The sequence below is a fragment of the Chiloscyllium punctatum genome, chromosome 32 (genome assembly GCF_047496795.1).
Source record: "Chiloscyllium punctatum isolate Juve2018m chromosome 32, sChiPun1.3, whole genome shotgun sequence".
Lineage (NCBI taxonomy): Eukaryota > Metazoa > Chordata > Chondrichthyes > Orectolobiformes > Hemiscylliidae > Chiloscyllium > Chiloscyllium punctatum.
Genome location: NC_092770.1, coordinates 52,179,172 through 53,330,229, shown reverse-complemented (window position 1 = coordinate 53,330,229; position 1,151,058 = coordinate 52,179,172). Strand labels below are relative to the sequence as shown.

Below are 1,151,058 nucleotides of genomic sequence, written 5' to 3'. Positions count from 1 at the left end.
TTTGTGATTGTTCAACCAAAATCCAAAAAGATTCTTTAGTAGATTCAACATTATGGACAAGATTTCCGTGCTTTTCCATTTATATTACACAAACCTTTCCAATTGATTGAAATATCTGGGGATATTTCTAACATGATCTCATCTCCTCACCTCTGTCAATTTATGAAAGACCATTCATTTGATTACTGTGGTTTACTGGCATGGGAAGTCTAGCCTCAAAACCAATTAGTCTGCGTATTTATTAATTATTTGCTGAATTGGATTTTGTGAACCTGAAGATTTCACTAAGTTTATTCTGAGTGATTTTTTCCCTAAATGATGAAGCCTATATTACAGCGCCAAGACTCTTCAGCAACGATCACTTCTAAATATGTTCAAATTGATAAAGATGTGGCTTTAAATTTTGCATGTGGTTCTGGGGTTGCATGGCATGAAGCTAAACTTTAAGTATTTATGGCATGGGGAATGCAAGATTGTCCATTTAAGTTGACTTCTGAGACTTGAAACTTCAGCACAGATGCACAATCTTCTTAAGATTGATACTTATCCAGAACCAATACATACACTTTGCTCTGTTAAACTGCAGTTATACAATGCTATTGATTCTGGTGGGTAGAGGATCAATATTTACTGCATGTCTAGAATAGCACTCTCACAGCCAGGTCAAGGAATACACGTTTACCTGCATGAGCTTGAGCAAAACTCTATATTCAACTTGCTGAGCATGAATCCAAGGCTGAAGTCTTGTAGAGATGCATAAAACTAGATGGGGGTTATTGCCACCTGCTGGCATTTGTAATTTAAAGTTGAAGTTCTTCAGTTTCCAGGAAGCAGCAGGATATCGTACAGCTAGAAAGGGTGGAACAACAATAAGGACTAGTCCAGAGCAACTAATGTTTGTTGTTGATTTGAAGAAGCCTATGACATCATCACTGATGTGTTCTAAGTGGAAATGTCCACTTGTCTCAACATGACATAGAAACATAGAAGATAACAGCACAAGGAGGCCATATGGCCCTTCAAGCCTGCTCCAATCATGGCTGGTCATCCAACTCAATTACCTAATCCTGCTTTTTCCCCACAACCTTTGGTCCCATTTGCCCAAGTGCTATATCTAGCTGCTCCTTGAATACATTTAATGCTTTGTCGTCAAACAGTTCCTGTGGTAATGAATTCAACAGGCCCACTGCTCTTTGGGTGAAGAAATATCTCCTCATCTCCGTACTAAATGATCCACTCCGAATCCTCCATCTGTGACCCCTGGTTCTGGATGCACTATTGGGAACATCCTCCCTGAATCTACCCTGTCTAGACCTGTTAGAATTTCATAAGTGTCTATTAAAACCCACCCTCACTCATCTGAACTCCAGTGAAAACAATCCTAACTGAGTCAATCTCTCCTCATACGTCAGTCCCGCCATCCCCGGAATCAGCTTGGTAAACCTTCGCTGCATTCCCTTTGGAGCAAGTGCATCTTTCCTCAGAAAAGGAGACCAAAACTGCACACAATATTCTAGATGTGGCCTTACCATGTATAACTGCAACAACACATCCCAGCTCATGTACCTAAAACCTCTCGCAATGAGGGCCAACATACCATTTGCTTTCTTTACCAGCTGCAGCACCTGCATATCTACCTTCAGTGACTAGTGCACAAGGACACACAGGTCCCGCTGCACATTTCCCTCTTCCAATTTACAGCTATTCAAGTAGTAATCTGACTTCTTGTTTTTGCTTCCAAAGTGAATAACCTCTCATTTATCCAAATTATACTGCATGTGCCATTAATTTGCCCACTCAACCAACCCATGCTGAAGGATCTCTGCATTCTCATCACAGTTCACCCTCCAACCCAACTTGGTATCATCTACATTCTTTGAGATGTTACATTTTGTTCCCTCAGCCAAATCATTAATATATATTATGAATAGCTGGGGTCCAAGTGCCAATCCTTGTGGCACCCCACTAGTTACTGCCTGCCAATGTGAAAATGACTCATTAATTCCTACATTTTGTTTCCTCTCTGCCAATCAGTTTTCTATCCATCTCAATATACTTTCCCCAATCCTGTGCACTTCAATCTTGCACAGTAATCTCTTATGCGAGACTTTGTCAAATGCTTTCTGAAAGCCCAAATATAGCGCAGTGACTGGCTCCCCTTTGTCAAGTCTACTAGTTACATCTTCATAGAATTCCAACAGATTTGTCAAGCATGATTCCCCCTTCATAAATCAGACTCTGTCTGATCCTGTCACTGCTTTCTAAATGCTCCACTATAAAGTCCCTTGACAATGGATTCAAAAACTTTCCCCACTACCGATGTTAGACTTACTGGTCAATAATTCCCTGGTTTCTCCCTACCTCCCTTTTTGAATATTGGAGTAACATGACAATGCTCCTAAAGATATATATTGACTATAAAGCACTTTGGGGCATCATGAGGATGTGAAAATTGCGACACAGATCCATTCTCCATGCAGTGTCAAGCAGAAGTTTTTAACAGGAAAATAAAGGTAAAAACAGTTTGAAATTGATCAACTCTACTGGACAAGTCAATGGACAAGATCTTCCAGTCTCTGGATAGTTGAAAACCAAATGTATGACCAAGATATATTTTGGTATTCATCTATACTCTTGATGCACTTATTCCATGGGAATTACTCAGGGAGCTTGAACTTCCAGTGTGTAAATCCTCTGCATCCTGGATCCTTCAAATGTGTTGTTGCTTCTAAGTTAATGTTGGAGAGGAGACTTTGGATATTTCTGACTTGCTTATTCAATTTCAGTTAGTCATAGAGTCATAGAGATGTGCAGCATGGAAACAGACACTTTGGTCTAACTCGTCCATGCCTATGAGATATCCCGACCCATTCTAGTTCCACCTGCCAGCACCCGACCCATATCCCTCTAAACCATTCCTATTTATATACCCATCCAAATGTCTTTTAAATGTTGTGATCATACCAGCCTCCACCACTTTCTCTGGCAGCTCATTCCACACACACATCACCTTCTGCGTGAAAAAGTTGCACCTTAAGTCTCTTTTATATCTTTTCCCTCTCACTCTAAACCTATGCCCTATAGTTCTGGACTCCCCCCACCCCAGGGAAAAGAATTTGTCTATTTATCCTATCCATGCCCCTCATGATTTTATAGGTCTCTATAAGGTCACCCCTCAGCCTCTGACACTCCAGGGAAAACAGTGCGAACCTATTCAACCTCTCCCTATAGCTCAAATCCTCCAACCGTGGCAACATCTTTGTAAATCTTTTCTGAACCCAGTCAGTGATCAGGGACAACAGGGTGTGATTGCAAATGAGACAGATAGGAGGATCCTGTGTTCAGGAGTTGAGGAGCCTCAGCTTTTGACCTTATCCAACAGGTATGAGATGCTTGCTCCCTGCGTGGAAGAGGAAAAGGACTGTGGACAGGATGAGCCAGCTGACCATGACACCATGGTGTAGAAGGCCATTCAAGAAGAGGGAGAAAAAAGACAAGTGGTTGTTATAGGGGATTCTATAATTAGGGAGACAGATAGTATCCTATGCAAGCCGGATTGGGAGTCCCGTATGGTGTGTCGCCTGTCATCTCTGACCAGCCTGAAGGAATAGTGGAGCGGCGGGGAGGGGGGGGTGGAATCCAGTTGTTGTAGTCCACACTGGAACTAACAACATAGGCAAGGGTGGGATGGAGAATCTGTTTGGGGACTATCGAACACGAGGAACGAAATTAAGGAACAGGTCCTCAAGGGTCATAATCTCTGGAATACTGCCCGAGCCCCATGCAAATTGTCTTCAGGATAAAAAAAATTAGGGCAGTAACCACATGGCTAAGGGAATGGTGTGGAAAAGAGGAGTTCCATTTCATGGGGTATTGGCATCAGTTTTGGAAACGGGGGGATCTGTACCGATGGGATGGTCTCCACCTGAACCGATCTGGAACCTGTTTTCTAACAAAAAGGATAAATAAGGTGCTCATTAGGACTTTAAACTTGTGAGTCGGGGGGAAGAAAAAGGGAAGTCAACAGGAAACATGATGATAAATGAAAAGGTAAGCGCATGTTAGCATGTGTGCAGGAGGGTTTAAGTTCAAGGCAGACTATGAGAGAAGCAAAAATGAAAGATAACTCACGAGATATTAGAGATGTTGTGAATCATGGGGGTACGAAAGCTAGCATAAAGGCACTTTACCTGAATACTCGTAGCATTTGTAACAAGGTTGATGAGTTAACAGTACAAATCATCCTGAATAAGTATGATTTGATAGCCATCATGAGACATGGTTGCAGAATGGTCATGACTGGGAATTAAGTATCCAGAGGCACCAGACTATTCAGAAGGACAGCCAGGAATGCAATGGAAATGGTATAGCTCTGATATTCAGGGACGACATTGGGGCAGTGCTGAGAGATGATATACATTCTGTAGAGCATGAGGTTGAATCCATTTGGGTGAAAATTAGAGATTCCAAAAAGAAAACATCACTGATAGGCATAGTCTATAGGCCACCAAATAATAACATCACACTGGGGCAGACACTAACAAGGAAATAATTAATGCATGCAAAAATTGTACAGCTATTATCATGTTTTTTTTTAATCTGCATGTAGATTTGAACTAGCTCAGTCAGGGTAGCCTTGAGGAGGTATTTGTTGAGTGTATCCATAATAGTTTTCTTGAACACTATGTAAAGGAACCGACAGGAATAATTAATGACCTCATAGTCAGGGATCCTCTTGGAAGGAGTGATCACAGTATGGTTGAATTTAGATTACAGATGGAGAGTGTGAAGATAAAATCCAATAGCAGGGTCCTGTGCTTGAATAAGGGGGACTATGATAGAATGAGGGAGGACCTGGCTAAAATAGACTGGAAACAGAGACTTTATGGTGGGATAGTTGACGAGCAATGGAGGACCCTCAAAGAAATGTTTCAAAGTGCTCAGCAAAAGTATATTCCGGTGAGAAGGAAGGACTATAAGAGGAGGGGTAATCTGCACTGGGCGTCTAAGGAAATGAGGCAAGCTATCAAAATGAAAAAGAAGCCAAACAAAGTGGCCAAAAACAGCAGGAATCTAGAAGATTGGGAAAACTTTAAAGGTCAACAGAAAGCCACAAAAAGAGCTATAAAGAAAAGTAAGATCGACTGTAAAAAAAAAACTAGCACCAAACACAAAGACAGATAGCAAAAGTTTCTATAAATATATAAAACGAAGAAGAGTGGCTAAAGTAAATGTTGGTCCCTTCGAGGATGAGAAGGGACAGTTAGTTATGGGAAATGATGAAATGGCTGAGGCATTGAACAGTACTTTGCATCGGTCTTCACAGTGGAGGACACTAATAACATGCCAGTAAGTGACAAAGAGACAAAGATAGGTGAGGACCTGGAAACAATCATTGTTATGGAAGAGTTAGTGTTGGGTAAGCCAATGGAGCTAAGGATAGATAAGTCTCCTGGCCCTGATGGAATGCGTACCAGGATACTAAAAGAGATAGCAGGAGAATTAGCAGGTGGACTGGCGGTAATGTTACAAAATTTGCTGGACTCCGGGGCAGTCCCAGCAGATTGGAAAATTATAAATGTGATGCCACAGAAATTTGAGGGTGCATACATGAGGATCAGTGGTCGGCACAACATCGTGGGCTGAAGGGCCTGTTCTGTGCTGTACTGTTCTATGTTCTATGTTCTATGTTCTAAAGGGAAGTAATTAGGTAGGCAAATGGATTTTTTTCCCTTTATTGCTTAAGGGGTTGAGTTTAAAAACAGAGGTTATGTTAGAGCTGTGCAAAGTGCTGGTGAGGCCACACCTGGAATACTACATGCAGATTTGATCTGCTTACTTAAGAAAGGATGTACTGGCACTGGAAGGGATGCAGAGGAGATTCACAAGGTTGACTCAGGAATTGAGGGGGCTGGTTTATGAGGAGAGGCTGAGTAGATTGGGATTATATTCATTGGAATTCAGAAGAATGAGGGGGGATCTTATAGAAACATATAAAATTATGAAGGGAATTGATAAAATAGAAATAGATAGGATGTTTCCACTGGTAGGTGAGACTAGGTCAAGAGGGCATGGCCTCAAGATTAGAGGAAGCAGGTTTAGAACTGAACTGAGAAGGAACTTCTTCACTCAGAGGGTTGTTAATCTGTGGAATTCCTTGCCCAGGGAAAGCAGTTGTCACTACTTCAGTAACTGCTTTTAAAGCTAAGGTAGATTCTTTTTTGAAAAATAAAGGAATTAAGGGATATGGTGAAAATGCAGGCAAGTGGAGCTGAGTCCACAAATAGATTAACCATGATCTTATTGAGGCTCGAAGGGCCACACGGCCTACTCCTGCTCCTAGTTCTTATGTTTTTTCCCAAGAAATGTTAGAAGAAAGATTTCTAGCCTACTTCCTCAATAATTATGCAACTAAACCTCACAATTACCCACACAACCCCTCAAACAAACATCTTGATCCCAGTACTGCCTTGAATTATTTTATTTCAGTGAGGTCTGTGTGGAGCAGCGACATCCAAAACATGAAGTCAATGAATTGTCGCACTGTGCCAAGTGACATGCATGAAATCGCAGAGGAAGCATTTGTACAGATTAGAGGGAGAACTGCCTGAACACCCCAATCCCCATCCTGATCCTCACCCATCCATCCTACCTGACATGACTAGCTCGCACCACCTCACCCCCCAACTTTCAAGCTCCTCTTACACCTTCTCTCTCCACACTGACCAATGTAACTCCTCATGACCTAACATTCAACAACCCACTGCATGCACCCACCCAACTGTACCCTGCCCATCCCCACCTTACCAACCTTTCACCCTGCCCATCCCCACCTTACCAACCTTTCACCCAACCCACCAGCCACCTTACTCACTTACTCATTGACTTCACTTCTATTTCACATTTACTTCACACCCCACTAACTTACAATCTTTCACAATCACCCATTTGCTCAGATAATCATTCACAAGTGCACTGGAATTTTGCTGAAATGTCTTGAAGTTTTTCAGTCCGTTGGTGAATTTGGCAGTTAATACCATAAAATGGAAGGGTGGCTTGTCTTTTCCGCTATGATCTAGTATTATGAGGAAGTATTTTTATTTACAATGCAACAACATTTCTGAAAAGCTCGGGATCAGAAGACGTGACAAGAAACGATAAGTTCACTTGCAGTGGAGAAAATAGGAGCGGAGCCCATCTATCTGAAGATGCTTGTTGCTCCTTGGACAATTTAGACCTGTCTTGCCCAAATTAGCTTTATACTCAGTTGCAGCTCTAACTTTCACATTGCAATTTTTAAAAGAAATAGTTTTTACTTCCATGCAGAGGAGTTTGAGACCACAACAGAGGTTCGACTACAAAGATTGATCTACTGAATAGGTAACTGTAAGTGCCAAGGGCTAAAGAGATATCCAATTTTTTCACATCAGATGGGTTGCACCAATGTTAAGTGATGCCATTAGAGTTGAAATAAAGCTTATGGATTAAGTTGTAGCTAAGATTCATAACTGTGGAATTTATTTAATTGATATTGAAATAAATAGTAACTCGTGGAAATGAGTGTGTGAGACAAGTAGAAGACCTGCTGAGAATTTCATTTGTTACACTTTTCTGTGTTAATGTAAAAATGCTTATGATAAAACCACACGTGTTCATCTCTCACAAATTATGGCATCTGAAGCATATGTCAATTCCTGAATATCTGACAGTTTTACTGAGAATTTATAGCAGTTACATTTCCAGTACTAATCTTACAATTAAACTGTTGTTATGTGTACCAGGTTCTGCTGATGGACAACTGAGCTACGTGCCTGGAAGTTGAATACATTTTAAGTGAGAGAGAGTTATCAGGAAAGATAGCTTATTGCCAACAATAAGAAGATTAAAAATTCAGTAATAAAAAGTCCATGGAATGTCTTGCAAGAGCTATTCGAATGACCCAATTATATGCGTTCACAATTTCAGCAGGGATATCCCCTGCCAGGATTGCTAAGGGAGTAAATGACATATTACCACCTTACAATGACATAGTCCATCTAGGAGCTTCCAGTGCATCATTTGACTGGTGATATCTCCCTGCCATGGAATCATAGAATCATGCAGGAGGTCATTCGGTCCATCTTGACTGTGCCAACTCTTTGAAATAGTTATCTAATTAGTCCCCATCCCTTGTAAGCATTTCTTTATCAAACGTATGTCCAATTGACTTCTGAATATTAGCATTGAATGTCTTTCCACCACTCCTGTCAGAAAGTGCATTCCAGACCACACAAGGTGATATACTGACTGGGGGTGCACTATATACCTTATATCAGACTGTGTGCTGTCAATGTCAAGACAAAGACAGCTACTGGCTGTCTGTGTATGTGTAGTTAGCAGCAATGACATTACAGCACTGCAACAGAGCCTTCTGTTTGGCTTTCCAGCTATTGTGCAGTATCCTTGCCTCGCTGTTGTGGTAGCCAAAATCTGCCCACTCCGTCTCTTGCCCGCTGTGGGTGTACCAGTCCCTCCCCTGGCAATGCAGGCAGCATCCCTCAGAGTCAACTCATATTACCACCATCCACCACCACGGAAAGGAACTGCAGTCCCTTTTCCAACTACTAAATTAAACTTCACAGTTAAAACACACAACACGATGAAAGGATGAAAAGTTACATTCCTACTAAACAAAGACAAAGTAAATCAGATATAATTCGGTAGACTATGCTCCAGTTCTTCAGCTACGCACAAGTAGAGAAAGTTGAGGTAGTAATGATGTACTGAAATATTCGGTAATTATGCTTTGTAAAAGTAATTGGCATGAGCAGTGAAACAGAATTCCACTCAGAATTGATTTTTATTGCCTACTCCAAACACTAATATGCTGGGTGTGATAACATGATTGAGCATGTTGCTACACAGGTTAGTTACTTGCTATGTAATCCCATTAAATCTCTTTGAGGTCAAATGAATTCAATAACAGCATTTCAGAAGTAATCATTTATCTCTTCTAAATATGATTTTAATCATAGACAATTTGAAGCCTTGCTAGCCATCAATCCTTAATCTTTGCAAGTGCTGTAAAGGTTTGGAAAAACATTTGAGATATACAATGCAAAGATTATAATCACGGAATAAATAAAGGGTAATTGATAATGTGCGAAGTGTGCCATGTGTAAACTGTCAATCTGTTTTATGTCAATGTGGTTTGAGAATAAAATATTCAGAGAAGAGCAACAAGATGAATTTTCATGTAAGGAAGAATGAAAGCAAAATTCTGTAAATTCTGGAAATCTGAATCAAACACAAAAAATGCTGGAAAACAACTTAATAGGTCTGGCAGCCATGGACAGAGAAGAGTCATACTTGACTTGGAATGTTAACTCTGAAACTCTCCACAGATACTCCCAGATGCTTATAAGAATGACTAAAAAAAATTTAATATGGACAGTAAGTAGACAAATGAGTTAAGGGGAATATTTACTCAGAAATAAATGCAAACAAATAAATGTCTTCAAAAAGGTAATTTCTGAATATATTTGTTTAAAGTTAAGGCAGAATCATAAGACTAAAGATTATTAGCATTGAATAGTGAACAATAAATATTTATCAGATACAGTAAGAGTTGCTTCATAATGATACATGCCTGAATACTTCAGGAAGGCACTCAACATGTAAGACAGGAATTCCAGCTTCCACTGACTAAGGATGATTAGAGTTGGAAAATTACTCAGGAATGTGCAGTGTTGCATTTACAGGTATTTGTCATTTCTTATTTCCTCTTTCCCAATTGAACATAAAATTGACCATTGTATTGAAATGTAATACAAATTGCAGAAATGTGTTGTCTGCATTTTATGACTCTGATCTTAAATCTTTTGTATGGTTGCTAATTCATTAGCTTGAAATCTGATAGTAGACATACAGATATATGACACAAAGCACTGTGTATTAATGTGCTGTCATGATAGTGATAAAAATTCCATCATCTGATTTTAATACCTGAGACTTTTATGAACTGAAATGGTTTTAACAAGGAGAAAAAAACATAGAATTGAAATAGCCAGATTAATCGACTGTCCATGAAGTTAGCCTAGCTTCATGAAATCAATGTGAAATAATAAAAATAAATCTGAACTGAAATTAGCATTTTATCAAAGTTAATCCATTCAGTCATGTATGAAGAAACCTTCATGTTCTAATTTGATTCACACCTGTATGATAAGTTTCATACATTGGAGATGAAAAATATCACCTGCAATTATCAAGATTGGAAAGTATTAACTCAGACATTGAAATAAAGAGCACAGCTTGTGTTTGGGAAGCTACTTTGGGTGAAGCCAGAGGGGATGGATTTGCAACTCAACATTTGAAGAAGGAAAAGTACCCAGTGACAAAATTGATTAAAGAGACACACAAGGACATTGAGAACTCCTAGGTCAACTGAAATATTCACTACTGCTAAATATACAAGACTTCAATTGAACAACCATGGTCTTAGGTCAAAACATTTATGACTTAACATTCTAAAGGCTGAATTTTCCCAAAATTGTCTGGGTATTAATTTTGTAAGAACTTCATGGAGGGTTTCTCTATGTAAGCTTGAGCAAGTTTTATTATGACAAGCTTCCCAAACTCACCTCATTACAATGCACAACACTTCCACAGTTGCCCATTTGTCATATTTTCCCACCCACCATAAGTGGAAGCATCGGCCACAGATGGGACTTCCCTCGAGTCCTAGCACCAAAGCCATCTTTAAAACCCAGTGTTGCACTTGATTAAATACGGTCTATCCTGAATGGCTTGTTTTATTTGTCCTGGGCTTAGTGAACAGTGAGTAATTAATACCCACTTTCTAGAAGGTCCTGATGTGGTCACTGCCCATGGAACCTGACCTAACATGTTGGTAACTGATGGAGGTCTGAAGGAGTGTGGGGCAAGTCCTTGCCAATAGCCCTCTGTGGTCAAGAATTCCATAGATACACAACCCTCTGGGGGAAGAAATTCCTCCTCTTCTCTGTCTTAATTATGTGACCTCTTATTCTGAGATTATGCCCTCTGCTCCAAGACACAACCAAGGGGAACCACCCTTTCCGCATTTAGCCTGTCAAGTCCCCAGAGAATCTTATATATGTCAATAACTTCTTCTGTCATTCTTCTATGTTCTGATGAATACAGACCCAATATATTCAATCTCTTCTCACAAGACGCTCCCTCATTCCTGCTATCAATGTAGAAAACCTTCTCTGCACTGCATCCAATGCAAATGTATTTTTCCTTAGATAAACAGACCAAAACTGTTCACAGTCTTGATTAGTGCCTTGTGTAATTTTAACAACACCTCCTTACTTTTGTACTCCATTCGCTTTAAACAAAAAAAACGTTTTATTGCTTCCCCTATTATTCATTGAACTTGGATACTAGCTTTTATGAATCATGGTTGAGGACTACCAAATTCCTCTGTTCTTTAGAGTTCTGCAGTCTTTCTCCATTTAAGTAATATGCAGCACCTCTATTATTCATGACATAATACATAATCTCACATTTTCCCACATTATATTCTATCTGCCAATTTTTTTACCCTCTCATTTATCTTATCTATATCCGCCTCCAGACTCTTCATGTCATCCTTACCACTTGCCTTTTTCATTTATTTTTGCTTGGTTATAATATATTCACTTGCCTCATCTAAGTCATTCATATATATTGATGGTAACTGTGGCCCCAGCACTGATTCCTGTGGCACTCTATTAGTTACAAGTGTCATGATGCTGCTCCATTAACAAGATTAGGTTCTCCTTGTTTTTTTTTCCAGGAGGTTCTAAAGTCACAGGCTCCGAAATATCCGTAGTCAATCTACTTGAGGAAGCTTTTGTGTTTTAACAACAAACATTTGTACAATGAAAGGGGAGTGGCCAATCCTCCCAGTTTAGATTTTGTCTGGTTTGGTTTTAGCAGTCAGGCTGTTCAGGTTAAGCTCATCAAAGGGACAGTTACATGGAAGAAGATGTTCCATACTGAATCCCTTTGCCATCTGTCTCTCCCTCAAGACCCTGTGTTTAATTTCACATTTTTTGTCAAGCTGTGTTTATGGGGATTGTTGCAGGAATTTGGAACAGCATCAGCAAGTTGGAATAATCTGTCAGGTTTTCGGATAGGCTAAGTTATTCTTTATTCTGTTCTCTTTTCTTTGTGCCTCATTCTGTAATCTTGCAAATAAATTCTGTTTTTTTTTAAACTATGTAGTTAGACCAGCCGCATCACTGCTGAAATGTCCACTTTACACCTGTTTAAAACAACCAGCAAAGTTAGGGTTTGGGCTACTTTCTTGAAATGTTATGAGTGGAGACCTGGCCTGTTCCATAACACAGGTTGCTACCCTGAAAATGTCTGCCAACCCATATCGCAACTTCTGTCTTCTAAATTTTAGCCAATCCTACTATCCATGCTTTCTCCAACATTGTGAGGTCCAACGTATTAAGTAACCTATTATATGGCACCTTATCAACTATCTTTTGAAAATTCAGACATATTCCATCTACTGCATGTCATTTATCTATCTTGTTAGCTCATACACTGTGCTATTTTCCCAAACATCCAATCTCAGGTGTGAAAATGGGTCATCTCGTGAATCAAGATTGAGGGACTCTAGGAAAGGAAATGATTTCCGTCCACATTGTATTATTTCTCTGCCATAGTCACTGCACTGAAAATAGCATACAGACCACAGATAAATTAACTGTACAGCATCATCTATTTCTGTGTCAGTGTCTAGGAGGCAGTATATTTCCAATTAGAAGATTGTAGTTACAAGTCAACTTGAATAGGGTTGAACATTCATTTTGTGTTTGGATTACTGCTGTATTTTTGAAAGAAGATATTAAACCAAGGGCCTGACTACCCAGTCTGCTGAATGTAAAATATTCTGTGATCTTGAACAAATACCAGCGCTTCTTACAAGACAATTGCCCATTAGGGAAGCCATTCAGTCCAGCTTAGTTTGTTCATCCAATAAGACCTTGAAATGCCCTCATTTCAACATGTGATTGTTTCTTAAATGGGTTGTGGTTTCTTGCACTGTACCCCAGATATCAATTACTTCCTTTATATAAAAAAAATTCTGAATATCATTACTAAACATGGTGTTTACGAATTCCACAAGTGTCCTCATACGCATTAATTTAATGTATTGTTCCAGATTTATGTTTTCGTATCATTATCTCAGTAAGCTGTTTCCTTTCCAGGAAAAAAAGCCCATTTTTAGTCAGCATTTCCTACATCACAGGCCTTTGGGCTTTAGGGATCAGTTTCGTGATTCAGTTCTGCATCAGGCTTCGGCACTTTGTTGCTGCATCCATTACACTAGAATGATCAGAATGGAGCACTGTCGTCAAAATCTAGATTAACCAGCCTAGAATATAGTTCAGTTAGCACATCTGATTGTATTCCACTATCTTGGCTAATTGTTCAACATTTTATTACCTTTGTTGAATGCCACCATGCTTCAATGGGACATATTGAGCTTTGGGTTTAAGACCTTGACATCTCCTCCAACTCCTCTTTTCAGTCACATTCATCAATACATCCATCATTCATTTTACTTTCCTTTGTATACATTTGTCAATATTAAATTTCATCAGCGTTGTGGTCTGCTCACTTTTATACTCATCCAACAACTGCATATACATTACTTTATGAGCTGCGGTCTTCAATTTTGCTGTCCTTTCTGGCTCAGTGCCATTCGAACAAACATTTTCAAAAATATTTCAGCATTTAAGTTAATTTATGTTCACTTGAAATAGTCAAAACACCAAGCTGTTTTTAATCTAACAGTACTCAAAGGAACAGAGCATTTGGGAACAGGTTTATGCCATTTGTCTCTGTTCCACCATTCATGATTTAGCTGGTTATGCTGTCAATTCCAATTTCCCGTCTGCCTACCTCCAAAGCCATTAAATTCCTTTAAAATGTTGCTCTCTATAGGGAATTCCTGATCCATGCTGAGGATTGACCTAAATCCCTTTGTCTTCCTAATATTTCCATTCATTCATGGGATGTGGTCTTCACTGGCTGGGCCAACACTTATTGTCCTTCCCTAGTTGTCCTTGTGAAGGTGCTGATGAACTGTGTTCCTGAACCCTGTCATCCATGTGCTGTAGGTAGGACCCCAATGCTAGTGAGGAAGTTCCAGGATCTTGACTCAGTGACAATGAAGGAATGGTGATATCTTTATAAGTCATGATTGTGAGTGACTTGAGGGGAAGCTCAAAAGTAGTGCAGTTCCTATGTAACTACTGCCCTTGTCCTTCCAGATGGTAAAAATCAGGTGCTGATTGATGTGCCGAGGTGAGTTTCTGGAATTTATCCTGTAGATGGTATTCAATGATACTGTGTGTGAGTTGCAGGCAGTGAGTGTTTGAAGATGTGATGCCTATCAATGGAGCTACTTTGTCCTGGATGGCATCAAATTTCTTGTGTGTTATTGGAGTTGTACTCACTCAGGCAAGTAGAGAGTATTCCATCACACTCCTGACTTGTGTCTTGTAGATTGTTGACAGGCTTTGAGGAGTCAGGAGATAAGTTATGCACTGCAGGATTCCTAGCCTCTGACCGCTGCATGTAGCCACAATATTTATATGGCTAGTCCAGTTCTGTTTCTGGACAATGGCAATTCTAGTCAAGTTGTTAATAGTGCCAGATTCAGCAATGGCAATGCTATTGGATATCAAGAGGCAATGGTCAGAATCTCTTGTTTAATTTGGTCAATGCCTGGGACTTGTGTAATGTGAATTAAATTTCCCACTTGTCAGCTCAAACCTGAATATTGTCCAGATCTTGTTGCACTTGAGCATGTACTGCTTCAGTATCTGCGGAGTTATGAATGGTGCTGAACATTGTGCAATTGTCAGTGAACATCCCCCACTTCTGACTTTATCATGGAGAGAAGGTCATTGATGAAGAAATTGAGAATGGTTGAGCCTGGGACACTACCCTGAGGAGCTCCGACAGAAGTTCTCGAGCTGAGATGACTTACCTCCACAAAGCACATTCATCCTCCTTCATACTCAATAAATGACCAACCAGTGCAGAGTTTTCAGAATATTGAACCAGAAGTAAGCTATTCAGCCCTCATCGAGCCTGCGCTCCTATTCAATATAATCATGGCTGACCAAACACTTCCGTTCCTCTTACCCACACTCTCCCCACAACACGTTATGCCATTGATAATTTAAAACTTAGCAATTACCATTTTAAATAGACTCAAAGACTGAGCTTCTGCAGCTCTATGCATTAGAGTATTCAAAAGATTCACTATTTTCTGAGTATAATCACCTCTCCTCAGCTCAGTCCTAAATGGCATCTTCTTATACCCCTGACACTAGACTTCCCAGCCAAGGTAGACAGCTTATCAACATCGACCCGTCCAACTCTTAAAGTATTCTGTAATTTTATGAGATCAACTCTCATTCTTCAATACTCCATGGAATACTGCCCCGGTTGTTCAATCTCTCTTCATTGGATGGTCCCAGGAACAAGTTTGAACCTCTGTTGCACTTCCTCAATGGTAATGATATCTTTCCTCAGATAAAGAGATAGTACATCAAACTTGTACTACCCATCATACTCTGGATGCAGTCTAATCAAACTCTTATACAATTGAAGTGACTCTTCACCATTCTTACATGTAAATCCTCTTGCAATAAAGGCCACATTGATTAGGCTCACTGATAGTTGGTACAACTGTATGTAAACCTTCAGTCACTTATTGACAAGGACACTAGGTTCCTTTGTTTAGGTTGTTGCCAATTGGTCTATCGTGTTTCATTTCTTTTGTGGAAACATTTTAGTAGTTAGATAGAGCTGAGCTATTACCGCTTGGCTACTTCAGAGGGCAGTTCCATGTCAGCCACATTGCTATGGGACTGGAGTCACGTGTAGACCAGACCAGATAAGGATGGCAGTTTATCTTCCTAAAGGTCATGAGTAAATCACACGTGTTTTAATGGCAATGTTTTCATGATCATCATTAAACATTTGGTTCTGGGTTTTTCTCAATTCTAATTTCAACACCTCGTGGATTCAATTCAGGATCCCCAAACATTACCTGGGTTTCTAGGTTACCATTCCAGCAACAATGCCACCATATCCTCTCTCCAACAATGCCATTGATCTCTCTCTCTCACTCTCACTCTCTCTGCACCTCCGTGAGTCTGTAACACTATATTCTGCATTCTACCCTGCTACCCTGATGCACTTTGTGCCATATGACCTGCATGTATAACACAAAAACCACACTTTTCACTTTATTTCAGTACATGTGGCAACACTAAATCAATTAATTAATAGCAAGGCCTTGAGAGACAGCGGATTAGTGAGAGCAGCCGGGTCAGTTATGGCTAGGACTCCAGTGGAACTGCTACATTCCTCTTCCAATAATGTCATGGTTCTTTTATGCCTTATGAATATTTTATCACAGAAAAACACAATATTCTCACTTGTGTTAACCTAGATTAGATGCCTGGTTCAGCTTGACCCCATGAAATGTAGATGCAGAAGTCAGAATGATGGTGGTGTAGACGCTTCAGCATCCCCAGATATACAACAAACCAAACATAATAATTACTGAAAGCTGACAATATGAACTTAGCCAACCAAAATAAATTCTGTACCATTAACTTCTGATAAAAAAGAACTTATTGAAGGTTTTATTTGTACATGCAGTATTCATATTTTATGCAAAGATCATGGGATCGAATCAATCCTGTCCCACATCATCAATCTAAAATGGGAACAATATGTAGTACAGACATTTTCCAGGCTTATTGCTTAGTTCACAGCTATAAATCACAGGCTCAAGGTGCATGAAATATTTAATGGAATTTTTCTTGTGTTTGGAAATAATTGACAGAGCTGAGAATTTGAAGAGGGAAGTGAGGGGAGATAAGGGAATGGGGTAGGTACCTGAAGGATGAAGTGCTTTTGCCCGAAACGTCGATTTCGCTGCTCCTTGGATGCTGCCTGAACTGCTGTGCTCTTCCAGCACCACTAATCCAGAATCTAGGTACCAGAAAGGATGCTGCCTGCCTTTTTTATATTCTTCAAAAGGAAGGAAGAGTTAGAGACCTACCTTAAAACTAGTCAACAGTAAGACATTGCCACATTTTATTAGAAATTTAAAAGACAGCTTTTACGAACAGTCCAATGTCAAACTCGTATCAAAATTTCTCTGGTATAGTGTACTTTGCTGGGACTACGTGAATTCTGGAAGCATTGAAGTCTCATGAACCTGGCACACAATTTAATATTTGTCTAAAATTTGCTAGTTCCTAATGAATTTTATTCTCTTTTTTTTATTCTCAAAACATTCATCTTTTAAATCCTTCACTTTTCAATAGCATTAATGAGATTTCACTGGATCTTTACTCAGAATCTCAAAATGAGATGTGCACTGGTAAGAAACTTGGGAAAATAAGGTGAGATCAGCACTAATGAAATTCTAACTGCCGAGAATGAAACATTCCATTCTCTAACCAAGTATTGAATGGTGGGATGAGAATCTCCTGTAGTGAGTAGCAAGAGATCGACTTGGATCTATTAGCATGCATCAGCATTTCATTATTCCTAATCTCACCTCATTTATTTACAGTTTTGCAATCTTCCACAATTCAATCATAACAATTCCTGATGTGAAAACTCAGAGCAGTTACCTGCTGACTGCAGCTCAACACTTGCTCATCCAGCCCTCTGCTTTTGACAGCAACCAGTAAAATTTCAGGGCACGCTCCGTGGGCAGCAACTACCCACACACCCCTGTCCATGGATGCGAGCCTCATGGCATATCACTGATCCACATATATAGTTTGGCATTTCAATGTGGCACTTTGGAGCACAGCAGCATTTTTCATTGGAATGTTGGTGGCAGTACACTTTGCACACAGTGACAGGCACTGGTTCATGGGTTGGACCAGGGTCTATCTCAGAATATAGCATTGATGCCTAGCTTCCTGCGAGGTCCCAGCATTGACTTCCACCTGAGGCAAGAGGGAAGGTATGACAAGCAGAGTGAAGGCTGCCCAACAGCTGACATGCATTAACAAAGAGGTGATTTTCAAAGAATTGTGAGAGAAATCCTGCTGGATCTCATGGAGATAACCTTCTATAAAACTCATCAAAATTGACACTTAGCAGTTTCTGGTGCATTTAGCAATTTAATTTTTTCATCTAAATTCACTTGTTGAATCAATACCATTGATTATTATTCAAGCTTAGTTGAAGGACGGTAATTACAACTTGAATGAGCTAAATCTCAGCTTTCTTTGATATAAAGTATTTCATATTAGAGTTAGTCTTCAACGTAATTTGTCTGGCATGAACTCAAAGAGCAAGGATTCTTAACTCCTTTATAAATGCAGACAATGGTTTATGAGTATCTTTTCTCCACAATGAAAAGGCTTTCCCTCCAGTCATCCTACCAAATGAACAAGGGATGGAAGTTGCCAGTTAGAAGTCTTAATGGAATAACAATTTTAAAGACTTCATGTGGTGAAAAAAAATAAATAATTTTTTTATATTTGTAAAAATTATGTTGCATTAATGTGAAAAGTCTACTTTTCAGTGTGAATCCAAAATCCAGATTAAAATTCTCCCAACCAAAATGCTGTTCACTCGCAGTCCTTGGCATTATTTTCTGAGTTTATTCTTAATCCACTTCTTGAGATTCAAGATTGTGAGTCAACTTCAAGCACATATTGTGGATCACAGAATTCCCATTATGGCAGGGAATGTAGTGGTATCTTGACCTTTCCCCTTTTGCCTTTGATTAAGCATTGCATGGGCAAGTCGACATTGGGAGATTTAATTTTCATTTATCGCCTGATGTCAAATGCTTGGAAAGCCACACCCAGGGAAGATTGTTTTATGCATGCAGATGACTATAATGAGAGAATTCAATGTATTCATTCTGGAAGGAAGATTAAAGTATAAGTAGAACTTTTGAAAGAGAAGCCTTTTAACTCTGACACTTAACTTTATGGCTCTCAGAATTAAAAATAGATGAAGCAACAAATGATGCACCCCTGCAGAAAAAAAATCAATAGATTGCTTCATTAGCAATCTGAAATAGTTGCATAAATCTTGTTACAAACACCAAACATCCCAAAAGAACTTATAGTGTCAATTATTAACTTATTAGAAAATGCTTGCCTCTTTGAAAAGCTCGCCTGCAGTAAACACAAGAGTCCAGATAAAATCCACAGAGAATGCTTACACCTTGTTAAATTGCACTTGGGGTCACTATTCTTTTGATTCATTCATTTATGTTGGATCAATTATTAGCTGATCTTTGTGAAATGATATTGTGTCAAAGATTTCCATGAAAACCAAGCATCCTCAAAGCCATAAAATAATGTAACATCGTGTTGCTTAGTAACTGCCAGCTGACTTAAACATCAAAGACATAAATTTGTCAGAATTATTAAGCTGTGCCTTTTCAGATTAAAGTAATTTTGCTGTTCCTTTTACGAAACCATCAGTTGTCCACAGACTTAAAAACAAATCTATTCTGAATCTCAAAGAATTCAGATCACTTTCCTTATTCAGTACTATTCCTATGGAAAAATTACAGCTCAAGTGTCTGGGTCTTGCAAATACTTTCTTATCAGAAACATGATACTTGTTTTTCTTAATAAACCATTGTCTGTAAAACAGCATTGGGATGGTGACATGACCCTGAACAAATCTGAAGTCTGGCTGATTGTATTGCCCTGGGACAAAGTGTAGTTCTGGAACAGAAATCTCAATTACTTTGAGTAGAGGCAGACAATGTCCTTGACAGTCAGCTTTATAGAGTGACTGTGAGGGTTCATCTGCAGGTTGGGTGTCCGCAATTCAAAGTGATAGAAATCATTTTGATGTGAAATCGGCTGCTGTTACAAAATATATTGCATTTTTTTAAAAAACAGTCGCAATACAGTCACTTATTGTCTTGAAATTGGTCCCACTTTTAATTCCATGATAGTTGGGAGTGGGGGAAGGAAACCCAGAAGCAAGTTAACTTGTCACTTAAGGCACCTTTTAATTCAACCACTCACTATTACTTTTACTTCAAAGAATCCCATCAAATCCAAGGTGCAAAGGACATACCACAATCTCAATGGCAGGATTTAAAGGAAAACATAAGCATACAATTTAAGGGAATTTGGAGTTGGGAACCAAAAAAGGGGAGTACCAGAAATAGATCAAACAAATAAAGGCTGTTCCTTTTCTCAGTGACACTTTCTACATATATTTCTCAGGATTATGAGTAATAGGACTGCAATTTCCTTCTCAGCAATGGGAAAAAAACATTTGCAGCGTAATGAAAGAAGACATGGTTAGAGGAAGCAAAGGAGGACAGTGGCAGGAGTGTGGTGCCAACCTCCTGGATTCAGTTCAGAAATTGCTTTTATTTCTTCAACAGGGCAGGAAAATCGAGTATTGTGTCATTCATTGATGTTCTCCTGCATATTCAATTCCCCCCCCCATCACAGTGCCTTCTCAAACTTGTATGATCACAAGGCTCCTCATATCCCTTTACCTTGCAGCTTCCCCCATCCCACCTTTCTCTTAGTATGAACTTCCTCACGTCCCCTTATTTCCTGCCATCACTCCATCCACCCTTATCCTTAAGGAAGATTTTCGCTTTTCCCTTAGAGTTACCATCACCAAATGTGCTCCACCGTCATAGGAGCACATATCTGTACACTTACTCTTTTATCTATTCTTACCCTTGCCATAGAAGAAGGGAGCATAGATCATCAGGAAAGATATAGAATTGGAAACGGCAAACACACAGGAGAAGGTTCAGGAGACCAGTGGAGTTGTTGTGAAACTTGGCCTTTGCAAATTGGATAATGAAAAGCTGTATGCAACATGGAATCATAATTAAATAAAAGTTATTCGCATGTCATTTGACTTGATATCAACAGTGAGAGAAATTTACTTTGAATTTCATTGCACAGTGGCTCAGTGGTCAGCACTGCTGCCTCACAGTGCCAGGGGCCTGGGTTTGAGACCCACCTCAGGGATTGTCTGTGTGGAGTTTGCACATTCTCCCTGTGTCTGCGTCGGTTTCCTCCGGGTGCTCTGGTTTCCTGCTACAATCCGAAGATGTGCAGTTTAGATGAATTGGCCACACTAAATTGTCCATAGTGTTAAGTATGTTAATCCGAGGTAAATATGGGGGTTGGGTTACTCTTCGGAGGGTCAGTGTGGACTTGTTGAGCTGAAGGGTCTGCTTCCATACTGTAGGGAACTTAATCATAACTTGCATCATATCTTTTACTTGTTAGGACCGATTGAGATATAAAATTCATTAAAGGTTCTGTGTGCAGTCAGCAAAGGTTACTAATGCAGATTCCTCAGAGGAACTGAGACATTCTGAGAATGTACAGTCATAGGACTCATGCACCAGCTCAGATACTTACACTCAGTATCAGACCAGGAAGGCAATTTTACACCAGCTACCTTTCACTTTGCCAGTGACTGAGGGCAGATGGTGGAGACAGTGTCTACAGTCAGATGGTCTGTTCAAGCACAAAGTCATCTTCAAAGTCTGCTCAGCTGGATATAGATATTATATCTCAGGGCTCTCAATAATAACGTGAGGGGTTCACATGAGTTGGACAAGAAGAGGGATTGAGTAATGAGGCCTATGCAATCTCAGCTACCCACACTATTGCCCAGGATGCTCATCTGCCTTTATTAATGCACACTTTACTTAATTCACAGCAATGGATCCATGTCACTAGAAAGTGCATTGGCCACTCTTTCCTAGACTCTTGTTCCTTCTAATCCAATGGACACAAATGAATCCTGAAAGCAACCATGAATTTGTGTCTTCAATTTCACTCCCTAGCAAGTTAGAAAGCTGGTTACTATCTAAGAATGGGCAAGAAGAAAAAGTTGTTAAAATAAAACCCAAAGATTTATGAGATCTGGATAAATAGAAAGAGTCTATTGACACCACAGTTTATCAGGTGCCCACACCCTTGCACAACCACAGAAGTGAATTTTTCCTTTTCCTACAACTTCAATGTTAAAGAACAAAGAAAATTTACAGGCCAGGAACAGGCCTTTCAGCCCTCCAAGCCTGAGCTGATCTAAATGTACTGTCTCAACCTGTCGGTCAATTCCTAAACATTTGTATCCTTCTGCTCCTCACCTACTCATGCATCTGTCCAGATGCATCTTAAATGAATCTACCGTGCCTGCCTCTACCACCTCTGCTGGCAACGTGATCCAAATGCCCACCACACTCTATGTGAAGTACTTGCCACATGTATCCCCCTTAAACTTTTCACCTCTCACCTTGAAAGCATGACCTCTCATTATTGAATCCTTCACCCTGGGAAAAAGCTTGTCTCTATCCACCCTGTCTATACTCTTCATGATTTTGTAAACCTCAATCAGGTCCCCCCTCAATCTCCTTTATCGTAGTGAAAATAAACCTAACCTACTCAATCTGTCTTCATAGCTAGCACCTTCCATACCAGGCAACATCCTCGTAAACCTTCTCTGCACCTTTTCAAAGCATCCACATCCTTTTGGTAATGTGGCAACCAGAACTGTACACAGTATTCTAAATGCGGCCGAACTAATATCTTGTACAATTTTAACATGACTTGGCAGTTCTTATACTCAATATCCCATCCAATGAAGGCAAGCATACTATATGCCTTCTTGATCACTCTATCGACCTATGCAGCAACCTTCAGGGTACAATGGACCTGCACTCCCAGATCTCTCTGCCCATCAACTTTTCCCAAGGCTTTTCCATTCATTGTATAATTCGCTCTAGAATTAGACTTACCTAAATGCATAACCTCACATTTGTCTGAATTGAAAGCCATCTGCTACTTTTACGTCCAACTCTCCGGTCTATGTATATCCTCCTGTATTCTCTGACAGTCCCTTATGCTTTCTGCCACTCACCAATCTTCGGGTCATCTGCAAACTTGCTGATCATAACAATAGTGGCCCCAATACTGACCCCTGTAGAACACCACTGGTCACCTTTCTCCATTTCGAGAAACTCCCTTCAACTACTACTCTCTGTCTCCTGTTGCTCAACCAATTCTTTATCCACCGAGCTAGAACACCCGGCACACCATGTGACTTCATTTTCTCCATTAGTCTACAATGGGGAACCCATGTATATGACATCAACAGCCTTTCCTTCATCTAATAACTTGGTCACTTCCTCGAAGAACTCTATTAAGTTGGTAAGGCATGATCTCCCCTGCACAAAACCATGTTGCCTATCACTGATAAGCTCATTTCTTTCTAAATATAAATAGATCCTATCCCTCAGTACCTTCTCCAGCAACTTCCCCACCACCGATGTCAGGCTCACTGGTCTGAAGTTACCCGGAATATCCCTACTACCCTTCTCGTACAGGGGGACAACATGAGCAACCTTCCAGTCGTCGGGCACCTCACCTGTATTTAAGGATGCCACAAAGATATCTGTCAGGGCCCCAGCTATTTCCTCTCTCACCTCCCTCAGCAACCTGGGATAGATCCCATCCAGTCCTGGGGATTTGTCCACCTTAATAGCCTCTAGCATACCCAACACATCTTCCCTACTTATGCCAATGTGATCCAACTAATCAAACTTCTATCTCTAATCTCAAGATTCATCATGTTCCTCTCCTCAGTGAACACTAATGCAAAGTAATCATTCAGAATCTCACCCATTCTCTCAGATTCGGCACACAGCCTTCCTTCATTATCTTTTAGTGGACCAATCCTTTCTCTAGTTACCCGCTTGTTTCTTACATAAGAATAAAATGCTTTGGGATTTTCCTTAATTCTGCTTGCTAAAGCTATTTCATGACCCCTTTTAGCCCGCTTGATTCCTTGTTTAAGACTTGACCTACTCTTCCGATATTCCTGCAGGGCCCGTTTTGTTCTCAGCTGCCTAGACCTTATGTTCACTTCCCTTTTCCTCTTGACTAGTCGTGCAATTTCTCCTGTCATCAAGAATCTTGCCCTTCCTATCTTTTGCCTTCAACAGGACATGCCTATCCTGCACTACCGTTAACCTATCTTTGAAAGCCTCCCACATCTCAAATGTGGACTTCCCCTTAAATAGCTGTGTCCAATCCACATTTCCCAGCTCCTGCCTAATTTTGATATAATTGGCCTTGGCCCAGTTTAGTACTCTTCCCTTAGGACCAGTCTCTTCTTTATCTATGAGTATTCTAAAACTTACAGAATTGTGGTCACTGTTCCCAAAGAAATCCCCCACCGCAACTTCTACCACCTGTCCTGGCTCATTCCCCAGTACCAGGTCCAGTATGGCCCCTTCCCTTGTCGGACTATTGACATACTGCTCCAGCCTGGATGCTTTCAGAAGATGTGGAGGCCATCTCTGACTACAGAGATACACTTTAAGCATTGCCCTTATATACTAGATCCTACTGGCACCCTCCCATTGACTGCTCCACCTGCATCTGTCCAGGGTTAGACTTGACCATTAAACACCAGGCAGCATATGGAACATTATTTGAAAGATTGGCTGTCAATGAGAACAGGAAGCATTCTGATTGGAGACCCATATCTCTGTCCCCTCTTTTCTTTGTTGTTGCCACACCCCAGCTGTATATCACTGCTACAAATGGTCTATGGGATACTTGAACAGAATATGATTGCTCCTGAGACTGGCCACTCAAAAATGTGAGAAGTAAGTCTCTCCACAATTGTGATGAGAGTACATTAAATGCCTGTCCATGAATTCTGCTCATTACTGGAGTCAAATGAAGTTTGGTGCTAGTTTCCTGACATAGTGTCAAATTGCTGCTTTGAATTACAGCAGTGCCTTCCACCACACTCCATACATGGAGCAACAAAACCTTTGTGTTCGAAGATCCAAAGGAAATAGCAAGCTGCAAGCTTGATTATTCATTTAACTATACAATTGTTTTTGTACAACATGCGGGAAGTTGCAATGTGTCAAGTCTTTGGGCTTGCGTTTGGGCCAGATAAGCAAAGGGTTAAGTGATATGTGAAGCAACTGTTTGAAACATCATATAAAAATCTAAGTTGCAGGGAATGAAAAATAGCCAATAAGCCTGTTTCCTCCATTGTTGAGCCTGTTCTATCTAGTCCTCGTGGAGGATCATTGTAACTCTGCACAATAGTGTGAAGAAGAAAAATAAGATTACATGGACACTGTTACACTTTCCTGATTCTCTGGATTCCTAAGCATATCCTTGTCTAACAAAGATAAATCAAGTGAAGTCTCTAAATGTCATTCTCCATATACCACCCATAACATCAGGTTTCTATCTTATTCCGAGCACAATTTGAATATTCACCATTCTGTGCTAATGTACATAAACCTCTTCTTAATCCGATTTTCAATGTATTTCTAAAGTGTCGCTAATTGCCACAGTGTTAACTTGTCTGTTTGTCGATGTGCTTTACACATCCACCACTCTGTGGATGAAACAGGGAGGCTGGGCAGCTGCTTTATGAATGCTACTTTAAACCAAGTTTGTATTTTATCTGTATTGTGTTGGATTATATTTCATTGATTTTGCCATCAGTTCAATTTCAGCATTAACAAAAGTTCTAAACCTTACCCTGTTAACCAACACTTGCTATTATCTGCCAAGTCATGTAAAATAGAACTTCTTTCAAAGGGTCAACAATGTGGTTTAAAGTGAACAGCTGTGAAGCACGTCAAATATCTAATTTCCCCCCAAAAATTACTATATTTAAATGTGCAGAAGATTGCAGATTCCCCCAGTGTTTGAATTGAATGAGAAGCAGCATTGCACAACAACCGTTGAATACTAAAAGCCAGGAAATCAGAGGCTTTGTGAAGTATTAGCTTCCTTCTCACATATTCTGTCTGGCCGGGTGAGAGCAATCCTTTGTATCCTTACACAACAGTTCCTTTCGTAATGAAATATTTCAAAACTAAAGGCAGCCTAATTTCAATAGAGGTTACTAAGGATGGAGATGGAGGGGGGTGTAATGGGGTGGGGGGAGTTGGGAAAGGGGCAGTTTTAGCGAACCTTGGCAGGGACAATCTAATCCTCTTTGCTGGTGCATCTGCTTTGGCAGTTTTGCTCCACAAATCAGAAGGCAGCTCATTAATTAAAGCCCTTTTCTTCCATTTTGATTTAATCTGTGAAATGTGACCAGAGTTTACAAAAACGCTTCAGCTAGCTCCAGACGCAGCTATCAGCCAGCTGTCTCAGTACTTTTATTTGTAGCTGGATTTCCGCTTACTATTCTTTTCTCTTGGGGAGGCTTTTGTCACTGGCAAAGCTACAATACATGTGTGAAGTCTAAGGAAACAAAGTGCCCACTGCTTGATCAGGAGAGAAGTAACAAACTCATCTTTGTTCATATATTCCTATTCAGAAAAGTAGGCCAATTTCTTTGTAGGTATGTGCTGTAATCAACACACAAAAAAAACGTCTATCTTCCAGTAACCTGCTCAGAATAATTTACACGAGGAATGCACATTAGGCTATGTTAATAAAGACACAAGTGTAAAAATGTAAGACAATTATTTTCAACACAAATTCTTTAGCAGTTGTTCAAACTCAAGCATGGTTCAAATGATATTGTTTGTAATATCAAAAATAAGGACTACCAGGATTTTTAATTCAGATTTATGTCTATATCTTCTCCCATAGTCAATTCCCAATTGCAATTAATCAGTGGGCCTGTTCATGAGGTTAAGAACAATTGATTAAATATCCACATTAATAAAAGAAATAGCAATGAATATACTTTCATGTGTGATAACGACGATGGAGTGTTAGGGTATGGCCTTACTGGCAGGATTTGTTGTCCGTCTATAAATACTCTTGAGTAGGTGGTGGTGAGCTGCCTTCTTCAAGTGCTGCCATCATATCCTGTAAGTAAGAATGTTGTTATGTAGGGAGTCCCAGGATTTTGACACAGTGACAATGAAGAAATGTCACACATTTACAAGTCAGAATTATGTTTGACTGAGGAGAACTTGTACCTGATAGTGTTTCCATGACTACTGCTTTTGCCCTTATAGGTGGTATAATTTGCAGGCTTGGAAAGTGTTGTCAAAAGAAGGCATGGTAAATTGTTGCAGTGGATCTTGTAGATAATGTACTCTGCAGCCACTATGCAGGGCATCAAGGAAGTGAATGATTAAGGTGTGGACAGGGTGCTTTGTTTTAGTTGATTTCAAGCTCCTTGAGTGTTTTGGAGTTCCAAACATCCAGACATGTAGAGAATATTCCATTGCACTCCTGATTTGTACCTTGCAGGTTGTAGAAAGGCTTTAGAGGGAGGTGAACTCCTTACCAAAGTATTCCAAGACATTGACTGACTGACTTTTGTAGCATTGTATTTTGTGGCTGATCCAGTTAAGTTGCTAGTCAATGGTGACTGTCAGTGTTGTATATCATCTTTGGAGAGATGTTCCTTTATGAAGGTCAACATGCAAATGACTGATAGACCAAGATATTGTCACAAACTCTGCATTGCAGCACTCAAAGCATAGGAAATTAATTTGAACTGGGTAGATTAATTAAGCTGTGAACTCGTCCACTAGAGACCTTCAAGTAACAAGAATTCTTGTGCCTCCATTATGCTACATTTCAGATAGTACAAAAATAATATTTAATGATGCATGGTTGGATTATTTCTTCTTTAAGTAGTGGAACAAAGAAGAAACTAGCTTTTAATGTAGCAGCAAACAAAATAAATATTACAATCCAGGAGATCCCACAGAAGATAAAACAGTAGAATATTAGATCTATTTGCAACTCTGAGTTGGCCAAGTTTGTGCAAGCAGTCAGTTGAATCAAACATGGGCTATTGAAAGGCTATTTCTATTGAATGACTTTCGGGAGTCAGCATGAGGTGAACGAAGAGAAAATGTGGGCTTAAATTCAAATAATGAGAAGGAACAATGGGTTGTAATCAGGAACAGTATCAAGCTAACAAAGCAAGTCTAGGTTTCAAGCCCAAAATAAAAAAGGAAACTTTGCTACAAAGCTGAAAGCACACAATGGTGGGTACCAAGTACTGCAGCTTGAACTGGAAAGCTATTTATCTACTATCTGAGTTCAAACTTTTTAATCAAAAAGATACAGCTATCCTTCATAGACCAAGAATTTGCAGATTAAGCAAGCTGTGAAAATGCTCATAGCAGTTGCTAACAAGGGTTTATATAGAGTCAAGACCTGAGTCTACCTGAAAGATCCAGAAAAATCCCAGAAATACATATAAAATGCTCATTATCTGCAACTTTAGAACTTAACCTTAAAGTCAACTTTAGAATGACTATTATTAAATTTGATGCTCTACATGCATAAGCATCAGGAATCAATAGATGGATTTGTCAGTAGATGCCATAACAAGGACAGCAGATATGATTTTTTTCAGAGGCTGAACTGCGGATAATAGATTGGAGATTGCCTTAGTACCTAAGAAAGCATTGCAAAAAGATGGCTTAGGGAAAAAAAAATTGGCAGGTTGATTCACCACCAGAAGATGACACAATATTATTCTAGCCAGACAATGATGTCCGCAAGCATTAGGTCAGCTAACAATATTAACATTGTAGTTAGTTTACAAAAAGGAACCAAGTTATGTATCAAAAGTGGTCCATTGCACCCACCGTGAAGTTATTCTGCATTCCAAGCTCCGTGTAAGGCATGCAGTACAAAAGGATACTTAATGGGCTCAATTATGCAAAACATTTGATCCCGAGGTGCAGCCAGACACCATAATAGGCATAACCATTCAGAAGACAGGCATAGCAGTGAAGAAACATCAGCAATAAATATTCCAGAGTCTTCACTATATGCGAGCTGATATACAAATTCCAGCATGACAGACCCGAATCAAATTTCAGAGTGATCACCTTCCAATCACAAGATGTACAGCTTCCCAAATTGTAAATGTAACACAATTGTAAATGTAACACATGGATGAAGTCAATCTATTCAAAGCATTTGCCAAAATCAACATCATTTGCCTGAAGAATACAAGCCAATTGCTGTGGATGTTCGAGATCAGAAATAAAAACTGGAAGTGACGTTGAGATGTAATAGGTTTGGTAACATCAGTAAGAAAAGAAACAGAGTCAATGCTTCAAGTCCAATTAGACTCTTCTTCATAACTGACTGTATTCTGAAATCAAATTCATTATTTTCATTCCAATTTCCAATATCTCTCACCTTCACCTGGTCCATTGCTTCTCACATGCTTCTTCCTGCAAGGACTCCATTCCACTCCTCCAGTCTCAGTCATATCTCTTATGATGATGCTACCTTCCACATGGCTGCTTCCAGCATTTCTTCTTTATTCCTCACCTGAGGAATCTCTCTCACTGTGATTGGTAGGGCCTTCAAATGTGTCTGACCCATTTGCTGCACTTCTGCCCTCAGCCCTTCCCCTTACTCCCAGAAAAACAATTGGATTCCCCTTTGGCCTTACTATCCAGCCATCGGGACTCCACATTCATAGAACATAGAACATAGAAAAGTACATCATAGAACAGGCCCTTCGGCCCACAATGCTGTGCCGAAGAGTATTCCTAATCTAAAACAAAATAATCTAACTTACACACCCCTCAATTCACTGGTGTCCGTGTGCATGTCCAGCAGTCGCTTAAATGTCCCTAATGGCTCTGCTTCCATCACCACCACTGGCAATGCATTCCATTCATTCACAACTCTCTGCATAAAGAACATTCCTCTGAGCTCTCCTCTATATCTTCCTCCCAATATCTCAAACCAATGACCCCTCGTGCCTGTCAATCCTGCCCTAGGGAAACGTCTCTGGCTATTGACTCTACCTAAGCCTCTCATTACCTTGTACACCTCAATCAGGTCACCTCTGTTCCTCCTTCTCTCCAGAGAGGAAAGTCCAAGCTTAGTCAACCTTTCTTCATAAGACAAGGTCTCCAGTCCAGGCAGCATCCTGGTAAACCTTCTTTGCACCCTCTCCAAAGCTACCGTATCTTTCCTATAATAGGGCGACCAGAACTGGACACAATATTCCAAGTGTGGTCTCACCAGAGTCCTGGAGAGCTGCAGCAAAACCTCACAGCTCTTAAACTCGATCCTCCTGGTAATGAAAGCCAAAACACCATATGCTTTCTTAACAACAATATCCCCTTGGATAGCAACTTTGAGGGATCTATGCACTTGAACACCAAGATCCCTTTGTTTCTCCACATCGCCAAGACTCCTGTCTTTAATCTTATATTCAGCATTCTAGTTCGTACTTCCAAAATGCATCACTTTGCATTTATCCAGGTTGAACTCCATTTGCCATTTCTCAGCCCAGCTCTGTATCCTGTCTATGTTGTGCTGCAGCCTGCAATAGCCCTCAATACTATCAACAGCACCTCCAACCCTTGTGTGATTGGCACATTTATTAACCCACCCATCAACCTCCTTATCCAAGTCATTTATAAAAACTACAAAGAGCATAGGCCCAAGAACAGAGCCCTGTGGGACACCACTCACCACTAACCTCCAGGCAGAATACTTTTCATCTACAACCACTCTCTGCCTTCTGTCAGCCAACCAATTCTGAATCCAGATAGCCACATCTCCCTGTATCCCATACTTCCTGACTTTATGAATGAGCCTACCATGGGGAACCTTATCATATATTTTGCTGAAGTCCATATACTCCACACCCACTGCTCGACCTTCATCGACCTGTCTCGTCACCTCCTCAAAGAACTCAATAAGATTTGTGCGGCACGACCTGCCCCTCACAAAGTCAGGCTGACTGCCTTTAATCACCCTATGCTTTTCCAAATAGTCATAAATCCTATCCCTCAGAATTCTTTCCATAACCTTGCTGACCACAGACGTAAGATTGACTGATCTATAATTGCCAAGGATTTCCCTATTCCCCTTCTTGAAAAGAGGAACAACATTTGCCTCCCTCCAATCGACTCCTGTGGAGAGTGAGGAAGTAAAGATCTTCGCCAGTGGCTTAGCATCCTCCTTTCTCGCTTCCCAAAGAAACCTAGGATAAAGTTAGTCTGGCCCCGGGGACTTATCAATCTTAATGTTTGCCAAAATTTCCAGCACATCAACTTCATCAATCTTGATCTGTTCAAGCCTGTTTCCCAGCTCCTCGAAGTTCTCATTCACAACAAGGTCCCTTTCCTTAGTGAAAACTGAAGTAAAAAACACATTTAGGGCTTCCCCTATCTGCTCAGACTCCATGCACAAGTTCCCTACACTATCCCTGACCAGCCCTATCATCTCCCTGATCATTGTCTTATTCCTCACATATGAGTAAAATGCCTTTGGGTTCTCCCTAATCCTTCCTGCCAAGCCTTTTTCATGCCTCCTCCTGGCTGTACTCAGTCCATTTCTGAGGTCCTTTCTAGTAAGCCTGTACTGTCTAGTAAGCCTGTCTAAAGCTGTACTAGATCCTTCCTTTCTCCACCTTATGTAAGCTGCCTTCTTCCTTTTGATGAGAAGCTCCTCTGTTCTTGTCTTCCAAGGCTCCTTAATCTTACCGCTTTTTGCCTGTCTCAGTGGAACGAATTTATGCAATACTTCCAACAATTGTTCCTTAAACAGTCTCCACATGTCTGGTGTGCCATTTCTGTGGTATAATTGCTCCCAATCTGTACTTCCCAACTCCTGCCTGATAGTGTCATAATTTCCTTTTCCCCAACTAAATATCTTCCCTTGGTAACTGCTCCTCTCCCTTTCCATGGCTATGGTAAATGTGAGGCAGTTGTGGCTACTGTCACCAAAGTGTTCTCCCACCGTGAGATCTGACACCTGTCCAGGCTCATTGCCGAGCACCAAATCCAAAATGGCCTCTCCCCTTGTTGGCCTGTCCACATACTGAATAAGGAAACTCTCCTGAACACACCTGACAAAACTGCCTTCATCTAAACCATCTGCATTAAGAAGGTTCCAGTCAATATTGGGGAAGTTAAAGTCGCCCATAACAACAACCTTGCTGCATCTGCATTTTTCCAAACTCTGCCAGCCTATGAGTTCTTCAATCTCCCTACTGCTATTAGGGAGTCTTTAGAAAACCCTCAATGAGGTGGCTGCTCCTTTGCTGTTCCTAACTTCCACCCATACTGACTCAGTAGACAAACCTTCCCCAACAACCTTTGTTTCTGTAGCTGTGATGCACTCTCTGATTAGCAATGCTACACTCCCTTCTCTTTTTCCACCCTCCTTATTCTAAACCCGGAACATCTAGTAACCATTCCTGCTCCTGTGAAACCCACATCTCCATTATGGTAACAACATCATAGCCCCAAGTACTGATCCATGCTCTAAGTTCATCACTCCTATTTCTGACACTCCTTGTGTTAAAGCAGACACATTTTAACCAATCCTTTTGTTTCACCACGTGAAAAACCTTCCCAATATATTCACTACATCCTGTCAGTGCCCCCCTCTCAGACATGTAGCTTTGGTTCTCACTACACCCCCCCCCCACACCCCCCCCCCGCCCCCTGCCAAACTAATTTAAACCCTCCCAAACCACACAAACAAATCTCCAACCCAGGACATTTGTGCTCCTCCAGTTCAGGTCCCACCTTCCCCAGAAGGTATCCCAATGGTCTAAGCATCTGAAGCCCTCCCTCCCGCACCAACCACGCAGCCACGTGTTAAGCTGCACTCGCTGACTGTTCCTCACCTCACTGTCTCGTGGCACTGCTAGCAAACCCGAGATCACTATTCTACTCGTCCTGCTCTTCAGCTTCCAACCTAACTCTCTGTAGTCACTTTTCAGATCCTCAATCCCGTTCCTGGCTATATCATTGGTGCCAATATGTACCATGATTTCTGGCTGCTCACCCTCCCCCTTCAGAATCCTGTAAACCTCATCTGCGACATCCCAGACCCTGGCACCGGGGAGGCAACATACATAGAACATTACAGCGCAGTACAGGCCCTTCGGCCCTCGATGTTGCGCCGCCCTGACATACTAATCTGAAGCCCATCCCACCTACACTATTCCATGTACGTCCATATGCTTGTCCAATGACGATTTAAATGCACTTAAAGTTGGCGAATCTACTACCGTTGCAGGCAAAGCATTCCATACCGTTACTACTCTCTGAGTAAAGAAACTACCTCTGACATCTGTCTTATACCTATGTCCCCTCACTTTAAAGTTGTGTCCCCTCGTGTTTACCATCCCAATACTTGGAAAAAAGCTCTCCCTGTCCACCCTATCTAACCCTCTGATTATCTTATATGTCTCCATTAAGTCACCTCTCAACCTTCTTCTCTCTAACGAGAACAGCCTCAAGGCCCTCAGCCTTTCCTCATAAGACATTCCCTCCATACCAGGCAACATCCTAGTAATCTCCTCTGCATCCTTTCCAAAGCTTCCACATCCTTCTTATAATGCGGTGACCAGAACTGTACACAATACTCCAAGTGTGGCCATACCAGAACTTTGTACAGCTGCAGCATAACTTCCTGGTTCCAGAACTCAATCCCTCTAATAATAAAGGCCAAAACACTGTATGCCTACTTAACAATCCTGTCAATCTGGGTGGCAACTTTCAGGGATCTGTGTACATGGACACCGAGATTTCTCTGCTCATCTGCACTCCCAAGAATCTTACCATAGCCCAGTATTTTGCATTCAGATTACTCCGTCCAAAGTGTATCACCTCACACTTGTCCATATTAAACTCCATTTGCCACCTCTCATCCCAGCTCTGCATCCTATCTATGTCTGTCTGCAACCTACTACATCCTTCGTCACTATCCACAACTCCACCGACTTTAGTGTTTACTAACCCACCCTTCTAAGCCCTCATCCAGGTCATTTATAAAAATGACGAACAGCAGTGGACACAACACCGATTCTTGCGGTACACCGCTAGTAATTGGACACCAACTACAACCCTCTGTTTTCTTTCAGCAAACCAATTACTGATCCAAACTGCTATGTCTCCCATAATCCCATTCCTCCGCATTTTGTATAATAGCCTACTGTGGGGAATCTTATCGAATGCCTTGCTGAAATCCATATACACAGGAAGTCATTACCTTCAGAACATCATTTGATGTCATTCAATCCCTACAGTGTGAAAACAGACCATTCAGCACAGTTGAGAAAAAAGCATTCTACCCTCCCTAACCTATCCCCATAACCCTGTATTCACCATGGCTAATCCACCAAATCTGCACACCCCTGGACACTGTGGGCAATTTAGCATGGCCAATCCACCTAACCTGCTCATCTTTTGACTGCGGAAGGAAACCAGAGGAAACCACATGGATACAATGTGCAAACTCCACACAGTCAGGCAAGCGTGGAATTGAAGCTGGGTTCCTGGCACTGAGGCAGCAGTGCTAACCACTTATCCACCATGTCGTCCCAATGATTACCTTTTGGCTTATTGGTCATGGGGATCTATTGTGGCAACATAGAGTCATAGAATCATAGAGATGTACGGCACAGAAACAGACCCTTCGGTCCAACTTGTCCATGCCAACCACATGTCCTAAATTAATCTAGTCCCATTTGCCACCATTTGGCCCATGTACCCTCCAGATGCCTTTTAAATGTTGTAACTGTCCCAGCCTCCACCACTTCCTCTAGCAACTCATTCCATACACACACTACCCTCTGTGAAAAAGTTACTGCTTAGATTCCTTTTAAATCTTTCTCCTCACACATATGGTCTGAATTACAGAAAGTGTGGCTAGATATATGTGCATTCCCAATAGCATTACAGTAATGGACAAATCCAAAGTAGAGCATGATTAGAATCTTCACTCACTGATGGCAATTGTTCACTACGAAGGGTTGATTTTCACCAGCAATAAATGTCTGCTGAATGTAAACCAAATCAATTATTTTGGCTCTGCATTTTTAGATTGTGAAATCCATCCTATACCAGGTAGAATTGAAGATGAAAAACAAATACCTACCCCACAAAACACAGAATATCTGCAGATATGTCTTGGGATCTTCAACAGCTTGGCACAAACCTTTCCAACAACGCACATCATTGAGACAGTTCCTAATGAGAGACATAAAATAAGTATGTCAGGAGGACAACTGATATACATTGGAATCTCTTAAACAAGTGTGTTCAGCAGAACATTGTGCCTCATAATATCGCGATCCAAAGAAGAAGACAATCCTAAATGTTTATGTTTTACAGAAAGGGCAAGAGAGTTTGTATGATGCAAGATGGCAAACAGAAATCTTTCATAAGTGCATTCCAATTATTCCAACCAAGAAGGTGAACCACTTTTCAGATAGATATATTGGGGGAACCTATCATTGTAATGCTACTGAATATCAAGGGAAGATGGTTGAATTCTCTCTCAATGGAAATTGATATTGTCTGACACTCCTATGATGCAAATTCTACTTCCCATTTTTCAATTCAAACCAAATCTTAACCAAATTTTGCTGCGTCTGAAGATTAAGGAATAGAAACTTCACCAATAGTCAATGAATGCCTCTATTTTTAACCTGATGATGGAGGAAAGGTTATTAATGAAGCAACAGAAGGTGGTTGCACCTGGCATACTACCTTGTGGACTCTTACAATAATGTCCTGATGGGTCGGGTACATTTGGCGCCGCTCTTTTGGCGTCAATCATTTGGCCCCGCCGTTTTGTCTCTAAACTGTTTTGGCACTCATTACTTTGGCGCTGAGCTGTTTTGGCGCCAATTCAGCATTTAAAGAAGAGAGGATGACTGATGACCCAATGTAATTTTCTCAACTAGCAAGAGTCGATAGTCAATGCTGTAATGACCCGCTGTAGATTCAAATCTCGTTTTGTAATCATTTTCTCATTTAACAATTGTTAACAGTCATCTACTGCCTTGACGATACTTAAGCCGTTCTGTCTTCACATTGGAAAGCTGTAATACAATTTTCTTTCTATTTTCTTGTACAGCCCATACCAGAAATGGCTGAAAACATTCTAAGCAAGAGAGACAAACCAATATTTTCACACGATGGTTATCTATATGTGTTTGATAAATGTAGCAAAATGTAGCCAAAACAGCTCAGCGCCAAAGTAATGAGCGCCAAAACAGTTTAGAGCCAAAACGGCAGGGCCAAATGATCGGCGCCAAAAGGGCGGTGCCAAATAGCCCCATTCCGGCGCCGATCATTTGGCCCTGCCATTTTGGCTCTAAACTGTTTTGGCGCTCATTACTTTGCTGTTCTTCTTATGTTAAACTGGGGACTGTTTTCAAAAGTGTTTTATTAGTTATAACATGTTCTGAGACTTTCATGTATGCACTTTGTAAATGCACTTTGTAAATGCAAGTATTCTGGTCTATCTTTTATTAAATACTTATAAATTGAAAATAATTCCTATGATTCATTAATGTGGTGTTGTATGATATGTGGTGCTGTGATAGCTTTGTTAGATATGAGGTGCATAATACTAAGAATGCAATTAAGATAAATGCAAGGTCCTGAATTTTGGGAAAGCAAATCTTAGCAGAACTTTTACACTTAATGGTAAGGTCCTAGGGGGTGTTGCTGAACAAAGAGCCCTTAGAGTGCAGATTCATAGCTCCTTGAAAGTAGAGTCACAGGTAGATAGGATAGTGAAGAAGGCGTTTGGTATGCTTTCCTTTATTGGTCAGAGTATTGAGTACAGGAGTTGGGAGGTCATGTTGTGGCTGTACAGGACATTGGTTAGGCCACTGTTGGAATATTGCATGCAAGTCTGGTCTCCTTCCTATCTGAAAGATGTGGTGAAACTTGAAAGGGTTCAGAAAAGATTTACAAGAATGTTGCCAGGGTCGGAGTATCTGAGCTATAGGGAGAGGCTGAACAGGCTAGGGCTGTTTTCCCTGGAGCGTCAGAGGCTGAGGGGTGACCTTATAGAGGCTTACAAAATCATGAGGGGCATAGATAAGGTAAATAGACAAAGTCTTTTCCCTTGTGTGAGGGAGTCCAGAACTAGAGGGCATAGGTTTAGGGTGAGAGGGGAAAGATATAAAAGAGACCTAAGGGGCAACTTTTTCACGCAGAGGGTGGTGCATGTATGGAATGACCTGCCAGAGGAAGTGGTGAAGGCTGATAGAATTACAATATTTAAAAAATATTTTAATATGTATATGAATAGGAAGGGTTTGGAGGGATATGGCCGGGTGCTGGCAGGTAGGACTAGATTGGGTTGGATTATCTGGTCAGCATGGACGGGTTGGACCGAAGAGTCTGTTTTCATGCTGTACATCTCTGTGACTCTATGACTGTAATGAATCTTTATTACAGCATTATCTACACATGTACACTACAATAAGGGGCACATGTGCTCAATGTAAGCAACTGGGATGTACTCACATGTATCCTACTGCATTATATGCTGCAAGACATTCAGAGATTCATTAAGATGGATACTGAGAATTTTACAGATATTTTCTTATCAACCCATTCAGAGATGTTAATTCACATGTCTGGAGCACATGGGTCATGAGGATCACTTGAAAACATAATAAGTATGCCCCTTAAAAATATATTGCACTGCTGCCTCACAGCGCCAGAGACTCGGGTTCAATTCCCGCCTCAGGCGACTGACTGTGTGGAGTTTGCACGTTCTCCCCGTGTCTGTGTGGGTTTCCTCCAGGTGCTCCGGTTTCCTCCCACAATCCAAAGATGTGCAGGTCAGGTGAATTGGCCATGCTAAATTGCCCGTAGTGTTAGGTAAGGGGTGGATGTAGGGGTATGGGTGGGTTGCACTTCGGCGGGGCGGTGTGGACTTGTTGGGCCGAAGGGCCTGTTTCCACACTGTAAGTAATCTAATCTAATCTAATCTAATCTAATCTTCTGTGAGACGTACACAATTTATTTTCCAACAAAATCTACAGAATGCTTCCTTTTCCAGGCAATCAACTGGAGCACTCTCCAAAATCATATTTCAAAACCACAGGTATCTGTGACAGGGCTAACAGCTTGTTAACTTGGAAGAAAGAACAGATTCCATTACATTTTTTTAATTAAGATGGATTTCAAACCCCACTGTCCCCTTTAATCTCTTCACATTTAATCTCTTCAATTAGTTGAAATTGCAAGGCTACCTCTGATGCACTAGCAGAGTTCCAAATTGAAAGTTCTGTGAGATAAGATCTCATTCCGTAGTGACATTATAACTGCATCCAATCTGATGCATAAGGAAGTGAAACAACCTGTTGGAAGTGCTCTCACCTACCCATTATTGGTCGATGGGCTCAATTTGTTTTGACCTTACAGAATTGATGGAAGATCTCAACCATTTTTGGGAAATTTGTATTGTCTTTTTTAACAATTAAAGTTTGTTGTTGTCATCACAGCTTCAGAAGACAACACAACATCAACATCACAGGCAACATGGATGGATACGTCAATTGGGATTATTTTCGGATATGTGTTGTGTTGCTAATTCCATGGTTTTCTTTTTTACAGGATATCACCAGCATCAATGTCAGGAATAGTCTCAGCAGACCCTGACAATCCATTCTCCCATAAATCTTGCTTGAATTCTCTGAAGGACATGACTGGCAATGTTTGGTATTACATCACTGGGGATCTATCACAGAACAATGGGAGATTTTATATTATTTTAAAACATTCAAGTAGATCCAGCAAAAATTGTCTCAAAATACTGAGGATAAATGAAATGGAAAGAAGTATGTGAGAGAAATCCTGTCTAAAGTATTATTCCTTTCCTTCATCATGCTGTCAGAAATTGAGATGTTGATTGATAATTTCACAGAGTTCAACATCACTCATGGCCAGGAGAAAGTGAGGACTGCAGATGCTGGAGATCAGAGCTGAAAATGTGTTGCTGGAAAAGCGCAGCAGGTCAGGCAGCATCCAAGGAATAGGAGAATCGACGTTTCGGGCATAAGCCCTGAGGAAGGGCTTATGCCTGAAACGTCGATCACTCATGGCCAGTCTGATACTGAAGCATATGTAGTAAAACCTGTACAACATCCAGGCTTGAGTTGAAAAATGACAAATAGCATTTGTACCACAAAAGTGCCAAGCAATGACTATCTCCAAAAAAAGAGAATATAACCATCATCGCTTGACATTCAATGCAGTTACTATCCTTCAATATCAACATCCTGGGAGTTATCATATACTAGAAATTGAACTGCAAGTGCCATAATATGGCAAGTAATCCGCTCATAGCTTCCCCACTACCTGTCCACTATCTACAAGATACACAACAGGAGTGTGAAGGAATACTGCCCATTTGCAGGGATAGATGAAGCCCCAATAACACTGAAGAAATACAAGAACACAAGGGGGCATAGCTTTAAATTAAGGGGGGGTAGATATAGGACTGATGTTAGGGGTAGGTTCTTCACTCAGCGAGTCGTAAGTTCATGGAATGCCCTGCCAGTAGCAGTGGTGGACTCTCCCTCTTTATGGGTATTTAAGCAGGCATTGGATAGGTATATGGAGGATAGTGGGTTAGTGTAGGTTAGGTGGGCTTTGATCGGTGCAACATCGAGGGCCGAAGGGCCTGTACTGCACTGTATTCTTCTATGTTCTATGTTCTATGTTCTAAATTTGGCACCATAAAGGGCAAAGCAGTCCACCGTATTCACTGCCTTCAACATACACTTCCTTCACAAACTAGCACCTGATGAAAGCTAATCTTTTCAAATAAACCCATTGGACTATGACCTGGTGTCCTGTGATTTTTGACCTTGTCCAACCCAGTCCAACACCAGCACATCACATACAATAGCAGCAGTGCGGACCATCTACAAGATGCACTAGAGCAACTCAGCAAGGCTTCTTCACCTTCTAAACCCATAACATCTACCACCTAGAAGGACAAGAGCAGTAGATACATGGGAACACAACCACTTATCAGTTCCCCTCCAAGCCACTCACCATCCTGACTTGGAAATATTCCTTCAGTGTTGCTGGGTTAAAATCCTGGAACTCCCTTCCAAATAGCACAGAGGGTGTTCCCACACATCAAGGTCTGCAATGGTTCAAGAAGCCAGCTCGCGATCACATTCTCCAGGGCAATTAGGGACGGGCAATAAATTCTTATCCAGCCATTATTGCCAAAATCACCTAAATGAGTAAAAATATATTCTATGGTGCTTTTAGAGCAGAGCAGGATAGCAACAACTTGCCCTTACATTAGTATTTAAAGTTATAAAGCATCAAAAGCACTTGACAAGAGTGTAAGCAGGCAAGGATTTGGACCATGGCGTCATAGAGTCATACAACACAAAAACAGACCCTTCAGCTCAACTCATCCATGCTAGGTTTCCCAAACTGAACTAGTTCCATTTGCCTGAATTTGACCCATATCCCACTCAACCCTTCCTATCCATGCACTTGTCCAAGTGTCTTTTAAATGTTGTAATTGTACTCGCCTCATCACTTCCTCTGGCAGTTCATTCCATACATGCATCACCCTCTGTGTGAAAAAGTTGCCCCTCGGGTCCCTTTGAAATCATTCCCCTCTCACATTAAACCTATGCCCTCTAACTTTGGAGTCCCTTTCTTGTGGAAAAGACCTTGGCTATTCATCTTATCCATGCCCTTCATGATTTTAGAAACATCTGTAACGTCACACTGCTGCCTCCTAAGCTTCAGGGAAAAAAAATCCCAGCCTATTCAGCCTCTCCTTGTAAGTCAAACTCTCCAGTCTTAGTAGCATTCTTGTAAATCACGTTTGCACCCTTTCCAATATAATAACATCCTTTCTACAGCAAGGTGACCAGTATTGTACGCAGTACTCCAAATGTGGCCTTGCTAATGCCTTAGAGTGAAATCTGGTCAAGACTTGATCAAGCTTTTGCCCGAAACATCGATTTTACTGCTCCTCAGATGCTGCCTGAACTGCTGTGCTTTTCCAGCACCACTAATCAACAAGCAGAAATGGCTTCCACCAGAGCCTTAAAGTGGAGAAAGTAATAGAAAGGGAAAGAAGTTTGATGACGTAAATCCAGAGCTAGGCCCTAGAAAGTTGAAGACACGATCATATTTGGGGCTGAGGAAACTGGAGATTTAGAAGAGGCCAGAGATGTTGGAATGAAAAATTCTTGGAGGTTTGTAGGGCTGGAGGAGGTTGCAGAGATAAAAATGTGCGATATTGTGGAGGGACATAAGGCTGAGAAATTTAACATCAAAGCATTGTGAACCAAGAAGCAGTAACGGTCAGCAAGTACAGGGTGAAATCATTCCCTTGATGAAAATGTGATATTGCCAAATAATATGCAGTCAGACACATATTGCTGATAGTAGCAACATGCTGACAAACATATGGCCTATCATGAATCTGTTAATATTTTCTGCACTCTGATATACATTAAAAAGATGAGTGTGGTTGCAAACTGTAACCATGAAATGTGTGCCTGCTTGTTTTCCTGAGATCATGAACTTCAGAATAGCAGACTTGCATAATGAGTCCTCTTTTGATCCTTGACCTTAGCCTGACTATACAGGAAAATCTCAATGGGTGGCCATTTCTTTGAAAATAAAGCTAAAATGTCATGTCTTTGAAAGGCTGTAAAATGTCAAATTAGTCAATGTTGCCCTCAGTTAAACAGGAAGCTAGGATTCTTTTCATTTTCATAAAAGACAAGACAGAGAGATCAGTAGATTGCTGATGTTTACATTTAACATTCTGCAGGGCTGTGCGCGTAAAACAGTTGCCTATTTTTGTCCAGATTATTTTTTTTCAACTTTTCCATTAATCATGACTATTTGTCAAAAATCACACTAGATGAAGAAATTGCCATCAATCATGAAACAGTATCATTTGTAACATAATGATCATTTTAAAGGGGGGTATCGAAATTGGGATCTTTGACATTAGTAATGATTGCAATAATGTGTTAGATTGAAATGATTTATTCCACTCCTTTAACAAAAGCAGCAATTTTTAAATTAATTGCATGCTTTCTTTAAATAGCAGGCAGAAGAAATCAATGGACTGCACTTCAATATTTGTTGTAGCACCACATGATCGTATTTGGGGCTAAGGAAATTGGAGTTTTAGAAGAGGCCAGAGATGTTGAAATGAAAAATTCTTGGAGGTTTGTAGGGCTGGAGGACTTTGCAGAGATACAAATGTGTGATATTGTGGAGGGATATAAGGTTGTGAAATTTAGCTAAAATGTCATGTTTGAGAGATGATTGAGATCGGGGGCCGATTGTCAAAAGGCAGTGGGGAAGGGCTCAGGAGAGGGATGGATGGATGAATGCAGTCTGCACTGGAAGGGTCACACCACACAATTGTTCAAGGCAGAGAGGGAGAAAACTGTCTGAGACTGTGATATTCACTTTCAAGTATCTAGGCCTATGTATAGGCTCACAAGGCTAGATGTTACTTGCCCTCTTAGGGTCTTCAAAGCTGAGAAGCTCATACAATACAGTGTGTGGCCTTCCATCCTACCCCAACGTGTCTCCCATTTTTTTAAAAGGACTTGGAGATGTTGAGCAGTCTGTTGACTCTATTGGGACATTAAATAGCCTGTATAAAATTATCATTCTTTGTTCCTGGGATGTGTGTGTCATAGGCTTTACTGCCTATGACACACACACAAGATCATTGCTTTTGGGAAGGTGGTTATGGGCTGCTTTCTTGAACTGCCATGATGTGAAGGAGCCAGTGTTGGACTGGGGTGGACAAATGTAAAAATTACACAACACCAGGTTATAGTCCAACAGGTTTATTTAGAAGCACTAGGTAACTGACAAAGGAGCAGTGCTCCAAAAGCTGGTACTTCCAATTAAACCTGTTGGACTATAACCTGGTGATGTGTGATTTTTAACTTTCTTGAACTGCTGCAGTCCTTGGTGTGTAGAAACGCCTACAGAGCTGTTAGGAAGGGAATTTCAGGATTTTGACCCAGTGACGGTGAAGGAATAGCAATGTAGTTCCAATTCACAATGATGTGTGGGTGAGAGGGAATACGTAGATACTACAGTTTCCATGGTTCTGATGCGCTTTTAGGTGATAGAGGTCAAGTGCTTGGGAGATGCAGCCAAAGCAACCTTGGCTGCAGTACATGTAGCATTCTTTTCCTCTTTAGGATCTGTGTACAGGACATGATTGAGATTGGGGACCAATTGCCAAAAGGCAGTGGGGAAGGGCTCAGGAGAGGGATGGATGAATGCTGTCTGTACTGGATGGGTCACACCACACAATTGTTCAAGGCAGAGAGGGAGGAAACTGTCTGAGGCAGTGAGGAACAGAGGGAGACTGATTGCTGGCAAATTGTTGGATGTGGCTCCCATTGATGGATTTAGCAGAACAGGTCCTGGGAATCATTGAAGAGTCCTATGTTTCACTTTCCCAGTTGATAAAATATGGAGATGGAAAGGCACAGCAGGTCAGACAATCTCGGAGGAGCAGTGAAGTTGACATTTCAAGTCGGACCCTTCATCAGGACTGGGGGAGGGGAACGGGAGCTCAGAAATAAATAGGGGTGAGTGGGGCTGAGGGAAAGGTAGGTGGAATGTTGATAGGTGGATACAGGTGGGGGGTCATTATGATTGGTCAGAAAGATGGGTGAAGCGGATAGGTGAGAAGGAAGATGAACAGGTTAGGCCAAAGAGGCGGGGAGGAGACGGAAGGGTGGACATGGGATGAGGCTGGGGGATGGGGAGATTTTGAAGTGAGTGAACTCTGTGTTGAGGCCATTGTGCTGTAAGCTCGCGATGCAGAATATAAAGTGTTGTTCCTCTAGGTTGCGTGTGGCCTCATTTTGACAGTGGAGGAGACCCAGGATAGACATATCGCCAGGGGAGTGGGGGTTGAAATGGCTGGCATGGTGGTGTGGATTGGAGGGCACAGAGCACAAATGCAGTACTCCAGGTTTAGTTTATTGGTATTCTGATTCTGTTTTATCCTGGGCAGCTCCCTCTCTCTCCCTTTTGAGAAGCGGTTGTTTTTATTCATGATGTTTCTATCATGGTGCTCAGATGGTTCTTTCTAAATGGTTGTTTTCAGCCAACTGTTATCACAATAAACTGGCTCCTGTTATTAAGTTTGGTAAATCATTGTTCCTAAAAGCAAAATTGATTATTCTGGAATTCCTCGTGGTGTCTTTCTTTCTAGATCTTGTTCAACAATACACAAACTTTGAGTTTTTACACCTCCAGGAGAGTCCTGAAATCCTTGAATCATTTAATGACCCTTCAATATTGACTCTCAAGGTAGGACAGTTGGATCATCTGCAGATAAATTCACAACAGACATCTTGTGATTTCCAGGATCCAGCTTGTAAGTTGCTAACAGATTTGCTTTTTTCACGAAATCTATCATATTAAAACTATATATTCACGGCATAACTTTGAATTAAAGGAAAGAATATAAAACATTTCTGATTTCATAGAACCTGTTTTAAAGTTGTGTCACTTTTTTGAGCTTCCTCATGAGAGGGAATTGTTTATGTCTATTTAACCTATTAAATCCTTTAATTATCATAACACTGACATGAGGAGCAAATATTTTACACTGAGGATGTGGAATGAACTTTCTGAGGAAGTGCTGGGTGCAGGCACAGTTACAAGACACTTAGATAAGTTCATGAAAGGAAAGACTTGGAGGGATATGAGCCAGGAGCAGACAGGTGGGACTAGTTTAGTTTAGGATTGTGTTCGGCATAGACTGGTTGGACCAAAGAGTCTGTTTTGTGACTCTACAAGCTCAATTCAATTATACATTAATGTTCTAGACTCAATGGAAAACAACAAAATCAATATAGCCAGTTCACATAATCCTTTGCCAGTTCTACAGCTAAAGGGAGATCCAACTTACATTATCTGATCTCCACCACAGATAGGGCAAAGAGGCAGGCCCTGTGTCCACCCCAAAAAGCTAGATCAGCATTGAACCCCGTGCTGTTGGCATCAAATTATTCCATATCAATCATCCAGCCAAATGAATCAGCCATAGACAAACAGGAGGCTGGAAGAACACAGCAAGCCAGGCAGCATCAGGAGGTGGAGAAGACGACGTTTCGGGTATAACTCTTCCTCAGGTGGATCTAGTCCTGAAGAAGGGTTAAACCTGGAATGTTGACTTCTCCACCTCCTGTTGTTGCCTGGCTTGTTGTGTTCTTCCAGCCTCCTGTTTGTCTACTTTGGATTCCAGCATCTACAATTTTCTTTTCTCTACTTGAATTAGCCAGCTCACCTAAAAGGATGCGTTACTGTGGCAACATGCACTTTTAAGTGCCTCTTCTAGTCTGCACCTACGAAAAGTGATGGCAGGGTCTTCAATTTCACATGATTGAGTAAAACTGACTCATACTCTTAATGCCTGCGATCAGAGTTACAGATTGATACTAAGCTGTTTGCTTGCATTATTAACACAATTTCCTTGTGAGGGTTTCATTATTTCTCAAATGAAGTTGCCCCTTTTACATAACAATTGGTTATCAATGTGATTTATTTCTAAGGCTATTTAACATTTGTTCCTTATCTTATAGGCTTATATATTTATAAAACCTTTAATTCTATTAATAGAGGACATTTACCATCATGTGTGTCTGGTTTGGTTCATATTGAATGTTTTATTTTCTGGGTGGGGCACACTTCTCTATCCTTTATTGCCAACTTGTTAATCATCATTTCTGTTGAACAGGCCTGTTCTCATTTCTTCCTCTTAGACAGTGACATTTAATCTCCTTTGTGCCAGCTGCTAATTGACCAAAATTGATTTGAAATGCTGTTTACATTTAACGTATATTTATGAACTTTTAAAAGTAGGGATTATTCTTGGTTGTTGAAATTGTTGTTGAAAGAACCTATGGGTTCTTGAAATTGTTATTCCATTAATTGTCACAGTGGTGCTGTGCCTTGGTGATCGAACAGGTCAGATTTAAACTCCAAGGCTTGAATGATAGCTTCCCATATGGTAGGTTGCTAATCATGGATGTTCTATCATGGAGCGATGGTGGCAACATTAAAGTGGTAGTCTTTTTGCAGCCTTGTAGTTACGGTGGAGATTAAAAAAACAACTTGCATTTACTAGAGCACCTTAACGAAGCAAAATATCCCATTGGAACATAACCACACTAGCCAAAGAAAGAACTAGTATGTGTGATGAAAAGTTTGGTCAAAGAGGTAAGCAAAGTCAATAAGGAGAAAACAGTGGAGAGGCAGAGTGGTTTAGAAAGGAAATGTCAGAGCTTTAGGTCCAGACTATTAATGTCAGAGTTGGAGGAATTAAAGATCCTTGGGTTTGTAGAACTGGAGAAGATTTGTGACTGGGAGAAATGATGCAATGGAAAGACTTGATCATATAGATAAGAACTAGTAAATGGCTGAGGATTAATTTTCATGTACTTACACATAAATCCAGATTTAACGAAGACATGTGAATCTGTGTTTTAATTAAACATGTGATTGTGGGCATCACTGGCTGGGCCAGTATTTATTTCCCATCCCTGATTGCCCAGAGGACAGTTAAGCATCAACCATTTGTCTGTGGTTCTGGAGTCACATGTAGGCTAGATAAGGTAAAGTTGGCAGTTTCTTTCCTAAAGGACATTAGTAAACCAGATAGGATTTTCCCCCTGATAATCAGCAATGGTTTCATGGTCATCATTAGACTCTTATTTCCAAATTATTATTGAATTCAAATTCCATCATCTGCCATGGTGGGATTTGAACCCAGGTCCTCAGAAGAATACCTGGGCCACTGAATTAATAGTCTGACAACAATACTACTAGGCCATCACCTCCCCTTTTAAGCAGTTGAGATAGCTAACTGCTATCTCAACAGTTAGCAAATAGTGTTTGCTAACTGTTGAGATGCTTTGGGAGAACATAATTCTAGTGCTGATATTCACCTTTGGATACTTGCATTATTGTGTCATCTACCGTCAGGGATTGTGAGCAAGGTGGATAAAGTTGTGTTCTGTAACCATGACAAGCTGAGCCCAGGGTGACATCAGGATCACAGAGGCTGGGCATTCACATTTCCTTTCTGATTTCTGCAACTCAAGGTCAGTGTAAGCGTGACAATGATTGAGTCACATTGCAAATGCACTCCCTTGCTGTTAGTGATCTGCATGTATATGACCACATTGAGTATATAGAAATCAAATAACTTGTTGCCACTGGATATCCTGGCAGCGAAAGTATAAATAAAAATCAGGCTCTATAAATTACACTTGGCATAATTTTATTATCATAAAATTAAATTACAAATAAATCTGAAAAACAAGTTAACAGTGAAGAAACTGAGTACTGCACAATGATTTAACAAGGCACTATATTTCAAATGAATTATTCATTTGGTGTTAGCACTATGTTTATATGAAATATAATGGGAATGATTCAATATGTCTTAAATCAGGGCATTGCAGAATTGACAATTTTAAGGTTTACTCACAGAGCTCTTTAGCCTCAGCAGGAACATAAAAACCAGCATAAGGGATGACCATGAGAACAAAAAACAAGAATGAAGAACAATACATTACAGGAACAGGCCCTTCGGCCATTCAAGCCTGGTCGACAGATTTTGCCCTTCCATACTAAAACTGTCTTCACTTACAGGATCCATATCCCTCTACTCCCTATTCATGTATTTGTCTAGGTGCTTCTTGAATGCTGCTATTGTGTCTGCTTCCACCACATCCTCTGCAAGTGTGTTCCAAGAACTCATCAAAACTTGCCCCGCACATCTCTTTTGAACTCCCCCCTCCGCCTGCGCATCTTGAACCTGTGTCCCTGAGTAATTGACTCCTCGACCCTGGGAAAAAGCCTCATGTTTTCCACTATATCCATGCCATTCGCAATCTTCTATCAGGTAACCCCACAACCTCCTGCATTCCAGTGAAAACACACCCAGTCTATCCAACCTTTCTTCATAGCTAAAATCCCCCATACCAGACAACAACCCCGTAAACCTTTTCTGTATCATCTCCAAAGTATCTACCTTCTTCTGGTAGTGTGGTGACCAGACTGTATGCACTGACCTAACTAAAGTTCTGTAGATCTGCAGCACAACTTGTCTTTCCTTGTACTCATTGCCCCTTCCAATGAAGGCAAGCATGCCATAGGCCTTTTTTTGTACCTTATCTATCTGCACTGGAACCTTCAGTGACATGCACAACCAGATCAGTGGCATGTTGGCACAGTGGTTAGCACTGCTGCCTCACAGCGCCAGAGACCCGGGTGCAATTCCCACCTCAGGCAACTGTGTGGAGTTTGCACATTCTCCCCGTGTCTGCGTGGGTTTGCACTGGTTTCCTCCTGCAGTCCAAAAAACAAATGTGCAGGTCAGGTGAATTGGCCATGCTAAATTACCCGTAGTGTTAGATGAAGGGGTAAATGTAGAGGAATGGGTCTGGGTGGGTTGCTCTTCGGAGGGTCGGTGTGGACTTGTTGAGCTGAAGGGCCTGTTTCCACTCTGTAAGTAATCTTTACTAATTAATACTCCTAAGGGTTCTGCCATTCACTATATAATTTCCAACTGTACTTGACCTTCCAAAATGCATCACCTCACATTTGTCCAGATTAAATTCCATCAGCCATTTTTCAGCCCATGCCTCCAACTGATCTGTATCCTTGAACAATCCTCCTCACTACTCACAACTCCACCAATCCTTGTATCATCTGCAAACTTACTAATTAGACATTTTCCTCCAAATCGTTTATGTAGACCACAAAGAGTAGAGGTCCCAACACAAATCACTCTGGAACACCACTAGTCACAATCCTCCATTCCAAAAAGCACCCTTCCACTGCTACCCTCTATCTCCTATGACTAAGCCAGTTCTGCATCCATCTTGCCAGCTCATCCCAGATAGAATCTGACTTCACCTTTTGTCCCAGTCTGCCATGTGGGACCCAGTCAAAGGCTTTATAAAGACAACATCGACTGCTTTTCCCTCATCATCTTCATCACCTCCTCAAAAAACTTGATTTTTGTAGGGAGATCTCAGTTATCTGTAAGCATAATAGGGTGGTTATGATAGGGGATTTTAACTTTCCAAACATAAATTGAGTCTGCCATAGTGTTAAGGGTTTAGATGTAGAGGAATTTGTTAAGTGTTAAGAAACTTTTCTGATTCGGTATGTGGATGTACCTATTAAAGAAGGTGCAAAACCCGACCTACTCTTGGGAAATAATGCAGGTCAGGTGAGTGAACTGTCAGTGGGGGAGCACTTTGGGCCAGCGACCATAATTCTACTAGTTTTAAAATAGTGATAAAAAAAAGATGGACCGGTTCTAAAAGTTGAAGTTCCAAATTGGAGGAAGGCCAATTTTGACGATATTAGACAAAAACTTTCAAAAGTTGATTGGGGGTGAATGTCTGCAGGTAAAGGGATGGCTGGAAAATGAGAAGCCTTCAAAAATGAGGTAATGTGAGTCCAGAACCAGAATGTTCCTGTTAGGGTGAAAGCAAAGGCTGGTAGGTGTAGGGAAAGTTGGAAGAGTAGAGAAACTGAGGTTTCGGTCAAGAAAAAGAAGGAAACATACATCAGGTACAGACAGGATAGATCGAGTGAATCCTTAGAGGAGTATAAAGGCAGTAGGAGTATACTTAACAGGGAAATCAGGAGGGCAAAAAGGGGACATAAGATAGCTTTGGCAAATAGGGTGAAGGAGAATCCAAAGGGATTTTAAAAATACATTAAGGACAAAATGGTAACTAGGGAGAGAATAGGGAATCTTAAAGATCAGCAAGGCAGCCTATGTGTGGAACCCCAGGAGATTGGGGAAATACTAAACGAGCATTTTGTATCAGTGTTTACTATGGAGAAGGATATGGAAGACAGAGAATGCGGGGAAATAAATAACGACATCTTGAAAAAAGTCTAAATTACAGAGGAGGATAAAACGCGTAAAAGTGGATATATCCCTGCAAACCGATCAGATGTAACCTAAAACTCTGTGGCAAGCTAGGGAAATGATTGCTGGGCTCTTTGTTGAGTTATTTGTATCATCAATAGTCACAGGTGAGGTACCGGAATACTGGAGTTTGGTTAACATGGTGCCACTATTTAAGAATGGTGGTAAGGACAAGCCAGGGTACTATAAACCGGTGACCCTGTAGTGGGCAAGTTGTTGGAGGGAATCCTGAAGGAGATAATTCACAAGCATTTGGAAAGACAAGGACTGATTTGGGATAGTCAAAATGGCATTGTCTGTGGGAAATCGTGTCTCATGAACTTGATTGAGCTTTTTGAAGAAGTGACAAAAAGGATCAATGAGGGCTGAGAGGTGGATATGATCTATAAGGACTTCAGTAAGGTGTTCAACAAGGTTCCTCATGGGAGACTGGTTAGCAAGATTAGATCACATGGAATACCGGGAGAACTAGCCATTTGGATACAGAACTGGCTCAGAGCTGGCTCATTGGTTAGCACTGCTGCCTCACAGCACCAGAGTCCCTGGTTCGACTCCAGCCTCTGGTGAGTGTCTGTATGGAGTTTGCATATTCTCCCAGTGTCCGCGTGGGTTTCCTATGGGTGCTCCGGTTTCCTCCCACAGTCCAAAGATGTGTAGGTCAGATGAATTGGTCATGCAAAATTGCCCATAGTGTTAGGTGCATTAGTCAGAGGGAAATGGGTCTGGGTGGGTTACTCTTCGGAGGGTCAGTATGCACTTGTTGTGCCTAAGGGCCTGTTTCCACACTGTAGGGCATCTAATCTAATCAAAGGTAGAGATCAGAGGGTGGTGGTGGAGGGTTGTTTTTCAGACTGGAGACATGTGAAGTGTCTCACAGATCGGTGTTGGGTCCACCACTTTTCATCATTTATATAAATGATTTGGATGTGAGCATAAGAGGTATAGTTAGTAAGTTTGCAGATGACACCAAAATCAGAGGTGTAGTGGACTGTGGAGAAGGTTACCTCAGAGTACAATGGGATCTTGATCAGATGGACCAATGAACTGAGGATTGGCAGATTCAGGTTAATATGAGGTGCTGCGTTTTGGAAAGGCAAATCAGGACAGGACTTATACACTTAATAAGAGACCTTGGAATGCAGGTTCATAGTTCCTTGAAATTGGCATCGCAGATAGATAGGACAATGAAAAAGGCATTTAGTATGCTTTCCTTTATTGGTCAGAGCATTGAATATAGGAGTTGGGAGGTCATGTTGTGGCTGTGCAGGACATTGGTTAGGCCACCTTTGGAATACTGTGCACAATTCTGGTCTCCCTGCTGTAGGAAGGATGTTGTGAAACATGAAAGAGTTCAGAAAAGGATGTTGCCAGGGTTGGAGGGTTTGAGCTATAGGGAGAGGTTGAACAGGCTGGGACTGTTTTCCCTGGAGAGTCGAGGCTGAGGGGTGGCCTTATAGAGATTTATAAAATCATGAGGAGCATGGATAGGGAATTGAGACAAGGTCTTTTCCCTGGGGTGGGGATGTCCAGAACAAGACAGCATAGGTTTAAGGTGAGAGGGGAAAGATTTAAAAGGGACCCAAGGGGCAACTTTTTCATGCAGAAGGTGGTGCTTGTATGGAATGAGCTGCCAGAGGAAGTGGTGGAGGTTGGTACAATTGCAACATTTAAAAGGCATCTGGATGGGTATATGAATAGGAAGGGTTTAGAGCGATATGGGCAAAATGCTGGCTAATGGGACTAGATTAATTTAGGATATCTGGTTGGCATGGACAGGTTGAACCAAAGGATTTGTTTCCAATAGGGCTGTACATCTCTATGACTCTAAGATAGTGAGGCTCAACCTCCCCTTCACAAAGTCATGCTGTCTATCACTAATATGTCTACTTGCTTCCAAATGCATATAGATCTTATCCCTGAGAACCTTTCCCAAACATTTTCCTACCACTAACATGAGGGTGACAGGCCTATAATTTCCAGGATTATCCCTGCTCCCTTTTTAAACACTGGGACAACATTGGCTATTCTCCAATCCTCTGGGACCTCACCTATGGCCAAAGAGAATACAAAGGTGTCTGTCAATGCTCCAGCAACTTCTTCCCTTGCCTCCAACAATATTCTGAGATAGATCTGATGAGGACCCAAGGATTTAACCTACCTTCATACTTTTTAAGATACACAACACAACTTCCTTTTTCATACCAGTGTGGCTTAGAAATTCAACATTCCCATTCGTGAGATCGTCCTCCATAAATTCCTTCTCTTTAGTGAATATTGATGCAAACTATTTGTTTCAGACCTCACCTACCACCTCTGGCTCCACATGTAGATTTGCTCTGTTGTACTTGAATGGGCCAATCCTTTCCCTGGCTACCCTCTTGTTTTTTATATATGTATAAAAAGCCTTTGGATTCTCCTTAATCCTGTTTGCTAATATCTTTTCATGTCTCCTTTCAGCCTTTTGAATTTCCAGTTTAAGTTCTTTTCTACTTACCTTATACACTTCAAGGGCTACATCAGTTCCCACGCTCCCAGACCTTACGTATGCATCCTTTTTCTTTTTGACCAAGGTCATAACATCCCTGGTTATCCAAAGTTGTGGTAACTTGCCACAACTATCCTTCATTCTTGCAGGAACGTGTCGCTCCTGAACTCTAATCAACTGCCATTTGAACTACTCCCATATGATTAGATTAGATTACTTACAGTGTGGAAACAGGCCCTTCAGCCCAACAAGTTCACACCGACCCACCGCAGTGCAACCCACCCCAACATTTACCCCTTCACTTAACACTGCGGGCAATTTAGCATGGCCAATTCGCCTAACCTGCACATTTTTGGACTGTGGGAGGAAACCAGAGCACCCGGAGGAAACCCACACAGACACGGGGAGAATGTGCAAACTCCACACAGTCAGTCGACTGAGGTGGGAATCGAACCTGGGTCTGTGGCGCTGTGAGGCAGCAGTGCTAATCTCTGTGCCACCGTGCTGCCCTAATATGTTCGATATGGATTTGCCCTCAAGCTGACTACTGTTTTCTGCAACGTTGCCCTTACTGCATCTCTTCCATTAAAATGTGGAAGAGGGATTTGTCCATTGAGATGCCTTTATTAGCTGTACAGTCCTTTTTAGTGCATGAAATGGATTGTGGCCAATGCTGGTACTGCTCTCATGGATTGCTAAGGAATGCAGACCATAAGTGAATGACGGATGGGGGAGTGAGTGGTGAGGGAGTGAGTAATGAGGGAATCACAGATGTTGTGAGGAGACAAACGGTCACAGGAAAGGGGGAAGGTGGAACAACAGCAAAGTCAATGTACTGGCTCTCAGTAGGCCCCAACACCTTCCCAGTGTTAGGTTCTACTATAAGGCATGAGCAAGGAACACCACCTGGAAAGTTTTCAATGGACATTTATGTCAATCCATATTAATTCAGGCAATTAGTTTGAGTTTGCCTCCAAAAAGAGAGTTGGATAATGGAAATGAATAGGACATTGAGCAATTCTATCTCAGAACAGGCAACAATGATGTAAACTTGCACATTATTTCAGCATCAACCCTCTGCTGATCAATTAAATGCTGAGTTGCTTAGGAGAAAATGTTACGATGCTACTTCACCACAGACCCACTGAACATTTTGCAGAAGATTCCAAGCAGATTGCAACATATTCAAACAAAAAAAACACAAGATTTTCACTTATACATGCATAACTGAAAAGATCTTCGGGAAGCAGTTCAGGTGGATAGTTTCAAACAAATAGTCAAAGTTCAGACTGGAAAATCCTGTTTCTGATCTTACCTGCTTGCAGAAGTAATACCATAGTTTGTCAAATTTGTTTCTTTTAAACTTTTTTCCTACTGTTATGACTCACCAGGGTAATGCACTGTAAATCAAATCCTGCTTTTCCCAAAGTTGTACCAAATGGTCAATCTTTTTTTTAAAGTACACACTGTATCCCTATTTACCTGACATTTAGACCAAGGGTCAAAGGCAGCACATATTATTGCTTGTTTTCTTTACTAAGCAAGAATGATTATTTATCATAAATAATTAGACCACAGCTACAAGTAAACAGATACAAAGCATTGCATTCAATTACTGACTAAAACCTTAATCCCCTTATGAACGCCCCCTTTTTCACTCACTTTCTATCACACACACACACAATTACTGACACAGATAGAAAGTTACTTCAAGGGTCTTTTCTTGCAAACCAGGCCTTTGGTGTTTAGTTTGTTTCTCTGGAAGCTTCCACTGGTTTGAACAAAGTATAGAGTGACAAATTCACTTGGAAAATGCCTCCAATTCAAAGGTCACAGCTCACAGTAACTGCTACTGGAAAGGTAACTGGTTTTCATATTTTTATTCACTCATGGGATGTGGGCATCACTGGCTGGCCAGCATTTATTGCCCATCTCTAGTTGCCTTTGGGAGGTGGTGGTGAGCTGCCTTGTTAACTGTGGAAGTCCAACTGCTGTGGGTTGACCCACAATGCCACCAGGGAGGCAATTCCAGGATTTTGGCCTGAAGGCAGTGAAGGAACAGCAACATAATTTCCAAGTCAGGGTGGTGAGTGGCTTGGAAGGGAGCTTGAAGGTGGTGGTGTTCCCATGTATCTGCTGCCCTTGTCCTCCTAGGTGGAAGTGGTCAAGAATTTGGAAGGCGCTGTCTAAGGATCTTTGGTAAATGTCTGCAGTGCATCTTGGACATAGTAAACACTGCTGCTACTGAGTGTCGGTGATGGAGAGAGTGGATGTTTGTGGGTGTGGTGCCAATCAAACTGATTATTTCATCCTGGATGGTGTCAAGCTTCTTGAGTGTTGTAGCTGCAGCTATCCAAGCAAGTGAGAAGTATTCCGTCACACTCCTGACTAGTGCCTTGGAGATGGTGGTCAGGCTTTAGGGAGTCAGAAGGTGAGTTACTCACTGCAGTATTCCTAACCATTGACCTGCTCTTGTAGCCATCTTGTAGTCATCAGGAAATACTAAAGCAAAGGTAAAATTGCATGTATATTTCATGAGAGCAGAGTGCTGATGAGTTGACAGCTTGATTTTGATTGGTAGAAGCATTGCCATAGAGAATCCATTTCACTACCAACAAGAGGTCCTGCTTATTATACAAATACAGTATATGAATTTCAGTGCCTGTGTGATGTAAGTTACACAGGTAATGCATCCCAGTGACAGGTGGATCATATCAAATATGCATATCATTTCAGTTTTTCTTTTGATATTCATTCACAGCATGTGGGTGACAATGGCTAGGCCAGTATTCATTGTGATGCTGAATTGCCCAGAGAGCAGCTAAAAGTCACCGACAATGCTATGGGTCTGGAATTACATGTAGGCCAAACCAGGTAAGGACAGCAGATTTCCTTCCCTAAAAGCCATCAATGATCCAGATGTTTTTTTTTTCAACAAGTGACAGTGGTTTCATGATCATCATTAGTATATTAATTCCAGATTTGTAATTGCATCCAAATTCCACTGTCTGCCACAGTGGAATTTGAACTCAAATTGATCACATTGATAGCTGTGTCTAATCTAACAATCTAGAGATAATATCACTAGGCCATTGCCTCCTCTTCACAACAAGCACAGTACTGACCATACCAGCTACCCATGCTTTTAATACCCACAACCCAGAGACCCTATTGATTGCAATTGGACAGCATTGACAAAATAATCTTGAGCCTATGAAGAATTATGCTAATGACCAATCTAGGATTGTCAATCAGGCTTGCAGTGTAGCCTACTGTGTACATTGGATGGCATATAGGCAAACAGATAAGACCCTTGATAGACAGAAAGAACACATGCACAGTTTATGCTTCTTCCCTGATGAACCTATCCCACCAGCCATTGCATCAGAGGTCAGATCAGTTTTCCTTCGTGTGAATCCAAGGAAAGCGATGGGACCAGACAGAGTACCCGGCTGTGCACTCAGAGCATGCACAGATCAACTGGCAGAGGTCTTCTCAGACACATTCAACCTTTCCCTGCAGCAGGCCACTGTCCCTGCCTGTTTCAAGAGGGCCAACATCATTCCTGTGCCTAAGAAGGCTCATGCAGTCTCAATGACTACCGCCCAGTGGCCCTAACTTCAGTGATCATGAAGTGCTTTGAAAGGCTGGTCATGGCATTAATCAACTGCAGCCTCCCATTACTCTTGACCCTCTCCAATTTGCCTATGAGACCAACAGATCCATGACAGATGCCATATCACTTGCTCGTCACTCCTCCCAAGAACATCTTGACACCAAGAACAGCTACGTAAGAATCCTACTCATTGACTACAGTTCAGCCTTCAACACTAGTAATCCCTCGAGACTGATTACTAAACTTACTGATCTTGGACTAAGCTCCATTCTCTGCAACTTGATCCTCAGTTTCCTGACCCACAGGCCACAATCAGTGAAGATTTGGGACAATATTTCATCCTCACTAACACTCAACACTGGAGCCCCCCTCCAGAGGTGCGTACTTAGTCCCTACTGTACTCACTGTATACCCATGACTGTGTCGCCAAACACCAGACTAATGCCATTTACAAGTTTACTGAGGACACCACCATAGTCTGTCGAATCTCAGATGGCAACGAAACAGACTACAGATGGGAGGTGGAAGACCTGGAAAAATAGTGTACTGAGAACAACCTAGCTCTCAATGCCAGCAAAACCATATAACTCATTATTGACTTTCGGCGGGATGTTACTCATGCCCCCCTACACATTAACAGCATGGAGGTGGAGCAAGTGGAGAGTGTCAAACTCCTGGGAGTGGTCATTCCCAACAAGCTTTCTTGGACTCTTCATCTGGATGCACTGGTTACAAAGGCCCAACAACGTCTCTTCTTCCTCAGGCAGCTGACAAAATTTGGCATGACAGTGAATACCCTTGCCAACTTTTATAGGTGCATCATCAAGAGCATTCTGTCTGGATGTATCACAGTATGGCAACTATACCATTCAAGATCGGAGACAGTTACAGAGTGTGGTGAACTCAACCCGGATAATCACAAAGGCCAACCTCCCATCTATAGAATCCATCTACCAGGCCCACTGTCAAGGAAAGGCCGCCAGCATTCTCAAAGATCCATCCCACCCTGGCAATGTTTTTCTACAACCTCTACCATCAGGGATAAAGGTACAGAAGCTTGATCATACACACCAGCTGGTTTCAAAACAGTTTCTACGCTACTGTTAGAACATAGAACATAGAAAAATACAGCGCAGTACAGGCCCTTCAGCCATCGATGTTGCGCCGACCGAAGCCTACCTAACCTACACTAGCCCAATAACCTCCATATGCTTGTCCAATGCCCGCTTAAATGACCCTAAAGAGGGAGAGTCCACCACTGCTACTGGCAGGGCATTCCATGAACTCACAACCCGCTGAGTAAAAAATCTACCCCTAACATCTGTCCTATACCTACCACCCCTTAATTTAAAGCTGTGTCCCCTAGTAACAGCTGACTCCATACGCGGAAAAAGGTTCTCACTGTCAACCCTATCTAAACCCCTAATCATCTTGTACACCTCTATCAAATCTCCCCAAAACCTTCTTTTCTCCAATGAGAAAAGTCCCAAGTGCCTCAGCCTTTCCTCATACGATCTTCCTACCATACCAGGCAACATCCTGGTAAACCTCTTCTGCACCCATTCCAATGCCTCCACATCCTTCCTGTAGTATGGCGACCAAAACTGCACACAAAACTCCAGATGAAGCCGCACCAGAGTCTTACACAACTGCAACATAACCTCAGGACTCCGGAACTCAATTCCTCGACTAATAAAGCCCAGTACACCATATGCCTTCTTCACAGCACTATTTACCTGGGTGGCAACTTTCAAAGATCTGTGTACATGGACACCAAGATCCCTCTGCTCATCCACACTACCAAGTCGTCTACCATTAGCCCAGTAATCCATCTTCTTGTTACTCCTACCAAAGCGAATGACTTCACACTTAGCTACATTGAACTCCATTTGCCACCTTACTGCCCAGCTCTGCAGCTTCTCTATATCCCGCTGTAACCTGCCACATCCTTCTTCGCTGTCCACAACTCCACCGACTTTCGTGTCAACCGCAAACTTGCTCACCCAGCCTTCAAGCCCCTCCTCCAGGTCATTTATAAAAATGACAAACAGCAATGGTCCCAAAACAGATCCTTGTGGAACACCGCTAGTAACTGCGCTCCAAGATGAACCTATACCATCAACTACTACCCTCTGTCTCCTTCCAGCCAGCCAATTCCTAATCCAAACCTCTAATGCACCCTCAATGCCATACCTCGGTAGTTTTTGCATTAGCTTGCCATGGGGTACGTTATCGAATGCCTTGCTAAAATCCATATACACCACATCTACTGCTTTACCCTCATCCACTTCCTTGGTCACCTTCTCAAAGAACTCAATAAGGTTTGTGAGGCACGACCTGCCCTTCACAAAACCATGCTGACTATCCTTGATCACATTATTCCTATCCAGATGTTCATAAATCCTATCCCTTACAATTCTCTCTAAGACTTTGCCCACAACAGAAGTGAGACTCACTGGCCTATAGCTCCCCTTCTTGAACAAGGGGACCACATTCGCTATCCTCCAGTCTTCTGGCACTGTCCCCGAAGACAACGACGACCTAAAAATCAAGGCCAATGGCTCCGCTATCTCCTCCCTAGCTTCCCAGAGGATCCTAGGATAAATGCCATCAGGCCCAGGGGACTTATCTATTTTCATCCTTTCCAGTATTCCCCAGACCTCTTCCCTACGTACCTTAAGGCCATCCATTCTCATCACTTGCGACTCAATATTCACATCAGCAACAGTGTCCTGTCTCTGAGTGAATACTGACGAAAAGTATTGATTTAGTGTCTCACCAATCTCCTCCGCCTCCACACACAACTTCCCACTACTATCCTTGACTGGACCGATACCTACCCTTGTCATCCTTTTATTCCTGACATACCTATAGAAGGCCTTAGGGTTTTCCCTAATCCTACCAACTAAGGACTTTTCATGTCCCCTTCTCGCTGCTCTTAGCTCTCTCTTTAGATCCTTCCTGGCTACCTTATAACTCTCAATCGCCCCAACTGAACCTTCACGCCTCATCTTTACATAGGCCGCCCTCTTCCCTTTCACAAGGGATTCCAATTCCTTATTAAACCACGGCTCCCTCACGGCACGGTGGCAGTGGTTAGCACTGCTGCCTCACAGCGCCAGAGACCTGGGTTCAATTCCCGCCTCAGGCGACTGACTGTGTGGAGTTTGCACGTTCTCCCCGTGTCTGCGTGGGTTTCCTCCGGGTGCTCCGGTTTCCTCCCACAGTCCAAAGATGTGCAGGTCAGGTGAATTGGCCATGCTAAATTGCCCGTAGTGTTAGGTAAGGGGTAGATGTAGGGGTATGCGTGGGTTGCGCTTTGGCGGGGCGGTGTGGACTTGTTGGGCCGAAGGGCCTGTTTCCACACTGTAAGTAATCTAATCTAAGACCCTTTACTCCCTGCCTGACTGGTACATACTTATCAAGGACACCCATTAGCTGTTCCTTGAACAATCTCCACATATCATTTGTGTTCTTCCCTTGAAGCCTATTTTTCCAATCCACGCATCCTAAGTCATGCCTCACCGCATCATAATTTCCCTGCCCCCAGCTATAACTGTTGCCCTGCAGTGCACACTTATCCCTCTCCATCACTAGAATAAAAGTCACCGAGTTGTGGTCACTGCCCCCGAAGTGCTCACCTACCTCCAAGTCTAACACCTGGCCTGGTTCATTACCTAGAACCAAATCCAGTATAGCCTCACCTCTTGTTGGCCTGTCTACATATTGTGTCAGGAAACCCTCCTGCACACATTGGACAAACACCGACCCATCTAACGAACTCGAGCTATAGCTTTCCCAGTCAATATCTGGGAAGTTAAAGTCCCCCATAACAACCACCCTGCTACTTTCACTCTTCTCCTGAATCATCCTCGCAATACTTTCCTCTACTTCTCTCGGACTATTAGGAGGCCTGTAGAAAACTCCTAACAGGGTAACCTCATCTTTCCTATTTCTAACCTCTGCCCATACTACCTCAGATGGCAAGTCTTCCTCCATCACCCTTTCTACTGCTGTAATACTATCCTTGACAAGCAATGCCACACCTCCCCCTCTTTTATCCCCATCTCTGACCCTACTAAAACATTTAAACCCTGGAACCTGCAACAGCCATTCCTGTCCCTGTTCTACCCACGTCTCTGTAATGGCCACAACATCGAAGTCCCAGGTACCAACCCATGCTGCAAGCTCACCTACCTTATTTCTTATACTTCTGGCATTGAAGTATACACACTTCAAGCCACCTTCCTGTTTACAGGCACCCTCCTTCGATATCGATGCCATATTCCTAACCTCCCTACACTCAAGGTCCTGTACCCTAAAGCTACAGTCCAGGTTCCCATGCCCCTGCAGAGTTAGAATACTGAATGGACTCACAAGCTCTTAACATTTGCCTGTACCTGTGTTTTTGTTTTTGCCATTGTTTACCTATTATTTACTTAACTATGCTACTTAACTCTGTGATCTGCCTGTATTGCTCTCAAGACAAAGCTTTTCATTGTGCCTCAGTACGCGTGAGAATAAATTCAATTCAATTCAAGTCAATACAATAGGTGACAGCTTTTTATCTGGTTTATTTCTCAGAACAATGCCTAGGCAAATTAAAGTCAACCTGTCTGGTTTAAAATTTAAACAGTCATTATTTACTCACAGATTCTACATGGTAATGTTTCTCCCAATCAAAGTCAACCTGCCAACTCATCAGCACGCTGCTCTCATAAAATAAAAGCATGGTTTCTCCTTTGCTTTTGTATTTCTTGCAAATTGTCCTGATGAGTGCAAGATGAAAAACTTCGGCAAATTGTGTTTGTTTTTTCAGCAACACTCAAGTTCTGGATGATCAAGCATAGAAAATGTCACTATTAGCTGGTATATTGGAATAATCTACAGTGTGACATGTTAACTAATTTGCATATTTGCTTGCTTTTCTCATTTCTCAGTAAATTATTTTTGCTTTCTTAAATATCTAATGCTTTGTTTGAACTTGTTAACACAAAAGTCATAGCCTCTCCTACCTCATGGACTTGTATTACACAATGTTGCATTATTGGTAACTGAATCTGAGTGATAGCTGAGCAAACTCATATTTCCAATGATTCATAAACAATTCAGGTCCTTTATGATGAGGTGTGATTAAGTTACTGGACTAGTATTACTGAGACCAGGACTAATAATCCAGAGAGTGTGTGCTCAAAGTTCATTGTGGCAGTTTGAGAAACTGATTTCAGTTTTTAACAATCTTGCAAATTATATATTGGTTTCAGTAGAGTGAGTATGAAGCTGTTGGCTTCTTTGGGAGCAAGTTTGGCTTCTGGTATACAGTTTACCAGATTGAACGAAGCTCTAGTGCAGGAAATAAAAAGATATATTGAGCAGAACCTGGCTCTGGCGAGATGCATGGTAGAATTGGGTTGCATGTGTAATATTCACTCCATCTTTTATGCTTTTCACAAACAGTGTGGTGAGATTCTTGCTGGGCAGCAGTGAGTTGGCAAGTGATAGCCATCATTACTTGTTAAATGCCTGTGTAACACTCCAAGTCGCTTTTTTAATATTCAGCTTCCTATTTTACTAAGCTTACTACCTAACTTCAATGCCTGGAAATCCCGGCAAGGGGGCCAGTGTGAGCACCTGGTGGGTTCAGCTCGCCACTTCCTCTGAATGACCCCCATGTTGGACACTACCATCACCATCTCAGGATATGTTCCATGGGCACTATCAACAGACATCCCATGTCTACAGTAATTGGCATGTAACATGTACCAGCTTCAATGAACCTACGTGGCAACTCTCCAATCCAATTACAGGAGACTTCTGCATTTTGACGCTGCACCCTGGGCTGCACTGACAACCATCATTACAATGCTGCAGCAAGGAGAATGTGCACTCAGTGACATGCAGCCAGTTCATGGTCTGGACCAGGGTAGCTTTCTGCGCTCTTTGCTTGCTCTCTTAGCACTCACTCTGAATCCTACCTGGATTCTCACAGCACCCTTGCCTAGCCTTACTTTTTTGTGCTTTGCCCTCTCAGCCAGAGCTACCAACCTTCCAATTCTACTTCCTTACCTTGATGCTTAGTTCAGGCAGAAGGACAGGATGTTTGCTGTGGTTGACCCCCAGTCCTCACTTAAGCCAAGGGAGATAGATATCACTCAGGGAGGTCCGATACAGTAAGTCACGGGCAGGTGATATCAGCCTGCTCGGGGTGCTCAGAGTCAAGATCCACTCCCCTTTAGGAATGATAAGCCAAATGTCAGGCAGTTTGATACATAGAAAGCTTTATGAACATTCTTTGGTACATGGAGATGTACAGACATGCCTGATTGAATAATGGGTTCCTACTGATGTTGGCTGGTATGTTGACCACAATGAAATGAAACAGCTGTTATCAAATGTCATAACATCAACAGAAATATGCCAATATCTTCTAAGATTAGTAGATTCAGACCTGACTGACTTTCATTTGAGATATTAAACCAAAGTTCCATTTGTCTTTTTCAATACTTCATGTAGATCATGCTACCCAGGCAAACATTTGTCCCTGAACCAACATTGCCAATAAAACAGAACAACTGAGTACTGACTGTATTTACTCTTTGTGGGCTTGTTATACCAACTGACTGCGAAATATGCCTTTTTAAGAACAATAATTATCATTTAAAATATAAGTTATTGCATATGAAGTACTTTGGCTCATTTTAAGAACTTGGTAAGACACAGAATAAAGGCAAGCTGTCTCTTTACGAGGAAAAAATGAATGCGGAGATGGATATAATTCAAGGATCAGAAAAGTAGCTGGAGAATTTCATTTGAATCAGAGAGGGGCATAGAGAGGAAATAATCAAGTAAAAGGTAGGCAACAATCAAAATACTAAAAATTGCATCAGGAAAATGATATTTCAACCACAGACTTTTAATCATCTGTTCATTGTTTTAAGGTCTTGCAGTATTATGTAAATTAATTGCATGTAATCTAATGGGAGAAGGAGGAGGTAATTTCAGCCTGAAACATTATTTATGATGCTGCATAGTATGCAATTTGAAAGGAATGGAACGAGGAACAAATTACCAGGTACCTGTATGTATTCATTCATTGAATTGAAGATGAAGCAATCATTCAGCATCACCTCAACACCCTTTCAGAATATATTAGAGGTAAAGTGCACAATCCACAATGGCCCTTTCGTATTTGTGCCAGTCAAAATTTGTGCCTGTCAACACAAAGAAAAAGAATTGCATTTGTTGTGATACAATAAACCAAGTCGGGAGCAAGTTTATTTTTGTAACTCTTCAATAAATAATATTACTTTACTATATAATTGGTTCCATCTCAATTCCAGATAAAAGGGCTTCTGGAATCCAAACTGGTAGTATAAAGCTTAAAGCATATTTCAAACTGCAAAATGCTAGATTATGGCAAAATCAGTCAGGCACAAGAAGCTGCCTAGCAGACGCGCTTAACGAGAGATTGAGTTGTTGGATGGCTGAAGTCTGTGACAATTCACTCTTTGTGTGGATATATGGATACACATTAAGGGAGAATGACTTAAATTAAGCCATCAAGTGGCAACTCTTAAAAAGCCCATGTGCTTTACGTTAACAGCAACAGGAATGGTCCATTTTCTATAAACTGCTGCTTCTCAGTATTTCATTCATTTAAATATTAGGTAGACAATGAGTACTTTATAATAAGTTCTTTTTCATGTAAGCTTTTAGATTAATTCTGTCCGTGGATCATCTTCTATGACACTTAATCTGTGCAGATTAATTTGCTGAGGTTAATAAATACAGTACTGTCTGCTTTTCAGTGTCCACTTGAGGGTAGAGATTGAAGGGTGAAGAACAAATAGAGAACAGAGAAAGTTGTGATGAAGATATATTTCAGTGACATCTTTCAGATTTTCAATTGGATACCATTATACAAAACCAACAATGATCCTTTGGCCATTCTTTTCGTACTGATGAAATGTTCACTATACACTCCTGTACAACTTCAAAAATATAGTAAATACCATAACTAATACCAATTACCAGACTGAGACAATTTGTTCATTGAATTGATTTATAGATTAGTTATACAGAAGTAAATTCATAAAGAAGATAACTAGCATTAAAAACATCATGCCAGTAGCAGTAGTGGACTCTCCCTCTTTATGGGTATTTAAGCGGGCATTGGATAGGTATATGGAGGATAGTGGGTTAGTGTAGGTTAGGTGGGCTTTGATCGGCACAACATCGAGGGCTGAAGGGCCTGTACTGCGCTGTATTCTTCTATGTTCTATATCAACTGTCCAACTATGATATTGGATGTTTTTTTTACGGGTTTGTTCCAGTTGACTCAGGTAAGTTTTCAATTAAACCTGTGTGTACAGTTTTGGGTTCTGGGTCTGGGATCAAATCAGGGTCAGAATCCTGATGAAGGGCTCTTGCCAAAACGTCAATTCTCCTGCTCTTCAGATGCTGCCTGACCTGCTGTGCTTTTCCAGCATCACACTCTCAACTCAGAACCCTGCACCCTTATGATGAAGTCACCTGGCAATATTTCTTTTCGATTGGTCAGCTAGTGATCAGAGGGCAAACTGGCTGTCCAATCACGGAGATCAGTCAGGGTTTTGAAGTTGGAAGGTGGCAAGTGGTAGAAACTGCAGCCTTTTTCAGGTCTGACAGAATAAGAGGGAGCCACTATTTTGAACCTTTTAAACAGTTTAATTAACAAATGCCTTTAACAGTCTATCAGCCATTATGAATCCTTGACAGGGTGGCCTCTGGTAGCAGCTATACCCATGCAAGCAAGGAAAGGCTTGAGTTAGCACTAACCCAGAGACCACCTCCAGGCAACTGGTCTCTTCTCTGATGCCTAAACAAGCACAGGAAGCTGACTGGAAAGCTCCAGTTGGACTCTGACAATAGGCTTTTATAGACGTAGAAGTACACTTAATTGACACTGGCTGATTGCAGACAGATAACCCTATTAACCCCCCTCCTGCTTCTGAGAAAAATGGCCCATGATGCCAGCAAACCAATATGATAGCTGTTAACACAATCTGCTATCCTCTATGTCCCTGCCAGCAGGCTGACCTCTGTCTGACGTCAACAATTCCTTTCCTAGGCTGCCCTGTTGTCACTTCAATGTGGAAAAACAGGGAAAGCAAAGCATCAGGAATAACCTCTCCCATAAAGTTTCTTAAGATTATAGCCCTGCGTTACTTCTAAAGATCAATCTGATGTTAAACACAATAAAAAAAACTTATCACAGATTTATTTTTCTTTCAAATTGTGATTGACTCCTTAGGTAGCAGAGTGGTTAGCACCATTAGGATAGGGAACTGGATCTGGTTGGGATGCTCTTTGGAGGATTGCTGTAAACTCTTTAGAATGAATGGCTTCTTTCCGCACTGTAGGGATCCTTATTGCTACAGTAAAAGCTAATTAATTATATCTTTATTGGAGAGAATTATAGCTGCACACTGAAAAGAATTTGCAACCATTGCCACTGTCCTTTGGCAAGGTTGAAAAGAGAAGAGCTGATTCATCTCATGACCTGGTCATAACACAAAACGATGAGGAGAGATTATATGAATTAAGTGTGCAATCCTTGGAGCATTGACAGCTATGGGGTGATTTGATTCAGGTCTTCATGCTTTTGAAGGAAGTGATGGGGAAGATAGAGATAAATATTTTCTGTCGGTAGGGGACTCTATGACAAGAGGACATAACCTTAAAAATCAAAGCCAAGCCATTCAAGAGAGAAATTAATAAATATTTCCTCAGGCAATGGGTAGTAAACATCTAGAATTCACGTCGACACAAAACAGTTAAGAGTTATTAGTCATAGTCTTACCAGACCATATGGCTCTCTCCAGTGGGAGAGAGAGAGACAACTGTTGGTGGCTTAATCTGAGAGTCACGGAAAACTTGAGAGTGTGTTCCATTGTAACTGGATGACTAGAGAAATTGAGGTTTTGGTTAAGAATAAAGAAGGAAGCATACGTCAGGTATAGACGGCAGGGATTCAGTGAATCTCTAGAAGAGTATGAAGACATTAGGAGTATACTTAAGAGGGAAATTAAGAGGGCAAAAAGAGGACATGAGGCTGAGGAGTGACCTTATTGAGGTTTATAAACTCATGAGGGGCATGGATATGGTGAACAGTCAAGGACCTTTTCTCAGGGTAGGGGAGTCCTAAACTATAGGGTATAGGTTTAAGGTGAGAGGAGAAAAATCTAAAGGGAACCTATGGGGCAACTTCTTCATGCAGAGGGTGGTGCGTGTATGGAATGAGCTGCCAGAGGAAGTGGTGGCTGGTACAACTACAACATTTAAAAGGCATCTGGATAGATATATGAATAGGAAGGGTTTGGAGGGATGGGCCAAATGCTGGCAAATGGGACTAGATTAAGTTAGGATATCTGGTTGGCATGGACAAGTTGGACTGAAGGGTCTGATTCCATGCTGGACAAGTCTATGGCTAACCTCAGCCAATGCAGGAATTGATCCCATACAGTTGGTGTCACTCTGCATTGCAAACCAGCAGTCCAGCCAACTGAGCTAACCAACCCTCAGAAAGCAGTGGATGCTAACTTCATTAAAAATTTCAACATGTGATGGATAGATTTTTGCTAGCAAAGAATATGAAAAAATATGTAGCCAAAGAAGGTAGATTGAATTAAGGTGGAAATCTTGCTTTTTGAAGCCTCGGGAGTCATAAGGGCCTGTTCTAATGTTCCTTTGTTACAAAGTTTCTTTGTGCTTCCTCCCTCGTAGAAAGGTAAAAATCAAGGGCATGTCAACTCGGCCAACACTGTGCATCTCCGTGACACTGGTTACAGTCCAGCATTGATAGCAGCCTGCTAGCTGCTCATCTAACTGCCCAAGTATAATCACCAGAAAGTTGATGTATTGGGAAGAAAGTGACTTTATGGTGCCAAAAATATTTCTTCCTTTGTTGCTCAATAACAAGAACAAACTTTGTAATAGGGACAGAAGAAAGTAATCATATTTTAATGCATAATTATAAGATAGGCCTGGTAGTTTTAATGAAAATGCACAAAGTGAGCATTAGATTTCAAACTTGAGACCTGTTTTTGATGTTTGAGTGAAACTGATAGTGTTACATATGAATTATTCTCCGACAATTAAGTGGCTTTATACTGTTCAAACTGCTTTACTTTGCTTCATTCACCTGAAGACCAGCTATTGTGGAACTAGACATTAGATACCCGAGAGATATGGTTACAGGGAATGCTAATCCATAAAGAATTGAATGCAACCAAACATGACACTAAAGAACAAAACCAAACAATGAAGATAATGGAATCAATGTTGAGCTAGATTGTATTGTAGTCTGTTGCAAATGGACTTGTTGCCAGCTCACAAAATCAACTGGAATTCAAAGACTTACCAAACATGGTCAGATGTTCATTTAGAGTGTTGATATTCTGTGATCGTTCATGGTACAGTATAAATAAATCCATATAATACTAATAAAAAGTTACAGCACATGAAATGTGAGACCTGGAAAGTATCAGAATAGTTGCATCTGTGTATGACTGAAACACTGATAGATGTTTCAGCAATAATTGGGCTATAGCAGAAGTGGTATTATCCACAAAGAACAGTGTTAGTGTTGGAAAGAATAAGAACTTAGAAGATCAGCTTAGGGTCATACAGGAAGATGAGGTTGTGCTTAGCTTTTACAACCAGAAGCAGAGGCTGAGAAAGAGGGTGGAATTTGTGGGAAGTGTAAGATTTTCACAGGAAGAGCCAAAACAACAGCTTAAGTTTCATCTGAATTTAACTGAGGAAACTATGCATCACCAAAGATTGGATTTCAGATAAGCAATCTGACAGCACAGAGGCAATGGAGGGGTTGAGAAATATCATAGGGCTGGAGAGCTAAGAGTTATTACACATGTGAACACTAGCACAAGTATATAGTTATGGTGTTATTAAGGAGGTGGCATGTAAATAAAGAGGGACCAAGAAATGGATACTTGGGAGACTCCAGAGGTAATGAAAAGTAATATTTCTTTATGAGTAAGAGTGGAACAAGCGCCATTAGTCCCAGCAAAGTTATTGAAGAAGGTTAGTGCAATCAATCATGTTAAAGGCGACAGGAACATCAAGGAATCCAAGGACGAACAGCATATTATGGTCATGGATGAAGAGGATGTCATTTGTAATGTCGATTCAAGATGTTTCAGTGCTGGGCAGAGCATAAATCCTATTTTGAGAGATACAAACATGGAGTTCTGGGAAATAACGATATAGGAAATAATAATTGGAACTTTGTATTTCCAAAGTGTATATTATTAGCCCTGTTTTAAATGAATTGATAATTTTATGGGCTGATAGTAGATAATTTGATTATGAAAACGTCGAGATTGCAGAGACACCCAATAATGATATTCAGGGAGTGGAACCGACTACCTACTTGATCTGGCCAACATTATGCGGCTAACTTCAAATGTTTTTGAGACAGTTATGTGTGGATAATCAATGCTGGTTTTCCAGTTTTGTTAAAAATTGTTGAATAAGTAAAAAGATAGCAGATGAATATGAATGTTAAAGTGTTTGCCAGCTAACACCTATAACAGTGTTAGTTACAAACTGAGATATTAAACTATTCAATACAGTCTTGTACGTTCAAGTATTAATGGATTTGTACATTTCCAGCAACTTCTTTTCTCCGGTTTTATCATTGACAGAAAATCCCAAAGTAACAATGCCACAACGTACAAAATAATTTGGGGAAAATAAATATCTGAGAAATCACGACAGTGAGGTTTAGCAGTTCATGAACCAATATTTGAGTCTGGAGATTGAATTCTCTGCTATGGAATTTAATCAAAGTTGCAATCATCAGAACAGTGCATTATCCAGTTGAAACTCGTCTTCTTTTAGGTACAATCTGTTCTCTGATGTCACATATAATTCAAAGAGTATGGTTGAATTTACAGCAGAATCACAAACAATATAAAGGATCAAAATACATTTTACTGTAGGTTGAATGGAATTGTGCATGTGCATATTGACTCACTTTACTTGTTTGGGTTTGCCGTGACTAAAGAGTTGAGGGGAGCTCTCACAGACTAAAAAAGGCAGTCCCACAGCCACTTAATTGGATTCTTAAGGGCAAGAGGAGCTGTTGGCTAATCAGAAGCTAACAACTCTCTAGTACCAGAAACGCCATTAGGGCAGTGCCCACTTCTGGTACCATATTCGGGCACTGAGGAGTGTGCCATGGTGAAAGATGTCACAAGGTTTGGGTGTTTTCTCCAGCGTGGTGGTAACATGTAGCCATAAGGTTGACATTACATCCACTTAAGGGCTTCAGTTGGCCCATTGATGATCAGTCCACTCGATGTCACACTCACCGCTGCCAAAAGTATGGTGGCTGCAAGTGCAGATTTTACCAGTAGTGGAGTTTAAAATCCAACCATTATATTAAAACTGAGAGAGCGCTGCACTGTCAGAGATGACATTTTTAGGTTTCAAACAAATGAACATGTATGAAAAATATCATATGTCACTATTTGAAAGAGCAGGAAGTTATCCCCAATATCTCAATCAACATCACAAAAAGAATGATTATCTGGACAATCACAGATCTTTACGGGAGTTTACCAAACACTGTGTTTCCTTCATTATGACAATGACTACACTTCAAACATAGTTCAATTGGGTATAAATTGTTTTGAGAAGTTTAGTGGTTGTGAGAAGTGTTATATAAATGCAGGACTTTCTTTGCTAAGAATATCAAATTACTGAGTGATTTGAACAAAGTGACATCAAAACAATAAGAGCAGATGATATCATTGTGCTGTGGGCTCATTTAGAAGTGTGTTACTTAGCATCATCTAAGAGTAGAATCTTTACCAAATCATTAATTAGTAGAAACTATAACTTATGACATTACTGCCCACGCAGCCACTTCATATAGAAAGTAAACTTTCTTACAAAAATAATAAAAAGGAACACATTCAATTGATATCTAGAAAATTTCCCCAAATGTTAATTTGTCCACAGTGATCAGCCCTGTAGCAAGTCTTGTTTTTAACCATTTCAAATATGTATTAATGGAAATAAGGTTTCTTACATCAGTTATGTTTGCTCAGCAATATACAATTAAGAAACATATGATCATAATCTTAATCAACAGACAGATCAATTATTTATGATATACAGACTAGAATTTTGATCTCTTTTTGCTGAGAATATCAGTGCCAAACTTTTAAGTGGGGATGGAAGGTAAATTTTAGTTTATACTCTTTTGATGATTTGAAACGTGTCATTTGTATTGCTTTTTCAATTTCGAGAAGTTTCTCCCATCAAAAATTAGAAAATGTCATCTTGGAACAGTGCTCATTTACCAAGGTATTTTTTTCTTTCCCTAATGAGTGCTTGCAACAAAGGAGTTTTTCTCCCTCCTTTATTTAATCTCAGTCAAGCTATCAGAGAAGCAATGGTGTAATGGTTGTCATGGTTACAACTCTGCCAGGTTCTTTATCCAGGCAATTTCTGGACTGCCAAGCTGTATCATTACTTTGTGCATATCAATTGGGGAACCTCTATCATTCAATGAACATTTTCTTATGACAAATTGAGCAGTGCTGTATTAAAAAGAGTACAATAAGTAATCACTGAACAATGTTAGAAGAAACTGAATTATTTTGAAAATGCAGTCGTAATTATCAGTCTTCAGCTGCTAAATGTGCATCAGAATCTTTTGTATGGTATGCTATGATTCAAAGTATGAATCTTGGATATTCTGAAGGCTTATCAAAAATGGTCAATTTGTAGAATATACCGAGGGGTTTGCAGAGAATAATGAGATCACTGGTAGGCAGATTGAAGTAATGCACTGAGGCATCAAAGGAAGGAAAGGGTTTTTCCTTGTTAAAAGTCCATTGGTTCATTCTGGAAATGTTTCAATGTGAACTTGATTGAAATGTTGTCACATCTATTATTTTGAGGCAACAAAGCTTTGCAGTTTATTGCTCTCATTTGAGCACCATAGTAACCAGAACATCCTGTGGATCCCTCAGGTATTGTTGGAAGGCAGGATGATGTTGCAGACAAATGAAACACAGAATGATCCTGAACCTATTGAACTATTTGTCCAAGGAAGAAAAGTTTGATCAAAAAATAAGAAGCAAAGGCAGAGGCCATTCAGTTCACTGTTCCTATGACAGCTCTTTGACAGAACTGTTCGATTTTTTCCACTCATTTGCTGTTTTCCCACAGCCCTGAACATTTCTATTTCCAAGTATTTATCTAATTCTTTTTTTTTAAAGTTACTACTGAATCTGCAATCAGCAACCTTTCAGGCAGTGCATTCCAGGTCATCACAAATTAGCTTGTAAGCAAAATTCTCCTCATGTCCCAAATTGTCAAATTAGTGTCTCTGGTTACTTATGATCTCCACCGAGGCCAAAATCTTTTAAAATGAAATTTGATTTCTCGATAACCGTCTCTACACTGCACAAGATTTCAAGTTTCAGTACTTTTACTGTAACAAACAAATCAACATTGACAAAGCATTATTTATCAAACAGTTGATACAAGAACTACAGAAAAGATATCCCTTCTTGACTTTTAACACACATGAAATCCTTCCACTGCACTTAAGCATTAAAACACACTCTCTGCAAAATTGTGTAGTCTTTACAGGAACCAGTCCAAAGTTATTCACAACTTACAATGAGCTCACGTCTTCTTGTTTTGTTGGATTGTAATGTCCAGGTGACCAGTGAAGGTCTTTTCCCTCAGTCTTTTGAGAAATGTTGACAGACCTCCAGTAGAGCAGTTCTCCTCTGATTTACTCTCCTAGCCATTCAGTATATATAAATTTCCACAGGTTCCATTGTTTTGATCAGTCAATATCTTTCATTCTATCTGCTATTTAATAGGAAAATACACAGTTGTTGCCAACCACAACAACTGTTATTCCTACTTCTCTCTCTTTCTTCTGGATTTTTGAAATTAAAGTTTTCTGAGAGCCTATAAGTCTATCAAAGACAAAGCTCTGTCCTTTGTTTTGAGGTACGTAGATTTCAATAGCATATGATCTAGGTCTGTATGTACATGGTAACCAGTTACTTAGGGCTGTCATAGGACAGAACTAGAAGAAGATCTGTGAGGTCTCCTTCTCACATTGTTGAAGGCTTTTGTTTCCAGTATATGATTGTTTTCTGCTATAGGAGTCATTTCCACACCCACTAAGAACTTGCTCTGCACTTTCCTACTCCCTAATTGGGAGGCATGGTGACACAATGGTTAGCACTGCTGCCTCACAGCACCAGAGACCTGGGTTCAATTCCCGACTCAGGCGACTGACTGTGTGGAGTTTGCACATTCTCCCCGTGTCTGCGTGGGTTTTCTCCGGTTTCCTCCCACAGTCCAAAGATGTGTAGGTTAGGTGAATTGGTCATGCTAAATTGCCCATAGTGTTAGGCAAAGGGATAAATGTTGGGGAATGGGTGGGTTGCGCTTCGGCGGGTCGGTGTGGACTTGTTGGGCCGAAGGGCCTGTTTCCACACTGTAAGTAATCTAATCTAATTGTTCATCCCATTTATAGACCTCTTCACTATTATGCTGAGCATTGAACTGATATTTAAACTTTCCTGCGCACTCCATAAAAGTCCTATCCCTCCATTCATGAGCACCTCTGGAATATGAACCTAACTACCTGTTCTAAGCAATTGACCTCAGTCCTGTGCTTTACAGTCACTCACAAAGCCACATCTGCCACATTCTGTTCCTTAAAATGTAGGAGCAGAAGGAGCTATTCAGTCTATTAAGCCCGCTTCACTACTCATTGAAATTAAGGCTGATGTAATAATCCCCAACTCCACTTGCCTGTTTTTTTCCCTATAACCTTTTCCCGATAACCCTTGATTCCCTTCATAATTAAAAATCTGTCTATCTTAATCTTGAACATGTCCATTGACCCAGTCTCTGTAGCCCTATGCTATTAAGAATTCCACAGATTTGCTACCCTCTCAGCAAAGAACTTTTTCCTCATCGCTGTCTTAAATATATACCACCTTATTTTGAGACTATGCCTCCTCAGCCTAGGTTCCCCCACAAGGCGAATCGACCTTTCCGTATTTTCCCAGTCAACACCCCAAAGAATCTTTTATGTTTTGATTAGGCCGCTTCTCATTCTTCTATATTCTGAGTGGAGGCCTAATCTACTTAATGTACCCTCATAAGGCAGTCCCTCCAGTCCTTGTATCAACCAAGTGAACTTTTTCTGGAGTGCCTCCAATGCTAATATATCTTTCCGTAGATAATGGTGCCAAGACTGTTTGCAGTAATCAAGCTGAGGTCTGATTAATTTCCGATATAGTTTTCACAAAATCTCACTAGTTTTAAGCTCCATTCCCTTTGAAATAAAGGCCTACATTCTCTTTGCCTCCCCTATTACACACTGAACCTTGATGCAGAAATCTGGTCCGCACTATGGAGCTACAACTCAACCTCCATTGGTTTTGTTTGTGTTCACTTTGGATGATGGTAAATAAATTCTCCTGATTGCATTTGTCCAGGCACTTGCCTGTAGGCGATGTACCCCTGCTGGGTAATGACAAGTTTTAGGTCTACACAGGCAGAGTACAGTTGATGTCGCAGGTGTTCAGACATGACGTAGCAATGGATAGGTAAAGAGTGTGGCATGGTGGTTAAACTGTGACTGGAGTTGTATATATGACAGTGTGCATTATAGACAGTGTGACGGCAGTGTCATGACATTGCTGGCGAGGAACAATGCTGGATTGTCAACACGTGTCCTGATGAGTAGTGGCTTTACAAAGATGGCATAGACACAAGGGATGCTGGTACATTGGAAGATGTCCACTCAATGGCAAGTTACTCTGGGAATGACATGTAATGCAATGTGGACATAATCAGACATGAATGACACTATGGTGGTTAGTTAATGCAGTGAGTTTGTAGCATACGATAAGACAACTCTCTGGGTATCAGGGTGGAATTCCCTCCAAACAATGTGATGCAACTCAGACTTAACAAAAAAAAAGTAAGCTCATTAGAACTAACTGTTTACTTTTAGAGCAGGAGAACTATTGCGAAATACAGGAAGAAATCTGAGCCAACAAAAACAGAAGTTGCTGGAAAAGCTCAGCAGGTCTGGCAGCACCTGTGGAAAGAAATTAAAATATGTCGGGTCTGGCAACTCTTCCTCAGAACAGAGAATTCTGGGTTTTACCCTCAGGCCAGTTATGCCCGTCACAACCATCTGAAGTGAATTGGTGACGTGAACCATCCTTATTAGGGCAAATGTCAACTTACTGTTTGATGCATCAACCAATGTTTTATGCAGGGTTTCATCAATCTGCACTTCGACTTGATTAGGGATGGTTTGATTGAAGTTTATAAAACTCAGAATGGCCTTGACAAGGTGGACATGGAAAGAATGTTTCCTTTTGTGGGTGAGTCCAGGACGAGCCGACACTGTTTTAAAACTGTGTTGCCCTTTGGGACAGAGGTAAGAGGAAACTTTTCTATCTCTCAGAGAGTTGAATGTCTTTTGAACACTCTGCATCAGAAGGTGGTGGAGTCTGGTCACTTAATATTTTTAAGGTGAGGGTGGGCGGATTGTTCTTTGACAGGGAATCAAAGGTTGTCAAGAAGAGATGGGACTAGGGGATATGGAACACAAACATATCAGGTATGATCCTATTCAATGACAGATCAGGCCAAGGAGCCAAACAGCCTACTTCCACTCCCAACTTATTTAATTAGCACAGTTAATAAACAATTAACACAAAGGTAGCTCCTGTTATTTGCCATCAGGTAATGGCCAGTGAGCAAAGCTGACAGCTACTTTAAATTGCCATTGTTAAAAAATGTCAGGAAATAAGTGACTTGATTAAAACCTTGATTTACAGTTCTCTGGAAATGCATACACAAAAAAGGCAGTTAACATTGGATTCAGAGTTGACAACTGACTCTTTGGAAATGTGTGTTAAACAGTGATCCATGTACTAGATAACATGCTGTGAAGAGAGAATTATCTTCACAAATGCCAATGAAATTATTTTCTATTATTTGCAGCCCAGTTGAAGCTAAGTGATCTGCCAGGATTTCCTCATATCATTATTTATTTTTGCAATGTGATACAACTTAGTGCTTTGCTTGGCCATTTCTAAGGACAGTTAAGAGTAAACCACGTTGTTATGGATTTGGAATCACACAGATGTTAGACTGAGTCATAGAGTCATGCAGCACTGAAATAGACTCTTCAGTCCAACGAGTCAATGCTGATCATATTCCCAAATTAAAATAGTCCCACCTGCCTGCATTTGGCTCATATCCTTCCAAACATTTCTTATTCATGTACTTATCTATTTGTCTTTTCAACGTTGTAACTTTTCCCATATCTACCACTTCTTCTGAAAGTTCATTCCACACGTGAACCAGCCAATGTGTTAAAAAAAATTGTCCCTCATGTCATTTTAAAATCTTTCTCCACTAACCTTAAAAATATGCCACTTAGTCATAGAGTCATAGAGATGTACAGCATGGTCCAACCTGTCCATGCCGACCAGATATCCCAACCCAATCTTGTCCCACCTACCAGCACCCGGCCCATATCCCTTCATACCCTTCCTGTTCATATACCCATCTAAAATGTTGCAATTGTACCAGCCTCTTAAATGTTGCAATTGTACCAGCCTCCACCACATCCTCTGGCAGCTCATTCCATACACGTACCACCCTCTCCATGAAAACGTTGCCACTTAGGTCTCTTTTATATCTTTCCCCTCTCACCCTAAACCTATGCCCTCTAGTTCTGGACTCCCCAACTCCAGGGAAAAGACTTTGTCTATTTATCCTATCCATGCCCCTCATAATTTTCTAAACCTCTATAAGGTCACCCCTCAGCCTCCGAGGCTCCAGGGAAAACAGTCCCAGCCTGTTCAGCCTCTCCCTGTAGCTCAGGTCCTCCAACCCTGGCAACATCCTTGTAAAGCTTTTCTGAACCCTTTCAAGTTTCACAACATCTTTCCGATAGGAAGGAGACCAAAATTGCAATAGCCCAACAGTGGCCTAACCAATGTCCTGTACAGCCGCAACATGACCTCCCAACTCCTGTACTCAATACTCTTACCAATAAAGGAAACCATGTCAAACGCCTTCTTCACTATCCTATCTACCAGCGACTCCACTTTCAAGGAGCTAGGAACCTGCACTCCAAGGGCACTTTGTTCAGCAACACTCCCTAGGACCTTACCATTAAGTGTATAAGTCCTGCTAAGATTTGCTTTCCCAAAATGCAACACCTCGCATTTATCTGAATTAAACTCCATCTGCCACTTCTCAGCCCATTGGCCCATCTGGTCCAGATCCTGTTGTAATCTGAGGTAACCCTCTTCGCTGTACACGACACCTCCAATTTTGGTGTCATCTGCAAACTTACTTAACTGTACCTCTTATGCTCGCATCCAAATCATTTATAAATGACAAAAAATAGAGGACACAGCACCGATCCTTGTGGCACCCCACTGGTCACAGGCCTCCAGTCTGAAAAACAACCCTCCACCACCACCCTCTGTCTTCTACCTTTGAGCCAGTTCTGTATCCAAATGGCTAGTTCTCCCTGTATTCCATGAGATCTAACCTTGCTAATCAGTCTCCCATTGGGAACCTTGTCGAACGCCTTAGTGAAGTCCATTAAGATCACATTTACTGCTCTGCCCTCATCAATCTTCTTTGTTACTTCTTCAAAAACTCAATCAAGTTTGTGAGACATTCTTTTCCCATGCACAAAGCAATGTTGACTATTCTGAATCAGTCCTTGCCTTTCCAAATACATGTACATCCTGTCCCTCAGGATTCCCTCCAACAACTTGCCCACCACCGAGGTCAGGCTCACCGTTCTATAGTTCACTGGCTTGTCTTTACCGCCTTTCTTAAACAGTGGCACCACTTTTGCCAATCTCCAGTCTTCCGGCACCTCACCAGTGACTATCGATGATACAAATATCTCAGCAAGAGGCCCAGCAATCACTTCTCTAGCTTCCCACAGAGTTCTTGGGCACACCTGATCAGGTTCTGGGGATTTATCCACTTTTAACCATTTCAAGACATCCAGCACTTCCTCCTCTCTAATCTGGACATTTTGCAAGATGTCACCATTTATTTCCCTACAGTCTATATCTTCCATATCCTTTTCCACAGTAAATACTGATGCAAAATATTCATTTAGTATCTCTCCCATTTTCTGTGGCTCCACACAAAGGCCGCCTTGCTGATCTTTGAGGGGCCTTATTCTCTCCCTAGTTACCCTTTTGTCCTTAATATATTTGTAAAAACCCTTTGGATTCTCCTTAATTCTATTTGCCAAAGTTATCTCATGTCCCTTTTTGCCCTCCTGATTTCCCTCTTAAGTATACTCCTACTTTCTTTGTACTCTTCGAAGGATTCACTCGATCTATCCTGTCTATACCTGAACCAAACCCTCAATTTCTTTAGTCATCCAGCATTCCCTATACCTACCAGCCTTCCCTTTCACCCTGACAGGAATATACTTTCTCTGGATTCTTGTTATCTCATTTCTGAAGGCTTCCCATTTTCTAGACGTCCCTTTATCTGCGAACATCTGCCTCCAATCAGCTTTCAAAAGTTCTTGCCTAATACTGTCAAAATTGGCCTTTCTCCAATTTAGAACTTCAACTTTTAGATCTGGTCTATCCTTTTCCATCACTATTTTAAAATGAATAGAATTATGGTCGCTGGCCCCAAAGTGCTCCCCCAGTGACACCTCAGTCACCTGCCCTGCATTATTTCCCAAGAGTAGGTCAAGTTTTGCACCTTCTCTAGTAGATATTCTGAATCAGAAAATTGTCTTGTACACACTTAAGAAATTCCTCTCCATCTAAACCTTTAACACTATGGTAGTCCCAGTCGATATTTGGAAAGTTAAAAACCCTGCCATAACTACCCTATTATTCTTACAGATAGCTGAGATCTCCTTACAAGTTTGTTTCTCAATTTCCCTCTGACTATTGGGGGGGGTCTATAATACAATCCCAATAATGTGATCATCCCTTTTTTGTTTCTCAGTTCCACCCAAATAACTTCCCTGGATGTACTTCCAGGAATATCCTGCCTCAGCACATCTGAAATGCTATCCCTTATCAAAAATGCCACTCCCTCTCCTCTCTTGCCTCCCTTTCTATCCTTCCTGTAGCATTTGTATCCTGGAACATTAAGCTGCCAGTCCTGCCCATCCCTGAGCCATGTTTCTGTAATTGCTATGATATCCCCAATCCCATGTTCCTAACCATGCCCTGAGTTCATCTACCTTCCCTGTTAGGCCCCTTGCATTGAAATAAATGCAGTTTAATTCATTAGTCCTACCTTGTCCCTGCCTGCCCTGACTGTTTGACTCACTTCTGTTCTCAGCTGTACCCGTCTCAGATCGATCTTTTTCCCCACTATCTCCCTGGGTTTCACCCCCCCCCCCCCCCCCCCCCCCGCCCCCCACCTTACTAGTTTAAATCCTCCCAAGCAGTTCTAGAAAATTTCCCTGTCTGTATATTAGTCCCTTTCCAATTTAGGTGCAATCCATCCTTCTTGTACAGGTCACTTCTACCCCAAAAGGGATTCCAATGATTCAAAAATGTGAATCCTTCTCCCATACACCTGCTCCTCAGCCATGCATTCATCTGCTCTATCCTCCTATTCCTGCCCTCACTAGCTCGTATCATTGAGAGTAATTCAGATATTACTTCCCATGAGGACCTCCTTTTTAGTCTTGAAATCCATCACCCTAGGGAAAAGACACCTTCCGTCACCTTATCTCCACCCCTCATGATTTTATAAAACTCTATAAGGTCACCACTCAACCTTCTACGGTCCAGTGAAAAGTTTCCCAGCCTATCCAGCCTCTCTTTGTGACTCAAACCCTCCATTCCCAGCAGCATCGGGGTAAATCTCTTCTGAACTCTCTCTGGCTTAATAATATCCTTCTTATAACAGGGTAACTAGAACTGGATACAGTATTCAGAGTACACACAATAGTAAGTGAGGGGGATAGAGGTTCATTTCCGAAAGGATACTAGTGAATCAGATGGAATTTTCCAGCAATTCAATTGTTTCACAGTTATCATTATTGTCATTAGCTTTTTATACCAGATGTCATTTCATTTGTCTGCAGGAATAGTGCCAGAAAACTGGAAGACAGCAAATGTTGTGCCCTTGTTCAAGAATGGGAATAGAGACAACCCTGGTAATTAGAGTCCAGTGAGCCTTACTTCAGTTGTGGGTAAAGTGTTGGAAAAGTTTGTAAGAGATAGGATTTATAATCATCTAGAAAGAAATAAGTTGTTTAGGGATAGTCAACACAGTTTTGTGAAGGGTAGGTCATGACTCACAACCTTATTGAGTTCTTTGAGAAGGTGACAAAACAGATGGATGAGGATAAAGCAGTTGATGTGGTGTATATGGATTTCAGTAAAGCATTTGATAAAGTTCCCCAGGGTAGGCTATTGCACAAAATATGGAGGTATGGGATTGAGGGTGATTTAATGGTTTTGATCAAAAATTAGCTATCTGTAAGAAGACAGAGGGTGGTGGTTAGTGAAAAATGTTCATCCTGGAGTTCAGTTACTAATGGTATACTGCAAGGAACTGTTTTGGGGCCACTGCTGTTTATAAATGACCTGAATGAGGGCATAGAAGGATGGGTTAGTAAATTTGCAGATGACACTAAGGTCAGTAGAGTTGTGGATCAAGCAGAAGGATATTGCTGGTTATAGAGGGACATAGATAAGCTGCAGAGCTGGGCTGAAAGCTGGCAAATGAATTTAATGTGGAAAAGTGTGAGGTGATTCATGTTAGAAGGAGCAACAGGAATACAGAGTACTGGACTAATGGTAAGATTCTTGGTAGTGTAGATGAGTAGAGAGATCTCAGCATCCATGTACATAGATCCCTGAAAGTTGCCATCTAGCTTGATCGGGTTGTTCAGAAATCATGCAATGTGTTAGCTTTTATTGGTAGAGGGATTGAGTTTCGAAGCCATGAAGTCATGTTGCAGCTGTACAAAACTCTGGCGTGGCCACACATGGAGTATTGCGTGCAGTTCTGGTCACCACATTATAGGAAGGATGTGGAAGCTTTGAAAGGAGTTCAGAGGAGATTTACTAGGATGTTGCCTGATAAGGAGGCAAGGTCTTATGAGGAAAGGCTGAGGGACTTGAGGTTGTTTTCGTTATAGAGGAGAAGGTCGAGAGGTGACTTAATTGAGACATATCAGATAATCAGGGAGTTAGCTAGGGTGGACAGTGAGAGCCTTTTTCCTCAGATAGTGATGGCTAGCACGAGGTGCCATAGCTTTAAATTGAGGGGTATTAGACATAGGACAGATGTTAGAGGTAATTTCTTTACTCAGAGAATAGTAGGGGCGTTGAATGCCCTGCCTGCAACAGTAGTAGACTCACCAATTCTAAGAGCATTTAAATGATCATTGGATAAGCATATGGATGAAAATGGAATAGTGTAGGTTACATGGGCTTCAGATTGGTTTCACAGGTCAGCGCAACATTGAGGGCCGAAGAGTCTGTACTGCACTGTAATGTTTTATATTCTATGTTCTATTTCCTTAATTAACAGAAGTTAACTATCCCAGCTGTAATGGTCACATTTCAAGATTGTAAACCCAGACCTCTGGTTTACTTATCCAGAAACAAAACCATTCTGTTCCTATTCCTAGCAGCAACTTAAAAGAGTAAAGAGAAAATAGTAATACACTTACAAAGTTAAATAGTTTACATTTTATAAAGTGAATGATATTTTCAAACAAACAGGCTATATTGAACTACAAATTAATAAAACTGAACAAATTTAAGGTACTCATTAGTAACTGGAAATTATCAAGTTCATGGTATTTTTAATAAAATGGAGCTGCAGTCTCTTGCAGGGACTAAAATCTCCAGATTGAAGCATGTTGAGTTTTGGAAAGATTTGAATCAGAGAACTGCAGAAATAGTGACTCAATGTTTGAGAGCCAATTTTCAAAGCATTCCTCATCAATGGTATACAATCAGACAGTGGTTCTGACCTTAAGTATTCTGCAATGATTGATGAATGTGTTCAATTAGAGAAGACTAACATCATACTTGCCCAGGGTGTTCCTTTTTCTTAGAAAGCTTCCACTGCACTATAACATTGTGATACTCTGCAGCAACAGTGAACTCAATGCAGATAATATGCGTGACTTTGACTTAATCCTAGCTAATCTGCTCGAGTAAAGGAAAGTTTTTTTTGACTCATATCAACTTCTTTTGAAACCAAAACTAATAAAGCATGGAGCTGAAAAACAAGCTTCAACAGGTCTTTGCAGTGACATCTGGTTCATTTCAGAGTGTATCAGAAGAGAAAGGTGCCTGATGATTCAGCCACAAGTTATACACTTATCTGCCATTTAATGCCATTGTCTGTGTGATGTCATTTGACCTGAAAGCAATGATAGTATGGCTATTTATAATTACTTCAAAATGTTTAATAAATCCATATTTATTTTTTAAAATGTGTGTAAAGGAATTGCATATGATTATAATAGATCAATTGCAATCTTGTCACATCTGTATAATTCATGTGCCCTAGTGACTCTTGACCTAGAAGCAGTACCAGCAAGATATGGAAGGCATGTGAACTGACACAGATTTGATTTGTAAGACAGGAGAGTTGGAGGAAGAACGCAGTCATCCCAAAGATGCTGAATAAAAGAGAAGCAGAAGTTGAAATCTGCCAAAGAGTTGAGAAGGAACTGCACTATGCAAGGAAGATCATGCTGGTAGACCCCTATTTAAGCAGAGGCAGGTGTTGTAGACTGTGGAGAATAAGCTAAGCCCTGTAAGGAAAGGGCTTGGAAGATCTGTGTATCTAAAATGAAGACCTATAGGCAGCATGGACTGCCTACAAATGAATAAACAATTCATAGTTGTGACTATTATTCCATTTTCAATTTGTAGTTTGTACTGAGCCAGATTCATCTGTTAACTTGTGTTTAACTTATATTGATTCTGATCTATGTCAAAGTAAAAGTTTCAAAACATGAAATCTTACTGCTAATTACTTAATTTTGAAGATTGTTGGGTCAATTAATTCAATTTTTTTATGGATCCCTACAAGGATTGGATTAAATGAAATAAAAACTTCTATAGACCCATTCTGTATTACAATCCAAGATGAATTTCTACACAAAGATATTCTGAAGTGAGGCAATCCTGATTGCGTTTGACAAGAGGAAACTATTTTGCAATAGTATTATTGAAACCAAGCCACGTCAAACTGTATTATAACAGTGATGCAGAAGTTTATAGAAGTAAACACTCAGCAGTCCATTTTCTTCATAATAATGATGCTTGAGAAGTTTTGAGAAAGTTGTGTCTAATAAAACCAAACTTTCGTAAAGTATAGTTCTGCCCGACACATCAACTCTCTTGCTCCTCGGATGCTTCCTGACTTGCTGGGCTTTTTCCAGCTTTATCAATGCTGACTCTCCAGCATCTGCAGTCCACACATTCCCCTGGGTCAAATCCCTTCCCAAGCACCGGAGCAAAAAATTCAGATCTATGTTTTTCAGAGGAAGGTGCTATCAATCAGATGACAACAAGAGCTTCTTTGAAGGTATACAAAGGAAGAGAGAGGTCAAAGTGAGCATAGGAACCTTAGAAAATGAATCTGGGGAGAAATGGCAGAGAAGTTAAACAGATATTTTGCATCAGTCTTTACAGTCAAAGGTACTTCAAATATCTCATTAATATTAAAGAATACAGGGAAGGAATTAAGTACTGTCACCATCACGAGAGAAATAGTATTTGACAAGCTAATGGGACTAAAGGCAGATAAATCCCCGAGCCCTGAAGACTTGTTTCCTATGATCCTAAAAGTGATAGCTACAGAAATAACAGAAACATTGGTTGTGATTTTCCAAAAATCCTTAAATTCTGAGGAAGTACCACAGGATTAGAAAATTTGACACACCTACTCAACATGGGAGGGAGGCTCTAAGTGGGTAACTATGGGCCAATTAGCCTTACATCTACATTGGTAAAGCATTGGAATGAACTATTCAGGAAGTAATAGTAGAATGTTTGGAAAATCATAACCTCATCAAGCAGAGTCAGTGTGTTTTCATGAAAAGGCAATTGTGTCTGATTAATCTATTAGACATTATGTGGAGGAGCCATTGTTGGACTGGGATGGACAAAATTAAAAATCACACAACACCAGATTATGGTACAACAGGTTTACAGAACAACCTCTATCATTTGAACGAGACAGGCGGGGAGTATTTTGTTTGGAGAACTGATTGTTCGGATAACGGATAACATTTTAACGGGACCTTGAGATCCTGTTCGGGTAATCCAAAATTTTGATGTTCAGACAACCAAGCTTGTTCTGTATTAGGAAGTACTAGCTTTCAGAGTGTTGCTCCTTCATCAGCTTCCTGATTAAGGAGCAGCACTACGAAAGCTAGTACATCCAAATAAACCTGTTGGACTATAACCTGGTGTTGTGTGATTTTTAACTTAATAGATTTTTGAGGAAGTCTCAACCAGAGTGGATGGGGGGAACCAATAGATGTTTTGCATTTGGCCCTCCAAAGGCCAAAATAAGAGGTGACCTCATTGAAACGCACAGGATTTTTAAGGAGCTTGATGGGGTAACTGCTGAGAGGATGGTTCCCATCTTGGGCGAATATAAGACAAGAATAGTCTCAGAATAAAGGCACGCTAATTTAAGGATAAATTGAGATGAAATTGCTTGTCTCAGAGTATTGTGAGTCTTTTGAGCTCTGTGCCACAGACAGCTATGGAGGCAGAGTCCCTGTGTATATTTAAGGCTGAGATATATTCTTGATCTGTCGAGGAATCAGGGGTTATAGGGAAAATGTAGCAAAGTGGACTTGAGGAATGTTGGGTTAGCTAGTTGAATGGTGGAACTGATTCAAAGGGCAGAATGGCCTGTTTGAATTTCTTATGTCTTTTGGTCTTATGAGATGTTCAACCTCTCAGCTGGATATGAAAGAATCACACCACTTTTTACAAAGGAGAGGTGTGCAGTTTTCCCTGTCCCTGCTCACACTTATCCCTCAAGTAACACAAAATGCAGAGTTATTTCATTTCTGCTTCTGCAGTTGTCTTCCAGTTTCTTACATTAGAGTGGGATCAATCATTCAACAGGTTCTCACTAGACACAAGTGCATTGGGACATTTTGAGGTTGTGAAATACAAATGCAAGCTCTTAGTTTTACATTTTTAATTTATTGTAGAAGTTCTAACTAGCTTCAAAAACTGTTATGCCATTGTACTGTGATTGTGAAGATTTCAAGGCAGATGTTACTCAATCACAGCAATTAGATAAAATGCTGTTCTCATTATAACAGAGAATGCTGGAGAAACTCATCAGGTCTGGCAGCATCTGTGGAGAGAGAAACATAATATGACTCTTCAGAACTGAATGAAGCAGGAAAATGGTAAGTTTTTATGGTGTTGACAGAGGGGGAGAAGGAGCAGGCAGAATAAATTGTTGGATAGCATTTTCAATTTTAAATTCAGATTTCAAGCAAGCATCATATTTTGCTTTTATGTGCTTTTCTCATCAGATTTTTCGATTTGCGAATGCTGACTTCAAATTGAATTTGTAACTATGCTAGTTATTGACTTTCCTACAATTCTCAACTCTCCATATAGTGACATTTATCATGTTTCATGATTATTGTCTAGAACTTGAGCTGGGGGTGAGCAATGCAGCTTGTGGAGAGGCCAGGAAATCCAGAAAGGCAGGATTCCTGAATATCTGTTTGAATTTACCTGCAGGACTTGCTTTTAGTTATTTCTGGGAGTTTCTGAGCAAAGGTAACCTGACTAACGATTCAGATGTCTCTCTAGTGGGAAGCCAGCTTCACAAGATAGTAAAACCACAATGAGAAGGTAGACCTACTGGAAGACAGCGAGATCATGGAGGTGAACCCAGAGCATGGAGAGAGGGTAACTCATGCAGGGTCTGATTGCAAAGGCTCTGAATCATGGGGCTTCTGAATTATCACGGATTTAGGATGGCAGGGGGAGAAATTCTTTAGATTCTTTAGTATTTCTGTGGAAAGGGGTTTGGAGTGGGGGGTGGAGCACCCAATCATTGAAAGTCAGATGGATTTCCTGTGGTGTGGCTGGATCTCAGGGATGGGGAGGTCCATCAGATTGCAAGAAGAGAGTCAGGTGAGATTTATGTTGTGACTGTTGGGGAGATAAGATCATGGGCAGAGGGGCATGTGATTTTGGACAAAATTTGAGATGGTGACTAAGAGATTCAGATGGAGTTCAGTGAAGGAGCAGACAGATCACAGCAGACAGTTTGCATGTGGGGGAGGTGGTGCAGTGGATAGAAGGATCACAGATGTATTAAACTAAAACTAAAACTTCATTAAATCAATGAAATTTTCAACAAATGGAAATTAATTTGAAAGTTTTAGCCTACAAGCAGTGCTAAAAGGACTCATTGGACTTTATGGACTCTATCCCTTTATCTCTTTTAAATCATGAAATTCCACAAAATTTGACAACCTCATACTTCTGTGATTAAAAATGAAACAACGTTCAACCAAAGCCCACAAACTCATTACAATGAGGGAATGGATTGGTCCCCTGTCCTTCATCCTGACTCTGTTCAAATCAGAAGTGAGCAGGTTCCTGTTGCATTTTCACCTCTGGTGTGACCATCTAACTCTGGGAGTTAAGCTTCAGTTGTATAATCCAGGGACTATGTAACTAAGCTAAACATATACCTATTAGAGCACATTTTACTTCAGCTTGGCATGGACTACATCCAAGTTGGAAAGCCCCAAATGTGTAAGATGAAATTGTGTTCATTTCCAATCAAGTGCCAATTGGACTGGATGTTTGATAATCCCCAGAAACGTTGAACAAATTCAAGATACATTACTTCAAGAATGATTCATGTGGTACAGGTATGTATAAATTAGTCCATCTTTTTAAATTTAGAGCATTTATACATAACACATTGGTAGGTTAAAATCAACTCTCCTTTTCTCAATATCATCAAATTTACATGCATGGGGCCAGTAATATGATCTCACAGCATCCATTCAGCCAGGGTAGAAGATGGAAGTATAAAGAACATTTTTTAACAATGTTCAGATAATGATTTTTATAGAATCCTATTTTCAAATTAGAATACGACTGCACCTGATATACTAGATTATGCACAGCACTCCAAGTGAACAATCCCTCCCCGCTCCAATGAGCCCTCAGTCTGGTAGTTATTACAAACGTCCTTAATGCCATTATCTCAATGGCTGTTCCTTTCCCCCTTAATGTGCATTAAATTATTTCACTTCTAATATGGCTTTAAACCAAAGTCATGAGGATGCTCCATTCTCCCTGTGACCATAAGAGCAGGTGTGTGTAGAGCACCCTACCTTCAGAACATGCATTTTTAATCCTCCAGTCCTACAACTCCCAAGATTGAGTTTCAAGACCTTAATGTATTTGGACAAAAATATATCATGATATGGCCTACTGCCAAAGGCATTAAAATGTAACTATAATCAGCCTCCTGTGTCACCAGGAAGAGATTCTGATCTCTCAGGCATTCCCACAGAGAAATTTGCATAGCAAATGTTACTGGCATCTGCTTTCTGAAGTTGTATACTATTAAATAATGCTAATTTACAAACTGAAAATATTCTGACAGCCTGCCTGACCTTTACCTGTTAACAGTTCACCAGAAAATAAGCTAGATGTCTCAGGCTTCAATCTTTTGAAGAAATACCTGTTTCATAATCTTTTCCATCAATTTCAGGCAAAGATTATTCATCCAGACAAATTCGAACATAGAATGATACTGCACAGGAAAGCAACTGACCCATTCTGCTTAGGAAGGTGCTTCACTAAAACTGGCATATTTATTCCACTCCCAGGCTCTTCGCTGATACTCCATTAAACCACTCTGTTTTAATTATTCATCCAATTCTCTTTGATAATTGAATCTGCTTCCATTAGCCTTTCAGTCAGCACATTTCAAATCCAGCCTTAATGTTGAAATTAAATGTTTCCTCACCTCACTTCTGGTTCATTTACCAGTCAACTTTGATCTGAGACCTCTGTTTGCTAATCCTTCTGCCACTGGAAACAGTTTTCTCTTTCGTTAATCTGTCAACATTTTAATGTTTTTGAACACCTTCAACAAATTATCTCTTACTTTTCTTCCACCTTCCCCGATACTCCACAACATCTGATGCCAAACATCTTTACGTTTTCTAAAAGTCCTTGCACATAGTCTCAACATACTACCCTCATTAACCTCCTTATTACTTCACCAACAAAAATTGCTCTGAATTGTCTTAAATTAACTGAATGGATTGTTAATTAGAAGTAATTGATTGCCATTTTTAAATTGCTCAGAATTAATTTTGGCAAATAAAAGAATCTGCCTTAGCACCAGGTATTTGCTTGTATTGTATGAACAGGGACTAGATTAATCCATGTTCTCTTTATATATGAAGAAGAGAGGGAGAGAATGGATGAGACCCATTTAGAGTCCAACATAATAATGGCTTCTAGAATCAAATGGCCTTTCAGATAAAGCTCGCCAGTGTGTTCCATGTTAAATGGATCAATGGTGCCTCAGATTCTGGTAGAGTAGGGGATAGACGGGGCATAGGTCCATGGGGCTAGTGACTTGTAATGTTGCTGTGAAGCACGCCTGCTTTTCCTGGATCCGCATTAAAGGCCAGTTAAAGGCTAAAAACCTGCCAGTTAGTTGGCAACCTCCAAGAAAGAATTTTAAAAAAACATGAGAGGCAAATGTTTTATATCAAAGGTGTTATGCGTGTGCAATGAACCTCCTGAGGTGGATGCAGGCACAGTCACAATGTTTAAAAGACACTTAGATAAACATATGGATAGGAACGGTTTGGAGGGATATGGATCAGGAGCAGGCAGGTGGGCGTAGTTTAGTTTGGGATGATGTTCGGCTTGGACTGGCTGGACCGAAGGGTCTGTTTCCATGCTGCATGATTCAATGACTGTAGGTTGTTAGGCTGCAGAAGCATTCAAAAAACAGAGAGAAGCATTCTTGCCTCAGGCTCTGCACAGTGCTGCCATATTTTACAGCCATGTCACAAGACAGCATTAGGCCATTTGCTAGCAGAGACAAGAGAGCTCCCCTGTTTGAGACTGTCACCATGGACCAGACATAGGTAGGTTGACATTTCCCCCTCCATAGCTCTTTAAGTTTTGGGGAATGGGTGAGGGTCAGGGGTGGTGGGGAGGAGGAGAGGGGGTGGTGTGTGAGGTTGGTGGGGGGGCGGTGTGGATGAGCTGGTAGAAAATATGGCCAGTGCCTCCCTACCGAGCTGATAAAATGGGATGGCAACATGGGGGGTTCCGCTTGATTTTCCAGTCACTGATCAGCGATCTTCCCAGGCTGGAATTCCAGCCCTAAAGATTGTGAAGAATGTGTGAAAGTTGTGAACCCACGGGCTATGCCCTCATGAACAGTGATGTTGCTATTTAGCTCTAAGCTGTTCCCAGGATCATTCATTTCCTGAACAGAATAACAGGAGCCAAAGTTGCATCACAAGATTTATGTGACTGTGTAGCATACAGGATAAATGTCACTGATTCTATGGAAGTAGGAAGACTGCAGTGAACATTTATCGACACTTGTTATGAAAACACTAATCAGCTCATTCCAAACTTACTGGCTGCTTTCTACTGATGATATTAAATGACTTAAGTTAAATGTTTCAAAATAAATAGCAAGAGAAATTTCAGCCTTGCATTAAATACAATAATTTAAATGCTGTCTAACACAATCCCATCCAAAAATTTCTAACATATTGAATATTTCAGCAAATACTCTAAATACAAACTGAAGTAGTTAGGCAGTGGCTGTACATTTTCCTATTTGTCAATTTTTGTTGAGCAGGGTGGTTTTAAATTTCTCCAAGGGCTTTCGAATTGCTCATGAGAGCATCAGCCAGAGAATTCTATCTGTTAATGGAAGAGGTGGAGGCCGATACAATTACTGCATTTAAAAGGCCTCTGGATGGGTATATGAATAGGAAGGGTGTAGAGGTAGATGAGCCAATTGCTGGCAAATAGGACTAGATTGGGTTGGGATATCTGGTCGGCACAGACGAGTTGAACCAAAGTGTCTGTTTCTGTGCTGTAAAGCTCTGTGATTCTATAACTGCAAAGAATCTGCTCTGCTATCTCTTTGCCAATTTTCTGACCATTTCTGCAGGTTTCCCATCAAAATCATGACTGATTGGTCAGGTTTATCATCCTGGATATACTTTCATTCCTTTTTGCTGCCTTTCCACTTTGCCTCTGTCCAGAAGTGCCAGTCTGTTTTTTTTTATTCATTCAATCATTTATCCATTCACTTTGGACTAATCAACATTTCTTTCTTTCTGGTGTAAATTATGCAATTACAGGCCAGGTGGTGTTTTAGGTCTCACAATTAGTCTGTCAGTCTGTCTTTCAGATGTGTGCTCATGTCTTCATCACTGTATCATAGCACTTGACCTGATGATCTAAACGTCTCATACTCCAACTTGCCCTGGGATCACTTGAAGCATGGCACTCTTACTGTAAGCATGCTGCTCTGTATAACTTAATAACTTAATGTTGACTCAGACTCTAACTTGCTTCTAGAATGTTAGGTTTAAACGAAATAGTTATTTGTAATAAAGTTCTGTTGGATTCTTCAACCCCATGTCATCCAGGTCAAGTTTCTTACGTTATACAAGCATTGTTGCATCAGGTAAAACACCCTGCTAGGGGCAAAAACACAGCACTGAGGTCTGCAACCAGAGCCAAATGCAGCGATCTCCTTAAGTTCTCATTTGCAGGTCCCAAACTTAATCAATCAGAACTAGTTTGGTGGTAATTAAATGGCTTGTTTCATTTTATTAATGTTGCACTCACGGGAAAATATGTTAATTAATACCTTTTTGGTAAAAACATCTTAAAGTATTGTTGAACTATGTCTCAGCTTTATTTCTCATTATTTGTTGGCATCTGAGTAACAGTATTCCATATTTTAGGATGTGGCGTTTTCAACTGAACATAGACTGCTGCCAGTTCCTATCATAGCGGCTTTGCTTTCTCAAATTGCAGCATTCCCTCCTGTTCCCACTCCACTGAAGTTTACAAACTTAAGGAGAAAAATCTGTCACCGACAGCATTCGGAATGTGTAATACGCTTGGTAAGTTAATGAGTTTCATTTCATTTCGATCGGGTTATAGCTCCAGTCGGCTGTGCAAATCGAGACAGATTGACATTAGCAGAACAGCGCTGAGGCTTTTTTCTCAGTCTTGTTAAAAACAATTCAGCACTTTGATCACATGACTTTATTTTGAGTTTGTTGTCTTAAATTAAATGTAGTTTCTTTTTAAGTGAGACGTTTGACATTCTTCACACTGAACAGGTTCTTTCCATGTGGTGGCAAAGTGAACTGGAATAAGTGCAGAGGGCAACAGAACCTGAAAGCTCCTGGCTGAAACTGATTGTACCCATCAATGATTGGGCCGTTGATTAATCGAACGTGGCTAAGTCACACTGACAGGCTGATTAAAAAAAGTGGGACTGGGGTCAAAGTCTTCTATTGATGTATCTGAATGTGGAAAAATGGTCCTCCTCTTCTCACAAGCTGCTGCTCATTATCTTGACAGCAAGTCTTCCCTGGCCCCTTTGCAAATTCAATTATCTATTGTTCAGCCTATATTTTTTCCACTGATGTATACATCCCTGAATACCATGGGGCCTTTTTAATTATTGTTCAACATTTTAATTCTAAGGATTTCCTTTCTTTAGACACTGAATCCCTAGAATACCACTAGAGCAATATTGAATTGGAAGTTGGTGGTAATTTAAAAGCGGTTATAGTAATTATTTCACCAGTAATTTCTGGACTGGGTTTCTGCAATCTTCTATTTTAGCTCCAAAAAAATGGAGGGTCAATATAAATGATGTGTTGAGCTTTGTGTTTTATTCTCAGACTTTTCTGTTGTGCCCCTTTCGTTTTCCTGGTGAAGTTTTCAGTTTCCAATTAAGATAGTTTCAGGCAGCTTCATTCATTTCACAGAGGTGGTAACAAAATGAAAAGCATTAAACCTGGCATCAATTGTGACTGGAGCATGACACATTGATACAGTACAGGGCAAATTGTCAAAATAATGTCAGAAAGTCTTCTATTGTAATAGACACATTCTATCTCAGACCGTTGTTGGTTCTGTTCCTGGGAAATAACATAATAAAAATTTATCTTCCTAATCTTAATGTCTCTAAACACTGACATAAACTGCTTCCTGCAGTGCAAGGCTTTGATCTCTTTTCACCCTGTGAATTATTGGGGACTTTCTTTGAGCGTAACGTCTTTTGCTGTCAGCTTTTTCCCTTTCATTCTCCTCTCCTGAAGGCATTGACTTCTGTATGTAGTAACTTCTGAACCATGTCAGAATAGCTATTCTTCATCTGTATCATTCTTAGGGTATGTAGTGCCAGCAGACCCCCTCAAACATCAATTCATCGTTACCCTCTGAAATGGCATTGGGCCTTCATCTACACAGACCATTGTAGTAGTGGTGCAGTCATGGTTCAGTTCCAAGATTTTGAGCCAGTGACTGTGAAAAAGGATAGAAAGTGACTGAGAGTCACAGTCATAGTCTTCAAGTCATACAGCACGGAAACAGACCCTTCAGTCCAGCAGTCCATTTTGACCATAACCCCAGCTAAACCAGTCCCACCAGCCTGCTCCTGGTCCATGTCCCTCCAAACCTTCCCTATTTGTATACTTATCCAGTAACCTTGCCCATGTTCACTACTTCCTCTGTGTAAAAAACTTGCCCCTCGTGTCTTTTTTAAATCCCACCCCTCTCACCTTAAAATTATGCCCCCTATTCTTGAAATCTCCAATTCTAGGGAAAAGTCACCTACCATTAACCCTCTCTATACTTATCATGATTTTATAAACCTCTATATAGTCATCTGTCAACCTCTTACACTCCAGTGAAAAAAGTCTCAGCCTACCCAGCCTTTCTTTTTAACTCAAATCTTCTATACCCAGCAACATCCTGGTAAGTGTCTTCTGAGCCCTCTCTAGCTTAATAATAAAGATGATGGTGTTCCTATAGTCATTCAGCTTGAAAGGAGCAGGAGTGTATCATTCAGTCCATCAAGCCTGCTCTGGCATTCAAAGCAATCATGGCTGATCTGATTGTAGCCTTCCCCACAATACACAAACCCCAACTCCATAACCCTTCACTCCTTTGTTTATTAAATATCTGTCCACCTCAATCTTGGGTATATTCAATCTTCATTCTTCTCTAGAGAATGAAGAGAATATCAAAGATTAATGACCCAGAGAGAATAAATAAACTCTTCACCATGGTGGAGTGAAATGTATAAATGAGGATGATGTAACCAATGGCATTACTCTGACATCGGCCAGGAAGAGCAGCAGAGAATAGAGTAGAAGATGAGATCAGAGAGGAGCAAGCAAGGAGTAGATTTAGATGCTACACTAGAAAGTTATATTCAGTTGGCTATAAATACTGTGCATAGAGACTGTTACAATACTGAAGAGTGAGAGAGCCTTACTTTGGATAAGGACAAACTAGGGATGCTGGTATGCAACAGTGGTAACCTAGTTAAAGGGAAGGATAACATAGTTAAAAGGAAGCAACCTCTAGGAATATATATGTAGACATCCAAGGTCCAGAGATACATAGAAATAGTATCAGTCTGTAGCAGCAACCATGATGATAAAGTATTGATGCAAATCGGCAGCAAGGAAGATTTCAAAATTATCAAATTGAAATTAGATCAGAGTCCACAAGGTGCAGGGAAAAGAAGAGGAAAGGCTCTGAAGTGCAGAACAGATCCTTAGAAGCTTTCAAAGACAAATCATCAGAGCAGGAAGACTCCAAAGGACAAGTAGAGTTATTTGGAAGACATTGAGTCATGTAGCACAGAAACAGACCCTTCATTCCAGCCAGTCCATGCCAGCATAATCCCAAACAAAACTAGTCCCACCTGCCTGCTCCTGGCCCATAACCCTCCAAAACTTTCCTATTTATGAACTTATCCAGATATATTTTAAACATTATAACTGTACCTGCATCCACCACTTCCTATGAAAATTCATTCCACACATGAAACACTCTCGATGTAAAATAGTTGCCCCGCATGTTCTTTTTAAATCTTTCTCCTCTCACCTTAACAATATGCCCCCTAGTCTTGAACCCCCTACCCTAGGGAAAAAGGAGCTTGCCATTCACCTTATCAATACCTCTCATGAGTTAAAAAACTTCTATAAAGTCGCCCCTCAACCTTCTATGCTCCAGTGAAGAAAGTCCTGGCGTATCCAGCTTCTTCTTATAACTCAAACTCTCCATTCCTGGTAGCATCCTGGTAAATCACTTCTGAACCCTCTCCAGCTTCTTAATATCCTTCCTATAACAAGGTGACCAGAACTGGATACAGTGTATTCCAGAAGAGGCCTCACCATCGTCCTGCACAGCCTCAACATGACATCCCAACTCCTATACTCAAAGGTCTGAGCAATGAAGACAAGTGTGCTAAATGTCTTCTTAACCACCCTGTCCGACATGCAGTGTAAACTTCAAAGAATTATGTACCTGAACCCCTAGGTCTCTCTGTTCTATAATACTAACCAAGGTCCTGCATTTAATTGTATAAGTCCAGCCCTTGTTTGTTTTACCAAAAGACAAAGGATGGAAAAACGTTCAAGTACTTGCCAATGTCATGCCATGCAGTAATCATTCAGGATGGAAGCTCGAGTAGAGATATTTCCATTGTCAGTGCAACTTGACCTACATGAAGTACTGGGTGGGAGCACTGGAAAGGGCACATCCAGAGCTACAAGAAGTATTAAAGTGGAATGTAGAGGCATCAGGTCTGTAATATTTCTGTAATGAATTGGGCCCAGTGCCTAAACGTCCCAATGAGGCAGGGTACAGGAGAACGTACTACCAACTTTAAACCATTAATCAAGGCTCTTGACACATATGTTATAGAGTCATAGATTCATACAACACTGAAAAACACCCTTTGGCTATCCAAAACAGAATCTGGCCACAGAAAACGTAAGGGTTAATCAATATTCCAACGACAAGGACCATCAATTTAAAGAAATTGAAAACCTTTGCACTTGGTTTTTATACAGGTTAGCAGCAAATTATGAATGTGGATTTTTAAAGACCAAGCCATTAAAAAGTCACTGTCATCGGTGTGAGAAATGGTCCAGTTTTTAATTTACTTAGAAAAGGAGTTCATGCTGTAGCACTTGATTCAATTTGCTACTCATGCAGGAATCAGGCCTCAAAATTGTCCTATTCCTCATGGAAATCCCAGAAGCTCTTCTGATATTGTTGTTGATGTAAGCGTAAGGTGGCATTGCCACCTTCCCAAAATCAAACCAAAATGCCAAAAGAGTTGGAAACAATGTCATCGGTAATACTAGGAAGTCCAAGGTGTGGTTCAAGGCAATACCACGAATGCAGGAAGTAGCCAGCATAGCAAGATGGAAGTTAGCAATGTGGATGAGTAGGTCACTTCAAGAGACACTGCAGAGCAACAGCAGAGGTGCCAAGGTACTGGTAAAAGGCACCAAAAGCAGTGATGGCCATCCTGCATCACCACAGAAACCAAGAAAAAGCCTCACCTGATAACGAGAATTTTTTGGGAAAGGAAAACACCCAACAAATTAAGGATGAAAATTAAGAAGTAAGCCAATGTTTTTCAGTGAAGACAAAGAGGTTTAGCAGGGGTTCTGGACTCGCAATGTATGAACTAAAGGGTTGAATACAAAGTTTAAAATTGATGCAGGGTTGGCTGTTTCACCACTGGCTAACAATGGATGATCAACCTGTAAGCACCAAACTGCAAAGTCCAGGGGTCACAGATCCTGATGTAGATGGTTAACTTACCACAAAATAGAGAAGCAGAGGTCTGTGAGTCCCCCTACATATTGAAGAACCAAAACATATTACTACTAAATAAAAATACATGTATTCAGCTCAGTCTCTTAGAGAGAGAGTGCCAGAGGAGGAGAATTAAAAGGAATTGTGCCAAGAGTTTTGAAGGACATTCGGAAACTGGAACAAATTAAAACAGGAGTTTTATGTTGCTCTTCAAAAAGATGCTAAGCTCATCTGCCTGCATACGCTGAGAAAAGTAACTCACCCACTGATAGGACAATGAAGACTCTTAAACATTACTTTAAAAAGCAGGGCCTTGTCATCAGTTCCATAAACAATGGTGCTCAGGATTGGTAACAGTTCCCAAACCTTATGGAGAATGTAGTTTATCCAAGGATCATATTCAACTAAACTAAAGGGTTTTTGTCCAACTTTGTCAATTGGCCAAATTAACCAGAAGTAAATTCTTTACCAAACCGGATGCAATTAGCAGATCTTAGCAGATAACCATAAACTGCAAGTCATGGGAAATAGGAGCAGGAGTGGACCATTTGGCCCATCCAGCCTGAAAGTCATGATTACTTTACATTCATCTTACTATTTGGATGATTCTGTTTTAATCATTTACCTTTCAGAATTTTGTCTGCACTGAGAACCTTCCCGAGGCTGATGTCAAGGATTCTTGATAGTACTTTTTGTCATATCAATGGTTTCTTAGCAAGGAGTATGACCATATAGTTTTAAGAACATTGAAAGAGCAGGCCTTACATTCAATGAGAAGTATCAATTCTCAGACACAAAAATCACCTTGTTTGGGACCTGTAATGTAGAAACAAGATATTGCATTGGATCCTGGAAAATTGAGGGCTGTAATCAAATTTCTGCAATCAAATGTGTAAATGACATACAGCATTTCTGAGGGTTCATAAATCATGTGGGAAAGTTAATCCCTAAGACTTACTGAACCCATAAAAGGAGTTTTTAAAGAATGATCATTAATGTTACTGGAGTTTGGAAAAGACTGCAGTCTTTCAGAAGATTAAGGATAAGCTGCTGTCCTCAGACTGTTTCACTCACTATAACACAGGCTTAATGCATCTGAGGATGCATTACCCATGAGATTAGTTGCAGTTCTCGTTCAGGTTCAGAATGATGGAACTGGGAAGACTGTATACTTCATCTCAAGAGCATTGACAGAAACTGAACAGAGATATCTGTAATTGAAAAGGTATTACATGGGAGTGCAAAAGATTTGTAGGTTATCTCATGAGATTGAGATTTCAGGATGAAATAGACTATAAGCCACTAGTCACATTAATTAAAGGAAGTCATGAGAATGTCATTGTGAATTCAAAAGTTCAGGCTCAGATTAATGAGATACAACTACGTATTAGCCTAGGGTTACAGGAAATGTACAGATTACTGCTGATGCACAATCGGGGGAAGTAGTGGATCAGGTTGACAAGGAAGACAGAATCCTCACCATCAAAGAGGAAAGAACTTTTCTAACGCAGCTACCAATACGCTGTCAGCAACTAATGGGAAACTCAGCAAAATTCAGCAATAATGTAGGTCAGACATATCTGTGCAGAAGAGTGGTCCTGATGCTGTTCAGCAGATCAAATTCAGAAGGGGTGTCATGAACTGAAACAACAGTTAACAATTGTCAAAGATCTAGTGGTGAATTATCTCAGATTATTTATGTCAGAGTGTCTATGAGGCAAAACATCCTAAAATGATTTCATAACAGGCATATGGGAATTGAAAAAGGCAGAGCTCAAAATTAGCAGTTTGGATAGTGGCCAAGCATTTCAAAGCAACTAGAAAATTTTATCTTGCCCTGTCACCGTGTACTATCAACAGTAAGGTGCTAACAGAGATACTAACATCTTCAATTTTCCAGAAGGGCATTGGCATAGGCTAGCAATACATTTTGGTTTCAAAAAGAAGACATACCTTGTCCTGATAGAATATATCCAAGATCAAGCAAGATTATTACAACAATGTATTATGAACATTTTAAACTTAGGTGATACAGTCAAGATTGGCTGCAGATATAATTTAAATGGTTGGCTAGAGAGACAGAGAGTGAGACAAATTGAATTTAATACCTAATGTGCGAAGAAAAACTTCAAACAGACTGGACTGAGATCTCTTGTAACTATAAAGATACTGACGGGCTAATAATCCCAGCTGAACAAGCTATCTTCTATTCATTGTGTCACAAAATGCAGGCATATCTTCTACTCTTTGTCTCTGTAAAGAATACACAAAGGTTAATTTCAACTCTGCTGAAGGATGCTAGTGGGACTGAACGCTATCACGTGTACTCACCTGGATTCGAATGTGAGTGCACTGTGATGGTTCACAGTTGAAGAACTATCCTCAGTAACACCTGTGTTGCATGCTAGAACAAAGTTAACTAGTAGGAGAAAGTGAGGACTGCAAATGCTAGAGATTAGCGTCGAAAGTGTGGTGTTGGAAAGGCATAGCAGGTCCGGCAGCATCCGAGGAGCAGAAAAATTGACATTTCAGACAAAACCCAGGAATCCTGATGTTAAGTTAACTAGTAGCCAAGTGAAAAAGAAAACCCCCTTTCACTTTGAGTGCCACAGACCAGTTAAAAAAAGGAATCTGGACAAAGAAACCTTGATCAGCCAATGAAACCAAGAATCTCAAATCTGTTCAATTGCAATTACAATACTATCCAATACCAGCTGTAATGTTGTTTTATCTGCTTTTTTAATCTGTGTGTACATATGGCAATTTTATTTCTTCTCACATGCAATAATGAGTGAAGTTACTGTTTTTGTTCATTCAAGAAAACCTGGTTAAACTGGCCGCTTTAAGTTAAACAGCTTGGGGTAATCTATCTAGAACATAATGAGTTGAGGCCTTGTCTGTGTTCAGTTTTTAACAATTGACGGGCTTTTGCTGCAATTTGAACCTATGCACAAAACTAAAGAATTGGAATCGGTAAGTTGTCACTCTGAAATGAATTTGAAAGACATTCTTGAGGCTACATTTCTCTATTGTATAGATGGCTGTATTTGATGCCATCACATTCCCAGCAGAATTTGCAGTAGATATTTCTGAGGATTTAAAAGTTCTGCCCCTCAAACATTGCTATAATGTCATGGCGCCATACATCACTGAGTATAAATACCAAAGAACGGGTGGAGTTGACAAACATTAGCAGGAACACTATGGAACTACACCAGACCAGACTACAACACAGGCATGGACACTTGAGAAGATAAATTCATTCTTTCTTAATGTAAAAGCTTACTATTTCTATGATTACCATGTAGCAGTAGTTAGTACCAAAGCGTAATAAATAGTGTTACTTTGAAGTCTAAGCTTGAGACATTTCTTGAATTTGCCATCTCCTTGACTGACTGTAAAGAATCCAAACCCATGAAGAGCTATCCAACCATCCACACATAATCATTGGATACCATCTGGTTATGGCACCATTGCTATGCGTGAGCTCCATTTGCTGCAACTCATCCTGTTTATATTATCTTTGAGCATGCGTTTAATCTCTTTTTGAACCTGTGCCAACTTTAAAGAGTTAAATCTGGAAGGATATTGCTTAATTAGAACAACATTTCCTATATCTACAGCATGCATAGCTAGATTAGTATTTCCCACATATCTCCCCATGTGATTGTAATAATCTTTCAGGTTATTTTGATTTACCTCTTGAAGGTAACTCAACAATTTATCCCAATTTTTGAGAACTTCCTCATTGTGCAATTTAATTTGCAGAATGTCCAATTCAGAATCATCTGAGCTTGGTTCTTCCCTCTGTGTTGTAACCAGTATCACGTTTCTTTTGTTTCCTTCCCTGTCAAAATACCGTTTGAGCATATTCACATGACACAATCTGTGACATTTTTTCTATCTAGTGTTCTTATCAAATAATTCACCTCACTCAATTTCATTTCAGTTTGAAAAAGCCCACTAAACCTTGTTTTTAAAGGTTCGCCTGACACTGGTAGTCATACTAATACTTGGACATCACCAGGAAAATTACATAGTTTTGATGTCTGCCTCCTGTTTCACCACATGTGCTACTTTCAAATGCTGTCTAGCCAACTCACCTGTTCTATTTAATCTTTGCCTAAAATTTCCAAATATCTGATCTCTGAACTCTGACACACTAGTTTTTCCCTAAATAATTTCAGTGGTCTTCTCACCTCATCTCCAGCATCTGCAGTCCTCACTTTCTCCTAGTTGATTCTCACCTCATGCCCAAAATCTAATTCAAATGGACTGAATTTAGTTGATTTATTAAGTATATCCCTAATGCAAAAAGTACAAATGGAATTCCTTTATTCCAATCTCCTGGATAGTCTTGGATATAAGCCCTGAACTTGGTTTTTAAAGGTTGATGATACCATTGTAATGCTGCCTGTGATTCTGGGTGGTCCGCAGTGAATTTGTATTGTTTTACTCCTAAGCTATCCATAATTTTGATGTAAAATTTGATGCTTGATCCGACTGTATTTCTATGGGGAATCCATATCTAGTTAAAAATAAATTGAGTAAGCCTTCTACAATTCTTTTACCCACAACAGTGCGTAATGGAATGTCCTCTGGAAATCTAGTGGACACATCCATTATGATCAACAAATACTGATCCCCACTGTTTGTTTTAAGCAATTAATTAAGAATCGTGTAAAGGCTTCCTCAAATGCATGAATGGGTCTTAAGGATGATTGCTTTATCACTGTTTGAGGATTTCCAATTAACTGACACATATGATATGGCCAGCAAATGTCAACCACATCCTTATGCAGTCCAGGCTGATAAAACTCTTTTTTGCATTTTGGTTTGAGTTTTCCTTACTCCCTTAATGGGTGGCACGGTGGCACAGTTGTTAGCCCTGCGGCCTCCCAGTGCCAGAGACCCGGGTTCAATTCCCGCCTCAGGCAACTGTCTGTGTGGAGTCTGCGTGGGTTTCCTCCAGGTGCTCTGGTTTCCTCCCACAGTCCAAAAAATGTGCAGATTAGGTGAATTGGCCATACTAAGTTGCCCGTAGTGTTAGGTGAAGGGGTAAATGTAGGGGAATAGGTCTGGGTGTGTTGCTCTTTGGAGGGTCGGCGTGGACTTGTTGGGCTGAAGGGCCTGTTTCTACACTGTAAGTAATCTAATCTAATCCTATTAGTAATTCATGTGCTACCCCCAACACCTGCTTTCTATAACCCACCGGTAATGCAATTTGATGAACCTCTGCCCAATTCTCATCCACCGATATATGTGACGGTCTCCATTTCCTCATCAAGACTTTTTTTTTAAGATAGTAACATTCTGGGAAACACTCAGATTCTTCTTCTATGTATGCTTTTAGATTAAACTGTTTTTTTTATCTTTCTATTGTAATTAAGCTAACTTCTCTGAACTAAAAGTATCCACTTTGCTTTTCACTTGTTCTTGTTATTTTTCTCAACCATTTGATCAAGCATAGTTTCTGATAATTGAACTTCAACTTCCACATCTTTATTCTTTGATTTCTCCTCTATTTTCAACATGTGGCTTTGTGACCTTGTTACTACAAAATCTCAGGATATACTTCCTGTAACACCTCAGTTGTTTGATTTTCCACTGGCTTTTCGACCGTAGTAAGCATCATTCCCACCTGTGATCCAGTTATATCACTACTGAGGATAAACTCTATTTCCGAAACCAGGAATTTCTCTATTATTACTACCAACGCTTCAACACTTTTCACTGGAATCTCCAACTCACTTTATACACATTATACCTCACTTTATATAATCGAACACTGTTCTTTTTACCATGAATGCCACATATTACCACTTTTTCTATCAATGCTCCTTCTGAATTGCATTCGTCCTCTTCAGTCTCCATCACAGATTGACTTGCTTTCAGGTCTTTAAAATCTTAATTTCTTTACCTACTCCCTGCAGCACACAAGAGTAAACCCTGCCAACAAAAATAAATTCTTTATAGAGATCTGGCACTTTCTTCTCAACTAACTCCTGACCAGGTTGTACATTCTTTTGCACTTTTTAGCTTCCATTGAGATTTCTTTTACCACTTCAACAAAACACATCTGCCTTCCCAGTGTTTTTCCTAAACCACCAACGCTGTGACTTTAGGTGGCCTACTTTATTACAATGGAAACACCTGAGCTGTTTTACTTCTCTTTCCTCCACATGGGCTTCCTTTTTACCATGTGGTAAACCATCATTACCATCTTCAATAGGATCTCATTTTCCGTTCCCACCTGTGGATTTCTCTTTTCCACAATTTCTATCCCTCACAGATTGAAATTGATGTTGGAAGCCAAAATTTGACTTAAGAACCAACTCATAATCATCTGCCATTATAATTGCTAATCTTGTTATTTTAACTCTCTACTCTTCCAGATGAGTTCTCGTGAGTTCAGGAAGTGAATTTTTGAACTCCTCCAAATTAGTTGTCTCTCGAAGAGCATTGTATGTTTGATCCATTTTCAATGCCCTTATCCACCTATCAAAATTATTTTGTTTGGTCCTTTCAAACTCTATGCATATTTGACCAATTTCCCTCCTTAGATTCTTAAAACATTGTCTGTAGGCTGCTGGTATGAGATTAGATTAGATTAGATTCCTTACAGTAGGGAAACGGGCCCTTTGGCCCAACAAGCCCACACCAACCCTCTGAAGAGTAACCCACCCAGACCCATTCCCCTACCCTATATTTACCCCTGACTAATGCACCTAACACTATGGGTAATTTAGCATGGCCAGTTCACTTAACCTGCACATCTTTGGATTGTGGGAGGAAACTGGAGTACCCGGAGGAAACCCACATAGACACAGGGAGAATGTGCAAACTCCACACAGACAGTCACCCGAGGTGAGACTCAAACCCATGTCCCTGCCACTGTGAGACAGCAGTGCTAACCACTGAGCCACCATGCCGCATCCACTGTGAGCTCATATGCACTTAAGATGTCGTTTTTCACCTCATACTCCCCAGATACCTCCCCTGATAGTGAGGCAAATACCTCGCCTATTCTTCCTGCCAACTTTGTTTGAATCAACAATACCCACATTGCCATTTCATTTGTTTAGTTACTTCAACATCCTTCTTGTTGAACTTAGGCAATGCTTGGGCATATCCCAGGCAATGATGGGATTTGTCTCCATCACTACCCTTATCCCTACTCCGACCTTTCACCTCTACTGTACCCATTTTAAGTTGAGTTTGAATTTTCAGTTCCAGTCTCTGAAGCTCAAAAACTCTCTTTTTCTCCCTTTCTTCTGCTAGAACCTTCCTTTCCTTTTCCTTTTCCTCTGCTTTCAATCATAATTCAGGCAGTTTAATTTCCTTTTCAGGTTCAAGCTACTTCATTTGTAATTGAATTTTAGCCATTTCCAATGATTCTAATAGTATTTCTGGCTATCATTTTTGCTGGGCTATTGCTGCAATTACCTCACCTTTTCGCACGGACAAAGGCAACCCGTACTCCAGCTTGTCTACCAACTCCAAACTTCCTTTCTCACTTTCAGTTAAAACTCCTGAAATGACTTCTTCTAACCCCAGGAAAGTCTTGGTGACCGACAAAGCCATTATTGCATAAGGCACATCTATTTAAATCCGCCAAAAACAAAACCCAAAATAAAAAGCACCAACACTCACCACTCACTGCCTTTGTGTCCAATAATCCTAAACCCAACCAGGAATTAGAGGTTCTGGTTCTGACAAGAATCCCCAATTTGTTATGAACCAGACCATACCTCCTGAATGTTTAGTAAGAAGGTAGCCTCGACCCTAACTTTTTCTTATGTTAAAGGTGTGAAGTGTTGTGGTTCCAGATGCAGTTCAATTGGTCAAACTATTTGACTTTAAACAAAACGCATTTTACTTTTACACCACATGCGTGCTTGTCTGTGCACGTGGGTGTGTGCGCGGGTGTGCACGTGTGCACGTGTGTGCGTTTGTGTGCAAACAAACCCCAGACAGGGACACAAAGATAGTTAGGCAAATGAAGGGCTTGGTCATGGTAAGCCAGGGAAGGAGAAAAGCTAATAATGGTGCTATGGACTTGGCCAGACCACTCAAAACATTCTTAAACAGTCAGCCCCAGACCATAACTTTGCAATTTGTTTCAGTAAGTGTAGAGTGATAATTACCCCGAGTAAGATAGTTAAGTTGACTACTAGATTTTAAAACAGACAAAACTTTATTCACAAAATTACACAATGAAACAGAAAGAACAGAATAAGGAACCCCTACAGAACTCAGTCTATCCAAACTAGACTTAATTTTGCTGTTCCGAATATACACAATGGTCCCAATAAGCAAACTTTCTTTGAAAACCAGTATAAGTGGAACACATGCTTACAGGTTGAAGTTAAAGGGCAGAAAGAGAGAGAGAGAGAGAGAGTTTCCACACAGCTCCCTGTTGAACTTTTCACCAGGTCAGACTGAACTAAACTGGTCAGTTCAGCTAGAGAGTTGACCACTCCCCTTTCATTGTACAGGTCACTTCTAAAACATGACCACCATGGCCTGAAAACTCATCTGTTTACAAATAAACAAAAGGCCTCTCAAAATCCTTTTCATCTCTGTACCAAACCAGACTGATTGGAGCCCAGCCTGGTTTATTACCCCTCTGAAAAAAATCATTGACAGAGTCTCCTTGAGCCAAGGAACAGCTTTTAGGAAAAAAAGGGATTAGCTTTATGGCAATGTGGACAATCAGTAAGTGAAAATGACTTGGCTGTGCTGAAAGAGTCCATGTGTTGACATACCTGGAGTATAAGAGTGGGCAAATGATGTGGAAGAAGGTGGTCAGGCCCTGAAAGTATTGAAATTGATATTGACTCCTGAAGGCTGCAGGGTCCCCAAGTGGAAAATTAGGTGCTGTTTATCCAGCTTGTACTGAGCTTCACTGGAGCACTGCAGCAAGCCTGAGACAGAGATGTTGGCCAAGGGATAGGGTGGTGTGTTGAAGTGATAGGCAACTAGAAGCTCAGGATCACTTTTGCAATAGAACATAGGTTGCCCAGTCTGCATTTCATCCCTCCGACGTAGAGGATACCACATTGTGAGCAACGTATACAATAGGCTAGATTGAGTGAAGGGCAGATAGATTGTTGCTTCACCTGGAATGTGTGTCTGGTGGACTTGGATAGGGAGAAGGGAGGAAGTAAATGGGCAGCTATTACACCTTTGGCAATTGCAGGAGAAAGTCCTATGAGTTAGTGGGGGATGTTGGGAGTGGAGAAGGAGTGGACCAGGGTGTCCCAGAGGGAACAGTCCCTGCATAAGTCTGACAGGAGAGTGGAGGCAAATACAGGTCCAGTGATAGCATCCTGCTGGAGGTTGCGGAAATGATGGCTATGATCCTTTGGTTGTGGCTGCTGGTGGGATGGAAATTGAATGCCGGGGTCTCAGTCAATATTGTTGGGGGGAAACGAGGACTGAGGGCTGAAGTGTGGGAGATTGCTTGGACATGGCTGTGGGCCCTGTAGGGTGGTGGAGGGGGCTTCCATCGTTGAGGAGAAAGGAGGACATTTCTGAGGCTGCCCCTGCAGATAAACTATCATCAAAACTGATGCAACAGAGACAGAGGAACTGGGAGAATGGAATGGACCCTTGACAGGAAGCAGAGCGTGAGAACTTATGGTTGATGTAACTGTAGGAATCAGTGGTTTGCAATGAATATCAGTGGCCAGACTGTCCTCAGAAATGGAAACAGAGATGACGAGGAAGGGAAGGAAGGAGTCAGAGATGGTTCAGGTGAAGGTGAGAGTGGGGTGGAAATTTGAAGTGAAATTCATAAAATTTTCCAATTCCAGGCGAGAGAGGGAAGCAACCCCAGTGATGTCATTGATGTACTGGTGAAAGAGTTGTGGGTGGGGCCAGGATAGGACTGAAACAAGGAATGTACCACATTCCTCACAAAGCAACAGGCATAACTGGGCACCATTCAGGGATCCACAGCCACCCCTTTGATCTGACAAAAGTGAGAGCAGTTAAAAGAGATGTTGTTCAAAGTGAGGGCAAGCTTGCCCAGACGGAGATGGGTGGTGATAGATGGGGACAGTTCAGGCCTTTTTCTAGGAAAAAGTGGAGAGCACTGAGACCACCCTGATGGGGGCTGGACATATCAAGGGATTGCATGTCCATAGTGAAGAGAAGGCAACTGCTGGCAGCAAATTGGAAATTCTGAACCTGATGTAAAGGCGTCGGGAGAATCGTGGATGTAATAGGAAGAGACAGGATAAGGGGAGAAAACACTGAGTGAAGGTAGGAACAGATAAGTTTCATGGAGCAGGAACAGGCAGAAACAATGGGTCTACCCATGCAGTCTATCCCGTTTGTGAATTTTGGGAAGAAGGTAGAAGCGGCTATAAGAACTATAATTTTGGAGGCCGACAGAGGCAAGATCATTAGTTACAATGAGATTAGTGACCGTTGTAGACACAATGGGTCTACTGTTCAATGGTGAGGTCATGGTCCAAGGAGAGATAGGAGGAGGTGTCCAAACATGCAGTCTGCCTCCACGATGTAGAGATCACAACAATATGCTAATGACCAGATAAGCTGTAGTTGTGATATTGATTGAGGGATAAATATCGAGCAGGGCACCTGAGATAATTCTCCACTTATCTTCAAAATAGAACCACTTCAACCTGAACAGATAGATGGGATTTTGGTTTAAGGTCTGATCCAAAAGACAGCACCTCCAAAACTGGGCTACCCCCTTCAGTACTGCACTGGGTGGCAGGCTTCATTTTTGTCCTCAAGCTCTGGCCTGGGGCTGGAACACGGGGCTTTAAAAGCATAATTGAGCCACAACTAGTGTTGCTTTTCTTAATCTAGAACACTGAGCTTGGTCAGTGGTCTCTCAAATCTGCCAGTATTCAGACCATTGTTGATATGCGTGACACAAGGATCAAATCTGGACCTTTCTGATCTGTGGAACTTGATTACTCACTAGCCTCACTCATTGAGTCATTGGGGGAGAGGGAGATTAAAATGGATTGATTAATTGACTACGTTAACGCAATTCCCTGCCTCTATGAATCTGGAATTAAGAGTCTAATGATGACCTTGAATCCATTGTTGGAAAATCCCATCTGGTTCACTCATGTCCTTTAGGAAGGAAACTGCCATCTTTACCTATTCTGGCTTATATGTGACTCCAGACCCACAGTAATGTAGTTGGCTCTTAACTTCCCTCTGGGCAATTAGACATGGGTAATAAATGCTGGCCTAGCAGTGATGCCCACAGCCTGTGAATGAATTAAAAAAGTGATTTTTCCATGAAACAAATCATCAATTACAATGAAAACAGCTATATAACTACTTCAAGCATTCTTCCATTCTGCTTCTCAGCTGGCCGCTTAGATTTTCTTAAGAAGGTTCTTCTTTATATCTCCCGGTCTTCCTCCTCCTGCCCAACACGCCAACCTGTGGGGCTGGTGATTCACATTAAAACAGGGAAAGTGTCTGGAGCTTTAGCTGAGTTCACACTGGACATGTCTGCTGAGACTTTATGAGTGTGAGACTTTCTCTGCCCATCTGGAAAGATGCATCAAGGTTCAGTGTTTCTCTATAATTTTCATCCCCTGGCTTTTTTGAGACACATACACTTCACAACCAGCAGATGTGCCCGCATGTATTGCAACAGTTAACAGATTATGTTTTCTGCAATGTTGAGTGATACATGAAAATTGTACTTCTATCCAAATGCATTATTCGTTTCTTTATTGATGTGTCAAGTAGACACTATACATACACACAAAAACCTGAAGCAACGATATGACCAGTTCATTGGTCTCATGCATTTTATCATTTGCAGAAAACAGAGGAGACTATTAGTGAAGTAAGGGTCCTTTTTGTATGTGACTATTACAGCACACAAATATAAATGCCCTTTTTCCCCACAGCATGGTGTCCACATTTGAATAAGCCTATTTGAGGAGCCATCTGTTGCAGTCCCAGAGCTTTTATGTTGTGGAGATTGGCATTCTATATTTTCCTCAGTGTGAGGAACAGCTCTAGTACCGGCTCTAGGCTTCCTTTTTAGTTTGCTCACCTGCTGGGCAAGCCCTGGCTCCAAAACCAGTCACTGGTTGAAATTGAAAGTAAATTAATTGGGCTTCTTTGCTTCAGCTATCTTTTGTAAACGCCTTAACTAAATCACTCTGTTGGCATTGGTACAAAGTTGACGTGAACTAGTATTTCATTGAAATGCTGTCAAGGCATATGGGCGAATTGCTAGCTGTGAACTTTAACTGCTGCAGAGAATTAATGACATCTGCTTGCTCTGTGGCTCTAGAGGGATTGGCGTGCTCGTTATTTCTTGCTAACAGTAACTGCTCAAAGCACAACCGATGCAATTTGAACCAAACCTGCCTCACTGCAATTTGCAGTTTGCAGAATTTGCTAATTAGACTTGTGCCCAAAGCGAAAATAGGATTCAAATGAGGTTTAATGGAAGTCACCGTCCTTCTTCAATGTGAGCCATATTGTGTTTGTACTTTATAGGCAATTATTGATGTCAATGCAAATGGCAATGGGAGGTGATGACTAACAGGTAGGAGGAAACACTTGTTGCTGTAGGGAACACAAAAAGCACAATCAGCATTGTCAGCCCCTACCCATCTCATAGAGTCATTTAAGATCATGGAAAAAGTTATTTCCCATGCTATACAGTCTAGTATATACGTGCAAGTTTGTTTCATCCAATGCACTTTCCTTTCCAAATCGTTGGTCAATTTTCTTTTTGCTTCCATCACCCTGTGAGTAGTGAGCTTCTGCTAAATAGTAAAAACTTCCTCACATCTCCCCCAACCAACATCTCATGTTCTAAATCTTAAATGTGTCCCAAGTCCTTGTATCATCATTAATGAGGTGGTTTTTTTGTTCAAATAATCTGAGCCTGTCATTTTCTAATATCAAATCTCCACCTTTGCTCCAAAAAGAATAACTCCAAGCTGTATAACTTAACCTTGTATCTAAGCCTCCTCACCTGTAGAACCATCTGGGCAGCATGGTGGCTCAGTGGTTGGCACTGCTGCCTCATAGCATCAGGGATCCGTGTTCGATTCCACACTGGGTCTGTGTAGAGTTTGCACATTTTCCCTGTGTCTGCATGGGTTTTCGTTGGGTGCTCCAGTTTCCATACAGCAGTCCACAGATGTGTATGTTAGGTGGATTGACCATACTAAATTGTCCAGGGGTGTGTGGAATAGGTATAGTAGCCATGGGAAATGCAGGAGGGTGGGTCTGGGTGGGATACACTTTGGAGGGTCAGTGTAGACTCAGTGGACCAAATGGCCTGCTTCCACAATATAGGGATTCTATGATGTGGTAAATCTCACCTTCATTCTCTCAAGGACCTTTGCATCCTTCCTCCGATGAGGTGACCAGAACTGGATGCGATACTCTCATTGGCGTCAAACAAGAGCTTTATATAGTTTCAGCAAGCCTTCTTGGTTTTGTACTGAAAATGTGTTGCTGGAAAAGTGCAGCAGGTCAGGCAGCATCCAAGGAACAGGAGAGTCGGCGTTTTGGGCATCAGCCCTTCTTCAGGAATGAGGAAAGTGTGTCCAGCAGGCTAAGATAAAAGGTAGGGAGGAGGGACTTGGGGGAGGGGCGTTAGCAATGCGATAGGTGGAAGGAGGTCAAGGTGAGGGTGATAGGCCAGAGTGGGGTGGGGGGGCGGAGAGGTCAGGAAGAAAATTGCAGGTTAGGAAGGCGGTGCTGAGTTCGAGGGATTTGACTGAGACAAGGTGGGGGGAGGGGAAATGAGGAAACTGGAGAAATCTGAGTTCATCCCTTGTGGTTGGAGGGTTCCCAGGCGGAAGATGAGGCGCTCTTCCTCCAACCGTCGTGTTACCATGGTCTGGCGATGGAGGAGTCCAAGGACCTGCATGTCCTTGGTGGAGTGGGAGGGGGAGTTAAAGTGTTGGGCTACGGGGTGGTTGGGTTGGTTGGTCCGGAGGTCCCAGAGGTGTTCTCTGAAACGTTCCGCAAGTAGGCGGCCTGTCTCCCCAATATAGAGGAGGCCACATCGGGTGCAGCGGATGCAATAAATGATGTGTGTGGAGGTGCAGGTGAATTTGTGGTGGATATGGAAGGATCCCTTGGGGCCTTGGAGGGAGGAAAGGGGGGAGGTGTGGGTGCAAGTTTTGCATTTCTTGCAGTTGCAGGGGAAGGTGCCGGGAGTGGAGGTTGGGTTGGTGGGGGGTGTGGACCTGACGAGGGAGTCACGGAGGGAGTGGTCTTTTCGGAACGCTGATAGGGGAGGGGAGGGAAATATGTCCCTGGTGGTGGGGTCCGTTTGGAGATGGCGGAAATGACGGCGGATGATATGCTGGACATGGAGGTTGGTGGGGTGGTAGGTGAGGACCAGTGGGGTTCTGTCCTGGTGGCGGTTGGAGGGGCGGGGCTCAAGGGCGGAGGGGCGGGAAGTGGAAGAGATGTGGTGGAGGGCATCATCGACTACGTCTGGGGGGAAATTGCGGTCCTTGAAGAAGGAGGCCATCTGGGTGGTACGGTTTTGGAACTGGTCCTCCTCGGAGACGAAGGAATTGGGAATATGGGATGGCATTTTTACAGGGAGCAGGGTGGGAGGAGGCGTAGTCTAGGTAGCTGTGGGAGTCAGTCGGTTTATAGTAAATGTCCGTGTCGATTCGGTCACCCGAGATGGAAATGGAAAGGTCTAGGAAGGGGAGGGAGGAGTCTGAGACGGTCCAGGTGAAGTTGAGGTCGGGGTGGAAAGTGTTGGTAAAGTGGATGAACTGTTCAACCTCCTCGTGGGAGCACAAAGCAGCGCCGATACAGTCACCGATGTAACGGAGGAAAAGGTGGGGGGTGGGGCCAGTGTAGCTGCGGAAGATGGACTGTTCCACATATCCTACGAAGAGGCAGGCATAGCTGGGGCCCATGCGGGTGCCCATGGCTACTCCTTTGGTTTGGAGGAAGTGGGAGAATTGGAAAGAGAAGTTGTTCAGGGTGAGGACCAGTTCAGTCAGTCGAAGGAGGGTGTCGGTGGAAGGGTACTGGTTGGTACGGCGGGAAAGGAAGAAGCAGAGGGCTTTAAGTCCTTCGTGATGGGGGATGGAGGTGTACAGGGACTGGATGTCCATGGTGAAGATAAGGCGTTGGGGACCGGGGAAGCGAAAATCATTGAGGAGGTGGAGGGCGTGGTGCCACTCCACCAAGGACATGCAGGTCCTTGGACTCCTCCATCACCAGACCATGGCAACATGACGGTTGGAGGAAGAGCGCCTCATCTTCCACCTGGAAACCCTCCAACCACAAGGGATGAACTCAGATTTCTCCAGTTTCTTCATTTCCCCTCCCCTCGCCTCGTCTCAGTCAAATCCCTCAAACTCAGCACCGCCTTCCTAACCTGCAATCTTCTTCCTGACCTCTCCGCTCCCCCCACCCCACTCCGGCCTATCACCCTCACCTTGACCTCCCTCCACCTATCGCATTCCCAATGCCCCTCCCCCAAGTCCCTCCTCCCTACCTTTTATCTTAGCCTGCTGGACACACTTTCCTCATTCCTGAAGAAGGGCTGATGCCCGAAACGTCGATTCTCCTGTTCCTTGGATGCTGCCTGACCTGCTGCGCTTTTCCAGCAACACATTTTCAGCTCTGATCTCCAGCATCTGCAGTCCTCACTTTCTCCTTCTTGGTTTTGTACTCAATATTGCTCCTGATGAAGCCCAAGACTCCATAGTCTTTTCTGAATACACTCTCATTATGTTCTGTCACCTTAACCGATTGATACACTTGCACCCTAAGGCCTTCTTTTCCTTTCACAAGCTTTACAACTGTGCTATAGAGTGTACATTGCCTCTCCCTTACCCTCTCACCAAAATGCATCACCTTGTACTTATATTAAATTCCATCTCCCACTTGTTTGTCTATTCCACTCGCCCAGCTATGTCCCTTTGTAATTGAATCATGGGAAACAAAGAAATGGCGAAGGAACTCAACAGGCACTTAGCATCAGTTTTCACAGTGGAAGATACCAGCAGAATACCAGAACTTCAGAAGAGTCAGGGGGCAGAGGCTATCACTGAGGTGAAGGTACTGGGGAAGCTCAAAGGTCTGAAGGTAAATAAATCATCCAGACCTGATGGGCTACATGCAAGAGTTCTGAAGGAGACAGCTAGGGATATTATAGAGTCATTGGTGCTGATCGTTCAGGAATCACTGGAGTCAGAGGGGATCCCAGAGGACTGGAAAATGGTTAATGTAATATTTCTGTTTAAGAAGGGAGGGAGGCAGAAGACAGGAAACTATAGGCTGGTTAGCCTGACCCTGTCGTTTGTAGGATTTTAGACTTTGTTATTAAGGATGAGATTGCTTAGTACTTGGAAGTGTATGGTACAACAGAACTGAGCCAGCACAGCTTCATCATATCTGAGAAATCTTTTGGAATTTTTTGAGGAGGTAACAAGCAAATGAGATAAAGCAGAGCCAGTGAATGTGATGTATTTGGATTTCCAAAGGCCTTTAACAAGGGGTCACACAGGAAGCTGGTAATTAAGATAAGAGCCCATGGGATCAGGGGCAAGGTATAGCCATGGATACAGGATTGGCTGATTGGCAGAAGGCAGAGATTGGAGATAATGTGGTCTTCTTCAGGATGGCAACTGGTGACTAGTGGAGTTCTCCAGGAGTCTGTGTTGGGACCACAACTATTCATGTTGTACATTAGCAATCTGGATGAAAGGAACTGAAGGCATTGTTGTTAAGTTCGCAGGTGACACAAAGATGGGCAGAGTGGCATGCAGTGTTGAGGAAGGGGGGAGTCTGCAAAAGTACTTGGACAGATTAGGAGAGTTGGCAAAGAAATTGCAGATGGAACACATTGTGGGAAAGTGCGAAGTTATGCCCTTTTGGTGGCACGGTAGCTCAGTGGTTCGATTCCAGCCTTAGGTGACTGTTTGTGTAGAGTTTGCACATTCTCCCCATGTCTGTGTGGGTTTCCTTCAGGTGCTCTGGTTTCATCTCACAGTCCAAAAATGTGCAGGTTAGGTGAATTGGCCACGCTAAATTGTCCTGTAGTATTCAGGGATGTGCAAATTAGGTAGTAATAGGGTAGGGGAATGGGTTTAGGTTGGATACTCTGGAGGGGCGGTGTGGACTTGTTGGGCTGAAGGGCCTGTTTCCACACTGTAGGGATTGTATTCTATTTGGTAGAAAGAATAGAGGTGTAGTTTATTTTCTGAATGGGGAAATGATTCAGAAATCTGAAGCACAAAGGGATATTAGAGTCCAAGTTCAGGACTTTCTTAAGTTTTAGTATGTAAGTTCAGTTGGCAGTTTGGAAGGCAAATGCATTGTTAGGAAGAGGACTAGAATACAAGAGTAGAGGTGTGCTGCTGAGGTTGTATAAAGCTCTGGTCATGCTGCATTTGGAACATTCAGAGCAATTTAGGGTCCTATATCTAAGGAAGGATGTGCTGGAATTGGAAGAGATCCAGAGGAGGTTTATAGGAATGACCCTGGAGATGAAGGGCATGTCATACAAGGAGCAGTTGAAGACTCTGAGTCTGTATTGGCTGGAGTTGAGAAGAATAAGGGGGAAACTGATAAAATCTTATAGAATTCTGAAAGGCTAGATAAAATAGACATGGAGAAGATGTTTCCACAAGTAGGAGAACTAGAACCTGAGTGTACAAGCCCAGAATGAAGAGACAACCCTTTAGAATGGTATTATGGGTGAATTCAGCCAGAGGATGGTTAATCTGTGGAAGTCATTGGCACAGAGGGCTATAGAAGCCAAATTATTAAGTGTATTTAAGACAAAAGTGGACAGGTTCTCAATTAGTAAGAGGGTTAATGGTTACAGGGATAAGGCGAGAGAATGGGGTTGACAAACATATCAGCCACAATCGACTGATGGAGCAAATGCAATGAGCCAAATGGCCTAATTTGCTCTTATACCTAATGGTCATTTAAATATTGTGAAAAACAGCAGTGGTCCTAACATAGACCCTCGTGAAAGAACGCTTTCTACTACCCTCCATTCAGAAAAAAAGACAGCTACCTAAAACAATCTTCTGTTTTCAGTCCTTTAGCTTTTTTTAAAATGTTATTGTATCCAGCTAAACCTTTCCTATTCATGTTCCTATCCAAATGTCTTTTAAATGTTCTAAGTGTACTTGTATTTACCACTTTGTCTGGCAGTTCATCCCATGTGCTACTACCCTCGGTGTGAAAAAGTTGCCCGTCAAGTCCCTTTTAATCCTTTCTCCTCTCACCTTAAAAATACGCCTCCTAGTTTTGAACTCATCAACCCTAGGGAAAAGACCTTTGCCATTCAAATTATCTATGCCCCTCATGATTTTATAAACCTTGACAAGATCATACTCAACTTCTTACATTTCAGTGAAAACATCCCAGTCTATTTAGCCTCTGCTTATAACTCAACCTATACCACCACTTTTGTCTTGAATAAGACTTACTATTTAAGTATAGTAGAAAACTTTTAGGTTCCTTATGTTGACTGCCAAACTACTGTCACATACTCTTTTTGCCAGTCTCAATTTCATCTTCACCTCCCCTCTTAATTTGTGGCATTTGATCCAATTTTCACTTGAGGAATTTACCTGGCATGCATAAAAACAGAAAATAGGAGCAGGAATAGGCCATTTGGCCCTTCAAGTCTGTTCTGACATTCAAAATGATTTTGGCTGATCATCCAATTCATTTCCCACCCTTCCGTCAATCAGGTGATACCCTTTATCCATCAAACTTCATCTTGACTCCATAGCAGAGCTGACCACCCATGTGCATTCTCTTGGCTAGTAATACAAGAGTCAGTGAATACAATAAGAATTGACTCTATCAAGTAATCAAAAACAATGTTAATATCAACAAACCTAGCAAGAAAAGAAAAATAGTAGTTTAGACAAAGAAACAACAGTTTTGATTTGCTTTGACCAGAGAACATTAGGTACAGAAAATCCCCTCACCCTCGACAATGGAATCTCTCACAACAACTGTATCTTGATGTTTTAGTGTTCCCTCCTGGACAGTCCTTTGTTCATTGGTGCTATGTTTGTGGATGCATACCTTCAGGACATCATCGCTTCCAGCAATCAATAATACTGTCCATGTTAGAATGACACACAGCCCTAAGACTCCTAAACCAATCTGCCTCTTTCCACTTTTCCAAAGAGTCACTCATCTACCTCATAGACACGTCTCTGCCTACGCAGTAGTCACTTCCTCAAATAATGCTAATTTTGCGACCTTTGATCTCACCCAGTGCATGTCCTGTGCAACGTAACCTGTCTGCTTCTGTCTAAGTCTTTTTGATCTGTAATAGCCTATGATCTAAATGCGAGGTGATGCATTTTGGAAGGTTGAACTTGAAAGTTGAGTACAGGATTAAAGACCGGATTCTTGGCAGTGTGGAGGAACAGCGGGATCTTGGTGTGCAGGTACATAGATCCCTTAAAATTGCCACCCAGATGGACAGGGTTGTTAAGAAAGCATATGGTGTTTTGGCTTTCATTAACAGGGAGATTGAGTTCAAGAGTCGTGAGATCTTGTTGCAGCTCTATAAAACTTTGGTTAGACCGCACTTGGAATACTGCGTCCAGTTCTGGTCGCCCTATTAAAGGAAAGATGCTTTGGAGACGGTTCAGAGGAGGTTTACCAGGATGCTGCCTGGAATGGAGGGCTTATCTTACGAAGAGAGGTTGACTGAGCTCGGACTTTTATCATTGGAGAAAAGGAGGAGGAGAGGGGATCTAATTGAGGTGTACAAGATAATGAGAGGCATAGTTAGAGTTGATAGCCAGACACTATTTCCCAGGGCAGAAATTGTTAACATGAGGGGTCATAGTTTTAAGCTGTTTGGCGGAAAGTATAGAGGGGATGTCAGAGGCGGGTTCTTTACGCAGAGAGTTGTGAGAGCATGGAATGCGTTGCCAGCAGCAGTTGTGGAAGCGAGGTCATTGGGGATATTTAAGAGACTGCTGGACATGCATATGGTCGCAGAAATTTGAGGGTTCATACATTAGGTTTACCTCACATGAGGATCAATGGTCAGCACAACATCGTGGGCTGAAGGGCCTGTTCTGTGCTGTACTGTTCTATGTTCTATGTTCTATCTGCTTGTACTGCTCGTAAACAAAGCTTTTCACTGTATCTTGGTGCATGTCACAATAAATCAATGAATGAATGAATCAATCAATCCTGGAAGGTATTCGGGAAACCCTAATGCTCCCTGATGCTTTGCAATGACACCAGACACCCTGTAAGTTTAGACATCCTGAGCTTCAGCTAGAGTGGCGGGCACTGAAGGTGAAATTGTGGCAGTAATCCAGGCCCAGACTAATATGATTGCGGCACGGGTTCCAGTCTCACTCAGCAGTAGTGCTGTTTTAATTCATTTCATAAATCTCGGGCATAAAGTTAGTCTCAGTATCACAGTGAAACTTTGGCAGTCAAAAGAATAACGCAAATGCAAGAACAATGAAACTGAGATCAGACAAGACCCTTGAGGTGTATAAAGGAAGCAGGAAAGAACATAGACAAGGAATTAGCAGCACTAAAATGTGCTACAAAATGTCCTTGGCAAGTACGATTGAGCAGAATCCCCAAGGCATTTTGTACAGATATTAGGACCAAGAGGGCAACTAGGGAATGGATAAGTCAACTCAAGGACAAAGGAGGGAAATTATGTATGGAGCAGGAAGAAGTGGGTGAGGTCCTTAAGGAATGTTTTGCATCAGCATTCACTAAGGAGAAGGGCATGGATGAGGGTAACGCTAGAGAGGAAATGTGATATTTTAGGGCATGTTGATATTAAGAATGAGGAGGTGTTGCGTGTCTTGAAAAAGATTAAGGTGCTAAAGTCCCTGGGGCCTGGAGGGATTTATTCCAGGATATTGAAGAAAGCAAGTGAGGAGATTACTGGGACCTTATCAGAAATCTTTATATCCTCTTTAGCATCAGGTGAGGCTGCAGAAGAGTGGAGAAGAGGTAATGTTGTTCTTTTGTTTAAGAAAGGCAATAAAAATAATTATAGGCCAGTGAGCCTTGTATTAGCAGTAGGGAAATAATTAGTGAAGATTCTTAGGGATCGGATTTACTTTAATTTGGAAAGGAATGGACTAGTTAGGAATAGTCAGCATGTTTTTGGGGGACATCTTGTCTCACAAATTAGACTGTGTTTTGAGGAGGTAACAGAGATGATTGATAACGGTAGGTCTGTGGATTTTGGCTACATGGACTTTACTAAAGCATTTGACAAAGTCCCTCATGGAAGGCTGGTACTGAACATTAAGTCATATGGGATCTGTGGTGAGTTGATTAGTTGAGTACAAAGTTGGCTTTGTCATAGAAGACAGAGAGTAGTTGATGAAGAATGTTTTTTTCTGACTGGAGGTCCATGACCAGTTATGTTCTGCAAGGATCAGTGTTGGGATCTCCGTTATTTGTAATATTTATATAAATGATTTGAGTGAACATGTAGGTGGTTTGATTGGTAGGTTTGCAGACGACACAAAATTGATGGAGTTGTGGATAGTGTTGAAGGTTATCAAAAGATACAGCAGGATATAGATTGTTTGGAAATTTGGGCAGAGGAATAGCAGATCGAGTTTAATCTGGACAAGCATGAGATGATGAATTTGGGACGTCAAATGAAAGAGGAAAATATATAGTAAATGGCAGCTGTATAAGATTTTAGTTAGGTCACATTTGGAGTATGGTGTGCTGTTCTGGTTGTCACACTACTTGAAGGATGGGGAGGCTTTAGAAAAGGTATAAAAGAGGTATACTGCAGTGTTGACTGGATTGGAATTTATTAGCTACAAGGAGAGGTTGACCAAACTTCAACTGTTTTCGTTAGAACATTATGAAATTATGACAGACATGGATAGGGTTCATTGAGTCATAGAGATAGACAACACGGAAATGGACTCTTTGGTCCAACTTGTCCATGCTGACCAGATGTTTTAAATAAATCTAGTCCCATTTGCCAGCATTTGGCCCATGTCCCTCTAAACCTTTACTATTTATATACCCATCCAGATGCCTTTTAAATGTTGTAATTGTACCAGCCCCCAGCACTTCCTCTGGCAGCTGATTCCATACACGCACCACACTCTGCATGAAAAAGTTGTCCCTTGGGTCCTTTTTAAATCTTTCCCCTCTCACCTTAAACCTATGCCCTCTGGTTTTGGACTCTCCCACCCCAGGGAAAAGACCTTGCCTATTTATCCTATCGATGCCCCTCATGATTTTATAAGGTCACCCCTCAGCCTCTGACGCTCCAGGGAAAACAGCCCCAGTCTATTCAGCTTCTCCCTATAGTTGGAGTCCTTTTCCTGAGGTGGAAATGTTAAATACTGGGGAGCATATGTTAAGGTGAGAGGGAGAAACTTTAAAGGAGATGTGTGAGACAAGGTTTTTTAATGCAGAGAGTGGTAGGTTCCTGAAACATACCGCCAGGGGAAGTGGTAGAAGCACATATGATAGCAAAGTCTAAGAGACATTCCTGATGAAGGGCTATGTCCAAAACCTCGACTCTCCTGCTCCTCGGTTGCTGCCTGACCTGCTGTGCTTTTCCAGCACCCCACTTTTCGACTCTGACCTCCAGCATTTACAATCATCACTTTCTCCTAAGCATTCAAACAGATACGTGAACAGGCAGGGAATAACGCAATATGGACCATGTGTAGGCAGATGGAATCAGTTTAGAATGGCATCATGGTGGGTATAGACATGCCACACCAAATGGGGCGGCCCTATGTCTCAGTGATTACCAGGAACCCGGGTTTAATTTGACACTCAAGCAACACAGACACTCCAGTCTGTGTGAAGTTTGCACTTTCTCCCCATGTCTGCATGGGTTTCTTCCCGAAGTCTAAAGATGTGCAGTTTAAGTGGATTAGCCATGGTAAGTACAGAATTGCAGGGATGGGTGGATCTGGATGGACTGCTCTTTGGAGGGTTGATATGGACTCAATGGTCTGAATGGCCTGCTTCCACACTCTCGGGACTGTATGAAAGGCCTGTTCCTGTGCTGTACTGTTCTATGTTCCAGTGGAGCTTCAACCCACACAATGCTGATGGAGGCAAGAATACAGGTCGTTCTGGTATAATGCACATTTCATTAACACAAATCAGCTATAACACAATTGACAAATTATGGATGGTGTTTGGATAACGCGAACTTTCTACTGAACGGGCATAACGATCTTCTACAGCATGATTTTCTATAGCTGTTTTCCATAGCACGATATTCTGTGGCATGAGGTTGCTGAGGGACACAGCTGTCGCATTATCACAGAATGACCTGTACTATCAATTGACACAAGCTGACATGTTGGAGTTGATCTAAACCCAAAGCCAGTCTCTCGCACCTCTGAATTGGCAAGGTGTAGGTTTAAACCCCACTGGAACTGCCAGATGTTTCAGTGCGGCAAAGAGCAACTAGATCACTGTTGGAGAAGCTGTTTTTGGATGAATCATAAAGCTGAGGCCATACCTGTTTATTTAGATAGACACAAAAGAATCAATTGAACTATTAAATGGAAAGACAACTCTGCTGGTGTCCTAATCAGTATTCATTGCTCAACTCACACCATTTAAACAGATGATCTTGTTTATTACTTGGGGGAGTTTGCTGTGTGCCAATTGACGACCACATTTGCGGAGCTAACAGCTAATAATTTGCTTAGGGAAAGCCTGAAGATATAAAACACTCATCTGAGTGCAAATTTTTTGTTGCCTAATTGTGTACAGCTGTAATTTGGGATACAAACAATGTTGCTGTCTTTTACAGCACATGAATAAACTGCATGTTATATCCAGCAAGATCCTCCTAAGAATCAATGTCATAGTGGGCAAGAATCCAAAAATGATACATTGTAACTTTTGATGGATTCTGTAATGGGAAAATTTTATAGGCTCAATAAGTGACTCCAAAAGCTATAATATAACAGAAGAAATTCCTTATCATCTCTGTCTTAAATGGGTGACGCCTTAGTTTGAGGTTATGCACAGGAAATTCTAGGACCAAAAGGCATAATCTCAGAGTAAGGGGTCACCCATTCAAGACAGAGCTAAGGAGGACAGATGCTAGGAAATTGTTTCCGTTAGGTGAGGAGACTAGGCCCCGTGGACACAGCCTTAGAATTAGAGGGGGTAAATTCAGAACAGAAATGCGGAGACATTTCTTCAGCCAGAGAGTGGTGGGCCTGTGGAATTCATTGCCACAGAGTGCAGTGGAGGCCGGGACGCTAAATGTCTTCAAGGCAGAGATTGATAGATTCTTGTTGTCTCGGGCAATTAAGGGCTACGGGGAGAATGCGGGTAAGTGGAGTTGAAGTGCCCATCAGCCATGATTGATTGGCGGAGTGGACTCGATGGGCCAAATGGCCTTACTTCCACTCCTATGTCTTATGGTCTTATGGTCTTATGGACCTTCTCTCCAAGGTTCTTATCAGAAGAGGTTGAGTAGATTGGGCCTGTGTTGGTTGGAATAGAGACAAGATAGCTATGTTTATATATATAAAATTACCAGGAGAATTAACAGGGTAGATGTAGACATGTTGTTTTACCTTCTAGTACAGGAGTGCAATCACAGTTAAGGAATCAAACATTTAAGACGGAAATGAGGAGGAGTTTCTGCTCTCAAAGAATCGTGAATCTGCAAATATCTATAGTCGAGAGCTGCAGGTGTTGGGTCATTAAGCATACTTTTAAAACAACAGAAGAACTACAGATGCTGTGAAATCAGAAACCAAAACAGAAATTGCTGGAAGGGCTCAGTAGGTCTAGCAGAATCTGCGGAGAGAAACTCAGAATGACCATTTGGGTTTCATTTCTGAGAAAGGGTCACTGAATCTGCAATGTTAACTCTGACTTCTCTGTACAGATGCTGCCAAACTTGCTGAGCATTTCCAGCAACTTCTGTTGTTGTGTCATTAAGTATGTTCATTGCTGAGATAGACATAAGTTTAGTTAGTAAGGGAACCAAAGGCTGTAGGGGAAAGACAGGATTATCACATCCGCCATAATTTTATTAAATGACAGATCAGACTCAATGGGCTGAATGGCTTACTTCTGCTCCTATATCTGTGGTCTCAAGTTTAAAAGGACCTTTTTCCATAAGTTATTGGGTTAGTTGTCAAACTACCATTTACACTGGATTCTGATCTATGTTGTTACTTTGCCTAATGACTGTAATTGACTGCACAATTTAAAGCCCTGACATTGGGATCAAACAGGATCCCAAGCCAATCTCCTAACTGTAGTGATACCAATGGCAAAATCTTTTTGAAGACGGCCTCCTAAGTAGCCACGCCTATGCTTGCCATCCTGTCAAAGACAGTATATGGGCTCCTATGGTTGCAGTCCCAATCACAGTGAAGCCGCTCTTGAACCTTGACATACCCCCTGGGAAAAGTGCATTCTGCTGAGGCAGGTCAGTGCCTCACCATGAAGATGTCTTTAAAGGTACAGTTCTAAAATAATATTGTATCCCAATAGTGGGGGGATATCCCATCTGGGTGAACTGTATTAGCTGTGGCCTTTCCTGTGTATGGTTTCCTCATGACCCTCTGGCTCCTATGACCCTCTGACTTGCTACAAGGAAGCTGCCTCCAAGAGTTGGAGACATCAGCACACAGTACAGGACTGCTCTGCCAGAGGCAACATTCCACAAACTTGCAAAATTAACCCAATCAGGCTGTTAGACGTCTTAATTAGCTGCCCACTTCAGCGGAGATACTATTTCCAAACTGCCTTAAACAGGCTGTCCAGCATCGAGAAGCCATGCTTAGGTCATTCCCTCTATTTAGTGGATGCAACACCTTACCTCACATCTGCCTCCAAAGCCAGCACTATTGGGCCAGTAAAATCTAGCCCCAAGGTTTAGGCAACAACAACAATTTGATGTAACTGCTCCAATAGAACTTTCAGGAGCTGGTGTTGTTTTGTTTCTGTGAAAGACTCGGAGAAGTGCGTCCTGCCATTGTGAATATTGGAGCACATTCTGCTCTGCTGATAAATCTGTGTTGTAGGAACATTTGGTTTTCCTATCCAACAAATTGGAACATCTCTAAAGGTGGCTCAACTCATTGTCTTTAAACAAACATGCTCCTGTTGGACTCAGATTGCTGACTGACATTTGCTGATGAAGTTTTTGTTTGTTGAGGCCTTGAAGTTGCATTATTTTGGGTGGAAGTGAAGATCAGATCAGCAATTGCAAGACATGTACAATTCATCCCATACATAGATTGCCCTGAAGGCCTGAGATATTGAAGTTTGAACCCATTCCAAAGTTGTGCCACCTCCTCCAGCTCCCCAAACCTCCTCACCTCATAATTTTAGAAAAATCTGGCAAAGTTTGCAATAACCATATAATACGATGCAAGATGGATGCAAGATGGCTTTGGATATGGTTGACTCCTTGCCAGCTCCTGCATGCAGATCTACGTTTCCTATTTCTTACAATCATTCTACACTCTTTAAATTTAATAGCAAACCTATTATTTACTTATCTATGCTACTTAACCCTGTGATCTGTCAGCATTGCTCACAAGACAAAGCTTTTCACTATGCCTCGGTGATAGCAACTCTGCCTCTTCCTGCAAGACTAAGTTCTAAACTTCCCTACCTCTGGACCACACTCTACTCTTTAAGCTTCTTAAACCATTTGTGCCAATAACTCTGCCTTTTTTACCTGCATTTTTTATTCTGACTTCCTGCTAATTGGCAACTGTCTTATGGTTTATATTGATAGTGCAGAGTTATTGTGTAGAGTGTATAGTGTATAGTAATTGTGTAGAGTTATAGTGTAGAGTATATAGTTTATAGTGATAGCATAGAGTTATAGTGCAGAGTTTGTAGTTTATAGTTATGGTGTAAAGTGCATCATGTATAGTGATTATGTAGAGTTTTAATGTAGAGTGTATAGTTTATAGTTATAGTGTAGAGTGTGCAGTGTATAGTGATTGCGTATAGTGTAGAGTGTATAATTTATAGTTAAAAATCACACAACACCAGGTTATAGTCCAACAGGTTTAATTGGAAGCACACTAGCTTTCGGAGCGACACTCCTTCATCAGGTGATAGTAGAGGGCTCGATCGTAACACAGAATTTATAGCAAAAATTTGTAATGTGATGTAACTGAAATTATACATTGAAAAATTGATTGTCTGTTAAGCCTTTCATCTGTTAGAATACATTGATAGTTTCACTTCTTTCATGTGTAAATCACAAAACCTTTTTTTTAAAAGTTGCATTCTCGGGTTAGCTGTTAACAATGGTGATAGCTAGACAATATGTTGAAGGTGTTAGCCCCCTGTGTTCTCTGTCTATGACCTGATGTTTAGATTGATTCTAATCTAAAAAGTGAGATAACAGAGTTTTACATAAATTCATGCAATTTTTGAGCTCAGAGTTCTACATGAATGTATGCAGTTTTTGAGCAAAGTGCAATGTAACCCTGCAAGTACAAATTCACCCCACAAAATATATGTGTGCATGTGGGTCTTTGTCTGTCTGTGTGTGTGTGTCTGTCTGTCTGGGATGGGGTTGTGAGTGTGAGAAAGTGTGTGTGTGTGTGTGTGTGTGTGTGTAGTGAGTGCAGAGTGTCTTAAGTCTATGACGGGGTGCATGTGTGAGTGTGGGAGTGTGTGTGTCTATAAGGGTGTGTGTGGGTGTCTGTGTGCGCATCTGTGTGTCCTGTGTCCTTGTGTATGTGAGAGTGTGTGTGTGTAGGAGTATCTGTGTGTGTGTGTGGGTAGTGCAATGGTGATCACCTGTTATAGTGTACAGTGTACAGTGTATAGTGATTGTGTAGTTATAGTGTAGAGTGTATAGGTTATAGTGATAGTGTAGAATGTATAGTGTATAATAATTGTGTAGTTATAGTGTAGAATATATAGTTCATAGCGATAGTGTAGAGTTATAGCATAATGTGTATAGTTTATAGTTATAGTGTATAGTGATTGTGTAGATTTATAGTGTAGAGTGTATAGTGTATAGTGATAGTGTAGACTTATAGTGTAATGTGTTACATTTACACTCATAATGCAGAGTGTATAGTGCGTAGTCATAGTATAAACTGTATAGTCTACTGTGTAATTTATAGCTATAGTGTAGAGTTTATAGTTTATAGTGATAATGTAAAGTTATAGTGTTATGTGGAGAGTTTATAGTTATAGAGTAGACTGTTTTATTTACAATGATAGTGTAGAGTTACAGTGAGTTTATATTTTATAAAGGTAGAGTAGAGTTATAGTGTAATGTGTATAGTTTATAGCCACAGTGTAAAGCAGACAGTTTATAGTGATTGTGTAGAGTTATAGTGTAGAATGTATAGCTTATATTGATACTGTAGAATCATATTGTAATGTGTGTAGTTTATGATAGTGTAGAGTGTATAATTTATTGTGATAGTATAAGTTATATTGTCAAGTACATAGTTCACAGGTATAGTGTAGAATGTATAATGTATAGTGATTGTGTAGAGTTATAGTGTAGAGTGTATAGTTTATAGTGATAGTGTATAGTTATAATGTAAAGTTTATAGTTTATAGTGATAGTGTGGAGTTTTGGTTCTCGTTTATAGCTTATAGTTATTGTGTGGAGTGTATAGTGTGTAGTAGTTGTGTAGAGTTATAGTGTAGAGTGTATAGTTTATAGTTACAGTGTAGAGTTATAGTGCAGGGTGTATAGTGTATAATTTATAGTGATAGTATAGAGTGTATAGTATATAGTGATTGTATAGGGTTATAGTGTATAGTGCATAGTTCATAGTGGTAGTGTGGAGTTATGGTGTAGAGTGTAGAGTTTATTGTTATAATGTAGAGCTTATAGTAATAGTGTATAGTTCATAGTGATAGTGTAGAGTGTGTAGAGTTATCATGTAGAGTATATAGTTTATAGTTATAGCATACAGTGCATAGTTCATAGAGTCATAGAGATGTACAGCATGGAAACAGACCCTTCGGTCCAACCCGTCCATGCCCACCAGATATCCCAACCCAATTTAGTCCCACCTGCCAGCACCCGGCCCATATCCTTCCAAACCCTTCCTATTCATATACCCATCCAAATGCCTCTTAAATGTTGCAATCCACCACATCCCTGGCAGCTCATTCCATACGTGTACCACCCTCTCTGTGAAAACGTTGCCCCTTAGGTCTCTTTTATATCTTTCCCCTCTCACCCTAAACCTATGCCCTCTAGTTCTGGAATCCTCGTTCCCAGGGAAAAGACTTTGCCTATTTATCTTATCCATGCCCCTCATGATTTTGTAAACCTCTATAAGGTCACCTCTCAACCTCTGATGCTCCAGGGAAAAACAGTCCCAGCCTGTTCAGCCTCTCCCTGTAGCTCAGATCCTCCAACCATGGCAATATCCTTGTAAATCTTTTCTGAACCCTTTCAAGTTTCACAACATCTTTCCGATAGGAAGGAGACCAGAGTTGCACACAATATTCCAACAGTGGCCTAACCAATGTCCTGTACAGCCGCAACATGACCTCCCAACTCCTGTACTCAATACTCTGACCAATAAAGGAAAGCATACCAAACGCCTTTTTCACTATCCTATCTACCTGCGACTCCACTTTCAAGGAGCTATGAACCTACAATCCAAGGGCACTTTGTTCAGCAACACTCCCTAGGACCTTACCATTAAGTGTATAAGTCCTGCTAAGATTTGCTTTCCCAAAATGCAACACCTCGCATTTATCTGAATTAAACTCCATCTGCCACTTCTCAGCCCATTGGCCCATCTGGTCCAGATCCTGTTGTAATCTGAGGTAACCCTCTTCGCTGTCCACGACACCTCCAATTTTGGTGTCATCTGCAAACTTACTAACTGTACCCCTTATGCTCATATCCAAATCATTTATGTAAATGACAAAAAGTAGAGGGCCCAGCATCGATCCTTGTGGCACTCCACTGGTCACAAGCCTCCAGTCTGAAAAACAACCCTCCACCACCACCCTCTGTCTTCTACCTTTGAGCCAGTCCTGTACCCAAATGGCTAGTTCTCCCTGTATTCCATGAGACCTAATCTTGCTTATCAGTCTCCCATGGGGAACCTTGTTGAACACCTTACTGAAGTCCATATAGATCACATCTACTGCTCTGCCCTCATCAATCTTCTTTGTTACTTCTTCAAAAAACTCAATCAAGTTTGTGAGACATTCTTTCCCACGCACAAAACCATGTTGACTATCCCGAATCAGTCCTTGCCTTTCCAAATACATGTACATTCTGTCCCTCAGGATTCCCTCCAACAACTTGCTCACCACCGAGGTCAGGCTCACCGGTCTATAGTTCCCTGGCTTGTCTTTACCGCCCTTCTTAAACAGTGGCACCACTTTTGCCAACCTCCAGTCTTCCGGCACCTCACCTGTGATTATCGATGATACAAATATCTCAGCAAGAGGCCCAGCAATCACTTCTCTAGCTTCCCACAGAGTTCTCGGGTACACCTGATCAGGTCCTGTGAATTAATCCACCTTTAACCATTTCAAGACATTCAGCACTTCCTCCTCTCTAATCTGGACATTTTGCAAGATGTCACCATCTATTTTCCTGCAGTCTATATCTTTCACATCCTTTTCCACAGTAAATACTGATGCAAAATATTCATTTAGTATCTCTCTCATTTTCTGTGGCTCCACACAAAGGCCGCCTTGCTGATCTTTGAGAGGCCCTATTCTCTCCCTAGTTACCCTTTTGTCCTTAATATATTTGTAAAAACCCTTTGGATTCTCCTTAATTCTATTTGCCAAAGCTATCTCATGTCCCCGTTTTGCCCTCCTGATTTCCCTCTTAAGTATACTCCTACTTTCTTTATACTCTTCTAAGGATTCAGGTGTAGAGTTATTATGTAATGTGTATGCTGCATAGTGATAGTGTAGGGTGTATAGTTTATATTTATAGTGTCGAATGTATAGTGTATAGTGATTGTGTAGAGGTATAGTGTAGTGTGTATTGTTTATAGTGATAGTATAAAGTGTATAGTGATCGTGTAGAGTGTATAGTTTATAGTGATAATATAGAGTGTGTACAGTTTATAGCTATGGTGTAGAGTGCAGAGTTACCAGCTTTCAGGGCCAGCAAGACTAGATTATGGAAACAGTATGGAAACAGGCCCTTTGGCCCAACAAGTCCACACCAACCCTCTGAAGAGCAACCAACCCAGACCCATTCACCTACTATGGGCAATTTATCATGGCCAATTCACCTGACCTATACATCTTTGGATTGCGGGAGGAAACCGGAGCACCGTGGGAGGAAACCCACGCAGACACAGGGAGAATGTGCAAACTCCACATAGACAGTCGCCCAAGGCAGGAATCGATCCGGGGTCCCTGGCTTTGTGAGGCAGCAGTGCTGACCACTGAGCCACCATACCACCCTCTAACAAGTGTGGGATCATAGGCAGGAAAAAGATAGTTTACGTGAGACCAAAACTAAACAGTTCAGGTTAAATCATTAAATTTTAAGTGTATTGTTTAATATAGAATGTCTGGAAAAAATCAATACTGGTAGTGGAATTATTCATCCTAATTAGTACAAGAGAGACAATGTTAAGTTCAGCATTTGAATGAATAAATTCAACTGTCTACATTATTGAGTTTAAATAGAAATTTGAAAGTGCAGAAAAATGCAATTTTTATTGCTGCTCAGTTAGTATGGATTTCCATGTAAGATCTAACTGGAAGCAAATGGAAGGGTGGCACAGAGCCTCAGTGGCTAGCATTGCTGCAGGAACTTGGGCTCGCTTCCACTTTTGGGCGACTGTGTGTGTAAAGTTTGCACATTCTCCCTGTGTCTGTGTGAGGTTTCCTCCAGGTGCTCGGTTTCCTCTTACAAGGATGGTCCAATTGCCCATAGTGTCCCGGGATGTGCAGAATGGGTGGATTAGCCATGGGAAAGGCAGTGTTACAGAGAATAGGGTGAGTCTCTGGAGAGGCAGAGAAATCCGGTCTTCAGGAGGCTGCAGTCCATCTGGTGCAGGGACCACCCACAATGCTGTTAAGAAGAGAGTTAATCCACATTTGTAGAAATTTGAGTGGTGCAAGTCATAACAAAGAGTTCAATGATAGATGAAGTTCTGGGGTTTGTTTCCCCTTATGGGAGAGTCTCGGACCAGAGTGTGTGATCTCAGAGTCAGGGTCGCACATTTAAGGCAATGGTGAGAAGGCTGTTTTGTTTCTCTCTCGGTTGGGAGTGAATCTGTGGAACTCTTTACCACAGAAGGCTGTCAATGTTGGGTCAGTAAGTAATTCAAGACTGAGACAGACTGATTTCCCATATGAAGGAAATCAAATGTGACCTGGAATAACCTGGAAAGTGAAGCCTGGTCAGATCAGCCAAGATTTCATTCAGTGGCAGAACAGACTCAATGGCTGAATGTCCTCCTTCTGCTCCTAAAATTGGATGGTTTTATGTTTCTGAGAGATGAGGTTATGTGAAACATAAATAATTGGGGCAATTATTTATTCCTATCTGGTGCAAGAGTGCAAAGAGAACAGTGGCCAAACCATGACTTATAAGGGAAGTTAGAGATAGCATTGGATGCGAAAGAGGCATACAAATTGGCGAGAACAAACAGTTGAGTTGAGGATTGGGAACTGTTTAAAAGTCAGCAAAGAAGAACCATGGGATCGATTAAGACTGAGAATTATGACAGATGACCTGCAGAGAGCAATAAGAACTAACTGGAAAAGTTTCTATAGGCATGTAAAGAGAAAAATACAGATGAAAACTATCATAGGTCCCTGACAGAATTTATCAAGGGAAACAAAGAAATGGCTGACAAACCAAATTCGTACTACACCACTCTTAGCACTGATTTAACCCAAAATGGTACAACTGGAATGGGATGTGAGAGCATTTAAAATGGTAAGAGTGAACTTACTGGCCCACTCTTCCCAGAAGTTCACCGACTACTATTTCTACCTTGGAAGGAAGTGAGAACTGCTGACGTTGGAGATCAGAGCCAAAGAGTGCAATGCCGGAAAAGCACAGCTGGTCAGGCAGCATCTGAGGAGCAGGAGAGGCGACGTTTCAGGCATAAGCTCTTCATTATTCCTGATTGCTACATTGGAGCTGAGTCAGGTTGCCTTACAGAAAGAAGCCAGTGCCTCATTAATAAATTTAAATAGTGCTCCAATTATATAATTTGGGCCCCCATATGACCTCACAGTGTGCCGTCTCCTTTGAGCAGACCCTTCACTGAACAAGTACAACAATGCATGATACTGCGGGACACTGAGGCTAGTGCTACTCGTCTTTTGCCTCCATATAAATAAAACCAGCAGTGCTAACATCCATTATAATCAATTACGCTTATTGGGATTGAAACAGGAGCAATCTGAGAGCTGAAAATTCACTCAAATCCACAAGACACAAAGATCGAGTGACTCACTTACCTGCAGTTGAGTGTGCTTTTCAACATCACATTAATATCTCTGAGACAGCAATCCTGTCAGCTTTTACTGAGAGATGTCTTGACTTTACATGACAATGCTGTGGTCCCAATTCCACCACAGAGACAAGAATTTCAATATGGTCAAGAGGTTCCTGTATGCTTACTGTGGGCTGCTGGGCCACCTCTGAAAGTTGTACTGTGTGTTGGACAGGGTTGTGTGAAAAACGCATTTTTTGCTTTAAATAACACCCGTGCACCACCACCAAATCACCTGGTTAACAAATTAAAACAAAGAACAATTTTGAAGAAATAAGACAAAAAACGGTGGATACTGGTGATCTGAAACAAGCAAAACCAGAAATCACTGGAGAAACTCAGCAGGTCCAGCAGCATCTATGGACAGAAATCAGAGTTAAGAGTCCAGTGACCCTTCTTCAGAACAATTTAGGAGCAATATCTACCAGGGCAGTGCAACTATAACACAAGTGAAGGAAAGGTAGGAAGAGAGGAAAAGGAACTAAATTAAATTGAATAAAAACCGAAAGAACTACGGATGCTGTAAATCAGATACAAAAACAGAAGTTGCCGGAAAAGCTCAGCAGGTCTGTGAAGAGAAATCAGAGGTGAACTTTCGGGTCATTATCTGCTCATTTTCTGCTCGGGGACCCTGCAGCCCTCTGGACTCAATATTGAATTCAATAATTTTAGGGCCTAAACTCTCCCATACACTAACCCCCCTCCCCAGTCCAATCCCATACACCAGGCCTTGTTATCACATAGTCTGCCATTACACGCTACCTATTGTTCGCCCTAACAGTCTCTATTAACAGCTATCCTGCATGCTCCCTCTCCAAGGACATCTGACGATGAATGTTGAGAACGTGATGTTAAGTACACTTTTGTAACCACCTAGCCATTCCTTTCCCAATGAATAGACAGTGTTATAACCAGATAGGAAGGCAGGAGGCTGGAAGAACACAGCAAGCTAGGCTGCATCTGGAGGTGGAGAAGTCGATGTTTCAGTTGTAAGCACCTCAAAAAGAGTTACACCTGAAAAGTCGACTTCTCCACCTCCTGATGCTGCCTGGCTTGCTGTGTTCTTCCTGCCTCCTGCTTGTCTATAACCCCTGATTATAACCAAGTCTTATAATCAGGGTTTGTAGCTTGGTGCACCGTAAATGAATGCAAATATTTAAATTGATGCATACCTTAACTAAACAGAATATAATATTGTGGCAAAAGAAATACCAGTTCTGATGTATTGTTGATTGCAAGTATCATTAGCGTTAAGCAAATTCCCATGGATGATCCAACGTGAGTTATTAATTATCAGGCCATTCACCATACCATCAAGGTTATTTCTCGCATCTTCTCCCTCACCCAACCATAAATCTAACACAGGAATTAATGCATTTAATGGTGCACTGTATTTTTTAACTGTTTTCATGTCGTGCTAATTGAGCTGCTATGTACAGTTGAAATGGGAATTTATCTTGAAGAGTGCTCAAGCTAAGGGAACAGTTCACAGACACTTATAACATCACCACACGCAGGACCCAGGTGGAATTCTTAGTTCATTATTTTATGCCATCATATTAAGCTTCTCAATAATGCAGAGTTAAGCTAGCAAGCAAAGCATTGAATTATTGCTTCGGAAAAAAATAATCTGAAATGTATTCATTCCAGGAGTCTTCTGCAAAGGATTCTACAGCAGCCGGTGGTTATGGTGAGGAGGGCAGTTGAAATATTTGAACGTACTCTCCCCAGGCCAAAGAGTGACGTTAGAGGAAAAAGGCTTAATGGGGAGCAGGATCAGGCAGACAGACAGAGGATTTCCTCAACCAGATATAAACCGCAAAAAGTTGCTTCCATGTAAATAGTGTGGCAGAATCTTATAACTTGATCAACATGGACTTTGGGAGATTTGTAGCAGAATCAGGTGAGAGTTCAGGTGAGCTCATTCTCAACATCAAGAGAATCTCATCCCATCTTTTGATGACCTAAGTGGTAACTTTCCCACGAGGCAATGCTGAGTTGTTAATTGAGGGGATTATTGTTTATTAACAGTCCAACACTACCATTCAGTTTTCTTGCTAAATGCACTGTGAATATGCTAGATGTTGAGAAAGCCCAACATAGAAAACAGAGCAGGTATCGGGCAATTCCAAATCACCACTTACTCTGAAATACCTCCTTTTGTGTACAACCACACTGCACCTCACAGCACAAACCACAGGCATCAACCCCACGCATTCAGCATCCATTAATATTGGCATCCAGTATTTGCCAAGCCCTTTTGACCATCGTAGGACATCTCCCCTACACTGGCAGGACATGTAGAAAGCACAGATTTGTGAAGCAGGGGGCACTGGCAACCAGCATTGAAAGGCTAAAGCAGGGTCCACTTTCAATGCTTGGACTGATACCCAGCTCAAGGATTGGACCAGTCTGCATCTCAGGGTTGTTCATTTGCTTTCATTGTGTTCACTTGGCATCTACCTGCAGGCTTTACAAACCATGCCTTGCCTTGCCATACCTCTTAGTGCATTGGTACTACAACCAGTGCAACACCTTTACATTAAGGTGATACACAGACAGGCTGCTGGTCAGAAGGGATCTGACTGGAGGTGTTTGTGGGTGTGGGGTTGTCCCACTTTGATGTACGGCACATCGGAACATCAATCCAACAGCTGCAAGATATGCAGGTTCCCGTGTGGCAAACACACTGCACATTTATTCAACCCAATGTCAGAAAGTGGGTGGGGACCATTCCTTAGAGCTGTCAAGAAGTAGCACTGTTGTCAGGGGATCTCAGTACAGTCAGTCATGGGTATTGTCCACTGAAAGCACAGTCAGGAGATCTGTCCATGTACAGTCTAGAGAGTGGACGATGGTCAGTCCTGCAGGAGCAGTGTGAGCAAACAGGGAGCTGTAAAGACAGCAGTCAAGCGTCTGGCCAGTCATGTTTAGGAGAAGGTCAATCAGAGCTCTGGGATGAATAATGTCCTGGCCATTCATCTGCTGCTTGTTCAGGAAGGTTTACCAGAGCCCTGTAATGGCAACAAGTGAATTACTGCCATAGGGCTGGGAGAAACAAAGGCATTTGCAGAGGTGGGGGCAAGAATGGTGATGTGGAGAAACTCAAGTTGGCTGTGGGATAGCATTAGAGGGCACAGTAGGCCACAGGAGGGGAATAGTGGTATGACCATATCCATAGCTTGGATGGAGGCACATTGAGGAGCAGAATGGACATCATTATGATGGAATGTTGGGATTCAAGGGGCAGGGAAGGTGGTCGAACAAAGTTCAAAGTGAGGATCCTCGCATGGGAGGGTGGGGAATGAGTGGAAATGGGTTGTCGGGGCAGTGCAAGTCAAAAGGGAACATGGAGACTTTTCGGAAAGTAGATGGTGACTAGGTAGAACCCAGTGTTGAGCTGTATTACTTGTCATCACTTCCCATTCTCTAGATGTTACAAGAAACTGGTTGGGACAAAGCCCAAGTGGGCAATGATATGGGGTCCAAACTAGCTAGATGCTAGGACTTTAATGGAAAACATAGAAAGTAGGTGTAAGAGTAGGTCATTTAGTCATTTAAGCGTGATCTGTCATTCAATATGATCATCCAACTCAGAACTCTGTTCCCACTTTCTCCCCATAACCTTTGATCTCTTTGGTCCTAGGAATTATATCTAACTCATTTAAATCATTCAATGTTTTGATCTCAAATGCTTGCTGAGGCAGGAAATTTTACAGACTCACCACTCTCTGGGTGAAGAATTCCACCTTATCTCAGTCTTCAATAGCCTAACCCATATCCTTAGACTGCAACCCTGGTTCTAGACTCTTCAGTCATTGGGAATTTCCTTCTTGCATTTACCCTATCTAGCCCTGCCAATGTTTGATAAGCTTCAATGAGATCACCCCTTCATTCTTCCAACTCCAGTGAGTATAGTCCTAACCTTCTCATGTGTCAGTCCTGCCATTCCAGGAATCAGCTTGGTAAATCTTTGTTGCACCCCCTCCATAGCCAGAACATCCTTCCTCAGATAATGAGACCCAAACTGCACTTGATACTCCAGGTCTGGTCTCACAATTGCAGCATGACATCCCTTTGTTCAATCCCTCTATTGTTTCCCGAGTGCTCTTTTATAAAATCTTTTATAATGGATTCTAGCATTTTCTCTACTACCAAAGTCAGGCTAACAGATCTATAGCTTCCTGTTTTTGCTCTACCTCATTTTTAAATAGTGAGGTTACACCAGCTACCCTCCAATCTGTAGGATCTTTTCCAGAGTGTGTAAAATTTTGAAATTTTGCTTCTTTCTAGAGTCACTTTCCTTAAGTACTCTGGAATGTAAATTATCAGGCTTGGTGGATTTATCAGACTTCAAACCCATCAACTTCCGTGATACCATTTCCCTACTGTGATGTATGCCATTGGAACGGAGTAACTGGTTAATGAGGTGAGTTTGGTAAGATACGGCCAGAAAAGTCATCAGGTCTCGCAATGGAAATCTCTCCAAAGAATTCGTCACAATCTGTACTTACCCAAAAACCTGTAAGATTCAGCCCAGTATTTTCCATGTTGAACCTTAATTTCCCTTCAAGTTGGCAATGACTGTATGACAGTGAAACAGAGAATCCTTACTTTAGCAGTCGAACGATTATGATGTGTTCAAATTCCAGTTAGACTTCCAACCAAGTCTAAACTTCAAGTAGTAGTTTCTCCAAGACTAAATGCTCCATGTCTCAAACTGATCTGCATATAACCTAAATATCCAGTATCATATTAGAGTTGTTTCATTTGACTTTTGACAGGCATATTCTGTCTTTCAGTAACAGCCTTGACTCGGGGTAGCGTGTTTGTATTGGACCAAAGGGTTCAAGCCCCTCTCCAGAGTTCGAACATATGTTCTTAAACAGCATTATCCAGTAGAATTCAGCATCTAGTCACAAGTATGGCTGTAGTGACACTGACTTAGCTACCCTAGAAGGAGTAAAACTGGCAAAGAAAACACAATCAACTCATCTTGTATGCTTCTGTTTGGAGGACTAGTGTGTTCACTTCCAATTATTATTGGTTTTCCACTTGGACCATGCCTTGATTTTAGTAAAAAGGGCTTAGCTACATGCATAATATGGAAAATGGACTTTATGTGCATGTATTTATTTGCATGTATGACCATCTACACCAAAATCTTGCAGTCTTTATTTTTCATCATAATTTAGGACTCTGGCGTGTATTTCTCAGTCACGGCACATCCTGGAGCAGCTTCCAGGGCTGGGAGTGGGTAGGCACAGAAATTCATGCCAATTTGCCAGCATGATCCCATCCAAAGGGATATTCCCAAAGAATGGGTGAGAGAGGTGGAATAGCAATGTACACAAAAGCAACGGGTGAACCATTGTAATCAATGAAAGCCAGTTATCAGAGGCTGCCTGAAAATTTCCAGACAGCTTACATTTGTCCTAAAGTATTGGGCACTTGGCCAGCAACCTCCAGATGACATCCCATTGACAGACTCGGTTCTCGTCAGGAGTATGGGCACTGCCTGTGCTCCAGACAGGCACTGAGGCCGTCCTTGCTTACCTAGCCACAGGCCCCCCTCAGATGGGTTTCCTTTCCACAATGTTTGGCCAAATGTTGAGATCAATTTTTAATTTAACATTTTTACAATGTACACATACAGTGCCTCAAAACAGAGACACCCTCTCCATCTCAGCTGATCTACAAACTTTGGCTCCTTCTAAGCTGGAGGGGTCCCTGTTGATTTTTGAAAAGGGTGGGCAAAGCCTGCAATGTCAGAGCACATGCTCCTTTCTGAAGACTTAAGCTCACCCTCTAACACGCTCATTGGTAAAATCCTCAGATTGCCCAATGACTCTTTCCTAAATAGTGCAGGGTCATGACCCCATTTGACCTTCAAGGATAAAAATCTGTATGAGTTTTTTGTATGAAAATGAGCGAGTAATGTGCGTTCTAAATATTTTTAACATCTACAGATTGACTGTTGTGAATGTGGATTCATACAACCGAGGTGATCTCAACATGAATTCACCTGAGTAGTGGCATTCTTTAAACAGGATATCTACTCTCAGGGAGGGAGCTGTGATGCACTTTGAACTAAACTTGCTTCCAGTCATTTTAGAGATCTATTCCCTGTAGATCAATTGTTCAGAGAGCTTTCTACAAGTTTCTGAGGTCAGTACAGAATGGAAGGACAGACCGATACACCAAAATCAGCAATTCTTTTCTTGTATTTCTCGATGTGACCAGTGACTAATGGGCAGTACTGATTTGGACTGATCGTCTCTGCAGAATCAATGGAATGCCAGATTGTTGAACGCACCATCCATTGGACAAAACATTCTATCAAAGTGGCACCTGCTAGTTGAGATGATTATTAAAGGTTGCTTTGTATAATTCACAAGCCAGCATTATCAACTTAGACTTAATACAAATAACAACTTTGTCGTTTGTAAAATGACTCCAATATTTACTTCACCACAACAATAACTGCCTCTTTAAAAAATGACTTTTTCAAACAATGCTCTGAAAATATTTTTTTTTCTTTCCTGATAAAAGACTTGAGTTTATCTGGTCTCTATACAGTTCTATTTTGATCTAATTATTTTCTCAATTATTTGATTTGCTAATGTTTATTTTAATGTTGGACCACATTGTGGCTATCGAAATAAAATGTTTCAATATGTTCTGGGTGCTTTGGATGGATGAGTTCTGTAAACTAAACTAATGCAAACTGATCATTTCTGAAATATTTACACTTGGTACAGAGGTCTGGTTCAGCAGAATTTTACCTGAAACTTCTTCACTCCACGTCGTGGCTCCACATCATTTGTCATCAATGGTGAAGCAGTCTAACTATTACCATTTGTTCCGGTATATACTACAGACAGCTCCGGAGGTCATTGAGAGAAAAGGTGACTTGACAGACCAACATGATGTCTTTTTCTTGACATTGAAGCATCCTGCTCAGTTGAAGCCATTTGGACAATTATGTCTATGGTGACTCTGTGAACGGACTATTCGGCAGTTCCATGACCCTCAGCTTTCCTCATTGTCCAGTTGATGTAAGATAACAGATTGTATTTATTACCACTTTAATTTACTCATTCCAGAATCAGAGGTAAATTTGAATTGGCTTTGAATCCAAATGAAGTACTTGAATAAGCTGAGATCATCAATATGTGGTTACGAGCAGGGTGGTCATGCACACAGGTCACCTGCTGAAAATAAAATGTGAACAGAACACACAGATGGTTGATAACTGTAGTGCTGAACATATGGCAGCATTGTTTAATGATCATTAAGATATGTGATGGGAGTCTTCATGCTCCAAGGAACCACATAAGCTTGTTCCTGCGCAATGCTCTTATACACTTCCACCATCAATCTGTCATTGTTGGCTTCTGACTGGGTTGATATAATACTCTTGTTAATGTCATTTCACTATTTCCTGCAGACTGCCTGAGGCCAATACTATTTTGTGAGATCTGCCCTAATGCTAAACCTCCTGGGGCAGGTCTTTGCCCTGACTAGCCTGGGCACTGATATGGCAAAGCGAGACACCAATTTGTCATGGGCGATTTCCCAGAATTGAAGTGGATTTTTCTGAAGGGTTACTGATCCACTGTGTGCGTCTGTCCCCACCCCCATCTCAACAGCGAAAGTAAAAATACACCTCCTCATTTCCAAAATAAATGACACTCCCCCATTCATTTTGCTTTCTGCTGTGAACCTCCACTGAATCTAATTGTCATTGATTGGGAAATTTAAAAATAGCAGGCATCAGTGGGACAGGAAACAAAGCTGCTGAATTTTGGGAATTGTGGCTCTGAGACTGTAGTTATCCACTGAGTAATGCTCCAAACTAAAGCCTCAAGCATCATTCAGAATTAGCAAGGATAAAAACGTAATTAACTTGTGTCAAGGTTACTGGTCTGGAAACTATTCTTCACAGGACAGGTACATGATCAGTATAAATGTTTTCAGCAGAAAAATGGAAAATAAACATTACAGGTTATTATGAATATAAGTTGTTCTCTCAGACGGCAGGAGAAGTTTTATGACCAAAGATTTCCTAAACTTTCTAACGTTTGAGATCAGCTCTATTGTATATTAGAAACAAAAACAGAAACTGCTGGAAAAGCTCAGCAGGTCTGGCAGCATCTGTGGAGAGAAATCGGAGATAACGTTTCGGGCCCGATGACCCTTCCTCAGAACTGCTGAGCTTTTCCAGCAGTTTCTGTTTTTGTTTCTGATTTGCAGCAACCACTGTTCTCCAGGTTTCTATTTGTATGCTCTCCACTTGTATTCACCACCCTTCCAGTACCATCCATTTCCTCCCTATCTATTCAGTTGAGCTTCCATCAGTATCCAGTGCTGCTTGATCAAAATGGTTCTGTCTCTCTTTTTTCTCCACACTGTTAATAACATCATATATTTAGCGTTTTCAAAGCAACAAAATTGATTTGTCGAAGCTTTATGAAGTATGACACTGAACCACATTGATATTCAGTCAGATAACCAAAACTTAGTCACAGAGGTAGGTTTTAAACAGCGAGGAAAACGAAGCAGAGAGGTGTAGGGAGCACTTCAACCTAAACAACTGATTGTCCAACAAAGCAATTAAAATTAGGGATACTCAAGAGGACTGAATTAGAGAAGCATTGATATCTCGGGACAGCACGGTGGCTCAATGGTTAGCACTGCTGCCTCACAGCGTTGGAGACCTGGGTTTGATTCCTCAGGTATGTGGAGTTTGCACATGGTCCCGGTGGTCTGTGTGGGTTTCCTCTGGTTTCCACCCACAGTCCAAATTGTGCAGGTCAGATGGATTGGCCTTGCTAGATTGTCCATAGCAACCAGGTATGTACAGGTTAGGTGGATTAGCCATGGCGAATGCAGAGTTGTAGGGTAGATCCACTTTGGAGGGTTGATGTAGAATTGATGGGCTGAATGGCTTGCATCTACACTGTAGTGAATCTGTGACCTCTGCAGGTTGTGGAACCAGAGGAGATTACAGAGATGAGGGAGGGGTGACCATTGAAGGGATTTGTAAACAAAGATGAGAATTTTGATATCAGGATGCTATTTGACCAGAAGCCAAAGTAAGTCAGTGAGAGGAGACAAGACTTACTCCTCCTGGTGTTAATGGCTAGGATTATGGCCCCTATCTATAATGTTGCATTGGAACTACAACCATTGCCACCGGGGCTGGAGTGACATTGAGAGGCATGAGTAGCCTGATCAAGTGGAAAAGGCACTGGGCTGGGCTAGGAATGGGATTAGAGACAATAGACAATAGACAATAGACAATAGACAATAGACGCAGGAGTAGGCCATTCTGCCCTTCGAGCCTGCACCGCCATTCAATATGATCATGGCTGATCATTCCTAATTAGTATCCTGTTCCAGCCTTATCTCCATACCCCTTGACTCCACTATCTTTAAGAGCTCTATCCAATTCTTTCTTAAAAGAATCCAGAGACTGGGCCTCCACTGCCCTCTGGGGCAGAGCATTCCACACAGCCACCACTCTCTGTGTGAAGTAGTTTCTCCTCATCTCTGTCCTAAATGGTCTACCCCGTATTTTTAAGTTGTGTCCTCTGGTTCGGCACTCCCCCATCAACGGAAATATGTTCCCTCCTGCCAGAGTGTCCAATCCTTTCATAAGCCTATACGTTTCAATCAGATCCCCTCTCAGTCTTCTAAACTCAAGGGTATACAAGCCCAGTCGCTTCAGTCTTTCCGTGTAAGGCAATCCTGCCATTCCAGGAATTGACCTCGTGAACCTACGCTGCACTCCCTCAATAGCCAGAATGTCTTTCCTCAAATTTGGAGACCAGAACTGTACACAGTACTCCAGGTGTGGTCTCACCAGGGCCCTGTACAGCTGCAGAAGCACCTCTTTGCTTCTATACTCAATCCCTCTTGTTACGAAGGCCAGCATGCTATTAGCCTTCTTCACGACCTGCTGTACCTGCATGCTTGCCTTCATTGACTGGTGTACAAGAACACCCAGATCTCTCTGAACAGCCCCTTTACCTAATTTGATACGGACCCAATCCTGTGGAAACAGGCCATTTGGCCCAAAAAGTCCACACCGATCTTCCGAAGAGTATCCCACCCAGACCCATTCCCCTACCCTATTACTCGACATTTCCCCTGACTATCTGCACATCCCTGAACACTATGGGCAATTTAGCATGGCCAATTCACCTAATCTGCACATCTGTGGACTGTAGGAGAAAACAAGAGCATCCCTAGGAAACCCAAGCAGACACGGGGAGCATATGCAAACTCCACACATGCAGTCACCCAAGCCTGGGATTGAACCACTGAGCCACCATGCCCATCTCATCTGATAGTGAGCAGCTGGACCATGCATACCTCAAGACAATTAATTCCAGGGTAGACCCAGGTCTATGCTGAGCTACCTGACCTTCAGCTAATGGGTTAGTTGTGAACAAAAAGCATTATTCTGACTTTGGTTTGGGGAAAGGAACATCAACCAGGTTTTCTGCTATTGACTACTTTTTAAAAAGTAACTTACAAATCACATCCACTACATATAGCTATTAAAACTGTGTTCAAGAGTGAGAAGGAATTAATTGAGGATTGTAGAGACAAGTCAAACAAATGCAGTTATAGAGCCATAGAGTTGTACAGCACAGAAACAGACCCTTCGGTCCAACTCATCCATGTTGCTCAGATATCCTAAATTAATCTAGTCCCATTTGCCAGCATTTGACCCATATCCTTCTAAACCTTTCCTATTCGTTTACATATCCAGATGCCGTTTAAATGCTGCAACTGTATCAGCCGCCACCACTTCCTCTGGCAACTCATTCCATTCACACACCACCTTCTGCATGAAAGACTTGCCCCTTAGGTCCCTTTCACCTTAAACCTATGCCCTTTAGTTCTGGGCCTCCCTACCCTGGGAAAAAGACCATGGCTATTGTCACATGCACTCAAATGAGTGCAGTGAAAAGTTGGTATTGTCGCCATCTTAGGTACAGGGTACCTAGGTACTGATACTTTAAGTGTTGTCATAGAATTGAAAAAGTAAAATTTAGTCTAGCATAGGAATACAAAGTTTTAAAAATTACTTGAATTACTCCAAGTCCAGAATAAGAATAAAAAGTATTATTAAAAAGCACTCATATTATGGTCCTTTTCACTGTGTCCATGCCCAGCGGGCTTCACAACATGAGGGCTCACTGTCTCCATGCTCCAAGCTCCAGCCTGGGACCCGCCTCCGGGACTCGCTTCCCACACTGGCATGGTCTCCAATGCACCTCCCACTCCAGGCTGGACTCAGAATCGTCTCTGTTCTCCTCCCCCCCCAAAGGTAAAGTTAAGAAATGAAAAGTTGGGGGGTCGAGGTAGGGGGTGAAGAAAAACTGCAGAAAGGAGACCCACAGAAAGGAAAAGGAAGAGAAGCTGGTGAAGCAGAGGAGCGCAGGCTGGAGCATCCTACTCTGCCGCCATCTTGGACCAGGTGATTTTATAAACCTCTGTAAAATCACCCCTCAGCCTCCGATGCTCCAGAGAAAGCAGCCCCAGCCCTTCCAGCCTCTCTCTATAGCTCAAACTCTACAACCCTGACAACATCCTTGTAAGTCTGTTTTGCACCTTTTCAAGTTTAACAACATCTTTCCAAGAGACTTCACTGACAAATGGGACAATTCTTTTTCTCATCCCTAACTTTTCTTAAATTATTACATGAATTTCCTGACACTCTGAAGTGAGTGTGTGGCTGAGATGAGGGTGAGGGTGGATTAGGCTTGACTAGCATATCCTGCGATCATAAACACTGCCATCACACACTGTTCTGTTTTATATGTGTTGGATGACCTCTTATGGATTAAAGGAGTGGAATCAGACACCAGTGCAGAATCAATAGCCTTGACAGTGAAAGAGGAGAGGAGGGGAGGGAAATGTGCATGAATAAAAAATAAGAATTTTTCGAGTGATTACAGGATCCATAACACTTTGCAACATTGAGACTCTGTTTGGTGTAGAGCCCCCCAGTGACAGGTTTATGATAATTATCAAACGAGAGCCAACTGCACAATTCTATACATTATTGCTAAACTAAGTCCTCCTTTAAGACTCCTCCACTTTGAGTTAAGTGTAGCAAAGGTTCCAGTAATAAGTACCTTAATCCCCTCAAAGGGTTTCAGTTTGTGATGTATTTGGTTTGATGCAGAATCTGCTCATATTTAGGATTAACAGTAGATTAGATTAGATTAGATTACTTACAGTGTGGAAACAGGCCCTTCGGCCCAACAAGTCCACACCGCCCCGCCGAAGCGTAACCCACCCATACCCCTACATCTACATCTACCCCTTACCTAACACTATGGGCAATTTAGCATGGCCAATTCACCTGGCCTGCACATCTTTGGACTGTGGGAGGAAACCGGAGCACCCGGAGGAAACCCACGCAGACACGGGGAGAACGTGCAAACTCCACACAGTCAGTCGCCTGAGGCGGGAATTGAACCCAGGTCTCAGGCGCTGTGAGGCAGCAGTGCTAACCACTGTGCCACCGTGCCGCCCACAAATGTGCATGAATAAAAAATAAGAATTTTTCGAGTGATTACAGGATCCATAACACTTTGCAACATTGAGACTCTGTTTGGTGTAGAGCCCCCCAGTGACAGGTTTATGATAATTATCAAACGAGAGCCAACTGCACAATTCTGTGGTTAGCACTGCTGCCTCACAGCGCCTGAGACCTGGGTTCAATTCCCGCCTCAGGCGACTGACTGTGTGGAGTTTGCACGTTCTCCCCGTGTCTGCGTGGGTTTCCTCCGGGTGCTCCGGTTTCCTCCCACAGTCTGCACAGTACTGCCAGCTTTTTTTTTAACTTTTTTTTATTCTTTGCAACTGTAATTTCATGTCAATAGAGTAAGAGTTTCAAGTATGAAAAATACATCTGAAATTTCCTTGTAAGGTTGCCAACTATCTTCCTGCTGTTTCGATCTTCCAGCATTCTCTAAATTTTGGAATGGTTCATATAAAGATATTGAAGATAAGCACTTTGTAAAAAAGGAGTGAGACAGCAAACAATGAACTATAGCCACTAAGTCTAACATCAATTACAGGGAAATGCTATTATTATAGATGTTGTATTAGGAGAATCAAAAATCCCGTTGTGATTAGACAGAGGGCAGAATTTAGTTGTGATGATGGGGCAGCTGCCCACTGGTTGGAGGAATCTCGTATCACATTTTGGTTCAATTATTCAGTGAGCAGACACTTCCCTGAAAAAAATAAGAAAACTCATTCCTCCATTTGGACGTACGCAAGTTGGACCAGTAATTCTCATTGGCCAGTTTTACAGGGTTTACCTTCTGGATTATCCAGCCAGTGCCAAGTCTCCCACTCAGTCAAGACCCAGCAGATTAGTAATACCACCCCCCAAGCACTGTCAACCTATAGGAGGTTGGCACCACTCCACTACTGGAGCCATCACCTGAAACTTTGGCCTCTGCCAATAACGCACTGGGGCCTTCACTGGTGGGTGGGATGGGGAGGGCAGTATGAGGTCAGGATGGTTTCCATCAGTGGGAACTCCCCCATTTTCTTCCAAATGTCAGCTCTCTCGTTCACACACTGCATTGTTGTGAATGGCAGACTGCTGACAAGACCAACAGCTATTGCTGGAAGACTAAATGAAAACCAAAAGAACAACAGATGCTGTAAATCAGAACCTAAAACGGAAATTTCTGGAAAAGGTCTGGCAGCACCTGTGGGGAGAAGAATCAGTTAACATTTCGGTTTGAGTGACATTCTTCAGGACTGGCACAGTCCTCCCCGACCTCAGGGTTGCTGAGAGAGAGAGATGACTGGTTGATGGTTTAACCTAAAGGTCACTACGTCTCAAGTGAGGGGAAAGATTGAGAAGGCAAGTCCCTCATGGTAACTTCAGCTGGATGGGGTAATTGAACTCACACTTTTGGCATTTCTCTGCACACAAATCAGCTAACTGAGCCAACTGACTCGTTACACAGATGCTGCCAGACCTGCTGAGCTTTTTCAGAAATTTCTGATTTTGTTTGCTGGAAGACCTTCTGGAGGCACAGCAGACCAATACAAATCTTGTTTGATCCCTGAACCACTGTCTAATCCTGGTAGGCCCAGTGGTAATTAGTTTGAAGTAACTCATTATTGAGCCTAATTGTTAATGGACAGGTTTCCTGTGTCAGCCCCTTCACATCATCCTCTAAACACAGCACAAATTTCCTGGCACTAGGAGTCAGGCTTGTTACATGGCTGTGTGATTCTTTGGGCCCATCCACCATCTTGGCTCCACTAAATTCCACCCAGAGTTGCCAAGTTAGAATGAAAGGAATGTTATGTTTGATGAATCTGCTAGAATTTCTGCAGAGTGAATAGAGTAGGATAGCAGTTTATTGTCTCTTGTGTTTATGAAAATGTGGTGAGATGTGTAGAAGTCGCCGCAACTTGTACACATTTTATTTGCAGAAATTATAAAAAGAAATCATTGCATCAAAGTTAGGACATTTTGTTCCCTCCATAGCTCCTGGGTTTCTGGTGTAATTTAGGGATACCATCGCCCAACCCTGCCAAAGCAAGCGTTTCTGACCCAAACCCACCATGCTGTCACCGCCAAAGCTGACACCAAAGCAAGGAGGGACAGACCCACCAAGTCTCCGATGCTGGGGCCATCACCCAAGCCATTGCCACTTCAGGCAGCAGCCATGATCCAATGCAGAAACCGTATGGCATTAGCAGCAGCCAGAGAGAGACTGTCAACCTCAGTTGGTGAACCATAGCCCGGGGAGCAAGGGCACCCATGATGCCAACCAAGGGCATTAGTTCCCCTGACTTCACTCTCGAGGGTCAAGGGCATAACACATTCGGAAAGCAGAATGTGTCATTTTTCTTTTATATTTTATAATATATATATTTTACTTTAACAGTTGCATTTTTTTTTATTTCAAAAATATACTTTATTCATAAAATGATTTTATGGTCTGTACATTTGATCATGCCATACATATGTCCATATTTACAAACACAGATTAGACTTTATCCTTGTCATTTACAATCCTGTGCATTTTTCAATCTTGTACATATACATATATTTGGCTGAGGCATCAGCAGAGCCCAAAAAAACGTCCGCATGGGCCCCCTGTTCTTCTTTAGGCAGGCCGATCTTACACGGTGGTCTTTCCCCACCGCGCCTTGGTGGCAGCTGCCCCAAGCTTCAGCGCGTCCCTCAACACGTAGTCTTGGACCTTGGAATGTGCCAGTCTGCAACACTCGGTCGGGGTCAACTCCTTCAGCTGGAAGATCAACAGGTTTCGGACCGCCCAGAGAGCGTCCTTCACCGAGTTGATGATTCTCCAGGCACAGTTAATGTTCGTCTCGGTGTGAGTCCCGGGGAACAGGCCGTAGAGCACGGAGTCCCGCGTCACGGCGCTGCTCGGGACGAACCTCGACAAGCACCACTGCATTCCTCTCCAGACTTCCTCTGCATAGGCACATTCCAGAAGGAGGTGTGTGACAGTCTCGTCCCCCCCGCAGCCACTTCGAGGACAGCGTGCGGTGCGGCAGAGAGTCCGGGCGTGCATAAAGGATCTCACAGGCAGAGCCCTTCTCACCACCAGCCAAGCCACGTCTTGGTGCTTGTTGGAAAGTTCTGGCGATGAGGCATTCTGCCAAATGGCTTTGACAGTCTGCTCAGGGAACCGCTCGACAGGATCCGCCCTCTCCTTTTCCCGAAGGGTCTCAAAGACACTACGTGCTGACCACTTCCTGATGGACTTGTGGTCAAAGGTGTTTTTCCTCATAAATTTCTCCACGAAGGACAGGTGATACGGAACGGTCCAACTGCTCGGAGCGTTCCGCGGCAGCGAGGCCAGGCCCATCCTTCGCAACACCGGGGACAGGTAGAACCTCAGTACGTAGTGACACTTGGTGTTTGCGTACCGGGGATCCACGCACAGCTTGATGCAGCCACACACAAAGGTGGCCATCAGGGTGAGGGTGGCATTGGGCGTGTTTTTGCCCCCATTGCACCGGTCTTTGTACATTGAGTCTCTTCGGACCCGGTCCATCTTTGATCTCCAAATGAATTGGAAGATGGCCCGGGTGACTGCGGCGGCACAGATCCTGGGGATAGGCCAGACCTGTGCCACATATAGCAATACTGAGAGTACCTCACACCTGATGACCAGGTTTTTTCCCGCGATGGAGAGCGACCGTTGACCCCATCTGCCTAGTTTCTGTCTCATCTTCCTGATCCGCTCCTCCCAGGTCTTGGCGCACGCCCCAGCCCCCCCGAACCAAATACCCAGCACCTTCAGGTGGTCAGTCCTGACGGTGAAGGGGATAGAGGATTGGTCGGCCCAGTTCCCGAAGAGCATGGCCTCGCTCTTGCCTCGGTTTACCTTGGCCCCCGAGGCCCGTTCGAACTGGTCGCAGATGCACACGAGTCTGTGCACGGACAGCGGATCCGAGCAGAAAACAGCGACGTCATCCATGTACAGGGAGGCCTTAACCTGCAGGCCCCCGCTGCCAGGAATAGTCACCCCTCTCAGGCTCGCATCCTTCCTGATGGATTCGGCAAATGGCTCTATGCAACACACAAACAAGGCGGGTGAGAGGGGGCATCCCTGCCTGACTCCAGATCTTACAGGGAAGCTATCTGATTCCCACCCATTGATTGAGACTGCACTGACAATGTTGGTGTAGAGCAGTCTGATCCAATTTCCGATTCCCTCCCCAAAGCCCATTTTGGAGAGGACATCCCTCATATATGTATGCGATATCCTGTCAAAGGCTTCCTCCTGGTCCAGGCTGATGAGGCAAGTGTCCACCCCCCTGTCCTGCACGTAGGCGATCGTATCCCTGAGGAGTGCGAGACTCTCAGAGATCTTCCTGCCCGGTACAGCACAGGTTTGGTCCGGGTGGATCACCGATCCCAGAGCAGACCTGACCCGGTTGGCGATGACCTTTGACAAGATTTTGTAGTCTGCATTTAACAGTGAGATCGGTCTCCAATTTCTAATTTCCTCCCTCTCCCCCTTCCGCTTGTAGACGAGGGTGATGATGCCTTTCCTCATGGATTCACTCATGGTACCTGCCCGAAGCATACTGACATACACCTCCAGCAGATCCTGGCCGATCAAGTCCCAAAGAGCGGAATAAACCTCGACCGGTAAGCCGTCGCTTCCGGGAGTTTTATTCTTTTCGAAGGACTCGAGGGCCTTGGTCAGTTCATCCAGAGATAGCGGCTGGTCCAGCCTCTCTCGTGTTCCGTCATCTAGGACCTCCGTGATAGAGGACAGGAACGACTGGGAGGCCGCGCTGTCGGTTGGCTTCGAGTCATACAGGCTGGCGTAGAAGGATTTGCTGATCCTCATGACGTCAGCCTGAGATGACGTTACCGAGCCATCTTCTTTCTTCAGGCTGCTGAGCACGGAGCTCTCTTTGTGCACCTTCTGGAAGAAGAAACGTGAGCACGTCTCGTCCTGCTCCACCGAGCGGACCCTGGACCGGAAGATTATCTTGGAGGCCTCCGAGGCAAAGAGCGAGGCTTGCTGGCCCTTCACCTCCTGGAGGTCCTCCGTGACATCGACCCCCATCGTCTGCAGCAGGAGCAGGTTCTGCATACTTTCCTGGAGCTGGGACAGTTTTCCCCGCCTCTCTCTCGCCTCCTGGACACCTTTGAGGATAAAGAACCTCTTGATGTTCCCTTTTACCGTTTCCCACCAGTCCGCTGGAGACTCAAAGAGGGGCTTCACGGTTCTCCAACCTGCGTAATCCCTCTTGAGCTCTTCGATGTTTCCCGGGGTCAACAGCTTAGTGTTCAGTTTCCACGTTCCCTTGCCCGCCCGCTGTTCGTCCTGTAGGTGACAGTCGGCCAGCAGGAGGCAGTGGTCAGAGAAGAACACCGGCTTGACGTCGGTGGATCTGACCGAGAGCGTTCGGGACACAAACAGGTAATCTATCCTTGAGCGGATAGACCCGTCTGCCCGTGACCAGGTGTATCTACGCTGCGCTCCATCTGCAGGGGCGCTGAAGACGTCGTGCAGCTTGGCGTCTTTGACCGTTTCCATCAGGGCCCTGGACGTAGCGTCCGGTTTACTGTCCCCCCCGCCGGATCGTCCATCTGCATCAATGATGCAGTTGAAGTCTCCGGCCAGAATGACCAGCCTGGACGTAGCCAGCAGCAGTGGAAGCTGTTGCAGGACGGCCAACCGTTCACTCTTACCCACTGGGGCGTACACGTTGATTAGTCTCACGGGAGCGTTTCTGTATTTAACGTCCGCAACGAGGAGGCGCCCGCCCACCACCTCCTTAACCTCGGAGATGGTGAAGTTGCCTCCCCGCAACAGGATACCCAGGCCGGAGGCGCGGCTATCGTTGCCCCCCGACCACACTGACGGCCCGTGGGCCCACAAGCTCGACCATCTCCTGTAACTGCTGAGGTGCGGTATCCCACACTCCTGCAGAAACAGGATATCGGCTTTGACGTTGGCCAGGAAGGCCAGCGTTGAAACACATCGCGTAGCCGCTTTAATGCTACGCACATTTATGCTGGCAATTTTAAACCCCATTTTACCAGTTTACGGGGTTACCAGTGTCCATTTTCTTCTGGTCTTGCCCCTCTGGGGTAGCTGCGTGCATCCCCGTGGTGACAGCAAACTGCTGGACCTTCCCGGGGCTGAGGAAGTTGTCCGGCTCCACGCTGGAATCATTTCCCCGCTCTGGTGTCATCGTGTCAGACCCAGGGTCCGTATCGCCCCGTTCTCCATCTGACAGCAGGGCTGTCACTGGGACGCTGCTCCCAGTTCCCTGGAGCTGTGGGCCGGTGGGTACCCCTTGGTTCTCACCGGGTAGGGGGAGGCCTTCACCCATCCCCTCAGAGGGATTGTCTTTTCCTTCTTGGGCGGTGCTGCCCTCCTTTCTCCCCACGGCGCTCTGCCTCTTCCTCCGGAGGCGACCCTTCTTGTGCCCGTCCTCACCCTCGGAGGAGCTGCCTGTATCCTCCTCTTGGAGGTATCTCTTCCCCCTTCGCTTGGTGGCTTTGGGGCCCTCGAGAGGTTTCCTCTTCCTGTTTTTGATGATGATCCACTGCTCTGCCTCCTTTGATCCCTCCTCTTCCATTTCCTCCGTCTGTCTTGCAGAAGCTTGGGTCGGCTGCTGCATCTCCCCGCTGTCTGCCGCCTGCTCCTCTACAACCTTCCCTTCCTTCTGGGTGCCTCCAGGCACCGTTCCTTTGCTGATTCGCGGTACCTCGTTGGACTTTGTCGGTCCGCGGCTCGTGTTGCCACCTCCGGCCATCTGTGCGTAGGTGGCGGCTCCTCGTGTTGGGCAGGCCTTGTACATGTGGCCCGCCTCCCCGCACAGGTTGCAGCTCTTTTCCTCCCGACAGTCCTTAGTCAAGTGACCCTCCTGTTTGCAGTTCCTGCAGATGGTCACTTTGCAATCCACCGCCACGTGTCCCGACTTCCCGCAGGTTCGGCACACTTTCGGCTGCCCGGCATATGTCAGGTAGCCTCTGCTCCCTCCGATTGCAAAGCTCGAGGGTGGGTGGAGGATGTTCCCACTGTCATCGGCCCTCAGAGTTACCTTGACCTGCCTCTTACTGGTCCAGATCCCAAACGGGTCGATCACATCAGTGGCTTCTCCCTCTACTTGGACGTACCTTCCCAAGAAGGTCAGGTCATCAGCCGCTAGAACATATGGATTGTAACAACCCGATTCCTCTGTGCAGGAAGCACACACAATGGAGTCGCCGACAAGATGGAAAACAGCGGCTCCCCTTCCTTTTCCTTGAAGACCTTCAGGAGCTGTTCGCACTGCTTCACGCTTCTGAAGGTCACATCGAAGTAGCCTGCCCCAGGGAAATCCTGCAGGCAGTACACGCCCACAGCTGCAAGGCCACAACACTCCAGCAGAACTTTCTTCACAAACACCATCCGATCCACCGGTGTGTGCTCCTCCACCTTCTTCACAGTCAACCTGACTGTGTTCCGAATGCCCTGGCCCGGGCGGCGAGTGGCTGCTGAGGCCATAGCTCAGAGGTTGGCTGGTCCCTGAATTGGCGTTAGGCCGAAGCCAGCATGAAGATCCACCAAGAGCAGGTCAGCACAACCAAACGATCCTCCAACGTCCAATCACGATCCAGCGATGGTCTCCAGCAGCTCCAACGACTCGCAACACGATCCCAGTGGTCCTTCCCCCGCCAGCACGCTTCTGCTGCGTCGAACCTCCAACACTCGAGCAGAATCTCTTCCTCTGGTCCTCAGGAATGACACATATTCCGAGCCAAAAGGCCGAGAAGCGTTGCATTGATGGTTATATTTTAAGTCTTTTTTTTCAGATTTGTTGAATTCAGTTTCAGACCTTCCCACCTCTGCATTTCAATTCCACTAATGAATCCACTTGATTCAGGTCATCACAACACACTTCACAGATAGCATGTTGTTTTTTTGAGTTTCAATCACATATTTTATATAGGCAAATGATGTGGGCAGCTTCACACAGCAAGATTCCACAAACAGCAAAGGATGGAAACAGTCAGTTAAATTGCTTCTTTTTGATAGGGTTAGATGAGGCAATAAGCATGGACAGGATATTGGGAGAAATTCACGCTTCACTTGGAATGGTCTTTGGGATGTAAGAAACAATAAAGAGTCAAGCTTCAATATTTTCAAATTATCCTGTGTGTTTGAGCTTTGCTATGGAGTCAATTTTCATTATATGTTATTGTGAAATTGGTCCATAGCGAATTTGATGCAAACACCTTCTCTTGACATTGTGAATTATAATGGTCCTTGTATATCTCAAGAGGCAGGATTAGTGGTGCTGGAAGAGCACAGCAGTTCAGGCAGCAAAGAGGCAGTTGACCATTGAATGTCAGGATGATATCCCTAACTGTACACATATGGGATAATATGACTTTAATCTTCACACTGCACTAAACTAATCAGGAGACACCTTGGTTTCTAAATCCTTAGATGTTTTCCAATTAAGATCACAGCAACCTACTGAGAAGGCCTTTACTAGAATGCATTTTATCAATCCACCTCATTTTTAATACTAAATCTTGCCGCACCCAATTATTTTATCCTAAAGAGGGTAAAGAACGTATCTCATGTAGTTGCCATTACAAAATTCAATTTTGGAATCTTTGATGGGGCACATTTTTAACACCTTAGCCTTTTCTAATAATGAGAAAAAGTCTTGCATTTCTGCAGCACCATTCACAACCACAAGACATCCAAAACAGCTTTACAATCCATAATATGCTTTCAGCATGATAACTCTAGGTTGGGATATCTGGTCGGCATGGACGAGTTGGACCGAAGGGTCTGTTTCCATGCTGTACATCTCTATGACTCTATAAGGGCACCAGAAATCAAGATTGGGTCAAAAGGTTGTTTGAGCTGCTCTGGTCTTTGATAACATCATAGCTGCTATTCCATCTTAAACACTATATTCCCAACCAATCCATTCATTCCCTTAATGTTCAAAACTCAGTGTCTTAGTGTTAATATAGGGGCTTTAGAAAAAATGGAGAACCACAATATGTGTCCCTGTTAGCTTTTCTACATCTATTCCTGGACATTTCATCACATGACTTGTTCCTCCCGCTCAGACTCTAGTCATTAGCTGGCCAACTCATTTATCCCTGTGACGGACAACCTTTCTGTACTGATTGGAAAGCAAACAAATTCATTTCTCAACTATATCATGCTTAACTGTTAGCCAAATAGCCTTTTATTTCATTGTTTAATAACTTTTGCATTTGGTATTGAGAAATGTTCAAAGAAAGTGACAAATAAAATATGACTTCTCTCCAGGTTCACACCAAGAGCGCCCTGGAGATCAACTTTCAATTCCCGGAGCCTAACTAGCAACCCTAAAGCTAGACAGGTTAGAACTTTCCACCCATTTTGTTTCTTTATAACAATTGTATTAAGAAGTAGAGAGCAGAGTTAGTGCTTCAAGTCCAGTGATGCTTATCGTATGTAAGTCTATTACATGAGACAACGCATCAGGATACACCAGATGCATTTGGAGTCATTTGAATGAAGCCTCTAAAGGTGAAAGGTTCTTAGTTCATTCTGGTAATTTTCACATAGGCCAAGAACAGCTCGATTTCGGGGTTAAACACGAAATTACTACAACTAATATTGTACTTTCTCACAGTTCATGCACAAACAGAAACTGATCTATCTGCATTCTAACCATAATGGAATGCACTTTATATTTTGTTGAATTTAAACACCAGCAGCTTCTACCAGGCCCTGGAACAGTTTGATAAAAGTCATGGAATGTATATGGAGTAAAATAGTTAGAAAGATATATAAAACAAAGTTTATAATGTAACATTAGAAGATGAGACAACAGGAAAAGACTTAGATAATTAAATTCAATGATTACATGTGTTGTTTATGATTTTGCTCATGTAATAAACTGAAAACAAGAAGCATCACTGGACTCGAATTATTAACTCTGTTTTCTTGTCACAGATGCTGCCATACCTGCTGAGTTTCTTCAGCAATTTCTGTTTTTGTGTGTTTCAGATCTCCAGCATCCACAGTGTTTTGTTCTAGTTCAGACTTGTGTAAGTATTTGACTGTTGTAGCTAAACTCTTACTGCTGTTACATGATCATAATCTCAGTTTATTCCCAAATCACCAAACGTTACTTTTGTAGGCAATTTTGTTGTCTCTATCTTCCCTTCTGAAATGCTCCTGTTCATTGTTCCATAGCACTTTGCGATCTAACTTTGAGCCCATGTTGTCCAATTTATTGAACATTTAGAACTTCTGTAAGAACCAGCATTAAGTTAAGGCAAAGTTGCCATAGTCTTACCAAACTGTAGGGCTGCTGTCTCATAAGAGGGGGATGGCTAGTGGATGTCCCTCTAGGCAAGACATCACAACCTCACAGCATATGCACAAACATTTCCATTCATAGACCAACATCTGTCAAAGCCATGTATCCCACCACTTTCTCCAACTGAGCAGGTGCTCATTCCACTGGGAGGAGTTAGTATTTAAGACCAAGTGAAGTTAACCGCTTACATAGGAACTTTCGTTATCTCTGAAAGATTATCGCATTTACCCAGTGCTGTTCTGCTCATTGCAGATAACAGGCAACTATCTAGACAATTGTGACCTTCATTTGCAAGTATTAAAGCATTGTTTAATGTACCTATAAATATGATAACATACACCTTCTCCAAGATCTGAGTCAAATCTTCAGAAGCCCCATAATCTATTATTTTGATGTATAATTTATCTTTTTTTTAACAGTTTGTGACCTCTGCTACTTATACAGAGAACAAAAAGTAAATTTTGTGTTGTTAATATGTGATTATTATTGAACGGCACTAATATTCATTATTTTACAAGTGTCTACATTACAGAATTTACATTTACCATCTTAAATTTTAAATCCTTTGGGGCTGAATATATTTTAATCCCTCAGCTCTCAGAATTGTCAAATATTTAAATCTGGTTTATAATCATTAGATTCACCAGCATTTCCAGGTTTACTGGAAAACAAAACCTTCTATACATTTCAAGAGATGGCATGGTGGCTCAGTGGTTCAGTGGCATCAGGTACCCGGGTTCGATTCCCCCCTCGGGTGACTGTCTGTGTGGAGTTTGCACGTTCTCCCTGTGTCTGCGTGGGTTTCCTCCAGATGTTCCGGCTTCCTCCCACAGTCCGACGATGTGCATGTCAGGTGGAATGACAATGTTAAATGGCCCACCATGTCCAGGGATGCCTAGGCTAGGTGGATTAGCCATGGGAAATGCAGGGTTACAGGGATACAGTAAAGAGGTGGGTCTGGGTGGGATGCTCTTCGGACGGCTGGTCTAGGCTAGTTGAGCCAAAGGGCTTGTTTCCACACTGCAGGGATTCTGTGATTTTAATGACTGATGGAACACTCAAGTCCACAATAATGTGATGGGACATTTTCCTCTTCACACAGTCTGAAATGAAAACTTCAGCGAAAGTGGCCTTGTTGCGATTGCATAGAGATTTGACAAAACCACACCTCGAGTACTGCGTTTAAGGAAATGTGAACGTGTATGGGAGACGGTGCAGTGAACGTTGACCAAACTAGTTCCTGAGATGAGAGGGCTGCACTTTGATGAAGTAAATTGGACCGGTATGCTTTGGTATTTTGAGGCGAACGAAACATGTAAGATCGTGAACAGGGTAGGTTAGATAGACGCTGAGAGATCGTGAACAGGGTAGGTTAGATAGACGCTGAGAGATCGTGAACAGGGTAGGTGAGGTAGATGCTGAGAGATCGTGAACAGGGTAGGTTAGATAGACGCTGAGAGATCGTGAACAGGGTAGGTTAGGTAGATGCTGAGAGATCGTGAACAGGGTAGGTTAGATAGACGCTGAGAGATCGTGAACAGGGTAGGTGAGGTAGATGCTGAGAGATTCTCCATGCAGGACAGGGAGGTGTGCAATCACTACCTGTTGTGCAGACTGTCAAGGTCCATACGTGACAGTGAATGTGATTACAAATTAGTCAGTGTGTGAGAGCATCCCGGCTCCATAGCCATGCTGCTTTGAGGGAACATTACCCACACTTCCATCACCTGAAACATCAAGCTATCTATCCGTTCCTTTCCATGTCCCACACCATCCTGAACAATATCTCCGTTCCTTCACTGAGGGCTGGGTAAAGATCCTGGAACTCCCTTCCTAACAGTACAGTGGATATACCCTACACCTAATGGATTGGCAGTGGTTCAAGAAAGCATTCCACCACCTTAGGGTCATAGAGATGTACAGCATGGAAACAGACTCTCTGGTCCAACTCGTCCATGTCGACCAGACATCCCAACCCAATCTAGTCCAACCTGCCAGCACCCGGCCCATATCCCTACAAACCCTTTCCATTCATATACCCATCCAAATGCCTCTTAAATGTTGCAATTGTACCAGCCTCCACCACTTCCTCTGGCAGCTCATTCCATACACGTACCACCCTCTGTGTGAAAAAGTTGCCCCTTAGGTCTCTTTTATATCTTTCCCCTCTCACCCTAAACCTATGCCCTCTAGTTCTGGACGCCCCCACTCCAGGGAAAAGAACATGTCTATTTATCCTATCCATGCCCCTCATGATTTTATAAACCTCTATAAGGTCACCTCTCAGCTTCCGATGCTCTAGGGAAAACAGCCCTAGCCTGTTCAGCCTCTCCCCATAGTTCAAATCCTCCAACCCTGGCAACATCCTTGTAAATCTTTTCTGAACCCTTTCAAGTTTCACAACATCTTTCCGATAGGAGGAAGACCAGAATTGCATGCAATATTCCAACAGTGGCCTAACCAATGATCTGTACAGCCGTAACATTACCTCCCACCTCCTGTACTTAATACTCTAACCAATAAAGGAAAGCTTACCAAACACCTTCTTCACTATCCTATCTATCTGCGACTCCACTTTCATGGAGCTATGAACCTGTACTCCAAGGTCTCTTTGTTCAGCAACACTCCCTAGGACCTTACCATTATGCGTTTCAAGACTTTCAGCACTTCCTCCTCTGTAATTTGGACATTTTTCAAGATTTCACCATCTATTTCCCTACATTCTATATCTTCCATATCCTTTTCCACAGTAAATACTGATGCAAAATACTTGTTTAGTAACTCCCCCATTTTCTGCAGCTCCACACAAAGGCCACCTTGCTGATGTTTGAGGGCCCAATTCTCTCCTTAATGTATGGTAAAAAAACCCTTTGGATTCTCCTTAATTCTATTTGCCAAAGCTATCTCATGTCCCCTTTTTGACCTCCCACATTCTCAAGGGCAATTAAGGATGGACAAGAAATGCTGGCCCAGCGTGAAAGAGTAAATTATGGAGAAGAATGCCCAACACCCTGAGGGGAAGGTTACCATGAGGAAGCTAATATTAAAAGCTGCCTCAACCTTTCTCACAGTGTACCTTAATCCTGACTTCAGATTAATAGGGTCAGATTGCAATAACATTTCTTAACCATGAACATAGAACATAGAACAATACAGCACAGAACAGGCCCTTCGGCCCTCAATGCCGCACCGACCTGTGAACTATTCTCAGCTCGTCCCCCTACACTATCCCATCATCAGCCATATGCTTATCCAAGGATTGTTTAAATCTCCCTAATGTTTCTGAGTTAACTACATTGACAGGCAGGGCATTCCACACCCATACCACTCTCTGAGTAAAGAACCTGCCTCTGACATCTGTCTTAAATGTATCACCCCTCAATTTGTAGTTATGCCCCCTCGTATAAGCTGACATCATCATCCTAGGAAAAGGACTTTCACTGTCTACCTTATCTAATCCTCTTGTGTGTCTTTATCAAATCCCCTCTTAGCCTTCTTCTTTCTAATGAGAACAGGCCCAAGTCTCTCAGCCTTTCCTCATAAGACCTTCCCTCCAGACCAGGCAACATTCTGGTAAATTTCTTCTGCGCCTTTTCCAATGTTTCCACATCCTTCGTGTGATGGGCAACCAGAACTGTACACAATATTCCAAGTGCGGCCGCACTAGCGTTTGTACAGTTGTACCATGACATCACAGCTCCTGAACTCAATCCCTCTACCAATAAAACCTAACACACCATATGCCTTCTTAACAGCACTATCCACTTGGTTGGCAACTTTCAGGGATTTATGTACATGGACTCCAAGATCCCTCTGCACATTCACACTACCAAGAATATTTCCATTGACCCAGTACTCTGCCTTCCTGTTATTCTTCCCAAAGTGAATCACCTCACATTAACTGCATTGAACTTCCTTTGCCACCTCTCAGCCCAATTCCGCAGCTTATCCCAGTCCCCCTGAAACCTGCAACATTCTTCCACACTGTTCACCACTCCACCGGTTTTAGTGTCATCTGCAAACTTATTAACCCATCCACCTACGCTTACATCTAAGTCATTTATAAAAATGACAAACAGCAGTGGTCCCAAAACAGATCCTTGTGGCACACCACTCATAACCGGACTCCAGGCTGAATATTTTCCATCAACCACCATTCGCTGCCTTCTTTCAGAAAGCCAGTTTCTAATCCAAACTGCTAAATCACCCTCAATCCCATGCCTCTGCATTTTCTCCAACAGCCTACCATGTAGAACCTTATCAAAGGCTTTACTGAAGTCCATGTACATCACGTCAACTGCCCTACCCTCATCTATATGCTTGGTCACCTTCTCAAAAAACTCAATGAGGTTTGTGAGACATGACCCGCCCTTGACGAAACCATGTTGACTATCTCCAATCAAATTGTTGCTTGCTAGATGACTATAAATCCAATCTCTTATAATCCTTTCCAAAACTTTTCCTCCAACAGATGTAAGGCTCACTGGTCTATAATTACCTGGTCATCTCTACTGCCCTTCTTGAACAACGGCACAACATTTGCAAACCTCCAGTTCTCTGGTACTAAACCTGTAGACAATGACAACTCAAATATCAAAGCCAAAGACTCCGCCTTCTCCTCCCTAGCTTCCCAGAGAATCCTCTGATAAATCCCATCCAGTCCAGAGGACTTACCTACTTTCACTCCTTTTAGAATTGATAACAACTCTTCCTTACTTACCTTGATCCTTTCTCGTCTAATATCTCGTACCTCATTCTTCTCCTCTACAATATTCTCCTTTTCCTGGCTGAAAACTATGGAGTCCCCAGTGACTAACACTCTCCTCCTTTCCCTCCTTCCCTTCTGTGCAACAGGGACAGACTCTGTGCCGGAGACCTGGGCCCCACTGCATACCCCTGGTAAGTTGCCCCCCCAACAGTATCCAAAACGGTATACTTGTTTTTCAGGAGAACGACCACAGTTACCCAGCTTTCTTCGTGCCTAGGAGTAACTGCTTCCCTGCAACTGTTATCTATCACAGCCTCTGCCTCCCGAATGATCCGAAGTTCATCCAGCTCCCGCTCCAGTTCCTGAACACAGTCTTGGAGGAGCGAGAGTTGGTTGCACTTCATGCAAATGTATTTGGATGGGACACTATCAGTGTGGAATCTTCCCTGAAATAAAAGAGCCTATCTAGTCAGATTGTTCATGAGATTTCTGATGCACCTGGGATTTGACAAATGCTAATTTATTTGGAAAATTAATTTCCCTACATCCCTTCAGCATTGGCAGAATTAAACAGATTGAACTGCTGTAGCATCATTAACCACTTGAGGGCAGCTGTGAGCACAACAGTAGCTCACACAAGGTGCCAGATGAACTGAGTCATTTACTTAAAAAGACAAACTGAGGGAAAGCTGAAAACTTAATTACAAAAAAATTTAACGGCACATAAACTCAGTGTATACCTGACGCATTGTGCGGCACGGTGGCACAGTGGTTAGCACTGCTGCCTCACAGCGCCAGAGACCCGGGTTCAATTCCTGCCTCAGGCGACTGTGTGGAGTTTGCACATTCTCCCCGTGTCTGCGTGGGTTTCCTCCGGGTGCTCCGGTTTCCTCCCACAGTCCAAAGATGTGCAGGTCAGGTGAATTGGCCGTGTTAAATTGCCCATAGTGTTAGGTAAAGGTGTAAATGTGGGGATATGGGTGGGTTGTGCTTCGGTGGGGCGGTGTGGACTTGTTGGGCCGAAGGGCCTGTTTCCACACTGTAAGTAATCTAATCTACACTCTAATACAGCTGACATAGATACAGTTGAGGAAATTAGTTTGATACATCTAGTTTATACATTGCTCGAGATACCTAAACTTAGTTTCACTGGATGATACTCCAGCAATAGGATTCCCAGGTAGGTGTTCTGAGGATTTCCATGCGCCACACATTAACTGATGCAGGAAAGGACATCTGCAGGATCAAACCATGGTCAACTTGACCAAGGGCGAGAGTTACACGGTTCCTCACATCTTTCTGCCATCACCTCAAGCTCAAGGCCCACATTCCATCCTTGTACCGGCCCACTGACGTTTACTGATTTCTGTTGGGAGCCAGTTAGCTTAGTTGGCTGGATGGCTGGTTTGCAATACAAAGAGACACTGACAGAGACTGACTGAGGTCACCATGAAGATCCTGCTTTCTCAACCTCGCCCTTCACCTGATGCATGGCAACCCTCAGGTTAAACTCACTAACAGGCATCCCTCTCTCGAAAATGAGAGAGGTGGGGCTATGGCAACTTTAACCTTTTACTGATTGCTACACCTGGATCAATCGTTGAATTATATGCTGTTCTGTCAGAGGTCGAGTTGCAGCAGACCATTCTGATAAGACTGTGGTTGCTGAAGTCAGTATTGACAGCAATTATAGGGTCTCTCAAACAGGTTGTACAACTTGTTTCATGGAAGCAAAAGGAACAAAGTAAATGTTTATACAGCCTCAGAATGTCACAAACTATGTAACAGCCAAATAAACACTGTTAAAGTGTACATTGTGGTAATGTAGCACAGAGATTTACAGGCACAATACTGCCCAGCATGCCAGTCTCTTGGAGAAAGTGATAATTGAAGATGTAAGAGTGTAAGAGTAATAAAAAGATGGATTACTGGGCTAATGGTAGACTACTTGGTAGTGTGGAAGAGCAGAGGGATCTTGGTGTCCATGTACACAGATCTCTGAAAGTTGCCACCCAGGTAAATAGTGCAGTGAAGAAGGCATATGGCGTACTGGCTTTTATTGGTAGAGGAATTGAGTTCCGGAGTCCTGAGGTCATGCTGCAGTTGTATAAGACTCTGGTGCGGCCGCATCTGGAATATTGTGTGCAGTTTTGGTCGCCATACTATAGGAAGGATGTGGAGGCACTGGAACGGGTGCAGAGGAAGTTTACCAGGATGTTGCCTGGTATGGTAGGAAAATCCTATGAGGAAAGGCTGAGGCACTTGGGGTTGTTTTCATTGGAGAAAAGAAGGTTTAGGGGTGATTTGATAGAGGTGTACAAGATGATTAGGGGGTTAGATCGGGTTGACAGTGAGAACCTTTTTCCACGTATGGAGTCAGCTATTACAAGGGGGCATAGCTTTAAATTAAGGGGGGGTAGATATAGGACTGATGTTAGGGGTAGGTTCTTCACTCAGCGAGTTGTAAGTTCATGGAATGCCCTGCCAGTAGCAGTAGTGGACTCTCCCTCTTTATGGGTATTTAAGCGGGCATTGGATAGGTATATGCAGGATAGTGGCTTAGTGTAGGTTAGGGGTGCTTTGATCGGCGCAACATCGAGGGCCGAAGGGCCTGTACTGCGCTGTAATGTTCTATGTTCTATGTTCTATGTTCTATGTTCTATGCTGGAGATCAGAGTTGAGAGTGTGGCACTGGAAAAGCACAGCAGGTCAAGCAGCATCCAAGGGGCAGGTGAATCGATGCTTTGAGCATAAGCTCTTCATCTTGATGAAGGGCTAATGCCTGAAACATTGATCCTCCTACTCCTTGGATGCTGCCATGGCAGTCTCTTGACCTGGCTCGACCTCAGTGAACCTGAGGTGATTCCAGAGCGATCTCCCAGCCTCAAAAGTGAAGCCCGACTAGAGTCAAGGCCCAGTGTGGACTGAATCAGAAGGACTGCTGTTCTGAACTTTGCATTTCTCTATTTTCTAATTTATTCCTTCAATCTATAATGCTGGGCTTTTATTTCTTTACTTTTTTCATTTTGTCTTTGCTAAAGAATCGCTACATACCTTGTACCTGAATAGTAAGGTACATTTGTAAAATTTTCACTGTACTCATTTGAGTATATGTGATAATAAAGCTGATTCTACTCTAGAAATATAGATAACTCAGGAAAGGATTGACCAACAGGAGCCAGGAGTTTGACAGGTTAAAGGGGATCTCATTCACCCGTCTGAGAGCACAATCCCATCAGCTCCAAGGAGGCGGTCTGCTGTAATCAAGTGTATTTCAGGAATAGAATTGGCCAGTTTCCCAGACAGGGTGGTACCGGGCGCCAAGTGACCCACCCGCAGTAGCTCCTTATTAGTGCCAATGCTAGCAGGAGCAATAACCCTTGGCAACACTACACTGCGCCAAAACCAGGTATTAGAGAGAGCCCAAGCACTGGCGAGTCAGTGAGAGTCACTGAGATTGGACCAAGGAGGGTTGCTTTCAGCCACCATCTCACTCCCTGAGGCGGGCTCCCTCAGTCACGGATGGAGTATTTGATAACGAGAGACACCCCAACCACAATTCTGCTCCTTGCGAAGTGAGTTGTTGATCCCACATTTACATCCGGCTGTCGTGAACAGCAATCCTGCCACACTCTAACTTCATCAGAGGAGGTTTTCCTGTTGCCGGGGTAAATGAGCCAAACTGCAGTGGGTCCCATCATGACAGGCAGCAAAAAGTCCAGCACTGGATTGCTTTTCTCTCGGAGAAAGGAAAGTGTACAATAATTGGATAGACATGTTTAAAACAATGGTAGACACAGTTTTGCCAGGGCTCCTTGATCCCACACGTGGTCGAATGCAGCCTTAATGTCAACGGCTGTCACGCTCACACCACCTCTGGAATCCAACGGTTTTGTCAATGTTTAAACCAAGGCTGAAATGAGGTCAATTGCTGACTGGCCCTGATGGAGCCCAAACTGGGGCGTCACTGAGCAGTTTATTGCTGAGCAGGTTCTACTTAGACTCATAGTCATAAAGATGTACAGCACAGAAACTTCCCTTCGGTCCAACTCGTCCATGCCAACCAGATATCCTCAACTAATCTAGTCCCATTTGCCAACACTTGGCCCATATCCTCCAGACCCTTCCTATTCATTTACACAGCTGAAAATGTGTTGCTGGAAAAGCGCAGCAGGTCAGGCAGCATCCAAGGAGCAGGAGAATTGACATTTCGGGCATAAGCCTTTCTTCCTGAACTCGAGGGCATAGTCGATTCTCCTGTTTCTTGGATGCTGCCTGACCTGCTGCGCTTTTCCAGCAACACATTTTCAGCTCTGATCTCCAGCATCTGCAGTCCTCACTTTCTCCTATTCATATACATCCAGCTGCCTTTTAAATATTGTAATTGTACCAGCCTCCACCATTTCCTCTGGCAGCTCATTCCATACACACACCACTCTCTGCATATAAAAGTTGCCCCTTAGGTCCCTTTAACATTTTTCCTCTATCACCCTAAACCTATGCCCTCGAGTTCTGGACTCCCTCACCCCAGGGAAAAGACCTTGTCTATTTACCCTATCCATGCCCCTCATGATTTTATAGAGCTCAAGGCAGGATTTTAGCTCAATATGGACTGTGCAGTGGAGACTTTTATAGATACTGTCATGGAGCATTGATGTTTGATCAATTGTGTGGTGTACTCAAAAATCGCCTAGGAATTAGGCTAGTTAGGTTATTTGTTCTTATAACTGTTCCACACAGTGTTATTCCATCAGCATTGATGAAGGCGATCCAAGTGCTATATAAGGGTTTACCACTTGAGGGCAGCTGGGAGCAGCTGAATTGATGAAAGATCATAGACCTGAAGCTCTTGGACAGGATTTCCTGCAGATGTGGGACCAGATAGAGCCATACCAGAAACGTATGGGAATTCTAAACCTGCAATTGCTGTGAGCAAAAACTATTTTGCTAACTTTGCTCATTCTGTCCAAAAGGACACACAGGTAGATCTCCTGATATTGTTATACTGGATTAGTAGTGCTGGAAGAGCACAGCAGTTCAGGCAGCATCTAACGAGCAGCAAAATCGACGTTTCGGGCAAAAGCCTTTCATCAGGAATAAAGGCAGTGACCCTGAAGCGTGGAGAGATAAGCTAGAGGAGGGTGGGGGTGGGGAGAGAGTAGCATAGAGTACAATGGGTGAGTGGGGGAGGAGATGAAGGTGATAGATCAAGGAGGAGAGGGTGGAGTGGATAGGTGGAAAAGGAGATAGGCAGGTTGGACAAGTCCGGACCAGTCCAGGAGACAGTTACTGAGCTGGAAGTTTGAAGCTAGGATGAGGTGGGGTAAGGAGAAATGAGGAAGCTGTTGAAGTCCACATTGATGCCCTGGGGTTGAAGTGTTCCGAGGCGGAAGATGAGGCGTTCTTCCTCCAAGCGTCTGGTGGTGAGGGAGCGGCGGTCCAGGACCTCCATGTCCTCAGCAGAGTGGGAGGGGGAGTTGAAATGTTGGGCCACGGGGCGGTTTGGTTGATTGGTGCGGGTGTCTCGGAGATGTTCCCTAAAGCGCTCTGCTAGGAGGCGCCCAGTCTCCCCAATGTAGAGGAGACCACATCGGGAGCAACGGATACAATAAATGATATTGGTGGATGTGCAGGTGAAACTTTGATGGATGTGGAAGGCTCCTTTAGGGCCTTGGATAGAGGTGAGGGAGGAGGTGTGGGCACAGGTTTTACAGTTCCTGTGGTGGCAGGGGAAAGTGCCAGAATGGGAGGGTGGGTCGTAGGGGGGTGTGGACCTGACCAGGTAGTCACGGAGGGAACGGTCTTTGCGGAAGGCAGAAAGGGGTGGGGAGGGAAATATATCCCTGGTGGTGGGGTCTTTTTGGAGGTGGTGGAAATATCGGCGGATGATTTGGTTGATGCGAAGGTTTGTAGGGTGGAAGGTGAGCACTAGGGGCGTTCTGTCCTTGTTACGGTTGGAGGGGTGGGGTCTGAGGGCGGAGGTGCGGGATGTGGACGAGATGCGTTGGAGGGCATCTTTAACCACGTGGGAAGGGAAATTGCGGTCTCTAAAGAAGGAGGCCATCTGGTATTTTCTGTGATGGAACTGGTCCTCCTGGGAGCAGATATGGCGGAGGCGGAGAAATTGGGAATACGGGATGGCATTTTTGCAAGAGATAGGATGGGAAGAGGTATAATCCAGGTAGCTATGGGAGTCGGTGGGTTTGTAAAAAATGTCAGTGTCAAGTTGGTCGTCACTAATGGAGATGGAGAGGTCCAGGAAGGGGAGGGAGGTGTCAGAGATAGTCCAGGTAAATTTAAGGTCAGGGTGGAATGTGTTGGTGAAGTTGATGAATTGCTCAACCTCCTCACGGGAGCACGAGGTGGCGCCAATGCAGTCATCAATGTAGCGGAGGAAGAGGTGGGGAGTGGTGCCGGTGTAATTACGGAAGATCAACTGTTCTACGTAGCCAACAAAGAGACAGGCATAGCTGGGGCCCATACGTGTGCCCATGGCTACGCCTTTGGTCTGGAGGAAGTGGGAGGATTCAAAGGAGAAATTGTTAAGGGTGAGGACCAGTTCGGCCAAACGAATGAGAGTGTCAGTGGAACGGTACTGTTCGGGACGTCTGGAGAGGAAGAAACGGAGGGCTTGGAGGCCCTGGTCATGGCGGATGGAGGTGTAGAGGGATTGGATATCCATGGTGAAGATAAGGCGTTGGGGGCCGGGGAAACGGAAGTCTTGGAGGAGGTGGAGGGCGTGGGTGGTGTCTCGAACGTATGTGGGGAGTTCCTGGACTAGGGGGGATAGGACAGTGTCAAGGTAGGTAGAGATGAGTTCAGTGGGGCAGGAGCATGCTGAGACAATGGGTCGGGCAGGGTGGCCTCCGCCGTATCTGTTCCCAGGAGGACCAGTTCCACCATAGGACACACCAGATGGCCTCCTTCTTTAGAGACCGCAATTTCCCTTCCCACGTGGTTAAAGATGCCCTCCAACGCATCTCGTCCACATCCCGCACCTCCGCCCTTAGACCCCACCCCTCCAACCGTAACAAGGACGGAACGCCCCTGGTGCTCACCTTCCACCCTACAAACCTTCGCATCAACCAAATCATCCGCCGACATTTCCGCCACCTCCAAAAAGACCCCACCACCAGGGGTATATTTCCCTCCCCACCCCTTTCCGCCTTCCTCAAAGACCGTTACCTCCGTGACTACCTGGTCAGGTCCACACCCCCCTACGACCCACCCTCCCATTCTGGCACTTTCCCCTGCCACCGCAGGAACTGTAAAACCTGTGCCCACACCTCCTCCCTCACCTCTATCCAAGGCCCTAAAGGAGCCTTCCACATCATCAAAGTTTCACCTGCACATCCACCAATATCATTTATTAATACGTTGCTCTCGATGTGGTCTCCTCTACATTGGGGAGACTGGGCGCCTCCTAGCAGAGCGCTTAGGGAACATCTCCGAGACACCCGCACCAATCAACCAAACCGCCCCGTGGCCCAACATTTCAACTCCCCCTCCCACTCTGCCGAGGACATGGAGGTCCTGGGCCTCCTTCACCGCCGCTCCCTCACCACCAGACGCCTGGAGGAAGAACGCCTCATCTTCCGCCTCGGAACACTTCAACCCCAGGGCATCAATGTGGACTTCAACAGCTTCCTCATTTCCCCTTCCCCCACCTCACCCTAGTTTCAAACTTCCAGCTCAGCACACTCTCCTTGACTGGTCCGGACTTGTCGAACCTGCCTATCTTCTTTTCCACCTATCCACTCCACCCTCTCCTCCTTGACCTATCACCTTCATCCCCTCCCCCACTCACCCATTGTACTCTGTGCTACTCTCTCCCCACCCCCACCCTCCTCTAGCTTATCTCTCCACGCTTCAGGCTCACTGCCTTTATTCCTGATGAAGGGCTTTTGCCCGAAACGTCGATTTCGCTGCTCGTTGGATGCTGCCTGAACTGCTGTGCTCTTCCAGCACCACTAATCCAGTATTTGGTTTTCAGCATCTGCAGTCATTGTTTTTACCCTCCTGATATTGTTAGTCAAGTCAACTCAAAATCGCCTAGGAATTAGGCTATCACCAAGAGAACCTGGGTACACCTGAAGCAGGTAGGTGAGCAGGAGGGGATACCTCAACATGGATGGCCTCTCAGAGGGGAATGACTAATGAAATAATTCCAACGGGAAGGGCAGCAGTTGCCTTGGATGGAGGGAAAAGCTCCTGCAGTTGTGTCACCAGGCCTTTGAAGAAGCCTTTCTTGTCCTGTTTCGGGGGTGGAATCTTCAGAATAGATGAAGTGCCCCCCAGTGGAACCTTTTCCATGGAGATGGTGTAGGGGTCTGCATATGATGGGGTGAGGGAGCTTTCCCAACAAGAAAATGCAAGAAAAGCTCTGCAAACTTTCCCCGAGTTAGGGCCTTAACCATTTAAAATGCCTAACCAACCGTCATGGAGTGGTATATAATCCACCCCCGGAGTTTTCCCAGGAGACCTCCATAATGGCAGGAATATGTCAGGGATGCCATCCCAGCAGAAATACACTACCCCCTCTCCATTCTCCACGATCTCCCACCATAACCACTTCCTCCACTAGTGGGCCAGGAAAATTCAACAATTCTGTATGTCTCTCTCTCTCTACAGATGTGGCCAGACCTGGATGAGCATTTCCAGCATTTTCTTTTTGTTTTTACTTCAGGAGCTATGCATTCTTTTTCAGGACAAATTATTCTCCAGAAAACAAAGCTGTAATGTCAATTGTCATAAACACAATGAAAGGCTGATGTAGGAGGCTTGTCCTGCTGTACTTAAATCTACATATTACTTTGGAGCAACCAATTCATTCTTTGACAAAAAGCTACAGAAAGAAGAATGTTTTATTGTATTCTGAGAAAATTATTGCAGGATTGTTGTTTCCACTGTTATGTTCCCAACTGATGCCAGTACTAGACAAATCAGATGCCAGCTTGAAATCTGTTTGACAGAATATACTTTTATTTTTTATTTTAATGAGGTGTTGTCCCATTGAAAGATAAGCACAATATGAGATTTGAGCTTTAACGATAAAATGTTAAGTTCATTACACAAAAGAAGTCATGATGAAATAGAATAAACCAAACTATTTAAATTTAATCCAGAACACTCCTTTACAGATCGCAAAAACATCCCTTTCCAGTACTCACACCAGAGAGAATCTCCTTTCATAATCATCTCTATTGGCTTAATTTAGCTGAGACTTCAAGCCTTAATCTGGAGAATCTGATGGCCCTTTCCTGGAATCTTCATACATCTGAATCTAAATTTTCTCAGCTTCAAATAACCTGTTCAGAGTTTTATCCAGACATTTCCAGTCTGGAACTATTACTGAACTCCTTAATCTGAAGTAACCTATTTTTAACAATATAATCTGTCTTCATGCTTTCTTAGGAGCAACTTTACACCTCAATCTTCAACTAAGAAACCTGCAGAACTGGCCCAAGTGTATTTAATCTAAAACCGAAAAGTTTGTCTCCAAGCTATGAGTGTTTACTCCCAGTTACAAAAACACAAATCCAGAATCTTCCATCAAATCCTGTACTACACTTTGTACTTTGTTCATTCATAAACAAAAATGCCTTAGTTCTTAGAGACTATTACTGTTTTAAAAGACATTACCAGCACCACAGAAATACTTATAAGTTAATCATTAAACCTCCTCAGAGATACAGAAAGCCCCATCTGCCACAAGTTCCAAATTTAAAAATCCAAACATAAAAATAAATGATATTAAGATATATATTAATCACACACCACAAGCCAGCCCAGCAGGAAAACCAAGACACAGATCATTCCTTTTAGGAAATACTTCTTGAGAACAATTTTGACTCACTTATTTCAGCCTCTGTCTGTGCTTCCATTATCTTGCAATGTACAGCAACTTGAAACTTAAACCCTGGCCCATTTTAAAATTCATGTTTCATTGGGACTGCAATTGTCGTATAATTATGAATTAGTTTGACTTCACTCTAGAGGTTTACAAAATTATGAGGGGTATGGATAGGATAAATAGACAAAGTCTTTTCCCTGGGGTCGGGGAGTCCAGAACTAGAGGGCATAGGTTTAGGGTGAAAGGGGAAAGATATGAAAGAGACTTAAAGGGCAACTTTTTCAAATCGAGCGTGACACATATATGGAAAGAGCTGCCAGAGGATAGAGGCTAGTACAATTGCAACATTTAAGAGGCATTTGGATGGGTATATGAATAGGAAGGGTTTGGAGGGATATGGGCCGGGTGCTGGCAGGTAGGTCTATATTGGGTTGGGATATCTGGTCGGCATGGACAGGTTGGACCAAAGGCTTTGTTTCCGTGCTGTACATCTCTATGACTCTATGACTCTAAGTGTGGCGCTGGAAAAGCCAGTCAGGCAGCATCCAAGGAGCGGGAGAGTCAATGTTGAGCATAAGCTCTTCATCAGGATTGAGATGCTTGATGCTGCCTGATCTGCTGTGTTTTGTAAGTGCCACACTTTTTGACTCAGATCTGCAGCATCTGCAGTCCTCACTTTCTCCTCTGAAAGGCACATGCCTATCATATCATAGTATTCAATAGAATAATCACAGTTCTCAAACACAATCAATCCATGAACATTGCAGCAAATGATAACTGAAATGATCTTTACTTCTAATACACAGTCAAAGACAGGGGATTGTGACTTATAGTTGAATGTATCAAATGTCTTACCCACATAGTAAAGCACGACTTTGATCCACTTCCTTTCTGCAAGCTTTACTACCTAAGAACCGCCACTAACATTTAACAGCAACATATTGGTATTGTTTAAGTAAGATCATGTTTTGCTATTTAACCTTAACGCTACTGACAGAGTATTAGAAATGCAAGTTAGTCATAAGAACAAGTAATGAAAATCCACGAGGCCCTGCAGTGATTGGTTTATGCTCATTATTGCTCAAGTTTTTAGAAGTTGGACGGTTAGCCCTATCATTAAATGTATTGTCAAGTTTGTCATTGCCTTGCCCTGTGAATGTAAGATGTGACCACATGGGTGACAGCAGGATCAAGCATGGGAACAAACTCATCACATGAGCAGAATCTTTCCATTCTACAGCAAAGATTAGCAGCAAAATAAAAACCAAAAGAACTGCAGGTACTGGAAATCAGTCACGAACAATGAAATTGCTGGAAAAGTTCAGTGGGTCTGGCAACATCTGTGGAGAGAAATCAGAGTGAACGTTTCAGGTCAAGTGACCCTTCCTCAGAACAGTAACATGTTGGATAGGAAAATATCTACCAAGGTGCAGGTGAATTATCTTAGTTGATCACTCACTTCTGTAGGTAGTAGACTGTCCCTTGGTGCCTTGGTGTCTCAGTAGTTAGCACTGCTGCCTCACAGTGCTAGGAACCTGGGGTTGATCCCAGCCTTGGGCAACTGTCAGTGTGAAATTTTCACATTCTCCCCGTGTCTGTGTGGGTTTCCTCTGGGTGCTCCGGTTTCCTCCCGTGGTCCAAAGATGCGCAATTTGGGTGAATTGGCCATGCTAAATTGCCCAGAGTGTTCAGGGAAGTGCAGGTTAGATGCATTAGTCAGGAGTAATAGAATAGGGGAATGGGTCGGGGTGGGATACTCTTCAGAGGGTTGGTGTGGACTTGTTGGGCCAAGTGGCCTGTTTTTACACTGTCATCATGATTTGGAGATGCCGGTGTTGGACTGGGGTGTACAAAGTTAAAAATCACACAACACCAGGTTATAGTCCAACAGGTTTAATTGGAAGCACACTAGCTTTCAGAGCATTGCTCCTTCATCAGGTGGTAGTGGAGAGCTCAATCCTAACACACAGAATTTATAGCAAAAATTTACAGTGTGATGTAACTGAAATTATACATTGAAAATTGATTGTCTGTTAAGCCCTTCATCTGTTAGAATACTGTGATAGTTTCACTTCTTTCATGTGTAAATCATAAAACCTTTTTTTTTAATTTGCATTCTCGGGTACCCTTCGTTGTTCAGTATTTCCCAGGAGCTGAAAACTGACGCCATGTTCTTCGTGACCTGCAACACATTATCAATGAGGATGAGCACCTCACCAAGACCTTCCCCACACCTCCACTACATGCCTTTAAACAACCGCCAAGCCTCAAACAGATCATTATTCGTAGAAAGTTGCCCGGCTTTCAGGACAACTCCATACAACCCTGTCATGGTAGGCGCTGCAAGACGTGTCAGATTGTGGACATAGATACCACTATTACGCGTGGGAATACCTCCCACCTTGTACATGGCAGGTACTCATGTGACTCAGCCAACGTTGTCTATCTTATACATTGCAGGCAAGGATGTCTGGGGGCATGGTACATTGGGGAAACCGAGCAAAGGCTACGACAACGGATGAATGGGCACCGCACAACAATCAACAGACAGGGGTGTTCCTTCCCAGTTGGGGAACACTTCAGTGGTCCAGGACATTCGACCTCGGACCTTCGGGTAACCATCCTCCAAGGCGGACTTCGGGACAGGCAGCAGCGAAAAGTGGCCGAGCAGAGGCTGATGGCTAAGTTCGGTACCCATAGGGAGGGCCTCAATCGGGACCTTGGGTTCATGTCACATTACAGGTGACCACCATTGCACTATACACATACACAGATACTCCTACACACACACTCTCACACACACACAGGCACTCCCATACACACATACACACGGACACACATATACACAGATGCGCACACAGACACCCACACACACCCTTACAGACGCACACACTCCCAACTCACCCCTCACAGACTTAAGACACACTGCACTCACTACACACACACATACACTTTCTCACACTCACAACCCCCATCCCAGACAGACACACACACACACACACACACAGACAAAGATCCACATGCACAAATGTATTTTGTGGGGTGAATTTGTACTTGCAGGATTACATCGTACTTTGCTCAAAAACTGCATGAAGTCATGTAAAACTCTGTTATCTCATTTTTTAGATTAGAATCAATCTAAACATCATGGCAAAGACAGAGGACACAGGGGGCCAACACCTTCAACGTATCGTCTAGCTAACACCCATTGTTAACAGCTAACCTGAGAATGCAACTTTTTTTAAAAAAGGGTTTCGTGATTTACACAAGAAAGAAGTGAAACTATCACTGTGTTCTAACAGATGAAAGGCTGATCAGACAATCAATTTTTCAATGTATAATTTCAGTTACATCACACTGTAAATTTTTGCTATAAATTCTTTGTGTTAGGATTGAGCCCTCCGTTACCACCTGATGAAGGAGTGACGCTCCAAAAGCTAGTGTGCTTCCAATTAAACCTGTCGGACTAAAACCTAGTGTTGTGTGATTTTTAATTTTTCACACTGTAGGAACTCTATGAAATAAAATAACAACTCTTCTGGGACACTGAACTCAACATTGGCCAACTGAATAGCATGATAATGTGTTGCTGGAAAAGTGCAGCAGGTCAGGCAGCATCAAAGGAGCAGGAGAATCGACGTTTCGGGCATGAGCCCTTCTTCAGGAATGAGAAGGGTGTGTCCAGCAGGCTAAGATAAAAGGTAGGGAGGAGGGACTTGGGAGAAGGGCGTTGGGAATGCAATAGGTGGAAGGAGGTCAAGGTGAGGGTGATAGGCCGGAGTGGGGGGGGGGGGGGGGGGGGGGTGGCGGAGAGGTCAGGAAGAAGATTGCAGGTTAGGAAGGCGGTGCTGAGTTCAAGGGATTTGACTGAGACAAGGTGGGGGGAGGGGAAATGAGGAAACTGGAGAAATCTGAGTTCATCCCTTGTGGTTGGAGGGTTCCTAGGCGGAAGATGAAGCGCTCTTCCTCCAGCCGTCGTGTTGCTATGGTCTGGCGATGGAAGAGTCCAAGGTCCTGCATGTCCTTGGTGGAGTGGGAGGGGGAGTTGAAGTGTTGAGCCACGGGGTGGTTGGGTTGGTTGGTCCGGGTGTCCCAGAGGTGTTCTCTGAAATGTTCCGCAAGTAGACGGCTTGTCTCCCCAATATAGAGGAGGCCACATCGGGTGCAGCGGATGCAGTAAATGATGTGTGTGGAGGTGCAGGTGAATCTGTGGTGGATATGGAAGGATCCCTTGGGGCCTTGGAGGGAAGTAAGGGGGGCGTGTGGGCGCAAGTTTTGCATTTCTTGCGGTTGCAGGGGAAGGTGCCGGGAGTGGAGGTTGGGTTAGTGGTGGGTGTGGACTTGACGAGGGAGTCACGGAGAGAGTGGTCTTTTCGGAATGCTGATAGGGGAGGGGAGGGAAATATATCGCTGATAGGGGAGGGGAGGTTCCAAAAAGACCACTCCCTCTGTGACTCCCTCGTCAGGTCCACACCCCCCACCAACCCAATCTCCACTTCCGGCACCTTCCCCTGCAACCGCAAGAAATGCAAAACTTGCGCCCACACGCCCCCCTTAATTCCCTCCAAGGCCCCAAGGGATCCTTCCATATCCGCCACAAATTCACCTGCACCTCCACACACATCATTTACTGCATCCGCTGCACCCGATGTGGCCTCCTCTATATTGGGGAGACAGGCCGCCTACTTGCGGAACGTTTCAGAGAACACCTCTGGGACACCCGGACCAACCAACCCAACCACCCCGTGGCTCAACTCCCCCTCCCACTCCACCAAGGACATGCAGGTCCTTGGACTCCTTCATTGCCAGACCATAGCAACACGATGGTTGGAGGAAGAGCGCCTCATCTTCTGCCTAGGAACCCTCCAACTACAAGGGATGAACTCAGATTTCTCCAGTTTCCTCATTTCCCCTCCCTCCACCTTGTCTCAGATAAATCCCTCGAACTCAGCACCGCCTTCCTAACCTGCAATCTTCTTCCTGACCTCTCCGCCCCCCACCCCCACCCCCCACTCCCACTCTGGCCTAACACCCTCACCTTGACCTCCTTCCACCTATCGCACTCCCAACGCCCATCCCACAAGTCCCTCCTCCCTACCTTTTATCTTAGCCTGCTGGACAAACTTTCCTCATTCCTGAAGAAGGGCTCATGTCCGAAAAGTCGATTCTCCTGCTCCTTTGATGCTGCCTGACCTGCTGCGCTTTTCCAGCAACACATTATCAGCTCTGATCTCCAGCATCTGCAGTCCTCACTTTCTCAACTGAATAGCATGCTGGGAAAACTGGCCACTAAACAATGTGCTGGGAATTGGATCAGGGCAAACAGACAGGTATGCAAACCAGTTACCTTGATTGATTTAATTCAATAGGTGTTAATGAGGCAATGGCACTGAGATATTAAGGCAGGAAGCTTGCAGTATTCACTGTCAAATTGGATCAATTCAGGTAGAAATGCAAGCCATTCACCTTGATTTGACAATTGAATGTGTTGTTGACGAGGTAATGCTTCAATGTTTTGGGTGAAACAATGGTTCTGAGTTTCGGTCGAACTGTTTTTGAGACAGCTCGGCTCCTTGGATCAGCTCAATCCATAGAGGAAAATACAAAGTCCAACATTGTCGTTTGTAACACCCTCCCTGGGACGGAAACTCAATTTCAATAATGCTAATTACATTGTTACATCAAACTCCTGCCAAGCCACTGTACTCAGAAAAGACCAGGATAACTTGTTAAACACCAAGAAGCAGGAAATTTGGGAACAGGAAGAACAACCTTAACTCCAGTTTGACCAGCTGTAATCTGAGCAGTTTAAGGTTTTTAATATCCTAAAGCAGATTTTAAACTTGTGTGTGGGTGTAGACATTTAAGAACTGCAACGTCATTCGCGATGTTAGAGGGAAAGACTGGGTTTTGTAAAATTGCATATGTGCCTATCTTGTGTTTCAACAATAATAAACCATAACTCATGGTAAACCATGTCTCATTATTCGTGTAAAATGAGTTCCACTAAGTAAACCAGTGAGTCAGATCATGTGAAAAGGAGGGTTATTCTTCTCATCCTATTCTATATGCAAGTCAGATGTGACACAAGTCACTCGGCAAATCACACGGCGAACTCTTGTGTCCAAAGGCTCTGCTGATGTATTCTCAGTTGCAAGCCGGTAACTTCCCCTCAGCCTCTGGTGGTTGCCATAAGAATTGTGCTGTTGGGTGGGTGTCACTGGGAGAGTGTCGGTCCTCTTCGTGGCTGACTGAATCAGGAGGCTAGCTCACCAGACCTGACATCACAGCTCTGTGGCCACAATGAAAAGATAATAGACAATAGACAATAGGTGCAGGAGTAGGCTATTCTGCCCTTCGAGCCTGCATCACCATTCAATATGATCATGGCCGATCATCCTCAATCAGTATCCTGTTCCTGCCTTATCTCCATAACCCTTGGTTCCACTATCCTGAAGAGCTCTATCCAACTCTTTCTTAAATGAATCCAGAGACTGGGCCTCCACTGCCCTCTGGGGCAGAGCATTCCACACAGCCACCACTCTCTGGGTGAAGAGGTTTCACCTCATCTCGGTCCTAAATGGTCTACCCCATATTTTTAAGCTGTGTCCTCTGGTTCGGCACTCACCCATCAGCGGAAACATGTTTCCTGCCTCCAGAGTGTCCAATCCTTTAATAATCTTATATGTCTGAATCAGATCCCCTCTCAGTCTTCTAAACTCAAGGGTATACAAGCCCAGTCGCTCCAGTCTTTCAGCGTAAGGTAGTCCCGCCATTCCAGGAATTGACCTTGTGAACCAACGCTGCACTCCCTCAATAGCCAGAAAGTCTTTCCTCAAATTTGGAGACCAGAACTGCACACAGTACTCTAGGTATGGTCTCACCAGGGCCCTGTACAGCTGCAGAAGAACCTCTTTGCTTCTATACTCAATCCCTCTTGTTATGAAGGCCAGCATGCTATTAGCCTTCTTCACTACCTGCTGTACCTGCATACTTACCTTCATTGACTGGAGTAAAAGAACACCCAGCTCTCTTTATACTGCCCCTTTACCTAAATTGATTCCATTTAGATAGTAATCTGCCTTCCTGTTCTTGCCACCAAAGTGGATAACCATACATTTATCCACATTAAACTGCATCTGCCATCCATCTGACCACTCACCTAACCTGTCCAGGTCACCCTGTAATCTCCTAACATCCTCCTCACATTTCACCCTGCCACCCAGCTTAGTATCATCAGCAAATCTGCTAATGTTATTACTAATACCATCTTCAATATCATGAATATATATTGTAAAAAGCTGCGGTCCCAGCACTGATCCCTGCGGTACCCCACTGCTCACTGCCTGCCATTCCGAAATGGAGCCGTTTATCACTACTCTTTATTTCCTGTCAGCCAACCAATTTTCAATCCAAGTCAGTACTTTGCCCCCAATACCATGCGCCCTAATTTTACTCACTAACCTCCTGTGTGGGACTTTATCAAAAGCTTTCTGAAAGTCCAGGTACACTACATCTACTGGATCTCCCTTGTCCATCTTCAGAGTTACATCCTCAAAAAATTCCAGAAGATTAGTCAAGCATGATTTCCCCTTTATAAATCCATGCTGACTCTGACCTATCCTGTTACTACTATCCAGATGTGTTGTAACTTCATCCTTTATAATAGACTCCAGCATCTTTCCCACCACTGAGGTCAGACTAACTGGTCTATAATTCCCTGCTTTCTCTCTCCCACCTTTCTTAAAAAGTGGTACAACATTAGCCACCCTCCAATCCGCAGGCACTGATCCCGAATCTATCGAACTCTGGAAAAAAATCACCAACGCATCCACTATTTTTCAAGCCACTTCCTTCAGTACCCTGGGATGTAAACCATCAGACCCTGGGGACCTATCAACCTTCAGACCTAACAGTCTCTCCAACACCAATTCCTGGCAAATATAAATTCCCTTCAATTCAGGTCCTTCAGCTACTGTTACCTCTGGGAGATTGCTTGTGTCTTCCCCAGTGAACACAGATCTGAAGTACCAATTCAATTCTTCTGCCATTCTTTGTTACCCATAAATATATTCCCCTGTTTCTGTCTTCAAGGGCCCAATTTTAATCTTAACCATTTATTTGCCTTTCACATACCTAAAAAGTTTTTACTATCCTCCTTTATATTTTTGGCCAGTTTACCTTCATACCTCATTTTTTCTCTGTGTATTTCCTTCTTAGTAATCCTCTGTTGTTCTTTAAAAGCTTCCCAGTCCTCTGTTGTCCCACTTATCTTTGCTATGTTATACTTTTTCTCTTTTAACTTTATATGTTTCTTAACTTCCCTTGTCAGCCACGGCCACCCCTGCCTCCTCCTAGGATCTTTCTTCCTTTTTAGAATGAACTGATCCTGCATCTTCTGCATTATACTCAGAAATATCTGCCATTGTTCCTCCACTGTCATCCCTGCTAAGGTATTGCACCATTGAACTTTGGCCAGCTCCTCCCTCATAGCTCCATAGTTCCCTTTATTCAACAGAAATATTTGAGAGGGAGAAAGTACAATCAGAAGTTATTCCCAGGGATCCAAGATGGCGGCCTGGAGGAGCAAGCAGCAAGCTGGAGTTGTCAAGTAACTTGCTCTGACTTTCATCTCGAGGTAGGTCATAGGTTAGAAAGCTGAATATCAATGAGGTGAGATGTATAGTTAGTGAAGCTGATAACAAGCAATAATCCCCTTTAATAGGCCTCTCACTGCTGCCTGGTTAGAGTTTCATCTTGCTTCCGGAACATAGTTGGGTATTATAGCTTGTCGCTCCTGACATTGAGAAAGGCCTCACCAGGTCTCTGACCCAGGTCTCCCAGTTGAAACACATAGACCCTATTGTTCAGGAGAGAATAATAACAGGATTAATGTGAAGTAGAATGGAACTGGATGATTGTCATTATGAATGCAATCCCATACAGGGGCATAATTTTAAAGATCTGACATACCTACTTTTTTTATCTTTAGTTTGTGTCAAAAAGCCATACCTGTATTCTTAATGGTATGTAATACCTCAATTTCATATTACTTTGAGTCAAATGATATATGTGAACACACAGAATTAAAAGAGGTCACAATGTATATGTTTACAATAGAAAACAATTTTGTCCTTCCTGCACAGTGGCCTCAGATTCCACCCAATGTCATGTGGATCTTTCATCAGATCGGTGAAATGTTAATGCTGATTCTGTCCACAGATGCTTGCTGATATGTTGAGTTTAGCAACAATTTTCTTTTCCCAGAACCTAGTTGGCCTCTTTTCCTTCATTAGATTGAGTATAGGGGAGCTCAGTAGTCACACAATTCAGTTCAGCACAACTGCACTTAGGAATGTACTCTCTTTTTTAACAGTGTGAATTACAGTATCCGAGTTCCAATGGAAAAATAATAGCACAATTTTAAAACTGAAATTTGAACTGTATTGACACAACAGAAACAAGAGTGTTGAAAAATTCACACAAACATTTTCACCTTTCAAACCAAACCAGTTCATCTGTCGTGTAATTTCTGTACTTTTCCCTCGACATTTGCAACGATAGTAATGTATACACAAGCCTGAGGTGAGACAATTCTGTTTTTGAAACTTTAATCCAAATAAATGTTGGGTATCATAGCACCTCAGCCTGCTGCAACAACTGAAGAAAAATATATTTATTTTATTTATCAGAATAAATGGAGGGATCAAACCTGGAAAAGTGAATAAGAAAATTCAGATTGTGCGAGTGTTTTGGGCTTGGCATGCATCCATTTCTAAGGTGACTCTGCGGGGCAGACAAAATCTTTTTCCACTGTCATCCTGTACATTGTGACCTCTTTTAATTCTGTGCATTCACATCTATAATTGAACTCAAAGTATTATGAAATTAAAGTATTACATACCATTAAGAAAACAAATGTGGCTTTTTGACAGGGATAAATTAAATTTGCATGCCTTTGTCCAGTTCCATTCTACTTCACATTAATCCTGTTACTGTTCTCTCCTAGCTTTTAAACACAGCCCAGTCCATCATGAAAACCAGCCTTCCTTCCACTGTTTTTATCTCTAATTCCCACTACCTCAGGAAAGCAGCCAACATAATCAAAGATTCCTCCCAACCCAGTTATACTCTCTTCCCCCTCTTCCATTGGGCAGAAGACACAAAAATTTGAAAACGCATACCAACAGAGTTAAGAACAGTATCTTCCCTGCTGTTGTCAGACTTTTGAACAGACCTCTCATATTTTAGATGTCTCAGCTCTGACCTTCTCTGTAGCTGTAGTACTATATTCTGCATTCTGTTCTATTATCTTGATGTACTTATATGAGGTACGATTTGGCTGGTTAGCGTGCAATACAATACTTTTCACTCTATGTGACAATAATAAATCAAACCAAAACATAGCCTCATCTATCTGTGTGTAAGTGCCTTTGATCTCTTTGATGCCTTTGATGGGTCTGATAAGGTTCACACACTTCCCAAAGGCTTTCTCTCTCAAGCAGGATGTTAGCCAGAGTTGTTATCTTGAGATTCCAGACCTCTTTCACTGTATCTCGGTACATGTGGCAATAATAAATCAAACCTTTGCAGTGCTAATGCATGTTGAGTTAAATGTCCTGTAATTGATAGCAATATTCTTCTATCTCTGAGAAATATTACACTCAGTCATTCACCTGTGAATGTAAGAGAAGGATCAACATTCATAGAATCCCTACAGTGTAGAAGAAGGCCATTCAACCCACTAAGTCCACTCTGACCCTCCAAAGAACACCTCATCCAGACCCAAACCCCTACCTGATCCCTGCAACCCTGCATAATCCACCCAGTCTGCATGTCCCTGGACACAATGGACAATTTAACATGGACAATCCATCTAATCTGCATATCTTTGGACTGTGGGAGGAAACTGGAGCACCCAAAGGAAACCCACACAGACATGGGGAGATGTGCAAACTCCATATTCAAGGCTGGAATCAAACTCAGTTTCCTAGTGCTGTGAGGCAGCAGTGCTAACCACTGAGACACTGTGCCACCCCAAAACATTTCATTTTTTCAAAGGAATTGTAAATGATTTACCTTGACAGAACGGACTCCAAGAGTCAAGAGACCTGCTTGTGGTTCTTTACAAACAGGGACTATCACATGCCTCTGGGATGTCATTAAAATAAAAACAATCTTTCAGGAGACCTCATCGAGTCATAGAGTCATAGAGATGAACAGCACGCATACAGACCCTTCAGTCCAAATCGTCTGTGCTGACTCTGTCTTCCACCTTTGCGCCAGTTCTGTAGCCAAATGGCTAGTTCTCCCTTTCTTCAATGAGATCTAACCTTTCTAACCAGTCTCCCATGAGGAACCCTGTCAAACACCTTAATGAAGTCCATATAGATCACGTCTACTGCTCTGCCCTCATCACTCCTCTTTGTTACCACATTAAGATAACATTAGAACACAACAGATCATGACTGAAACTGACAGTTACTAGTTTGCTGAAGCTACAATACAACAGTGGCACAAGATTTGCTGCCTGCAAACTTAAAATCTCACAAAGAAGAGTATGGTGAAAACTACTTTATCATAGTTAAAAATCACACAAGACTAGGTTATAGTCCAACAGGTTTAATTGGAAGCACTAGTTTTCGGAGCGCTGCTCCTTCATCAAGGTCTTTTTTCAATATGTAATTTCAGTTACATCACACTGTAAACCTTTGCTATAAATTCTGTCTTACAATCTTGTACTCCAACAGCGCTCCAAAACCTAGTGCTTCCAATTAAACCTGTTGGACTATAACCTAGTCTTGTGTGATTTTTAAATTTGCCAACTCCAGTCCAACACTGGCATCTCCAAATCATGACGACTTTATCATAAGAAGATATAAATGCCCTTCATTCACATTCCATTGGGTACCAATGTCTTCTGTCTTCAAGTTAATTGTGCAGATAATGGGAGTAGTGACTCTGTGGTCACATGACAAAATCTATTTTACAGTTTAAAAAATTATTTCACTCATGGCACATGGCAGGTCGCTGGCTAGGCCAGCATTTATTGCAGATTTCTTGTTACCCTTGAGAAGGTGGTGGTGAGCTGCATTCTTGAACCACGACTCTCCACGTGCTGTAGGTTGATCCTATTGTGCTATTAGGGAGGAGTTCCAGGATTTTGAACCAGCAACACACGCCGATACATTTCCAAGTACAGGTGGTGGGTAAGGATGGTTAGTCTACAAGAGCAGCCAAGTAAAATTAGTCCGGGAAATGAAGATCAGAGAAAAGCATCTTGTCCTGCGCAAAAGAAAAGAATACATCCAAAAAAAGCCATCATGTGAAGTGCATGCTGCACCTTTTGGAATCATTTATTCTTGTGTGGGTGTGAATGAGGAATTAGTATTTATTGTCATTATATTTTGGATGTCATTAAAATAAACTTTTAACACTTTCTTTTGATTTATGCTTATAAGGAAGTTCATTTTGTGTCTATTTTTAAAATCATAGTACGAATGGAGCTTTATTCAAAATACACCTTATTGTGGTCAACCAACTGAGAAGGAAAGGGGGAAATGAACCAACATCCCTCTCCTATCCATAGCGGGTATCGAAAAGGACACTGCCTTCACTATCAGCTTCAAAAACACCTTTGCAATTTCGGATTGTATGATAGTGTGCAGCAGGAAGCAGGGACAGAAGTATGCCAGGCAAAGACTGATTAAAGGAGGGTAAGAGAGTGAAACAGGCAAAGTGAAAATTGTGAATCAGTGGTTGTCTCTCTCTGCTCCTGTATGAATCAATGGCCAATATTAACAGAAGCACATACACATGAGCAGACCTAAGGAGTTTTGGCACCAGTATTCCTGCTAAAAAGTGGTATTAAGAACTATCTTAGGTTTGAAGTTAAAAATCACACAACACCAGGTTATAGTCCAACAGGTTTAATTGGAAGCACACTAGCTTTCAGAGTAACGCTCCTTCGTCAGGTTAGGTTTGAGTTGAGTCTATGGACATGTATTTGAATTCTTTCTGGATTTTGTAGATCTGGCTTTCTGGGCTAGTTTTGAAGTTGATTACTTGGGACCTGCAGTTATATATGTTCATCGTCTCTGTTTGGTTCTAAATCTAAACAGTTTATGGACAGAACTAAAAACATCAGCCAGGTTATCCAGGTCTGAATGTATTTGGTCATGGACTCTGTGTAAAGACTCGTGAATTATCCTGAGCAGTCTTCAGCGAACGTCCCCATTTTTGATAGTGATCCTTATGAAAGAAGGAGGACTGATGAAGGAGATTTAGATGGCTGTGTGAAGGAAGTACATGAATATATCCAATTAAATCGAATTCAGTGATATTTAAAACATTACTCTTTGGAATAAAGAGAGGGCTCGGAAGAAAAGGATATCATATTTGCTATTAATAATGGTGTGGACCTGCTGGTGTTGGACTGGGGTGGACAAAGATAAAAATCACACAACACCAGGTTATAGTCCAATAGGTTTATTTAGAAGTACAAGCTTTCAGCGTGCTGCTACCTGATGAAGGACTATAACCTGGTGTGTGATTAATAACTATGCTATTAATAAAGCTAATAAACTGTACAAGCAACAGGCTAGCACTGTTAATCCTGTAAGGTAGGATTTTTCAATTAAACAAAAATACATTAAGGACATTTTCAGATATAAAACATGACAAACCCAGCTTAAGGGGATGGCACAAAGTAACATCACTTAAGGTTGTAAGTCATTTTCAATTCAACTAAGTATGATTTAGTTGAATCAAGAATGGCATAAGCAAGAATGGAACATCACCTATATAAAAAGAAACATGCTATATAACCTTGAGTTAACCTTTAAAAAAATGTTAATAAATAATGTTGTTGTATACATTGTCATTTCAAACATATTCCATATTAATTTCTTTTAATGACTTTGTAAAATCATCTCTAATGGTCTGTATACAACAGCATGAGTCTCCTCTCTCAATGTTCCTTAAATGGGGAAGTATATTTTTAAAAGAGTGTGTCTCAGATGTTTATAGTATCTGGGATATTAATAGCCTACCAAACATTTATTTTAAAAAGCAAACTATCTACAAGAAGGGAATATCCTGTGTTGATTTATTTCCTTGTGGAATTGTTATTTCAGCTCTTCTGACACAGAAATATGTATTTGAGATGAGGATAGCTAGAACTTTAATGAGAGAGATTATCAGAATTCTCCCTATCTAGTTTAAATCAATTAAGGGATTAATAACAATAAATCATTTCTGTGCAGCCAAGGACATTACCCTAAGGAACTGCTGCAGTGATGTTCTGGGACTGAGATAATTGACTGTCAAAAACCACCAACGCTTTCCTGTGTGCTATTTACAATTCTAACTTGTGGTAAGGGTTGCCTGATTACAGACAGTAGTTAAATACAATTCTGCTGTAACTGATAACCCATAGTACCTCATGACTTACCAGTTTTGAGCCGCCAGACCTGTTCAAAATCTATTCCCGTCAGTACAGCGATAGTGCCATAAAACAGGGTGAAGAGTACCCAAGGACTGTGCAGTGGACATTCCTTCTGTTACTGTCACTGATGGACATGACTTTGTCAGACAGATTAGTGAAGATGACATCAAGTAATCTTTTTCCCTCTCATTACCTGCTACAGACCCTGACTAGCAACTATGTCCTTTAGGACCCAACCAATCAGTCACTGGTGAGCCACTCAGTGATAGACATCAAAGCCCACACCCAGACTACATTGTGGCTATGGACAGAGTGCTAGAAAGTACATATAGTGTAGATAGATTAATGGTGATTTGTTGGGCTGAAAGGCATATCTGTGCTGTAGGACTCGATGAGAGACAACTCCCCTGCCATTGTCTCACTGACCTGAATAAATATTTTTTGTGGTTAATTCCATGCCTTCACCATCTGCACAGCATCACCTTTTTTGGGGGGAGAATTTACCAACATTCCTAGTTATCCTTTGTTTCTGCACAATCCATGCATTGCCTAGATTGGCATCTTTGTGATCAAGTCATCAAATGTCACTCTGTGTACAGCATCAAGGAGATAATTGGCATGAAGAACCAAAGACAGTTAACTGAATCCACCACATCTTACTTCTAACGTTTCGAGGCTAGATGACTCTTCATCAGAGCTGACATGAGGTGTGGAGGGAGCAGCATTTATGTAATGGTGGGGGCTTTGGGGTGGAGGTAGTGTTGGGGGTGAAAGCGCGTTCATTGTGCAGATTAAGTGATCAGAATGTGAGAATGACAAAACAATGGTGTGTCTAACTGCCAGACTGGAAAGAATAGACAATCCGACTGGGGTGGGAGAAGAGGAGAGAGAATACGATGGCAGAGAACGTAAAAAAGTAAAGCTAAAAGAAAGGAAGGAATGAGAGTGGCTTCACAATCTGAAGATGTTGAACTCAATATTTAAGTCCAGAAGGCTTTAAAGTGCCTGGTGTGAAGATGAGGTGTTGTTCCTTTAGTTAGCACTGTGATTCAATGGAGCATTGCAGCAGGCCATGGACAGACAAGTGAGCATGCGAGCAGTGCGCTGTGTTAAAGTGACTGGCTGCAGGAAGGTCAGGGTCATGTTTGCACGCAGACTGGAGGTGTTTCGCAGAGCGGTCACCCAGTCTGCTTTTGGAGGAGGTACAGGTGAAATGCTGCTTCACCTGGAAAGACTATTTAGGCCCTTGGATGAGGAGCAGGGAGGAGGGGAAAGGGTAGTTACTTGGGAAGGTGCTGTGAAGGGTGGGGTGTGGTGTTGGTGGTTGTGGAATGGACTAGCGTGTCCCTTACGGAACGATCCCTGTGAACAAGGAGCAAGGGGAAGATGTGTTTGGTGATGGCGTTCTACTGTAGTGGTCCAAAATGGCAGAAAATGATCCTTTGAATGTGGAGGCTGGTGGGATGACAAGGGGGACCCAATCACGCTGTTGCGAGTGACGGAAGGGCCAGAAGCACAGGGTTGATAGGTCAGATGTGGTTCAGGGCCCTGTCAACTACAGTGGGTGGGAAGCCACAGTTATGGAAGAAGGAAGCCATGTCAGCAGTACAGTTTTGGAAGATGGCATCATCTGAACAGGAAAAGGAACTGGGAGAATGGGATGGAGTGCTTGCAGGATGTGGGGTGTGTAAGGGTATAATGAAGGTAGCTATGGGAATCCGTGACTTTGTCGTGAACGGCAGCGGACAGTTTATTCCCTGAAATGGAGATGGAGAGGTCAAAGAAAGGAAGGGAAGTGTCAGAGATGGACCAGCTAAAAGTTATAGAGGGGTGGATATTGGAGGCAAAATGCACAAATGTTCAAAGTCCAGATGGGAGCATGACTAAAACAGTCATTGACTTGTGGGAGGGGACAAATGTCGGCCGGGAATGAGGGATGTGCTGTCTACCTGCCAGATTATTCTGCCAAATTGCAAAATTTATCGATGCCAGAGGTAGGTAGCATTCTCAACATTGGACCTGAAAGCATACATTTACAAAAAAAAGGTTACAGCCTGATTAAATGAATCAGCAGAATTGTCAAATGAATTTCAATGTGGGCAAGCATGAGGCCATAACTGTGGCCTTATCAAGGAAAGAACCAGGCACATTTTGGTGAAAAACTGCAAACACAGAATGAAAACTGGTCCCATGAGACCGTTGAGGGGCTAGGGGAAGGGTGTTCCAGGCCCATAGATGAAGAAAATAATCAAAAAGGTGAGTGGAAAGTTAGCCTTTAGAGTTAGAAGACAACAGTATAAAGTGGTTTGAATTCATGCTTCAGTTAGACTATACCAGGAGAATTGCATTTTCAGGCACCACATCCTTGGCTACATATCCCTGGAATTTGAATGTTTAAGGGGTGATTGAATTAGGTTTTCAAGATATTAAAGGGGACAGATGGAGAAGCTAAAGAAACCAGTTTTGATGGTTGGGGAAATCTGGAGCTCAGAAAAGTAGTCTAAATATTTGAGTCAGCCTTTTTAAATGTGAAATTGCTTCTACAAGCAAAGATGATAAAAGTTGGGAAACCTTGAAAAGCAGCTGAGGCTCAGTCAATTGGTAATCTTAAATTTGAGAAAAATATTTTGTAATCCAGGTTTTTAAGGGATATGGGCCAAAGATAGATATATGGAGTTAGATCAAAAATCAACTGTATTCTCATTTAGTGACAAGACAGATCAAGGAAGTAAATTCCTGTTTTTAAAGGTCCTTTAATGAAATGTTCCACCATTTGAAGCCTTTTTTAAAATAGCAATGCCTAAGATTTGTAATGAACAAATATCTGTCTGTGGAAGTACTGCATGTTTGTTGGTAGGTTTTTATTTCTTGGCCTTAAGTAACAGAAAACCAGGGATTATTAGATAAAATGTACACTATTTTGTGTTCTTCTCAGTCTCACATATATTAAACATATTCTTCAGTTCTGTCCTTGACAAATGAGATCTCCTTGCTCTTGGCATCAACAAAAACTAGCAGCTGTTTCAATTAGTTCTTTATTTTAAGAGTGTTCTGCATTCCCAAAATGCAACAGAATGTTTCAACAATTTTTAGAATGATTTTTCGTAAAGTTTTCTTTTTGAATTTCTTCAGCACATTTTCTACCTTAAACAAAACCTGTCAAAATCACCGATAGCATTGTGTGTGGATGTTCCCACTGGTTGTTATTGCTCCCGTTACCTTTAACATTCTTGCAGCATTTTATCTAGTTGACCCTTCAACCCATGTGCAATGTTTATCGTCTGCATTCTTTCTGGGGAACACTGTGCAGTCAGCTTCATTATAAATTCTTCAAGAAAGAGCTGTCTGAGATACAATGGCATCCTTGAGAGCTACACTTCTGTGAAGTCATGGAGCTTGCTGGTTAGCAGGCTGGAAAGTGCAAGCTACTGCAATATGGTTTAATGGGCTTTACATAGCAAAAATATGTATGGTTGAGACCATGGGGCAGAGGCCCCAAAACTAAGCAAGCAGCAACCCTGAATGATTAAACTGCTGGGTTCCAATGCCTTTACTTGCACAGATCTTAGCAATTCAATCTCACAATGGTGCAATAGTTAACACTATGGTCTCTCAGCACCAAGGACTTGGGTTCAATTCCAGCCTCAGGTGACTGTCTGTATAGAATGTGCACATTCTCCCTTTGTAGGTTTTCTCAGAAACCTGATGAAGGGCTTCTGCCCGAAACGTTGATTCTCCTGCTCCTCGGATGCTGCCTGACCTGCTGCGGTTTTCTAGCACCACAGTCTCGACTGATTTCCTCCCACAATCCAAAGATATGCAGGTTAGGTGAATTTAGGGTGGCACGGTGGCACAGTGGTTAGCACTGCTGCCTCACAGCGCCAGAGACCCGGGTTCAATTCCCACCTCAGGCGACTGTCTGTGTGGAGTTTGCACATTCTCCCCGTGTCTGCGTGGGTTTCCTCCGGGTGCTCCGGTTTCCTCCGACACTCCAAAGATGTGCAGGTTAGGTGAATTGGCTATGCTAAATTGCCCGTAGTGTTAGGTAAGGGGTAAATGTAGGGGTATGGGTGGGTTGCGCTTCGGCGGGGCGGTGTGGACTTGTTGGGCCGAAGGGCCTGTTTCCACACTGTAAGTAATCTAATCTAATCTAATCTAATCTAATCTAAATTTCCCATACAGTACAGAGATATGTAGGTTAGGTGCATTTGTCAGGGGAAATGTAGAGTAATAGGGGAGGGGAATGGGTCTGGGTAGATTACTCTTCAGAGGATTGGTGTAGACTTGTTGGGCCGAAGGGCCTGTTTCCACACTGTATGGATTCTCTGATTCTATAGCACTGCTGCTACTGTTATCTGTTGCTGCTTAGATCAGCGAGCTTGGTGAAATGATGCCCAATTTGAGAGTTGGTTTATCAGCAGGAAGCAGAAGGTGATGGTTGAAGGGGTTTTTTCTGACTTCAAGTTTGCGTCCTGTGGCAGTCCAGAGGGTTCGGTGCTGGGCCCCTGGATCTTTGGTGTATAAATTGATGATTTCAGCATAAATGTGGGAGGAATGATCGGTAAGTTTGCAAGTGGCATGGAAATTGGTGACACTGTAGATAGCAAGAAGGAAAGCCTTAAGAGAATAGGATGATATGGAGGGTCTGATCACACTGGCTCAACAGTGGCAAATTCATAGAATCCCTACAGTGTGGACGCAGGCCATTCAGTCCAACCAACCCACACCAGCACTCCTAAGAGCATCCTTTCCAGACCCATCCCCTTACCCTATCCTTGTAACCTTTTATTTCCCATGGATAATCCACATAACCTACACATCCTAGGACACTAGGGGCAATTTAACATGGGAGTCGAGACTGTGGTGCTGGAAAAGCACAGTAGGTCAGGCAGCATCCGAGGAGCTGGAAAATCAATGTTTCAGGCAAAAGCCCTTCATCAGGGATGAGGCTGAGTCTCAAGAGTGGAGAAATAAATGGGAGGGGGGGTGTGGGGCTGGGGTAAGGTGACTGAAAGTACAATAGGTGATGGAGTTGGGAGTAAAGGTGATAGGTCAGAGGGGAGAGTGGAGCGGATGCGTGAGAAGGAAGATGGACAGGTGGGACAGGTGATGAGGGCGGTGCTGAGCTGGAAGGTTGGAACTGGGATAAGGTGGGGGAGGGGAAATGAGAAAACTGGTGAAATCCACATTGATGCCATGGTGAGGTATTCTTCCTCCAGGCATCGGGTAGTGTGGGACTGGTGATGGAGGAGGCCCAGGACCTGCATGTCCTTGGCGGAGTGGGAGGGAGAGTTGAAGTGTTCAGCCACAGGGTGGTAGGGTTGATTGGTGCGGGTATCCTAGAGATGTTCTCTGAAGCGCTCTTCAAGTAGGCTTCCTGTCTCCCCAATGTAGAGGAGACCGCAACAGATACAGTAAATGACGTGTGGATGTGCAGGTAAAACTTTGATGGATGTGGAAGGCTCCTTTGGGGCCTTGGATGAAGGCGAGGGGGAAGAAGTGGGCTCTGGTTTTGTAATTCCTGCAGTGACAGGGTTAGGTGCCTACCCCTGGGTGGGTTGTTGGGGGTGTGGACCTGACCAGGTAGTCGCAGAGGGAATGGGAAGGGAAGGGAAATATATCTCTGGTGGTGGGATCCGTTTGCAGGTGGTGGAAACGACAGAGGATGTATATGATGTATACGGAGGTGGTGGGATGGAAGGTGAGGACCAGGGGGTTCTGTCCTTGTTACAGTTAGTGGGGAGGTGTGAAATGGCAGAGGTGTGGGACGTGGAGGAGATGTGCTGGAGCGCATCATCAACCACGTGGGAGGGGAAATTGCAGTATTTAAAGAATGAGGCCATCTTTTGTGTTCTGTAGTGGAACTGCGAGCACATGTGGAGGAATTGGGAATATGGGTTAGTATTTTTACAGAAGGTAGGGTGGGAGAAGGTATAATTCAGGTAGCTGTGGGAGTCGGTCGGTTTGTAGAAAACGTCAGTGTTGAGTTGGTCACTGTTGATGGAGGTGTCAGAGATAATCGAGGTGAATTTAAGATCGGGGTGGAATGTGTTGGTGAAATTGATGAACTGTTCAACTCCTCATGGGAGCACAAGTTGGCACCGATGCAGTCATCAGAGGAAAAGGTCTGCAACTGCGGAAGATAAATTGTTCCACGTGGCAATTTAGCATGGCCAGTCCACCTAACCTGCACACCTTTGGACTGTGGGAGGAAATCGGAGAACCTGGAGGAAACCCATGCAGACACAGGAGAACATGCAAAGTCCACACAGACAGTCGCCCGAGGCCGAAACCGAACCCGGGTCCCTGGAGCTGTGAGGCAGCCATGCGAAGCAGAGGAGGGACAATCTCTTCCTCTCAGGGCCAACAGAGGATGGCCAAGCCAACACAACTGCCAGTGATAACTATTGACCCACTAGGATGTCGCCTGGTTGGAGTGATTCAGTTGTGAAGAGACTCTAGGTGGGTTGAGGTTGTTACCCTTAAAGCAGAGAAGGCTGAGCGTAAATTGTCTGTTAAATATCTTTCTTAAGTGTACGTTTTGGCTCCTAGGCTTTCTGTTGTTTTGTTAAGTATGAATTCCCCCTTTTGATGTTTTATTTAGGTTATAGCTTCCGGATTACAACTGTGTTTGCACTTAGGTTAGAGACTTACTGCAAAATGACATACATGCCAAACAAAGGCCAGGCAACGATTATCTCCAATATGAGGCAATCTAACCATTGCCCCCTTAATTAGAGATGGGCAATAAACACTGGCCAAACAGGAGACACCTATGTCCCATGAGTAAATAACAATAGTTGTACATTGGTTGCATAACTCCAAAACTGAAACTCTCAGATTCAGTTGCACTATATCCTGACCTTTTTGATTAGCAGGTTCTTTGATCCATTGGTTCAATTGCTTTACTTCTTGATCTTTCTAGTTACTAATCTCATTTTTCTGAATGCTAAAGTGAACACTGTGAGCATGAAGGTCTCACATCCTGTCATATTTAAACTTTTCCTCTTATTGTATTTTGGAAAGACTTCATAAATTTCTTAATATAGTTTTTGATCACTTGCAGTCAAACACTCAGCCCTTAGATGTCCTAACAATAAAACAAAATACTTATGAAATAAGTCTTTATGCAAAAATTAGATATCATTGGACAACATTCTGAGGAGTAAATCTCACAACAATCTACCAAGGTCTATCCTCATCTACGTTACAGACAAGAAAGCACACCAATGCCTATACATCCTCAGCAGGCTAAAGAAATTGGACATGTCCACAATGACTCTCGACAATGTTTACAGATGCACCATCGAAAGCTTCCTATCCAGATGCATCACAGCTTGATATGACAACTGGTCTGTTCAAGACAACGGGAAACTACAGAGTTGTGAATGCAGCCCAGTCCATCATGAAAACCAGTTTTCCACCCTTTGACTCTGTCTACACTTCCACCTGCCTTGGGAAGGCAACCAACATAATCAAAGAACCCTCCCATCCCAGTTATACTCTTTTCCATCAAGTAGAAGATGCAAAACGTAACCAACAGACTTATGAACCATGACGCCACTTCCGCCCCTCACAATTCCTCATGCACCACATGTGACATCACTTCCACCCCTCACATCATTGCTGATGTCACACACTCAGTGGCATCCTCCTCCCCCACTGCCGTGTTCGCCACCACTTCCGCCTCCACCAATGCCACTCACCTGCATTCTGCTGACCACCCCCCCCACAGATCCCGCTGTCGCGATTTCCGACCCCCAGAACCCTGAGGGGAACACCACCCTGCTCATGACTCCAACCCCATTCCCCCTAACACCACACTCACTCCAGTTACAGGCTGCGCCCCCACTCCCAGCTCCACACCCACACCGGGTCCTAGCTCCCAGCCCTGCCGAGTTTTCACCATTCTCCCTGACTTCCCAGAGGATGAACGATCAGTCCTCAGCAAAGGCCTCACCTTTATCCCCCTCTGTCCACACATCAATGAATTGAATACATGCCGTGACGGCAAATACTTCTTCCGCTGCCTCCGCCTCAGAGCTTACTTTTACAATCAGGACTCTCGCCCACCTTCCGAGGACCCCTTCGCCCAGCTCCAACACGCTCCATCCACCTGGACACCCTGTGCTGGCCTATTACCTGCCCTCGATCTCTTCATTTTGAATTGCTGCCGAGACATTAACCGCCTCAACCTGTCTACCCTCCTCCTCCACTCCGTCCTCTCACCCTCACAATGCGCAGCCCTCCAATCCCTCTGCTCCAATCTCAACCTCACCATCAAACCAGCAGATAAAGGGGGTGCACAGGTAGTTTGGCACACTGACCTCTACACTGCTGAAGCCAGGCGTCAACTCAAAGACACCTCCTCCTACCTCCCCCCTCAACCATGACCACACCCCCCATCACCAAACCGTCATCTCCCAGACCATACAGAACCTCATCACCTCAGAAGATCTACCACCCAAAGCTTCCAACCTCCGGGAACCCTGCACCACTCGATTCTACCTCCTTCCCAAGATCCACAAGCCTGACCACCCTGGCTGACCCATTGTCTCAGCATACTCCTGCCCCACCGGACCCATCTCCACCTACCTTGACACTGTCCTATCCCCCCCAGTCCAGAAACTGTCCACATACATTCGAGACACCACCTACGACCCTCCACCTCCTCCAATACTTCCGTTTCCCTGGCCCCCAACACCTCATCTTCACCATCGATATCCAATCCCTCTACACTTCCCTCTGCCATGACCAGGGCCTCCAAGCCCTCCATTTCTTCCTCTTCTGACGTCCACAACAGTACCCTTCCACCAACACACTCATTCATTGGCTGAACAGGTCCTCACACTTAACAATTTCTCCTTCGAATCCTCCCACTTCCTCGGGACAAAGGGGTAGCCATGGGCACCCGTATGGGCCCCAGCTATGCCTGTCTCTTTGTTGGCTACATAGAACAGTCCATCTTTCATAGCTACACTGGCACCACTCCCCACTGCTTCTTCCGCTACATTGATGATTGCATTGGCGCCACCTCGTGCTCCCATGAGGAGGTTAAGCAATTCATCAACTTCACCAACACATTCCACCCGACCTTAAATTCACCTGGACCATCTCTGACACCTCCCTCCCCTTCCTGGACCTCTCCATCTCCATTAATGACGACCGACTTGACACCGACACTTTTTTACAAACCCGACTCCCACAGCTACCTGGATTACACCTCTTCCCACCCTACCTCCTGCAAAAATGCCATCCCATATTCCCAATTCCTCCGCCTCCGCTGTATCTGCTCCCAGGAGGACCAGTTCCACCACAGAACACATCCCGCCCCTCCACCCTCAAACCCCACCCCTCCAGCCATAACAAGGCCAGAACCCTCCTGGTGCTCACCTTCCACCCTACCAACCTTCGCATAAGCCACATCATCCAACGACATTTCTGCCACCTCCAAACAGACCCCACCACCAAGGATATATTTCCCTCCCCACTCCTTTCCGCCTTCTGCAAAGATCTCCATCACTACCTGGTCAGGTCCACGCCCCCCTACAACCCACCCTCCTGTCCTAGCACCTTCCCCTGCCACTGCAGCAATTGCAAAACCTGCACCCACACCTCCATCCAAGGCCCCAAAGGAGCCTTCCGCATCCATCAAAGTTTTATCTGCACATCCACCAATATAAGTTATTGTATCTGTTGCTCCCAATGCGGTCTCCTCTACATTGGGGAGACTGAATGCCTCCGAGCAGAGCGCTTTAGGGAACATCTCCGGGACACCTACACCAATCAACCCCACTGCCCTGTGGCCCAACATTTCAACTCCCCCTCCAACTTTGCCGAGAACATGCTGGTCCTGGGCCTCCTCCACCACCGCTCCCTCACCACCCGACATCTGGAGGAAGAATGCCTTATCTTCTGCCTCGGAACACTTCAACTCCAGGGCATCAATGTGGATTTCACCAGTTTCCTCATTTCCCCTTCCCCCACCTCACCCTAGCTCCAACCATCCAGCTCAACACCGCCCTCATTACCTGTCCTACATGTCTATCTTCCTTTTCACCTATCCACTCCACCCTCCTCTCTGACCTATCACCTCCATCCCCACCCCCATTCACAAATTGTACTCTATGCTACTTTCTCCCCACCTCCCTCTCATTTATCTCTCTACTCTGCAGACACCCTGCCTCTATTCCTGATGAAGGGCTTTTGCCTGAAACGTCGATTTTCCTGTTCCTCGGATGCTGCCTGACCTGCTGTGCTTTTCCAGCACCACTCTACTCTAGACTCTGGTTTCCAGCATGTGCAGTCCTTGTATTTACCCAGACTTATGAACCAACCTGTCCTATATTAGAGTTGATCTTTCACAGCACACTCTGTAGCTGGGACACTATATTCTGCATTCTGTTCTATTGCCCTGATATATCAAAATGATCAGCCTGACAACAGTACACTTCACACAGCTTCCTTTATGACTTGCATGCAAGGAGAGTCAACCAGCAGGGTCACAGAACCCTAGCCTGGTTACTCTGCCTTTTGGTGGTTACAATCGCACTTTTATACACTAATCCATATCCCTCTTACAGACCAATCACATATCAATTTCAAGCCTTAACAATATATCAGACCAATCTTATCTTGATTTCAAATCTTAGCAACATAGCAGTTCATCTACCTTAAGCTCTTGCAACATCAGTCAAGTGTGGTTTTAGAACTTCCTGTTTTCTCGCTTAACTGGAACCACTTGCGGTTAGTGTTAGTTTGTATAGGTGTTTAGTTGCAGACTTTCTGTCCATGCTCCCAGTGTGCTCAACTGACTTACTTTTTTGTTCCTGCCACATTTTGAATCCTTCCACAGATGTAGTCATGTGAGGTATGATTTGTCTGGTTAACATACAATGCGAACTCTTCACTATAAGACATTAATAAATCAAATGAAATCAAATCAAACATAGTTTCATCTACTCTTGTTCAGTGCCAATGATCACTTTGATGGGTTCGAAAAGGTCCTTACACACCCCAAAAGTTTTTTCTTCCAAGTAATATGTTGGTTAGACTTGTTATCGCAAGACTCCAAACAACATTTACAATTTCGGCAATCCCAACCGGGGTGCCACTGCTGGTTTGGTGAGCTTCAGGCTCCTAATTTTTATGGACATAGACAGACAAAATATTCAATCATGAGACTACTTAATAAACTTGTTTGAAGTTATCCCATTAAGTTTGCAGGCAATCTCTAGCAATAAATTTACATAGTGATTGACATTCTAACGTGAGCCATACCCTTCTCATATCATGATCAGGTAGTGAATGCACAATAACTTCTTGCAGCTTTTGTCTTTGGGTTTTTCCTTGCGTTTTCAGCTCTTTTTTTCTCGTCTTGCAAATTCTTGTTTTTTCCACTGCGCTGTCCAGGCTCTTATCTGTTTACATCGTTCCTTGTGCTCAGTCATAGTTCATGTGAGAAATGCCAGCCAAGTAGCAAGTCAGGCTTAATGTTTGCATAATTAACACACACATAGACTCACAGAGTCATAGAGGTGTACAGCACGGAAACAGATCCTTCAGTCCAACTAGTCCAAACTGACCAGATATCCCAATCCAATCTAGTCCCACCTGCCAGCACCTGGCCTATATCCCTCTAAACCCTTCCTATTCATATACCCATCCAGATGCCTTTTAAATGTTGCAGTTGTACCAGCCTCCACCACTTTCTCTGGCAGCCCATTCCACACACGCACCCTCTGCGTGAAAAAGTTACCCCTTAGGTCTTTTTTATATCTTTCCCCCTCATTCTAAACCTATTCCCTCTAGTTCTAGACTCCCCGACAATGACTATTTATTGTATCCATACCAGTCATGATTTTATAAAACTCTATAAGGTCACCCCTCAACCTCCAACGCTCCGGTAAGACAGCCCTGGCCTATTTAACCTCTTTCTGGATTAGTGGTGCTGGAAGAGCTCAGGCAGCATCCAAGGAGCAGCAAAATCGACATTTCGGGCAAAAGCCCTTCATCAGGAATAAAGGCAGTGAGCCTGAAGGGTGAAGAGATAAGCTAGAGGAGGGTGGGGGTGGGGAGAAAGTACAATGGGTGAGTGGGGGAGGGAATGAAGGTGTTAGGTCAGGGAGGAGAGGGTGGAGTGGATAGGTGGGAAAGGAGATAGGCAGGTAGGACAAGTCCGGACAAGTCCTAGGGACAGTGCTGAGCTGGAAGTTTGGAACTGGGGTGAGGTGGGGGAAGGGGAAATGAGGAAAATGTTGAAGTCCACATTGATGCCCTGGGGTTGAAGTGTTCCGAGGCAGAAGATGAGTTTTTACCTATTTAACGTCTACCTATAGCTCAAATCCTCCAATCCTGACAACATCCTTGTAAATCTTTTCTGAACACTTTCAAGTTTTACAACATCCTGCCGATAGGAAGGAAACAGGAATGGCACGCCATTTTCCAAAAGTGGCCTAACCAATGTCCAACTCCTGTACTCAATACTCTGACCAATAAAGGAAAGCATACCAAACATCATCTTCACTACCCATGGGCGGCACGGTGGCACAATGGTTAGCACTGCTGCCTTACAGCGCCAGAGATCCGGGTTCAATTCCTGCCTCAGGTGACTGATGGCGTGGAGTTTGCACATTCTCCCTGTGCCTGCGTGGGTTTAGATTAGATTAGATTACTTACATTGTGGAAACAGGCCCTTCGGCCCAACAAGTCCACATCGCCCCGCCGAAGCGCAACCCACCCATGCCCCTACATCTACCCCTTACCTAACACTACGGGAAATTTAACATGGCCAATTCACCTGACCTGCACATCTTTGGACTGTGGGAGGAAACCGGAGCACCCGGAGGAAACCCACGCAGACACGGGGAGAATGTGCAAACTCCACACAGTCAGTCGCCTGAGGCAGGAATTGAACCCAGGTCTCTGGTGCTGAGAGGCAGCAGTGCTAACCACTGTGCCACCGTGCCGCCCGGTTTCCTCCTGGGTGCTCCCGTTTCTTCCCACAGTCCAAAAATGTGCAGGTTAGGTGAATTGGCCATGAAGGGGTAAATGTAGGGGAATGGGTGGGTTGCGCTTCAGTGGGTCGGTGTGGACTTCTTGGGCCAAAGGGCCTGTTTCCTCACTGTAAGTAATCTAATCTACCCTATCTAACTGCAACTCTACTTTCAAGGAGTTATGAACTTGCACTCCAAGATCCCTTTGTTCAGCAACACTCTCGAGGACCTTACCATTAAGTTTATAAGTCCTGCTAATTTTTGCTTTCCCAAAATGCAGCGCCTTGCATTTATCTAAATTCTCATCTGCCACTTCTCAGCCATTGGCTCATCTGATAAGATCCTGCTGTAATCTGAGATAGGAGAAAGTGAGGACTGCAGATGCTGAAGATCAGAGCTGAAAATGTGTTGCTGGAAAAGCGCAGCAGGTCAGGCAGCATCCAAGGTGCAGGAGAATCAATGTTTCAGGTATGAGCAACCTTCCTCACTGTCCACTACACCTCCAATTTTGGTGTCATCTGCAAACTTGCTAACCATTCCTTCTATGTTCACATCCAAATCATTTATATAAATGATGAAAAATATCTCAGCAAGGGGCCCAGCAATCACTTCCCTAGCTTCCCACAGTGTTCTAGGGTACACCTGATCAGGTCCTGGGAACTTATCCATTTTCATATGTTTCAAGACATCCAGCACTTCTTCCTCTGTAATATGGCCATTTTTCAAGATGTCACAATTTATTTCCCTGCATTCTATATCGTCCATTTCCTCTTTCCACAGTAAAAACTGATTTAAAATACTTGTTTAGTATCTCCCCATCTCCTGTGACTCCACACAAAGGCCACCTTGCTGATCTTTGAAAGGCCCTATTATCTCCCTAATTATTCTTTTGTCCTTAATATATTTATAAAAACACGTTGGATTCTCCTTAATTCCATTTGCCAAAGCTATCTCATGTCCCCTTTTTGCCCTCCTGATTTCCCTCTTCAATGTACACCTACTGCCTTTGTACTCTGAGGATTCACTCGATCTATCCTGTGTACATATGCTAATGAGAGCAATCTAACTTTCTTTTGACTCTTATCTCTCAGCTGCTGTTGGTTCTTATTGCAAAACAAGCTCCCCTGTATGATATATAAAGAAGATATAAATTACAAACTTTGTTAATTATTAGACAATGAAATTCCCATATGAGACTGTCAACTGGAGCGTTAACTGTCCTTCGGAAAAGATTTTTAAAATCTTGTTTCTAATTGGGAATCCTACTTCTAAAGTGTTGTTACAGTAAAATGTTTAATATCCAACTAATAAAACAAGATTTATCTTAACTCACCAGGTTATGTGAAAAGCATTGGTAGTGAAACAGAATGAGTTAAGAGGAGGATCATTATGATTCTACTCTCATAGCTATATCTTCACTGAATCTGAAGGCACAATATGACCATCTACTACATATGCTGTTCCCTCAATTTCTTTCCAAAGATGACTGTTGTACCCCAATTCAAAGCAAGTTTGGTGCGCAATTAATGTTCATTTTACTCTAACTTCTGGGTTTCTTTGAAATTTGCACTCATTTTGATAATTTTTTTATCAAAAGTCTGATTGTGATTTTGAGACAAGTTAGTTGTGATTATAGACAATAGGTGCAGGAGTCGGCCATTCTGCCCTTTGAGCCAGCACCACCATTCATTATGTTCATGGCTGATCATCCTCAATCAGTATCCTGTCCCTGCCTTAGCCCCATAACCCTTGATATCCTGAAGAGCTCTATCCAACTCTCTCTTGAAAGTATCCAAAGACTTGGCCTCCACAGCCTTCTGGGGCAGAGCATTCCACATACCTACCACTCCCTGTGTGAAGAAATTTCTCCTCATCTCTGTTCTAAATGGCCTACCCATTATTTTTAAACTGTGTCCTCTGGTTCGGGACTCACCCATCAGCGGAAACATGCTGCCTGCCTCCAGAGTGTCCAATCCTTTAATAATCTTGCACGTCTCAATCAGATCCCCTCTCAGTCTTCTAAACTCAAGCGCATACAAGCCCAGTCTCTCCAATCTTTCAGCGTAAGATAGTCACGCCATTCTAGGAATTGACCTTGTGAACCTACGCTGCACTCCCTCAATAGCCAGCATGTCATTCCTCAAATTTGGAGACCAAAACTGCACACAATATTCCAGGTGCGGTCTCACCAGGGCCCTGTACAGCTGCAGAAGAACCTCTTTGCTTCTGTACTCAATTCCTCTTGTTATGCAGGCCAGCATGCTATTAGCTTTCTTCACTGCCTGCTGTACCTGCATGCTTGCCTTCATTGACTGATGTATAAGAACACCTACATCTTGTTGTACTGCCCCTTCACCTAACTTGACTCCATTTAGGTAGTAATCTGCCTTCCTGTTCTTGCCAAAGTGGATAACCACACATTTATCCACATTAAACTGCATCTGCCATGCATCTGTCCACTCACCTAGCCTGAACAGGTCACCCTGTAATCTTCTAACATCCTCATCACATTTCACCCTGCCACCCAGCTTTGTATCATCAGCAAATTTGCTAATATTGCTTTTAATACTATCTACAATATTAATGTATATTGTAAAAAGCTGCGGTTCCAGCACAGATCCCTGCAGTACCCCACTGGTCACCGCCTGCCATTCCGAAAGGGAGCCATTTATCACCACTCTTTGTTTCCTGTCAGCCAACCAATTTTCAATCCAAGTCAGTATTTTGCCCTCAATACCATGTGCCCTAATTTTTCTCACTAACCTCGTATGAGGGACTTTATCAAAAGCTTTCTGAAAGTCCAGGTATACTACATCCACTGGATCTCCCTTGTCCATCTTCAGAGTTACATCCTCAAAAAATTCCAGATTAGTCAAGCATGATTTCCCCTTTATAAATCCATGCTGACTTTGACCTATCCTGTTGCATCTATCCAGATGTGTTGTAACTTCATCCTTTGTAATTAACTCCAGTATCTTTCCCACCACTGAGGTCAGACCAACTGGTCTATAATTCCCTGCTTTCTCTCTGCCTCCTTTCTTAAAAAGTGGGACATTAGCCACCCTCCAATCCGCAGGCACTGATCCTGAATCTATAGAACATTGGCAAATGATCACCAACGCATCCACGATTTCTAGAGCCACCTCCTTCAGTACCCTGGGATGTAGACCATCAGGTCGCGGGGACTTATCAGCCTTCAGGCCTAATAGCTTCTCCAACACCATTTCTTGGCGAATATAAATTCACTTCAGTTCAGGTCCTTCAGCCACTATTAACTCTGGGAGATTGCTTGTGTCTCCCCAGTGAAGACAGATCTGAAGTACCAATTCAACTCTTCCGCCATTTCTTTGTTCCCCATAATATATTCACCTGTTTCTGTCTTCAAGGGCCCAAATTTAGTCTTAGCCCTTTTTTCCTTTCACATATCTAAAAAAAGCTTTTATTATCCTCCTTTATATTTTTGGCCAGTTTACCTTCGTACCCCATTTTTTCTCTTTTTAGTAATCCTCTGTTGTTCTTTAAAAGCTTCCCAGTCCTCCATTTTCCCACTCATCTTTGCTATGTTATACTTTTTCTCTTTTCACTTTATATGTTTCTTGACTTTCCTCGTCAGCCACGGCCACCCCTGCCTCCTCTTAGGATCTTTCTCCCTTTTTAGAATGAACTGATCCTGCATCTTCTGCATTATACCCAGAAATACCTGCCTTTGTTGCTCCACTGCCATCCCTGATAGGGTATTGCACCATTGACCTTTTGCCAGCTCCTCCCTCATAGCTCCATAGTTCCCTTTGTTCAACTGAGAAATTGTCACTTCCGATTGTACCCTCTCCCTTCCAAATTGCAGACTAAAGCTTATTGTATTATGGTCACTACCTCCTAATGGCTCCTTCACTTTGAGGTCCCTGATCAAATCCGGTTCGTTGCACAACAGATCCAGAATTCCCTTCTCCCTGGTAGGCTCCAGCACCAGCTGTTCTAAGAATCCATAAGACCATAAGACATAGGAGTGGAAGTAAGGCCATTCGGCCCATCGAGTCCACTCCGCCATTCAATCATGGCTGATGATCTCGGAGGCACTCCACAAACTCCCTTGCTTGGGCTCCTGTACTATCCTGATTCTCCCAGTCTATCTACATGCTGAAGTCCCCCATAACAACTGTAATAATATCTTTTCTGCTGGCTACAGTTCCCAGCTTATTCAGACTATCATAATTCATTTGACTGCGGTCTTGAGCCATCTGTCGAAAACCATTTTATCAAGGATTACCATTCATTAAGTACCCATGATTTTAAATTTATGATTTACACACTGTATGCTTGGAAAGCGGAGATAAGCATTTATTTAAGGGCCACAGTATTAGAAAAATGAAATCTTTTAACCCTTTAAGCCCTCCTAGGTCTTTTAACCTCTTATGCCCAGATTCCTTCATAAGGTAACCTGCAGTTATAAGTATGTTTGATGTCGCAACATATTTCAAGGATCTTCCCATGAAGACTATCAGCTCATTTTTGACTATTGTGGAAGGGAATAAGTCGACAAATTACCAGAACATAGGCAGAGGTAGGTTTTGAGGAGCATAGAGGTGGAGCGACAGGAAAAAGTGGAAAGATTTAGGAGAATTTCTGAATGTGTGGCTTTGTCAACAACAGCTAGCACACCATGTACATCTCTTCCCAAAATTCATATAGTTACTGACAATGGTGAATTGCCTCAGATATCCAATGCTGGTAAGGGACTGTGGACTCACACAGCACCTAAGATTGTGGAGATGCAACATGCACCAACCTATAGGGCAACCAAATTCAAATTGTCTGGGGGCAGCGTGTCAACTCTTCCCATTGCCCAGAGAATTGCAAAATCATTGCTGAAGGCGGTGGGGGGGGGGTTCTTGCTGAGAGAAACTGCAGATGCAGCCGGGCTAGAAGCTTTAGCAGAGTCAAAAAGTGTGGTTTTGGAAAAACAGGAGAGTCGAGCATAAGTTCTTCATCAGGCATGATGAAACATTCTCCTGCTCCTCGGATGTTGCCTGACTGGCTGTGCTTTTCCAGCACCATACTTTTTGACTCTGATTTCCAGCATCTGCCGTCCTCACTTTCTCCTCAAAACTTTAGCAGTTAAAGTAGACTCGGAAATTATAGTTGAAATCCTGAAGATGTTGAGGAGTTTATATATTTATATTAAAGTTATGTTTGTTAGATTAGGATACTAAAGGACCAATCCTGAGGAACCAAGAAAGGAAGACTTAAAGTCTGAGACCCAGTGGGCAGACAATCACGTTGAACCTTTATATCAGAACAAACCTCAGCTGTTAGTTTGTAAAGTATTACTTTTAGTGAGTTTTGAGAAGATTTGTAGCTCAGGTTGAGGTTTTGGATACAGGTTTGCTCGCTGAGCTGAAAAGGTTCATTTCCAGACATTTCATTACCTTACTAGGTAACATCTTCAGTGGACTTTATGCAAAGCAATGCTGAAACTTCCTGCTTTCTATCTATATGTTTGGGTTTCTTTGGGTTGGTCAAGTCATTTCCTTTGGTGATATTATTTCCTGTGGTGAAGTCACTTACATCCATCCTAGGACAAGCCAAACAAAGACATGCATGAGAATTCCTAGAAGCATGGCATTCTAACCAGAACTATCAACAAATACATCGAGTTAGACCCCATCTACCACCCCCTGAGAAAAGGAACACAGTCATTCTCCAGCATAAATTTTCAGAATTCTAGGTTTTATGTGAAGTTCAAAAGTAATAAATTCCAACACTCCTCTCCCTCCCGTTAAATTCAACTTGCTTCTCCCTCTCCAAACTAGTTGCAGCTGGTATTTCCATGATTCTATCCTGTACCAAACTAGTACTTTTCCCCTTCCTAGATCTACTAGCACTTGTCCCATTCAATTATTACTAGCTTTCAGGATTCTTCTTTGAGCTGTATCTAAAATAATACTAGAAATCTCCATCCACACCAATCCCAAATTGCTGCTTCTAGTTTACTACTTCTACACTCAAAGCAGCACTTCCAGCCTCCCTTCTCTTTTCTCCCAGCTACTTCTTGCAATCTATCAGAAATGTAAATTACTGCTTCTGCCAAATACTTCCTTTGTTTTTGTCACGTGGCATCTTCCTTCTGAATGATTAGTTGTAAGAATACAATGACACAATTTAAAAATATACTCTGTCGACACTTAGCTCGTAATAAAACTGAACCAAAAATGTAGAACTAAACATGAGAAAAAGCATGTTTCTACCGCAGTATAATCATGTTAACACACATCAGCTAGTCCTTTGTGATTTTGTTTATAAGTATAATTTAGAATGTGCTGAATATCCACTCTTTATCTGTTAGTTTTATAATATTCACTACATAAATCAGGACATATTGGTCTTCTGTCTCATTCTAAGGGTACTTGTACATCACTTTCTCAAAAGATCAGTCCAAAAGGGAAGCACAGAGGTAACTTCTCAGTGCAGCGGCTAATTCCACTGGACTTCACAACTTGCCAGGTTGTAGTTGTGAAGCAAAATTCAATATATTTTGAAATATGTGAACTGGCAATGTGGAAAAGCAAAATAAAAGCTATGGCAATTCTTGATTTGTTGTATAAATAAATGTCAAGAAAGGAAATTTGTGATGTCTACCTGGTCATGTTCAGTCCCATATTCAAGCCATGGAGCTTTTACTTGCCTTTAAAGCTGAAAGAAAATCACCATGATGATGGCACAACACATTGTCAATGTCAGTGATGTCCCAAGATTAAGCAAAAACTCTAAATTCTCAGGAAACAATCTTGGCTTAAGATGATATTACAATTAAGTGATCCAACAAATGAACTCTCTTCACAGAAACTGTTATAGCCCATACTCAGACCAAAGTATGTTGTATTTCAACTTGCATGGTATTTGTTGAATTTTTGATGTCTTCATTTAAGTAAATTTCTCTAAGTGTGAAAAACACTCAGTTTAATTGATGGACATTCTTCAGGCAACATCCCAATAAACCTGAGGTAATATGAAGACATCTATTCTGGGTTTTTAACAGCCCAGTGAAAATAAAAATACCAGAGGAAATAAATACCACTTGGCCATTTATTACCAGCACAAAGGACTGAATTGCAGTGCCAAACACTAATTATCATTCGTTAGGAATCATTCTCCAGCATCTTTCTTTTACAATCAAGCTACATGATATAAAACAATTGATTTCAAAGATATTAGTTAGGATAAAAATCAATTAATGTACTTTGGTCATTGAATAATTTATGGTACTGAAAATAAGATGCCATATCTAAACTAAAATAGATCTGCTGATGATAGTCAGTTTTCTATGTACTTAGAGATTGGACTTTTTTTTAAAAAGTTGCATATATTGAGCTTGCCTTGAGGAGGATTGCGTTAAATTGAATCTATGTAGCAGATAGTGTCAAGAACCAAGTTGAAATTGTTTTACAGCATTCCAACTATGTTTTTTATTTAAGTAACTTGCTTTGTTTTGATTTTAATTTCCTCTTATGTAATAGACTTCCGTTCTGTTGTTAAAGAAAGTCTACAGGGTTGCGTGAATATATCTCAGTGATTCAGTGCCATGTATTAACTAAAGAAAAACAAAATGATCTATCCAAGCTAAGTTTCATCCTAGGATCTGACTTGTCCAGATACACCATCAACAGAGATCAAATAAAGTGGAAGTTCTTGACCAGGATTTCATTGAATTTAAGAGAGCTGCATCTCTTTCAGAAGAAACTGTTACATGAAAGTTTTAAGCATAGTACAAGGGTATTGTAGTGAAGTTTATTGCATTGATTGAATTTTCAAAATGGCTTAGAATGCTGTGACCTTTTTGGTAGTGGGAGGAGGGTCAGCAGATAAATTTAAGATGGAAATAAAAGAGCAAAAAGGCACAGTATTGTAGGGATGCTGTGCGTATCCAGGTAAGCTCGAAGTGAGTGAATGCTAAGAGATCAAAAAAGCAGCCCTGTGATACAACTTGGTCCAATCCGTAAGCCTGACAACGGTCCCTACCTGTAAAGTGGCCTTGCTGCAGCAGCAGAATGCTAGTTGTTAGTTCACCCAGGGTGCAGCTTCATCATACAGAGGTGAACTGGAAGTATGGCAGTGTGGTATGATGATGTTGAGAGTCTAACAAGTGTCTGATGCCAAGATCGGTGGATGTAGGGTGTGTGCTGTCACTGCCCATGGAGTGTGCCCTGAGATGTTGGTATCAGGTATCCAAGATGGAATTACTTAGGAGCATGCACAGACATCCATATAGAGTCTTTCCAGTATTTAGTTTATTCATGTTTGGTGGTATGATAGGTGGATGCATATTAATGAGGAAGCTGTTGAAGTCCACATTGATGCCCTGGGGTTCCTCATTTCCCCTTCCCCCACCTCATCCTAGTTTCAAACGTCCAGCTCAGCACTATCTCCTTGACTTGTCCGACCTGCCTATCTCCTTTTCCACCTATCCACTCCACCCTCTCCTCCTTGACCTATCATCTTCATCCCCTCCCCCACTCACCTATTGCACTCCATGCTTTCTCCCCACCCCCACCCTCCTCTAGCTTATCTCTCTATGCTTCAGGCTCACTGCCTTTATTCCTGATGAAGGGCTTTTGCCCGAAACGTCGATTTCGCTGCGCGTTGGATGCTACCTGAACTGCTGTGCTCTGCCAGCACCACTAATCCAGTATTTGCTTTCCAGCATCTGCAGTCATTGTTTTTACCACCTTTATATAGAATGATAGTCATTACGACACATTTATCTTTAATAATATTTACATTAAATGTACAGTGTTATAAAGACAGTATGCATTGAGGGTGAAATGTGAAAAGGCCTGTTTTAAAACCAAGGATTGTGGAAGGGATTGCTGCACTTCTGAAAGCAAGTTACCAAAACCCATTACAAGTGGGTTTTTTTTTTCCCCATTGCTGCTTTGTTCAGTGAAGAAGTTAGTTTCAAACAGACTGCCAACAGCAGGATATGTACAAAGTGAAATTCAGCCATCAGCAAGTAGCTGATTAGGTCACCACTCCAGAACCATTGTAAATGACAAAGGTCATTAGCCTGTCAACAAATGTGATTGTTCACACTTTCAGCTACCCAGGAGCCAATGTGTTTTTTGGACATCTGGAAAAGGAGATGCATCTCTCTCTGCAGTAGAAAATACTGGAACTGAAAGAAAGTCAATTTGTGTTTCCTCACCAGCTGTTGTAAGCTTTTTTTAAAAAAAAGCTAATAAGGCAGCGATTCTATAATTGCAAATCCATTGTTCTCATACAAGTGAGAAGTACATGGAGAATAGAACTTAAAGAATAACAATTCCTAAAATGCAAAAAGGATCATTGCAGTGGACTCTCTGGCTAGGGGCCATTGAATTACATTTCCAGTTCTGCCCTCCATCCAAAACACCAACGATTGTTGTCTGTTTCAGGGGGTTAGAGTACTAACTCGTGGAGTTGATGTTAACAGCTCACAGCTAGAGTCTGCTAATTTGTAGTAGTAATTCTTGTTCAAAAACAGAACCCAGATATTGGCATACAAAAGACAGAAACTGGGAACTTTGAATATTTTGATAAAAACCTTTAGCTTCCTGATTTCCAGCATACTCCTCCAGTGAGACCTGGGAGTACGTAAAGATTAGATTACATTACAGTGTGTAAACAGGCCCTTCGGCCCAACAAGGCCACACCGACCAGCCGAAGCGCAACCCACCCAGACCCATTCCCCTACATTTACCCCTTCACCAAACACTACGGGTAATTTAGCATGGCCAATTCACCTAACCTGCACATTTTTGGACTGTGGGAGGAAACTGGAGCACCCAGAGGAAACCCATGCAGAAACTGGGAGAATGTACAAACTCCACAGTCAGTCGCCTGAGATTATTCCCCTCTCAAATCAATCTCTAGCTTTCCAGGAACTCCATTTGAAATTTGTCACGGATGTTTATCTTTGCCACAATAAAAGGCCTTCCGCCAGTAAGACAAGGGGGGGAAGAAAATAAAAGGATGTGTTAGAGCTGCAAAGATTAACCACTTAAACATTAAGAAATAACTGGGATGAGTTCTCAGTGGAGAGCTCATCTACTTTTTGATGAATAAATACATCTTTCTAATTCACTCTGGTAGAATAACCACATACAATTGCTGGGATCCTAACTACTCTTAGAAGACAGATGTAATTAACCGAGTGAAGATAGGAGACTAACCCTAATGTGGCAGTTCAGCTGGTTTAGAGGTCATCCTCCATGGCATCTTCCACAATCTCCAAATGCCATTAAGTCACACAGCACCTCCATATCATGGCCAATCTCCAAATGCTTAAGTTTTCAAGGGTTCCAATTGCAGGTCAATGTAATGCAGCAACAGAATCTCTCATTTTTCTTAGTTTCTATATTTTATTTGCAAGAGTCCAGTGATCAAGAGGAACTGAGCAAAGACAAGTTTAATAGAAATCTAATCCTGTATGTTTCCGGCTAACTATTTCCTGCCAAAGTATGCTTTTACAAATGTACCTAGGCTGTAGTATTTGACTTTCCACTTGAAAAGTCTTTTGATCGATTTACAGCAGCCATACTTGCAATGTATTTACATGATTTAACAGAATAAAGCACCGATACAACATGAGCTAGTTTTTATGGGCCCTGATCTGGAAACCAAGCAAACTGCTGGTTTAAAAGGTAGTAATAGAAAATTGCACACATTATTCTGAGAATGAAGGTACAGATACCTACCATTAATACTCAAAGAAAATGCTGTACAGTCAAGCAGTGGTAGTGTAGTGGCACTGTCACTGAGTTAATCTAGGGACACTGGTTAATGCTCCAGGGACATGGGTGCAAATCCCACTGTGGTACGTGGCATGGTTTAACTTCAATTAATTTGGTAATTAATAATGACTCCAAAATAAAGCCCCTAATTAGCTGTAACTTAGGATGAAGAAAGTGCAAATAGCCAATTCCTATTTAATGCAGAAATTAGGCAATGTGCAACAAAGCCATAGTAATGCTAATGGGGAATTTTAATTTTAAAATAGGTTGGAGAGACAGACAAGCACCTGTTAACAAGGTAGAGAATTTCTGGAGTGTAATTGTAAACCAGAAACAAACAAATTGCTGGAAAAGCTCAGCAGGTCTGGCAGCAGCTGTGAAGAGAAACCAGAGTTAACACTTCAGGTTCAGCTCGGAGGAAGGGTCACTCAACCTGAACCATTAACTCTGATTTCTCTCCACAGATACTACCAGATCTGCTGAGCTTTTCCAGCAATTTCTGTTTTTGTTTCTAGAGTGTGCTCAGCATAGTTTCTGGACCTTAAATCAGAGGAATGACTACTGATGTCTACGGAACTGAAGGCAAATTACGGACATGGCTGGGAAATTGGCTGAGTGGCAGGTGACAAAGTAGGGATAATGTGTATCAGTGGTGTCACACAATAATGTGTGTTCGGGCCTCAATTATTCACATCATTTATTAAACTTAGATCATCGCGAAGTTATGCAGCATTATACATATGGTAGCACAAAAATTACAAAGATAGACTGCTTGAATAGGCAAAACTGTGGCAGATGGATTTTAATGTAAGCAAGTGTGAAGTTATTAATTTTGGATTAAAACAAAAGATAGATCAGTGTACTTTCTCAATGGCATGAAGTTAAACATAGTGAATATTAAAGAGTCTCAGGAGGTCGGTGCATAGATTTTTAAAATATCACAAAACACATACAGAAAATAGTCAAGAAAGCTAATGGAATGCTGACCTTCAAATCTCGAGGATTGGAGTACAAGGATGCAGAAGCTATGCTGCAGTTACACAAAACCTTAGTTAGAACCTATTTGAAATATTCTCAGCAGAAATGGGCACCACACTTTAGGAAGTAGACATCAGCTGACTGTTAGAAGCACTGCTATAGAAAATTCACCAGTTAGGTGATGATTGACAGTTATATGCCAAGCAGATCAACTGATTTCTAAAAGCAATGCTTTGATCAATGAACTAGAGATGCGATGCCAATTTTGTGGAGTGTGAACAGGTGCTGTTTATATACCTTTTCTTTTTATTGGAAAGGAACAGGATCCTGTGTTTTAATGTAACTTTCAACTCCATTCTGTGCACCCAACTGACTCTATTGTCAGTACAATTCTTTGCACACTTTGTGATACGATTATTTAGCAAATGCTGACCAAAGTAAAATCTAACATAGGACAGTTTTGCAACTTGCTGCTTGATACTGGGCCCAGTAAAGTTATTAAACTGTTTAAAATTCTGATCAGCAGCTTACCTTGGAATTAGTCAGTGCAATGGCAGAATACGAAGGCAGTTTCATTTGTAGCTCAAATACCAATGGCCGATTTATGGCTCACTATTACTAATAGTTAAACTCTGATCCAGATATTGTGTTGCAACTATAACCTGTCCTGCCAAAAGTTAGGCAACAGAATGTTGTCTCTGTGTTCATCAAGTGCAAGAGAATACTCCCAGCTCCCAACACATGAAATAGCTCTCTTGTAATCAGCTCTCTGTTGCAGTTTGAACACCAGGCTGACAAATTAAACTCAGTCAAGGATAAAGTGCGATTTTGAATCACATTCAGGTGGTCAGGATTCTTTAATGCAATTTGATAATTGCTTCCAGCCTTAAGTATCTCGAGCAAGCCGGACAGAAGAAAAATGACTAGCAAATAAGAGTACAGCGGATAAAGGGTTGGTGTTTATGTTTATGGTGACGACACACACTGTAGGAATTGAAGCCATGTTATTAGCATTACTTTGTATTGAAAGCCAAGTGTCCAGCCAACTGAGATAACTGAAGTGTCAGAGAAAAAGCAGGTTGCTATCTATTGTATTCATTGGGAGAATTTAGACTAATTTGAATTAGAGAGGAGCAACTCAAACTGAAGATTTAGCATAAATGAGTTAACAGTTAATGTGCAAAAATTAACCATCTGTCTCCAATATTCTATTATTAAAGGAGATCTTTTAACAAAGGTTGTTTGCAAGGCTGACAGATGGATGGAACAATACTGCAGAGCACTTAACATAGGATTAAATTTATACAGAATTGTGGCTTATTCAAAGAACTATCTTGACATCAAACCTCATTCTTACTGCCATTATATTAAAACAGTCAACCTTAAGAAAATAACCTTCAAGACATTAACACAAAGTTGATTTGAAAGCTTAGTGTTAGACTTATAATAGTTACAATGCTTTCAGAAATGTTGGTTGTATAAAAAAAGAGCACTTCAAAATCAAATTGAAAATTCCTCCAAATCTCCAGCATACTGCAACCATTTCACAGTAAAGTTAGAAATTGATTTGAACTTTGTCAATACTTTTTAATAATGTACAATTTTAACAATCTAAATAAAAGGAACTAACCACAAACTAAACAATAGTTAATTTCTATCACTGTCAAACATCATTCAAAACGTAACTTGCACAGTAGAAAACGGAGGTAAAAGTTATACAGTTAAATATGAAAAATGCCTTTGTAAACAGTAAAGCAAATTTACCAGTGTATAAAATCATAATACATTCTGGACTTATCACAAGAAACTTTTACCCAGTAACTTATTTCTTTGTTCACAGTGGCACTTTGTTCAATACTTAGTATCTGAAAATTGGTGAGACGTATATAGTGAAATTGAGCACCATGCACAATTCAACTGAGGTACTCAAGTCAGTCAATATCACAGCTTCTGACCAAATCTAATATCAAACTAATCGTTCCAAAGGGAACCGCATACAACAACTTAAATCCAACAGAACCTTTCAATGAAGCATCCGATCATATTAAACTTGGAATCAAAACAAATTAACAATCAAACCTTGTGCACAAATCCTTTCAATTTCCGTGCCATTAGTAAGATTGGAGGGAATTGTTACAAAAGACCAAAAAAAAAGCACCAGTGTAATTCATACAAATAAATGGTACATATTGCTTTTTAAAAAAGGGTCAATATTAAAAAGGTTGCCAGTAAAAGGACAAAATCTTCATTACGCAATTATTGAGATTTGGATCTTCTTTTCGCCTTAGTTTTGCAGAACTTTCCAGAAACAGGTACTAGATTAACAAGTACAGCACATTCTCCCGATGAAGAGTAGGTTTTATCCCTGACCATAACATGACAATTGTAGTTGGATAGAAGTTTGGCATCTGTCAAAAAAATACAAATTGTTAGCACCCAAAGGAAGTAAAATACATCAAGCTCATCCAAAAAGTTATTTTTCTTAATCTGTTCTTTCCTTAAATGACAATTCAAGTGGTTGTACAGATGTTAACTTCATCTGAGGAAGGGTCACTCAGAAAATCTGATTTCTCTCCACAGATGCTGCCAGACCTAAGATTTTCCAGCAATTCCTGATTTTGTTGCTCATATAAACATTTACACATGAAAATAACTTGCTTTTACATAGGTCCTTCCACATCCTCAGGATTGACAAAAATACTTCACAGCAAAATACTCCACAAAACAACTGCTGATGGTTCAAAACAGATCAGGACAGTTACAGCTATTGCTAATCCTGCATGTGACCAGTGTGCACAAATGGGTTTTCAGATCAGGAAGGAAGAGTTTCAGTGCATTTCCCCTCAGTATCATGGGGAAAAAGGAGCACAGTTTGATTTGAAATCAGTGGTATCCAGGCCTGAAGTCAGAAGACCAGAGGAATGAAAAGTCTTGATCGGAGTGAATAAGGAACATGAATTCTATTTGTTGATAGGTGAAAGAATTGTAGATACATCTTTGCAATGTTTAATCACTAGGTACTAAGAAATAGTTTCCAGCATTCCTGCCTTTAATTCCTATTCCACCATCTTCAACAACAAAAAAAGACGACCAAGGAGGAAATTTCATTGGGGCATAACCCGATCAGCTGTTTCTGTTGCTTTCCTTCCTTATCCTAGTTCACCAGGGCATATACTCAATTTCTCCCCTCTGTCCAAACTGTAGGTTTTCTCTAACACCATCCCCATGCCCTTTCTCCTTCACCCTGACAAAGATTCACTTCCTGCTCCTTCAATTCTCACGGTGGCAGGTTATCCAGTGACCTCTTTCACAGGTCCTCGTCTTTGCACTTCAAACTATGCCACCATCATAATATTCTTCACAAAGAAAATCAATTCTCAATCCCACCAACCCTGTAAACTATAATCCCATTTGCAGTCTCTCTTTCCTCTTAAATCTGAGTGCATAGCACCTCCCAATGAATACCCTCCAGTGTTCACCATTGCAAATATACCAAAAATGTTCAAAAATCACAAATTAAAATCTTATTTGATTGCGTCAAAGGTAAACTTTGTCTCTGCATCCTACTTGATCTTCCACAACTGATACTCCCCTCACACCCTCCAGTCCTGCAGGCAGTATGAGGACATACAGCCTCTTGATGGCATCAATCAACAGCATACAATCATGTGTCACATGTACAGGAATGATACCCTGCTCCACCTTAACTAACCAAAGGCAGGAACAAAAGACTGTTCAATCCCTTGAGCCCACTCCATTATACTTTAAGGATGGTTGACCTGACATTCCTCACATTCCCTTTCCGGCATGTCCCTTGTAAACCTTGATGCCCTGATTCATCAAGAATCTCTCAGGCTCAAACACAGCCAAGGCCTCTGCCCCACAACTCTCTGTAACAAGGAGGTCCAAATACTCTTTGACCCACACAGAGAAGAAATTCCTCATTATTATCTCAGACTTAAATTGGTACCCTTTTATTCAGAGACTATGTCGCCTGTTCCTAGACTCTCCCACGAGGGGTAACAGCCTCTTAATATTTACTGTCAAGTCCCTTAAAATTCCTATATGTTTCAATAGGATCACTACACACTGAAGTTCAGAAGAATGAGAATGAGTCGCAATTAGTTTAACTTTTGCGCATAAGACCTCTACAGAGATCATCTTCGTGATCCTTCTCTTAACTGCCTCCAATGAAATGTCTTTTCTTAAATAAGGGGACCTAAACTGCTAAGTACTCCAGATGTAGTCTCACCAGCACTTTATGCAATTGCAGTAAGACCTCCCTACCCTTATACCTCAACATACCATTTGCCTTCCTGATTATCTGCTGCATCTGTGCACTAGTTTACTGCATTTCATGCACAAAGCCCCAAGTCCCTTTGTGTTGGTAGTTTTCTGCAGATTTTCTCCATTTTATACTCTCCCCTCTCTTGTTCTCTCTTTCAAAATGAACTTCACGTTTTCCCACTATTTCAAAAATTCTCAGACTGTTTCTGACAGCCTGTCTGGGAAGGCCAGAAATGTCATCTAATTAAACATTGTAGCTGTCACCTTCGGTGTCTGCTCCACACACCATTTCTTGGTCATTGACTTTATCCCTCTCCCTGACCACTGCCTGTGGTTAAAATCACACAGTAAATGCACACTGTCAGATTTGGCCCCAAGCTGAGTTTCCAATCAAAACTCCAAACCATCACCAAACCAACAGTTTCTATCTCCATAACTAGTCTAGGTCAACTGATGCTGAAACCCTCATTCATGCCTTGATTACTTCAAGACCACTATTTGAATGCACTCAGGCTCCTATACTAGCATTATTCATAAACTGGAGACCATCCACAGTCCTGCTCCCCTTTTCCTTTTCATATTAGTTTCACTCAACTATCACACTTTTGTCCGGTCACTCATGTTGGTTCCCAATTAAGCAGTGAAGGGCTGATGCCTGAAACGTCGATTCTCCTGTTCCTTGGATGCTGCCTGACCTGCTGCGCTTTTCCAGCAACACATTTTCAGCTCCCAATTAAGCAGTGCCTCAAATTTTAAATTTCTCAAATGATTATCCAATTATTCTCAATCGCTTTAGTGGTCACACCTACCTCCATTTCCAAATCAACTGTAGCTGTACAAGCCTCATCTCATTCTGGTCAGAGATTTTAGATGCTCTCTTATCAGTGGTCATGCCCTCAGTTGTCCAGGCTTTAATTCCATCCCCCAAAAACCCTGACTCAATCCCATTTCCTTTCAAGATCCTCCTTAAAACCCAATTTTCTAAATAAGCTTCTAATCATTTGTCCTAACATAGCCCAATGCATCTTGGTGCCTAACTTTGGTTTATAATATCTGGTGAAACACCTTAGAAGAATTTGTTACAGGCACACAGATGTAAGCTCTTCACAAACAAAGATCATAGGTATCAGCACATATTTAACAATCCATGCGAATTTGACTACTAAGTCATTGCGCCTCTAAATTGGTGCATAAAGTCAAGACCATCTGGGTTTGATATCCGACAGCAGAGAGTGGCAGTGTCCTTTACATAATTACTCAGACTATCACACTAGCTCAGCCTCAGTTATGTCACTGGATTGTCATCTCTTCACAAATCAGTTATTTTTGCAGTTGCACAACTCAAGCATTTCAAATATCTCTGGATTCTGCTCATGATCGCCTATCATCTCCCTGATTTTTAAACCTTTGCCTTGAGGTAGATGTTGACAAAAGTAATGTAACTCAGGCACGTGGTTTCCCACTTCACTGTCCAACAATCAACCTTAGCCAGCGAACCCTAGGGATTTCTTCAGCTAATGCACTACTTTCATGACATCTTTCACGAAATAGAAGGGCTATTACAGAGTAAAGTTAATAATAGATTATTTTCTGAATTAACCTAATCTTACAGATATTAGTTTCTCATTTCTGCAGCCTAGATCGCCCAGAATGGAGCATTTGAGTTATGAACAGACATCGGACACACCAGGTTTGCTTTTCAGAGCAGAGGAGACTAAGGGAGGTGGAGGGGGGGGGGGGGGGGGGGGGGGGGAGAGGAGGAGGAGGAGGAGGAGGAGGAGGAGGAGGAGGAGGAGGAGGAGAGAAGATATGACGGAGATGCATACATTTATGAGGGGCATAGATTTAAGCCAAGGACAAAAGGTTTACAGGGTATGAGGGGAAATAACTTTTTCATGAAGGGTATCAGGAATCTGGAACTCACTGCCTGTAAGGGTGTTAAGTACATTTTAGTAGTACTTGGATATGCATTGGAGATGGAAGGTATAAAAGGCTGTGGGCCAAATGCTGGAAAATGGCAATATTTAAGGTGATTGGTTTTGACCAGCAGGGACACAATTATGCTGAAGGGCCTTTTACTGGGCTCTATGATTCTATTAGAGTCATAGAGATGTACAGCATGGAAACAGACCCTTCGGTCCAACCTGTCCATGCCAACCAGATATCCCAACCCAATCTAGTCCCACCTGCCAGCACCCGGCCCATATCCCTCCAAACCCTTCCTATTCATATACCCATCCAAATGCCTCTTAAATCTTGCAATTGTACAGCCGCCACCACATCCTCTGGCAGTTCATCCCATAGATGTACCACCCTCAGCGTCTCTTTTATATCTTTTCCCTCTCACCCTAAACCTATGCCCTCTAGTTCTGGAAACCCCGACCCCAGGGAAAAGACTATTTATCCTATCCATGCCCCTCATAATTTTGTAAACCTCTATAAGGTCACCCCTCAGCCTCCGACGCTCCAGGGAAAACAGCCCAGCCTGTTCAGCCTCTCCCTGTAACTCAGATCCTCCAGCCCTGGCAACATCCTTGTAAATCTTTTCTGAACCCTTTCAGGTTTCACAACATCTTTCTGATGGGAAGGAGACCAGAACTGCATGCAATATTCCAGCAGTGGCCTAACCAATATCCTGGACAGCCACAACATGACCTCCCAACTCCTGTACTCAATACTCTGACCAAGAAAAGGAAAGCATACCAAATGCCTTCTTTCACTATCCTATCTACCTCCAACTCCAGTTTCAAGGGACTATGAACCTGCACTCCAAGGTCTCTGATCAGCAACACTCCCTAGGACCTTGCCATTCAGTGTATAAATCCTGCTAAGATTTGCTTTCCCAAAATGCAGCACCTCACATTTATCTGAATTAAACTCCATCTGCCACTTCTCAGCCCATTGGCCCATCTGGTCCAGATCCTGTTGTAATCCGAGGTAACCCTCTTCGCTGTCCACTACACCTCCAATTTTGGTGTCATCTGCAAGCTTACTAACTGTACCTCTTATGCTCTCATCCAAATCATTTATATAAATGACAAAAAGTAGAGGGCCCAGCACTGATCCTTGTGGCATTCCACTAGTCACAGGCCTCCAGTCTGAAAAACAACCCTCAACCACCACCCTCTGTCTTCTACCTTTGAGCCAGTTCTGTATCCAAATGGCTAGTTCTTCCTGTATTCCATGAGATCTAACCTTGCTAATCAATCTCCCATGGGGAACCTTGTCGAACGCCTTACTGAAGTCCATTTCGATCACATCTACTACTCTGCCCTCAATCTTCTTGTTACTTCTTCAAAAAACTCAATCAAGTTTGTGAGACATGATTTCCCATGCACAAAGCCATGCTGACTATCCCGAATCAGAACTTGCCTTTCCAAATACATGTACATCCTGTCCCTCAGGATTGCCTCCAACAACTTGCCCACTACAGAGGTCAGGTTCACTGGTCTATAGTTCACTGGCTTGTCTTTACAGCCCTTCTTAAAACAGTGGCACCACATTTGCCAACCTCCAGTCTTCCGGCACCTCACCTGTGACTATTGATGATACAAATACCTCAGCATGAGGCCCAGCAATCACTTCAAGCTTCCCACAGAGTTCTCGGGTACACCTGATCAAGTCCTGGGGATTTATCCACTTTTAACTGTTTCAAGACATCCAGCACTTCCTCCTCTGTAATTTGGACATTTTGCAAGATGACACCATCTATTTCCCTACAGTCTATATCTTCCATATCCTTTTCCACAGCATATGACCATCGAATGTGGTACATACCAGCAGCTGAGATCCAAGGTGACAGTGATCCACCACTCACCCTTTAACACTGCATTCCAGTTGAACGAGGCCTTCGGTCTACTTATCGTTGGGCAATGAGTCGGTCTCAGGCAGAATTGCCAAAATATTTCCTGATCACTTGTTTAAAAACACCATGGAGAACATTCTGGTGCTGTGAGGTGTACAAGGGGGAAAAAACCCACACTGGAAAATCATTTGCAAGCCATACTGAAGCCAAAGGTGAACAAGATTGTAGTTTCTCTCAATTTGCACTCAGTTTTAGTAGAGATTGCAAATACCTTGCAAAGTTCACTAATTGGGTAGTTTTGTTTTTAAACCAGAGCAAGATGCAAAGTATTTTTTGTTGTTAGCATGTCTTATCGCATTTATGGGAAAATGTCAAGACTCTGAAGATAGATATTTTATAGGCAGAGACTGCCATTGAGCCCATCCGAATGGCACCAAATGAACATTCGACTTGGTTGATGTCCTGCCTTTCCCACATATTGATTGTATTCTACTAGATTCTAAGCATCCAGTGCCTTCGAATGCCTCAAATGAATCTGCCTCCATCACACTTTCAGGCATTGCATCAGACTCACCTACTTGCATGAAAGTTGGTTCGCCTCCAGCACTTGCTTTTTTTTTTCACAGAACATCTGTTTTTCCCAATACATTTTATGATTGGGAATAGTTTCTCCTCATCCACAGTCTATAATATTCTACATTAAAATTTACAAGCACGTAAGCAGAGTTAAGGCCGACAGCTAATTTAAGTCTGCAAATAATAAATTAGGACAGTCAGTAAAACCACAGGAGGCAGCTCAAAAATGAAAACGTTTGACAAGTTATGTGAGCAAAGGACAGACGAAATTTAATATGCACATAAGGGAAATGGAAAATGCTTATTCTGTAATGTCAAAATAGCAAAGAATAAAATGTCAAGGAAACCTGGGCAGCTTCAGTGAGGGACTGGATAGTTATCTAAAGAGAAATCACATGGCTACGTCCAAGTTGTTCTGACAGAGGCCCAGCAAAAAGTATGATGAGCTGATTTTCCTCCCGCTGGTGTGCTGATTATTCCAAAATTCTGTATGTTGAATACAATAGAACAATTCACTGTTAAACAGTGTAGTTCTCCAGTGTTGGACCACATCTGAAGTATGACATGCTACCTGAACAACAACAAACAAGAGAGAAGTTCACACACTGGAGAATGTGAAGAGCAGAGGCTGGATATAGAAGAGTGCACGTTCAAGACCTGCTTATTCATAGGATATTTGAAAACATCTTGCCATAACTGCATTATTCCCAGCAATTGCCAGAAACATCTTTCCCCTTCCTCTTTTCGTTAAAATCTCAAAGGATTGATGAAAATAAATAATCCCTGAGGGACAAATGAAACATGATAACTGCCTATTGACTACCAGGTTTGGAGCTAAGTTCTGAAGAGAATGTTTTTTTTCCTCCCTCTCTTTCTACTCTGGGGGAAAAAAAAAGTACTTTGTCCTTTTTACTTTCAATTCTTTCTTTCCCACACTGCTGCTCCAGATCCTCCAATCACAGATCCCATTGGAGGGAGCAGTGGGAGCAGAGAAACATTAGAGTTTTTCCATGCTAACTTTTTAAATTGACTTCTGTCACAAAAGAGATAGAACGCAAAAGTGCAAACAAATTGAAAAGTAAAACAGTTTTCACATATTTACAGCAGTTTTTTTGGTGAGCAAGTTGTGTGGAATAGGAGCCCCCCCCTAATTGTATCAGACTAGTGAGTCACTCATCATTAAAGCCCAGAGTAAGAGTATGGGTGCTGGAAAAGCACAGGTCAGGCAGCATCCGAGAAGCAGAAAAATTGACGTTTCAGGCAAAAGGTCCTTCCTTAACTACTGTTTTGAAGAGTTCTTATTCAGTCAAGACCTATGAATCTTCAAGTGATAAGCTTGCTTGTTGACCCAAGTCTTTCAGAATTTTTCATTACCAGTTTACATTCTCTAACCTAAGCCCACATTTCAAGTCCAAAACCCAGTACAAAATACACCTCTTACAGCCACAGTACCATCACAAATTGGCCTCAGTGTTATGTAACTTATGTAAAGCAAGTTAGCTCCACAACACTGACGACAGTGAAGGAAAACATGCAAGACAGTGGCAGCATTTAGCTAAATTTCCAAAATCACACAATCTGCCAACATTTATTATCTGGATATGCATGTTCAAATTAATCAATGAGTTCGCTGTGCCTCTAGAAATATGAGTGAGGTAGCATCTTCAGTAATGAAGAACGAACAAATGGAAGACTAGAGGGTTGACACTGCAGAGTTTTCGAAAATCACGATGGGCATAGGTATGGTGAATAGCCAAGGTCTGTTCCCCAGGATAGGGAAGTCCAAAACTAGATGGCATAGATTTACGGTAAGAGATAAGATTTGAAAGAGACCTGAAGGGCAGCTTTTTCAGAGTGGTGTATATTTGGAAAGACCTGTCAAAGGAAGTGGTAGAGACAAGTACAATCATAGCATTTGAAAGATATTTGGACACGTACATGGATAGGAAAAGGGTTAGAGGGATATGAGTAAAATGCAGATAAATGGGACTGGAACAGTTGAGGAAACCTGGTTGACATGGAAGAATTGGACCAAAGGGCCTGTTTCTATGCTGTATGATCGAATGGTGGAGCAGACTCTATGAGCCATATAGACTAATTCTGCTCTTATATCTCATGAACTTATGACTCTGACAAACTAGAGGATATTTGCATGGTCTTGCATTTTTCTCAAACTTAAGAGGAAATAAAGTGATCCTCCTACAAATGTGATCCTCCTACAGTCATCCTGGAGGTGTCTAAAATTGGACTGAGACCATGCTTCATTGATCCACAGCATCCAACCTGAGCACATGCAGTTTTGTTTCACATTCTTCAAGAATCAACTGATCATCTGCATTAGTTCCAGGTAATTTTCCATTAAATTGGACTTGAATGTAAAATAACTGACAACCCATTTCCTGGAGGTCACTACTTATCAAAAACTAAACTGGCCCGACCATCTAAATACGGTGACTACTGGAGCAGTTCAGAAGCTGAGAACTGGGAAACGACTAACTCACCATGTTACTCCCCAAAGCACATTCACCACCTACAAGTCAAAGCATGATGCAATACATCCCACTTGCTCGAGTGTACCATAAACGCTTAAAAAAACTCAACACCATCCAAGACTAACCAACCCACTCAATTGGCAATCATCCACTTTCAACATTCACTCCCTCCACAACAAATGCACAGTAACAGCAGTGTGTATCTAAAAGATGCACTGCAGTAACTCCACCAGCACCCCTTCAACCATCTATAAAGCAGGGGAACACCATCATGACTTGAAGAACTGCTATTTGTTCCGTTTTCACCGGTCAAAATTACAAAGCTCAATCCCGAAACGGTGTGGAGGCGGCACATACTCTTGATTGCAACAAAGAAAGGTGGTAATTCACCAGGATAACCACCTCCAGACCAATTAGAGACAAGCTACAAATGGTTGCCCTAGCCAGTGATACTCTCAAGCCATGAACGAGTTAAAAAAATACAATGGATAACCCCTTCATTAGGGTGGTCAGCACAAGCGATTGAAATTGGTGGAATACATCATCTGATAAATGAATCAGATTTAGGTTTTTACAAAATTCAACTCCTCTAATCTCGTTTCCTCAGTCAAAAAAAGACAAAGTCAAACAAAAGTAATACAGATAAAGCTTCATCTTGAACTGCTGTTAAACGTCCTTGGGTCTTTTCTATATTGTGGCCCGAGGATTTTTTCTGCCAAGTTCTCCATGCAATCAGCTAAGCAAAAAAGAGATAGACTGCCCTCAGAGACCTATGCAAATTCATGACAATTAGGACTTGCACCATTTCCTTATCCAAACAAACAAAATTTTTTTTAAATCTTCTGCTTTAATATCTATACAAGAGAAAAGTTAGGACTCAATATCCTTCCTGGCTGATTGAAAAAGAATCTGGTCCTTTAGCGCACGCAGACACAGATTTTATGGTCAACAGCAAATGTCACAGAAGAAAATTTCTCACAATCTTGTTCTGGATTTTATCTTTCTCAATATTAGGTATGAATCCTGAGGCAAGGAAAGGGAATCGATGGATTGTATCGAAAAGTGTAAGCAGCATTATATTGCAGCATTCTCAGGGAGCAAACCATGTACATGTCAATAAATGCAATACTTTTAGCAAGTTTTGCAGCAAGTAAAATGAAGTTTAGGGTATTCAGCTGAAGTATCTCAAACATTAAAAACATGATTTTCAGGCAAACAAAAAAAAAATGAATAAAGTGACGTGAGTATGATTTTCCAAGGTTAGAAGCAATGGTCAGTAAGTAGTTCTGCCTGAATGAGTCAAAAACTCCAGTCACAATTCGTTCAGCCAACTTTAAGAAACAGCAGTACTGCAGCAAACAGGTAAACTTATTGCCAGTTTCATATCCCTTTGTTTAATGTATTGTCACCTGTAGGAACTTCAAGTCAAGCACAAAGGATCACAGACATCGTGGGATGGCACGGTGGCTAGCGTGGAGTTTGCACATTCTCCCCATGTCTGTATGGGTTTCCTCTGTGTTCCAGTTTCCTCCGGGTGTTCCAGTTTCCTCCCACAATCCAAAGATTTGCAGGTTAGATGAATTGGCCATGCTAAATTGCCCATAGTGCTAGGTGCATTAGTCAGGGGTAAATATGGGGAACGGGTCTGGGTGGGTTACTCTTCAGAGGGTCAGTGTGGACTTGTTGGGCCAAAGGGTTTACTTCCATACTGTAGGGAATTTAATCTAATCTAATCTAGATGTGCATTTAAAGGAACATGTTTACATGTCTGCATTAATCGGTACTGACAGCTTTAGTGCTATCGCAGCTGCAAGATCTGAGCTAGATATTCTATGTATTTGACCTGATTAGCCCGACAGAATTCAGAGCCTTTAAAGCCTAATTCTGATTTAGAATATAGAATTTCCAAACTTAAGTTCCAAAAGGAGAATCACTGGACCCAAAACATTAACGTCTTTCTCTTCACAGATGCTACCAGATCTGAGTTTTTCCAGCAATTCGTTGTTGTTCCAAATCCAGAGTACATGTTCCTATAATTTGTACAAGTATGGGATCAGAGGTATATTCCTACTTTTATAGGCCACTTCAAGATACATTTCCTCGGTCTGTTTGACCATTAACCTACAGCAGTTATATTAAAATAGCTCACAACAGTCATAAGATTCCTTCACTGACTTCCAAAATATTTGCTTTTACATACCATTTTCAGTATGTCCAACGTCTAGAGCTGGAGCAGTGATTTCCTCCAACTAAATTTTGAAGACGACAAAGATTCCTGAACCATCAACACTTCTTCCTGAGGAAGAGGAGACAGATCCACATATGCGAGAGAGCTGGGTGTTGTATTTAACCAAGAGACCATCTTCCTTTCGCATATCCTCACAAATCAAAACACTGCCTTCCTCACCCTTTAAACAAACCTATTGCTAACCTGTTATGACAAACTTCAGTTCTGCTGCCCAATTCCCAGCTCTCACCAAATCCTGTTCAACTCTCATTCCGACACCCATCTACACTGGCTCATGAAGCAGCAACACCACAATTTTACAATAGTCACTCTTCAATTTAAATGTTTTCATGGCCTCAGCCCTTCCTGCTCGAACTTCCAACCCTCCCATCCTCTTCACACTATCACAAACATGCAGTTTAACTGCAATTGGCCATTTCAGTTACCCCAGCTCCAAATCTTGGAATTCCTGCTATGAACCTTCCCACCGCTTGTCACCTTAAAAGTCATTAGTTGGCTTGCTATCAAAGTTAGCTTGCTAATACTTGAGTAAACAAGCTTGGGTCATTTTAAATATGATGCCATAAAGCGGTACGGTGGCTCAGTGGTTAGCACTGCTGCCTCTCAGCACCAGGCACCGGGGTTTGAATCCAGCCTTGGGCGATTGCAGAGTTTGCACTTTCTCCCTGTGTCTGTGTGGGTTTCCTCTGGGTGCTCCAGTTTTCTCCCACAATCCAAACATGTGCAGGTAAGGTGAATTGGTGCAGGGATGTATAGGTTAGTTGCAGTTAGGGGTAAATCTAGAGTACTTGGGTAGGGGTAGGAGTCGGAGTCTGGATGAGAGACCACATCCAGATGACTAGTTCGCCCTGTATTCCATGAGATCTAACCAGTCTCCCATGTGAAAGCTTGTCGAATGCCTTATTGAAGTCCATATAGATCACATCCAATGCTCTGCCCTCATCAATCCTCTTACTTCTTCAAAACAGTTAGACATGACCTCCCACACACAAAGCCATGTTGACTATCCTGAGTCAGTCCTTGCCTTTCCAAATACATGTATATCCTATCCCTTAGGATTCCCTCCAACAACTTGTCCACCACCGACATCAGGCTCACTGGTCTATAGTTCCCTGGCTTGCCCTTACCACCTTTCTTAGATAGTGGCGCCATGTTAACCAAACTCCAAGTCTTCTGGCACCTCACTTGTGACTATTGATGATACAACTATCTCAGCAAGAGGAACAGCAAACACTTCCCTAGCTTCACAAAGAGTTCTAGGGTACACCTGATTAGATCCTGGGGATTTATCCACTTTTATGCGTTTCAAGACATCGAGCACCACCTCCTCTGTCATATGAACATTTTTCAAGAGGTCATAATGTTTCCCCACATTCTATATCTTCAATGTCCTTCTCCACAATAAAACCCTGATGCAAAATACTCATTTAGTATCTCCCCCATCTCCTCTGACTCCACACAAAGGCCACCTTACTGATCTTTGCTGGGCCCTATTCTCTCCCTCGTTACCCATTTGCCCTTAATGTATTTATAAAACACCTCGGATTCTCCTCAACCCTATCTGCCAATGCGATCTCATGTTCCCTTTTTGCCCTCCTGATTTCCCTCTTAAGTATATTTCTACTTCCTTTATACTCTAAGGATTCACTAGATCGATTCCTGTTGATCTAATTATCGAAATAATTATGGTCGCTGGCCCCAAAGTGCTCCCCTACTGACAGCTCAGTGACTTGCCCTGCCTTTTTTCCCTAAAGAGTAGATTAGGTTTTGCACCTTCTCAAGCAGGTACATCCACATACTGAATCAGAAAATATTCTTGTACTCATTTAAATTTTTCTCCACTTAAACCCTTAACACTATGGCAGTCCCGGTCTATGTTTGGAAAGTTAAAACCCCCCTACCATAACCACCCTATTATTCTTACAGATAACTGAAATCTCAAAATTTGTTTCTCAGTTTCCCGCTGACTATTAGCGAGTCTATAATACAATCCCAATAAGGTGATCATCCCTTTCTTATTTCTCAGTTCCACCCAAATAACTTCCCTGGATGTATTTCCAGGAATATTCTCCTTCAGTACAGCTGTAATGCTATCCCTTATCAAAAAGGCAACTCCCCCTCCTCTCCAGCCTCCCTTTCTATCCTTCCTATAGCATTTGTATCCTGGAACATTAAGCTGCCAAACTTGTCCATCCCTGAGCTGTGTTTCTGTAATTGCTGATATCCCAGTCCCATGTTCCTAACCATGCCCTGAGTTCATCTGCCTTCCCTGTTCGGCCTCTTGCATTGAAATAAATGCAGCTTAATTTATCAGTCCTACCTTGTTCTCTGCTTTGTCCCTGCCTGCCCGGACTGTTTGAATCGCTGCTTTTCTTAACTGTACCAGTCTCAGATTGATCCCTTTCTTCACTATCTCACACCTCCCCCTCATCTTACTACATCCTTCAGACTAACCATCACAGAATGGCAGAACCATCAACGAGGCCTGCAAGAATAGTGTAACAGTATCTGTGCTGAAACGCCTAACAGACTCAAACCCCATCTCTATTACAAGTTGGAATACATAGAAAGAAATTTGAGTATCATAACATGCACTCGGAGGAGAAAACAATTGCAATTTGAAAGACTAATCTGGAGAACAACTTCTACCAAAACTTCCAAGATCAACATCAATCATAGAATTCTCATACTGAGGCAATGGCTTTTCCAATTCTGGTTTTTCTCGTTTTGTAACTTAGGTACTAGTATGCAAGCAAACACGTGTGTGGGGAATTCAGGACACGTTTTACCTTTTTAGTAATTTACCCTTTTTGCTAAATTCACAAAAAAACTAACCCATAATATTTATCAATGCAGACAGCTGCCTGGTTTGGTTCTTTGCAGTTTAACACAGGGTCAAATAGATACTGAATTTAAAAAGACATGTTTTTCGAAATCCGAAACTCTTGATATATTCACCCCTCTCAACTTGGTTACAACACTCCCTTTAAAATTCAGTTTACAGACTCATTCCCCATCACCCATTTGTTGGGTGTACTTTTGGGAGTATATGGTGCATTTTTTTCAATTTTAATTACAATGAAATAGGGATTATCCAAATATCTCAAATCGTAGCTAATGGCCATGGGATTTCAGTTTTCAAACTTGTAAAGTACACAATCTTCTTCCAATAGCAACTCAGTTACCAAAATCAGGGTAACATTAAACAGTCTGCTGCAATTTTCGCCATTTTAACTTGGCTCCTTTGCACTTTTGTACTACAAATCTCATTGTATAAAAAGATCATGCTTCAACAACTTCATACTTTTACTCAGACCTACTATTCTCAAACACAGTGTGTAAAGTAACAGACTCACAAATGAGCGATTTTTGCTGCTGCCACTTAACCGTATAGCGAATCCTCAGGTAACCCATTTAATTTGATCGAGATAGTGCCTTGGGTTTCATATGTACCTCACTCCTTGAACTGGGTACAGGGAGTCCCTGATTTATGAACACCCAAACTTACAAACACAATCCCATCTTGAATGCAATTTTAATTATCTGACATTTCCTTTACTTACAAATGGCTCTTTGTATTGCCTGCATTACATTCTGACTTGCATACCAATCAACTTGCAAAGACTCAGGAACAGAACCAGTTTGCAACCAGTTTGTATACGGTGATATCGAGCAAACAAAACCAGTGATGTGAAAGGTGGAGATCTGTAACCAAAACAGAAAGTGCTGGAGAAATTCAGCAGGTCTGGCAGCATAAAGTCTAATAAGACTCCTCTTTGGATAAGTCTCGGAGAATTCTACCATTGGATTTGCCTGGAAAATCTTACATTATACATGATTGCTCACGCAGGAACAGATTTGATAGGCTGGGGGTGGGGCGAAGGAGGAGGAGGAGGAGGAGGAGGAGGAGGAGGAGGAGGAGGAGGAGGAGGAGGAGGAGGAGGAGGAGGAGATTGAGATAATGGAATTACTTTCATTGCTATTAACTCAGCATGCATCATTATCATGCAATTATAGATCTAGTGTGAGTAGCCATACACAAGATAATACACCTTCCTTGAGTTTTATCTTCTCTGCATGAGTCAGTTATTAAAAACATCCTATATTCAAAAGTTTGTTTGGATTTCAATCCCTTTTCTAAAAAAGTAATTTAGTAACTTCATTTTTCCTTCTGACTCACTCCATTCCATGTTATGGAGTGTATGGAGAAATTCTGGTGATTATCCACTGTTAACATTTGTCTCATAACTTCATTAGTGAAACTAAATCAATTGTCAAGAGTATGGGCATTATCCTCAGCTCAGGATAACTGCTGATTAATTGACTAGTTCAGAAAAATAGATACCACCATTCACTTCTAGATTTGAACCAACAGTAACAAGGGTGTCTTGAGTCCCCAGTAGCTTCCCTAACATTGTCAATTACACCTTTAATAGATCTTACAGAAACAAACTCTCTCCTTGCCCTTCTCATCACTTTGCACTTCTCGAACGTTAGTTTCCCATGATTCCAAACATTACTTTTAACTTCTTCTGTATTTCATGTCATTGGAACAGGAGCATCCTGGTCAACATGCAGCCGGCTATTCAGATCACACCCTAATCCATTGGCTAAATCAAATTCATCATATTAAGATGGAAAAAAACAAGGATACTGCCATTAACAGGCACTTCTGCAGAGAGAGGAGTACTACAATGACCTAAACAAAGCACAACTTTTGTCAGGCATTCCTTTCTTTTGCAGATATTCTTTCACACTCAGCAAAAGATTTCTGCACCTATCGTTGAAATCAACAAGGAATTTAATTATGCCACTTTAACACCAATGTTTGCATTTTTCACGATAAGTCAATTCCAACTCAAGCATTCCCACTGTATTCGTGCACATTAGCACAGTTATACTGATTCTACTTTTCTTGAAACTACAAGCAAACTTTCATCAGCACCAGCTAAGGATTTACTTGGAAGGCATCACACATTACTTCAGTTTCATCAGCATTCCAGATTTGCACAGCAGTCAGGCCATGCTCAATCACAAGTTTACAGATTGTAGCTCCCCTCATACAGGATAGAACATAGAACATAGAACATAGAACAATACAGCACAGAACAGGCCCTTCGGCCCACGATGTTGTGCCGAACTTCTATCCTAGATTAAGCACCCATCCATGTACCTATCCAAATGCCGCTTAAAGGTCGCCAATGAATCTGACTCTACCACTCCCACGGGCAGCGCATTCCATGCCCCCACCACTCTCTGGGTGAAGAACCCACCCCTGACATCTCCCCTATACCTTCCACCCTTCACCTTAAATTTATGTCCCCTTGTAACACTCTGTTGTACCCGTGGAAAAAGTTTCTGACTGTCTACTCTATCTATTCCTCTGATCATCTTATAAACCTCTATCAAGTCACCCCTCATCCTTCGCCGTTCCAACGAGAAAAGGCCGAGAACTCTCAACCTATCCTCGTATGACCTACTCTCCATTCCAGGCAACATCCTGGTAAATCTTCTCTGCACCCTCTCCAAAGCTTCCACATCTTTCCTAAAGTGAGGCGACCAGAACTGCACACAGTACTCCAAATGTGGCCTAACCAAAGTCCTGTACAGCTGCAACATCACCTCACGACTCTTGAATTCAATCCCTCTGCTAATGAACGATAATACTCCATAGGCCTTCTTACAAACTCTATCCACCTGAGTGGCAACCTTCAAAGATCTATGTACATAGACCCCAAGATCCCTCTGTTCCTCCACCTGACCAAGAACCCTACCATTAACCCTGTATTCCGCATTCTTATTTGTTCTTCCAAAATGGACAACTTCACACTTGGCAGGGTTGAACTCCATCTGCCACTCCTCAGCCCAGCTCTGCATCATATCTAAGTCCCTCTGCAGCCGACAACAGCCCTCCTCACTGTCCACAACTCCACCTATCTTTGTATCATCTGCAAATTTACTGACCCACCCTTCGACTCCCTCATCTAAGTCATTAATAAAAATTACAAACAGCAGAGGGCCCAGAACTGATCCCTGCGGAACTCCACTTGTAACTGGACTCCATGCTGAATATTTACCATCTACCACCACTCTCTGCCTTCGACCGGTTAGCCAGTTTTCTATCCAATTGGCCAAATTTCCCTCTATCCCATGCCTCCTGACTTTCCGCATAAGCCTACCATGGGGAACCTTATCAAATGCCTTACTAAAATCCATGTACACTACATCCACTGCTCTACCCTCATCCACATGCTTGGTCACCTCCTCGAAGATAATACATGCTCAAGTAGTGCAATTCGGCGATAATGTCACAGAAGAATCAGGGAACGGTATTTTGGAGAACGCTTACCTCTGTTCGCAACAGCGCAATTTCAGCGGGAGATCAGTTTGCGCTCTTCCTCCCGCACATGCACACACGTCCGCGCTGAAATCTCTGCACAATTCTGTGCACACCCAATGCTCTTACCTTTCCGCACATGCTACAGGATAGCTGCGGACAGTGCAGCTGAGAGAGGTACTGTACAGAGAGCAGCTCGCTTACATTTTAAACCATACTGTGTCAACTTTATTATTTCATCCTTCATTCAGGCTGTTATAGTTTTGGGTGATTTTTCAGCAATTGAGTAATATTTTTGCTTGTCTGCCCCTAATCCGCTTTTCCCATCGGCAATTTTTTTTTTAAGTGCAGGTTTGCTGGAATGCAACTACAGCGTTATAGGAGAACTACCTGTACAATACAACTTGGCAAATCCCACGCCGTATTTTAAAGCAAGTGAACCATCCCAGAAGAGGCACATGATTTTCATCTTAAAATTGTCTTTTCCACTAGTATTGGTCAAGATTTAAGTTGATTTGGGTTCGATTTGATTATTGTCACGTGTACTGGAGATACAATGGAAAGATTTGTTTTGTGAGCAATACAGGCAAATCAGACCTCAAGTACATCCAACAGAACAGAATCCTCCTTCGAGGAGAAAGTGAGGACTGCAGATGCTGGAGATCAGAGTTGAAAATGTGTTGCTGGAAAAGTGCAGGTCAGGCAGCATCCAAAGAGCAGGAGAATCGACATTTCGGGCATCAGCCCTTCAGGCTCATGCCCGACGTTTCGGACATGAGAAGGGCTGGTTCACAAATTAGTGTTTTTAACCAATAAATGAAAAACAAGTACAATACAGCAACTGATGAGGGAAATAAATTGTCTAGCTCTTCAGGCTTTGGGTACAAGGCTCTCACACCTACAAGCTGCTTAGCTACCTAGTAGCCAATCGCAGATGCTGACAGACAAAGCCCTTGTCAATGACAACTGGTCACTTCACAGACCAGCTATTTGTTGCCAGTAGAGTCTTATCACGTACACATTCCCTGGTGCCGTTTATCTGCAACCAACCTTTCTCCACAAGCAACAGTGTAATCAACATAAGGTACAGCAATACCTTCCACTATCTTTTATATTTATAACAGTCCTTTTATCATTCCAGTCCATAAATCAAACATACAGGGAAATAAAATGCTAGCCTAGTTGCTCTACGTTTCATGTGAAGATACCAAAGCATTCCCTTTGTTGGCATTTTATAGTCTCTCTTCACTTAAACCATTTTTCTATTTTCTTACCAAAGTGGATAATGTCAGTCATATATCTGTAACAAATAACACTAGGAGCAAGAGTAGGCAACTCAGTTTACACCTGTGCTTGCTCCACCATTTGATATCATGGCTGATCTCATGTTGGCCTCAACTCCACTTTCCTACCTACTCTCCAAAATCATTCAACCAATCACTAATTAAAAATCTTCCCCTAACCTTACTGTCCAGCATCGACTGCATCCTGGGGTAGTGAATTTCACAGTCATGACCCTGAGAGAGAAGTAATTCCTCCTAATCCATTTTAAATCTGCTATTCCTTATTCATAAATATATGACCGTTTGATCTAGATTAAATCCAGCGATAAATGCTGGCGGGTTGTGCCAGCCTCAAATGTTTGTGTCCACTCACCTCTGTATCAAACTTAAGAACACACTCAGCCCCTCCCTATAAATCATTAAATAAATTCTAAATAACTGAGGTACTACCAGTGATCCCTGTGGCACCCCCTAGCTAGTATGCTAACCTGAAAACAACTGGTTACACCAAGCGTTTTGCCAGTTAACCAATCCTCTATCCACACCAACATTTCACTCCCAGCATGAGTTCTTATTTTATGTAGCAACAAATTTGTGACACCGAAAACAATCCAAAAATGCCATCCCATCTGGTTTGCCGTGCTCTGAACATGGTCGAAAAAAAACACTCAGGATGTTTGCCAAACAATTTCCATTTCACAAAATCATTATGGCTCTGCATGATTGCATCAACATTTTCTAATCATCCTACTACTACTTAGCAGATACAGCACTTTCCATGTAACAGATTTTAGGCTAACTTATACCTTTCCGTCTTCTAGCTTTCTTGAATAGGTATGCTACATCTGAGACTTTCCAAACCAATGGTATCTTTTTCAAATCTAACGAAACTTGGAACCTTTTCAACCAATGCATCCACGATATCTGTAGCTCAATTTCAGAAGTCTTCAAGGATTCAGGCCACAAGGTTCAGTGCCTTGTCAGTCTTCAGTACTAGTTTGCCTAATATATTTTGTTTCACATTCCCTTTGCCTCCTCAAATGTTTTATTATTTGGTCACATTTTGGAGATAGATGCAAAATACTTATTCAAAATCTGTTGCTTTGTGTTTCTGTTTAGCCAGTCCTGCCCTGCCCTTGAAACAAGGTTGACTTCAGGTACAATTCCTTTCAGTCCCGTGGAAGATTTTCCTGTGTTTTTTTTTTGTTATGGCTTACACTCAATTTTTTTCTTTTTTAATAATCCTGTCCTTATTTCTCAACTTTGCTCACGATCACCATAAAAACAGAAAACAGAAACAGGCCAGTCAGTCATCATAATTACATGATTCTCTGTCACAACCACTCTAGCTCACCCCCTTAACCCGTGGGTACTCTTTCTTAAATACGTGCAGGCACTGGCCTTGTACAGCTTTCTATGGTACAGAATTCCACACGTTCACCAAGCTCAGTGAAGAAATCTCTTCTCACCACAACCTGAAATGACAGACATTATTCCTAAGACCTTAAATTCCCCCAGCTGGGTAAGCATCATTCCTACATCCAGTACCTTTCTCCAGTCCTGTCAGAAATTTTCTATGTGTCAATGAGGTCCACTTTCTCCAGATGGAGTTATTTCACCCATGGGGAGGCAGATATAGCCACGTGTCAAATCTGTGGGTCTGTTGCCAGGAATTGATCTAGGAGCTGGTAGTTTAGATGCTCCATGAAGAAGCATTTTGCCAATTCCTGCAGGTAAACTAATTCAGGACCATTCTTCATTATGGTGTCTGCTGCTGAGTTCTATTTTGCATTCAACACCCTTCGAGAAAACAAAACTTGATAAGAAATTTCTGCAACGAATTACAACCCATTTCATTATTTCAGGTAGCATACTAATTATACTGCACTCCAAATTAGCAGCAATAAGGGAGTAATGATAATATAGGGAACATAATTTCTTGGACTCTTCATTTCGACTTGCAACACACACGAGATGTAACGTAGTGGTAATGTCAGAACCAGAAGGCCAAAGTGATGTTCTGGGAACACTGGCTCAAATCCCACCATAGCAGATTCAATTCAACTAAATCTGGACTAAAACGCTGGCTTAATGGTCACCATATATCCATGGTCAATAATCATAAAACAAAGTATGGTTAACTAATGCCCTTTAAGGAAAGCTGCCATCTTGACCTGGTTTGGACTAGATCCACAGCAGACTCAACTGCATTCTGGGCAATTAGGGATGGGTTAAGAAATTTGGCGACGCAATCTGTCGAATGAATAAAAGGAAATGCTCCCATGTTGTTTCTTCGGACTTCTTAAGCATATTATTTAAATGCAAGTTGTTCTTGTTTTAAGGACAAAAACTAAGAAAGTTACTTGATTCTTGACACTGCTAGCTCAATGGTCCAAGTCAATGATTTCATTGGTAACAGTCACAAAACAACCCCAAGATTTCAAACAATATTTGAACAGAATTGCTAAGCCAAAGTATCGTGCCAAACACAACAACAGGAAAGAAAGGTAATTATCCTGCAGTATCCTTATTCGATAATTACACACACCATAACATGGGAAATTCAGCCAAACTGCATGACAGAAAAAACAAAATCCTCACCAGCATCAGATCTTGTTTTCTTCTGTGGAATACAGTTCTTCTGCAGACTAGGGCACTTGGCAGATTTTCCTTCCTTTCCTGGAAGAGTAGTGAGCAGCAAGTTTTATCAGTTAAAAAAAATGCTCCTTCTACACAATGTCTCTTAATCACTTACCAGGGCTGGCATTTAGATCTTTTGAGGCCAATCAACTTTTGCAAGATCCAGGTCTTATGATGGAAATCCATACGGAAACAAAATTTTCCAACATTTCAAGTGTTTATTATGTATATATACACACATGTACAACAATAACGAAAACAAAAAAAATAAGAAGTGGACAGTAAAGGAATTTGATCTCAACATATTCTGTCAGACAAGTGTATGGTTTACAAGAGAAAGATGGTAATTATAGATAAAGGCATCTATACAGCCCATTCTGATTTGTCCATTTATAAAGAGATCTACAGTTTAAAATGTATATCTGGGTTTCTGCCTGCACTGGTCTACTTAGAGACCGTCTGTATGATCACTTGTGTGAAACAGAGCTTCTCAAAAATCAGTTATATTTTGCATGACTGAACACTGTTCTTTTGCAATTGACAGTACTATTTATCCTTCCCATTTCTTAGACATACATGTCAACTTTCAACATACACTTCTAACTTGAAAAGTCCAAGTTTATTCCACGTTTCTACAAAATTCACTATCCTGACAATGGAGAAAAAAAAACATGCAACTGCTCTGAGCAGCGCCTGTAGCATCGCAATACAGCACTGTCTCTTGGTGCCAGGACCTATTCTGGTCTATACACTACCTAAAACTTATTCTGGCCAAGACAGTTAGAGGTCCATTGTATTTTTTTTTAAAACTTGTTGCTCCGAGTTGATTGGACATGTCGGGTAAAGTCTACAGTTCCTTTTCAACTTTGCCTGTTTGAACACTGCTCATGTTGCATGTTAGACACTCATACAACACCTTAAATTGACAGCATTCAAATTTCACCTTTGGCTTGTTTTTTGCATCTGCTTCTGCAATTTCTGAGCTACCTCTTTGCTTCAACCTGATATTTGGTACCTGAAGTGAAGTAGACTTTTACTAAACTATGTAGCAGAACTCACTTTTCACACACAAAAAAGCTAGACAATTTGCTAAAGATAAATTATGCATTCAATAATTTCAACACTGTCTTATAATGTACTAACATCCAGTATGTTTGAAATAAAATGCAAAACCATCATAGCTCCTATAATGAATGAAGAAATAACAAGGAGCTCAGGAATGGTCAAGTTAAATAAATTGAGAGGTCTTAAATGGCCAATGCAGAGGCAGAGCCATACACTTCAGCAACATTGACTTGTGGCGATTGACAGGACACAGGCGGATTGCTGATCAGTGAAGCAAATGGGAATCAGAGTGGGCAATGGACTAGACATTGGGAAAGCGAGAGCAGGGACGGGGTACAGGAGACACTAAGAAAAAAAAAATCCATTTTAAAACATGCTTTTATTTTGAAATGTTGCAGACAGGACCAGGCCATACCACTGAAGATTTCTTTTTCTTCCCCTGCTGTTTGAGTCAGAAGTCACACGACACCTGATGAAGGAGCAGCGCACTGAAAAAGCTTGGTGATTTCAAACAAATCTGTTGGACTACAACCTGGTGTTGCGTGACTTCTGATTTAGTCCAATCCAGTCCAACACCAGTACCTCTACATTATGGCTACTTACTATTTCTGAGCATTTGCCAATTAGCTAAATAGAAACAAACAAAAACAAACAAACAGTCTGATCAATTTCCAGAGAGATGACACAAAAGTAGTAATGCCCCAAGCCACCCACCGCAAGGTAGTCAGATGCAACTTGATACTATATGGTTCTTTTAAGATCTCAGTGTACCATACAAGGCCACCACAGGAGAACCAGAAGTCAGAATAATACTGGTTGATTAGCAGTTTGACAAAGTGGAGAACTGAATAATTGCAGAACACTGACCATTTTATACTGGGGGGCCCTCATAAGGAATCTCAAAAGTTTGACAGAAGTACCCATACATCAATTACATTGATTTTTCTTCCACATTAACATGGTTGGTATGAAGTTGTAGATTAATACAAGTCATTGTTCTCAAAGTTATGCAGGACCAGCACCTAGATCAAACCTGAAACTTGCATTAATCTTTTTTTCCCCAACAGCAACGGTTTGCGTCAATTGCAGGACAAGTGAAGCATAAAAGCAAGATACATCAGCAGGGACGAAGAGTAGCATTATTAACTTGGCCATGAATGGTCAGACTGTCTGAACACATTTCAGAGCATGCCTTCTGCTTTGTCACATGTAGTGAACTTTATTTTCCATTTTGATCATTTAAATTTAAAAAAAGAGAGGAAAAGAGACACTACAAGATCCTCACCCTGAGTTTCACTTTTCCTTTGTTTCTGTGGACTCCGGCAATTAGAAGCATCAGGTTTCCTTTTCATGACTAAAAACAAAATTAATGCATCAGGTTTGAAATATTCAAAATCTTCCATTTTCAAATTAATTTAGAAATATTTCATACAGAAGCACTTTCATTCTCTCCTGGGAGATTAAATGAGTGCAGAAGTGGGCAGGTGAGAAGTTTATAACATGCCACGGCAGACATGACTATGCAGGAAAGCCACAAGGATCAATTCTGTGGTATATTGGTATTTCTTTGAGACATTGCTTTCACAAGTTTGCTGCTGGTATTCATGTATTGTGTACGCTGTTTAGTACCGCAGTGAATTCAGTCACATTTTCAATTTATACCACCATATAAAAGACCAAATAGAAAAACAATACAATTAAAGATACCTTCCTTCTCCTTCCAAATCTGACCAATCCACAAGATGTGCATTTAGCTTTCTAAAATGGTCTACCTGTACTCCTAACTTGATTTTATTTCAATCACTGGTATTTTCCAAACTCTCAATAGTTTTGCTTCCACTACTACCACTTATAATATACAATTTTTTTCAGGAAAACAATCCTTAGCAACATTGATCCCTCGATCTCACCAAGCTTCAATTGTGTTGAGCGTTTCAGACAAATGTTAGAAACTACAAATGTGTCCAGGCCCTGGCCCTACCTTCATAACGTCTCTAGCTTCACAGGATGTTATGTGCATTGTCCTGACCTCCTAATTGCTCCCTGCGCACAAGTGCTCACAGTATAATGTTGCACCTTTAAGAAAGGTTGTAAGGGGAAACCAGGGAACGACAGACCTGAGTCTGACTTTGGCTGTGGGTAAATTGTTGGAGGCGATGATAAAAGATAGGATTGATGGACATTTAGAGACGCAAAAATTGATTAAGGATTGTCAGCATGGTTTTGTGCAAAGAAAACTCTCTCTCAAACGTGACAGTTTTTTTTGAGGAAGTTACCAAAAAGATTGATGATGGCACAGCAGTAGACATTGTTTATTTGGATTTTAGTAAAGGTTCCGCATTGTAGACTAATGAGTAAAGTTAAGGTGAGCTTTCCAATTAGATACACAATTGGCTTTACAGTAGAGGTCAGTAATGGTGGAGGGTTGCTTTTCAGACCGGAGACCTGTCATCAGTGTTCTGCAGGGATCCGTATGGGATCCTCTTCTGTTTGTCATTTATATAAATGATTTGGATGAGAATATAGAAGGCATGGTTAGTGAGTTTGCGGACAACACCAAAATTGGTGGCATTGTCGACAGTGAAGAAGGTTTTCGAAGATTAGAAGGGATCTTGATTAAATGGGTTAATGGGCTGAAAAATGGCAGATGGAGTTCTGTCTGGATAAATGTGAGATATTGCATTTTAGTACAACAAACAAGGACAGAGCTTATACTATTCACGGTAGGGCCTTGAGTAGTGTTGTAGAATACAGGAACCCAGGGGTGCAGGTACATAATCCTTAAAGTTTGTGTCACATACAGACAGGGAAGTTAAAAAGGCATTGGCATGCTGTCCTTCATTTACCCCAAGGACTGAGCAAGGAGTTGGGATGTTATATTGAAGTTGTACAGGTTAGTGGTGAGGCCTCTTCTGGAGTACTGCGTCCAGTCCTAGTTGCACAGTTAAAAGGGAGGATATAATTAAGCTGGAGGGGGTTCCGAATATATTTGACAGGATGGTGCCAGATATTGAAGGTCTCCATTATAAAGAAAGGCTGGATAGGCTGGGACTTTTTTTCCCCACTGGAGTATAGGAAGTTGAGAGGCGACCTGATTATCTATACCTCTCATTATTTTTATAAATTGTGTTAATGGTAGTTGCTTTTTCCCCCCCAAGATGGGGAATTTAAAGACCTGGGGGCACATTTTTACGGTGAGAGGAGAAAGATTTTTAAAAGGCATAAGAGGCTTTTTTTTTTTACACAGAGGGTGATTTGCATGTGGAATGAAATTCCTGAGGAAGCGATGGACGTGGATACAATTACAATGTTTAAAAGACATTTGGATGGAGACATGAACAGCAAAGGATTGGAGGGCTATGAGCCAGATGCAGGCAGGTGGACCTAATTTCGTTAGGGATTCGGTTCGGCCTGGACTGGTTGGACCAACGGGTCTGTTTCCGTGCTGTATGACTAGGACTCTATACCCGGTCCTTCACCAGTTGTACTCCCACCTTTCAGAGCTATAGCCACTCCCGATGTGCGACAGCTTTATGTAAAATCATCTCTGCAAATTATAGGGTTTGTAATTGCTCCCATCTGCGTCAAAATAAAAAAACAAAACACATGGGGCATCCTAGAATAGTTTCAGTCAAGCTTTTTGATTGGGTATGGGGGGGGGGGGGGGGGGGGGGGGGAAGGGAAGGAATAGTCAGGAAGGAGGGTGCAGACTGTCAACACATTTGTTTTTACATCACACAGGCCAGGTGGTTTCCACAAAATTGGCAGAGAGTGGTGATGGCATCAATGCATGATCATTAAGCAATAATCCCACATTGTTACTGCAGCTTAACAGCAGTCAGTGCATCATACCCTTGAATCCTAGCTTGGCCCCAAGGTGGCGGTTAACGTTACACTTGACAGTTTGGTCACCAGTTTTCTTTCTCAATGTGTCTGAAGGAGGATCTCTGTTCCCATTTGTCGTTTGATCGTCAAGTTCCAGAGCAGTCCACGTGTTTTTGTCTGGTTGAACTTCAACCAGATCTCGGGAAATGTCTTTGCTTTCCTTTCGATCGGGTTTCTCGTGAGAAGCAGCTTTGCAGGGTAATCCAACCGGTTCTTCAGACATTCTAAGAGAACTTAAGTGTGCAATGCCTGGCTTACAGAAACCTTCCACTTCATTGTTTTCTATTCGAGTATTGTTTGCACCAGCCTGTTGCTGCATAGCTTGAACAACACACACTTCTTGCTGAACGTCTCTCAAAACTTCATCCTGATTAGAGTCAGGAGCAGCATCGGAGCAGCTTCTGGGCCCAGTATTCCAGCTCTCAGATACTTCTAAAGCGTGTCCTCTATGGGTGGCAACAGGCACACTGTGTAAAGTGGCCTCTACAGCCATGTATTTTCCAATACAATTTGGATCACTAGGCTCATTGCTATTTTGGTTCTCATGCATTGCATGTCGCAAATCTAACTGGTTTTCAGTTTTATTGCCTTGTGATAATTTACAATTGCAGTATATGCCAAGCACACCTGATGCAGCTAGCCAGGCATTAATACAACAATATTCCTTCCTTTCCCGTTTCGTCTTCTTTGCACAGCTGTTCTTATTGGTGACAGGCTGCAATGTAGGACTTTGGTCTCCCCACGGTCTACCTGGAAGCTTCATCGCCCCTACCTTGCAACTGCCAGCCTTCCACCCGTCACTGCTGGCATTCTGGGAAGGTTTACCTGGCATTTCCTCACTCAGCCTCACATCTGAGCGATCGAATGTTTCAGACCATACACTTCCTGGAGGCAGCTTCTCATTTAGCTTTGGTTTTGCTATTTCAGCAAGCAGGTTCAGGATCTCAGTGTGTCCGAGTACCTTGATATTATAAGACGAGTTGCAGTCCAAATCGTCAACCAGGCGAGCTTTCACACGCTCATCTGGCATTTGCACTTCTTCTGAAACACTTGCAGTTTCTATAGCGACACTTGGCAGTGTATTCTCACAATTTTCACTTTTTTGTTGATCGCAGTGTTTGCTGGCTGACTTTGCAGCGTTGGCATGTGCAAATTTGGAAGGATAAGGATTCCAGAAGTTCATTAGAGTTTCAATTTCTGTGTCAATTGAATGCAATAGATCATCAAGACCCTGAGGCTCACAATCTGAAAATTTTAAAGGAGGAGGTGGATTATTAATCTCAACAGACGTGACATTCTGGTCAGAAACCATTTTCTCATCCTGCTCTTTGTAATCAGATGGTAATACTGAATGACTCTGTTGAGGTTCAGTAAAATCATCTTTGTCTGCAGTTAGATCTATTAAAATGTTCACCTGGCTAGTATGAGTTTGAAGGGTCTGCTGACTGGGGAGTTTTTCCTGCGAGACTTCCAATGCAGATTGTGCTTGCCCCATTTGAGGAGATTCTTTTACTGACGGGCATCGCTCACTCTCTAAATTAGAGAGGGGAGAACTCGGCACTTGTGGATTTTCCTTCACAGTATCACAATCTTCATGTGCTTCTTGGTCTTTCAAACTGGATTCTCCAGTTTCTTTTATTGTAGACTCATCGTTTATTTCCTCTTGTGAAGAGCCAGTTAGATCAACCACAGGGCAGGGGGAGCTCTGCTCAACTGTCTTCCACATCCCGGTATTGTCTCCCAATGAGAACACCCCAGTGATACAGATCTCAGACTGAACTGTATTACATTTGGCAACAGTCTGATCATCAACTACAAGCTCAGGTCTCTCTGAGCTGTCACTGCACGTCATCAACTCTGAAGAGTTTGTAGCTTCCTTTTCATCAGGTAGAGGCACATCTTTACATACGTTTTCACCCTTTGACAAACCCTCCAGAGCAGAAGCCATGAACCTTTTGTGAGGCGGACTATCAGTTACATTTTCCTGACCATCACACAGCATCAGGCAGTGTTGGAAACCACAGTCTTTCGACGATACCCCTGCATCCAAAGTTAGGTTCCTCTTCTTCCCACTGACCTCAGTGGAAATCGGCAATACTTCAGATGGAGTCTTCTGACTGGGGTCCGCTGATGTATGCGCGCCATTTGCTGGTTCCCCAATTCCGCCGGCTGTCAGCGAGCTGATAATTTCTTCATGTTGTTGTCCAGTCAGGTTTAATGGACTGGCAGCTGCTGGCTGAGCAGTGTTAGATTTCTCAGACTCTGGAGTAGGTGCACCCGCAACTAAACTGGATGCTCCACCTTGGCATTCAGTAAGTCTCACTGGCATGTGTTCTCCTCCAGTTAATACTGTGGAGGGCCGACAGATAGAAGAGGCCTCCACATTCTGGCAATTCTGTACAAGCACAGACGGTGGGACTACAAGTACAAGGCCCGAGGTTGCCTGCTTCCCAGAGCTTTCCCTGGGTACGAGGCAAACAGAGTGCAACGAGTTGCTAGTGTGAAATGCTTCAGATGAAGGAGTAGAACCTGAAGAAACAAGCTGAATTGTTTGTTTGCCTTCACTTGTAGATGCTATATTGACTGCCGAGCACAGCACATTTACAGAATGTGGAGGACCAGGAAAAGGGAGAGTACTCTGCTGTTCACTATTACACAAAGTCCCCATTTCAACTGGAGATGCAGTCACTGTCTGCTGCAAGGTTGAATTTGAACTGCCCACCGATGATACTCCAAAGTTACAATGCCCAGCCAATGCAGTCAACTGGGAGGTCACAGGGATGCTGCTGTGTGAGCTTACATTAGCAGCTGAAATGAGACTTCCCGAAGACATTAAATTCTGCTGGGCATTGAAACTGGAAGACACCTGAGAAGTTATAATACTGACTTCATTCATAGTTGAAGGTGTAAAATAGAAGTGAATATTATGCACATCTTCTTGACTGCATACATCTGGTTTGAGAGAGAGGGGAGGAACAGCTGGTGCAGGAGGAACTCTCTTCTGTTCCGTCATTTCTGTCAGGGATGATTGGTTTTGCATTTCAATAGATTTTTCCAAAGTTGAACAGGTATCTTCCAATTCTCCATTCTGATCACTTAATTTATCATGCAACTGAGTGCCTTCCATAGGCATGTCCTTGATGTTGGAGTTGTCAGCAGACTGAAGAGAATGCGGGTTTTGTTGCAAATCCTTCCAGTCGTGAGACATTGGGGTAACCCGGGCAAGCACCATTCTTTTTTGGCCATTTGAATTTGCTGATGCAAACCAAGAATTACTAGTAGTGTGCTGTGTAGTTGGCTGTGAACTCAAACAAGCAGATTGCCCTGTCTGTTCAGAAACTGGCAGAGTATTATTGGAAGAGCCAGCTCTTTCTTGTGCTCCATTTGTAAGAGCTGGCCAGCTTCTCTGGCCAAGTTGAGGGGGGGTATTCTGGGTTAGAATTCCTTCAGGACCTTTGTTCATATCTGTACCTACCTTGCCACAAGTCACCTTACCTTGTATCTGCCCGTCACACTTCACTACATTATTTGCCATTAAACCAAGAATTGAGCTACCATTGCCTTGAGGTTCAGAAACATTGACTTGTGTTTGGTCCATTGAAATTTGAGGTACACTCCCATTTGCAGATGATAACGAAATCAGCAAATTCGAAGAGTGGGCTAGATTCTGATTAGCTGAAACTGGATTGAAGGCTGGTAATACCCTCGCTGAATAGATTTTGTGGGCCTTCGGAGTCTGAACAGTTTGGCCAGCGCTTGTGGTAGTCACCCATACAAGTCCGTTGACAGCAAGCTGCTGTACTCTTGTGTTGGTTACTGTACTGCCTTTGGGAAGGACTGGGATCGGCCATTTCCTTGGAAGAGGTTGAGGTGCTGCCTGTGAAACAACTTGGTGGACTGAAGAAGTGTTTTGTGCTTGCGAGTTAGCTTTAACAACTGAAAGCATCTGTTGAGATTTATACTCCTGTGTCTGCGCCATCGGTTGAACGGTCCCAATCATCTGGTTGAGCGTTTGGAGGGCATTCTCAACAGGTTTCGTGTGGCTATTTGGCTGAGGGGGTGTGGATGCTGGATGCGCACATGTCTTATTTGCAGCATAGGTGATATCATTGCGAATTGGCTTCGATATTGGATACGGTGGCAAGAATCCCCTCTTGCAATCGTACATTTTCATTGTTGCAGTTCCAAGCAAGAAATTTCATCACTTAAAGGCGAATCATAACCAGTCAGCAGCTGTTGAAGGTCCTGGCCACAACAACATAGGAATTCTACAAAACAAAAAGAGAATGGGACAGGAAGTTAAGAGTTTGAAACTATACCTGTTATTCCCTACACTGCTCCTGAAATACAGTTGAATAAAAAGGTAATGGACAAACAATCTAACCTAGAAAGCAACCTATTTCACACAAGAGTAACCAAGGTAACGACTGCAAATCAAAGCTGGGCATGAGAAATCATGTCTCTCAAACTTAAATGAGTTTTTTGAACAAATAAAAAGAGCTTTGATGAGGGCAGAGCGGTAGTCATGATTGAAATGGACTTCAGTAAGGTGTTCAACAAAGTTCCTCATGGGAGGCTGGTTTGCAAGGTTAGATCTCATGGAATACAGTGAGAAGTAGCCATTTGGATAAAGAATGGATCAAAGGTAGAAGACAGAGGGTGGTGGTGGAGGGTTGTTTTTCAGACTGGAGGCCTGTGATCAGTGGTGTGCCACAAGAATCGGTGAGAGTCCACTACTGTTTGTCATTTGCATAAATGATTTGTATGTAAACATAGAAGGTATATAGTTAGTAATTTTGCAGATGACACCAAAATTGGAAGTGCAGTGGACAGCAAAGAAGGGATCTTGATCAAATGGGCCAATGGGCTGACAAGTCGCAGATGTAGTTTAATTTAGATAAATGCGAGGTGCTGCATTTTGGAAAAGCAAATCAAAACAGGGCTTATCAAATCAAAACAGGACAAATCTAAACACGGTGATACGAGGTACTTTATATCACCCTGTTTTTCCTCAGACAGACTGGTCTTGCTTCGCAGAGATACAGTGTTGGAAAGTCTGGGAAACTGGTTTTGAGGTGTGGTTACCCAAGTGTGACAATGACAGTTACTGTTCAAAACAACTTGAGACAGCTCTCCTAACTTTGGCAGTCTCCAACTGTAAATGAGGACGACATTATATGCTTGTTTGAACTGTGTGCGCTATCAAGTGGTCAATTTGGTTTTAATCCTTTCTAGGGATTCCATGTAAATAAGTGACTTGTAGGGTCATTTGAGAAGGCAATTCAAAATGAGCTCCATCCATCTTGCATCCCACTCTATGAAAAGTGGATTTATAAAAAGGTACATGATAAAAATACGCAAAAGGATAAATATTTAGTTATCCAAGTAGCTTCCAATTTCAGGTAATTGTTGAATAAATTAATTTTTCATTTATTTACAAAATTATACAAACTTTAAAAATTAACAATTAATTGACCATGAACACAACTTTCAAATAAATGTAACTAAATGCAATACTGATAATTGTTCTAACACAAATTCATCCAAGTTTAACATACATTTGAACCTGTAAATTAGGAGTAGTAGTCATTAGGAGACATTCAGTCCCTCTAGTCTGCTCTGCTGTTCCATAATATGATCATGTCAGGTGAACTGGCAGTCCTAAATTGCCCATAGGGTTAGGTGCATTAGTCAGGGGTAAATGCAGGGCAGGGGAATGGGTCAGTGTGGACTTCTTGGGCTGAAGGGCCTGTTTCCATACTGTAGGGAATCTAATCTAAATCATGCAGTCCATTCATTTAACATGTATACAGATGAAACAGCTCTCTAAACATGCCATGTAATCAAAGTCAAAGTGATATATAAATTGAGTGTCCCTGATATTGCATGTTAAATTGAATTAAAATCAGTATATGAAAATACCTAAGCTGTGCATGCAGATCAGACAGTGGTAGTGCTATCTTATACCTACAGCCTTCTGAAGGGTACACTTGGTTCGAATAAATCAGAATACAGTGCAGTACTTGTATTTGACTAATTTCAGAATTAAGACCAACCGAGGGATTTCTGGTAATGCCTTAAATCGGATGTATAAATCCATTTCACGTGCAAAATTTTGTTTAAAAAGCATCAACCAAGTCATTCAAGATATGCATATTAAACAATAGTCAACTTATACACCATCTCAAATTATAAATTGCCTGCCTCAATAACATTTTGTTTTGAAACATATTACACTGAAGCCTTAGACATGGAACGTAAAGCAGCTCCAAAACTGCCTCAAACGAACCATATTTGAAGTTGCCTGACTGGTTTCAGAAATGGAGCAACTTTCATTTCTCCTCCCACCTAACCAAGAATGCAGTTTGATGCTATAATGCTACTGCATTTTAGTCAGTGACTGTGAGAAACCTCTGTGCCTTGGAATTCAGCCCGTCTGCCTGTAAATTAGCTGGTCAAAGTTCACCGTTATAGTCTGCGGCCACAGTGATACAAGAGCCAAATGCCAGAAACCTGCATTCCACTCCATCGGGACCAGCCTCCAGAACTAAAAGTTTAGGATTACAAGCCAGAACAGAGTGTTCTTCCCCAATCCTGTCCATTATTGATAAGTAACTCTCCTTTCATTGTTAAATTTTACATGCCAGTTTGCTCTGTTCTCTCTAAAGATGGGATGAATAAATTCACAATGACTTGCCTTACACGATGTAACACGATAATTCCTCAAGTTATTCCAACTGTTTCTCAGCAAATGACATGTCTGACGCTAAAAAAAAGAACAAAAAGCTTAAAATAAACAGGCATACGCCATTGGATCCAAACACCATAAATAACATTGAACCCTCAAAGAAACATGGTTTAGCAATTCAGCTTCCTCTTCCACCATATCCATTCTCCAATCCAAAATTACTAACATCAAACCAAGAAACAAAAAACTGTGACATGGGTGGGGAAGTGAATTCAGTAAAAGTGGGACTATCCATTGATAGCCTGCCAAAAAACTGTGTTGTAAGCTCCTTAGATCAGCCAATGGATTGCAGGAAGGACACAGCAACACACTGTGGTGTAAATTCTATTCTTTTGGCTTACAGGCCTGTTTAAAACAGCACTACGCCAAGCAATTTACAAAAAGGTGACCAAAAACAAAAATCACACCGAACTGAAACTCAGGCAAATCTCTCCCGACAAAGGCAGGTAAACACAGTGAAGAATGCCCATATAAATTCAGTGCATAGAATTAAATCAGTCACTCGCGTTCAATCGTGATAGAGGAGAGAACTATCCAGTTTTAATTGCCTCCATGGCAACATACACTGCCCCTCATTCGTAATCTTCAAGCATTGAGCGAAGTCAGATATGACCCATTCAAATATGTTCAAGGTATTCTGCTGGGCATTATGGATCCAAATTAGTGAACAGTAAACTGATAAAGCACTGGCCTTATTTAAAACAGATTATAAAAAAACTACAGAAAGATCATTTCTTTTTGTAAAGGTAAGATTAACACTGGAGGATATTATCCAAGATTTTGCGACTGTTATTGTAGATTGACCAATTGCTCTTTTTCACCCTTGATGAGCAGAGCTGAAAGAATGTGCCAGTATATTATTTTAGTAAGTGACCTGTCCATGTTTAAATGGTTAGCCATTTACAATGTTAAGAGTTTAAACATGTACTTTTTAAACCACATTTTATATTCGAAAAGGAACTCAGTTTTTCACACTACCCACGCTCATTTTTTAAAAAAATAAAAATTAAATGGTCAAATCGCAAGTCAATAAAGGGTGAAAGAAGGAGCCTGAACATAGACAAGTATAACCTACCCATCAACGAACGGGTGGAGTTCTGTTAAGGTCACTCTGCTCCTAACCTGATTGCACATTCGTTTTGGAAATGAACTCTGGAGGAAATGACAGTGAGTGACCACCCTCTACATCAGGGCAGCTGTCTTCAGCATGAATCATTATTCACTATCTCTGGACATACCAGACTTCGTGTCAACATGCGTTTTCTGCAAGGGTAGACCGATACAGCCAAGGTGCAAATTCAGTAGCTGGAAAGGAATCCTGCAACATCACACCTGGACAGAGACCAGGAAATTTCAGGCAGCAAAAGAAAGCAACCATGGAAAATAAAAAAAGAACTGAGGAAAGGCTAACAATCTAAAGACCACCTCAGCAGAAGGCCATTTCCAGCAGGCGTGTTTGTGTTTCACCCTCCCAGGCTAATACAAAAGACAAGCAAACTTCAACCAGACACCCCCAGTGTGAAGACCACAGCCAATACACACCCTTGCACCACAAGTAAAAAGGAAAAAAAGGCGCACTCAGAGTGCCAGCCAGCCAAGCATTGGCAACAGAAACCAGGAGACAGACAAACAGCTGCGCCAAATTAGTCTTTCTCCCTGTGCATTCACAACACAGTAAAAGTAAACCACTGAAGATTCCCAACTACTCCTCCAATGGCTCCTGACCAGACATTTGAACACCAATCCAGGATTTTATATAAAAAAAATTAATGCCAGACATCAGTTTGTACCTCAAACAAATGACTTGAGTGTTTATTAAATACACTAATTTAGGAAAAATGAAACAAGGTAAACCAATTAAGCTTTAAATCCAAAACAGTTGAGCTCAGCCCCAAATTCAAACAAAATACAAAACAAGCAAACTCATTGAAGGGATAAATAAAACAAAACTAGCCAGGTTACTTCAATGGCCTCCATGATGCACTGTTTCGTAATCTCAGGTATTGGCATCTGAACTACTACCATCAGTAGCTACCAGTCCCATCCACTGTCACAGCCAGTGTTCCATTACCTGCTCTTCTTCAATGTCTTCAAGACTGAGCTAATTTCTTCTTTAGCAAATAAATTCAGCATTAAAAAAGCCTGGTTAAACTGGTTCCTTTTAAAGCAAATTAATTTGGACAGGGAGAGAAATATCTACAGTAGAATGGGTTACTTTCTGCATTAAGATGTGTTACGGACCAGGCCAGACTCCTCAAAACATTTCAAGAAGGTAGCCCAGATCCTAACTTTGCTCATTGTTTTCAGCAGGTGTAGAGTGGATATTCCAGGAGTGATACAGCTGGCCCAACCACTCAGTTTTAAACAAAACAGAATTTATTTAAACATGAACAAAAGAAAAATTAATTTCAAATAACATACCTATTTGAAAACCAAACTGACTCTCGTAACTTAATGATACTGTTCCAAATGCTTGCAACATCCACATAAACACCCCCTTAGCGAGAAAGGTAAAGATCACAGACCCAGGCTCTTACAAGAGGGATGTCAAAGAGGGAGGATCAGCATGGAGCTATTTCGTTGACCTGTAGCCTCAAATAATCTGACTACTTGCCAAAACCAAACCAGAGTAAAGCTGAGCTGGGAGAACTGGCCACTCTCCTTTCATTGTACAAGCATTTTTTTTTTAAAACTTAACAGATACTGCCTCAGGAAAAACGTTTATCAATAATCAAACTGGCCCTAAAACCTATACAAACCAGACATCGAAATCTATGCATTTACAACACCTCTACACAAAAAAAAAGGCACAACCTAACCTTGTTAAAGGAGCAGTATGTCACACTGCGTTCATTGCATTTGGACAGGTATATGAATAGGTAGGGTGTGGAGGGATATGGGCTGGGTGCTGACAGGTAGGACTAGATTGGGTTGGGATATCTGGTCAGCACGGATGGGTTGGATTGAAGGGTCTGTTTCCATGCTGTACATCTCTATGACTCTATAGATGATTGGGTGAATAAAGAAAGGCAACTTGTTCACCCCTCTTTATCTAGGAGGTTACAGATTTTGGGTACCGCATCAGAACCTTAATAAAGAAACCTCACTTCAGGACTGGTCGTGACAACGTTTTCCAAAGATCCCTAAAACAAGTCAATGGGAATCAGGGAGAACTCTCCATTGGTTGGAATGATACCTAGTATAACGGAAGATGGTTATACTCACAAGGTCAATCATCTCAGTCCCAGGGCATGAGAGAAGGAATTCAAGATACAAGTTTTTTAGCTATTTCTTTGACCAGGAGCCAGAGATATTATTGTACACCTTTGGGCAGGTGGGAACTTGAACCCAAGCAACCTGATTCAGAGGTTGTCCTGGTGCCCTTGGACAAACCGTCTTCAGCTGCTTCAAGGACCTTCGCTCCATCAGAAGGCAGAGAGGTGAAAATGCACATGGATGAGTACTGTTCGGCACCACTCAACTCCTTAGATACAGTCACAGTCATGCCCATCTGCAACAAAAGTATGGACAACATTCAGGCTCAGGTTTGATAATTGGCAAGCAATATTTACGGTACACAAGCAGCAAATAGCCATCTCCATCAAGAGAATCTTGCCATTGCCACGACCTGAACTTGAGGCTGGACTCACCCAACGAAGGGAATTGAGAGACTGCTGTGCATTCCATTTTACAGAGACTTGGCTCACCTCTGCTTCACCTGACTGTGCCGTACAATATGAGGGCTTCTCAATCTGAGAGACTGACTGCACGATGTCCTCAGGCAAGGCAAAGGGGTCTGCCTCCTAATCACCACCTCATGATGCTCAGGCAAGTTACTGCTCCCCAGACCTAGAATACCAAATGGTGAAGTGCCATCTCTATAGTCTGATAGATTCTACCCCATAGGGAAGTGAAGAGTGCTCTTCGTGTGATGGACACAGTCTTGAAATAGAATATGCTGGGGCCTTGTGCATTGTAGCCAGTGACTTCAACCAGAACCATCAAGAGTGTTACCAAAAAGATAACACTTATCCTGTCCCGTCAGAGGCTCGAACAACCAAAAGATGCCTCAGGGGTTGCAGATTTAGTCGCTGAGCTGGAAGGTTAGTTTTCAGACGTTTCGTCACCATACTAGGTAACAGTGAGTCTCTGGAGAATCAAAGATGCCTGCTGCTCCCTTCCCCAGCCGCATTTTGGTAAATCAGACCATAAGGCTGTGCTCCCCTTGACTCAAGCAGAAATTGAAGAGTGACGATTGGGTACAGAATAGTCATACAATGCTGGTCTGAGGTCACAGACAAGCTCCTACTTGACTGCTTGGAGTGGGTGGGCTCGTCCATATTTAAGAACTCGGTGGCCAAGCTAAACGAGTATGCCACAGGCTTCATCGGCACATGTATGTAAAGGACTGTGCCAAAGTTAACCTGAGTGTTCCCCATGTGAAAACCACAGATAAGCTGGGAAATCCACTCCCCAGGCGTTCAAGTTGAGTAACCATGACCTATGCAGGAAATCTAGGTACAATCTTTGCAAAGCCATCAGGGATGCCAAGAGACAGTACCAGACTAGACTGTCCCCAGACTAACCACATATATACACAGCAACTACAGCAAGGCTTACACGACATAATGGGCTACAAAAGAGTAGAAGAACCGCTGGCAATAATGCAACCCTCCCAAGTGAGCTCAATGCAGGTTATACCCGTTTTCAGCAGATAGTCAGTGAAATGATCACCTGGCTTGACAGCCTCAGGTGCACCTGTACCCACTGGCATCGCTGCAGATGTCCATTTGGCCTTCTTCAGGGTGAACACACAAAGTGACCGGCCTGGCTGGAGGCTCCAGTCATGCACTGAGAACCTGCGGGGACCAACTGTTGAGTACCTGCAGACATCTTTTACCACTCCTTACTCAAATTGGAGGCTCCCACCTGGTTCAAGATGACCACTCCCATCCCAGTGTCTCAGAAACTGCAGGCAACATACCTTAATGACCACCACCCAGTGACTCTGACATTCACTTCAAGAGGTTAGTAATGGCACATGTCGATTCCAGCCTCCAGGATTGCCTTCATCCACAACAATTCACCTACCATCGCAATGGGCACAGGGCAGACACTATCTCCCTGGCTCGACACTTATCCCTGGAACATCTGGACAACAACTCCTATTTACTTTAGCTCCGCCTTCAACACCATAATTCCAACAAAACTTCTCTCCAAACTCTGATCTAGGACTCTGCTTCCGTCTCAACTGAATTCTCAACTTCCTGACCCACTGACTGCAGTCAGCAAGTACAGGCAATTACACCACCTCCACAATAATCCTTAACACCAATGTCCATGCAGCCCCTTGTTATACTCCACATACACTAAACTGGGGGCCAAATTCTGCTCTTATTCCATTTACAAATTGGCTGTGACACCACTGTAGTGATAAAGAATGATGAGACAGGATACAGCAAAGAGATAGACAATTTAACGGCATGCTATAAAGACAACCATCTCCCCCTCAATGTCGGCAAAACAAAGCAGTAGGTAATTGATACAGACAAACACGTATCCTCCACTCAGCTGCCTGCAGACAATGGCGGACAGAGGTGGAGATGGGCAAGAGCTTCAAGTTCCCAGGATTAACTATCACCAATCTGTCCTGGTCCATCCACGTCGAGGCTACATATATAAAAGCACACTAATGTCTGTACTTCCTCAGAAAGCAAAGAAAATTCAGCATGTCCACAATGACTCTTACTAATTTTTATAGATGCACCACAGAAAGCATCATTTGACACTGTTCTGCCCAAGACTACAAAAACGTTACAGCAAGTCGTAAACACAGCTCAGTCTACCCCAAAAAACCAACCTTCTATCGACTGACTCAGTCTACACTTCCCACTGACTCAGTAAAACAGCTGATATAAACAAAGTCCTCGCCCATCCCAGTCCTTCCACCCTCTATCGAGAAGATACAAAAGTTTGAAAACATGTTCAAGAACAGCATCTCTCTGCTGTTATCTGACTTATGAACCAATCTCTTATATTAGAATTGATCTTTCACTATACCTTCTCTGTAGCTGTAACACTATATTCTACATCCTGTTCAGCTACCATGATGCATGCAAGATATGATTTGACTGGAAAGCATGCAATACAATACTTTTCACTATCTCTGTACATGTGATAATAATAAACCAATCACCTCACCAAGATCCTGGATATTACCATAGACTAGAAACTGCATTCCAGCCATGTAAATATTGCAGCTAGAATAAAGCAGGTCAGAGGTTAGGAATTCAGCAGTGAGTAAGACACCTCCTTTTCACCATCTTCAAGATGCAAATCAGGAGAGGGAATACTTTACTTTCCAGGATAGGACTCATAACGTACAAGTCATCCAACAACATACGGAATATTGGCAGTCCACTCAGTACCTTGAACATTAATTCTCTTGGTACATGCTGTGGCTATTGTGACAATCTACAAAGATGCGTGGCAACATATCACCAAGGATCCTTCAAAGCTGCATTTCTGAAACCCACAACATCTACCACCTGGAAAAACAAGGGCAGCTGATGCATGGGCTCTGCCAACTGAGCCACAAGACATTGGAGACAAGCAGGGCTGGAAGTATATATAATGCAAGGACAGCAAAATTAGTTATGTCCTCATTTAAAAGCACTAAACAGATTCTCCAGAGGAAAAGAATTTACAGTGTAATTTACAGAAGCACACTCAAGACCTGGTAATAGACATGCCACACTGAAAGATTGGTTGGAAGTTTAGAATTAGTAGGTTTAGTAGGCAGTCACTGTAATGAAAAGGAAATTGCTATACTAAGACTTCAAAGCACAATGAGTTTTGGAGGAGGATTACTGGACCCAAAATGCTAACTGATTTCTCTCCACAGATGCTGCCAGGCCCATTGAGTTTCTCCAGCAATTTGTTTACGTTCCAGGTTTCCAGCATTCACAGATCTTTGGTTGGTTTTAACTTGCACAGCACAACGACTGTTTACAACAAAGCTAACCAATTTGTAGATACTAGAACGCGAGCAAGAGAGAAGCTGCACAAGTGCTCAGAGAGGATGGCGATGAAGCTGCAAGGGAAAGACAGCAGTTAAACTAATGGAATAATGTGTTTTGCGCACTAATACTTTGACATCTGCACGCAAGTGTTTGGATTCACTATCCGTTCACAGGACATGGGCAACACTGTTGCAGCCAGCATTTATTGGCAATCCCCAATTGTCCAGGAGGTGGTGGTGCACCTTGTTCTTGAACCATAAGTCTATTTGGCATAGACATAGCTCTAGTGCGGTTTGGAAAAAACGACATCCAGGATTTTGACCCAGCAGTGAAGTGAGCATGTGTCAAGTATTTTATTTCAGAGGTGCTGTACTGACGAGGTTTGTCAGAAAAAGTGGGCTGCGACTGGACAGTTTGCTCCAGACTTCGGTCACACCTTGTGTGTACAGGTTTACCACAAAAGGCAGCAATCAATACTGTTCTGTACAGTGTCAAGGAGACCCTAATAGGATTCAAGAACGCCGACCTGCAGAAATAGGTACAAACAAGGTCCATGATGATCTTCATGGACCGAAGGGTCTGTTTCTGTGCTGTACATCTGACTCTCTGAAGAGCCAGGACAGAACCTTGAAACAAAATTATGTAAAAGGTGAAGTGGAAAAAGGAAAACACATGCTAACTGTTACAACTGGAATGAGAATTAGCTTTATTGCCACACCTACACAGGACAACAGTGCAAAGTTTACAAATCACCACTATGTCCACGATAAATTCCTGCAATGGCTGAAGTTAGTCAGAGAGATCTATAGCATGGAAACAGACCCTTGGTCCAACTCATTCACGATGACCAGATATTCTCTTAATGTAGTCCCATTTGCCAGCATGTGGCCTATATCACTCCAACTTCTTCCAAATCATACACCCATCCAGATGCCTTTTCAATGCTGTAATTGTATCAACTTCCACCACCACAGCTAGAGATTATATACTTTACCACAAACTAAGCTAGAACCTATTTGTACACCCAGTAGGGCCCTTGAACACCTTCCCTCCCCACCCCCAAATAATCTCAGTATATAAAAACTAATACCCAATCAGGATAACTGCTGCTCACAAGGGCTGATGCTGACCAGGTCCTGCACTCTCTATCCACGTCATCACGTCCTTGACGGAGGCTCTGCTTCTGTGATGGTTGGTCCCCGGAGTTTCGCTGGCTGCACACCCCAAGGGTCCTCTCTTTCCTCTCATGTCGTGCAATCTCCTTCCCACTGGCTCAGGCCCATCCGCCATCGTATGCCTTTACCTAACAGCTCTGGACCACAGGCTTAGGTTGCATTACCTCATCTTTCTTACTGCTTGCAGAACTTCGGTGGTGCCAACTGGTTCTGACAAGCTCAGGCCAGTACCTGGACTCTGGCTATTCTCAGTTCACAAGCTGCTTTCCCCTGTGTGTTAGCAGTCTGAGTACCCCCCGCAGCATGTCAGCAGCTGGCACTCCTCCCCTTCCTCCCACAGCACAGCAGTAGCTAGCGGGCCACTCCCCGTCAGCGAGGTGGCAGCTGGCACCCCCTCCCCCATCTCACCACACAGTGTTGGCAGCTGGCATCTGCACCTCCCCCTTTCCCATCACAGCGTGCCTGTGGCTGGCACTCCTCCCCCTCTCCCACCAGTTTCAGCAGCTGACACCCCTCCCCCACCACAGTGTCTATTTGATGCCAAGTGAGAAAACATCACAAACGGATTTGATCTTGTAGATGGATGGGATCCAGTCACCGTGATCCATGTTGGGACCAGCAACACTGGAAAGAACGGGCAAGATAGGTCGGTAGATATCAGAATCAGGAGTTAAAATAAAAGGATTAACACTTCTGGGTTGAGGTCTTGCAAAAGTGATCCCAACTTCCAAGATCTGATGGCCAAGGAAGGAGTGCTCAAACCTCAACAAAATAGGTCAAGCTTGAACTTGCAAATCCTTCCACATCACAACAATAGTTTGACTCAGATTCCTCATCAGTCATATGCTGGAATGTTCATTTGAGCCTCTGTCATCGCTATCCAGAGCTACAGAACACAACATGCATGCAAATACTCCAACTCCCTCGGTGATTATAAGACACTTATGCATCTCTGCAGCTGAACCATATGTGAATCTGCTCAAGGATTTTCATGAATTGAAGGCTTTAGAGTCACAGAGTTGTACAGTATAGAAACAGACCCTTCGGTCAAACTTGCCCACACCGACCAGATATCCCACAACCTAATCTAGTCCCATTTGCCAGCACCCAGCCCATACCCCTCCAAACGGTTCCTATTCATATGCCCATCCAGATGCCTTTCAATGCTGTAATTGTACCAGCCACCACCACTTCCTCTTATTGTAGGATTGTTTTTCCTCTGCCTCTTTAAACTGCAACACAGACGTATGTGATTTACTTCAAATTCTGCATCAACATAAGCTCGACTGACTTGGTTACTATGGAGACCAGAGGCCCAATTAGAGACTTGCTGACAGCAAGGTGCACAATATTCACATGAACAAAGGCAGCAAGAATAGTAGGAAAGTGCTCAGATAAAACAAAAAGCTCAAACGGTAAGTTGAATAGTCTAAAATTATGCTTTCAAAGAGAGAAAAAGAGTAAATGGACACTACACTACCAAAATATGAAAGCATTAGATAGCATGTGTTTGAGCTAGAGGGAGAGGTTAAATAGGCTGGGGCTATTGCTCCTGGAGTGTTGGAGGCTGAGAGGTGACCTTATAGAGGTTAATAACCAATTCATGCCTCTCATGATTTTAAGTACACAAGACCTTTTCCCTGGGGTAGCGGAGTCCAGAACTAGAGGGTATAGGTTTCATGTGAGAGGGGAAAGATTTAAAAAAAGAGCGCCAAGGGACAACTTCTTCACATAGAGGGTGGTGAGTGTATGGAATGCACTGCCAGTGGAAGTGGTGGAGGCTGGTACAAATACAACATTTAAGAGGCATTTGGATAAGTCTAGTAGGAAGGGTTTGGAGGGATATGGGACAAGTGCTGACAAATAGGACTAAATTAATTTGGATTATCTGGTTGGCATAGAAGAGTTGGAACAAAGGGTCTGTTTCTATGCTGTACAGCTCTATGATTCTAAGATACACACGACTGCTTTACTATATAATAAAATTGTGTTCCAAGTTTCACATTCTCATCTACCTCTGAAGACCCTGGCTAACAAGAAACTACTCCCAGTGTCTCAAAAACATTCAAAGACGACACCTCCAACTCCTTCTGAGGCAAAGTTTTAAAGTTTCAACATAGACAAAAAAAAATTCTATTTCCCTGAAAACAAGCCCAGTCTGTCAGATTCGATCTCTCAAGAATGAATTCTCCAGTCATCAACTTGCAATTTTGTGGAGTACAGATAGCTGAAGTCAGGCATCAGGACGGAGGGAATTCTCTATAGAACTGAATGCTCACTAGGTCATGAAATTAGGCACCTGAGGCTTTTCTACCAGGAGGTTCAAATTCTTTATAGATGAACTTGTAAGCTTGTGGAATGTGACAGGGAGGATGTTAGACATACTTTGAAAATGAATAGGTTATACATAGGCAAAAAACTACCTTGTTGCTCTTGTACTGCAACCTTCAGCAGTGTCTTGCAGAATGCTACCATCCTTGAAGTGTTCAGATCAAAAGCCATCATCTTCAGCCAGCTTTGGTCTCATGACAGAAATGGGGACTACATAAGCAGAATGGTCTGGACTTCAAACTAATCACCCACAAGGGGGGGGGGCACACGTTGCTGGGTATATCCATTCAAGGTGAAGGCCACCCAGTGTAATTCAATTCAAAAATTTCTGCAAACTTTAACTGCGTTGAAGTTGCAAAAGTCATCTGACCATGTGGCAGCCATCTCAACAGCTCAGTGTCTACTTTAAATGAAAAGACTTATGGGAACACACTCCATGTTCAAAGTTATGAATATGCCATGCCTTCTCTGAACAGATAATGTGTTAGCACATTGAGGTGTGACATCTCTGAAGTCATCACAAAAGTTGAAGATTTTAATATATATAGAGTTCTCCAGTTTCGGTCTTATGGACTCCTGTTGAAAAAACAGAGACCAGGTTTATTTCCTAACAAGTTATCATTTAATTGTAAGTAATTTTAATTTGGGCGGCACGGTGGCACAGTGGTTAGCACTGCTGCCTCACAGCGCCAGAGACCCGGGTTCAATTCCTGCCTCAGGCGACTGACTGTGTGGAGTTTGCACATTCTCCCCGTGTCTGCGTGGGTTTCCTCTGGGTGCTCCAGTTTCCTCCCACAGTCCAAAGATGTGCAGGTCAGGTGAATTGGCCATGCTAAATTGCCCATAGAGTTAGGTAAGGGGTAAATGTAGGGGTATGGGTGGGTTGCGCTTCGGCGGGTCGGTGTGGACTTGTTGGGCCGAAGGGCCTGTTTCCACACTGTAATGTAATGTAATGTAATGTTAAAAAAAAATGTAATGTAATCAGACTTAACTATTGGTAAACAATTATTAATCATCAGTATATAACTACAAAACACACGCATATAGGAAAGGAAATATGAGTGTGATGGATGGAGAAAAAGACTGGGGAAGCAGATCAGTGGTTACTATTCACAGGGTTGCTGAGATGATTCTCGCGCTGGTCAGAAAGCTACTTCTCGGTGTTCATTCTCTGGAGGCTTTCACTTGTTTGCAGCATCAAGCTGTTGAGATACTAATTGTATAATTGCTGGCAGGCAGAAGGCCTTAGTCAGTCAAAAGTCACAAGCCACTGGCCAAATCGGCAGCCAGTTGAATTCCCATTTGTACACTCCCTTCTGCTCACAGGCAAACTACACTTGCATCAGTCTCGCTGTAAACTATATTTACATTGAGTTTCAGATTACAGGCTTTCAAAGCAGTTCTTTTCTAATTTCAGCAGGGAGCAAAGGAGGACTGCAGATGCTGGAGATCAGAGTCAAAAAGTGCGATGTTGGAGAAGCACAGCCAGTCAGGCAGCATCAGAGGAGCAGGACCACATTCCTGATGAAGAGCTTATGCTCAAAACATTGACAGGATTGTTTTAAGACATTTGCCCTGAAATGTGGGATGATACAATTGTTATGGGTCAGGCCAGACCCCCTTAAAACATTTCAAAAAAGTAACCCAGATCCTAGCTTTGCTTATTGTTTTAAGCAAGTTTAACATGGATATTCCAGGAAGGATGCAGTTGGTCAAACATAGAACAATATACAGTACAGAACAGTCCCTTTGGCCTTCGATGTTGCGCCAACCTGTAAACTATTCTCAGCTCATCCCCCTACACTACCCCAAAATTATCCATGTGCGTATCTAAGGATTGTTTAAATTTCCCTAATGTGGCCAAGTTGATTGACTACATTGGCAGGTAGGGCATTCCACGCCCTTACCACTCAGCGTAAAGAACCTGTCTCTGACATCTGTCTTAAATCGATCACCCCTCAAATTTGTAGTTATGCCCCCTTGTACACACTGATGACATTATCCAAGGAAAAAAAGTCTTTCACTGTCTAGCCTATCTAATCCTCTGATCATCTTGTATGTCTCTATCAAATCCCCTCTTCTTGCCAATGGGAACAGGTTCAAGTCTCTCAGCCTTTCCTCATAAGACCTTCCCTCCAGACCAGGCAACATCCTGGTAAATCTCCTCTGCACCTTTTCCAATGCTTCCACATCCTTCCCGAAATATGGGGACCAGAACTGAACACAATATTCCAAATGTGGCCACACCAGCGTTTTGTATAGTTGCAGCATGATATTGTGGCTCCAGAACTCAATCCCTCTCCCAATGAAACCTAACACACCGTATGCCTTCTTCACAGCACTATCCATCTGGGTGGCAACTTTCAGGGATCTGTGTACATGGGCTCCAAAATCCCTCTGCACATCCACACTACCAAGAATCTTTCCATCGATCCAGTGCTCTGCCTTCCTGTTATTCTTCCCAAAGTGAATCACCTCACATTTAGCTGCATTGAACTCCATTTGCCAACTCAGCCCAATTCTGCAGCTTATCAAAGTCCCCCTGCAACCTGCAACATTCTTCCACACTGTCCACTACTCCACTGACTTTAGTGTCGTCTGCAAATTTACTGATCCATCCGCCCATGCCTGTGTCTATGTCATTTATAAAAATGACAAACAGCAGTGGTCCCAAAACAGATCCTTGTGGCACACCACTAGTAACCAGACTCCAGGCTGAATATTTTCCATCAACCACCACTCGCTGCCTTCTTTCAGCAAGCAGTTTCTAATCCAAACTGCTAAATCACCCTCAATTCCATGCCTCTGCATTTTCTCCAACAGCCTACCACGTGGAACCTTATCAAAGGCTTTACTAAAGTCCATGTATACCACGTCAACTGCCCTACCCTCATCTACATGCTTGGTCACTGTGAGACACGACCTGCCCTTGATGAAACCATGTTGACTAACTGAAATCAAATTGTCGCTTGCTAGATGATTATAAATCTTATGCCTTATAATCCTTTCCAAAACCTTTCCTACAACAGAAGTAAGGCTCACTGGTCTATAATTACCTGGGTCATCTCTAGAACATAGAAAAATACAGCGCAGAACAGGCCCTTTGGTCCTCGATGTTGTGCCGATCCAAGCCCATCTAACCTACACTAGCCCACTATCCTCCATATGCCTATCCAATGCATGTTTAAATGCCCATAAAGAGGGAGGGTCCACCACTGGTACTGGCAGGGCATTCCATGAACTCACGACTCGCTGAGTAAAGAATCTACCCCGAACATCTGTCCTATACCTACCACCCCTTAATTTAAAGCTATGCCCCCTCGTAATAGCTGACTCCATTCGGGGAAAAAGGTTCTCATGGTCAACCCTATCTAAACCCCTAATCAACTTGTACACCTCTATCAAGTCACCCCTAAACCTTCTTTTCTCCAATGAAAACAGCCCCAAGTGCCTCAGCCTTTCCTCATACGATTTTCCTACCATACCAGGCAACATCCTGGTAAACCTCTTCTGCACCCGTTCCAGTGCCTCCACATCCTTCCTATAGTATGGCGGCCAAAACTGCACACAATACTCCAGATGAGGCCGCACCAGAGTCTTATACAACTGCAACATGACCTCAGGACTCCGGAACTCATTTCCTTTACCAATAAAAGCCAGTATGCCATATGCCTTCTTCACAGCACTATTTACCTGGGTGGCAACTTTCAGAGATCTGTGTACATGGACACCAAGATCCCTCTACTCATCCACACTACCAAGTATCCGACCATTAGCCCAGTACCCCATCTTGGTACTCTTACTAAAGTGAATCACTTCACACTTACCTTCATTGAACTCCATTTGCCACCTTTCTGCCCAGCTCTGCAACTTATCTAGATCCTGCTGTAACCTGCCACAACCTTCCTCACTGTCAACAACTCCACCGACTTTCACATCATCCGCAAACTTGCTCACCTAACCTTCTAGCCCCTCCTCCAGGTCATTTATAAAAATGACAAACAGCAATGGTCCTAAAACAGATCCTTGCGGAACACCGTTAGTAACTGCACTCCAAGATGAACCTTTACCATCAACTACTACCCTCTGTCTTCTTCCAACCCAGCCAATTCCTAATCCAAACCTCCAACGCACCCTCAATGCCATACCTCTACTGCCCTTCTTGAACAAGGGCACATTTGCAATCCTCCAGTCCTCTGGTACCAATGTCGACAATGACAACTCAAATATCAAAACCAAAGGCTCTGCTATCTCCTCCCTAGCTTCCCAGAGAATCCTCTGATAAATCCCATCCAGCCCAGGGGACTTGTCTACTTTCACTCCTAAAATTGATAACACCTGTTCGTAACTAACCTCTATCCTTTCTAGTCTAATATCTCCAACCTCATTCTTCCCCTCAACAATATTTTCCTTTTCCTGAAATATTCGTTTAGCACCTCTCTGATCTCCACAGGGTCTACACACAACTTTCCACTTCTGTCTTTGACTGGCCCTATTCCTACCCTAGTCATCCTTTTATTCCTCACATACCTAGACAAAGCTTTTGAGTTCTCCTTTATTCTATTTGCTAAAGACTGCTCGTGTCCTCTCTTTGCTCTTAACTCTCTCTTTAAATCCTTCCTAACTGATCTGTAACTCTCCACCGCCTCATCTGAACCATCTTGCTTCATAAGCCTCCTCCTTCTTCCTAACAAGAGATGCAATTTCTGTTGCAACCACTGTTCCTCACCTTATCACCTCCTCCCTGCCTGACAGGGACATACCTATCAACAATATCTGTTCCTTAAACCAGCTCCACATTTCCATTGTCTACATCCCCTGTGTTTTGCTACCCCATTCTATGCATCCTAATTCTTGCCTAATTGCATTATAATTGCCCTTGCCCCATCGATAACTCTTGACCTGGGGCACGTACCTATCCTTTTCCATCGCTAAATTAAACCTAACTAAATTATGGTCACTCTCTCCAAAGTGCTCGCATACCACTAAATCAAACACCTGGCCTGGTTCATTGCCAAGCACCAAATCCAATGTGGCCTCCCCTCTTGACGGCCCTTCGTCATACTGTGTCGGGAAACTCTCCTGTACACATTGGACAAAAACGGATCCATATGACATACTGGAGTTATAGCATTTCCAGTCAATGTCGGGGAAGTTAAAGTCCCCCATAATGACTATCCTATTCCTTTTACTCCTACACAGAATAATTTTGCTAATCCTCTCTTCCACCTCCCTGGAACGCTGCAGAGGCCTATATAAAAAAAAGTCCAAGTAATGTGACCTCTCCTCTCCTGTTTCTAACCTCAGCCCTCAGTAGACAAGTCCTCATCAAAAGTTCTCTCAGCCACCGTTAAACTATCCTTGACTAACAAGGCCACGTCTCCCCCTCTTTTACCGCCTTGCCTATTCTTAAATGAAAGATCTAAACCCTGGAACCTGCAACATCCATTCCTGACCCTGCTCTATCCATCGAAGTCCCAGGTTCCTATCCATGCTGCAAACCACAGTTTTAATCTTGTAAAATAAATTGTTTTCTTTAACGAATGAAACACAAAGAACAGAATACTGAATAACAGCCTCTCTGCAAACCCAACAGATCATCCCAACTTAATGATGGTGCTCCAAATACGTGCAACAATCCCCGTAAACACCATTGGCACAAAGGCTAAAATCAAACAAGGGTCTTACAGGAGAGAAGCCAGAGAGAGAAGGAAGGGGGAGGGGGGGTGGGGGGGGGTGGAGGATCAGCTTTGACTTGCTTCTTTGGGTCCAGCAGCTTCAGAAGACTACTGTTAAAAACCAAACCGAACCAGAGAAAAGCTGAGCTGGGAGAACCAGCTACTCCACTTACATTGGGCAAGTATTTTTATTTTTTTAAAAACTTGGAAGACCTTTTTCCTAAGACAGTATCTATTAGCTAAAAATCAAAAATTTGGCCCCAAAACCTTTCCAACCCAGACTTTTCAGAGTGTCTTTTAGAACCTCACCAGGAAAAAAGCCAAGGACAATATAACCTTGTTAAAGGAGCAGTAGTATCACACAATCACCAACTTTGTTTCAGTATGACCCACTCAAATCACAAAGTCTCTTTTGGATGGTGTCACAGAATGGATAAATGACATTTAGTCTGCAGTGCATCCTTTTGTCCTTTCAGGTCAATGGGCAATTCTTAATCCACATTCAGGCCATCTTTTGCAGCGAATTAATTTCCATTTCCTACAAAAGTTCACTTCTGGAAGATTCCATAGTAAACAACTTTAACAATGGTTTGTCTTGTACGGAACTGAAAGCAGATGTACAGACTGTCTATCCCAAACCCAAACATGTTGCAATATGAAATGCCCTGCAAGTCCAGTCACATACTGAAAAGCTGGATATAACATTGTGTAGAACCGAGCCCACTCAAATGGCTATGCATTTGCACTTGGTTCTGTACTGTTCTTCAGTGTTGATATGTTTTGAAGACATTGCCACACTGTATTAAAGTTGTACATGATTTATTTACAAGAAGATCACCACAATTCCAAACATCAGAGTGCTAACCATTTCTGTCTGGATCTGGGATAAATTGACATTGCTTTCCTTATCTCTGGCCAACATGAACATCTATCCTGTTAAACTCCCTCAATGTTCTATGTCTCAACAGATCACACCTCATTCTTCTAGATTCCAATGAGTATGGGTCCTTCCCTCATAATACAATCCTTCCTTCTCAGGAATCAGGTTACTGAGTGTTACCTGCATCGGAAGCAGTTCAGATGTCCTATTTGAAGTAAAGTGACCAAAACTGTGCACAGGATTCAGTCTGGTCTCATCAATAACTCCGTGCAAAACCCCCTCAACTTTGCAAGCAAGGTCAATCTTCAGCCCTTTCTTAATTTCCTGCTGTACCTGCACACTAATATTTTCCAATTTTATTTCCAAGGATACTCAGGTCCCTCTATACCACAGCATTTAACTAATATTCTGCTTTGTTGTTCTTCCAATTGAGTCTCAGTTCCCACTTTAATGGCTATTTTTTCTCCACTCACTTATTCCTTCGCAAACTTTTTATCCTCTTCATTACTGGTTTTACCAAATCATCTTCACACTTTCAGCAAAATCTGACTACAGTCAGTCCCTCCATCCAAGTCACGAATATCGATGCTTATTGGTAACAGCCTCAATGTAATCCACACTACACTCCACGAGTTAGTTGGGGATTAAAATAGTAAACCGTTAAATTGTTAAGTATTGGTCTTACCAAGAACATATCACAGTTAAAACGGATTAAGAACAGTGTGCGGAATGCTGACTTCCTTTTGGAAAGACATTGCTAATCAAGAATACTAAAGATGCTGTGGTAGTTGTTCCCATAGTTCTACACATTGGCTCTTTTTCATCATGAAGTGTAAGCTAAAGAACTGAAATAACTGATCAGCAATTCTTTTTTTTTACTAAACAAGTGTTAATGATCAAATACCTTACAGGTGGAAACAGGCCACTTGGCCCATCGAGTCCCACACCAATCCTCCAAAGAGCATGCCACCTGGACTCACCCCATCCCTGCATTTCCCATGCCTGACCTACCTAGCCTGCACTTCCCTGGACACAATGGGCAAATTAGCGTGGCCAATGCACCTAACCTGAGCATTTTTGAACTGTGGGAGGAAACCGGAGCACCCAACAAGGGAACCAGTGCAGATACAGGGATAACATGCAAACTCTACACAGTCAGACCAGAGGGTGGAATCGGACCCAGGGTCCCAATGCTGTGGGGCAGAATGCTAACCACTGAACTACCATAATGTTAAACAGCTAAGCAATGGAATTTTAATAATCTAAATGGGTATTTTAAGCAACATTTTCATCTTAACATGTTACTGCTCGCCTGACTCATTTACCTCAACTGTTCTTAGTAAGCCAATTCTCCCCTTGCATCAATACATCAGCTCCTATATAATGTGCTCTTAGCATATGCAGTAGCTTTTTTTTTTAAATATTGTACATGCTCGAATGCCTTCTAGAATCCAAACATCCTATATCTACTGACTCTTTTTACCACCCTATACGTACACCCTCAAAGAATAACTTTGACAAACACTAGCTCCCTTGCCAAAGGCCACGTTTGCTCTGACTGATTGCATGATTCTCTAGACATCTTATTGGTACTAATAATAAAGTCTTCTGAAAGACATTTTATTAACGGTTGCTGCGTTTATCTGGGAAAGCACAGTGGCAAACAAGGAAATGATGTGACATCAATTATTTATTTGTTTTGTAGGTCTTCACTAAAATAATGAGAAAACATCACAAAAATACTTGAAATTCAAGAAGTGAAATGGAGGGAGTGTCAACCAGTTTCCCCCTCCATCTTTATTCTGGGCCCGGGGGAAGAAGAGAGGGGGGGAAGAGAGAGAGCGCGAGAGCGAACAACTGCCCACGTGCACAAAAACATGAGTGCTGTCTTCTCTGAAACAGCAGTTTCTTAATGAATTAAGAGTGATTTTACAGGGAGGAGCATCCAGATAAGGCAACATACATATTGATTGGTGACCGCTACAATCAGAGCGTCAATAGTCGAGATGAGGCCTTCGTTTAGATTAGTGGTGCTGGAAAAGCACAGTAGTTCAAGCAACGTCCGAGGAGCAGTAAAATCGACGTTTCCGGCAAAAGCCCTTCATAAGCCTTCTGCTGTTAACCTTAACTGGCTTCACATAATGAATACTTTTCACCTTATTAAACTGACCTTACATACTGAATGCTGCTCATATTGTTAAATGGCTCTACATAATGACTGCTTTTCCACCTTGTTCACCCATTATTCTTGCCTCCAGCACCCATTGTTAATTGTAAGTTCTTCCCTGATCTGAGTCATGCTCAGCTGAACCTCTTGTTTCACAAAACTCAGAACTTAACTCTTTCCCTGCTTATACACATTCCCTGTAAGAATTTAAAACAATCTCAGTCACCTGGGAGAAGGTCCTGGGAAAATGTTTAGATCCAAATATCTGACAGGTCCACACTGTTTGCATTCTAAGAGAGCTATAGCAAGATGCTTGGAAAATCAAAGGAATTAAGCAGGGAAAATACTCTTCTGACTAATGCGTTACAGTGAAGGAGTAACAAGCCCAACAGTTTAAGGGAACCTGTAGAGGTCTACTTGGCTTGCCAAAAGGCAGTGAAAAAAATGTGACACCAAAAGTTAATGAACAAGAGTTATCATGCAATGGGTAACATTAATATGCAGAAAAGATTGATTACCAACAGCAACACAGTAGAGAGAAATGGGTCTCTTTCAGGTAATGTATGTCACCACAATCACTGCTGATGCCTTAATTATTTACATGAACACATGGTAGCGAAATTTGTTGATGATACAAAGATAGGTGGAAAGGTATATTGCAAAGAGAACATAGATGTAGAGAAACAGTATGCTATCTAAATATGTAAACACTACAGAACTTGGTGATCTGTAGATCTGGATGATCTAAACACAAAAATGACATGTTAATTTCCAGATATAGCAAGTGATGGTAAAGGAGTAGATGGAAACTAGCATTTATGGAAAAGGAGAATGAAGGAGAATGTGGGAGGTTTGGCAGCAGTTTTACAGAACTTAGCAAGACCGCATCAAAACTGTGTACAGTTTTGGACTCCCGAACTGAAACATTATAACAATACAAGCAGTTCAGAAAAAGGTTGCTGAACTCATTCTTAGGCTGAAGGTTCATCTTGAAAGCTTGAGCACATTGAACTTAAACTCTGGGTACAAGCCCAATTTAATTTGATTTATTGTTGGGTATAACATGTACCTGATTATAGTGAAAAGTTTTGTTTTGCCAGCATAACTGGCAGATCACAGCAAACGGAGACAAGGTGCTTAGATGGAGCAAGGCATACAGGGTTACAGCTGCACAGGAGAGCACCAAAGCAAGATCGACATTAAGTTTGAAATTAGAGGGGTCCATTCAGCAGTCTAACAGCAAGGAACCTGTTGGCACATGTGTTCAAGCTTCTGGATTTTCTACCTGATGAAAGTGGTTGGAAGAGAGTATTGCAGGGTGGGAAGGGTCTTGGATGATGGTGGCAGCTTTTCCACGACAACAAAGCATTGTAAATGGAGTCCATGGAAAGGAGGTTAGTCGCACACATAACCTTCTGTAGTTTCTTATAACCATGGGCAGAACAGTTGCCATACCAGGCCATTATGTATCCGGATAGGATGCTTCCTATGGTACATCTGTAAAATTTGCTGAGGGTCCTTATGGACATGCCAAATTTCCTAAACCTCCGAAGAAAATAGAGGCATTGTTGCACCTTTCTGATCTTCAGATCTACATGGAGGTCAAGGACAGATTGTTGGTTATTATCACTCCTAGACACTTGACACTTCCCTCCTCTCCACCTCAACTCCGTTGGTGTAGAAAGGAGGTCTTCCCCCTTTCTTACTGAAGTCAATGATCAGTTCTTTTGTTTTGCTTACATTGAGATTGTTATGACTGCACCATGACACCAAGCACACAATCTCCTTCATGGATTCTGACTCATTTGTTAGATATCTGGCCTACAACGATGGTCTGATCAGCAAACTATAGTTTAAAGAAATAAGACATGATTTATTGTGGTATACAAGATCCTGATGGGAAAATGCTACAGGTTAGCTACCAACTGCCTTCATAACCCCACAATCTCCTTTAAGTTTTTGACCTGAAAACTGTAATATTTAAGCCATTCTTTCACTTATTAGTTGCTTTCCAACCTAAATCTGATCTGCCAAATTTGTATGATTACATTAAAATCCTTGTGAAGAAATCCTATAGATTTCTCTTACATCTCCACCAAGATTCAGAGAGAGGGCATCCATTGTTTAATTTCCCATTTGTCAGTTCTGATATTAGATACTCAGATGCCACACTGAGTACTGAGGGGGAATTTGCAGCATATTTGGGTTACTTTCTCAGAACAGTGTATACAAGGATGTAGAAATTATGCTGCATGCAGTTCTATCTAATTCTGGTTAGACACAACTTGGAGTACTATGAGAAGACTTGGGCACTGCATCTTAGGAAAGATATATTCCCCTTGGAGGGAATACCATGTTGGTTTAAGAGAATGATCCCTGAACTTTAAGTACTGGTTACAAAGCCCACTATGTTGCAAACTGTAAGTGAAATTCGATCATGTAAAAATTAGACTTATCAGCAGAAACATTCACTACGAGTTCCTTAATTACTCTGCTCTTATTATAAAGTATAAGGATGGTCACATGGTCCCATGATGATAACATGGTCCCAAGCAAGTTCCTGAACACCGGGTTATTAATAGGTCATTCATCCCCTTGGGCTTATCTGCCATTCATTCAGATCATAGTTGATCTGTGTTGTATCTCCTTCCATATCCCTGCCTTTGGCCCATATCCCTCAATACCTTTACTTAATAAAACTTGAAATCGGAAATAGATAAATTTTAAACCACCGATCCATCATCCATTTCGTTTGTGGAACAGAGATCCAAATATCTACCACCCCTGGAGTGTAGGAGCACTTGCTAGCATCTCTCCTGAATGATCATGCCCTAATTCTTATACTTTGGCCCTTAGCTTTAGAATCCCGAACCAATGGAAATAATATACCTTTAATCAACTGCCTTTTCCTGTTAACAACTTACAGACTTCAATCAAATCCACACCCCTCTCCTTAACCTTCTACAGAAAACAGACCTAATTTGTAACAGTCAGAATGTAATCCCTGAAATTCAGGGATCATTCTCTTAAACCAACATGGTATTCCCTCCAAGGGAATATCTTTCCTAAGATGCAGTGCCCAGGTCTTCTCATAGTACTCCAAGTTGTGTCTAACCAAAATTAGATAGAACTGCTTGCAGCATAATTTCTACATCCTTGTATACACTGTTCTGAGAAAGTAACCCAAATATGCTGCAAATTCCCCCTCAGTACTCAGTGTGGCATCTGAGTATCTAATATCAGAACTGACAAATGGGAAATTAAACAATGGATGCCCTCTCTCTGAATCTTGGTGGAGATGTAAGAGAAATCTATAGGATTTCTTCACAAGGATTTTAATGTAATCATACAAATTTGGCAGATCAGATTTAGGTTGGAAAGCAACTAATAAGTCAAAAATGGCTTAAATATTACAGTTTTCAGGTCAAAAATATTTTGGAAGCTCAATTTATTTCATTAAACTCTAGCTGGGAAGTTATGCCAGTGCTACAGGAGAAGTATCATTTTGTTTTTGGTATATCAATTTATTCTCAAAAAAGCAATTTTACTTCTTGATCTGCAATAGTTCAGTAACAAGTATAGAGATAAAGTTGCCAGGAGCTGAACACCTCTAACGTTGACGACAGTGAAGCCAAAGCTAGAATGGGAAGTTCACAAATTGGGAGGTATTGAAGCATTAAGTTTGAGGGTCATCTAGCCAGTTTCTAAATGAAACCGCCCCTACACCCCCATCCAAGAAAACCTATATCTATGAAGAGCAGGAACACTGAAAAGGGTCAAAGTACATTTTTAAGAGCTGTGGCACATCCTAGCTTGGTACCAAAGCATTAATTGGGATCTTAGATCTTGCAAGTCTAGGTAGCATGCTTACTATGACCAAGGATGGATAAAAGCACTTCACATCCACTTAATTATTGCAGTTATAGAAAGCAAGCTTTTTCTGCACCTCCCCCCAGCCAAAATGTCCTTACTTTTCTCAAAAGGGTGAAAGTTCAACTCCTCTTAACTATTTTAAATTTTTAGAATGAGGAAATGAGTTAGCTCCGAGCACTTGAGAGAATTTGTTTATAGAAAGTCATAGCTTTAGACTGCTATATAACTCAGCAAGTTTACCTTAAAAGCGTTGTGGTTTCAGGCAAAAACCAGCTGACAACAGTAACTGATAAGGAGTATCTAACAGAAGGCGATGGTTTCATTAATTTATTCCAGAAGAGGAGCTCTCAGTTTAGGAACTAGACCAGTTCAGATCCTATTTCCCTGGTTCCCATTCCTCAAAGACTATGAAAACACCTTCAATGTTCAAAAATGTCCATAGAACTTCATATTAGTGTAATCAAACTGACGTAAAAGCAATGAAGGCGGTAAAATGACTCAACATAAATGTGGTAACTCCTTGATTTACTGGCGACCACCCACCTGGGTTTATAACAGTCAACTTTCATTTTGAGTTTAGGATATTGTTTAGATCGGTTGATCAGGCTAGTGAGGGAAAAGTGCTTCCCAACTGAGTTCTCCTATTTCTGAAAACATCCTTATTGCAAATCCAGTGGGAAAGTAGACTGTCTTCTCTCAGGTGTCTGGAAGAATATTCTATACTCTAAAGGAAACTGTAAACATCCAAGACAACTAGCTATTAGGTGGTCCCCAACCACACATTAGAAAGTCATATTCTGGATTAGTAGTGCTGGAAGAGCACAGCAGTTCAGGCAGCATCCGAGGAGCAGTAAAATTGACGTTTCAGGCAAAAGTCCTTCATCAGGAATAAAGGCAGTGAGCCTGAAGGGTGGAGAGATAAGCTAAAGGAGGGTGGGGGTTGGGAGAAAGTAGCAGAGTACAATAGGTGAGTGGGGGATGGGATGAAGGTGATAGGTTGGGGGGGGGGGGGGGGGAGGAGAAGAGGGGAAGTGGAGCGGATAGGTGGAAAAGAAGATAGGCAGGTAGCACAAGTCATGGGGACAGTGCTGAGCTGGAAGTTTGGAATTAGGGTGAGGTGGAGGAAAGGGAAATGAGGAAACTGTTGAAGTCCACATTGATGCCCTGGGGTTGAAGTGTTCCGAGGCGTTCTTCCTCCAGGCATCTGGTGGCGAGGGAGCAGCAGTGAAGGAGGCCCAGGACCACCATGTCCTCGGCAGAGTGGTGGGGGGGGGGGGGGGGGGGGGGGGGAGAAAAGAGTTGAAATGTTGGGCCACAGAGCAGTGTGGTTGATTGGTGCGGGTGTCCCGGAGATGTTCCCTAAAGCGCTCTGTTAGGAGGCGTCCAGTCTCCCCACCGTACAGGAAACTGCATCGGGTGCAACGGATACAACAAATGATATTAGTGGATGTGCAGGTAAAACTTTGATGGATGCGGAAGGCTCCTTTAGGGCCTTGGATGGAGGTGAGGGAGGTGGTGTGGGCGCAGGTTTCTCAATTCCTGCGGTGGCAGGGGAAGGTGCAAGGATGGGAGGGTGGGTTGTAGGGGGGGCGTGGAACTGACCAGGTAGTCATGGAGGGAACGGTCTTTGCGGAAGGCGGAAAGGGGTGGGGAGGGAAATATATCCCTGGTGGTGGGGTCTGTTTGGAGGTGGCAGAAATGTCAGCGGATGATTTGGTTTATGTGAAGGTTGGTAGGCAATGCACCGGCACCTAACCTCTCTACAGTCAGCCCTGCCTAAGCTGAGGGCCACACTCTCTCAGAATTGCAAAGGACCCACCCTGTCATACATCCTCAGGAGAATTCATACTGTCAACAAACAGTATTTCAACTCCATCTCAAACATCGAAAACTAAGTACAACAAACTTTTATCTACCCACCTCCATAACCAGCGCTCCTCAAACATTCCAGAAGATTCTCCCGGCCTCTGGAACTGCTCGGACGCCATTAGCCATGCGGCTGGTGCAGCTGCCACCCCCACGCTGATTGATGATGTCACTTCCGCCCCCATCATGGGCACTCCTACAACCATTTCCGCCCTTCACAATTCCTTACGCATCACACGTGACATCACTTCCGCCCCTCACATCATCGCTGATGTTACACACTCAGTGGATTCCGCCACCCCTACTGGCATGTCTGCTACCATAGACCAATACAGCACAGAACAGGACCACGATGTTGTGCCGAACATTTGTCCTAGCTTAAGCACCTATCCAATTGCCACTTAAAGGATACCAATGATTCTGACTCTGCCACTCCCACAGGCAGCGCATTCCATGCCCCCAACACACTCTGGGTAAAGAACCTACCCCTGACATCCCCCCTATATCTTCCACCCTTCACCTTAAATTTATGTCCCCTTGTAACACTTTGTTGTACCCGGGGAAAAAGTCTCTGTCTACGCTATCTATTCCCCTACCCTATCAAGTCACCCCTCATCTTTCGCTGCTCCAATGAGAAAAAGGTCTAGCACTCCCAACCTCTCCTCGTACGACCTATTCTCCATACCAGGCAACATCCTGGTGGTACGGTGGCACAGTGGTTAGCACTGCTGCCTCACAGCGCCTGAGACCCGGGTTCAATTCCCGCCTCAGGCGACTGACTGTGTGGAGTTTGCACGTTCTCCCTGTGTCTGCGTGGGTTTCCTCCGGGTGCTCCGGTTTCCTCCCACAGTCCAAAGATGTGCAGGCCAGGTGCATTGGCCATGCTAAGTTGCCCATAGTGTTAGGTAAGGGGTAAATGTAGATGTAGGGGTATGGGTGGGTTACGCTTCGGCGGGGCGGTGTGGACTTGTTGGGCCGAAGGGCCTGTTTCCACACTGCAAGTAATCTAATCTAATCTAATCTAATCCTGGTAAATTTCCTCTGCACCCTCTCCAAAGCTTCCACATCTTTCCTAAAGTGAGGCAACCAGAACTGCACACAGTACTCCAAATGTGGCCTTACCAAGGTCCTGTACAGCTGCAACATCCCCTCACGACTCTTGAATTCAATCCCTCTACTAATGAACGCTAATACACCATAGGCCTTATTACAAGCTCTATCCACTTGAATGGCAACTTTCAAAGAGCAATGAACATAGACCCCAAGATCCCTCTGCTCCTCCACCTTACTAAGAACCCTACCGTTAACCCTGTATTCCACATTCTTATTTGTCCTTTCAAAATGGACAACCTCACACTTGACAGGGTTGAACTCCATCTGCCACTCCTCAGCCCAGCTCTGCATCATATCTAAGTCCCTTTGCAGCCGACAACAGCCCTCCTCACTATCCATAACTCCACCAATTTTCGTATAGTCTGCAAATTTACTGACCCACCCTTCGACTCCGTCTTCCAAGTCATTCATAAAAATTACAAAACAGCAGAGGACCCAGAACTGATCCCTACGGAACGCCACTTCTAACTGGGCTCCAGGCTGAATATTTACCATCTACCAGACACCCTCACTGAGGACGAACGAACAGTCCTCAGCAAAGGACTCACCTTCATCCCCCCTCCATCCACACAATGAATTTAATACATGCTATGACATCAAACACTTCTTCCGCTGCCTTCGCGCTTACTTTCACAATCAGGACTCCCGCCCACCTTCCGAGGACCCCCTTCTCCCACCTCCAACACACTGCATCCACCTGGACACCCCACGCTGGCCTCAACCTCTTCACTTCCAACTGCCGCCAGACATTAACCGCCTCAACCTGTCTAACCCCCTCCCCCACTCCAACCTCTCACCCTCACAACGCGCAGCTCTCCAATCCCTCTGCTCCAATTCTGACCTCACGATCAAGCCAGCAGATAAAGGGGGCGCAGTGGTAGTCTGACGCACTGACCTCTACACCGCTGAAGCCAAACGCCAACTCGAGGACACCTTTTCCTATCGCCCCCTTGACCATGACCCCACCCCCCATCATCAAACCGTGATCTCCCAGACCATACAGAACCTCATCACCTCAGGAGATCTCCCACCCACAGCTTCCAACCTCAGCCCAGGAACCCCGCACTGCCCGGTTCTACCTCCTTCCCAACATCCACAAGCCTGACCACCTTGGCCGACCCATTGTCTCAGCATGCTGCTGCCCCACTGAACTCATCTCTACATATCTCAACACTGTCCTATCCCCCCTAGTCCAGGAACTCCCCACATAGATTCGAGACACCACCAACGCCCTCCACCTCCTCCAAGACTTCCATTTCCCTGGCCCCCAATGCCTCATCTTCACCATGGATAACCAATCCCTGTACACCTCCATCCGCCATGACCAGGGCCCCCAACCCCTCCGTTTTGTCCTCTCCCAACGTCCCCAACAGTACCCTTCCACTGACACACATTTGTTTGGCCAAACTGGTCCTCACCCTTAACAATTTCTCCTTCGAATCCTCCCACTTCCTCCAGACCAAAGGGGTAGCCATAGGCACACGTATGGGCCCCAGCTATGCCGATCTCTTTGTTGGCTACGAAGAACAGACGATCTTCCGTAATTACACCGGCACCACTCCCCATCTCTTCCGCTGCTACATTGATGACTGCAGTGGCGCCAACTCGTGCTCCCACGAGGAGGTTGAGCAATTCATCAACTTCACCAACACATTCCACCCTGACCTTAAATTTACCTGGACCATCTCTGACATCTCCCTCCCCTTCCTGGACCTCTCCATCTCCATTAATGACGACCGACTTGACACTGACATTTTTCAAACCCACTGACTCCCACAGCTACCTGGATTACAACTCTTCCCACCCGACCTCTTGCAAAAATGCCATCCCGTATTCCCAATTCCTCCGGCTCTGCCATAACTGCACCCAGGAGGACCAGTTCCACCACAGAACACACCAGATGGCCTCCTTCTTTAGAGACCGCAATTTCCCTCCCACATGGTTAAAGATGCCCTCCAAAGCATCTCGTCTACATCCCGCACCTCCACCCTTAGACCCCACCCCTCCAACCGTAACAAGGACAGAACGCCCCTGGTGCTCACCTTCCACCCTACAAACCTTCACATAAACCAAATCATCCGCCGGCATTTCTGCCGCCTCCAAAAAGACCCCACCACCAGGGATATATTTCCCATCCCACCCCTTTCCGCCTTCCGCAAAGACCGTTCCCTCCATGACTACCTGGTCAGGTCCACACCCCCCCACAACCCACCCTCCAATCCTGGCACCTTCCCCTGCCACTGCAGGAATTGCAAAGCCTGCGCCCACACCTCCTCCCTCACCTCCATCCAAGGCCCTAAAGGAGCCTTTCACATCCAAAGTTTCACCTGCACATCCACTAATATCATTTATTGTATCCGATGCGGTCTCCTCTACATTGGGGAGAATGGATGCCTCCTAGCAGAACGCTTTAGGGAACATCTCCGGGTCACCCGCACCAATCAACCACACCGCCCTGTGGCCCAACATTTCAACTCCCCCTCCCATTCTGCTGAGGACATTGAGGTCCTGGGCCTCCTCCACTGCCGCTCCCTTACCACCAGACGTCTGGAGGAAGAACGTCTTATCAACCACCTCAGAACACTTCAACCCCGGGGCATCAATGTGGACTTCAACAGTTTCCTCATTTCCCCTTCCCCCACCTCCCCCTAATTCCAAACTTCCAGCTCAGCACCGTCCCCATGACTTGTCCTACCTGCGTATCTTCTTTTCTACCTATCCACTCCACCCTCCCCCGCCCCCGACCTATTACCTTCATCCCCTCCCCCACTCACCTATTGTACTCTATGCTACTTTCTCCCCACTCCCACCCTCCTCTAGCTTATATCTCCACCCTTCAGGGTCTCAGCCTTTATTCCTGATGAAGGACTTTTGCCCGAACCTTCAATTTTACTACTCCTCAGATGCTGCCTGAACTGCTGTGCTCTTCCAGCACCACTAATCCGGAAGCTGGTTTCCAGCATCTGCAATCATTGTTTTCACCTATTAGAAAGTCATATCTGATTACTCCAAACCTTGTTCTTTTTCCTCAAAAAAACTAAGCATTGGTTAAGTCTCTTCCCACCCCACCAAAATGAATTTCTACTGAGAAACATCCGGATAACTTATTTTACGTGGTGTGAATGGGTATGTGTGCATGCACACATTTTGGGTTATTTGGAAGTGTGGATATTTCAAATGCAAGTTAATTTGCTTTACATCTGCCAAATTCATCTCATGCACAATTAAACTTCGTTATTTCCTAAATAAACCTGCTTGATGGATCTTTTTATTTCAAACCAAACATAGATGAAATATCAAACTGCCCACATTGGTGAGCTAACAGAGTCTAGATGACTCTTCATCAGTCATTTAAAGTCAAAATGTTAGCTTGCTCTCCATGGATGGTGTCTGACCCAGTGATTTCCAACCTTTTTTGTTTACAGTACGGATTCCAGCATCTGCTGTAATTTGCTCCTGCCAACACTGGTAACTAGATAAAGCATTTACATTTACACAGAGGGATTCAAGGAGAGATACCAAGCACTCTCCACCCTCAGTCACTTCATAAAAGTTGAGGGCCTGATAAGTACCAGTATAACCCAAAATGAACAAGGTGCAACTGAGGAGGATAAGATGATTTTGGGAAGGGATAAAAGAAAAAGACACCAGGTCTCCTGTGCATGATTAAGTCTTTAAAAGCCTTTAAAAGTTGCTAGACTTATCATGAGAGGAAAGACCTATCAATTTTATTTTCACTAATTAACCAAGGTTAGACTATTTGAATTGGGCAAAACGTTGAAGATAGAATTCAAGTGCAGGAACTAAAAAGCAGATATAATTGTAGATAATAGCATTTGAAATTGGACAAAGGCATCAGATAGTAATTCGGTCAGTTCGCTAAAATTCAACTGCAGATGAAACATCTTGAAACAGAATGAATTACAAATGAAAAAAAAAGACATACTTCAAAAGAAAAAAGATTCCAGAGAGTAAAATTAAAGAGGAAAGAAAACTTCAGAGAAGTTAAAAGAAATGAGCTTTTAAGCTAGAACTAGAATTTCAATGGTAAACACTGGCTGGAATATGAAAAAGGAGTCCTCTGATTCCAGCAAACATTCTGACATAGATCTATGTCCAATCCAAGACCCAGTAGGGAGCAGGGCAATTATGTGCAAGCACTCCCAAAATTTGTTGAAAGGGACCTGGAGGCATTTTTCTGAAAAAAGGTCATTTAAGTAGGTGAGGTGGCCAAAATAAAATCTACATACTGCTCAAACAGAAGACAGAGTTCATAAGACCACAAGATAGGAGCAGAATTAGACTATTCGGCCCATTGAGTCTGCTCCAACATTTGACCATGGCTGATATGTTTCTCTACCTCATTCTCCTGTCTTGATTTACCTACTAATCAAGAATCTACCTGTCTCAAATATACTCAATGACATGGCATCCACAACCTTCTGCAGCAATGAGTTCCACAGATTAACCAGAATGAGGAGTGTAACTAACGGACATACTTTGGGGTACAGGGGTTACCCAAAGTCTTTTACTGGAGAAAGGCATGGCTTTTCCAAGAGTGCTACACACCGAGGTTTTAGTTAACAGTACTGGTGTGGATTATACACGTGTACTTTCGTATCAGGTGGACCCAGAGCAGGACCTTGTACCTCAAACACTAACTGTAGGGGACGTTGTCCATTGTTTCTGTCGATGAAACTGACCCACTCCTGGGAAATGATTTGACTGTATCTGAAGTGGTGGTGAGAAAGTCTATACCCTTAAATCTTGTCCTTAAACACTTAAACTAAAATGTAATGTTGAATTATTGAACGCATTTGCTGCACACTAGAAAATAGACAGGCAGGAAGGTTAAGCCAATTAGGAACATTTGCCTTAACATCAGTGAACCTGTGTAAACAGGACATCAAGTGATAACATTCACGGCTGTTCCCTTGTGAAATTAACAACAATGTTTGATTCTAACGTCAAAACAAAACTCTGTATCAATTAACATCTCTCCCAAATTATTGTCCTTCACTGTTATCTGTCTAGTTAAGAACATGCAGTGTTTTTGTAAACTTTTTATACAAAGGAAACCGGTTTGTGACAGTACAGCAGAGTAGCCTACTAGGGCTCTTAAAGAATTGATATCCTAATCTGCTGGGTTATTAGAACCCAGTTAGTTTAGCTTAGAGGTATCAGTGTTATGTTGTAACAGGGATGCTAATGGTAAATAAAGGGGATGACTAAAATTAAACTAAACTGTAAGAGATTTTTTATTCCAGGCTGCCAAAAAGCATGATTGTCGACTCAAACCAAGAGGGGCTTACAGGTTGAGTCCACAAGGGATTCCCTGGGCCATCTCAAATGTGTACTTTAACTGTAGCTTGCTCAGTAATTCTAGAAAGGCCAAGTTAGATCAAGGACACAGAACAATTGTAGGAAATTGACATTCATTGGTAAACAGGATCCACCTTTGGAGGCCAAACTGGCACCACGGACATATAGTTAGTGGAGATTCCGAATTTGATAAATCTTAAAGGAAATGTTCAATAAGTCTTCTTGGATCGTGGTTCAGCAAACCGATCCAGAGTTTAGTGCAATTGTCTCAAAGTGATGTTGAAGCCAAAGAAGTTCCAGAATGCTACTATATTAAAGTCAGGATTCTAACCAGGAAGCAGAGGCCCTTCGAGGACAGGACCGGAGGTTTTGAGCTACAGGGAGAGGTTGAATTGGCTGGGGCCAAAGACCAAAGAGTGATCTTACAGAGGTTTATAATCTCATTAGGGGCAGGGACAGGGTGAATTGCCTCAGGTCACACAGTCCAACACAAGAGGGCATAGGTTTACAGTAAGAAGGTAAAGATTTAAAAAGGACTGCGGACACTAAGTCAGAAACAAAAACATAAGGTGTTGGAAAAGCTCAGTTCTGAGGAAGGGTCACTGGACCCAAAATATTTACTCTTGAGTTCTCTTCCACAGATGACCTTTTCCAGCAACTTCTGTTTTTGTCAGAGATTTCAATTAGTTAACTTCAACTTTTAGAGTTGAGCTCTGTTCTGAAAAGGGTATGGATATGGTTAAGGCCTTCCTTTACTTACCACTGCTTTCAAACTAGTGTTTTGTCTGGAACACAAATGAATTAATAATTCCCTTTTGAAAACAATTTTACATATCTCATCGCCATGAAGAAACACATGAAGGTTCATCCTTGATTAATGTTTCCCGACTTAGTTTCTCCTGATTATGTAAACATAGGCCACTTTTTTGAATTGCAGTCATTGAGATGTACAGCCTGGAAACAGACCCTCTGGTCCAACCCATCCATGCTGACCAGATATCCCAACCCAATCTAGTCCCACTTGCCAGCACCCGGCCCATATCCCTCCAAACCCTCCCTATTCATATACCCATCCAAATGCCTCTTAAATGGTGCAATTGTACCAGCCTCCACAACTTCCTCTGGCAGCTCATTCCATACACGTACCACCCTGTGTGAAAAAGCTGTCCCTTAGGTCTCATCTTTTCCCCCCTCACCCTAAATCTATGCCCTCTCGTTCTGGACTCCCCGACCCCAGGGAAAAGACTTGTCTATTTATCCTATCCATGCCTCTCAATTTTGTAAACCTCTAAGGTCACCCCTCAGCCTCCAACGCTCCAGGGAAAACAGCCCCACTTGGAATTTATAAATCCTAAACTAAAAATTATATTTCTACAACACAATACCAAGCCTTGGATAAGTGTTGACTTTGGCAAGTGTTATTTAGCAGTGAATTAGTAAGGGAACTAAAGCAACGACATTTGCAAGTCTAACAAACTCTTTGGAAGACAACAAGCATCACAATCACTATCCTAAACATTATGTAAACCAGACCTGGCACAATATCCTACATGCATTAAACTTATTTGACACAGTCTTGGCTATTCTCCAAGTACTTCTCATGGTTTCAGGGGTACAACTTGATTAGAACAAGTCTGGCTGAAATATACTTTATCGACAACTGGATGAGGGCAACAGAAATGGAAATAGGTTTCGCAAACAGAGCTGCACCTCAAAGATTTCCAAAAACATGCAGAGCATTTGCATTTATAATACACAATGTAACTTTTTAATCACTTCTTTTGCATATACTGGGTCAATGTATCAAATAGGCCAACCATTTTCTCAATGCTGGTTTCACAGGAGAAAGAAATTTGCAAAGCATAGTAAAAACTTGCAACATTTGTTAAACTAGTTGTCACAGTAACTGAAATCAGGACATCTCTACTGACAGCAATTAAACCCCTCATTAATCTCACTTATTTCAGGGACATTTCATTGTTTTAAAAGATATTAAAACAGTCCCAAATCAGAAGTTGTGTTGACCTCCATCAATAAATCTTCCAAAATAAACACAGGCTTTGTATGGGGGGTAACATCTCTTTAAATAGATATGGATGGCTTAAACAAACAGCCTCAGGTCTGCATTGGAAACCAAGTGCAACAATTTTAGTTTTAAAAATCAAAAACAAAAGGAGATAGCAACAGACCTATATAAACATGCATTTTCTGTCCTTTTTCGTCAGTTGCCATCCTCAGTCATCCCCCATTGGAAAAAGTGTACAACTGGGACTCACTTCAAAATGTACTCAATCCAAGTCAATACTCACCTTACACAATAGTTCCAATAATAAAAAAATTACTGGAACCTATTCGCATCGTAAGCATTTTCTAATGACATAGATTTAATTGACTAAGTTTAAAAACTAGCCCAATAAATTATCAATTCTAATGTCCATTCTTATATTATGCAATGAAATAACCGACTTAATAATTACATTGGAGTTTTCAAAGCTTAAGAGATTTAAAAGTGCAGTTACACACAATTAAGGGTATTTCCGTAGGTAATTAAGGGTAAGGCAGCTAAAACAGACTGATGAGAAAACAACATGACCAGAGTACAACCAAAATCCTGAAACAAAAATATCACGTGTCAATAATAAAAAAAACTGGGGAGACAAGAGCAGCAAAAACCATGGAAACTGCTCTTGCAGATGGTATCCTGGGTTACACGTGAATTTACTTTCGAACGAGGGTTCGTCCATTCTGATGATTAGAATGAGATAAGTTCAATTTAATTTTTATTTTGCGATGTAACCCATGGATGTTTATGCTGCGTACAACTAACATTTTAATCAGAAATTTCCAGGTCAATTTAAGGGAATTTTCTTTTAAATTGGGAAAAGTCTGGCACTGTTCTCTTTCAGGCTCCCACTCTCCCGCAGTTACTCGGAGGCTGAAGCGTTAAATAACGAGTCTTGAACGTTTGTTTTAATGGATTTAAATTCGGACTTTTCTTCTTTGTCACGTTATCTAACCAACCAGCACTGGAAAGTACTGGGACACAAAATACTAAAAGTCTAGCCTAAACTGGCTGCACTTTTAGAATGTGAATAGCCTTTAAATATAATCGGGGGCGGGAGGGGAAAATTAAAGGAAAATTGCGCCAAAGGAAGAGGTGCTCGGCTGGGAAGCCAAGTCGCCAAACGTGGATGAGAATGAGACACATTCCGTAGTCCTCCAGATTTAAAAAAAAACGTTGACGGGAAAAAGACAGAGCGACTCAAATATTGGGAGGTAGTGAGGGGGTGGGTGCCAGTTTGCACACTGTGGGGGGGAAGCACAGGACACTGCAAGTTCAGGGGCTCTCGGCGCAAACAAAGCAAGTACTTGGAAAGCATGCACTCTCAACGAGAGAGAGAGAGAAAGAGGCTCACTCACGTTTAGCGGTGCAAGGACATGTTACGTAGCCCAGACAACGATCCCACTCTCGATCGAACTCCGACACTCCACCACACAAAGTAACACTGCAGCCGCCCACCCGTGCGCCTGCGCGCCCGCCGCCGGAACGCCCGGTCATTGTGACGTCACAATGCCCCCTCCCCGACCCCATGACAACGGCTGCTACAAGTCTGGCGCGTGCTGCTCTCTGTCCCTCCCCGCGTGGTCCACGCTGAAAGGTCTTGCTCATGCCTGACCAGAGGGGGCTTTCGATTAGATTCCCCAGAGTATGGAAACAGGCCCTTAGACCCAACAAGTCCACGCCAAAGAGCAGCACACCCAGACCCATTCCCCATATTTACCCCTGGCTAATACACCTAACACTATTGGCAATTTAGCATACCACCTCACCTAACCTGCACATCTTTGGATTGTAAGATGAAACTGGAGCACCTGGAGGGAACCCACTCAAACAGTGGGAGAACGTGCAAACTCAACACAGTCACCCGAGACTGGAATCAAACCCGGGTCCATGGTGCTGTGAGGCAGCAGTGCTAACAACTGAGCCACCATGCTGCCCCAGGCTGAAATGTTGATTCTCCTGCTCTTTGGATGCTGCCTGTGGAAAATGTGTGGAAGTGTTACTTCAGCAGAAGTCATAAGACTCAGCTATGGGGGGGTTGCACGCTATCAAGAGGCCACAGACGTGTGAGAAACAAAGCTCACTCACTTCAATAATTTCAGTCCGAGACAAGATCTGAATCAGTAGTGTCATTTATTTTACACTTGCAAGTGGGTGTGATGTCTAGTGTCTATAAGGCAGAGGACATACACACACCAAATTCAATTCATACACAATATTTATATAATTTGGCTTCTTTTGTTTTACATTGCTCCTCCCCTGTTTACATCCTCCACTTCCCTAAGACCGCCGGCACCCATTACTCCTGTTTATCCCTTGCTTTATCCGGCCTTGTCTGTGACAAAATGCTTATTTCTGGCCTCATCCTGCTATAGGTCATTGTTGGCCATATTCTTTCTTCATCATTATCTACCCCCTCCATCTGTGCCTTTCTCGAGGCTGTTCTGATCCCTATGACCCTTTTAATTGGGGTTTGTTCCTCTGTCTCTGTAAAAGTGGGAAACAGATGTTTATACCTACTGTGTGTACAGGCGTATCTAGCTTAACTTCATCCCCTCACAACATCTTATCTATTTGCCCGTAATATCTCCCATTGTTTTGTAGTCACGTTTCATTCTGGCATACAATTTTAGCTAATACAAAAACAATTATATATTTCCTCCACATCGTTTCCATTCTTGTTGACTCAGCTCTTGGCTAAAACAATTACACACTGGTGTGAGTTCATTTACTTTGTAAAATGGAATTGCAGAATTGCAGAAGTAACATTAATTTACCTATATCCCACAGACGGATGTGGTAAAATGATTAGATTAGCAGCTGCACAGAGCAACTGCAACTGTCACGCACAATGAACTGAATAGGATAAAAATGACCAAGTAAGGCAAGAAGTAAACATGGGTTGGGGGGCAATAGAATTAGAGTAATGGGAGAGGTAAACAGAGGCGGAGTGAAGCTAGGGCTTGTGATAGGCTACACGCATCAGCTAAATCAACCAATGAGGTAAAAAGGGAAGTACCGAGAGACTCACAGAGACTATAAAAATCCACTGATATTGTTCAGCGGTGTGCCTACTTTTTGGACACCCATTCTTGCAAGAATGTATGAATGAAGACTGCTTCGGAATTTGACTCAGACTAAAATTATTTGGCAGTGAGCTTCGTTTCTAACAATTGGGGCCTCGTCTGGGATACTGTCATCACCGGCGGAGTGGTCACTGTCAACGACTGGGAAGACGCGTCCCATTCCTTTTAGAGCGGTACTGTGTCTTTCGTTGGTGGGTGCCCTGTCTGGTCAACTGACGAGGATCCTAGGGGAGTCATTCCGAACCAGGGCAGGAAAATAAGGCAGGCGTGGAACAGTAGGCATAGCTGCAGTCAGGCAAACTCCGTGCACAGACCAAGGTAAGAAAAAGGACTTTTAAGTATTGCCTTGGTGACTGGAAATGTGATACCTGTCAAATTAAGGGACTGATGGGTTGAACACTGGGATGTAAAGGAAGTAAAAATAAGATGCCTGGGAAAAAGGATAGAGAAGTCCCGGAAGACATCCCTCCGGAAAGTCCTTTGGGACAGATGTTGAAAAATTAGAAACATAATTCTTGTACAAGGGAAAAGAATCAAAAGACTACGGGATACAAGTATTCAGGTATGAATCCTGAGGATCCAGTAGCACAGGGCCTCCTCAAAGTACATTTTGTGACTAAGGCATGGCCAGATATCCAAAAGAAAATTCAGAAAATAGAGGGACGGAGTGAATTATTAAGAGAGGCACAGAAAGTGTTTGTAAAAAGAGAGGATGAGAAGCAAAAACAGAAGACGAAAATAATGGTAGCCACGGTTGATGAGGTCGTCAAGAAAAGAGTGGAACCGATAGTACGCAACCGGAGTGGTGGCTGGCAGCATGTTGAAAATAGAGGTAGGAGAAGAGAACAAGGAGGACCCGTTAGGGAGTCCAGTCGACAGGGACAAAGATCGAAGTGGAAATCTCCGCGGGCGAGATGTTACTACTGTGGAAAGACAGGTCACTTTAAGCAGGAATGCCTGGATATGAAAAGGGAAGAGAGGGCGATACGGCTTATGATTTTTGATGAAGATTAAGGGCATCAGGGGTTCCTGCATCTGCAGACCCACCGGGAACCCTTGATAAATTTAAAGGTGGGACTTCATCAAGAGCATACAGCTTTCTTAATAGATACGGGGGCAGCACAATCATCCTTAAATTTTATACCCAAAGGAGTACAGTTTACAAAACAACAGATAACGGTGTCCAGAGTGAAGGGGGAAGGATTTACAGTCCCCATATTTGAACCTATGACGATCTAAAGTGATGAAGGAAAAATTGAGGGACAATTATTATACATTCCTGACATAGGAAGTAGTTTGTTAGGAAGAGACCTATTTATACTATTAGGACTAGGGGTCAGGGTGAGTGACCGACAATTAGTAGTAAAAGTGGCCCTTTTGATTGAGGAACAGGAAAAACAAATAGACCCCACAGTATGGGCATAGGAAGGCAATTGAGGGGGATTGCAGATTCCCCCTCTCAAGATCAGCTTGAAACATGTAGGGGAGACGGTATGTGAGAGACAATACCCAATTTCGACCGAAGGAAGAAGGGGTTTTCAACCTGTGAGAGAGGGGTTAATTAGGGACGGCCTGTGTCCCCCTATAATACCCCCATTTTGCCAGTAAACAGATGGTACCTATCGCCTGGTACAAGACTTAAGGGTACTTAACAGGATAATACAGACTCGACACCCAGTTGTCCCTAATCCTTATACTCTCTTGAGTAAAGTCCCACACGACCACAAGTGGTTCCGTCTGGTGGACCTAAAGGACTCCTTTTCGGCATGCCCCCTGGCAGGGGAAAGCAGAAACATGTTCGCCTTCGAGTGAGAAGACCCAAGAACGGGGCGGAAACAACAAGTGGACAGTGCTTGTTTGGCCAGGTTTTGGAACAAATTTTGGAAAAGTTAATAAGTCCCCAAGGGACAAATTTGGTGCAATATGTAGATGACCTACTAGTCATGGGAGACGATGAGAAGGGAACAACAGAAGTGACTAACCAATTGCTAAATTTTCTGCGACAACTGGGATTGAGGGTCTCGAGGAACAAATTACAATATGTAGAAAGGGAAGTAAAATACTTAGTACACCTGGTCAGTGAAGGAAAAAGGAAATTAAGTCCTGAATGGGAATGCCAATCTCTCAGACTAAACGGGAATTGAGGAAATTTCTGGGGCTAACGGGATACTGTAGATTATGGATCGAGTCATACGCCCAAAAGACAAAAGAGATTATACCTTAAATTGCTGGAAGAAGAACCACAGTTGTTAAAATGGACAGAGGAAGAAAAAGAATCAGTGGAAAGATTAACGAAAAGTTTGATGCATGCCCCTGTCCATGCATTGCCTTCCCTAGATAAGCCCTTTCACTTGTTTACCACCGTTGATAAGGGAGCAGCCCTAGGGATCCTGACCCAGCGATGGGGAGGGATGAAACAGCCAGTAGCATTCTTGTCTCAATTATTAGATCCAGTTTCTGGAGGGCTGCACACTGGGTGTCGAGTGTGCAGGCAGTAGCAGCAACTGCACTACTGGTGGAAGAAAGTCAAAACTCACATTCGGCGGGGCATTGATAGTAAGCACCCCACATCAAGTACGGGGCATATTGAACCAGAAGGCAGGGCAGTGGCTTATGGACTCTAGAATTTTAAAATGCGAAGCAATTGTAATAGAGAAGGATGACCTTACGTTGATCACAGACACTTGTCTGAATCCAGCTACTTTTCTCTAGAGGGGAGAGGATGTAGCTCCCTCAGACCCAGAACACGACTGCCTTGACATCATAGAATATCAGACTAAAGTAAGAATGGACCTTAGGGACATCCCTCTCCATGCAGGGGCCAAACTGTTCGTTGATGGGTCCTCCAGAGTAATTGAAGGCAAAAGACACAGCAGATATGCGATAGTGGATGGAATGGAGGGGAGTATAGTTGAGGCTAGTAGGCTGCCCAATGACTGGTCGGCACAGACTTGCAAACTATATGCGCTAGAACGCGCTCTTAAGGTCTTGGAGGGGAAGAAAGGAACTGTTTACACAGATTCTAAGTATGCCTTCAGGGTGGCACACACATTTGGGAAAATATGGCAGGGGAGAGGACTGGTAAACAGTAGAGGTAAAGAACTGGCTCATGATCCATTAGTTCAAGTATTGGAATCCCTTTTGCTGCCAAAGGAGATAGTCATAGTCCACATTAATGATCATCAAAGGGGAGATGATCCCGAGATAAGGGGAAATAGGTTGGCGGGTGAAGTCGCTAAGGAGGCTGCTCTAAACCCACAGGTCGCCCTGATATTTACTGTGGTCCCAACAATATAGGAACCTGCGGGGAGACCACTATTTAGTGCTAGGGAAGAGAAGGAGTTGGAGAAACTAGGGGCTACGAAAACGGTGGAAGTGAAATGGGTGCTACCCAATGGTCGGGAAATGTTATCTAAGATGCTGATGCAAGAAATCATGGCTGTCCTACATCAGGGGAGTCATTGGGGAGTGCAGGCAATGTGTGATTTGATTCTTAGGAAATATGGATATAAAGAGATATACACAATTGCCAAACAGATATGTGAAGGCTGTCTAACATGTAAGAAGATAAACAAGAAGGTACAAAAGAAACAGGTCCCAGGTGGGAGAGACCCTGGGCTAAGACCATTCCAGAGCATACAGGTGGATTACACTGAATTGCCCTGGGTAGGAAGGCTGAAATACATGTTGGTTACAGTAGACCATTTATCCGGTTGGGTGGAAGCATACCCCCTGGCCGCTGCAACAGCAAGTGGGGTGTCTAAGATAATTCTTGAGCAGATAGGTCCCCGGTATGGGATAGTGGAACGTATAGACTCAGACCAGGGAAGCCACTTCACCTCGAAGGTGCTCCAGGGAATAATGCAAAGCTTGGGAATTTCCTGGGATTTTCACACCCCTGGCACCCTCCGTTTTCAGGGAGGGTTGAGCGGATGAACCAAACCCTTAAAAGACAGTTGTCCAAATTGGTATTAGAGACCAGACTCCCCTGGATGTTTGCTGCTAGCACTTCTACGAGTGCAAATGGCTCCAAGGAAAGATTTGGGTCTGTCCCCTTATGAAATATTGTTTGGGCTGCCATACTTGAGAACGATAGGGGGACTGCCGATCCCCGAGACTAAGAACTTGTTCTTAAGAAAGCATGTCCTCCTCTTTGTCTTTTCCCAGGAGACAGGGTTTACTTGCACAGACTCCACCTCTCAATTTTGCCATTCATACAATCCGGCCGGGAGATTGGGTCCTTGTGAAGTCATCGACAGAGACTAAATTACAACCAGACTGGGAAGGGCCGTACCAGGCTCTTTTGACTACTGAAACGACAATAAGCACGGCGGAGAAAGGTTGGACTCACTACACCAGAGTTAAGGGACCAATGGAGTCTCCGGTTGAGAAAGAAGTCTGGACGGCTGAATCAACAAAAGAACCATTGAAACTCAGGCTAAAAAGACTTTGAGTGACTGATTATAAAGTGGCGACGCGAGCGCAGGATAATTTCTATAAGATTGTATATTAAGTCTCTCGGTGCTTCAGCACTATGTTTGGAATGAGGTGGATACATAGATATACGATCTTACTCTCCTAGTCTTAGGATTTCGTCGAACCTTGGTAGTAACGGTCCCCGAGAGTACTAATCCGCAAGTAATAGATACCGATGCCTGCAGCCTAGTTGATTGTGGAAATGTAGAAAATCAGAGATAGTACAGCTACTCAGAGATACATCTTAAATCCGACGGGGATGGCCTTGGGGGTGGTACTTGGATAAATCCACTCATCACAGTACACCGGGGCCCCTTCTGGCCAGCTCTTGAGTGTCCCGATAAAAAGTGTAACCCAATATATTTATCGATAAAGAAAACCACATGGCACGAATTGGTTCTGGGAGGAGACACCTATCAGGTCCAATTAAATGAAACATTTGGGATAGAGATGAAAGCAAATAGGAAGGATTTCTCAGGCTGTTGTTTCCGCATACAGGTGGGCAAAGGAAAGTGGCCAGTTGAAGTGAATAAAAAGACCACTTGGATTCCACAGGTATATCCTTTTGCCCCTTCCAACAACCCTAAGGTGGTAACAATTATAGAGGTGAAGGACTGAAAACAGATCATCGAAATAGAAACTAGCTACAGGGATACAAATGCCTGGCTTGAATGGGTAAAGTACACTGTGAAAAGTCTGGACAAAAACAATTGCTATGCATGTGCCTCCGGTAGGCCAGTGACCCAGGTAGTTCCTTTTCCACTCGGGTGGCAGCGAGACAGTGAGGGCATGGAATGTATGATTGCCCTGTATCAGGATAAGACTGCATGGAATAATGGGAATTGTGCTTCCCTATCACTAATGTTCCCTCCCTTGGAGAAGAAAGATTTAAAAATCCAACCCCACATTTTTGGCCACAGTCGGCAATCACACATCGTGTGTTAACAGACAAAGTCTAAATCAGTTCAGAAACTTGGGGGAGCTGAAATCGTGTATCGAAATTGAAAATGTGACCGGAACGGACAAGGCAGAGAACTACTCAGCGCTGCAGGTTGCCCAAGCAGATCTGTGGTGGTACTGTGGAGGGAGAATACTGAAACCCACCCTACCTCCAGACTGGGGAGGCATATGTGCAATTGTGCGATTGGCAATCCCATTCACCTTGGCATTTGTAAAGGAAAGGATTGTGACCAAAGGGAGTCAGAGTAAAATATCATTATTGGGTACCTCTTCTGATGATCAGATATATCTAGAGGGGTGCCGGATGAATTCAAGGCTCGCAACCAGATTGTAGCAGGCTTTGAGTTGGCTCTCGTCTGGTGGGTAACAGTCAACAAGAATGTGGATTGGATAACCTATATTTTCTATAATCAGCAGAGGTTCATTAACTACACTAGGGATGCAGTCAAAGGTATAGCAGAGCAGCTTGATGACTTGGGAGAACAGAATGGCCTTAGACATGATCCTAGCCGAGAAAAGGCGGCGTGTGCATGGTGTTAGGGGGGAGCTGTTGTATCTTTATTGCAAATAACACAGTGCCCGATGGGTCAATCACTCGAGCCCTGCGGGAGTTGACTACCTTAGCAGAGGTGTTGGCTGAGAATTCAGGGGTAGACACACCACTCACTGGGTGGCTGGAATCCTGGTTTGGGAAATGGAAAGGTATAGTGGTCTCCATACTCACCCCCTTGATAGTGGTTGCTGGAGTACTGATAGCTATAGGATCTTGCATCATACTTTGTGCACGGGGACTAACCCAGTGGCTGATTGAAATGACCCTCACTAACCAAATGCCCCTAACAGGTAGTCAGCGAGAGGAACTCTACCCGTTGAACAATGAGGCGATGAGTGATCTTAAAGAAGTTTCCAAGATAGATGAGGTCTCAGGGATGCTGCTGACAAACTTGGAGGCGACATATGGGGGACATGCAGAAGTCAACAAATATTAGCCAAAAAGAAAAGGGGGAATTGTGGAAAATGTGTGGAAGTGTTGCTTCAGCAGAAGTCAAAAGACTCAGCTATCAAGAGGGGGGTTGCACGCTAACAACAGGCCACAGACAGATGTGGTAAAATTATTAGATTAGCAGCTGCACAGAGCAACTGCAACTGTCACGCACAAGGTACTGAATAGGATAAAATGACCAAATAAGGCAAGAAGTAAACATGGGTAAGGGGGCCGATAGAATTAGAGTAATGGGAGAAGTAAACAGAGGCGGAGTGAAGCTAGGGCTTGTGATAGTCTACACGCATCAGCTAAATCAACCAATGAGGTAAAAGGGGAAGTACCGAGAGACTCACAGAGACTGTATAGAAATCCACTGATATTGTTCAGCGGTGTACCTACATTTTGGACACCCGCTCTTGCAAGAACATATGAATAAAGACTGCTTCCCTCAACATGTAGTCCTGGACCTTGGAATCTGCCACTCAGTCGGGGTCAGCTCCTTCAGCTGGAAGATCAACAGGTTTTGGACAGACCAGAGAGCGTCTTTGACCGAGTTGATGATCCTCCAGGGACAGTTGATGTTCATCTCGGTGTGCATCCCAGGGAACAGACCATAGAGCACGGAGTCCCGCATCACGGATTTGCTCCGGATGAACATCGACAAACACCACTGCATTCCTCTCCAGACTTCCTTTGTGTACGCATATTCCAGAAAGAGGTGGGTGACAGTCTCATCCCCTTTGCAGCCGCTTCGAGGGCAGCGTGCGGTGCAGCAGAGAGTCCGGGCCTGCATAACGGATCTCACAGGCAGAGTCCTTCTCACCACCAGCCAAGCCATGTCTTGGTGCTTGTTGGAAAGTTCTGGCAATGAGGCATTCTGCCAAATGACTTTGAAAGTCTGCCCAGGAAACCGCACGACAGGATCCGTCCTCTCCTTTTCCAAAAGGGTCTCAAGGACACTATGTGCTTGACCACTTCCTGATGGACTTGTGGTCAAAGGTGTTTTTCTACGTAAATTTCACCATGAAGGACAGATGATACGAAACAGTCCAACTACTTGGAGCGTTCCGCGGCAGCGAGGCCAGGCCCGTCCTTCGCAACACCAGGGACAGGTAGTACCTCAGTACGTAGTGACACTTAGTGTTTGCGTACTGGGGATCCACGCACAGCTTGATGGAGCCACACACAAAGGTGACCATCAGGGTGAGGGTGGCATTGGGTGTGTTTTTTCCCCCATTGCCCAGATCTTTATACATAGAGTCCCTTCGGACCCTGGCCATCTTTGATCTCCATATAAAATGGAAGATGGCCCAGGGACGCGCTGAAGCTTGGGCAGCTGCCGCCAATGCACGGTGGGGAAAGACCACCGTGTAACATTGGCCTACCAAAGAAGAACAGGGGGCCCACACAGTAAGTGGGCTCTGCTGACACCTCAGCTAAACATATGGATATATGGATGGGAAATGTACAGACCTGTATATACAAATAATTAATTCCGATCTCTGTATGCAAAGAAATGGAATGTTTACGTATGTATGGCATGACCAATTGTACAGATCATCAAAATATTTTATGAATAAAGTATATTTTTGAAATTAAAAAAAAGTATGAATAAATACTGCTTCAGAATTTGACTCGGACAAAAATTATTTGGCAGTGAGCTTCGTTTCTCACAAGCCAGAGCACCTAGAGGGAACCCACTCAGACACTGGGAGATCGTGCAAACTCCACACAGACAGTCACCTGAGACTGATATCAAACCCGGATCCCTGGTGCTGTGAGGCAGCAGTGCTAACCACTGAGCCTAATGCCGCCCCAGGCTAAAATGTTGATTCTCCTGCTCCTTGGATGCTGTCTGACCTGCTGTGCTTTTCTAGCACCATACTCTCAAAGATTCGGTGTCCGATATACGTAAGCATTGTGTGACTGCCTGAGTAAACAGTAAAGGTTGTAATTTCAAGGTTCTTGTGTTGCAGAGGTAATGCTGCTAACTTTGGGGCAGGAGGTCTGGGCTCAAGTCACAACTGACCCCAGACTTGTATCATAATACGTTCACTGTTAGCAAGTGAACCAAGTATAGTATCAAGAATAAGTGTCAGCAGAGATGATTTTGGTGGAATGCTGCCACTCAAAATCACAGTTAAAATTCACACACCAGGTTATAGTCCAACAGGTTTATTTGGAAGTACAAGTTTACAGAGCGCTGCTCCTACATCAGGTAATTAGTGGAATAGGATGACAGGACCCATTTCCTACACTGGAAATACAACCAGTCTGATTCAAGATTGGAATATATGTAGACTCAAACCTCACACCTTTAATGCATTGTCTGAGCTGAGATGCCACCTTGTTTTCATGAAATCTTAAGTTATCCCGGGAATGTGACTTGAAAGAATTCTAGGATTTACAAAATGAATCAAAACCTGCAACCCATTCTATAAGATGAAAGACTTGACAGCAATCTAGGTTCATCAGTCACATATGACACTATGACCTTTTACTATAAATTCTGTGTCCAATCATCCTAGTCCACTAGCTGCCTAACAAAGGAGCAGTGCTTGGAAAGCTAGTGCTTCCAATTAAATCTGGTGGACTAGAACCTGGTGTTGAGGTAAAAACAATGACTGCAGATGCTGGAAAGCAAATACTGGGTTAGTGGTGCTGGAAGAGCACAGCAGTTCAGGCAGCATCCAACGAGCAGCGAAATCGACGTTTCGGGCAAAAACCCTTCATCAGGAATAAATGCAGTGAGCCTGAAGCATGGAGAGATAAGCTAGAGGAGGGTTGGGGTGGGGAGAGAGTAGCAAAGAGTACAATGGGTGAGTGGGAGAGGAGATGAAGGTGATAGGTCAAGGAGAAGAGGGTGGAGTGGATAGGTGGAAAAGGAGATAGGCAGGTTCGACAAGTCCGGACCAGTCAAGGAGAGTGTGCTGAGCTGGAAGTTTGAAACTAGGATGAGGTGGGGGAAGGGGAAATGAGGAAGCTGTTGAAGTCCACATTGATGCCCTGGGGTTGAAGTGTTCCGAGGCGGAAGATGAGGCGTTCTTCCTCCAGGCGTCTGGTGCTGAGGGAGCGGCGGTGAAGGAGGCCCAGGACCTCCATGTCCTCGGCAGAGTGGGAGGGGGAGTTGAAATGTTGGGCCACAGGGCGGTTTGGTTGATTGGTGCGGGTGTCTCGGAGATGTTCCCTAAAGCTCTCTGCTAAGAGGCGCCCAGTCTCCCCAATGTAGAGGAGACCACATCGGGAGCAACGGATACAATAAATGATATTAGTGGATGTGCAGGTAAAACTTTGATGGATGTGAAAGGCTCCTTTAGGGCCTTGGATAGAGGTGAGGGAGGAGGTGTGGGCACAGGTTTTACAGTTCCTGCGGTGGCAGGGGAAAGTGCCAGAATGGGAGGGTGGGTCGTAGGGGGGTGTGGACCTGACCAGGTAGTCACGGAGGGAACGGTCTTTGCGTCCCTCCCCACCCCTTTCCGCCTACCTTCACATAAACCAAATCATCCGCCGACATTTCCGCCACCTCCAAAAAGACCCCACCACCAGGGATATATTTCCCTCCCCACCCCTTTCCGCCTCCGCAAAGACCGTTCCCTCCGCGACTACCTGGTCAGGTCCACACCCCCCTACGACCCACCCTCCCATTCTGGCACTTTCCCCTGCCACCGCAGGAACTGTAAAACCTGTGCCCACACCTCCTCCCTCACCTCTATCCAAGGCCCTAAAGGAGCCTTTCACATCCATCAAAGTTTTACCTGCACATCCACTAATATCATTTATTGTATCCGTTGCTCCCAATGTGGTCTCCTCTACATTGGGGAGACTGGGCGCCTCTTAGCAGAGCGCTTTAGGCAACATCTCCGAGACACCCGCACCAATCAACCAAACCGCCCTGTGGCCCAACATTTCAACTCCCCCAACCCACTCTGCCGAGGACATGGAGGTCCTGGGCCTCCTTCACCGCCACTCCCTCACCACCAGACGCCTGGAGGAAGAACGCCTCATCTTCTGCCTCGGAACACTTTAACCCCAGGGCATCAATGTGGACTTCAACAGCTTCCTCATTTCCCCTTCCCCCACCTCATCCTAGTTTCAAACTTCCAGCTCAGCACACTCTCCTTGACTGGTCCGGACTTGTCGAACCTGCCTATCTCCTTTTCCACCTATCCACTCCACCCTCTTCTCCTTGACCTATCACCTTCATCTCCTCCCTCACTCACCCATTGTACTCTATGCTACTCTCTCCCCACCCCCACCCTCCTCTAGCTTATCTCTCCATGCTTCAGGCTCACTGCCTTTATTCCTGATGAAGGGTTTTTGCCCGAAACGTCGATTTCGCTGCTCGTTGGATGCTGCCTGAAACTGCTGTGCTCTTCCAGCACCACTAATCCAGTATAACCTGGTGTTGTGTGACTTTTAACATTGTCCACCTCAATCGAAAATCGGCACTTCCACATCATGACTCAAAATCATAGCAATTAGAAGAATATGATCTGATCATCTCTGACGAGATAAAAACAATGACTGCAGATGCTGGAAACCAGATACTGGATTAGTGGTGCTGGAAGAGCACAGCAGTTCAGGCAGCATCCAAGGAGCTTCGAAATCGACGTTTCGGGCAAAAGCCCTTTATTCCTGATGAAGGGCTTTTGCCGAAACGTCGATTTCAAAGCTCCTTGGATGCTGCCTGAACTGCTGTGCTGATCATCTCTGACGTTGAGTCATCTTGACTCAGAATGTTAGCTTGCTTTCTCTCTCCATGGATGCTGCCTGACCCATTGTGATCTCCAGCACATTTTGTTTTCAGTTCAGATTCCAGCATCTGCAGTATTTTGTTCCTACCCTTATGCATGTAATCTGGTTGTGGGTGCTATGTGTCCAGCTGAAATGGCCCGAGTAACTCCTCAAGCTATGCAAATTGTAACTGAGGTAGGGCAAGGATGGAGAGCTCAGCAAGGTATGATTACAATACTCATATCTCCTGTGTTCATCTAAGATAAACGTTTTGAGTTTATTTAAACAGACTGTCAAAGTTATGTCTTAAGCTCTTGTACAAATCAGTGGGCCAGCCAAGCAGTGCCCAGATGAAAAACACCCAATCACAATAGATTGTCACAAGGGAGTATCTTTAATTTGCCACTCTAAAATTGATGTGATCCGTGCAGATTGATGGTCAAGGATCTAAAAGCATACTCTGCAAGAAAATGATGAAGCTAAATATGTCAAATGAGATAAAAATGAATTTGGAGAAAAACAAGGAGGAATTAACAGCGCCAATCCCCCATGTAAGGATTTGGAAGATCTGAAGGACTCCCTATATGAGAGCATAAACTATTTCCAATAGAAAATGGAGGATCTCAAAAATGAGGTACACAGCACAGTGAGGAAAATACTTTGGGATGAGACTGTATGCAATTGGGGAATGAATGTTAACATTCCCCCAGATTTGCTTTATCTCACATTTTAGTAGTTTTACAACTTGGATTGGCTATAACCTGATTTAAAGTAGTGAAAACACTGTCTGCTGTAAGCCAAGAAACAAGAAATGTGCTGGAGCTCTAGTGAAGGAACAAATGAAGTTGTTAGAGGTTCATACAAAGGTGGGGAAATGTAATACATCCTCTGCGGTCCTGAGCTCTGTAACTACCTACTTATTCACCAGAAAAGGGGCAGGAATTGCAGTTAGACTAGAATTGTTTTTGTTCTCTCGTTTTCTCTGGTTTTTTTTGCTTAACTCTTGTTGAAAAGTTTGATCACGGCAACAGCAATTGGGCCCAGTGTCTCGGACTCCTGGCGGTGGTATCAGAGAGAGTTTGAGTTGCCGGCAGCTCCTGCATCGACGAGGCAGTCCTAGCGCCAACTCATGGCTGCTGTGTCAGAGGCGAATTTAGGTTCTCAATGGCATTTGCTTCCAACGCAGATTGATGGCGGCAGCAGTGGAGGTGAGTTTGGGCCCGTAAGAGACTCGGCAGCATCAGCAGCACCTGTACTGGTGAGGTGGGCCCGAAGCAAACTCGTGGTGGTGGCAGAGGCAAATCTGGGCTGATGTGGTACCTGGCAGTGTTGATGGTGTCTCCATAAGTGAGGTCCTGCCAGGGCATCGGTGGTGACAAGATGGTGTGACGAGTGACGACTTTCTATCCAGTGGCAAAAGAGACTTGTGCCTGGCCACCAGGCCTGTGGCCCATGACGGAGCACTTAACAAGAAGGATTATAAAGTTAGACACTTCCTTTAGCTCTTCATTTTCTGCCTTTACATTGAATGCTTTGGTTTGAGGACTTCTCCTTTGCTTGTTCCCAACAGTTCATTCCTGAATGAATGCTCTCCCTTTCAGTTGACCACAAGCTCTTACTCCCATGAATCAGCTGGGACGTTTGATATTAGATAATGTCCCTAAAGCATTTCTGTTATCTTGTGGTGAAATCTCCTGCTGTGATCAAGTCCCAAGTAGACCTATAGCTTTGGAAGTCCAAGGTTGGGCTGACAATGACATATCTCAAATTGCAGAGCTGGTTTTGAGTGATTGGTTCCTCAATGCTGGACAAGGTTGTTTTGGGAGAGTTGGCTTGGCTTTTCAAAATTAGAAGAATGACTACACTCCAAAAGTATTTAGTTGGCTGTAAAGTACTTTGAAATGTCTGGTGGGCTACAACCCACATCCATTGTCTTCTCTGATCAAGCAACAGATTCCCTGTGGTGGAAGGTGGCAACAGAATTGCAAAATGGGGAATAGGAAAACTAAAAGGACCCATAACCCTTTGTAGCATGAACACGCAACCTTATTTTTCCAGCACCTCCCTCAATTTATTAATGACTCCTGTGTTCTTCTGTGCAATTTCCTCACATTTCAAATTGGGAAGACTGAATTCATTGCTTTTGGCCTCCATTATGTAGCCACAGGTTTCAAACTATTGAGAAAATAAGTCACAGACCTTATCAAATCATTGAAAATATGAGATTGCTTTGTTTCAAGAAAAGTGTTAAGAGGATGAGATATAAAGTAGTGCCAAATAAAGGTGAATAAGAGATAAAATATTATCAGTCTGTTCAGCTATACTCCCTTTGTAGAAGGTCAGATAAGCTTCATCACACATTCAAACATCAGCCATGGTCCGTCAACTATACCAATCAGCTCTAGAAGACTAATTACTCAGTATGGAGAAAGTGAGGACTGCAGATGCTGGAGATCAGAGCTGAAAATGTGTTGCTGGAAAAGCGCAGCAGGTCAGGCAGCATCCAAGGAACAGGAGAATCGACGTTTCGGGCATCAGCCTCTTCAAGGACCTTCTTCAAGGACCACAATTTCCCCCCAGACGTAGTCGACGATGCCCTCTACCGCATCTCTTCCACTTCCCACTCCTCCGCCCTTGAGGCCCGCCCCTCTTACCGCCACCAGGACAGAACCCCACTGGTCCTCACCTACCACCCCACCAACCTCCATGTCCAGCTTATCATCCGCCGTCATTTCCGCCACCTCCAAACGGACCCCACCACCAGCGACATATTTCCCTCCCCTCCCCTATCAGCGTTCCGAAAAGACCACTCCCTCCGTGACTCCCTCGTCAGGTCCACACCCCCCACCAACCCAACCTCCACTCCCGGCACTTTCCCCTGCAACCGCAAGAAATGCAAAACTTGCGCCCACACCTCCCCCCTTACCTCCCTCCAAGGCCCCAAGGGACACTTCCTTATCCGCCACAAATTCACCTGCACCTCCACACACATTATCTATTGTATCCGCTGCACCCGATGTGGCCTCCTCTATATTGGGGAGACAAGCCGCCTACTTGCGGAACGTTTCAGAGAACACCTCTGGGACACCCGGACCAACCAACCCAACCACCCCGTAGCCCAACACTTCAACTCCCCCTCCCACTCCACCAAGGACATGCAGGTCCTTGGACTCCTCCATCGCCAGACCATGGCAACACGACGGTTGGAGGAAGAGCGCCTCACCTTCCGCCTGGGAACCCTCCAACCACAAGGGATGAACTCAGATTTCTCCAGTTTCCTCATTTCCCTTCCCCCCACCTTGTCTCAGTCAAATCCCTCGAACTCAGCACCGCCTTCCTAACCTGCAATCTTCTTCCTGACCTCTCTGCCCCCACCCCACTGCAGCCTATCACCCTCACCTTGACCTCCCTCCATCTATCGCATTCCCAACGCCCTTCCTCCAAGTCCCTCCTCCCTACCTTTTATCTTAGCCTGCTGGACACACTTTCCTCATTCCTGAAGAAGGGCTGATGCCTGAAACGTCGATTCTCCTGTTCCTTGGATGCTGCCTGACCTGCTGCGCTTTTCCAGCAACACATTTTCAGCTAATTACTCAGTATCTCAGGAAAAGAGAAAACCATGAAAGGTCCACCTGAAGTGTCCAGGTTATGATACTTATAATAGAATATGTAGTACAGCAACACAATCAACTGATAATAATGGGTCACATTTTCTGAGAAGTCAACAGTTCTTGGCAACCATGTGACTCCAAGTGTAGATATTGTGATTCCAAATAAGCATTTTATTTGAGACCAGAGTTAACAAGATGCCTGAGAACAAAATGCTTCTTTGTTGTAAAATAACTTTACAATGAGGCACATTTCAAAAAGAATTTGCAACCAGGCAAATCATTCACAGGAACATAGCATCCCGACAGTATGGAAGCAGGCTATTTGGCCAACGGGTCAACACTGCTCCTCGGAAACCATCCCACCCCTACCCACCCCGCTAACCTATCCCTGTAAGGCTGCTAATCCACCCAACTTACACATCCCTGGACACTACGAATAATTTCCCACGGCCATTGTAAGTAAGGTGCCAAGCTTTAGACTGTGGGGGCAAACCAAAACACCCAGTGGAAACCTACACAGACACAGGGAGAAGGTGCAAACTCCACACAGACAGTTACCCAAGGATGGAATCAAACCTGGGTCCCTGGTGCTGTGAGGCAACACTGCTAACTACTGAGCGACTGTGCCACCCTAATTCAATTGACAACTTCCTGGAACATAGAACATTACAGCTCAATGTTGAACCAACCTGTGAAACCAATCTGTAGCCAATCTAACTATACAATTCCATTGTCATCAATATGTTTGTCCAATGACCATTTAAATGCCTTTAAAGTTGGCAAGTCTACTATTCTTGCAGACAGGGCATTGCACACCCTTACTGCTCTGAGTAAAGAAACTACCTCTGATATCTGTCCTACATCTATCACCCCTCAGTTTAAAGCTATGTCTGCTCATCTAGCCATCACCATCTGAGGAAAAAGGCTTTCTCTGTCCAACTTATCTAATCCTTTGATCATCTTGTATATCTTGATTAAATCACCTCTTAACCTTCTTCTCTCTAACGAAAACAGCCTCAAGTCCCTTAGCCTTTCCTCATAAGATCTTCCTTCCATACCAGGCACCATCCTCGTAAATCTCCTCTGCACCCTTTCCAATGCTTTCACATCCTTCCTATAATGCAGCAACCAGAACTGTACGCAGTACTCCAGGTGCGGATGTACCAGAGTTTTGTACAGCTGCAACATGACCTCATGGCTCTGAATCTCAATGGCTTTACCACTAAAGACTAACACGCTGTGTGCCTTCTTAACAACCCTTCCAATCTATGCACATGGACACCAGGATATTTCTGCTCATCCACATTTCCAAGAATCTTACCATTAGCCCAGAACTCTGCATTCCTGTTACTCCTTCTAAAGTGAATCACCTCACACTTTTCCACATTAAACACCATTTGCCACCTCTCAACCCATCTCTGCAGCTTATCTATGTCCCCCTGTAACCTGCAAAGTCCCTCTGCACTGTTCACAATTCCACTAGCTTTAGTGTCATTCACAAATTTACTAACCCATTGTTCTAAGTCCACATCCAGGTCATTTGCAGTGGCCCCAAAATAGATCCTTCAGTTACCATTAGTAACTGAACTCCAAGATGAACATTTCCCATCAACCACTACTCTCTGTCTTCTTTCAGCTAGCCAATTTCTGATCCAAACCACTAAATCACCCTTGATTCTGCAATAGCCTAAGTGGGGAACCTTTTCAAATGCCTTGCTGATATCCATATACATCACATCAATGCTTTACCCTCATCAACCTGTTTGGTCACCTTCTCAAAGATCTCAATATGGTTTGTGAGGCACAACCTACCCTTCACAAAACCGAGTTGACTATCCCTAATCAAATTATTCCTTTTTAGATGATTATTAATCCTATCTCTTATAATCCTTTCCAACACTTTACCCACAATCGAAGTAAGGTTCACTAGTCTATAATTACCAGGGTTGTCTCTACTCCCCTTCTTGAACAAGCAAACAACATCTGCTATCCTCCAGTCTTCTGGCACTGTTCCTGTAGATAGTGACAACATAAAGATCAAAGCCAAAGGCTCAGCAATCTCCTCCCTAGTTTCCCAGAGAATCCTAGGACAAATCCCATCTGGTCCAGGGGACTTGTCCATTTTCACATTTCCCAGAATTGCTAACATCTCCTCTTTATGAACCTCAATTCCGTCTAGTCTAGTACCCTGTGTATCAGTATTCTCCTCAACAACATTGTCTTTTTCCTGTCTCAATACTGACAAAACATATTCATTTAGCACCTTTCCTATTGTTTCAGACTCCATGCACAACTTCCCACTACTGTCCTTGACTGACCCTAATCTTACACTACTTTCTTTTATTCCTAACATACATACAGAAAGTTTTAGGGTTTTCCTTGATCCTACCTGCCAAAGACTTCTCATGTCCCTTCCTGGCACTTCTTAACTTTCTCTTTAGGTCAGAATGATATAAGAAGATTTTTGGGTCTGTAATCTACAGGAAAAATAGAAAATAACTCAGAGCCCATCCAAAGACAAAGATTGCAAGTCTCATAGAGCTGATCATTCAAATGCTTTGATATGGATCTCTCAAGGGTTGTATAAACAAATGGTGGTTTTGTCTAAAATATGTTGTGTTATTTGGCAGTTCTATCACTTGAATCCAGAAATCTTGATGGAATAGTATTCCCACAAACTTTAACATGCCACTCTGCTAGACTTTCACACATAAATAAATCTACACCTTGAGATCACAGTGTGAATCAGAGTACATTTTCCCATTTCCAGTCCTGCATTATCTATACTTAGGTACGCTGTGGTTCTGGAAAGAAGAAATGGAGGAAAAGACAAGACATGCAGCTTGTGCACTTTGATCATTACATCAGTGTTACACTGACCACCGGCAAACACTCAACTACACAAAATGAAGTAGTCCCAGGAAAGCTTGGGATACTTTACTGAGGCACTCAGACTTGGCTTACAGGCGTTCACCACATTTTCCTCTTTCCCGCATCCAAAAAAACACTGATTTCCCCAGATCCAGGAAAACAGAAAACCTCAATTCAGGTATTTGTATCATGACAGGTTGGCTCATTTAAACAACAGCAGTGGACTTTGGAGAGTGCAGCAAAATAAAGTTTCAGAAAGGATTATGTTTTCAGTGCATTCATACCTTTTTTTTGCATTATATGATGAATTAAGCTCTAAGGTACAGAGAATTATGTTTTCACATAAGGCCTTCTGCATTGCTTAGTTCTGAACTTTGTTGGAAAATGTTATTGCAATGTAAGTGAAAACCTGATGACCCAAAGTCAAAATGATGTCATTGCTAAGGTGCAAAGCAGGGAATATCTGGCAGGTGTAGGTGCTGAACTGTTGACGATCTTTAGGCTAATGATGAGGTGATCCAATTAGATTACCTGATGGCAAGGCCCTTGACTCCTCAAGGGAATAGAAGTGGAAAGGGTTTGGACGTTATTGGTAAGGATAAGTCCTAAGTCCTGGGACAGGCCAAGAGGGAACAGATCTGGGAAAATATAGTACCCTGGTGTCTCCAGCAAGCAAAAGCCAGAGATTGCTGCTTGATAAATGCTGTTTTCAAAATATCAGTTTGTGCATATTTATTGAACTCAATAAAGTCATTTTGATAATTAAATCATCCAGTGTCCATACCCAATGAGCTTAGGAATGGTCAAGATCGCAAAACTTTACAGAAATAGGGATGGGCTCTGTGAGATATTGTGTATAGGTTACTTTTATTAACTAACAAAATAAAAACAAATTACTGCAGATGCTGGAATCTGAAACCAAAAGAGAAAATGCTGGAAAATCTCAGCAGGCCTGGCAGCATCTGTAAGGAGAGAAAGAGCCGGTTAGACTCGAAATGTCAGCTCTTCTCTCTTCTTACAGATGCTGCCAGACCTGCTGAGATTTTCCAGCATTTTCTCTTTTGGTTACTTTTATTAACTCACTCGCTACACCAGCTCACTATATTAATTAATACTGGTTCCTGTTCATTCATAACCTTTTACTAACCTATTATTTACTATAATATGATTTTGTTCATTCATTCATTCATAAAACCGTGGTTCTGTAGTTCTCTTTTACTATCATAAGATAGACCAAATTAAAACAACTCTTTCTAATTAAAACAATCCTTTCAACCAATACTGCTTTTCACACCTTCAATTCTTATCAGCCTTTGCTACAAACAGTGTTTAGACCTATTTACATCTACATCTCAATCGCATATTGAGAATAATACTGACTCTGCCATCATGTCTCCATGAAAGATTGTAATATTTATCAGCCCGACCAAATCATCTCTCAGACCTAAAAAGATTATACAACACCAAACATTTTCCCCAATTAGTATGTACTTGTTAAATAATTTTTAACTGGGCTGTTATCCCTTTCAGAAACTAACTTCAAAACAGCGCTTAAGTAAAACTGCATGAATGAATGAAACTCACATGGGCAAATAGTAAACAAATCTGAAAACCCAGCTGCGGTAATCAGTTTAATCTCCTTTATTCATTTATTAAGTACAGGTACAATTGCTAACTTATTTAGGGTATATAGGTCTAGTATTTTTTCCAAACATTTACAAACTTAAAAGACAAAAAGACTAACACCTCTTTATTATGCAAGCAGGCATTCTTAATCTTATGAGGAGTAGCAGCCAGCACTTAGCAGATGTTTTAACCCATCTCCTGTCTCCCAGGACAAAAGCCCCTCAAACCTTTGTCTACTGTAGATGAAACAATGTCACACCATAGTAATGGAATTTTTAATATATGTAAGAACTGTGTTTAAAGAGGCTTTTGTAAGAACTGTATTTTCAGATTCTATTGCTCCCTCAAATTTGTGCTTCTTGCGGTTGTTAAATGAAGAGGCTATTTTTGCCTCTGACTGATTTTGGTCATTATTTGAACACGATCCCACAGGTAGGTAGCAGCAATGTGTACTATCTATAAGATGCACTGCAGAAATTCACCAAAAGATCCTTAGACAGCACTTTCCAAACCCAAGACCATTTCCACCTAGAAGGATAACGGCAACAAATACACAGCATCACCTGCAGGTTGCCCTCTGAACACACACTATCCTGACATGGAAATACATTGACATTCCTTTAGTGTCTCTGAGGTCAAAATCCAGAACTCCACCCCTAATACCTGCACCTAGCTCACATGGAATGCACTGCACCATGCACACACACACACACACACACACACACTCCTACAGACACACACACACACACACACACACTCCTACAGACCTATTCACTCACATAGACCCTCATACATAAGTTCTCTCTCATATGCTCGCACAAAGACACCCCTACCTCACACCCACACACACACACTCTCTCACAGACACTTACACTCCCTCTCCCACACACACAAACACATATATGCACACACACAAACACATAAGCTTGTGGGGTGAATTTGTACTTGCAGAATTACATTTTATTTTGCTCAAAAACTGCATGAATCCTTGTAAGATTCTGTAAATCCCCTTTTTTAGAAATAAAATCAGTCTGAACATTGGGGCACAAACAGCCTCACACAGGGCACCTCACACCTTCAATGCATTATCTGAGCTAACATGGCACCTATTGTAAAAGTTCACTTGAGACTGTAACTTTAAAAAACGTTCTGGGCTTTACATATGAAAGAACTGAAACCAACACGGTCATTTTAAAACACGAGAGATTTAACAAACAATCCAGATCTTTTTCAATATATATTGTCAGTTGCATCATACTGTAAACTTTTGCTATAATTTCTGTGTCTGACAATCTTACACTCCACAACCACCTGATGAAGGAGCAGCGCACTGAAAGCTAGTGCTACCAAATATACTATGGTATTGTGTGATTTTTAACTTTGTTCAGCCCAGTGCAAAACCGGCATCTCCAAATCACATGGAATGCAGTTAGTCAAGATATCACAGTGAGGCTCAGCACAAGCTGGAATAACAGTGACAAGCAACTCTTTGTACATTCTTCACTGTTTAAAAGCAGTGTCTATGTTACTCATTTTCAGTCCACAGTCCAAAGCTAAAAACAAAAATTGGTCTGTGATACTATTGCAGGAAACTGGTTTTGATCTTTGTTATAATTATTGTCTTTTATTGATAATTCCACCTGTTTGATTTGATTCTTAATAAATGAGCCGATGGTTTTCCACTTGGGAATCCTGCAGCCTTCCAGACTCAATATCAAGTTCAAAAGCTTTAGAATCTGAATACCTTCTACTTTGGTGTCCTTTATCAGCTTTTCCTTCTCCTTAGCACACTATCATTTATTTCCTTAGATTGCCTGACTGGCGTTCTCTCTTTCTCTCTCTGACCTCCATTTCCATGTATTCCACTCACTCTTCCCCAGATTCCCCACCCCTACCTCCTGCCCTGTTTCCACCCTTTTCCTAACTACTATCAGTTCTGAAGGAAAGTCACTGGACTTAAAATATTAACTCTGCTTTCTCTCATGAGATGCTGCCAGATCTGCTGAGTTCCTCCCGCAATGTCTGTTTTTGTTTCAAATTTCCAACATCTGCAGTTATGTGCTTTATTAGATCACAATAAATGATGTCAGTTTACCTGGACTCAATGTCCCCAGAAAGTGACATTGTTTCATATGCGTCAGTTAGCTTCCCTTCTTTCTTTCCTAAGCTACAAAGGACTCTTTATGCTTTCTCTGCTTTTTAAAAATAGTGTCCATTTTCCTCACTTTCAGTGCACAGTCCACATTGGTCTATAATATTGTTGCAGGAGACCAGTTTTGATCTGTTATAATAATGTGATAATTCCACCTGTTTGATTTCACTCTTAATAAGTGTACCTTTGATTTGATATCATGAGACAATAAGTAACACCATGTTTGTGAGAGGCGATTTCGGTTCAAACAATTAAGATGTGCATGACCCTAAAGACTAAGGGGAATAGAGCCATAGGGGTGGGGTAAAATATGCTTCTCTATAATAAAGGACAAGACATGCTTCTTTTGTAAGAACATTTTGTACACTCAAAAGTGGGATAATTTAAATTGTGCAAATGCTGACATTTTGTGAGCAGAGTAGAAAAAAACAAGTCCTTGATTGATGAGACCACTAACTCTGACAGAGAAGAATAAGTCCTTGACTGATAAGACTACAGGGTAGAAAAACAACTCGGGAGACATCTGCTGCAGACTTTGTTACATGGGTGCAGAATGGAAAAATACTGACGGTTTAGAATGTGAACCTCGTGACTCTTTAGAGCCAAAGAGGGGAGGGACTTGTGCTGTATATAATGAGAAACTTTGTAAGCCTCAGCGCGCCTTTTTCTCAGAAGGGTGCCCAACTCTGCAGACTTGCTAATAAAACTTTGTTTTCCTGAATTTGTCTAGAGCGATTATTAAGAAGCGATTTTCGTTTCTAACAAGAGTGGTGCTGGAAAAGCACAGCAGGTCAGGCAGCATCCAAGGAGCAGGAAAATGGATGTTTCGAGCAAAACCCTTCATCAGGAATGTCCAGCATCTGCAGTACCCACCTCTGCCCATTGTAGAATTTAGTTTATTTTTTCAACTATTAGTTGTTTTGTATATTTAATAATCAAACAGGTGAACAATGCTGTGTATTTCTACTCTATTCCTGCTGGGAAGTGAGATTTGCCATATGGCCTCGGGTCAAAAATAAGGTTATGAGTTATGGTTTTACTGCTGTTAGAGGGCACCCACTTGATGGCTTGATTACTGGACAAAGTTGAGGTCATTTCATAGTTCGATTTTCAAAGCAAATGCTGTGAAAATAAGCTAGTTTTGGGGAAACTATTTGACCGTTATCAAACTGGCGGCGCAACAGTTTTATGTTAAATTGGCTTAGCTGTTTAATTTAAAATGCTTTGAGGAGAAACAGTCACTTTCTTTTAAGATATGTTATAGGCACACATTATTTAGGAATTAAAATTCACTAATAGCTTTTGTTCAGTCTTGTGATTTGACGTATTTCATAAATGCATCTTTTCGTATCACACAATGATACTTTGTTACCTTATACAATTAGTCTTTAATTACCTATATTATTATTTCTTTTATCAGAATCTACATATTTTTAATTCTTTTGAAAATCAGAAAAATGAACAGTTCTTATTAAAAAGTAAAAATGTTCCAGGAGTTGATTTTAGCTGGGAAAGGCTAGTGAAGCTATGAAACAATATTACTTTTAGGGGACAGTGAGTCCAGATAAATTAGCAACATTTATTACTGGATGAGGAAAGATCAGAAAGCAACAGCCCTCTGGCTGGTCAGGATACAGTTTAATATGGAGGCTGTTAAGAGTGAAATGGAGCAAAGTAAGGAGATCTTCAGGAGCTGAAATAAATTACTCTAAAACCCAAAGACAACAAGAAAGTCTCGAGGACAAACTAACTCTAAGCCAGTTCACAAAAACACACAAACTAACAAACACACACAAAAGCTTTGTAAGCCAATGAATTATTTACTTTTGTATTATAGTCATCACTTTAAATCAGCCGTGCTGTTATTTCCAACTAATGAGTGTAGACTGGTTGGTTGAAGTTCAGTTTGCTGGCTTTATCTCAGGGTGAATCTCATGTACAGGCATCCAGGAAGACATGGGATCCCAACTGAGGTATGGACAACAAGAGGTCGAATGAGAAAATACTCAAGATTATTAACAACATTTTACAAAGTAAAAATGCTATTTTGGGGAAGTGTGCACCATTATTTCCATGACCAGAAAAATGAGGGAATTGGAGATAACAGCCCAGAGAGTCGCATAGTTCTTCAAACATAACCTTGAAGAGATTCCAGACATTGTACATCTGGGCCTGGCTTCAAACAGGAAACTAAGTAAACAGGCCAAAACCAGATATTATATTATATGGTAGTCATAACAATTGAAGAAGTTTATAGGGTCATAGAGTCATAAAGATGTACAGCATGGAAACAGACCCTTCGGTCCAACCCGTCCATGCCGAAGTTTAAAGAAAAATATTACAAACAACCAGCGGTTTAGGTGTTAGAAAGTCTGGTAGAACAGTCTGGTCAGCTGCTCAGAAATTGTGCCAGATCATCTATTGATGAAGTAGCCACCTGAGACAGACCCTGGCCTGTAGAACCTCTAAGTGACCAGTATTATTGTGAGTGTGTAACTATTGGTTAGGCATAGAATCATAGAGATGTGGAGTGAATATTAGATTAGATTAGATTACTTACAGTGTGGAAACAGGCCCTTCGGCCCAACAAGTCCACACCGCCCCGCCGAAGCGTAACCCACCCATACCCCTACATCTACATTTACCCCTTACCTAACACTATGGGCAATTTAGCATGGCCAATTCACCTGGCCTGCACATCTTTGGACTGTGGGAGGAAACCGGAGCACCCGGAGGAAACCCACGCAGACACGGGGAGAACGTGCAAACTCCACACAGTCAGTCGCCTGAGGCGGGAATTGAACCCGGGTCTCAGGCGCTGTGAGGCAGCAGTGCTAACCACTGTGCCACCGTGCCGCCCTATGTACAGCCCTATTGGGAGCAGACTGTTTGGTCCAATTCATTTGTGCTGACCATACATCCTAACCTAATCTAGTCCCATTTGCCAACACTTGGCCCATACCCCTCTAAACCCTTCCCATTTATATACTGTGAGAAACGAACCCACTTAATCAATAATTTTCAGTCCGAGTCAAAGAGTTCCAAAGCAGCACATTTATTCGAACGTCTTGCAAGGTAGGTGACTCTCTGAGGAGAGACACACCCAACAATAAAATACAGAGCTTTTTATACTTTTCTGAGGGGTCTCTCGACACCCCTACACTGAGCAATAAAACTATCATAAGTGTCTATTTCATTCTATTCCCTTATTTGGTTATTACTTGCGTCCATTATTCCTTCATTTGGTAATTTCCTTCACCCAAGCCTAAGCCTATCATACTTATTAATTGCCTCACTTGTTTTCCTTTAAACCTGCCTTATTTGGCTGTCCTTGTTCGTTACAGCCTTCCTGTTACTTTGTCCAGTTCCTCTTATCTTATCTAACCTTCTGACTTCTGAGATCATCCTTTACTATCTTGATAAGTCCAAAAAGCGGACCCATAAACTATGAGCTTATTGCAAAATGCCCCTGCTGCTTTTTTTTGTGGTCAGCTACAACACTCAAAGTAATTTCTTAGCTTAAAACTATTTCTTAAAAGACCCTTTATATTCGTTACAATCAACATACACCTGACAACCTGAAGTTTATTTCTCTCAATACCCATCTAGATGCGTTTTAAACCAACCGCCACCACTTCCTCTGGCAGCTCATTCCATACATGCACCATCTTCTGCATGAAAAATTTGCCCTTTTGGTCCCTTTTAAATCTTTCCCCTCTCACCCTAAACCAATGCACTGTGGTTCTGGACTCCCTTCCACCCCCCACCCCCCTCACCCCCACAACCCAGACCTTGTCTATTTACCCTATTCATGCCCCTCATGATTTTATAAATCTCTGTAAGGTCACCCCTCAGCCTCTGACGCTCCAGGGAAAACAGTCCCAGCCTATTCAGCCTCTCCCTGAAGCTCAAACCCCCCCAACCTTGGCAACATTCTTGTAAATCTTTTCTGAACCCTTTCAAGTTTCACAACATCCTTCAGAAAGGAGGGGGATCAGAACTGCACACAATATTCCAGAAGTGGTCTAACCAATGTCCAGTACATAATGAAGATGTTCCACATTGAGTGGTGTTATATGTAAGTTGTGTGCCATTGATATCTGGGTCAAATCTTTAGATCCAACGGTGGGGGGTAGTTGCAAAATTATCCAGTACACTAAGGAATGTGTAGTTTGTGTAGCACTGATGTTAACTACATCACTCTATAGTTAATATCAGTACATCAGTGAAGAATCAAAAGGATTGTGAAAACTAACTCATCGAGTTTTGTGGTACAGGCCTGTATTCTTGTTCCTCTTCACTCATAATATTTGTGTTTTATCTGTTTGTTTTTGTTTGTGTCTCTGTGCAGGAATTTTCAAAGGCGCAAATCTTAAGCTTCATAAGTTAGAAATCCTGCTCTTTTCCTGACCTGTTAAAGTTAAGAAAGTTACAAAAAAATGGGGTTTGATTTTATTGTTACTGATGTGGCATGTTCGGCATTTCTCATGGGTAGCAGTCAGTCGGAGCCAAATTGGGAATTAAGGTGACTTGGTTGAATCTTCCCAATTGTCACAAGTCCAGGAATTGTTGAGCTTTATGTCCAGTGCATAACCCTGTGGGTTGTGAAACTTAAAAAGATAGCCTTATAAGAATTATCAAGGTCAGCAGAGCGATATCATCTAATTCCTAGTAATCACGAGATATTTTCTGATGAGAATGCTTATAGTTAGCGCAGACTCACCATATTTCTCTAGAGAACTAATAAAGACCTTCTGAAAGATGGTACGACCCCTTCAAAGTTAGTTCCGTCTTCAAGAACCAATTAAGGTTGCATCTTGAGCAAGTTACTGTCTCTTTCTGAAACTCATTCTTGGAAAGATTTATTATTAAGACAGCTTATTATAATTAAATAAATAAGACTTCTAATTGTGTTGCATATTTTTCCCAATGTGTTTTTATATATTAATAAATTACACCATTGGGATACAATGGGTTATAATTTTGTTCACATGCATTTGTAATGTAGCTGGAGGAATTTTAAACTGAATGGCATGATATGACAGTAAGACAATCCATGTTGGAAATCACAGCAGGTCAGGCAGCATCTGTGGAGACAGAGCAAGTTAATGTTTCAAGTTTAGATGTGATTTCCAGCATTTTTTGCTTTCAGTTGTCAGATTCCAGCATTGCTCCTATATTATTACAACCCATGTGGTGTAAAAAGAGTTGATATGTTTTTAGCCTTGATGTCAATGGTACTTACCAGTCCACCTTCAATTCACCAATCTTGAAAGAGGAAATGCGACAAGCTGAGCAATGCTAATGACATTGCAAGACAAGCAGGACAATGAGCAGTTTGAGCAAAAATGGTGTAACAAGACTCATGTACGATTGCAAGGACAAAAGGACCACAGGCTATGTACCTGCTTGTAATTAGATATTATCATTAAGTATAGGTCCCCCAAAAAACCAATCGGAAGCTGTAATTCATGTGGTCACTTATAACTGGCAAAACTGACCAATAGCATTGGAAATGTAGAAAAAAATCTACAAGTACAAGTTACCAGTAGAGAGATCTCCTGGCATGTTTGCCTCCCTGCCGGCGTGATTATAGTCACTTGAAGCTTGACTGAAGACTGAAGGTGCATTAAGTGATTATTTAGTCAATCCACCTTTTCAAGGAAGGAATAAGACACTGCCAAATCCTGTCAACCCAATCTGGGATGGACAATAATTCTGAAGGGGGAATCTCAGCATATAAGTGGGGGAGACAATAGTTCATTGGAGGATATTAGTTACTATCAGGAGTCAGGAATCATCAGTGATTACAAACTCTCTGACTTTGCTGGGGTGGGGTTACAATACAACATGATGGTTAGCATGACAGAAGATCTGCTGAAGGTGAGATTCTGATGCTTGTATTAGTCTGATCAGGATGTTGTAGTACACCCCAAACATAAATTGCTGCACAAGGCTTGAATGGTGCACAACTCGAGGGAAGGAGGGAATGTGATGTATTCTGAAAAGCTGAGAGAGCAGCAGCAGTCTTTTCATGACTAAGTTGAAGACATTGAGTTGGAGGAACATCATCTTCGATATGATAGAGTATTGGGCACAACAAGCCAGACAGGACTTAACAGAGATAGTATGGATGCTTGAAATCTGAAATAAAAGCAAAAAGTACTGGAGGAACTTGGTAAGCCTGGCAGCATCTGTGGGGAGAGAAAGAGTGTTAACATTTTAAGTCTTGAGTTCTTAAGAAGAGCCAGAAGAGTTGTGTTGGTGTCCCTGAGTATATAGTGCCCTTGCTGCTGCGTGACCACAATCGTTGCTGGTAGAAGTGTATTGTAAATTGATCAAAGATGTGCCATGAATGCTCACAGAGATTGGCACATGTTGATTAGATTCGATTACTTACAGTGTGGAAACAGGCCCTTCGGCCCAACAAGTCCACACCTACCCGCAACCCACCCAGACCCATTCTCCTACATTTACCCCTTCACCTAACACTATGGGCAATTTAGCATGGCCAATCCACCTAACCTGCACATTTTTGGATTGTGGGAGAAAACCGGAGCACCCGGAGGGAACCCACCCAGACACGGGGAGAATGTGCAAACTCCACACAGAGAGTCACCTGAGGTGGGAATTGAACCCAGGTCTCTGGCGCTGTGAGGCAGCAGTGCTACCACTGTGCCACCGTGCCACCCATTAATGCTGATAGCTGCAGATGTGGGGTGAATATGGCCCATTGAGTGTGCCCAAGATGCTGGCATGCAGTGTTCATCATGGAAGTTTCGAGACAGAATCTGTCTGATCTTGTACAGTTGTTACCCTTTGGTGTCATTATTTCCTTCACGACTGTTATTTTGCATGAGCCATTTTTGTCGAGTTCCTACCCTAATTTAATTTTGGTATTTCTTTTGGAGTGCCTGGCACATTAACTTCTTCTTCCACTCCACTGAAGCAAAGCGATTCTTCAGCATGTTCAAAATTTCCTCATTTTCAATGCAATCTCAAGCATTTTTAGTTTTCAAGAGACCTACAATGGTCCTGGCCATCCACTTTTTCCTAATGTTGCTGTGGTATGATTATTAACACAACTCTATTAAAACCTCTTTTGTCGTATAATAAAATATGTAAAGTAAGAAACGGTAGTTTCTTTGGGAAAAATAGTCGATTACATTAAATATAAAACTAAACATCGTGCAGGTTGAATAACTGACTTACATTCTACCTCTCAATAACAATGACGTTACAAACATGGTTGTAATGTAGGAATTACAGCCGCCAATTTGTACATAGTGAACTCGCAAAAATAGCGATCTGAAAATAATTATGTAATTTGTTTTGTGATGTTAGTTAAGAGATAAATACTGACAGGTCAAACAAAAACAAACTGCTGTGAAAGCTTAAGATTTTAAATAAAATGGAAAGTGCTGGAGAAACTCAACAGGTCTGGCACTATTACTAGAGAGAGAAACACTGAGTTCAGTATTACTTCTTCAGAACTGGAGAAGTGGAAAAGTGTTGTGTTTCATGCTGTTGAAAAAGGTGGAGATGAGCAATTGGAAGAGCAATGTAAGAGACAATGCAAAGAAGCTCATATATACTTTCAGAGTCAAATGTAGAATAATTTCAATTTTATATTTTGTTATTTTTGTGTTATTAAGAGCCATCAGCGGTATATGAATAAGAATAAATCAATTAACCCTTGGACGATTTATGAAATCCTTTAACCATCTAAAATCTTTAATTAGTATAATTTCTTAATGTTTATGTTCAAGAGATAGAAGTCTAGTCAGTTCAATCTGTGCTTATAAACTGGCCCTGTTAATTCCCAGTTTCATGATGGGCATTCTGCTTCACCTTCCACTCTTTGAACGTCAGCGATATCCTTCCTGTGGTGTGCTGACTATAAATCTGGACTCCAGACGTGCTCCAGTCCAAATTGTGCATATTTTCTTTGTTCAGGCCTGGCTATTTCCTCTTAAAGTTGACAAATCATTTGCTCACAAATGGAAAAACAATTGAACTTCAGGAAACAGTAAAATTTAGAAATGATGTTGTAGGATAGGTAAGGATTTAGTTACAAATTAGAATTTGAGCTGAATCCTTGCGGCAGCCCTGAAACAATGACCTTTTGTGTCGTGAATGCCACTTAGTGACAAATGATTCCAAGTCAATTAATCATTAACTATTGGGCAAGCAGCAAAACTATTGCTGTGAATTGATACATTTTTGGCTGCAGGAAATAAACTACTCTGGTATGCAGCTATGCCTGCTGAAGCGAAATTTGCTTGTCTAGAGAAAGTTCATGCTAATTAAAAATTATTATTTAAACCATCATAGCACATTGAGAAAGTGTGATATCACCCTCCTGTTGTTTTATTAACCCATCTCAGTCAGTTGCAGCAAATATTCTTATTTCTTCTTAGTGTACAGCTATCATACTTTAATTAGATTATTGTGCTAGTCAACATTAAGAAGTCAATTATAAAATTTACTGAAGTGAAAGAGAAATTTTATTATCTATTAATCCTCAGAACATTCATAAAAACATGACACCAAACACAGATGCACAAACATAGTTAATTAGTTTAAAAAGGAGAATGGGTCTGGTACAGACAGGGAAAATAAAGTCTGTGCAGTTGAAAAGTCTTTAGAGTCCTTGAAGTGTCAGATTTTTAACCTGAGACTACAATAATTTTTATTCATTCATTATACGTAGGCATCACTGGCATTTATTGTCCATCCGTAAGTTCCCTTGAGAGAGGAGGTTCCATGATTTTGGCGAAGTGACAGTGAGGGAATAACAACATCTTTGCAAGGATGGTGAGTGCCTTAAAACAGAAGAACATAAGAAATAGGAGCAGGGGTATGGTGGAATAGACTTCATTTTTTCGGATGTGGTGCCAATCGAGCAGGTTGTTTTATCCTGGATGGTGTCAAGCTCCTTGAGTATCGGTTGAGCTGCACTCATCCGAATAAGTGGAGTCTATTCCATCACACTCCTAAACTGTCCAGGTTTAGGGGAGAGGAGGAGAACTGCTTTATTCCTGATGAAGGGCTTTTGCCCGAAACGTCGATTTCGCTGCTCGTTGGATGCTGCCTGAACTGCTGTGCTCTTCCGGCACCACTAATCCAGTATTTGCTTTCCAGCATCTGCAGTCATTGTTTTTACCTTCTTCAAGGTAGGCAACCTTGGAAGAGGCTTTGCAGTCAGGTTGAAATCAACTGGGAGAAAGTGAGATCTGCAGATGCTGGAGATCAGAGTCAAGAGTGTGTTGTTGGCACAAATGTTACTTGCCACTTTTCAGCCCAAGTCCAGATAGCGTCAAGGTCTTGCTGCAATTGGACATAGACTGTTTCAGTATCTGAGGAGTTTTGCATAATGCTTAATACTGCGCAGCCATGAGCAAACATCCCCACTTCTAACTTTATGATGGAGTTGTTTAATTGTTGACTGGTATCTTGAGCAGTGGCAAAATGTGTAGATGTTTTTGAGTTGTCAGTGGTTGGTAGTTTCTCCTATTTACTTTCAAACAGGGGGTGCTATTTTCAAGACAGGGACACTTTCAACTTTTTTTGTTATAAATTCATTTTTCATTCTTTCCACTCCGCTGCCTAAAAGCAGCTACCGAAATATGATTTCATTATACATTCACAAGTCTGGCCGCTATTTTGTTTCCAAGCTTAACTGTTATGGGCAACATTTGATGTCCAATTTACCACTCAATTGTGAATTAAAACAGGAGATGGGAAATTCTTGGCACTGACACTGTTGTTTGATTTCAATGTCTTGAGATAAAATGCTAATTTCAGTGAAGACAGATTCATTTATTCCACATTAGTCTCCAGGACATGCCTCAATCTGTGGTTAGATAATTACAGTGCATTTTAAATCAGTATTTGTCCATTTTTAAAGAAGAAAACATTTTCATCCATAAGGATTTCAGGTATTAAAATAAGATAAATTTAATAATTCACATTTGCCATGATTGTGAAAAAAAACTAATCAACTGATTGATGTAATTTACTGTTTAGCCTAATGAATTATTCTCCTCTCCATACCTGTAAATCATAGCCTGGTCTGCCACCAGTGGAGAGTTTCTCTGCTTCCAAGACCATTCACAATGACACTAACAGATTTTATAAGCTGGCTATTTATTATTGTGAGCTTGATTACCAGAGATGTACAGCCTTTGGCCACTATCATTGAAATTAACGTAACTAAAGGCAGGGTATAATAACTTCTATTTCACTGTATTCATGGCAGCTGTCTGGTGGTGAAGATAATAATACATAGGGACTGTATTAATGTCGTACATTTCAAGATCAAGAGACAAACAGGTCTTTCACTCTGTTTTAATTGTTGTTGTATTATGCTTTCATGAAGATTGGATGATATTACAACTTCACTACAATAATCCATTATTTCTTTATTCCACCAAGTCGGACTTTATGCCACAACAACGTTGATTAAAAAAATCCAACCTATCATGCCTGCTTCTGCTCTTGCTCCTTCCCATCACTCACAACAGCATGATCAGTTCCCCCTTGTTCTCACTCTTCATCCCACCAACCTCCGTATTCAAAGGATCATTCTCCACCATTTCAGACAGTACCAGCACAACACCACCACTAAACACATTTTCCCCTCACCCGCCCATCAGCATTTTATGGGGATCGTTCCTCGAACACCAGCACCAACCACCCCTCCATGACAGCTTCCCAGGTGATTACAGAAGGTGCAATACCTGCCCCTTCACCTCCTCTCTGTTCACCATGCAAGTGAAGCATCACTTCACCTGTACCTCCTCCAATCTTGTGTAATGTATTCACTGCACCCAATGTGGCCTACTCTACATTGGAGAAACCAAATGCAGGCTGAGTGACCACTTTGCAGAACACCTCCAGTATATGCACAAGCATAACACCCAACGTCCCGGAGCTGGTCATTTTAACACAACGTTCTGCTCGCATGCCCACTTGTCTGTCCTCTATCCTTTTGTCTCTATCCAATTGTCTGTCCTCAGCATGCTACAATGCTGCAGCAAGTCACAGAGCAAACTGGACGAGAAACATCTTCACATAGGGCAGTTTACAATCTTCTGGGATCAATATTGACTTCAAAACCTTTAAATTCTGAACCCATTCCTTCCCTTTCTTTTCGTTGTACTTGTTACATTCTCTGTCACCAATTCCTCTCTTCCCTCCTCCACACCCCAGTGAGATTTTCTGTTCTTTCCAGTCTGTCAGTTAGATACACCAACATTCTACCATTCTCACATTCTGATCACTTAATTTACTGTATTAACATCCTTCCTCCCCCATCATCTAACCCCCATCCCCCTCTCACTATTGCATAAATGCTTCCCCCTTCATACTTCACTTCAGCTCTGATGAAGAGCCATCTGGAGTCAAAACGTTAGCTTGCTCTCTCTCCATGGATGCTGCCTGACTTACTGTGATCTCCAGCACTTTTTGTTTTCAGTACAGATTCTAGCATCTGTCGTCATGAGTGTGGTGCTGGAAAAGCACAGCAGGTCAGGCAGCATCCGAGGAGCAGGAGAATCTACATTTCACGCATAAGCCCTTCATCAGGAATGAGGATTGTGGTCCGGGGCTGAGAGATAAATGGGGGGGTGAAGGTGGTAGGGTTGTGGGGGTGAAGGTAGCTAGGAAGGCGATAGGTAGATGAAGGTGAGGGAGAAGGTGATAGGTCAAAGAGGAGGGTGGAGCAGATGGGAAAGGTGATGGACAGGTCAGGAGGGTGGTGCCAAGTTGGAGGCTTGGGACTGGGAATAATGTGGGGAGAGGGGAAATGAGGAAGCTGTTGAAATCCACATTGATACCGAGTGATTGCAAGGTCCCAAGGCGGAATATGAGGCGTTCTTCCTCCGAGTGTTGGGTGGTAATGGTTTGGCAGTGGAGGAGGCCCAATACCTGCATGCCCTTGACAGAGTGGGAGGGGGAGTTGAAGTGTTCAGCCACTGGGCAATGGAGTTGGTTAGTGCGGGTGTTTCAGAGATGTTCTCCAAAAGAATCTGCAAGTAAGCATTCTGTCTACCCGATGTAGAGGAGACCACATCAGTTGCAATGGACACAGTAGTGGAGGTACAGGTAAATTTCTGTTAGATGTGGAAGGATCCTTTAGGACCTTGGACGGAGGTGAGAGGAGTGTTGTGGGCACAGGTTTTGTGCTTCCTGAGGTGGCAGGGGAAAGTGTCGGGAGTGGGGTGTGGGCAGGTGGGGGGGGGGGGGCGCGGATTTGATGAGGGAGTTGCGGAGGGAATGATCTCTCTGGAGTGCTGATAGGGGTGGGGGGGGGAGAAATATATCACTGGTGGTGGGGTCCACCTGTAGGATGCAGAAGTGGCAGAGGATGATGCGATATATACGGAGATTGATGGGATGGAAGGCGAGGAAGAGGGGGATTCCTATCCTGGTTATGCAGTCCTCACTTTCTACTAGATTTCAGCATCTACAGTAATTTGCTCCTGCCTTGATTAAAAACATGTTCTGCAAATAATGCAAGACATTTGGAACATTTAACTGATTTGTATGTAAAAAAAAATCAAAAAGTATATTTAAAAAATTGGAGTCAATTACCTTTTATTTCCTGGTACCTAAGCATGTTTTATGTGCCAAGTGTGTATGGACTGGCAAATGTATAAGTGGTTTACACCAGTTTCCTCATCTCCCCTCCCCCCACCTTGCCCTGTTCCAACCTTCTAACTCAGCACTGCCCTCATGACTTGTCCTACCTGTCCATCTTCCTTCCCATCTATCTGTTCCACCCTCCTCTCCGACCTATCATCATCATCACCCCCACCTTCATCTACCTATTGCATTCTCAGCTACTTTCCCCCTAGCCCCACCCCCTTCCCATTTATCTCTCAGCTCCCTTGGCCCCCTGATGAGGGGCTTATGCCCGAAACATTGATTCTTCTGTTCCTTGAATGCTGCCTGACCTACTGTGCTTTTCCAGCACCATACTCTTGACTCTGATCTCCAGCATCTGCAGTCCTCACTTTCTACTGGCAAATGTATATGTTAAGTGATGCTTTGTTTATGAAATAATTTCTTACTCTACTACACTACTTCCTTTCAATGTGATTCAACATGTGGACTTCCATTGAAAAGAATTTTTAAAATCCTTTAAGTGTATCATTTGATTGCTTTGGTCAAAAACATTCCTCATTATTACATATGTGATCTTCCAATTGGAGATATTTTGACATTTACTTGATACACACCTAATTTTCAACATGGATTGGTAAAAGTAAGCTCATCCAGAAGCAGATCAACATTTCTTTGCCAAGCAGCATTTTTTGGAGATCAGGTGACACAGGTTGTACTTATCAAAACAAAACTTCATTGTTGCAAATACACTGGAAACACAATGTATGGAATGCAGATTGTTATGTTCCCATTGCTGCGAAAATACTAGTTAATTAGATATGTTATCAATTGGCACCTCCTTGCATCTGGTTTCGCTGGGAAAACAGAAGATTAATTGTGGAGAACCGAGAAAGATGAACTCAAACACCACAAAATTGTCTGGACATTGAATTCTGAAAAAGAACATGTGGTATGCGTTTTTTAAAGTGTTAATTTTGTCAAATTTCATAGACAGCTTCTCTCCATGAAGCCTAATAGATTTTTCTCACACTATTGTACAAAATTTGTCTCAATAACTACTTGGAGTGCCTCTCTGGCCTTTTTGCCTGATGCTAGCCTGATGTTCCCACTTGCCGTTGCAGAGAGAATGGGCCATTGCCATTATTCTGGAATGGCCTGGTACCCCTGACACCTTTAAAAGGCCACTGAGCTCTCGGAGAAGCATTGTCAGTTGGAGCTGCTCTGGACTGTCTGTGACACTTGCTTTGATGCATGTGGGGATTCTGATACCCAGCTTCATGGGCAGGTACCTGGAGGTCCTTGTGCATTGGATGGTGCACAGGAGTGCTGTCCTCTTTTCCCAGGATTTAGAGAGGAGGCAACAACCCTGCCAGCCCACTAGCCTGGTCTGACTTTGCTGCTTGGTCTATTGCCACCTAGGTCAGTGCACTCTCAGCATCTGGAGGAATGCCCAGGAATGCAGGGGGATTCAATTATCTTCTTGAATCCACCACGTATAAACCACCACCTGGTTTATGTTACTTTATTCTCACACTATGTCTGCTACTGAAGCCACCTCCTACCAAGGCTAATGTCCTACCTATCTCAATGCTAAAGCAATATCTTCCCTCACTCTTTTGTCACCCACACCACTAACCCGGCATGCCCTCTGTGCTACCAGCTCACTCACTTGCCACAATTCCGAACCAGTGCTAACAGCTGTGCCAGTCACGTTCACCTCTCCTAGTATCTCCCTTTCTCTCACTACAATCAAAAGCAACCCAATCAGGCAAGAAAGAGCCAGGATGGATGGTGATCTGGTGGCTCACCATTTATAAGGAGAGGATCCTGACCCTGAAGCTCCAAGTGACTGACTGACTGTAGATTGGTATTGGAGGTTGCCTCTTACTTACTTTGCCAGGATCCCCCAACTGAAAGCCATTTCCCTCGACTAGACTGAGGATTGCTGACAAACACAATAAGCCTCCTGAGTTTTTGTATCTGTGCTAAATGCCATGGCAGGACAGAAATACTGCAAGCCTGGAAACTATGGCTGTGATAAAAGTGATAAAAGTCAAGGGAGGCAGAGATGCTGTGAGCATCCTGGTAGATTCAGTGAGTGAGCACTAATAACCCTGAGATGCAGGCTGGACCAATCTGTGATCTGTGAGTCTATCCCTGCATGTGAAGTGTCCATTCAGCGGCATTGCAATGATAATTGCTGGGGCAGCTTTAAAGTGCAGATGCATCCTGTACGTAGATTGGAGATGTGCTATGGTGCTGACAGTGTCTGATGCCAAGGTCTGCTGACGTGTGCTGTGCACGGTCTCTCCCCATGGTGCATACCTTGAGATGCCAAGTATTGGGTGTCAAAGATGCAGCTCTGTGTAGAAGGAATCAAAAATCGGGACAGAAACATGTGCGACTAAGCACGTGCACAACTGCACCTGGTTCCAGCTAAGTGAGAAAATAGGAAGCTCTAAACCACACTTAAACGATATTGTGAGAGCTTAAGGCAGATGACCCATTAAGGGACTATATGTTGTTAACGCTTGAAATCAAGATTTGATTGGTCAACAAGAGGAGTGACGATTTGTACATAAAAGTGATTGTAATCGCCGAAAGGCAGACTCACGAGGCTAGGGTTCTGTGACTCTGCTGGTTGACTCTCCTTACATGCAAGGAATAAAGGAAGCTGTGTGAGGTATACTATCGTCCTGATGCCAAGGTCTGCAGATGTGTGGTGTGCGCGCTCTCTCCCCATGGAACGTACCCTGAGATGCCAGTACTGGGTGTCCAAGATGCAGGTCTGAAGGATCTAAAGTGAGCCGGAGCTGCTGTGTACCTCCATAGGCATCCAATTCTCAGCATCTAGTTTCCTCATGGTGGATCATAGGATAGGAGGCTACATATTAATAAGGAAAGATCTGCAACTAATCTAGCTGACAACAAGCAAAGATCTCTTTCATAGGCATCTCATTACTGCCTTGCAAGATCCTTAGCTCCACTGGAACTCTATTAGAAAATTCAGCTCATTGTTCCTGACGTCATAATAGACCTTATTAAACTTCTCACGTGATTTTCCTAGATTTCTTGCTATAGCTAATGTTCAGATCCTGATAAGATTACACTCAGTAATTTAAGGTACTATTCTGTTGAGTTATATTTTTTGATTCTCTTTTGCTTGGGTGCACAATTTATGGAGAAATCCTACAAAATGTAGATACATTGAAAAAACATATCACTCTTTGTGTGCATTAGGTAACCTTTCCTTAGGCTTAATATAGAATTTAATCCTCTATTGCTTGCTTGGCAGGATCTAACCATAAAGGCCAAATAGAGAGTAGTTTTATTAAATGTTGAAACATGGTCACAGGGTCAAATGGCCTAAGTGGTTTGGGAATTGCCAAATAAGCACCTTTTAGTAGACTCATGATAAATGTGGTTCTATTGCTTTCTGCCTTAATAAATCCCCTATCATAGAATACCCTACACTGTAGAAGAAGGCCATTCGGCCCATCAAATTCACACTGATTCTCCAAAGTGGAACATTCCACCCAGACCACACTGCCCTAACCCCACAGTTCTTCACGGCTAATCCACCTAACCCTACACATTCCTGGACACCATGGGCAATTTAGCATGATCAATTCAACTAACCTGCACATCTTTGGACTGTGGGAAGAAACCGGAGCACTTGGAGGGAACCCACTCAGGCACGGGGAGAATGTGCAAGTTCCACACTGATAGTCACCCAAGGATGGTCATGAACCTGGGTCCCTGGTGCTGACCACTGTGCCATCGTGTTAGCTGTAAGATCAAAAGTGTAATCCTCTGCAATAATGTTTGCATGTGAGGTTCCTCCAGGCAAAGAGTGGCAGGTTTAAGTGGCTGAGGGTTGTGAAATTCCATAAACATAATATCAAATCAGGATCCAGACATCATTCGGACTCTTCCGGTGATTACGGGAGTAGGCTTGAAGATAAGTAGGGAAAACTTCAGAAATTTGAAAAATAAAACAACTAAGATACTCCAAAAGCTAGTGGAAGTACTATTTTAAACCTCAGTTTTCATAAACAGAGCACCCATTTTCTGAACTGCCATTAACTCACTGGAGTTACTGAGGCAAATGCACAGCGTTGAGTGTTTCTGAGAAGGTGACAAGTCGGGCAGGCTTTGATCAGCGAAACTGATGAACTCCAGCCGGGGCAGACTGCCAATCAGGGCTTTCCTTCTCAAGAGATTGCTATCGCTCTTTGACAGATGACTGCCAACTTCTTGGGAACTCTAGCATTTCAATCATCTTCAGTTGCACTGCTCCCAGTCTTCACCACAGCATGGGATGACGCCTGCCTCCGTAACCAACTCATCCCACACGGACTCCGGACCACCTTTAAACCAGCAGAGTTCGGACCCGAACAGGACAAACAGTACAGACTACAGATTCAAAAACACCAGCAACAGTTCTCCTTCAAGATCCTCCGTTCCACGCTTGCAGCAATGCGCCGGCACCTAACCTCTCTACAGTCAGCCCTGCCTCAGCTGAGGGCCACACTCTCTCAGAATTGCAAAGGACCCACTCTATACTACATCCTCAGGAGAATTCATACTCTCAACAAACAGTATTTCAATTCCATCTCAAACATCAAAAACTGTAAGTACAACAAACTTTTATCCACCCACCTCCATAACCAGCGCTCCTCAAACATTCCAGAAGCTTCCCCTGGCCTCGGAAACGCCATTAGCCATGCGGCTGATGCAGCTACCACCCCCACGCTGGGTGATGATGTCACTTCCGCCCCCATCATGGCCACTCCCACAGCCACTTCCGGCCCTCACATCATCGCTGATGCCACATGCTCAGTGACTTCCGCCACCTCTACTGCCATGATCACCACCACTTCCACCTCCACCAGTGCCACTCACCTGCATTCTGCTGACATGCCCCCCACAGACCCCACTGTCACTATCCCCACCCCCCAGAACCCCGAGGGGAACATTACCCCTGCTCATGCCTCCACCCCTATTCCCCCCACCATCACACCCACTCCAGGTACTGGCTCCGACCCCACTCCCAGCTCTACACCCACACCAGATCCCAGCTCCCGGCCCTGCCGAGTTTTCACCATCCCCCCAGACCTCCCACTCACTGAGGACGAATGATCAGTCCTCAGCAAAGGACTCACCTTCATCCCCCTCCGTCCACGCATCAATGAATTTAATACACGCCGTGACATCGAACAATTCTTCCGTCGCCTCCGCCTCCGAGCTTACTTTCACAATCAGGACTCCCGCCCACCTTCCGAAGACCCCTTCGCCCACCTCCAACACACTGCATCCACCTGGACACCCCACGCTGGCCTATTACCTGCCCTTGACCTCTTCATTTCCAACTGCCGCCGGGACATTAACCGCCTCAACCTGTCGACCCCCCTCCCCCACTCCAACCTCTCACCCTCACAACGCACAGCCCTCCAATCCCTCTGCTCCAATCCCAACCTCACCATTAAGCCAGCGGATAAAGGGGGCGCAGTGGTAGTCTGGCGCACTGACCTCTACACCACTGAAGCCAAACGCCAACTCGAGGACACCTCTTCCTACTGCCCCCTCGACCATGACCCCACCCCCCATCACCAAACCATCATCTCCCAGACCATACAGAACCTCATCATCTCAGGAGATCTCCCACCCACAGCTTCCAACCTCATAGTCCGGGAACCCCGCACTGCCCGGTTCTACCTCCTGCCCAAGATCAACAAGCCTGACCACCCTGGCCGACCCATTGTCTCAGCATGCTCCTGCCCCACTGAACTCATCTCTACCTACCTCAACACTGTCCTATCCCCCCAGTCCAGAAACTCCCCACATACGTTCGAGACACCACCCACGCCCTCCACCTCCTCCAAGACTTCCGTTTCCCTGGCCCCCAACACCTCATCTTCACCATGGATATCCAATCCCTCTACACCTCCATTCGCCATGACCAGGGCCTCCAAGCCCTCCATTTTTTCCTCTCCAGACGTCCCCAACAGTACCATTCCACCGACACTCTCATTTGGTTGGCCGAACTGGTCCTCACCCTTAACAATTTCACCTTTGAATCCTCCCACTTCCTCCAGACCAAAGGTGTAGCCAAAGGCACACGTATGGGCCCTAGCTATGCCTGTCTCTTTGTTGGCTATGTAGAACAGTTGATCTTCCGTAATTACACCGGCACCACTCCCCACCTCTTCCTCCACTACATTGATGACTGCATTGGCGCCACCTCGTGCTCCCACGAGGAAGTTGAGCAATTCATCAACTTCACCAACGCATTCCACCCTGACCTTAAATTTACCTGGGCCATCTCTGACACCTCGCTCCCATTCCTGGACCTCTCAATCTCCATTAGTGACGACCGACTTGACACTGACATTTTTTACAAACCCACCGACTCCCACAGCTACCTGGATTATACCTCTTCCCATCCTATCTCTTGCAAAAATGCCATCCCGTGTTCCCAATTTCTCCGCCTCCGCCATATCTGCTCCCAGGAGGACCAGTTCCACCACAGAACACACCAGATGGCCTCCTTCTTTAGAGACCGCAATTTCCCTTCCCACGTGGTTAAAGATGCCCTCCAAAGCATCTCGTCCACATCCCGCACCTCTGCCCTCAAACCCCACCCCTCCAACCGTAACAAGGATAGAACGCCCCTGGTGCTCACCTTCCACCCTACAAACCTTCGCATAAACCAAATCATCCGCCGACATTTCTGCCACCTCCAAAAAGACCCCACTACCAGGGATATATTTCTCTCCTCACCCCTTTCCGCCTTCCGCAAAGACCGTTCCCTCCGCGACTACCTGGTCAGGTCCACACCCCCCTACGACCCACCCACCCATTCTGGCACTTTCCCCTGCCACTGCAGGAACTGTAAAATCTGCGCCCACACCTCCTCCCTCACCTCTATCCAAGGCCCTTAAGGAGCCTTCCACATCCATCAAGGTTTTACCTGCACATCCACTAATATCATTTATTGTATCCGTTGCTCCCGATGTGGTCTCCTCTACATTGGGGAGACTGGGCGCCTCCTAGCAGAGCGCTTTAGGGAACATCTCCGAGACACCTGCACCAATCAACCAAACCGCCCCGTGGCCCAACATTTCAACTTCCCCTCCCACTCTGCTGAGGACATGGAGGTCCTGGGCCTCCTTCACCGCCGCTCCCTCACCACCAGATGCCTGGAGGAAGAACGCCTCATCTTCCGCCTCGGAACACTTCAACCCCAGGGCATCAATGTGGACTTCAACAGCTTCCTCATTTCCCCTTCCCCCACCTCATCCTAGTTTCAAACTTCCAGTTCAGCACTGTCTCCTTGACTTGTCCGGACTTGTCGAACCTGCCTATCTCCTTTTCCACCTATCCACTCCACCCTCTCCTCCTTGACCTATCACCTTCATCTCCTCCCCCACTCACCCATTGTACTCTATGCTACTCTCTCCCCACCCCCACCCTCCTCTAGCTTATCTCTCCACGCTTCAGGCTCACTGCCTTTATTCCTGATGAAGGGCTTTTGCCCGAAACGTTGATTTCGCTGCTCGTTGGATGCTGCCTGAACTGCTGTGCTCTTCCAGCACCATTAATCCAGTATTTGCTTTCCAGCATCTGCCGTCATTGTTTTTACCTCATATGCAGCTCTACATTGCATCACTGATGAGGCTCAATAGGAGAAGCAACTCTGGGACAATACGTGCGAGCAGCAGGAGCAACAGCATTTCATTATGTTCATTCTCATGGAGCTGGTGAACATTTACTGGTGACTCACTTGTGCCCCTATAAATAGATGTAGACTGTGTTCAGAAGTGTATGTCTGTAATGTGTCACTACATATAAAGTCTTGTAAGAATTGATTCTAGCTCTGTTCCTGCACCAGCTGTCTCTCTGGATTATAGGCAGGCAGGCAGGCAGTCCCTTGAGACCGAGAATGACTCGCTGGAGTGTAACATGCAAATGGAGGACCATTGTCTAAAAAGTGAAATTGAAAACGAGGAAAAACATTTCTCAGTGGGAAAATTAAAGTCCTAATGGCTGTTTTGGAAGGTAGCAGAAACAAATGGTTAAAGAATCATTACCCCTTGAGATTGGCAGAATATGAACCATATTACTAACGGAAGAATGAAGTGGATATGTGGGCTTAGGTCATGGGCTTATCAAAATAATGGAAAAAAACTAAGGACTTTGTGTTGTCACTTTCATCAATGGATGCCCATTAGTTGGATAGTGTTGGAGCTAAGAAAGTTTTAATAAACTTTGATTAAATCTACAAAAAAAAATTAAAAGAAAAATATGATACAAAAAATGCCTATCATGCATGGTCAGACTTGGATAGATTTGAATACAAATCATTACTATGCAAGAAGACATGACAAACCAGAATGAAGAAATTCAATTGGGGAAATCCTGATTTTTAATAAATATTTAAGTTGAAAAGGAATTCTGGAGAAAAGTAGTCATTTCCTTAAGTCTACATGGAACAGTTGAGAGATCCTTTGGTGACACAAAAACTGGAAGACTCAATGATTACCAGATTTCAAAGCTTCAGATGCTGGAAGGATTAGAGACAGGTAAAATGAGGATGAAAGTACTTTTGACAGATCTGGCTATTTCAGCAGAAGACAACATTGCAGCGGCAATAATAATTGAATAAATCCCCGAAATACAGAAGGTGTAACTGGAAGTCTCATTATATGGTGAATTGCTGAAAGTGATTGAAATGTTGAACAGAGAGGGGAATTTGATGGAAGAAGATGATGATAATGATGAACCTGAACAAGTTACACTGGTGCCAGAGATATTCAGTCAGGGAGATTTTCTCTGGAGCATCGGAGGCTAAGGGGTGACCTTATAGAGGTTTACAAAATTATGAGGGACATCGATAGGGTAAATAGACAAAGTCTTTTCCCTGGGGTTGGGGAGTCCAGAACTAGAGGGCATGGGTTAGGGTGAGAGGGGAAATATATAAAAGAGACCTAAGGGGCAACATTTTTCATACAGAGGGTGGTATGTGTATGGAATGAGCTGCCAGAGGAAGTGGTGGAGGCTGGTACAATTGCAACATTTAAGAGGCATTTGGATCGGAAAGGTTTGGAGGGATATGGGCCGGGTGCTGGCAGGTGGGACTAGATTGGGTTGGATGGGGTATCTGGTTGGCATGGACGGGTTGGACCGAAGGGTCTGTTTCCATGCTGTACTTCTCTATGACTCTATGACTGTATTTGACCACCCAGCCCCTTTTTCATTGTACAAGTTTTTTTTTTAAACTTGAAGACCTTTTGATTGAGGCAGTTATAATCAAATTGGCCCTAAAGCCCATCCAAGCCCAGTCTTTTTGGAACCTGAGTTTTTACCACCTCCTGAAAAGAAAAACCAAGGACAAAATTACCTTGTTAAATGAGTAGCATCATCACAAGCCTCTCAATGTTTGATATTTCTTTGAGAACTGAGTTTGAACCATTGTGGAGATACCTGGATATCATTTTGAAAGGTCAAAGAAAAGACATTGGATTTTCTTTCATATGGGGTTTTTAGAAATCATCTAACTTGTGTCCTTGGTGGTTTAAACTCTTTTCAGCAAAACTAAACACCTGACTCTTCATTGTTATTGCACAATACAGTCAGCTATGTATAGAATACATGATGCGGAGGACAGCTAATGAAAGCAGATTAGTCTTATAAGTGAAACGGCGAGTCTGGTGGAAACATGAACACCACAATTGGAAACTGATGTGGTGCTTAATTTATACCAATGTTGCATGTATCCATTCTGATGCAAAAATGTATACTGTAAATATGCTGTTTTGAGTTGTACACGGGAGAGTGTCTCCGAGCTAGGCTTAGAAACCTCTCTGTGTATATGTGGTACAAGCTTAAATTTGTCTTAGAACATAGAACAATACAGCACAGAACAGGCCCTTCGGCCCACGATGTTGTGCCGAACTTCTATCCTAGATTAAGCACCCATCCATGTACCTATCCAAATGCCGCTTAAAGGTCGCCAATGATTCTGACTCTACCACTCCCACAGGCAGCGCATTCCATGCCCCCACCACTCTCTGGGTAAAGAACCCACCCCTGACATCTCCCCTATACCTTCCACCATTTACCTTAAATTTATTTCCCCTTGTAACACTCTGTTGTACCCGGGGAAAAAGTTTCTGACTGTCTACTCTATCTATTCCTCTGATCATCTTATAAACCTCTATCAAGTCACCCCTCATCCTTCGCCGTTCCAACAAGAAAAGGCCGAGAACTCTCAACCTATCCTCGTACGACCTATTCTCCATTCCAGGCAACATCCTGGTAAATCTTCTCTGCACCCTCTCCAAAGCTTCCACATCTTTCCTAAAGTGAGGCGACCAGAACTGCACACAGTACTCCAACTGTGGCCTAACCAAAGTCCTGTACAGCTGCAACATCACTTCACGACTCTTGAATTCAATCCCTCTGCTAATGAACGATAATACACCATAGGCCTTCTTACAAACTCTATCCACCTGAGTGGCAACTTTCAAAGATCTATGTACATAGACCCCAAGATCCCTCTGTTCCTCCACCTGACTAAGAACGCTACCATTAACTCTGAATTCCGCATTCTTATTTGTTCTTCCAAAATGGACAACCTCACACTTGGCAGGGTTGAACTCCATCTGCCACTCCTCAGCCCAGCTCTGCATCATATCTAAGTCCCTTTGCAAACGACAAATGCCCTCCTCACTGTCCACAACTCCACCTATCTTCGTATCATCTGCAAATGATTACAATCTTATTACAATCTACTCAGGTGAAGACTGGATCTTTGCAAGACTCCCTTTCAGAGAGTATGCACATAGCAGAGCTATTGCATCCAAAGACCCTTCACCTGTGGTTGGCATTTGGGTGACATATATTCCAGAATGGCAATGTAATTGGATGGATGTGACGATTGTGTGAGATGCAAAATAAGATATGTGCATACTTAAATATTGATTGAATGCTCAGGATGATGACTGAGAAGACGTGTGCAGAGACCAGAAGAATGGGGTGAAAAGGTTAAAGGTAGGAAGGTGAAGTGTAAGTACAAATAGTGGGTCTAGATCTGATCTTTGCCTCAGAAAATGATCATCCACTAGAAAAAGAACCTCCAATTATGCAAAAGGAAGACAATACAGTCATGAGGGAGCAGCCTATTGTACAGTATGTGACTTTACCTTGAATATTTACAGTTCTAATGTTACATTTGGAGGCCACAATTTGAATAGATCAGATAACAAAATAAAGCCACAGAACAGTCTTGGAATGCAACTAGAAGCAGAATAGCTCATAGTCATGGAGTTATGGTTACTGCCATTAAACTGGAGGATAAACTGTGAAGAGAGAATAAACAAATGGTAGTAAATAACTGGAGAGTGTTGGGAGTTTATTCTGAGAAACCAAATAATGGTCAAACAGTCCAAACTAAACCAAATGCTAGTTTTAATGTGTATGAGTCAAGCACTACAATGAAACACCCTAAAATCAGAAGATTTTAATATATAATAATGCATTTGAAAAAAATGAAAACAGACTACTGCAGATCCAGAAACCTAAAATAAAGAAAACTTGGAAAACACTCAAAGGGTCAGGCAGCATCTGTGAAATAAGAGACAGAGTTAATCTTTCAGGCTGAAGACCTTCTACGTAAAATTAAAAATTAAATCTATGAAAAGGTGTACTTAAGTTCCTATTCTGAGGTGACCCAGAGAACATGATACAAGTCATTTTTAGCAATGCTAAAAATGTTAGTCTTCTTGATGGTCATTTTAGTGTAGGGGTTTATTAATATTTCTGATAGGAAGGAGTAGTAAATCTTATTCTTTGGTTTAAGGAGTTAAAAGGGTGAGGTAATGGCTTAGTGGCATTATTAGTACATTATTAGTCCAGAGACCCAGGCAATATCTTTGGAGCCTAGGTTCAAATCCCACCACAGCAAATGGTGGAATTTAAGTTCAATAAAAATCTAAAATTAAGGGTCCAGTGATGATCATGAAACCATTGCTGCCTGTTCAAACAATCCATGTAGTTCACTAATCCTGTTAGAGAAGGGAACTACAGTCCTTAACTGTTCTGGCTCTTGTGTGATTCCAGATTCACAGCGTTGTAGTTGATTCTTAACTGTGCTCTAAGCAATTAGGTATCGACAATAAATACTGGCCTACCCAGTGATGTTCACATCCTGTGAAGGAATTAAGAAACAACTAAATAATTGTTAAAGAAAATTGTGGAAGCACTGGCTCATATTGAAGGAGTGCATATTGCATTCTATGTGTCAAAAAATAGCAAAATTCATTTAGCTTAAACACATTGTATTTAACGTAGATAATTGTTCATTGTGGGATAAGATGCATTCAATGATAAGTGTAAAAATGCAAATGTTCTGGATTGACCCTTTTGGTTAAAACAATGCTGGAGTGAAAGGAATTGTTTAAAATAAAATGGGTAGATGCAAGTTATCATCAATATGATTGTTTTACCAAGATACGCTTGTGAAAAATGTATTAGTAATTCTAGAGGAGGAGCATCTTACAATGTAATGCTTTCTACAGAACATAAAATATACACAATTTAAGTTGATTTGAATTTTTATGTACACGATATAATTTTATTTTAATGAGATTGTAGGAAATCTGTTTTAGCTGCCTGCACCTGGTTCCTGTTGAGTGAGGAAACAGGAAGTTCTAAACCACACCCATCTGGTGTTGTAAGAGCTCAAGGCAGATGACCTATTAAAGAACCGTTATATTGCTAAGACTTAAAATCAAGATACAATTGGTCTGATATGCTGCTAAGGCTTGAAATCAATACGTAATTGGTCAATAAGAGAAGTCGGTATGTAATTGGTCAATGAGAGGAACGATGATTCACATATAAAAGTGTGATTGTAACGACTGAAAGTCAGACGCACTGGGCTAGGGTTCTGTGACCCTGCTGGTTAATTCTACTTGCATGCAAGTCATAAAGGAAGCTGAGTCAAGTGTACTATCGTTCGGCTGATCATTTCGACAGGAGATGCATCAATCATTCAGGGCGATGCTACAATGTCCAACTCACCCAACGTTCTCACGGGGCTGAAGAAGTGTCAAGTAACAAATAGAAGCAGCTGGCTGAACTACTGACAGGAGATGTTCTTGGGGAATGTAACATGTTGCAGGCATGTCCAAATTTTTCATTTTAAGACAGTAGACAGCCACCACACCAGCTCTTTCCACTGAAGCAGCCAGGAGTAGCATTGCTTTGCATTATTTCTGTTTGCGTCCCACCTGTTGCCAAAAGGTAAGCTCTCAGGAAGTATGCACTAATTACATATACACACAACAGCAGGTAATAAATAAACATACAACAGCTTACTTGCAATGGAGCATTCAGATTTATTTCCTTGAGGGACACGATAACATATCAGGTGATGAGATGTTAGCTTTGTATAACTGCCGAGCAGAATATCCAGCTCATGGGACAGGTATACAGTGGAGGCAACAACAATTTGTGTTTATATAATATCTTTAATATGGTATAATGTCTTAAGGCACATTACCCGCAGCATTATCAGACAAAATTTGATACAGAGTCTTAAGAAGAGACACGAGGACTGGTAACAAAAGCTTGGAGAGGGTAGGTTTTAAGCAGCCCTATAAAAGAGGAATGATTTAGCAAGGGAATGGAACCCAAGAGGCTAGAGTTGGAGAAGTGTAGCTACCTCAAGAGAATTGCAGAGTTATAGGCTTGAGCAAGGATTTGAACACAAGGTTGAGAATTTAAAAATCAAGGCTTTGCCAGATCAGGAGCCAATGTAGATCAGCGAGCATGTTGTTTCCTCCCTCATCTGCCAAGGGTTGTACCACGGACTGTGCAACTTCCTTGCTCAATGGCAAAGTTACGCAATACTTCAGGGACGCAATATCATTGTTAATCCAACTGCATGAAATGCTGTTCCTTCTGCAAATCCAGCAGAGACATTGGAATGCCCAAAAGAACTCCCATGCACTCTGGTTACTGTTAGTGATGCAGCGGCTGCAGGTCCAACACAAACCTTTTCCAATGATATCAAGAACAACTGTGAGTTTGGACAGCAACGAGATTAAGAATTCACCTTCACAAAACCCAGAGAGGCAAACTTTCAGCGGTGCCTTCTGTAGCAGGATAAATTCTCCGGACTCAGACCTTGAGCATTGACAAACTTTATTGCATGATATCGTGGGGAGCACACCTTTCCTTAGTACCGTCCGGTGCTACTCCAAAGCGCTCCAGATCACAGATATATAACATTATAGATACTGAGTTGGCAATTGCCAATCGGGTACAAAACCACAAGATTATTACATGGCAAAGTCTACGTGACTGTTCACCAGACAGAGTCAAATCACAAGTGTTGTGATTTTGCTTAGCAGGTGGCTGAACATAAAAAGCAGAAGTTAATTCAAAAAAGCAGAAGTTAGGTGGAAAAGCAGACGTTTGTGGTTGATGCAGAATATTCTAGGTGCAGCATGACTGCAGAATGTTCTAGCAAATGGGTCCACTGCCCAAGCTGTGTTTTTACTTGTCACAAAGCCACAGAAAATAAATCAACAGAACTAGAAACTGCAAAACAGCTTCCACAATCCCTCCTTTTGATCATAAGATCAAAAAAATGTCAAGATCTCCTGCAAAAGGGAGAATGGAGCCAGAGCCTGAGGGATTATTTGGTGCTGGTGGCTCAGAATCAACAGGGTACTCCTCTGTGTCAGGGAGAGGGATTTTAGCGAGGGGGGATCTTGACCAGCTGTGAAGTTAATGAGACTGAGGGTAGCAAAAGTGAGCCAAAGCAAGCACAGCACTGCATAAGGCAAATAAAAGAACTGAAATGATAACAAATATGATGACAAGTATAATTAGGGCCTGCAAGAGGGCCTTTCCAAAGGGACTGAACCATCCACCCATCCAGTTCCACAGATCCCAAGGGGAGCTAGTGTCACGGAGCTCAGAGGCCAACTTCCAAATGTGATCAGCAAGGTTGATAATGTTCTCACTGGAGTCGGGAATATAGGTGCAACATTCGGAGCCAATGAGGGCACAAGTGCCCCCTTTTCCAATAGTAGTAGATAACCTAAGGGCAATCTGCTTTGGAGGGCAGCAGTGCAAATGGTGACGACCTCTAAACCAAGTTGGTCAAGGGCTGCCACCGTGTCGTTTGCTATTTCTTCAAGGACTGATGCCAATTTTCTGACCTCTTTGCCAGTCGAGTGGTCCCATAAGAGGGGAAGGAAATAGCAAAGAACCTCTCAGTGTCAATTATAGCTCTCTTGGTGCAAGGCTAAGGCAGTTCGAATGCAGCAGAGTGCGAGTGGTAAATAAAGGGGACTACATACCCTACATAGCAAGTACCAGCCCATGAGACTGGCAGCCAGGGCTAGGCCTTATGGCTGCAAATAAAATAAGTGCCTTTATAACTTCTCAAGTAATTGGTCTGAGTTCCAGTCCAAAGAATGGGTACTCTTGTTGTGAACTTCAAGGTTAAGGATACTCCCAGCGGAAATACATCGATGCACAGAGAGGGTAAGGAGCAGGGAATGGGTACATTTACTGTTCTCAGCATTCCACCCTGACGTGTGGTTGCTTTTAAAGCAAGTGGTTTCCATGGGTATATGTTTCCTGTGGTATTAGTGAGGAACAGAGCTGCAGGTGGATGCAAGAGGTTGGAATGAGGCTAGAACCAACCCTTATACTAATCCATATTATAACCTGTGGACTCCCAAGTGAATTTATCATTAGCAGAATAAATGGTCCCAACAGGGCCTCGCATAAAAGATCTGTGAGACTCCCAGTCAATCCTACCTTCCCCCGAGGTGGACATATTGGAGGACATGTTTTGTTCCAACCAACATTCAGCTGTCTTGGATTCATTAAATGGAATGGATCTCAAGGGGATTCCTCCCTTAGAGTGTATGGAGATATGGGTGCATACCCAGCAGCTAGAGCGGTTAACCTTCTGTGCGTAAATGTAAGTCATGTAAGGAAAAATGTTAACATGTAACTCCCTTGTGACAGAGTTCATCATCCCATCCTCCCTGTTCCCCTCATGCCCAGTCAGTATAAACAAAGCAATGAGGAATACAGAGACTGAAATGGCGATCAGTCTCCACATATTGCGGCTGGTGGGTGAGCTGATGCCTCTGCATTTTCTACTCATGTCCCTCTGGGGATGGCACTCTCTTGCAACAGGTTCCATGCATCCACTTGGATCTTCCCTTGACCTTGAAAGCCATCTGGGTTACCGGGAAGATGAGGTACGGGCCTTTCCACCAGGAGAAAGAGAATTCTTTACCAATGATTTTATCATGACATGGTTCCCCAGGTTGGAACAGATGCATTGCATCATCACTAGGTGCGGGAATGGCCTCCTTTACCTGATCATAGTTACGGGTAATCATCTTACAGTGTTTTGACATAATCCAGTTTAGCTTCCTGTGTCAGGAGTAATACCGTATCAACAGGAAATTTAGGAAGTTTTGCCTCCATGGGCATTGGTCTTCCATCAGGACCTCGAATGGGTTAAGTCCTCTGGTTCTGTTGACCTGATTTCTTATGGTATACAGAGCGAAGAGTAGGGCTTCTGGTTAATGCAGGCCCATGTCCTGAGTGATCTTTCTCAGAGTGGTTTTAAAGGTATAATTTATCCATTCCACCATGCCTGAGGACTGGGGCTAATAGGGAATATGATGTTTCCACGCGATGCTAAGTGCTTTACTAACATTGTCTGTCTCAGTAAAGTGGGAAAGTGAGTGCCTCTGTCACTGTTAATGCTCCCCAGAATTCCAAACCTAGTGATCACATCCTTCATGAGACATTTGACCATTATTCGAGCATCGTCTTTCTTTGTGGGGAAGGCCTCTACCACTTTAGAAAACATGTCGATAATTACCAACATGTACTTAAAACATTGTTTAGCTGGCATGTGTACAAAATCAATCTGTAAATGATTAAAGGCTCTGTGTAGAACTGGCAGATAATCATACTTGGCCAAAGGTTTAGCATTATTATTTTGTAGACATATTAGACATTTTGATACTAGCGCTTCTGCTGCTGCTGCAAAGCCCAGTGTGTACCAAGTTTGTCATTCTGCATGTATCATCCCTCCTTCTCCTGTATGGCCAATCCCATAGGCGGCCAGTGCAAGGACATGCAGGTAGGCTTTAGGGCAAATGAACCTTCGGCCAGGGTGCACCATGACCCCTAAAGGGGGTTCCTTCGCTCCTATGCGCGTCCAGCTGTCTTTCTCGGCTTGTGGAGTGTGTTGCTGTGTGGCTCATATTCCCTCTACTAGATCTAAAAACATTATTGCTTCCCCTGTCTTTGGAGCTAGTACCCATACAGTGGGAGCTAGTGCTGCTTGTCTAGCAGCTTGGTCAGCGCAAGCATTTCCTCAGGCGGTCATCAGCTGATGGGGTCATCAGCGGTGGTATAGGTGGTGCACTTTATCACAGCTATGGTGGAGGGGAGCATAACAGCCTGTAAAAGCTTGTTGATGAGCAGGACATGCTGCAAGGGCCTTCCAGAAGAGGTAATAAATCCTCTATGTTTCCATAGGGTTCCAAAATCATGGACCACTCCAAAAGCACATCTGGAGTCGGTGTAAATGTTAACAGACATTTTGCCAGCAAGGCTACAAGTTATGGTAAGGGCAACCAGTTAGGCTGCCTGCGCAGAAGTCCCTTCCAGCAGTGCAGCGGATTCAAGGGCTTCAAAAGGTGTGCATATCACGTAGCCAACTATCATTTGGTGATCTGAGGTGCTGAAAAGAGGAGCTGTCCGTCAAAAGGATCACATCTGGGTTGTGTAACGGAGTTTCAGAGAGGTCGGAGCGTGGGCTGACAACCTCTTGGACTACATGCAGACAATCATAGTCCTCAGCCGGAGAAACCTATATAACAGGGAGAAGCGTGGCAGGGTATAAAATGGGGGCACACTGAAGTGTTAGATGAGTGCGAGAAAGTAGGACGATCTCAAAGCCAGTTCTCCTTGACGCTGTAAAATGCGGAGTCGCTGCTGAATTAAGCAGTAGGGAAACCCAATGACGAACGAAAACAGTACAAGGGTAATTGAGTACAATAGGGGTGGATGTTTCTACCATTACAGCGGCAGCCGCTGCAGCTCGTCAACAGGCCAGCATTCCCTTTACAACAGGTGGGAACAGTACAGAATAAAAGGCGACAGGGCAGCAGAGATCCCCATGCATTTGTGTTAAACTGTCAGATGCGTATCCCTCCTTTTTGTTAACATAAAGCTGAGTGCAGTCAGGGAGGCCCAAAGCAGGTGCTGAGTTAAGTTCCTTAAAGGCTTGTGCTGGTTCAGGTGTCCAGTTCACCTGGGTCAGCTGGTTTGGTGAGGATGCCTGGTGGAGAGGTGCATCAGTAACTCGATAGTCTGCTATCCAATGTCTGCAGTAATTCACCATGCCCAAAAAGGACAAAAGCTCCGTTCGGGTAGTGGGAGGAGGGAGGTTAATGACAGCTGTGATTCAATCCTGAGGCCGTGCTCTGAGACCATACGAAAGTTCGTAGCCCAAATATTTTACTGTCTTTTGGCAGAGTCGCATCTTTTCAACAGAGATCTTATGTCTATCCTGAGCCAGACAACAGAGCAATGTAACAATGTCATACATGCAGGCATCGGGCGAATCATCAGCACACTGAACCATTGCTTTTACATGGCAGGTGAAGGTCTTTCAGGGTCCAGCGTATCGCACAGGTATATACAGTGGGGCTCTCCGTGTACCCTTGAGGAAGCTGTATCCACATATATTGGTGGCCGCCATAAGTAAAAGTGAAAAGGTACTGCCTGACCGGTGAAAAGTTAATGGAGAAAAGGCCGAGCAGAGGTCAATGACAGACAAACCAATGGCAGTAGCAGGGAGGTTGTGAGGATGGCATTGCTGTCAGGCACTACTGGGGAGCAGGGGACAACAATGGCATTGGGGTAAAAACAATAACTGTAGGTGCTGGAAACCAGATTCTGAATTAGTGGTGCTGGAAGAGCACAGCAGTTCAGGCAGTATCCGAGGAGCAATAAAATCGACGTTTCGGGCAAAAGCCCTTCATCAGGAATAAAGGCAGTGAGCCTGAAGCGTGGAGAGATAAGCTAGAGGAGGGTGGGGGTGGGGAGAAAGTAGCATAGAGTACAATGGGTGAGTGGGGGAGGGGATGAAGGTGATAGGTCAGGGAGGAGAGGGTGGAGTGGATAGGTGGAAAAGGAGATAGGCAGGTCGGACAAGTCCAGACAAGTCATGGGGACAGTTACTGAGCTGGAAGTTTGGAACTACGGCGAGGTGGGGGAAGGGGAAATGAGGAAACTGTTGAAGTCTACATTGATGCCCTGGGGTTGAAGTGTTCAGAGGTGCAAGATGAGGCGTTCTTCCTCCAGGCGTCTGGTTGTGAGGGAGCGGCGGTGAAGGAAGCCCAGGACCTCCATGTCCTCGGCAGAGTGGGAGGGGGAGTTGAAATGTTGGGCCAGGGGGTGGTGTGGTTGATTGGTACGGGTGTCCCAGAGATGTTCCCTAAAGCGCTCTGCTAGGAGGCCCCCAGTCTCCCCAGTGTAGAGGAGACCGCATTGGGAGCAACGGATACAATAAATTATATTAGTGGATGTGCAAGTAAAACTTTGATGGATGTGGAAGGCTCCTTTAGGGCCTTGGGTGGAGGTGAGGGAGGAGGTGTGGGCTCAGGTTTTACAGTTCCTGCGGTGGCAGGAGAAAGTGCCAAGATGGGAGAGTGGGTCGTAGGGCGTCGTGGACCTGACCAGGTAGTCACGGAGGGAACGGTCTTTGCGGAAAGGGGTGGGGAGGGAAATATATTCCTGGTGGTGGCGTCTGTTTAGAGGTGGCGGAAATGTCAGCGGATGATTTGGTTAATGCGAAGTTTGGTAGGGTGGAAGGTGAGCACCAGGGGCGTTCTGTCCCTGTTACGGTTGGAGGGGTGGGGTCTGAGGGCAGAGGTGCGGGATGTAGACAAGAAGCGTTGGAGGGCATCTTTAACCACGTGGGAAGGGAAATTGTGGTCTCTAAAGAAGGAGGCCATCTGGTGTGTTCTGTGGTGGAACTGGTCCTCCTGGGAGAAGATCCGGTGAAGGCGGAGGAATTGGGAATACAGGATGGCATTTTTGCAAAAGGAAGAGTGGGAAGAGGTGTAATCCAGGTAGCTGTGGGAGTCGGTGGGTTTGTAAAAAATGTCAGTGTCAAGTCGGTCGTCATTAATGGAGATGGAGAGGTCCAGGAAGGGGAGGGAGGTGCCAAAGATGGTCCAGGTAAATTTAAGGTCAGGGTGGAATGTGTTGGTAAAGTTGATGAATTGCTCAACCTCCTCGCGGGAGCACGAGGTGGCGCCAATGCAGTCATCAATGTACCGGAGGAAGAGGTGGGGAGTGGTGCCGGTGTAATTACGGAAGATCAACTGCTCTACGTAGCCAACAAAGAGACAGGCATAGCTGGGGCTAATACGTGTGCCCATGGCTACCCCTTTGGTCTGGAGGAAGTGGGAGGATTCAAAGGAGAAATTGTTAAGGTTGAGGACCAATTCAGCCAAACGAATGAGAGTGTTGGTGGAAGGGTACTGTTGGGGACGTCTGGAGAGGAAAAAATGGAGGGCTGGAGGCCCTGGTCATGGCGAATGGAGGTGTAGAGGGATTGGATATCCATGGTGAAGATGAGGCGTTGGGGGCCAGGGAAACGGAAGTCTTAAAGGAGGTGGAGGGTGTGGGTAGTGTCTCGAATGTATGTGGGGAGTTCCTGGACTAGGGGGGATTAGACAATGTCGAGGTAGGAAGATATGAGTTCAGTGGGGCAGGAGCATGCTGAGACAATGGGTCGGCCAGGGTGGTCGGGCTTGTGGATCTTGGGAAGGAGATAGAACCGGGCAGTGCGGGGTTCCCGGACTATGAGGTTGGAAGCTGTGGGTGAGAGATCTCCTGAGGTGATGAGGTTCTGTATGGTCTGGGAGATGATGTTTTGGTGATGGGGGATGGGGTCATGGTCGAGGCGCCCCGTGGCCCAACATTTCAACTCCCCCTCCCACTCTGCCGAGGACATGGAGGTCCTGGGCCTCCTTCACTGCCGCTCCCTCACCACCAGACGCCTGGAGGAAGAACGCCTCATCTTCCACCTCGGAACACTTCAACCCCAGGGCATCAATGTGGACTTCAACAGTCTCCTCATTTCCCCTTCCCCCACCTCACCCTAGTTCCAAACTTCCAGCTCAGCACTGTCCCCATGACTTGTCCAGACTTGTCCTACCTGTCTATCTCCTTTTCCACCTATCCACTCCACCCTCTCCTCCCTGACCTATCACCTTCATCCCCTCTCCCACTCACCCATTGTACTCTATGCTACTTTCTCCCCACCCCCACCCTCCTCCAGCTTATCTCTCCACGCTTCAGGCTCACTGCCTTTATTCCTGATGAAGGGCTTTTGCCCGAAATGTCGACTTCGAAGCTCCTTGGATGCTGCCTGAACTGCTGTGCTCTTCCAGCACCACTAATCCAGAACAACAATGGCATTGACTGCCCTCAACTCTTGCACAAATCTCCACTGTCCCGGTTTTCCTAGTTTAGGAATGGGGAGGATAGGAGTGTTGCAGGGGCTCGTGGTAGGCACCAATGTAAGGTAGAGGGTTAAAATTGTGCAGAATAAGGGAACAGGTGTTGGTCCTGCAAAAGCTTACATGATAAAATTGGGCTGTGCATGCAAATACTAACAGTGAGAAGCGAAAACAGGTAGAATTATCTATGACTAATAAGGCAGAGCAACCGTGGAGCAGGGTGTACCAGTCGCAGGAGAATAGGAGAAGCGAAAACAGGTAGAATTATCTCTGACTAATAAGGCAGAGCAACTGTGGAGCAGGGTGTACCAGGTGTAGGAGAATAGGAGAAGCGAAAACAGGTAGAATTATCTATGACTAAAAGGGCAGAGCAACCGTGGAGTAGGATGTACCAGTAACGGGAGAATAGTGTGCCAGTCGCAGGAGGGATGTGGCCAACAGATGGAATTTAGTTTGGCAGGATGATCGCACAAAGACAGCAAATTACGCCAGGATAGTCACATAAAAGGAATGAGATAAATAAGAGTAAGGGGCGACAGGCTTAGAGTAATGGGAGAAGTAAACAGAGGCAGAGTGAAAGCTCGAGCTTGTGATAGGCTATGTGCTACAGCAAAAGTAACTCATGGGGTAAAAGGGGAGGACCGAGAGACACAGCAGAACTGCATAAATCAGAATGTGACCCTCAGATCGAGGTACCTACTTGTTAGACACCTGTCTTGCAAGTACGTTTCAATAAAATTCGCTGCTTCAGAATTTGACTTGGACTGAAATTTATTGCTGTAGGAGGGAATCAATAACTGGTTTTATACCTTCATTGCCAGCTGGTGACAAATTGTACTGTATGATAGATGGTAGGATGGCCCCATGTTTCACAGTGACCATATGAGGCAGAGCAAACATCTTTAGGCCTGCTTCATTGGAGTGCCATGCTCATAATGATGGTGGCATACTATTGAGCAATAGGAAGGGGGAGGGTGGTGGGCTCTGTACAGTAAAGATCTTTGGATGAGGAAAAACAAGGTGCACAAAACTCCTCCTGTCCTAAGCAGGCAATTTGCATGGAGTCGGGATCCACAGGAATCAGGCATTTAAATTCTTTCAGCAGACCACAGAGTCTGTACACCATGGGCCCCAAATCCTTTGGGTGCATGGGACTTTAACAATGATTGAAATATGAGGAAATGAGGCTGGGGTTATTTCAGAAAAGCAGTCGTTGTTCGGCATTGAGCTAATCCGAACTTCAGTGGCTAATCCTTCATTCCCAATGTGATAAAATCCAGTCAATGTCAGTGTGAAAAGCATATTGAGGTAGGGGTCTGTAATAGCAGAATAAGATAGGCCAGGGTCAGTGAGGTAAACGCCAGTGCAGTGAAGCTTACACAGAAAGGGGGCTGTCTAAACAATCTGGCGAAGGAAGATGGTCGTGGGGATGGTGGGGGTGGGGACGGTGTGGGTGGGGGGTGGGTGGGGTGGAATGCAACAAATGCGGGAGGAAAGATGTAAGACTGGAGCGGAAAGAGTTGCCCGGGAAGGTCCATGTGTAAAGAGAAGGAGTAGGAGAAGACAGAGGTGGAAAAGTGGCCTGTAAAAGGGGGTAATTGGAGTCAGGGAGCTCCAAGGTGAGACCCTGTGGAGAGCAGTGATTGGAGGTGTTCGGCTTGCAGAGAGTCTGGTGGCCCAGAAGGGCAGCTAGACAGGCAGGGGAGATTATAACAGTGCTGGGACCACCGACGGACTGTCGACAATAGGAACTGGGATAGAGAGAAGTCCAACCATGGGCACTCCAGAGACACCCACGGTGGAAACTGTGTTGGAGCTGAGAGGAAGGGCCACTGAGGGAGGTGCAGATGATTGGGTGGCTCTGGAGTCACTCCACCAGAACCGAGACAACACGACCCCCCTCTCTCAATGTCCATCATAGGGTTTTCCGACAGGGAGTGGGAGAGTTGTTTTGAGGCAGCCTGCAAAACCTTCCTCATGTGGCACCCCTAGACATTAAGGATGTGGGAAAAAGGTGGTGAAGAGTGAACGCAGCGTGTTGAGGCCATTGCTATGGGGGATGTTGGTGTTGCTGCAGCAACTGTTGAGGGGGGCTGGACCAGCATTCTTGCATCCAGTGGCCTAATTTCCCACATGCTTTGCATCTGTCTCTACTTTTTTTTACATAGATTAGATTCCCTACAGTGTGGAAACAGGCCCTTCAGCCCAACGAGTCCACACCGACCCTCCGAAGAGTAACCCACCCAGACCCATTTCCCTCTGACTAATGCACCTAACACTATGGGCAATTTAGCATGGCCAATCCACCTGACCTGCACATCTTTGGACTGTGGGAGGAAACCGGAGCACCCAGAGGAAACCCACACAGACACAGGGAGAATGTGCAAACTCCACACAGACAGTCACCTGAGGCTGGAATTGGACCTGGGACCCTGGTGTTGTGAGGCAGCAGTGCTAACCACTGAGCCACCATGCCACCCTACATTGCTGTCCCTGTCCCTGTCCCTGGCTTTGTTCCGGATTCCATGCCTGTATTAATCGGGGGTAAGCCTCCTTTTCCTTTTTTATAATCGAAAAGGCCCTGTTCATCCATGTTGGTAAGCACAGTGAGGAGGGTATCCCAGTCCATCTCCTGCCAGTTGAGGTTATGGGATTTGAAGGTCTGGGCATAGGAGGGCAAACAATTGACAAGGGTCTGGACGGCTAAACGATCACTGTCTGAGAGAGGGATGCCAGCAGATCATTCTTAAGCTTCCTTAACATGAGCAAGGAAATCAAGCATAGTCCAATTTGCCTTTTGCAGGCAACATGTAACCTCTCCAAAGTCTACCTATTGCTGAGCTGCTGTCATAATGACAGGCTTAATGGTAGCCGCAAGCCAATTTGCTCGTCCATCTGGATTAGCCCTCAGCGCCGTTGGGGGCTGCCAGAGAGGCTTTTATGGCTACCCAATCATACACCAGATGCATCAAAATCTGGACACCCTGTGGCAAGCAATTATAAATACTGCAGATTTGTACTAGCCAATTATAAAACGGTGTCGGATGCTTTAGTGGGTCAGGGCATCTTGGAGCATGCCGTGGACTTCAACGTGAGTCCAAGGTTTATCAGGAGGCGTGTCACCGATCATTAGTCAGGGTAACTGATCGGTAGGTTTCATTGTCGAGCAGGTAACACGTCTTTCAGAGCCTGTGGAGGGCACCGTGGAGTCAGGCTCTTCCTGGTACTGTCCCCCAGCAGCACCTTCGTCGGGCCCCTGTTGTTGTTGTTCTTCTTCTTCTTCAGGAGGCTGGTTACGTCTCGGCTGTTCCTAAGGGGGCTGGAGATTGAGTGGGAACATAAGCAATTATCTCATCCATACAAGGATCGGGGTCTGGAGTGGGGATGGAGATCTTTGGATACTGAGGACTGTCGGATGTAGGGCAGAAGGTGGAGGCCCTGAAGACGAAAGGTTGTCGAACAGTTATCGGCGATCTTTAATTTTAGGGGGATGGTGGCCTTTTGCAACTTCTCTAAATTTATCTAAACACCAGAGCATGTAATCAGTATTCCAAGAGGGATCGTTGTACCCACCCTCAATGTTTGTCCTCCAATAATCAAGTTTTTCCAATTTAAAGGGGCGTCCATAAGGCCAGTTACTGTGGGACCACCTGCCTCAGTCGGAAGTGAAAGGAATAACATATCTACCGTCACCTGTATCCTTCCAAACAATATTGGCTGGTGTCTCTGTGGTGGTGGTGGCGGAGGGTCTCCTAATTTATTTTTGCATCAAATGTATTTACTGTGGCGTTTCTGTGTTTCCTTCGAGGGGACAAATGGACATGGGCTGTCCTTCTCATCAGGACATGGTGTACTTGCCTCTGGGGCTGGCCCATCGTTCTTACATTTAGAAGTCATTGACCTCATTGTCGCTTCCTCGGTTCCAAAGCGCGAATGTACAATCTGTGGAGAAATGAACAACAAACACACAAAGACAAACAATACAATTTGCACCGGTGTTGTTGTCAAGGTCACCTTAAATGATTACTGTTCTATGGCAGCGATCTTTCCAGTCCTGCCTTGTCTCAGCTTCTTTCCCGAACTTGGGATCAGCCAGTCGACTCACACAGGCAACCGCTTTATTCTTCAGGTTCCCTCAGGAACCCCTAATTAAGGGATCCTGCTGACTATGCCAGATTGTCAAAGGAATTCTCCAGACCCAGACCTTGAGCATTGACAAACTTTATTGAATGATATCGTGGGGAGCACACCTTTCCTCAGTACCGTCCGGTGCTATTCCAAAGCGCTCCAGATCGTCACAGGTTATATAACATTACAGACACTGAGTTGGTAATTGCCAATTGTGATTTTACTAAGTAGATGGCTGCACATAAAAAACAGAAGTTATTTTGAAAAAGCAGAGGTTAGGTGGAAAGACAGAAGTGATGTGGTTGGTACAAAATATTCTAGGTGCAGTGTGACTGCAGAATGTTCTAGCAAGAGGGTCCACTGCCCAAGCTGTGGTTTTACTTGTCACAAAGCTGCAGAAAATAAATCAACAGAGCGAGAAGCTGCAAAACAGCTTCCACATGAATTATGAAGAAGCATTGGCTTCAGCAAGAGATACAGCATTCACCTCAATCCTGTAATGAGACTCTCACACAGGTAGAATTTCAAAACAAGATCAAATATCAATGAAGTAAGTGTGAAATTCGGCAATGGTTCTAAATGGGTTAATGTTAGAAACTGCATTTTGCTCCATCAAATCTGATGATACCTGAATGGAGCATGGAGGATTCCTGATGGGGTGAGAAATGTCACCCTGTATTCCTGATTAGCTAGTTAGATATAATAATGAAAACAATGCAATGTGCATTCATTACTGTTATGCAATAACTAATTCTTACTTTTAAGACAAATGTCTCTTCTTGACAAGACTCAGGCAATTCATTCTGTATTACTGTATAAGCAAGCCCTAAAATGTGTGGAAAGCAGGATTAGTGAGCTCGTGTGGTGCAGTGGTAGTGCCCCTACCTCTGAGTCAGGATGCCTAGGTTCAAGTCTCATCTGCTCCAATCACGTGTCATTGCAAGTCTGAACAGATTGATTAAAATAACTAGAAAGCAGGACTGGTAGCTGCATTCCATCCCAATCTGGAGGTAATTTGTTCAATAAACAGGTAACAGTCAGCACGCTGTATATCAGGCACTGGAGTCTCATCTCCTCAGTCCTACACTCTGCCAGTCCATTATTACAGAAATGGTCCATTGTTTGTAAAAGAAACCAGAGTCAGCAATTAGGGTGTGAATTGAAAAGCTTTTTGTATTTTTATCTAAGTCTGGTTTAGAAGATGGCACAGTGTGAATGTGCAGAGATGAGATTTCAATTGTCTGTGTCCTGTGTGATAAAATCACCAACTACAATTTGCATAAAGAAATTGCAAAACCCAGACAATTCACTGCTGGTTTCGGGTTCCCTTTCTTACCAGTTTCTTGCTTTAACCGCAGATTGCAGCAGCTCAGAGACTCCCAGCCCACCTGTTTCTCTGCGGCACTGTGAGAATGTATAGATTGGTTGTGGGCATTTGCACTTCCTTTTTGGTTAATTGAAAACCGAGTGAGGAGGGGTGTGGTCAGATTGGAGGACCTCCTCATGGGTCTGCTCCTGGGCCTGACCAGGCCGGCTATAAACAGATCCAGACAGCAGGCTGTGGAGGGAGTCATACCTGCTAAATGTCTGCCCCTCTTCCATGGGTATGCTTGCATTTAGATGTGTCTATCAATGCTCTTAATGGCTTTAAGAGAGCTAGGCACCATAGGGTATACAGTATTTTATTTCCCTTTCCAACTCCATTGACTTAGTCTCTTCCCCACCTTTCTCTACCTCCCCCTCACTTTTGATGGTTTGTATTGCCCTTAATAAGTTTTGCATGTAAATATTTAATTGGCTACACCGTGATTACTGCCGATGGTGGTTAGTTTACAAAAAAGGTCATGGTGATTTTGATAGTGGGAACGTTACTCAGTTGTGTGTGGTAACATAGAATCATAGAAGCCCTAAAGTGTGGAAACAGGCCAATCGGCCCAACAAGTTCAAACTTACCCTCCAAAGAGCATCCCACCCAGACCCATCCCCTTAACCCTGCATTTCCCATGGCTAATGGAACTAACCGCACATCCTTGGACACTATGGGCAGTTTAGCATGGCCAATCCATCCAACCTTCACATCTGGAAGAGGAAACTGAAGCACCCAGAGGAAACCCATGCAAACACGGGGAGAATGTCCAAACTCCACACAGATAGTTGTGGAATTGAATCCGGGTCCCTGGTGCTGTGAGGCAGCACACACACGTCTGTTTAGAAGGAGAGGATAGCAATGAAGAAGAAGGGCTGAGAGGATGTGGAGGAGATTGGGAAAGACACAGAAGGGAGAGGGAGACATGCATTCAGTGTGGTTGAAGTTTTGTCTTGTGTAAATTAGAATATCTGTATTAAGTAATTGCCTGGATATTGTCTAACCAATTATTTACAACTGGTGTTTGAAATGGGAGGTAGGAGTAGGGAAAGGGACAAGGAAGCAGGAAGAGGAGGTGAGTACAGAGGGTTAGGAGGGGACTGGGGAGAGGGGCAGGTTGAGGGGAATGTAGAGTTGGGGAGGGGTTGGGAATGTGCAATGGTCAGGAGGAGGGAATATAAGATGAGGAGGTGGCCTTTCTCATCTGGGGCCCCATTCCAGTAGCAAGCCCACTGGCAACTAATCAGCTGTCTGAGTTCTAGAAGATCCTAAGCTAGGTTTCATTATCTTCACAGGACTTAGGTTTCCCTCTTCTCATCTCTCCTACTTAGTCTGTAAACAGAAAGATATCATACTTCAAATGGAGTGTCACCAAAAAAAATTATTTCATGTCTCACATAACCCACAAGTTGTAGGCGTAGACGGACAATGTAAAAAGGCATTCAAAGAACTTGTACACTTCTTTTTCATTTGTTTCTTCCTGGGATATGGACACCATTGGCTGGGCCAGCATTTGTTGCCCAGAAGTCAGTTAAGAGTCCACCACATTGCTGTGGGTCTAAACTGTAGAAGGACAATAGCTTTCCTTCCTGAAAGGACTGCTGTGGACCAGATGGGTTTTTAACAACAATCACTATGAGACTAGCTTTACATTATATGTCACCATTAAGCTAGTTTGTTTGTAACTCTGAATTTTTATTGAAATCAAATTTCATCATCTGCCATGTTAAGATTTGAAGCAAGGTCCCAGAACATGACTCTGGCATTCTGGATTACTAGTTCAATGATGTCACCACTATGCCACTACTTTAGATTTAGATCTTCTTTTATTTTACTTCATGAAGTGGACATGGTTCAATTCAAATTACAATGAAGAATCAACATTCTATTTTAAGCCATGGAACTATCGAACAGTGAGCCTGTCGTTGGTGGTGGGCAAGTTGTTGGAGGGAATCCTGAGGGACAGGATGTACACATATTTGGAAAGGCAAGGACTGATTAGGGAAACATAGCTTTGTGCGTGGGAAATCATGGGTCACAAACTTGATTGAGCTTTTGAAGAAGTAACGAAGAGAATTGATGAGGCCAGAACAGTGGACGTGATCTACATGGACTTCAGTAAGGCGTTCCACAATGTTTCCCATGGGAGACTGGTTAGCAACGTTAGATCTCATGGAATACAGGGAGAACTAGCCATTTGGATACAGAACTGGCTCAAAGGTAGAAGACAGAGGGTGGTGGTGGAGGGTTGTTTTTCAAACTGGAGGCCTGTGACCAGTGGAGTGCCACAAGGATCAGTGCTGGATCCACTACTTTTCGTCATGTATTTAAATGATTTGGATGTGAGCATAAGAGGTATAGTTAGTAAGGTTTCAGATGACACCAAAATTGGAGATGTAGTGGACAGTGAAGAAGGAGGTTACCTCAGATTACAGCAGGATCTTGACCAGATGGGTCAACGGGCTGAGAAGTGACCAATGGAGTTTAATTCAGATAAATGTGAGGTGCTACATTTTGGGAAAAGTACATCTCAGCAGAACTTGTACACGTAATAGTAAGGTACTAGGGAGTGTTGCTGAACAAAGAGACTTTGGAGTGCAGGTTCATAGCTCTTTGAAAGTGGAGTCACAGGTAGATAGGATAGTGAAGAAGGCATTTGGTATGCTTTCCTTTATTGGTCAGAGTATTGAGTACAGTAGTTGGGAGGTCATGTTGTGGCCGTACAAGACATTGGCCACTGTTGGAATATTGCATGCAATTCTGGTCTACTTCGTATTGGAAGGATATTGCGAAACTTCAAAGAGTTCAGAAAAGATTTACAAGAATGTTGCCAGGGTTTGAGGATTTGAGCTATAGGGAGAGGTTGAATAGGTTAGTGCTGTGTTCCCTGGAGCGTTGGAGGCGGAGGGGTGACCTTATAGAGGTTTTAAAAATCATGGGGAGCATGGACAGATTAAATAGACAAGACCTCTTCCCTGGAGTGGTGCAGTCCAGAACTAGACCGCATAGGTTTAGGGTGAGATGGGAAAGATAGAAGAGAGACCTGAGGGACAATTGTCTCACACAAATGGCAGTACGTGTATGGAATGAGCTGCCAGAAGAAGTGATGGAGGCTAGTATGATTGCAACATTTAAGAGGCATTTGAATGTGTATATGAATAGGATGGGTTTAGAGGGATATGGGCCAGGTGCTGGCAGGTGGGACTAGATTTTCCTAATTTGGGCGGCACGGTGGCACAGTGGTTAGCACTGCTGCCTCACAGCGCCAGAGACCTGGGTTCAATTCCCGCCTCAGGCGACTGACTGTGTGGAGTTTGCACATTCTCCCCGTGTCTGCGTGGGTTTCCTCCGGGTGCTCCGGTTTCCTCCCACAGTCCAAAGATGTGCAGGTCAGGTGAAATGGCCATGCGAAATTGCCCGTAGTGTTAGGTAAGGGGTAGATGTAGGGGTATGGGTGGGTTGCGCTTCGGCGGGGCGGTGTGGACTTGTTGGGCCGAAGGGCCTGTTTCCACACTGTAAGTAATCTAATCTAGATTAGGTTGCGATATCTGGTCAGCATGGATGGGTTGGACTGAAGGTTCTGTTTCCGTGCTGTACTTCTCTATGACTCTATGATTGTATTTGTATTCTTGTGACCCTGTTACCTGCAACACAGCAAATAGGCACAAGAATGAAAAGATAGTAGCAGAGGGTGAAGACTAAAAGGCAGGGACAGGTGAGGGGCTAAGATTTTTTTTATACAAAAGGCACAGATACTACATTCCAAGAATTATTGCAAGATTGAGGTCATTCAACTCACCACTTCATTGCTGAATGCAGCATTCTACATATATTCTTTCAGATCATTGTTTTACAATTAAGGGTCTAATTCTGATTTGAATAAATTCTAAGTTAGGCATTTTTAGTCATTGGTATCAAGGAGTTAATCAGGACTACAAGAATCACTTGATACATTAAATTATTAAAATTGAACATTTTGTTGTCATGGGTAAAGGATATCAGTTCAGCATTTGTCAGTTCCTTTATCCATGCTGTGCAGTAAAACAGGCTGAGTCTTCAGCTTCATGTCGGCTTTATCCCTGATACTGAGTTCGCAGTGATAAGACAGCTCTCAGCATTAATTGGTCACAGAGTGTGATACAAGTGACTGCTCATCCCCTATAAAAAAGGGTAATGAGATGCTTAGGATGTGGAGACAGGGAAGCTGGGAGATATAATTTTGACAAATCTGTAATTGGCTCCTATCACTTCAGATCCTTCTCATCCATGTTGAAGGGGTGATTTTAACTCCTTATGCCTAATTAGCTGGGAATTAAATGCTGACATCTCAGGTTTCAATTTGAGAAGGATCGCCTCCTGAGGTAAATGATACTCAATAAATCCATAACTATAAATGAGGACATTGTGGTGCAGTGGTATTGTGTCTACCTCTGGTCAGAATGTACAGATTCATTTGCTGCCTGCTACAGATGTGTGCAATAGCTTATCTTTACAGGTTGATTAGAATAGATGAGGGATTGGATAGTATGTCATTTGGTCCAATTGCAATTTTAACTATGTGAAATAACTGCACAGAGGCTAGATCCTGTCACCAAGTCACCCTTTATTTACATGCAGCCAGCTAGCTCAGAGTCAGTCACCCAAACTGAGGAGATTCTAATCTCCTGGCTTTACTTTTTCCCCCAACAATTGGCAATGAATTTCTCTTCATCATTAGATTCTTAATTTCAAACTGTTTTTTATTGAATTCAAATGCCACCATCTGCTATGACAGGATTTGAACCTGAGTGCCCAGAACATTACCTGGTTCACTGGATTAACAGTCCAGCGACAATATCCCTAGGGCATTATCTTCCCAAAGGGAAGTGATTTAACCCGAGGGCCACCAGACCTCAGGCAAAGGGAGAGAATGAGAAAGAGAGCATTTAATGGGAACCTCAAACCGGTGATAGAAACTGAACCTACACAGGAGGCATCAGTCTGCTCTGTAAACCAATAATCCAGCCAACTGAGCTAAACCAATTGCCTGTCACCTGGTTTTATTTTTTTTTTTTTCTTTTTATTTTTTTTTCCTTTTTTTTTCTTAACCCCCACACTACCGCCTAAGTGCGGTAGTGGTCACCTGGTTTTATTTTTTTTTTTCTTTTTTTTTTCCTTTTTTTTTCTTAACCCCCACACTACTGCCTAAGTGCGGTAGTGGTCACCTGGTTTTATTGGTCATCTCAGGCATTCCTGATTGGCCCAGGTTAACAACCTCAATCAACAACTTCACTGTCAACAAAATCAAGATTAGAGTAGTGCCAGAAAAGCACAGCAGGTCAGGCAGCATCCGAGGAACAGGAAAATCGACATGCAAAAGCCTTTCCTCATGATGAACGTTTCCGAAGCATCGATTTTCCTTCTCCTCGGATGCTGTCTGACCTGCTGTGCTTTTCCAGTGCTACTCTAATCTTGACTCTGATCTCCAGCATCTGCAGTATCCACTTTCTCCCAAGGCTCCAGGCTCTGTCTCTCTGAGGAGCCATTCTGACCCTTTAAATCCATCCATACCTCTTTGGGTACCACTGTTGCACCACTGTTATGACAGATGTCAAATTTCAACTTGGTACCAGGGATCCTGGCTGGAAGGTCATCGCATGTACAATGTCCAGCAAGACCAGCTGGGGTAGATGCAAGTCCCAACTGAGCAGAAATGGAAATAAAAAGGATCATTTTGGCCTTGACATTTGATTAAACAGCTTCCCTAACTCACTCAGAATTTTCAGAAGAACAACACGTGACTTTAGCAGGGAGATGAGTAATTGTGTTCCAACGTAATTTTCAACAGCTATACATTTATCAGCACTGCAATTCTTACTGAAAGCAAGTTGCTGCTATCGTGGTTACTGTGCAACCAAAGCCTGTTAGTTCTGCAACGATTACAGATATGTGATCCTCGCTCAAACGTTTTGCATGAATAAGCTTTAATATATCATGTTGAACCTTAATATTGCACAACTGTTACACTTTTATGACTTGTATAAAGTAAAAATCAAGTTGTAACAAACAAGATAATAGCATGTAAATGATACCGTGTGTTTCCAAGGCTGCAAGATCAGTTTGGATGTTCCAGAATGCCTATTCGATTTCCTAGTCTGTGCACAGAATTCTAACATAAATGGGACAGAACAGGCTTTATCATTCACACTATTTGACTACCATAGAAGCCATAGACAGATCCCTGTTCTGATCTTCCAATCATAAATTATCCGTTCATGCTGACTGATTGGCTAACAACTCATGCCACACACCCAAACCCTAGCTTGGCTGAGGACACGGCATGTTCCTCTCAGATATGTGCAAGATGACGCCACAGTAGCGCTTGTTATTTTGTTGTTATTGGATCTGCAAGTGACAGCAGTTTCCTGTGCTGGAGATGTGGGGCTCCTAGTAACCAGTGGCTGGAGTTTGTTTCAATGACATCAGTCTATCCAACCAGTCAGAGAGTCGATTAAACCCTGCATTGCTTATGAAGGGGAGGCCAGATCCAACTTCATTGGCGAACGTTGAGTATTCAGCCAAAACTTGAGTCCTTGAGTACTGCCAGTCTATTAGAGGCTGGCAGCTCTCCATCGCTGGCAAAGTCACAGGAAATACTTTAATTCATGCAGCCGATAGTATCAGAAGCTGATTCCATTGTAACTTCCCTGTCAGATTGTAAAGTATGAAAAGCTATTTTACACATCAATGCTCCCAAAGCAAAGAAGAAATCTCTCCATACACTGAGTCATACTTTGTTAACAGACCCGGTGCATTCGTTTATCTGAATTAATAATTCAGCCTTGTCTGGATCTCATTGGATGATACTATAAACATCATCAGCTTTCCTCACCAGAAGAAAACTGATCAAGATTCCTGATTCTAATCCTGGACAATGAAGTTGCAGCATCATGCAAGAGATCTTACTCATCAGAGTCTTATATGTCATAAGTAAAGTAGATTGACATGAAACTTGTTACAGACTGCAGCTTGTGACAGAGTGTAAAACTAGGAGTTTGTTGAGTGAGGAAGTTCAGAGAAGAGACAAGGCCTTCAGGAGAATAGGAGTTGAAAAGCTACATAAGAGGAGGCTGTGAGCTATGGGGAGCTCGATTCCATAAAAACCTCAACTACATTTGGGCAAAAAATAATGTATGATACTACAGGGAAATGGTTAATTAGTTGGTTAGTGAGTATTTTGCTCATTTATCTTTTGAAGCCAAGGAAATTTATGAGAAGTGTAAAGTGAAATCTACAGGGAGAAATGAATTATCTATGACACTAAAGATGGCAGAGCAAGTCATTTGTTGTGACTTCATGGTTTCAAAGATCCTGAGCATCAGTATGTTCCAGGATAAACAAATCTAAATTAAGTATCAGTAGCTCAAGGAGCTTTGGGTTCAGAGTTTACAAACTGGACGTCTACCTGTAAACACTGCAAAGCATCAGGGAGGGTGAACTTACCTGTGTACTTTAATCCCCGAGGTATTCACCCCTCTTACAGTAGGATCTTCTGATTTAATCAGTGGTCAGGGACAGCAAAGTGTGACTGCGAGAAAGGCGGGTATGGGGAATCAGAACAGACAAGTGGACGGACCACAGTCTTTGCAATTATCCAATAAGATTCGTGTTTTTGCAATGGCTAAGGATGAAGTTTGGCTGCTGATGCATCAGTAAACAGATAAGAACTCCTTGGTGCATGGAAGCCATTCAAATAGAGGGAGAGTTAATAGGAATGTATTGATAGGAATGAACAGTTTAATTGGGATGGGGTGGGGAGGTTAGATATGGTTCTCTGTACCAGTCCAGTCTGCTGTGTTCATGCTGAATGTCAAGAACTGGAGGGGAACTAGTAGTGTGACAGCAAGAATCCAGTAGTATGGTCCACATAGCAATCAAAGACTAAGGCAGAACTGGAAAAGAGGTTTAATGGATGGAGTATATACAGCTGGGGCCTAAATTAAGAATAATCTCTGGGTTATTACCTAAGCCACAAGCAAATGGGCATTGGAGAAATAAGATAAATGGATGGTGCAAAGATTGGTGTGGGAAAAATGATTTTCAATTCTTGGGGCACTAGCATCAGTGCCAGTGGAAGTGGAAGATGTACCATTGGGATGGTCTGAATTGTGTTAGGATCTGTATTCTAGTGAGTTGTATGACTAGGGGGGGAGGTAGAGAGGGCTTTAACTTAAATAGTGGGGGTGAAGAATCAACTTTGGAAAGATTTGGTAAATTAAATACAGAAGACAAGGCAAAACAGCTAAGTAACAACAAAGGAAATGGTGATCAGAGCATGACAGCTTAGGACAGAATGTAAATTCCTAAGAATGCAACAGTTAATAGACCCAGAGATTATAAAAAGATTAAAAATAATTAAAGGAACCGTATTTGAATCACTTAGCATTTATAATAAAACAGATTGATTGACTAGAAGCAAATTTGTAAGAACTGAAAGGCATCACAGAAACTTGACTGCAAGCTTATAAAGACTGGGATCTGAATATTCAAAAGCATGTGACATTTAAGAAAGGCAGGAAACTAGGAGGAGGTAGAGAGGGAGTTCTGTTTATTCAGCATTGTACTGATGCAATAAAAAGAGAGATTATCTTAGTTCTGCATGTCAACATGTAGAATCAGCTAGGGTAGAGTTGAGCTCAAGGAGATTCTGAAGAAGAGGCATGTCAGACTCCAAACATTAATTCAGATCCTCTCACCATAAATGCTGCCAGACTTGGAGAACTACAGAGGGATCTGGGTGCCCTGCTACACAAATCACAAGAAGTTGGTATGGATGTACATAAGGTGATTAGGAAGGTAAATGGAACGTTGTCATTGATTTCAAGGAGAATGGAATATATAAGTAAAGATCTGCAACAAAAACAGAAATTGCTGGCAAAACTCAGCAGGTCTGGGGAAAAGCTTGTTTATCAGTTCTGATGAAGGGTCTCTTTTGTTTAAGTTGTCTTTTTTACGTTGGAGTTCCATGATGGTGGTTTCCATTGTGTCTTAGATTGAGATATAACTCCTAGTGACTTCAGTTTGCCATCTCCCTCTTTCAGCAAACCTAGATATCATTCTAACACATTCCAGCTGCTATGGGTCATTAAGATTAGCTTGCACTGTGCTAGTGTAAGGCTAAAACCTCTGCAACGGATGAGTGGCTTTTTCTGTGTTGTGAACTTCAGTGATAGCAATTCTAGTTGACAAGTGCTTCAGGGTACTTTCGTGCTGATGTTTGACAATACATCAGGACTGATGAAGTTAAACCTGTACACGTTAAACCTAGTACTTATCATACCATCTCAAAATGGGCCTTTAGATTTTCCAAGTACAGTGGACTGTCACTAAACATAGGCATCATATGTTCTTCTCAGACATCTGGCGTTAACTTGCAATATATTGTTTGTCCACCATCTGTACAGAATTGGTAAAAATAGGGGACCAAAAGCACTGACTTAAAATGGTCCCAGGGATGACTTTGCCGATACAATTGGCCAAGTTCTCCATGGAAGCAACATGGATTCAGACACTTCAACTAAAATTAATATTTTCCCCAAGGGCTACTAAACCATCTAGAAAGCCAGGAGGTGTGAAAAGGTCTTCATCTCCTAATGGATTTACACCAGCATGAGCGTTTTCACAAGTTGGAGATGGAAACTTCATCTACAATTATCTTGCCTGAAAACATAACCTAGGTTAGAGACAAAAAACTGCAGATGCTGCAATTACAGCAAGAGTTATGGGCGGCACTGTGACTCAGTGGTTAGCACTGCTGTCTCACAGCGCCAGGGATCCAGGTTCTATTCCGGCAACTGTCTGTGTGGAGATTGCACAATCTCCACATGTCTGCATGGGTTTCCTCCAGGTGCTCCAGCTTTCTCCCACAATCCAAGGATGTGCAGGTTAGGTGAATTGACCATAGCATTCAGAGATGTGTAGTCAGTGGTAAATATAGAGTAATGGGTTTAGGTGGGAAACTCTTTGGAGGGCCAGTGTGGACATGTTGGGCCAAAGGGCCTGTTTCCACACTGGAGGGATTCTAAGATTCTAAGAGTAGTTTATAAGGGTGAGGTGTGGAGCTTGGAAATTCCTTTACTTTGTCCTGTAATTTAGAGTGTCAGTATATGAAAAATATATGAAACACGTGTGGAAAGTAGTTAAGTTAGAGGAATTTGCCAAGACTAAAACCTTGGGAGATTCTGGAAGCATGACATCAGAGGCAGACGCAATTTCATTGTTAAAGATTTTTGGAAAGTGTAAAGTTTGGTTTGGAGGACTATAGAAGATGTTAGAATTAAAATTAACTTGGACTAGACCCTAGGTAATATGACGTCTTTGCTACCGTCTGTTTATTTTTCAGACAATTTAGCTTGTAGGTATTGTGCCAAAGTAAATATATCTTTCTCTATGAGCATGTTTTTCCAATGTCTTGAATTAAAATGGTTCTGCACTAATTGAGGACCTAAACGTTTGATGACATTTAATTAATTCAGTATGATGTAGTTGACAGATCAAGACATTGCTGAGTATATAGTATTGATGATGTTACAATGATATAAAAGTAAACACTTGGTCATTGAATTCCAAATTAATTTTAATAGCAGGGATTTTCATAGGCTGAAATGGCTTTCACAAAGGACCAAAACCATTGGCTTAAAATGGTCCCAGGGATCACTTTACCAACACAATTGGCCAAATTTTATCAAAGCAATATGGATTCAGACACTTCAGCTAAAATTAGTATTTCCCCAAGGGCTATTAAATTAGTCAGAAAGCCAGAAGGTGTGAAACCGTTTTCAGCTCCTCATGGATTTACACCAGAACGAGAAGTTTCAAATGTTGGAGATGGAAGCCTCATCTACAATTATCTTGCCTGAAAACATAACCTAAGTTAGAGACAAAGAAACTGCAGATGCTGGAATCCAAGGTCGACAAGCAGGAGGCTGGAAGAGTACAGCAAGCCAGGCAGCATCAGGTGGTAGAGGAGTCAATGTTTCAGGTACAAGCGTTCTTCAGGACTAGGGGTGGGTGTGGGGGGAGCTGCAGATAAAGGGGTTGGGGAGTTCAGGGTGGTGAGATAGGGACAGGTGAGCACAGCTAGAGCGAATGACCTGATTGGTCAATGGGAGGAATTAATCCGGTTGGTAGCTAGAAGTAAGGGTCAGTCAGAGGAATTGAAGGGAGGGGGAGGGGCTGGAAAAGGAGTCAGGTGATGGAAAGGGAGATTATTTGAAATTGAAGATCTCAGTGCTGAGCCCTCTGGGCTGATGGCTGCCCAGGCAGAAGATGAGGTGTTGTCCCTCCAATCGGGAGCACCTGACGCAGTAAACTAGGTTGGAAGAGAGGCAGGACAACCTCTGTCTCACCTGGGAAGACTGTTTGGGCCCCTGGATGGAGGTGAAGGTGGTGGGGTACCACCAGGTTTTGCATCTTTTTGGTTGCGGGGAAGGTATCTGGGGGTTTGGGGGGGGGGGGGGGAGGGCATTGGTGGGGATGAAGATCTGGACTCCTGGGGGGTCTCTCAGTTCTGTGATCAGTCAATAAACACACCTGTAAATGACACTTTGTCAATCATTTATTCTTTGATACGGCCGGGTCGGGAGACTCTGATCAGCCTAGAAGTATGAGTACTCATAAACCACCAAAAGAATCCGGTGACTTACAGAGTTTGCATAGGGCTTATATACATTGTTCATAGTCAGACATCAAACATGATCAGATAGTAACAATCAATCAAATTGCATGAGGCCCCCGTGCATTTTTGCCTCAGCCTATCATGATTTCTTAGAATCATCTTTGTCCTGCCTTGTGGTTAGGGCTAAACCATTACTTCTGCAATTAATCGGATCGACATCAGTCTGCGGTTTCTTGTTTCTGCCTTGTTCAGTGCAATTTAACATTGCAGAAGCCATTTTGTGCAGCTCCTTCAGACATTTTGTCCTACTTCCCAGATGCCCACATCCTCAGGGAAAGTGACGCACACCAAGGATGGTGAAGATAATGGTCCTTGCAGAAGTCGGAGAGGAGTGGGGAGAGGAAGATGTTCTTGATGGCGGGGTCTAGTGAGAGTTGGTGGAAGTGTTTGAGGATGATGCGTTGGATGCGGAGACTGAGGTGGTAGCTGAGGACCAAGGGAGCCCTGTCTTTATTGCATTTGGTGGGGGCTCACAGCAGTGGAACGGAGAATGGAGGCAGTGCAATGGAGGGCTGTCTGGATGACAAAGCGGGGAAGAGCACGTCATTCAGAATAAGTGGATCTCTGGAACGCCTGCAAAGGAACGTCTCCTCATCTGAGCAGATGCAAAGTCGGAGGAAGAATTGAGAGAACAGGATGGAGTTCTTACAGAACACTGGGTGAGAGGAGGTGTATTCCAGATGGTTGTGAGAGTCTGTGGGTTTATAATAAATATCCATCTGGAGACTGTTGCTGGAGATGGAAATGGAGAGGTCAAGAAAGGGGTTGGTGGTGTCGAGATGGACCACGTGACTTTGAGGGCAGGGTAGAAGTTGGAGGTGAAGTTAATGAACTGCTTCAGTTCAGCCTGAGTGCAGGACACTGCACTGATGCAGTTATCAAAGTAACGATCGAAGAGCTGGGGCACAGTGCCTGCAGACATGGAATACACTACAAATTCCTGTTTGCAAAGATGAGGGGAACTCGAATTGATATTGCAGAAATAAACACAGCCTGAAATCTCTCAAGATCTCTCCGTTTCTCAAGAAGTAAAAGCAACAACTTTAACTGTAAAGAGAGAAATATTAACAGAAAATTCTCATCAAACCACCAGAAAAAGGAGGAGCCATCATCATTCAGATATGAAAGGACACCGCACAACAATCAACAAGCAGGAGTCTTCCATCCCAGTCAGAGAACTCTTCAGCAGACCAGGACATTGGACCTCAGACCTTTGGGTGACCATCCTCCAAGGTGGACTGCGGGACAGGCAACAACGAAAAGTGGCCGAGCAGACGCTGATAGCCAAGTTCAGTACCCATGGGGGTGGTTCATGTCACACTACTGGTGACCCCATTGCACTATACACACACAGAGATAGATGCACAGACCCATACACACACACAAACAGACAGATGCATACAGACTCACACACACACACACCTACAGACACTCACACTCTCCTACAGACCTATAGAGTCACGCAGACCCTCTCTCATGCACTCACACCTACACTCCCATGCTCACATGCACTCTCGCACAGACTTAAACCATTTACCCTCACACATATACACACACTCTCTCACAGACACTCATCACTAACCCGCACACACACACCCACATGCGCACATACACATATAGGTTTCTGGGGTGAATTTGTACTTGCAGATTTACATTTTACTTTGCTCAAAAGCTGCATGAATTCATGTAAGATGCTGTAAATCCATTTTTTAGATTAGAATCAGTCTGACCATTGTGGCACAGACAGTCTCACACAGGGCAGCTCACACCTTCAATGCATTATGTGGGCTGACATGATACCAACTGTTAAAGTTCACTTGAGAATGTAATTTTAAAGAAGTTCTGCAATTTACATATGAAAGAACTGAAACCAACATAGTCATTCCAAAATATGCGGGACTTAAACAATCCAGGTCCTTTTCAATACATCTTTTCAATTACATCACACTGTAAACTTTTGCTATAAGTTCCGTGTCTTACGAACTTATACTCCACAACCACCTGATGAAGGGGCAGCACTCTGAAAGCTAGTGCCTCCAAATAAATCTGTTGGACTATAACTTAGTGTTGTACACCCCAATTCCACACCGACATGTCCAAATCATGGAAAGAGATGGTTCGAGATATTAATCAACCATTTGTAGTCTCACTCAATGAACATTCCTTTTGTACTAAAAGCAACCCCGCTTTTAAGTTTCTATCAGTAATCCACGATGGAGGATGGGAAAATTTCTGGCTGTAACAGCTGCTCCTTTTTTGGGGTATTTTAGGTGTTGGAGGTGATTTCCTCGAATCCCAGGAGCAGCAATTACTGTTTTATATGCTGCTGCATTGTTTTGGAACTTTGGAGAAAAAAAGTCAAAACAACGGCACTTTTAAAAGGGAGAGGGACAGACAAAGGCAGCACATGGTCAGATCAGTGCAGGAGAGAGAGAGAGAGAGAGAGAGAGAGAGAAACCCACACTGCTAACTAACACAGCAGTGAAGCTGTGCAGTTACTGCCTTTGCTGTTTGAATTCATGTAACGCTGGACATCTAGGAAAACTGAACAAACAGTGAAATTCACAACTTATCTTGGAGGAACCTGGTTGGGACAGGTCGTAGCACAGAAACAGATAAGTGAATAGTTTTAACTGTGGCCTTACTGTACGTCTGCAGTAGTGAGTAGAGTGGGTTCTTTCTTGATTATATGTTGTATTGAGATTTGTCTCTTGATTAAACTTAAAAGTATAAACCATAAGTATTAAGTTAGCCTGGAGCAGTGTTTTGTAGAGGAATATGACAGTGCTATTTTCTGGGTCTGCAGATTGGAAGAAACAAAAATGGCCCTTATGAGAGTGATATGCTCTTGTTGTCAGATGTGGGAAATTATGGAGAGTTTACTGAGGACTATCTGCAATACATGTCATTGGTTGTGAATCCTATCAGGTCAAGTGGATCAGTTGGAGTGACAGTTAGAGACAATGAAGAACTTACAAAAGCTAGGGGTGTGATGGATGTCACTTTCCTCCCTTCCTGCATTTACAGGAAGCGAGGAAAGTGACAGATACAGTCAGGTAGATGGGTTAACTCCAGGAAAGGTAGGAGGGGTAGCAAGGTAATGCAGGAGTCTTCTGTGGCTATCCCCATTGCAAACACGTATGCTGTTTTGGAAAATGTTAGAGGTGCTGGAATCTCAGGGGAGTGTAGCACAGACAGCCAAGTTTCTGGCATCGAGACTGGCTCCAATGCAATGTACGTTGAGTTGGAAGAGATCGATTGTGTTAGGGGACTCTAGTCTGAGGCACAGACAGACGTTTCTGTGGCCAGCAGCAAAAAATCAAAATGGTGTATGGCTACCTGGTGGCAGTATTAAGGATGGCTCAGAGAGTGTGCAGAATGTTTTCAAGGAGAAGAGGACCCAGCAGGAGATCATTGTACACGTTGGAACCAACAATGTGGGAAGGGAAAGGGTTGAGATTCTGAAGGGAGAATATAGAAAGGTTGGCAGGAATTTAAAGAGGAGGCCCTCGAGAGTAATAATATCTGGATTACTCCTGGTGCTACGATCTAGTGAGGGCAGGAATAGGCGGATAGTGCAGATGAATGCATGGCTGAGGAGCTGGTGTATGGGAGAATGATTCCCATTTTTGGATCATTGGAAGCTTTTTTGAGGTAGATGTGACCTGTTCAAGAAGGATGGATTGCACCTGAACTGGAAGAGGATTAATATACTGGCAGGGGGATTTACTAGAGCTGCTCAGGAGGATTTAAACTAGTAAAGGGCGGGGTGGGGAGGGGGGATGGGACCCAGGGAGATAGTGAGGAAAGAGATCAATCTGAGACTGGTACAGTTGATAAAAGAAGCAAGTAAAATAGTCCGGGCAGGCAGGGACAAAGCAGAGAACAAGGTAGGACTGATACATTAAACTGCATTTATTTCAATGCAAGAGGCCGAACAGGGAAGGCAGATGAGCTCAGGGCATGGTTAGGAACACGGGACTGGGATATCATAGCAATTACAGAAACATGGCTGAGGGATGGGCAGGACTGGCAACTTAATGTTCCAGGATACAAATGCTACAGGAAGGACAGAAAGGGAGGCAAGAGAGGACGGGGAGTACCGTTTTTGATAAGGGATAGCATTACGGCTGTACTGAGGCAGGATATTCCTGGATATACCAGGAATATTCCAGGGAAGTTATTTGGGTGGAAATAAAAAGGGGATGATCACTTTATGGGGATTGTATTATAGATCCACTATTAGTCAGTGGGAAATTAAAAATCAAATTTGTAAGATCTCAGTTATTTGTAAGAATAATAGAATGGTTATGGTAGGGAATTTTAACTTCCCAAACAAAGACTGGGACTGACATAGTGTTAAGGGTTTAGATGGAGAGGAATTTGTTAAATGTGTACAAGAACATTTTCTGATTCAGTATGTAGATGTACCTACTAGAGAAGGTGCAAAACTTGACCTACTCTTGGGAAATAAGGCAGGGCAGGTGACTGAGGTGTCAGTGGGGTGCACTTTGGGACCAGCAACCATAATTATATTAGTTTTAAACTAATTATGGAAAAGTTTAGACCAGATCTAACAGTTGAAGTTTTAAATTGGAGAAAGGCTAATTTTGACGGTATTAGGCAAGAACTTTCAGAAGCTGATTGGGGGCAGATGTTTGCATACAAAGTATCGGTTGGAAAATGGGAAGCCTTCAGAAATGAGATAACAAGAGTCCAGAGACAGTATATTCCACTTAGCGTGAAAGGAAAGGCTGGTAGGTATAGGGAATGCTGGATGACTAAAGTGATTGAGGGTTTGGTCAAGCAAAAGAAGGAAGCATATACACAGGATAAATCGAGTGAATCCTTAGAAGAGTATAAATATAAAAGGAGTATACTTAGGGAAACCAGGAAGGCAATAAGGGGACATGAGATAGCTTTGGCAAACAGAGTTAAGGAAAATCCAAAGGGTTTTTACAAAATCATCAAGGACAAAAGGGTAACTTGGGAAAGAATAGAGCTCCTCAAAAATCACAAGGCGCCCTTTGTGTGGAGCTGCAGGAGATGGGCAACGATATTAAATGAGTATTTTGCATCAGTGTTTACTGTGAAAAAGGACAGGGTATATATATATTATATAGAATGTGGGGAAATAGATGGTGACATCTTGAAAAATCTCCATATTACAGAGGAGGAAGTGCTGGATGTCTTGAAACACATAAAAGTGGATAAATCCCAAGGACCTGATCAGATGTACCCTAGTACTCTGTGGGAAGTTTGGAAAGTGATTGCTGGACCTCTTACTGAGATATTTGTATTGTCAATAGCCACAGGTGAGGTGCTGGAAAATGAGGTTGGCTAATGTGGTGCCACTGTTCAAGAAAAGTGGTAAGGACAAGCCAGGGATCTATAGACCAGTGAGCCTGATGTTAAAGGTGTCTTTGTTCAGCAACACCCCCTAGGACCTTACCATTAAGTATATACGTCTGCCTAAGATTTGCTTTCCCAAAGAGAATCCTGAGGGATAGGATGTCCATGTATTTGTAAAGGCAAGGATTGATTAAGGATAGTCAACATGACTTTGTGTATGGGAAATCATGTCTCACAAATTTGATTGAGTTTTTTGAAGAAGTAACAAAGAGGATTGATGAGGTCAGAGTGGTAGATGTGATCTATATGGACTGCAGTAAGGTGTTTGACAAGGTTCCCCATGCGAAGCTGGTTAGCAAACTTAGATCTCATGGAATACAGGGAGAACTAGCCAACTGGGTATACAACTGTCTCAAAGGTAGAAGTCAGAGGGTGGTGGTGGAGGATTGGTTTTCAGACTGGAGGCCTGTGACCAGTGGAATGCCACAAGGATTGGTGCTGGGTCCACTACTTTTTGTCTTTTATATAAATGATTTGGATGTGAGCATAAGAGGTATAGTTTATAAGTTTGCAGATGACACCAAAATTGGAGATGTAGTGGACAGTGAAGAAGGTTACCTTTGATTACAATGGTATCTTAACCAGATGGGCCAAAGGGCTGAGAAGTGGCAGATTGAGTTTAATTTGGATAAATGCAAGGTGCTACATTTTGGGAAAGCAAATCTTAGCAGGACTTATACACATAAAGGTAAGGTCCTTGAGAGTGTTGCTGAAGAAAGAGATCTTCATGTGCAGGTTCATAGCTTCTTGAAAGTGGAGTCACAGGTAGATAGTATAGTGAAGAAGGCATTTGGTATACTTTCCTTTATTGGTCAGAGTATTGAGTACAGGAGTTGGGAGGTCATGTTGCGGCTTTACAGGACATTAGCCAGGCCACTTTTGGACTATTGTGTGCAATTCTGGTCTCCTTCCTAATGGAAGGATATTATGAGACTTGAAAGTTTCAGAAAAGACTTACAAGGATGTTGCCAGGGTTGGAGGATTTGAGCTACAAGGAGAAGTTGAATATGCTGAGGCTGATTTTCCTGGAGTATCGGAGGCTGAGGGGTGACCTTATAGAGGTTTTAAAAATTCATGAGAGCGATGGATAGGATAAATAGACAAAGCCTTTTCCCTGGGGTGGTGGAGTCCAAAACTAGAGGGCATAGGTTTAGGGTAAGAAGGGAAAGATATAAAAGAGACCTAACAGGTAACTTTTTCATGCAGAGGGTGGTACGTGGGGAATGAGTTGCCAGAGGAAGTGGTGGAGGCTGGTACAATTGCAACATTTAAAAGGCATCTGGATGAGTATATGAATAGGAAGGGTTTGGAGGGATATGCGCTGGGTGATGGCAGACGGGACTAGATTGGGTTGGGATATCTGGTCGGCATGGACGAGTTGGACCGAAGGGTCTGTTTCCATGCTGTACATCACTATGACTCTATGACTCTATCTGTGTATGTCTTGTGGTTAGCAGGAAACAAAACTGATCTTTTATTCACTCAAGAAAATCTTGTGATTGACTCTGAATTGACAGTGAAAATAGTTAACTACATTTTAAATGGTGAAACATATCAACACATGTTAAAGGAACTTACACTTTTTTTGTAAGAAACCAAGAAGATGCAAAGTCTCAGTCCTTCTCACCTGTTATGGGAATGGATAGAGAAAGGAAATAAAGTTTAAATGATTCAAAATGGCGAAAGTGAGCATTTGTTTTTGCTCTTTTTAGTCCTTCACAGGATATGGATATCACTGACTGGGACAGCATTTCCTGCCCATCCCTTGTGAAGGTCATGGTTGGCTGAACAGCTGCAGTCCACATGTGGGTTGATCTACAATGCCCTTAGCGAGGGATTTGCAGGATTGTGACCCAGTGGCAGTGAAGGAATGGTGATATATTTCCAATCAGGAGAGTGAGTGACTTGTATGGGAGCTTGTATGGGTGGTGTTCCCATATATCTGCTGCCCTGTCCTTTTACATGGAAGCAGTCGTGGGTTTGGAAGCTGCTGTCTAAGGTGCCTTGGTGAGTTTCTGCAGTACATCTTGTAGATGGTACACGCTGCTGCTACTGAACATCGGTGGTGGAGAGAGTGAATGTTTGTGGACATAGTACCCTGAAAGATGTCGAACTACTTGAGTGTTATGGAGCTTCATTCATCCAGGCAAGTGGGGTGTATTCCACCACACTCCTAACTTGTGCTTTGTCGATGGCGGACAAGGTTTGGGGACTCAGGACACAAGTTACTCGCTTCAGTATTCCTAGCCTCTGACATGCTCTTGAGGCCACAGTACTTATATAGATACTGAAAGGATAATGGGAGACCTTTTATTATGGAGAGTGAAATTTGTTAGTAACAAAGCTAGTTGGACAAAAAGTCTAATTGAATTTGCTGTCATTGATTTAAAGTAACAGCAGAGTCTGTGCTAGTACATTTTAAGTAGTGGGAGACACTAGATGAATTGATATGTACAAACCTTTTGGATGAAGAATGTTATGGAACAACCATGCAAATAAACCGAGTGTTTTGGCAAGTCTAATTCTAGAACAAAATTGTACAGTGAATGGAAGAACCTTGGGAAAAGTTGATGGGCAGAGAGATCTGGGAGTGCAGGTCCATTGTACCTTGAAGGTTGCTGCACAGGTGGGTAGAGTGGTCAAGAAGGCATATAGTATGCTTGCCTTCATCGGACGGGGTATTGAGTACAAGCTGGCAGGTCATGTTAAAATTGTACAAGACATTGGTTTGGCTGCATTTAGAACACTGTGTACTGTTCTGGTTGCCACATTACCAAAAGGATGTGGACACTTTGGAGAGAGTGCAGAGAGGGTTTACAAGGATGTTGCCTGGAATGGAAGGTGCTAGTCATGAAGAGACTAAGTTAGGTTTGTTTTCATTAGAGAAAAAGAGATTGATGGGGGACCTGATTGAAGTCTACAAAATCATAAAGGGTATAGACATGGTGGATAGAGATAAGCTTTTTCCCAGGGTGAAAGATTCAATAACGAGAGGTCACGCTTTCAAGGTGAGAGGTGAAACGTTTAAGGGGAATACACACGGCAAGTACTTTACACAGAGGGTGGTGGGTGTCTGGAACAGATGCATGAGTAGGTGGGGAGCAGAGGGATACAGATGCTTAGGAGTTGGGTGACAGGTTTATACAGTAGATTTGGATTGGCTCAGGCTTGGAGGTCTGAAGGGCCTGTTCCTGGGCTGTAAACTTTCTTTGTTCTTTGTTCGATATTTTGGCAGGATGGGGGTTAAGGGAGTTTATGAGTGAATTACAGAGGGAGCTTCTGTCAGAAATCTTTCAACAATTGATAAGTAGTTGTAGAGAGAGAGGAAAGGAGTTAAACATAGCCTACGTGCATTCAAATTCTGAGGGCTAGAAGTCATAGTGCAAGAACAAATTGAGAGTTGCATGTCTGAGGAAGAATTTATACAAATTGTGAGATTGAGTGAGGGAAGAAATTAGAAGGGAAGTGGAGAATTAAGTTACTGAAGAATCACTTGATACAAGTGTGGAGGAAGCAGAGAAGAGAGGCGAAGTTGGTGAGAATGTTAACAAGTATGAACAATGCGATGGTGGTATATGACCAGGAACACCAGAGCCAAGAATCTCAGTCTAAGTATACTGGGTAGGCCAGTTGGGACTGAGATGAAGAGAAATGTCTTCACGCACAGTGGTGAGCCTGTGGAATTCTCTGTTACAGAGAGGAATTGAAGTCATAACATTGAATGTCTTCAGGAAGTAGTTAGACGTCATTCTTAGGGCTAAAGGGATCAAAGGGTATGTCGGGAAAGCAGGAACAGGGTGCTGAGTTGAATGATCAGCCATGATTATATTGAATAGCAGAGCAGGCTGTAACAGCCTAATGGACTACTCTGATTCCTATTTGACATGTTTCTACGAACAAGTAAGAGCAGAGTGGATTAGAAGTGATCAAGTGGGAACAGTTACCAAGGAATAAGGTGACAGGCGCTAACATGGTACTGCTATCCTGTTTTCCCCCTCAGTCGAAACTTTTTCTGGGCCCTGAAGGGAGAGAGAATGATCGCCTGTGTGCATAGAGACATGAGTTCTCAGTCTTTTCTAGAACAGCAGTTTCTTAAGGAATTCTACAGTCACTTAGAGGGAGAAGCATCTAGATAAGGCAACATACATATTGATTGGGTGACCGTTACAATCAGAGAGTGTCAATAGTAAAGATTAAACCATCTTCTGTTGCACAGTGAATGTTCTTAACTTTAACTGGTTTCACATAATGAATACTTTTCACCTTGTTAAACTGACCTTACATACTGAATGCTTCCAATATTGTTAAATGGCTCTACATTGTTAACCCATTCCCCTTGCCTCCAGCACCCCATTGTTAACTGCAGGTTCTTATCTGATCTGAATCACACTCAGCTGAACCTCTTGTTTCATAAAACTCAAAATTTAACTCTTTCCCTACCTGCTCATACCCTATATGCATTCTCAGTGCTTGGCACGAATCTTGTGATGCTTCTCAGAGAGTCAGTGGTAGATTCCACAGAGAGGTGTAAAAAGAGACAAAATAATAAGTGACAGGGACTTGAAGCCAAGGTGATAGCAAGAGAGAAGGCTATCTTGGCTATGTTGTCAATTCTGAAACGGAATCAGGAAAAGCACTGTATTGCTGAATGGGAGCAGAGGTGGAGAAATCTAGAGAGCAGAAAAGGTTTGCATGTAATCAGGTACATGCCTGTAAATTAAGGTTAGAGTTAATGCATTATTGATAATGAAACATGAAACTGACATGCCATGAATGTAAAGGGTCAATGATGGAATGTGAGATTGAAATACTGGAACATCTCAGGATTAAAAGCAGACAGGTTCCCAAAGTTGGCCAATAATGAAATGCAGAAAGAATGTTCCATGTGATTGGATTCCTGGTACGTACCAGCACACGGAGCAGTATTCAAAATCTAAGCCACTGATAAGATAGATGCATATTAATTTTCATATCTGATATAGGCTGGTGTTCAACACTTAGTTTAATTAATTGTGTAATAGTTAGATATGATAATAATCACCCAACAGCATAAAAGGAAACATTTTGAAATCTCTCTAAGTACATGCCCGAAACATGAAATTAACTGAGATGAGCACACATTTGCACCTCCAGCTTGATAATGTACTACCTCTTTCTTTGATCTACTCTTTTCATTACTTCCCAGTTAGTAGCAGAGCTAAATCTGTAATTTGCTATAAAGCCTGTTAAAGAAATAAGTTGTGTAGAAACTTTGATAAGAGTTCCAAACCAAAATTATTAATGTCTAATTTAAATTGAATTGATTTTATTGTCACGTGTACCAAGGCACAGTGAAAAGTTTTGTCTTACGAGGTTGTAGAAAAGCATTGCCAGGGTGGAATTGTGGAAAATATGTTCGTGAAAAATGTAAGTATTGCTTCTGCAGAAACTACAATCAACGGTCATAAGGCTCGGTGCTGCAGAAACTACAATCAACGGTCACAAGGCTCGGTGCTGCAGAAACCACAATCAACGGTCATAAGGCTCAGTGCTGCAGAAACCACAATCAACGGTCACAAGGCTCAGTGCTGCAGAAACCACAATCAACGGTCATAAGGCTCAGTGCTGCAGAAACTACAATCAACGGTCACAAGGCTCGGTGCTGCAGAAACCACAATCAACGGTCATAAGGCTCGGTGCTGCAGAAACCACAATCAACGGTCACAAGGCTCAGTGCTACAGAAACCACAATCAACGGTCATAAGGCTCAGTGCTGCAGAAACTACAATCAACGGTCACAAGGCTCGGTGCTGCAGAAACCACAATCAACGGTCACAAGGCTCAGTGCTGCAGAAACTACAATCAACAGTCATAAGGCTCGGTGCTGCAGAAACCACAATCAACGGTCACAAGGCTCAGTGCTGCAGAAACCACAATCAACGGTCACAAGGTTCGGTGCTGCAGAAACCACAATCAACGGTCATAAGGCTCAGTGCTGCAGAAACCACAATCAACGGTCATAAGGCTCAGTGCTGCAAAAACCACAATCAACGGTCATAAGGCTCAGTGCTGCAGAAACCACAATCAACGGTCACAAGGCTCAGTGCTGCAGAAACCACAATCAACGGTCACAAGGCTCAGTGCTGCAGAAACCACAATCAACGGTCGTACGATTCAGTGTGGCCTATCAGGGAGAAAGAGTTGCTTTAGCAGAAGCCATAATGCAGAAGTCATGCACGCTAACAATAGACCACTGAGGGATTTGGCAAAACGGTCAAGCTATGTGGTAAAGTGGTCAAGTTAACACCTGGAATTTGTGATGAACAAGGAATTGGATAGGCCAAATAAAGAAAGAAACAAACAAGAGTAAGGGGCGACAGGCTTAGAGTAGTGGGAGAAGTAAACAGAGGCAGAGTGAAATGAGTAGCTTGTGATAGGTTTGACGCTTTGCATGCTAAGCCAATAAGGTAAAAGAGGAGTACCAACATACTCAGCTGAACTGTATAACTTGCGATGTAACCTTCTGATCGGTGTGCCTACTTGTCGGACACCCATTCTTATAAGAATGCTTCAATAAATACCTGCTTTGGAATTTGATTCAGACTGAAATTATTGAACAGTGAATGGCCTTTCTCACAGGATGGATCTTTAAGAATGCTGGCGGCCTTTCCTTGACAGATGGCCTGGTAGATGGATTCTACAGATGGGAGGCTTGCCTTTGTGATTATCTGGGCTGAGTTCACCACGCTCTGTAACCGTCTCTGATCTGAATAGTACAATTGCCATACCAGGTAGTGATATATCCAGACAGAATGCTCTCGATGGCACACCTATAATAGTTGGCAAGGGTATTCGCCGTCATGCCAAATTTCTTCAGCTGCCTGAGGAAGAGGAGATGTTGTTGGTCCTTTGTAACCAGTGCGTATACATGAAGAGTCTAAAAAAGCTTGTCGTTGATGACCATTCTCAGGAGTTTGTCACTCTCCACTCATTCCATCTCTGTGCTATTAATGTGTAGGGGGGCATGAGTAACATCCCGCCGAAAGGCAATAATGTGTTCCTTGGTTTTGCCAGCATTGAGAGCAAGGTTGTTCTCAGTGCACCATTTTTGCAGGTCTTCCACCTCCCATCTGTAGTCTGTTTCGTCGCCATCTGAAATTCAACTGACTATGGTGGTCTGAGAGGCAATTGCAAATGTTGTTGTCTGCAAAAATCACAAGGCTGAATTATGAAGGGGGGGGTGTGTGTGTACGTTAAGCTAGATCTGCTTGTACAAACAGTTATAAGCATCTGTTTCCTGCTTCTGCAAAAACAAAAAAAACTAGTCAAGAGGTCATAACGCTCAATGTGGACGAAGATTGGGAGGAAATGTTGCTTTAGCTAGCAAGGAAGCAGATGGCAGTGAAAGAGGATATCATAGACTCATAGAGGATCATAGAGATGTACAGCATGGAAACAGACCCTTCGGTCCAACCCGTCCATGCTGACCAGATATCCCAACCCAATCTAGTCCCACCTGCCAGCACGCAGCCCATATTCCTCCAAACCCTTCCTATACATATACCCATCCAAATGCCTCTTAAATGTTGCAATTGTACCAGTCTTCACCACATCCTCTGGCAGCTCATTCCATACACGTACCACCCTCTGTGTGAAAAGGTTGCCCCTTAGGTCTCTTTTATATCGTTCCCCTCTCACCCTAAACCTATGCCCTCTAGTTCTGGACTCCCCAACTCCAGGGAAAAGACTTTGTCTATTTATCCTATCCATGCCCCCCATAATTTTGTAAACCTCTATAAGGTCACCCCTCAGCCTCCGACTTTCCGACACTCCAGGGAAAACAGCCCCAGCCTGTTCAGCCTCTCCCTGTAGCTCAGATCCTCCAACCCTGGCAACATCCTTGTAAATCTTTTCTGAACCCTTTCAAGTTTCACAACATCTTTCCAATAGGAAGGAGACCAGAATTGCATGCAATATTCCAACAGTGGCCTAACCAATATCCTGTAAAGCCGCAACATAACTTCCAAACTCCTGTACTCCATACTCTGACCAATAAAGGAAAGCATATCAAACACCTTCTTCACTATCCTATCTACCTGCGATTCCACTTTCAAGGAGCTATGAACCTGCACTCCAAGATCTCTTTGTTCAGCAACCCTCCCTAGGAGCTTACCATTAAGTATATTACTCCTGCTAAGATTTGCTTTCCCAAAATTCAGCACCTCGCATTTATCTGAATTAAATTCCATCTTCCACTTCTCGGCCCATTTGCCCATCTGGTCTAGATCCTGCTGTAATCTGAGGTAACCCTCTTCGCTGTCCACTACACCTCCAATTTTGATATCATCTGCAAACTTACTAACTGTACCTCTTATGCTCGCATCCAATTCATTTATGTAAATGACAAAAAGTAGAGGGCCCATCACCAATCCTTGTGGCACTCCACTGGTCACAGGCCTCCAGTTTGAAAAACAACCCTCCACCACCACCCTCTGTCTTCTACCTCTGAGCCAGTTTTGTATCCAAATGGCTAGTTCTCCCTGTATTCCATGATATCTAACCTTGCTACTGAGTCTCCCATTGGGAACCTTGTCGAACGCCTTACTGAAGTCCATATAGATCACATCTACTGCTCTGCCCTCATCAATCTTCTTTGTTACTTCTTCAAAAAACTTAAAATATATGCTAACAATAGACCACAGCGGGATGTAGTGAAACAGCCAAGTAAAACCTGCACTTTGTCACGCACAAGGGTGCATAAGGCAAGATAAACAAGAGTAATGGGCACTGAGTTTAGAGTAGTGGGAGATGTAAACAAGGAGAAATGAATTGTATAAAAGTTGTGTACTCATTGACCTAGTAGACACCCGTCTTGCAAGAGCATAATAAACGATACTGCTGCTTCAGATCTTGTCCCGGACTGAAATTACTTAAGCAAGTGGGTTCTATTTCCCACAATTGGGGGCTGGTCTGGGATATCTTCCATCATCAGGAGGGAGTGGCTAGCCCTGGACACTGAGATCACGGTTGAGGAGCGGTCTCATGTCTTGGGTTGGTCCGCTCCCTTGGGCGACCAGTAAGAATCCTTGAAAGGAGACATCTGAACGACGCAGTGGGGTGAGTAAAGCCGGCTCTGAACGCAGAGAAGGGCCAGGCAACTCTGTGCACGGACCAAGGAAGGAAAATTGACCTTTAAATACTGCCTTGGTGGCTGGGATTGAGTTTTAGTAGTTAATAAGGGACTAACGAAGAAACTCAATATGTGCTGTGCCGAGGGTAAGGAAAAAGCCCCCAGGAAAAGAAATGGAAATGGAAATGGAGGCAGGGTCCGACAGCATCCCTCCAGAAAGTCTGTTGGGCAGGATGTTGTGGAATTAGAAAAATAATACAAGGGGAAAAGATAGGTAAAAGATGATTAAATGTTTTTGCTTTGTATGGACTAAGGAATCCATTCTTCGTCCCGTCGTCTTCTGGCCAAAGTATGGGTCAGACGAAGACTGGGTTTGTAAATAATTGAATTTATATGTCAACAGAAAACAGCCTTACAGTCAGGAGGAATCAGATTATGCTTCGTGTCGGAAGGGCTAGTAGCTGAAGGGCTACTGAGGGTACACTTTGTAACTAAATCATGGCCAGACATCCAGAAAAATATTCAAAAGATAGAGGGGTGAAGTGAGGAGCACCTGGAGGTGTTGTTGCGGGAAGCTCAGAAAGTGTCTGTGAGATACGGTGTGTGTGTGTGTGTGAGAGTGTGAGAGAGAGAGAGAAGAGCTGTAGAGCTGGTAGATAGTTTAACCCTTTGTGATTTGGTTTGAATGCACATTTGTTTGTTGGTGATTGAATGTTTGTGCTTTGTTCCCTGGAGCTTGAGATCCAGGATTGTTTTGAATCTGATTTCTATTATGGAAATTTAATATGATTTCTTTTAAGGTTAAGGATTTTACAGAGATTATGAAAAAAATGTTAACTCCTGTTCTTTTTACAGGTCATGACTGCCTTACTATCAGTTTCTAACTAATCTCTTTTATCCTTACATAAAAGCGATTTATGGAGGACAGTTGAAGTTTCAGTTCAACATTAGATTGTAATTTTTAAAAATCCTATGGTTAATATCTGTGACCTTGGATTCGGCCATTGTATGCATTAGAAGTTTTTTGTTAACTTGAATCGACAAATCCTTTTAAGACAGCTCGGGTTATTTCACAACCGATAGCATTGTAGTTGAGCAATGACTGGTCAGGACTACTTAAGAAACATAATTTTGGATTTAAATTAAGGGACTAAAACTGGGTAATTATAGTGGATTTCAAAGTTGGAAACTGTATGCATTTTACATTTTAAATATTAAATGCTGAATAAATGAATTTATAATATATAAATATATATTTATAAGTAAGGTTCCAAAATGTATGGTTAGGAACAGGCTTTAAAGTTAGATAAGCATAAATTGATGAATTGGTATTTGAAGTTATAGGGAGCAAGAAATATTGAAATATTTCTTTTAAAAAAAAATTCAAGGTCTTAACAAACATCTGGCAACATAACATGAGAAGCAGAAACAAAAGGCAAAAATAATGATAGCCACGGTCGATGAGGTAATAAAAAAAAGGACAAAACTAAAAGGAGAAGGAAACCGGAATGGTGGCGGGCAGCATGTTGAAAATAAAGGGAGGAGATGTTAAGGGGTTTGGTGGACAGGGACAGAGATCAAGGTGGAAATCCCCACAGGTGGGATGTTACTACTGTAGAAAGACAGGTCACTTTAAGCGTAAGTATCTGGATCTGAAAAGGGAAGAGAGGGCGATATTGCTTATGAACTTTGATGAAGAATAGGGATGTCAGGGGCTCCTGCCCTCGGGGACCTACCAGGAACCCTTGATAAATTTAAAGGTGGGACCTTACAAAGAGGACATCGTTCTCCTCCTCGATATGGGGGCAGCAAGATCGTCCTTAAATTTTAAGCCCAAGGCAGCGGGAACAAAAGAGTTAATTGGATTATGGCGACAGTTTTGTGACGAGAGGCACGCAGAATTAGTTTTGCGCTCATTACAAGATACTGCCACCAAATTGGGGATTGAATTAACTACAAATGGTGCGATGAAATCTGTTGAGGTTCTTAAAAATGAATGTACTTGAGCAAAACAATTACAGAAACAGAGTGAGAAGTCACAAGTGACTGGTAAACAAACAGAACTGCGCAATTACAGTTTTTAAAATGTTTTAGTCACTTGTTGCGTTTCCATCCTGAATTACAGATAATGATTATTTTATTTATATAATATATAATTAATATTTATAATAAATCGATTGTGTTAGCCTGAATCAATATTAATTGGCAGGATTCCTTTACATATTCTCAGTGACCTGTCATTTTGATTCAAGATTAATTTAAAACATGATTGTATTAATTAAAGAATGGAAAGCTACATTACTGGCCAAAGTGTATGCAGGCAGTGGCAGCAACAGCCTTAATGGTAGAGGAGAGTCAGAAGCTTACATCAGGGGAGCCACTGGGGAGTGCAAGTAACGTGTGATTTAGTCTTAAAGAAATATGGATGCAAAGGGATATATACAATAGCCAAACAGATTTGTGAGGGATGCATAACATGTAAAAAGGTAAACAAGAAAGTGTGAAGGAAACAAGTCCCAGGAGGGAGAGAACCTGGGCTAAGACCATTCCAGAGCATCCAGGTAGATTATATTGAATTACCCTGAGTGGGAAGACTGAGGTATATGTTGGTCATAGTTGATCATTTATCCGGATGGGTGGAGGCATATTCTCCAGCCACTGCCAATCCCAGAAACTAAAGATTTGTTCTTAAAGAAGTATATACTGGGCTTCTGGATTAGTGGTGCTGGAAGAACACAGCAGTTCAAGCAGGATCCGAGAAGCAGTATAATCAACGTTTCGGGCAAAGGCCCATCATCAGGAATACAGGCAGAGAGCCTGAACTGTGAAGAGATAAGTGAGAGGAGGGTGGGGGGTGGGGAGAAAGTAGCATAGAGTACAATAGGTGAGTGGCGGAGGGGATGAAGATGATAGGTCGGGGGTGGGGGGAGGGTGGATTGGATAGGTGGAAAAGAAGATACGCAGATAGGACAAGTCATGGGGACAGTGCTGAGCTGGAAGTTTGGAACTGGGATGAGGTGGGGGAAGAGGAAATGAGGAAAATGTTGAAGTCCACATTGACGCCCTGCGGTTGAAGTGTTCCGAGGCGGAAGATGAGGCGTTCTTCCTCCAGGCGTCTGGTGGTGAGGGAGCGGCAATGAAGGAGGCCCAGGACCTCCACGTCCTCAGCAGAGTGGGAGGGGGAGTTGAAATATTGGGCCACAGGGCAGTGTGGTTGATTGGTGCGGGTGTCCCGGTGATGTTCCCTAAAGCGCTCTGCTAGGAGGCGTCCAGTCTCCCCAATGTAGAGGGTACCGCATCGGGAGCAACAGATACAATAAATGATATTGGTGGATGTGCAGGTAAAACTTTGATGGATGTGGAAGGCTCCTTTAGGGCCTTGGATGGAGGTGAGGGAGGAGGTGTGGGCACAGGTTTTACAGTTCCTGCGGTGGCAGGGGAAAGTGCCAAGATGGGAGAGTGGGTTGTTGGGGAGAGTGGACCTAACCACGTAGTCACGGAGGGAACGGTCTTTGCAGAAGGCGGAAAGAGGTGGGGATGGAAATATATCCCTGGTGGTGGGGTCTTTTTGGAGGTGGCGGAAATGTCGGCAGATGATTTGGTTTATGCGAAGGTTGGTAGGGTGGAAGGTGAGTACCAGGGGCGTTCTATCCTTGTTACGGTTGGAGGGGTGGGGTCTGAGGGCGGAGGTGCGGAATGTGGACAAGATGCGTTGGAGGGCATCTTTAACCACATGGGAAGGGAAATTGCGGTCTCTAAAGAAGGAGGCCATCTGGTGTGTTCTGTGGTGGAACTGGTCCTCCTGGGTGCAGATACGGCAGAGGCGGAGGAATTGGGAATATGGGATGGCATTTTTGCAGGAGGTAGGGTGGGAAGAGATGTAATCCAGGTAGCTGTGGGAGTCAGTGGGTTTGTAAAAAATGTCAGTGTCAAGTCAGTCATCACTAATGAAGATGGAGAGGTGCAGAAAGGGGAGGGAGGTGTCAGAGATAGTCCAGGTAAATTTAAGGTCAGGGTGGAATGTGTTGGTGAAGTTAATGAATTGCTCAACCTCCTCGCAGGAGCACGAGGTGGCGCCAATGCAGTCATCAATGTAGCGGAGGAAGAGGTGGGGAGTGGTGCCGGTGTAATTACGGAAGATCAACTGCTGTACGTAGCCAACAAAGAGACAGGCATAGCTGGGGCCCATATGTGTGCCCATGGCTCTGCCTTTGGTCTGGAGGAAGTGGGAGGATTCGAAGGAGAAATTGTTAAGGGTGAGGACCAGTTCGGCTAAATGAATGAGAATGTTGGTGGAAGGGTTCTGTTGGGGACATCGGGAGAGGAAGAAACGGAGGGCTTGGAGGCCCTGGTCATGGCGGATAGAGGTGTAGAGGGATTGGATATCCATGGTGAAGATGAGGTGTTGGGGGCCGGGGAAACGGAAGTCTTGGAGGAGGTGGAGGGCGTGGGTGGTGTCTCAAACGTATATGGGGAGTTCCCGGACCAGGGGGGATAGGACAGTGTTGAGGTAGGTAGAAATGAGTTCAGTGGGGCAGGAGCATGCTGAGACAATGGGTCGGCCAGGGTGGTCAGGCTTGTGGATCTTGGGAAGGAGGTAGAAACGGGCAGAGCGGGGTTCCCGGACTATGAGGTTGGGAGCTGTGGGTTGGAGATCTCCTGAGGTGATGAGGTTCTGTATGGTCTCAGAGATGATGGTTTGGTGATGGAGGGTGGGGTCATGGTCGAGGGGGCGGTAGGAAGAGGTGTCCTCGAGTTGGCATTTGGCTTCAGCGGTGTAGAGGTTAGTGCGCCAGACTCCCACTGCGCCCCCTTTATCTGCTGGCTTGATGGTGAGGTCGGGATTGGAGCAGAGGGATTGGAAGGCTGTGCATTGTGAGGGTGAGAGGTTGGGGTGTGGGAGGGTGGTAGACAGGTTGAGGCGGTTAATGTCCCAGTTGGAAATGAAGAGGTTGAGGGCAGGTAATAGGCCAGCGCGGGGTGTCCAGGTGGATGCAGTGTGTTGGAGGTGGGCGAAGGGGTCCTCGGAAGGTGGGCGGGAATCCTGATTGTGAAAGTAAGCTCGGAGGCAGAGGCGGCGGAAGAAGTGTTCGACATCATGGCATGTATTAAATTTATTGATGCGTGGACGGAGGGGGATGAAGGTGATTCCTTTGCTGAGGACTGATCGTTCGTCCTCAGTGAGGAGAAGGTCTGGAGGGCTGGTGAAAACTCAGCAGGGCTGGGAGCTGGGATCTGGTGTGGGTGTGGAGCTGGGTGTGGGGATAGAGCCGGTAACTGGAATGGGTGTGGTGGTGGGGGGAATGCAGCTGGAGTCATGAGCAGGGGTGGTATTCCCCTCAGGGTTCTGGGGGGCGGGGATGGTGACAGTGAGATCCGTGGGGGGCGTGCCAGCAGAATGCAGGTGAGTGGCGTTGGTGCGGGGTGGAAGTGGTGGCAAACACGGCAGTGGGGGGGGGAGTCACTGAGCGTGTGACATCAGCGATGATGTGAGTGGCGGAAGTGATGTCACGTGTGGTGCATGAGGAATTGTGAGGTCCTGGGCCTCCTTCACCGCCACTCCCTCACCACCAGACGCCTGGAGGAAGAACACCTCATCTTCCGCCTCGGAACACTTCAACCCCAGGCATCAATGTGGACTTCAACAGTTTCCTCAGTTCCCCTTCCCCCACCTCACCCCTGTTCCAAACTTCCAGCTCAGCACTGTCCCCATGACTTGTCCTACCTGCTTATCTTCTTTTCCACCTATCCACTCCACCCTCCTCCCTGCCCCCGACCTGTCATCTTCATCCCCTCCCCCACTCATCTATTGTGCTCTATGCTACTTTCTCCCCACCCCCACCCACCTCTCACTTATCTCTCCACCCTTCAGGCTCTCTGTCTGTATTCCTGATGAAGGGCTTTTGCCCGAAACATCGATTTTACTGCTCCTCGGATGCTGCCTGAACTGCTGTGCTCTTCCAGCACCACTAATCCAGAATCTGGTTTCCAGCATCTGCAGTCATTGTTTTTACCTATATACTGGGCTTGTCCTCCTCTTTGTCTTTCCTCAGGAAACAGGGTTTATTGGTACAGACTCCACCCCTTGAATTCACTGTTCATCCGATTCGACCGGGAAATTGAGTCTTAGTTAAATCAGACAGAGACTAAATTGCATCCGGATTGGGAAGGGCCGTACCAGGCTCTTTTGACTACTGAAATGGCGATAAGGATGGCTGGACTCACTACACCATAATTAAGGGACCAGTGGAGTCTCCTGTTGAGAAAGAAATCTGGACAGCCGAATCAACGGAAGAACCACTGAAACCCAGGCTAAAGAGACTTTGAGTAACTGATTATACAGTAACGACGCAAGCGTGGGATTATTTCTGTAAGATTGTATATTAAGTCTCTCGGTGCTTCAGCACGAATTTTAGAATGCTGGGGATGCTTAGGGTTATGATGCTAGCTCTCTCAGTATTGGGATTTTGTCAAACATCGTCTTCATATGTGTTATTAACAGTCCCTGAGTCTGATAATCCACAAGTAATAGATGCCAATGCATGCAGTTTAGTAAATTATGGGGATGTAGATAATCAGAGACAGTACAGCAGCTCAGAGATACATTTTAAGTCCTACGGGGATGGTACTTGGTATAATTGTCTCATCACAGTACACCGGGCCCCCTTCCGACCAGCTTTTGACTGTCCCAATAAAAAGTGTAACCCAATATACCTAACGATAAAGAAAACCACATGGCACAAAGCAATTCTGTTGGTGGGGGCATCTATCAGGTACAAGGTACAATTAAATGAAACATTTGGGATAGAAATGAAAACAAACAGGAAGGATTTCTTGGGCTGTTGTTTTCAAATTAGCGTAGGAAAGGGAAACCAGGCAGAACTACTGGATAATAAGGTACAACCTTTCACCCCTCCCGATGACCATAAAGTGGTAAAAATTATAGAGGTAAAGGACTTGAAACAGACCATCGAAATAGAAACTGGCTACGGAGATACAAATGCCTGGGTAGATTGGGTAAAGTACACAGTAAAAAGTCTGAATAAGAGCAATTGCTATGCATGTGCCTCCGGTAGGCCAGTGGCCCAGGTGGTCCCCTGGTGGTAAATGGCACACAGTAAGAGCCATGGTTCGATGAACAAAACCCAGAATTTTTCTGATTAACCCCACTGAAAGATTTATTGTATATTAGGAAAAAAGACCTTATTTTCCCTTGGCCTTACATTTACATAGATATAAAGTTAAAAATCACACAACACCAAGTTATAGTCCAACACGTTTATTTGGAAATACTAACATTCGGAGCACAGCTCCTTCATCAGGTAGAGCAGTGGTCCAAAACCTAGTACTTCCAAATAAACCTTGAGAGTGTGGTGCTGGAAAAACACAACAACATCCAAGGAGCCAGAGAATTGACGTTTCGGGCATAAGCCTGTGGGATGTGGGAGAAATAATGTTACTTCTGCAATTCCATTTTACAAAGTAAATGAACTCACACCAGTGTGTAATTGTTTTAGCCAAGAGCTAAGTCAACAAGAATGGAAACGATGTGGAGGAAATATATAATTGTTTTTGTATTAGCTAAAATTGTATGTCAGAATGAAACGTGACTGCAAAACAATGGTAGACATTACGGGCAAATAGATAAGATGTTGTGAGGGGATGAAGTTAAGCTAGATACGCCTGTACAAACAGTAGGTATAAACATCTGTTTCCCACTTTTACAGAAACACAGGAACAAACCCCAATTAAAAGGGTCATAGGGATCAGAACAGCCTCGGGAAAGGCACAGATGAAGGGGGTAGATAATGATGAAGAAAGAATATGCCTAACAATGACCTATAGTGGGATGAGGTCAAACGGCCTTGTGAGGCCAGAAATAAGCATTTTGTCACAGACAAGGCCGGATAAGGCAAGAGATAAACAGGGGTAATGGGGGCCGTTCTTAGGGAAGTGGAAGATGTAATCAGGGGAGGAGCAATGTAAAACAAAAGAAACCAAATTATATAAATATTGTGTATGAATTGAATTTGGTGTGTGTATGTCCTCTAACTTATAGGCACTGGACATCTCACCCTCTTGCAAGTGTAAAAATAAAGGACACTGCTCATTCAGATTTTGTCTCGGACTGCAATTATTGAAGTGTGTGAGCTTTGTTTCTCACAATTGGGGGCTCGTCTGGGATTTTCTTCCATTGCCAGGGGGAGTGGCTGGCCTTGGACACTGGGAAGACGCGTCCTGTTCCCCATTGAGGAGCGGTCTCGTGTCCTGGTTTGGTCTGCTTCTTGGGCAACTGGTATGAATCCCACAAGAGAGACATCTGAATCGGACAGGATTGGGCGTTCGATAGAAAATACGGCGAAAAGGGGCCAGGCAACTCTGTGCACAGACCAAGGTAAGAAACCTGACTTTTAAGTATTGCCTTGGTGGCCAGGACAAGGGGTATTTACTTGCTGAGGGACCAGCGAGGGCCCCGCGAAATGGGGTGAGGCAGAGTAGCTGTCACGGAGCACAGGAAGAAGAAAAAGTCCCTGGTAACATTCCTCCTGAAAGTCCGTTGCGGGAATGAACAAGCAATACTTGTACAAGGGCAAAAGATAAAAAGAAAATGATGAAATATTGTTGTTTAGTATGACCAAAGACCCAATCCTTCGTCCAGCTGTCTTCTGGCCAAAGTATGGTTCGGATGAGGATTGCGTCTGTCAGTATTTAGGTTTGTATGTGAATAACAAACAACCTTTTAGTCAAGAGGAGGCGGACTATGCGTCCTGTTGGAAGGGCAGTTTGCGAATGTTGGCAGTAAAGACAAAGGATTCCCCCTCTGCCCCACCTAGTCCCTGGGATCCTCTTGGCTGTTTGCCCCCCCGTAGCATAAAATCAGGCTAGGTGAACATGGAGGAGGAGGAGAGACAGACAAACAGGGACAGGAAACAGATGATTCACACGAGGAGGATGAAGGGGCGGTGGACGTGGATGTTGTTGTTCCTGACCCTCAATCCTCAGTAAAAGAAAGGACAGCTACAGTAGATGTAGAGGAGGCCTCTGGAGGATCTAAATCAAAGCCTAAGGGGGGGAAAACAAAAAAAAAGGAAGAACGTAACGACTTATCCCCTTCGGGAGGTACCAATAGGAGAGAAAGAGATTGGGTTTGTAAGTGCCCCCCTCAACAGTGGGGAGGTCAGAACATTTAAAAAAGAAATGAAGGTCCTGGTTGAGGATCCGGTGGGGTTGTCTGAACAAATTGATCAATGTTTGGGGCCTAGTCTGTATACCTGGGCAGAGTTAATGTCTATTTTGAATATACTATTTACTGGGGAAGAAAGGGGACTTATACGAGGGGCAGCCATTAAAATATGGGACAGGGAACACCCGATTGGAGATGGGGATGCTGGACAGGGAGAGGTAAAGTTTCCCCTCAGAGACCCCCAGTGGGAAAATCAAAACCCGGGGCATAGAGAAGAAATGAGGGAATTGAAAGACCTGATTCTAAAAGGAATAAGAGAGGCAGTTCCGAAGTCACAGAATTTGACTAAGGCCTTTGAAGTTAGACAGAAGAAAGATGAGACTCCCTCAGCTTTCTTGCAAAGATTAAGAGACTCAATGTGGAAATATTCTGGAATGAACCCTGAGGACCCAGTGGCACAGGGTCTTTTGAAAGTACATTTTGTGACAAAGGCATGGCCAGACATACAGAGAAAGATACAGAAGATAGAAGGGTGGAGTGAAAAGCCATTAGATGAATTGTTAAGAGAGGCACAGAAAGTGTTTGTAAAGAGAGAGGATGAGAGACAAAAACAGAAGGTGAAAATGATGGTAGCTACGATTGATGAGGTAGTTAAGAAAAGAATGGAACCAATAGTGACCAACCGGAGCGGTGGGTGGCAGCATGTCGGACAAAGAGAAAGGGGGTGAGGGAGAGGGAGAGGACAAGGGGGAGCATTTGATAGAGGGTTCGAGCGACAGGGGCAGAGCTGGAGGTCTCCACAGGCAGGATGCTATTATTGCGGAAAGATAGGGCACTTTAAGCGGGAGTGTCCTGCTCTGAAAAGGGAAGAGAGGGCAATTCCGCTTATGAATTTTGTTGAAGGATAGGGGTGTCAGAGGTTCCTGCCCTCGGGGGCCCACCAGGAACCCTTGATAAACCTGAAGGTGGGACCCTATAGGGAAGAGGTAGTCTTCCTAGTAGATACGGGGGCAACACAGTCATCGCTGAATTTTAAACCAAAGAAAGTAGAAATATCGACACGGTCAATTACTGTTTCAGGGGTAAAAGGGGAAGGATTTACTGTTCCAGTATTTGAAGCTATGATGATAGAAGGTCCTAAGGATAGAGTCACAGGGGAACTGCTGTATATCCCTGATATAGGAAGTAACTTACTAGGGAGAGACTTAATTATCCTCTTAGGACTGGAGATTGGAATTCAGGAAAAAGAATTAGTTGTCCAAATGGCAATGTTGACAGAGGATGTGGAGAGAGAGATAGACCCTATTGTATGGGCTAGAGAAGGGAATCGTGGAAAACTACAGATCCCTCCCCTTGAAGTAAATTTAAAAAGGAAAGGGGACGTTGTCTGTGAGCGACAATATCCCATTTCCATATAAGGTAAACGAGGACTGCAGCCAGTAATTGAGGGTCTGATTAGAGATGGACTGTTGGAGCCATGTATGTCTCCTTATAATACCCCAATACTACCAGTGCAGAAATCCGATGGAACTTATCGATTGGTGCAGGATTTGAGAACATTAAATCGAATAGTACAGATCAGGCACCCAGTGGTGCCAAACCCCTATACGTTATTAAGTAAGATCCCTCATGACCACAAATGGTTTAGGGTGATAGATTTAAAGGATGCCTTTTGGGCTTGTCCCTTGCAGAGGAAAGTAGGAATTTGTTTGCCATTGTTTGCCTAAGACAGGACGGAAACAGCAATACCGGTGGACTGTGCTCCCCCAGGGGTTTATGGAATCCCCGAATTTATTTGGACAGACGTTAGAACAAATATTGGAGAAATTTAGCAGCCCCAAGGGGATTACCCTGTTGCAGTATGTAGATGACCTCTTAGTAACAGGAAAAAGAAGAGAAAGAGTAGTAGAAGCCACTAACAAATTATTGAATTTCCTGGGCCAGCAAGGACTGAGGGTATCTAAAAACAATCTACAATATGTGGAGCAAGAAGTGAAATACTTGGGACATTTAGTTAGTGAGGGAAAGGGAAAGGTAAGCCCGGAACGGATAGAGGGAATAGTGGGGATGCCGCTGCCCAGCACTAAACGGGAGTTACGCAAATGTTTGGGTCTAACGGGCTATTGCAGATTGTGGATTGATTCCTATCCACAGAAGACTAAGAAATTATATCTCAAACTATTAGGGGGGGAACCAAAATGTCGAAGTTGGGATGATGAGGAAAAAGAACGAGTTGAGGAACTCAAAAAGACATCTGATCCATGCCCCCGTGTTAGCCTTACCTTCTCTAGATAAACCTTTCCACCTCTTTGCTACCGTAGATAAGGGAGCGGCTTTGGGAGTATTAACCCAGAGGTGGGGAGGAATGAGACAGCCAGTTGCATATCTTTCGAAGCTATTGGATCCAGTATCCCGGGGATGGCCTGAGTGTGTGCAGGCTGTGGCTGCCACTGCACTGTTGGTGGAGGAAAACAGAAAGCTTACATTTGGGGGAGCCCTAATAGTAAGCACTCCACACCAAGTGAGAACAATCCTAAACCAAAAAGCTGGGCGATGGTTGACAGACTCGCGGATTCTGAAATATGAGGCAATATTAATAGAAAAGGATGATCTAGTGTTGGTCACTGACAATTGTTTAAATCCAGCTGCCTTTCTTTGGAAAGGGGAAGGAGACTCTCCTCAGAATCCAGGGCACGACTGCCTTGACATTATAGAATACCAAACTAAGGTCCACATGGACCTGAGAGATGTTCCACTTCATGCAGGGGCTAGACTTTTTATAGATGGATCATCCCGGGTGACTGAAGGGAAAAGACATAATGGGTATGCAGTCGTAGACGGGACAAACAGTAGTGTGGTGGAGGCAGGAAGGTTGCCAAATGGGTGGTCAGCTCAGACTTGTGAACTCTATGCATTGGAAAGAGCCCTTAGGGCATTAGAGAATAAAGAGGGAACAGTATACACTGACTCTAAATATGCATTTGGTGTTGTGCACACTTTTGGCAAGGTATGGCAGGAACGAGGGCTGATCAATAGCCAGGGGAAAGAATTAGTACATGAAGAATTGATTAAACGGGTCTTGGAATCCCTATTATTCCCCTGAGAAATAGCAGTAGTGCATGTAAATTGTCATCAGAAAGGAAATGAACCAGAAGTTAGAGGAAATAGATTAGCCGATGAAGTGGCTAGGGAAGCCGCCCTGAAGTGGTGATTCATTCCCTAATACCTACTGTCCCAGGTCCTAGGGAAGCTCCTATATTTACTGAAAGCGAAGAAAATGAATTGAGAGATTTAGGGGCTGTAAAAACAGCAGACGGGCATTGGAGGTTACCTGATGGAAGGAGAATGTTAAACAAAATGATGACGTGAGAGATTATGGCTGTCCTACACCAAGGCAGTCATTGGGGAGTACAAGCAATGTGTGATTAAGTTCTTAGGGAATATGGATGTAAAGGAATATATACAATTGCTAAACAAATATGTGAGGGATGTATCATATGCAAAAAGTAAATAAAAAAGTCTTGAGGAAACAGACCCAGGGAGGAAGAGACCCAGGATTGAGACCTTTCCAGAGTATACAAGTAGATTATACTGAACTCCCCAGGGTAGGAAGACTAAAATATATGTTGGTCATAGTAGATCATTTATCTGGTTGGGTTGAGGCATACCCCCTAGCTACTGCGTGTGGAGTGTCTAAAACAATATTGGAGCACATAATTCCCCGATATGGGCTCGTGAGCCATATTGATTCCGACCAAGGAACTCACTTTACCTCTAAAGTGTTACAGGGGGTAATGAAAAGGTTGGGAATTTCCTGGGAGTTCCATACTCCATGGCACCTGCCATCATCGGGAAAGGTTGAGAGAATGAACCAAACACTCAAACGACAGCTCTCTAAATTGATAATAGAAACCAGACTCCCTTGGACCAAATGCTTATCTATAGCTCTCTTGCGAGTATGAACAGCCCCAAGGAAAGACTTGGGACTATCCCCCTATGAAATCTTATTTGGATTACCTTACTTGGGAATGAATGGAGAATTGCCAATTCCCAAAACTAAAGATTTGTTTTTAAAGAAGTATATACTGGGCTTGTCCTCCTCTTTGTCTTTCCTCAGGAAACAGGGTTTATTGGCACAGACTCCGCCCCTTGAATTCACCGTTCATTCCATCCGGCCGGGTGATTGGATCTTAGTAAAATCATGGACAGAGACTAAATTGCAGCCGGACTGGGAAGGGCCATACCAGGCTCTTTTGACTACCGAAACGGCAATAAGGACGGCGGAGAAAGGCTGGACTCATTACACTCGGATCAAAGGGCCAGTGGACCCTCCCGTGGAGGAAGAAGTCTGGACAGCTGAATCAACGCAAGATCCGCTGAAACTCAGACTAAAGAGACTTTGAGTAATTATACAGTGGCGACACGAGCGCGGGATTATTTCTGTAGGATTGTATATTAAGTCTTTTTGTGCTTCAGCATGATGTTTAGAATACTGGGAATGCTTAGAGTTATGATGCTAGCTCTCTTAGTACTGGGATTTCATCAAATATCATTTTCATATGAATTATTAATGGTTCCTGAATCTGATAATCCACAAGTAATAGACGCTGACGTATGCAGCTTAGTAAATTGTGGGGATGTAGATAATCAGAGACAGTATCGCAGCTCTGAGATACATCTTAAGTCCTATGGGGATGGCCTTGGGGAGGGTACTTGGTGTAACGGTCTTGTCACAGTACACCGGGCCCCCTTCCGACCAGCTCGCGATTGTCCTGATAAAAAGTGTAACCCAATATACCTAACAATAAGGAAAACCACATGGCACGAAACAATCCTGGGTGGGGGGGCACCTATGAGATACAATTAAATGAAACATTTGGGATAGAAATGAAAGCAAATGGGAAGGATTTCTTGGGCTGTTGTTTCCGAATTAGTGTAGGACAGGGAAAACGGGTAGAACTACTGCGTAATAAGATACAATCTTTCACCCCTCCTGATGATCCTAAAGTAGTAAAATTTATAGAGGTAAAGGACTTGAAACAGACCATCGAAATAGAAACTGGGTACGGGGTTGCAAATGCCTGGGTTGAATGGGTAAAGTATACTGTGAAAAGTCTGAACAAAAGCAATTGCTATGCATGTGCCTCCGGTCGGCCAGTGGCCCAGGTGGTTTCCTTTCCGCTCGGGTGGAAGCGAGACAGGAAGGGCATGAAATGTATGATAGCCCTGTATCAGGATGAGACTGCGTGGAATGATAGGAATTGTACCTCCCTATCTCTGATGTTCCTTCCCTTGGAGAAGAAAGATGCAAAAGTTCCCCCGCAGTTTGAAATCACACATCGTGCGTGCGTAGACGAGGTACAGGTCGGTCAAAAGATTTGGGTGAGCTGAAATTATGTACAGAGATTAAGAATGTTACCGAAACAGAGAAAGGAGGGAACTACTCAGCACTAAAGGTTCCCCGAGCGGATCTGTGGTGGTACTGTGGAGGCAAAATATTGAGACCCACCCTCCCTCCGGATTGGAGAGGGATATGTACAATTGTACAATTGGCAATTCCATTTACCCTGGCATTTGAGATGGAAAAGATAGTAGGGAAAAAGGGAAGGGGTAAGAGATTACTGTTAGATACTTCTTTCGATGAGAGGATTTATCTCGATTCAGTAGGAGTCCCTAGGGGGGTACCTGATGAATTCAAGGCTCGTAACCAGATTGTAGCAGGCTTTGAGTCAGCTCTCTTTTGGTGGGTAACAATTAATAAAAATGTAGATTGGATAAATTAGATTTTCTATAATCAACAGCGATTTATAAATTATACAAGAGATGCGGTTAAAGGAATATCAGACCAGCTTGATGCGACAAGTAGAATGGCATGGGAAAACAGAATAGCCCTTGATATGATTTTAGCAGAAAAAGGGTGTGTGTGTGTGTGTGTGATGTTAGGAGGAAGCTGTTGTACCTTTATTCCTAATAACACTGCACCTGATGGTTCAATTACTTGGGCCTTAAGGGGATTGACTACCTTAGCGGAGGAACTGGCTGAGAATTCAGGAGTAGATACATCTCACGGAGTAGATACTTGAATCATGGTTTGGAAAATGGAAGGGGGTGGTGGTTTCTATCCTTACTTCCCTCATAGTAGTAGTCGGCGTATTGGTGGCCATTGGCTGTTGTATCATACCCTGTATACGAGGGCTCACCCAAAGACTGATTGAAACAGCCTTGATGAAACTGATGCCCCTAAAAGGGAATCAGGCTGAAGAACTTTATCGACTAAATAATGAGGAGATGAGTGAGACCAAGATGGATGAAATCTCCAGAATGATGCTTGCAAATTTCAGGGGCGATGCTTAAAAAAAAATTTGCAGAAGATAACAAATGGTAATTAAAGAAAGAGGGGAAATTGTGGGATGTGGGAGAAATAATGTTACTTCTGCAATTCCATTTTACAAAGTAAATGAACTCACACCAGTGTGTAATTGTTTTAGCCAAGAGCTAAGTCAACAAGAATGGAAACGATGTGGAGGAAATATATAATTGTTTTTGTATTAGCTAAAATTGTATGTCAGAATGAAACGTGACTGCTAAACAATGGCAGACATTATGGGCAAATAGATAAGATGTTGTGAGGGGATGAAGTTAAGCTAGATACGCCTGTACAAACAGTAGGTATAAACATCTGTTTCCCACTTTTACAGAAACACAGGAACAAACCCCAATTAAAAGATTCATAGGGATCAGAATGTCCTTGGGAAAGGCACAGATGGAGGGGGTAGATAATGATGAAGAAAGAATATGCCTAACAATGACCTACAGCAGGATGAGGTCAAACAGCCTTGTGAGGCCAGAAATAAGCATTTTGTCACAGACAAGGCCGGATAAGGCAAGAGATAAACAAGGGTAATTGCACTGGACATCTCACCCTCTTGCAAGTGTAAAAATAAAGGACACTGCTGATTCAGATTTTGTCTCAGACTGCAATTATTGAAGTGTGTGAGCTTTGTTTCTCACAAGCCCTTCATCGGGAATGAATGCCTGAAATGTCAATTTTCCTGCTCCTTGGATGCTGTCTGAGCTGTTGTGCTTTTCCAGCACCACACTCTCGACTCTGATCTCCAGCATCCGCAGTCCTCACTTTCTCCTTCCAAATAAACCTGTTGGACTATTACCTGGTGTTGTGTGATTTTTAACTTTATCCATCCCAGTCCAACACCAGCTCCTCCACAGCACACTGCAATCAGCAGTGTATGTTAAAACATTGCATAGCAATGGCACACTTTCCTAGATGCCCTCTTAGGATGTATATTGCAATTAATCAGTTATCAGTGAAACATCTGCTGCTGATATTAACTATGTCTGACCAAATAGTGAGCCCTCTCCTGACACTATTCATCTGATTATTAATCTGGCTCCATTGCTCGAAGGCTAGGGCCACATGCAGAGAAACATGTCCAGACTTGTTTCAGCAGTTCATCCTTGTCCATATTTCTTAAACATTTTAGCTGTTTAGCCATATGGCTACAATCTCAATACATTACGCCCCTAATCTCATGCACTTTAAGAAGCTTTTGCTCTGATGCTGCTAAATTGGATTTTTTCATTCAAGGTTTCATCGGTTACCAACATTTTGGATTTATTCCAAAGAGCAGAAATCCAGTTGCAGTTTCTCCTCCCACCATCCCTTCCCAACCACTATTCAAATTTCCCATTTAAAACTCCTTCACTGTGTTCCTGAGATAATAGTTGCTTTCATCCATTTCAAGGGCAATCCGATTAAATATTGTTTTACTATTGACAATATCACTATCTTGTGCATGACTGAAAATTGTAGCAACAAAATGAGCAAGGTTCAAGAATTAGTTCAGTACAAACTCAAAATGTCGATTAAAATACTTCAAAAAAAAACAATGTCTTGACCTGCCAGGCTAGATTTAACTGCAGGTTCTAAAATCCTACACAGGTATCCAGTCCAACTCTGGGCTAGATTTGAAAAGAAGATCTTTTTAAAATTAAAGTTGGCAATGATTTGTAACTGCATAAGAGGTACAGTTAGTAAGCTTGCAGCTGACACCAAAATTGGAGGTGTAATGGACAGAAAAGAGGGTTTCCTCAGATTACAACAGGATCTTGACCAGATGGGCCAATGGGCTGAGAAGTGGCAGATGGAGTTTAATTCAGATAAATGTGAGGTGCTGCATTTTGGGAAAGCAAATCTTAGCAGGAGTAATACACTTAATGGTAAGGTCCGAGGGAGTGTTGCTGAACAAAGAGACCTTGGAGTGCAGGTTCATAGCTCCTTGAAAGTGGAGTCGCAGGTAGATAGGATACTGAAGAAGGCGTTTGGTATGCTTTCCTTTATTGGTCAGAGTATTGAGTACAGGACTTGGGAAGTCATGTTATGGCTGTACAGGACATTGGTTAGGCCACTGTTGGAATATTGCGGACAATTCTGGTCTCCTTCCTATCGGAAAGATGTTGTGAAACTTGAAAGGGTTCAGAAAAGATTTACAAGGATGTTGCCAGGGTTGGAGGATCTGAGCTACAGGGAGAGGCTGAACAGGCTGGGGCTGTTTTCCCTGGAGCGTCGGGGACTGAGGGGTGACCTTATAGAGGTTTACAAAATTATGGGGGGCATGGATAGAATAAATAGACAAAATCTTTTCCCTGGGGTCGGGGAGTCCAGAACTAGAGGGCATAGGTTTAGGGTGAGAGGGAAAAGATATAAAAGAGATCTAAGGGGCAACCTTTTCATGCAGAGGGTGGTGCATGTATGGAATGAGCTGCCAGAGGAAATGGTGGAGGCTGGTACAATTGCAAGATTTAAGAGGCATTTGGATGGGTATATGAATAGGAAGGGTTTGGAGGGATATGGGCCGGGTGCTGGCAGGTGGGACTAGATTGGGTTGGGATATCTGGTCAGCATGGACGGGTTGGACTGAAGGGTCTGTTTCCATGCTGTACATCTCTATGACTCTATGACTCTAATTGACTAGGTGAGTGTTTTGCTGATGAAGGATGTCCCAAATCACTGTGTTTTAGTTGTCTGCATTTATTTTCTTCATACTTCCTTTTTACTCTTACATTCAAGATGAAGGAGAAATCTTGGAGCATTGGTGACAGACTCTGTAATGTCGACACTTGTATTTTGTGAGTCAGACCCTAATTAAAAAGGGAAATTGAGGGTAGAGTTTTCCATTTGCAGTTAGAAGAGGTTGTTAGGTGATTCATGGCACCCAAATTCCTCAGGGCTTGGAAAGATTTTTTTCTCATGTGCTTTGCTCTCTTCACCTTGTCAGTAATCCAATAGGGCTGTTGGCACCTTTCTTAGAGAATTACATGGCCAGAGGGAAGTTTACGCCAGCCCCAGAGTGTACAGTGTTCGCTCTACCACAGCAGGAAGTAAAGCTCAGCTGCACACCACTTCGAATGCTACAGTTCAAGCCCCCCACACTCTGTGCTGCTCAAGCTTCCACATTGAGGACAATATCCAGAGGAAAGGAAAGCTCGCTCCAGCTTCACCGACAGCGGCATTAGGAGGTGGTGGTGGATCAGGAGGGGGATGAGGTGGACATTCCTTTTTCCAGCTGACCACCACTGGAGGCCACACAACCAACACAAGCAACCCATATTTCAGCCCAGGTCAGGGCTGCGACAGAGGTGAAGTGGGGCACCTAGCATCGAAGGAAGAAGGTCAATGATCTTCTGTGTTCCACACAGATACAACACCACCATCTTCACTTGCTACCATACACTCACAGGGCCACCATTCACTCTAACTTTGCCATTGGGGTGGCACGGTGGCTTAATGGTTAGCACTGCTGCCTCACAGCACCAGAGACCTGGGTTCAATTCTAGATGTGGGCAACTGTCTGGGTGGACAAATCCCCCCACATCTGCGTGGGTTTCCTCCAGGTTCTCTAGTTTTCTCCCATAATCCAAATATGTGCAGGTTAGGTGAATTGGCTGTGCTAAATTGCCCATACTGTTCAGGGATGTGTAGGTTGGTGTATTAGTCAGGATAACTATAGGGTGGTGGATTTTTCCTGTTGCTCCTAGAGGTGTTGTAGTAGCTGTTGGAGGTTGCTGGGCTTGCTGGTGAAGTGGTAATCACTGTCTATGTATTCATAGTTGTATTAAGACCAACACACTGGTGTCCATTGAAGTCAATGAAGGAACACCTCAGCCTTCACATCTATCACAATGAACCCTCATATTTTGCTGTCACACAGTGTGATATGGGGGCTTTCACTGTCATGTCTACAGAAGAAAACTCAGAGTTGGAGCAACTTATCATAACCATGCTACATTAGGAATAGAATTCTGCTAGTAAGCCACTGAAATAGCAAATCCACCTCTGTCAAAATGAAAGGCTGCCATTTGCATTACAGAACATGTCCTATCATACTTACAGTTCATGGAGCAAATGTGGCAGCTATGAAAGATTGTCTTCCAGTCCTAACTGAAATGTAACTGTGAATTGGAAATTTCAGGAGCATTACATTTGCCTAGCTGATGTAACAAGGAGGCAATTAGTGTGCACAATAGGTTGGTGTTGATTGATTGAGGCTATAATTTTTAATGTACATTTTTGGAGATTAAATGACATGCCAACGAAGTACAAATTGAGACCATTACTGAATCAGTGAAGGAATGATTATTAAAATTGGCCCCAAGAGGTTTACTCACCCCATAAGAAAAAAATTAGTTACTTACTCTGCTTGCTTTGTATACAATGGCAGGCAGCCATTTTATGTATGCAGTTGAGTTTCACAAAATTCCAACATCTTTCTGGTGTGAATGACTTGCAGGCTCTGCCTATGCTGCAAGATATTTCTCCCATTCTTCATGTTCCTTTTAGTGTTACCATCTTGATGCTCCTAGGACTTTTCAGACTTCTCTCATTTCCATTAAGCCCCTTTACATAATTAATAATGAGGCGAAAGTGAAGACTGCAGATGCTGGAGATCAGAGTTGAGAGTCTGGTTCTAGAAAAACACAGCAGGTCAGGCAGCATCCGAGGAGCAGGAGTATAAGCCCTTCATCAGGAATTAATAATGAGCTCACTTTATCCATAGAGCCCATGAGTTTGGAATTCCACAAGACATTGTTGGACCCCCACTCTGCCTAACATAAAGGCTGGAGTTACTGTGATTTGCTTGAACACCTCTTCCCATTATTTCTGGAGGTCCTCATTCCCTCTTTTTCACTGTAAAGACCCACTTTACTACTTCCTATATTTTCTACTGTCACCACTCCCTCATCAACCCAGTACAAAAGAGGCCACCTCAGAATTGAATTGTCCAGTTTCCCAAGGATACCATGGCCTCCACATTGTTAAATCCCTTGATTATTGTTATCCCCCAGGATTGATCACTCTACACCCCATGCTCCGTCACTTCTCCAACTGACCTGCTGGCCGACCCGATGGATGATAATTCCAGAGAACCACGACTGACTATCTGCAAACCCTGTACTAGTTGTACTTGACCTCCCAGTCTGAGCATGGCCCAATCTCTGGAATGAAAGGACACAAATCCCTGGACTCTGGTAGGACCATCAGCCTGGCTGACTGTGGTCAAAACCTTGGATTGTTTTTGAATAAGCCTCTTTGTTGACTGCTGCAGCACGCCTTGATTGACCACAGTCCTCCTTGACCTCACTAAGGATTGAGGAGAAAGTGAGGACTGCAGATGCTGGAGATCAGAGCTGAAAATATGTTGCTGGAAAAGCGCAGCAGGTCAGGCAGCATTGAAGGAACAGGAGAATTGACATTTCGGGCATAAGCCCTCTCCTGTTCCTTGGATTCCTGAAGAAGGGCTTATGCCCGAAATGTCGATTCTCCTGTTCCTGGGATGCTGCCTAATCTGCTGCGCTTTTCCAGCAACACATTTTCAGCTCATTAAGGATTGCTCCATTTTTGGCAATCATACATGTGTTTGCCACATAAGTTGTTGGCACACGCTGCAGATGTGATGTTGGCACGGTGCAGTGCCATACACTGGCCTGTCTTCCAAAATGAAATTCTAGTTTCCTTTCAGTTTCGAGGGAAACTTACACAGCAATCAGAAACTGAAATTTCTGGGCAGACTGAAACTGGTTAAAACTAGGAAGAGTATTCACAGACATCATAGCTCTTGTAGTCTAGTACAGGCAAACTAATGAAGATAGAGGCTAGATTCAGAAGCTGAAAACAAGGAAACATACAGTTTCTGCAGATGATTCAGTTACTTGAAGATAACTTCGGTGGATTTATATCACCCAGTCTGTCAAAAACAGATTTGAGGTGTTTCTGTAGACAATTATCATCTTTAGTGAAAGCCATACATGTTAAATTTGTGTTAGCTTCCCATTGTTGTCAGTTGGGGATCAGACTAAATCAGATTCAAAAGCACAGCAAGTCAAGCAGCATTCGAGGAACAGGACACGCTCAACTCTGACTCTCCAGCATCTGCAGTCCTCACTTTCTCCGATCAGACTAAATCATACAAGGACATCTGAAAGATTTTGTGAGAAAGACAGATTTTTGAAAGACATTTTGAATGAGATTTTTAACATAAAAGTCTGAGGTGCTGCATTTTGGTCGGCAAATCAGGGCAGGACTTATACACTTAATGGTAAGGTCCTGGGGAGTGTTGCTGAACAAAGACACCTTGGGGTGTAGGTTCACAGTTCCTTAAAAGTGGAGTTGCATGTTGATAGGATAATGAAGAATGCGTTTGATACGTTTTCTTTTATTGGTCAGGGCATTGAGTATAGGAGTTGGGAGGTCATGTTGCTGTTGTACAAGACATTAGTTAGGCCATTTTTGAAATAGTGTGTGCAATTCTGGTTTCTTTCCTTTTGGAAGGATTTTGGGAAGCTTGAAATGGTTCAGACAAGATTTAAAAGGACGTTGCCAGGGTTGGAGGGTTTGAGCTATAGGGAGTAGTGAATAGACTGGGGATTTTTTCCCTGGAGTGTGACAGAAAGAGAGAGTGGGAGCGGGCAGTGTGAGGGAGAGAGAGAGAGTGAGAGCCAGTAGTGTGAGGGAGAGAGAGAGTGGGAGCCGGCAGTGTGAGGGAGAGAGAGTGGGAACCAGCAGTGGGAGGGAGAGAGAGAGTGGGAGCCAACAGTGGGAGGGAGAGAGAGAGTGGGAGCCGGCAGTGTGAGGGAGAGAGAGTGGGAGCTGGCAGTGTGAGGGAGAGAGAGTGGGAGCCGGCAGTGTCAGGGGTGATCTTAAGGTTGGGGGAGTCCAGAACTAGAGGGCATTGTTTCGGGTGAGAGGGAAAAACTTTAAAAGGGTCCTAAGGGGCCAATCTTTCAGGCAGAGGGTGGTGCGTGCATGGAATGAATTGCCAGAGGAAGTGTTGCGGCTGGTACAATTACAACATTTAAGAGGCATCTGGATGGGTATATGAATAGGAAGGGTTTAGAGGGATATGAGCCAAGTGCTGGCAACTGGGCCTAAATTAGATTAGGATATCTCGTCAGCGTGGATGAGTTGGACCAAAGGCTCTGTTTCCGTGATGCCTATCTTTACAACTCTATGATCCTAAATGCTGAGTGAACTGCTGAACCCATTCATAAGATATATTGTTCCTGGTTTTTAATACGTAATTTACAATTTGCCTATTTAAATTCTGTTGACTACAGCTCTTAGAGGGTAAACGTTTACATAAGGATATTTGCTTTTGTTTGCCAAGTACAGGTATGGGCAAGTCCCTTTATTTTAAATCATTGACTCTTGTGGCTTCGTTCATTGACTAAGTAACTGGAATTTCAGATGTCTTACTTTCCAAATATGTTATTGTCCTGACTGAGATTGTCACACATCATTGATATCATAGAATCCCTACAGTGTGGAAACAGGACCTTCGGCCCAAAAGGTCCACGCTGACGCCCTGAAGAATAACCTGCCCAGATCCATTCCCCTCGCCTATTACTCAACATTTACCCTGACTAGTGCACCTAACCTACACATCCCTGAACACTATGGGCAATTTAGTATGGTCAGTTCACCTAACCTGCACATCTTTGGATTGTGTGAGGAAACCGGAGTACCTGGAGGAAACCCATGCAGACACGGGGAGAATGTGCAAACATGTGTATGACCAGTGTTTCTGCAAAAGGCTATTTTTTTCCCATACATCAGTTTGGTTCAGCTCATCATGTCTTGGTGAGGCAAGTGTGGATTCAAACCCCATTCAATGGCTGGCACTATTACATAAACAATGTGAAATTGAAGTGTATTAGGCCCTTACATAATTACTAACGTCTCTGTGGATGTTATTCAAAGAGCTGAAAGTTTTCTATCAGGATTCTACGATAAAGACAGATTAACCAATAATTTATTTTATTGTTGCTTATGGGAATATGCTCTGTGCAAAACGGTTGCTCATTGTACCTTCACGGTAGGTACTATTGCACCTACGTTTCTGATAAGATGCTACATAAATCTCTTTTGTCACTCTGCTGTGGGTATTATTTACCACTTTCCCACATCCTAAACAAGTTGCGATTATAGAACCATAGGAGAAAGTGAGGACTGCAGATGCTGGAAATCAAAGCTGAAAATGTGTTGCTGGAAAAGCGCAGCAGGTCAGGCAGCATCCAAGGAGCAGGAGAATCGACGTTTCGGGCATAAGCCTTTCTTCAGGAATGAGGAGAGTGTGTCCAGCAGGCTAAGATAAAAGGTAGGGAGGAGGGACTTGGGGGAGGGGCATTGGAAATGCGATAGGTGGAAGGAGGTCAAGGTGAGGGTGATAGGCCAGAGTGGGGGTGGGGGGGGGCGGAGAGGTCAGGAAGAAGATTGCAGGTTAGGAAGGTGGTGCTGAGTTTGAGGGATGGGACTGAGACAAGGTGGGGGGAGGGGAAATGAGGAAACTGGAGAAATCTGAGTTCAGCCCTTGTGGTTGGAGGCGGAAGATGAGGCGCTCTTCCTCCAGCCGTCGTGTTGCTATGGTCTGGCGATGGAGGAGTCCAAGGACCTGCATGTCCTTGGTGGAGTGGGAGGGGGAGTTGAAGTGTTGAGCCACAGGGTGGTTGGGTTGGTTGGTCCGGGTGTCCAGAGGTGTTCTCTGAAACGTTCCGCAAGTAGGCGGCCTGTCTCCCCAATATAGAAGAGGCCACATCGGGTGCAGCGGATGCAGTAAATGATGTGTGTGGAGGTGCAGGTGAATTTGTGATGGATGTGGAAGGATCCCTTGGGGCCTTAGAGGGAAGTAAGGGGGGAGGTGTGGGCACAGTTTTTCATTTCTTGCGGTTGAGGGGGAAGGTGCCAGGAGTGGAGGTTGGGTTGGTGGGGGGTGTGGACCTGACGAGGGAGTCACGGAGGGAGTGGTCTTTTCAGAACGCTGATAGGGGAGGGGAGGGAAATATATTCCTGGTGGTGGGGTCCGTTGGGAGGTGGCAGAAATGACGATGGATGATATGAAGGTTGGTGGGGTGGTAGATGAGGACCAGTGGGGTTCTGCCCTGGTGGTGATTGGAGGGCCGGGGCTCAAGGGCTGAGGAGTGGGAGGTGGAGGAGATGTGGTGGAGAGCATCGTCGATCACGTTTGGGCGGAAATTGCGGTCTTTGAAGAAGGAGGCCATCTAGGTTGTTAGGTATTGGATCTGGTCCTCCTGGGAGCAGATGCGGTGGAGACAAAGGAATTGGGAATACGGGATGGCGTTTTTACAGGGGGCAGGGTGGAAGGAGGTGTAGTCTAGGTAGCTGTGGGAGTCGGTTGGTTTATAGTAAATGTCCGTGTTGATTCGGTCGCCCGAGATAGAAATGGAGATGTCTAGGAAGGGGTGGGGGGAATCTGAGACGGTCCAGGTAAATTTGAGGTCGGAGTGGAAGGTGTTGGTAAAGTAGATGAACTGTTCAACCTCCTCGTGGGAGCACGAAGCAGCGCCGATACAGTCATCGATGTACCGTTGGAAAAGGTGGGGGTTGGTGCCAGTGTCGCTGTGGAAGATGGACTGTTCCACATATCCTACGAAGAGGCAGGCATTGCTGGGGCCCATGCGGGTGCCCATGGCTACTCCTTTGGTTTGGAGGAAGTGAGAGGATTGGAAAGAGAAGTTGTTCAGAGTGAGGTTTGGAGGCAGTGGGAGGATTATAGAGTCATAGTCACAGAGATGTACAGCATGGAAACAGACCCTTCAGACCAACCCGTCCATGCCGACCAGATATCCCAACCCAATCTAGTCCCACTTGCCAGCACCCGGTCCATATCCCTCCAAACTCTTTCTATTCATATACCCATTCAAATGCCTTTTAAATGTTGCAATTGTACTAGCCTCCACCACTTCCTCTGGTAGCTTATTCCATACATGTACCACCCTCTGCATGAAAAAGTTGCCCCTTAGGTCTCTTTTATATCTTTCCCCTCTCACCCTAAACCTATGCCCTCTAGAAAATGGTGCCACTGTTTAAGAAGGGTGGTAAGGACAACCAAGGGAACTATAGACCAGTGAGCCTGACCTCGGTGGTGAGCAAATTGTTGGAAGGAATCCTGAGGGACAGGATGTACATATATTTGGAAAGGCAAGGACTGATTAGGGATAGTCAACATGGCTTTGTGCGTGGGAAATCATGTCTCACAAACTTGATTGAGTTTTTTTGAGGAAGTAACAAAGAGGATTGATGAGGGCAAAGCAGTAGATGTGATCTATATGGACTTCACCAAGGCGTTCGATAAAGTTTCCCATGGGAAACTTTGATTAGCAAGGTTAGATCTCACGGAATACAGGGAGAACTAGCCATTTGGATACAGAACTGGCTCAAAGGTAGAAGACCTTTGGTGGAGGGTTGTTTTTCAGACTGGAGGCCTGTGACCAGTGGAGTGCCACAAGGATCGGTGCTGGACCCTCTACTTTTTGTCATTGACATAAATGATTTGGATGCGAGCATAAGAGGTATAGTTAGTAAGTTTGCAGATGACACCAAAATTGGAGGTGTAGTGGACAGTGAAAAGGGTTACCTTAGATTACAACAGGATCTGGACCAGATGGGCCAATGGGCTGAGAAGTGACAGATGTAATTTAATTCAAATAAATGCGAGGTGTTGCATTTTGGGAAAGCAAATGTTAGCAGGACTTATACACTTAATGGTAAGCTCCTAGGGAGTCTTGCTGACAAAGAGACCTTGGAGTGCAGGTCCATAGCTCCTTGAAAGTGGAGTTGCAGGTAGATAGGATAGTGAAGAAGGTGTTTGATATGCTTTCCTTTATTGGTCAGAGTATTGAGTACAGGAGTTGGGAGATCATGTTGTGGCTGTACAGGAATAGTGTGTGCAATTCTAGTCTCCTTCCTATCGGAAAGATGTTGTGAAACTTGAAAGGGTTCAGAAAAGATTTACAGGAATGTTGCCAGGGTTAGAGGATTTGAGCTACAGGGAGAGGCTGAACAGGCTGGGGCTGTTTTCCCTGAAGCGTCAGAAGTTGAGGGGTGACCTTATAGAGGTTTACAAAATCATGAGGGGCATGGATCGGAAAAGTAGGCAAAGTCACTGCAACAGGTTGCTGTGAGACCCGACAGTCATATAAGGTGACCATAATTAATGTTAGATTTAACAGGAGATTTCAGCAGGCTTGCTGACTGACAGCCGAGCATGATCCTTTCCTTATCTACAGTCTCCAGTCAAATCCAGCCAGGGCTGCTGTACATAGATCAGATAGAAATGGAAATGAATTCAAGTCAAGGACAGCAATTATAGTTTCACTATCAAGAGCCAAGCTGAGTTAAGTTGGCTCACAGACTGAGAGTTTGCTCTTTATGCTTCAAGGCCATTATATCTTTCAACAAAAAAGCTTTTAGTTTTCTCACGTTGAATTCATGTGTCTGTTCTGACTAGAAAGTCATAATATTTTTGTGCGTTGATGTGCTATGTAAACTAAAGCTAAATTTAAATTAGAAATGGTTGAATTCCCATATTAGTTTAAATAAAGTAGGAAGTAATTACTATTCTGGATTTAATATTGAGTTCAACACCTTCAGATTGTGAATCCATTCACATTCCTTTCCTTTCTTTTAGCTTTACTTCATACATTCTTTGTCACAATGTCCTCTCTCTCCTCCAGTGAGACTGTCTGTTCTTTGAAAACTAGCAGTTAGGCACACCATTGTTCTGCCATTCTCCCATTCTGATCACTTAATCTGTTCTATCACCACCCTTTCTGCTCCAGCACTCCAACGCCCCACCCCACCCACACCCAGTGTTGCATTAATGATTGCATCACCTCAGGAGATCTCCCATCCACAGCTTCCAACCTCATAACCCAGGAACCCCGCACTGCTCAGTTCTACCTCCTTCCCAAGATCCACAAGCCTGACCACCCTGGCCGACCCATTGTCTCAGCATGCTCCTGCCCCACTGAACACATCTCTACCTACCTCGACACTGTCGAGGTAGAGATGAGGAAGGACGCCTCATCTTCCGCCTCAGAACACTTCAACCCCAGGGCATCAATGTGGACTTCAACAGTTTCCTCATTCCCCCTTCCCCCACCTCACCCTAGTTCTAAACTTCCAGCTCAGCACTGTCCCCTTGACTTGTCCTACCTGCCTATCTTCTTTTCCACCTATCCACTCTACCCTCTCCTCCCTAACCTATCACCTTCATCCCCTCCCCCACTCACCCATTGTACTCTATGCTACTTTCTCCCCACCCCCACCCTCCTCTAGCTTATCTCTCCACCCTTCAGGCTCACTGCCTTTATTCCTGATGAAGGGCTTTTACCCGAAACGTCGATTTCGAAGCTCCTTGAATGCTGCCTGAACTGCTGTGCTCTTCCTGCACCACTAATCCAGAAATACGTCAGGTAGTTGATCAGTAAAGTGAATCTTTTCTCCTCTGTCTCTCATGCTCTCGGTGTTTGTTTAATAAAAGCGTTAACTCTATTTGATGAAAGAGCAGCGCTTCAGAAGCTAGTCCTTCCAAATAAACCTGTTGGACTATAACCCGACATTGTGTGATTTTTAACTTTGTTCAGCCGAGTCCAACACCGGCTCCTGCACATCATAACTTTAGCAGAACAATTTTTGAAAGTTGTCCCTCCAGCTCTTGTTCACATAATATTGAGAAAGCAATTTAGCCGAAACTGAACTTAGAAGCAGTTAGTGCAGCTTGGAGATGAGACTGGGTAAAATCTCGAACAGAAGTCATTGGGAGATGATGTTGCAGCTGTACAGGACCTTGGTTAGGTCACTTTTGGAACACTGCATTCAGTTCTGGTCTCCCTGCTATCGGAAAGATGTTATGAAACTTGAAAGGGTTCAGAAAAGATTTACAAGGATGTTGCCAGGATTGAAGGGTTTGACCTATTGGGAGAGGCTGAGTCAGATGGGGCTATTTTCTCTGGACTGTCAAAGCTTGAGGGTGACCTTATAAAGTGTATAAAATCATGAGGGGCTTGGTGAGGGTGAATAGCCAAGGTCTTTTTTGCAGAGTAGGGGAGTCCAAAAAGTAAAGGTTTAAGGTTAAGGGGAAAGATTTAAAAAAGACTCAAGGGATGCAGAAGGTGGTGCATGTATGGAATGAACTGCTGGAGGAAGTGGTGGAGGCTTATACAATTACAACATTTAAACAGTATCTGGATGGTTATATGGATAGGAAAGGTTTAAAGGGATATTGGCCAAGTGCTGGCAACTAGGACTAGATTAGGTTAGGATATCTGGTTGGCATGAACAAGTTGTACTGAAGGGACTGTTTCTGTGCTGTACATCTCTATGACTCTAAGTATGAACAGGCTTTAGCCATTTAGCTCCAAGACGCTGCTTCATGAATGCGAAATGCTCAGGAGGAGGTGGGGGGGTGGGGGGGGGGGGGCGTGGAATGATGGGGCCCAGGGAAATAGTGAGGAAAGAGATCAGTCTGAGACTGGTACAGTTGAGAAAAGAAAGTCAGTCAGAGCAGGCTGGGACAAAGCAAAGAACAAGGTAGGACTGACAAATTAAATTGCATTTATTTCAATGCAAGACGCCTAACAGGGAAGACAGAAGAACTCAGGGCATGGTTAGGAACATGGGACTGGGATATCATAGCAACCACAGAAATGTGGCTCAGGGTTGGACAGTACTGGCAGTTTAATGTTCCAGGAAACAAATGTTACAGGAAGGATAGAAAGGGAGGCAAGAGAGGAGGGGGAAGTGATAAGATATAGCATTACAGCTGTACTGAGGGAGGATATTCCCAGAAATACATCCAGGGAAGTTAATTGGGTGGAACTGAGTAATAAGAAAGGGATGATCACCTTATTAGAATTGTTTTATAGACCCACTAATAGTCAGTGGGAAATTGAGAAACAAACTTGTAAGGAGATCTGTTATCTGTAAGAATAATAGGGTGGTTATGGTAGGGGAGTTTAACTTTCCAAACATGGACTGGGACTGTCAAAGTGTTAAGGGTTTAGATGGAGAGGCATTTGTTAAGTGTGTACAAGAACATTTTCTGATTCAGTATGTGGATGTACCTACTAGAGAAGGTGCAAAACTTGACTTACTCTTGGGAATAAGGCAGGGCAGGTGACCGAGGTGTTAGTGGGGGAGCACTTTGGGATCAGCGACCATAATTCTATTAGATTTAAAACATGATGGAAAAGGATAGACCAATTCTAAAAGTTGAAATTCTAAATTGGAGGTAGGCTAATTTTGATGGTGTTAGGCAAGAACTTTCAAAAGCTGATTGGGAACAAATGTTCACAGGTAAAGGGACAGCTGGAAAATGGAATCTTTCAGAAATGTGATAATGAGAGTCCAGAGACAGTATATTCCTGTTAGTGTGAAAGGGAAGGCTGGTACGTATAGGGAGTGCTGGATGACTAAAGAAATTGAGGGTTTGGTGAAGAAAAAGAAGGAAGCATATATCAGGTATGGATAAGCTCGATCAAATGAATCCTTAGAAGAGTATAAAGGCAGTAAGAGTATACTTAAGAGGGAAATCAGGAGAGCAAAAAGGGGACATGAGATAGCTTTGGCAAGTAAAATTAAGGAGAATCCAAAGGGTTTTTTTTTTAAGCATACATTAAGGACAAAAAGTAACTAGGGAGAGAATCAGGCCCCTAAAAGATCAGCAAGGCGGCCTTTGTGTGGAGCCGCAGGAGATGGGGGAGATACTAAATGAGTATTTTGCATCAGTGCTTACTGTGGAAAAGGACATGGAAGATATAGGATGTAGGGAAATAGATGGTGACATCTTGAAAAATGCCCATATTACGGAGGAGGAAGTGCTGGATTACTTGAAACACCTGAAAGTGAATAAATCCCCAGGACCTGATCAGGTGTACCCTAGAACCCCGTAGGAAGCTAGGGAAGTGATTGCTGGGCCACTTGCTGAGATATTTGTATCATCAATAGTCACAGGTGAAGTGCCAGAAGTCTGGAGGTTGGCTAGTGTGGTGCCACTATTCAAGAAAGGTGGTAAGGGCAAGCCAGGGAACTATACATCAGTGAGCCTGACATTGGTGGTGGGCAAGCTGTTGGAGGGAAATCATGTCTCACAAACTTTTTGAAGAAGTAACAAAGACGATTGATGACGGCAGAGCAGTAGAAATGATCTACATGGACTTCAGTAAGGCGTTCAACAAGATTCCCCATGTGACAGTGGTTAGCAAAGTTAGATCTCATGGAATACAGAAAGGACTAGCCATCTGGCTCAAAGGTAGAAGACAGAGGGTGTGGTAGAGGGTTGTTTTTCAGACTGGAGGTCTGTGTCCAGTGGAGTGCCACAAGGATTGATGCTGGGTCCACTACCTTTCTTCATTTATATAAATGATTTGGAAGTGAGCATAAGAGGCATAGTTCTTAAGTTTGCAGATGATACCAAAATTGGAGGTGTAGTGGACATCGAAGGAGATTACCTCAGATTACAATTGGATCTTGATCAGATGGGCCAATAGGCTGAGAAGTGGCAGATGGAGTTTAATTCAGATAAATGTGAGGTGTTACATTTTGGGAAAGCAAATCTTAGCAGGAGTAATACACTTAATGGTAAGGTACATTAATGGTAAGGTAATGAACAGAGACCTTGGACTGCAGGTTCATAGCTCCTTGAAAGTGGAGTCGCAGGTAGATAGGATAGTGAAGAAGGAGTTTGGTATGCTTTCCTTTATTGGTCAGAGTATTGAGTATAGGAGTTGGGAGGTCATGTGGCGGCTGTACAGGACATTGGTTAGACCACTGTTGGAATATTGCGTGCAATTCTGATCTCCTTCCTATCGAAAGGACATTGTGAAACTTGAAAGGGTCCAGAAAAGATTAACAAAGATGGTGCCAGGGTGCTATAGGGAGAAGTTGAATAGACTGGGGCTGTTTTCCCGGAGCATCAGAGACTGAGGGGTGACCTTATAGAGGTTTATAAATTCTTGAGGGACATGGATAGGATAAATAGACAAAGTCTTTTCCCTGGTGTGGGAGAGTCCAGAACTCGAGGGTATAGGTTTAGGGTGAGAGGGGAAAGATATAAAAGAGACCTAAGGGGCAACGTTTTCATGCAGAGGGTAGTACGTATAGTGGAGGCTAGTACAATTGCAACAATTAAAAGGCATCTGGTTGGGTATATGAATTGGAAGGGTTTGGAGGGATATGGGCTGGGTGCTGGCAGGTGGGACTAGATTGGGTTGGGATATCTGTTCGGCATGGACGGGTTGGACTGCAGGGTCTGTTTCTGTGCTGTACATCGCTATGACTGCCCCATACACTCACACATATGCACTCTCTCAGACTTATAACCCTTTACACCCACACTCACACGCATACACACATTCTCCTACAGACACTCTTAACCCTCCACGCACACCCCCCCACCTCCCCCCAAAAACACACACACACACCCACATGCACCCACATATATAGAGGCTTGTGGGGTGCATTTGTACTTGTAGAATTACCTGGTATTTAGCTCAAAAACTGCATGAATCCATGTAAAATTCTGTAAATCTGTTTTTTAGGTTAGAATTAGTCTGAACATTATGGCCCAGACCTCGCTGCCTCTGCCTCCGAGCTTACTTTCACAATCAGGACTCCCGCCCACCTTCCAAGGACTCCTTCGCCTGCCTGCATCACACTCCATCCACCTGGACACCCCGCGCTGGCCTATTACCAGCCCTCAATCATTTCATTTCCAACTGCCGCCGAGACATTAACTGCCTCAACCTGTCTACCCCCCTGCCCCACTCCAACCTCTCACCCTCACAATGCGCAGCCCTCCTCTCCCTCTGTTCCAATCCCAACCTCACCATCAGACCAGCAGATAAAGGTTGCACAGTGGTCGCTTGGTGCACTGATCTCTACACCGCTGAAGCCAGACGCCAACTCGCAGACACCTCCTCCTACCACCCCCTCGACCATGACCCCACCCCCCCATCACCAAACCGTCATCTCCCAGACCATACAGAACCTCATCACCTCAGGAGATCGCCCATCCACAGCTTCCAACCTCATAGTCCAGGAACCCCGCACCGCCCAATTCTACCTCCTTCCCAAAATCCACAAGCCTGACCAGGCTGGCCAATCTATTGTCTCAGCATGCTCCTGCCCCACTGAACTCACCTCCACCTACTTCAACACTGTACTATCCTCCATAGTCCAGGAACTCCCCACATACATTCAAGACACCACCCACACCCTCCATCTCCTCCAAGACTTCCGTTTCCCCGGCCCCCAACGCCTCATCTTCACCATGGACATCCAATCCCTCTACACCTCCATCCGCCATGACCAGGGCCTCCAAGTCTTCTATTTCCTCCTCTCCTGATGTCTCCAACAGTACCCTTCCACTGACACTCTCATTCGTTTGGCTGAACTGGTCCTCACCCGTAACAATTTCTCCTTCAAATCCTCTCACTTCCTCCAGACCAAAGGGGTAGCCATGGGCACCCATATGGGCCCCAACTATGCCTGTCTCTTTGTTGGCTACATAGAACAGTCCATCTTCAGTTGTAACTCCCCACCTCTTCCTCCGCTACATCGATAACTACATCGGCACCACCTCATGCTCCTGCGAGGAGGTTGAGCAGATCATCAACTTCACCAACACATTCCACCCTGACTTTAAATTCACCTGGACCATCTCTGACACCTCCCTCCCCTTCCTGGACCTCTCCATCAATGACGACCAACTTGACACTGACATTTTTTACAAACCCACCGACTCCCACAGCTATCTGGATTACACCTCTTCCCACCCTACCTCCTGGAAAAATCCCATCCAGTATTCCCAATTCCTCCGCCTCTGCCGTATCTGCTCTCAAGAGAACCAGTTCCACCACAGAACACACCAGGTGGCTTCCTTCTTTAGAGATCGCAATTTCCCTTCCCACGTGGTTGAAGATGCCCAACGCATCTCATCCACATCCCACATCTCCACCCTCAAACCCCACCCCTCTGACTGTAACAAGGACAGAACGCCCCTGGTGCTCACCTTCACCGTACCAACCTTCACATAAACTGCATCATCCGTTGACATTTCTGCCACCTCCAAACAGACCCCACCACCAGAGATATGTTTCCCTCCACACCCCTTTTCGCCTTCCGCAAAGACCATTCTCTCTGTGACTACCTGGTCAGGTCCACGCCCCCAACAACCCACCCTCCCATCCTGGCACCTTTCCCTGCACCGCAGGAATTGCAAAAGCTGTGCCCGCACCTCCTCCCTCACCTCCATCCAAGGCCCTAAAGGAGCTTTCCACATCTATGAAAGTTTCACCTGCACATCCACCAATGTCATTTATTGTATCTGTTGCTCCCGATGTGGTCTCCTCTACATTGGGGAGACTGGACGCCTCCTAGCAGAGCGCTTTAGGGAACATCTCCAGGACACCCACACCAATCAACCCCACAGCCCCGTGGCCCAACATTTCAACTCGTCCTCCCACTCTGCCAAGGCATGCAGGTCCTGGGCCTCCTTCACCCCCACTCCCTCACCACCCGAGGAAAAATGCCTCACCTTCCGCCTCAGAACACTTCAACCCCAGGGCATCAATGTGGATTTCACCAGTTTCCTCATTTCCCCTTCCCAAACCTCACCCCAGTTCCAACCTTTCAGCTCAGCACTGTCCTCTGACCTGTCCTACCTGCCAATCTCCTTTCCCACCTACCCACTCCACCCTCCCCTCTGACCTATCACCTCCATCCCCATCCCCATTTACCTATTGTACTCTTTGCTACCTTCTCCACAGTCCCACCCCCATTTATCTCTCCACCCTGGAGGCTCCCTGCCTCCATTCCTGATGAAGGCCTTTTGCCCGAAACGTCGATTTTCCTGCTCCTCGGATGCTGCCTGACCTGCTGTGCTTTTCCAGCACCACTCTAATCTAAACTCTGGTTTACAGCATCTGCAGTTCTCACTTCTGCCTATTATGGTACAGACAGTCTCACACAGGGCACCTCACACCTTAAATGCATTATCTGGGCTGACATGATACCAATTGTTAAAGTTCACTTGAGAATGTAACTTTTAAAAAGTTCTGCAATTTACATATGAAAGAACTGAATCCAACATGTTCATTCTAAAAGATGAGAGACTTAACAAACTATCCAGGTTTTTTTTACAATATATCATTTCAGTTACATCACACTGTATATTTTTGCTATAATTTCTGTGTCTTACAATCTTACACTCCACAGCCACCTGATGAAGGAGCAGCGCTCCGATTGCTAGTGCCTCCAAATAAACCTGTTGGACTATAACCTGGTGTTGTGTGATTTTTAACTTTGTACACCCAAGTCCAATACTGGCATCTCCAAATCAGAACTACATCCTAACATCATAATGGCATGAAGACTTTAAAACAAAATTAACAAGTTACTGTGAAATGGGGATTTCGAATGCTGCTATTTTGTATTTTAGAAATTTCAGTTTCTGAGAAAAAGTGGCGTCTCAAATTGTTCAGGTATCAATGTTGGTATTTAAAGAAAGGCAAGAGTGAACACAGTGCCACCTGGTGGCTAAGGCTTTCCATTACAGAATGACAGGATGCAGGTTTTCATTCAGTTTTCATTTTAAAAACAAAACAACCAAGCAAGGACAGGAAGTATATTTTTATAGGCAGGAAGTGCATGCAGTATGGATTGTTCAACAGGATACTAGTTGAACTCGTATGAATTTGCAAATAAGGAGTCAAGACAGAGTTGCGTTCAAGTCCTACTCCCGAGATATCAACTCATAATCTGGTTGAATTCTTCATATAAAACTTCAGAAAAGAGGGGAAACAGATCAACAATGGATTTCAAGTGTGAATCGATGATTGATAAAAGTATGTAACAATACGATTTGCATTTATATAGCACTTTCAATGCAATAAACAATCAGAAAAAAGTGTTATCACTCAGTATTTCACACTGAGCCATAAAAGATGTGTGCCAATGATGTGTGCTTTAAGAAGTGTCTGAAAGGAGATGTGAGGAGCAGATAAGTAAAGTCCACACCTTAGAACTTTGGCAGCTGAAGTTCCAGCTGCATGTGGTCAAACTATTACAATCGAAGATGCATAAGAGACCAAAATTATAAGAATTCAGATAGCAAGTTGACATTTATCAGTCAGAGAAAGATAAATCTCAGCGGACATGTTTGTCTACATTATAAGAGTCAGTATGATTCAAGAACACCTCACTGTTTCTGAAGCCGGTGAGACATTCAGAGCTAAAATATTTTACATAAATACCAACTGTTTCTTGTTGATAATTATGAGATTAGATTACTTACAGTGTGGAAACATGCCCTTCGGTCCAACAAGTCCACACCAACCCACCCAGACCCTACCACTACAGGCAATTTAGCATGGCCAATTCACCTAACCTGCACATTTTTGGACTGTGGGAGGAAACCCACACAGACATGGGGAGAATGTGCAAACTCCACACAGACAGTTGCCTGAGGTAGGAATTGAACCCAGATCGCTGGTACTGTAAGGCAGCAGTACTAACCACTGTGCCACCCATATTATAGAACACACTAATGGTTAAATCAGGATGTACAAATCGAAAATATGTAGATGTTAGTGCACTTTAATGGATTGCTATTTTGAATAACTAAATATTCTTCCTGTAAGCAATGTAGGGATGAGGGGACAAATTGTAGTAGAGTTAACATTACAATGCATGATAATCTTGAACTAAGTACTGCAATTATACTCTATTTTTCTTCCATGATATAATAAATACTTTCCAAGGGTGGTTTTAAGAATATTAGTTCTGCAGTTCCAAAAAAGACATGCCATGTAAGCATATTCATTGCTTAAAGGAAACTGAAGGCTGGGCAGTAACTGTGCAATATTGCAAACCCAAGACTGAAGGTTGAGATAACGGGGGGCGGGGAGCTGTGTAAAATTGAGAATCATAAATATGAGCTGAATCTTCTGAATTATAGACAAGTTATTTTGGTGACTGAGACCTTCTCTTTATATGCTCAACTAAAAGCTTTGCTTCTTTGTCTCATATATACACAATAGTGGATATTTTCACCACAACAGTAAGAAACAGAAGCTTTTTTTTGTTTGTTCACAAAATATGGGTGACACCCACATCCCAACAATGAATAAAAACAGTTACCATTCATTATGGTAATAGTATTAGTGTTAAGGTCTGGCTGCAAAGTGTAATGGTTACTCTTGCTTAAAATGTACCAATACAGTATATCTCAAATTGTTCATGAAGCCATAAAAGGAAGAAAACATATTGAGACTGCTAGTCTATAAGAGCAGAAGACTGCTAAAATTAAGTAATGTTAAAATTTCTAGCCTGGAAAAAGCACAGCAAGTCAGGCATCATCCAAGGAACAACAGACTTGACATTTCGGACATAACCCTTCATCAGGACTGATCCCGGAGCATCTGTGGAAGGTAGTCGGCAGACGGAGTATAGCAAGTACTGGATTAGTGGTGCTGGAAGAGCACAGCAGTTCAGGCAGCATCCAACGAGCAGCGAAATCGACGTTTCGGGCAAAAGCCTGGAGTATAGCAAGTGCCTGACTGTCAGAGCTTTGGGAACAGAGAATTTAAACGATGTTTCTTGCTGAATGCTATGAGGTGTTTTTAAGACAAGTTTCAATTATGCTAGTGAATATTTTCATCTTTTATTATACATATTGATGCCAACCATTTTCTAAAGCTCCGCACCTCTTATATGAATTATTGTTTTCATAAAATGAACATACTTTGTTGCAAGAGATTGTGAATGGTGGGATGTTCGTTGACATCTACAAAATGAGAGAGAATGGAATGGTAAAACCACAAGGTTACAGTAACTGGGTCCCCGTGAGCAAAGTCTGAAGTAAGACATTTGAAAGGGGACTTTTGCAAAGACTTGTTGAGGTAAACAGGATCAACGTGCATGTTGGGAGAAAGAGAGACTGTGGGCTGAATGTTACAATTTATTGGCTGTTAGTTCAGTCAAGTGTTTTTTTCCACCAGGCTTACCAGGTTCTCTCACTACAGATCTTAGTGATCAAAGTTTGGTAGAAGATTTGTAGCTCGGGTGCTCGTTGTTGTGGTTCTGTTCGCCGAGCTGAGAATTTGTCTTGCAAACGTTTCGCCCCCTGTCTAGGTGACATCGTCAGTGCTTGGGAGCCTCCTGTGAAGCGCTTCTGTGCTGTTTCCTCTGGCATTTATAGTGGCTTGTCTCTGCCGCTTCCAGTTGTCAGTTCGAGCTGTCCACTGTAGTGGCCGGTATATTGGGTCCAGGTCGATGTGTTTGTTGAGAGTCTGTGAATGAGTGCCATGCCTCTAGGAATTCCCTGGCTGTTCTCTGTTTGGCTTGCCCTATAATGGTAGTGTTGTCCCAGTCAAATTCATGTTGCTTGTCGTCTGTGTGTGTGGCTACTAAGGATAGCTGGTCGTGTCGTTTCGTGGCTAGTTGGTGTTCGTGTATACGGATCGTTAACTGTCTTCCTGTTTGTCCGATGTAGTGTTTTCTGCAGTCGGGCAAGCCAAACAGAGAACAGCCAGGGAATTCCTAGAGGCATGGCACTCATCCACAGACTCTATCAATAAACACATCGACCTGGACCCAATATACCGGCCACTAGAGCAGACAACTGGAACTGACAACCGGAAGCGGCAGAGACAGGCCACTATAAATGCCGGAGGAAACAGCACAGAAGCGCTTCACAGGAGGCTCCCAAGCACTGAGGATGTCACCTAGACAGGGGACGAAATGTTTGCAAGACAAATTCCAGCTCGGCGAACAGAACCACAACAAGATCTTAGTGAACTCGCCTCATTACATACTAACCCTGTTCCTTGTGGCACTCCGATTCTAGCCCAGTTGCCAAACCAGGAGAACGTCGTCATTGCAGGCACGTCCTGCAAAAATACCATCCACTTTCATCTCCCATAATACCTGCTGCTCTTAGTGTCCAGGGATATGCAGGTGGTTTAGCCAAGGGAAATGCAGGGCTACAAGGTATAGCAACCTATAAGTGGATCAGAGATGTGCCTCTAAGTTTCTCAGAACCTCCCAAATGTCAGATGCCAATGTCCATGGATATAGAATCATAGAATCCCTACACTGTGGATGCAGGCCATTCAGCCCATCAATTCATACCAATCCTCCGAAGATAATCCCATCCAAACCCATCTCCCTACCTTATCCCTGTAGCCCTGCATTTCCCTTGGCTAAACCACCTGCATATCCCTGGACACTATGAGCAATTTAGCATGGCTAATCCACCTAACCTCCAGATGTTTGGACTGTGGGAGCATACGGAGGAAATCCACGCAGACACGGGGATATCGTGCAAACTCCACACGGTCGCCCAAGGATAGGATCGAACCTGAGTCCCTGGCGCCGTGAGAGAGCAGTGCTAACCACTGAGCCAACGTGCTGCCCTGGTTAGCATGTGGCCAGTGCCCATGGAGCATGCCCAGAGACGTTGGTGCCTGGTGTCCAACATGGAGAAACTTCAAAGCAAGCAACAAGCTGTAGTTGTCAGGTGCTTGTTCTGACTTCCATGTCAAGAATTCTCATTGTCTAGTTTGCTTGTAGTGGGCTGTACAATAGAAAGCTGCATATTTATGAGGCAGAATATGAAGTTAATAAAGAAGCAATAATCCCCCTTAATAGGCAATTGTTGCCTGGTAATGATTTAACCTTGATGCTTAAAAGGTAGGAGTTGTCTGTGTTGTCCAGTTGGCTTTACTGGGCTTCTCACACAATTCAGGCACATTTCTTCCCATCATCCACATCAGAATCAAATCCCTGTGAGATTCCACCCAATGTTAAAACATGGCACCAATTCACGGCAATCGTATTAAGGTGAATTACGGCTGAATATGGCAGGGTGAGGGCCTACTAAGAAAGATAAAGAAAGAGAATTAGAGACCTCATCAAAGACATAGGTAGACAATGGTCAACAGAACACTGGAAGAGGAAGAATGCTCCAACAACTTCGGAAGCAAGAACATTAATAACAACAATGTCTAATAATGATTTAGATAAGGGAACTAAATGAAACATCTCCAAGTTTGCCAATGGGTGGGAGGGTGAACTGCAAGGAGTTTTGTGATGATGTGATAACCTTTAATAAAGTTATTCTGTCCTTTTTGTTTTGAGAGGGGTCAAGGCAGAGGTGTAAACCAGAGACTGCCTCAGTCAACAATCAGAGAATGCCTTTAGGTTTTTCTTTTAAAACAGTTGTATTAGATTAGATTCCCTACAGTATGGAAACAGACCCACACCAACCCTCCGAAGAGTAACCCACCCCCCTATATTTACCCCTAACTAATTCACTAAACACTATGGACAATTTAGTATGGCCAATTCACCTGACCTGCACATCTTTGGACGGTGGGAGGAAACCGGAGTACCCAGAGGAAACCCATACAGACACGGGGAGAATGTGTAAACTCCACACAGGCAGGGATTGAATCTGGGTCCCTGGCGCTGAGAGGCAGCAGTGATAACCACTGAGCCATCATGCCATCTATAATGAAAGGAGAGTGCCCAGTTCAGGAATTTTTCTGGTTTAGTTCAGTTTTAGCAGTTAGAAATTGCTGGGGATATAGTGAAAAGAGTTTCCATGCTTTAGCAGATGATCCCTGGCTGGGCCTGTCTCTGAAATCTCTCCTGTAAGAACCTGGGTTTGGATTTACCTTTTTTTTGCCAAGGGATGTGTTTATGGGAATATTGCAGGAAATTGGAACAGCATCATTAAGTTGAGATAGAGTCAGTTGGCTTTTCAGATAGGTTACATTATTCTATATTCTGTTCTCTTTTCTTCATGTCTCATTCATTAGCCTGTAAATAAATTCTATTTTGTTTAAAACTGGATGGTTTGATGAGCTGCATCACTCCTGGAATATCTACCTTACATCTGCCTAAAACAATTGCAAAAAAAAGTTAAGTTTTGGGTTATCTTCTTAAAACATTTTGAGGGGGTCTGGCCTGGTCCATAACAGCATGTAGAGATGTTTCAGATGGTTTGGACAAGTTGAGTGAGTGAATAAATGCATAGCAGATTTATGTATAACGTGGATAAATGTGAGGGTATCCATTTTGATAGCGGAAACAGGAAGGCAGATTATTACCAGAATGGCGATAATTTGGGAAAAGGGGAAATGCAATGAGACCTGGGTGAGCTTGTAAATGAATCGCTGAAAGTAAACCTTCAGGTGCAGCAGGTCGTGGAGGTAGCAAGTGGAAAGGTTGACCTTCACCATGACATGATTCTATTACAGGAGGAGGGATGTCTTGCTCCAATTGGACAGGTCTTGCTGAGAGCATACCTGAAGTATTCTGTGCAGTTTTGGTCTCCTGCTCAGAGGAAGGGTGTTCTGACTATGGATGGACAAAGCTTTACCCATCTGATTTGGAAGTGGGAATTAGAATTGTGAACTTTAGCTGCTCTTCATACAGGTTGACCCACTTTCACACCTACAAAATCATTCACACCATAATGGTTCAGGAGAAGAGAAAAAAAGACTTTAAGGTTCAAACAGAGCAAAAACTTTGCTACATACATCTGACTGGATTCAGATGTTTTATAATTCCTTCAGGACCATGCGTGACAAGCTTTGTTTTTTAAAGAAGCATATTTTGCACATCAATCATTAATCTAATTAAGAAAGACTTTCTATGCATCTTATTCTGGCCCCTTGGTAGTAAATTCAATTATTTGTCAGGACCTTTTGTGGAAAGCGTGTGTAAGTGTTGCTTCTGAAGAAGTCACGTACTCAGAACTCATAAAGACTCATTGTGCAGAAGTGATAAGACCCAGTGTTGCGTCAGCAAAAGTAATAAGACTTGGCTATCAAGGGGGGGTTGCACGCTAACAACAGGCCACAGACAGATGTAGTAAACCGATTAGATTAGCAGCTGCACAGAGCAATGCAACTGTCACATATGAGGTAAAAGGGGAAGTAGAGAGAGATTCATAGAAACTGTATAAATGTGCACTAATATTATTCAGGTGTGTGACACCTGCTCTTGCAAGTACGTATGGATAAAGACTGCTTCGGAATTTGATTCGGACTAAAATTATTTGGCAGTGATCTTCGTTTCTCACACTTTGTTACCACATCCACCAGGTATTTGTCAAGGTATACAGTCATAGAGATGTACAGCATGGAAACAGATCTTTCGGTCCAACTCGCCCAAGCTGACCAGATACCCTAACCTAATCTAGTCCCATTTGCCAACACTTGGCCCATAACCCTCTAAACCCTTCCTCTTTATCCATCCAGATGCCTTTTCAATGTTGTGATTGTACCAGACTCCACCACTTCCTCGAGCAGCTCATTCCATACCTGCACAACCCTCTGTGGAAAGGTCCCCCACGAGATCCCTTTTAAATTTTTCCCCTCTCACCCTAAACCTATGCCCTCTAGTTCTGGCATCCCCTACCCCAGGGAAAATACTTTATCTATTTACCCTATCCATGCCCCTCATGATTTTATAAACCTCTATAAGGTCACCCCTCAGCCTCCAAACTCCAGGGCAAAAAGCCTCAGCCTATCCATCCACTGCCTATAGTTCAAACCCTCCAACCCTGGCAATATCCTTGTAAATCTTTTCCGAACCCTTTCCAGTTTTACAACATCTTTCTGTTGACTTAGCCAGGGAGGTCACAGAAAGTTCACATTCTGTTAATGCTATCAGTTTGTGAGCAGTTGTATTAACTTTGAGAGGTTTGGGTTGTACTTTGAAGATAGCCACTGTGAAGATTTATTCTTTATGATTTGGGAGTTTAGTTTCGTCCCTCAACACGTGTCTTGCAGCTATACTCAGGCAACCATAGCTCCCCTTCCAATGCTATGCTATCTCAGTTCTTTGTGTCGGACATTATTTTCTCACGTGATAACTGAGCTGCACAGTTCCGTAAGATACTTCAACAATTACAGCTCAGACTGCCCTTTGTTTGCTTTGGATTCAAGCAAGAGCGTTACCATGGCAACAAGATCTCTTTGACTCTATTCAATACTTGTCAAAGCAGTGACCCATGATTTGCAACCAGATCTTCTCTGGAAGTTCATACACAATTGAAGGAAGGATTTGCTTTTGCCTTCATAGCACCATAACCTGTAGAGTCACTTTGTGAGCACTTTTCCCTCGGTCATAACTAAAATGATGGCCACTTGGGGCAATCTCAGAAGGCAGAAGACACCATCAGGACTCACAAGAGTTTGCTTTCAGAGGAGAAAATTGGATTAGCAAATAAAAATGGCTATAAAATCTGTGAAAAAGTTGACAATTGGACACATTTTTTCCAGTTACATCAAAACATTTTCATATTTGCAAACTGGATTCAAACATTAGCTGTTTCTTCAGTTAGTAATGGAGTTAATCTAAACAAATGAGAGATGAAACATTTTGGAAGAGTTAATGCAGGGGAGAAGTATACAGTAAATGGCAGAACCCTTAGAAGTATTAATATACAGCAGGATCCAGGCATAGGGTCCACAGTTTCCTGAAACTGGCAACAGACGTGGATTAGATGGTCCAGAAGGCGTATGGCATACTGCCTTCATCAGCTGGGACACAGAGTATAAACATTGGCAAGTCATGATGCAGCTGTCTCGAACTTTAGTTGGGCCACATTTGGAATATTGCGTGCAGTTCAGGTCGCCAGTACTAGAATAGTATGGAGGCTTGAGAGAGGGTACAGAAATGGCTTCCCACAATGTTGCCTAGTTTGGAGTGTACTGGCCATGAGGAGAGATTGGACAAACAGCAGGAACTGAGGAGTGTTGTGGAGAAAATAGAGAGAAATACCAGGAGACGCAGAGAGTTCTTCAAGAAGTAGGTCTTTTATTTGCAAACAAAAAATCATGGCACTGAGAAAGCAGATTCTCAAATGCCCCCGAACCTGAGGGTGTGTGGAGGTTTATATCTTTTTAATCATGTTTCAAGTTAGCTTATCAGCATGTCCAACTATATTAATCAAAATACCTCACTCTAGCTACACAATAAACCAGTGATGTTAGTTCCCATTATCTCTTTAGAATAACATTAAGTAGAATGTACAACTAATGTCACGGTTAGATATTTATTGCTAACTATGCTACAGTGATCTTCCATTGCAGACTAACCTGTCATGATAGATAGTTAGCTATTCCATCTGTTACAATAGCCTCCTGTCTCAAGCTGACACTATTAACTAGATATTTTAATGTCATGTCCCAAATATTTATTGTCCCAATCCTGTCATAACACGTTACAGAGAAACTTGCTTTATTACTTGCGTTATCTCATCTCGCCATAGTGACCTTTCAGCCTTAACCTTACTCTGCTAAATGGTGTAAGAATATTCCACTATGCTTATCCCATCCTGCCTTTTACAGAACACAGGTTGCCAGTGGTCTTCATGCTTTAACCCTTCCCGTGCTTTCATGCTCTTTATTTTCCATAGGAGCAACCTGATAAAAAGTTTACAAAATTATGTGAGGCATGGATAGTCAGAGTCATTTTCTCAGGGCAGAAACTACTAAAGGACATAGGTTTAAGGTAAAAGGGGGTACGTTTAGAAGGGATGTGAGATGCAAGTTTTTTTTTTAAGAGCAGCGGGTGGTAAGTGCTTGGACTGTACTACCAGAGGAGGTGGTAGAAGCAGACACAACAGCAAGATTTAAGAGACATCTTTACGGATACGTATATAGGGAGGGAATAAAGGGATACAGACAGCATAAAGGGAAAAAGGTGTTTGGTTTAGAAAGGCATTTGGGGTCGGAGCAGGCTTGGTGGGCCAAGGGGCTTGTTCCTGTTCTCTGTTCTTAACCCTGAATATAGTTAGAGAGCACTGCTGCCTGATTACAGGTGATAGCTTTTTCTAATATTTTCAACACTAACCATCCAACAAAAAGAGGGATGAAACTCGAGAAATTGAACTGACCATGGAAGATCAAGGAGCGTTATATAATCTGCCCTCAGGTGCATCAAGGATTATTTTCATATATGCCCTTAAATTTAATAGAATGAATTTAAATCCATATTGGTTGCATTTGAATATAGGTCCCATATATGAAAGGTTAGTGTGCAGATAATCTGCACCACTACATTTCCAATACATTAAGAGAAACACAAACATGAGAAAAAGTGATTTCCACCTCCCCTTGTTTCAGGATTTGGTGTTGGTGGCTCGTGTCTAGTTTTGGGCCACCTTCCTGTCACTTCTCATAGTCCTGAAATGTGGCACTCTTGCATACAGAATCTGATCAGTCCTCACAATCATGGCTGTGATAACTCAAGGCCAATTGAATACAGTCAATGTTACAACATCCTACTTCAAAAAAAGCAACAATGACCGTAGAATCCCTACAGCAGGGAAGCAGGCCACTTGGCGCCTTGAGTCCACACCAACCCTCCGAAGAGCATTCCACTTCGACCCTCAACCCTACTCCTATCCCTGTAACCTTGTATTTCCCTGGCTAATCCATCTAACCTACACATCCCTGGACACTATGGGCAATTTAGCTTGGCCAATCCACCTAACCTGCACATCTTTGGTGTGTGTGAGGAAATCGGAGCACCTGGAGGAAACCTATGGAGAGAACATGCAAATTCCAGACAGAGCGGTTACCTGAGGCTGGAATCGAACCAGTGTCCCTGGTGTAAGGTAGAGGGCTAAAATTGTGCAGAATAAGGGAACAGATGTTGGTCCTGCAAAAGCTTACATGATAAAATTAGGTTGCGCATGCAAATACTAAACAGTGAGAAGCGAAAACAGGTAGAATTATCTCTGACTAATAAGGCAGAGCAACTGTGGAGTAGGGTGTACCAGGTGTAGGAGAATAGGAGAAGCGAAAACAAGTAGAATTATCTATGACTAAAAGGGCAGAGCAACCGTGGAGTAGGATGTACCAGTAACAGGAGAATAGTGTGCCAGTCGCAGGACGGATGTGGCCAATGGACGGAATTTAGTTTGGCAGGATGATCGCACAAAGACAGCAAACTATGCCAGGATAGTCACATATAATGAATGAGATAAATAAGAGTAAGGGGTGACAGGCTTAGGGTAATGGGAGAAGTAAACAGAGGCAGAGTGAAAGCTAGAGCTTGTGATAAGCTATAAGCTACAGCAAAAGTAACCAATGGGGTGAAAGGGGAGGACCGAGAGACGTAGCTGAACTCAGATCGAGGTGCCTACTCGTTAGACACCCATCTCAATAAAATTCGCTGCATCAGAATTTGACTCGGACTGAAATTTATTGATAAGTGAGCTTCGTTTCTCACACTGGCATGGAGGGAGCAGTACTAACCACCCCAAAGTCAACCTCAACTGAAAAGCCTACCATTCCCAGGCAAGTCAATGAAAATAACAAAGAGAAAGTCTTCCTTTCAACAAGACTTGAAAACAAAAACAAGACACCTCAGATGGATTGTAGCATTCAGAATATCTTTAATTGTTCAAAGATCTGTACGCTAATGTCTCAAGATATTCAAACCTTTCTCAGTGATTTGACCATCTTCCTCCACCTGCAAGATTTGCAAAAACCTTTGCAAACAATCCAGATGTTTACAGATGAGACTCCTCAGCATTAGACCAAACGAGTGACAGGGCATCCAGCCACATCATCCAGGATAAGTACACTGAAAACGTCATTAAAGAAGCTGGGGTGATATTTGCAGGCTCTGGCACAGTCAGGGCTAAAATTCACCTCCAAAATTTGGGGCTGCATGATCGGTTTTCCTGTTTAAAAAAAAACAAACAGTGATGCAGTATTTTAAACGCTTGAGTACAAATTAGAGTACAACTCAAAATTCACTCCATTTCGAGGTGCTATTAGATTTACACCAGAGACACATAATACATTTACGGCAAAATTAGTTGAGTTATTGCAATAGTACTTCTTTGAATACAGGGTTCTTCTTCCTCCCAAAGATTTGAACAGAATCAAACTTTCCCATTCTGAATCAGACTTCCCCACTTGGAATGAGACGTCCCCACTTGGAAGGAAAGCTGCATAAAATTTGTCATATGTAAAAGAAATGTGAATTCAAATTTTATTGCAGGTGTGGCCTGTTTAAAGCCATGGAATGTAAAAGCCTCATTGGAATTGTTCGCCCAACCCAGAACCGAAAAAGAGAAATATAATTCTGCAAGTCACTTTACATGAGGAATAAAAATTCTAGTTCCTCCAAAATCAGCCACTCCATAAACAAGTCAACATGTTCAAACAAATAATAAATGCATTGTCCCACACCAATGACTTTTTCTGTTCTTTGGTCCCAGCCCGCCATCACTACCAACAGTCTTATGTTCAACTACAAGAGCATTACGTCTGCCTCCATTCCTCTACCATCAAGCAATCCACCTCAACAGAAGCACTTTACAATATGCTGCATTGCCTTGTGTAAGATAGATCAGAAAACCATGACACTTGGTACCTGAATCTTACAATAAAGTTTTAAAATATCGAATTAAGCAACTGTTATCAGACATAAGCCAGGCTCCAAATCAACCTTGTGGCCAATCAGAAATATACAGACAAGAACTGCATATTATCATTATTTGATCCAGTGATGCTGATCGTGAAATGCCCCAATTTGATGTCTGCGTTCCAAAAACTAAGATAATATTGCAGCACAGCCTCAGATACCAAGGAGTATTTCTCAGGTGTACATTTGCTTAGATCTCCTCCTGAGTTACAGTGAGGGGCAGCGTTACAGTGCCTATGCTGATCACACATGGAATTCCTTGTCACAAATTGTCACTACAATCTTGCAGACCTGGCAGAACTCAACTGAGTATCAATGGGATGGATTCAGTGTGTTTTAGTGGATGGCTTGGGACAAAATGGGTTTGCACGGAGTTGATCTAAGGCTGCCATACAGGGGTCCTTAATGACTCAATGTTTCTCAATCTTGACTGATTAAATCAAATTGATATTAATTAAATAGTTTGTTTTTCCAACCAGCATTGTACTTACGGAGATGGTTCAATCGTTTTAAAAAAAACTTTTATTTTATCAAATGTTGAAACTTCTGCCGTCTTTATCATGATCATTGATATTTCAGTAACAGCACTGCACTTCCTAAGAGACTCCACTTTTAAATGTTACTTGCTATCCAGGTTGCTGGTCCTGAAACTAGCTATTCACAGAATCTTTAGTGTGGAAACAGTCCATCTGGCCCAAAAAGTCCACACCAACCCTCCGAAGAGTATCCTGCCCAGACCCTTTCCCCTACCCTATTACTCTACATTTCCCCTGACTCATGCACCTACCCTACACAACCCAGAACATTAGGGGCAATTTAGCTTGGCCAATTCACTTAATCTGCACACTTCTGGATTGGAGGAGGAAAGTGGAGCACCTGATAGAAAACCAGGCAGACATGGAGAGAATGTGCAAACTCTACATAAACTGCCGCCCAAGGTGGGAATTGAACCCAGGTCCTTGGCGCTGTGAGGCAGCAGTGCTAACCACTGAGCCACCATGTCGCCCCATTCCCCAGACCTTTCTTCCCTTTCTGGATCATTGTAACTTGGTCTCTAATCTACCTTCCATTTCCAACTTTTCATGCAGCTTTCCTCTTGACATTGTGTGCTATTTCTATCAAACAATTGGCATTCATCAAACATTGTGCAAGATGATTTTAAAGTACTTTCACAGAGGGAGAAAGCATGTGAAAGTGAAATCATAGGACAGTACATCATGGAAGCAGAACATGTACTCCATCAAGACTGCACCCGTTTTCTCTGCATTCTCAAAACTTCCCTGACAGAGAAATGATCACATTTTAAAGTCATAACAGCCAATAATATTCACAACTCCCATTGAGTAAAGGCTCAGCATTCTCGGCTTTGCTGAATAACTTGCACTTCTCACTGCTCTCCACCAAAGTCTTCTCTCTTCGTTAATCGCATCTTCAGAGGCATATATATACTAGTTTGCGACTTTACCACAATCTTGCACAGACATTCTGTTCCCCAGTGCCTGCTCACTAATTACCAGCTTTAACTCACTTTTGCAAACGGCCACACGTGGGTTTGAATGTTAAACCCTGAATGGGGTGGGGAGGGTGGTGGTCAAGTGTCATCATGATCCGCGTGGGGGTTACAGTATCTGTTGTGGGATTCGTGGTCTGTGAAACTGGAACACATAATTTAAGGTAACAAGGCAGCACGTTTCCAGAGGAATGCTGAATCCACGGGCTGTATACAGAACCTATAGAATTTTGAAAGATAACACATAACTTATTCACTATCTACAGCTTCTTCCTTCAACATTCTGGGATGCAGCTCATCTGGTCCAGAGAGTGTGACAAGTTTAATCCAGTTAACATTTTAATTACCACATCTTTACTAATAATAACTTCTTGATATTCCTCAGTTTCCTAAGTCCCTCAATCATTTAGTACTTATGGGAGATTTTCTGTATCTGTTTGGATGAATAAAGGTACAAAGTAATTGTTTAGTTTCTCTGCCCTTTCCCCGTTCTCTATTACAAATTCTATTGTTCCCATTTGCGGTGAGCTCATATTTTTCTCAGTTAATCTTTTCCTTTCATATATCTAAGGAAGCCTTTACAAACCATCCTTATAGTTCCTACTGGTTCTCATTCATTTTCTCTTTTCCCTTTATCAGTTCTTTGGTTTTTCCTTTACTGGGTTCTAAATTGCTTCCAATCTTCAAACTTCCAGTTTTTCTGGCATCCTTATCCACTACTTCCTTCGATCTGCTTTTTGCGTGCAGGACAAAGAAAAAAATCATCTTTACTGGTGTGATGATGCTGCTCCTTTAACAGGGTTATGCTTGTGCTTGGCGATTTTTTCCAGCCAGGTTGTAAAAGCAGCGATTCGGAAAAGTCTAGATTGGAAGGGTTTTAGGACCAAATTGATTAGAGCTAACAGATCAGGCAATAGGCTTTCGAGCTTTATAGAAGAAACTTGTACAATGATAGGGAAGTGGCCAGTTCTCCCAGCTCAGCTTTTCTCTGGTTCGGTTTGGTTTGGTTATAAGCAGGCTGACCGTTCACTGAAAGCAATCAGTCAGTTGTGAAGCTGCTGGACCCAAAGAAGCAGGTCCATGCTGGTCCTCCCTCTGTCTGACTTCTCTCCAGTAAGAACTTGGGTTAGATCTTACTTTTTTTTTGCAAAGGGGTGTTTATGGGGATTATCGCAAGTATTTGGAACAGCATCATAAGATTGGATAGCCTGTTTGGTTTTCAGATATGTTAAGTTATTCTGTATTCTGTTTTCTTTTGTTTGTATTTCATTCGGTAATCTTGTAAATAAATTCTGTTTTGTTTAAAACTGAGTGGTTGGACCATCTGGAACATTCCTGGAATATCCACTTTACACCTGCTTAAAACAGTGAGCAATGTAAGGGTCTCACCTACTTTCTTGCAATGCTTTGAGGCAGTCTGGCCTGGTCCATAACACTTGTGTGAATTTCTCAGTAGGCTCTCTAGAAACCTTTGCTCATTGGAACAAATTTTAGCCAACATCAAGACTTCCAATGAAAAATAATGTTTATTCACACCGTGGATTTACAACTGGCTTGGTTGCTGTATATACCCTGACCATTGAAATTCAAAGGAATAAAACACTTACCATCACTATCAGTGTCCCATTTCAACATGAGATCAATAGCATATATTGCCCGGGATGATGAATAATTGCAGATACCAAAGGGAGCATCTTTGGCTGTAGCCACTTGAAACAGTTCAACAAACGATTTATGTATTTCTTCCTGTAACCAAAATGATAAGTTAAAAATAATGCACAAAGTAAAAACTACAAGGAAAGTAATTCAACTTTAAAATAAGCCTAAACATTTTCTGGATCACAGTGGATTTCCCATGATTTTGCCCATATTAAATGAAAGGCTATCTGAATTTATGACAAGGGCAGTTAGATTTTAATGAGCTACAATTTGATGGAGTTCAGACTGTCATGATGTGCCCACTTGGCAAGATGTTTCTTCTTCAGCTTTTAGCCTGGAATATTTTTGCCCTGCTGTTGGTGGTGATGGGAGGAGGGGGGAGTTAAAGATAAGAGATCGTATGTGACCTATGCTGAATAATCCAGTCGACAGTATACCACCTTAACTAATGAATTTACAGGATCGAGAGAAAAAAAATGAAAGTAGGACTGTGATTGAGAATAGCTGCATTCAATGTCAATCAGGTACAAGACGGGGAATACGGTGAGGGTTTAAAGGAAAAGAATTCCAAAATTTTAAAAATCTAACGTAACTTGTTTAAAATTTCTAGCCTGAAGGAATAAAGCCACACTCTTTCAAGGCTGTCACTTTCAGCTCTAAGAAGTACCAAATCTACCTCAGACTACTCTGTAAATCTCTGGTCCTAACCGGCGTTTTCTTTGGCATCATGGTGGGTCCGGTCTGAGATTTCAACATGGGGCCGGTCAGGTCCTCGAGCTCAGAGCCATGAAATGGACCACGTGGACTTGTCTTCAATTCTCTTTTTCTTTAATTTCTTTATTTTTCTTTGTTATATTATCGTGGAATGATTGTTAATTTTAACTTTTAACTTCTTTATTTTTCTGATTCATGAAGATAATTTTGTACTTTTGAAGGTCCTGTATTGCTGGGCTTTTTATTTCTTTTGTTATAACGCTTTTTTACCCTCTAAGGTTCTATACTCAAGAATATATACCTAGGTACCTAAGATAGCACTGCAAGTGGCTGCTTGTAGACTTTCCACTGTACTGGTGTGAGTACATAGAGTCATAGAGATGTACAGCATGGAAACAGACCCTTCGGTCGAACTCGCCCATGCCGACCAGATATCCCAACCCAATCTAGTCCCACTTGCGAGCACTTGGCCCATAACCCTCCAAACCCTCCCTATTCATATACCCACCCAGACGTCTTTTAAATGTTGCAATTGTACCAGCCTCCACCAATTCCTCTGGGAGCTCATTCCATAGACACACCACCCTCTGCGTGAAAAAGTTGCCCCTTAGGATTCTTTCATATCTTTCCCCTCTCACCCTAAACCAAGCCCATATACAGTCTCTAACTGGACTCCGCCACCCCAAGGAAAAGACATGACAATAAAACTAACTCAATTTAAGTTATTTCAAGGGGAAGGGGTTTCATAATTTTGAACAGCAGGTGTGGCTAGCTGTATCATGTTGCTTCTTTGCAACAAACCCCAAAGTGATTTCCTCCACTAACAGGATGTTGTTGTCAAGTCAAAAGCATGTTCTGCCAATTACACAAATGTGACAATTTACATGAGTCGCAATGCTGGTTTAGTGCGATTTTCCCCTGTCTATATTCAGCTATTGAAATCCCCAACCATCATTGTTCTATGATATTTAATTTTACATATTTCTGAAATTTGCCTACAGATATATTCCTCTGTCTCACTACCTTTTTTTTGGGGGGGGGGGGGTGTGTTAGGCAAGAGCACAGTTATGGTGACAATCAGCAAATGTTATATTTTCCTGTTTCTTCCTTGCAACCAAAAAGGTTTAATCTCTGAACTGTCTGTTATAGCCTTCCTTGGTAGACCTGAGTTATCCTTATTAATACCAGCCTATCCCTCCTAAACATTTTTGTGGGTGGGAATGTTTAGTTCTCATTCCAGGTCATGTTTAAACCGGGTCTCCATTTCAGCAATTATATCACAGCCCCATGTGCAAACTTGCGCCTAAGTTGTCAATTTTATCTGTGACATTCCTCCCCTTAACAAACATACTTCCAATGCCATGCTGGTTGGCTTAGCTTTATCCCTGTGACTAAGTCCTGCACTGGATGCATTATTCTCTGTTCTGTTGCTTGTCCCTCCTCGTTTACTGTGCATCCTGTCTCCAATCTCTGCCCTCTCTTCTCGTACATCCTGGTCCCCCAATACTTCAACCGACACTGAACTGATGAAAGGTGAGGATATTGGTCCCAGACCTTTTCAGCTAACACAGGGCTAGTCCCAATAACACATGAATCTGAAGTCTTCTGTCCTGATACAAACAGCTTTTCATCTCTTTGTTGGTGAGGTTTCTGAACTAACTGAACCTGTTAGTCGCATTAAAAACCAAAAGAACTACAGATACTGGAATTCTGAGGAAGGGGTCACTGGACCCAAAGTGTTAACCCTGATTTCTCTCCGATGCCGCCAGACCTGCTGAGTCTTTCCAGCAATTCCTGCTTTTGTTTCTGTAGTCGAATTAACTGCTCTGAAACAAATACAGGGTCTGATTTTAACCTTAAATCCACATTCCTCTCTACTGCCAATAACTTCTCACACTCTTGCTTACCAAGAATACATCCATTTCTGCCTTGCTTCGACTTTTCAGGAAGAATGTTCCAAAGACTCACGACTCCCTCTGGAGGAAAGAAATTCTTCCCATTCTGGTCATAAATGGGCAAGCCCTAATCCTTAAATGGTGGACCCCCCCATCCCCCCAACCCCCAACTCTATTTTAAAATCTCCCACAAGAACAAACATCCTTTTTTAAGAAAAATCACTCTTGGATGTAGATGTTGGTCTATCTACCATTTATTAATCATCTCTAGTTGCTCTTGAGAAGATGGTGAACTATCTTCCTGTACTGCTGCAATCCATTTGATGAAGGCAAAATTACAATGTCAATAGGTACTGGGAATCTGCATCCACCCTATCAACACCCTTCAGTATCTTATATGTTTCCATCAAACTCTGACTAGCTGTTTTTAATTTTCTCTCATATTCCTTCCCTTCTTATTAATCTTTAAGTCATTCTATGTTTTGTTAAAAAAAACATGGTCCAATCTTCTGCACCCATCTTTGTGCAATAACGTGTTTTTTAAGTGGACACAATTTTAAATTTTCTTAAGTTATCCACAAAAAGGGGGCAATCCTCTTGGAATTTTTATTTCTTGTTGGAATTATCTATTCTGTATTTTCTGCAATATCCCATTAAATGTCTGCTTCTGCACAGCAAATGACCTATCATAGAGTCATACAGCATGGAAACAGACCCTTCGGTCCAACCAGTTCCACACCGAACATAATCCAAAAGTAAACTAGCCTCACCTGCCTGTTCCTGGCCCACATCCTTCCAAATGTCCTATTCATGTATCCATCCAAATGTCTTTTAAACATTGTAAATGTATCCATTCCACAACTTCCTCAGGAAGTTCATTCCACCCATGAACCACCCTCTGTGTAAACAAAATGTGGCTCTTTTGTCTTTTTTTTAAAAAAGGTCACTCTTCTCTCACCTTGAAAATGTGCCCCTAATCTTGAAATTCCCCATTTTAGGGAAAAGACAACTAGCATCAATTCTATCATTATTTTATAAACTTCTAGCAGCTCACCTCTCAACTTCCTACGCTCCAGTGAAAAAAGTCCCAGCCTATCCAGCCTCGCTTAAACTAACTTGCCAGTCTCTTTAGCTAGCTTTATTGTCGTGACCTGGTAAGTGCTTTTATTTATGTTTAAAAGGATAGTCTTGCAAACACTCTTCTCGTGCTGAAATGGAATAAACAGTTTATTCATGTTATGATTGCTGCCACCCAGAGGCAGCTTTTGTGTGAGGTCATTAATTAACTATGTCTCACGTACAGTAGATGTCTGATATAGAGTACTCTCTGGCTGACTCAAGAACATGCCATTCTAAGAAACCGTTTTGGAAACATTTTTTGAATTCTTCCACTTGGCTCTTTCTGCTTATCTGAATTTTCCAGTCAATTTACAAGTTCAAAACCCCTATGGCGATGACTACTTTATTGACAAGCTCCCTGAAATATCCCAATGAATACATTTTTAAAATGTGTAACCGTAATCAAAACAACAGCAAATGCAATCACTGGAGCCCACCTCTGTGTTTTTCCAGGAATAGTTGGGGTATTGCTTCTCAAACATTGGAATAAATTCATCATAGTGGACCTGTGAATAATTAACAATTCAGTAAATAAAGCGAACAACTCAAAAGCAGTATATTAACGCAATAAAGGTAAAGGCAGCATAACACGTGTGTAGAAACCTCTACTGTACTGAATTGTGTCACTTTAAAACCAATGAAAACATGCAAAGATAATTGTTAATTTGTCTCCGATATTTCCACTTTCTGACCATGACATTATGGAGATTGAAACACTGTTAGCATAGCAGTATCAACGACTGATGAAAAACCTTGTTTTTGTTTCACTTCTTTCCCCTCAAAGCTCCTCTTGTCTCGTAATAATGAGCAACAAAGTAACATTGGTAGTCAACAATAGCTACCAGTTTGACCAAATCCACAATGATTTTTGCAAAAGAACCTGCTGCTGTCAGAGTACTGCACATATTCTGTTGTAAAGCAATTCTGAATCCCATTATCACCCCATTAGCTCCCAAACCTAAAATGTACCAGGTCACATCACATAATAAAGATCATAGGCATCACTTTAGGTCATAAAGAAATGTAAAACAAAAGCAGAAACACTGAGAATATGTAGTAGTTGAGTCAACAGTTATACAGAAAACGGATAAGTTAAGGTTTAAAGCACAGTCTCTTCTTGAGAATTGAAAAATAATACCGATAAAGATAAATGGTGTGCAAATAGCCAAGTGTAGGCGGCTTAGGAAACTGCAACAAAATGTGATGTGGTGGTGTGGAGTAATACCGGTTTTTAACAAGAAAATTTTCGCTAAATTCTGATGTTTCTGAAATCAGTCTTCATTCCACAGGTTTCAAGATTGAGTGCGACAAAGAAATATATTATTATTGACACTTACATTGAACTTTGTTGGAACAAAAGAATGTTTGCGTGGAAAACAGAAAGGGGTTTGAGGAATTATAGGGACTTCAGGGCTGTACTAGTGAACACAGTACATGTAGGAGAAAGTGAGGACTGCAGATGCTGGAGATCAGAGCTGAAAAATGTGTTGCTGGAAAAGCGCAGCAGGTCAGGCAGCATCAAAGGAGCAGGAGAATCGATGTTTCAGTACATGTGTTTTGCAAATCATCCAATGCACATTTGGTTTTTCAACTTAAAGGCAATTGCACTACAAACAGCCAATGTAGTACAGTAAGTGAAAAACGACCCACATAAATTGTTGTGTCACACAGAACGACCGGTGCTTAAGGTGATGACTGGGCAGAAATTGTGCATGGGAGCACGTGAAGAAGGGGTCAGTTGGCGGTCAGGATTTGCAGTAGATGTTAGTGGAAGGCCTACCCTTTCAGTCTGGACAGCAACAGTTCAGGAAGGTCAGAGAGCAACAGGCAGTGGAAGTAAATTTAATGAGATTCCCAGAAACAGATTTGAAACAAGCAATACCACTAAAATCAGTGGAAGTAAACAGAAGTCCAGGGAATGATCTAAGTGAAATAAGCACAAGATGAATAAACTTATGAAGACTGGTATATCTGAGTGAGAGTAGTAACAGGACTGATTTGGAAAGGGTATGGAATCCAAGGAAAAGGTTAGAAAGATGGAGAAACATGATGTAGGGGGAAGGGGGATGTATTGATGGACTGTCCCAAGAAAGATGTTCAAGGCACACAGGTCCTTCAAGACATGCATGAACTGCCTAAATGTATGCAAATGGAGTTTTAACTTGAAAGTTGACCATTTTTACCATTCCATATGGAGGTCAAGCATTGAACTGAATGATGGAAAAAGCACAGCTTTCATGTTATGTTAAACCACAAGCTTTCAAGCTAATTAAGACATAGTGCATCTAAGCTGATTGAAACATAAAAGTCTTATGTACAAACAAGACATTCACTCCTGGGAACATAAAACCATTCAGATGCAGGAGAAATAAAAGCCTTATGCGAGTCACAAACATGTTGTATCCCCTCACAACTCTGTGATGAATTCATAAGGTGAACTGTAAAATGGAGACTTGCTTGTCTATTTTGGCTGGAACAGTCAGGTCGCTAATTCAGAAATTTTCCAGAACTTTCCATGAGAAGTCATGTACAGAATACGTCGAGACGTCACTTGAAAACTGGTGGTTTCCTTTATCATTTTTTTGTAGCAACCAGCAGTAGTAGTTTCACTTTTCAATTTATTGCTGAAATATTAATGCAGTGAGTGAAGGATTGTTTCCTAATTTATTTATTATAGGAATTAGTAATTAATCTTGCACCAAAGGATGATATTACATGTTATGCATATAGCAAGACTTTAAACGATCTCAGATTTGCTGATGGCATTGACGTTCAACAGATTTGCAGAGACTGCCTGACATGGTAATATGCAGAAAGAAGAATCTTTGAAGTGTACATTAGCATAATGACAGCAGTGATTAAGTAATTTTGGAAGCATCAGGAAGACATAAAAATCACTGTTGAAGGGATGCAGTTAACAGCTGGGCATATGTGTGTTTCTTGGTGAGTGAACATCAGAGAACCCAAAGTGTGATTAAGAAATCAAATTAAAAACTGGACTACTTTTGATGCTTTAGGAAGATTAAATGATATAATAAAGATATTTTGGATAAGCAGAGGCAAGAGTTTATGAAGCAACGATTATCCATATTGTCAAACAAGATATGATTGTTGCAATAGAAGAGTATTTGATGAACAAAACGTATTCACCACCAAAGGAAATTTGCTTAGATTATGCAAAGAATAAAGAATATTAAAAGGTGTATTTTTTTACAAATCAACACTCAACTAAACAACAAGTCCAAGGAAGATGGCTGTGATTGTTCAGCAAAAAAAAGTATAGGCATTCTGTTTTCTGCTCAGCACTGCCATCTTGCAGTCCTTGCTTGACTTGTTGCAGTGGATGTGGTATTACAGCACTAATAGGAACAGATTCAGTTTATAAATGTCACATAGCTTCTTCACTGTGAAGGTCAAATTTCACATTAATGATCCTATGGGCCAAGACCCAACCTGAATCCAAATTTGGAACACTGAGAATCCATACACCAGGAACCATATTCCAAATGAATGAATTGTCACGGAGCTGAAGGAGGCCGCTCAGCCTGTTGTATATGCACTAGCTCTCTAAGGATTTTAGGTTAGATTAGATTACTTACAGTGTGCAAACAGGCCCTTCGGCCCAACAAGTCCACACCGACCCGCCAAAGTGTAACCCACCCATACCCCTACATTTACCCCTTACCTAACACTACGGGCAATTTAGCATGGCCAATTCACCTGACTTGCACATCTTTGGACTGTGGGAGGAAACCCACACAGACACGGGGAGAATGTGCAAACTCCACACAGTCAGTCACCTGAGGCAGGAATTGAACCCAGGTCTCTGGCACTCTGAGGCAGCAGTGCTAACCACTGTGCCACCGTGCCACCTTTTGATTTACAACTAATCTCCTCCCTCTTCCTTGTAATTATGCATATTTACATAATTATCCTATGACCTTGTAAATGTTTCAACTGAACCTGGCTCCACCAAACTTCCATGCATTGCATTCCAGACCCTAACTACTTAGTGTCACAGAGTCATGGAGATGTAGCATGGAAACAGACCCTTCGCTCCAACTCATCCATGCTGACCAGACATCCTAAATTAATCTAGTTCCATTTGCCAGCACTTGGCCTAAACCCTTTCTATTCATATGCCCATTCAGATGCCTTTTAAATGTTGTAATTGTACCAGCCCCAACACTTCCTCTTGCAGCCCATTCCACCCTCTGTTATATCTTTCTTATATATCTTTTATATCTTTCCCTTCTCACCCTAAACCTATGCCCTCTCGCTCTGCACTCTCCCACCCCAGGGAAAAGACCTTATCTATTTATCCTATCCACGTGGCTCATGAATTTATAAACCCCTATAAAGGTCACCTCTCAGCCTTAGACACTCCAGGGAAACAGCCCCAGCCTTTCCCTATAGCTCAAACCCTCCAACCCTAGCAACATTCTTGTAAATCTTTTCTGAACCCTTCCAAGTTTCACAACATCCTTTCCAATCGGATGGAGGCCCACAATTGTTGTATGAAAATGTTTTTCTCGCCTTGCATTTGCTTCTTGTACAAAACCATGCCCTCGTGTTTTAGACTTTTTGATGAGCAGGAGAAATTTCTCCCTATCTACTCTATCCAGAACTCTCATAATTTTGAAAACTTCTATGAAATTTCTGCTTAGCCTTCTTCCCTCCAAGTCCCAACTTCTCCAACCTTAGGAAGGGTCTCTTTGGAATCATTCTCATAAAACTCTTCTACACTCTCTGACATATTCACATTTTTCCTACAGTGTGACACCCAGAGCTGCACACAGTACAACCTTTATTTTAGATTCCCTACAATATGGAAAGAGGCCCTTTGGCCCAACAAGTCCACACCAACCCTCCGAAGAGTAACCCACCCAGACCCATTCCCCTGACTAATGCACCCGACACTACGGGCAATTTAGCACGGCCAATTCACCTGACTTGCACATCTTTTGAATTGTGGGAGAAAACCGGAGCACCGGGAGGAAACCCACGCAGACACGAGGTGAATGTGCAAACTCCATACAGACAGTCGCCTGAGGCAGGAATCAAACCACTGAGCCACCGGGTTATAGTCTTACAGGTTTATTTGGAAGCGCTAGCTTTCGGGCACAATCACCTGATGAAGCAGCAGTGCTCCAAAAGCTAGTGTTTCCAAATAAACCTGTTGGATTATAACCTGGTGTTGTGTGATTTCTAACTTTGTAAACCTATTAATGAAGCCTGGAATATTGATGCTTTTTCATATTACAGCTCTCTCTACTTCTCCTGCCACCTTTAATAATTTGTATAGGTCTCTGCTTCTGCACACCTTTGAAAGCAGCACCCTTTAACTTCTGCTGCCTCTCTATTCTCTTTCTACATGTTCTCCACATGAATTCCATCTGCTATCTCCTGCCCAACGTATTACTGTCCTTTTGAAATTCTAAACTGACTACTCCACAGTTTGCAGTTCTCCCAAGTTGAATACTTTGCAATTGTCACATTCACACCAAGGTGGTAAAAACAATGACTGCAAATGCTGGAAATCAGATTCTGGATTAGTGGTGCTGGAAGAGCACAGCAGTTCAGGCAGCATCCAAGTAGCCTCGAAATTGACGTTTCGGGCAAAAGCCCTTCATCACACCAAGATCTAGATCACTATCGCAAATCAAGTGAAACAAAGATCTCAAAACTGGCCTGTGGGCAAGTCCACTGCAAACCTTCTTCCAGACTAAAAATAACCAGTAATTTTCTGTTTCCTTCCCGCAGCCAATTTTGTATTCACAATACTATTCTCCCCTTTGACTTCTAATCTCCCTCATAGGTCTGTTATGTGGCCCTGTATCAAACACCTTTTGGAAGGCCATGTACACCACAAGGTAGCCTGCCCCCCCCCTTCAACTCACTTTTACCAATTCAAAAAGAACTCCATGTTAGTGAAACATGATTGTCCCTTAGCAAATCCATTTGAATCTATCCATATTTTTCCATGCAAATATTAATTCCATCCCAAATAATTGTTTCTAGCCGATCCCCCACCACTGAAGTTAAACTGACTGCTCAGTAATTGCTGGGACATTGTATACAATCTCTTTGAAATACAGGTGTAATGCTTACAGTGCTCCAATCTGCCAGCCCGTAAATCCAGGGAAGGTCGAAAGATTGCCTGCACCTCCACAATTTCCACACTTATTTCCTTTAACATCCGCAGATACCAGTCCCATTCCTTGTCAATTTTACATACCGAAGCTTCTTCGATATGTTCTCTTTGCCAATTTGAAAGTTTTCTAGTGATGGCATTTTCTCTTCTGTCAGAATATTAAAGATCCCCCCCACCATTATAACTACTCTATGATATTTACACCTCTCTAATTTCCTTGCAGATTTGTTCCTATTTACTGGATGGTCTAATTGGTTTATAGATTGCACTGAGACGTGTAATTGCAACCTCTTTATTGCTTATCCCTAGCCAAGCTGATTCTGTCCTTGAACCCTCTGAAGCATCCTTTTTGTCAAGCAATCACCTTCAATAACAAAAACATCACCCCTTCCTTGTATCCCTTTTAGATTAGATTAGATTAGATTCCTTACAGTGTGGAAACAGGCCCTTCGGCCCAACCAGTCCACACCGACCCTCCGAAGAGTAACCCACCCAGACCCATTTCCCTCTGACAAATGCACCTAACATTATGGACAATTTAGCATAGCCAATTCACCTGATCCGCACATCTTTGGACTGTGGGAGGAAACCGGAGCACCCGGAGGAAACCCATGCAAATGCGGGGAGAATGTGCAAACTCCACACAGATGCCCAAGGTTGGAATCGAACCTAGGACCCTGATGGTGTGAGGCAGCAGTGCTAACCACTGAGCTACTGTGCCGCCCTCTATCTTTTCAGAACACCTTGTGGCCAGGAACCTTTAACACCCTGACTTTCCATGTGTAAACCTGGTATTTGGTGTCATCACAACATGACAATCCCACAATCTGGGCCTGTTAACTCTCCAATTTTATGAACTGAACACTGTGGACTCCCAGATGATTTAGGGTACACTTCTTTCCCCTTACACTGACTCCACCTATTAACATCCTATTCTCCATTTTAATATTATCTGCCCCTCGCAGCATTTTGTGCACTCCTGTACTACTTTCGAACATTCCCGCCAGATTCCCACAGTTCTGCTGAGTTAGTTTATCCTTCCCCACAGCATTAGCAAAACACTCTGCAAGAAACTTAGTTCTGGCTCTGTTCAGATGGATTTAATTTGTTCTGTACAGGAGCCATCACTCCCAGAGCCAGTCCCAGCATCCAAAGAATCTAAACGCCTCCCTCATGCACTGACTTTAAAGCCATGCGTTCATCTGTCTCATCATCCTAATTCTGTCAACACATGTACGTGGCACTGGAAGTAATCCAGACATTACAGTTTTGGAGATGCTGCTTGCTAATTTCTACCTAGCTCCCTAAATTCCAACTGCAGGACCAAATCCCCTTTCCTACCCATGTCATGATCATCAACGTGGACCTCGAATTCTGGCTGTTTTACTCTCCCCAGAAGAATGCCCAGCAGCCTGTGACATCCCTGACCGTAGCACCAGGCAGACAACAAACCATCCTGGAGTCACACTGTGGCCATTGTTCCCCTAACTGAAGGATCCCTCATCAGTATTGACCTTCCACTCTTCGCCCGGCTGTGCAGTTAGGCCACCCATAGTGTCGTAGTTTGCCTTTGCTCTTGCCGCATGCCACCGAAGACTGGTTGGCCTCATCGATATCCAGTTAGTGAACAAGACTTTAGGACATTGAGTGGGGATCTCACTGAAACTTACAGAATACTGAGAGGCCTGGATAGAGTGGAGGTGGAGAAGATGTCCCCACGTAGGAGAGATGAGGACCTGAGGGCACAGCCTTAGAGTGAAGGGACAACTCATTAGACCTGCTCATGTCGATCGGATAATCGAGGTTGCCTTGTATTCCTTTCCGTAGAATCAGCTCCCTCTTTTGTGACTAAAAATTCTTACTTTCACTGCCTTTGTTTAGAAATTTACATGTTTCAAAATTACTGGAATTAAAATGCAGTCCCGAAAAACAACCAATCCTTAACTTTCCTGCAAGGTAACTTGGACCTTTTTCTCAAGCTCAGTCTAACTACCTGAGACATACTCCCTTGTAGATCTGACTCCTCTCAACCCAGAAGGGAAGGATTCAAATGAGTAGGGAGAACATTGACAAGACAGGGAGGGAGAAACATAGAAATTCTCAAAGCTAGTGTTTATTATCAAAACTATAGAATAATCAAATACAAAAAAGGGCTTTACTTGCCTGTTTAAGTTTAGTTTCATCAACATAGTTCATCACAGTAAAGTGCTTCTGATAATCATCAAAATGATGCAGTGAGAAAGGCCTGGAAATTAACAAACGATTGTTCATACTTAAAATATCTCACACATTTCATAGGTTTCGTATTGCTCAGTTGCGCTGCAAGCAGTGAATGAAGTGCAACCTGTAAGGTCTTAAACTGTGTGCTGCTATCTATGGACATGTACTTCAAAATGAACCGGTCCATTATATTTATACCATAACACTGAACATTGCTGCAGTCCTCATGAAAACCAATAATTTTTGAACAGATATGAATTTTCCAGCAAACATCAAAGAATAGCAGGACCGAATTTCACATTTCAAGCTTTCACACACAAAAAAATCAACATTTGCTAGATATTAGTTTTGTATTAGTTGCATGTTAAGTAAAGAAAATCCTGTTATGACAATAGTAAGCATGGACTGTTTCAATAAGCAGTTTCCATCATCTAACATTAATACTGAAGTCTTTCCTGACTGAAGCAATTACACAAAAAAGGATAAAAACTCATCAAATGATGTGATCACTTGGCTCTAGATTGAAACATGCGCTAAAGTTGCTGCATTGAAATTACCCTTTCATCCAAAATCATATAAATAAGACAGTATTAGAAATTTGTATCTCCTGTTTTAATTCAGGCACGCAAGATATTGGATGAAAATATGCCAGCAAATGTTCAACTAGTAAGGACAATGAAGCTAGACTCAGGAATATGCAAATAGACTTTTTCATTCACTGCCTTTCAGCAGCAATGGTGTGGAGGTGCTGGTGTTGGACTGGAGTAGACGCAGTCAAAAGTCACATGACACCAGCTTTTAATCCAATAGGTTTATTTGAAATTACAAAGTTTCAGAGCACAGCTCCTTGGTCAGGCCACTCTACCTGCTAAACAGTTGTGGACTCAGATTTTACTCTTATTCTTGAAACATACACGAACATTTAAACTTTGTAGTTTTTTTCTCCTTGTCTGTAAAATTCATTTACATTTTTTACCTGCGTTTGTCTGACATTGTGTTATTTTTGTTTTCCTTAGGTTAACAGACAATAAAATTCTTCTTTCACTCAAATAACCTTAGTAATTGGCTCCTTCAATTTAAGATTAAACTCCCAACTCCTCCTTACTTTTTAGCAAGTTTCTGTCTCCTCCAGGGTGATTCTTCTTCTGTGCTTTTAAAGTCACTCTGCCCAGTATTCAGACTATCACCAAGTTGGCTTCCAGCAACATAATACTGTCTGATACTCAAACTCCTTAAATCTCCACAAGTCCTGTCTCTGGGAACAGAAAATCATTCTCAGCAGCATTCTGCTTGGTAGCTAATACAAAAGTCTCAGAGACAAAAACCTTTTCTTTTCAGAGCTGCAGTTGTTTATATCTCCTTCGCCAGCTGTATCTCTTTTGTGTCAAGGTATGAAAACTGGCACTTGATTTTCCAGTGTTCCACCCGGATCTGTTGCCCCATGACAACCACATTACATGTACCTGTCTCCTGGCACAGTCTTGCATGATTTCAATAACCCTTATTCAGGACATTGTATTTCACCATAAATTTGAGGAAACAAGCTAGAAACAAAAACCTCAAAGTCTCACATTTGTAGCAACACTGAAAAATCCAAAATACTTTTTCACATCAGTCTGTCATCTAACATTATTACTATGCCAGTTCAATGTGCCTCACCAGATCTCCCTTCAAGTCACTTGCTTAGGGCTGAGTGTAGCATCATCAGAACTCAATGCCATCTATGATAAATTGCTTAATTGGGACCTCAACCATCACAGTAAACATTCACTCCCTTGACGGGTGTCTATCATTTACAAGATGCATGGTAGCAACTTGCCAAAGTGTTCTCAACAGCATCATTAAAACTTTGAACCCAAATTGTGAAGAACAAAGGCATCACGCACATCAGAACAGTATCACCAGCCAGTACCCTTCAAAAGCACAGGTCGCTCTGACTTGAAAATACAATGCTGTTCTTCAGAGCTGCTGGTTAAAATCCTGGAAGCATTCCCTCCATAACAGCACTATGGGTGTTACGTATAAGGACTGCAGCAGTTCAAAGTGGCAGCTCACCACCAACTTCCTGACAGCATTTACATGTGGGCAATAAAGTTGACCTTACCACTGATGCCCACATCCTATAAATGCACTAAAAAAACTTGGCACTTTCTTCGTAGCTCAGGCCTATTAAAATTGGCTGGATTATTACCTTAATGATGCCTGCTGCCTCTTATCTTCCAGCATCACATTTTCACCCCTTCTCACACCCCTAATGTTATTGCTTCTCTAAGTGAAAGGTTAGCCTTCATACAGGTGTGATCAGGTTAACACTTAAGTAAGTGCATTTACCTACTGGAGAAGGAGCAAACTCTGAGCTTCTCTTAGATAGAAGGCAGGGCAGGTGACTGAGGTGTCAGTGGGGGAGTACTTTGGGGTCAGTGATCATAATTCTGTTAACTCTTAAGCAAGATATGGAAAAGGGTAGACCTGATCTAAAAGTTAAAGTTCTAAATTGGAGGAAGACCAATTTTGATGGTATTAGGTAAGATAGTTGATTGTCACCAGATATTTGCAGGCAAAGGGATAAACGGAAACTGGGAACCTTCAAAAGTGAGGTAACAAGAATCCAGGGACACTATGTTGCTGTTGGTGTGAAGAGCAAGACTGATAAATGTAGGGAATGCCGTGTGACTAGAGAAATTGAGGCTCTGATCAAGAAACGCAAAAAAGTATATGTCACATGTAGGTAGCATGGATTGAGATTAATCCCTAGAAGAGTATAAGGGCAAAAGGAGTATACTGAAGAGCTTCTACAAATATATTAAGGACAAAAGGGTAACGAAGGAGAGAATAGGGCCCCTTGAAGATCAGCAAGGCCACCTATTTGTGGAAATACAGGAGAATGGTGAGATACTAAATGAATGTTTTACATCAGTGTTTACAGTGGAGAAGGATATGGAAGCTAGACAACTTGGGAAATAAATTGCGTCATCTTGAGAAGTGAACATTTACAGAAGAGATGGTGTTGAGCGTCTTAAAATGTATAAAGGTGGATAAATCCCCAGGACCTGATCAGGTGTACCCTAGAAGTCTGTGGGAAGGTGGGGAAGTGATCGCTGGGCCCCTTGCTGAGATATTTGCATTACCAATAGCCACAGGGGAGGTGCCAGAAGATGGAGGTTGGCTAACATGGTGCCACTATTTAAGAAAGGTGGTAAGGAAAAGCCAAGGAACTACAGACTGGTGAGCCTGACATCGGTGGTGGGCGATTTGTTGGAGGGAATCCTGAGGATCAGGATTTATATGCATTTGGAAAGGCAAGAACTGATTAGGGATAGTCAACATAGCTTTGCGCATGGGAAATCCTGTCTCAATAACTTGAATGAGTTTTTGAAGAAGTGACAAAGAAGACTGATAAAGACAAAGCAGTGTAGGACTTGCTGGAACATGAAAGAGGAATGAAAGAAGTGGGAGGATAGGAAAACAGGTAGTCACCTTCCACATGCACATAGAGTCAGAGGTTTACAGTATGGAAACAGACCCTTCAGTTCAACTTTTCCATGCCAACCATATAGCCTAAATAAATCTAGTCCCACCTGCCAGCACTTGGCCCATATCTCTCTAAGCCCTTCCTATTCATATACCCATCCAGATGCCTTTTAAATGTTGTAATTGTACTAGCTGCCACCACTTCCTCTGGCAGCTCATTCCATATACGCACCACCCTCTGCTTGAAAATGTTGCCCCAGAGGTCCCTTTTATATCTTTCCCTGTTCACCCTGAACCTACACCCGCTAGCACTGGTCTCTCCCACCCCAGGGAAAAGACCTTGTCTATTTACCCTATCCACACCCCTCATGATTTTATAAATCTCAGGGAGGTCACCCCTCAGCCTCCGACACTCCAGGGAAAACAGCCCAGCCTATTCAACCTCTCCCTGTAGCTCAAATCCTCCAACCCTAGCAACACTCTTGTAAAGCTTTTCTGAACCCTTTCAGATTTCACAACATCCTTCTGATAGGAGGGAGACCAGAATTTCACGCAATATTCCAAAAGTGGCATTACCAATGTCCTGTTCAGCTGAAACATGACCTCCTAACTCCTATACTCAATACACTGAAAGGCAAGCACACCAAACACCTTCTTCACTATCCTATCTATCTGCAACTCCACTTTCAAGGAACTATGAACCTGCACTCCAAGGACTCTTTAGCAATATCCATTCAACCTGCACTACTGCTCTTGCTCAGTCTGTTGCCTCTGCTGCTTTCAGGCTGGTTGGATCCTCTGAGTTCTTTTCACCCTGTGATGGTTCCCTTTCCTATCAAGATGTCACCACCTCCCAGCCAAATAAAAAAAAGAGGAGCAAAGAAAAGGCAGAAAGAGAAAAAGATGAGAAGAGGAATGAGAGGAGCAGCAATTGTAAGACAGAGTAGCATCAGATGCTCATGTTTGATGCATAATAGTGTAATACATCATTTTTCTATTAACATTTTACGTATTTTCATATCTTGGGTTTACCAAAATGGCACAGACATGTACAAATCTGGAAACCGAGATAGGGAAAAGTATAAAGACAGTAAACTGAAAGGCACAAACTCTCCAGTAACATAATGCTCCACAGCCAGTCTGCAATTTTTATTTGACCTTTACATCAACTCAATGAGCGATTGATCCATTAAAATTTGTAGCCTTAATGGAGTACACATTAAAACTGTATCATCAGAATAATATTGTGTTTACACAGCATGATTGGGCTACAAATTTGAACCATTAAAAAAAAATCATTAGTCAGAACCTAGGAAATACAGCTGTATAAAAATTATTAAAGTAGAACTAAATGCCACAATTCAAGCATCACGCATAAATTTATAATCTGCTTCAAACAGAAGTATAAAGGAATTTATAGTTCTAAAAATAACAGCCAGGGAATGAGAGGTCTTTTCATTGACTTCTATATGACCTCAACCACCTCTCAAATTACAGCAGCAAAACTGACCAAATATTAACCTGATATTTACTTAGTAGCAATGTGACTCTGAAAACCGAATAGTGCACACCTTTCGCATTTAATGGCATAATGCCACCAAATGGTCAATCAAAATCAAGGATGATTCCAGGCAGCTACGCCTGGGGTAAATTGGACTTGAGCAGAAATACTTGCACAAATTAAAACAGGATAACTCTCAGGAGAATAGGGTTATAACGCAAACTGCTATTGGTGTAACCAAGCAGGCAGTTTAGTGTTTTTATAAATGTCAGTAAGTAGCCCAGAAAATTTCAATTGTAAATGGGTGGCACAGTGGCTAGCACTGCTGCCTCACAGCACCAGGAACCCTGGCGCAATTCTGTCCTCAGGTGACTCTCTGTGTGGGGTCTGCACATCCAGTGTCTGCGTGGGTTTCCTCCAGGTGCTCTGGTTTCCTCCCACAGTCTAAGTGGATTGGCCATGGGAAATGCAGGGTTACAGGGTTTGGGTAGGGGAGGGTGGGATGCTCTCTGAAGGATCCGCGTGGGCCGAATGGCCTGTGTCCTCACTGTAGGGATTCTATGATGAATTGCATTGCTCAGGTCAAGATCACCATTTGCAATTTTGACCAACTGAACATGTAAAATGACACTAATTTTATTTTTGTTCCTTTTGCTCTCATCTTTCATACTTGGGTGCTAGGCATGGTGCTTCACTTTCTTAATTCTTTCCTGCCATTCACACTCCCTTCCTCGAAAATGTCTATGAACATTCGTGTGCCGATGCTAATTGTAGATCAACTACTGACAGCAACACTGCTCTGAGATTTCTGATATTAGTCTTAATGTCCATAACAATCACCTCCAAAACACCTGGCGTCCATTCACATCCCACCAATTTCCATCATGCTAAGGCATTAAGACTGTGTAATGTTGAGTTAGTGACTTGTCAGTAATATTCCATTCAAGTAAAAACATTACTGGAATACAATTTAAGTAAAATTATATTTTGTCCTAAATGTCTTACTCAATTTGGATGAAAACAACATGCCAGTAAGAAGCTAAGGTTAAACAAGTAGTGAATTCATTCAGAAACATGTCTGTTCATGCATTTTAAAGAAAATGCAGTTGTAAGAAGGAAAGCAATTGAAAAAAAATGAGTTTTCATGGCCTCTCTAAACAGGAATCATTCAGTACAGTGCAGCTCCAGGACAGCAACAACCCGACCTGAAAGGTATGTCTTGTCAACTGCACCCAATTAGTGCCCCCTTGGTCTCACCTTCATCACGAACAAAATGATGGACAGTGTTGGCACTACTGCAACTAAGTTGCATTTACTGAACAACAGCCTGCGTCCGGATTCGCAGTTTGGGTTCCACCAGGACCACTCGGCTCCAGATCTGTGACAGCATGAGTCCAAAGATGGACAAAAGCTGAATTCCAAAGGTATGGTGGCCTTGAGTGAGCGTGGCACCAAGGAGCCCAAGTAAAATGGAAGTTAATTGGAATCAAGTTAGAGCTTTTTATAAAGGCAGAAGTTGCCGGAAAAGCTCAGCAGGTCTGGCAGCATCTGTGAAGAGAAGTCAGAGTTAACGCTTCGGGAACGGTGACCCTTCCTCAGAACTCACCTAGATGGGTGCAGCTCCAGCAACTGTCAATAAGATCAACACTATAAAGGACAAAGCAGCCCATTAAATTGCACCTCACCCAATAGCTCAACATTCACTCTCTCCACAACTGACACAGTGGCAGCAAAATGCAATGCAGTCATACCCTTAGCTCCTTTGACAGCACCTCCCTAACCCATGATCTCCACCAGCTAGAAGGATACAGGCAGCAATTACACAAGCACACCATCAATTGCACACTCCTCTCCAAATCAGATACCATCCTGTCTTAGGAATGTTTTTAATTCCGTTGTGGAAAGTTGGCGTAGCTGGGTGACCAGCATTTAGTGCCCTTCCCGAGATGCCCTTGAGAGACTGGTAGTGAGATGCCTTGTTGAACTGTTGCAGTCTGTGTCCTATGGGTTGACCCATAATACCATTAGGGAGGGAATTCAGAATTCTGACCCAGTTGCAATGAAGGAACGGTGATATATTTCCAAGTCAGGACGATGAATGGCTTAGAGAGGAACTTGCAGGGGGTGGTGTTCCATGTATCTACTGACCTTGTCCTTCTAAATGCAAGTGGTCCTGGGTTTGGAAAGTACTGTCTAAGGATCTTTAGTGAATTTCTGCAGTGCATCTTGTAGATAGTCTTCACTGCTGCTACTGAATATCAGTGGTGGAGGGAATGGATGTTTGTGGATGTGGTGCTGCTCAAGCAGGATGCATTGTCCTGGATGGTGTCTGGCTTCTTGAGTAGTGTTGGAGTTGCTCTCATCCAGGCAAGTGGGGAGTATTCTATCAGACTCCTGACTTGTGCCTTCTGAATAGGCTTTGGGGAGTCAGAAAGCAAGTTAGTCACCACAGTATTCCGAGCCTCTGACTTGCTCTTGTAGCCACTGTGTTTATGTGGCCAGGCCAATTAGTTGTTGGTCAATGGTAAGTCCCAGGATGCCGATAGTGGGGGATTCAGTGATGGCAACACCATCGAATATCAAAGGGTGGTGGTTAGATGGTCTCTTATTGGAGATGGTCATTGCTTGGCAGTTGTGCAAGATGAATGTTAGTTGCCACTTTTTAGCCACAGATGAATACATCTCTGCTTCTCCACTGGTATTTGACTGGACTCCTGAAACTCCCTGGTTAATAGTACAATAGATGGACCCATACCATATATACTGCACAGGTTCAAGAAAACAATTCACTACAATATTTCTCAAGGCCTACATGTCTTGGTATTACGAACAATGCCCACAGTTAACAAACAAATAGGAAAAAAAAACTGTCTCAATTTTTAAAATTTCCAGACACTGAACAGGTAGTTCATCTTTTCATACCTATTGGCAAAGCGAAGCCAGAATACATTGTACGCATACAGCTGCAGAGGCTGGACTGAACGAAGTAGGACAATGTATCTGATGTCAAATTTAACCAATCCTTCCAAATCTTCTCTGTCAAACAGCACTGGATTCTCAATGTACTTGCATACCACCTGCGAACAATGAATAGTGCATCATTACTGTAAAACTACCAAAACAGTTTCCTTCTCCCTCAGATGCCTTCTCTCATCTTGGAATTGGCTACCTCAATCTGAAACACACACTCTTCAGTATCTCCCGAAATGGCCAGACATGAAACCAGTGGGGGTAAGTGCTGACTGATGAACTGAGAACTGCAAAGCATATCACAAATGCAGGACAAATCAATGATTGGTGATCCAACATCAACTTACTTTTAGATACTCATTTTAATGTCACGAGTCGTCCCAAGGTGCTTCAAACAAAACTGACACTGGGCAGATGTAGGAATATAGGGACAGGTGACAAATCAAGAGATAGGTTAGAAGAAAAAACCTGAGGGAACATACGAGCCTACACACAAAACAGGAGTATAACTAAGCCATTCAACCCTTTGAGCCTGTTTGACTTTTCCCATAACTTCATGGTCGATCAGTTTGTGCTTTAAATTCTACAGGGGTCCCCAACTTATGAACATCCAGCTTACGGTTGCTTGCACTTACGAACAAAGTCACATAGTACTACTAATTTTAAGGAACTGACATGTGAATGCTTGCCAGTTCTTAGAAATGGATATTTTATAATTGTATAATACTGTGTTCCAACCTGCTCTCAAATCAACTTACAAACAACCTCAGAAAAGCGATCCATCGTAACCAGGGAAACTGCTTGTATGTTCCCATCTACCCCACTAACCTTTGATTTCCCTGTCGAACAAGAATCTATCTACGCCTGGTTTGAAAATAATCAATGACCCCTTTCCATAGCTTCTGAGGCAGAGAGTTCCAAAATTGCACAACCCTCAGAGAAAATAAATCTCTTCCATGTTATCTTAAAGGGCGAACCCTAATTTTAAAACAGTGCCCCTAGTCCTGGACTCACCCACTAGAGGAAACGTCGCTTTCATGTCCACTTTGTCACGACTCTTCAGGATCTTGCACACTTCAATGTAGTCACCCCGCATTTTTCTCAACTCCAATGAAAATAAGCCCAGTCTGTCCAACCTCTCCTTCTAAGTCTGCCCTCTCATCACAGGAACCAACCTAGTCTGACCCTACTTGGTGACCCTAGTCATCCCCTATTATTTTCTGCAATAACCTTTGAGCTCGGACAGGGATTGAGTCCATGATTAGATTTAGATTTCTTACAGTGTGGAAACAGGCCCTTCAGCCCAACAAATCCACGCCGACTCTCCGAAGAGTAACCCACCCAGACACATTCCCCTACATTTACCTCTTCACCTAATACTATGGGCAATTTAGCATGGCCAATTCACCTAACCTGCAAATTTTTTTTGGACTGTGGGAGGAAACCGGAGCACCCAAAGGAAACCCACGGGGAGAATGTGCAAACTCCCCACAGACAGTTGCCTGAGGCGGGAATTGAACTCGGGTTTCTGGCACTGTGAGGCAGCAGTGCTAACCACTGTGCCACCGTGCCGTCCAATGGAGTTAGGAATGGAGATTGTAACAATGGCTAAAACCTTGCCCTTGGTCAACGCATCCATAATTAAATAATGAGGAAACAGCACGTACAATGTTGACTATTCCCGTCTCCTGCCCAGTCAACAGAGGCCACCACAACACTCCTATCCCTACCCTATTTTAAACAGCACAGAAACAAAAGGATGGCTTGGTGTGTTTGACAGAGCATCACCCAACTTGACCTAGATCTTTCAAGCAGGCTCATGTTGTGTAAATAACCTCACAGTTCCAAAACTGAGCATACCTTTGGTGTACTCTCTCTTTGACGAATGATGTAGTTGAGGTTGTCAGTAATGTGTGCGTCGAGACCTCGAGCAAGATTCCAAGGCTTGCATATCCAGTGGTTGTCCTCTCCCCTGAGAAACAAGATGCAGGAAATGGAAGAAACATCTTCCAGTTTTCAGTTTTTTTGAGCAAAATATAGCAGCAACTTCAAGTACAGGTATTGGGGAGGCAATGACCTCTGTTAATCCAGAGACTCAGGTAATGCTCTGGATAGCCAGGTTCGAATCCCACCACATCAGATTATGGAATTTTAATTCAATAATAATGTGGAATTAAGAGTTTAATAATGACCATGAATCCGTTGCTGATTATTGGAAAAAGCCTCTTGCTCACTAATGTCTTCAAGGCAAGTAAACTGTTGACCTTACCTATTCTGATCTACATGTGAATCCAGACCCACACCAATATTGTTGACCCTCTACTGTCCTCTGGCTAATTAGAGATGGGCAACAAATGCTGGCCTATGCAGTGACACAGTCATCTCGTGAATGAATTAATAAAAGGAACACACAAACTGCAATGGTATGAACAACTAGATCTTTGCGGTGGTGTTTAATATATAAGTGATATTCATTAAGGTGCTTCAGAGAAGTAATACCGGTCATGATATTATTCCAAGATGCTATTCATGTTCTCAGCTAAACAGCTGTTTTCATAAAATTATAATTGTTAAATCCCTCATGATCTGAAGGGGTTAAAACACGAGATTACAGATTTTGCTTTTTCTTGCTGGATTTGCAGAAACATTTTAGGAAAATAGAATAATTAGGGTGTGAGTAACTGGACACAACTCAAGATGTGGAGGTGGGTTATACTAATGAGCTTAGTTTTCCTGACACGCATAATGTTAATTGGATTGGGACATTGCAATTCTGATAAATTACTATTCTTGATTAAAAGAGCACCGAAGGAGGCAAATGGAAAGTTGAAAAAAAGTGGGACACAGGAGAAGGGGGAAAGAGGAGCAAGGAATGGGTGTGGTTTATTTATACATGTCCATGTTAACTGCAGAAGTGAAAGCAACGACACATGATATAATTATGGCCAGTATTGAAATGTCACAAGAATGTTTTAAATGTATATGGCATACTTTGTAATGCTAAGATGCATCTTCAAGCAACCTGATGGTGCTCTCTCTTGTAGACATAGTTACTTTGGTCAGTAAACTGAAGCATGATTCAATTTACAGTATTGAGCATCATTAGATACTCGATACAGAAATGAGTAGACCACTCTGCTTTTGAACCTGCTCTACTATCCGTCCATTGGATGCACGGGGAGCATCTTTATCATATAATCCATAGTCAGAAAGTAAGTCTGTGATCATATGAGAGAAATTTTGGCTCAACTTTTATAATCAAAGTCGGAAATTATTTCTGGGAAGGAACCTCCTGTTTACAAATGTGTCTTGAAACCCACAAATCCAGCATTACAGAAAATCACCACCGAAATGAGACTTCCTTTTAGCACTGACTAAATCCTGTACTTTAAATATCCAGCAGACACTTTGATAGTTATTATACCTTCCAGACCAAGAGCGTTTGTTTAGAACTCTGCGGATTATTAAAAGTGAGAAAATCAAAACTCTCAGTTGTGTGAATATTTAAAGAAAGGCTTAATGGCTGACAGCACGGGAAATGCTATAAAACCCCAGACTTACAGGGAAGGAGTGTCTGTCTGGATTTTGGTTCACTGTAAATTAATGGCGTTGGAGAATTGATGGGATTTTTGGTTTTGCTGTGCATTTTGAAATCTTTAACTGTATTGTACAAAGATGACAGGACCCAAAAGCCTTATTTAGCTTTGTTTATTTTTAAAAATATATTTTGTGTAATAAATTTCTGTTTTATCATTAAAACCAAATCTGCAGCCTGGTATGCTTATATTTCAGTGAAAGACCAGCATATTGACGTTGAAAGAGAATATGATCTGTCAGGCTAGAATTCATTCTGAGATCCAACTTGCACAGCAGCAAATCAACTGGAATCATAATAGTAGCTTAGAGTTTGCAATCACTCTTCAAACACACTAATCAATAAATCCACATCAAAGCATTTGGTCATAACAAAAGTCCTAGATACAATGTGATAAGCTTATGGAGATAATTGATGCAGCAACCCACAGACTGCAACAACCAGCTGTGATGATTCTGGGTCAGGAACGGAAGAAATGTGAAGCCCATCAGTCACAGCGTATGTTAAAAATGAAACCTTAAGCATTTTGCCTGCGCTTAAAGATCGCATAAAGGGTAGAAGTGGAAGACATCAACCTTCCCAAATGTCTAAAATAAAAATAAATAGCCAACAGATATCAAAATGACAACAAAATCATGCTTGATTGTGATGAGTCATCGCCTCTAGGGTTTAGAGTCGAGTGTGGGGTACTGGAAAAGCACAGCAGGTCAGACAGCATCCGAGGAGCAGGAGAATCAATGTTTCGGGCCAATGGAACGAGGCTGGGAGCATCGGGGGGTGGAGAGATAAGTGGGAGGGGAATAGGGGTGGGGCTGTGGGGGGGGGGGGGGACGGGGACGGTAACTGAGTGTGCAATAGGTGTTTGGAGGTGGGGGTGATGGTGATAGGTTGGAGAGGAGGGTGGAGCGGATAGGTGGGAAAGAAGATGGACAGGTCATGAGAGCGGTGTTGAGCTGGAAGTTTGGAACTGGGATAAGGTCAGGGGAGGGGAAATGAGGAAACTGGTGAAATCCACATTGGTGCCATGGGGTTGGAGGGACCCGAGGCGGAAGATGAGGCGTTGGGTGGTAAGGGAGCGGCGATGGAGGCAGCCCAGGACCTGCATGTCCTTGGTGGAGTGGGAGGGGGAGTTGAAGTGTTTGGTTACAGGGCGGTAGGGCTGGTTGGTGTAGGTGTCCCAGAGAGGTTCTCTGAAGCGCTCTGTGAGTAGATGTTCTGTTTCCCCTTTTTACCGCTAGGATTTAATGGAGTCTAATTGAACAAAATAAGAAACTTACTGAAAAAGCATACGTGTTTTAATTTAACAATAAGTTGTTTTTCCTTTATGTCACAATTTAACTGTGAATTCAAGGAGTCTAAGTCTCACGTAATTGGCTGTAAACACTGACTCATCCACATTCTTACCAGTATTGTTGTAAATTCAACAAAACAAAGTTTTCAGCATTTCTTACCTGTCTGTGCGTTGTTGGTAGCAGCTAATAAATTGAGGTAGCTCTGTGCAAAGGTTATAGGTAAGGGGCAGCCATCTTGGGCCATTCACTCCTCCAGCTCGCCTCGAAACAGCAGCCAAGCAATCCTTCACTGTCACCAGATTCTCACAAGGAAACTGATTCACTATAACATTGGGCCTCTGCTCACTCAAAGTCCTACAAATGTTTAACACAAATGTATAAAAGAGGTTATGGATGAGTTGGTAGATAAGCAGCAAATCACCTATTTTGTGGGCGGCACGGTGGCACATTGGTTAGCACTGCTGCCTCACAGCGCTGGAGACCCGAGTTCAATTCCCGCCTCAGGTGACTGACTGTGTGGAGTTTGCACATTCTCCCCGTGTCTGCGTGGGTTTCCTCCGGGTGCTCCGGTTTCCTCCCACAGTCCAAAGATGTGCAGGTCAGGTGAATTGGCCATGTTAAATTGCCCGTAGTGTTAGGTAAGGGGTTGATGTAGATGTAGGGGTATGGGTGGGTACGCTTCGGCGGGGCGGTGTGGACTTGTTGGGCCGAAGGGCCTGTTTCCACACTGTAAGTAATCTAATCTAATCTAATCTATTTCATCCAGAAGTGTTCCACTCTAAGGCTGGTACCTGAGCTTGGACATACTCCCAGATTGCAAAGGTCATAACCACTGAAGAAACAAAAACACAAACATTTGTAGCTTTCAAAAAAACTTCAGGTGCCAATTTATTGGAATCTTATGAATTTTTCTCCTTCGCAATAAGGCCTGTATTATGGTTAGATAATTGGTAAAACTGTTTAATTTCTCCATCGCCTCTTGTACCTCCCTGCTTTATTTTGTGACTCCGTTATTGGAAAACACATCAACTGATAGCATTTTGATTTTGGCTATCACATCCAAGTGATGGCCTCATGGTCAGTTTTGTCAGGCTGTCTGAATGGGGGCCATCACACTAAAACACAATCCTGTGGTTAAGATACCCAGTCAGCATAGATAAGTTTCCATGCTGTACATCTCCGTGCCTCTGTCTTCACTTATACTCACACCAGCACATTCCCATGAGGGGATGGCGATCAGAAATCATAAGACTGAGTTGATTTCTTTCTGTGGAGAATGTAGTACAAACTAATGAAAGGGCAAAGATTCCATAGATGCCAGTCTTCAGCCAATTTTATTCATTTTTACAGATCCAGAAATCAAGGTGGTACTGTGGCTCAGTGGTTAGCATTGCTGCTTCACAGGACTAGGGACCTGGGTTCGATTCCATCCTCGGGCGACTATCTGGGAGAAGTTTGCACATTCTCCCAGTGTTTGTGTGGATTTCCTCAGAGTGCTCCGGTTTCCTCCCACAAACCAAAAGATGTGCAGGTTATGTGGATTGGCCATGGTAAATTGCCCACAGTGTCCTGGATGCACAGGTAGATGGATTAGCCATGGGAAATGCAGGGTTACAAAGATGGGGTAGGGAGCTGGGTCTGGGTGGGTACAGACTTAATAGGCCAAAAGGCCTGTTTCTACACTCAAGGGATTCTATGATTCTGACCTCATCACTATATTAAGATCCTGGAACTCTAACAACATTGCGGGTATACCAATTCACAAGGAGTTTAATGATTTAATACAGTGACAAATCAGCCATTAGGGGACAGTCAGGATTCTGGTCTGGCCAGCATCATCCAGTTCCCATGACTCATTAAAAAAAAACAGCCTTTCCTTAATCAACTTTCTTGTGTGAAATACAACCACATAACCCACAGTTTCAAAATTCAGAGGATTTTCATTCTGTCCAGATTCTCACTTTCTCATTCTAATTCCTTGGGCCTGTGAGCACAATGTTCTCAGCTGGAAATTCAGGCTACTAAGAATTTTGATTTCGGCTACAAAGTAAGATTCCGGCTTTGGTGACAAATCAAATATCCTTCATCGAACGAACAGGCCGTGTGATCCTGCAGATCGGAGAGATTACATATTGTGCTAGAACTTGAAGAAACTATTTCAGACCAACAAAGTACTTTAGGTGTGAATGACCAGAGGCAGTTGTAAGAGTAACAACGGTGATTTGAGAAGGGATAGTTCTGCTTATAACCAAAGTACCATGTTTGATAGATTGTGACTTTGGAAATCAAAGGATAAGGTTAGATGGATTACGACTTTGCTATTTTTGATAAATTACAATCCTCGATAAACAACAAAAAGGACTGCAAAAAAGAAATGGAAAGTTGAAAAAGCCAAGGTAAAGTTCAAGGCAGAATGTTTTGATGTGAGGAAGAGAGTGATGAAACGGTAAGGACTGGGTGTGGTTTAATTTTGTACATGCAGTACTAAAAGTAAAGACAAGGGCATATGACTCATGATATAACGTCACACGAATGGTGTACATTTACGAGAGAAACTTTGCCACTTCAACATGCCTCTTGGAACAATCAGAGTGCACTTTCCCCTGCAAACATGCCCGTACTGATCAATGAACTGCTGCTTTATTCAATTTGCAGTGGATTTGTGTGGAGTGACTTTCCATGCAACACAAGATCCATTTGAAATGGTTGCCAAATATTTCCTAATTATTTAAAATGAAGAAGCAAGCATCTGTAATCTTTTAGTCAAGTGCATTTCACAGATGCTCACGGTACCTTAAAACATTCATGAACAATGTTATGTCTTTGAAAAGTTTTGTTGGGTCATAGTACTCCACGTAATCAGTGGCCAAATTGCACCAACAAATCAGTCAGTTAGGCTCTTTTGGCACAGTGACAGTGTCCCTAGAAAGTCCAGATTCAAGTCCCACCCACACGAACATATGCCATAAAATGTCCAAATAGGCTTATTAAAAATAGTTACCATTTTAAAGGCAATACTCACTTGGGTTGTACCTAGGGCTTGCTAAGCTATGCATATTAATAACAGTTAATATGTGAGCGTTAGGCAATCCACTCAACATCATCAAATATGTCATTTAGAACTCGGCATGCTTGCTCATAATCAATGACAGGATAATTCTCCACTTGCTAGAGCCTCTCTCCCTTCCAACTTCAATGCTCCTTGGACAATCTCCAGCAATAGCTGGAATACACATGCTCAGAAAGATGAAGAAACCTGTGTGCAGTCTAATCTTCAATTTTCTTCTTAGAAGCTTACTCCAAAACAGATTCCTTCCCAACCTTTCACTGCTTGCAGTGTCTTCTACTTTTCTTTACTTGTCAGAGAAACTGAAGCAATAAGGTACAGCACAGAACTTGCAGATGAGAAAATAAAAGGTCACCTGCTGCTCCCAAGCAGGTCACTGACATCTCAAATCTTACAGAGTCATAGAAGTGTAGAATTCAGAAAAAGCCCTTTGGTCCATCAAGTTTCTTTCTTGATTATATGTTTTACTGAAATCTGTCTTTTGATTAAATTTTTAAAATATAAACCGTAGGTACTAGGTTAGCCTGGAGCACTGTTTTTGAGGGCAATAAGACGGTGTTATTTTCTGGGTCTGTAGATTGTGAAGGAGCTAAGATGGCCTTTACTAGAGTGATGTACTATTCCTGTCGAATGTGGGAGTTTAGGGAGAGTTTCCATGTTACCAATGATTATATCTATAGGAAGTATCTTTGGTTATGAATCCTCTCAGATTGCATGGATCAGTTGGAGTCGCAGTTGGAGGCAATGAGGAATTTACAACAGCGAGGGGGTGTGATGGATGGCAGTTATAGGAAAGGAGAAAAGCCGCAGATACAGTCAGGTAGATAAGTTAACTCCAGGAAAGGTAGGAGAGGAAGGCAGGTGGTGCAGGAGTCTTCTGTGGCTATCCCCATTTCAAACAAGAATGCTTTTTTGGAAAATGTAGGGGGTGATGGACTCTCAGGGGAAGGTAGCACGAACAGCCAAGTTTCCGCTATCGAGACACAGTCCAATGCAATGAGGGGTACATTGGGTTTCAAGCGCTTAGACACAGGCACAGACAGACGTTTCTGTGGCCAGCAGTGAAAAACCAGAATGATGCGTTGCCTCCCTGGTGCCAGGATGAAGGATGTCTCAGAGAGGGTGCAGAATGTTCTCAAGGGGGAAGAGGGACCAACAGGAGGTCATTGTACACATTGGAACAAACAACATAGGAAGGGAAATAGATGAGATTCTGAAGGAAGAACATATAAAGTTACGCAGGAGTTTAAAAAAAGGAGGTCCTCGAGGTGAGTAATATCTGGATCACTCCCGGTGCTATGAGCTAATGCTACGAGCAGGAATAGGAGGATAGAGCAGATGAATGTGTGGCTGAGCAGCTGGCGTATGGGCGATGGGTTCACATTTTTGGATCATTAGAATCTCTTCTGGGGTAGAACTGACCTGTACAAGAAGGATGGATTGCACCTGATTTAGAAGGGGACTAATATACTGGCAGGGAGATTTGCTAGAGCTGCTTGGAAGGAGTAAAACTATTAAGGTGGGGGAAAGGAACCCAGGGAAATAGTGAGGAAAGTATTGTTGGGAAAAGAAGCGAGTCAAAAAGTCAGGACACGCAGGGCCAAAGCAGAGAACAAGGTAGGACTGATAAATTAAACGAGGTAAAAACAATGACTGTAGATGCTGGAAACTAGATTCTGGATTAGTGGTGCTAGAAAAGCACAGCAGTTCAGGCAGCATCTGAGGAGCAGTAATATCGATGTTTCGGGCAAAAGCCCTTCATCAGGAATACAGGCAGAGAGCCTGAAGAGTGGAGAGATAAGTGAGATTATTGGTGGAGGGGGTGGGGAGAAAGTAGCATAGAGTACAATAGGTGAGTGGGGGAGGGGATGAAGTTGATAGGTCGGGGGCAGGGGAGGGTGGAGTGGATAGGTGGAAAAGAAGATAGGCAGGTAGGACAAGTCATGGAGACAGTGCTGAGCTGGAAGTTTGGGACTGGGGTGAGGTGGGGGAAGGGGAAATGAGGAAACTCATGAGGAAGTCCACATTGATGCCCTGGGGTTGAAGTGTTCTGAGGCAGAAGATGAAGCTTTCTTCCTCCAGGCGTCTGGTGGTGAGGGAGCGGCGGTGAAGGAGGCCCAGGACATAGAACATAGAACATAGAACATAGAACAATACAGCGCAGTACAGGCCCTTCGGCCCTCGATGTTGCGCCGATCAAAGCCCACCTAACCTACACTAACCCACTATCCTCCATATACCTATCCAATGCCCGCTTAAATACCCATAAAGAGGGAGAGTCCACTACTGCTACTGGCAGGGCATTCCATGATCTTACGACTCGCTGAGTGAAGAACCTACCCCTAACATCAGTCCTATATCTAACCCCCCTTAATTTAAAGCTATGCCCCCTTGTAATAGCTGACTCCATACGCGGAAAAAGGTTCTCACTGTCAACCCTATCTAACCCCCTAATCATCTTGTACACCTCTATCAAATCACCCCTAAACCTTCTTTTCTCCAAAGAAAACAACCCCAAGTGCCTCAGCCTTTCCTCATAGGATCTTCCTACCATACCAGGCAACATCCTGGTAAACTTCCTCTGCACCCGTTCCAGTGCCTCCACATCCTTCCTATAGTATGGCGACCAAAACTGCACACAATATTCCAGAAGCGGCCGCACCAGAGTCTTATACAACTGCAGCATGACCTCAGGACTCCGGAACTCAATTCCTCTACCAATAAAAGCCAGTACGCCATATGCCTTCTTCACTGCACTATTTACCTGGGTGGCAACTTTCAGAGATCTGTGTACATGGACACCAAGATCCCTCTGCTCTTCCACACTACCAAGTAGTCTACCATTAGCCCAGTAATCCATCTTTTTATTACTCTTACCAAAGTGAATCACTTCACACTTAGCTACATTGAACTCCATTTGCCACCTTTCTGCCCAGCTCTGCAGCTTCTCTATATCCCGCTGTAACCTGCCATATCCTTCCTCACTGTCTACAACTCCTCCGACTTTCGTATCATCCGCAAACTTGCTCACCCAACCTTCTAACCCTTCCTCCAGGTCATTTATAAAAATGACAAACAGCAATGGTCCCAAAACAGATCCTTGCGGAACACCACTAGTGACGGCACTCCAAGATGAATCTTTGCCATCAACTACTACCCTCTGTCTTCTTCCAGAGAGCCAATTCCTAATCCAAACCTCCAACTCACCCTCAATGCCATATCTCTGTATTTTCTGCAGTAGCCTACCATGGGGGACCTTATCAAACGCCTTACTAAAATCCATATATACTACATCTACCGCTTTCCCCTCATCTACCTCCTTCGTCACCTTCTCAAAGAATTCAATAAGGTTTGTGAGGCACGACCTGCCCTTCACAAAACCATGCTGACTATCCTTGATCACATCATTCTTATCCAGATGTGCATAAATCCTATCCCTTATAATTCTCTCTAAGACTTTGCCCACAACAGAAGTGAGACTCACTGGCCTATAGTTACTAGGATTATCCCTACTCCCCTTCTTGAACAAGGGAACCACGTTTGCTAGCCTCCAGTCCTCTGGCACTACTCCTGTAGACAAAGAGGACACAAAAATCAAGGCCAATGGCTCTGCAATCTCCTCCCTTGCTTCCCAGAGAATCCTAGGATAAATGCAATCAGGCCCAGGGGACTTATCTATTTTCACCCTTGCCAGAATTTCCAACACCTCTTCTCTACATATCTCAAAGCCATCCATTCTACTTATTCGTGCCTCAGTATTCATATCGACAACAATGTCCTGTTCCTGAGTGAATACTGACGAAAAGTATTCATTCAGCGCCTCCCCAATCTCTTCAGCCTCCACACGCAACTTCCCATTACTATCCTTGATTGGACCTATTCCTTCCCTAGTCATTCTTTTATTCCTAACATACCTATAGAAAGCCTTAGGGTTTTCCCTAATCCTACCAACTAAGGACCTTTCATGTCCCCTCCTTGCTGCTCTTAGCTCTCTCTTCAGGTCCTTCCGGGCTACCTTATAACTCTCAATCGCCCCTATTGAACCTTCACGCCTCATCTTTACAAAGGCCGCCCTCTTCCATTTAACAAGGGATTCCAACTCCTTATTAAACCACGGCTCCTTCACACGACCCTTTCCTCCCTGCCTGATAGGTACGTACTTATCAAGGACACTCAATAGTTGCTCCTTGAACAAGTTCCACATATCAATTACGCATGTCCTCAGCAGAGTGGGAGGGGGAGTTGAAATGTTGGGCCACGGGGTGGTGTAGTTGATTGATGCGGGTGTCCCAGAGATGTTCCCTAAAACGCTCTGCTAGGAGGCGCCCAGTCTTCCCAATGTAGAGGAGACCGCATCGGGAGCAACGGATACAATAAATGATATTAGTGGATGTGCAGGTAAAACTTTGATGGATGTGGTGTGGAAGGCTCCTTTAGGGCCTTGGATTGAGGTGAGGGAGGAGGTGCGGGCGCAGGTTTTGCAATTCCTGCGGTGGCAGGGGAAGGTGCCAGGATGGGAGGGTGGGTTGTGGGGGGGGGGTGGACCAGACCAGGTAATCACGGAGGGAACGGTCTTTGCGGAAGGCGGAAAGGGGTGGGGATGGAAATATATCCCTGGTGGTGCGGTCTGTTTGGAGGTGGCAGAAATGTCGGAGGATGATTTGGTTTATGCGAAGGTTGGTAGGGTGGAAGGTGAGCACCAGGGGCGTTCTGTCCTTGTTACGGTTGGAGGGGTGGGGTCTGAGGGTGGAGGTGCGGGATGTAGACGAGATGCGTTGGAGGGCATCTTTAACCACGGGGGAAGGGAAATTGCGGTCTCTAAAGAAGGAGGCCATCTGGTGTGTCCTGTGGTGGAACTGGTCCTCCTGGGAGCAGATATGGCGGAGGAATTGGGAATACAGGATGGCATTTTTGCAGGAGGTAGGGTGGGAAGGGGTGTAATCCAGGTAGCTGTGGGAGTCGGTGGGTTTGTAAAAAATATCGGTGTCAAGTCGGTCGTCATTAATGGAGATGGAGAGGTCCAGGAAGGGGAGGGAGGTGTCAGAGATGGTCCAGGTAAATTTAAGGTCAGGATGGAATGTGTTAGTGAAGTTGATGAATTGCTCAACCTCCTCGCAGGAGCATGAGGTGGTGTCAATGCAGTCATCAATGTAGCGGAGGAAGAGGTGGGGAGTGGTGCCGGTGTAATTACGGAAGATCGACTGTTCTACGTACCCAACAAAAAGACAGGCATAGCTGGGGCCCATACGTCTGCCCATGGCCATGCCTTTGGTCTGGAGGAAGTCGGAGGATTCAAAGGAGAAATTATTAAGGGTGAGGACCAGTTTGGCCAAACGAATGAGAGTGTCGGTGGAAGGGTACTGTTGGGGACGTCGGGAGAGGAAGAAATGGAGGGCTTGGAGGCCCTGGTCATGGCGGATAGAGGTGTAGAGGGATTGGATATCCATGGTGAAGATGAGGCATTGGGGGCCTGGGAAACGGAAATCTTAGAGGAGGTGGAGGGTGTGGGTAGTGTCTCGAACGTATGTGGGGAGTTCCTGGACTAGGGGGGATAGAACAGTGTCGAGGTAGGTAGAAATGAGTTCAGTGGATCAGGAGCATGCTGAGGCAATGGGTTGGCCAGGGTGGTCAGGCTTGTGGATCTTGGGAAGGAGGTAGAACCGGGCAGTGCGGGGTTGCTGGACTATGAGGTTGGAAGCTGTGGGTGGGAGATCTCCTGAGGTGATGAGGTTCTGTATGGTCTGGGAGATGATGGTTTGGTGATGGGGGGTGGGGTCATGGTCGAGGGGGCGATAGGAAAAGGTGTCCTTGAGTTGACGTTTGGCTTCAGCAGTGTAGAGGTCAGTGCACCAGACTCCCACTGCGCCCCCTTTATCTGCTGGCTTGATGGTGAGATCGGGATTGGAGCAGAGGGATTGGAGGGCTGCGCGTTGTGAGGGTGAGAGGTTGGAGTAGGGGAGGGGGTAGACAGGTTGAGGCGGTTAATGTCCCGGCGGCAGTTGGAGATGGTCAAGGTTGGGTAATAGGCCAGCGCGGTGTGTCCAGGTGGATGCAGTGTGTTGGAGGTGGGCGAAGGGGTCCTCGGAAGGTGGGTGGGAGTCCTGATTGTGAAAGTAAGCTTGGAGGCGGAGGCAGCGGAAGAAGTGTTCGACGTCACGGCATGTATTAAATTCATTGATGCGTGGACGGAGGGGATGAAGGTGAGTCCTTTTATTTCAATGCAAGAGGCCTAACACAGAAGGCAGATGAATTCAATGGTTATGAACTTGGAATTGGGATATCATAGCAATTACAGAAACATGGCTCAGGGACGGACAAGACTGGCAGTTTAATGTTCTAGGATACAAATGCTACAGGAAGGATAGAAAGAGAGGCGAGAGAGGAGGGGAAGTGGAGTTTTTGATAAGAGATAGCATTACAGCTGTGCTGAGGGAGGATATTCCTGGAAATACATCCAGGGGAGTTATTTGGGGGGAAATGAGAAATAAGAAAGGGATTATCACCTTATTGGGATTATATTATAGACCCACTAATAGTCAGTGGGAAATTGAGAAACAAATTTGTAAGGAGATCTCAGTTATCTCTAAGAATAATAGGGTGGTTATGGTAAGGGATTTTAACTTTCCAAACATAGACTGGGACTGACATAGTGTTTAGGGTTTAGATGGAGAGGAATTTGTTAAGTTGTATACAAGAAAATTTTCTGATTCTGTATGTGGATGTACCTACTAGAGAAGGTGCAAAACTTGACCTACTCTTGGGAAGTAAGGCAGGGTAGGTGACTGAGGTGTCAGTGGGGGAGCACTTTGGGGCCAGTGATCATAATTCTATTAGTTTTAAAATAGTGATGGAAAAAAATAAACCACATCTAACAGTTGAAGTTCTGAATTGGAGGAAGGCTAATTTTGACATTATTAGGTAAGATCTTTCAGAAGCTGATTGGGGGCAGATGTTTGCAGGTAAAGGGATGGTTGGAAAATGGGAAGCCTTCAGAAATGAGATAACAACAGTCCAGAGACAGTATGCTCCTGTTAGGGTAAAAGGAAAGGCTAGTAGGTATAGGGAATGCTGGATGACTAAAGAAATTGAGGGTTTCTTTCAGAAAAAGAAGGAAGCATATGTCAGGTATAGACAGGATAGATCGAGTGAATCCTTAGAAGAGTATAAAGGAAGTAGGAGTTTACTTAAGAGGGAAATCAGGAGGGCAAAAAGGGACATGAGACAGCTTTAGCAAATAGGGTTAAGGAGAATTCAAAGGGTTTTTACAAATATATTAAGGACAAAAGGGTAACCAGAGAGAGAATAAGGCCCTTCAAAGATCAGTAAGGCAGCCTGTGTGTGGAGTCACAGGAGATGTGGGAGATACTAAATGAGTATTTTAGATCAGTGTTTACTGTGGAGAAGGATATGGGAGGTGTAGAATGTGGGGAAATAGATGGTGACATCTTGAAAAATGTCCATATTACAGAGAAGGTGATGTCTTGAAACGCACAAAAGTGGATAAATCCCCAGGACCTGATCACGTGCACCCTGGAATTCCATGGGAAGGTAGGGAAGTGATTGCTGGGCCCCTTGCTGAGATATTTGTATCATCGATTGTCACAGGTGAGGTGCTGGAAGACTGGAGTGTGGCTAACATGGTGCCCCTATTTAAGAAAGGTGGTAAGGAAAAGCCAGGGAACTATAGACCAGTGAGCCTGACATCGGTGGTGGGCAAATTGTTGGAGGGAATCTTGAGGGACAGGATGTACATGTATTTGGAAAGGCAAGGACTGATTTGGGATAGTCAACATGGCTTTGTGCATGGGAGGTCATGTCTCATAAGTTTTCTTGAATTTCTTGAACAAGTAACAACTATGAGGGCAGGGTAGTGGCCATGGTCTATATGGGCTTCAGTTAGATCTCATGGAATACAGGAATACAGAACTGGCTCAAAAGGTAGAAGACAGAGGGTGGTGGTGGAGGGTTGTTTTTCAGACTGGAGGCCTGTGACCAGTGGTGTACCACAAGGATCAGTGCTGGGTCCACTGCTTTTCGCCACTTATTGAAATGATTTGGATGTGAACATAGGAGGTGTAGTTAGTAAGTTTGCAGATGACACCAAAATTGGAGGAGTAGTGGACAGCGAAGACGGTTACCTTAGATTACAACAGGATCTTGATCAGATGGGCCAATGGGCTGAGGAGTGGCAGATGGAGTTTAATTTAGATAAATGCGAAGTACTGCATTTTGGGAAAGCAAATCTTAGCAGGACTTATACACTTAATGGTAAGATCCTAGGGAGTGTTGCTGAACAAAGAGACCTTGGAGTGCAGGTTCATAGCTCCTTGAAAGTAGAGTCGCAGGTAGATAGGCTAATGAAGGCGGCATTTGGTATGCTTTCCTTTATTGGTCAGAGTATTGAGCACAGGAGTTGGGAAGTCATGTTGTGGCCGCAAAGGGCGTTGGTTAGGCCACTGTTAGAATATTGCGTGCAATTCTGGTCTCCTTCCTATTGGAAGGATGTTGTGAAACTTGAAAGGGTTCAGAAAAGATTTACAAGGATATTGCCAGGGTTGGAGGATTTGAGCTATAGGGAGAGGTTGAATAGGCTGGGGCTGTATCCCTGGACTATTAGAGACTGAGGGATGACCTTATAGAGGTTAATAAAATCATGAGGGGCAAGGATAGGATAAATAGTCAAGGTCTTTTCCCTGGGGTGGGGGAGTCCAGAAATAGAGGGTATAGGTTTAGGGTAGAGGGGAAAGAATTAAAAGGGACCGAAGGGACAACATTTTCATGCAGAGGGTGGTGTATGTATGGAAGTGGTGGAGGCTTGTACAATTACAAAATTTAAAAGGCACCTGGATGGGTATATGAATCGGAAGGGTTTAGGAGGTATGGGCCAGGTGCTGGCAAATGGGACTAGATTAGGTTTGGATAGCTGGTCAGCATAGACCAGTTGGACCAAAGGGTCCTCTTCCGCACTGTACACCTCTGACTCCATGACCAGATATCCAACTACATAACTATTTAAATCTCATTTTCCAGCATTTGGCTGTAACCTTGTATGCTTTGGAGTCACAAGTCCACTTACAAATACTACTTTCTGTCTCCATTACCTTCACAGGCAGAGAGGTCTAGATTCCCACTAGTCTCTGGGTAATAAAATGTCATCTCACATTTCTTCTAAATCTTATGCCCCTATCCTTAAAGCTGTGTCCCTTGGGCACTGATCGCTCCACCAAGGGGAAATGTTATTTCCTGTTTACACACTCTATGATTCCTTAAATTAACACATCTCAATCTGCAAGCTTTGACAAAGGGTCAGTTAGACTCGAAATGTCAGCTCTTTTCTCTCCTTACAGATGCTGCCAGACCTGCTGAGAGTTTCCAGCATTTTCTCTTTTGGTTTCAGATTCCAGCATCCGCAGTAATTTGCTTTTACCCAATCCATCCAATCTCTCTTTGTAACTAAAACTCTCCAGACCAGGGAACAACTGGTAAATCTCCTTTGCACTCTCTCCAGTGCTATCACATCCCTCCTAACATGTGGACAACAGAACTGCATACTTCTTTAAGAGATTCTTTCCCTGCCTCCCCCATCCCACCCCTCAAGAACACACAATATGAGGTTGTTCTAACATGTGGAGGAATTCTCCCTTCCAGCAAAGGTGAAGATGAGTACCAGAGATGGTTAACTTCATTTCAGCCCAGTCTTTCTGCAAACGTTCATGGAAGAATAGAGGATGTGAATGGAGATTTGCACTCTATCAAACTGAGATGGATTCAAACCTTTAGCTAATATAGATGTGAGACAATCCAGTGCACTAGTCTTCTTAGTCCATTATGTTGAAACCCAAGCTAGTTTCAGCATGCAACTGAAAACAAACTGGGAAGACATTAGTTGAAAATGCTCCTCTGTTTGAACATTACACTGACCTGTAGTCTTTGAAGTGGCGGTACAAGTAAAGAATGTCTGCCTCACTTTCATTTTCTGTGAACACAAAACGTGGGGAATTCAAGTTGTCCAACACTTGCTTTAATTCTGTATACACTCTGCACAAGAAAAGTGGAAAAGATATCATAAACTTATAAACCAGAAATGATTCAGTGACTCTGATCGATGTGTTTCAAACTGAGACAAGAGAATCGATCTAATCAACTTCCACGAACATGTTTGATAGGGTTAATGAATTTGAAATCAAGATAAAAGAAACATGTATAGGGCCTAATGTACTTGATCCAAATCACACCTGATTTGTTACCTGCAAACTATCAATCCTATTATCATATCCTTCGGAATACAAGAGTTTATAATAATATTCTTCCTATAACTTGTGAGGTGGCTCAGTGGCTAGCAATGCTGCCTCACAGCACCAGGGACCCTGGTTCGATTCCAGCCTCAGGTGAGGAGGTGTGGAGTTTGCACATTCTCCCCGTGTCTGTGTGGGTTTCCTCCGGGTGCTCCGGTTTCCTCCCACAGTCCAAAGATGTGTAGGCCAGGTGAATCGACCATGCTAAATTGCCGATGTGTTGGGTACATTAGTCAGAGGGAAATGGGTCTGGGTGGGTTACTCTACAGAGTGTCAGTGTGAACGTGTTGGGCCAAAGGGCCTGTTTCCACACTGTGGAACCTTTTGTTATTATTAAGCTGGAGAGGGCTCAGATGAGATTTACCAGGAATGATGCTGGGAATGGAGGGTTGAATTATGGGGAGAGGCTGGTTAGGCTGGGACCTTTTTCCACGGGAGCGTAGTAGCTTAAGGGGTGACCTTATCTAAGTTTATAAAATCATGAGGGATATGGATGAGGTGAATGGCAGATGCCTTTTCCTGAAGGAGGAGGATTTTCAGACTAGGGGGCATATTTTTAAGGTGAAAGGAGAAGGGTTTGAAAAGGCCATGCGTGGCAACTTTTTTTATTAAACACAGTGGTTCATGTGTGGAATGAATTTCCAGAGGAAATGGAGGATGTGAGTACTGTTACAACATTTAAAAGACATTTAGGCTGGTATAAGAATAAGAAATGTTGGGAGGGATATGGGCCAAACGCAAGTAGGGACTAGTTTAGCTTGGAATTATGGTCAGCATGAACTGGTTGGACTGAAGGGTCTGTTTCTGTGACTCTATGACTCTAGGTCATCCAACATGAGCCTGCTCCACCATTCAGTGAGTTCAGGTTCATCTACCTGTCTTGACTCCATAACCCTCAATACTATAGTCTGAGGAAAAATCAAATGGTTAAGAAACTACTTTAAAGGTGTGTCACTACAACCACTGGGACATGTTTAATAGATAAGTAATTGAAGCCAAAGCATGCAGGCAACATTAACACTGGAGGTTCTTTTCTTTCACCCACAGAGAAATTAATTCTCTGCCACAAAGCGGTTGACAAGCAGGAGGCTGGAAGAACACAGCAAGCCAGGCAGCATCAGGTGGAGGAGAGGTCAACATTTCGGGTGTAACCCTTCCTCAGGATTGAGGGTGCTGAAACATTGACGCTGAAACATTATGTATGGTTGTTAGCACTGCAGGGATCAAAGAGTATGAGGAGAAAGCAGGGATAGGGTACTGAGTAGGGTAATCAGCCATGTTCATTTTGAATGACAGAGCAGGCTCAAAGGGCCAAATGGCTTACCACTGTACCTCCAGTCTAAGAGTCTGATTGGTGAAGGGGAAGGGGATTCTTTGCAACTATCTGCAGCTTTGCCAAGCACTCTGTCCTCAATTATGAAGGTACAAATCACACAACATCAGGTTATAGTCCAATTGGAAGCACTAGCTTTCGGAACACTGCTCCTTCAATAGGTGATTGTGGAGTACACGATTGTAAGACATCGAATTTATAGCAAAAGTTTACAGTGGGATGTAACTGAAATTATACATTGAAAATACCTTGATTATTTAAGTTTCTCATCTGTGAGAATGACCGTATTAGTTTCACTTCTTTCATGTGTAAATCGCAAAACGTTTTTTTTAGAAGTTACATTCTCAAGTGAAACTAACACGGTCATTTTCACAGATGAGAAACTTAAACAATCAAGGTATTTTTCAATGTATAATTTCAGATACATCACACAGTAAGCTTTTGCTATAAATTCTGTGTCTTACAATCGTGTACTCCACAACCACCTATTGAAGGAGCAGTGCTCCGAAAGCTAGTGCTTCCAATTAAACCTGTTGGGACTATAACCTGGTGTTGTGTGATTTTAAAGTTTGTACACACCAGTCCAACACCAGCATCTCCAACTCATTTATGAAGAGTAGTGTCACTTACACCTGGGGGTAGAAAGGGTGTTTTCAAAACAAGCGACCATAAAGTGATCTCTCAAGTGGCTTCTCAACTGGAGTGCGGGAAACTAAAAACGGAAAGCTCAGATATGAGATAAGACCATAAGACATAGGAGCGGAAGTAAGGCCATTTGGCCCATCGAGTCCACTCCACCATTCAATCATGGCTGATGGGCATTTAAACTCCACTTACCCACATTCTCCCCATAGCCCTTAATTCCTTGTGACATCAAGAATTTATCCATTTCTGCCTTGAAGACATTTAGCGTCCCAGCCTCCACTGTACTCTGCGGCAATGAATTCCACAGGCCCACCACTCGCTGGCTGAAGAAATGTCTCTGCATTTCTGTTCTGAATTCTAAGGCTGTGTCCACGGGTCCTAGTCTCCTCGCCTAATGGAAACAATTTCCTAGCATCCACCCTCTCCAAGCCATGTAAGTTTCTATTAGATCTCCCCTTAATCTTCTAAACTCCAATGAATACAATCCCAGGGTCCTCAGCCATTCCTCATATGTTAGACCTACCATTCCAGGGACCATCCGTGTGAATCTCCGCTGGACACGCTCCCGTGCCAGTATGTCCTTCCTGAGGTGTGGGGACCAAAACTGGACACAGTACTCCAAATGGGGCCTAACCAGAGCTTTATAAAGTCTCAGTAGCACAACGGTGCTTTTATATTCCAACCCTCTTGAGATAATTGACAACATTGCATTCGCTTTCTTAATCACGGACTCAACCTGCATGTTTACCTTTCAGAGAATCCTCAACTAGCACTCCCAGATCCCTCTGTACTTTGGCTTTACGAATTTTATCACCGTTTAGAAAGTAGTCCATGCTTGAATTCTTTTTTCCAAAAGTGCAAGACCTCGCATTTGCTCACATTGAATTCCATCAGCCATTTCCTGGACCACTCTCCCAAACTGTCTAGATCCTTCTGCAGCCTCCCCACTTCCTCAGTACTACTTGCCTGTCCACCTAACTTCGTATCATCGGCAAACTTCGCTAGAATGCCCCCAGTCCCTTCATCCAGATCATTAATATATAATGTGAACAGCTGCGGCCCCAACACTGAACCCTGCGAGACACCGCTTGTCACCGGCTGCCATTCCGAAAAAGCACCTTTTATCCCAACTCTCTGCCTTCTGTCAGACAGCAATCCTCAATCCATACCAGTAGCTCACCTCGAACACCATGGGCCCTCACCTTGCTCAGCAGCCTCCCGTGTGGCACCTTATCAAAGGCCTTTTGGAAGTCTAGGTAGACCACACTCACTCGGTTTCCCCGGTCTAACCTACTTGTCACCTCTTCAAAGAACTCCAACAGGTTTGTCAGGCATGACCTCCCCTTACTAAATCCATGTTGACTTGTTCTAATCAGACTCTGCTCTTCCAAGAATTTAGAAACCTCATCCTTAATGATGGATTCTAGAATTTTACCAACAACCGAGGTTAGGCTAATTGGCCTATAATTTTCCATCTTTTGTCTTGATCCTTTCTTGAACAAGGGGGTTACAACAGCGATCTTCCAATCATCCGGGACTTTCCCTGACTCCAGTGACTTTTGAAAGATCTCAACCAACGCCTCCGCTATTTCCCTTAGAACTCTAGGATGTAGCCCATCGGGGCCAGGAGATTTATCAATTTTAAGACCTTTTAGCTTTTCTAGCACTTTCTCTTTTGTAATGGCAACCATACTCAACTCAGCCCCCTGACTCCCTTTAATTGTTGGGATATTACTCATGTCTTCCACTGTGAAGGCTGATGCAAAGTTATTATTAAGTTCTCTTGCTATTTCTTTATCTCCCATCACCAGGCTTCCAGCATCAGTTTGAAGTGACCCAATGTCTACTTTTGCCTGTCGTTTGTTTCTTATGTACTGAAAGAAACTTTTACTATCATTTCTAATATTACTAGCTAGCCTACCTTCACATTTGATCCTCTCCTTCCTTATTTCTCTCTTTGTTATCCTCTGTTTTTGTAGCCTTCCCAAACTTCTGATTTCCCAGTGCTCTTGGCCACTTTATAGGATGTCTCTTTCTCTTTGATAGATTTCCTGACTTCCTTTGTTAGCCATGGCTGTCTAATCCCTCCCCGGATAACGTTTCTTTTCTTGGGGATGAGCCTCTGTACTGTGTCCTCAATTTTACCCACACACTCCTGCCATTTTTTCTCTACTGTCTTCCCTGCTAGGCTCTGCTTCCAGTCTATTTTCGTCAGTTCCTCTCTCATGCCCTCATAATTACCTTTATTTACATCCATTACATCCGATTTTGCCTTCTCTCTTTCAAACTGCAGATTGAACTCTACCATATTATGATCGCTGCTTCCTAAGTGTTCCCTTACTTTAAATTTTTTTATAAAGTCTGGTTCATTACATAGCACTAGGTCCAGAATAGCCTGCTCCCTTGTGGGCTCCATGATAAGCTGTTCCAAAAAGCCATCCTGTAAGCATTCCATGAATTCCCTTTCTTTGGATCCACTGGCAACATTATTTACCCAGTCCACCTGCATATTAAAGTCTCCCATGATCACCGTGACCTTGCCTTTCTGACATGCCTTCTCTATTTCCCGGTACATGTTGCGCCCCTGGTCCTGACCACTGTTAGGAGGTCTGTACATAACTCCCATTATGGTTTTTTTGCCTTTGTGGTTCCTCAATTCCACCCACACAGACTCCACATCATCCGACGCTATGTCATTCAGTGCCATAGATTTAATTTTGTTCTTAACTAACAAGGCAACCCCGCCCCCTCTGCCCACCTCCCTGTCTTTTCAATAAGTTGAAAACCCTTGGATGTTTAACTGCCGGTCCTGACCCCCCTGTAACCATGTCTCTGTGATGCCTACCACATCATAATCATTCACTATGATCTGTGCTATTAGTTCATCTACTTTGTTACGAATGCTACGAGCATTCAGGTAAAGTGCCTTAATGCTAACTTCCTTATCACTAGAGATATTGGAAGTCATAAGATGTCCCACGTTATCGTTCCTTTTTGCTGCATTCCCAGTCTGTCTCAAGTTTAAATCTGCCTGCACATATGCTAGCCTGCCGCTTATCTTTCCATTTAACTCCATACTCCCTGTTGCTTTCACTTTCCCTTCCCCCCAACTCAGAAGTTTAAAGTCCTACTGACCACCCTATTTATCCTCTTCGCTAGAACATTGGTACCTGATCGGTTCAGGTGGAGACTGTCCAAACTGTACAGATCCCCCCCCCCCCCCGGTTCCAAAACTGATGCCAATGCCCCATGAAGTGGAATCCCTCTTTCCCACACCAATCCCTTTGCCACATGTTTACTTCCCTAATTTTCTTATCCCTATGCCAATTGGCACATGGCTCGGGCAGTAATCCGGAGATTATGACCCTTGAGGACCTGTACTTCAATTTCCTTCCTAGTGCTCGATAATCCCAAAACAGGTCCTCCACCCTAGCTTTGCCTATGTTGTTAGTCCCAATGTGGACCACAACAACTGGATCCTCCCCCCCCCCCCCCCCAACCCCCCCAACCCCCCGCTCCAATATCCTTTCAAGCCGGTCGGAGATGTCCCGCATCCTGGCACCGGGTAGGCAACACACCATGCGAGACTCTCGATCCGGGTTGCAAAGGATACGATCTGTCTCCCTAATTATAGAATCCCCTATAACAACTACTTGTCTTTTTGCTCCCCCCTCTTGAATGGCCTTCTGCACCATGGTGCTGTGGTCAGCTGGCTCATCCTATCCAGAGCCCTTTTCCTCATCTGTACAGGGTGCAAGAATCTCATACCTGTTGGACAAGGTCAAGGGCTGAGGCTCCTGCACTCCCGAACTCAGGTTCCCCGTACCTTACTCGCTTACAGTCACACTCTGATGTCACTAACTGAATGTGAATTACTTAATCTCCCAGGTGTGACTGCCTCCTGAAACAAAGCGTCCAGGTAACTCTCCCCCTCCCAAATGTGCCGCAGTGTTTGAAGCTCAGATTCCAGATCATCAACTCTGATCCGGAGTTTTTCCAGCAACCAACACTTTCTGCAGACGTGGTCACTGCCATTCACAACGGGATCAGCCAGCTCCCACATCATACAGCTACAGAACATCACCTGTTCAGCCATCTCTGCTTAGTTAATTACTTTATTACTTTGTACAGGTCTTAAACAAGGGTCTTAGAACTGGCGGCTGTTTCTAATTATGGGCTCAAGCTACCTGAACACAAAACTGTCAAGGACATGGAATAAGTGAGTCTTGCTGTCTGCAGGGATTAATACAGATGAGTTTCCAACACCCCGAAGGGAGGTTCTTGCTGTTGTTAAAACAAAACACACAAGATTACTCAGTAAGTTACCTATAGGATCACAATGTTATTATCAACTTGCAGCAAAATTTAGAACTACAAAAATATTTATACATACTTGAAAATTTTATCTTTCTGATAAACTGAAGGTTCTATTGGAAGTGGCAAAAGTTCTTTATTGTCCGCGAGAACAGTCTGAAATTCAGGAAGTGCACCATGTTATGCTTTGGAAATATAAACAGTGAACACCACTGACAATATATTGAAAGTCAATTTACAAAGAACCAACTGCTACACTTCAGCAGAAGTAGGCTAAATCTACAGTAATTGGGATGGTTAGATTTTTCAAAGTTAGAAGCCACACAACACCAGTTTAAAGTCCAACAGGTTTATTTGAAAACACAAGTTTTGTCAGGTGAAGTGCTCTGAAAACTTGTGATTTCAAGTAAACCTGCTGGACCATAACCTAGTGTCGTGTGACTTCTGACTTTACCCACCCCATTCAAACACCGGCACCTCCACATCATAGATTCTTCAAGCCAGTGAGTGAATAAATAAGCTTCAAGCGTCACTCTTAGGGCTCAGGTTTGGCTCGGTAGAGAAGGTACAAGAGCAAAATATACTCTGCAAGAGGTCAATACTTCAGAAGTGGAAGGAAATATGAGACAAAGATTTCCACCACATTCAATATGTTTGCTAACAGCTAAATAGTACAGCAAAGCCTGGAAAAGTTGATATGTAAAAGATTAAATGCAGTGTCACAACGACGCTGCGTTCAGATTGCCAAGATGCAAAACACCAAAGGAATAATTTCTCGATTTACTGATTGATCAATCAGTCAAACTAATTCAATGCTTACCTTGTAATAGGCATCTGGAGGTTCACTGATACTGGCATTAACTTCTCTCAAATCTGCTGGCTCCCATGGCAAGAGCCTGCATTTTCTGATGAGGGGATTTTGTTCGCCATGGGCATGATCCCACGTTACCTCTTCTACAAGAAATATTCAAAGAAGGATTCAAATGCGGCACAACCCCGAGTCACATACAACCCATTCCTTTTACATCTTGTTTTCAACACGTTGGTCAAACTTTTTAAAGAACATCACAATGCAAGTACTTATTTACCAAGTAAGGACAATATAGACACAAGATGTGCTGTACGCTTACACTGAATGGGGAATTAAATTACATTAACAGTCCTATCCAAGTCACCTCATAGTTTACACGATGAAAAACAACAGGCAAGAAAACAGTATAAGACTTGATAGTGGATTCTGTGATAGCCTCAACCTCACTTTTGACTATGTCTGGTATCATATATTGTCCCCACCTTCTTCTGAGAGTGGTTCTTGTAATGTGAAGTGCAAATAGAGGTTGGCCAAAAACCTTATATGGGTCAATTTGGCTAATAAGTTGTTTGATAACTTGGGGGGCGGAGGGGAGAGAAGGAAATGGCTAGTCCTCATCCTTTTAAACCTTTTTATTCATGGGATGGGATTCGATCGTGGCTGGTTGAGCCAGTATTTGTCCCTAATTGCCCTTGAGAAGATGGCGGTGAGCTGCCTTCTTGAGTCGTTGCAGTCTGTTTTCTGTAGACACATCCACAGTGCTGTTAGAGAGCAAGGTCCAACATTTTGATCCAGCGACACTAAAGGAATGGCAAACCTTTTCCAAGACAGGGTAATGAGTGGCCTGGAGGGTAATCTGGAGGTGGCGGTGTTCCCAAGGCACCTGAAGTTCAGGAGTAACCTCAGAAACTCTTGGTGATGAACAAAGTACGGCATTGTTCAGATGGATCCCTGCTAGTAGAGATACAGACACAGTAACAATACAGTCCAATCTCACTTGAGGGAATCCAGAAATCAGGTAGGCAAATGAGGCAAAACTGCAAGTGGAAATGGGCCAGCCAAGACCACCAAATAATTCTGCAGTGAGTAAACTTCTCAGAGGAATTCGCATAAATTCATAATGAGGAATTGCAACTTACTTGTAGCCTGCTGACTATATTAGTAGTACCTGGGGATTTTGATTCAATTAGTACAATTCCTGACCAGCCACTCTATACGTCACCCCACCAATGTAGCAGTAAGTGGGCTCAAATCATTTCCATGACCAATAGTCAGCCTGGTCACTTACCGCCATGTTCAAGATCTCTCAATGGCCATAACAAATTGAAGGCAGTCTGTCCTGGTCCATAAAAGAATGGCACAGTCCGAAAAGTTGGCTCATCCGAGTGTTGGATTTGAGATCCAAATTCATCCATGACGTACCAAATTGGCACTTGTTCTTCAGCAGACTATAGACAAAATGCAGACAGAAGAACAACAGTAAATTACAGACAAAAGCAGGAGCTGCTGGAAAAGCTCAGCAGGCCTGGCAGCATCTGTGAAGAGAGATCAGAGTTAACGCTCGGGTCTGGTGACCCTTCCTTGGAGTTCTGATTTACAGCAACCGCAGATCTTTCGGTGTTTAACAGTAAATTGCACTCCTACTCATCTGCAATTGGGACACTAATTCCCCACTTTCTCTGGATATTTTTAAACAACTTGTTCAAGGATGCTATGTCACAGCTCTAGTGCAGGTGAGGCTTGAATCCAAGCCTCCCAGCTAAGAGATGGGACATTACCACTGCATCACAAAAGCCTGACTTTCTCCCTCTAAAGATGGCAAATCAATCTACAACACTTAAAACCCTAAATGTCTTATTCCTGAATTATCAGTGTGATAAAATGATACATGACAGTTATCCTTTCAACAAAGAAGCAGCCTTAATAATTCAACAGCAAAAACCTTGTGACCATCAAAACCTTCAAAGTGAACAAACTGAACTGTTTACCCTTAGACCAATCTCGATTCTTGACTTCACTAGTTCAATGGGGCTTAATATCTGTTATGGACCAGGCCAGATCCCCTCAAAACAGTTCAAGAAAAGACCCAGACCCTAGCTTCACTAGTTGCTTTAAGCAGATGTAACACAGATAGTTCAGGAGAGATGCAACTGGTCAAACCATGTAGTTTTAAACAAAACAGAATTTATTTACAAGATTACCGAATGAAGCACAAACAAAAAAGAACAGAATACCAAATAACTTAAACTATCTGAAAACCCAACAAATTATACCAACATAATGATGCTGTTCCCAATTTAGATTACTTACAGTATGGAAACAGGCCCTTTGGCCCAACAAGTCCACACCGACCCGCCGAAGCGCAACCCACCCAGACCCATTCTCCTACATTTACCCCTTCCCCTGACACTACGGGCAATTTAGCATGGCCAATTTACCTAACCCGCACGTTTTTTTTGGACTGTGGGAGGAAACCGGAGCACCCGGAGGAAACCCACGCAGACACAGGGAGAATGTGCAAACTCCACACAGTCAGTCGCCTGAGGCGAGAATTGAACCCGAGTCTCTGGCGCTGTGAGGCAGCAGTGCAACAATCCCCATAAATACCCCTTGGCACAAATGGTAAAATCAAACACAAAGTCTCACAGGAGAGAAGTCAGAGAGAGATCAGCATGGACTTGCTTCTTCGGTCCGGTAGTTTTTCCAACTTTATTGTACTAAAACCAGAGAAGAGCTGAGCTGGGAGCACTGGCCACTCCCCTTTCTTTGGACAAGTGTTGTTTTTAAACTTAAAAGCCTGTTGCCTGAGGTAGTACCTGTTAGCTATTATCAAATTGGCCCTAAAACCTTTCAAAACTAGACTTTCCGGTGTCTTTTACAACCTCGCGGAAAGAAAAGCCAAGGACAATATAGCTTTGCTAAAGGAGCATTGTTAAAGGATTATTATCATATGTCATTCTGCTCCATTAGCTTCTCGTGTCATAATTCAGGGTCACTGTGCACTGGTAAAACTCATTGTTCAAAAATGTTCTCTACAGGAAGTCAGTCAGTCAGCCGCACAGTTCTTTAGCAGACTGGTCTTATATTAAATAAATTACAACACAAATAATTTCTGTAAGCCACTGGCAAAACTTACTTACTTACCCCCTGGGACAGGTGGTATGTGTGGCTGAACCTCCACAACTCTGCCATCACCTCATCAATTATATCATCATCAGGAACTTCACCATGGAATTCGATGCCAGTGAGGTTGGCCATCCTGTGGAGTAAGCCAGGAATCTCCCATAACTGCTGACGTGCTTGATCCACTCTGTATGTCCATGCATGATCAATTAAGAAAATGCTGCAATACCAGAAATTAATAATGAAAACACCGCAAAAAGACTTAATGTAATGCAGCAATGTAATACAGCAAAATGTAATATTTAATGTAAGACTTAATGTAATACAGCAAAATACAGTAACATCAATTTCCAACATGCCAAAAAAAACCACAAGTTTAATGTACAGGTTATGAACTACTTGCTTACATCTATAATGAGGCACCTAAAGGAATTCACTGATAAAGATTTTGTCCTGACATATTTATTTCATTCATTGTGTTCCCTCAAAGTAAAATTAATTTGTCTCCATGTAATAGCTGACCATTTACAGCAAAATAAAGAGCACATTCATTTCTTTCTTAAATAATCCACTCCTGCATCAATGAATATGCTATCAACACTATTGTTGACTCTAGACTTGACTGTTCTACTGTCCTCAGTTTGTCACTGTGCAACCACTAGAAACCTGAGCTCATCCAGAACTCTACTGCCTGAATCGTAACTCGGACCGAATCCTGTTCACCCATCACTCCTACACACATTGACCTCTACTGACTCCCAGCTCGACAACTGTTCAGTTATGAAGACCTCAATTTGTTTTCAAACCCTTCCATGGCTTTATACCTCTCCTAGTGTCTAGTTTGCTTCAGCCCTACAACTCCACAAGACCTCCATACTTTGCTGTTCTGGGCCCCTTGCACATCCTGATTTTAATGGTTCCACAGTTAGTGACCCTGCCTTCAACTACTGTCTTCTAACTCTGGAATTCTCTCCATGAACCTTCCTTTCTCCCTACTACCTTAAGATTCCCCTTAAAACTTCATTCTTTAACCAAACATTTGGTCACCTATTCCACCATCATCCAATATGTCTTGATGTCAACAAAACTCCTGGAAACTACCATGTTACATTTTACTGTGCGAACGTTGTTTCTACAATTGCAAGTTGTTGTTAAATCCTTCAAGCAAGCCCAAAATTAGTGCACTAAGTGAACACCTATAGTGCAAATGAGGAACATGAACTGAATAGTAGTTAGTTTGTCAACTGATTGTTGCTCATCATTGTGATAACAGCAATATGTATTTGTATACAGCCTTTAAAATAGGAAACAAGACCAAAGGTATTGGACTGAGATGTGCCAGCAACCAACAAGGGGACCAAAGGGATAAGTCCTGCCCAAAGGCTGAACCAAGGAGGCAGACTTTAAAAAGAGGAGAAGAGGTAGTGAGTCAGACAAAGAATTCCAAACAAAATGCTGTAATTTCACAAAGCAAGTTCAAAATAGTGAGTGTGGCAGGAGAGAAAGTAAATAACCAGTGATGGCAAAGTTTCTGAGAGGGGAGAGATGAGAACTGACCGACTGAAGTGAGGGAAAGGGAAGAACATAAAGGTATAAGTGGAGATTAAAATTTAAAAGGGACTTAAAAGCAAGAGGTTCAGATCCCAGGTGCACAAGTAAATAAACACAAAGGAAATTCGACTTTTTACAGCCATAGTACAGATGACCTGAAACATGTAGTGCTCACAGAAAACAGGAAGGGAACAGTATGAATCAGTCCAAAAGGACTGTACAAGGAATGCAAGACCCTGGTGCATTGAAGACAATCTTGTAGATGCTGACACTATCTTGTAGATAGTGTGGAGTCAGCTTGGAGCAGCCACTGTTCAAGACTGGGAGAAAGTGAGGATTGCAGATGCTGGAAAGTCAGGGTCGAAAAGTGTAGCACTGGAAAAGCACAGCAGGTCAGGCGGCATCCAAGGAGCAGGAGAATTGACGTTTCGGACAGAAGCAGGAATGTTCAAGACTGGAGTCACAAGATATGAATTCAGGTGGTGTTGGTTCCCCAGATGGTTCAAAAATCTGGAATAATGACTGAGTGTTCTTAGAGAAGGAGCATGTGGTATCCACTAATACGTTTGCTGCTTTGAAAGAGGTGGACACTTTTCTAACTCCATTTCAATTAAGTACCTTCCTCCTCACAGTTGGTCATCTGCATTGCCTTTAATGGGCTTTGCATGTAAATTAATCAATTGGAGAAAAATGGTGATTTACTGGTGCTGGTTAATAAATGAAAATGTACCATTGGTGATTTGGTGAAGGGGAAACAAAGCATTCAGATGCGTGTAACAATTTCTAGACATTAAAAAAAAATCTGGGATCATTGGGAATTGACCAGGAGCCAAGGGAAGATGATTCGGGGCCCATAAATAGTCACCTCTAGGAAGTGATGATTTGCAGTAACGGAGTCTTTGGTCTTGCACAAAATCAAGGCAGCAATGGGAGATAATCCCAAGAATGAAGAACAAAGATGATCAAGAAGTTAAATGACGGTGAAGTCAAGGAATTAGCGTGAATGTGTGAACGAAAAGAGCCAAAATGACTGCTTATCAGATTAGAAGATCTGTAATTCCAATGAATGTGGATTTGAATTGTTAAAAATAGTTCATTTTCCTGGATAGTTAAGCTAATCCATCACTCCAGTATTGAATGACCATGGGGTCCTAAGTGGAAAATTTTACTACATCTTAAAATTAAATGAGTAACTCCTGAAAAGGTGGTCTCACTCCAAACGTCGTGAGGCTTACCACAATAAAATACTGATACAATTTTTGCAAAACTTCCATAAAGGCAACAACTCTACAATACACGATAAAATCATTTTGTAACAGTCCCCCTAAACCGGTCAACTGAATTTATGACAAAAGTACTGAAGTCCAAACTGAATTTATAACCAACTCCTCGATCCTGAAATTGAGTTAGTTGAATCATGAAAATTACCCATGAGTGCTCGCAGTTCACTGGTACATTTACTGTGTTATGAAGGTGTGCATCTGAAATATTAATTTGTCATGTCATTAGCTGGGTACATACATATTTAGGGCAACACAGTGGTTCACTGGTAACACTGCTGCCTCATAGTGCCAGGGACACAGGTTCGACTCCCATCTCATATGACTGCCTGTGTGGAGTTGCCACATTCTCTCTGTGTCTGGGTGGTCCGGTTTCCTCCCACAATCCAAAGATGTGCAGGTTAGGTGAATTGGCCATGCTAAATTGCCCACAGTGTTCAGGAATGTGTGGGTTAGGTGCATTTAGTCAGGGGTAAATGTAGAATAGGTTAGGGGATTGGCTCTGAGTGGGTTACTCTTCAGAGGGTCGGTGTGGACTTGTTGGGCCTCCTGGCCTGTTTCCACACTGTAGGGATTCTATAATGATTCATTGATATCCTCAACAGTGTAAAATGAACAAAGTAAATAACATTGCCAATAGCAACTAAGATGTTGCATATGTGAAGAACATCAGCTTTGATGGAGGCCTAGAGTCAATAAAGCTTTTAGCTTTAACAAAGCATTCAGATGAATGTAACAATTTCTAGACATTAAAAAAAATCTGGGAGAGTTAGGAATTAACCAGGATCCAAGGGAAGACGATTCAAGGCCCACAAAATGTCCATAGTGGCCTCTGGGAAGTGATGATTTAGAGACTTGGGGTATATGAACCATTTTGGACGTGTCAAATCTTACTGGATTTGAAGCAAGAAGTGGCCAAGCCAAACTACCACAGGAACAACAGATTTTGTCCTCTCTTTATCAGAAATATCTCTCTAAGTCTGTGAGTTGAAAACCCGTGAGGAGCCTTCGTTGCTGCAAGCTGAGAGTTTTTAAAGGGATAACTCTTAACCAACACCACTGTCTCCAGGGTAAAGAAATGTAAGAAATCAAATCGCCACAAAACGATCAGTGGGAAGTCTCAAGACGGAAAAGTTACTGTGTTAAGTAATCCATCAGATATAAATAGTTTCCAGACAATCTGTGAATTATTATTGCTGACATTAAACTTTACTTGGCCATGTTTTTAAGATCTGAAACTCTGTAGCGTTCCGTTGTCGTTTTTGTATGCCTGGCAAAAGTTGAGTATGCGTGCGCGCACGCGTTTCTTTTTTGCATTCATGGGTACTTAAGAGAAATCTCTAGATTTTTAAAGCATTTGTTAACTTCTCCAACATTGTTCAAGTGAGTTTAAAACAGAACTCACTTTTTACTTTTTAATGTAAGACAATTTTTAAAACCTATTTTCTAATCAATCTGTTCAGAGACATTATTACACACCCCAGACTCTAATCCTGGTCTCCTAGCTCAAAGTTAGAAGCAATACCACGGTATCATAATAGCCCTTGTTAACTTAAGAAATAAGCCAGCCAAGTTTCTCACACTCGGTGACACATTGTGAATTTTGTATTAATTGGGCAAATCACATTCTTTTCAGATTTACACTCTGTTGTCACCAGCTCAGAAGAGAAAAGTGGGTTCACCCCTCCTGACATGGTCACAGTAACTGGCTTGCTTAGAAATCAAAAGTAAGGACACATTGGAAATTTAGATTCCCTTTTCTTGCTTCAGAGTCTTTCAAGGTAAAAGGTATTAAAGAAGTCAAATGATGAAGCTCCCTCAATTAGTTCACAGGAACTATGATTTTCTACTAATTTGGGCATTTAAGGCAAATGTTACTTTAGTAGTTGATGGCTATCCTACTTAAACATTTTACTGTAACACTTGGATTTAATAATTGGATTCATTACTAGAAGATAACTTTTCCTCGAACTATTGATGTTACAACTGATTGCTTCACATGTAGTGAATTCTACATGTAGGCGAAAGTGGGTACTTCAGATGCTGGAGACTAGAGTCAAGATTAGAATGTTTCTGAAAATGCACAGGAGGTCAGACAGCATCCGAGGAGCAGGAAAATCAATGTTTCGTGCAAAAGACAGATTCCTGATGAAGGGTTTTTGCCCAAAACATCAATTTTCCTGCTCCTCGGATGCTGCCAATTCTACATGTAGTTGAGAATTTATATTGTGTCACACAGACTTCTGTATTACTAACCCATGATTCCCTTCTCCACACATACTTTGGGGACAGCACATTATTGATGAGAGATCCCAGGATCATTAGAGTTATCCACATTATAATCAGTCTGAAACCTTTTCAGAATGTCATCTGCAGGAAGGTAATATTCACAGCATGTCCTTACCTCGAGGGAGAGTTGGACCAGAGGTTTAGAGCAATTCCGTGTCGTTAGGATTTGGCTTTCTTAACCTTAAACAGAGTGAATATCTGAGGGAGAATTACATCTAATCCAGGATAGTCTCAAAAATGGGGCTAGGATTACAATTCACTACAGGTGGAAATACAGCCAAAAAATAGAAAGCAAGCAAAACCATGACATTGAGGAATTTCTCTCATCCAGCTCAGTAAAAGAATAGAAACAAACTGACCTAAAACAAAATGCAGTAAAATTTGTACTTTAAACTGAGGTAAACAAAGTGCTGAGTCAACATTATCACAATGTGGTAACAGTGAAAAGCATGAAAGCACAGAGAGACAGGATGTCTCCCAGAAGCCCTTTCAACAACATGCTGACAAAACATACAGTAAAACTTCAACCTGACAGATTCTTTCCTCAGAAAGATATTTTGTAATGTGTAGTAATTGATCTTTGATGTAGTTTACAGATTACTCTTTATTTACACATTTATCGTAACAAGATTGAGCTGGATTGCTTTTAAGAATACTACAAACAGGTGGCTTCAGTCTTCGCAGTGGTCAGTGTGGAAAGTGCAGGAAGGATGTAAATACATTGGGGGCAGGTCAGAGGAACGTTATCAGAATAAGACCTGGAATGGGTGAGTTGAGGAAGATTGCACAGACTAGGCTTCGATCGACTGGAGTTTAGAGGAGTAAAAGGTCATTTGATTGAAACATATAAAATCCTTAATAGTCATGATATGGTAGATGTTTTGTATGGATAAAGCCAGGTTTTCACGCAACGCACTGTACTTTGAAATAGTCCCTTACCTATTAGCATCTGCAACCTGAAGGCCATCATCCTTGGTAATAATGACTCTGTAAACAGGTGGTGTGCCAGGGTTATGGGTTATCTCTGCATCATCAACATCCTCATTTTCCACCTGCATAATCCCAAACACATCACCCGCATCGAACACCTAAAGACAAAACATTATATTAACACTGCAGAAAGAAGTACACAGGTGTAAAACTTCCAAAGGACTGTTGCTATTCTGATCAAAGTCTGGGAGATTGCCTTTATTTTCCATTTCAATTCTCCTAAATGAACATTATTGAAGTAGAGTATCTGGTCATATATCCAATTGTCGTTTGCAGGTTACTGCAAATTTCCTATATTACAACAGTAAGAACAATTCAAAAGTACTTATGAGTTATAGAGTCAGAGAGGTGTACAGCACAGAAACAGACTCTTCAGTCCAACAGTCCAACCTGACCAGTTATTCTAACCCAATCTAGTCCTACCTGCCAGCACCCGGCCCCCTATCCATGCCCCTCATAGTTTTGTAAATCTCTATAAAGTCATCTCTCAGCCTCCGACACTCCAGGGAAAACAGCCCCAGCCTGTTCCGTCTCTCCTTATAACTCAGATCCTCCAACCCTGGCAACATCCTTGTAAATCTTTTCTGAACCCTTTCAAGTGTTACAACAACTTTCCAATAGGAAGAAGACCACAATTGCGCGCAATATTCCAACAGTGGCCTAACCAATGTCCTATACAGTTGCAACATGACCTCCCAACTCCTGTACTCAATACTCTGACCAATAAAGGAAAGCATACCAAACGCCTTCTCCACTATCCTATCTACCTGCGACTCCACTTTCAAGGAGCTATGAACCTGCACTCCAAGGTCTGTTTGTTCAGCAACACTCCCTAGGACCTTACCATTATGTCCTGCTAAGATTTGCTTTCCCAAAATGCAGCACCTCGCATTTATCCGAATTAAACTCCACCTGCCACTTCTCAGCCCATTAGCCCATCTGGTCGAGATCCTGTTGTAATCTGTGGTAACCTTCTTCGCAATCCACAACACCTCCAATTTTGGTGTCATCTGCAAACTTACTAACTGTACCTCTTATGCTCGCATCCAAATCATTTATGTAAATGACAAAAAGTAGTGGACCCAGCACCGATCCTTGTGGCACTCCACTGGTCACAGGCCTCCAGTCTGAAAAACAACCCTCCACCACCACCCTGTCTTCTACCTTTCACCCAGTTCTGTATCCAAATGGCTGGTTCTCCCTGTATTCCGTGAGACCTAACCTTGAGAATCATGTCTCACAAACTTAATTGACTTATTTGAAGAAGTAACAAAGAGGATTAATGAGGGCAGAGCAGTAGAGGTGATCTATATGGACTTTAGTAAGGCATTCGACAAGGTTCCCCACGCACAAAGCCATATTGACTATCCCTAATCAGTCCTTGCCTTTCCAAATACATGTACATCCTGTCCCTCAAGATTCCCTCCAACAATTTGCCCACCACCGACATCAAGTTCACTGGTCTATAGTTCCCTGGCTAGTCCTTACTACCCTGCTTAAAGAGTGGCACCATGTTAGCCAACCTCCAGTCTTCCGGCACCTCACCTGTAACTATCGATGATACAAATATCTCAGCAGGTGGCCCAGCATTGACTTCCCTAGCTTCCCACAGAGTTCTAGGGTACACCTGATCAGGTCCTGAGGATTTATCCACCTTTATGGGTTTCAAGACATCCAGTACTTCCTCCTCTGTAATATGGGCATTTTTCAAGATGTCAGAATCTATTTCCCCACATTCTATATCTTCCATGTCCTTTTCCACAGTAAATACTGATGCAAAATACTTGTTTAGTACCTCCCCATTTTCTGCGGCTCCACACAAAGGCTGCCTTGCTGATCTTTGAGGGTCTCCCTCGTTACACTTTTGTCCTTAAATGTATTTGTAAAAACCCTTTGGATTCTCCTTAATTCTACTTGCCAAAGCCATCTCATGTCCCTTTTTTGCCCTCCTGATTTCCCTCTTAAGTATACTCCTACTGCCTTTATACTCTAAGGATTCACTCAATCTATCCTGTCTATACCTGACATATACTTCCTTCTTTTTCTGAACGAAACCCTCAATTTCTTTAGTCATCCAGCATTCCCTATACCTACCAGCCTTTCCTTTCACCCTGACAGGAACATACTTTCTCTGGATTCTCGTTATCTAATTTCTGAAGGCTTCCCATTTTCCAGCCGTCCCTTTACCTGCGAACATCTGCCCCCAATCAGCTTGTGAAGGTTTTGCCTAATACCGTCAAAAGTGGCCTTTCTCCAATTTAGAACTTCAACTTTTAGATCTGGCTTGTCCTCTTCTATCACTTCATTGGTTAGAAAGGGCTTTGGGGTGACTCAAGGCTGGGAATGGCACAAAATAAATGGAAAACATTTGATTCCTTCACGAAATTAATTTACATTTGAATCAAGAGCAGGATAAGGCCATTCAGCCCCTCAAGTCTGCTCAGCCATTGTGAGATCATACCTGATCTAATCGTAACCTCAAATCCACATTCCTACCTACCTTTGATCACTTTTCACCCCCCATGCTAACAAGAATCTACCTATCTCTACCTTAAAAACATTCAATACTTCGCTTCCACCACTTTTTCAAGGAGTACCACAGATACATGACCCTCTGAGATAGAAAATCTCTTAACACCAGTTACAATTGGACGATTCCTGATTTCTAGTGAGTCCCAGTTCTAGATGCTCCCAAAACAGGAAGTATCCTCTCTTCACCAACCTTATGAACACCATTAAGGTTTTATATGTTTCAACCAAGTCACCACAAAACTCCAGTGGGTACAAGCCTATCTGCAAAACCTTTCCTCATAAGACAAGTCACTCATTCCAGGCATTAATCTGATAAAGCTCCTCTGAACTGCCTCCATTACATCTTTCCTTAATAAAGGAGACCAAAACTATACATAGTGCTCCCAATACAGTCTCACCAATGTCCTGTATCATTGAGGCACAACGTCCCTGCTTTTACATTCAATTTCCCAAGTAATAAATTAGTTATTCATATTACAATATCGCATACAATTATATTTCTATTATTCTATTTGTTATCAGTTCAGCCATCAATTGCCATGGCTTATCTGGATTTTTATAACTGACATTCAGACTCAAATCTAATTGGCAGTTCCATTATTTAAACAAGCCCAGAGTGTGTTTGTTCAAAATTTGCTTGGCTTCTCATCTCAAATTGATAATTCAAAAATCAGTCAGGCAACATATTTATCAAAGTAGGTTTAAACCACAAATGGTGATTGAATTGGGGGATACCCATTCATCTGAGCAAATAAAAATTGTAAAAGCCCATGGCAGTGTTTATCCTCTATGCTTGACAGAATTAATCACAGCAATGTTTCCTATGTGTTATGAAACCAACCACTACCTGCTAATGATTGGAATGCAGCCAGCTTTCTGCAGGAGGATTAATGTATGTAGAGGATAATCCAATAGTGAGTCTCAATGAGAGGAGGCGGGAATTTTAACATCATACTTTAAAAATTTACCTGGTTAACCTGGTTTACAACCTTTTTGATGGCAAGGAAAGAGATGAAAAATATATCCCCTGCCCTCATTTCAGGAACTCCAACCACAATTCCTTCTTCCAGCTTATAGGCAAAAGCTCAAGCAGGAGAACCCTTCACGGATACAGGTCCAGTGTTGGTCGGAAGAGGCAGAGGATCAACTCTGGTGCTGTCTGGAATCGGCTGATTGGGCCATGTTCAAACACTCTGCAGGTACCTTGGATGAGCACAACACCATCACAGACTTTATCAGCAAGTGTGTGGAGGACGGCATACTGAGGAAATCAATCGGGTGTTCCCCAACTGGAAACCCTGGATGAATCAGGACATACAGAACCTGCTAAAAACCAGGCATGAGGCCTTCAGATCAGGAGACCCACTCAAATATAAGGAATTCAAGTATGACCTTCACCAAGCCATTAAGACAGCCAAGGACCAATACCGATCCAAACTAGAGACCCAGACAGACACCTGGCAACTATGGCAAGGACTGAAAGACATCACAGGTGCTAAAGAGAGACAGGGCAAAATAGCAGACGATAACACATCCCTCCCACATCGTCTCAACGCCTTCTATGCTCGCTTTGAGCAGAATTTCGGCAGAAAGGTAACACCTATTCCGACAAGTCCTGACAAACCTATCCCAACAGTCACTGCATCAGAGGTCAGATCAATTTTCCTTCGTGTGAATCCAAGGAAAGCGATGGGACCAGACGGAGTACCAGGCCGTGCACTCAGAGCACGTGCAGATCAACTGGCAGAGGTCTTCTTGGACCTCGTCAACCTCTCCCTGCAGCAGGCTACTGTCCCTGCCTGTTTCATAAGGGCCAACATCATTCCTGTGCCTAATAAGACTCATGCAGCATGTCTCAATGACTACCACCCAGTGGCCCTAACATCGGTGGTCATGAAGTGCTTTGAAAGGTTGGTCACGGCATTAATCAATTCCAGCCTCCCCACTACTCTTGACCCTCTTCAATTTGCCTATTGGACAAACAGATCCACGATAGATGTCATATCACTGGCCCTACACACCCCTCCCCAGAACATCTTGAGACCAAGGACAGCTATGTAAGAATCCTACTCATTGACTACAGTTCAGCCTTCAACACTGTTATCCCCACAAGACTGATTACTAAACTTACTGATCTTGGACTAAGCCCCACTCTCTGCAACTGGATCCTAAGTTTCCTGACCTATAGGCCATAATCAGTAAAGATTGGGGATAATATTTCATCCTTATTAACACTCAACACTGGAACTCCAAGGGGTGCATACTCAGCCCCCTACTGCACTCACTGTATACCAATGACTGCGTCGCGAAATGCCAGACTAATGCCATTTACAAGTTTGCTGATGACAACATCATAGTCTGTCGAATCTCAGATGGCAACGAAACAGACTACAGATGGGAGGTTGAAGACCTGGAAAAATGGTGCACTGAGAACAACCTAGCTCTCAATGCTGGCAAAACCAAGGAACTCATTATTGACTTTCGGTGGGATGTTACTCATGCTTCCCTACACATTAACAGCACAGAGGTGGAATGAGTGGAGAGTGTCAAGTTCCTGGGTGTGGTCATCCACAACAAACTTTCTTGGACTCTTTATGTGGATGCACTGGTTACAAAGGCCCAACAACATCCCTTCTTCCTCAGGCAGCTGAGGAAATTTGGCATGACGGCAAATACCCTTGCCAACTTTTATAGGTGTGCCATCGAGAGCATTCTGTCTGGAAGTATCAGTACCTGGTATGGCAACTGTACCATTCAAGATCGGAGACGGTTACAGAGAGTGGTGAACTCAGCCCGGACAATCATAAAGGCCAACCTCCCATCTCTAGAATCTATCTACCAGGCCCACTGTCAAGGAAAGGCCGCCAGTATTCTTAAGATCCATCCCATCCTGGCAATGCTTTTCTATAACCTTTACCATTGGGGAAAAGGTACAGAAGCCTGAACATATGCACTAGCCGGTTTCAAAATAGTTTCTACCCTACTGCAGCTGGAATACTGAATGGACTCACAAACTCTTAGCATCGGCCTGTACCTGTGTTTTTGTTTTTGCCACTGTACCCATTATATACTTAGCTATGCTATTTAACTATGCCATCTGCCTGTATTCCTCGCAACACAAAGCTTTCAGTGTGACTCGGTACATGTGACAATAAATTCAATTCAACATACCTCCAATCAGGTTTACAATCTTATCGGATTCTTTGGTCTATTGTAAAGCTAAGAGCAGATCATGTGTGGTTTATTGTTTCACCCCTTTAAGTAAATGTGGACATTCCTTGAATGGCAGTTATCTTAATGGCATTGCTGGTATCTCAAACTTGGGTATCTCCCAACCCAACCCCATTTACATTACATTTAGAAAACATAAGAAATCAAGGATAACAATGATCCAAATGGTTCATGGTCACTTTTATTTTTGCTAGCTACCAGCTTTATATAATCTTAAAGCAGTTCTGAAAAATACTGTTGTAACATTAGATCTTTTTAAGCTACAACATCATGTCCTGGAATTGAACTATCATTCTGCACTACCCACACACAAACAGTTCTCCCACTACCATGAGGCAGAGATGCACCATTCCGCAAGTCACCAACTTATAGTGTGACAACAGGGAGAAGGGTGAAGACCCAAATGGAAATTAGATTGTGGTATTATTTGTTTACTGTAATATACCTTTGACCAAACAGCAAGAAATTGTTGTCAAAAGAATACTACTGGAAATAACTCCAATATGAATCATTAAGTGTTCAGTTCAAATTAAACATGTTTGAGAATTTCAGGGCAAAGGCCCCAATTAATCAGAACACAGTATTAAGAAAACTCAAATGGAGACAACCCTTCAATTTTAAAACGTGCCCTCATTTTGAAATCCCTCCATGACCTCACCTCTCCATGTATTAGTAACATCCTTCAACTCTCAAACCCTGAGATTTCTGCACACATCAATCTTGACTCTCAGTTCTAAGATTAAGTAACTGCCCCCTCTTTCTCCTTAAGATGTTGCTGAAAACCATACTTCACAAATCTTCTGCCACCTGCCCTTCCAGGTCCTTAATTAGTTCAGTACTTCTTCATTTTGATTAGATGCATGTGACATTTTCAAACATAACAACACAGGAACCAGCCCTTGAGCTCATCATGTCTGTGCCGATCATACTGCTACTCTGAATAAATTCCATCTGCCTCGATGTGGACTGTATCCCTCTATTCACTGCCTGTTCCAATGTCTGTCTAGTTGCTTCTACCACCTCCCTAGCTCCAGGAACCTACCACTCTTTGTATATCTTCACACATCTCCTTTTAAGTCTTTGCGCCTCTCAGTTAAACCTGTGTCCCCACTACTTGAATTTCCACTCTGGGAACAAGATTCTGATTATCCACCCTGTCCATGCCTCTCAATAGATTTATATATTCCTATCTGGTTGCCCCTCAGGCCTGTATTGCAGTAAGTTATTGCAAAGCATTTACAGCATTGAAACAGACCAATAGTTCAATATTAGTGTTTTTGCTTTACAAGCCTCTTTCCATTCCTTTTCATCGAAATTTACCAATCTCTCCTCCTATCCCTTTCCCCTTCGTGAGCATTTTAAACAGATATTCACTATTCACCTCAACCATTCCCTGTCGTGACTGGATACAGGTTCTGGGTGAAGAATCTTCTCCTGAATTTCCTTCTGAATTTATTATGGCAAAAGTTCCCTTCTTTTTGCGCTGTGCACCACTTTCCTTACCATTAAAGGCAGTTTTATTTTTAACTACCCCTCCAAAAGACTACACATTTTGCAAATCGGTATAATCAGGTTACAGTAATAAACAGTTTGTTGGAGGCAAATATTTCTCCGAGCTTCAAATACATCAACAAACCTTTCATTACCCCACCAATGAATCACTTATTAGCCCCCTTTTCCAACGCCCACCCCCATTCATTCACCAACCCCACTTTCTAACCCCCTTCCCAACAATTCATATATCAACTGCTCCAGCCCACAGTCAGTCAGAACCTTTTTCCAAATCCCCTCCATACAATCCCTGCAGTGCAGAAAGAGGCCATTTGGCCCATCCACTCTGCACCAACACGCTGAAGAGCATGCCACCCAGATTCAATTCACACCTGTAACACCACATTTTTCTTTTAAACATGGCTACTCCACCTGACCTGCACATCTTTGGGTTATGGGAGGAAACCAGCACACCAAGATGACACGGGGATAATGTGCAAACCCCCCACCCAAGGACAGAATCGAACCCGGGTCCCTGGCGTTGTAAGGCAGCGGTGCTAACCACTGAGCCACCGTGCTACCCTAACTACTGCACCGTCCTCAATAAACCAACTCAATCAACTTTTCCCCGAATCCCTAACTCACTCATCAACCCCGTTCCAACTCCTCATCCCCATGCATTCAGCTCTCTTTCCAAACCTCAGCCTCCATCTCTCAGCACCTCCGAATCCCTGCACCCCTCCACTCTCTGAATGTCCTATTTTCTCAAACTTTCCTCCCCTCACTCACTCACCGTTCCCTCTTTCCAAACCCCGTCCCTCCTTTTCACTGTCGTGAAATTGTTCCACCACAATTTAGAGCAGAAGCAGAAAGGTGAGTGGCATATGAGCCCAAACACCAGAGCCACTTGACTGTGGAAACCCATGGACTATGGGGGCGGGGGAGCGAAAGTCAATATATGCTGTTATTCCAGAAAATCTGCCATTGCCTAAGAGGAAAACACCATCCTACTTTGGGAACCACTGTGAGTTTATTCAGAGACTTAATTCTAATCAGCTTCATAGCAACCCCATTAAACTCTGCCATAATCTTGAATATCTCCATCTTTTATCTCCAACCTTTTATTTAATCTCCACCAGTCTTTATATTCTGGCCTGATAGAATTGAGAGGTGATATATCATTCTGTCAATTCTTCTTCCCATTACTCTGGTGGCTTTTAATAATATGGGGTCCAGACTGTTTATAGTACTCCAAAATGTGGTCTAACCAAGTTTCTGTACAATTTAAAAAGTTTTCTCCCATTTTGCAATTAGCCTTCTAGAACCCCAAAGTTGCGCGGGTGTCTTTTTAAATAAAAAACTGCTTCGTTGCTTTCAGTGACTTACACACATCAAGGCGCTATACAAATGCACGTTAATAGGTTGGTCGACACAAACACTATGCCCGGTATTCCAGCCCACATTTATCCCTCAGCTGCCAACACCAACAGCTGATGAAACAATCATTTATCTCATAGTGCTCATCAGCCACCGAACAAATAAACGGCATTTCGAAAGGTTCCTAACCGAAGATGGAACCCTTGAAGACGACTGCACATGTGGCAGGCGCTACATCAATGCAATTCCATTCATTCAGAGGCGCCCCCCAAACACACACACACATAAAAAGGCTGGTACTCCCCGAAAGCTAATGTCTTCTGAAATTCTAGGTTAATTTTCTTGCACAAGAAAACCACCCCGGAATAAGTTTCTAGCTGCAGTGGCCTCCTCGGAAACACGAGTCTTTGTTGCAAACGGCCTGAGATATCAAACACAAACTGGATTTGTATTTTCTTTAACATGAAATGCAACTGTTCCTGATCCGTGCGTTAAGAATCTCTCGCAGAGAACTAACGTTTTAGCAATGTAAATGAACTGAAATATCTTTTCTTTAAGGCAGATCCTCCAGCTGAGTGCTTTTTCAGCATTTTTGCACATTGCACCGGAAGAGTTTGTAAAACATAATCCACCCCCTCCCCATCTGTCATCTGCAACGAACGGCACCGACCTCGTGGGTGAGTTTGTGGTGCAAACTCTTCCAGTAAAGCGGCGGTACTCCCGAGGTTTCCAGCGCCGCTCGGTGAATCTCCGTGAAATGCTGGAAATCTGCAGCTCTCTCCGCTTCCATCCTCACAGCCCAGCAGCAGCAGCTCCACTACACACATACACACACCCCCAACCCCAGGGGGTTAAGGACAGAGTCCAGGCGCCGCCTGCAGGACTTCCCTACACGTCAACCACCACCGCAACCAAATACTTGCAACTATCATCATCAGCTTAGCAGAAACATTCAGCCCCTCAAGCCTGACCCCAAACCTTCCACAAGACCATAGCCACCCTGGGGTGGGGGAATCCAGAATCATTAAATCCCTACAGTCTGGGAACAGGCCACTCATCCCAACAAGTCAGCTCTTCCAAAGAGTACCCCACCCAGACCCACTCCCCTATCCTGTATTTGCCTCTGACTCGTGCACCTAACCTGCACATCCCTGAACACTATGGGCCATTTTAGCATGGCCAGTTCACCTAACCTGCACATCTTTGGTCTGTGCGAGGAAACTCACACAGAGAGAATGTGCAGTCACCCGAGACAGGAATCGAACCCAGGTTCCTAGCGCTGTGAGGCAGCAATACTAACCATTGAGCCACCATGCCACCCATAGGGTTTAGGGTGAGAGGAGAAAGATTTATAAGGGACATAAGGGGCAATTTTTTTTCACACAGAGAGTGGAGTGTGTATGGAATGAGCTGCCAGTGGACAAAGCAGGAGGCTGGAAGAACACAACAAGCCAGGCAGCATCAGGAGGTGGAGAAGTCAACATATCAAGTGTAACCCTTCTTCAGGACTGGGGGTGGGAGCTGGTGACAAGTGGGGTCCTGCAGAGTTCAGTATTGGGGCCACAGCTGCTCACTCTATATATTAATGATCAGGATGAAGGGACTAGGGGCATTCTGGCGAAGTTCGCCGATTATATGAAGTTAGGTGGACAGGCAGGTAGTATTGAGGAGGTGGGGAGACTGCAGAAAGATTAAGACAGTTTTGGAGAGTGGTCCAGGAAATGGCTGATGAAATTCAACGTGAACAAGTGCCAGGTCTTGCACTTTGGAAAAAAGAATACAGGCATGAACTATTTTTTAAACGGTGAGAAAATTCATAAAGCCAAAGTGCAAAAGGATCTGGGAGTGCTAGTCCAGGATTCTCTGAAGGTTGACTTGCAGGTTGGGTCCATGATGAAGAAAGCAAATGAAATGCTGTCATTTATCTTAAGAAGGTTGGAATGTAAAAGCAGCGATGTGCTTCTGAGACTTTATAAAGTTCTAGTTAGGCCCCATTTAGAACACTGAGTTCAGTTTTGGGCTCCCCACCTCAGGAAGGACATACTGGCAATGGAGTGTATCTAGCGGAGATTCACACGGATGATCCCTGGAAAAATAGGCCTAACATATGATGATTGGCTGAGGATCCTGGGATTGTATTCATTAGCGTTTAGAAGGTTGAGGGGAGATCTAATCGAAACTTACAAGATAATGCATAGCTTAGAAAGGGCAGATGCTGGGAGGATGTTTCTGTTAGGCGGGGAGACTCAGACCCATGTGCACAGCTTTAGAATTAGAGGGGGTCAATTTAGAATGGAAATGAGGAGACATTTCTTCAGCCAGAGAGTGGTGGGCCTGTGGAATTCATTGCCACGGAGCGCAGTGGAGGCTGGGATGTTGGGTGTCCTCAAGGCAGAGATTGATAAATTCTTGATCTCGCATGGAATTAAGGACTATGGGGAAAGTGCAGGTAAGTGGAGTTGAAAGACCCAGCAGCCATGATTAAATGGCGGAGTGCAGTCAATGGGCCGAATGACCTTGCTTCCACTCCTATGTCTTATGGCCTTAGTCTGCTCCACCATTCAATAACATACATGTCTAACCAGTCTTAAATATTCAATGACCCACCCATCTTCATCATCTTCTGAGCCAGAGAGTTGAAAAGTTACTCAATGCTCTGAAAGAAAATGTTCCCCTCCAACCTGTCCAGAAACAACAACCCTTAAATTCTAAACAGTGTCCTCTAGTTCTGGACACTACAACAAGAGAAGACATCCTTTCCACAGTCACCTTGTCCAGGCCATTTAGAATTTTATCAACTTCAAACAAGTCAACCCTCAATGGAAACAAGGCCAGTCTGACAGCTTTTCCTCAGAAAAAAAACACTCATTCCAGGTATCAAATTAGCAAACCCCCCCCCCCCCCCGAGATGCCCCCAATGCATTATCCTTCCCTAAGTAAGGAAATCAAAACTGCATATTGTATTTACGATGTGATCTTTCCGGTGCCTCTATATCTGAAGCATAATGTCTTTACTTTTAATTTCAATTGCTCTTGTAACAAAATATAGTATCCCATTAGCTTTCTTAATTATTTGCTGTACCTACCATATTAACTTTTAGTGACTCATGCACTAAAAATACCTATATTCCGCAGCACTTGAGAATTATACAGTCATTCGGAGACATGGAGAGAGCCATTTTGGAGACATGGATAGAGCAGGGTCAGGAATGGATGTTGCAGGTTCTCGGGTTTAGATCTTTCATTAAGATCAGGGAAGGTGGTAAAAGAGGGAGGTGTGGCTTTGTTAGTCAAGGACAGCATAACGGTGGCTGAAAGAACGTTTGATGAGGACTCATCTACTCAGGTGGTATGGGCTGAGGTTAGAAACAGGAGAAGAGAGGTCACACTGCTAGGAGTCTTTTATAGGTCTCCACAAAGTTCCAGGGATGTGGAGGAGAGGATTGGCTAAACGATTCTGGGTAGGAGTGAAAGGAACAGGGTGGTCATTATGAGGGACTTTAACTTCCCCAACATTGACTGGAAATACTATAACTCTAGTATGTCAGATGAATCAGTTTTTGTCTAATGAGTGCAGGAGGGTTTCCTGACACAGTATGTCGAAGGGCCGACAAGAGGGAAGGCCACATGGATCTGGTACTTGGTAATGAACCAGGCCAGGTGTTTGATTTAGTCGTAGTGGTAGGAGAGAGTGACTATAATTCTGTTACGTTTACTTTAGCAATGGAAAGGATAGGTACATGCCACAGGGCAAGAATTATAGGTAGGGGAAGGGCATTTATAATGCGATAGGCAAGACTTAGGAGGCACAGAATCGGGTCGCAAAATGCAGGGGATGGGGACAATCGAAATGTGGAGCTGGTTAAAGGAACAGATATTGCGGTTCCTTGATAGGTATGTCCCTGTCAGGCAGGGAGGAAGAGATAAGGTAAGGGAACCATGGTTTACTAAAAAAATGGTATCTCTTATTAAGCGGAAGAGGGAGGCTTATGTGACGTTGACACGAGATGGTTCAGACGATGTAATGAAGAGTTACAGATTGGTGAGAAAGGATTTAAAGACAGAGCTAAGAAGAGCAAGGAGGGGACATGAGCAGTCTTTAACAGGTAGAATAAAGGAGTACCTTAAAGTTTTCATTCGGAATGTGAGGAAAGAAAGGATGACTAAGGTAGGAATAGGGCCAGACAAAGACAGAAGTGGGAAGTTGTGTGTGGACCCTTTGGAGATCAGAGAGGTGCTAAATGAATATTTCTCATTTGTTTTCACTCAGGAAAAGGAGAATATTGTAGAGGAGAAGACTGAGATATGGGCTATTAGACTAGAAAGGATTGAGGTTAGTAAGGAGGAGGTGTTATCAATTCCAGTAGGTGTGAAAGTAGATAAATCTCTTGGGCTAGATGGAATTTACCCAAGGATTCTCTGGGAAGCTAGGTAGGAGATGGCAGAGCCTTTGGCCTTGATATTTGAGTTATCATTGTCTACAGGTTTAGTACCAGAGAACTGGAGGATTGCAAATGTTGCGCCCTTGTTCAAGAAGGGCAGTAGAGATGACCCAGGTAATTATAGACCAGTGAGCCTTATGTCTATTGTGGGAAACGTTTTGGAAAGGATTATAAGAGATTGGATTTATAGTCATCTAGCAAGCAACAATTTGATTGGAGATAGTCAACATGGTTTCGTCAAGGGCAGGTCATGTCTCACAAACCTCATTGAGTTTTTTGAGAAGGTGACCAAACATGTGGATGAGGGTAGGGCAGTTGACGTGGTGTACATGGACTTCAGTAAAGCCTTTGATAAGGTTCCACATGGTAGGTATTTGGAGAAAATGCAGAGGCATGGGATTGAGGGTGATTCAGCAGTTTGGATTAGAAACTGGCTTTCTGAAAGAAGGCAGCGAATGGTGGTTGATGGAAAATATTCAGCCTGGAGTCCGGTTACTAGTGGTGTGCCACAAGGATCTGTTTTGGGACCACTGCTGTTTGTTATTTTTATAAATGACTTGGATGCAGGCATAGGTGGATGGGTTAGTAAGTTTGGCCAGATGGAATTTATGACACTAGTGTCGGTGGAATGGTGGACAGTGTGGAAGAATGTCGGCTTAAAAATTTGTTGCTGGAAAAGCACAGCAGGTCAGGCAGCATCAAAGGAACAGGAGAATCGACATTTCGGGCATAAGCCCTTCTTCAGGAATCCTTATGTCCGAAATGTCGATTCTCCTGTTCCTTTGACGCTGCCCTGACCTGCTGCGCTTTTCCAGCAACACATTTTTAAGCTCTGATCTCCAGCATCTGCAGTCCTTACTTTCTCCTAGTGTGGAAGAATGCTGCAGGTTGCAGGACTTGGATAAACTGCAGAATTGGACTGAGAGATGGTAAATGGAGTTCAATGCAGTTAATGTGAGGTGATTCACTTTGGGAAGAATAACAGGAAGGCAGAATATTGGGTCAATGGAAAGATTCTTGGTAGTGTGGATGTTCAGAGGATCTTGGTGTCCATGTACATAAATCCCTGAAAGTTGCCACCCAAGTGGATCGTGCTTAAGAAGGCATATGGTGTGTTAGGTTTTATTGGTGGAGGGATTGAGTTCCAGAGCTATGATGTCATGCTGCAACTATACAAAATGCTAGTGGAGTAATGTGTACAGCTCTGGTTGCCCCATTATAGGAAGGATGTGGAAGCATTGGAAAAGGTGCAGAGGATGTTGCCTGGTCTGGAGCGAAGGTCTTATGAAGAAAGGCTGAGAGACTTGGGTCTATTCTCATTGGAGAGAAGAAGACTAAGAGGGGATTTAATCGAGACATACAAGATGATCAGAGGATTAGATAGGGTGGACAGTGAGAGTCTTTTTCCTAGGCTGCTGACGTCGACTTGTACGGGGGGGGGAGGGTGCATAGCTGCAAATTGAGGGGTGATAGTTTTAAGACAGATGTCAGAAGCAGGTTCTTTACTCAGAGAGTGGTAAGGGCATGGAATGCCCTGCCTGTCAATGTAGTTAACTCAGCCACATTAGGGAGACTTAAACAGTTCTTAAATAAACAGTTCTTAGATGATGATGGGATAGTGTAGGGGGATGGACTTAGATTGGTTCACAGGTTGGTGCAACATCGAGGGCTGAAGGGCCTGTTCTGTGCTGTATTGTTCTATGTTCTATTCTCTGTTTCAAAAGTATTCTGAATTTCTTTCTTTCTGCCAAAGTGAATAACTATCACTTTCCACATTATACACCATCTGCCAGATTTTTGCCCACTCGCTCAATCTATCTAAATCTGTCTGAAACATGCTTATGTTTTCTTCACAACAGCGTTCCACATTTATCTTTGTGCTATCTACAAATGTAGCTTCCATTCCTTTGCTCCCTCAGCCAAGGTATTGATATAAATTGTAAAATGCTGAAGTCCCAGTGGAGCTCACTTGTCACGTCCACAATAGGAAAAGACCCAGTTATGTATACACACTGTCTTCTGACAGATTCTATCAATCCTAATGTTTTTGCCCCTTACACCATAAGCGCCTACTTTACACAATTATATGGCACCTTGATAAATGCCTCAGGAAAATCCCAATACACTTTGTCAACAGGGTCCCCTCTACTCACAGTATTTGTTACACATTCAAAGAACTCCAACAAATTTGTTAAACATGATTGAATCTTCACAAAGTTATACTGACTCTTCCTGATTACCATGGATTTTCCAAAGTAGGCAGCACTTACCTCTTTAATGATCAGTTCCAATGCCTTCCGCGGATGACTCCCATCAGGCTAAGTGGCTTATATTTCCTATTTTCTGCCACCCTCCTTCCTTGAACAGAGAAGTTATATTTGCCATTTTTCAGACTGATGGAGTCTTTCAAGAATCTTGTGAATTTTGGAAAATTAAACCAGTGTGACTATACCTCACCCCTTTTAAGATCTCCTCAAACTGGGGACCAATCTAGTGAACCTTGCCATCTCCGAGGTAAGAATACCATTAAATACAGAGACCAAAAGTACACAAAAACCCTGAACATTTGTAACAAACATTCTTTAACCTTTCCTCCCCTGCAATAAAGACCAACATGCTATTTGCTTTCTTAATTGCTGTACTGTACTTGTACACTAATCTTTTGCATTTCTTATATGAGTACACCCAAGTCTCTCTATTAATATTTTTAAGTTTCAGGTGGGAGTTAGAGTCATAGATTCAGTGGACCTTCTAGTTAAAAGATGGTGAAACTACCACTGTGCCACAACAGCACTTTTTTTATGGAATTAGTGACCAGATTGGTATTTATAACGGACTGGTTACATTCACTTATGGATTTTATTGAACTGAAACTTCATCATCGACGATGGTGGGATTGAAATCTATATCGCCAGTCATTCCTGATGAAGGGCTTTTGCCTGAAACGTCGATTTCGAAGCTACTTGGATGCTGCCTGAACTGCTGTGCTCTTCCAGCACCACTAATCCAGAATCTGGTTTCCAGCATCTGCAGTCATTGTTTTTACCTACTTGGAACTATGAGTCCAGTGACATTACTTGGCTAAACAGGGAAATGAAGAAACAGCACAAACTGAAGAAAGAGAAGAAATATTAACACCAAGAGGAAATACATCAAAAGAGGAGCAGCGAGAAAAGGATAGGCAGCATCAGTGTATTCTTGAACTTTGGGAAGAAAGGTATCTCAACACTGGGTTTAATAAGGCAGTGCACAGATGGTTTTGTTGAATCCAGTCTGATACTAAATTTTAAATAAGGGATGTACAGATGGATTATTTTGAGCTTTAAATTTATTGGAAAATCAGCTTAAGTGGGAAACTACACTTCTCATGTAATAATGTTATTTAAAGGTCAACATTCCATTCGTATCTTCCCCACCGGCTATAATGGAAGGAAAGTCAATATAAGAGAGACAGGAGTAATGAGTGCAGGAAGACTTTGACACTATATAAGAGTCCACAAGAATGAGAGGTGATGGCCTAGAGGTGTTATCACTAGAGACGCAAATAATGTTGCAGGGACATAGGTTTGAATCCTGCTGCAGCAGATTGTGGAATTTGAATTCAATTTAAAAAATAATCTGGAATTAAGAGGAAAACCTATCTAGTTAACTAATGCCCACGAAGGAAACAGCCATCATTACCTGTTTTACAGATTACTTACAGTGTGGAAACAGGCCCATTCGGCCCAACAAGTCCACACCAACCCGCCGAAGCACAGCCCACCCCCCTACATTTACTCCTTCACCTAACACTACGGGCAATTTAGATTAGATTAGATTAGATTAGATTAGATAGCATGGCCAACTCACCTAACTTGCACATTTTTGGACTGTGGGAGGAAACCCATGCAGACACGGGGAGAATGTGCAAACTCCACACAGTCAGTCGCTTGAGGCGGGAAATGAACCTGGGCCTCTGGCGCTGTGAGGCCGCAGTGCTAACCACTGTGTCACCGTGCCGTGCTGTTCTGGCCTACATGTGACTCCAAAACCACACCAATGTGGCTGCCTCTTAACTGCCCTCTGGACAATTAGGGATAGGTCATAAATGCTGGTCTAGCCAGCGATGCCCTCATCCCATGAACGAATAAAAAAAGGTGAGGGCAACTCAACTGTTTGATAACAAGGGACCTGGGAACAGCAGTGTAGAAGTCGGAGGTTAGAATTGGACCACTCCATAGGAGCAAATGCAGTGTGAGGGGAATCAAGCAGGAAGTGCAGGCAGAAGATAAAGAGCCAGTGAGAACTGGGAATGTGACAAGTCATCTTAGTGAATTATAAGAAAGAAAATTTCAAACTTTAGCTCTTTTAATATATTATAGCAAAGAAATGAAACAGGAATTCTAATAACCAATTTGTTTTTATCGCTGTTTTGTTCGAGCAGAGAGATCCAGAAAGCAACATGACTATACTGTAGAAACTAGAAATATAGTTTTACATATTGGGAACATTAGAATACCACTAATCTGAACCTCAATGGCTGTGTCTTATTTCAGAGGTGCAACTGAGTCTAAGTAGACATATGTCTGTGCAAGATCTTTGACAGAGCCCACTCCTTTCTAAATCACATCTCTGTTTGAAAGTTGTTCTTGACTCTGCTTCAGTTGTCTTTCATGTAGTGTTTTTTACTCACTTTGTGAACAAATTTCTTCTCATATCTCAACCCATCACATTTTTTTGCCAGGGTCAAATCCTTGTACTAATAGGAATTTAGAAATGAATCAGTTGTGTCTTGTATGTTATAAATAGTACCCTCTCTAGAATAATGTCAACCCAAAACAGAACAGCTGCAGTTACCCATCACCCTGTCCCACATGCACAGCCAACCAATTTTTGGCTTTCCTTTCTCCCTGGCATATTATCATCCATCTCTGTGTCTGCCGAACAGTTGCACTCTCTTTCTGGGCTCCATCCTCACTTATCTGCTTACTCCTTTGTCCCGTCCCCACCCCCAAACAATGCTCTGTCGACATAGCATATATTCTTTATTCATTCACAGGATGTGGGCATCACTAGATAGGCAGCATTTGTTGTCCATAGGGCAGTTAAGAGTCAACCACATTGCTGTGGGTCTGGAGTCACATGTCGGCCAGACCAGGTAAAGATGGCAGCTTCCTTCCCTAAGGGACCTGAGTGAGGTAGGTGGGTTTTTACAACAACCAATTCTTAATTCCAGATTTTTACTGGATTCAAATTTCACCATGTGCCATGACAGGATTCGAACCGAGGTACCCAGATCATTACCTGGGTCTCTGGATTAACAGTCCAGCAATAACACCACTGGGCCATCACTTCCCATCGTTTCCTGGCAACCAACAATTCTGAACAAGGGTCATTGGACTCGAAATGTTAACTCTGCTTCCCCTCCTCAGATGCTGAGTTTCTCTGTGTGTCATTTTTGTTTCATGTTTTTGTTTCAGATTTCCAGCATCCATTGTTCTTTGTTTTAATATACAATTAGTTAGCTCATTGGTCTGGATGGTGTAGAATGCAGATGAAACAGGAGAGTCTCCCAGCAGTTCAACAATTCCCCTGTAAAATTAATAGTGCAGTTGTTATAGGGCTTGACAGAGTAGATCATCATAGAAGAATCATAGAACCGCTACAGTGTGGAAGCAGGCCATTCGGCCCTTCGAGTCCACACCACCCCTCTGAAGAGCATCCCACCAACCCAACCCCGTATTGTATCCCTATGGCTAATCCACCTAACTGACACATCCCTGGACACATGAGATCATAGTCTTAGGATAAGGGTTAGCAAATTTAAAACAGAGTTGTGGAGAAATTACTCCACCCAAAGGGTTGTGAATCTGTGGAATTTGCTACCCCAAGTGCAGTGGATGCTGGGACAGTGGGTAAATTTAAGGAGAAGTTAGATCAATTTTGAATTGGTAATGTGTTGAAGAGTTATGGGCAGAAGGCAGCAAAATAGGGGTGAGGAGCATATCAGCCATGATTGAATGGTGGAGCAGACTCGATGGGCCAAATGGCCTAATTCTGTTCCTCTATCTTATGAACTTACGAATGTTGGACAATTTAGCACAACCAATCCACCTAACCTGTGGGAAGAGACCAGATCACCTGAAGGAAACCCACGCAGACACAGGGAGAATGTGCAAACTCCACACAAACAGTTGCCCGTGTCCCTGGTGCTGTGAGGCAGCAGTGCTAACCAGTGAGTCTGTGATGCATGTTGAGAAGATGTTTGTATTCTTGTGGGGAGTCTCAAACTAGGGGACATGGTTATAGAGTAACAGGGTGCACCTTTAAAACTGAGGTGTGAAGGAATTTTTTCTTCCAGATACTGGTGAATGTCTGCTATTCTCTATCCCAAACAGTTGTGGAAGCTAGATTACTGAAAGCATTCAAAGAGGAAGTAGTTAGATTTTTGAGGTAAAAACAATGATTGCAGATGCTGGAAACCAGATTCTGGATGAGAGTGGTGCTGGAAGAGCACAGCAGTTCAGGCAGCATCCTAGGAGCAGTAAAATCAACGTTTCGGGCAAAAGCCCTTCATCAGCAATGCAGGCCGAGAGCCTGAAGGGTGGAGAGATAAGTGAGAGGAGCGTGGGGATGGGGAGAAAGTAGCAAAGATTACAATAGGTGAGTGGGGGAGGGGATGAAGGTGATAGGTCAGGGAGGAGGGTGGAGTGGATAGGTGGAAAAGAAGATGGGAAGGTAGGACAAGTCATGGGGACAGTGCTGAGCTGGAAGTTTGGAACTGGGGTGAGGTGGGGGAAGGGGAAATGAGCAAACTGTTGAAGTCCACATTGATGCCCTGGGGTTGAAGTGTTCCGAGGCGGACACCTCTGGGACACCTGCACCAACCAACCCAACCGCCCCGTGGCTGAACACTTTAACTCCCCCTCCCACTCCGCCAAGGACATGCAGGTCCTTGGCCTCCTCCATTGCCAGACCATGGCAACACGACGCCTGGAGGAAGAGAGCCTCATCTTCCGCCTAGGAACCCTCCAACCACAAGGGATGAATGCAGATTTCTCCAGCTTCCTCATTTCCCCTCCCCCACCTTATCTCAGTCCCAACCCTCGGACTCAGCCCCGCCTTCTTGACCTGCAATCTTCTTCCCGACCTCTCCGCCCCCATCCCCACCCCCTTTCTGGCCTTTCACCCTCACCTTAACCTCCTTCCACCTATCGCATTCCCAACACCCCTCCCCCAAGTCCCTCCTCCCTACCTTTTATCTTAGCCTGCTTGGCACACCCTCCTCATTCCTGAAGAAGGGCTTATGCCTGAAATGTCGATTCTCCTGCTCCTTGGATGCTGCCTGACCTGCTGCGCTTTTCCAGCAACACATTTTTCAGCTCTCACTCCTATTTTCCAAGTTTCGAAATTCCCATCTTGTCAATTGCTGTACTACTCACTTTCTGTCACCAGAGGGGGCTGCAGGAAGGCTTTTGCAAACAAACCTTCACTACATTGCAGTTTATTATCAAGGTTATGTTTACTTTATTATGTGAACCATCTTCAACTTGTTCATTCTGTTGGCGTGTCGCTGCACATTATTTTGGTGATAGGCTTCATGAAATTTTAATGATCTTGCACATCTCCCAGGGCATTATTCAGGGACAGTCAACAGTTTGCAGCACCACAGTGTGGCTGTTGGGTGAGCATCCTGATGAAGGGCTTTTGCCCGAAATGTCAATTCTTCTGCTCCTCAGATGCTGCCTGACCTACTGTGCTTTTCCAGCATCACACTCCCAACCTTAATTAGCCTGTCTGCCTTCCACAGCCTGGCCCACTCCCAAATGATATCAGAGAAGAGGGCAACATGTGATATTTGCTGTATGCTTCCGGCCTTCTGTGACTGATGGGGTCTGCAATGCATCGTGAATGATGTTAATATAATTATTTAAGTGTTAGTTTCTTCTGACTTTATGAGCTGTGTCTTTTTTGCAGGGGTTGTGTTGTTGGGGGGAAGCGTAACTCTGTTTCAGCTCTATCTCTTTAATTTCAGAAAGAAAATCCATGTGTAGTCTGGTGTTGGCAGTGGAGTAACCCTTTCATATAAATCTCTCACTAACCTGGAGTAAATATCCTGCCTAAGCCGTGTTTTCTGAAGAGTGATGATGAGGAGTAGGCTTGATGGGAGTTTCTGTGCTCTATCATTCTATGAGATTCATATACTTGTGCTACTCACGATAATTTTAAGATCCATTTTCACTGTATCTAAGTACATATGACAATAATCAAATCAAATTTCTGCTGAACCTAATTACTGATCATTCCTGGTTGGGTCAACTATCGATGGTCTGATCAGCAAGACAATCATGTTAGTTATCTTTGATGCAGAGTAAAGGCCATTATTTTTTATTGGATTCCATGCTTTTCACATACGTTTGGAATGATTGATGATGCTCGTGGGAGCTGCCAAACTCTGCTGTCAAACTATTACATTATGAGAACCAAAGGGATGTGTGACAACAGCTTTCCGCATATCAATGCCTGGGACTTAGGAAGCTGACATGATTATTTCACCCCGTGGCAGTTCCCTGTCACTGAATGCTTTAAAATATGAAGAGGAATTTTCTAACAGAATTCTTGGAGACAATATATCTTCAGTCCTACCACAGGCTGCTAACAGATTGAGAAGAATTACTATGATAAGACTGGAAACTTTGATTCCCAAGAACAAATGGACTCAGAAGGTGAACTCCCTGAGACAAGGTAATATATGGCATGGGGAAGGCCCACCAGCACCAGAGAGAACAGCAGTGAGATGGTTGTGATATACAGCTGTTATAATATCTTATAACTATGGGACATCTGGAACAACAACTTGCTCCTTATAATTTCCATATGCAATCCTTCAGAACACTCCATTCATCATGAACCAAAGGGGTTCACAACAGCTCAAAGTTTTTCATAGTTCCGGTAAAGCTTTAAGTTTGCACCGAAAATATGATCAAAATCATTAGTTTATTACAAGAAATAAAAAGTATCCATAACCAAAAAAAACGGATTCAATACTGCACTTCTCTGTAACTAATCTTTCTTTGCCCTGCTCAAGCTAGGGGCAGGATTTTGGCTCCAAGCTCTGATGAGGGAGTGGTTTATAATGTTGCTGGTTGCCAATTCTCAAGCTATTTTCTTAGGGACGGGATTGGCGAGCAGCTTGCTCAGCTGATTGACAGATCAACGAAAGAGTCTAGGTTCCAGTCAGTCAATGCCCCATTTCTCTCCCCCCTGCCTCCTCAGTGTCAGGGGCATGGCGGCTGGCTTGGGAGCAGCATTCCTGGAAGACTATGGGGCATTGCACCACCTTGGCCACCACCAGCCATTGCTGCAATCAGAGGCCTTTCTGGAGAACGAGTCCCCCTTCCTGATGGAAGCCAAGTTGTTTTGCCCTTCTAAATTCTTTTTCAGTTGCAAAGAAAATGTCTAAAAGTCTCCCTCCCTCTCTCCTCTCCCTAAAACAGATTTTGGAAGGATTCCTCTTGGCCCTTCGATTTTGAGAGCTTGATCATTGTCCTTATTTGGACACACTCTCTAGTTGGTAATTGGTATTCTAGGTAAAATTCAGATCCGTGCTCAACCATGTGATTGAGCCATGGTTGATGCCAATGTCATAGTCCTGACCCAATGTGCAAATTCCTGCATTAGGCTCTTCACTCTTCTGTATGCTGATTCTTCTTTAAGAACAGTTCAGCCTCAAGTCCGTTTGCTGTGTCTTCAGAGCATTTTCTGACCACTCTAGAGTTCTGATTAAAAATTCCAAAAAGGAACCTCAGTAACAATCTGGCATAGTCACCAGAATCTAAAATCCAGCTCTGAATCAGTTAATGGTATTTTCTTCAGCTATAGCTTTGGCTGGTTCTCCAGTCTCTGTCTGAAGTCTCCATCAATGTGTAGTATCAACTGTATTTGCTTTAACAATTATTAGAAAAAGTTGAAGAAACCATGTTTGACCATGTTCTGATGTTTTGTACAAAGCATTAGGGTTACTCTTTGAAATATCTCCATGGAGGTATTATGACACCCTTTATTTACATATGTACAGTACATGGACTCTGACCAGCTAGCTCAAACCCAGTCCCTAAAATAAGCAGACTCCTGTATATATCTGTCAGCCAAGGCTCCCTGATTGACCCAGATTAGCAGCCCCAATCAGGGAACGCATACTGAGTGAGATCTATCTACCTGGCCAACCTTGTAACAATCATGATATTCTTAAAAATTGGCACAGTGAGGGTATTTGTTCTCAGTAATTTTTATTTGAGGAATGTGACTGAGAAGCCAAACCTTTTATCAACCCTGGGCGATTGACATAGTTGCATGAATTCCCATGCTTTCCCTTTAAGAGGTTATTTTGTCCTTATTTTTTGAAGAGAGGTTGTAAGGCAGAAGTACTGGACTATCTTGGAGAAAGTAACCAACTTGTGAGATCTACTGGAATGTTTTAAGGTTGGAACACTGAAAGTAGCCTTTCTGTGGCCAGATCTCACAGACCAGGCTTCCGAGGCTTTTTTTTAGTTTTTAGGGTTAGTTTTAAGCAGAAGCCTTTGGGGTCTCAAAAGAGTTGGAAGTTTCAGTGAGTGTCTCCCAGCTGCTACTTTCTCTGAATTTTCTTGTTTTTTTTCCTTCCTGGATTGGAGAACTGCATGTGAGAATCTGTGTCTGAATTTGCCTTTTTGCCAAGAGCTGTGTTTGCAGATTGTTACTATATTGGAACCGTTAATTAGTAATAGGTACTGTAACTATTATTCGGTTAAGTTTTATAATGTTAAGTTATTCTAAATTCTTTTTTTTCTTTGTATTTTAACAACAGTGTTTAAATAAATTGTGTTTTGCTTAATGTGGTGTAGTTTGACCAGTTGCATTGCATCCGGAACACACACCACATCTACCTTTAAAATAAGAAAACGTTAGGGTGTAGGCTACCTTCTTAAAATATTTTGAGGGGGCCTGATCTGGTCCTGAACATGTGCTATTTGCTACATGTGCAACTTACTGAGTTCACAACAATATGTTTGGAAAGTGCAAAAACCTCAGGCTTGGATTTGTCTCCAGACCTAATTTAGTTTGGGAACATGGTCAGTGTGGACTGTTAGGTCCAAAGTGTCTGTTTCCATCCTGTATGTCTCTACGATTCTATGACATAGACAACTGCTGAAAAGCATTTTTCATGGATTTTTAACGTAATAAATCATACTGTATTTCCTAAACTTAAGCAAATTCACTGCCAATCTAAATCAAAATCTCTGGCATGGCTCATACTCTCTGATTGGGTGCCAGCTGGAGTATTTCACTGAAATCTGTGCATGTATTTGGAGAGATATCATCTCTTTGGGATAGGGGAAGACAAGATTTTCCAGAGAGATATCAGGGGTGGGATGTGTGGAGGAACTGGACAAAGTGAAACTGCTCCCCTTGGAGCAGAGAATGCCATGGGGAATTTAGTGTTCAAACTGTTGAGTAGTTTTAACAGAGTAAAAGGGCGGCACGATGACTCAGTGGTTAGCACTGCTGCCTCACAGCGCAGGGACCCGGGTTCAATTCCCACCTCAGGCAACTGTCTGTGTGGAGTTTGCACGTTCTCCCCGTGTCTGCGTGGGTTTCCTCCGGGTGCTCCGGTTCCTCCCACAGTCACAAAGATGTGCAGGTTAGGTGAATTGGCCATGCTAAATTGCCCCATAGTGTTAGGTGCATTAGTCAGGGGTAAATGTAGGGGAATGAATCTGGGTGGGTTGCTCTTCAGAGGGTTGGTGTGGACTTGATGGGCCTGTTTCCATACTGTAGGAAATCTAATCTTAAAAAAAATGAGAACAACTTGGCAGGAAGGGTAGTAACCAGGGTACACAGATTTAATATAATTGGCAAAATAGGCAGCAGAGAGAAGAGGAGGTACTTTTAAAACAGTGAATTATGATGTGAAAGGGGGCTGCCTGACTTGATGGTGGCAGTGTGTTCAAAAGTAATATTTGAATGGAGTTAGATTCACACAGCTATTATCAGGGCTATAGGGAAATCAGCAGGAGGCTGGCATGGATTGGATCATTTTTATTTTCAAATGATCTTTCTGTTCTGGAGGATGCTGTGAAACTCAGTGAGAACTGTTACCCTGTCAGTTTGAGATATAGAGGCATGTACACATCTTCAAGAGTTTAGAATTAAATCTGGATATCACTGAATTGGTAACTAGCATTTGGTTTCTAACAAACCTTACCAAATACAAATAATGAGTTGATGGGGAAAAGTGTGCACTTTGTCTGTGTGCACTTTGTCTGTGTGCACTTTGTCTGTGTGCACTTTGTCTGTGTGCACTTTTCTTGCTGTGCTTTAATTATACTGAATGTGATGCAATAATTTTATTTCAATATTCATTTAGTGGAATTTATTTTATTATTAAGTTACTGTATACTTTTGATCATGTTTGTCATAGATCACAGTCAACTGGAGTTATAATTGTGGTTGTGTAAATGCTTAACTGTGATACAATGCAGAGAACTTTAGGTTTGTGATCCAGAATGTACAAACCACTATTACAGTTGATGTTATCTGAGATGATGTGGACTGCAAATCTGACAAATTCTTTTGATGATTTATAATGTCATTGAATATTTAAAACAATGCAATCTTTGGATGATGCTTTCTAAGCTCTTTCCCAAAAATAGTTTCCCTTCTACTGGCAAATATAGACTGAGTATGTTTCTTCAGAAAGCACATTGACTATTGCAATGGAATGGTTTGAGGACCTATTGCAAGGATTTACAAGCCCTAAAGCACGAAATGTCTCAGATTTGTTTGCTTGTGATCAAATTTCCAGGCATGCTTCTTCCCTAGAAACATGTTAGGGCAGTTTTCTGTTTCATGACTAATTCCTTTCAATGAAAAAGTGAGCTGGACCGATGGCAGTAGAGACACAGTCAGGCACTCACTAATGCCTGAGGTGACAAGATGGACAGTCAATTATGAATGTAAATCTGATAGAAAGTGACTGGGGTTATACTCCTGTCTAGACAGAAGAAATTAAAGCTCCCTCTTGTATCATTGAAGACTCTGGTACTGAGACACAGTCACTCTCTTTGAACATCTGTGCCTGTGCCAGGGCAGTACAATCTGGCAACACCAAATTACATTGCTGATGGCACTATTCTGACCTTACATTCCAGGGGTAAAAGCCATGTTTCTATGAAGATGCTGATTATATTTTATATTTAACATAAATTCAGGTGCATGACTAAATACATTTGAAAACAGATGACACAGTGTTTAACACAATGACACTATTAAGGAATGCGTTACTTGTTGTGACTTTCAACATTTGTAGTTCCAAGTTGTGAAGACCAAGAGGTTAAGGTTACAAAGACTGCTTAACGCAAGTTCATTTCTCATTCTAAATAGAAAAACTACAGTAGAATTGACTTCTAACACTGTAGAATTACTAACGGCAAAAAGCGAGATTTATATTTCCCACAGAGGTTGAATTAGACAAATGTTATGAATTCACAAAAACTGTTAATTATTTAATATTAATTTGTTCTAAATTTTTTTTGATTCATCAAATTACAGCAACACAACTTCTTTCAGTTATGGTCATTCACTCTGATCTGTGATATTTGTTTATTTTTCCCTAACGTTTCCTATGTACTATCAAATCTATAATTCTTAAAATAATTTAAAATACAGATATTTGAACAGGGAGCTTCAGAATTCACCAGTGCTCTGGTTCAATTAAATTGAAGGCTGAATCCTCTAAAGACATTTAAATAAAAACCATTCGGTGCACATCAGCCACATTGATTGAGCCACAATGGATGCCAGAAGCCTGAACAAAAGGCCCTGCACAATTGAAATACCTTTGAAGGTGCGCAGTACTTTCTTAAAGATGGAATGTGCACTGATCATTACTTGATTTCAACTGAAACTTGCCAGACATATGTCTGGTCACCTTGACTACAGTTTATGCAACAGATGTGCAAATAAAGTTAAATATTTATCAAGTGACAGGTTGGGCACATTTTCTTTTAATTGAATAGAAAACTTATCACAGAATCACAGAATTGTTACAGTGCAGAAGGAAGCCATTCACCCTATTATGTCTGCACTTGTTCTCCGAATGAGCAGTTCACTTATTGCCATTCTTCCTCCACCTCCACATAGCTGCGTACACTCTTCTTTTACAGATAATAGTTTAATTCCATTTTGAATGCTTCAATTGAAACTGCCTCCACCACAGTTTTAAGCAGTGAAATCCAAATCATCACCACTCTTTCTCTGTGAAAAGGTTTCTCTTCTTGTGTGATCCTTATATTAGTGCTGTCAAAAACTTTTTTTTTAAAAATGGACTTCAATCCAGCTCTGTGCATTGACTCCTTCAGCTTTACTTCCCACAGGGAACCAACAGAATGCTTTTGCTTTGAAATGCTTTCATTGTTTGACAACGCATACAACTGAAAAGTATGCTCAATATACTTACTTCAATAATATATTAGACTTTATGAAATGGAATATGACTCAGAACATACAGTTAAGGCATTGCTGAATTTACTCAAAAATGACAACAAATAACGAATAACAATGTGCTGAGCAGGGTGACGCAAAATATATTGGGCTTACCTCAATTATCTAACACTTGCAGTTCAAGGTGCAGAGTCATAAGTAGGAGCTGAATATGTTGCTGGATAAATGTGGGAAACATAACTTAACGATAGGTAGGAATATTTATGGCTGGAAAAAATATTACAAGTGGTGTGCTCTGGTTGTCTTTAAGTCAATGGTATTTTTAATCTAGTTTAGTTAATTGATAATTAGCTTATGTACAGGTATTAGTAGAAAAATCTCTACATTTTTAAATGATATAAAAATAAGAAATTTAGCAAAGTCAATAATTTGCATCCAGGTGAGGGATGTTTATACTTTGAGTACAGCAACATGGTGGCTCAGTGGTTAGCACTAATGCCTCACAAGACCAGGGACCCAGGTTCAATTCCAACCTCAGATGACTGTCTGTGGGGTTTCTTTTGGGTGCTCCAGTTTCCTCCCACAGTACAAAGATATGGAGGTTAGGTGGATTGACCATGCAAGGTGCAGGGTAACAGGGATAGGGTGGGATGTCCTTCGGAGGGTTGGTTTGGACCTGATGCGCTAAAATGGCCTGCTCCAGCACTATGTCCTGGGATTCTATGAAGAACTGCTCCAGTACCCGACAGATGCATGTTACTAGCAGCACCTTCCAAATCCACAACCACTTCCATCTAGAAGGACAGAGGTAGCAGATACATGGGAACACCACCACTTGCAAGATCCCCTCCAAAGTCACTCACCATCCTGACTTGGATATATATATATATCCTTCACTGTCGCTGGGTCAAAATCCTGGAATGGCCTTTCTAGCAGCAATGTGAGTGTACCTACGTCAAAAGGAACTGCAATGGTTCAAGAAGGCTCTGCAGCACCTTCAAAGCAACTATGGATGGGCAATAAATGCTGGATCAGCCTGTGATGCCCATACCCCAATAGTGAATACAAACAAGCGTTAATGCTATAAAGTAGTATGGGTAGAAAGGAGCAAAACAAGGAAGAAAGAGAACAGCAGTGAGGCATGTGGGGCAGATAAGAAATCCAGGACAAAATCTTCCCACCTTTCAACAATATGGGTGCTGGCAAGTCGGTTGGGAAAATAAGGTGATATCTGCAGAAATTAGATCCTCAATATCAATGCAGGTGTAATTCTGCAACCACGTCAAAATGTGAATCTCACTAGTGAGCAGCAAGAGACCTATTTGCATCAATCTGAATGCATTACTATTCCGTCTCTACCTAATGTGGGCGGCACGGTGGCACAGTGGTTAGCACTGCTGCCTCACAGCGCCAGAGACCCGGGTTCAATTCCCGCCTCAGGCGACTCCCTGTGTGGAGTTTGCACGTTCTCCCTGTGTCTGCGTGGGTTTCCTCCGGGTGCTCCGGTTTCCTCCCACAGTCCAAAGATGTGCAGGTCAGGTGAATGGGCCATGCTAAATTGCCCGTAGTGTTAGGTAAGGGGTAGATGTAGATGTAGATGTAGATGTAGGGGTATGGGTGGGTTACGCTTTGGCGGGGCGGTGTGGACTTGTTGGGCTGAAGGGCCTGTTTCCACACTGTAAGTAATCTAATCTAATCTAATCTAATCTCACCTAACAAATTAGACTGCAACATTTCCCAACTCCCATCCCATGTACCGGATTAGCCTCAAATATCCCCAGGTTCCTACCCAACCCATCCATCCTGTTAACCTTACCACCCCAGGGCTGGTTATATGAGGTGGACATGCCTGGAGTACTCAGGCATTGTCACCACCTTGAAGCCATGTTGCTCCAAAACATGAATGACCCCATCCCTTACATTATCTTAATTCTAGCCATGGTTTACTGTATGCCCCTCCTTTACAAATACAGTTGCCATACACATTGCTATGTACCCTACACACCCATCCCCCACAAAACCTACAGCTTCCAATCCCATTTTCTATAGACCTTTCTCTACATTCCTGTACACTTGTATTTGGGTATGTGTGACAATATAATATTTTCAATAGGTTCTTAAGACTCCATCCTGTGGCAGTGCCACCTCCTCTTCCCACTTTCCCCTTTCTCTCTGCAATGAGACGGATAGACTGACTGTGGCCCATCCCTCACCTGCAGCTTTCTGGAGCTGAACAGAAAAATCTGCTTTGAGAAAATGTCAATGTCTATTATAAAGGATGTAATAACAGAATAGTTTGAAATATATAATTTGACCAAATAGAGTCAGCATGGTTTCATGAAGGGGAAATCATACCTGACAAAGGTGATGGCCTAATGGTCTTATCATTGGACTGTTACTCCAGAGAGACCCAGGTAATGTTCTAGGGTACAAATCCTGTCATGGCATACGGTGGAATTTGAATTCAATAAAACTCTGGAATTAAAAGGCAAATGGTGACCATGAAGCCTTTGCCAATTGGTTGGGTAAACCCACTGGTTCACTAATGTCCTTTCGGGAAGAAAACTGCCAACTTTACCTGGTTTGGCCGACATGTGACTCCAGAACCAGAGCAATGTGGTTGACAGCCTTCTAGGCAATTAGGGACAGGCAATAAATTCTGGCCCATGAATTAATTTTTAAAAAGGCAGGATAGCTAAAAGGGAAGCAGTAGATGCAATATATTTGGAATTACAGGGGCACTTGATAAGGTACCATGCATTAAGCTACTTACTAAGCTAAGATCCCATGGCTTTAAAGGTATATTAACATGAGTAGAGGAGAGAGTTGGGGTAAGGGGAGCATTTTTGGAATAGTAACCTATAACTAGTGGAGTGCCACAGTGTGGCATCCTCAGATATTTTCTGTATATATTAATGACTTGGATGAGGAAAGTGAATGTACCATTGCCAAGTCTGTGTATGACACAAAGAGAAGTGGAAAGGCATATGGTGAGGATAACACAAAGAGTCTGCAGTAGGACTTAGATGAGTACCAGGTCATACTTTAAGAATGAGATGAGGAATTTCTTCTGTCAGACGGCAGGGAATCTGTGGAATTTCCCAGAGATCAATATTCAGGCCAATTCTCTTTTTGTTGTGAACTAGTTGGCCCATTAGTCCATTGGACCAAAGTTGTGCTGTTTATTTTTACATTGAATGAGAGTTATTAGCACTGCTGATCAGACAGGTGTCAGGGATCGCTTACTGGGATCATCATTTACTGGGATCAGTATCCAGTGATGTTTCACTGAAAGCTTCTCTAAGAATGGTCATAGTGAAATAGTGAAATAGTTTAAAAATGCCAAATGATCTCCAAACCTGTAATGGGAAGATTAGGGTGTTCAGCAGCAGAAGCAGTGCTGCACAGTCCTGGGTTGTTGTTACAAAGTTTTTCCACCTTCTTAATTTTTCTCTATTGTCATCCGGAGGAAGACTTTAAGCATGCTTCACTTTTTCAAATGTTGATTGAAACAAGTCCTCGATTGGAGAAGCAAATGATGCATTCCTTTCCCAGCTTTCTGCACTTCAATCATTTCAAAATTGCTCAACTTCTTTCCTCCCATAAACCATTCCTGCACTCAGCACTGTTGCAAATGCTGTTTAGTGCTAAGAAATTAATGCAAAGGAAATTCCTTTTAATCAGGGGATAATGGTAGTTCGACTTTCATTGGTCTAATCAATGTAGAAACTCATGGCAATCAGTTTGGTGTTTCACCACCATTGAAAGCCTCAGTAAAGCCCTTAGTCCTGTGCTCAATGATTGTTTATTCCTTTATTCAGAGAATTATGGTATTAGCTTAATGAACTCAGGAGGTCATGATGATAATTTTGGTGTATCACACTCTACATCACATAGCTCCAGTTGGATTATGTCTATCTCTGTCTCTGTCGCACACACACACACAAATAAAAGATGGTATACAGGATATAATTTCATGTTTACAGTTGTTACAAAACTTGGAAATATTGCAAAGAGTAGGGATGAAATTAAATAGCCTGCAAGACGAGACAAATTGAAAAATTAGGCAGAGAAATGAAAGATGAATCTTAATGTACATAATTATGAAGTGAAACAATTTGGAAGAAAGAATAAGGAAAACAATATAAATTAAATGATACAATTTTAAAGGGATAAAGAACTATAGACACCTGGGGATATTTGCAGAAATCTTTGAAGGGGGCACTACAGGTGAAGACTGTTAAAAAGGCTTGTGGTATTTTTGGCTTTTTAATCATTGAATAGAACAGAAGAATAAGGAGGTTATGCTGGACCTTTTAAACCTAGTTCAGCTTGAAGTGAAGTATTGTATTTAAATCTGAGTGCCACACATAAGCAAGATGTCAAGGCCTTGGAGGTGACATATAAGAGATTTATTAGAATGAGACCAGGGCTGAATAAATTAACTCATATGAAAAAAGGCCTTAACGCTGAAGTTGTTTTCCTTAGACCAAGAAGCATAGGAACATTAGAACAGAAGTAACATATCCACCTCCCCCAACTCCCCACCGTGTCAAGCCAGTTCTGCCATTCAACTAGATCATAGTGGAAATGTAACATTTACTTCATATATCTATCTTTGTCATAGATCTGTTGATATCTTTTAACTGATAAGAATCTATCAATCTCAGTGTGAAATTCTGCAGATAGAGGAGAAGGAGGTACTGAGTTCCTGTATTCTCCTCACCTTCCACCTATAAACAGACGGACTTACTTTTGAAAAAACTGCGGTAAGTTTACCAAACCCTGGATGGCAACATGCATCATAGAGTTAAACCAGGAGTATTGTGTATTTACACATTGAAACCTGGAGTGGTCTTCACACGTCAAGCACACAAGGAAAGCACAGGAAAGGACAGAGTTTTAATTATATGATTACTTAAACCAAAAGTGCAGTTCATAATTCATGTGCATATTAAAGTGTTGTGTGAGAGGTTACCTGAGCTCAGGATAAAAGTTCAGGTGCATCCACAAGCCTGAAGACAGGAGTTGCAGAATTCTTTCAAATTGGGAGATGACACAGCAATCTGATGCCTGTATACTGGGAAACAGTCTGCCTGCCAGGAAATCAGGAAATCTTTCTAGAAACAGAAGCCTGATGCCATGCCTTCTGTTGTTGGTGTTATACAGACTGCCCTGGATATTAAACAAACACTGATCCAAAAGTTCAGTAAGGTCTAACCAAAACTCTTCAAAATGCAGTGGAGTTTCATCATGATGCTGCCATAAGCCATTTTGGTGAACAAGGGAGGTTTTATCTCTCTGATCAAATTGAACATCTTTGGGGTCAATTGTTGCTTTTCACCCTTTGCAGGCATAAGACGTTTTGGTATATCACTTCTGTTATCAATCCTAGCTGACAGTCAGAGGATTGATCCTCCCTTTACATTGTCCACACAAGTAATAGGTGAGAAATTCCCAAAGGTGATCTGCCTTGCTTTGGCCTTCTACAATCCATGATTAGAACTTTTGCTCAACTTGCAAGTCAGGTGGTGCGTAGCCATCTTAAAAGTCCTGCAAAGTTCATTTTCAAAACAAGAAGCAAAGTACAGCTTTTGAACAATTTATAATGTATTTTATGATAAAATTAGCAATGGATTTATCATTTATTGTTTGTGAAAGAGGGTTCTAAACTTCAACCAGCTTTTGTGCATTTGCTAATTTCACACATGTATCACCAAACTCTTATTTTGTGGCTGTGCTCCTTTGGCCTATACTCTTCAACCAGTATAAATATTTTTGTCCAATCTATCCTACCTGTTCCATCTTGTAAACTTCGATCATATCTCCTCTTACTTTCTAAATTCAGGTACAATAACCCTTCTTTATGTAAACTCTCCTTTTAATTTTACCTTTAGGGTCAACCTAGTGAATCTACAAAACCCTACTTCCAAAACCAATACATCCTTCCGAGTTTGCAGAGCCCAGGACTACTCTCGATGTGATGTGACCAGGGTTTTGTATAGCTAAAATGTGACTTCTAAGCTGTTGAATTCTATTCCTCTATGAAAGCCAGTATTTAATTAGCATTCTTGATTATTTTCTGGAAATATTCTTGATATTTTAATTACCTGGATCTCCTTGTCCCTCTGTGTCTCCACTGTTTCCAACTTTTCAGATCTACCTAACTTTGTTTCACTGTAAATTTGGATATGGAACTTTATATCTTATAATTTAAGTGATTAAAGAATGCAATGATTAGTTGAGGCCTGCACAGATCCTTTCAAACTACCACTTGTCACATCTGGCAAATGTCAGTAATTGCACATCATTCCACTCTCCGCTTCTATCTGCTCAACCAATTCCTAACAAAATTAATATCTTTTTCTTCAATTCCCTTTATTTCAATTTTAGCTATCGTCTCAAATTAGGGACTTCACGAAATGTTGTCTGGTAGTCCCAAAGTCAACATCCACCCCATTATCCAGTTCTTCGGTCACCTTTTCCATTCCTTCACTGTCAGTGGGTCATAAACCTGGAACTCCCTTCTTGATAGCACCATTGGTGTACCTACACCTGATTTCGAGAAGGGATGGACCACCACCAGGGGCCTCATCATCATCACCTTTTCAAGGGAAACCAAGAATGGACGATTACTACCGGCCTTGCCAGTGATGACTACATTCATCAAAGAATAAGAAGAAAATTCAATCAGATTTGTCAGGAATGACCATAGTTTTGCAAGACCAGCAAGGCGAGGAAGAGAGTTGACAGAGGAATTCAAAATCATAAATGGTTTACAGGACAGTGGCATGGAATCAGCACAAGAGATTATTAATTTAAAACAATTAATAAAAAACACCCGAGGAAGCAAAAAAAACACTGTTCCAGGTATAGCAGAGAGAGAGTAGTTTTGTTCTGGAATGCAGTCTTGAACGAGTAAAGGAAGCTGCATCAATAATAATATCCTAAACAAAATTGGATAACACTTAAAAGAGAAAAATACATGCCTTTGAGGAAAAAAATAAGGTAACATAATTGTTTAGATAATCTCTCAAATCACTAATAGGTTGAATAGCATCTGTCTGTACCATACCAATATTCTATAACCATGTGTAATGCTCTTATTTCAAAGGAATGGAGATGGGTAGATGCATGGCTGATGTGAGACATATCATATACAAGATGCAGCCTTGACTTGATATCTCTGAACAACTCCCATTAACTGAATGATGAATTCTTCCATCACTTTGACAGACGAGTGTTCAACAATAAAAAAAGAAAAACAAAGACTTCTGGTTTGGTGTCACCCCACATGTGACATTAAGCCAAGTCTTGATTTGCATAACCAAGAGCAAATATTGCATATGAAGTCAGTGTTGGAGTGTTCGATGGAGGCAGTGGCTTCTACATTCCCTGCTCAGGGTCTACTGTAGTTCTTTCCTCTTTATCTTAATACAATTCAGTCTTTTCTGTAGGTGAGATGTGCTATATGCTACAAATTGTTCGCCCAGTGATTTACTGCTGCCCTTTTCGACACTCACGGGATGCTCAGAAACACAGTATTGCCTGAGAACCCTTTTTACACTGCTCTTGAGACAGTTTAATTTTCTCGAATAGTGTGGGCTCCACAGTTGGATGTTTTGTGTTTTCAATAATTTATCGGGACTAAATGGCACATTGGCTGCTTTAGAAGAATAAAAATGATTACTATTGCAGATGACTTATGATTTACTAATACTTTTACTGCAGCTAACAGTATCCCAGAGGGAAGTTATGAAGCCCCATGATTCAGAGTTTGAAAACACATTCACAACCATTACTTTGTCCAATCCTCTTCGTTTTACAGAATTCGCCCCCTTGGTGATTTCATTTACAAGATTAATAACTCGGTGGTATCTATAGCGGAAACCCGCCTTCAGTTTGCAAATGAGTTCCCAGAAATAAAATGACACTTTCCCTCGAGAAGGTGAGACGGCTGGGGAGCACAGATATCTAACCTGTATTTTTAAAACAAAAACAATTGGATAGAGACTGAAGTCACCTTGGTCTCGCTTTCCAATCGGGAGAATGGGTAGTTTCCTCTTTAAAAGCTTAAGCAGCTATTAAGATGGACAAATCGCGAGTTAAACAGTTGGAAATGTAAATAGCAATTTCAACAGTTGATTGCTCTTCATTGAAAACGCGGATTGTAGGTCCGGGGGAGGGGGTGGGGGGTGTGGAGGAAGAGGAATGAAACAAGAGGGATAAAACGCTTTCTGCCTTGTTGTATTGTACCGCCACTGGTTTAGAGGCCTTTCCCAACACGATAGGACTGATGAATGAAGCCTGATATGGCTGAGCCCTCCTGTGGCTTCCCATTTAATAAATCCGCACATTCCGCCCCCCCCCCCCCCCCAGAAGTGAGCCGACGTTTCTGTGATTTTCACGCCTTTCTCCCCGGGACAACTCTTCAATCGCGCCATTCTTCCTTTGTGTGGAGGTAATGAAGTGCTCTCTCTGAAAGCACCGGTCTCGATGGCACCCATTGGGGTGGTGATACCAAACTCTGATACAAAGCGCTCACTCAATACATATGTATTTATATAATGTGTGTAGTTAGATGGATGATAAAACGGTGTTATAAAGAGTGTGTGGTTTATATTGTGGATTTTTGTTTTGGTTTTGGTTTTAGCAGCGGGGCTATGGAAATGCAATGCACCATATTTTTGAAGTTTGCCACTTTTATTTCGACGTCTTGTCGAATCCTGAATCATTCACTCAACAGATGTCTTTAGTGCAAAAGTTGCTCACTGCTGTGATTCAATTTTTGCAATCGGCTTAAGGTGGCGTGTCTCCACATCCCCTTTATTCTATTATGAGGAGAAAGGCTACATTTAACGTGTATTATCGCCGTAGAAAAAAAAGAATATGATCTTTTTGCTTTTCATTGTAAAACCCACTGTGTGACTTGAGTGGTGTATCAGGGCAGCAGCTTGAGGAAAGCTGCCCAGGAGGAAAGTTGGCCAGGAGGAAAGTGCCCTGACATGCCCAGCGAAGCGACACAATGCGGGGTGGCTTCAATGTGATGGAACCCCATCTGCTTGAGTTCCAGCAGATTAAAACATCTCTCTTCCCCAGCCTCGTCCCATCTTTCTGAAAACGTCCGTGTGTTACTGGCAGCTTTGATCGACCGTGCGTGCATTCCCATCCCCACCTGTAGCCGACCTGCACCGTCCAGCCGCCGCCGGCAGGAGGCGCACGGCTTTAAGAGTGGCGGGAGTGGGAGGCGCGCTGCTGGCGTGGGAAAAGCAACATTGGGAATGGTTTGGTTCATTCATTCATTCAGCACGCATTCTTCAGCGGGTTTACACACACATTCTGTCCGCATTGTGTACACGTCGCGCAATTAAAATTAATACCTTATTACTGGTACGCCGGTTGCTATGTACATGTAACCCTTGTTTAATAAAGTCGGGACAGCGGCTTCTGGATGGACTTGAAGCTTTTTAAAAGGCGTCCCTACACAGGGCGAGGACGGAACAAAATCACGTCCACATAAATTGCTGCATTTCTCCAACGTGTACGTTTGCCGGTGATTTCTGTTTTTTTTTTGCTGGGTGTTTCGATTTTAAAAACTTCATTCTTGCCTATCACTCTCCTGAAAGCATGCGGGATGTGTGCAAATGGAGAGCAAATTACATTTGGTTGAATGGTTGGAAGGGCGGCGCGGAAGCACGGCCAGGGTTTGTATGTATGGATGCAATTACAGCACCAGAAGATTCCCCCACCACCTCCCCCCTCCCCCCCCCTCCCACCTCCCCATCACCCCGTCCCCGTCAGCGCTCGACACGCTCCGAGGGAAACCTGCCAGACTTGTGAAAATAAACTGAAACGGCGGCTCCCTCTGATCTCCGTAAGGGCTTGCAGTGAAACAAATACCCTGGTGCAATTTTCCATTTCAGTAAAATAAACAGACTGCAGTTCCACCTGCATGTGGAAACCGCTCCAGCTAAATGGATAATGAGGCTTTAATGACAGGGAAGAGGACAATATATATATTTGCGATTTCACTTTCCAATCACCTTGTTAATTGGCTAGGAAAAGAATTACACTCTCCACGAGACGAAGAGGAACTCAACCCCCTTTTTGTTTGGAAACGTAGGCACAGAGTTCCCCTTTCATCTCAATGCCATTATGACTGCTCCGGATCAGCAGTGATTGGACATGGAAGCAGCATGCTACTGGGCGCAGAATCTCCAGTTTGCTATTTTCACTAACGAAAGCTCTTCCTTCCTGCCATTCCTGATGAACGCTCGAGACGTCGACTCTCCCGCTCCTCGGATGCTGCCCGACCGGCTGTGCTTTTCCAGCAGCACACTCTTCAACTCAGCTCATGGGGAGCTCCTAGTGTATTTAGATGGCTGCTTATAAATCAGTATCCGGGCCAACTGAGGCTTGTCCTTTTGCCCTCCGTTCCCCTTAGCTCGTGTACACAACCCATTGTCACATTAAAATCACTGGGTAAGATGCCACAAGAAAAATAGTGATACTCGCTCGGTTGGACACCTACCCCGTTAGTCGTGCGCCTTCTAAGCCGATACATTGTGGGTCTACTAGCTCAGCAATGAGATTGGGTGGGATACAATTTCTTTTGGTTAAACATTAGCCTTACCTAGAGCATCCCCAACAAAAAGCGGTGTCCTCGCCATCAATTCAACCCGCCTCTCGCCGGTATCACATTCAACCAAATTGCTTTTGTGACCTCAATATTATTCAACCCCAAACTGGGCTTCCACTCTCCATCAAGAAAATACTTTCACCCTGCCTCAAACACTCAGCTATGCCTGTATCAACGATAAACTAAACAATCACAACTCATCTATCTCTTGGTCTCCCAGTTCCCATAATTTAAACGTCAACCTATACGGACTGTTTTATTCATACTCTAGGCTCAGCTTCATCCTTTTCCCTCACCATCGGGGGTGATGCTATGGCCATCTCGACCGTACGCTCCTCGTCACTAGCACCACGCCAACATTAACACCCGCTTTCTGAACAACTCCTTTGGTCAAAGTTAATGGGGTACCTACTAACGTTCTGGCTCTCCCCGTGGCTCTGTTTCTTCATAAGAAACAGACAGTCCCCGAAAACCTCGATCCAACTCGTTTTCAGGTTCAACAGTTACGATTAAACACCTGGATCTTAAAATGAGGCAGGGATCAGAACACTTCGCTAGTTGAGACAAACCCGCTCACTTATACCTCAATGGACCTTAGACTAACAACAGATCCCTTTGGAACTTTAACAGGTCGGAGAAGAGCACTTGTTAATGTTTGCTTTGTTGACAACTGAGCTGGAACAAAAAAAAAGTCCTGGGTAGGAAGTTAATTTGAGCCGAAATTTTAAATTCGTGACGATTGTAACTTTCACTAGTTTCTGAAAGATGAGGGAAGCCATGCTCTTGTTTCGTCACCGAATTTGGAAAGCACAAAAAAGGTATGTTCATAAACTAACAGCCAAGCGTCCCAGTTGCGGTGAACCTACAATCAATGGCTAATCATGTCCGCAGAGAGCACAAAATTAATGACTTGAACTCATCGCTAAGATATTTGATCTAATATTCATCACGGGGGGAAAACAGTCGCTTTCATGTCCTGACTTTTTTTTCCCGAGATCCAGCCCTCCCCCGACAAAAAAAGCAGCAAATAAAGCGGTAACTTTGACAACTTGTTTGTATCTCTTACCAGTATCGATCTGCGTTCGAAAGTTTTCGTTCATCCAAATTATTGGAGATTTGACAGGAAGCTAGCAGAAAGATGAAATCGTGACTAAGATGGTAAAAAGGGCTTAGCATTCACAAATACCACTTAATGCACCTACAGGGCTGTTTATGAGAGTGTTGGAACTTCATGTTATAATACTTGTTTGGAATTTAACCATATCCCTTTGTTCTGACCTCAAGAACCCCCCCCCCCCCCGGTTGGTTGTCAGGGAGATCGGAGTTGGACACTGGCGCCTGCCGACTCGAATTGGCTCAGCGCTGGAAATTCCTCACGGACGGATTGTGAAATCCCAGCAGTCGTCAGGCTAACGTAGAGGAATCACAGGAGGGAAGAGATACGAGGAAGAGAGGAAGGTGATAGGAAGGTGGTGGATGCCAGGAGGGAGAGAGGTGCCAAGCAAATGGTGAAGTCGGCAGCCTGGATCTGTTAGCAGTAGGGAGCTATGAGGAAATAGCTGGAGAGAGATACCCAAACCCCATCCACCTCCCTTCCTGCGCGCCCCCGCGCTTTCCCCTTCCCAGCCCCTGAACGCGCGCTTCTTCAGGCCACCACCTCCCCCCCCCCCCCCCCCCCCGGACGCGCGCACAGGGCGTTTGGAGGGGCTCGCGCACGTCTAGAGTGGGAGCCTTTCTCCTCCCCCCACATTCCAGACCCCGAGCTCGCACGCGCGCGCCTGCCAGCAGTCGCGACGTGACCGTGCGAGCGCGCCCCCGCGGCGCTCCCCCCCGCCCCCAACCACCCTCCACCGACGCTCCCGCATGAAAATGAGGCTGTCAGCTGGTCAATGTCTCAGTCCAAACGCGTCTTATCAAAGAAACACTCAGCATCGAATCATATCATTATGGGCACTGTTTGTTTTTCATGGCACTTTTGTTTGTTTTTCATCCTGTTAAATACTTGTCGTTCCTTGGGATCTGGGGCGCTCGTCGGTAAGAGTTCCGAAATATCTACCTTCTGACTGTGTGTGTGTGCAACCGTTTCCTTTCTGAAAATTCTGCAAAAGGGAAATTTCACTCTGTTTAATTTCAGCGAGGAGGGTGTGAGTGCTTGTCAGTGGGGGGAAATGTGAGGAGCTGCCAGTGAATGCAGGTTTGCGGTCTCCCTTTTTATATCGTGGGCTTTTGATGGAGTTTAACAGTTAGATCTACTCAATATGTTCAAATCTGTAGCTAACTATAAACCCCCCTTCCTTTCTCTTTGGCGAGAAAATGTTCGTAACGTCCAGAGGTACTAACGCGCGTTAATTTTTACTTTTATTTCTGGTCAAGGGACAAAATAAAATACCTGAGTGAGGCACGGAACAAAGGAGCTGTGGCCGGTTCGCATTTTAATGCTAATCTGCGACTCCTTTTCAAGTTTTTTTTTGTAACAGTTTCTGCGTCATCGAGATTAATAAAACATTATTTTTGTGGTAAACGCGCTCTGCATGTTTTGGAAACCAACTGTGGAGATTTCCTTTTGAAAGTTTGTGTGCGGTCGTTGAAAATTGTTGAATTTCTCTGCGCGGTTTGGTTAATGAGAAACCTCGGACACACGATCGGCTTGAGTTTTTTTAAAAAAAGTGTTATGTCTTTAGAATCTGACAGACCTGAAAGATACGCGAATGAGTACTAAGGCATTCTACTTGACAAGGTATACCGTGTAAAAGCCTTTGCAAAAGTTGCATGAATTAAACTGAGGGAGTTAATCTTCACACAATTCTATGTTGCAATCATTAGAGGAATGAAGAAACAGAGAAGATTTCTTGCTTATTGCTTAACACATCGCGGAGTGACTCCCTCAAGCCGAAATGAAAAAAAACCTTTTTAGACTCATTTAAAGTAATTCTGAAGGCGATGGCAGTGTCAAGGATCCCAGCTGTCAAGTCCCTTATGAAAATAGCACTTGATAATGAGTCAAAATATGACACGGCAGTTTTTCTTTTCCGCTTGGCTGCATCCATCTTCTGCTGGAGTGCACTCTCATTTAGCTGAGACCAGGGTTTAGACTTGACTGAGTCGGCAAATTCAATTGATTTTCTTTTTTATTATTTTTTCTCTTCAAAAAAAAAGGAGAGTGGTTGTTTCCGTAAGGGCTTTGAATAATTGTCTCTGAATAAATGAGGTCGTACCCATTCAAGACTCGCGTAGCATTTTAACGCTCATTAAGTTGCTATTATTGTCATGTAATGGACCATTGTATTCTACTAAATGTAGTATCAATGAACCCTACAGACAGATCGAGGCTATTTTGCTTTTAAAACGTCCATCGCGGCAGAATTATTGAGATATAGTACAAAACGCGCGTAGTTTGGTACAATTTTCTGTGTAGTATCCTCGTATTTACTTTGGCCGTCAGACTCGGGGAGGAACTGTCTGACTGTGTCCCAGACACAGATGGATCATTATACCGTGAATAAATCGAAGACTAGTCAAGTGCCAGTAAATAGAGCCGCCGTATAGTCCAGGGGCACTAGCATTAGTTACATCAAGGCGCATGCGACAGCTCTCCGTCAACTTCCAATACAGACCAAATTCGAAAAAGTCTCGACCGATTTTGGTATTCTTTTCAAGACCGACTCCCAAATCTGGAGTCATTCTTTTTTTAACAGAAATACTTAGCAAGTTAGTTTCACCGTGCGCTGTAGTTTGATGTAAAAATCAATGCTCTCAAAAGTTTGAGATTCTCTAATTCCAAATAACTGGCCCGGGGTTTGTTTTAGTGCGCACACCGTCTCAGGGGTTTGTTTTCGTGCGTACACCGTCTCAAAGCGAGAGTAACCCCACCTGTCATACCCACCCAGGCCTTCTCCAGACACCAAACGCTCAGCAGCAAGGGCTTGAAAATGCCCGAACCGACTCTGCTGTAACAAGGTCAGAAGTGGGACTGAGCGAACTTTGACATTGTGAGGCCGTAGGTCTAATGATGAAAACAGAAAACCAGAAAAAAACATTCGCTCGTTTGTTATCGCCGTCTCTGGCCACGAATCAAACGGATTCGAGCAGAAATAAAGTCACTATTTAACGCAACGTTGCCTCTCGATGAGCTCCCTACTTCCTTCCAAAGTTCAAGGTGCGGTAGATTTGGTCAGAAAGAGGCCACCTTCGCAAGAACAGGGGTGAATTATTTTTGTCTCTCTCTCTCAATGACACGAAGCCCCCTCCGGGGTGGGGAGGGGTTGCCCGCTGGGTGCTGCCGCTGCAATGCTCCCCCGCGGTTAACAATGACATCGCGCTGTCACAGCCATCACTCACAAGGCTTACATATGATGCGCCCATCCGTTTGCAATATTGGCCCCATGGGATACTCCAACCTCGACAAGGAAGCGGCTTTGGCGCATTACAGACCACGTTCCCCCCAGCCCAGCAGACTGGGATTGCTAACTTGAGTTTGGACAAACCAGAATCTGTACACACGACTTGTCTACTTCTGAAGGAGAGGCAGCAGAATGTGCGAGTGGTCAGCAGCTTTTTATGTTGTTTTGAAAATAAAATGCATTTACATTTAAAGTGCAGGATTGTTAGCTTTTTAAAAGTTCGTTCCGCTTTTCACCAATTTTTGATTCAGCCCCAATGTGTTTTTAAACAAAAAACATTCGACATACGCAGTTTGTTTCCAAGCTGCTATTGATTGGAAGTGTACTTCTGGGCGGATTTCTCTGGCAAATTGCGTCAGGTATATCCAAATATGTTGGAGTCCAATTCTCGTGAATGCGATGCCACAAAGTGAAGAGGTTTTGATGAAGCGATGCACATCTCTGAACGAAAATCTAAATTAGCCCAGTGTTGGAATTTGGGTATTTCTTAACGATGTTTGGTGAAGGTTTTATTTCAAGTAACTTAAAATGTCAGCTTTGACTTGCTATAGTTCCGGGCACTTGGTTAACAGAGCCCCAAGCCATTTGTTCACCTTTGCCAGCTTGGTCCTGAGCCAGGGCGCCTCTCAGCCTTCCTGGATGATAAGGGCTGTTCCATCTGATCATTTCTTGCTGTGTATCAGCCAAACTCATCAACTAAAGGCTGTCACTGTTAGTCCGGGAAAGTGTCCATTCTATCCCCCGAGAACCGAGTAAGGTATCTGACCGGTTTCCATGATTTTGAGATGCCGGTGTTGGACTGGGGTGGACAAAGTTAAAAAAAATCACACAACACCAGGTTATAGTGCAACAAGTTTAATTGGAAGCACTAGCTTTCGGAGTGCCGCTCCTTCATCAGGTCGTTTCCATGCCGTTTTATATAACCGCAGCACCAGTGTTATTCACTATTATCGGGTATGGCGCCGCCAAGCCAAAGACACATTCTGTCTCTAGCACAATTGAATGAAACTCTCCTGCATATGAATATCATGATGGTGGGTTTATAAGCCACGCATCTCAAAGAGTGGCAGACCTTATCTTTTTGGCTGCTTACAACAAACAAACATACCGACTACCAAACCCGCTTGATCTTTCAAATACAGTAGACACAATTCTACAATTGGACTTGATTTGCTGGATAATCCGGAGTAGTAAAGAATCACATTGATAACAATTGGAATTGACAGTTGAATTAGCAGTATGGCAACTTGCATGTACTGAAACTATATATAGAGAGAGTCATAGAGTCATAAGAGATATACAACATGGAAACAGACCCTTCGGTCCAACCCATCCATGCCGACCAGATATCCCAACCCAATCTAGTCCCACCTGCCAGCACCCGGCCCATATCCCTCCAAACCCTTCCTATCCATATACCCATCCAAATGCCTCTTAAATGTTGCAATTGTACCAGCCTCCACCACAATCTCTGTCAGCTCATTCCATACATGTACCACCCTCTGCGAGAAAAAGTTGCTCCTTAGGTCTCTTTTATATCTTTCCCCTCTCACCCTAAACCTATGCCCTCTAGTTCTGGACTCCCCGACCCCAGGGAACAGACTTTGTCTATTTATCCTATCCATGCCTCTCATAATTTTGTAAACCTCTATAAGGTCACCCCTCAGCCTCCGACGCTCCAGGGAAAACAGCCTCTCCCTATAGCTCATATCCTCCAACCCTGGCAACATTCTTGTAAATCTTTTCTGAACCCTTTCAAGTTTCACAATATCTTTCTGATAGGAAGGAGACCAGAATTGCACACAATATTCCAACAGTGGCCTAACTAATGTCCTTTACAGCCACAACATGACCTCCCAACTCATATACTCAATACTCTGACCAATATATATCATAAACACACACACACACCCAATTTGTAGTTAGAAATATCATGTACACGTGCTGTGCCTGTTTCAACTCCAAAAAATGTGTGACAGCCTTTCAGGGCAATGCTTTGACCAATTGGAGTCAACCTGTTTGGTTTAAAATTTAAACAAAACCTGACAGTTAACTTTCAGTCATCATTAACCCAAGCATTTTTCATGGCAGCATTTCAATAATTCAAGTGTACTTGGAAATCAAACAGCATCCTCCCCTCATAACATAGCATAAATGTTGGTTTTCTCTTTAAATTAGTATTCTTCCAAGTTGTGCTGAGTACGAGATGAAAAATTTCGACAATAGTTATCGAAATGTGATTGTGTTACTTTGCACATTGAAAAATACAAATGTTGTTTTTTGTTTTAAGAGGAAGAAAATTAAATCAGTATGGAAGTTTGAATGAATAGTAGGATATGCTGATACAGACGACAAATCTGGGGAAGGGTTGTGTGGAAAGTAAGTACTGGTGTAGGTCAGATGGATCAAATGGCTCACTGCAAAGTCACCAAGAAATAACATAGGGCTAAATTTCTGCATGCTGACTGTGCAGGATGCTTCAAGATCCACTCCCAACTCCAGATTGAAAATAATTTTGCGCGCTTGTAAAGAAAAAAGGTCAAGTCAGTGATGCAGAGAATATCATGGTTATTGGTTACTAAGCAACCAATATGGACCACTGCAATTGATCTTATCAACTTTTTTAAAAAAATGTCATGTACACCAAAAATGTGACTTGTCCTTTTAATAACTAATGCTGCCATTGTGTCTCTGTAATTTGATTAAAATCTCAATGACGTATCTTTCTGATCTGGTTCTAGATGTGGATGAATGTGCAGTAGGAACAGATGACTGTCACATCGATGCAATCTGTCAAAATACGCCTAAATCCTACAAATGCATTTGCAAACCAGGCTATAAAGGAGATGGGAAGCAATGTGAAGGTAAATTGACTTCATCATGTGAACATCTTTCTATTCAAAATATCAAATAAATCCCTCTAACCTCTGGGATTGCAAATTATTTAAATTCGTTGGATATATTGTAAATCTTGCTCTCCATTTCTTGTCTGCAATCATTGCTTTTGAATGAACTTAACATTTTGGCTAAAATTTTCACTTTTCTAAACACATTTTATAACCTATTCCTTAGTCTGCTGGATGTAAAATGAAGCAATTGGCTTTGGTATCCACTGTGAAATTTTAGAGTCTATCTCGGAATAGAAATGTTCTTTTCAAGGATTCTGAAGCAGCCCCTTCTGAACATGCACAAACATGATGTTCTTGATCCAGGTGAGGCTGTCTGGGGGAGAAAGAGAGGAAATGTAATATTTACCTGGTGATCCAGAATAATGTTTCAACTATCTCAATTCCTGAGATCCTTAGCCTTCTAGTCTAAGGATAATGCTGACAATGATCAGCAACTCAATTTCCCATCGACTGTCATGTTTCCAAAATTGTTTTCTGATGTACACATTAAAAAATACCTTTTTGTGATGTGATTTTCCTTGGAGATTAAAAGTTTGATGTGAAATGCCCTTCTCTCTTGATCTCATTGCGTGTTCAAACTTATTTTAGGAACTTTATGTTTTTCTCAGTGCAGTGCTTCTGCAATTATTTGCTTGCACTCGATATACAGAAGAGAGTTCCAATATTTTTATAATGGAAAAGAATGATGAATCGCATGAGAACGGGGGACATGAAAAAATGCCAAGCTGTTATGTTTTTAAAGTTGCCGAGACCAATTGATTGAGAGTTTTGAAGGAGGAGAGTGCAAGTGGTATCCCTCAGGAGTGTGGAACATTTTGCAATGCTACACATAGAAAGTCCCTTACCGACGATAGGTGTACAGACCTGCTTTCTCTACCTTGTGTTTCTTCCCTCAGCAATTTTTTATTTTACTTCTAATTTTGCCAGTTTCATTGCTCTTGTTGTTTAAAGGAGCTTTAAAAATTTTAATCAGATCTGGCTGTGATTGGGTAGATAGGAATAGATTCAGCAAAATTAGCTCCACCAGAAGTGCTGGCCAGCAGATGAGAGGTATTGGGGAAAATGATGTGGTTGACCATCTCTAAAGTTGCAGAAGGAAAAGAGGTATAAAGCACCATAGGTACAGAGGACAGAGCTTGCTGCTTTGGCTGTAGTAATTCAGTTCTGACAGTCACAAACCTAATTGGGAGTTATGGAAATGATGGGCAAGAATTTGCAAGATTTGCATGACATGTTCAATAACTTGAGAGTATAGAAAGATTGGAAATGGGTTTATATTTTGCAAGAACAGAGTAGTCTTTTTGAGTACCTGAGAAGGTTAAGCTTTATTCAGTGCCACCTAGAATAATTTAGCTTCTTTCTAGGAAGAAGTAGGGGTTTACAATCTACTCATCTGCCTGTGGCATTAGGTGAGGAATGAGCTTGTGATGTTTGCTTAATTTCAATAGAAGCAGCACTTTTCTTCACATTATTTTTATGCAAAACAACTCCTTTCAGCACTCTCAATGAGCAGATTATTGACTTCAGAATGGTACTTATTTAGAAAACCTCCATATAAGATGTTGGAAAGCATGAAAAAACCCAGATGAATATCTGTAGCCACTGTTGTGTAGTCCATTTGTTCATCTGAGAAAAAGTCAAGAAATTCAACTATGCCTGAATACACGAGATTACAATCTCCAGTGGAGTCTCTGTGAGCTTTCGTTGGGGAACAGCCACCACGTTCCTCAAACAATGTCAACAAAGTATGTGGAAAAGAAGGAAGTTAACCTATTTTTGGCTAATGGAACATCAAAAGACTGGTACAATAAGTCGTCACCTAATGTTATGGTTGCCTTCCTGAAAATCTCAAGTTCAAGTGAAACATTAGTTGTCATGGGAGTCCATGTTAGATATTTGGTTCAGTTGTGTGGGAAGCTTCCCTATTGTTATACTCAGAAAGGTGGCTGTATTTAAACAGAATTCAAGTCCATACTTTTCCATTAGCTAACTCCATAAAAATCACTTCACTTATCACCAGCTCCTCATATTTATACAAACAATTCAAACCCAGTTAACTCTTAATATCCTTGTTCTGTTCCCTCATTCCATTAGTCTTCAGACATTTTTTCTGATCACATTAGATAGTATCATCTATCAAAAACCTACAAATATTGAAAGATAATACTTCTAAGTTAAAACTTTTGATATTGTCAAATTCTGTGTTGGTAACTGAAATTACATTTAAAGAAGTTTTAAAATGTTTTAAAATGTTCCTGCCCACCATTTTCATCTCCTGAACATTAATATTGTGTTGGGAGAAAGGCAGCGAACAAGAGTAGCTTTGGAAGTAATTTCAGAAGAAACATGGCAGAGATTGTAACTTGGAGAGTGCAGCGAACAGTCTTTAAATAAATCTTGTGATACTTAATGAGTTATAGGCTCCTTCAACTGAACAACATTGAAATGAAGCAACATTAAATGTGTTCACTTTAAACAAGGATTTCGTATGTATGTCAGTTCATAGAATCCCTGCAGTGTAGAAACACGCCCTTTGATCCAACAAGTTCACACTGACCCACTGAAGAGTAACCCACCCAGACCCATCCCCCTACCCTATATTTACCCCTGGCCAATGCACTACCCTACTCATCCCTGAACACTATGGGCAATTTCACATGGCCAATTCACCTAATCTGCACATCTTTGGATTGTGGGAGGAAAATGGAGCACCCAGAGGAAACCCATGCAGATATGGGGAGAATGTGCAAACTCCACACAGACAGTTGCCTGAGGCTGGAATTGAACCCGGGTTCCTGGTACCGTGAGCCACCATTCTGCCCACTGAATATTAGATTTTGGGGCAACCTCAATTCTATGACTATGACCTGCACCTTAGTAGGCATATTCAGGCTGTTGGCCTGAACTTGACTTGAAGGCTTTTTAGGCATGAATGCCGAGCTGAATCCAATTGTATTTTGAGATTAATGGAACCGAACACATTAAGCACAGCTCTGATCCAACTACTTGCCACACTGAGTATTAGAAAAGGAACATCATGACATAAACACTCAGTGAACTTTCTCCAAATGCCAGTATACTTTATTTAGATAAGGGGATCAAAACTGTTTGCAGTATTCCAGCTGTGGTCTGATTAGTGCCTTGTTGTAGTCTTAGCAAACCTTACTACATTTATATTGCAATCACTTTGAAATAAAGGACAACATTCCATTTGCCTTCCTCATTATCCAATGATCTTGGATGCTCGCTTTTTCAGATGCATTCATGAGGAACCCAAATCCTTCTCTGCTGCAGCTTTTGACAGTCTTTGTTCTTTTAATAATATTCAGCTCCTCTATTCGTGCCAAAGTGCACAACCTCACATTTACCCACATTTTATTCCATCTGCCAGTTTTCGCCCATTCACTTAACCTGTCTATATCCCTTTAGACTCTGTCATCCTTGCCACTGCCTTCCCACTTGTTTTTGTGTGTTCTGGAAACTTGGCTACAGTTTTTAAGCCTTACCCAAGTCGTGTAAAGATATTGTAAGTGATTGTGACCCAGCACTGATCCCTGTGGCACTTCACTAGTTACAAGTTGCCATCCTGAAAATGCCCACTCCCCCTTATCCAAACTCTGTCTGTAATTAGATGCCAATCTTTTCTCCATGCTAATATATCACCCGCAATACCAAGGACATATGCTTAGTAAGTAGCCCAGTGTATCCTATCTTATCAAATGCCATTTGCTAATCCCAATGCAATATATCTAGTGGATATTCTTTATCTTTCCTGCTTGTTACCTCCTCGAAGAATTGTAATACATTTGTCAGGCATAATTTCCCTTTCATGAAGCCATGATTTTGCTTGATCATATTATGTCTTTCTAAATGCTCTACTTATCAATAGCCAAAAATAGTGGTAGATTTCTGGCCACTTCTTAATTGTGTGATGAATTAGAATCAGATAACCTTAAAAGCTGGTTGTTAAAGTTGCCAGCCATTCCCACTGGACACTTATCAGTCGAAGGATGCCCGTGATAAAGAGTCCAGATCGGTACTCCAGAGTAAATTAACCTGTACAAGCTTGTCATATGGTTATGTCAATGGATTGGAGTGGAGTTAGGCCATGATTTGTACAGGCAAGCCATCATTTGACATCAAGATCTCTCTGTGAAACTGCCAGTATGGCTAAACCGATTTCAAAGTCAAGAGTGCTATTGATTGGAGACCAAGTGAATTTGATATTGCAAGTGGAATACAACTGTAAAGCAAAAGGTTTACATCACAAAGTAGTGAGTATGGTGCAGGAAAAGCACAGCAGATCAGGCAGCATCCAAGGAGCAGGAGAATCAACGTTTTGGGCAAAAGCCCTTCATCAGGATAAAGGGCTTATGTTTTAAAAGTTCTGCTCCTTGGATGCTGCCTGACCTGCTGTGCTTTACCAGCACCACACTTTCGACTCTGATCTCCAGCATCTGCAGTCCTCACTTTCTCCATCACAAAATAGTGGGAGATTCCATCACCGAGAATGTCAAGGTTCACATCATGGAACTATTTGACAAGCAGAAGTCCTCCGCTGAGGAAGAGGGTGGGAACAGCTGCCTATGCAGATATCCAAGAAGCTCTGCTCATGTGGTCCAAAGCAGCTCAAGTAGAGAACATTCCAATCTCCGGTCTAATTCCACAGGAGAGGGGAATATTCTGTTCATTCGTGGGATGTAGGCATCAGTGGCTAGGCAAGTATTTGTTGCCTGTCTGTATTTGCCCTGAAGAAGGTGGTGAGCTGCCACCTCGAACCACTACAGTCTTTGGTGTAGAGGGGCACCTACTTTTGCGATTCAATTGATCATTTTATTATGTGTCCAAAATGAGATCACAGCTTTTACATTGATACCAATGCTAGAAAATTAATTATCGTGGAGGAAGAGTGTATGCTGCTGCCTATTACCAACACCAATCCCATCTGCCAGTCACAACTATTTGCTATCACATGAGGCAAGGAGGATTTAGTGTCTGGGTGGTTGCAGTTGATGAGCTGTGCAGGCAAATAATAACTGAAACATACGTGGCTGAACAATGATCAGGACAGTCTTTGGTACTGCAAAGTATACTAAAAAATAATCCATTGATTCCTATACTGCTGAAGATAGTCCTGAATGCTGCTCTGTAAAGCTCCTCCTTGTAAAACATGTACTGAGATATCCAGCACCTTTTGGTTCTTCAATCAAGGTCAATTCTATGTGTCCTCATGTCAGCAATGTGTTCTTCCTCATCTTTTGGCCCCAGGATTTCCTGACCACTGCTCCTACATTTACATGTGTATTCCAACCTTGCTTACTCCCTGAGATGGTGGATTGGGTTGGTAGTGACTCACAGTAAATGTTTACAGGCAGGAGGACCTTATCCTCCTCCTAGCTCCACAGAGGTAAACTGCTCAAAGCTTTCTGGTCATCTTTTTGAGGGCTTCATTCAAACTACTGCAGCTAGGTGGAGTGAGCATGTCACAAGTTTTCAATTTGGCAGTCAGTGCACTCGCAATTATGAGGAACACCTAGAACAGACACAAATTGTAGAGAATGCCCTCCAGGAGTTCAGAGTTAGTTAAGAAACTGGATGCATCCAATTTAGTTATCCATGGTGCTAGATCCATGGAAGCAGCTTCTGGGAACTTAAGATCCTGGGTTTCACTACAGATAAGATTTTCCCTTTGGAAAAAATCCTAATAGTAAATAAATGAGTTTTCTGACCGTGTCTCTGGAAGAATGATGGGGACTTTTTAATGATGGTAGCATTGAAGAGCAAAAGGAGACTTGTTTTGTTCTGTTCAATATGTTCCTCATCTGGTGCTTGGGTCACACTGGTTGAATTTGGTCAGCCAAGATTTGGATGGTATTTGGTTTTTACTGCAGATTGGTACGGGCTTCTTCATTGGTGAAGGCACTGTGAATAGAGTTGGGCACTGGAATCTTTGGTATGGGGGTGTGGGTAGAAGAATGTTGCCATCAATCTTCTTTACTTCACTGGGTCTAAGATGTATTTGGCTTGCAGCAGTAGAGGAACCATTACTAGTGAGTTTCAACAAGCGGATCCTTTGTCTTTGTGAGATATAGTTAATTGCATGGTCACATGTTAGTAAGACAGAAACTTTATAAACCGAGGAGACTTTGCAAATTGGTCTTTGCTTGACAAAGTTGTAAGATGTTTTGTCTTATTTCCCCTCAAGTTAATGTGACATCATTAAATTAAGTGCAACTTTTTTTGCAGTCTTCAATAATTTTTCCAGTTCACTTGTGGGATCTGGTTGTCACTGGCTGGCCAGCATTTGTTGCTTAAGAAGATGGTGTTGAGCTGCCTCCTTGAACTGCTGCAGTTTTGTGTAGCAAGATGCAGATTAAATTGAGGGACAGGCTTTCAGGATTTTGACCAGTGGCACTGAAGGAACGGCGATAAATTTCCAAGTCAGATGATGAGTGGCTTGGAGGGAACTCCTCTATCTGCATGTCCCCCACGACAGCCTTTGTCCTTCTTGATGGAAGTGGTTGTGGATTTGGAAGGTGCTTGGATTACTGATCCTTTCAGAACCATTACGTTGTACAGAATCCTGAATGAAGAACATCACACTAGTCCTAATAAGATAGGAACATCATTGATGAAACAGCTAGAAGTATTATATCATCATGGTTGCGCCCTTGAACAACTATTGTAATGATGCAATAATGCCATCAAAAACATCAAAACTGGACTCCAATGACCACAGTTGTGTTCCTTTGCAGTTGATATGTCGCCAGCCACTGGAAAGTTTATTCTTTATCACTTCAGTTTTGTTTCACACTATAATGTCATGACTGCCATTATCAGTCATTTGCTTTCATGATGTCAAGTGCACGTGCTGTCATCTCTCCTCAGTAATATCTTCATTTATCTCCATGAGGCAACATTGCAATTGTCTACTTACAAGGTTAAAATGCTGATTTTTCTTTTGTCATCTTAATGTCATATTCTGATACTCAGTTAATTTTTATGTGACTTGTGTGCATTGTCTTCAAGATGTAAGCTTTTCATTGGTTCTTTGGACATGCTGTTCAAGGTATTGTCTGACTTGAGCATTGTATACTTTACGCATTACTTTGTACACTTTCTTTTCTAGTTTTGTGCATAATCTTATTTAATTTGTGCCTGTTGCATGAGGGATGCATTGGTCACAAAACACTGAGCAGCTTTCTGGGCAAGTACAATAGAATTGAGGCTGGCCATTTCTTCAGTACAGACCCCCTCCAAGTTTGACGTGGAAGTGTGCTATCTAATTTATATGGTAGCAATAGGTGTTTCTGCTATTGTTGATGCACCACTTGTGTCTATTTAGGTGCTGCTACTGCAAACCTTGGTTCCAGCCTCTATTGGAGATGGAGGTCCATCATCTGCCACTTATCTTTATCCCTGTGAAATCCTAACATCAGTTTGGGTCCCACGTAAGGATACTCATAGAAAAAATATCTTGCGCATCTTCAATGGCCCAGGCAACTTCTGTGAATTAGAGCTCACTTCTGTTCCTTGAGGTTCAAAAGGTACTTCAAGTTAGGCTGAGGAAGCTTTGAGCCTGGGTGGTGTTGATTTGGCTCCACTTGTCTTATCAAGCCTAGCTTTGTAAGAAATAGACTGTGGTTCTTGGCAAAACATAGAAATCGAGAAGCACACAATTTTACCTGTTAAGTAGCAAATATGACAAATCTCCTGGATCTGTTTTAAGGTGACCATTGGCAATTTTAACACAAAATGTGGGGTGTGTGTATGAAATGATTTTTTAAAAAAATCTTATGACACACTGCCACTCGCTGATTCACTAATAGGCTTTTTAAAACTTACTTTGCAGCTCCCTGGCTGACTCTTAAGTGTATGCTCCTCTTCTTTTTTGTTTTCGCCTCACAACCCAGAAGGGACAGTTTGGTATTGTCTTTGAACTTTCAGTTTTTTATAATTTGAGAAGTCTGAGGTTGTTATGAAGTCGAAAAAGTGAATGGTCACTTTGAGAGAAGTGTCTTTTCTAAGCTGAGAGACTGTAACAACACATGACTGTGATTAGCTGACAGATGCAGAGAGTGCTGAAAACTGACAATATGTAACAATCAACTTGGGGTTGTATTTTGATTTTAAGGCAACAGGATTTAAATTTAATCAATTCATTTAAATTATGCCCAGGGTACCAAAAAACAATTGAATTTGTATTTTATTGTATTGACAACATTGAACCAATGAGAGGGTATGATGTTGGACGTCTCAAAAGGAAAGGCATTTTGAAAATTAGTCAGAGCTGACTGCCCAATGAACCGGAGAGCACATGTTATCTGAAAGGGGCTCTCAAAAGAAATCTCTCAGAAGACGTCATCTATTAAAGGTACCAAGAAATTTATACAAAGGCACTTGCAGTAAAAAGTGAGAAGACAGCAGAATTGGAAGGATGAAAGGAAATAGTAGGTTTGGAAGACTGGAAGTCGGACAGCGTATAAGCACTGTATGGACTTTGAGAGATTAAGTTAACTTAATGTTTAATAATTGTGTTATTGGAATTGCATTTTAATAGAGTTGGGGTCAGATAATGGTTCTTTAAGAAAAAGGGGTCTCGGATTTTTTAATAGTTTTTGTTTAGCGTTCACTGTTAGAGTTAGGAAAATAAATTGTTAGCTTTTCTTTGAACAATGGAAATCAGGGGTTTTCTTTCACTCACTCCCAATTCTAGCAGATGGCTAGGCAAGCTTTTCTGGCATGTCAGAGCTCAAACCCCTCTGCTAATTACAAAAGTGACGTAACATGGTATTAATATAAACTGTGATGTACCAAGGTATTGATATAAACTTGGGATCTGTGATTGGAGTACTGCGTCAGGCTAAATATCACTGTCAGTTCAGCAACAGTTATTTTGATTCAAAAGAAGAGATTTCCTTAAAGCTTTTCATCTTGCACTCATCAGGAAATGTTCAAAAGGACACATGTAAAGGAAACAGCATTTTATACTGTAGGAGAAGACAGTGTTAACTAATTGGCAGGTAAATATTGGCCCTTAATGATTAAATCAATGAGAATTTTGCTGCTTGATTTATTTTTAAACAGAAGCCAGCCTGAGATTTTGGTAAATCAATCTGTTTTATTTCATTGCATCTAGTAAATATGTTCCTGTAATGATAAATCGACATTGCTACTAATCGTCTTTTGGTTTTAATAAACTTCAGATTCTTATCCTTGGGTTAGACTTTATGTAAGGAGATCTTTTTTGTTGCAAATATTCTTATGAATTCAGTGCAATCTGGTCAGGTCCACTTCCACAACAATACCAATGAGTCATAGTTTTCTGAGAGTTTTTGAAATTTTTTCCATACTGGTTTGTATTGTTAGACGATCATTCTGCTCCTTTGTTCAAATATTTCCAAAGTTAACTTTTAGCAATGTGTAACTTGTAACAAGGGCTAGTATTGTATCAAATCTTACTTCCTCACGAATGAGTATGAACAGGGCCAGCAACAACAAGTTCACCAAGTTCACTTAGGATTACTGTATATTCATAGACGATATCAACACAGCATTGCTACTAAATGCATGTGCTGAATTTGTAAGCATGAACTAACTGTTTTCTAGAAGCTAAGATTTATACAGATAAAGCCACAATGGAGCTGAGCGCACATTGTCTGTCTAGATCTTAGCAATGTCAGTGAAAGCTGTGCAGATTTGGGAACCTGACATATAACAAGTTGGGAGGTGTACTGACTAAGTTAGTTTGCATAGAGGCTGGCGTAAACCATTTGCCTTGACTGAAGAGGTAGAAATAAAGTGGTTAGCAGCAATTTCTAAGTGATTTCTGAAATGATTGTAAACATCAAAGTATACATTTCTAATTTGGCCAGAGGAATTAACTTCTTTTTTAAAAAGCACTGGCCTGTAAGTCTCAATCTTTCTCGTTTGTGGAGAAAGATATGTATCAAATTCCTAATTTAATAGATTAATGGGCCAATTAAAATAGTGGAAGGAGAAAATTAACAAGCAAAGTTAAAGTCATTTAGCAGTCATATAACAATGTGCACAGTAAATTCCAGGTTACTGTTTTTGAACAGAGGAGCATTTGAAAGGATTTGTGTTTTTTTCCCCATGTTTTTCAAATGTGATACTGAAAATATTCAAATATGTTGCTCCAGAACAAAATTGTCTTATAGAAACACAATTTCCACTCTATTTTAATTCTACATGATAAAGGCATTTAAAAGATGAAATGTTGTTTGCTGAAACAACTGGCATACGTACCAAATTCTTTTTCTGCTATTGTATTTCTGCTTTTCCTCATGAAAACTACCAAAGGAAACAAATGTGCCTTTTTATTCCTCAGGCCTCTTGGCCCATATTTTTCCAGGCTTCCATGCCTGCACATATTCACTAAAATCAATGTCTGTCCCTGTCCGATCTTGCTGGCAAAAAATATAAACTTAAACAGTTTGCTGAGCTCATTTACCTATTGCGTAAAATAGTGTATAACAAATGTAAAATGCATTGGCTCAGCTAAAAGGGTTGTTGTCTTTGTCTTTGTCTTTGTCTTTGACCATGACATGCCACATTCAGAGAATCTTGGTCTTGCTGTTGTCCCGTCCAGACAAGAATTGGTCTGCTAGTGTTAATTGTTAATTTTACTTTAATGCAAGTGGTGGGCATGAGCTGAGGATTCACTTGTGAAATAAACAATCTCTTGTGACAAATGGACACCGGGGAGCAAAAATGCATTATCAGCATGGGGAATAACATTCTTCTTTGTATTATTTAAAGTTCCTTCCAAGTCTTGGTTTGTTTTCATTCAAATATGTATCTGATTACCTCTGTCACTGAAGATGGGTTGAGGTAATAGTTCCTCTCCCTTTCCTTCTCCTGTTCCAGAAGAATGGGAATGATAGCTGTAGGTTAGAACTTCTATAGGTGAATGTGAGGACTGCAAATGCTGGAGATTAGAGTCAAGATTAGAGTGGTGCTGGAAATGCACAGCATCCAAGGAGCAGGAAAATCAAAGTTTTGGGATTCCTGATGAAGAACTCCTGCCCGAAACGTTGATTTTCCTGCTCCTCGGATGCTGCCTGACTTGCTGTGCATTTCCTGCACCACTCTAATCTTGACTGGAACTTATATGGTCTGTCTCTTGTTCTTCCTCATTGATAGATGGTGCTTTATTCAAGACTTCAGTATGTAAATGCCCCATGATCAATGATGGTTAGGCCAGGAGTAGTTGGCATCCTGTTGTAATCACATTACAATCTGAGTGCCATTATGCAAAAAGATCATTAATTTATGTGGGCATTACCGACAAGGTCTGTGTTTATTGTTTATCCCTAGCTGCCATTAAGAAAGTAATGGGAGCCATCACTTAGAACTGCTGCAGTCTGTGTAGTGAGGTGCTCCTTCAGTCCTTTATGGTAGACTGTTCTGGTAGCACACTCAAAGAAAGAATTGTGGTGTATTTTAATCAGTATGGTGTGTGAATTGGATGTGAACAGGGATGATGGTGTTGCCATGTACCTGACACCCTCACTCATCTAGACGACAGACTTTGAAGGTTTGGAGAATTTTGTCAAAGAAGCTTGAGTGGGTTGCTGTAGTACATCTTGTAGATGTTATATACTTCTGTCACAGTACACCATTGGAAGAAGATGTATGGAAGGTGGCAAATAGATTGTTTTTATTTGGGGGGTGTTTGTGTGCCAGAGCTGCATTCCTGTAGGCAAATGGAGTAAATTTCAACACACTCCTGATCTGTACCTTGATTCGACTTTGGGAAGTCAGGATGTGAGCCACTTAGAGACATAGAGTCATGGAGATGTACATCATGGAAACAGACTCTTTGGTCCAACCTGTCCATGCCGACCAGATATCCCAACCCAATTTAGTCCCACCTGCCAGCAGCCGGCCCAAATCCCTCCAAACACTTCCTATTCATATACCCATCCAAATGCCTCTTAAATGTTGCAATTGTACCAGCCTCCACCACATCCTCTGGCAGCTCATTCCATACGCGTACCACCCTCTGCGTGAAAAAGTTGCCCCTTGGGTCTCTTTTATATCTTTCCCCTCTCACCCTAAACCTATACCCTCTAGTTCTGGACTCCCCGACCCCAGGGAAAAGACTTTGTCTATTTATCCTATCCATGCCTCTCATAATTTTGTAAACCTCTATGAGGTCACCCCTCAGCCTCTGATGCTCCAGGAAAAACAGCCCCAGCCTGTTCAGCCTCTCCCTGTAGCTCAGATCCTCCAACCCTGGCAACATCCTTGTAAATCTTTTCTGAACCCTTTCAAGTTTCACAACATCTTTCCAATAGAAAGGAGACCAGAATTGCACACAGTATTCCAACAGTGGCCCAACCAATGTCCTGTACAGCCGCAACTCTTGTTACAAGATGTGCTGTTTTTGACATGTTTTTACAGCTACAGTATTTATGAGGCTGTTTCTTGTCAATGACAAAGTCCCCAGGATGTTGATAGTTGGGAGTTCAGCAATGGTAAGGGATGGTCAAGAGCGAATGATTAGATCCTTTCTCGTTTAAACATGATAGCGCAAATGATACTGGCTATTTAGCATCCCCAGTCTGAATATCCAGAGCTTCCTGCTTATGGGATGAACTGTTCCATTTTTTAATGATGTGCAAATGAAACAGCAGGGCTGGGGGGAAGGTAGCTAGCAATGCGATAGGTAGATGAAGGTGGGGGAAGGTGATGTGATAGGGTGGAACGCTCCACCCTCTGCTACAATCTATCACATCACCCCGACCTTTATGTACCTACCACATTCCCAACTATCTCCTACCCCTCTAGCAACCCCCACCACACCCCCGCCCCCCACCCCCCACTCCACCCCCAACATTCCTGATGAAGGGCTTATGCTTGAAACTTTGACTGTCCTGCTCCTCAGATACTGTCTGACCAGCTGAGCTTTTCCAGCACCACATCTTTTGAGTCTGATCTCCAGCATCTGCAGTCCTCACTTTTTCCCAAATGGAATGGCATAGTGCAATCAGCATAGTGAATGGCATAGTGCAACCCCCACTTCTGACCATTGGAGGGAACTGCTGAAGCAGCTGAAAATGGTTGAACATAGGAGGCAATGTTCAGGATCTTGTGCAGTATGGGGCTGAAATGATTAGTCCCTCTCTTCCTTTTGTGGGAGGTTCAGAACTCCACATTGGGGAGAGATTTTCCCAATTTTACCACCAAATTGCATTTTACATCAAGGCAACATTTGACAGTCATTCTCATGTTGCTGCTGGAATTGAACTATTTTTGTCCATCTTTTCAAGAAGGCTGGAATGAAGTCTGTAATCTACTGGAGCTAAAGCTGAGTTTTTTTAAAGTTAGTAAGTGTCTCTTGACTGCACCAGTGATAACAGCTTCTGTCAGTTTACTGATAATAGGGATCGATCAGTTGGGGTGGCAATAGGCTCGACTGAATCTGTCCAGCTCTTTGTGAACAAGACATACCTGGACAATTTTCTACTTCAGGCAGATGTCCATGTTGTAGTTGTAGTGGAAATGCTTGGCTAGTAATGAAGTGTAATCTGGAGCTCCAGTCTTCAGTGTATGTTGTGGAGATTCGCTGTTTGGAATTTAATGTTCCCCCACCATGATCAGTTTGGAGATGGGGGAAATCTCACTGGATGAGATCTTGTGAAGTGTGGATTGCAAAGATGGCAATCTCTACCCCATCCTGCCTATTCAGGCCTGTGAGCAGATCTTCCTCATGTTGTGGTTCTCTCTCTGCTTGGTGTGGTTTGGACTGTCAATGAAATCCTTTGGACTACCTTGTTTTGGTGCAGTGATGCTCTTGTAACATTCTTGGTGATGGGCATTGAAAAAGTAAATTGTCTGAGGACTCAGGTGATACTTTCTTGCAAATAGAAGCTTGCAATCACTTTTAAATCATCACTTGTCTGAGCAATTTCCATTGTTACTGCAGCTCCAAGGATCAAGCTACAAAGGCTACCCATCTTTAGTAGCATACTCTCTCAGAACCCTGTCTAAAGAAGCTCAGCATATTGTGCCAGAATGTATCTGTTCAGGATTGACTGTAGCCCAGGATGTTGCCTGATATGGTGGATTTTAGCTGTGAAGAAAGCTGTGAAGTTTGTTTTCACTGGAATACAGCAGATTAAGTGGCAACCTGATAAAAGTTTGTAAGGTTCTGAATGGCATGGATAGACTGGGGGAAGTATGAGGCTTTTTCCCAGAGTGGAGGGGTTAAGTACTAGGGGACATAGGTTCAAGGTGTGGAGGTTGGGTGGGGTGGAATGGAGTGGAGTTTAAAAGAGATGTGCGAAGCAAGTTTTTTCACATAAAAGGTGGTGAGTGCTTGGAATGCACTGTCACAGGAGATGGTGGAAGCAGACACAATAGCCATTCTCAACAAGCATCTGGACAAATATATGAACAAGAACAGAATAGAGAGATACGATCCTGTAAGTGAAGGCAGTATTAGTATAAAAGAGCAAAATGTGTTAGCACAGGCTTGGAGGGCCGAATGCCCTGTTCCAGTGTTGTATTGTTCTTTGTAAATCGGACCTTATATAAGTATGTTAGTATAATAGAACAGAGTGCAGAATATAGTGGTACAGCTACAGAAAAGATGCAGAGAAAGATCAACTCTAATACGAGGGGTCAGTGAGCAAGTCTGATAACAGCGGGGAAGAAGCTGTTCTTGAATCTGGTATGTTCTCAAACTTTGGTACCTTTTGCCTAATGGAAGAGGGATCTTTGATTATGTTGGCGGCTTTCCCGAGGCAGCGGGAACATTGTAATTTCTTGCGACCTGAGCAGAGCAGTTGCCATACCAAGCTGCAATGCATCTGGATTGGGAGCTTTTTATGATGTATTTATAACATTGGTCAGACTCCTTGTGGAGTGTTCAATTTCCTTAGCCTTCTGAGGAAATAGGGGGATTGTTGTGCTTTCCTGACTCTACTGTCAATGTGATGGGGCTTGGGCTATAGCTATTTATACTCTGTATGCAGAACCTCTTTCCTAGTGTCACCTACTTTATTTTTATTTATGTATGTAATGACTGCAGGATCTGACCAGTGAAAGTATCTCTCCAGTCCAGAGCAGATGTCCTGAACCCTGGCACCAGCAGGAAACATATCCACCTGGACTCTCAGACTGTCCATGCCCTAATGATGCCAACACCACTCTTCCAAGAAGGGTTTCTCCACATATATTTCAAGCTCCCTTTTTGAGATGCCTTCAGCTCTCACTGTTTGTAGAATGATAGCTGCCAATGTTGTCGATGTGCCCAATTTCTGATAGTGAACAATTCTTTCTGTTATTTTCTCCTCCGTATTTTGGACTGATTTTGTTTTGTCATCTCAATCAAGTCATGTTCTGTTTTGCAAATGGTCATTATCCCTGTTGTACTTCATGTAACAAGACCCCACCAAAATCTTGTCTTTTTCTGCTATAAAGGAGACACACAATATTCATCACAACACTTCCTGCTGAACAAAAGGTCTCCATCATTTTTCAGGGCAATCAGCAATTCTAATGAGTCACTATCGAAATGGGCTGAGGAACAAGTAATACAATATGCTTTTGTCCAGGTTTCCTGTGCCCACATCCTATATGATGAATTTGGGGGAAAAGAGCTAGTCTTGCAAGGTTTGACATTCACGTTTCTCCAATATTGCCATAGGTTCATTTGTGCTGTGAGCAAATAGAATGCTTGTATTACTGCCATTGTGAATTCATTGTTAAACTAATACAAGGTGAATAGCACAAGATTTGCACCAGGCATCCACATACCTGACTTTCACCTATCATCAATTTTATTGAATAGACAAGCCAAATAATAATGAGAACTGTGGTTGCTGCCTGAGTAAATGTTCAATTGTTTTCAAGTATGCTGTCAACTGTGTCTGTTCTGCTGGTCGTGTCTGGCTGCTTGTGGATTTTCCAGTTAACAGTAATGATTTGAAAATATGATTCTACACACTCTAATTTTTTGATTGTATTCAACAGAGAAGTAATTTTCTTAGTACTTGAATTTTATTTTTCACCTCCTAAAATTGGAAATTTTTTAAAGAGGGAGGGCACAAAATAAGTTTTGATTTGTCTTTTTTTACCTTTAAATGTAAACCTTCTACCTAATTTGTCTTGGGATGTGTTCATTGTTTTTCACATGATTTAAAATGTTCTTTGATCAATATTAAGATAATTTACTATTACTCACAGTAGCAATGGACTTCATTTTTTTAAAAAAGGCTTTCTTTGTGAATAAATAACAATTAACAGGATAGTTTCCCATTAACTCCAGTCTGGATTAGTCCCACATCTTAGTAAAGAAGTCACCGCTCTCTTGAATCAAGAGTCATGAAATAGTACAGCACAGAAGGCAGGTGTTCAGTTCATCATATCTACACTGTTTATTTTGAAAGAGTAAAACAATTTGTTTCAATCCCCTGTTTGTTTACTTTAGCCTTGCATTTTTTTTCCTTTTTCAAGGGAATATGCAAACTTGAATGAGTTATTTACTAATCAGACTTTAGATTAGATTACTTACAGTGTGGAAACAGGCCCTTCGGCCCAACAAGTCCACACCGCCCCGCCGAAGCGCAACCCACCCATACCCCTACATCTACCCCTTACCTAACACTACGGGCAATTTAGCATGGCCAATTCACCTGACCTGCACATCTTTGGAGTGTGGGAGGAAACCGGAGCACCCGGAGGAAACCCACGCAGACACGGGGAGAATGTGCAAACTCCACACAGAGAGTTGCCTGAGGCGGGAATTGAACCCAGGTCTCTGGCGCTGTGAGGCAGCAGTGCTAACCACTGTGCCACCGTGCCGCTTTGACTTCTGATATTAAGGATGCCCCATATTAAGGATTAGCATTACCATGGGAATGTACTTACAGAAAGGGGTTCAATATGGTGAACTTGTTTTTTTTAATTGATGTCACCTTTCTTCAGGAATAATGTAAGCAACTTCGTAACTATCATATTAAAGCTTTGAACTCCTAACTTGAAATCTAGTTTCAATTACTTTTGTGTGGGAGATTACCTGTGAACAAAAGTTATACCAGTCATGGCTGATTGATCTGGAGGGAGAGAACTGGCAGCAGAAGCTTCTAGGTCAACTGAAGCACATTAACAGTTTCTGTGGAGACAGATATTGACAGGCTGTGTGCCCTCACTCCTTCCAACCAAAGAGGATTTTTGGATTCAGTTTACTGTGAAGGAGGAAGAGAATTTCTTGTAAGTAAATGTGTTAAATACAAAACATCAGTTGTTAAGAATCTTGCTGAGGGATTTGTTTTTGTTTTTTGAGATTTTAGATTTTCTTTCAGTTTTACAGCTGAAATTAATGTGTTCCTGCTGCTGACTCTTCATTAATTAGTCTCGTTTGCTGCATTGTTCGGACATGAACAGAAAATAATAACTTATGTTAGTAGGATATTTGAAAAGCAGAAATGTTGACTGTGCTTTCTTACCATGGATGCTGCCTGACATGCTGAGTTTTTTGCAGCAATTTCTGCTTCTCCTTCCAATTTTATGACTACTGCCATCTTGAAGTACAAGGGCAGTAAATACATGGAGATATCACCACCTGCTAGTTGCCATCCAAGCCCATTACCATCCTAATTTGGAAATATGTCACCATTTCCTCTCTGTCAGTGGGTTAGAATTCTCAAACTCCATCATTAACAGCTCTGTGTGTGCTCCTATATCCCAAGGCCTTCAAGCTAACTGCTCACCATTCCCTTTTCAATGTCAGTAATGAGTGAGCACTCAAATGTTGGCTCAACTAACAGCAAAGCCCATTTTAAATATTTATTTTCATGTGAAAAAGATTGCTAGCTTTTAGAGTAATCGGAAATATCACAACATATATGTTCTCTTACTGGGGGCAATTAATTGATGTACATGAAAAATTCTCATCATGGATGATAATAATCACAATTCCATTTATCCATTGAGAAATTTTATCAATTAATAAAATTTGAAAATTCAGTTATAAAATACTACAAATCAAAATTGTACAGTGATAGGGATTTTTAAAAAGCTCCCATTAATTCAAAACCATATGGATTTCAAATATAAAAAAGGAGTTTTAAATATTATTCCTGTAGCTTACGCAGAATAGTTGAAGGTTTAAGACTAAGATTTCGTTATGCATTCTTGAAATGCCTGGACGAGAGAATCCCCTATCACAACATAGAACACAATGATAAGCACATTACGGGATCTTTCACAATAGTTCACTGTTGGAAGTATGCACATTGGTTGATAAATCACTAGCATAAACCAGAAAAATTCTATCCCTCAGCCGGATAATTTTCAGTAACACGCTAGGAATAAAATATGCACAATACATGCAGCATCAGTGGTCATAAATGGAGATTATATTCTGGAGAAGAATGCATTGCAAGAAAAAAAGCAATGGAACCTCAATATATTTATCAGGATGTAATTTTAAAACCTGACTTCCAATGTTGTTTTACATTCCATCTAAAGTTTAGAATGAAAAGAAGGTACATGTAACTTGGGTTTCTATGGCATCCAGGCATGTTATTTGTATGCACCAGATGGCTGAAGAACTGCATACCACTACCAAACAAACTGTTCACAACACAGACGAGGGAGCAGAAAATATGTTGAGAGGCAGGAAATAAATTTGCTGTGCAATGTATTTATTATATACAAAATGTCAAGAATGAATTAGTAAAGTACTAAATTATTCCTAAAAATGCTGAATCCTTCTTGGACATATTCTCGCTCACAGATGCCACCACATATATTATTGCAATCCAGACAGTTCAACTTCCTGGGTAATTGCCTCATCTCTTAGCCTATTTGGAGTCCACAAAATCATAACTATTTATCCCTATCATAATTCAAGTTGTTTTCATACTACTCCTTTTCAAATATCCTGTTAACTTTGTAAATTGTTAATTTCTGTTCCTGTCAGAACCAGGAGGAAAACAAAACTATTAATGAAAAGATCAGCAGCAGGAACACATTAATTTCAGCTGTAAGACTGAAAAAAAATCTAAAACGTCAAAAACAAAAACAAATCCTTCAAGATTCTTAATAACTGCTATTTTCTATTTAACCCATTTACTTACACAAAATTCTCTTCCTCCTTATCAATAAACTGAATTCAAAAATCCTCTTTGGTTGGAAGGAGTGAGGGCGCACAGTCTGTCAATATCTGTCTCCACAGAAACTGTTAATGTGCTTCAGTTGACCTAGAAGCTTCTGCCGTCAGTTCTCTCCCTCCAGATCAATCAGCCATGACTGGTATAACTTTTGTTCACAGGCAATCTCCCACACAAAAGTAACTGAGACTAGATTTCAAGTTAGGAGTTCAAAGCTTTAATATCATAGTTACGAAATTGCTCACAATTTTTGTTAAGAAAGGTGACATCAATAAAAGAGACAAGTTCACCATACCCTTTCTGTAATTCCACTCCCATGATAATGCAAATCCTTAATTTGGAGCAGGAATTCAATTTTGGATCAGACATTTGCCTTACCCATTCAGTAACATTGATTCAAAATTAATCCCTCTTCAGATTGGGAAGATGCTATCTAAGGAGCCTTGGTAAGTTTCTGTGGTGCATCTTGCGGATGGTACATACTGCTGCCACTGTGCATTGGTGATGGTGATGGAAACAGTGCATGTTTGTCGATGTGGTGACCATCAAGAGGACTGCTTTGCCCTATATACAGAACATCCTCAATTATCCAAATGAGATGGGTGGGGAGTATTGTTTTGGATAATGTTTTTACAGGACTTTGAGATCTTGTTTGAATAATCTGAAATTCTGATAATTGATGTTCGGATTATCAAGGTTGTTTTGTTGTATTAGGCTGCTTGTGTTGTTGGAGTTGTAGTCAACTAACAAGTGGAGGATTCCGATACACTCCTGATTTGTGCCTTATGGCATCAGGAGGGGAGTTACTCATTACATGATTCCTAGCCTCTGATCTGATTGTGAAACCACACTATTTATATGGTTAGTCCAATTCAGTTTTAGTCAGTGTTAACCTCCAGCTGTTATTAATGAGGGAATTCAGTCATGGTAATACTATGGGCATCAAGAGACAATAGTTAAATTCTCTCTTGTTGGATATGGTTATTAGCTTGCCACTTGTGTGATGCAATTAATACTTGTCACTTGTCTGCCCAAACCTGGGTATTGTCTAGAAGGACAAGGCCAGCCTATACATGGGAACACCTGCAAGTTCCCTTCCAAGCCACTTGCCAACCTGACTTGGAAATATGTCACTGTTCCTTCACTGTTGCTGGATCCAAACCCAGGAATTCCCTTCCTAATGACATTGTGGGTCTGGCTACAGTGTATTGACTGCATCGGTTCAAGAAGGTAACTCACCATCACCTTCTCAAGGGCAAATAGGAATGGGCAATAATTGCTGACCAGTAGTGACACCACATCACACAAGTGAATTAAAAATGAATACATTGGTATAAGTCTGGAATGGCATGTAGGCCAGACCAGATAAGGCTGGCACACTTCCATCCCTAATGAAGTTAGTAATCCAGATAGATTTTACAACAATCAATAATAGGTTTATGGTCATATTACTGAAACTAACTTTTGTATTCCAAACTTTATTATTTAAATTTCACTAGCCACTGTGATAGTTCCAACAAAGAGTTCAGATGGAGACTGAAGATAGTTATCGTCAAAGCAATATTTACTGTTTTTAAATGAAAAAAATGGATTTCTCTGCAATTTTGTTTCATTTCATTTAACCATATCAGTGCCATGTCACACTAGCACAGAGACAAATATAACACTGACCATGATATTGTCAATAGACTGAAAATATAGTACTTGTAATCATAATGAACAGGAAAATTAGTTAGCAGACGATACAAGCTTTGACAAAGTCCCTATTTAGTTGAAGAACTTCAAGGCAATTGTCTTATCTGATGCTACTACAGTGAACGTTTACTCTTGTCTGATCATTTGTAGTTGACTAATTCCAAATTTGATGCAAGTTTGGCTGTAAAGTTGTTTGCAGAACACTTACCTGAGTTATTTATTTATTAATTTGTAAAGCAGTGCCAAGGCTGAAATATTTCCATGCTTTCTTTGGCAGTGTTTAGCTTTTGACAACATAGGGGTTTTTCTATGTGGCATACTGATTTGAGTGTGTGAAAGTAATCACAGGATAATTTCACCATTTTATTTTGATTTCTTTTTCCATCACTCCCTCAGGGAAAGCATTGAACACCTGCTTTGCCAGGAGCTGTAGCCAAGATCAGAAATTCACCTTTTCTGGGAATTGTGGTGTAGGCTGGCTTCCTATTACACTGTGCCAGCTGCTGGATTTTGAAGTCTATGAAGGAATGTGGGAAAACAAGTGGGCCTTTGACCCATCTGTGGAGCTCAATTGCTTTCCTATTTCTGCATATCCTTTGCTTCATTCCTATTGCTTTTCCTATTGCTGAGGAAAACTTTAAATTGATGCTAGGTCAATAAGTAAGAGAAGCACATCTCCCACACAAACACCCTTTTTCTTCCTTCTGGAGTAATATTTAACTATTAATGTCATCCTAATACAAAGATCCACTTTTGTTCTATGATTTTCCCAGCAACTTCCTTTATTATTTTTGTACTTCAGTAAGATTACCCCTTGTTCATTTATATCTAAAGGAGATTGAACCCAATCTGCTTGATTTCTCACCATCATAAATCACTTCATCTGAGGTGAATTCCCAACAGTGTTTCTTCAAAGCCAATGTTCCTTATATCCATTATGTATTACTTTTGTCCACTTCTTGAATGTATTTTTTGTCCTTTTGCCTTTTTGCCAGATCCTGATCTTCAGTGTATCCCTTCTCTTAAAATTCTTTGTCTGCTCACAGGATGTGCTAGTCTTTAGCTTCAATTTGAGATCCTCTCAAGGGCAACCTTCTCCTGCTCAATGCCTCTCTGTCTTGTAAATGTTATGAAGGGGTTGAACACCATATGCCACTCAGAGCCATAGAGATGTACAGTGAGGAAACAGACCCTTGGGTACAATTCGTTCGTGCCGACCAGATATCCGAAATAAATCTAGTCACATTTGCCAGCATTTGTCCCATATCGCTCTAAACCCTTCCTATTCATGTATGCATCAAGATGCCTTTTAAATGCTGTAATTGTACCAGGTTTCACCACTTCTTCTGGTAGCGCATTCCAAACATGCACCACCCTCTGCATGAACAAGTTGCCTCTTAGGTCCCTTTCTTAAATCTTTTCCTCTCTCACCCTAAACCTATGCCCTCTAGTTCTGGTCCCAACCCCCACATCCCCTGGGGTGGGGGATGACCTTGTCTATTTGCCCTATCCATGCCCCTCACGATTTATAAACACTTATAAGGTCACCCCTCAGTTTGCGACACCGAGGGAAAACAGCCCCAATCTATTTAGCCTCTCCCTATAGCTCAAACCCTCCAGCCCTGGTGACATCCTTGTAAAGCTTTTCTGAACCCTTTCAAGTTTCACATCATTCTGTTAGGAGGGAGACCAGAATTGCACACAATATTCCAAACGTGGCCTAACAATGTCCTGTACAGCTGTAACATGACCTCCCAACTCCTATACTCAATGTTCTGACCAATAAAGGCAAACATACCAAATGCCTTCTTTGCTCTCCTGTCTACTTGGGACTCCACTTTCAAGGAATTATGAGCCTACACTCCAAGGTTAAGCAGGAATTCCTAATTTTGCAAGGATTCATGCCCATTGTGTTCCAACTCTTGTACTGTGAATGTTGCTAATGATAATGCCAAAGAGGAAAAGCTTTAGTTAGCTTTAGCTAACTTTGGCTTGAACACAGAGCTGAGTAGTTCCAGCTTCTGAATTATGTGAGCCATGGCCTTCCAATTGGGAAAATATGGCGAGTGTAGGGGAACAAAAATTAGACTCTTGATGCACTGGAAAACGTCCACTTTCCATTTAAGGCTTTAATAGCTAGATGAGAATCTCACTGGTGAGGTGCCTTTTTTGCACACATGAGGTTTTCATCATTACTTAATCTTGTCTAATTTTATATGCCAGTTGCTATTTTCCCAAGTACCAGAGAGAATTCGTGACATGAAAGTCAGCAGTAGCCTGGTGGTAGCAGCTCACCAATGTCGTTCCCAGGTTAGCTTTCCCATAGGATATGCCTCATGGGCAGGGACCCTCTACAATCTCCATCTACAGAGGGAAACATTGGCACATTTTGGACTCACTGGTGACATGGTTCAGCATTTTAATACTACATGTTGGAATTCGCTAACATCTTCTGCAACAATGTTGCTGCTGACCCGCTTTATGTGTTGGGGTAGGCATCCATTGGAATAGGATGCCTCTTTGAAGGCTTATTTTCTTAGCACTCACTCACTTTATGCTCTCAACATTTCTGCTTGCCTTGATTTGCCTTTTTAGGGCAAACATAAAGCAGGCAGCTTCTCTTATTTGCTAGCAAAGAATAGTTGAAGGGGAGAATGTGTTGGTGTATGCATTCCTTCTACATCAATGTTGTACTACCAGCATGTGCCATCAGTTTATGTGGCAAACACACTGCATATGCCTCAACCCAATGGCCGTTTCTCACAGTCTAAGGAGAACAGTCCTCATTCGAGTCACAGAAGACTACTTTCAGTCACATAACTAGTCTGTCTATGTTTGGGAAAAGTGATGAGATAGGTGAGTGAGTTAGAAGTGCAGAGCGGAGAAATGGTTAGTGGTTTGGGGATGGGATCTGGTAGGGAATGTGCCATGTGCTATAGAGAGTGGTGGATGATGAGCCTTTGTGGGAGGTGGCAACAATGGCAGAGTTAGTGTGAGATAGCAGAGCAAAAATGGTAGCATTTGGCCTTCTTGCAGCACTGCTAGAATATGGCCAATGCACTGACTTGGGTAACCACTTTAGACCAGCCTGGCAGCACTTGAAATAGTGTACAGCTGGGTTTTAAATATGGCACCCACAGCATGAACGTTTGTTGGGCCTGTAGCAAGTGTTGCTGAACACAAGAATATGTGAGAGTAGAGTATGGTGTGCATACTTAATGAAGTGAACAGTGTAAAATTGTGTGAGCACGTTAACAAGGCTCATGGAGAGAAACCTTTGGTAAACCTTTCCCAAAACAGACACCACCAAATTTTAGGCAAATACAGTTCTTGGTGATAATTCACATGGACTGCAAGTACTTTTTCAGGTTGTTCTTCACAATTATAACCTTCTTTCCTGTTTGGTTTTAAATGAAATTCAAAATATGACTTATTCAACTATTTTCCGCCCTCTGTCTCCACTTATTGTTCACTCGACTTTTTCTACAGATAGATTGAGAATGCACAGCTCGGGCTTGTTTCTTTTTGTTGCTGAAATTTGCTAAGAGAATTCTACAATTACCATGGGCTACCTTTTCCAACTTGAAGCACCTCTCTGCATCCAACAAGTTCATGTCCTGTTCTACCATTCCAAACTTTTCCCACAAGTTATATGACCCAAGTCTATGGCATCAATTAGATCGCCTGAGGTTCCTATGCAATTTTTAAACGGTAATCTTTTCAAGAAAGAGAATGACCAATTTCAACATCATCTCCAATATTCTTTTAAGCAAATTAAGTACAGGTTTCATTTGTTCAATTTGAATTCATCCTTTTAAAGCACCAGGAGGTTTCATGTAAAATTATAAGGAGGGGAATAATGTTTTCGTCCCATTTATAAGTAAAATGTCTCTGATCTGCCTGCTGTTTAATCTTCATTGCTTAATTTTGTACTGTTGAGACTTTCCTTTTCCTCTGCAATAAGTACATTAAAATTCGAGAATAGGTGCAAAGGTGCCTTGCAATCTAAATTTAAAATTATTTTTAAAGATGCATCTTTAAATATTTGTGTGTTAATTGTAAGATAGGAAATTTGCTTTGAGCAGACACACTAATGCAGAAGGTTGGTATAAAGGATAAAGAATCTTGCTGCATGTGGATATTCAAGGTTCTCATTTTTTTGGTGTTTAGTGGTTTCTACTCTGGGCAGTAGTCAAGTGTAAGTAGCAATGAAGGAACATGTGTTATTTTTGGAACCTGCTTTTGGGCTTGTCATCTTTTCTTGCTGTGGATGGGAGGAACTTTTCTCAACAGCTGTTAACGAACTGCACATATAGTTCTGACCATATAGCCGTTCAGATGTTTTACTCTCTGTTTCATATTTGGCTACAGTAATCCAGTCGCCACGGTACTGGATTAGGAAACTAAAAATTGAGCGTTCAGACTTCAGTTCAATAGATTTGAGCAGTTGAAGTCAGCAAACCTTTCAAATTGTGTTAACATCATGGAAGCTCTTGGATTTTTGGAAAACCAAGTGTTTCATTATTTTTGTTCAGAGAAAAGTAATGACCTTTCCTATATAGTCTGACTTACTTACAACTCTAATTCCATACTGCTTGATGGATGTGAAGTAGCCTCAAGCCAATTCCTGATGAACAATAAAGGCTGCCTTGTTAATATTCTAAGGACAATCAAAAATATGCATAAAACTGGAAAACTGACAGCACTACTTGCATAGCAATGTGAATGGAGCATTAAATAGAGTAATCTTTATTTGAAAAAGTACTTGGAGAATAATGGATGGCTAGGAATTATAGTGAATTGAGGTCAGTTGATGTCATTAAACTAAAAAGAGTTTATTATTGTCATCTAACCTCAAAGGTTACATTGTCTTGAACTCATTTTCTTCTGTCTCAAATTTCTACCTTGACATCTGTTTTTCTTTGTTAATTGTCAAATGAATGTGCTTAACTTTTAGCATGTTATGTTTTACATTTATCAATAACTAAGTATTCTTTTGAATAAACATATGGATAGATGATCATTGGATACACATGTGGATGAGAATGGAATAGTGTAGGTTAGATGGGCTTCAGGTTGTTTTCACAGGTCGGCACAATGTCTATGGCCGAAGGGCCTGTACTGTGCTGTAATGTTCTATGGCCTTTCAGTAGCGCTATTACAGAATCAAAAATTAATTAAGTCTCTCAATTAATCTCTGAGATCATTGCTGAAATTAATACATCAATAAATATTTAGTGCATTTCTATAGAATTCTTTGCTGTTTTATCAGAGGTGTTATTTAATTTAAATGGATCAACATCAGTTTAAATAGCATACAGAAAAATATCTATCAAACTGGTTTGAGCCTTAATTAGCTAATATTGGCAATAATAATTCTTAGGAAGAGGCTGGTTAGTTCAGTGGTTTTGCTGCCTAGTGGATGGCGTGGTTCCAGCTCGATGGAATTGTGACCTACTTTCTTGTTCTGCCTGAGAGTGAGGGACCACCACTGACAAAATTCCAAGGATATCACCAAGGAGGGAGGGCTCTTCTAGTGCACTAATAGAGTCCCTGCCTCTGGCCCAGAAGACTGGAGTTCAAGCCTCACTTGCAGCAGAGATGTTCCATAACATCCCTGGATAAGTGAATTAAATCTACCTATGGGTCAGGAGGAAGCATCAGCAGACATTGAGCTGATGATCTCACTTCAAGGAGAACACAGGTGACATGACCATTTAGGCACTAATCAGTAGATCTGAGGTGAACAAAACATAGAGACAAGTGATATAATGGATGATAGCATGGACTTAGGATAAAAAGAGGATCCCTTTTGTTGTAATTTACTAGACAACTTCAGTGCTGTATATTCAGCTTATTCAAGACCAAATGCTTGATCCAAGCTTTATTCAGAGGAAGTTTTAGAATAAGGTGTAAAATCATAAAAGTGATTTCTCTTTTATATACTAGTCAGATCAGTTTAGACTAAAGCCTCATTTCTGAACTAGTGCAACTCCATTCCACTTCATGGCTTGCATTGGGATCTCTCAGAAAGGGCCCCTAAAAATGCTAGGATTGACTGGTTCAATAGCCTAGTTACATTCCAGATTCTAGTAACGCTTTATATTAAACCCCTCTTGCGCTTTTAGCATTAATCCTAACATTAGTCTCCCTCCTTGCCTATTCAGTGTCCTTTGAAAATAATCTTCCACTATTTACTTTCTTAATCCTTTTCAGATCTTTGAATTTTTCCATTTGGGCTGGCCCTAAGCCTCTCTGCTGTGATGAAAACTGTTTTAGCTTTTCAAGTGTGTCTCATATATCCCCCATCCTAGCATTCTCTAGCCATCAACTGCACGTTTTGATGGCTGCAGTACCTTTCTAGAATGGCATATTCAAAACTGTTCACATGTTTCCATCTATGATTTAACATGCTGTCTTGACCAGATTAAGATTACTTGTTTATTTTTATAATCAAGACCCCAAGCATAAAATCCAATTTTACCCATGTCATTCTCCATCTAAAATCCTGCTTTGAAAGATACATATGTACCCTCAGATTTTTCTGTTTTCTGCATTCTATTGTATTCTTACTCTCTGTTCTTTACCAACAGATACCTGTTCAGATACGTTCTTGGCATTGTTTCAGTTCAAACTCTTCCTTGTTCAATTATTTTTCTTCCATGAACAGCACCAAAATTGATTTGGTTAACTCTTGTTTTTGCTGTTGTTTCTAATCATACTGGCAGGTATGATGGACCTCAACTCAAGTAAATTCCTTGGCTTCTATTTTCTCTTTGTTTAGCACATGTCTGTTCATTTTTTGTTGTGAATCCATCTATGTTCCATCATATTCTCCAACATTGGTCTTTACAGTTTGTGATGGCCCATAACTTAGCAAAAAAGAATCCAAAGCGTACAGACAACAAATCAAACGGATTAAGAGATAACTGGAAAAGAGAGATTAGTAAACAATTTGTCCAATAAACCATGCTATTGTTTGTTCAACATCAGTAACTAGACTTCTGTAAATAAATAAATAAAGGACTTCAGCAATTTGCTGAAAGAATGATGTGGAGTGGACAAAGTTAAAAACCTCACAACACCAGGTTGTCGTCCAGCAGGTTTATTCAAAAGTATGAGCTTTGTCAGGTAGCTGGTGGGCAAGGTACATAGGACACAGAATTCATAAGTAAAAGATTTGTATTTTCAGATACATTCTATCTTGTTCAAAAAGCACACAATCTGTAGGCAGTCAGTCAATGACATTTTATAAATTCCTACTTTGGAAATAAAACCAACCTGACTCCAGGTTGGGATACAGACAGACTCTAACCTCACACCTTTACTGCACTGTCTGAGCTGAGGTGTCCCCCTTTTTTAATTATCTTGGGACAGTGACTTGAAAGAAATTCTGGGATTTAGATACTTCTCATCCTAAGCGATTGAAGACTTAACAGCAATCTAGGTTTGTCTAATACATCGCATCAGTTGTATGCCACTTGAATCTGTTTCTATAAATTCTGTGTCCTATGTACTTGCCCCATAGCTATCTGATGAAGGAGGAGTGCTTTGAAAGCTTTTACTTTCAAATAAACCTGCTTGACTATAATCTGTTTGTATGATTTATACAGGTTACTAAGGAAAACCAAGAAAAGCAAGCACTGACTGTATTCTTAAAATTGGGAATCAAGAGAAATTAACTTGAATTATCAGAGAAATTGCAGTTGATTCTGCACATTTTGTACTGAATGGTAGAGACAATTCAGACAATCTTGAGCATTGGCTAAGCCCTCCCACTCAGCTTAGAGGTTATCAATCCTGATCACCAATTCCTTCAACATTCTTTTCATCACAAAGGATTTCACCATCTCTTCTTCTAGGCTTTAACTTGTTCACTGCTCCTGACTGAGGATTAGAAATAATACTCTTCAGCCCAACTAGTCCACACTGACCCTCCGAAGAGTAACCCACCTCGAACCCATTTCCTTACCCTCTAATTCCCCCTGACTAATAACCTACACTATGGGCAATTTAGCATGGCCAATTCACACAACCTGCACATCTTTGGATTGTGGGAGGAAACCAGAGCACTCAGAGGAACCCACGCAGTCTCAGGGGGAATGTGCAAACTCCACACAGCCTGAGGCTGGAATTGAATGCAGGTCCCTAGTGCTGTGAGGCAGCAGTGCTAACCACTGAGCCACCATACCGCCAACCAACTTGAGTTCCACAGACTCTCAGGGACTGTAGGTAAATAGAAGAATGAGAAAGCATTTAGGTTAGTCAGAGTAGTGGGATGGCAGCAGGCAAATGCAAAACCAGCTGACATGCCACTCTAGGTGGCTGGAGGCCACACCAGTTGGTTGGAAACCATTCAGAACAGGAAAGCAATTGGCTACAAACATGAGAGGAGAGAATAAAAGGTTTGTCAACTTTTTAGAGAATAATAAAAAGAGTGAATAGTGAACCTGTATGTTTGGAGAGAAATTCAGAATTTTTCCAGTGAGGGCCAAGCAAGTGATAGAAATAAAAAAAGCAAATATAAGGATTGACCAAGTTTCTTTAAATAAGACAGACTGTAACAATTTCTATAGGTATGTACATGGGAAACGAGGCGTAAAGGTAAACGTGGGCCTGCTAGAGGCAGTGACCTTGAAATTATAATGGGAAATGAGGAAGTGGTAAAGATGTTTAACAAGTACTCTGCGTTTGTCTTCGTGGACAAGACATGAAAAGCACTCTGGAAATATTAGGGAGACAAGGGTCTAGAGAAAATGAGGAACTTAAAGAAATCTGTATCAGAAAAAATACTACTCCTGGCATGGACCCTATGAACCAAATGATCTCCTTCAATTCGTAAAATGACTCTGAAATGTATGGCACTGTGTCGTAATGAATTGCTCTGGACCTACACATCTGCAGCTTAGAGTTTTGAGGTAGCTGCAGAGATGGGGGAATATTGGTTTTGATCTTGTAGACTTCTTGGATTGTACAACACTGCTCAAGGATTGGAAGGTAACAAACAAATCACTACTATTTCAGGAAGGAAGAGCAGAAAAAGCAGGAACTTATAGGTTCATTAACCTAATATCAAGAGTAGTCAAAATGTTGGAATGTATTGTTAGGGCACTTTGAAAATCATAACATGGTTCAGCAGAATACATCTGAATTGATTAAAGGGAAACTAACTTTGGCAAATATATTCAAGTTATCTGGGATGAAGTAGGTATGGGTAGTTATTTAAATTTTCAAAAAGCATTTGGGAAAAGTTTCACAAATGTTTATTATGTAAACTTTGTACTCAGAACCAGACGCAATACAATGAGATAATAATGAATTGAATTGCAGGGGATTTGCCCAAACATTTGGTGCTTAGCAGGGATTCAGGTTAACCAAGGAAATTCCTATATAAGCCATGTTGCCTTCAAATGTGCTCTGCCAAAACAAAAATCCCAAATGCATACACAGTATGTATGTGGAATGTGTTTATTTTCAATTGGCTCACACCTTACAATGGTCTGACCTTGTAGAGTAAATGACATTGAAACATGTTGGGTGTCAGGTCCAGAAAAACTCAATCTTTTTCTACTTATGATGTTGTCTTTGGATGAGGTTGACAGTCTGTCCATTTTAGTGTAGTCAAATATATTTTTCCATGTTCCTGTGCTGCAATATGAAATCCCAGAGCATCTCTTCAGACTCAGGCAGGGAACCAGGTTAGTGAGGGCAAGCACTCATTGGACTCTTCAGGGCCGTTGGCTTCCTCAGTTGAAGAATGTGCTGCACCAATGATTGCTTCATCTGTCAGATACATTGTGGAAGTGTCTACCTTAGCATAGATTTCCAATTCTAAGAAATAGTAGCTTTTTGGTGCTATTCTGTTGGCACAGAGCAAAGCAGAGACCCATTCTTTCCTACACTTTTTGTTGAGCATTCAATGTTGAAATATCGAAGAGTAATCTGGTGAAAAATGGGAAGAACAGTCTTGTATCATCCACCTTTAAATATTCTTGGTGTACACTTGTTCAGGATGAGAGTGAAGCCATTTTGCAATCAACTGTTACTGCCACACCCTTGCTCTTTACAACGAGGAAGATTATGCTGAGCCGTGTGTTGAATTTGTCTAGCAATCCATCACAGCAGATGAACTGCTTGTGGCCCAGCTCCTCTTAGGAGACTTTACTATCCTGCAGGAATTCTTCTGAGGTGAAAACACTCTCTGCCTGATCTGCCTTGAGCTACATGAGCAAAGCTGCTTCACAATGGCTCCGTGACTCATATGGGATATGCAGCTGTTCTGACATTGAACGACAGAAGATAGGAGCAGGATGAGGCCATTTGACCCCTTGAACCTCCTCCACCATTCCATATGATCATGGCTGATCATGGAGCTCAATACCATAATTCTACCCTTCCCCATATCCCTTTACCTCCAAGAGCTGAAACTGCCTCCTCCTTGAGGTTTGGCCTCAACCACTTTCTTGATTTCCCAGCTCACCACTCTCTGGATGAAGAATATTCTACTCATCTTAGTCCTGAAAGGTTTACCCCTTGTCCTTAAACTATTACCCCTTATTCAGAATTCTCCCACCCTCAGAAATAGCCTTCCTGCATCAAACCTGTCTAGTCCTTTTGGTATTTCATAGAAACCAGCAAAGTTCGCCCGCATTCTTGGAAATTTCATTGAATACAATCCTAACGGACTCAATCTCTTCTCATAACTTAGTCCTGCCATCCCAGGAATTAATTTGGTAAATGATTGCTGCGGTCCCTTTATGGGAAGAGCATCCCTCCTCAGGTAAGGAAGTCAAAACTGCACACAATATTCCAAGTGTGGCCTCACCAGTGACTTGTAAAATGGCAGTAAGACATCCTTGTTCCTGTACTCAAATCCTCTCCCTATGAATGCCTCCTGTACAGCAAACGCAAGCACACTTTCAGTGACTGATGCATGAGGCCACCTAGGTCTTAAGGAACAACTGCCCTCTCTCAATTTACAGCCATTCAAGTCATAACTTACCTTCCTATTTCTGCTACCAAAGTAGATAATCTCACATTTATTCACATTATACTTCATCTGCTATGCATTTGCCTACTTACTCAACCTGTCCATTGCACACTGCAACATCTCTGCATCTTCCTCACAGCCCATCCTTCCAACCAGCTTTGTGTCATCTACAAATTGAGATATTGCATTTAATTCCCTCATCTAAATTGTTAGCATATAACTGGAGTCCTCATACCAATCCCTGAGGTACCCCACTAGTTGCTGCCTGCCATTCAGAAAAAGCCTCATTTATTCCTACTGTTTGTTTCCTGTTAGCTAACAAGTTTTATATTCACATCAAAACGCTACCCCAAATCCCATGCCTTCAAGTTTTCATATTAAGCTCATCCTGTTACTTGCTGGAGTGAAGAACTGCTTGTGGATCTGTTCCAAGATGTTGCCGTGTGCTCCAAAATGGTTGACAAACTCAGTGATGGAATCTACTATGCTTTAGCAATGTAAACCTCTGCTGTAAAGTTTTCTATGGGATCAATGTACTCTTCTCTCCCTTTGACTGTATTTTTAAACCTCTGAGAGGTTGAGCCTGCTTGTGGAGTTTGAATCTCCTTTTGGAGAGATCTTGATGTCAAACGACAGCTTGCTTGGAGTGACCATAAGACCATAAGACATAGGAGTGGAAGTAAGGCCATTCGGCCCATCGAGTCCACTCCGCCATTCAATCATGGCTGATGCGCATTTCAGCTCCACTTACCAGCATTCTCCCCGTAGCCCTTAATTCCTCTAGACAACAAGAACCTATCAATCTCGGCCTTGAAGACATTTAGCGTCCCGGCTTCCACTACACTCCGTGGCAATGAATTCCACAGGCCCACCACTCTCTGGCTGAAGAAATGTCTCCGCATTTCTGTTCTGAAATGACCCCCTCTAATTCTAAGGCTGCGTCCACGGGTCCTAGTCTCCTCGCCTAACAGAAACAATTTCCTAGCATCCACCTTTTCAAAGCCATGTATTATTTTGTACGTCTCTATTAGATCTCCCCTTAATCTTCTAAACTCCAACGAATACAATCCCAGTATCCTCAGCCGTTCCTCATATGCTAGACCTGTCATTCCAGGGATCATCCGTGTGAATCTCCACTGGACACGTTCCAGTGCCAGTATGTCCTTCCTGAGGTGTGGGGACCAAAACTGGACACAGTACTCCAAATGGGGCCTAACCAGAGCTTTATAAAGTCTTAGTAGTACATAGTAGTGCTGCGGTTTTACACTCCAACACGGCCTAATCTCCACCGAGGGTTTGGTGCACTCAAGTGACAATCTTGCATGATTTTGGATAACTTGGAGGTGCCAGTGTTGGACTGGGGTGGACAAAGTTTAAAAATCTCACAACACCAGGTTATAATCCAACAGGTTTATTTGGAAGCACAGGTTTATTTTGGATAATTTAGAGTTTCCAGACAGAACTTGAGTTTATCATGGGCATCATTCTATTATTTTTGCTGTTCTGACACCTTTGAATGCAACTGGAATTTCGGGTTGTTAAGAATTCAACCTGATTGCAATGTCTCTTCTAATTAGCACAGATTGTGGATTGGTTATGGAGTGAAAATAAGAGCAGGAGAAACATGGGACAGTTTTTGGTTTGGCGGATCTCTGTACCTCCATGAATCTGTCATCTCCTCAGCCTACTTGTTTAACTTGGTTGAAAAGTCTGAGCTGATGCATGGGGAGTGAAGAAACATGTTTTCTGGGCCTCTCTTTGCTGTGGTAGATCTGCCAGAAAGGAGAGTTTAAGAATGGATGAATATTAACCTTTCTGAATGAAACAGAAAAGGGAGTGGAAGTCTGTTTGTGTCTAGTGACCTGTAGGGAGGAGAATGTGAAGATGGGGATCTTAATTCTTTAATCTGGTGTGATTCTTCAGCCTTGTCATCTTGCATGGCTAGAATAGATGCCCCTTCTATGATCTCCTTGGCCCTCCTATGGGTGAAATGTTTAAAGAAGCATATGCTGGTTCAGGTGCTGTCCCTGTGTGCACTGTGGGAAAAGGAAATTGTAAAAGTCCATTGTATATTACATTTATTGGAGGAATTGAAGAGAGAGTATGTCTGTGTTAATAAAGGAATAGATTTAAAGTTTGCCAGTAAGTAAGTAATTACATTAAGGATGTTGCTTAAAGTAGAAGTTTCTAAAGATTTTACTGCACTCTTATTTAGAAGTTGGTGGAATAAAACAGATGCCTTTTGTATCTGGCAGAATGAGGCACTTTGAGCTCTTGTTGACAGACTGCAGCATGCTGAGAATTTAAGGCAAATGTGAAGAAGTTGATGGTTTTTGTCAGAACAATATATCTGAAAAATATGAACTCAGCCCTCAGCTTGCCATTCAGACTGATTTTCTGAATAAAACCATTAATAAACATCAGCATTTTATTGGTGTACTTAATTATTTAATTTGAAACATATGTGAACTTAGAAAATCTGGTAAAGAAAGTGATTTTCTAAATTTAAAAACAAATTTGGTTTTATTTCAGTTGTAAAATTTAGTAGTTATCTATAATTATTCATAGTCATAATTTTTCACATTAAAAATCAAAATCTGAGCTAATCCGATCAAAGTGTTGTGCTTAAATTTGCATGATAATAGTGAAACAACAAAGTGTGATGTTGAAGTGTGGTGCCAGTGTTTGAAACACAAGTGTGAAATGTTACAAACAAATTAAGGAAGATTACACGCAGTGACTTTTGTTAGATCTGGTGTTGTGCTGCTGTTGTTGCTGCAGAGCTGTAATGGGAAAAGACCACTTTATAAGGCCTCTCTGTCACAGTACTCTGAGGGGCTGCAAACTGTGCAGAACCCTTCAGGCTGTACTCTTGACATGGAATGCATTTTGTAAATATCCAAAGAATTGTAATTGTGTTGAGGTACCTTAGGGTGGAACATGCTGTATGTACAAAAGTTAAATGGTATTGTACCTTCTGTAAGTTTCAATTTGAAATATTTTGAAATGTATTTTCCAGATTTTAAGAATACATGTTGGAATGTTTTATTGCTCAGAATGTGGTTAATTTTCATTGTTTCAAGATTTCAGGATATTGGTCCACTTAAAAGAATTTGGAACCAGTGTTTGCTTTTGACTGACTCCAAGAAGATGATGCTTTTCTTTTACAGTTATCACTTTCAACTCTTCTTAAGAAAAGACAAGATGAATCACTGATGCTAGTATCATTCTTCTTGTTCTTTCAACCGTTGATTGGCCAACTTAGTTTCATTTCAAGAATAATTTGTAATTGATTTCCTGTGAACCACTATCTTAGCATTCCCCTTCAGATAGGGGTTGACCTTTCTAAGACTGAGTTATGGAGAAATCTTTTCTTTAACCATCCACAAGCCTTCATCATAATCAATGGGTACATTCAAAATGGAGGTTAGTAGAGTTTTCAACATCCAAAGGATGAAGGGAAACCAGGACAGATTATGAAAATGGATTTGATGTAGAATTGCATAGCAGGTCTGAGGAACTCTTTCACCAGCTCTTCTATTTTCCCTTGCTGGTGTTCTTTGTATTTGGAAATACAAAAATACTGTGCTAAAACACTGTATATTGAGAAATTCTCTACATTGCATTGGTGCAGACTATTGCAACCATCTAATTGAGGGCACAAGTGGGATTGAAAACTTTGTTCAGCTAATGGTAACAAGTATGGAAGAAATAGCTCAGGCTTTTTCCAGAGGGCCTGGATTCAAGTCGCACCTGCTCCTACAGTCTATAATAACATCTCTGAACAGGTTGATTTAGAAAATATATAGCTCAGGCCTTTAGGATGGACTTAGGCCTCCAAATATAAACCATAATGAGAGGACTCAGACAATGATAAATATGTTGTGGAGTCTCAGAATTTTTGTGAAATGTTTAATATATAAATGAAACCTGTAAACCTTCCCTTTGAGCCCTGAGTTCTTCAACTAAATGAGGGGGCAAAAAAACCAAATAACCATCAAAAGCTTTTGAACAATGTGATTGGCTTATACTTTGTTTTATTAGTATATTCTGATTAATTCAAGTGTGGATTGCACCCCATGGTTGAGGCTGGTTTTATGACCTGCAGAAAACACCGTATTGTAGTGTTGGGAAATTTTTCCCTGTGCCTGATTGACAAGAAAATCTACTCCATGTTTATATGGCAGGATTATTTTAATGAAGGACATAATTTGTTAAAAATTAGAGTTAACACTGCCATGATCTTCTATTAATGGTCACTTAACGTTGTTGACAGCAGTTTATGTGCATGGTACGCAAGGCAAGTTTTTAACCAAATGACTTGTAATTTCTTTAAGTTCATTCTATTTAAAGTTTTGACTTCTACATTCAAAGGTTTATCAGCTTTTTTTGTAAAACAAGAGACATTAAAAAAAATTCCTTGCACTTGGTTTTGTGACTGCCCCCGCATCCATGAACTTCCACCTCTTTCCATTTTTGTTTCCACACCATTTACTTGCTTGTGATGTTTGCTGTGAGTTGTTCTCTTGAAACCCATTTTCACTGAGACTAACAAATAACATTACTATGGTGCTTGTCATCCTCACCATCAACTACCCTATTTTTGTCTGTGATGCCGTCCAGAGTGTCCTTTGCCTTACTGAAGTATGTCTTTCTAACTGTCTTTCAGATATTGATGAATGTGACAATGACTACAATGGTGGCTGTGTTCATGAGTGCATCAACATTCCAGGCAACTACAGATGTACTTGTTACGATGGCTTTATGTTGGCACATGATGGCCATAATTGCCTGGGTGAGTAACGTAATTTCTTGTTATTTTCATAGTATGTCTATGACATGTTTGTTGTCCAAAGCTTGAAAGTATTATTAATTTCAGCATTATTCAATGGAGCAGATACTTGGGAGTATGGAAAAAAGATCTTGCATCTGTAACTGCATCTCTCCATTGTACTTTAAGTATCAAAAATCTTAATTTGCAGGGACTGATACTTTGAACGAGGTAACCAGAATTCTCGGTCTCTTGTGCTCTAATCCAGGATTTCTGGAGTTATTCTGTGACCATTATTGGGCTGTGTCTTAAATTATATTCTGGATAATGCATTTATTGTGAAAAAGAAATTGAGGAAATTTCTCCAAAGTTGCTGACAGAAATGAAATTGAGAGGGAACAGGTTGAAGAATCCACTTTTTAAAAGTGACCTGTACTGCCTTGGAGTGTGGTTTACTGCTGAGCCTAGAGGATGGCATTACAAAATAGAGAAAAGGGCAACAATGTGAAAAAACATTGGGATAGTTTTGTCATAGAAGAGGAGATTTAAGAGGTGACGTGAAGATGAAACATCGGGTCAAATCTCTTGCTCTTGGAAGTGGGACGGGTATTTAGTTAGACTGGGTGGTACCTTGTACAAATCCTGACACCTTCCTGTTTTCTTTCTCTTCACCTCCCCACCCCCAGAGTAAATTCTGTATACACAGGATAATATTTGATTTGCAACCAGTTAAGGCTCTTAATTGGCCAGTTAAGACCACTTAATGGTCAGTCAACTACCACTGGGGTTAATCCAGTTTTAACTGGGACTAATCCAAACTATATACATAGGAGTTGCTCTGCTGTATGTAGCTTGATTGGGTTTGGGGTTGGGGTTGGCGTTGGCATTGGGGTTGGCGTTGGCATTGGCAGGGAGAGGAGATCAGTGGGTGGGGATATCAAGCAGGATTGTCCAGCGGGAGCCAAAGCTTCCAACTGTGCCTCCAGTGTCATCTCTCTACAGCCCCCAGCCTTGGGTCTCTCCAATCTTGGAGTTGTAAAGTGCTCTTCCTGCAGCAGTCTTGGTCATCTCCAAGTGCTGCTGAGTACAAGAACTTGCTGGGCACTGCTTCCAGCCCTCCTGGAGACCTGACCTGATCTACTGAAGTGACTCCAAGAGATCAAATGAAAGAGGTGACCAGCATGATATGGTGCAGGGATCAAACTAATTCAGAGATTTTGGACAGAAGCTGGAGGAATTGTTCGGAGGTTTTTGAGAGCATTGAACAGGTTCTGAGTTAATAGGAGCAGAGATGAATTTATTATTTAAGACTACTTGGATAGGTGGCTGAAAGACAAAAGAATAAAGGGATATGGAACATGACAGGGATATATAATTAGGATTATTGCTAAAAGATAAATCCTAACTGAGATTTGTTGGGCTAAATGGCCTGTTTCTGTACTATAATTTCAATGCATTTGTGAAGTAGCAAACTAGAAGGTGTACACAGAAATGCTAAATAGAAAAGAATTAGGAAATACTAGTTGACCTTCTACTATTGTGGTAGTCATATGATACATTTCCTCAACCTGTTCACTTCTGTTACTGCACACCTCTGGAGCAGGTGTGACTTGAGCTGGGTCTTCTGGTTCAGACGTAGGAACATTGTCATTGCACTGTAAGTGGTTTTTTTTAGTCACATGATACAATTATAACAGTACCGATTGATCCAATTAACTGATTATCAAGTAGTTCACAAAGTGTGAAATAAAAAAAATGTTCCAGAGATCATAAACGAAGAGCCATGGATTCAATCTTGCCTTATTACTTTTAAACATGCTGCAGTTACCACAAACCATGTTTCAAATTACTTGTATATGATATCCTGAAATTTTATATACTGTGCTCTTGGATTCTATAATGGGCTTGAACTCAAACATTTAGTACAGAGAAATGCAAAGCCAAGGTGTTCATTACAAATAGCTCACTTGCTATTTCCCACTTTACCACTAGTGTGTGCTTAGATGCAAAGTTGGTTTCTGGAGCTCTGCAGAATTGTGATAACAAAGTGACATTGAAAAATTGAAAATGGGACACTGCCATTAATATATGAGCAAGACTATTTTCCCAGCAGGCAGACAAGTTTGAGATGAAATATAGATGTAACTGAAGTATGCCACATATCAACTCGGTTCCTTAGAAATCAAGGTTGTCATTGGTTTTCAGGAAAACAGTGCTTACCAGGTATGAATGAGGTGGTTTGTTCCTAGCACCTCAGTATTGGAAGTAGTGGAGTATCCCATTACAACCAGGGCAGCCAAATCCAATCGTGCTATTACACAAATCTGCAGCAAGTCAGTCTTGAACCCAGGCCTCATGACTCAAAGGTAAATAACACTCCTGGTGTGACTCACACACCCTGCTGTCAGCCAAATCCAGTTACTTGCTTCAAATGAATCATCACTTTCAACTCCAGTTTGACACGTGACCTGGTGTGATTTGGGAATTAATTTTTGGCTTGAAGTTTCGAGAGACACATCTGGGAGTGAAACATCACAAAGGTTTTGTTTTTCAATCAGATGGGGTATAGTTGCAACCAGGATTACATGGACATCAAAGATTTCCAAATGCTTCATGGAAACTTTGTATGTGTAATTTTAAGTTTTGTATTTTTATTAGCAATAAACATGAAACTGACATCTTTGAGCAAAAGCTTGCATATTAATAAGGGCTCAACTTTGTTAGACAGTGGGGTGGACATTGCAGTGTTCTTCAGTTCTGCCAGCTCGATTGTTAACTGTCATGGTAAAGCCACTGTAAACTCAGTGTTCAATAATGCTTTAAAAATGTATGACTGAGGAGAATCAGACCAAGTTTAAATAAAGTTTTTCTATTGCTGTTTTAATATTAAATAATCAGCTAGAATACATTGACTGATCCCGCATGCCCATCAGGGTACTATGTTTAGAAAGATGTTACGGTACCAGTTCTGACTTGGACTCTTTGAGTGAAGCTACCACCTCGAGCACAGGATCAGCAAATTTACCCGATAATATTTTTGTAACAAAATATGATTTGCAATGCTTATTATGTCCATAGAATTATGCCCATATCAGAAATTCTTCAAAGGTAACTTACTTGAAATATTAGTCTTTCTCCCTTTTGACTTATCAATAGCTGTACTGACACGAGATGGGAATTAGATAGATCAAATTGACGATGCAAAATAGGGCCAAACCCAATCTGGCAGTGACATTAATTTGATTACTATAGATATTGGGAGGTACTGCAATGGAGTCCAACTTAGGATCAGCTATTGTTCACTTTGGTTGTCCATGTGTTGGGAGATCAAATTTGTCTTTTGACAACTGCTTGAGGCAATTCGGACTTCTTCTTGTTTGATTGACAATTGCAACTAAGTACTTTTACATTGTCTGTCTTTAATATGTGCTCAATAGTTATTCTAATGCAGTGGTTTTGTGGATTTTTTTCTCCTAAGGTTAACCTTATTTTTTGGAACTTATGCAGGTATCTTGTAACAAGTATTTTTTTCAGAATGAAAATTAGTTAAGAAAATCAAGATTTTTAAATATATTTTGTTAATTTGTCGTGGTACTGAACAACAATTTCATCAAAGTTGGAAGCATCTTTGAAAATAATGTTCATGTCAATGTCAACATTCATCCTGGCTTTTTAGAAAAGTTACAGTCAGGCAGATTCTCTCCTGACAGAACCTTCCAATTTCCCTTAAATTGAAGTCCAGCATTCTCCATGTCAATTTGGTTGGGAAACAATGTTTAACTTTGTATAACTTTAAGTATAACTTATAGTTTGCATTTTGTATGTTCAGAAGATTGTTTTACTACTTTTGTTTGTTTCCATGCCTTGATAATGTTTTATTTGCCTTGCAATGGGGTCTAGCTGTACATTAAAATGATTTTCTTTTTAAAAAAAGCTTTCTTGCATATTAGCAGGGTTCCAGAGTGCACACAACCACAAAAATTTCCAAGTCAATCAAGGTGTCTAGGAATGGTAGAGGGAGATTGCTAGAATCTGAGTTTAAGAAATGTTTTCTGCACCTCTTTGTTTTAACTATTGCGAATCTCCTTCATTTCCTCCTTCCTAATTGACCCTCGCTTCCCTAGCGTATCTTCTGTGAAGACAGAACTAAACTGCTTGTCTTAACTGCTCTACCATTTCCTATTCTTCATCATCTCCTGTTTCAGATTGTAGGGGGCCTACATTTTATCTTCTTACTTGTAGAAGTTCTTAAAGTCTGTTTTTATGTTCCTTGCAAGCTTACATGCGCAGTTTATTTCCTGTTCTTAATCAACTTCTTGGTCCTCATGCTGCATTCTGAACTGTTCCTTGTCTTGCTACTCTTTGAATGCAATATTCCAAAAGTGGCCCAACCAATGTCCTGTGTCGCTGTAATGTGACATTCCAGCTGCTACACTCAATGCACTGACCAATACAGGCAAGCATAGCAAACACTGCCTTTGCTATGCTTTCTCCCTGCAACTCCATTTCCCAGGAATTGTGAACTTGCATCCCAAGGTCTCTTTCATTAGCAACACTCTGCAGGACATTATGGATCATGTGTGGGCATATGGGATTAATTTAGAATGACATCATGGTCAGCATGCTCATTGTGGGCTGAAGGTCCTGTTCCCGTGTTGTACTGTACTGTTCTATGTTCTATATATAACAAGCTATTTGGAAGGCTTGTGGAATGTTAATCTATATTGTCGAGGATTTGAGTAGTGAAGTCTTCATTTGACAGATTACACCTGGAGTAGTGTATGCAGTTTCCATCTCTATCTTGGAAGATATTGCCGTAGAGGCAGTGCGGTGAATATTCACCAAGCTTGATTCTGGAATGGTGAGACTGTCCTATGAAGAGAACATGAGCAAACTGGGCCTGTATTCTCTTATGTATTGAATAATGAGGTGATCTTATTGAAATCTACAAAATACTTGAAAGAAATAGACAAGTAGATGCAGGGAAGATGTTTCCCTTGTTTGAGGAGTCTAGAATCAGGGACATAACTTTAAAAACAAGGGTGCCATTAAGGACCAAGGTGAGGCAATTTTTTTGTTTATTCCGAATCCTTGGAATTCTCCACCTCAGAGTGCTGTGGAAGCTCATTTATTGAATATATTTAAAGTAGAAGTTTATGTTTGATCAGCAATGGTGTGAAGAGTCACAGGCATGATGTGGAGGGGCAGGGAAGGAGTATTGAAGAGTTATTCAGCCATGGTTGTATTAAATGGCAGAGCACATTCGACTGGCTGAGTGGTCTTCTCCTGTTCTATTTATCTATCTATGTGCCTACTCCAGGAATTTATTTACCACCATATTTTTGTTATAGTGGTTTGCCCTGTCTATATGTAGGTTAAATTGACACATGACTACTGTAGCATCTTTGTTTTATTGCTAATTACCTAGTTAATACCGTCCCTGCCTTTTTCCAATCCTATTTGGAGGTTTATAGACAAATCTCCCTCATGGTTCTCCCCACCTCCATTGCTGTTTGCTTCCACCAAGATTGATTGCACATTTATGTTTTTTACATCCATATCTTTTCTCACAATTGCACCAATTTCAGTATTCCCTTACAACACCTGCCTGTCCTTCCTAAAGTTTGACTATCCTTTGATATCCAGTTCCTAGCCTCCTCCACACTGCAGTCATGTGTCTGTGATTACAATCCTATCATATACCCATTTAGAATGCCTTGCACTGTTAATTTATCCACCTTATTGCAAATACTTTGCACATTCATCTGGACTCAAATGTAATACCTTGTCATTTTAACGCCCCTTTTGCATTCTGGCTGTACTTACTGTTAGCCCTTGTTTCTTCTGCTTTGCACTTTTGCTGCCTCCTTTTCTACCTTTCATTTCCATCTTTGTTTCCCTCACTCTTTTGTCTTGCCACTCAGGTTCCCATTCCCCTGCTACTCTGGTTTAATCCCTCCCTGACATAAATTGTTGATTTAGATTGCTTGGCTATCAGCTTGTCATAGTGATCTTTGCAGTACCTACTAGTCATAGCCTGACACCTGAGAATACTCTGTTTATCGGTTCTGTTTTCTTTCCAACAACCAATCTTCAATATGTCAGTATGTTAGCCCCAATCCCACATGATCTATTTTCACATGCAGTGTGTGTCTGAGGATAAAACAATATCATTAAGTATTCATCTGCAGCTGTGACCAAGAACATATGCACCAACGAGAAGCCAAGGCTGAATACCACTTTGAAAAATTTGTTGATTCAGCCTATGTTCAACTCTGCATTTCAAGCAAGCCAGAACCTAGTCCCTTACCCAACTAGATCTCCTGTCCCTCCTCCACCCAAGTCCTCCAAGAACTTGCCACTTCACTGCCCCTCTTCAGTCATTGCAGTTTCAGACTTGCTCTGCATTTGCTGCCACTATAACTTCCTGTGTATCCTATCCTGAGTATATCCAATCATCCAACACTCTAACCAGCTAATGTGTCAGCTCCCCCCGACCTGCTGAATATTGTCCCCTTCCCTCTGTCATGAGCCCCACCAATCCCAAAGTACACTCTGAACTCAAACTCAGAGTAATCTCAAATCCAGAGCTTCTATATACAATTAGGTAAAAACAATGACTGCAGATGCTGGAAACCAGATTCTGGATTAGTAGTGCTGGAAGAGCACAGCAGTTCAGGCAGCATCCGAGGAGCTTCGAAATCGACGTTTCGGGCAAAAGCCCTTCATACCTGTTTTGTTTAGGTTTGGTTCAAATCTTCCATGTCTCATGGCATATGAAAGAAACCATTTTATTCCCACTGCTATATGTCCAGATCATGATGGTTCCTTCTACTATTGATTATCTTGGGGTGGTGGAGGTGGGGGTCAGTATTGTTCTGAGTTGGACTATTCTTTGTCATTCTTGTCTGGTGCACCCTCAGTGTGGAATCTAAACCTACTGTGTTTCATCTGCCACAAGCCACAATAGAGCAGACCATTGGATTCCACAGGATGCAGTTCTTGCATCTTAATTAGCCAGTGCACTCCCTTTGCTAAGGCATCTCTGCTGCAGTCTTCACAGCATGGCCCACAAGTAAAGCTGGATATTGCAATGGCCTCATGAAGTACTTCTGCCAAGTGGGAGGGAGAGAAAACTTGTAGTTAGTGCATTTGCTTCGTACACTGTTCAAATTTCCTTTTACTTCAATAAACCAGTGAGGTCATTAAGCCTTTTGTGACACTAAGATGTTAAATGTAGAGTCAAGGAATTGGTACTTACTACCGTAGTATTATCACTTGCAGCCTGGCCCTCCTGTCACTGAATGTCAGCTGGTTTTTCTGGTGTCTTTACCACTCTGCTTTGAACTGACATGGATAGTAAATTGGTTGACTGGCAGGAAACAGGGTTGGAATATGTATAATTACTCAAATTGGCAGGACCTGACAAGTGGCATCCTTCAGGCATCTGTGTTGGTGCCTCAATTCATGATTTTCATTAATGACTTGGATAATGACCTAAAGAGTCAAATATCCAAATTTGTAGCAGAGCAAATTTGGGCAGCATGGTAGACAGTATTAATGACAACATTAGGTGAATGGGCAAAGCTGCAGCAGATGGTTTTTAGTGTATGCAAGTGGCAGGTTATCTATTTAAGACCGACAATGGATGTGTTTCTTAGAAGGTGCAAAGTTAAATACAATGGATGCCCAATGACATTTGGGAGTTCAGGCGAATACTCTTAAAATGCCACTCACAATTACAGAAAATAGTCAAGGAGGCTCATGGAATGCTGACCTTTATATCTAATGGGCTGGAGTTTAGGGATGCTGCAGTTATACAAAATCCTAGTTACTCAACACTAGTTATACAAAACTCCATTGAGATAACTGTGAGCAGATCTGGACACACACCTTATGAAGGATGCTTTGGCGCTGGATGGAGTTCAATTCAGGTTTACAAGGAAAATATCTGGACTTCAGGACTTCAGTTTATGAGAAGAGATTGGATAAATCAGGCCTTCATTTTCTAGCACAAAGAAGGTTAAGGGGTGATGTAATCAAGGTCTTCAGGATATTAACAAGGAAAGACAGGTAGATAAGCTATTCCTAGAATAGGTTGAATATTCTAGAATCAGCGGCAATAGTCTAAGAATTGTCGACAGTCCATTCAGGGAGATGCTAGAAAGCATTTCTGCACACAATAGTGAAGGTTTGGAGCACCTCCTCAAAAGACAGTCAATGCTAATTCAATTAGATTACTTACAGTGTGGAAACAGAGCCTTTGGCCCAACAAGTCCACACCGACTCACCCATACCCCTAACACTACCGGCAATTTAGCATGGCCAATTCACCTGATCTGCACATTTTTGGACTGTGGGAGGAAACCGGAGCAAACCCACACAGACACAAGGAGAATGTGCAAACTCCACACAGTCAGTCGCCTGAGGAGGGAATTGAACCCAGGTCTCTGGTGCTGTGAGGCAACAGTGCTAACCACTGTGTCACCGTGCTGCCTGTATGTTAGATTTAAATCTGGGACATGTTTTTATTAAGCAAGGGTATCAAGGGATATATGCCTCAGATCAGCCATGGTTTTACTAATTGGTGGAGCAGGCTAAAGGGGCTGAATGGCCTACTCTTGTCCCATGTTTCTCCCCTCTGTCTTACAGATGTTTCTCAGAACCAGAAGGGGAAACGGGAGACTATGAGCAGTACTTTTTTCAGACATATATCTTTCCTGAGACTTTGAATGCAAAACTAATGTGGGGTGCATCACAGTTGCTTGAACCAACAATACCGCTGGCAAAATTGCTGGCTAATGATTAGAATTGGAAGCAATAGCTAATTTCTTATACTTAACCCAGAGGCACAATTGTAACCTTTGTACTGCCGTGCTGATCAAGATCAGTTAACTCAGAAGAGATTGTTAATCCTTGGACTTTGCTGGTGTTGCTGCCTCAGCGAATCCATGATGCTTATAGAAGATGGAATTTGCTGCTTGCTGCTTTCTTAACAATTATTTTTCCTGAATTAACTTCAATCAACTTCATTATCATCCATTGATGTTATGATTATAAGTGTGGCGAACAATTTTGGGATGGTTTCCTCCCTAATTAACCCAATCCCATTAAAGGAAATGGATTTTGGCTGAAAGCTGAACTGTTGTCAGTTATTGAAGTGGATCATGAGAAAATTACACTTAATTTTCAACTTGGAATATTTTGGCACCTGTCAGGCTCTAACCACCTATATCAGCACTCCAATGTTTTTCTTGTTAATGTATGCTATTATAGGGATTAGCATATCCATTGCACTCAATTAAATTGGTCAATCCTAAAAATACACAGTTCAGATATGGAGAAAGGAGAGAACTAAAATACAACAGTATTAATTCTTCAATCAGTGCTCGCTGCAATACAAAATTATTCAAGTGTATCCAGTGGTAAATTGTGCAAAAACTGGTAACAGATCTGTTACCTCAGGGGAAATAGAACAAAGTCCTCATGCAGACATCTGAACCTAGGGTTTGTGTGGGGATTGAAAATCAGCATAAATAACATGTTCCATCGAAAGACGCAATGTTGTTCAGTATTCCTGGAATTAAAAGTAACACGTGGGCCTTTCAGTTCAGACAATCTAGTGTCACATCCAAATCATGGGTCCATGTCTGTTTTCCACTTGTATAGCATGTGAGTCAGCATGCTAACATGCAACACGTTGGAAAGCCATTTACACTCTCTTCCTGGCAACTTAAGATTCTATTAAATTTGTGGCAACTCATTTTGACTTCAAACCCCAGAGTAGCTAGAGAGTTTACTTCAGTGCATCCATCTATGCCAGGTTGGAATTGTGGAATCATTCTTTAGAAATCAAAAAGCTAACATATAAGTCATTGTATCATGCAGCGCCTAGTGTACAATCTTTAATGGCAATAAATCATTTGGTAGGAAGTGTATGGTTAAGTACTAAAGGCTGTTGCGAACTTACCCAAAGATTTGACTGCTGACACTGAAGTCACAAGTTGTTATGGTCATAGGCCACAATTGTGATTTTAAATTGTAACCAATGGCTCCTCCTCATATATTCTGCTAATGATTTTTTAAAAATTAATTCACTCATAGGCATTTAGTTTATATGAGAGGTAACTTGATGTAGGAATGGTGAACATTTTTGCAATGCTGATTTCAGACTTGTGTCATCTCATGAAGTTGACAACATGAAGTCTTTGGATTCCTATTCAAATTTAAAACCACACCCCACAATTTTAAAACTGTCCAAAACCCTACATTATGCATAAAAATATTCTTAAACTTCCCCGTTTATAGAAAGTCAATTTTCTTTCGTAATCTGAATACAAAAGCCATTTTAGATCTTATGAAATGTGTTAAGATGCAATGTGTTAAGTTGTTTTAAGTGTTCCAGACAAGTGGCCTGAGTGGATCCAAACAGTTTATTTTAGGCTGTTATTGCATACACAAGACTTGCATGTCCAGAGTTACTAAGCTGAGTCCTGCATCAAAGCAAAAGCAACTTGAGATAATATTTCGGTCAAAATCATGATGTTAACAGCTCCAAAGAACAAAATAAACTGCAGCCTTCCTCTTTCCACTTCTTCATTATTATGTGAATGTAAATTAAAAAACAAAATTGATTTCCTCTGAAAGCATGGCAGACGGATATAGGTATAGGTGTGGCACATGTAAATATAGCATTCAATTTCTGATTTGAAGTTTTTTTTTCTACTGCTTGTAGCAATTTGAAACCAATTTTATTATTAAGAAAACTTTCAAAGGATAAGTGTTAGTAAAGGTGTTTTTAAGCAGTTTGGAGGAAGGGGAAAAATAAAGTGCTTTTCATTGTCAAACAGGTTTTATTTTAATGTGTGCTACAATGCTTATTTTAGAGACAATCTGGCCAATTTGATGTGTAATTTGAGCAGGGCCCCTAGTCAGGGTTCAGCTGGTTGACATTTTGTGCTTTGTTGATGCCAGGCAGCAGAATCGCGGAGTGTTTCTCAAGAACCCTTGAATCCTACATTACAGCCATCATCCATTCATCTTTTTTGTCACACTGACAATTTTGTCACAATGCTCCACTCTCTTGCCCTTTCTCTACAGTTCTACAATCTTAAAAAAACTTTTCTAATGTATATATTCAATTTTGTTTTGAAAGTTACAACTGAATTCACCTCTACCACCTTTTCAAGCAACAGACTTCAGATCATGTAATTTGCTGCTTTAAAAATTCTTTTGCCTTTCCATTTGATTATTTTTACCTTGTTATGAAACTTTACTATAATAATAGCTGTTACTATTATTAGTTAGGGCCTTCAGTTTTAAAGTAAAGGTGAATGGGTTTTTAGTTTTCAGTTCTATGTACATGCCTTTTTTTAAAATGGCCAGATTTTTAAAAACTTCTTTGTCAAACAGCATTTCCAAGAAATCAAGTTACTTGAGCTGAATGATTGTACAAGATACCTGTTGAGATGATTGCTGGAGTGTTTCCTAAATTGAGCTTTTACACTTCAGAGAGTAAGACACCAGATGTGAGGAGCAGGTTCAGTTCACAAGAAAAGATTCATACCAGCAGATGGACTATTTTTCAGCCTTAAGGTAGTGAAATTAACTGGAAAAAGCCATGAGATTTGTTTTTCCTTAAGAGTTCAGTGAGAAAGTCAGTGAGTCAGCCTGTATCTGTGTCTGTGGGAGTGATGAAGGGAATCATATCAGATGAACATGTAGAAATTCCCAGTGAGGAAATGCTTGGGACCTTGTCAGTTGAAACATTAATTGTGTGAAGTTATGAATGATAGCTTCCTGGGACTGAGTGGCTGTAAAGGATATTGCTGGGGGGAAAGACTTGCTGAATATTTTTGTTGCTTATGACTAATCTTTGTAAATTTCCTTATATTGCTTTGCTTTTTTATTTCATATAATAATAAACTTGTGTTCTTTTTGTTGAAAGTACTTGTATGAATATGTTCAGTGTCTGACCTCCATGGTAATCAAATTGCAAACTCAAAATATCAATTGAGCCAGGCTACACTCTGTGATCTAATTTTTTAGACAACATCAGTCAGATCAAAGTAAGGTGGCAATTCTGTGTGATGGAAATTCATTGAATTCAGGAGGCATTTATGACTTTTTAAAGAAATGAGGACATGGATCTATCAGACATAAAAGTAGAAGAGTTATTGTAAAGTTCATTACATGGATCTGCATTTCAAAATGGCTTTGACTGTTACAGTCATAGAGTCATACAACATGGTGACATACCCTTCAGTCCAACCAGTCCATGCCAAACTTAATCCCAAACTAAACCAGTACCACTTGCCTGCTCCTGATCCATATCCCTCCAAACCTTTCCTACTCATGTACTTATCTACATGTTGTTTAAACATTGTAATTGTAATGTTTAAACATATCTACCACTTCCTCAGGAAGTTCACTCCACCCATGAACCACCCTCTGTGTTTAAAAACAAATTGACCCTGATGTCTACTTTAAATCTCTCTTCTCTCACTTTAAAAATCTGCCTCCAAGTATTGAAATCCCCCATTCCAGGGAAAAGACAACTACCATCAACTCTATCTAGGTATATTTTATAAACTTCTATCAGGTCACCACTCAACCTCCTCTGCTCCAGTAGAAAAAGTCCCTACCTATCCAGCCTTTCTTTATAATTCAAACCTTCTATACTTAGTAAATCTCTTCTGAACCCTCTCCAGCTTGATAATATCTTTCCTATAACTGGGTGACCAGAACTGGACACAGTATTCCAGAAGAGGCCTCACCAATGACTTTTGCCAAGACTTTGCTGAGATTACACATTGTAAAAGTGGACTATTTGAAATATTTATCTAAGGTTCTATTCAGAGTGTTAGTGGATAAATTGGATATCAAAATAAATGCAGGATCTTGTAAGAATGAGATGATTGAAGTGGGAAACCTGAAATTGTGTCACCAGTAGAATTAGATAAGACTGTTAAAAATTGCACAACACCAGGTTGTAGTCCAACAGCTTTAATTGGAAGCACTAGCTTTCGGAGTGGTGCTCCTTCATCAGGATGAAGGAGTGGCACTCCGAAAACTATTGCTTCCAATTAAACCTGTTGGACTATAACCTGGTGTTGTGTGATTTTTAACTTTGTACGCCCCAGTCCAACACTGGCATCTCCAAATCATAGATAAGATTGAGAAGCAATGGAAAGAAAATAATTTAGACAAAAAAATGGAAAGAAAAAATTTTAATTCAAAGGATAAGAGAGATAGAAGCAAGAAGGGGGAAAAGGAAATTAAATGGAAAGGGTAGAGAAAGAAACGCAATGGAAAGGGAAATGAGACTGAAAACAGCTTTACCTAAGAAACCAGATAGCATGACTTAATCAGAGAGGTTTCCAATAAAGGAGGAAAGAAAAGCTAGTAGTTTAAAGAATGATTCTGATTCCGAGGGATTTGATTTAACTAGAAATCTAAGTTTAGTGCCTAAATTTACAGTGGATGGAGTTAAAGGATGCTTTGCATCATTTAAAAGGTTGCTGTGAAGTGGAAATGGCCGAAAGGTGTTTGGACATGAATGTGTCACAGGATACCTCGATAGGTAAGCTGTAAGTTTGTACATTAGTCAAAGGACTATGCTGACTATGAAGCTAGTAACAGTAATGCTTGGTGCTTACAAGTACATTCCTGAAGCTTATTAAGTAAAATTTAGAAAGAAACCTAATCAGACATTCGTTGACTTTGCAAGAGAACAAATAGTATTATGGGATCAGTGGTTTTGATCACTGGAGATGGAAAAAAATTGAGAATGCGAGGGAAGTCATGATGATGGAATAATTCCAAAAGGCTAACAAGGTAATTCTTAAGACTGAGCACCAATTCTCAAAAATCTGGGAAGCAAGAATTCTGGTAGATACCGATGGTATGCCACATAGGGAGATGCGTCTGGGAAAATGGTCATATGGGAATTAATAAAGAAGTTGGAGGTATACAAAATCTGGGAATGCTATATAGGGAACAAACAGAGGCGTGCCATAATTATAATGGAGAATGCTTACATTGAAAAGTGATGTAAATAAAATATGCTTGTCTAGTAATAAAACTGGGCACATTAACGTTTATTAAAGCTGGAAGCTAAACAGGAAACCTGTTATAGTATTCAGAACATTGGAATGGTCAGAAGAGCGCATCAGGAAAAGAAATGACTAGCAAAATTGTCTCTGTGCTGAAGGTGGAGCAAGTTCCCTCAACATGGGAAGTTAAAGATAGTTCAGAACAGTCAAATTTTTTATTATTATTATTGAATCACACACCGGAGGTTCTGAATATTTGAGCTCAGATGGAAGAAGTTTCTCCTTATTCTTCCAATCAAGGAGGTGAACCAAAGATGATGATGACAGACAAAGATGATGATGATGATAGTCACTTACTGATGGCTGATACATTTACTCTTCCAGAGGGACTAATGATGGAAGAAATATTACTTTGGAGGTTTAGATAAAGGTTGTATAGAGTTGGTTTTAAAGTGTGACTTCATAAGTCACACTTTCCTCTGGAAATTCCTCTGGAAGATAGTGATTTTATTTTTTTAGATTAGATTACTTACAGTGTGGAAACAGGCCCTTCGGCCCAACAAGTCCACACCGCCCCGCCGAAGCGCAACCCACCCGTACCCCAACATCTACCCCTACGGACAATTTAGCATGGCCAATTCACCTGCCCTGCACATCTTTGGACTGTGGGAGGAAACCAGAGCACCCGGAGGAAACCCACACAGACACGGGGAGAATGTGCAAACTCCACACAGTCAGTCGCCTGAGGTGGGAATTGAACGCTGTGAGGCAGCAGTGCTAACCACTGTGCCACTGTGCCGCCCACACGATAACTGGGTTGGTTTATATAAATTAGACTCTGAGGGCAATGGATCAACCAGTGGAAATAAACGAAACTGAGGAACAGCAGGATGAACGTCCCAAATTGTTTCTTGCCTGTTATGACTTGATCTCAGACCCATGGAACTATCTCGCACTCTTTCATTCTGGGATCTGTCTTGTCCAGTATTACCATTGGCAGAGATCACAACATTATATCATAAACTTGCGTCCTCTGGTGACTGGTCCTCCTGCCAGTGGAAACAATTTTTTTGAATGAATTTTACAGAAACCTGCCAAGTTTTATTGAATCTCATCTTAATCTTTTCTGTTCTGAGCAATAATCCCAGTTTCTTTAGTCGTTCCAGAAAGCAGAAGTACCTAATCCATGGTGTGATTTGGTTAATCGTCTTTGTATTCTTTCTGAGTCGAAGACTAAATTCAAGTGAAAGCCTGACTGTTGCATTATAAAGACTTAGCCTTTGTAATATTAACATACTGGAAATATTTTAGTATGTCAATGGTGTCAAAAAGCAAAATTATACAGACACACTTAATATATTAGACGAGATGGCCGAAATCTTGTCAAAGACAGCAGGTGTTAAGGAGTGCCTTAAAGTTGGTACGATAGATACTGCTAAGTTTTTAAGATGCCTGAAAGTTCACAACTGATCAAAAGGATCGCCTGAGCAAGATTTCAAATTTTAAAACTTCTATTGTAATGAAGAAAGTAAGAACAGCATTATTTAACTATTATTCAGCAGTGCACTTATGCTCAAAATGAAAGAAAGTGCCCCATTTAACTTATAGAAGGATTGGAAATTTCCCTCTGTGGTTTGGCATTCTACCCCTTCAATTTTCCAGGAATCATTCCACAGCTATTTTCAGCTCTGTGTGATGTGTTTACCATGTGCCGCGACTGAATTAAAAAGAAATGTGCACTTGTGTAATGTTGCCGAAGAGCAGCATGAAGCTGAGAAATGGGAACGACCTATGAATAGATGTATAGAGGACTCCAGTAGCAATAGCATGGGAAACAGGAAGAGAGGACACTGCAAGTAGACCATTGCAGAATTAGCCATTTGCCACACTGAGTCTGCTCCACCATTTGATTTTGTCCAAAAAATGTTTCTCAACCTTATTCTCCTGCCTTCTCCCTGCAACCCTTGATCCCCTCAGAATTAAGAACCTATATATCTTTGTCTTAAATACACTCAATGACTTTGCCTCAGATGGCTGTGGAGACCATGAGTTCCACAGATTGATCACCCTCTGGCTGAAGAAATTCCTGCTCATCCTCGTTCTAAAGGGTCATCCCTTCTACCTGAGGATGTGCCCTCAGATCCTAGCCTCTCCTACTAGTGGAAACAACATGTCCACTCTAACCAGGCTCCTCCATATTCTGGAAGTTTCAATGAGATCCGCTCCCCCCCCCCAATCCTACTAAACTTCAATTACAGACCCAGAGTTTTCAACTGCTTCTCATATGAAAAGCCCTTCATTCTGGGATCATTCTTGCAAAGCTCCTTTGGATCCTCCCTCCAAGGCCGGTAAATCTTTCCTTGGATACAGGGCCCAAAACTGCTCACAATATTCCAAATGCTGTCTCACCAGAATCATTTATGATAGCAGCAGTACATTGTATTCTCGCCCCCTCAAGATGAATGCTAATATTGTGTTTGCCTTCCTAACTGCTAACTGAATTTGCATGTTAACATTAAGAGAGTCCTGAACCTGGGCTCCCAACCTCCTTTGTGCTTCAGATTTCTGAAAACTTTCCACATTTAGAGAATAGTCTATGCCTCTGTTCTTCCTACCAAAGTGCATAGCCTCACACTTTGCCACATGGTATTCCACCTATCAGTTCTTTGCCCTCTGTCCAAGTCCTTCTGCAGCCTTCCCGCTTCCTCAACACTACCGCTCCCTCCATCTATCTTTGTGTTATCTGCAAACTTAGCAACAATTCGTCCAGATTGTGAATGTATAGCGTGACTAGTTGTGGTCCCAACACACCCCTGCGGAAATCCACTAGTCACTGGCTTCCATACTTTGCCTTCTGCCAGTCAGCCAGTCCTCTATCCAAGCCTTGCCCTGGACATCATGGGCTCTTATTGACCTCCTTGGTCAAAGGCCTTTGGCAATCCAAATAGATCATGCCCGCTGGCCCTCCTTTGTCTAATTTGCTCATTACCTCCTTGAAAAATTCTAACAGATTTGTCAGGCATGATGTCTTGATGAAGCTGTGCTGACTCAGCCCTATTTATGGTAGTGATTTTCTGACTATGAGTATATAAGAATGAGGCTGTCCAATACATATGGACAACATGGGAGAGGCATTGAAGGAGGATGGTGTGGTCAACTGTGTCAAAGCTGCAGATGGGTTTGAGCAGAACAAGAAAGAGAGAGCTAACATTCATCACAGTCACATTGAATGACACTTGTGATTATGCTGAGAGCTATATCAATAACGTGGCAGGGACAGAAAACTTATTGTAGGCTTCAAACGTGGAGTTTCAGGAAAGTTGGGAGGTTACAATGCATTCTGGTGATTGATAGATCTTTGTTATATAGTATTAGAGCTTTGATCAGTCAAGATCCAGCATGAAAACAGACCCTTTGGGCCAACTTGTCCACTGACCATGTTCCCAAGCTAAACTAGTCCCATTATGCTGCATTTGGCCCATATCCCTCCAAACCTTTTCTATTAATGTACTTGTCCAAATGTCTTTTAAATGTCATAACTATACCACTGCCTCCGACAGTTCATTCCGCATATGAACCATGCTGTGTATTTTTTTAAAAATTGCCCCTCATGTCCTTAAACCTTAAAAATATGCCCCCTAGTTTTGAATACTCCCACCCTATGGAAATGATCCTTGCAATTCATCACTGAATGGCGGAAAAAGCTTTAGGCAAAATGGCCTGCTCCCTGTTCCTTTGTCTCTATAATTATATCGTTCCCAGAAGATTGAGAAATCTTGTAAAACAGGGTATCTTTTCTTTGTTTGGACCTCTTGCGCTCTGATAATTATGCAAAAATTTGGCCAGTTCACTTATTTACACTGCCTGTCCAAGTTTCTGTGGTAAGAGACAAATCTTTGCTTATAAATTTTAGAAATTCATAGCGTGAGCTTGAAATGCTCATCTTAATGATTCAGAACTTGACAGGAATATGGCACGTGGAACTGGGACTGGGACAACTGTGAAACATTCATAACATTGCCTGCATGAGGTCTGTTCCATTTCAATTCTCAAATCTCATTACTTTGGGGGTTGGATTCCTGCCTGGACCCTTCATGGATAGCAGAAAGGAGCAGATTGCATTGCGTGGTGCTACCACTGGCAAACTGAAAACAGTCCCTGCCACAGGCTAGGTAACTGTAGGGAGGTCCCAAGATGATCAAATCCAGAGATTGGGAGGACAGGCTCAAGGTTTCTCTGGGCAAAAGTGGATACTGCAGATTAGAGTCAAGATTAGAGTGGTGCTAGAAAAGCACAGCAGGTCAGGCAGCATCTGAGGAGTAGGAAATTCAATGTTTCGGGCAAAATCCCTTCATCAGGAATGAGAATCGCATTCCTGATGAAGGGCTTTTGCCCAAAAGGTCAATTTTCCTGCTCCACGGATGCTGCCTGACCTGCTGTGCTCTTTCAGCACCACTCTAATCTTGACTCAAGGTTTTTCTGGGCCAAATGGAGCCCACCAGCTCCTCTTGGTTTATGATAAAAACTTTAAGTTTTTTTTTAGAAAGTACACGTTTACCAGAACCTCTTCTAGTTTCCCTGGTTGGCCTAGCACTTTGTGCAACGCTAAGGAAAGGCCATTTACTTGAACAATTCTAACTCGTACCCCACTTACTCTTCTCTCTCGTATTTCAGCAAAGGCACAAGAACTCATAAACCCCCTCCCTGCCTTTGCAAATTATTTTTGCTGAAACTTTAATCTTCATAGATAATCAGAGAATCCCTACTGCGTGGTAACAGGCCATTCAGCCCAACAGGTCCACACTGATCCTCTGAAGGGCATCCCAACCAAATCCATCCACCCGTCATATATTTCCCATAGCTAACACACCTAACCTACACATCCCTTGGCCCTACAAGGCACATTAACATGGTCAATCTATCTAACCTGTACATCTTTGGACTGTGGGAGGAAACTAGAGCACCAGAGGAAACCCATGCAGACACTGGACTGGGAGAATGTGCAATCTCCACACAGTCGCCCGAGGGTGGAATCGAACCCAGGTCTCTGGCACTGTGAGGAAACAGTGCTAACCACTGAACCATAACTGCAAGAGAATATCATGTGAATGAATTAAGTATGTTCACTCATGCCACCAACATCATTTGTATACTCAGATATTCAAAATCTTAGCTCTTGCAAAAGTAGCATCAAAATACTAATTGATGTTTTGTTGAGTATGATGAGGTCATGTAGCTAAATATAACAAACTAAAGTAATTAATCTTTTTTAAGTCCATTGAGTTGAATTTCCTGTCTTATCTCTATTTTAGCATTGTCATTAGTAATAATAATAAGTAAAATGTGTTATTTCTCTAGAAATCTTGTTCTAATTTTGGAGCATGAGCATAATCAGGACTTGACATCACTTCTTAGTAATCTATTTCTAGAATTTAACAAATGCAGGAATTTTGACCTTTTTAAAATTCATAGATTTATTACATGCATGCCTTTGGCTTGAACCTCTATAGAACAGCTCAAAAATGTAATATCCTTGACAGCAAGGTCATTATTATTTTGCTATTACTCTACTGTAGGTATTTTCAAATATTATCAAAGTTTGATTTTAAATGTTTCCCCTTTCGTTTATTTTTCACCAGGCTTCAAGTGTCACATTGACCTTTCTTACGTTTGCCCCTGCAATGACAAAAATCCATTAGTAATGCTTGAAATAGCTGTTTGGTCAAATTTAACACACTCGTGCACCAAGTGTGTAGGTAGACAGCAGAATATAGAGAGCAGGTCTAGCTTGAGGATGATTAACTTCTAAGTGCACAAAATTATAGAATAATTGTATTTTTATGGTACAAAGGGAAGCAGTTTGTCCTGTCCTATCTGTCACAGCTCTTTGCAAAAGCTGTTAACCTGGTTTCTTCCATACCCCTGCAAATTTTTATTTTGATTAGATTAGATTACCTACAGCGTGGAAACAGGCCCATCGGCCCAACAAGTTCACACCGACCCTCCGAAGAGCAACCCACCCAGACCCATTCCCCTAACACTACGGGCAATTTGGCATGGCCAATTCACCTAACCTGCACATCTTTGGACTGTGGGAGGAAACTGCAGCACCCAGAGGAAACCCACGCAAATACAGGAAGAATGTGCAAACTCCACACAGACAGTTGCCCGAGGCAGGGATTGAACCCCAGTCCCTAGCGCTGTGAGGCAGCAGTGCTAGTCACTGAGCCATTGTGCTGCCCAAGTGATCCATTTCTCTTTTCAAAGCCTTGGTTGAGTCTACTTTTCATGGTGGTCTTATTTTATGATTTGAAGAGTTGGCCTGTATTAAGTGAAATTTACTTTGAAACTTGTATTCTGTTCATAGGTATACATAAGCTCTTTGATTAATATCTGTGCTTCATGTTAGTGGATCACCTGAGAAGCATAAACGTTTGAATGCATGTAATTATACAGTGCACATAGCAAAGATGCCCGGTTGTGATGAGTTTAATGCCTCCAGTTCTCTTCTGTTCCAATGGTAGCACTAACTTTTCTCAGCTCATGGTGTAAACAGCCAAAAGACATTGCAGTAGGATTTTGTTCCATTGTACCCAAGAGAATAGGAAATAGAGTGGTAACGCCTACCACAAGATCTGTGCTCTGTTAAATTAGTAGGCACCTCGGCCAGCCACGTCTTGGTTACTGCAGTATCTACGAGTAGCAGAGGATAACTCCAGAGTAGATACTTCTGAAGTGCAGTTTGGGAGGGACAGAATAAGTGAAGCTGTGTGTTGCTGACTTTTGGTAGCATCAGGACCATGACCTTTTTGTTAGCTTTTCTTAACACGTTGACATATTGAAAGAGCAAGGAAGGGAGTGGATTATCTGCAGTTTAATGATAAACAAGAGGAGAAAGGTTCTGGTGTCAGATGTTGGTTGTGAAAATGAAGTGCAATGTTTAAAAAGAAAATTCACTGGTCATGCCACTGCTTAGGCCAGCATTCATTGCCCATCCAAAATTGGCTTGGAGAAAGTAGTGGTCAGCTGCAGCCTTATTCATGTGTTGTAGGTGCACTCTCGATGCTGTTAGGAAGGTATTTCCAGACATTTGACCCTGACACACTGAAAGAATGGTGTGGTTTCAAGCCCAGATGGTGCATGGCTTGGAAGGGAGCTTGCAGCAGATGATGTTCCCATGCATCCACTGCCCTTGGTTTTCGTGCTCAGTGGTCATGGCTTTGAAAGATACTGTCAAGGAAACATTGGTGAGTTGCTTCTTGTGGATGATACATGCTGCAGCCACTGTGTCACGGGGATGGTAGGAATGAATGTAGTCGGTGATGGACATGGTGTCTATTGAGTGTGCCGCTTTGTCCCAGGTGGTGCAGAGATTTTTGAATGTTGTTGTATTTGCCCCTGTCCAGGCAAGTGGAGCCTATTCCAACACACTGCTGACTCAGGAGGCTTGATTAATAAGTCTGCAGCTGACACTATAATTGGACATGCTGTAAATCTCAGGAAGCCTTCAATTGCAAAACAACACAGATGGACTGAACAGTGGCAAATGGTATTTAATCTGAAAATACGTGAGGTGATGCAATTTGAGAGAACTAACAAGGCAAGGAAGTAACTAAAGAATGGTAATACTGTAGCAAGTATAGCAAATCAGATGGACCTTGATTTTATCTCCATAAATCCTCAAAGGCAACAGAACAGGGAAATAAGGTAAAAGGGATGGTTGCCTATTGGTCAAATCATTGAACGCAAGAGCAAGGAGGTTATGATAGGGCTACATATGATTTGCTTAGGCCACAGCTGGAGTAATGTATGCAGTTCTGTCCACCACACTATAGGAAGATGTGAGACCGCAGAAGAGATTCACCAGGATGTTGTGTAGCTGGAGCGATTTCAGCTATGAGAAAAGACTAGTTGGCTGTGGTTGTTTTCCTTGGAGCAAAGGAAGTTGAGGGGGTCCTGACTGAAGTGTACAAAATTGTGAGGGTCATAGACAAAGTGGATGAGACAAAACTTTTCCCTTCAGCAGAGGGGTCAAAAACCAGGGGTTGTAGATTAAAGGGGAGGGATGACAGGATTAGAGTGGATGTAAGGAAGAGTTTTGTCTGGGTGATGGTGATGAGTGTCCGAAATCACTTACTGAAAGGATGATAGAGGCTGGACCCCTCAACATTTAAGAACTATTCCGATGAACATTCCAGATGCTATATCTTACATGCCAACAGTCCAAGAGCTAGAAATAGAACTCGAGTAGATAGGTGTTTAATGAGCACCACAGCCATGATGGGCCAAAGAGCTTCTCTAGTTTCAAATAAGGAAGAAAAGCATGATTACAAACTTTACATTTCATGGCCCACACCCAATTCTTGGATCTTGGGTTAGTGCAAGCTTGTTTTTATCTGACACACAAAATGCACTCTTGATTTCTAGTCTATGAAACATGGTCGGCAAACCTGACAGCAGTTTGCCTTCTACCTAAAGTTAGGATAAAAATCCCTGTGTTAAATGCACAGAACTCTTGTTTTTAAAAATTGTCACTTAAAACATTTAAAAAAAACAGTCTTTTTGTAACAAAGTGCGTATGTAAATATCCTTTCTTAAATCTACAAGTCTCTTTCCTCTTATGAGTAAAGAGGTTGTTAGCCAATTGCTAATAAAAATTTGCTGTGCTGTTTATCTGTCTCGACTGACTGGAGAAATGTTTTGTCTGTGTGCCCATTATAAATGTCCATGTAAGCTTTTAAAAATGTCTGCATGAAGACCCAAACACAACTCTGAACGCAGAACAATGAACAAAGCGCATTCATAATAACGGGTCACAATGGTACAAGCTAGCAACTGCAATAACTCTCTGCCTTCAGGTATCATCATTCTTTCTCTTCCTCTCTGTACATTCAACTTCCTCAGAAGAGCATTGACCTGCAACAGCCCAATGCCTCAGCTTGGTCACTGTACTAACCTCCATGAACATTTGGGCCGTGCAAATGGCAAGAAACATAAACTCAGGTACAGAAGAGGTTTAAATGTTGGGCACTTGCTGTCCTTTTTAAGCACTCTCAGTTCATGTTGATGTACACATCATAGAATCATAGAGTCATGGAGATGCACAGTGCAGAATTCCTTCCATCCAACTTGTCCATGCCGACCAGATATCGTAAACTCATTGAGTCCCTTTTGTCACCATTTGTCCCACATCCCTCTAAACCCTTCCTATTCATATACCCATCTAGATGCCTTTTAAATGTGGTAATTGTACCAGCCTCCACCACTTCCTCTGGCAGCTCCACCCTCTGAGTAACAAAGTTGCCTCTTAGGTCCCTTTTAAATCTTTTCCCCTCTCGCCTTAAACCTATACCTGCTAGTTTTGGATTCCCTTACCCCAGAGAAAGGACCCTGTCACAGAGTCATACAGCATGGAAACAGACCCTTCAGTCCAACCAGTCTATGCTGACTATAATCCCAAACTAAACTAGTCCCACCTGCCTGCACTTGGCTCATATCCCTCTAAACCTCTCTTATTCATGTACTTATCCAAATGTTTTATAAGTGTTGTAACTGCACCCATATCCACCACTTCCTCTGGAAGTTCGTTGCACACACGGACCACTCTATGTGTAAAAGAAAGTGCCCCTCATGTCCTCCTTCAACCCCTCTCCTCTCATCTTAAATTTACGCCTCCGTCCTAAAATATTTCTGGTGAAATGGCAGTGGAGTAGGACTTCTGAGCCCAGGGTTTGTCAGCTTAATCCATTTTTCTTTTAGTTTCTTTTTACTTTTTTCTATCTTTTCTCATTTTTATTTTTCTCTTTTATTTTACTTGTGTCAAGAGTTACGTCCAAAAAAGCACAAAGGCTGTTTCACTGCTCAGCTGCAAGATTACATTGAAACGTCCTAATCTACAGGACTGAAGAATGCCCATTTGGCCCAATGTATTAGTGTCCCAGCTTTGTGCAAGATCAATCTCAACCTAATTCCACTTCTTGTCTCTTTCCTTTAAGTCAGGCATCATTCTCTGCTCCAAGTATTTAGCCACTTCTCCTATGACTAAATAAGCAATGTAAATCCATTTGCAAATTTTCTTTTATGACGCTAGTAGAAAGAGAAAAGACTTGCGAGGGTTTCTCACTAACATTGTTGCTCTGTTCCATTATGCTGCATTGACCACTGCACTTGGAACTTTGGGTCAATCTAGGTTTGGCATCATTCTGAACCAAGTACTGAAATATGCAGACGTTGTATTTACATCTGCTGGAGCCACATTTTTTATCTTTTTGTACCCACTATCGGAAAAATAACTTAGATGTGTAGAAATCTTTTTTGCGTAGACATATATTTTACATTGTTGTGTAAAACATAAGCTCTCTTTGGTTGGATACTCTGTAAATTTCCAGCAGGTAAATTCATGGAGCTACACTTGAAGGGAATGTTTTGCCATTAAATAGTGCTACTGTGTTGTAGCCCTATTTTTTTTTCCCCAGATTGCAGTTGGTGAATATATTATACAGTTTCTTAATGTTCAGTTCTCTTGAATGTAAACCCGGTTACGATTGCAGCATGAAGTCCACCTCAAACAGACTTAGCTAAAAATTCTGTCAGTGGAAGCATTATGGAATAATTGCTTGCAGGTTTTAAAGATGGGAAACGTATTTTATTAACAAGAAATGAAAACAAGCTTGACAGTTTTACATTTGTACAGTAGGCTTATTCATTGAAAGGCAAATATGTGAGTGGTTTGTGATTGTCTCCGAATGCTAACTGCCAGTTCTGCAGTTAGAATTAAAGGGCATTGAAGAGCAAGTGACTTTTCCTGCCTTGATACAAGGGTGTAGGAAGTCATTACATTAGCTTCCAGATGCTTAATGTCAACAAATTGCAACACTAATTGGTTTAAGATTGCATTGTCAATGGCTTGATTAAAGAAGGCTATTGTACCGTCTCGCTTCTCTTGATTCTAACATTTATTTTCCTTTTGCTGGAGACAGCTGCTTACAGTATGTTCATTTAAAGACCTTTGGTGGAAGTTTCTTGAATTCAGACAGTTTATTTTCTTTTGATGTTATTCTTTTTGTTGTATTATCTGAGTAACATGGATTTCCCTGCTTGATGGGGACTCCTTGTTTTGAACTTGAAACTGATTTACTTTTTTTGAAATGCTTTATCTTTTTTAGGTTCCAAATATCTTGTTCAGTGAAGGATTTGAACTACAGGAATTGTTCAGAACTTTCAGCTGGCAGACCATTGTTCCTTTTTGAAGTATTATTGACAGATCCTGCCTCGTGCTACTTGCTACTGTCTTTGTTTGATACACCAGCAAGAGGATATAGATTTATTTAGCTTTTTCTGGAGGTTGTTCTGGTCAATTGCTATGCATAATATTCAAAGAAAAGAGACTGGGAGGGGGAAGTTCCCTTTGAATCCAGCAATCTTTGTATTTTAGTATGGGTTAATCTGAGCCAAGTTTCCCAGGGCCTTTGACTTCAGCATACGGATGGTTTGGTAGGGGGTTCAAAGAAAGCTGCATGAAAACTGAATGTCACGACACTAGGGCAGCGAAGTAGTTAAGCTTGGTGTTAGTGAATGCATATCATGGGGCAACTTAGCATTTCTGAACAGAAATTATTCAGAGATTCCTTCTGATTGCATTTTCAATTTATTTGTGTCTATTTTGTTCTGCTAAGAAACCTCCTTGACCGCAGATACTGAAAATGTGGTTTCAGCATTCTCCTTCATGTTTCTTGAACGTGTGTGTTACACAGTTACAAAGCTGAAGAGTATTCTTGTCTGCTTTTATTATTGCCACTCAGCCTGAATTTGAATAGATATTTTTGGTTAGCAAAGCACTTGTTTCCAACTGAGATAAAAATAGTGGCATATTGACATTGCCTAAAATAGTTAGGTTGTTGCGTTGAATTATTGAAACCAGGAAGGTCCCACCCTTTGACTCTGCTGAATTAATGGCTCTCTATCACGGTAATACTAGAAGCTTGAAATGAAGGAAAATCACTTGGAGGTCTTCTTCATAATGGCCATCTATGTATCACTGCTGAAGGATGAGATGTGCTCTGATATTCAAAGAGAACACACTCAATAGGCTGAATGGCCTTCGTTTTATGTTTGTGGAATGAATGACAGGTTTGCAAATTTGTCAACACATGAATAAAGGTTACTTTGTCCTGACACTGCAGAGAGCACGTACGGAACTGTTGCTACTGCAACGGCACCCTTACAGCAGTGCACATCTCCTTCTCCTCTGCTACTATATGGTTTATGGCCGAAAGCCAAAGACAAAAATCTTCCAAAAATCCAGCAGAGGAAAGGAGAGGAGAAAGTGGCTAAGGCAACACAAAGTGACGATTGATGTTGTGGATCTGCTGGATCAATCACTCAGAAACCTGGATGACTAATCCAGAGAATGAGTTCAGGTCTTATTGTATCATTTGAGAAATTTTAATCCATTTCTTAAAATCTGCAAGTTTAAAAACCTGACACAAGTAAAAGTGACAATGAAGCTGTCAAAATGTTGTACAATAATGGCCTCATTGTGACCTGAATGATGTGTGATACCTGCCCCACACCAATATGGTTAACTCTTAACCACCACCTGATGTAGTTGAGAAAGCCACTAGATTGCATTGAACTTACTAGAGATGGGCAGTAAAGGCTGTCCTTGCCAACAATGCCCCATACACAGAGAGAGAAGAAAACATTGTGTTTGTGTATTGATCAAATTTCTTGGAGTTAACATATTTAATTTACTCAAAAGCTGTTCAAAATATATTCCTTCTGAATTTGAAAACAGTGGTCATCTTTCAATAAATATTTTTTGCAAGCTTTATTAAAAAGGGAAAATCTTTCATGTCCTCAAGGTCTCCTGCAGTATTTTAACCATTAAGGAGATACTTGTGTAGTGTAGTCTTTGACACAATGCCTGAACAGTGCTAGCTAAATCATGGATAGCAAGCTCCTACGAACAGCATGGTGATAATGATCAGATCTGTCTTGATGATGTGAATTGGGAGAACTTGCCTACTCTTCTCCGAGAGAGTACATTGAAATCGTTCGTATTCATTTGAGAGGCAGACTGGGACTATATGATGAAAGTCCTATCTGAAAGGCTGTGCAGCATTCCCTCAGGACTGCAAGGAATGTCACCCTAAGTAAGGAACTTCTAAGCTTTTAACTCAGAAACAACAAAGTCACACCTAACCAAAGTGAATATCAAATACTTCTGAAGTCAATGCTCACCCCTCCATCTGACGCTTATAAAGCAATTGTAGTGAACCGCAGGAGTCACTCTGCCTATGACTGCTCTCAAGTCTGGCCGTTTCTCAAGTCTTATTTATTTGTGGACTTTATTATCTCCCATCTTTCAATCTTATTTCTAGGTGCTTTGGGGAGGGTGGGGGAGGTTCAATGGAGAAGTGACAGTGAAGAAATGAAGGTTTGGGCTGGTAACTGGGGAGGAAGTTGGCTGCAGCAAAGCACCTAGAAATAAGATTAGAAGATGGGAGATATCAAAGTCCGCAAATAAGATTTGTGAAAGAGCCAGACTTGAGCCCAGTGTCATTGGATTACTTTAAAAATAAAGTAATTCTAGAAGTGTTCATATGTAGACTTTGTATAGTATGGTCATAAATTCTGTTCTATGTGAATGAATACAACTCACCACCAAGATTCATGCCTGAATTATTATCATTTAGGTTATTGGCATTTTTGTTTTGGAAGTCTGTCTGGCAAGTTGTTAATGACCTTTGAAAACAAATGAAAGGTAGTGAAGAAAAAAGCATTCTTTTTCAGATTGGTATAACTAAGAGTGGAGGGTGAATAAATTCCTATCTTTCCATTACTTGAGATAGGTTATGATAGAATATGAAGATTGGTATGACATGTTGGCACAACATCGAGGACCGAAGGGCCTGTACTGCGCTGTAATTTTTTTTTCTATGTGAATGTTTGAAAAGATATGATGTTTCAACTCAGTATTTACTTGACTAATGTAAAATTTTGAAAATATGTTAATTGGATCTTCAGTTAGCAAGAGCTTGTGTTGCTATTTAAAATAAAAACATTTTAGTAAATGGAATGATGTGTTCCTTTGATAGTCTTGAGGTTCTGGTGGTTCTTCTGGAGATGATATCCTTTAAACAGTAATCAGTTCTTTTTCTTCTAGAGATGCTGCTAGGCCACTCTCAGTTCCTTTCATTTTTTAAGTTCTCTTTGTCTTCTTCAAGTAGAGGCAGAATTAGGGTTCTTTACTCAATTTAAATAATCTTACTAAAAGAGGGATCTTATTATTGTATCCTGCAGCCACCTTGATATGCTTCACCTCTGTAATAGCCAGGTTTATGATCATAACTTTGAGGGGAGTTTGTATGTGATAGTTGACTAGTGGTGCACAATGGTGATAATCCATGTTAACAAAGGAAGCCAAGTCCTTTATTGTCCGAGTTATCATAATGTGATTGGAAGGTTAAATTCACAATTTTTCTTCTTATAGTGTGTTTCAGTAAATTTCCATTTGTTTCTGGCCATTTTTGCACATGAGAATTCTGAAGCTTACTGTCCATTTCAATGCAACTCAATTTGGTTGTATTGCTGTTTCAATCTCCATTTTTGGGATTCGCTGTGAAACTTGTCAGCTCTCAGATTGAGTGGTTTCCGCAACCGTTTTAAAGTAATGATCAGCTTATTTTACAGGAATTTTATTTCAAACTCAAGTTTTGGATATTTATGTCAGCAAATGAATTAAAGATTAATAATCCCTATGATACAACTTCATGACAAGATGATGTATGTGGACAATGTGTCTCAGAAGATATTTTGTTGAGCCTGAAATTGGATCAAAGATGCTAAACCCAAAGAATAGAATTGCAAGACTACAAGTCCATATAGGTAAAAATAATGACTGCAGATGCTGGAAACCAGATTCTGGATTAGTGGTGTTGGACGAGCACAGCAGTTCAGGCAGCAACCAAGGAGCAGTAAAATCGAAGTTTCGGGCAAAAGCCCTTCATCAGGAATACAGGCAGAGAGCCTGAAGCGTGGAGAGATAAGTGAGAAGAGGGTGGGGGTGGGGAGAAAGTAGCATAGAGTACAATAGGTGAGTGGGGGAGGGGATGAAGGTAATAGGTTGGGGGCGAGGGGAGGGTGGAGTGGATAGGTGGAAAAGAAGATAGGCAGGTAGGACAAGTCATGGGGACGGTGCTGAGCTGGAAGTTTGGAACAGGAGTGAGGTGGGGGAAGGGGAAATGAGGAAACTGTTGAAGTCCACATTGATGCCCTGGGGTTGAAGTGTTCCGAGGCGGAAGATGAGGCTTTCTTCCTCCAGGTATCTGGTGGTGAGGGAGCGGCAGTGAAGGAGGCCCAGGTCCCCCATGTCCTCGGCAGAGTGGGAGGGGGAGTTGAAATGTTGGACCACAGGGCGGTGTGGTTGATTGGTGCGGGTGTCTCGGAGATGTTCCCTAAAGCGCTCTGCTAGGAGGTGTCCAGTCTCCCCAATGTAGAGGAGACCGCATCGGGAGCGACGGATACAATAAATGATATTGGTGGATGTGCAGGTAAAACTTTGATGGATGTGGAAGGCTCCTTTGGGGCCTTGGATGGAGGTGAGGGAGGAGGTGTGGGTGCAGGTTTTGCAGTTCCTGCAGTGGCAGGGGAAGGTGCCAGGATGGGAGGGTGGATTGTAGGGGGCGTGGACCTGACCAGGTAGTTACGGAGGGAACGGTCTTTGCGGAAGGCGGAAAGGGGTGGGGAGGGAAATATATCCCTGGTGGTGGGGTCTGTTTGGAGGTGGCGGAAATGTCGGCGGATGATTTGGTTTATGCGAAGGTTGGTAGGGTGGAAGGTGAGCACCAGGGGCGGAAGGGTGGAAGATCAAGTCCATACATGTTGTGATTGGTTAGTGGTTGTGATGGCAGCTCTAAACATTGATACATAATGATGCTGACAGCTAACTAGAATATAGTGCTAATCATCTGTTTATATTAAAGATAAAACTTAATTCCAATGAAAATAGCTATTGTGATTTGGCAGCTTTTACAATTTATTGGTCTTGCAGTCCACTTGATTTCAGTCTCTACATTGTAAACCACATGGCTTCATGAGGGATACACTGGTGATCTAAGTTTTACTTGGGCAATGTTGTTTTCCCAAATTCCAGTACTCGTATGTGCATTGCAGGGCAGTGTAAAAGCAGTAGTCCTTTCCAGTGAGTCACAAATTCTGTGCTTTATAATATGCTCTACCAATCTATTTGATGCATTTTGAGATCTGACAGAAACATTTAAGGCCTGTAACAGCTGCAGACTTCAGTGACCTCTGGATGAAGGGGCACAGGTGTGTTCAGATGAGGTTCCATAACTGTACATTGTCCCCATAAAGTTAAAGCTGCTACACCATCTAGAAGGACAAGGGTGGCAGATACATGGGAGCATACAAGTTCGCCTCTCTGTCACTCGCCATTTTGACTCAGAAATATCCTACTGTTCCATCAAAGTTGCCGGGTTAAAATCCCGCAACTATCTTCATAGAAGCACTATGGTGTCCCTAAAATGCAAGGAAGGTCACAGTTCAAGATGACAGCTCACTTCCATCCCTATTAGTGATAGACAATAAATGCTGGCCCAGCCAGCAGGCACCCACATCAATGAATGAATAAGGAAATTAAACTGTCTACTGCTCATACCTATATTGCATTTTTCCACGGTATCATCTGATTACTTTTATCTTGCCTCAACCCATTTTATTCTCTGGATTAATGATTGAATCAATTTCGAAGCTTTGTCACTCATTTAAAGTACAATATTTAACTTATTCACAAAGTTTTTCTGTAAATTAGAATGAATATATCTAAATAGAAACTGCACAGAAGATCCAGAAATATTGGCAATAAATGTGACTCTATGTACATTGTTTTAGTTTTTATAGATAACAGCAGGGGAATTTTGTTTTGCTTCAGAAGAGATCCTGAAGAAATGAAATTCAGAAAATTTTGAAAATTATTTTTAATTGTAGTTGAGGGTTGACAGCCAGAGAAATTAGCTTAGAGTGATATGTCCATCCAGTGGTTTTAGAACAAATTTCCAATCATTGATGCGTATGAAGATTGCAGTTTGTAATAAGGAAATATATATGCATGTTTGGAAATCTTGATCTCTGACATGCAGATTCTTTTTTATTAGAAACTTTAGGTTAAATTTCGCACAATATAAGGAAAACCTTTTCATTGGGTGGTACTACTACATTAAACCTGGATATCCGATCTCATAGAGTGTGTTTCAGAAATTTGACAATTAGTATACATGACTGCAAATTGGTCATGATCTGATTAAATGATGCAGTAGTCTCAAGGAGCTGAGTGTCCTATTCCTGCTCCTGGTTTGTATGATTGTATGTATATGTGCTGGGCATTCATTGATACTTTAACAAAGAATTAATTCTTCAAATAACAATCTGGACAGTACAGGCCATTAAATTATTCAGCAGCTAATCTTAATCCTGTCCCTGTCAAATGTACAAATCTAGCTAGAGGCTATTGGCTAGCGATCTGTGGTAGAAACAAGAACAGGAGATTTATTATCCTTCCTTAGCTTGGCAATGCTGATGCGCTGTCCCATTTTACAGCTAGGATCAACCAACTCAACTAACATTTATCTAGTAAATTACTCGTAGCATTATGGCAGTCATGCAAATTATTTACTAATTGGTCAAGGATCAATCATAACTATTTTACAAACTAAATCTGAAACTAAATATACAGTTTCATGAATTAGTTTCATTACTCTGCTGACTTAATAGGATCTCCAATTTAACACAATTAAATACAATTCTATCTCTAAGCGTGTTTAAAAAGGGACTCTGGCACTAATGACGTGAAAATGACAAGACTGTAATTTCTAGTGATGGTCTAGCTGGCTTAACACATGGGTCTATGTTGCTACTACTTTCTGGGCTGATGTAGATATTTATAATTGTCGACCACTATTAACAGGGAGTGAAACTACTGAGGGATACATAAAATAACCATCTACAATTGTATGGTAACTCTGCATGAAGAGAACATGTGCAAGAATTGCAAGGTTCTTACCGAATGAGGCTCATACTATGTTAAACTACAAAAGCAACATTGACACTCACGTAAATTCACTTTCCTTAAAATCAATTTTAAACATTTTTTAAAAATGCATGAATAAATCAAAACTGAATAAAGAGAGAAATAATAACATCAGGGCTATAATCTAATTGAAGGAATTAAGACCTAATCTAATTAAAGGAATTAGATTATGTCTTAAACAATGAACAAAAACCATAGGCATATGCTAATGTCCCTTGTTCAGATGAGGAATCTGTTGTCATTTCTGTGAAAAGCAAATTTTATTATGCTTTGTGTGCTACATTATATTATAAATAAATTTCCTTGGCTATTCAAATTATCACCAGTTCTGTTTAGCTGGTTAAGCTTTGCCTTCTAATTGCTCAGGATGTTTTTTAGTCAATGACAAATTCATATGTTTCGCACTGTAGGGATTCTACGAATTAATAGTTGCTGAAACTCAGTTCTCAGATAAATGAGTCTGGTTCGAATGAGGTAAAACTCAAGTTATTTTATTCTCTTGGATATTGGTATTTTAATGCATGTTTTAAAAAGTTTACACTAAACAGTTTAAATCTCAATATCTATGAGATAGTTACAGGATTTAAGGAAAATGTTGTCATTCTGAGTTGGACAGTTTGATTAGAGACAATTATCCCTGCAGCAGGGGAGGTGTCAAGTGGAGAGGAGAAAATTCCTATTGATTTACTAAGGTTTCTCTTACAATCCATTTAAGCTGAATCAATTATAAGAAAATGGAAAATGCTTACACCATGGGGTGCAAAATTGATTCGTATATGTAATTGCCGAATAATGAAACGCAATTTCAGTCCTGTTTTGCAAAATCTGTGAACAGGGTGACTGAAGTCGCTAAGCTCAACTATAGATTAAAACTCTGCAGCATTTGAAAGGTAGAAGAAAAGGACTAGTTGCAAGGTTGAGCGCAGGTCAGATATGCTCAATAATCCCTTTCAGTTCAAGCATTTTCTTGCCATTAAAAGGGAACCTGTCTGGTGAATGAACTAGAGGGGCTATAAACTCTGGAGCCAGTGGTTCACAGCTTCCCTATACTGTTCTTGCAATTTAACCCCTTTGCTACAAAGGCCTTAATCAAAATTTCAGTGCCGGTCATGCACACAAGACCGCAAAGTGCTCGCCTGCATCACACGGGTTAAATTCCCAGTCTTGTCAGGAATTTTTTACTTGCAAGTAAGAAATTCCTGATAGCCAACATCAAACTTGTAACATCCTGACGACTTGGAAATTTTTTTTCCTTGCTTTTAGGAATGCATGGTGTTCCGTGAGCTGAAGCTACTGATGTCAGTTTTTAAATTGGCACACTCTCTGGGCTTGAGCTTTGTCTGACAAAATTCTATAGAGGAAATTCCTCTGGTCAATAATTTAACTGAAAAGGTTGGTGCAAGTATAAAATGATTATCCCATTTTGTATTCCCTGAAAGTTTATATTAACACGATTGACAAAATAATTTCACAGTTACTAAATGGGTTACTCTGTGAGCCAGCAAGATCTTTGATCTCTACTATTTGTCAATAGGAATTTCTTATTTGCAAGTGAGGAATTCCTGATGACAATGGGCCTTTTGACAGATTTACTTTGTGAAACCTCTGCAAACATGTAAAATAGTTTCCATTGATTTTGCACATGAATAATTATAATGAGTAGAGCGCCATAGTAATAATTGGAAACTGCCGTTGTGTTTGCGATGAGTGACAATGATTTCATTTTAGTTTCTCTCCCAACCCCCACCATTGATGTGCTGCTTCTGTCGGAAGTTACTTTGGGCGTCAGCTATGTCTTTTGAGTGGTTTGGGATTGATAGGAAAGGCTGTTTGCAGTCTAGACTTCACATCGGCTTTGAAGAGGATGTAAAGGTTGCACACACAGTCAATTAGCAGTTTACAAAGTTAATCTGTTGTACAAACTTAGAAGAATTCAAATAGTTAATGTATGATAGTTAACCAAAGCCATGATGAAAATAAATGCAAAAGTGTCCAGTTTTCATTTTATGTTTTAGTGTCATCTTTACCAACTATTTTCTTTTAAACTAAAGATTGCAAATGGTAACCTTTCATGCTTTCCCTTGTGTTGAAAAATATTCAAATGTAATGTTTGATTTGTAGGGAACAAGGACATTTTTTTCTGTATTTTGTTGTGATGACAATTTGTTTTTACACAGGCTAAAAACAATGACTGTTTTTCTATAAATGAGTCAATATAGGAACATTTTCATGTTAAATCTTAGCTACATTAATACCCTGAAAAGTAAACACTTTGGCTGCAGTTCTCTTATTAGTAATTACAGATTGGTCAGTGGGTTTTGTCGTGTCATGTACACTATGACATGGCAAGTTATCATATGTAATTGTGTGCTATCAGCTAATTATTTATACAGTTGAAATGTTGGGCATGTTCTCAGTGAATTGTATTGTGAATGGGGTGGAAATGCTGACTGTTGCTGGTACCCATCACTCTGGTCCCAGATTTAAAGCCCAGCCAGTTTAGATGCTGCATGCCATGCTGACCTCGCAAATCTCTGACCAGGTGGCACAGAAGAAAACTAAACTTGTTCCAGATTTGAAGCAGAAAGATCTCAAGGTGGTGCCCCCCTAGGGCAATGGAGAGAAAGTTCTCTTCCTAGCTGACAGCAACAACATGCTCCCTTACCAGACACAGGCTGGGCAGAGTTAGCAGTATGGGTCAGGTTAGCCTTGCCTGGGGGAGTTGGGGAGGAGCCTCACATCTCCATTATCCCTAATTCTTATCTTTCTCTCACCGCAGAAAAATCTGGGCCACAACTGGGCTGTGAGGTCCATAACAGGAGGGGATGCTGGGAAGAACCTGATTTCCTATGAGGGGAGGAGAGTGGAGATGATTGAGGATGGCCAGGACTGTTCTGTACTGTCAGGGGATGGCCTGGGGCATCCCATTTAATGGGCTGCATTGTGCAATGCTCCTCTCCAATTACCACCATGCTAACTCATATCTCCTTCTGCCGGACATTAATGAAATACCACTCAAAGAATCTTCCTGAGGAAGAGAAACTATAAAAAGTTGAAAAATCATCCATGGTTGAACAAGGAAGTCAAGGATAACATAAAGGCAAAAACTAGAGCATGTCATTCTGAAAATGTTAGTGGCACTCTAGAGGACTGGGAGAACTTTAAAAGTCAGCAAATGGTTACTATAAACAAAATTAAAAGAGCCAAGATGAACAACAAAAGGAAGCTAGCAGGAAACATAAAAAGGAAGAGAATAGTAAAAATAAATGTTGATCCTTTAGAGGAGGAAAATAGCAAGGCTATAATGGGGGGAACTCAGAAATGACAGAGGCACTAAATCAATATTTTGCCTGTTTTCACAGTGGAATCTAATTTCTTCCTAAAAACTACAGTCACTACAGAAATTGGTGAAATTACTATAATGAGGGAGATGGTATTAAGTAAACTGATTGGATTAAAGGCAGCTAAATCCCTCAGGCCTGATGACCTGCACCCTCGGGTGTTAAAGGAGGTGGCTGCAGAGATAGTTGGTGCATGAGTTATGATTTTCCAAAATTCTCCAGCTTCTGGAAAGGTACCAGTGGATTCGAAACATGCTAATGTGACACTCGTATTCAAAAAAAGTGGGAAACTATACACCGGCCAGTTTGACCTCCAATGGGGAAGTTGTTGGAGGCCATCACAAAGAATGAGATAACTGAACACTGGCGCTCAATTCAACAGTGTCAGCATGGTTTAAGGATGGATGGGCAAGTTGAACTTGACAAATTTGCTGGAGTTCTTTTGAGGATGTTGGATAATGGGGATCCGGTGGACGCAGTATGTCTCAACTTCCAGAAGGCATTTGACCAAGGCACATGTAAGACTGATCCAAAAGGTTAGATCGCAGGGGGTTAAGGGTAGAGTATTAGCTTGGATGGACAAAGAGTATGAGGTCAAGATAAATGGGTCCTCCTTTGGATGGTAAACTGTAACTAGTCAGGTTCCACAGGATTCAGACCTCAACTATTTATAATCTATATAAATTATCTCCTAGCAGGGTCAGACTGGAAAATATCAAAATTTGCTGATGATACAAAAATAGATGGCAAAGCAGGCTGTGATGAGGAGATAGCATTGACAGATGTATATGCTAGGCCAGGAGAATGGGTCAGATTCTGTCAGATCAGGTTTAATGTGTATAAGGGAGAAGTTGTAATTTTTGGCCAGAACAATAAAAAGGGCAAATTATTATTTAAATGGGAAGCAAGTTCAAAGTGTGTCAGTGCGGAGGGATCTGCGCATCTTGTGCATGAATCACAAAGTGGGTATGCAGGTGCAGCATGTAATAAGGCAAATGGACTCCTGGTATTTATTGCAAAAGAACTGGATTGTTCTTTACTCATAAAGATGTGTTATTACAACTATATATGGCATTTGGTGAGACCACACCTGGAGTATTCTGTCCAGTTTTGGTCGCCTTATGTGAGGTAGGATGTGGTGGCACTGGAGGTAGTTGCTAGGGGGTTCAGCAGATCGATTATAGGGATGGAGAGAGCTGTCATGTGAGGAATGGTTGAATAGCTTGGGCATAGATATCGAGTGACAGGAGGTAGGTTCAAAATTGAGGTGACAGCCTACTTCCAAGAGGGCTGTGAATCTGTGGAACTAATTGCTCCAGAGTGCAGCAGAGGCAGAATAAATCAACATATTTAAAAAAAAAGATATGTTTCTGATGGAAAATGGGATAAAGTGTCATGGGGAATGGGCAGGAAAGTGGAGGTGAGACCAGGATGAGATCAGCATGATCATGTTAGATGGTGGAGCGGGCTCAAAAGGCTACTCTCTCCTAATTCCAATAAACTTTTATCCATCTTCCCCAAATAATTTCCTTTATTCTTTGGGGCAGACACTATTAACGGCCAAGGAACTCTTCCAGAAGGAAGACGCCACAGCTTGAACCCCTCCGTGATAGCTTTGTTTCTGAGGAGGGAGCCCTCTATAAGTTGTAAGCGTTTACTTGCATACTCCTCCAACCGACAGATTTTGACCTTGATGGTATCTCTCTATATCAGACTCAGGAGCACATCACTGACATGTCTCCATAGCTACCGGAATAAGAAATTAGGTCCCTGATCCTCCAAAGATCACCACAGACTAGTCACCTGTATAGTCCCATGCAGAAGACCTGCCCCTACGCCCTGACACAAGGGACATGCTTAACTCAGAGATGAGCACTTGGTTGGCTGTAATGGAAGATGGAGGAGTCCTTCAATGTTCTCACTGCCATGATGACTGTGGTACACAAACATCTGGCTATCTTCATGGAACCAGTTGAAAAGTGTGGGGCTGGAAAAGCACAGCAGGTCAGGCATAACCCAAGGAGCTGGAGAATCAATGTTTTGGGCATAAGCCCTGTCTCCATGGAAAGGATGGCGGATGCCTGAGACACCCAGGTCCAGAACAATGCTCAGTGCACACAGACTCGTACCCCGTCGCTCTAGCCGTAGGTGCTCAGCATCAATAGCGAGGCAATAGGGGAATGAGGACTTTTTGGCCTCATTCTAGGTGCCCATTCATTGGTAGTGGGGATGGTGGAGGGGAATGGAGCACAGGCTGTCAGGAGAGGACTGCAAAAGTATTATCATCTCAGTAAACTCCAAAAGTGGCACACCTCTCTGACGCCTCACTACCTGTGATTCCAACAGTTCCAGCTGAGGAGGGTGAACCTGTAACGTCAGGACACTAACTGACTGTCTGTCTGTAGACCTGAGCTCTCTGGGCTGCAAGGCATAATGTCACGACCAAATCTATTGCAATGCAGGCTTCCTCCACCCCAGCTGTGGGATTGAGAACTGCACCTAAGCCCAGTGGGATGTGGGGAGAAAAGAGACTGAGAGTGAATAAGTGTTATACCGTTGTAAATGAGCATCCCTTATTTTCACATGCATCATTATGATGGATACTGTTTTATTGGTATAGAAGCCAGGTTAGGCCAGTCCCATGTCTGAGATGAGGAGCCCTTCCGACATCTCAAACAACCCAATCTTTGACTGCAGGTAGCTTTGTATTTTGGTGATCTTTGAATCTTTTGAGGATTAATTGGAGTTTAGAAGAATGAGAGGAGATTTTATTGAACAATGCAATATTCTCAGCAGGCTTAACAGAGAAATGATGGATTGGGAAATGATGACGTACTAAAGGATGCGATGTCCTTGCACACCAGTCACTGAAAGCAAGCAGTCAGGATGGTAAATGCTGTGTTTGCCCTCATTGCAAAGGGGATTGGAGTACAGGAGCGAGGCTATCTTGCTGTGGTTGTACAGGACCTTGGTGAGACCACACCTGGAGTATTGTGGACAGTTTTGGTATCTACTTTTTAAAACAATGCATATATATGTACTCACCATGGAGGAAGCAAAGACTCACCAGACTGATTCTTGGAATGTCACATGAGAAAAACTTGAGTTGACTAGACTTGCATTGAGTCAAGTTTGGAAGAATGGGAGGGAATCTCATTGAAAATTTGTAAAATATGACAGCTGAACAGACTGGGTGCACGGATGAGATTTTCCCCTGTCTCTGGAATCAAAGACAAGGGGTCACCATAAGGTGGTCATTTGGTCGATTGTCTACCCTGCCATTCAAAATGATTGTCTCTGATTTGATAATCCTCAACATTTCCTTGTCTTTTCCCTATAACTCTTGATTCTTTGATTAAAACTGTCTATCTCAAATACAAACGTACTTCGCCTCTAAGGCCTTCTGCAGTAAAGGATTCACAGATTCACTACTGTCAGAAGAAATTCCTTCCTTGTCTCTTAATTAATCTTTACTGTGAGATTATGCCCTCTGGTCCTGGACTTACTCTGAAGGGAAAACAACCCTTTCGCATTTACTCTGTCAAGTCCCCTAAAAATCTAGCATGTTTCAATAAGGTCCCACCTCATTCTTCTAAACTTTAATAAGTATAAGCCCAATCTACTTCTCCTGATCAAGAGAGTCCCTCCATGTCCAGAATCAAACTAACGAACCTCCTTTGAACTGCCTGCAAATTCCATGAATCTTATTTAGAAGAGGGGACTAATCACTGTCTAAGGACTTGGGTAAACAATTTCAGACTGAGATGTGGCAAAATTTCTTCACATGGAGGGTGGTGACCCTGGGGAATTATCTACCACATAAAGCCTCTGAAGAGGTTTACAAATGAAATCTAGTTTTCTATGTTAAAAATCACACAGCACCAGGCTATAGTCCAACAGGTTTAATTGGAAACACTAGTTTTTGGAGCGCTGCTCCTTCATCAAACTTCTATGAACTTTCTGAGGAGTGCAGACATGTTCAAGATCAGAAGATGGCACGTGTCCACTATCCCTTTTATAGCATTGTGGTTTGGAGAGAAGCTGCACAAAGCATTTTCTCTCGCAGGTTAAACACTGTCACAGAGGATGTTCACGCATATTGTCACAAGTCAGTTGGTAAGAATGCACCAATAATGAAGCCACGATGATATACCTGTCCAACTAAACCACCAAGATGACCAATTAGCTTGACTGACTGTAGACACAACTATTGAGTTTGCTTCATCATTCATTGAGATTGTGGCTGAGTTGATACTCCTCAATTTCCCTTCCTTCAGCAGGCTGATTGTCTGTTTCACAATGGCCCTGGTGAAAGCATGAATAACATTATATCTCATTTCACAATTTCTTACAGATATGATGAACCATGTTTGAAGGGGGCTACCCTATCCAGCACACATTCGGTTTCATCATTAGCAAGAAAATAATTCTGATTATTGTCTCCTTTTATTTTGGTGAGAATGTCGATTGGGTGACCACTTTGCGGAACACCTCTGCTCTGACTGTACAAAGGAGCCTGACCTCCAGCTTGCGTGCCATTTCAATAAACCACATTGCGCTCTTGCTAACATTTCTGCCCTGGTCCTGCTGTAATGTCCCAACGCAGCAGTGCATAAAGCTTGAGGAATAGCGCCTCATTTTCTGCTCAGTCACCTTATAGCCTTTAGGACTCCATACTGAATTCTACAATTTCATTGTCTGACCCCACAACATCTGTCCTCCATTTTTATTCCTCTCTCATCTCTGCTCCACCCCACCATGAGTCTGTCTCATTTGTATCTTGTTTGCTTCACTGTCAGCAAAGAAGACCCTTCTGCACTTTAATTTACAACTCCTTTCACAGCTCTATTTGTCTTTCACCCCGAAGAGAAACCTCTGTCTTTTGCACTGCACCTCTACACCATCTGGTCTTGTTGCTCCAGCTCTGTCAAAAGTATTGTAAAAAAGACAATTTTTCAGTCTCTTTCATCTTTCATTTTTATTTCAGATTTTTAGTATCTACAGTATTTTCCTTTTTATCTGTTATCTGCATTATTCTAGACAGTACTTTACCCTTAATCTCAAAAAACATCATCTGATTATTATCACAACCAGAAGCATACCATGTGCAAATTATTTGTTGTGTTTCCTTAATTTCAATAATGAATGTAGGAAACGTGACAATTAATATTTCATTGGCTACAAAATGTTTTGAGATGTTCAGTAATTGTGAAAAATGCTAAAGAAATAACTCCAGTCTTTTCCGAATATATTATTCATTATTTATTGGCAGTTCCTACTCAGCGTGAAACTACTGAAAACAAGGAAAATGCAGCAATCAGACAAAACTTCTGTGTTAATTTGGCTTAATAGAAAAGCATTTTAAACTTGTCCAGATTATCAGCAAGTTGAAGTTGCATACCTTGTCAGGCACAATATCTACAAAGATGTCTGAAGAAGGGTCAAAGTTATAATAAGAGGAGGTTTTGTTTATATAGTTACGAGGATTGTTTCCAAACCAATTGTTTTAGCATAAGAAAAGGCAAGAGCATACTTGGGGAAGGCTAAGGAGGATTGAAGCTGTGTGTATCTAACACAGTCTCCAAACGTAGGCTGAGGGGGAAAAGATGTAAAAATAAACAGATGTGAAATGAAACTGGAATATATACTCTTCACCATCCCCCCGACTGAGTTGTAGGAATTGAAAAGAAACTGACAGGAAAAGCAATTATTGTCATCCTAATTAACAGTGAAAACAGCAGTATAATTATCTGCTTAGAAATGGGATTGAAGGCAAAAAGGATAAGTATAGACCAAGATGATCAAACACTTGATCGAACACAACTTTCTTGTTGCCAGAAGACATCTGTGGGAAAACAGTCAGTTTGCATTGAAAAGCAGAGACATGCACCTGAGTATCTGTCCTTGAAGTTTTGCTTCATTTCTTAAAGAATCATGAAGCAGTGATGGAGAATATTTTCTCAGATAATTGAGGATGGTTGATGGACTGTACAATGAAGTGTATTGTAAATGATCTGTACAAAGATGTAATGTAGTAAATCCCCTTTTCTTTCATTTGGCATACTTTCATGCAAAAGGTGCAGAACACACTTGGGATGAAATCTCCATTTGGTTTTGTGACATGTTAGAGGAGCTCATGGTCACAATTACTTGATGTAGGCAGTTGACCACTTGATAGCAATCTTCAAATATCTTAAACTCAATAAACTGTGGCAGTTTTGATATGAAGCACTAATCAATTAGATAAAGAAATAAAATATGAGACGCATCATAGATGAGAATGTTTGACTGATTCCAAAGCTGTTCTCTCGAATGTAGGAGTGTGGATCCTACCATTTTGGGATGGTGAACTGATCATCCCAAATGAGCTCATTCTTGATGAATGGCTTATGCTCCTCGGATGCTGCGTGACCTGCTGTGCTTTTCCAGCACAACACTGGACTCTGATCTCCAGCGTCTGCAGTCCTCAATTTCCCCCTGCTCATCCCAGATGTCTTGCATCTTTTCGTGGTAGTTCTCAGTAGTGACTACTTCCTGTTGCTTGTGAATGACGTCCACTTTCATTATACTCTCTATGCTACCTAGAATTCATGTTTGTATAGTATAGTCTGCCTTTAAATATAGTATCCATTACCCATCTCACATGCACCCCTAACCTGCCCTGTAGTCATGCAAGCTCGTTAGAAATGAAAATCCAGTTCATGTATCAACTTTCTTCTTTCCAAAACAACGATTGTACAAATGAATTTGGCAGGAGAACATAGACAAATGCAATGTGCTAACTGAATACATTGGATTGAGTTTACCATAAAGCGGAGTATATAACTTGGAAGGTTTACTAGCCTCTGCCAATTCCATGATTTCGAGTTTTTATTACTGCAAATTTAGCATGGGAATAAAATTCACCTTCTACAGGGAAACTTTATATGCTGTCATCACATAATATTATCTGTGTTGAGCTTGCCATTGTGTTATTGAATGGGAGCTGATATTTAAATTTGTATCTTTTTAAAGGTGTTTATTTTCTTTTTTATCTGAATGATCTTCCTGTCTTCAAATTTTCAGATGTCAATGAATGTGATGACAACAATGGCGGCTGTCAGCATATCTGTGTGAATACCATGGGTAGCTATGAATGCCAATGTAAAGAAGGATTCTTCCTGAGTGATAACCAGCATACCTGCATCCATCGATCCAATGGTGAGTCTGACTCTGCCAGAGTAGAGGTTTGCATCATCCACTTTGGGAAGGAGAGGGAATGTGAAACAAAAGTTGATCTTGAGATTAATGGGCCTCGTATGCTGTATCTTGTGTTAGACCTCTGACTAAGTACAGAGTAGGACCTGAGTTTTCTGAGAGAATTTTCTTGTGTTGCTGAATAATATGCGCATTTTTAAAAATATTGATGCAGGGTAATAGTTTTCTTTCTATCTTGTTTTGAGATCGCAATTGAAATTATGAAATATAATCTTCATGTTCTGAATAGCTTAAGAATTGTTATGAGATGCAGGTAAAATAATCTTGTGCAAACTGTATTGACGAATTAATTTTTTTGCTTTATTGTTGGTATGAATTGTTTACTTAACTATTTGAACAATATAATTTCAAGGTTTATAAAGTCAAATATGATTGTAACTGGTGTGTTGAAAGTTTCAGGTCTTGAGTTTCAATTGTATGCTTTGATTTTCTTTGTACAAATATGAAGACTGCAACATGGAGTCTTAGTGATCAATACACCAGTCTAGTTTCCTATACGTCCGGTCAAACAAATTTGCAACCCCTCTTCTGTACCAGTTGTTCTGAAGAGTTATGTTCTCCCTCTCCCATCTTCATATATACTGCAAGGTGCTTGCATGTGCTTTACTTTTTTTAAAACAAATATCATCAACATGACCAGTGTGTGAAGTTAAGCGAATTTTTAAGTTTTGTTTCAGTGAATGTGCTTTTTAAATGTGAAACGGCTCTTTTGAATTTTTAACTATTTTAATCAACTGGCAGTAATAATCCTGCAAGCTGTACTTCAAGTTCCCCTTTGTAAACATATCTGTATTTTTATTTGTCCCTTGATGCAAACAGGAGAGATTGCTACACTTTGGTATTTGTAAGGCAGCAACGCATTTCATAATTTTCTTTTTATCCAGTAGAATTACTTTTGACCAAAGTTTGGACACTGTAAGTGATCTGTATTACTGTGGAAAAACACTGGAGCAGTCCACAGGGTGTGTGAAAAATTGTTCAAGATAATTGAATGCATTCTTAGGTTCATACATTTCCTTTGCACATTATTGTGTGAAAGTATATATGATATGGCTGTGTGTCTTGTAGAAAATTGTATAATATTATCTCTTCCATTGTTCAATGTTGATAAAATAGATTTTGATGTTCTGTGTACATGAAACTAATGCATGTTTAAAACATAGTGGGTAGATAAGTGAAGTGTTGTATTTTGGAATTTACATTTAGTTCTTGATTTCAAAGTAAGCAAGAACTAAAGTCTTTTACAGGTCACTGATCTCAAATGTTAAAGAGGACAAAGTTACTTTAGTTTCTTTCAAAAAATAATAATATTTGAAACTAAACCTACTGGTTGTAATGGTTTTCCATTTCGAAGTGTACAAGACACATTGCACCATTATTTGGCATCAGCAGGTTTTACTGGTTGTTCTTTCTGGGTTGGATTGAAATTTACCAGGATCAGGACCAACTGCACTTGTCAGTAACAGGACCAGGCTCAGTGATTCTCCTCCGATGGGCCTGCTATCCAGGTGAGGCTGGCAACTCCGAAGAGTCTGCTGAAGCCTCAGCGACTCAGACTCCTTGGTCAACCGAGTTAAATTTAGCAAAATCAGTTGGTCTGAGGGCAGAACCCTCCACAGATGATAAAAGTCCCCACCCCAGGGGGGATTGTTGGGGGCTGGTATCCCTACCTGCAGCTTTTTCTGTGGGCTCTGGAGGATCTGCTGGTGAAATCTCGCCTCTGGCTGCCTCACAAAATTGTAATAATGTCAGCATTTCCCATTCAAGTAATCAGCTGGCTAAACCAAGTCATGCCTTATGTTGTTGAGCCTTTCCTCATTTAGATTTTTTTTTACTTGCTTCCAGACATCTGCCAATGTGGCAATGTAAATGGACCTTTAACTTGCATATGAACTGTCCTTTGTTACCCTGGCACTGATTTACTTACTTTCATTTCCCTCCAAACTACACTTCATTTTGTTCAATGATGATGCCCAGTGCTGGAAACTCCCTATGAATGCAATAAAGGATGCAGGTTTACATCTTATATATTGCCATGTCACAAGTTTGCCTTATGATAAACGTTTTCCTATGTGGTATACGTGATATTCTGGGAATCAGTGGAATGTATTATATCCACTTAGTTTATAAATCGTAACATTAGCAAACTACCCCTCAGGCACTTGTGAAGTAGTATTTTTCAGGACTTAGTTTGAGTTGGCTTGCTCTCAAAGAAAATACTTCAGCCTCTGCAGATTAACTTTGAATTAGTGGAGCTGGTATAATATTCAGGCTTGACCCAAAATGCTTGCTTCCAAAAACAAATGTGTCTTTGGGGAGGAGAAAGGTGGTGAAAGCAGCAGGGTGCGTTTTAAATCATGGTGTATTTATATCTGATTTAAATAAATCAGGCATGCTCAGTATCATGTCAAATATTTTAACAAAGCTTAAGATTTAATTTTCAGTTGCTGCATTGCAATTGCTACATTTTGCAACAAAAAGAAAAAAAAAGAAGAAAAATAAACTTGGCTTTTTATCCACCATATACTAAGCTCTTTAGGTACTCATTTGAAAACCTTAAGGGACTATGGACCATGTTTTGATTGCTGTGCAGTCATATTAACTCATGCTTTCAGAGGTTGTTTCACTGACAAGGAGTGATATTTTTATGCACTGACCAACTGTTTATTTAAAATTTTAATCAAAAATTACAGCAACAAATAAATTATTCTGGAATTACTGTTGCTTATTTGTAAAAATATGGAGAGGAATTAAGTTCAAAATCATAGGTTTGCTATTGTAAACTGTGATTTGAATAAGTTGGGTTTGCACAATAATTAGGCTCAACATCATTTTCAATGATGTAAGCAAAATACATGATTGAATAACTTGCTATCAGTCATTTTTCATATATTGTACTAGTTGTTTAAGCCAAATGTTAAATGGCTATGTTTATGTAATGTGAGTGTTTTGGTTTTCCCTTAGATAATGTTCTTTCGTATTTGTTTATTCTGTGCTTTGTTTTATTGGAAAAAGCTCTTAAAACAAGACAGAATATAACAAATTATTTTCATCCATGTTTATCTTTGGGAAGAGATCCCAAACACAGCTTTAGTCATAAACAAGCATGCCTCCATATCTGATGTGTTAGACCAAATTATTTGGGTATGTAAAGGGTTTACATATTAATTTCTCATTTGGTTGAGTCATTTCTACTTTCACAGGTTTGAGAACCTCAAAGTTCATGCAGTGAGGAAACTACAAGGGACAGTTATCCAAAGCAAAGTTGGAAAAATGTGAAATAACAAGTAAAAACCTTCAGATTTATTGATGGCAAATCATGTTTGGCTAACTTGCACAAATCCTTTTTGTGAAATAATGGAAAGTGTTGCTGAGAGTAATGTGGTTGTGGTTGTGGGGAGAGACTTTCAAAGGACTTTTCCAAGGTATGACTTAATAAACTTGTCAGCAACATTAAAGCTGCTGGGTTTAAAGGGGCAGTGACAGTTTGGATACAAAATTGTTAATGGTAGAAAGCAAAGATTATTGGCGAAGGGTTGTTTTACTGGACTGAATGAAAACATGTTGTAGTAACTCTCAAGCCACTGTTCGTTTTGATATGTGTTTATAGCCTGGACACACTTGGGAAAACTTCACAAATGTCACAAAAATTCGATTATAAGAAACAGTATGACATTCACTAAATTTTAGGAGCACAGGCTGGTAAAATGGTCAAACACCAAGCAGATGAAATTCAACAGTAGTATGAATTGGTACCTTTTTGATGGAAATAATGAGGATGGATAATATGGGGGTGGGGGGGTGTTAATGGAAATTAAGAGTTAAGAAGAGTTAGCAGGTTAAGTTAGGCAGGCTGTTTTGAAAGAAAGAGGAAGTGATGGTTGAATTATTCAGATTTTCACTCTGCCACAGCTAAAACACCTCTTGTCATAATTGTCAATGACATCAATGTTACTGCAACGAAGATAAACTTACCCTGACTATCCTTCTCATTCTGTTTGTAGTCTTTCATATAGTTGACTCAACTATTATCCTTTAGTGGCCCTCTATATTGTCCAGCTAGTAAATATTGTCCTTGGTTGGTTCCATTCTTACTATATTCCTCTAGGAGAAAGTGAGGACTGCAGATGCTGGAGATCAGAGCTGAAAAATGTGTCAGCTGCCTGGCCTTACTATATTCCTCGACTGGCTTCTCTTTTTGCTTCTGCATCATTTACTTCTGGTATCCCCCAAATATTTGGCCCTCCAACGCAAAGGATTTGCACAAGGTTTCATGTTTAGGGCCCAGTTTTGAGAGTCAAGCCAACATGGACGGAATGTTTAGTAGGTGAGTACAACACGATAGAAAGGATAGTGCTTAGCAACATATTGACTGACCGAAGATCTCTTAACATTATCACATGCGATTGCATATTGTCACAAAGTATTTTAACTTTTTTTTCACCCAAGCACCAAATTCCACTCACTATCTGAGAGGTTTTCTCCTCCCTGCTGCACCAGGGTGAATTTCCCATTACACTTCAGAACAAATTTCTTATCACTCAATCTTCAGAGCAGAAAATGGAATTCTAGTAGCAAGGTGGCCTCCAGTGATTCCTTCATTTTAAATCTTATAATCCTTTGTTTCCCCAGGTAAGGAGTTTTGTCCTTACTGGCCCTTTGCTTTGTTGTTAACCCAAATCTGTCTTTATACCAGTCTTACCTGGGATAGCAGTATCTATTGTGTGTGGTCCTCCACCAAGTATTTTAGCCTGACTACTTTTACTAAACTCTGTCTGTACATTGCAGGGCCATCTGCTTTGCTCTTTGTGACCAGGTGTTAAAGTTTGTCCTGAATTTCATTAGTACTTGGCTTGAAACCTTTGTCTCCATGGTAACCAGATCATATGGGTTCTTCTCAACTCCCCCAGCCCTTTACTCCTCTAATTATGGGGAACTGCACATCTCAGTAATCACCATATCATCAAAAACAATGCGTTCAAGTATCTGGGTGCTCATCTAGTTGGTTGCATCTACAGGTTCAGGAGCAGGGGCTGCTAAATTAAGGGGCAGATCTTAACATGGGTTCTGATGGGAGAGCAAACTGAAGATTCTGTTAGCAAAAGAAGTGCTGAACAAGTGAAATCAAAAATATACGTTCGGAGTGTGATAGAGGTGGCTCGTGAAACGCGCAAACCAAAGTGTCATCCAGAACTGCAAACTGTCCAACATTAAAATAAAGCAAAGACTTGCAGATGCTGGAGATCTGAAACAAACCCAGAAACTGCTGAAGAAACTCAGCTGGTCTAGCAGCACCTATGAAGAGAAAAGAGTTAGGGAAAGTAGTGACGAGCTGCACATAGGCATAGAGTCATTTAGCACAGAAACAGACCCTTCAGTCCAACTTGTCCATGCTGGCCAAGATTCCCAAACTAGACTAGACCATTTGCCTGCATTTGACCCATATTCCTTTAAATCTTTCGTATTCATGTACCTGTCCAAACCTCTTTCTAGTCTCTGATGTTCTGGAGAGTGGAAGATTAAGGACTGTTCTGCCATTCATGGTAGATCTGTATCTTAATGGCATTTAACTGTCTTTACTGATAATCTTTGAACTCTCCCCAAACATGGTTGTCTGTATCATAATTTGCACTAAATAATTTCACCTACTGTTTCTTGCTCTTGGACTTGTACTGTCTTTTGGTCCATCAATTCTTAGCTTTTTAAACAAAGTTCTCATTATTTTCAAATCCTCCTCACAGTTCCTCCCTCTGTAAACACCTTTAGCTCTCCAGCCCTTTTGAGATCCCTTCATGGATCGACTTTTGGGTTCTTGCTTTTATCTGATCACTTAGTGGATGCGCCTTCAATTGCCAGGCTCTGGGAGTCATTTGCAAAACCACTCTGCTTCTCTAACCCTCATTCTTCCTTTCTTAAAATGAAGTATTGCTTTTGTGGCTTAGAGTCCATTTGTGTTTACCAGCACTTGCATCTTGTTTCCTACCATTACCTAATAAAAGTCCATCAATCTCAGTTGTTTAGCTGTTGTGTGGTAATATTTGTATTAATCATCAGCTGAATTAGGATGGTTCTGGATTAGTGGTGCTGGAAGAGCACAGCAGTTCAGGCAGCATCCAAGTAGCTTCGGAATCGACGTTTCAGGCAAAAGCCCAGCTTTTGCCCGAAACGTCGATTTTGCAGCTACTTGGATGCTCCCTGAACTGCTGTGCTCTTCCAGCAGCACTAATCCAGAATCTGGTTTCCAGCATCTGCAGTCATTGTTTTTACCGAGTTGAATTAGGATGGTGGTCACTTACAACAGGCATGTTGGTGTAAACCTGATTTGTCTGTTGTGGCTGGTGGACCATACGACAGATAGCAGAAAAGTAGACTTACTGACCGTGTGCATTTCACAAAAGGTTGGAGGATTTGAGCTATAGGGAGAGATTGAGTAGGCTGCGGGCTGTTTTCCCTGGATCGTCGGAGGCTGAGGGGTGACCTCGTAGAGGTTTACAAAATTATGAGGTGCATGGGGGTTGGGAGTCCAGAACTAGAGGGTATAGGTTTAGGGTGAGTGGGTAAAGATATAAAAGAGACCTAAGGGGCAACTTTTTCATGCAGAGGGTGGTGCATGTATGGAATGAGCTGCCAGAGGAAGTGGTGGAGGCTGGTACAATTGCAACATTTAAGAGGCATTTGGATGGGTATATGAATAGGAAGGGTTTAGAGGGATATGGGGGGGGGATGCTGGCAGGTGGGACTAGATTGGGTTGGGATATCTGGTCGGCATGGACAAATTGGACCAAAGGGTCTGTTTCCGTGCTGTACATCTCTATGACTCTATAAATGTCACCAGAAGAAGAACCTGAGAACTTAAACAAATCCCACCCATAGCTGTTAAAAGATTTTTTTTTATAAAAAAGGTGAGGGGCAAAAACTTGCAGTTACTGAAGCAGGATTCCATTAATCTAGCTCTAAAATAATCAGTGTGCTTGGTATGTTTTAAGTAGCAACCTTTTGAATGGACTCCAAAGTTAAAAGGACATGGTTAGTCCTACCTTCCTAATTTGGCAACTGCCTTAGATTCACATGAAGATTGTTAGTGGTGGGAATTATAATTCTGATTTATTAACTTGAGCTATCATGATTTTTGGAGCACCTGACAGTTTTCAGTGTGATAAATACCTTTGTAATGCAATGTGACACTAAGTGTGATGAATGTGTTTGAAGTGTTGACACAGTGTTGCCCTTTGTGGAATAGTGGTCATTCTTCAACGATAAGGCAGCCTGATGCTGAGTGTAATGGTCACACAACGAACACCCAGCTCTTGGAGTTATTTAGATGGATTACATTGGGTGTATTATTTTTGACAGTATTATTCCTTAGAGGTATCAAGTAGGTTCATAGCTAGAGTCTCCCATGCCAATTTTATTGTCAATACCATAAAATTCAAAGGTGGGGTGTTAGATAGATGTTCACTAATTCATACCAGAATGTCTTATGCCCTTCTCACATCCATTTCACAAGGGCTGATGTCTATGAACTATGGAATGAGAAAAAAACTAAGTGCATCTCTGCTGCAAATGTGTGACTTTAAAGAGCCCACAATCTATTCGTTAGATTATTGAACTCATTTCAACTCTTCCAATGGAGAAACATTTGAACTAGTGTTAATTTTTCACTTGAAAACTTAAAGGTGAGGCTTCTTGACCATTGAAGCTGCTTAACATCTGAAATTTGTTCACAAAGTGTTCAGAGAGTTTAAACATTCAACCTAAGAATACATTTCACTCACATTTGAGTCCAGTGTGGTTTGTTCTTTTCTCGAACCTCTGTAAAGATATCATCCTTTAACTTTCAAATAGTATCTCTAAACTTTCATTATAACCCTAGAACATAGAACATTACAGCGCAGTACGGGCCATTCAGCCCTTGATATTGCGCCACCTGTGAATCCTCCTACTAGGTGGAATAGCTTCAACATAAGGGGTTCCCCATTTGATATCGCGATGAAGAAGAATTTCTTCCCTGAGGATTATTAATCGTTGGAATTCTCTATCCCCAAACAGTAGCGTAGACTGTGTAATTAAATATATTTGAGGCTGAGTTGGATAGATTTTTGATTTAAAGAGATTTGAAGCTTATGAGGAGACAATGGAGTTAAGGTCTATGAGCAGTAGTGGTGAACTGGAATAATGACAGAAGCTCAGCTTGGCTGCATGGTCCACAATATTTTATGTTCTTTAAGTTGGACAATGTGCTACTTCCTGAAAAAAGCATTATACCTAGCTAAATTCACAAACCTTCCGACCTATTCCTGTCTGATTAAAAACAGGTTTATTTCAGATGGCCGACTGATCATCTTAGCCAAGATAAAACATGAGTAATTGTAATATAAGACTTGTGGACCAGCCAGAGTCGAACAGCACTGATAGATGAAGTGGTATAGAGATGCAACTCTGTCTCTGGATGGAGAACTCTGGATGAATGTATGAGAATTGATGCTGAGCTTATTTGATATTAACCGCAGTTGAGGGATATGGGCAAAATGCAGACAAATGGAACTAGTTCAGTTTAGGAGCCTGGTTGACAGGAACGAATTGGACTGAAGGGTGTTTCTGTGCTGTATGACTCAGACTCTATGACTCTAGAGGCTTGTGGGATCTACAACCTTTTATCCATGTGAGGGTTGACATTTCACAGAAGGTGGCCAGTTGTCTACTCTACATCTTCAAATGTGCACATTACTGACTCCCAATCTCCTGCTTTTTCCCCCCCATAATCTTGTGCTTATTTCTATCCAAATAATCATGCAATGCCTTCTTGAATACCTTAATTGAACCACCATATTTCCAGGCAGTGCAATTCCATACTTGCCATGTCAAAATGTTTTCTTTCTCATCTCATTTCTTGGGCAAATCGGTTTCAGGACAGTAGTGAGGGAGTATGGCAATCTTTCACTGGTCTTTCAGAAAATACATTAAATACAGGTTGGTCTGCCTGCTCAAGTTTGTAAAAGATTGCCAAGGTAGTATTTCACAGAAGAGCTGGGAGTTCTCCCTGATGTCCAGGCCAATGCTTATCCTTCATTCAATATCATGGGCACAGATTGTTATGTTGCTACTGGTCAGAGCTTGCTTTGTGCAAATTAACTATCACATATGCTGCATTATGATGCTGACTATGCTTTAAAAATAATTATAAATTATGCTCAATGCTGAGCTTGGTTTGAAGTTGAGGGCATGTGCAGAGTGGGGAAATGGGCAGGAAATTGGATTGTCGCCCAATTCTGATCAGTCATGATCTGAAAGAATAGTGAAACAGATGTGAGGGGCCAAATGGCTTAATCCTGTTTTTATTCCTTTTGTTTTTAATGTCCATGCATCTTTGGAGTACTGATTTCTGTTGGGAAAATTGGGTTGGGAAATATATTCTTCCTATTTGAAAAGATTTGCATCTTTTAAATATGCAGGGTTAATTTTGTATGGCTTCAATGCAGACTTTCCTTGTGGCTTGGCTTTCTAATGTTCTACTCATGTTTAATCTTTTATGTCTAGCAAAGATCTTTTCCAGCGGCAGAATCTTGCACAATTACCCTCCAGTTACTTTGCCTGAGAATTGACATTTTGCTTCTGAGACAGAGCTGTCATCGGGTCTCTGTTAATCAGCTTCCAGTACTGATGCTGAATGGCATTGGCAAAAGCCTGAGAGTAGGTGACCCATTGACCTCCATAATCACTATTAATACATTGCAGAGAGTCAATGGGAGAGAATAAGCTATTATGCATTCAAAAAATTCCGTGCTGTCCAACAGCACAATTGCATTTGTCAGAAATTAATGTGAACCTGTTCCTCCACCTTTATATGTTTACAATAGACAGGTAAACAGGTTCATCTGATGTGGAGACTGTAGTAAAAGTGATACTTCAAGGAGCAATAATTCCACATGTCAAAAAAATTCGTTTAACTCCTAGATCTGCTGTGTAATTACTTCAGAGTTTTTTTTAATCAACCTGCTTGGACATGTTATGATCTACCTCCTGAGGCAAGTAAGACCTGAACCCAAATCTTCTGAGATAGGAACAGTAATTGCTTCATAGTTAAATAAATTCAATCATGTAGTTTCACCTCTTAGCTACACACATGCAAATTCGTTTCTGCTGTTCAGATACCATAGTACAAACTATTTTATATGATCTGAGCTAATTTTAGATGAGAGAGATTTGAAATTTGAGTAATTTTATAGCCAATTACTTTACAGGAAATAGTTAAATCTGCAAAATGTCAAAGAAACTATTTATGATGATTTTATTTTGTTTGTACTGCCCAATTGCATTCCATCGAATGAACAGAATGTTTATGATTAAGGATTTATCTGGGTCAGCACCATCAAACTGTCAGCTCAGTAATGCTATTCTTTGGAACATTGAGGCCATTTGAAGAAAAATTGTGGGGGCATAAATGACTTTTGCGTCCTTTCAAAACACAAAAGCTGGAACCTCAATGAGTGGTATTTTGAAAGTTCGTAATTTTCAATCTGCTGACTCAATGTGCAGTAGGCAGACTGGTATGAAACAAACACTTTTGGCTATTTTCAGAAATGTAGCAAGCTTGCGCTACAATCAGTATGCCTTTTTAAAAAAATGTCTGCTACATGTCACAAGTAAAATTTTAGTGTTTTTTTTCACATCAAAATTAACACTTTTTTCCCCATCTTTGTTGATTCATGACTAAGCAAAATGCTTCAAACTGACAGAAAAGGTTTTAATTTCACTTTTTAATTTGACTAGACATTTTCTTTTTGAGTAATGCTACAGTCACCATATTATTGGGGTAGATTTCTGATCAACAGCGTTTTGGTAACAGAAATAGTGTATTGAGCTATGCATAGATGGTTATGGACTTCAGTTCCAGCCTCGTCTGCGTGCTCAAGGTGAGCTCAGAAAAGGGAATGCACAGAAGTGACGGGTATCACTGAACAGTCAATGGAGTAGACATGCTACCTATACGGCATCAGCCTACATCAACGTCGCAATGTTACACAGCTAACACACTGTGTGTACTTCAAGCAAAAAGTCAGAAGAGAACAGTCCACAGTGTGGTCAAAGGGGATTGCAGTCAATCTGGGGTACTGCCACAGTCGGTCAACAGGCTCATCTGAATGCAGCCCGGGGCGGGGCATGGGGTGGTGGTGATGTGGGGGTTGACCACAGTTAGTTAAGTGCTTGGTCCTACCAGAGCCTGGGAATTTGTCTTTGTACTCTGGGATTTGGGCCAAAGTCAGCCATGTAGGTCAAGTGCAACCATCATGGAGACTGCAGTTTATGACCGTCAGGGGTTCTGGAGATATCAGTCTGGGGGATGGGCCTGTTATTCATGTAATAAGAGAAAAGGGGAGGGGGGGGAATTAAGTATGCTGAAAATGGAAGGTTGATGGTGATGCAGGAGCAGGGGAGCTAGTGAGGTGTCCCCAGTGAGTGAGTAGAGGGCAAAAAGGATTAGTAGATTGTGAGCATAAGGTGGGTGGACGTGATGACTGCAGTTGTGAACATTGTGGTCCATGAACCTTGGTGAAATGAGTCTGCAACAGCAGAAATGGAGTGAGTTGTGGCCTTGAGCCATTTAGCCTAGACCTCAAATAACATTCAGAAACTATCCCCTGACAGTGATAAATGCCAGGTATGTGATTCCCAAACCATGTCTAAACAATTAGCTTAACTCATGTAACTTCCAAAACAAAAAGTCCAAATGTGTCCTTATAGTGACCTTTTTGGACAAAGAAATGTATCTTCCAAAACTTTTGAGGTCAAATGAACCACTGTCTGCAATCTTCAAAACACAAATCCTTAAATTAGAACCAACAATGAAAGTTCCTTGTTATGCTTTAAATCATAGAATCTCTACAGTGTGGATACAGTCCATTCAGCCCATTGAGTCTACACTGACCCTCCGAAGAGCATCCCATCCAGAAAATCCCAACCACCCCATCCTGTCGCATAACCCTGCATTTCCCATGGCTATTCCAATTGGCTTGCACATCCTTGAACACTGTGGACAAATTAGCATGGCCAATCCATCTAAACTGTACATCTTTGGACTGTAGGAGGAAACCAGAGCACCAATAGGAAACCCACACAGATACAGGGAGAGTGTGCAAGTTCCACACAGCCAGCTGCGCAAGGATGGAATTGAACCTAGGTCTCTAGCACTGTGAGGCAGCAATGTTAACCGCTGAGCCATTGTCCCATGAAGGTAAATATGTCTGAGTTGAACCAGCTGATAGTAAACTCCGTGATGTGGAATGGGTCAATGTTAGTGTGCTGTCTGTATTGGGTCATCCAGCTCATAACTTTTGTGGAAGTTGTAACTCTCCTTGGCAATATGCAACTGACAATGTCTGTCTTGGAGAATACAATGATTCAGAACAACATACTTTAGACAGAAGGACAATAATACCTTGAATATTTTTGGATGACTAACTTTGATAGAATTGCTCAGTACACAGATCTACACAACTGTTCTTGCAAGATGCCCTCCTTATAAGCAGTGCTCACTGCTGTCAATATTTCAACAATACTTTTCTGCTTGTAGTGAAAGATAATAAAAAAGTCATACAAATTAAAGCAGAAGTGGAGGAGGGTGCTGCCAAACAAGACTTTGGGCAGAATTGTCTTTTTTAGCTGTTGGAGAGTTTGAAGGCAGGAGGGACATTGAATCAGGCTGGGTAATGGCATCCCCAAACTCAACCACCTTCCCATCTCTGACTGTGTTAAGTTCTGGACAGAGAGGCCCATGGTTGACTTTCAATGGCAGGCTGGCTGTGAGACTCTTAAATGTCCATTTAACAAACTTTGAAGGGTTTTGTCATGTTGCTGTGTGGCACGGCCATCAAATGATGGTTGGTTACATCACCATTCTGATTTTCTGCCCAGATATTCTAATTTGCTACAATTCTCTTCACTGTTCCCTGGTAAACACTTATCTCAGCCTGGGAGATGCAAATGTTAGAGAAGCAGAAACAACTGGAGAGCAATGTCAATGTGTAAATTCTGTGGAACTCATCATAACTGTGGTTGAGCAGCATTAGTGGGAGATTGGGGACAAGCTGACTGCTCTTTTTCAAAAAGCACATTATCTTCTATAGCCCTTCTGTCAGAGAATAGAAATGAACGAGAAAACCATTAACTTCAGGGACAATAGGAAACAAGTATAGGGTTACATATATTGATTCCTTGTAATTCATGATAGCCAAAGTTGTAAACTAGTTACATAGAATTGTCAAAGAGGACAAATGAAAAAGTTTAAGAGCATCATTTCAGGGTTTCCAATTGCAAAGATAACAAAATAAAAATGAAAGAATAAATAACGTTAGCATTAATTAAATGACCCTCTCCATGACCCACAAATACGATAATACTTTATTCTGGCTTTACAAGGCTTGAATAAATAAGCAACATCCTTGAGAGTCTAATTTTATAGTTCTATTTTGTTCAATGTTGCTTTAACCAAATTCAATAACTATAAAGTTACTCTCTACATTTCTATTATTGGTAAAACAATCAAGAAAATATTCAGATATTCTTATTATTTTAAAAATGTTCCATCTAACATTCCATTAATCCATTTTACTTGTGTCTTAGCTTATGCTTGTCTGAAATGTAATGTTTACCCAGATTTTGAACGATTTCCTTGAATCTATTCAGATTCTAAAAGTCAGAATTTGCATCGTTTTAAGCTTTAATTGACAAAGCAAGTGAAGCAAACTTTTCATTGTCAATATTTCACTCAAATACTTGTTGAGGTATATGAACAACTTACTGCTTAACCTCTCTCTCAGAGGTATAAGATGTATTAAAGTGTTGAAATATCTTGCCATCATTCTCACTTTCAAAAACAATTTATCTATCAACAAGGTACTATTTCAAAGGCAAGTAAGAATTATCGTTTTGAATTCTGATGTCAGAACAGGACTGTTATGTCCTATAATTCTAAACCTGTGGTATAATCAAGAGGGCAAGGTCCACATCTCATTCATCAAATGATCTGATGAGAGATGAAGCACATTCTTTATTACATAATGTTCTAAATGTTTCTCATTCTGAAGTGAGAGCAACTTTGTCCATTTGCAGTAATGGCTGGATTGTCATTTCAGACATTCTACAATCTTACTGATATCAGCTAGTCTAACTCTCAGAACAGCAGTCAGTGGGGAAGAGGGAATCTATTCCTATGACAGTGAAGAGGTCTACTGTAAACTTCATCCATGGGCCTCTAGTGAAGTTGGGCGTCAGAGTAGCTTTTTTACAATCGCTCTTTAGTATTTGTTACAGTCTGCACTGATTGTTACAATCCTTAATCTCATGGATCATGTTTTACCTGTAGGACACTTCTCTTACCTTCAGACTGCCCTTAATCATTAATGGCTTGCATGGATTTACTTTTGCACTTCCTTGCTTATCCTTATAGATAAAGGTTCTCTCTCCTGCATACTAGATGCTATCTTAAGCTATCACTTCATCATGTATACCCAGTGCATTCTCACAGCAACTGGTAAATCCTTGATGGTTTCAGGCCATCTTTCATCATCATTTCTTGCAGTATTAGAGAATTGCAGCTTGATTTGAGCAAGAAACTCAACTTTCAGCTTCAGTATCTTTGTTGGATTGAGAATTTCCAGTGCACGGCAAGTTGTTGACTCTTGAGTCAAAATCTTGGAAGATTTTACACTCTGCCTTCTTATCCTAAAGTTTACTCATGGGTAGCTCTGCTCTTAATATTATGCTTTCTATGTCTATCTGCTTCCTTTACTTGTAAGTCATTCAAAATGGTATCTGTGCAAATAAAGTAACATTCTTTCTGGGTGTTGTGAAGCAGATAGGAGAGAGACATTTTAAAATGGTTTATGGTCACTTTGTCCCTTCAAAAGTGGTATTGATTTAAAAAGTCACAAATAAAGATAATGGTGAGATATTTTTTCCTCAATCTGCACACTGTATCAAACAGTTAGGGTTAACAACTTGGGTGCAAAATGCAGATGGCTGTACTTTCTGCATAAGGGTTGTTCTACGTGTCGTTGGAATTGCACACTGGGATCATAGCACTTCAGCTTTGTTGAGTCATTTAGTTGTTCAATTATAGTGAAAACTGTTGCTTATTCTGAGACCCAATGCCATAGTAAATACTTATCATGGAGCTTGTATACAGTTTCTCATTTGATGATTAATTGGCCAAGAAGTTTGCTAGATAGTTCACAAATACAATAAATTGTCGCATGTCTATTATCTCATCTATTGGTCACTGCATCCCTGCAAATTCAGATGTGGGGAAGTCCTTTCACTGTGTTCAAACTATGATAGACTATCCCTCCCTCTATTTACTATCCAAGACCAACCCCATCCTGTCCTGCCAACAGGTTACTCATGCACCTCGCTCCCTTCGCCCAACCCCATTCCCCACCATCTCACTGGGGCCTGCCAGTTTAACACTGGCTAGACCGGGATGGGGTGAGCCCATTGCTGAGTACCTCTTACTTCATCTAGCAGCACCTCTGGCCTTAGACACGTCTCTTGATGATAGTGCTGGTCTCAGGCTCTGAGGCAGAACCACCTCCTGAAGAGAGTTGCAAGCCCCATGACAACAGAAAAAGGAAGCAGGAGGAGTGAGTTAACTGGAGAGGGGCTCATACCCTTCATTTTGTTCTGTGATGGAGACTATTGGTGTTATATGTGGAGACCTGCTATCCAACATGGAGAAGTGTTCTAAATCCCACTGTTATTGATTAGACTTTCCTTTTTATTGTTTGTCAAACATCTGCTTCAAACCTTGAGGTTTTTGAAATACATGAGGTGAGATTGTCTCCTTCCATTGAACAATCTTCTGAAATGAGTGCTAGATTTATCTGCAGTTATTTTTCTTCTCCTTAATAAAATGTGCTTACTGCTGCTATAAACTACTGCTGAGCTATGCTTCTGAAATGGTCAAGTGCCAGAATGCAAAATTAGGACTCCGGCTGACATCAGGAGGATATTAGATTCCTCGGCCTATCAAGGATGTGAACCGCCGGGAGTGCGTGCTGGAGAATCTAGTTGTCCAAGTTATACATGTATGCTCAACTGATGTCCCTACTTCTATCATGTATGCCACTGAGAAACATGGGAGAAGGTGGGAAGAAACAAGGTTAGTACAGGCAGGAAGGTGGCAGATTTCATTGCTGATGACTTTTGTGCCCTCTCTAGCACTACATCCACTGAAGCTCCAGCAGAAAGGAGCAAGTAGAATGAATTGCGTTCATTTTGAATTTAGATTGTGATTTTACTGCAGATACACCTAACCTGCTAAGTACACAGCGCAGTACATCAAAAGGGACAAAACTCTAGGGATGAATTTGGCAGCATAAACATTCCACTTAAGGTTCAGAGTGGTTTGGTAGCAGAATGATCCCTTTATGTCTGCTTGTTTCCAGGCAAGAGAGGGTCTGAATTTGATAACCATTTGCTCTTGCCTGTGGCAAGAAATTTCCAAACACTCAGGCCTTCAGTAATGTAAACACAGGAGACCTCAAACTGAAATGTAGAGGTTTTTTTTAATTGGAGACATTCCAAATACTGGTAGAAACATATGAAACAGTAATGACATGACTTTGCTCATATTAATTAGACTTTGGCGATATGTTTAGGTAGCTGAAAGAGATTTCATACACTACCATGTGCTATGTAAGCATTCTTCAATATAGTTTTTCAAGTCTTGAAACTTTTTTAAACTGACTATCAGTTTTAAAAACAAAGTAGCTAATTTTTCTATTTGAAAAGTATATGAATATTTAACATTTTCTTCCCAGCCAGATAATGTATGTAGTTGCTGCTGTTAACTATGAAGGAACCTTTACTCCCCATTTTATGTTTTTGTGTCTAGTGTTACAGTCTCGTTTTTGTTTTCCTCTGACACTGACATTTTTCTTATTATTTTTATCAAGTAGCCTTGTTTTCTTTCACTGAAATTTGTGGCTCAGGCAAAGCATTCCGCTGAGTCTAATTTATGACCTTTGCTCTGACTGGATGGGGGTGGTGGGGATGGGGGAAGGGTATGTTTGTTTTGCTTGATACTTGTGCTTCCTTTTTTTCTTTATAGATATTCCATACTCTGTCTTTTCCTTCTGTTAACCCAGAAAACACACACAGTTTATTTTCCTTTTTCTGTTTGTTTCTGTGTTTCTTTTTCAATCATATACACTTTTTTTGCTCCCATTTGTAAGAAACATAATGTCAAAATTTCTTCTTCTCTCAATCAGAATTTAAATGATGAATGAGGAATGGGAAGACGGAGGAGATGATCATAGCTATAAGGCCATAAGAACATGTATTTTCTGTATTCACACTCTTCCAATTTGTTTCACAGTAGAAATGAACATATATAAAATCAGTCCTTTCAATTACTATGGAAAGTTATTAGCCTCAGGATTTTTGAAGTAATTCTGCTCCTTTTTGAATGTTTTGTTGAGGTCTGCAATATACCATAGATTCCAGAAGCATATTAATTTGTGTTATGTTGTTTCATGTCTACTTCCTTCCCCCCACCGCCCCACCTTTTTAATAATTGCTACACAAGTTTGTAGATTTATCAGGGGCTGGGTAAGTTACCCACTAACCAGCCCATCCTTGGGCTTAAGGCCTTTAAGTGCCTTTACTACCATGATATTGCTGGGTAGTGGAAGTCTGGCAAGATGGAAAGCATTTTCTTTTAACAAACTTAGTGCAAAGAAAGGGAACTAAAGTAGGGCAAGGGTTGGGGAGAGGGGAAGGGATGTCCAGTGTGCATCACAAGGGGATCCTCAATATGTTTCCCACACCCCCATCCACCCACCAAAAGACTTGATACCACCCTAGCTGGTCTCCAAAACCAACATCTCCAACACCTCTCAACCCCGCCCAAAAAGCCTGGGATTGATCTGGGTCTGAAAATGATTAATCTTCCTCAGTGTATTGCCAGCAGTGCCCACCTCTTGAGTTTAGGTGCTGAAGGAGCTGTGAGAACTGCCCAGCTGATCAATGTGTCCAGGAGCTTGCTTGGTTAAATTCCTTTGCACTGAAGTGCAGAAGTTCACCACTCAGCTTGTTTAGGTCACTCAGAGCACTCTGTCACTGCAGGGGTGGTCTCATTAAAGGACTGAAACAGTAGAAACTCAGCAGGCCTAGCAGCATCCATGGAGAGAAAGCAGAGTTAATGTTTTGGGTCCGGTGACCCTTCTTCAGAACTTGCTTAAAACAAATTTTCTTTTGGGCTTGGGGAGTGTGGTGATCTGATCTTCCATCATCCTTCTCCATTCCACCTACCAGCCCAGTTTAATATTCAGTGAATGTAAAATTGCACTTAAGAGCATTATGAACTTAGTGAAACAGATCAGTTGAATTTCAAAGGCTACCCTGAAATTAATGGCTTACAGTCAGTGCAATGAAGATTTTTCAGGAGGGATGATGTTAGAGTCGGTGGAGGTGGGGTGTGTTAAATGCTCCTTGGGAGAGAAGGATAGGAAGAGAGACCACAGATTCCAATTAAAATGGCATTTGGATTTCTGTGTGCAAAGCCTGCCATGGCATGTTGAACAAATTTGAGGATTAAGTTCACAGGCCAGCATTTTGTATCTATTGTATTGGATCTGGTCCTTGTTTGAAATGGTATCACTCTATTTTGTCAGATCCTTCTGATTCTGTTGAAGTATTTTAAATGCAGGCTCTGTGTAAGAAACCTTAATGAAATCCCACTGAAGCAAAATAACTTTGAAGTTGAGAGTTCTTCACTTATATACTTTTGCATTTAGCCGATAATGATTCACCAAGATTGCTGTGTGTCATTCAGGGAAGGTTGTGACTGCTTCACGTGGTTTGTCATCAAATGGTTTGTAGTGTTAATGCAAGTAGATAAAGCAATAAAAATGTCAATAAGGTTTGGGATTTAAAAGTAAGTGAGTGTAGAAGATTAAAGAAGTAAAGTTTTAGGAAAAGCATTCAGAATTATGGAGACTGTTTGTAGAGAAGGATAATTTCATCTCATTGTTAAATCATTGATGTGTGGTCAGTTTGAAATGCTAATTGAAGAAAAGGAGACAAGTCTACCTTCTGACAATATTTGGAACAGAATATATTGCTATGCTGAATGGTTGCAGCATGCGCATTATATCTTTTAAGGGAGAGAGCAGGAAACTGGATTAATATTGAGGCCATACTAGATTTGGTTCTAGGTAATGAACCAGGCCAGGTGTTCGACTTGGGGTAGGTGAGCACTTCGGGGACAGTGACCACAACTCGGTGACTTTTACTCTAGTGATGGACAGGGATAAGTGTGCACTGCAGGGCAGGAGTTATAGCTGGGGGCAGGGAAATTATGGTGCGGTGAGGCATGACTTAGGATGTGTGGATTGGAAAAATAGGCTTCACACAAATGATGTGTGGAGCTTGTTCAAGGAGCAGCTATTGGGTGTCCTTGATAAGTATGTACCAGTCAGGCAGGGAGGAAAGGGTCTTGTGAGGGAGCCGTGCTTTAATAAGGAATTGGAATCCCTTGTAAGAGGGAAGAGGGCGGCCTATGTAAAGATGAGGCGTGAAGGTTCAGTTGGGGCGATTGAGAGTTATAAGGTAGCCATGAAGGATCTAAAGAGAGAGCTAAGAGCAGCGAGAAGGGGACATGAAAAGTCCTTGATTGGTAGGATTAGGGAAAACCCTAAGGCTTTCTATAGGTATGTCAGGAATAAAAGGATGACTAGGGTAGGTATCGGTCCAGTCAAGGATAGTAGTGGGAAGTTGTGCGTGGAGGCAAAGGAGATTGGAGAGACACTAAATCAATACTTTTCGTCAGTATTCACTCAGGAACAGGACGTTGTTGCTGATGTGAATATTGGGTCACAAGTGATTAGAATGGATGGCTTTGAGGTATGTAGGGAAGAGGTCCGGGGAATACTGGAAAGGGTGAAAATAGATAAGTCCCCTGGGCCTGATGGCATTTATCCTAGGATCCTCTGGGAAGCTAGGGAGGAGATAGCGGAGCCATTGGCCTTGATTTTTATGTCGTAGTTGTCTACAGGAATAGTGCCAGAAGACTGGAGGATAGCGAATGTGGTCCCCTTGTTCAAGAAGGGGAGTAGGGACAGCCATAGTAACTATAGGCCAGTGAGTCTCACTTCTGTTGTGGGCAAAGTCTTAGAGAGAATTGTAAGGGATAGGATTTATGAACATCTGGATAGGAATAATGGGATCAAGGATAGTCAGCATGGTTTTGTGAAGGGCAGGTAATGCCTCACAAACCTTATTGAGTTCTTTGAGAAGGTGACCAAGGAAGTGGACGAGGGTAAAGCAGTAGATGTGGTGTATATGGATTTTAGCAAGACGTGCGATAAGGTACCCCATGGTTGGCTACTGCAAAAATTACGGAGGTATGGCATTGAGGGTACATTAGAGGTTTGGATTAGGAATTGGCTGGCTGGAAGGAGACAGAGGGTAGTAGTTGATGGTAAAGGTTCATCTTGGAGTGCAGTTACTAGCGGTGTTCCACAAGGATCTGTTTTGGGACCATTGCTGTTTGTCTTTTTTATAAATGACCTGGAGGAGGGGCTTGAAGGCTGGGTGAGCAAGTTTGCGGATGATACAAAAGTCAGTGGAATTGTGGACAGCGAAGAAGGATGTGGCAGGTTACAGCGGGATATAGATAAGTTGCAGAGCTGGGCAGAAAGGTGGCAAATGGAGTTCAATGTAGCTAAGTGTGAAGTCATTCACTTTGGTAGGAGTAACAAGAAGATGGATTACTGGGCTAATGTTAGGCTGCATGGTAGTGTGGATGAGCAGAGGGATCTTGGTGTCCATGTACACAGATCTCTGAAAGTTGCCACCCAGGTAAATCGTGCTGTGAAGAAGGCATATGACGTACTGGCTTTTATTGGTAGAGGAATTGAGTTCTGGAGTCCTGAGGTCATGTTGCAGTTGTATAAGACTCTGGTGCGGCCTCATCTGGAGTATTGTGTACAGTTTTGGTCGCCATACTATAGGAAGGATGTGGAGGCACTGGAACGGGTGCAGAGGAGGTTTACCAGGATGTTGCCTGGCATGGTAGGAAGATCGTATGAGGAAAGGCTGATGCACTTGGGGCTGTTCTCATTGGAGAAAAGAAGGTTTAGGGGAGATTTGATAGAGGTGTACAAGATGATTAGGGGTTTAGATAGGGTTGACAGTGAGAACCTTTTTCCGCGTATGGAGTCAGCTGTTACTAGCGGACACAGCTTTAAATTAAGGGGAGGTTGGTATAGGACAGATGTTAGGGGTAGATTCTTTACTCAGCGGGTTGTGAGTTCATGGAATGCCCTGCCAGTATCAGTGGTGGACTCTCCCTCTTTATGGTCATTCAAGCGGGCATTGGATAAGCATATGGAGGTTATTGGGCTAGTGTAGGTTAGGTAGGCTTCGGTCGGCGCAACATCGAGGGCCAAAGGGCCTGTACTGTGCTGTATTTTTCTATGTTCTATGTTCTATGAATGTTGGATCAATGAGCCAGTGCAGTCATACAGTCCCTCTTCTTTTAAATAAGCATCTAAAATCAATAAAAATCTCAATATTCCTCTAGCTCTGCCTGGGTGCATTTTCATTTTGTGGACAAAAGCCCATAAGGCATAATGTCACACAGTGTGGCAATGTTTATTATAAAATTGCTCTGGGATGATTATGTCCGCCAAGTTTTGCTTGGGTAATTTAGTCACGTGGATTAAGTGAATGATCAGGGAGGACAGGGTAAAGCCAATTATGAATTCAAGGACACGAAAAAGGCATAGTATCCGTAACTTGCACTGCTTCATAGATTATTTCAATGCTACGCCAAATGTGATTCATTACACAAGAAGCCAAATTTAAGTCGGTCAAGATAGAGTTATCTCAAAACCATAGAGCTGAAAAATAGTGATTTTCATTCTGCCACTCTTATGTGGATCGGAATTGAGCCTCCAGGTAATAGAATGACATTAAGCCAATTTGCTACCCATAAACCTTCAAATGCTTTCTTTCAATTGTATTGCTGAATTTCACACTGATAATATGTTGCTTGTGCTCTTATATGTCCTTGAACTGAATATTACGAAGTTGTACCCTTCAGTCTAACTCGAGAAGAAATATTTCTGAAAACCAATTTTGGGGCTCCTTCCAGCTTGTGCTGTTGAACAATATTGGCCACACTGGCAGGCAGACAAGACTGGAAATATTTTGCACAAAACAATAGTTTGAATATCAGGAATGGCCAGGTCTTTTGAACAGTACTGTACCTGTAAGTTTATTTACTTAATTAGATTCCCTACAGCGTGGAAACAGGCCCTTCGGCCCAACAAGTCCACACCGACCCTCTGAAGAGTAGTCCATGCAGACTCATTTCCCTCTGACTAATGCACCTAACACTATGGGGCAATTTAGCACGGCCAATTCACCTGATCTGCACATCTTTGTGACTGTGGGAGGAGGCTGAAGCACTCAGAGGAAACCCACGCAGACGCGGGGAGAATGTGCAAACTCCATAGACAGTCGCCGAGACTGGAATCAAACCAGGGACACTGGTGCTGTGAGGCAGCAGTGCTAACCACTGAGCCACCGTGCCACCCCAGTCTTGCATTAGGCCAATATTTACTAAGCAAAACCGAAACTTATATTTTTTATATTTGAAGGTTTATTTTGCTAATTTTTGAAAGATAACTGTTTCTTGCCTGTAAAATTGTTCAAAGCAAATGCATACCCAGCATTTTTATTCTGTCCCTTTTTCACATGAGCAACAAGTTAATGTGATTGGAAAAAATATACTTTGTCAGAAAAAAAGAGCCATCTGCCGAAACAAAACCGCTTGGGAATTAACAGGAAGCACTCAAGCCTATATCTATTTTAAATACATCGTGGTTCCCTGTCCTTTTTCCTTTATAACTTAGCACAAAGTGGTGCTCTCTATTTCTGACCAATGCGCCTCAATATAAGGAATGTTGCATGATAATATTGCACAAGGAAAGAGATCAACATTTGTGTCACAGAACACGTGAGGTGAAAAGTAAATATTGAAAACACATTCCAGACAACAACCTCCAGACTCTTGGCTGCAACTTATTGCCATTTAGAATTATAAAAGCTTCCTGATTGAGCAAACATTTCCCTAAAATTTTCTTTTAAAAAAAGCTTAGCAAACATGGTATATAAAAATCACCCAGCACCGTACTTGGAAAATAAAAACACATAGTGTTAAATTTCAATATCTGAAGCATTCTTCTGTCTCGCCAAGTATTTTTCACTTTTAACTCTGTTTGGAACTTTGAGAGATATTTAAGCAGGCAAGTTTCTTGTCCCAAGTTATAGCTCTTAGTTGAAACCTGAACCAAAGTTTACAGATACTCTATTGTAAACTATATACTTTATTGACTGCCAAATGAAAATCTAAAAATATGGCTTCAGAGAGTGACTATGTATAGTGTATAATTAAATAAATAAAGGGCCCACGAGAGCTGGAGTCGAGTATTGCTTTAGTTCTGCCTCTTGGCAGCTGGACCCCAGACAACCTTATACTCCTCTGAGAAACTAAATTAAGTGTAAGCAAGTCCAGTACATTTGTATCTAATATATCGCAGAAGAAACATTAACCCATGACATTCTTGAATCATGATTGTTTGATAATGCTGCATTATTCTATCCTGTTGCAATTATGATCTTGCTTATTAAAAAAAATTATGGTAAGATTCTTTGCCTTCTTGAATTCACTGCTGATATATTATAATTCAGTTGGACCATATAAATCCCTTCCTCTCTACGCGTGATTTTTTTTCCTCTAATGTCCAATCGTGAATGGTGTCCGAACATTTTGGCATTTGTTTCATTCAGTGTTCTGAAGGAAATTGAGTAGTGATTTGTAAACACATGGACATCATAACATTCTGAGGTAGATTTTCCAAAGGATGACACTGTCCACCTTTGAGTAGATTTTCCACATTCTGTGGGGAAAAATAGCACTCTGTCTCTTTCATCTTATATTTTAATTCTCCCAGTGCTGCTTCATCTACAAATCATCTTACTCAAATTTCTGATGTCTATTTGCAGGCATCTTTCATTATTTGTTGCTCAAAAATAAGTGGCCCTTTAAATAGTGTTTTTTTGTTCATTCCCAGGATATGAGTGTCACTGGTTGGCTCAGCATTTATTGCCCGTCACTACTTGTCCTTGAGAAGGTGATGGTGAGCTACCTTCTTGAATCGCTCAATCCATCTGTTGTGGGTTGACCCACAAAGCCCTTTAGGGAGGGAATTCCATGATTTTGACTCGGCAATAGTGAAGGAATGGTGATATATTTCCAAGTCAGTTTGGTGAGTGGTTTGGAGGGGAACTTGCTGGAGGTGGTGTTCCCATGTATCTGCTGCCCTTGTCTGATTTAAAGACTACAAAAACAGACTTCCTCTTTCCAGCAGTGACATTCCAAATAGGTACAATGTTCCATGGTGCTCTACATAGCTAATGACAGAATTCTGTTAGCAATGAGATTGTTGGATTTTAGTCCTGTTTTGCCACTCACCCAGCAAAAGGAGGAGTTTTTTTTTCACTGAAACTGTATGGATAGCACAGCTAGTTCAACATTTAAAGTTGTAAGAATGTACAGGTGTATAATCCAAAAAAAGTTCTGCAGCTTAAGGAAGACTCTAGGGTAGTACTGTATGTTTCCTCCTACAATTTGCTGCTGTAAACATTACATGATGAGCTGTTGAAAGGAGTCAAGGTACAACATGATCATACTTGTGTATAAGCTAATTTATCCTTTTGTTTCTCATTCATGCCTACAATGGGTGCTAATCAGTACTGAATGGATGTAAAAACATGGCTTGTTTTAGGCAATGTAAAATGATGTTTACATAATTTTATGTTGACTTTTCCTTAAATACTTAAGAGTACTTAAGAATGAAACTTAAGTTTCATTAAGAGAAAAGGTCACGTGGATAATTGAGAGAGTTTTCTCATTTCACACTCTGCACAATATAGTCACTCATTTACCCTTCACTCAAATTGTAGCAGGCCTTTTGTTTATTCGTTCATAGGAGGTAGGTGGGTCAGCATTTGTTGCACATCCCTAATTATCCTGAACAGGTGGTAGTTTGCTGCCCTTTGAACCACTGCAGTCCATTTGGTGTAGGTACATCCAAAGTGCTGATAGGAAGGGAACTCCAGGATGTGGAACGTAGAACACAGTAATATAGTTCCAAGGCAGGATGGTGAGTGGCTTGATGGGAACTTGCAGGTGGTGGTGTTCCCATGCATCTGATGTTCCCAGTTTGTGGGCTGCATAGGAGGTGTTGAAGGAACCTTGAAAGGTTACTAAAGATGGTATAGACTGCTGTTGTGGTTGAGAGAGTGCATGTTGGTGGTTAAGTGAATGAATATTGGAGATCTTGGATGGAGTACAAATCAAGCACACGCCTTCTGTCCTGGATAGTGTTGAATTTCTGGAGTGTTGTTGGAGCTTTGTCATCAAGTAGACAGTATTCCTTTACACTTCTGACTTGTGCACTGTGGGTGATGGACAGGCACAGAGGAAATAAGAGGTGTACTACTCACTGTGGGAATACCAGCATTACACCTGTGAATTACATAGTGGAGATGTTGCTTAGGGAGTTGAGTAAGTAAATATTAAAAAAAATTACACAGAAATAATCAGAAGAATTTGATGGAAATCAAAGGATAGGAAATCAAGAACCAAATAAATACAAGAAACCCAAGTTGAAACAAGTGACAGAGATCAACTGCACCAATGACAGTCCAGTCAATTTATTATTTAGAATGGTTATTCTATCAAATTTTGGCACTTGTATGTCCTTTAGACAAATTCTGTGCCATGTTCAAATAACATAGCCAGCCAGCAATAGCTGTCATCTTATTATTGAGATTTGCCATTCATTTGTCTGTCTTCAGCAACAACAGAGTTATGAGTACCATTACCTATAGGACTGAGTAGTTTAGGTTTAAGTTAAAGGTCATGAGTTCAATGATGAAATTGTAACTGGCATGAAATGAGAAAATAAAACTTAACCTTCTGCCGTTGCTGAACATGTAGTTGTGAAACATGAGCTACTGATAATGGTTGGTTTCTGGTGGCTGGTTGATGTCTGATTAGAGTTTGGTTGTTGATGTTTGGCTTGCTAACTGTGAATGTGTGGGTTGGCCAGCTGTCCTGGGCTGCACACTTTAGCTAGCCTATAGAAAAATAACGTGCATATTGAAGAACATATTCCATGGGTTTTATGTAGACAATAGGACTTCATGTAGGACAAAGTTGTGTGCAGCTCAGAAAATACTTTATCCAGAAATGCATGCTTGTAGACTACAGACACTTTCATTAACAGAAGAAATAATGCGATGTATTATTGCAGCCATTTTTGGAGTTATTCCAGGTCGACTGTACTCGTCCGATGATTGCTGTCACTTAAGGTTGAGAAAGATAGATCTTACTAATGACTGGATGGATCTGAAGAATTGATATAATTCTCCCTGTGTTAAATGAACCATCTGAGGAATATTGCTGCACTCTGATTAGCCTTTTTAATAGGTTTTATCTAGATTCTAAAAAGTTGAATGTTATAAGGGTCTTCAGTAAGATATCTCCAATTGAACAGTGGACTGACATGGGCAATTGTGTTTGGATATAGAAAGATATATGATACAATATATTTCTCACCTTATGTGAAAGTTTATGAAAGAACTAAACATGCAATTCATGTTTGATGGAAAGCCAATCTCAACATAGATAGTTCGAGGGAAGGAAAGTAATTCTTTGGATTCTCTATTAGAAACAATATTCATGTAATGTTACAGAAAATTGATAAGCGTGTCCATCGACATTTAAAGCAGCATTTATCATATATTCCTGAGTAGAAAACTAGAGTTTAGCAAGATTTTTACCCCAATTCGAGAATGAACCAGCATCACTGCACTAAAGTAGCAGTACCTTTAGGGTGCAAAACACTGGGGTGAATCCAATTAATCTAAAATCTCGCTGTTTGGTTCCGATATTTGTTATTGAAAGAGCTGAATAAGGAAGAAGCTGATGAGCATATGTACTGCTCAGGGATGCAGATGGCAGAGACTCGCTCATTAAACAATTACCATTTCAAACCATAAACGGAGTTTTCCAGATCCACATTGGCAGTTATTTCAGGTGCATCCATTGAAAGTAGAGTTATTCATGGATATTATAGTCTATATGCCACAAACATGTTGGTACCTTGTTGAGGTGATGAATCCAAAAGCAAGTCCCTGTTTTTCAGAAAACTGCACTGTATTAAAGGATGCAAAACAATGTGGTAGAGGATGCTGTTGTGCTTGCCTTTGCGTAGGCACATAATAGGAGTTGCTTTTTCGAAATCTTTTCTCGAACAAAGTGAAGGGCAGCAGAAGGACAGGTCTCCTTAGGTGTAGTTAGGTGATGGATGTTACAGAGTGATTGCACCCAAGCTACAGTGAATGAGAAAGCATAATGCAATCCAAACAACCATGGTATACCATGACTGCAGGACTCTTGACAGGAGTAACCAGTAGCGGCAACAAAACTGCTTCTTATAGCTGAATTCTTTGACAACGGGTTGGAAAATTACATCTAATAAAGCATAAGGAACCTAAATTAGATCAGGCTTCCAAACAAATTCTTGTCCATCATCACTTTACGTTCATTTCTAAAATTGAAATTAAACATCTTGCTCAGAATTGACTTCTGCTTTCTCCATCCATGACATCAATGCAACAGGAGGGAAGGGCAATGCATTCTCAGGCAATTCCATGAACCCATCGTCATTGCTGATTAGTTTTTCCAAATTTGATAAATAATTCCTCTTCCCTGAGACTGATTTTGTTTTTTTCCCCTTTTTAACTGCCGATTATCCAAATCAGAAGCAGAGTACTGTATTGACATGGTCCGTTTGTTTTACCTGCAGTGATTGAAAATAACATGCACCTTTTCATATTCATAGTTCCTTACTTTTTAATAATTTGACCCACTTAAGCTTTATTTTGAATTGCCTTTGCTGACACCCCATTGAGAGATTTCCAAGAGAAGTCAAAAATGGCCTGTTATGTCCAGAGGATATGTAAACTATCCCTTTTCTTTCCAACAAATCAAGCAACAAGAAAGTTAAATTCTTCACTAAAAGCATTTGCTGAGGTTAAGATTGGGGTTTGTTTGGATTCTGCCTATTGGGTCTTGCTGTCTTTACAGGACTCATTACAAATCATCTCTGAAGAAGCCCTCAGGAGACTAGAACATGAAAGATACCAGTTAAAAAGCTGTGACATCATATTGCAAAACATGAAAATGCAAACATTGGTTTGGTTTTAAGAATTGGTTGGTTTTAAAATGATGTGACCCTTCCTTTACTTATCCAAAAATGAAAGCACAGGCATGTTTTAATTGTCAATCGTATAAGTATGTAACCAGCACTATAACACAGTCGCGGTACTCTTAGAGTGTGAAATGCTGGAGTTAATCTAATTAATCTGAAATTCCCCTGAATGATTCCTATATTTATGTTATTGGAAGAGCTGAACCAGGAGGAAGCTCATGAGCATATGTACTGCTCAACGTCCTTCAGGCTGCTGAGAGGTACAGAGACTTGCTTACTACACAATTACCACTTGAAACCATAACTGAGTTTTCCAGGGCATTTTGGCTTTTGTTCTAGGTGCATCTATAGAGAGTTATCCATTCTCATTGTAGTCTGCGTGCTTATATCGGCGTATAACCATGCGCTGTTGTGCCTTCTAAAAAGAAATGTGATAAGTAATATCCGTGAGGGTGCTGCAGAAACTCTGCTGGTGTTTTAAGGAAATTCCTTTCCAGCAATGCTCTACTCCCCAATGACTCAGTGTTACTGAGACCCAGCAAGTCCATATTTAAGTTACAGACTGTAAACCATGAACTCTAGTTTTCAAATGAGAAATGGAAATGTTTTGGTGTCAATTTGGTGTCCTCTTGAGTCCCTGTCAAATAAATGGAGATGTTTTCTTCCGGTAAAAATGCTTTACAAAAAGGTACAAAAAGGAGCTAAAGTTATGTAGGATGGCTTTGGAATGCAATATGGTGATGATGTTGCTGGACTAGTAATCCAAATGGGGTTGGGGCAAACCTAATTTGAAACTGAAAACTTGCTTGACTGTCAGAAATACCTAATTGGTTCACTGTCTCATTAGTCCAAGTCAATTTTTGTAACCGCCTTCTGAAGTGCCTAGTAATCATTCAATTGTATCAATATCCAATGAGTTTTTCAGTGATACTAGGGCCAATGAGTGCTAGGCTTACCAGTGATAGTCACATGCCAAGAAAGGAAGAGAAGCAAACCTGTGGATGAGGGCAGCTCCTTCTCTCTCGAGTTGAGCAAAGAGCCAATATTACATTGAAATAATATCAAATTACAAGGTTTACTGCTTCTGCATGTTTGCAGATGGTGTTGTGTCTGCCAAGTTTTGTCCTACCTGCCTTCAATCGTACATTTGGGCTTATGGCAGCCATGACTCAATGTTGGCTCTCCCTGTCTGAATCACTGCCACTTTTGAAGTTTTGTATACGTGTACTCCAGTACTCTGTTGCTGCACCTCATTTAAAATTATGCCCTTTTAGTTTGTACTGCTTTTCCTCATTCTTCCAAGCAAAATGTATCATTGCCACTTGTCTACATTACATTTCAAATGCCACCTGTCTGCCCATTCCACCAGCCTATCCATATCAACTTGAGGTTGTTCACTATGCTCCGCATAGGATGATGCTACGTGCTTTCAGCACCATTGATTTACTCATATGCCATTGGTGGGTATTCATTTGTGTTCCTATAAATTCAAAGAGTTGCAAATGACGTACAAATAGAAATTGACTGAAATTGCAGGTTTAGGAAGATGGGGTGAGGAGGTTCATATTTGCATTGTGTATCTCTCTAAAGAAAAACCTATTAGGTGTGTGTAAAGATTAGGTTCTGGATTAATCACATGCTCCCTGACATCAGCGAGTGCCTTGTGGGATTAACAGTTTACCTACTCTGACCAACCACACACACTGAGATGCCACAATCATTTGCAGAAGCCATAGCTGGCAGCAACTAGACAGTGTCTTTTCTAAAACATGTGGAATAAACAGAGACTGATGCAGAACACTTCTGAGGGAAGGACAAGCCAACTACCTGGCTGAATGAGGCTAGCATGTACAGGGACAGCGTAAAGTTTATGGCATCTATTTCATGTCAAAAAGCATCAAATAGAAAAAGAAATGAACGACTGCTCTGCCATTGTCTGCATACCCTCCCATATTTTGACTTTATTGCCCTTAATATTTATTTTTAACATAGTTCCTTGCTTCTACCTTCAGCTAAGGTGGGAAATGGGTTGAGGTGCTTTTAATGAACCTCCAAAAACGCAATCAGAAGCTTTGCTTTTATGTGATGTTCCTTCTGGTGCTCTGTTCTCTGTACTTGCATTACTGCTGTATATGTCTAAACCTTAACTGGAGCTGGGGATAATTGTAATGAGTTGACCTGGAAAGATTGTATAAATGTCATGCAGTTCCAGTGTAAATTTGATCCATATCTGGAAATCTGATCTGATGCTTGAGATGAGTGAGAAACTGAGAGGGAAATGAGAGAGATGGAGCAAAAGAGAAATGCAGTGTAGTAACAAAATAAGTGAAAAAAAACCATGCACTGGAACAGAACGAAATAAACTATACAGGAGGGAATCAAGGAGTGACTTGAATTTCAGGAGAGATGGTGAGAAACAAGCAATTTTAATTAGCAAGATATTTTAAAGTGCCAGACAAATGCTTTCTCCGACTATTTAATATTGACATAGGTTTCCAGCTGATTACAATTACAGTTGGACGTTCAATCAGACAATAACCAGATCTCACTGCTTCTGTTTAAAAGTGGAGTTAAATCGCAGCCAAATACATAAGCAATTGTCACAATAGCCAAGCAGTAGATTCCTCCACTCTTAGATTTTCCGTGAAAATTCCAAACGTGCCACTGCCAAAAATTCAAGATTTGTGGTTAGAATGCCTCTGTCAATATGAAGAAAAGCTATGACTTATTGCAAGTCCTGTCTTAAGAGATCATGCTTTTTAATTGAAATATGGGAGCTGTTTCTTTTTGCTATTGTCTGTTCTGTTCTCATTGATCAGCTGGAAATATAATTTCTGGAATTCATCTATGATAGTTTCATTTGCCCATTTAGATGAATTGATTTGCCATCAGTTAGTCCTCATTTCAGCCAAGACCGGAAGATTAGGATGTGAATTGAAGCAAATGGAAGTCTCATTTGATATCTAATTGTGCTGGGCATATGACTTTGAAATGTTAAAATAACCACCTCTGGACACTGAAGATAGCCCATATATTTTATAAAGCAACTTTATTCAGAAGAAGGATAATAATGCTACCTGACAAGTTTGCATTACCATGTCAATCATTCATTAAGTATATTAAAAAGGACTGATAATATATTGGTGACACTTCATGTGGCTCTGGAAAGGAGATGAAAAACGTAATTTGGGAAAAATCTTTCTGGCTAAAGTTTTGATAAGTTTGTATTTTTAAACCACTTGAGAGGCATGCAGGTTTGAGAGTGGATAGACTTGCATCAACCATGTTAATGGCCCCAAATTTCCAATGGCCACATGGTCATATCTGCTTGGAATGATACATTGGGACCATTGGAAATCCCATGCTGCTGACTCCGGGGGAATTGTGCAGGAAATTGAAATTTCCTTGGTAATTTCTCTGTTTCTGGACTCCTCTGTGGAAATGTTCCTTTTGAAGCCAGAGATTTTGGAGGGCTCCATCTCACTTCAGGTCAACAGTTATTCAGGAAAAGTTACCTGCCCATCTATGATGGATTTTCAAGCTGCATTCAGCCAATTGATTTGTTGTACTGTCTCTTCGTAACTTGCATGTTTTCAAGTTTTTAATAAACTAAACTATGGAGTTAATCAATTCCTGAGGATTGATTAATATACCCTGATGTTTAGTATAACATTTTCTACATTGCTTCTCTCCCCTGCTGACAATGATGTCTCCTGGATTGTTCCCTACTGTTTTGTGACAGGAGGCCTCTGTCCAGGAAATTTCAAGACAGAGTCAATGAAAAGGTAATTATGTGTTTTTATTTTAAGTCTGATCAGGCTCAGAAATGGTGTTTCTGATTCTGATCAGAGTTTGTGTTGATATGTTTCAATTAATTCTGCAATAGGGCAATCCAACATTAGTCCTGGTGGGAGTTCTACACTTAGGAAATTCAAAATCATATACATTTCCACAACGTCAATAGTGACAAAGGTGACTGTCAAATCGCATAGGGTTGCTTGGTGGTCATCAATTTGCAAACTTCCTGTGCTGTGTTGCTGCCATCTACTGTTAGCCAATCAATAGCAATAGTCAATTTAATTAAGATTCAAGATAATTTCATTGATTAAATAAGACATAATAGGAGCAGGAGTAGGCTATTCTGCCCCATTCAATAAGATCATGGCTGTTCTGCTCCAGATCTCATCACTTTTATGAACCACCTCAGAACCTTGAACTCCCCAAAATTTCTTTCATAACAAAAGGCAAGAAACGAGTTAAAGGGGTTCTCTGCCAATAGTTTTTATTCTCTTGTCCATTGCCTTTCTCACATGGACCTATCCTACTCTTTATGAAGTTTCTGACCTGCTTGCTCTCACTTATGAAGCTGCTGCACCTGTTCTCTCTGGCAATGTTTCAACAGTGTATGGTCCTCCTCTGTCTCATTCTTAGATGCTGGTTACTGTCTCTAGATCCTTCTCTCACTTGCTGCTTTAGGTTATCATCATCTTGTTCAACACAGTACAGGACAAGTCCCTTCGGCCGACTCTGTCCATGCTAATTCTCAACAAAGTTAAAAATCACACAACACCAGGTTATGGTCCAACAGGTTTTTTGGAAGCACTAGCTTTCAGAGCGCTGCTCCTTCATCTGGTAGTTGTCTATTTCTAATGAAGGAATAAAAGTTCAGAATAAGTCCTTCCACAATAATATAATAAAGAAAAAATGTTTAAAAAGTTTAAGTTTCATCACAACTACCTTGCTTTAGTATTGCTTGTCTTTTTAAATGCTTTCTCAAACTACCCTGTTAACTTATAAATTTGAGCATGCGTCCCTGGAGTCTCTGTTCCTGCACCGCCTTAAAAGAATACTGCTTTTATTTTTATTCCTATTCCCTCATTCTTCCTATTCAAGAGTTTCACATCATGCTATTCTACATTAAGTTGAATCTGTTACTTATCCAGCAATTCCACTTTGAGCCCCATTTGGTCTGGAGTTATCCTCCTCAATTCAGAATACGTTTAAGTTTTGGGTAATCCACAAATTTTGTAGATGCCCCCTCTTGTCCAAAGTTTGGGTCATTTATGTAGATGACGAAGAACTAATGCCAGTACTGTCACTAAGCCAACTCCAATCTGTCTTGCAACTTTCCCTTTTATTCCATGGACTTCAACTATGTGAAACCTCAAAATACCTTTTGTAATTCCATAAAATCCACATCAATAACAAACTCTGATCATCCTGCTTTCTTCCTTCATCATAAAGCTTAACCATATTAGTTTAACACGAGATTAAAAATGAAGTGCTGGAAAAACTCAGTAGGTCTAGTAATAAGATTCATCTTCAGAGCTACTACTTAAATATGAGATTTGTCTTAACTTGATCTAGGCTGGCTTTCTTCAATTATGCCACTTTTCTCCAAGTTACTGCTAATTTTGTCTTGAGTTCCCAATTCTGAATGCCTACCCACTGTAAAAGTTAAACCGCCTGGTAGCTGTGAGACTAATCCCTACATCCATTTTTGCACAAGAGTATAGTGTTTGCTGTCTTTCAGTTCTCAGGTACAACCTCCATATTTAAGAAGAATTAGATGATTATGGCCAGTACCTTTGTAATCTCCACTCAGATAAAAGCAAAATACTGCAGATACCGGAAATCTGTAACAAACATAAAGAACTAGAGAAACTCAGCATGTCTGGCAGGCTTCTGTGTAGAGGGAAATTGAGTTAATGTTTTGATTTCAAGTAAGTCTCCTCTTCAGAATGGGCAAAAATTTAGACTCAACTCAGTGTTAATTCAGTTTCTCTTGCCACAGATGCTGAGTTTCTCTAGTCTTGTGTCTGTGAAATTTCCACCCATTCTTTAAGTTTCTTTTGGTGTGTCCCATCTAATCCTGGTGACTTAGCAAGTTCAAACACAGCAGCTTTTCAGATACTTGGTCTTTTTAAAGTTTTGAACCCATGCATTATCTCAGCTGTCTTTTTGTTTCACTTTGATTTTGGCAGCATCTTCTTTGGTAAAGGCAGATCAAAGTATTAATTTCAGATTTCAATTACATCTTCTGCCTTAATGCATAAATCCTCATATTGGTCCATAATCAGCTTCATTTTCCCTCTTATTGCCTTTCCTTATTTGTATGTCTGCAGAAGACTTTTGGATTCCCTTTTATGTGTCTGTCTTTTTTCATATCTCTTATCGTCTCTCATTTACTTTATCAATTCCCTTCTGAACTTGGTATTTTCAGCCTGTTTCTCACACGTTATCAACTTAACATCTCTCATGTGTTCCCTCTTCCAGCTTCCAGTTACTCTGAACGTTTTCATCAACTAAAAGTTCTGGATTTTGTTGTCTTGCCTTTCTCCTCAGTGTGCCTAAACAAACTTCTGTTTAAAGAAAGCTAATTGTTCAAATTGCAATTTTCTCTGCATATCCCTATTTACGTAGGACAGATCTCTTCTTGCCCTGCTGAAATTAGTCTTCCTTGTGGCAAGTATTTTTATGCTCTAGATTGCTGCTTGTTCTTTTCCATGGCTAACCTAAACCCTAAGAACATAATCACTGTTTCCGAAATATACCCTCATTGGCACTTGATCCATCACATTAATCCATCAAGTTAATCCATCATGTTCACTAGGACCAGATCAACAATGTTTTCTCCATTGGGCTGGAAATGTACTGACCAAATAAAGTTGTTTTAAACAAACTTCAGAAACCCTCTCCTCTCTATCTTTTAAATTACCCTAGTCTAGAGTAGGATAATTGATAAGGTAGTCTACTGTATAGGTTAGAGTGGTGCTGGAAAAGCACAGCAGGTCAGGCAGCATCCGAGGAGCAGGAAAATCACCACTTCAGACAAAAGCTCTTCATCAGGTTTGCCTGTCTCTTTGATAAACAGAATTTTGGTAACTGTGCACAGTCACTGTACAGTTTGGAGAGTCATGGGTGCTTTTATAAAATAATTAAACTTAGAATCCAAAACATTAATTGCACTATAACAATAGGAAAGAAGCTAAATGTTGAATTTCAATTGGTGTTAGCCTTTAAAAAGCAGTCAAGTATCTTTGACATCTATTTTGTCTTTTTTTTTGTTGGAAATCTTTACTTCGACAACTGCAAATGAATGTTATGTTGAGCTTCTTGGAATTGGAAATTTCTGCATCTGTATGACATATAATGATACTTTGATGTAAGATGCTTTGGTCAGAATGACTACTTGTATCAAAACTGAGCTACATATGTTTGAGCTATCAAAGCTAATTTCAAAGTACAAGAGAAGGTGATAATCTTTTATGTTTATTACATCAGACTTTTGGTGTCTGGACTTCCACAGTTGATATTCTGTCACTTTAAAACAGCTTAGGTGCCATAACTTAGCCAAAAATCTATCTGTACGTGTTCAAGAATTACTAGTAGTGTTCATCTTAAATGTGTAACTTGTTTTCATGAATATATTTTGAATACAATTTTGTTTGTCATTGTAGGACATAATGCAATGCATTTCACTGAAAGTTATGATGATTCCTAAAGTATCCACAGTTAGTGCAAGCTCAATCTCCTGTTGTGTTCAGTTTGCCGTGTAGGAGGGAAAAGTAGATTGGGATTTCTTCGTGCGGTATGTCTCCATGTCAGTTTATTTCATGTGGTGTAGTTTGTGCTAACTTTATTTACGCCAGAGGGGATGCATAATCATCAAAACTGATTAGGATAGTTTGTTGTTGTTTTTCACCAGAGCAGACACAATGGACCAAAAGTTCATTATTTGTGTTTTAGACCTCTGACTGTATGAACTTGTTCTGGTGGTTTTTGACCGATGTTGGCAGGACGCCATTCTATTGCACAATAATGAACATTCATTTACTATTTATTTATTTATTGTGACAGGGCCCCGTTAGAACCTTGTTCCTTCATTTTGCAGTTCCATCTGATCTGAGATCCTCCAGCCTCATTTGTGTAATCTCTAGCCACGAGCATAACAGCTATTAGCCCTTTGCACTACAATCAAACTGCTCTTGCCAATCCTCCTTCCCTCCCTCCCCTACATGACTCAACCTTGGATTCCAAGGAAATCCTTGCACAGTTGCAAGAAGGGCTATGACATGGCTGAGCAGGTTTTGAAACATTTGGGGTTGGGGAATCCAGAACTAGGTTCAGGGTGAGAGGGGAAGGATATAAAAGAAACCTAAGGGGCAACTTTTTCACACAGAGGGTGGTACATGTATGGAATGAGTTGCCAGAGGAAGTGGTGGAGGCTGGTACAATTGCAACATTTAAAAGGCATTTGGATGGGTATATGAATAGGAAGGATATGGGCTGGGTGCTGGCAGGTGGGACTAGATTGGGTTGGGCTATCTGGTCGGCATGGACGAGATGGTATGAAGGGTCTGTTTGCATGCTGTATATCTCTGACTCTATGTAGGGACATGCAAGATCAAGTGAGAGTGAGGGAACAGCTTTGTATTTTCAAGTCAGTAATGTGTGTGCTTAGATGGACTGTGCACTTCCTTGTCTTCCCATGAGCTTACTGGCCTTGTCCTTCTAGCTAGTTGAGTTGCAGATCTTTGAGATGCTGTTAACTTTGATAAATTGCTGCATTGCATTTTGTATGTGGTACACCCTGCTGCCGTGGTGGTGACAGGAGAGAATGCTTATGAAGGCAGTGGATGGTGTTCCAATTAATTGGACCTTTCATTCTGGAATGTTAACAAGATTCTTGAATGGTTTTATAATGGATAGAGTTATGGTCTCTCTTGACTCGGTTCATCATTGTGGAGGAGGTTCATTTTGAAGGTGATGAATGTGGTACCATTAAGTGGACTGCTTTTGTTTTGAGTTGTGTGTTCGTCTGTTTTCATTCTTTCTATAAATAGTTGGTTTTCTGAATTTTTTTAAGTGACTGGTCTCAACTAATGTTTGCCTGACTTCTGGTTAACTGAGTATTTCTTTTGCTGACACGTTTAAACCTGTTTACTTTCTTTCTCCCACTATGGTATCTCCTTTTTCTAAAGATCTAGAGTCCTCAAACAAAGGAAGCATCTTACAAGCACCTACCATCTCTAAGTATTTTGTGATAGTGAGTTTTGAGAAGATTTGTAGCTCAGGTTGAGGTTCTGGATGTAGGTTTGCTCACCTTCATCCAGAGGCTCACTGAAGATGTTACCTAGTATGGTGATGAAACATCTGAAAATGAATATTTCATGACACTTGAAATCACTCCTCAGTCATGAAAACATGAGAGGATACAGGCTCATTTTGCCCAATCTATCTTCACAGGACAGTCCTGCTGGGAGAAAGTTTGGTGAATTTTTGTTGTGCTCCCACTCTTGCATTATTATCACATTAATTACCTTTCTATTCGAGTGTGATACAACTGAGTCCTAAAAAGAAATAAGAAATATCTATTGTGACTGACCAAGAGGGCTTAAAGAATCAAGCTGATTTGACCTTCCTCACCCGGTTTTAACAGATTTCTTTGGCCATGTTCAGCCTGATGCTGTAAAACTTAGTGTCTGGAATCAATGTCAAGAGCTCCCAGGACTTCTGTCTCCCAACCATGTATTACCAATACGGTGGTTATTTCCTGTCAGTGGGATAGGATTTACCTGCAGTTCCTGACAGAGCAATGTGGGGTATTGACTGCAGGTTATAATGCAGTTTGTGAGTAGGTTAGTTTGCTTGACTGCTTTGTGTGACAGCTATTGGAACATCACCTCAGGAGTTAGTGCAGAGAAGCTGCAGTGTTACTTGAGCAGCATGTGCTTTTATCACATCCAGTGCCTAGGATGATACCAGCAGCTCTGTACCCATAATCCATCCATTCACTGGACTATTTTTGTGGAAGATATTAGAGTTCAGAATTGTTGAGGAAGCTTCTATCACCCTGCAAATGTCTTTACAGATTCTGCTTGGTTACTGTAGTCTACCAACATTGAAATTCTTCCAATATTACTTCCTGCGTGATTTTTTTGTTCTTCGTTAGGATGTGGTTGGCACTGGCTAGGACAGCATTTGTTGCCCAGTCCTAAGTTCCCAGAGGCCTGATGAGAGCCAGCATATTGCTATGGGTCTGGAGTCTCTCACAGGGCAGACCAGATATGGATGCCAGGTTTCCTTCCCCTAAATGTATTAGTGAGCTAGATAGGTTTTTACAGAGAGTGGCAATGGCCGAATGGTGATGAGGCAGCTTTTATTCCAGTTTTTTTTCTTATTGAATACAAATTTCACTATTTGCCATAGTGAGCTTTGAACCCCTATTTCCAGAATTCTTTTCTGGGGATCTGGATTATTATTGAGACACAAGCCAAAATTCCATCTGTTCCTTAGGTTCATCGTGCCATTCTGAACAACAGATGCTATGACCTGGACAATATCTATGCCTCAATTGTCACTGCTAAACACATGAATTAACTATAACGCTGTTCTTTCCTCAGAGCTCACAGGGCAAAGTATTGTTCTGACATTACAGCAGTAAATTTAACTCATTGGCTGTGAAGCATGTCCTGAGATTCTAAAAGATGCTACGAAATGCAAACCTCTTGTTTCCTTTTCTTCACCCTTAGAGTTTGGATTAAAGAATGGAACTCTAAAGGGCAAGGGGTGGAATAATGGTAATGTCCCTGGACTAATAATCCAGATCCCCAGAAAAGAATTCTGGAAATAGGGGTTCAAAGCTCACTATGGCAAATAGTGAAATTTGTATTCAATAAGAAAAAAACTGGAATAAAAGCTGCCTCATCACCATTCGGCCATTGCCACTCTCTGCAAAAACCTATCTAGCTCACTAATATCCTGATTCTTTAAAAGCTTGCCTACTGTCTACAAGTTGCAAGTCAGGAGTGTGATGGACTACTCCACACTTGCCTGGATGAGTGCGACTCCAACAACATCCAGAAGCTTGACACCATCCAGGATAAAGTGAAGCAACCTGCTTGGCACCCTTTTGAACATCTTCAACAATCAGACCTTGAAACACCATCCTCAGTCACAGCGGTACGAACCATTTACATGATAAACTGCAGCAACTTAATAAGGTTCTTTTAGACAGCACCTTCCAAATACATCTCCTGTACCACCGAGAAGGAGAAGGGCAGCAAATACGTGGGGGCCTCACTGCCTGTGGGGTCCAATCAACATTTTGGTCAATATTCTTTCACTGTAGTTGGGTTAAAATCTTGGAACTCCCTCCCTTACAGCATTATGGGTGTACCAGCATAATAAGGACTGCAGCAGTTCAAGGAGGTAGTTCACCACCACCCCCTTCTATAGGGTAATTAGGATGATCTGTAAATGCTGGCCTAACCAGCAATGCCTACATCCCCTAAACAACTTTTTAACAAATTCAATATAATGCGCTTTCCATAAAAAATACATATTTGGTGCCAAAAATGGGTTTTAAGATGTTATTTGAGAGAGTTTTGCTCTTTTAATCTGTAATCTATTACAGAAGCTTAGCTGGTATTTGTTATAACATTGGGAAGTAAGGTATAAGTTACCAAAGCCATTGGGACTGTGGGCAGGAAACCCAGAAATAGCATTTGCCATACAAGCCTTAAAGGTCAGTGTCAACTTATAAGGTTTATGTTAGAGGTGGGGATTGTGTTCCCATTTCCTTGTATTTGGTGGGATGGACAAATCAGTCAAGCAATTAGGAACAGAATTAATTGGGCAAAAAAACTTATTTCGCCCCACTCTACCTATGTGTGAAGTAGGAGTAAAGAAAGTTGGGGGATGTGGGTGGGGAGGCGAAAGACTTTTATGTCATTTTCTAAAGCTTAACTAAAGGCAAAGTGAGCTGGGTTGTTCGCAGACATTAAAACTCATCTGTGGGATTGTTATGTGTTTGTTTGTGATGCAAACTCAAATGAAAACATATCTTCCACAACCACACCGCTGTTCCCAAATAAAGAGGAACAGAAAATGAATGAACGTTTTCAGTAACTATAAGTTGGTTAATTCCTATGACCCTGTTTCCTATCCCTATTTTTAAGGGATATTTATTTTCATGATTTGGCAGATGTGGCACAATTATGTAAATTTCATTGACAAAGCTATTATTTTTGAGGATATCAGCAGTAGAACAGCTATAGGTCCAAGTAACAAAAGCAACATTAGGCAAATCATGAATCGACTTGTTTGCACACGAGCAGAGATAATGTCCAGAGACTGCCTGATGTGAGAGATATGTATTCTGTAATGTAGATCAAGTCCAACATGATCCCCAGACTAGATTTTGTGACCTGTATTCAGAGAGGAATTTTCCAGGTTCTGCTCCTCCATTTGGCCCGAACTTTGCTTTTCCTAGAAGATTATATGAGTTGCATGGATTGTGTGTGGTTTGTAATACACACAGCACACAATTGCCTGGGACAGGCCAGGTCGAGACATTGGACTATTTCAGGGGACCATTTTCATGTGTTTGTATGATATTTAATAGAGTCAATTAACACTGGACTTTGAATGCAAGACAAAGGAAAGTGATTTTCCTTTGTAAAAATTGGAATGAGCAATATTTGTAACAAGATACACTTGACAATAAATTAAGTAATAATCGTCAATTTAAGATTTGGAGATGCTGGTGTTGGACTGGGTGTACAAAGTTAAAAATCATACAACACCAGGTTATGGAACCACCCGATGAAGGAGCAGCGCTCCAAAAGCTAGTGTGCTTCCAATTAAACCTGTTGGACTATAATCTGGTGTTGTGTGACTTTTAACTTCATCAATTTAAGATTGAGTGAAAGACGTGAGAGAGAGAGTGAGAAATTTTCTTTGTGTAAAGTTGTAACAAATCTTTTCACCACATGGTTGAGGCACAGGCAACTGTAAGTTGTAAGAGAAGTTTGGATAAACAGCTGAAGTAGACGAAGTTATTGAGCAAAGGGAAGAAAGCAAATAATTGAGTTTCCTTGTGAATTATTCTAACAACGAGTTAACAGACACAATGGACTGAATGGCCTCATGATGCATGACATAGTGCTTCTATGGTTGTACATGGTTATGAAATGATTAGAAAATCATCCTCTTTAAATAGCAAAATAAGCTATATCTGTGCATGTTGGCGATGATGGCAGTTCTGTTTTTAATGATCGATGTAAAATAAATATTTAAAGCTCTTATATCAAGCATACTATCTAAACTTCTGTCATCTTTACTGATCTTTGTTTAAAAAAATGCATATATTTCAAGGATGGCTACAAAAGCTACTCATTTAAGTAGCTGACCTATTTCAGAATGGCCAAAGAATCTTGAAATCAAAGATACCCATCTCTCTCTTGCTGAGCCGTCTTTTGATGCAGTTCTAACAGATGAGGAACAGGTTTAAAAGTAAAATGTAGAACAAAATACATTCAAAACTTCCTTTCAGAGAAGCTTCTACTCTTTGTTGAGGCTTAAACAGATTTGCTGCAAGGATTTTAGCCGCGCTAATCTTGAACTATAGTTTCTGTAGGCTAAGAATTGGGGGAGGGGTAGAGCAGGAGGACTACTCTCCAAATAGTGAACAGTGTCTCCTGTAGAGTTTTGGGAGATTTCTAATCTTTGCTACATATGCTGACTGAATGAAGTTGTACTTTTTTGACACTCATCTATTTTATGTCATCCAGACAAAACCCCTCTTTAGCACTGGATGACAGATGCAGTCGTGCTGACTGTCATTCAGACCAGCAGCATCCTGTCTAATGTTATACCAGAATTCTGTGTCTCTCTGTATGTGTAAGCTAAACACCATTAAGTTAAGAATTTTTTTCAACCTTCGAACAGTCTACTTAAAGTAATTTTTCACAATCCTGAACATTTTGAATAGCGTTTTTGTAAACATCTTACTTCATTATACAAATACTATTAAAGGCCAGCATCTGTCATATAAAGCAACAATACCTGTGGGGAGAAATGAAGGCATTACTGTATACTGTGGTTTAGTCTTCAATTAATTATTTTTGAATGAACAAAAACACTTACTTGGTCATTAATCTAATTTTAACCCCGAGGAGCCAAGCGTTACAAAGGGAAACAACTGCAGAAATGTTAATCAGGTCACCAAGTTTATGAAACTGTGGTATGGACTCATGGAATTCCTCTGCACATTTCTCCTTTTTGTTTTGCTTAACACTTTTTGATTTTAACTAATTTGTTTATGCCCATAAATACTAGTTAGCATGGTACATGAGCTGCATCCTGGGGTCAATCACACATTAAGCTGATTTGGCAGATTTACTTTCTGCCTGTCACACACAATGGAGTCTGTTCTGCTCTGTTAGACGCTATTTGCTTGCAGTTTCAAATTGCTTTGATGGGGAAATATCTGTCTTCAGAAACTGATGAATGGATAACAGGCTGTTAGCTTTTCATTCCAGACTACTTAACCAGTTAAATTGAATCAAACGAAAAAGTTAAACAGCACCGGGGAGGGAGAATGGGAGTGAAGGTAAGGAAACGAGGACGTGGAGATAATAAGAAGTATATAAATGTAGATGCGTGTGAATGAATGAGATGGAGAGGATGAGTGAAGGATTGATGGGTGACCCTGGCACCCAAGAAAGGGGGCAAGGGTTGGACAATAAAGAAAGTAAACACATAATTTCTTGGATAGCGGAGGAAAGAAAGTGAAGGAACTATGCTCGAGTGAGAAGGTAAAAACAAACAAAAGAAAAAGTGAAGCTGCAAGTTTAAACAAATGAAACATTCATGGTGATAAACTCAAGATGTGCATTAAAGTTTTCTACATTCAGTTTTGTTAATGCGAATCGCATTCAAAGTAATACAGATTTGTCTTTAGTCGATGTGGCAATAGGAAGTAATAACGAAATTGCCGGACATTTTATGGAATGGAAAATCACAAATGTCTCACTGGCATATTCAAATGTTCATTGTTATATAGAACTTCCATTTTCCTAGCTATGGAACTAGTACAAAGTATATCTTTTACTCTAGCTCAGCACCAAGTTCAACAGACAATTTCATGCTCCCTATGTGCTAAATATCTTGGACCAACAATACACCACTCTGCTTCTGGAGCATGCATAAGGAGTAAGATTGTGGTGTGCCTCAGACTCTAACAGAGACAAAATACCCCAGTACCTTCCCCTGCTACCATAAAAGGTGCAAAACCACCCAGCACACCACCCCCCCCACCCCCCCACACACCCACCGAACTCCATGGAGGGCCCCAAACAGTCTTCCCAGTGAGACAGAGGTTCATCTGCTTCTCCTCCAACCTAGTTTACTGTTTCCAGTGCTCCCGATGTGGTCTTGTCTACATCAGAGAGACCAAATGTAAACCAAATGTTTCTGAACATCTCAGCTGGGCCTGTAAGGGCCAGCCCAACTCCCCGTCACTGTTCATTTCAATTCCCCATCCCACTCCCTTCCAACATGTCTATCCTCAGTCTCCTCCATTGCCATAGCAAATTGGACCTCAAATTGGAGGAACAACACATTGTCTTTCACCTGGGCAGCCTACAGACTGGAGGACTCAACTTTGAGTTCTCCAATTTCAAATAACCTTCCCACCTATCCCCCAACTCCCCAGCCCTGCCTCCTCCTTTCCGTCCCTCTGACTGACACCTCCTTCCAGCTACCATCTGGATTCATTCGACCAACTAGATCGTATCCTTCTCCCCCCACTCCTGCCCCCGCACGGTGGCACAGTGGTTAGCACTGCTGCCTCACAGTGCCAGAGACCTGGGTTCAGTTCCCTCCTCAGGCGACTCTCTGCGTGGAGTTTGCGCATTCTCCCTGTGTCTGCGTGGGTTTCCTCCGGGTGCTCCGGTTTCCTCCCACAATCCAAAAATGTGCCGGTTAGGTGAATCAGCCTGGCTAAATTGCCCGTAGTGTTAGGTGAAGGGGTAAATGTAGGGGAATGGGTCTGGGTGGGTTGTGCTTCGGCGGGTCGGTGTGGACTTGTTGGGCCGAAGGGTCTGTTTCCACATTGTAAATAATCTAATCTAATCTTTATCTGTAGCTCCGCCTACCCCGATCTCCATTCCTGAAGAAGGGTTATACCTGAAACGTCAGGGGTGGCACGGTGGCACAGTGGTAGCACTGCTGCCTCACAGCGCCAGAAGCCCGGGTTCAATTCCTGCCTCAGGCGACTGACTGTGTGGAGTTTGCACGTTCTCCCCGTGTCTGCGTGGGTTTCCTCCGGGTGCTCCGGTTTCCTCCCACAGTCCAAAGATGTGCAGGTTAGGTGGATTGGCCAGGTTAAATTGCCCGTAGTGTTAGGTAAGGGGTAGATGTAGGGGTATGGGTGGGTTGCGCTTCGGCGGGGCGGTGTGGACTTGTTGGGCCAAAGGGCCTGTTTCCACACTGTAAGTAATCTAATCTAATCTAATCTCCATTGACTGGCTTGCTGTGTTCTTCCAGCCTCCTGCTTGTCAGATTCCAATAGACCATTGGAAAAGTCCATAACAGTATTTTGTGCAGCATTTAGGAGATTAATAAATTCAACAATGAACATCAAGTTTGTAAAATGATCAATGTTATACTGAATTTTCAGTCTTACATTTCCTCAAATTAAAATGTCTTTAAACACAGGCAGGTGTATGCAAGTTATCCTGCCTCAAACTCATGATTTAGGATTATAGTAAAAGTAAAATACTGTAGAAACCAGAAAACAAACAAAAAAAACATGAAAATGCTGGAAATATTTAACAGGCGTCTCATGCAGGAAGAAACAGGATTAATGTTTCAGATCTATGATTCTTTAACCTCCTCAAAAACTTTACCCTCTCCCATTCACTTCCACACTCCAATACGTTGCCTTATCCATGATCCACTTTATGAACAGAACTCTCAATCTTTATTATGGCAGTAAGAAGCTATTGAATAGTTCATAACATACCCTAAAATTTACCAATGGTGTCTTTTAATAATAATCTAGCACTTTTAAATTGAATACACAGTTGAAGTGCAGATTAGGAGCTTATAAAATTCATAAGTAAACAGATATCAGCACTGTAATGTCAATAGATGTCCTGATTGAATACATAAAAGCAAAGCAGAGGTTAAATATTGTTGTCATACTAGGCTATCCTTTCAATTGTGTGAAAGGTGCACTATCGTTACCATTAAGCTGGATGACAAACCCAAGGTCAATGAGTAATGCAGGATGATAGGCAAGACAAAGCATCCAGTACAGCTAAAAATGAGGTGCCAACCTTGTGAAGCTACCACATAGGCTATTTGTATGTTTATCCATGGAAGTGTCTTTGATAGAACAATCACAAATGATCGTGACAAACCAACAGATAACCAGAGGAGGGAATTCCGCAAACATCTTCATCGTCAATGAGAGTACCCCAGAATATCAGTGAAAAAACAAAGCTTAAAATATTTAATCTATCTCCAGTTAGAAATGCAAAATCATTGATCCATTTCAGACACCGCCAGAGGTCCACTGGTTAACAGGTGAAGAGTATCAGCCAATTTGACTCACATCGTATGATATCAAGAAATGACTGAATGTACTGTAAACCACAAAGGCTATTGGGTCAAGTGATACTCCCAAACAATGGTACTGAAGAATTCCACTTGAGGACTAGGCCTACCCTTAACCAGCAATTTTGATACTGCTACAACATTGCACCCTGCTGCCAATGTGGAACAGATGCACAGGTATGCCCTGTTCACAGAAAGCAAGAGAAATTCAATTTAGCTATTATCTCGTATTTCCAGCATGTTAAAACCCCATTAGAAACTGATGTCTTTTTGTTTTAAAAGAGAAATTAGTCTCTGCAAAAACAATGGAAAGAAAATTGTCAGACAAGATTTCACTTTGAGATTTTTGCTGTCACAACCAACTAAATCAACATAATTCAAACATGAATTAACATGATATTTCAAAGTTAAAAATCACACACCAGGTTATGATTCAACAGGTTTATTTGGAAGTACAAACCTGATGAAAGAGCAGCGCTCCGAAAGCTAGTGCTTCCAAATAAACCTGTTGGAATACAACCTGGTGCTGTGTGAGTTTTAACTTTGTCCATTCCAGTCCAACACCATCATGATATTTCAAAGAAAGAGGTAAATTTCATTTTAAATAGATAATAACAAAGCTGTGGATCTGTAGTTGCATTGCACCACACTCATCACTTCCAACACTAAGCTGAGATCATGAGTGATCCAACTGTTCCAACTTGGCTGATGTTTTGTAGGATTTCTCACTTCCCATCCAATCATTTTGACCACTGAGTTGCATGCCCCAGCAGGTGGATTCCATTCAAGGCCCTCAAATGTAGTTGCCACTGATAAGGCACATGTTTGCACACCATTTCCTTACTCCAATCAGGAAGGTTCGATTAACATAACATTCTGAGAATCCCTTCTCCAAGCCTTTTAAATGGATGAACTCTGGAATCTGAGCAAGGGTTTTTCTAACCAATAATCCCTTTTGCTTTCTGACTTCAATATTTTCTCCCTTCCAACTACATAACTCAGTTTTTGTTCTTTTCTATATTATTATTTCTTTCATATGCCAGATCATGAGATTACAGGCTGTGGGGTTGAAGATAGTGCCTCACGGATGGCCAATTTATGGCTGTTAGCATTGTTCGAAAGCTAGCCAGTTTGGCATGGTGGCCATTCTACATGCCACGATTGAAAATGTTGGTGTGAAGTGAGGACATTGAATCCATAAGCACACTGCAGTGGTCATTCCTAACAATGCCATTATGGACAGATCCATCTGCAATAGATTAATAAGGATGATGTGATATAGGTTTTCCCTCCTGTTGATTCTCTCTCTGGTCTGGTGGGCCAGCTCTTCCTGTTATATGGGCTACTGCACACCATCCTATACAGGGAGGAAATTATAGGATCCACTTGGTTTAGTATGGTGTAGGAAAGGTAACTCCATGTACTTAAACAAGATATTGTTTACTGCATGTAATCAACTAGTTATGAGTTACCTTGATATGATGGACATTGTTATAGAGATTTTGAGGGCAACCAGGTATTAGGTCTTCCCCCCTTTGCGATGCTATGTCTTTCTGTTCACAAGTTCACATAACATTCTCATAATTAGTGATGCTTATGGCCCTTGTCAGTGTTAGCCTTTGCAGACCCATGTGCAATAGTTTCTCAAAAGCTTTTATTCTCAATGGTAATGTTATTATACACTTTTGTGTACTGAATAATTTATCATTATTCCATTTCCCCTTAAATCTCTGACTTTACAGGCAATTGCAGGCAATTTAAACATTTCACTTTCTCTCAAAGTGTTCTCTTCAACTCTAGAAGAATGATAGTTCGGTTGATGAAGAACCTATGTCTTTGATTCACTTTGAGTGTCTGAGGTCAGTAGATCTTTTCAAATTTCTTACTTGCCCTTTACTTGACTGCGTTGGTTCCCAGATCAGCAACAGTTCCAATTTAGAATCAACTTAGTTACATTTAATATCATCTTAATAATTCAAAATCCTTTCAGGACTTTACTCCTCCCTACCCCTAACTTCTGAACATTCTAAAACTCTTCAAGATCTCTGGACAAGATGGCAGATTGGTGGAATGCAATCTCCATCCATATGCAACTTAACTATGTCTTCAGTCTGTCACGACTATGCTGTGGATTTCTCTCAGAAGATGTGCCTGCCCCTCCACCTTAGTCTCCTTCGCTCATCGTCCTTCAAAAATAAGTATATTTTTCATCAAGTACTTTGGCACCTCTTATGCTATCTTATTTTTCCTTTAGATTTGTGTCAAGATTCTTTAAAAGTTAAGCTGTAATGATGCTTTCCCATGGTGAATTCATTATATAAATGCAAGTTGTGAGTTTTTAACAAATCATTAAATGACAATTAACCCCATGGCATCCCATCTAGCAATTACTACTAGAATAGGCCTGGCAAAGGGGAAGTAATGTTTTGCGAAAAGTCACAACTTGTGAAACCTTTTGCAATCTCAAAATAAGCTTTACTTTGAAGATCAAATGAATATGTCGCAACAATCAATCATGTATTTTTTATTCACTTGTGGGATGTGGGCATTGCTGGCTGGCCAGCATTTATTGGCTGTCCCTAGTTGCCCTTGAGGAGGTAGCGGTGAGCTGCCTTGTTGAATCGCTGCTGTCCATGGGCTGTAGGTAGGTCCACTACGGCATTAGGGGAGGCTTTCCAGGATTTTGACCCAGCAACAGTGAAGGAACGTGTATATGTTCAGGATGGTGAATGGCTTGGAGGGGGAGTTGCAGATGGTGGTTCAAACAAAAACTGAAAGAACTGTGGATGCTGAAAATCTGAAACAAAAACAGAAATTGCAGGAAAATGTCAGAAGTTGTTCAGAAGAATGGTCACTGGAGCTGCTGAGATTTCTTTCTCCAGATGCTGCCGGACCTGCTGGGATTTTCCAGTAATACCTGATTTTATTGCATGTTCCTATGTATTTTGCTGTCCTTGCCCTTGGATGGAAGCTGTCAGTTTGGAAAGCGTTATCTAGAGATATTTGACACATTTTTGCAGTGCATCTTGTAGATAGTACTTACTACTGCTACTGAGCATCAGTGGCGGTGAGAGGGGTTAGGGCATATAAAATATTAATTATTGTTCTACAGTATTTGAGGCAGTACTCGTATCAAGAGCTGCATTGGTATTACAGCAAAACATGTTTTGTTATTAAGTGACTGTGTACTGCCTTTAGTGTGTTGCTGCTTGACAGAAGCTTTGGTTGATTTGGGTTTGAAAGTGAATGTAATATTGTGTGACATAATAAGGAAGACAGGAGATTTTATTAATCAATCAGGAAGAAACGTTGGTTCTTATTGAATGGCTATAATGACAGTGAAACTCATTTTGCCATCATTACCCCATAAAACTGACAGCAACCCCCTGGTTTTCATACGTGCACAGTTAACCATGGAAATCCAAAGTTTGCTGTTAATGATTTTCTGCTTCTCCACAGGCTGCCCTGCTGGTGTCCCTTCAGGCTGGAATACTTAGAATTCACTGAACTGACAAAACAAAGCTTCTCTCTCACGTTGTGATATTACTGTTGGAAGTCATTGGAAATGGTTATGTTTTGTTAATAAAGTCCACCTTTAATGGTGTACTAAATCTTAATTTTAATAATGTCTGTAGCCCAAGAAATCTAATTTTGAGTTTGTGAACTGCTAAGTTTCTTCACTATGGTAATTCCATAGCCTTTCTTTAAAAAATAACCAGTTAGATTTTGCTATTTCAGCTTTCAATATGTATATTTGAAACTTTTGCTCCATTGTCTAAAATTTATAAGAAGTGAAATAACTGTTCCTGTTTTGTTGTCGATGAGAATTTGGTTTACCCTATTTGATGGCATCGTTGTTGCTAGATGTCTGGAGATCTCCTCGACCTGGTGCCAGATTCAAATTGACATTAGAGATGTAATTCATGTCTAGATCACTAGGTCATTGCAAGTAGCTTTCATTGCTGATGCATTATCTGCACCATTGGTTTAGTTTCCTTACAGTGTAGAAACAGGCCCTTCGGCCCAACAAGTCCATGCCAACCCTCCAAAGAGTAACCCACTCATTCCCCTACATTTACCCATAACAAATCCACCTAACACTATGGACAATTTAACATGGCCAATTCACCTGACCTGCACATCTTTGGTCTGTGGGAGGAAACCAGAGCACCCAGAGGAAACCCACGCAGAGAACATGCAAACTCCACACAGACAGTTGCCCGAGGTGGGAATCAAACCCGGGTCCCTGGTGTTGTGAGGCTGCAGTGCTATCCACTGAGCCACCATGCCGCACCAAATTTAATTCAACTTTCACCATGATGGGATTTGAACCCAGATGCCCTGAACATTACTTTGCTCTCTAGATTGCTAGTTGAGTGGTAATACCACAAGGCCATTGGGTCATCTATTGGTGTGTGTGACACTTGCACATTTTTAATGGTAACAGCTCTATGAAATCTGCTCACAAATTTATATTTTTAAAATGACAAATGAAAAGAAATGCAGAAAAAAGATTTATCACTAAGATTTGGTTGATGCTATAAATTCCCAGAATAAATTTGCAGAATTTTCAAAAAAAAACTCCAGTCCACCAAACAGTGATTAGAAATGACTCCAGGTATCCATCATAACACTCCTGCAGGTTCAGAGAGGAGTCTCCATGCTTGATTGCTACTGATCACCTCTGATTTTCCTTTTCCATTTCTTCCTCGTTCACCTAACATCGGAGAAGTACTCAAGTGATACCTGACCAATATTTAACTGCCAATCACGCACACAACATTGTTATATCCATTGCTGTTTGTGAAAGCTGCTGTAGGTGAATTGGTGCTGCCTTTGCAATAGTTTTTAAAATCTGTTCTTTCATTGATGCAGGTGTCGTTGGCAAAGCCAATATTTGTTGCTTTATAGTCTTGAACTGATCTGCTTGCTAGGTCATATTAGAAGACTATTTAAAGGGGCACCACATTGTTAGGAATCTGGTGTCACATGTTGTCCAGGTTGGATAAAGAGGGCAGGATTCCTTTCGAAAAGGACATTAGTGAAACAAATGGCTTTTACAACAGTCGATGCTACTCACTCACTATTGCTGAGACTATCTTCTCCTTTGATATGATTTCAATTTTGAATTTGGTTTCTCTGAAGACAGTTAGTGATGACCCCACAAAAAGTACTTAATTGGCTGTTGGCCACTTTATATGTCAAAGTAATCTTGAATAGCACTACACAAATGCGAGTTTTACATTTTTTTAAGCTTGAATACTCATGGACAGTTTTTTAAATTAAATTCAGGATTGTGGTGACTTGCTCAGCTATACATCTGTCCTTCTCTTACGCCCATTTTCCTGTTGCTTTTGTTAGTGAAAATAGTGCACGCATTAACCAGTCCATAAAAAATGATACAGAAAGGAATAGCTGCATTTGAGTTCTTGCAGAGATGGCATAAATAGATGTTGGATCTGTTGATTAAGGGAATCACTGTGTATGGGGTGAAAATTCAATTATTCACAACATTGAACAGCAATCTGAGCTCTCAGACAGGAGGATGCAGATAGAATCATTGTAGGGAGCATTGCAGAAACATATATGGACATTGGGGCTGTGTTTTCCCTGTGTCTTCAAGTCACTGCTCCAGGGAGCATTGTTAAGTGTCATGAATCAAATTATATTCCCACCTTGGCAAAAGAGTTGTGAGCATTACAAGTTCGGGAAAAAAAAGTAAAAGGCAATGTATGGTTTACAATTTGCTTACTGAATAATTATGGTTGTACCCAATATCACTCACTAGTTGTAAGTTATTATAGTGCAACTCGACTTGTTCACTAAGTATCAGTAAAAGACTTTAGCAAGAGCTGCGGTTCTCAAAGCTTGGTCTATGCACCTCTGAGAGATCGCAAGTATTCCCCAGGGCAATCCAGATTGAAAATCACTGATACGCAACACCAGAGCCAAGGCTGTATGAGCCAACCACGCCGAACACTCAGTCTTACCCCTTGAATGACAACCAGACCGTATGAGGCATAGGTAGTTATTAGTGTGAGCTAAGTGGGCTGAAAACAAAGAGGAGGAATTGACTGATCATGGAGGCTGAATCTCTCCAGCTTAGAACCAGAAATCACCACATTGGTGCACCATTCTTCCAATTAGTTTCGTTTCATTTCTCCCCCACTGTGGCAAGTAAACATAGGTGGAGAAAGATGGATGGGGGGACAGTGGGGCATTCTGGTCTGTCCATGTGACCCACAGACAAAATCATTCAAGAACCACTGATCAAGAGGAATAACTGACAATTAGAGTGGGGAAGTCTTTGCATATGTTGAATTTGTAATCTAATTGTGTTTTTTCTCTCTCTTCCTCTACTGTGCTTTCTTTACAGAGGGCATGAACTGTATGAACAAAGATCATGGATGTGCACACATCTGCCGAGAGGCGCCGAAGGGTGGGGTAGCCTGTGAATGCAGGCCTGGCTTTGAGCTCGCCAAAAACCAGAGGGACTGCACATGTAGGTAGTTGTGGCTGCTGAGGAACACCTTACCTTCTCTCTCAGTGCACGCATTTCTTTTTGCGTTTTCCTAATTTTTCCCGAAAACTGTAAATCTGTTTTTGCCCTTCAACTTTTCAGTCTTGTGCGCTGTAGTTCCTTACATGTCCTGAAAGGACGGAGACAATAGAGGAAGCTGCTACACTCCAGGATCTCATCTCTATGTCTGTTCTTCTTGTGAGGGATCAAACAGTGGGTGCAAATATTTTTTAAAAACACACATGTTTTAACCTTTTGCCTTTTTGGAACTTTATATGTTTTATTTCCCAATTGAAGCAAAAGCAATTAATGTAGCCTTTGTATACATGGAAATGGAATTAATATAAATGCCTTAGTGAAGGTCGCAGGGAGATTTTACAAGCCTGCTGCTTTGATAAAAGCTTTTAATTGAGAAACACTATTCTCTCTGGCATGGGTCACTGACCACAGACTGAAAATCATTTGCAGAGGACGAAGAGGGAAGGTAAGGAGAATATGTTCTTACTGAGATTGGAAGAATCCATTTGAAAGGACAGTGGAAGTGAATTTCACAAATTATTTTAAAAGGTGGTTAACTGATGTTTGCAACTGGGGTACAAACAACAAAAATTGGAGGTGTCAAATAGTACATCACTATTCATTCATGGGGCCAGCAAAATCATGGCAAGTTGAATGGCCTGCCCCAGTGCTGTAGGTATTCACCATTACGCATCTGCTGACTCAGCAGGAATTTGACTGGTGCCATTTCAGTTAACCAGAAAGGCAACATCAACTCTGCCAACTCTCATCACACCCTTGTGCTGTTGCCACTGTGGTGGAATGAGACAATGCCAAATCCTGGACCGTTGACATCTGATGATCCACAGCCTCTGCTCACCAGCTCTTGAGAATTTGTTGGTGGAGCTGATCAACCTCATCACAAATTCCTTTATCTGCAAGTATTGATCAGCCAGCTATAGTGGCTGGTATTGAATCCAGAATAAACAGGCATCACCAACTTAGTAAGTTTATTTCTTTTAGTGGTGAGTTGTACAAAGCATTATAAAGCATTATGGCAGGCCATTCAGCCAAAGGGGCTTGAGAGTTCAGGCTGATCTTAATCTTCTAATCGTTGTGAATGTGAACTGAGTCCTGGAAAGCAATGGGGACATGATTTTCTGGATGGTGGGGTTTCATGCTCTGCCACCCACAGTCTGGAATGTTCCGTGCTGCAAGGGGTTGTAACAGGCTGGAGGTGGAATTTACTCGGGAAGAAGATCTGCCTCCAAGCTGCCAGTCAATCTGAATTTCCGGCTGCTCCACAATGCCAGGAGCAGGACTCCCTGGAGGTTCTAAGTCTTAGAGTCGAGGAGCTGGTGAGTTTGTGTCGTCTCACAGCAGCACTGGGAATTGAAACCCAAAGAAAAGAGGAGCGTGTCATGTGGGTCTTTGAGGAGGGGGCGGGCAGGCAGTCCTTCAGGGATGAAGGTAATGCCCAACCTGGAAAGGGATGCACCTCCTCCACCTTCCCCTGCCTGAGGCTCCAGCAGGATCACTCACCACGCTTCCCCCTTTCTCAGAATTCTCTCTGCCACCTTTGAAACTGAGCAGGAAGCAGCCATTAAACAGCCATTTCGTTAGGGACCTACTGGAGCAATGGTGAGTACACCAGCCCAAAGCTTCAGCTTCCCCCTATAAAGTTGCAGACAGGCTGGTAGGGGAAGGCCGCGCAGGGAACTTTATGGCTCCCCCCCAGCCCACTGTTGAAGTGCTGTTAAATTCATTTCCAGAAACCAGAATGGTGGCTGACCTTTCCTACTTGCAACCTGAAGCTATTTGTCATGTCCCTCTTGTCACTTTGATTGAATTTGTCTACCTCAGCACTGGTCGAAATTAAAGCAGGGGCCTGAAGACGATGGCCTCAGTGGCCTAATGGATAAGGCATTGGCCTTCTAAGCTAGGGATTGTGGGGTCAAGTCCCATCTGGGGTGACTTGAGCTTTCACCTCATACTTTCAAGGATGGCATGGTGGCTCAGTGGTTAGCACTGCTGCCTCACAGCACCAGGGACCTGATTTTGATTCCTGCCTCAGACGACTGTCTGTCTGTTTGGAGTTTGCACATTCTCCCTGTGTCTGTGTGGGTTTCCTCTGGGTGCTCCGGTTTCTTCTCACTGACCAAAAAATGTGCAGGTCAGGTGAATTGGCCATACTAAATTGCCCATAGTGTTAGTTGCATTAGTCAGGAGTAAGTTAGGGAAATGGCTGGGTGACTCTTCGGTGTGGACTTGTTGGGCCAAATGGCCTGTGTCCACACTGTAGGGAATCTAATCAAGATGTGAATTAAGGACAGGAGTAGGTCTTATGGTCCCTCAGGCCTACTTTACTGTTTGTAAAGATCATAGCTGAGCCTTAACTTCAACTCTACGTTCTTGCCCGATTTCCATATTCCTTGATTTCCTTGGGCAAATATATCTGTTGCTCTCTGTCTTAAATACATTAATGACTATCCTCTGGGATAGAGAATTAGAAAAATTTATAACCGTTTAAGTAAAGGCATTTTTGCTACTCAATGCAAACTGGTTATCCCCTTACCCTAAGACTATAGCCCCTAGTTCAGTATATACCCTCACATAGAATCTTGTATTTTTCAATTAGATCACCCCCTCAATTCTTCTAGACTCCAGAGATTATAGACCCTTTCTCCTCAAATAGTCATTATAGGACAACTCCCTCTTCCCAGGAATCAGTCAAATGAACCTTTGTTGCATTGCTATAATCTAAAAATTCCTGAGGTGCAAAGACCTAACTGAGCATGTGATTCGAGGTGTGATCTCACCAAGTCCCAGTCAGCTGCAAAAAGACTTCTTAACTCTTGTACGCCAACCCTCTTGCACTAAAGCGAAATAGACCATTTACCCCAACAGACATCTTAGTCCTCCTGGCTTTGTGAGGTATTTCCTTTGTTGTTCTTTCAAAAATGAATGTTTTCAGTTAACATGGTAAAATGTAATGGATTAGCATTGTATATTAGCTCATTTTAGGTTTGTACAATGGGCTTGTGGTTAAGGACTTGCTGTGATAACTACATTGTAAGAAACTTATGACGTCACCAGGTATTGTGCAGTTAAAATAAATCTTAATAGCTGTAGCAGCTGGAAAATCCAAGAAATTATTTATTTTCTGAATATAATGAAAAAATACTGGATTTCACAAGGAGTATAGAAAGGAGGATGGGCAGAGTCTATCATGAAAGAAATGGGAATACAAACCTTATCTGTCTTCAAATGGATAGCCATCTAATGATGTGCAAATAATAAGCATAGATCATGCTCCATGTTTCTCAGTTGCTCTTGGTCAATGAAGAGCCGTAGTTTTTTTTCTGGATATCTAGAATTGTTACAATGCCAACTGGTGGGGAGAATGCACCATATAGTTGGAGCTTTTAAGAATGAAAAGGCTGCCTCCCTTGTTTGTCTAATTCACCGCAGGGTACATCCACACAATGCTACCTGCTTAACTCTTGCCAATCTTTGTATTTGCTGCCCCACGCTACCACCCTAAAGAACTCCAAATGGATTTAGAAATCCTGTCCAAAGAACCCCAGTGCCCTGGCAACAATTCAATTATCCTGATCTTGGAATATTACCCATAGTAAAATTACAAAGAGAATGATCCTAACTAATGTCTTGAATCATTCAAGACTTCTGTTGGTCTTTTTAGGATCAGTGCCACACTATTTTATCATCTTCTAAAGCAATCTAAGAACCTCTTGACTTGTACTTAACAATATATTTTGTTTGAATTTAATTTCATCATCACAAAGACTTTCAAGGCTCCAATAGCATCTCACAGCAATGATCATATTAGGTGATTCCAATAGTAGTGGTATCTCTGAGACTGATCAGCATGGATTCAAATCTTATTCCAGTCCTTGAGTACATAAATAGCCTGTTTCATTGTTAGTGGTGGAAAGACATCATGGCAGTGTACAGTCTATAGAGACAAATGTAGAAGTTACTGGAAAACTCAGTAAGTCTGGCAGCATCTGTGGAGGGAAATTAGAGCACTGTTCTGAGGAAGGGTCACTCGGCCCGAAACGTTAACTCTGATTTCTCTCCACAGATGCTGCCAGACCTCCTATGTGTCTCCAGCATTCTCCGAATTTGATCCAAATATTACACTGCACAGGCTGCCATGTGGCTGCAAGGCAGATGGGTGAAATTGAGAAAGGTGTCATTTTCCACCAACCCGTTGAAAACGTAGTTAGGAAAGTAGGGTGTTTTCCTCTTGTAACAAGCACCTTGGGCACTCTTTCATTACCAACCCCCACCTCCCCACCCAACAAAAGATGTTACCCTGCACTCACACCTCATCAAATAACCTGCCAAACCTGCCCACTCTTGAATCCTGCTCGTCCAGACTAGACTGTCTCCAGAATCCATGTGCTTCTGTTCCTATGGACAGCTTAAAATCACAGCCTGGCCTTCTACTGACATCTGGTGCTTCTGGGACTGAATGCAATTCACCAGCTGCTTGAGGGTGGGACTTTCTCTCACTGAGGGGTGGAGGTGTCATTCTCAACCTGTTTCGACCACTAGCAGCATGCTATTGAAGTCCAGAACTGACTCTTATGAGAGGACAAGCAATTGTACTGAACCCTGCCATGGTAAAATACAGCTCTTTGTCACCTCCCACCTCGCTTTTCTGTTTTAAATTCTATCTACAACTTGGATGTGCATTCTGCTATTGGGGCTCATCGCAGGCAATGTGTTATATGAACTAGTTGGACTCTTAGTCATCATAAGTGGGCGGCACAGTGGCACAGTGGTCAGCACTGCTACCTCACAGCGCCAGAGACCTGGGTTCAATTCCCACCTCAGGCGACTGACTGTGTGGAGTTTGCATGTTCTCCCCGTGTTTGCGTGGGTTTCCTTGCAGTCCAAAAATGTGCAGGTTAGATGAATTGGCCATGCTAAATTGCCCATAGTGTTAGGTGATGGGGTAAATGTAGGGGAATGGGGTCTGGGTGGGTTGCACTTTGGTGGGTCGGTGTGGACTTGTTGGACCGAAGGGCCTATTTCTACACTGGAAATAATCTAAAAATAAGGCTAACTTGCTGTCCCCATACTGTTTTTAAGTTGGCATCTGAGAGCCTTCTGTGTCAAGTGTGGTTAGGGGGGAACCACAAGATAGCCTAATAAGAAAAGGTTGCTGTCTTGAACAAGATATGATTGCAATCACGCACAAGTTGCACTGATATGATAGATATTGTTATTGAGACAATTCTGGCAGCCAAATGGTTGGTCTGTCTCCTTTCAGGATCAGAGCTGTTCAGCCTTTCCCCCAAGTCTTAGGATTTTAATATATTGGGTGGAGCTTCTTGCAATCTTCAACATTAACCCTTTTAGAACAATTCCATCCTGAAGTCTGACTTATCAGTCAGTGCTCTCTCCACTTTTGTCCACTTTGCTGCTAGCTCCACTTTGATTCATCACTGCTGCTGTACCCTCCAATTGTAGTGACATTCAAGATAAAGCATCGCTTCTCTTGGCAGAATACTCCTCCTTATTGAAGACCTTAGCACTCTAGACTGGAGGCTTGAAATATTTCGCATGTCAAGAAAATTAATCAGAAGTTCCATCAGCAACCTTACCAATTTAACTTAAGGACTTGCATCATAAGATGTGCAGTAGGATTGCTTTCTATCCAATTTGAACTAGACATGCCAATGTTTTGTTTATGCATACATTCCTAAAAGTGCAAGTTAAACTTGTAAAGTTGTATATCTAAATTAATACAATTTTTTTTTCCCTTTACCTCTGTTGTTGATTTTGTGGAGGCATTCATTAAGATCTGTAATGAATTTGTATCAAGAGCCAAGCAAATAGCAAAAATTAAAACATAAACTCATATCCCCTCTGCTACTATACTTATCCAGTTTGGTTGGGTGGAAGGTGATAGCCCTGGGCTGTTCTGGGAAGTGTTAGCAATCTTGTGGTCCACGTGACATCCCAACTCTCTGTCACCTCACCACCTCAAGTAGAAAAAAGAAACCATTATTATTAATAATCAAGAGTGTAAATGCAATGTATCATTCATACCAGTCAACAAAAGTTCTTTAGTTTATTTAACTGACAAGTAGTTTAGTCAACAATCAAAAATAAAATTAATATCAAATGAGTGAATTATGTCATGACTCTCTTTCAATGGCAGTATAATGTATGGGAGTACAGCGTTGTAAAGTGAATGCTATAATGAAGAACCCATGTTTACATCTTTGCCTTCCTACACTTTATGTAACAGTAACCTGTAACTATGGAAATGGGGGCTGTCAGCATACCTGTGATGATGCGGATAACGGACCCGTGTGTGGCTGTCATCAGAAGTATGCTCTACATTCGGATGGAAAAACATGCATAGGTAAGTGAAGATCTTGTACATGTTTTAACACCTGGACCGATAGAAACATTGTACAGTATGTGAGCAGTGCAAGACTTGGTCCACTGCTTAAATGCAGTTGAAGTGACATTTCTTGCATCAGCTACATGAACAAATGCAATAGATCATAGAATTTTGATTCTTTACTTCATGGGTGTCTGAGTTCTGGAGAGATTTTGTGAAGGCAGCAAATAATTGGCCAATAGTGTTCCAACTTCTCAAGTAGTGCTCATGTTGGAACTGGTTCATGTTGCATAATATGATAATTAAGGATCATTTTGAATTACACCACATCTTTTGAAAAATTCTCAATCATGTAATTTTAATGTATTAATCCTGAATTTAAAGTAAGCTTAAAATTAAGGCTAATGGAATTTTTATGAAATGAGCTTTCTCATAAACTTAGAATGTGCATTCCTTGCAAGCTAACTGTTACATTTGTATCTGACCATCCTTGAATTTTTATCTTGGGGTAAACTTTAACTTGAACCGAAGGGTTCTACATCAGACATAGGTTAGCATTTTTTAAATTTCATACCTCTGTGCTTTAAGCTTGCTTATGGTGCCACTATTAGGTTACTTGAATATAGTGATCTCGCCAGCAAAAAGCTACATAACTAGCTTCTCTCTGCTCCATACCAATGGACAAGTGCATTTATTACCACGACAAGTCCCCACTTGATAGACTCATTAGTTCTGAAGTGAAGGAAGGGTCTTACCTGAAATTTTAACCTGTAGTTCCACACTTGAAGTGGTTTCAACTCCCACTCCAGACACTTGATCCATAAAGTAGGCTTGTGTTTCAGTACAAGAGAGTATGTTGCACTGTCAGAAGTGCTGTTTTTTTTTGGATGGTGTTTAATTAAGTCCTGTCTGCCTTCTTGGGTAGAAGCTAAACATTTCATGGCCTATTTGAATAAGGGTAATAGAGCCCTCTCCATGTCCTGCCCAAGAAGCAACATGAGAAATGGATGCAAAATGCTGCAAATGCTGGAAATCTAAAATAAACTGATCAAATTCCAGAAGTACTTGGGATAGAAGTTGCTAGATCTGCTGAGCATTTCGAGCATTTTCTGTGCTTATCCTTTTAAATCAAATGGTATTGTCATCTTCAGTATTGCTATGGGGTCTTACAAGCTCCTATTATCCTGCTGTGTTTCATACATCACAGCACTGTCAAAACTTAAAAGATATTTCATTAGTTGGAAAGTGATTTGGGATGTCCTGAATCTGGAGAGATTAACTCTATCTCTAATGTTTTCCATTTTGATTGCAACGTATTTTAGTTCTGAACAATAGACAGGCAAGGTTATAACAGTCATAGCAGAACTTACTCCGGCTAAGGATATAATATGTAGCATTTAATGTTGACCTTGACTGGCCCTGCTCTGCCTTCTCAAAATATTTTTATGCTCGGAGTAGAATCAGCAGTTCATACAAGCAAAAACTGTACCATATGTGTATTGATATTCAGTGACTTGCAATCACTTACCCAATCTAAATTCTTTAGGATCTATTTGTTTCGGATCCAGGAATATTTCGTGTCTGATTATGAAGGTGTGACAGACAGGACAGCAGAGTAATAGTATCATTTGTTACCTGAAAGTGAAAAAATTTGCCATGTTTTTTCCCTTGTGTGGAAGTCCCACCTAGCTGAGGAGTTATCAGAGCCTCACCAGATTAATGACCATTCTCATTTATGAGCAAAGCCATTTAGGAATTTACCCATACAAATTTTGCATGGCAAGAAGGAATTTCATTGATCTGTTTCTGCAGACACAACAAGAAATCTCTAAAGATGAAGGGAAATATCTCCGTAAACCATGAACCTGAATAGGATATGTGCTCAAAAGAGCATTTTATTCCAGAGAATTAACAGATCAATTATCTTTTTGCAATAGACTTGCAAAGAAGTCTTTAATTTCAGACTTGGTCATTTTGACCCCCAGGATGATGATTGCCTGCATGACCATCACCAATATTAATAGATATTTTAATGTGAATGAGCTTTCGCTTGTTGGGTTTTAATGGGCGGCACGGTGGCACGGTGGTTAGCACTGCTGCCTCACAGCGCCAGAGACCCGGGTTCAATTCCCGCCTCAGGCGACTCTCTGTGTGGAGTTTGCACATTCTCCCCGTGTCTGCGTGGGTTTCCTCCGGGTGCTCCGGTTTCCTCCCACACTCCAAAGATGTGCAGGTCAGGTGAATTGGCCATGCTAAATTGCCCGTAGTGTTAGGTAAGGGGTAGATGTAGGGGTATGGGTGGGTTGCGCTTCGGCGGGGCGGTGTGGACTTGTTGGGCCGAAGGGCCTGTTCCCACACTGTAAGTAATCTAATCTAATCTAATCTAATGTTATGACATCATGACTGAAGGCCCCTTTCCTACTGTCCAATGGAAATTATCAGGCCTCAGGGAAATTCAGTCCCAAGTCTTTGCTTATAGTCTGGTAGTGACCAATAATTCTGAAGTGTAGTTTGTGAAATAAGAGCATCAATTGTGAGCTACCACTAGTCAGTTCGTGGAGCCCCTTTATAACATTTGCAGAACCAGCACGTTTAACATGCTTCATTTTGGGTGGGGAAAGAAACATCCAAGACGAGAAATTTTGCAGGTGATCCTATTTTAGGTATTGATCCTTAATTTGCCTCTGTTTTAACTGAAGCCTTGTTTAAAATAAAGAAGGGATGAGATTTGGCTCTCAGCAGTGGAAGACTAGCTTTCACTGATCATCTTTCTACCAGCTGCACACAGATTTTTGTTCCCTCATCAGAGGAGATTTCCACTTACCAGATATCTTTCCTGGCACCGTACCTATTGCAGGAGATCTGTAAGCAGGATATGGAATAATGAGGCCCTTTAACCTACCACATTGTTGATTTCTCACTGAGACATTCTGAGACCAAACTCAGAAATATAAAATAGAAATTATAAATTGCATTTAAATATTGGAGAGAAAATGAGGTAAAATTTGGGAAATGGAGCTGCAATTGAAGAAATAGTCAGAAATTTTGAAAATGTTATTAAATCTTAAAACTTAATTTTCTTTTGATAATTGAAGACCTCTCTTTTAAAAATTTGTTCTTTTTGACCCAGAGGGACAGTGGTAGGTTCTGTAACCACATTTGATGGGGGAGCAATACATGTCTGACAGCAATCTTAGGATTTTCATGTATGACTGCATATAAATATACAAGTTTCTGTCAGATTTGAATTGCAATATCACTGATGCCTCACCACTATTACTGCAGTAAATGCAGTCCAATTATTGCCAACAGTAATTTTGAGTTTTTGCTGTCGAGAAAATACAAGTACTGTTGCATTAGAAAGCTCAACATTATAATTTCAAAAAATTATTTTTTGCAATTATATTGCAAGAGCATTTCTGAGAAAGCCATGTCAATTCAATACAGGTTTTGTTATTTTCCAAATAAACCAATTTAATTTTGTATTTGAATTGAGTAATTAATGAATGATATTTAACCCAAGTTAAAGAGGTTTTATAGCTTCAAGAACTATGGGACATTTGCAGCAATGTAATTTCTAATTTCTTAAAGAATGCATGAGAAAATATTTCTAAGCCATGTTTTATTTTGATGTTTAGTTGATTTGAAAGTAGCTGACTTAAGTGTATTGCCAAATATAACTAATAGTGTGTTTCTGCAAATACAAGGCAGCTCAATTGCAATGCTGGATTATTGTGAAGAATAACAACTTTTAATTACAGGTCTGATTGGACTTGAAAATCTTGGAAAGTAAGCCAGAGGCAAAATCATCAAAACATCTATATTGCCCTTAAATTTCTCAATTACAAATCAGCATTTCATAAATGGTCTGCCTATTACTTTTACCATTGGCTGAAGTCCTGTGGTGAGAATAATTTTACTGAGAGACTACAGTGAAATGTAGTCTATCTTAAACCTCTGTAGTAACCTACTTTCCTCACCAACCACCTATTGATCTCTTGAATGGTTCCAGAATTCTTGCTTTCACTATCCCGACTGAAAAAATTGTCTCAGGTCAATGGGGGCCAAGAATTCATGTTGGGGTTGCCTATTCCTAAGTTATCTACAGGCACCAGATCTTGCACTCAATGTTTTCTAGATGTAATTAGTAATATTATCTGTTATCCATGATTATTAGGTCAACAAAATTACAAACTACCAAAACAAAACCAAATCACTTCTGGCCAAAATGTTCACAGCATATTTTGCATATAAGACTCGCAGTTAAACTGATTTTATTTTTAAAAATTGGATGAGCAAAGTTTAAAGGCAGCAGTGGAATGGCATGGCATTGTTGGTGGGGTTGAGGTTGGTGGGTGGAGGAAGAGGAACGGAGTCAATGAGAAACAAAATGAAACAGGATTGTAGATTAGATCCACAAAACCTTTTGCAAGGTAAGATTGTTTTCTGCTTTATGCTGAATTCTATTAACAGCATTTTACATGCCCTATTATGTCTAACATATTAACTTTATGTTACCAATGTCATGTTTTGATGTGCACTCTAAGACCATTTAAGGCTCTGATTTTACAGGTTTGACAGTTTTCACCAGTGTTTACCATTAGACCCTTGGCTCCTTTATAATAATCTTAGCTATACTGATAGTCTAAATCCTAAAACTTTTAATGTTAAATCTTGTGATGTGCTTTTTGGAACATGAACCATTGCATGCACCTCTTAACACGCAACATGCTTAACCCGTATGGACCGTGTTTCCGTAACTATGGAGTGTTTCCCCTTTATGAATATTTCTCAGAATCAAAGCAATGCAATATGTTTACCAACATTTAGAATCCAACCAGGGCATGTTCTATTAAGGGAAATGTTATGGTCATCAAACTAAATAGAGTTCCTTGAAGTTCAACAAAGGTAAGTTTTATTTCGTTATGTATATTTTATAGATGATATGTGTCATCTCTCTCACTTAGCTGCTTGTATCAAATTGGCCTAAGGACATCATTTGAGCTCTGCTGCATCTCATAATGTGAATAAATTAGCCGTATAATCATTTGGTGCCTTTTCTGATTACATTATTATGTATGTCTGCTGTATAAATATGTTTAGAATGTTACATTTCAAGTTAAGTTTATGTTTCATGGAGAAAAAAAGATGTTGTATTTTAATCAGATGTTGGTAAAATACAACATAATTTGTGTGTTGATTTGTCCTAGTCCATTTTGTTCTTCACAAAAGCTTGACACTTTTTGTGTGTTCTAAAATAACACTTAAGTCAGCTAAGGTCAATGGTCTTGAAGATTCCTGTTTCTTAATCATATGATCCATGTTACTTTTAACTGCCTGTGCCAACTTCTCTATATTTAGTTCCTCCTTTAGGCAAACCTTTATCTCTTCTGCTTTCTGGTGATGGTTCCTGATTGCCTGTCTTGTCTGAGCATTGTTGATTTTGATATATAAGTGACTCTTTTAAACAAAAACAACATTCTTTTACTTTAAAGAAAAGAAACACAAAATAAAGCCTCTATTGCAGCCTGATCCCATGGAGAAACTGGTTTCTTTCTATATTGAACAAAAAAAATCTCAATCTTGTTAAACCTTGTAGTGGTGCCACTGAAACACTTTTCCGATCTCATCTAATTCATTAATGCTTGCCATCTGAAAGTGATGTCACTGAAAGATGGCAAATGCTCTGCAAAGTCACCCTTAAAACTGCAGCCTTCTGATTTTTAATATAAAAAACTAGCCTATTTATTATTTGCCTTCCTTCTGTTCTGTTTGCATTTGCTGCATGTGTAAGCACTAGACCTTTTGTTATAATTTCTTACCATCCTCTGATTTATTGCATAATCATTCATACAATCCTACCTAAGCTGTCTGTTCCCCCCACTGAATGTCTGGGAGGAACCCTGTTTTAACTTCTTCACCCCTTCCTCTTATTCCTTTGACTTATTCTGTTTCATTTCGCTAATGTAATTAACAACTCTAATACAGTTTTCATTAATATTCTAATATGCATCTGTTTCTTTCCCAGTCTGTCCGCTCCATGCCTACCCCTTCTCTCTGTCCCTCTGTCTCTGTCTCTCTCTGTGTGTCTCTCTCTCTGTCCCCCTCTCTAAGACCCTTGCACATGAACAGAACACTAACCGTAATGGCTGTGTTGCTAACATTTTCATGTACTGACTCCTATTGACTGCACGTCAATTCTTGCCGAGGCCAATCCTTGGAACATTGTTTCTAGTCCTGACTGTTTAGCCAGTTGTGGTGTGTTCCATAGACAAGCAGGCAACCAGCACTGCCCCTGATTAATGTTTTCCTGTTTGCATGCAGACTGGAACCCTCCCTGCCACCTCCATCCAACATACACACTTTTTCTGCTTTGTGTTAATGTGGAAGATTATTGTCTTCCCATTATCCATCCATCACCGAGTCCTTGCGGTCTGTCTCTTTCCCTGTAAGATTCTCTTGATGACCAATATTAGTCTTCAAAAATCATGAACTCTTTTATCTCCATTTTGTTTCATGACATTCTTGCATTGGAATTGCTAATGTTAACTTCTTCCCATTCATTTCCTATTTTCTATGTTGCCATTTCAAATCTTATTATAATGCTTAGTTTCTGTGCAATTCTTTGGAAAAGAATCTTGTAGTTTTCTTTTGCAGTAGTTTTAAGATTCTACCTTTTTCCTTCCTTTTCATTTTAGATTTTCATCAGACTCCAAGCAGGATTAACACTCTAACAAGGATTTAGTGCTTCATGGCTTACTTCTTTATTTTTGTTTTGTTTTGTTTGGTTAGTCAATGCCAAGCAGCTGTCATAGGCGGCAGAAAGATTGGGCTTCTGGTTAATCGACTGCTCCATGTTTGTCCCCTTACTTGTGTTTTAGAGAAGGATGAGGCTGCAATTGAGAGCTCTGAGTACAATGCCACGTCAGTAGCTGATGTGGACAAGCGGGTGAAACGGCGGCTGCACATGGGTAAACCTTTTCTTCCACTTCCTTTGTTGTGCTAACGCTTGTGTCTGTTTTTTTTATATATATATTTCATCTTTTGTGGTAAGGTCACAAATTAAAAGGTTTCTCATCTCCACCCTATTTAACAAATCGGACTTATTTATTTTCCTGTTTCCTGTTATACCTCCCCCTCCACCAAAAAGATGCTAATTGCTGGGCTCTTAAGGAACTCAATCTAATAACTGTTATTTCCCCTCCAAATCCACCCAAACATGAAATGGAAAATTACATGAAAGATGAGTGGGTAACTGGAAAGTTTTGAACATTCAGTCTATATTATGGAAGCCAAGATAATTGTTATAAATTTTATTTTGTGCATTTTTATTGAGATGAAAAATTAGTCTAATTTGTGACCTTTTCTAAAATCACAATTTCACATGTCTGTTGTGCTTGAAACATTCAGTCATATTAGATTGATCCTTGAGGCTTATTGATACATCTGCTTGACTGACAGAAGGACATCAATCTTACGAGTCAAGTAGATGATGGCTGCAGTATTCGTATTGTGATGATTTTTAAACCAAACATCTTTTCCCAAAATTTCAAACATAAAACCACAAGGTTAATCATGCATCATGTGATGTCAAGCAATGAATCAGCAGTTGGTCCACCAAAACATTTTCCATTGCAAATTTTATTAAGTCCTTGTCAATCAAGTAGTTACTTTTCATTTTGCATTTGCAACACTTACTTTCCAAACCTAGGGTTTGATATTTGGATTTTTTTTTCGTCTTCCAGTCTTCATAAGTCACAACAAATAAAGGCTTTGCATGAAACTATATTCCCCTGGGGCTCTGCTGCTAGCATGGATGCATCATCATTGTCACCATGTGAAATCAAAGCAGTAATCACAAATTAACTTTCAGCTTTCACTATTATTACAATGAAATAAAAACAACTCTGATATCACTTCCAAGTATCGACATTATACTTTGGTAATTGTGTTGATTATGTGAAAAACAATAGTTCTGATAATCTGGATGCATTGGCTTCAGCTAAGAACTGTTCTAGAAGCTTTTGTCCATTTAAGCTCTAAAGTGTTACTTGAAATTGAGACTTGTGTGGGCAGTGCGAAATGGAAAGCCATTGCTCCCTGAACTGCGCTGCCAGATTACAAGATGTATCGTGGATTTTTACAGTGACCCTCTAATTTTATTATCTCCAGCCCAGGATTTTGACAGCAGGATTAGTTAAACTTTCTACCATTTCACCATCCTGGTCGCTGGTGAAGTTCTCTGCTTGGCTACTTGTGTCAGAGACATTAGCAAGGATTTCCTTTTGATCCTGGTGTGTGTTGCTTGCAAGTAGTAAAAAATATTTTATTGAATTAGTTCCAGATCTCAGACATCTCTTCAAATGTTTCTTCATGTACTCTCCCTGCAGTTAGACTTCCCCAGTGTTTTGTCTTGTTCACTGCCCTCCTAACCTGAGCAACGCTGTATAGGATAAAGACAAAGTGGCAGGTTTTACATTTTGCTGTTCTCTGTGGAATTGAAATCATAAGGGGTTTCTTGTTATGCCGAACTGTGGTGAAAACCAAATATAGCTGAATCGTAAGCGACAGCAGACTTTCTTCCCCAAGCAGTGAGATTTCTACTTCTTGCCTTCAATGTTTTCAAATACTGCAGCTTAAACTTGTAAAACTGGACATCTCCACATGCGTCAAAAAGTCTTTAAAATAAATGTAACCAAACGATTCTTGGTTAGAGATAGTAAGGACTGCAGATGCGGAAAGTCAGAGTTGATAAAAAGTGGAGCTGGAAAGGTACAGGTCAGGCAGCATCAGAGGAGCAGGAAAGTTGACATTTTGGGTCAGGTCCCTTCTCCAGGACTCCTGATGAAGTTTCCCGACCCGAAACATTGACTTTCCTGCTCCTCCGATGCAGCTGTGCCTTTCCAGCTCCACTTTTTATTTATTCTTGGTTCAATCTTCACTATCAATCTTCAAGTTAGTGTGGTTTTCTCTCCAGGAGTAATACTTAGGTTATGCAGACTTATTGGGCAGAATCTTCCCAGCCTCTGAACTATGTGAACCTTGATGAGAATGTTAGGAAAATCTCACCTAGCAGGTTGAAATCTGCAGACCCTGTTTATGCACACATCCTAGAGATCATGACGTATGGGCATTTCAACACGAGCCTTTGATAAAGCTGCACAGGATGTCATTTCTCACATTTTACAACCACTTTGCACCGTGCATAAGGACTGAAGGAGGCAGAAGATTAACATTTCAAATTCAAATTAATTCCACATGAAATATTTAGTAAGCCTTCTGTTTGAAATCTTTGTGCTTGGTGTTGTGATATTAAATGATGTGCATATGAATTTTGGTTTTTGGGCAAATGCTGTTCGTTGTAGAGTGGAAGCGTTAAGATGTAGGTTTGTTAATGTAGCACGGCATTGGTGCTCAAACTCTAGGGGGTGTGGGGAAGTCAGTGTTACTCTTCATCTGTGTGAACCATGCCTGAAAGATTATATATGATCATAATTTGAGTCTTTCTGCAATGGCCAACATGCACCTGTGGATCCGTTGGAAAGAATATCCAGTACAAGAAGAGAACTTTTTTTTTCTTTCTGAACTTTGTTCTTGGAGTTGACAGCTCTGGCAAGCTTTTGTGTATTGTCTCTAGCAGTAACATTGAGAGGATTGTGGCAGGATTTCTCCTGGAACTGAAGGAGTTCATCTGATGATTCTCCCAAAATTTGACCCAGCCATGGAGGATAACTCATACGTGCTGTTGAGCCTGTAACTTTTCTCTCAAGTTTGTCTTCTTTGAGGTTTCAGAGGAATTGATTACTCTGAGTAATATTGCTGATTTGCTGTATGTATTGTAAACTGCATGCCAGTAGTAGACAGAGTCTAGAAACTAGCACTGATTTACATTAATGGTGATAAAATTCATTGGGTTGTCACATTTGTACTCACTGAATATCCCATCAAATACCTCTTGTAGCTGCTGAGCCTTTAAGAGGTCAGGATGTGTGTCTCATGTCATACCTAGCCTCTTCCTTACCTTTGTAACCATCATGTTGATGCAGCTAGTTCAGTTTCACTTGTGATCAATGATTCCCAAAATACTTAAGGTAGGGGACATGCTATTACAACATACTAATTTATTTACAATTCTCTTTTCTTTCTGGGAATAGCATTTATTTTGTGACAAGCTGCATAGATTTATTTCTGTGCTTTTCCCTTTCAGCAAACTTGAGCTGACCATGGCCTTTGAAGGATTTTTACTTCATTTCTGCTTGGCTACTGTAATTCTTGTGCCAACTAGGTTGAGAAGAAATTTGTCATTATCTGTCATAAAAAAAGTTTGCTGTTTTTATTATTCTATGAAGAAACTGAGCTCTAACAGAGGAATGTGAGGACTATCTGCCCCGAAATGTCTGCGGTCTCAGCTTTAAACCTGTACATTGCGTAGGTTTCAAGAACTTGCCCTCAACCTTGCATTTTCTTGAGATCTCAGAATGAACCAATATGGTTCACCTCAAATATTGTTGCATTGTTACTTAATGTACATTTCAATTTTTGTTCTGGTTTACGTTGTTAACAAAATAGACACACATCCTCGTATTGACTAATATTAACATTGTTCTTTGAGCTGTTTACAATTTAACATGATTTGTGTCATCTTTACTGCTTTGTTTCCAGAGCTGCATTTTGGCTCCTCCTTGTTCGTGGAAGCAATTTGAAAAATTGTTGATTTTTCTTTCACTTTGCTGACAAATACTTTACGTTCCAGGTAGTTTCTGGATTTTCCCTGGTACAGAAGTCACAATCATGGAGTTAATCTTTTAATGCCTGTTTATTTTGTTGCTTAATTACTAACGTGTCAGAATAACTGTCACCTGATTTCCCATGTCTTTTACCAATTAACAACATTACTTCCACAGGTTGCAGCTTTTGCTTAAGATTTACTTTATTTTATATTAGAGAACATCTTTCAAATACAATATTGGATAATCTGTTTGGAGGATACATTTGGACTTCGGGTATTAACATTTGGCTGTGGTAGCTGCCTTCGTTATAAAATCTATTGCCCATTTGAGTTCAACCATGTGAAAATGGATTGTTTTGTTGAGCTTATCTTGATCTTAAATCCTTAGTTGGTCCTATGTGGCATCACCATCTTGTACAAGACTCTGACTAATTTCTTTTACTTTTCCTTTAATGTAATGTCACTGCTTTAAACATCCTGAATGAGTGGAGAGCAGTTTCACTTAAGTGCTGATTTCACCTGGGTGTGCAAGGGATTTTGGCGAGGTGGAAGTAAGAGATGCTGCTTGATTTTTAAAAAAAATCAAGTCAATAAACTGGGTTAAATTAGGTGGGCAAGCTTTGGGGAGTCAGGAGTGAGTTAGTCATTGCCTGGCATTGGTGTGTTGTGAATGTTACTTGCCACTTATCAGCCCAAGCCTGGATGCTGTCCAGATTTAAAATTTATAACAAAGTTTAAATGTTAAATGAAGTTATTAACTAGATGAAAACTATGAAAGATTGGTGTTTCAAACCTTGAAGATGTGTTGAGCCAGATCTTTGGATCAGCAGTGGCACTATGCACTTGTTGACCGCGGTGTGGGGGGTCAATGCAGCCTGCCCCCATCTGCATGGATGCTGTATTCAGTTACATTTCTATGAGTCCCAAGGCTCTCAGTGGGTTACGCCAAAGCAGATTCACTATCTTCCCCATCATAGTGCTGGTTTTTTTCTTCGTAGGGAAGAAGTAGGGGAGGTGACGGAATAGGAGTGGGTAAACCAGTTGAAGAGTACTGAGAGGGAGGTGGGTAGTCGATTCTGAGGCTTGCAAAGTCAGCTTGGGTGTAGGGTAGTGAAGGTTTGATGTTAGCTGAGGGTGTAGGGGGCTGGGTCATCAGGTTGGGGGCTGTGGGTGGTGAAGTAGAAACTGTGGCTGTTTGGGCCAGGGCTTCAGGGATGCGAGTTGTTCGCTTAGAATGCAGTTCAGGGTGTGCACGGTCAGGTTGAGGATAATGGGAGTGTGGGTGGTAGACAGTTCAAGGTGTGTTTGGCGTAAGATACTTTGTGTGAGTACTCTGAGTGCTTTGGGTGTCGTGGTGATGAATAGTCATTTGGATGAGGGGGTGTTTGGGTAGACATATAGGTTTGGGGGCACAGTTGGGGTTGTGGGTTGTGTTGCTCTGTTAATCACTGAGTTAAAAATGTAATATTTTGCCAGTAAGTAGCACATATCTAGCCAAGTCAGTAACACTGAGATCAGTGTGAGGCAGATTCATAGTGGTGTTTTAGCAACAGAAATCAGCTCATCAGAATTTGAAGCGTCTGGACAGTTGTAGTGCATGCACATGTTCTAGGATTTCCTTAGGGTTCCAGCACTCACCAATGGAGTATGTTTACTGTGTTTTCACGTGTTCAGAAGTTCTGGTTTATATGCAGTAAGGCCAGGAAAACATCCAGGCATAGACTGATAGGTGGCAAGTAACATTCAAGCCATACCAATGCAATGACTAACTCAATCCTGAATCCCCAAAGCCTGTTCACTATTTACAAGGCACAAGTTTGGAGTGTGATGAAATACACCCCTTTGCCTGGATGGGTGCACCTCCAACAACATTCAAGAAACTTAATACCATCCAAGACAAACCAGTCTGCTTGTTTGGTACCCCACCTTGTAACATTATAGATTTAACATTCACCTCATCCACAAACTGATGTAGACTGGCAGCAGTGTATACCATCTACAAGATACACTGCAGAAATTCATCAAAGATCCTTCAAGTGACAGCTTCCAAAATCACAACCTCGACCACCTAAAAGACAAAGGTAGGTGATACATGAGAATGCTCCCATTTGCAAATTTCCCTCCAAACCACTCCCCATCCTGGTCATTCATTGTCAAGTAAATGCCCTAGAACTTGCTTCCTAACAACATTGCAGGTGTACCTTCTCATCAAAGACCATAGTGGTTCAAGAAGTCAGTTTACCACTGGCAATGAAGGACCAGCATATATGCTGCCAGAGACTGCCAGGAAGTAGCTTTGGGGGTGGCTCAGTAAGAGATTGCTGCAGCCTAAATGGGAGAGAGCAAGAACTGCGAGAAAACTGAGCAAACTGACCACAGCATATGCTATAGAGAGCCCATCAAAGAGTGAAAAGGGATTTTGGAGTAGTTGGGGACAGTATGAAACATGGGTAAACTCTCCCTCTGAAACACAGTTCTGTTTTCTGCCCTGTCCCAATGTTAAGGACACTTTCTTTGGACTTGGAGAGGGACTTGAAATGAAAGAGGAAAGATTTGATTATTGTGATACGTGCAGGTGCCAGCAATATGGATAGAATGAAGAATGAGGTTGTGATGAGGGAGAAGCAGCAGCCAGAGACTGAACGATGTAGCAGAATTGTGGGCGGCACGGTGGCACAGTGGTTAGCACTGCTGCCTCACAGCGCCAGAGACCCGGGTTCAATTCCCGCCTCAGGCGACTGACTGTGTGGAGTTTGCACATTCTCCCTGTGTCTGCGTGGGTTTCCTCCGGGTGCTCCGGTTTCCTCCCACACTCCAAAGATGTGCAGGTCAGGTGAATTGGCCATGGTAAATTGCCCGTAGTGTTACGTAAGAGGTAGATGTAGGGGTATGGGTGGGTTACGCTTCGGCGGGGCGGTGTGGACTTGTTGGGCCGAAGGGCCTGTTTCCACACTGTAAGTAATCTAATCTAATCGAAACATGAAGGAATTGGCGTCAGGACATTAACATCATTGAATGATCTGTGTAGCTTCAGTTTATGAAGCACTGACTATTACTGAGGAAAGAGGGAGCTATTCCATTGGGGTGGGCTGTACATGAAGCTTGTTGTAAAGAATATCTTGTCGAATGAAATAACTAGGGATATAAAAGGGCTTTAAATAGTCGGAGCAGGTGGGGAGAGTGATGGTGGTAGGTCAGCTGAGAGGACATTTTGAAAGTTAAAAGGAAACAAGACATTCATATAGGATAGTTGTATGGACAATGATAACCAGAATGTGAAAGGGAATGAACAACTTTGATGGGCATCAGTAAATAAGGCCATGTATTATGAGCAGATCTTTGGTGAAGTTTGCCAAATCATTACAGTTTCAGACAGGAAACTCCATCTGTGAGGTCCTGGATAAGAAGGCATGAATTGGGTCCCCTTGATTCACCAGTCCCACAATTGGTTGAAACCAGATGAATTTGAAAAGAATTCCTTCCTTTGTAGATGTCTTTCTCAGATCAAATGAATTTTGGTTTGAACAAAGTCTATTTAAATAGGCTTTCTTGAATTAACAAAGTAAGTTATTAATAACTACATGTGAGAAGAAAACTAATATAACACATTTGCACACAGATTGGAAATAAACATTCATCCTTTTGGACTTGTCTGTTAAAAAACAAACTTATTCCAATCATTTTTCATGAAGTTTTGTTCATTGGAAGTTTTGTTCTGATGCATAGATGCTATTTAGGTTAAGTAGATTAAATATATTTTATAGTCAGGGTCAAGAGATCATGGATATGACTAAAGAAGATATGGAGATTAAGGTAGTAGCTTTTGGAGGTGGCTCAGTAAGAGATTGCTGCAGAATAAGACAGTATTGCCGCCTGACTGGATTACTCAGGTAGCATTGACATTGGCGTCAGAAGCATTAGTTTTTGAGATTATTAATTTGCAGGCTGATTGAAGGTAGTTTGTCCTGATTTTGTTTTTTAATTGGTTTGCAGCTCTCTGAGCGAGTAGTTTTTAATTTACCTGCAGTGCAGGGGTGCTTGCTTGCTGTTCTTGAGCTGTGAACTCTTCCACACGTTAGGCACAGTCTACTTCAAAGCAGCCTAATAGCAATACGGAATAGTTTTGAATTTTTACATTTTTTTTTGTGTATTCCTGGATGGGGTAACTACAAAAATGGAGTTGGTTCCCTGCAGAGTCTGGGGTTGGGGGTGGGAAAAGGTCAAGCTTGGTCAGCCCCTACATTATCTCAAGTTACTCCGTTTGACTTTTCTTTGACATTTCTGTTCCGTAAAATCTCAGTTTTATTTTGAACACACCTTCATAAATGACAAGTGCTTCTACAAAATAAAGTTAAAAATCACACAACACCAGGTTGAGAATCTCCACAATCCACCTGATGAAGGAGCAGCACGCCAAAAGCTAGTGCTTCCAAATAAGCCAGTTGGACCATAACCTGGTGTAATGTGATTTTTAACTTTGTACACCCCAGTCCAACACCGGCATCTCCAAATCATGTCTACAAAATAAAACATGTTTCAATTTTTGCAGAACACAATTTGCACCTCTTGGGTTTTTTTTTGGTGTTACAGAGCCTGCAAGATTTTATGATGTCTTGCAGTTTCCCTTCCAATTGTAATAACCTCTCTAATGCTGCTTTTGCATTCCTGTGCTTAAAAAACTTGATCACTGGAACGGGTCGAAGAGTGTAGTGCTGGAAAAGTGCAGCAAGTCAGGCAGCATCCGAGGAGCAGGCGAGTCACTGTTTCAGGCGTAGGCCCTTCATCAGGAAATCCCAATGAAGGGCTTCTGCCCAAAATGTCAACTTTCCTGCTCCTCGGATACTGCCAGAATTGCTGCGCTCTTCCAGCGCTATACTTTTCAACTCTGACTCTCCAGCATCTGCAATCCTCACTTTCTCCACCTTGATCATTGGAATGTTTCCTGAGCCAGGATTTTTCTTTATCTTTCAGTATTACTCTGTTCTGTTTACGGATCTCTGCTTTTTCTAAGGTAAGTTCTTCATTCGATTGCACTGAGTATAATGGGGATTCCTCAGCAGTACTGACTATATTGGAGTCTCATTTAAGTCTGCTTCTGCATTTCTATACATACATCTTTCAACTGGCTTGTAAAGAAGTCTACAGGTACACTTGGTTTCTTTTGTTGAATTTGACCCATTTCAGAATCTTGTTGCTCCCCCCGGCTTGAAACCATAATGAAAGGCTTTTCAGACTTTTTCAAATTTATCTGATGCCTTACTAATGTTATCTTGCAATAATATAATCTGTTCCTATGGATTAACCTGTTGACCAGTTCAGCTTCTGACTTACTGTCCAATCCCTAGAGGAGTTTTATACCACAAGAACCCTTTCCTCCAAAGCACTCAGTCTTCAGGCAATCTTCATTTAGAATCCAGAGCTATTTAGGTAATTTACTTGCTGTTTTAAATTTTCCTTCCCGTATTGGAAGCTATCCTGCATTTCTCAGTCTCGTACTGACGTTCCTTACAGTCACTATCTTTCCTCACAGAGTCTCTGCCATTCAGTATTTACTTCTTAGAGTGCAAAGTCATTGAAAACAGCTTTGCTTTAAGTTTTTCCATAAGCTTGTCATTTGATTACCCCAGAATCTCAACCCCAGTCACTCAGTTCGGGTTTGATTTTCATTTCAGCACCCACCTGGGGCTCAGACCACATGGGTTTTTATTCTAAACTGCTCTTGCTCAAAAAACTAGTTTTCTCACTGCTGCAAGTGCACTATGAACATTGATTTTTACACCTTTTTAAGAGTTGCTCCCCTGATCCATGCTTTTTGCTCGGGTCTTCCAATCGAACTTGCAATTGCTAGATTGGCATGCTCTTCACAGACCACCTTGCTTCAGCGATGAAGTCTTTTGAAAAGTGATTTTTCATTTTTGTCGTCTCCAATTGCTCTATGGAGCATCTTTGGACTCTTCAACTATCTTTCCTGAGTTCTGCAGTTTTGGGATATTTCCAGGTTGGTCTACTAATTCTCTTCAATTTACAGTTTTTGGGGTTCATCAAATTTGGCACCATGTTTTATGTTGTTTACTCCAGCTTTGGAGAAGCTATTGAGTCATTGTCATGTTCAAACATTAACTGGTTTATTACTTTTCAGAATCTTTTTACAGCTTGACGTAATATTTTTGCAGAAGCCATACTTTCTTCAAATCTCTCTGTCATGAATTCTATTATATCATCATAATTTACATTCCTAGACATTAACCCTTGTAGCTCTAACATTACATTCCCAATACTGCCTTTGACACTGAACATTGCTGTGTTGCATATAGAAATGTATTCTGAAAAAAATTGAAAGAGCTTTTATAGAATTTATTCCTGCTTCAGCACATGTTCTAATTTGACAATTAACGGAGGCTGGCATATACTTTATAAATGAGAATATTATCTCTCATTCTTTACACATATGCAATTAAATTGTAAAGCCTTTAATCCCATGTTACATAGAATCCCAACAGTGTGGAAACAGGCCATTTTGGCCCAACAAGTCCACACCGACCCTCCAAAGAGTATCCCACCCAGACCCATTCCCCTACCCTATTACTCTATATTTACCCCTGACAAATGCACCTAACCTACACATCTCTGGACACTACGGGCAATTTAGCATGGCCAATTCAGCTAACGTGCACATTTTTGGACTGTGGGAGGAAACCGGAGCACCCGGAGGAAACCCTTGCAGACACGGGAAGAATGTGCAAACTCCACACAGACAGTCGCCCGAGGCTGGAATTGAACCGGGTCCCTGGCGCTGTGAGGCAGCAGTGCTAACCACTGAGTCACCATGCTGTCCATAGTGTTAGAAGGGATGGAGGAAGAGAGAAGAAATTTAACTTGATCACAAAAAGAATCTCTTCAGTGAAATCCTTCGGATTAAAATCTTTTTAGAACACCATCAACTGGAATATGCTTATGTTAAATTGAAAATTATTAGTTAGCCCTTTTGATACAACCAACTATTTTATGTGGACTAATATTCACTTCGAAAGAGAAAGAGAATTTTATATATTAGAAAGAGAATTTTTTCAGAACTCTCTCCACACTTTATGCAACTATAGATATATAGATATTTAAAACTGCATACCTTGAAGGATGTTAACGCCAAGATTATGGATTTTTCATATAGAAAAAGGGGAGCAATTTTACCATGCACACTGTTGGACTTCTGGGCCTTACATTCCCCACAGCAGTACTTAATTTTCAGACTTCCCTGGCACCACAGTAGCACAGCTGTTGAGTGAGACACACAGAAAGCTGGAAGGAATAGCAATAGTGATAAGATATTTAATTGTTAGGGGAATAGACGGGCATTTCTGTGGCTGCAAATGCAAACCAAGATGGTGTGTTGCGATCCTAGTGCCAGGACCCAGGGTATCACTGGCTGCAGAGCAATTTGAGAGGAGAGGCCTAACAACAAGTCGTCACAGCCTACATTCATACCAAGGACATTGGCAGAAAGAGAAGTGTGGGCGTGCAGTCAGAATTAGGGAATTCAATAAGGGAAAAAGTCAGCTGGTCTTTCAAAAGTAGTAATTTCTGGATTACAGCCAGTACCATGCGCAGGTGAATGTAGGAAGAGGAGAGGAGAGAAGACAACTGCATGGCTGTAGCATTGGTGCAAGAAAGGGCTTTGGATTCCTGGGACATTGTGACCAACTGCACAGGTTGGAAAGGCTGCATTTAAGCACAGCTGGGAATGGTTTCCTTTATAACTATTAGCTAGTGCTACGGAGAGGGTTCAGAATAAACTAGCAGGGCTGTGGGAACTGTGAGGTAATATTAGAGAGCTCTCTTCCCTTCTTTCCTTTGATACAGGTATCACTGATTACCCTTGAATGCTAGGGCATTTTGATGGACGGTTAAAAGTTGTCTTGGCTCTACAATCACATGTAGGCCGGATCAGGCAAGAATGGCAGCTTTGCTTTCCTAAAGGATATGTTTCCCCCACCCCCATCTTCATACCTCTTCCCCGTCCCCCATCCTGGTCTTCCTGACCCTGCCAAGTGGCGTGTTAAGTAACTTGCCAGGCAGCAGGAGTTGCTAATTAAGGAGGATAATTACTTGTGAAATAGCTTTTTTTTTAGCCTAATAGCCTCACTTAATATTCAGATTTAAATCTTGCCAAATTCACCAATCAAACTGCAGAAAAATCAACACGGATATCAGCTTATTGTTAGCTCGGAGAAACCTTCAGGTTGGACAGTGGACAGCAACGTCTCTCAGCACTCTATGGTCACCAGCCACATGTACAAAGGCCATCGGATATGTTACAACCTCGAAGAACCTTCATCCATGCACTTATAGGGCACTTCTGCACTTCAGTGCTGCACCAATGCCCATCCCTGTACGGCTGCAGCAAGGATACTGTGTTCTCGAGGACCTGAGCAGGTTACATCTCTGGGCTCTTCGCTTGCTGTCATGCACTTGGACCCTACCTGGATGCTCGCAACATTTCTGTCCTATATTGTCACACTTTATTTACACTTTGTCTCCTCAACCTAGACACATTGTACTCCTGGCTTGCTTTGCTGATTAGTACGGACATAAAGGTAAGAAGCTTTTCATGGTTGGCTGTTGACAAGGGAGATGATCTTCACAGAGGTGGTCCCCAAACAGTAAGTTCAGGTCAGCCACTGATACCAATCCAGGAGCTTGGATAGGGTCGGTTAGTCACTCAGAGTGGTCAGAGTCACATAAGGGGTGAGGAGCTGAATGTCAGACAGCCTGTCTTGATTCTTTATCTGTCCTATTGGACACTGCTTTCCTCCTGGAATGGCAGACAGCGAGGTATCAAGGGCGATGAACTTGCATGGCACGGATGTTAATTTGCAGGTGGGATGTGACCTGAGTGAGTGGGTAGGCACTGCAGAGGGCATGCGGTGTCAGGGTTGGGGTGGGTGACAATGAGTGAGGGAAGATGTTGCAGGTAGCAGTGAGGGTGGTAGAGACTGAGCCTCAGTGGGAGGTTGGTAAGGCAGCAGAGGTAGAGTGAGAGATGGCAGAGAAGATAGTGGCACATTGTGGAGGAGATCATTGAGCATTGCTCTGCATGCCTCTAGATGACTGAGACCACTGTAACCTGGGTGGCAACCTTGGACCAGGATGGCATGATCTTGGGGGAGTAGGAAGTCCTGCCTTTGCACCACCCCGTTGTGTAGGAACTTCAGGTACCTACACACACTGTGGAGTGCCAATTTCCCCTGTCTACCATGTCTGGAGCCAATGGTAGGGATGAGGAAGAGCACCTCTTGACTGAAGCTGCTTGTCTGGGAGCACAACAAGTATGAGGGATGTGGGAGAATTCTGGGATAGTTGCTAAGTAATGAGTTATTTTGGAAGCAGCACGTTGGCAATCCTTCAAAATAAAACTCGACACAACTGGCACTTGGCCAAAGAAAAAATGCAAGCTTCAGCCCAGAGGGACAATCTTACATGGAGACTAGGAGCAGAAATTCAAGGGTAGTCTTGTAACGGAGAACTCTGATTATCTTAAGATAGACCTTAATAATAGGAATTGCAAAGCGAGGCAAGAGTTTCCAGACTGTTCAGGAGGGTTTTCAAAAATGTTTCCAACTTGAGGAAGAAAACATACCAGTCTTGCTTCTTGGGAATGAGAGATGTACTGAGTGGATGAAGTCAGCAGGAGAAGGTTGAGAGCAGTGGTTTCCAACCAGTATGTATGTGTGTATCACAATAAGTTGAAAAGCATGCCATAGAATCTTCGGGAAGCAAGCAACACTGATTTACCTGAACATCAATGTCAAATCCATGTTTCCAATCTCCTTCAGCGCCTCGCTGTCAATCATTGAAAACCACATCTACTGCCACCAGGTGACCCTGTCAACTACAGACCTCCAGAGATGCATGTGCATGTGTGCCATGGAATTGCCACAACCAGCAGCTTCAATGGGTTAACGATGATTGAGCCTGATAAATTGGAATCGAGGCTGGCAGGAAATATAGTATTTGAGCAAAGCTATTTTCAAAGAAAAGTTTGTTCAGGCACAGTCAGGTTATAATGCCGTGAAGGGGAAAGTTAAGGTGGAAGTGCTATTTAAGATGAAGGAAAAAGGAGTGCTTATTACAGATAAGCAAAGGGAGAGTGTGAATAGAAACTGGGAGCAAGCATGAAAGGGAATCTTAAAGTCGTCCTTAGGCATATAAAAGCTGAAGTGATTAAAAGGGAATTTGTGCATGGACATTTAGACATAGCTAAGGTAGTAAATGAATAATTTGCATGTGTATTTATCAAGGAAGAAGGTGCTATTTGTTTCATAGTGATAAAGCTAGTTCAGATAATTGAAGGATTCAAAATTGATGAAGTATTACATAAGTTGTCCAAATGTGAAGTTAATAAAGCAGAAGGACTTCATAAGATGCACTTATTGGTGCTGAGGGAAGTGAGGGTGGGAATATTGAAAGCATTTTCTATGATTTTCCAGTTTCCCCTTTGAGGTTGACTGAAGAATTACAGGATGTTACATACTCGTTCTCCAAGAAAGAGTGTAAAAATAAGCTCAGCAACTACAGGCCAGTTAGTGGGAAAGCTTCAAGAAACAACAACAACATTTGCACTTGGGAAAATGTGGGTTAATTAAGGAACGCCAGCATAGATTTGTTAAGGGCAAATCATATTTAATTAATTTAGTTGAGTTTTATTTTTGAAGAGATAGCAGAGACGGTGATGTGGTGTATATGGGGTTCTAAAAGGCATGTGATACAGTGCCAAAATCCTGGAATAAAGGGAACAGGAGTGACATGGGTGGTTGTTATTGAGTGACAGGAAGTAGTAGTCTTAATGGATTTCCTATGGACTGAGGGGAAAGTTTGTAGTGGGTTTCCCTGGTGCTCTACCTGAATGTTGTGCACACTGAGACCTCAGGGAACAGGGCAGAAAACCTGTAAATGTTATGAATTCTGGAAGTGTTGTGAACTTGAAGATTGTGTAAATCAATTAAAGTGGAGGAGCACTTCAGCAACTGTATAGGGTTTTTGGCTTTATAAATGGATTAGAAGAACAAGGAGGTTAAGTGAAACTCGTTACATACTGATTTGGCTTCGATGGAGGATTGCATCCATTTCTAGGCATCAGATTTTTGGGAAAGATGTGAAGGCAGTTAAGAGAGTAAGATAGGGATAGCAAGGATTCATGATAAATTCCTGGAATGTGGAACTTCTGATAAGTAAATGATGTGGAGAAATTGGGACTGTTTTCCTTGGAGAATAGAAAGTTGAGAGGAGATATGATAGAGGTACTCAAGGGGATCCGACATAGTATATAGAGAAAATCTGGTCCCACTGGTGGAACAATCAATCATGAGAAGGCCGAGTTGATGGAATTGGCAAAAACAATGTTAACATTAAAAATGTTTGTTTTCTCAACACTGTATAATGATCCCAAAGCAGTTGTGATTACCAATGGATTAGGCTCAGATAGCTTCAGTGTGGATCGGGGCTGCCGTCAGGGATGTCCTCTTTCACCATTGCTATTTACACTAATAATTGAGCCACTAGCGGGTGACCCTAATATAACGGCTCCGAGGATTGGTACAGGTAAACATAAAATTACCCTTTATGCAGATTATGTTCTTCTATTTCTCAGTAATCCTCTGATGTCCGTGCCTTGTTTAATCCAAGTTATTAATACATTTAATGCATTTTCAGGCTATAAAATTAATTTTTCAAAAATTGGAGGCTATGCCAATGGGCAGCCTTGTTAGTATATCCCACCTATAAAACGGATCCCACTTTCCCTTTTGGTGGTCCCTGGAGGGTTTCTTATATTTAGGCATTTTTATCACTCCAGTATTTGGTCAGTTATACAAGGCTAACTTTGTGCATTTATTGGAAAGGGTAAGGCAGGACCTCCAGCGATGGGGAGACCTTCCAATTTCCTGGCTAGGCAGAATAGCACTAATTAAAATGAATGTCCTGCCCCGTCTCCTATACCCTATAAGAATGCTTTTGGTGATGCTGCCGAGGCTGGCACTGCGTAAATTGTATGGCTGGCTGGGTTCCTTTATCTGGAATCATAGACAGGCCCTTGTTAAGCTGAGGAAGCCACAGCGTCCACAGGCAAGGGGAGGACTGGATTTCCCAGATTTTAGGAAATACCAGTTAAGTTCCCTATTAAGCTACATAGGCGATTGGGTCTTGTTTGACCCGTAATCAATCTGGCTGGACATCGAGGCTTCTCAAGTAAAATGCCCACATATTAACCTCTTGTTTTCAGACAAGAGGAAGATCATCATGGATCAATGTAAAAATCCTATAATACTAAACACAATTAAAGCTTGGAATATAATGCGGCAAAATGAGGGCAACTCACATAAAACATCACCCTATACTCCAATAGTGGGACCATGGGGGTTTCAACCGGGGCTTACAGATGCCCCTTTCAAACTCTCGAGATCCAGGGGTATCTCATGTTTAGGGGATCTGTTTATAGAAGGGGCCCTGATGTCTTTTGAACAGCTGCATCAGAAATTTGGATTACCTAATGGTGATCTCTTTCGATACTTCCAAATTCGAGATTACATACAGAAGAAGACTACACTACTAGATTGTCTTTATAAATCAGATAGTGAATGAAGAGTGTTATGGCCAATGGGGGTATCTTCAGTCAGCACTATTTATCATTTATTACATGATGAAGTATCGGGAGATATGGACAATCTGCTTAAAACATGGGATCAGGATTTGGGACTGGAAATCTCTATAGAAATGTGGAGTGACATTTGGGAAAATGCCAGAAAAATCTCCATCTGCAATAGAACTCAGGCCATTCAGTTGAAGATACTTCATGGGGCCCATATAGCACCGGACCGATTGGCAAAATTTAAGGCAGGAGCATCTCCAATGTGTCCCAAATGTAAAATAGAGGTGGGCACTCTTGTACATTGTTTATGGACCTGTCATAAGGTCTGTAGATATTGGATTAAAGTAGCAAGTACTCTGACAGAAATCTTAGGAACGGAAATTAGAGTGGACCCTGTATCTCTCCTTTTGGGCTTTTCAAACTTACCCTCCCTGGATATACACGGGAAGAGATTATTTTCTATTCTCTCTTTCTATGCAAGGAAAAATATTTTGGTAAACTGGGTGGCTGAGGGCCCCCCCGGACTTTCGAACTGGCACAGGATAATCATGGAATGTATTCCCCTTGACTTCCTTACAAACATGGTGCACCAAAAGACCATAAAATATGGCAGCCCTTCTTGAATTACACAAATACAGGTATTTCGGCCATCCTAACAAGAGCTTTTATTTAATTGAGATAGCGAACCTGGCTGGTCCGGGGCCCCTTGGGAGAGGAATCCCGCACAAATACAGGTTCTGTTACGATTTGATGTTAACAGATTCCGAGCATGTATCTCACTACTGAATTTCTGTGTTATCCATTGCTTTTTCTCCCCTGAATAATGTAAGAGACTTAATTATACACTCTGGTTAGTTGTCGGTTAGGTTAGTAGTTAGTTGAGTTTTGTTTTTTTTTCTCAGTATCTCTTTTTTCTGTTTGATAGATTTTGGTTATTATTTATTTAAGATTTAATTGTATATTAGTGTTTATACTTGGGTTTTTTTTTAAATTTGTAAACTTGTAAAAATATGTTAAATTTTCAATAAAAATATCCATTAAAAAAAAGTTTGTTTTTCACACAAGCAAGTTGTTAGCATCCGGAATGTACTGCCCTGAGAGTGTGTTAAGGCAGACCTGGTTGAGGCATTCAAGAAGAAATTGAATTCTTGTTAGAAAGGACATGTTGTACAGGGTAATAGGGAGGAGGTGAGGATGGCACGAGCTGAGCTAAATCAGTCAGGGAACTGACACATATATGAAAGGTCACATAATCTGATCCTCTGCTTTAATGATTCTGTGATTCAATGATTTTGTATATTAATTTGAACAAAAATGTTCTCTAATATCCTGGTTCATTTGAAAACTGGTAGGGAAATTTGATCATCCTCCAGAGATTTTGTTGTTGTCTTAGACTTTTTTTTACTGTTTTATCAATACCAAATATTTTAGCTGGGCCTGCACTGTCCATAAACACTGATGTCGATCATATCAGTTGAGTTCCAAAAGTACAGCTGTTTCATTGATAGGATCTTACAAGAATTAAGTTAATACCTATCATGAGGTCAGTTATTGAATTCCTAATGTATTCATTATATCATTTTGCATTTAAATAGCAATACAGAATCAATTTCAATACTTACTTGAGTAAGAGGAGAGAGTTCCATCATTTTTTGTAAAAGCAATACCTAGTATAGAACCAGTCAGCAAAAAGAACACCCTCATTTCATCGTATTTAATTTTGGCAGAAAGATATGTGGGGACCACAACTCACATCACTGGGGTATGGTGGGGAAGATTAGCCACAGTTGAACCTGAGTCGTTACCTCAGGATCCTCGCTGACAATGGTTTGTGAGTAGGATTTGCGTGGTGATGAGACTGGATTGGTTCAACAGTCAAGGTGACCAGTGGCCCCTTGAGTGACGTCCCTGAGAGAATCCGTGGAACTGTTCACAGGGTCTACATTTTCAAGTAAAGAGGCAAACAAAATTACAAACTTTAAAGACATAGAACTCCAATTCTGTTGTAAGCCACTCGCAACATTTTCATTCTAATTTCCAAAAAAAACCACTTCATTTCTTTTAATGCTAATGTGTGACTTTTAAGGGTAAAACAGTAAGAGCTTTCTATGTCCTCTATATTCTAAAGTGCAAGATAATCTGAAATTTCTGAAACTCACAAAAGTGTTCCATGTTAAATTTACTCCTCACAGAAACATGTGCCGTGAATAATGGAGGCTGCGATCGTACATGCAAAGACACTGCTACAGGAGTCCGATGTAGTTGTCCTGTCGGATTCACATTGCAGCCCGATGGGAAAACGTGCAAAGGTCAGTTTCTGTTTGCATTGAAATCCATCATAAGCCTTCAGTGATTTAATGCAACAAAAAATGTAAATATTCAGACATGTAAACTGCACAGAGTACAGCTGTAGTTGACTAGGAATAACATTTGAATGCCTCTTGGAAAGTTAAAGATCTGCTAACTGCCTAAAATGGGTGCACAAAATTGTAAAAAGAATATTTATGAAACTTCACTGATTGCCAAAGTAAGTGGTCATACATAGAGGAGCTGTTTGTTAAAATTATACTGCTTATTTTTCCTTTGTATCCTGGTGGTTTAGACAAAGTTCATGGTCAGTAAGTGCCTCCTTTTGATAACATGCTGCTTTTGAGGAGGAAGCATGATTTTTTTGCATTTGGTGCAGTCCATGAAACAATGGCTTTTGTGGGAAATGTATCCAGATGCTCAATTTTCTAACACCATCATGGCTTCAGGTACATGTCCTGGCATGCCAGTGGTGGAACTAGAAAAATTGTGCATACACGATATGGAATGAAATGCAATGAAAACAATTGAATAAGAATTCCACAACAGGATGATGGTCTTTGGGAAGGGGTTTTTAAAAGCCTCAAAGGTGTCATTGGTTGTCTTAGCCATGACTGGACTAACAGAGGGCCAAGGAGAGAGGGGCAACAGAAAAAGGAAGGCTGTAGGCATGAGTCTGCAGGCAGATGACAGTCATCCAGCAATAATGCTTTGTTTTCTGGAAGTGGTGCTGTATGCGATGATTATGGAACCTAGATTCAGCTAATAGCTGTCCTGGATGACACAGAGTGCATGAGCCCTAGTTGGCATGGTTCTTGCTGGAAGCCGTACAACAGATGACACAATTTTCATGATCGACCTGTGTGTTAGCCCATAAGGCACCTTTCACCAGATGTGTGTGTGTGTTGCCCTCTGAGAAGTAATTGCTTACATATTGGTAGGTGCAACAACCCAACTGAGAAACACCCACTATTTGGCAAAACTGTCTAATTTAGAAGTGGTACTTAAGATAGAATTTTATGGATTTCATTTCCTTAGCTCGTCAGCAACAAATATTATTTAGCAACAATTTGTTGCACCCTCTTAGAACTAGAAAATGAGGATGTTTATGCAGCACCAGAGATAAAATAGATCATTACCGTGTCCCAAGTTATTGTGTAAGCCATTGTAAAGGTAAATCTCGGTTATATTGTCTCTCATTCATTTATAAATTGAAACATACAAATGCTCTTCAATTCTGACCAATGGCTGGAGCAACTTTCCTTCTGACTGGGGGTTTCCTCAACTCCTATTTGCCCTAATGTGGAGGTTTTGTTGTTGGACTGGGGTAGGCAAAGTTTAAAAATTCACACAACACCAGGTGATAGTCCAATGGGATTATTTAACTTTTGGAGCACTGCTCCTTCATTAGGGAACTAGTGGGGCAGGTACCTAGGACACAGAATTTCTAAGTAATTCACCAAGGGCCCATCTCCATAGTATGTATCTTAAACATTCTTTGAAAAGAAGAGATATGACAATGAAGATTTTCTTCTTGCATTCATTAGAACTAATTTCTCACATCCCTGCCCAAGTGAGTGCAAGATGCAAAGCTTTGTCTCTTTTTTTAAAATTCATTCATGAGTTGAGGGCTAGAATGTTTAGGGTGCAAAGGGTAGATCAATCTGCGGATGGCTATGGCTGTTTGTTTTAAGCTATTTTACCCAATTGTCTTCACCTTTTATCAAAGATGTTTAACCAATTTACAATGCGGAGGTGCCGGTGTTGGACTAGGGCAGGGGTGGGGAACCTGCAGCCTTAAGGGTGCATGCAGCCTTCTAGGCCATTGTGTGTGGCCTTTTGAATGAATCCAAATTTTGCAGAACAAATCTTTTATTTTTTATTAATATGCAGCTGTTATAGACTTATTAATTGGACAATACAATGAAAGGTTCTCTGACTTTGAGAATCATGACACCACACTCAAATTAGCATTTCAATCTCACCTAGTTGATGACTCCAAGGCTCCTAAAGAACTACAGATGGAATTGATTGAGCTCTCAGAAGATGACGTTTTAAAGTCCTTAGTTGACGCTAAGAAAGATCCGATTGAAATATGGAAAAACGCAATAGAATACCCATGCCTTCGGCAACATGCACAAAAAATGCTTTCTTGCTTTTCAACCACTTATTGCTGCGAATCTACATTCTCCTATTTAACCAAAATCAAGATGCTCTTAAGGTCACAAATGACGGATACCCATCTAGAGGATCAGCTAAAACTGCAGACCTCCATGCTGCAACCAAATATTCAAATGCCTTCCTACAAAAAGTAGTCACAACAAAGTCATTAAAAGGTTAGTTAACTTTAGAATTAACATTTTTTAAAAAATTTTTTAGTTAATTAGTACATAGTAGTTAGATTTTTACAAAATAATGTGAATTTTGAAGAATATATAATTGAAGTTTCTTGGATGCGGCCTTATTAGATTAAAACTAACATAATGCGGCCTTCCAACATGAAAAGATTCCCCACCTCTGAACTAGGGTGTACAAATTTAAAAATCACACAACACCAGGTTATAGTCCAACAAATTTATTTGGAAGCACGAGTTTCAGAGCACTGCTTCTTCATCAGGTAGCTGTGGAGCAAGGTCATAAGACACAGAATTTATAGCAAAAGATCACAGTATCATGCAACTGAAATGATATATTAAACACCCCTAGATTGCTGTTAAGTCATACCTAGGTTTGTTCAATATATCGTTTCAGTTGCATTTTACATCGTTGACTTTTACTTCTCTCTAAAATAGTCAAATCACTCAGTTGTGTTTAATCACCGTCAAAAAGTCTAGTGAACGTAAAACCTGGTGGACATTGCTAGATGATCTTAGGCACTGGACACAAGCACACACAGTCCAGCCGACAGTGCAAAGTCATTTTCCTTTTATTTCTTGATGGAATGGCACTATTTTTTGTCCATTCCTAATTACCCTCAAGAAGGTGGTGGTGAGCCACCATCTTGAACTGCTGCTATCTATGGGCAGTAGGTGAAATTCAATGCTGTTAGGAAGGGTCAGTGATGGAATCATGATGTAGTTCCAAATCAGGATGATGGGTGATTGGGAAGGAAATATGTTCACCTCTGTCTCTTGCCCCTTGTCCGTTGAGGTAATCAAGGATGTGGATTTGGAAGTTGCTGTTGAAGGAGCCTTGGTAAGAGTATCCTGTCCATTCATACTGCTCCTAGTATGCACTGATGGAGGAGGGATTCATTGGTTTAGGCTAGTGGATAGGATGCCAGTCAAATGGATGTTTGACCTGGATTATTTTCAGTTTCTTTTAGTGTTAGATGAAATTCCATACAGTGTGGAAACAGGGCCTTCGGCCTAACAAGTACACACCAACCCTCGGGACAGTAACCCACCCAGACCTATTTCCCTCTGACTAATGCACCAAATGCTACGGGCAATTTAGCATGGCCAATTCACCTGACCTGCACACTTTTGGACTGTAGGAGGAAACCCACGCAGACACAAGGAGAATGTGCAAACTCCACACAGGCAGTTGCTCGAGGCCGGAATTGAACCTGGGTCCCTGGTGCTGTGAGGCTGCAGTGCTAACTACTGAGCCAATGTGCCACTGGGGCTGCACTCATTTAGGCAAGAAAAGAGTATTCCAATTATTTGTGACTTGCGCCTGTAGATCGTGGACAGGTTAGAGCTCAGCCACACTCCTCAAAATTCCAAGCCTCTGATCTGTAGCTGGAGTTTTTAATACAGCTAGTGCAATTCAGTTTCTGGTCAAGAATAATGCTGAGGATCATGAGGAATGGTTCAACCATCCAATTCTGACTGTCCTTGACATCTTCACAATCTTTAACTAAGTGACACCAAGAACATCGCATAAAACTGAAAGTCAGAATCAAGAGGGTAAGTCACCATTTTCTGGAGTCATACCCAGCACAGAGGAAGATAACTGTGGTTGTTAAAGTGTAGATATTCAGTGCACATTCTTCAGTTCTATTTGTAACTCCTCAAATAATGAAGTAATCCCAACATGAAGCAAGACCTGGATAATGTTCAGGGCTCCGAGGTCAGCATGCTATGTAAGTGATAAAGAATGGGATTGGAAACAGCTTTTATACAGTACTTTCGCATTCATTTACAGATATACATATTACATCACCACCTAACCTAACACCCACGTTTCTGCCTTTTCTTATTTATAAAACCATCAGTGAATTCCCAATTAATGCCCAACACCACACACTTAAAATTAAAGATAATTAACAAGTGTCAAACAATGGCTATCTGAAACTGGTGTGAATCTAACTACCTTCCCCTAGCAGCCCTAGCAGTCATTGCCATCACTGAATTCCCAACTATCAGTATCATGGGCAGAAATATAACAGGTACAGCTTACATGAATGTTATGGCTACAAGAACAAATCAAAAGTTCGGCATTTTGAAATAAGTAATTGTCCTGGCTCCAAAAATCAGCTGCAAGGTGTCAGTCAAGTCTATGATGGAATACTCCGCTCCAGTAATACTTCAGAATCTTGGTGGCATCCAAGATAAAGCTGCCTACTTGATGAGCACCTCATGAACCATGTTAAAATTTCACTGCCAATGCACAGTGGCAGCAAGTCCCCAAGGTGTTACACTCTAGAATTGTACCATTAATTATGTATGTCCTCTCCCTATATCTTTTGACAAGGTGCATCACCTTTCTCATCTTCTGAGCTAAGTTCACTTACTCCTAGCGTACAAAATACGTTTCACACATTGGGTCATCCCAATCCTGGTCTTCACTCTGCATCTGATCCAGGCCTTTGATTCTTCTCCTCGGTGAACAGACATTCCTGTATTTGTGTTGTCCTACCCAACCCAGCCATTCTCCGATTGATCTATTTAATAGAAATACCATCATCTGCTGCATCTTCTGTGAGATTATAGTGAGAAGGCTGAAATTTTAATTTGATATTACCATCAAATATACTAATGGCAAAACATAATAGGAACTTCACCCAAGATTAGAATCATTTCATCTAACCAATGTTGTACAGTCAATGTGTATTACTGCTAACACTCATTCTCTTTTACTTCTGTTGATCCATTCAAGAGAAATGTCTGAGTAGATTTGTCTAAAGGCAAACTATTTACGTTTACAGGCACGTAAGACATGCCATCAAACTTTCAAAGCGTTTTGCTTCAGGAAGTTGAAGATGCAACAAGCAAACAGGAAATTGATACAATTGAAATGTCTGTTCGTGAAATGTATAGACCTACCTGAGGCTTTTCTGTGATCATATACCAATTTCTATTGTACACAGCCTAGACCTTTTGTGGACATCAGTTTATGACAGAGATTAGACCGTGTTTAACATTGCATTTAGTCAACACTTGACTGAGTGGTTTTCCTTTTTTTTGTAACATTAAGTCCAGATATTGCAGGGCTAAATGTACTTCAGCCCACCTGAAACCCAAAGCTGCTGACAAATTACATCAGCTATCACTCTGCAGTAGCATGGGAAAAATCTTCCCAGGGCTTGTCTCAGATAAGCTCTTTTAGGAAGGCAAGCAGAGCATAAATTTTTCGAGCTGCCTTTATGTCTGCAAAAGTCTATTCAGGGAGATTTAGGTAAGATTTAGTGCAATAAAAGATCAGATTAACATGAAGTGTTTAAAACTGCCTCAGAGACCACATCTCTTATTTCTGACTGTTAAAGGAAGAAGGCTGTTTGAGCCCCCTATTTGAACATCATTGCTTTGTAATATTTTAAGATTAAAAGAAAATCTTATATCTATGACTATATATCTATGACAAAACTAAGTGTAAATTACAAGTTGGTTGCCTGTAGGTAACCAGATGGAGGGGATCTACTCTCCATTGTAGAATCTTCTCAGTTTTTGCTCCATAAATTACTTTCAGCAGGAAATTCATTCTTTATCAGGTTTCTGTTCAAATGGTAAAGTTAAATTGAATTTCTCCTTGTCTTGAAAAATGAATAATATTGTCCAAAATACTATTGTTTTGTTTCTCGAATGATGTCAAACATTTTGTAGAAATTCAGTTCCAGTTCTAAACAAGATTACACCAAAACAAGTCACTCTTCACACAAGTATTTGATGGATGCTTGTCAACTTAAATAGCTTATTTGACAGATTTTGAAGCATCTTCTGAATGTTGTTGACTGACTGGGGAATACTATTTGCCATACTGTGAATATTTATTGCAGTTCAGGTGCATATTTGTTTGTTTATTATCCTGTGGCATTGAAGTGGCAGTCGTCCAAAAGCTATCAATATCTAGCCTTTCAATTTTTGTAGCTGGTTGGAAATAAATGACCAATGCTAGCATCTGAAGCAATGGTGTCTATTAAAAGATACAAGCCAGACTTGACCTTCTGAAGGATATTGATGCTATTTAGGTATTGTGAGCTCACCATTCAGTGGGTCAAACATTGAGTCACCACTCCAACAGTCCATCAAGAGATTTCTCCAAAAATGAATTATGAAATGCAGCAGTATGAATTTCTCCAGGGCTAAGAAGAAGCCATAAATGTCCTTTGTGTCTCTGTAAAAAATCTTTCCATCTGCCCCTTCATCCATGCCCCAAACCTTCAATTTCCATTTGTCTTCCAAACAAAGTACTTTTGTCTCAACACCACAGAAGCATTGGGTTTTCTGCTGTCGATCTGAGCCACCCACCTATACTTAATGAAAAAGAAATGTATATAAAAACTAGAACACATATTCCAAAACTAATGGCAGCTGATGCTGAGACATTCAGGATTGTGTCAGGATGTTTTCAACAGCCTGTTGGACCTTTTTGTACACGAATTCCTTTTGCTTTAGTTGGGACTCTATTTGTTTTCTTAGTGTTGATAATTAGTTGATTGCTCTATAAATCCCTGCACATAGTTTGTTCTTAAATATTAGTAACTATATCAATTATATCTCATCATTCTCTGGCATCAAATCATTAAGTATTGCTGAAAAAAACATTTTTGAAGCTTTTCATTTTGCACTCGTCAGGAAAATTCATGAGTAATATTGTAAGGGAGAGTGCTGATTGATTAACAAGCGGACTCATTGATAGCTTTAGCAAAGAGCTAACTGTTAGCTGCTAAACTTTGTATAAATTTCAAACAAGGCAGTTTGATTCTGATATGTCAAAGAATTACACTAAGAACCCCCTATTTTGGTGGGTTAAAGCAGACCTAATGTGTCTACATGCACGTTTTGTTTGTGAAGAAGAGGGCCTTGTATATTAATATATGTAGCTTCCAGTACACACAAGTGCACCACACTGACAATCCTGATTTTTTTTGCACATTTGATTATTTAGGACATACTGTCCAATCTCATATTTGTTTCTGAAGTAGGATTTAGAATTTTGTAAGTGTGTGCTGCTTGGGTGCAACAAATTTGTTGTGAACAGGTAAGATGGAAATCTTTGACAAAATGTGATTTTTTTTCATTCAGCATTAGTGCCGTTACTAAATAAGAGTAGTCGCATCTCTGTTCCAGTCTATCTAGGTGAGGGATTTTACTCCTCGTGAGTTTAATCAATTCATTCTGTCCCCTTTTTATTTTAAATTTATTTATCTGATCTTCACCAACACGCACTTGCTTAGTTTGAGAAACTTGTCTTTTCCACCTGCCCTGGAAATACCAGATCATAAGACATAGGAGCAGAAATTAGGCCATCCGGTCCATTGAGTCTGCTCTGCCATTTGATCATGGTGATAGGCTTGTCAGCCTCTTTTTCCTACTTTCTCCCCTTAGCAATCAAGAACTTGTCTATATCTCAGTTTTAAATGTACTCAATGACCAGGCCTCCACTGCCTTCTGTGGCAATGATTTCCACAGATTCACCACTCTCTGGTTAAAGAAGTTTCCCCTTATCTCTGTTCTAAAGAGGCTTCCCTTCACTCTAAGGCTGTACCATCAGGTCCTTGTCTCTCCTGCCAATTGAAACATGTTCCCAACATCCACTCTGTCCAGGCTGTTCTGTATTCTATGCAGCTCTTACTATGACTATCAGGTAAGAGTGAGAAACCCAATTGTCAGCATTCCCTCTCATTTGCTGTGTGCTTGCTTCAATCTTTGACTGAAGTGTGCATTGAATCCTTTCAGCTGGAAGGATTCCCTTGTCCAATTCGATGCAACATTCTGCCTATTCAGTTTAGTTGGCAACGTCGGATGTCATTGCTAAGTTTGAGAGCTGTGCTTGGATTGGATGCAGGTGCCAACTGTTTCATGATCCAGTTTCATTATCTGGATGGGAACATTGTCTTGAAGATTTTGTTTGGTGTGGTTTACTGAAGATTCTTCAGTTTAACTGGTTGAAGAGCCAGATTGTGTCTTGCTCTGTTCCGTGGCTGTGAAATCCCACATACATCCTTGGCTGGGCTAGAAGGACTGCACCTTGAACATAGCTCTCCCGGAATGTATGACAGTGTCCTGAAGCCTCTAGTCACTGTGGAATTATCCAGGTGAAGCCTGGTCAAGATGAGTTATGATCCCACTCAGTTCGAGCAAACTTCTTCAAGACTGTTAATGAGCCCAGGATGGTATGAAGATCATTTTTGAAATGTAATTTGGCCAAACCTAGTCAGTTTGGTGCACATTTGCATACAACTAGGACCATAAAGCATAGAAGCAGCAGTAGGCCATTCAGCTCCAAGAATCTGCTCCACCATTTGATTGTGGCTGATATGTTTAATAACCCCATTCTCATGCCTTCTTCCTGTAACCCTTGATCCCTTTACTAATCAAGAGCCTATCTATCTCTGTCTTAAATACACTCAATGACTTGGCCTCCACAGCCTTCTGAGGCCATCAGTTCCACCTCTCAGTTCTAAAGGATCATCCCTTTGTTCTGAGGCTGTGCCGTTGGATCCTAGTCTCTCCTAATGGAAAGGTCTTCTCCATGTAACTCTATCCAAGCCTCTCGGGATTTTGTAAGTTTCAATCCGATCCCTTCTCATCCTCCTTCTAAAATCCTTTGAGGACGGTCCCAGAGTCCTCAACTGCTCCTGATATGAGAAGCCCTTCATCCTCACGATCATTCTTGTAAACTTCCTCTGGACCTTCTCCAAAGTCAACACATGACTCACAGGGCCCAAACCTGCTCACAATGTTCCATGTGTTAAAGCCTCAGCAATACATCTCTGCACTTGTATTCTAGCCCTCTTGAAATGAATGCGAACTTAGCATTTGCCTTCCTAACTGTCAACTGAACCCACATGTTAACTGTGAGAAACCTAAGCGAGGACTCCCAAGTCGCCTAGTGTCTCAGATTTCTGAAGCCTTTCCCTATTTAGAAAGTAGTGCACACCAGTCTTATACCTACCAAAATACCTTACCTTTCATTTACCCACATTGTATTCCATCTGCCACTGCATTGCCTACTCTCCTAGCCTGTCCAAGTCCTTCTGCAGCCTCCCCACTTCCTTAACACTATCCATCACTCCATTTATCTTTGTGTCATCTGCAAACCTATCAACAATGCCCTGAGTTCCTTTGCCCAGATCGTTTATGCAAAATGTGAATAGTTGCAGTCTCAACACTGACCCCTGTGGAACTCCACTAGTCACCAGCTGCTATCATCACTCCTTAGTCCCCACTCTCCTCTAGTCAACCTATTCTCTATCCATGCCAGCACATTGGCCCTTACTTTATTTAGCAAGCTGCTGTGCGACCTTATCAAAGATCTTCTGGAAATCCAAATAGATCATGTCCACAGGTCTCCTTTGTCTAATTTGCTCATTATCTCCTCAAAAGAATTCCGATAGATTTGTCAGACATGATGTCCCCTTGCGTCAGCTGACAACCCCATCTTACCAAGAAATCCACAATCTCATCCTTAACAGGCTCTAAAATCTTACCATTGACCACCAGCCTATAATTTCCCATCTGCTTCCCTCCTTCTTAAACAGGAGTGTTACAGTCACCATTTTCTAGTCCTCTAGGATCCTCCCTGATTCCAATGATTCCTGAAAAATGATTACCTCTACAATCTCCTCAGCTATTTCCTTCAGAACTCTGTGGTATAATTCATCAGGTCCAGTTGATTTATCCACCTTCAGGCCTTTCAGCTTCCCCAGCATACTTTCCTTAGCGATGGTTGGATTCACTGTGGCACAGTGGGCGGCACGGTGGCACAGTGGTTAGCACTGCTGCCTCACAGTGCCAGAGATCCGGGTTCAATTCCCGCCTCAGGCGACTCTCTGTGTGGAGTTTGCACGTTCTCCCCGTGTCTGCGTGGGTTTCCTCCGGGTGCTCCAGTTTCCTCCCACAGTCCAAAGATGTGCAGGTTAGGTGAATTGGCCATGCTAAATTGCCCGTCGTGTTAGGTAAGGGGTAGATGTAGGGGTATGGGTGGGTTGCGCTTCGGTGGGTGCGGTGTGGACTTGTTGGGCTGAAGGGCCTGTTTCCACACTGTAAAGTAATCTAACCTAATCTAATCTAAAATCTAAATGATCCTTTTTCTTGATGAAAAATGATTGGTTTGGCTCAGAATCAGTGGGCTTTTCAGCTGGTTTTGTGCAGGGAGTGGCTGCTGGTCCTCTGCTGCGCTAGCTCTGCTCCTCTCTAACTAGCAGCATGCTCCATCATGGCTATAGGCAGCTTTTGTTGCTTGTAGTCTTCAGGCAGCTCCCAACTGCTGGTAATGCTTAGACACCACTCAGTGTGTACCGAGCGCCCCTCTGATCAAGTTAGAATGTCTACATTTGCTGATCAGGTTTTGTAAATTTCAGGTGTATGTCTGAACATAAGACAGACTGACCATTTATGTGAGTGAATAATCATAAGAATCTCAAAATCAGTCTCAAATATTGTAGCAAAATAGCACAATTACTTCATAAACATGTAATAGTATTCTATAGTTTCTACTTTAATTTAACTACCTTTTTTGAGACTTGGAGAGCTCCTGTTCAGTACATGCTTAATTTCGTGAAGAACCCAAAATAGTGGCTGAAGAGATTTGCCCAACATTATTTGAACTAATCTGCTCAATTTGTTGCCACTGTCCTTTATTGCAGCTGTTGTCCACTGTTGTCCAAAGTTTGCATGCTATTGGCTGGAAAGATTTTCTGGTCCATTAGATCATTCCTGTTAACTTGGAATGTGCAAGGAATATAGAGTAAGAAATCAGTTTTTGTTCCTGTTCTCCTGAAAAATGCGCACAATTCAATCTAATTGTGGATGCCAATGGCCTCAGCATGATTTCCAGCTCATTTCAGATCCAATTGTACATTACATAATGCAGAATTGCCTGTCTCAATCATTGAAATGGAAGGTTTAAGCAGGCAAGGATTTTGTTTATTTTAGTTTTAATTTGCTTTTTTCAACTATTTTTCTCAAATCACATTTAGGGTACATTTGTATTTTTAAAAAAAATTTGAACATGACTGGCTGAAACTTATATAGCCGAGCATTAATTAATATGAAATGGAACTTTTCAGTTTAATGCTGAAGAAACTGAAAATCTTTGTCCAAGCTGCAGAGCTCTGTATCTTTTAGGAAGTGAGCTAAAGTCATTGGTTGTTGCTTTAACAAATACTAAGTATCCTAATTAACTACATCAGCATAGCAAAATGTATAGTCAGCAGTGACATTATTAAAATGCATTAAAGAGAATGAAAACTAGAGTTTGTGACCTGAAACCTTAAGTAATCAAATTCTGACCTTTCTTCATGTTTACACAACAGCTTTTGTGGTTTTTCTGACCTGGAGGAAATTATCTCCTGGTTAAGCTGGCATTCTGCCCTCTCTCAGATATTATTACACTCAATTAATTTGTTCGTAACTTCATGACTGAAATTTCAGTCTAGGAAGATGAGTAAAGATGAGTGTAAAACTCGATGCTTGGTCAGGAGACTGCTTAACCTTAATGACTATTATTTTGCTGGATAGTTCGACAACATTTGTGTTTAATTTATTTGAGATTGTTGTCTTTTTAGTCATTTTCTTTCTGCAAAGGCGAGAATTTCAGCTCCAATTTTTATTATTTTGGAATAACAACCCTTCTAAATGTACTTTGTTTGTATATCAAAATATTTGCTTCTTCTATGAGGGTGAATCGATGCTTAGTTCCTTGGGCATCGATCATTAAGAATCAGTGCTGTATTAGCGTAGGAAATTAACTTTTTACAAATTCTAAATCTCTCCTCTTGCCCATCCCCAATTTGTTTGTGTAATTAGTCTTTTAGTGTTCTGTTTTTTTTCCCAAAAAAGAGAGGGTGGAAAATCCTATACCTTTTAATATAGTGTTGATGGCTGGTTACCATCATTGTATCACTGAAAAGAGCAAGTAAGCTTTCAAGTTTTTTTTTCCCAGCTCTTTGTGGGAATTTGTATGGTGTACAAAATGACTGTCACATTTAGTAATGATTCATTATCTGTGAGGCACTTTGAGATGCATCTGGGTGGTATATACTAGAGCTCAATTTTATTTCCATTGTGGTGACAGTGTTATTAATACCTATTTATTGGTATAATTTGTTGCTCTCCATCTTTGTATCACTATTAGTTGTGGAAAGATCAGGCGGTGGATTTCATTAAGACATTTTATTTCCATCTTGTTGATAATCCAGAGGTTTGCTTGAAATGTAACGTATTTCAGTCGAATATATTTGTATTTGTAACATATATTATATATGGTAAATAACTGAATTGAAGAGATTACTTTGCAGATGTGGTTATGTTTAAATTCATGTTCTCCTTTTATGAAAAATTAAAGTTTCAACTTACAAAAGTAGCCTTATGTTTTTGCAGAACTTTAAAAATGGCTGTTCAGATATTTTAACAGTGATGATTTCACTGTTAAATGCACTGCTGACTGCAAATCCTCATGGCAGCTCCTCTGACCCATTTATTTATTGATTTTTGCCCTTGACTGGTTTGTGCCTAAAAGGTGCTGATACTGATCTGAAGTGGAATCTCTCGTGCTGACTTCTTCATTGAGAATACGAGATGCTACTTTACTAAGGATTATGATCATAATCTCTGATGCAAGCCTGTAGTCCTGATGACTTCAAAATTAAAATCAGAGCAAATTGTTTCTCCATGCATGCTTAGTAAAGCCAGCAAACGTTCTTTTTGTAGAGTGTGTAACATTTATGTTCTGAACTGGGCAAGCAAAGGCTCAGAGATCCTTCTGGTATGCCTGAAAGTCAGAGCTATAACATAAAGGAATTGGCCTCTTGGCCTGATGTCAAATGTCTATGCTTTGGAACAGAAGATTTATTTTCAAAGGTTTTTATGATGCTCCATTAAGGTTCTGTTTATTTACATTGACAAGTGTAGCATAATCTCCTAATAAACCAATCAAAGCCACTAAATTTCCCCTGGAAAAGGGATTTGAGGCCTCACTGACATGGCATCAGGTCCATCATTTTTACTACAGTCACCTCCTGCTCTAATCCATCAACCTATTTTTTGCAGGCTCACTTTCAATGCACATTTTGCCTGCATGTGAGGCTTTGCACATACGCATTTAAAAATGGCCATTTCTGCTGCTTCAAGATTTCTGCTGACCTTTTGGTGATGTTGCAGTGGGTGATTGGGAGGATGAATTGTGGGAACTGTTCCCTGCGGAATTTCACAGCTGGGAAGAAGGTCATTCACCAAAGTGGGCCTGCTCCAACCTTCTCAAACTATATTTACTCAGTACATCCTAATTGCCTTTGAGAAAGTGATGGGCTGGGCCTGATTGAAGTGTCCATTTGCTAAAGTTACTCCTGCGATGTTAACATATCAAGTTTCAGAATTTGTAACTAATATCTATAAAGGAACAGTGATATTTCCAAGTTGGGATGATGAAAATTTGGGAACAGTTTGGAGGTGATCTTGTTTTGATTTACATGCTACTGTTAACCTACCAGATGATGCAGGTTTAAGAGGTATTACCAAAAAGTCCTTGCTAAAATGATTATGTATTCCACAACTAGTGCACATCACAGGTTGGTAATACAGTTGGTGAAGGAAGTGATTGTTAAGGATGTTCTACTTGAGATGGTCTTGGTCAGCATTTCAGTGATGCAACTGTGGTATTTTACAAAATGACCTAAGCCTGGTGTTGTCCAGGCCTTGCTGTATGCTGGTACAGATTGCTTAATTATCTAAGGAATTGCGAATGGAGCTAGATCATGTAATCCTCAGAAAAAAATTCCCATTTCTGACCTTACTACAGAAGGATGGTCAAAAATGTAGTATCGGAAGATTTGTCCAGAGGAGATGCCTTGAGGAACTGCTACAGTGATGTTATGGGATTGAGATCCTTTGCAACCACCAACATCTTGCATTGTGCCAGATATGTTCATGGCTTAAAAATTGCTTCCCAGTGATATTTACTGACTTCAGTTTCATTCTCTCATGCATTTAATGTTAATGCTAAAGTCCATGTCCTTCACTTCAACTATGAAACATAGCTGTTCTATCCATGTTTGGAGCTCGTATTCATTTCTCATTTAATCAGGATTGGTCACCTGTGTTTTCAGATGAGTGAAGACATGCTTCACATCATGAATTTTACTGGAGTGTAATTCTTCTGCTCCTTATGGTTCACAATGCCTCATGGTATGCAGTTCTGAGCTGTTATATCTATTCTTAATAAATCTCTCTTAACATGCTTATGATGCTACACAACAGAAAGAAGGGTGCTCTCAGAATGACTAGGACACCATCTTACTAGGACTCTACTCTGGTAATTTCTACCAATTTTGATTAGCTTCACTAATGGGTAATTTAGCAGGACAAGATAAAGTAGGTTTTCCCTCATGTTAGTTCAATCTCTACCTTCCGCAAGCCCAGTCTATCAGCTGTGTGCATCAGATCTTGGCCAGTTTAGTCAGTCGTGGTGTTAGAAAGCCACACTTGGTGATGGATGTTGAAATTGCATTTTGTTTAAGTTGCTTCTGTTACCATCTGCTTAAAAGCAGCGTTCAGTATGAAAGAAATCTGATTCATGAGCTGAGAGAAGGTGAGAAATTGAAATCCGGTTTCATTGTCCATGTTTAAGTTGACACTATCAAACTGTTTGAGGTTTCAAATCAATGTTGATCAAGCCATTCCACCAGACTGCATACTTTTCTTTCTTTACCACTGGGTAATCCTACAGATAAGACAAACCATACCCTAGAATAGTAATGGGCAAGTCTAGCACATTGGGTGATGGTCATATTTTCAGAATCTTACTCTTTAAGGAACAGCCTGACAAGGATATGTAAAATAAGCAACATCATTGGCACCAGTACTTATGTTACTAAAGTGGACATTTTAGGATCATTGTGACTTGGGTCTATTTTTGTCACAACTGCCTAGATTGCAGCCAATTTGTACATTCTGTTTTACTTTTTATAGTGGTTTGATCAATTTAGAAAGTCACTTCAGAGCACAGTTAAGAATCAATGATGTTGACATGGACCAGTCATATATGGCCTATCTGGATTTTGACAGCAAGTCTCTTTCTCTTAATTGCCGTTACATTCTTTTTTTTTCTGGACTTATCCTTTCTGCATTCATAATTGGTATAATTGCCCCTCAAAAACAAACATTCTCAGCCCCTTTGTCCTTGAAAAATACCACCCATCTCCAATATCCCTTTTCCTTTCTGAAGTTTTCGAACTCTCTTTACTTTCAGAAGCCAAATTGAAGTATTTTTGCCGTTTGAAAGAACTACATAAAAGGTAGGGAGTTAGATTGATCTTTTTAGCATAAATCAATGTATAATACAGTAGCTGTCCAGTTCTAACTGGTCTTCAATTCATCCATGAGATGCGAATCTTCCACTGCTCTAAGATTAGCAGAAGGGGAAGCAATTAGTAAATTGATCTTAACTGTCATGATAATGAATATTCCAGTTACCTTTCTGGGATGCAAGATAATTTGTCTATTGAAATGGGCAGCAAGTGATGTTAAACTTTATTATTTCCTCTTTTCTAGCTCTACTTTTGTGCATAAATACCAACTGGAAACACTTGTAATGCCATTTTCATTTCCATTGCCAAAGTTGGAATAAAACTAATAATTTTACTGAGCTGTAATTTATTTTTTGTTTCACGCAGCAGCTAAAAATAGTCCTGTCTCCATCATTTGTAAAGATAGGATCAAAAGCAATTCATACTGCAATCAGAATTCCTCCCTTAAATCAAGCTGCAGCAGGCTAAATCCCACAGTTCTATTCATTACGTAGCTATTTCATAGAAATTAATATGACCTGTATAATTTATTGAAAATAATTACAGATAATTAAAGTTTCGTTTAGTACAGGGATAAAGTAATGACCTTTTCCAGTTCAATGTAGATCTGATAGTTATTGCTCATTTGAGTTCCCAAATGAAGTTTTCTTCCCTTTTTGTTACTTTCTGTTCTGAAGCCAGTGAGCCACCAATAGAGTGTCCTTTAGATGACAACTGCCATAATGTAGCGAGCTAAAGTAACTATCCTTCATTGCCGAGGCTTGGAATGTGAATGATGCTGGAGATGAGCACCTGTGACCTTGTAGTGCACACTGCTTTTTCAACCAAGATTATCAAGATCATACAGACCAGTGGTCAATTCCTTCCTCTTCTGTACTGTACCATGTACTAGATTGTGCATTTACTAACCGAGTCCTTGAAGTGAAAAGGCTCATTTTAATCGACTTGCTGTGAAATGTAGTGTAACCACATAGTAACTGCGTTACAAATTGTTAATACATAGAGTTATAGAGGTCAATAACATGGAAATAGGCCTTTCAGCACAACTTGTCCATGCTGCCTAGTTTTCACAATTTAAACTAGTTCCATTTGCCTGCATTTGGTCCATATCTTTCCATACCTATCCCATCCATGTATCCATCAATATTTCTGAAATTACAAAATCGTACTCGCTCCCACCACTACCTCTGGCAGCCTGTTCCAGACACTAACCAACCTCTTGAAGAAATTGGCCCTCTGGACCCTTTTGTATCTAGGGTGTAGGTTTACTCACTGAGCTACAGGTTTGATATCCAGACGTTTCATTACCTGGCTAGGTAGCATCATCAGTGGCAACCTCCAAGTGAAGCGAAGCTGTTGTCTCCTGCTTTCTATTTATATCTTTCTCCTGGATGGGGTTCCTGGGGTTTGTGGTGATGTCATTTCCTGTTTGTTTTCTGAGGGGTTAATAGATGGCATCAAGATCTGTATTTGTTTATGGCGTTGTGGTTGGAGTGCCAGGCCTCTAGGAATTCTCTGGCACGCCTTTGCTTTGTCTGTCCCAGGATAGATGTGTTGTCCCAGTCGAAATGGTGGCTTTTTTCATCTGTGTGTGGGGCTACGAGGGAGAGAGGGTTGTGTCTTTTTGTGGCTAGCTGGTGTTCGTGTATCCTGGTGGCTAACTCTCTTCCTGTTTGTCCTATGTAGTGTTTGTGGCAGTCCTTGCATGGAATTTTGTAGATGACATTGGTTTTGTCCATGGGTTGTACTGGGTCTTTTAAGTTTGTTAGTTTTTGTTTGAGAGTGTATCTCTCCCCCCTCACCTATAAACCTATGGCCTCGAGTTTTAGACTACCCTACCAAGGGGAAAAGCTGTCAGCTACCTACCTTATCTATGTCTCATAATTTTATAGATGTCTATAAGGTCCCCCTCAGTCTCCTATGCTGTAGGGAAAAGTAAAATTCCAGCCTATCCAACCTTTCCTTATAATTCAAATATTCCAGTTCAGGTAGCATCCCAGTAATCTTTTCTGCATTCTTTCTAGTTTATTGGAATCCTTTATATGGTAGGGTGACCAAACTGCACAAAGTACTCTGAATGTGGCTTTTCCACCATCTTGTACAGCTGCACGAAATGTCCCACCTCTTACACTCAATGTCTGACCAACGAGACCAACCATGATCAAGGCTTTCTTGGCCATCATGTCCACCTCTGAATCCATTTTCAAGGAGCTATGAACCTGTACTCCTAGATCTCTTTGTTCTAAAACACTCCCTAGGGTCCTACTATTGACTGTGTAACTCCTGCCCTAGTTTGCCTTACCAAAATGCAACACATTGCATTTATCTAAATTAAACTCCATCTACCATTCCTCAGTCCATTGGCCCAGTCAATCAAGATCTTGCTGCATTTCCAGATGACCACCTTGACTTGTTCCACCAATCTTGGTGTCATCCGCACACTTACTAAATGTGCCCCCCAACTTCTCAGCCAAATCATTTATATTTATCTTTTACTGCTCAATTACTGCAGTCATGAATGTGATCTTTGATTAGGCTTGTTTTGTAATTTGTTATTTAGTTTATGCTCCTCCTAATTACCTTTTGAGAAGGTTGGGTTAAACTGTCTTCATGAACTGTTTCAGTCTGTGTAGTGAAGCTACATCCACAGTGCCGATAGATAGGGAGTTACATGATTTTAACACCGCAACAATGACGGATTGCCAGTGTATGTCCAAATAGCATGGTATATTGCCTGGAAGTGAAGTTAGTTTTTTTAACATTGATTCCTATGTATCTGCTGCTATTTTTCCCCTTCCTTTTCACTGGAAAAGAAGAGTGAGAATTCAGTTACAGTAATGAATTACATAAATAGTTACCTTGGCCTACTGAAGATTAGGAGATTTTCCTTTGGATTATTATTAGTAATGGGGAAGAGAATTGTAGGGTTACCATGAAGATTTACTCTTAAGTCTGTTGTTAAATAAAAAGGCTCAGTGGTCGACATGTTTGTGTATAAAGAGGAACAGATCACCATATCCAGGTTTTCATATAATGAATGGCTGTTTGGGTTAGTTAATCAATTACCTGAACCAGCCATAAGCCAACTTCTTAGAAGACGAATGCAAGAAGAGGAAGCAAACAAGGCAAGGTTCAAACTTGGCTCCTTAGGTTTAGATTTGAGAAAACCGATTGGCATGCACTTTCTCAGATTCACTTACAAAGGATGGCAGTTTAGAAAGAGTACTGGAGACCAACTACCATCCTGAAACACCTCCAAGAAAGGAGGGATGGAAACAAGCAGTCGACATTTTTTAAAACTAAACACCTAGGTCACAGGCTTGTCATCAGTCTGGGAGCCATGTACTGCAGGGATTCTATGATCCTATTGTCTTGTATGGACTGCACAGATAAGTTGTTGCTTCAATATGTGTTTTAAAAGACTGTCTGACAGAATATTTACGTGTTTGAGCTATGATAGGCATTGCTTTCCTTGTATCGATAAACAAAGTCTGATCTGCTGACAATGTGCAACACAAAAATATGTTAAAATATTCACCATCTAGAATTGAAACATTAGTTTGCTTTCTCTCTCTGGATTCTGCCTGACCTGCTGTGATCTCCAGCAGGTTGTGGTTTCCAGCAGCTGCAGGAATTTGTTCCTACCATACCTAACGATATAGTTTTCATTCTGATCAGTTGACACAGGCAGCAGTTTCTAACTCCCCATCAAAATCCAGAGCCTTCAGCTTTTTGAGTGCCTGAAGCCAGGTATAACTCTGTAATGATAATAAACCTCTTCTAGGAATTGGGGTGGGGCAAGGAGCCTCTGCCTTCAGACCATAACAAGGAGAGAAAGCATCACATTGTAAATAGCTTTAACCACAAAATCGACATCAGAAAATTAAAGATTTCCAGTATTATTTTAGTATTCCATAGACAATGCAAATCAGATTCTTCATACCATGTCTTCTTTGAAAGATCCTTCAGGTTGTACAAGTCATACTTTAATAACAGCTCATTGCATTATAGCAGTTTTCACTGTAGCAGGGAAGTGAACAATACTAACTGCAGCATTATCTTGAGTCAGAAAGCAGAAGGTTCTTCACATTGAAAAGAAATGTTGGCTGCAAAGTTCAGCCAAGTAGCGTTCATATCTTGTGTGCAACAGACATAGTTTTGGGTGCAAAATGGTATTTGCCCAATGTGCATGTCCTTCGGATGCAGCGAAAACTGGATTCTATTTTGGCAAGGGTGTTACAGCATGGTCTCTGTAAGTGCTAGGGGTTGGTTAGCTCAGTTGATTTGATGGCTGGTTTGTGACATAAAGTGACCTCAACAGCACAGGTTCATTTCCCATCGCTAGAGTCGCTGTGAATGTTCCACTTTCTCGATCTCACTCCTGCTGAGATATGATGACCCTCAAGTAAGTGGCCACCAATCATGTCTCTCGAATAAGACTGCAGCCTTATGGCCTTCTGGAATTATGGTGACTTTACCTACACGTGTGCATCAGATGCATGCAAGTAGGGAGGTCATGACATCAGGTAATAATGTTAGGCTATAGTGTCTTGGTGAGTTGCTGTAGTGTGTCTGGTTGATGTTATACAATGCTGCCAGTGTATTTGATTGGTGGAGGTAGTGACTATTTAAGGTAGTAGATAGGGTACCAATCAAACAAGTTTACCAATTGTTTTTGCACGTTCATCTCTCATCATCGAGACAACTGAAAAATGTTCCATCATACCCCTTCCTTTGGCATTGTAGCTGTTGAACAGGTTTTTGAATTTCAGGAGGTGTTCCTTGCTACAAAAATGCCAGCCTCTGATCGACCCTTATTAGCCACAGTATTGAAACAATTGGTCCAGTTCAGCTTTTGGTCTGTGGTAACCTTTAGGATGTTGAAAACCAGTATATTTATATTCATTGTTCCATAGAAAACAAAGCAGGAGTAGGCCATTTGGCCCATTTAGCCTGCTCCAGCTTTCATTAAGAGCATGGCTGATCTATCCATCATCTCAGCTGCTCCCACCTGGATGATCCCCATAACCTTTAATTCCCCTACCAGGTAAAAATCCATTCAACTGTGTCTTAAATATATTTAATGAAGCAGTCTGTACTGCTTCCTTGGGCAGACAATTCCATAGATTCACTACTGTCTGGGAAAGGCAGTTCCTCCTCATCTCTGCCCCTAATCTACTTCCCCTAATCTTGGGATGATGTCCCCTAGTCCTAGTCTTATCCATCAGTGGAATCCCTCTATCTTATCTAATCCTTTCATAATTTTATATGCTTCTATAAGGTCCCCTCTCATTCTTCCAAATTCTAGCAAGTAGAGTCCTAGGCAGCTCAACCTCCCAACATAGAGTAAGCCCCTCATCTCTGAAATCAACCTGGAGAACCTCCTCTGCACCACCTCCAAAGCCTGGATATCTGTTCTCAAGTAAGGAGACTAGAACTGCGCACAATACTACAGGTGCAGCCTCACCAATGCCTTGTAGAATTGCAGCAGAACCTCCCTGCTCTTAAACTCAAACCGTCTAGCAACGAAAGCCAATATTCTGTTTGCCTTCCCTGATTTCCTGTTACACCTGTGAATGAACTTTTGGCAATTCATGTACAAGCACTCCGAAGTCCCTCTGCACAATGTGCTGCAGTCTTTCACCATTTAAATAATACTCTGACCTACAACTTTCACTTCCAAAATAGATAATCTCACATTGCACTCCATCTGTCCAATCACATCTTAATCTCTTTGGAGTCCCTCCATATTCTCTGCACAGTTTGCCTTTACACTCAATTTAGTATCTTCAGCAAACTTGGATATGTTACACTTGGTCACCTCTTCCAAATCATTTATAATGAACAGTTGCATTAGGAAAGACAGGCTGGAAGGTAAGAGAGGTGGGATCACGCTCTTAATTAAGGATGAGATTAGGGTGATAAGGAGAGATGATATAGGATCTAAGGAGCAAAATATTGAATCCATCTGGGTGGAGATCAGGAATAGTAAATGGAAAAAGGCACTGGTGGGAGCAGTCTACAGGCCACCCAATAATAATGCTACACTGGCACAGACGATCAAGCAAGAAATATCTGACCCATGTAAGAATGGAACAGCAGTAGTCATGGGGGACTTTAACATGCACATTGATTTGCCAAATCAAGTTGATAGAGACAGTCTTAAAGAGAAGTTCATAGAACTCATCTGTGATAACTTCTTGAACAGCATATTACCATTGGTTTATGTGGTTGGTCCAGTTCAATTTCTGGTCAATTGTAACCCTGAGGGCATTGATAATAGGGCATTCAGTGAATGTTGACAGCAGATGAGATTCTCTCACTGGGGATGGTCATTTCCTGTTTGGGAATATTATTTGTCACTATTCAGATGCTCACAACGGTATAATTATCATTGTGTTAATATTACATGTATTACTTATATTGTAATTTTATAAAGAAGTATGATTTGTCTTTGAGCCAAAAACATTGTATTTGTATCACTGCCAGAGGGTATGTGGCAGATTTTTGTTGATTCAGGTCAGCCACACAAAAATCAGACAGACTGGTATGTTATCTCAGTAGCTGTTACAAAAGGGAGCCATTTGGAATTCATTTACCTCCTTGGACTAAAATGGGTTTTTGATGGCATGAAAATCCAAAGCTTCTGACACGTGCAAGAGACTGGAAGAAATCCCCTGCAGGGAATTCCAGCCTAATTGACCTGGTTTGTGCAACAGCCATTCATTAGAGGTAAGCATAGAAACCATTTTAGGTTTGATCTGCATAAACATCTGAAATTCCAAAAAGAAAATCGTCACAAAGACAACTAAGAGGCAACAACTTCAATAATTGCAACAATAAGAAAAATATCTTGGCAAAACAGTGAGTTTTGTTTTTCAGAAATTAACTGCACATCTGCCAACTTAGTCCAGGCAATCTGCAAGTGCCTTACCTGCAGAGTTATTAAGGTACAAGAAATCTTTCCTCCGTCTGAAACATGTTGATTCTAACAGCTACCTCTGGAACCATCATAGCTGCTGACTTTTGACTTCAAGGGTTAACCCCTTCAGTAAAGTAACAAGTCACTTCCTGGTCCCAAACCTCTGAGACTCTTCCGCATTTTCTCCTTAAAAGCATTCTTTGTGTCTTGCCTGCATTTGTTTTAATCTTGTGATCTTTATTTTTTAAATTAACAACATTATCCCTTTACAAACCAATCTTGAATTTCTTTTTAACCAAATGCTTGACTGCTGGTCCGTTTTAATTTGAGTCAAACAAATGTTTCGAGATGTTGGCTAAAGAAGCTGCATTTTTAAAAAAAAGCTACCCAGCCTTCAGGTCAACATCGACCACAACATCACACAACGCTGCCATGGCAACCCCTGCAAGACATGCCAGATCATTGACATAGATATTACCACCACACGTGAGAACATGACAGATGCTCATGTGACTCGGCCAATGTTGTCTACCTCCTATGGCCCATGCAGATAGGAGGTAGACAACACCATGCAGATGTTGTGACAACAGATGAATGGACACCACCCAATAATCGCCAGACAGGAATATTTCTTCCCAATTGGGGAACACTTCAGCGATCAGGGACATTCAGACTCGATCTTTGGGTAAGCATCCTCCCAAGGTGGCCTTCGATGTACACAGCAATGCAGAATTGCCAAGCAGAAACTGATAGCCAAATTCCATACCCATTCACACCTCAACTTGAGTTCATGTCACACTGCATGTAACTCCACCACACTTCTGTTTTTGTAAAATCTTCCTTATTGTCCTGTTTCACACCATCACCTGGGTAACTTGTTATGATCTCCCCACCTTAATTAGTTTGCACAGTTTTGGATTACTTCATAATTTGGTTAGACCACTAGCATGTGACCCTTATACCTATCATATTCTTCCAGCCACTTGGTTTGTCTCCAGCACCACATTATTTCTAATTTCTTGTAATTATCTCTCTGCCTCAATTAATCAGATTATAAATCATCCCATCACGTGTAAAGCTGTTGTCACTTTATTCACACCATCTGACACTCTTGATCACCAGCAGAGGCTTATTATCATTCAGCTTGCTGACACTCTACTCACATCCTTTGTATGACCTTTTGATCTTTCTGATTATAAGTTCTGTGCCCGGGTGTCCTGTCTTCACTTTACTTGACAAAGGGGCAGTGCTGTGAAAGCTTGTGATTCCAAATAAGCATGTTGGACTATAACCTTGTGTCATGTGACTTCTAACCTTGTCCACCCTAGTCCAGCACCTCCACATTACAATTCACAGACCACGCATCAGGCATGCCTAGAGGCTGAGAGTCAGCCTAGGTACGGATATTATCTGGGTCTTGCTACATATGGATGAAGATTGTTTAAGTATCTGAGGAGTCACAAAGTGGTTCTGAATGTTGTACAATCATCAGCAAACATTCACACTTCTGACCTTGAGATGGGAGGAAAATGGCTAGTGAAGCAGCTGAAGGTGATTGGGCCAAAGACATTATCCTGAGGAACTCCTGCAGAGATGTCCTGGAGCTAAGATGATTGACCATGATCCATCTCAGCCATTTTTTTTTGTGCTAGCTATGTCTCACTGAACCAGTGGAGAGCTTACTCGCAGATCCTGAGATGTTAGTGTTGTTAGGGCTCCTTGATGCCTCATAATGTCAAATGGTGCCTTGATGTCAGGGCTGTCACTTTTGCACCACTTCCATCTATGTTCAGATGAAGACTGTCATAAGGTTAGAGCTGAGTGGCCCAAGCAGAATTCAAACGGAATATCAGTGAGCAAGTTATCGCATAATAAATGATACTTGATAGCACTGGCAACCACCCCTTTCCATCACTTTATTCTCAATCATCAGTAAAGTACGGGCAGTAATTAACAGGTTTGGATTTGTCGTGCATTTTGTGGTCTGAACATATCTGAACAATTTGTTGACTGTAAGATGCAATTCAGTATGACTCTCAGGCTGTTGCTTGAATAGAGTCGGCCAGCTGTCTTAATTTTGTTCCTGAGGAAGACTTTGCAGGTTTGACGGGGCTGTGTGCACTGTTACCATTTTTATGGCCAAGGGCAATGCTGAGTGGTCTGTGAGGTTCATGTTTGATAGATTTTTCAGCAGATGGATATGAATGAATGTCTTGCTCACACCCCTCAGAATATTTAAGGATGGGTAACGTCAGCGATGTCATGGTCAGCGATATTCCTATCCCATGTAATGGTGGAAAGTGAAGCAAGCAGCATATAATTGCTGTGGTCTGCACCAAGATGGATGGCACCAAAACGTTGCCACGTCTTGTGATGGGAAAGTTCAACAACCCATCTTGCTTTGCAAATATCAAGACATGAGCTGCACACAGCGAGGTTGACAAAACTGATCAGATGATCTCCATTTTTTTTGAGGCATGGATCAGGAAAGTGGACAAAATGTCTTTGTGTAAGATGAGAGGATGTTGTTTGGATGACCCCAAAGAGTCTGATGAATGCTCACCCACTCACCAGTCTGCTTCTCTCATTGAAGCCTCACAGGATTTCACACTGCAGCATGGAAAACCTTCCTGGTGCTTTGATGATGTAGTGAGCTTGTTTGAAGACAGCACACTCAGCCAATTTTCAAAAATGGAGTTTGTCCAGTGCCACATCCCACCGTTTCTCTCTGCTTTTATCGTATCAGCTTAGTCTATTGTCAAGTGGAAATAAATTGAAAAGTAAAGATGTTTTACGACACATTTACCACATCATTGTGCTTTAATTTTTTTTAACCAAGTGTGTTTGTCAGCAAATCAGGTTACATGAGCTTCCTCAGCTAACTCAAAGCTCCATTTAACATGAAGGTGTGGGTAGATACCCTGTGATTCAACTTCATGTTATTTTACTGAAGATTATATAGAGTATGAGCTACAAGGTCACAGAACAGACAGTAAAGTACCCAAGTGTAGCAAATGGGCAGGTTAGTGAATGGTACACATTTTCATCAAAAGAATGCATGAAAGCTCAAGTAGAGATAGTGTTTTATTGTATTAACAATATAATAGTTTAATTGAAAATCTATTATCAGGACAGATTGTCATTCACAAGGCATTTATTGCATCTGAAATTGCCCCATAAAGGGATGGTTAGGGTAGATGCAGGTCAGATGTTTCCCCTGGTTGGGGGAATCTAGAACCAAGGGGCACAATTTAAAAAGAAGCTGGATGCCATTTAAGACCAAGATGAGAATTTATTTCAGGAGGATAGTTGTGAACCTGTGAAATTCTGTACTCCAGAGCATTGGGGAATCTCAGTCTTTGAGTATACTTAAAGTGGAAGTTGATAATCATTTGATCCTCAATGACATAAAGGGTGATGAGGACAGTGTGGGGAAAGGTATTAAAGTGTTCTTTCAGCCACAATTATCATAAATCCTTGAGCCGGCTGGATGAACTGAATGATCTACTCTGCTCCTGTTGTTATTTTGGACTTGCAAGTCCACTTCAGAAGATTAAAAGTCAATCAAGTTATTGTAAAACAAGTGTTCATATATTTCATGCTGAAAAATGATGGCAGGCCACCTTATCTATTGAACAGTAGATTCTTTTTCCTCAGGTAGTGTCCCCTTCGATTTCAGAACAATTGTCATCACCCACTTACATGTTGCCACTTATGACACCAAGCCTTAGTGTATTTACAGTAGTGCAGCTAGTGAATACTTTATAAATCATGTAATGGCACTCATTGTAGACTTCCTGTGAATATTCCCGCATGGAATACAATGGAGGAAAACCAAATACACTGTAATGAAAACTCTGGCAGCAGCAACTATTTGTTCCCCTGGCATTATGCAAAAGCCAGCTGAAGAAGGATTCTACTTGGATGATTCTACCAAGATTTATTTACCGAAGGTGTACCAGAACATTCTACACTTGTCTGTATACATTGAGGTCAGAATTTTAGATGGGGCAATATTAACAGCTAGGAACCTGAAATTGTGATTAATAGTGATGTATTGAAATAGGTAAAACAAAGGAAATCAGAAATCTTGTACCTGTCACATCCATAAACAATGGGTGGAAACGAAACTTTGTAACAAGAAATATTTGTTGAACATAATGTAATTGGAGGTAACACGTTAAGAATGTCTCCACTGGTTCACATTTTGTCTATGGACTCACAGCAGAATGTGGTATAAGTAATTTCTTCTAACAAACACTTTTGTGCTTTGTCTGCTTACAGATATTGATGAATGTTTAGTAAATAATGGTGGATGTGATCATTTCTGTCGCAATACTGTTGGCAGCTTTGAGTGCAGTTGTCGAAAAGGCTACAAGCTTCTGACAGATGAGCGATCTTGTCAAGGTCAGTCTCCGTTCACATTACGTCCTGTATCTCTTGTCTTGTTTACTCATAGCTGTCAAAAATGAGGTGCTTTTACAAGTATTTGAGAGAATCACAATCGTTGGGAACTAGTGTTCAGCATACAAAGAAAAGATTGCGTTTGTTTGTGTTCTAAGCTTCTTTAGAAAAAGAAGTTCCTCTTTGTTGTAGGGTGGACAGCATTTTATAGTCAGGCACATATGCAAGTGAGATCTCTAACACTTACATTAATAGTGTTATTTGACACTCGAGAGTAAGTTTAAAAAGTTTATGTTGGCATTTCAATGATAAAATGCAACAGGTTAGATTGCATGGCTGGGCAGAAAGTTGACAGCAACTGATCAGTTGCACATCACCTATTTCACTTGAATTCCTTTAACATTGACAGGCCCTGCATTAATCAAAGAGATGTACAGAATGGAAACAGAACTTTTGGTCCAACCCGTCCACACCGACCAGATATCCTAACCTAGTCCTGTTTGCCAGAATTTGGCCCATATCCCTATAAACCCTTCCTATTCATATACCCCTCCAATCACCTTTTAAATGTTGTAATTGTACACCCTCCAACACTTCCTCTGGCAGGTCATTCCATACACGCACCACCCTCTGTGCGAAAACATTGCCCCTTAGTCCATTTTAAAGCTTTTCCCTCATCTTAAACCTCTAGTTTTGCTCCCTGCACCTTGGGGAAAAGACCTTGTATATTTACCCTATTCATGCCTCTCATGATTTTATAAACCTCTATAAGGTCACCCATCAGCCTCCGGTGCACCAGGGAAAATAGCCCCAGCCTATTCAGCCTTTCCTTATAGCTCAAAGCCTCCAACACTCACAACATGCTTGTAAATCTTTTCTGAACCCTTTCAAGTTTCACAGCAGCCTTCCAATAGGATAGAGACCCAGAACTGAATGCAGTATTCTAACAGTGACCTCACCAATGTCCTGTACAGCTGTAACATGACTTCATGACTCCAATATTCAATGCACTGACCAATAAAGGCAAATATTCCAAATGCCACCTTCACTATCCAATCTACCCGAGACTCCGCTTTCAAGGGACTACGAACCTGAACTCCAAGGTCTCTTTGTTCATCAGCACTCCCCAGGATCTTACCACGGTGGCACAGTGGTTAGCACTGCTGCCTCACAGCGCCGGAGACCCGGGTTCAATTCCCGCCTCAGGCGACTGACTGTGTGGAGTTTGCACGTTCTCCCCGTGTCTGCGTGGGTTTCCTCCGGGTGCTCCGGTTTCCTCCCACAGTCCAAAGATGTGCAGGTCAGGTGAATTGGCCATGCTAAATTGCCCGTAGTGTTAGGTAAGGGGTCGATGTAGATGTAGGGGTATGGGTGGGTACGCTTCGGCAGGGCGGTGTGGACTTGTTGGGCCGAAGGGCCTGTTTCCACACTGTAAGTAATCTAATCTAATCTAATCTAATCTAATTAAGAGTATAAGTCCTGCCCTGATTTGCCTTTCCAAAACACAGCCTCTCACATTTATTTAAACTCCATCTGCCTTTCCTCGGCCCATTAGCCAATTTTATCAAAATCCCATTATACTCTGAGATAACCTCCTTAGCTGTCTGCTACACCTTTGATTTTGGTGTCATGTGTAAACTTCCTAACTATACCTCCTATGGTCACATCCAAATATTTTTATAAAGACGAAAAGCAGTGACGCAATACCAATCCTGTAGCACACTGCTATTCACAGGCCTCCAATCTGAAAAGCAACCCTCCACCATCACCTTCGAAACAGTTACGTTTCCAAATGGTTAGTTCTCCCTTTATTCCTTGCTGACCAGTCTACCGTGAGGAACTTTGTCAAAGGCCTTTCTAATGTCCATATAGATCGCATTTGCCCTCATCAATCCTCTTTGTCTCTTCCAGTTTCAGTGATCAGGTCTCTTCCAAATGGCCTCAGCTCAGATCGGGAGTGGAGATAGGTCACTCACCCTGATTTTGCCTGGCAGAGCTAGACATCAAACTAATATACGACAAATTTAGACCATGTAGAAAAGATCTGTTGTTTAAATCTGTTCTGTAAGTCTATGAAAAATATAAGTAATGGGTGAGAACTGTATTTGGAGACAATTATTTACATGATTTTTCTCGTGAATGTCTACGTTTTTTCTTAGATAATAAACAGCATGATGCAGTAATGTTTATTATGAGACCAAATTATAGGGAGAAAAGTATTTATGCAATGCACTCTTCTGATGCATTGACACACTGGGGTCATGGGACCAGGCTTAACTCCAGCTTTTATTGGCTTTAGGAGTCAAACCGAAGACTAATGAATTGACCTTGTCAGTAAAATGCAATCTGAGCTCAGGGTCAAAATCACTCAGCAGTTTTATGCCGACCTTTACATTGCTTCATAATTCTGAGTTCAGCAAGTTGATCAAATTCATATGTTAAAATTTTCACTCCAAATCTTCGAAATGGAATAACAAACCATTTTGACAAAATACTTTGGAGCCAAGCAGCAAATATTATTGGCTCCAAGTTTGTGGTTTGATTTCTCCCTTGGTTCCAACTTTGGTTCTATTTGCTCGTTGTTTGCTGATGTTGGATTTCAAAGGTTAAAATATTAGTGTCACAGATACTAAGCATTTCAAACATAAATTCACCTCTAATACAAATTCACCGTGGGCTTGGCTCTTGTCCACACGGAAGGGGCAGGTTGGGATTAGGAAGGTGCAGGAGATTTCAAGCCCTGCTCCCAACCTCAAACACATTGGGTGGAATCTTCTCACCTTTGCTTCTGCTGGAAAGACGGGCCCATTTTCTGACTGGCACCCGTCCAATTGATTTTATTGTCCCTCCTTCTCGGTACCTGCCTCCATGTTCCCTTGCCAATGAGGGCGGGTGAGTGGGATAACAGATCTAAAGCAATAATGAACAATGTCTATATGCAGAGCCCAGCTGCAATGTTTACAATAAAGACAAATCCAGCACCAGGGATTAAACTAACGTGCATGGAAGATGTGAAAAGGCTGTCCGCTGGACCACAGAATCTGGAAGTCTGAGGCTGGTGATTCATGTAACGAGGCACAAAGAGGAATACCTTTTCCCTGTTTGTCAGCAGAGGTACAAGTCCACCTCACAAAGCAGGCACAGCCTCAAGTTAGTGAGATCAGCACGAGTTGATTTGTGGTGCAGGAGAGCTGGATCCAGTGCCTGGAAGTGTTCAGTGATTCAATGTTGGCTGACAGAGTTAGTATCCTACAATGTAAAACCGCCAGCCATCACTCTCTCCCCTCCCTCACTTTCTCCTGCACAGCTCACTGAAGATCACACCTTGATGTCATACACAATTCTTTCTCTTCAGCTTCCTCCTTGAATCTCCAACTTGACAGTTATCATTCACATTAACTTTAAGACCTATTGTTTTCTCACTCCTGTTTTTCGGTAGCCATCCTCTATTTCTCAGCAATCTGTTCATCCCTTACATTGTGAATCTGATGCCTTTAAACTGGGTTACTGGAACGTAATGTGAGAAAGAGAGAGATTATCCATTTTGGCTGGAAGAATAGAGGAACAGAATATTATTGAAATGTAGAAGGACTGTAGAAAGCTACAGCAGAGGATTTGGGCTCCTTGGTGTGGAAATCATAAAAAGCTAGTGTCCAAGTTCAGGCACTAAGAAAAGGAAGTGAACTGTTGGCCATAATTTCATAAGAAATGGTGTAGAAAAATAGGGAGGTCTTGCTCAAACTATAGAAGGCACTGTCAATGCACATAAAGAATATTGTGAACCATTTTGATAGTCCTAAACAAGGAAAGACACTAGATTTGGAGGTAGTTCAGAAAGGTTTTGCCAAGATGATCCTGGGTATGGAGAGACTGTTATGTGAGGAGAGGTTGAGTAGATTACATTTAGCAAAATGAAAAGCAACCTCATTGAAACATAGAAGATTCACAGGGGTCTTGACAGGCTAGATGCAGAGAGGTGTTTCGCCCTTGTGGGAGATTCTAGGACCAAAGGGCAAAATCTCAAGTTAGGGAGCTGCCCATTTAAAACTGAGGTAAGGATCTTTTTCTTTCTCTGAGGGTAGTGAAGCTGTGGAATTTTTACCCAGATGGCTTGTGAGGCTAGATCATTAAGCATAGTCAAGACAGACAGATATCTTAATTGTACTGGGAATTATCATGAAGGGACAAAGACTGTAAAGTGGTGCTGAGGATAATTAGATCAGCCATAATGTTATTGACTGACAGAACAGACTCAATGGGCTGAATGGCCTGATTCTGCTCCTACGTGGGAATAAGGTGCCTACAACATCAAGATGGGCAGAGAACATGGTGGAGCTGCAGCCATGGCCAAACTGACCTTGTTAGAGGAAGAAACCCTCAAGACTTGCAGGGTGACATCTGTGCAGATCATTGGTGCTGGACAGATGGGGTTGTCCCGAAACATGGTGGCAGCATTCAAGATCATACTACCACTTGGTACTTAGTCATCACTCAAGTTAAATCAATGTCACAATAGCCTAGATTTCACAATCTGCTCAGTGCTAACCTGGAACCAAATTGACCCATGACAGCATTGGCTCTCTAAACTCTGACAAGAATGGGACTAGCACTGTCCCCCAGCACAAATGCACACACCTCAGTCAGTGTCTTGGATAGTGTTACAAGCTGGGTGAGGAGGGAGTCAAATGATTCCCCTTTTCCCCATTCCTCATTTCAACGCAATACTTTATTTTAAGCAATATACTTACTAGTTCAATGAGTGTTTAACTATTTCCATGCTGCGTAAAAGACACAAAACAAGTTTCTTCAGTTTCTAGGAGATAAAAGGGATGACTTTTTTTGTTAGAACCAAGTCAAAGAGAAAGATAAAAAAAATACTCTGCTATTCACACATATGCTTTGAGACCATCTCTCCCCCCCTCAGATTGAAAAATGGAAGGATCAATGAACAGTAAGTTGCTGATTTGATGAACCTCAGTGGCCCGGGATCAGTACTGAGGTGATTTCAGGATGTAACTGGAAGATTGGTTTTTATTGGAGACAGTAGCTGCAGGTTCATTTTTTAAAATCAATGTCTGCAGCACTGAAGGGTCACTAAAATAGCAGACAGGGTTTGAAACTTGTAGATCCTCTGGAAAGTGATCAGTCACCTTCAGTTTCTCATGTGCTTATCTTGGTCTGCAGAGGAACAACTTGCTAAAACGCACAGAAAGTCAGCTGGCTTGTTGTACAACCCATTTTCTCACTAATTGCTCAGTTACCCCAAATGTAATTGTGATAGTGTGGAATCCAGGTACATGTATGATGAGATGATGTCTGAAGAAATTCCTTTTGTAGCTAGAATCCTATTGTTCAGGTTTCTCTCCATTTGGCAACGGATGCAGATAGTTGGATGTTTTGCTGATGGGTAGGAGATGCACAATGAGTGGTCTTCTCAAAGTGCTTCCCCTTATTATCCTTGCCCTTCCCACCATTCCCTCACCTTGTGCCCCATGTGTTGTTTCCTGCCTCAGTGGCTGAGCTTGTTTTTACACAGGGAAAACGGGTTAGTCTTTGGCGGTATCCTCTGAGGCTGCAAAACCCAGAACATGTTCACCACGGGTGTCTGGAGTCCGAGCAGCCTACCTTCTAGATCTAAGGCGACAGAGTAGGGATCATGAAAATGAGATGGAAATCATCAGAAGTCATGGTCTTATTGTACAAAGAGAGCTACTTGGTTCCTTATTTCATTTTTAGCGATTAGCGACATCTGCAAACTTTGAAAGATTTTTTAAAAAGTTTGACACTATGTAATAAAACCAGTGCAGGCACAATGGACTGACTGTCATCCTCCTACGCTATCACAGTTCTGTAGTTCCATGTCTGTGTTTCACAGATACTCTTTATTTGATTCAAAGCACCGGTTTATATGAACTGCACACCAACGTGGCCTCTAATGTGGGGATTTCTCCAGTGACCCTGGTCCATTTAATTCTGGAGAATGGAATGAACTACCCAGGTGAGGAGGGAAAACTGTAAATGTGGTGATTGGCTGGTCATAGGGAAGTGGTTTGCTGATATTTGGGAAGGTGGGTTTTGCGAAAGGTGTGAGGGAACTTTTTCAAAGCTCTAAGCGTGCCTAGATAGACTATGGACTTTCAGGACATTTTCACCCCTCAAACTCTGGAAACCACTTCCACCAAGCTGGGAAAATTCTGACCGAAATCTTAGAAGATTTGTCAGTGAAAGGCAGGGAATGCTGCATTATTTGATGTTCCAGCTTTTGGATACAATATTAAACTAAGATCTAAATTGCCATCCAGGGTCCTTGTAAATGAGCCATACCCATATTTTAAAAAATAAGCTTCTTAACAAGCAGTTTTCTGACACTGATACCAGATTAACTAGTTACTTATTTGCTGCTGCTTGTGGAACTATGTTGAGCACTTTTGCCTGCATTGTAAGATTCTGCAATTCAAAAACCAACTATAATTTGGTTAAAAGTTAACATTGAACCAGGCCAATATACATTATTTTCAATGTGTTGAACACGAATGCTTTCCTCTTTCTACTATATTGGGTGTCTTCAATAGTAGCTAAACATTCAGCAGTTTATGGTATTACATTTTTGGAAACCATTGCATTGAAATTGAGCAAATCAAACTTACCATTGTTCAGTACATTTTATTGCACAAATGTATTTTTGCAAAGTTGATGTGAGATGTCAGTCACACAAATATTTGGCATTTTTATCAGGTTTATTCATTTTTGCTGTTTTCCATTTGAAAACAAACCAAAAGTCTATTGTTGAAATAATGCAACTTTGTGTGCCAAACTATGCCTTTTGGGAAGCACGGGTTTATATATGGCTAGTGATGAGTTACAAGACAGCGATTCTGTCATTCAGAATTGCATCAACCATTAGGATAATTCCCAAGACCATTGCAAAAATGAAGACTCATTAAGGTCAATGTGTGAAACATTTTCACAGTGTGTGAACTGCTATCAATTTATTTCAAAATTTACTCTTCTATAGTTGAAATAGCGAATACTGTAGGAACAGTGTCCTGTAAATGAAAGGGTGATAAAGATAATTAAGAATGTTGTATAATGATTGTTGAGTACAAAATTTTGTTTCGTAGTGGAATGCAACAATATTCCATACAGAGTATTGTTAATATTTCATTGTATAGTATTGCAGTTTTTTGCAAATCTGAGGATTGTGAAAAAGTAACTGCATATTGTATATATCTTTTTCATCTCTGATCAAAATAAAATGTTCTCATTTCGGACGCTGGGTTGCCCCATGAGCTCCTTGATTTGCTGCAAAATACTTCTTGTAACACTGTCAGCTATTGCATAAAGTATGCCTTTATAATTTTCTTCCTTGTTTAATGCTCATTTTTTTCCTGCCTTTGTTCATCTATCTTCTTTTGCTCCTTATTGATGATTACTTTCTTTTTGTTATGTGGTTTACCTTTTTGTTTAAAGTGCTGAAGTTACAATGTCAACGGTGGCTCACTGATGATAATCTTAGCTCTTAATCAGAATATTGAAGGTTCAAGTACCATAGAAGACCAGAGCGTCTAATCTAGACTGACACTTCAGTACAGTACTGAACAAATACTGCCGTGTCAGAGGTTCCATCTTTCAGATGAGATTGTAAACAGAGGGCCCGTCTGTCCTTTTGAGTGGAATTAAATGAGTCCAGAACAGTGTTCGTAAAGACAAGCAAGAGGCACCTTGGCTATGAGTGAGGGCAGGAGTTTGGAGTGGATGAGAGGGGTGGCCAGGTTGAGGTAGTCTGTGTCATCTTGCCAATATACTGTACAAGATCTAGGCCTCAGGCAGCATTATAAACATAAATGTATCTGGTGGTTGTCTCATTTATTTTTGAGAGCTAGCTGGGGTGCAGTACCACTTTTCTTATATTTTTAACAGCAACTATACTTCAAGTGAGTTTCAGTTCCGGTACCATGTTTTGAAATGCTCTGAGAATGTGATTAGTGTAATAGATATGATGGTTCTTCCTTTAAAATCTGGTATATAAATTGCTTGACCATTTCATTGAATGTAGTACAGAGAAAATCCTTACTGTATCAACTGCCCTAATTCAACAATATTTTCCTTTAAACTATTATTCCAAAGCATAATACAGCTAAGATATGGATATTTAAACACCAATAAATGGGTTGAATTTTCCCGTTTTTAGCCTGTTTTATCACGTAAGATTCATGGCACAGTCATTGTCCATGATGACTTTCCTCTGCCTTCTGTTCTCTCTTTTTTTAATTTACTCAGATGTGGGTGTTGCTGGCTGACCAGCATTTTATTGCTCATCTCAAGTTGTCCTTGATAAGGTAGTCAAGATTTATTGTGGTGCTGAAAAAGCACAACAGGTCAGGCAGCATCCGAGGAGCAGGGAAATCGATGGTTCAGGCAAAAGCCATTCATCAGGAATGAGGCTGGGAGCCTCGGGGGTGGAGAAACCTTGAACTGCTGCAGTTTACCTCCTGTAGGTTGATGTGCAATGCCCTAAGGGAGGGAATTCTGGGATTTTGACCCAGTGATAGTGAAGAAACAGTGATATATTTCCAAGTAAGTGGTTTGGAAGGGAACTGGCAGGTGGTGGTATGCACATGTATTGGCTGCCCTTATCCTTCCAGATGGAAGTAGTCATGGGTTTTGAAGGAGCTGTCTGAGAATCTTTGGTGAATTTCTGCAGTGCATCTTATGGATAGTGCACACTGCTACTACTGAACATCAGTGGTGAAGGGAGTGGATGCTTGCAGGTGCATTGCCAGTCAAGTGAGTTTCTTTGGCCTGGATGGTGTCAAGCTTCTGGTGTGTGTTGGATCAGCACCCATCTAGGCAAGTGGAAAGTATTTCATCACATTCCTGCCAGTAGATGTTGGGCAGGCTTTGTGGAGTCATGTCATTAATTGTGCCACCAGCATCTATGGCATCTGTCTCGTGGAGTTGTGTGGTGGGAGAGGTCAAAGCACTTGCCACTGATGGGACTTTGCAATGTTCATGCTGCTGGTGCTAAATGTCAAATCCAGTTCAGCACCACTTCAGACACTGCAAGCCAAGTCTTTTACACTCTGGTCCTGCACCATTATCCCAAAGGAGTAGACCAAGTAGGGGCATTAATACTTGGATCACTGATAGGGATCTCAAGGTGCTCGTGGACACCGGTAAATGAGATCAGGGCTCCAGACTGGGCCCAGTGTGGTGTGGAGTTAGGGCTCAGTGTGGTGTGGAACCTGGGCCGAGATAGTGACCTATGTTGTCCCAGGTGAACCAGGATGCCTTGCAATGCAGGAAGAAAGTTCATCATCTTCAGCACTTTGTAAATGTCATCATTATCTCTCTGTTGCCTCGCACTCACAGGGCTGCCATTGCCATGCTTCTCACTAAGACTCAAGGATTCCAACTCTCTCACCATTGCATGCATCATGCTGCTCAGCAGCTCTCATCAACCTCATCCCTGCAAACTACTACCCTCCTGCCCTCTTTCCTTCCTGTGGCTATCTCACCACTTCTCCTGCTCATACATCACCACCACTTGCTCTTCTGTACACTTGCTTCAGGCTCAGTTACTCCCTAAGTGTCACTGCAGGGATGTCTCGCCCAGTCTCTAGGCTGGCATGTCTGTTATTCCTGAACTGTTTGCACTTGACCTGTAGGATTGATCATGGCCCAATTCCTAAACTGGAAAGTCAAGAATCCCCCAGACTCTAGTAAGACTAATTAGCTGATTGATCGTGGCCAACATAGTGCACTGAGGTTAGACAAACCGCTTAACCTTACTACCTCATGTTGTGGTATCGGCTGGCTGATCATAGACCCCCTTAATCCTTCCAAGAGCTGCATCCCTTTGACTTTAACTCATGGCCCTTTGACCCCCATGTAGAGTGTTTACTGCATAAGCTGCTGATACATGAAGCAGGTATGCCATTTCTGTAGTGTGCTATATGGTAAGGTATCCAGCCCCTTGACTGTCTGTCTAGTGTTTGCAGGCTGTCTGCCTCTCACTCTGAGTTTATTAAAAAAAAAGCAGTGCCTGCCACAGAGACTGGCAGCCTTCAAATGAGTGAATGCTAAAAGCCATAAGGTTCATGTATTGCATGCAAAGTGATGTGGCAGAAAGACATGATTTGCTCATGTCCTTGAGTTTGAAAATGAAATCCTAAAGGCTGGAGTGGTGTTTGTGTGAATCCAGAAGCAGGTCTGATGATGTGGCAAGGTTTGTAGTTGCTGCTACCAACTGGCTTGGAGGGAGGGTGGAGGAGACCACAGTTCATGGAGCGGCATTTTAATGAAGACAGAGTTAGATGAAGGTCCAGAGAAGCAAGCAATATGCCACATTATAGCTCTACCTTCAGGAATTTGCACCACGTAGTTTCTCCAGGGAAGAGAGAAGAATTTGAAGCTGTGCAGAAGTGAGGTGAGGTGTAATAATGTGATACAAATGGATGAAAATAAAGGAGTCATTTTTAAGATTCGGATTTCTCCATTTAAACCTTCAAGGGAAATAGGAATTTCCAACATTAAAATTGATTGATTGTTTTTCATTTTTGCTGTTTTTTACCCCCATTTCCCATTATTGTCCATGCTACTGTGTTTTCCTCAAAAGAAACACAAAGCATTAAGACTTCTATACATGAAAATTCTTCTCAATAATTACCTCAGCCTCCTCACCTCACCCAGCATCACCAACTACCTTTTGAAAGAGGTAACCTTCGCAGGATGAGTCTTATTTGACCTTGTCCTGGCAATGGGAGGGACAATAAAAGGTGGCTTGGCCAGGAATGTCCACATCCCATGAATGAAAATAAAATTTACATCAAATCATCTTTTGTAATCTACAACAAAATTTAATGTATGTAAGGCAGCATTCTAATTACTTACTTTTGAGTTATCAAGTGTCTACATGTGCATGTATTTATCGAACTTAACATGCATGTAAATAAGTAGGTTCAGATTTTGATTTTCTGTTAACTCAATATCAGTCACTGCTGAATTTTGTTAGCATTTTATAATTTGTATTAAGTTGTGCTTAAATATATGACTAAACCCTTCATTAGAAAGGAGAGGAGAAAAGCAACTACCTTTCCAGAAGCAACCCATTGGCCGATGAGCAGGAAGAAAGGGACACATGTTTTTCCACTCTGATGCAAGTTAAATTAACTGCTTATCCAAATACTGTTTGTTAGTCAATCATCTGGAAAATCCTAACAAGAGACTGCTCTTCAAAAACCTTCATTTAACAGCTAGAAAGGTGCAAAAACCTATTAACTCGCACTCAGAATAAACTGACCTGAGGATTTGCTGCTTGATCAAGCGATGTACCAATCATAACTGAAGTGAACTTTTCTGAATCATGGTAATTAACATGACTGACAGCTGTCCCATTTTGCTTAATTTTAATCAATAATCTTCAATTTCTATGCACACTCATCTGAGCAACATTACAGACTATTAAAAAAAAACAAAGTCCTCTGGAAAGGAGATAAATTGTAAATTACTCTCCTAGGTACAATAATGTACTAAATGCTTTTAGCTTTCAGCCCTAGGTATGGCCAAATTCCAATGCTTCTGGAATATGGCAATCATCATCTTCAGAATTAATCAAGTGTTTCAGTGTGGGCTATTATAGATATTTAAGCTGCTGTAACATTGAGGTTCTGCAGGCTACATGATGGGATGATTTAACACAGACTGATGGGAAAAGACGGATGTTGTAATTGTCTTTTTAGAGGTATTTTATCAATAGACAAGAACCTTGTAATGCACACACAGCTATGCTTCTGACCACAGGATATTTTTAAAGTATTTATATAAGCCATATCCTTCAATAGTTGCATGAAAACACCTTTTTTATCTAAATATTCAGACCTGCTCTTAGGAAAATCTTATTTCATGGAACATAATTGCATAGTCAAAATTCACTGGCATTTAGGTCTTGTGACACTAACCTTTTCCATATATATTAACACATTCAGACTGCTATAAAAATCTGAGTATCTGAAAGTGATGCTTGTTTTCCTATTCACTAAGATACACAAAGGAACTTTTAAGTAATGCCTAAGTTGACTGGGGAGGGAGTGGTCTTCATACAAACCAGAAATGGTAAGTAAGCTGTGTGTTCACACCCTGTCCAAGTCACTGCTTTGGAAAAGAAAGTTGAGTAAGTTATATTGAGTAGGCTGCAATTAATCATCACCAGCCTTGACCACCACACTAAGTCAATTTTATACATGCATTTTTTTTAAACTCAAGACTGAGCTTGCTATGAAAATCTACAGTTACTAACACTATGCAGCAAAGCTAAGCTTTATTTTGTATTTTGGACTGTCTTAACAAAATACTCACTCGTAATCTGCTCAGCTCAGAATAACTGAGGCAATAATAGGATTTCTGTGATAATAACTATTATTTTTCTTGTTTCTACGGATGACCGGTGGCATACGCTATTGTGTCTTTAGGCGAAAGTGAGTATAGCAGATGCTGGAGATCAGAGTCAAGATTGGAATGGTGCTGGAAAAGCACAGCAGGTCAGGCAGCATCCGACGAGCAGGAAAATCAACGTTTTGGGTCTGAGGCCTCATTCCTGATGATGGGCTTTTGTCCGAAACGTCGATTTTCCTGCTCCTCGGATGCTGCCTGACCTGCTGTACTTTTCCAGCACCACTCTAATCTTGGCTATTGTATCTTTGGCAATTTTCACTTATTGGTGGATCTCCTGTGTGTTGAATCAAAGGATAGGAGCCTGCATTACCTCAGTGTCTGAAGTTAGAAAAAACTCTGTTGATAGCCTGAAACTCACTTTCAATGCTTTCTGTTCCCACTCCAAAAGATCAAATTTGAAGACAATCAAGGATCTAAAGGCAGTATATGAATGAAAGTTGTTGCAAGAAACTGAAAGCAAACCAGTTAGGTAGCATAAAAAAATGATGGAAGTTTAGGCTAAAGTGAGCTATTCAAATAACTAAAATTATCTAGCTGATCTTTTATATCTTTCCCCACTCACAAAACTAGCCATGCCCAATCTCCTAAACATGAATATCCCTCAATTGCACTTGTTCTTGGGGCAAGTGACCTCAAAATAGCAACCAAATATTTAGGTCCAAGATTAAACACTCATTATTCAGTCATCTCTGTTAAAATTTTAAAGTTTTTTTAAATGAGGAAAATAATTTTCACCAAGATCTTTTTTTCTTTGTTAAGAATTACAATGGTATGAGTATAAAGTAGGTTAAAAAATAAAAAATCTTCCCGAGATAGTTGTGTTCAGTGTGCACGAATAAGTAAACGAATGGGTTAACATCTCATACAAACAATGGCATTTCAATAGCAGAGCACTCCTTCAATACTGCCCTGATGTACTGAAGTAATTATACGCCTGAGTAGTGTCAGAAGGCTAGGTAACCATAGGAGCAAACTTCACAGCTGATGGAGAATATGATCCAGACTAATTATAATGCACTCACTGTTGATTAAGATTGGTTAATCTAGTACATAATGAAGATCAATCCTTCTCTAACATTGGTTTTGTATTGAGTCAATGATCAGATCCATAGTTCAAACATTATTGTTAACCGTTTACGTTTGAAAATAAACAAAAATGTTGCGATATCTTTATTAAAAGAGAAACAATCTAAGTTAATTCAGTAAGCTCTCATTTTAATTAATACATTTCAGACTTGATTGTATATTTCAGAGAAAATTTATTAGTTTATGTTTCTGTTAGCAGGCATAACAAAACTGAACTATATAAGTTTAAAGTGGTTATATTAAACAGATGTGAAGGGATTTGGCAAGCACTGAAGTAGAAGCAGTGTTGCCTGTGCCAACCATCTATTCGTTTATTGACCCTTAAGCAAAAGTAAATAAATAAGAAAGTTCATATTTCTGACTGTCAGTAAAGTAATGCATTATTGAATTTCACTTTTGCAATTGCATACTGCAAAACAGATTTACATTTGATTTTAAACATCTAAACACTGTGCCATTGATTTTACAATCATTTCTGCACCAACTGTACAATGATATTTGAATAAAATGATTTTGCCTAATCACAAACTGATCCACCTTGGTAAACTGTAAAAGATTCATGTAGATACTATCCCATCAATGAATAAGACAGCACCTATTCCACCGTAATGATACGTTGACTGATTCTTTGCTTTTGAAGTTCATTGGCTTGAGTTACTGCAATAGCAATTGTTTCTTGACACTAAAAGAAACTCTTGAATGTGTTTGTTTAAAACCATCTGTTTTTGGAAAACATTGTGCATGTTGTCAAAGAAAATTGTTGTAATTGCATGAATGCTGTCAACATTGTTTATTTGTTTTCCTCTGTTTTGTGGACTGAATCCATCACGTTGCAGGAAATAAGTATAGCCTCACAAACAAGTTTGCTTTCACAACTGCCAAAACCAATATTAAAGTTGGAATTTCTGAGTTTGATCTTCAACCTTTTAGTACAGTAGGTTATTTTATCTCCTAATACCCTCAAAACAAGCATAATTATTGAAATCTAAGCACACAGTTGTCACTGCGTAAACAAAGCAAAAACTGCACTTAGAAGATTTATTTCAGTAAACTTAATAAAATTACAAATGTAAAGCTAAAAATAAGTTACTTTAATAAAAGTCAAAATATCTACAGTAAGAACGTAGAGTAAAGCTCAGCAATTACATGGCGGTTATTGAACCTTACCAAACACTGAACATCGCTTTAAAAACTGAAAGAACTGTGAATACTGTAAATCAGAAAGAAAAACAAAAGTTGCTGGAAAAGCTCAGCAGAGCTGGCAGCATCTGTGAAGAGAAATCAGAGTTAACGTTTCGGTTCAGGTGATGCTTCCTCGGAACTCTAAACAGACTCGAAATGTTAACTCTGAATTCTCTTCACAGATGCTGCCAGATCTAATGAACATTGATTTGCTGCAGCTACTGGGCAAGAGTGAGATACTGATCTGATGACTTTACATCCATTTGCATTTCTTAAAGAATTGAGGGTCTATTAAAACTCCAACTGAGCCATTTAAAGTTCTGTTATTACTCAGACTAAAATGCATTTGCATTCACTTCCATTCAGAAAGCTTTTTTGTTTATTCACTGTGAGTTAGTTTTTTGAATGGTAGCCTACAAACTTTCACCAAGTTTGAATGCAGCCCTCAACTCAGTAGGTGGATTTGCTCCTGTGGATTTCAATGAAAATAAATACCATAGTGAACTGTACGTTTTCCCTGCAATATTTAATCAAACAATGAATAAGGAATTGCCTTTTCATTCTGGCATAAGCTGGAAGAACACTTGCTCAGCTTTATAATTCTTGGTGAATCAGATGGAGAGCTGTGGCTGCTTGCCGCAAGAAACATATGGTCTGGCTGCCTCACTATTCCTGATGCTTTTGCCCAAAACATCAATTTTTCTGCTCCTCAGACATTGACTGATTTGCTGTGTTTTTCCAGCACCACTCTAATCTTGACTGCCTCACCTTCTCTGACAATTGCCTGTGTTCGCCTGAGAAACGAAGTGAGGTGATGTTATAGATTTTCAACAGTCAGGGAGCTGGTAATGTAGTCTTTCCAATTTTGGGGTGCAATATAGATTTTCAACCATCAGGGTGTGGTGTTCAAATATTGGGGAGATTGGTATAGATTTTCAACTATCCATAAGAAAGTGGGAAGGGTTAGTATGAGTTTACAATGATTGGTTTTTAGTGAAATAGATTTCCATATATGTTGGGGGATGGAATAAATTTCCAAATATATTGGGGAGGGTGGCAGAGATTTTCACCTATCTGGGCAGGATTATGGGGTGTTGATGTAGTTTTGTACTATCAGTGATGGAGAAGTGAGGTTGTATAGATTTTGAACTCTGTGTAGGGAGGAGGATAGCATAGATTTTCAATTATTGGAGTGGGGGCAAGTGTGGTATGGATATTCAAGTATCAGAGGGGAAGGTATGGAGTCTCGATGTTGAACTATCAGTGTTTGGGGTGGGGGGGGGAGTGGGAAGAGGATGGTTTGAATTTTCAACCATTAGCTTTTTAGCTGACACATAAATAACTGTCAGAAAATAAACCTGAAAGCTTCAAGCTGACCTTCCAGTAAGGTGGCCCAACCTTACCACCCAAACTAGGTGGAAGGCTACATAGATATACAAACTTAAATTTTGTGTGACATCAGGCTAGTTTTCACCAGGTCTGTAATCAATGATTTACCCACTTCATAGTTTTAAAGTGATTTTAATCATAGTAATTCCTACTATCTAACTGTAGTAAATCCTACATCCCTGCTTCCCTGACCTGCAAGTTCCACATACTTTGACACACAGAACTCCAAAATTCCTGTCTGTCCTCTGTTGCATATCCATTGATGAGTCATTTCAAGGCCTCCTCTTGCTTATATACTTGTGTATCCTCTCCATGTCCTAACATGGGGCTATTACCACTTTCCCCAATCTTCCTGTGGTCCAGCACCCAGCTACAACAGTACCCCAATTGTCTCTAACTTGTTCCCTCTAGCCTATCATCTCTCACCCTGCTTTCAAAATCCTCCTTGTGCCTATATTTCCCAATCCTAGCTAGAGAACCGAATCATTTTTCACGGTGCCTGGTATATTCACCATATCTTTTTTCCCTTATTAAAAAGCGTCCTAAAGAGAATAGACATGTATTTATCATTGCAGCCAATGAAGAACTATTTGAAATTTACATGTCACTTTGCAACCGAGTTGTCACAAATCACAATGCAATGATTAAATTATTGTCGTGATGTTGCTTTGAGGCATAAGCATAGCCCAGAACACCAGAGCAGTTCTGACCTCCTCTTTGAAAGTAACGTCAAAGATCTTATGTATCTGCAAGGGCAGACAGAGCCTTGGTTTAAAAGACAGAGTCTTAGCTACAAGACTCATTTAAACATTGTTTACGTGAGGAATTCTATATCAATGCAAGTTGGTGACAAGTCTCAGTGTATCTAGCTATTTCCCCACGATCAATTGTGCAACTTTGCTCTGTGTCTGCAGCAGGTTTTCCTGTCACAGAATCCAGAACAATTCGCGCAACCCCGGGTGTGATCGGATCTATTGACCATAGCTCTGTGTGGCTTCAACAGAACAGAATTCAATGCAAGCATCATGTTAATCAAAGGCGTCATTCATTTAACTCAGTCCCAAGTCATTTCAGTGGTCTGAAGAACTTCCTCCTTTGTCAAATAATGTGTTCTTACCTCATTGACATGTAATAATTTTACTGTAGCTATGGTTGATTAGAGGATGTCAGTAATGAATACGAACTCAGTGTGTTCGGGATGTCTTTTGAACTACAGTCTTTTAAAGTGATAGGCATAGCTTTGTTGCGCCAGAAGGTCCGTTACAACTTAGCACGCAAACCAAATTAATTATTTTTAGCTCTTTTTAAACAAACTTTTGGCTGAAGGGCCAGTTAGAATCAGGCAGTGGAATTAGATATTGCTCCATGTGCTGTACATCTCTATGACTCTTTCTCACAGTTGCTAAAATCTTACCACATGGATGCAACAAAAATTGGGTTGTAATTTTGTAAAAAAAAAATGCTGCCAGAACTAAAAGATTAGGCAGGAGCTGGATCATTTATTCAAAGCTATACCAGTTAACTCCATTGATCAAACTAAAATTCTGCTCAGTAAATTCAGACTGAGTGGAAAATTGATACAATGTGTTGTTTATGCTGAGAACCATGCCATAATCTGACTCAGTCATCAAATAAATAGGGGAGGATTAGTCAGGTTGTACTATTCATGTGTTTGTGTTTTTCTTTCTAAATATAATTTGTGAAAATGTAACACCTTGACCACCCCGTGCCAAGACAAACCGGAGATTTTGGGGACAGAGGCGAGTGTGGTGGAAGAAATGAGAGAAATGCCAGCGTTTGGAAAGGGTGTGTGTGAGGATTTCAGGCCATGTGGTTTAGGGGCTGTTTATATTGATACATGTTGTAATGGGCATCAACCTGAGCTGGGTCTGGCTTACGGTGGCAACAATTTGAAATTCATTGAACTTTCTCGTCTCTGTGGCAAATAAGGCTGAGTTTTGGAAAGGTTCTGATCTCAGTTTGCCACAATAATATAAACATATTTAATTGATAAAACACCTCCAGTAATTATAACAGATCTGAGCTGCTTTGGACATTGTTGTTTGACAGTCAGAGATAAAAAGGATTTTTTTTTGTTTTGGAAGCAGAGGGTTATGATTGGAAATGTACAGTTTGAAAAGAAACCGAGACAGTAGTAACTTTCAAAATTGAATTGGAAGTATGTTTGAAGGGGAGAAAATGTTAAGGCAATGAGGATAGGTCAGTAGGTAAAGGGAGTGGAACTAACTGGGTAACATTTTCAAAGAACAGACAGAGGCACAATGTCCAAATGGCCACCTAGGCTGAAAGACTCTACACGTTCGATGTGATGCTATGATTAATAAGATTCATGTCTGCAATAATAAATCAAAATTGTATCCATTCCCCTTTGCCATAACCAGAACAAAATAACTGCATTCTAAAAGTATCAAGTTAACGATGTACACATTCTCATTTTTCCCACTTTGCACAGTGATCAGTTCAAATGATGTTGGTTCCAAGGTAAACAGATCCATTCATTTTAATGGGAATTCTGCTCCATCCCTCCTTGCTAGAATTAGTTCTGTGTAGAATCTATAAATCATCAAGGGAGAGACAGCTTTTCAAATGACATCAGTTTTTGGCAAAAGGTTGCATAATATTTGGTAGAAGCAAGGTGAGAGAGCCTTTATATAGTGCTTTATGAGCAATGAGGTATATCTGAAATGTAGTCAGTGTTTTGCTAGCGGGAACAGAGTTGCCAAGCCCAGTTCAGTAAAAGATGGAAATAAGTGATTCTGGAGGGGATGTGTTGGATGAGGAATAATGGCATCCGTTTTGCCATTCTGGTTTTTAGCAATGTTTGCCAAAGCCGAGAAAGGGTGCAGGGAGCCAGCCCACAAGCTGGGCTCCCAGTGTTGCCAGCTTTGCCAGGGATAGTTCAAGTACCCCTCCCCTGCAGGTTAGGTGGAGTTGGTCCATTCTGTATGAAGTCATGGTTCACAGCCTCTCAGATGAGTCATGAACCAAGGGTGAGCTCGTCTTGGACCATCAACCAAAAATAAAACCACTGCTAAACTTTTCCATTGAAATTTATTAGCCTCCTTACCTTCCCGAAAGCTTTCAATTGCAGTTGTAAGAAGCTTTTATCCAATTCAGACATTATGCAAATAAACACAGGTAGTGAAAAAAAGTCTTCAGTAAAACAATACATTATTTTGTAACAACAGAGACAGCTGTTAAAGAAATATTTAACAATGTCTGCAGTATAGAAATTGTCATAGAGTCATTGAGATGTACAGCACAGAAACAGACCCAACTTGTCCATGCTAATCAAATAACCTAAATTAATCTAATCCCATTTGCCAGCACTCGGTCCAAGTCTCTCTAAACCCTTCTCATTCACATACCCATCCAGATGCCTTTTAAACGTTGCAATTGTACCAGCCTCCACCACTTCCTCTGACAGCTCATTCCATACACGCACCACCCTCTGTGTGAAAATGTTGCCCTTCAGCTTCCTTTTAAATCTTGCCCTTCTCACCCAAAACCTATGCCCTCTAGTTCTGGACTCCCCCACCCCAGGGAAAATACCTTATCTATTTACCCTATCCATGCCCCTCATGATTTTAAAAACCTCGATAAGTTCACCCCTCAGCCTCCGATGCTCCAGGGAAATCAGTCCCAGCCTATTCAGTGTCTCCTCGTAGCTCAAAACCTCCAACCCCGGCAACATCCTTGTAAATCTTTTTGCTTGCTGAACTCTAAGTGCATTTATTACAGTTGGAGTTCAGCTCCAAGTTTATCTGGCAATTTGATCAGCAAAAGCAAATTGAAGAAATGGCTGGATAATATGAAGAATGGTTGGTTGAGCTCGAAGAATGCCTAATGCAATTCCATCTGACAAGCAAGTTTATCAAGCTTCAGGGAAGAGCGATAATTTTGGTTTGTTTGATCACCATTACCTTGGAAGCACAGATTGCACTAATCTTAAAATTGTAGACTGTCATTCGGAGCTCTGACACAGCATCCACTGTGCCCCAAACCCCACTCCACCCCAGCCCTGCCCTAACCCGTCCCACTCCACCCCAGCCCAACCCTAACCCAGCCCACTACACCCCAGCCCTTCCTGCAAACCCCACTCCACCCCAGCCCACTCCACCCCAGCCCTTCCTGCAAACCCCACTCCACCCCAGCCCACTCCACCCAGCCCTGCCCTAACCCAGCCCACTCCACCCCAGCCCTGCCCGAACCCAGCCCACTCCACCCCAGCCTTGCCCGAACCCAGCCCACTCCACCCCAGCCCTGCCTGCAAACCCCACTCCACCCCAGCCCACTCCACTTCAGCCCTGCCCTAACCCAGCCCTGCCTGCAAAATCCCACTCCACCCCAGCCCTGCCCTAACCCAGCCCACTCCACCCCAGCCCTGCCTGCAAAACCCCACTCCACCCCAGCCCTGCCCTAACCCAGCCCACTCCACCCCAGCCCTGCCTGCAAAACCCCACTCCACCCCAGCCCTGCCCGAATCCAGCCCACTCCACCCCAGCCCACTCCATCCCAGCCCTGCCCAAACCCAGCCCACTCCACCCCAGCCCTGCCTGCAAACCCCACTCCACCCCAGCTCACTCCACCTCAGCCCTGCCCTAACCCAGCCCACTCCACCCCAGCCCTGCCTGCAAAACCCCACTGCACCCCAGCCCTGCCTGCAAAACCCCACTCCACCCCAGCCCTGACTGCACCCAGCCCACTCCACCAGCCCTGCCTGTAAACCTCACTCCACCCCAGCTCTGTGTGTTCTTTTCTATACCAGTATTTAGTAGCAATTGACTGATCATAAGGTACAGGGGTTTGCTTTGTGGGGCAAATTGAATAACATGTTTGCCTTCATTGCTCAATCCTTCGAGTATAGGAGTTGGGAAGTCAGGTTGAGGTTGTACAGAGCATTGTTGAGCCCTCCTCTGGAATATTTTGTCCTGTTCTGGTCACCCAGTTAAAGGAAGGGTATTATTAAGCTGGTGCGAGGCAGAAGAGATTTGCCGGGTTGTTGCCAGATATGGAAGGTTTGAGTTATAAGGAAAGGCTGGATAGGCTGAGACTATTTTCCACTGGAACATAGCAGATTGAGAGGCAACATTATAAAATAATGACTGTATACATAGGGTTAATGGTAGTTGTCTTTTTTCTAGGATTGAGGATTTCAAGACCAGGGGCTATGTTTTTAAGGTGAGAATAGAGAGAATTAAAAAAAAATTAAGGGCAAATTTTTTACACAGAATGGGGTTCACAAGGGGGAATGGGCTTCCTGAGGAAGTGATGGATGTTTTTGTACAATTACAATGTTTAAAAGACATTTGAATAAATACAGGAATAAGAAAAGTTTGCAAGGATATGGGACAGGAGTGGGCAGGTGGGACTGGTTTGTTTGGGATTTTGTTCGGCATGGACTGATTAGATCGAAGGGTCTGTTTCCATGACAAAAGTATAAAAGACCACCAACTCCTTGTGAAGATCCTTCACCTTGTTCAGAATTAAAAGCAAATAAGAACCTTATGAGACACCAGAGAAGTTATGTAAGTGCCAAAAGTGTATTTACACCATTTTAAATTTAGCTGATATGAACTTTTATAGTAGCAAGTTGCCATCCAGTAATATTTTGAACCTACTTCGTGCAATGTAATACGATGCAATTTGTTTTTTTAGAATGTGGTTTCAATTGAATTTTAATGATACACAAACAAGCCTCCGGAGGGCTGTATAAACTAACACCGGCTTCTATGTGTGGTAAGAGTAAATGTATTCAATGTGGAGCTTTTCAGATGTGGTTTCTGTTTGTTTCAGTAGTATGGTGGAACTAAGAGGCAATAAACCCACGTTTTCCAAAACTCATTTGAGTACTTGTGCAGAAATGTTGACAACCCATCATAAGGCAAATTACAAGACGTTTCTATTGAGAATGTTTCTGATGTGGTTGCCCCATTTTCCTCTTTTTCTTCATTCTCCATTTTCTCCTTTCAGCCTCCCACCTCCTAAAGATGGTGATATATTTTGTTAGTGGTGAAGCACCAAGTGGATTTTCCATTTGTATGCGCAGACGGGTGGAAATGTCACAATTCAGAATATTGAAGTTAAGCCAGTACCCTGACTAACTTCTACCATTTAATCAAGAGCCAAATTGCCTATTCTTGTTCCTATCTTCTGTTTCAAACCAACAAAACAAGAAATAGATTACCTGATCATTCGCTCATTCCTGTTTATGTGGACTTTATTATGCAGAAATTGACTCTGTTTTTGTCTGTATGGAAACTTTACAGTGTTCAACCCATCAAGGCTGCACTGACACTTCAAAGTGCATCCCCGCCCCACCCCCCACCCCCAAACACTATCCCTGTAACTCTGCATTTTTCATGACTAGTCTGCACATCTGTTGACTGTGGGAAGAAATAAATGCACTTGGAACACATCTGCGCAGACATGGGGAGTATATGCAAACTCCAGACACAATCGCCCAGGGGTGGAATCAATCCTGGGTCCATGGTTCTGTGAGGCAGCAGTGCCAGCCACTGTGCCACCCCAATGGTTAACAACATTGTAATTCCTGGCTGATAAACAGAAGTGAAGCAGCAACAGTTCTGGATGCACACTCAACCACACAAGAGATGTTGAAGCATCTACAACTGATCCTTCACATAGACAACAGGATGGAGTTTTTTTCCTATCTGAATGACTATATGAAATCCAAATTTGTAAAGCTATCTATTTAGCATCACCATTGAATGAGAGTCAGTACTGGGACTAGTAATAGATGTATCATGAAAGTTTTACAATGAAATCAACAATGGCTGCATCTTCAGAGAGGTCAAACAATGCATCTTAACCTTAGGTTTCTATCATTGATTTCTGTTATACAGACACTATGAGGAACTGTGATCAGTTCAGGTAACTTTCCAAATCTTTCGCCAGAGCCAAAACCTATTGCAATCCATATCAATGACCTGAATGGGGGACCAATGTTAGGTAGCTAAAAATGTCAATGTGACTCATAGATAGGAAGCACATTGTTAGGTGCAGGTATAAATCTGCAAAGGGATACAGACAAGTTAAGCGAATGTGTAAACATTTGGCGACTGGAGTGTTTTGTGGGGAAAATATGAATATTGTCCACTTTGGCATGAAGAATGGAAAAACAGCATGCTATTGAAATGGAGAGAGACCTGCTAAACATAATGATGCAGAAGTACCCTGGTACCTGAATCACCATTCACATCCAACTACAGCAAGTCATTGGGAAGGCAAATGGAATATTGTTCTACTACAACGAGAATGGAATATGAAAGCAGGCAAATTTTATTACAGCTCTACTGGATCTTGGCAAGACCACATCTGGAATACTGTATACACACTTTTGGTCTGCTTATGTGAAAAAAGCTCTAATTGCTTTCGAAGCAGTTCACAGAAGGTTCACTTTACTGTTTCCCTGGGAGGCAGGGTATTTCTTGTAAAGCAAAGTCAACCAGGTTGGGGCTATACCCAGTGGAGTTAAGAAGAATGAAATTTGATCTCAGTGAAATGTAAGGTCATGAGAGAACTAATAGGCTAGATATTGAAAGGATGTTTCCTCTTGAGGTGGAGACTAGAATTAGGAGACAGTTGAAAAATAAGCCCTTTTTAAAAATGGGATTTTCTTTTTCTGAGAATTATTTTATGTAGAATTCTATTCCTCAGAAAGAAATGGAAGGCAGATCATGAATTTATTCAAGGCAGAATTGGAGAGATTTTTCATGGGCAAGTAAGTTAAGGGTTATAGGAGACAAGCAAAAGTAATAGAGTTGAGAGCATAACCAGAGGAACCAGAACCTTATTGAAGTGGGGAGAAGGATCAAAGGATGGAATGGAGTACGGATCCCCAAGTTGTATGTTCCTGTACTTGAATGTCTCGTACATTTTAATGTATCATTCATGGGATGTGGACATCTCTGGTCAGGCCCATCCCTAATTGCCCAAAAGGCAGTTTAGAGTAAGCAACATTGTTGTGGGTCTGGAGTTGTGTGTAGGCCAGATCAGATGAGGATGGCAGTTTCCTTCCCTAAAGAACATAAGTGAACCATGTGGGTTTTTTTCTGAAAATCAACAGTGTTTTCCCCTATTTAACAAGCTTCCCTTCTTGTGTCTTTCAGTTAACCTCTAGCCACTTCTGTTCTTTGCGTCTCCCCATTGCAAATTGCACCTAACATTCAATAAAGCGTATTTCTACATGTATGGAGGGAAGTTTTGTCATCATCCCATGCAATGAATTATAAACAGGTTGCATAATTAAGCATGCAATTTTGTATACTGTTAAATTGAAAGTGAATGTGTTTACTTTTGTAAGGAGTTGCAAAGGCAGAAGATGAATGAACAAAGCAGACTTTTTTTTCTTTATTTAAATCCACACTAGCAATCCCATTTATTTGCATGAATCAGTTTGCTTGATGAGGCTATATTGTTACAGCATTATGCGCATTATTGGATTTTACTCCTAATATGTACCATAATGTAAGAAAAAGAGAGTTCAACATCAAAAACTACTTTTTGTCCTAAACGTAACCCTTGGTTAAAATTAGGTTAACTCTCCTTAAGCATTAGCCATTTATTTAATGTTACTACTGTATGACCTCAATTGGTTTCCATATTTAAACATGAACACGATTTATTTTTAAATTCTCATATCTTTCATGTTTAAATATAGTCTAGATTTAAAGTTGTTATTCAATCATATTAAAAGCAAGGAATGAGCTCCCATTGCTTCTACAAATTAAATAAGATTAGAATTTTAGATTCACGTTAGATTAGAACTTCAAAATTGCATTTCTCAAGGTAGTTTTCTCATTAAATTTGAAAATACAGTCTAGATGATGACAGTGCTGCCAGTTTTCACAGTTGTTAACTCATTGAAATTGATAACATCTCCAGGAGTTCTCACAATTGCAGAGTAATGTGGAAATCCATGAATTGTTATGAATCGCTGGACTCCCAGATTATAATCCTTAAAAACTCAGTACACGGATGATAAATTCCATTTTACCATCATTATACTATGCAGCATCAGTTGAGAAAGTTGCACTTTGTTGAATGAAGCGGAACTGAACTGCTAACAGTATACTAACTTGATAATTTTATTGCTTAAAAATCTGTTTTTGCTTAAAACATGTTTTAAAACATGTTTAGAATCTTATTTACGTTGCTATTTTAACCTGTCTAATTCCAATCAACATTTATCTGAAAATTTACATTGAAGCCAAGATATAAAATGCTGTTGACTTCCTGATTTCATGTTTGTAAGAATGTTTCAAGGTGGAATATAGAAACATTGAATACTTGCAGCACAAGTTGAGACTGTACTATCCATTTTTTTCTGTGTCAGGCAATTAAAAGCTATCCAGCTTAATCTCAGTTTGAAACCATTGGTCCATCACATTGTAATTATCATGTTACAAGTGAACATCCAAGTAATCTTTTAAACACAGTGAGGACTTTGCTTCAACTACCCTTTCAGGCTCCTGAAATGGTTTACCTTAAATGTCCATACAACCTTTGTAGTGATCCCTGGGGCAGTTGATTAATTTTTGAGAAGATTCATGAATTCCTTGTAATGGATTTAAAGGGTTGCACAATAGGATTTTAAGATTTAAGATTTTTATTGTAACAAACAAGCTAAAAATGACATTCACTTAATAATTGCTTAATAAACAATCAAAATGCTAAATTATGAAAATATATCACATATTAGTTTCTTAACAGGACCAACAGCTTAACTGCACATTAATGCATATCAGGACGCTCTCCATAGAATTACAGTCTTTATAGGTCTCAGTCCAAAGCTGCATCCAGTTCCAATGAGCTCATCTGAGCCCATTTTCTTTAGGGTAGTAACACCCAGAAATCATTGAAGGCCCTTTCCCCCAATTTTGTGAAAAATACCAAATTAACTGCAGCATACAGATCACTCTGGTGATTTCCTCCTCTAGATGTTCCAAGACTAATCTTTGAAAACCCTGTAATTTTCACTGATTCCATTTCTTCCACCCAGAAGCTTTTCCCTCCTTCATTCTGCCTGGTATCCAAAAGCCTGACTGACTGCAGGAGCTGTTGACTACCTTCTTGCACTCTCTAAGACTTATGCTCTCATTTTCTCTCTTGCTCTCTTTAGAACTCGTATGTGAGCTCACTCTCTAGGACTCATTCTCTCTCTCTCTCTCTCTCTCTAGAACGTGCATGTTTGTGCTCTTGCTCTCGCTGTCTCTCTGGGACTTTTCCTCTCACTTGCTCTTTCTGTGACTCTTGTGCACATGTGGAATCTCTTTCTAGAATTCACAGATTTTTTTTCTCTTGCTCTCTCACCTTTTCTCGGAAACTCTGACTTTCTCCAGGGCTCTCTGTCTTCCTCTGAGACAGTTGATGCTTTGAGGCTAAACATAATTTGCATTATGTAGTAGACTACCAGGTTCCATTATTCCTAATTGACTAAAAGTAATGGTTCTGTACAATGTCATTTAATCTTAAGAATATCGGTGCTCCATCATGCTGTGGTAGGTCACATGTATAGCCAAGTCTGGCATTTTTATATTGCATTTCCATAGGAGGTGTTTACCTTGTAGTTTCCAATGAAGTTTGGACCCAATGCAAGATTTTTAATAGGAGAGCTTGCCAAAGGATGTATTGGGCAAGGTTATTATTGGAGCACAGAATGAGTGGGGAACAAGAAATGAGAGTTCCCAATTCTCAAATTGTGAGCACATTTTTGGTGAACCATAAAATTGTTAAGAGTGCTCCAATTTAAAATTTTCAAGAAATTAAAAGATCCTGTGGGATGAGATGAGGAAGAAGATTGAAGATCAAATTTGAGGTGTTGTTTTCAGAAGAAGTGAGACTGTGGCCAGTTTGCAGTTCTTTCTAATGGTGAACACATCCATCAATTTTGGGAAGAGGTCTGAACAGGACTATACATTTACAGGGCCAATGTTTTTAGCACTGGGTCAAGGGGGAAGCACATTTCCAGGCCAGGAAACTATGTTGATGACTGTAATTGGGAAGCGTGAACAACAAGAGAACAGTATGTGAGGAGTCCCATCAGTGAATGTGCTCAGTGAGAACATGAATCGTGCTGAACGATGATAGTAACAGATTGAGGCGCAGCAAAAAAAAAGAGGCTGAGAGTGGGAAACCATGTTTATTATCAAGTCTGAGTAGATTGGAGCAATTAGGACGTGAGCGAGGAGCAGCCCATATTATTGCAACAGGGCAGAGGGAATCTTGGGAAAGTCCAGAGTAGGAGGCCAGATGGCAATATAGACGGAATTGGGCAGTAGGTAGGCAGTTGTGGATGAGCCTGAGTAAAAGATGCCAGGATTGATACCAGAGTAGATATTTTAATCTGTCTATTCAGGTATGCTATGACACACTGCTCAGCAGATGGGACATGAATCCAGGCCTTCTGACCCAGAGAAAGGAACACTATTACTGTGTTATAAGAGCTCCTTCACTTTGTTGTAGCCCTTCATGTTGGCTCTGTTGATACTGGAGTAAGCAGGCGTAAACTATTGGAGTGAAAAATTAGTTTGCAACTTAATTTTTAATGAGGTAATTTGGAGCCAGGGTAGAGATGACATTTTTTTATTAGCTTGGTCAGAGGAATAAAGCCATGCGAAAGTGCCCTCTAGTGACCATAGGTAGGGTGTTATACATAGTGCTATCACTGAAAAGTAAACTTATTGGGCAGACTCTTGATGTCTTTTAGAGTTGATTAAGCAAGTATCATCTTCCTCTTTGTTGTAGATTTCCTACAATTATAAGGGAACTAATTAAAAACAAAAGCTGCTTTCTAAATGGATAATAATACTTATCCATATAATATTTGGTTATTAGTTTTTCTTCCCCACTCCCTCCACCCATCGTACCCTCTGTTTAATCCCATGATGTGTGTTTCAATAATTAGTGTAATTGGTTTACATAGCACAAAGAAAATCCACAGGAACTGGGAGCAGGGTTTTACCTTAATATTAGCTTCTTCCCCCTTGGGCAACTTTATTGGGAGCAGCTGCTAGCAGACAAAGCAGTGCAGTATCAGCAGTCTGTTTCTTATGGGCATTAACACCCACACCAATCACTGAGGGAGTTTGCTCTGTAATTAACTCCAGACGCAGTTTGTCATTAATATTTTATTCTGTTCCTCTAGCTTTGTAAATTGATGGATATCTTGAGCGAAGCAGTACAGAGCTGATTTATTGGTTGCTGCAGGGGCAATTGACCAGAAAGTGCTAAGTAGTTGGTTTTATAGACTGAAATCTCTTCATATATAAATTACTAGCCATTGAGAATTTGATTGCACAAACATGCTCTTTATGTTGCTTTGATTTACAGGACAAAATGTTGTAATTTCTTTCAAATGTCTTTGATAGCAATGTTAAGCTTCCTCTGCTTTTGTGTTCGTTAAACTGTGAGACAGCAGTGCTGGGAAATAGAAAAGCTTTTGAAGTCGGGTACTGAGTGTGGACAAAATACTCCCAAGTCAGCTATAACACAACCAGATGCAAAGTAACACTCCCAAAATACTTCAGTAAATGTGCTTCAACCTAATTGTAGTGCATCAATGTGATTTCTGTTTCCAGTTATATTCCATGTCCGAATGTGTTTGCCAAATTAGTGCCAATCTGTGCTGAAATCTGAACACTGTAATGATAACAAGCAACTCAAACTACAAGCAAGCTGCAAGTGGAAGTGAGAGTAGATCTTAACTGTCTAGTAGGAAATCAGGAAGACCTATCTTTCAAATGGGTCATCTCTCCACAGACTATTGCATTGGTGAAAATTCCCTGAAGATGTATTCATTCCGCCAATCTCCTCTGGCTTCAAGCCTGGAATCAAGGCATGAAAGAACAATGTTAACTTGTGACTTACCTCCCAGTCATTGAATACTCACAATGAAAGCATTTTAAAAAATAGGTTGACCCCAGTGCATTAAGCACAACATTAAATGGAAATTTTATTGGAATTGGTTCTACTCCAATGTTTATTGAAAATGTGCAGAGAGCTTAAACCTAAACCAACCTGTTTCTTTTCAAATATATTAATTTGTAGGATGTAAGCATAATTGGCAAGCTAACATTTAAGATCATAAGAAATAGAGCCATTTGGTCCTTCAGGCCTGCTCTTTTTCAGTAAGATAACAGCTCGCCTGCTTACAACTTTGCCAATTCTCTATCTGCTCTTTTGACTCTCTTTGTCAAACAAAAAGCTATCCAGCTCAGGCTGGAAGATATTCAATGACTCAGCCTCCATTGCTGTCTGTGGAAGAGAATTCCATCGTGTAACAACCCTCTGAGAGAAAGCGTTTTTCTATTTCCATCTTAAATGAGACTCCTGCTTTATTTGTAAATTCTGCCCCCATTAGTTTTTTGAAACCCCCTCTAAGCATTTGCCCTGTCAGGCTCACTCAGAATCTTGTATGTTTCAATAAGATCACCTCCCTTTTTAAATTCCAGTGAGTATGAGGATAACCTGCTCAATCTTGTGTAAAATGAGAACACCTTCAGCCCAGAAATCTGCAGGCTAAGCATTCTCTGAATTATTTCAAATTCAATTATTTCCTTCCTGGGTAAGGCGACTAAAATGACATATGCTACTCTGGACATGGTCTCAGTAAGGCCCCATATAACTGCAGCAACATTTCCCTTCTTTTATACTCTATTTCCTTTGTAATAAGAGCTAATATTATATTTGTGTCCCCAATCACTTGCTGTACCTGCATGTTAACTTTCTGTGATTCATCTAACAGGATACTTTCTGTTGTTCAGACGCCTACAATCTCTCTCCTTTTAAAATTATTTTCAAGTAATATTCTGTTTTTTTATTCTTCTTGCCAGTGGAGGAGCCCATGTTTTGCCACACTTTACTTGACTGAATTTTGCCCACTCACTTAAAGCATCTGTATCCTTTATATACTTATGCACGCTTCACAACTTGCTTTCTTACAAATATATTTGTATCATCATTAAACTTAGAACGAGAGGGCATAAGTTTAGCATGAGAGGGGAAAGATATAAAAGAGACCTAAGGGGCAACTTTTTCACACAGAGGGTGGTATGGGTATGGAATGAGCTGCCAGAGGAAGTGGTGGAGGCTGGTACAATTACAACATTTAAGAGGCATTTGGATGGGTATATGAATAGGAAGGGTTTGGAGGGATATGGGCCGGGTGCTGGCAGGTGGGACTAGATTGGGTTGGGATATCTGGACGGCATGGACGGGTTGGACCGAAGGGTCGGTTTCCATGCTGTATATCTCTATGACTCTATGACACCAAAATTGGAGGTGTAGCAAACAGCGAAGAAGGTTACCTCCGATTACAATGGGATCTTGATCAGCTGGGCCAACGGGCTGAAGAGTGACAGATGGAGTTTAATTTAGACAAATATGAGGTGCTGCGTTTTGGAAAAGCAAATCAGGGTAAAACGTATATAGTAAGGTCCTGGGGAGTATTGCCAAACAAAGAGACCTGGGGGTGCAAGTTCATAGTTCCTTAAAAGTGGAGCCACAACTAGACAGGGTAGTGGAGAAGCTGTTTGCTACGCTTGACTTTATTGGTCAGAGCATTAAGTATAGGAGTTAGAATGTCCAGTTGTGACTGTACAGGACAGTTGCTTAGGCTACTTTTGGAATACTACATTCAATTCTGGTCTTCCTGCTTTAGGAAAAGTGTTAAACTTAGTGTGCAGAAAAGATTTACAAGGATGTTGTAAGGGCTGGTGGATTTGAGCCAAAGCAAGAGGCTGAATAGGCTGGGGCTGTTTTCCCTGGAATGGCAAAAGCTGAGGGGTGACCATATAAAGGTTTATAAAATCATGAGGGGCATGGATAAAGTGATTAGCCAAGGTCTTTTTTCCCAGGGCAAGGGAGGCCTAAACTGGAGGGCATAGGTTTAGGGTGAGAGGGGGGAAGATAGAAAAGTGACCTAAGGGACAATGTTTTCACACAGGATGTGTCTGGAATGAGCTGCCAGAGGAAGTGGTGGAGGTGGCTACGATTTAACAGATATCTAGATGGGTACATGAATAGGAAGAATTTAGAGGGATATAGGCCAAATGCTGGCAAAAGGGACTAGATTAATTTAGGATATCATATTGGCATGAGCGAATTGGACTGAAGGGTCTGATTCTGTGTTGTACAACTCTCTATTTTACAAAAATTTATAATGCAGTCTTTACATCCAGATCTTTAATATAGATTGTAAATAGTTGAAGCTTCAGCACTGATCACAGCGGTGGTGAAGTGGTACTCTGTTACTCTTTGCCATTCTGAAAGCACTCCATTTATCCCTCTTACCTGCTTCGTGTTAGCTAACCAAATCTTTATCCATTCTAATATGTTGCCCAATGTGTTTATTTGGTGTAGCAATCATTGATGTCAGTATTCCCTTCAGTAATCTAAATAAGCTACATGTTCTAGTACCCTTCATTCAGTCAACCACAATTTTCCTTTCACCAAACCATGTTGTCTCTGCCCGACTGCAATTTCATTCTCTCCTGTTATTACCTGCTAAGTTATGGAATTGGGAATATTTCCTCTGACAGATGGTTGGCTAACTGGTCTAAAGTTTCTTGATTTCTGTCTTCAACCTATCTGCGATACGACTATTAGATTTCTGGTTTTCCAATCTATTGGGACCCTTCCAGAATTGAGGAATTATAACCAATGCATCCATTATCTCTGCAGCAACATCTTTTAAGACCCAAGCATGCAAGTTATCTTGATGATTTATCTTTAGTTGTCCTCAAAGAAATGACAGTGAGCAGACACCTTGAGTTTCTGAAGTCCCACCCTGGTGAGGGTGGTCTGTTATGCTGTCAGGAAGGGAATGGCAGAATTCTGCCACAGCAAAATTGAAGGGCTGACAATATAGTTCCAGTGCAGGATCAGGAGTGGCAAAGCCATCAAAAATGTGAAAATAACTGTTTGAATTTTAAAATTGGGAATTGCTTAACCAGGAGCTACTGTAGGTCAGGGACAAAATGTGATAGGTGAATGATACTTAGTGTGAGTTTGGACATGAGTGACAGAGATTTGGACCACCTCAAATCAGGTGACTGAGATTGTGGTAATTTAGCTAGGGGTGCATTTGAATAGTCAAACCTGGAGATATTAAAGGTCTGGATGACAGTTTCATCAGATAAAGTAAGTTGGAATTTGGTAATGTTATAGAAGTGGAAACGTGTGCCCTTAATGGTGGCAGAATATGTGATTCAAAGCTCATCTAAGGGTTAAATATGGTATTAGGGTGAATTGTCCATTTAGTTATCAGACCCACCAGGTACCTCAACTGTATGTAAACATAATCCTGTAGGAGAACAAATGCCTTGGGTTTGTGTGCTGGATGGAGTCAAACTCTGATGTTTGGTTTCTTCATATGCTGCTGTGCAACGGGACATGGGTGTCCTTGTACATGAATCACAGAAGGTTGGACTGCAGGTACAACAGATAATTAGGAAGGCAAATGGAATTTTGTCCTTCATTGTCTAAGGAGTTGAGTTTAAAAGCAGGGAGGTTATATAGGGTACTGGAGTACTGCGCGCAGGTTTGGTCTTCTTACTTAAGAAAGGAAGAACTGGCATTAGAGGTTCACTAGGTTGATTCTGGGCAGTTGAAGACTTTGTTTTATGAGGAGAGACGGAGTAGACTGGAATTATATTCATTGGAATTTAGAAGAATGAAGGGAATCTTATAGAAACACATAGCTATGAAGGAAATAGATAAGATGGAAATAGAGAGGATGTTTCCACTGGCAGGCGAAGCTAGGACAAGAGGGCATAGCCTCAAAATTAAGTGGAGCAAATTTAGGAATGATTTGAGAAGGAACCTCTTCACCCAGAGGGTTGTGAATCTATGGAATTCCCCGCCCAGTGAAGTAATTGAGACTTCCTCAGTAAGTATTTTTAGAGCTAACATAGATAATGTTTTGAACAGTGAAGGAGTTAAAGGTTATGCTGAGAGGGTGAGTAAGTGGATCTGAGGCCACGAAAAGATCAGTCATGATCTTGTTGAGTGGCAGAGCAAGCTCGAAGAGCCAGATGGCCTACTCCTGCTCCTAGATTTTATGTTCTATGTGCTACTGTAGAAAGCTGAACTGCTTTAGTAACTGTGTATAAGGATGTGTTATGAATAATGTATATTTTTAAAATAAAAATATAATGGCAGAACCAACTATACATCTTTCAAGGGGAAATGAGGGGTTTGAGGCATCATAAATTACTTTTTTCTTTGGAACATTTGGACAATGTCACATTAATCCCAGGAGGTAATGAGAAACGTTACAAAAATAGATTTGCATTTCAAACAGACAACAACACAGTCTCAAAATATTGCAATCAATATCATGATCTATTTGTTTAATATTTTGATCTGGGTTATCTTGTGCATTGACTTGATGTACATTTGTTAAATAATTCATTTTACTTGAATTTAAAATCGACATGTATAGTTATTAGTCTGGAGAAAACAGAAACTGTCAGAATTCTCTAGTTTCAGCTGGGGAAATAACTGGCTATGGTTTATATGAGGCAAAATTCAAAGATGTCCTGGAATGTTACAAATTGGATATGACAAGTTCTGGAAGATGCTTGCAGAAGGGAAAGAAGAAAAGTTGATGCTTTCTGTGAGCCTTTCATAAGAATGAAAGTTTGCACCAAAATACCAACTTTTATTTCAGATGATAATGAACCCATTACACCTTATCACCACACTTTTATCTTTCAAAAAGTGATTTGAAAATTACAAAGTACTGTATTATTCACAGGAAGGAATTCCATGCAATTGGACCAATTAGAAGAATGCCCATAGTCATCGGCTCTGTGTATAGTTTTGTTTGAGTGTCTTGTCTGCATTTTCAATCAGAAGGACTTCCCATACTATGTCATATTCAATTATTGTTCAAATTTCACAGTCACAATATTATTACAATCCAGATGGAAGCCATTTGATCTATTGTGTCTGCACTGGCTCTTAGCATTTGGGGAGAGCCAATCTCCCACATTTCCCCATAACCCTGCACATTGTTTCAATTCAAACAATTACCAAATGTTCTCTTAAATGCCTCAATTAAATGTGCCTCCACAAACCTTCAAAGACAGTGCAGCCCAGACTCTAACTACTCGTTGCATAAAGACATTTTTTATCACCTTGCATTTGCTTCTTATACAAAAAACTTAAAACTGTGCATTTTGACCTTCCATCTCTTTGATTCAGAACAGTCATTCCCTATTCACTCTGCCCAGACTCCACATGATCTTGAACACTTCTGTCAGATCTCTGCTTAGCCTTCTCTCCCAAGAAAAGCAGCCCAGTTTCTCTAATCAGTCCTCACAAATGAGTTTCTTATCCCTGGGACTATTCTTGTAAGCCTCTTCTCCACTCTCTTCCATGCATTCTCATCCTTCCTTAGTACAGAGTGCCATACACTATATCCCAACTCAGGTCTAACCAGTGTCCATCATCTCCCTGCTGTTGGATTTTATCCCCTGGGTAATCAAAGCTGAGAACACTGTATACTTTATTAACAGTTGTCTTTACCTGTTCTGCCATCTTTAATGACTTGTGTACACATAAACCCAGGTCTCTGCGCTCTTTCACACCCTCTAGAATAGCACCTTTGATTTTATGCCATCTCTCCATGTTCATTAGAGCACATCTTGCACTTCTCTGCACAGAACTTCATCTACCACCTTGCAGCCCACATCTCCAATACGCCAAAGTCTGTTTGGAGTTCTACACTGTCCCCCTTACAGGTTATAATTCTGCCAAGTTTTGCATCATCCACAAACTTTGAAACTATTCCCTGCACATCAAAATTTAGATCATTTATATATAAATTAGCAAAGCAAAGTGTCCCAATATTGACCGCTGGGGAAGTCTGCTACAAACTGTCTTCCAAACCTAAAAAACACTTATTAACCATTACTCTCTGTTTCCTATCCCTCCATCAGTTTTGTGCTCATATTTTACTTTTACATTGCTTTTATTCCATGACTTATAACATTTACCAGTCTGTATGTGGAACTGTAGTGAACAGCCTTTTGTTAATCAATAAAAATCATATCAACAGCATGACCCTCACCTTTGATTGGGGAAGTGAAACAAACGGAGAAGTGATCCTGCACAGCTGTCTGTCCCAGCAGTAAACCTGCACATCTGTCTGTCCCAGCAGTGATCCTGCACAGCTGTCTGTCCAAGCAGTCAACCTGCACAGCTGTCTGTCCCAGCAATGATCCTGCACAGCTGTCTGTCCCAGCAGTGATCCTGCACAGCTGTCAGTCCCAGCAGTGATCCTGCACAGCTATCTATCCCAGCAGTCAACCTGCACAGCTGTCTGTCCAAGCAGTCAACCTGCACAGCTGTCTGTCCCAGCAGTGAACCTGCGCAGCTGTCTGTCCACGGAGTAAACCTGCGCAGCTGACTGTCCAAGGAGTAAACTTGCACAGCTGTCTGGCCCAGCAATGAACCTGCACAGCTGACTGCATCTGCTGTTTAGTTTCAAGTCTGTAACTACAATACTTAAATGGCATTTGGCTGGGTACATGAATAGGAAGGTTTAGAGGGATATGTCCCAAATGCTGGCAAATGGGACTAGATTAATTTAGGATATCAAGTTAGACTGAAGACTCTGTTTCCATGCTGTATGACTCTATGGCCCTCTCTATTACCTCTTCAAAAATCCTCTAACATATTAGTTTGACGTGAGTTTTCCTGAATGAGTCCATGTATTTTCCAAATCAATCTAACTGTTCCAAGTGATTATTAATTTGACTATTTTCTCGCAATTCATTAATTGTTTTCTTCAGTGAGCAGCTGAAGATGGTAATAGTGTTAAGTGTGAAACTAACGAGGTTCCATTGGGCTCCCTCCTTTGGGGTTTGAACTTTTTGTAGGTAATATTTGAAAAAACTAAGTTTACAAATTCACTTGGTAAATGTCAGTGAATCACTAACACCTTATATCACTCATGTTGACCTTTGATGCCTTCCAATCTTACTGTTCCAATGAATGTTCTCTTTATTTTGTGACTAGCTTCACATAGAACATTAAAAGTGCAGCTGTGAATATTCTAAATATCAACAATCTTCTTTTCATTGTTACACTATTTGAAAATTGAGCAGGTATTATTCCTATGTTCTCATTATCATTGCAGTATATCTGAAGGGGCATTTTCATGGTAATTATTTTTCTCCTCTAATTTTAGATATCGACGAGTGTTCCTTTGAAAGGACGTGTGACCACATATGCATCAACTACCCAGGAAGCTTTGAATGCTTGTGTCATAAAGGTTATACTTTATATGGACTGACACATTGTGGAGGTTTGTTCAGTACGATGAGTGCCATTATAATACACATGGACTGAAACTGCAATGATTAGTATTAGGTACTATCCAATGTTAGTTAATATTGCTGTATCCTTTGAAATATTGTGGTAAATGGAGGACCGTAGAGGACCATCAGTACAAAGTTTCAAAGTGTGGTGATAGGCAACTTGAAGAAAGTGTCAATGCAGAAGGAAATAGGGTTGGCAGGATGTACAGAGAATGGGGTGTTAACAGATGCAAAAAAAAAATCAAACATGCTCTTTTTCAGTGTTCAGTGCTAGTGAAAGAGCAGGGTGATGAAGTTTGGGTCAATGTTCATAAGAACCCTACTGATTCCATGATGGGCCCATTGAAGACGGCAGATAAGGGAAGAAAGGTGAATGAGTCAAGTCTGGTTCAGTGGTTGGTGAGACAGAAGGCAGAAGAATATGGATTGTAAAGGGTTACAGAGAACCAAATACTAATGGGAAAAATTAAAGGGAAATGGCCAGAATCAAGAAATATAGAACAGAGAAAGGAAAATCCCATGTTGGACTTGGCATAGTTAGAGTACACAGCCAGCTACACTTTGAGCAGTTGCAATTTATTTTTCTATTAAATTTATTTCCGTGTTAGGCATTAAAATTATTTTCTCATAGTCCAGTTTCCAGTAAATGTATAGTGACGTGCAGCTTGTATCTTGCCATTGTGTAATACCTGGCTGATTTATTTAATTTCATACCTAGATGTTTGTTTACTGTCACAGTATTTGTTTGTGACATGAGTTCTGTACAAGGAATATTTTAGTTTGTTTTCATAGAGTAAATACATTATGTACAAATCATTAAATGGAACGGTTTCCCTTTCAGCCCAGATTTTCATTCTAGTCACTGAAATTTATTTTGGCAGATATCGATGAGTGCAGCATTAATAATGGGAGCTGTGATTATGGTTGTGTTAATACAATGGGAAGTTATGAATGCGTGTGCCCTCCTGGGAAGAAGTTGCATTGGAACAAGAAGGATTGTGCTGGTAAGTAACGTTTTTAAAAACAACAGGATAAGATGGGAGCCACTTTAAAGTAAGTTTGATCAGAATCAACATTAAAAGGGAATGAAAGAAGAATTCGATTCCCTACAGTGTGGGAACAGGCTCTTTGAGTCTCCCACCCAGACCCATTCCCCTATATTTACCCCTGACTCTTGCACCTAACCTATACATCCCTGAACACTCTGGGTAATTTAACACCGGCAATTCACCTAACCTGTACATCTTTTGGATTTTGGGAGGAAACCGGAGCACCTGAAGGAAACCCATGCAGACACTGAGAGAATATGCAAACTCCACACAGACAGTTGCCTAAAGCTGGAATCAAACCCAGGTCTCTGATGCTGTGAGGCAGCAGTACTAACCTCTGTGCAACCATATTGGTAATATAGACCAGAAGGTCCAGATTCAAATCAAGACCATAAAGGTGTATCATAACATGTCCAAGTGGGTTTATTTTAAAACAAAAGGAGTCATATGCCAGGTAGTGTTGTAATTGAGACATTTTTAGTTAAATGCATCACTAGAATATTTTGTGCAATTTGTAACCAGTACCAGGCAACAGCCATCTCCAACAAGAGAGAATTTAACCATCATCCCTTGACATGGAATGGCATTACCATCACTGAATCCCCATTCTCAGTACCCTGGGATTACCACTGGCTAGAGGCTAAACTGATTAGCCATATAATTACTGTGAATATAAGAGCAGATCAGGGGTTGGAAATCCTGCAGTGAGGGACTCTCCTCCTAACTCCCCAAAACCTGTCCACCATCAACAAATCACAAGCCTTCAGTAAGGTGTTTGACAAGATTCCTCATGGTAGACTGGTTAGCAAGGTTAGATCACATGGAGTACAGGGAGAACTAGCCATTTGAATAGAACTGGCTCGAAGATAGAAGACAGAAGATGGTGGTGGGAGGCTGCTTTTCTGACTAGAGGCCTGTTACCAGTGGAGTGCCACAAGGATCGGTGCTGGGTCCACTACTTTTCTTCATATATATAAATGATTTGGATGTGACCATAGGAGGTATGGTTAGTAAGTTTGCAGATGACACCAAAATTGGAGGTGTAGTGGACAGCGAAGAAGGTTACCTCAGATTACAACAGGATCTTGATTAGATGGGCCAAAAGGGGCCAATAGATTGAGGAGTGGCAGATGGAGTTTAATTTAGATAAATGTGAGGTGCTGCATTTTGTTAAGGTGAATCAGGGCAGGACTTATATACATAATGGTAAGGTCCTGGGAAATGTTGCTGAATGAAGAGACCTTGGGGTGCAGGTTCATAGTCCCTTGAGAGTGGAGTCACAGGTAGATGGGATAGTGATAAAGGTGTTTGATATGCATCCCTTTATTGGTCAGTGTATTGAGTATAGGAGGTGGTAGGTCATGTTGTGGCTGTCCAGGATATTGGTTAGGCTACTTTTGGAATGCTGCATTCAGTTCTGGTCTCCCTGCTATAGAGAGTATGTTGTGAAACTTGAAAGAGTTCAGAAAAGATATACAAGGATATTGTGAGGTTTTCAGCTATAGGGAGATGCTGAATAGGCTGAGGCTATTTTCCCTGGAGCATTGGAGACTGAGGGATGACCTTATAGAAGTTTATAAAATCATGAGGGGCATGGATGGGATGAATAGTCAAGGTCTTTTTCCTGGGGTGGGGGAGTCCAGAACTAGAGGGCAGATGTTTAAAGTGAGAGGGGAAAGAGACCTGTGGGGCAACTTGCTCAAGCAGAGGGTGGTATGTGTATGAATGAGCAGCCAGCGGAAGTGTTGAACGCCAGGATGATTATAACATTTAAAAGGCATCTGGATGGGTATATGAATAGGAAAACGTTAGAGGGATATGGACCAACTGCTGGCAAATGGGACTAGATTTAGTTAGGATATCCTTTCAGCATGGATGAATTGGACCAAAGGGTCTGTTTTAATGCTGTACAGCTCTATGAATGTATGCCTCTAAATGTAATGGAATGCTCCCACTTCTTTAATGGGTAACCCCATCACAGTTCCAACAATATATAATATGCTTGGCAGCATATTTACAAGATGCAGCACAGCAACTCCCCAAACCTCTGCCATCAGTACCTGCCAAAACCACTTAGAAGGCAAGGGCAGCAGATACATGGGAATCCCACCACCTGCAAGTTCCCCTCCAAACCACTCACTATCATAACTTGGAAATGTTTCAAGTGTTCCTGTGTCAAAATCCTGGAGCTCCTTCCTTAACAGTGTACCTACACCAAATGGACTGCAGTGGTTCAAAAAGGCAGCTCACCACTATCTTCTCAAGGGCGCCTAGGAAATGGGCAATAAATACTGACCCAGCCACAGCAATGCCCACATGAAAAAAATCCATTCATGCCTTCTCTCCTCACTGTCTCTGAAATCTTCTCCAGTCCCACTATCTGCCAAGTTCTCCGCACTTTACTATTTTGACCACTTGACCAATCCAGAATTCTTTTGCTCCACTGCTTGGGCCATTGCCTCCAGCTGTCAAGGCACTAAGCTGTCAATTTCCCTCCCTTTACTATTCCAGCTCTCTTGTCACCTTGAAACGTTCATTAATACCTAACTGTTTGACCAAGGTCTCTTCATCTGCCCTAACATCACTTCATATGGTTCAATGTTATTTTTGTTTAACAAAGCTCTTGTGAATGGTCTTTGGATGTAGATGTTGTTGTTTGTGTACACAACCTGAAGACAGATTTAAAAATTCTTGTGATCCAAGTCATTAAATTATGTAACTTTCAACAAGTAATGTTCCAGCTCCTCACTCGAATTGTTCTGATTTTACTTTGTTTTTAGTCATCTTTTGAGATCAAGCACCATGTACTTAGTTTGGGAAGTATCCTGCCTACTTAATCTCATGTTGTTTTTCACTAATTGTCAGACACCTTTGCTGACTTGGATGCCAAAAATCAAGTCCCTCATTTTCCTGGAGCTGCATGCATAGAACAGAAGATTGCCAATATTTTAAAATAGCATACAACTAGAATGTAGCCTACAGCAGTTCAAGAAGGCTGCTCACCTCCACCTTCTCAAGGACAACTCAGGACGGGCAATAAATGAATTTAAAAAATCTTCAGTCCCTCATTTGCTGACCTCTATACTGCTGAGTGATGTAGCATATATTATTTCTGAATATTTAAAACAGCAATAAAACTCTCAGCCTGCTCTAGTAACTGATGTGACTTTTTTGTAGCTTTTTTGTATGTAATCAATGACTCACTCTCCCTCAGAGGCAGTGAAATGTGTCCGAAATGCAAAGATTGCTCGCAAAGTCCAGCTGATCTGCAGTAAGAGTGGAGGAATAGAGAGCTGCTCCCTGTCCTGTCCATCCAAAGCACTCTTTGTAGCAGGTCAGTGCTCTGCTTTTAGTAATTGTGCTGTCATCATATCAGGGTGGTATGAATGAAAAGTGTTTAAAATATTTTTGGTGCGGTGGGGGTAAAAAAAAGAACGTTTATGTAAATTGATATTTAATCAATAGTTTTAGAGGCAGTAATATTTACAACAAGAATGTGTCTGACTAAACAGCACACGTGTGAATAGATTGTGTTTACTGGAGTATTTGGTTCACTAGTTTTGAAAATGCAATGTATTCAACAGAAATAAAATACAATGTATTCAATAGTTGCTATTTTATTCCTGGTTCCGTACACCTATTAATTTTTGATTATTGTTAGCGGCCACAACTGTTAATAATGGTGCAATTCTATGTGTTGCCAAAAACAGATTATAGTGTGGAAAAATTGATCAAAATGAGATAAAGAAAAATATATCAACTATAACCAAGCTAACTTGAATCACATCAAACCCCAACTCATCTGATCTTCAGTGCCCTCCACACAGGACAGGATTGTTCACTAGAATAAAGCAGATTCTTTTCCTACTGAGCAATATGTGCCTCTATCCCATCACCAGGTAGAAACTATTTGACCTACAAACAATCCTTTCTCTTTCCCACTGCCTTTTGATTTCCCATTCCAACTTTTTCACTGTTAATCCCTTCCAACTTTGACTGCTTGTAATTATTCTCCATTGATAACTAGCTGTTCCATGTTTGAGTAACTTTACTTCCATACATCTGTGTTTCCCCATCCTCAGTACTTCCAATTTGTGACATTTACGTAAGGTATTTCAACAAGAATCAAATATGACTTAACTGCATTTGTACTATAACCAGTTGCAGCCCCACTTTAGTGGAGCATTAATAGCAATTTTCCCTTGATTAGAAAACTCTGAATTCACAAATGGTTTGTAATGTCCTTTTGCTCATCATTCCCTTGTCAAAATGTGATTTTATTAAATGTCTGACCATCTCTGAGAAGAATTTAAGATGAGATTAAAAATGTGTTCTGAAATGCTGCCAATCAAGTGATGATGGAGCTACTGCACTTGTGTTCATATGGGCAGAAAAACATATATTTATTTGGGGAATAAAAAAAAGAATGATACACAGCATGCTGCATATAAATATTGGCTAGGCTTTTTTTTTCAACCTCATTGTATCCCTTATTTTCAACCATTTAGAACCATTAGTTATTTTTTCAAATATTTAATGGGATTGTTGTTGTGCTGAAGCTTATCACCCCAACTGTGAGTTTCATGATGGGCCTGAGCTGAACATTTTTTAAAGGAGTCACATCTTGGTTTGCAGTGCATCCTCTGGGAAATGTTTTATCTGAATATTTTCCTTACCTTTGGAGGGAATGGCTGAGACTGGATTTCAGGGCAGGGCTGCCATCTACTGTAGGGGTTGAGAGAGTAGATTCAGAACATAGTGGTCCTTTGCATCAGATCTACCACTTCAGGGTGCAAGTTGGAGTTGGACTCCAGGGCGACAAAGTGCCAAGGCAAAATGTACTTTTTAATATGTAATTTTCTGAGACTTTGTCCCAGTGGTTTTCTTTAATATTAGCCCTTCTGGCGCTCACATGCATTCTGTGTGCCCCATTTATGCCAACCTGCATCTTTGACCTGTCCCCAGTGACTTCATGCCCTCCATGCCAACCCATGCCCCCACCTGACTTCAAAGATCCCTAAAACCTTTCAAGTTTGCTCCACCCCACAGCAGATTTTCCTTTCCATCCTCCATGCCAATGCCCTTGATATTCACCACACAGACCTTAGGGTCCATGTTGAGATAAAATAAAAGAATTGTTTAATATTATTACATCTTTTGCTAAAGCGGGGAAGAGGCAATAATGAAAGCCCAATCAAAACTTTTAAATTCCCTCAAGGAGTTCATTCCTTATTTAAAAAACAAACAGACTTGTATGCCTAACCTCACATCAAGGACAGCTAATCCGTTCACAACCTCTTTGAGGTGTAATCAAACTGTGAACTTGGAATGCCTTCAAGAGATAATTATGTAATGATTCCCTTTCAGATAATGTCAACACACAACTATTTTATTGACTAGACCAGATTCTTTCAATACTCATTGACACTGCCTAGTTTTGAAAATTTTACAGGAGTTGAAGATTTAAATAACTTCACAGTTAGTGTTTTTTAAACCTCTCACTGTCACAGGCAAGCTTTGTAAACATTTGAAGTGATAGATACTTAAATAACTTCACAGCTTAACAGTTCTACAGACTTCCAAGAGCATTTAAGACTACTAGAGAAAATGGTTACTTTCACAGTATGGGTTGAGGCCCTTGCTATAATAACACCTTGGTCTATTCAAGCCCAACGTTGGAATTTCATAACCTTTCTGAGTTTGGGTTTCCTTCATAGGAGTCATGTCCAACCTTCTTTTCCCCACCTGTGCAAAAGGGAGTGGAACTTCCAAATTGAGGTTCTGCCCAAACTGGGTCCTGCAAAACTTCGCATCTCTTTGAAAATCTGGGCCAACCTCTCCAAGTGTAAGTTGAAGTAGGAATTCACCCCATTGATTTGAATCAGCCATGTATTCATAAATCATTAAAGACTCCACTGGTAGCCAGCTTGCTTTTGTTTTAACAGAATAACCAAAAAATGTCATTTGCTCATCTGTGGTAAGTCAGTTACATTACCAGCCAAGTCATCCATATATTAGAAGCTACATGAATGCAGCGGAATATTAGTATACATCCCTATATAAACATATTTGATAAAAATTCAACGTGTTTGCTGACTTGCTGCACTTGAGTGGAACTTTAAATGGGATTGAAATACTATCAAACTTGTTCATTAAACTTGTTGAGATTATCAAGGTAATTAAAGGGGCTCATGATCTTTGCAGGTTGCAATAAAGGTTGCAGCAAGATCAAATCAAAACAGAAAATTCTAATAAAAAATATTCTGCTACATGTTTAGATTTCCTTTAAGTAGATGGTATTTTCCGGTATGGTGACAGGTTTCCCAACAGTTATGATTAATAATCAATAGTGTTTTGTTCAGTCATGTATTTAAAATTATCTTATACAAACAGAGGCTGTTTGGCTCAATTGTCTGGACCAGTTGTTTGAAAGAGTTTTCTATTGGTCTGACTCCCCTGTTCTTGCATCATGGGTCTGCAATGTTTTCCATTTAAAAGTATATCCAATTCCACTTTGACAGTTACCATTGAATCTGTTTCCACCGCTCTTTCCAACAATGCAATTTCAATTATACAACTTGAATTAAAAATTAAAGTTTACCTGCTGGGGCAATGGTGCAGTGTGAGGATATTGACCCAACCAAGTGAAATTGAGAATGGAAATAGGGTATTATTGTTGAATAAAAGCAATAAGACCATTGGTTGTAGTCGAAAAGTGTGGTGCTGGACCACATCAAGAGCAACGGACACAGTAGGTGAGGTGGGTGGATGCGCAGGAAAATCTCTCTAGTTGTGGAAAGATCCTTTGGGGCCTTGGATGGAGATGAGGGTGGAGGTGTGGGCACCGGTTTTACACCTCTTGTGGTGGCAAGGGAAGGTGGAGAGGGAGTTGGTATTAGTAGTGGCTTAATTTTCAGTTTTCTTCTTCATCACAGTAGTGAAATCTCTGAATTGACATCAACTTCCAATCATTGTACAAAACCTTTTTATATACCCCCTCCAAAGGTTGTGCCTTAATGTAGGTTCAATTATCTTTTATTTGCAACATCATTACCTCTGAATACCCCCTCTATTTCTGTTTATGTTTGTGGAACATCACATTATGATATTCTAGGTTTCCAATTTTTATTTAAATGTTGTTTATGTTTTAATTTCTATATTTAATACCAGGTGAATATCCCAATTTTTATTAAACTCTTTGTAAAATTATCTAAAAGACTGAAAGATTACTTCCTCATTTATCTGAGAGAATCCTTCAAAGTGATGACTGTTCAGTCTACAGGAAGACATTACTGTTGATGTATGCTGAAGATGCTTAGAGTTGGCCTACATCCCCCATGATGTATTAGCTGTGGCTCAGTCAGCAGCATTCTCATCTGAGTTTCTCAGTCCTGGAAGCATATCTCTTTTAAGGACTTCAGTAAAAACAAAAGACAACACTCCAACACAGCATTAAGGCAGTGCCGGACGATTGGAGGTGCTATCTTTCAACTGAGATGGTAAATTGAGACTTCTATCTGCTGCTTAGATGGACGTAAAAGATCTTATATATTTTGAAGAACAACAAAGGATTTATCTAAAGTATCGCAGTCAATATTTATCCCTTCATCGCCATTACAAAACAAATTTTACTTGTAGAATTTCTGGTTCCTGTATTTTCAATATTACATCACCTGAGATGTCCTATGGTCATGAAAAACAACATCAATACAAGTTGCTTTTCCTAAGACTCAGAATCAAATTAATTTTGGAAAAACTGGAATAGAGCACAAAAATCCCTCTGCCTTCTTGAGCAGCTGAATTTGAGGTCAAGAGCAGATTTGACTGATAGATTGGTGGTTATTAATGTAAAGGCATCCAAAGGGGCTCCATGTTGCAGCTAGTGTAAACTAAATGTAACTGCCTCTCATTATTAGGACCCAGGCAAAATCACAATGAAAATATTGGTGGATAAGTTATAATTGGTTACGGTAATATGGGAAGTCCACTCTCCTTATCTTGCAGTACCACCTGGAAAGTCAACAAGTGAATCTATATCAGAGGCAATGCAAAGGTAACAAAATTATGTCATTCTTCTCGTGAACAATTAGACCAAGTGTCACCTTGAGGTCCCTTCTTGTTGGAGAATTATGTAAGGCAACATTTTATGGGTTACATTGAGCAGAACGGTTGTATGGCAAATAGCAAGTAAACTTACTGAATCAGAAAGGTAAATAAAGTTCAAGTTTCATTTATTCATTTGCTTCAACAAAGAGCTTTTCATTATTTTTCAAGTTTTTCCCTAACCTAGAACTTTTTTCTTCATTCAGATTCTGAAAACAGCTATACGTTTAGCTGTGGAGTTCCAATACAACCAACAAAATCCTCACAAAAGCGAAATGCAAGCCTACCTAACTGTGCAGGTAAGCATCTCAAACCAGACTGGTCTAAAAGAAAAAATCCTGGCGGTCCTCTGAGAAACTAAAATTTCATTCATCAGTCTCAATTAACCTTATGTGCTCCTCTGAATAGGCTGAAATAATTCTGTTTCTCAGTCCTAGCCTATCAGCTTCAACAGATTGAAATGGAAACTTTTATTTGTACTTTTATTTGGTTTTAGGACTGGAAAACAATTACCACAGAATTAAAGTGGCCTGTATTATCTCCATTATCCCTCAGCCTTTTTGATGAGAGTAAAAATGCACTTGTCTCAGTATTAGATGCAAAATGTTACACGTCCTCTGTATTGGCACCAACGCTTCACTGTTCCCAATTCCCAAATATTTGGAGCTTGATGTTCAAAGAATACTGGTTCCTTAGTTCCCTCCCCATCTTCATTTTATCAATATGCAAAGCTCTTCTGAAATCCTTAATGACTATTCTAATTGTTTATACAGTTGTGTGTTAATTCATGACACTGAAACAATAAATTTGATTAAAACAGTGTTTACATGATGCATGGATAGGCTTAATCCTTTTACAGCTACCAGGAACATGAGAGATCTGTAGAGTTTATATTTGACCTATTGTGATTCTACATTCTCACTCTGTGGTAGAAGTTAGTTCTGTCTGGGGACCGTTGGTATTCAGAAGCGTGGCTGGAAATTGAAATTGCTCCAGCTTAGATAATGTAATGGCCTCAGACGCAGTGAGAATGTTTGAGTGAACTTGAATGAGAAAGTAGGTTTTAAACAATGTGAAAAGCATGCTGAAGAGGTTTGGAGTGGAATCTGTGGCATTTCCTCCACTATGAGTTTACTAATTTTATAGTGATATAGAATAAGTAACAAGACGTGCTACATACAAATGCTTGAGAAATTCAAATGCCTGAGCAAACCAAAGTCAATTTTGCACATACGGATGTAATGCTGCCTCAGCTAGAGGATCTATACTGTTGAGGAACAATTGGATAAGTTGGGGTTGTTTTCCTGAGAGCAAAAAATGTAGAGGGGATCCTGATAGTGATCTATAAGACTGAATGGCACAGGTTAGTTAGATGGGAAGGCACATTTACTATTAGTAGAGAGGTCAATAACCAGGGGGCATAGATTTAAAGTAAGAGATGGAATAGAAAGAGGAAAGTTGATGAGACATTTTGTTCACTCAGAGGGTGGTGGTAGTGCTGATCCCTCTGCCTGAAAGGGACGTTAAATCGGAAACTCTTTCAAATTTCCAGTACTACTTCAATATTCACATGTTGTCATAGTCTCCATGCTATGGACTATAAGATAGGTAACCTTACCTTATTAGCAAAACTCTGGGGAGTGTTGCTGAACAGACACCTAAAGAATGCAGGTTCCTTGAAAGTGGAGTAGACAGGATTGTGAAGGAGGAGTTTGCCTTTATTGGTCGGTGCATTGAGTATAGGAGTTGGGAGGTCATGTTGCAGTCGTACAGGACATTGGTTAGGCCACCTTTGGAATACTGTGTTAAATTCTAGTCTCCCTGCTATAGGAAAGATGTAATTAAACTTGAAAGGGTTCAGAAAAGATATGTAAGGATGTTGCCAGAGTTGGCGGTTTTGAACTACAGGGAGAGGCTGAATAAGCTGGGGCTGTTTTCGCAGACTGTCAGAGGCTGAGGGGTGACCTTCTAGAAGTTTATAAAATTATGAGAGGCACGAATAAGGTAAATAGACAAGGTCTTTTCCCCAGGGTAGGGGAGTCCAAAACTAGAGGGCACAGGTTTAAGGTAAGAAAGGAAAGATTTAAAAGAAACCGAAGGGGCAACAGAGGGTGATGTGTGTATGGAATGAGGTTCCAGAGGAAATGAATATGAAGGGCTTAGAGGGATATGAGCCAAGTGCTGGAAAATGGGACAAGATTAATTTAGGATATCTGGTCCGCATGGACGAGTTGGACTGAAGAGTCTGTTTCCATGCTGTACATCTCTATGACAGTAGTTAGATTTTTGTTGATAAGCTGTACAATGGACTGAATGGCCTCCTCTGTACTGTAAATATCTATGATTCTACATTAGTGTAACCTAACAGGACAGACAAGTTTACAATATAGAGACTGATCACAGGTAGGAAATCTGTATGTTTAGTCAGTGGGCGTTGCTATGGCTCTTTAGCATCCCACTTCCATGTTGCCTGGACAGTCAGAGGGGGTGGCATACTGAAGCCCTCAAAGGAAGGAATTCCAGTGAAATGGACGTCAGCAGTGGTCAAGAGAGCTGAACTTGTACTTTGATCCAAGTAGTTTTGTCAGTCAGAGGAATGGAAAGGTTGTCCCCAAAATTCATACTAAATATTGTATAGTTGTTGTGTGCAGCCCCTTGGTGTATAGTATGGCACATTTCTGATTGTAACATTGCTATACACCATGTGGTTCAAAGGGAACTCTGACTTGACCAGCATTTTCCAGCATGAGAGTGCTCAGGGATTTTGCTGCATGAGTCAGTCCTCTCATTCCGGGCAACACCTCAATGTTTCATCCGAGCAACCAACACAGGTCACCAACACCCCCCAACCGTTTGCATCACCTCATAGTCACCATCTACAAGTGTTTATATTTCAGTCCTTCACACACAACCTATTATGCTGTCAGCTCCACTTTCTCTCCTTCTGCACAGAGGCAGAAAACCAGCGGATGGAGCTTCCTCGGAAGGTTCAAAAAGCTGCAGATGTCTTCTGAGGCATTGATACCGACATGTGCCAAATGAGCTGATCCTCTGCCTGCAGACCCTCTGTTGGCCGGCAGTGGGGAGCTCACTCCTCACTTGCTCGCTCTCTGAGGTGATTTTTTTAGATAGCTAGAGAGGAACTTAATGGCACAGGTACCATGATCTGTTATACTGGCTGGTTTCTCTGATGGAATGTATGATTCTATTTGTTCCTGACTTACACAGATTGTCACAGATATTCTTTGTACTTTTAATCCTCTGCTGCTGAGGCCATTTTCTCCAAGAATTAGTACATCGTGTTGAAAGCCATAATTCCTACTTTCATCTCCATTCACATTCTCAAGCACACTACTTCTCATGTTTCTATGCATGGGAGTTAAGGAATAGACTGATGTTGCTATATGTGTGTTGACACATGCACAATGCTGTGGAACAACAAAGCTTTATACTAATCACACAATTCAATCAAAGCATGTTAATTTAAACTTGTGGCCTCATGGTACTGAAAACATACATTCTTTGTTTCAGATCCTTTAGCACCGCCAATAAAACAAAAAGCTAGATTCAAGATTAAGGACGCTAAATGCCACCTACGACCACGTAATAAGGAAAAGATTAAGGATAGTCTGAAACAATCTATATCAGGTAATACAGTCTTGTATTAATTGTGGTCAAGTCATGTCTGTACTCTCAAGTCAAACAATTTTTAGCCATACGCAGTAATGCATTGATCTTGGTTTATAATTTAAGATATCTCTGTCATTGAGATTCTACAAGATCAATTCTAAGAGTTGATAAGTTCAGCTAACGTGGCATCTTCACCAGGAACTCTGGCCATGGCAAGTGAGGATTATAGCCCTGTTATAATCTTCCACTACGGGCTTGCTACTCAGCCCTGCTGGCTTTTGATTATGTCTAGAACAGAAGGTGGGGAAGCTCCAGTCTGCATGTAGAATCTGAACCTGGCCCACTGGCCCCAGGCAGCATCCTGGAGCAAGTGCCGCATCAACCCTCAGCAGCACTGCACATCACAGGGAGCAGCTTAAGAATGTGGGAAGCATATCTGTAGAGGCCGCGTGATAATGCTGGCAGTGAGGAGTGAAGAGTGAGAAAAAGCACACCAGGGGAGAGAAGCCCCTGATCCACCAGCAGAGAAACACGAACAGAGGTCTATCTCAGAAGGTCTACCACAAAAATGGCCCCTTAACACAAAAAGAAACCTGGAGCATTGAATTTCTTATGAAAAATTGACAAATGACTCCTTTTTGAGTGGAGGTGAAATGCAGGATTATGTGCCTGATTTGTAGAAAAGCAGTCTCTGTCATGAGAAAAGCCAATCTGGAACAGCATTACAGCACAAAGCCCATTAAACATGAAGACTTTCAAGGGCACATGTGTGCTGATGAAGTCAGTGAATATGAAAGGAATTTGGATGCGCAGCTTTTATACTTCACAAGGCAGAGAAAGGACTGCGCTACTCAGGTCAGTTATATAATGAATGAACTCAATGCAAAAAAATGTAGACCTGTTTCAGAGGGAGAGTTTGTGAAGCGCATTATTGTGACTGCCGCCTTACTGGCTACATTACTACATTATTTCAGGGAGTTTGCTTGTTTCATCATGCATGACATTGAAAAATACGGAAGATCAGGAGCTGATTTGGGGGTTTTGCCTACTGATGAGACAACAGACATAATGAGTACAGGCCAACGGATCACCTTCATGAGTAGAATCACAGCAGATTGTGAGGTTAGAGAGAATCGCTTTCTTTGCATGATGCCACGAAAGGGGAAGATAGTTTTGAGAAAGTCACCAAGGCTTCAGTTATCATTTGAAAATTAAGTGATCTTATTTAATGGTACACTGTTCAATCTCTGAAGAGATTAGTTTCTCCAAGAGAGAAATGGGTCACCTCGGCCTTGATCCATGGGTGTTGATTGTATGCCAGTGCTTCATTCATCGGGAGAATTTGTACGTACAGTCCCTGAGGCTGAGCAACGTCATGTCAAAAATAATAACGAGCATGAACTTTTTAAAGTACAACTTTAAACAGCCTTCAGTTTTAAGAGTTACTGAAAGATCCCAAATCAGTGTGGTGATTTAGTTCACTATTGTGCAGTGCGATAGTTTAAGTGGTTTGGTAGGGGAGGAACAATGTGAAAACATCCATGGAGAGGAATAGCAACCCTGTTGCTGAGTTAAGAGATTAGAAATATTATATTACAAGTATATTACAGAGGAGGAAGTGTTGGGTGTCTTGAAATGCATAAAAATGGATAAATCCCCAGGACCTGATCAGGTTTACCACAGAGCTCTGTGGGAAGCTAGGGAAGTAATTGCTGGGCCTCTTAGTGATATATTTGTATCATCGATAGTCATAGGTGAGGTGATGGAAGACTGGAGGTTGGCTAATGTAGTGCCACTGTTTAAGAAGGGTGGTAAGGACAAGCCAGGGAACTATAGACCAATGAGCCTCACGTTGGTGGTGGGCAAGTTGTTGGAGGGAATCCTGAGGGACAGGATGTATATCTATTTGGAAAGGCAAGAACTGATTGGGGATAGTCAACATGGCTTAATGTGTGGGAAATCATGTCTCACAAACTTGATTGAGTTTTTTGAAGAAGTAACAAAGAGGATTGATGAGGCAGAACAGTAGATGTGATCTATGTGGACTTCAATAAGATTCCCCATGGGAGACTGGTGAGCAAGGTTAGATCTCATGGAATCCAGGGAGAACTCGCCATTTGGATACAGAACTGGCTCAAAGGTAGAAGACAGAGGGTAGTGGTGGAGGGTTGTTTTTCAGACTGGAGGCCTGTGACCAATGGAGTGCCACAAGGATTGGAGCTAAGTCCACTACTTTTCGTCATTTATATAAATGATTTGGATGTGAGGATAAGAGGTATAGTTAGTAAGTTTGCAAATGACACCAAAATTGGAGGTGTATTGGACAGCGAAGAGGGTTACCTCAGATTACAACAGGATCTGGACTAGATGGGCCAATGGGCTGAGAAGTGGCAGATGGAGTTTAATTCAGATAAATACGAGGTGCTGCATTTTGGGAAAGCAAAGCTATACACTTAATGGTAAGGTCCTCAGGAGTGTTGCTGAATAAAGAGGCCTTGGCGTGCAGGTTCATAGCTCCTTGAAAGTGGAGTCACAGGTAAATAGGATAGTGAAGGCGGCGTTTGATTTGCTTTCTTTTATTGGTCAGAGTATTGAGTATTGGAGTTGGGAGGTCATGTTGCGGCTGTCCAAGATATTGGTTAGGCCACTGTTGGAATATTGCGTGCAATTCTGGTCTCATTCCTATCAGAAAGAAGTTGTGAAACTTGAAAGGGTTCAGAAAAGATTTACAAGGATGTTGCCAGGGTTGGACGATTTGAGTTATAAGGAGAGGTTGAAAAGGCTGGGCCTGTTTTCCCTGGAGCGTCGGAGGCTGGGGGTGACCTTCTAGAAGTTTATAAAATCATGAGAGGCGTGGATAGGATAAATAGACACAGTCTTTTCCCTGGGGTGGGGAGTCCAGAACGAGAGGACATCGGTTTATGGTGAAAGGGAAAAGATATAAAAGAGACCTAAGAGGCAACATTTTCACTCAGAGGATGTAATGTGTATGGAATGAGCTGCCAGAGGAAGTGGTGAAGGCTGGTACAATTACAACATTTAAAAGGCATCTGATGGGTATATGAATAGGAAGGGTTTGGAGGGATATGGGCCAAGTGCTGGCAGGTGGGACTAGATTGGATTGTGATATCTGGTCGGCATGGACAGGTTGGACCGAAGGGTCTGTTTCCGTGCTGTACATCTCTATGACTCTATAACTCTAAATAGCTGTGTCTTGGCATCTGTGGTCAACATTATGCAGTACCTGTCTGAGGAGAATGTGAGGACTGCAGGTGCTGGATATCAGAGTCAAAGAGTGTGGCTTGAAAATGCACAGCATCTGAGGAGCAGGAGAATCAATGTTTCGAGCATAAACCCTTCATCAGGAATGTTGCCTGACCGGCTGTGCATTACCAGTACAACTATCTCTGTTGCTATACCTTCTGCCAGAGTCAATAAGTAAGGTATCATCTTGTCTATGCCAAGCTGTTTACATTGCATTGAAAGGACGTAGTGCACATAAATATCACCAGGTTGTACTGAAATTGTACTGAAAACTCATCCGAGCTCAGACGTTGCAGCCAAGAAGCATGCTCCGAGGTTGTCATGAAAGCAATAATGATTTTGGTTTTAAATAAATTTGAGACCAATGATTGTAGTTTCACTCTCCCTTCACCATGCCAGGCAGTTTTTACTAATGTATATTTCATGGCAAATGATGAATTTACTTATGTCTTCCGTTGACTGAGCAAAAATACTATAGAATTTTACTTGAAGATGACGGAACTAGAGAAGACTTGTGATAGGGGTCAAATTGAACCTTACAGAATGAGAGCCTAGTCTGCGTGAAAACAGTTTAAAGCATTCTTAGTCTACTTTCTAGTTGCTATGAACCAACAATGCAAAATTACTCCTGCCATGAAATGGGAGTTATGATCAGAAAGACCTCAAGTATGGCACCAATGGGAAGTATGCACAGCACTTTAGATATTGAGTAATATATTGTGGTAGTGCATAGCTTTATTCATGTACCTAGCTGAGCTAAACCCTGAAGCTAATTTTAGTTGCCTGAGATTCTCCGTTGTGAATCCCCATTCCAGTATCATATTCAGTAAAGGATGAAGAAAACAAAGGTTTGTAGTCTGTAGTCATAGCTTTAATCTTACGTAAACATGAAAAAAAATCACCAATATTCTTTTCAAAAGTTTCAAGTATATATACTAGTATAAATTCAGAAAAAAAGTTTAATTTATTGCTAATATGGAACATACTTAACTTGTACATTTGGATTCGGTTACAAATCAAACATCATCATACACGATATTATATCTGAATCCAATGTGATATTTGATTTATGTAAATAGATTTTAGATTTCACATCGTTGCTTCTTCAGAGACCTTTTGCTCTTAAAAACAATCTGTCAAAAGACTGTGATAAGTTCACTGACATCAGTATTATAAACCTGGCTTTGGTTTATAAATTTAAAGTTGTATGCATTGCCTCTTTATTACATTTTGTCATGAAGATGCTGTTGCTTTTTGTTTTGCATTACCTCCTTTCGTTATCACTTCAATTCCCTTTTACACAAAAGGAGGTCACTTCCCATGCACGGATAACTGTCACGTGACCTTTGTGAATCTAAAGTGCGATTCTTCCAAAAAGAGGAGGCGTGGACGCAAGTCACCGTCGAAGGAGGTGTCACACATTACAGCGGAGTTCGAGGTTGAGATGAAGTCTGAGGAAGTGACAGGTTAGTAATTGCTTAAGCTGGTCAGCTTCTTCAGTAGTGGGTGATGCTGCCAGGCTCCACTGGCTCATGGTGTAAATATTGTTAAATATGATGGGGAAAGCCAGCTCAGATATAGACTTTGTTCAAAGTGTTTCCTTATTTATGCAGCAAAATTATGAATTTAAGAAGCATTAGTTCTCAGCCAAGGAGACCCAGTAGTTTATTTCCCCCCAGTGGAAGAATCATCAGCTTGAGAATTTTTTTGGGATTTTCACCCCTCTTAAGGAGATAAAATAACTTTGGTTGGGGGTAGGTAGTGTATACAATGTGAAGCACAAAAATGTCTGCTGTTATATAGGGCAGAATAGGTGAATCACAGGATTTTTCAGCGGTCCATCAGTATTCATAGGTTTTGTTCTCCCAGCTCTAGCAAGGTACTGACTGTGTGAGCCAATGTCCAATAGCTCAGGAGCATCTCCAGTTTAAGTTGTACGTCCCTTACTGTCAAACTGCTCAAAGACTCCTGGAGAATTCCTTATAACAAGATACTTTTGTGACATAACAGATGGACATTCATTGGAGAAACTTTCAAATAAATGTGAAATCGATTAAAATGAAAGAATTGCTCTTAGGCTTTATTTCCCTACAAGCCTACAAGCTGAAACAAAAACAGAAATTGCTGGAAAAGCTCAGCAGGTCTGGCAGCATCTGCAGCAGGGAAACAGTGACTCAGAAGGTTCTGAGTTCTGAGGAAGGGTCACCGGACCCGAAACGTTAACTCTGATTTCTCTCCACAGGTGCTACCAGACCTGCTGACCTTTTCCAGCAACTTCTGTTTTTGTTTCAGATTTACAGCGTCTGCAGTTCTTTCAGTTTTTATCTACAAGCTGTACGTTTTTCAAAAACGGAAGGCAATAAATTGACATTTTTCGTACATCATTGCCATAAAATACAAAAAGCACTTTTAAAAGATACAGAAGTTTGAATCTGGTTGCTGCAAGTAAGTTGGAAATGTATTTTGGCAATTATATCCTTCTAAACTCAAGGCCACTAAACTCCTGCTGCTCTTGTGGTTTGCACTGAGTTCTAACCACCTGTCAGCATTGTTCTTGGTGACCTGCACTCGACTTTAATACTCTCATCTTGATTTTCAAATCCTGCATGAAAATATAAGTGAGGACTAACAGATCAGCCACAATCCTACTGAATGATGGTGCTGGCTCAAAGGGCTGAAGGACCTCATCCTGTTCCTAATCTTATGCCTTCACCTCTCCATAACTTACGTAAATCTCCTCCAGGCCTGGAATCCTTCAAAATTTCAGTGCACCTCTAATTTCTTCTATAAGGCAATACTTTTCCTATGCTCCCTCTTCACCACACATGGATGCTGTTCTTCTCCCTAAATGTATTTCATTCCACAGCCTTACACTTACACGAATATTATCGGGTTTACATATCTCTGAGATTTCCAATTATATTCACTTTGTCTCTTTTGCTGTAGGCACGTGGTTGAAATATTTAAGGCCAAAAAAATGTAATTCTGTGTAACCTGATTTTCCACAAAAACCCTTGCACACAATGTCTCATTTTGCTTACACATAACAAGCTAGTCTAGTGAAACATTCAGAACACTGGCTGGACATGAAGATTTGTAATTTATAACAATCAATGAAACGTAATTTGGAAACAAGGTGAACAACGATGGAATTGTCTGATGTCTATCGACCAAAAGACTAATCTTTGTGTTCCTCCTTAACATTTTGTTAAGGATGGAAAGTCCATCATGGAAAATGGGGTCTCGTGTGTGATCACCAGATGGTTCACTGTACACCGGAAAGCAGTCACTCACAAACCTTTCAAAGTGCTATTTAAAAGCTATCTGCAGGTTTTTTTAAAGAAGAGCACTCTTTTCAAATGTCAAAATCTTGAGATGACGAGATAGAGCTCCTAGATTTCAGCCTGGAGCAGGCACCATAATGATACCTTTCTCCACTGAAAGGCCAAGCTTTGAGGAACAAGTTCCGCTCAAGAGTAATTTTGTTCATTGCATGAGCCTCTCTCCCCACTCATTTCTGTCACATTAAATCGTCGATCAAACCTTTTCTCTTTGCTTCCTCCCAGCTGCTCTGGTGACCTTATACTCCTTTGTCCTAAAGGCCCTACCTCGAGCCCGGTCTTTTACATTTTTCCTTTTGCAAACATGTGTGAAGTGGACAGCAAAGAGAAGTTTCATGTTTTCTGCTCTTTTCCTCACTGCCTGCAGTAAAATGTAATTTGCATGGTGAATTTAAACAAAAGTGGATTTTCAGTTAAGTCTAACCATGCTGCAAGACTTTTTGTTTGGACCTGTTCCAATGAATTAATGCAAGGAGTTTCGTCCATCACAGATTTAGTTCTGTGGCCTGATGGATTCTGTCACAGCAAAGACAGTTCATGGAATCCCAATAGGTAGAGGAGAATGGAATCGTCGAATGATTATTGCCCAAAGGAGGCCAGTCAGGCCATTGTGTCTGTGTGAGTTCTGCAAGGGTAATTTAGCCAGCCCTATTCCCTGCATTGCTTACTGTACCCACCAGGCCCTCCAGTTTTTTCCATGTAACTGAAAGCGTCCATCCCCAGAACCATTCTTGAAAACCTTTTTTTTCACATGGTTGGGATCAACTTGCAGTTTTTTTCAAAAGTTCTTTAAAGAAATCACTAAACAGGTTTTACAATCAAATCTGTCTACAAGGCAGCAGTTAATTGAGGCTAATATTATTCAATCAGCTAACCATATTTTTGCTCATATTTTAACACTTGCAATATTATTTATTCAGGATTGTTGCATATCAAAGATTCATGAGACTATTTAGAAAGGTAAAATCAATGCTGTCAGTGTCAAAGGAGCATCAGTTTTCACAGGGAAATGAACTCGGTCCATGTAATCATAGTGTAATCTGTTCACAAAGAAGTGGAGGGTGAAAAGTCCCAACAAAATGAACATTTTGGTCCTTAATGCCTCAGAGCTGTGGTGGTCAGCCCACCTTCTTCAATTGTTAAATTATCTGGAGTTCACATTATCTTAACGTTATATATTAACCTATTTCCTGTGTTGCACAACTATGTCATGGTAATTGGCAAATATGTATCGTCTGTTCATGTTTTGCTCAACAGATTTACATAACCTATTGGATACATTACTGTTAGCACATGGACATTACCTTCACATTTGGTGAAATATAAGTGGATACCTCAAGCTTAGCCCAAATATATCCAGTGTCTTACTATACTTCAGAGCAAGGCTGCTGCTTTGCTAGAACTGCAGGTCATATTGCTGTTTTGCATGATTTAGTCCAATTACCATGAGTAGGAGCAATAATATTTCTTTTTAGTTTTAGTTTCCTTTTACAGCAGCTTTCCCTAAACAATGATGAGCTATGAATTTGATTCAGGCTGGTTGAAACATGTATGTGTTAATAGATCTATCTTGCCAATTAAAGTCAGGATAAAACCCAATTTCAATTAAATAAAACCACAGATTACAACTGGTGTATGTTTCTGAGAAACCATTTTTGTGACCTGCAAAGTGGCTCATTCACTCTTTGTGCTTCTAAATTCACCTGCGACCAAAATAGAGCTAATTGGCAAAAAAAAGAGGTTTAGGACAGGAAAATTCAGCTAACGTTTAGTTTGTTTTTAGAAAAAATAGAAAATGAGAAAGAAGGAGAATGTGAAAAAAGTGTAGTCTTGAAAATAAATTTTGATTTAGAAATAAAATATGCTCATTTGAAACAATACCTGTCTTTTCATTACATAAACTCATTGTGAACTCATAACCGATTGTAAAGGATTTATAGGCTCTGCATTTTTGTTTGACAGAGTAATTAGAGTCCTAAGCAGGGATGTCCAAATGAATTTCAACTGATAACTCAGAGGAATGGTTCAGTTAGTAACACAGATCTCTAACTCCCTCTATTGGCACAGTAGGAAACTATATAAACACAGAAAAGATAAAGTATGAAAACTCAATGTTGAGGAAAGCCAGACTTTATCATGCAGTGCATTGGTCTAAGATGTCATACCTTCTTTATCTTTATAACAACTGAACTAATTTGTGTGGAGCACAGAGCAATGGGATCATGACAAAATAATCTAAATTTTTATATTGCTATCAATCATTTGAAAAGACGTGTCTATCCATGTCAAGAAATAGCTAACCTAAGTAAAAGATTTTGTGATTTCAGCATTCTTACATATACCGTAAGAGGTGTGGGATTCTTCACAAGAAAGTATGAAAGCTAAAATGTGTGGTTGCACTGATGTAAAGTGTTTCCTGGTATGGAGTATACAGACCATTTATTTGGGAATACAAGCTAGAAGCACTTACCAAGCTCGTGTGGAACTTCCCATTTACAAACTCTTGGAAAACTACAATGGAGCAGTCCTTGATTTTTACTCTTTAATTTGAATGCATAGAAATTACTGGCTGCCTGCAGATACTAGGAGTTCAGAAATACCAAAACTGCTCCATTTTGCTTGATGTTTGACAGCCCATGTTCATCAGAATCGATCTTGTTTAAATGTTGCAATAAAATACAAGTTGTGGAGAACACCCAACGACAATTTGCTGGATTGCTATCTGGAATGAAGGAGATGATTTTAGAAACATTGACTATTAATGCTTGAAAAATTTGGCTCATTCAAAGTCATTGAACAATTCCCACAGGATTTCAATATCATAATCTGCTTGTTGAACAGGACCACAAAATTAGTTCCAGTGGCTGGTGAGTGATGCCAACAGCATGGGTTCAATTCCTGCACTGGCTCAGATTGCTATGAAGGTCCCTTTCACCCAACTTCTCCCTTGCCTGAAGTGTGGTGACCCTTTGGTTAAACCGCCATCTCTCTCTAATCAGACAGGCGCTCTAAGGTCCTCTGGATCCGGTGACTTTACTTAATTTACCCAGTCTTAATATGTTCCAACTAGCGATCATCAAAGGGGCTGTTTCAGGCAATTCTAAGTATACCAGATAGCCATTTTGCTTCTATCTTACATGGTACTAGGAAGCGCATAATTGCTGATTTCCTACTCTTGCTGACTCATCGTCTACCTTAGAGTGTTTCAGGTTCTTGCATCCATTCTAGAAAATAGAACAGTACAGCACAGGAATGGTCCATTTGACCCATGACGTTGTGCAGAAAATGATGCCAAACTACACTATTTACTTTGCCTGTCCTTGGTCCATATCCCTCCATTCCTTGAATATAGCGTATTCAAGTCCTATCTACTAGTCCCTTAAACACCGCTATCATATCTGACACCATCATCACTCCTGGCAGCCCTTTCCTGACTCCTACCACTCTATGTAAAAAAAATTTGCCCCTCACATCTGCCTTGAACCTTCCCCCATTCACCTTACATGCATGCTTCCATTTCAACTCTGGGAAAGAGGTTCTGACTGTCAATCCTATCTATGCATATCATAATTTTATAGACTTCTATCAAGTCTCCCCTCAGCCTTCGGTGCTCCAGAAAAAACAACTCAAATTGTTCTAGCCTCTCCTTATAGCTTCTGTCTAGCCACAAACTAATCTCTACTGCTCCAACTCTGGTCGTTTATCATTGCCGGGTTTGAATTGTGACGCCTTCGATGGTGATGCTTTAAGTCCCTGTGCTCTGGAGTTCCCTCTCTAAACCCCTCTGCCTCTGTTCCTTTCCTTCTTTAAACCACTCCTTAAAATCTTTCTTTGTCCCTGTTATTGGTCATCTGCCTTAATATCTCCCACTCTATGTAACTTGATCTCAGATTTATTTGAGAACACTCGTGAGAAGCAACTTGCAGACTTCGTCCCATTTAAGACAGAACATTGTTGTTGTAATTGACCCCAGCCATCAAGATGGCTGTAACTACTTTGGTGATCCAATGGGCAGCTTGGTCACACGTCCCACTACTTTGGACTGGCAGCACCACCATCAATAACAACTGAGAACAGAAACATGACAATTTTACATGACAAACATTCAACATTCAGCTCATTGTACTTATGGGCTGGGTGTTACGTGCTCTGGGTCTAGATTGTCTGTGAGATCCCATCCATGGAAAGGCCAGCTGCTGTACTGTCACTTCACAGTCGACAGGTCCCATTGATATAAAGGCTGGAAGTGGGAATTCTGCTTTTTCGGTACAGGAGGTGCTGCCATAGAAAGTCACTGGCCTACCAAAAGGCCAGCAGCCCTGACATTCCAGCAGTGCCTGATGGGATTGACGACCATGCCTTGGGCCAAGGGCAGTCCCCAAGACAGACTGTCGCTGGAGACAGACGGCAGAGGAAGGGAGGTTGGGAATCTGCTTTGAGAGCTGGGGAGGAGGGAAAAGTGATCTTGAGGGTGCGATTTCCAGGCACCGGGAACACATGAAGGAGGATCCTGTTCCCAACATCAGTCCATGTAGCAGAAGCTGCTATGGGAATGTAAATTCCAGCCATTGAGGAAGACACTATTCCCTCAGCCCTGTTCCCTTGCTCCTTACACATGACATTGAAATGTTTCTTTAAAAGTGTTTCACCAATTTCCTTTGAAAGACAGTTTGAACTTGAACAGAATTGGATGGAATGCACAGTCTACCTTGACTGCGCTGATCTTAATGCTCCACACAAGATTACTTCAAGATTACTTCACCCCGCCTGCAGTTACGAGTAATGCATTCAAATTTCTGCTGAACCTCTGCAATCGGTCTTTGGGTGCTGTGCAAGATTAGGTTGATAAATCATTCCTAACAAAAGGATACTGTAAATCTGAGCAGTCATTTGGTGGAAACTCCAGGTTAGAGGTATGGTGTTCCCATGGAGAAGGAGGAAGCTTTGAAGAAAGCCCTTGGCTTCTCTTTCACATAGACATCTGGAGTCACAAATCCTCTCTGCTTATTCTTTCAATGTGGGAATGTGACCTCTGGTTTAGTTGGTTTCAGGATTGTTTATTAGTTTAATTGCAGTCATTATTTTAGGGTTGACCAATTGATAAATGGATAAATAAACTGTATCCATTTACATTTTATGGATACAGTTCCAAGTTAGCCTATTCATTAACGAAGGATTCTGCATTGCCTTTCTCTTCAGAGTCTTGCAACATGGAATGTGTGCGCAAGAGGATGGAGCAAAAGCTGCAGACAGCAATTAAGACACTAAGGAAGTCCATTAATAAACAACAGTTCTATATTCAGTTCTCTGGGACAGAATACGAAGTTGCCCAGAAACCAGCAAAAATACACGAAAATCAGGAGACGTGCAGCACAGGCCAGGTGCTCCAGGATGGCAAGTGTAGTAAGTATTATTCCAAGATCGTACTGATCATTCTGAACAGCTTCCAATCCAACCAAGAAGCACTGTGAAATTCTACTGTTTAAAATAGTTTATCCAGGTCAATGCATTCATGGTAGGGCTTTGTATCTGATATTTTTGAATTGCACTTGTGTTTATTTAATAAATTCAGGTCTGCTGCTTTGATGTTAAGACATCAGATGGAAATCTTGTGGATTTGCCTAGGTCATCTTCAGTGAAAGATCAATCGAATCCCATTTTAAACCATTTATATGCAGTTTTGCTCGCCATTTCGCCATTGCTGGAGCAGTGGATCTCTAACATTTTTTTTCTCAGTGGAAGGAGGCCTTCCAAAAGTTTTTTGAGAACTTCAAAATGAAGAGTGATTAAGGCGTTTTGTGCAATTATTGGTTTTAAACCATTCTCCTTATTTTGGATTTTAAGTTCCCTTACTTTCAGCATGACTGTTGACCAGATTAGAATGATAACCAATGGAGGCTGAAACCATCCAATAGTGTGTCATGGAAGAGATTGCAGGATCAAGTCCAGCAACTTCCTGATGCTGTCAGCCACATCTTCTATAAAAGGGCCCCTGATAATCATATACCAATTCTGCAGAGGTGGGAGGAGGAATGAGTTCGGGATCCTTTCTCCGGAGAAAGGGCTGGGGTCAACAAAGTTGGGTGATGGCCAGGAGCAAAAATGTTCATCTGTGGCACACTGGCCCAGTTTAAATGATGAAGGTAAGGCTCTCAAACCCACACCTTCCCAACCATCCCCGCATGCCCCCTTAATGTCATTTCCTATCCGCTCATATTCCCATGACCCTTAAAATTTCCAAAGACACCTCCACTCCCCCTTTTATGCTTATTCATCCTCATATCCCCAACCATGTCTCTAACCTGACAGCTCAGGATCAGGCCACACTCGTGATTTTTTTAAAGGGATCCCAAGTCAGACAGGCTTTCGAGTTACTGATGATGAAGAATTTAGATGACGTTAAACCCACTGGAATAAATTAGAGTTGCTTTGATGAGCCACATGAAAGCAAAACAAATACTACATTATGACAATTTTAATCATAAATTGATATTTTTTTAAACCCAGCAGTGGGCCTCATTCAAACACCAGCAAATAGCCAGTCCCCCAAACCGAATAGTGCCTTCTGAAGACCCGCAAAGTTAACTGTTTCCTCTCCACAGATGCTGCCTGACCTGCTGAGTTTCTCTAACAATGTTTGTTTGTGTTTTGGATTTCCAATATCTGCAGTTCTTTGATTTTGTGTGATTTGTTCGTCAGTGATTCCTGGGATTGTTCTGGCTCACAGTGCAAGGATATCTTTTGCTTGTAACAGGATGATGATCGATCGTGAAACATGGCTGTCTATGATGCACAGACTCACTCAGAAGTTTGTTTTCTTGTTCCAGTCAGCTGTGAAACAGGCCGCTACTACAGTGGGGAGCACAAGCAGTGTCTCCTGTGTCCTCCAGGAACCTACCAAGACACAAAAGGACAGCTATCCTGTGAGCCGTGTCCGAGCAACGATGGGCAGGGAATAGCTGGAGCTCGGAATGTGTCTGAATGTGGAGGTGAGTTCCTGTCTAATTGCACTTTGTTGTTCCTTCAGGAAACCTGAAGCAAATTAACGATGACTTCATAAAACTCTGAGTGAGACTGACTTGAGATTGTTATGGGGTAAAGTGGTTTCTTCAGAGTATCCAAATCCATTTTAATTATGTTGGTAACTAGCAGTCAGGAGACTTGTACAGCTTCTCCTTGTAAATTGGATTTTAATCCAAATCCCAAAAAGGAATAGCTTTTAGCCGAATGCATCACATAAGTTCCCATTACAAAGTTATAACTTCCACTGAACTTCATGCATGTATAGGCCTGAATATTCCCACCCCATCAGAGGCAAACAGGAAAATCGGGTGGGCATATATTGGGACAGAAATCTGATCTATTGTGAAGAGTGGTTAGTGAATTGGGAGGACATCACAATTTCACAAAATAATTAAACCTGTTGAAAATGCAATTAACATTTCCGACAGTTTTCCCAAGCTTATGGTTAAGCTCTGAAGCACCTGAGCCTCGCCAGTTATAACAAGACATTATGGACCAGGCCAATCTCCTCTCAAATATTTTAAGAAGGTAGCCCAGACCCTAGTTTTTTCTTATTTTAACAGCAGATGTGAAGTGGATATTCCAGGTGTGATACAGCTGGTCAAACCACTTAGCTTTAAGCAAAACAGAATTTATTTTAACACTACCATTTTGAAACACGAACAAAAGAAAGCAGAATTCAGAGTAGCTATTGGAAAACTTAACCAACCCAATACAGCAACTTAACTAATGAATTATTCCAATACAGTAACAACCTGTAAACCCACCCCTTGGCAAAAAGGTAAAATCAGATACCAAGTCTTACAGACAGGAGGGACCAACATCCAGAGAGAGATTTCAGAGACAATCAGAGGAATTCTTTGCTGAAGCTTGCAACTCTTCTGAACTTGCACATCTTGTGATTGCTACAGTTTTACAAAACCTGAAAGCCTGAACTGGGAGAACTGGCCACTCCACTTGCATTGTTAAACTGTTTATGGAAAGAAAAACCCAAAGGCCTCTTAAACCTGGACTCATTGGCGCCTCTGTCTTTATGATGTCTCTTCAAAAAAAAACAAGGATAAAGTAACCTTTTTAAAGTGACAGCATCATTGCAAAGATGACAAATAGAAATTCAATTTTGGCTCTAAACATTGGCCATCCTGATCAATGGCAAGCTTCATCAGAGAGGGTGCCTGTGGTGTTAAAGGTCGTGGTGACACTGAATGTCTGTGCTTCAGGATGGCTTCACGTGTTCACTGGAGATGAGTGTGGGATCTCGCAAATTGCAGCTCATTGCTGTATCAAGTTCATCATCAGTGTCATGTTAAAGGCAGCCAGTCATTGTGTGGGCTTTGGCAGTGACCTGGAGAGTCAGGCCGAGAGGCTGTAGGATTTAGAGCCTCCAGTTCGCAAAGTAATAGCAAGCATCTCACTGACCAACTTGCACTCATCACCAATAGGAAAGGAGCCCCTAGATGTAATAGATTTGACATCAAAAAGAAGTAGCAGGTCCACACCCAAGTTGAATGTACAAACAGGCAGTAGATACTGTGATGCTAATTCCCAAAACTTTCCTAGATTCAGGGAAGGTTCCATCAAGCTGCAAAGTAGCAATCATAACCTCCTTATTCAACGAAGACGGCAATAAAACCATAAAACTATAGGCAAGTTAGTCTGTTGTCTGTTGTGGGAATGTGTTGGAATTGATCATTAGAGATATTGTAGCTGCACATCTCCAGGTAAACAGTGAGAGTTTGAATGGTCTTGTGAAAGGCAAAGCACGTCAAAGCAATTTATTAGACTTACTTGAAGGAGCAACAGATGATAAAGTGGATCCTGTTCATTTACTTTCATTGGATTCCAGAATTGTAACTGTTAAGGTGCCATGTCAAAAGTTGTGGCAGAAAACAAAAGTTTATTGCATGGGGGTGACATACTAGTACCAAACAAGAAAATTAGCTGGCTGGCAGGAAACCGACTATGCCTACGTTGGGCTTTGTCTGATTGGCAGAATGTCATGGCAGAGTTCCACAAGGGTCTGTGCTGAGGCCTCAGATTTTCCACTTTACACCAATGAGGAGAGAGAAGCACTGCTAGCTAAATAACCTGGTAAATAGAAAGGTGATGAGAAAGTGTGATTTTCATGCCTTCAAAATTATTACTTGTGTAAAAGACTTTTACACAAGTATTCCTTTGGTAAAAATCTAGATGTTGACTTTCACACAAGTATGCTGGTACACGTGCAATGTCTGTGTTACACAGACACAGCCTGATTTCCATCATGGTGACATGAATGGCATCTAGATGCAGTCACTCAGAAGCAGCCATGTGGGGAAGTGGTCACCTGAGGTAGGACGGGGCCACTAGCCCATACACTGCCATTCTTGCCACATTCTGCAGCCTGCCCAAGTTCTAGGAGTTGGATTAGAATTGTTTCTCTGGTTAGGTAATCCCAGACCTCACCATATGTCAGCCCAAAGGCAAACATGTTGTGAAGCACCTCTTGTGATAAATAAGGTCTTTCATCCTCTTTCACCATGCAAGCAAATTTCCAGGGATGACCCCATTGTTGTTGCGATTTTCATCCAGGATTTCTTGGGCTGACAAATAGGCCTGTTTTTGTCCCAGGGATAGAGGCCTTCTGCCTTGCCTCAGCAGCCTGGAGGCAATCCTGTAAGGGAGACATTACTAAAACCATGGAGACACCAGGTTTCTAGCCTCTGCCATTGTTGCACTTTGCTATTGTCCCTCCATCTTCATTACTGCTGCAACCGAGCCGGGCAAACAACAGCTGGAACACATCCAATTCCAGAAGCAGAACCATTGGAAAAGCTGAACAATTCCACCCTTCATTTTTCTTTTATTATAAATTTGCTACTACAAGTAATCGTTTGTACTTGTCTATAATTTGTTTCAGGCCAGTGCTCTCAAGGACATTTCTCCTCCGATGGATTCAGACCCTGTAGGTCATGTCCGTTTGGCACCTTCCAACCAGAGCCAGGTCGAACTCAGTGCTTCCACTGTGGAGGTGGATTGATGACAAAATATGAAGCAGCAGTTTCATTTCAAGATTGTGAAACAAAAGGTAAATTTAGCCGTTTTCATCCACCGCATGAAAAGAGTGCCAGACTGCACAGTCTCCTCCTGTTGCCATCACACTTCAAGGATGGGTGGGAGAGGATAAACTGTGAGGAGGAGGCAGAAATGTTTCAGTGCAATTTGGATGAGTTGAGTGAGTGGGCAATTGCATGACAGATGAAATATAATGGGGATAACTGTGAGATTATCCATATTTATACAAAAAACATCATCTGAACGGTGTTAGGAGGAGGTGCAATGAGACCTGGGTGTTCCAAAGCAAGCTGATGCAGCAGGCAGTGAAATAGCAAGAGGATTTAAGAACAGGAGTAAGAACATCTTGTATACAGAGCCTTGGTGCAACCACATCTACATTATTGTGTGCATTTTGATCCCTTTACCTGTACTATTGAGAGAGTGCGACAAAGGTTTATTGGGATGATGGGATTGACGTATGAGGAGAGTCTGGATCAATTCGGGCTATATTCCGTGGAGTTTAGAAGAATGATGGGGGGTGGAATCTGATAGAAACCTTTACATTTCTGACAGGACTAGACAGGGTAAATGCAGGAAGGACGTTCCTAATGACGAGGGATTCAGGAACCGGGGTCACAGTTTAAGGATACGGGATAGGCCATTTCAGACTGAGGTGAGGAGAACTTTTTCACCCAGACAGCAATGAGCCTACAAGATTCTCTGGCACAGAGAAGGCCATAATATTGAATGCTTTCAAGAAGGAGTTGGATATTGTTCCTAGCACTAAAGGGATCAAAAGATAGGAGGAGAAAGCAGGAAAAGGGTACTTAGTCAGATGATCAGCCATGATCATATTGAATGGCGGAGCAGGCATGACCTACTCTTGCTCTAATTTTCTATAAGTCAGTGTTTGTTTCCTCATTTGTATTTCATCAACTATAACATAATCTATGAACCAGCATAATTGGTATTAATGTATTTACAATGCTGCATTAAAAACCTACATTACCCTCATTCTTTTTATTTTTTAGAGAGGGAGAAACTGTTCCCAATCTACTCTATCTAGCCACTCATGATCTTGAAAACCTCTATCAAATCTTTTCTTGGCCGCATTCTCTCCAAGGGGAACAGTCCCAACTCTTTCAATATGTTCTTGTAACTGAAGGTTCTCATTGCTGGAACCATTCTTGTAAATGCACACTGTCTGATGTGTTTACTTCTTTCCTATAATGTGGCACCTAGCTAAGGTTTGCAACAAGAGTCTCGTACAAGTTCATCACCTCCTTGCTGTTGTACCCTATGCTTCTATTAATAAAGCTAAGGATTTTGAATGCTTTATTAACTGCTCTTTCCACCTGTCCTGCTACCTTATAATAATCTGTGCACATATTCACCTGGTCCCTCTGCTGGTGTTGGACTGGGGTGGGCAAAGTTAAAAAGTTAAAAGGTTTGAAAGTTAAAAGGCTACTGATATACAGTTTTGTATCTGAAGGAGCAGTGTTCCAAAAGCTTGTGCTTTCAAATAAACCTATTGGACTATAAACTGGTGTTTTATGATTTTTAACTTTATTCCTGGGCAGCATCCTGATATATAAAGACAGGGGTCTTGACATTCAATTATCCCCTCATCTGGCAGATGTTATTTCCACATTAAAAGGTGTTAAATAATGCAACTTATATTGTATACAGCAGCTCGAATCCCTCAATCAAGGATACTCTCTGGTACTGTTCACATGTATTATGTAACATCAGAACAGGAAATCTTTAATGACAGCGTAATTATTTCCTGGCTCAACTACTGAGCTTTTTTGTCCTTTAAAAATACTGAGTGTTATGTTTTGTATAGACATTTTTGTGAGCATATATGATTTATTGCTTTGAGAAAATAGTTTTACTATTCATAAACCTTTCCACAGTTCATTGTTCTCCTGGTCACTATTACAACTCCACCACACACAGATGCATAAGATGTCCCGTGGCAACTTATCAGCCTGAGTTTGGTCAAAACTACTGCATTACCTGTCCTGGAAACACAACCACAGATTTTGATGGCTCCACAAATGTCACTCAATGTAAAAGTAAGTAATTGCCGATGTACTCGAGAACAGTATCCTCTGGTTTTGGTTCAGTGCAATAAAACAGCAATAGTCACAAGTAGAAGACTGGAACATTTGGAACAATTCTCAGAAGCAACATTGCGCATTTAGTTTTGTCCTTGTTTATGAGAAATTGTTTCTGTTTGGGGAAAGGCAGTAATTGCTGCAATAGCAGTTACCTGATGTCTAATAGTACACAATACTGGGGGGAAAGAAGTCAGTTATAAAGGGTCCCCACTTTATCGGGGGCACCACGGAACCCCACATAGCTGCAGTGGCTTTTTCAACCTTCTTCGAAACTGACTTTTGAATCAACATGCATTGAGTCATCGAGACCAACTGATCACATCCTTTTGCTACTGATACAGTGGCCCCTTCAGATAGTCACAGAATACTTCCTGCAGATGGTGCTTCATCTGGGAGGTAAGGGTCACCACCAGTGTCACTGTTGACTGCACCTGTGGGAATTGCACCCAACTGCAGCTCCTCAAAAACCATGTTAGGGAGCTGAAGCTGGAGCTGGATGAACTTCAGATCATTCGGGAGGTGGAGGGAGTTATTGAAAGGAGTTACAGGGAGGTAGTCGCACCTCAGGTACAAGAAGAAGGTAACTGGGCTACTGTCAGGGAACCAGCAGGCAGTGCAGAGATCCCCTGCGGCTGCTCCCCTCAACAACAAGTATACCATTTTGAATAATGTTGTGGGGGGCTACAACTTACCAGAGCTAAGCCATGGGGAACAGAGTCTGTCCCTGTTGCTCAGAAGGCAAGGGGGGAGAGGAGCAGTGCATTAGTCCTTGGGGACTCCATAGTTAGGGGGACAGATAGGAGATTCTGTGGGAATGAGAGAGACTCACGGTTAGTGTGTTGCCGTCCAGGTGCTAGGGTTTGTGATGTCTTGGATTGAGTTTCCAGGATCCATGAGGGGGAGCAGCCCCAAGTCATTGTCTACATAGGCACCAACGACATGGGTAGGAAGAGAGATGTGAATTTAAGGCAGAAATTTAGGGAACTAGGGTGGAAGCTTAGAGCTAGAACAAACAGTATTGTTATCTCTGGTTTGCTGCCTGTGCCATATGCTAGCGAGGTGATGAATAGGGAGAGAAAGGAGTTGAACACATGGCTACAGGGATGGTGGTGGAGGGAGGGTTTTGGATTCCTGGATAATTGGGGCTCATTCTGGGGTAGGTGGGACCTCTACAACAAGATGGTCTACACCTGAATCAGAATTGTACCAATATCCTGGGGGGATATTTGCTAATACTCTTCATGTGGGTTTAAACTAATTCAGCAGGAGGATGCAAACCAAAATTGTAGTTCCAGTATACAGGAGGTTGAGAGTAATGAGGTACAAAATAAGGTTTCAAGGTCACAAGAGGGCACCAGCAAGCAAGAAGTTGGTTTAAAGTGTGACTACTTCAACACCAGGAGCATTCGGAATAAGGTGGGTGAACTTTCAGCATGGGTTGGTACCTGGGATTTTGATGTTGTGGCCATTTCGGAGACATGGATAGAGCAGGGACAGGAAAGGTTGTTGCAGGTTTCAGGATTGAGATGGTTCAGTAAGAACATGGGGTGGGAAGTGTGGCATTATTAGTCAAGGACAGTATTACAGTTGCAGAAAGGACATTTAGGGACTCATCTTCTGAGATTAGAAACAGGAAAGGAGAGGTCACCCTGTTGGGAGTTTTCTATAGGCACCTGAATACTTCGAGATGTGAAGGAAAGAATAGCAAAGATGATTCTCGATAGGAATGAGAGTGACAGAGTAGTTGTTATGGGGAAACTTTAACTTTCCAAATATTGACTGGGAATACTGTAGTTTGAGTACTTTAGATGGGTCAGATTTTGTCCAATTCGTGCAGGAGGGTTTCCTGACACAGCATGTAGACAGGCCAACAAGGGGCCAGGCCACATTGGATTTGGTACTGAGTAATGAACGTGGCCAGGTGTTAGATTTAGAGGTAGGTAAGCACTCTGGTGATAGTGACCACAATTCAGTTATGTTTACTTTAGCGATAGAAAGGGATAGGTATATATCACAGGGCAAGAGTTAGAGCTGGAGGAAAGGCAATTATAATAAGATTAGACAAGATTTAAGATGCATATGATGGGGAAGGAAACTGCAGGGTATTGGCACAATTGAAACGTGGAGCTTATTCATGGAACAGCCACTGTGTGTCCTTGATAAGTATGTACCTGTCAGGCAGGGAGCAAGTGGTCAAACAAGGGAGCCGTGGTTTATTAAAGATGTTGAAGCTCTTGTCAAGAGGAAAAAAAAGACTTATGTTAGCATGAGACTTGAAGGCTCAGTTAGGGTGCTTGAGAGTTACAGGTTAGCCAGGAAAGACCTAAAGACAGAGCTAAGAAGAGCCAGGAGGGGACATGAGAAGTTGTTGGCAGATAGGATCGAGGAAAACCCTAAAGCTTTCTATAGGTATATCAGGAATAAAAGAATGACTAGAGTAAGATTAAGGGCAATCAAGGATAGTAGTGGGAAGTTGTGCATGGAGTCAGAAGAGATAAACGAAGCACTAAATGAATATTTTTCGTCAGTATTTAAACTGGAAAAAGATGATGTTGTCGAGGAGAATACTGAAAATGGATAAATCCTGTGGGCCGGATGGGATTTATCCTGGGATTCTCTAGGAAATCAGGGAGGACATTGCAGAGTCTTTGGCTTTGATTTTTATATCATCATTGTCAACAGGAGTAGTGCCAGAAGACTGGAGGATAGCAAATGTTGTTCCCTTGTTTAAGAAGGGGAGTCTGGATAACCCTGGTAATTATAGGCCAGTGAGCCTTACTGGGTAAGGTGTTGGAAAAGGTTATAAGATATAGAATTTATAATCATCTGGAAAGGAATAATTTGATTAGGAATAGTCAACACACTTTTGTGAAGGGTAGGTCATGCCTAACTAACCTTATTGAGGATTTATAATTATCTAGAAGGGCCTGTACTGCGCTGTAATGTTCTATGTTCTATGGCTCTGAGCTCTCCTCTTGCAGACTGATGGCATAGTCTCAAGATGAGTCTGATGCTATTGCCAACAATCTGAAAGTAAAAGGCTTGTTACCGAATATATTACTGTGGCTTAACTGCAGGGTTTGGGAAACCTCTGATGTGGGTCTTTCCTGCTGGACCAGCCTGTACCCCCAGAAGGTCAATGTTATTCACCATTCTCCCTCTTCCTCCTGATTGTCTTCAAGCTTCACATTGCCAGGGTGAGGGGAGGGGGAGAGCTAACTGGCATCAATGAATCCACTCCACTCACCTTGTACCCTGGCATCCGGTGAACTCCTTGTCTGGCACTGACCGCAGTGACTCAACTAGATAGAAGAGCTGAGGGCTGTCTGATTGGCAACTAACTCTTGGCGATGGCACATCTTGTCTTGGAGGGACAGAAACTATGACTTTGGGCAACTAATTCGATGAGATGCACAAAATTTCCCTCTCAACCTCCCAGCTCGTGTGGGGCTACTGCCCCAAGTTAAATCCTGGCTGTATGGTCAAGCTCATGGACTGTTTAGAGATGATAACCTGATCTGTATCCAGTGTTGGAGGAACCCACAATGAGACTGTGAATGGAACATACCAAATTGGAAAAGGGAGTAGCAGATTACTGATCTATTTGAAAGGATGCCCGTCTAAACAGAAGCAAAGATCTCAAAGGACAGGTAATATATCTCTTGGGTTAGTATGGGAAGATCCCATGGGTAAGGAAAGTGAGCTTTGGTGTGAACAGGAGCATTAGTACCAGCTACCTTAATTTTAACAGTGTCTCAAGTTTGAGTCAAATGATTGACACTTGGAATATTTCACAAAGGTGACTTTAAATGATGTATGTATTGATTTGGATCTTTTCTATAAAGATCAGCAGTGTGGTGGTGATCTTGGAGACTACACGGGATTCATTGAATCTCCCAACTATCCTGGAGACTATCCTTCTAATGTGGAATGTATTTGGAATATAAATCCACCACCAAAGAGGAGAATACTCATTGTCGTGCCAGAGATTTTCTTACCAATGGAGGATGAGTGTGGAGATGTTTTAGTGATGAGAAAGAGTTGTAAGTAACCACATACTCCAAATATTACTATTGCTATGCATCCAAGTTTATAGTGCACTTTTTAAAAATAATTGTTATTTGTGGATATTTTCACACATACATTGTCCACACAGAGCCATACGACAAATTCAATTTGTTGCTTTCCACCCTTCATGTCGTACCTTTGTTTTATTAACATTGGTTTGATTTATTTTATTCCCAGTTTCTGCATTTATTAATGCTTGTTTCTTTCCTCCTTTTACTGACCATTTTCTTTTCACAAAAATAAATCAGACAAGAAATAAAAAGCACCACATCATCGCAATATTGAGAAAGAATGAATGTAGGATGGTTTAAATTAAGAGGTCTATTGCAAAATATTTCATGTTCATTACTAGTATGGGTGGATGGGGGGGATGTGTATCTGAAACCATTGACCTCCTGTCTCACCACAATTAATTTCTGGGCAGGAATGCGCATTGTTGACCTCCTTGCATTTCAAGTTGTGGCCCTTAAGTCACTAATTAGTCACCACAAGGGCCTCCTGTTGCTATCACTGGGATTAACCCAGTGGCAGCTTGGCCATACCACATTGAGACATATACGACAGCTGAGACAGGTGTACTACATCTCCCCTCAATGGGAACTGGGGCAGATAGGCGTGGGTGGATCTCTTGATCAGTGCCTGATCCTGAGAATGGTCATCAGGGAGATGACAGCCAACCCCTGCTCTTGTTTCTGATCTGCCCCACAATCCCACTCTGTGAACACCTCCCTCCCATATTATTTATCTGTGGCCTGAGCCCTCAATAATCCTGGAACTTCATGGGGGTGATTTACGGGAAAGGGAGGAGTGTCCTTCTGGTAGCAGCCATCTTGCTCTGGGTACAGGAGCTGCTTGTCTCTTATTGGCCGTAGCTCTGGCTAGGTGGGATTTCTGCCTGAGTGGCCCTGATTCCAGGGGAAGAGTTGCAGTAGTCCCAACATTGCCTGATTGGCACGTGCATTGGTGGGTGTTTCTCACTATCTCTCCTTCTGGCAGGCCAGATCCCAATGCTACAACAAGATTCTGCCAATCCAGTCTGTTCCTCTCTCCGCAGAAGCTCTGATCTTCAACTATTTCCTGTTTTGATTCAATGTCTTACTCATACTAAACTCCATGAAAGCTTCATCCTAGTATAAAGTTTTAATATTCAAATTTACACATTAAGTTGCTCAAGGTTTCTAGCTATACTCCTTAATGTGAATAAAATTGAATCAGAATTTATATCTAAAGTTTATTGCACCATTGTGTTTAACCCATTAAATAATTGGTAAGAAAGATACAGGTTGTATGTATTACTGCAGCGATCATTCTGCACCGGCTACAAGGTAGAAACTTAAAATGTTAATCAAAAATTTGAATTTCAATCTGTGCTCCCAAACAGAGAAGGTGATATCATAAGTACTGACAAGATTGTGAGGAGAGATTTATTGCAGAAAAAGATTATTTTCCAAAAACATTTGGATGTGAAGTAAGTTGGGTAGTTAGCCCATGTATCTGAACCTGGACCTTTTGGCACAGAGTTTGGGATGCTACAACCTGTGCCTTCAACTCCATAATGTGGGTGGGCACCCTGCCTGCCAAATTTAAATAAACAAAAGTCAATTAGACTTGTTAACAACTCAATTGACTTGATAATAATTCTACTGACCTGATTAAATATGCTGCTCACTCCATACCACAGCAAGGGTAGACAATTGGGCCAGTCAGTAGGCTGTTTTTCATGCCCAACATGGGAAAAAGTTGAAAAGAAGTGGGTACATTTTGTTCATAGTGCAATGCTTCATAAGATGTCAAACCCTTTCTTGCCTAACCCTGACTATGTCCACACCTCCACCTCCCAGGGCAATTGGACAGTACAGTCCTTCTCTTTGATGGCCAATCAATATTAAACATTTCCAACTCCTTCAAAGTAAGGGGTTGCTGGGATTTCAAACCTCACTAATACCTGAATGAGTGTGGCATAATTTTGATGGACAGAAACTCACCACTGGACACAATTTATTAATATGTGTCCTTGGTGCATGCCAAATGGAATTCTGAACCTCACTGCTTAAAGTAAACAATGTATGCACTGAAATTAGTCAAGTCTTTGAAAATTTCTTATTTTATATTATATCATTTATCATGTTATTTGCAGCTTCACCAACATCAATTACAACATATGAAACATGCCAGACCTATGAGCGACCAATAGCATTTACCTCAAGATCTCGAAAGCTTTGGATTCAGTTCAAAGCTAACGAGGGGAACAGTGCCAAAGGATTTCAAGTTCCATATGTTACCTATGATGGTAAGGAAATATGGACATAATATTTAAATATGTCCTATCTTCCTATTCTTGTGATTGAACTAAATTTATTTTGTACTTTGAGACTGAATAACTTGTTAAGCCATTAATTTTCAACATATTTTCCAAAATACATGGCATCCTTTAAAATAGGTGAGAGCAATCAATCTGATGTACGACCTCTTTTGTACAATTAGGCAGGCATCAAGGTGACCGCTAACAGCACTTATTTGTCTATCTCCTTTTAAAGAATATATACTGATGCATCCTCAACATGTCAGTGCCTTGGATGGGCAGTACATTACACCACTACATTATGACATTTGCTCTAAATATTGCTACATAAGAATAAAAATGTAGTTTCTTTAAATGATAGAAATCAAGATGGTGCTGCATACTACTACATTTATGGCTTGTCTGTGTGGTATTAATACAGGCAATATATTCAACAAAGTAGTTCATTATCTCAGTTTTACTTCTGCAGTGCCTCCAATTGATAAGGCTGTGCTGGAATTGGTTTCAAACACTGGACTCCCTCCCATTTATCTCTTCACCCCCAAGGCTCCCAGCCTCATTCCTAATGAAGGGCTTTTGCCCGAAACATCGATTTTCCTGCTTCTTGGATGGTGCCTGACCTGCTGTGCTTTTCCAGCACCACTCTAACCTTGATCCTGAAATTTTTGCCAGTAGAGGATGATAATTGCTGCATTTTTAAGAAGAACAACAGTCTCGTCTCCTCTGTGACTGAGACATAAAACGCTGCCTTAAATGTTGCCATTTACCCCAATCTTTCTGCTCTGTCTGCTGACAGCTTCTTTTCATTTGGTAAACTTGGGGTCTTTTAGTCTAGGTGCTCCTTTTTCTGTTTGTATTCCTTTGCTTGGCTTTCTCTTTAGGATTGCTCAGTTGTAATTGCAGTGTTGGAGGAAAAAGGATATTGTAGAATCCCTACAGTGCAGAAAGAGGCTATTAGGCCCATCAAGACTGCACTGAAAAACATCCCAATTAGATCCACCTCCACACCCCCGTCCTCACCCCATAACTTCACATTTACCATAACAAATCCACCTATCATGCACATCCCTGGACATTACAGGGCAATCAACCAAACCTGCGTATCTTTGGATTACGGGAGGAAACGAGAGCACCCATGAAAATATGCAGAACCTACACCATCACCCAAGACTAGAATTGAGCAGCAGTGCCTAATCACTATGCCACGATGCTGCCCATAGGATATATTCTCATGAAACAACATTCAAGTCTAAAGATAATTGATCACATGACTGGTTATCTAATCCGATTATTTTTACCTTGAGTGGGTAGGTAATTTATTTAAATTTTATTTAATTCTTGTGGGCACAGAACTAAAGGTTCTACTGTTGGAGTTTGTTCAGTGCCTTTGTGGGCCACACCACCAAATATGATTTTTTGTTCAATTGCTCTCTCTGATGAGTTAGCTGATGTCAGCCAGTTTCACAGCAATATTGAATCAAAGTCTATCCATAAAAGATATTAAATGATGCAATGCTTTGGTTCTTTTTAAACTTAAAAGTTGATTTCTTCATTAATTAGGCTTCTAAGTATTTGTTGAAAATGTATTTATGCGAATTGAAATAGAAAGTTGCTCTTTAATTCTTCCTTCTTGAACAGAGGACTATCAGCAGTTAATAGAAGATATTGTCAGAGATGGGCGTTTGTATGCTTCAGAAAACCACCAAGAAATTCTTAAAGTAAGCTTGTCATTAAGACGAAAAATTATACTTATTCTTATGATGTGCAGCAGAAATTTAAGTTATCAATTCTAATGAGAATGTTTTTCTTAATTGTCTTTTTAATGTAGGACAAGAAATTGATCAAAGCACTCTTTGATGTATTGGCACATCCTCAAAATTACTTCAAGTATACAGCACAAGAATCTAAAGAAATGTTTCCCAGATCATTTATAAAGTTGCTACGGTCCAAAGTGTCCAGATTTTTAAGGCCGTACAAATAGTTTTGGTGGTGGTGATGTTTAAAATGCTATTTTATTGCATTCTTGAATGAAGAGGCATCCCTCTCTTCAACACTGGTGTCCTGTTTTTTTCCTTAAAAGTTCTGTTTAATTGTCTTCAATTTTTATTCTAAACATGTTTTCCCATTCTTCCTCAGTGAAGATCCTATCCTCAAATGATATAATGTTGTAAAAGCAGTTATCCTGCTCTGAGTTGATAATATTTCTATGAAAGCAGGAAGAATTTAGGAAGTTATACATGCATTTAACTTTGGCTGTAAATTTGTGCACTGCAAATTGCTTTCTGCCCTTTCTGATATGTTCGAAGAACAGGTAATTCTAATAGAAAATGACCTCTATGAAAAATATTTTCATTTTCAGTCTCTTCTACAGGAAAGAAAGGCATTCCTGTAGAACAAAACATTCTTTTCAGTATGTTGGAAAATTGCAGAAATTGGCAACTACCTGCAAAAGTATCAAATGATGCAATAGCAGTAAAGGACAAGGATGATGTAAGCAATATTTGGAATTTAATTGCACTTGACTTTTGTATTTGAAACAATTTTAGAGGAAAAAAAAATCTAAATTGTATTTTCCTTGCATATTATTCTTATCTAAAAGTACTATTTGAATTGTGTAGATTCATAACTGACCTTCAGAAATGAATCAGAATTGCAACAACTAACTATTCTGATTTCATGTGTTGAGCAATCAGAGAAGAGAATATAATCTGATGCAGGGACACAATCTTTATTCTTTTTATATATATAAAAAAAGTTTTTCTTTAAAAGAAAACAATGTTTTCCTAAATTTACACAATTTTTAATGTTTACTTTTATTATTTCTTGGGTGGAGGAGGAAAAATTATTCCCCATATTTTCCATTAACCCAATATATTGATTAATGCAGAAATATTGTGCTTGAGTGGTCAGTAAACCTTCCCCTTAAAGAAAATCAGTCTCAGCTCTTTTTGGTACAGCCATATTGGTTGTTTTTAGCTGAATAGATGAAATGGTGATGATAATTGGATACACACTGTTTCTTTTTCAAAAATGCATTCTCTTGTGTATTTATGCTACTGATTTCATGCTGTAATGGTAGCAAAGCTACTGGCTGATATACTAACTGGAATAGGCAGGTGTTCCTGTTAATCTGAAGTTTCATTATCTGTACAGAACTGGAAGTGTTTCTTTTATTGTTTTTTCTCCCATTCTTAGGTTACTGGGTCTGATTGATACTTTACCTAAGCTAAAAAAAAATTGTAGATGCTGCTTTATAAGCATTATTACCAATATGTAAATTATGTATAAATGTTGGCAATGTTTTCCATACAAAATTAAGTTAATATTTACCATGGTTGATAGAGGAAAAGAAAGTTAAAGTACAACTGTATAAACTGCAATAAGATTTTGTTACTTTATATACTTGGCTATGGTCATAGGCTTACAGTAAGCGCTCCACACAGTTGTGTTAATACTGCCAGTTTTTTATCATTGTAAATGTAACCTATATAGCTCTACCCATTTTACTTGGTATTTTCTTGTCTCTGTATTTAGTTTTATTTTCTGCTAGACCTCGAAAGGAGGCACATAATGGATGTTTGTTTAATCATTTTCATAATAAACCACAAAGGTTACTTTAAAAAGAGAAATTGTGTTTTTATTGGAAATTGGAGGACCTGAATAGTACATAAACTGAATGTGGAATTTGTTTTATCCATACTGAATAAGTTGGTTACTATGCTATGAGTTCTTATATGGTAAACTTTGCTATGGCATCTAGTCAATACCTTTAGGAAATATACGTTTACCACATCAACAGGGTCCCTTCATCCACAGTGCTTGTTACTTCCTTAAAAAACACTAACAAATTAGTCAAACACTATTTTGCCTGATTGCATTGATCGTTTTTTTTGTGATAGTATATCAAAGCTTTCTATCCTGTTGAAAAAAAATCGCAATGCTAATTTTCTCAGAGTTAAGGTCTATATCCTGTTAACTTCTTTATTTATCAATAACAGATTGATCATATTCTAAGATAAGCTATTATTATTGTTGCATAATCAATTCAAAAAATTCCCAGGATTTTATTGTAAAATAATTTTTATTGAATTATTTTGTCCATTTTAAAATAATAGATGACTAGATATGGTAGTGGTAATGGCACATTCATTCAAAATGGTTTACTTCAAGTGTTTTATTTGTAGCGTGTTACTAGTAAATCTCCCTAAGAAATGTTCCTAGCAATGCATAGGTTTCAGTATGATTGTAAAATTAAATAATATTCATTTATATATAACATTTCTAATATTCCTTAGGCTTTGCTCATTTCTTGGCCAAAGTTTTTCTTTGATAAATGAACAGTGTTAAAAATTTAGATTCCAAAATATTGAAAGTGAATAAAATGTCACCCAGTATAGTATTGGATGGGCAAAATCAGTAAGAAGGTTGACCATCTAGCAAACCACTTTATCTCAGAGCTGTTACCATATCACTGTAAGTCTGTTTTATCTCTCTATTCAATAAAAATATAAGTAGACATTTATCAGAGGAATGCGCGCAGAAATTCATTGTACGAGATTGTTCCTTGTAGATGCTTGTCATAATAAGAAGACAGATAGTAAAACTCTTCCTCAGTTATGTTGATCCCATACTGCCGTAAGACCTACGACAAAGCAAAGAGAACACGCATGCAGTTGAAGTTCATAATTGAGGAAACTACACTGGCTGATATTAATACAGCTATATAACATACTTAGTTTTGTTTTAGAAAGAACCATTTGCTCCATTCATATTACCTCGAATATGATAAGCTGACAGACAGGACTTTACTGAGAAATAGTATTGTCCTATTATAAGTCATTTACATGACCAAGGTAAAACATTACTGTCAGAAACAAAATTGCTAGAAAAATTTAGCAGGTCTAGCAACATCTGTGGAGAGAAAGCAGGCATAACGTTTCAGGTCCAGTGACCCTTCTTCTGTTAAGTTGATTTCTCTCCACAGATGCTGCCAGACCTGCTTGTGCTTTTTCAGCAACTTCTGATTTTGTTTGATTTCCAGCATTTGCAGTTTATTTTTGTAAAACGTTACTATACTTTTATAATACTGCATTATGCGGTTTGTGCATGACAAAAAGAGAAAGCCAGAGAACAGAGGGCATTTGCTGGCAATTAGGAAGTGATGAATGGAAAGTGAAGATGGATTAACTTTAATTGACCAGCTATTGTATTATTGGTTTGATGATACACCGATACCACAGTTACCACTTGTAGAAAGGTAAAACATCCCAAGTTTGTCATGTGCCCACTTTCATGACAAATAGTAGGACAGTATTGACTTTCTTTTAAAATAGTCCATCCTTACCTTTCTTATCAGAATTCACTTAAGTTATAATCAGAATACAAACCTGTCGAAATTGAAAAAGTGAGATGTACCCACTCCCAATATCATCATAGACTTTGAAAGTACGGCGTATTAGCTTCCAACATTTTGCTATACATGGCTGGATCCGCATCATTAAGTCAGTAAAAATCTCATGTTCTGTTCCTGGACTCATCTGTAAGACAGAAAATGTTCTATAACCAAATTCAGACAAGGCTTTGTGGTTGGTTCTAACAGAAAAGAGAAAGCGAACTTTAGGAGAAGTGAAACAACAGAGTAGCCAGATGCACCTGAGGAAATATGTTCATAATGTTGACAACTCATCTCTTACTTCCTAAAATGTTAAATGCCTCTTACTTCCTAAAATGCTAAATGCCTCTCCCTTCACTTCGATAAGAAACTAAAACAGTGCATTATCCACCCATTTAACTTCAAGTGCACATCTGGATGAAAACAGAGACGGAAGTAGAGGAAAAATAAATGAAGGATTTATAGCTGAAAGCTAAAGAGCTGTGAGAGAGGTGCAGAATGGAATTGTTTCCTGGTCAAGAAGCCAAGTGTACAAATCCATTGGATTTTCCAGTTACAACTTGTACAGTGCTTTACTTGTAATGCAAAAGATTAATATGATTCTGCTTGGAACAAATCAATTGTAGCACTGAAGAACAGCTTTTGTTGTCATGACCAATCTTATGTAGATGCTTGTGTGGGTGCAAGAGAAGGAGAGATTGAGGACAATATTGGCTACTACATCTACATTGAGGCCTCAAATTTTGGCAATCACTAGCACCGAAACTGCCACAATTCCATAAAACTATAAAGTTACTCAGTCTTCATAGCATAATTAATGAAAATAACCAAGAAAACATGAGCCTACCCATAAAAAGTGCATAATTCTTTACTGTCTGAAAAGTTTGTTTTATTGTTCATTATACGTACTGGGATCTTTGGATGTGGGATTCTCATTCTCTCGGGTAGGTTCACGTCTAATGGCCCCAATGACAGGACAAGCCGCTGAAGAAATTCATTGTATGCAAAACGTCCAGTGTTCTTGATATCATATTTTTTTGCCAGCTGCTGGAATTCTTCTGTTTTAACTATCAAGCAAAACTTCTTCATTATATCTGGAAATTAAACATTTGAAGAGTCAAACGTTTATATATTTCTCAAACATTTAAGTACAAAGACAATTTTCACTCTGGTTAAGTTTACTGAGCCAAGAGTAAAATTGAAATAAAATTTATGTGAATGCAGCCCAGGCTACATTCAAACCTACTTAAGATTATTTCAGGGTACATAAAATTTAAAAATATCTAAATAAACCTAATCATGATGATCCTAACAAGACAGCCAAATAAATAGTGATATAGTCCAAGAAATTTGGAAAGTAGAAAAATGGCTTCTCACAAGCAGGCAGATCCCAGTATACCTGATTGATGTCGCAGTTTCTATGTAGTTAAAAGGAAGGGCAGGATGTTTTCATAATGTAAACTGTTGAGACTTTACATATTTTGTGGATACATTCAATGATGGAATCTTATAGGGTTTGAATAATATGGTCTACATCTGGATATGCCATAATCAGATGAGAAGTCCATTCAGATCCAACTCAATATTGAGGACAATTTGTTGCATCTTTTAAATATTATTGACAAAAATATTATGACACACTGCTGGAGCAGGTGGGACTTGAACTTAGTGTCCCTATCTCTGGGCCAGAAAACCTATTGGAACACTGTTGCATACTTGGTGTGCATTGACTGGCACCCAGCTCAGAGTTGGACTGGCTTGAACCAGATTACATCTCAGCTTGCTTTCTCTCTCAGTTCACTTACTTCGCACCTACCCATATGCTGGCCTTGTCTCACCAGTTAGTGCAGTCACACCCAGACAGCTTGTTTTACTGGTCAGTTATCCTCAGTAAAGGGGTCATACATCTTACAGCATGGCTGTGTGCTATATTAATCTCCTACATGCTCCATCTTCTGGCAGCTCACATGGTAAACATACTGCACATTGTGTGGTAAACAAGAAGCCATGTCTGAAAGTCAGGATAGGAGTCTTCAGCTCAGTCCATGAAGGTACCTGTTAGTCAAGAGCAGGTTCCTGGACCGGTCAGCATCAGGGTGATTCCAGTCAGGGAATCCATGTCTCTGCAGTTCAGGAAGAGGATCCCAGTCTAACTCTCTTGGTCAGTCTGGGGGATAGCACTCATCCAGGGCTGTCTGGAAAGGTCCCTTAAAGAGGTTGGGTCAGTAAGTTTCTGTAAACAGACCTGACACACCAAGGGGAATAGAGAAGGGGTGGCAACTTGTGAAACTGATTCCCACAACAGAGAAGGGAGTTTCATTTCAGTTGGGTAGTGTGAAGGAGGCATGATTATTGTGATTAATAATAAGTTAGTACATAGAATCTCTACAGGGTGGAAGCAGGTCCATCGAGTCCATAACGACCCTCCAAACAACATCCCACCCAATCCCTCTAACTCTGCATTTCCCATAGCTCATCCACTTAGCCTGCACCTCGCTTGCACGATGGGCAATTAAGCCTGGTCAAACCACTTGTTGACCACTTAACTTGCACAATTTTGGGCTGTGGGAGGAAACCCACGCAGACATGGGGAGAATATGCAAACTCCACTCTGAAGTTAGAATCAAACATAAGTCCCTGGAGCTGTGAGGCTGCTGTACTAATGATTGAGTCACTGTCCTGTCTATCATTGTTATTTAAAACAAATAAAAAAGGATGGCAAACCCTTAAAAGCTTTGGTGTCAATTTCACCCCTGTTCTCAGTGTCTTTCTCTTTGCACTCCTTCTCTATCGCCTTCCAGATTTTGGAAACATCTTTCTTCAGCCTCTGCTCAATTTCCTCACAGTTCACTGATGGTGTCATGGAGGCTCGTTGTTGAGCCAACTCCTGCAAAACACAAAATAAAGTATCAACAAGCTGCAAGGACAGAGACTTATTTCACAGTGACAACTTCCTTGTTTCAGAACAAAAGATCAGAGATTTGGCAAATAAAAGTTGTTGCAACAACTTAGAGGTCACAACATAATTGGAAAATACATACTGTACATGAAAGATGGTTCACAGGCTTGTTTTCATCTAATTTTCAATATTTTCAACAAGTCAGGTATGAGATATAAGAGTTAAAGGCTAGACATTTTTAAAAAAAAGGAAGGACTGGGAGTTTTAAATTATGCTTTTCAGTTTTGAGCATAATTATTTAGGAGTCAAATGCATCCTTCTCTATTTGTAATGTTTGCAGTTTCTTTGCTCAAGATGGGCGATGCTTGGATGAGAGAATTGCTCACCATTGCATTTGTAGCTCAGTGACAATATTAAGCATTAGACACAGATGCTGAAGGATTCCCTCTATGATACCTCAACAAAGTGGTGCAACCTAATCTCAGAAACTGAGCAATAAAATCAGAAAATGTTCAAAACACTAAAAGTGCCCAGCAATGTCTGTGGAGAAAGGCAAGTAAAGTTAATTTTCAGGCTTCTAAAGCAAGCATCTCAGTTAATTCACATTTATTTGAATATAGATTAATAAGACAAGTTCATTATTTGTAAATGACTTCTATCAATATTTTGCTGGCTGTTAAGATTCATTTCTAATGCAATGGACGATGTACAAAAGTTGCAACATGGCTTTTCTCAAAATATTCTCAAAGGCTCTAGTCACCTTATCCTGGTAAGTAGGTCAAAATTACCAAGAAATAGTTGCAGTTGGGCTGAGGAGTGGAGGTCACAGAATCAGAAAGGGTAAACATGAGACATTAGCGCAAGATGCAGTGTTTTAGTAGGGCTTTCAAAAGTCAGGTTGTGTCGAGGAGATGCAGAGACCAAATGGGACAATAAGGAAAAAGAATGAGGGTTACAGGGTTGGAGTGTCAGTGGAGAGTTATCAGGAGCAGTGGGGGAGGTGGAGGGGTTGGTTCAATTGTAGAGTTACCTACGAGTTGGACAAGATTCTAATCAATCTTAATTTCCTAGGTAACCATCCACGTAATAAAGTCTATCTCTCCCAAGTTTCTTAATTGAGGTCAGAGTTGAACACATTCATGCAGTATCTCAGATAGCTGGGTTATGGCCCATTGAAATTTCCTGGGAAATTCCTGCACAGTCAGTGTAATGGGAGTTTCACCAGGTCCCAACACATGTGGTTTTGGGGGTAATTGGATTATTCAGAGACCAGAAAATTTGGGTTAATTAAATAAACAGCTAATTGAGGAACAAATTAAGCATTATTTAAAAGGAAAACAAACAATGGGCCAGAAATTGCTGGGAAAATAATGATGCATTGATAGTATTCACCTTTGTTAATTTGTACAAGATCTAGCATTGGAGCAGAGAAATTAATTTCATGAAGACAATGAGATTAAAAAGCCCAAGCAACACTTCTGGTCCAATGCTTTTGAGCAGAATGATAAACAACTAGGCAGTACCTTTCTATCACTGTGGATGGAAGATGAAGTTTTGGGGCGTCGAGCTTCAGAAGGAGGCCTGCTCCCAGATCCAGGTGTGGATGGTTTAGTCAGTGATGCATTTCCCTTTGGTTGTGATTCCCCTGAATTTTGTCCAGTGAACTGATTCAGAAATTTATGATAATCCAGATTTCCAAATTCATTGACTGGCAAATGGTTCCATAGGTTTTCAAACTGTAAGAAAGTATAAATTTGAATCAAACCACGCAAGTTACTTTTTTCAATAAATGTTTTGCAAAGTATCTGGAGTGCAAAATGTGAAATTAAAGATAATTATAAATTGATCAAAAGTTAACCATGAGCTACATGAAGTTTACTTAATGAAGGATATTCACATGTGTGAATTGAAGACTCCTACTGGTTAGTGTCTTATCATTGCAAATGGAAAGGATCCATTTAGAACATAGAACATAGAACATAGAACATAGAACAATACAGCACAGAACAGGCCCTTCGGCCCACGATGTTGTGCCGAACTTCTATCCTAGATTAAGCACCCATCCATGTACCTATCTAAATGCCGCTTAAAGGTCGCCAATGAATCTGACTCTACCACTCCCACGGGCAGCGCATTCCATGCCCCCACCACTCTCTGGGTGAAGAACCCACCCCTGACATCTCCCCTATACCTTCCACCCTTCACCTTAAATTTATGTCCCCTTGTAACACTCTGTTGTACCCGGGGAAAAAGTTTCTGACTGTCTACTCTATCTATTCCTCTGATCATCTTATAAACCTCTATCAAGTCACCCCTCATCCTTCGCCGTTCCAACGAGAAAAGGCCGAGAACTCTCAACCTATCCTCGTACGACCTACTCTCCATTCCAGGCAACATCCTGGTAAATCTTCTCTGCACCCTCTCCAAAGCTTCCACATCTTTCCTAAAGTGAGGCGACCAGAACTGCACACAGTACTCCAAATGTGGCCTAACCAAAGTCCTGTACAGCTGCAACATCACCTCACGACTCTTGAATTCAATCCCTCTGCTAATGAACGATAATACTCCATAGGCCTTCTTACAAACTCTATCCACCTGAGTGGCAACCTTCAAAGATCTATGTACATAGACCCCAAGATCCCTCTGTTCCTCCACCTGACCAAGAACCCTACCATTAACCCTGTATTCCGCATTCTTATTTGTTCTTCCAAAATGGACAACTTCACACTTGGCAGGGTTGAACTCCATCTGCCACTCCTCAGCCCAGCTCTGCATCATATCTAAGTCCCTCTGCAGCCAACAACAGCCCTCCTCACTGTCCACAACTCCAGCTATCTTTGTATCATCTGCAAATTTACTGACCCACCCTTCGACTCCCTCATCTAAGTCATTAATAAAAATTACAAACAGCAGAGGACCCAGAACTGATCCCTGCGGAACTCCACTTGTAACTGGACTCCATGCTGAATATTTACCATCTACTACCACTCTCTGACTTCGACCGGTTAGCCAGTTTTCTATCCAATTGGCCAAATTTCCCTCTATCCCATGCCTCCTGACTTTCCGCATAAGCCTACCATGGGGAACCTTATCAAATGCCTTACTAAAATCCATGTACACTACATCCACTGCTCTACCCTCATCCATTTAGGGTTGGATGTAACCAAAATCAGCTTAGTTCAATTTCAGGGAGCTTCATGGAGAGTTTGTCTCATGCTCTTCACCTCAACACACCTCATTATTTATGCACCATTGTGCTATTGTGCCCTCACCAGCAGCACACCACTTGCCACTGCCAGGGCCTCCTGAGAATCCTAGCATCCATGCCATACTTAGAGCACAACAGTACACCAGCTTGTGTGCTGTCAGTCAGGAGGTGGCCTTCATATTTTCTTTGTGTAAAGAATTGCCCCAGAGATGGCCAAGAAAGGGACGTTAGGACTCTGCTTCACTCCCAGGAGATCCTGGTATGTGGGATGTTGCAGAAGCGACCAAGTACCAGATTCTCAAGTTGCTTCTGGGTCAGTGCTATTTCTATAGTTTGGAGAAATGCACACAATGCCACAAAGGGTGAATGACCTTCTGCACTCCAGGGGCAGTGCCACCACCTTCTCTCTTCTATCTCACACTAAGGCTCATGGGAATAAAGGATACTTGCGGGAGATACTAAAAGTTCAGGACACCAAAAGCCCTCGAAGCATATAAAAAGGAAATCAAAGAGGGAGCATGATTAAATAGGTAATATAAAGGAAAATCCAAAAGCACATTATTAGCATATTAGAGGTAAGAGGATAACCGAAAAAAGAGAGGGGAGGCTATTAGGAAAATAAGTTGCCAATTGTGTGTGGAGCTGAAAGATGTAGATGAGGTTTTAAATTAGTTCACATTCATGACAGATCACAATGTAGATTTAGAAATCAGGGAGGGGTCTTTGATTTACTTGAACAAACTGCAATTGAGAGATAGAAGTTAAAAGCAGTTTTAATGGGTTTAATTTTTAATAAATCCCCAGGACCAGCTGAAATTTATCACAGCCTGCTATGGGAGGCAGAAGGGAGATTGCAGGGGGCCTGACATTAATTTTCAAAACCTCTCTGGCCACAGAAGAGGGGGCAGAGGACTGGAGAGCAGATAGTGTGGGAAAATTATTCAGGAAGAATGGTAAGGAGAAACCAGGGAACTGCAGCTGAGTGAGTCTAACATCTATGGGAGGAAACTGTTGGAAAAAATTCTGAGAGACAGAATTAATCTTCATTTGGACAGATAGGGAATAATCAAGGGAAATCAGCATGGTCTTGTGGGAGAGATCATGTCAAAGTGTTGATTTGAGTTTTTGAACCAGGTGACCAGATGTGTGAATTCGGGTTGTGCAGTGTGTATTGTCTACATAGATTTCAGGAAGGCTTTTTACAAGCTCTCATCTGGGAGAACGAGCAAGAAGGTGTCAGCCCATACAATTCACAATAAATTGAAAAATTTATTTCCTTCATATTTCCTTTATGTCTAACGGACACCCTGTGAAGGTATATCATAACCTTGACTTTTAATCTCTTGACCAGTAAAGGCAAAAATCCTATATGCAGCTTTAACCACCTTATCCATTTATTCGGTTGTTACACCAATGTCCCAGAGATGGCCGAGAAAGGGACGTTAGGACTCTGCTTCACTCCCAGGAGATCCTGGTATGTGGGATGTTGCAGAAGCGACCAAGTACCAGATTCTCAAGTTGCTTCTGGGTCAGTGCTATTTCTATAGTTTGGAGAAATGCACACAATGCCACAAAGGGTAAATGACCTTCTGCACTCCAGGGGCAGTGCCACCACCTTCTCTCTTCTATCTCACACAAAGGCTCATGAGAATAAAGGATACTTGCGGGAGATACTAAAAGTTCAGGACACCAAAAGCCCTCGAAGCATATAAAAAGGAAAAAATTGGCTTTGTGGCCAGAGGGTGATGAATAACACTTGTCCTTATGACTGCAAGCCTGTGTCCCATGGCATCCCACAGGTTTCGATGGTGAGTCCCTTGATGTTTGTGAAGTAATATTAATGGTCTATAAACAAATTTTGGATGTTTGATCGCAAATTCGCATTTAACATGAAAATTGGTGGTTTGCTGAAGAATGAGGAGGAAAGCCTAGGACCACACAATGATGTACACAGCTTGGTCAGATGGGGCAAAATGTGTCAAATGGAATTTAATTCTGAACAGTGTATGAGGTAATGCATTTGGAAGGACTAACTAGGCAAGAGAGTACACAATGAATGGTAGGACCTTAGGACAAAGGATCAGAGGGACATTGGTGTAACAACCGAATAAATGGATAAGGTGGTTCAGGCTGCATATAGGATTTTTGCCTTTACTGGTCAAGAGATTAAAAGTCAAGGTTATGATATACCTTCACAGGGTGTCCGTTAGACAACAGTTGGAGTACTGTGTGGAATTGTAAGGAGCATCCAGGAGGGTTTCCTACAGTAGTATATAAATAGTCCAACTTGGGAAAGGGCCATACTGGACCTGGTGTTGGGGAATGAGCCCAGCCAGGTGGTTGAAGTTTCAGTAGGGGATTACTTTGGGAATAGTGATCACAATTCTGTAAGCTTTAAAATATTCATGGACAAAGATGAGAGTGGTCCTAAAGGAAGAGTGCTAAGTAGAGGGAAGGCCAACTATACCAAAATTCAGCAGAAACTGGGGAATGCAGATTGGGAGCAGCTGTTTGAAGGTAATTCCACACTTTTTATGTGGGAGGTTTTTAAAGAGAGGTTGGTTAGAATTCAGGAGAGATATGCTCCTGTGAAAATGAGGGACAGAGATGGCAAAGTTAGGGAACCATGGATGATAGGTGAAATTGTGAGACTAGCTAAGGGGAAAAAGGAAGCGTACATAAGGTCTAGGTGACTGAAGACAGACAAAGCTTTGGAAGAATATCGGGAATATAGGACCAATCTGAAATGAGGAATTAAGGGGGCTAAAATGAGTCCTGAGATAGCTTTAGCAAACAGGGTTAAGGAAAATCCCAAAGCCTTTTATTCATATATAAGGAGCAAGAGGGTAATGAGAAACAGGGTTGGCCCACTCAAGGACAAAGGAGGAAAGTTATGGGTGGAGTCAGAGAAAATGGGTGAGATTCTTATTGAGTACTTTGCATTAGTATTCACCGAGGAGAGGGACATGACAGATGTTGAAGTTGGACAGATATTTGATTACTCTAAGTCAAGTCAGCATAAGGAGGGAGGAAGTGTTGGGTATTCTAAAAGGCATTAAAGTGGACAAGTTCCCAGATCCGGATGGGATCTATCCCAGGTTACTGAAGGAAGCGAGAGACAAAATAGCTGGGACCTTAACAGATACCTTTGCAGCATCCTTGAACAATGTTGAGGTCCCGGAGGACTGGAAAATTGCTAATGTTGTCCCCTTATTTAAGAAGGGTAGTAGAGATAATCCAGGTAATTATAGATTGGTGAGCCTGACATCAGTGGTAGGGAAGCTTATTAGTATAAATGATTTGGATGCAAGCATAAGAGGTACAGTTCATAAGTTTGCAGATGACACCAACATTGGAGGTGTAGTGGACATCGAAGAAGGTTACCTCAGATTACAACAGGATCTTGATCAGATGAGCCAATGAGCTGAGAAGTGGCAGATCGAGTTTAATTTAGATAAATGTAAGGTGCTGCATTTTGGGAAAGCAAATCTTAGCATGACTTATACACTTAATGGTAAGGTCTTCAGGAGTGTTGCTGAATAAAGAAACCTTGGAGTGCAAGTTCTCAGCTCCTTGAAAGTGGAGTTGCAGGTAGATAGGATATTGAAGAAGGTGTTTAGTATGCTTTCCTTTATTGGTCAGAGTATTGAGTACAGGAGTTGGGAAGTCATGTTGCGACTGTACAGGACATTGGTTCGGCCACAGTTTTAATATTGCGTGCAATTCTGGTCTCCTTCCTATCGGAAAGATGTTGTGAAACTTGAAAGGGTTCAGAAAAGATTTACAAGGATGTTGCCAGATTTGGAGGATTTGAACTACAGAGAGAGGCTGAATAAGCTAGGTCTGTTTTCCTTGGAGCGTCAGAGGCTGAAGGGTGACCTTATAGAGGTTTATAAAATCATGAGGGGCATGGATAGGATAAATAGGCAAAGTCTTTTCTCTGGGGTGGGGGGAATCCAGAACTAGAGGGCATAGGATTTTAGGGTGAGAGGGGAAAGATATAAAAGAGACCGAAGGGGCAATTTTTTCACGCAGAGGGTAGTACGTGTATGGAATGAACTGCCAGAGGAAGTGATGGAGGCTAGTACAATTGAAACATTTAAAAGGCATCTGGATGGGTATATGAATAGAAAGTATTTGGAGGGATATGGGCCAGATGCTGGCAGGTGGGACTAGATTGGGTTGGGATATCTGGTCGGTATGGACGGGTTGGACCGAAGGTTCTGTTTCCATGCTGTACTTCTCGTGACTCTATGTCAAGAACCCAATTTATTCCAATTTTAACATTTTCTCTACTGACTTGCTATTGTCACATTCAGAGTTGTTTAATTCAAATTTTCACATTAATTAAAAATGCAAGAAAATCCTTCTTTACACTGTTTTATTAAAAATAGTCAAGGAATACTATTCATTAATCCATTTTCCCCAAGAAAGTAAAGACTTCAAAGTAAAAGGGATGGAAAGAACAACATCCAATCATAATTTCTATTACTCAAAAACCCACCTGTTCATCTGTGAGGCTCATGAAATGTTTGAAAAATATTTCCTTAAAGTGCTTCTTAGAAACAACTTTTATATTTGCATAATCAACCTCTTCAAACTCTTGAGTAATGATGTAGAGGCATGAGTTAACAACCTCTCGGATGTGGGACATAATTTCATCCATCGTTAACTGTTGAGATGACTTAGGTCTGCTGGCTTGATCTTGTCCTTCTGGTTTCTCTGCAGCCTGCATTACAAAATAAGTTTTATTTATTATAAGTTATACAATCAACTGCAGACAACACAAGTAAATCAAAATGCATGTATTTTCACACATGTAGCTCTGTATGTGCTCGCCTTGTGATTCAACTGATGATGATTTCATATCAGAGGTCTTTCACCCACTGATCTATGGAATGACATTGCTCTGTTTTCATTGACTAATCTACTATGCAAGACTTGGTTCAGAAGCTAAAAACTGCAATATTGTGTGTATTACAACGAAAGTCAATTCTTCTGAAATTCTCTCATCAACCCAAAAATGGCCTACTAGCCATCGAAAAATGACAGTCTCCGATTTTATTGAAGAATACAGAATTAAACATGTCCATTCAGTTATATAATTGTCCCCACGTTGAATCCTAAGGAGAACGATAATTATTTTATTGTCAACATAAAAAGGATTAATTTAGAAAGTCAATGGTGACTGTCAATAGTGATGTGAATAGGTGTTTCTGCAGGCAATGTAGACATTATAACTTGGATGTCAGCTCACATCTCTCTGAGCCCGGTGCTAACAAGTCCTAGTCCTACTCCTATGTTCTCACAACTCTAACACCCAAACATGATTCAACTGCATTGTGCATGTTAAATAGTCATTCTGACATCATCATAGATTTAGAAATGCTTTAACCTAAATATTCACTCTAATCTAAAAACTATACTCACCATTATTTTATATTGGTAAGAAAGGTTAACACTTCCTAATTATTTAAATAAATACTATGCTTCATTAAACCACACAGAAATGGAAAACAATGATGAAATTATATTATCTCTCACATTATGAAAACAATCAGACAACAACAAAAAAGCTAAATTATGAAATCCGTTAGAAAGAAATTTTAGAAAAATGCAAATCATGATGCATTTTGGAATGTGATGTGCTGGAATCTGGTCAAGATTTAAAACGTTCTAAGATTGTTTATCTGATATCACCATTGTACTACAACAGCAATGGGATCAAATGGAACCTGTGAGGTCAGACAGTGAAGGAGTTGAAAAGATGTGTGGGAGCATAGACTGAAATCTGAAATATAGGAAGAAAAACTTAATAAATAAACAGCCTACCTTTAGCTTTTCAAAATAGAAAAACCAGATTGATTTTTAGTTTGAAACCATGGGCACAATTTTTTCCATGGCTTCTGGACCCTATTGTCAGCCTCAAATGGGAGGTCAGAAACCAGTAATTTGTGGGAAATATCTGTGATTTAAATAAAACAAAGAACCTGAGAGCGCAGGAGCAGGCCCTTCAGCCCTCCAACTCTGCGCCGATCAGATCCTCTATCTAAACATGCCGCCTATTTTCTAAGGATCTGTATCCCTTTGCTCCCTGCCCATTCACGTATCTGTCTAGATACGTCTTAAATGACGCTATCGTTCCCGCCCCTACCACCTCCGCTGGCAATGCATTCCAGGCACCCAACAACCTCTGCGTGAAGAATTTTCCCCATATATCTCCCCTAAACATTTCCCTCTCACTTTGAACTCGTGACCCCTAGTAACTGAGTCTTCTACTTTGGGATAAGGTTTCTTGCTATCTACCCTGTCTACACCTCTCATGATTTTGTAGGCCTCCATCAGGTCCCCCCTCAACCTCCTTTCCAATAAAAATAATCCTAATCTACTCAACCTCTCCTCATAGCTAGCACCCTTGATACCATCCTGGTGACCCCCCTCTGCACCCTCATTGAAGCATCCACATTCTTTTGGTAATGTGGCAATTAGAACTGTACGCAGTATTCCAAATGTAGCCGAACCAAAGTCTTATACAATTGTAACATGACCTGCCAACTCTTGTACTCAATACCCAATCCGATGAAGGAAAGCATGCTGTATGCCTACTTGACCACTCTACTGACCTGTGTTGCCACATTCAGGGAACAATGGACCCAGATCTCTCTATATATCAATTTTCCCCAGGACTTTTCCATTTACGGTATAGTTCACTCTCGAATTTCAACCTCCAAAATGCATCACCTTGCATTTGTCCGGATTGTCCATCTGCCATTTCTCCGCCCAACTCTTCAACCTATCTATATGTTGCTGTATTCTCCGACAGTCCCCTTCACCATCTGCTACTCCACCAATCTTAGTGTCATCTGCAAACTTGCTCATGAGGCAACCTACACCTTCCGCCAAATCATTTATGTGCATCACAAACAACAATGGTCCCAGCACAGATCCCTGTGGAACACCACTGGCCATTTTGAGTAGCTTTCTTCCATTACTACTCTCTTCTCCTGTTGTCCAACCAGTTCTCGATCCATCTAGCTCGAACACCCTGGATCCCATGTGACTTCACCTTCTCTATCAGCTTACTATGGGGAACTTTATCAAATGCCTTGCTAAAGTCCATGTTTATGACATCTACATCTCTTCCCTCATCAATCAACTTTGTGATTTCCTCAAAGAATTTGCTCCACAATGGCCAAGAATTGCTCAAAGGGTAGATTGGTTCTTCCTTGGAACTGGAGACATGCCAGATTATATACAGCAGCATATACGTGAGGGATAAGTCATCTCAAGATGGAGAAACCTTCTCTCCAAACTTTTGACAATCTCTCAGGATTCAAACCATAATAATGGGAACACCAGATCATGCATAGAGGCAGTCTACAGCTCAATTGAAAGCAGGAAGGCAGGAGGAGTCTTGTAGTGCTGCCACCAGTTAGTCTGAGGCTTGTTGCTTGGTTTCCAAATGCCTCTGGGGAACTGGAGGATGATGGGAAAAAATTACATTTATTGACTCTTAAAGAGTTCAATCACTTGCCTACCACCCATCAATTGAGTAGCCGTGTCACCGTCTCCCCACCCACATCCCCCTTTGTACCTCCTGGGGTAGGATGGAACTGAATGACTAGCATGCCATTGGCAGTGTGAACATCCCAGGCACCACCCGCCACCTCCCCCCCTTCCCCCGCTGCTACCCCCTCCAACTCTGCCTCCATCGGATCCTAAAACTCCAGCCCTCTATAAGAATATAGGATAAAGGAAAGACAGAAAACCTACGTACAAAATGTTGCAAATCAATGAGATATGGTGAATACAATGTTAAAAGACAAGCATAAGATAAAGTAACAACTATGATCGAAAATAAGAGTTACTTGGTTTAACAGCAAATTAGCTTTTCATTTCATTGAGCACATCGCCTGATTCGTTCTTTTGTGTAGTCTCAAGAAAGATGTTCAGTTTTATAATGCATTCCACTGTTGCCAGGCATGTCAAAAATGTTTTACTATCAACAAAGTACCTTTGGAATGAATTCACTGGTAATGTAGGAAATGTGACATACAATTTGCACAAGACAAGGTTTGGTAAACAGCAATGAAATAAATTAACAGATTTTTTTTAAAAACACAAACAATGTAGGTTTGGGGAGTAAACGTAGGCCACGACTTAATAAGAACACATCTGTCCATTTTTACGTTCACATGAGACTGAAACGCCAATGGTACAATGCTTCTCCAAGATTGACACTGAGGCATTGACCAATATGACCCAGTCTTTGGAGTGGATACCTCAACCCACAATTACCTGATTATAATAGTAAAAAGTTTAATGTTGTTAAAATGCATCAAAGTTTGTCACAGGGCCATTAACAAATGAAGTTAGACTCAGAGCCATTTAACAAGATATTAGAAAAGGTGATCAAAACTTTGGACAAAAAGTTCAGTCTTAAAGCGCATCTTAACAAATGATTAAAAAGTAAAGAAAGGCTGATGATGGAGATGTAAATGCTAGGGAGAGGTGAGAACATTAATACTGAGCTATAGCTAACAATAAATCCTCTGATCTGACACTTTAACTGTAAATTTTTTAATTCACTCATGGAATGAGGGTATCACTGGCTACTTGCGGAACGTTTCAGAGAACACCTCTGGGACACCCGGACCAACAAACCCAACCACCCCGTAGCTCAACACTTCAACTCCCCCTCCCACTCCACCAAGGACATGCAGATCCTTGGACTCCTCCATCGCCAAACCATAGCAGCACGTAGGGTTGGAGGAAGAGCGCCTCATCTTCCGCCTAGGAACTCTCCAACCACAAGGGATGAACTCAGATTTCTCCAGTTTCCTCATTTCCCCTCCCCCCACCTTGTTTCAGTCAAATCCCTCGAACTCAGAACCGCCTTCTTAACCTGCAATCTTCTTCCTGACCTCTCCGCCCCACCTCCACCCCCACTCCGGCCTATCACCCTCACCTTGACCTCCTTCCACCTATCGCATTTCCAATGCCCCTCCCCCAAGTCCCTCCTCCCTACCTTTTATCTTAGCCTGCTGGACACACTTTCCTCATTCTTGAAGAAGGGCTCATGCCCGAAACGGCGATTCTCCTGCCCCTTGGATGCTGCCTGACCTGCTGTGCTTTTCTAGCAACACATGATCACTGGCTAAGCCAGCATTTATTGCCCATCTATAGTTGCCCCCAAAAAGGTGGTTGTGAGCTGTTTTCTTGAACCACTGCACTCCACATGCTGTGGGTAGACACACAATGCTCGTACAGAAGGAATTCCAAGATTTTGACCCAGTGACAGTGAAGGTACGGCAATATATTTCCAATTCAGATAGTGCATGGCTTGGAGGGAACCTGCAGACGGTGGCTTGCCACTGTACCTGCAGCCCTTGTCCTTTCAGATGGAACTGTTGTGGGTTTGGATGGGGTTGTCTAAGTATCTTTAGCAAATTTCCGCAGCGCATCTTGTAGATAGTACACAGTGCTGCTGTAGAGTGTCAGTTGTGGAGGAAGAGGATGATTGCAGGTGTGCCAATCAAGCTTTGTCCAGATAGTATCAAACTAGGAGTATTGTTGGGGTGAACTCATCTGGCAAGTGTGGATTATTCCATCATACTCCTGACTTGTACCTTTTGATGGTGGGCAGACTTTGGGGAGTCAGGTGGTGTTACTCGCTACAGGATTCTTAGCCTCTGACTTGCTCTAGGAGATACAGTAATTTTATGGTTAGTCCAGCACAGTTTCTAGTCAATGGTTTTTTTTTCAGCCTTTATTATATTCATTAAGGAATCCAAGTTCTTCAACACTGCCATCTCTAGCAAAATGAACTATCAGCATTTGGGTTCTTTAATGAATAACAACAGCCATATTTCTCCATTAAACTTCTTGGAGCAACCTTGCCATTGCTCAAATGAAATCATCATCATCATTATTCCAGAATATCACAATATTTATTTTATCAATTAGTGAAATCTATATAAAATATCAGTAGCAAAGCTTCACACATCAACTTTGCTGACGGAATTTCTTCCCTAAAGGAGGATGTGAACCCATCTTTTACGCCAAAATTCAACCAAAGAATGTTAAGTAGTTCTGGAATATAGCCTAAATCTTCACCCACTAACAACTATAGGAAGTGTACTGTGTCAAATATTGCAGTGTTAGTGTGATTTAATAAAGTGACTGCGTGCTTCCCCAAAATACATTCTAACAACGTGGAAATGATACATTTGAGTTGAAGACTGTGAAAACTTCAATCAAAACCTCAGCAACAGCTGTTGACCTCTGACACAAAGGGAAACATTAATAGGAGGCAATCTTGAGTGGCCAGAATGTAAAGCTGTAATCTAAACATCCCATTAATCATTATTTGCTAAAACTGTTGTTAACCTAGGCTTAGTGATTCATATGACTTTATAAACTGAATATTCTTCTATTCTCAGATATCAAGGTACATTCAAAAGGAAATATGGCCCTGTTGAAACTGAAGGAACTGTTGTCATTATGATAACACACAGTAGAAGCTGATAGATACTTTAAACTTAACTTTAAATAAAACGCATGCTTCTAAAATCCTTGAATAATTAAGTTACAATTCAGCACTTAAATAAAAGACAAGTTACATGATTGTGAATATGAAAGACTTCATTAGTTAGTATCTCTTTCTAAAGCTCTGCAACATTCATCTTAAACATTTTATAAAATGCGGTACAGCTGTGCAACACAATGGAGGTTTATATTTGCTTGTCAGGAGAAAGGACTAAACATTGAGGAATAAACATTAAATGCGAATTATGCTGACCTTATAGTTGTAGATATTGTAGCTCTGTAGGAAGTCAAGCCAGTCTACCATGTAGTCTGAATCTAATTTCAATTTGCTGAGAAGGTAATTGAACTCCTTGTCTGTCAGTCTGAAGCATACATTATGAAGCACCTGGCGGAATGCTAATGAATTGATCTTCCCATTCCCATATTTATCAAATGATTTGAAGGCCTAAGAAAACAAAATTTAAAAAAAACAATGTTTCACATCCACGTTTATTCTAATAAAAACATCTTCCAAATCCCTTTGGTGCATCAATGCACAACACAGCAAGTCATTAAGTCAAACAGACCAATAAAGTTTCAGATTTCATCAACTGGGTTAGTTGATATGGTAAGATAACCTTAATGGTCTTGACTAGGGAAAGAATAATACAGGACTCCTGCTATCATTATCAAGAACTACTGAAGTGGTACACATGTGGACCTCAGACAAAGTTAATATTGTTTTCTATGAGCCAGGCCTATCTCCCCAGTTAAGTACTTGTTAGAATGCTTGCATAAAGGATCGTAACAAACACAAGATCCTCCTGATGCCTGCTAAGCCATAACCTATTGCAATGATCCTAGAAGAAGGAAGGTAACGTATGAATGAACAACAAAATGTTTTAATTGTATAGGAGCATTGTATTAGTAGCAGGTCTGGTTCTATTTTGAAACATTAATTTAAGAGCATGGGGATATGACATGGCCAGTTAAATTAGTTTTTAAACTTCTTTAGCAATGAGCATGCACAGATATGATGGACAGACTTTCAGCACAGCAAATTTCTCTCATTTAGCTGTTCAAGCTATTGAGAATTGTGGGTTCTTGAGACAATTTAAAAATTCATTAGTGTGTGAACATTCTGCCTATAGGCTGGTAAGGCTTGACATGGATGCATACTGATAATTTCCCATTTATCCAAGTTTCTAACAGCATTTGTTTCGAGGATGGTAATAGTTGAGACACTAGTTGTTCTCTACAGGGGAAGAACGGAAAGAAATAATCAGGAGAAATAAAAATGCAGGTGGTGCATCTCATGCACCTCAAATGCTCATCACAAATCTAATTTAAATGCCAGTAATGGGCTAAGCAGTGACAGGCTGTATTGCTATAAAAATAAAACAAAACAGTTGTCAGAGAATCTGCTTTGTTTACTGAACTTTCAACAGAATTATTTTAATGATGCAGGCTCCACTGGCTCCTTGATATAATTTTTATGTAGGAGTGCTCTGATAAGCATAGCTGGTTGCCCTAAGTGGAATGCTCTTCCCCAGAGGGCAGTGGAGGCCCAATCTCTGGATTCATTTAAGAAAGAATTGGATAGAGCTCTCAAGGATAGTGGAATCAAGGGTTATGGAGATAAGGCAGGAACAGGATACTGATTAGCCATGATCATAATGAATGGTGGTGCAGGCTTGAAAGGCAGAATGGCCTACTCCTGCACCTATTGTCTATTATCTAATTTGTGGAAACTGCATAATTAATGATTTATATCTTTGTGCTGTATTGATCAGTTTCATTGGTCTCAGACTGAAAATCAGGCACTAGAATAATTATTCTTTTGTGTCCAGCTTCACTATACAGCTTATCAGATGCTCAGGTAATGAGTAAAATGACTTTAATGTGAGAAGCTTTTATAAGCAATCAAGGCAATTTATTTAACATTTCACTTTCCAAGGAAACTGGTTAATCTTCTATAGCCAAGCGAGTCAGGTTCCAAAGGTAGACTTCATATGAAGTAGGATTAAAGGACAGAAGATAATTATTTCAGGGTACACAGAATAACACAGTGGTAATCCAATAGGCAGTGTGTGTTGTGAGTTCTCTGATGATTTAATATTTTTATCGTGATTTATCCGATTGTGGATGAAGATGTTTGAGAAAGCACCTTTTCCTGACATGTGAATGTCCTTTGGTCTCTGCCATAGTCAATTCCTTGCTTTTTTCATTTTTGCATCAGAACGAACTTATGTCTGTTTGTCAGTCTGTCTGATGCATGTCTATCAACAATTTATTAATGTTTATGCATCACTTAAAATTCTATGTATGTGTCTCGATTGTGGGGCTTTCTTATCTGATTTCAGCATCGGTGCTTTGAAGCCTGTCAGTCTTTCTCTATCATTAATTATCTTGTATTCTGGCTAAAATCTTTGTTTCTCTGCTCTATAATTGCCTCATACTCTTTACACCTTCTCGACATCTTCAATTCTGCTGCTTCTCCCCTTCTATCCCAAACTCTCTGCAGCCCTAATAAGTTGTCTCTCTAGGTCATAGATGTGATGCAGGTAACCTCACTGCAGTGATCTAATCTCCCTCTTGATGTATAATGTCAGGGTTGTGGAGGATTGTGACTAATTCTACATAGATTTCTGCTTTAAAGATCAATGTATGCATCTCGGCACTTTTGCTCCATCTTATCTAAAAATTGCATACTGCACAGCTCAATTGCCCCATTAATTGTAACTCTGAGATACTTTGCAATTGGCCACTCAACATGTATGGCTTTTAGTGAATGTCAACACAACATAGTCCCTAAAGGATAAAAAGTAAACCAACTTGTTGTCTTAAACAAGGGTGATCAGATAAAATGAATTACCATGTAACATGTGTTTGTACAATTAAAAAGAATTTTATCCTTCAGCGAGGTAATTAGGACAGCTTCTGTAAGGAAATAATACTTCAATAATCATTTTTGGATATTGATTGATGTTAATGCACAATGTTGTGGTAATCTGAACAACACCTTATTGACTGAAATGTTCTTTATGCAAAATTTTAAAATGACTCACCTCAAACAATGCATTTGAGGATTTGGCGACTTCTCCTTTTAGTTTAGTGAGCATTTTCTCTGGAGATTGTATTTGAAAATTTTCACGTGGAATAAATGTAAGTTTTGGGCCACGCTTCAGTGACTTATCTTCAATATCCTCAATGGCTCTCAAGAAATCAGCGTAAGAAAATTTGCAATTGTGCATCGGGATTTCCAAACTGAAGTGGGGTGTGTGAACCAAGAGCAAATATAAACAGATGGCAATTCCATTTTGACATAACAAGACTTGAGGATTGCATGCTAGAAAAATTGCATCTGTCTTTGGTTAGTACATTGATCAATACGTTCACCTTATTTTTTATAAATCTTCTCTATACACTGCGCTATACAGCTTCCCATAGACTGAAGTGTTAAATGTTCCCACAAATGAAAATTCCACATTTTTATAAATATATTTTCTGTTTAGCTACATATTTTCTGCTTATCTTTATTTTAGCTTTGTCTTGATAAAATCGTATATTTACTTTTTCTGAAATTTAAATTAACAGCAAAGGCTTTGTGAGCCTGTAAGCTTGTGTATTTTAATGTGACTGGTTATTTATCTGCTTGATGACATCACTGCTGCTACATGCGATGAATATGGTATCTGATTTAAACTGCTCTAGTCAAGCAACAACCTGACCTAAGCATACTGATAGAATCATTCCTTATGCGCAACGTCCCAGACATTCTACCCATAGTTGTCCTCAGAGCAGGAAGAGTCCTTTATTGGCCACTTATGACAGTGAACAACCTACCTTTCCAACCACTGGAAAAATGGAATGATAGAAAGCACCAACCCAGAAATTCGAATGCATTTCCATATAATTTCCCAGCCTTCCCATCTCCCATCCTGAATATTCCAGCCAATATGACCACTCATTACAGTATCAAGTAGAAGATTAATGCATTGTCCTTCCATTCTGGTGGATAATAAGCAATAAAGCCATCTACAGGAAACCAGTTTCTAAGCTCCCTTATAAAAAGCCACATGTATAAGACCAGTTTTCCAAAGGGATGAGAGGCTAAGCAAATTGGATCTATGCATGCTACAATTTAGAAGGAAGACAGGTGGTCAGAGAGGCTTGATATGATAGATACTGAAGAATGTTTTCCCTAGCTGGGAAATCTACAGAACAGCGGTACAATCTTAGGGTAAGGGGCTATTCATTTAGGACTGAGTCGAGGAATAATGTTTTCACTAAGAGGTAGTGAATCTGTTATTTTCTATCCCAAAAGGGTTGTGGATACTCCATTGTTGAGTATAAGACTGAGGTCAAAAAATCTTTGCTCTCTCAGGGAATCAAGACAGTTTCAGTCTGGGGAAACATGTTAAAGACAGATCAGCTGTGTTAAGACGTGCTGAACAGAAGAGCAGGCTGATGTAATTTACATCTGCTTGTATTTCACATGGTATTGCATTTTTATATTTGAATAAGTTAACTAAATTCTCAAATAGATAATTGCCAAGAATGACAGCCCAGTAGAAAAGGCACACTGTGATCTTACTGGGTGCTTGATAACCAAGTATAATGTCTGTTCATACCTGACCAAGAGCTGTTTAAGTTGTTCTTCACCCAGGTGGTAGTTATGATCCTTCAGCACCCTTTGAAAATCATTTACTGACACACAGCCATCATTCCTTTTATCTAGTTTGTCAAAGGCCTCATGAAAACCTTTATGGTGGTTCCTGAATTTAGCTCTTACAGATCAACAGAAAGCAGCACAGATTAATGTATTACAGTCAAGTTCAATATACTGCCTATTAACATTAATATTCCATAATAATAAAAGTCCAGTTTCTAACAGGAGTTTTGTAATAATTTCTGACAATAATAATTCACAGTTTTCTTTTACTAACATGCACTGTTGAACCAAAGTACTGTTTAGTTTGACAAAGGATATTTCTCCTTTTAGTTCTCTTTAGAAACAAATCATTCTATCTTTTATTCGAAAGCGTTATTCTCCTATGAGCAACACACCATTAAATACTAGAAAAATGGTCATAAAATCATTCAGCATGGAAACAAATCCTTTGGACTAACTTGTCATTGCCAACCATTGCCAAATTAAACTAGTCCCATTTGCCTGTATTTGGCCCATATCACTCCAAACCTTTCCTTTACATGTAGCTATCCAAATGTCTTTGAAAATGTTGTAACTGTACCCACATTCACCACATCTTTCCACACATGAACCACTCTTTCCAAAGAAGCAACAATAGGTGGCATAAGGCACTGGCATAATCTATCTTCAAACCCAACAATTCTAAGTTGCAATAGTAATCAATGGGAACCAAAGATTAAAACGTATAGGATTCTACTTACTTAAGCTGCTTTTTCAGCTCAGTGATATTAAGAGTTCCTGTCTGAAGTTTCTGTTGGATTCCATCAGTGTGGAATTGCTGTTGCTTGTTGGACTGATCCATTAATCTGCCTCGGCTCTCTGGAACAATTTGTTTACTGTCTGTCTGGACCTGTCTTGCAAATCTATTCCTAAGCTTCTTCAGGAACTCAAGGTGAGTAGTAAAACCTTTCTTATCTGAATCATACCTGAAAACCAACAAAATGCACATGTAAGAAAATTCAAAGCATGTTCTTCAGGCATAACATTCCTTCCAATTATTGCAGTAATAAAAGGCAGACACCCAAATGAGGCTATGGAATGGAGAATAAACTGGTTAGTTGATCTGAAAAATGAAATTTTGAACTGATTTTCTATAAGGGTTCTCCCATTGCCTTCCCTAAGTTTGAGCACAACAATGCCAATATTATTTTGCCAGAAATCTTGGGGATCTCCTGTGAAGTTACACTATATAAGCAAGATAATTCATTCTTTCAATTAAATTTGTGTTGGCTTGTCATCCTTTATCCATTGTCATCATTCATGGTCATTTTGTTGCATGCTATTGATTGATTTGGACCACAATTCAGCATCTCATTTAATGTGGTAAATGGATGTTGAAGTCATATGTTCATTCTATTAAAACTCACTATTCCACAAGTTGGCCCAGACCATGTTTGAATGTCTGTTAAGATATAGATCAATTGGAAATCCTAGTCACCAGACAAACCCATCAATCTCTTCCATTTAGAGAGATGGCTTCCAATCAGTACTATTTTATTTTCAAAGCTTTGAACATATTCAGCTGTAGTAGAAACTGCTATGGAGCAGTCAGATCAGTCATTTAAATATTTAAATAACCAGCTAGTTATAGCCTTAATGCAAGATTCTGGGTTGAACAGCCAGTGATAGGGCTTCTTAAGCTGTGTGGGACATGCCACAGTTAACAAGGTGAGAACAAATGTCAATAATCAATGAAATTGATAGGCAAGGAAGACTTTAAAGACTGAAAGTGCATGGCTTCCACTCTGCCTTTGAAAAAGGAATGTGCTCACAGGGTTTGCTTCAAGAGCATGCTTTCACTGTTTTGCAGGTAATTTTGTCCACTTAAATATGTACTTCCCTGCAACACAGGAGCAGCCTATGCAATTATTTCATGGAACAATGATTAGGAAGAAGAGAAGCTGTCACATAAATCCCAACTGACCCAGCAGCAGCAAAACTAACAGCACCAGACAGCTGCTCCACAGGACAGAAGGTATTGACGTAGATTTCTAACGTGATGGAGGTGACACCCTACCACAGGGTATACAACTTCCCAACATGACAGAACCACAGTACCATATAAGACCCAGGCTTTCATGGCAGGTTAGTACTGATATCAACAAACTCTGCAACAAAAGGGACAGGTATGCGTACAAGGCCAGCCATCAAAGTCATCACTGCCACAGAATTCTTCACACAGCCCTGCACTGGGTACTTTGCAGTGATTTACAGCTGACATGTGGAGGATTGTAACCTAGGGTCCACAAGTGTATCTTACAGGTGACTGAGGCCATGTCGCCAAGGCACTGATATGGTACTGTTGTTGTCATGTTGAAAAGTACACATCAAAGTGGACAAAATTACCTGGAAAGCAGCAAAAGCATGCTCTCCAATCAAGTCCTGAGAGCACAAGTCTTTCACAAAGGCAGGGTTGCAATTTGGGCTGGTCAGACACAGAACGTTTGTATTTGCAACACTAACTAGCTTTCCACTGATACAGGTTGGTGTACAATTCTGGTCACCCTTCTGTATGAAGGATGTTGTCAAACGTGAGAGGATGCAGAAAAGATTTGCAGGGAGGTTGCTGGGACTGGAGGGTTTGAGTTAAACAGCAAGGCTGAATAGTCTGGACCTTCTTTCTCTGGGGCGTTGATGGCTGAGGGGAGATTTATAAAATCATGAGAGGCATGGATAGGGTGAATAAAGAAAGTTTTTCTTCTAGGGTGCGAAAGTCCAAAACTAGAGGCCATAGGCTTAAGGTGAGAGGGAAAAGATTTAAAAAGGACCTGAGGGATAATTTTTTCATGCAGAGGGTGGTGCGCAAATGGAACGAGCTGCCAGAGGAAGTGGAGGAGGTGGGTACAGTTACAATATTTAAAAGCATCTGGATGTGTATATGAATAGGAAGGGTTTCCAGGGATATGGGCCAAATGCTGGCAAATGGGGTTAGGTCAGATTGGGACACCTGATTGGCACGGCCAAGATGGACCAAGAAGTGTGCTTCTGTGCTGTATAACTCTATGAGGCACCCCTAATTGGAGTCAGCAGTGGCCCCTTGGAGACACTAGCTATCTTCTAAAAGTGAAGTTGATGACAAATATGAAGACTCCCTACCACTGATGCAATGGAAAGACACAATTGAAAGCACATGAGCACAAAGATACCCATAGAGCAAGCATAGGGCTGATAACGAAGTAACGAAGTAACAGGTCTATCAGTACCATTCAGTTTGTACCAGCAAAAGGTTTCCTAAAAGATAGGAATACACATGATACAACAAGGATGACTGGAGCTGCAGTGTAGGAAAGGAAACATTACCTGCCCTCCAGAAGAGAAGGCAGGATAAGAAAGATGCATGCTGAGGAAGCCTGTAGCTATTCACTGAATTACCAGAGAAGCCTATGGCAGACTGGTTCAGATAACACAGCTGTGTAAATATTTATGGCACAGAAGAGTTGCCCACTTCACCACTCCACACCACCAATTCCCCAGTGCAAATACAGTCAGGAAATGCTCAATGTGTCACACCTCCATCGCTTGTTTTCCGTTACATTCCTACCATTCTACTGACGGGCCATGTCCATTTGGAAAATGGGAGGCAACTGTGGAGAATGGACAATGGAAACTTGAAATAAGGTGCATGTTTCAGCTACACTTCACAATACTTTGACACAATAATGTTAAACAAAGTGAATCCTCTTGGACAACACAAAGACTCTTTACTTAGTTCTACACGTGGTCTCAGCCAAGTGAGAAGCAGTTTGCTTGTTCCTCCACACTAACAGCTGAAGTGCTCGAGGTTTCCATTCTCTGGGTTTTGTGACTCTGGAGGATCAATGACAAACACTGCCTGCTGTGTAACTGTGCAGATGTGGTTGTCTGGACATATGGGGTTCTGACTGAAGGATAAGGAGGCGAGAGTGGATGAGAAGTGGGAGGGCCTTGAGCAAACCCCCTTTCCATGTGCCATTTTTTGGACCTACAATGGAAGTTGGTCTGAGGCAGTAATGTGCAGAAGAATGGTAGGCAGGTCAGGGTCAGCACCTCAAACCATGATGTAGTTTAGTAGTTTTGTTTTACTGAGATCAATAAACCTCTTGCAATGTTGTTTCTTAGTTCAAGGTACCAGATTCTAGCTGCTCATGTCCTGCATAACTTCCATCAGCTTTATTTGAAAAGCATGGCCTCCTTCTCCTATCTGAAACAGTACTTTGCTGCAGTCTCTCACAGCATGTAAATAGGACTACCACAAATGTGTGGCATGGGCTTTCAGTGGAGAAAGAAGGCAGCAGGGGACAGAGTTTATTATGATCAGCCAATTGTTATCAGGTTTCTATTAATGTGGTAACTGAAACATGAACAATTAATGCAAAATTCAACTGCAGTGACTTTTGCTGAGATTCCTTTAACAAAAAATCCTTGGTGGCTGCTCAAGAATCTAGGAGAAATACAGCTGTCGTGGCTGTTTTAAAACAGCAGTAAAGCACATACCTGTAATGATTGGGTTCCATTCATTTAAGGAAAACATTGCCCATTGAATAATAAAACAACACATATCACCACTTTCCAACTTTTATGCTTGATTGTACAAAATAAGCTTTCCTACTTTCCCTGAATAAGATTCAGAGCAAAAAAACCCCAAGGGAATATCACAAGGGTGATATTCAGCATCAACACGGATGCTGAATACATGAATGAGTCATTACGAGGGAAATGTTGATCACAAAGGTTGGCATTAATCGAGTATGCAAGAAACTTACAGAATATTGTCATGCCTGGACAGAGTGGATGTGGAGGAGATGTTTTGACTAGGAGAGACTAGGATCTGAGGGCACAGTCTCAGAGAAAAGGGATGATCCTTTAGGACTGAGATGAGGAGAAATTATTTCAGCAGAGGGTGGCGAATCTGTGGAACTTATTGCCACAGAGGGCTGAGGAGGTCATCATTGAATGCATTGAAGGCAGAATTCGATAGATTTTTGATTGGCAAAGGGATCAGGGGATTATGAGGAGAAGATAGAAGTTAAGAAACAGACTAACCATGATGGAATGGTGGAGAAGACCCAGTGGGCCGATTAGCCTAATACTGCTTCTATGTGTAATTGTCGTATGGGAGGAGGTGAAGAGGAGAAGGTGGAGGATGGAGAGAAGAGAATCTTTAATAAGGGAATTCTAGAGCATGCAGCAAGATGGCTGAAGGTCATTTACTATAAACATTAACAGTTTCTCTCTGCGTAGATGCTGCCAGATCCACTGAACATTTCTACCGTGTCTTAACTTTCATTTCTTGCTTTCTACTTTGTAACAGACACGTACATTGGTGTCAAGTGGTGACTCAGCTCAGACACAACAATTGACCATTTCATAAAGACATTTGGCAATTGCTGGCATCAGTGCAACTGTTCAGCAGCAGCAGCATCCCCCTTCAGAAGGTCTGGGGAGGAAATGAGAAAGAGGAAGAAATAAAAGTTCTTACCAAGACCAAAGTTTTTCAAATTGTTCTGCTGAAATTGGCAAACAGAGCTGATACAAAAGGTCCCTCATATCTTTCTTTTCCACAATAAGGTTGCCATCTGAATCAATGCGTTTAAAAGCCTTATAGAAAAACCAAAATACATTTTTTCACCATTTTATAATTATTGTAAAGGGTTGATCCATTCAGTATTGATTATAAGGAATGGATATCTAATGTTTTAATTAGGTTATCCCCAATATATCCAAAATAGTCCAAACCAGTGCAGGGATTGAGGAATTTCAATAAACACTGCCAATGGTCCTTGTGAAATAACCCAGGTGGAGGAACAAACATTCACACGCAGGGACACAGTGCTACACCTGTTGAGATCCTGGCCCCATCTGTGTGTGGCCATTTTAGCATCTGGACAACAAGGTCAATCACTCTTCCTTCTGCAGCGAGTGGCAGGGGTGGGAAACAGGCACAGTAGCACCCCTGGTGCCTAGTGCATTATTTTCCATCTCCCAGCAATGCAGCAGCAACTGGAAAGGGTTGAGTAGTGAGCAAGTGCGGCGAAGGCAGACAAGGCATGGTAGCACAAGGTGACCACCACCGGGAAGGAGCAGCTCCCTCTCATCTGTTCCAGCCTCCACCATCACCTCCCCCATCCCCTTTATTCCAGGCATGACTGTGCCTCCTCATCATGGCCAACTTATGTTAGGGGCCCCACCTGCATATGTGTAGGGACTATTGTGGTATCATGGATAATTACTCCAGAGAAAATTACATCCTCCCAAATTGGATTTCTGCAATCTTCTGCATTTTTTTTTAAAATACCGTGCTGGAAGTTACTCCCACCCAAAAATGGACAGTGCCCTACATCAAATTAATGACAATTGTGAACTTAGGCTAATTTCTTCATTTGCTGTCTTTTTCAGAGACTGTTATAGAACATAGAAAAATACAGCGCAGTACAGGCCCTTCAGCCCTCGATGTTGCGCCGACCGAAGCCTACCTAACCTACACTAGCCCAATAACCTCCATATGCTTGTCCAATGCCCGCTTAAATGACCATAAAGAGGGAGAGTCCACCACTGCTTCTGGCAGGGCATTCCATGAACTCACAACCCGCTGAGTAAAAAGTCTACCCCTAACATCTGTCCTATATCTACCACCCCTTAATTTAAAGCTGTGTCCCCTAGTAACAGCTGACTCCATACGCGGAAAAAGGTTCTCACAGTCAACCTTATCTAAACCCCTAATCATCTTGGACACCTCTATCAAATCTCCCCTAAACCTTCTTTTCTCCAATGAGAAAAGTCCCAAGTGCCTCAGCCTTTCCTCATACGATCTTCCTACCATGCCAGGCAACATCCTGGTAAACCTCCTCTGCACTCGTTCCAATGCCTCCACATCCTTCCTATAGTATGGCGACCACAACTGCACACAATACTCCAGATGAGGCCGCACCAGAGTCTTATACAACTGAAACATGACCTCAGGACTCCGGAACTCAATTCCTCTACCAATAAAGCCCAGTACACCATATGCCTTCTTCACAGCACTATTTACCTGGGTGGCAACTTTCAGAGATCTGTGTACATGGACACCAAGATCCCTCTGCTCATCCACACTACCAAGTAGTCTACCATTAGCCCAGTAATCCATCTTCTTGTTACTCCTACCAAAGTGAATGACTTCACACCTAGCTACATTGAATTCCATTTGCCACCTTACTGCCCAGTTCTGCAACTTATCTATATCGCGCTGTAACCTGCCACATCCTTCTTCGCTGTCCACAACTCCACCGACTTTCGTGTCATCCGCAAACTTGCTCACCCAGCCTTCAAGCCCCTCCTCCAGGTCATTTATAAAAATGACAAACAGCAATGGTCCCAAAACAGATCCTTGTGGAACACCGCTAGTAACTGCGCTCCAAGATGAACCTTTACCATCAACTACTACCCTCTGTCTCCTTCCAGCCAGCCAATTCCTAATCCAAACCTCTAATGCACCCTCAATGCCATACCTCCGTTGTTTTTGCATTAGCCTGCCATGGGGTACCTTATCGAACGCCTTGCTAAAATCCATATACACCACATCTACTGCTTTACCCTCGTCCACTTCCTTGGTCACCTTCTCAAAGAACTCAATAAGGTTTGTGAGGCACGACCTGCCCTTCACAAAACCATGCTGACTATCCTTGATCACATTATTCCTATCCAGATGTTCATAAATCCTATCCCTTACAATTCTCTCTAAGACTTTGCCCACAACAGAAGTGAGACTCACTGGCCTATAGTTATTCGGGCTATCCCTGCTCCCCTTCTTGAACAAGGGGACCACATTCGCTATCCTCCAGTCTTCTGGCACTATTCCCGAAGACAACGACGACATAAAAAGCAAGGCCAATGGCTCCGCTATCTCCTCCCTAGCTTCCCAAAGGATCCTAGGATAAATGCCATCAGGCCCAGGGGACTTATCTATTTTCATCCTTTCCAGTATTCCCCAGACCTCTTCCCTACGTACATCAAGGCCATCCATTCTAATCACTTGTGACTCAATATTCACATCAGCAACAGTGTCCTGTTCCTGAGTGAATACTGACGAAAAGTATTGATTTAGTGTCTCACCAATCTCCTCCGCCTCCACACACAACTTCCCACTACTATCCTTGACTGGACCGATACCTACCCTAGTCATCCTTTTATTCCTGACATACCTATAGAAAGCCTTAGGGTTTTCCCTAATCCTACCAACTAAGGACTTTTCATGTCCCCTTCTCGCTGCTCTTAGCTCTCTCTTTAGATCCTTCCTGGCTACCTTATAACTCTCAATCGCCCCAACTGAACCTTCACGCCTCATCTTTACATAGGCCGCCCTCTTCCCTTTCACAAGGGATTCCAATTCCTTATCAAACCACGGCTCCCTCGCAAGACCCTTTCCTCCCTGCCTGACTGGTACATACTTATCAAGGACACCCATTAGCTGTTCCTTGAACAATCTCCACATATCATTTGTGTTCTTCCCTTGAGGCCTATTTTTCCAATCCACGCATCCTAAGTCATGCCTCACTGCATCATAATTTCCCTGCCCTCAGCTATAACTGTTGCCCTGCAGTGCACACTTATCCCTCTCCATCACTAGAGTAAAAGACACCGAGTTGTGGTCACTGCCCCCGAAGTGCTCACCTACCTCCAAGTCTAACACCTGGCCTGGTTCATTACCTAGAGCCAAATCCAGTATAGCCTCACCTCTTGTTGGCCTGTCTACATATTGTGTCAGGAAACCCTCCTGCACACATTGGACAAACACCGACCCATCTAACAAACTCGAGCTATAGCTTTCCCAGTCAATATCTGGGAAGTTAAAGTCCCCCATAACAACCACCCTGCTACTTTCACTCTTCTCCTGAATCATCCTCGCAATACTTTCCTCTACTTCTCTCGGACTATTAGGAGGCCTGTAGAAAACTCCTAACAGGGTGACCTCACCTTTCCTATTTCTAACCTCCGCCCACACTACCTCAGATGGCAAGTCTTCCTCCATCACCCTTTCTACTGCTGTAATACTATCCTTGACAAGCAATGCCACACCTCCCCCTCTTTTACCCCCATCTCTGACCCTACTAAAACATTTAAACCCTGGAACCTGCAACAGCCATTCCTGTCCCTGTTCTACCCACGTCTCTGTAATGGCCACAACATCGAAGTCCCAGGTACCAACCCATGCTGCAAGCTCACCTACCTTATTTCTTATACTTCTGGCATTGAAGTATACACACTTCAAGGCACCCTCCTTCGAGATCGATGCCATGTTCCTAACCTCCCTACACTCAAGGTCCTGTACCCTAAAGCTACAGTCCAGGTTCCCATGCCCCTGCAGAGTTAGTTTAAACCCTCCCAAAGAGCACTAGCAAACCTCCCCCCAAGGATACTGGTGCCCCTCAGGTTCAGGTGTAGACCATCCTGTTTATAGAGGTCCCACCTTCTCAGAAAGAACCCCAGTTGTCCAGAAACCGGAATCCCTCCCTCCTGCACCATCCCTGTAGCCACGCATTTAACACTTCTCTCTCCCTATTCCTCGACTCTCTATCACGTGGCACGGGTAACAAATCAGAGACAATGACTCTTTTCGTTCTAGCTCTGAGCTTCCAACCTAGCTCCCTGAAAGCCTGTCTAACATCCTCACCCCTCTTCCTACCTATGTCGTTGGTGCCAACGTGGACCACGATCTGGGGCTGCTCCCCCTCCCCCTTGAGGACCCGGAAAACACGATCAGAGACATCACGTACCCTTGCACCTGGGAGGCAACATACCAATCGTGAGTCTCTGTCGCCCCCGCAAAACCACCTATCTGTGCCCCTCACTATTGAGTCCCCAATAACTATCGCTCTACCTTTCTCCGCCCTTCCCTTCTGAGCAACGGGGACAGGCGTCCCCCCCACAAGGATCCAAAATGGTATACTTGTTATAGTTAAGATTTTTATGGGCAGATAGTTTCCAGAATCTTATATTATTTTAATTTACCAGTGTTCTTTGTACACTGATGTCATGAATGAATGGTTCAGTATAGATCTTTAAAAGTAATGTTTAGCTATTTAAAATTGGATTATTCACAGGTGGAGGATGAGACATCCCTGTTAAAATGCTTTTTTGTTTTCTTCTGTTTTTGACCGAAACAGTAAAATTGAACCAAATTAATGATCCTCCAAAATAACAATTATATCTTTTAAAATACAGCACAATTTCTTAAAATTACATTCGCTGTTCCTGCCCAATTTCAGTGGTAAATGGGAAATCTTAGTGATAAACAAATAAGTTTAAGCAGCAACCTGGGCAAAACAGAACTTCTTAAAATGAGCAAAATTTAGAAGCAAATGAGTTAAAGGTTATTGCAACATCATTTTACACTTGTATTATCACCTCACCTTAGACAGTTCATGCCATCCTGTTTTGGCTTTAGCAGCTAAGAAGTCATGGACTTGCTCACAGGCAAGCAACGAACAATCTTTGTCGTATATTGAGCTGCAACTAAATGAAAGTCGTTTCATTAAAAACATGCTTCCATGTTTTCTCAATTACGTTCAAAGCTGAGCAATATTTTCCTAACTACTTTTGAATAATTCAATAACATTACAGATGGATGAACAACCAAGACAGTTACTGCATTAAATCTTTGTAATTATATATTAAACAATAGGGGAAAAAAAAAGAAAAGAACTTTGGTGCCGCTGATAGTTCAGAAGGCAAATTCCCCACCCATTGTGAAATTAAGCATTATCAACCAGAAAGTGTCAGATTTAATATCTAATCGATGCTGAGGTGGTTGTGCAGATGGTGCTACAGTCATGATGCTCTAATTGATTTGATTTCCCCCAATCAGGAAAAGGAGGATCTACAAATTCAAGGCTACCTGATTCTAATCATAGCCACTGACCCCTGCTGGACTGAGTTTGTATGCATGTTGAGCAAAGACAGGTCAACCTAGGATAAATGTTCCTCACACTACACAATCAAAGCTCGAACTCACTTTGCCTCTAAAGAATAGTTGTTGGAGGCAGGTTACCAGAGTCTGATTAACAGGAGTCATTCCTCTCAAGAATGGGAACAAAAATGAGATAAAATTTATTTTTTAAGGAGAGGGACAACATAGCATGAGGTTATAAATACATACAGAAATCAGAAAGACTACGAGAGCAAACGTACGTTGTGCAGTCACTGTAGAAATCAACAAACAAATTATATGATATAGATGGTGCAACTAGAGTCATTCAAATGACAAAACGCAGATAATGAAATACAATTGCCGTAAAATGTAAATACAGGTGAATGTTAAAGATAGGCACTGAATTCCCATGATCTGTTCTTCCAGCAGTAAGCTTAGAGACAGTAAGGGTACATAATAGATAGAGTGGTAACATATCTCAACCTTACCATCTTCCTGTCTCCACCAGAATTAAGTTTTGGGTGGTAAGGCTCATTATCAACCCCTCAACCATGACCCCACCCCCCATCACCAAACCGTCATCTCCCAGACCATACAGAACCTCATCACCTCAGGAGATCTCCCACCCACAGCTTCCAACCTCATAGTCCGGGAACCCCGCACCGCCCGATTCTACCTCCTTCCCAAGATCCACAAGCCTGACCACCCTGGCCGACCCATTGTCTCAGCATGCTCCTGCCCCACCGGACCCATCTCCACCTACCTTGACACTGTCCTATTCCCCCTAGTCCAGAAACTCCCCACATATATTCGAGACACCACCCACACCCTCCACCTCCTCCAAGACTTCCATTTCCCCAGCCCCTAACGCCTCATCTTCACAATGGATATCCAATCTCTCTACACCTCCAACCGCCATGACCAACCCCTCCATTTCTTCCTCTCCCAAGTCCCCAACAGTACCCTTCCACTAACACTCTCATTCGTTTAGCTGAACTGGTCCTCACCCTTTACAATTTCTCCTTCGAATTCTCCCACTTCCTCCAGACCAAAGGAGTAGCCATGGGAAGCCGTATGGGCCCTAGCTATGCCTGTCTCTTTGTTGGCTACGTAGACCAGTCTATCTTCCGTAGTTACACCGGCACCACTCTCCACCTCTTCCTCCACTACATTGATGACTGCATTGGCGCCACCTCGTGCTCCCGCGAGGAGGTTGAGCAATTCATCAACTTCACCAGCACATTCCCCCCTGACCTTAAATTGACCTGGGCTTTCTCTGACACCTCCCTCCCCTTCCTGGACCTCTCCATCTCCATTAATGATGACCGACTTGACACTGACATTTTTTACAAACCCGACTCCCACAGCTACCTGGATTACACCTCTTCCCACATGGTCAGGTCCTCGACCCCAACAACCCACCCTCCCATCCTGGCACCTTCTCCTGCCACCACAGGAATTGCAAAACCTGCACCCACACCTCCTCCCTCACCTCCATCCAAGGCCCCAAAGGAACCTTCCACATCCATCAAAGTTTTACCTGCACATCCACCAATATCATTTATTGTATCCATTGCTCCCAATGCGGTCTCCTCTACATTGGGGAGACTGGATGCCTCCTAGCAGAGCGCTTTAGGGAACATCTCCGGGACACCCACACCAATCAACCCCACCGTCCTGTGGCCCAACATTTCAACTGCCCCTCCCACTCTGCCGATTACATGCAGGTCCTGTGCCTCCTCACCACCCGACACCTGAAGAAAGAACGCCTCATCTTCCGCCTCAGAACAGTTCAACCCCATGGAATCAATGTGGATTTCACCAGTTTCCTCATTTCCCCTTCCCCCACCTCACGCCAGCTCCAGCCTTCTAGCTCAACACCGCCCTCATGACCTGTCCTACCTGCCTATCTTCCTTTCCACCTATCCACTCCACACTCCTCTCTGACCTATCACCTCCATCGCCACCCCCATTCACCTATTGTACTTTATGCTAGGTTCTTCCCACTCCCACCCCCCTCTCATTTATTTCTCCACTCTGCAGGCACCCTGCCTCTATTCCTGATGAAGAGCTTTTGCCCGTAATGTCAATTTTCCTGCTCCTCAGATGCCGTGCTTTTCCAGCACCATTCTAATCTAGACTCTGGTTTCCAGCATCTGCAGTCCTTGTTTTTAACCTCATTATCAACATGCCCATCCTGCCACTAACTGAACCAAATTATAGAGTCATAGAGATGTACAGCATGGAAACAGACCCTTCGGTCCAACCTGTCCATGCCAACCAGATATCCCAACCCAATCTCGTCCCACCTGCCAGCACCTGCCCATATTCCTCCAAACCCTTCCTATTCATATACCCATCCAAATGCCTCTTAAATGTTGCAATTGTACCAACCTCCACCACATCCTCTGGCAGCTCATTCCATACATGTACCACCCTCTGCATGAAAAAGTTGCCTCTTAGGTCTCTTTTGTATCTTTCCCCTCTCACCCTAAAGCTATGCCCTCTAGTTCTGGACTCCACCACCCCAGGGAAAAGACTTTGTCTATTTATCCTATCCATGCCCCTCATAATTTTGTCAACCTCTATAAAGTCACCCCTTAGTCTCCGACACTCCAGGGAAAACAGCCCCAGCCTGTTCAGCCTCTACCTGTAGCTCAGATCCTCCAACCATGGCAACATTCTTGTAAATCTTTTCTGAACCCTTTCAAGTTTCACAACATCTTTCCGTTAGGAAAGAGACCAGAATTCCAACAGTGGCCTAACCAATGTCCTGTACAGCCGCAACATGACCTCCCAATTCCTGTACTCAATACTCTGACCAATAAAGGAAAGCAGACCAAATGCCGCCTTCACTATGCTATCTATCTGCAACTCCACTTTCAAGGAGCTATGAACCTGCACTCCAAGGTCTCTTTGTTCAGCAACACTCCCTCGGACCTTACCATTAAGTGTATAAGTCCTGCTAAGATTTGCTTTCCCAAAATGCAGCACCTCGCATTTATCTGAATTAAACTCCATCTGCCACTTCTCAGCCCATTGGCCCATCTGGTCCAGATCCTGCTGTAATCTGAGGTAACCCTCTTCACTGTCCACTACACCTCCAATTTTGGTGTCATCTGCAAGCTTACTAACTGTACCTCTTATGCTCGCATCCAAATCATTTATGTAAATGACAAAAAGTAGAGGGCCCAGCACCTCCTTGTGGCACTCACTGGTCACAGGCCTCCAGTCTGATAAACAACCCTCCACCACCACCCTCTGTCTTCTACCTTTGAGCCAGTTCTGTATCCAAATGGCTAGTTCTCCCTGTATTCCATGAGATCTAACCTTGCTAATCAGTCTCCCATGGGGAACCTTGTCGAACGCCTTATTGAAGTCCATATAGATCACATCTACTGCTCTGCCCTCATCAATCTTCTTTGTTACTTCTTCAAAAAACTCAATCAAGTTTGTGAGACATGATTTCTCATGCACAAAGCCATGTTGACTATCCCGAATCAGTCCTTGCCTTTCCAAATACATGTACATCCTGTCCCTCAGGATTCCCTCCAACAACTTGCCCACCACCGAGGTCAGGCTCACTGGTCTATAGTTCCCTGGCTTGTCTTTACCACCCTTCTTAAACAGTGGCACCATGTTTGCCAACCTCCAATCTTCCAGTACCTCACCTGTGACTATCGATGATACAAATATCTCAGCAAGAGGCCCAGTAATCACTTGTCTGGCTTCCCACAGAGTTCTCGGGTACACCTGATCACGTTCTGGGGATTTATCCACTTTTAGCCGTTTCAAGACTTCCAGCACTTCCTCCTCTGTAATCTGGACATTTTGCAAGATGTCACCATCTATTTCCCTACAGTCTACATCTTCCATATCCTTTTCCACAGTAAATACTGATGCAAAATATTCATTTAGTATCTCCTCCATTTTCTGTGGCTCCACACAAAGGCCGCCTTGCTGATCTTTGAGGGGCCCTCTTCTCTCCCTAGTTACTCTTTTGTCCTTAATATATTTGTAAAGGGGGATCTAAGATGGCGGCGATCTGAGAAGATCACACTGCAGAGCTTCGCATCGCAGCAGGAGCAGGTAGGTCCTTTAACCCACCCAACCCAGGTCATCAGGATTTCTTGGGGCATTGGAAAGATTGTGGAGCCCCAAGAAACATTTAAAAATTGACTTACCTGTATTTTCAGCTGTCCAGAAATGCCTAAAAAGGGAGGAGGAGCATCTGAGGCCGGGCCTGCAGCTCAGCCTGCAGCTCAGCTCAGAGCAGATTACTCTCCAGGACCTGGTGAACCAGCTCTCAAAGTCTCGCGAGATGTTTGGGAAACAGATTGAAGATAAGCAGGCTCCAGTCTCTCTCATGCTGCAGAAGCATGAGCAGCAGCTGGGAGACCTGGAGAAGAGGACGGATGGGGTGGAGCACAGGGTCACAGTGGTGGAAGCTGATGCCAGTTCATTCAAGGAAAAGATCCAAGCCCTGAAGATGCAGGTACATAATTTATGTGACCAAGTGGATGATCTTGAAAACAGGGGCAGGAGAAAAAAACATTCGGATCATCGGTCTGCCTGGGGGTAAGGAAGGTGAGTGACCTGTGGAATTTGTTGAAGATTGGCTTCCGAAATTCCTTGACTTGGAGACTGGCATGAGAGGATTGAAGATAGAGAGGGCTCACCGGGTTGCAGCACGGAGGGCGGGTCTGGGTCAACGCCCTCATCCATTCCTGGTGCGGTTCCATCATTACCGGGATAAGGAGAGAGTCATGGAGGCTTCCAGACTCAGGGGAAGGATCCAAAGGCCCTAATTTACGAGGGGTCTAAGATCATGTTTTTTCAGGACTTTTCAGCAACGATGATCCAGAAATGAAAATTGTATGATGGTGTCAAGAGAAGACTGAAGGAGCTTGGGATTCAGTACTCCCTGAGATATCCGGCAGTGCTTCGGATCACCTTAGATGGATCCATGCATCTCTTTGACACATCGGAGAAGGCAAGAGACTTTGTGGACAAACTAACCTAATTTAAACAATTGTAGGATGTATAAATATTGTTGCTTGGATATGCGTTTATCATTCTGTAAAAGAAATGGAGGAAATCCGATTGGAGCTTTGTTTTTCCCCTTTTTTTCCCTCTATTGATAATAATTTGGTTCAAACTATGTCTGGCGGTGGTTAAGATGTACATTTTAAATTTCGAAGTTAGGACATACCAAAGGATGGGTGGGGTATTTATTCCCTTTTTTTTAAATGAAAGAATTTTTAAAATTCATATTGATATTCTATGGGGCGTTTATTCTTTTTAGCTTGTGCTTGCGATGCGGCTCTAGCTGGGAGAAGTGAAGGTGGTTGAGATGGTTAGATGCCTATTTATGGGCAGCTTGGGACGGGTGGTTGGCCCCTCCGGGCAGGGGGTAATTTCCCCTACTCAGCGCTCTTGGGGCTTTATATGTTGGTTTGTTTTCTGGTTTTTGTTGTTTTTTATTTTTAATAATTTCGTATGTTTGTTAAATGTAGTGGTTTTAGTTTATGTAGATAATAGACAATAGGTGCAGAAGTAGGCCATTCTGCCCTTCGAGCCTGCACCACCATTCAATATGATCATGGCTGATCATCCTTAATCAGTATCCTGTTCCTGCCTTATCTCCATAACCCTTGATTCCACTATCTTTGAGAGCTCTATCCAACTCTTTCTTAAATGAATCCAGAGACTGGGCCTCCATTGCCCTCTGGGACAGAGCATTCCACACAGCCACCACTCTCTGGGTGAAGAAGTTTCTCCTCATCTCTGTCCTAAATGGTCTACCCCGTATTTTTAAGCTGTGTCCTCTGGTTCGGCACTCACCCATCAGCGGAAATATGTTTCCTGCCTCCAGAGTGTCCAATCCTTTAATAATCTTATATGTCTCAATCAGGTCCCCTCTCAGTCTTCTAAACTCAAGGATATAAAATTCCTGAAGAAGGGCTCATGCCCAAAACATCGATTCTCCTGCTCCTTGGATGCTGCCTGACCTGCTGCACTTTTCCAGCAACACGTTTTCAGCTCAAGGGTATACAAGCCCAGTCGCTCCAGTCTTTCAGTGTAAGGTAGTCCCGCCATTCCAGGAATTGACCTCTTGAACTTACGCTGCACTCCCTCAATAGCCAGAATGTCTTTCCTCAAATTTGGAGACCAGAACTGCACACAGTACTCCAGGTGTGGTCTCACCAGGGCCCTGTACAGCTGCAGAAGAACCTCTTTGCTTCTATACTCAATCCGTCTTGTGATGAAGGCCAGCATGCTGTTAGCCTTCTTCAAGACCTGCTGTACCTGCATGCTTACCTTCATTGACTGGTGTACAAGAACACCCAGATCTCTCTGTGCTGCCCCTTTACCTAAATTGATTCCATTTAGGTAGTAATCTGCCTTCCTGTTCTTGCCACCAAAGTGGATAACCATACAATTATTCACATTAAACTGCATGTGCCATCTCGAGCCACCTCCTTCAGTACCCTGGGATGTAGACCATCAGGCCCCTGGGACTTATCAACATTCAGAGCTAACAGTCTCTCCAACACCAATTCCTGGCAAATATAAATTCCCTTCAGTTCAGGTCCTTCAGCCACTGTTACCTCAGGGAGATTGCTTGTGTCTTCCCCAGTGAACACAGATCTGAAGTACCAATTCAATTCTTCTGCCATTTCTTTGTTCCCCGTAATATATTCCCCTGTTTCTGTCTTCAAGGGCCCAAATTTAGTCTTAACCATTTTTTTGCCTTTCACATACCTAAAAAAGCTTTTACTATCCTTCTTTATATTTTTGGCCAGTTTCCCTTCGTACCTCATGTTTTCTCTGCGTATTTCCTTCTTAATAAGCCTGTTGTTCTTTAAAAGCTTCCCAGTCGTCTGTTTTCCCACTTATCTTTGCTATATTATACTTTTTCTCTTTTAACTTTATATATTTCTTAACTTCCCTTGTCAGCCAAGGCCACCCATGCCTCCTCCTCGGATCTTTCTTCCTTTTTGGAATGAACTGATCCTGCATCTTCTGCATTATACACAGAAATATCTGCCATTGTTCTTCCACTGTCATCCCTGCTAAGGTATTACACCATTGAACTTTGGCCAGCTCCTCCCTCATAGCTCCATAGTTCCCTTTATTCAACAGAATATTGTCACTTCCGATTGTACCCACTCCCTCTCAAATTGCAGATTGAAGCTTCTTGGATGATGGTCACTACTTCCCAATGGCTCCTTCACTTCGAGGTCCCTGATCAATTTTGGTTCGTTGCACAATACCAGATCCAGAATTGCCTTCTCCCTGGTCGGCTCCAGCACCAGCTGTTCTAAGAATCCATCTCGGAGGCACTCCACTCTTTCTTGAGGTCCAATACCACCCTGATTCTCCCAGTCTACCTGCATGTTGAAATCCCCCATAACAACTGTAGTAACATCTTTGCAACAGGCCAATTTTAGCTCCTGATTCAACTTATATCCAACATCCAGACTACTGTTTGGGGGCCTGTAGATAACTCCCAAGAGGGTCTTTTTACCCTTAGTATTTCTCAGCTCTATCCATACTGACTCTACATCACCTGATTCTAGATCCCCCTGCGCAAGGGACTGAATATCATCCTTTACCAACATGGCCACCCCACCCCCTCTGCCCGTCAGTCTGTCCTTATGATAGCACGTATAGCCTTGAATATTTATTTCCCAGGCCTTGTCCACTTGAAGCCACGTCTCAGTTATCCCCACAATATTGTATCTGCCAATTTCCAGTTTTTATATTTGGTGGACCATGCGACACTAAGACTCAGCAATTTGTGGTTCAGGTTCCTCCTCTCTGGAATTTAAATGTAATTGCAGAAGATTATGGCTAATGATTTGATTAAATGGTGTACCTGGAATATCAAGGGAAGTTACTCACTAATTAAGAGGAAGAAGGTACTCTTGAATCTTAGAAAGGAGAAGGTGGATATTGCTTTGTTACAGGAGACACATTTGGATGACAAGGAGCATCTGAAATTACAGCAGAATGGCTTTGACCGAGTTTATTTTTCATCGTTTAATACCAGAAGTAGGGGAGTGGCTATATTGGTAAGGAAAAATCTCTCGTTTAAATTGTTGGAATGCGTTAAAGACACATACGGTTTGTAATTCTTAAAGCCTTGATAAATGGAGAAGAATATGGCATTTTAAATGTTTACTGTCACCCATCTCATCCTCTTAAATCCTTGGTAGATGCTTTTTCTAAACTGATAAGTCTTAAGTCTCAGCACATCATTATAGGGTGAGATTTTAACTGCCTTATGGACCCCACAGTCGACAGGTTGCCCAAAGGTCCCTCAATACCCTCTGCACAAACTAAACAGTTATTGGGTGTGTGTGGGGAATTAGGGTTGGTGGACGTCTGGAGGTGTCTCCACCCTACAGGTAGGGATTTCACGTTTTTCTCCAATCTGCATTGATGTGACATGAGGATTGATTTTTTTCTGACCCCTGCGGTAACCCTGGATCTGGTGGCATCCTGTACGATTGGTAATATTGCCATCTCTGATCATGCTCCAGTGTACCGCATGGTTAAAATTAAGGATGTTACAGTGGATTCAAGGTACTGGCGAATGGACCCCTTTATTCTCATGGACAGCAAGTTTGTGGAGTATTTCTCTAGGGAATTTCAGGCATTCCTAGACATCAACATAGGCTCGGTTGATAGCTCATCTGTTCTCTGGGAAACTGCCAAAGCTTATGCCAGAGGGTTAGTTATTTCATATTCCACCAGTAGGAAGCGGCAGAAGGGTGAGCAGCAACGTCTTCATGAAGCACGGTTGAAGGCAGCCGAGAAGACCTATTTTGACAGACCCTTGTTGGTCAAACTACAGAGGATTACGGCACTGCGGTCTGCACTAAATTCCGTGCTCACGCAGATGGCAAAGAAGGAGCTGGCTTTTGCAAAGCAAAGGTTTTTCGAGCATGGTGACAAGCCAGGCAAATACTTAGCATACCTTGCCAGAAAGAGAAGTGCCCCACAAACCATTACAGTGATTAGGGAAGGGTCTGGGAACCTAACATGTGATTCTAAAAAGATTAATGTGGCATTCCAGAGATTCTACTCTAAGTTATATCAGTCTGAGAATTGTGAGGAGGGGCAGGCCAAAATGGAATTTTTTTTTAAAAGAGATCTGAAGCTTCTGGGTGTGACTCCCGAACAACAGTCCTTTCTCAATGCCCCATTATCAGAGCAAGAAGTGCAGGAAGCTGTGAGGCAGCTTCAGAGTAGAAAGGTGCCCAGTCCTGGTGGGCTTCCCAGTGAATTCTATAAGGAATTAATAAGTATTCTGTCAGGCCCGATGCTGATTATGTTTAATGATTCACACAGTCATGTTTGTCTCCCACCCACCATCTCCGAGAGAGGCCAATATTTCACTTATCCTTAAAAAAGGGAAGGATCCAGAAGACTATGCTTCATACAGGCCCATCTCGCTCTTAAATGTGGACTTTAAGATCCTTTCTAAAGCTCTTGCGTTAAGGCTGGAGACTGTGTTACCCTCTATTATTAAAGAGGATCAGACAGGCTTCATAAAGGGTCGCAGATGCTCCAATAACGTTAGGAGGCTGCTTAACGTAATTCAAGCACGCCAACAGCAGTCAATACAGGGATTAGTGATTTCTTTAGATGCAGAGAAGGCATTTGATCGAGTTGAGTGGCCGTACCTTTTCTACACTCTAGACCGGTTTGGTCTGGGCGAAGTTTTCATAAGATGGATAAAGGTTCTCTACAGTGTACCGCTCGCTGCGGTCATTACCAACGGGGTATGATCAAGCAATTTTAATATTTCTAGGGGCAGCCGGCAGGGCTGTCCCCTTTCACCATTACTTTTTACGTTGGTGATTGAACTGTTGGCAGAGGCTATTCGTGGGGATCTCAATATATCAGCTCCAAAAGTGGGGTCAAAATTACATAAGATCTCGCTATATGCAGATGATGTTCTAATATTCTTGACAAATCCAGCAGTCTCAGTACCTTGCCTGATACAATGCATTCACGCATTTGGCGCTTTTTCAGGGTATAAAATTAATTTTGCTAAATCAGAGGCTATGCCTATGGGTGGTCTTATGAAAGAGTTGGCTCTTGAGAGTGACTACAGATTCCCAGTTAGGTGGTCACAGGGGGGTTTTGTGTATTTGGGCATATTCATTACTCCAGTTCTGGATTGGCTGTTCAAAGCCAATTTTACTCAATTATTTGAAAAAATTAAACAAGATCTCCAAAGATGGGAGGCACTTCCAGTCTCATAGTTGGGTCGGATAGCGCTTATTAAGATGAATATTCTCCCTCGTTTGCTATACCCTATACAGATGCTCCCACTGATTTTCAATAAACAGACACTCAGGAGACTGAACAGTTGGTTCAGCTCCTTTATCTGGCACCGTAAACGGCCCCTCATTAAATTAGCCAAACTGCAGTTGCCTCACAGATTGGGCGGAGTAGACCTTCCGGACATTAAAGATTACCAATTAAGCTCGCTCTTGACCTACGTAAGTGATTGGGTTTGTGGGGACCCTCTTTCAATATGGCGAGATATCGAAGTCTCCCAGGCAAGGTGCCCCCTTATCAGTTTGCTGTTTTTGGACAAGGTGAGGACAGTTAGGGAATATTGCCATAACCCAATAGTCATCAATACTGTTAAAGCATGGAGGGCAATTCGGCAGAGAGAAAGTAATATGGGCAAAACATCTTTGTTTACACCTTTAGTGGGTATTCTGAGTTTTCAACCAGGCACGATAGATTCAGGATTTAAACGTTGGGCAGCTCGGGGTATACCTTGCATGGGTGATTTATTTGAGGGAGTTGTAATGATGTCCTTCGATCAGTTAGTATGGAAGTACGAGTTACCTAATAGAGACCTTTCGTTTTTTTCAAGTTAGGGATTTTATTCAAAAAAAGACCACACTTTTGACTGATCCCTACAAATCTGACATAGAAAGAGGGGTACTAAGGGCTAAGAGTACACTCTCTGTCAGTACTCTATACCACCAATTGGGGGGTGCCACCTCAGATGAGTCTGATCGGCTCTGCAAGATGTGGGAAGAGAGCTGGGTGTTGAAGTTTCTTCAGAGGCATGGGAGGACATTTGGGAGAATGCAAGGAAGATATCAATTTGCAATAGGACCCATGCTTTACAGTTGAAGATTTTCCACAGGGTCCACTTAGCCCCAGACCATTTGTCAAAATTTAAACCAGGGGTATCTTCAGCAGGTCCCAAGTGCAAGGTCTGTTCGGGTACTCTTATCCATTGTCTTTGGTCTTATAGGAGAAAGTGAGGACTGCAGATGCTGGAGATCAGAGCCAAAAAATGTGTTGGTGGAAAAGCGCAGCAGGTCAGGCAGCATCCTGTTCCTTTGATGCTGCCTGACCTGCTGCGCTTTTATTGGTAGAGGAATTGAGTTCCGGAGTCCTGAGGTCATGCTGCAGTTGTATAAGACTCTGGTGCGGCCGCATCTGGAATATTGTGTGCAGTTTTGGTCGCCATACTATAGGAAGGATGTGGAGGCACTGGAACGGGTGCAGAGGAAGTTTACCAGGATGTTGCCTGGTATGGTAGGAAAATCCTATGAGGAAAGGCTGAGGCACTTGGGGTTGTTTTCATTGGAGAAAAGAAGGTTTAGGGGTGATTTGATAGAGGTGTACAAGATGATTAGGGGGTTAGATAGGGTTGACAGTGAGAACCTTTTTCCACGTATGGAGTCAGCTATTACAAGGGGGCATAGCTTTAAATTAAGGGGGGGTAGATATAGGACTGATGTTAGGGGTAGGTTCTTCACTCAGCGAGTCGTAAGTTCATGGAATGCCCTGCCAGTAGCAGTAGTGGACTCTCCCTCTTTATGGGTATTTAAGCGGGCATTGGATAGGTATATGGAGGATAGTGGGTTAGTGTAGGTTAGGTGGGCTTTGATCGGCGCAACATCGAGGGCTGAAGGGCCTGTACTGCGCTGTATTCTTCTATGTTCTATGTTCTATTTTTAATCTTTGGTCTTGTGACAGGCTTCAAACATATTGGAGCGCTGTGGTGGGTGCAATGGAGAGGATTTTAGGTGTAGGGGTGGAGAAGGATCCTATTTCGCTCCTTTTGGGCCTACCCATTGCATTTCCTGCAGACTCGCATAAGGAAAAATTTTTCAATATTCTTACATTCTGTGCAAGGCAGAATATCTTGCTAGGTTGGATATCAGAAACCCCCCCCCCAGGCCTGTCGGGTTGGCGGGAGATTGTTATGGAGCATATTCCCCTGGATTTTCTCACAAGTATGGTACACCACAAAACTGAGAATTTTTACAAGACATGGCAACCCTTTTTGAAATACCTGGACACAGATTTATCTGCCACACTAACAAGGGCTTTTATATAGCCGTAACGATTGTGTTTCATGAGTCCAATATCCAGGGAGGAGGAACTGTGAATGTATGAGTGTTTTGTTTGGCTGGGCTGAGTTTTTACTATTTATTTATTTGTTGATAGGTATTTATTTAGTTAGTTAAATAGCTAGTTTAGGTTTTTTTAAATTTTATACTTCTCTATATATGTTTATACATTCGTATAGGAGGGTGGGTTGGGGAATTCGTTTTATTATCTGGGTTTAGTTTTGTACTATTTTTGTACTGTTTTGAATTGCATTGTTTTGTATTTGTTATAATATTTAAAAATCTATTTTTTCTTAATCAAAAAATATTTTATTTTTAAAAATATATATATTTGTAAAAACCCTTTTGATTCTCCTTAATTGTATTTGCCAACACTAGCTCATGTCCCCGTTTTGCCCTCCTGATTTCCCTCTTAAGTACACTCCTACTTTCTTCATACTCTTCCAAGTATTCACTCGATCTATCCTGTCTATACCTGACATACGCTTCCTTCTTTTTCTTTACTAAACCCTCAATTTCTTTAAGAAGAAGGGCTCATGCCCGAAACGTCGATTCTCTTGCTCCTTGGATGCTGCCTGACCTGCTGCGCTTTTCCAGCAACACATTTTTACCTCAATTTCTTTAGTCATCCAGCATTCCTTTTCACCCTAACAGGAATATATTTTCTCTGGATTCTTGTTATCTCATTTCTGAAGGCTTCCCATTTTCCAGCCGTCCCTGTACCTGTGAACATCTGCCTCCAATCAGCTTTCGAAAGTTCTTGCCTAATACTGTCAAAATTGACCTTTCTCCAATTTAGAACTTCAACTTTTAGATCTGGTCTATCCTTTTCCATCACTATTTTAAAACGAATAGAATTATGGTCGCTGGCCCCAAAGTGCTCCCCCACTGACACCTGCCCTGCCTTATTTCCCAAGAGTAGGTCAAGCTTTGCACCTTCTCTAGTAGGTACATCCACATCCTGAATCAGAAAATTGTCTTGCACACACTTAACAAATTCCTCTCCATCTAAACCTTTAACACTATGGCAGTTCCGGTCGATGTTTGGAAAGTTAAAATCCCCTAACATAACTACCCTATTATTCTTACAGATAGCTGAGATCTCCCTCTGACTATTGGGGTGGGGGGGGGGGTCTATAATACAATCCCAATAAAGTGGTCATCCCTTTCTTATTTCTCAGTTCCACCCAAATAACTTCCCTGAATGTATTTCCGGGAATATCCTCCCTCAGTACAGCCGTAATGCTATCCCTTATCAAAAATGCCACTCCCCGTCCTCTCTTGCCTCCCTTTCTATCCTTCCTGTAGCATTTGTATCCTGGAACATTAAGCTGCCAGTCCTGCCCATCCCTGAGCCATGTTTCTGTAATTGCTATGATATCCCAGTCCCATGTTCCTAACCATGCCCTGAGTTCATCTGCCTTCCCTGTTAATGACAAGGAACTGCTTCTCAAGGCTATTTATTAACAATGTTACAAACTACAGAATAAATTATAAAGCAGTTACAATGACAGACTTTAATTATCCAAACACAGATTGGGACAGTGCTAATGTACAGGGCGGGGAGGAGGTGTAGGAGTTGTAAAATGTCCTAGAATACGTTCAGGAGTTTTTTTTTTAGAAAGCACCATATATTTCTAATGCAATAAATTTGGAGACTTTTTTTTGGAATAAGTTGGGAGATGCAGAACAAGTGTCAACAGGGGAACATTTAGGGGACAGTAATCATCATATCATAAAGGTTAGGTCAGTGTCATAATGATGGAAAAGGACAAAGAGTCATCAAAGTAAGAAAAATTATCTTGGGGAAAGTCAGTTTCAATGCAGTCTGGCCCGGTTCAATTGGACTGAAAATGTTGCTGGACCAAACAGAAATTGAATAATGGGTTATCTATAAAAATAAGTTAGTTTGGGCTCAATCAAGGTATATTACTATGAAGTGTAAATAGAGAGCAAACAAAGCTAGAGCTCCCTGGATGAGGAAAAGGGAGATCAAAATAAAGAAAAAGTGTACTCATGATAGATGTCAGGCAGATAGCACAACTGAAAACCAGACTGAATATAGAATGTTCAGATGAAGTGAAAATCATTACAAGACAATCAAAGAAACAACATAAATAGTGACCAGGAGCTAATATCAAGAAGATTACAAAAATCATCTAAAAGGCATACAGATAGTAAATGGGTGGTTAAAAACAAAAACAAGTGGGTCTCACTATTAAAATGAACTTACACATTAGGGGTGTGATATCCATCCCTAAAAAAAGGACAAGATGCTGAGCAGGTCATAATGTGACCAGAGGTATTTCAGATACTCAAAGAAGAGTATAAAAATAAACCAAGCAACTACAGATCGGTCAGTTTTTCCTCATGGTGGAGAGGATTCTAAAAATGATAATTCCCAGACAAAATTAATAGCTGCTTGGGAAAATGTACATTAATTAAGGAAAACCAGCACAGCTTTACTAAAGGCAAATTGTGCTTAATTAACTTTAAACAAGGCAACAGGAAATGTTGATAAGAGTAACGTTGTTGATCTGGTGGACATGGACTTCCAAAAGACATTTGATAAAAGTGCTGCACAACAGAATTATGGACAAACATAAAGCTCATGGCATCAAAGGGAGAAAATGCAGCAAAGTGAATATAAGGAGAGTCAGATCAGCCATTGAATGGAGCTCAATATTTAATATTCAGCTTGAGGGGCCATATGGTCTTATTAACAGCATGGATACAACGTTGGTTGAGTGACAGGAAACAAAGTTGCAGTCAACTGGTATTGTTCTGGGCTGATGAAAGTGTGACAACACTATCATTTTAAGAGGTGTAATTTTGTCATGGCTATTTTTTAAATGAAGAAAGGTTGGGACATAGGTGTTGAGCAGTCTGCTCCAAAGCCAATAAAGTAAACAGTTTGTGAGACCATAGGGTTTTTTTCAAGTTGTAACAACAGAGGCAACACAGGTGGGTGGGGTCAAGCTCCCATAGAACCAGAATTTTAGTTTTAGCTTTCAGTAGTAGTTGGGGTCTGCTGCTAGAATTGCATGTGAGACAATCTATTTCATTGCATTTGCCAAAGATGTGTTTTGTAGGATGTTATTATATTAGGACAGTTGCAATTTAGTAGCTAAATAATCTATTATTCTCTTAAGTTTTCCCACAGAGTTGTTATTCCAATTCTTCATTCTTTTGTTTGTATTTTAACTATAGTGTGAGAATAAAGTGTGCTTTTTTCAAGCCTAGTAGCTTGACCAAATGGAACACAATGCCTTAAACTTGTCTTTAAAAATAAGAAAAAGTTAGGGTCTAGGCTATCTTCTTAATAAGGGGGTTTGGTCTGGTCCACAACAGAAGGTTTCCAGTAGAGTTCCCCAGAGTCTGGGTCACCTTTTTCTAATACATATCAATCATCTAGACACTTGGTGTACAGTGCATCATTTAAAAATTTGTGAATAATACAAAACTTGCAAGCATAAAGAAACCTGAAATAAGGATAATGTAGAACTTCAAAAGGACAACTTGATAAAACAGACAGACAAATATTGATGGAATGTAATTCTAAGTAGTGTGAAGTGATTCATTTTGGTCAAAAGAATGCAGAGACACAATCTAAAAGAAAGAATACAGTTCCAAAAGGGAAGGCTCCATGGAGCAGATACCTGGGTGTATCTATGCATAACTCACTGAAGGTTGCAGGACAGGGAGAGAGAGAGAGAGAGAGAGAGAGAGAGGTTAATAAACCATACAACATGCTAGCCCTTATTAATAGGGTCACTGAGTATAAAAGCGAGGAAATTATGTTAAACTTGGACAAGATTCTGCTTTGGCCTCAACTGGAATGTTGTGCCCAGTTCTGGAGCCACACTTTTAGAAAGATATAAAAGGCATTACAGAGAGTGCAGAAAAGATTAATAAGAATGATTCCAGCAATGAGAAATTTCACCTACGTAGTTAGATTGGAGAAGTTGAGACTGGGTTAACAAGAAACCTGATAGAGGTATTCAAAATCATGGAAGGTCAGGTCAAAGTAGATATAAAATACGTTTCCATCGTTGAAGGAGCAAGAACAAGAGGGCACACTGGCAAAATAAATAAGGGCAACTTAAGAATAGTCTTTTTCATGTAGCACAAAGTTAGGATCTGGAATGAAATGCCTCAGGGAGGGTGGTAGAGGCAGGTTCAATTGTGGCATTCAAGAGGGTATTGGATTGTTAACTGTAAAGGAAGAAATGAGCTATGGGGAGAAAATAGGGGAGTGGCAGTAGCTAAATTGCTCATACAGAGAACTGGCACAGATAAGCCAAAAGGCCTTCTTCTGTGATACATACATATATAGATGTCTACAGTAGTGGCTTCCATGCATGCTTTTGTCTGAAGTTCAGATTTAAAGAGTTTGAGTGCACTTTATTTGGAAAACATGTTTATCAAAACCAGCAGCAATCTTTCCACAATAGTGATTGTGATTTCCGAAATATGACTTGTTTTGGCAAATATTGCTAATAATTCTACTTTGTTAGATGCATATTAGGTGCATGAGTCAGGGGTAAATATTGGGTAGGGGAATGGATTTGGGTGGGTCTCTCTTTGTGGACTTGTTGGGCCGAAGGGCCTGTTTCCACACTGCAGAGAATTTAATCTAATCTAATCTAATCATGATCCAACATTATTTCATTTAACATAAGATTTCAGACACTCAAACGTCTGATACCAAAATCAAATAATTTTCCTATCCTAGCAAAAGTAACATAATAACAAAAAGTGTATTAATAAACTCAGCAGAATCATACCAGACAGTAGTACACATATTTAATTATGCCCAGTACAATGGCAGTTAGCAGGGGCAGAATATGCCGAAACTTCACAGAGAATGGTCTATGAATGCTCTTGACATAAATGACTCAGGGGAGAGACAAATTACTTTAATTAGAGTTGATATGTTAGTAGCAAAATATCTTACAAAAGTGACTTAATGCTATGTGGAGAGGTAACAACTGCAGGTAAATACCAACTCACTCACCCTCAGGACTGCAGCCTAATGTTCCAAGAAGTTTAATGACCTGACCAGGACAGGAAGGACAGTATTGACTGCACTCCCCTTTTTACCTTGGACACCATGCGAACTTGTGTATTCTTTACTCACTAAGATTAACATAATAAAAGCTTCAAAATGCACTTTAAAAATAATTAACAAATACTTAAGATTATATTTTGCTGCACATCACTAAATTCCTTTCCATCACTTCACAAAAATAATCTCTCATTCCTGCTGTGCTATGTAATATAGCATACTCCACTTTGACTGCCAGCCACCATCAAATCCATTGACTCTTTTGCAGAACAAATGGGTACACTGTATCTTTAACAGGACAAATGAGGAAGCTGCAAACCTGAAAGTCTTCACTCCTCTCAGAAGTAGGTCATGAAACTCACAGAGACTTTGCTTTGACTGTGTGAGGTATTTGTTGGCAGCCGCTTTGTTAGCGACTACATACTTAACAGATTGTCTCTGTAGGTTTGGTGAGCTGACAAAGGGGGAATAAATGGAAAGGAGGCAGAACTATTTCAAACATCCATAACAATCAGATCCCCTACCCCAAAATTCATCAGCCAACTTGAAATGTCTCAAGATGCTTCACCGTAGCATAAGATGACCATAAGTTTACAGCCAACTTGGAAACTGAGCATTGCTTTTGTGTGGCAAATTTGTGCAGATCAAAAGAAAGATAATACACCTGCAGAACATACAACCTACAGCATACTGTAAGTCCCTTCCTGACCCATCAACACAGCTTCAACCCACCTCACTAATAGAAACTGCAAGTGTTGACAGGTGGCGTAGTAAAGAGAAGTGCAGTCTGACCAGGGCAGGAGACCATGTATCAGACCAGGCCAGGTTGGACCCAGATAACAACCCAGAGCAGTGCTGTGACCCTAGTGAAATGGGACGGATGTATATCATGCAAGAAGAAGGTCAATAATATTTTGTCCACACAAAGGTAAGTGCCACCATTTTCTCTCTTATACTTCCCACTTATAGGGCCACCACTCTCTCAAACTGTGTCACTTCACACTTATCTTACCAAAGCTTGGGGACTAAAAGTTTTACAATTGCGACCATCGTATTCACTCAATGGCTCTCATCCACCTAATTCTTCCTGCCCTCTGTGCTTCCTATCCACTCACTGATGACATTTCACAAGCTCTTCTGCTCATGTATCACCGCTAACTGCTGGTTCATTATGCTAAATTGCTCCTTTCATCTCAAAGCAACAAATACTGCATTTGAAAAGCAGCTACCTGCAAAGGCCTGGCTAATTGCAGTTCAACTATAGGATTAACCATGGCCTAATTCCCAGTCTATAAGGAAATGGGCACCCAGACTGACCATGGCCAGTTCCCTTGACTGGAATTAGCCAAACCACTTGATTAATTATTGTGGCACCCCCTGACTTTAACCCCATAAGACTGTTCCCTTTTTACTTTCACAGTGTTTGCTTGAAGCACTTTTTGAAATTCACTCATGGGATGTGGGCATCACTGGCTGGTCCAACATTTGTTGCCAATCCCTAGTTGCCCTAAGGTTTAGATGAGCTGCCTTCTAGAACTTCTGCAGTCTCTTTGTTGTAGGTACACGCACAATACTATTGAGGAGGGAGTTCTAGCATTTTGACCCAATAACACTGAAGGAATCCAATTTGGAGATCAAGATTGTGCGAGACTTGGAAGGGAACATGCAGCTGATGGTGCTTCCATAAACCAATTGTTCCTTATCCTTCTAGATTGCAGTAGTGGTGGGTTTGGAAGGTGATGTCGAAGGATCCTTGGTGAATTTCTGCAGTGCATCTTGTAAATGGCACACATTGCTGCTTTAATGCATCAGTGGTTAAAGAAGTGTCATTTTGTGAATGTGGTGTCATATTGCTGACTTGTGCCTCGTATATTTTGGACAGGCTTTGTGGAGTCAGGAGGTGAGTTCCTTGCTGCAGTATGCCTAGCCTCTGATCTGTTCTTGTGACAATGCTATTTATATGGGTAGTCCAGTGGTAACCCCCAAGGATGTTGATAGTGCAATGATAATGATGCCATTGAATATTAAAAGGATATTGGCAGATTCTTTGTTTGAGATGGTTAATATGTGGCACTTATGTGACATGAAGATGATTTGCCACTTGTTAGCACAAACCTGGATACTGTCCTGGTCTTAGTGCATTTGAACATGGGATGCTTTAGTATCTGAGAAGTTGTGAATGGTGCTGCATATTGTCCAGTATCAGCAAATATCCTGACTTCTGACCTTCTGATGGAGATTGAAGTAGCTGAAGATGGTTGGGCTTAGGACACTACTCTGCAGAATTCTTGCAGAGATGTCCTGAAGCTGGATAACTGGTCTTCAACTACTACACCATCTTCCTTTTGTGCGAGGTATGATATTGAGTATATTTATTGCAGATGTGACGTTGACATAGCATGATGCAGTAGAGTGACATGTTGACAGTCTTGACTGCTTACTGCTACCCACTGTGACAGCTGCCTTGTTCTCCCTTTGCGTTAAAAAGTAATGCAAGCCAAAGAGACTGGCAGTCTGTAATTGAGCACTGAAGACTCTTTGCCCTAAAAAAAAGAGTGAGGCCAGCAGTGTCGCAATTTCATCAACAGATGCCTAAGGGAGAGACAACGGAACGAGGACATGCCGCAACCCAAAGGACTAGCCACACTACCATACATCAGGAGCATTTCTGAACTGACAGCCAGACTACTGCGACCACTAGGACTCATAACAGCACACAAACCAACAGCCACGCTCAGACAACAACTCACCAGAACAAAGGACCCGATACCCAACATGAGCAAAACTAATGTAGTGTACAAAATCCCATGCAAGGACTGCAGAAAACACTACATCGGACAAACAGGAAGACAGTTAACGATCCATATACACGAACACCAACGAGCCAGGAAACGACACGACCAGCTATCCTTAGTAGCCACACACACAGACGACAAGCAACATGAATTCGACTGGGACAACACTACCATTATAGGGCAAGCCAAACAGAGAACAGCCAGGGAATTCCTAGAGGCATGGCACTCATCCACAGACTCTATCAACAAACACATCGACCTGGACCCAATATACCGGCCACTGCAGCGGACAGCTCGAACCGACAACCGGAAGCAGCAGAGACAGGCCACAGGAAGCTCCCAAGCACTGAGGATGTCACCTAGACAGGGGACGAAACGTTTGCAAGACAAATTCCCAGCTCGGCGAACAGAACCACAACAACGAGCACCCGAGCTACAAATCTTCTCCCAAACTTTGAGTGTCCAAGTAAGTGCAAAGTGAGGGAGTGCTAAGAAAGCAAACTATAAGATGCATCCTGTGTAGATATGAGATGTATAAAGTGACCTAACAGAAGCATGGAAGTCGTAGGTGCCACTGAAGTGCCGCATGCAAACTGTTGAAAGGCTGAAGTGTTGTGAGATTTGGTTCAAGAGCAGGAATTACAATGTGACAAGGCTGGTGGTTTGCTGAATGATAATATTTATAAAACATGCAGGAACATTGTGCTGGAGACACAATAGGATGAAGACAGGGATAAACAAAATCGGTAAAATCCTCCCACCCCTGCCAGATACTTGGACTAATTTACAAACCCAGAATTTATACAATCTAGTTTCTCAGGAGCAGAAGATTGGAGGTGTAATACAAATAAGGGGAGTTGAGCTAGTAGGAGAGTGTGCAAAGGTCTGGAAATAAAGTAGGCACTGCTCAATTGTAACAATTGAGAATCATTATTTAAGGCTTGAGTGAAATAAGTCACAAAATTTTTTCTCAACATCACAATTCTGATTTTCCCAATTTCGATGTATTCTCCCAACATTCACAGCATTGCTTACACCCTCACCAGAGATGGGAAATTTCTACCCCTTTGTACAATTCCTGTATTTACCCTAGTGTGAGCTTGACATTGTCTCAAGTATTAGCAAATTAGCAATTTAGTGTTAGTTTATTATTAATTTGTTAATACCTTTTCCTACTAAAGGTCAAGTTGCCATACCAAATGATAAGGCTCATCTCTCATTACAGAGAGATGATGACTAATGGTGATTTAACCTAAGAGTCACCATGCCTCAGGCAAGAGGAGAGTCCTTCATAGTAACCCTAGCCAGTGCAAGAATTGAACCCACACTATTGACATCACTCTGCATCAGAAGCCAGCCCTCCAGCCAACTGAGCTAAATGACCTCTTAACTGAATGATGCTTCATATTTTCGAACAAAAGCAGACTCTTCCTTTCTGCAAAGTTGCAGATCATTCACTTCAGCTTCTTGCTCAGCATCCTCCCTCCCCTTCCTTTCCCAGTACACCTCTATACCATCTCTATCCACCCCACCTCTGTCAAATTTTATTAAAATACTTTGCTCAACCATTCAGTACTCTATTGTGGAAAACGCTCCTGCTAGAAGCATCAATATATTTTTCCACGACAGACACTGACCAACCCATTATGTTACCTTTCCAGTGTTCTTTGTTTCTGTCTCAGATTATAATTTCTGTCGCTTTTTGCCCTTTATTTGTGCTCATGAAAACAGTTTATTTCAAGACAACTACAAAGGACTAAACACAAACAGCAAAATAAGTTTCAAAATGAAAGCCGAGTACTAACTTGTAAACAGATATATTCCAGCGGGGGCTCTGTTTGGACTCGATCGTATTTAACACCTTAAGGAAATCGAGATAGGATAGTTTTGCCTCAGGTATCAGTCCCACCATCCCTAAAAAGCGATGATACTCTGTTGTTGAAAGCAAGCAGTTGTCAAACAGAGTACGAAAGTCGTACATTGTAATTAGTCCATCATGATTACGGTCCAATCGATCAAATACAGAATGCAAATCCTTTCAAAGAAAATTCAATAGGTCATTAATAGACTTACCCAGTACTGCCAACATTATTTTAAAGCATCTTTAATAAAGAGAATGAAAACAAATTGTAATATCCACTGAAAACACTTAAATATAACTAAGCAGCCTTACCAAAATTGTACTTTTCAGTTTATCCGTGATGTAATTAAAACAGTCATCTGCAATCATGCGTTTCATTTTGGAATCACCTGTATCACTGTAGCACTGCTTTACTGATCTGTAATCTGTAAACCATGTGACAAAATATTTGACATTTGATTTAATAACAGTTTATCCTATTTCTCCCTTTCTATAGCTCCTGTTTCCCCTTTCTTCTTCTCATGCCCAAATCTTTATTTATTTATTCACAGGTGCTTTGTATCACTGGCTAGGTCAGCTCTTATTGCTCCTTCCTAGTTATGCTGGATAAGATGTTCACAAGTTGCCATCTTGAACTACTACAGTCTTTGAGAGATACAGGCACTGAGTGCTCTTGGGAAGAGAGTGCCAGGATTTTGACACAGTAACAGAGAAGGAACAGCAACACAATTCTTTATCAGAATGTCATGTGACAGAGAGGGAAACTTGCAGTCAGGGTTGTTAGTCTTGTCCTTCTAGGTCGAAGAGGTCATGGATTTGGAAAGTGCTAACAGAGGTCCCTTGCTGAGTTACTGTGATACCGTGGAAGACATTATGCATTGCCACCACTGTATATTGGTGGTAAATATTCAAATTAGGGATGGAATGCCAGTCAAGTGAGCTGCTTTGTCCTCTATGGTGTTGTGTTTCTTGTGTGTTGTTGGTGTTGCACTCATCCAGGCAAGTGGAGAGTATTCAATTACACACTTGACTTAGGCCTTATTTGACAATGAACAGGCATTGGGAAGACAGATGTGAGTTACTGGCTGCAGAACTCCTAGCCTCTGACCTGCTCTTGTAGCCAGTGTGCTTATAGTAGTCCAGTCAGTTTCTGAGCAATAGTAACCCCCAGGATGTCAAGAGTGGCGGGGTTCCACCAGAAATGAAACTAGAAACTTGTTCTTTGGTAGACCCTAGCTTTGAGCAGTTATGAATAATTGAACAAGACAGATGTTGCAGTATGCCTCGTCCTCAGGCACTGATATTCCCCATTTTCCTGTGGGGAAGTAATGGTCCACAGATAGGATCTCCCTGCAATAGCAACAGCAGAGATACAGAAATAGTAGGAAGGAAAAAGTAATAGTATGAATCATGAATTTGATGTAGCAGGTTGGACCTGCATGTTTATGAGAACAAGTCCTGACTTAAGAATCCTGCAGTTTCAGAACATATCTTCAACTCATTTTTACACTTGACTGTAGAATTTTTAGGTCAAAGCTAATAAGTAGTCATTTAGTAGTGAAGAACTTGTACCAGATACTCGGTGATGGACACATCTTCGATTATTGTTGAAATTTTAAACCAGGCAGGTACGTGCTGATTGATCAAGACATTTCCCTTTGAAATGAACCAAGAAATGATTGGATGACTTATCAAATTCTCCAGGCCAATAACTTGACCAGAGTCCTCTTAACAACAAATCAGCACTGTCTTCTCATACAGTATAAACTGTCACAACACCTCAGCGTAGTGCACTGGAAATTAAGCTGCACTATTGCCAGAGTCATGACAAATGAGACGGATGATTCAATGCAATTATTAAAATCCCAGGCAGGCACTAAATTTCTTCAGTAACAACAAAAATAACTAGTCATTGTAAACACTTAACATTAAAAACAACAGTGAAAAGAAAGGATTTTGAATTTATATACTTTGAATTTTACCCCTTTTAAAACTTCCATACACAGACACACAAAAAAAGAAACAAAACAATTATTTTGAACCTAAGTTAAAAACAAATTCAAGAAACACAGATCTGTACCATCAATCCATATCATAAAACCAGATAGGTTGTCCTCACAATCCTCAACTCTTCAATGATGTCTCAACATTATTTGCACACCTATAGTTCACTGGTTACTTAGTTAGATCTGGGGTCTTTCTTGGTTCTTTGGTTTTAGAATTATTTCCTTCAGCACTTTCAAATGCATTTTTTCCTTCTCTTTCAAAAGGAAATTGGAGAAAGCAACTTTACAGAAAAGAGGAATAGAGAAACAATGATTTAGTTAGCTTCCGGAGATCTCTCTGCTTCTCTCTGGGCTCTTCTGACCACAAAATAAATAGTACCTCTTAATCTGGACTCTGTGTGCCCAAAAGGTAATGTTGTTTCATATGAACTAGTTAGCTTCACTTGTTATTCTAAGCTGTAAACAACATCTTGTATTGGACAAACAGCAGAAAACTAGCCACTAGGATACATGAACATCAACTAGCCACAAATGACATGACCCTCTCTGACTAGTATCCTTACATACAGATAATGAAAGACACCACTTTGACTGGGAAAACACATCCATCCTAGGATGAGCCAAACATAGACACGCATGAGAATTCCTAGAAGCATGGCATTCCAACTGGAACTCTATCAACAAACACATTGACTTGGACCCCATTTACTACCCCCTGAGAAAAATAACAGGAAATGACATCACCAACCCAAAGAAACCCAAACATACAAATAGAAAGCAGGAAACATCAGCAGTGCTTCGTCCGGAAACTCACTGAAGATGTTACCTAGTATGGCAACGAAATGTCTGAAAATAAACCTTCCAGCTCAGCGAGCAAACCTACATCCAATACATAACATAAAGGCAACACATCCCCTAAAAAGGACTCTATCCAGTTCAGCTATATTCAAATTATACTTTCCTTTAAATTGGTTAAAATGCCTAGATGTGCAGGATGACATCAAGGCTGAAAAGAATAGGAATAAAGACAAGGTAAATCAAAACATGGTTGGGCAGTATCAAATTCAGGTTTAAAAGTCTAAGGAGTAGGAAGGGAAGTTTGGATAAAACAACAAATTTCACAGTGTTAATTTTCTGAAAGGGGAATAACTTAGAAACTTGAGGCCTCCTGTTCTGGAACAACTGAGACTATACTTGCTGCTGTGATGATGAAAATCCAGATTTAACAGCAACAGTAAATGTTTATAGTCTTAATTGCCATGTGAATGAATGTTTAATAGTCAGGTTACCTTTAAAGCGTTGTGAAAAGTCGGAGAAACTAAAATCTTGATTCTTGAACCCCAGCACGTCAGCCAGAATGTCAAACTGATGATCATCCATAATTATTTCACAATCATGCAATACCTAAAGACCAAAGAATCCAACATAATGCAGCAAAATAAATTTTAATAAATTATTTTTTACACAGCTCTCTATATGCTAAAATACCAAATTAATAGCTGTTCTCCAAGTCTTAATTAACTTTCACTCAGAAGATTACTTGGCAATAAAATCCAAACAATAAGGGTACTACTTAGAATAACCTTTTTTCCCTCTGTTACTGCCTGCTATCACCTTCTCTCTTCTTCAGTTATGAGCAAAGGACACTTTTGGGCTATGGATTCCTCCTAATGTATTCCATAATTAGTTGGTAGCAAGTTTTTTGATTCTGTGGGTGAGTTTTGAGAGTAAAGGTTGTGTGGAGAAAACAATGTGGCATAAGTTTATCTTCCTGAGTCAGAGTGATTTATATATATTCTTTTTGGTCTTGGAAATTTCCCTCCTATAAAAGGGCCATGATACAGGGTTCAAACTTAAATTCAATAGCAGTGGGAATAAGCACTGTAAAACTGACTATAACATTTACAAAGTAGTTAAGCTGTCATTTCTAAAATTATCAAGCTTACTTGTTAACTTATTTTCCCAACTAACAATAAATGCATGTAAAATCTAGCTCCAATAAAATAAAACAAACTTAAAAGTTCTGTACATTCCTGCATAGCCTGAACTCTGACACTTATTATTTGTAAAGGAGGATACCAAAAATCTTAAAGAAGCAGAACAATTTTTAAGTTTCTGTGAAGTCTGTCAACTGCTTGCAAGTGGTACTGTTTCTTTTTAAAATGGATGTTGTTATTAATTTAGATAAACTGACCTGACCACCAGCATCTAATCATCTAACACTATCGATAGCGGAGAAGGATTTGGCCCCATTTTCACTCCCTCAACATTTCAGCAAAATTGCATGGCTGAAATAGGCAGCTGTGTGAAGACTCAACAGGACATTGTTTTTAGGATCTGACACAGAAAATTGTAGATTAAATGTAATGTTACTATGCCACAGTACAATTTCATAAAGCACCCCACACATTGTAACTTTTGATGATGGGACAAGAAGAAAATGATGTTCCAAGATTATATTGTCAATTGAGGGGAACCAAATTTATTTCACTGGACACTATTAAATAACATAAATTCAGTGTTTATGATGTTCAGTCCCAATACCTTCATGGGAGGTAGATGTAATTTGTAAACCTTTAAGCCCCCCGGGGGATGAACATGTAAAACCGGGAGCATTGGCAGTGGTACATGCTCACCAACAGATAACTGCAATTCTTAACGTGACAATAAAATTGCATTTGTGGCCAGTTCTTGCTCCAGCTGGGATTCTTCCTGCAGTTGGGCTGCGTGGGTAGGTCAACACCTGGTGTCCAAGACTACCTCGTAAAATTTAGCAGCGGGACATTTTTTATTCATTTGTAGAATGTGGGCATTGTTGGCTGTGCCAATATTTATTGCCTATCCCTAGTTGCCCTTGAGAAGATGGTCGTGAGCTGCTTTTTGAACTGCTGCAGTCCATGTGCAGTAGGTAGCCTGCAATGGAAGTAAGTTCCAGAATTTTAACTCAGGACTATGTAGGTGTCTCCTGTCTGGACACAGTGTCTATCGGAGGCTTTCTCAACATCCTCCTCCCATTTCCCCTCTCTCTCTGCTCTGTCCACACGAGTATCTGACAATCTTTTAGTCCCCTGCTAGCCTAATCCAGGTGAGGTCACAGTTACATCTTATTCAGGGCTCCATCCATGGCATTGTCTCTTTAGTACTTCATGCAATCACATCAGTTCTCCTGGTGCATCTTGATAGATTTCAAAAGGTGAGCTTTCCTCTCAGATGTAGGAAGAGGTTCCCTCTCAAACTCAAGAGCCACTAAATAGCTGTGGAGTGAATCAGCCAAGTACTGTCAAGCTCCCCCCTCAGCTTTTATGTTCAGCTATCATTACTATTGAATTTTTAAAAAAACATTCATTATTGATGGGAAAATTATGTTTATACCAAAACTACCATTAGTTTTCAGAAACCAAAAGAGAAAATGCTGGAAAATCTCAGCAGGCCTGGCAGCATCTCTAAGGAGAGAAAAGAGCTGACATTTCAAGTCTAACTGACCCTTTTACATTTATGGGATTAGAGACTGAAGCATTTCACCTGGTACTGATGTACTGATATAGTGAGAGGAAATCACAGGTCCTCCACTCCTTTTCAATATTTAGATACTCTGCTGAAAGTGCACAAGAGGACCATGAATAAAGAGAGGACCACGTTTTGTTTTGATGGCCCCTAGTGTTAGTTTTTTTTTTAAATTAACTTTCACATCCTGGGGTAATTTTGATTAAATCCACTTGGCCAATGGACTCTGTGGCAGTGGATTTCCATCCAATTAAGCAGAGCAAGGCTTAATCTGGGTTGTTGCCGGTGCCACGTGACAGAGAGGCAAAGAATAGGGAGAGAGTGCAGTTGAACGCGTGGCTGCAAGGATGGTGTAGGAGGGAGGGCTTCAGATATTTGGACAATTGGACTGCATTCTGGGGAAGGTGGGACCTGTATAAACAGGATGGGTTGCACCTGAACCAGAAGGGCACCAATATCCTGGGGGGTATGTTTGCTAGCACTCTTCGGGGGCGGTTTAAACTAATTTGGCAGGGGGATGGGATCCGGACTTGTAGTCCAGCAAGTAAGCTAGCTGTGTGTCAGGATGCCCAAGACTGTAGGGAGGCTGTGGAGAAGGTAGCACTGACAGGGACTACTTGCGGACACAGAGATGGGCTCAAGTGCGTATACTTCAACGCAAGGAGTATCAGAAATAAGGTGGGTGAACTTAAGGCGTGGATCGGTACCTGGGACTACGATGTTGTGGCCATCACGGAAACATGGATAGATGAGGGACAGGAATGGCTGTTGGAGGTTCCTGGTTACAGATGTTTCAGTAAGATTAGGGAGGGTGGTAAAAAAGGAGGGGGGGTGGCATTGCTAATTAGAAATGGTATAACGGCTGCAGAAAGGAAGTTTGAGGGGGATCTGCCTCTGGAGGTAGTATGGGCTGAAGTCAAAAATAGGAAAGGTGCAGTCACCTTGTTGGGTGTTTATTATAGGCCCCCCAATAGCAGCAGAGATGTGGAGAAACAGATTGGGAAACAGATTTTGGAAAGGTGCAGAAGCCACAGGGTCGTAGTCATGGGCGACTTCAACTTCCCAAATATTGATTGGAAGCTCTTTAGATCAAGTAGATTGGATGGGGCGGTGTTTGTGCAGTGTGTCCAGGAAGCTTTTCTAACGCAGTATGTAGAGTGTCCAACCAGAGGGGAGGCCATATTGGATTTGGTACTCGGTAATGAACCGGGACAAGTGGTGGGCTTGTTAGTGGGTGAACATTTTGGTGATGGTGACCACAATTCTGTGACTTTCACCTTGGTTATGGAGAGAGATAGGTGCGCACAACAAGGAAGTTTTTACAATTGGGGGAAGGGAAATTACGATGCTGTAAGACAGGATTGGAGGAGCATACGTTGGGAGCATAGGCTGTCAGGGAAGGATGTGGTGGAAATGTGGAACTTTTTCAAGGAGCAGATACGACGTGTCCTTGATATGTATGTACCGATCAGGCAGGAAAGAAATGGTCGTGTGAGGGAGCCTTGGTTGACGAGGGAGGTTGAATGTCTAGTAAAGAGGAAGAAGGAGGCTTACATAAGGTTGAGGAAACAGGGTTCAGACAGAGCAGTGGAGGGATACAGGATAGCCAGAAGGGACCTGAAGAAAGGGATTAGGAGAGCTAAGAGAGGGCATGAAAAATCCTTGGCGGATAGGATCAAGGATAACCCCAAGGCATTCTTTGCGTATGTGAGAAACCTGAGAATGACGAGAACGAGGGTAGGTCCGATCAAGGACAGTAGTGGGAGACTGTGTATTGAGTCGGAAGAGATAGGAGAGGTCTTGAACAAGTACTTCTCTTCAGTATTTACGAACGAGAGGGACAGTATTGTTGAAGAGGAGAGTGTGAAACGGACTGATAAGCTAGAAGAGATACCTGTTAGGAAGGAAGATGTGTTGGACATTTTGAACAACTTGAGGATAGACAAGTCCCCCGGGCCTGACGGGATATATCCTAGGATTATGTGGGAAGCAAGAGAGGAAATTGCAGGACCGTTGGCAATGATCTTCTCGTCTTCACTGGCAACGGGGGTGGTACCAGGGGACTGGAGAGTAGCGAATGTTGTGCTTCTGTTCAAAAAAGGGAATAGGGATAACCCCGGGAATTACGGGCCAGTTAGTCTTACTTCTGTGGTAGGCAAAGTAATGGAAAGGGTACTGAGGGATAGGATTTACGAGTATCTGGAAAGACACTGCTTGATTAGGGACAGCCAGCACGGATTTGTGAAGGGTAGGTCTTGCCTTACAAGTCTTATTGAATTCTTCGAGGAGGTGACCAAGCATGTGGATGAGGGTAGAGCAGTGGATGTAGTGTACATGGATTTTAGTAAGGCATTTGATAAGGTTCCCCATGGTAGGCTTATGCGGAAAGTCAGGAGGCATGGGATAGAGGGAAATTTGGCCAATTGGATAGAAAACTGGCTAACCGGTCGAAGTCAGAGAGTGGTGGTAGATGGTAAATATTCAGCCTGGAGCCCAGTTACAAGTGGAGTTCCGCAGGGATCAGTTCTGGGTCCTCTGCTGTTTGTAATTTTTATTAATGACTTAGATGAGGGAGTCGAAGGGTGGGTCAGTAAATTTGCAGATGATACGAAGATAGGTGGAGTTGTGGACAGTGAGGAGGGCTGTTGTCGGCTGCAGAGGGACTTAGATATGATGCAGAGCTGGGCTGAGGAGTGGCAGATGGAGTTCAACCCTGCCAAGTGTGAGGTTGTCCATTTTGGAAGAACAAATAAGAATGCGGAATACAGGGTTAATGGTAGGGTTCTTAGTCAGGTGGAGGAACAGAGGGATCTTGGGGTCTATGTACATAGATCTTTGAAGGTTGCCACTCAGGTGGATAGAGTTTGTAAGAAGGCCTATGGAGTATTATCGTTCATTAGCAGAGGGATTGAATTCAAGAGTCGTGAAGTGATGTTGCAGCTGTACAGGACTTTGGTTAGGCCACAGTTGGAGTACTGTGTTCAGTTCTGGTCGCCTCACTTTAGGAAAGATGTGGAAGCTTTGGAGAGGGTGCAGAGAAGATTTACCAGGATGTTGCCTGGAATGGAGAGTAGGTCGTACGAGGATAGGTTGAGAGTTCTCGGCCTTTTCTCGTTGGAACGGCGAAGGATGAGGGGTGACTTGATAGAGGTTTATAAGATAATCAGGGGAATAGATAGAGTAGACAGTCAGAAACTTTTTCCCCAGGTACAACAGAGTGTTACAAGGGGACATAAATTTAAGGTGAAGAGTGGAAGGTATAGGGGAGATGTCAGGGGTGGGTTCTTTACCCAGAGAGTGGTGGGGGCATGGAATGCGCTGCCCGTGGGAGTGGTAGAGTCAGAATCATTGGCGACCTTTAAGCGGCATTTGGATAGGTACATGGATGGGTGCTTAATCTAGGTTAGAAGTTCGGCACAACATCGTGGGCCGAAGGGCCTGTTCTGTGCTGTATTGTTCTATGTTCTATGTTCTATGTTCTATGTTCTAATCTCTGGCAATAGAAGATGGGTCGAACTGGTGGATATTGCATCAGCAATGAGAAAAAAAAAAAGAGCGTGCTGTGACAAAAATTACTTCTCCCTTGTGTGTGATATATTCCTTAGTTTCATAGTATGGGAGTTTATGTCAACACTTCAGGCAAAAGAGAATCCTAAAAAAAACAGAACAAATGAATAGGCCAAAGCATCATAAGGTATTACTGCAGTTTCAGTTGCTTGAGGTAAATATTTTACTGGTTTCAAATATTTTTAAAAATCACCTTCTTGAATCCTTCCTTGTTGATTTTTCCATTGGATTGGTTCTTGTGAGTCAGGAAACTTTTCCTAATGACACTGTCGCAGTTCATAATACGTTGCCACAGCTCTGATTTCACCTCATTCACTGTCATCATATTGCCTCGTATAAGGTTTTCATTTCCTTGCTTTGCTAATCTGATATAAACATTTGGTACAGTTATTCATGGAAATAATTCAGCAATTAGAACGCCATGAAAACTTAGAGTAATGGAGATTGACACCACTGGTCCAATATTTATTTGAAATCAATCCAGATTTTGAGATGAATTTAAATAATAAACCATTATCATCAAGTACTGGTGAAAAGGTGAGCTTGCCTTTTTTTGTCTTGTTGTTGAAGCACATCAGTGCCAATGATTTTAGGAATGTCATGCACCCCAAGACTTTCCAGAAATTGTTGGTATGACACATGTAAGTTGTTGTTCTGTTGTTGTTGGCATAATCTGAAAGATTTAGAGACTGTTTTTCAGATATTTGTGCAACTATATTCAATCTTATATATTTTAAAAGGTGCACTTTCACAATATTCTAATGACATTAGGCCTGTTATTTACACTGTAAGCCTAACAGTTTGTGATCGAAGTACTATGAAGCTCAACCTATATTACATGACAAGTGCACTCTGCTTTGCAAAAAGAATGCTCTACTCTTAATCATCTCCTACCTAACCAACACAATCCAAACCTTCCACTTTCCACGGTGCCAAGGTGAAGAGTAATTTCATGAAAGTGTTAATTTCTACAAGTGTGCTGCTTTGTTCAATGATTTGGAAATGCAAATAAATAAACAGCTAAAATTCTATTTCAGCTTTGGAAGGGAGACATGATCTGTGCTGACTCTGCCATGACTTAAAAGCAATTTTCAATTATCTGTAGCTGGCTAGTTTCTCAACAGTCAGAGCACTTTGAGATGACTATCATGAGGATGTCAAATAAGTTTGGTAGGTTAAGTGGTTTTGCATCACTCATGCTGCACCCACAGAGGAACTAGCTAACAGGAAAATTATCACAGTGTAATGAGCACATAAATGTGACCAGAGTTTGCACAAGGTTGATTCTTTAAAAGATTTTCGTGCTTAATAAAAGCACTTATCAAATGGAGAGTCTATAAGTATAAATGAGTGTATACAAAAAGTTGATTTAAGAGGTATGAATTTGTGTCTGGAATACAAGACTTGAATTTGTGTATTACAAAGAGTAAATTCATGAATTGGACAGGTAGCGCTAAGAAAATCCCTCACATAAACTAGAGTTGTGATAGGCATCAGCACATCAAAGTATTGCATTATGATCCCAGTTAAAAGAATACCGTACAAGGTGGAAATTTGTTAGGATTTAGTTTGATAGACTATCATTGTTTAGAGAACATATAGAAGAATTAAGAGTAAAGAAAAATGGGATAGAAATCCTGGGTTAAATATGAACACAAAAAGAAGCGTTGCAATATAAACTTGAACTAAACAAGAAATAATGACTAAATAGGTACACTGAACAAGAGAAGGTTCTAAACAATTCAAGTTTGTAGTGTACACTTAAGTCGCTAAACTTAACCAATCTTAAAGTGGCATTCGCGCCCATAGGACAAATAAACTCAAGTTCTGGAAGGTGGATCCTTTTCAGTCTAAGTCTGGCTGCACAGGTCACAGCTGAGTTATACAGTAAAACCTTACCAAATACAACCCCCTGATACAACTAAAGGAATTGCTGACTTTTCGTCAAGTCCCAAGTTACCAGAGGATTGACTTTTGTTGAGTACAAAGAATGAATGCACCCTTACCAACTCCCCAACTCTCAACATGATTTGGCAACTTTATCAAAGTGAAACTTGATTTTCTGTCATTTCATTCTGATCTTGTCACTCACTCCTATTACAATTTGTGGGTTTGATGGATTTCTAGCTCTTGGAAGAATAGTTTTGAAGTGGCACAGCAGTAGTGACACCACAACCCACCAGACACACAAAGATAATCCCCTTTGGCAGGATCAAAAGTTCCTACAGAGCTACCTGACCATATCTAATTCTCGAGGAGTTTATTTTTCCTCTCTTTAAATATACACACTGAGATATTTGATTAAACACAGCAGACTAGTTGTTTGCAGACTTTAGGTCAGCTTTCTTTTTCACTGACTTATATTTTTACTGAAACCCACCCATATCCATTTAGAACACAGCTCTGCCCTCAGCAATTTTCTCCATATCAAGCACACATTTTTCTTACTTCTCAGCTAAATCAAAAGCCAAAGCAGTATTTCAAAACACAGAAAAGGCATAATAAAACAAACTCAAAAGTTTAAAAATAACTCCAATTCACCTGAAACTGAAACTAAGTGTCTTTATCAAAAATCAGCTCAGTATCAACTTCAGGGATTTTCATGGGAGTTTTCCTTCTCGGAGCTCAAGCAAGTTTTCTCACACGATTCCCCTCAGCTTGCCTCATTAGCAATGTACCATGCCTCTATGGTGCCCAACACTACTGTGCATTTACCAGAGATGAAAGTACAGATGATTGCTGGAACTTTCTGGATTTCCTGGTGCCATTTTTTAAAATGCATTTGTGCACCAAGCCAAGTGCTGTCAGTCAGCTACTGCCATTCATGCTTCCCGTGTGTAAAACTTTGCCCCAAAGCTGACTAAGAAAGGGAAATTAGCCCACTTCACCACCTCCAGGTCTTAGTTTGTGGAGTGATGCAGAGGAAGGTCATCCACTTTCCTCAGGTCTGTCAGAGGAGACAATGGCAATATGCCCTGCCTGCCTGGTCTGAAGCTGCAGTGCAGTGTCCATAGTCTGGAAAAATACTCAGCAATATCACAAGAAGCTTAAATGAGTTTCTGTGCTCTGCAAGTGGGAAGTGCTACTATCTTCTCTTTGCTACTTCACACTCATTCTCTCCGCTAATGAACCCAACTCCCAACAAGACTCTCAGTCTACTACACTCACAACAGAGGGCAACATCTTCCTTCACTCACCGTCAACCCCATTGGCATTGATCTTCCCCATGCTTTCACCCAGCCTCTTTACTTCAACGTCCATCTCCCCACTTGTACCCAAGCCTTCGGCATACAGCGCTGTCGTTCTAAACATAGTCATGCCACCGTCGCCACCCACCCCCCCCCCCAATTGATACATGGGATTGTGATTTCAATCAATAATCTCCCCACTGCTACAATAATCCTAGTCTTTCTACACTCTATTATCTCCCACCTTTATATGTCGAGTCTCTTCACTTCACAATTATTATCACCTCTGTATCCCAGCATGCTGCCTCCAATTCCCACAATTGACACCCCAGCCTCCCTCTATTAAAGCCACTGATAAAATCCAGACACTCTGGAATTAGTGTGGCCCACATTCACTTATTAATGTGGAGAGACAGACCTGACTAATGAATGATGAGACTCCTGATTGTGCTGCTCCATGATGGACTAACTGCAAATCTCCGGAGTGGTTGAATTAGACCTGCAGGTCTGACTATGGCAGGCTGTAGAGTTACAAACCCCCAGACCTTTGATCTTAAGCAACCGATTGATTGTGTCCAAGCCCCTGGACTGATATCAGATGCTGGCCTCGACTAACTGTGCTGGTACCCCTGACTGAGGGCCATCTGTAGAATTTGAGACCTGCCCACTTGGTTGAAGCACAGATAGTGTGTTTACCAGGTAGGCTGCTGGCACTCACCTTGACTGATCACTGCTAACAACCATGACATGCTGCCTGGCTGTGTGTCTGCTCTAAACACCAAGGCAAGACAGTAATAACTTTTAAGTTCTAAATGAGGCAACAACACACAAAAAGACAAGGCAACGCAAGTTACAGTTAGTATAAGCATCCAAGTAGGAGCAAAGTAAACAAGTGAGGAGTCCCAAGTTTCTACATGCTCGAACACATTAGGTGGGTGCTACGTAAAATATCTTGGCAGCAGTATTACAATGAAAGGTGTTAGCAAGCACCAAATTGCAGTATTGAAATGCAGAACTATATTTTAGGTGGGCTAAAGATGTGTTCTGATGAAGCAATGAGGCTGGAATATGACGGATGCCAACTTCTGTGGAACAGCAGCTGCAAGAATTGGAGAAATATCCTGAGATGTTGCGATTACAGTCCAAGATGGAGGCCTGGAAGAGCAAGCAGCTAATTAGATCTGCTCAATCTAGTCGACTGCATTTGCTGCTCATTATCCGGTCTCCTCTATATTGAGGAAATTAAGCATAGTCTGGGTGACTGCTTTGCAGAACATGTATGTTCTATCTGCAACAAAGACCCTGAACTTCCAGTTGCCTGCCATTTCAACACACCACTTTGTTCTCTGGCCAATATCTCTGTCTTAGGCTTGCTGCAGTGCCCCAGTGAAACTCAGTGCAAGCTGGAAGAACAGTATCTCATTTTTCCATTTGGGAACTCTATAGCCTTGTAGACCCAATATGGGGTTCAATAGTTTTAGCGTTTGAGGCACCTTCACATGTGCTTACCCCAACTCCCACACACCAGGCCTTGTTATCACGTAGTCTGCTATTACATAGCACCCAACGTTAGCCACTAATAACTATTCATTCTCCTGTTATCAATTGCTTTGTCTGTCCATCTATTCTTTTCTCTCGTTGGGCTCCCCCAGTTTACCCCCCTCCCCCAGTTTATATTCTGCAAAATAAAATCTTCCTAGCTACCATCAGTTTTGAGGAAAGGTAACTGAGCCCAAAACCTTAACTCTGATTTTCTCCACACATCCTGCCTGACCTATAGGGCCTTTCCAGCAACTTCTGTTTTTGCTTATAATTCCCAACACTGGCCATTTTTTCACTTCTTTTTCTTAAGATCTGCTGAGTACCCACTTGAAGTTTCACGTCAAGAATTCTCACCATTTAGTTTCAAACTAGGTCATGGGAAAATGCATATCAATGAGGTGAGATTCAATATTAATGGTATGCTAATATATGAAAATAGGTCTCTCTCCAGCAAAATACTCATCTCACTGTTCAATAATTGGGTACAGAATTGAACTTTTCTACCCCCAATGTTGAGAATTTCATTTCTGCCAATCTTGCTGCATTTCCCCAATTGACTCACTCTGGCTTGTGCCATTCAGGGCATGTGAAGGTTCCACCCCAAAACCTAACAGTCTAATCTGACATCTTCTTTACCATCTGTGAAATTGAGTACCTGGTCACATTCAATTCCTATTCAGACTACTGGGAGTTAGCCAAGCTCACTTCAACAACTATCAATAGGTGAAACAGTACAATGTTGAAAGCATGCTTCAACTGTCAAATCATTTCAAATATTGGAAGGAATGACAATGGTCCTCAGTTTATGAATGAAGAATTCAGAAACTTCATGAATGAATGAGAAATTTAGCACAACATATCATCTCCACACTATCCCAGACTTGGCAGATGGTGAACATTGCCAAAAAGGATAATTAAAGATCAATCCAATATAGCACAATATATACAAAACAAACAAGGAGAGCCATATTTACTGAAGGCATGTAAAGTAGTCTAGTCCACGGACTAATGTCTACTTTCTAGTAGACTACTTTTCCAAAGCTGAAAATCTACTAACTCAAAAACGGTAACAGGAGTGAGTTACAAGATCAAGATCAGATGACAGAAAATCTAAACAAAAAAATAGAAAGAACTGCAGATGCTAAAGATCAGAAACAAAAACAGAAATTGCTGGAAAAACACACCAAGTCTGGAAACATCTGTGGAGAGAAAACAATCAATGTTTCAGGCCCAGTGACCCTTCTTCAGACCAGTAAACCTAATTTCAGTTTCATAAAGTTGCCAACTCATTGTCAAAGCTATGAGGAATTGGGAAGGGAGCATTATGTACATCACACTTTGTAAAAATCAACACAATTAGTTATTTGGGACTTCCTAGAGAAGCTGCCACCTTGATTGTATATTGTGAAAGTGAACAACCAGATCAATTTTCACAATTACTGAGGAACTATGTGCGAGCATAAGAGGTACAGTTAGTAAGTTTGCAGATGAGGTATAGTGGACAGCGAAGAGGGTTACCTCAGATTACAACAGGATCTGGACCAGATGGGCTAATGGGCTGAGAAGTGGTAGATGGAGTTTAATTCAGATAAATGTGAGGTGCTGCATTTTGGAAAAACAAATCTTAACAAGACTTATACACTTAATGGTAAGGTCTTAGGGAGCGTTGCCGAACAAAGAGACCTTGGAGTGCAGGTTCATAACTCCTTGAAAGTGAAGTCGCAGGTAGATAGGATAGTGAAGAAGGCGTTTGGCATGCTTTCCTTTATTGGTCAGAGTATTGAGTACAGGAGTTGGAAGGTCATGTTGCGACTGTACAGGACATTGGTTAGGCCACTATTGGAATATTGCGTGCAATTCTGGTCTCCTTCCTATCGGAAAGATGTTGTGAAACTTGAAAGGGTTCAGAAAAGATTTACAAGGTGTTGCCAGGTTTGGAGGATTTGAGCTACAGGGAGAGGCTGAACAGGCTGGGGCTGTTTTCCTTGGAGCGTCGGAGGCTGAGGGGTGACCTTATAGAGGTTTACAAAATTATGAGGGGTATGGATAGGATAAATAGACAAAGTCTTTTCCCTGGGGTCGGGGAGTCCAGAATAGAGGGGATAGGTTTAGGGTGAGAGGGGAAAGATATAAAAGAGACCTAAGGGGCAACTTTTTCACACAGAGGGTGGTACGTGTATGGCATGAGCTTCCAGAGGACGTGGTGGAGGCTGGTACAATTGCAACATTTAAGAGGCATTGCATATGAATAGGAAGGGTTTGGAGGGATATGGGCTGGGTGCTGGCAGGTGGGACTAGATTGTGTTAGGATATCTGGTCGGCATGGACAGGTTGGACCGAAGGGGCTGTTTCCATGCTGTACATCTCTATGACTCTAACTGGAGAAGCTACTTCATTGCAGACTACCGTTGTTGAGGCAGACTTAATTAATTGAGCAAGGAACTGAAACATCAGTGCCAGAATTCAACCATTTATTGAGTCCAAGAGCTTTACAGCATGGAAGGTTTTCTAATATATGTAATGAATTCGCTGCAACACTCACTATAGCAACATTTCCAAGAACTGCAATACTAAAGAATGAGCAGTCACCAGATAATCAGCCAGATACACCTCACACAGATACCATAAAAAACTTGAATGATATCTTACAAAAATATCATTACCATTTCAAAATGGTCTGAGTATATTTAACTAATATTGCAATTACTTACTTCTCAAAGTGTTGATCAGAAATTGAGAGACAGTAGGTTTCTAGGATCTTTCGCAATTCAGCAAGGGATATTGTGCCAGTCTTTTCAGGATCACTTTTCATTAAAGCTTTTTGCATTTCTTTCCAATTTTGATTAATTTTGTTACGGAGAATATCTTCCACCTGGTTGAAATGTTGAGCATAAAATGTATGAAGACAAAAGTTTGATAGTGCTGTTAGACTCAAACCGTACCATCACATACATCATCCTTCTGAACTTCATAACTTTGATTCCTGAATTAATGTTAGTCAAAAGGTTGACACAGAGCACGTTAGTAGTTGCTTTGTTATTTTTTTGGCCTATGTTTTTATTGGGTCCACAGGAAATCCACAAAAGAAATTTGACTAGTACTTTGTGTATCTACCTGAAAAGACTAAATGGACTTTGCCTTAATGCTTCATCCTTCAATTATATAAAACTTTATTAATACCATATTAATGTTTGAGCTGAGACTGTGTGCTCAAGTTCCAAAAAAATACTGCAAAACCACAAGCTGCTAACTAGGAGGGAATTTGCCGCTTGTAATGACCCTGGATTCATAACCTTTTCCTGTGTTCCACTGCTGTCAAATAATTAGCTGCTTGTAAAATAATAAGAGTCAGGTATAGGATTTAACATATGCTTACTTCAGTAAAGATTTGTCTGCAGAATAAACTTAATGTGGGAAAGGAGCTGGGGAGCCAAACCAACTAGACTGTTGTTCAAAGGAGCCCTCAGAGACTCAATGGGATAAATGACCACCTCCATACATTATTACTCTGTAATTCTATGAAAAATATTCTAATACAGAATAAACTAGAGTCCAAATTGATTGAGACAGCAAAAAATATAGACAATGTTGATAAAAAGGAACTGTTCTGCTGGTGGAAGAGTTGATAGCCAAGATTTAAAGGTGATTGCCAAAGAGCCAATAGTGACATGAGGTCAAAGTTTTTTCCACAGTGACTGGTTAGGGTCTGGAATGTACAGCCTGGCAGTGTGGTTTTTTTTTTAGATTAGATTACTTACAGTGTGGAAACAGGCCCTTCGGCCCAACAAGTCCACACCGCCCCGCCGAAGCGTAACCCACCCATACCCCTACATCTACATTTACCCCTTACCTAACACTATGGGCAATTTAGCATGGCCAATTCACCTGACCTGCACATCTTTGGACTGTGGGAGGAAACCCACGCAGACACGGGGAGAACGTGCAAACTCCACACAGTCAGTCGCCTGAGGCGGGAATTGAACCCGGATCTCAGGCGCTGTGAGGCAGCAGTGCTAACCACTGTACCACCGTGCCGCCCACGGTGTGGTGGAGGCATGTTCAACAGATTTCTGAAGGGGGCTTAGATAAGCACAAAACAACAAACTATTTGTACAGCGACAGGAAAAAGGGAGAAAAGTGGGACTGGTGGAGTTGCGATTCTAGAGATTGGCTCAGACAAACCAACCAAAAGACTTCTTCAGTGGTACAACTTTTCAATGATTCTAAGAACTCCAATCAATTTTAGCAGCAGCAGGAGTTATCTGCCTGAAGGTAGGTCTGACACATGGTGCTACAACCTCCAACATGGGTAGGGCAACGAGGCAGACCCTGAATCTACCCCAATCAAAATAGGGACTAAACCCCATGCTATTGGCACCAATTTGATATACATCAACTATCCAGACATTACAACCAACCAGCTCCCTAAGGATTCTGAGCAGCCAAGACAACATATGCTGCTCCATGCATGTTGTAGTCCTGACCTCAGAGCTGATTTTAGGCCTTTTCATTCATGCTCTGCTTGGCCCTCGATTTATTGCTTCTACATCTGATCTGTGACTTTCCAACATCTTGACCTCTGAGCTGATACCGGTTTCGAATTGCAGTAACACAGCTGTCCTGTGAAAGTTGCTGAGTGGGTCCAAGCTTAGGTTCTGACTCATCTGCATTTCTGCGAAAGCAGTGGTTGTCAGCTTATGGCAAAAGTGTCTTCTACAAATTTGCAGTTTTAGTTTCATTCAAACATCCTATTTGTTGATGATTATGTGACATAACATCTGCATCTCACAACAAAACACAAATCTATCAAACACTTTCATGGTTACATGCTGGAACTATTTTTAGGCAATTAAATGTTCGAATGTGTGACTGACTCGCAACAAAATTTTACCCTTCTTGTTCTGAGAATTTCCTTATTAGTAAACAAAGTTTGACATGGTAAAAACAATGACTGCAGATGCTGGACATGTTCACTCAGAAATTTGACATTTGAAATCTCATTCAGTTAAATTTGTACTAGGACTTTTTAATATAAAATCACATCAATGTACAATAGCATTAAGACATATCGTCGGATCACATATCATTAAATATAAAAACATAATGGATTTTATGAAAAATTACTACATTTATATAGTCATGCCCACAGGATGTCCCAAATGTGGTCCTTTGGAAGTGTTGTGACATAGCAAATGCAGTAGCCAATTTGCACATAACTTTCCCCCATAAACATTGCAATAACAACCAAATAATCTATTTTTTGTTGCTAATTGAGGGATGAATATGGTCAGATGTCTAGACATTTGATTCTTCTTCAAAATATTGACATGTGATCTTTTATGTCTGTCAGAAAGGACTGATGGGACTGTGGTTTAACATTTCATCCAAATGACAGCATCTCCAACAATGCGACACCTCCTCAGTTGTGCTCTGGTGTGTAACCTTTTGACTCAGATCAAGTGTGCAACCAAGAAAGCCACAGCAGACACTGATGAACACAGATATTGAGACCCACATGCATAATTTGTAAAAACAAAATAATACAGTACATTTGACAAAAATAATTAGGTAGCATTAACTTACAGTCTTCCACACTGCTTCCTCAGGAGTATTTTGTTTAACTGTTGTAGTTCCATTCATATACCTTCCATTAATCTAGTCAGGAAAACAGAAAATATATAATTGTTCTGTAAACTACAGACTATATACTTATGGAATATTTCCAGAACAGCATTTTGGAGGTTTTATGATCTCAGCTGATGTTACTACGAGACAATTCAGATCCCAGACTGAAATCTGGCTTAAGTTTTTTTTTGTCTTAATGAGGTGGTCTTTCACTGAAACATAAACATGAAAATGCTGCAGCTATGCAAAAGAAATTACATAGAATAAATGAAAGAGAGTCATATGGTATGGAAACAGACCCTTCGGTCCAACTAGTCCCTGCCGACCAAGTTTCCCAAATTAAACTAGCCCCACTTTCCTGCATTTGGCCCATTTTCCCTCTAAACCTTTTCTATTCATGAACCTGTCCAAATGTCTTTTAAATGTTATCACTGCACCTGCATCTATCACTTCCTCTGGCAGTTCATTCCACATATGAACCATTCTCTGCATGGAAACGTTGCCCTTCAGGTCTCTTAAATCGTTCTCCTCTCACCTTAAACATATGCCGGCTAGTTTTGAACTCTCCTATCCTAGGGAAAAGACATTTGCTATTCAACTTATCTATGACCCCATAAACCTCTATAAAGGTCACCCTTCAACCTCTTTAGCTCCAGTGAAAAGAATCCCAGCCTATCCTTATAACGCAAACCCTCCAGTCCTGGCAGCATCCTGGTAAATCTTTTCTGACACCCTCAATTTAATAACGTCTGATTTACATATAACATTAGTTTAAAGATTCTGAAATTCACAACAAAATATATCCAATTAATTCCAACAGCACTTCTTTACAGTACTCACAGTGGACAGCATTCCCTTCTCGGTCACATCTGTGGGACTTACACAACTGAAATTGAATTTTGAGTCCTGAGAACCTGATAGTCTTTGCCCTGAGTTTTCATACAACTGAGCTTAGACTTTCTCAGCTTGCAATAATCCCTTCAGGGTTTCTGCAAAACATTTCTGGTCTGCAAATTTCAAACTAAACTCCTTATATTGGGTAACCTATTTCTTAACAGTTCTAAATTATCTCCTCTCTTTAGGAGAAACTTTTACACATCCAGTGTAAACCATAACTTCTGCTAACTGAAACCAAAAATCTTTCTTCAAGCTACGGGTATTCCCTAAATACAAAAATGAAAGCACCATTCCAGATCTTGCCAACTGGATGCATTATACTGTTTACTTTGGGACAGTTTTTATGAGTGAATAATGTAAACAAATTCCCACTAGCCCCTAAGAATGATCCCTCATACAGTGTTTTTTATTTAACAAAACATGGCTTCAGAAACCTTATAATTTAAATGTTAAACCCTTTCTCACACACAGACCAATTTCCATGTGCCATTTGTTCAAAATTGAATTTTAAAATGGTCTTTACAAATCTGACATACCTTACATGACATATTAAGAATGATAGCAGGGCAGAGAGAAGCAAACAAGGGAGGTAAGAACAGAAGGGAAGAAAGAAAGAAAGTGGTGATTATAGTTATTTAGTTGGGCAGCCATGTCTCTGTGGAAAAAAAATAACATTTTATTAAAGCTTTTATCTTGCATTGGACTCATCAGGATTTGCAAGAAATATCAATGTGAAAGGAAAACAACAAACCTACTGTATGAGAAGACAGCACTGATTGGTGGACTGTAGTTGACAGATTACCAGTAAATGGTGATTGATAGTTAACTGCCAAGCTTTGTTCAAATTTTCAACCAGGCAATTTAATTGATGAGTCAAGGTATTGTCCTGAGAATGGCAATTATCTTTTGTTTTAAGAATTTAAACAGATGCAGCATAAATAAGGGCCTGTATATTAACATGTATAGTTTCTAGCACATGCAAGTTCACCATACTTTCAGCCCAACTAAAAAGGATCAGTCAAATGAGACTCATTTCTTTGATGCCCTGGGCTTTCTACTGCCTTTCACAAACTATCTTCACAGTCTTACAAAAACACTTCTTATTTTATATTGTTATGAGGATGTAAGCTCTGAAGGATTGCAGAAAAAGGAATTCAGTTCATGTTCTGAGGACATATTTTGAAGAGGTTCTTGTTTTATCTGGTTCAATTGCAGTGGAGCCTGCTAAGTATAAGCTGATTTGTTGGGGAAACTTGCGAAGACCTAACTGAGTTGGAAAAAAGCCTGCTAAGAACAAGCTGAATTGTAGGAAAGCTGATATGAACAAGCTGCCAAGCTGATCTCTCTCATTTTTAAACAGAAAACCCTCTACATGAGTTTAGGGTGAAACCTAACTATTCTTTTGATAACATGATTGAATAAGTACCTCAAGATTACATTTCCTGAGTAAGCTGTGTCTGGAAGACTTCAGAGGTAACCATGCATAATTGACCACAGATGCTAGTGTAAAAAACAATTTCACTTTTTGGACTGTGAATAAAAATTAAAAAGGAAAAATATGCTGCTTTAAACCAGGAAACCTGTTGAAAAAGATGTTGCAGTTTTTAAAAAAATGAGTTAATGGAACCCCTGGGTTATATCTATAATGTTACCTTACTCAAATGGTTGGAGAGGACTATGTTCAGGGCAGTTTTGATTTTTTTTTCCCCAATCAGGACCAGTATTCAAGAGTGCTCAGCATAGTTACAACCTTATGGTTGGGTCCTGGGCAAGTGGTACAGCATTGCGTTTGAACATACAGAAAAAATGTTTAGCCCGCAAAAAAATAAGCACCTAATTCTCCTGTGTAAAACTCTTGGTAGCTATTCTCATTGGGTCAGGTACGTTTTGGCACCGCCCTTTTGGCGCACATTACTTTGGCGCCAATTCAGAATAAAAAAACGTCTTGTTTGGTTAAAGAAGAGAGGATGACTAACGACCCGATGTAATTTTCTCAACTAGCAAGAGTTGATAGTCAAAGCTGTAATGACCCACTGTAGATTCAAATCTCGTTTTGTAATCATTTTCTGATTTTAACAATTGTTAATAGTCATCCACTGCCTTGACGATACTTAAGCCGTTCTGTCTTCACATTGGAAAGCTGTAATACAATTTTCTTTCTATTTTCTTGTCCAGCCCATACCAGAAATGGCTGAAAACATTCTAAGCAAGAGAGACAAACCAAACTTTTTCACACGATGGTTATTTATATATGTTTGATAAATGTAGCAAAATGTAGAAATTCGTTTTTATAGTGAATAGGTTAAAAATAATGAATAAAAAAGAATTAGATTTAGTTCTTACAATGAAACGAATTTCTTACAGGCTCTACAAGACTTTTTTAAAATTCTGAATTGGTGCCAAAATAGTTTAGAGCCAAAACGGCAGGGTCAAATGATCAGCGCCAAAAGGGCGGCGCCAAATAGTCCCATTCCGTTCTCACTCACCATTGTCCTGTATACATTTCTCTGCAAAGTCTCTTGTTGAAAATCTAAATTCAGAATCTCTGAAAATATGAATCCTGAAGCAGTGAATGAAAGCCTATAATTTGGAGTATCTACAACCTTGCAGCATTAGCAAAGAATCAGAAGGAAACTGAAGAAAAACCACTCATCAACAACTATGATCCAAATTGGTGCTAGAATTGTGCTTCTGATATTTTTATTCCTTTCCCACCTGTAATATTTATGTCTTGTTTTCTCTCTTTCTGCATCTGTTTGTATAAGAAATTTTTTAAAAAGGGATAGAGATTAAGCTAAAGAACTTCAAGTTAGCAATTCACATTTATTTTTGCCATTAGTTAAAAACTGTTTGACTGCAATAAATAGTGAGTCATTTAGTTAATGAAAAGCTTAGATTGCTACTCTTTTAATCTGAATTAGACAGCTAAAAGTAGACAATCTTGTGTCTTAATCAAATTTTCACATTTGTGATAACTCCGAGAGTAGTAGGACTTGATTTCCAGCACGCTATTTCACACAGTCCTGACACCAGAATGTCAAAACAACAAACTGTGGAAAATCTTACACTCTATATGCTTGGAAGATGGCAAGCGAAACCCACTATTTAAAAAGGGAGGGTAGAGAACAAAACAGAACTACAGATCAATTGGCCTAACACCAGTAGTGGAGAAATTACTAGAGTCTGAATATTCTCCAGAATAATTGGAGAAGATTAACAGTTGTGAATAAAGACAGAGTAAAATCAAAATCTGTAGATGTTAGAAATCTGAAACAAAAAAAAAGAAATTGCTGGAGAAACTCCGCAGATCTGACAGCATCTGTGGAGAGAAAGCAGAGTCAACATTTTGGGTCCAGTGACCATTCATCAGAACCATTGACTCTGTTTCCTCTCCACAGATACTGCCTGACCTGCTGAGTTTCTCCAGCAATTTCCGTTCTTTTGTTAGACAAAGCCAGAATGGATTTATAAATCAGACTTAACAAATCCAATAGGAGCTTTTGAGTATGTAACTAGTAGATTAGATAATGCTAAAACAGTTGATGGGTGAAGCTAGCTCTTTCAACCTGCCACTATTCAGTAACAATATGAGTGGTGCTCACCACTAACAGGATGCTATCATCAAGTCAAAAACACACACTGCCTGTCATTCAAATGAATAAACTTGGAGATGAATTTCAGTGTCACTGTGATGCTAGATATGTAGGTCATACATTCCAAGAACTGATTGATTGTATCAAACAACATGTTCACAACAAACAAGGCACTGATCATATTCAACTGACCCATGCCTGCAAAACTCTCAGACCATTCTCTGGGTCATTTTTCAAGGTAATGGTTTGAACAACCAGAATTCATCTGTCTAATTTAAAATTTAAACAAAGCTTGGCAGTTAATTGTCAGTTGTAATTAATTGCTGCACTTTCCATTGCAACACCTCTATGAATCTAGGCACACTTGTCAATCAATCAATACTCTCCTCTCACAGTATGAATGTTGTTTCCCCTTTATATTAATATTTCTGATAAATTGTCCTGTGAATGCAAAGCAAAATGCTTAAAAATGGCTTTCTTCATCAATACTAAAGTGGAGATTAGTGTATGTACTCAGATTGGCAAACGCTATCTTCCAAGGAATTGTTTTGGGGACTTAATGTTTCATTCTATTTATTGACAATCTGGTAGATGCATTGGTTTCTATTGCTTTAAGTTTACAGATAACTTTAAAGTAAGTGGCATGTTAATTAGTGTAGGTGGAATCAGAAAGCTGCAGAAAGACAATGTCAGATTGAGTTAATTGTTCAAAGCTATAGCTGACTGAGCTAATGTGTGTAAGTGAAAGGTCATCACTTTGAACCTAAGAAAGATAAAGTAGACTATTTAATAATGGCAAAAAAGTATGGATTGTAGATGCATCGAACACGTTTCAGATCTGAACACACAAATCATTAAAAATTAGTAAACAGGAGCTAAAGATAATCAAAAAGCTAGTGGAAAGTTGGGCAATGTCTCATGGTTGGAAAATGTGGTGCTCCAGCATCTGCAGTCCTCACTTTCTCCAATGTCTTATGGTGGCAATTATGCTTCAGTGTATAGAATCTCAATTGAATATAGTCTTTGGTGGATACTCCAATTCAGGAAGGAGATATTGATCTTGGAGAGGATGTTTTGCAAGAATGATACTGGGGTTTAGAAGGTTAAAGTAAGAGGACTGAGAGGTGATCAGTAATATTTACACAAGTACTGGTACTTTGCATTGTGACTGTGTCAATAATTCTCTGAATTATGTAAGCTTTGTTCTGTTAGAAACTTAATGCAAAACTCTCAAATGCTGTACAGTTATTGCTTATTCCAGATACTTGATTTTAGAGAGTGTGTTTTAATGATCCAGGACTTTCAGGGATTTTGATGTAAGATTGTCAGGATTGTTATTCCTTCCCCTTTGAATCTGACTACAACTTCAAGATTAGTGGAAGTGCTGAATAACTTGGAAAATCCAGAAATTGAGTTTAGTGGTTCATTGCTGTATCACAGATACACTGTCAATCATGTGAAATCAATAACGTAAGATCAGAAAGTGCTGGAGAAACCTAGCAGCATATGTAGCAAGAGAAATGACTCTTTGGAACATATTATTCCAAATCAATTGATCTGGTGAGAACTTTCCATTTTTCTGCTCTCATACCTGACATTATAAACCTTGTTAAGAAGTTAAGTCTTGTTCAAGAAGATATAACTGGTCTTTTAACAGCAAGCTGAGTGATGACTACTGCTGAATAAGTGATCTGTCCCAAAGTAAAATGTTTATGCTTGCAAAATATTGTGAGGAATTCCGCTTAAAATGAATTATCAGATTTTTGAAAATATTTTTAAAATTTAAATTTGTGCATGATGGCACCTCTCCTACTCTAATCTATCATGCATATCCCAGTTTTACTTCATGTTTCCCAAAATTTTTAACCAGAGATTTGATTTTAGCATTTTTTTTCATTTCCTAGTTGACTGTCTGTTATGAATTACAGTATCGTTCCAGTGCAGGAGACGGCCATTTGACCTATTGTGTATGCACCGGCGCTCTGAACATTTTACCTTCATGCCAAACTCCTATCTTTTCCTTGCAACTCTGCACACTGTTTCTAGTTAAATAATCATTCCAAAACCTCAACGTCTGAATTGAGCCTGACACCACCACACTTACAGGAGAAAGTGAGGACTGCAGATGCTGGAGACCAGAGTTGAAAAATGTGGTGCTGGAAAAACACAGCAGGCCAGGCAGCATCTGAGGAGCAGGAGAATTGACGTTTCGGGCATAAGCTCTTCTTCAGGAAAGAACCACCACACTTACAGGCAGGACATTCTAGACCCTGACAACTTACTGTGTGGAAAAAGAAATTCTTACCTTGACTTTGTTTCTTTTCCAAAATACTTTAAACTGTGCTCTCTGGCTGTAAAAACAATGACTGCAGATGCTGGAAAGCAAATACTGGATTAGCGGTGCTGGAAGAGCACAGCAGTTCAGGCAGCATCCAACGAGCAGCGAAATCGACGTTTCGGGCAAAAGCCCTGATGAAGGGCTTTTGCCCGAAACGTCGATTTCACTGCTCATTGGATGCTGCCTGAACTGCTGTGCTCTTCCAGCACCACTAATCCAGTATGTGCTCTCTAGCTCTCAATCTGTTTATGAATCTAAACAGTTTCTCCCTATTCACTCTGCCCAGGTTCCTCAAGATTTTGAAAATTTCTATCAAATCTCCTCTTATCCTTCTCCTCTCCAAGAAAAACAGTCCCAACTTCTCTAATCTTTTCTCATAACTGAGTGTACAATGCCTGCACCATTCCGGTAAGCCTCTTCTGCACTCTTGCTAATATATGCACACCCTTGCCTTAGTGCAATGCCCAGAACTGTACACAACACTCTAGCAGAGGTCTAACCAGTGTCAGTATAACCGTAATTTTCATCATAATCTCCCTGCTCATCTAACTTAAACTCAAATTTATCAAGCCTAGAATACTGTATGCTTAATTTACACATGTCCTGCCACCTTCAGTGGCTTAGGTATATGTACAGTCAGGTGTCTCTGCTCCTGCACACTTTTTAGAATAGTACAATTTATTCTTTATTGGCATGAGCTGTTTGGTCAAGTTGATAATATCCCTACAGCTTAATAATGGGAATCCCCAATAAAAACGTTACAATCAATTACATGTCAAGAAAGTTTGAGTTCTTGCTACAGAGATTATGAAAACTTCCAATGTAGCTTTCTTTGCAGTCAGCAGCGACCATCCTTGTTTTGCTACTGACCACAATATCAAAGACCATTATTCTTTTTCACATGGTCTTCGTGACCTAGGGCAGGCATGATGAATATTTATGCATATTAGAAATGGAACAAGAAATCTTTAAAATGTCTTCAAATTAGGTATAATCATCCTCCATTCTCACTGGAGCATCTATCAAAAAATCTTATAAAAATTCAATAGCCTCTTCCCACAGGCCAGTGATAATGCTGAGCTTTACTGCCCTCTCCCTATTCTCCTCACACATGCACATCATTGTTCAGTTAGATCAAGATAAATAATTATAGATACCTTTTCTTCATCTGTTTCACTTAAATCCAGGATCTGATTATAGTGAACAACTCCACTATGCTCTGGGTCCAGCAACAGCATAAGATCCTTAATCTGTTTATCAGTTAGTCGTAAAGGAACACTCTGCAGAATTCGACGCAGTTCTTGTCTAGTGATTATACCTTTGTGATTCTGAGGAAAAACAGATGTTCTTGATTGTAAATGCATTGAGCAGTAATTTAAAATAAAGAACAATGACAGTCTCCAAAACTCAGATCTAAAACAAGCTCTGATTTTCTGTTCCAAGGAGTGAATGATTGAAATATATTCTAATACCCGATTGTATCGGTCATTAAGTGCAAGCAAACAACAGTAACTTACATCATCAAAACTTCTCAATACCTTCTTTAGTGCAGGGTATCTCTCCTGTAAGTATTTATGTAGCTTCCGTAAAATGTCTCTATTTTTGTTGTTATCAATTATCTTTCCAACAGGATCTACACTGTGACAGAAGAAACATCAATGCTCGAATTGATATAAATGTATGTTGAAAACTGAAGACAAAGTAATAAACCAAGAATTTGCTTGAATATTTCAAACAATATTTTAAACTAAGAAATCAGCACAACAAGCACCAGCCTTTCGAACAATTACTTTATTCAACAGAAAATAATATAATAACAATATTTTAAAAATAAAAATCAATTAAACGTGGAAAAAAATTACAAACTTACTGAAACTTTGTTTCATGATTTTCTGATTTACAAGGAGCTGACTTTGGAGCATCTGTAATACCAGGCATGGTTTCGTCCTGCAAGGAGCTACACAAAATTTAACGTTAAATCTGTTTTCTCTCCACAGATGCTGCCAGACCTGCTGAGTTTCTCTGGCGATTTCTGTTTTTGTTTTGTCTCAGATCTCCACCATCCACAGTTCTTTTATTTTAAATGAAAGTTATCTTATGTATGACACTTTTGAGGGCAGCAAATTGAGAAAACGCTCATCCTCCGACGCAAACATAACACAGGCTATGATGGCATTAGGTAATTCTGCCTTCAAGATTAAGGAAGGCGAGTGGCTGCAGAAATCAGAAACCCATCTACCATTTTAAAATCAATGAACAAGTCCGAGGATTAGCTACTGAGCAAGTGTGTGGAGCTGTGTCACAATGATACCAAATCACATGGTATTGGAGCCAGAATTTGTAGGGTTACATCAATTCCATGTGTAATGTTTAATTAAGCCTGTTAATGGTCATTCTGATTAATGTAAACCTGGTAGCAGCAGCTTTTAAAAGACTGATGAACCAGATGCGTGTGGTGAGAGGTGGAGCCCAGAAACAGCACATTGCAAAGAGTGAAAAACAAGGTCAGCCCAGAACTCCAGCCCTAGAAACAGATGGAAAATCTGAAGAGAAACTCAGTAATGATAGGAATCACGGATTGATAGACTTGTAGTCCCACCCAGGCACTGAATCACAAAGATGCAAAGACCACACAAAGATATTCTGGCCTACTATCCATTGTCTCCAAGTTTACCCTACCCTTTCATATCTCTCTTTCTGAGCTCTATCTCCACCTATCCACCCAGCACTCCCCTTCTGCTCCCCCCTTCTACCTCCTCCCCGCACTGCAGCTTCAGCATAAATACCAGTTTTTCCGAGCTGCTAACAATTCTGATTAAGAGGCACTGGAATCAAAACATTAACTGTGCTCTCTTCCCAAAGATGCTGCCAGACCTGCTAAATTTCTCCAGCAAGTTTGCCTTTTGTTTCATTACTGACAGTGATACACTTTACTTTCTGATCAAATTCCAGAAATATTCTTAACTGCAAGTAGTTGCCAAATCACTCCAAACCAAGAATGCTGTTGCAATGAGGTTCATTTGATCTGCTAAGAACACTGTTGTGGCTGTCAGGTCACAGTGGCCACTGATTGTCCAATGGAGGAGTTACCCATCCATGATCATAGCCAAGCATTTTTCAAATTAAAGATTTTCACCTTACCTTCAGAGGCTGCTTCAATTGTGAAGTTTCTCTCTACCACTGTAGCCCTCTGATAATGGGTTGCCCATGTGTTTCTTATTTGCCCGACACATCGAGGGTGAGAACGCCTATATGAACCCACTTTTATGGTTCACAATATTAAAAATCCTACCCAAATAATTTACCAGCATATTTAAATGCCAGTCCAATGCAAAATGGTCAAAATGTTGTCAAATGCTACCATAAATTCAAATATTCTAGGTGCTGGACAAAAATATGTGAATCATCTTTGCTACAACCCATCTTATTCACACAAAACCATAATCTTGTTCAATTCTTTTACAAATTTTCTCAAATGCATCAAGCAAACTAAAACTAGCATAGTGTAGTCAAGAAAAGTTGCAAAATTGTAAAGCAACTTGATATTACAATTATTTTCTACTACCTTTAGAAACAAGCAACTGGCATTTAACTGGCATTAGCTATTACAGGAAAAATAGCAATCAATAATCTTACAATCCTAAAGTCTTGTCACTGTGCTGCGTTGGGATGGCCCATCTATTCTCCATAGCCGTTGATTCTGTCAAACTGAGTAAAAATGGTTTCCATGCTATTTTGCCAGTAGGTTTAATATTGAACCTGAAACAAAAGACAAAATGCACAACAACAAAAGGAAATCTTGAATTTAAACTCATTTAAACTATCGATTCTACAAATCATATAAATTAGGCACCTCAAGGATTTTACCTCAACCATATACTTTCTTGTAGCAACATATACAGATGAAATATGTATTGTTTTAAAATAATCAAGTAAAACATTTGGAATATTTGTTTAACTATACCATCTGAATTCTTCAAGTAGGACTCAATCAAATTCCACAAGTAACTCACCTATTGCTCTAAAAGTACATGTAATGATACCTTGTTGATTATTAAACCAGTTTATTTTTGGAAGAAGTCATTTTAGGGCTAGGTGAAACAGTTAGATGGGAATGATAGACTACTGTTTGTCCTTCTCTGTGTCAAGACATCATTGGTCAGGCAGCATGTGGTGTCTATTAACATCCTTCAAGTTTTCATAACTGGTGAATATCAAAGTCTTTTTGGAGCCACAAAACAATATGCGACTTTATTTTCACAATCAATTAATTCAATTATATTAATCAATGTATTTTAGTTAATTATCTGTACACCTTTGAAAAAGGGTTCATTTGATAAATTCAGCCAAATGACCATATCAAAGTAGGTAAGTATAATAAAATTTTTAAATATATTACTATAATTTGGAAACTTAGATTCTAAAGCAGAGGTAAACAGACTTTGTTACTCAGTTTTATAAAGGTAATTTTTTTTGAAAAGTCAGAAACCTTTTCATAGCTGTATGTCAAAGCAGTTTTTTCCAAGATATCATGTGACTTAAGCTAAATGAAGAGATAAGCTACCTGGGGAGATAATTGTTTGAAATGTACTTATTTAAGATTTATCAGCCAGAGCTTGATAGGGGCCACAAACATTCCTTGTTCAGGAAATTTAGTTTTGGCTCTGTCCAATCAAGTACATGTGGGGAAAAACCCCTGAGTTTTCATTTAGAGTACAGTGAGTTAATTTGTGTCTGTCTCAGGATCGACAGTAAATGAACAGATTACATCTGGCAAATGTGCAGAAATTTTACAAAAAGAGATGTTTGTAACCTCAGTATTTAGGTAGGATATTAAGTGAAGACAGAAGTGATACTTCATTGGGGTTGAGTGTGTGTAAAAGATATTGCTGAGGAAAAGGGCTGAATGTTTTACTATGGTGTTTATAAGATCTTTCCAAATTGTCTTGTATATATATAGTTCTATTTTACGTAATAAATTTATGGCTAAAAAGCACACTGGCAGCCTCTTGTAAATGTATTCTGGGACTGACCACTATGGCAGCCAAATTGAAAAACTAAAACTTCTGATCTATTAAGCCAGGTTTCACCCTGGGATCTGATTTGTCTAGTATTACCACAACACAAGTGGGTTCAAGCTAATCCAGACTAAGAATGAAAACTTACATTGTTAATTCACTGCAAGCATCATTGAGAGACTGATCAGTCTAATTGCAAATGAGCATGAATCCAGGAACAAAAATGAGAAGTCTGAATTTAGCAAAAATCATCAGAAGCAAGACAAGCAAGAAACCCACTTGATTATGTTAGTAATAGTCCCAGATCTAGACTATTAATGCCTAGGCATTATCTCCATACTGGAATACAACTGGGAGCAGATTTTATGCATTAACAGGCTGTCGCCAGCAATGCCAAACACAATGGTACATCTGGAGAGGGTTGAAAGGGTCACTAGGTGAACAGTCAAATTGTACTATCCATGCTACTCTCCTGTCTTGGTTCATTTATCAGGAATGCAGTCAGAGATTGCATTTGATGCTCCTCTAATGTGTGTGTCTGTGTGAGAGAGACCATATTATCTATGACAATAGCCATCTAATTCCATCAGAGTACACACTGTCGTTCACTGCAGCTATTCTGCACCCACTGACTCACATTACATCCATATCAGAAAAGTACTATTTTATGACTCACTCAGGTAATTAATTTCAAGAAAAAAATGTCACAGTGAGAGTCTTAGAGATTCACAGCACAGAAAAAGGCTCTTCAGCCCATCGAGTCTGTGCTGGAAACCACCTCCAGTAGGTTCTAAATCTAATTCCATTTTCCAGCACTTAGCCTATAGCCTTGTATGCCTCCCCATCACAAGTGTACAACTAAACACTTCTTAAATGTTATGAGTGTTTCTGGCTTGATACACCGCCCATTCTGGCAGTGTGTTCTAGATTCCCCACCCTCATGATGAATGCATTTTTCATGCCCACTCTAAACCTCCTATCTTAAATCAATGCCCCTTGGTCAATGAATCCTTCTCCAAGGGAAAGGTTTCTTCCAGTCTAATCCTCCCATAATTTCATGCATCTCAATCTGTTCTCCCCTCAGTCTCCTCTGCTCCAAGGAAAATAACTCCAGTCTATCTGATCTCTCTCCTCCCAACTAAAACACTCCATCCTAGGCAACACTCATGTAAATCTCCTCTGTACTCTCCCGAATGCAATCACATCATTCTTATAATATGGATTCCAGAACTGCAGATGATACTCTAACCAACCTTTATTCAGTTCCAGTATAATGTCCCTGCCCTTAAATTCGAAGCCTTAGCTAATAAAGGCAAATATTCCATATGTATTCTTAACCACTTTATCTATTTATCCCGCTACCTTAAGGGACCAATGGGCATGAACACCAAAATCCCTCTGATCCTTGGTGCTTCCGAGGGTCCTACCATTTATTGTGTAATGGTGGATGAATAATAGTTATTGATAAGAAGGACTTTGTTTTGAGAAAAAGTAGTAATTGATGGTACAATGGTTTCACTTACAGCAACATTAAAGCTAGGATTGAAAATATAAGTCAGGTGGGATCAAAACTAATGCTGTGAATGACAAGTATGAAGGTATGATTACGTACAGCATAATCGTAAATGATATTGTATTTGGACTAGTGCTTTCTTTGATGTTTCTCAGTAAAGCATTCTCCCCATAACTGGGGAGATTTCAGCCATTAATTTGGCTTTACAAAGGTATCATAATTCTTTTGCAATGTTTTACAGAACGTTATAGTAAAGACAAAGTGAAAAAAATCAAAATCAAGACCAACAAAAATGCTTAGAATCCTCATAAAACATTTCTAAACATAATCAAAATAAAATTTAAGGCATGTTCCCCCTCATCTCACCTATCCATCAGGCCATCAAAGATTTCATTGCTCAGAGGAAACACAAAATTGTTGAAAATTGCTTTGAGGTCTTCCACTGAGATTAAACCACTTTTGGTCTCATCAAAAGCTGCAAATGCCTGCAACAAACCCTGATAGTTGGTTCGCACCTGGGAATAGAAGAGGAGCAGGCTGCTAACTCTACTTTTTAAAATCAAACAACATCACAAACATTTAAAACTAGACATGGAAACTGGTGGGCATTGAGCACAACAACAAAAGAAATAAGAGGAGTAGTCTGTACAGGCTGTCATTCAACAAGATCACGTTAGATCTTTGAACTCAATTCCACTTCCCTACCAAATTTTCCCCAGAGTACAAATATCTATCAGCTTTGAATGTACTCGGCAATTGAGCATCCTAGCCCAATGTGGCAGAAAATTCCAAAGATATAGGTAACAAATTCTTCCTTATCTCAGATTTAAACAATAACAAAGAATGGTTAGCGCATAAAATAAAGTCTGTCTTCAACACTGCACCCTAGACATATCCTCCTTCACACTGTCTTTCATATTTCCTGAAGATGACTTGTACTGAGAGAGTTGTCACTTATGCCACTTACCCTCCGGTCCTCGGAGTACTTTAACAAAAGTTGCACTGGGAGCATTAGCAAGTTATCAAATATGCAGCAACACACTCAAATCTCTCTCAATGTATCTACAAATTCACACTTTCAGATTATTTCAAAACAAATGAGGGGACCAAATTTTACTGAAAATCAGCTGTCAATTTCAGGATGTTATGTTTCACAAGGATTTACCTCAAGTTATTTCACACAATTCTTGCTGCTCATCCCAATAAGTACGGACAATGCCTCTACAGAATCGCACTCAAGTCATCGTGAGTTCAGCAGTGGCGGATGTGCTTTCTGCTTTAGGACCTTCTAGGATTTGCATCTCCAAATGCACATCAGATGCTGCCAGCCAGGAATAGCCCTTTAAAGCAGATGTAGTGGGACAGAAATGGAAAAGAAAATCTTCTGACAGCACATAAGTGGCACAAGTGACACTTATTTGGAAACAGAAGCACACATTCGTAAATGTATGACCTCTTTACACAATCACCCGATTGACCAACCATCATGTAATTACAACTACAAGCATAGAGCTAGAGGAGATGCCTGTCCTTAGTATCATTCCATGATGGAATCCTGTCTAAAGGAGTGCTACTCTTTATCTCACAACCATCATAGCTTTAAATCATGTCATTTTTGAATGTCGATAAATCACGCTTTGTAAAACCTTTAAACAATTGTTACTGGTAATCAACAAGAAAAGCAAAGGAATAACGAACAAAAAAAGTTGTATCTGCTTCTGGGACTAAACAGGACTGTTCGCCTTTTGAACAAGAACAAATTCACAATCACTGAATGGTGACATCACTCAACTTAGATCTGTTTGAGGTGAATATTTATTAAGTGCTGTCTAGCCTGTCATGCCCGATGCTGCTTCATTCTGTCATGGTGAAGGTGATGTTCCTCCTGTTCAATTACCTCATTCTTCTTCCTCTCCAGCTGTTCGGTATCCATTATACCCCCTCTTTGCCTTCATCAGTTCTGCACAGCGCAGCATACAAGGCTTTTCCAGTACACTGTCTTTCACCCTTACACCTGCTCCACAATGGCTCTGCTGGAAGAATTGACTACACTATATCTGCAAAGAGCCTCATTTGGGGGGCTGCATAATAGAGTCATCAGCTCTGGGTGTGGAAGGTAGTCTTGATCTCAGAGTAGTCATCCAACCCTTGAAATGGAGGAGCAACTGGTAGTTCTCAAGGCAGCTTCCAGAGTAGCTAAGGCAGATATCTAAAAACAATTATCACAGAAGACCTGTACATTGACCAAGTGAAACATTTTCTATTGAAGTCGGCTGCATAACAATAAACCTCTCTCAATACAATGCATATACAATTTACAGTGCCTTACACTTGGAGAAAGCCAACTATGTTGGCTTACTGCAGAGAACAGAGAGACAGGATCTAAGCTGGTAGAGATTTGACCACTTCTCTGCATTTGGCTCCCAGCCCTAAATTGTCCATTTGCCTTCCAATCAATCACAGTTGTTGGCAGGAAAAGGCCTCTGTAATGGAAAACTGATAGAGCAACCATAATCTCAGTCATAACCCAACCAACATCTTGTCACCAACCAAAACTCCATCAATACAGAAGACCTTGGTTCCAGTTCGTCTGCAACTTTAATTTTCTATACTGCTTCTTCCTGCAGCTGTTTAAATTATGCTTGCCATAAGTGTCAGGTTATTTGTTTTCTAAAACATATAGCAATCCTGGAAAACATTGATGGAATCACAGTCATACAGCATGGTAACAGACCCTTCCAACAAACTCATTCATGCAGACCAGCTTTCCTAAACTGAACTAGTCTCATTTATCTGCATTTAGCCCTTATGCCTCTCAATGTTGCCTCTTCATTTACCTATTCAAATGTCTTTTAAATGGTGTAATTGTACCCACCTCTACCACTTCCTCTGGCAGTTCATTCCACATATAAACCACTCTGTGTGTGAAAGGGTTACCCTTTAGGTCCCTTTTAAATCTTTCCCCTCTTACCTTAAATCAATTCCCTCTAGTTTTGAACTCCTCTATCCTGGGGAAAAAGACCCTGCCTATTCACCTTATCTATGCTCCTCATGAGTTTATATATCTCTCCAAGGTCACCCCTCAGCCTTCTATGGGGAAAAGGTCCCTGGGCTTTTCCAGCCTTGCCTTAAAAGTGAAAACTTCCAGTCTCCATAGCATCCTCGTAAATTTGTGTTACACACTTTCCAGTTTAATAACATCCTTCCTATAGCAGATTCTAAAACAGTTCCTTCTCACTTCAGTTCACAATTTTAAAAAGCATGGAACAAAAAAAAATGCACAGATTTTACAACAATTCAAAGGTGAGTGGAAACCAGATTAGTGTCCCTTATGGCCTGTATGATCTTGATGGTCTTTGTCAATGTGACCCACAAGTGACTCTGGCTTTCTGTATCTGCATCTTTACTGCAAACATTAAATATGAATGTTCCACATAGCATACATACTCAAAACACTACCGACACTATAACTGGCAAACAAGAATTAAAGTTCCCTCACTTAGAGGATGGTCAATCTTATAAACTTTACTGATTGTTTTTACTTCTATTTCTAAAGACACTGAGATGACATCACTTGTTTTGAGAGTTATAATTTCCTTTTGAGTTTATGCACAACGTGACTATGAGTCACTCTTCCTTGGTCTTCACTACAGAGCATTGACAGTAAACCTAGTTGTAATTCTAATTCAGATATTCTCCTTTGTAAATTGGAATAGTAAATTCTGGCAAGGTAAACACCAGGGACTGATTTCAAAGGTGAAATCTAACCTCATGTGTTAAAAAGTAAATAAATGATAAAGGTGTGTTAAGATAATGGAAAATGATCCAACACAAAATAGTAAATCCAAAATATGATACACAAACCAGAAGCTAAGCAAGTTATATTTCTTTCTGCCATGTATGTTGATTTGTTTCCCATATTCCATCCGAAAATCTGATTTTATTTTTAGTTTCCACATATTAACATCAATACAAACATCCACCATACTACAGTATCAGCACAGTGGCTGAGCTTAAAGATATCTTAAAGCTTTATAACAGTCATACTCATAGTCAGTTACAAGTTGCTGGTACTTGCTACACTGATACAGAACTGGATTTTGCAGTTGGGTAGACTTGACAGACTTTTGAAAATGACAACTGGAATCCATTCCCAATGCCCCAGTTTTCATCAAGGCAGGAGAACAGTGTGTGCTGGTGCAGGTTCTAAATCCACACTTTGCAGTCCCAACCTGGTCAGTTTCAGTGCAGGGATTGGTATCACTTGCTTTGCCGAATTATCATGGGGTCAGGCCCAGCTTTTCAACAAATAGCAAATAGTGACCCTTCGAGGGGTGGCAAAACAGAGTCTGGATGAGTGAACCTTTTGAAAGGACCATGGAATTTGGTTGAGGGAGTTGTTGGCACGAAAGATATGAGAAGCCATCGGGCTGTGTGGGAGCATGAGATTGCACAGAGAGGGCAAGGTAACATGTGGGGTAGTGAAGTGCAAGGGCTGGAGAGCTGACTTCTCTTTTACTGCTTTTATTACAAAGGAACAAAGTCCAATGCACTAGAGTAGGATTTTAAGTTATCTCTGTACCTGCCAGTAATTGTGCCTCTGAACATCTCCTGAGAGTGGTGTGCCCAACACCAGTATGCGTCCTCCCCTCCAAAATGAAAACCTCACCTTAACAGGCACTTTCTCTCATGTGTGTGTGGCAAGATGGCCACACCCAAAATGTTTGAAGTTAAACTCAAATTCAGCTACTTGCTAGGTTTATTAAAACATATCAGAATAGATACACAAATGTACCTTTTTTCGTAAAGCCAAATCAATTTCTTCCATGGATAATCTTTCTAAGTTTATGGCAGACTCTTCCATCATTGGTCGATGAAAACCTGGCTGTTTCTCTTGCTCTCGAGGAGAAGCTTCCCAGTTCATTGCTTTGTGAAATCATAGTTCAACAAACATAAATTTTTGATGTAATTATTTGCTGATCTCCTTTTTACTGTCAAACATGAGTCAATTTTGTGTTCTTCACATGAAGGATAAACAATATGAAATGACATGACCAAATTTCTCTGCATTTAGCATCAGCAGTTCCCATTTTCTCAGAAAAACCCTGGTATATTGGTCTTTGGCCAGCTTCATGTCTTCCCCATCTGCAAACGTCAGCTATTCCAAATCTTTGCCGTCCATATCCAAACCCACACTAATTCCAGTTCATCAACATCTGTGCTATCTGACTTACACTAACACCTGGCCCACAAAGTGTCCATTTTAGAATTTTCATTCTACGCCTCACACAACTTTGATAATCTCCTCCAGCTCTACAACACTCTGAAACCTCTGCACTCATCCAACTTTCTGTAGGTACTACTTCCTTTGCCCCATCACTCCTGATCATACCTGGAACCGTCCATCTCTAAGCTCTGGAGTTATTTCCCCAAATCCCTGGATTTCTCTTTCTGCTGTGAAATTGAGCCTTAAAGGTTACCTCTTTGATCAAGCTTTTAGTTATCCACCCTAATCCTTTTTTTTTGCCTCAATGTCATTTTTCCTCCTGTAAAAAGCCTTGTGATATTTTACCAAATTTAAAATGTCATATAGGTGTTAGTATAAGCCAACTTAAACATTTTCCTTTAGCTTCTTCCCAGAGGTGACAGCTTACACTTTTGTATGTATTCATGGACAGCAGCTCCATCACTTTACTATCAAGAACTATTCAAATTTTCTTTTTCTAAATAAACAGAAATGCAGTCATGTCAAAGGAACAGTCATAATACTTTTATGTAGATTAAATCCTTGTAAAGGTTTCCTGGATTGTCTCTCTATCCTATCAAAATCTTTCCCAAAGACTTTCTCATTTACATAGTATTTCTTAACTAAACTCTTGGAGCATATTTGAATGATCCTTTTAGCAAACCAGTCTTGTACAAAATCAAAAATGGGATCAGAAAGAGCATGTTGACACATGGGATATAGGAGACAAATATAAAATCAACATAATAAGATACAACAACAACTACGGATGCTGAAGATCCGAAACAAACAAAAACGGAAAGTGCTGGAGAAACTCAGAAGGGTGTTTTGAGAAGGTTTGTAGCTCAGGTTGAGGTTCAGGTTGTAAGTTTACTCGCTGAGCTGGTAGGTTTGTTTTCAGACATTTTGTCACCATGCTTGCTAACATCATGAGTGAGCCTCTGTTGAAGCGCTGGTATTCTGTCCCACATCCTATTTATGTGTCTTGGTCTGTTAAGGTAGGTGATATAATTTTCGGTTCTTTTTCTCAGAGGTTGGTAAATGGGGTCCAGATCGATGTGTTTATTGATGGAGTTTCGATTCAAAAGCCAGGCCTCTCGGAATTCCTGTGCATTTTTCTGTTTAGCCTGTCCTTGGATGGATGTGTGTCCCAGTCACAGTGGTGTCCTTCTTCATCTGTGTGTAAGAATACTAGTGATAGCTGGTCATGTCTTTTGGTGGCTAATTGGTGCTTATATATCCTGTTGACTAGTTTTCGGTCTGTCTGTCTGATATCATGTTTGTTACAGTCTTTGCAGGGCATTTTGTATATGGCATTCAATTTTCTGGTTGTTGGTACAGAGTCCTTTAGGTTCATCAGTAGCTGTTTCAGTCTGTTGGTAGATTTGTGGGCTACCATAATGCCAAGAGGTCGAAGCAGTCCAGTAGACATCTCAGAGCTGTCTTTGATGTATGCTAATGTGGCTAGAGTCTCTGAGTGTTGATTGGGTTTGTTGTTTAAGAATCGGCTGACTGTTTATCGGGTACCCGGTTATTCTTGGATACACTGTATAGGTATTTTTCTTCTGCTGCTCATAGTTCCTGGGTGCTACAGTGTGTTGTGGCCCATTTAAATAAATGTCCTGATGCATTTGTGGGTGTTGGGATGATTGATCCTGTAGTTGAATGTTTGCTGTGTGTGTGTTGCTGGTCTGAAGTTCTCGATTGACTGTTTGTTCCACTTTGACATCTAGCAAGGGGAATCTGTTCCTCTTGCTCTTTGGTGAAATTAATGCCAGTAAGCATGTTGTTAATGATATTGTAGGTTTCCTATAATTTGTTCAATTTCATGATGACAAAGGTGTCGTCCACATAGTGGACCAAATTTTGGTTGATTGTGGAGAGGACTGTTTTTTCTAGTTTCTGCATCATAGCTTGTACTAAGAATCCTGATATTGGTGATCTCATGGGTGTTCCATTGATTTGTTTGTAGGTCTTGTCATTGAAGGTGAAGTAGGTAGTAAGGCACAGATCTACCAGCTTGAGGATGCTGTCCTTGCTGATGGGGTTGGTGCTGTCTGGTGTTTGTGTCCTTGGTTCGTCTAGTAGTGAGGTAAGTGTTTCTTTGGCCAATTGATGCTAATTGATGTGAATAGAGCAGTTATGTCGAAGGAGACCATGACTTTGTCCTCTTCTATCTTGGTGTCTTTGATGATGTTCAGGAATTCTTGGGTAGAGCAGATGGAGTAGCATGAGTCTTCTACCAGGTATTTCAGTTTACGGTGAAGTTCTTTTGCCAGTCTGTATGATGGTGTGCCGGGAAGTGAGACTATGGCTCTCAGGAGGCCCCCTGGTTTGGGTGCCTTAGATAATCTGTAGAAATGGGGTGTTTTAGATCCATTAGGTTTAATTCTTTGGAGATCTATCTTGTTAATTTCACCTGATTTGTGGAGATTCTTCAGTTATGCTGTGATATAGTTTTCTAGCTGCAGAGTTGGGTCCATTGCCACCTCTGTTAGTAGTTGTCAGTATCTGCAAGTAGTGAGTTCACCTTTTCAAAGTACTGTTCTGTTTCGGATGACAGCCATGAGCCCTTTGTCTGCCAGTAGGATGACAATATTTCTGTCTTTTTTGAGTCATTCTAGGACTTTCCTTTGCTGTGTGTTGAGGGTGTTCCCTTCTTTCTTCCTGCTCAGTATTGGTGCTACTCTCTGTCTGATTGTCTGCTGGATTTCTTCTGTGAATGCATCGTCTTTCAGGGTTGATTCCAATGCTGCTAGGAAGTCCTTTTTGTCTGCATCTCTGTAGTTGTAGTTCATTCCGGTTACTAGGACAGCTTTTTCTGTGTCTGCTCATGGTCGGTCTGATAGGTTCTTAATCCAAACTTCTGAATTGTCGGTGTTGTTCTTTTGTGTGAGATTGACCAATTTTCCTTGTAGGGATAGTTTATTTTTTGTCTTGGTCTGCTGTTGTTTGATGCTAATGGCTTGTTCTAATAGGTTTGTCCATTCCTGGTCAGTCACGTTGGTGTAGAAACATTTTTGGCACAAAGTTCCCTGTTCATAAAAATATCTATACAGTGTATTCAAGAACAACAGGTACCTGATAAACATAGTCCGTCGATTCTTCAACAAACCCAAACAAGAAGACAACACGCCCAGAGATTCTAGCCACACTCCTTATATCAAAGACATCTCGGAGATGACTACCAGACTACTCTGACCTTTTAGCATCATGGTAGCCCACAAACAGCTACTGATGAACCGAAAGGACCCTGCATCAACAACCAGCAAATCAAATGTCACATACAAAATACCCTGCAAAGACTGTAACACTATATTAGACAGACAGGCAGAAAACTAGCCACCAAAAGACATGACCAGCTATCACTAGCATCCTTACACACAGATGAAGAAGGACACCAGCTCGATTGGGACAACACATCCATCCTAGGACAGGCTAAACAGAGAAATGCATGGGAATTCCTAGAGGCCTGGCATTCAAATCGGAACTCCATCAATGAACACATCAATTTGGGCCCCACTTACCAAACTCGGAGAAAAAGAACCGAAAATGATATCACCCTCTTTAAAAGACCAAGACACATAAATAGAAAGTGGAACACAACACCAGCACTTCACTTGGAGGCTCACTGATGATGTTACCTAGCATAGTGATGAAACGTCTGAGAACAAACCTACCAGCTCAGCAAGCAAACTTACAACCTGAAACTCAACTACAAATCATAATCTAGACATTCCTTAATAACATAACATTTCTAGGAAGCCTCAGCCAAGGATTCTCTGTAGCCAGCACCTGGATGTAAAACTAATCAAGCCCATCTCACCTCAGCCCTTCTAGGACTGAAACTCTAGTCCATGCCTTACGTTAATACTATATTTGATTATTCCAAATCAACTTTGGCTATCTTGCCAATTGCTAGCCTTCGTGAACTTGAGGCTGTCCAAAACTCTGCTGCCTACTTCTGAACTTGCACCATATTTTATTTGCCAATGTGCTTTGTCTTTTCTATGGGCAGAACCTTGTTGATGCAGCTGGAGAGCTGACAAGATAACCAAGCCATCTCTTCCTGGAAGTATATGACAATCAGGGAGTGATGAGGCTACCAGCGGGGATTTCCCTGGAATCACGAGTCTGGAGGTGGAAGTCCTGTGTGGTGAAAGCTGTCTCATGTTCAGTAGCATCTCAAAGGGAGGCTGTGGTTTCTGCGAGATAATTTTCAGGACCACAAAGGATCCAGGACTGATGTAAGTGATACATGGGAGTGGAGGTATGTGGTTTCTCAGGTTGTGGGTAACAGAGCGAGCTGTTTCCAGTGGTACTCTTCCCACCATAAGTCCTGTCATTTGATCATGTACAGATTGACTTTGATCCCTAATTGGGCCCTAAAGGACCTCATTGGCAATACAGCAGGAAGGCTAAGCATATGCCCTGTAGCCAGGGGAGATGAGAAAGCACCGGGGGATTGGACATGCCAACACCCTGCCTAATTATGTTTCTTTCTTGCCTCCAAGCATGTTCGGTCCAGGTGCCAAAGCTTCTGCCATTATTTTCAATTTCCTCCATGGTATCAATCCTCCCCCTCTCTGTAGTATCTTCCAGTGCCAGAGCCTTCAGATATCATTGTGATTTTACAATTTTGTTCCCTTGAGCATCTTCATTTTTCTTGTTCTTCTTGGCATCTCAGCTACCAGCTCTCAACTGTGAAACTCCCTTTGTAAACTTTGCCACCCCACTCTCTCTTTCCTTCCTACTTTGAGAGTCATTAAAACCATCTTTTTGGTTAAGGCTATTGCCATCAGCATTAATAACTGCTTGCACTGTTTACTGGTGTCAAATTTTATTTGATAATGTTGCTGTGAGGCACCTTGGGAAGTTATATTATACTAGTTCGTGGTATACATACAATTTGTTGGTAAGTCAGCTCTTCTATAACGTGATGGTTGCGTTCTTGTGCAACACCGTGTTATAGAAAAATCACACTTTAGAAACTGTGCTTAAAGTGCTAGCGATGTCAGCGCGTTACAGCCAGCACACATTTTAAAGCTTCGCACTTTAGAAATAAACAGTGTCCCCGATTCGTCAATCACGTTAGAGCGAATTCACGTTGATGAAATGCACATTATAACAGAACGACCTGTGTATAGGGAGATCACGGGTTCGTATGTATAATCCATTTTTATTCATACTTAGTCTGGTGAGTTACCAGGCATCATCAGAACACATCAATGATAAAGCTTCCAATAGCTTTTCTGGAGTTGTGCTCTCAATAGGATTTTCACAGTCATCTGCCAAAACTTGGGCAAATTACAAATGTACATGATTGCTAACTTAAGTGAACATCACTATTAGTTTGAGTTCCTACCTTGTGCCACACTTTCTGAAACATGTTTCTTATAGGGTTCAACATAAATGCCCAGTTTTTGTAGGAATTCCTTGTAATTCACTGTTCCAGTTCTGGACAGTTGATGTCGAGAACAAAGCCTGATGGAAATAAATAGCTTGATCAGAGAAATTAACCAAAAATAATAATTGAGCAGAACTTAGCTGTAGCAATGGGACATTGCATTCCTGTTACTTCTTCCGAAGTGAACTACCTCACACTTTGGAACCCAACCAACGAATCGAACAACCAATGACAGTCCCACAGCACCATTCCAGAGGAGACTCAATGACATTTCAGTGCGATAAAGGCAAAACGCTGTGGATACTGGACATCTGAAACAAACACAGAGAATGGTGGCAAAACACAGCAGGTCAGGCAGCATCTGAGCAGAAGGAGACAGAGTGAACACTGAGTCCAGTACATCTATTAAAAGTATTTAAAAATACCTTTCTCCAACACCTTTCAGTTCTGAAGAAGAGTCATATCGGACTTGAAATGTTCATTCTATTTCTCTCTCCACAAATGTTGCCAGGTCTGCTGCGTTTCTCCAGCATTCTCTGTTATTATTTGGTATTTCAGTGCAATCAGATATTTGCATGGACAGCATCAGGCCTCCCATGAAACAAAAGCTCTGGAAATCTTGCTCCCAAAAGCTTTCAAACAAACAATCAGAGGCCTCTGACAGTCCAGCAACAGCAGGAACAATGGCCATGGTAAGGGCCTAGACAGCAGATCCCATAGAACGTTACAGCGCAGTACAGGCCCTTCAGCCCTCGATGTTGCGCCAACCTGTGAAATTAATCTGATGCCCATCTAACCTACACCATTCCATTATTATCCATATGTATGTCCAATGTCCATTTAAATACCCTTAATGTTGGCGAGTCAACTACTGTCGCAGGCAGGCCATTCCATGCCCCTACTACTCTGAGTAAAGAATCTACCCCTGATATCTGTCCTAAATCTATCTCCCCCTCAATTTAAAGTTATGACCCCTCGTGTTAGCCTTCACTATCTGAGGAAAAAGGCTCTCACTATCCACCCTATCTAACCCTCTGAATATCTTATATGTCTCAATTAAGTCACCTCTCAACCTGCTTCTCTCTAATGAATACAGCCTTAGTTCCCTCAGCCTTTCCTCGTAAGACCTTCCTTCCATACCAGACAACATCGGAATAAATCTCCTCTGAACCCTTTCCAAAGCTTCCACATCCTTCCTATAATGCAGTGACCAGAACTGTACACAATACTGCAGGGTGCGGCTTTACCAGTGTCTTGTACAGCTGAAGCATGACCTCGTGGCTCTGAAGCTCAATTCCCCGACCAATAAACACCAACACACCATTCGTCTATCAATCTGGATGGCAACTTTTAGGGATCTATGCACCCGGACACTGAGATCTCTCTGTTCATCTACACTACCAAGAATTTTACCATTAGCCCAGTACTCTGCATTCCTGTTACTTCTTCCGAAGTGAATTACCTCACACTTTTCAGCATTAAAATCAATTTGTCACTTCTCAGCCCAGTTCTGCATCTTATCTATGTCCCTCTGCAACCCACAACATTCTTCAGCACTATCCACAACTCTGGCTACCTGAGTGTCATCCGCAAATTAACTAACCCATCCTTCTATGCCCACATCTAGATCATTTATGAAAATGACAAACAGCAGTGGCCCCAAAACAGATCCTTGCAGTATACCACTGGTAACTGAGCTCCAGGATGAACATTTCCCATCAACCACTACCCTGTCTTCTTTCAGCTAGCCAATTTCTGATTCAAACTGCTACATCACCTTCAATCCCGAAACTCTGTATTTTGTGCAATAGCCTACTGTGTGGCACCTTACCAAACGCCTTACTGAAGTCCATATACATCACATCAACTGCTTTATCTTCATCCACCTGTTTTGTCACCTTCTCAAAGAACTCAATAAGGTTAGTTAGGCATGACCTAGCCTTCACAAAACCGGGTTGACTATCCCTAATCAAATTATTTCTTTTCAGATGATTATAAATCCTATCTCTTATAACCTTTTCCAACACCTTATCCACAACTGAAGTAAGGCTCACTGGCCTATAAATACCAGGGTTGGCCCGACTCCCCTTCCTAAACAAGGGAACAACATTTGCTATCCTCCAGTCTTCTGGCACTACTCCTGTCGACAATGATGACATAAAGATCAACGCCAAAGGCTCTGCAATCTCCTCCCTGGCTTCCCAGAGAATCCCAGGATAAATCCCATCCTGCCCAGGGATCTTATCTATTTTAAGATCTTCCAAAATTGCTAAAACCTCCTCTTTGTCAACCGCAATCCCATCTAATCTTGTAGCCTGTATCTCCGAATTCTCACTAACATTGCCCTTTTCCAATGTGAATACTGACGAAAAGTATTCATTAAGTGCTTCTCCTATGTCCTCAGATTCTACACACAACTTCCCACTACTGTCTTTGATCAGCCCTAATCTTACTCTAATCATTCTTTTATTCCTGATATACCTATAGAAGGTCTTAGGGTTTTCCTTGATCCTATCCGCCAACAACTTCTCATGTCCCCTCCTGGCTCTTCTTAGCCATCTCTTTAGATCTTTTCTGGCTAATTTATAACTCTCAAGCCCCCTACCTAAGCCTTCACACTTCATCCTCACATAAGCCGCCTTCTTTCTCTTGACAAGAGCTTCAACTTCTTTAGTAAACCATGGCTCCCTCTCTCGACAGCTATCTCCCTGCCTGGTAGATATATATTTATCAAAAACCTGCAGTAGCTGTTCCTTGAATAAGCTCCACATTTCAAGTTTATCCATCCCCTGCAGTTTCCTTCCCCATCCTATGCATCCTAAATCTCATCTAATCACATCACAATTGCCTTTCCCCCAGTTATACCTCTTTCACTGAGGTATATATCTATCCCTGCCTATTGCTATTGTAAACATAACCAAATTGTGGTCATTACTGCCAAAGTGCTCACCTACCTCCAAATCTAACACCCGCCAGGTGAATTCCCATTTCCAAATCCAATATAGCATTGCCCCTTGTTGGCCTGTCTACATACTGTGTCAGAAAACCCTTCTGCACACATTTAACAAAAACTGACCAATCTAAACTACTTGAACTATAGTATTCCCAGTCAATATTGGGAAAGTTAAAGTTCCCCATAACAACTGCCCTGTTACTCTCGCTCCTATCGAGAATCATCTTTGCCATCCTTTCCCCTACATCCCTGGAATAATTCAGAGGCCTATAGAAAACTCCCAACAGGGTGCCCTCTCCTTTCCTGTTTCTAACCTCAGCCCAAACTACCTCAGTGGATGAGTCCTCTAATGTTATGTCAGCTACTGTAATACTACCCTTGATTAAAAATGCCACACACACACCTCCCTCCCCCAACCCCCTCCTTTTACCATCTTCTCTGTTCTTCCTAAACATCTAAATCCCAGAATCTGCAACAACCATTCCAATCCCTCCTGCAACCATGTCTCTGAACTGGCCACAACATCGAAATCCCAGGTACCAACCCATGCTGCAAGTTCACCCAACTTATTCTGGACGTTCCTGGCATTGAAGTACACACATTTCAAACCAACATATGATTGCCGGTGCCCTCTCTCAACCTTGTAAACCTATTGCTGACTTCACTACCCTCTACCTCCTATATACTGGAAGTACAATTCAGGTTCCCACACCACTGGTGCATTAATTTAAATCCCGCCTGAAGAGCATGAGCGAATACCCCCTCCCCCGGATATTGGTACCCCTCTGGTTCAGGTGAAGACCATCCTGTTTGTAGAGGTTCCACCTTCCCCAGAAAGAGCTCCAATTATCGAAGAATCCAAAACCCTCCCTCCAAAACCATCCTTGCGGCCACGTGTTCAGCTCCCCTCTCTCCCTGTTCTTCGCTTTATTAGCACGTGGCACAGGCAACAAACCCAACAACTCTGTTAGATCTAGCTCTAAGCTTCCATCCTAGCTCCCTGAATTTCTGCCTTAGACCCCCACCTTTCTTCTTACCTACGTTGTTAATGCCTGTGTGAACTAGGATTTTGGGGCTGCTCCCCCTCCCCCTCAAGGATCACAAAAACATGATCAGAGACAACATGAACCCTGGCACCTGGGCGGCAACACACCAATCTCTCTCATTCCCACAAAACCTCCTATCTGTCTGCTAACTATGGAGTCCCCAGTGACTCAAGCTTTGCTGCTCTTCCCCCTTCCCCTCTAAGCTGGATCCTTCAAAGTTAGAGAAGCGCATGGACAGAGGTTCTCTGAGATGGTGATTAAGGTTAGACTGGGGTAGGATATACACTGACCAGCAGATGGGAGAGGATGAACGAGCTGGAGAGCCTTGTTTAGGAGCAAGGGCCGATGGCGTTGGCTTGGTGGTTGAGGTTGCATCAGTCAAGGAGTGGGAGGATCTTTTGGGACAAATTTAACAGCAAGGACAAGGGTTAGCTTCCCATTACCATGTCCTTTAATTATAGACAAAGCACATCCCTAGATGCCGGGTTCCTTTGCCCATCGGTGAATAGCAGCAGCAGCACGTTGAGGTCTTTAAGGGATAACTTAAGGCTCTGCGTCGGCCTCAAGATGATAATGCTACCCAACAGCCTTCCTATCTATAATGAATCAAAGGGAAGTGGGAAGACAACAAACCTCTATCACACCTCTGGGAGGGCATTAAATTTCACCCCTTTGGATCAGTCATGGTTCAATGGTGTCACTCTCACTTCAAGTTAGAATGTTTTAGATTCATGTCCAGAAACCAGAGCATATAACCTAGCTTGACATTTCAGTGTAGTCGCCATAATGTAACAGGTGCCACCTTTGGAGTGAAAAACTGATGCCCCCTCATGCTGTGTACGACTTTGGTACCTTGCTCATATTCTCCATTAACTTTTATTTATCAAAGGAAAATGCATTTTGTATCAATGATGATATTTGCAGGGTAACTTTCATTCACTGAATCAAATGGGAGTTGGCACTATCAACAACAATTATGTAATGCTAGGCTATTCTGGGACTATTGAAAGCAATTAATCAGTCTCATATTATTATCAGCATTTATGACTCTTCTGTTGAAATATATAAAATTGATTATTATGCTGCTTTGTAATCACTGTTTACTACATACTTGACCATTCAACTTGTTTTGCCAGTTTAGGCACATTTTCTGACTATCGTCTATGAAAGTAATTATATTTTAGAAAAAGAGGTCATTTAGTGATTGAATACTGCTACAGTGGATTGATAAAGAGCTTTAAGAGATTATAGGAACAGCCAAAAGTCACCCAGAAACATCAAAAGCATGCATCTGGTTATGCTGACCTTTCAAATTGAGAATCTGTCATTCGAAAGCAGTAGCTCTCAAGAACTCGTCGAACGTCATAGCACCGAATGTGCTCATCCTTGTTATAATCAAACAACTTAAAGGCTCTGATGAGGTTTTTTAAATTATTTGAAATCTAAGTTAGAGAAATAACAAGAGTTTTCAAAAATCAGTAACTTAGTACATAAACTGAAGACTTAGGATGAATGCTATGGTCTACTGTCAGTGAGAGCCAGGGAGTGGGCATGTAAAATAAAGCAGCTGGCCAGCCTTCTGCCTTCCTGCCCACACCTGAATAGTCCTGTTTCCCCATTGTGTGCAATATGAGGGGATGCTAGGGTGGGAGGGAACGAGGGGAGGAAGCCTGGTAAGGTACCAAGCAGCCTGCTTGATACATAATACATAATTAATATTAACAAAAAAATGTAGTCTTAGGCCTATTTAGGACCTTGAGTATAGAATTATCCACAACTTAGGGTTTTAATTAGCATCAGGACACTTACCCCAAGCTAATACATCCAGTTTATTCCTCCACCTGAGGCTCTCTAACCCACACTATCCTCTCACCTCTGATTACAACTCTGCGAGCAGAAAGAATTACTGTATCAATTTGGACAGTACAACATTGGTATTTCTAAATGAAATGGCCAATCTAATATGATGTTATCGCGATTATTTATTCATAACAAAAATTTAGAGAAGTTTGCAGCCAAGCCCACAGCTAGATATTTCTCTCCAAAATATTTGCTCATTTGTGAGCAAGGCCTTTGCCAATGATGACTTCATTGTGATGAAACATTGTTTTAGGAGCAGGGACTCAAATTTGCTATGTGGCTGCCACAAGGAACATGGTGGGGAAAAAAAGCATTGTAATCAGTCTGGGGATACCAATATAATATGCAGTTCAAATGCTGGCCTGAGTGTTAGAGACCACCACATACTTTTCCTATTTGGGTCTATAAACTGAAGTGGAAGTTTAATGACTGTACAGACAAAATACCAACAGAGTTTCACAACTTAGAAAGATCAATTAATGCACATTTTAAGCTGTGCAAGACAACATTACTTTTGAAAGAAATTAAGGCCATGATCTGAGTCAGAGTAAATCCAAGGAATTTTGAGGGTAAGAAAGTTCTTTCTATGATACCCTCTGATCAAATTGCAGTTTGCTATGAAGTTTTAAGTGCAAGAGCAGCCAGAGGTATCCAGAGTCTACAAATGAAAACATCTCTCCCCTTCTCCCCATGTGGGTTAAAGGGAGAACACAAAGAAAATTGAATAGGAGTTTTAAGGAAAAAAAATGTCTCGGTCCATCAGCTCAATTTTAAAAGTGAAAAGCAGAACAATCAATTCTTTACAGACAACAGCATGTCAGGGACAAATTAATCCACACTTGAAATCTTGACTTTTGATCTTTGGAATTTTCTTTTCCCTGCCTGTTCTTTCTTCTATTCGTAATATTTCTGAATTTTGTCATCTGAAATCATGAATGAGTGAGTGTAATGTTGGGGTTTTAAAGAGATAAATTTCAAATCACATAATAGTAGAATAGGAATCCTCTCTTTTTTTCTACCATTTGCTCATGTGTGTTATGATAATGGAGTTATTTTCTGTTAATAATGAAACCTGGTGTGAATTACTTTTATCCTGTCAGATGAATTGGTTATCTTGCTGTCTGATTGGGGTTTTATGCATTTTGTGACAGCTTGAGGAAGAAGGATTCCTGTTTATTGGTGCACTCTTCTCAGTAGAGTGATGATAAGTGGGAAGCAAATAGCCACTACAGAATTTTAAGCAATTAAGTTTGAAAATCATTAGCTTTGTCTGAGTCTGGTGAAGAAGTACATTATGAGTGATAAACATGCCATGGCAACTGAGACCTTTGTGGGCATATGTGTCAATCCCAACTCCATGTATTTGAGGAGTCCTTTTGTTAAGGGTGAAGGGCATTGCAAAAATGAAACTATTCAGCCTTTAATTCCATGCTTCATAATTCATTATTATTTCATAATTGATTTACCCCAAAAAATCAGGTGCAGGAGGGCATGCCTTTCTGACATATAGGTCACTAAGACGAAATTTCCCTTTATCTTCGGTAAAAGTAATAGTTCTTAGGCATGATTTTTCTTCATTCAGAACCTTTATCCAGAAGTGTACAATGCCCTTTTAAGAACATGGATGGAATCTAACATTAAAAGGCAGCAGATTAATTTTTAGGTTTTGTCACATAACAGGGGACTTTTCACCTTTTCTTTGAGATGGTTCTCAATCTCTTTTACTGTCATATTGCACTTGGTCATAACAGAACTGCTCCTGGAGAATGAAAAAAGAATAGAAAAACAATCAGTTGCTACTGTGAAATAAACTCAGCACAGAGGCTGTGTGAAAATATAAAGCACTACTGCAAGTGACTTCTATGATAAACGTTTCTTATAGCTTACAACAGTGGGTCAACAGTGTCTAGAGCAAATATGCACTGCACTGTGTGGCAGTGATTCAGAAACAGGACTTTTAAAATAATTAAATTAAATTAAATTGAATTGAATTAAATCATGTTGTTATGACGGATCTTTTTAAAATTTAGAGGAAAACAAAATAATTTAGTGTAAAAATAATTAAATAAATCAGTTGCAGGATATTTATCTAATAAAAACACTGAGAAATCGACAAGGTCTTTTCCCTGGGGTGGGGGAGTCAGAACAAGAGGGCATAGGTATAGATTGGGAAGTTTTAAAAGGGACCTAAGGGGCAACTTTTTCATGCAGAGGGTGGTGCGTGAATATAATGAGCTGCCAGAGGAAGTGGTAGAGGCTGGTACAATTACAACATTTAAAAGGTATCTGAATGGATATATGAATAGGAAGGGTTTAGAGGGATATGGGCCAAGTGCTGGCAAATGGGACTAGATTAATTTAGGATATCTGGTCAGCATGGGAGAGTTGGACTGAAGGGTCTGTGTCCGTGCTGTACATCTCTATAACTCTATAATTGTTGGATGGACTTAATGATCTTATAAACTGCAGACTGTCTTTACCATCTACCTCAGTTCCAGATAAGTGAATCTTAAGAGCAAAGTTGCTTCCTGTGAATGTGCAACTTTATAGTCCAATTGATAAATTGTTGAATGTGGAATGCCACTCACAAAGAATGTTTTGAGAGAATTTGAAAATCAGTTTTTGTCCCCCCACAAGGATCTTGGTGTTGTTTCTTCGTATCTTTTGTGTGCAACATTCATTTTCATTGCACTGGGTACGTTGGGCAGCTGATTGCCTACTTGAGATGTATTTCTATCCCTAGACAGGTTTTCTTGGCCAGAATGTACTCTGTGATCAAACAACCTGCTTACAGTCCCTATCCAGTCTCATAAATGAATTGGCACTCTGCCCCAGGCTTTGCCCTGACCAGGCATTAGTGACGTGGGACGGGAATAATTAACTAGAGAAATTTGTTTCTAAAGTTGTCGTATGTGCATAGACCTTTATTTTATTTCCACAGGTTCAATACATGTTGCAATTACCTGCAGGCTCTTACTGAAGAGTTAAATAAAAAATTCAGCCCACACAATGCCTTGAGTGAGGCTGACAACTGTAAGTCATTAATTCAGTTTAAGCTGTAAAAAAAATCAATACATTTCTAAGGGTTCTTGACAGGGTAAAGGTTGGAGGATGTTTTTCCCTGTGGGAGAAATTTTAACTGGGAGGCACAGTTTCAAAATAAGGGCCTTCCAATTTAAGAGATAAGGAAGAAATTTCTTCTCTCAAAAATTCTTAAGCTTATTAGGCATTCACTAGCACAGAAAGTTGTGGAAGCTACATCACTGAACACATTCAAGCCTCAGTTAGACAACTTTTGATCTCCAAGGATGTTAAAGGTTATTTGGGGGTGTGAAGTGTAGATGTAGGCAGTAAAGTGCAGTTAAAGCCACAATCAGATAACCAAATGCTCTTAAGATTCAGTTACTTTTATATGAAAACAATGTTTTTATTTCATTGTTCTAAGTATCACTAGATAAAGCCATAGATCAGCAAAATATGGAAATACAGAGCTAGTCAATTGGCATCTGTAAAGAGAAAAGGTAAGTTACAATATTTTGGTTAGGTACAATCCGAGTGAAGGGTACACATCTAAAATACCATAAATCATCTTTTGCATTTTACAGATTTTGAGTGTTATTTCTTTCCAAAATTTTGTTTTTCTTTATTTTGGAATCTCAGTTTTTTTTCTATTTTATTTAGGTGCTTACCTGCTAAGTGTACTTCTTACTCGAGATCCATCAGATGTACAGAACTGGTCCAGAAATACATTGTAAGGAACTGTTTCATCACTGCTGATGGGAAGCTTAAAAAGACAAGGCGTACATTTTATAAGATGTACCAAACACAAATGTTCCAATGTGAGGAATAGCATCTGCTCATGCCAATTATTTCAAAAGGATGCTATAAGTTTGGGGATCAGAAGCCCATTTTTAACTTCGTAATCGTCTGGCAGTTCATTATTTTAAAAGTTAACACATCCTTGTAATAGTTCTGAACATATCTATTTTCACTTCCGTCTTTGAGAATCAAAGAGGCTAGAATTGAACCCAGGTCCCTGACACTGTGAGGCAGCAGTGTTAACCACTAAGCCACCATGCCACCCCATGTTATGCAATCCATTCTTGGCAGAATTGTACTGAGAAGTCCTATGTGATTGCCCATATATAAACAAACACAATTCAATTTCATCATCTTTACATGAAATACTATAATTCTCAAGAACCACCTTGTAATGAGAATTGTAATAGATGCAGAAATGGATGTTTTACTTTCTGATGTGGTCAATACCCCCAATGCTCATGCATAAACAGCTGTCTCCAAATGGAGGTCCTTAATTATTAATTTCAATATCACAGGATTAGGAATCTCGCAACTTGTTCATATTTTTCATCGAAGCACTGAGTTTATCTTATATAACTTGTGTAAAACAATTAAGTTGTAATGGGATACAGTGCAAAATGTAGTTGGAATTTCTGGATGGATATGGAATTGAAGCCACATGACTGAATAGTATGGATTGGGCTCTTCATAAATGGGGTCAAAGGGATGCCATGCTGCTAGATATCATCAAATCCCTTATGAAACAAAAGCAATTTTTAAAAGAAGTGTGGGATTAATTGCATGGCTCTTTTGACAAGGTGACTGGCTTCCTTCTGTGTGGTATTATTTTATGATTCTAATCCCTGAATAAGAGAAGATGAAGAGAGTGAATCTGGATAAGGTGAATTGGCGAAGGGGAGGAAAAGGAATCCAGCTGGAAACACAGTTCGAGGAAGTTAGCAGGAAGAAAATTAAAGAAATATATCTAGCTACAACATGCAAAAAGGAAATTGGCAGAGATATTAAAGACTGGTCGATGGGAAAGTTATTATGGATATAAGTAGGTTAGGACACCCACAATGCTCCATGGAATGCAAGTGACACTTTTAAACTGGTTGCCTTGACATTTTCCCTCCTCTGACTCTACCTCAAGCCTGTTTTTAGGGACGCAACCTTGACTCCAGCCTGTCTTTACCATGAAGAGGCAAAGGCAGGCACTGCCAGTCAGGGGATCACACCATCAGGAAATGGCCTAGTTCCAAATTCTTGGTTCAAAGTTGGAAATCCAGCCCAACACTTCAGATCCATGCCTTCATCAGAACTCCTGATGCTCTCCACAGTTACTGCATGACTTCCAGTTGTAATACTTAACTTTAGAATTTTCAAGTATCCTATGAATGTGAGAGTCAGATTTCACTGACTCTCAAATATGGGAGTAATCCTTAACACTGTGGCTGACTGATGATCAAATAATTCAAAATTAGGTTTGAAAGAGGAAACAAAGTTTTCGGGAGGCAATTTTTCTTACTGGTAATTTCAAAACGATGGTGCTCATTGGGAAACAGTTTCAAATGGAAATAGTTATTAAAGAAGGAATTTCAGTAAACTTCACAGTTATGACCAAGTTCACAGTTGTTGCATTTTAGTCAGGATGACAGAGTTCCTTGCAGATAATAATCACCGAGGCAACAGCTCTCAAGACATTGGAGATGATTAAACTGAATCAATAGTTCAATCTAATACAAATCACATATAAGCTGGAAATTCATCCATTGGTAGGGTAAATGCACCTTAAGAAAACTTTCCCTAAAATGCTGGGCAGTAAATACGCAAGTTCTAAACATCTCATCCATAACGACATAAGTAATTACACAAATTTGGAACTTGAAATTACTGAAAAGTGATAAAGATCAAAAATGACAATAGTCATAGTAAAATTGTCAGCTGCTTTAAATTCAAGCATTAAACACATTTTTTAATGTTCAATTACCCTTGCAAGTAGATCCTGGAACTGTTTTGGATTAAGTGGCAGCAGATACTTTTCAATCACTCTTTGGAATTCATCTTTGGTGACCGTTAGATTTCGATGTACATCATAAGCATAGAAAGCTCTCCTCAAGTCAGCTTCTTTCTCTTTTGCTCTCTCAGCAAGAATATGTTCAATTTTTGTAATAGAATATCTTAGATCTGGCTCAGAGAATAATGATCCTAAGAAACAAATATCACACTAAATTTAAATAACTGGGACAATACAAAAGAACAGCAGTGTAACATTTAATCTGCTTCAAACAAAACAACATACAAATATTATAAACAATAAGTAGTTTATAAAAGTGCCATCATCAAAAGGGAAAACAGCATTGGCAATTATTTTATCAACTCAATATAATTAATTAAAACAAACAGAAAAACAAGACAATAGTGTAACAAAGACATAACAAATGACAAATGTTTTAGTTCCTCCCTCCTCATAAGAAAGGGAAAGAACTACTGATAATCTCTGATAGAAAGTACAAAGTTCAAACAGTGGGAAATCAGACAGTGTAGTCAGTCAGACAATAGATTTCCATCTCAAACAGGAGTGTTATCTCAAATCCAGCCCAGAATAACAGGAACAAATTCTTATTTCTGGATTAGTGGTGCTGGAAGAGCACAGCAGTTCAGGCAGCATCCAAGGAGCTTCGAAATCGACGTTTCGGGTAAAAGCCCTTCATCAGGAATAAAGGCAGTGAGCCTGAAGCTTGGAGAGATAAGCTAGAGGAGGGTGGGGGTGGGGAGAAAGTAGCATAGAGTACAATGGGTGAGTGGGGGAGGGGATGAAGGTGCACAACATGGTTGAAGAGCTTCAGGGCAGAGGAAATGATCTGGGAATTGCAGTGGGAGAGGGACTCCCTGAGATTCTTGTAGAGAGAGGAGGAAAACTTCTTCAAGGCAGGCATCCTTGCAAGAGGATTCGCAGTAGGGTTAAAATCAACAAGGTAAAAACAATAACTGCAGATGCTGGAAACCAAATTCTGGATTAGTGGTGCTGGAAGAGCACAGCAGTTCAGGCAGCATCCAAGGAGCTTCGAAATCGACGTTTCGGGTAAAAGCCCTTCATCAGGAATAAAGGCAGTGAGCCTGAAGCGTGGAGAGATAAGCTAGAGGAGGGTGGGGGTGGGGAGAAAGTAGCATAGAGTACAATGGGTGAGTGGGGAATTCTTATTTGTCTGTTGGTTTAACTTAGTCAATAATGTGATTAGAGCACAAATGTGTCTGTAATTCAATTAATGAATAATCTTATTCACTCACATAAGCTACAAGATGACTGAAGTCAAAATGGGAGAATTGATATCACATTTTGCAAACGTTGGTGATTAGTTTTATAAACAACTGTGGACTGAATTGTCCATTAACCAGCAATATTACCAATATTTAAGAAAAGTCAATTTATTATTTTAATGCTATTGTTTTCCACATTGCTTTACCTGAAGATGACTGCAGTGAAGCTCGACTGTTGAAGTTACGTGATGAGCTCCTCCCTGGTGTTGACTGAGGTCTTGGAGTTAGTGGCATTCCACGAGACTCCAGACAAAGAGATCCCAAGTCTGGGGAAGAGCCAACCATCCTCTTTCAGTACTGTACCAATAATCTGAAAGGCCAAGATTTAAGGTTCAACATGGTAAAAGAATAAACAAAGAGAATGCTGGAGAAACTCAGCAGGTCTGGCAACATCAATTGAGTGAGAAACAAATTTGATATTTCTCGTCTAGAACGGCTTCTTCAGTTCTGAAGCAGCATTTTGCCTCTGCTTGAATGGTAAGATAATAAGCTGCAAATACAAATCATATTTTTACTTTGTACAGAAGTGCAACTCCTAGCTCATTGATAATATACCTGACTCTATTCTGTGTTCATCATGACTTACCTCCTGTTGTGTTTCCTCAATCTTAACTGGGTAAGAAAGATTATCGCTAACCACCAGCATCCAAACAATCAGGACATCTGCTTCTGCCAGTGGTTATTGATCTCAGTCAGTACCCAGGTTTTGGTTACCTGTCACACCCCAGTAACAAGACATCCAGCCCCACGAATGCCAGGTGTTGGTTACCTGTCCCTTCAATACCCAGGCTTTGGTTACATGTCCCCCAGTTACCTGTCCCTGCCTGATGCTGGTTATCTGTCCCCCGGTGACCAGTTTTGGGCTATCTGTATCCCAGTCCCCAGCAGCTCATTACCGACCCCTTCCCCCAGTGCCCAGCGGTACATTAACTGACACCACTCCCCCAGCAGCTGGTTACCTGTCTTGCCCCACACAGTGCCAGGCAGCTCATTACCTGACATCACTTACCAGTGCCTAGGTACTGGTTACCTGTCTCCCCACCAAACTCACCTCCATCCCCACATTTATCTCTCAGCCTCGTCCCCCCTCCACATTCCTGATGAAGGGCTTATGCCTGAAATGCTCCTGCTCCTCGGATGCTCCCTGACCTGCTGTGCTTTTTCAGCGCTACCCTTTTCGACTCTGACTCTCCAGCATCTGCAGTCCTCCCTTTCTCCTGTCTCCCCCCACTATGTTGGTTACCTGTGTACAGCATCCCCTCCCCGTGTTCAGGTGATGCTTATCTGTGTACAGCACCCTCCCATGCCCAGGTGTTCTTTGCCTGTGTATAGCACCCTCCTATGCCCAGGTGTTGCTTACCTGTGTACAGCGCACCACCCCACCTTGCCTAGGTGTTGGTTATCTGTGTACAGCTTTTCACCCCCATGCCCAGGTTTGGTTACCTGTGCACAGTTTCCCACCCCCTTGCCCAGGTGTTAGTTACCTGTGCACAGCGCACCACCCCACCTTGCCCAGATGTTGGTTACCTGTGCACAGCGCACCACTCCACCTTACCTAGGTGTTGGTTACCTGTGCACAGTGCCACCCCATACCTTGCCCAAGTGTTGCTTACCTGTGCACATCTTCCCACCCCTTTGCCTAGGTGTTTGTTACCTGTACACAACGCACCACCGCACATTGTCCTGGTGTTGGTTACCTGTGCACAGCACCACCCCCCACCTTGCCCAGGTGTTGCTTACCTGTGTACAGCTTCCCACCCTCATGCCCAGCTGTTGGTTACCTGTCCTCCCACAGTATTCAGCAGCTGGTTACCTGGCTCCCCACACCACTGCAGTACCTAACAGCTGGTTACTTTTTCCCATCCCCTCCAGTGAACAGGTACCAGTGACCTGTTTCCCTGCTCCAGTGCCCAGCAGCTGGTTACTGCTCCCACATTCCAGTGCCCCGGTTACCTGTCTCCACACTGTGCCCAGATGCTGGTTACCTATCTCCCTGTGCCCTCCTGCAGTGCCTAGGTAATGGTTACCTGTCTCCCCATGCCATCCCACACAGTGCCCAAGTGCCAGTTACCTGTCTCCCATGTGCCCTCCCCCACTGTTGCCCAGGTGCTGTTACCTGTCTCCCCTGTGCCTCTCACACCCAATACCCAGATTCTGCTTACCTGTCTCCCCCTGCCCTCCTCCAGTGCCCAGGTGTCAGTTACCTGTCTCCCCGTGCCTTCCTGGAGTGTCCAGGTGCTAGTTACCTGTCTCCCCCATGCTACCCTACTCCATTTCCCAGGTGCTGGTTACCTGTCTCCCCTGTGACCCCTTAAGGTGCCCAGGTGCTGATTACCTGCCACCCCTGTGACTCCCACCGTGCCCAGTTGCCAGTTGCCTGTCCCTCCTGTGCCCCACCCTACCCAGTACCCAGGTTCTGGTTATCTGTCCCCCCTGTGCCCCCTCCACCAGTACCTAGATGCTGGTTACCTGTCTCCCCATTCACCCCCACCCAGTACCCAGGTGGCAGTTACCTATCTTCCCCCATGCCCCACCCCCATTGACCAGATGCTGGTTACCTGTCTCGCCTGTGCCCACCTCCAGTGTCCAGGGGCCGGTTACCTGTCTCCCCTGTATCCTGCACTCAGTGCCCAGATGCCACTTAACTGTCTCCCCATGTACATCATACAGTACCCAGGTTCCGGTTACCTGTCTGCCCTGTGCCCCCTACCCAGTGCCCAGGTGCCAGTTACCTAGCTCCCCTGTGTGTCCCCTGCCTTACACATGTTCTAGTTACCTGTCTCCCCCATGCTCCCCTCCACCCAATACCCAGGTGCTGGTTACCTGTCTCCCCATGTCTGCTCCAGTGCTCAGGTGCCAGTTCCCTCTGTGCCCCCCCCCACACTGTACCCAAGTGCCAGTTACCTTCTCCCCTGTGCCCCCCACACCATACCCAAGTGCCAGTTACATGCCAGTCACCTGTCTCCCCCATGGCCCCTACCTAGTGTCCAGGTTCTGGTTACCTGTCTCCCCTGCACCCCCACATTGCCCAGGTGTTGGTTACCTGTCTCCCCTGTGCCTGCACATTGCCCAGGTGTTGGTTACCTGTCTTCCCCTGTGCCCACACGTTGCCCAGGTGTTGGTTACCTGTCTCCCCTGTGCCCCCACATTGCCCAGGTGTTGGTTACCTGTCTCCCCCTGTGCCCCCACATTGCCCAGGTTCTGGTTACCTGTCTCCCCCTGTGCCCCCACATTGCCCAGGTTCTGGTTACCTGTCTCCCCTGTGCCCCCACATTGCCCAGGTGTTGGTTACCTGTCTTCCCCTGTACCCCCACATTGCCCAGGTGTTGGTTACCTGTCTCCCCTGTGCCCCCACATTGCCCAGGTGTTGGTTACCTGTCTTCCCCTGTACCCCCACATTGCCCAGGTGTTGGTTACCTGTCTCCCCTGTGCCCCCACATTGCCCAGGTGTTGGTTACCTGTCTTCCCCCTGTGCCCCCACATTGCCCAGGTGTTGGTTACCTGTCTCCCCTGTGCCCCCACATTGCCCAGGTGTTGGTTACCTGTCTCCCCCTGTGCCCCCACATTGCCCAGGTGTTGGTTACCTGTCTTCCCCCGTGCCCAGGTGCTAGTTACGTGTTACCTGTCCTTACCTGTATGAGTATGTCTCTGTCTGTCTGTCTCTCTCCTGTTACACCGACGCGCTCAGTTGCTGAGTATTTTCGTTGCTAGTCGGAATCCTAAACGCGGTCCTCATTGGCCCACTCATGGTGACCTCAGAGCAATACGGTTGCTGATTGGCGAAGCCCGGGGTGGGGGGTGGAGCTAATCCGCGAAGGGGGAGGAGTTTCTGCAACCCGTCCATCACGAACAGCCTGGAATTGATCAATGAAAGTAAATCCTCCTCTCGTCCCACACTGCAAACCAGGGGTCCCGGTGCATGGATCGAATTCACTTTCTAGTCCACCCTTTGTTTTCTGTCCCTGTGTCCTTCCCTTTTTCTGAATTATTATCATGTCCAAAGGCATCTTTCTCTGCACTGCCACTGGGGCTTTCTGCCTGGATTCTGGCATTTCCAACATCTGTACTTGTTTTATCTCGGGGACTATTCACATTGACTTTGTTTCAGTAAATTACAACAAATCTATGGTAACCGATTGCAAATGGAATAAAGTGCACACTGATTCGAGTTGAATTCCATCTGAGGGATTAATGCACTCATGACCATTTACAGTGATGTGAGTCGCAAAACGTGCCGGAACAACGATCGTTTAAAATGAGCTCTGCTTTGTGATTTTATGCATTTCTGTGTTACCTGATTTCTTGTTATTCAATTATATGTTGTCAATGAAATTTGAGTTGAAATCTATATCTAAATAATGGACTTTTGTGAAACAGTTTCATTGTTAAGGCAAATGGTTCAAATTTCTCCCTTCAGGATTGTTTCATAACTATAGAGTTATGAACACAGAGAAAAAGGTTAAGAAGCTTACATTGTGAGAACAAGTTAAACAAGATCCCTTGAGTTTCGAGGTTTAAAGGATGATGTAACCAAAGTACTCTAAGCAATTAAGGAATTAGCACAGGTCAGTCTTGCTCCAACTAAATAGCAAGACAGGTTCAATGGGGCTAAATAGTCTGGTCCTATGTCTCTGTATAAAACATTGAGCGATTGGAAATGAACAAACATTCAACCGAAGAGCTTTGTTGGGATGTGCAATGTTTGTTTGAAAATGACTTCCCCTTGGAAATGTCCTCATTCTGATTGAAATAGTTGTGCTACCATTGTTATTCACTTGGGGGTGCTGTCATAATAGTAGGAGCCATGACTTGGAGAGTTCCACAGGGGTCAGTGCTGAGACCGCAATGACTGAGAGAGGGGAACTGAATGTACTGCAGACAACAGCTGAAAAAGCAGTTTGCAAGAGGAATACCAACAGAGATATTGATAGCATAATTAAATGGGAAAAAAGTTGGAAAACAGAGAATAACGTGCAAAATGTTAAGCTCATTTTGGGAGAACAAAACAATATTATTTAAATGGAGAAAAACTGCAGAAAGTTGGAACACAAAAGGGATTTAGGAGTTCTTGTAAATAAAGCATACAGGTACAGCAGGTAATCAGGAAGGCTAAAAGAAAGTTGACCCTTATTTCAAAGGGGATTGAAGTGTAAAAGTAGGGAAGTCTTACTGCATTCTGGATTAGTGGTGCTGGAAGAGCACAGCAGTTCAGGCAGCACCCAAGGAGCTTCGAAATCGACGTTTCAGGCAAAAGCCCGAATAAAGGCAGTGAGCCTGAAGCATGGAGAGATAAGCTAGAGGAGGGTGGGGGTGGGGAGAGAGTAGCATAGAGTACAATGGGTGAGTGGGGAGGGGATGAAGGTGATAGGTCAAGGAGAAGAGGGTGGAGTGGATAGGTGGAAAAGGAGATAGGCAGGTAGGACAAGTCCAGACATGTCATGGGGACAGTTACTGAGCTGGAAGTTTGGAACTAGGGTGAGGTGGGGGAAGGGGAAATGAGGAAACTGTTGAAGTCCACATTGATACCCTGGGGTTGAAGTGTTCCGAGGCAGAAGATGAGGTGTTCTTCCTCCAGGAGTCTGGTGGTGAGGGAGCGGCGGTGAAGGAGGCCCAGGACCTCCATGTCCTCGGCAGAGAGGGAGGGGGGAGTTGAAATGTTGGGCCACGGGGCGGTGTGTTTGATTGGTGCGGGTATCCCGAAGATGTTCCCTAAAGCGCTCTGCTAGGAGGCGCCCAGTCTCCCCAATGTAGAGGAGCAACGGATACAATAAATGATATTAGTCGATGTGCAAGTAAAACTTTGATGGATGTGGAAGGCTCCTTTAGGGCCTTGAATAGAGGTGAGGAAGGAGGTGTGGGCGCAGGTTTTACAGTTCCTGTGGTGGCAGGGGAAAGTACCACGATGGGAGGGTGGATTGTAGGGGGTCGTGGACCTGACCAGGTAGTCACGGAGGGAAAGGTCTTTGCGGAAGGCGGTAAATGGTGGGGAGGGAAATATATCCCTGGTGGTGGGGTCTTTTTGGAAGTGGCGGAAATGTCGGCAGATGATTTGGTTTATGCGAAGGTTGGTAGGGTGGAAGGTGAGCACCAGGGGCGTTCTGTCCTTGTTACGGTTGGAGGGGTGGGGTCTGAGGGCAGAGGTGCGGGATGTGGACGAGATGCATTGGAGGGCATCTTTAACCACGTGGGAAGGGAAATTGCGGTCTCTAAAGAAGGAGGCCATCTGGTGTGTTCTGTGGTGGAACAGGTCCTCCTGGGAGCAGATACGGCAGAGGCGGAGGAATTGGGAATACTGGATGGCATTTTTGCAAGAGGTAGGGTGGGAAGAGGTGTAATCCAGGTAGCTGTGGGAGTTGGTGGGTTTGTAAAAAATGTCAGTGTCAGGTCGGTCATCATTAATGGAGATGGAGAGGTCCAGGAAGGGGAGGGAGGTGTCAGAGATGGTCCAGGTAAATTTAATGTCAGGTGAAGTTGATGAATTGCTCAACCTCCTCGTGGGAGCACGAGGTGGTGCCAGTGCAGTCATCAATGTAGCGGAGGTTACAGGTGGGGAGTGGTGCTGGTGTAATTACGGAAGATCAACTGCTCTACGTAGCAAACAAAGAGACAGGCAGATGTGTGCCCATGGCTACCCCTTTGGTCTGGAGGAAGTGGGAGGATTCAAAGGAGAAATTGTTAAGGGTGAGGACCAGTTCGGCCAAACGAATGAGAGTGTCAGTGGCAGGGTACTGTTGGGGACGTCTGGAGAGGAAAAAACAGAGGGCTTGGAGGCCCTGGTCATGGCGGATGGAGGTGTAGAGGGATTGGATATCCATGGTGAAGATAAGGCATTGGGGGCCAGGGAAACGGAACTCTTGGAGGAGGTGGAGGGCATGGGTGTTGTCTCAAACGTATGTGGGGAGTTCCTGGACTAGGGGGGATAGGACAGTGTCGAGGTAGGTAGAGATGAGTTCAGTGGAGCAGAAGCATGCTGAGACAATGGGTTGGCCAGGGTGGTCAGGCTTGTGGATCTTGGGAAGGAGGTAGAACCAGGCAGTGCGGGGTTCCCAGACTATGAGGCTGGAAGCTGTGGGTGGGAGATCACCTGAGGTGATGAGGTTCTGTATGGTCTGGGAGATGGTTTGGTGATGGGGGGTGGGGTCATGGTTGAGGGGACAGTAGAAAGAGGTGTCCTCGAGTTGGCGTTCAGCTTCAGCGGTGTAGAGGTCAGTGCGCCAGACTACCACTGCGCCCTCTTTATCCGCCAACTTGACGGTGAGGTTGGGATTGGAGGGCTGCGCGTTGTGAGGGTGAGAAGTTGGAGTGGGGAGGGGGGGTAGACAGGTTGAGGCGGTTAATGTCCCGGTGGCAGTTGGAAATGAAGAGGTCGAGGGCAGGTAATGGGCCAGCGCGGGGTGTCCAGGTGGATGCAGTGTGTTGGAGGTGGGCGAAGGGGTCCTCGGAAGGTGGGCGGGAATTCTGATTGCGAAAGTAAGCTCGGAGGCAGAGGCAGCGGAAGAATTGTTCGATGTCATGGCGTGTATTAAATTCATTGATGCGTGGACGGAGGGGGATGAAGGTGAGTCCTTTGCTGAGGACTGATTGTTCGTCCTCAGTGAGGGAGAGGTCTGGGGGGATGGTGAAAACTCGGCAGGGCTGGGAGCTGAAATCTGGTGTGGGTGTAGAGCTGGGAGTGGGGGCGGAACCTGTAACTGGAGTGGGTGTGATGGTGGGGGAAATGGGGGTGGAGTCATGAGCAGGGGTCGTGTTCCCTCGGGGTTCTGGGGGGTGGGGATAGTGACAGTGGGGTCTGTGGGGGGCATGTCAGCAGAATGCAGGTGAGTGGCGCTGGTGGGGGGAGAAGTGGTGGTGACCACGGCAGTAGGGGTGACGGAAGTCACTGAGCATGTGGCATCAGCGATGATGTGAGGGCCGGAAGTGATGTCACGTGTGATGCATTACAAGGTGTTGGTGATAAAGTACAGACTTGAGACAGCCCAGGGAATCCCTTGTGAACTCAACTTGGTTTGTCCTGGAGATCATACTTTTGGTAGTCTGAGTTTAAAAAAAACCTCTTACAGACAGTTTAGTTTAATTTTAGTCATCCCCTTTATTTACTAATAGCATCACTGTTACAACATAATGCTGATATCTATAAACCAAGCTAACTAGATTCTGATAACCCAGGAGAGTTGGATATTGTTCTTCCTTCAAGAGGCCTGGCAGGCTACTCTGCTGAACTATCACAAACAGGTTACCTTTATACAAAAGTTTACAAAAGTACTGCATGTTCTGAACTAGACAGATAACAGATAACAGTGAATAACAATAGTTCAGGAGAGAAGTTCATTGATACAGAGTTTTGTTTTGATTCTCTATTTCAGAATCAAACACATTAATGTTCTTAATTGCCTTACCCTCCCCCTGCCTGTGTATTTTCTAGTGGGCAGCAAATGTGTTTTATAATTCAACATTACATTTTAGTCTAAATGTTTAAGGACGAGTCTTAAGGCTATAGACTTTCACATTCCCTCCTTTTGTCATTTAATGACAATTACATAGCTTATACAAGTATAGTTAGTCCACTTAGTCAATTTGTATTCTCAATAAGTCAATTGCCTCCTCTGCTGAGTCATCATCTGGAGGAGCAGAGTCTGAAGGATACTGGATTTCAGCATGGAAGTTTGGGCATGGAGGTACAGAGGTAGACAAGGGTTGATTAACCAGATTCCTCTTTGGCTTAGGTGAAAAGCTCGGTACAGTCCATTTCATGCATTAGCGGACGACAATGTATATTCCTAGGAGGAGACTAAGGACTATCAGTACGTCCCACACGACACATCCACACAGCAACCATAGCCAGCAAGTAGCACTCTATCCACATGAATTGGATGACAGTGGGAGAGGTATCTTCCTTGCATCTTGATCAGTTTTGTTGATAACATCTGTGTTTTCCAAAATGTCTTTCAAGAAATCATCGACATAGGTGCAACATTGAGGACCAATGCCTGAACAAGCACCTACTTCTTTAGCAAGGAGGAAATCTAGCACTAGCTGATTCTGAAGCATCATCATCATCCAAGTCTCCTGTAACTCTTTATTCATCAGCTTCAAAGAGTGGGCAGTTGAGTTGGCAGGTTTTTTGATGTCATACACAAGGTCACTTATCTGATCTAGGGCCATGTCAACACCCCAGTCAGGAATAACACCTCCCAGTAACCTGGACCACCAGCTTTGTTAATGGAAGAAGTTGCGTAAGTCCCGTTTTAGTTTTCCTCTACTTTGTGTTCCGTACTGACTCACACATTGGTGGGTGTTTCATTCATCATCTACTTTAGGTACTTCATGGTGGAGAGTAAAAAGTGGTAAGGTGTGTCCTAGGGCACAACGTCCGTACTAGTCATTGGGTAAATATGGGTAGACTTTGTTTTCGCATAGCCAATGAAGGCTAAAAGGAGTTCTAAGGGTGCACTTCTGTGACCGAATGCTGTGTCCACTCAGAGCAAGAGCTGAATCTTGTAAACAGTGGGTGCTATCAAACTTTCGGTTGTCCAAGTGTATTAACGGATGGAGAGCAGGAGTACGACCAGTGTCTTTGATAATATTGTTGCATAGTTTTTGTTTCACTTGCCCCATGTTGTGGGTACCGGAAGGTCTTTCAATGCACCATTCTAACAGAGGAACAATGTTAACATAGGTTTGTTAGTACACTCCATACAGCAACGTGCTTCTTCTACTGAATGGGTTTTTCCATCATAAATAAGGGATTGCATAAGTGGATGAGTCCTATTTATACACTGTACATCAGAATGATGGAAGAGTGAGCAGATAACACATGGATCAGGGGGTTTAGCTTAAATAAAAGAAACCATTAGGAACAAAAGGAGGATTGGGAGTGCATAGTATTTTTGGTCTTTCTTCATCTTTCCAGCTTCTCTTGTTAATTACAGCAGTTACCAAATACAGGAAACGGGTAAAAGTATTTCTGTCAATGGCGGTAGGTCAGATGGGAGAAGATTCCGTTGAGAAGGTATAGGTGGTCAGTCTCATGGCAGTAGGTGCCTTAGGGTTTGGTGATTTTGGTACTATGTGCTCAATACTGCAATCTGTACGGTTCACTTTCAGAGGGGAACAGACAAACATTTCAAAGTAACAGTTTTCGGTTGATGGAGCGGATGAGGTTATGGAATTGTGCCATCTCATGATGACTGGCATAGAAGGGTTGCGAGGATGACAATAAGGTCGAGAGTGATGTTTAGATACACAACGTGAGTAGTTTAAATGAGTTTCAGCTGGGCAGCTGTATTCATAACTTCCAATGGTATTAATACAGGTTTCATTTATACAGTCACATTGGAGTTTTAGCCAGTCTGGTATATCACAGATGGGTTGGTTACATTTGGGCGCATGCACTTGGGTTAGGTTTTCATCGGATGCCTGTATCAGTACTAACACGAGGACTGTGAGGGGGATACAAGCTTGCAATGTCCTTTGTAGACCCATGTTGAACATCCTTCTACCTTTACTGCAGTTCCAGTTGTCAAAAGAACTTGATAAGGATCTTTCCAGTGGGGGCTCAATTTTTCATGATGAAAGTCTTTCAATAGTACATAGTTACCAGGGGTAATGTCTTTAAACGTTGGGCCTCTTTCTTCTTTCTTCCCTGGTACTTGATAGGCTTCTTTGACCTGTTGATGATAAGACTGCAATGGTTTGGTTAGCTTAATCAGGTACCTGTGCACCTCTTCTGCCATGACATGCACATCAACAAAGTGTCGGGCAGTTAATGGTGCAGACCAGAGAGTCCTCAGGGGCTTTCCATATATCATTCAGCCGCCGAGAATCCCGTCTTTTTCTGTGTCATGGTTCTCATATTAAAATAGGCAATTGGGAATACTTGCAGCCAATTAAGGCCTGTTTCTTCTACCAACTTGCTGAGCTGACCTTTTAAGGTACCACTGTTCTTTCTATAATTCCTGTTGCTTGGGGATGGCTGGAACAATGGAATTTTTGATTCATATTCAAACTCAGGCCTACTGGCGTAACCCAAAGCTGATTGTAATTATTTACATAACAACATGGTTCATCCATCTTTGTCTTTCCTCATCAGAGGTGCCCCCGACAGGTCTGTATTTGTTCTAGGTCAGGCATAGTCAGGGTGTTAGAAGGGGAAACAGGAAAGTCTTTCTTTGGTTTCCTATTTGTCATTTAAGTAACCATGTCTTTTTGCTCTGAAGCTGCTTTCTTAGCAGCTGCGTCAGCAACGTTGTTGCCTTTAGTGATATTGGAAGCATCAGAGTGAGCAGAACATTTAATAATTGCCAATTGAGAGGGAAGTTGAATAGCAATGAGGAGATTAGCAACACAGGCAGCATTGAGGATAGGGGTTCCTGATGAGGTAAGGAAGCCGCACTGCTGCCAGAGTTGACCAAAATCATGGGCACATCCAAAAGCGTAGCGGGAATCAGTATAGATATTAGCTGACTTTCCTTCAACAAGTATGTAGGAACAGGTGAGAGCAAGGAGTTCAGCTTGATGGACGGAACAGAGTAAATCGACAGAATAAGCTTCTGTTATATGGGACAGAGTGACGATCGCATAACCTGACATGTGTTTGCCCTCTGGAGAGATAGAAGAAGAACCATCGACATAAAGTGTAAGGTCCAGGTAAACAACAGCCTGATCTGTAACATCAGGACGTGGTTTAGTTACAAGGTCATTTATGATAATATAACCATAGGGAGGATCAGGCTGTTCAAGAGGTTCCTCCTGCAGGAATGTAGCGGGGCTAATGTTAGAGCAGTAGTTAAAGGAGAGAAGCAGATCCTGAAGTAATGAAATCTCATAGTGACTTCGACAAGCCGCAGTTAGGTGTTGAGTACGTTTAGAAGTAAGCAAGGATACTGCAGAATGCTAGGTACAGACTTCTACATTTTGATGTAAAGTTATATAAAGGCAGGCACTACCATAGTATGAATGGCAGGGAGAATCTGGATGCAGGTAGGCATACCATGATCAACAGGGTCAACCTTAGTAGAATAATAGGCAACAGGGTGCCAAGAGGAGCCATGTTCTGGACGTAGGTTTGCTTGCTGAGCCTGGAAAGTTCATTTCCAGACATTTCGTCACCCGACTAGGTAACATCTTCAGTGGGCCTCAGGTGAAGCCACATCAGGGTGAGTGCAAGGACTGATATTAAGGTCCCAAAACTTTGATTGCAATTCATCAATGTCTTTGGAACTTATTCGTTTAGGGGCAGTGGAAACCAAAGTTCCCTCCACTTTTAAATTTTAATTGACTCCTCGTGCGGTTTGTGGTAAGCCAAATTCTTATTCAGCTGAACTGAAGGGCATGGGCCTCGGCACATTCGTCATCGGAGGGTGTTCAGGCGGGTACCTGGAGGAGGTTGGCTGACAGGACAGGAGGTGTAAAATATTTCCTCTTCTGAATCCGGATCCCGTCCCTCATACACAGATGGATCAGGATTCTTCAATACTGGGTCTTTGGGAAAGGGGAGGGTGGGGTATAATGAGCAATCTTTGTTGTCAGTTTGGTCCTGCACAGCTGCAGCTGAAGTCTGTTGTTTATTCACCAGTTTCCCTTTTCTTTGGGGCCCCTGACGTTTCAGCATAGGTTCTGAATCTTTGCTTTCCTTTTTTTAAATTTTCTCCCTAGCCTATTCCAATTCTGCTTCTAAATCATGTGCTTCACATTTGTGTTTTAGTTCTGTCCAGTCTAGTTCAGATCCTTCCTCAGTTAATGAATTAATTCCCCATTTTAATACAGTTTTGTCTCCATGATGATTGCATGGATTTTACCCATTTTTCTGTAGCTATCTTTTTCCACACTGATATGGCTTCTTTCTGCTTACTTCCCTTTCTTTTTTCCCAAATCTCTTGTTCAATTTTAATGAGCAGAGTTAAATCATGTGGGTCTCCTAGAGGCCAATCCTTATTCTGTTGAGCAGCTGCGGCCAATATTCTCCTTAATTGTTTCTCATCATTAGGATACAGACTTATTATTTCTGTTAGGGGACATTTGTCTTCCATCCTACCTAGGATTGCACCCATATTGATCCTACTTACTTTAAATCTTCACAAAACTACTGATCTACAGGAGCTCCAACTCCAATTACTACAGGGGCTCCAACCCCACAAAACACAGGGGCTCCAACCCCACAAGTCTCTGTTTTTAGTACCTATTTAAACAATCTCATTTAGGGTTCCGTCAGGGTACTGAGAAAGTGAAATGGGGGGGGAAGCAGCACACAAAGATGCAGACCAAGAAAAATCAAGGGATATTCTTACCTTGTAGGCCCATTGGTTTCGAGTCTGACCCTTAAGTGAAGCTCCTCTTTTCCAGTTTCACTCAATCGTATCCCTTGTTGGAACCCTGCTTGCTGTACCAAATTGATAAAAGTACAGATTTGAGACGGTCCAGAAAATCCCTTGTGAACTCAACCTGTAAGCCTCTCTTGGTTCGTCCTGGAGATTATACTCTTGGTAGTCTGGAACAAAAAAACCTCTTACAGACAGTTTAGTTTAATTTTAGTCATCCCCTTTATTTACTAATAGCATCACTGTTACAACATAATGCTGATATCTATAAGCCAGGCTAACTGGAATCTGATAACCCAGGAGAGTAGGATATCGCTCTTCCTTCAAGAGCCCTGGCAGGCTACTCTGCTGAACTATCACAAACAGGACACCTTTATACAAAAGTTTCCAAAAGCACTGCATGTTCTGAACTAGACAGACAACAGTGAAGAACTGTAATTCAGGAGAGAGGTTAATTGATACAGAGTTTCGTTTCGAGGTCAGAATCAAACACTGTTGTTAATTTCACAAGGGAACAGCCGTGAATGTTATCACATGGTGTCCTGTTTACACAGATTCACTGATGTTAAGGCAAATGTTCTTAATTACCTTACCCTTTCTGCCTGTGTATTTTCTATTGTGCAGCAAATGTGTTCTATAATTCAATATTACATTTTAGTCTAAATGTTTAAGGACAAGTTTAAAAGCTACAAACTTTCTCATTGATGAGACCACATCTGGAGTACCGTGAGCAGTTTTGGTCCTCTTATTTAAGAAATGATGTTATGTTATTAGAGGCAGTTCAGAGAAGGTTCACTAGGATGATCCCCAGTAGGGAAGCATTGGCTTATGAGCAAGGCACTCACTTTTGGGAGACAAAAGTGAGGACTGCAGATGCTGGTGATCAGAGTCGAAAGTGTGGTGCTGGAAAGATACAGCAAGTCAGGCAGGATCCGAGGAGCAGAAGAATCGACGTTTTGGGCAAAAGTCCTTCATCAGGAATGAGGCTGTGAACTGAGGGGGTGGTGAGATAAATGGTGGCGGGGGGGGGGCGGTGTTGGGGCTGGGGAAAGGTAGCTGAGAATGCGATAAGTAGATAGAGGTGGGGGTAATGATGATAGGTAAGAGTTTGGGATCTTACTGAAACATTTACAATTCTGAAAAGGATAAATGTTGAGTGGATGTTTTCCCTCATAGGAGAATATAGGACCAGAAGGCACAGTCTCAGAATTAAGTGGCACCAATTTAAGACTGAGATGAGGATGAATTTCTGCTGAGGGTTAACAGAGTCTTTGGAACTCCTTACTACAGAGAGATGTGGGGGCCAGAGTCCTTATCAAGGATTTTAGGGAAAGGACAGGGAAGTGGACATGAGGAGGGTCAGATCAGCCGTGATCCTATTGGATGGTGGAGATGAATGGCCTACTCCTGTTCCTGTCTTATAGAGCTCATAAATAGACTGATCCAATTTGGAATTATTGATGGGCTGTTGGATATTCAATCTGTTACTCCCCCACCCCACCAATATTTGTTCAGCACCTTGTAGGGAGATACTGAAGGGACCACAATAATATTCAGCATTGCTTCCTGGGTTATTCTATCTTATAAAAGCATTAACCTAATATCAAATAGGTTAAGTGTAAGAAAATGTGCTTTCATATTTACTGTAACAAAAAGATCAAAGAACAGATTAAACCAAGTTTAGAGTAAATTAGCAAAACAAGTTTTGTTAGTGTAATGCCTACAATTTCAGTGTCTTACAAAAATATGAACAATTTACATAAATACACCGTTTGGCTCTGATTATTGGTAATTTAATTATATTATTTGCTAATTTTTAAAAATATTTAATCAACACAGCAGACCATGCACAATTTGTTTATCATGTCACATACAGTGCAGGCTTTTGCTCTCTCAGTGATACCATTTGAACGGACTAGATTCTCCTGCTTGGCGAAACAACATCTATCTTCTGAACATGTTCTTTTGAGCTACAAGTTTTAAATGTACTGTTGTGAAGTCAAAATGAAATTAACTGCCTTTAACGTGTTTGCTCTGCCTGTCACAAATCCATAGCGCAAACATCTTATCCACTAACACAAAGGTTCTCCCAAGTACTTTCCTACATGCACAGGCTTTCTTGGAACTGATACATCTAGGTCACTGTTCTAAATTCACTGTTTGATCTTTTTAAAACAAAACCTTCACATCCATCTGTCTCTATTTTGAAATCTCAGTCCAAAATATATTATACATTGTTAAACTCTTAAATCTGTTAAAGATATGGTATGTAAATCAGAATTTTGGACAACTTATGAAGTTGATGGGAAACAATTGGTGGAAGAAGACAGGAGTAGTGAATTTTCTTTTAATTTTAGGTAAACAGTGCTTATTAATGAAATGTTCAACAAACTCTTCATGCCATCCTCACAAATTGTAAGTTAAGATATTTTGTTTAGCATTTGTAAAACAAAAACTTGAGCATTAGGGCCAACAAATTATGTAAATATATATATATATCCACCATTCAGTAAGTCATTGCAGGAACACTGGATGAGAATTCTTTAACATCCTGTCCTGCCTTTGCATGCTGTTTGGTGAGAAACCAGAGGCTAAGTGGGATACATTGATTGTAGCTGGGTGTTCTCTTTATGCATTTGAATAGAGCACAATTAAGAAGCAAATATATACACACACACACACACACACGCACCATGTAGCAACTATTGCAGATTGTTAAATAAAGGAGTAAACTATTAATTTGAAATAGAAAGTTGATGAACACTCAAGAGATTTATTTCAAACCAGGGAGTAGACTCACACATTATTTTCAAATACTCAAGTATAAATAATGATTGTACGCAATGTGTTCTAATCCTGATATATGCAGACTTACAGTATTTAATCCTCATTCATGCATAATTTCTTATTATACATGATGTACAACATGTATTCAGGTTAGTTCATATTACTATAATCTTTGAAAGTTTAATTCTCATGTACACAATTGTACAGGTTCTTGATATAAAATTTAATCTTAAATATTATTAACGTAGGTTAAAAAGAACATCAACTTTCCATTAAAAAATATTTTGTAGCTTCGAAGCTAATTAAAAGTGAAAATAGATAAATTGATTTATCCCAAACTATTCTTCAAATCTAGAAGAAAGTGAGGACTGCAATTGAGGACCGACTTACCAGGAATAAGCAATGGGGCACAGGTCTCTGGCACAGAGTCTGTCCTTGTTGCTCAGAAGGGAAGGGGGAAGAGGAGCTATCACTGGGGATTCCATAGTTAGGGAGACAGATACGAGGTTCCGTAGGAATGAGAGAGACTCACGGTTGGTGTGTTGTCTCCCAGATGCCATGGTTCATGATGTCTCTGATCGTGTTTTCAGGATCCTTGAGGGGGAGGGAGAACAGCCCCAAGTCATAATCCAAATAGGCACCAATGACATATGTAGGAAGAGAGGTGGGGGATGTAAGGCAAAAATTCAGGGAGCTAGGATGGAAGCTTAGAGCTAGGACAAACAGAATTGTTAAATACAGTCAACACGGCTTTGTGAGGGGCAGGTTATGCCTCACAAAACTTATCGAGTTCTTTGAGGATGTGACTAGAAAAGTTGATGAGGGCCGAGCTGTGGATGTGGTGTATATGGACTTCAGCAAAGCATTTGATAAGGTTCCTCATGGTAGGCTCATTCAGAAGGTCAGGAGGAATGGGATACAGGGGAACTTAGTTGTCTGGATACAGGATTGACTGGCCAACAGAAGACAGCGAGTGGTAGTAGAAGGAAAATATTCTGCCTGGAAGTCAGTTGTGAATGGTGTTCCACAGGGCTCTGTCCTTGGGCCTCTACTCTTTGTAATTTTTATTGATGACATGGATGAGGGGATTGAAGGATGGGTCAGCAAGTTTGCAGACGACACAAAGGTTGGAGGTGTCGTTGACAGTATAGAGGGCTGTTGTAGGCTGCAGCAGGACATTGACAGGATGCAGAGATGGGCTGAGAGGTGGCAGATGGAATTCAACCTGGATAAATGCGAGGTGATGCATTCTGGAAGATCGAATTTGAAAGCTGAGTACAGGATTAAGGATAGGATTCTTGGCAGTGGGGAGGAACAGAGGGATCTTGGTGTGCAGGTACATAGATCCCTTAAAATGGCCACCCAAGTGGACAGGGTTGTTAAGAAAGCCTATGGTGTTTTGGCTTTCATTAACAGGGGGTTGCATTTAAGAGTCATGAGATCTTGTTGCAGCTCTATAAAACTTTGGTTAGACCGCACTTGGAATGCTGCGTCCAGTTCTGATCGCCCTATTATATGAAAGATGTGTATGCTTTGGAGAGGGTTCAGAGGAGGTTTACCAGGATGCTGCCTGGAATGGAGGGCTTATCTTATGAAGAGAGGTTGACTGAGCTCGGACTTTTTTCATTGGAGAAAAGGAGGAGGAGAGGGGACCTAATTGAGGTATACAAGATAATGAGAGGCATAGCCAGAGACTATTTCCCAGGGCAGAAATGGCTAACATGAGGGGTATTAGTTTTAAGCTGGTTGGAGGAAAGTATAGAGGGATTGTCAGAGGCGGGTTCTTTACGCACAGAGTTGAGAGAGCATGGAATGCATTGCCAGCAGCAGTTGTGGAAGGAAGGTCATTGGGGACATTTAAGAGACTGCTGGACATGCATATGGTCACAGAAATTTGAGGGTGCATACATGAGGATCAGTGGTCGGCACAATATCGTGGACTGAAGGGCCTGTTCTGTGCTGTACTGTTCTATGTTCTATGTTATCTCTAGTTTGTTGCCCATACCACGTGCTAGCAAGGCAAGGAATAGGGAGAGAGAGGAGTTGAACACGTGGATACAGTGGTGATGCAGGAGGGAGGGTTTTAGATTCCTGAATAATTGGGGCTCATTCTGCGGGAGGTGGGACCTTTACAAACAGGAAGGTCTTCACCTGAACCAGAGGGGTACCAATATCCTGGGGGGGCGGAATTTGCGAATGCTGTTTTGGTGGGTTTAAACTAATTTAGCAGGGGGATGGCAACCCAAATTGTAGTTCGATTATACAGGAGAGTTGAGAGTAGTGAGGTCCGAAATAAAGTTTCAAGGTTGCAAGAAGTTGGTTTAAAGTGTGACTACTTCAACACTAGGAGCATCCGGAATAAGGTGGGGGATCTTGCAGCATGGGTTGGTACCTGGGATTTCAATGTTTTGGCCATTTTGGAGATATGGGTAGAGTAGGGACAGGAAAGGTTGTTGTGGGTTATGGGATTTAGATGTTTCAGGAAGAACAGAGATGATAGTAAAAGTGTGGTGGTGGGTGGGGCGGGGGTGCAGTGTGGCAGTATTACGGTTGCAGAAAGGACATTTGAAGCATTTGAGGACTCATCTACCGAGGTAGTATAGGCTGAGTTTAGAAACAGGAAAGGAGAGGTCATCCAGTTGGGAGTTTTCTATCGGCATCCAAATTGTTCCAGAGATGTTGAGGAAAGGATAGTGAAGATGATTCTCAATAGGAGCGAGAGTAACAGAGTGGTTGTTATGGGGTACTTTAACTTTCCAAATATTGACTGGGAATACTATCGTTCAAGCATTTTAGATGGATCAATTTTTGTCCAATGTCCTGACACAGTTTTTGTCCTGACACAGTATGTAGACAGTCCAACAAGGGGGAAAGCCACATTAATTTTGGTACTGAGCCTGGCTAGGTGTTGGATTTGGAGGTAGGTGAGCACTTCGGTGATAGTGACCACAATTAGGTTATGTTTACTTTAAGTGATGGAAAGGGATAGGTATATACTGCAAGGCAAGAGTTACAGCTGGGGTAAGGCAATTACGATTCAATTAGGAAAGGTTTAGGATGCATAGCATGGGGAAGGAAACTACAGGGGCTGGGCACAATTGAAACATGAAGCTTATTCACGGAACAGCTACTGCGTGTCCTTGATAAGTCTGAAGCTGTCAGGCAGGGAGGAAATGGTCGAGCGAGGGAGCCATGGTTTACTAAGGAAGTTGAACCTCTTGTCAAGAGAGGGAAGGAGGTTTATGTTAGGATGAGATGTGAAGGCTCAGTTAGGATGCTTGAGAGTTACAAGTTAGCCAGTAAAGACCTAAGGAGACAGAGCTAAGAAGAGCCAGGAGGGCACATGAGAAGTCATTGGTGGACAGGATCAAGGAAAACCCTAAGGCTTTCTATAGGTATATCAGGAATAAAAGAATGATGAGGAAAAGATTAGGGCCGATCAAGGATAGTAGTGGGAAGTCGTGCGTGGAGTCTGAGGAGATAGAGGAAGTGCTAAATGAATATTTTTTGTCAGTATTCGCACTAGGAAAAAACAATGTTGTCTTTGAGATAAGGCAACTGTTGTCACTGAGATTCCGGCTACTAGTCTAGATAAGATTGAGGTTCACAAGGAGGTGGTGTTAGCAATTCTGGAAAGTGTAAAAATAAATATGGCCTGTGGGCCGGATGGAAATTATTCTATGATTCACTGGGAAGCCAGGGAGGAGATTGCCAAGCCTTTGGCTTTGATCTTTATGCCATCATGGTCTACAGGAATAGCGTCAAAAGACTGGGAGATAGCAAATGTTGTTACGTTGTTCAAGAAAGGGAGTAGAGCCAACCCTGGTAATTATAGACCAGTGAGCCTTACTTCCGTTGTGGGTAAAGTGTTGGAAAAGGTTGTGAGAGATAGTTTTTATAATCAATCATCTAGAAAGGAATAAGTTGATTAGGGATAGTCAGCATGGTTTTGTGAAGGGTAGGTCATGCCTCAGAAACCTTATTGGAGTCTTTGAGAAGGTGACCAAACTAGTAGATGAAGGTAAAGCAGTTAGTGTGGTGTGTATGGATTGCAGTACGGCATTTGATAAGGTTCCCCACCGTACGCTATTGCAGAAAATGTGGAGGCATGGGATTGAGGGTGATTTAGTGGTTTGGATCAGAAATTGGCTAGCTGAAAGAAGACAGAGGGCGTTGGTTGATGGGAAATGTTGTTCCTGGAGTTCAGTTACTAGTGGTGTACTGCAAGGATCTGTTTTGGGGCCACTGCTGTTTGTCATTTTCATAAACAACCTGGATGATGGGTTAATAAATTTGCGGATGACACTAAGGTTGGTAGAGTTGTAGGTAGTGGAGAAGGATGTTGCAGGTTACAGAGGGACATAGATAAGCTGCAGAGCTGGCTGAGAGATGGCAAATGGAGTTTAATTTGGAAAAGTGTGAGGTGATTCACATTGGAAGGAACAACAAGAATGCAGAGTACTGGGCTAATGGTAAGATTCTTGGTAGTGTAGATGAGCAGAGAGATCTCGGTACCCATGTACATAGATCCCTGAATGTTGCCACCCAGGTTAATAATGTTGTTAAGAAGGCATATGGTGTGTTAGCTTTAATTAGTAGATGGATTGAGTTTCAGAGCCATGATGTCATGCTGCAGCTGTACAAAACTGGTACGGCCGCACCTGGAGCACTGCCTACAGTGCTGGTCACCGCATTAAAGGAAGGATGTGGAAACTTTGGAAAGAGTTCAGAGGAGATTTACTCAGATGTTGCCTGGTATGGAGGGAAGGTCTTAAGTGGAAAGGCTGAGGGACTTGAGGCTGTCTTCATTGGAGAGAAGTTTGAGAGGTGGCTTTATTGAGACCTATAAGATAATCAGAGGGTTAGATAGGGTGGACAGTGAGAGCCTTTTTCCTAGGATGGTGATAGCTAGCAAGAGGGGGCATAGCTTCAAATTGAGGGGTGATGATACAGGACAGATGTCAGAGGCAGCTTCTTTACTCAAAGAATAGTGCGGCGTGGAATGCCTTGCCTGCAACAGTAGTAAACCCGCCAACTTTAAGGGCATTTAAATCATCATTGGATAGTCATATGGACAAAATTGAATTGTGTGTGTTAGATGGGCTTCAGATTGGTTTCACATGTCATAACACCATAAGACACAGGAGTGGAAGTAAGGCCATTTGGCCCATCAAGTCCACTCCGCCTTTAAATCATGGCTGATTGGCATTTCAATGCCACTTACCTGCAGTCTCCCCATAGCCCTTAATTCCTTGCGAGATCAAGAATTTATCGATCTCTGCCTTGACGACGTTTAACATCCCGGCCTCCACTGCGCTCCGTGGCAATGAATTCCACAGGCCCACCACTCTCTGGCTGAAGAAATGTCTCCTCATTTCCATTCTAAACTGACCCCCTCTAATTCTAACGCTGTGCCCATGTGTCCTAGTATCCCTGCCTGACAGAAACAAATTCCCAGCATCCACCCTTTCTAAGCCATGCATTATCTTGGTAAGTTTCTATTAGATCTCCCCTCAACCTTTTAAACTCTAATGAATACAATCCCAGGATCCTCAGCCCTTCATCATATGTTAGGTTGACCGTTCCAGGGATCATCTGTGTGAATCTCCGTTGGACACGCTCCAGTGCCAATATGCCCTTCCTGAGGTGTGGGGCCGAGAATTGGACACAGTATTCTCAATGGGGCCTAACTAGAGCTTTATAAAGTCTCAGTAGCACATTGCTGCTTCTACATTCCAACCCTCTTGAAATAAATGACAACATTATATTTGCTTTCTTAACCATGGACTCAACCTGCAAGTCAACCTTCAGAGAATCCTGGACTAGCACTCCCAGATCTCTTTGTACTTTGGCTTTATGAATTTTCTGTTTAGAAAATACTCCATGCCTGTATTCTTTTTTCCCCAAAGTGGAAGACTGTGCATTTGCTCACGTTGAATTTCATCAGCCATTTCTTGGACCACTCTCCTATACTGTCTAAATCTTTCAGCAGCCTTCCCACCTCCTCAGAATACCTGCCTGTCCACCTAACTTTGTATCATCAGCGAACTTCGCCAGAATGCCCCCAGTCTCCTCATCCAGATCATTAATATATCAAGTGAACAGCTGCCGCCCCAACACTGAACCTTACAGGACATCAGTTGTCACTACCTACCTTTCTGAAAAAGAACCTCTTATCCCAACTGTCTGCCTCTGTCAGACAGCCAAGCCTCAATCCATGCCAGTAGCTCACCTCGAACTCAGCAGCCTCCCGTGAGGCATCTTATCAAAGGCCTTGTGGAAATCTAGGGAGATAATATAAAGGTCGGGGCAACATGGAGGGCCGAAGGGTCTGTACAGCGCTGTAATGTTCTATGTTCTAAATGCTGGAGATCAGAGCCAAAATGTATGGTGCTGGAAAATCACAGCTGGTCAGTCAGCATCCGAGGAGCAAAAGAGTTGACATTTTAAGCATAAGCTCATCAGGAATGAAGAACACCACACTTTTTGACTCTATTCTTCAAAACTGACCTCTTTACTCTACCACTTCTATCGACTTTATGATTACTATATAGCATTACTTAATGAATTCATCAATCTGTTTTCAGAGGAACAGGAGTTAGGCCACTCAACTCCTTAGGTAGAAACAATAACTGCACATGCTGGAAACCAGATTCTGGATTAGTGGTGTTGGAAAAGCACAGCAGTTCAGGCAGCATCCAAGGAGCTTCAAAATCGACGTTTCATGCAAAAGCCCTTCATCAGGAATAAAGACAGTGAACCTGAAGCGTGGAGAGATAGGCTAGAGGAGGGTGGGGGTGGGGAGAAAGTAGCATAGAGTACAATGGGTGAGTGGGGGAGGGGATGAAGGTGATAGGTCAGGGTGAAGAGGGTGCAGTGGATAGGTGGAAAAGGAGATAGGCAGGTAGGACAAGTCATGGGGACAGTGCTGAGCTGGAAGTTTGGAACTAGGGTGAGGTGGAGGAGAGGGGAAATGAGGAAACTGTTGAAGTCCACATTGATGCCCTGGGGTTGAAGTGTTCCGAGGTGGAAGATGAGGCGTTCTTCCTCCAGGCGTCTGGTGGTGAGGGAGTGGTGGTGAAGGAGGCCCAGGACCTCCATCTCCTCGGCAGAGAGGGAGGGGGAGTTGAAATGTTGGGCCACGGGGCGGTGTGGTCGATTGGTGCGGGTGTCTCAGAGATGTTCCCTAAAGCACTCTGCTAGGAGGCGCCCTGTCTCCCCAATGTAGAGGAGACCACATCGGGAGCAATGGATACAACAAATGATATTAGTGGATGTGCAGGTAAAACTTTGATGGATGTGGAAGGCTCCTTTAGGGCCTTGGATAGAGATGAGGGAGGAGGTGTGGGCGCAGGTTTTACAGTTCCTGCAGTGGCAGGGTAAAGTGCCAGGATGGGAGGGTGGGTTGTAGGGGGGGCGTGGACCTGACCAGGTAGTTACAAAGGGAACGGTCTTTGCGGAAGGCGGAAAGGGTTGGGGAGGGAAATATGCCCGAAACGTCGATTTTGAACCTCCTTGGATGCTGCCTGAACTGCTGTGCTCTTCCAGCACCACTAATCTAGAATCCACTCAACCCCTTAAGCCAGTAAACTGGATAATGGTTGATTTGGATCATAGTGTCATGGTTGCATATCCCTTAACAAAAAGATAAATTAATTTTGATCAAGATCCAATTTTGCATGATTTTGAGAAAGAAATTACAATGAAACACACTATCACCAATCTCAAGAACAGCATGTCCCAATTGAGACCCTGCATGAATCTCTCCTTCTGTGTGGATTCCTAGGAAGTTAAATAATATTTTGCTTTTAGAAGTACAGGATGCCAAATAATCAAAGAAATGCAGCCATCTTGCCATGCAGTTTCCCAGGGTCTATTACCATAATTGCCATAAAGAACTTTTTCCATCCTATTCAATTGCATTATCAATGATTTATTTTGGGATCAAGACTAAAGAATTGCTGCTAAAAGATATTACCAAGCAGACATCTTCCTTCAATTTTGACAAATATGTTGACCCATTTAAAATAAATAGATTTTTGCTTGCACTAAGACAGGTGATCAACAGATCCCCCATAGTAATTTATAAGCTAGAAATGAAACAGCCTGAAACGAGAGTTAAGAAACAAGTATATTGTTTTGCTCATTATTCAACTGCACAATATACATGATTCATCAATATAGCTTTGTTATCCAGCTTCTCATATGTAGTAGAATACTCATCAGAAAATATTTACATATATATAGGTTCATATTCAAATTCCTGGAAAATATGTCCAGTAATTTTTCAAAGATTAATCGTTTCTAGAGGCTACAACTTTTAACTCCCCACTAGAAAATAAATATCACACATGATAAGCAGTATACTTATACAATTGTTACTACACACATGAATGAAACCTGCAGAGTAATTTCTATATATCCCCAAAGAAGGTAGATTTTAACATACACAACATTCAGGCGTAGTGTTCAGTGACTGTTATAGCTTCTTTCGGTATTTATCCACATATTTCATCAGTTGTGAGTGGCAAGGACAGAAGTGACTCATGAGGATATAGAATACATTTATAAGTACATTTTTAAGTTCCTTGCTTATTGGGTTTACAGTTTCCTCACTCTCCTTCACATACTTGTGGTATCTCTTTGTAAAATTAGAAATGCTGAAAAACCCATGCCAAGCTTCGAAACACAGTGCAGGACTCCAGAAATATCACAACTTTTAGCTTTTAGGATATGCTGATTAAATAACATTCTCTCAGTTAGTGGGGTTTTCCAGCATTCATATAACAATGAGCTCATAACAGAATTCTTAATGATAACTGTTCACTGTACTATGAAAAGAAAAACTTTTCATTGGTTTGGTTTTCCCCACTGACAACCTGATTTAGCAGTCTTGTTCCTGCAACATTAGCTTCTAATAGCCACAGTTTTTATAATGTCCTAGCACTTTGTAACATGTAATAACATGCACCACAAGTGAAAACAGTATTTTAGAGGCAGAAATGTCATTTTCTTGTCAGCCTACAGACATAAAACACAAATGTCAAAGTTACTGGTCACAACACATTATAATTAACTGTAGCTCAAGCATTTTCAACGGATCGCTGGCAATTACTTTGTATAAACAGAGATTAAAACTAGAGATTGACTGCATATAGATACAACAGTATCCGAGGCTCATTTTCTCAAGATTTTTGGAACCAAACACTGGAAAATATTACAAATTATTTATCATGGTTTGAATTTATTAGATTTCTTCTTTTTATGGTTTACTTTCAGTTGCACGATCATAACGGAAAGGAACAAGGCAAAAACAGATACATGCATAAGTATCAAAAACAGAAATTGCTGGAAAAGCTCAGCAGGTCTGGCAGCATCTGTACAGAGAAATCAGAGTTAACGTTTCTGGTCTACTGACCTTTCTTCAGAATTGGTGGTAGTGAGGAAAAAGTTGAGTCTTATGTGGAAGATCGGGTGGGGGGAGGCAGTAAGGAGTAACATGATAGGTGGAGATAGAGTACAAAGGCAGAGAATGTTTAGAGGTTGATTAGTAAGGGTTGATTGTCTTGACAAGCAAACATACAGAATTAAAGGAAAGTTGAACCATTGGGCCAATTTAAATTCTATCACTGAATGGGGTGAGTAAGTTTAAAATCTCACTCTACTATGTTACGTGCCCTATTTTGAAAACAGTACACAGTCAAAATGACTGAAACTTTATTGTACATATAAAAAGGCATTTTGTTACAATGTTTTCAATCAAGCATAAATTCCTACTCAAATCTAGGCATTCTTTCATTATCACAAAGCAATGAAATATTGGAATTATGAAGTGACAAGGGGAGAGCAAACTAAGAGCGATGCATGGGTGAGCAAGGGGCTGGCAGAGGGATGATGAAGGTGGGTACTGGTGGGTAAGGCAGATTAAGACAGGACAATAGGTTTATGTTGGAGTAGTATGGGTGTAATAGATGATTAAGGGAAAGGATACTTATGCCAAAAGGGTATGTATCAGGCTAGATTTCATGGTTACTCAGAAGTCTACAGTGATGCCCAGTGGAAATTAGATTAGATTAGATTAGATTACTTACAGTGTGGAAACAGGCCCTTCGGCCCAACAAGTCCACACCGCCCCGCCGAAGCGCAACCCACCCATACCCCTACCTTTACCCCTTACCTAACACTACGGGCAATTTAGCATGGCCAATTCACCTGACCTGCACATCTTGCGGCTGTGGGAGGAAACCGGAGCACCCGGAGGAAACCCACGCAGACACGGGGAGAACGTGCAAACTCCACACAGTTAGTCGCCTGAGGAGGGAACTGAACCCGGATCTCTGGCGCTGTGAGGCAGCAGTGCTAACCACTGTGCCACCGTGCCGCCCAAATTAACAACAAATTGTACTTGAAAATATACTTAACTTCTGTGGGAACTGCTTGTAAAGCACAAATTAGTAAACCTAGGAGAGAAGAAAGTTAATTTGATTTCAAATAATGTTACGCAGAATTCTAAGTCAAGGAAGGAACACAGCATCTATGACTTAATGATAAAAATGGGTACTTTCAGATTCAAAATGAAGGTGGAACCTAAAAATATTCAACCAAATTTCAAATGGACTTTGTTTAGGGAGAGCTAAGTTTAGAAATATGTTAAATACAAGGATGTATTTAAAGGATTAAAAATGTGGAAGAAACGTGGGCAAGTTTAAGTGCTTTAAAGATCTGAATCTAGTTCATCCCCAACATAAATTGGGAAAAAAATACCAAAGTAAAACTCCAGCTGCCACCACCATATTTACCTGCATTACAATAAAAGTCAAAAGGGATTTTCATTTACTGCAAATTTTGTTTAAAGCGTCAAAGAATCAGAAGGCTCTCTAGTAGATGTTTGTTTTTCTGTTGTGGTTCTGTTCACCGAGCTGGGAATTTGTGTTGCAGACGTTTCGCCCCCTGTCTAGGTGACATCCTCAGTGCTTGGGAGCCTCTTGTGAAGCGCTTCTGTGATCTTTCCTCCGGCATTTATAGTGGTTTGAATCTGCCGCTTCCGGTTGTCAGTTCCAGCTATCCTTTGCAATGGTCAGTGTAGTGGGTCCAGGTCGATGTGCTTATTGATTGAATCTGTGGATGAGTGCCATGCCTCTAGGAATTCCCTGACTGTTCTCTGTTTGGCCTGTCCTATAATAGTAGTGTTGTCCCAGTCAAATTCATGTTGCTTGTCATCAAGCACATCCATCTGGACCCAATATACCGGCCACTGCAGCGGACAGCTGGAACTGACAACCGGAAGCGACAGATTCAAACCACCATAAAATGCTGGAGGAAACATCACAGAAGCGCTTCACAGGAGGCTCCCAAGCACTGAGGATGCCACCTAGACAGGGGACGAAACGTCTGCAACACAAATTCCCAGCTCGGTGAACAGAACCACAACAATGAGCACCCGAGCTACAAATCTTCTCACAAACTTAGTTTTTCTTCCAGTTACAAACCAAATTCCTTGATCCACCTGAAAACTTTCATAGGTCTATCATGTTTTGAATTGCCCAGAAAAACAAAAGAACAATAAAAATTGACAGAGAAATAGGAAGAAATTGCAATACTGAGGAAAAGTTCATAAACAACATTTATCAGCAAACAAGGAAAAGAACAAACAAGTCAGAAATAAGCAAATGTACTCTGAGATGATAGTAGGCCACATTCAAAATAAATATTTTCATATGCAATATAGTTAAACATACAACAGGGAATCATTAGTTAGACCACCTGTTTTTTGAGTTTTCTTACATCAACTAGGGCATCAGAACCTAACATTGACAGGGACTCTGACTTGAACCATTCCTCACAGTCTTCAAGTCCAAAATCAAGTTTATTAAAAAAAGGACCAAAATGTGGTCATTCATCTCTGTTGTGCTGGGAAATATTCAGAAAGCTCATTGTAATGCTAATGTGAAGACAGTAAATATTGCCCATCAGTCATTGATACAGGAACGAGAGCAGGAGCCTAAAATTAGCTAAACAGCTACACTCCAACCATAATTGTTGTTTTCTTCATCAAACCAGCCCCAGCTGAGAAGGTAACTTGCTTTCATATTATGAATGTTTTCGAGTTTTCAAGAAAGAATTACAAATTTTTTGATGTATCCTCTTTTCTAAATCCATGTGGCACAAACCCAATTTAGATTTTGTCCTATTTACAGATTATAACGAAAGAACTGGAAATCAGCATTGATCAATGTTAATATTCCTTTTGCCTCAATTAAACAATTGAATCCACTCTTAAAACTAAGATACTAATTCTCAAATAATAGCAGAAATTGCAAAGAAAACCAAATAACAGTGGAGTTAAAATGACACAAAAGTTTTCAGATATAATCCAACTACTTGAAGAAAATGAAACCATGTGCACTTGCAAATTAATTGGTTCAAAGATAAAAGACTGCTGAAGGTAAGTCTATCAAAGTGCAATTTTTCACTTCTGGTAGAGTATCAAATTTTGTTCATACATGTCACTGGGAAAACCAAGAACTGATTACTTTTCCTGGAATGCTTGACCTGAAATGTATTCACTGGATTAACTGTTTTCATAATGGGACTAGACACATCAGTAAACTTTGACCAGAGTAATACAGGGGGAAAAAAAAAGAACTCTTCATTCATAAGTAGATGTTGAAATGATAAAATATGATGTTGAAGAATTTTGCATGGATATATCTGGGTTTTAAAAAAAGAAGTTTGTGACCAAAAAGAAAATTCTGTGACTCAAAATAAGCGCAGGTGATTCAGCATGTTCCTACTGATGGTTCAATCTGGGAAAAGCAGGTAATTCTAATCTGGTAATTAGAATATTGCGGAAATTTTATAGCCTCCTAAGGTTACATCCTCAGTACCAATACAAGATTCAAGATTGCAGACACCATTTTTCCCATTTACCGGAACTGCAACTGCAACCAGTTTAGACAGTGCTAATGGTGATACAGAGAACTTGATTATTAAATCAAAGCCCCCTTCAGGCCTAACCTGGATCCTGAAAAAACAGTCAATTGTATCATTCATTCAAAAAAGATCGTACACAATGAAAACCCTGCACTTCTTTCACATAAACTTTTTTGAGCAACAAAACCAAAACCCAAGAGGAGAATACATTCAAGCTCACAAGAATGGCAGCATGAGAGCAGGTAAGGATAGAGGCAGGTGTAAAGCAGTATTCTAACATTTATGCAAAATTACACTGTTCTTGAAAATGTTTCCAGATAACTGGCAATTACTTACAAAAAAAAACAAAATAGCCATTCTGTGCCTCCAAAGATATTTATTTAAGAGCTTCAGGGGATTTGTGCCTCTGGCTTCCAAGTAGGACCAATCCAAAGTCCTGAGACCCCTTTGCATATTTTGGAAGAGTCATGATTTCCAGCTTTAAAAAGGCCTTAATGTCTGGACAGTAAATTCTTTTGGGATACCAGTGAATGGGTTACGTTACATGTTATTCAATAATTAACCCTCTATAGCAATAAGCGCTGAGCTTTAGGATATCAGGAGTAGGATTTCTCATTTCATTAAAACTGCCTACCATGCCATGAATACGGCTCTGTTGCTAAAAGTGCATCACCGGATAGTACAGGATATTTTCAATATCAAGTCAATGATGAATAAAGTCATTGTTAATTGGTTGTAAAAAGAGAAGTAAAATTTCAGCCAATTAATTTATTCACGTTCTTAACCTTGGACATGGAAGAAACTAGTAGGTAGGGTTGGAGAGTCAGAATTAAAATGGAGATTATGAAAATCGCTACTGTAGTTATTTATTAATTAGGAGAGAAGGCAGAACTCAACTTTAAAGATTTGTTTTGTTTTACCTGGAATGTCAGGATAATACATATTACATGGGTTCCCAAAGTGGGAGCCAAGAACCCAAGTGGGATCATGAGCTGAAATTTTGTGGTCACAAGTTCTGTTGCAGCGTGGCTACGTTGAAGCTCTGACCAAGTTATAATAATTGAGCTCCCTCTCTAACAACACCTCCCCACCCTCCATCAGTTCTCACTGAGTAGTGGATAGTTTTGTCTCAAAATAGGGTGACAGTAGGAAAAAGATTTGGGAATCATTTATATGTACTTTATCACATCGACAAAGTTAATTTTAATATCTCAATAAGAAAGTATTTTTATCACTAAATTGTGAAAAAGATTTCTAAAGTGTAATATCTTCAATGATTGTTTTTATAAACTTAGTGTAGCTTTTTTGTGTAATATCTTTTTAGGTATTCAGAGTCATCGAGATGTACAGCATGGAAACAAACACATGTCTATGCCGACCAGATATCCCAACCCAACCTAGTTCCACATACCAGCACCCGGCCCATATCCCTCCAAACATTTCCTGTTCATTTAAGAGGCATTTGGATGAGTATATGTTGCAATTGTACCAGCCTCCACCACTTCCTCTGGCAGCTCATTCCATTAGTCCTGTGAGGCTGATTTCCTTCCAGTCCAGTTCGATGTGTTCTGTGATGGCTGATAAATGCAATGCACATCTGCATATTGTGACACGTAGGGTAAGTGGTGCTTGAGGGGTTAGATTGGTGGGATTTTTGGAGGGTTGTGCACTCCTTCCAACACCTCACCTTTTGATTCTACATAATGCAATGGAGTTTGTGTTTAGTGCCTTCCTGAATGAGCTCCCTCCATTCAAGTTGATCTCAAGCCAGCTTTCCTAATGGGGTTTTTTGTTCTATTCTACAAATGCTTCAAGGACATCGCTAAAGCCTTTCCACTGCCTTCTTGGGAGTCTCCTGCTGTAACTGAATAAAGCAAAAGCAGTTGTTTCAGGAGTATAGTGTCAGGTATACAAATAATAGGGGAACTAGTTTTGAGTGAACAGCATCTTAAAGCTGAGCAGTCTTTAAAAATTTATTCATTTGTGGGATTTGGGAGTCGCTGGCTGGCCAGCATTGATAGCCCACACCAATTTGCCTTTGAGAAGGAAGGTGGTAGTGAGTTGCCTTTGTGAATTGCTGCAGTCCAACTGCTGTGGGTTGACCTACACTGCTGGGAGGGAGGCAATTCCAGGATTTTGACCCAATGACTGTGAAGGAACGGCAATATATTTCCAAGTCAGGATGGTGAGTGGCTTGCAGGTGGTGGTGTTCCCAAGCATCTGCTGCCCTAGTCCTTCTAGGTGGAAGTAGTCGTGGGTTTGGAAGGTGCTGTCTAAGATTCTTTGGTGAATTTTTGCAGTGCATCTTGTGGATAGTAAACACTACTGCTGCTACTGAGCTCTGGTAATGGAGGGATTGTTCGTAGATGTGGTGGCAATCAGGCAGGTTGCTTTGTCCTGGATGGTGTCAAGCTCCTGGAGTGTTGTTGGAGCTGCACCCATCGAGGCAAGTGAGGAGTATTCCATCACACTCCTGACTTGTGCCTTGTAGATGGTGGATAGACTCCAGGGTGTCAGAAGGTGAGTTACTCGCTGCAGTATCCCTAGTCTCTGACCTGCTCTTGTAGCCACTGTGTTTATGTGGTTGGCTTGGTAACAAGTTGCTGCTTTTAGTATGCTTTTCCTACTGCTGGATTTGGAGAATCTTGAGAAGACAAGGATTTTGCTGGTACTTCTCCAGTCCTTTGAGGTGCTTGCTGCATGTTGTCCAAACCTCATATACTCTTTTCCTCCAGTGCTGAAGGTTGAACTGACACATTGGAGACAAAGATGAATTTGGTCAACTAGGTCTTCCTTCTGTGAGAGAACGTTCTCAATAGACAGGAATTCTCTAAGCTGTAATAAATGATTTGCTTACTGCTTATTTTAAAAAATACACTATGTAACAAATGCAAAATGATTTCTTAGAATACTCTCAAACAATGGAAAATTATCTACTAGTATTTTATTCTGGTTCAAAAATGTTATTGCAATTTTCAAAAGGATGAATACCAAACAGGCAGCAAACTGTCCACACTACAGAGTGGATGATAGGACCAAATTCCTTGATTTGTTTTTTCTTGGGACATTTGCTGAGGGTTGGTGGAATGCAACTAGATCTTTGTTGCTTCCAGCTTATTTCAGCAACTTTTTGTCCAATTGCATTAAACAGCCACATCAGTATGCTGTGGATTAGGTTTTGGTACATCACTGATTGACCTAACTAGAACTTGGCTTTGTTAAACCCAACGTTAGCCAGTGTCAACAGAGGATTGTGTAGCTCATTCAGCATTTTCCCCACCGTCGTTCTTTTATTAATAATTTGGAGCACAGCCTTAATCGTGTTTATTTTTTGTTGAAACTGATAGAACATTTACCTCAATTCACCACACCATCACTTCTGCAAATCCAAATGCATTAGATTCAGCAATATCTGACCAAAGTAAAAATGAATTAATTCTTATCTGGATGGAGCTTTAGGGCTTGTTCCTATCTAACCAGCCAGGAATGTAACATTTAGTGATTTGGAGAAGAACAAAACATATTTTGGAGCACTAATTTTCCTTATTTATAATTTTGGTTTCTTTTGCATGTTTGTACTGAAGTATGCATGTATATATTTGCATATTTTCAAATAGTTCTCGTTTTGTAGTACATAGTAATTGTCTTTACCATTAAAGCTATCACAGTTTATATTTAAGTTGCTTTCATAGATTATATACCTTGCAATTCTGCTAAGAGGCAGCCTACTAGTTATAGATGGTGAAGTTGAGGAAACTGCTACTATAGATATAGAATACCCAATACCCATCACTAAAGAGCTGCCGTAATACACGTAACAGCAAAGATTAACCAGTGATTGATGAACAAATGAGAAGAAGCACTTCTAGCTATTGTTGAGAATACTGGCAAGCATGCACGTTGATTCTTTAAAGGCTGAAATCAAAGCTGAGGTCAGATTTTCCCATCTTCTGTTTGAAGACAGCATCAAATTTCTCATTCATCGATACAGTGAAGATGTCCTTCCACAGCCCAACCCGTCCTGAAATAAACAACAAAAAATGTACTTCCATAAGTTTGCAGTTAGGGTTATGTTCATTTTGGTCAGTGATATAAGATGCAACCTGAACATTCAGTAATCATTGTCAGCTGTCATTTGTCTCACTCAGATAATTCTGATTTTCTTTTTCCAATGTTCAGACTCATTAAAAGACATAGTCCACTTCGGTTCTGATTAGCAAGTATGAATGTTAAAGGCAGGAACTAATTATAAAAGATGATATTTTAGAGCCATCATTTAAAGTATGGGAATAGATTCATTGATATAGTACTACAACTTTACTAGTCTTTAGTATAATATTGAAAATTAGTAAAATAGTATAATAAAGTTATACTAGTCAGTATAATTGCACAATTAATATTATAAACAAAGGTATTACAATAATCAAATAATATGGGTATCCAAAAAAACAGTATTAATGAATGTTGTACAATATAGTAGCTAATAGCACCATATTCATTAGTGGTTCATTAATCAATAAGAACATAATTTTATAATAGTTATTCTATTTGAGTATTCTGCAAATATATGCTATTCGCACTAAAGATAGACTATTATTCAGTCATGGTAAAATATTAGTTAGGAAAGCTGTGGTATTACACCAGAATTGGTAGCAATTAAACAGTAAAATAATCTTAGATTAGTGAGTTGATGTTATTGCAATAATAAGGAAAATACATGACTACACTAATGAAAGCTGTACTATTAGAATTTGCAATTGTATTTTATGATAACAATTAAGTAGTAACAACTTTATGCTAGTCAGTAGGTATGCTGTTTTGGAAAGTGGAGGGGGTGATGGATTCTCAGGGGAACGTAGCATGAACAGCCAAGTTTCTCCGGAGACTGGCTCTAATACAACGAGGGGTACGTCGGGTTCCAAGAGATCAATTGTGTTAGGGGATTCTCTAGTTCGAGGTACAGACAGATGTTTGTGGCCAGCAGCAAAAAAGCAGAATGGTGTGTTGCTTCCCTGGTGCCAGGATCAAGGATGTTTCAGAGAGGGTACAGAATGTTCTCACAGGGGAGGGGCCAGCAAGAGGTCATTGTCCACATTGGAACCAACAACATAGGAAGGGAAAAGGTTGAGATTCTGAAGGGAGATTACAGAGAGCTAGGCAGAAATTTAAAAAGGAGGTCCTTGAGAGTAGTAATATCTGGATTACTCTCAGTGCTACAAGCTAGTGAGGGCAGGAAGAGGAGAATAGAGCAGATGAATGCATGGCTGAGGAGCTGGTGTATGGGGAAAGGATTCACATTTTTGGATCATTGGAATCTCTTTTGGAGTAGAAGTGACCTCTACAAGAAGGACAGATTGCACTTAAGTTGGAAGGGGAAGAATATACCGGCAGGGGGATTTGCTAGAGCTGCTTGGGAGGATTTAAACTAGTAAGGTGGGGGGGGGCAGTGGAACCCAGGGAGATAGTGAGGCAAGAGATCAACCTGAGACTGGTACAGTTGAGAACAGAAGCGAGTCAAACAAACAAACAACTAAACAAACAAACCAAGGCAAGCAGGGACAAGGTAGGACTAATAAAGTAAACTGCATTTATTTCAATGCAAGGGGCCTAACAGGGAAGGCAGATAAACTCAGGGCATGGTTAGGAACATGGGACAGGGATATCATAGCAATTACAGAAACATGGCTCAGGGATGGGCAGGACTGGCAGCTTAATGTTCCAGGATACAAATTCTACAGGAAGGACAGAAAGGGAGGTAAGAGAGGAGGGGGAGTGGCATTTTTGATAAGGGATAGCATTCCAGCTGTGCTGAGGGAGGATATTCCTGAAAATACATCCAAGGAGGTTATTTGGGTGGAACAGAGAAATAAGAAAGGGATGATCACCTTTTTGGGATTGTATTATAGACCCCCCAATAGTCAGAGGGAAATTGAGAAGCAAACTTGTTAGGAGATCTCAGCTATCTGTAAGAATAATAGGGTAGTTATGGTAGGGGATTTTAACTTTCCAAACATAGACTGCCATAGTGTTAAGGGTTTAGATGGAGAGGAATTTGTTAAGTGTGTACAAGACAACTTTCTGATTCAGGATGTGGATGTACCTACTAGAGAAGGTGCAAAACTTGACCTACTCTTGGGAAATAAGGCAGGGCAGGTGACTGAGGTGTCAGTGGGGGAGCACTTTGGGGTCAGTAACCATAATTATATTAGATTTAAAATAATGATGGAAAAGGATAGACTAGATCTAAAAATTGAAGTTCTAAAATGGAGAAAGGCCAATTTTGACAGTATTAGGCAAGAACTTTCAAAAGCTGATTGGGGGCAGATGTTCACAGGTAAAAGGGACAGCTGGAAAATGGGAAGCCTTCAGAAATGAGATAACAAGAATCCAGAGAAAGTATATTCCTGTCAGGGTGAAAGGGAATGCTGGATGACTAAAGAAATTGAGGGTTTGGTTAAGAAAAAGAAGGAAGCATATGTAAAGTATAGACCGAGTGAATCCTTAGAAGAGTATAAAGAAGTAGGAGTATACTTAAGAGGGAAGTCAGGAGGGCAAAACGGGGACATGAGATAGCTTTGGCAAATTGGATTCTCCTTAATTCTAAGAGTTTTTACAAATATATTAAGGACAAAAGGGATAACTCGGGACAGAATAGGGCCCCTCAAAGATCAGCAAGGCAGCTTTGTGTGGAGCCACAGAAAATGGAGGAAGTATTTACTGTGTATTTACTGTGGAAAAGGATATGGAAGATATAGACTGTAGGGAAATAGATGGTGACATCTTGCAAAATGTCCAGTTTACAGAGGAGGAAGTGCTGGATGTCTCGAAACGCATAAAAGTGGATAAATCCCCAGGCCTTGATCAGGTGTACCAGGGAACTCTGTGAGAAGCTAGAGAAGTGATTGCTGGGCCTCTTGCTGAGATAATTGTATCATCGATAGTCACAGGTGAGGTGCCAGAAGACTGGAGGTTGGCAAACATGGTGCTACTGTTTAAGTAGGGTGGTAAGGACAATTCAGGGAACTATAGACCAGTGAGCCTGACGTCGGTGGTGGGCAAGTTGTTGGGGGGAATCCTGAGGGACAGGATGTACATGTATTTGGAAAGGCAAGGACTGATTAGGGATAGTCAACATGGCTTTGTGCATGGGATATATTGTCTTATAAACTTGATTGAGTTTTGTGAGGAATTAACAAAGAGGATTGATGAGGGCAGAGCAGTAGATGTGATCTATATGGACTTCACTAAGGCGTTTGACAAGGTTCCCCATGGGAGACTGATTTGCAAGTTTAGATCTCACTGAATACGGGGAGAACTAACCATTTGGATACAGAACTGGCTCAAAAAGGTAGAAGACAGAGGGTGGCGGTGGAGGGTTGTTTTTCAGACTGGAGGCCTGTGACCAATGGAGTGCCACAAGGATCAGTGCTGGACCTTCAACTTTTTGTCATTTACATAAATGATTTGGATGCGAGCATAAGAGGTACAGTTAGTAAGTTTGCAGATGACACCAAAATTGAAGGTGTAGTGGACAGCGAAGAGGGTTACCTCAGATTACAACAGGATCTTGGCCAGATGGGCTAATGGGCTGAGAAGTGGCAGATGGAGTTTAATTCAGATAAATGCGAGGTGCTGCATTTTGGGAAAGCAAATCTTAGCAGGACTTATACACTTAATAGTAAGGTCCGAGGGAGTGTAGCTGAACAAAGAGACCTTGGAGTGCAGGTTCATAGCTTCTTGAAAGTGGAGTCGCAGGTAGATAGGATAGTGAAGAAGGCATTTGGTATGCTTTCCTTTATTGGTCAGATTATTGAGTACAGGAGTTGGAAGGTCATGATGCGATTGTACAGGACATTGGTTAGGCCACTGTTGGAATATTGCGTGCAATTCTGGTCTCCTTTCTATCAGAAAGGTGTTGTGAAACTTGAAAGGGTTCAGGAAAGATTTACAAGGATGTTGCCAGGGTTGGAGGATTTGAGCTATAGGGAGAGGCTGAACAGGCTGGGACTGCTTTCCCTGGAGCGTCGGAGGCTGAGGGGTGACCTTATAGAAGTTTACAAAATTATGAGGGGCATGGATAAGGTAAATAGGCAAAAAGTCTTTTCCCTGGGAACGAGGATTCCAGAACCAGAGGGCATTGGTTTAGGGTGGGAGGGGAAAGATATAAAAGAGACCTACAGGGCAACCTTTTTACGCAGAGAGTGGTACGTGTATGGAATGAACTGCCAGAGGAAGTGGTGGAGGCTGGTACAATTGCAACATTTAAGAGGCAGTTGGATGGGTATATGAATAGGAAGGGTTTGGAGGGATATGGGGCAGGTGCTGGCAGGTGGGACTAGATTGGGTTGGGATATCTGGTCGGCATGGACAGGTTGACCGAAGGGTCTGTTTCCGTGCTGTACATCTCTATGACTCTATTACTCTAGGAGTACACTTAAGTGCTTTGGCTTAAGTGCATGAAAATGTAAAGAAAAGATGTAACAAGTAGCTTGGTAGGCTGCTGAAGCTTGAAATAGTAGTGAAAACATTAGATTAAAAATCAAAGCCACAGTGTGAAAATTGTACTGCAGCACCTAATGACCACTGTGTGCAATTACAGGATGGTAAATTTCTTTAGGGTGTTTGCTTCTTTGTATATTTTCCAAATTGATCAAAAGGTCCAAGTATACTTATATACATAAGTATATGTATATACATATACATAAGTATAATCCAGGCAAAAAACAATGCCAAACCAAAGCAGATACAGTATGCGGAGGTGCGATTATTAAAAACTTGATCAAAGATTAGTGTTAAGGAGGGCTGTACAGGCAAGATGATAGCAAGTTTTGAAAAGGATTGTCGCTCAGGTTGAGGTTTTGGATGTAGGTTTGCTCGCTGAGCTGAAAAGTTCATTTCCACATGTTTCATTACCTAACTAGGTAACATTTTCAGTGGACCTCATGCAAAGCAATGCTGAAAATACCTGCTTTCTGTTTATATGTGTGGGTTTCTTTGGGTTGGTGATGTCATTTCCTGTGGTGAAGTCACTTCCTGTTCCTTTTATCAGGGGGTGGTAGATGGGGTCTAACTCTGTGTGTTTGTTGATAGAATTCTGGTTGGAATGCCATACTTCCAGGAATTCTCGTGCGTGTCTTTGTTTGGCTTGTTGTAGGATGGATGTATTGTCCCAGCCAAAGTGGTGTCCTTCTTCATCTGTATGTGAGGATACTAGTGAGAGAGGGTCATGTCTTTTTGTGGCTAGGAGAGATAATTATGGTAAAAGGGGGGAAAGTTCCAGAGATTATGGTGTAGAAAGCTGAAGTCACAGCCACTAATGGTAGATGGAAGGAGTTGGGATAAGTAACAAGCCAGAGTGGAAATTGTTCGGAGTTTTAATATTGGTGAAGATTGCAAGGCTAGGGAGGGGTGAGGACATTAAAATTATTTTAAAGAAGATGGTGTGAATTTTAACTTTCAGATGTTATGGCAATGGTTCCCAAACTTTTCAGTATCAAGGCACACTTCAATGAGACAGCTGCAAGGCACACACACCATGGTGATATCACAGATACTGCACACTTCTCACTTTGTCAAGGCGCAGCACATCAGTTTGAAAACTACTGTTTTATGGAAGTGGTAGCCAATTTAATTCAACAAATGTGGGGATAGCAATAGTGCATAGGCAGCAGAGTTTTGTATGAGCTGAAGTTTGTGGAGAGTGATGATGGATGAGCAGTCAACAGAATATCAGAATAGTCAAGTCCAGAGATGATGGAGGCTTCGGAAGCTGATGGGCCAATGCAGATGCAGAGCAAGTCAGCAATCTTTGTGGAAGAGCAGATATCAAGTTAGAAACTCAAATTGTCAGCAAACAGGATGTCCAAATTGATCAGCTTCAACCTGAGACCTTGTACTGGAAGAGGATGGTGCATTTGATAGTGTCTAAGGTTACAGGCAAGTTGAGAAAAAAAAATCAGATAGAGAGTGTGGGAGTGGAAAAATTCTTCTGTTCTAAAAGGAAACGGGTGTTCATGATGGTCGTTTGCAATGAGGCGAGGAAACTGTTACCATACCAAATACGGTGGAGGCTAGAAATAGATGTTGAATGATCAAACGTTTAATGCAAATCAAAGCAGCAGGAGGTGGGTCCTATGTGGTCAGAACACCCTTTGATCTCTATGTTCTTGTTTGCTGTGATCTGCCTTCATTGCTCCCAAAACAAAGCTTTTCACTGGACTTGGGTACATGTGACTACAATAAATCCAAAAAAGAAAATTCAAGATGAATTAAAAGCCAACTAATACTTCTACCATTCATTTAAACACATCTTACATTGATGCACCTTATGTCCAGAAATGTACTTGAATATGATGCAATGATTCTCAGAGGATCATTTGTAATTTTTGACAAGTTTGTATTTTATAATAAAATCAATCCTGTATTGGTTAGAATTATTTCATATTTTAAAAGGAAACTTAACTCTCGCCTAAACTGATCCTTTTTTTTTACCACAAGGTATTTTCTCCCTTATTTTCATAATTTGTACAATTTAATGGAAGAACCAAGCCCAAAGTTCAGAATGCCGTTGACAGATGCTAGAAGACAGGATGAATCAGGAATAAAAACAGAAATTTCCAGAGAAACTCAGCTGTTCTGAGGAAGGGTTACTGGACCCAAAATGTTAATTCTGCTTTTTCTCCACAAGTGCTGCTGGACCTGCTGAGTTTTTCCAGCAATTTCTGTTTCAGACTTCCAGCATCCACAGTTCTTTGTTTTATTTTAACAATATATCAGGAAATGGTTTGAGTTTTAAAATTTTCCATACTGTAGAAGGAAAACTGATAGAACCTAGAGTTCAAAGATTCTGGGCTCCTGGCTAAGGAGTTACAACAGGAGTTTCAGTGGTGAGATTCTTCTTCCACAAGGTGAGGATGCAACAACAAAGAAAAGTACATGTACTTCCACAGTTACCAGGAATAAGAGGGGAAATTTCATAACAGCAACAGCCATGGAATATTAATCAAGTCAGTAAGGTTATAACATATAAAGTTGAACAGTGGAGAGTAAAGTTGTACAGTCATGTTGAGTGATAAATGTAAAATAGCAGTATTTTTCCATTTATCCTAAACCAAAATGAAAATTAGATGTTAGCTAACATAGCACCAATGTTGGAACAATGTTTAAATATTATGCATAATGAAGAATTCTTATTGGGATGTGTTTCATAGACTTATACCTACAAAGGCAAGAATGGACCACTGATGGTAAGTGAAGGAAGCTGTTAGTTGGTTTTTGGATGATATGATGAATTTCCGTTGACTGTGTTGGTGACATGCAGGACCCAGTACCATGTCGAAGATCTGACTATACAATTGGCAAAAGATCCAGTGGATCTTATCATACAGTGCATCATAGCATTTTAACCAGTTTTGTCACCAGTTGGCAAGACCCCAAGTGTAAAGTGGTGAAACGTCAACTGCAGCTTGAAGTGTACAAAGGAAAACACGATAGCTGTGAAGATATCTGTGAATACAGCTTTGTTCAAATGGCAACACCAACAGAAACACTAGAACACAATGGTCACTTCTGTCAAGTTGCAAGTGTTAGACCCCATTGGCTTGGAGATATCTGTTGTAATGACCAAGTCAGAATTTTAGGAAGTTCATAACTTACAAAGTCACCAGTGACACAAACACACTAAAACAATGCAGGGGATAATGCAATGGGCTCAGACTTTCGTGATATTGACTACTATGAGTTAATAGTAATTTTCATAATTTTAGAAATCATCAAAAATGTTTGACAGCTATTGGACAGATGGGAGGTGTCACCTTCCTCAGGGAAATAGGAGTGTGAGCAAATTTCCACAAAGACAAAACAGGAAGCAATAATCTAGAAATGGCGAACAATAAAAATAATCATCCAAGGACACTAAGAAGGGAAAAAAGGTCTCAGAGAAGCAGAGGGACCAAAGAATTGGCAACTACAGCAAGAAAAATAAAATCATTCTTAAAAACTACAGAGTAATGAAGTGTTTTGTTAAGATAATCAAAATCAGAACTAGAGGAACTTACAGCAATTTTGTCTAATTTGTCAAATTAAAACAGGGCCAATACTAAGGAGTTAATGGATTAAATGGAGTAGCTCTACAAAAGAATTGCCATAAGTGCCATGAGTCAAATGACCTCTTCCTCTGTTGCATCATTCTATAAAGCACACAGTTTTCTTCTAAAATGGGAGATAAAATGTGGTGAAGCAAATGCAGTGAGTGATACAAGGAATTATTTTTTATTGCAATTTATTTATCCTTTAACCAAAAGCATAAGACAAAAGTAAACATAATCATTGTTGATTAATAAAGAACAGTGGTACCCACCTTACTGCAATGTACATATGTGCGAGTTTAGATGAAAAGCCATAAAACAGAAGAATGGGCAATGGGATAGGGCTAGTCTACCCTCTCACCAATTACACTAGGTCTTCAGTTCAATGAGTCGACATGCTAAAAACAAAAAAAAAGGGAAAAAACTAAAATGCTTCAAACATAAACAAAATGTTAAAATAAAATTGAAAAAAATCAAAGCAAACAAACGTGCGGCACTTCAATGAATTACTTTTCACTCCAAATCTTCCTTTGGGTAATTGTATTTTTGTTCCAGATATCAAATGAAAACATGAGAAAAGCATTTTTTAAAAAGTTGAACAATTAACAAAATGAAAGCAGACACTTAAATTGAATAAAGATTTGTACACCTTGTGTCTTTCACTGTCGCACGCACGCGCACACACACACACACACACACACACACAGGGTGCTGGGGAAAAATAAAGAAAAAAAGAACAGGAGTGTCAGATATCCTGTTCACTCAGACAGCTGGTTCTGAGCGAGCTAAATAAAAGAAAAGAAAGCAGACACTTGAATGACAACCTTGATTATTATTTAATACTGAGCTGGTACAATTTAGCAAAAATCACCCAAAAAAAATTGACGCTCATTTTAACACAACAGACTGTATGAAGTTCCAAAAAGACAGGTGAACCTGATAAGTGTAGAACAGCTAAGGGCCAGAGTTGAATGTTTTCATTGATAATCTGTACTAAAATGGAGTAGTATCCTTTAAAAATTCACATGGAAAATTCAGATTCTGAATTCCAATGGCTGCAGGGAGCAAGATGGCATCAACTGCCCCAACTGATCAATAGCAAGTCTATACGCTTTCCTCACCTGCACGTGGAAACTCACAATCATACTGTGTTCTCTTTAAAATGTCTAAAGCGCAAGATATTTCAACAACACCTTTGACATAACTATGAGGCAGAGGTCAGAAAAATATTGCAAAAGGAGGAGTTTGGTAATCAAAAAGTTGGAATTCTGCAAAAGGTTAAATAAAGTGTTACTGTGTGCTTCTCTTTTGACCTGTCATAACTGGTTCCAGAGTGTCTGGAACAGACAGATCCCAAGCGTGCTCCTTTGACTAAAGAAATATAAAGCCAAGATGGAGTGAAGACTGTGGGGATTATTCCACAGAAATTACTCACATTTATAATACATTGAAGAAGCATATACTTCAGTTTACAACATTTTGTGATGTTTCTAACAGTAGAAAGTGCATAATCTGTTTTCTACAAATTCTTCGAAATATGATACATCCTATGGAAAGCATCCATATTTATCTCCCTCTGTCCTTATAAGCTGGAGATTCACAAATGCAATGATATATGTTAATATAACCAGAGTTAAGTATGCATACAGTGGAGTAACTTTAATTTTAAAAAAAAAAGAGTCCTACTTTATGACATTTTCCATTGTTTATGATAATCGTATGTAATATGACAATTGCTTCACAGTTGCTTCCATTGTTTCATTACAAACCAAAAGATTCCTATCTTCTACTTTTCTCAGTACTCACCTCTTCCAATGGGAAGTGCTTCTGCATTACAGTATTGGTCCACAAGCTGATGGCAGTGTTCAATTATAGATTCCATTTGAGTCCTGTCATATGACACTCCTAAGAACCGCACTAAGAGCTCTACGGTACCTGCAAGGTTCTTGCAACAAGAGGGAGAAAAAAAAAACAAATCTTAACTGGGGATCATGGTGAAAATTGCTGCTAAATTATTCTCCAAATTGTGGAGAGTTATGGCATCAATATTTCAAGTGTCAACCCAATATTTCCATTGATAAAAATCAGTTGTTGAAAACAAATATCCAGTTTCTGTTGTTACATGGAACATTACAGCACAGTACAGGCCTTCGGCCCACGATGTTGCGCCGACCTGTCATAACAATCTGAAGCCCATCTAACCTACACTATTCCAAGTACATCCATATGCTTGTCCAATGACAACTTAAAGGTATTTAAAGTTGGTAAATCTACTATCGTTGCAAGCAAAGCATTCCACACCCTTACTATACTTGTTGTTTGTTGAGTGTAATCATCTGATGTCATCCTTCCTATTAATTTGTATATTTTAAATGGTTCCTTCTTAATGGGAACCACCATGAATTGTAGCTAAAAGTACATTTTAATGCTAGATTGAGAACTTTCGTACAAAACCAACTTGGTGGATATTGTATGATATGCATATGGAAGACAGGTTGATTATCTTCCTATGAGGGCACATGATCTGTTTAGCGCTATATGATTTTCCTCTATCACTCAATCACTCCTCTCCAGGCAAAATCAAATCATTTTTACACATCCAAGAAAGCAGAAACAAGTCTTTAACCGTTCCACTCCTGACCAGGTTTGGAAGCAAGTGTTCCAGTCTTTCCTTCAGATACATCAACCCCAAGCATCTCCCTTTCCTAATACCTTGCCTCTACACCTCCATTTTAAAACTCACTGCCTTGACTAACCTTCCAGTACCTCCATCTTTGATATTGTATCTACTGTTTACTGATTCCAAAGGAAATGGCTTGAGACTTTATGATAAATATTAATGCAAATTTTTGTTGATGAAAATGATTTTCTCGCTTTCCCTAGTTGTAAGGTATCTTGTCTTTACTCAGCATGTTCTCACAGTTTCTAAATTGAATGAAAAGTGAAATCTAAATGCTGTCATTCTAAACTGCTTCATTCTGATTATTTAACATGATGTATTATTGCTCCCAGACACCCAACCTCTATTATTCCAAGAAAACTTTAATATTCAATTGTCTTCAGCTCATCAAGCAAGCAAATCAGAACTCCATTACCTTAATTTTTTTTAAACAGATAGGCATAGACATTGGTAGCAGTGTAATGTTCATACCTCGCAAGGAGAGGATAACAAGCAACCTTCTTGAACCTTGATTGAGTGAGGTGTGACCAGTTGTAGATCTGGAATTTGATGCAATGACTTGCTGTGTAACATGGAAGGGAACCTATTGGTTGAGATTCCTTGTGCCTGCTTCTCATGACCTTCGAGGTGGTAGAGGTGATAGGTTCAGGAGGTGGGGCTCTCAAGATGTCTTGGCAAGTGTTGCAGTGCATCTTGTAGAAGACACATGCTGCAGCCATTGTGTGCAGGTGACAGAGGGAATGAGTGACTATGGTGATAAATTAGGTATCCAGCAAGCAGATTGCTTTGTCTTGAGTGTTGTTGGAGTTACACTTATCTTGCCTTGAGTATTGATGGTGATGGGAAGGTTTTGAGGAATCAGAAGATGAACCATTCGCCCATGGAATGCTCAAGCTTTAACCTACTTTTATTTCCTTTGCAAAACCTTATGCTAGGAATTCCTGTTTATTTAGGCCAACATGGTGTGCTCTTCCCTCATGGATGGGAGAGAAATAAGATAGAAGATAAGTCAGCTCACTTGCTATTGCGTAGTTCCTGATAAGGAAGTAGTTTCCTTGGAAATAACAGATTACACACAAAATTACGGAATCTTGATTGTACGATCAGATACCATTCACAGCTTCACTGTCACGTTAGAAAGCTACATCAATTCTTACTTATTGAGGGTCCTGCCCATTAAAATTTCTTTTGAAGCTAACAATTCACGATTAGCTGATGGTTGGGGTGTATGTAGCATTTGCTTAGGCCAAGAATTATACTGTTAAGTTTATGCATTGACTTGCTAAACAAAACAGGTTTATGTTCCAACATGTTTTAAAAGATTTATCACAGAGGAGAAAAAGATAAAGAAAAAATATTTATTGAAAGAAATAAAAATAATACATATAATCAGGTGAAAACACTGCAGACCAATGCATTGTAATCTTGACAGAGTAATATAGGACGAACCTCTGCCAGAGCAGAGTATAAATTACTGATGCACTTGGTGACTGCCACCTCACCATCAGAATGGTTTCATTTCGAATGAGGTGTGCAGCTAATTCCACCCTCCACCCCTATCTCAAACCCATCTCTCTTCAAAAGAGATTGTTTCATGCTGAAAAATTTCAACAATTTTTCAGAATGTAGTTGATATAGACAATCTGTGGTGCTGGTATGGAAGGATATTTCTTTTTTAATAATCCAGCAACAAACCCAAAATAGGCTTCATGGATAATTAAAATTTCGGTCAGATTTTCTAAGGATATCTTTTGAAATCTTTGGCATTGTGATATTGGTCAGGTTGAAACCCATCACCATAGTGTTCTGTTCAATAAATGGACGGATGTTTTTTGCAGTTAACATTCCTCCCAAATAAAAAGGTTTGCAGACATGATTTTGAATAGAATTAACTAAGAGGAGAAAATGTGGACACATTTGAGAAAAAGGTTCTAAATTTAAAAATAGACAGAGAAAGGAAAAAAGGAACACAGAAATGTGTTCAAACAAAATCAATGATACACGTAAATAAAATTGAGGATTTTCTTTGCAGCAATCTGATTGGGTGACTCTAAATAGAAGTCAGTTTTCAGAGCACATTAGTCCTGAAGCATAAAACTGAAAAAAAAATATTCCTAATACTAGAAACACAATTTCTATGTCTTAGGGATGTTTGCTCCGATAACAGTTCTGCTTCATCATAGAAAAATCTGTAATCATATAGAATCTTTTAAAAAGAACAAAGGAGTACAAAAAAGCCATTCAACCTCTCAAACCTGCTGCACCATTCCCAATCATGGCTTGGTCATCTACCTCAGTGTCACTTTCCTGCGCTACCCCCATATCACTTTATGTCATTAGTATCCACATATCTATTGATCTCAAGTGGATGTGTTCAATGATCAGGCTTCCGCAGACATGTTGGGTAAATCATTCCAAAGATTCACTGCCTTCTGCATGAAGAAATTCTTCTTCATCTCAGTCCGAAGTGGCTTGCCCTTAATCTGAAACTCTGTCCCTTGGTTCCAGAAACCCTCTATTCAGGGAAAGCATTCCTTCTGCATCCACTCTGCCTAACTCTGTAAGAATTTAAGTTTCAATGACATTACATATCATTCTTCTAATTTTTTAAACAATGCAGGTCCAATCTCCACAATCATTCCTTCTAGGACAATCTGTAATTCCAGCAATCTCTGCTGCATTTTCATAAGGGACAAAAACTGTACACAATACCCAGGTGCCATCTTATCAAGGTTCTACACAATTGAAGCAGGATACTCCTGCACTCAATTCCTCTTGCAATAAAAGGCCCCATGCTACTTGCCTTACTAATTGCTTGCTTTACTTGCAATTAATTTAATTGCATTGAAAATTGCTTTAATTTTCAATGATATATGAACAAGGACACTCAGGTCCCTTTGTAAGTCAACACTTTCCAAGGTTTCATCATTAAGAAACTGTCTGCAACTCCTATCCTCCAAAGTGGGTAAGCTTGCATTCTGCCACAGTCTATTCCATTTTCCATGTTTTTGTCCAGTCACTCAAGCCTGTCCAAATCCCATTGAAGTCTCTTTACATCATCTTCATAACATACATTCCCATCTAGTTGGGTGTCACATGCAAACTTAGAAATGTTACATTTTGCCTCGACATCAAAAGCATTGATATAGATTGTGAACAGCTGAGGTCCAAACACTTAGCTTGCGGTACTCCAGTGGTCATAATCTGCAATCCTACTCTCTGCTTTACGTTGTTGACCAATCCTTAATCCATTCTAATATATTGCCCGCCACCATCCCCCCAGTCTCATGGGCTTGATACTGATATTGTTTTATTAAGTCCCAGTGTGGGAATAATAAAAAGCCTTCTAAATGCACCACATTCACTGTTTCTCCTTTGTCACCTTGACTGAAAACATCCTGAAAAAAACTAACAGGTTTGTCAAATTTCATTTTCTCTTCATAAATCAATGTTGATTGCCCAATCAGATCATTATTCTCAAGTATCCAGTTATTCCATATTTTATAACAGATTCCAGCATCATCCCGATTACTAACGTCAGGTTTCAGATCTGGGACAGGACTGTAGTTCTCATTCTTTCTTAAATTGTGAGATTAAACTTGGAAACTTCCAATTTGGAGACATTGTTCCAGAATCCACAGCATTCTGAAAGATGATCACTGTCTCTCCAGCCAATTCTTTCACCTTTCTGCACCAAGGTTATGTGGCAGTGACCTGCAACATGTGTAAAAGGCATTGACATTCAATTTTTTCATTTATCCTATGCATATTCAATATTAAACATAAACAACATTTAACCAAGCAAATGGTAAGCAAGAATTTATTGTATTCCAATCCATTAGAATGTATTTGTTTTTCACACGTTGCATGCCACTGTCACGTGGTAGAGAGAGAATAGTCTCCAGGTAAGATTGCTGCCATTTTCTTAGCAGCTTTTCACTGTATTTTGTAATGAACTCGACAGATAGACAGACAAGCAAATAAATAAACAATTAGATAGATAAATAAATAAATCAGCTTGTTGGGAAGAAAAGTAACATGCAAAGAACTTAATGCCATCGTACTAAGATATAGTCTGCTCCACCATTCAATAAGATCACAGTTAATCCTCAAATCTATTTTCCTGCCTTTTTCCTATAACCCTCAAGTCTCTTGCTGATTAAAAACCTGTCTACATCAGCCTGAAATATACTTAACAACCCAGCCTCATCAGCCCTCTAAAATAAAGAATTTCACACATCTCATGCTAACTGTGTTCTTGTACGAGTTTATGACTCTATGACTCTATGACTAAACCCAAGTCTCTCTGAATATCAACATTTACAAGTTTTACACCTCTTTAAAAAACATTCGCTTCTTCAATTCATAACACCAAAGTCATTTCAATAGATTGTCATGTTAGTTAAAGGTGGACGGGATTTAAAAAGGTCTTTTGTCTTATTCAATTTTTAAAATCACTTTGCTCATCTGGTTCAAATACATTCTATCCCAGACAAAGGAGTGATCCACACAAGACTTACTTTAAGCAGATCTTCATACAATAAGAAGAGGACATTAGAATCCATACGATGCTCCCAGAATTCTTGAACATGTTCAAACCATGAACCATAACCCACTGTAAGGGTGACAGACATGTTAACAACTTAGAAATTCTTCATTAGCACATGAAATATTTGAGAATCTTCTAGGTTATTCTGCACAAAAGAATCAAAAATGGAAAACTCAATATGGTGGTTTATTTCAAAACTGTTATGAAGAAATGTTCTTATTGATCCAATTTTGATTTCACTCTGTAGCATTGAACATTCAACATTGCAGACTTAGAGATCTCAGCAATAATTTGAGATAGAAAGATAAAGTCATAATTGTTCTAAACTGAATAAAGAAGTCAGCAATATATTTTAAATCCGTGTAGGGTTTTCTCTTTTAATATGAGAGTAAACAATTATAGTTTAAAACCTCTGGGAGCTGCCTATGAATCCAGTCTTAAAATTATGCCATTCTTCATTATCATTAAAGAATGCAATGTCTGTACATCAAATTACTCTGCTTGGTATTTTTTCACATGTCGGTGTGTTCAATGATGTAACTGTCAGAGAAATTTGTCATGCTGCCTGCATTTTTATCTGTGCTTTTTCCAGCTTATAATTTCCAGGTTACTCCACAAATTTAGGAACTGATTGTGCAACAATGCAGCAAATTCTGTGCAGACCTCTTGCAAAATTGACTAAAGCCCAAGCAGTACATTTACAAAGTGACCAATAAGACGACCTGATTTTTAAAGGTATTTTTCTAAAGTGTTTTATTATGTGCATGGGCCTCATTGAACTCTCATTTCAGGCAATTTTGTTAAAAAAATAGATCCCACAATTAAATTTACAGTATTTTTGGACAGTTCCTGCAGATCTATTTATATATTTAAAATGGATACTTTTGAGATTCCAACTAGTGAGCAGAGCATGTTGACTTTTGAAGCAGAGGCTGACAGATTTCCACGTTAATTGTTTATTTGGTTATTTTGACTTCAGTCTCTCTTGTGTTATAGAGTCATAGAGATGTACAGCATGGAAACAGACCCTTGGTCCAACCCGTCCATGCCGACCAGATATCCCAACCCAATCTAGTCCCACCTGCCAGCACCCAGCCCATATCACTCCAAACCCCTCCTATTCATATACCCATCCAGACCTGTGAGTCTGACTTTGGTTGTGGGTAATTTGTTGGATGTAATTATAAAAGATAGGATTTATGGACATTTAGAGAGGCAAAGATTGATTAAAGATAGTCAGCACGATTTTGTGCAAGGAAAATTGATTAAGTTTTTTGAGAGAGTTACCAAAAAGACCAATGAGGGCAGAGCAGTAGACATAGTTTACTGAAACCTTTGACAAGGTTCTGCATGGTAGACTAATTAGTAAAGTTAGGTCACTTGGGATTCAGGGTGAGCTTGCGAATTGAATACGTAATTCACTTAATGACAGAGTGACAGAGTGTTGTGGTGGAGGGTTGCTTTTCAGTCTGGAGGCCTGTGACCAGCAGTGTCCCACAAGGATTCTGGTTCTGGTTCTGGTTCCCCTTTTTTTCATCATTTATATAAACATTTTGGATGAGAATATAGAGAGCATGGTTAGTGAGTTTTTGGACAACACCAAAATTGGTGGCATTGTGGACAGTGAAAAATGTTTCTAAGATTACAAAGGGATCTTGATCAAATGGGTCAATGGGCTGAAGAGTGGCAGATGAAGTTCAATCTGGATAAATGTGAGATATTGCATTTTGGGACAACAAACAAGGACAGGGCTTATACAGTTAATGGTAGGGCCTTGGGTAGTGTTGTAGAACAGAGAGAGACCTAGGGGTGCAGGTACATAATTCTTTGAAGTTTGCGTTACATATAAACAGAGTGGTTAAAAAAGACGTTTGGCACACTTGCCTTCATTGCTCAGTCCTTTGAGTATAGGAGTTGGGAAGTTATATTGAGGTTGTATAAGACATTGGTGAGGTCTCTTCTGGAATACTGTGTCCAGTTCTGATCGCCCAGTTATCAGAAGGATATTATTAAGTGGCAGAGGGTTCAGAACAGATTTACCAGAATTTTGCCAGTATGGAACGTTTGCGTTGTAAATAAAGGTCGGATAGGCTGGGACTTTTTTCAACGGAGTGTAGAAGGTGGAGAGGTGACTTTATTGAAAGTTTATAAAATAATGAGGGGTATAGATAGAGTTAATGGTAGTTATGTTTTCCCAAGGATGGGGATGGGGAGGGGTGGGGTGTTTCAAGACTAGCAGGCACATTTTTTAAGGTGAGAGGAGATAGCTTTAAAAAAAAAAAGGCATGAGGGACAAATCTTTTACACAAAGATTGGTTCGCATGTGGAATAAACATCCTGAGGAAGTAGTGGATGCAGGTAGAATTACTACAACAACATTTGAAAAGACATCTGGATAAGTACATGAAAAGGAAAAGTTTGGAGGGAAATGGGCCAGGAGTAGGCAATTGGGACTTTTTAGTTTGGGATTATGTTCAGCATGGAATAGGTGGACCAAAGGGTCTGTTTCCATTCTGTATGACTCGAAGACTATGACTCTATTGGTCTGTGTTGGGTGTCATTATCTCCTTTTTTATAAGACTCCTTTTACACTGTTATCAACCACAGCTCTGTTGCCACCAGTAGTTGACAACTTCAGTTGTAACCATTACCTTGGGCACCTCAGTGAGCTTGCCAATGTCTGTCATCCAGCTCAGGTACAGCCTGAGCTGCTTGCAAACATCCACTGGACCTACTGTTCCTTCAAAAAGCACAAGGACAGTTATTGCTAGAAGGGATTCCCTTCCCCCTCCCAATTCTATGATCTATCATTTTGCAAATATGGCTGGCTGTTAATACCTGCCATAATATCTCTTAACCAACTAAGATGTAACAGTGAGAAAGAACATGATGCATATCTAAGCATTATGACAACAAAATTAAGCTTCAGCACAAAATTCTTCAATTCCCCTACTTCACGCAAGTAAACAGTAATAAATGTTCATATTTAGTGGGTAGAAAAGATTGGAAGTAATATCTAAAATAAACGTATCTTAAGCAAGTTTGTTAGTGTCTGAGTGTATTAAAGTTCCTACTTTTATTGAAGTCAGAACCATAAGAGAATAGATGAAGAACCAAAGTTTAGGACAGTTATGATGACTCTTTAGAGCTTGTTCTGTTTATTTTCGTCACAAAGGTTGATTGTAAACAAACAGAAAATCCAAGCTAGCATGTCTGTGAATTGCAAGTTTAAGGTTTTATTTGGTATCTCAGTTGATTAACGCATTATGCAGTTGCCTGATTGACTCCACCTTTGAAAATCTTCCTTTTTTGTACAGGCTGAAGCAACTTAATGAAATCGTTCTGATACTTACACTTATCATTCATGAACCGCCGGCAGAATTCCTGGAATGTTCCCCTGTAGCTCATTGTACGTAACGAACGATGAAATTGATAGTAAGACACCACTAAATCTTTGGGATTTCTGGCCATGCATATAACCTGTGGTGAGAAACTTGTACAACAACTATACACACAATTTGGTCAACACTAAAAAATAATTTGTAACATGCCAGATCAGTAATATAGGAGAAAGTGAGGACTGCAGATGCTGGGGATTAGAGTCGAGAGTGTGGTGCTGGAAAATGGAGATGGAGGTGAAAGTGGCAGATGGAGTTTAATTTAGATAAATGTGAGATGTTGCATTTTGGTAAGGCAAACCAAGAAAGGACTTCTACAGTTAATGGTTGGGCCCTGAGAAGTGTTGCTGAAAAAAGAAAGAGACCTAGGGGCGCAGGTGCATAGTTCTTTGAAAAAGTGGAGTCACAGGTAGACAGGGTGGTGAAGGTTGTGTTTGACATGCTTGCCTTCATTGGTCAGAACATTGAGTTTAGGAGTTAGAATGTCATGTTATGACTTTACAAGACATTGGTCACGGCATGTTTAGAATACTACGTACAATTCTGGTCGCCTTATATAGGAAGGATGTTGTTAAATTTATGAGGGTGCAGAAAAGATTTACAAAGATGTTTTTGGGACTGGAGGGTTTGAATTATAGGGAGAGGTTGAGTCGACTGGGGCTTTTTTTTACCTGGAGCATCAGTGGTTGAGCAGTGACATTATAGAATTTTATCAAATCATGAGGGGCATGGTTAGGGTGAAGAGCAAAGGTCTTTTTCCTAGGGTGGCAGAGTCAAAAATCAGAGGGCATAGGTTTCCGGTAACAGTGGAAAGATTTACAAAAGGACCTGAGGAACAACTTTTTCATGCAGAGGGTGATGCATGTCTAGAATGAGCTGCCAGAGGAAGTGGTGGAGGCTGATACGATTACAGCATTTAAAACTTATCTGGATGGGTATATGGATAGGAAGGTTTTAAGAGGAATATGAGCAAAATACTGGCAAATGGGATGAGGTCAGATTGGGATGTCTGGTCGGCTAGGACAAGATGGACTAAAAGGTCTGTTTCCATGCAGTGTGCCTCCAGAACGACTTGCTTGATTAAGTGAGCGCAGGGTCCATGTATTGTAAGGCCCATGTTAAATTATGATAAGTCATTTCCTGATCTAGATATTTTACAATCAATCTGACCAGAGGTTTTAGTACATAGGTAGGACTTGAACCAGGGACTCTTGTTTAGAGATAGGGACACAAGAGCCCTCAGTTCGTGGTCTAATTCCCTCTACTGTGCCCTCCATTACAACAGGTGCGCACCAACAAGAGTAAATTGCTAGCCTCAAGGTAAAAAAATTTGGAACAATTTTAAATCCCTCTCAGTGAATACCAGAAGCAGGTATTCTATCTTCTAAAGCAGACTTGTGCAATCTTTTCATACGAGAGCCCACTTTTCAATTTTCAGTTCAGAAGGCAAAAGTTTGGCACAACAGTCAATGTGAATTTCAAAAAGAAAAATTTCAGAGTAATAAATTGACAGTGTAGATGAATGAAGAACGAATAAACATAGCCATTAAATAAAGTGCAAATCAGCACATCCAACTAATAAAATCTTTTCTTGTCATCTTAGTTAAGAAACAGAGTTAGAAAACAGACTGCCTAGTTCTGAACCCCTAATCACCAGGGAAGAGATTGGGGACCAGTGTGTAAGGAGTTGAGTTTAACTAACACTGAATCTGTTTTAGCTTCTAAAAGCACACACTCTGAACTAGCCTCTGAAGTTCATATGAAAAGGGCGGGGATTGAAAGTTGGTTACTTTTCAATCCAAGCTTTCCTCTTCCCTCAGGCTGATTTGTGGATAGGCTTGAGGAAGGAAGACGAGGGAAAGGCTGTGTTGGTGTCTGATTCTCTCCTTCCTCTCACAGTCTCCCACATGCAAATGTCTTTTCTGTCACTGTTTCAAACACACACATACACACACACACTCATCATTGCTCTCTCTCACACACGTGCACACACACTTTCCCTCCCACTCAAATTTCCTCGCCATCTCTCTCACTCTAACTTACTCACACACAGTCTGTCTCACTCATGCTCGCTTTTTCTCTCTCTTTCTCTCTGGACCTCATCTTGCTCTCACTTGTTCTCGTGCACTCTCACCAGCTCCCAGATAACACATACACCCACTTATACTCTCAGGAGACTCACTCAACAGTGAGAGTGGCACGGTGGCACAGTGGTTAGCACTGCTGCCTCACAGCGTCTGAGACCCGGGTTCAATTCCCGCCTCAGGTGACTGACTGTGTGGAGTTTGCACATTCTCCCCGTGTCTGCGTGGGTTTCCTCCGGGTGCTCCGGTTTCCTCCCACAGTCCAAAGATGTGCAGGCCAGGTGAATTGGCCATGCTAAATTGCCCATAGTGGTAGGTAAGTGGTAAATGTAGATGTAGGGGTATGGGTGGGTTACGCTTCGGCGGGGCGGTGTGGACTTGTTGGGCTGAAGGGCCTGTTTCCACACTGTAAGTAATCTAATCTAATCTAATCTAATCAACCATCTTAAATGCAGTCCCATCTTAAATGAAGTGTTTCTTTCTTCCCACACCAAGTTCCCAGCCTCATCACTGACACTGCTCACTGCTCTTAGCCAGGTGCCTACTCATCCAACCAGCAAGTATCCTGCAGCAGCCCATTGGGAACAGGGTGTCAGATCTGCATCATGGCCACTCCTACTCCATACCCAAATATAAGCATCTGTCCCGACAATGATCCACTGCTATATGTAATGGAGAAAGTGCAGGAAAAAGTCAAGAGAAGAATGACCGATGGATGTATATGGATGAGTTCAGTTCCAACATTTGTAATTCAAATCAATTTCTGAAGAGTTTCAGCAAACTGTTACTGATGATGCTTGATGCAGATATTTTACCTTTGACTGTCCATTGTGCAGGTCTGTGGGCAGGAAACGATACGGCAGGTGGCATTTAATGAGGCGAGGGGATGTCAATTCCTAAAGAAAAAGATAAAGTCAACCTGCAGCAATTTACCTTTCGAAAATGAATAGGTTTCTTCAGCTTTTGTCTCCATTGGGTTCTGTCCCTTCATCCACAGTATTTCCAACCAAGGGCCTGAACAAGGTACAAGCATCCAAGCATTGGGATGTTTTACAGAGTTGATAGCAATAAAGGAAAAGAAGTTGCCATTCAACCAAGCCTGCCCCCCCTCCAACCAGATCATTACGAATCATCTGCCTCAATGCCACAATCTTGGACTATCACCCTTGAAGTCAATAGTCTCTGGAAAGGTATCATTGTTTTGTTTTGAACATGCTCAATGTTTGACCTTCCACAGCCTTCTAGGCTCAAGGATTTCAAAGATTCCTCCTCATCTCAATCTTAAGTGGCCTCCACCTTACTCTGACATTATATCCCTTGCTTCCACACTCACTAGCCAGGGAAAACATCCAGTGTACATGTACCTGATAAAAACATTATAGAATACAGGGAAATAGATGGTGACATTTTGAAAAATGTCCATATTACAGAGGAGGAAGTGCCGGATGTTTTGAAATACATAAAAGTGGATAAATCCCCAGGACCTGATCAGGTGTACCCTAGAACTCTGTGGGAAGCTAGGGAAGTGATTGCTGGGCCTCTTACTGAGATATTTGTATCATCGATAGTCACAGGTGAGGTGATGGAAGACTGGAGGTTGGCTAACATGGTGCCACTATTTAAGAAAGCTGGTAAGGACAAGCCAGGGAACTATAGACCGGTGAGCCTTACGTTGGTGGTGGGCAAGTTGTTGGAGGGAATCCTGAGGGACAGGATGTACATATATTTGGAAAGACAAGGACTGATTAGGGATAGTCAACATGGCTTGATGTGTGGGAAATCATGTCTCACAAACTTGATTGAGTTTATTTGAAGAAGTAACAAAGAGGATTGATGAGGACAGAGCGGTAGATGTGATCTATATGGACTTCAGAAAGGCATTCAACAAGGTTCCCCATGGGAGACTGGTGAACAAGGACAGATCTCTGAATACAGGGAGAACTCGCCATTTGGGTACAGAACCGGCTCAATGTAGAAGTCAGAGGGTGGTGGTGGAGGGTTATTTTTCAGACTGGAGACCTGTGACCAGTGGAGTGTCACAAGGATCGGTGCTGGGTCCTCTACTTTTCATCATTTATATAAATGATTTGGATAGGAGCATAAGCGGTATAGTTAGTAAGTTTGCTGATGACACCAAAATTGGAGGTGTAGTGGATAGCAAAGAAGATTATGGACCAATGGGCTGAGAACTGACAGATGGTGTTTAATTCAGATAAATGTGATGTGCTGCATTTTGGGAAAGCAAATCTTAGCAGGACTTATACACTTAATGGTAAGGCCCTAGGGAGTGTTGCTGAACAAAGAGACCTTGGAGTGCAGGTTCATAGCTCCTTGAAAGTGGAGTCGCAGGTGGATAGGATAGTGAAGAAACAGTTTGGTATGCTTTCTTTTATTGGTCAGAGTATTGAGTACAGGAGTTGGGATGTCATGTTGCGGCTGTACAGGACATTGGTTAGGCCGCTGTTGAAATACTGTGTGCAGTTCTCATCTCCATCCTATTGGAAGGGTAAAACGTGAAAGGGTTCAGAAAAGATTTACAGAGATGTTGCCAGAGTTGGAGGATTTGAGCTACAGGGACAGTTTGAATAGGCTAAGGCTGCTTTCCCTGGAGCATCGGAGGCTGAGGGGTGACCTTAGAGGTTTATAAAATCTTGAGGGGCATGGATAGGATAAATAGACAAAATCTTTTCCCTGGGGTCAGGGAGTCCAGAACTAGAGGGCATAGGTTTAGGGTGAGAGGGGAAAGAAGTCTTTTCTAAAAAAAATATATAAGTGGTAACATTTTAACTCAGAGGGTGGTACGTGTATGGAATGAGCTGCCAGAGGAAGTCTTGGAGGCTAATCTTGCAATTGTATGGATACATGAATAGGAAGGGTTTGGAGGGATATGGGCCGGGTGCTGGCAAATGGGACTAGGTTGGGTCGGGATATCTGGTCGGCATGGACGAGTTGGATCGAAGGGTCTGTTTCCATGCTATACATCTCTAGGACTCTATGACTCTAAATTTTGCAAGCTTCAATGAAATCAAGCCTAGTTTCCTCAAACTCTCCTCATAAGAAAATTCCACTAGCCTTGGTGAACCTCTATTGCACTCCCTCTATAGCAAGTATATAAGGGGACCAAAACTGTATAAAATATTGTGCCAGGTCTCAATTGCAGCAAGACAAGTTTATTCCTCGATTCAAATCCCTTTGTGATAAAGGCCAGTATATCAATTACCTTCCTTATTGATCTTTGTAGCTGCAAACTACATTTTAATGACTCATGAGCAAGGACTCCCAGGTCTCTTTGGACACTAACACTTCCCAAGCTCTCACCATTTAGGAAATATTCTGCCTTTCTGCTTTTTCTACCAAAGTATTATTCACATTATATTCTTTTTGCCATGTTCATGTCCATGTCCATTTACGTAGTGTGTCCAAGTTTGTGTGAAGCCTCCTTGCAACTTCCTCACAACTTACATTTTGTCTCACCAACAAATGTGAGATATTACAATTGGTCTCCACAACCATATCATTTGTATAAACTGTGAATAGTTCTCAACCTAGCACTGATCTTTGTGTTACTCCACTAGAAACAGCCTACCATCTTGAGAATAACATCTATTCTCTGCTTTCTGTCCACGATCAATTCTCAATCCATAGTAGCGTATTACCCCCAATTCCACACACTCCACTTTTATTTCCTAACTACCTGTGTAGGACCTTATCAAAAGACTTCTGAAAATCTAAATATGCCAGATCCACTGTATCTCCTTTGTCTATGCTACAAGTCAAATCCTAAGAAATTCCAACAGGTCTGTCAAACACAATTTTCCTTTCATAAATTCATGTTGACTCAGCCTAATTTTACCATTATTTCTAAGTGTCCAGTTCTACATCTTTTAGAACAGATTATAACATTTTCCCCATTACTGACCGCAAGCTAATGAGTATGCAGTTCTGAAAAATAACCATTAATGTCTCCACTATCTTTATAGCCACTTCCTTCAACACTTTGAGATATAGTACATCTAGTCCGGGAGAATTATCAATGTTTCATCCAGTTAATTTTTTTCCCAAGTCATAGCTCTTTAATAATGTTTTCAGTTTGTCAATTTGTTGCCCTGTATTCCAGGCTCCCTTTCAGTACTTTTCTCCATGAAGACAGACACAGGTAATTGCTTAGTTTCTCTATCCATTTTCCTATTCTCCACTATAAATTCACTCATATACACCAGGAATAGGCTCACATTTATCCTGACCAGCCTTTACTTTTTCACGGACTTAACTAAGTTTTTATAGCCTTCCTTTTGGTTTCTCACTAGCTGGCATTTCAATTTCTGTCACCTGGTTTTATCCTCTCCTTGTTCATCCTTTGGTAGGTTTTAAATAACTCCCACCCTGCCTCGGAAAAATGAGAAGTATCAGGCAAAGATCATTCACACGGCACCAAAAGGGGAAAAGAAAAAGGCAGTGTGGAGTGGAGAACGTGGGATGGAGAAAGCAGAGGAAAAAAAATGAAGAATGGGTATACAAAGATAACAAAGGGTTTTTGCAGGACCAAAGGAGTTCGAGAATGACAAGATTTGAACTTGCTGTACACGTGATTCAACCTGATCCATGCCACATACTGAAACGAAATGAAACACATTCAAATCAAGTACTCTTACCTTAATGATATCAAGGCCAGGCTGAGGGTATTCCAGCACAGGCACTTGCTCATCAATATTCATTATTCCAATCTCATCTGGGTCAGCATCTTGGCTCACTAGATACACCAGCTCCTGAAGTAGACTTGTTCCTGTCAACAAACCATGGCAAGTAAACATCTAATTTTTGAGTTCAGTTTAAGCATGTAATTCTATGTATTCAATGCGTGCCTTCCTACTTCTTGTTAACTGGTGGAACTTTTAATGTTGAAGGTGTTCTTATTTAAGCATCAAGATATTAACAGGAAAAGACAGCACAGTGGCTCAGAAGTTAGCACAGCTGCTGCACAGCGCCAGAGACCTGGTTCGATTCCAGCACTGGGTGACTATCGTGTCTCCCAGTGCCTGCATGGGTTTCCTCTGGGTGCTACGGTTTCCTCCTACAGTCCAAAGAGGTGCAGGTTAGTGGGTTAGTCATTGGAAATACAGGGAACGGGTTGATAGGGAAGTGCGGGGAGGGCACTGATTCTAGGTGGGATACTGTTCGGAGGGTCAGTGCAGAGTTGATTGGCCCAATGGCCTCTCTGTGCTGTAGGGATTCTACGACACAGACAGAGTTGATAAACACTGACTGGGGATTCTAGAACTAAGAAGCAGGGTCTAAAGATTAGGGCCAGATCATTCAGGACAGATATTAGGAAGCATTTCCACACAAAAAGATTGGTAGATGTTTGGAACTCTTCCACAAACAGCAGTGAATGCTGGATGCATTATTAACTTTAAATCTGAGATAGTGAAACCTTTGTTAGGCAAAGCATTGAGGGATATGGGCCAAAGGCAGACACAGATGAACCTTGATTATTCAAACGAGATGGGCGGGCACTATTTCGTTCAGATAATTGATTATTTGGTTAATTGATTCAATGCATTCCCTCTGGGGCCCAGAATTTTCTGTTAAGCCCACTCCCCATTTAGGAGACTGGGCAGCAGCATCAATTGTTAAAGTTCACTTGAGAATGTGACTTTTGAATGTTCTGTGATTTACATACGAAAGAACTGAAACCAACATGTTCATTCTAAAAGATGAGAGACTTAAACAATTCAGGTTTTCTTCAACATATAATTTCAATTACATCACACTGTAAACTTTTGCTATAAATTCTGTGTCTTACAATCTTATACTCCAACCACCTTATGAACGAGCAGCACTCTGAAATCTAGTTGGACTACAACCTGATGTTGTGAGATTTTTAACTTTGTACACCCCAGTCCAACACTGGCATCTCCAAATCAGGACCACAGATCAGTTACGATTTTATCGAATGATGGAACAGGCTCAAGGGGCTGAATGGCCTACTCCTGTTCTTCAAAGGCCCTCACCAATGCTGCCCTTTAGCCAGTCACTGGCAATTGTTTCTAAATGATTAACTGATGATTTGCACTCCGATCCCTCTCCTTAAGTCCTTCCATTTTAGTTGACAACACAGCTGCCTGGATTTTCACCAAGTCAGGAGTGAAGTTTTAAAAAATTGGGCAGTTCCTGATTCCAGGATTCTGATACCATTCCCAAGCTTTTCCATGTTCATTGGGACCTTCAAGGATTCAGGTTGCAACCTTGGATTTGCAACTGGCCAGCTTCAATGCGGATATCACCATGTCCTAGCCTTCTGCAATTCTGACATAGTCAAGCCAGGCTTTAAAGGACTCAGTTTATGGCACCACAGAGGTGTCATGAGCTATAGCTTGCAGGAAAGAACTTTTTGAAAGTCAAGTTCATGGGATGTGTGCTGCCAGACCACTGCCAATCTTTCAGCACCATCCCTCACTCCTCTCTCTCCTCTCCCCACCATCCTCCTGGATACTGGTTGTTGAACAGTATTTGACCAATTTCAATCCCAACCCCAGACAAAACATCACTGGCCTCATGATTCAGAAACAAAACTGGAACGTGGCCCCTTGGGTGAAAGGTTTTGATGTGTCTGACATATCAATGACTCAGTTGAAGAAACAGAATAGAAAGTACCCACATTTTCACTTTATATAAAGTTAGATTGGAAAGCAAGTCATGAGGAAGATAAAAAGTCTGCTCCAAAAGGATATGGACAGGTTAAGTGAGAGAGAAAAACAAGACAGAAATGTACAGTTATCATTTTAGGTTGGTTAAATAATCTACATTTATATTTTAAGGGTGAGAGACTTTAGCGTGTTAATATATAGAAGAACCAGTCTACCCTTATGTACAAATCAAAGAACATTAAGGCATTTTATATGTTAAATGTTATTACAGAAGAATTGGATTATAAGAGTAGAAAGGTCTTACTCTAGTTGGTTTCCTCACCAAAGAAAGGAGACACTTGTCTTGGAGTGAATGCAATGAAAATTCACTGGCATGATTCCTGAGATGGGTGTATTGTGAAGAAAGAGGAGATTAGGCCTTTGAGTTTAAGTTTAAAAAAAACGAATGAGAGATTATCTTACTAAAACATAAAATCATTGAAGGACTTAACAAGGTAGGTGCCAACAGGCTGAAATCTGGAATTAAAGATCAAAAAATAAAGCTTCAGCTATTGAGAATGTTGTAAATGTTGGCATTCTCTTACTTCAAAGTGCTGTGGATTTTTATTCACTGTCTATACTAAAAAAAAATTCAATGCACTTTTGGACACAGACATAAAGTGATAGAGGGAAGGTGTGGGAAGACCAAGATCTCAAAGAACAGCAGAGCAGGACCTAGGAGCCATCGGACCTACCCCTGCTCCTGGGTTCTATGTTGCTGGCAGAGAAAGGGTCTAACGTAGTTCTAAATTCAGAGCTATCCTCGGCTCAGTGTTAGGCTTGGAGTTGGAGGGTTGAAATTCCAATGCTTTGGTTTGGTGGTTTATTCATTTTAGTAACAGGAAGTGTAGCAAAGCCAAATTATTGCAGTTGAGTTGAACCATCATGAGTATCAAAGAATCATTTGGGAATATAAACCCACATTTTTTGACGTGGAAAAAGAGCAGTCAGCAATCATTACAGTGAGAGCCTCCTGGGTTCTCTACATGTTTACTGTCTGTTACATAGAATGCACCAGCTGCTCAGCCTCTGCTGTCATCTGTAAAATGAATAACTTCTCAAATTGTTAATATCAAAACAAGTCCTTTTAGTCTGTTTTGATTTAAGAGTTACGAAAAGGTTCTTCATCTTGTCTTGTAGACAAGCATTTGACAGGAATAGTTTGGGTATTTCTTATTATTAGAATAGATGGTTGCCATCATTTCAGGATGTGCGGCAGTGTGAATAAACTCATTACTTACACAATCCTATGAGAGTTTACTTGGATAGCTCCTGAAAGCAGGTACAGGGATTACTCTGTGAGGTAAACCTCTGGCTATTCAATGTAATGCAGGTAGAACTCCAACTTGATATTGCCTTCCGCTAATGCTCGTCAAGTTATTTGTCAAACATTCAAATGTCTGAGCTTACCCTCACACGCCTAACACTTGTGCAAATTTCAGGCACAGCTCAGAGATGATTTGCCCATTATATAACCATGACAGCCTATTCTGCAGTTTACATGACAATCAATAACATATTTCCCTCTTTCTTGTGGAACAAAGTGACCAACAACCAGAAGCAGCTACAACTAAGTGGAAATGGACAGGCGTCTCTGCAAGTCCTAACTCCATGGTACTGACCATAGTTGGAATGTCTATTGCCATGGCTGAGGGCATGGTGAGGGGCACAGATGAAACAAAGGTGATAGTATCATCATACTGATTCCTCCTACTTATTTCCCACTTCCTGCTCATCCCACTTACTGTGACGTACAAGCTGGAGATGGTTTAGGGGGCATTTAGTATGACCACTGCCATTAAATGGATCAAAGAGCATGCACAGGACCACAGCCTTAGGATCAGGAGAGGACTGAGATGGGGAGAAACTCCTTCTCTCAAAAGACTGAGAATCTTGAAAATTCTTTGTCCAATGATGGTCCATCATTAAGTATATTTAAGGCTGAGATAGACTGTTTTTGGTCCTGCAAGGAAACAAGGGACATAGGGAACGAGGCGTTGAAGCCAAAGATCAGCTTTGATCACGTGGAGTGTAGAGCAGGGCTGACAGGCTGTGTGCTCTACTCCCAATGCTAATTCTGCTGTCTTTACAGCATGAAATCAGCAAAAAGAAAAACCTCCTTCAGCACCTGACACACCACTCCTTGTTGATGTTTGGAACTCAAAACATCTACAGAATGTAGATGTTATAGAATCTTAGTAACAGCCAGAAGAAATCAACTAGTAATTAAACTGCACAAAATTTGTCACAAGTCGTTCCTGCTGTTGAAGCTGTGCAAAGTTAAAACTGGGCAATAGCTAGAGGGATGAGCTCCAAAATAGCACAACAAGCATCGAATCAGTTGCAAAGCTATGGGGAGGACAGAAGAGGTGAGTTTGATATCTCTCCGAGAGAGAGGGAAAATTCAATCTTTCAATTTTTCTTGCACATTGCTCACTGTTTTTGAGAAGAGCTGGCAGGTGCCCAGGTTAGCAACAATGGGTATGTAAGGAGTAGGCAGGGAGTATCTGAAATGAGTTGGAGAGGAAAAAAAAATAAATAATAGTTGTACTATAAGAGTCTGAACCAGATAATAGAATCACTCATGGAAGAACTTTCATGATAGAAATGATAAAAGTCTTTTTTTCAATGTTGTATCGCAAATAATACTTTTCTACTGAAGGAATATTGGAAGTGCAGCACAATATCCAAGTATGAACATACATCATTTGTATCAATTTTGCTGACTTTATGTTCTTTATTGGAAGTTAGAGGCTCAGTCTGGCTCTAAGGATGGAGGCAAGTGGAAAAGACAACATAGTCACTGATAGAGAGTATTAGAAACACAGCAGTTGTCCATATTTTTTGGCTGAGTTTCATGTGGCATAACATAAAATAGTATTTTGATCTGTGTTGCAAGAATAATCCCTTCCTGCCTAGGATACATTTAGAGGATTGAATTAAGTGTATTATGATGTCCCCCATGCCAGCAAGCAGACTTCCAGTTTAAAAATAGAAAGAATGATAGTGAATTTGCTTAACACATTCCCTTGTCCCAATGAATTACCAGAAACATTTCTATCATGTCCTTGAGCTGGAATGCACATTCACATTGTATTTTATTGCATGGTTTTATGAATACATGTAGAATTAAATGTAATGTATTATCAAAAATGTCAAGTTTGAAAACACTGCCACAAACGTACGAATTACAACATCCTTACTTTTGTCCAGAAATGGCAATTTTTCTCATCTCATTGTAGTGTTTTATTCCTGCTTGCATTCCTCAGTCCTCTGATACTGATTCAATTCTTGTTCATAGCCCATATACTACTCAGGCACAATATCCCGGTCTACTGCAATTCCTATCTCAATGCCTTACCTTCTGTCATCCTTCTGAAAACGTTTCTTTCCACCTAATCTCTTGGCCTGACCTGACAATTCCTTCTAACGATTCTTTTTTCTTTCGTCATGCTGAACAGTGCTCTAAGACAGGTTTCCAACATGAAAATGTTACATAAAACTACAATGCTGTCACTTTGACCAGAACCTGACAAATACAGAAATAATGTTTTGCAAATTATAAAATAACACGTCAGGCTCTGTACACTTTTTGTCTTGTTCTGCTACGTTTGTCTATTAAATAATGAAAATATTCTTTGAGAAAAATGGATTGTGTGATGTAAGGAGTGTGATGTACATATATTTTAATATTAATATTTAAATTTTATTTACTTTCAAGATAAAATTTTGAATGAGTGGCTTGTGAATTTTGAACTGTATGTCTGAGTGACTTCAATGCTGAACAGGTCATGATTTTTTTTTAAAAACAGTATGAGAGAGGGAGTGCTTGTGGTAATAACAGAGTTAAAAAAATCACAACACCAGGTTATAGTCCAACAGGTTTAATTGGAAGCACACTAGCTTTCGGGTAGTTTCTATCATGCCCTTGAGCTGGGATGCACATTGAGCTGTGAATGTGCATTCCAGCTCAAGGACATGACAGAAATCACCTGATGAAGGAGTGGCGCTCCGAAAGCTAGTGTGCTTCCAATTAAACCTGTTGGACTATAACCTGGTGTTGTGTGATTTTTAAACTTTGTACACCTCAGTCCAACACCGGCATCTCTAACTCACGGCAATAACAGGGATTTGTTTGCATCGAGTATCTTATATGTGGGCAGAGTAAACACGGAGGAGCAATAAGTTGCTTTTGCTTTAGAGGGATCAGGAATTATTTTCTTCTTGGGAAAAGATCAATAGCTTGAAAATTCTTTTTCCTCAGTTCACAAAAATTGAAGTTAGATATATGAACCAGATTCTCCCAGAGGAAGGTGTTATTTTGGACCTGTGAGGAAATAAGGTTTACCTCAGATGTTAGGATTTAAATTTAAAAATTGCAGACTAGAAATTGTTGGTTTGAATCCTGAATGAGGTTATTCGAAGTCTAGGAAGTCTGAGCTCAATTGTGTGGCTAATCAAGGAAGGGGCTACCAAATGCTCAAGACTAGGAATTTTTCAAAAAAAAAAGTAAATTTAGAACTACAGATGTGATAGAGAAGTTAATTTCTTTATGTTTGAGGTACAGTAAGATGTTGGTGTTAGAATAAAGGGAATTGTATTTTTACTGCGGTTTTTCAAATAGTATCATATGTCAGTATCTTGGTTTACTTACTTTATTGTTAAAACCAAATTGGGATCAGTTTAGCTCAGTTGGCTGAACAGTTGATGTGTGATGCCAACAGCATGTGTTCAATTCCTATCACTGGTTGAGGTTACTGTGAAGGCCTCACTTTCTCAACCTCTCCCCTCATCTGAGGTATGACGACCCTCAGGTTAAATCACCACCAGCCATCTCTTTCTCGAATGAGAAAGCAGCCTTATAGTCTGGTGAGATTCTGGCAACCTCATATGGGCCTCTCAGAAACGGACCATAAAATTATAGAATGTTATATTTGAATTTTAAAAAAAAGTGATATATGCTGATTTATTGACTCTCAGTCAGAAAGGAAGGGATGTGGCATTTCAATTAATTTCTGGAAGCTTAAACCAGGAGGACTATCAACATTTCAGGCAAAGTTCACCTTCACAGTTATTCTCTTGTGACCTCCACTGTGAAGAATGCATAGGACACTTAGATAGACAGATCATAATTAGCTAAAACATCCATTATCAGTAAAGACAGATTTTCTACTGGCATGAATTATCTAGGTTCAGGTGAAGAAATTACTGAAGAGGCTACAATGGTCTGTGCAGCAATGCAAGATTTTACTTAGCCTAAGTTGTTGCATTCAGAAAATGATATTTGGGAAAGAAGGGGAATGGAAAAGTGGAATTTTATTGCTGCTTAATTTTTTGTTCTGTCACATTTGTATTATCTGCAGTCACATAATAAAAAGATTGTGATAAGTTGATAAAGTGAAAATTCTGAAGTGCTGATCCCTAATTATTATGCCATGTATAAATCCTAGGTGCAAAATACAATCTCAACGTTTATACCTGTACTGGAAAATCAACAGGAGCTATTGCCTTTAATAGGCCTTGCAGGTAGTTTATGGCATTACCCTGAGAGGATACTATGAGCTTTACACACATTCCCAATATGGACATTCAGCACAAGAGTGAATTTTAAACAAGTAACGACCAAGGATATAAATAACTGAAGTCAAAGATCAGAAAGAAAATGCAGTACTGCAGTAGGTCCATTAGCCAATGCATTACATCACTCTTTCGAACCAGCCAATTCTTCATAAGGGGGTGGGTGGGGGAGGGGAAATCTGTTTAGAAAATAAATTCAATTCATGAAGAATGGACCAAACACCATTCGTTTTTCTTTGTTTATTTGATTGGAGATTAGTTATGAATCTCAATGTGAAAAATTATTTCTTTCCCAATCCAACATACATATGAAGGAAAATCTAATTATTCCTAGGGCACTTTAGTACCTGCCCTTCTGTGGAAGACAGGATACTAAACCTTCAGTCCTGGTCTGTGGGATTCCAATTTATTCCTGACGCATAACCCTTTCTGACAGAAAGCATTAACTCTTTGCCCACCAACTCATTTTGTACTCCTATGAAATATCACTTTTTTTTAAAATTCAAATAAAAACCTCACTAAATTAACTGGTATAAAGTGATGAAGTAAATATAAATACTAAACCAGCACAAATTCCCTGCTACATACACGAAAGACTGTGCCTTTGTGTTATGGCATATTCAGTATGTCAATTCCTTCTTGCTTTAACCTTTGGGAAGGTTAAATTACCGTCTTTTTTTCTGCTTTGTTTGATTTTTGAATATTCTACAAGTGACATTTTTTGGTTTTCTGTAAATGAGCCTCCAAACCAGTTTGAGTTTTAGATTATGAAGCTGAATTTGAGATACAGTATGTCACAGTCAGAGCCCTCTCTAATCCACAGAGGAAGCTTCACAGTTCATATCTGGCCAATGGAAGCAAGTTAAAGAAGCAGCCACCGGTCTCTTGTACATGGCAAAAAAAAAAATCAAATTATCCAGTAATTCACATAAAACAAAAAGTAATAGAGAACTGGGAGGGGTTTTCGCCCCAGAGTAATTTTAATCAACTAGTTATTTCAAAATTAAAAGCTGTGTGTTGTGTTCAAAACATTAGCGTTAGATAGATAATGTATTTTATTCTCTGTTGGTTTTATAGCACTTCAGAAATCAGGGACTCTGAACAAGTTTTGCAACTGAAACAATGATTTCAACGGATCGAGAAAAAAAAAAAGTGACATTGCTAGGTGAATGAACCTCTCACCCTCCTACATTGCCAAGGCCTGGGCAGGACTTACACAGTTAATTGGAGGGCCCTTCTCAGCATTGTCGACCAGAGAGAGCTGGGCATTCAGGTACATAGTTTCCTGAAAGTAATGTCTTAGGTAGAGTGGTAAACAAGGCAAATGGCACACTTGCCTTCATTGGTCAATGCATTGAGGATAGGGGTTGGGACATCATGTTGAGGCTGTACAAGACAATTGGTGAGGCTACTTCTGGAATACTGCATACAGTTCTGGTTGCGTTGTTACAGGAAGAATGTTAGTCATTGGGAAGGGTGCAAAAAAAAAGATTTGTAAAGATGTTACCAAGACTGAAGAGTTGAGTTAAGAGGAGGCTAACAAGCTCGGACTTTTCTCCCTGAGGTGTTGGAGGTTGAAGGGTACTTTAGCGAGGGTTATAAAATCATGAGAGGCATAGATAAAGTGAATAACAAAAAGGTCTTTTCTTCAGGGTAGGGGTGTTCAAAACTAGAGATTCTAGGTCAAGGAGAGAGAGAGAGGGGAAAGATTTAAAAACAGCTTGAGGGACAACATTTTCACAGAGGATGATGTGTAAATGAAATGCTTGAGGAAATGTGGTACAGTTACAACAGTTAAAATACATCTGGACATGACAGAAAAGATAAAGAGGGATATGGGCCAAATGCAGGCAAATGAGGCTAGTTTAGTTTGGGAAACCTGGTCAGCATTTACGAGCTGGGCCGAAGGGTTCATTTCTGTACTGTAGGACACTGAGACCAACCTACCCTTACACCCTCATCTGCACTGCTCTTACCCTTCTGGATTGGTCTGCTCAATAGAACCATCTGAGCAAGTGGAGACATATGCACACTTAGGTGGACAGAGGATACAAACTGGACTCTGGAATACTCAAACTGCATGGTCAATTCTCACATAAGAGTTCCCATTTTGAAAACTCACTGAATAAAATCTATTACCTAAGCTAAGTCTGATTACCATCAAGGTAAGCAACTGTTACCTGATGACAGAGTACTTTTCTGTTTGAAGCAGCAAAGCCTTGAAATTTCGCACATTTATATAAATCAGAGGTGTGCTTATCAATGCTCTACTTTTTTTGAATGTGCCAACATTTCTTGGGTTAATTGATTTGTATTTTCATGAGAAGTCACCTGTAATTTAAAACAGGGTGCCTGTGGAAAGCGCAAAGGAGTTTTTTAATGGCCTGGTCCAAGTGGAGGATGTGGTGAGGGCGACAAAAAAAAAGTTTGGTTCCTTGCAGTGGCCAGCTCTTCTGTGTTTTTGACTCACTTTCCAAACATTTCTACCATTACACCAAATGTCAGCCAACAGCTGGAAGCAACAAAAGATCTTATTTTAATCCAACAGCTGTCTCATCCTTTGCCATAAAATTGAATAGAAAATCAGTGAGATAAGAGCAAAAAATTGGGCCAGTCTAATTTATTTGCTTCTGCATTTCTTTTCCAGTGATTAGAAATATTATAATTCCATTCATATACATTTGTGACCTTTATTATAAGTAATCACATTCTAAACAGATGAATGGTAAATAACATGTTAATTCATTTGTTCATATAGATGTCAGTGTTTTAATTGTAATAGAACAGCTTAACTCAGGGCAATGCCATTTTTGGAACACAAGTCTTTGGTATTGTACGTGGAATGTGGAGTATGGCCTTTGCCATATCCAATGCCTTCAGCTGTATTTTGAGATCATGGAGAGAAGGTTGGTATCTTTGATGCTGGGACCACAAGAGACCACCAAGACACTACCAGTTTTGGCTGAAGAAGGAGCAAACTTTACCTTCTCTTGGGAAAGAAGGCAGTGCGTGTGACGGAAGTATTAGTGGTTGGCACTTCAGGACCAGTGATCATAATTTTGAAATAGTTCTGGAAAAGGATTGGCCCTCTGTAAAAGAGAAAGTTAGTCATTGGAGTAAGACAAATTTTAACAGTATGAGACAGGAACTTTCAAAAGTGGATTAGGGTAGTCTGTTCACAGGTGAAGGGATAACAGGCAAGTGGGAAGCTTTCAAAAGTGAGATAACGAGAGTTCAGAGGCATTATGTTCCTGTTAGAGTGAAGGGTAAGACTCATAAGAGGAGGAAATAATGGATGAACAAAGATATTGAGGCTCTGGTCAAAAATAAGGAAGAGGCATATGTTCGATGAAGACAACTGGGATCAAATGAATCTCTTGCAGAGAATAATGGGTTTTGGGGCATTCTTAAGATGGAAATCAGGAGGGCAAAAAGGGGATAGGAGATAGCCTTGGCAGATAAGTTTTAGTATAATTCAAAGACATTCTAAAAAGTTCATTAGGAGTCAGTTGTGGGCGGCACGGTGGCACAGTGGTTAGCACTGCTGCCTCACAGTGCCAGAGACCCGGGTTCATTTCCCGCCTCAGGTGACTAACTGTGTGGAGTTTGCACATTCTCCCCGTGTCTGCGTGGGTTTCCTCCAGGTGCTCCGGTTTCCTCCCACAGTCCAAAGATGTGCAGGTTAGGTGAATTGGCCATCCTAAATTGCCCGTAGTGTTAGGTAAGGGGTAAATGTAGGGGTATGGGTGGGTTGCGCTTCAGCGGGGCGGTGTGGACTTGTTGGGCTGAAGGGCCTGTTTCCACACTGTAAGTAATCTAATCTAATCTAAACAAAAAGAGCAACCAGCGAGAGAACAGGACTCTTTAAAGATCAAAAAAAGGTCATTTATGTGTTGAATCACAGGTGAGATTCTAAATGAATATTTCATGTCAGTGTTTTTACTATGGAGAAAGAAATGGAGGCTAGAGAACTCAGGGAAATAAGTGTTAATGTGGACTGTTTTCAAGACATCAAGAAGAGGAGTTGATGGAGGTCTTAAAATACATAACGATGGATAAATCTCCAACATCTTCAAGTGTATCCGAGGATATCCTGAGAAATTATGGAAGGAATTGTGGAGTCTCTAGCAGAGCTATTTGTATCATCTATAGTCACAGGTGAGGTGCCAGAGCACTATAGGGTGCCAAATGTTGTGCCTTTTTTAAAGATAGGCTGCAAGGAGAAGCCTGGGAACTACAGACTGATGAGTCTAACATCAGTGGTGGCTAAGTTCTTGGAGGGGATTCTGAGAGATAAGATTTACAAGCATTTGAAGAGACAAGGACTGATTAGGGATGGTCACCTTGCCTTTGTGCATGGGAAAAATCTCACAAACTTGATTGTTTTGAGGATGTAACTAAAAAGATTGATGAGGGCAGAGTGGTGTCTTTAGTAAAGCCTTTGACCAAGGCTCCGCATGGTAGACTAATAAGCAAAACATCACATCAGATTCAGGGAGAGCTCATCAGTTGATTACAAAATTGGTTTGACTGTAGGAGATAGAGAATGAAAGTGGAGGGTTGATTTTCGGACTGGAGACCTGTCACCAATGGTGTTCTGCGTGGAATAGTGCTGAGCCCATTTTTTTTGTCATTCGTATAAATGATTTGGATGAGAATTCATGAGGAATGGTTAGTAAGTTTGCAGATGGCACCAAAATTGGTGGTAGAGTAGACAGTGAAGAAGGTACTGTAAGATTACAAAGGGATTTTGATCAATTGGGCCAATGAGCTGAGAAGTAGCAGATGGAGTTTAATTCTAATAAATAGAAGGTATTAGATTTTGGTAAAACAAGCAAGGGTAGGACTTATACAGTTAATGGTGGGACCCTGGGTACTGTTGTCAAACAGAAACATCTCAGGAATTGGGTATATAGTTCTTTGAAAATTGCATCACAGTTAGACAGGCTGGCTAAGATGGCATTTGGCACACTTGCCTTCATTGCTCAGAGCATTGAGTATCAGAGTTGAGACATCATGTTGAGGTTGTATAGGACATTGGTGAGGCTGTTTTTGGAATACTGTGTGCAGTTCTGGTTGCCCTGCTATCGGAAAGATATTATTAAATTGGAGAAGATTCAGAAAAAAATTGCCAGGATATTGCCGGAACTAAAAGGTTTGGGTTATAGGGAGAGGGTGCATAGACTGTGTCTTTTTTCCCCTGGAACATAGGAAGTTGAGGGATGACCTTAGAGGTTTATAAAATCATAAGAGGCATTGGTAAGATGACTAGCAACACAGTCTTTTCCCTAGGGTGGGAGAGATCAAAACTAGGGTGCACAGTTTAGTTTGTGAAATTTCGTCAGTATGGAGGTTTTGGACTGAAGGGTCTGTTTCCATGTTGCATGACTCTATGACAAATGCTTCGGCCTTATATTTTGCCCTGATGTGCTGTGCTCATTGAGGATGGAGATATTTGTGGATCCTTCTACTCCTATTAGGCAGTCAACTATCCACCACCATTCACTATTATTGTATGTGCAGATTTATAATTTGTGGCATTTATTTACTTAGTGCATGCTGTGGACAATGAAAATAACCAACCATTTTCAGGACCTAACTGTTAAAACAATTGTTTCTGGAGAAGTCTTTTACAACTTCATTCTAAGGTCTTGCGGTAGAAAAACCTATTCTTTCCAAGTAGATACAGAGGAACCTCAATTATCCGGCATTCAATTATCTGGCAAGGTCACGAGGTCCCGATGCTCGACTAAACTATGTTATCCGGCATTTGATTAACCGAACAAAATACTGCCCACCCATATCCTTCAGATAATAGAGGTTCCTCGGTGTCTCAATTGTTCTTACAACAGCATAACACCAAAATCTCTAGTTGCAATAAGTGAAATCTGCTTGGGAAGATATAAGTCCTGCAATTTTGCATTGTTTTTCTGTTTGAGTTTAACTCAATAATGTTAATTGTTGTTAAAGCCAAATATAACAGTTTGATCATGGATGGAATCTTGTTAAAGCTTCAAGGCTCTCGCCTCTTTTCCAAACCACAAGCCAATCAGCCAATGTCGAGGTCACTCGTGGGACACTGCCTGGAATCAAGACCACGAGGTCAGACACTTCATGTACTGAGAACTGTCAGCCTACTACAAGGATATGCTCAGCAACACCATGGGAGAGGCAATGGATGCTGCTTGGAAGACATGAACTAAGTCCCAGGAGTGGGGAGCAACAGAGGCCGCAGGTGAATAAGGTGGTGTAGATGGTATCCACAGGGTGCGGGTTGCAGGAAGATCAGCAGAAAAGGCTTTTTACTGTCAGCACCAATGCCTTACTTGATATCCAGACCCTCGATTAGGCATTGAATGATTTTGATCAAGGGACCTCACAACCTCCGTACCTACCAGAGCTAACTGATCACATGGTTCTACCTGGCATTCATGCCATTGGCAATGCTTAAGGGCTGCCACTGGCAGCAGATGACAAGGATGATCGTAGCAGAGGGAAAATGCGGTGGAACTCAGGTACACCACATCCCTCTCTAATTTAACTCACTTCTTTCCTCCAAGCCTACCAACACCAAGAACAGAGGATTCTGCCCTGTACATTTGAAGAGGAGAAGTTCAATCCTATTAGAATTTTCTCAGAAACTGTAATTTACTTAATTTGTACCCTCATATTTTGTGAAATATTCCAATTCTTCAAAGCCATTTGCAGGGCAGGCAGGAGGTTCAGGAGTGGAAGAAAGTGAAATTTACTGTTTTTAACCAATTGGTTAATGCTTTCATACAACATTCACTTGCACTTTTTCACAATGACATTAACGTATTTATGTTGTCGCCCAATTATCTCTCACCCAGTTAACGAAAATTGTGCACAAAGAAATATCAACCCTTTAAGAAAAAGCATATCAAAAAAGTATTATTTTTCAAGCTGCCCTCACATTTTCCATCAGAATGATAAAGGATTAAAGTGCAGCATTATTATAAATGGAAAAAAAATTAATCTCCTTTGAAAAACATGGGATTAAAAAGTAGCCAATCAAGCCCACTCCTCATAAACTAGCCATTATATACTCTTCTTCGACCTATTTAAGTTTCTACAGAAATATTCATAAATATTCTCTAAGCCTGGAGTTTAAATTATACAAAACTCCATTGTTATTTGTTCATAAAACTAAATTTAAACAATAAAGACCTGTTTATGCCCCCAACAGACAAAACGGCCTTCCCTAGTGGAACACTAAATCATATTCCCAACTCTATCTTCTTCAAAACTACACAAACAGTTCACTCATCCACACTGGAGGCTGTCATTGTCTAAGTATTGGCATGTTGTAAGGGATAATTGGGAGTGAGTGGTACAGTTAGCTCAGTTGGATGGATGTCTGGTTTGTGATGCGGAGTCACCAATAGCACAGATTCAATTCCTGCACTAGTTGAGATTAACCACCTTCTTAACCTCTTCCCCCTGCCAGAGAGGTGATGATTTTCAGGTTAAATCACTACCAGTCATCTCTCTCTAATGAGACAGTAGCCACATGTTCCTCTGGAATCATTGCACTTTTAAGTATTGGTTATGAAATCCATGGAGAAAGTGAGGATTGCACATGTTGGAGACTGATGGTCAAAAAGTGTAGCACTGAAAAAGAACAGCAGTCAGGCAGCATCTGAAGAACAGGAGAGTCAACGTTTTGGGCATAAGCCATTCATCAGGAATGTGGAAGGGAAAGAGCACTGAGAGATAAAGGGGTGGGGGAAGATAGCCAGGAAGGTGATCGGTTTATGAAATACTCATTGGTCACTACAGTTTCTAATGGGCCTAATACTATCCATTGTTCCCCATGAAGTCATTCACCTTGATGAAAAAAACATCTACTGAAAGACATAAATAAGGAAAATAAAACCATGGGATGAACGTTGGGCGAATCATATGATAGTGTTGTGTATTCATGGGAAAGATGCACTGTTGCCCAAAAATCACCAAAGCAAGTTAGTGAGTGAGTGAAGTGTGTATACAATGGGATTGCACCCAAGTATACAGTTTAGTTCATTGTTCTGTGCAGTACCACAATCTAACTTGTCTAAGTATTGTTGTAATTTCCCACTTAACAGTCTGAATGATTCCTTCTGGTGCAAATACCAATTGTGACCCATGGAAAATTGCTCAGTAGCATTTTCTCACATATTTAGTATCAGAATAATGCTAATTATCCCTGACTAAAGGCAAAATTTGAATGTTTTCAGGGCTAAGGAATCCTCACAGGAGAGGAGGAGAGGGGACGGTGAAAGGTTGTAGCAAAAAGGAGAGTACAAAATTGGAAAAAAGGGAGGGGGGACCTTGCAGTTATATAATATCTTTCATGACCACAAAGGTAACAAAAGTAATATTAGATATGCTGCTGAAATGTGGGAAAAGTAACAATCAATTTGTGTTCTATAAAGATTTTACAAGCAATGCCATATTTGGTGAGGTGATTTGTTTCTGTAATGCTGGTTGAGTGATAAATATTGTCTAGAACATTATTCCTTGAATCATGCCATGGGGATCATTTGCACACATCTAAGACAGCACACCGAAATACAACACCGGTGTGTCAATGCAGCATTCTCTTTGTACTGCAATGAAGGAAACGTCTGGATTATATGTTCAATTCTTGGAGTGCGCTAACCAGCTTCTAACTCAGGGACATGTGTACTACCACTGAGGCAAAGCTGACACTTAGAAACAGATCATGGAGGCATGATGTCAAATTTTGGGATGTTTCAAAGGCAATGATTTTCCCAGGATCTCTACCAGAAAGTAGAGATAAGGTGAACAGAATTAACAAGAGTGTGTATTAAATAATGCCATAATGTCAAAAAATATCCAAAATTGGTCATAGTGTGAGGAGCAATGAAACAGATGCAAGTCAAACAAAATATCAGAGGAGATAAATATTGGTTTGGAACATGGATTCTATCTTTACATTTCTCACCAAGCCTACTAAGTGGCTCGAGTATTATCTGTCTTTATCCCAGGTTTCTGGCATCCACAGTTCTTGCTGTTTTGAAAGAATTAAGTTTGGAGGTGACAGAAGTACAGATCAGTGTTACATTGGCAGATGGACAAACCTGGATGAAGAAGCAGGTACTGTTATAGAGGTGGTCATTCTGATAGGGATTATGTAGGAGCAGAAGCTGAGTCTGGAGATAAGGTTCTAAACAATCTGAGAAAATTGGAGCATGGAATCCAAGACAGAAGTACATACTTTGTGATGGGGCAGTGGGACCAAGATAGTTGTTTGACAGTAGGAAAATGAGATATATCCGTTAGTAGATTTTGGATAAACCAAGATCCTGGGTTAATAATATGTTACCAAAATGCATACGATCATTACTGTATATTATGGCATACATCATATAATGCACCTAATTCAAAAGGGTAATGCACAGAAACATGAATGTTTTGCTGAAATCAATACAATCCCTTCTTTTAAAATCAAAGGAACAATCAATACCTTGACTCTTCTTTGAAATCTCTTTAGAACATGTGGATTTCAATCTAGGAACTGTACACTCAGTCAATATCTTATCCATTATGTCCTATTACAAATAAAGTACAGCACAGACTTGACAACAAAAAAAAAGAAAACTGCACTCCATGAATCTGAAATGCTACTATCCGAAACAAGTGTAAGTTTGTAAAAGGGAATCGGTCCTCAAAATGCATGTTTCTTAATTGCAAAGCTATCCTGCTAAACTATTATCCGGTTTCCCCAAAACTTATATCTTATGTGAAGAGAATATACTTAGGAGCAGGCACCACTGATTTCTGAAAGAAGATTGTTAATTACAAATTTGAATGTGTGACAGAAATGTGGATGGGCAAGATACAGTGGATGTAGCACTATGGACTTGCAAACATTATCCTATTGTAGAATTGGAGAATATTAAGAGGCATTGAATTAAAAACAGGCTAGAAAATTGAAACTAACTAAGAGAGAGGAGATAAGAACAACTTCCATGTACATGTTATTCCCTACATTAAGCTGTAGCCTTAGTGAACTAATAAGCTTTTATTATCCATTTCCATTAAGGGCTGTTTTGAATTTCTAGCTTAATTGGATTTCTGTTCCCTTTGAAAAGGTTAGTTAATTTTTGCTAGTTTCCTATTTTAGCATGAGTACAATGTGATGAAATACTCCAGAACGTAAAGAAGTATAAATTAATTAAAAACAGGCACATTTTTATGCTAACTTGAAACTTGACTTTGAAAGCTTTTTCTCAATGATTCAAGGTTTATAAGGATTTTATATTATAGAAAAATTATTCCTAGTTTTTAAAGTTCATGTTGTATTTATCAAGATGTTAATTAGATGCTAGCACTAGGAAATGGAACACATTATTGTTTCAGACTCCCATTGCTTAAATTGAACAGTTCTAAGTCAAGAATAATACAAGTCCCCACACAGTAATGTTTCCTTTGTCTTAAATTGTGAAGAGCCAACTGTGAAGAAATACCCAATATGTTTCCTTTCCTATTAGCATACCAATATCTCCTGTGGTTGCGTTAAATAAAATTATCAATTGAGGATAGTACCCTGTTGTGAGCAAATACACAATTGACACTACCCAATCTGGTTTACCTTACACAAAATAGACAGAGAAGGCTTGTATCCTATAAATCAGTACTAGATCCAAAATTTTCAAAAATGACCATTGCACTATCCACTGCCTGTTGCATTTTAGATTTCCATTTTCCACCATTTACTTTGATACTGACAGAGCAAAAATAATGGAAAATAATAAAAAAAGGACCCAATCACCAGGATTTTTAAATCTGTTGAATTGAGCTAATTTCACATTTGGATTCATTGTGTACTAGATCCATCAAAATATGCTGATTCCTGTAATAGATGATTCCACATTTCAAGAAAGCATAGAATCACAAAAATCACAGAATGTGGAAACAGGCCCTTCAGCCCAACAAATTCACACTGATCCTCCAAAGAATATCCCATTCAAACACATTTTCCTGCATTTACCCCTGACTAATGCACCTAATGTACACATCCCTGAATACTATGGACAATTTAGTATGACTAATTCACCTAACCTGCACATCTTTAATAGTGTGAGGAAACCAGAACACCCGGAGAAAACCCACGCAGACATGGGGAGAACGTGCAAACACCACACTGACAGTTGACTGAGGCTGGAATTGAACCTGGGCCCCTGGCACTGCGAGGCAGCAGTGCTAACCACTGAGCTACCTTGTCCATTAGAAGAGTAATGCTCTCAATAAAATCACCAAGAAAAGAATTTGATATGAACATCTTCATGGTTAACAGTGATTTCCTGCTTATGCTATTGAAAATGTCATTTGAAAGGTTTTTTTTGTGCACTGAGACAAATCCACATCATGTATGCTTTGTCTCTTATGGGCAATATCATTAATGAAGAGGAAGTCCAGATGTGTATGTGCTTTTAATTTTCAAACCAATGAAGTAACCTCAGAGTATGAAGCAAATGGTACGGTTTCTTCAACCAATGAGCTCATTAAGCTTGAGAAACATTCTCAAGGCACGGCTTGTGAATAAACTGAAGTTTAAAAATGTGTTGCTGGAAAAGCGCAGTAGGTCAGGCAGCAAAGGAGCAGGAGAATCGACGTTTCGGGCATAAGCCCTTCTTCAGGATTCCTGAAGAAGGGCTTATGCCCGAAACGTCGATTCTCCTGCTCCTTTGATGCTGCCTGACCTCTGTGCTTTTCCAGCAACACATTTTTAAGCTCTGATCTCCAGTCCTCACTTTCTCCTAGTTGAGTAAACTGAACCGCTTATTTTGTGTGCAGCAACTAGACTCATCTAAGTTATACATTTCCACTTTTATTTTAAACAGGGGATTGAGGCAATTTCCATGTGGCTAATGGGACAAAACATTTGATAGGGTCTCAAGGCAGAGATAATACATGGAAACTTGACAAAGTGAAATATAATAACCAATAAAAGTAGCATGGATCAACTTAGGAAACAGTGAATTGCAAAGGGAAGATGTCATACTAAATTGGAATGACAGATATTGCTAGACAGTGTGATCCATCTTACTTTCTGGAATGTTAACTTTCAGTGTGACAATTTAAGAAGATACAACATTATATTATGCTGCTTATTTACACACGAGCAAGAATGTGTACATCCTGGCATTTGGGATAAAATCAATGATGAAATCTCAATGCCCTGAAACCTTAGACTAACGGGAAAATGGCCTTCATTAATTCACTTGTCAATGATTACAAACTGATAAAAATATACCTTGAAAATTCAACCAAAACAACCTGAAAGGTTTGTAAGGCTGTTATTTTAAAGGCCACACTAACAGAAATTGTACAAGTGTTATGAGTTAAATATCATTTTCAAACCATGACAATTTTTACCTTAACAAATCATTACCATACATAATATATTAGAAAGCTCATCAATCATTTTTATGTGGTTTGCTGTGGATGGGGGATGGTGAGGAGGAGTTTTAAGCCCCCTTTACAACACATATGCAAAGAGGCAGGGAGGGGGATACTGGGCATGAAGAGATTGGATCATAAGAACAGCAATACACTCAAACATGTTCTGTCATTCATTAGCTCGGTATCTTAACGTAAATCTACCCACCTTTGTTCTCTAACCCTTAACAGCAAAATTCCATCAATCTTACTTTTGACATTCTCAATCAACCAAGCCTCATCAGTTCCAGATCTACACTATTTTTACATGATCTTGACATCACTCCTGAGCAACCCAGTTTGAGTTTTTAAGGTTATTCTCCCCCACTTATTGTGGTCTCTACGAGCAGGGAAAATAATATGCTCTACTCCACTTGCCAAATCCTTAAACCATCTTAAACTCTTCAATTAGATCATCTCTTAATCTTCAATATTGAAGGAGTACAAGCCTAAATTACAAATACTGGCCTTGTATTTAATCCTTTTTTAAAATTCTGTATCAGACTGGTTAATCTGTTCTGTATCCCTTCCCTGGTGTGCCCTGCACTGAATGCAATCCTCCCATTCAATCCTCCAGAATATAACCAGGATTTTATACAAGGTAAAAAAACAATGACTGCAGATGCTGAAAATCAAATACTGGATTAGTGGTGCTGGAAGAGCACAGCAGTTCAGGCAGCATCCAACGAGCAGCGAAATCAACGTTTCGGGCAAAAGCCCTTCATCAGGAATAAAGATGAAGGGCTTTTGCCCGAAACGTTGATTTCGCTGCTCGTTGGATGCTGCCTGAACTGCTGTGCTCTTCCAGCACCACTAATCCAGGATTTTATACAGTTGTGTCTTAACTTTGTATTTCTTGCCCCCTCAAGATAAAGGTTAATGTTCATTCAACTTCATAATTAAATTTCATTCTCTATCGGTTTAGTTGTTGTTGATGATATCCATACAGGAGCTTTATATTTCTTGGCTTGTTCACAGTTCCTAGTATATTGTTTACAAAAGAAAGATTGATCATTCTTCAGGCCAAATGGATGATCTCTCCGTTCCCAACACTGACTTCAATCTGCCAGTTTTACTCAGTCACTTAATCTGTAAATGCCCCTTTGCAACTTTGTTTCAATCTACACCATTCATTGTGCTACCCAGCAGTGGCACCAGCAAACTTGGATAGAGACTATTTTTTTCAATAATCCATTGATAAATATACTAAAAAACCTCAGGCCCAGTGCAGATTCCTGAGACATCATTAATTATACCCTGCCAATTGAGAAACACACCTATTATTCTAACCACATTTTTTAAAAAATTATTCATTCACAGAATGAGGGCATCGCTGTCGAGGCCAGCATTTATTGCCCATTCCTGATTGGCCAGAGGGCAGTTGACAGTCAATCACATTACTGTGGATCTGGAATCACATGCAGGCAAGATCAGGTAAGAATAGTAGTTTCCTTCCCTAAAGGACATTAATGAACCAGATGGGTTTTTACAACTATTGACAATGGATTTGTGGTCATCATTAGACTTTTTTTTTAAATTCAGATTTTTTTAAATTGAATTACCATCTGCCATGGTGGAATTTGAACCCTGCTTCCCAGAACATGATCTGGGTCTCTGGATTAACAGTCCAGTGGTGATACCACTACGTCATTGCCAACCCTGAATGCTATGGTAATACAAAAAATTATGGATACCGAACATGTGAAATAATAACATTGTTCAGATGAAGAGAGTCACTGGACTTGAAACATTAACTATTTTCTTCATGTACAAGCTGCCCTTTCTGCTCCATTTCTTCAGCAATTTCTGTTCTGGGATTGAGGAGAAACATGATATTTGCGAGTAGCTAGGTATGTGGGGTAACATATGTTTTGGGGTTATCCCATGTAGATTTTGATGAAGTGATGCACAAGAATTGGTGTGAGTGGCAGGATGATGATACTGCTACATTGTGTGGATTTAAGGAAGGGCCACTGGTTTTTGTATTGCAAGAGGGGAGTTGTTTTGGAAGAAATACATAGAGGGGTGCTGGAGGGAGGGGTCACTGTATGTGCGTGTAGGGGTGGAAGGAGGAAATGGATGGCTTTGGTGGGCTAGGGGTGTGGGGTTAAATATAGTGAGGGTGGAGGGGGATGGGAGTGAGAAGGCGGAGGGTGAATGAGAGAATGGAGGGGGCAATGTGTGGGCAGAGAGTGTGGGGTAATGAGAGGGATGGGGAACGCAAAGGTGGAGGGGAATGAGAGAATGCAGGGGAATGTGGAGGGTGATGGGGAACATGAGGGTTGGGGGAGCTGGGGGGAAAATGAGAGGGGGGAATGGAGGGAAGGCAGAGGGGGTTTGGGGGAATGTAGGGTTGAGGGAATGGGGGTAACGCGAGGGTGGTGGCAATTGGGGGAACACAAGGGTGGGGGGAAATGTGGAAGGGTAATGCAGGGTGAAGGGGGATGGCGGAACACGAGGGCAGGGGTGGGGATGGCGGAACATGAGGGTTGGGGTAAGTGTGGAGCAGGGGATGGGGGAATGAGAAAGTGGGGTGGATGGGGGGGGAAAATGTGAGGGTGGAGGAGGGAGTTGGGTGGATAGCGAGCTTGGGAGGGTGATGCGAGGTTGTGGGGGGAAATGGGGGAAACTGAGGGTGGGAGGGGGAATGTGAGCATAGATGGGGTGAACGTCAGGGTGAGGGAGGATGGGGGGGTGAGAGGGTCAATTGGGATATGCAAGGTGGGGGGAAATTGAGCGAGGCTGGAGGCTGGGGAACACAAGGATGGAAGGGAATGTACGGTTGGAGGGGGGTTGGGGGAACGAGAGATTGGAGAGAAGAAGGGGAGAATGAGAGGGTGGAGGGCAGGATGGGGGGGGGATGTGGGGAATGCAAAGGCAAATGTGGGGAACACGAGGGCACAGGGGCTGTTGCGAGGATAGTGGGGGGAACACAAGGGTGGAGAGGGGAATTGGGAAACGTGAGGGCGGAGGTGGTAACACTGAGAACGCAAGGGCAGGGGGTGGACATGGAGGAATGTGAGGGTGGTGGGGGGCACAAGCAAACACAAGGGTGGACAGGGGCAACGGGGAGAATGTAAGGGTGTAGGGGTAGGTTTAGGTTTAGGGTTAGGGTTCAGGAGATGTGGGTGTGAGCGCCAGGGAGGAGTGTGTTTGGGGGAAATCGTCGCAGAGAAGGGGATGTGGGGGTGGAGGGGGTAGGTATGAAATAGGAGGGTGAAGTTGGTGAGGAGTGTAATGTGGGGGTGGTATTGGTGTGGGGGCAATACAGGGGCATGGAGTCAGATGAGAAAATGTGGGGTTGGAGTCGATGGAGGCTTAATTTGGGGGCGAGTCAGTGGGGTTAATGTGGGGGTGGAGTGGGTAATGTGGGGGTGGAGTCATTGAGGGGGGAATGTGGGGGGGTGGAAATAAGGGAAGCAATGTGAGGTTACAGGTTTGTGAGGAAAGTTTGGGGGTAGAGCAATGAAAAATGTTGTGGTGGGGGCAGATATGTGTGGGGGGGTAGCCGGGATGGTGTGTGTGCTTGGGGAGGGGGGGGGGGTGATCTCTCCCCGGAGTCGGGGGCAAAGGGGTAACCAGGGTGATGTGTGTATGCGTGTGTGTTTGGGGAGGGGGGGGTGATCTATCCCCGGGGTGGGTGGGGGTTCGGTGATATGCTGCTGTCGCCTGGCGGCTGTGTCTCTGCAGCGTGCTCAATGCGGCTCAGGGTTGGTACCCAGTGCAGGATGTGACTGGATCCCGGGCTGGGGGCTGGGGGCTGGGGGCTGGGGGCAGCCTCCCCCCTCCCCACCCTCCCGGGGTTTGCAGGAATCGGAGCGGGCTGAGGTAGAGAGAGGGGGGTCGTACCGGATTTGGGGTAGGTGACGATCCAGATGTCGCTCTGCCTGACCGGGAAGTTGGCGATCTCCTCCATCTTCCCCCTGCAGAAGGGAGGGAGCCGCACTCCATTGTACTCGAAGTATTTACTGTCGAACTCTCCCGGGGTGCCGGGGGTCTCTGCCTCACTCTCTGCCATCCTCCCCGGGGCAGGTGGAAGGGACACGGCCTCAGCACACAGCCGCTCTCCTTCGCTCCGGTTCCGGCTTGTTCTCCAGCCCCCGAGCCCCGCAGCGGCTGCAGCCTCCTCCCCGTGTGAGCAGCTTTTAAAGGCGCAGGCACCAGCTCTCAGTGCGCCGACAATTAAAACCCCCCACACACTGCTCACTCACACTCCGGCTCACCAACACCTCCCTCAACACTGCTCAACAAAACAAAACAAAAAAGCCCTGAACTTAAAATGCAGCAACTACACCGACCTTTCTAATACCAAGGTAAAAACAATGACTGCAGATGCTGGAAACCAGATTCTGGATTAGTGCTGCTGGGATGCTGCCTGAACTTTCTCATACCAAGCCAGTCAACCACATTCGGAGGTCAGGGTCACCGGACCCGAAATGTTAACTCTATTTCTCTCCACAGATGCCGCCTGTTTTTGTTCCAGTCTGCTCCTTCTGAGGTTTAGATTTTGTAAAAAAAAACATTGTTGCAGACAAGATGTAGCATAGTACTGGGATCCGTGTGTTCACTGGTTCACATTGACTGGGAACTTGTGAAATCATGCAACACGATGCAAGTCCATTCAGCCCATTCTGCCTATACTGGCTCATTGAGAGGGCTACTCAGTTGGTTCCAATCCCCTGGTTTTTCTCATGCCCAGTAGTTTTTTTTAAAAATCAATCATTAAGTTCCCTTTCGAAAGTCGCTATTGCATCTGATTTCAGACAACGCATTCTCCACCAAGTCAACCCACTCCTGGCCCCTCTGCTTCTTCTGTGAACTATCCTAAATCTGTTCTTTTGAGGTTTTTTGTGATATTTCCCTATTAATTCCAGCAAGATCAGTCATCATTTTCATCAACTCTATCAAATCTTCATTTAAGCTCCCTGCTTTTAAAAGAACACCAGCTTCTTCATTCTCTTCACAGATCCTGAATTCTATCTTGTCTGTTATCCTTCTAATGCACCCTCCTGGAGGGACTGACATCCTTCCACACATGAGATGCCCAGAATTGAATGCAACGCTCCAGCTAAGGCCCAATCAGTGATTTATAAAGGTTTAAAATAACACTATGATTTATACTTAGCAAACCTTCTCAACTTGATTTGATCTGATTTATTATTGTCATGTGCACGAGATACAGTGAAAAGTATTGTTTTGCATGCTAAGACAAGTCATACCTTACATAAGGTAATAGAACAGAATGCAGAATATAGTGTTATAGCTACAGAGAAGATGCAGAGAATGATGAACTCTAATACATGAGAAGTCCATTCATAAGTCTGATGACAGCAGGGAAGAAGCTGTTCTTAAATTTGTTGGCACATGTTTCAAACTTTTGTATTCTTCTGCCCGATGGAAGACAGTGGAAGACAGTATAACCAGGGTGGGAGGGGTCTTTGATTATGTCTATCAGCTTCAAAGATTTATTTCAATACACAGGCCTCTCTGGTTCTGTAACCTCTATCTAATTCTCTATTTAGTGTGTATTAAATTTAATCTACCAATTTTCTGTGCATTTCACTAGTCCATCAATGTTCCCCTCAAGTCTACTACAATTTTTCTGATGTTTATTTCAGGCCTAAATTACATATAATCTCCATTGTAATTCTGACTTGTATGCTAATCTGGGTCTTTTTTTATTTATTCAAAAGGTGTGGGCATTGCTGGCTGAGCTCATATTTATTGTCTAGTTGCCCTTCAGAAGGTGGTGGTGAGCTGCTTTCTTGAAACACTGCAGTATATTTGATGCAGGTAGACCCACAATATTAGATATATCAAATATCAAAAATAACTGTTTCAAAAAGGGAGTTGTCCTATTGCTGAGCTGTCAGAACCCCAAATGTATAATTCCCTCAAACGTGAATAACTGCTCATTAATGAATTGTATGAGGGAAGTGAATGTACTATCATCAAGTTTATCAATTGCACAAAAATAGTTAGGAAGGCAAGTAACGAGGGTGACAAAATGAGGCTACAAAGGCATGCAGACAGATTAAGTGTATGGAGAAAACTTGACAAATAGAATATGATGTAGGAAAATGTGAGATTAGATTAGATTACTTTACAGTGTGGAAACAGGCCCTTCGGCCCAACAAGTCCACACCAACCCACAACCCTACATTTACCCCTTACCTAACATTACGGACAATTCACCTGACCTGCACATCTTTGGACTGTGGGAGGAAACCCACGCAGACTTGGGGAGAATGTGCAAACTCCACACAGTCAGTCACCTGAGGCAGGAATTGAACCCAAGCCTCAGGTGCTGTGAGGCAGCAGTGCTAACCACTGTGCCACCGTGCCATGAGGTTATGCCTTTTGTCAAGAAGAGCAGCAAAGCTGAATCTTCTTTAAATGGAGAAAGACTGCAGTAAATTGCCATGCAGAGGGATGTACAGATCCTCATGCATGGTTCACAAAAATGGTAAACATTCATTTTTAGCAGGTAACGGGAAAGGCAAACTGAAAGTTGGCCTTTATTTCAAAAGGAATTGTCAAAGATTGTGCCATTTTATGTTTTGTCCTTGTGGACTGAAATGAGAAATAACTGTTTCAAAATTGTTTTTAAAGGATTGTTGTATGTTTTGAAAAGCAATTAACCTAATGCTCATGGCAAGCATCATTTGCACAACTGCTTGAACAAGACTAGGTTGCAGACAAACTGGAGTTGAAAGGGTTCTATATTCAAATGAAGCTTTGCTTTGCAACAGGAATTTGATTGTTCTATGGATTAGTGACCAGTTATTGATTACAAAGGCCTTTTTGTCTGCCAGAAAGAAGTATTCAGATCTCCACCAGCTCAGGAGCTTGACTGCAAGAGGCACAGGGTGGCTGCTTCATGTCTAAAAGATCTCTAATTAATCTATTAAAAGTCCCAGTTTACAGCAGCTGCTAAATAGGCTTAAAGTGGGTTGTATTGCAGACCATAAGACATAGGAGTGGAAACAAGGCCATTGAATCCACTCCGCCATTTAATTATGGCTGATGGGCATTTCACCTCCATTTATCCAGATTGCACTTAATTCATTGCAAGATCAAGCATTTATCAACCTCAGCCTTGAAAACTCTCTGGCTGAAGAAATGTCTCCTTACTTCCATTCTAGATTGACCCCCTCTAATTCTAAGGCTGTGCCCATGGTCCTAGTCTCCCCACCTAACAGAAACAACTTTCCAGCGTGCACTCTTTCTAAGCCATGCATTATCTTGTAAGTTTCTATTAGATCTCCCCTCAACCTTCTAAACTCTAATGAATACAATCCCAGGATCCTCAGCTGTTCATTGTATGTTAGGCCTACCATTCCAGGGATCATCCATGTGAGTCTCCGCTGGACACGGTCCAGTGCCAGTACATCCGTCCTGAGGTGTGGGGTCCAAAATTGGACACAGTATTCTAAATGGTGCCTAACTAGCATTTTATAAAGTCTCAGAAGCACTTCACTGCTTTTATATTCCAACCCTCTTGAGATAAATGACAACATTACATTTGCTTTCTTAATCACGGACTCAACTTGCAAGTCAACCTTTAGAGAATCCTGGACTAGCACTCCCAGATCCCTTTGTACTTGGGCTTTATGAATTTTCTCACTGCTTCTATTTTCCAAAGTGCAAGACCTCACATTTGCTCACGTTGAATTTCATCAGCCATTTCCTGGACCACTCTCCGAAACTGCCTAAATCTTTCTGCAGCCTCCCCACCTCCTCAGTACTACCTGCCTGTCCACCTAATTTTGTATCATTGGCAAATTTCACCAGAATGCTTCCAGTCCCTTCATCCAGATCATTAATATATAAAGTGAACAGCTGTGGCCCCAACACTGAACCCTGTGGGACACCACTTGTCACTAGCTGCCATTCCAAAAAAGAACCTTTTATCCCAACTCTCTGCTTTCTGTCAGACAGCCAATCCTCAATTTATGCCAGTAGCTCACCTCGAACACCATGGGCCCTCACTTACTCAGCAACCTCCCATGAGGCACCTTATCAAAGGCCTTTTGGAAGTCTAGATAGATAATATCCACTGGGTTTCTTTGGTCTAACCTACTTGTTACCTCTTCAAAGAATTCTAACAGGTTTGTCAGGCATGACCTCCCTTCACTAAATCCATGCTAACTTGTTCTAATCTGACCCTGCACTTCTAAGAAATTGGAAATCTCATCCTTAACGATGAACCTCCGCAACCATGTCTCTGTGATGCCTACCACATCATAATCATTCACAATGATTTGTGCTGTTAAGTCATCTACTTTGTTACCAATACTACGAGTATTCAGGTAAAATGCCTTAATGCTAATTTTCTTATCCTCATGATTTCCAACATCTCTACTAATATATCCTAAATTATCCTTCCTTTTTGCTTCATTTCTAGTCTGCCTTGAACTTAAACCCTGCATACATGCTAACCTGCTGCTTATCTTTCTACTTGACTCCATACTCCCTGTTGCTTTCCCTTTCCCTTCCTCTCGATCACAAGTTTAAAGTCCTAGTGACCACCTTATTTATCCTTTTCACTAGAACACTGGTTCCAGATCGGTTCAGGTGAAGACTGTCCCATCGGTACAGATCCCTGGTTCCAAAACTGTCCCATGAAATGTCCCATGAAAAGAAATCCCTCCTTCCCACACCAATCTCTTCACTGCATGTTTACTCCCCTAATTTTCTTATCCCTGTGCTAATTAGCATGTGGCTCAGGCAGTAATCCAGAGATTATGACCCTCGAGGACCTGTTCTTCAATTTCCTTGTTAGTACTTGATAATCCCCAAACAGGTCCTCTTTCCTAACCTTGCCTACATTGTTATTGCCAGAATTGTTAGAGAACAGAGAAAGAGCCAGCTCCTGAGCTGGTGGAGATCTGATCACTTCTATATATCATGTTCCCAGCCCCAAGCTGTTAAGTTAGTGAAAACTACATACATGGTTGTAGGCAGGCAAAAGACCTCTTGCAAACCAGTAGAAGCATTCAGAAAGGTAATATTGAGAAGAAAAGGAGAATCCTTCCACACTTTTTTTTATAATGTTTAACTTTTCTGCCAACTCTAGGAACAGCGAAGTTTCATTTCCAGCACACAAACATTAGTCATGACAGAATGGAATAAAAAACAGGGAGGTCTAAGACCGCACCAAGAATGTTTGAGCCCCTTATCTAAGGAAAGATATACTAGCATTGGAGGCCATCCAGAGATGATGCATTGGGTTGATCCTGAGTATGGAGGGAAATTCTTATGTGTTGAAGTTGAGTAGGTTGGGCATGTTTAGAAGAATGACAAATGGTCTTATTGAAACATGTAAGCACCTTAGAGAGCTTGACAGGACAGATACGGAGAGGTGATTTCCCATTGCAGGTGAGTCTAGGATGAGAGGGCATAATCTCAGAGTAAAAGGTTGCTCATGTAAGACAGAGATGAGGAATTTTTCTCCCAGAGAGTCTGGAATTCTTTATTGCAGAGTGCTATCAAGGTTCAGTTATTAAGAATATTGAAAACTGAGATAGACAGAGTTTTTAAAATTAAATCTGGCGCCGGATATGGTCAACTCCTTGCCAGCTCCTGCATCCAGATCTAAGTTTCCTATTTCCTACAATTGTTCTACACACTTTATACTTAATAGCATACTTTTAAAAATTACTAATAACTATGTTTTATCTAAACTTGCAGGTTTGAAGCTCCTCCAATAAGGTTTGCCTGTCACTGTGTTTTTGTTTTTGCTGCTGTTACCTATTATTTACTTATCTCTGCTACTTAACTCTGTGATCTGCCTGTATTGCTCGCAAGACAAAGCTTTTCACTGTGCCTCGGTACACGTGACAATAAATTCAATTCAATTCAGTTGTGAACATAGCCCAGACCATCACACAAACCTGCCTCTCATCCATTCACTTGATCTATAGTTCTCACAGCCTCAGGAAAGCAACCAACATAATCAAAGACCTCTCCACATCAGTTATACTCTCTTCCATCAAGCAGAAGATATAAAAGTTTGTACACATGTACTAACAGATTCAAGAACAGCTTCTCCCCACTGTTATCAGACTTTTAAATGGACCTCTTAAAGGTTAATGTTGATGCCTCTCTCTGCACCTTCTCAGCAGCTGTAACACTATATCTTGCATTCTGTTCTGTTATTCTGATGCACTTGTTTCGTACAATCTGCCTGTAAAGCACTAAAGACAACGCATTTCACCATATCTCAGCACATATGATAGTAATAAATGAAATCAAATCAATCCCAAATTGCTCTCAACAGGACTGAAATGTTACACTCTGAAACCAAGTTTTCTAACTGTAGTGTTGATCAAAATCCTCCAGTTATTTACCATCTTCTCAATTGGACATTGTCATATAAGCATACAATGCTAACCACTTCCAAAATGTGGATGCTACTACCATTATTTTCATGAGAAAAGAGTCTTGTCTTAAATGCGATGCTATATATTGCAAGGTAGCAATCAGATTCAATTTACAGATAGACAATGTTACCCAGACTATTGCTGAACCTATGTTCTGTCCTCTTTGACATCTTAAGATGTTCTGCCTTTCCACACCCAAATGTTTATGACATCATCAGATTGGTGGAGCTTAATTCAGTCTTCAGCATTAACTCTTTTATTATCAAGGCTTAATACAATGGAGGTCAGCAGCTTCTCACCATCAAAGTTGAATTGATTAGGAAAGCATCTCATAATATTCAGTGAGGGAAATGCATATGGAATCCAGGCACTAAGGGAATGCACAAGGTGTTTATCTATTATGCTAGTTTTTTGTTAATGTTTCTAATCAACCAGCTCAGAGATGTTATTACACATCTCTAAAGCAGGTGGGATTTGAACCTGGATCTCCTGGCTCAAAGGGAGGAATATTACTACTGCACCATAGGAGCCCTGTTTTATGCTGGTTTAAACCAGTGTAAAATTTAGCAGGTGCTCGTAATTTTGGTCCCCGACATAACTGTCCAGTTAGTGAGCAGTGTGGATGCCGCCTGGATAATGAAATCATTCAAAGCAAAAGGCACCTGGAAGTTGGTGTAAAAGTGAATGTGGATGTGAAATAAAAATGGAAAGTGCTGAATGAATTCAGTTGGCCTGGCAGTATCTGTGGAGACAGAAACAGAATTAAAGTTTCAAGTCCAATATGCCTTCTTTGGAATGTTCAGTTTCAAAGAATAGTCGTATTGGACTCAAATCATGAACTCTGTTTCTCTTTCCAAATGACATGGCTTAATCATCTATCACAACTAACACACCCAGTTTTAGAAAATAATGAATTTAGCCCCAGTAGCTACCTAAGCTCCCAGGTTTGTGTTGTGAGGTTTACTGATGACGATGAAGCTGCAAAACAGAAAAAAAATCAGCACTTTCAGAGGAGGAAGAAGACACTGTGCATTTTTTTCATTCAGAACTTGCATCCAGAAGAATTTTTTTTTCTTTTTGAGGCTTTTATTCACCCATATTCACCTCAAGGTACTGAATATCACCAGAACAGCCTTCTATCATTGCTAACAAACATTTAGTATTTCGCCAAGTGGCTATTAATATGTGAGCTCAGAGTCACTGATGATAGGTTAATCAACATAGAAGGCACCAAACCATACAACATTCCATTCTCAGCAATATTCGCTTGTGTTTACGATCCAACAGTGGATACTGAATAACAATCAGGAGGGGGAGCCCTGGCAAGTTTAATTTAATTGATGTTATTAATCAATGCATTCTCATGTCGGTGTATTAATTTGGTACCACAACTGGTTCCTTAAACAGATATCCTTTAGACAGAGTATCACCATCAACGAGCCTTACCACCAAGTAATTCTTATCCAACACAAAAACAGAAGTTGCTGGAAAAGCTCAGCAGGTCTGACAGCATCTGTGGAGAGAAATCAAAGTTATTGTCTCAGGTTCATTGACCCTTCCTCAGAACTGATGGTAGCTAGGAAGATATTGGTTTATATTTAATGCTTATGTTGCATCATGAAGTTAACTCTTAATTCCTTCCAGGCATCCAGGGATTGGTAATAAATGCTGGCAGTCCATCCCAAGCACACATTTCCTTTAGCATGAGGCTCGTGATACGTCTCTGCAAAGCACTGTTTTGAAGTTTCTGGACTCCTGGCACAGCCTCAGCAATGAGCTCAGTAAGATCGAGTCAATTTCAGCTTCCCAAAGTCATAAGACAGTTTAATATATTTTCAGAGATAATAATAGCTGATTAGAATGGTATTACAGAATATGTTTACAGGCACTCCTCAGATAACAAGCATATCAGCCCCTGGACTTTGTTCAAATACCACTTATCAATATGCGTGAAAATCAAGAAGATAGAAAACAGTTACACAAGTGTAATTAAAAGTCCAATTACAGTAATAGAGAAGGAGCAATACTTGACATTCTCTTGGGAAACAAAGCAGTGTCGGTGACTGAGGTGTCAGTGGGGAAGCACTTTGGGCCAGTGATCATAAATCTATTAATTTTAAAATAGTTATGGAAAAGGATAGATCTGATCTAAAAGTTAAAGTTCTGAATTGGAGTAAGGCCAATTTCGACAGTATTAAGTAAGAACTTTCAAAAGTTGAGAGGGAGAGGCTATTCGCAGGTAAAGCATGGTTGGAAAATAGGAGGCCTCAGAAATGAGATAATGAGAGTCTAGAGGCAATATGTTCCTGTTAGTGTGAACAGCAAAGCTGGCAGTTGTAGGAAATGCTGAGTGACGAGAGAAATTGAAGCTCTGGTCAAGAAAAAGAAGACATATGGTAGGTATAGACAGCTGGGATTGAGTGAATAAAGACAGTAGGAATATACTCAAATGGAAATCAGGAGGGCAATAAGGGGACAAGAGATAGCGTTGACACATAGGGTTAATGTGAATCCAAAGAGATTCTACAAAAACATTAAGGACAAAAAAGTAACTAGGGACAGAGTAGAGTCCCTTAAGGTTCAAAAAGGCTTTTTAAGTGTGGAACTGCAGGAGATGGGTGAGATACAAAATGTGTATTTTACATCAGTATTTATTGTGGAGAAGGATATGAAAGCTAGAGAACTTTGAGAAATAAATGGTGATATCTTGAAAAATGTCCATATTACAGAGGAGGACTGGGCGTCTTAAAACACATAAAGGCTGTTAAATCACCAGGATGTAATCAGGTGTTTCATAGAACTTTGTGGGAAGCTAGGGAAGTGGTTTTTGGGCCTCTTGCTGAGATATTTGTACCATCGATTGTCACAGGTGAGGTGCCAGAAGACGAGAGGTTGGCGAATGTGGTGCTACTATTTAAGAAAGGTCGTAAGGAAAAGCCAAGGAACTATAGACCAGAGGGCAAAAGAGAAAATGCTGGAAAATCTCAGCAGGTCTGGCAGCATCTGTAAGGAGAGAAAAGAGCTGATGTTTTGAGTCTAACTGACCCTTTGTAAAAGACCCTTTGTCTCTTTTGGTTTCAGATTCCAGCATCCGCAGTAATTTGCTTTTATTTTTTATAGACCAGAGGGCCTGACATCAGTGCTGGGTTAGTCATTGGAGGAGTCTCTGAGGAACAGGATTTATATATATTTGGAAAGACAAGGACTGATTAGTCAACTGATTTGTCTGTGGGAAATCATGTCTCACCAACCTTTGACTGAATTTTATGATGAACTTGCATAGAAGATTGATGAAGGCATTGCCCAAGTGGATTTCAGCAAGATATTTAGACTGCTTAGCAAGGTTAGATCACAGGAATCCAGGGAGAGCTAATCATTTGGATTCACAACTGGCTTAAAGATAGGAGACAGAGGGTGGTGATGGAGGGTTGTTGTTCCGACTGGAAGCCTGTCACCAGTGGTCAGCTGCAAGGGTCAGTGCTGGATCCACTGGTTTTCACCATTTATAAAAATGCTTTGGATGTGAATATAGGGGGAATAGTTAGGAAGTTTGCAAATGAAACCAAAATTGGTGGTGTATTAGACAGTGAAGAAGGTTATCTCAGAGAATAATGGGACCTTGATCAGATGGACCAATGGGATAAGGACTGGCAAATGGAGTTTAATTTCAATTAATGTGAGGTGTTGTATTTGGTAAGGCAAATCAGGGCAGGACTTATACACTTAATAGTAGGGTCCTGGGGTGTTACTGAACAAAGGCACCTTGGGGTGCAGGGTCATAGTTCTTTGAAAGTGGAGTCTCAGGTAAACAAAGTAGTGAAGAAGGCATTTAGTATGCTTGCCTTTATTGGTCAGTGTATTGAGTAAAGGAGTTGGAATATCCTGTTGAGGTTATACAGGACATTGGTTAAGCCACTTTTGGAATACTGCGTTCAATTCTTTTCTCTCTACTATAGGAAAGATATTGTTAACTTTGAGAGGGTTCAGAAAAGATTTGCAAGGATATTTCCAGGATTGGCTGGTTGGAGCTATAGGAAGAGGCTGAAAATATATTAGATTAGATTACTTACAGTGTGGAAACAGGCCCTTCGGCCCAACAAGTCCACACTGCCCCGCCGAAGCGTAACCCACCCATACCCCTACATACCCACCCATACCCCTACATCTACATCTACCCCTTACCTAACACTACGGGCAATTTAGCATGGCCAATTCACCTGACCTGCACATCTTTGGACTGTGGGAGGAAACCGGAGCACCCGGAGGAAACCCACACAGGCACGGGGAGAACGTGCAAACTCCACACAGTCAGTCGCCTGAGGCGGGAATTGAACCCGGGTCTCCGGCGCTGTGAGGCAGCAGTGCTAACCACTGTGCCACCGTGCCGCCCACAAAATGATGAGGCTATTTTCCCTGGAGCATTGGAGGCTGAAGGTTAACATTATAAAGGTTTATAAAATCATGAGGGGCATAGATAGAGTGAATAGCCAAGAGCTTTTTCCCAGCATAGGGCAGTCCAACATTAGAGGCATAGGTTTAACGTGGGTGGGTGGGGTTGGGGGGGTTGTGGGAAGACAGATTCAAAAGGGACCTAAGGGGCAACTTTTTCACAGAGAGGGTGGTGTGGGTATGGAATGAGCTACCAGAGGAAGTCATGGAGGCTGACACAATTGCAATATTTTAAAGGCATCTGGATGGTATATGCATGGGAAGGATTTAGAGTGCTGTGCCCAAATGCTGGCAAATGGGATTAGATTAATTTAGAATATCTGGTCGGCATGGACTAGTTGGACTGAAAGGTCTGTTTCCGTGTTGTACCTGTCTGTGACTCTATCCCTCTATTCCTTAAATGTTTTATATGATTTTTGCACTTTGCAGCTTCTTCAAAAGCTGGAAAGTTCTTATGAAAATGAAGAGAATTTTCATATTCTGTTTTATAGAAGCGAGACAATCTAGTACAGTTTAACACAACAGAAAGCTGCATAACGTGGAAAGCCCATTGTGGAAAATGGGATTGATTAGTGTGAGTTAGCCTGATTGTTTATGACAGAGCTGAAAATGTGTTGCTGGAAAAGCGCAGCAGGTCAGGCAGCATCGAAGGAGCAGGAGAATCAACGTTTCGGGCATGAGCCCTTCTTCAGGAATGGGGAAAGTGATTGTTTATGACAGGCAATTTTTTAAATGTTAGAAACTGAGAAATTTTCCAGCACTATAACTAATGGATCCAAAAAAAAGTCTGCAAAGTAGTTTCTTCTTTCACTACTGTTGGCAACAATTGCATTTTCCGGTGACACCAACGCCTCAAGGATTAGTGAATTAACACAATTAAGTATGTGCAGATAGGTCAGAAGCAAAGTTCCTGCACTGCACTGCAGCACATTATTGAGTGCTGTTTCTTTCATCTCTCTCCCCATTTAGGATAGTCTAAGCTGTACCACAAGAAGTTTATTGACTTGACAAAGGAAATCAAGTTCAGATTAATGTGGCCTTTACTTTAACCATGGGGCACACTCCACTTCTTAAGTGGAATAAAACATCTTCATTTACACTGCACTGTACTGAAGTGTTCCATCAGGAGCTCACCTCACAAGCTTTTTTTTCAGCCCCACTGATCCTTCTGTCCCATTGGTTGTTTACTGCCATCTGGCAGATTGCATATAAATGTCTGCCCCTCTCAGTATTACTCGGGAAGAAACTGATATTTAGGAGCTTAAAGGAAAAACTGAATGTTCCAAAACACTCTATGGTCCTGAGCCATAATAAGAGAATACTGTAAGTCAGAATAGGAGGCAATCTGAACAGTCTTGATTTTAACGTAGTGATGATGCAAGGAAGAAGAAAAGTTCTACAGTATGATTTGACATTAGCAGCAATGAGTGAGGGATATAATGGGAGAGATGGCAGAGAGTTAATGATGGAAGGAGGGTGGAGATGAAAGGAGGATCCTTTATCTGACAGTAAGTTTTATGTAATTTCATGGGTTTCTAAAATCGTGAGGGACATGGATAGGTGAATGGCCAAGGTTTTTTTCCCAGAACAGGGAAGTCCAAAACTAGAGGACATAGTTAAAGGTAAGGGGGGAAAGATTTAAAAGGGACCTGAGGGGGCAACTTTTTCATGCAGAGGGCGGTGTGTGTGTGGAATGAGCTGCCACAGGAAGTGGTGGAGGTTGATACAATTACAACATTTAAAAGGCGTCTGGCTGGATACATGAGTAGGAAGGGTTTAGAGCGATATGGGCCAAAATGCTAGCAAATGGGACTAGATTAATTAGGTTATCTGGTCAGCATGGGCCAGTTGGACTGAAGGGTCTGTTTCTGTGCTGTATATCTTTACGATTCTATGTCAACAAGTAATGGAGGTACTAGCAGAGTTTTTCCATTTATAGGTACAATACTCAAATTTGGGTTGGCTTTACTTTCTTTCAAGGCAGGAAGAGGAGGTCTTTAATAAACCATTCCCATCAATAATACCTGGAGTCAAAACCTGATCAGAAATATCATTGACGATAAAACATTGATGAATATAGAACTCAAGTTCATTATAACTCACAAAAAAAAGCATAACCATTGAGTGAAACAGATCTAACCCACTTAGAATTAAATTAGCCAATGAATGCAATATCTTTACACAAACTAACCCAGTTAGAACTAAATTAACTAATGAATGTAACATCTTTACACAAACCAAAGTAATTTACGACACAAGATTACAAAGGTTAATTCAGGATATATAATCATTACAATCTCACTGAAATTGCCTGCCACTGCTAAATATCCATGCATTGTAAAATCATTAAAATAGCAAACCAACTGATAACAATGATGTTACACCTGCTAACATGCTGAAGCTGCACCTTAAAGAAATATCACTGAAATCTTGCTCTTCGACACTTTAAACATTGCCAGCCTCCATGTATGCCTGTGAAAATTATACCTACAAAACAGAGAAACCGCAGCTCATGCTTTGGTGCAGTGATAAGGCATAAAAAGGTGCATGAGACGGGGCAGTAACTTGGTACAAAGTAAGGTCTGGATACCATATAGTGCAAAAAGTACAAGAGAATATCAACAGCCAGGTGTATACCTCACCTAATTTTATTTCCATTATCACCCATCAATCAAGACTGAAATACAAATATGTAAGTTGCTTGGTAATATAAGGAGATCATGGAAATTGTGCTGCATAACCCTGAGGTGACAGGGTTCAAGTACATGTCTAACAATTTATTGCACAAGTTTGTGATATCTGAAAGAATGTCAAATAGACATTGAAAGAGGGAATGAGAAACATTTCCATGGGATGACAAGAAATTAATCATATCAGTGGGCTCTTGTGTTCTTCTGTATTCATACAGCACCTATCTCAAATTCGGAATGTGTCAAATTATTTCACACCTAATGAGTTATTTTCTCATGATCCAATCATTAACATATAAAGAAAAGTCTCAATATCCATTCTTGCCTTTATCAGTTGAGACATGGATTATAAGTACAGGGAGTTAATGTTGAAGATGTGTAGGACTTTGATTAGGCTATATCTGGAATACCACGTGCAGTTCTGGTCAATATATTATAGGAAGATGTGATTACACTGGAGGGAGTGGAGGGGAGATTCACCAAGTATTGCTTGAGATGGAGCATTTCAGTTATGAGCACAAGCTGCATAAGCCTGTGCTGTTTTCTTTGGAGCAGAGAAACCTGAGGGAGTACCCTTGATGGAGATGTATAAGATTGTGAAGGGTTTAGATAAGATGAATAGAAAGTAGCTATTTCCCTTAGTTGAGGGGTCAATGACAAAGGGACATAATTTAAGATGATAGACAGGATGTTTAGAGGGAGGTTAAGGAAAAATACTTTCAGCCACAGGGTGGTGAGGGTCTACAATGTTCTGCCTGTGAGGGTGTTTGAGGCAGGAAACCTCACAAACTTTAAAAAGCACTTGTACGAGCACTTGAAATATCATAACATTCAAGACTATGGTTCCAGTGTGGGAAGGTGGGACTAATGTCAATTTAATGTAGGTTTGGTGATACAGACTTGATGGACTTAAGGGCCTCTTCTGTACTGTATGATTCAATTATTGTAATTTTAACAAATAGAACTACACCACAATATTTCACAGATTAAAAACAAATACATTTTATTAAAAGACTTAAACAAAACATGCACTATTATCCTCACAATATAGTTTACAACAACGTATCTTAAGCACGCAGGTTTATTCCTACTTCCACAAAACAATCTCATAAAATATGACAGTGCTCTAGTTATTTACTTCTGAAGGAACCATTCATAAATATACCAGAATGTTCTAGAAACTATTTTTAATTCTTTTCAGCATCATGCTGAAGAAGTAAAACTTTCACTGACATTTCTCAATCATGGATGCTTCAGTCTCCTGTTCTGGTTAACTTTCCAATATTTCCAAGCTAATCTGCTTATCGATTTTTTTTTGCCAAAACATTCTGAGGACCATTGTACATTCTCCCACTCCTTTCAAACTAGGTAATCTTCAAGTTTTTGGTCCGTCACAAAATTCATTTTGAGATTAATCCTCACCTGTACTCTACATAGTGAATGATGAAGACACATGGTGTTGATGTGTTCTTCTTGCTAATAGGAAAGTGCTGAACTAGACACTACAGCAGGCCAAGTCAGACAGAGCATAATCTCCACAATTTTTTGAGAAGATTTGTAGCTCAGGTTGAGGTTTTGGATGTAGGTTTGCTCGCTGAGCTGGAAAGTTCATTTCCAGACGTTTCCAGATCAATGTGGATTTCACCAGTTTCCTCATTTCCCCTCACCCCACCTTAACCCAGATCCAACCTTCCAACTCAGCACCATCCTCTTGAACTCTCCTACCTGCCCATCTTGGGACACACTTGATCAGATCAGTTAGTCATAGAAATGTACGGTGTGGAAACAAACCCTTCGGTCCAACTCGTCCATGCCGAACAGATATCCCAATCTAACCAAGCCCCATTTGCCAGTACGTGGCCCATATCTCTTTAAACCCTTCCTATTCATATACCCATCAGATGCCCTTTAAATGTTGCAATTGTACCAGCCTCCACCACTTCCTCTGGCAGCTCATTCCATCCACGCACCATCCTCTGTGTGAAAAAGTTGCCCCTTAAATCCCTTTTATATCTTTCCCCTCTCTCCCTAAACCTATGCTCTCTAGTTCTGGACTCCAGGGAAAGACTTGGTCTTTTTATCCAATCCATGGTTTTATGTCCTTGCCTTTCCAAATACATGTAAATCCTGTCCCTTAGGATTCCCTCCAATAACTTGCCCACCATCGACCTCAGGCTCACCGGTTTATAGTTCCCTGGCTTGTCCTTAACACCTTTCTTAAATAGTGGCTTGACGTTAGCCAACCTCCAGTGTTCCGGCACCTCATCTGTGACTATCGATGATGCAAATACCTCAGCATGGGGCCCAGCAATCACTTCCCTAACTTCCCACAGAGTACTAGGGTACACCTGATCATGTCCTGGGGATTTATCCACTTTTATGCATTTCAAGACATCCAGCACCTCCTCCTCTGTAATATGGACATTTTGCAAGATGTCTTTTTCCCTATATTCTACACCTTCCATGTCCTTCTCCACAGTAAATACTAATGCGAAATACTTGTTTAGTATCTCCCCTATTTTCTGTGGCTCCACACAAAGACTGCCTTGCTGATCTTTGATGGGCCCTATTTGCTCCCTAGTTACCCTTTTGTCCTTAATGTATTTTTAAAAACCTTTTGGATTCTCCTTAACGCTATTTGCCAGAGCTATTCTCATGTCCCCTTTTTGCCCTCCTGATTTCCCTCTTAAATATGCTCTTACTGCCTTTATATTCTTCCAAGGATTCACTCAATCTATCCTGATATACCTGATATATGCTTCCTTTGTTTTCTTAGCCAAACCCTCAATTTCTCTAGTCATTCAGCCTTTCCTTTCACCTCAACAGGAATATACTGTCTCTGGATTCTTGCTATCTCATTTCTAAAGACTTCCCATTTTCCAGCCATCCATGCCACTATTTTAAAACTAATATAATTATGGTCCCTGGCCCCAAAGTGCTCCACCACTGACACCTCAGTCACCTGCCCTGCCTTATGTCCAAGAGTAGGTCAAGTTTTGCACATTCTCTAGGATATCCTGGGGATTTATTTACCTTTATGTGTTTGAAGACCTCTAGCCCCTACTCTTCTGTAATATTGACTCTTTTCAAATGTTGAGTACAAAGAAAAATTAGATTTTTTTTTATAAAGACCATTTTGTCACAAAATACCAGCTTTCAGTCTAGTGGAACAGGTGTAATAGTTTCTCTTTATATCAGATGCCTATGTGTATCTCTACAAGTCATGTTTATATACATTAGTCCTCTGTGAAAAATCATCAAGGGGATGATTAAAATGGATAGGGAGTATTTGCAAAAGAAGCAAATGTAATGTGGGAAAAAAAATGTATTCACACAATTGCTGGTTAGGGTGTGGAATGTACTTTCTGGACCTCTGGTGAAGGCAGTCATTCAAGAGGGTCCTTTGTTATTTGTTATTTTCATAAATGATCTGGATGTGAATATACAAGGCATGATTAGTGTGTTTGCAAATGATACAAAATTAGGAGGTTTATCACCGGAGAGGTTATCAAAAATTACAAAGGGATCTTGATCAGATTGGGAAGTGGGCTGAGGATTGGCAAATGCAATTCAATACAGATAAGTGTGAGATGTTGCACTTTGGGAAGTCAAACCAAGGTAGGATTAATACAGTAAATAAGAAGGTTCTGAGGAGTGTTGTGGAACAGAGAGACTTAGGAGTACAAGTACATAGTTTGTTGAAAGTGGCGTCACAGGTAGACAGAATAGTGAAGAAGGCACTTAGCATTCTGGCTTTCATTGGTCAAGGCACTGAGTATAGGAGTTGGGGTGATATGTTACAGTTGTATAAATTGTTGGTTAGGCCACACTTGGAGTATTGCATACAGTTTTGATCATCCTGTTATAGGAAAGATGTAGTTAAACGGAAAAAGTCTGAAAAAAGATTACCAGGATGTTGCCAGTACTAGCAGGCCTGAGTTCTAGGGAGAGGTTGGATAGAATATGACTTTATTCCTTGGAACCTAGGAGAACGTAGGTGATCTTATCAAAGTGTATAAAATCATGAGGGGCATAGACTGGATGAATGCACATAGTCTTTTTCCCAGGAATGGAAGCACACTAGCTTTCGGAGCGATGCTCCTTCAAACCTGTTGGACTATAACCTGGTGTTGGGTGATTTTTAACTTTGTACACCCCAGTCCAACACCGGCATCTCCAAATCATCCCAGGAATGGGGAATTGAAAACTATAGGGCATAGGGAAAGAATTATGAGAGGTAACTTCTTTGTGCAGAGAGTCATGCATAATGAGCTGCCAGACAAAGTGGTTGAGGCGGGTACAATTGCAACATTCAAAAGAAATATTTGGATAGGTATATGGATGGGAAGGGTTCAGAAGGATATAGACCAAATGCAGACAATTGGAAGGAGCTGAGTGGGCACTATGGTCAGCATGGACTAGTTTGGGCTCAATGGCCTGTTTCCATGCTATATTACTCTACGACTCTAAGAGGACAATGTATTTCTATTTTAAATAGAAATCAATATGGGGGATAAAGTGATGCTCATTTGGAGAGTCAGTGCAGACACCATAAGCTGAATAATGTTCAGCGCCGTAACTCTGTTGTGATGATGTCGGGCTTCCGTTGTTAATAATGCTCCAAAACCGCCGTTCTCTCCTGTTCCTTCTCTCTCCAATTGGAGTAACTTCGTATTTTGACTGATAACAATTCAATTGTAAATTACAGGATTTTCAATGCCTTGATTAGATATGAAAACCTGCAGAACTGTCACATTCGCTGTCAACGATTAAGATTGTCGCCAATATGCTTCTATTCCACCAACTGCGGTAGGCAGCAAGCTCCCTCAACTTACCTTCCAGCATTTTTCTTTCTAAGTTGCTGATATTTTGGTAAATGTTGCGTTTGCACCTTTCACCTGTAAATTTCACCAGTGTGTATATGAAAATATCGACGTGAAATAAGCCAGGTTCCATTAAAATGAATTTGGAGACTGATGAAAAGTTCTCCAATAATTCCACGTCCCCACCCTTAAGTCTGTGTAGTTGATTGGCCAGTGTTAGCGTTACTGTCACACGGGCACAGTGCCTTTAACTGAGCCTCCTGCTTGCAGTGTGAAACAGATCAGGAGGAAGACGATTAGCTCAGCTCTCCTTAATGTAAACTCTTAGGGTTGTGAAATTCTCTTGTCGCTTTCCTCTCTGTCATTGGGGAGGGTTTCTGTAGCTCGAGATGCTCGATCTGGAAGGCGGCTGGAACATCTCTTTCGCTGGCTGCGGGTTTCTGGGTGTTTATCATATCGGTGCAGCGAGCAGTATCCAAGAACACGCTCCTTACCTGACAAGGGACGCCACCAGGATCTATGGAGCATCCGCCGGAGCGCTCACTGCCGCCGCTGTCGTCTGCGGGGTTCCGCTGGGTGAGTCCCACCAAACCTGGGGTGTACAGGGGACACTATCTGGGTCAATAAATCATCGACACGAACGCCAGTATCCTGCTGAGTATGGGGTTGGGGAGGGCTTTAGAATCCAAAGGAAAGTCAGAGATGAGGTAATGTTTGGAAAATGGGCAACGGGCAATTTTGGAAAGTTTTTTTAAAAAATTTATTTCAAAAATATACTTTTGGTTACAAAAAAAATCTTATTCACAAAGGCAGTTCAGTTCTGTACAATGGCACATTAAGGAAACAAACAGACCATTGGAGTTACATTTTTTATACATAGTATTTCCCTTTTTGGAGTCCGGAAAATGTGTATAATTTTGCTTTAAAGGATTGAACTTTTGTCTCTTCACCGTCATCGTCACTAACTTTACATTTAAAATCAAATAGCTTCCAGTTTTGAGCGGCAATGTCTTGGAGCCTGGCTTGTTTCTCGTTCAGACTGCAACACATGAAATTTCCACTATTCTCCCAACAATTCCAATGCCGAACGTGTTTTACATCCGCTGCAGAAGCAGTGGATGTGTTTAATTGATTGTTTTCTTGTTAACACACCATATTTGGCCGCTTCCTGTTATTTACTAATAGGGTTGACAGAATGATCCTCAGTAGCTGGAGGTTTTTGTATTGCACAGAATCCAGTGGAGAGAAATTTCAAGGAGAAAGTAAAGCTTGTTTTCTCTCGGCCTACCCCTATTTAATAAACGCTGATTTCCCGCACATTTAATACACAATGATTTAACAAGTCGCTTTATTATTAGCTGGGACAGCTGCTGGGTTTTAAAAATCTGACTCGCTGTATCCAATGTTAATGTGGAGTTACTTCCTGCCCAGGGTTGGATGGTGATTTGTAATTCCTCAGAATTTGAAGGCAGTGGTTCCACGATGAATCACGACTGACCTGAGGTACAGCGCTCTGTGTAATTGGAGGCTGCTCCATGGACTGATTTCATGGGGCGGGTTTCAAAGTCCGCTTGTTGGTGGGGTTACTGTCGGCCATTGACCTCACTGACCTCACACTGAGCTTATTGTAATGAGGCTCTTTTCAAATACAAACTTGTCAAGTGATTTTAAAAGTTCAAATTTTTTTTAAAAAATAACACTTGCACTGTTTACGTGAAAAGTGGATGCTTAGTTTTGGTATTAAAGGGACTCCTTTTTATAACTAAAAGCCTTTTTTAAAATGATACGATCCAGTGTGGATACTTTAAGGGGAAAAGCGGTTTTAGCAGACATTACAAATGTTTGCTGGTAGATCTTTAGGATGAACTAAACGACTTCACTAATTTACAAGCTGAATTTAAACATGCATAATTACATTTTAAATTAAATAAAATGTTCCCTCCTGACGGGCTTTGAAGAATGTCATCGATCTGTACTTAACAATGGCTTCATTCAGTCATATTGGCTGTTTTTGCTGTTCACAATGTGGCCCCCGCATACTGGGTGACCACTGTGCTGAATATGTACACTCAGTAAAAATGGCCCCAAATTTCCTGCTGCCTGCCACTTGGATACATCCCCTTGTTCCATGCCAACATTTGTCACAGGCATGTTACAGTGCTGCAATGAGCTTCAACACCAGCTTAAGGAACAACACCTCATCTTTCACCTTGATAGCAAACTTGAGTTTAACAATTGTAAGAACTTAAATATCTTTCTCTATTTTCATTAGTCTTCTCCCACTACACACCTTTACCCCTCGGTCCTCTTGTCAAACATATACACTTCTTGTTAGCAGCATACCTAGCATTTATCTCTCTCGGCTTATGATCAACAATCTTTTTTTGGCCTATCCTCTTTGTTGTTACATGCTTTCCTGTGCAGGTCTATCGCTTTTGTCTCTAAGTACCTTTTTATTCACTTACTCAGTCATTTACTTCCATTTAGAATGTATTTGCAGCTTACAATGCATTGTCTTGCCTTGGCAAGCCGAAATATGGATTGGGTTATAGCCTTTTGCTTGGTTGGCAAGCATTATCTTTTAGTATTTCTAGCCTCTACCTTGCTATGTGCACGTTTCCATCCATAAGCTGTTGTACTGTTCCAGTGAAGCTTTGACACCAACCAGAGGAAATTAACCTCCTGCTGCTTGCTCCATTTTAGCCAACACATCATGTAATAATAGATTTTGATCTTGACAAGAATCACCAAAAGCCAAGGCAGCTGTTCATCCTTTAAGGAGTTTTTGATTTTGGTTTCCTTTCCTCTGCTTGTAGCTGCAACTGTCAGAATCGCTATCAAAAGTTTGAACTTTTGTGTACCTTGAACCCAGTGTTATGAGCTGAAAATGTGTTGCTGGAAAAGCGCAGCAGGGCAGGCATCATCCAAGGAACAAGAGAATCGATGTTTCGGGCATAAGCCCTTCTTCAGGAATGAGGAGGGTGTGTCCAGCAGGCTAAGATAAAAGGTAGGGAGGAGGGACTTGGAGGAGGGGCATTGGGAATGCGATAGGTGGAAGGAGGTGAAAGCGAGGGTGGGGCGGAGAGGCCAGGAAGAAGATTGCAGGTTAGGAAGGCGGTGCTGAGTTCGAGGGATTTGACTGAGAAAAGGTGGGGGGAGATGAAATGAGGAAACTGGAGAAATCTGTATTCATCCCTTGTGGTTGGAGGGTTCCTAGGCGGAAGATGAGGCGCTCCTCCTCCAACTGTCATGTTGCTATGGTCTGGCGATGGAGGAGTCCAAGGACCTGCATGTCCTTGGTGGAGTGGGAGTGGGAGGGGGAGTTGAAGTGTTGAGCCACAGGGTGGTTGGGTTGGTTGGTCCGGGTGTCCCAGAGATGTTCTCTGAAATGTTCCGCAAGTAGGCGGCCTGTCTCCCCAATATAGAGGAGGCCACATCAGGTGCAGCAGATGCAATAGATGATGTGTGTGGAGGTGAATTTGTGGTGGATATAGAAGTATCCCTTGGGGCCTTGGAGGGAAGTAAGGGGGGAGGTGTGGGCACAAGTTTTGCATTTCTTGCGGTTGCAGGGGAAGGTGCCGGGAGTGGAGGTTGGGTTGGTGGGGGGTGTGGACCTGACGAGGGAGTCACTGAGGGAGTGGTCTTTTCTGAACGCTGATAGGGACGTATATCCCTGGTGGTGGGGTCCGCTTGGAGGTGGCGGAAATGACGGCAGATGATACACTGTACATGGAGGTTGGTGGGGTGGTAGGTGAGGGTTGGTGGGGTGGTAGGTGAGGACCGGTGGGGTGGTAGGTGAGGACCGGTGGGGTTCTGGCCTGGTGGCAGTTGGAGGGGCGGGGCTCAAGGGCAGAGGAGCGGGAAGTGGAGGAGATGCGGTGGAGGGCATTGTCGACTACGTCTGGGGGGAAATTGCGGTCTTTGAAGAAGGAGGCCATATGGGTTGTACGGTTTTGGAACTGGTCCTCCTGGGAGCACTTGCGGCGGAGACGAAGGAATTGGGAATATGGAATGGTGTTTTTACAGGGGGCAGGGTGGGAGGAGGTGTAGTCTAGGTAGCTTCTTCTGCCTAGGGACCCTCCAACCACAAGGGCTGAACTCAGATTTCTCCAGTTTCTTCATTTTCCCCTCCTCCCACCTTGTCTCAGTCAAATCCCTCAAACTCAGCACCGCCTTCCTAACCTGCAATCTTCTTCCTGACCTCTCTGCCCCCACCCCACTCCAGCCTATCACCCTCACCTTGACCTCCTTTCACCTATTGCATTTCTAATGCCCCTCCCCCAAGTCCCTCCTCCGTACCTTTTATCTTAGCCTGCTGGTCACACTTTCCTCATTCCTGAAGAAGGGCTTATGCCCGAAACGTCGATTCTCCTGTTCCTTGGATGCTGCCTGACCTGCGCTTTTCCAGCAACACATTTTCAGCTCTGATCTCCAGCATCTGCAGTCCTCACTTTCTCCTACCCAGTGTTATGACCCCAGCTGATTGTAATACTGGACAAGTCTGGTTCCAGAGTGAAATCTAGACTGATTCACCAATGCTTTATTTGGGTTACCTATACTTAATCACTGAACGTGTTCAGATGAAGTTGCTAATATACTCCTTAACAAAAGGACATGAGTGTAATCTTGTAAAGAGAGTGGGAAGAAAACTGGTTTTTAAACAAATTACGTTTTGGAAAGATCTTATTGTAAGCAACCAAGCAAAAACGAAGTTTCTTTCAGCAATATCTTTTACAGATGTTGAATCCTAGTCATGCATTACTACTATCTGAAAATTTCTTCAATTGGCAGGTTCGCAAGCATTGCTTTTGCAATCTTTGCGCACATTCACCAGTTGTGAATTTTTCTGAGACTCTAAACATTTTTCATTGCACCTGACAGAAGATATGCTGGCTTTTTCCAGACTTATGTACTTGAACCATTAAAACAGTAAAACAGTTTAAGACTTCTTTCCAACCCTCTTAGCCTGAAAATCTCCAAGTTAAAGACAACTTTTCAAAAAAGATCCATTCCAGCAGAACTTGAATGCTTGAGGCATTGACCATCTATCTTTATCACGAGCAAATATTCAACTCTGTAAACATCCCTGCATTTTTATCTCCAGGTAATGTGCTTGTCATTTAACTTGAGTTAGAGTTGTAAATATGTACAGCACAGAAATAGAACCTTCGGTCCAACTTGTCCATGCCAACCAGATATCCGGATCTCGTCCCACCTGCCCCATATTCCTCCAAACCCATATACCCATCCAAATGCCTTTTTAAATATTGCAATTGTACTAGCCTTCACCACTTCCTCTGGCAGTTCATTCCATACACGTACCACTCTGTGGAAAAGTTGCCCCTTAGGTCTCTTTTATATCTTTCCCCTCTCACCCTAAACCTATGCGCTATAGTTCTGGACTCCCTGACCCCAGGGAAAAACTTTGCCTATTTACCCTATCCATGCCCTCATAATTTTGTAAACCTCTATAAGGTCACCCCTCAGCCTCTGACACTCCAGGGAAAACAGCCTCAGCCTATTCAACCTCTCCCTTCAGCTCAAATCCTCCAACCCTGGCAACATCCTTGTAAATCTTTTCTGAACCCTTTCAAGTTTCATAACATCATCCCAATAGTAAGGAGATCAGAATTGCACGCAATATTCAAAAAATGGCCTAACCAACATCCTGTACAGCTGCAACAGTAATCTCCCTACTCTGACCAATAAAGGAAAGCATACCAAACGCCGCCTTCACTATCCTATCTACCTGTGACTCCACTTTCAAGGAGCTATGAATCTGCACTGCAAGGTCTCTTTGTTCAGCAACACTCCCTAGAACCTTGCCATTAAGTGTATAGGTCCTGCTAAGATTTGCTTTCCCAAAATGCAGCCCTTCACATTTTATCTGAGTTAAACTCCATCTGCCACGCCTCAGGCCATTGGCCCATTTCATCAAGATCCTGTTGTACCTCAAGATCTGAGGTAACCCTCGCTGTCGACTACAACTCCAATTTTGGTGTCTTCTGCAAACTTACGACTATATACCTCTTATGCTCACACCCAAATCATAAAGTGACGGAAAGTAGTGGATCCAGCACCGATCCTTGTGGCACTCCACTGGTCACAGGTCTGCAGTCTTAAAAGCAACCCTCCACCATCACTTCTGTCTTCTACCTTTGAAACAGTTCTGTATCCAAATGGCTAGTTCTCCCTGTATTCCATGGGATCTAACCTTGCTAACCAGTCTCATGGGGGAACCTTGTCACCTGCCTTACTGAAGTCCACATAGATCACATCTACTGCTCTGCCCTCATTAATCTTCTTTGTTACTTCTTCAAAACACTCAATCAAGTTTGTGATACATGATTTCCCACGCACAAAGCCATGTTGACTATCCCTAATCAGTCCTTGCCTTTCCAAATACATGTACATTCTGTCCCTCAGGATTCCCTCCAATAACTTGCCCACCACCGACGTCAGACTCACTGGTCTATTGAAGAAAGGGAATATTCTTGAATTGTTAAGTAATACATTAAACTCCTTACATGGAGATAGTTTGAGACCACAAATGTTTAATTAAAATCCTGAGGGGCTGCTTCAAGCTGATAAAGTTTACATTCCATTGTATGAAGACTAGAAGCAGAGGGTTATCAGATTATTGAAACTGGCAATTGAAGTCACATTTAAGGTGGACCTGAAGCTCAAGATAAAGGCTGGCAAGTGTGTTCTGCCATTCCATCATGGCTGATGTGCACCTCATCCCAATTTTCCTGCCTTCAATCCATTACCAAATTTAAAAATGTCTAACTCCTCATTTAAATTTAATTACTGTCCCAGCATCCACCACATTTATGGGTAGTGAATCCCACAGATGCACAACCCTTTGGGAGAAGTAGTTTCTCCCCAACTGTTTTAAATTTGTTACCCATTATCTGAAGACTATAACCTCTCATTCTAGAATGCTCCACAAGTGGAGGCATCTGCTCCACATTTTATCCACGCCACCTTTTATTTTTATCATCTTGAATACCTCAAGTTTATCTCCCATCATTCTTCTAATTTCCAAAGAACATAGACCTCAACTATTCAATCTCTCTTCAAATGACAAACCCTGACCTCTGAGATTAATCTAGTGAACCTTCTCCGAATGCCTCCAAGGCTACTACTTTCCTCAAATAAGGAGACCAAAACTGCACAATACTCCAGGTTTCATCAATACCTTTTTATAGTTGTAACAATATTTCCTTACTTTTTTACACTGTATTGCTTTAGCTATAAAAGCCAACATTCCATTTGCTTTCTTTATCTGCTGTACCTGAATGCTAGCTTTGTGACTCCTGAACAAGTAAACCTAGATTCTTCTTCACTAGAGCACCCCTAAGTGTCCCTTCACTAAGATAATAGGTTGCCTTCCTATTTTCTCAACCCAAATGCATGACCTCGCACTTATCCACATTAAACTCCATCTGCCACATTTTGGCCCACTCTCCTAACCTATCTATTTGTAATGTTCTTATTTCTTCATTGCAATTTACCAACCTGTCTATTTTTGTTTTCCACAAATTTTTTGCTATAGAGCATTCTAACCCTGTATCCAAGTTGTTATTGTCGATTTGTAAAAAGCTGGGGTCCAAGGACTGAACCTGTGGCACCCAACTAGTTACATCTTGCCATCCAGACAAAAAAAAATCCCAACTCTGTCTTCTGTTCATCAGCCAGTCATCTATCCAGGCTAATAAATTACCCCTAATTCCATATGATGCAAACTTGTGTGGCATTTTATCAAACACCTTCTTCTGGAAGTCCAGACAAATTATATCTACAATGTGCCTGTTATCCACCTTTGCTTGTTACATCTTCAAAGAATTTAGTCCAACATGATTTGCCCTTCATAAAGCCATGCTGACTCTAATGGATATGAAATGGAAGGAGTACTCTCTAATGGGATTAATACGATTGTGTATTTTACTTTGTTTTGAAATAGTTAAACTTCTGTTATGTAACTGGTTTGGTTTAATCTATTTTTCCATTTGTGTAATAAAATCTGCCTTTATTGCGCTTCTGTTTTACTGCAATTTGTGGTTGTTTAACAAGACCATCTAACTTAAAACTGAAAAGGAATGATCTATCAAGCCAATGTTTAGCTGGGATTATAAAGTTAAGACTCTTAGATTAAATGAGATACTGAAATTGAAGTATAGTTTAATTATATAAAATAAGTCCACAACTGAATTATACTTGTCAAATTATGACAATTAGGAACTATGTTGAGGCCTTCTAAACTTTTTTCAGCATCGTCTCCTTGGATTGTAACACAATCAGTTATGTCAAGAAATTGGAGAAGCAGGAGTTTTTCTCATTGGAATAGAGCATGGTTATAAGACTTAAATGTTTTTGAGTTCATTCATTTTAATAAAGATGCTGTGTTCAGGTTCAGAAGGGTGAGTAGTCAGTAATCAAGAATGTGTAATTGAGGAAATCGGTCATTAAGACTTTAAATTATACAGTAGTTTATGATCTGGAATGTATTGCCTGAAAGGGTCATTAAAGCATTTTCAATAGTAACTTTGAAGGGTATTTGATAAATGGGAAGGCCAAGATTTACACTATTTTATGGAAAGAAAGGGAAATTGATTAGATCGAACTTTAAAAGAACTGTCAAGGGCCTAATGATCTGAATGGCTTTCTTGTGTGCGATATTATTCTGATTGCATAATCTATTATTTCTTTGTGTATTGATGAACTGCAATTCTCTAACTTTTTGTTCTTTGTTTAACTCTTCAAGACAGTTGTTGTGCAGATGTCATGAAAGTAGCTAAGGAAGCCAGAAAAAGACACCTAGGACCTCTGCACCCATCCTTCAACCTCGTAAAAATAATTAAAAATGGACTTTTCAGGAGTCTTCCAGAAAATGCACACCAACTAGCCACAGGCAGGCTCTGCATTTCTCTTACACGGGTGCCCGACGGTGAGAATGTGCTGGTATCTGAGTTCAACTCTAAGGAAGAACTCATTCAGGTAAGATGGAATCTCCTCAAACTGTAGCTGTCCCTGCATTGTTATATGTGCTGAGTCATAATTTTTACCTCCATTAGGATTGTGCAAAGCAATGATATGGGACTGCAACTGAGGTTAACAGTCTGTGAATTGCTGAGTACCTCTGCGCCTGAGTGGGGATAGGGGATACTTGTCACTCAGCGATGACCACAAACTTTAGGAGTTCAATCGTATGAGTGTTTGACATTTTGCATATTGCTATTATAAAAGATAAATCAGGGTCTGTGCAATTGTCAGTGTTTGCAAACATTCCTATACTGAAACTAAAACAACCTTGGATATGTGCAGTGTAACACAAATCCAAAGGTGCTATTGGTGAGTGCATGCTGTCCCTTAAGGCGCACTGTCAAGGTTCCCATGCACTGCTATGTCCCTTTGAAATTACAAACTAACAAAAGCTGCCAGTTTTCCATATTTGAAACAAAAACTTGGAAAATGTTGCATCTTATTGAATGAGATATAAGTGAGTGTTTTCATAATGTATAAAGTCATGTTTGACATGCTCAATGGCCCTAAAAAGCTAATTTTAAATTTGTGTACTGTCAAATTTATCTCTAAGTTCCATATTTTGTCAATCATTTGAAAGTCTGTTTTACTTGATTTTAGCTTTTTATATTAATGAAGTTGTACACCTTTAGTGTACACCTGAAAAGGTAAATGAAGGCTTTTAAGACCTTGTAACTTCCTAGTTTGCTGTGTGTGAGTACTTCAATGTGATTGTGATTGTCTAGTTCCTTGTTGACATCATTGATGTCAACACAAAAATACCCTTTTGATTTGATAGCAGATTTAATCTACTGTTGGCACATTTTTGTCAGATTGAAAGATCTTTGTGGACAGTTTTCTTTGTGGTCAATGGTTAACATCCTTACTTCATTACTGGCCTGGATTTTATACAATGTCAAAAATCATCCTGGGATTGAGCCACTGTGCTTATTTTGTTTTGCTCTTGTTCTACTATTACCAGTATTTGTTTTGAAGTTTAATTAACACTTTTTTTAAAATTTAAATTTCATGAGGAAATAGACTTTCAGCAAAACAAAAATAAGGTTTGTCTTTTGAGAGTCTGAGTCTGTCCAAAGTTTAAAAATCGTACACCAGGTTATAGTCTAACAGGTTTAATTGGAAGCACTAGCTTTTGGAGCGATGCTCCTTCATCAGTTGGTTATGACCTGATGAACGAGCAGTGCTCTGAAAGCTAGTGCTTCCAATTAAACCTGTTGGACTATAACCTGGTGTTGCGATTTTAATTTTTAAAAAAACTTTGTACGCCCCAGTCCAACACTGGCATCTCCAAATCATGAGTTTGTCCAATCATTGAGATTGTAGCTCTCTTGTTAGCCAAATGTTCTTCCTCACTGCAATGACTGCTCATTATGTTCTCCCTGAGGTGGAGGTGTCAGTGTTGGGCTGGGGTGAACAATGTTAAAAATCACACCAGGTGATTGTCCAAAAGGTTTATTGGGAAGTACAAGCATTGCTGCTTCATCAAGTAGCTAATAGGGCAAAATCATAGGTACAGAGTTTATAGTAAAAGGTCAACGTGTCGTACACCTGATGTGATATATTGAACAAACCTAGGTTGTTGCTAAGTCTTTTAGAATAGGTTGCAGCTTTCTATTCGCTGATTATGTAAATCCCAGAATGTCTTTCACATCACAGCCCTGAGAACGTAAGGTTTTTTAAAAAAAAATCTCTCGGCTCAGACAGTATATTAAAGGTGTGAGGTTAGAGTCTGAAAATGTGTTGCTGGAAAAGCGCAGCAGGTCAGGCAGCATCCAAAGATGCAGGAGAATCGACATTTCTGGCATGAGCCCTTCTTCAGGAATGGTTAGAGTCTGTCTATATCCCAACCTTGAGTCATACTGGTTTTGTTTCCAAAGTAGGAATTTATAAAATGTCACATGGAAGTCAGAATGGTGTTTTGCCTCCCTGGTGCCAGGATCAAGGGTGTCTCAGGATGCAGAATGTTCTCAAGGGGGAGAGGGCCCAGTAGGAGGTTACTGTACACATTGGAACAAATGACATAGGAAGGGAAAAGGATGAGATTCTGAATGGAGAATATAGAGAATTAGGCAGGAATTTAAAAAGGAGGTCCTCCAGAGAAATGACATTTGGATTACTCCTGGTGCTGTGAGCTAGTGAATGTAGGAATAGTAGGGTAGAACAGATGAATGCATGGCTGAGGAGCTGGAGCATGGGAGAAGGATTCACACTTTTGGATCACTTTTGGGGTAGTAGCAACCTGTACAAGAAGGACGATTGAAACTGAATGGGAAGAGGACTAATCTACTAACAACAGGGAGATTTTCTAGAGCTGCTCGGGAGGTTTTAAACTATTAAGATGGGGGGGGGAGGTGGGAAACGGGGAAATAGTGAGGCAAGAGATCAATCTGAGACTAATACAGCTGAGAAAAGATGTGAGTCAAACAGTCAGGGCAGGCAGGGACAAGGTAGAGAACAATAAACTGCATTTATTTCAATGCAGGAGGCCCAACATGGAAGGCAAATGAACTCTGGGCATGGTTAGGAACATGGGACTGGGATATCATAGCAATTACAGAAATGTGGCTCAGGGAAGGGCAGGACTGAGCGCTTGATGTTCCAGGATACAAATGCTACAGGGAGGCAAGAGAGGAGGGGAAGTGGCCTTTTTGATAAGGGATAGCATTACAGCTGTACTGAGGGAGGATATTCCTGGAAATACATCCAAGGAAGTTATTTGGGTTGAACCAAGAAATAAAAAAAGGATGATCACCACCTTTTATTGGGATTGTATAAGAGACCTTCCCCCCCCCCCAAATAGTCAGAGGGAAATTGAGAAACAAACTTGTAAGGAGATCTGTTATTTGTAAGAATAATAGGGTGGTTATGGTAGGGGATTTTAACTTTCCAAACATCGACTGGGACTGTCAAAGTGTTAAAGGTTTAGATGGAGAGGAATTTGTGTGTACAAGACAATTTTCTGATTCAGGATGTGGATGTACCTACTAGAGAAGGTGCAAAACTTGACTTACTCTTGGGAAATGAGACAGGGCAGGTGACTGAGGTGTTAGTGGGGGAGGACTTTGGGGCCAGCAACCATAATTATATTAGATTTTAATATAGTAATGGAAAAGGATGGATCGACCAGATCTAAAAGTTGAAGTTCTAAATTGGAGAAAGGCCAATTTTGATGGTATTAAGCAAGAACTTTCAAAAGCTGGCAGATGTTCACAAGTAAAGGGATGGCTGGAAAATGGGATGCCTTCAGAAATGAGATGATAAGAATCCAGAGAAAGTATATTCCTGTCAGGGTGAAAGGGAAGGCTGGTAGGTATAGGAAATGTTGGATGACTAAAGAAATTGAGGGTTTGGTTAAGAAAAAGAAGGAAGCATATGTCAGGTATAGATAGGATCAACTGAGTGAATCCTTAGAGTATAAAGGAAGTAGGAGTATACTTAAGAGGGAAATCAGGAGGGCAAAACGGGGACATGAGATAGCTTTGGCAAATAGAAGGGTTTTTACAAATATATAAGGACAAAATGGTAACTAGGGAGAGAATGGGGGTCCTCAAAGATCAGCAAGGCAGCCTTTGTGTAGAGCCACAGGAGATGGGGGAGATACTCAAATGAGTATTTTGCGTCAGTGTTTACTGTGGAAACGAACATGGAAGACGTGAGGAAATAGATGGTGACATCTTGAAAAATATCCATATTCCGTAGGAGGAAGTGCTGGATGTCTCGAAATGCGTGAAGGTGGATAAATCCCCAGGACATGATCAGGTGTTGGCAAAAGTAAGCACTGCAGATGTTGGCAATCAGAGTCTAGATTAGTGTGGTGCTGGAAAAGCACAGCAGGTCAGGCAGCATCCGAGGAGCAGGAAAATCGACGTTTTGGGCAAGTGCCCTTCATCAGGACTGACTTTTGCCCGAAATGTCTATTTTCCTGATTCTCCGATGCTGCCTGACCTGCTGTGCTTTTCCAGCACTACACTAATCTAGACCCTGATCAGGCGTACCCTAGAAGTGATTGCTAGGCCCCTTGCTCAGATATTTGTATCACCGATAATCACAGGTGAGGTGCCAGAAGAGTCTAGCTTGGCTAATGTGGTGCCATTATTTTAAGAAAGGTGGTAAGGGAGAGCCCGACATCGGTGCTGGGCAAGTTGTTGGAGGAAATCCTGAGGAATAGGATCTACACCTTTTTGGAAAGGCAAGGAGTGATTAGGGATCGTCAACATGGCTTTGTGCGTGGGAAATCACGTCTCAAAAACTTGGTTGAATTTTTTTGAAGAAGTAACAAAAAGGATTGAGGGCAAAGTGGTAGACATGATCTATTTGGACTTCAGTAAGGCAATCGATAAGGACCCCCATGGGATACTGGTTAGCAAGGTTAGATCTCATGGAATACAGGGAGAAGTAGCTGTACACAGAACTGGCTCAAAGGTAGGCCTGTGATCAGTGGAGTGCCACAAGGATTGGTGCTGGGTCCACTACTTTTCTTCATATAAATGATTTGGATGTGAGCATAAGAGGTATAGTTAGTAAGTTTGCAGATGACACCAAAACTGAAGGTGTAGTGAACAGCAAAGAAGTTTACCTCCAATTACAAGGGGATCTTGATCAGATGGGCCAATGGGCTGAGGAATGGCAGATGGAGTTTAATTCAGATAAATGCAAGCTGCTGCATTTTTGGGAAAGCAAATCTTACCATTTTAAGATGTATAAGTCATGCTCAGGTCCGAGGGAGTGTTGCTGAACAAAGAGACCTTGGGATGCAGGTTCAGCATTTCTTGAAAATAGTCAGAGGTAGATAGGATAGTGAAGAAGGCGTTTGGTATGCTTTCCTTTATTAGTCAGAGTATTGAGTACAGGAGTTGGGAGATCGTGTTGCGGCTGTGCAGCACATTGGTCAGGCCACTTTTGGAATATTGCATGCAATTTTGGTCTCCTTCCTATCGGAAAGATGTTATGGAACTTGAAAGGGTTCAGAAGAGATTTACAAGGATGTTGCCAGGGTTTGGGGATTTGAGCTATAGGGAGAGGCTGAATAGACTGTGGCTGTTTTTCCCCTGGAGCATTGGAGGCTGAGGGGTGACCTTAGAGGTTTACAAAATCATGAGGGGCATGGATAGGATAAATAGACAAGGTCTTTTCCTGGGGTCGGGGAGTCCAGAACTAGAGGGCATAGGAATAGGGGGAGGGGGGAAAGATAAGAGATCTAAGGGGTAGCTTTTCCACAGAGTGGTGTGTGTGGAATGAGCTGCCAGAGGAAGTAGTGGAGACTGGTACAGTTGCAACACTTAAAAAGCATCTGGATGGGTATATGAATAGGAAGGATTCAGAGGGATATGAGCCAGATGCTGGCAGGTCTGACTAGATTAGATTTTTGGTTGGGATGTCTGATTGGCATAGACAAGTTGGATCGAGGGGTTTGTTTCCATGCTGTACATCTGACTCTGTCTAGATTTGTGGTTTTTTTTTTGGGAACAAAAGAGAATGTATATGCAAATTCACCCAATAGACTGATATGTACGTGGGAGAGAGAGGTGTATGTGCAAAAGAGTAAATGGCAATATGGGGTGGAAGTGTGGTGTGTCTGAAAGAATGCATATAGACTCTAATTGCACTTTTTAGAAAAAGCATTGTCTGAGCTGAGATGGCACCTTTTTTTTTATTTTCAAACCTTAAATTATCTGAGGACTGTGACTTGAAAGAAGTTCTGGGATTTACATATTGAATCGAAACCTGCATCCCCACTCTAAGTGATTTAAAGGCTTAACAGCAATCTAGTTTTGTTCAATACATCGCATCGGTTATGAGGCTTTGATCTTTTAGTATAAATTGTGTCCTATGATTCTGCCCCACTAGCTACCTGACAAAGGAGCAGTGTTCCCCCAAGCTTGTACTTTCAAATAAACCTATTGGAGTATAACCTGGTGTTGTGATTTTTAATGTTCTCCCTGCGGTTTGGGTGTTTTCAAATGATCAACCGAATAAGTTGCATAAAGTAAGGTACTTTTCACTTCCCTCCCTGAGGCCCAGTTATGTTGATTAGGATCTGACTTCTGCCTTAATTCCATAACTTGTGATGTTTTATACTCTGGCTCTAACACTGAATACTGCATTAAAATATATCTATTACAAATATTTCTGCTTATTCTCCTCAGGCTCTGATCTGCAGTGCCTTTGTTCCAATTTATTGTGGACTCATTCCGCCATCTTTTCGAGGAGTGGTAAGTGTGGTGTTTTTTCTTTTTGTTAGGCTTTTCAGAATGTATCTCTTCAATATTAATTTAAAACCCTTTTTAACCTGTGTAGGACGGTCAATATAGCTAAAAGATCATGCATTAATAGGATTTGATCATGACTGATTTGGAATGTCTGTCTGATTTCAATGCAAGAACCTTTTTAAGAATGCTTCTTGCTGCAACATGGACAACTTTTGATCACAAAACTCCATGAAAGGGAATTTGATCTGCTGACTCAAAGATGAATGGATCTACCACTTGTGATTATTTTTTTTCTCTCTTTTTCCCCAAGTGGAGTAGCACTCTTTCTGTGGAGAGAAAGCAGAGTTAATGTTTTGAATCCAGTGACCCTTCTTCTGATCACTGGACTCGGTATTAACTCTGGTTAAAAACAATGACTGCAGATGCTGGAAACCAGATTCTGGATTAGTGGTGCTGGAAGAGCACAGCAGTTCAGGCAGCATCCAAGAAGCTTACTTGGATGCTGCCTGAACTGCTGTGCTCTTCCAGCACCACTAATCCAGAATCAGTATTAACTCTGCTTTCTCTTCACAGTTGCTGGCAGATCTAAGTTTCATCAATTTCTGCTTTTTGTTTTGGATCTCTTTCATCCACCGTTCTGTTTTATTTTAGCAAATTGTTCTGGCAGATGGCAAGAGTGAGTGTGAGTGTGAAAAAAAGTTTTAGATTTCTTCTGGTGACAACTGGTAGATATCTTCAAATGCTTTAACCAAATAATTTTGCATAAGGACCAAGATGAATTCTTGCTATTTGGTTTCTCTAATATCTAATTATTAATTGTGCTAATAGGTTAGTGCTTCCAATACAAAACACTGGCCAAAGTTTTAACATTCATAAAGTGCCAGATCAGCATTAGAACCCTAAAATGATTTCTTGATTAGGTATTGATGGGAAGAAAATAAACCTCAATTTTAGAAAAAAAAATGGAAGTCCCCAGTTTAGTAAAATCTTACTACTCACCTCTTTTTAACCATGCTGATGACCAATGTGTGATTTTTGTTTTATTAAATTTAAAAGGAAAACATTTGGCTTGCCCTATTACCTTGCAGTTCTGTACTGCTACCAATGTGAATTCAGGGGTTGGCCCTCAATGTTTGTTGCCTCCAATATCAGACCCACAAAATAGTCTTTGTGTTGGGGTGGCAGAAGAGGAGTGAAGAAATAAATATTAACTACAAAGGAGTTAATAAGGTTTTTGGCTTATAATGGGCATAACAAGCTTACTGAGCCTACATAAAATATTTTTGTAATTAAGTTCCCCAAAATCAGTATATAGTGACTGAACACAAAAAACTTTTGCTATTTCTAAAAACATACATGAATAAAGGTGTATAGCTCACAGACAAAAGAATGTTTTGTGATTGTGTGAAATACATAAGTGTGGAAAAGAAATACAACGTTAATGTTCTTGTAATTGACAACTGTTGCAACACTGCTTCGGTGTCCAGCTCATGCATTATATGAGTGACTGATTGGATTGGGAGTTAATCATTTTTTTTGTATTCTGTAAAAATCAAAAATCCTACAGTGTGAAGTGGGAGGCATTTATTTATAGGTTTGAGAAGAAAACATAAACAGCACATTCTTCACAACAGTCCTCGGACAGAAATGGTTGATTACTGAAAGCTCAAAATATTTCTGAAGATTACCTATTATTATCGTATTGAGTTAATGGTCCTTAAATTTCACCCAATTTGAAGAGCAGTAAGAATGCAGATCAAACATTTTTTTTCTTGGTTTTGAAAAGCCTAGGAGTGTGGTTTGTTTGGGGTGCAGGTGGTGTTGGGAAGCTAAAATTATGCTGTGAGCTCTGAATTAGTCAGAGTTATACACACTGACCAAACATCCCAATCTGACCTCATCCCATTTTACAGCATGTGGCCCATATCCCTCCAAACCCTTCCTACTCCTGTACCCATCCAGATGCCTTTTAAATGTTCTAATTGTATCCACCATGTCATCTGGCAACTTGCTTCATGGACACACCACCCTCTGTGTGGAAAACGTTGCTCAGATCCTTTTTTTTTTAAAAAAAATGTCTTTCCCTCTCTCTTTTAAACCTATGCATTCTAGTTTTGAACCCTTAATTCCATAGTTAGCAAAAACAATCTGTCCACCTGTCTTGAAGTATTCAATGCCCTTGTATCCACCACCTCCAGAGGCCAAGTGTTACAAAGTCCCACCTCAGAATAAAAATGCCCTCAGCTGACCTAAAACAGTGCCCTCTAACCCTCGTAAGAGGGTAGCATAAATCTTTTTAAAAATTTTATTCCTTTTTAATCACTTGTGTAATTTATGGCAATGCCACATTGGAATGAATATTTAAGAGCTCTGAGGAAGTGGACAACTAATCTTGCCTTGCCAATTAAGTTAGCTCAGCTTTAGTGCTGCATGGTATTCACCTCATAATGTTTCCACTAATCTTCAAGGAACAAAAGTCATCTTTATCAGAATATTTTGAAACCCTATCACTATCACTATTTGGAAACGTCAGTTTTAACTTTGTTTTTTCTCATTCCAATATTCTCCAAAACTGCTTTGAACCGAAAACATACTTGTATGAGCTTTCTCCTCTTAAGTAGATTCGTGGATGCCTACAGCACAGTAGGAGGCCATACTGGTCAACAAAGATGTAACTACACTAATCCTATTTTCCAGCTCTTGGCTCATAGCCCTGGAGTCTATGGTAACAGAAGTGAATATCTGAATGCTGTTCCAATGTTAGGGTGATAGAATTAGAAAAGCTATCAGGCAGTGAGTTCCATACTCCCAGTACTAGCTGCATGAGGAAAAAAAATCTACTTGGCTTTCCTCTTGGTTTTCTATCGCTTGCTTTTAAAGTCATCCCTGTGGTCATCGACCTCACGAATAATTAATGTACCATTCCTGTGCTTGTAACACCTAGGACAAGTTACCATGCTTGACATCCAAAAAAATTTCCTGCACTATCTTGCATTTATAATTACCTTTTTCTTTCACCCTCCACAGACAATTACTGTAAACTTCAAATGCTTGCACTCCGTTTTCTAATTTTCCTGTGTTTTCTTTTGAGTTTAGCATTTTATTTTGATTTAAGTAACTATTTTTACAGTGTGACTTTGGAAGAAACCTTGTCTTTAAAATATATTCTAAGTTTGAACTGGAGACTCTACCATGCAGATCTGATTTAAAAGCATTTAAAATGAATCCCTTTATTTTGTTAGCGTTATGTGGATGGAGGGATCAGCAACAACTTACCTCTGTCTGAACTGAAGAACACAATTACAGTGTCTCCATTCTCCGGAGAAAGTGATATCTGTCCTCGAGACAACCCCAGCAACTTCCATGAACTGCGGGTCACCAATACCAGCATCCAGTTTAGCTTGGGAAACCTATATCGACTAACCCGAGCACTCTTCCCTCCAGAACCAAAGGTAGAATTTTTAAATTACTAAAATTTTTTAAATTGTTTAAATTTAAATATTTAGCTGTGCATTAGTGGATTGTTTTTTAATATTTTATTATCCGGGTAGCACTCAAAACAAAATTGGGCCCCAGCTTTTCTGAATTTCTGACTCATTTTTGTTTCGCAAAAAAACTTTCGGATTACTTATTTATTATGTAGATGGAGGGATCGAAAACAATATGTTTTATCAGCATATTTAAATATTATTTTGACTTATCTTTGTTGCACAGAAAGTGTACACACCAAGCTTATTTCATCTTTGCACAACTTTGACATCTTTGGGACAAGGTTACAAGATTTTTTGCTTCAAAAAGCCTCCACTCTGTCTGCCTCCCTGATCAGTTCTACCACAACTAGCTTTGGCTGCCTGCTGAGGCCACCACTTAAACTGCATTTGGGTTCAATGTGGATGTAAAACAATGTTGTTTTTGGGATGTTTATTGCTGCCTGCTCAAGAGAGCAAATGAAATTGGAACCAGATGGTTCCATGATCCAAAACAGGGAAGCTCTTCTGGTAACTTTTAACTTTTTCCCTAAAATATGACTTTCACTGGACAGGCTAGAGTTAAATTCATTCGCTGTGTTTCCTGCTCATTTTATTCTGATGATCAGGCAGCGGATGACTTCAATATCTGAAGTATCTCCAAAAGTATAATAGTTTCTTTACACATTGTCCATGGTTATGTAAATGTAATAGATGAATTTATTTTTCCAGTGTCTGGATTTCACATTATGCAAAATAAAATGCAATTCTGAAAAAAACATCTAGTTCTCTCCTTGTTCATACACCAATCTACCAGTTTTTATATGCATCTATCAAATGAATGTCTTGATATGATCAGAATAGGAAATGCAGAGATTATGCAGGTTCTGCAGTTACGAGAGGATAACATTTTGTAATATTTTGGATTTAATCTCTGGAAGGTTCATTCCTCCTTCCTCCTTCCTCCTTCCTCCTTCCTCTTCCTCTTCCTCTTCCTCTTCCTCTTCCTCTTCCTCTTCCTCTTCCTCTTCCTCTTCCTCTTCCTCTTCCTCTTCCTCTTCCTCTTCCTCTTCCTCTTCCTCTTCCTCTTCCTCTTCCTCTTCCTCTTCCTCTTCCTCCTCGCCAATGCACTAGACGTGTATCCCCGGCATGTTGTATGTCCACCTCCACGCTATACACGTTTGTCCCCTTACCCCGGCTACCTTTCTATTCTAAAGTATATTCCGAGACCTCTGAGCAGAGCCATTCAGCCCACTCCACTATTCAGTGAGATCACGGCTGATCTGATAATCCTCACTCCACCCTCCTGCCTTTCTTTGTTCTCCACCACCCTGGAGTCACTTAGATGTAAAACCCAGTCTCTGCTTTGAATATATGTGACGACGCAGCCTTGACTGTGCTTTGCAGTAAAGAATTCTGCAGCTTCACAACCCTCTGAGGACATTCCTCTTCACCTCTGCCTTAAATGTGCGACTCATTATTTTGAGATCATGCCTTTTTGGTTCTACAATAACCCAAAAAGGGGCAATGAGTGGAAGATGGAGTTTTAATTTAGATAAACGTGAGGTGCTGCAGTTTGGAAAGACAAATCTGAGCAGGACTCATACACGTAAGGTTCTGGGGCATGTTGCTGAACAAAGAGACCTTGGAATGCAGGTTCATAGCTCCTTGGAAGTGGAGCCTCTGGTAGATAGGATAGTGAAGAAGGTGTTTGGTATGTTTTCCTTTATTGGTCAGTGTTGAGTACAGGAGTTGGGAGGTCATGTTGTGGCTGTACAGGATGTTGGTTAGGCCACACTTAGAATATGGCGTGCAATTCTGGTCCTCCTATTGGAAGGATGTTGTGCAATGTTGAAAGGGTTCAGAAAAGATTTACAAGGATGTTGCCAGGGTTGGAGTTGAGCTATAGGGAGAGGCTGAATAGGCTCGGGCTGTTTTCCCTGGAGCATTGGAGGGTGAGGGGTGACTTTACAAAGATTTACAAAATTGAGGGGCATGAATAGGGTAAATAGGCAAAGTCTTTTCCTTGGGGTCAGGGAGTCCTGAACTAGAAGACATAGCTTTAGGGTGAGAGGGGGGAAAAGTTGTTAAAGGACCTAAGGGGCAACTCTTTATGCAGCAGGTGGTGCGTGTGTGGAATGGGCTGCCAGAGGAAGTGGTGGAGGCTAGTATAATTGCAACATTGAAAAGGCATCTGGATGGTTAAATGAATAGGAAGGGTTTAGAGGGATATGAGCCAAGTGCTGGCAAATGGGACTAGATTAGGTTGGGATATCTGCTTGGTATGGACGGGTTAGACCGAAGGGCCTGTTTCCATGCTGGACAACACTATGACTCTGACCTTCTTTCACTCTACCCTGCCAAGACCACTAGGAATTTTGTATGTTTCAATAAGATCTCTCTCATTCTTCTAAATTCCAAAGAGTACAGGCCTAACCTATCTGACCTCTCCTCATAAGGCACACCTCATATGAGGACATGTCCTCATAAGGTACTTGCTATCAGTTTAGTAAACCTTCTCAGGAAGGCCTCTGTTGACTGTGTATATCCCTTTTTAAGGGGTCCAAAACTGTTCACAGTATTCCAGGTGATGTCTTTTCCATGCTTTGTACAGTTTTAATAAAGCCTTCACACTTTCTTATCATACTCTCTTTGAAATAAAAGCCAACATTTGCTTTCCCGATTGCCCACAGAATTTGGTTGCCAGCTTTTTGTGATTCATGGATAGGGAATCCCAGATTCCTCTGTTCTGTAGCTTTCGGCAGCCTTCCTCTATTTTGAATGAAATTCAACTTCTCTTTTCTCCCTGACAAAATACACAACCTCACATTGTATGCCATGTGGCAAATTTTTGCCCACACTCTGCAGATGTTGAGTCAGCCATGTGCAAACCTGGCTACAGTATTTTCACTTTCCTTATCCAGATCATTTGGTCCCAGCAGCAGACTTGGGAGATCGAAAGACCGTATGAGAGGGGATGCTCATTGGTTGGGCTATAAGAGACAGCGATGCAGTCAGAACAGTTAACTGTCAATCCTAATTCTCAGGCCATGTAGGCAGACCTGAATTGATCAAGGATTACGCCAGCATTAAGCCGTTGTCTTCATTTTGAGGAAAGTAAAATGTATGCACAAAATCCTTTTTTGCTGACACGAAACCAGAGACTGAATATTTCTGGATTCTAGCGTGCGCAAATATAATCTACTATAGCCTGGCTGATTTTTATTTTGAATTGTTTCCTAGTGGAATTCTTAGAACAATCCTGATTTATTTTAAAGAATGACTTCTAATAGCAGAATGGCAGATGTTTTTGAGGCTTGCACAGATGAGCTGGTTGAACACAGGATGCTGTCAGATGCGAATGCTCAACAGGACAGGTTTGATCTGCCAGTCATTAGGAAGTACAGCTGACATACCAGGCTTTACACTTGCTCTGAAACTCTCTTATCACATTACTCATACACGTGGTCAGCAAAATGTCTTTTTGACTTGATGACCGTGCTGTGTAAGTGACAAAAACTATTCGTGGATTAGTCTCTAAGTATATTCATAGCATGCAATTTTGTTATTAGAAATCATTTATTTTTTTAAAATCCAGAGTGTGTAGAGTTACACTGACAACCACTTATGATCATCAGCTGGGCCCGCAATGTGCTTTTGCTTATGGTAGATACATACGTAAAGGTTAAGGACATTGTTTTATGTCAGCAAAATGAATTTGTACATCCACTGCACCTCTTCAAAAAAAAATGATTTGGAGATAGTAGAGACTTTTGCTGCAACCCTCTGCATCACTTTGATCAATCAGAATCTGCTTTGTCTGTATGATTAATTTCTTAAGTATTTTTTTTCCCCTGGAATCGCCAGTGAATTATTAACCAACCAATCAGCACACTCTTCACATTCTGTGTAAAATGGTGTCTGTTTATTTCCTGCCCGCCTCCCTCCTGAGTCTGCTTCTTGCATCCTAGATCTGAGTGCAAGCTCACAAGCTTCAATGTCTGGGTCTAGCTGTTCTGAATTGTGTTCCAGTTTAACTGAATGCAGAGAGGGGAGGAAAAATATCATGAGTATCTTGTGTAAATGTGAAGAATGCAGGGTTAGGCCAGGAAGTGATCTTGTGATTTTTTTTTTCATTAAAAATTCTACTGCCACCATTTGTCTGTTACCATAGCATGCTTTCTTAAAACAAGGCAGAATGTCTGTACTCTTTTTTTTTCTCTTTTCTACACAGCCTGCCTTTTATTAAAAATAAATAAATTTTGATGAAACCTATTTTCAGGTGCTTGGTGAAATGTGTCATCAAGGGTATGGAGATGCACTTCGATTTCTTAAAGGGAATAGTAAGTCTTAAATTTCCTTTTGCATGATTTCAATCTTGAACATTGTTAATCTAATTTGTTGCCACCGTCTCCTAAATTTGTCACTTAAGAGTAGCGCTTGGTTTTCACAAACTAACTTCTTTCTTTAATCTTTTTTAAGAAAGAGCATTCCTACTGTCATTAATTTTTTGTTATAAAAAAAGAGTAGGATGTATTCGCACCATTTGTGCATGGCAAAGCTGTTAAAACTAAAATGTGAATGCAGTCCAAATCCAAACAAAGTCTGATCTATCTGTGAAATTGAAGTGGTTTCCTCAAGGATGGGAATCTTGTTATATTTTATGCCAGAATTTAAAACTACTTCAGTCTCTGAATTTGCATTTCATGAGTTTTAGTGCCAATTCTTTCTTTCTTTTTGTGTTACACCTTTTAAAAAATATTGACGTGGTACTATTTATTTTGCAGTCTCTATCTACTATGTGGTAGAAATTTTTGTTCGCTGCTTTTAAAATATTTTTGCATATGCCAATCTACCCTGTTTCTGTTTGCTTCTCAGATCTGCTTAAAATGCCAGTTCTTACAGTTGATTTGACTTCTGTCACATCAATGAGGGAGAATGTCGGATCTTACAAACAGTATCAGGACAATTGTTACAGCAAATCTCTGGAACAGGAGGAGGTAACAATGGTTACAAACAAAGCTTCAGCACCAAAACCCAAATCAAACAATCAACAATTGAGGAAAAAGCATTGGTCATCAGCCTTGGATGCAGAAACAAACAATTTACCACCAAGACTTTGTATCGGTACTGTTAAAAACAAATGTTTGCCTTGAATATATAAGTTCAATTAGCTAATGCAATTATAAATTCTGAAATCTAGCCATTGTGGAAATATGATCCATTGATTTGTGTGCAAGATTCCTGTTGCAAGTTTCTATTAAAATTCCCCAGGGGATGTAATCAATCTAAAACTGTTCGGTTCTGACATCTCCATTTTTCTTTTTTCTTCTTCCCCTATAGCGTTGCATGAAGCTTGTAAGGAGACAAGTGGTCTTTATGCACAGCTTAGCAACCTCTTCTTGGTTAGAATGGCATCTTATGCAATGCTGCCTTACACACTACCATTGGAATCTGCTTATTCTTTTGGTTGCAGGTATGTGTTCTGAGCAGCTAAGTTTTGCTGGCTTCAGTGACTTTTAAAAATATGGTTATTTTACCAAATAATTTGACTACTGCATGAATCTTCCAAAAAAAGAATTCACATAATGAGTAGGCTGTGCACGTTCTACCGATCATGGCTGCTCTGATCTTGGCTTCACCCTGCTTTCCTGCATTTTGCCTGTAACACTTTGTTTTCCCATTCAGTCCAAAAACCTGCCTCTTAGCCTTGAATATGTTCATGACTCATTGGGGAAAAGGTCTTCCCAGCATACATCCTGTCAAGCCCCCTCAAATTCTTTATTTCAATTAGATTACCTCACATTCTTCGAAACTCCAAGTATAGGCCCATCCTGCTTGGGAAATAACTTTTCATTTGCGGTAATCAATCTAGTGAACATTCCTTGACATTTCTCAAGTGCAAGTATATTCCTCCTGAAATAAGGAGACAAAAACTGTTTAATTTATTTGATCTGTTAGGAATAACTCTGCTTTTTATTCCTTCTCTTCTTCCTCCTTTTTAATGTTCAACCCAGTAACCTTTTCAATTTTGGACTATGAAAGGTTTAGGTACTGTAAATCAGTATACAAGAAAACGTCATTACATCAATGATCTATGCAAGTCGATGGGGCAGTCAACACACTCCATTCCACAACAAATAAAGATAGATGCATGACCTTTGCAGTTACTGGAAAAGTAAAAAGGCATAGATTGATAGAACCTATATGTCAGATATACCTGACATTCCACCACTTTTCTACTAAAACAATACTATTAATAGGTGGAATATACTTGCTCTTGAGAAACTGTCACTATTAATAGCATTGTGACAGTAAAATTTATTTAAGGAAGACAGCACTGGAGATAGGAGAATTATTTTCTGTTGGGTTATATTGCAATGGAACATGTAAATGCTTAAAACTAGTAAGGTGCATCTCAATATCAATATATTAATTGCATCCCTGAGTAAATTGCACTAATACGTTAAATTGAAGTGTCTGATTGCTCTTCTTCACTCCTTAGTTTGTTCCTAACCTGAGGCTAGTGTTGGGAACTGTCAAATGCAACCAAATGATGCAAGCGTATTTGGAAACTGCCATCATATCTCAAATCTATAAAGTAATTTTAAAGGAAATAAACAGCCACTTTGGACAGACTCCTCAAAATCCCTTTTCTTACTGAGGAAAATCTAAATTTTTAGAAGCGTCTTAAAATAATACCATGAAGTAGGAAATCATTGATCTATTGTACCAGCCCTTAAGGAATTGTTGTTGTTGTTGTTGTTGTTGTTGTCATTTTTTTTAAAGAAAATGGTTAATGATGCAGTCACCTTTTTTGTTTTATGGTCCCTTTCTGTGTAACTGTAGCTTTTTGAATGTGCAAATATATAACAACCTTAAACAATGTATTTGTGCTCTACAGTTAAAATCAACTAACTGATTTCCCATTAAGAACATGGCAATCTTGGTTATTTTCCTTGGCTATCAGTTTCCAACAGTCATGCCAATAGAAAGTCTAATTGTGTTATCCCAACTGCCACCATCAAGTAGATTACTTAGGCACTTAGTTCAATTCTCGTACAGTAAATAGCCATTTCCACAAGGTATTGGAGAGTTGCTATGTCTCAAGGAGCTGTGGCCTGTGTAAAGGGAGAACTCCATTTTCTGTGTATTTACAGTAGGTTTGGGTTTCCCTATTACTGTACAGAATTGCAATTGCAACATCATATAGGATACTTCGTAGAGGAAGCCAAACCTGTTCAGTGACATGTAGTGGTGTTTCACGTGCTAACTCAACTGGGGTGGATTGACCCTTGTGCCAGTGATACCACATGGTTGCAATTACATGCTAGCTGCTGTTCTTGACAACACAAAGGCAAAGTATAGCAGATGTTGGCAATCTGAAAGAAAACACTGCTAAAAACATTACATGGCTGAATAGGTAACTTTTTTTTCATAAGAACTGAAGTCACTCGTCTGGCATTTAATCTTTCTATCTCCTCCACAGCTAGGACCCGACATACTCGTGTCTATTAGCATTTTTATGCTTGTCTGTCTTTTCAAAAGGCTTGCAGTTGTCTACATATTCAAGCTGCTCGTTGGATGCTGCCTGAACTGCTGTGCTCTTCCAGCACCACTAATCCAGTATTTGATTTTCAGCATCTGCAGTCATTGTTTTTACCTTACATATTCAACAGACAAGGAGATGAATTTCATGTAACTGAGTGAGACTTCTGTTGCATGGTCTGCCTAGAGTGGTTGTAACTTCAACCAGCAATGGCTTGGAACAGAAATTACCTGGTTGGTTTTAGGAAAATGCTGGTTTGATTGCAATGGTGATGTTCCTTAATGCAATAATTTGGCTACTGCAGCTTCTATTTAACTAATGTTTTTGGAAAACAGGTTAGTGGAGTGGCTTCCTGATGTCCCAGAAGATGTCAGTTGGATTCGTGAGCAATTGCACATTATCAGTGGTGTCCTTTATGACCGAGCGACAAAGCGGTTTCGGCTGCGTCCATGTTCTAGGTATGTATAGCACCATTTTCTGTCTTAAAAATGATTTTGTTTGGATGTTCCAGCTTCCAAGTATAGGCAATATAATTGACTAAGACTTCGAAAACTTTTTGGATATGTTTGGAAATAAAATTACTTCAGTCGGTTTAAAGCAAAGGCTGACTTGTATAAACTAATGTCATGACTGAGTTGCTCATAATCTTTGATCTCTTTTTAGGTTTTGCAGACCTCTGGGTTAGAATTTTTCTTAGTCCAAAATGAAATGGGAAACAAGTACAGAAACATAGAAAATAGGAGCAGGATTAGGCTATTTGACCCTCCAAGCCTGCTGTGCCATTCAGAATGATCATGGTTGATCATCCACTGAAGTACGCTGTTCCCACTTTGTCTCCATACCCTTTGATCCTTTTACTACTAAGTATGTATCTTTCAGGATTAAGAAAATATATAATCTGTGGCTCAGGCAGTACCACTCTACCTCTGATCCAGAATGTTCCCAGTTATAGTGCTACTCCAGGGCATGTTGGTAAGGGAAGAACCTAATATTGGCTTGTCTGCACCAGCTGTTATCAGTACAAGTCCTCCGCCCAGAATAGCAAGAAGGGTTTAGTGGCAGGAAAGTAAAATCGTCCACCAAATCAAAAAATGTTGATTTTTTTTGACCATGTCGTTCTGCATACTCATCGATATAATCAATCCACATTACAGGACTCAGTCCAAGATTATGCAATGAAGTCTGAAAGAAGTGGTATGCTGGAAATGTGTTTGCTAACTAACTGAATATCTCAAGATGTGTCTATGATTTGGGAATGAATTAGTTATCATGAGAAAGCTGAACAATTTAATTGCTAGATTGACTGACTTTATTTCCCCCAACAGTAGATACTTCCCCATCTGAGGGGGTTTTGTTGTACAACAGTCATGTCCCCACCTCTAGACTAGGAGGGTTCAAGTCCCACCTGCTTCAGAGGTATGCAATAGTATCTCTGAACAGGTTGATTAGAAAATGTCTATCATACTAATCTAGAATCATCATACCAATAAAACAATTGTCAGGTCATGAGTTTCAAATAAGACTAAGATAAAGCTTTAGAAGATGGTTGTTTTGTTGGCTGTCTAGAATGTATTTTCATTGCTATAATAGCACACATTTTTATTCAACAGTGATTTTGAATTTTATGTATCCAGGTTGTTGTGAATTGATTAACGCTTTTTTTTAACAAAGCTCAAAGACATCAGTTGTTAATAGAACCTTATTTTGATCCATGCACTCTGTTTTTGGTAATGGTTTCCTTTTTTATTTTTCAGTGTTCTACCTAATGTACCTCTAAGAAAATGCTTTAGCCTACCACCTATCTCCAATCTGTGCCAACCTTACTTCACTTCTCAAATCTCATCTGTGGAGCTTCACTCCCTGCAGTTTGGATTGCAGGAGCTGGGGAATTCGATGCTGTGTGAATCTGATGCTTTGGCAAAGCAGGGTCTAGTTACATCAGACAAGCAAATTCATTTTTTTCACTAGCTCTTATGAATCCTGAATGGTGACAGAAGATTTGGAAAGACAGCCAAACAGGACATCTTTTCAGAGAGATGTGTGTTGCCTCCTACACAGTTGTCATTCCTATATTCAGTCAGAGTAACCAATGTTTCTCCTAGTTTCAAGTTAATTGTCTTAAATCCACTTTAAATGTTTACCTCATAGAATTGTTGTACAATCCAAACTGCCTTTCAGGAATCTTAACGTGTTAGGAATTACATAGGGCATGACTTTGTTTGCACTTTATTGTTAACCAGATACAAATGGCTTCCACAGCATTGGTGATTAATGCTGAATTGTTTATGGTTCATCAACTCAATGGTATTTATCATTTTAATCTACTAAAGTTACCAGAATATAAACTATTTTATTAGCACAACTACTGGATTTTAAACTACTGGATATTTAGTTTGATCCAAACCATATGCGTTAGTTTACTTTTTTCTGTGGACTCCTTTACGTGTGTGACTAAGAAATCTGACCAATTGCATTTGTTAATTAAAAGTTAGTATATCAAATTCATTAATACTTTGGTATTTTGTCTTTGGGACTTTTGAATATTCGAGTATTTATAAGTGGTATTGAATTCATGTGACCATCTCCTATAACTTTATACATTTTTTGGACTGTCTAGTTAATATTTTTGCAATACTAGAAACATTAACTTGTTAAAATGTTTGTGAGTATTGCACTTTTTATATTGTGCTGAAAACCTTGCTGTAACAATTGAGGGAGTCTCTAAATTTTGCTTTTAAATAGAATATTAAATATCTCTATCTATCTACTACCAGTAACAATATGAAACTTCCAGTGAATGAACTTGCTACTTGCTATGGAAAATTGTGTGTATATAAAGCATACATTTCTTACACCATGTATTTTTGTTCTTCCATTAAGATGACTAAAAAACCTGGAATTCTTTTCAGTAAAAGGTGATTTTTTTTTTCTCTTAAAATTTCTTTCAAGTCAACTTTTATCTCTGGTGCTATTTTCATTGTGATCTTTTTGAAGATGATAAAAGTCATGATGCGTTTTGTAGCTGTCAGTACTAATTGATGCACATACCTCAATTTCAAATATCATCTGTTTTTGAATATTACACCTATTTTTTTGTATAAATTTAATTCTATTTATGTCTTGTTTTGTTTACACGTTAATTTAAGTAATTTTATAGTTAACAAATTTCTGTATGGTCTGAAGAGTGTATCTCTAGAAAGGTACAATATACGCTGTATTCATCTTGATTTAAGATACTAATTATAGTTTCTCCTCTGATTCAACACTCTCTCCAATATTGCAGTCAATCTTTTGTGACACTGCCTGGAATAGAGATCAAGTTTTCTCTTTGGTTTCAGGATTAAACAGGAACACTGTAGCAGAAAATGCTGAAAATACTAAACAAACCTGTCTGTACCAGAGAAGAAATTTAACATTTTCAGGACCATGATCTGTCACAATGTGTATGAGACGTTGGCCTGCATAAATTATTTTATTTTTTGTTTCCCTCAGTTGAACATGTGTCCGTCTGCACTTGCAGATTTCTAACCCAACATTTAGCAACCTGCTGACAAGATGCTGTCTGCAGAACTGATCTCTATGTAATGGGATTAACACCAGTTATCTGACACCACCTCCACCTCCACAAGACCATGACTATATCATTGAATGTAAAGCCATTTTTCTATCACTAAACTCTATTGTATATCTTGCCTCCACAGCCTTCAATCCCAAATAGCCAGTTTCTCCCCACGACATCCACAAACAGGACTCTGCTTGCAGATTTCTTATTACAGCCTTTGTCGTCCCATGGAACTGACTGACCCTCTTTGTCTCAACACTTTTCTTTTGGTCTAAACTATTCCCACCTAATCGGTGACTCTTTCATATCTTGCCATATTTCTTTTTTTTTAAAGTTCTGATGTACAGTCAGGGACCTGAAATGTTCATTTCTGCTTCTCACTCTCAACTGCTAGACCTGAGTATTTGTTTGTATTACTGATTTTCTGTCTCAACAGTACTTCATTTTTGCCACAGAAATGGTGTGCACAGATAATTCTGCTTTCAATTTAAAGATCTGTATTCTAATGTTTATATAATGCTTTGATGTTTTTATAGAAAAATCTGTCCAAAAAAAAAAGCAGAGTTCACGTTTATTCAAATAAAGCAGTTGTAAACAGGTGCTACACATGATCATTTAAGATGACAAGTTTACATTGGCTATTTCTATCATAATCAACTTTATTTTTCGATGCTCACATTTCAGTAAATATTTCTCACACAAACATGTGAAGACTTTTAGATTTGTACTTCCTCACCCATGTCATTGTATGTGCCCAAAGGGAAAAGCAAATTACCATGTTTCGATAGATCTAGGCAATAATTAACAATAAACATGTTTAATTTAGTCTTTTTCAGCTCAGCATTCCTCCTTTTTTGTTTTCATTCATTTTGTACGAAAGCCAACTGGAGTCTATGTAGGTAAAACTTAAGAAGAATGCAGCATAACACAATATAGTGTTAGAAAACTTTTAGATCAGGCAGTTCAGAAATAAAACATTTTATTGTAGATGAAGGGATAATCATCTTATTCGGATTGTACTATAGACCCCTGCGCCCCCACCCCCCCACATCCCCCCCGCCCCCCCCAATAGTCTGAGGGAAATTGAGAAACCAACTTGTAAGGAGATCTTGGCTATCTGTAAGAATAATAGGGTAGTATGGTAGGGGATTTTAACTTTCCAAACATCGCCTGGAACTGCCATAGTATTAAAGGTTTAGATGGAGAGGAATTTGTGTGTACAAGACAATTTTCTGATTCAGGATGTGGATGTACCTACTAGAGAAGGTGCAAAACTTGACCTACTCTTGGGAAATAAGGCAGGGCAGGTGACTGAGGTGTCAGTGGGGGAGCACTTTGGGGCCAGTGATCATAATTCTTTTTGTTTTAAAATAGCGATGGAAAAGGATAGACCAGATCTAAAAGTTGAAGTTCTAAATTGGAGAAAGGCCAATTTTGATGGTATTAGGCAAGAACTTTCGAAAGCTGATTGGAGGCAGATGTTCGCAGGTAAAGGACGGCTGGAAAATGGGAAGCCTTCAGAAATTAGATAACAAGAGTCCAGAGAAAGGATTAGATTACTTAGTGTGGAAACAGGCCCTTCAGCCCAACAAGTCCACACCAACCCGCCGAAGTGTAACCCACCCAGACCCATTCTCCTACATTTACCCCTTCCCCTAACACTACGGGTAACTTAGCATAGCCAATTCGCCTAACCTGCACATTTTTGGATTGTGGGAGGAAACCGGAGCACCCGGAGGAAACCCATGCCGACATGGGGAGAACGCGCAAACTCCACACACAGTCACCTAAGGCGGGAATTGAACCCAGGTCTCTGGTGCTGGGAGGCAGCGGTGCTAACCACTGTGCCACCATGCCGCCCCAGATTCCTGTCTATATTCCTGTCAGGGTGAAAGGGAAGGCTGGTAGGTATAAGGAATGCTGGATGACTAAAGAAATTGAGGGTTGGTTAAGAAAAAGGAAGCATATGTCAGGTATAGATAGGATCGACCGAGTGAATCCTTAGAGTATAAAGGAAGTAGGAGTATACTTAAAAGGGAAATCAGGAGGGCAAAACGGGGACATGAGATAGCTTTGGCAAATAGAATTAAGGAGAATCCAAAGGGTTTTTACAAATATATTAAGGACAAAAGGGTAACTAGGGAGAGACTAGGACCCCTCAAAGATCAGCAAGGCAGCCTTTATGTGGAGCCACAGAAAATGGGGGAGATACTAAATGAATATTTTGCATCAGTATTTACTGTGGAAAAGGATATGGAATATATAGACTGTAGGGAAATAGATGGTGACATCTTGCAAGATTACAGAGGAGGAAGTGCTGGATGTCTTGAAACGGTTAAAGGTGGTTAAATCCCCAGGACCTGATCAGGTGTACCCGAGAACTCTGTGGGCGGCTAGGGAAGTGATTGCTGGGCCTCTTGCTGAGATATTTGTATCTTTGATAGTCACAGGTGAGGTGCTGGAAGACTGATGTTGGCTAACATAGTGCCACTGTTTAAGAAGGGCGGTAAAGACAAGCCAGGGAACTATAGACTGGTGAGCCTGACCTCGTTGGAGGGAAGTTGTTGGAGGGAATCCTGAGGGACAGGATGTACGTGTATTTGGAAAGGCAAGGAGTGATTTGGGATAATCAACATGGCTTTGTGCGTGGGAAATCATGTCTTACAAACTTGATTGAGTTTTTTGAAGAAGTAACAAATAAGATTGATGAGGACAGAGCAGTAGATGTGATCTATATGGACTTCAGTAAGGCGTTCGACAAGGTTCCCCATGGGAGACTGATTAGCAAGGTTAGATCTCATGGAATACAGGGAGAACTCGCTCAAAGGTAGAAGACAGAGGGTGGTGATGGAGGGTAGTTTTTCAGACTGGAGGCCTGTGACTAGTGGAGTGCCACAAGGATCGGTGCTGGGCCCTCTACTTTTTGTCATTTACATAAATGATTTAGATGTGAGCATAAGAGGTACAGATGACAGCAAAATTGGAGGTGTAGTGGACAGCGAAGAGGGTTACCTCAGACTACAACAGGATCTGGACCAGATGGGCTAATGGGCTGTGAAGTGGCAGATGGAGTTTAATTCGGATAAATGCGAGGTGCTGCATTTTGGGAAAGCAAATCTTAGCAGGACTTATACATTTAATGGTAAGGTCCGAAGGAGTGTTGCTGAACAAAAAGACCTTGGAATGCAGGTTCATAGCTTCTTGAAATAGAGTCGCAGTTAGATACGATAGTGAAGAAGGCGTTTGGTATGCTTTCCTTTATTAGTCACTGTTTTGAGTACAGGAGTTGCGAGGTCATGTTGTGGCTATACTGGATATTGGTGCTGGAAGAGCACAGCAGTTCAGGCAGCATCCAAGGAGCTTCGAAATCAACGTTTCGGGCAAAAGCCCTTCATCAGGAATAAAGGCAGTGAGCCTGAAGCGTGGAGTGATAAGCTCGAGGAGGGTGGGGGTGGGGAGAAAGTAGCATAGAGTACAATGGGTGACTGATGAAGGTGATAGGTCAAGGAGGAGAGGGTGGAGTGGATAGGTGGAAAAGAAGATAGGCAGGTAGGACAAGTCATGGAGACAGTTACTGAGCTGGAAGTTTAGAACTAGGGTGAGGTGGGGGAAGGGGAAATGAGGAAGCTGTTGAAGTCCACATTGATGCCTTGGGGTTGAAGTGTTCCGAGGCAGAAGATGAGGCGTTCTTCCTCCAGGCGTCTGTTGGTGAGGGAGTGGCAGTGAAGGAGGCCCAGGACCTCCATATCCTCGGCAGAGTGGGAGGGGGAGTTGAAATGTTGGGCCACGGGGCGGTGTGGTTGATTGGTGCGGGTGTCCCGGATTTGTTCCCTAAAGCGCTCTTAGGCCACTTTTGGAATATTGCGTGCAATTCTGGTCTCCTTCCTATCAGAAAGATGTTGTGAAACTTGAAAGGGTTCAGAAAAGATTTACAAGGTTGTTGCGAGGGTTGGAGGATCTGAGCTACAGAGAGAGGCTGAACAGGCTGGGGCTGTTTTCCCTGGAGTGTCAGAGGTTACAAAATCATGAGGGGCATGGATAGGATAAATAGGCAAAGTCTTTTCCCTGGGGTCGGGGAGTCCAGAACTAGAGGGCATAGGTTTAGGGTGAGAGGGGAAAGATATAAAAGTGACCTAAGGGGCAACTTTTTCACGCAGAGGGTGGTATGTGTATGGAATGAGCTGCCAGAGGATGTGGTGGAGGCTGGTACCACTGCAACATTTAAGAGGCATTTGGATGGGTATATGAATAGGGAGGGTTTGGAGGGATATGGGCCGGGTACTGGCAGGTGGGACTAGATTGGGTTGAGATATCTGGTCGGCATAGACAGGTTGAACCGAAGGGTCTGTTTCCATGCTGTCCATCTCTATGACTCTAATTGCCCATGTTAAACTATCACATTATAATTACACTTCTGGAGCTGGAACAATTCCAATCACCTAAAGGTTTAATTCCAGGATGTGACATAATACTTCAATGAGATTTAAGCTAACTCAGATTAGTTTACCTACAGTGTGGAAACAGGCCCTTCAGTCCAACACGTCCACACTGACTCTCTGAAAAGTAACCCACCCAGACCCCTTTCCCTCTAACTAATGCACCTAACACTATGGGGCAATTTACCATGGCCAATTCACCTGACCTGCACAGCTTTGGACTATGGGAGGAAACCAGACGAAACCCACGCAGATACTGGGAGAATGTGCAATCTCCACACAGACAGTCACCCAAGGCTGGAATCGAACCTGGGTCCCTGGTGCTGTGAAGTAGCAGTGCTAACTGCTGAGCCACCGTGCCACCCCTCTTAAAGAGTAATCCACCCAGACCCAATTCCCTTTGCACCTAGCACTATGGACAATTTAGTATAGCCAATTCACCTGGTCTGCACAGCTTTGGGCTGTGGAGGGAAACCAGGGTGCCCGGTGGAAACCCACGCAGACACGGGGAGAATGTGCTATTTTGCTGTAATGCTTTTACAGAAACGGCTTGCTTCTATTCCTGAAATATATGAAGAAGCAACACTGTACCACTTGAGAATGTGGAGACAACATCCTTAGACTCAGGTTCACACTTATTGCATTTCCCTTTTAAATAATAATGAAACAACATCCATGATTCTGTGAAGAAGTCTTTCACTCTGAATGTTCAATCCTCCTATTTTGGAAAATGTTTAAATTAAGCAAAGGAGCAAGACTGGCAACCCACTCTTGCTATGGAAAGGTTTGGCTGGAGATGGCATGAGAAGTAAGATTTGGACGTTATAGTGCTTTTCCTGACCTTAGAATGACCTAAAGAGATTTCCAGCCAATGGAATTGCTATACTGTTGAACTGTAAGAAGTTCATAATGTCATATGTACTGTAGTCATAGTCTCCCTTTATTATGGGGCCACACAAGAAGATTTTATGAGAGGCATAAGAACTTGTAGAAAGTCAGTTTCTCTTGAAGCTTTCCTATTTCAAATTGCAGTTGAGAAATCATTAATTGTAGTAAGTTTGCTGCTTCTTTGTATTTGTTCATTTGCTGCACATCTGTGGGATTCTTTTCTCACTGGTAGAATTCCGAACTGTGCTAATGTCAGTTATTTCTCCCTATTCTGAAAAATTAGATTCCATACTTAAGTAAAATTCAACAAGCAGTTGTTCCTGTCTGATAAGTTAAGTTGCTATTAGTTATATTTGAGCTTTGCCACTGATTATTAACTTGCGTCATGTCAGGCTGATTCTGACCATATTTGTCAGGCATGCTGAGAGGTATGCAGCAGTGACGGTTCGAAGAAATAGAAATACCAACCCTAATACTCCTTCCCTTTCTGGGCACCAAGACAGTGATAAAAGCCTCGAGATCAACAAATTTGATACAAGCCAGTTGTCCAATATGGAGCTTTGCTAATTAAGGGAGTCATGTTTGTATTATTATAAGCATGCCTTTATCGGCTATAGGATCACAGAAAAGTTATAGCATAGAAATAGGTCATGCACTCTATCATGTTGGCACAGTTGAATAAACTAGCTTCCTATTCCAATTCTACTTTACAGCACCTGATGCTTAGAGACCACAAGTTATAGTGCTTCAGGTGCAGTTTCAGATTGCTTCCAAATGAGTTGAGGGTTTCTGCCTCAACCAGCAAACTGGGCAATGAATTTCAGACAACCCACCACCCTCAGCGATTTGCCTGACCATCTTATCTAAAGGCAGCACCTTCTCTAGCATAACCTCAGTAAGGCAATGTTGCATCTCCCGAGTATTGCTTAATCTTTATAATGGACATGAACTTAAAAATGTGTAGAAGTGCAAAAACTGAGCCAAAGACATAGTAACTATATACTGGATGAAAAAATCAAAATTGAATATGTACAGCATTTATCTTGAGGGTAATTGGCTATATGGAGAACAGCACCCATGTTCCTGTGAACAAGAATTTGATTCTTACATTTCAATAACAGCAATATGCATTATTTGCCAGCATTCTTTAAAAGTTTGTAAAATTTGAAAATGTGTAATTTTTTATGAAAATAAATGATTGAATGCTTAGTTATTAAGGTTGGAAGAATTTTCAATTATGTACCAGAATATCATGTTCCAACTATCCTGAAAAATGCTACACTCAAATTTTATTACTTTTGATTTTACATTGCTGTCCAAAAGATAGTAACTATCTTGATCAGTAAGCACCTCTGTTCATATATATTGTTCTGTTTGAAAAATTGACAAAAACATCAACATAAATAGGGCAGGTATAAGAATGTGCATTTTCAAAAACCAATGCATCGAACATCAGAACTAACAAAATTTCTAATAAAACATTTCATCAGGACCAGAAACACTAAGACAATTGATACACATCTCTTGAATAAATTAACATTAAATAGAAAGAATGATCACAAATAATGAACATTTGCATGGAAAAAAGTTATTTTCAATGAGTGATCAATCCAGTGCCAGGCACAGAACTTTCAGCTACTGGATTAGTGGTGCTGGAAGAGCACAGCAGTTCAGGCAGCATCCAACGAGCAGCGAAATCGACGTTTCGGGCAAAAGCCCTTCAGCAGAACTTTCAGCATCAAACCTTTAGAAAGAATGAAAGCTGGAGAAGTGGGAATTCAGTTATTTGAACAACCTGGAGAAGCTGGTATTATTTTGTTCAGAACAGAGAAAGTTAGTATTCTAATTTATGAAGTTTCAATATAATAGAAGCAGATTCAATAATGGTTTCAAAAGTGAACACTGGAAATACTTGGAAATCACATCAGAGTGCTTGAAGAGTGGAATCAATGGAAATCTTACAAAGGGCTGGTGTCAGGTCCTGGGGTTTCAAGAAGTTTGAAAATTTGCTATTTTGCACCTATCTCGAGATGGTAATAAATGTATTTCTCAGATCTTAGCATCTGATTTGGATTGTTACATTGAGATACCAAGAGCAGGGTACATGTAAGTACATGTGTACAATATAGTTTCCAGATCATATCTCTTAAAATACTCAGCTCTTCCCTTGAAGCTTTTTCCTGCCTGCTTGACACTCTACTTACATTACTGAAAAACATGAGAACTTCCATTTCGCTGGGAAGCTTCCAGTCAATCAACATCCAGCAACCTGCTCTGAAAACAATACTCAATTTGTGATAAATTGCACACATCCGTAGAGACCAACCACGATATTCTAAATTAAGCTGTATCTTTTGAATAAATAATCAAATTGCCCTATCTTCTAATGTTATCGAATATTTTTTTATTAAAATCCAAGATGTGGAACTGCATCTGTACACAAAGTATTTTTTCTCCTGTGGAATGTTGCTGAACAAAGAGACCTAGGAGTGCAGGCGATAGTTCCTTGAAGGTGGAGTTGCAGGCAGATAGGATAGTGATCTGGTCTCCCTCCAATAAGGAGGGCATTGTGAAACTTGAAAGATTCAGAAAAGATTTACAAGGATGTTGCCAGGTTTGGAGGATTTGAGCTTTCGGGAGAGGTTGAATAGGCTGGGGCTGTTTTCCCTGAAGTGTCAGAGCCTGAGGGGTGACCTTATAAAGGTATATAACATCATGAGGGACATAGGTAGGGTAAATATGGGGAGGGATGGCACGGCAGCTCAATGGTTAGCACTGCTACCTCACAGCACCAAGGTCCCGGGTTTGATTCCTGCATATTCTGTGTCTGTGTGGGTTTCCTCCCACAATCCAAAGATGTGCAGGTCAGGTGAATCAGCCATGCTAAATTGTGCATAGTGTTAGGTGCATTTGTAGGGGAATGGATCTGGGTGGATTACTCTTCAGAGGATTGGCGTGGACTTGTTGGGCTGAAGGACCTGTTTTCATACTGTAGGGAATCTAATCTAAAATAAACAAGGTACTTTCTCCAATGTAGGGGAGTACAGAACTAGAGGGCATGGGTTTCAGATAAGAGGGGAAGGATGTAAGAGGGACCAGAGGGTGGTGTGTGTATGGAATGAGATGCCAGAGGAAGTGATGGAGGCTGGTACAATTACAATATTTAAAAGGCATCCGAATGGATAGATGAATAGGAAGGGTTTAGAGGAATGTGAGCCAGTGCTGGATAATGGGACGACATTAGGTTGGACTATCTGGTCAGCATGGATGAGTTGGACCATAGAGTCTATTTCCTATAGGACTATACATCTCTATGACTCTAACTGGGCCATACGGAGGCATGTCTGTTAGTTTTATTTTGATTTATTGTTGTCACATTTACCTAACTCCAGTGAAAAGTAGAGGCACACTATATTCCAGAGGTAAAGTCCGAAACTCCTTTCCTGGGATAGCATTCCAGGAAGGATCAACGCTCCAAAAGCCAGTGTCTTCAGATAAACACGTTGGACTCTAACCTGGTGTAAGGGTGATTTTTGACCTTGGGATAGCATCAAACTGAGGGCCGCATGGCCGCCTCTAGCAAGAAGGTTCCGCCGACAGTTGATTGACGGCTATCGTCAACTTGTGATTGGTCCGTGTCGCGGCCCCGCCCTCTCGCTGCCACCCAGTCAGCGGGCGCGCTGGCCCGGTCACGTGCTGTGTGCTGACGGCGGCGGCGTCCTTGCTGTCGGTCTCGGACCGTGTGACGATCGGGGGTCACCAGGTCGAACCCGGTGGCGAGGAGGAAACCGCGGCCCCGGCTCTTATTGACCATGGGCACTGTCCACGCTCGGGTAAGGACAGGCTAATGATCCGAGATCCCCGCGGGGATATCCTCTCAGCATTCGACCTTCCTCCCCAAAGTGGCTGGGCCCTCTCCGGGATCAGTCCAAGTGTTTTCCCAGTGAGTCGCTCAGCCTCACCTGCACTTACTGCTGCCACGAGCATCCTGACGGGGAACAATTGACAATTTTCCCTCGAATATTGAGGAGGAGTGTTATATTTCTTCGCTGTTCATTCCTGGGATGTGGTTGGCAAGGATTGATTGGCCACCCATAATTGAAGAGGTGGTGATGTGTTCAACCACTTGGTGTGGTGTGAGTGCAGTGCCCTTTCCTGCAACTGGGTTACTTGCTCGGTAGGTCATTTCAGAGGGTAGTTAGGAGTCAACTACTTTGCTCACTTTTATAGGTCTGTTTCATGAGTTTGTATGACTTTAGGCTTCTTGTCACCTTGCTACTTTCTTTGTGGTTCAAGGCTGTAGAAAGGGTGACATTGATGATTTACTAACTTATTGCAATGCTTCTGTTAGATTGAATATTGAATACTACAAACAAATGTGTGTCAATGGTATGGGCTGTGTATATGAGTCTAATCGTAGAGAGACTTTTGAGTTTTAATGTGTGCATTTGGACAGGTGTAGGGACAATGAGTGTATGTCATCATTCTTTTGACTTGAGCCGTATTGGTGCTTTCACAGGTCAAGTAGTGAACTACATGTCACAGAATATCATGCTTCAAACCAGCTCTTTTGCTGTGTAATTTTTAAAAGAGTCAGCACTTGAGATATTGACATTGATTGGTCTCTATGCCAGTGGAAGTGTTGAAACTGAGGGGTTGTTGAATTTTTAGACCATCAGGATGCATAAAATACTTGACACATTTTTCTTTTGATGTGTAGTATCTAGTTATCACAACAAATCTATAAGCCAATTTATAAATCTGTTGTAAGGTCCTGCAGACAACAAAGGAGATAAGAGACCAGTTAAACTTTCTTTGGTGTTAAAGGATGCACATCAGCCAGGATACTTGATGAATTCTCTAGCTTTCTCCAGGGATGGAACACAAGATACGCCTAGCAGTCAAGTCCTCAAGTTGGACTTGTGCCCCTTGAACATCTGCCAGAGATAAGAATGATGAAGTTTGATTGATAAGCTTTTTCTGCTGCCACATTTGGGAGAACGTTACCAACTCTCCTGACAGTTGGGTAATGTGGAGTGGAAATATGTTGCACACTTGTTAGGTTAAATGGACTATTTCTGTGCTCTTGGTACCATCTTATGTACATGCTACCTAGGTACAGGATGCTTAAGTATGTGTTACAGAATTGAGCAACCCATTAATAAAAGCTCAGCATAAGAATAAAGGATAAAGAAGTTTTTTTAAAGCATACTCACACTTTAGTCTTTTAACTAAGTCCATGCTGGCTTTCAGACCGCCGAGCCAAGTGTCTAGGAGATGCTGGGCATCAATCCTGGAGGCCTTGCTTGCAGTCCTCGAGGAACTCACTGCTGTCCCCGTGCTGGCTTCCGCTCTGTTCTGTTTACCTCTGGGACTCCCCAAAATGTGTTGCCCCCATGCTGGGTTAGCCTGGGGCTTGTCTTCAGGGCTCACTTGGAGTTGCCGCCTCCCACGGTGGCCTCACCTGGGACTCGCCTGGACTCGCTACTTCCATGTTGGCCTGGCCTAGGTCTAGCCTGTGGGATTCACCAGGACTTGCCGCTGCCACTCCAGCCTGTCCTGGGCCTCTCACCTGTCACTCGCCTGAGCTTGCTGCCTCTGTGTGGCCCCTCCAGGGCAACTGACTGCCCACTTGGCAACTACATGCAAGAACAAACCCCCATTGCTATCTCTGTTGTATCCAGATCATGGGTTACACATAAATAAGAGATAACAAGCTAGGCACCAATAGGTTTCATGCACATTGTATTGTATTCACATTTTTATATTGTGAACTCACTTGTGAGGGATGTATGTGACCTGATCATAAGACTTAGGAGCAGAAGTAGGCCATTCAACCCATCATCTGCTTTAGCATTCAGTGAGATCATGATTGATCTGATATGCCTCAACTTCCCTTTCCTGCCTTTCCCGATGACCTTGATTCCCTAACTGATTAAAAATCTCTCTATCTCAGCCTTGAATGTACTGAACAACCCAGCCTTAGCAGCCCTCTATGATAAATAATTCCATGGATTTGGAGCCCTTTGAGAGAGAAAACTCCTTCACACCTGTATCTTAAATGTGCAGTCCCTTCTTTTTGAGGTTATACCTTCTGGTTCTCAACTCTCCCATAAGGGGAATCAGAACTTTCCACATGTACTCTGTTAAGTCCATGAAAAATCTTCTATGTTTCTAGAAGGTTTACTCTCATTCCAAAGAGTGCAGGCACAATCTACTTAATCTTTCCTCATAAAGCATAATCTTTCATCCATACTGGTATCAATCTAGTGAACCTGCTGTGAACTGTCTCCAATGACATTTTACTTTTCATTTGACCAAATGCTTCACAGTATTCCGGTTGTGGCTAGTACCTCATACAGTTTGAGCAAAGCCTCTCTTTTATTGTTTCAATCCATTTGCTTTCCCTGTTTACCTGTTGAACTTAGGTGCTAGCATTTTGTGATTCACATGATTCTCCTCACGTTTATTCTGTACCTTGAGTTCAAAGATGCTGCATTTCCCAAAATAACATGATTGGTTTTGTTTTACCTTTGAATAAAATGTATGCCTTAAAATCTCAAACAGTTTTACCATTGAAATGTATGTTACTTGTCAGCAGTCTTTAACATTATGCTCGTTATGTCTGGCATTTACACTTTCACTGTGTGTTCTCAGACCTGCGCCTTCTCTACTCAATGAGAAACCCAGTGAACATTTGGGGAAAAAATACATTTTGCATAATTGATCATATGTGTTAAGATCTTTCCCTTATTATTAAAATTTTAGACATGAACTGATTATAGATCCATTGTCTTTATTCCTGGCTCATGCTTCCTAGAAATGCGTACTTTTATTTTTCCAGACCCTTTTGGTCTAGGGAACTATTTTGAACATTAGATCTAACAAGACCAAATTATTTTATTCATTGAATCTCGAGGTGCGCAGCACAGACTAAGGGTAAGAAGCAAACTACTGGTATTGAAGTTTTTAAGAGTTGTGTTTGACCCATTTGACTTCTTCATTTTTTTTCCATGTTACTGTATCTAGCAAGTATGCATTTAGAACACTAGAGAATAAAAGAGAAATATATACAATATCTTTCAGAGCCTGGAGCCTCTTCCAGTGAGTGGACCGAATTTATCACCTTCAGTGGATGAACTGGAAACAGTTGAAGTGGAACCTGAAACCAAACAAGAGGTTCTGGAAAATAAAAGGGTGAGAAACTTTTTAAAAAATCTTTTGCTTTAGTTAAAACAGCTTTAGTTATGACCATATGTTGTGAGATTTTGTCTGTGTTTTCACTCACCTAGCAATGTCTGCTGTGTGCTAAAGGACAGACGAATGATAACATGGTGAGTTATTCAAATAAATCACAAGATGAAGCAAGTTGTGAAACGCACCTAGAATATAAGTTGGGAGTCTTGGTCTGTAGAGCACTGGAAACAAAAAGCCCTGGGTTGATTTATGGAGAAAATAGTCTGAGAAATCAGCACTTCACGTCACCAATCAACCTAGTGGTTTGAAACAAAAACACATTGCTGCCATAATTCAGAAGGTCCAGCAATATCTATGGAGTGAAGACAAAGTCCAGTGACTCTTCTTGAGAACTATCCTGATGGTATTTTTGCTGTTTCTATAGCCTTTCAGCATTGTTTGTAATGCCTGAGAGATTCAGGCAATTGTACTTTTAAACCTAGACTTTTTTTCTTGCTAACAGCTTGAAGTTGTCAAGCTTGCATGACAGATGCATGCTAGATATTCTGAACCACATACAAAACGTTGGATTTATTTTTGTTAAATGACTTTGAGTTAGCTATTGCTAGTTAAATTCTAAAATGACAAGCTAATCAGTATAGTTTATTGATTTTGAAGTTTACTGCTTCAGTTTCTATGTCTGTGGGCAATTCAGTTTTTATTATGACCTCATGTTGACGCTTGTTAGATTCTCAAAGTCCCAGAAGATTGGAAAATTGCCATTGTTGCACCTACATTGACAAAAGAAAGGACATAGAAACGAGGTAACAAGAAGCCAGTTAGCTTCATGTCTGTTATTGGGAAAATGTTATAGTCTATTATGAAGGAAGTAAGAGCACACGCAAGTTATGATCAAGTAGGGTCAGAATGGAAAATCATGCTTCACAAATTTACTAGAAACTTTTGAGGAGGTATCCAGCTGGATAGATAAGTGACTTCTTTTGATTTTTAGATGGCTACTTAACAAGGTAAGAGCCCCATGTTGGTGGAGGTAATGGTTTATCATGACTAGAGGATTAGCTAATTAACATACAGAGTTGATGAATTTTCAGGATACTAACTGTAACTAGTTTTCTGCCTAAGAATCAGTGCTAGGGTAACAATTATTTAAAATATATATCAGTGATTTGGATGAGAGAAGTAAATGTACTATCGCTAACTTTGTGGATGACACAAAGGTAGGTTGGAAGGCAAGTGGTGAGGGTGACACAGTCCGCAAAGGGCTGTAGACATGTTAAATGAGTGGGCAAAAAACTTGACAGTTGGAATATTGTATGGGGAATGTGAGGCTAGGTACTTTGTCAGGAAGAATACAGGAACTGAATATTATTTGAATTGAAAAACACTGCAAAACGTAAAAGAGCGGAGGAATTTGGGAGTCCTTGTCCATGAATCGCAATCTGGGATCAGAAGGCACAGTCTCATAAAAAGGGATCACACTTTTAAGACACAGTTGAGGGGGAAGTTCTTCTTGCAGACCTTAGTGAATCTGTAGAATTCTTGATCTTAGATGACTTTTGAGGCTGAAACATTAGGTCTGTTGAGGCTGACATAAATGGATTTTTAATCAGTAAAGGAATCAAGGGTTGTTGGGAAAAGGCAGAAAAGTTGAGTTGAGGATTATCAGATGAGCCATGATCTCATTGAATGGTGGAGCAGACTCGATCTGCCGAATGGCTTACTTCTGCTCCTACATTGTATGGTTTTATTCTGGAAGCGAATACCGATGCAGCATGGAATTAATTCCGGTGTTTGTTTCAGAAGGAGTTGTTTTCCTTCTTGCTCATCACTTCATCAGATTTTCTAATGTGTTTCAGGCAATGAGCTATAAATTTGGAGTATCATAACTTTCAGCGTTTTCTATTTGGTACAAAGTTCCACTGTTTGCCAATCTTTATTTTTATTCTAAATCCCCTTTTGGAATTGCTCCATCCTCATTCTCATATTTGCACTTTTTTACATGAATTTATTTACTTATGCATAACTGTCACAATGTTGAACGAACTTGTATTCTAATTGTTCAGAATTGCAGTACTTAAAGTATGCAGAACTATGTTTCTGAATTGACAGTTAGTATAAATTTCAAATCTAGGTCAGAAGCCTCCTTTTAAACAGTATCTCTTTAGCATCAGATCTTGCATCAAAACCATGCAGCTAGGTTGTGATTAACAAAGCAGAAATATGTGGTTTAAATATAGAGTTTGTCAGCTATAATACTGTATTGATTCTGCTTGAAGAACCCAAGATTATGTTTTAAAATGGAAGAAACTGTCTGAATTTCACATGTACTTTAAAACTTTAGCTCAAACTCTTTAACTATCCGACTGACTTCTAATCACTTTTTGACTTCTGTTATTGTGTTGATAATCTGTATATGGGACTTCTTAATGACTTGTCATTTTCTCCATTCGCAAACTGCATATTGTAACATTCAAAATGTAATGTGGAGTTTCCTTGTTTTGACCCAGAAATGGGGAAGATGGTATGTGTTCAGCAGAACCCCATGCACCTTCCACCATTGTTGCCACTGCTATCAGATCCAGCCAATCAAATTTTAACTGTAGCATATGACAGGTATTCACATTGCTCAATTGAGAATCTGGTAACATAGTACTGAAACCAAATTAAATTAAATCACTGGGTATTATTACTGGCACATGTATCAATACTATATTAAATACATGTTAAATCACTTAGAGAACGTCATTCTTTCCAATCCACTGATACGTTCTAAATTCCTGAATTTAGTCAAGACTTTCTGATTGGGTTTCTTGGTTAATCCTTGGTCTTTTTTTTTTTGCTAAGCCCTATTAAATAAATTATAATTGTACGTCATGTTTGGGTTCTGCTTGAAGGAATTAGCTTTTTAAAGTTGAATTTACACATGCCTATTTTAAGTTTAGAAGAATTCTCAATTTGAAATACTTGTCAGATCATAAACTTTTTTTCCCATTCTAGGTGATAGTTCAGCACGTGCACATTGATGGAATTAGCAGAACTAAAGATGATCTCCTAATATATGAAATTGCTGATGTATTCAAAGCTAAAAACCTCATTGAGGTAAGTAGTTGAACAAATTTACAACAGTATTAGTGTTCCAGGGCCCATTCCATAAACATGTTAGTCAAATTGTAGGAGAAATAATTTGCATTTCAATTGGGAGGAAAATCCCAGGGCTAATTAATGGAGAAGAATGCATAAGACACAAGAAGTGCATAAAATATCATTGGACTATGTTTGTCTTCACTATGGCTTCGAGATACTGTTGAGCTATTTGTTTCATGTACAACTTTAACTTTTCTCCTGCTCAACAGCTGTAAATTCCCAGCCCTGCAAGGTGATTCATATTTTACATTCTGCGTCTGCCCATTTTTTCACCCTTAACTTCTTCCAAATAATCATTTGTTTTTCTAATCCAAAGCTCTAGCCCTCTTTCAAATCTTCTGTCTTGTGATAGTTTCTCTCAATGCAGTCATCTGTATCGTTAATAAAGATGAAGAGCAACTGTCCTAATGTCATTGTATAGTAACCAATCTGCTAATAGAATGATTATCATTGGAAAATGCTATTAACAAGCTGATGTTCCAACCAAGTCTATAAGATTCTGTCTCATTAAAGTAGACTATGTATGTTTCATAGGCAGAAGTGGATACTGCAGATGCTGGAGATGAGAGTCAAGATTAAAGTGGTGTTGAAAAAGTACTGCAGATCAGGCAGCATCCTGACGAAAGGACCTTTGCCCGAAAGGTTGATTTTTCTGCTGATGGATGCTGTGTGACCTGCAGTGCTTTTCCAGCACCACTCTAATCTTGACATGTATGTTTCACACAGACTTGTAATGCAGATTGTCTTCCCCTTGAATTCTTTCTATCCTGATTTTAGTAATCTCAGCTGATTAGATTAAAGTACAAAGTAATATTTTGAGGCATTATCCTTTGTAGAAACAGGATATTAGATTGTCGAAACATGGGGTCCTAATTACCTTTCTGATCCATTTTAAATAGACATTAACAAAATGAATGACCAATAATGTAAATTACAATACTTTTCCTGTGCTTTAGATTGATTTTTAAGGCAGGAAACCACGGAGTAGATGTGGTTGGTACTAGTACAGCTTTAAGGTGTTTGCTTCTAAGATGATTTAAAATCAGTGAAAATTTACGAACAGTCACTGTAGATAATGTTTAAATTATTTTTTTAAATTCGTGGTTCTCAACAAAACATTTGAGTCAAAATGAGATTTTGTGTATTTTATAATTAATGTATTAGAGATTAAAGAATGTGATGAATTTAGCTTTATCTTCCCCATTTTTCACAGTCAAGTAATTACTTTTAAAGTTTTACTGGTGTAAATACTGGTGTAATATTCGCCAAAAACGGATACTCGCGCAATTTCATCAACAGATGCCTAAGGGAAAGACAACAGAACGAGGACATGCTGCAACCCAAAGGACTAGCCACGCTACCATACATCAAGACCATTTCCAAACTGACAGCCAGACTATTGCGACCACTAGGACCCATAACAGCACACAAACCAACAGCCACTCTCAGACAACAACTCACCAGGACAAAGAACCCGATACCTAGCATGAGCAAAATCAATGTAGTGTACAAAATCCCATGCAAGGACTGCACAAAACACTACATAGGACAAACAGGAAGACAGCTAACGATCCGTATCCAAGAACACTAACTAGCCACAAAACGACACGACCAGCTATCCTTAGTCGCCACACACGCAGATGACAAGCAACATGAATTCGACTGGGACAACACTACTATTATAGGACAAGCTAAACAGAGAACAGCCAGGGAATTTCTAGAGGCATGGCACTCATCCACAGATTCAATCAATAAGCTCATCGACCTGGACCCAATATACTGACCTCTGTAACAGACAGCTGGAACTGACAACCGGAAGCGGCAGATTCAAGCCACTATAAATGCCGGAGGAAACATCAAAAGCGCTTCACAGGAGGCTCCCAAGCACCGAGGATGTCACCTTGACAGGGGACGCAACGTCTGCAACACAAATTCCCAGCTTGCGAACAGAACCACAACAATCTTATGACTCTCAGAAGTGTGTTAATACCAAGCCAAGACTGACACCTGAACTGAGCCATATGATATAAATTTATATTTGTATAAATTCTAATTAATAAGTTTATTTAGTACATAGTATGATGTACTGAAGTAATGCAATTGTATTGGAATCACTGAAGTCTGTGGTGCAGAAGAAGGCCATTTGACTCATTGTGCTTAGCAAATCACATGGGCATTATTCTCCAGTACCAAATCTCCTATTTTTTTTCCCCATACATTTAAAACTTTCCCCCTTACGTTAATCCATGCAGTATTTGCCAGGTAGAAGCAAAACTTTGCAAGGCCTCTATTGAACCTGCCTTCATCACAATTCCAGACTGTACATTCCATATCCTAACAATTCGCTCACTGAAAAGGTATTTTTTCTCATCACCTCTTCTTCTTTTACAGGTCACTTTAAATTTATGTCGTGTTATTCCCATTCCTTTTCCAAGCAGGCGCAGTTTTGCCCTATCTGTTGTGTCCAGTCTGCTAGATAGAACCATTTTCAGTGTGCTGCACACCCATAAACTATGTGTTGAGTAGAAGAATATTCAAAGATTTTGGTTAAATATTATAGAGAATATGATGGTTGTGAGGTCTGGTCTTGAGACTTTTTTAAAAAAATACAAAATACTGAGTTAAGGTTTCAGGCCAATGTCATAGTGTATGTTCTGAGTTGGGGAATGCCTGTGCTTCATGCACTGTGCAGTGTTGTCACCCGTAATAAGCCAGCAAGAGATTTTCAAGGTCAAGGGGAACAGAATCAACCCAATTCAGTACAATAGCTTAAATTTGAACTGATAAGTGAGATTGACCTCTGTTTGCTGTTTGTTTGTTCCACTATTATTAACTTTATTGGTTATTAAGTGATGGAATCGACTTTACTATTATTCTGCTTTTTAAACAATCACTTGGACAAAACAGTTTTTTTGAATCTACGCTTTCTTGACAGCAGTATGTATCCTCCTCAAACATTACTTTTGTCATACAATTAAAACTTTTCCCCTTAAATTAATCCATGCAATGTTTGCCAGGTAGAAGCAAAACTTAGCAAGGCTGTGTTTAGCAAGGAGCACTATAAAATTTAAATTTAATACTTTGCTAATACTTTTGTCACTATAAGAGCTGTTTCATTGCAAAGTTTGATGAAATATTAATTTTTTTCCTTTCTTTTCTAAAAAGGTGATGAAGAAGTCCCATGAAGCTCGTGAACGCTTACTTCGCCTGGGAATTTTCAGAAATGTAGAAGTCCTTATTGATACTGCCCAGGGTAATTTTCAAGATGTACATACTCTAACCTTCTACCACCTAGCAGTTCCTGGCATAGTTGAGTGCAGTTTAATAGTATTCCTGAGAAGTCTATGAAGGGTGTCTCCTTTTAAATATTTTTCTTTTGTTTTTGCCACCCCTCCAATTCAGCCTTTGCTTTTTTTTTTCAAAACAATCTGTGATTAGATTAGTAAAACATCTGGTGATCAAAACAACCCTGTCTTTCACCTGTATCATTTATTCAGTATTTCAGACACATTAACGTTCTATACTGGGCCCAGTAACCCCTGTATCTGGCTACTACATTGTCTTCGATACATATCATAAAAGTGAAGCAAATAACTTATTTCCACTCTTACCGCTACAAATCCTTAATAAGCTGTGCAACTACTTGTGGAGAATGTGTTCCTTCCCTCCCAGTGAAGTTAAAGTGGTTGTTTGAGCTCAGAAGCTCTGTGTTAAACATATTTTGCTTTGACCTGTTTTGTGCGTTGACCAATGGTGCTGCAGAGCTTTCTGATGTTTGTTTACGTTTGATACATTTTGTTGATATTAAAGGTGAGGAGGCATTGGCTGAAGGATTGGATGTGATTTTTGAAGTAAAGGAAATGAGACGATTGACTGGGAGCTACAACACTATGGTTGGCAATAATGAAGGAAGTATGGTAAGATAGTTTTTATAATTGCATTAGTTGTAAAGAATACAGCTGCAATTTCATTTTACAACTTCTCTTTTCTTTTTCCATATAGGTTTTGGGTCTAAAGCTGCCCAATCTATTCGGTCGAGCAGAAAAAATAACTTTCCAATTCTCCTATGGAACAAAAGAGACCTCTTATGGCCTCTCATACTTTAAACCACAGCCCGGTAACTTTGACAAAAAGTAAGCACTTCGTCCATGCTTTTCCACCATATGAAAAAGATCAGTAGGAAGTTATGATCTGGTTGCACGTTTGTGCCATGTCTGATGTCTCCACAAAATCATTAGATGTGTAGAGGTCCACAGCACAAGAAAAGACCGTTTGGGCCATTGAGACTGCCTGGGTCTAAATCAAGCACCAAGTTATTCAGCACTTGCCCTATAGTCTTGTATGCCTTAATATTAAAGTGCACAACTAAATATTTCTTAAATGTTATGAGGGTTTCTGCCTTTACCATTCTTGGAAGCAGTGAGTTCCAGATTCCCACCACCCTCTGGGTAGGTCTTTCTTTCATTTACTTCCCCTCTAATTTACTGTCCTGTACCTTAAATGTATGTCACCCTTGTTATTGATCCTTCCTGCAAAAAGAAAGGGTCCTTACTGTCTACCCTATCTATGCTCCTAATAATTTTACTTATCTCAGTCTCCTTTGTATGCTGTCCAGTACAGAAGCATCACTCCCATAATGTGAATTCTAGAACTGCACATAGTACTCAAATTATTTTTCAAATAATAACTATTAATCTGTGAATGTTTTCCAAAGGCGATGAACATTTCATTTTGTGCTTCACAAGAATAATTTGGGTTTTTGATAAATACTACACAGAAATGCAATCTTCACCTCTCTCATCAAGCTCCATATCTCTTGGGCAAGGATTAGGGAAGTGCAAATATTTGTCTAATTTGTGATGGTGATTTGTCTAATTTGTAGGCTGATGGTGCTTGTCATTATTTTAATGCAAATGCTACACCACTTCTGCCAGGGTTAGGTACACAATTAAACGTGTAAGTTGACAGGTTGCTGTAAGGAGTGGGTATAGCTGTGTATCAGCTTTGCAAAAGCAGGATCTCATGGTTTAACTTTTTTTACTTAAATGTGTTGAGTGACATGAAGTTCTTGTATGAAGTCAAGTTGCCACAGAAAGTTAAGTCAAGCCTTAAGTATCTTGTTAATAGTGTAATTAATGTTCGGTACTCCCAGTGTATCTGTCTGGCAAGAAAATTAACTATTATGACTGCATATTGCTAATAAAGACACTTTGTTGAAGATTTTCATCTGGCACTCTTTAGATCAATTTGGGGGAAAACCAACCTTAAGTTGTGTGATAGGAGAGGGCTGATTGGTGATAGGATTTTAGTGGAGACATTGTCATGAAGAATGCACCTATTAATAATGATTGACAGTTAACTGCCATGCATTGTTTTCATATTTCAAACCAGCCAGGTTGACACTGATTGGACAAGGTAAAATCAATGACTGCAGATGCTGGAAACCAGATTCCGAATTAGTGGTGCTGGAAGAGCACAGCAGTTCAGGCAGCATCCAAGTAGCTTCGAAATCGACGTTTCGGGCAAAAGCCCTTCATCAGGAATAAAGCTCACGACATGGTTGAAGAGCTTCAGGGCAGAGGAAATGACCTGGGAGTTGCAGTGGGAGAGGGACTCCCTGAGATTCTTGTAGAGAGAGGAGGAAAACTTCTTCAAGGCAGGCATCCTTGCAAGAGGATTCGCAGTAGGGTTAAAATCAACGAGGTAAAAACAATGACTGCAGATGCTGGAAACCTGATGAAGGGCTTTTGCCCGAAACGTCGATTTCGAAGCTACTTGGATGCTGCCTGAACTGCTGTGCTCTTCCAGCACCACTAATCCAGAAACTGATTGGACAAGGCATTGTTCTAACAAATGAACCAGCAAGTAGCTGTCACTTATTTTGTTGAGTTTATATATACATGTACATGTTCTTTCTGTCTGCAGTGAACAGGTTCTTGTGTATTAATATGTGGGCGGCACGGTGGTACAGTGGTTAGCACTGCTGCCTCACAGCGCCAGAGACCCGGGTTCAATTCCCGCCTCAGGCGACTGACTGTGTGGAGTTTGCACGTTCTCCCCGTGTCTGCGTGGGTTTCCTCCGGGTGCTCCGGTTTCCTCCCACAGTCCAAAGATGTGCAGGTCAGGTGAATTGGCCATGCTAAATTGCCCGTAGTGTTAGGTAAGGGGTAGATGTAGATGTAGGGGTATGGGTGGGTTACGCTTCGGCGGGGCGGTGTGGACTTGTTGGGCCGAAGGGCCTGTTTCCACACTGTAAGTAATCTAATCTAATCTAATCTAATCTAATATATGTAGCATCAAGTAAACGTGTCAAACTGACAGCCCAACTGACAAACATAAAAAGTGAAATTCTTCTCACTATCCAGAGTATCTAGTGAGTGTTGATGCTTGGTATGTAGGATGTACATCCCAAAGACCAGCAGATCATCTCAAAAAGCATATCCTTCAGCTGTTTGGAACAAGCAAGTTATTGGTGATATCAAACCAGCCATGCTTGCTTGCATAAATCCTATCAATAGTCATAGACTAATCATGGAAACAGACCCTTCGGTCCAACCAGTCCAGGCTGAACATAATCCCAAAATAACTAGTCCCACCTACTGGCTCCTGACCCGTATCCCTCCAAACCTTTCCTATTCATGTATCCATCCAAATGTCTTTTAAATATTGTAAATAAACTCACGTCCACCACTTCCTCAGGACGTTCATTCCACATGCGAACCGCCCTCCGTGTAAAACATTTGCCCCTTGGGTCTTTTTAAATCTGTCCTCTCATCTTAAAAATGTGCCTCCTAGTCTTGAAGAGACAACTGCCATTAGCTCTATTTAAATCCCTCATTATTTTATAAACTTCGATAAGGTTGCCTCTCAATCTCGTACAAGCCATTAAAAAGAAGGTCTCAGTCTATCCGGCTTTTTTTTATAACTCAAACCATCTATATCTGGCAACATCCTGATAAATCTCTTCTGAATCTTCTCCAACTTAATAATATCCTTCCTATAACTGGGTCAGCAGAACTGGACACAGTGTTCCAGATGAGACCTCACCAGTATCCAGTACAACCTTAACATGACTTTCCCAATTCCTATACTCAGAGGACTGAGCAATGAAGCAAGTGAGCCAATGTCTTTTTTAACCATCCTGTCTATATGTGATGCAAACTTTAAAGAATTATGTACCTGCACCCCAAATTACTTGTGTTCTACTATAAGCCCTACCCTTGTTTGTTGTACCAAAATATAATTTCTCACATTTATCCAGATTGAACTCCATTTGCTATTTTTCAGTCTTTTGACCCATTTAATCAAGATCCATTTGTAATTCCAATAGTGTCAAACATTAGATGTGATTCTGCAATTGGACACCATTCATTGGTCCCCCTGCACCTTTGAATTCTGTAGACATTCTCAGTTTAGGTGACACTCTGCTTTTTCCTGCCAATGTAAACAAATTCTTCATTTTTTTCCCCCATTATATTCCATCTGCCAGATTTTTGCATACTGATTCAAGCTATCTGCATCGATATGCAATTTTAAGATGTTGTCACACATACTTTCCAAACCGTCTTTGTGTTGTCTGCAAATTTAGCTCCAATTGCTTTTTCTCATCTAGGAATAAAGTCAGTTAGAATTAGACCCTTTTTACAAAAATAAAGAAATCTAATGCTTTGACCATTTCTGTGCAGACAAATTCAGCATCTGTTCATTTGGAAATAAATAATTCTTTGTACTTTTTGCTATAATAATTAGTTAACTAGTTGTCCATTTGCTTCAATGCATGCAAAGTTGTATTATCACTTTTGGTGTTTTTAAGAAATCATAAATACACTCACATCCGTTTAGGCCTGCAAGTAATAAAATTCACGGTGATAGTGCTTTGTACAAGATAAGAATTGAGCTGAGGGATTTGGAGATTTCCTGTGATTTAATGAGGTACTGTTCCCTGCTTGCTGAGGTGAACTATATAATTCAGATCGGAAAAAATATCAGTTTGAAGGTAATGAAACTGCAGTATTTGTATCAAAACAAAGCAAATTTTTTGTGATATAAACAAAAACATGCTCATCAATTTAAGTATGTCTATATCTTTTTCCTCAGTTTTTCTGTCAATTTGTATAAGGTAACTGGACAATTTCCTTGGAGCTCGCTTCGTGAAACTGATAGAGGCGTTTCAACTGAATACAATGTATGTGTGAAGTACTTTTTTTATTTAATTGTTTTAATTTATAATCTGAGGGATGCTGTTTATTTGTAATGATGCATGATGTATAATTTCTGTTGGTAAATAGATTTTTATCAGCATCAATATGATTGTGTTAGCATGCTTGATGGTACGAGAGGGAGTGGTGGAGAGATGGAATAAGTTTCAATTTTGAGATTAGAGGTTCTGCAGTACAATATTTAAATACAAACATCTTGGTGTGGAAAGTACAGAGAATATTCGTGTAAATTCAATCACAATCATAAGCCTGTATTTTGAAGTAGAGGCTACTTTCAAGAGCTGTTTCATAGTACCGTATCTCTATGCCAATGGGAAGCTTTTCCTATTGAATTATCACGACCGATTCTTTTCGTAAACAAAAGAAAGTATTGCGCTTATTTTCTGTATACTGTAGCAGGTGACAGAGACTTATAAACTGATTGATTTATTTGTGCATTAGGTTTGAACAGTTATTTTCTGAACAATAGATATCTGCAATATTGAACATGTATCGTTCAGAACATTTATATAGAGAAACTATTTGCGCTGAGAGTATTTTTTAGAACCAGGGCAATGCAGAATAATTATTTTTGCTTTACAACTGTAAAGTAATATTCTTCAGGTACTGATGGAAAGATCTCTCTTCTCATTGCAGTTTCCAATCTGGAAAACACATCACGCTCTGAAATGGGAGGGAGTTTGGAGGGAGTTGAGCTCATTGTCTCGCACAGCATCTTTTTCTGTTCGGGAAGAAAGCGGACATTCTCTCAAATCTTCGATTTCGGTAAAGCTTCAATTACTGCAATTGTGTTGTGGCTCTTAAGGAGGTTAATCAGCCTCATTTACAGATTTAAAATGCTTAAACTTAAAGATGACTTCCCACTTTGTAATCTTGATTTTTCTGCTGCATATTAACAATTATTTTGCATTCATGTTGGTAGTACCCAGCTTTGGCTTTTTACGATACAATACCGCATTTTATTTTTGTCAAACAATAAAGCAGTCAGTACCTTCTGAAACGGGTATATCCCCTGTGACTTTGAAGTCCAGCTATCTCATTTGCTGAAATTGTAATAGTGGCAGTCCAAGCCTGATTGTTTTTACCTAAATGAATTTCAATCACTGTAGATGCTGGAAACCAGAGTCTAGATTAGAATGGTCTGGAAAAGCACAGCGGTTCAGGCAGCATCCGAGGAGCAATAAAATCAACGTTTCGGGCAAAAGCACTTCATCAGGAATACAGGCAGAGAGCCTGAAAGATGGAGAGATAAATGAGAGGTGGGTGGGGGTGGGGAAAAAGTAGCGTAGGGTACAATAGGTGAGTGGGGGAGGGGATGAAGGTGATAGGTCAGGGGGGAGGGTGGAGTGGATAGGTGGAAAAGAAGCTAGGCAGGTAGGACAAGTCATGGGAACAGTGATGTGCTGGAAGTTTGGAACTGAGGTGAGGTGGGGGAAGGGGAAATGAGGAAACTGTTGAAGTCCACATTGATACCCTGGGGTTGAAGTGTTCCGAGGCGAAAGATGAGGCGTTATTCCTCCAGGCATCTGGTGGTGAGGGAGCGGCGGTGATGGAGGCCCAGGACCTCCATGTCCTCGGCAGAGTGGGAGGGGGATTTGAAATGTTGGGCCACAGGGCGGTGTGGTTGATTGGTGCGGGTATCCCGGAGATGTTCCCTAAAGCACTCTGCTAGGAGGCGTCCAGTCTCCCCAATGTAGAGGCAACCGCATCGGGAGCAACGGATACAATAAATGATATTGGTGGATGTGCAGGTAAAACTTTGGATGTGGAAGGCTCCTTTGGGGCCTTGGACGGAGGTGAGGGAGGAGGTGTGGGCGCAGGTTTTGCAATTCCTGCAGTGGCAGGGGAAGGTGCCAGGATGGGAGGGTGGGTTTTAGGGGGGTGTGGACCTGACCAGGTAGTCACGGAGGGAACGGTCTTTGCGGAAGGCAGAAAGGGATGGGGAGGGAAATATATCCCTGGTGGTGGGGTCCGTTTGGAGGTGGCGGAAATGTCAGCGGATGATTTGGATTATGCAAAGGTTGGTAGGGTGGAAGGTGAGTACCAGGGGCATTCTGTGCTTGTTACGGTTGGAGGGGTGGGGTCTGAGGGCGGAGTTGAGGGATGTGGACGAGATGCATTGGAGGGCATCTTTAACCACGTGGGAAGGGAAATTGCGGTCTCTAAAGAAGGAGGCCATCTGGTGTGTCCTGTGGTGGAACAGGTCCTCCTGGGAGCAGATACAGCAGAGGCGGAGGAATTGGGAGTACGGGATGGCATTTTTGCAGGAGGTAGGGTGGGAAGAGGTGTAATCCAGGTAGCTGTGGGAGTTGGTAGGTTTGTAATTGCAAAACCTGTACCCACACCACCTCCCTCACCTCCATCCAAGGCTCAAAGGAGCCTTTCACGTCCATCAAAGTTTTAACTGCACATCCATCAATGTCATTTATTATATCTGTTGCTCCCGATGCGGTCTCCTCTACATTGGGGAGACTGGACGCCTCCTAGCAGAGGACTTTAGGGAACATCTCTGGGACACCCGCACCAATCAACCACACCGCCCCGTGGCCCAACATTTCAACTTCCCCCTCCCACTCTGCCGAGGACATGGAGGTCCTGGGCCTCCTTCACCGCCGGTCCCTCACCACCAGACGCCTGAAGGAAGAACGCCTCATCTTCCGCCTCGGAACACTTCAACCCCAGGGCATCAATGTGGACTTCAACAGTTTCCTCATTTCACCTCACCCCAGTTCCAAACTTCCTGCTCAGCAGTGTCCCCATGACTTGTCCTACCTGCCTAGCTTCTTTTCCACCTATCCACTCCACCCTCCCCCCTGACCTATCACCTTCATCCCCTCCCCCACTAACCTATTGTACTCTATGCTACTTTTTCCCCACCCCCACCCTCCTCTCCTTTATCTCTCCACCCTTAAGGCTGTCTGCCTGTATTCCTGATGAAGGGCTTTTGCCCGAAACATCGATTTTACTGCTCCTCGGATGCTGCCTGATTTGCTGTGCTTTTCCAGCACTATTCTAATCTAGATCCCGAAATTCATTTATCCCACTGACACAAAGTTTTGCAAACATTTCTTTGTTGTGCTTGTTTCCATCCTTTTGTGTTGAAAAAAATACATGCTTTTTTCCACCTCCCTTTCTTCTCCCCACCCCCTCAAATCCCCCAGTAAATACTGAGCTCTAACCTCAATCTCATAAAAAAATTTCAAAATTAGTTCGAAGAAATGGCTTTCAGGATACTTGAATAAAATGAATTGATAGAAACCCAATAGTGCAGATAGAGGCCACTTGGCCCAAAGAGTCTCCAAAGAGCATCACACGCCCTCTATCCTTGCAACCCCACTTTTACCACAGCCACCCACCTCGCCTGCATAACCCTGGACTCTATGGGGCAAATTAGCGTGGCCAATCCACCTAACCTGCACATCTTTGGGCTATGGGGGGAAACTGGAATGCCCAGATGAGAGAATGTGCAAACTTCATACAGACAGTCACCCAAGGCTGAAATCGAACCTGGGTCCCTGGTGCTTTGAGGCAACAGTGCTAACCACTGAGCCATTGTGCCAGCCTAACATAGTTAGCAGAATTTAAACCAGTGATAAAACTAATGCATAGAATACAGTCCAGTGAATTAGACCTCTAAATTGGCTGTGTGCTTTAATTCCTACAGATTCATCCATGGACATAGTTTTGACAGGAATATCTGAATTTCAGCAGAATAACTATGTGTAAACTATTCAGGGTTAATTCTACAGAGGAACAATAAATAGAATACAGCTAGTGCTTCTGAAGATTTTTAATAAAACTATTTGTTTATAGTACAACCTTTTCTGAATTGGATTTTTGTGATTATGTGAACTTTAGCTCAAACCAAATCAATGATCAAATGAACCATAGTGTCATGCTTTGTTATCAAAACATCTTCAAGCACTTAACACTTCATTACTTGGAAGGGCAATGACTTGTGGATAAAATAAAACAGCCATCTTGTCCAGTCATCATCATCACAAATAGCAATGAATTGAATGACAAGTCTATATAGCTGCAGTTCCTATTAATTGGACTTCTAATTGATAAAGTTCACTATAATTTTTTTTTGCAAAGGCATATTGGAAATGCATTGACATTAGTTGTGTGTTCTGGGAATTTTGTTACTTTTGGAATACTGATCAGTATTATTATTTTTTTTCACAGCATACCATGACTGTTGACACACGAAATTCAGCGATCCTCCCCAAACGTGGAGCTTTGCTGAAAATCAACCAGGTAAAGCAGAAGTACTGACAAATGAATGTATTATAAGCACCAAAGCAAAACTTTCAGCTTTTGTCAATGTGAAGCAGGTCATTTTTGGGGTGACAGAAAAATTGTGGTTCAATTTTTATTGTGGAAACTACAAACATTGTGCCAGAATCAAAATTTAATCTGCTTCATGAAAAAGGTTCACTGAATTATTTGATTTTGAGGAACAGTAGAGCACTTAAATTAATTGAGGGAATTAATTTAATGTTGTTCGGTTATTAAAACCAAAAATCTTATTTAGCATCATGACAGTTATTTTAATGCTGTTTAGTACAGTACTGTTGTGGAGAAAATCACTAGTCTCTGAGTCGGAATCGGGATTCAACGACAGTTTATTGTACAAAGAAACCGGAGCTCCGGGGGAGAGAGAGATATATTCGTCAGCACGGCTGTCAGCTGCGAGTCTCCTCTAGCCTCCGAGCATGTCATGATATTTTATACATTTTGTGGTACAATAGTTCAAGTAACGAGTCTTTGTACAGCATGGTTTGTTTGCAGAAAACATTACAAAATCATTGTTAGTTTCAGTGGTCGTGATCATTCTCCCTGAGAAGGAAGATAATTTTCCATTACTGCAGATCTGAAGTTTTAACACTTGTATACAAGCAGTCTTGGGTAGTTAACATTTCTATTGAAGGTGGTGGCTTGACTCAGACACTTCGGCGGGCAGTAGATGTTACTGGTGTGTATTCTTTCCCCTACCTGCCTTAAACTAATCATCTATGCTTTGTTTGTTGTGCTGGTATCCTGTTAGTCTCAGGCAGTATCTGTGTGTGCTTTGCTGCATTAATGTAATGGCTCAGCAGCCATCTTGTGTCTGTGTGCTCTGTGTCAGCATGCCCAGTGTCAACTCCCACTTCACTGCCCCCTTTGTGGTCGAGGTGACTTCTGAGATCTCCCACAGACCACACAACTCACACATAGAGGTAGGCCTTTTGTCTACCTGGGTTGTGCTGTGCACCAACCACGCACCCGCGGCAGTGTTTGACTATATCTCTTCTCGTTCCCTTCCACCACCACTCTCCCTAGACTTGCTATCATAACTTCCCTGCCTTTATGTGGTACAGCTCGAGCAAAGTGTTTTGTTTGCATGCTAGTGCTACCACCTTGTCCGCTTGTCTCCAGACACCGTGCTCCCTGCATTCCCCATCTCTGCCTCTCTGCATGCGGGGTGTCCTCCTGCAGGTACTGTATGTGAGTAGCATCTTCCACTAGGTCTATTGTTGCTATTGGAACCTTGTCAATGGTTTCCTGCTCGAAGGGCTGGGCTGCTCTGTCTGCAGCTTGGTTCCCTTTAAATTTCAGTCAGCCTGGACTATCTTACCCTGGCTCCTTTTGGTGCGCTTTGATTTTTATTACTGCAGCTTTTTTTGGTAGTTTGCTGGTGCTCCGCAGTGCTTGGATTCTTAACTGGTATTTAATGGGGGTTACCCCAGCTGTGGTGAACTGTCTTCTCCCCCATGTAACTATGTAGTCATGTATAACTCCGAAGGCATATTGGCTGTCTGCGTAAATGTTCACAATTCTCACCTTTGACAGCTCAAGTGCTTTGGTTAGCGCTACTATCTCTGCTACTTTTGCGGACTGACTTCCTGACATAATGGTCTCGAGTTTATTGTTTACCATGGCCCATCCTGTGCAGGGTGACCCAGCTATATATTTCCGTGACCCATCCGTGAAGAGGGTCTCCTCGGCTGTGTCTGGGGGGGATATCCTTTACCCTACCCTTATCTTTATCCCTATCGATGTCTCCGCAATTGTGTGATTCCCGTGTATCCAGAATTCCTTCGGTTGGGTTATATCCTGTATCCCTAACTATTATGAGTGAGGGCAGCTGATTGTCAGCTCTGTGGATCTCTGGAGTCCTGGCATTCCACAGTGTTCCAGGTGTTGTTTGGGGGTTCCCCCATGTTTTTCCCAGCACACTGCCTCTGTATGCCCTGCTGCATACAGTGGCTGCAGTATTTTATGCTGTTCCTTGTCTTATTACCTGCCTGTGGGGCCCTACAGTCTCTGGCAAAGTGTCCCTGTCCGCCACAGTTATGGCAGGATAGTTTGGTTCTGCCTTTGCCTCCATTCTGGTAGTTTGCTCTGTCGGATTTTGTTTTTATTGCGGGAGCGTCAGCCTCCTGAACCCCACTAGCCCACTCTACCAGGTCATCATAATTTTGGGACATTATCATTCCCTTTTTCAGGATGGATTGATGGGTGCTAGAGAGCCCATCTCTAAAAGCCTGAATGAAAGCCTGTGGGCGGCACGGTGGCACAGTGGTTAGCACTGCTGCCTCACAGCGCCAGAGACCCGGGTTCAATTCCCGCCTCAGGCGACTGACTGTGTGGAGTTTGCACGTTCTCCCCGTGTCTGCGTGGGTTTGCTCTGGTTTCCTCCCACAGTCCAAAGATGTGCAGGTCAGGTGAATTGGCCATGCTAAATTGTCCGTAGTGTTAGGTAAGGGGTAGATGTAGGGGTATGGGTGGGTTGCGCTTCGGCGGGGCGGTGTGGACTTGTTGGGCCGAAGGGCCTGTTTCCACACTGTAAGTAATCTAATCTAATGCCTGGTCCCCACGATCTGGGTTTGCTTGTCCTGAGCACTGCTGGTATTACTCTAAATGATTGTTCCACATACTCAGAGGCTCCTTCCCCTTTCAGCTTTTTAGTGGTCGTCATTTTGCACCAGTTGATGGGAGCACTTCCTAATACCCGCTGGATCTCTCCCTTAAAATGGGCGAAGGGGGCCTGCTGGACATGTATCTCTCCTGTAAGGGCAACATCTTGTGTCCACCCCCCCCCCCCCCCATAGTCTTGGTATGCTGTGTCTTCAGTTCTGCCATCTACCAGTCTCCATTTGTCTGCTGAGAAGGCTGTCTAGACCAGCTGGTGTATATCTCTCAAGTGTAGTTGGTGGCCTTCCCGTATACTGTCTAACTCTTCCCAGAACCTCGCGTTTACGCTTTTGGGCTGTAACTTGCCCAGGGAGGCCATAATCTGTTGCCTTTCACCGGAATAAAGGGCTTTTAGTTTGCTTTTGGCTGCGACTCTGTACCCCCTCTAGAGACTGGCACTAGATTATATTCTTGCACCTCCTGCTTTGCTGAGGAAGCAGTTGGTCCCTGCTGTACAGTTTTGTAGGAAGATAGAGAGTCAGTCTCCCTTTCCTCTTGTACTTTTTCTAATCTTTGTTCTAGCTCCTTTATCCTATCCTACAGCTCCTCAATTCGTTCTTGGTTTTTCCTCCACCTGCTCGTGGAGGCACCTACTTGTTCAATTAGGTCTGCTAGTTGGTACACTAACATTACCCCTATCTCTTAAGTTTTATTTCGTTTTTGTTTGTCAATCCCATTCCACTGCTGTACTCCTGTCTCGGATGGATCCCAACCCCCTTTCCTCATCTTTTCTGTCAGCACTAGTCAGTCTGTCTTTTATTTCTCAGCAAGGGAGCCTGCAGTGTACTCTTTAAAATCCTGATCCGCCATCTCGCAGATTGTGTACCCCTGGATACCACCAACAGTAAAGTGTCCTTAGCCAGTGGGACTTCTCCACCCGATGGCCCTTAATACTGTCCCAGACCTGTCCGTTGCAGCCTTCTACCAAGGTGTGCTCTCTACCGGTGGGACTTCTCTACCCTCTCGGCCACCACCACTGGTTGAGGGAATGTCGGTTGAATAGGGTGCACTCTCTACTGGGACTCCTCTACCCTCCTTGCCACTTCTACTGTTCCAACACCACCCAATAGGCCCAGAAACCTACCTCTAGCCCAGTGTGCTCTCTACCAGGATCCATCGGGCTATGAAGTCACCACAGGCAAGTTCCATAGCCCCATCACCATACTCCTCTGACAGATTGGGACCCACAGCCAGTCAAACAATAAAGGGAGCCTCCAATTTACCCTTTGACCTCCAGCTCAGACAAAACCCAGTAACTTATCTTCCCTGATCCATTTGCCATGAACCATGGCATTTTCCACCATCACGGGGGAAGGGGAAGAAAAAGAAGAGCAAGGCCAAGGTCTTACTGCAGGAAAATCGACGTTTTGGGCAAAAGCCCTTCATCAGGAATGAAGGGCTTTTGCCCAAAACATTGATTTTCCTGCTCTTGGGATGCTGCCTGACCTGCACCACTCTAATTTAGACTCTGATCTCCAGCATCTGCAGTCCTCCTTTTCACCAAGGTCTTACTGCCATTAACCAGGATCAGCTCAGCTCCACTGAATGGTGGCTTGATCAGACACTAGAAAAGGTCTGAGGGGTTCTGCTGATGTTCCAAAGAAATGCCAATAGTGGCCAGGAGTAAATGACAACCCCAAATAGTTGACATTAAGCACAACAGAATTGGATGATGACACATTTTACGATTATGACTATTCTAAGATTAAGATGGAGACCAGGACAATCTTTTTCTGAAGGTTGTCTGTGGAATTCCCTTTTTGTTTTCAATACATAGTGGATACTGTGTCAGTGAATTTATTCAAGGCAGAGTTACATTTTTTTTGTTTGATAGATCAAGGTAATGAGAGGCATACAAGAAAGTAGGGTTGTTACCACAACCAGATCAACCATTATCATATTAAATGGTGGAGCAGGCTCGAAAGGGTTGAATGACCGAAATCTGATTGAAAACAGAACTTTGATCCAACACGTCTGCACTGTCGAGACATCCCAATCTGACCTAGTCCCATTTGCCAACTTTTGGCCCATATCTCTTTAAACCCTTCCTATTCTGATACTCATCCAGATGCCTTTTAAATATTGCCATTGTACCAGCCTCCACCACATCCTCTGGCAGCTCATTCCACACAAACATCACTCTGCGTGGAAAAGTTATCCCTTGGATCCCTTTTAAATCTTTCCCCTCTCACCTTAAATCTACGCCCTCCAGTTTTGGACCCCTCCGCCCTAGGAATAAATTATTTTATAAACCTCTAAAGTGACCCCTCAACCTCCGACATTCCAGGGAAAATAGCCCCAGCTTGTTCAGCCTCTCGCTATAACTCAAACCCTCCGAACCTGGCAGCATCCTTGTAAATCTTCTCTGCACCCTTTCCAGTTTAACAATATCCTTATAAAAGGGTGACCAGAATTGTACACAATATTCTAGAAGTGGCCTCACTAGTTTCCTGTATAGCTGCAACATGAAGTCCCAACTCCAATAGTCTGTGTTCTTACCAGTAAAGACAAGCGTGCCAAACGTCGCCTTCACCACACTGTCTACCTGTGACTTCACCTTTTAAGGAACTATGCACCTGCATCCCTGGGACACTTCCCAGAGTTTAGATCAGAGTCGTGCTGGAAAAGCACTGCAGGTCAGTCAGCATCCGAGGAGCAGGAAAATCGACATTTCGGGCAAAAGACCTTCATCAGGAATAGAGACAGAGTGCCTCCAGGGTGGAGAGATAAATGGGGAGGGGTGGGGGGGGGAAAGGAAGAGAATGTAGCAAAGAGTACAATACGTGAATGGGGGTGGGGATGTAGGTGATATGTCAAAGGAAAGGGTGGAGTGGATAGATGGGAAGGGAGATTAGCAGGTAGGACAGGTCATGAGGATGGTGCTGAGCTGAAACATTGGAACTGAGGTAAGGTGGGGGGGGGAGGGGAAATGAGGAAATTGGTGAAGTTCACATTGATGCCCTGGGTTTGAAGTGTTCCAATGTGGAAGATGAGGCGATTTTTTTTTTAGGCGTCAGGTGGTGAGGGAGCGGCGGCGGAGGAGGCCCAGGACCTGCATGTTCTCGACAGAGTGAGAGGGGGAGTTGAAATGTTGGGCCACAGGGCGGTGGGGTTGATTGGTGCAGGTGTCACAGAGATGTTCCCTGAAGCGCTCTGCGAGGAGGTGTCCAGTCTCCCTAACGTAGAGGAGACCGCATCGGGAGCAACGGATACAATAAATGACATTGGTGGATGTGCAAGTGAAACTTTGGATGTGGAAGGCTCCTTTGGTGCCTTCGATGGTAGTGAGGGAGGAGGTGTGGGCGCAGGTTTTGCAATTTCTGTGGTGGCAGGGGAAGGTGCCAGAATGGGAGGTTGAGTTGTTGGGGGGTGTGGACCTGACCAGGTAGTCACGGGGGGAATGGTCTTTGCAGAAAGGGGGGGGGGGGAGGGAAATATATCTCTGGTGGCGGGGTCCGTTTGGAGGTGGCGGAAATGTCTTTGGATGATATTGTTAATGCGAAGGTTGGTAGGGTGCAGAAGTGAGGACCGGGGGGGTTCTGTCCTTGTTACGGTTAGAGGGGTGGGGTTTGAGGGCGGAGGTGCAGGATGTGGACGAGATGCGTTGGAGGGCATTGTCAACCACGAGGGAAGGGAAATTGCGATCTCTAAAGAAGGAGGCCGTCTGGTGTGCTCTTTGGTGGAACTGGTCCTCCTGGGAGCAGATACGGCTGAGGTGGAGGAATTGGGATTACGGGATGGCATTATTGCAGGAGGCAGGGTGGGAAGAGGTGTAATCCAGGTAGCTGTGGGAGTCGGTGGATTTATAAAAAATGTCAGTGTCAAGTCGGTCATCATTAATGGAGATGGAGAGGTCCAGGAAGTGGGGGTGGGGGAGGTGCCAGAGCCCTAGCATTAACTGTATAAGTCCTGCCCTGGTTTGCCTTACAAAAATGCAACACCTCACATTTATCTAAATTAAACTCCACCTGCCACTTCTCAGCTCATTGGCCCATCTGATCAAGGTCCCATTGTACTCTGAGATAATCTTTGCAGTCTACTGAATCACTTATTTTGGTGTCATCTGCAAACTTACTAACCATGCCTCCTATATTCACATGCAAATCATTTATATAAATGATGAAAAGCAGTGGACCCATCACCTATTCTTGGTGCTCTGCTGGTCACAGATCTCCAGTTCAAAAAAACAACCCTCTCTATCCTACCTTCAAACCAACTTTCTATCCAAGTGGCTGTGCTCTCCCCTCCCAGATCCCATGTCATCTAAACTTGATAAGCCCTTTGGTCATATAGTTGGTCTAGGCCTCCAAGTTACTATAGTTTTGAAGAACTGCCATATCAGATTCAAAATGTTAACTCTCTTCTTCTCTCCACAGACATTGCTGAGGTTTTCCAGCATGATTTAGTTTTATCTCTGAGTTACTAATCTAGTCACCTAATCACTGTTATGTTTTTTTCTCTTCATTCCATCAGTCAGCTCAGACCTCAGCTCCTAACTCCCATCCAATGTGGCTGTTGAAGCCCTAGTGGCTAATTTCAAGATGGTGACAGAGTACAGAGAGAAAGAGAGTTAATATTTCCTCTCTCTTTTTCTTCTTCTTTTCCCCCTCTGTCTTCATTCTTTTCCCCCTCTCTTTTTCTTCTTTCTCGACAACTCCCAGCCTCCAGCGAGCGACGACTCCTGGCCTCCTCTGGTGCAGTGGCCTGCCAGTTTGGTGACCGTCCACAGTGGCCTCCTGGTGTTGGCATGGCAACCTCGTGCAGCAGCCTCTTGGCCTGGCGCACTGGCCTCCTCCTGTAGGAGCCTCCCAGCATGGTGTGGTGACCTCCTGCAGCAGCCTCCTCCTTTTAGGGGCCTCTTGGCATGGTGTGGCAACCATGCCTCCCAGCATGGCATGTCTCTGGCACAGTATGGAGTCAGGGCCTAGTACAGACTAGAAGCTAAGTGCCAGTGTGGTCTGCTATATTGAAGTTTTATTTCTGTAATGCAGGACATTCTATTTTCTGTATTGCCTAAATCTTGTAACTAAAGAAACTGTGCCTAGGAACTTCTGTATCTAAGTTGACGTTATAATTGGCGACGTAAAAACTTTTCACTATACTCATTGAGTATATGTGACAATAAAGGCTATTCTAGATGCATTGAAAAATGCTGCACATTACAGGCAGAAATTCTCAGTTCTAAGATTGCTTGATCTAGTCAATGCAGGCCGTTCAAACAAGGAAACTGAGCAAATCTCTCATCTGTTTCACTTGTAACATTATCAATTAAAAAAAGTCCTCATTTATCTTGGGTGTTTAAAAGTAGTTGGAGAAAATCATTTGCCAAAAAAAACAAACATTATACTTATGAAGCTGTTAGTCTTGTCTATGCACTTTACATGCAGTGCAAGCCAGAATAATTGTTGCCTGTTCATAAGCATGCTTGTTATTACATCAGTTTTCTTTCCTTTGAATAGGAGCTGGCGGGTTACACTGGAGGTGATGTGAACTTTTTGAAGGAGGATGTTGAGCTGCAGCTCAATACCAGCCTCTTATGGGATAGTGTAAGAGCTTATGATTTCATTCTAGTTCTGATTATAATACAACTCATGAGCTTAGAAATGTTAAATCTCGAAGAAGATTTCATGTAGTAGAGTTGATTATAACCTGTACAATGCAGCTTTGCGATATGCTATACAAGTTTCATTCCTGAAGAAGTGCATAGAATGACTTGTAGCATTGCAATGTGACGAGATTGAATGGTTGTTATGATGCTTTGTTGATGTGTTTACATCAAGAATAGTTCCTTGTATTTACGTAGTGCTGCATTTATCTTTTTGTTTTATCACTAGGTTCTCTCAGCTTCCTTGTGGGGTGGTCTTCTAGTACCCATGGGAGATAAGCCATCCTCTATTGCTGATAGGTGAGTGTTTGTTTCAGTGGTAAATGAAAGTAGCTATGTGCTGGTTATTAGATAATGTTCTAGTACAGACAATGAAACTAAAATGCATTGTGGAACACAGTATAAGGACATGGTACACCTCATTTAATCCATCTTCTCGAGCACTTGGGTGCTGTGGTGGCACAACTCATTTCATTCATCTGTGTGGACATTCCTCATCTTAATTGTCACTAGAACAGAATTTTCCTGTACTAATTTGCACATAAAATGGGCTAAATGTATTATTTAGGAAAACTGGATGAGGGAAATTAATCTGGTAGTGTGAAGGGAGACAGTTGATGCAAACTTTTATTTCCTGCGTTTTTATTTGTGGATTATTGGACTTCAAATACACTGTTTGTAGTTTTCTTGCTCACCCATAAGTAAGATGGTTGAGATTTTAAGGGCTCATCTGAAAGTCTAGATTCATCAAGGGTTGAATATTCACCATTTTTCTTTTTCCTGGTCAAGCTGCTTCTGGGGTACTTGTATCCATGAATTATAACTTGGATTGCCAATAGTGGATCTTGCTTTTCAGGAGCTATGACAGTCAATTGCAAGTTAGAACATTATATTCTGACTTACTGTCTATTTAAAGAATAAGTAGGGCAAAGTCTAATGTTTAATGGTAAGACTATTACTAAAACCAACTGTCACACAGTAGGACATTACATTGCTAATGCATTGCAACAGAAGTGTCTAGTACATGTTTTCCCCAATTTTCCATGAAGTTCCCAACCTCTGTCTAGTTTTTTTGAGTACTGGGGTGGGAGGGAAAGACTTATCAGCTACTTGAAACAAAAGTACAGATATTACTCATTTAAAGTGAGTTCTAACATTTTGTTTTTGTTTCTGCACGACTTCTAAACTGGGGCATTCTCCAAATATTGTTGCCTCCACTTTTAAACTCTGCATGCTCAGTCTTTTTTGAAAAAAAAATCAAACCCTTGCTTCCCCCCCCTGTTGCTGTAAGGATCTTGGGAAAGGATTGAGTAAGGGAGCTGGAGGTGCTGTGACTGGCAGGGAACAGGGTGGGCAGCAGGAAATGGTAAGCGGGGAATTCTGGGGAAGGAAATGGAGATAGGGTGGTGGGAGGGTGTAGAGGGGAGTGTTAAGTGAGAAGTGACAGACAAAAGACCAGTAGAAGAATTAGTGCATTTTGATTTTTTTTTTTAGCTGTTGAGTTCAAGGAGGGAATAGGCTTTTAATATAAAAATTCCAGATTAGGAATGTGACCCACCTCATATTTTCTTGTGGGAAGGTGACTTTTTGTTTTATTAGGGCTACAAGTACTACATGAGGGATAAGTGTTTGGATAGATCTTTTCCTGTCCCAGGTGGCTTTTGTGAATCTAAAGATGGTCAATAAAATTCCATTGGTGTATAAATCATGTCATTATTAAAGAATGAAGAGGGGTACTGTTAAATCCAAATGTGTTTATTTTTATATAGAATGACATTTGGACCAATGTCCATTGTGAAATGTTTCACTGTGAGGACAGTGAAAACGATGGCATGTGATGTGCAGATTGGCTAGTTTTATTACTGACTCTTCCAAATCTGTTTGATACTCAGATTTTACCTTGGAGGGCCAACAACTGTGCGTGGCTTCAGCATGTACAGTATTGGACCACAGAGTGAAGGTATGATATGCATGAAGACACATATACACGTTTAACAAAGGTTAATAGAAAAGCTCTTAGTATTACCTGTTCTAAAACTATTTTTTGTGATGTGAATTCCCCACCTTGTTGCAGTTTGAAGACAAAATCAAGTTTCACTTCTTGTTCGATTGATAGCTCAGTGTGGTACTGAGCTGAACAGCAGGTAGACTTGCCAGTTCAATCCCTGCTTTGCATTTAGGTAGTGACAATTACCTGTGCTCAAGAGGGTTTAGAATTATTGGCTGATGTGCCAGCTCTTTGCTGAAAATTGGTCATTGTTGGTTTATGGTAAAGTGTTAGTTGAGCTGCGCTACTCTTGTTAAGTACTATATCAGAACTGTCTGGAAGAGGCTAGAAAATATATCACTGACTTTAATATAGCAGATGAAAAATTTCAGGAAAGCCAAAGAAGAATTATATTGAATATACAGCTCCGAAATAGGGCGTTCTTCAACAATATTTATTGTGTGTGCTTCTTATTTTGTATCTTTGCCTTGGGACATTATATTATATCAATTCACAAAAACATTATAAAGCATGCTTTCTCACCTAGCTTCATAGATGATATTGAGGTAGATGACCATAAACCTTTAAAAGAGGCAGGTTTTAAGAATGTTAGAAAGGAGGTAAGAGAAGCAGAGTGATTTAGGGAGGGAGTTCTGAAGCCACTGGCCTGCAGCTGCCTCATGGCTAAGTGGTGAAGCATTTAAAATGAGCAGATTGCAAATATCTTGGACATTGTTGGGAGAAATGGAGTCATGAGAAATTTGAAAACCACTGGTTAAGCAGAGCTTAATTGAACTTTGCAACTTGATGGAAGAGTGGGACTTGGTGAAAGTAAAGACATGATCAGCAAACCTTTGGCGTCATGTTTACACAGTAGAGTGAGAGGGACGTGGCAGGTGAGCATAAGACTTAAAAGAGAATGAGGATTTCAGCTGCAGATGAGCATAGACTGAGTTGGATTCAAGTGACGTTATGGCAGTGAAAATAGGCTTGCTCAATGATAGCTAAGGTATGTGGTTAGATACACATAATTTGGTCCGTCTAGTCTATAATCATGTTGATATTTCAAGCAAGTCTTATTATTCAATACACCACACCTCAATATGTCCTTATTTCTTTCTTCTCACATTTGCCTAGTTTCCCAATGAAAATATTTTAAGCTGTTTGCCTCAATCAATTTCTTTGGTACTGACTTCCACGTTCCAATGGCTTAGAAAATTTGTCTCCTTATTTCCGTGTTGTTTTCTAGCCCTAGTTTTGGATTCCCTCCCAAGTGCTAACAATCTTTTCATGTTTATCCTGTCCAACCCATTCATCTTTTTTTTTAAAGAAAAATGTCTCTGCAACTGTTTAATCTTCCCTGATAACTGCAATCCCAACAATGTTCCATTCATCTTCTGATTACTTGCTTAGAAAAGTTTTGCAATTCATGCACTAAGACATTCAGATTTTTCTGCATCTTTAAGCTTTGCAATCTCTTCCCATTTCAATAATTTTTTTTTCTTCCTACCAAAATGGGCAATTAAACGTTCTTTCAGGTAAGCTTCATTTGCCAGACCATTACCTGTTCACTTATCCTATCTAACTCCCTTTGTCACTTCCATGTGTGCTATTCACAACTTGCCTTCCAATCTGTCTGAGTATTATTCTTCCCATTAACCAATCAGGTCATGCCCTCTACCTGTGTTCACCTATCCCTACCTCACCACCCCTCCCCTATTCCCAACCGCCCCCCCCCCCCCACCCCCACCCCCCACCCCCACCCCCACCCCCACCCCCCATCTGCAGCTCCCCTTACACTCACCCCCAGTCCTGAAGAAGGGTTGCACCCGAAACATTGACGACTTCATCACCTGATGCTGCCTCTTCTAACCTCTTGTCTACCTATCATTAAATTTAGCAACCATCCAAATCAATTTTATAAACTGCAAAAAGTCAAGTTTCCAGCAATGATCCCTGTGGCACTCCACTTCTTACATTTTGCCAACCAGAAAACGACTAATTTATGATTGCTGTTTCCTGCTATCTAATCAATCTTGTCCCCATGCCAATATGTTCCCTCCTACACCAAAAAGTTTTATTTTCTGCAGTAATCTTTGTGGTACCTCATCAAATGGCGGCAAGGTGGCTCAGTGGTTAGCACTGCTGCCTCACTGCGCCAGAGACACGGGTTTAGTTCCTACCTCAGGCAATTGTCTGTGTGGAGTTTTCACATTCTCCACGTGTCTGCGTGGGTTTCCTCCCACAGTCCAAAAATGTGCAGGTTAGGTGAATGAGTCGGGTGGGTTGCTCTTCAAAGGGTCGGTGTGGACTTGTTGGGCCAAAGGGCCTGTTTCCACACTGTAAGTAATCTAATTTAATCTAAAAAATGCCTCCTAGAAATTCAAGTCTGGTACATTCACCAGTTTCATCCAAATCACCAAACGTGATATTCTGTAAACATTTCTATCAGTGCCACAGTCACTGGTTGATCTTAAATCCACCTCGAGCAAAGTGGAACAAAAAACCTGCTGGAATAATGAAAGAGGCCACAGGCAGTCAGTGATAATTTTCTTTATTGGAATTCATATTAAAACAAATAGTGTTTGAGCCTATTTATGAAAACTTGGTGATTTTAAAATTGCACAAAATGTTAACCCTTGGAATGCACTATATTGGAAATGCTTCTGAGTGGTTGCAGGGAAAAGAGTTTCTAGGCATGAGTTGCTGATGTCTTCTGAACTATACATCATAGAACAGGTCTGAGGCAAGTGAATTAGTTATATTCTGTCATATGAACAAAACAGTAATTATTCTTGGTAGTTATGCTTATATTTTTTACAAAAGAATGTATCTTCACATTTAATGTAATTCTGTCCTTTTTTTAACATTCAAAAGCTGCATTACTTTGGAGTTTACATTTTATATATTTAAAATGTAGATCATGTATCAAAGTTTGATTCTCCCTCTCATTTCCACTGTACAAGGAGATTACCTTGGTGGTGAAGCATATTGGGCTGGAGGACTGCACTTTTACACACCTCTGCCTTTCCGTCCAGGCCAGGGAGGATTTGGAGACCTTTTCAGAACACACTTCTTCTTGAATGCTGGCAACCTTTGTAACCTCAACTATGGTATGGCAAATACTTGTTCCATAGGTGATTGCTTCTTGTAAGTTATTTTTCAAATGAGATTTACACTGCATCGATTAGTTAAATTACAATAGAATTGTTGCTTTCATATATGAGGGACATTAACTAATGTTTTGTCTTGCAGTAGGAATTTCCCCAAGCATCACATCTATACATAGTAGTTTCAAATATTCATGATACTGGAATGTAGACCGTTGTCCTTGCTAGTTTAAAATAAATACACAGCTATAATTCTAGGGTGTAGGTTTGCTCGCTAAGCTGTAGGCTTGATATCAAGACGTTTCATTACCTTGCTAGGTAACATCATCAGTGGCGACCTCCAAGTGAAGCGAAGGTGTTGTCTCCTGTTTTCTATATATATGTTTGTCCTGGATGGGGTTCCTGGGGTTTGTGGTGATGTCACTTCCTGTCATTTTCTGAGGGGTTGATAGATGGTATCTAGATCCATGTGTTTGTTTATGGCGTTGTGGTTGGAGTGCCAGGCCTCTAGTAATTCTCTGGCATGTCTTTGCTTAGCCTATCCCAGGATAAATGTGTTGTCTCAGTCGATATGTGGCGGTGTTTGACCAACCCTAACCACCTTACCATATCTCAAAGAAGCTTCAGAAATGACAGCCAGACTACTAAGACCCCTCGGAATCCTAGTAGAACACAAACCTACCAACGCACTCAAACAAAAATTAATAAACTTAAAAGACCCATTACGACCCATGGACAAAACCAGTGTCATCTACAAAATTCCATACAAGGACTGCCATAAACAATACGTATGACAAACAGAAAGTAAGTTAGCTACCAGGATACACAAACATCAGCTCGCCACAAAAAGACACGACCCTCTCTCCCTCGTAGCCCTACACACGGATGGAAAAAAACACCAATTCGACTGGGACAACACCTCTCCTGGGACAGACTAAGCAAAGACATGCCAGAGAATTCCTAGAGCCTGGCACTCCAACCACAACACCATAAACAAACACCTAGATCTAGATACCATCTATCAACCCCTCAGAAAACGAACAGGAAATGACATCACCACAAACCCCAAGAACCCCATCCAGGACAAACATATATAAATAGAAAGCAAGAGACAACAGCTTTGCTTCACTTGGAGGTCGCCACTGATAATGTTACCTAGCCAGGTAATGAAACGTGTGGATATCAAACCTACACCCTAAATCTCAACCTGAGCTACAAACCTTGCAAAAAGCTATAATTCTGATTTGTATTTTAAATATCTGCTATCAGAGTTTAAATACAAATGCAGTATTTTGCTTGTGAACATGCTGCCCTTAATTTAGGGTTTATTACCTATCCAATTCCACAAAAATTTTAAAAATCTGCTGCGATTTCAGTGATTTACATGAGAATATTTCCATTAGGATGAACTTGCAATTAAATTACATTTTATAGTACTAAGTAATGAAAAATCACATTTGATGTGATGGTGCTGTTTTAGCAAAGGAGCTTAATTGGAAATACTTTTTATTTCACGTATATGTGAAAACCTTTTTGAATCTTTTGCAGGTGAAGGTCCCAATGCACACCTGCAGAAGCTGGCAGAATGTATCCGATGGTCCTATGGGGCAGGGATTGTCCTGAGACTGGGAAACATTGCCAGATTGGAACTCAACTATTGTATTCCCATGGGTGTACAGAGTGGGGATAGGTAAGTCTGCTCATATTAATAAACTTTTTAAAAGTGTACTAATATTAAAATAATCCATTATTAAACTACTGTGTAAGCATAGGGCTATGCACACACATTGATCTGTGCAGTTTATTTGCCAATTTTAACACTTGGAAAAAAAAAATGGATGAGTATTATGTCCACAATGATGAGAAATCTTGCATTTCTCTGTGGATCCAGGGTTGTCTAAACTGAAACATAACCGAATAGTGAAGTTGATGTTGCTAAATAAGGAATTTTGTTGAACTATGTGTTAATAAAACAGTCTGAGATATGAGTTTTCTTTTGGTTTGCTATATTGATTATAGGCCTTTAAGGTAAGGCAACACCTGTGGAAAGAGAAACAGAGTTAACATTCTAAGACTGATATGACTCTTCTTCAGAACTCTACCAGACTCTCAACTCTGTGTTTTCCTCACAGATGTTACCAAACTGCTGAGTGTCTCTAGTGTTCTATTCTTCAGATTACAGGAATCCCTGGAATTTTGCCTTTATAGGACTGTAGAATCCTTGATATAGGAACTAAAAGATAGTGTTGGCTATCAGAAATTAAAATGAAAAACATTGGTAATATATGTCAGATTTTTCAGTCTGAAAGAGAGAAAATTAAATTATTGGATAGACTTTTTAAATTCATTTTGATGCCAAATGTTACCAAGTCAAAGTTTGTTGTAATCTGTGTTTTTATCCAATGCAGGATATGTGATGGTGTCCAGTTTGGAGCAGGAATAAGGTTTCTATAATGCCTTTTTTTGAAAAGAAGCAATCTACATGTATTTCATTATTGAAAACTGAACCAGTACTTTATCAAAAACATAATAAAGTTGTCTGTAATTTGATACAGTTTGGTTTTATTTTGATACTAAACGCTGCACAAACAATAACTATTGGTATAAATACTCAAACAGACATGAGCCATTCAACCCTTGATCTTGTCTGATATTGTGGCTGATGTGTTTCTGCTTGCATTTGTCTTGCCAGTGAAAGCTTATGAACTGTGTCACTGTGTTGGTGGTCATTGCTATCTTTGCAGAGCTCTCCAGATTGGGGCTTTCTACCTATGAAGTTTATTATGTTTGATGACATAAAGATCACCCCAAGAGCCCTAACATGCAGCAATTGACAACAAAATCCTCACATATATATCTCATAGTTTCTTCACTGTACAAGTTTATTGGTGCACATAAAATAGTCAAGGCATGGAAGGTATTATCTTGAATTTATCTTTTATTCCTGAAGAGGTGCCTAAATCCATTTTGCATTCAGGTCTATTTACAGTACTGTAGTCAACATTTATTTAATGAAGGGAAACATAAAGTTGGTTCTTGGTGGGTGAATTAAATTGGCTGATCTCATCATCCTTATATCAACTTTCCTACTTTGTCTCCATGACTCTGGATTCCTTTAATGATTAAAACTGTCTATCTCAACCTTCAATATTCTTAACAATTAAGTCTCAACTGCACACTGCAGTAAAAAAATTCCACTGATTTAGAACCCTCTGAGAAAAGAAATTGCTCCTCATCTGTGTCTTAAATGGGAGACTTTGAGAATCTGGTTCTAGACTGTCCCATAAGGGGGAACAATCTCTCCACATCTATCCTATCGAGCACCATAAGAATCTTGTATATTTCAACAAAGTCAACTCTCATTCTTCTAACTTCTAGAGTTCAAACTACTTAACCTAACCTCGATAAGAAAATCCCTCTATTGCCTCAGATCAGTCTAGTCTGGCTTGTCTGCACTGTTTCCTATGCCAGTATAACTTTTCTGTGGGGATGGAAACCAAAATTGATCCCATTCCAGGAGGGAGTTTGAAAGAGAGACTGACAGAGGATGGGAGTACAGGCAGCCGTATCAGGTGAGTGTTGTCTGCAGACATGAGGAGGAGGTGGTGCAGTGGGAATGTGACTCAGATGAGTGTGTGTATGATGGTGGAGAGGCTTTGGTGGCGAGCTACTTCTGGGCAGCGGCATGGGGAATGTGGTGACGTCTCTTTTTGAGAGCGGGTAGCGGGTGATCAGCCACATCAGAGCAGAGGCTGCAAATACTCAGGAATGTGACTGTGCTTGTGCTGGAATAGGGACACTGATTTAAGAGTCTGTGTGTATATATATTGAGTGAAGTGACCATTAGCCCTATCTGGAGGAATTGAATTGAAAGGTTTGTAGCTCAGGTCGAGGTTTAGGGTGTAGGTTTGCTCGCTGAGCTGTAGGTTTGATATCCAGACGTTTCATTACCTGGCTAGGTAACATCCGTGGCGACTTTCAAGTGAAGTGAAGCTGTTGTCTCCTGCTTTCTATTTATATGTTTGTCCTGGATGGGGTTCCTGGGGTTTGTGGTGATGTCATTTCCTGTTCATTTTCTGAGGGGTTGATAGATGGCATCTAGATCTATGTGCTTGTTTATGGCGTTGTGGTTGGAGTGCCAGGTCTCTAGGAATTCTCTGGCATGTCTTTGCTTAGTCTGTCCCAGGATAGATGTGTTGTCCCAGTCGAAATGGTGGTTTTTTTCATCCGTGTGTAGGGCTATGAGGGAGTGGGGGTCGTGTCTTTTAGTGACTAGCTGATGTTCATGTATCCTGGTGGCTAACTTTCTTCCTGTTTGTCCTACATAGTGTTTGTGGCAGTCCTTGCATGGAATTTTATAGATGACGTTGGTTTTGTCCATGGGTTGTACTGGGTCTTTTAAGTTTGTTAGTTTTTGTTTGAGAGTGTTGGTGGGTTTATGTGCTACTAGGATTCCAAGGGGTCTCGGTAGTCTGGCTGTCATTTCTGAAACTTCTTTGATATATGGTAAGGTGGTTAGGGTTTCTGGCTGTGTTATGTCTGCTTGTCGTGGTTTGTTCTTGGGGAATCTGCACACTGCAGGAGAAAGATATAAATAGAAAGCAGGAGACAACAGCTTCACTTCACTTGGAGGTCACTACTGATGTTACCTAGCCAGGTAATGAAACGTCTGGATATCAAACCTACAGCTCTGCGAGCAAACCTACACCCAAATTGAATTGAAATTGTTTTAGTGTCACTTCAGTTGCTACATTGGGAATGTGACCATGAGGGGGGTGAGGGTTGGGTGGTAGTGGGTGGGGAGAAGGTAAAGGTCAGGGGCCATTGCCTTGAGAATTTAGTCAGGCTGAGTAAATGTGAGGGTCTAGATTAGAGTGGTGCTGGAAAAGCACAGCAGGTCGGCATCTGAGGAGCAGGAAAATCGATGTTTCAGGCAAAAGCCCTTCAGCAGGAATTTCCAGCACTAACGTGCTGTGCTTTTCCAGCATTACTCTAACCTAGACTCTGATTTCCAGCATCTGCAGTCCTCACTTTGCCTGAGTAAATGTGAGAGCTATGGGGAGGTGGAGGTCAGCTGCAACCTAGTGACTATGTGTGGGAAATGGGGATACCAGGAGCTAGTGGTCTGGCAGAATAGGCGTTGTTTTAGGATTGTAACCATGTGAATGGGGTTGGGAAGTGTGAAGCTTGCGTTCAGCCACTTCCCGGCAGAGATGGCGCTGTTTTGGGAGTGTGGCCGTGCGAGGGGGTGGCGGTTAGGGACATCCTGTCAGACGGGGCGCTGTTTTGGGAGTATGGCCGTGCGAGGGGGGTGGGGAGGTGGTGGTGTTTTGGGAATGTGGCCGTGCGAGGGGGAGGTGGCGATCAGTTACATTCTGGCAGAGGGAGGCGCTGTTTTGGGAGTGTGGCCTGCGAGATGGCCTGGGGGGGGGGCGGGTGGCCGTTAGCAACATCCCGTCAGACGGGGGGCGCTGTATTGGGAATGTGGCCGTGCGAGTGGGAAGTGGCGGTTAGCAACGTCCCGTCAGAGGGGGAGCTGTTTTGGGATTGTGGCCGTGCGAGGCGAGGTGGCGGTTAGCCACATCCTGAGGCTGCGGCTCCTACAGACGAACCGCAGTACTGTACTGTACTGTACTGGCGACGTCAGTGAGTAGCGGCTGGAGAAATGGCTACCACACCGATCAGGTCACAGAATGTGCAGCAAGCCGGCAGGATGAAGAAGGACGAGTCTTTCTTGGGAAAGCTAGGAGGAACCTTGGTGAGGAAGAAGAAGGCCAGAGAAGGTGAGGAGAGGGACATGGTGAACAGAGCTACTGTCCAGGAGTCAGTGGCTCACTCCTCCCATGACTTTATACAAATAAGCTTCAACTGCTTCACTTCATGCATTACTTGATCGGAATTTTAAAATTGTGCCTCTGTTATTTTACCTTTCAACAATTTTTTAAAGCCAAATTAATTCGTTTACCCCTTTTGATTCAGTTGGAAATACCCCCTTTAGTTTTGTTCTTGGTTTAAATTTATTGAACTACCCCACTTGCGGTTGATTCCTCATACAGGTCTAAATCATGAAGGTTATGTTATTTTAAACCGAATTTAACACAGCATCCATTCTGTAAAAAGTTTGACGATCAAATTAGGTTTGACAAAAGTTGATTTTATTGTTGAAGGCCTGACTGGGTATGATTAATAAAATAAATGGTCATGTGCTATTTCTATGTCTCATTCTTTCGTGAGCTTAAAAGCTAGAGATAAGCAGACAAAATCTGTCCATGATCTCCCTGTTGTGGTGTTCTCAAAACCTGTAAAATTATAGCAAGACTCTTTACTGTTCCACCAATCAAACCCATGTGCTATTTGCCTTACTAATTGCATATTGTGCCTGCATTCCAACTTTGATCCTTTGTATGAGGATACATTAATCTATCAACATTAGAAGTTTCTACGATCTGAACAGTCTTGATTTTTCTGATTGTCTTACCAAAGCGAATGATCTCTCATTATTACAAATAGCCTTCAAAAGGAAGACTGGGGTTAAGTGAGTTGATAGAATGTGAGATCATTCTATAATTCTACCAACTTAACCAATCTATCCCTTTTGAAGGCTATTTGTATCCTTTCTTTTAGTTTATTGGATAGATTCCCTACAGTGTGGAAACAGGCCATTTTGCCCAACAAGTTCACACCGACACTCCAAAGAGTAACCCACCCAGACCCATTCCCCTACTTCACCCCTGACTAATGCACCTAACACTATTGGCAATTTTAGCATGGCCAATTCACCTAACCTGCACATCTTTGAATTATGCGATGAAACCGGAGCACAGGGAGGAAACCCAAGCACACGCAGGGAGAATGTGCAAACTCCACACAGTTCCCCGATGGTGGAATAAACCTGGGTCCCTAGTGATGAGGCAGCAGTGCTAAACACTGAGCCACCTTGCTGCCCTTCTCCTACTTAGCTCTGTAATGCCAGCAAATCTAGATATATGACTCAGCCCCTTCACAAAAGTCGCTATTAAATATTGTGGATAACTGATTGAAAAGCAGTAGTCCAGGTGGCACTGCACTAGTTACACCCTACCAACTTAGTGCTTAATTTCTTAAAGTATCTGTCTGTTCTAGTATAGCAACTGCTCAATTCTATGGAGTGTTTATTAAACAATCATTTTGTTGCATACATTTCATAAAATTATATACACTGCTTACATTGATTTCCTTTTATCAACCATGATGGTTCCTCAAAAGAAAAGTCCCAATAGATTTGTCAAACATGATTTTCTTTTCAGGAAATCCTGTTGACTTTGCCTAACTATATAATGATTTTTTTAAGTCCCTCGTTATAATCACCTTTTAATAATGAGGTTGAACCAACTAGCCTGTAGTTCCTTGTTTACTATCTTACTTTCTTTCTTGAATTGTGGTGAAAATATTTCCTACTTTTCAATATGCTGGACTTAGAGAATTTAAAAACAGAGATAAAAGATTACAATGAGTACGCTTACTGTTCCTGCAGCCAATTCTTTTAGGACCCGAAGATATAGTTGAGGGAATTTTTCAACGGTTTGTTCTTTTTGGTTGCTACTTTTTTTAATGCTGATATTATTTAACTTAAGTTGCTCAATCTCATTACTCCTTGGTTCCCTACTATTTTTGGTACATATTTTGTCTTCCGAGGTGAAGAAAGATTCAAAAGAGGGATTCCGTAGTGCCTGTAGCTCATGTTTTAATTTAAAATTAAGCTCATTCAGAAATATTTGCTTTAAACTCCGCCAGTTTACTGTAGCAAGAAAAGTTTTTTCTTGCTTATGTGTAGTTTTTTGTAATAAATGCAGCTTTGTAGTATTATGACCTAAGTTGGAAGAGTGTGCTGTTAATTATGCCCCGCTGCCATCCCAAAATGTATAAAATCCCACCTAGACCACAAAGATGACTACTTTCATTTGTGGGATGTGTGCATTGCTGGGTGGGCCAGCATTTATTTTCCATCCATAGTTGTCCTTGAGAAGGTGGTAGTGAGTTTTCTTCTTGAACTGCTACAATCCAAGTGCTGGATGTACCCAGAGAGGTGGAATTCCAGGATTTTGACCCATTGACACTGAAGGAATGGTGATATATTCCTGAGTCAGGATGTTGAGTGGCTTGAAGAGGTATTTACAACTGGCAGATTTTATGTATCTTTTGCTCTTATCCTTCTAAATGATACTGGTCTTGGGTTTGCCTGTCTTACTGCTATTTAGAACAAAAGCAATGCATCAGGTTTTATGATTAACTAAAAATAATGTTTTATTGTAACACGATTTCAACAAAAAACAGAACAAAAGGAGGGATTTCTAATGTACCACAATGTGACTTAAAGTAAGCTCCCTTTAAGATTCCCAAAGAATCTTAAAATTTAATCAGAATTAATGCAGACAAAATGAAAAGGGCCTGGGAAGGAAAACAAACATGTCCGGTTAAACAAAATTCCAACGATCATTGGTCCAGATTTCAAGAGTGGGTTTACTCATCTATCACAGTCTTGTTTTTATTTTCACAGTGATGACATGCTATTGTGTTTAAGGTGATGGTTGATCAGGTGAAATTAGGTCTTTTGTCAGTGTTCTTTCTTTCTTTCAAGCTTTTTCTTTTGCCTTTTTTCAACACTCGAAGAGGGAGATGGATGCTTTTAGTTTGCAGACTCTGGATGTGTTTTCTTTCTACTGCCCTGGTACTTACAGCTTTTAGCACTGTGCAGATTAGTCAGTCAATTGAAGGACTGTAGTCAGGCAGACTACTTTAATTCCAAAGAATCTCTGTGCTACTCTGTCTTGAGCTCTTCTCCATCGCTGCTTCAAAACGCATTATATTGTGCAGCTCACAAATACGCAACATTTGATTTTCCAGTTGCAAAAATGTCCCAGCATTTCATTTAGATAGAAGTCCAACTTCAAATTGAAATTTATAGTCCCAAAAAGAAAAATATTTTGTATTATAGTAAATTTGCAGTTAGACTATATACTCTGATGGTCTTCCAGTTATTGGGCAGATCAGAAGCATATGGTGAATGGACTGGATGCAGTCTAGTCTAGTTTATTCTGGTGTTAAAGGTATTTTCTAATCAAGCAATTCGAGATGAATTACAAACCCTTGAAGCAGGTGGGTGTTGAATCTCCTGGTCTCTTGGTAGAGACACTATCACTGCACCACAAGAGCCCCTATTCTAGTGTTAAATGTTATCTCATCATGTCTGGTATGGATGTTTGAGATGAAATAGAAGTAGAGCTCTGGTGAGAATTATAATTTAATTAAAGAATAACTGAGTGAGAATATATGACATAGGGAACAAGTAACGGTAGTATTTGAGTTTTGTGATGTGAGTTGGAATTAAACTTTGATTGGAAATAATATATGCCTAGATTCCAACAGTACCAACACAATGGTTAGCTGTTTGTGGGTTCATGATTGAAAGCTAACCATTATTCTAACCAAAGAGGGAATGAGGGGTGGAGGGATCCCTCAGCCTAGTGGAAGAATGAAGTAACAATGTGAGCCTGGGTTGTTTCTTCACTGAAGAGGGGACAAGGTATGGCCTTGGCTTTTCAAAACCGCACAAAAGCAGGATAGGAATTTTTTTTTCAGAATTGGATATTAATGTGACATGAATGAAGCTTTGGAGAAAGTATTTAACTTTAATGGATAACATCAAAAAGTTGGCTGACAATCTGCTTATGAAGCATGGCAGATTTTGACAAGTTTAGAAAAAATGATGATAATTCCATAGAATAGTTCAAATTGGAATTCAATGGATTGTATCCCAAACTGCATACATTCTTTTTGGAAATTCCCCAGGCCTGGTATCTTAAATCATTAGACAGTGCAAAAATGTTGTGTTTAGACAAACTTTTAGTTTTGACAGGATTTAAATTTGCGGAGAAAAACACACAGCTAATCCACACCCCTTAAGCACTAAAAATGTTCTCTGAAAGTTTCCTTTCCAATGATGTTTCTGGCACAAATGGGGAAATCAGCCATAGTACAAAAAATGCAGGACTCTGTTTTAATGGACTTGGAAGGCAAAAGATACAGTTAATGGGTGAGACCACAGTACACAAAAATTAACTAAGAGAAATTAAGACAAGTGCTTTTGACAATTTTGAGAATCAAATAGAATTTGGGGCTTACAGTAAAATAATAAACCTAGAGACGGCCAAGCTGTAGGCACTCAATGTTTTGGTGTGATTCAAAATACCATTGTTACACGAAGTGTCATGAATGGTACTATAGAATTTTTAAAAAACTAAACACAACAGATTCAAAAGAAGAAGTTGGAGATATGGATCAAAGAGAGGGCATTGCTCTGGTCAGAAAATATTTCTGCCCAGTAATTAATGTGCTGGTGGCAGAATCTTTCAATTTTTAAAAAATTCACTTGCAGGGTATGGGTATCACTGATTGAACCAGCATTCACTGCCCATCCCTTGTTGCCCTCGCGAAGTAGTGGTGACCCACCATCTTGAACTGCTGTCCATTTTGGTGTAGGTATATCCACCATGTAATTAGGGAGGGCATTCCAGGATTTTGACCTTGTGACAGTGAAGAAATGGCAAGAAATATCCAAGTCAGGATAGTGACCTTGTAGGTGATTGTATTCCCATGTATCTGCTGCCATTGTCCTTCTAGATGGCAGCAGTTATGGGTTTGAAACATGCTATCTAAGGAGTCTTGGTGAATTTCTGCAATGTATTTGTAGAAAGTGCACACTGTTGCTACTGAGTTGTAGTGGTGAAGGGATTGAATGTTTGTGGATATTATCAAACAGGCTGCTTTGTCCTGGTTGGTATCGAGTTTTAGTGTTTTTGTCAAGTGGGGGATTTTCAGTCACATTCCTGACTTGTACCTTGTAATTTGTGGACAGTCTTTAGGGAGTTAAGAGGTGAGTTATGCTCTCATTATTGTGGAGTGTTAGGTGGTAGATGTAGCTTTAATGGAATAGACTGGCTGAAATGTTACTAAACTTTTGAGTAATAAGGATCAGAGTAAAGGAATTTAGAAGTTCCTCTTGTTTCAGAACTGGGGGTGATTGCTGGTTTTTAAAGATTTTCGTTATTCCTTGTAGAGCTACTTGAATCTATTACTATGTTAGTCTTGTTGTAGTGTCCTGTAAAATACTCTTGCTATTATGAATTCTGTTAATTTAAATAAATGTATAGATGACACTGAATATGTAAAGTAACAAAGCTGATGCATTTGGAAAATCTAACTATTTGAAATTTTACGCAATTGGGACTATATTGTAATGCTTTACTGGAGCACAACTCCTCCAAAGAGATTAAACAAATGTTATCGATATTGGTGTGCAGAAAGGTAATTGTATTAAAACATTTAGTTTACTGATCTGTCCTCAAAAACATTTGAAAGTGTGGCATAAAACAAAATGCACTTTGTAGATTTAGCAACAAAATTCCAAGGAGAGTATCCAATTAAAACCTAAGGCATACAAAGCAGTGGAAACAAGTGGTCCGAAGATTGGGATTTTTCTTAGGAACCAGCAGTACATAGCTAAATGGCTTATAAGGAGGGAGAAGCTTGATTGAGAAAATAAATTGGCAACAAATATATAAACAAACAACAAAACCTTCCATGAGAGTAGCTAAAGCAACTGTGGGACACTTGGGGGATGTAGCTGGGGAATTGATGACTGGGGCTAGGGAAATGGAAGATAATTGTAACTAATATTTTGCACCAATCTTCATGTTGTAGAAACTAGAAGCATGCCAAAGATAACACAAGCAGGGTAGCCATGGGAGGTGAGATCATGTAGCAGTCTCTATCGAGAGGGACAAAGTATTCACCAAACTAATGGGACTACAGGCAGGATGCTAAGATCTGATGGCTTACATCCAAGTGTTTTTAAAGAAATGGCTGCAGAGATAGTAGAGGCATTGGATGTCATATTGTGGATCTCACTGGATTCTGAGACAGTTCGAGTGGAATTGAAACTTGCTAACATACTGCCTTTATTCAAGAAGGAGGAGAGACCAAAAGCTGGCGATTGTACTTCGGTTAACCTAACATCTGTTTGAAAAATGCTGCAGATGTTAAGGAAGAAATTTAAATTTAAAAATTGGAAAAGCTTAATGTGATCAGAGTAAATATGGTTTTGTGAAAAAAGTCTTGTTTAGCAAATTTGCTTGCATTCTTGGAGATATAACAAGCAGACTGATAACTGGTAGATGTAGTGCATTTGAATTTATAGAAGATATTTGATAAGGTTATTGCACAAGTTAGAAGCTCGTGATATTGGGTTTAGAAAGTGTATAAGATATGAACAGATAGGGAAAGAGTTAAATTTTGGGTTGCATGCCTTGGATCACATAAGAACTTGCAGTAAACAATGAGGTGCTAGAGGCAAGGACAGTAGGTTGACGAGATGAACAAACATTCCTTGTGTAAAGCTATTTAACAAGATGAAAAAGCATTTGTTATGTAAAGTCAGTTAACAAGGTTAAGGGCATTCATTGCGTAATACCAGATGGCTTAATCTTTACTGTTGATGCTCACTGATTGTAATGGTCACCCAATCAATATAAATGTTGCCTTATTTGGATGCTGCTCCCTTTAAGTGACTATATAATTCATTAAGAATGTGCTGTTCGAGGTGAAGACCGAGAACTCATATCTCTATGCACATAGGCGATTGTTCTCTATCCCTTCAGTGCCCAGAATAACTATGGAGGTAAAATCATACTGTGTCTGAGTGTTTGGTTCGACTGATACGGGGATAGAGAAATGATACGTGAGTCTAATGTATTAGAATGGATAAATGATGTCTTAACATACAATTGAGTCGTAATTAATGGATCTTTTTTCAGTTTGATTGGAAATACGTAAGTACAGGTTGCTCTGGTATAATAGTTTGGATTTTCCTGCTCCGCGAATACTGCCTGACCTGCTGTGCTTTTCCAGCACCACTCTAATCTAAACTCTGGTTTCCAGCATCTGCAGTCCTCACTTTTGCCTGCTCTGGAAAAATAGCCAACACAAATTGGCTATAATGCGATTGACAAATTGTGGATGTTGTTTGGAAACTGCAAACTTTTTACTGAATGGGTGTAGTGATTTTCTACAGTATAATTTTCCATATCTGTTTTCCAAAGCGTGCTCTTCGATAATGCGAGGTTGCAGAGGAACGCAATTGTCACATTTTGGCAGAACAACTTGTAATTGAAGTGTCACAAGGATTGGTCCTAGGGCAGCAATTACTTATCTATAATGTCTTGGAGGAGAGAGCAGAGTGTAAATGCATCCAACTTGGCTGACAATGCAAAAATAGGTGGGAGGGCATCTTACAATAATGTAAGAAATCTACAAGGAGTATAGAGTAAGTGAGCAAACGTTTGGCAGATAGTTTACTGTACGAAAGTGAGAGGTTATGCACTTTTGCAGGAAGATTCAAAATGCAGTCTATTAAATAGAGAGACTTCAAAGTGTAGCATGGAGCGTTCTTGGTGTTCTTATGCATGACGCACAAAATGTTAGCATACAGTTTCAGCAGGTAATTAAGAAAGTGGAATTTTGTCCTTGACTGCTAGGGTTTTGGAATTTAAAAATAGGGAAATCCTGTCCTTTGTCCAGGATATTGGTGAGGCTACAGTTAGTATTAGGTACAATTTGGACCCTGTATTTAAAAGGATCATTAGAGGGTATTCAAAAAAGTTCACTTGGTTGATTTCTGGGATGAAAGGATTGACTTCTCAAGAACATCTAAACAGGTTAGGCCTGTATTTATTAGAGTTTATAAGAACGAGGGATAATATTATTGACGATTTGGAGATGCCAGTGTTGGACTCAGGTTTACAAAGTTAAAAATCTCACAACACCAGGTTTATTTGGAAGTACTGGCTTTCGGAGCGCTGTTCCTTCATCTTCTTGATGGAGATGCACATGTCCAAGAATGAGACCGATAGTAGAGAGTAGTCGCTGGTGAGTTTAGTGGGATGAAACTTGTTGATATCGTTGTGTAGTTTCTTCAGTGACTCCTCTCCATGGGTTCAGAGGATACAGACACGAGCTGCAACCGACAGGGTACCCTTCATTGTCCAGTATTTCCCAGGAGCTGAAAAACTGTGCCATGTTCTTCGCAGCCTGCAACACATTATCAATGAGGATGAGCACCTCGCTAAGACCTTCCCCACGCCTCCACTTCTCGCCTTTAAACAGCCACCAAACCTTAAATGGATCATTGTTCGTAGCAAACTGCCCAGTTTTGTGGATGATACCATACAACCTTGTCACGGTAGACGCTGCAAGACGGGTCAGAATGTTGACACGGATACCACCATTGTCCGTCGGGGCACCTCCCACCACGTACCCGGCAGGTACTCATGCGACTCAGCCAACATATGCTGCAAATCATACGCTGCAGGCAAAGATGCCCTGAGACATAGTACATTGGCGAGTGTTCCCTACCAGTCGGAGAATACTTCAGTGGTCGGGGACATTAGACCTCGGACCTTCGGGTTACCGTACGTAGTGGGAGGTGCCCCGACGGACAATTGTGTACAAATATGAATGTATACTTATGAGTTTAGCAATAGAAAGCCCTTTTAGGAACAGATGTTGGAAAGGGACCACCAGTGGTTCATACATTTTGGCCAATATCCCTAAATTTTATGTTGTTGTCTGTACTAGCATACGCTGTCCATGCTAAAATTAAAAATCTCACACACCAGGTTATAGTCCAAATGGTTTATTTGAAAGTACTAGCTTTCAGAGAGCTGTTCCTTCAGGTTACCTGGTGTTGTGTGATTTTTAACTTAGTCCACCCCAGTCCAACACTGGTACCTCCGCATCATATCTGTGCTAAGATGTATATAAATGATTTGGATGTGAGAGGTATAGTTAGTAAGTTTGCAGATGACACCAAAATTGGAGGTGTAGTGGACAGTGAGGAACGTCACCTCAGATTACAACAGGGTCTTGGTCAGATGGGCCAATGGGCTAAGAAGTGGCAGATGGAGTTTAATTCAGATAAATGCGTGATGCTGCATTTTGGGAAAGCAAATCTTAGCAGGATTTACACACTTAATGGTAAGGTCCGAGGGAGTGTTCCTGAACAAAGAGACCTTGGAGTGCAGGTTCATAGCTCCTTGAGAGTGGAGTCACAGGTCGATAGGATAGAGAAGGCGGTGTTTGGTATGCTTTTCTTTATTGGTCAGAGTATTGAGTACAAGAGTTGGGAGGTCATGTTGCGGCTGTACAGGACATTAGTTAGGCCACTGTTGGAATATTGCGTGCAGTTCTGGTCTCCTTCCTATCGGAAGGATATTGTGAAACTTGAAAGGGTTCAGAAAGATCTACAAGGATGTTGCCAGGGTTGGAGGATTTGAGCTATAGGAAGAGGTTGAATAGGCTGGGGCTGTCTTCCCTGGAGCATCGGAGGCTGAGGGGTGATCTTAGAGGTTTACAAAATTGAGGGGCATGGATAAGATGAATAGACAAAGTCTTTTCCCTGGGGTTGGGGAGTCCAGAACTAGAGAGCATAGGTTTAGGGTAAGAGGGGAAAGATATAAAAGAGACCTATGGGGCCCTAGCCTGTTCAGCCTCTCCCTATACCTCAAATCCTCCAACCCTGGCAACATCCTTGTAAATATTTTCTGAACCCTTTCAAGGTTCACAACATCTTTCCGATAGGAAGGAGACCAGAATTGCACGCAATATTCCAACAGTGGCCTAACCAATGTCCTGCACAGCTGCAACATGACCTCCCAACTCCTGTACTCAATTCTCTGACCAATAAAAGGGTGGTACGTGTATGGAATGAGCTGCCAGAGGAAGTCGTGGAGGCTAGTACGATTGCAACATTTAAAAGGCATTCGGATGGGTATATGAATAGGAAGGGTTTGGAGGGATATGGGCCGGGTGCTGGCAAGTGGGACTACATTGGGTTGGGATATCTGGTTGGCATGGATGAGTTGGACCGAAGGGTCTGTTTCCATGCTGTACATCTTTGTGACTCTATATTGTGATAGAGGATATAGTCTGTAGCAGTTAATTTTGGGAGGAAATCTTAAACGATCTCTTAAGTAAATAGTGATTGATCCCAGAATGAGAATGGATTGCAATTAGCTGTACTGTTGTGAGAGTTTGTAAATTGCTTAGAGGCTGAAGTTGATAATGCCAAAGTCTCAGAATTAGCAAGCTTTAAGGCATAACATGAGGCCATTGAAACCTATTTCAACTGGGGAGAAATGTTTTATTATAATGAAGAGAGACTTAAAAAGTGAAAAGGCCCAGGAAAGGTTGTGGGTAAAGATTGAAAAATAATAACTGTAGGCTTAGGAACTTGACTGGCTAGACTATTCAAGGATATTTACAGCATGGTGACAAATGTACAGATTCTAAAAGATTTATAGAAAGTAACTGAGAATCAGGTACCTCCCATGAGCATATGTTATCCATGTAGAAGGATCGAACTGTAGTAGTTGACACCTTGATGAAGATGGGACCAGCCTGATGCTAAAAAGGACAACTATCAAAAGTGGGTATTGAAGTCAAACATTAAACAAGGAGCATGTCAATAGAGCAATATGACTATTGTAAGGAGAGGAGGGAAAGCTACTTGAAAGTACTACAGTTAGTTTGAGTGTTCAGGTTGAAGGATAGGAATTTATCACATGGAACGGTCCCTATGGGGAGTAGATCTGGTGGGGAAGGAAATATCTTCTTGGTGGTGGAGAAGGACTGCAGTGGTGAAAATGGCAGAGGATGATGCAATGAAGTAACTCATTTGTTTATTCTTTGGACATTATCAGGAAAAAAATGTAAGTGTTGAAATACATGCGATAGGTGTGCAACTCTGCATTCTTAACTGAAATCATTTCCAAACTTAAATTATCAATAAATCGAAAAATAAAATATCTTCTAAAAAGTACTACATTTGCGTTCATTGTCCAGTCATGTTAAATTCCTAACTCCATCTAGTGGTAAACATTGGTGCGAGAGCTGCTGGACTTCCAGAATTAGTTTGCATTGGCCAACATCTGACAATGAAGCTCATGATGTCACTGTGAGATCAGGAGGGGAGCCAGCAGACATGCTCGGGCCAAAGGGACAAACAGAGAGTAGGAACAAGGCGGAGGATGGGTATAGGCAAAACTGATGAGCTGAGACCATGACAGGGGAATGGCTGGAGGGAGGCAAGATCAGGAGCCACGTCAACAGTAATGATTTTGGGAGTGGAGTGAGAGGGTCAGACTAGAAATACTGGGACAGATGTCATGTGAGAATGCAACCCGTCATCTGTGGCTAATAATGCTACAGTGAAGTTCAGATTTAATGAATACATGCCATATTTTATTAATTATGCTCAGCAATGTGACTTTAAGTGAGGCGTAGTGTACAAATTACACACACTCAACTTCTGCATTAATAAGGGAACTATGTCAAAGTCTTTCATTGTTGCAGGTTTCAATGCACTATGTTACAGTATGTTTTTGATAGCTATACTTGTTCACTTATGCTTTCCAGAATGAAGATTAGATTAGATTCCCTACAGTGTGGAAACAGGCCCAACCAATTCACACCGACTCTCCGAAGAGTAACCCACCCAGACCCATTTCCCTCTGACTAATGCACCTAACACTATGGGCAATTTAGCATGGCCAATTCACCTGACCCTCACATCTATGGACTATGGGAGGAAACCGGAGCAGACACTGGGAGAATGTGCAAACTCCACCTAGACAGTTGCCTGAGGCTGGAATCCAGCCTGGGACCCTGGTGTTGTGAGGCTGCAGTCTAACTACTGAGCCACTGTGCCACCCTTCTCCTACTTAGCTCTGTCCTGCCAGCAAATCTGGATATATTACTCAGCCCCTTCACAAAAGTCATTATTACCTGTATAGTAGAAAAAAATACACGCTTGAATTGCAGTGATAATGAGGCTGAAATAATTAGGACAATGATATTGTCAAGCCAATGACTAAACAACTTAAATGTGTATTAATGTTTCCACATCTTGCGAAGGAGTTGTAACTGGGTGAAAGATTTCAGAATGTTTGTGTATGAATGAAGTAATTTAATATTGGCTTCAGTTAAATATGATGTCATTCTGGTTCTTGGGCATAAATATTAGAAAAAATTGGCAATATAGTTCCAAATCAGGATAATGTTTGGCTTGGAGGGGAACATGCAGATGGTGGTGTTCTTGTGCATCTGCTGTCCTTTGCTTTTTGAGGCAGCAGACATTGAGCTTAACAGATTCTGTCAAAGGAGTCTTGATAACTTGTTTTGCCTTTTGTGGATTGGTACATACTGCCACTATGCATCAGTAACAGAGGGAGTGAATGTTGAAGGTATTAGATGGGTGCCAACGATATAGGTGACTTTGTCCTGGAAGGTGTCGAACTTCTTGAGTGTTGTTGGGACTGCATACATCCAGTAAAGTAGAAACTATTATATCAAACATCTGATTTTGCCTTGTAAATAGTTGACAGGCTTTGAAGAATCCGGTGTGTGGTTGCATGCCACAAAATTCCTAACCTCCGGCCTGCTTTAGTTGCTTTATGTGGTTGGTCCAGTCAGTTTCTGGTCATTGGTGGTTTCCAGGATGTTAATAGTGAGAATTCAGCAATGGAAATGCTATTGAAGATCAAAGGGATCTCTTGTTGAGATCATTGCTCAGCACTTGTATGATACTAATGTTTTTTGCTATTAATCAGCACAGTCCTGAATATTATTCAGATCAATATGGACTGCTGCAGTACCGGAGGTATTGTGAATGTGTCAAACATTGTATAGCCTTCAGTGAACATCTCCAATTCAGGAGGGAGGGTCATTGATGAAGTACCTGAAAGTGGTTGGGCTTAGGCTACTACCTTGAGAAATGCTCACAGTGATGTTCTGTGACTGCAGTTATTCACTTGCAACGGCCACAACCGGTGGGAAGTTTATTTGCCACCCCCCCCAACCTTTCACCCAATACCTATTTAATGCAGTTTTGCGTGGTCTTTGTAATGCCATATGTGATTGAATACAGTCCAATATAGTCATCTTCATTTCATCTGTTAAGTTTAGCTCTTTTGTCAATGTCTGGACCAACTCTATAATGAGGTAAAGCCCTGGTGGTACCCTAAGTTAACGTCAGACAGTAAGGTATTGGTAAGTTTCTCACAGTATAATCAATGATCCCTTCCATCGTTTTGTTGATAATTGAAAGTACATTGATGGGGCAGTAATTGACTGGCTTGGATTTGTCCTGCCTTTTGTTCACAGCTCATTATCTGGGCAATCTTTCACATTGCTTGGTAGGGATCCCAGTGTTATATTGTTACGATCTAGAGACTGCCAAACCAAATTAATTTTTCTGTCCCTGGATTGCAACACAGTAAAATTAAAGTATTCAATCGTCCTTGAAATTGACCCCATACACTTTTTGAGTAACTGGAATTTGACTCTGAATAGTTGGTAATACACACCAGGTTTTTAGTTCAAACAAGAATTAACAATACAGTAATTTTGAGTCAAATAAGAAAAAAATAAGGTAATCTAATCAGTGTGTAAGATTTAAGCCCAATCCTGTTGAATTGAACCTTTTGTCTTGTATCAAAAAATGTGTTGCTGGAAAAACCTTGCTTTCTCCTTTAGTCTTGTGTGTCAGCCTTAATTGCTAGCTAGTGGGAAAGGGGGATTTTGACAAAATAGTCCAAGTAGTCAACTAATAGTTTTAAGAGTTTGTATCATTGCCATTCCTAGAATTTTGTAAAGTACTTTCTATGAGTAATTATTACTTATTTCTGGTTTACACAAAAAAAAGTGTCAAAAGTCTTCATGATAAGAATAGCTCAGAGGCAGGAAATTGAAGGACGGATCAACTGGGAGGAATTATTGCAATAACTTCACACAACTTTCATCGCATGTTACAGACCCGCAATTCTCCACTTTGTATTTGTCCATATGGTTATGGTTGTCTGTGTCAGTGACGTAATCAGCAATTCTACAGAGAGTTGGTTTGCATCATAATTCTTTTTTTGAGAGTTAGAGTCATAGAGATATACAGCACGGAAACAGAACCTTCGGTCCAACTTGTCCATGTCGACTAGACGTCCCAACCCACTCTCGTCCCACCCCCGGCCCATATCCCTCCAAACTGTTCCTGTTCATATACCCATCCAGATGCCTTTTAAATGTTGTGATTGCACTAGCCTCCACTTCCTCTGGCAGCTCATTTCATATACTTCCCACCCTCTGCGTGAAAAAGTTGCCCCTTAGGTCCATTTTAAATATTTCCCCTCTCACCCTAAACCTACGCCCTCTAGTTCTGGACTCCCCTACCCCAGGGAAAAGACTTTGTCTATTTATCCTATCCATGTCCCTCATGATTTTATAAACCTCAGCCTCTGACACTCCAGGGAAAACAACCCCAGCCTATTCCACCTCTCCCTATAGCTCAAACCCTCCTCTTTTCTGAACCCTTTCAAGCTTCACAACATCCAGCCAATAGGAAGGAGACCAGAATTGCACGCAGTATTCTAACAGCGGCCCAACCAATGTCCTAATAAGCCACAACATGACCTCCCAACCCCTGTACTCAATACTCTGACCAATAAAGGAAAGCAAACCAAACACCGCCTTCACTATCCTATCTACCTGCAACTCCACTTTCAAGGAGCTATGAACCTGCACTCCAAGGTCTCTTTGTTCAGCACCATTCCCTTGGACCTTACCATTAAGTGTATAAGTTCTGCTAAGATTTGCTTTCCCAAAATGCAGCATCTCGCATTTATCTGAATTAAACTCCATCTGCCACTTCTCAGCCCATTGGCCCATCTGATCAAGATTCTGTTGTAATCGGAGGTAACCTTTGCTGTTCACTACACCTCCAAGTTTGGTGTCATCTGCAAACGTACTAACTCTTATTCTCACGGATACTCTGGCCACTCCCTCACAGTCGCATGTTACCCCAGGTACAATGGTAGGATGAGATCGTCCTCTGAGATACTGCAAATTTAAATGCCCTAATCCTGGGGAATCATTATGCAGATGACTTCCTGACTGAGTAATTCCCCAAGACAATGTACGTGTGATATACCTAGCTTCAGGGGGTAGCTAGAAAGTATTTCTGAATGGAAGAGATTAAATGATGGTTTAATTTGATAATAGGAAGAGTAGTAGCAAATGACTGTCTAGTTGGAATGGGAGTCATCCGCATTCTTTAGATTAGATTACTTAGTGTGGAAACAGGCCCTTCGGCCCAACAAGTCCACACCGACCCTCCGAAGAGCAACCACCCCAGACCCATTCCCCTACATTTATCCCTTCACCCTAACACTATGGGCAATTTAGCATAGCCAATTCACCTAACCTGCACATTTTTGGACTATGGGAGGAATCCGGAGCCACCAGAGGAAACCCACGCAGACGCGGGGAGAATGTGCAAACTCCACACAGACAGTTGCCTGAGGTGGGAATTGAACCGGGGTCTCTGGCGCTGTGAGGCAGCAGTGCTAACCACCGTGCTGCCCAGAACGGAAGCATGAATGACGTCCCCAACCACTTCCAGAATGTTTAGTCAGTGCATTCATGTCCAGAGAGAGTCCCATTTAATCTTTTGATATTACAGTCTGCTTCAGTATCTGAGGACTGGTGCTGAACACTCTAATAGACAATAGACAATAGATGCAGGAGTAGGCCATTCTGCCCTTCGAGCCTGCACCGCCATTCAATATGATCATGGCTAATCATTCCTAATTAGTATCCTGTTCCAGCCTTATCTCCATACCCCTTGACTCCACTATCTTTAAGAGCTCTATCCAATTCTTTCTTAAAAGAATCCAGAGACTGGGCCTCCACTGCCCTCTGGGGCAGAGCATTCCACACAGCCACCACTCTCTGGGTGAAGTAGTTTCTCCTCATCTCTGTCCTAAATGGTCTACCCTGTATTTTTAAGTTGTGTCCTCTGGTTCGGCACTCCCCCATCAACGGAAATATGTTCCCTCCTGCCAGAGTGTCCAGTCCTTTCATAAGCCTATACGTTTCAATCAGATCCCCTCTCAGTCTTCTAAACTCAAGGGTATACAAGCCCAGTCGCTTCAGTCTTTCCGTGTAAGGCAATCCTGCCATTCCAGGAATTGACCTCGTGAACCTACGCTGCACTCCCTCAATAGCCAGAATGTCTTTCCTCAAATTTGGAGACCAGAACTGCACACAGTACTCCAGGTGTGGTCTCACCAGGGCCCTGTACAGCTGCAGAAGCACCTCTTTGCTTCTATACTCAATCCTTCTTGTTATGAAGGCCAGCATGCTATTAGCCTTCTTCACGACCTGCTGTACCTGCATGCTTGCCTTCATTGACTGGTGGACAAGAACACCCAGATCTCTCTGAACAGCCCCTTTACCTAATTTGATACCATTGAGGTAGTAATCTGCCTTCCTGTTCTTGCCACCAAAGTGGATAACCAGACATTTATCCACATTAAACTGCATCTGCCATGCATCTGCCCACTCACCTAATGAATGTGGCCTTGATGTCAAAGGCAATCACGCTAACTTCATCTCTGGAATTCAGCTCTTTTGGCTAAGTTTGAACCAAGGCAGTAATGAGGTCAGGAGCTATGTTGGCCTGGTGGTACCCAAACTGGGCATCACTGAGCAGTCTGAGCAATACCTGGGCAATTTTCCACATTCAGGTTGATGCCAGTGTTGTAATTGTTCTGGAAGAACTTGACTATGAGAGCAGCAAGTTCTGGAGCACAAGTCTTCAGTACTATTGCTGGAATATTGTCAGGGCTCATTGCTTTTGCAGTATCCAGTGCCACCAACTGTTTTTTTGATATCATGCAGAGTGAATCAAATTAGCTGAAGCCTAGCATCCGTAATGCTGGGGACCACTGGACAGATCATCCACTTGGCACTTCTGGCTGAAGATTGCTGAAAGTGCTTCAGGCTTGTCTTCTGTACTTGTGTTGGGCTCTTCCATCACTGAGGATGGGGATATTTGTGGAACTACCTTCTCCAGTGAGTTAATTGTCCAACACCATTCATGATTGGATGTGACAGCACTGTGGAGTTTAGGTCTGATCCTTTGATTATGGGATTGCTGAGCTCTGTTTTTTGCTTTTATACTGTTGGGCAAGTGCATAGTCCTGTTTGGTAACTTTATCAAGTTAACACCTCATTTTTCGGTATACCTGATGCTGCAGTTGGCATGCCCTCCTACACTCTTCATTGAACCAGGGTTGATCCCCTGACTTTGATGGTAATGGTTCAGTGGGGATATGCTGGGCCATGAAGTTGCAGGTTGTGTTGGAGTACAATTCTGTTGCCGTTGATGGCCCACAACGATTCATGGATGCTCAGTCTTGAGTTGCTAGATCTATTAGTCCCATTTAGCAGTGTTAGTGTCACACAACATGATGCAGGTTATTCTCAAAGTGAAGGCAGAACTTCATCTCCACAAGAACTGTGCAGTGGTCACTGTTGGTGATACTATCATGGGCAGATGCTTTTGCAGCTGGCAAATTGGTAAAGATGAGGTTGAGTATGTTTTTTTCCTTTTGTTCCCTCATCACCTGTCGCAGATTCAATCCAGCAGCTATGTCCTTTAGGACCTGACCAGCTCGATCAGAAGTGCTGCTGAGCCACTCTTGGTAGTGGACATTGAAATTCCCTAAACAGAGTACATTTTACATTCTTGCCACCCTCAGTGCTTCCTCCAAGCATTGTTCAACATGTGCTAAGGGAGGATGTGGTAATCAGCAGGAGCTTTCCTTGCCCATGTTTAACCTGAAGCCATGAGACTTCATGGGATATGGAGTCAATGTTGAGGACTCCCAAGGCAAGTTAGTAAGGGTAGGGTGACAGCCTCGTGGTATTATTGCTCGATTATTAATCCAGAAACCCAGCTAATGTTCTAGGTCCTAGGTTTGAATCCCACTATGGCAGATGGTGGCATTTGAATTCAAAACGTATCTGGAATTCACGTGTGACTTCAGACCCTCAGCAATGTGGTTGACTCTTAACTGCCCTTTGCAATGACTGATTAAGCCACTCAGTTGTATTAATTGCTATGATGTCCCAACAAAGAAATGAAACCAGATGGAGCACCTGATTGTTTTTTTCCAGTGCACAGGTTAATGACAGAAATAACCTTGCCGATGCTGCAAGGTCGTCCTTCTTAACATCTGGGGCTAGTGACAAAATTGGGAGACTGAGTTGAGAGTTGATCTTTTGGGCATGACCCTTCTTCAGGATGCTGCCTGACCTGCTGTGCTTTTTCCAGATCCACACTTTGTCATCTCTGATTCTGCAGCATATGCAGTCCTCACCTTCTCCTAAATTAGGAGACAGGTCAAGCGTTGTTATACTAGTGGAATCATACCTGACAGACAATGTCCCTTGTCGTTGTCATCGTTATCATCCATGCATATATCCTATCCCATCAGCAGGACAGACCCAGAAGAGGTGATCGCACAGTGATAAACACAATAAGCCTCCAGATTTAGGGTGCACAGATTTCATAGAAGCATAGTATATAGAGGTCAAAAGGTCAGCATCAATACAACTATGAGAAATTATACTGTTTGTGACTGATTTTCAGGCACCCATCTAAGTGATGAATGAATGCAGACCTGAGGAAGAAACGTCTAATTGAGCCAGAAGAATACTTTTCAGCTGGTGTCATAAGGCCATATTGACAGACAGGTGTATGTACCGTGCTTGTATCAATTAGGAAAAGTTGCATGATAACTAAACTGTGCAAGTTGAAGATAAATGCGTTGAAATATATTTTTGGTTTAGGTAGCATTCCTGAGTTTTAAAGCCCATTTTCTTGTCACTGGCATAATGTGTGGTATATTTGCTTTTTACTGTGTTAACATTATATGAAGAGTTTTAGAAGCATACCATGGTTTCAGTGATGGCCATATAAAGTAGTAATGCATTTACATTTCCTTTGACAAAAGCAGAATACTAATTGAATGTTGTACATATGTTACTGATAATCCATTTCCTCCCTGTATCTTTTAGGCTAAGGTTTGATCATAAATTGAACATGGCTTCTTCCTCATTTTATGCTGTTTCATTGTCCTTTTCGTCATAATTGTGTTTCTTCTGTTTTTTTGGTAAATCCTTAATCATTGTCATGACAATTGTGTGATATCTGACCATAGTCAGTACATTTATTCATTGTGCTACACTGTGCTGGAGAACTAGGCTGTTAACTTGGCTCTGCTTCTTTGTTGTTGATCATCTCTAATTTATTTGTCATGTCTGAAGGAAGAATCTTAAACACAAGTAAGTAAGCCAGAGAACAAACTGATCAGCTTCAGTGACCTGATCTGCGTAATTCCAGCCTTTTCATGCTTGTATGTTTGTAATCTGTCGTTAAATGTATTGCTGTCCATGGTGTATTTGTTGAAACTTACTCCTTTAGTGATAGTGAGATACATTTAATGTAGTTTACGCAATGAGAAACAGAGAGATAAGGCAAGTTGCAGTCTGTAACTATACGGAGAACCTAAGTTAATATTTTGGCACAGAGCTAACGATAATACCAAGCTAGTGGCTGAATCTTTCAGAATTAGGCTTTTACATGAAGTTCAATAACTTTTAGTGACATTGCTTCTTATATTGATGCTAGTAAAGTTGTACCACAAATATTTTATTAGCTCGTGCCTGCAGTTTCCTGCTTCGTGTGTTTCAGATCTTGTTCTGGGTATTGGATTGATGCTGAGACTAAATTCATCATAGGAGGAAATTCTCAGAAAGGAAGTGCCTGACATTGCTCAGTTTATTGTGGAATACTGCACAAGGTGGAGAAATGTAGATTTGAATGTATTCAATGTGATTAAGTGTTGCAAGATTTGTGCCAATGTTTGCATTGCTGTTGGATGTAAAGTTAAGGTTTTTATTAGGGAATCTTTGTCGCGGAATTTGTTTGGCTGGGCTGAATGACCATTCTCATCTGAATCTTGATTGTGCTGTTTTGTGCCAAAGTGGAACTGAAATGAAATTGGGATTTCATATCCTCAAAATTTAAAACCAAGTTTGGTTCTTCACTTTGCTCTCAGTTTTAAAATTAACTGAAACTATAGCAATACAACAGAAGTACAAATGTGTGTTGCAATAAAGTCCTGACTCTGACACAGGGTGATATTTGATATCATTTTAGTTTTTTTTTCAAACTATGCTTTATACTTATCCATAAAGTCATGGATGCTGCTGAGCGAAGACATTGTCCTAAGTTGAGACACTTGTTTTTTTCTATTTTAAATATAAAACTGTTTTGCATTAACCTATAAAGGAAGTTTGTTTATGGAATCATAATGTTGGTATTAGTTTTATGTAGTCACCCTGTTAGCACTCCCTTTAGTAGGATGAAGTATTAGGGCTTAGTTGAACCTAGAATTGTCTTTTCAAGGAAAATGTTGAGTCATTCACTATGTAAAAGAAAAGGTATTGGGCATCAAGGGCGTACAACATTCATGCTTGAGAAAAAATGAATCAAAAACCCTGTTTTGCAACTATATTGGGCCATGCATGCAGAAAATGTTCAAATTCCTGTTGCAGTTGTTTTTGTCGTCTTGTAATGTAATACTGTATGCATTGGCATGAAGGGTTCGTTATGTCAATGTACATAACCATCCAGTAGGTGGTGCTCTACTACACTCCAAAACTAGACTGCAAATAGAAAAACTGAAAATGAGCATGACATCTGATAGCTTTAGAACAGACAATTCCATGTATAAACACTTTGCAAAAATTGCAAGAGAAAGCAAACCCTTTGAGAGGCAACCTTAGAATGTTAACCTACTACTCCCTTATTCACAGACCCACTTGAGTAAATTGCTTTTATTCACAATTATAGAATATGTAATCTTTCTACATTATCCTTTGTCAGGGAACATAGGAGATATGATCTCTTAGCATTACGTTTGACCATAAGAGCTCTGACCACACGTCAGCTCCAACTCTAAAAGTGTCCACTTCGACTTCTAATATTGCTGGTCTTTGGATCTCTTGCTGAAAACCCCAGTTTTCATAAAGCCAAGCTCTACTAGAACTTGGCCTCTATTCTAATTTGTGCCAGGTCCAGTTTGCCTGTTACCTCTCTGCACACTCCTTTGTTCTTGATTCACAGTGCCTTGTTTTTAAAAGTTCTTATGCTTGTTTTGAAGTCTCCTGTGACTTCACCCTTCATTATTTCTATAACCACCTCCAGAGCTAAAGGCTCTTGTAGATCTCTGTGCTCCTTTCATTCTAGACTCTGATTTAAATCACTATTGCTAGTTGTACCTTCAACTACCCAGGTCCAAAGCTATGGAACTTCTGCCATGTATCTCAGCCACATAAACCTCTATAAGGTCAATCCTCAGCCTCCGATGCTCCAGGGAAAACAGTCCTATTCAACCACTCCCTATAGCTCAAATCCTCCAAACCTGGCAATATCCTTGTCAATCTTTTCTGAACCCTTTCAAGTTTCACAACATCCTTCCGATAGGAAGGAGACCAGAATTGCACGCAATATTCCAAAAGTGGTCTAACCAATGTCCTGTGTAGCCGCAACATGACCTCCCAACTCCAATAAAGGAAAGCATACCAAACAGCTGCTTCACTGTCCTATCTACCTGCGACTCTGACTCTATGATTGACTGTTTCCCCGTTTAGGATACTTCTTAAAACCTGTGTCCTTCATAAGTTTTTCATCAACTGTACTAATGTCTCTTTATCTGGATCAGCCTTGTTCAAACTATTCTTGTAGACCATGCTCACCATGATTTTTTGAAATTTCTGAGATTATAAGATTTTTCAGTTCAGATATATCGAGGTAAAATTCTAATAAACTAAGAGCTATATTTTAGATCACTTCGATAGCGTGTTTCATTTTATGCTGTCATGGAAATTCCCATGTTCAAAGGCAGTTCTTCTATCACAAACTGTGACAGCAAAGGTTCTTTTACATCATTGCCAAACATGTATCTTTTTATTTGATGGAGTGATTAAGGATCTTATTTCCTCTCTTCCCTTGTATACATATATGTCACTTGGCAATTGCACCCAAAAAAAGTGGGCACTTATTTCTACGTCACCTCCTTTATCAGCTTGGACATTCTTCCTGGGGCTGCTTAACAAGACCCAATAGTATAAAATATTAGTCGTTAGTGAAGTTATTTTACCACAATGTTTCTTAATTTTTAAAAATATTTCAATTCATGATAAACCAATTTAACCAATTTATTAGAAAGGAAATTAGATTGTAATAAACAAAGAGTATATTTTTAGTAAATAAACTTTGTCAAGACCTTGTTTATGGTAGCAGATAGTATAGCTTATGCTAAAACTATGACTGTAGTCACTGTTTTCAAAATAGTTATTTTGTAAATCCTTACTTCACTAGCTACAAAGGTTTTCTAGTTTGATTTGACTTAAGTAGTTCTCATCTCTTGACTTCTCTTTGAAGACTCACTTTCAAAACTCAAAAAATTTGAACTAAAATCTTAATTTGAAGCAAAGAAAATTCATATAGCTGTCAATTCAAACTTCAAAAATAAATTGCATATTTAAATTAAATAGCATGACTACTCCTTCAATTGCTTTCTCAGGATGAGGCTATTTAAGACCATAAGAATAAGAATAGGCTGTTCAGCTCTTTGAGCCTGCTCCTCCATTTAATAGGCTCATGGCTGATCTGGCATTCCACTCTTCCATTTTCCTTATGCCCATGATTTCCTTACTGATCAAGAATCTCTCTATCTCAGCCTTAATATACATGAGGACTGTGCCCCTGCAGGAGTTGCAAAGATACTCAACTTTCTGAGAAAGTAAATTCCTTCTATTTTTGTCTTAAGTTGGCAACCCTTTTTATTATGAGACTGACCCCTCTGGTCCTAGACTCTCCTTTGATGGGAAAAATCCTCATAATGTTTAGACTCTCTAGCTCCTGCAGAATTCTGTTTCATGAGATTGTTTCATTCTTGTTCACCACAATGAATAGAGTCCTAACCTGTTTAGCCTTTGTTCAAGGATAATCCCTCCATACCAAAAGTTATCCTAGTGAGCTTTTTCTGAACTGTCTCCAATTGAAGAACATTTTTCCTTAAATGAAGGGACCAAAACTGCTCTCATCAGCACCTTGTACAATTGCAGTAGGAGTAGGACTTGCCTGCTTGTATACTCCCCAACTCATTTGAGAAGAGATGACGCAAAGTTTCCCAGAATGAAACTAGTTTTTAGCCTAAATACTTGCCCTTGCCAAGCTAAATGCTCACATGCTTTTGAAGTCATGCTCAACAAACATGGAAATACAAAGGCAGATTCTTCTGCACTTCCTTCTCCTCCAAATTTATACAATCTAAGATTACTATAATGCCACTTGCATATGGCTGCACAGCCTTATTACCTTATTTCTCAAACATCTCAACTGTTCATTATCCAGTACCTGCAACAACGTGACCACATTATACTGCTAGTTAACCAAAATCAGTTTCTTGAGTTGGTTGGAAATTGTACCCTCCCAGTTCTCATTTATCACAAGCCATGGAAGCAAAGCTTTTTTATATTATTGCCAACTAACTTACCCTTGTTTTGTGGCATGGGAATTATTTATTTCTTGTGTCTGTGGTTTGCTGTGCAGCACCACCCCAAAAATGGGCACTTATATCTCGATTATCAGTATTCGCACTCCTTAATTAGTAAGAATCTCATCCGAATAAAATATTAGCTTTTAGTGTGGATATTTTAACACAGAATGTGATGTTCATGTGTATGTTTGAAAGGTCCAGCTTTTGCGTGTTGTGGTAACTTTAGGTTAGATTAGTTTCCCTACAGTGTGGAAACAGGCCCTTCGGCCCAACCAGTCCACACTGGCCCTCCGAAGAGTAACCCACCCAGACCCATTTCCCTCTGACTAATGCATCTAACACTATGGGCAATTTAGCATGGCCAATTCACCTGACCAACACATCTTTGAAATGTGGGAGGAAACCGGAGGAAACCCACACAGACACTGAGAGAATGCAAATTCCACACAGTCGCCGAGGCTGGAATCTAACCTGGGATCCTGGTGCTGAGAGGCAGCAGTACTAACCACTGAGCCACCGTGCCGCCCCTAAATCTTGATTTATTAGTTGCCTTCATTGAATGTTGCAGAGATTTGTAATTTAAAATGGATGTATACACCTGCAAAGTCTTTTTGAGTGTTTTAGTGACAGGTGGTGTGTCTGTGTTTTTGAATGTATACACAAGCTTCATGCCTGCAGCATTTACAGCATTACCACCTTTGGTGGAAATCATATTGTAATAGGACATGGAGTTGTGGATAGTCTTTTCTGCCCCACTCATCTAGTGCCACAGCAATCTCAACTTGACTGAGAGTTGGTAAGTGTACGCTCTTAATGCCCCATTTTTGATTTGATCAGGAAAACATGGTTTGTTTGCTGTTATCAATGGTCCAAGATGTTTGTAATTTTTTTCATTTTTGTACTCCAGGTGCAATTAAATTGAAAATATCTTGAACCTAACTTGATTTACTACTTATCAGAAAAAGATTTCACTCTGTTATTTGTCAAGTTATTTTCTCTTTGTGCCCCTCTTTGTATCTCTCTGTTCCAGAAACTTATGCTGTCTTCAAATGCGCAATTATGGGATGTATATCAGTTTTACACTGCTGCACATATAGTGTTCAGTCATGCGTCATCTCCTTTCAACACTGACAGCACTAGCAAGAATCAAAGTTTAAAAAAAACATTGTTCTGCTGTCATCATGATCTGCGATGCAGTTCTTAACTAGTGTGGAGATGTTCCCAGTTGTGCTTTTGACCTGAATTTCTGTAAAACTAAATTTACTGTTTGACTGGTTGCCAATTATTTTTATTTCCATACTGTCTCCCCATGATACCAGTTCATTTTCCACCACTGACCCTTGCATCATTGATGTGATATTGTAGGTGCAGACTTCTTGGCGCGATAAATTCTGTATCCTGTAATTGAGAATGGTAAATGGCTCAGTATTGCAGAAGATCATGTTAATTGCCATCTTATTTTTGGAGTTGCACCAACTCAAACCTCCGATTTCGTAACATTTTGATGAAGAAAAATTGCTCACTTCAATGTACAGAATTTGTTTTAACAAAGATTAGTAATGGTGCACATAAAAACTACAAAAGAAATTTTGTTTTTTTTTCTACTTTTTATATAAAAGTATTAACCACATTTGTTCCCTTTTGGGATAATATTCACAAAGTAGTAGTGATGTGCTCAAGTAATCATAAACCTTTGGCTTGTGTTTTTTTTAGCATTTCCCCTCATTGATGCAAATTCCCTGTGTGAGGAATGTAGAGAAACCACTTATGCCTTTTCTTGCACAATATCATTATTGAATTGATCATTGTAAGTGTATATGAACTGTCCTGGGTTGACCGATTTCCTTTTTTGATCCCTGAATGAGGGACCCCGGAATGATTTTGATTGAGCATGCAACCAATGTTGTAAAGTTTTCCCAGTGCTTTAGGATTTGATTTTTGCACCTGAGATTTGATATGAAACCCATGAGATGTTGGTTTCCGCAGATCTGTAAATATTAGTACTGTGCTGATGACTGGGCTATTGAGTAGAAGGATAAAATTGCTTAAAAGGGTTCTTGATGTCCAGACACTCTTGGATGATTAATTTCACAAAAATTTTTAAATTTTTCTTGTTTACAGACATGTAATATAAGCATAGAAACTTGCATCAAAATACGTCATTCCACCATTTGTGCAACATCATCTGAATGAAAATGGATCTTGCCAATGTGACACTTATCCACATATCTATTAGGAGGCTATTCATTTTATAAGTGACACCATTGCAAAGCTGAAATTCATTCATTTTAGAAATATTTAATGGATAAGCTTGCAAATTGTCTGGATGGAATCTGATGGTCTATATTTACAGAATAACAAAGCTACAGAGTACAGAAAGGGGGCATATTATACTGTCTCGATGAATGTAGTACATTTCAGAACTATAACATTACTTTGAATGCAAAGTATGTTTCTCATGTTGACATTCTGCAAATGAGCTTTCACTACCTCCAGGTCTAATTCTGGAAATCTCTTTAAATTGGGCTTGATATAAATATCAAGTATCATCAAATATACTAGTCAACTACAAAAAAAACGATGTCTTTTCATGAATACTCATTCCTATAACTGTAAGTGGAGGAAACTGGCTTTGATTTATAGTTTGAAATAATCAGGCAATATTCTACGTGTGATTATTTTTCGACACAGCACATATTTAACTCCTCTTCTTTGTATCTGAACTTTGTATCTGAAAATATTCTGCTTCAATATTGTTGGCCACAAGTAAAACAAAATGAGCAAGCTGTTTAGAGAGTTGTCAGAGGATGCTAGTTGTGTCCTTGTTGCTTAGATTGGAAATAATCATTGCATGTTCTCTTGCTGTTTTCAACCCTGTCACAATGATAGAAATGACACATGTGGGACTTGGCTAGGCAGCTTATGGTTGGCCCAGCTGCAACTCTTCCTCCTGCAGCTGGGCTGGTGTACTACGTAGCTGGAATATATAACTGTCTCTTACTAAAAAGATGGCAGGGCTCTTGTGTGGGGCGAAAAGGAGCAAGAAAAAAGGTAGTGAGAACTTTTTTTTTCGTCTGGCATGTGAATTGATGAGTGGAGAACAGGTTTTGTTAGTGCAACCATAACCAACAGTTCTATGTTTATAATATTTATAATACAGGCAAGAACTGCAGTTGAGTTTGAGATTGCTTTCACACCATTTGATAATTTGTAGTCATGAATCTAACATGCCTGTTTAAAAGTTTGTTCGACAAATAATTCTTCATCAGTCAAAGCTTCATTTAATTTTAATTCTCATTTTTTAATCATCTTGGATGTAGTACATTTGCTTCAATAACTTAAGTTTGTTAGTTCATCGTGATTTGTGAATGGCTACAATATTATTACTTGCAAGTGATTTAGCAGAAAACAAGTTTATGTTCACTAAATGTAAAAAAGTCTTAAGTGACTAGTTGTGATTTGGTGCCACATGGGGTCAGTTTTCTCAACTGACAGGCTTTTACAAGCAAACAAGTGGTGCAAATGCTGAGGCATAACCTGTAGTGTGATGTTAATACAGGAATATTTTTGTTCTTTTCATTAATCTGGTGTGATGGTGTTTCTATTAATAATGTTGTCGTCTCCTCACCATAAAGCCTATACATATTTTAAATTCATCAGGAGTATCAGGTGAATAGACTGCATATCCTTCAATGATCAGAGCTGTATTTAAACTCTATTAATAAAATGAGAGATTATGTTTTGAAGATAATATTGTATAGCTGACCCATGTTTTATCCGTCCAGCTCTGAAAATCCACTTCTCTTTTTAATCTGAATAACTTCTGTTAGTTTGAAGGTTTAGCATTTTTTTCTGTCTTTCTAACTTAATGCATCAGCACGTTAATTCAGCAGTTTGCAAAGGATCATTGTTTCATGTGGTGCAAATAGTATTTGCTGTTCTACCATTTGACTGACTGGTGTTTCTGATCTGTGGTCCCATTAGTCTTCACCCAGAATTAAAATATAAAACTGAATACAAATTAAGGGCTGATATAATGTGGATTTTTTTTTCAAAAGAACAAACAATTTTTGTTTTGCGAAATGATGAATAATTACTATTTCTAATCCGTTGTAAAGATGTGATGCAGAGTTATAGAAATGATCACATATTTCCTGCTGTTGTTTGTGCAGATGCTTTATTGTACAGATGGGGCTATTTACGTATGAACAAGTCTGTGCCTTTCGAGTCATAGACATCTATAATCTGGAAAAAGGCCATTCAGCCCACCAAGTCGGTCCTGGTCAAAAACAAGCATCTAACTTCTTGTAATCCAATTTTTCAGCATTTGACACATAACCTTAATCATGGTATTACAGAATAAAGTAATTTTTATGATGAACATTTTGTGGGGAAAGAAAATTCATGATGGTAGTGGCAGGTTACGAATTCTCTCTTATGCTTCTTGATTTTTTAAAAAATCCATTTTAAAAAGGAAGAGGTTTGTCGCCGTTCATTAGTACCAGTTTTTTTAAAATTACTCTATTGCCTGATAACTTTCTTTTGATTTTCTCTGATCTTGTTACCCTGTTTTGTTCCTTTCTAGTGAGTGACTTACAGGAAGAAGGTAAAAATGCTATCAATGCTCCACTGTCTCCAACACCTACTGACATTCATCCAGAGGACACAATGCTAGGTATTTAAGTGTGCTGGTCTTTGCTTTGTATTTTTATTGATTACTTTTAAAGCAAATCTTTACCATGTAATAGTACGTGGCACTTTTCATTTTCTGTATCATCAGATTGCTAGATTTTGTTTTCATTTTAATTCATCAACTATAACATTTCACATGTTTAGGTTTCCTTTATGTTTAGTTTATTAAGGCTTTCATGTATTTGGTGTTGATGTACAAAAATATCAAATTCCTAAAACAAAATATTGCTCTCTTACTTCTTTGTTTATTCTCTGCTGGATTCAATTATAGAAGAGAATGAAGAAAGAACAATGATTGAACCACATTCCAAGGAAGAGGCCAAATTCAAAGAACTTGTAAAGGTAAAGTATTTAAGTACAATGTAATACAATCCTGAAATCTTCGGTAACTTGCTGTCAAGCACAGTGATCTATTCCTTAATTTAACTATTATATATATATAGGACAGATGATGGGATAAGTAAGAAATGCATTGTATTCTTGCAGGCATAGGTTGGTAATGTTTATAGATGTGGATGGAAAGTCGTTACTGGTCAAGTCCTGGTGGGATTGTCATTAGTATTATTTTTCATCATCTTTATTAATCATTGAATGAAGGTGTTCGCAGATGCCACACAATTGTTCTGGTATTTGAGCATTAGGGTAAAATGATGATGATCAGATCCTGATCTATCAGTGGAATTCCATGGAAGTACCAAGCAAGGCTCACATTAAAACTTGCACGCTGGAAGAGATACAGGAATGATGGTGCAAGCTTTGTCCAGTCACAAACAGTGCTTTGAGGCTGCAGCAAAAGCTACCAGTTGTTGAGACTTTTTGGATGATTTCACATTTTTAAAAAAATTTAATGTTTACTAATAACTTTATTCGCAGCTCATCTGGAATATTGACTGTTTTATTCCCTTCAAAAGTACATGATATAGAGGGGCCAGACAGGACCTGTGGGTACCAAATTGAATCCTGATTTATAAAAGCCATTAGTTGTCGCAAAGTAACATCTGAACTTATTAGTATAATTTACGGTGCAATAATTATAATTTTTAGGTTCTCATTGACTGGATTAATGATGTACTTGTAGAAGAAAGAATAATAGTGAAAACTCTTGAAGAAGATTTGTATGATGGACAGGTTTTGCAGAAGTTGCTAGGTAAGAATAGATGTTTTAAATATATTGCTTTAATATTAAAACATAAATACCTGAATTTTTGCATTTCTGGATTGTTAGAGGTGGGATGTATTTTGCAAAGGTCCTGATGTACAGACATGAGAAAATTGTTTGAGAAGTTTAAACTTCGATAGGCTGATTTCCACAGGTCTGGATCCTCCATGTATGTCTTTGACTCTGAGCTTAGTGTGGATACTTAGGTGAGGATTTAGCCTCATACGTAGCCAAAAAATACTAAACATTTAATGCCAAGGCTAAACTGAGCATCATAACTACCCTTCCAACCATTGGACTATGACCTTTCTCAACCCCAATCAGATCTTGCCATATCCCTGCCTATATTTAGCCCCTGACCAGACCAGACGAGCCTACCTTGCCAATATGCCACTCATTTGAGCCATTTGGTTGCCCACTTAACTCATTCACTCACCCACCTATGTTCCTTCATTAAAAAAAATTGACAGCCAGTGTCTTTAAAAGGGGGAATGTCATCTCCCTCCCCCAAATCTCCTGCTGTTGGAAATGCTATGCTATCCAATTTTCTGTGCCTCCTGCAATCTTCCTCCACGGTAAATAATTGATTTTGTCCAGAATGAAAACCAGCAAATAATTTCATGATCTTTGTTCCAAAAAGGCATTCACATTTAATTGAATCTTCGGAACTTGCAGCATAGCAGGAGACAATTCAGCCCGTCATGACTACTCAAGCGCTTGGAAAGAGTAGTTGTAGTAATTACATGTCACTGCTTTTATTCCCCTAACACTGTACACATTTTTCTTCAAATGCTTATTCAACTCTTTTATTGTATTTTTAAGGACTGCCATCCATTACCTTTTTTCCACTTGGTACATTCTGGATCCTTTTAGCTCTTGAAGAATTCTCCTCTCCCCACTTCTCTGATTTGCATTTTTCCTGTTCTCCCTAAACCTGCCCCTCCTTAAATTCTCCTGACCATGTGCGTAGTTGCCTTGTGAGATATTGCTATCTCTCTTACACATAGAATCCCTACAGTGTGAAAACAGGCCATTTGGCCCAACAAGTCCACACTGACCCTCCGAAGAGTATCTCATCCAGACACATTCCCCATCTCTCTTCCTCTATATTTCCCCTAACTAATGCACCTAGCCTACACATCCCTGAACACTCTGGGCAATTTAGCATGGCCAGTCCACCTAACCTGCACATCTTTGAACAGTGGAGAAAACCGGAGGAAACTCACGCAGACACAGCTTTTTGCAGCAGAGAGCGGCGGGAGCTGGGCGGAAGTGAAGTCAGAGGCTGGTGTGAAGGTGGGTGAGTGTTATTTAAGTAGGTGTATTCTAGGCCCCAGGTCCTACACAGTAGGGCCTCCTCTAACCTAACTTAAAAGTCCACAGACTTGCAACAAAACACAGGGGTCGTGGGAAGTTTCTTTTGAGAAAAGAGCGAGTCTTTGGCTCAGGAGTCTTCGACAAAGAAGTTGAAAGAAGTGATTACGCCACAGTTGAAGAGGGTGAAGACATGACTGCCAAGCTGATTCAGTGTACTGCATGCATGATATGGGAGGTCAAAGACTCTGGTGTAGCTGTTTTGTATAACTGTGGAAAGGGTGTACACGTTCAGCTTTTGACAGAGCATATTGCAGCACTGAAGAAAGAACTCGATGACTTCAGGCTCATCCGAGAGAATGAGATCTTTCTGGACAGGACCTTCAGCGAGGTTATTACACCGAGCATACCAGAAGAGAGTAGAAGGGAGAAGACGATGAGGAAGGCAGAGATGAGACAAGTGTAAGAGACCCCGGGGGAAGTATCTGTCAGGAACAGGTTGAATCTCTTGGAAACCGCAGAGACAGACGTCACTGCCAGTCACTGCGGTCAGGTCTGCCAATCAGAAATTGGTATGGAGGCAGAGCCGAGGAGCCAGACATCACACACAGCCGTGGTAATAGGAGGGCCATAATTAGAGGGACCAAAAGGGGTTTCTGCGGCAACAGGCGAGATTTGAGGATGGTGTGTTGCCTTCCTGGTGCCAGGATTAAGGGTATCGCAGACAGAGTGCAGGAAATCCTCAAGGGCGAAGGTGAAGAGCCAGGCGTGGTGGTGCATGTCAGCACAAATGATGTCGGGAAGAAGAGGAGCGACATTCTACAGCGGGACTTTGGAGAACTCTGAAGAAGGCTGAAAAACAGGACATCCAGCGTGGCTATCTCCGGTTTGCTTCCAGTTCCTTGGTCTGGAGAGGACAGGAACAGGGAGATAATACATTTGAATGTGTGGCTGGGGAACTGGTGCAGGAAGCAAGGACTTAAATTCTTGGATCACTGGGGTATGTTTAGCGGTAAGGATAAATTATACGAAAGGGACGGTTTGCACCTTAATAGGTGGGGGAACCAGCATTCTGGCAGTTAGGTTTGTGACTGCAATTCAGCTGCGTTTAAACTAAATAGCGGGGTGGAGGGGACAAACTGAAAGTTTAAGCAGGAAGTTAAAGGGAAAGTTAGAACAAGAGAAGTCAAGAAAGACAACGGAATCAATGGAGCAGAAAACTCGAAAAAGGATCATGCCGTAAGGTCAAGTGAAATAGGGATTGATAGGAAGGGTGAGGGGAGTAGCAAATTTAAAAATATTATATATGAATGCATGAAGCATTAGAAATAAGGTGGATGAGCTTGAGGCTCATTTGGAAATTGGCAGTTACGATGTTGTGGGGATAACTGAGACGTAGCTTCAAGTGGACAGGGCCTGGGAAATGAATATTCAAGGCTATATGTGCTATCGTAAAGACAGACTGACTGGCAGAGGGGGTGGGGTGGCCTTGTTGGTAAGGAATGATATTCAGTCCCTTGCGCGGGGGAGGTGGGGGGGGGGATCCTAGAATCAGGGGATGTAGAGTCAGTATGGATAGGGCTGAGAAATACTAAGGGTAAAAGACCCTAATGGGAGTTATCTACAGGCCCCCAAACAGTAGCCTGGATGTAGTGTGTAAGTTGAATAAGGAGCTGAAATTGGCCTGTCGCAAAGATATTACTACAGTTGTTATGGGGGATTTCAACATGCAGGTAGATTGGGAGAATGAGGATGATACTCGACCCCAAGAAAGGGAGTTTGTGGAGTGCCTCTGAGATGGATTCTTAGAACAGCTTGTGCTGGAGCCTACCAGGGAGAAAGCAATTCTGGATCTGGTGTTGTGCAACGAACCGGATTTGATCAGGGACCTCGAAGTAAAGGAGCCATTAGGAGGTAGTGACCACAATACAATCAGCTTCAATCTGCAGTTTGAAAGGGAGAGGGGAGAATCGGAAGTGACAGTATTTCAGTTGAATAAGGGGAACTATGGAGCTATGAGGGAGGAGCTGGCCAAAGTTCAATAATACAATACCCTAGCAGGGATGGCAGTGGAATAACAATGGTAGGTATTTCTAGGTATAATGCAGGATTAGCTCATTCCAAAAAGGAAGAAAGATCCTAAGGGGAGGCAGGGGTGGCCATGGCTGATGAGGGAAGGCTTTTTTAGATATGTGAAAAGATAAACAAAAGGTTAAGACTAAAATTGGGCCCTTGAAGACAGAAACGGGTGAATTTATTACAGGGGACAAAGAAATGGCAGAAGAATTGAATTGGTACTTTAGATCTGTCTTCACTGGGGAAGACACGAGCAATCTCCCAGTTGTAATAGTGGCTGAAGGACCTGAACTGAAGGGAATTTATAGTAGGCAGGAAATGGTGTTGGAGAGACTGTTAGGTCTGAAGGTTGATAAGTCTCCGGGACCTGATGGTCTGCATCCCAGGGTACTGAAGGAGGTGGCTTGAGAAATCGTGGATGCATTGGTAATCATTTTCCAATGTTCTATAGATTCAGGATCAGTTCCTGCGGATTGGAAGGTGGCTAATGCTGTTCCATTTTTTAAGAAAGGAGGGAGAGAGAAAACAGAGAATTATAGACCAGTTAGTCTGACCTCAGTGGTGGGAAAAATGCAGGAGTCAATTATAAAGGACGAAATTACGACACATCTGGATAGTAGTAACAGGATAGGTCAGAGTCAGCATGGATTTATGAAGGGGAAATCATGTTTGACTAATCTTCTGGAATTTTTTGAGGATGTAACTCTGAAGATGGACAAGGGAGGTCCAGTGGATGTAGTATACCTGGACTTTCAGAAAGCCTTTGATATATAGAAGGTTAGTGAGCAAAATTAGGGCACATGGTATTAGAGGTAAAATACTGACATGGATTGAAAATTGGTTGGCTGACAGGAAACAAAGAGCTCCCTTTCGGAATGGCAGGCGGTGACCAGTGGTGTGCGCAAGGATCAGTGCTGGGACCGCAACTTTTTACAATGTACATTAATGATATAGGTGAAGGTATTAAAAGTAATATTAGCAAATTTGCTGATGACACAAAGCTGGGTGGCAGGGTGAAATGTGAGGAGGATGTTAGGAGAATACAGGGTGACCTGGACAGGTTAGGTGAGTGGACAGGTGCATGGCAGATGCAGTTTAATGTGGATAAATGTTTGGTTATCCACTTTGGCAAGAACAGGAAGGCAGATTACTACCTAAATTGAGTCAAGTTAGGTAAAGAGGCAGTACAACGAGATCTAGACGTTCTTGTACATCAGTCAGTGAAAGCAAGCTTGCAGGCGGTGAAGGAAACTAATAGCATGCTGGCCTTCATAACAAGAGGAATTGAATATAGAAGCAAAGAGGTCCTTCTGCAGCTGTACAGGGCCTTGGTGAGACTGCACCTGGAATATTGTGCGCAGTTTTGGTCTCCAAATTTGAGGAAAGTCATTCTGGCTATTGAGGGACTGCAGCGTAGGTTCGCGAGATCAATTCCCAGAATGGTGGGACAATCTTACGCTGAAAGCTTGGAGCAACTGGGCTTGTATACCCTTGAGTTTAGAAGGCTGAGAGGGGATCTGATTGAGATGTATAAGATTATTAAAGGATTGGACACTCTGGGGGCAGGAAGTATGTTTCCACTGATGGGTGAGTCCTGAACCAGAGGACATAGTTTAAAAATAAGGAGTAGGCCATTTAGGACAGAGATGAGGAGAAACTTCTTCACCCAGAGAGTGGTGGATGTATGGAATGCTCTGCCCCAGAAGGCTGTGGAGGCCAAGTCTCTGGATTCATTGAAGAAAGAGTTGGATAGAGCTCTTAAGGATAGTGGAATCAAGGGTTATGGGGATAAGGCAGGAACAGGATACTGATTGAGGATGATCAGCCACGATCATAATGAATGGTGGTGCTGGCTCGAAGGGCAGAATGGCCTACTCCTGCTATCTATTGACACGATGAGAATGTGCAAACTCCACACAGACACTCGCTCGAGGCTGGAATCGAACCCGGGTGCTGCAAGGCAGCAATGCTAACCACTGACCCACCATGCTGTACGCTTCTATAATCTCCGATGAGAGGCATTAATGACTACATCCTTCTTCCTACATTCACCTACTTGTTTTTAACCTTATTTCCTTCTAATTTACTAGAAAAAAATTCTTGTCCTGTCATTTCAAACCCCCAACTGCCAACCTTTTGCCCTTCTATGTCCTGTAATATTTCTGAAGTTTTCATAATATTAAACAACTCATTAACCTCTGTCTTTGTCCCTAGCCCCAGCAAAACTATAATCAGTTATTTTGTTGATCTGACTGATCATTTGTGCAAGTTTAAGAGAAAAATTATCCAGAGTACAGTTGGTTTTAGGGATTTGTAATTAAGTTAATTGAATTACATTAAGTACTATTGAGCCTGGCTCTCTGCCAAAATCAGCTGCTACTCCAGGATCATCGTGGAGAGTTAAAATAACCCCCAGCTTCTATCCTGATCTCGAAAAGCTGTCTACTTTTTTTTCCCAACAATGAGGGGGGATATGGACATCTTTCTTCCTAAAATTGAGATCCCCTCTTAGCTTCCTTTGCTACTTTCCTCCTTTTGCCTTTCTAATTTAATCAAACCTCACCCAGGATTAAACCCTCTTCTTGAGCTGAACAACATTTATTGTCTTGTTTCTTTGCCATCTCCTCTTATCTCCTGTCTGAGTTCCTTTTTCCCATGAGACCCATCACCTGCTTCCTTCACCTCCATTCTTTTATCATTGTTTGGTCAGTGTGCAGGAATTTTCTGGCATTGTCTTCAAAGCACGATTTTCACAAGGACTGTAGTGGTTCAAGGAGAAGGCCTCTGTTAATCACCTTAATTTAACTGATATTATCTATTAAATGCAGCCTTGATAGCTCACATTTGAACAACAAATATCCAGTCTGAGTTTAATAGTAATTGTGACCTCAGATTATCATTACTACCTTTGCTCAAAGTTGCTGAGCAGAGTTATTTAAAGAACCTTTCAATAAAAAGCCTGAAATTTTCATGTAGGATCATAGTGAACTCTTACTGTCTTTCTTCTTTTCATCATTGTAACATTAAGTAGGTGGCTGTTTAAGAAACATACAAACCTTGTTTTGGTTGGTTAAACAATAGTACCATATCAGTTTCAAAACTTTAAGTCAGTTTTTGCTTTGCTAAATTTTTTTTATTTCCAGGAATATTGTAAGGATCTTTGTCACTTTTTGGTTTTGCTCATGCAGAGAAACTTGGAAATCGTAAACTTAATGTTGCAGAAGTGACACAGTCAGAAATAGGGCAGAAGCAGAAACTTCAGACTGTCTTGGAATCTGTAAATGACCTGCTTCGACCTCAAGGCTGGGCTATAAAATGGAGTGTTGATTGTGAGTATAAGATTGCTGAATGAGTTTTTGCTGTTGATATAAAATTTTGTCCTCTTAGTTATCAGACCAATGAAACTTTTTCAGTTGCAAGCATTTAAATTTTACTTCCATATCACGAGAAAGGTGGTTTAATATTAAAGATGAAAGTTTAAAGTTAAACTTGGAAATTTTCTGACAAGATTAAACAATGGATATTTTTTCTGTCTCAGAATTGTACCTTAAATTGAGTTTGAGTGAAGGAAAGGAAAATTGTTCAGACTCTAGCAATTTGTGGAGAATCTGCTAATTTGACTTTGGTATATTGACTAAGCGTGAGGGACAATTGAAAAGCAGGGCAGCAATGAATTAAGGAGCCAAATCCTTCTCGTCAGTTTTGCTGGAGTTTGATGTTTTTTGTTTTTTTGTTGGAATTTCCTAGAAAATCTTGCAAAATGTACTAAAATGGTACAATGAATAGAAAATATATTAATATAGTTTATGCTTTATTTTTTCTCATGTTTGTTATTGCTGTTGCTTGAATCAGTGCGATGCATTCTTCAGCTGAAATATATGATAATCTTTCTTTTGCTAATTTTGTTCCTTATCTCAGTATTAGTACAACAGTTGCTGGACATGGAGAAAATTCTCTGTATTTGCTCAGCCTCTCTGTCTTTGCTTTATTTAGATGTTGCCAAGGTTAGAGTGTTTGGGCTATAGGGAGAGGCTAAATAGACTGGGGCTGTTATCACTGGAACATTGGAGGTTGATGAGTGAACTTGTAGAGGTTTATAAAATCATGGAGGTAAAATCCTCAGGGTAGCGGAGTCTAAAACTAGAGGGCATAGGTTCAAGGTGAGGACAAAGATTTAAAAGGGAGTGAAGGGGCAACTTTTCCATGGAGAGGGTGGTGCATATGTGGAATGAGCTTCCAGAGGAAGTGGTGGAGGCTGGTACAATTACAGCATTTAAAAGGTGTATGAATAGGAAGTGTTCAGAGGGATATGGGCCAAATACTGGCCAATTGGACTAGATTAGTTTAGGATATCTGGTCGGCATGAACTAGTTGGAAGGCAAGGTCACGGTGATCATGGGAGACTTCAATATGCAGGTGGACTGGGTAAATAATGTTGCCAGTGGATCCAAAGGATGGCTTTTTGGAACAGCTTGTCATGGAGCCCACAAGGGAGCAGGCTATTCTGGACCTAGTGCTTTGCAATGAACCAGACTTTATAAAAGATCTTAAAGTAAGGGAACTCTTAGGAAGCAGCGATCATAATATGGTAGAGTTCAGTCTGGAGTTTGAAAGAGAGAAGGCAAAATCGGATGTAATGGTGTTACAGTTAAATAAAGGTAATTGAGGGCATGAGAGAGGAACTGACAAAAATAGACTGGAAGCAGAGGCTTGCGGGGAAGACAGTAGAGCAAAAATGGCAGGAGTTTGTGGGTATAATTAAGGACACTGTACAGAGGTTCATCCCCAAGAAAAGAAAGATTATCCAGGGAGGGATTAGACAGCCATGGCTGACAAAGGAAGTCAGGAAATGTATTAAAGAAAAAGAGAGATCCTATAAAGTGGCCAAGAGCAGTGGGAAATCGGAAGATTGGGAAGGCTACAAAAACAAACAGAGGATAACAAAGAGAGTAATAAGAAAGGAGAGGATCAAATATGAAGGTAGGCTAGCCAGTAATATTAGAAACGATAGTAAAAGTTTATTTCAATACATAAGAAACAAACGACAGACAAAAGTAGACATTGGGCCACTTCAAACTGATGCTGGAAGCCTAGTGATGGGAGATAAGGAAATAGCAGGAGAACTTAACAAGTACTTTGCGTCAGTTTTCACAGTGGAAGACAGGAGTAATATCCCAACAATTAAAGGGAGTCAGGAGGCTGAGTTGAGTATGGTTGTCATTACAAAAGAGATAGTGCTAAAAAAGCTAAAAAGTCTTAAAATTGATAAATCTCCTGGCCCCGATGGGATATATCCTAGAGTTCTGAGAGAGGTGGCTGAGGAAATAGCGGAGGCATTGGTTGAGATCTTTCAAGAGTCACTGGAGTCACGGAAAGTCCCGGATGATTGGAAGATCGCTGTTGTAACCCCATTGTTCAAGAAAGGATCAAGACAAAAGATGGAGAATTATAGGCCAATTAGCCTAACCTTGGTTGTTGGTCAAATTCTAGAATCCATCATTAAGGATGAGGTTTCTAAATTCTTAGAAGAGCAGAGTCTGATTAGAACAAGTCAACATGGATTTAGTAAGGGGAGGTCGTGCCTGACAAACCTGTTGGTATTCTTTGAAGAGGTGACAAGCAGGTTAGACCAGGGAAACCCAGTGGATGTGGTCTATCTAGACTTCCAAAAAGCCTTTGATAAGGTGCCACACGGGAGGCTGCTGAGCAAGGTGAGGGCCCATGGTGTTCGAGGTGAGCTACTGGGATGGATTGAGGATTGGCTGTCTGACAGAAGGCAGAGAGTTGGGATAAAAGGTTCTTTTTCAGAATGGCAGCCGGTGACGAGCGGTGTCCCGCAGGGTTCAGTGTTGGGGCCACAGCTGTTCGCATTATATATTAATGATCTGGATGAAGGGACTGGGGGCATTCTAGCGAAGTTTGCCGATGATACGAAGATAGGTGGACAGGCAGGTAGTATTGAGGAAGTGGGGAGGCTGCAGAAGGATCTAGAAAGTGTGGGAGAGTGATCCAGGAAATGGCTGATGGAATTCAACGTGAACAAATGCGAGGTCTTGCACTTTGGCAAAAAGAATAAAAGCACAGACTACTTTCTAAACGGTGAGAAAATTCGTAAAGCCAAAGTACAAAGGGATCTGGGAGTGCTAGTCGAGGATTCTCTAAAGGTCAACATGCAGGTTGAGTCAATGATTAAGAAAGCGAATGCGATGTTGTCACTTATCTCAAGAGGGTTGGAATATAAAAACACCATTGTGCTACTGAGACTTTATAAAACTCTGGTTAGGCCCCATTTGGAGTACTGTGTCCAGTTTTGGTCCCCGCACCTCAGGAAGGACATACTGGCACTGGAATATGTCCAGCGGAGATTCACACTGATGATCCCTGGAATGGTGGGTCTAACATATGAGGAACGGCTGAGGATCTTGGGATTGTATTCATTGGAGTTTAGAAGATTCAGGGGAGACTTAATAGAGACGTACAAGATAATACATGGCTTGGAAAGGGTGGATGCTAAGAAATTGTTTCCGTTAGGTGAGGAGACTAGGACCCGTGGACACAGCCTTAGAATTAGAGGGGGTAAATTCAGAACAGAAATGCGGAGACATTTCTTCAGCCAGAGAGTGGTGGGCCTGTGAAATTCATTGCTGCAGAGTGCAGTGGAGGCTGGGATGCTAAATGACTTCAAGGCAGAGATTGATAGATTCTTGTTGTCTCTGGGAATTAAGGGCTACAGGGAGAATGTGGGTAAGTGGAGTTGAAGTGCCCAGCAGCCATGATTGAATGGCGGAGTGGACTCGATGGGCCGAATGGCCTTACTTCCACTCCTATGTCTTATGGTCTTATGGAAGGGTCTGTATCCATTATGTACATCTCTATGACTCTATACCTTGCCAATAATCTCACAGTCATAAGAATTGAAAACATTTCTGGCCACTTTCTGTGTATCAGCAATGTCTCCATTATAATTATTCCTTTGTTTATCTGTTACAGGTAGTTTACTGCCCATAGCTTAAACTTCATGTCAGTCTCACGTCTGTCGTCTGCAAGGTTTTAGAAAGGATTCTGAGGGATAGGATTTATGACCATCTGAAAGAGCATGGCTTGATTAAATGCAGTCAGCATGGCTTTGTGAGGGGTAGGTCATGCCTCATAAAGCTTATTGAGTTCTTTGAGGATGTTACTAGACATATTGATGAGGGTCGAGTGGTGGATGTGGTGTGTATGGACTTCAGCAAGGCATTTGACAAGGTTCCCCATGGTAGGCTCGTTCAGAAGGTCAGGAGGAATGGGATACAGGGAAATTTAGCTTTCTGCATACAGAATTGGCTGGTTGACAGAAGACTGCGAGTGGTAGTGGAAGGAAAGTATTCTGCCTTGAAGTCAGTGGTGAGTGGTGTTCCACAGGGCTCTGTTCTTGGGCCTCTACTCTTCGTAATTTTTATTAATGACTTGGATGAGGAGATTGAAGAATGGGTTAGCAAGTTTGCAGACGACACAAAGGTTGGAGGTGTCGTTGACAGTAGAGAGGACTGTTGTAGGCTGCAGCGTGACATTGACAGGATGCAGAGATGGGCTGAGAGGTGGCAGATGGAGTTCAACCTGGATAAATGCGAAGTGATGCATTTTGGAAGGTGGAACTTGAAAGTTGAGTGCAGGATTAAAGACCGGATTCTTGGCAGTGTGGAGGAACAGAGGGATCTTGGTGTGCAGGTACATAGATCCCTTAAAATGGATCCAAGTGGACAGGGTTGTTAAGAAAGCATATGGTGTTTTGGCTTTCATTAACAGGGGGATTGAGTTTAAGAGCAGTGAGATCTTGTTGCAGCTCTATAAAACTTTGGTTAGACCGCACTTGGAATACTGCGTCCAGTTCTGGTCACCCTATTATGGGAAAGATGTGGATGCTTTGGAGAGGGTTCAGAGGAGGTTTACCAGGATGCTGCCTGGAATGGAGGGCTTATCTTACGAAGAGAAGTTGACTGAGCTCGGACATTTTTCATTGGTAAAAGAAAGGAAGAGAGGGGATCTAATTGAAGTGTACAAGATAATGAGAGGCATAGATAGAGTTGATAGCCAGACACTATTTCCCAGGGCAGAAATTGTTAACACGAAGGGTCATAGTTTTAAGCTGTTTGGCGGAAAGTGTAGAGGGGACGTCAGAGGCAGGTTTTTTACGCAGAGAGTTGTGAGAACATGGAATGCGTTAACAGCAGCACTTGTGGAAGCGAGGTCAGTGGGGATATTTAAGAGACTGCTGGACATGCATATGGTCACAGAAATTTGAGGGTTTGTACATTAGGTTTACCTTACATGAGGATCAATGGTCAGCACAACATCGTGGGCTGAAGGGCCTGTTCTGTGCTGTACTGTTTAAAAAAAATTAAAGATACTGAATATTTGCATTTGTGCTTTCTGTTTGTAATCCTGCATAACCAAAATTCCTCCTGCCTTGATGAAAATGTAGTTCTGCTTTTTTTGTCTGAACTCTAGTTGAGTGTAAAAAGGTGGTAGTTTTGTGCTATTTTCCCTGCTGAATGCAAGTTCACCTCAGAGACTATAATCTTCAGGCAGTTGCATCAAGAACAATGGTTAAGAGATTTCTTCCCTCTTGGACAATGGACATTGTCATAAAGGTGTTTGCCATATTCATTTGCATGAAGGAGTAGTATGTTCAAAGAGCTAATCGAGATGTTAAATTTGTTCCTTTGGATATCATTCAAAGAGAGATTCCCCAATACATGTTCTGAAAATCAGCTGGTGAAGTAGACAATGAAGTAAGTATCCTCTCGTCACGGCTCTTAAGCTTTTATGGTTATGAAGACTTGACTTCACCCTTTGCCTAAGCTGTGATGACCCTCGCATTAAACTTACCATTCGTCGTCCTGTGTTAGTTTCCTTTCCCGAGGTTTCACACATGAGATGTAATTCGTACACACCAACTTCTGCAAACAGTTGAAGTTTATTAAAGCCTGTACAAGCTAGGTGACCCCCTTTGACCCGCTTCACAGTTGTGTGAAGTTGAGTCAAAAGAGGCCCCGAACAAAAGAAACATGTCCTCTTAGCAAGTTTTGAGAAGATTTGTAACTCAGGTTGAGGTTCTGGATGTAGCATTGCTCGCTGAGCTGGAAGGTTCATTTCCAGATGTTTCATCACCTTACTAGGTAACATCTTAATCACCCCAGCATCCACAAATGCAGCTGCATCAGAGCATTATTTCAATGAGCCAACACACACTACAACATAGAAGAACTACGCAGAGTCGAGGAAAATCACCTACACTGTGTATTTTTAAAAAAATGGGTACCCCATGCACACAGTCCGCCGATTTCTCAGCAACAAACCCAAACGTGCAGACAAAACACAGTCAGAGACCCTAGCCACACTCCCTTACATCAATGTCATCTCGGAAATGATTGCCAGACTACTCAGATCCCTTGGCATCACGGTAGCCCACAAACCCGCGAACACACTAAAACAGCAGCTAATGAACCTGAAAGACCCTATACAGACAACAAGCAAAACTAATGTAATTTACAAAATACCGTGCAAGAATTATAACAGACAACATTGGACAAACCAGCAGAAAACCATCCACCAGGATACATGAACATCAACTAACCACAACACAACATGACCCTCTCTCACTAGTATCCTTACATATAAATAAGGAAGGACAGCAATGCCTTCCTTATCTGCCAAAATGACTGGGACAACACATCCATCCTAGGACAAGCCAAACAAAGGCACGCACGAGAATTCCTAGAAGCGTGGCATTCCAACCGGAACTCTATCAACAAGCACATTGAGTTAGACCCATCTACCACCCCCTGAGAAAAAGAACAGGAAACTACATCGCCACAGGAAATGACATCACCAACCCAAAGAAACCCAAACACACAAATAGAAAGCAAGAATCATCACCTTCATCTGAAGGCCCGCTGAAGATGTTACCTAGTTACCTAGTAGGGTGACAAAACGTCTGGTAATGAACCTTCCAGCTCAGTGGGCAAACTTACATCCACACACACATCGCCTCTATACAGGTCAGTTGGAAATGCTCACAGGTACTCTGGCCATTTCCCCCACCAACATGTTACCCCAGGTACAATCGTAGGATGAGGTCATTCTCTGAAATAATGTAAACGTAAATGTCCTAATCCTGGGAAATCATTATGCAAATAATAATTTAGAATGATATACTTCAGTTTCAGAGGATGATCACACAAATGAATTTAATTGGCTGGGGGCTGGCTTTGAAAGCATATCTGAATGGAAGGGACTGAATGAGAGTTTAATTTGATAATAGCAGTGGAATAGTAGTAAATGGCTGCCAAAATGAAGTGTGGATTACAATGGATAGTCAACTAAATTCCTGCATGCTCTCTAAGACACAATGTCGCACCCACCCACTTCCAGAATGTTCAGCTTCTTGGAGAAAGACAGTACAGTTTAATCCTTTAACATTACTTTAATGTCCAGAGAGAGAGAGTACAATTTAATTTTTTAACATTACACATTTCTAACATAAAAGCAGCCCATGGTCTCCTGGGACAATGGCAGTTATCACCTCACTTTCAAATTTTTATACTCTTTATTTTCATATGGTTAAATAAAAATATAGATTCTTGAATCATTGTTGATGTACAGAAATTCATTCTCTACAGAAATATTTTTCATACTGTTTCTGGAGCTAAAGATGTTGTTAATTTAATGCTTTTTATGATGATATGGGGAAATGTTGAAATATTTCCACATTCATCTTAGTGAGTTTGTATGCGTGAGGAGATAAATTTTTATGCTCTTTGGTTCAGACAGAATGGTAATTAGAATGTTCTAGGCTGTGGATTTTCTCATGGCAGCTGCTAATGCTACAGTCACAATGACTGATTGGAGTGTGTTTCTGTTTGAAGCTACTCCTGTCAATTTTAGAGTAGTTTTATCATTTCTGTCTTGATGATAATAGAGTTTTCACCAGCTATATCACAAAGCAAAGGTCATGATTATTAAACCTTATGAAATTGTTTGATATGGTGGCACGGCATAGATGAGGATAATGTAGAAGATTAATATATTTGCATTTTTAAAAGGTTTTTGAGAAGGTACTATATAATGGGCTCAAGACTAAGGTCAAAACAAAAGGAATGATGCAGTGGATTTTTGCAAGCTGAAAGTAACTGGCAAATTAATTTTAATGTGGTAGACAAGTGTAAGATGGTGCATTTTATAGGAAGAATTAGATCACATAGTGCTAAGGTAGTAATGCCTGAATGAGATGGGGTGTTACAAGGATCTAGGGGTAAAGATACACAAATCACAAGAAGAAACATAGGCTAATAAGGTCTTTTTAAAAAAGCAGTCATTGATAAAGGTTAGAACTGAAAAGCTGAGAAGATATGGTAAACATTTATTGAATCTTGGTTAGTCTATATTCTGATTAATGCAAATGGTTTTGGTCTCTATGTTATTAAAAGGGATATTGAGCTATTAGAGATTATGCAAAACAGTTTACAAGAATGATCTCAGAAAAAGGTGTACAGGCCAGGACATTGTCTTTCTCTGAACAAAAGTGACTTAAGGGGTGACCTGACAAAAGGTTTTACATCTCACCCATAAAATTATTTTCACTAACTTGATGAAGATGATCCCACATTCAAGGATGCCCAGAATTAAGGTGATAAATCCAATAGATAATTCAAGCACAGTCTTTTTTTTCCTGGAAATTTGTAAAAATGTGGCAAGTGCAAGGAATTGTTGAGACAAAAGCAGTGTTTTTATTGGGAAGCTGGATAAGCAAGTGAGGGAGAAAGAAATTAATGAAAAGGCTGGTCGAGTGAAAAGAAAGCACACTTGGAACATCAAGTCCAGCACAACCAGTTGGACTGAATGGCCCGAGTGCACAGAACTAATAGAACAGAACAATGTAAGGAAAGCTAAGTGACTATTGTGTGATAGAATCCTTGAAAGCTGTTTGCTGGGTGGTGTTGTGATAAATGTATCTTCTTTTTAGCGATCCACACAAAAAACATGGTGGCTATTCTTCACCTTCTCGTGGCTTTAGCCATGCATTTCCGAGCGCCTATCAGATTGCCAGAGCATGTCTCCGTGCAGGTGGTGGTTGTACGGGTAAGTGAACCATCAATCTCTTAAAATCATTTGGTATTAAAGTTTTGTGAAACTATTTGCATGATTGTTTGGTTTAACTTTGCAATTTGTAATAATTTTGAACAGTGTGATAGAAAATGGAGGAAGATGTTAGCTTTCCAACCAGGAGAATTTCCAAAATTTCCTCAGTTAAAATTGTGGAGATAAAAGTTTTACAGTAGTATGTTTGCAAACCTGAGATGTTAACATATGGAAGCTCTTAGAAAATTGCAACATGGTGTAACCAAGGGAATGTGGTTTGAATAATTGTATGAAGATCTGATTTGAGGGTATCTGGAACATTCCTTCGCTTCGTGGAGCCTCTCCTCTTTTTTTCTAGTATATTGATTACTGTATATTTGCGATTTCCTGGTTTTGCCTTGAACTGGAAAATTTCATCAACTTTATTTCCTGTTTTCATGTTTCTCTCACTTATGCATGGTCAATATCATCTTCCTCTCATCACTACTCTGTCTCCATTCCTGGACTAGACTATGAATATTCGTTGGAATTCCACTGAAAACCTTGAATGTTTTCTCAACCCCTTAAGTCCTGTAAAGACTCCATTCCATTGTTCCAGTTTCTGTACCACCGTTGCATCTACCCTGGTGTTACAGACATCCACACCAGCATATCTGATTGATTGATTGATTGTTTTCTCTCTCCCTAAACTAAAGGTCTCTATCTACTAAGGCTGACAGGCCCTTCAATTTACTGACTGATTTTTCAGCCCTTCCCCAGTCTCCCAAAACAATGATAGAGTTCCTCTTGTTTTCACCTCCATCCCACTAGTTTTTGTATTCAGTAAATCATCCCTCTACCATTTCTGCCACCTCTAACTTGATGTCACTACCAAATGCATCCTCGCCACCCCTTTTAAGCATTCAAGAGGATTGTTCCTTCTGGTACCCTGGTCCACTTGATTATCCAAGCCTTCTTGCCTTCCATGCATTTGCAGGGTATGCAATGCTGCCAATTTAGCTTTCTCATTCTCACAATCGAAGGTCCATTGAACATTGCTGGATGAAACAGTGATTTGCATTCAATTTAGAATCATAGAGTCTGCACATTGTGCAAGTAGGCTATTCAGCCCATTGAGTCCACACCAACCCCTCAAAGAACATCCCACCCAGACCTAGCCCCTAGCCTAACCCTGTAACCTATAATCCCCATGGCTAATCCACCTAACCACCACATCCCTAAACACTATCAGCAACTTAGCCTGGCCAATCCACCCAATCTGCACATCTTTGAACTGTGGGAGGAAATGGAGCAACCGGAAGAAATCCATGCAGACACAGGGAGAATGTACAGACTCCACCCAGACAGTCATCCAGGGGTGGAATTAGTACATGATGTTCACTAAGAATTAAGTCGGCTGTGCAGTGGGAAGTCCATATGCAGACCGGGTGGCTGTGTTGTGATCACCTATGATCAGTTTTCAGGCATGATCATGTGCTAACCTCCCTGTCCTTGGCTTTCTTCTATGTTCCGTGTCAGTTGAACAACAGACAAACATTCTTTGATTAAGTCATTTCTTGCCTACTGGGCTCACTATTTTGTTCAACAGTGTCAGACTGTAATTTCCATTCCTACTTTGTTTCCATTCTCTTTGGAGATTTCAGTTTTAATATCATTTTTCCCTTTATTATTGCTTTTAGCTGATATTATTCATCAAACTGTCATTCACATTTCGCCAGCCACATAGAGTCATAGAGATGTACAGCATGGAAACAGACCCTTCAGTCCAACTTGTCCATGCCGACCAGTTATCCCAACACAATCTAGTTCCACCTGCCAGCACCATATCCCTCCAAACCCTTCCTATTCGTATACCGATCCAAATGCCTTTTAAATGTTGCAATTGTACTAGCCTCCACCACTTCCTCTGGCAGCTCATTCCATACACTTACCACTCTACATGAAAAAGTTGCCCCTTAGGTCTCTTTTATGTCTTTCCTCCCTCACCCAAAACCTATGCCCTCTCGTTCTGGACTCCCGACCCCAGGGAAAAGATTTTGCCTATTTATCCTATCCATGCCCCTCGTAATTTTGTAAACCTCTATAAGGTCACTCCTCAGCCTCCGACGCTCCAGGGCAAACAGCCCTAGCCTACTCGCCCTCTCCCTGTAGCTCAAATCCTCCAACCCTGGCAACATCCTTGTAAATCCTTTCTGAACTCTTTCAAGTTTCACAACATCCTTCCGATAGGAAGGAGACCGGAATTGCACGCAATATTCCAAAAGTGGCCTAACCACTGTCCTGTATAGCTGCAACATGACCTCCCAACTCATATACTCAATACACTGACCAATAAAGGAAAGCATACCAAACCCCGCCTTCACTATTCTATCTACCTTCACTATCTTATCCACTTTGAAGGAGCTATGAACCTGCACTCCAAGGTCTCTTTGTTCAACAACACTCCCTAGGACCTTACCATTAAGTGTATTAGTCTTGCCAAGATTTGCTTTCCCAAAATGCAGTACCTCGCATTTATCTAAATTAAACTCCACCTGCCATTTCTCAGCCCATTTTTTTGTATTTGTCACACTACAGCCAATCTCTTATTATTTAATTCTCTTGTCTTTCACCTTATCACAGACCTTCCCTTTTGTTTTTCACACCCTACATCCCCTTTGGTTTGCTTCAAATTAATTACATTTCTAATCATTTGCAGTTATGATGAGATGTCATCAACCTGAAGCATTAACTTTATATCTTGTGCCACAGCTGCTGCAAAGCCTACTCAGTTTCCAGCATTTTCAGCTTTTCCGATATCTAGCATCTGTAGTGTATTGTTTCTGAAACATATTCTTTCCGTTTGGTTTCAGTCACAATCTCAATTCCTAGAAAGCCCTAGGGAATTGTATGCAGTCTGTCTTACCGTAAAACTGTGTCTTTTGCTAACAGACTCCGAGACAAAGAGCAACCTTAAAACTATCCACAATAATTTGAAGAATACAGTCTAATCAATTGACCATGTTGGAAATGTCTTCAGTCCTTGCTTTATGCCCTGCCAAGGGGAAGCTTGCAAATAGGATTGTATGTCCATTCATCAATCTCTATTGCTCCATGGCCATTTTGCTTTTGCAGTTATTGTTTGTCATCGATTGGAATCCTCTTTGTAATTATAATTAAATGCTATTTAATTCCTTTTAAATAATGTCTTTTCTTCCCTCAGTATTTTCCTAATTTCTGACTTTAGCCTTTCCATTACTCATTCAGATTTATACATCCTTGAGCGATACTTTTGTTTGGGTAGGGAGGTGATGGTGACTCCTTGTATTTATTTCCAATTGTGATCTTCTAGTCAGCTGCATTACCCTTTTTTTACAGGTAACTCTATCTTCCTGATTATACCCACATTATTAATACTATTTGCTGACCTAAAAACTATTCATTTGGGGCTGATATGTTTCTCGACCCCATTCTTCTTGGCTTCTCCCTGTAACCCTTGATCCCCATACTAATCAAGTACCTATCTATCTATATCTTAAATTCACTCAATGTCTTAGCCTCTGAGCCCACTGCAGCAATGAGTTCTACAGGTTCATCACCCTATGGCTGAAGAAATTCCTCCTCATCTCCATTCTAAAACGTCATCCCTTCAACCTGAGACTGTGCCTTCAGGTCCTAATCTTTCCTCCTAGTTGAAACTACTTCTCCATATCCAAGCGCTTAAGTCTTCTGTAAAATTCAATCAAATCCCCTCTCATCCTTCTAAATTCCAAGTACAGAACCAGAGTCTTCAACTGCAACTCTTCCAAGGCCAGCTCACCCGTCCTTGGATACAAGGCTCAAAACTACTCATGATATTCCAAATGTGGTCTGACCGGAGCCTTCTACAGTCTTAACCGTGCATCTGTACTCTTATATTCTAGCCCTCTTGTAATTAATTCATACTTATTGTTAAATTGTTTATAGTGTAAAAATGTAATGTGATTTGTAGAAGTCAAATTGATTCTGCTTCTAGTTAAATGATTTTGTATTTTTTTTAACAGAAGCGGGAGGGCATACTTCAAACATCGCACGTTACAGAGGAATTTACCAGCACAACAGAGTAAGTTGAAGTTTACCATGTGTCTCAAATATAAAAGTAGTTCAGTAGAGTAGTTAGGAATGAAAATTGTTTTAACGTACACCATTTTGTTCAGGAGTTGAATTATCATCTCAAAACTGGTGAAATTAAATTTTAAGGGAGTTTGGGAATTTTCAAGGGAATAAAGGCACGCGGTCACTTCCATAGAAAAGACCATATTTCTTGTGGTTCAACATGTTGTTTTATCTTAAGTTAAAGTCTGGACATAGCCAATTCTTCGTGAATAACTTGTTAATATGTTCTTTGGTAACAGCTATTCTGATCCCCTTTGAGGAACAGATGACATAAATTCTACATCTCATGCTAAAATTGCTGAACAGACTTATTAAGAATTAACATTGGAAGCAGAAGTCAAAAGGAATCATTATCTTCTAAAATTGGGTACAAAATAGCTAGGAATTGAGTTTTCTGTGGAACTGTTTTACTTTGAATGAAAACTTGTTTTGCAAAGTTTTAAAGGATTGAATTTCTGTGAAATTGTTAATTGACCTCTATGATTTTAATGGCGTTTAATCAGCTAGACCATGAAAGACTGGAAAATCGACACCAGCATTGACGACCCAAATTCAAAATGTTTGCAACAACTGGCTCTTAATCCTCTTGGGTAATTATTCCCTATCTATTAAGTGTCTCCTCCTGGTACCTTGTTAAATTTCCAAACAGCCATATTCTGAGTAGAGAGCATGTGAGTCTACTGACTTGATATCCACGAACAGATTAATGATCATATTGAACAGCATTGCCTGTTTTGCCTCAGGCAGCCTTGAGTTGAATTCTTGTATAAACTGTAAAACAAGAGACCTGACTGTGTTCCTTTCCTGTGTCTTATTTTAGGGCCATATAAATATCTCCATCTGTATATCAACAATCCCTCATGTCAAGGAGAGTTCTTAGTTGTGGATGGCTGGGTTGAACTGAGGTGTCAAGTGTTGCCTCTGATTTATGAGCCTTGTTTTAGCCTTTTCTCGCTATTAGCTGATAGAGATGGTCGCAGATTGTTAGCTCCATAAGCTGTTCCCTGTTTTTACCATTCTCTCCCAGTGACCACTCTTGTTGATTAGAAGGTGTTGGCATTATGTTTGATGACATCAAAGATTTGGTCACAATTGGGCAATCTGCTTTCCACATGATGAGATTAATAAAGCTGAGCTTCATAGAAGCTTTAAGAATGCTTCTGAATCATTTCATTCAGTTGAAAAGGCGCCCTTTTGTTTGAAGCATTTGAGGCTCCCTTTTGTTTGCCACTGCTGCTGCATTCCCCCAACATACACATGGGCACACACTTGCACCCCACATTTTGACAGACATGCACAAGCTGACAAGCACCTTCCTTGACTGTTACTCTTCAAATCAGTTCATTGTGAAGATAGATTTTTGAACCAACAAATTCCATCAGATGTCCTGATGCTGTAAAGATGTCTTGCTTTAGGGCAATGTTCGCCTCTCAACCACCCTGAGATATCAACTATAAAAATGGCACATAAGCTGAAGTGACTACATTTTTTTACAAGAACTGGCCTGGCAGACAATTCAGAATTGCTCAATACCAGAAAAATACACGATTCCTTCTTAGCAAATGGACTTGCTGCTTTGTATGAACTGTCAAATTGTACTGACACAAGTTTGTACACAATCACAGGTCAGTAACAAATTACAGTGTATTCCCAGGTTAGGTACATTTTGTGCATTGCAAAATAAAGTTCTCCGTATCTTCCTTTAAATAGAATTCTATATCTGCTTCCCCTGGGCGGTATTTCCAGTTTTCTCACTAACAATTTGTGTGGTTTCCTTCTACATGCTTGCCATCTAATATTCAAATATGATCAATCTTGTACTGTGGGCTGTGCGAAATTGAAGTAATTGCATTCAGCTATTGAAACTGAAAAATGTGTCATCATTCTGGGCTAGATTCTACTGTGGGATCTGGAAGTGATAGGGACAGCTGTATTATGGGAATGATTGTATGAATATTGATATGCACCATTGCCTTTTCATATTTAGGTGTGCTAAAATAAGAATCTACTCTTTCCCCATATCACTTTCACAGAAGAGCTTCTTCAGTACCATGATTATTATGCTCTTTGCCTGTGACATGATGTGGATGCACACAGGAAAGAAAAAGCAGAGTAATTTGTTAAGAAATATGCTTCAAATAATATATGTAATTAATTCTCAGCGTAAGAATGGCTGTAAGCACAGCTCTAGTCTGGTGTTTAGGTTAATTGATCTAATCCACATACCCCTTATTATATTACAACTAGACATATGATAGTTAATTTCTTTGTTATTTATTTTCTAAATATTAGTGTTTGCCAAACCTCCTCAAATAAGATATTTCAACTCTGTCTTATCCAAGAACCTTTAAAAGTTGGCCAAAAGTCTGGTATGAATGAGACCAGACCTGTTTGTTTGATTTTAATTCTTGACTGTTTGTTTTACTGTGTGTTTCAGGATGATGATGGGGAGATTCGGTAAGTAAAGGACGAAATGCATTCAATCTTTATTACACCAAAAATTGAAAAAGGTCAAATAGTTTTGTTTTATTCTGTTGAATCTTTTAGTTCATGGCAACATTGTATCCCGATTGTGAAAGCAATCAGGATTTCAAACAAGGTATTCACTGATGTTTAGTCAAAGAACTACATGGGGAATCCTCATTTTGTTAATAGGTAGTATATCTTTTTTCTGAGGGGATAGGTAAGGAATGCACTTCTTTTTATACCAAAAGCTTGCCTAGAGATATTAAAATATCATAGACATACTACCAAAGCCTAATAACAGGCTTAATTGTGGATGAAATATTTTTTGAACAAAATAGCACGAACTGAATGCAAGCCAGATTTCACCAAAGTGTTTCAAGATTAGCTGCCAAGCCTGTAAGAAGAAGCTCTGCTCGTGATAAAGTGGGGAAATCTAACAATTGTTGTGGTTAGAATGTCCCCAGCTTTACTCCTGTTCTGTGCTGAATTATTTAATCTCATTTGTGATCATCAATCGTGTAATTGCTGCAGTTGTACTCAGCTATGCTCATTCCTGATTGCCATTTCATGATGCCTGCTGAAAAATGAATGGTTGTAGGTTCTGGGTGTTGATATAAATATTACAGTTGCAAAGCTTTCCTCCTTGCTGTTTATGGTTGCTACCTGGCTTTGCATTTGGGTGAGATATCAAGCTGTAAACAAGCAGCTTGAGGTCATTGACCTTGGATCCAGATGTAATGTCACATGGCTGAAATTTCTGAGGTCTGATTAAAATTTTGATAGACTCCATGAGATGATCATGTTTTCTCTGTCAGAGGACAATTACACCATCTAGTGCTATATTGTCCCTGGTATAGTTGTGCACCAATATGCTATGGTTGAATTCCCACCACTTTTTTGTTTCCTTTGCATGTTTTGTCCAGCTGCTGCACTGGAACTTCTCCTGATGGGACAGTTTAGATCAGGAGCTTTCTCTGTGATACAGTAATGGGCTAGTCATTTCAAACTTCTGTGTTTCAAAACATGTATTTTACAACTTCCTATCATTTAGAAAGTCAGAGAGGTATGTGGCATGGAAACATGTCCTTCGGCCCAACTTGTCCATGCTGCCCAGTTTTCACTATCAAACTAGTCCCATTTTGCCAGTGTTTGGTCTGTGTCCCTCCGTACAAATCCCATCCATGTACCTGTCTAACTATTTCTTAAATGATGAAATTCTATCCACCTCCACTGCTGTCTCTGGTAGCCTGTTCCAGACACTCACCACCTTCTGCTCCCTTTCCTCTCTCACCTTTAAACCTATGCCCTCTAGTTGTAGACTCCCTTACCATGGTGAAAAGCTGTTGGCTGTTTACCTGATCTATACCTGTCTCGATTTTGTAGATGTCTACAAGGTCACCCCTCAGTTTCTTACACTGCCTATCTAACCTCTCCTTATAACCCAAACCTTCCAAACCAGGTAGCATCCTTGTAAGTCTTTTCTGTGTGGAGGTAACTCTGCACCTTGGAACCATACAAGTAAAGTAGTCCCAGGTTTTATTTTTGGCAAAGTTATTATATTTATCCAAACTTAAGTGAGTTTGTAAGAATTGACTCTATTTTCCTGGGTTAGAAAGGGGCAATGTCATACGTTTCAGCACCCGATCACTTGGCAGCAAGCCTTGTGAAAGGTGCTTGGAGTACCAGTGAGGAAAGATTTAAACTCTGCTTTTGGCTCTCACTCTCAGGATCACATATGAGTAATTAGGATACCAAAGTGCCTAGTGGTGTTTCTGCCAAACTGCATGGGTGTGCAGTTGAGCAACAGCCTAAAAGGCACTGTGCAGGCCCCTTTTTTAGATTAAGTAACTTGTGTGTGGAGATGGCATAGCATTTTAATTTTTGCCTAAGTATCACAGTTTTAACATTGCTACCCAATGCTGCATCATTACCCCAGAGAGGCAGTAAATAGTGAGGAAGTGAGGTCTGCAGCTTCCACAGAAATCCTTTTTAAAAAAAAAATTGATGTGCATTCTCACTTATTATTTCAGAACGGGATGCATTCGATACACTCTTTGACCATGCACCTGATAAGCTCAATGTTGTTAAGAAGGTAAATTCAAAAATGAGTTCTAAAACATCTCAATTTCTGAAATGGTATGATGAATTGCATAAACAGATCAAATGTGAAAATTTTCAAGTGGTACAATGAGTTACTTTTATCTAAGATCATTACTTCTTCTATTGAATAGTAAAGAAGGACACCACTCAGTCTATTATTCAGTCCTGATGCTAGATTTTCAAATGGGGCTATCTACCATAATCTCATTAATTTGTCCTTTAAGTGTATGACTTTACATTCCTTCTTTCTGTCTACTTACTTTGAAACTGTGTTCGAGTCTATGGCAATATCCCATAAGAGACGAAAATGTTCTAAGCATTTTTTGTTCTTGACGTAATCTCCGGTCTGTGCAACCTTTTTACAATTCACAAAGTGGGAATGGCCTTTCACTATTTACCTATTCACAATTTTGAATTAACCACACATGATCATTTTTAATTGAACTCAGTTTTACAAGCTCCCTTGGTGAGTTTGAACCTCAACATTTGGTTGCTAATTTGCTACCATGACTATCGGAGTACCATACCAAAATTGCAAACTTTGTATCAGTTTTCAGTAGACTGTCTGAGACTGAGTGTGACATGATAGAAGTGTGTAAAATGATGATAGTTATGGATATTGCAGACAGTCAGTGTCTTTTTTTTTCCCCCAGAGTGGAAATGTTAGATACTAGGGGACATAGGTTTTAAAGTGAGAGGTTTAAGGGAGATGAGCAAGGAAAGATTTTTATGCAGAGAGCAGTAATCGTCTAGAAAACACTGTCAGGGGAGATAGTAGAAGCAGATATGATGGCATCATTTAAGAGATGTTTGGACAGATACTTAGACAGGCAGGGAATAGATTGATACAGACCATATGCAGGTAGATGGGATTAGTTTGGAATGGCATCATGTTATCATTGATCGCATATATGTACATGCTGTAGTTATGTTTAAGAGAAGACACTAACTGGGGAAAGATGAATGAATGTGCATTAATGCTTTTTATGGTGAAGTGTAAATGTCCATACCTCTGGGTCAGGAGGTCCATGATCAAGTTCATCTGTCACAGAGCTGATTCATAATGTATCTGAACAGGTTGATTAAAAATTATTTTTCAAAAGCAGTTTCTGTCAGGAAGGGGCTCGTCTATGAAGTGGAGTAGTAGCCTATACTTAGAGTATACTATGTGGAAGACAGATCAACTCCTCATTCTTCCTTTGCCAGAACCATGTTTGCCACATTAATGCCACCTTGACAAAGTAGCTTGAATGAGGTTATCTGAATGGGGAAAGACATAATAATTTTTGTGATTAAATAGACTTTAAATATTGGTGGCAACAGAAGCAGGAAATAGTGGGTTCTATGCTTTAAACAAATCCTCTCCATTGACTATGGTTATCTCTTCTACCAATTTCAATTTAACACAACGGCCAAAAATTCAATTTGGTTTTGCTCCATTCTATTGAAGCTAACCCATAAATACAAGTGAACAATATTATTTATTGAATAAGGTGTAAGTTTGTCGTTGTGAAGGCCCAAATTGTCATGTGATCCTGATTGGAAGCTTTGGTTTGACAAGAAGCTTTTAAATGATCATTGGTGAAGAGCAAGGGCACAACTTGTTTGATAGCCTTGTTTGATTTGAAAATAGAGCTTTGATGTTTTTATTGTTTTGTTTTCCCAGTCGCTTATCACATTTGTGAATAAACATCTAAACAAACTTAACTTGGAGGTGACAGAACTGGAGACACAGGTATAAATGTTTTGGAAATTTTCTCATTTTGTTGTATAGCAGTACAGACCTAATAACTGATTACTAGAAAGAGCATTCAGGATTCTTCCATCAGTGCTAATTATTTATAATTCTAATATTTAATTATTTATAATTCTTTCAGTAATCGTAGAAACAAGTCACTTCATAAGATGCCACATCCACCAGAACCTTCAATTTGTAACCATCATTTGGAAAAAAACCTTTTAAAGTAACTTTGTAAAAGAAAATTCCCAGTTTGTAACTCATTCCCCATTATTTGGTAATAATATAGTTGTTATTGGACAAGCAATGGTGATCATAACAACAGTTCATTTCACTTGAAATATGAAGGGGAACAGAAAAGTGAGTGTAGATACTTTTAACTAATGTGTGTTGCAACAGCAATGCACTAGTAACCAAGCCCCACCACTCCATGAGTTGCACTATTAATATGTTAGTGTTTTGATTCAATCAGCAATATGACTGACTGTTTCCTTTGTGCTGCAATCCAGCTTTCATAAATGTAATTGGAAGTACCCTATTTATTATGAAACAAAACTCATTCCCAAAAAAAAGCAGCAAAACTGATTAACATTCAAGATACAGCCTGGAATTTGATCTATGCTCTTTTAATCTCAAGGCAAGTGTTCACACAATGCAAAAGATAACATGGACTTAGAGTCATAGAGATGTACAGCATGGAAACAGACCCTTCGGTTCAACCCATCCATACTGACCAGCTATCCCAACCCAATCTAGTCCCACCTGCCAGCACCCGGCCCATATCCCTCCAAACCCTTCCTATTCATATACCCATCCAAATGCCTCTTAAATGTTGCAATTGTACCAGCCTCCACCACATCCTCTGGCGGCTCATTCCATACACGTACAACCCTCTGTGTGAAAAAGCTGCCCCTTATATCTTTCCCCTCTCACCCTAAACCTATGCCCTCTAGTTCTGGACTCCCTGACCCCAGGGAAAAGACTTTGCCTATTTATCCTATCCATGCCCCTCATAATTTTGTAAACCTCAAGAAGGTCACCCCTCCGCCTTAGACGCTCCAAGGAAAACAGTCCCAGCTTGTTCAGCCTCTCACTGTAGCTCAGGTCCTCCAACCCTGGCAATATCCTTGTAAATCTTTTCTGAACCCTTTCAAGTTTCGCAACATCTTTCCGATAGGAAGGACTCCAGAATTGCACACAATATTCCAACAGTGGCCTAACCAATGTCCTGTACAGCCACAACATGACCTCCCAACTCCTGTACTCAATACTCTGAGCAATAAAGGAAAGCATACCAAACGCCTTCTTCACTATCCTATCTACCTGCGATTCCACTTTCAAGGAGCTATGAACCTGCACTCCAAGGTCTCTTTGTTCAGCAACACTCCCTCGGACCTTACCATTATGTGTATAAGTCCTGCTAAGATTTGCTTTCCCAAAATGCAGCACCTCACATTTATCTGAATTAAACTCCATCTGCCGCTTCTCAGCCCATTGGCCCATCTGGTCCAGATCTTGTTGTAATCTGAGGTAACCCTCTTCGCTGTCCACTACCCCTTCAATTTTGCTGTCATCTGCAAACTTACTAACTGTACCTCTTTTGCTCGCATCCAAATCATTTATGTAAATGACAAAAAGTAGAAGGCCCAGCACGATCCTTGTGGCACTCCACTGGTCACAGGCCTCCAGTCTGAAAAACAACCCTCCACCACTACCCTCTGTCTTCTACCTTTGAGCCAGTTCTGTATCCAAATGGCTACTTCTCCCTGTATTCCATGAGATCTAACCTTGCTAATCAGTCACCCGTGGGGAACCTTGTCGAATGCCTTACTGAAGTCCATATAGATCACATCTACTGCTCTGCCCTCATCAATCTTCTTTGTTACTTCTTCAAAAAACTCAATCAAGTTTGTGAGACATGATTTCCCATGCACAAAGCCATGTTGACTATCCCTAATCAGTCCTTGCCTTTCCAAATACATGTACATCCTGTCCCTCAGGATTCCCTCCAACAACTTGCCCACCACCGAGGTTAGGCTCACCGGTCTATAGTTCCCTGGCTTATCTTTACCGCCCTTCTTAAACAGTGGCACCAGGTTTGCCAATCTCCAGTCTTCGGGCACCTCCGCTGTGACTATCGATGATATAAGTATCTCAGTAAGAGGCCCAGCAATCACTTCTCTAGTTTTCCACAGAGTTCTTGGGTACGCTTGATCAGGTTCTGGGGATTTATCCACTTTTAACCGTATCAAGACTTCCTCCTCTGTAATCTGGACATTTTGCAAGATGTCACCATCTATTTCCCTACAGTCTATATCTTCCATATCCTTTTTCACAGTAAATACTGATGCAAAATATTCATTTAGTATCTCCCCCATTTTCTGTGGCTCCACACAAAGGCCGCCTTGCTAATCTTTGAGGGGCCCTATTCTCTCCCTAGTTACCCTTTTGTCCTTAATATATTTGTAAAAACCCTTTGTATTCTCCTTAATTCTATTTGCCAAAGCTATCTCATGTCCCCGTTTTGCCCTCCTGATTTCCCTCTTAAGTATACTCCTACTTTCTTTATACTCTTGTTGTATAAACATATATTAATAAATATTGCAGATGAGTGGAATCGAGACCAATCCTCCAAGTTAAATCAAAACATAAAGACAAGGCACCAAAAACATTTTGCGAAGGGTAAAAGAAAACCATCCTTGTTGGCCAGTAGTCCAAAAAAAATAGAATTTAGCAAATTCACCCAGTCCACCAGATTGACAAAATCAAATTGCTAACTACCGTAAATCGGCTAAAGATGTTCAAAACATGTTTTGATTCAGATGGAATTCAACCCGGTTCCAAATCTTTTGGGAGAGGTCATAGTGCAGCTTTTCAGGGTTTACAAGATATTCAAAATATTGAAATATAGAAACTATATCAGGTTCCCAAATACTTTTATGCAAGAAAGGGAATGAGAGGATTTGAGGATTTCTCCTTCCTAACTCTCTAGGTTTGTGTGAGAACAGAAGCCAAAGCTAGAAAGTGTTCCTCGTCAATTATCAGCAAAGGGGACCATCTATAATCTCTTTCAAAGTCAGGTTTTCGAGTAAGTGAACTGCAGCACTTGTTTAACTTTTCCTAAAAGCTGGGTGCTTGTTTCCCAAAATCATTTGTCTTTCTGTAATTAGCAGAGGGATCGTAGCTCATGTTATACTTTGACCTAATTTCTAACAAAGTGAAAGTTCCCTTTTCCTATTGTGACAACTTGTTTAATCTAGGTATCCAAATAGTTCAATATCTTACAATATTTTTAAATATAATCCACAAATATAATTATTTAGTCCCAGCAAGTAGCATCATCTTCCGAAAGGAAAAAACGCATGAGAAACTTTAAAAGTTTTGTTCATAAGTTCAATCATGATAAGTCTTGAGAGTCTTGGGAAACTTGACAGTTGTGTGTGTTAATAATCTCAATATTATATCGCTTGCTACAGGAGCAACATATAGAGAAGAATCCAGTAAACACAGCATAACAATTAATACCTGAGTTTTTATAAATGACATTTTGACGTTAATAATTCTCAATTCCAAATTGTTAACCCTATTTTCAGTGAGATCATTCCTGTAACTTGACACACAAGATACCAGTTTCAGCTTGTTGTTGGTCTTATTCTACTTTCAGTCAGTCATAGAGTCATGCAGCACAGAAACACCCTTCAGTCCAACTTGTCTGCGCCGACCAGGCATCCCAATCTCACCTAGTCCCATTTGGCCCATATCCCGCTAAACCTCCCTATTCATATACCCACCCAGATGCCTTTTAAATGTTGCAATTGTACCCACCACCAGCACTGCTGGCAACTCATTCCATACACGCACCAGTTCCTTTTTAAAAATATTCCTTTTCACCTTAAACCTATGCTGTCTAGTTTTGGACTCCTTTACCCTTGGAAAAAGACCTTGGCTATTCACCCTATCCATGCCACTCATGATTTTATAAATCTCTACAAGGTCACCCTCAGTCTTCACTCCAAGGAAAAAAGCCCCAGCCTATCAACCTCTTCCAATAATTCAAACCCTACAGTCCCAGCAACATCCTTGTAAATCTTTTCTGCATCCTCTCAAGTTTATCAACATCCCTCCAGTAGAAGAGCAACCAGAATTGTATACAGTATTCCAAAATACCCTTACTTATGTTCTGTACAGCTGCAACATGATGTCCCAACTCCTGTACTCAGTGTTCTGACCAGTGAAGACAAGTGTGCCAAACTGTCACGCTGTCTACCTCTGACACCACGCTGTCTACCTCTGACACCACACTGTCTACCTCTGACTTCACTTTCAAGGAAGTATGCACCTGCAACCCTCAGTCTCTTTGTTCAGCAACACTGCCCATTAACTGTATATGTCCTGCCCTGGTTTGCCTTAGCAAAATGCAGCATCTCACATTTTATCTACATTAAACGGTATCTGCCACTTCTTGCCCATCTGATCAAAGTCCTGTTGTACTCTGAGATAATCTTCAGAATCCACTGCACCACCTATTTTGGTGTCATAGAATCCCTAGTGTGGATCCAAAGAGTATCTCATCAGACCCATTCCCCTATGCTATTATTTTACATTTCTCCTGACTAATGCACCTAACCTACATATCCCTGAACGCTATGGGCAATTTAACATGGCCAATTCACCTAACCTGCACAACTTTGGTCTGTGGGAGGAAACTAGAGCACCCAGAGGAAACCCACACAGACATGGGCAAAATGTGCAAACTCCACACGGACATTGGCCCAAGGCTGGAATTGAATTTGGGTCTCTGGCACTGTGATGCTGCAGTGCTAACCACTGAGTCACCTTGCCTCATCTGCAAACTTACTAACCCTACCTCTTATATTTACGTCCAAATCTCTCTCATTCTCTTTACTTCTTTACTTTCCTCAGTCTCCTGCCCTTTAGCCAACCCCACATCTTAACAATGCAAAATAGTTTTCCTTTAAAGAAAGTAAAATTTAAAATGGATATTTGAACCAAATGATGTTCCATCCGGAAGATTGAATGCAAATATTAAAATATCTTGTATTTGATCTGAGTGCTAATTTAAATGAACTGAATTATCTTCTATTTTACATTTACTGTATAATATTTTTCATCTTCGTAAGTTTTATACCTATGGTTTAGGACCTTTTGATTGTTCTCCCCCATCCAACTTCAAAGTATTAACAGGAACAGATATAGTAGATAAGAGAATACCCTGTTTCCACTGACTGGGGATTCTAGAATTTAAAGTTCATATTTGAGAATTAGGGCCAGGCATTCAAGAAATATGTTAGGAAGCATTTCTACATGCCAAGGGTGGTGAATGTTTGGAACTTTTCTTCCACAAATGGCAGTGAATCCTGGATCAGTTGTTAACTTTAAATGTGCAGTATATAATTTTTTAAGTAAAGGTATTAAGGGATATGGGCCAAAGGCAAGTATACGGAGTGCACCCACAGTTCTGTCATGATCGCATTGAATGGTAGAACAGGCACAAGAACCAAATACCCTACTCCTGTTGCATGTTCCTATCTATCTCATGGGCTCTCTCAGCATTGTGTTCACCTGTTAAGTAAATAAAGTTGCATATCTTCTTCTATTCTAAGTAGAAGCTTTTTTGCAGTGTTTATTGCTGTTTTTGTGGGCTCAAACTTCCTGACATTGATCTCCAGTTGCCTTTCACTAACTTGAATTAATTTGTCATCCTCATCAATATACAGTTTGAAATAATGTTCATGATTGCCATTTTGCTATGTAAGTTATTTTCTCTCTTCATACTTATACATAAGATCACTTGTCAATTGTTTTCTTTCCCTGCTGGAAAATCCAGATTTCTTCTGTGTCTCCTCAGCGCAATGATCTGATGACAGAATTGCTTCTCTTATTCTTATCTGTGCTGTCTCCAGGGCAGCTGTATCTTGGTCCTCGACTGGACACAATAGGCCTGGCATTGTTTGACCAGAGAGCTGTGCACAAACTTTAAATTTCTATGCACCTGTTCAGAACGTGTAGTTTAAATGGATGTTGTCCTCCAACTTGAGCTGTACTTCGCATTCATGTTGTTTAATTATATTTGCTTAATTGATTTCTATTCCAAGTTGATCAGATATGTTTTTTTTAGAAGAAATTTAAATGATTTGGATTAGCCATCTGCTTTATAGAGTAGAAGCACTGTCATTTTAATGTACTACTGTCAGTTTGCAGATGGTGTATACTTGGTGTTGCTTATGGGACTTCTTGAAGATTACTTTGTTCCTCTCTACAACTTCTATCTGACACCAGAAAGTTTTGAACAGAAGGTCAGTACTATGAGTACAGTATAGTCAACTCTTGTTCAATCAGCTGCATTTGCAATTTGTGAGCTTTTATTAATTTAGCAAGGTAATAAAACTAGCAGGCATTGGTTACTTATGATCCATTGGGTCAGCACATTAATCCTGGTATGCTGTGAAAATTGTAATGTTCAAGTTTGATGACCTTTGACCTAGAAGGGGGAATGAGGTCAATCTGTAAATCCTGTTAAGAATTTGTAGCAATTGTAAAAATATCTTTTATTTTTTGGTAATAAATAAGCGTCCATGTCACCTGATGACCTTAAGTCAAGAAGCAGTATCAGTCGAAAGGAAACTTTGGTGGTTCAGGCTCTACCTGAATCATGCTGTGACCAGGATCCTGGCAAATCGCATAACTAGGGCTATAGGTAGGGCTTTAAGCTAAATTTGAGTGTGGGTTTGGTCATTTACCTAGAAAAAATTAAAGTGGATTGAACATTCAGAAGAGGTTATTAAAGTTTCCAGAACAATTAATAGGACAGAGAATATCGAAAGAGTAAGGGATCTAACTTTAAATTAATAAGGAGCCGATATGAGAAGGGGGCTGAAGGTGTTGCACCAGAATGCACACAGTACATGAAACAAGGTTAATGAGTGTAGCATGGATTGTAATTGACAGGTCTGATGTGGGTATCACAGAGACATGGCTGCAAGGGGTTTAGCAGTGGGAACAAAATATTCAATGATACACATGAAATCAAAAGGACCAGCAGATAGGCAGATGGGGGGAGGGTTGCCTTGTAAGTAAGAAATGAGATTATGTCAATAGCAAGAAATGATATAGAGTCAGATGGCGTAAAATCTGCATGAGGTACAGTTGAGGAACTGCAAAGGAAATAAAGACCCTTATGGGCCTTATCGCAATAGTCGGGATGTGGGGCAGAAACGAAACCAGGAGATAGAAAAGGCATGTAAGGAAATCACTTACAATAATCATGGGGGACTTCAATGTGCAGGTGGACTGTGAAAATTAATTTGGTAGCAGATCCTGAGAAAAGGTATTTGTGGAATGCCTATAAGATGGTGTTTTTGAAGTAGGTTGTCGTAGAGTCCATTAGGAAACAGACAATTCTGCATTTGGTGATGTGCCAGTGAGGCAGACTTGATTAGGGAGCTAAAGATAAAGGAACCCTTAAGAGGCGGTCGTCATAATATAGTAGTGTTCACCCTGCAGTTTGAGAGGGAGAAGGTGGAAGTGCATTTGTGGGGTGAATAAACGAGGTGACTACTAATGAGACTATAGCATTTCGTGTATGGAGCTAGGAGACTAAGGGTGCCCAAGCTTCACTTCACAGACTCTTGCAAGCATGAGGCGAAGACCCTAATCATCGACGATCTTACCTGAAATCACTAGCTGGTGATGAAAGGATAGGGCAATATCCCTGTTGGCTGGTATGCACGACTAAGATGACCATTGATCTTAACAGCTTGTCAAAAGTCACTGATGCAAAGCAATAATCCACATTGTCACTTGGCACCTTCATGTGTGCCTTTTATGGCAGAACCTGCCTCTCAAGGATTGACTTTCACAGTCATCAATAAAAGAATACCAAATGTAGACATCCCCATCTAAATGGATTACTGTTGCATGTTTATTGTTTTATAAATCAAAGAGTGTCATTGCACACGGGGACCCTAACAGTAAGTGATAAGAATTGTATGTTCACGAATGGAAAGGTTTCTGAATTGAAATTTATATATTTCATATGAGGTTCAATTTAAAATAATGTGTCTGTTTAAGTTGACTAAATTTAATGTTTATGCAACAATTTCAGCTTTCCAACTTTTAAAAAAAAACCTGCTTTGTAAGTTACGTGTTGAGATCTAATTGATGGAAAAGTACATTTCTTTGCCTAGGTAATCCACAAATCCATTGTGGAGTCATGAAGGTCCTGATTCAGGATATCACTGCTGCACTAAGAGCAAAACCTATCTTCATCAGTATTGCAGTTGTGTAAAGGAATCTTTTGAATCAATAAAAACACAACCTCAGAGCAAAAAGATGATGAATTTGCTGTAGAGTAGGGTTGATGAGTTAATGGGATAACATTAATAAGCATTGTATTTATTTTATAACAAGTTTTTTAAAAGGCTAGAATAGTACAGTGAGTAAATTACAGAAGTTTTTAATGTTTTTGGATTTTTAAAATATTCTTGACTCTAAGGTTTTCAGTCCTTGCATCTTAGATTACTGTCTGTTACATGAGTTCCAACTTTCTCCCCTGCTGAGTGTGTCTTCATTTGCTTTAGATCTTTATAAAAGGTTTAGTAATATTCCTGGGATAACAATTGAATAATGAAAACCCTGGCCTGTCAGTTAAGTATCCTGTGATTAATGCCTGTGTTTAAAAAAAATCAGTTGATCTTGAGCATTGTAAAATATTTGGATTAAACACATTAAAGATTGGAATAGGTGTCTGCAATATGCAAGGACATTTCTTTGGAGTTTTTGATAATTTCAAACCTTCCTGAAAAACAATATAAAATAACAATCGCAATGATTTAAACTGACTTGTGGAAATTGGAATTTGTACTTAATGTGATTCAAATAGCTCTGAACTGAAATATTCACTGGTATTTAAATCCATTGGTTTAATGGGGCTTCCACACTTCCTTAAAACTGTCTGCAAGTTGTGGCATTGTGTGGAAGATGAGTGACTGAAGTTGTGCAGTGCTGAAAAGCATTGGAGATGGTGCATACATTGTAGGGTTTGGAACTTAGATGATCCTACTCTTACATGGAATGCTGTATTCTAGTTGGTGGGCTGAGCTTTGAATGGAGCAATATAGAATAGAGTAGATTTGACTGGTGAATGATACAGTGAACAGCAGTTATTTTCTTGCAATTTACTTTTTTGGTGGACTAAACCTTTGATGTCATGAAGTGATTGTATTAACTGTTTGTTTTTCTGTAGGCTCACAATGTAGCATTTTCCTTTGAGCTTATGCAGGATGGCGGACTTAAGAAACCAAAGGCTCGCCCAGAAGGTATCTTTTGAATTTCAAATATATAATCTTGACTACGGTGGTTCAGATTTATTACCAACTGTATTGCTTATACCAATTATAAGCAACTCTTTAGTATTTGGAACCATAAAATATAATTTCAGGCCAGTATTAAATTGCTGTAGAAATAGAAAATAATCGAATTTGACTCTAGTTACTGTTTGTCAAATTTCAAGGTTGAATTGTACATTGGTTCAGGTACTCATTAGAGCATACTGTATGGCTAGATTTAACATAACATAAGAAAGGGGAACAGCAGTAGGTCATTCAGCTCTTCAGGTTTGCCCCACATTCAACAAGGTCATGGCTGATCTGTCCCAGGTCTGAATTTCTCTTGCCAGCTCGCCATAACCCTCGAATCAAAAGGTATCTATCTCCTCTTTGAATACTTTCAGTGATCTAGCCTCCACGGCTCTGTGGGGTAACGAATTCCAGACATTCTGGGAGAGGGCATTCCTTTGCCTCCTAGTTTTACATGTGTGTCATCTTATTCTGTAACTATGCCTTCTAGTTTGGGATTCCCCCACTGGTCTACAATTTCTCAATATCTAACATGTTAAGCCCCCTCAAAATCATTTCAGTGAAATTACCCCTCAGTCTTTTAAAATTTAATGAATAAAGTCCTAACCAGTTTAGCCATTCTTGATAAATCAACCTATGGAATATCTTTTGAACTGCCAGTTCATCCTTTCTTAAAGGGAATGAAAACTGTGCAAAGTACTCTCCAAGTGTGGCCTCACCAACGCCATGTACAATTGTAACAAGGTTGCTCTATCTTCCAGTCCTAGCACGAGAGGCCATAATTGCATATGCCACCTTGCTGTGCCTGCATCTTTTCTGTTTCATGCGCAAGACCACCAAGATTCCTCTGTATATTTGTTTGGAGTCACTCTCCATTTAAGTAATAGTCTGTGCTTTGATGCTTCCTAGCAAAGTGCATATCACTTTCTGATATCAAACTCCATCTGCCAAATTTTTGTCTACTTACTCAACTTAAGTAGATTCCTTATGTCTTCATCATAATGTACACTCTCTCTCCTATTTTTATATCAGCAGCAAATTTGGATAAATCACACTCTGCCCCCTCCTCAAAGTTACTAATATAGGTAGCAAATAATAATGGCACTCCAGAAGTTATGTATTTCCAACCTGAAAGATCATTGATCCTAACTGTTTGTCTTCTGCATTAACCAATCCTTAATCCATGCTAATACATTATCCTCAATAACATTAGCTCTTATCCTGTGCAATAAACTTTATGTGGCATCTTATCAAATGGCTTCTGGAAATCCAAAATCACTATATCTATCAGTTCCTCTTTATCAACTGTGCTTGTTATATCCTCAAAGAACACTTAGATTTCTCAAATGTAATTTTTCTTAGACCAAACTTTGTTGATTGTATTGAGCTTCCTAAATTCTTGCTGTTTCTTCCTTCATAATTGACTCTAGTATTTACCCAGTGAATGATTTAATCTAATTGGTATATAGCATCCTGCTTTTTTTTCTCTCTCCCTTCTTAAACAGGTGCTTCACATTAGCAATCTCCCAATCTACTGGAACTCTTCTAGTATTCAGTAAGTTTTGGCTGTTTGACCAATGCCTGCATTATCCCTACAGCTACTTTAAAACCCTTGAATGCAGGCTATCAGGTCCTGGCAACTTGTCTGTCTTTTGTCCCGTTAGTTTGATAAATGTTTCTTACCTTCTGTTAGAGACCATTACAGGATCTTTCCTCTCTTTAGTGCTTTGCTTACCTGTTATCTTTGGAATGTTCATAGTGTCTTCCACCATGAAGACCAGTGCAAAGTATTGGTTTCAATTATTTGCTGTTTTCCTGTTCCCCATTATTAATACCCCAGTTATATCCTCAAAAGGTCCCATGTTTACCTTTTTTTAAAATGTTCCTGAAGAAGTTCTTGCTGATTTGTTTTTATATTTATTGCCAATTTACTTTCATAATCACTTTTTTTTCTATTAGCCTTTTAGCCATCTGGTTCTTAAAATAGTTGCAAAGTCCTAGCATGCCACTAGTTTTCATCATTTTATATGTCTTAGTTTTTATTGGATAGTCTCCTTGACTATCTTTGTTAACCAACTTAACGTCCAACTTAAGAATGAAATGCCAAAAAGGATGTATTAATATTAATTTAATGATTGATATACAAACATTTCCTCATATTTAGGAACAGTGCCCTGTTCATTTGCATAGAAATTGAATAGCGAACTGACTTAAGAATGGAACCCATTCTCAATGGGGGGGGGGGGGGGATGTCTGTAATTTCCATTGTTCAGTTTGTGAAAACTGATTTGAGATTTGAGTTGCTTTCCCTCAAGCTGAATTTCAAATTCAATCATGTTGTGATTGCTACCACCCAGAGGATTGTTATGTATAGGATCTTTTATAAATCTCATGAAGTACTAGATTTAAAATGTCCTGTTCACAGGTAGGTTTCAACGTACTGCTTTATGAAGCAATTTCTGATGCACTCTACAATTTAATTTTCCATGTTACCTTTGCCCATCTGATTTGTGCACAATATGCATATTAAAGTTGCCCATGTCAATTATAATGCTCTTACATGCCTTCACTATTTCCTGATTTATATTTTATCCCTCTATGAGGCAACTGATTGGGGGCTATGGATGATTACTACCTAAGATTATGTCCCCTTGCACTCCCTTATTTCCACCCAAGCATCATTGCACCCAAATGACTACTCATCACTGCATTGGTAGTATCTTTTATTAACAAAGCTGTCTCTGACTCTTATGCCACCTGATAATTATATGTTCACGTTGCATAAAAGTTATAAACTGAATGTCTTATACATTTTTGGCAGCAGGTTCCTTGCTGGTTTTATCTTGGTGACTGTGCTGGTGACACTAAACCTTTTGCCTTTTCTGGAGGCAAAAGCTCACTCTTTGCACCTGAAGTTACACTCCAGAGATGTGAGATGAAATTAAGTAGGATGAGTTAGAACTGCATTCTCCAGGACTTTTGAGCGTTGCTATGGTATGCCAAGCCATGAGCCTGTGATCTTCCCTTTCCAGTTCACTTTCCCTCTTTGCCTTTAATTGTTTTCTTGTGAAATTGCTAATTTTTGTTAGAACGTTCACAGTGAATGTGTTGCATATTCTCTTGTCAGATATTGTAAACCTGGACTTGAAGTCAACGCTGAGAGTGCTTTACAATCTATTCACAAAATACAAGAATGTGGAGTAATTGTTGGAATAATCAAGACATTCTGGGAGAAACATCACTGAGCAGTTACCAGGAATGCCTCCCATATACCTGTGCCTTGCCAAGTTGAAATCACAGTATTAGTTTGTTTGGATTTTTTAAATAAGAAAGTTCCTAGTTTGTAATTTGCTTTTATACTTATAAGACTCTTTCCTCCAGATACATTTCTTCCTTCTCTTAAAACCATTTTGTTATTTAACTAAATGTCCACACCTTGTCTGAAGTGCTACGGTTACAATATTGTCTGTTATAGAGTCAGTGAAACCTGACCATTTTATTTCCTGTGTTTTCTTTTATGCGGTATTGTAGTATGAATTTTGTTACACCATGCATGTTATCTGACTCTTTCTCACCAGGTTATATTGAGGATAGAGTATATCATTTGTTTGCCTTGAAACTTCTTGAGGATTGAGCAGTGTTTCACCTTTCAATGCACAGAACTCGTTCCTAGAATATACAGTGATGTCTGTATGGGAGGATACTGGTTAGAAACGGAGAATGCTTTGCAATTGTACAACAATTATTGACTTTAAAAAGTGGCAGGTGGAAGTCATCACTTACGCTGCAATACTGTTATCTTCACTCTTGTAGTGCAGTCGTAGGTTCCCTACCTTGGAGCCAGGAGACCCAAGTTCAAGTCTCATCTGTTCCAGCATTGTGCAGTAACATCTGTAAATAGGTTGATTAGAAAATAGTAACTGTTTCCTTCAAATGACCCTAGAGGTGCAATGGTAGTGTCCCTTCCTCTGAACCAAAAGTTTGGGTTCAAGTCCCACCTGATCCAAAAGTATGTACTAGCATTTCTGAACAGGTTGTTTAGAAAATATATTATTTTCTTCAGGGGCTTTTGTGTGTAGTGGTAGTCTCCTGACCTCTGAGCCTCATTAGTTCAAATCCCATCTGCTCCAGAGGTGTGTAATAACATCTCTGAACAGGTTGATTAACTAATATCTATTTTCTTCAAGTAATCATGACGCAACTTCTTCGTTTATATGAAAATTATCCTATATATTTACTCCCACGACTTCATCAGTTGAAATAGACAATAGGTGCAGGAGTAGGCCATTCAGCCCTTCGAGCCTGCACCACCATTCAATATGATCATGGCTGATCATTCCTAATCAGTATCCTCTTCCTGCCTTATCTCCATAACCCTTGATTCCACTATCATTGAGAGCTCTATCCAACTCTTTCTTAAATGAATCCAGAGACTGGGCCTCCATTGCCCTCTGGAGCAGAACATTCCACACAGCCACCACTCTCTGGGTGAAGAAGTTTCTCCTCATCTCTGTCCTAAATGATCTACCCCGTATTTTTAAGCTGTGTCCTCTGGTTCGGCACTCACCCATCAGCGGAAACATGTTTTTGCTGCCAGAGTGTCCAATCCTTTCATAATCTTATATGTCTCAATCAGATCCCTTCTCAGTCTTTTAAACTCAAGGGTATACAAGCCCAGTCGCTTCAGTCTTTCAGTGTAAGGTAATCCCGCCATTCCGGGAATTGACCTCGTGAACCTACGCTTCACTCCCTCAATAGCCAGAATGTCTTTCCTCAAATTTGGAGACCAGGACTGCACACAGTACTCCAGGTGTGGTCTCACCAGGGCCCTGTACAGCTGCAGAAGCACCTCTTTGCTTCTATACTCAATTCCTCTTGTTATGAAGGCCAGCATGCTATTAGCCTTCTTCACTACCTGCTGTACCTGCATGCTTGCCTTCATTGACTGGTGTACAAGAACACCCAGATCTCTTTATACTGCCCCTTTCCTAAATTGATTCCATTGAGGTAGTAATCTGCCTTCCTGTTCTTGCCACCAAAGTGGATAACCATACATTTATCCACATTAAACTGTATCTGCCATGCATCTGCCCACTCATCTATCTTGTCCAGGTCACCCTGTAATCTCCTAACATCCTCATCACATTTCACCCTACCACCCAGCTTTGTATCATCAGCAAATTTGCTAATGTTATTGCTGATACCATCTTCTATATCATTAACATATATTGTAAAAAGCTGCGGTCCCAGCACTGATCCCTGCAGTACCCCACTGGTCATTGCCTGCCATTCCGAAATGGAGCCATTTATCACTACCCTTTGTTTCCTATCAGCCAACCAATTTTCAATCCAATCTAGTACTTTGCCCCCAATACCATGCGCCCTAATTTTACTCACTAACCTCCTGTGTGGGACTTTATCAAAAGCTTTCTGAAAGTCCAGGTACACTCCATCTACTGGATCTCCCTTGTCTATCTTCAGAGTTACATCCTCAAAAAATTCAAGAAGATTAGTCAAGCATGATTTCCCCTTCATAAATCCATGCTGACTCTGTCCTATCCTGTGAAGTAAATGAAGTAAATAATGCAGTTATTGTATTGTTCATGTGCTATGCCATATTTTATCATAATCCACTTGACTTCTTAAAGCCAAGAGAGTAGATTTCTACTTTCTTTTAAGGGTTTACCAATGACACTGAGAGATGCAAATGTCTTGCACTTTTCTCCTGGGCTCAAATGTCTCAGTGCAGCTGAGATTGAGAAATCAGTGAAGCAGCAACTTTCATCTCTTTACAATGCTACAGCCTCACTGCAAGCAGTGATTCATCATTGTTGGACTACTACACTGAGAGATTAAGTCAGTACTATTTATGTCATAAAATAATTCTCATAAATTTGTAACAGGCTTTACAAAGATAAGAGTTTCTTCTGCTTTTGTAATCTGTCTCAAATTCTTAGGAAAATGATGGCCACAACAACAAAGGAGGGGGAAGTGACTGAACATAATGTTCTGAGGAGAGAGTGACAAGTCGTTGGGTTGAAAAGCTGTCATCAAAATTAATGGAAGAAAATAATACAGTGAAAATACTGACTTCCTTGAAGGAATTTTCTTTCTTTAAATGATCAGAATTCATTATTTGTATGGATCCCAGAAAATGTTCTAGGATTTTACTGCAGTGTTCTAAATTACAATACTTAATATTTAATGTATGTTTTGACAATGGGTAATTAAGTAGAGGCACAGAAAAAGCTGGGTTAAATATACTTAGATAACTTATATAACAATACAAAACGGTTAACCATGAACTAATTATGTATCAGTACACAGCTGGTTGACTACTTGAATTCTGTATTTTGACAATTCTGTATTTTTTTCTTTGGTGTTTAATACTGTTAAAGAAAATCAAAATATTAGGCTGGAGATTGAAATATTAATGAATCCTTCAACCAAATGGTGGCACTGTAATACAAATACACTGTAAAGCACAAGTGAGCCTTTACAATATGACTGAAACATTTCTGCTTTGAAACATCTGTCACTTTGCAGACTACTGAATATTAGGGTGCTGGGGGTGTCTGGAGGCAAAGTTCCTTCTTTTGCCAGAAATGTTTTGAAAGCTGTTTTATAATTGGAAAATGAGGACGGCTTAGTGCAACATATTTGAGATGACTGATTCATCATGTTAAAATTGATAATTTTAATGGAGCAAAGTTAACCTGAGTACAGATTGAGAATTCTTGGATAAAATTGTTGATGGGAGAAATCTCCCTCTGTTGGAGCACAATCATGTTACCCACTCACCCAGGGCCTGCATAAGGACAGTTTAACCTGTGTAATTGGGCTTTGATCTAGAAGATTCACAGTTCTCCTTTGCTGAGTCATAATCCAGGGTGCAAGTAACTGCTTTCAGAGGTCTAGTCTCAGTGCTTATTTCTCACCTACTTTATTCACCCTCTCACAAGAGTGGCACTGAAGTGGAAGAACGTGTCAGATTCAATCCTTATAAACTGCAAGTGAAATGTAGAGCCTTCAAATTGTGTCAGTGCATGGCAACCTTGCAAAGCAAGCTCCTTAATGGTACAGGAGTTCAGAAAACATTGCATATTGTAGGAACAGTTCTGTTTTTCTGTATTTTTTTAATATACTTGGTTATATCATAAACTGTTTTCTATTGTTAGATTCCAATCTACAATTATAATTGAGACATGAACAAGATAGTGAACTACATGTACCATAACTGGCACTTGAGCATTGGAAAAAATGTTTGCACACAGTTGGGTTTTTTCTGATATTTGCCTTGCACACAGTTATTTGTTTTGCCATCGTGACAATTTATAAATTCTTACTATCTTTTGTATAATCTTTTACTATTTATCAAACCAGCAAGTTTATAGGTATTTTCTTAGTGCATAATATCATCAATTACGGTGCTAGTTAGGTGTAACCAGAGGCCAGTATGGTTATAACTTGCAGTGTCAATTTACTTGAAAATTGTTTCTTTTAATAGAAAAGTATACTATTAGCTGCAATTCCTCATAAACTGGAGATAGGTTTACAGTGATGCAATCACTGACTAGTGTTACTTGAACAATCATACACATGCACCTGTAAGTTCCTTTTGCACTGATTACCTTAATAGTGTGATTTTCTTCTAGCACTTTAGAAGAGTATAAATATGATTCAATGTTATCAGTTTTCTTATTTTGTATGTCATCTGAGTTATATTTACTGTAAGTAAGGTACAAGACACCAGCACATTTCCATCTGGTATATCAATCTTCGCAATCTCATAAAAAAGCCCATATCCAACTTTGCATAATGCCCTACTAGTGCATCTCCCTGAACTTGCTGATCTACATTGATTCCTGGTCACCTAATGTCTCCAGTTTAACTACTTCCTCCTTTTATTTAAATCCCTCTATGGCCATTTCATTCCATAGCTTTGTAGCCTCCTAAAGTGCTTCTTCAGGCTCCTCTTCCCATTGAGCCCTCCAGTCTTTCAAATTTGATCTTTCATGCATTTTCCCTTCCCTATCTTTCACTTTTGCACTATGCCTGCTTTCAACGGTTTGGAATTCCCATTTTACATCCCATGTAACCTCTGTTAATGCTTTCTGTTGACAAAACCTTGTTCTCCTGTTGCGTCATCACCGGAGAGATAAGCTAGAGGAGGGTGGGGGTGGGGAGAAAGTAGCATAGAGTACCTGGGAGTTGCAGTGGGAGAGGGACTCCCTGAGATTCTTGTAGAGAGAGGAGGAAAACTTCTTCAAGGCAGGCATCCTTGCAAGACGATTCGCAGTAGGGTTAAAATCAACGAGGTAAAAACAGTGACTGCAGATGCTGGAAACCAGATTCTGGATTAGTGGTGCTGGAAGAGCACAGCAGTTCAGGTAGCATCCAAGTAGCTTCGAAATCGACGTTTCTGGCAAAAGCCTTTCATCAGGAATAAAGGCAGTGAGCCTGAAGCGTGGAGAGATAAGCTAGAGGAGGGTGGGGTTGGGGAGAAAGTAGCATAGAGTACTCCACGCTTCAGGCTCACTGCCTTTATTCCTGATGAAGGGCTTTTGCCCGAAATGTCGATTTCGAAGCTACTTGGATGCTGCTTGAACTGCTGTGCTCTTCCAGCACCACTAATCCAGATTCTTGTTGATTGCACCTACTTCTGCCTGTCCTCCAGGCTGCGTTTTCCCTGGGGTGATGTGTAATATAAGGACATACATCCAGATTATGCTTCTGACTTAATTGACAAGACATCAGAATGGATCAAGCTACCATGTTGTTTATCTATTCCTAATATATAAGAACAAGATCACTGTTACCTGAATTAATCTGATTCATGTTCATGTAGCTGTGACATGACTGAATTTCTACAGAATATCCTCTGCAATAAATATAGTTAAGTATTGACTTATGTACAATATGTTCTTTAGGAATATTGAGATTGCAAATCTCACTGATTCTTGGCAATTTAATTTTAATCTTAAAATAATTAGTTACAATTGTATGCTGCACCTTTTTGACACTTGGAACTGGCTGATATTGAAAGTTGCAGTTAAGTGAGGCTCAAGAATCTGATTTTAAAGTTAAACCAAGTTTTGATTTTTTTTAAATGTTCAGAAACATTGAATATTTACATTTTCTTCACTCTACTGCATTGGGTAGTGTCAGTTCTAATACGCTCTCCAAGAAAAAAAACAGGTTAGTTTTTAAAATATTTTAAGATTAAACACATTATATTCCATGTTAATAGAATATTAGATGTGTGGAACTCAAATTGAGTACTTCTTACTGAACAAGAGAATGTGAACAATAACCTTGACTACAGCTTGGACTCTTATTCCTAGCAGCATATTTAAATCTGTTTCTTGTAAAGGTGATGTATTCTGGAGCACCTATCAGATTGCAAAGGTGCATTTTACAGCTCCCTTTACAAATTTTGCAAAGGTACTATGCATGTAGACAGCGTTCTGACAGTTGAGCTGCTTTATCCAGGCCTGTATGATGATTTCGTCGTGACAATTTTGACTTGAGTGAAGGAATTGGATTACTAGTTGACCTCATTAGGGATGAGGTGAAGCTGTATGGGACAAGATGTTAGCCCACTATTTAGAAAGTTCAGTTTTAGTTATGTAATAAATATAATTTATTTTAATTGATTTTGTTGGATGAATCCTCAATGCAATAAACATAGATATCATTATCATGAGCAGTCCAACAGGAATATTCTATAGATCAAACAGAAGGTTACATAGTATTGCAATACATTTTAAAGTATTTTATTGCCAATAATGCAATTCAGCTGAAGTTAGTGCTGCACCATTATAAATAAACATTATGGCACAAAAGTAACTGCAACTATAATTTGTGTTTAAAGCAGTTCAAAATCTGATGTCACAGAAAGATTGCTGTTTGATCACTGCTTTTGCCATCCCGCTCAGCATCCTTAGAGAGCATTTGTATAATGAATATTCAACGAAGCAATGTATTGTGGTAAACATCTCAATTTCCCATTCCTATTTTTGTGCTCTCATTGGGAGTCCATGTTCGATTATTTGTTCAAAATTAATTCAATGGCATACCAGGGTTAATCTTTGGTGAAGGAATGGGGTTGTCAAGATTATTCCCTCCCCGGATTTGGTTGCTTATTTTTGGTTGCTTGTTTGTCATTATAATGTAAATTGCAGCTAATATGGGATATCAACTTAATGTCCAAGTATTATACTTAAGCAATACAGGCACATGTCCAGCTGTTTTAAGAAGTTTATAGCAAATCTGTGAAAATAGCCCAACATAGTAACAGAATCTGAATTATAACCAGCAAAGTATTGCATAAAACCTCAAACTGATTCAAGTTATGATAGGAAGATATCAGGTTTTCACATGAGTGAAACAGGATAGTGCGGTGATTGGTCAGGGAACTGTACTTTCACCCTTAGCAGCTAGGTGTGAGTCTAAACCTGATTGAGTTTTGACAATTTCATTGTAGATGTCAGTTCATGGGATATAATTTGGTACTAAATAATCAGTCTTTCTCATGGACATGCATTGTGGAAAACATTGCTCCCCTATTGGGGTTTACTGCAGATTTCTGCAAAAGCATAATAAGAATTCAGAATGCAGTTAACCTGTTAGTTACTTTTATTGAGCGTAGTTATGATGCTGGAGTTTCTTACCTCAGTACAGACATGTCTCAACTCATATTATACCTGATGTATTTGAGAAGGAAAGAAATTCTCATTTATAGTGAAGTATCCAATAGAAGTGTTCATCTATTATTAGAAAAACGTGTTGCTCCAATCACAAGCTTTTAAGAACTTGAGAAATTATCTTGTCTTCATGCACTGTTAATGAATTGTCCTACTGTTAAAAGTTATTTCTTTATTTGATCTCCAAGGTCACTTAAAATGCAGTACTGAGTCAGTTACTAAGAGTATCAGAAACTATACTCCTGTGAAAGAATACAAGCGTCTTCTGTATGCATGGTTTGAGAAACATTAACCATTATTTATTCTAATAAATATGTTTGTTAGTGACCACGATGATATGTAGTTTTTGTTGCCTTATTAAAGTTTCACTGGTCTTGCAATTATCATAGCTGACAAAGCTGTAAGTACTACTATATTTAGAACATAGAACATAGAACATTACAGCGCAGTACAGGCCCTTCGGCCCTCGATGTTGCGCCGATCAAAGCCCACCTAACCTACACTAACCCACTATCCTCCATATACCTATCCAATGCCCGCTTAAATACCCATAAAGAGGGAGAGTCTACTACTGCTACTGGCAGGGCATTCCATGAACTTACGACTCGCTGAGTGAAGAACCTACCCCTAACATCAGTCCTATATCTACCCCCCCTTAATTTAAAGCTATGCCCCCTTGTAATAGCTGACTCCATACGTGGAAAAAGGTTCTCACTGTCAACCCTATCTAACCCCCTAATCACCTTGTACACCTCTATCAAGTCACCCCTAAACCTTCTTTTCTCTAATGAAAACAACCCCAAGTGCCTCAGCCTTTCCTCATAGGATCTTCCTACCATACCAGGCAACATCCTGGTAAACTTCCTCTGCACCCGTTCCAGTGCCTCCACATCCTTCCTATAGTATGGCGACCAAAACTGCACACAATATTCCAGATGCGGCCGCACCAGAGTCTTATACAACTGCAGCATGACCTCAAGACTCCGGAACTCAATTCCTCTACCAATAAAAGCCAGTACACCATATGCCGCCTTCACCGCACTATTTACCTGGGTGGCAACTTTCAGAGATCTGTGTACATGGACACCAAGATCCCTCTGCTCTTCCACACTACCAAGTATCCGACCATTAGCCCAGTACCCCATCTTTTTATTACTCTTACCAAAGTGAATCACCTCACACTTAGCTACATTGAACTCCATTTGCCACCTTTCTGCCCAGCTCTGCAGCTTCTCTATATCCCGCTGTAACTTGCCACATCCTTCCTCACTGTCTACAACTCCTCCGACTTTCGTATCATCCGCAAACTTGCTCACCCAACCTTCTAGCCCTTCCTCCAGGTCATTTATAAAAATGACAAACAGCAATGGTCCCAAAACA

General features: G+C 41.5%; 8 protein-coding genes across 20 annotated transcripts; 4 read left to right on the top strand and 4 right to left on the bottom strand.

Moving 5' to 3' along the window:
• Positions 1 to 204,816: 204,816 nt before the first annotated feature.
• On the bottom strand, positions 204,817 to 275,353 carry LOC140458181 (uncharacterized). Of its 6 annotated transcripts, XM_072552389.1 has the most exons (8): positions 275,231 to 275,343; positions 251,004 to 251,487; positions 243,609 to 243,894; positions 240,333 to 240,401; positions 233,603 to 237,903; positions 231,036 to 231,104; positions 228,647 to 228,724; positions 204,817 to 207,425 (listed from the first exon to the last, which is right to left on the bottom strand). In XM_072552389.1, exons 5-8 carry the CDS (start codon positions 237,807 to 237,809, stop codon positions 207,274 to 207,276), a joined length of 4,506 nt encoding a protein of 1,501 aa, XP_072408490.1. In that variant the 5' UTR covers positions 237,810 to 237,903; positions 240,333 to 240,401; positions 243,609 to 243,894; positions 251,004 to 251,487; positions 275,231 to 275,343; the 3' UTR covers positions 204,817 to 207,273. The 6 variants fall into 6 exon arrangements, with proteins under 6 accessions (XP_072408490.1, XP_072408489.1, XP_072408493.1 ...); XM_072552388.1 differs by lacking the exon at positions 251,004 to 251,487 and having other exon boundaries at positions 275,231 to 275,344; XM_072552392.1 differs by lacking the exon at positions 243,609 to 243,894.
• Positions 275,354 to 410,284: 134,931 nt separating this feature from the next.
• ttll12 (tubulin tyrosine ligase-like family, member 12) lies at positions 410,285 to 508,826 on the bottom strand. Of its 2 annotated transcripts, none has more exons than XM_072552387.1 (14): positions 508,385 to 508,826; positions 469,096 to 469,244; positions 463,058 to 463,256; positions 461,202 to 461,361; positions 459,923 to 460,056; positions 459,182 to 459,258; positions 452,437 to 452,553; positions 439,608 to 439,802; positions 436,422 to 436,533; positions 434,514 to 434,668; positions 426,563 to 426,644; positions 418,683 to 418,751; positions 414,466 to 414,604; positions 410,285 to 410,599 (listed from the first exon to the last, which is right to left on the bottom strand). In XM_072552387.1, the coding sequence occupies exons 2-14, from the start codon at positions 469,212 to 469,214 to the stop codon at positions 410,448 to 410,450; spliced, it is 1,710 nt and encodes a 569-aa protein (XP_072408488.1). In that variant the 5' UTR covers positions 469,215 to 469,244; positions 508,385 to 508,826; the 3' UTR covers positions 410,285 to 410,447. The 2 variants fall into 2 exon arrangements, with proteins under 2 accessions (XP_072408488.1, XP_072408487.1); XM_072552386.1 differs by lacking the exon at positions 508,385 to 508,826 and adding an exon at positions 478,448 to 478,598.
• A 341-nt stretch (positions 508,827 to 509,167) lies between these two features.
• Positions 509,168 to 783,398, top strand: scube1 (signal peptide, CUB domain, EGF-like 1). Of its 2 annotated transcripts, XM_072552384.1 has the most exons (23): positions 509,168 to 509,352; positions 514,460 to 514,582; positions 551,130 to 551,255; positions 593,801 to 593,935; positions 646,127 to 646,252; positions 652,554 to 652,670; positions 659,534 to 659,623; positions 678,214 to 678,330; positions 705,229 to 705,351; positions 741,701 to 741,817; positions 742,712 to 742,834; positions 746,094 to 746,213; positions 751,189 to 751,281; positions 754,514 to 754,630; positions 759,184 to 759,342; positions 766,417 to 766,620; positions 768,045 to 768,206; positions 771,140 to 771,307; positions 773,193 to 773,354; positions 777,245 to 777,442; positions 779,605 to 779,757; positions 781,408 to 781,487; positions 781,598 to 783,398. In XM_072552384.1, the coding sequence occupies exons 1-23, from the start codon at positions 509,208 to 509,210 to the stop codon at positions 781,748 to 781,750; spliced, it is 3,111 nt and encodes a 1,036-aa protein (XP_072408485.1). In that variant the 5' UTR covers positions 509,168 to 509,207; the 3' UTR covers positions 781,751 to 783,398. The 2 variants fall into 2 exon arrangements, with proteins under 2 accessions (XP_072408485.1, XP_072408486.1); XM_072552385.1 differs by lacking the exon at positions 659,534 to 659,623 and having other exon boundaries at positions 509,169 to 509,352.
• Positions 783,369 to 899,650, bottom strand: efcab6 (EF-hand calcium binding domain 6). Its single transcript, XM_072552383.1, has 32 exons — positions 899,579 to 899,650; positions 896,093 to 896,256; positions 894,616 to 894,833; positions 892,514 to 892,608; positions 890,517 to 890,583; positions 888,270 to 888,406; positions 882,924 to 883,042; positions 877,109 to 877,239; positions 872,680 to 872,828; positions 869,419 to 869,541; positions 867,653 to 867,739; positions 867,321 to 867,420; positions 866,940 to 867,110; positions 858,913 to 858,984; positions 856,041 to 856,201; positions 849,147 to 849,272; positions 848,793 to 848,964; positions 842,818 to 842,932; positions 839,835 to 839,947; positions 839,467 to 839,696; positions 816,877 to 816,979; positions 811,968 to 812,086; positions 807,211 to 807,435; positions 806,430 to 806,585; positions 804,864 to 805,062; positions 802,070 to 802,261; positions 795,773 to 795,997; positions 789,584 to 789,796; positions 787,886 to 788,048; positions 786,071 to 786,255; positions 785,157 to 785,306; positions 783,369 to 784,411 (listed from the first exon to the last, which is right to left on the bottom strand). The coding sequence occupies exons 2-32, from the start codon at positions 896,229 to 896,231 to the stop codon at positions 784,292 to 784,294; spliced, it is 4,575 nt and encodes a 1,524-aa protein (XP_072408484.1). The 5' UTR covers positions 896,232 to 896,256; positions 899,579 to 899,650; the 3' UTR covers positions 783,369 to 784,291.
• A 26,591-nt stretch (positions 899,651 to 926,241) lies between these two features.
• On the bottom strand, positions 926,242 to 978,854 carry sult4a1 (sulfotransferase family 4A, member 1). Of its 2 annotated transcripts, XR_011953447.1 has the most exons (8): positions 978,360 to 978,854; positions 954,432 to 954,562; positions 950,595 to 950,675; positions 947,651 to 947,777; positions 944,269 to 944,363; positions 938,875 to 939,013; positions 937,341 to 937,466; positions 926,242 to 929,003 (listed from the first exon to the last, which is right to left on the bottom strand). XR_011953447.1 is itself a non-coding variant. In XM_072552382.1 (7 exons), exons 1-7 carry the CDS (start codon positions 978,526 to 978,528, stop codon positions 928,891 to 928,893), a joined length of 855 nt encoding a protein of 284 aa, XP_072408483.1. In that variant the 5' UTR covers positions 978,529 to 978,852; the 3' UTR covers positions 926,242 to 928,890. The 2 variants fall into 2 exon arrangements, 1 of the variants encoding a protein (XP_072408483.1); XM_072552382.1 differs by lacking the exon at positions 937,341 to 937,466 and having other exon boundaries at positions 978,360 to 978,852.
• Positions 978,855 to 997,091: 18,237 nt separating this feature from the next.
• pnpla3 (patatin-like phospholipase domain containing 3) lies at positions 997,092 to 1,025,979 on the top strand. Of its 2 annotated transcripts, none has more exons than XM_072552380.1 (9): positions 997,092 to 997,433; positions 1,005,625 to 1,005,857; positions 1,012,049 to 1,012,114; positions 1,015,354 to 1,015,563; positions 1,019,861 to 1,019,921; positions 1,020,457 to 1,020,705; positions 1,020,922 to 1,021,054; positions 1,023,463 to 1,023,585; positions 1,024,882 to 1,025,979. In XM_072552380.1, the coding sequence occupies exons 1-9, from the start codon at positions 997,247 to 997,249 to the stop codon at positions 1,025,093 to 1,025,095; spliced, it is 1,476 nt and encodes a 491-aa protein (XP_072408481.1). In that variant the 5' UTR covers positions 997,092 to 997,246; the 3' UTR covers positions 1,025,096 to 1,025,979. The 2 variants fall into 2 exon arrangements, with proteins under 2 accessions (XP_072408481.1, XP_072408482.1); XM_072552381.1 differs by lacking the exon at positions 997,092 to 997,433 and adding an exon at positions 1,001,822 to 1,001,961.
• Positions 1,025,980 to 1,035,696: 9,717 nt separating this feature from the next.
• LOC140458174 (sorting and assembly machinery component 50 homolog) lies at positions 1,035,697 to 1,070,785 on the top strand. The gene is made up of 15 exons (XM_072552379.1): positions 1,035,697 to 1,035,846; positions 1,039,100 to 1,039,210; positions 1,042,208 to 1,042,309; positions 1,045,520 to 1,045,607; positions 1,046,165 to 1,046,271; positions 1,046,357 to 1,046,487; positions 1,050,452 to 1,050,539; positions 1,051,210 to 1,051,338; positions 1,054,762 to 1,054,833; positions 1,062,993 to 1,063,079; positions 1,063,368 to 1,063,438; positions 1,065,031 to 1,065,098; positions 1,068,092 to 1,068,238; positions 1,069,784 to 1,069,925; positions 1,070,644 to 1,070,785. Exons 1-15 carry the CDS (start codon positions 1,035,826 to 1,035,828, stop codon positions 1,070,687 to 1,070,689), a joined length of 1,410 nt encoding a protein of 469 aa, XP_072408480.1. The 5' UTR covers positions 1,035,697 to 1,035,825; the 3' UTR covers positions 1,070,690 to 1,070,785.
• A 2,996-nt stretch (positions 1,070,786 to 1,073,781) lies between these two features.
• Positions 1,073,782 to 1,147,366, top strand: parvb (parvin, beta). Of its 4 annotated transcripts, none has more exons than XM_072552375.1 (13): positions 1,073,782 to 1,074,018; positions 1,102,379 to 1,102,468; positions 1,102,757 to 1,102,827; positions 1,103,530 to 1,103,632; positions 1,110,223 to 1,110,363; positions 1,119,042 to 1,119,157; positions 1,123,180 to 1,123,238; positions 1,125,729 to 1,125,748; positions 1,127,788 to 1,127,849; positions 1,129,524 to 1,129,592; positions 1,135,811 to 1,135,912; positions 1,138,861 to 1,138,933; positions 1,140,478 to 1,141,214. In XM_072552375.1, exons 1-13 carry the CDS (start codon positions 1,073,901 to 1,073,903, stop codon positions 1,140,489 to 1,140,491), a joined length of 1,038 nt encoding a protein of 345 aa, XP_072408476.1. In that variant the 5' UTR covers positions 1,073,782 to 1,073,900; the 3' UTR covers positions 1,140,492 to 1,141,214. The 4 variants fall into 4 exon arrangements, with proteins under 4 accessions (XP_072408476.1, XP_072408477.1, XP_072408475.1 ...); XM_072552376.1 differs by lacking the exon at positions 1,140,478 to 1,141,214 and adding an exon at positions 1,144,930 to 1,147,366 and having other exon boundaries at positions 1,073,783 to 1,074,018; XM_072552374.1 differs by lacking the exon at positions 1,140,478 to 1,141,214 and adding an exon at positions 1,142,100 to 1,147,366 and having other exon boundaries at positions 1,073,783 to 1,074,018.
• The last annotated feature ends 3,692 nt before the right edge of the window (positions 1,147,367 to 1,151,058 follow it).

Excerpts from the sequence above, each read along its gene's own strand:
- efcab6 (XM_072552383.1), bottom strand. The coding sequence starts at position 896,231 with ATGGTTGGCTCTTCCCCAGACTTGGGATCTCTTTGTCTGGAGTCTCGT. Across the intron at positions 877,240-882,923 it reads TTCAGAAAGTGTGGCACAAG|CAATGAACTGGGAAGCTTCT; the intron begins GTAGGAACTCAA and ends GATTTCACAAAG. Across the intron at positions 849,273-856,040 it reads TCTGATCAACACTTTGAGAA|ATTATGCCAACAACAACAGA; the intron begins GTAAGTAATTGC and ends TAAATCTTTCAG.
- ttll12 (XM_072552386.1), bottom strand. The coding sequence starts at position 478,567 with ATGGAAGCGGAGAGAGCTGCAGATTTCCAGCATTTCACGGAGATTCAC. Across the intron at positions 469,245-478,447 it reads ACCACAAACTCACCCACGAG|GTGTTCGATGCGGGTGATGT; the intron begins GTCGGTGCCGTT and ends TTTTGTCTTTAG. Across the intron at positions 463,257-469,095 it reads CAGGTTGCAGATGCTAATAG|CATTTTCTTAATTGATCATG; the intron begins GTAAGGGACTAT and ends CTGGTATTGCAG.
- scube1 (XM_072552384.1), top strand. The coding sequence starts at position 509,208 with ATGTCTCAGTCCAAACGCGTCTTATCAAAGAAACACTCAGCATCGAAT. Across the intron at positions 551,256-593,800 it reads TGATGGCCATAATTGCCTGG|ATGTCAATGAATGTGATGAC; the intron begins GTGAGTAACGTA and ends TCAAATTTTCAG. Across the intron at positions 646,253-652,553 it reads AAACCAGAGGGACTGCACAT|TAACCTGTAACTATGGAAAT; the intron begins GTAGGTAGTTGT and ends TTTATGTAACAG.
- LOC140458181 (XM_072552391.1), bottom strand. The coding sequence starts at position 237,809 with ATGAAAATGTACGATTGCAAGAGGGGATTCTTGCCACCGTATCCAATA. Across the intron at positions 231,105-233,602 it reads GGCCAAGCTAGGATTCAAGG|TCATGAAAAGGAAACCTGAT; the intron begins GTATGATGCACT and ends TTTTGTTTTTAG. Across the intron at positions 207,426-228,646 it reads GAAAACAAGATCTGATGCTG|ATGCCAAACTTCTATCCAAC; the intron begins GTGAGGATTTTG and ends TTTTTTTGACAG.
- sult4a1 (XM_072552382.1), bottom strand. The coding sequence starts at position 978,528 with ATGGCAGAGAGTGAGGCAGAGACCCCCGGCACCCCGGGAGAGTTCGAC. Across the intron at positions 947,778-950,594 it reads TGCACAATGGACAGTCAAAG|GTTATATGCATGGCCAGAAA; the intron begins GTAAAATATCTG and ends TTCTCACCACAG. Across the intron at positions 929,004-938,874 it reads AGCACTTCCCATTGGAAGAG|GACGGGTTGGGCTGTGGAAG; the intron begins GTGAGTACTGAG and ends TGTTTATTTCAG.
- LOC140458174 (XM_072552379.1), top strand. The coding sequence starts at position 1,035,826 with ATGGGCACTGTCCACGCTCGG. Across the intron at positions 1,050,540-1,051,209 it reads GCGTTTCAACTGAATACAAT|TTTCCAATCTGGAAAACACA; the intron begins GTATGTGTGAAG and ends TTCTCATTGCAG. Across the intron at positions 1,054,834-1,062,992 it reads CTTTGCTGAAAATCAACCAG|GAGCTGGCGGGTTACACTGG; the intron begins GTAAAGCAGAAG and ends TCCTTTGAATAG.
- pnpla3 (XM_072552380.1), top strand. The coding sequence starts at position 997,247 with ATGCTCGATCTGGAAGGCGGCTGGAACATCTCTTTCGCTGGCTGCGGG. Across the intron at positions 1,012,115-1,015,353 it reads CGCCATCTTTTCGAGGAGTG|CGTTATGTGGATGGAGGGAT; the intron begins GTAAGTGTGGTG and ends TTATTTTGTTAG. Across the intron at positions 1,021,055-1,023,462 it reads GCTTATTCTTTTGGTTGCAG|GTTAGTGGAGTGGCTTCCTG; the intron begins GTATGTGTTCTG and ends TTTGGAAAACAG.
- parvb (XM_072552374.1), top strand. The coding sequence starts at position 1,073,901 with ATGGCTACCACACCGATCAGGTCACAGAATGTGCAGCAAGCCGGCAGG. Across the intron at positions 1,074,019-1,102,378 it reads GAAGAAGAAGGCCAGAGAAG|TGAGTGACTTACAGGAAGAA; the intron begins GTGAGGAGAGGG and ends GTTCCTTTCTAG. Across the intron at positions 1,127,850-1,129,523 it reads AGCTCAATGTTGTTAAGAAG|TCGCTTATCACATTTGTGAA; the intron begins GTAAATTCAAAA and ends TTGTTTTCCCAG.